The 1153433-nt window shown below is 42.9% G+C and overlaps 13 protein-coding genes across 26 annotated transcripts; 5 read left to right on the top strand and 8 right to left on the bottom strand.

Annotated features, from left to right (window-relative positions):
- Nucleotides 1-66988: 66988 nt before the first annotated feature.
- dtd1 (D-aminoacyl-tRNA deacylase 1) lies at nucleotides 66989-199335 on the bottom strand. 2 transcript variants are annotated; one of them, XM_052012473.1, is made up of 6 exons: nucleotides 199171-199335; nucleotides 187113-187203; nucleotides 184547-184782; nucleotides 174730-174827; nucleotides 89623-89797; nucleotides 66989-71300 (listed from the first exon to the last, which is right to left on the bottom strand). In XM_052012473.1, exons 1-5 carry the CDS (start codon nucleotides 199211-199213, stop codon nucleotides 89642-89644), a joined length of 624 nt encoding a protein of 207 aa, XP_051868433.1. In that variant the 5' UTR covers nucleotides 199214-199335; the 3' UTR covers nucleotides 66989-71300; nucleotides 89623-89641. The 2 variants fall into 2 exon arrangements, with proteins under 2 accessions (XP_051868433.1, XP_051868434.1); XM_052012474.1 differs by lacking the exons at nucleotides 66989-71300; nucleotides 89623-89797 and adding an exon at nucleotides 157291-157884.
- Nucleotides 199336-214959: 15624 nt separating this feature from the next.
- LOC127568431 (small integral membrane protein 26-like) lies at nucleotides 214960-219326 on the bottom strand. The gene is made up of 2 exons (XM_052012150.1): nucleotides 219091-219326; nucleotides 214960-216350 (listed from the first exon to the last, which is right to left on the bottom strand). The coding sequence occupies exons 1-2, from the start codon at nucleotides 219239-219241 to the stop codon at nucleotides 216175-216177; spliced, it is 327 nt and encodes a 108-aa protein (XP_051868110.1). The 5' UTR covers nucleotides 219242-219326; the 3' UTR covers nucleotides 214960-216174.
- A 6272-nt stretch (nucleotides 219327-225598) lies between these two features.
- taf5l (TAF5-like RNA polymerase II, p300/CBP-associated factor (PCAF)-associated factor) lies at nucleotides 225599-239592 on the bottom strand. Its single transcript, XM_052011033.1, is given in 11 exon segments — nucleotides 225599-225884; nucleotides 225886-225942; nucleotides 225944-226108; nucleotides 226111-226251; nucleotides 226253-226300; nucleotides 226302-226490; nucleotides 230462-231147; nucleotides 231150-231185; nucleotides 236083-236187; nucleotides 238693-238837; nucleotides 239347-239592. Coding segments are annotated over 10 exon segments (1752 nt in total). The 5' UTR covers nucleotides 238835-238837; nucleotides 239347-239592; the 3' UTR covers nucleotides 225599-225701.
- Nucleotides 239593-239621: 29 nt separating this feature from the next.
- urb2 (URB2 ribosome biogenesis homolog) lies at nucleotides 239622-263007 on the top strand. Of its 2 annotated transcripts, XR_007955955.1 has the most exons (11): nucleotides 239622-239710; nucleotides 242084-242218; nucleotides 243752-243928; nucleotides 245381-248732; nucleotides 250689-250849; nucleotides 250940-251050; nucleotides 251843-252085; nucleotides 253202-253298; nucleotides 254392-254531; nucleotides 255257-255822; nucleotides 259256-263007. XR_007955955.1 is itself a non-coding variant. In XM_052011031.1 (10 exons), the coding sequence occupies exons 2-10, from the start codon at nucleotides 242093-242095 to the stop codon at nucleotides 255452-255454; spliced, it is 4605 nt and encodes a 1534-aa protein (XP_051866991.1). In that variant the 5' UTR covers nucleotides 239622-239710; nucleotides 242084-242092; the 3' UTR covers nucleotides 255455-257695. The 2 variants fall into 2 exon arrangements, 1 of the variants encoding a protein (XP_051866991.1); XM_052011031.1 differs by lacking the exon at nucleotides 259256-263007 and having other exon boundaries at nucleotides 255257-257695.
- Nucleotides 257833-299810, bottom strand: memo1 (mediator of cell motility 1). Its single transcript, XM_052011034.1, has 9 exons — nucleotides 299537-299810; nucleotides 290202-290283; nucleotides 286795-286863; nucleotides 273032-273144; nucleotides 267978-268089; nucleotides 264809-264951; nucleotides 263031-263107; nucleotides 259069-259173; nucleotides 257833-258413 (listed from the first exon to the last, which is right to left on the bottom strand). Exons 1-9 carry the CDS (start codon nucleotides 299595-299597, stop codon nucleotides 258282-258284), a joined length of 894 nt encoding a protein of 297 aa, XP_051866994.1. The 5' UTR covers nucleotides 299598-299810; the 3' UTR covers nucleotides 257833-258281.
- Nucleotides 299811-303746: 3936 nt separating this feature from the next.
- On the top strand, nucleotides 303747-328177 carry bud23 (BUD23 rRNA methyltransferase and ribosome maturation factor). Of its 2 annotated transcripts, XM_052013207.1 has the most exons (13): nucleotides 303747-303826; nucleotides 305134-305171; nucleotides 306438-306533; nucleotides 307328-307410; nucleotides 312031-312127; nucleotides 313126-313222; nucleotides 313615-313665; nucleotides 315703-315788; nucleotides 316351-316396; nucleotides 319188-319246; nucleotides 323957-324046; nucleotides 324869-324927; nucleotides 327001-328177. In XM_052013207.1, exons 1-12 carry the CDS (start codon nucleotides 303779-303781, stop codon nucleotides 324921-324923), a joined length of 846 nt encoding a protein of 281 aa, XP_051869167.1. In that variant the 5' UTR covers nucleotides 303747-303778; the 3' UTR covers nucleotides 324924-324927; nucleotides 327001-328177. The 2 variants fall into 2 exon arrangements, with proteins under 2 accessions (XP_051869167.1, XP_051869166.1); XM_052013206.1 differs by having other exon boundaries at nucleotides 324869-328177.
- On the bottom strand, nucleotides 327377-343319 carry LOC127568941 (ribonuclease T2-like). Of its 4 annotated transcripts, XM_052013210.1 has the most exons (11): nucleotides 343159-343319; nucleotides 340647-340709; nucleotides 338592-338708; nucleotides 336505-336565; nucleotides 334700-334761; nucleotides 333754-333811; nucleotides 332811-332875; nucleotides 330230-330343; nucleotides 329416-329461; nucleotides 329247-329321; nucleotides 327377-328788 (listed from the first exon to the last, which is right to left on the bottom strand). In XM_052013210.1, exons 3-11 carry the CDS (start codon nucleotides 338690-338692, stop codon nucleotides 328597-328599), a joined length of 774 nt encoding a protein of 257 aa, XP_051869170.1. In that variant the 5' UTR covers nucleotides 338693-338708; nucleotides 340647-340709; nucleotides 343159-343319; the 3' UTR covers nucleotides 327377-328596. The 4 variants fall into 4 exon arrangements, with proteins under 4 accessions (XP_051869170.1, XP_051869171.1, XP_051869168.1 ...); XM_052013211.1 differs by lacking the exon at nucleotides 340647-340709 and having other exon boundaries at nucleotides 343090-343319; XM_052013208.1 differs by lacking the exon at nucleotides 340647-340709 and having other exon boundaries at nucleotides 343159-343316.
- Nucleotides 343320-348987: 5668 nt separating this feature from the next.
- On the top strand, nucleotides 348988-360021 carry LOC127568942 (cytochrome c oxidase subunit 7A2, mitochondrial-like). Its single transcript, XM_052013213.1, has 4 exons — nucleotides 348988-349131; nucleotides 352940-353029; nucleotides 358842-358926; nucleotides 359801-360021. Exons 1-4 carry the CDS (start codon nucleotides 349102-349104, stop codon nucleotides 359854-359856), a joined length of 261 nt encoding a protein of 86 aa, XP_051869173.1. The 5' UTR covers nucleotides 348988-349101; the 3' UTR covers nucleotides 359857-360021.
- Nucleotides 360022-429733: 69712 nt separating this feature from the next.
- syne1b (spectrin repeat containing, nuclear envelope 1b) lies at nucleotides 429734-822629 on the top strand. The gene is given in 149 exon segments (XM_052012795.1): nucleotides 429734-430305; nucleotides 445301-445362; nucleotides 459095-459190; nucleotides 461631-461714; nucleotides 471950-471970; nucleotides 473930-474022; nucleotides 474130-474308; nucleotides 477300-477496; nucleotides 483868-483977; nucleotides 486002-486109; nucleotides 487851-487988; nucleotides 488132-488296; nucleotides 490533-490645; nucleotides 493274-493442; nucleotides 495376-495472; nucleotides 495588-495790; nucleotides 497640-497804; nucleotides 499966-500118; nucleotides 501067-501210; nucleotides 502842-503015; nucleotides 503103-503261; nucleotides 507388-507552; nucleotides 509887-510021; nucleotides 511667-511825; nucleotides 513489-513706; nucleotides 516285-516393; nucleotides 517373-517537; nucleotides 523404-523571; nucleotides 525677-525853; nucleotides 526456-526596; nucleotides 526942-527102; nucleotides 528911-529061; nucleotides 529190-529417; nucleotides 529819-529917; nucleotides 531073-531260; nucleotides 533495-533618; nucleotides 535773-535939; nucleotides 537113-537266; nucleotides 540125-540750; nucleotides 544068-544247; nucleotides 546481-546631; nucleotides 548650-548808; nucleotides 549281-549463; nucleotides 550805-550906; nucleotides 552228-552431; nucleotides 552517-552724; nucleotides 555002-555114; nucleotides 558848-559053; nucleotides 559809-559964; nucleotides 560933-561224; nucleotides 562963-563135; nucleotides 566307-566616; nucleotides 568120-568284; nucleotides 575136-575492; nucleotides 578629-578765; nucleotides 583600-583771; nucleotides 588283-588465; nucleotides 590549-590692; nucleotides 591078-591233; nucleotides 597616-597780; nucleotides 600405-600577; nucleotides 601372-601525; nucleotides 603985-604128; nucleotides 605935-606099; nucleotides 608219-608536; nucleotides 612113-612268; nucleotides 614265-614435; nucleotides 615142-615468; nucleotides 617485-617637; nucleotides 619528-619695; nucleotides 621517-621693; nucleotides 626519-626665; nucleotides 628148-628273; nucleotides 629191-629367; nucleotides 631482-631747; nucleotides 632596-634756; nucleotides 638405-638742; nucleotides 639653-639797; nucleotides 640199-640417; nucleotides 642906-643168; nucleotides 645918-646083; nucleotides 647694-647849; nucleotides 651774-651926; nucleotides 652911-653093; nucleotides 658457-658594; nucleotides 667526-667711; nucleotides 670175-670297; nucleotides 671778-671960; nucleotides 673611-673754; nucleotides 676289-676471; nucleotides 676872-677012; nucleotides 681137-681310; nucleotides 683516-683677; nucleotides 683841-683940; nucleotides 683943-684034; nucleotides 685779-685952; nucleotides 687769-687783; nucleotides 687920-687955; nucleotides 687957-687998; nucleotides 688001-688099; nucleotides 690209-690343; nucleotides 692127-692251; nucleotides 694233-694383; nucleotides 695149-695289; nucleotides 695383-695538; nucleotides 696724-696933; nucleotides 700909-701010; nucleotides 702055-702174; nucleotides 703080-703280; nucleotides 704380-704553; nucleotides 704686-704817; nucleotides 707300-707496; nucleotides 709812-709944; nucleotides 712568-712750; nucleotides 713562-713711; nucleotides 715057-715233; nucleotides 717730-717885; nucleotides 719997-720152; nucleotides 720938-721108; nucleotides 723623-723756; nucleotides 726151-726355; nucleotides 727778-727960; nucleotides 730166-730312; nucleotides 733070-733224; nucleotides 733418-733565; nucleotides 734676-734770; nucleotides 736959-737196; nucleotides 737982-738176; nucleotides 740562-740687; nucleotides 740893-741048; nucleotides 747886-748044; nucleotides 749165-749331; nucleotides 766401-766563; nucleotides 769214-769401; nucleotides 772045-772195; nucleotides 774111-774293; nucleotides 776352-776489; nucleotides 777562-777753; nucleotides 785243-785576; nucleotides 790607-790672; nucleotides 791104-791249; nucleotides 793686-793812; nucleotides 797062-797273; nucleotides 801216-801416; nucleotides 802521-802649; nucleotides 804813-805025; nucleotides 806741-806833; nucleotides 808797-808855; nucleotides 819139-822629. Coding segments are annotated over 149 exon segments (26475 nt in total). The 5' UTR covers nucleotides 429734-430226; the 3' UTR covers nucleotides 819383-822629.
- Nucleotides 822630-829648: 7019 nt separating this feature from the next.
- Nucleotides 829649-960241, bottom strand: esr1 (estrogen receptor 1). 4 transcript variants are annotated; one of them, XM_052013154.1, is made up of 9 exons: nucleotides 959774-960241; nucleotides 951087-951283; nucleotides 901008-901124; nucleotides 881324-881650; nucleotides 851048-851186; nucleotides 839153-839286; nucleotides 838317-838346; nucleotides 834995-835178; nucleotides 829649-830070 (listed from the first exon to the last, which is right to left on the bottom strand). In XM_052013154.1, the coding sequence occupies exons 1-9, from the start codon at nucleotides 960223-960225 to the stop codon at nucleotides 829851-829853; spliced, it is 1800 nt and encodes a 599-aa protein (XP_051869114.1). In that variant the 5' UTR covers nucleotides 960226-960241; the 3' UTR covers nucleotides 829649-829850. The 4 variants fall into 4 exon arrangements, with proteins under 4 accessions (XP_051869114.1, XP_051869111.1, XP_051869113.1 ...); XM_052013151.1 differs by lacking the exon at nucleotides 838317-838346 and having other exon boundaries at nucleotides 951081-951283; XM_052013153.1 differs by lacking the exon at nucleotides 838317-838346.
- Nucleotides 960242-987349: 27108 nt separating this feature from the next.
- ccdc170 (coiled-coil domain containing 170) lies at nucleotides 987350-1052624 on the bottom strand. Its single transcript, XM_052012280.1, has 13 exons — nucleotides 1052428-1052624; nucleotides 1048369-1048445; nucleotides 1042300-1042327; nucleotides 1039375-1039503; nucleotides 1037899-1038155; nucleotides 1034000-1034138; nucleotides 1024456-1024641; nucleotides 1013644-1013961; nucleotides 1001715-1001915; nucleotides 999991-1000164; nucleotides 996926-997168; nucleotides 995634-995870; nucleotides 987350-990740 (listed from the first exon to the last, which is right to left on the bottom strand). Exons 1-13 carry the CDS (start codon nucleotides 1052551-1052553, stop codon nucleotides 990459-990461), a joined length of 2397 nt encoding a protein of 798 aa, XP_051868240.1. The 5' UTR covers nucleotides 1052554-1052624; the 3' UTR covers nucleotides 987350-990458.
- Nucleotides 1052625-1056820: 4196 nt separating this feature from the next.
- armt1 (acidic residue methyltransferase 1) lies at nucleotides 1056821-1075672 on the bottom strand. Of its 3 annotated transcripts, XM_052012398.1 has the most exons (6): nucleotides 1075529-1075645; nucleotides 1069494-1069605; nucleotides 1068768-1068873; nucleotides 1062287-1062528; nucleotides 1060936-1061101; nucleotides 1056821-1058335 (listed from the first exon to the last, which is right to left on the bottom strand). In XM_052012398.1, exons 4-6 carry the CDS (start codon nucleotides 1062490-1062492, stop codon nucleotides 1057559-1057561), a joined length of 1149 nt encoding a protein of 382 aa, XP_051868358.1. In that variant the 5' UTR covers nucleotides 1062493-1062528; nucleotides 1068768-1068873; nucleotides 1069494-1069605; nucleotides 1075529-1075645; the 3' UTR covers nucleotides 1056821-1057558. The 3 variants fall into 3 exon arrangements, with proteins under 3 accessions (XP_051868358.1, XP_051868356.1, XP_051868359.1); XM_052012396.1 differs by lacking the exon at nucleotides 1069494-1069605 and having other exon boundaries at nucleotides 1075497-1075672; XM_052012399.1 differs by lacking the exon at nucleotides 1069494-1069605 and having other exon boundaries at nucleotides 1075529-1075640.
- Nucleotides 1075673-1075684: 12 nt separating this feature from the next.
- Nucleotides 1075685-1143144, top strand: rmnd1 (required for meiotic nuclear division 1 homolog). 3 transcript variants are annotated; one of them, XM_052012400.1, is made up of 12 exons: nucleotides 1075685-1075781; nucleotides 1082121-1082549; nucleotides 1097514-1097622; nucleotides 1107133-1107208; nucleotides 1109608-1109647; nucleotides 1110546-1110646; nucleotides 1124494-1124600; nucleotides 1125385-1125449; nucleotides 1125644-1125720; nucleotides 1128562-1128682; nucleotides 1137465-1137581; nucleotides 1141231-1143144. In XM_052012400.1, exons 2-12 carry the CDS (start codon nucleotides 1082139-1082141, stop codon nucleotides 1141261-1141263), a joined length of 1257 nt encoding a protein of 418 aa, XP_051868360.1. In that variant the 5' UTR covers nucleotides 1075685-1075781; nucleotides 1082121-1082138; the 3' UTR covers nucleotides 1141264-1143144. The 3 variants fall into 3 exon arrangements, with proteins under 3 accessions (XP_051868360.1, XP_051868362.1, XP_051868361.1); XM_052012401.1 differs by lacking the exon at nucleotides 1075685-1075781 and adding an exon at nucleotides 1088624-1088701 and having other exon boundaries at nucleotides 1082425-1082549; XM_052012402.1 differs by lacking the exon at nucleotides 1082121-1082549 and having other exon boundaries at nucleotides 1075695-1075781.
- The last annotated feature ends 10289 nt before the right edge of the window (nucleotides 1143145-1153433 follow it).

Raw genomic sequence — 1153433 nt, 5'->3', positions numbered from 1 at the left:
AGTGGGAAATACATGTGGTAGAGCAATCCACTGGGAATCAGGCAGTGTGTCTGGAACATGGCCCCAGTGAAACATGAGATGTCCGGAAATGAGGCACCTCCATAAAGCCATGGAGCTGCCATTCCCATCCAGTCAGCTGCTGACCTACTCTGACACAGCACTCCTGCTTCTAAATGAAAGAATAAAGACGTAACAGAGCATTGAGTAGGTGGTCTCCAGCAGCTACTTTAAGGGCTATTATTTAGACTGTTTAGAATTGCTGCTTAGGACATTGGTGGGCAAGCTCTGCTCCTCAATAACAAAATTGGAACAGGGTTGTAAAACAGGCCTTTGAACCCTGATTCACATATAATTAAAGGAACTTCCCACTCATTTAAAGACTGCAACCTAGCACCGAAATTTGCCAGGTACCAAGAGAACAAGTGGTGATCTTCAGTGAGAAGTTAGTGAAGCAAAGTGACTACCACCTTGGAAATCAATTGTTGTTAGAGTTAATACAATGTGCATCAATTTCTCTACCTTTAGGCTGGCATGTGTACACTTCTGTTGGAGGTAAAGAATATTGAAGGATAGAGTCTTTGAGCTCAAGCATAAATGAATTTCTACCCAGCAAATGGTCACATCGGTCATAGTAGGGATCATTGCCAGTTGCTATTACCAAATAATTTCCCTTGCACTAATTTCCTTTCAGCTGTGTAAGCCCTAAAATCTATCATTTGCTTCCTAAATTACTCCATATTTTTCCACCTCTCACCCTTTCTCTAAGGATTGCTTTAAACCAATCTCTTTGACCACACTTAAAATATTGTTCTTTAGCTTGGTATCAGATTTTCTTCTAACGAAATACTCAGGATGTTTTGCCATGTTATATTATAATGCAATGTTTAATGAGAACTGAGTTGGTTGAGCAGAGGATGGGCTTTGTCCTCAGTTTGCAAACTATCGCACCGCAGCATTTGCACCAGTGAAGCACTGCTCACACTTGTGGCTGACCTAGGACTTGACATGTGTACCAACCCCAGAGAGAATGTGTGGAGGGAAACTGGCTCTGTCAGTTGCTGCAAGGCCAATTGGATAACAGGGACTTCACAATGTAAAGATAACACAAGGAAGGGGTTGCGGGGAGAGTGGTTGGAGAGGCTAGAACAAGACTCACCTAGTAAACGGGTGAAAATATTTGACAGCCACAAATCCTGGCTGTCAAAGCTTTGAAGGTTGACAAGAAGTGATGGGAATGCTCAGCAGGTCAAGCTGCATCCATGCAGAGAAGAATCAGAATCAAAACCAGCATCATATTTATTATCACTGACTTATATGATGTGAAATTTGTTGTTTTGCAGTAGCAGTACAGCACAGAAATATTAAATTACTTTAAATTACAAAATAAATAAATAGTGCAAAAAAAAGTTGGTTTCTACCCAGCAAATGGCCACATCGTTCTATCGCAAGGTAGTGTTCATGGGTTCATGGACTGTTCATAAATCTGATGGCGGAGGGGAAGAAGCTGTTCCTGAATCACTGAGTGTGGGTCTTCAGGCTCCTGTACCTCTTCCCCGATGGTAGTAACGCGAAGAAAGCATGTCACCGATGGTGAGGGTCCTTAATGATGGGTGCCACATTGTTGAGGCACCACCTCTTGAAGATGTCCTCGACGGTGGGGCAGTTTGTACCCGTGATGGAGCTGGCTGAGTCTACAACCCTCTGCAGCCTCTTGCGATCCTGCACATTGGAGCCTCCATAGCATGCTGTGATGCAACCAGTCAGAATGCTGTCCACCATACATCCATAGAAATTTGTGAGAGTCTTCTGTGACATACCAAATCTCCTCAAACTCCTAACAAAATAGAGCTGCTGGCATGTCCTCTTTGTGATTGCATCAACGTGTTGGGCCCAGGATACATCCTCTGAGATGTTGACGCCCAGGAACTTAAAGCTGCTCACCCTTTCCACAGCTGACCCCTCAATGAGGGCTGGTGTGTGTTCTCCCAATTTCCACTTCCTGAAGTCAACAATCAATTCCTTGGTCTTGCTGACGTTGAGGCTGAGGTTGTTGTTGCAACACCACTCAAACAAACAACATTGAAGTGAAGCAACCAAAGTTAATGCTTCAGTAGATGGAGGGAAAATGGGGATGAAGTGGAGATGTAGAATATTGTCATATTCAACCTTCCTTTGAAAATAAGATGAGTTACATTTAGAACATACTGGTATTGTAAGTATAAGAACTATTGCAGAGGCTTCATATGCTGACCAAGTGTGTCAAGGATCCAGAAGATTTTCTATCAACATGTTCAAGTTGCTGAGAGTGCAGAACAAAACCACCAAAGGTATTCCAACAGAAATTGAAGTGTCTGACATGACCATTTTAAAGAGTGAAATGTATCCTAAAAGATACTGCTGGATTTCCGATAAATTCTACTTTCTAGCACTGTACTGTATCCCGACACCACATAACTTTCCTTCTTTGAATATAATTTGTGAACTGTACAAAGACAACAACACATTACAGCTGTGCCAGAGTAAAATGAGCATTAGAGTGTTGAGTCATGCCATATTTAAATACAAAGTCAGCCAATTAATGAATCATCATGAAGCTTGAGTGACCCTGGAACGTTTCCTTCTTCAGAGTTTTTTTCAACACCCATGCATTCCTCTTTGTTCTTTATTGGATGATAATAATGAATCAATAGACCTCTGCTGCTGTTACATTGCATAAAATTCCCAAATAAATGCAAAACAAACTGTGGTCTTCAATCATTAATGTTGCCAGTATTTTTTGCATAGTTAAGATCCATTTCAGCTCTTCACTGGTGCATCATTGCAAGGTTGCTTGAGTTTAACTTTGAATCACTACCTTATTATTTAAGTGCAATAGATGTATCATTTTATCATATCCATCACCCTAGTGGAGCAGTTGCAGACTTCTAACACACTTGAGTTTACCACAGCCTAACTTCAAGAAAAGTGGAAAAACAGCAACTGAGGCAGAAAGAAAGTCAAGATTCATATCCTAACAAGCCACTGGAAGAGACAAAGAGAAGTAGTTCAAGCAACATGAGAAAGTAAGAACACTGAGATCATTGAGCAAATATGACCCAAGGAAATGGGATGTTGATGTGGGAGCTTACGCCTGAAAATTGGAGGGAAAATCAGAGGTCACCACATTGACCAAATGATTGCAGCAAGAGACACACCAGATCATGTTGAAGGAATACATGATAAGAACATAAGAAATAGGAGCAGGAGTAGACCATCTGGCCCATCGAGCCTGCTCCACCATTCAATAAGATCATGGATGATGAATTTATTCCAGGGGTGGATAGAGAATGACTGAAGGGGAAGCACAAGTCAACAGCGAGTTGCCTCAGGATGTTGTTACATTTATCAGGAAAAGAAGTTACTATCACATCAGAGACCCAAAAACAATTGAGAAGGTCTAAATGTCTGAGGAAGCTACTTAACTGACTAAACACATTTACTGTTAACATGTGAGATTTTGTTTTCAAAGGGAGAAGACAATGGTATATTTGTTTTAGTAAATATTCAAAAGCATTCCATGTGCATGTGATGTAATTACATCATCATATGTGTGGCATAAGCACACATGTTAGCTGATGTTAGTATGCAATAAAATACAGAGCCTTATTCTGAAGATCCTGGTGTCTCCTAGAGATTATTATAGGATGTCCTAATTAGTACCGTAAGACAGGCTAGCACATCACATTCAAGATGATATAACTTTAAATGAGCAAAAGATAAAGCTATGGTGCAAGTTATTTAAGAAGTTCAGTTGTGGTGGGAGGGAGCTGGGAATGACTAGAGGGAGTGGATTCTCTGTATAACATCCACAGACCAAAGTAATGGTCAAGGGGAACTAGAAACTGACTAGGTTTTAACTTCTTTAAACAATTAACTATATTCCCAAAAAAAATAACCAGCAGGGCAGAAATGCTTTGAAAAAAAGAAATGGTTTGCACGGCAGGAAGGTTGTATGTTAATTGTTTTGTCAGGAAACTCTTGTAAAATAGATTTGGGGAAAAATTCTCCCAGTCTGGAGCAGAGGCTAGTTGTGCTGAGAACTATGGGAACCTATCCTCATGTTGTAAACTATACACACCTGCGAAAATCAGAGATCATTAAGTCATTCCATGAAGCGTTGGCCTGTTTATTTTCTTTATTCTGATCTGTATTATATACCGAGTGCTTTGTTTTCTGAATAGTGGTTATTCAATGTTTTGGATAAAATTTCATGCAACAAACAAGATGCTGAAGGAACTCAGCGGGTCAAGCAGCATCCATGGAAATTGGCAGTTGACTTTTTGGGTTGAAACCCTTCATTTGGTCCGAAAGATAGAGGGGAGATAGCCAGTATAATGAAAGGAAGGGGTGGAGCAAGAGCTGGCAAGCAATAGGTGGATCCAGGTGGGGAAGGGTGATAGACAGATGGAGAAGGGAAGAGTGGAAATAGCCACAGAGACTGGGAGGTGATAGGAAGAGGGGACAAAGGGCTGCAGTGTGAAGTCTGATAGGAAAAGAAAGTGGAGTATGGAATCAAGTAAGGGAGGTGAGGTGGGCAGATGGGAACAGTGGGAGAAGGGAACCAAGAGGAAGTAGTGCGAAGGTGATGGGCAGTTGGAGTGGGTAAGGAAGGGGAAAGAAACAGGGTGATGTGGTGGGTGCAGGAGGAACTGGGTAGATCAGGAGGAGAGAGAAAAGGGACAGAGGGAGAGCAGTTGACCTGAAAGTGGAGAATTCAAAGTTCACACCATTGCATTGCAGACTACCCAGATAGAAAATGAAGTGCTGTTCCTCTAGTTTGCACTTAGCCTCAGCCTGGTAGTGGAGGAGGCCAAGGACAGACATATCAATGTGGGAATGGGAAGGGGAATTAAAATGGCTCACAACCGGGAGCTCCAGAAGGCCTTGGCAGATGAAGGATAGTGCTCGGCAAAGCGGTCGCCTAGTCTTCATGTTTTTTTCCAGGTGTTTGGTTTTATGCTTAATGAATATCACAGCTCAAATAAGCTACTGAAGCAAATTGGGTCTATTGTACAAGTTGCTGTCAGACTATCCTTGAGGCAGACAAAAGCAGCAAGGCACCAGCACCAAGGTGTTCCCCAGAAGCTGAAAATAATTTTGTTAAATCAGAAAGTAGCCCAAGACAGAAAGTTAAGTGACAACTCAGTGGAGAAACCAACAACTAAGCCACACAGCCTTTAACTAGTGCTTCTCCAGGGTCCTTGGGGCTATGATTTTTAGAGAGTTTATTGGCCAGTGAGTCATGATCTGTGACAAGCCAATTTCATAAAACTTTCCTAACAATACGAGCGGGGCCCATCTTATAAAATAAGGATTTTAAATGCACCCAGCACAGGTCCTGGATGCCTGTTGCAACATGGTAGGTGCCACACTCTTGGCACAGAACAAGCAATCACACAATGCAGAAGAAAGTGTTCCATTTTACACATAACTGGGCTTCTCAATCACTACACCTGGGTTTTTGGAAAGAAGCTTGAATGAAAACAATTATTAGTTCAGACTCTGTAGGCATATTCTTCCCTCAATTAATACCCATATGCTTGGATTCCTTTTTAAAAACTATTATTTGATCTCCACATTAAAGAATAGGTGTCAAAGTGAATGCAATGATCATATTCAGCACAAGAAAGAACATTGGCATCTTTTATTTTCACTTAGCCAGAGGATAGAACAGAAACAATGTGGTGCTAAACTTTAGTGTTTAGTAAAGTGAGAGGAGATCAAATCAAAACTCACAAAATTCTTAAAGGGCTTGGCAGGCGAGATGCAGGGATGATGCTTTCCCTGACTGAAGAGTCTAGGACTAGTGGGTATAGAGTGAGAATAAGAGGGAGGCCATTTAGGAGTGGGATGAGAAGAAATTTCTTCACTCAGAGGGGGTGAACCTTTGGATTTCTCAACCCTCGATGGCTGTAGAGGCTCAATCATAGATTTCATTTAGGACAGAAGTCAGATGGAGATTACTTCAGATAAGTGCGAGGTGTCCAATTGTGGGAAGACAGATCAGGATAGGACTTTCACAGTGAACGTTAGGGCCCTGGGGACTGTTGTAGAACAGAGGGACCAAGGAGTACGAGTACATTGTTCCCTGAAAGTGGCGTCACGTGTAGACAGGGTGGTGAAGAAGGCTTTTGGCACACTAGCCTTCATCATTCAGGTCATTGAGTATGGAAATTAGGATGTTATGTTGCAATTGTACAAGATGTTGGAGAGGTCACATTTGGAATGTTGTGTTCCGTTTTAGTCACACTGTCTCAGGAAAAATGTCATTAAGCTAGAAAGAGTGCAGAGGAGATTTACAAGCATGTTGCCATGTCTCAAGGGACTGAGTGATGGAGAGAGGTTGAGCAGGCTGGGACTTTATTCACTGGAGCATAAGAGAATGAGGGGTGATCTTACAGAGGTGTATAAAATCATTGAAATAAGGTGGGTGAGCTTATAGTGCAGTTAGAAATTGGCAGGTATGACGCTGTGGGCTTCACAGAGTCGTGGCTGAAAGAAGATCACATCCTATCGAAAAGACAGGCAGGTGGATAGAGGGGGTGGGGTGGCTCTGTTGGTGTAAAAGTGAAATCAAATTTGAGAAAGAAGTGACATAGGATCAGAAGATGTAGAATCCTTGTAGGTAAAGTTAAGAAACTGCAAGGGTAAAAAGACCGTGATGGAAGTTATATACAGGCCTCCAAATAGTAGCCAGGATGTGGGGTATAAATTACAACAGGAGATAGAAAAGGCATGTAAAAAGGGCAATGTTATGGTAGTCAAAGGAGATTTCAATATGCAGGTAGATTGGGAAAATCAGGTTGGTACTGGATTCCAAGAGAAGGAATTTGTAGAATGCCTATGAGCAGCTTGTGGTCGAGCCCACGAGGGAAAAAGCAGTTCTGGATTTGGTGTTGTGCAATGAACCAGATTTGATTAGGGAGCTTAAGGTAAGGGAACCTTCAGGAGGCAGTGATCATAATATGATGGTATTCACTCTACAGTTTTAGAGGGAGAAGCTAAATACAGATGTCTCGGCATTACAGGTGAGTAAAGGTAACTAAAGAGGCATGAGAGAGGAGCTGGCCAAAGTTGATTGGAAGGAAACCCTAGCAGGGATGATGGTAGAGCAGCAATGGAAGGAGTTTCCAGGAGTAATTCGGAAGACGCAGGATCGGCTCATCTCAAAGAAGAAGCAGCATTCTAGAGGGAAGATGAGGCAACCGTGGCTGACAAGGGAAGTCAAAGACAGCATAGCAGAAAAAGAGAGGGCATACAATATTGCAAATATTAGTGAAAAGCTAGGGGATTGGGAAGATCTTAAAAACCAACAGAAGGCAACAAAAAAAGCAATAAGGGGAGAAAAGATGAAATATGAAGGTAAGCTAGTCAATAATAGAAAAGAGGATACCAAAAGTTTTTTCAGATATATAAAGAGTAAAAGGGAGGCAAGAGTGGACATTGGACTGCTAGAAAATGACACTGGAGAGGTAGTAATGGGGAACAAAGAAATGGCAGATGAACAGAAAAAGTATTTTGCGTCAGCCTTCACTGTGGAAGACACCGGCAACGTGTCAGAAATTTGAGAGAGTCAGGGGACAGAAGCGAGTACAGTCGCTATTACTAAGGAGAAGGTGCTTGGGAAGCTGAAAGGTCTGAAGGTAGATAAGTCACCTGGACTGGATGGACTACAGCCCAGGATTCTGAAAGAGATAGCTGAAGAGATTGTGGAGGCATTAGTAGTGATCTTTCAAGAATCACTAGAGTCAGGAATGGTTCCAGAGGACTGGAAAATTTCAAATGTCACTCCACTCTTTAAGAAGGGAGGGAAGCAAAAGACAGGAAATCATAGGCCAGTTAGCCTGACTTCAGTGGTTGGTAAGATGTTAGAGTCCATTATTAAGGATGAGTTTCAGGGTACTTGGAAACACATGATAAAATAGGCCAAAGTCAGCATGGTTTCCTTAAGGGGCGATTTTGCCTGACAAATCTGTTGGAATTCTTTGAGGAAGTAACAAGCAGGACAGACAAGGGAGAGTCAGTTGTTTACTTGGATTTTCAGAAGGCCTTTGAAATGGTGCCACACATGAGGCTGCTAAACAAGATAGGAGCCCATGTATTATAGGAAAGGTACAGGCATGGACAGAAGATTGGCTGACTGGCAGAAGGCAAAGAGTGGGAATAAAGCGGGCCTTTTCTGGTTGGCTGCCGGTGACTAGTGGTGTTCTGCAGGGGTCAGTGTTGGGTCCGCTACTTTTCACGTTGTATGTTAATAATCTGGATGGAGGAATCGATGGCTTTGTGGCCAAATTTGTAGATGATACAAAGATAGGTGGAGGGGCAGGTAGTGTTGAGGAAGCAGGGAGTCTGCAGAAGGACTTAGACAGGTTGGGAGAATGGGCAAAGAAGTGGCAGATGGAATATAGTGTAGGGAAGTGTACAGTCATGCACTTTGGTAGAAGGAATAAAGGCGTAGACTATTTTCTAAACAGGGAGCGAATTCAGAAATTGGTGACTTGGGACTCCTAGTGCAGGACTCCCTAAAGGTTAACTTGTAGGTTGAGTCAGTAGTAAGGAAGACAAAAGCAATGTTGGCATTCATTTCAAGAGGACTAGAATATAACAGCAAGTATGTAATGATGAGGCTTTATCAGGCATTGGTCAGACCACATCTGAAGTATTGTGAGCAGCTTTGGACCCCATGTCTAAGGAAGGATGTGCTGACATTGGAGTTGGTCCAGAGGAGGATCCCAGGAAAGAAACGGTTAACGTATAAGGAGCGTACTCGCTGGAAGGATGAGGGGGGAATCTCATTGAAACCTACCAAATATTGAAAGGCCTGGATAGGGTGGATGTGAAGAGGATGTTTCCAGTAGTGGAAGAGTCCAGGACCAGAGGGCACAGCCTCAGAATAGAAGGGCGTCCCTTTAGAACGGAGATGGGGAGGAATTTCTTTAGCCAGAGGGTAGTGAATCTGTGGAAGTCATTGCCACAGATGGCTGTGGGGGCCAAGCCATTGGGTATATTTAAAGCGGAGGTTGATAGGTTCTTGATTAGTAAGGGCATCAAAGATTACAGGGAGAAGACAGGAGAATGGGGTTGAGAGGGAAAAATAAATCAGCCATGATCGAATGGCAGAGCAGACTCAATGGGCTGAATGGCATAATTCTGCTCCTTTGTCTTATGGTCTTACGAGGGGCATTGATAGAGTGAATGCACACATTCTTCTTCCAAGGATTGGGGAATCAAGAACTAGAGGACATAGGTTGAGGGTGAGAGGGGAGAATTTTTTTCCCCAGAGGGTGGTCGGTATATGGAATGAGCTGTCAGAGGAAGTGGTTGAGGCAGGTACATTAACAACATTTAAAAGGCACTTGGACAAGTACATGGATAGGAAAGATTTAGAGGTACATGGGCCAAACATGGCCAAATGGGATGAGCTAAGATGGGAATCTTGGTTGGCACGGACCATTTGGGCCAAAGGTCCTGTTTCCATGCTGTATGACTCTATAACTATATGAGTCTATGACAGACAGTGATAGATTTCTGGGCATTATGGAAACCGAGAGATGTGGGAGTAGTACTCGAAAATGGCACCAAGGTAGAGCATCAGCCATAATCTTCATCAATGGCAGAGCAGGCTCAAAGGATTCTATAGGTACTCCTGCTTCTAATTCTTATACTCATGTGATATATCGATGCAGCTGTCAGTGTGAGATAAGCGCATATAGTGCTCGTCATTAGTCTTGAATAAAGAATTAACACATGGTCTGAAGCTAGGGATGCCTCCTTGTACAGCTCTATAATACTGAGTCCCAATACACTGCAAATGCTGCTAGGATACTCAAAATAAATAATGTATATTGGATCCAAGAAAAGAAGTATTGTTTAAGAAAGTTTAAGATGCTGTGTTGCATTGTTGATTAGAGAATTGCTAGGAAGAAGGGGAAATGGAAGAACAAGACATCCCACCTCCACCCTCCACCTTCAGTGTGCAATAGCTGGCGGGAGGCCTGGTCTGATATTGATTCCAGAAGCAAGGTAGCCCTTAGAGAGAAATAAATCTGGAAAGCGTTTCAATAATATAAAAAGCTTTGATAGAACAAAAACTAAATGAAACTTATTGGCTAAACAGAAGAAAGGAACATTTCCCTGGGGGATCCTGAAAGGTGTTCAGTGTGAAAAGAGCTGAAGTAGATGTTTCAAATATTCAGAACTGGACAGAAGGACAAGGCTTGCCCTCTTGGCCCCCTCAGGGCTATCCCACATTTTAATCAGATCGTGGCTGATCTGAATCTGGACTCTTTTTGTCTGTCTTTGATTTATGTCTCTTCCCTTTCAAATTATGTCCTTTTGTCCATGTACATTTGCCTGGCCTGTCTCAAGTACTCCAACCTGCAGTTGTATGCATACCTTAAGCTCTACATTGCACTGGTCCTGAACAGGAAAATGTTTATTTATTAACTCTTTCAAAAGAATAATCTTAGCAACTTCGGGACTAAGTATCTCCTTCTTCTCAGGCAGTTCCTTGTGATCGAGGATGACTTACTTCCATTCCAGTTTGGTGGGTTCTGAAGTGTCTAATGAGACCAATGTGGAAACTACAAATTGTTCCACAGCCAGGGCAGGAGGCGGCTGGAAGGATGGGCAGATGTGTCGTATGTGAGGTGTTCCTTTCCCTCCACTGCTTATGCAGAGCCTCTTCTGTACTCCCAATTCATGGTCTCAAAGTTCTCAATACCATCCTGAATGCTCCTTCTCCATTTTGAGTAGTCATGGGCCAGACATCCCCAGGGGTTAGAGGGGATGTTGCACTTTTTCAAGGAGACTTTGAACACATCTTTGAATCTTTTCCTCTGACTACCCAGTAATCGCTTCCCCTGACAGAGTTTGGAATTGTGTGTCGGCTTTGGGAGTCTGATGTTGGGCATGCAAGTAATATAAACTGCCTATTATAGTCGACCAAGTATAATTAGGGCCTCAGTACTGGAAATATTGGCCTGGGAAAGGACACTGACATTGGTTCCCTTGTCCTTTCAGTGAATTTGTAGGATTTTGTCGTGTCAGGGTTGGTGGTACTATAAGAGACAAGGAGAAAAAAATTCAACCTCCGTCATATGTGCATTGATATCATGGAACCAAAGTATGAAAATGGAGTGTCATGTTCAGCTGCAAATACATTGGTGTGAAACACACTCATCTTCAACCTGAGGCAGGGTTTCGACCCAAAACATTGACAATTCCTTTCCTCCCACAGATGCTGTTTGACCCACTGAATTCTTCCAGCAGATTGTTTCTTGCTCATCTACTGACAGCTTGGAGAGAATCACCAGCAAAGTGCTCCTGACAGGTCAGTGTATTCCCTACTTCTGTGTCTGAGCAGCACAGGGAGGAAATAGAGGTTGCAGTCATTCACTCTGCCTCTGGACTCAGGGGTGGGTCTGGATCATTCTGGTTGAAAGGGCCAGATACATTCCTCAATCTTATGCCAGCTTATTAGTGCAAACCCATTCAGATGCACAGGGGGCCATTTGATCTCCATGGAAAGATAAGTAAAGGCAAGTTCTTTTATTATTTTAAATAACATTAATGCTTTCAGTCAATTTATACCAGACCAAATTTATTATGTTTCTATTTTTAAATGTGTACTGTACTCTGATTGCTTTTAAATGTCATAAAGTCACAGAATCAGACAACACGAAAATAGGCCCTTTGGACAATCGAGTCTGTGTTGACCATCAACCAATCCGTTTACACTCATCATACTTAGAAACCTGTTTTTGATGTTTTTATTCTCCCCACATTCCCATTAATTTCCCCCAGATTCTTCCCCTCACTGACACACTAGGGGGAATTTACAGTGGCCAATTAACCTATCATTTTACATGTCTTTGAGATGTGGGAGGAAACCAAAGCACTCAAAGGAAACCCACACGGTCACAGGGAGAATGTGCAGACTCCACACAGATGGTACCCGAGGTCAGGATTGAACCCGGGTCACTGGCGCTGTGAGGCAGCAGCTCTACTTGCTGCACCACTGTGCCACTTTACTCTTCAGTCTTTGCTCGGGACTACTCTTACTTCACAAGACAGCTGCAGCGTGAGGGCTATGCAGCCTCGAGGGGTAATTGTAACCATGAGAATAGTATGGGGAGCAAACTGGAGGCCTAGGCTGGATCAAGAACAACCCAGCCCATTGGCTGCTTAGCACTCGCAACCCAAGGATGATTTTTGTTTATTCCTAAGAATAGCAAAAGGCAGTACTACTAAATCTATATATAGGGAGAAGACAAAGACATGTGGAATAATAGGTTAATTGATGTTTTAATATCTGGATAGTATTGCATAAATGGATCCAAAATGTTATGGAGCAGAGCCCAGACAAGCCATAACAGGAGGCTGAAGTGTAAGCATTGCATTCATAAAGACATAGCATGAGAACCAACTGGCCAAAGCTAAGAACTAAGGTCTTGGTGTGAGCAGAGCCCTGAGCAGACCCAAGAGCTTTCAGATTCTCACCCATGGAACCCAATTTCTACCCTCAGTAAAAGCATGCAGAAAGCAAAAAAATTATAAGGTTGTCACAAAGAGTTGCTGTCAGAACAAGAAACCAAAAGCATTATTTTGGAAAAAAGATCACTTGTTTAAACCGGCTCACAGCAACTGACAGATCCATCTCTCCCCTCCCCAACTTTGACTCCTTCTTCTTTTAAATTGAGGCAAGTTGTCTCAGACTCCTTACCTATTTCTCAATGGTATAATGAGGTGCTAGGGCTTAAGGTCAATGAAAACCTAGTTTGAGATTCATTGCTTAGTCTGACCGATTGCACTTCTCATCGGAATTGAATCAGATGTTGCAAGATCCCAGGACAGATCCTATAAACCGTCTAAAGTGAGAGTAAAGGGTCATTTCACATTATGGAATTATGGAGGGGATTTCACTACCAGCCAGCAGTTGGTAGGTCTGAGTCAGAAACTTAGTCAAGCCCTTTTCTCAGGATTTGAGCACATCAACTGTTGAGTGGTTCATGATCAAATGTTAGGCACAGTAATGTCAAAAGGACATTTCTGTATTTCTAACAGACGCAGCCAACCAGGAGACTTCTCTTTCAACCAGTTCTCCTTTAACCGATTTGAGGTTAAATGGTTAAACACTAAATAATACATTTCCTGTAAAATCTGTTGTGCGAGTGTAACAAAATCTTGTAAATATTCCTTGTTCAATCAAACTGGTTCTCAAAGCTCAGCGCTACTAAAAGGATCCTCAGATGTCTTCATTTCACTGTGAAAATACAGAAAAGATTTCCTGTGTTGATTATTCTAACAAATTAAAAGGTCAATATCAAAAGAATCTGTTTATGATTTCTCTGGCCATATAGATCAGAGGATTCAGCCATCTGTGCTTCTGAAATCATTAATAGCTGGAAGAAGCCAGGGGTACTGGAAACATAAATGTTGATTTAAATTCCTCAGCATCTGAATCAATATTCCAAAGTATTGAATCTGTAGTACACCTTACCAAATCATTCCCTATATTGGCATTCTGAGATACCAGGGTAAATTAAAATGACAGTTTATTTTACACTAGAGATATGTTAATTGTAGAGGAAGTAAATACACTCCACAATAAACCTGTGATCCAGCAGATGTTAATCTGAATATCATACTTGCTTAGGAACCATGAGGATATTGGCACTGCAAGAGTTATACTTTTAGCTTTGCATTGCACTCTGATCAAAATGCCAAGGCTTTTTGTCCATACATACATGGAATATCACTTGGTAGCACCAAATCATGGTTACTTTTTAAAAGTAATGCGGAGCTGATAGTCAGTTCTTTGCTGAAAGAGAAAAGTAATAGAGAAAGTTTTCAATGTTTGCTTCGTACTCTGCTATAATGCTAAGGCCAGTGTGAAGATAGAAGGGACTACACTGGATAGCACTGGTGTGATAGACAGGCACTGTGTTGCTTATTGATTCGGTAGATAACAGTATGACCTAATACGGCGAACGGCTGGCAGGAGTGGAAGGGAGTTTTTTATTGTGAGCAGAGTTGGTGGTGAATAAAGTCACCCCTGCAACCTCCTACAGGGCAACCACTAGTGGAAGTCATTCCTCCGACTTTGGAAGGTTGAAACAAGCCATGACAGTGAACAGATAAATCCTGATTCGCAGCTGTGGCTCTAGGCGTCACAACAGGGAAATGCAGGGTCAGTCTGACTTGTTTCCCTCTCCCGACCAGATAGTAGTGATGCAAAGCTGGGACCATCAGCAGCAGGTCAGCAGGGGAAAACTCTGTGTCCTTCAGCTCAATGGTGATCCAGTCAACCTAGACTGTTGTGCTTCAAGTCTGTTGTCTTAGCTTTGACTGCCACTAAGGCTCAAAGCTGCTCGAGGTAGCCTTTCAAGTCCGGGCTGTAGCCACTGGGAGAGCCCTGCACTGGAACACAATAAAGAGAAGCAGCAGGAAAACATCTAGCTCTTCAATCCTATTCTGCCTTTCAAGTAGATCAAAGCAGATCCTACACCTTAAATCCACTGTCCATCTTGAGCTTCAGAACCACTGAGTGCCCAGAAATCTATCAAGCTCAGATTTGATTACAGTTATCCACAGCTTTCTCATGTGAAGAGAACCTACAATTAGCATTGTAAATAAATTTCTCCTTGCCTCAGACCTAAATTGTCATCCCATAAACCAGTGACTAGGGTTCTAGCTGGAGGGGAAACAGGGATCAGTACTGGACCTTCAGTTATTTATAATTTATATCACTTAGTTAGATGGAAATACAAAATGTTATGTATGTAGGTTTGCTGCTGACACAAAGGCAGGTGGGAAAGTGAATTGTGAAGAAGGTACAAAGAGACTGCAATGGGCTAGAGACAGATTAAGCAGGTGTGTGAGGTGGCGGCAGATGGAGTGTAATGTGAGAAACCTGAGGTTATTCACCTTGATAGGAAGAAACAGAAGGATAGAATACTTCTAAAAATTTGAAACCAGCACAGAAGGATCTTATATGTTGGTACATGAAGCACATAAAGTAAATGTATAGGGGCCACGTTGTGAGAAAGGTTCTTTTGGTATCTTAAAGATAAAGGTCTGGACACACAGTCTTTGTAATTTAAAAATGGTTTATTAACAAAGACAAACACGGGGACAGAATGAATGGGAACAGATCCACACTCACACACTCTCAAGCAGGAGATTGCAAATGTGGAGGGAAATCACAACAGGGGGTGAGGTGCACACACATACACACACACACACACACACACACACACACACACACACACACACACACACACACACACACACACACACACACAATAACTGGGTACAAATGATCAAGGAATAAACAATACAATGTTTGGACACCGTGATTCTGGACAAACATTGGCTCTTTGGTCTCGGGAGTCCTTAACTAACTGCCCTGAAGTAGTGCACAGCTTACCTCAACATCCTCGGAGACTGAGAGAGAGAAAAACCAAACATGCAGCACTTTTATGCTGCTGGGGGGCTGGGTGGCCCAGCAAGGACAAAGGCGTTTTAAACGGGCCAATAGTAGATGTGCCCAGAAACGAAGGTGCTCGCACAGACCAATCCGAGTGGTCCAGCAAGACAAAGGTGATAACCTAATGGGGTGGAACCAAACCTTGATTGACAGTGGTGTAGCTTCCGACCTAATAGGCAATGCTATCATCAGACCATGGGGGTCAGTAGTGTTGTCACTGTCACCTGACCCCTGGCCTTTCATACTTCAGGCCAGCAAGCAATGAGGTAGGCAATAGTGTAATTAGTTTGTTGGTGCTGAAGTGCAGCATCTGGATGAGAAAGTAGGAAGATGAGCAATGATAGATCCTTGAGGGACACCAGAGGTGACAGTGAAGGCACAGGAACAGAAGCCATTGCTGGTAGTTTTCTAACACAAGTGGAACCAGGTGAGGATAGTCAACACATAGAGGATAGTCAACACACTCTGTTGCTGCACAACGGAGGAGAGGTATTAGAAGAAGTTGGTGTTGTCATCACATTTCCATATTTCCTGACAACATGGACGGAGGCCATTCAATTCACGAGTCTGTGCCAGATCACAGAACAATCCCATTCACCCGCTAACTTTGTCTGCAACCTATTCTCTCCACATTCCCATAGCCCCCCAGTTTCTACCACTCACCCACTTATTAGGGGCAATTTACAGTGGCCAATTAACCTACAAACCCACACAACTTTGGGACGTGGTGGTAAACAGTGGCACCCAGGGGAAGCCCATGCAGTCACAGGAAGAATGTGCAAACACCACGGCACTGCAAGTCAGGATTGAGCCAGGTTGCTCCGTGTATTAATGTGTATGGACTCAATGAGAAGGATGAGGAGGCATAGCTCCCCATGTAGCAATCAAATAGGATGTGTTTTTTGACTTTGCTGAGGATCATTTTGGTGGTGTGGCAGGACCAGAGGTCTGAATGGATGCTTCAAACCTGGCAGGGAGAAAGGTGGGAAATAATGGTTCATTCAAGGATAACAAAAAGGCAACTGATAAGGTGCTGGTTTGCAAGAACAAAGAAACTAAGAATGGTTCTTCTTAATTCCTTTTTTGTGATGTGTGCTTTGTTGACAAGGCCAAACATTATTGTGCACCCCTAATTCCCCTTGTGAAGATAGCTGTGAGCTGCTTCCTCCAGCCACTGGTTTATTAGAGGAGGGGTAGATTTGAAAAGAGGGAGTGCTTCTGGGATGAGAGAACCACTAACAATATCCAGCTAACACGGGGATCAGGATACATTGTAACCCACATACTATTGAATGATTGCTTCATCCAGTGCCCCGTTGGCTGTGTGTGTGAATGACTGTAATATCATTTTTGCCAACTATTTTCATCAGAGGAATTTGGAGGACTCACATCTTTAATTTAACAAAAAATTACCTTTCCCTACAGCAAAGTAATAAATAAGGAAAGACTGATGACTGCACAGGTGAAGGTAAAAGCTTGGGGTTCTATAGTTTGAAAGTTCAAACTTTCCTTGTACAAGTTTCTACTTAAAGCCAAACTTACCGTCTTCTGGATGGCATTCAAGTCAACATCAGTTTTCACTGGTATTCACTGGTTCATTTGTGGAATCAATGAAATTTCACCTCTAGCTGGGGTTTGATGTACAAAGCACTTATGAAGGAGATTTGATTCAATAGCTGTCAAGGAGAATTATTAGTTCCAGATAAACTAAAAATAAATGAGAATACTTATTGCATTAAGGTTTTTCTTTCAATGTCCATCTGTGGATATAGATTTGTTTTCACTTTTTAATGCCTGGATTCTGTTAAAAATAAGATCTGAAGGAGTGTACAACTTTCTTTGTCACATTAATCTTTGAATATTCTTGGCTCAAATCACATTACAAGATAAAACATGATGAACTTCAATCCACGTGACTGTGTCTGTAATCCACGGCCAACTCTGCAAAAATATCACCATATCATGTACATTTTTTAACTAAATCTGTACCAACACACTTTGTAACTGGTACCAGCTGTGAACATTTGAGTCTCCGCAAAGTGAATAGGGTGGGGAATTTAAATCTATCTGGCATTCATATCGGAAATAAAAACAGAAAATGCCATAACCACTCAGCAGGTCAGGCAGCATCTGTAGAATCTGTAGAAAGAGAAACAGTTAAAATTTTAGGTCTGGGACCCTTGATCAGAACTAACCCTCTCTTTCCTAATTCTGACAGAGTCCAGAACCAGAGACATTAACGACTTTTCTTTCTACATTGCTTCTGAATAGAACTCTGCTATGGAGCAGACAGTCTTAGCTTTTTTACACAAAGCTTAAAGCTGTTATGAAGGGAGTCCAAATATCAACTTCCCTTTCGCTCAGATGAATCAATGAGAAAATTTCAACCCTCAAAAATGGGTGTATATTGACAGGATGGTATGTGAAACTGCAAGTAATTGAAATCCCACTTGTCTGGCTTTCTTTGGAAGTGGGGTAGGGTGGCAGCAACCAATCAGCTTCTAGGCTCTGTGCCCCAGAATTCTCCATCCCTTTAAACTCCTCTGTCTGCCCGGCTTTCCACAGTGTCGGGAAACTCATCGGCTAATGGGAAGAAAGGACCGTGGGACCCGGGATGGGAGTTCTGTTTTACTTATCTGTGGGATGGGTTTACCAGAACCACCAACACACTGGGACCCGTTGAATTCAGCTTATTCTTCTGCAGTTCCTAAGCCTCTAGCTCCCTTCCTGCCTTCAAACCAACATCCAGTGCCATATGCCTTGAGCGCACAGGGTGGTACATTGTGCACAGAAGTTAGTGTTATTATCTCACAGTTCCAGTCACCTGGGTTCAATCCTGACCTCCAGTGTGGAGTTTGTATCTTCTCCCTGTGACCAGAAGACTTTCGCCCAGGATCCTCCCACATTCCAAAGATGTGGTGGTAGGTTAATTGTCTCCTCTAAGTTACTTCTAGTGTAGGTAAATGGCAAAAGAATCAAGGGGGTTAGAAGTGGGGCAGAGTGGCAGCAACCAATCAAATCAAACAAAAAAAAATCAAACCAATCAAACCTATCAAATCCTGCTCAAGACTGAGTCTGGGCATCAGTGACCAGCCTGGACAGGGAAACAAGAGACCAGCCGTGGCACGTGAGCCAGTGACCAGCTGAACAGGAGAACCAGGGATCACCTGGACAGGGGAACCAGTGACCAGCTGGACAGGAGAACCAGTGACCAGCCTGGACAGGGAAACCAGTGACCAGGCTGGACAGGACAACCAGTGACCAGCCTGGACCAGAGCACCAGAGACCAGGCTGGACAGGAGAACCAGAATGGACATGGGCAGACCTCTCAATGACACCAAATGAAATAGCAAAGAGCTCTTTAAAGAGCTGACTGGCACAGAGGGCTATTAGATGGTGCAAATGATCATCCCTGCTGTGGCCTCACACCCAGATTGTACTCTTGTATGAAACAGGAGTGCGTACAAGAATTTGAGCCCTGTTCCTATGCTCTCATGAACTGGAGTGGACATATTTGCTAATAGCTGCAGCTGCAGAATGATGACTGAGTTCATTGGGAATGGCCCTTTAATAGTTCGATCCAAGGGAATGACAGAGTAGGTGCGAGGGGCTGAATGGCTCACTTTGGATACTATTGATTCTCACCTTTCTCTTGACATTGCTCTATTTTCTGTTTGTGTGTCTTGTGCTCTTTCTGGCATCACAGGAAGCTAAAGACTTGTGGGTTTCCAAGTCTCTTGGCATTGCGGAATTAGTATCCACGTACATTGGAGTTATTGGACCATAAAGTGTGTGTTCACATGCACATGTTGCACATAAAATACTAATGCATCACTTGCTTTCTGGTTTCTGCATGGTTAAAAACATTTGGTATGCAGAAACCGTGGTAAATAAATAGAGAAATTAATTGCAAGTGAGTTGGAAGCAATTAAACACTGAAGACACTAAAGCTGGGAGAGACAGCATGACACAATGGCCAGAGCTAGCAGTGGTAAGTCAGAAAGAATTACTGCTATTTTCACTGTTGGCAGCACAGATTGTCAGGAAGCATCCACAACAAAACATTTATGGGAAATGTTGGTTGTTCACATGCTTAACAGTGCAACTATTTCTTTATAAAATTGAAGAGCTTTTCAGACCGCTGAATTGGTTGTGAGGGTCCTCAAATTATTATATATTTTCCAAATTAGTTCATTATGGCCAGGTAAACCCTGCAACTGATTTAAACTGGAATCGTCTGTATCTCTGTCCAATAATGACGGCTAATATTTCACATTTTGAACGTCATTTCAGTCGCCTGCTTTTTTGGGCACCACAAGTGCTGATTTGCTTCCAATCCACTGTGCAAAAGGGGCACTAATTTCCAGCCCAATTCATGCTGTTCAGCCTATTGGGATGGGCTGTACAACATGTGAAACTAATGTATGAAATGTGTAACACATATGTTTGATGCATGTTGGCATGTGCAATGCAGTGAAAGAGAGTGGAATAAACATGGGGCATGTGTTTTAGCAGCTCTCCATTCATTTAGTGATTCATTATATCCCTGGCACTGCATGCAGTAATAATAAGAACACACACACACACACACACACACACACACACACACACACACACACAAAATTGGTGGTATGGTGGACATTGAAGAAGGTTATCTGAGATTAAAACGGGATACAGATGAAATGGGGAAGTGGCCAAGGAACGACAGAGGGAATTTAACTCAGACAAGTGCGAGGTCTGGCATTTTAGCAAGTTAAACCAGGGCAGGACTTACACAGAACAGAGAGACCTAGAGGTACAGGTACATAGTTCCCTGAAAATGGTGACATGGGTAGACAGGGTAGTGAAGAAGGTGTTTGGCACGCTTGTCTTCATTGACGAGGACACTGAGTACAGGAGTTGGGATGTCACGTTGCAACTCGTACCAGTCATTGGTGAGACCACACTTGGAGTATTGTGCACAGTTCTGGTCACCCAGCGATAGGAAGGATGCCATTAGGCTCGAAGGTGCAGAAAAGATTCACAAGGATGTTACCGGGAGTAGAGGGTTTGAGTTATGAGGAGAGGCTGGATAGCCTGGGACATTTTCCCCTGGAAAGTAGGAGGCTGAGGGGTGACCTTATAGAGGTTTCTAATATCATGAGGGGCATAGATAAAGTCACAGTCTTTTTCCTGTGGTAGGGGAGTCTAAAACTCAAGGACATAAATTTAAGTTGAGAAGAGGAAGATTTAAAAGGGACCTGAGGGGAAACATTTTCATGCAGAGGATGATGGGTACATGGAATGAGCTGCCAGAGGAAGTGGGAGAGGCAAGTACAATTACAATGTTTAAAAGACATTTGGACAGGTACGTGGATAGAAACAGTTTAGAGCGATATGGCAAATGGGACTAGCTTGGACATACATGTTGGTCAGCATGAACGGGTTGGGCCAAAGGTCTGCTTCTGTGCTGTTTCACTCTATGACTCCATCTCTCACACACGCACATACACATATATACACACACACACGTGACAAATTATTGATGAGAATGGAAACAGACCTCATGAAAAAGGAAAAAGAACAATGATATTCGCGAGAAGATGTCCCTACAAACCAACAGTGTTGGCAACCACAGCTGCAATTGAAAGCACCAACAGTGTTGCTGAGCATAGTGGGAACAGGACAGAATACTGGCCAAAACTCTGCACAAGAAGGGGGTGCAGCATGGCTCAAAAGGCTCCTGGGCAAGGTTGTGCAGATATACTGGGGCCTCTGGAACAATTTCCCATGTGTGTGCACTGGGATAACAAAGCTCCCTTTGGGTCCATCACAAGAGAATTGCAGTTAACTTAATCATTCAGAGGGTGCAGCCGTTAAACTAAATTGCAGCAGAAAAAGTGGGAAACTTCACACAAGTTATACACCTTTAAGCGTGAGCCGTGCTGTTTCCATTGGAGGATAGAGTTAATGTGGTATGCTTGCTTCTCCACAACATAACGTTATTCTACACAGTTTCACAGATGTTCAGTTGGCAGCAAGTCTAAAATCTCAAAGTGTAAGTAGTTCTAAATGTGCCATCTCGCAAATAAATATTACCTCTTTTGGATCTACATTTGCTGCATTTCAACACATTCTAAGGACGTTGATATCACACTAAGAGTGTTCTGTATCAGCTTTGGCAGAACAACATAAGAAGAAGAGGACGACAAATTAGCTGCTCAGGTTCCAGCTGCTTACATTGGATTCCTTGGTGTACATGTTCAGGTGTATCAACCATTCAATTCATGCACAGAACATATGCAAATGCATTTTACAGCAATGAGGATGTGCCTGCACAAAATTACGCGATATCAGAACACAAGAAAGCCTTTGTTCTAAAGTCATTCTGCTTTCCGATGTTGCTGAAACATATTCTGAAATGTGCAGTATGTTAACAAATCCTTAGGCACTATGGAAAGCAAAAGAGGTTTCATTCAGAGAAGTAGTATAAAAGTTACAGGATAATTTAAATTCTGAACCTGCAAAAATTGTGGAAGGCTACAAATCTGCGACTAGGAATCAGAGTCAGGCAAGACAAGACTGTCAGTGAGTTCATTTTCTTGACACTGCAAATTCAATACACTTTCAGACTGTAGGCTATGTGACAAGTTTATTTGGGGTTTAACAGACAGGTGGAAGTGATTGATGTTATTAATCACACAGAATCTTGCATTTAATCTTGCAATATCTGTGGAAATGCCATCCAGGAATGCTGAAGAATTTAATTCACTGCAAGGTACAAATTCAAGGCAGGTGTACAGCCATACAGCAGTAGAAAAGGCTGGGATTACAGAGCAGGATCCAAAGTTTGTGGGGGAGACTGGACAGAACTGCTGTTACAGACATAATGGAAGAAGTCCACCACACATAATCCATCGAAAGGCTTTAACCGTCAGAGAAGAGGGCACATTTTCTCAGTCTGCATGTTTAAAACCAAGCTAGTTAGTCAAGACAAGTCCAATTGTCTGATCTTTTCTCAGAAAGGAAGGTTTCACATACGTTGCTACAGAAAGCAGGTCTACACACAATTGAAGCCAGTGAGAACAATAGAGAACTATATTTATTATGATTTTATGGCAAGTGGAAAATCAGAACTACTTCAAAACAAAGTTATAGTTAAATTGTCAATACATTGACAGGACAGTAGATTACTCTATCATAATACATAGATAAATAAGTTCAGCCAAGTACCACTGATGAAGTGGACAATGAATGTGAAAAATAGTCAGGTGAAGTACTGAAGACTTTAAGCCAGAGAGGATGTTTAATGAGCCACAACAGTCAATGAATTGAACTACTAATGACTGGAGCTGATCACAAGAATTGAACAACAGAGATGGGAAAGATTGGCAGAAAATTGAAAATAGACTGAACACAAGAAAATAGCAGCAGGAGTAGGCCACTCAGCCCCTCAATCCTTACCCATTATTCAATGCAATCATGGCTAATCTACCATAGGCCTCAATTCCTCCTCTGTGCCAGATCCCCATAGCCCTGAATTCCTCAATCTTTCAAAAAATTATCAAGCTTCACCTAAGTACTTGTAATGGTCTAGACTCCACAACTCTCTTGGGGAGAGAATTGCAGAGATACACTACCTTCTACAACAAATGTCTACACACCTTATAATGACCAGCCCCTTATCTTGAAACTATAATCCCCTTGTTCATGATAAACCAACTATTGAAAACATCTCAACATTTTCATCTTTCAATTGGAAAGAGATGTTCAGTATGGATGCTTCAAAATCATGTTTAGACCCACCTCCGAGAATGTATGCAGGAACGTTCAGGGGTACCTATGAATAATACAGTTTATCTGGCCTATATCTGCATCAAGGTGGGCGAATAAACAATATACCGTATGCTTCAACCTGTTCTAAATGCATTGAAGAATTAAGGAAAGGAAAAGTTAGATAAATTAGAAAGGAGTCAAATTCTACTAAAGTTAAGCCAGAGTGACTGCGTAACAATAACACTGGTGCCTAAAGTGGACTAAACTGATTGATTATGTAGGTTACAGTAAACCAGTTGATGATGAACAGTACCCCTTACCTGTTTCACAGGATCTATGTGCAGAGATGGCAGGATCCAACATTTTCACCAACTCAGTCTGTCACACAAATATATTCTGTTGGATGTGGATAAGAAGAGTGAGCAATGTTTGGCAATTAATACACACAAGGTCATGTATTCATATGCATCACTATATGATATGAAATCATCACCACAGATCTTGCAAGTAGTAGTGGACAGAGCACTATAGGACACTACGAGGTATAGATCACCGTGAAGTCAATTAAGATGATGTAAAAATAGCCACAAGTATCAAAGAAGAAAATCTCTGAAAATTAGGAATAGTGTTCAGACTGCTCCACATGTACAGCTCAAAAGAAGCCAATATGCATTCATACAGAAAGAAGTCACTTTTCTTGGACTTAAAGGAGATGCAAATAAATTACAACCAGTCCAAGGAAAGGTGGAAACTATGAACTAGGAAACCTGAAAACATTGCTGAACTTAAATAATTCCTTGACATGGTACAGTACTTTGCTAGATCTTCACCAGATCTTGCAACAGTACTGATGCCATCAAATCCGATAGAAACCTGGAATTTGGGCAAAGTGCAGCAGACAGTATGTGAATTACACAAGTGTGTGGAAATTGAGTCTTTGTTAGTTCACTAAGGCACACAGGAAAAATCTCTTGATGAAGAAAGAAGAAATCTAGCTGGGAAAGAGGCATTGGGGATTGTTTTTGAAATGAAACAAGTTTCATAAGCTCCCATTAGTCAGACCTTTAATCTTGGCTATAGACCTTTGTTGCAATTCTTAGTTCTAAGTAGGCAGTTCTGACAATGACTGCATCATAAATGTAAAGTTGGGCCATTCTCATAATTCAATATGGTTATGTGATCATGTGTAGAAGTTCAAAACAGAATGCTACTGCAGATGCTTTGTCAACATTACTATATGAGAATTCAAATACAAGGAGCGAAAGAATGATCTCTATCTTGAATGTATTAGATGATGACCTTTGGGTTACAACAATGGTAGCCAAGTAGATACAAAAATAACACTCTCAAATGAAAAGATGGACTGAATCAGACAAATATCAAGGTGAAGGACACAAGACTGCTCTGTAACCAACAACGAGCTGTTGATGAATCAAGATTGTGTTAAACCAGGACACAGAGTTGTCATGCCAACTGTATTGAAAAGAGAGATTTTGGAAGAGCTTCACACAGAACTTTCTGGTATTGTAAGCATGAGGGTAGGAGGGGCATAGCCAGTAATTTTGCTAATTGAAAATCAGAAAAACTGCAGATGCTCAAAATCTAAAATGGAAACAGAAAATGCTGGAAATACTCAACAGCTCAGGCCACATCTGTGGGAAGAGAAACAGAGTTAGTGTTTCAGGTTAAAGGCCTATTGTCAGAACTGTGAAGGAGAGAAAAGAAGCTCATTAAGCTGCAGGGAGGGTGGTGGAGGGGTATGTCCTTAATGGGGCAAAACAGGGAAGATGCAGTTGCTTATTGCCCTGGGTTGAATAAAGACCATGAAAAGTAAGTTCAAAACTAAGCCATTGCAGATATTCTTCTGGAGGTGGAAATGAAATGACCAATGAGACCTTTCCAAAGTGTACACATTGATTATAGTGCAAAGAAACTGGTAATGTCTTAGTACTCACTGATCAAAATAGATCGAGGTAAATAATGTTGGCTTCTATGCTATAGTAGAATGGAGATCCACTTGCTCATGTGATGATTTACCAGAAGAGATATTCATTGATAACAGTCCCTAGTTTCATTCATATCTATTTGGACATTTTATAAAATGAGAAAAGGTACTAAGCACATACTTATTTCACCATGACATCTAATGCCAAATGTGCAGTTGAAATATCAGTAAGAATTGGCAAGGCAGCAATGAAGAAACATGCTGGCAAGGGCACTCAAGTCTAATAATGAGATTTCAATTGCTAAACATCCAACTGACCCCATATCCCACCAGAGGTTGCACTCTCATTGAGTTAATAATTCATAGAAAACTCAGAACACGTTGAGCTTAATTCATTCATATGCTGAAGGGAAAATGGAAGAGAAGTGATTGAACCAAAAATGAAATTTTGACTCAAGCATATCGAGAGACGACTCATATTTCCCTCATGATGTGGAAGGCCCATCTAATCTATGCTTGCTCTCAAAGCATTGCCATCAGTCCCATTCCCCTCCTTGTTTCCCTCTCATGTGCCTGTCAATTCTTCCTGATTCTCCTGCCACCAAACTACATTAAAGGCAAGTTACAGCAGCCAATTAACCTACCAGCATATCTTGCAAACTCACTCAAGCAGCAGTGATCAGGATCAACCCTGCATGGCTAGAGCTACTGTTCCTAGGTGCCTTGTTTCAAACAACATAAGAAAGTTTGTGTCTTAACACCACTTAACAAATGTGACATTTAGAAATAGGATGCTGGATTGACAGTGAATGCAGTGTACTTGAATTCTTCTTACGCTGTACTGGGGAATTTAACATATCTCACTCAGATTGTCAACAAGAAATACATCTGCTTATTGCTCCAATGCTGCAGATGAGAGATCAGACTAAACCTGCATCATGGTACAATCAATGTTGTGATAGTTAACCAAGTGACACAGTTTCTTAAGGTAGTGATAACTCCACGAACTAACTTAGGCTCGGAGTATCAGGAAAATATGACTGTTTATTGTAGCAGCCAATTCTTAATTGACCTTGAAGCATAGTGCGTACATTACAAGTTAACCTTGTAACACTGTTTCTTTAGGTAGTCGTGACCCCACCAATCTTTGCACTTAAGATCTACTGCACATAATCCACAAGCCAAGATGCATATATAACAGTGCAAGTACTTGGTACAAGGAGATATCTTGCAAAAATAGGAAATATAATTAGAAGTGTACCTGTAAATCACTAAATTCCTGCAAGAGATATACAAAAAAAAATCAAAGAGTTACAAGATTATGAGAAGTTGGCACAGTGGAGAATGGAAGAAATGACGCTTAGTTTCTAATGAATTGAGTAAAAGGCAAGACCTGCTTCAAGTGAAGCAGATACTACGTAAACGATAGAAGTTATTTAGGGAAGATCAGAGAGATTCAGAAAACCCGTAGAAAGGTTACAACCATAACTAATGTGAATATATGAATCAGTCTCTCTTTTCAAAAGGGAAGAACTGTGTAATGTATATAAACGTCTCATATATATGTGCGACATATGCACAATTATGCACTGTGGTTGGGGTGAGTGGAATATAAAAATATAAAAGTAACAGAGATTGCTGGAGATACTCAGTAGGTTGAGTAATGTCCATGGAGAAAGGAACAGAGTTAATGTTTCAGACTAAGGACCTTTCATCTGAATGGATTTTCCACAGTTCTTGTGAATGGTCATCAGAATGGAAAGTTGATGCTGCATCTCTCTCCACGGATGCTGCCTTACCTGCTTTGTAATTCTAGCATTCTGTCTTTATTTCAGATTTCCATCATCTACAGTTTTCTGCTTTTCAATTACATGGGTTTTAGCAGTTTCCCCCATCTCTTAGTGATCCATTACATTGCTGTACACATTCACTTATTCCTGTTCACTATATTCTATATACACTCGGAACCGACGCAAACATGACAACCAGTGAAAGCTGCAGTATGCAGAACAGGCAGATAGTGAGGTCAGACTCTGTGCAATATTGATCTGCTGCCAACACTGCCATGTTAGGCCTTGAACAATGCACTTAATGCCTTGTATCCAGTTTGTATGTGTAGCCAGTGTTTAACAGCAGGAAGGACGCACTCCAAACCAACAACTGCAGGTGAGTCGGTGATAGGTTCATTCTTAGAATTAGTAATGGGTTAGTCTTTTTTCCTGGACCTTCTAGTTTTGGATTGTCAATGATAAGTTGTTTGTTGGAGGATATGAGCATGTGGTGACTTTCAGACAATGACAAAGGTGCTCTGGTGACAATTCCACTAGTAGAGAAATGTGACAGGGAGGTGACAGAATGTGGAGTGGAGCAACCTACAAGGAGGAGGAGAATGAAGAAGGGAGAAGTGTCCCCAGCAATAAAGCTGATCCACAAAGGAAGAGTAAGGAACACATAAACCCAATCACCCCTATGCACACCTTTAAACCCTGTCTGCTTCATGCCTTCACCTGAGCTGGACATCCTGTGCAGAGTCCTCCCAGTGATGGCCGCCTGGCTGGTGGAAGGCCACTGTCTTGTGGTGAAGATTGCTGATGGCCATGGAGGATGATCTCCAGCAGCTCTGGGTTCTGGGGATCTGAATTTGCACTGCATCATCTTGGCATGGACCGGCTAGCTGCCTGTCAACAGCAAGGACAGTGCAGAGTGGAAGTGGTGGGATCTCGGGTGTTGTTGTCCTGAGGGAGGACAGCAGACGTGCTCCAGAGGGCAACTGTCACTCCACCAGGGTAGAGCCTCAGCAGTGTTGGAGGAGGGACTGCCACAGTACATCCCCTTTCCAGAGCCATGGGCCATATCCCTGAGCTTCTGCTCTAGTACTGACACACTAGTGGCTTCTACTTCTGCTGGAGTGGAAGCTGAGACATCAGACATTACAATGATCGCTGTGTCCAATGGCATTGAGATGGACCTGACTGCCACAATATATCTATGCTGGAAAAAATGGACTCTGTGTAAAGCCCTACCCAAACTTTGGACTCCTCCAACTTTCTTGACATGACACTGTACATCCCCCCTAAGGCTTCCTCACTGATAGCCTCACTCAAGTCTCTGGAGCTCTACTTTCCAGAGTGATGGTCACCTCTAAGCAGATCCTTGGGAATATGCTCCTGCCATTAGCTTTGACCGTTATATCCCTCCACTGCTTCTTTGGTGAGTGTCTGGAGGGTAAAGAACTTTGCTGCTCCTCTCCTGTATGGACAGCAGCACATCACGATGAACTCTGTCATAAATTCCATCACATACTCCACCCGCAGAGCACCTCACTTTAGCAGGTGGCTTCTATCAACCCCATAAGTATCCTGAACCAGTGCAAGACACTTATGAAATTAAATGCTGTGACTGCATGCTAAGACAATGTAGAGCACACTTAGCTGGGAGCCTATGTGGTTTGTGCCAAGTCAGAAAGATGCCTGTGATTTGTGCCTCGTGATTCCAGAGCACTTCTATCACCTGCAGTTCTATGACACCAACTCTCATCCCTCCTACACATGATGGAGAATGTATCAGTTTAATGAAAACCAGGAAATATGGTGGAAGTGGAGGTGTAACTAAATTCGCAGCAAAACTTCAAAATTGTTTACCAGTAATAGCTCGTTCATTGCCTGAGCTTTTAAAAATAACCCTTACTCAGTTATTCATCCTAACCATTTTTGGGGATTGCAGTTTCAGAAGTTCCCTGTTCCCAGAACTCAGAAACCAAGCTCTCAAGTCATAAGTTTTGCCTGAAATGTGACACGGAGCCAGGATCTCCAGATCCATTATTGCCTTTTTAAGGGCCTATTTTCCATTGGCTCTCTGCCCTCTGACCCATAGAGGAAGCATAACAAAATGTGGAAACAGAAGATGCTGTGCTCTTTGGGAACTTCTTTACTGAGGATTTATCCATCACAAATTGGTTTAGCCCCCTTCAGGGTAGGATTAAAGTTGCATAATGTCAGGGTTTTTTTTAATTGTCTTTCTCAATGGCCTACTTCTGCTCCCTTGTCTTGTAAGACACACTAGGTACATACTTCATCCTGTACACTGGTCTTTCAGAATTTATGGATCATATTCTGGATATTTATAGACTATTTCAGAATTTATGGATCACCGGAAACGGTGGTGGAGGCTGATACAATAGGGTCTTTCAAGAGACTGTTAGATAGGTACATGGAGCTGAGTAAAATAGAGGGCTATGGGTAAGCCCAGTAATTTCTAGGGTAGGGACATGTTCGGCACAGCTTTGTGGGCCGAAGGGCCTGAATTGTGCTGTAGTTTTTCTATGTTCTATGTTCTGGTAACTCCCAAATGATGCCTTATCATACAAACACAGGTTTTAGTTTTCTGTAACCCTGTGGTGTTATTTCAGCAAGATCATCTGCTGACTTGGCTTATTTAGGAAACAGAAAGGATAAAGAAAGCTTCTCTCCTGTAGGACTGGGAGGCTGTTATTGGGGAAGAGCACAAGGAACTTCCATTTGAAACTTGTTCTCAGCGCCTTTTACTGGCCTCGAGGCCCATACTAGTAAAGGACAGTACATTCTGCAACATCGGGTTTTGATCTCTAGCTGCCACCCCTCCTCCCTCAATAATCCCTTCACCCTCTATTAAAAAGACAAAGCTCTTTCAACCAATGGGTTTGGTAGCTTGTACTTCGACTACTTCACACTCAGATGATGTGAATATTTATTAAGCAACAGTTGAAGTCCAACCTGTTAAGTACTGTAGCATATTGCATCCTGACTTACCAATGTGCCAAGATATGAAAACCATGCAGAATTAAAATGAAGCGGCAGATTTTGTTAAGTGAAATTTAAGCACTATTTTCCCTGCACATTAGTTGTATATTCTGCTCAATAATACCAGTGCCAGAGCAGGGACTTCCCAGTCAGAATTTCAAATGGGATAGTAATTAGACAGTTTCCCTCCCAATGGCTGAAGTTTGTTACCCTCAGGAACAGCACACTGGACCCAGCCCGCCCCTCACATTCACCTGTCACGTGTTGCCTGCAGCTGCACTTACCTCTGCAGACTAGCTTACCGCGTGGCTCCCAAGATTCTGCCGACATTTCTCCTATGGTGTTCCTGCCAGGCAGACTGGATCTCGACTGCTGGAAGCTACAGCCCCAACCTTGGACAATCTTGATGGCCTTTTGCTCATCTGATGATCAAAGACATTTAGGAACAGTTGAAATGCACATAAATATTTTTGAAAGCAATATTAATAACAATAGATAAAACACTTGAAACTATATTCAACATGAAACTGAATTAAAAGCATAAAAGTTTAATTTTAAAAAAGTACAGCACATAACTTCACTTACTTCTTTGGTGAAGCTTGGTGATCCCATTCAAATGCCATTCGGTGCTTGGTCTGGTGGTGGTGGGGTGGCAGTGGGAGTCAGATCCCTGCTATCTGACAGCCAGATGGGACACAAGAGACCGCAGATGCTGGTAATCCGGAGCAACACACAAAGGAGCTGGAGGAACTCTGCAAGTCAGGCAGCACCTATGGCGAGAAATGGACCAGTCGACATTTTGGGTCAAGACCCTTCCTCAGGTCTGGAAAGGAAGAGGACAGCCAGTATAAAAAGGTGGGGGGAAGGGGCAGAGCAAGTGCTGGAGGTGATCAGTGGATCCAGGTGAGAAGGGGGTGATGGGAGGGAGGAGAATGGGAATGATGTAAGAAGCTGGAAGTTGATAGGTGGAAGTGACAAAGGGTTGAAGAAGATGGAACCTGATAGGAAAGGACAGTGGAGCATGGAATCAAGGAAGGGAGGTGGGGAGGGGAACCAGTGGGTGATGGGCAGTTGGAGACGGTGGGGGAGGGGAAAGAGATAGGGCGTCTCATGCTTTCATGACACACTGCACAGGTACAGATGTCCCAAACACACCAGCATGCACAGTAGCTGGAACTGCTGCCCAACTGTTCAGTACAATCCCATCCATTATCTGAAGTGTTTGCCTGGAATCTCCTCCTATTTCATATTCTCTCACAACATAGGAAGTCACCGTTCAGCCCATCGAGTCTACACCAGAACACAGAGAAATTCCATCACTCCCATTCTCCGGGTTACTTCCCTGTAATCCCTTCTCTCTCACATGCCCATCAACTTCCCTCCCCCCACCCCCACCCCACCAATTTTTCTACCATTTGAAACTATATTCACCATGTAAATGTAGTTAATGTGCTGGAGGAAAAAATGTTTGAATTTCACTTCTCAAGATCTGCCACTTCATATTAATTCTGCATTGACCTCATAGCTTGCCATATTTGTAAACAGGAAGACAACATGTTTCAGTACTTTACAGTTTTAGACTTATACTGCTGCTTCATAAATATTCACATCATCTGAGCCCTACACGTTAGGAGCAACTTACAGCGATCAATTAACCTACCAACCAGCATGTCTTTGGGAAGCAGAACAAAACCGAAGCACCCAGGGGAATCCCACACGGTCACAGGGAAAATGTGCAAACTCCACACAGATAACACAGGAGGTCAGGATTGGACCAGTGTCACCGAGCTGTGAGGCAACAGTACTACCTGCTGCATCACTTTGCTGCCCCAGCAAACCCTTCATTTTGTCTGTACATGAGGTTCTATCTAATCCAGAGCAAACTATAGCAAGCTAGGAATACCTCACTGGCTCAGCTGTCTATCCTCAAAACATTTACTCAACTCTTGTTCAATGTTCCTCATGGATTATTGGACAGTATTGGTGAAGGTATATGTGGGCCACACCATTTTGTTTCCTATTGGAGTATACACAGATATACAAGACAAATGGAACTAAATCAAATAAATAGGAATATAAAGGGAATAATAGTAGAGTTTTGATAAAAGGTAATTGATGCAAAACTTTAATTTTGTTTTTCTCTCCACATATGTTGCCTGACCTGCATTCTCTGTTTTTATTACAAATAAAACCGAGCTGGAGATTGTATGTCTACCATCCCCAGAGACGTGTTATTATTACGTGGGGCTCCCTGCAGCAAAATAAGGTCTACATCTTTCCAATTATTCATCCCTTCTGCTCGTTTACAACCACTAATCAAACATGACATTCATAAAGTTGCTACACTATAAAAATATTATGTTTTCTAAATGAAAGCAGCACATATATTTCTACTAGCAGATGTGTGCTGTGATATGCCAAACCACAGGGCTGCTGTTAATTTGTTACGGAAACTCTTCCTATTTCAGCTGGATAGTGGCTTCAAACTTGAAGAGGTAACAATGGCACAAAGCAGGAAAGAAAACCTGTTGAAGAACACAAGGAATTTAAGTGCACAACCTGGTCTTGATCAAAACCATATTATTGAAATCCTTCTGAACAAGTGGAAAGACTATCCCATGAACTTAGCCTGTTAACACAGCAATAAAAATGGAGAGTTCTGGAAAACACTCAGCAGGTCAGGCAGCATTTGTGGAAAGAGAAACAAGGTTAATATTTCAGGTCAATGATTCATTAAACTTGGACAAATTCTGATAAATGTTCATTGACCGGAAGCATTCTGCTTCTCTTGCCAGAGATGCTGTCTGACCTGCTGAGTGCTTTGAACACTTTCCGTTTATATTTCAGATTTCCAGTGTGTGCAGTTTTTTGTTGCTGGATTAGAATTAATCCAGTCAGACACTGAACTCTATCAATCAACAAGATGCCAATTTTTTTCAGCTATTTTCTATGTTTCTGTATTTCAGCCAGCATTTACTGCTGATCCCTAATTGACTTGGTCCTATTCTAGCCACGCAGACGCCACGACCAAGAAAGCACACTAGCGCCTCTACTTCCTTAGAAGGCTAATGAACTTCGGCATGTCCCTCACCAACTTTTATAGATGCACCATTGAAAGCATCCTATCCGGATGCATCACAGTTTGGTATGGCAACTGCTCTGCCCAAGACAGCAAGAACATAGAACAGTACAGCACAGGAACAGGCCCTTTGGCCCACGATGTTGTGCTGGACTAATTAAACTTGTAATTAAATGCCTAACTAAACTAATCCCTTCTGCCTACACAATGTCCATATCCCTCCATTCTCTGCACATTCATGTGCCTATCTAAGAGCCTCTTGAATGCCTCTATTGTACTTGTCTCCACCACCACCCCCGGCAGCACATTCTAGGCACCCACCACTGTCTGTGTTAAAAACTTGCCCTGCACATCTTCTTTGAACTTAGCCCCTTCTCACCTTAAATGCATGCCCTCTAGTATTAGACATTTTCACCCTAGGAAAAAGATTCAGACTGTCACTCTATCTTTGCCTCTCATAATCTTAGAAATTTCTATCAGGTCTCCCCTCAGACTCCACTCCAGAAAAAATAACTTAAGTTTGTCCAACCTCTCCTCATAGCACGTGCTCTCTAATCCAGGCAGCATCCCGGTAAACCTCTTTTGCACTCTCTCCAAAGCCTCCACATCCTTCCTACAAAGGGGCGACCAGAATTGAATGTCATACTCCAGATGCGGCCTTACTAGAGTTTTATAAAGCTGCAACATAACTTCCTGACTCTTGAAATCAATGCCTCAACTAATAAAGGCAAGCATGCCATACACCTTCTTTACCACCCTATCAACCTGTGCAGCCACTTTCAGGGAGTTATGGACTTGGACCCCAACATCAACATGTTAAGGGTCTTGCCATTAACAGTGTACTGTCCTTTTACATTTGATTTCCTAAAGTGCAACACCTTACATTTAGCCAGATTAAACTCCATCTGCCATTTCTCTGCCCATACTTGCAACTGATCAATATCCTGCTGTATCCTTTGACAATCTTCTACTCTATCCACAACATCACCAATCTTTGTATCGGCTATGAACTTACTAACCCACCCATCTACATTTTCATCCAGGTCATTTATAGATATAACAAACAGCAGAGGTCCTAGTACAGATCCCTGTGAAACACCACTAATCACGGACCTCTAGCCAGAACAAGTCCAATTGACCACTAGCCCACTCTGCTAGAAATTGCAGAGAGTTGTGGACATAGCTCAGTCATCACAAAAACAAGCCTCCCCTCCATGGACTCTCATCTACACTTCTTGCTGCCTCAGAAAAGCAGCCAGCATAATCAAGACCCCTCCCACCCCAAATGTTCTCTCTTCACCCCCCCCCTTCCATTGAGCAGAAGATACAAAAGCATGAAACATGCACCAGCAGGCTCAAGGACAGCTTCTATCCTGCTGTTATAAGACTCTTGAACAGACCTCTTGTACGTTAAAGATGAACTCTTGACATCACAATCTACCTCGTTGTGGCCCTTGCACCTTATTGTCTACCTGCACAGCACAACTGTGACGGTAACATTATATTCTGCATTTTGTCATTGGTTTTACCTTGTACTACCTCAAAGTACTTACGTTTTCAAATGGTTTGTATTGATGGCTTGCAAAACAAAATTTTTCACTGTGTCTCAGTACATGTTACAATAATAAACCAACACCGATAATTGCCCATGAGAAAGAGATAGCTAGTTGCCTTTTTGGTACCTAGATGCCTTGCTGGGCTTTTTCAGAGGAAAGGTCAGAGCCAGCCACTCTGGTAGGTCTGAAGACAGATGAACCAAATTGTCCGGAGATGGCAGATTTCCTCTCATGAAGTGCGAGTGAACCAGCTGGATTGTGACAGAAGGATGGTAGTTTTGTGGTCACAATTACTTTTAGTCACAAATTTATTAAGTTACTTGAAGTTAAGATCCTCATCTGCCAAGGTGGGATTCAAACAGGATCATCAGTCTGTGCCTCTGGATTGCTCACCCTGCAATTCAATCACAATGGTGCCAATAGTTTTCGCCTTTAGCAAATCAACAAGCTCTTAAAGTGTCGGCTGATGGTTTCAATGAATCACAGTTCCTCTGGCTCAGGAAGAAAAAAATTCCACCTGAATTTCCACACCAGACTACTGAACCTCCCGACAAATTTCAGCAGTGTACAAGAAAGTGTGCCTTGGCTAGGAATCTAATCTCAAGGTTCTCACATAAATAATTTGCAAGAGCCTTCTCCAGTGACGAATCTAACACTGTACCAGAAGCCTTTGTCCAAAAGCTCACTGGGTTACCAGTTTCTCTTCAACTGAAGATACATAATACTGTCCCAACAGTTGCAAGAAATTTGATTGCACAAAGTTGTCTATTTCAACACCCCAAGTGCAAAGTCATGACAATTACTTCTGGGTCATTTCTCAGCACTCCTGAAACTTAACTGAGCACTCCAGCAGTAAGCATTGCACTTACATGATTGACACAATTTCCCAACATGATGCACATCAATTGACATAATTCCCCATGCTTTTTTTTGACAGGGAAATCAGATTATCTTATCCCAGGAGTGCCCATTATTGGGCATCCATGGACAACTAGGTTTTATTAATGCTGCAACTGACTGGGACTCTACTAAGGCAAGTCCTGTCACTTACCTCCGATGCTTTGGGTCCTTTCGCCCCAGCATACCAACCCCTCCCCATTTAGCATTCTCACCCCTGGTCTCCTAATCCCCCTATCACCTCTAGCCCCGGCCACCACCCCAGTCACTGACATCCCAACTTCCCCATGGATACAATGATCTCCACCTGGACTCCCCTCTGCCCGACCCCTCCCAACAAGGCACTGAGTCCCAGCTAGCTAATCGACACCCATTGCTGGGCCATGACTGATCTCCATTGCAACACCATTGCTAACCCCACCCAAGCCACTAATCCAACAGCCCCTAACCTACCCCACATCCCTCCCCTCAACTAGTCTTCCATCTGCCAAACCCCCTGCCTTTCTATTGCTTCCAGACTAGTCTTGGAGGCAGATGGCACATTTTCTTTCAAATGCACTACAGCAAATGAAGGAAAACATGCACAGTCTATTTCTAGGTTCTCAGCATTGTAGAGGCTGGCAGCCATGGATTCAAGAGCAGGTGGGCCATCAGAGCTGGAATTATTCTTTACCTTGTGCAGAATTAGGTGGAATTATATCAAATTTACAGCAAAAAAAAAACAGACTATTCAGCCAAAGGAGACACAAGAGACTCCAGATGCTGGAACCTGGAACAACAAACAATCTGATGGAGGAACTCAGCAGGTCAAGCAGCATCTGTGAGAGGAAAGGAATTGACGCCATTTTGGGTCGAAACCCTGCATCAATCTCCCATACTAATGACAGAATAGTAATCTGGCACTATTTAAGCCATCAGTAGTAATTTGAGAGCTGAGAATTACATTACAATCCACCCAAGTATGATATTCAGTACCATTATAAACAAGACATTGCAGCATTGCAGGAACTGATGCAATTTGCATGCTCAGGAAGCTCTTTGTCACTGGAAAAATCTAATGGCTGCAATCCTGAGGTGGACTAATAGATTTTCAAACAGAAAAGACCACACCACAGATAGAAATCTAACAGGAAGTGCTATAAAAACAGAACTTTTAGATATCAGACCCACTTAGTTCCAGGAGTGGCTGGCTGCCAGTAAAGAGCTTCCTAAAGCTCAGTGAGCTGACCACAGGGTCAAATCATTTGAATAATTCACACAGCTGAGGCCTCACACCAAGCAAACAACGTGAAAGCTCAAATTTAATGAGATTCATGGATTTAAAGGCAAGGGGCTGTCTGTAAATATGGTGGCACACTTTTCAAATATTTTGGTTGGGATTATGGCAGAAATTTGGCATGTCCCCTTTGACACTCACCAGTTTTTATCAATGCACCATAGAAAGCATTCTATCTGGATGCATCATGGCTTGGTATGGCTACTGCTCTGCCCGGGACCACAAGAAACTGTAGAGAGTTGTGGACACAGCTCAGCACATCACAGAAACCAGCCTCCCCTCCATGGACTCTGTCTATACTTTTTGTTGCCTCGGTAAAGCAGCCAGCGTAATCAAAGACCCCACCCACACCAGACATTCTCTCTTCTCCCCTCTCCCATCGGGCAGAAAATACAAAAGCCTTAAAGCACGTACAACCAGGCTCAAGGACAGCTTCTATCCCGCTGTTATGAGACTATTGAACTGTTCCCTCGTACGATAAGATGGACTCTTGACCTTACAATCTACCTCGTTATGACCTTGCACCTTATTGTCTACCTGCACTGCACTTTCTCCGTAGCTGTTACACTTTATTCTGCATTCTTTATTTTTTTACCTTATATACTACCTCAATGCACTGTGTAATGAATCGATCCGCATGAATGGTATGCAAGACAAATTTATCCACTGTACCTCAGTCAATTGACAATAATAAACCAATTCTAATTCAAATTCCAATGATGATAGCTGCTAGCCTTTCACAAGCATAGGGTTCTGGGTGGGTGGTAGAAGAGACCATTGAAATGGTGGAATCCCTGAAAGAAAATTCTGGCCCATGTTATATTGTCTGAGTCAGAAGGTTGTGATTTCAGGGTAGAATTGGGGCTAGAAGTATTCTGCCAGCAATCATTATGGTTTAATTCACAACTACAACTATCTGCCAATGACTTGGCTAGTGCCTTCCCTGTTCAATGGATACTCCCTTGCATCTTTGGAGTCATATCGCACAGAAACAGACCCTTTTGACCCACTAAGTCCACACCAACTGTCAAGCACCCATTTACATCAATCCTACACATCCCATTTTATTCTCCCCATATTCCCATTAGATCATCCCAGAATTTATCAATGCCTTACAGTAGGGACAATCTACGTTGGGCCAGTAAACCTGCCAGCCCGCACATCTTTGGGATGTGGGAGGAAACCAGAGCACATGGGGGGGGGGGGGGGTGGAATTCATATGATCATGGGGAGAACATCCAAACCACACAAACAGCATATGCAAGGTCAGAAGTAAACCCAGGTCACTGGAGCTGTGAGGCAGCAAACTCTACTAGCTGTACCACTGTGCTACCTATCACGACTCTTTCATTCTGTGGCTTTGCACTGGTCTGTGTTGCCAGTGACTGACACAGCCAGTGCTGGTTGCTAACTGCAACCATGCAGGAGATCAGCTCAATATCAGCTAGCAATTCATCCTGGTCCCACCAAGGTCAACAGAATTGAATTTCAGAAACAGAATTCAACACATTGATGCCTTTAGATCCATCAACTGGGAGTTAATTTCTAGACAAATATATTTAACATGTTCGAAAAGCAAGGAATGCATAAATTTGAAATAAAAACAGAAAATGTTGGGGATACTCAACAAGTCAGACAGCATCTGTGGAGAAAGAAATAGAGTCAACACTTCAAGTCAATGAACCCTCAACACAACCAAAGTTGGGAAAGCATGCTTTATATCGCAGAGAAGTGGGAAGGGTGGAGAGTACAAAGGAAGTGTCTGAGACAGGAGGGAGAACAAGAGAGAATATGGTGCAAGTGGTGGTGCTGCTGTCGGAGAGAGGATAGTGAAGGCTTATCAGTCAAAGCTGATGCATCTTGAGGATGTGTAAATAGAAGGAGATAAATGAGACAGAGGAGAAAGGAAACAAAAGTAATGCTGGAATTGTGTGATGCAAAACACCACAGTTGGAAATCTGAAATAGATCCTGGTAATTTCTGATAACTACACTTTTTCTCCTATTTACACCTTCTCCAGAACTACCTTGTGTAATTCTCCAATCCCTTTACCACCATTTTTCACCAGGCACTGTCATCCTATTGTCACTGAGTCCCTCCCTCCTTCTAACCCATCAAAGATCTCAGTGCTCTTTCTAGCCCGCCCTTATTTTCCTGTATTTTAAATCCCGTTTCATCCTTGACTTTTCCCTGTTCACCAACCTGAAACATTATTTCCGGCTCCTTCTCCATAGGGGCTGCTTGACCTCCTGAGCATCTCCATCATTTTTTGGTTTGTCTCAGGTTATCCTGCATCTGCAGTATTTTGCTTTTGGCTTCTTCATTGTGGGCCGAAGGGCCTGTACTGTGCTGTAGTGTTCTATGTTCTAAGAAGGATTGGATATACATGAGAAAAGCTCTATGGGAACAAAAGGACCATATCACTGCTGGTCTTTTTTCTGGAAGCCAACTATTTGCTCTGGCAGAACCTGCAGAGTCCAAATTGAACAGTTTGCAGGCCCTGACAGAAATAAAAATGTCATAGGAACAGGACTTGGGACATTTAGTTACTCAAGCCCATTCCCTCACTCACTTACCTGTGACCTGATTCTGTATTCTTACCTTTGCCCCATATCCCTTAATACCTCTGATTAATAAAAGTCTACTAGCATCAGATTTAAAACTAACAAATAACCAAACATCAAATGCTTTTTGAAAGAAAGACTCTCAAACTCTTCCTTGTGAAAGCAACCATGAGGGAGATGTGCCAGCACCTCGACTTTCTTCGAAGTTTATGGAGATTCGGCACATCATCAAAGATTCTGACAAACTTCTACAGCTGTACAGTGGAAAGTAATCTGACTGGTTAAAGCACAGTCTGGTATGGGAACTCTAATGCATAGGAGTGCAAGAGGCTACAGAGGTGGACTCAGCCAGTTCCATCATGGGTACGGCTCTCCCCACCGTTGAGGATATCTACAAGAGATGATGTCTTAGGAAGGCGGCATCCTTCATCAGGGACCCCCACCATCCGGGCCATGCCCTCTTCTCGATGCTACTGGCAGGCAGGAGGTACAGGTGCCTGAAGACCCACACCTCAAGGCTCAACAGTAGCTTCTTCCCCATTGCCATCAGGTTCTTGAACCAACCTGAAAAAACTCAACACTACCTCGGACTATATAATTTTCTCTCTCTCTCTCTTGCACTAATGTTGTTCTGTTTATTTTGCACGTGTAAGTTATGTATAATTTATGTTAATTTAAAGTTTATGTTAATTTAAAGTTTATGTTAACTTATGTTTGTCCTCGTCTTGTAATACACCATGCTGCTGCTGAAAAAAAGCTAATTTTCATGGCATTGATACCCCGAGTATGTATTGCTGTGACAACAATAAACTTGAACTTTCCATGCTGTGTGTCCTCCATAGTTTCATGACTTTATAACCTCACACCTACCTGAGTTAGATGCAGAGGGGGCAGTCTTGGTGATACTGGGTACTCTGAGATGCGGGTGGCGAGGTCGGCATGGCAACTGACAAAGCCCCACCCTCTGACAAAGGCAAAGCTGGGGGTGGAGCCTCATTCCCTGTCAAACCCATGAGGCTGCTTAACAGTTTTCAAATATCACTAAGCATTCAAAGAATTATGTATAATATAGCACTTAGAAATAATTCTAATAATTAAAAACATTCTGAAGTTGATTTAAATAATTTAGTCGAATTTTCCTTTCAGCCCCCCCCCCCCCACAAAATAGCATAGGATTGGAGAGGCAATTCTCTGCCCCAGCAAGACTAAGCCCTGCTATTGGACTTCACCTGCAGCTCAGCCCAAGTGTAGATTCAGACACAGTTCCATTAAAAACTGTTAGCTCGAGCCAGGAATCACCTCAATTTTTCATCAGTCTATAAATCTGAATAAATAGTTTTAGCCATGTGCAGTGATCTACCAGGGTGCTAATCCCACTTATTGAGAAAAGGAGTTGGGAAGTTGTATCGAACTTTGGTTCAACCACTGTTCATAAGCTGCATCCAGTTCGGTGTCATAGAACTAGTTGCTACATTATATGAAGGATATACAGAGAAAATTTGCAAGGATAATACTTAAACATGATGGTATATGAACTAGGAAGGGGTGACAATGGATTTCTTTCCTGTTCAAAAAAAGTTTGAGGGGCAAACTAGTAGAGGTCAATACAATTATGTAAGGTTTTGATAGGAGTGGATACAGCGAGAACATTTCCACTTGCAGAAGGAAAATATCTACAAGCCAATAAGTCACCAAGAAATCCAAAAGGGAATGGAGAAGAAATATCTTTACCTACCACAGTGAAGAGTGAGGAGTGCATATACATTTAAAGGGGAGGCTGGACAAATAAATGAGGGAGAAGAGAATAGAAAGTGATACTGATAGATTCAGGTAAGGAAAGATGAGAGGAACCTCAAATGGAATGCAGGCATGGACTAGGTGGCCTGAGTGGACTGTTTCTGTGCTGCTTATCATAGGTAATCTCTGGATGTTCAAGAGGACAGGGAGAAGACTGAACTCTTCTTATTCCCTGATAGGTGATAGAGAATGATTCAGAGTTTGCTTCTTAAACCGAGCACCGTCCATCCATATGGAACATATGGATTGGACTGGGTATAATGTCTTTGTGGAAGTGGTATATTAGCTTTGAACACAAATTAAGTGTTGGGAGATGAAGGCTGAATTTAACATTGGATTACTAAACCAATTAGCAGTACTTTCACAGCCCCACAAACAGCAATGTTACTTGCCTCTAAACAGAGTAACCTGTGACCACAAAAATCTTCAAGAGGTCTAGGCAATCATGCATCAGTCTCTGCTGCCAAAGATATCATAGAAATCCTGTCCCATGCACAGCTTGGTACTCCCTTTGCTGCGTAGAGAAATGAAAACAATGTAAAATCATTGGAAGTTAAGCTCTGGTGGTGAGTGCTTTAATACAAAGTACTCTTTCAAATGCAATAACATTACTCCCTTAACTATGGGAGCACTTAGTGCTGATAATATTCATAACCAGCATGGAGAAGTTCATGGTACATGGCTCAGGAAGACAAAACTGCTGATATCATTTCACACTTTCCTCTGAACTGCTGCACTGTCACACCTGATAAGAGTTTGAGCACATGTCCAAAGAGGCTGTTAGGATGATATCATACAGACAATGTCACTGTATGTAACTTCGTTGCTGCAAATATCTGGAGGAAAAACATTGGCCAGCAGCAATAACCATAGATGCAGATTTCAAAGTTCCAGTGATAATACCTATTGCAGATGTTACCTGGACATTTATGCACACAGAATGACTGCCAGCAGCCCAGACAGGAGCACAGGGCATGCAAACATCCAGTCAGCTAAAGAGACATACAGGGGCGTACAAGTCAAAGATTAGAACCATAGATTGGCAATTCAGAATGATGTGAGCAGGGTGCTCCCAGACCAACTATGTGCATTTAGTTCACTGGAAAATCAGAAATGGTCTTCAGATTATGAGGTTGAAGGAAACTGGTTATTGAACTTGTTGTTGAAAGGGCACATCCAAAATCCTCAAACCTTGAGAAAAGTGAGAAGTCAGGGGATGGTTAATGTTTGGAAGATATTTTAACAGCTTCATATTATTGTTAGAAGAGATGGGGAGGAAGTTGGCATTCCCTGAAGTAGAGCATCAAATGAAGGTGTGATGAATCGGGAAATTACTGACCATCAGCTCATTTATTGTCTCTACCACCACCCAGTTCACTCAGCACTTAACAGAGATTAACAGTTTGACTCCATTAAACTGACAGAGTAAATATACATTCTACATATACCCAGCAAAGCTGGGGAGAGTGATTTATTCCTTGTGGTGGCCTTGGATGGAAACAGCTTTGGTCATATGGAGGGCATTAGACTTTTTGGATTTTCCAGCAGCAGTGTTTGTGGTTAATGCCAAGCTGTGAGAATTAAGCTCCATGGATACCATAAACATGGAATACATTCAGGTGCAATTCCTTTGTTGACTATTTCAGTGGGAAAAAATGGATTAACACTGAAGTTAAAATGGAGGGTAAGAGTTACATGCAAAGTTGTTCATCTGCTAATTTTTTCAACAATATAAAATTCTGATCTTGCTTTCATACAGTCGCCATTTGATATTTTTGTGGTTGGTGCATGTCAGCCAGTATGGAGACCAGGAGAGGGCGCTTCATTTGTTTCCCTGCACCATTGTGAACCATTGGCCTCCTGCTCAAGCGTCATTGGGTTGTGACATGCCAGAAAATGTAAAAGGGTGCAAATAGCATGACTCTTTATTGGTGCATAAATAGGGGACAGTAAATGCAGAGGGATTCAGGGATACTCCATGTGGTGGAAACCTCCAGAAATGTCTGGTTGATTTATACCATTCTGCTGTTTGCTTCACATAAATAATATCTATTGGTTTTAAGAAATAGCTGAACTTGCACATTAATTGCCCTATTAAACATGCAGAAAGTTAAGCCTAGCCATTAACAGCATGAGGACCTCTTAAAAAGACAACAATAGTTAATGAAATAACAATCAATTCAATTGAATAATTTAAAATATGGAGACTCATTGCTTCAGGTAAGGAATTGTCAACATTTCAGTTTAATAAATTAAGACTTTTTTTCTTGCTTTTCCTTTCCACTTGTTTTTAATCCGATCTTTCCTTCCTGCAAAAACAAATTAGATGATGTTGGAAATATTCAACAGATCAAAGAAGGAGAATTACAGTTATTGTCTCAAGACAATGCTTCTGCTTCTCTCTCGACAGATGCTGCCCGACCTGCAGAGCTTTTAAGTATTCCCTGTTTTAATTTTGGATTTGCATCAGCTGCAGCCTATTTCTTTTCCTCCCCTCTCTTTATTTTCCTTTCCAAGTCTGCTTTGACTTCCGTCTCTTTCCTCTGTTCAATTCACAGCTCATAAATTGATTGGTTCTGTCTTTTGCTGAGATCCCAGATGCCATTGTGGTTATTAAATTAAATCATTGTTTTATTTTTTTTGGGACTGAGGACTACAGGTAAATGTCTCTGTATAAACACTGTGAGATATCCTCCTGCAGTGAGATCCAGCCCTCTATAACTAAGACATCCTTACTTACATCATATTAGCACTTCTGTTCTAGTTCAAAACAAAATATTGTGGAGTGTGGTTGCATATTGTACTTAAAAATATTCTGTCCCAGACTGTTGCACTGCAGAAACCAGTCAATGCTGAATGTGTGGAGTACTACTTTGAGACAACAAGTTATTTAGAACTGAGGTGCTTAGGATCTTCTTCTTGCATAGGGTGATGAATCTCTGGAATTCTCCACCCCAGAGGGTTGTGGAGATGGGATCTTTGGGGGTACTTAAAGAGGAAGTAGATACATTTTCCAGTGATCAGAATATTGAGGGCTAAGGGGAACTGGTGCAGAAGAGGAGATGACGCCTGGGGCAGACCAGCCATAGCGATTGGTGGAGCAGGCTTGAGGGGCCAAGTGACCTACTCCTGTTCCTATATTCTTCTGTTCTTTGCTGACTGGAAATATCCTTTCAGACACTGTTACATTTCTTTGTTTGATTGTGTTATTTCAGCATTAAACAGACATTGAAATATTTCACTATAAAACCTGTTCCAGGAAACAAGGAACCCGACTTTTATTGAGACAGAAAATATAATGGTCAAAAATATATTTTATAGATTTCCATGATGGTTGTTATTCCAGAGAGGTGTGTGTATGACCCCTGTTGTGCTAACCAAGTGAAGAAGTCAGACGGCTGATCTCTGTTCACTTGTAATCAATCCAACATAGAGTTAAATCTTTGTATGTAACAGCATTTTCTGTGATCCATTAGTTTAGACTAGCTTTTGAATGATTATATTTCCTTGTAAATAAAGTTAGGCATGGCTGCCGCATGCCATGTGAAGTGTTTATATTGGTCACCGCAAACATTACAGAGCAGTCATGGCTAGTACTTTACAGGTTTTTTTGTCTCGATAAACTCGCACCCTATGACAGAGTGCCCACTGATGCAAATGCAGCAGCCAATGAGGTCCATGGCATTGCAGAAAGAGTTGGATTCATGTGTGACTTACTGTAAGATTCACAGCCAAGCAAAGTCTATTTTACTCAGCAAACAGAGTCTACATACGCAATGTTCTACACTACAACAGACTACAGAGTCTATTTAAAAAGTTCTGAAAATTTCAGGAAAGAGAGGAAAGGAATGAGAGAAGAAGGTCAAATGAACAAAACTACTGTAGCGCAGGAAAGGGATGAGATTGAAGCACTGGGAAAAGGTAAAACTGGGTTTTAAAAAAAGGATAAACTATAAAAATACTGAACTGAGAGTTGAGAAAATATTTGATCCAGGTGGACTGAAATCAAAAGTTGATCAGTAGCTGAACGAAGGGAAGCCTGAAAGAGTAAATACATTCCAATGCTGCAGATTAAACACATTCCCACAGATAAACACCTTCCCATGGAGACAAAAGGCATTGAATTCAAAACTAGAGCTCCCAGGATGAGCAAAGAATTAGAGATTAAAACAATCAGGAGAAAGCAGACATGACAATTGTTCTTACATCCATGAAGTCAGTGGAACAAAATTTCAGGAAGGTACAAGACTCATACACTACTGTATCGTGCTTTTAGCTTGCATGACTGCAGGTCCATATCTCCAGCAGTGTAAGAAGCAGTTACTGGAGGACACAGATATAAGCTGTTTGCCAAAAAAAGGAAAGCAGGAGAGAATATTTTGTTTCATATCCAGTTATGATTTGGAATGCACTGGCTGAAAGGGTGGTAGAAGCACATTAATTAGGAGCAGCACAGTGGTACAGCTCACACCTCCAGCAACCAAGGTTCAATCCTGACTTTGGGTGGAGGTTGTACATTCTCTCCGTGACCGCGTGGGTTTTCCCTGGATACTTTGTTTTTCTCCCACATCCCAAAGACAGTCAGGTTGGCAGGTTAGTTGACCATTGTAGATTGCCCCTAATGTGTAGGTGGATGGTAGAATCTGAGGCAGTTGATGGGAACGTGGGGAGAATAATTTACAGGGAAAATTAGTGGGGGAATAGGATCACCCTTGTGATCAGCAGAGGCTCGATGGGCTGAAGGGGCTTCCCTCAATGACCTAAGGAAATATGGAAATATGAAAACTTCTCATTCAATGCTATTTCTTTGAGGACAATAACAGTGCAGACTTCTGATTTATTTACCTTGCCTCAGCCACCATCCTCCGAGCTTACTGTCACCAACAGCTCAGATGGTCCAACTGGAAAATAAAATACTGCAGATGCTGAAAACCTGAAATAAAAACAAAAGATGCTGGAAGTACCCAGCAGGTCAGGCAGTGTCTGTGGAGAGAGAAAGAGAGTGAATGTTTCAGGTCATCAGAACTGGAAAAGGAAGGAAACAAGCATTTTAAGTTGCTGAGAAGGAGGAGGGGTGGAGAGAACAAAGGGAGTGTCTATGATAGGGCAGAGACTGAGAGGGACTGAATGGCGCAAGTAGTGGTGGCGCTGGCTGAGAGAGACTGGTGAAGGCTTGTTAGTCACAGCCGAGCTGTCCAGAGGAGGTGTAAACAGGAAAGGAATAAGAAGAGAGAGAGAGAAAAAGTAATGCTGGAACTTTGAGAAACAAAACACTGCTGGAAATCTGAAATAAAAGAGAATGCTTGATATACCCAGCAGGTCAGGCAGCATCAGCGAAGGAAGAAAAACCAAGTCAACACTATACAGGTCGATGACTTTACATCTCAAGGAACAGCACCTCACCTTCTGCCTCTGCACAGTGAGGTAGGTATCCTTAGGTATAAGGTATCTTTTTATGAGTCACATGTACATTGAAACAAAAAATGAAATACATCTTTTGCGTAGAGTGTTCTGGGGGCAGCCCGCAAGTGTCGCCACACTTCCGGCGCCAACATAGCGTGCCCACAACTTCCTAATCAGTACGTCTTTGGAATGTGCCAAAAAACTGGAGCACCTGGAGGAAACCCACGCAGACACGGGGAGAACATACAAACTCCTTACAGACAGCGGCCAGAATTGAACCCAGGTCGCTGGCTCTGTAATAGCATTATGCTAACCACTACACTACCATGTCCGCTAGAGCTGAGCTGCTGAGTGTCGCGAGCTATTTCTGTTTTTTATTTTAGCTGGTCCAATTGACTCATTGTTCGATTTTTTTTGCATAAATCTCTCCATGCCTCCTCCTCTATGTTACCAAAACTGATTGCACGTATTCTGGAGCCTTCATCCTGTGAAATGATGTCTCAATTATTCTGCACAACAAACAGTCTCATAACACCCATCTCCAATGCTTTTATAAGTAATAGACCAGTGTTCAAAAAAATAGGGGAACAAATGCAGTGGTCTTGAAGCTCCATTGCCCAGTGCTGTTCATATCGGTTGTCACTCCAGAAATCCAAATGGATATTTACCAATGAGTCATTTTTGGGCATCTGATGAAATTTTCCTATTGGATGCACCTCAGATGATGCCATTACACTCTTTTTGAAGCATTACCTGGCAAATTCGTCCAAATTATCCCAAGAATTGGGCACTCTCAAGACCACTATACTGTAGTGCTGGACTGGGACCCTACTAATGTAAGGGCCACCCATCACTGACTCTCCATCGGAACCCTGTCCAATGGTATCATAGAGTCATACAACACAGAGACAGGCCCTTCGGCCCAACTGGTCTATGTCGATCAAGATTCCTATCTAAGCTGGTCCCATTTGCCCATGTTTGGCCCTTATCCTTCTGAACCTTTTCTATCCATGTACCATTCCGAAGTACTTTTTAAATATTGTTTAAACCTCTCTCCATAACTCTGACCCTCGAGTCCCAGCAACATCCTCGTGAATCTCCTCTGCACTCTTTCCAGCTTAATTGCATCTTTCCTATAGCAGGGTGACCAAATCTGAACACAATATTCCAAAGGTGACCTCACCAGCATCTTGTACAACTGCAACATAACATCCCAACTACTGTACTCAACGCCCTGACTGATGAAGGCCAGTGTGCCAAAAACCTTCTTCACCACCAAGTCCACCTGTGACACCACTTTCAGGGAACCATGTACTTGTACTCCTAGGTCCCTCTGTTCTACAACACTCCCCAGGGCCCTACTGTTCACTGTGATAGTCCTACCCTCATTTGTCTTCCTAAAATGCAACACTTCGCACTTATCCAAATTAAACTCCATTTGCCATACCTTGGCCCACTTACCCAGCTGATCAAGATCTGTCTGTAAGTCCTGATAACCATCTTCACTGTCAATGACACACCTATTTTAGTGTCATCTGCAAACTTACTAACCATGTCTCGTACATTTTCATCCAAATCTTTGATATAGATGACAAGTAGCAATGCGCTCAGCACCGAGCCTTGGGGAACACCACTAGTCGTGGGCCTCCAGTCCAAAAAACAACCTTCCACCATCACCCTCTGCTTCCTACCACCAATGAAGTATCGGATCCTTCCATTCTCCAATATCATTCCCCAATGCCTTAATAAATCAGATCCTGATCCCCTCTTCATCTGCCCTGGCAACTGACCTCTTGACTTTCCCCCCATCTCCCTGATCAATGCCCTGATCTCCATCCACCTCCCAACAAGACACCAATCTCTGGCCAGCGAAATTTCCAATGCAGCCCCTAGGAAATGGTTGGGCCTCCAAATGGTGGGTTTGTCCTAGGGGGAGAGATTAAGCAGACTGTGTCTACACTCTTGAGATTAGGAGAATCAGAGGTCATCTCATTGAAATGTATGAATTTATTTTTGTGGCTTGACAAGGTAGATAGGCTGTGGATGTCTCCCATTGGTGGGGTATCTAAAACCAAAGGTCACAGCCTTAAAATAAATGGATGGCCATTCATGACTGAGATGAGGAGATATTTCTTTACCCAGTGGGTGGTGTTCTATCCAGGAGACTCAATCATTGAATAGATTCAACGAAGGTATTGATAGATTTTTGGACATGTGGTTAGCACAGGAAAGGGATGCTGAGGTAAAACATTGACCACGAGCTTACTGAATGTTGGGCCAGGTACAAGGTGCTGAATTGCCTACACCTGCTATTATTTCTTATATTATGTTGATCAATGAGCTATCTTCCAGCAAACCACTGAGCTCTCAAAGTCTCTAACCATCCCCAAGCCAAAGTTGGGCCCCAAACGTCCAAACTCCTCAAGCCCTGAGAAAGTCTCTGAATGTGGTCTGCTCTCACCCAACACCCCTGAACTCAGGGGTGTACCAGGGTGGGGGAGGGGGTTGGGAGTAAAACGTGTAATGGTGCTTGCCCAGTGCCCCACAGCCTTGGACATCGAGTGCTACTGAAACTTGCAGATGTGGACTCATGACCTTAAGGAGGGAATGAAGGCCTGTTTGAGAGACAGGTAAGGATCCCATGCTTACCCGGGCTGCTGAGTTGCATCCTCCGTTGTTGATAGGTGTGGAATCTTCTCCAATATACCAGGAGTGTGGTGGTTGGGGAGAGGGGGGAACGGATGGGAAGTGGGAGGAGAGACAACTGGGGACAGAGAGGGGAAAGGGGGGCAAGAAAAGGGGGAGGGGGAGGCCCTCTGCTTCGCTGGTTGTCCACTCCTGGTGCCACAATGTCCAATTGTTCATCTTCATTCTCTGCTTCTATGTCCATCCCACTGCTCTTTATTCCATGATTTGAAGAAGGGATTCCCCCTCCTGAACTGTGACATTGACTCCTCTAACCACAGCAGGAGACTGCATGGATGAGCTGGAGTTTCTCACACTACCTTTGTACTGCTCACATACATCACCCCTCACACACCCTGAAAATGAGTAAATTGCAACCCTATGGCTCCAGAGGAAGCTGGGGCAACGCCTTCCCCCACTCAGCATCTCTGTATGATTTTCAGTCTCTGCCTGTCAATGATCACAGCATTAGAGAGAATGGACCTTACACTCAACATCCACAAGACAAAAGTTCCCTGCCAATCTGTCACTGCTGTATTCCATTGCCCTCCAACAACAACAAAGGCTCTCTGCAAGATCCTGGAACGTGTGGGATCACTTCCCATATCTCAGGAGCCACAGGCAGACATTGATGACGAAGTTCACCATCACCTTCAATGCATCAGCGCAGTCTTTGATTGATCGTTGAAAAGGGTATTTCAAGGTCAAGACTCAGTCTTGGCACCAAACTGTCTGCTTCCAAGATCTGGATTTCCTGCAGCAGGTATCTTAAGGCACTGGAAAAACATCGCCAACGTTATCTCCACAAACTCTTCCAAATTCACTGGGCGATAAGCAAACCAACATCAGTATTCTCTCCCAGGTCATCATCCCCAGCAGTGAGGCACTTATTCCAGTGAGTTGGTTATGTTGGGCAGTCCACATTGATTGTATGCCTGACACCAGATTCCCACAGCAGACATTCTCTTCTGAGCTCTGTCTCGGGAAGAAATTACTTTCATGGGAAGAAAAAAAAATTCAAGGATAAACTCAAAGCCTCCTTGAGCAAGTGCAACATCCCCAGTGACTCCTCCGACAGCCATTCAAAGAGGGAGCATTTGGAATGGTATTAAGAACTTCCAGGCATGCATCAAGAGCACAAGCAGCCCTGTGTAAGTGGTGAAAAGAGAGCACCACCTTTCAAACTACCCACCTCCTGCCCCATCTGTTCCCACATCGGCCTTATCAGCCACCTCAAAACCCAAGTGGAACCAAGTCATCTTCGATCCTGAGGGAAAGCTAAAGAAGATGATGAATTTTGATGGTACAAACTAATGGAAAAAAAGAGGCAAGCAAAGCACAGTTTGCCAATGTGAAGGAAATAAAATGTGTCCTGGTATTAAGCACATAATAAAGCGTATACTGCTGTACAGTGGTATTCCCTTGACATGACCTTCTTTTGACTTTGGCGCTCTCTGTTGCAAACTTTATAATGGTCTGAGGTGACAAAACAAGAAGCCCCACAGCCAAAATCAGACTTGCATATATTCAATGCCATTGTAAGCATGTATTAATCAAATGAAAAATAATTTGAAGGTGACCATTGAACTGAGTTTGAAGATTTGAGTGCTACCAGCAACAAAATGTTCTTCAAAGCTGCCACAACCTAAAATATGACAAGCTAATGATTTGCTTGGAGACAGCAATTAATGCTTTGACGGCAGTAGGTACATTAGCCATCGCACAATGGTAATGGGACTCCATCAAGGGATGCTGTTAGTTATTATGTGGATCTGCCTCTCTGCCTGCCCACTGACTGTCAGGCGCCACTGAAGCAAACCAACGGAATCAATGTGCTTTCTCTGACCGATGCCAAACAGGGCCACTCACAGTCACAGCCAAGTAAGGCAAATGAACAAGGAGGTTCAGATTTATAATGCTGAAAGTCATTCAAAGTTCACTTGCTGAAAGTACATCCAATCACCTTTGACCAATTGAGTTCCCAGGAGGCAAAAAACTTCCCAGAGTTGTGATTTCTTCTCTTTAAGTTATGAGCATTTGCCCTGGAGAAGGGGTAAGCCATGAATAAAGGAATAAAGCTAACTGAGTATCTCTAACATTTGGTCTTCCACATACAACAGAAGAAAATCCTGGGAAGAAACATTACAGTTACAATGATAACTTTGCCTTTGAGAAATAAATGCCATCCTGATCTACATACACAGTTATAGATGGCTGAGAGGTGCTCTCTCATCCAGTCAATCCCTCTAGTTTGCCTTCCACCCCTCTATCCATGTATAATCTGCACACTTATAGATTTTGCCCTCCATCCTGAGATGTGGATCGCTCTGTTCACCATCAGAGCTCACTCTCATCACCACAGCTGAAAAGCCAACTTCTTTTGCATTATCAACCACCTCCTTAAACCTTGCCACCTTATTTCTGATATCCTCACCTTCAACGACAAGCGTAGGGGGATCAGGAATTCCTTGCCATGAGCTCCAGCTGCCCACCAAAGTGAGACTTCCCCCAGGGTCCCCCTGCCTAATCCTAGTCTGCATCTTTCCATATTTTTCTCCATTCTCTCCCTCTCCAAGCTCATTGCATTAAAGACCTAAGGGGAGGATTCTTTGACCAAATTCTTCCTAAATCACTGTTGGGCTTCCTCTCCCTCCCAAAGCCGCTCTGGGTTTATTGTGACTTTAACAGCAGTTTGACAGCTGTTAACCGCACATCACCTCTCCTTCATTGGCCAGTTCAGAACCAATCAAATCTGCAGCAATAGCTTCCCTACCATCACCTTGGGAGTCACATAAACACCAGGGTTCTGCTCTGTCATGTAGAGTCCAACAGCACAACTCGGACATGTTAGAAATATCTGGCTTTCCCCTGGGGAATCCACCACCCCGACCCTGCACCAGTTGGGATGGCGTATGATCAGAGACCCAGTTTTTCAATACAGATTCCTGAGCTGGAACTCAGGAGGAAAAAGGTAAAGTTACTTGTTGGGGACACAAGAGACTACAGATGCTGGATCCTACAGGGGGAGCTCAGTAGGTCGAGCAGCACCTGTGGGAGGAAAGGGATTGTCACATCTCACTCCATCTGCCTCTCAGTGTTTTTCTCTCTCTGTCTGCTTCCATCTATCATCCACCTGCCACTGTCTCCCAACTCCACCCCCTCCTCTCCCCTATCTGGCACAATCTGCCTCTCAGCGTCACGTTTACTCTTCAGGTAAGTCTGTGCGGGTGAGGGCTGCAGTGGCGAATCTGGACAGTTGAGACTTGTTGAAATTATGATGAGTCCTTATTGAGTAATGGGGAGCAATGGATCAACATTCCCATCACACTCCCTGTGATTACCCAGCTTGGAGACTCAAGCCTGGCCACTCCCTGGACTGACCACCTGCTTGCTGCCCAGGGAAACCTGTCGGTAGGTGAAATTCAATGACAATCTCAATCACATGGTTACAACCGGAGCAGTCATGATCTTATTCAGTGGTGGAGAAGGCTCGAGGGGCAAGTAGTCTACTCCTGCTGCTAATTCAGATGTTTGTATGATATAAAAATATAAGAAGCAGAACTATACACAGCAGGAAGGTTGGAGGATTGATCCTCTAGCTAGTCAGGAGGAGAGTTTCTATGATTAACGTAAGGTCCTTTGGGTTAAGGAACATAAAGCTTTCATTTATGTTCACAGACACTGTCAGAACCATTCAGATCTGGATTTGAGGACAGAGATGAGCTCAGTCATGAAGGCCACATGTGATAGTTGAGGTTCTAGAGAACACAACAGCGCTGTCAAAAGTTGATAAGTAGGAAAGAAAGAAAAAAAGCAAGAAAAGCTACTTCTAACTTAGGGACTGTGTGGGAAGATTCCTCCTGTGTGCTATGTATGGTAGAGTGCTTTGGGGGCAGCCCACAAGTGTCGCCACACTTCCGGCGCTAACATAGCATGCCCACAACTTCCTCACTCGTACGTCTTTGGAATGTGGGAGGAAACCGGAGCACCCAGAGGAAACCCACGCAGTCACAGGGAGAGTGTACAAACTCCTTACAGACAGTGGCTGGAAATGAACCAAGGTCGCTGGCACTGTAATAGCGTTATGCTAACCACTACACTACCGTGCCTGCACATCAACACGCTTATACCAACAATGTGTTGATTATTCCATTTTACCTAACACACAGCAGAAACCTACCCTCAAGGAAATTTTTTTAGGGATCAAGTTATATTTAAATGTTGCTTGATAAACAAGTACACTTTTATTATCAAGGATATAATCAAAGAATGGAGCTGCACTTTTCTCATTTAACTTTCCCTCATCACTCTGTTTATAATTGCTGGTGGCCTTGGATACGATTTTAGTGCATCATCCTTCGGCTGAGTGTGGACATTCATGTTGACAAAGCTTCATTTGAGATTACAGGATAGGGATATCTGCTTTTAATCTCCAATTTTAACTCACCGAGTGGCATAAAGAAGGACAGAGGAGCAGCAAGTACAGGTGGTTCCCCGCTGACAGAACCTGTTCAGAAACCTCTCACACGCTAATCACTGTTCACCACTTGTAATGGAAAAATCTGAAAGAGATGCAATATAGGTCTAAGGCTTACATTAGTAGGCAACTTTAGGAGGTTTGAATTAGCTGGCAGAAGCAACACTGGTGAAAATTTAAAGAAATCAGAAGGACAAACTTTACTGAGAATTGGGGAAGATTTAGAACAGGCTGATCCCGAAAATCAAAATCTGCAGATGCTGGAAATCTGAAATAAAAACAGAAAATGCTGGAAAAGTGAAGACCCTTCATCAGACAAGAAATGACAGCTGTTCCTCTTTCCACAGGTGCTGCCTGACCTGCTGAACGTTTCCAGTATTTTCTATTTCCAGCCAGCGCCTCCTTCCCAGGGCACCAATGTTCAAGACGAGAGGCCATGGCTTTAAGGTTATGGGTGGGATGTTCAGGGGAGATGTCAGAGGGAGGTTTTTCACCCAGAGAGTGGTTGGTGCATGGAATGCACTGCCTGGGGTGGTGGTGGAGGCAGATATATTGGACAGGTTCAAGAGTTTGTTGGATAGGCACACGGAGGAATGTGAGATAGAGGGATATGCGGGAGGAAAGGGTTAGATAGTGTGAGGGTGGTTTGATGGACGGCACAACATGGTGGGCCGAAGGTCCTGTTTTGTGCTGTATGGTTCTATGGTTCTATGGTTTATTATAATTGGCTTATCCCACTGGGAGTTGGTGACACTGATATAGGGTACAGATGAAGAATAAGAAATAAAAGGTGGAAGGCAAATCCATGCCCAAATCAAAAGAGAAGTATCTGGAAAGAAAAAGCTGGGAGTGGATGGCTAGTCATGTACAAAGCTAAAACAAAAATGTATCCACAACCAAAAGTCATTTAATACACAGCAAATAGGGCTCAGTACTGGTGGCAGGTAAAGCAAACCACACGTGCTGTAGCATCGAGTGAAAGGGAGAAAGAATGGCCAACTATTGGGAAGAGAATTGGAAAAGCTTTGTTCAGTTTTGTCAAGTGTAGGGAAATTATCAAGAACTGTTTTGGATCACTGAATGATGGTCAAGGGCAAGTCACAAGTTAACATTCTGCATCAGTTTTCACTCCCAAGGACAATACTCAACCATCAGAATTTAATGATGTTGTTAATAATAAAACTGTCAATATTAATAAATTATTGATGAATGTATTGTTTTAGATTGAATTAAGAGCTTGAAAACAAATCAGGCATCTGGGCAGTTGATCTTCACTCACAGGTCTTCAGGGAAATGTACTACTTTGTGAGACACTTGCCTGTATTTTTTAACAGCTCATTGCATTCTAGGATGGATCCCTTAGACTGCAAGGAGGCTAGCAAGTGGCCCAGTGGTGCTGCTGGTAGAGTCGCCGTCTCACAGCTCCAGTGAACCGGGTTCAATCCCGACCTCCGGTGTTGTCCGTGTGGAGTTTGCATGTTCTCCCTGCAACTGTCTGGGTTTCCTCCCACATCCCAAAGAGCTGCGGGTTGGGAGGTTAATTGGCCACTGTAAATTGCCCCCAGTGTGTAGATGAGTGGTAGAATCTGGGGGGAGTTGATGAGAATACCGGCAGAATTTTAAAAATGGGATTAATGTAAATGGGTGGTTGATGGTCTGCTTGGTCTCTGTGGACTTAAATTCTGCTTCTCGCTATGACTCTGTGACTGCAGTGTCATCCCTTTCCCGGGTAAGATAGGGGCATCAAGTTGATATCAATTATTGGCTTGAAGGAATCATGAGAAATGCATAATGTAATTAACTTAAGCAGAGAGGGATACATTAAGGACATTAAAAAAGAGAAGACTTACAAATTTGATTGTACTTTTCAAAGATGCTGTTTGAGGGGAGCCTAGGCTTCACTGTACTCATGAAATGCCGAGAAGCTTTTGACAGGTAACAATACAAGAAGCATCTCTTTAACCTCTGGAAATAATAAACTCCCTTGACTTGAATTTGAAAAGTTCAGAAAGCCATACATGGAAAGTCATTGCAGGTAGATGTGAAAAGCAGCTGCTTGAATTGTGAAATCTCTGTGGCACAATGGTGCAGTGGTTAGAGTTGCTGCCTCATAGCTCCAGGGATCCAGGTACAAACGTGACCTCGGGTGCTGTCTGTATGAATTTTGCATAGGTTATCTGGCTATTGTAAATGATCCCTTTGGGTAGGTTATTGAGATGAAGGAGGATTGAATGGCAAGTGCGAGGGAGACTAAGTTGCTAGCGTACAAGGAAATAAGAAGCTGGGGAATTGCCTCCCTCGGAGCCGGCATGGACTCAATAGGCCAAATTGCCTGTTTTATAATATAAGTAAAGATATAAAAATATGCTGGAGATACTAAGCAGGTCAAGCAGCATCTGTGGAAAGGGAAACAGTTAACAATTCAGGTCTAAAACCTTTCATCAGTGGAACCCATTTACTCTGGTTTTCTCTCTCCACTGATGCTGCCTGACCTGCTGAATGTTTCCAGCATTTTCTTTTGTTTCCGGTGGTGTTGGAACCAGAGCTCTTCATTTTTTAAAAATTTAGGATCTACATATCCGTCCCAAAATCTTGCAGCGGGTACTTGGATGAGTGTGACCATCTGTAGTCACTGCTCAACATATTCAGGAAGATTGTAATGTGTTGGGGATTTGGCTTGTGGCTGGAAAATCTACTCGTGAGCAGGGTGAAAAAGAATAAAACTGGCAGGGAAAGGAAGTGATATGGATATTTGAGAACATTATTCATTATGTTGTTTGGCCTCTTCCAGAGATCTAACTGGTGAGGGTGTGGTGATGGGAGGTGATGATTGAAGACAGTATCTTTATTATGATGCATGACTCATCATTTTAGTGTGGGACAGGCTGAATGGACCAGGGGGTGTGTGTCAATGTGTCACTGATTTTATATTCATATATCAGTAATCACCCAGTGGTTGTGTATAAAATCATGAGGGGCACGTACCACCAGGCTCAAGGACAGCTTCTATCCCACTGTTAAAAGACTATTGAACAGTTCCCTTATACGATAAGATGAACTCTTGACCTCTCAATCTACCTTGTTATGACCTTGTACCTTACTGTCTACCTGCGATGCACTTCACTGTAGCTGTGATACTTTATTCTGCATTCTGTTATTGTTTTACCCTGTACTACCTCAATGCACTGTGTAATGAATTGATCTATACGAACAGTATGCAAGACAAGTTTTTCACTTACCTTGGTACAAGTGACAATAGCATACCAATACCAATAGATAGGGTCAATGCACACAGTCTTTTTCCCAGGGTTGGAAAATCAAGAACTAGAGGGCATAGGTTTAATGTGAGAAGGGAGAGATTTAATAGGAACCTGAGGGGCAACTTTTTCCACCCAGAGTGGTCAATAATATGGAATGAGCTGCCAGAGGACGTGGTTGAGGCAGGTACATTAACGACATTTAAAAGATTGCTGGACAGGTACATGGATAGGAAAGGTTTAGAGGGATATGGGCCAAATATGGGCAAATGGGACTAGCTTAGATGGCAATTTTGGTCGGCATGGACCAGTTGGTCCAGGGGGCCTGTTTCTGTGCTGTATGACTCTATGACTCCACGGTGCACAGCAAGTTGGAGACTCCGTTGCTCTTACCTCTTGGATTGTGTCATCTTGCTGTTCCTCACTCTGTTTCTCTCCTCTTCTAACTCTATCTCACTTTTTTATTCCATTGAGCTTCTCTCCTTCACCTGCAGACTGCTTTTTATACCTTTGTTTGGGTCAGTGGCGGTGGCTCGTGTGTTGAGTGAAGGACCCACTGACGGCCACAGTTTGTATTTGAGGCATCTGCAGGAACTCCCATCCCATTTCCTCTCCTCATCCTTCACACTTTCCCCTTACCCCTCACTTTCATCAAAGCCCCCACTCACTTTCCATCACCCTCTCCTCTTTTCTAATGCCCCTCATTCCTTTAAGCTGCCAACTTAACTCAGCCTCCATCATTCTATTACTGACCATCCATTCCAACTTATTCTCAGCAGCACAGGAATAGAAGTGGATCATTTAGTCCTCGACCCTGTTCTCCCACTTAGCTCATGGCTGACCTGCATCATAATTTGACCTGGTCACCTTCACCAGTAACACCTTGGCCTAGCAAAGGTATATCAAGTTCACTTTTAAAATTTCTAGTTGAGTTTACCTCAACAGCTTTTTGGTGGTGAGGGTCGCAGATTTGTTCTGCCCTTTTGTGTGAAGAAATATTTCTTGCCATCATCCTAAACACTCCAGTTCTCATTTTATGCTTTCATTCCCCACTGTCCTCACCTTCTTTCAAACTCCCTCTCCAGTGGGAATGATTTTGCTCCACTTACCAGTATCAGCTCTGTAATTACCTCGATTAAGAATATCAGCCTACTCTATGCAACCTGTCACTACAATTTAACCCTTTCATCCCAGGCATCATCCCCTTCAAGGGCAGTATCGTGCCCAGAACTGAATGTTGTACTTCAGATTGGGTTTAATTGGAGCACTGTACAACTGTAACATAACTCCCACCCCTCTGCATGTGCTTGAGATAAAGGTCAGCATTTAATGAGCATCTTTAATTATTGGTCTTCTCTGTCCACTACCTGTACAAGGACACTAAATCTCTCTGCAAATTGCCAGTCCCTGGCTTTGCAGCATTTAGAATATGCTCTGATCTATTACTTAAACCCAGAATGGATGACTTTATTCTTTCCTCCATCTGCCAAAATTTTGCCCACTTACTAAATATATAAATGTCCCTCTGCAAATTTCACCGTTCATCTACAGTATTTGCTATGCTGCTTATTTTCACCAAATGCCTTCAGGAAGTCCACATAACTAACCTCCATAGACACTCCCTTATCTACAAGTGCTGGTTCCTTCCTCAAATAGTTCAACTCTATTCATTTATCTCCTTACAATCCACGCTGACTCTGGGATCAGTCAGTTTTGTGTGAATACTCAGTCACTCCCTGGTTATTTCCCCCACTGCTGGCGCTGGACTAAAAGGCCTATAGCTTCCTGTCTTGCCTCTCCTATCCTTCTTAACTGATGAGGTGATAGCAATAGTATTCCAATGCAAGCAGATAATTCTTGAATCAAGAATTGTGCTGGGTCATGAAAAGCGCAGCATCAATTTCCATGCCTGCTTCTAACATCCTCATTATCTTCTCCACTCACTGCTTTCCTCATTATATTGAACCTAGTTAAATCTCATCCCCTGGATTTATCTGTAGTTTTCCTCGTTTCTACAGTAATTTTACCTCATTCTCAACAGCGAAGCCTGGCCGAGTTATTTCCTGATTTCCAACATCACCTTCATTTGTATTTAAACTTCCAGCCGCTCTCTTTCTCAGGACTTTTAAGAATATTATCACAGGTTTGGTTTAAAACCTCAAGTCCATCTCCTGGCCATTGGTTCCAACTTTCAATATCATGAGAAAACTCTTACAGTGACATTAACCGACATAATAATTTTCAAAGGTTCATTCTGAAATATATGTTGTTTACGTATGCCTTAATTTTTGTTCCAACCCACCCTTTATACTTCACAAGTCACTGTGTTTCAGAAGTACTTCATTAGTTGAGACCCCCTTTGGCAGTAAAAAATACATGTTTCTTTATTAATAAAATACAAATAAAAGAAATAATTTAAAAGAGCATTTTGGATGATATGTCCCAGAACAGTGGTCACGTTGAGTAGAATTAATGATCCACATACTTAGAAAGATAGAAAATAAAGACAAAACCAATCATAAGTTCAGATATAGGACATTGACAGAAAGCAAAGCTGACTTGAAGACAGGGAAATAGGCTTGAGCCTTTCGGTGAGAGATATCTAGGCTTGAATATTGGCTTTGGTGCTGTCCATAGCCTGTGATGAACATGTTTTATTGTTTTCCAGAGATGGTGAGAGAGTTGGGCTGGGGGCGTACAAATTGTGACCTTTGGCTCAGCAAATGAGAAGAACTTAACAATTCACACTCTTTAATGCTAATCAATAGCCAAACCTAAAATAGAAAGGTGATCAGCACTTGATCTAGTAAGATTTTTCATAATATGTTTTAATCTTCTGAACATAAATATTCTATATTTCAAAACTTGAAATTGTAGATTTACTATAACAAACAATGAACATGACAGGAAAGACTGTGCTACTGTGTATACTGTCCATATTGAACATTGTATAGATAACATTTTTTGACAAGATTTATTTGTGTGTGGTTGAATGGCTGACCCAATAAGGAGTCCAGTTATGTTATAGTCAGAGATTCTCAGGAAGCTGCATCTCTTTAACTTACAGGAGTGAAAGTATTAGTGGCAGGTTTGTTCTATCTGATGAAATCCCATCAGCTCTGCACAAGAAGCTTGTGTCAAAAGCCTACAATGAGGCTTTTAGTGTCTACACTCTGACATTAACGTATTGCTGCGATACATAGAAACCAAGCATAACCCAAACTAAAAAGAAACAAGTGTTCTGGGAGTTCCTGGGCAGCTGAGACCAGACAAGTCCCGTCACAGAAGGCAATCTGTTTAGAATGAGTTATGTAGGATTTAACTGTTCCTCTGGGTGGGGATTGAATGATCTTCATAGGTGGGAGAAAATACAGAACAGGGTGTGTGTTAACAGATAGGTTTCCAACTCTATACTACTCAGAGCAATCTTGATGGAGAGCTGGTGTGCAGAACTCTAGATCCATTGGGAAGGGGAAAATCACAAGGATTGTCTCCCGTCTTAATCTTTGATGAGTTACATAAAGTTAGAAAAATATTTTCTAGGTTTGGGTACAATACAATGAGGAATAAGCTTCACTGCAACAAATTAAGGCCTGGATTTCACTTGCCCACTGTCCCCAGCTAGTTCCTATGGACACCCCTCGCCTGAATATACATAGCCTGGATGCAAAGGATCTATCCTATTGGCCCAAGTAGAGCCCAACTCCAGCAGTGAGGCTTGAATAATGGCAAGGCTGTAACTTGAGAATCCAACTCCCCAAACTCTCCTGAAAGCCTTTGACAGACAGCAAACTTTCACCCACAGCTTTGCCGGCTGTCAAAACTGTCATTTTTTTTTAAATGGCACTGATATTTGGAATATTTAAAACTATCAAAAAACAGAACTCTTAAAAATTTGTATTATTAAAAAAAATAAAAATTTTAATGCAATTAAAATCATTTTGAAAAACTATTTGAAAAAAAACGAACTTGCCTTCTCTTCACCACAGCCCGGCAGTTCCCATAGGGTATCATGGATCCAAGTATTGACTCCACAGTACAAGTGCTGGTGAATCTCAGCAAGTTGGAACTGTGCTCTTCAAATGCACAAGGAGTCTGATGGTGGCGCTCATTGAAAAATACTGCACTAATTATCAGTGAGCAAGTTCTGGACCTCCACGTTAGTCCAAACCTGCTGGCATTTACCAGCATAATCCAGGACTACATGTTTGATCAGATTCCAAAGCTGCAGAAAGGATGAAAGGAAAATGTACAATGGCACGACAGGGGTTACATTTCAAGAGGGTGTGCAGTTCTTCAGATGGTTTGTGGGGACCCCACGCATTGATGAACACCTCAGTTTAATGCCACATCCAAAGGGTGATTGCAAACTCCAGTGCAAAAAGTTATTTCTTTAAATGTATTTAAATGTTAATGTTAAAAAAATCTGCAACAATAATTTACACCTGCAGGAATGAGAGTCTGCAGTTGAAGTTGTTCAATCCAGAGGTTGAGTGGCACTGTAGGAACTGCAAACTAATGAGAAAGCTATTTACATATTTCAGTGTCAGATTTAAATTGGCTGGTTCAGCTGGAAAATAATGCAGCAACTCTGTGACACTCACTGGAAGACTGAAGATGAGCTGCCTTCTCACAAAACCAATGGTGGAGCAGTGCAAGTTGTACAATGACTCGCAGCCATGCACTGGTTATCTCAACCAGACCATAAGCTGTTGGTTGACTTGTGGAATAATAATGGTGGGTGACACCAGACCTGCCGTTACCTTTATAGCAACTTCTGGGTAATTGTTTTAACATTTAATTATCATCCCCAGATTTAACCCTGAAGCTTTAATGCAACTTTATCTCTCTCACAATGTTGAAGACTTGTCTGACTGTAGCTTTCACTTGCCGACCATGAAGCCTAACCCTACAATAACTTTGTATGGATGCACTACATTCCAAACCGCAAGATGGTCTTCAATGCTATGTAGTAACATCAATGCACAGGCAGCTTGCTCTGAGATCAACCAAACAAAACATACTAAGTTTAGGTAAACACTGAGGGGAAAATTAGTTGCAATTTCCAGAAGGTACTGCATCCAAGGTTACAAAGGCAAGTAAATGCTCATTGTGTAGGAGGTTGAAGATTGACTGGCTAACAGGAAACAGAGAGGAGGCATAAGTAGAGCCACAAAAGACTGCAGATGCTGGAAATCTGAAGCAACACACAAAGGCCTTGGAGGAACTCAGCGGGTCAGGCAGCATCTATGGAGGAAAATGGACAAGTCCAGATGGGATGTCCAGATGAAGGATCTCGACCCAAAATGTCAACTGTCCATTTCCCTCCCTAAATGCTGCCTGACCACTGAGTTCCTCCAGCACATCTGTGCGTTGCTTGCAGGAGACATAAGTAGGTCATTTTCTTCTTGGCAAGTTGAAACGAGTAGCAGGGATCGGTGCTGGGGCCTCAACTTTTTACGGTGCATGTAAATACCTTGGAGGAAGAGACCGAAGCTATAATTGCAAATGTTGAAGGTGACAAAAAAACAGGTGGGAAAATAAGAGGTGGAGGACAAAAGGAGGCCACAAAGGGATGTACGTAGTTAAGTGATTGGGCAAAGATCTGATAAATGGAATATAAAGTAAGAAAATGTGAAATAGTCTATTTTTGACAGGAGTAATTAAAAAAAAATTACCCAAATGGTGAGAGATTGCAGGACCCTCAGAAGCACTGGGATCTCTGTGGCCTCCTTAGATCCTCTATAACTTTCTTTCCTACTTATCTTTGTGTCATCAGCAAATTTAGCAACCACACCTTTGATGCCTTCATCTAAGTCATTTATATACATTGTTAGAAGTTGGGACCCTAGGACCATATTTGAATATTTTTAAGGTAGAGCTGAATGGATACTTATGTTGGTTAAGTTACCAAGGGTAGGCAAAAATGCAAGGATGAGGTTAAAATCAGATCAGCTATGATTTTGTTGAATGGCAGAAGGGGTTCGAAGGGCTGAGTGGCCTACTCCTGCTCTTAATATTCATAAAAGATCCAGTTTTCTGGCTTTTCACAAGTTACTTCACAGTGTTTTATTTCATTGTACTATGAAATTAGCTGTGGGTTCACACTTTACTGCTTATTTCAAATATTTTCATGCAATACACTTAGATGCAAGGGTTTGAGTCAAACAAAAAGTTGACTGCCTGTACTTTTGTTTAACAATTTCTATTCTATAAATAACTGTATTCATAACAGATGCTAATTTTATTGGATGCATTTACACGGATAAAACCTGTTGATCTGCTATCAATTGGCACAGACTGCAATAACTGGCATTAATAACACTCAGGATAAGATGGGATTCTGGTTTCATGCCAATATCCCATTAACCCGATTGAGAAAGGCAGCTAATAGACCTTTACACTTTGCTGTTCTATTTAAACTTCATTTGCTCATTATGTGCTTGCAGTTATTTTAATTCCAGTAAATAATCACCATGATATTTTGTTAAATGTTAAATTCCACAGAAGGGCTTGACATTGTGATCATGACTTTTCAACAACTGCACTTGCAGTGAATGAAGAGAATTCAGAGGCTCATTCAACAGTAAAAAGTGATACCTGACTTTTGATCATGACAAATAAATATTAGTTGAGGCTGCTCCATAATCATTCAACACTTTTAGAGTGACTATTGGCCCCAGTGTATCATCTAATCAGTTGCAATTTGTCAGTACATCAGGAGTTAGGGCAGGACCCACAACAAATAGTATAATTACTCAGCAGCACTGCATTTGAATAGCAGAGTCCACTTCAAGAGTTTCTATGAACTATAGCAATTGGAACTCATGACCAAAGGTACCTTAACAACTCCTGATAAAAGATTTCTCCAGCAAAATGTAGTGAGTGGATTAGTTACATAAGATAAATTATTTATGAAAATCAATCGCGGTTGCCTACTGTGGTGCAGTTCTCAGTGTGATTAATGGGGAAGTTACCCAATTACTTCCATTCTGGTTGGGAAAGGCGGCATCATTGTTTTTTTTTAAGCTTTTCACATTTTCCTGCATAGTGTTTGTTTTTCGTTGCACTGAAATTAGCTGTAGGTTTCAGCTAAATGTAGCTATCACTATTTAAGACTGTGAACATTGGTATACCAGTACGCTGTATCGGCTCTAACTGTTGCCCATGGATGTCATAAGAAGTTGGGCCTTAAACTCCAGGACATGGCCCATACATCTATCAATGTGTAACGTCACCAACACCCCATATAAACAAGCTTTGCACCTCGAAGCACATTCAGATTTTGATATTTTGCAATTCACCATAAACAGCATCAAATGGGTCCAAAAGCATTTGGTAACAAACCGACAATGAAATTATGGACAGATATACCCTGTTACTCTCTGCTCATGAGCTGCTTTCCCAATGACACAGGACCAACAAACATTCAGAATTGTCGAGACTGGTGTGATGCAGGAAGTGCAGCAAATTTTCCACATTGCAAGCTCTTGCAACCAATCACGTGATGTTAATTGAAAAATAACCACGGGCCAAGACACCATGATAACTCCACTGCTCCCCTTCAGAATTATGTTCAACTGGGAGAGTGGACACGACCTTACCTTAAGCATCCATCCAAAAAGTGGCATTTCTGATTGGAGAATATGCAATGGTCACCCTGGGGTCAATACTATCTTCCTTGCTGCATATAGTTGACTTTGTGCTGTATCAGAGTGCCAACTGCGAGAAACTGCAGAGTTGTGGACACAGCTCAGCACATCCACAAACCAGCCTCCCCTCCATGGACTCTGTCTGCACTTCTTGTTACCTCAGTAAAGCAGCCGACATAATCAAAGACCCTACCCACCTGGACTCTCTTCTCCCCCCCTCCCATCCAGCAGAAGATAAAGCCTGAAAGCATGTACCAACAAGCTCGAGGACCGCTTCTATCCTGCTATAAGACTACTGAATGTTCCCCCAGCACAATAAGATGGACCCCTGACCTCACAATCTACTTCATCATGGCCTTACACCTTATTGTCTGCCTGCATTGCACTTTCTCTGTAACTGGAACACTTTACTGCATTCCCTTTTCCCATGTTATTGCTTTTCCCTTGTACTACCTCAATGCACTGATGTAATGAAATGACCTGTATGGATGGCGTGCAAAACAAAGTTTTTCACTCTACCTCGGTACATGTGACAATAATAAACCAATTTACCAATTAATTTACCAATTTACCTAGATTATACATTCCATTCTCCTAACGGGTCTTGAAGTCACACCACTGGAATGAGAGTGCCACCTGGAAAGCCACAACCTTTACTTATTTAAACCTTACTATTAAATCGCTGACAATAGCACCATGGAAGATATATCTGAGTAAATGAGGAACTTCTTCTTTTGTGATATCTCTGGGGGGTAGCACAGTGGCGTAGCTGGTAGAGTTGCCACCTCACAGCTCCAGAGACCTGGGTTCAATCCTGACCTCTGGTGCAGTCTGTGCGGAGTTTTCCCGCTCACCCTGTGACCACCTGTGTTTCTTCCTTTTCTTCCAACATTCCAAAGAAGTGGGGGGTTGGTAGGTTAATTGGTTACAGTAAAACTCACCCCTAGTAAAAGGCGAGTGGGAGAATCTGGGGAGGTAGTTGGTGGGAATGTGGGGAGAATAAAAAATAGGAAAGGCACCTCATCTACAACCATTCACTCACTCCATCAGCGACGCACAGTAATAGCAGTTTGTACCATCTACAGGATGCACTGCAGCAACTCACCAAGACTCCTGAGGCAGTACGTTCAAAATCCACGACCTCTGCCATCTAGAAGGACAAGGGCAGCAAAAGCATGGGAACAGCACTACCTGGAAATCACCCTCCAAGCCACACAGCATCCTGGCACACAAACACATCACTGTTCCTTCACCATCACTGGGACTAAATGCGGGAACTCGCTCCCGAACAGCATTGTGGGTATACCTACACCTCAAGGACTGCAGCAGTTCAAGAAGGCAGCTCACCACCACCTTCTCAAGGGCAATTAAATGCTGGGTCAGCCCACATCCCTTGAATGAAGTAAAATCAGTACATAATTAGTCTAAATGGGTGCTTCATCGGTGGTGCAGACTTGGTAGGCCAAAGGGACTGTTTTCGTAGTATGAAAATTTATGAGTCTTTGTAAACTGAGTATGCATAATAAGCACAGTGGAATAGTGGCTGCTTCTGAATCAGCAGCTAGCGTTCTGGACTGTTGATCCAGAGACACGAATTCCTTCATAGTTACCACAGTATTCTTCTTCACCAAGGTCAGAGATCACTCTTTATTGTTAAATGTATAAAGGTCACAGAGCCTCTGAACTCTCTTCATTTATTGAACGTGTAGTTGAAAAGTTATGATCACAATCTCAACTTTTCTGGAAAGGGATTCACAAACCATTATGATTGATTGAGGTTTGAAATTAAAGAGGAAAATAGAGACTACTTGGCCTCTGGAATAGATACACAGACCGGACTCGAGAATGGATTACAAAAGCAGAAGAATATTTAGTCCCTGGAATAGATTCAAAGCAGAATCAAAAAAAAAATCATCAGTGTGTTGAACAACTTGTCAAGATTTGGAGGAATTGATCTCTGTAAAAGATTACCAAAACAGAATGGTGGAGGACTGGATCTCTTACTATACCAGTTTGGAGCCAACTCTGGTCACCTGTTGTGCCTTGATGCCTACAAGCAACCCAATAGTCTGTTACCATCCTTATCAGTAACCAAGTGCATTCACTGGGCCGGTTCCCAACTTGGGTTGGAAGCAAGCTCCCACAGCTGGACAAAATAAAAAGTATTTAACCTATTGATGCATCTACATGTATTTGCGTACAGACATTGCAATGGTTTCTGCAGACAGTAAATCCTTGTCTTAGATTTGCACCCTGGGTAAGAATGAGAGCAAACTTCAATGGTGTAAATAGAGAAGCTACAGCAATCAGATTATCTTAAAAGTAAATCAAATGTGTACAAAGTTAAACACAACATTTATTATGGATGGATTGTGCAGAAATACAATTTGTATCACACCATGCTTCTTCCAAAACTGCAAATCGCAAACACAGCTAAACAAAGCAAGAAATTAATTTCCAGATGGGTAGAAATGCTATTACCCAGTAACCACAAGAGTAGAGTCGCTATGGTAGAACAGAGTGCCCCTTTCTTGTTTATGAACTCTGCATTTAAAATTGTAAAATTCCATTTTCAAAAAAGCTTCCCCCTCACAGCAGTACATTAGACCTCTGCTGTTTGTTATATAAACTTTACACAAACCTCTGGTCTGGAACACAAGGTAGTTGTTAAAACTCTGCATCAATGTTTCTCTCATAAAAGATTCAATTAAAATGAGCCTGCCCAACTCTCTACAAAGTGAATAAAATCTCAGATGGGAACTCCATGGTATTTAAAACGCCAATTTTTAACAATGGCAGATGAGTCATTTTTAAATACTCCAAACTGTGCACTGTTGGGTTGTGCAGGAATAATATTTGCAGCCCCATATTTTTCCATCAATGGCAACTTCCACTGCTGTCTTCTATTGTGCATGATGAGGCAGTGTCACTTCCCACACCAGGATGTGGTTGGCAGGAGAATTCTGCAAAACTCTCAATGCAACTTTTAGCATTTATTTGATCAGGTACCTTAAAATCAAATCTGCACAGCCTATCGGAGTATGAACTGCAGTATACCCTCACCCAACAGAATTCACCCTGCCTGGCAGGGGATAGAGTGCAAACTAGAAAAAGTTATTAAACCATGTTTCATTGTACACCTTGTAACGTGAGATGAGGTCAGGTACATTACAGAAATGAACATAATGAATCATTTATCAAAGTCAGTAAAAAACAGTACGTAACAGAGTCTGACAACACTGCACAAGAAATGCCTGTTTTTTTTTCTGCTATTTAATCTCGAGGCATGTTGTTCATAAACAGGTTTATGAATTTGGTGAAAAGATCCTAAGGAAAATATTTAAATACTGCACCTTCAGTATTTTATATGCAGAGCAAATAAAAGCAGCATACACCCTAATGTAATATGTTTTGATCACATACTTGGACCCCTCCATCCAGTTCCAATTTACCAAGGTAGCTTTAACACAGTAACATGCTTTAAAGACAGAAGACAGATTTGAATTTAGTGAGAAGTGCACATTTAGTAGTAAATATTATCATCATTTTCAACTCCAAGCAGGTTGGTGTTTGCAATACTAGTGCTTAGTTAAATTTCAATCTCTGCAGGATTACTGGGCTGACAAAACAACTGTTCCAATTGTCTAATGATATCCCTGGGATCTCACAGTAAGAGACAGGTTCCCTGTTACTGCGCACATAGAACTGTATCGTACTGAATGACCCAAATGGACTGGATGATTTTGTTGTATTGAATATGCTCAGTTTTTCAGTTTCCTTGGGTGGATTGGATCACTGAACAGCATCAGGTCCCTGGTTGGACAGGGTAATTGAATTGGATTGGTTTCCATGGATAAATTGGATGACTGAGGTGGATTAGGTCCCTGGGTGGATAGGATCACGAAGTTGGAATGGTTCCTGCGTGGATTGGATTACCAAGCTGGGTTCTTTCCCATTAGATCACTGAGATAGCCTAATAGTTGAATGGATTGGACCACTGAACTGGGTTGGTTCCTGGGTGGACTAGATGATTAAGCTGGAACTGCTCCTGGAGGGATTAGATCATGGAGCTGAATTGGTTCACTGGGTGCACTCGATCACTGAACTGGATTGGTTCACTGAGTGTTTTGGATCACTGAACTGGATTGGTTCACTGGGTGGACTGGATCACTGAACTGGATTGGTTCACTGAGTGTTTTGGATCACTGAACTGGATTGGTTCACAGGGTGGACTGGATCACTGGGCTGGCCTGGCTCCCCTGGGAAGATTGGATCAGTGAGTTGGATCGACTCCCCAAGAGGATCAATGTCTTGGCAATTACTAATCCCCATGTGCACCATGCAACCAAAGCAGATTATGCATCAAATCCATGGAGATATTTAAAGTACATCACCCACAATGAGGATGATCACCGTGGATACACTCCACAGGTGAGATTAGGGACAAATACACAGCCTCTTTCACATCAAACAGAGATTTTCAGAATTCAATCACAGCTATTATATCCTCACAAATATTTACAAAAAAATTATGATGCACCACAAAATAAAAGATAGAGAACAACTTTCAGATGAGGACAACAGCTTTTGTGTTTTACAGAACCCACTCTGGGTGATGAGGTATAACAGTTTCCTTTTGGGAAGCACAGACTGTTCACAGAAGAGAAAATGCATTTCCTGGACCAGTGTACGTCACCATCCCACTTCCCCTATAGAGCATCAGAAGGATCAGTAACATGTCCGTGGGCATTTGGGAAGCTTTGAAACTCTCTATTTGAAACCCCTTACCTCATAACACTTAATGAGAAATTTCACATGGGACTTGTTGAGCTTGTTTTCTGGTCCCAACAGAAGAACTTAGTAGCTGTGCACTGACATTGAAAAGCACAATCAAGTAAAGTCCATGAAATAAGTTGTGTCACTGCGTCTGTAACTTTACCACACAAAGTGGCCTGAATCATCAAGGCATCATTCTTGTGCCACAGTGTTTGACTGGCAGGACCAATTCCCCAGAGCTGGTGACGTAGTAGGATATTGCATATAGGGTATATGGTAATATAGTGGTATATAGTTAGGAATGAATGGCTGTGGGTGTCACAGACAATGATTTTGGAACCTATCAAGTCAAGGTTCTAGGCCTACAATATATGATCCAATTCTTTAACAGGACTATATAGGACATTTAGCACTCCTTACTAGAGATGAACAACAACATTGAAATCCTGCACACCTTCAGCACGGTGTAAGGACAATATCCCACACACCCTCAAGTGTGGGTATAAGGACAATATCCCACACACCCTCTTTGAAGGGTGAGGACACATTTGTACACACTTTCAGAATGTTGTATTATCTCACGTACACTGCCAGATTCATGTGATACATTTCTTGATTGAATGTTCTCATGCTGGGATCAGAAAATCCTTTGCCTTACAAATTTATAAAGTTTAAATACAAATATATCAAAGAAGTCTTCAAATTTGTTAATTGAAGGGGAACAATAATTGAAATTTCTGCAAAAACTTGTTTCATTTCCTTCTGACCAGCCACAGGAGGGTACACCTGGGAGCTTCTCGAGAAGCACTGAAAGGCGTCATATGAATGTTACATTTGCCCACTGTGATTTTTGCTGACTTTCAACTTGTTCTGTAAAGATTTACCGTTTAAAGGACTAATAGTTAAGCAACACAGCTTCCCTTCAAAGTTTTTTCCTTCGGTTTCAATTCTCATTGTCATTTCCTTTTTAAGACATCCTTTCTATTTTTATTCTCATTCTCTTATTAATATCTACCCATACATACTCTTACCTTCCTGTAATGCAACTATACTCAAAGGGGAACTGAAGGGCAACAAACTCTGGATGGATTTCAGCAGGATGGAGGTCTGGGAGGGTGGAATGAGTGGGGTGGAACGAACATTATCAGGAAAAGTTTGAGAAAACTGGGGCATTCTCTGTTATAAAACTCACAGCTTCACTCCAATAATCTGTGAATCCCAACAGGAAATCTGACATCGAATCCATACATGTTCAGCACCACACGGACATCGTATAAGAGCTTTCTATGGAGGGCTCTTACCCAGCACCCTGCCCTGATCCAATGCAGTTGGATTTTCCGTGGATAATGCAGCTGTGCATTCTAGGATTGATTCTCACACCAGACTCATCAGTTGATTGGTCAGTCCTCGATCTGCTTACGCTGGGTATCAGTCTGGTAACTAGCTAGTCACCAAGCTTGTTTAGATGGTTGTCACTAATTGTGCTCCATGGCTTGAAGTACAGGCTCCATAAAAAAGTCACAGCCAACCCAATCTTGTGCTAAACTGCTAAAACTACTGCAGAAACCAACACTCGCAATTCCTTGTGGAAAAAGAACAATTGCAAATATTCTAAAAGGTAATTTTCAAAGATCACAAGAGCGATCGGGGTTAAAGATTCGTGGGACTTGATTCTCAACAACTTTATTTGTAGCTACATTTCAGGTTTCAAGAGCTCAGCCATTCTTTGATTTCATTTTTCTTTCTCTTGTTGTACTGTTGATGCCTTACACAATGAGTGGAGGTCAATGCAGTTTAGATATTCCATGAAATCAGGAAGGATCCATAATCCAGTGCAGTGTTCCCAAAAGAAAGTCTCTTAAAACCTGCCATTACTTTAGAGGAAGAAAAAAAATCATCAATGGCATGTTGTGTATATTTTTAACATCACTCCCACACCTCCCAACCCAACACACCCCTTGCATTAAACCTTTAGTTAAAGGAATGTAGCTTATCTGCATTCACAGAAACTGAACAGTTATGTGTGTTTAATATACCTGTGTGCTGTAGGCATTAACAGAAGTAGTAATAGTGGTGCAGTAGTGAGTGCTGCTGCCACCAAAGCTCCAGCGATCCACGTTCGATCCTGTCCTCCAGTACTGTGCTGAGTTTGCATGTTTTCCCTGGTCCTCCTGTTTCCTTCCAGATCCCAAAGACGGACTGGTTGGCGGGTTAATTTGCCACTGTAAATTAGCCCCCAGTGTAGCTGACTGGTAGGAGAGTTGGGGAGGGTTGATAGGTATGTGAGGAAGAATAAGTTACAGGGAAATAAGTGGGGGGGAATGTGACTGGCGGGATAGCCCTGAAAGAAAGTATACACCCAATGGGTTGAATGGCCTCCTAAATGATAAGGAAATATGATATATATAGTAAGAAAAATAACAATTCTCATAAGTACTGGTAGTGTCTCAACTATCAGAGACAACACATTATAAGGCAAACTTGAGATTTATCAACTGTTGTATTAAGTGTTCAAAACACTTCCCTAGAGTTTTTAAAACCTAGAAATGGACCAGTTATCCCAGCGTAGGCTCAGTCCAGACCTGCTGGAACACAGTGGGATTTAAAGTGCTGAACCCTTCTCTCTTCTACAGTGAAAATCTCATTCCATTTCTGTTTGGTGCAAACTAGATCAACAAGCATGCAGGGGCAGACTGAGACCAGTGGTGTTACAGCCACCAGGGGATTCAAAGGAAATGGGCTGTAAAATGGTGCATTATCTGCTGTTGAATGAACAGCACTGAAGGGCTGTGTGGGTCTGCCTGTTCCTGTCTTTATTTCACCTACTTGCCCCAACCCCCAATGGTGTTGAAGAACCAGCTGTATCACATGTTTGGTTTACAGAGAAATATAGAGATATAGTGAATGTTTCTGTATGTGGTCTCCGAGACTGGACTCAAATTGCAGCCCGGCACAAGCAGAAACATGAGTAAACTGTACCTTACACCGAACTTACAGCATCGAAGCAGGGCATTGGGCCTATCAGATCCATGGCAGTGTTTTGTGCCCTACACAAGTCTCCTCTCACCCACTCCAGCTCACCCATCAACATACTCTTCTATTGCATCATGACCTGGTACAGCAATACCAGCACATAGAAATGCAAGAAGCCACAGAGAGTAGTGGACACAGCCCAGTCCATCACGGCCATAACCCTCCCTACCATTGACAGTATTTACAGGAGGCACTGCCTCAAGAAGGTGGCATCTATCTTCAAGGATCCCCACCATCCAGGTCATGCCCTCTTCTCGCTGCTACTGTCAGGCAGGATGTACAGAAACCTGAAGTCCCACACCTCCTGGCCCAGGAACTGCTACTTTCCTACACCCATCAGGTTCTTGAACTGATCTGCACGACCCTAACCCTACCTCAGCAATGGAACACTAGGGACCACCTCTTGCACTGCCATGGACTTGTCTCTGATTGCATTTTTTGCACTGATGTCTTGTTTAGTGCTGTCTTTTTTTTCCCACTGTCTTGAGTAATTTATGTCTAACGTGTGTCATCTTAACCTATGTGCCTGTGATGTTGCTGCAAGTTTTTCATTGTACCTGTACCTCACCGTACTTGTGCACATGGCAATAAACTTAACTTGACTTGACCCGAGTATCATCAAGCTCCCCCTTAAAGCAAATATTCCCTCAGACACTTCTGATGGAGAAGAATTCACCTCAGAGTAATTTCCTGAAATTTCTGTTGGAGACATTGGTGAGCACTTTACATTTATAGCCCCCTGATTATGGTGTTGTGTGGATAATAGGATAGACAACTAGCACATCATTTAAACAGTCCATCCATACTTCATTCATTCATGATAGAAGCTCAGAATGGTCTCTCAGTGGAGAAGGGGAAGTATTTTGTCAAATGGGTTAACAGAGTGTCCCAGTTAAGGAAGCAGAGTGCATCTTTATTTCACACTTGAGTGCGCTATCAACAGGGGTGTGATGAGAAGGAAGCACTACCCAAGAAGAGATCTAGAAACAAGCCTGATGGCCGGTGGTGAACAGGTGGATGGAGAACATCTGCTGAGGGTAACAATGACAGTAAAATGCACAAGGGTGGGATTGATTGTCCACGAAAACTGGACAGATGGGCATGTGTGGAAGATTACTGAGGGATAGATGGACCTAGAAGATGAGTTGGTGTGAGGAATGATATGCTGGAGAACACTTGAGGTCAGATTGAGAGTGGTTGGATAAATACTTCAGGATATAGGTGAACCCACCCCACCTCCCTTTCCCTGCATGATGAGGTGAACAGTCCCCCCTGGGCCTTGAACCCACGAGAAGGGCAGCATTCTCCTGCTGTGGCCTTCAGACATTGCTGGTAGGTTCTTCCTCCCTTCCAACCCCCACAGCCGCCAGCAAGACAGTCAGTAACCAACACCCAACCTGTGATCCTCGGCAGTGCGTGGGTCTCGGTCTTTTCCCAGTCCTGCTCTCAACCTTTGGAGCCCACCAATAGTTACAAACGCAAGATTCCCTCCAAGCACCAGATTTGGAATGGGCTTGAGCATCTTGTGCGCAAACCAGGACACCCAGCAATTACATGCTAATTCAGTGGACATTCTGCTGCAGGGTTTTCCAGGATACTGGGCTTCCCTTGTGGTACTGGATCCCCACACATCGAAATATAGCCCAGATTTCAAGTACAGTTAGTGCCCTGAAGAGAAACATTAATCACCTCCCAGATGGAAAAGAACAGAAGGAAAAATACTTGATGCCATTTCTAGATGAAGCAGGCATAGCTGGAAAATACACCCACACTGCCAAGCAGCTTAGGGCAGTGGAGTCTGAAGCAAAGGCTTCATGCAAACGGTTGGCCGAGCAGGAGTGACGGTGCAGGGATCCAATACCACACGGGAACGGTGACTTTCTTCCCGTGTCCCACACACCCCTCCACCCACTGCCGAGAACTAGCTCTGGCCTCGCTGGGCTCTCCGATTGCCAGTCCGACAGGAATGCTCCGACAGCTGGTTAAGCCACGCTCCCGGACTGCTGCAGCTGTCAAACAGCTGGAATGTCTGTGAAATCTCCGACAGTCACGCATGTTCAAAAACATGAAGATAAAGAAAATTACAATCAAGCTACTAGAAAGGGTGCAGAGGAGATTTACGGGGAAGTCGCCATGTTCCTTTCCCCACTCCTACCGATCCACCCATGGTCTCCCTCCCTTTGTTCACCTCTTCCATCCCTCACCCCTCATTACCAAGACTCATCGCCCTCCCTCCCCCCAACCTGGTTCCATCTACCCATCACCCACGTACTCCACACGAGCATTAGACAGCAGTACCTACAGTATAGCATGAGCATTATGAGGAGAGGCTGTCTTTGGGACAAAGGAGACTGAGGGGAGATATTAACCGAGGTGTACAAAATGACGAGAGGCTGAGGTAGTGCAAGTGGAACGGATCTATTTCCTACAGCAGAGAGAGCAGTGGCTACAGGACATGGAGTTAAACTAATTGGGAGATGGATTGGAGGGCAGTTGAGAAAAATTATTTCATTTGAATGGTGGGTGTCGAGAACCCACTGCCTAATAGGTTGGTGGAGGCAGAGACCCTCATCACATTTAAGAAGTACCTGAAGAGCCACAGAAGAAGCAATGTGTGGTGGGATTAACCTGGTCCACCTTTGGTAGGCTGGACACAATAGGCCGAATGGTCTGCTTCAGTACTGTAAATTTCACTGATTCTTTGAGGTTAACCACACTGTTAGGATACTTATAAAAGTATTTTAAAAATAAAAACACACTTCAATAAAGGAATAATCTTAATGCATTTTAATTTAAATTAGTTCAAACTAATGGAAATTACCTGAAACTCAGCTCCCTGCCTCCCCATTAAACTTTGCTGAACTGGTGTCAGCTCCAACCTGGTATTTCCCCATTAGGCTCCACCAGCGGCCCAGTGTCAGGAGAGCAATTGAAAGTGGAGAGACGAAGGTTAAGGATGGATTTCAGAGCATGAGGCCTCCCCACAGAGTGAACACGGTCGAAGGAAGGAGACGCAAGAGACCAGACCCAAACTGATGGGTTGGAGGAGGCGTGGGTGGAATGTGGACCTGGAGGAGGTGAAATAATCCAACAGGATTTGGACAATAGATCCCACATCCTGGACACCTTTTCATCTTATTGTAAGGTGATCACTATGCACTGCAGCCACAAAGCTCTGGTAACTCGGGTTTGATCCTGACCCCGTGTGCTATGTGGAGTTTGCATGTTCTCTCTGTTCCCCCAGGTGTTCCAGTTTCTTCCCATATCTTAAGATGTTCCAGTGGGGTTAGCTGCCAGTTGTAAATTGTTCCTGGTGAAGGTGAGTAGGAGGAGAATTGGAGGGTGGGGGGGGGGGGGGGGGGGGGGAAGGGGGGAGGTGGAGTTGATCGATATGTGAGAGGGAATAGGTTAGAGAGAAATAAACCCTACAGTTAATTAAAAACGAAAGAACTGTACTTATACAGTGACTCTCACAATGTTCCAAAGTGCTTTACACCCAATGTGGCACTTTGAAAGTGCATTCTCTGTGGTAATGTGGGCTGCAGAGCAACCAGTTTGGCAACATAAACTCAATGGGCTGAATGGGTCCCCTATATTGAAGAGAAGTGCGTTTAGGATTTGCGGCATTTGCTCATGGTTGCGGGCACCCTCAGTGGGAATTTCAGGCCATTAATTTGCTTCCATAAACACAGTCAACATTACAACATAAAAGGATTGCTGGTCTGAAACATCTACTGAGCACTTTTCTGTCCTCCCAAAACGTTATATAAACGGTGAGTCAGATCACTTGAGCAATAGGACAGAAATACTGAGATTATATCACGTAACTGGGCAGATGGCAGATCAAATGCTTACTTTAATTTATTCTACTGAGGGAAACTAAATGACATTTATAGGACTGATGCACACTGGTTTTACTAAACAAACCCTCTGCAGGCGTGGAAAAGTTCAAAGTCAAATGTGGAAAATCAACCCTCTGGAACGTATTCCTGAGTTGATGGTTGGAAATAAATAAGAGTGGGGGGTGTCTGAGGTATTCATTATTAAAGAGGACAGTCAACTGTTGGCAAAATGCAGCCTCCTCTTCAAACCCAACCCTGACAGAGAACATTGATTAACTTAAGATGAAAAGGGAGAATAGACTAAATGTTGGGTCCTGTCTTTGAGTCATACAGCACGGAAACAGACCCTTCGGCCCAACTGGTCCATGCCGACCAAGACGGCCCATCCAAGCTAGTCCCATTTGCCAGCTTTTGCCCCCTAACCTTCTAAACCTTCCCAATCCATGTTCCTGTCCAACTGTCTTTTAAAAATCTTTTAGAACTGTCTTTTACACCTGGTCACAGCCTTCTACACACTGACAATTAAAATGCCCAACTTCTTAAATATCGTGAGAGTCTCTGCCCCACCATCCCCTCAAGGTTGTGTGGGTTCTAGATCCCAGCCGCCCTCTTGGTGAAAAAGTTCTTCCTCAGATCTCTTCTTACCCTCTTACTCCTCATCAAACCTATGCCCTCTGGTTTTAAGATACCTCTGTTGTGGGGTAAAGTTTCTGACTGTCTGCCCCATCTCTGCATCTCACCATTTTATGGCCCTCCATCAGGTCCCCCCTCCTATCCAAGGGAAACAAACCCACCCTCCTCATAACTGAAGCACTCCATCCCAGGCAACATCCTGGTATATCTCCTCTGCACCCTCTCTAGTGCAATCATATCCTTGGTACAGTATGTAACCAGAACATAACAGTACACTAGTTGTGGCCAAGCCAATGCTTTATCATATTGCCTAAAACCTGCTGGGTTATTTCACCTTCTTCAGGCCCACATTGTATCCAATTTGGCAGTGAGATTCATGGTGCTGGTTGGGAAATGGTGGAAAACTGCTGTCTTCTTGCTGGACATGCGGAACAGCCTTTGTTTCAGTCTCAAGCCCAGTCCTCAGATCTCTTTCAGGTTCATCGATGGCTATATTAGTGCTGACTCTATGCAGAAGTTGGAAATTTCGTCACTTTGGCTGCCAATTCCCACCTGGCTCTCACCTTCCTTTTCTGGATCTCTCCCTCCCCATTTCCATCTTAGGCAATAGGCTAAGCACCAGCATCCAATACAAACCCACAGACTCCCACACTGATTTGATTGTACCTCCTCCTACTCTCCCTTCTGTAAGGACCCCGCTCCATTCTCTCAGTTCCTTTGTCTCTGTCACATTTGCTCCAGTGATGAAATATTCCACACAGTTATCTCTGAAACACCTTCCTTCTTCCTGAACCACCACTGCATCTCTACCATAGTGGACAAAGCCATTGACCACATCTCATCCATTTCCTACACCTCTCCTCTCACCTCTTCTCCTCCTGTGCAGAGCAAGGACAGAATTCCCCTGGTCCTCACCCTCTATCTCACCAGCCTCTTCATTCAATGAATCATCATTCACAGTTTCTGCCAGCTCCAACAAGATTCTACCTCCAGAAACATATTCCCCTCCCTTTTTAGCATTTTGAAGGGATTGTTGCCTTTGTGATTCAGTGGTCCATTCTTCTATGCCCATCAACCACTCTACGTATGTCTTTTGGCATTTTCCCTTGCAACCACAGGTGATGAACCGCACCTGCCCTTTCACCTCTTCCCTTCCCACGATCCAAGGACCCAAACATTCTTTCCAGGTTGAGCAGCCATTCACTTGCACTTCTTCCAATTTAGTGTGCTGCATTTCAGTGCTCATAATGTGTTCTCCCCCTTCACTAGAGAGATGAACCACTCCCACACTGACCTACCTGCCTGTAGTCCTCTACACTGTTACAATGAAGCCCAACGTATTCCATTTGGACACATTGCAGGCTTCCGGCTTCAATACTGAACTCTTCATCTTAAGGTAACTCATTCTTTCCTTCTGTGTGAATCAGAACCGGCCATTTCTGCCAGTCATCCAATCTGTGATTTTGGCTGTTTTTCTATATAGCAGTTCAGTCCAGCCTGTTGGGCATGTCCCACACCCTGCTATTAGCAAACATAACACAGACAGAGAAGCTTAATCTGAATTTAACTGGCATATTAACTCATTTGGTTCCACCCTACCAGAGATATTCCCTTTATTCTACCCATCCCTCCCCCACCTTCTTGGGTACTGAAAACTAACTTTTTCCTCTCTTCCCCTGTTCTGACAAATCTTGTAAAATTAACTCTGTTTCCCTCTGCACAGATGCTGCCTGACCATTTATGCACAAGTCACCCAGGCCCCTCTGAACACCAACATTTTTCAGCCTCTCACTATTTAAATTCTCACGGACATTTTATATTCCAGAAGTGGATGATCTTGCATTTTTTCAGCATTTTCTGTTTTAATTCCAGTATCAGGTTCTAACTATTAAAAAAAATGACAATTTTTAGCTCCTTAATCATGTTGAAAGATAGCCTAGAGACTCATCCTTATGTCTGAAAGAAAGCCATACTTGCAAAATACTGTAAATACATTCTCACAATGAGTAATGTTCATATCTCTCTGATAATAACTTAGCTGTTGGTTTACAGTCCAAATCTTCATCTGATAAATTGTATCTTCAGACCATCTTTCAAGATCAACTAGAAGCTCCTGATTTTATGCTGCTCCCAATAATCATCGAGAGAGATAGCACTGAAACAGACCCTACAGCCCACCAAGTCCGCACCAACCAGCAACCACACAGTTATATCAATCCTACATTAATTACAATTTTCATTCTTGAACATTCTCATCAACTTCTCCCAGATTCTACCACCCATCTGCACATTAGGGGCATTTTACACTGGCCAAGTAACCTACCAACCCGCATGTCTTTAGGATGTGAAAGAAACTCACATGGTCACATGGAGGACGTGCAAACTCCACACAGCCAGCACCCAAGGTTAGGACTGAACCCGGGTCTCTGGAGCTGTGAGGCAGTAGCTCTATTAACTGTGCCACCTTTGCACAAGTTCAATCAGTGGGCCATTTGTGTACAGGTCACCCAGGTCCTTCTGAACACCAACACTTTTCAGTCTTTGTTTAACTTCTCTGCCTATTTACCAGTAGTGGACGATCTCACACCTTATTCCATCTGCCATGTTTTCACCAATTCACTCAGCCTCTCTGTATCTCCTTGAATCTTTTCTGGAACCTCCTCACAACTCACACCGCAGCCCAGCTTTGCATCATCAGCAAAATTGGATACATCACGTCTGGTCCCCTCATCCAAATCATTGCCATCGATTATTGATAGCTGAGGCCCCCAGCTCCAATACCTGTGGCACCTCACCAGTTGCAACGTCCCAACCCTGCTCAGTCTTTTCTGTCAGTATATTACACACAATCCCATGTGCTCTAATTTTGTTTAATAACCTCATGTGGCACCTTGTCAAAGTCAGGTGAAGGTCCAAGAAAATCACACCCTGCTATCTGCAACCTCAAAATATTCCATAATGTTTGTAAAACGGGATTGCCTTTCGGAACCCACGATGAATCTTTCCAATCCTATTTTTCCCCAAAGTACTCTATTACCATTTCCTTCATAATAAATTCAAGCATCTTTCCTAATATCAGGCCAACTGGTCTGTAATTCCCTGTTTTCTGACTGCCACTTTCCTTAAATAGTGGGGTTACACTGGCTGCCTTCCAAATCTATGGAATTTTGGAAGATAATAACAAGTGCATCCACTATCTCCACAACCATCTCTTGGAAAACTTTGGAATGCACATCATCAGGTCCTGGGGATTCATTTCCTTTCAGGCCCATTAATTTTAATAGTTTTTTTATTGCCACTTTTTTTCAGCTCTCCACATTTTCTGGGAGAATTTCTGCGTCTTCTTCTGTGAAGACAGACACGGAATATTTGTTTAATTCCTCTGCCATTTAATTGCCCAATATAATTTCTCCTGTCTCAATCTGTAACTGACGTTTCCTAATCTTTCCCTTATGTGTACCACTAGAGACTTCTACAGTCTATTTTTACTTTTCTTGCCAGAATACTCTCATACACCCCTTTCTCTTTCCTCAATGCTTCAGTCTTCCTCTGCCAAAATCGGAAACTTTCCCAATCCTCAGGCTTACTGCTCCTTTTGATGTCATAAACCTTTTCATTCGACTGTTTACTATTGTTAACTTCTCTTGTTAATCAAGGTAGAACTACGTTTCCTGTTGGACATTTGTGCCTTAAGGGGATATATATTTACTGTAAACTATATGTCAATTCTTTAAATGTAAGCAACTTACTATCATTTACTAACATAATGTCATTTCCCAATCTACCACTGCCAACACACTCCTCGTATCCTCATAGTTTGCTTTGTTTTGATATCAGAACCTAGTTTCAGATTGAACTAAATTATTTTCAATCTTTTTATAAAATTCAGTCATTTTATGATCACTCATCCCCAATGGCCCCTTAAGTACAAGACTGTTAATTAGCCTTTCCTCATTGCAAAAATGCCAGATCTAAAATGAGCCTGTTCTCTCACTGGTTCCTCAGTATTGATGTAGAACGTCCCTCTTTCACAGTCCAGGAATTCATCATTCACACTGTTATTGGTCATTTTATTTGCCCAGTCAATACGTAGATTAAAGCTCCCCGATGATTATTGAATTAACTGTTACATGCTCTTCTAATTTCCTAATTTATACTATTCCACTAGTCAATGAGGACCAATAGATAACTACCACATATGTTTTCTTCCCCTTGCTGTTATTTAGCTCCATCCAAACTGATTCAACCTCTTGATAATCCGAGCCATGATCTTTTCTTTCTAATGACTTTATTCCATTCTTTGTTATCAAGGTTATCCCTCCTCCTTTTCCAGTTCTCCTATCTCTTTTAAAAGGTTCCTGGGATATTTAATTCCAACCTTGGTCACTTTGCAACACCTCTGCAAAGGCTATTAAAATGGTACCCATTGAATTCTATTTGTTCCATTAATTCATCTACCTTATTACCAATGCTGACCCATTCACATAAACAGCCTTCAATTTTGTTCTTTTACCATTCTTTTTACTGCTCTGATTTGAATTGGAGATATATTTTTATGTTTGTACTGCTTCCTGACAGACTGTTTAGCAAAACCCATTTTGTTATACTGCACCATTATCTTATCCTTTGTCTTTAACCTTCAGAATTTTCCTCTCCCCTCCCTCACTCCATTTCCACTCTCCCCGACCACAATGCAGAGATATGGTTCGCTGGGATACTGGTCACAGCCCTATTCAGTGAAGCCCAAAAGAACAGCTCCCTCTTCCCCCACTTCTGGCACCAGGGCCCCATGAACTGAAGCACGTCTCTCCTACACCGTTCTTTGAGCTGTGCATTCACCTCTCTGGCCCTTTTGACCCTATGGCAAAATTCATGTGGCAAAGGTGGCAATCCAGAGATCTTTACTTTTATGGCTCTGCTTTTTATTTTGGACTCTTTATTTGTACTGCTTCTAAAGAACCTCCTTTTTTGTCATAGACAGATGTCATTGGTACCCACATGGACCACAACAACTGAGTCTTTCCCCTGCCCTTTTGGACTCATGTTCCTGGCTGTACCCATCTCCCAAGCTATACTGACTCCTATTACCACTACATTCTTTGTACCATGGCACAGCAGTCAATTTGCTCCTCAGCTTTATGGCCTTTTCTGTTGTCCACACAGGCTGCAAGAATGTTGTTTCCGTAGGACAAGGGTTGAGGCTCCTCCAATGTAACCACCTGGATTCCCCTTACCTGCCTCACTTGTAGTCACAGCCTCCTGACTCACCTGTAGTAACTTATTCTAAGGTAACTTTCCCTCTTCACTAATGCAGAGTCCAAATCTCGGTCTCCAGCTCATCAACTCTAAGCCAAAGGGCACTTGAACTGCAGATGTGTTTTGCTGTAGATCCCAGTGGCCTCCACCAGCTCCCTCATACTACAGCTGCAACCGATCACCTGCTTTGCCTGTCTTAATTTAATTAATGTAACTGATTTAATTAATTCTGATTACCTTTCCCTTGCCTCCTGCTGTGGGCCAGCAGCCTGTAGCTCAGTGGATAACGTCTTTTAATTTCAAAACTGATTACTGCTTGTACTTCAAAAACAAACCTGTTGAAATGTGAAGACTGTTTGGTTCTTGTTTGTATTAATACCTGCTATCCCTTTTCCGTAATTCTTTAAAGACGGCTCATGTCTGACAATTGCCTAATAGGCTGTACGAGGAAATGAGCCATCTCTTTCAGCCTCAGAGCCTCAACTGACCCCCTCTCCCTGCTTCCCATCTGCCAAGTTAAGACCCAAACAGGTTCTGCATTGGTTCCTAGAAAGATGTCACTTCTCCCCCCCGCACCACCCCCAACTCCATACCCAAAACCTGTTTCCCTTGTGCTACATAGCACTAGTGGATTTGTTACAGATTCTATTCTGATTGCGGCTGCCCGTTTCTTACGTACTTTTATCACTGGATTGAACAGCATTGAAAAGTGGAGATGGCAAGGACTATCAGCAATATGGTCTGCAATCCTGCTGAGTGACAATAAGGTGGCTACGCTTTACAGCACCAGCGACCCGGGTTCAATTCCGGCCACTGTCTGTAAGGAGTTTGTACGTTCTCCCCGTGTCTGCGTGGGTTTCCTCCGGGTGCTCCGGTTTCCTCCCACATTCCAAAGACGTACGGGGTTAGGAAGTCGTGGGCATGACATGTTGGTGCCAGAAATGTGGCGGCACTTGCGGGCTGCCCCCAGAACACTCTACGCAAAAAAGATGCATTTCATTGTGTGTTTCGATGCACATTTGACTAATAAAGCTATCTTATCTTCTCTAAGCAGCAGTAAGATTGCATTTGGGGTGATCATAAGGACAGGGCCATATCAAGGCTTCAATCAACAGTAAGCAGGAGACTCCCCATGTTTTGGTTAACAGTACGCTGCCAATGATACTGATCCATGACTTTTCCATTATAAGAAAGTGCCTGAGAAATGCCTGAGTCAGTGTCCTGCTAAATATTACAAGCTTGTAATATGGATCACTGAAAGTTAATATGCAGGTTCAGCAAACAATTCAGAAGGTTTGTTGGCTTTACAAGAAGATTTGAGTACGAGTTGAGAATCTTGTTCCAATTATAGAGAGCCTTAGTAAGACTGCATATGGAGTACTTTGCCCAGTCCTGGTCTTCCTAAGAAAGAATATACTTGTGACAGAGGGAGTGCAGCGAAGGTTCATCAGATTGATTCCTGGGATGGAGTAGTTTGTCATATGGGGAGCCATTAAACAGACTGGGTCTATACTTCACGCAGCTTAAGAAAAAGAGCTGATCTCGGTGTAACTTACAAAATTTTTTCAGGGTTGATGCAGAGTTGACAATTCCCATAGCTGGGTTAACAGAACCAGGGGTCACATCTCAAAATAAAATGTCAGACATTCAGGATAGAGAGGAGAATAATTTTCTTTGCCAAGTATAGTGCAACATAGGAATTCTCTACACTACAGATCTGTGAAAGATCAGTCTCTCAGTGTAAACAAGATAGTGATTGGTTGATCTTTATTAAGGGAATCAGGGATGTGGGGTTAGAGCAGGAAAGTGGCAAGAACTGAAAAGATTTACCATGATCTTACTGAATGGCAGAGTAAGCATGAGGAGCACAATGGCTACTCCAGCTTCTATTTCTTATATCCTTCTGTTATATTAGAGTTGGCATCAAGCTGGTCAATCCTGACATTTAAGACCTCCCCACTATATCCACCAATGAGCATGGGAGCAAGCAGTATGAAAAAGGCAAAAGACCCCTGTATCAATACAGTTTGTTCGCTCGCTTAATCGGGTCCCTGCATCTTCCAAATGATTTCTATTCTTCCACTCATTGTTTTGTTTTGGCACAGAAATTTGCATGCCTGACGGCCTGCCACCTGAAATACTATGGGCACAGATGTCTCTTCTCTCCAGATAATGCCCATTAATGCTCTGTGCCCTCAGTCACAGCAGGTTGGATTGTATTAGATATAAGGACAGAGATGTTATGCCAACCAACCTTCTCCATTCAGAGTAGCATCTGCAGAAATCTGTATGGGTAATTTATCATGATCTGACATTTATTTTATAAACTGTTTTAAAAGGTTTTAAAAAATTGTTATAAAATCCAATTGCCTTAATGTACAAGGGCCAGAGAATGGAAAGGCAGCATGAATATCTACATACTATTAAAGCTGGAGCCATGCTAATTGTGTGAGTTTGGATCTGACGATGCAAACTTTCAGGCAGAATGTCACAACAGGTGTGTGGAAGAATGTTGACTGCACAGTGGTGCAGCTGGTAGAGGTGATCACTTGTTCTGAAACTATGTCCCCTGGGTGTAGATGCCCCACTAGGGGAAACATCCTCCCAAAATCCTACACATTTCAACACCTCACTTTCTTTTCAACTCCAACGTGCATGACCCAACCTGCTCAATCATAAGACACCGCCTTCATCACAGCAATCAATCTATTGAACCTTCTCTGAACCATCTCTATAACAAGTATATCCTCCCTAAAAAAAAGGAAATGAAATCTACACAGTACTCTAGGTGCGGCCTGACCAGTGCCCTATACAGTTGTAGTGCCACTCCAGCTTGATTCAGAATTGCACAACCCATGAAAGAATAAATTAAAAATAAAATGATTGTTATCTGCACAGCATTTACGTTACCTTTCTAGCATTATGCGACATTTCCTATTTACGGTATTGTTCAGCATAATTGATGAATCCATAAGTGGTCTGCATATGGCCTGGAGCGCACCATTACTGGCCCAATCACCAATGAAAAGGCCCACTGATTAAACTTGTGCACAGGTAGTAGAGCAGCTGCCTCACAGCTCCAGAGATCCGGGTTCAATCCTAATATCAGGTGCTGTCTGTGCGGAGTTTGCCTGTTCTCCCTGTGACCGTGTGGGTTTCCACCGAGTGCTCCGGCTTCCTCCCACATCCCAAAGAAGTGCAGGTTGGTAAGTTAACCGGTCAGTGTAAACTGCCCCCAGTGTGTTGGTGACCCAGGGGCATGATGTCTTGTGTCAGGACAGCTGCCACAGGACTGTTGGGTTCTTGAGGAAGAGAGATGGGATGTATGAAGGAACGGAAGATCATTGGGGAATTGCTCCGGGGAAGGGAAATGAGCAAGGCAGCAAAACATGCAAGGCCAGTCCGCAGCAGCTGAAATGCAAAGTTGAGATTTGCAATAAGGAGGCAGGAAATGTGAGCAGTCAGGTAGCCTCCGACGCAGAAAAGGTGCTATGAGACGTCAATGTTGAAAAAGAGTCTCAAAAATATTACTTCCATGCAACTGAAATTTAGTTACGTTCTCTCTTATTCTTCTTGTCCACCTCTCCAGTCTTTTACCCCTAACCACCTCCTCTGTGGACTTCCAAACATCCTTCATTTTAGATAATGCAATATTTGCAGGTGGTTAATTCCTCCTCCAAGCCTGTTGGCGCTGACACCCTGGCAACAGGGCACTCCTTTGGCCAGGTGAATAATACGGTGGGAGTGTGAGTGTGCACACACCTCTCCTCCTCACAACCTCCCCCCCCACCCCCCCGCACCTCCACTTCCCATGGAATACCATCATCTCCAACTGAAGTCACCTGCAGCAAGGGAAGAAATTCACTCCCAGTGGAAGGAGCCAAGACGCTGCTCCATTTGCTGGAATTTTTGGCTTTAATTACACAGTTACTAAACCAACTTTCACAAAGTGCTCACACACAGCAAGGGAGGCAGGATACGTTCTGCAGTGGCAACAGTAATTCCTTAAAATCACTTTATTAAATAATTACATTTAATGAAATATTATAAACACCCCAAAACAATTACCCAGAATAAGAGCTTATCCCTGACACAAAATTAACTTGCTAGATAAGCCTGTCAGACATTTCACACAAATGCACGGGTTCTGAACAAGGTCTCCTAGGACTTGTTTTGTTTTCACACCCACTGCAGGCTTGTTCTCAAAATGAATTAACAGCTTCCATCTCAAGCAAGTAACTAAGCTTCAGCCTGAAGCAATCCACAAAGGCAGGAAATTCCAAGACAAAATAAATGGAGGATGTCATTAAGAAATAACTTTTCTTAATGTATCTTAACGTAATTTTTACAGTCAGACTATTGAGAAAAGATGTAGCTACAATGCCAAAGGAACAAGGAGTAGGAGACTTCTCAACCATATTTCCCCTTTTATCTGTGACCTTAGTCCATACACCAGTCTTTTATGCATATCCCTTCTTCTTACCATTCTGCCCATCGGTCTTTGTCTGCTCTTAGAGCAGATCCATTAGTCCCATTCCCCCTCCCTCACGTGCAAATCAACTCCCTCCAAGTCTCCCACCACTTGCCTGCACCCAGGGCAGTTTAACAGAAGCCAATTAACCCACCAATTGGCATATCTTTGGGATTGTACAGCACCCAGAAGAAACCCACAAGGTCACAAGGGGAATGTGCAAACGTCACCCAGAGAGCCCCTGGGTCAGGATCGAACCCGGGTCACTGGAGCTCTGCAGCGCTTTGAGAACAACCCTACAGTGGGTGTGAAAACAAAACAAGTTTTGGCAGACCTGCATCTTGCAAGGTAATTTAGTGTCAATGCTAACTTCTGCATCATTGTGCCATCCCAAAGTTGGTTAGCAAAACTTAGTTAACCACCTCCGAGTTAAAACCAACAATTGACCTGCCATCAACTGCCATCTGCAGAGGGGATTCCAAACTTCCACCACATTTTCTGTGGTAACCATTTCCTAAACTTTGCCCTCTCGTCCTAATCTCAAAGAGCAGCAGAAATAGTGTTTCGTTATCCACCCCAACAGTCCTCATAATGTTCCAAAATATATTGAACAAAACAGCCTGCAGGGATCTCCAATGAAAGATCCGTCAGCTGCCTGAAACTGCTGAAATGATGATCTTTCTCTGCACTTTCCTCAAATCATTACTCTGCATTGGAGCAACAACTGCATCACCTTTCACAAGAAACCTTTCCTTTCAGTCAAAGTTTTAAAAATTAACATTGTCAACTTTTTGTTAAATAAACAGGAGCACTTTATTGACTATAAGATTATGTCTTGGCATGTTGGTTGCTTTCTTCAACGAGACCAATAAGTGTTACAGCGACGAGGCAAGCAGTGGAGTTAAGATAGCATCAGCCCTGATCTAGAACAGGCTTGAAGGGCTGAATGGCCTCTTCCTGCTTCCCTGATCCAGATTCCACACACACCAGAGTTGTGTGCTCTGGGATTTGGAAAGATGAGAGATAATTAGCTGAATATATCCTGGTCAGCATGATGAAGGTTACAAGGTTTCTTAGCCAGTACTACAGTTTGGTCATAGAAGATAGAGGGGGTAGTGGTAGAGGGTGTTTTTCTGACTGGAGATCTGTACCAGTGGTGTTCCACAAGGATCAGTGCTGAGACTTCTGCTGAATGTAATATACATTAATGATTTGGATAAAAATGTAGGTGGTCTGATCAGTAAGTTTACACATGACATAAAAATTGGTGGAGCTATGGATAGTGAGGAAGATTGTCAAAGGAAATCTGGATGGAGAAACATCAAATAGAGTTTAACCCGGACAAGTGTGAGGTATTGCAGTTTGGGAGATCAAATGCAAGAGAAAAGTATACAGTAAATGGCAGGACCCTTCAGAGCATTGACGTACAGAGGGATCTTGGGGTGGAATTGTCAAACACTAGAGGGCATAGGTTTAAGGTGAGAGAGGGAGTGGTGTGTGCCTGGAACATGTCACTACGGGAGGTGGCAGAAGCAGATATAATAGCAACATTTAACGGGCATTTAGACAGACACAGGAGCAGGCAGGGAATACAGGGATACAGAACGTGTGCATGCAAATGGGATTAGTTTAATTTGGCATCATGGTCAGTGCAGACAATGATGAGCCGAAGGGCCTGTTCCTGTGTTGTACTGTTCGATGTTTTTTGTGCTTTGAAGAAGCCAATGAGCCCGTGGTGGGCACAGTTGGCCAATGAAGCAACTCAAGGTAGGAGAAGTTCTGGATTGAGATGGTGCAGTTTAGCCATGTACCTTGCCTAGGCTCTCATCAGTGTGGCTGCCAGCCCTAAAACAGTGGCTCTGCCATAGCTATTGACTTAGTTATGACAGCAAACTTTTGATGAGTAAATGCTCCTTGTGCAACAATATCTTTTCATTATTTTTTATAAAGGGTGCACAGTCCCTCTATACCATCACTGTACCTGTGGGTGATGAGTGATCAGAACCCTCTACCTGCCGACATCATCAGCCAATTGCATTCCGCCAATTCTACCTACAGTAGGTAATACTCACCACAAAATGCAGCTGCCTCAGGATATTTCACTGAAAACAGCAGACATTCTTGCTGGAAGTGGGTAAAGGCAATAGCATTGTCCTTCCTTAGTCCCCAACAACTCACGGCTTGGGGTTACCCCTGTTCATGTTGCGTTGCTGGGTCCTTTTCAGTCCAGGGGCTCAGCCTGTTTAATGGTGTTGCCGCCACTAGCAACACCCAACCCTGGAATTCCCCCCATTATCAGGGTTTACCAAGATGGTTAATGAGATGAGAATGGAAAGACCAAAGAGGCTGGGGCTCTATCCTTGGCCTCTATCCCAGATTGAACAGGCTGGGGTTCTATCCCTGAGATAGTTGACATGACCTGAATGGGTGCATGTCAAGATATGGAGAAGATACGTTCACAGAGAGGTAGTTCTAAGCCAGGGGCTATAAACACCATTGTCACCTCTAAGTCCAACAGCAAGTTCAGAAGTAACCTCTCTACCCAGAGTGTGCTTGGCCTCTTAGGGAGCTCGGAACCGTACAGGAATAAGGGCAAGCGACATGGATGTGTTTAAAGAATGGAACGGGTTAAGGTGATGAAGTTTGGACCTACCAGAGTAGGAGGAGACTTATGTGGACAAGGTTGGTGGTTGGGACAGTGGAGGGATAAATCCATTTCTGGTTCTCACCTAGCCAGCTGGGCACATGCAGCTGAAGCCATCCATCACATGGTTAAAACAGCTTGAGCTCAATGTAAGTACTTTATGGAGAGTGGTGGACACATACCGGCACAAGCTGGATAACTAAGATTCGTTATTCTTGTTACACCCCACTGTATATGCTGCATATAAAGTTTGGATAGTGACATCTAAAACCAGAATGGAATTAAACCAGGAGCCCATTAAAGGAGGGAATACATACCAGTTTGCAAAGAGAAGAGTTAGGGCTCTCTTTCTGAAGAAACATCCCCATCTGCACCACTGCTAGCACTGGGGTCATCTTTGCTGCGTGAGGCACTTTTCTCCTTGGTGTATTCCGAAGGTACTTTAGTTCTTGTCTTTTCCTTTCTTTGCTGCTGCTTTTCCAGTTTTGTTAACTGAAGGGACATAAGAGAGACGTTTAATTTAATAGACTTTCTGTCAATGACAGATTGTATGCTCTTCGACATATGCAGTAACTGCAGGCAACGTGGATCTTCACAACGATCTCTGCATTGAGCTGTGATTCTCCCTGTGCTTCGACATGAACCATTAGATCATGGGGAGTTCTATTCAGCCTATTCAAAGGGAAAGCCCTGCCAAACATCTCTTGTTACTGCCCTGACTGGATTATCTTCCCCATTCTTTCTCACCATTTTCCACACTACTCCAGGCCAGCAAACTCTGCCACCTACAAGGACACGGTGGTGCAGCTGGTAGAGCCGCTGCCTCCCAGCTCCCGCCAATCGGGTTGAATCCTGACCTCTGGTGCCGTCTGTGTGGAGTTTGCACGTTCTCCCTGTGACTATGTGGGTTTCCTCCAGGTGCTCCGGTTTGCTTCCATATCCCAAAAATATGCGGGTTAATTGGCCAGTGTAAATTGTGTGCTGGTGAGTGGTGGAATCAGAGTGTGGGGGAGAATGAAATGGGTTAAGGTGGGATCACATAAATAGGTGGTTTATGGTCAGCATGGACTCAGTGGGCCGAAGGACCTGTTCTCGTGTTGTACTGAGAATGAATAAAAATCTGTACACAAATTGGAAGGAAATAATGAATGATGAAGACCTTGGGAATAGTGACCACAACTCATTATGTTTTAAGATAGTTATGAGTAAGGATAAAATTGGATCTTGCGGGAAGGTACTAAATTGGGGGAGGGAAAATCACGACAGGGTAAGACAGGAGCTAAGGGACGTTGGTTGGGAGCAGCTGCTGTGGGACAAGTCCATGTCTGACATGTGGGAGTTCTTTAAAGACCAGCTGAGCAGAGCTCAGGATCGGCATGTTCCGGTAAGGAGTAAGGACAAGGATGGTAAGGTAAGGGAACCTTGGATGACCCAAGAGATCCTAAATTTAGTCAGGAAGAAAGAGGAAGCATATGTAAGATTTAGGAAGCTAAAATCAGACTGGGCACTTGTAGAATATAAAGGTAGCAGGAAGGTGCTCAAGCAGGTGAGTAGGAAGGGCAAAGGGCACCATGAAATGCCCTTGGCAAGCAGGATCAAGGGGAATCCCAAGGCATTTTATATCAAGAGGAGGAAAACTTAGTAGAGGGTAGGTCCACTCAAGGATAAAGGAGGGAATTTGTGCTTGGAGTCAGAGCACATGGCTGAGGTACTAAATGAGTAGTTGGTGTTGATATTCACCGAGGAGAAGGACTTGGAGGATAGCAAAGGCAAAGTAGGGCATGCTAACGTGCTGGGATATTTTGAGATTAAGGAGGAGGTAGTGCTGGGTCTTCTGAAAAGCATTAAGGTGGATAAGCCCACAGGGCCTGATGGCAATATATCCTAAAATACTGAAAGAAGCAAGTGAGGAGATTGCTGGGGCTTTGACAAAGATCTTTGTGTCCTCACTAGCAACAGGCGAGGTCCCAGAGGACTGGAGAGTAGCAAATGTTGTGCCTTTGTTCAAGAAGAGAAATAGGGATAATCCAGTTAACTATAGGCCAGTGAGCCTCATGTCAGTGGTAGGGAAGCTATTGGAGAGGATACTGAGGGACAGGATTTATGCTCATTTGGAAAGGCATGTCCTGCTTAGGGACACTTAACATGGCTTGCCCATAGAAGGCAGAGATTAGGGGTGGAAGGCTGTTATTCTGGCTGGAGGTCCATGACTAGTGGCGTTCTGCAAGGATCGGTGCTGGGACATCTGTTGTTTGTGATATATATCAATGATTTGGATGAAAATGTAGATGGTGGATTAGCAGGTTTGCAGATGACACCAAGATTGATGGAGTTGTCGGCAGCGAAAAGAACTACTAAAGAATACAGTGGGATACGGATCAGTTACAGATATGGGCAGAGAAGTGGCAGATGGAGTTTAATCCGGGCACGTGTGAGGTGTTGCACTTTGGGAGGTTAAATGATAGGAGAAAGTATACAGTTAATGGTAGGCCCCTTAATAGCATTGAGGTACAGAGGGATCTTGGGGTCCAGGTCCATAGTTCACTGAAAGTGGCTACACAAGTGGATAAGGTGGTAAAGAAGGCATATGGCATGCTTGCCTTCATTGGTAGGGGTGGTGAGTAAAAGAGTGAGGAAGTCCTGCTGAAGCTATATAAAACTTGGAGTATTGTGTACAGTTCTGTTCGCCCCATTATAGGAAGGATGTGGAGACTATGGAAAGGATGCAGAAGAGGTTTACCAGGATGCTGCCTGGACCAGAGCTATAAGGAAAGTTTGGACAAACTTGCATTTTTCTCCCTAGAGCGATGGAGGCTGAAGGGAGACCTGATGGAGGTTTTTAAAATTATGAGAGGCATAGATAGGGTTGACAGTCAAATCTTTTCCCTGGGGTAGAAACGGACACCAGGGGATGTGCTTTTAAGGTGGGGGGGGTGGAGTTTATAGGCAATGTGAGGGGTAAGTTTTTTTTAAAATGCAGAGAATGGTAGTGTTATGGAACAGATTTGAGGTCTCGAAGGGCAAGAACTCTGAACACAGTCTTAGAGATAAATGATTTATTTACAAAGAAGACGCAGGGAAAAGGCAAAGGGAACAACACACACACACACACACACACACACACACACACACACACAGTTGATAGCGAGCGTGGGAGAATCGCAACAGGGGTAAAATACACACACACACACACACACACACACACACACAGTTGATAGCGAGCGTGGGAGAATCGCAACAGGGGTAAAATACACACACACACACACACACTCACACTCACACACTCAAAACAAACTGGGTACATACAATCAAGGAAAAACAATATGACACCCGCCACCCCTTGACTCAGTGCAGGCATGGCCCTATGCTACCAGGGATACTAACTAATTTCTCCAGCACCGTTCCACGGTTCCTCGGCTTGGAATGAAGCAGATGCTCCTAAACCTATTAAACAGCACACACCTTACCAACAAGGCATCCCTCAAAGAGAAAAGAGACCGAGCCAAGCACAAGAACAGGGGGATATGGATTACACACAGGAGGAGTATAAGTTGTATAAATCGGCATCAAGATTGGCACAACATCGTGGGCCGAATGGCCTTTCCAGTGCTGTACTGTTTGATGTTCTATGCCCCACAAGAATGCCATGCTATCAACCATTTGCGACATAGTAATTATTAATTGCTTTAATCCAGAATGGAGAGTCATAATACCCAAGTTTTCCAAATCCTTCTACTTATTCCTCCATCAGAAGTTGTTCCAATTCCCTTCATAGTGATTGATCAGATTCACTAGTGCACTGGACAGCAATCTAATCCATAACCATTTTCATGATTCTAAATTTAGCCTTGGATAAAATACTCTTCCAAATTTGATCATTAATTGCCATCAATAAGTTTTATTTTTTTCTGATAATAAGCATCCACCTTTGTGTCTGTGGCCAATTTTAACCTATTGCTGATAACTGTTGGCAGAAGAGTTTGTGGAAGAAAAATTACTGCATTGGTATGATGCATCAATGTCACATAGCATCAGCAGCAAATTACCAGGATAACAATTGTTCTGTCAAGCCCTTGTATTTTAGTATCCCCATGTGCAAACCAAGGGGAGCAGCCTTTGCCATACCAGAGCAACTAAAATTGATTCCCGGCAGTTAGACTTGGCCTCACACTTTTCAGCTCAGGATATTCTGACCACAAAGCAGCTGAACGTTGATAATGGAGCACTGAGGGAGACAGGCCACCTCTGCTCCGGAGAGAGCAGGAACATCAACAGAGTACCTCCTTAACCAATCAGATTGACTGATTCAGAAATAAAAGGTGGAAGGACTGAATAGGAGATTGAATTAAAAGAGAGTTAATCTAATGTCAAGTGAGGCAAGGCAAATAAACAGAAGGAAAGAAAAAAATTGTTTAGTAAAGAAAGAGACAGGAGAGGTGAGAAAAAAGACAGGTTTAAAATCTCCTAAAACTAATTGCAACCTTAAAGAACAAGACTCCAAACTTATAATTGTTATTATACTCAACTTATAATAGTTCATAAATATAGTTATAACAGGTGATTAATGGTTAATATCTATAAGGAAGTATATGATGGTTAATTTGACATAACACCAGCACATCAGCAGGACTGGACACGAGGGAATGGAATGCTTTAATTTATTATGAGGTGCCAATTCAATGTAAATATTTCATACTATTGGTGTGAACTAATGTCATTCCAGGCTCTTAAAACCAGGCAGACATCCCTTGCATACTTGAATGGCCAGGACACTTTTGAAGGCAGTTTATTTGTAATTACATTGGTGCAAGAAGAGACAGACCCCTGGGCAATGTTCTCCTCATTGTCTTATGAGAGAAACCAAAGTAGTGGAGCAGTAGACCGAGCCACAGAGGCCAGACCCCCATTCCTGTACTCCTAGATCTAGTTATGTTGGTTCTTTGCTTTTCACTCCTCAGCTTAATAATGAGGAGCTGCTAACAGCAAACTGCACAATAATAAGAGGTGTGCTATTCAATACAGCGACCTCCTGTTGTACATATTGCATGATACTAGTCAACAGACTTAGCAGCTCATCACCCATTTGTGGCTGGGATCCCAGACACGGCTGATCTGGGCAGTAAATTCAAACTGTGAAATGTCTTCTCGAAAAGTTCAACGAACTAAAAAAAATCTAAAAATGAACTTTAAACTGAAGCTGTTTTCTCATCTTTAAAAATCCTTACGATTAACTGAGTTGTTTTTCAGCTGAACCTACTAAACCAACTCCAGCACAAAGCTTTTAAGGACACAATTAGCACAGTTCTTCCTTAGCAACTCATGTGTACCAAGAGTGAAGGATATGATCACCACCAGTCCCAGAAGTATTATGTAAAAAATTATAGCAACATTTTCTGGCCATGTTGCAATAGCTGTAGATTTAACAGTGAGCTATTTCAATAAACATATAGTAATAGCCTAGTCATCAATGGATTACTGATAACATGGGATGGAAACAACAGGTTGGATGACCAACAGAAATCATAGCAAAAAAGGAACCCAAGCCATTACATAAATTGATCTGTTCGCTTGCCTTGGCATCAAGATGAGTCCAGCCCTGGGAACAAAATAATTTCCTCCACCCACCAATGCCACACTTTACCCCAGTGATGAGCACAGATCACCTTGACAAGTTGGCCCTGGGAGGGTCCTGCACTGTGAAGTACTCCACCATCAGTGGGGAGAACGGAGGATACTGTGGGGTCTGCCTCCGACAGCAGGTCTCAGGGTCCAGCAGCCATTCCCATTTCAACGCGTTGGCTCTCAACCTACCAGCTTGAGTGTGGATGTGTTTTAAGGCATTCCCGACAGTCCATTTCCTTCCCTCTCCCTCCTCCATCACCCTGATCCCTATTATGACACCAGCACCAAGATCCCCAAGTCACTCCTGCTGCACCTCATGGGCAGAGGCGGTGTTGCTGTGGCGATGCTCCCATGTGGCTTCTGGGGCTTGGTTGCTATGAGCAACATTGTATGAGGGCAGGCACAAGAGACTGCAGAGGGCAGTTGGTGTCTTGTGTCCGCCGTGCCCTTACTGCTTGGCTGGCCACAAGTCACTGAACATCTCGCAAAGTTCTTCCAGTATGGATATATACAAGATGTTTACATATGAATATACATAAATATATACAATGAGCAGGAGTAGACCACTCAAGCCTGCCCCGCAATAGACCAGGGTCTACCCACAGTCACCCTTTCACCTCCTCGCTTATCAAATACTTATCTACCTTTGCCTTTAAATAGTTCATGTGGGTGGAGCATTCACACAGAGTGCGGAGATCCTGATGGCAGCTGGATCCACTGCCTGTTTTGAGTTTACATCTCTGCAGTTGATATTGTTTCGGGCTCCGGCTCTCCTCCTTGTGGGTCTTGAAAGAGAGGCTTGCTCTGTGATGCAAGCTCGCCTGGATCTGTTTCTTGCTGACGTTCGGCTTATGGTTCGCCTCCCTCCCGGTTGTGTCAATGGAAGAAGATGACGCGCGTGGTGCTTGACGTTGATGGGGTGGCTCGAACAGTCTGCCGAGCGCAGCTGACCTCGGTCTGGGCAGTGTTGCCTGCTGGCACCTCATGGTAAAACTGTTAGCGTGGTGATGCCCTGAAGGAGCGCTGATGCGCCTGGGAAATCATTCCATTCCAATCCTCTCCGAAATCCAGACAGGAAAAGTGGTCTTCGATCACCATTCACGCAGGGACCTCCTGGAGATGTCATGGATCTTTTAAAGCAGCATCCCGTCACTACCGGGGGAGGAGATAAAGAAAGCGACACAAGCGATTGGACGTCTCTCAAAGCCGAATCTAATGTGCTGGGTGCAACTCAGTGTCCAGCCGATGCACAACTTGCTCGTCCGAAGCCAGCTGGTTCAGGGATGAATTATTTCAAAATGGGCACAGGCTTATACAGGATGATAAGCTCAGGGGGGATTGTAGCTGTGACAAAGCAATGAGAGGGCTTGAAATCTCTTTTGATCTGTGGGACTCCTCCCTTGCGCTGGTCACCAGGCCTTGGATATACTCTAGAGAGACACAAGAGATTCCAGAGGCTGAGATCTGGAGCTACAAACAATCTGCTGGTGGAACATCACCAACAGCCTGTCCTGACCCAAACCACGTAGACACCACAGCCAAGAAAGCTCACCAGCACCTCTACTTCCTCAGGAGGCTAAAGAAATTTGGCATGTCCCCCTTGACACTCACCAACTTTTATCAATGCACCATAGAAAGTATCCTACCTGGATGCATCATGGCTTGGTATGGCAATTACTCTGCCCAGGACTGCAAGAAACTGCAGAGTTGTGGACACAGCTCACCATATCATGGAAACCAGCCTCCCCTCCATGGACTCTGTCTATACTTCTCGCTGCCCTGGTAAAGCAGCCAACATAATCAAAGACCCCACCCACCTGGGACATTCTCTCTTCTCTCCTCTCCCATCCAGCAGAAGATACAAAAGCCTGAAAGCACGTACCACCAGGCTCAAGGACAGCTTCTAACCCACTGTTATAAGACTATTGAACACTTCCCTGGTGTGATAAAATGGACTCTTCACCTCACAATCTACCTCGTTATGACCTTGCACCTTATAGTCTACCAGCACTGCACTTTCTTTGTAGCTATGACATTTTACTTTGCATTCTGTATTCTTTTACTTTGTACTGCTTCAATGCACTGTGTAATGAATTGATCTGTATGAACGGTATGCAGGACAAGTTTTTCACTGTACCTCAATAAAAGTGACAATAATAAACCAATTCCATGTATTGAATTTCTTTTTAAGAGCCACAATTGGATCTGCCCTTTGACGAATTGCATTCACAACCATGAGTACTCACTGTCTGAATCAGATTTTTCTGTTGCCTCCAGAGATTTTACTGCCAATCACCTTAAATCTGTGACTTTGGTTCTCGACCCTTCCATCAATGGGAATTTTTTATTTACTTTGACTGGAGTCTTTAAGATTTTAAAGATTCCTGTTTGATCCCTTGGCAATATTCTCTGTTCTGCCATGAACGAGCCCAGCTTCTCAATCTGCCCATAAATCAGTGGACTTCATCCCCAGAACCATTCCAAGAAATCCTTTTCAGCACTCTCTTCATATCTTACCACGGATGATACATCATTCCAGTTGCAAATGAACTAATGTGTAATCAATCCTTCTGTGATTTACAAAAGGGTAACATGCTTGGAAAACGTTAGTCAAGTTTTGTAAATTGAAAGGACTGGGTGAAAAGCACTTTGGGAATTGCAGTTATGATGAAAAATAGATTTGCAAATTGAAGACATGTAACCCAAAGAGTTTTAGTGAAAATTTGTAAATCAAACATTCAACAATTGAGAAACACCTGTAACTTGCTTGCTTTGTACTCCACCAGAGCTCTGTTCCTGCAGCCCATTTAGAATTTTATCCCTTATGCATATCACCCCATTCTTCTGACTGAAGTCTTTCATAAGAACAGAAGATACTGAAGCAGGAGGAGAACATTTGTCCCTTTCTACTTGCTCCACCATTTAATAGGATCATGGCTCATCTTTTACCTCAGCATCACTTTCCTACACCAGCCTCATATTATGATCTGAAAATCTATCAGTCTTTTACTTGATTATTTTCATCTCTGTCCTAAATGGCTATGATCCCTGGTTCTGGACACCCCGATCAAGAGAAACATCATCCTCCATCTAACTTATCAAGACTGTAAGAATTTTGTACGTTACATTGAGATCACCTCTCATTCTTCTAAACTCAAGACAGTACAAGCCCAATCTGCTGAATCTTTCCTCATATCTCAAACCCACCATCTTAGGGATCAGTCTGCTGAACCTTCACAAGGATATCCTTCCTTAGATAGGGAGGACTAGACCTGCACATAATATTCCAGAACAACAAACAGTCTGCTGGAGGAACTCAGCAGGTTGAGCAGCGTCTGTGGGAGGAAAGGAATTGTCAATGCCTCGGGTTGAAACCCTGCATCAGGACTCCTGTATAATTGGAGCAAGATATTTCTATTTTTGTACTCAAATCCTCTTACAAAAAAAGCCATCATATCACTCATCTTCCTAATGGCTTGCTATCCCCGCATGTTAAGTTTCAGTGACTTGGGTACAAGGACATCCAGGTTCTTCTGAACGCCAACACTTTGCAAACTCCCACTACATTAAAAAAATTGTCTGTGTTTCTACTTTTTCTACCAAAGTGATGACCTAACATTTTTCTACTTTATGTTCCATCTGCTGTGTACTTGCCCATTCACTTAACTTGTCTATATCACCATACACCTCTCTGCATCCTTCTTACAGTCCAGCTTCGTATCATCGGCAAGTGATATATTACACTTGCTCACCTAATTCAAATCATTGAGGTAGATTATGAACAACTATAGGTATAAAAAGAGAGGCAGGTAGAGTGGGAGCGACTATCTTGGGAGTGGCCATTTTGAGAGGGAGTGTATATGGTAGGGCAGAGACCATGAGAGACTGAATGATATACTTAGTGGTGTTGTTGGTGAAGGAGAGTAGTGAAGGCCTGTTAATCACAGCTGATCTGTCTGACAGAAGTGTTAATAGAAAGGAATGAATGAGAACAGAGAGAGGAAAAATGCTTGAACTGTGAAAGACAGAAGTGATGTTAGAAGGACGGGCCTGCAGCTGCTGGATTTATCCTAAATCCTTTTTGGAGCAAGGTTGTAATGTCGGTAATCCCCCAATCCCACAGCACCACTCCTGTTCCTCCACAACCCCACGCACAGGACCAACATTTCGACTGGCGTGAGGAGACAAGGGAAGCTGGGCTGGTTTCTGTGGAGCAAAATCAAGGGGAGATTTGAAGGTGTTTGAAAATGATGAGGGGTTTTGGCAGCGTGAATCGAGAGGAACTCTTTCCAGTAGCAGGAGGGTCATTAACTAAAGGACTTGGATTCAAGGTGGTTATCAGAAGAACAAACAAGAAGAAAGGCTTTTTCCACTCAGTAGCTCGCTGTGATCTGAAACACACTGCTGATAGATGGTGGAATCGACTCAGTTGTAACTTGCAAAGGGAAGTGGGGAAATACTTGAAGGAGAAAAATTTGCAGGGTGGTGGAGAATGACTGGGGTATGTTGAGACCATTCAGACAGCCGTCTCAAAGGGCTAGCACTGTCACAAAGGGCAGAATGTATCCTAGCAGACTGACCACACTGAAGGTCATTCAACCCATTATGACTACACTCTTGGAAATTGTGCTGCCCATTCTGATCCCAGGGCTGGGTCTGCAGCCTTGCAAGTCACAGATCTTCGAGTGCACATCCAAGTACTGTTTAAATCTGATGAAACTTTCTGCCTCTACCACCTTCTTAAACAGAGTTCCACACTCCCACCACCCTCTGGGTGAAAAAGATTTCCTCATTTCCCCTCTAATCATTCTACCAATTACTTTAAATGAATACCTTCTGGTTTTTGACTCCTTCGCCAAGGATAACAGACCTTCCTTCTTACTCTATTAGGTATGCATAATTTTATATACCTCAGCTCCCCTCAACCTCCTCTGTTCCAAAGGACACAACCCCAGCCTATCCAACTGTAAAATGAAGATCAAAAATACGGCAGATGCTGGAAATCTGAAGTAAAACAGGAAGAGCTGGAAACAGGTCAGGCTGCATCTGTGGAAAGAGAAACAGAGTTAACATTTCAGGTCAAAAACTCTTCTTTAGAACTTTCTAACAAAGGGTCTTTGACCTGAAACATTAACTCTGTTTCTCTTTCCACAAGTACAACCTGACCTGCTGAGTGTTCCCAGCATTTTTCTGTCTTATCCTAGCCAATACAACCTTTCCTCATTGCTACATTTTTCGAGTCCTCGTGAATCTCCTTTGTACCCTCTCCAGTGCATAATCACTTCTTTCCTAAAATGTTGTGTCCAGAACTATTGGCAGTACGCATGGTGTGGTCTATCTAGTGTTGCATACAGTCCCAGAAACAACCTCCCTGGCCTTATATTCAATGCATGGACTAAGAAAAGGAAAACAGCCCACATACTTTTTTAACCAACTTACTGACCTGACCTATCACCATTAAAGGTCTGTGGACACACAGTCCAAAGTCACTCTGTTCCTCCACACCACTCAATATTCTCCCATTTATTGGGAATGCTCTCCTCCACTGTATTACTCTGTGTTCTATATAAATCAAAGGGTTCTAATTTTTATTATTCTGATAGATGAATACAGCAGGCTGCACAGATGAAAGGACATTTTTGGAGGAATTTTGACTTGCCTTTGCTAAAATAAATCCAGTGCTGAAGTCAGTTACAACAGTTACACACATTGCTTCTCCTGGAAGGCACAGGAGTCCCAGAGCTTGGTTGTAAACACTGATATTAGACGTTTTACCTTGTTAATTGCTATTCTTCCCCAATGAAACAACTGAAATGGAAGATAGGCAGAAATGCTCAAATGCTCCATACAAAGCTAACAACAAGGAAAACTGCCATGTTTATCATTAGATATGAAAAAACAAATGCCAGCCATCATATGATGCCAACTTTACTAAAGCAGCTTGAATATTTTCAAGTGAAGAAAAAGGCTTATGGGAACAGGAAAAGGCCATTCAGCCCTAACCCCAGCCCTCACTACTGTTCAATCAGATCATAGCTGAACACCATGTCAACACCATTTGCTTATCTTTTCTCCTAGGTGTCTCAGCTAATGAAGACCTCAGTCTCAGTAAACACCTGGCATCCACAGGTTTTATGTGAAAAGTGCCTTTTAGAATTATGTCTCCTTGTTTTATTGTATCTTTTACCTATAACAACATAGGAAGGGACATTCAACCCATAGGGTCCATGCCATCTTCAAGGGGAGCAATCCCATCAGCCCTATTCTCATTCTCCTCATTTCCCTGTCCCCTGCAACTTAATCTCTCCCACATGCCCATCAACTCCTCTTTGATTCTTGTTGCCATTAACCTACACTAAGGGGTAATTTACAATGGCCATTTAACCTACCAGCACATATGTGGGAGGAAACAAGAGCACCCAACAGAAATCCATGCAGTTACAGGGGAGCGTGCTAACTCCAGACTGACAGCACTGGAAGTCAGCATTGAACCCAGGTCCCCAAAGCTGTGAGGCAACACTGCTAATTGGGGTGCTTCTATGCTCGCTGTTCTGGATTCCAATACCATACCTTCATCATCATAAACACCTCAATGAGATCACCTCTTAATCTTTTAACCTCATGGGGAATGCAAGCTACATCTATGATTCTTTTTCTCTCTCAGAATTTAACTCCAGTATAATTCTTGTGAATTTGAAGCTTATGCAAATACTTGTGGTCCACAATGAATTGCTTTTACATAAGATCAATGCAATCAGTTCTTTGATGTCAAAATCCATACAACATTTTATTGCCTAAAGTGACAATATCATTAGATTGAAGCAAAGAAAGATGTTGGCCCATTTGCCTACAAATGGGCCAATAAATGCCTATAAATATGCCTACAAATCCTTTCAAGCTTATGCAAATACTTGTGGTCCACAATGAATTGCTTTTACATAAGATCAATGCAATCAGTTCTTTGATGTCAAAATTCACCCAACATTTTATTGCCTAAAGCGACAAGATCATTAGATTGAAGCAAAAAGAGATGTTGGCCCATTCGCGTAATCTATTCAGAAAGAACTTGCAGTTTCCCCATCATATCATGTAAGCATTTCTGAAATGATTCAGGAGGTTTAGCCCCCCTTATCTCTTTGATGAACTCTGTTCCATTTAGAACTTTGTGGAAAAGTTGCTGGTGTCACTCTTCAATCTGTCATATGAATTTGTATCCCTCCAATGTCTCCTCAAGGTACAGTGTCTCAAATTAAAACAATGGATTATGCCCTGTATAGGGGTTCTACCACAGAAGCATCACTTCCTCCTCAGTGGCAATAAACAATAGAAACACAGAACTGAAGCTCCACAAAGCAAGGGAAGAGCTGAATAGTACAGCCCCTCCAAAAACGATTAACAAGGCATAATTCATGCAAATGAGATAAAAGGATTAAACCAGCTGTAAGGATTTAAGGCAAATAAATCCCCAAAGATAGGTGTCATTTGTGTCAGTGTGTTGAAAGGCACAAGCTGAACAGGAAGACAGTGATAATCATTAAGAGGGAGAGAATGGATACAAAAGGGAAGTTAGTAAATTAACTGGAAGTTAAATTAATGGCCGTATGTCACATGGACAACATAAATGAGGCAACCAACTGCTGACCTTTTAAACTTGCTTTCATCTCCTGCAAGATCAACTAAGTAGACGAGGATAATCTATATAACACAGCTAGGTAAAAAGTAACCAACACAGGTTTACATGGGAATGATCCTGTTTGAGCACCTGCCTCATTTCTTTGAGGATCTGACCCAAGTTGAAACCCTGTGATCTTCTGTATTTGAACGTGCAAAACATATGTAATAAAAAGAACCACAAAAAAAAATTAATTAAGCCCAAAGCAGTAGGGATTCAGATTAAGAATTGGGGCTGCAAAAGAAACTCACTGGTGTTTAAGACACTGTGGATATTAATGGAGGGGGATTGCCAGGGCAAGAGAGATACTGAGTGAAGTTCCCCCAATATTAGTGTTGGGGCCACAACTGAATGTTGTGTTATTTTGGCTATTATAGCCTCAGCTATTGCAAACTTTATAATTTGCACTGTGCTAAATATGCCTACAAATCCTTTCAAGCTTATGCAAATACTTGTGGTCCACAATGAATTGCTTTTACATAAGATCAATGCAATCAGTTCTTTGATGTCAAAATTCACCCAACATTTTATTGCCTAAAGCGACAAGATCATTAGATTGAAGCAAAAAGAGATGTTGGCCCATTCGCGTAATATATTCAGAAAGAACTTGCAGTTTCCCCATCATAGCAGGTAAGCATTTCTGAAATGATTCGAGAGGTTTAGCTCCTTTAGCTCTTCAATGAACTCTGTTCCACTCACAACGCTGTGGAAAAGTTCCTGGTATCACTCTTCAATCTGCCATATGAATTTGCATTTTTTTTGTTTCATGAGTTAACTTGTGTTCTTCACTTCTTTCCTGCACCATTACTGTCAGTCACACCTCAATAAGGATTCTGTTGCATTTCAAAGCTGAAACTCTCCCATCCAGAAATTAGAATCCATAGCCACTAACGGAGGCAGAGAGTCTGTGAGCATCCCCACCTTCAATGACAGCAGAAGTCAGCACTTGAGTGCGAAGGACAAGGCTGAAGCACTAACCACCACCTTCAGGAATGCTGAGGATGAAATCCATCCTGGCCTCCTCCCGAGATCCACACCAACCTGGAAACCAGTCTTCAGTGAATGAGATTCACTGCCTCAGACTGGGTACACTTGTCACAGCAAAGGCTCTGGCCAGTGGCAGCAACTCGTTGGCAGTGCTGAAGACTTGTGCTCCAGAAAGAATTGGACCTCTGGCCAACCACTCTCTGGTGTAGCCGTAACATTGGCATCTGCTCAGCTATGTGGTCAAATATACCATACCCATAGGTTTGATCCACTCTACCACAAATCATGAGGGAAAAAATCATCAACAGTGCTACTAGACAGCATTCTCATTCCCTGTTACACATGTTGAGTTCTGTCAGAACCACATGGTTCCAGATCTCATTGGGCCAAACAAGACACGAACTGAATTCAAGAGATGAGAGGGGAATGACTCAACTTGGTATCACAACAGCGTTCAACCTAGAGTGACACTAAGGACCACCAGTAAAACTGGTGTCAAGTGACCAAAAGGTGGCTGCAGTCATACCTGGAACAAAGTTGTCATGCCAAAGATATGGTTGCCATTATATCAGTACCAGGACATGGATGCAGGAGTTCCTCGGATGCTTCATCAAAGACAAGATGTACGCTGGTGATCGTGTACATTCAGGTCCATGTGCGATCCACAGGTAGAGAATTACTCTAGATCTACATGCCACAAGTCTTGCATTACATCCAGTAAACAAGGGACTAACGTTTGTGGCAAACAGGGCCCAGGCAATGAACATCTCCAAACACAGGGAGTTATGCCACCTCTTCTTGACAACTAATTGCACGACCTTGATTAAATCCTCCACCATCAACATCCTGAGGGGCATCATTGATCAGAAACTGAATTGGACCACTACGTGGATGCCATAGTTACCAGAGCAGATTAGGGGGTCGGCTATTCCAAGGTGACAGCTGAGGTTCTGATGGCCCACTGCCTTTTCACCGTTTGCAAGGGACAAGTCAGATGTGTCATGAAATGTTTTCCACTCGGCCGTAATGCAGTTGCAAAAACACTGAGGTTCAACACTATCGAGGACACTGAAGTCTAAAACTTCCACCCCCCACCCCCCACCCCCACCATGAAGATGTGGCAGCTGCAGGAGATACTGTGGTCCCTGTCACCCACAGCAAATTCCTGGGAATACCATCGTTTCCATATGTCCTCCAACTAGACACGTTATTCTTCCTCAGCTGTTACTGGGATAAATTCCTGGACCTCCTTAGCTGATGGCAATAGAAAGGCCCCTTCACTATTGCAGCACCCCAAGGAGATGCAGAGCCCTACTCTTGAGAACAGCCAGGGATGGCAAGGAATGTTGCTACTATAAGTAATTCCCACATCCCAGACGTGCAATTCCACCATGATGATTATTATAAACTTCCACCACAAGGTAATGCACACAATAAACTCACCTACATTTTAACAAAAAAACAATAATCCCTGTTCTCTGAAAATTAAGGGGGAATAGTGTGCCAAATGCCACAGGACATAAGATGTAGCAAGTTGCAAGGCTGGAACACCTGCTGAGAGCTCAAATCCAGCAGGGTTTATCAACACGGCCTGAACATTGTAATGCATCAGGTCCCAGCTGCCTTATTCTATCTGATTATCAGAGCCAAACTCCGTGGTTGGCTGTTTTTCTTTCAATGGCATTTTCCCCTCAACTTTGTTATCTACTGGCAGCAAATGAGAGGTGAAATGGAATGAGCCATCAGCTTCTGCAAATGTGTGGCTCAATTTTGACCTCAAAAGCTTTATTTTGTTGCAACATTCTGTTTAAACTTTATACATCATAAAAGAAAAGTTTAAGTTTCATAGCCATAACCTTTCACTTCCCTCTTAGAAGGTCCCAAAGCACTTTGCAATCAATGAAGTACTTTTGATAATGTTGTACTGCAAGAGGTGTGAGAGTTAATTTGTGCATAGCAAGTTTCTGTGAATAGCAATGTGATAATGACCAAATAATCAATTAGTTCTGATGTGGTCTGGGATCTATATATGAACTAAGGCACTGGGAATAACTCCTCTGCTCTTCCAATTTTTTTTTAATGTTCACTTGAGTGAGCAGGATTGGTTTAGAGTCTTGTTCGAAAGACGGCAATGTCAGTACTGAACTGGAAAGCCGGCGTAGATATTTCTGCTCGAGCCTCTGGAGTAGGACTTGAACCCACAACCTCTTAACTTCGAGCTGAGAGTGCTACACACTGAACCATAATTGGCACTCAATTATGAACAAAAAATACAAGATACAATAGCATACAGTATTGATATGATTTGTAGCAAACACAACGTGGATTCCCTGGTGCCTGATGTTAATGTCCAAAGCCAGAGAGAGAAAAGAGACAGCCACCGTTGAATTTAACCAGTACTCTGCTCTCTCTGTGACTAGCTTAATGATGCCCCACAAAAACGTGAGCTTATTACCAACAGCAAGTAACTGCACAAGGCGAATACAACTGCAGATTTCATTAAAGACACATGGAGGAAATAAACCAGTTGTGGCTCAACTGGTGACCCAGACAGCAAATCAAAGCACTAAGAGTACCCATCCTCCCCTCTCTCCACCTCCTAAATAAGAACTATCAGCTGCCAGCAATGCATGAAAATCATTACTCCACTGCAATTTGTTTGTTTTTAATGTAGACATGCTTCTTGGGCCTGAAAGGTTTCCATGGTAACCAACTGATTCACCTACTGGAGGAGGTCTGATGAGTCTTACACTTGAGAGGAAGGTCATGGCATTGTCCAAAGATAACTTGGCTTCCGTCACACTGTGTCCCGAGGGTGATCGCAATAATGTCTCATGAGCAGTTTCGCTTCACCTTCAACTGCATGAGTGATATCTACTGTAACGTATGATTGTAACTTTCCAGGTACCACAAGAGACGTGGTCCAAAACAATCTCCCATTTGGAGATGAGCAGATAAATTTTCCTGAGAGTTTTGTCTCTTAAAGGAAATCAGAACATTAGAATGTAACAGCATCCTTGTTTCTGTAATACTGATTATTTTTCTAATTTATATTTCAACACGGCGCATGATAGCATTAAGATTTAAAATGTAAAACTGCCCAAGAAATTACCACAATGCTAAACATACTCACCAATCATCCAATTCTTTGCAGATGTGCATATCATCAACAATAAAAAGCAAATGCTGGAAATACTGAGCAAATCCCACAGCATCACAGAGAGAGTTTCTGGTGAAAGGTCATTGACCTGAAATATGAACTCTGTTCCTTGTTCTGCAGATGCTGCCTGACCAGCTGAGTGTTTCCAGCATTTTCTGCTTTTATTTCAGATTTTCAGCATCTGCAGTATTTTGCCTTTGGATCCTGTCATCTTCAGGGCTGATGTCACAAAGCTTAGGCTGGAGCTTCTGAATGAAACACGACTGCGATAAGCACCAAGTCCCTGCACAACGGCTGCAGTAGACTCTCACCTTGTCTGAGCAGCCTCCCATTATATCGAGCTTTCTTTGGATACTTAGGTCTTATATTCTTCATGGAATTTCAACTGCTTAGTCTCTGACCAGCACCTTGTCATTCTATAGTGCCCAGTCACTAGGGATTGTGACTAGAAGGTACAGAAGCCTGAAGTCCCACACTACCGGGTTCAAGAACAGCTACTTCCCTTCAACCATTTGGTTCTTGAACCAACCTGCACAACCCTAACCACTACCTCAGTATAGCAACAATATGACCACTTTGCACTACAATGGACTTTGCTTTTTCTTTCGTTCTAATTTTGTTCTTCCTTGTATAATTTTGTACAACTTATGCTGTTAACTGATTTTTTTCCTGAATGTTGTGTGCCTGATACTATGTGCCTGTGATGCTGCTGCAACTAAGTTTTTCATTGTACTTGCTCATATGACAATGAACTCAACTTTGACAGTAGACTCTCATCTTGTCTGTGCAGCCTCTCCATTATGTTGAGTTTTCTTTAGATATTTAGATCTTACATTCTTCATGGAATTTCAATCGCTCAGTCTCTAACCAGCACCTTGTCATTCAATAGTGCCCAGTCACTGGGACTGTGATCACTGCAGCAATTTATGGATTAATTTGGCCTGCCTGAACTTGAGCTTTTTGATCAGAGTCTGGTCACAATACACAGGCCAATTAATGGAACTTCGAACAGTATTATAACTATCAGTGGATTGACTTGATCTGTCCAACTCCTTCTTCATGGACAACTAATGTAGAGTCCTTTCCCCACAGCACAGATGCCTCCATTGGACTCTATGTAAATTGGACTCTGAATACAACCTCTACAACTGGCTGAGCCAGGGGTTGTGCGGTAGATGCATCTCTCAGGAAATTGCTGAATTCAACCAAAGATGAGGCTGAATTCACCTGAGAATGAACAAAACCATATTAAAGTGGATGTGTGCTGTACTATTGTCAAAGCAGCAAGCAGAGCCCAGTGTAGGGGCGTGGTTGCTTTAAAGGTATTTAACAATGTTTTAAGTGTGCATTTCATGTAATTATTTAGCTTCTCTGCAGTTCCCTTAGTTCATTCTGCCATCAGACTGACTTTCTGGTCACTTTACCACCATCTTCCCCCACCACCCCATCTGTCATCTTATTCTCCTGCCCTCCATCTTTCCTGTTTGATCTATCCTCCCTTCCCTCTTCTCCGCAATTCAGAACTCGTTTCAGTTCTAACATCAAGACCGCAAGAAATCGCAGAGAGTTGTGGACACAGCCCAGTCCATCACGAAAACCAGCCTCCCCTCCGTTGACTCTGTCTACGCTTCCCGTTGCCTCAGGAAAGCAGCCAATATAATCAAGGACCCCTCCCACCCCTGTCATTCCCTCTTCTCCCTCGCATTGGCCAGAAGATACTTGAAAACACGCATCACCGGGTTTAAGGAAGTTTTGCTCTCCACAGGTGCTGCCTGACGTGCTGAGCATTTCCAATGTTCTCTGTTTCATTTCAAATTTCCAACATCAGCGCTGTTTACTGCATCACAGGTGCATCACTGTTTTCTTTTCCTCTCCTTTGATTCAACTTTTCCCCTTATATTTATACTTCCTGCAATATTCTACCACGATAAAATGTGAATCAAAAGCACCTTCTTGAATGTGGGTTTGTCTAGTTGGAATACTTTGTTCTGTTGCAATACAGCACTCCAACAATTGTGGCTCAATCCCGCAGCAATGAAGTCAATGGGCCTTTGGACATGGCAAATAATTGTTGTCTCTTAATTGCAAATTTTTTTTAAACCATTAGTTCAAATCAGTGAAGTCTTCTGATCGGTGGAGAGGGACCAGGAATGGGAACTCCCAATGATTTCAAACAATGCACACACCCATCAAAAAGCAGACCTTTCTCCCCTAGCAACTGCATTGAGATGGAGATCAGCTACCTCCACTCCAGCCTGAAACAGACCCAATCCCTGTGCCTCAGTTTTATGCTCCCAAATATCCACTTAACCATTTAAGGAGGCCACCTGGTCAAAATGAAATACCAGTATTATGATACATGTCGTATGAAGCAAGTAAGAACCTTAAGGAACAATAAGCAGTTCCACAGCATGCCGCAGAAGCTTTCCCTTTTCCTGCCTTTCCTTCCTTAATTAGGGAATAAATTATTTAATTGAAAGCTCAAAGGAGCAAGCTCTTTTAAACACGAGATAATAAGAAAACAGAAGCAGTGAAGTATAATGCATAATTAATTTTGGGAAACATGGAGGAAGTTGAAACACCAATGACCTACTTGAGGCAGACTTGCCATCATCGATGGACTCTTCTTTGAATTAGTGGCTTAAAATAAGTGTAATCAAGAGACAATTATTTCCTTCATGACCAAAGGCATAATAACTTCATTGCAACAGGAGTGAGCTATAATTGTCAGAGTGCTGCGGTTACGTTGACGCAAGAGACCGCAGACGCTGTAAACTGCTGGAGGAGCTCAGCGGCTCAGGCAGCACCTACGGAGGCAGAGTTTTTATAAGAGCTTGCAACAGAATGAGGCATTCCGAGCGGACAAATCCAGATCGAAGAGGATTCTTTTAATTTGCATGTTATCGACATGGAATATCACAGCACTTCCTATTCCTGTACTTTTTTTTAAACCTATTCCTCTGCTCGGACCTCCTCAATCCCCTTTCTCCTGTTCTGTGTCTTTAAGAGTAACATTTCTCTTCCTATTACTCAACCAAACAGACGAGCTTCTGCCCTGTCTCTTACATCATCTTTGCCATTTCTACTTGCTCATCTTCAGATACACAGATTCAAAGATAGATGCACCATAAAGCCTCCTATCCGGATGCATCACAGCTTGGTACGGCAACTGCTCTGCCCAAGACCGCAAGAAATTGCAGAGTTGTGAAGGTTGCCCAGTCCGTCATGTAAACCAACCTTTCCTCCAATGACTCCATCTACAATTCCCACTGCCTCGGGAAAGCAGCCGATATAATCAAGGACTCCTCCCACGGCAGTCATTCTCTCTTCTTCCTTCTCCCATTGGGCAGAAGATACAAAAGCCTGAAAGTACGTACCACCACCCTGAAGGACAGCTTCTGTCCCGCTGTTTTCAGTCTTGAATGGACCTCTCATACGTTAAAGATGATCTCTCAATCTACCTCGTCGTGGCCCTTCCACTTTATTTGTCTACTCTCTCTGTAGTTATACTATATTCTGCATTCTGTTTTCTCTCTGTAGTTATACTATATTCTGAATTCTGTTTCCTTTTTACTACCTCAATGTACTTGCATATGACATGATCTGCCTGGATGGCACATAAAACAAAAGCTTTTCACTGTTTCTAGGTACACATGACAATAATAAATCATTTCCAATACTTCTCTTCTCCATTGGATCTATCCAGCCACGCAGCACTGTTTGCTCTCCAAACAAGGGACGCTGTGCCTCACCTTGAAGCCCCTCATTCCTATATTGGTCACTGATACCCCAGAACAGGCTCAGTGCCCCAAGAATCTGGTCCTTGAAATCTGACAACAAGTCAAAGTTGCATTGCCTTCTTTGGTACTTACGTTATATTTCCAGAAGCCTAGCATAGATTTATAGATATGAATCATATATTTTTCTTCTTCCCCTATGGTGCTGCCCTACCACTAACTTTATAAATCTTAGTTGAGATTCAAACAGAACATTTTTCTCTCCAGATATGAAAATGCAAAGAGCAGATTTAATTACAGAAGTTCTTTTTGGTAATATTGCTTCTGGCCACAATGTAAAAGTCATTAGTACTGTGATTCACACCTAGTCTTGACAGGGGCAGAGATTACGTCAAATACTACTTCCAAATCATAGCTCTCGATTAGAGTAAGCAATGTGGCAGTGAGAATGGGAGGGCTTTACAAGTTGCTGCTCGACTTGAAGTGCAGTCAATTAAATCTGTAGACGTATACATTGAAGAATTGGGTGCATAGAGATAGAGGCATATGTTTCTGTTGTGTCTCACAGCTCTTTACAACCAGTAAGTTACTGCTGAAGTGCAGCAAATATGGCAGATGTTTGCACACTCCAAACTCCCATGGACAGAATTGTGATAATGATGCACATAATGCTGTTTAAATGTATGAATGAGGGATAAATGTTGGTCAGAACTCTGGAGATAACTTCCCTGCTCTTCTTTAAACCAGTGCCATGGGATCTTTTACATCCACTGGAAAAGCCAGTTGAGATTTAGGTTAAAATCTCACCTGGGAAGTAGCAAGTCCAACACTGTACTTCCAATGACAACTTCAGCCTAGATTTCAGGACTCCAGATCCTGGAACAGGACTTCAACCCATAGCTGCTTGGCCTAGAGGCAAGTGTACGAACAAATTTGCCCCAGCTATCACTGACTATTATAAATACATCACATCATGCTGATTAAAGGGATTGTTTTTCCCCAATGTTGCAAACATAACACTTCTAACATATTAGCAGGCCATCCAAGCTTAGTTATAAGCTCTGAGAGTGAGGGATGTGCCAGGCTATCGTGCTACAGGTGGCGGCACTGATGGTCCACAGTGCTACAAAGACTATCAGTTTCGATCTGCCGGACATTTTTTGAGTCCACAAATGGCAGGGGCACACAACACAATGGAGGATACCTTCAGTGTGAAGACAGGACATGCTGAATGGGCAAATAACTGGCAAATGAAATTCAACACAGACAAATGCCAGGCGGTATATTTTGACAGGGAGTTCACTTATTACTAATGGTAAAGCAACAGAGGGATTTTTTGGAGAACAAATAGAGCAATCACTAAAAGTTTTGCTGCAGGTTATAAAGCAGGAATTTGGGTTTATTTCTTGAGGGAAAGAATTGAAAAGTGGGGAAGTTACATTAAATACACCACATAGAATAGTGAGCACAATTCTAGACACCATATTAGACAAACAGGTACAGAGATACTGGAGAGAGTGCAGAGAAGATTTAAAAGGCCAGTACCAAATATTGCAAGGGTGTTCACATCAGGAAAGGGCGTACAAACAAAATTTCATTTTCCTTGAGAAAAGGCTGAGGTGTGACCTGGAGATCAACTATAATGCTTCATTACTTAGAAGAATGGAGAGAGAGAAAATGTTTCACGTTAACATTGCAGTGTGACAACACAAGAAAACAGGAGCACAAGTAGGCCACTCAGCCCCTCCAACCTGCCCCACTTTAGCATAATGCTTACAGCGCCAGCGACCCCGGGTTCAAATCCGGCCACTGTCTGTAAGGAGTTTGTATGTTCTCCCTGTGTCTGCGTGGGTTTCCTCCAGGTGTTCCAGTTTCCTCCTACATTCCAAAGACATACGGGTTAGGAAGTTGTGGGCATGCTACGTTGGCGCTGGAAGTGTGGTGACACTTGCGGGCTGCCCCCAGAACACTCTACACAAAAGCTGCATTTCACTGTGTGTTTCAATGTACATGTGACTAATAAAGAATCTTTTCTTATCTTATCTAATATGATCATGGAAAACCTGCCCCAGACCTCATCTCCTCGTCAGTGCCAGTTCCCCAAAGCTCTCAATTCCCCAATCTTGTTGTAAGCCATGTAATTAAGTAAATAAAATTATTGTTTTCAAAATAAAAGCTATGGCGAAGGGCAACAGTTCAGGGTCTCCTGCTACTGCACACAAATAAAACTGTGCTGCATTCAATAAAGTGTATTATGAAATAAAGGCACAAGAGTAGAACGTTCAGCCCCACTGTACTAGGCTGACTTGAACGTGTCATCCATTCAGTGATCTTCGCTCATATTGACTTACATTTTCATTTTTGCAAAAAAAAATGTACCTATTAAAATCAATGATGGATTCTACACCCACTACAATTCTATAAACCCTAAAGGATTCCCTTTGTCCCTTTTGGTGATGGTTTTAAATTAAGATTTTCTAGTTACCAGGTACTAACCAGCACACACATGGCAAACAAAAAGACCAGTAAAACTGGCAAATGAGTTAAGAAACTAAACAACATACCATTCAAAAGCACTGAGTTCCATAACAAGGGCCATTGCCTCATGGTAACCAAGTAGTCATAAGAATGCTGGGCTCCAACAGGCAGTGGGTGATATCCAAGCTCCCAAAGATATAAGCAGAAGAGGCCATGGGAGGTGAGGCCAGCACCATCAGTGTGAGGGGCCAGGACTGCTGGGGGAGCAGCTGACACCATCAGGGGGAGGGGCCGGGACTGCACCAGGGAAGGGGGAAGTTGTTCAAAGAGTCTGTGTCTCACGGTAGTGTAGCGGTTAGCATAATGCTATTACAGCGCCAGCGACCCGGGTTCAATTTCGGCTGCTGTCTGTAAGGAGTTTGTACATTCTCCCCATGTCTGTGTGGGTTTCCTCCAGGTGCTCCGGTTTCCTCCCACATTCCAAAGACATACGGGTTAGGAAGTTGTGAGCATGCTATGTTGGCGCTGGAAGCATGGCGATACTTGTGGGCTGCCCCCAGAACACTCTACACAAAAGATGCATTTCACTGTGTGTTTCGATGTACATGTGACTAATAAAAGATACCTTAAAACACAAAGAAAATGTTGACCAATTTTTAAAGAAAAATTTGAAGTGACTAAATTGGTTCAAATTTTTTTTTAATTTACTTATTTAATGGAGTCCAAAGATAAAATGCCCAATAAACACTTGTGATCCAGAAGTCTTAAGGCTGATGGATGAAATAATTTTGCCAGCAATTAGCTTACATTCTCTTCAATCTATTTAGAGTTAACTTGAGGCATTCACTTATAAAACCCTTTCGAATGTTTGCCCTTGAGCTTCTGCAAAATTCACGTTGTTTAAGAGGTGCAACAATCACCACTGACCGCTGGGAACTTCTGGTCCACCATCACACAAAAGTGGAGGAAGAGTATCCAGGATGGTATTGAGAACCTTGAGGCCATGCACACAGAAGCTCTGCGCGAGCACCAGAAGGGGTGTTCAACCTTACAAACCATCCACCCACCCACTCCTTCAGCCACCTCCTGCCTCATCTGTGAAAGAGTCCAGAGATCTGGTGGACTCATCAGCCACCTCAGAATCCACTACGCTGGAAAGGAAGTCTTCCCGATGTTGGGAAAGAGATGACAAAATTTCTGCCTTCTTTAAATGGTAAACAGGTGTGATTAACAGATTAGAATCCCAGTTAACTAACTCCTTACTAATGATTTCTGTGGTGAAACTTCAAGATCGCACCATTGACTGAATGAAGTTTCCTGTTGATATGCGTCAACAGCTTCAATCTACACTGGTCAGGATTCTGTGGTACTTTTTGACCTTCTCTGTTGGCTGTGCTGAGATGTTTCAGATGGATTTACTACCAGAGAACTATTCAGCAGACTGAAGTAAGTTACAAAAAGCAAGAAGGAATAACGTCTAACCTAGCTCACACCAGAGGACTGCATACATTAGACATTCACATAACCAAAGTATTATTGGTAAAGCAAGCACAATTTTTTTTTAAAACATGAAACACACCGCAATTACTAATGTTTTCTATGATATGCGTTGTACCAAATTTAAATTTTGGTTCTGGTGATTCATTATTCAGAGAATAATGTTCACAGATAAATGTCTTCTGATCCAAATTCGAGTAGGGGTGTGGTACTTCAGTAGCTGAGTTACTAATTCAGACGCCTGAACCATTGATCTGTAGATCCAAGTTCAACTCACAACACAGCAACAGGGGAATTTAAAGTCAACTAATTAAATAAACTCGGTTTTGGTTTAATGTCTCATCCAACAGATGACAGAGCACTACATCTTCAGCACAGCATTGTAGTGGCAACCTAGGTTTTTGTAGTCTAGTCTCCACAGTGAGGCTTTAGAGGCAAGGCTGCTACCAATTAAGCCATAGTTTTGAATTTGAACCTTGCCAAGGTGACAGCAGTGCCTGAGGGATTCTAACAAATGATGTGCTTGTCAGAATAACTCACCACAAAATGTTCTTCACAGTACAGAAAGTTGGGTCAGTTGAAAAATGTTTTAAAACTGTGAACGTTTTAGAAACCAGCATGAATGTACTAAAGTTCAGAAACATGTGGGTCTTGTACTCCACTTCCAAAGCCAGAAGAAGAATACTAAGTGTACACATTACTATAATGAGTTCAGCATATGTGACCAAGTTTCTACCCCACTGCTGCCAACAGAAGGAAACATCCAGTTTGACTCCAATAATAGTGGCATTAAAATCTGTACCACTGGAGAGAATATTAAATAAAGAAGTGAGATGATCTTGCAGAAAAGATAATATATGTGTGAGAAATTTTAAAAGTCAAAATAACTAACCAAAACAAATTGACAAAATTAGTTTGAAGGACAATTACAAAGAAGGCATTCCTAAGTGTCCTAGAGCAATGCCTCATGGATCAAAGCAGACAAGTCACTACTTTGGATCTTGTCTTGTTCAATAACACAGGGTTAATTAATAATTAGGTGGTATCCACAGGAAAAGTGATCATAATGTTATAGGATTCTATATTTTGAGTTTGAGAGTGATGTACTTTAGCTGGAACACAGAATGTTGAATTATGATTTGAGGGATGAGTAAACTGAGATAGATTGGGAAATTAAAAGATTTACCAGTAGATAAGAAAATGTTTTCTAATTCTGCCTAGTTCTGTTCAAATGAAACTTCAACTCTGTTTCCCACTCCACAGATGTTGCCTGACCTGCTGAGTATCCCCAGCAAGTTCTGCTTTTGTTCCTGGAAAGAACAGTTAAATATTTCTCCTTTCAGTTTTTTTTTCTTATAAACGCATTTCTAACACCGTTCAATGACCCAATCATACTCTTATTTGCATATTTCCAAGTGTTGAGCTACTCACGTTCAATTCTTGCTCTGGATGATACAGTAAACAAAAAGGCAAGAACAACCCAGTATTCAAAGGCAAGCAACTCCTGTTGCAGAATAATTTGTAAACCTGGGAAGTCCCAGTGATGCGCTCTAAAGTGGATTGATGACTGTTTGGAATGACAACTCCCAATATCTAGTTCCTAAAAATATGATCCAAGTGGCATTGCTTTGTTAGTGATGTGATCTAGCTGTCAGAAACCAGTATTACATTCTCTTTTTACAAACTGTCAAAGCCAAACTAATGTCCACTGCAGCATAGATGACAACATTCTACAAAGATTTCTACAATCAAGATTTCTACAAGACATCCTACAACATCCTACAGGATTAGAAGGCATTATAAGGAGAGGGCATTATAAGGGCCTCTATAAGGAGAGGCTGGACAAACTTAGGCTCTTTTCTCTGGAGCGGCGGAGGCTGAGGGGTGATCTGTTGGAAGTGTATAAAATTATGAGGGGCATAGATAGGGTGGACAAGCAATATATTTTTCCCATTATTGAGCGATCCAATGCCAGAGGGCATGCATTTAAGGTGAGAGGGGCTAGGTTCAGAACATATGTGACAGGCAAGTTCTTTTACTTAGAGAGTGGTGGATGCCTGGAATGTGTTGCCTGATAGGGTGGTGGAGGCAAATTCATTGGGGGCTTTTAAGAGGGGCTCGGACAGGCACATGAATGAGAGGAAAATGGAGGGATATGGGCATTCTGTAGGCAGTAGGGATTCACTATGTTGGCACAATATTGTGGGCCGAAGGGCCTGTTCTGTGCTGTACTGTTCCATGTTCTATGTTAAGATTTCAAATAGGTTTGCAAATGGAAACCAATTGAAATAGATTTACTGTACAATCCAACCTGCCATGCTTTTATTCCAAGTGAGTGAGAAGATACACTGCATTCCAGCACCAGACTTCAATTGTCAGGGCTGCTGATTTGTTATTCCAAAGCGGCTTGAGGGAAGTATTAGGGGAAGCGAATGTGGTGATCACAAAAAAATGCATGCTGCATAAAAGACTTTTAGTATGTTAGTGGCAGATCTCACTTTGTAACATTCCCTGAGAATTTATTCTTCTATAACAACAGGGTGTTTGAGAAAGGAAATGAAACAGAGTCTGGTAAGAGCCAACCAGAATGGTCTAATAATAAGGATGCATCACATCTCAATATAAAAGCCAGTCAAAAATATTATAATTTCCTCACACAAGTGTTTGAATCAGCTCCTCTCTAGGCAATCTCCTTTGTTAGAATTATTCCAGAAGTTTCTACAATGATGCTGGATCATTTATTGCTACTCTGAATTGGTGCATTTAACTAGATCAATGATACAATCATTTTGGTCTATTGACATTTTAAAAGAATAACTGGGGTTGGTTAAGAATTTATGAATTAAAATGCACGTCCAGCGCAGATACAACATAGAACAGTACGGACCCTTTGGCCCACAATGTTGTGCCGACCTGCTCCACAATCTCACCCTTCCCTCCTACATAGCCCAGAGCCCTCCATTTTTCTTACATCCCTGTGCCTATCTAAGAGTCTTTTAAATTTCTCTATTGTATCAGCCTCTACCAACACTCTGTGTAAAAAACCTACCTTTGATATCTCTCCTAAACTTTCTTCCACTCACCTTAAACTATGTCCTCTGGTATTAGCCACTGCCACCCTGGGATAAGGATGCTGGCTGTCCACTCTATCTATGCCTCTCATAATCTTATGCACGTCTATCAAGTTGCCTCTCATCCTCTGTGGCTCCAAAGAGAAAAGCCGTAGCTCACTCAACCTTTCCTCATAAGACATGTTCTCTAATCCAGGCAGCATCCTGGTAAATCTCCTCTGCACCCTCACTTAAAGCTTCCGCATCCTTCCTATAATGAGGTGACCAGAACTGAACACAATACTCTATGCGGTCCAACCAGGTTTTTTTAGAGCTGCAACATTACCTCACGGCTCTTGAGCTCAATCCCCCAACTAATGAAGTCCAGCACACCATATGCCTTCTTAACCACCCTATCAACTTGCACAACTTTAAGGGATCTATGGACTTGGACTCCAAGATCCTTCTGTTCCTCTACACTGCTAAGAATCCTGTCACTAACCATGTACTCCGCCTTCAAGTTCGATCTTCCAAAGTGTATCACTTCACACTTTTCCAGATTGAACTCCATCTGCCACTTCTCTGCCCAACTCTGCATCCTGTCTGTATCTTGTTGTAACCTACGACAACCTTCTACACTATCCACAACACCTCCAACCTTCATGTCATCTGCAAATTTACTAACCCACCCCTCCTCTTCCTCATCCAAGTCATTTATAAAAATCACAAAGAGCAGGGGTCCCAGAACAGATCCCTGCAGAATACCACTAGTCACTGAGCTCCAGGCAGAATACCATCCATCTACTACCACCCTCTGCCTTCTGTGGGCAAGCTGATTCTAAATCCACGCAGACAAATCTCCATGGATCCCATGCTTCATGACTTTCTGGATGAGCCTACCATGGGAAACCTTGTCAAACGCCTTACTAAAATCCATATACACATCCACCACTTTATCTTCAATTTGTTTTGTCACCTCTTCAAAAAACTCAATTAGGCTTGTGAAGCACAACTTGCCCCTCACAAAGCCATACTGACTATCCCTAATAAGACTATGCTCCTCCAAATGCTGGTAAATCCTGTCCCTAAGGATCCTCTCCAATAGTTTGCCCAGCACTTACGCAAGACTCACTGGTCTATAATTCCCAGGATTATTCCCTTTACATTTCTTGAACAATGGAAGGATATTTGTCATCCTCTTGTTCCAAGAGTTGTGACCGAGGTATTAGTGGCAAATTGAACAGAGTACAGAAAATGTTATTAGGTTCACCAAACCCTTTTTTTTTAAGTATCTTTGTGTTTCTACTATGTCATAAAAAAGGAGGCCATTGAGCCCACTGAGTCCAAGCTAGCTCTCAGAGCAATTCCGTTTCTCCCCCCACCCCCCCTACTTTCTCTCACATGCCCATCATTCTCCTATTAAGCACCTACACCAGGGGTAATTTACAGTAACCAATTACCTATCAATGTAATTTTGGGATATGGGAGGAAACTGGAGCACCAGGGAGACAGCAAACTGCAGCCAGACTGAACTGGGGATCAGAATCAAACCTATGTTGCTGGAGCATCAGAGTGTCAATTTGGTTCAGTTCATTCTTTGACAGCTGGCTTTGACTCACCACATCCCAAGTGTATAATCAGCTTCAACTGAGATTCCCAATTCAGTATTATCACACGCACACAGGAAGTGCATCCAAACTAGAGGCCAAAGAAAGTGGGAGAGAACACGGTCAGTTGAAAGAGGGCAGCTTGACTAACCAAGGGACCTTCAGCTGTGGAATCACAGCAAATATCAGGTTACAGAATTACTATCAGTGCAGACAGGAGTTTGGAGCATTGTGTTTATCATTCCCAGATAAACCGAGTTTTTTCATAAGTTATTGAATTGTTCTTGGTGTTGAGAGAAATTACTGTGTTCCAGTAGTTTATACCAGCAGTACCACGGCAACTTAAGTAAATTGTTTGGTTACCTATACAATCAAACATTCTGCCCATCCCCAACTCTTCCCACAAATCCCTCCCCCACTCTCCATTCACCCTACATTCTTTCACCTTCTTTCCTCTCTCTCCAACACTTCAAACTGAGGATAATACACAAGGCAGCGGCCGACTTCTTCTGCTCCTTCTTGCATATCTGTACAAATTGCATTTGGCTGGACATTTAAATGTTGCAGTGACAGCTACAACAAAGGTGTGGCAGCGCCTTTACTTGCTTAGGATGTTAAGGAGGTTCAGCTTGTCACCAAGCACTCTAACAAACTTCTGCAGATGTACTGTTGAAAGTATCCTGACTGGTTGCATCATGGTCTGGTACTGCAACTCCAGTGGCTAGGATTGCAAGAAGCCGCAGAGAGTAGTGGACTCAGCCCAATACATCATGGGCACATCCCTCCCCACATAGGTGGTGTCTGTAGGAGGCGCTACCTCAAGAAGGCAACATCCATCATCAACACCATGCCATCTTCTCGCAGCTACCATTGAGCAGGAGGTACAGAAGCCTGAAGTCCCACACCACCAGGTTCAAGAACAGCCACATCCCTTCAACCATTCGGTTCTTGAACCAACTGGTACAACCCTAATCACTACTTTAGTATAGTAACACTGTGACCACTTTGGACTACAATGGACTTTGTTTTAGTTTGTTCTATTTGTGTAATTTCTTGTAAAACGTGTAAAATTTATGTTTATGTTTTTTCTTGTGAATTCTGCTTATTATGATGCTGCTGCAAGTAGGTTTTTCATTGTACCTGTGCATACATGTCCTTGTACATATGACAATAAAACTCGACTTTGAGTCTGAAGTACAGCAAATCCGCAGCACCCATGAATCGCTGGCCACGGTGAGTTTACAACCACCTTAATGTGACTCTCTAACATATGGATTGGAAGTAAGAGTAGGGCAGCTCAATGGTGCAGCTGGTAAAGTTGCTGCCTCTCAACTCCAATGATCCTGGTTCAATTCTGACCTCTGCCACTGTTTGCACGGAGTTTGCAAGTCTGACAGCATGGATTTCCCCCGGTTGTTCCGATTTCCTCCCAAAGACTTGTGGATCAGTAGGTTAGTCAGTCACTTTAAGTTGCCCCAGGTGAGAGGTAGAATCTGGAGGGAGTTGATGGGAAAGTGGGGAGAATAAAATCAGATCAATGCAAACAGTCAATGCAGACAGAGGGCTGAAAGACCCATTTCCATGCTGTTCCTGTCAATGACTTTCTCTCGGGATGAGCTTGAGAAAGCCATTCCTCCTCTAAGGCATTTGTTTTAGTTTAGTGCATGCTAGTAGCGTCAGTAATGCAAGACTGCCAGCAAGGCAGCTCAGATCACACAACACTGTTGGATGGCTTTCTTACCATTATATTTAATCGTAACAATCTACTGGCAGTCACAGAGCAACTAACACGATTGTAATCTTTGGATTGCAGATCAATGATCAAAATGACAGATACAAATAAATCGGCTCTAAGACTGTGGACAAGGAAGGATTGCAATCTCAGTGCATTGGTGACACAAAGATGAGTCAGAAATCGGAACCCATGGGTTTTGTTTTTTACCAGGCACAGTAAACGAGGGCCTACTGCAGTACTCCCTCTCCAGTAGGAAATCTTTTGGTGCAGGTCTTCTGTACAATAACCTCCGGTGGGGGGGGGGGGGGGGGTGGAATCCAGAACAAGGAGGCACAGACCCAAACAGTGGCAAAAGAAGCAGAATTAGAATTGCAGGTCGATACTAAAATAAAAACAGAAAATGCTGGAAATACTACGAAAGGTCATCGACCTGAAAGTTTAACCCTGTTTTTCTTTCCATAGATGCTGCCTGATTTGCTGAGCGTTTTCTGTTTTTATTTCATATTTTCAGCATCTGCATGTTTTTGCTTTCAAGCCTCAAACAATGCCTTTATTATCCTCTAATAAAGAATAAATTAGAAAATAGTGCAAATATTCAGCAGGAAAGGTAGCATTGCTGGAGAGGTGGAAACAGAGTCAACATTTCAGGTCAATGATCTTTTATCAGAACATCAGTTTCCTGCATAACTGTTTAATTTCCAGCCATCTCTCTCACAGAACTTCTGTCTGTCTCTCTTTCTCCTGGGAATCTGTCTGACCTGTTGGATGCTCCCATCATTTTCTGATTTTATTTAGCATATGCCCTTTAATCAAAGCAAGTAAACCTCTTCTGCACCCTCTCCATCCAGATCCCACTTTTAGTGGGGTGACCAGAATTGAATGCCAGATGCAGCCAAACCAGTTTTATAAAGCTATAACACAACTTCCTGAGACTAATAAAGGCAAGCATGACACATGCCTTCTTTACCACCATATCAACCTGTGCAGCCACTTTCAGGGAGCTAAGGATTTGGACCCCAAGATACCTCTGTATATCAACACTGTAATGAAAGAAATTGGAGATTTCCTGGACCATTAACATGAAAATTTGACCCAAACCTGAATACAGCTAATCTCATCCCCATCAGAGACGAGGATGTATAACACCAGACCGACCATGGCCCTAACAACCCCAATCTCAAATATGCTCTTCGCATGGGATAACGGTAAACAAATCACCCCGACGTGGTCAAAGTACTGAGCTGCACCAACATGTGTTGTCCTGACCCGAAGCCGAATGTTTTATTAGAACAGACACTCCGTCGAACCCTACACATACAGTCGGGTCCTTGTGGGTTCTAGTGCAGCTGCCGACTGTTACTATGCTTCGATTTTCTGATGGATTCCTAATACTCACAAAGCACTTGCTTTGAATGAGATACTGGAGTTGCAATGGGAGGCCACTGTGTGCATTTTTATTGATCTGTAATTAATAACACCTCTGGTACTATTTAGTCTCCATACCATGGTGAAAGATGTTTCCAATCCTAGATTATTATACTGGTGTTCTTTGAACTGAAGCTGCTATTGACCTTTCATTGATTTGGAAATAAACATCTTCGAAGCAATTAGCCAGCGGTGCCCTATTCACGTAATCATATCGGCAGGAATTAAACAAAAGATTGAGCTTGAAAGGCTTGCATTTATGTAGCAACCCCCACAACCCAAGAGATTTATGTAGCACCTCCCACAACCTGAGAGATCAAAACGCAAGAGATAGTTGGGAAGCGCAGCCACCAATGTGATGTAGAGTGGGAATAGTCCCATTTGTCTGAGAGGATTATAAACGTCCTCCTGAAGGGCTGACTCCGACCAATCCCCGGAGAGACAATGCTGAATGTGAACTTGACACAGGCCATCCCCGGTTACAAACTCCCGTCTGACATACACCCATAGATACGAGCGAGCTCCCATAATGTTCTTAAATTCAAAAGTCTGACATACGTACATACGTTTGTTCCTGTGAATGGTAGAACTGGTTTCCTCTCTCTCTCTCTACTTTTAATAATTGTTCTTTCTTATCAGTTTCATGTGTCTTTGATGCCATTCATTACAATACTGTGGAGGTGTGGTTACCATGTCGAGTGATTTTTGTGAATTTTCTGACTTCTGGACAAAATCAACTGATGGACGTTGGTAAAAACAGAACCCGTTCATTACCCAGAGATGGTCTGTATTGTTTCTGCTGGAGCCCCTGGAAAGCACGTTGGGATATCTGTAGTTGTAAACCCCAACCCGCTCAATGATGTTGACCCTGGCTGGAAGACGCAGGGGGAGCTCCTGTGATCACTGAAATCACTGAGTAGTTCGGCAGCTCACTAACGCCCATTTCAGACAGTGACCCAAGCCAGCGGTGACTAAATACACACACACAGACCCTCACCTGTTCCTGTGGAGGTGGTTTCTCCAACAGTACAATCTCCTGTAGGCCTGAAGCCTGAGATCATGCAGGCAATCTCAGGTATTCCATTGGGAATTCGCCTGGACTCACTGATCTTAACCCAGGCTAAACATGAGAGGTTACAGTGCAAGCAAAGGCTTGTTTCACCAGTGGACCACGCAGGATGCAGCCATCCGCTGCATAGGTACTGGATTAAGGACCCTCCAGGTCAGTGTCCAACCAGCTCAGACAATCCACCACTTTATGCATTCATGCCCATCAGCACCGCTTCACAAGGGTGGCATCAGCCTCACTTGAAGAGGGCACCAAACCAGGCCATTATTTCTCAATGGGGCTAACCAGCAAACAACTCACTCCCGAGCTTATGAAGGATGAAGTTCACTGACGAAACCAGTGAAGATGGTTTGAACAAGGGAACATCCCCAAGAAGTGCAGAGGCTTATTCACCCTTGACACCACCAGAGACATCTATTTCCTTCCAGCCACTCTATAGGCTTTTCCCTTGACCTCAATCTTGTTGCAGCCCCCGAACCATACTTGCCTGGATATGGTGGGCAGTGCCCTCAACTCACCTCCACCTTTCTTGGGGTTCTGGCGGGGATCCAAATCTGAGTGGGTCGCCACAGTGGGTGACCAGGTTACTGGGGAGGAGGTGTCCTTAAGGTGGTGATCACTCCTTGATGATTGGATGGAGGCTGACAGATGGATTTGCTGAATTAGAACAAACCTTATTCTTTTTGTGATGAATATGACACATCTGGACAATCTCCTTATTGTCAAAACAGTACTGGAATTCCTTGGTCAAGGAGCTAAGCAGCACGGAAAGAGGCCATTCACCCCACCGATTCCATGCCAACCAAGTTACACTAATCCTACAACAATCCCATTTTATTTTCCCCACATTCTCGTCAACTCCCTCCAAATTCCGCCACTCACCTACTACACACTTGGAGCCGATTTACAGTGGCCAATTAAACCACCAACTCTCACAACTTTGGGATGCGGGAGCACACCAGAGCACCAGGAGGAAACCCAACGCGGCCACAGGGAGAACGTGCACACTCCACACAGACAGCACTGGAGGCCGGGATCAAACCCAGGTCTCTGGAGCTGGGAGGCAACAGCACTACCCGCTGCACCGATGTGCTGCCCTTGTGGCAGAAAGTCATCACATATGGATCTTTACAAGCAATATTTTAATCCGTCGGCACTTGCTGAAGTAATGCTTATGTGCCATTCAAGACATGCCTGGCGACGAAATGCCGAGGTCTCAGAATGTATAATTTTCAGATCATTCCTGCAAAGGACAATAACGTAGCAAATCCAGCAAGGCACAGTCCTTCTGCTTGCGTCTCGTATTTTCAGCGTTTACTGTTGCGTACGACCTTCATCTTGGTGGCCACCTCTGTGTGCGGCTGCATCAAGCTGTGTGCGTGGAACCTGGTCATGCAAACACCAAGCATCGCTGTGAGCTGAGGCTGTACAGGTCCTTCCTACGACAGGGTTGCACTCCTGACAACTGCTCATAACCTGAACAGTTCGCAAGTCGGAAATGCGGCCACCCAACAATATATTTGAATAAAAAACACAGCCCAACCAAGCGCAACATGTAGGTAAATCAGGGCCGTTTAACTCAACCGTTCAGATTCCTCTGCAAGATGCAATCATGTTGCCTTGAACTGAGTTCCCACACGGCAGAAGATGCCTGCAGCTCCACAGCAGCCGGCAAATCCATCCTGCTGGCCTCCCAAACACTTGCTCGCTGTCCGTAAGTCAAGCATTCGTAAGCTGGGGAGGACCTGCAGCGGTCTCTAGTGTTGCAGGGAACAACTTCCTGTTCAGTTGGGCCTTGTCTCATCACGTGCCCCTAGTGCAAAGGTTTGTGCAGGAAAAAAACATCTTTGACAAGTTAATCAGGACCCGTGGTGCTTGACTCACATTTTTTCACACCATCTAAAGCCAAGTGCATGTGCAGCTCTTGGAACCTGTTGGCTTTTGGCAAGGGACCTGCCCACATCCTTACTATTGGTGAACGCACGCACCTTCGTCTATAACTTTGCCAGGTGGCGGTGGGTAGGGACCATCCATGCACCAGCTTTCCCCCACCGACTCCCACCCCCACCCCTGCCTGTAACCCAGCAACTGAACAGAGCGGCGAGCACCCTCCTGCCTAAGAAGAGCCGCATTCACTTAATCTCTCAATCGGCTGGGCGATGAATCAGAATCAGATTTATTATCACTGACTTATATGACATGGAACTTGTACTGCAGCAGGAGTGCAGCGCAAAGACATAAAATTACTATAAATTACAAAATAAATAAATAGCGCAAAAAAAAAGGAATAACGAGGTAGTGTTCATGGACCGTTCAGAAATCTGATGGTGGAAGGGAATCTGTTTCTGAATCATTGAGTTTGTGCCTTCAGGCTCCTCTACCTCCTCCCCGATGGCAGTAACGAGAAGAGGGCATGTCCCGGATGTTAAGGGTCATTAGTGATGGATGCCGCTTTCTTGAGACACCGCCTCTTGAAGATGTCCTTGGTGGATTACTCCCCACCATAAATTGGTTCCCGACTCACTGGATTGCCCTGGGGACGTCAGAATCACAGTGCAGGGTCTCATGGGACCTTGCTCGCAGTTTCCTAAATGTGTTTGCTCACTGGTGCAGCATATTGCACAGATGGGGGCAGACGCTGCCAGTGATCCAGAGTCAGAGCTTTTATCCATCGTCCTCAAACAGGCATCAGAAAGATTAAGGAACCAGCTGGCACATTGGCAAATGAAAAATGGGTACCCAACGTGCTTGTCAATCCCCTTGACTTACAGATGGCAAAGGAGAGGAGGGCATCCTGTATCCTTGCCACCTTCTCCAAAGGAGCTGGCCTTAGATCGGGCAGCTACCCATCCCACAGAGAGTGGGGTCAACCTTAGCTGGAAACATTGTGGCTCAGCGACCTTCTGGGCACAGCCAACCTGCTTGCAATGGTGAATCCCAGCGCCCAAGGCCCTCTCATCACAGACACCCGTTGTGGGACTGTGCATTGCTGCCCCAGGCTTCGAAACCCATTCCAGCTGGAACACTTAAACACAGTCCAGTTGCTGAAAATAATCCATGCTACTTGCAGAGGTCTCGTCCCACACTCCCAATCACACCCCCACGTGCCCAGAGCTAAATTTAATTTAATAATCGTCTCAGACTGCCACAGAAATCAGCTTGGCACCAGGTTTTCTGCAGAAGAAAATGCCTTAAGTAGCATGGGTTATCACGGAACAAGACATATAAGATTTCTTTGGGTAGAGTGTTCTGGGGGCAGCCCACAAGTGTCGCCACGCTTCCAGCGCCAACGTAGCATGCCCACAACTTCCTAACCTGTACATCTTTGGAATGTGAGACGAAACCGGAGCACCCGGAGGAAACCCACGCAGACACGGGGAGAACGTACAAACTCCTTACAGACAGTGACCAGAATTGAACCTGGGCCGCTGGCGCTGTAATGGCGTTATGCTAACCGCTACACTACAGCGTCTGCCGGCATTGACTACTACATACGATTATGCAGCAATTCCCCAATAACCTCCAAAAAGGAAAGAATGATCCTCTTAACTGGTGCTTAGAAACCCAAATCCTGCAATAGCAAAGGGGTGAGTCTTTACTGGCCATTTCAGTTTTAGTTCCTTCATACTTGCAATAAAATGTTCTCCTAGCACATTAAGATTTAATAATTAGAAAGCTTTAATCAGGTTCCAAAAGCACTTCAATTAGTACTTAATGCAATTCAGCTAATCACTGCAGATTCTCCAGTCTCCCATTCTCTCTGCGATTTGCTCACAGATCCTAATGCAGTTATTTATTTGAGGGATGCAAATGTTCACAGGCAAAGTGATCAAACTTATCAAAGTTTTACCCAGCTCAGGAATGTTTCAAGAAACCACCATGTGATCATCGGGAATAGGGTCCTGGGGAAAGGGTTTCAGTGTTTAGAGTCAGAGGCTGGTCCTGAAATCACTTGGACTATGGATACTGAGCACCGAGAAACTTTGTGGTATCCAGTCCTGTGAAGAAACAATCACATCTATAAAGAGGTTCTCACAGGACAGGGGGGAGTTTGTGGTTTGCTGGGACTTCACCGTCATCATGGTGGGTGGGAGTGCAGTTGCATAGATCTGGATGAATGGAGTCCAAATGACCTCTGTCCCTTCCAGTCCAAATGTCCACCCCACCTATCTCTCCAGCTAATGGCCTACTACCCAACTCCTTTTGGACCCTCAGTTAATACACCAAGGGGAATGTGTTGAAGGAGTTGGAGAGGTGAAGAGCTACACTCATCGCTGCTACTCTTGGGAGGTCACTGAAGCATTTCCTGAACCATCTTCAGGCCCTGGGTTGGTGTGGCTATGGTCATCAATCTCTCTATGACATTATGCACAAAGGATTTTCCTCCCACTACCTTTCCTACAGGAACATTCACTGAACCTGGGTGCCTGCCACTGGTCCCTGTAAATGCAGTTCCAGCCTCCACTGGGCTAAATGAAAAATTACCATCAAGAATGCAAACCCCACTCCACGTATGTGCTTCAGTTGTTACCCTGTGCTATTTCAGATTACTCCACACTCTCATTGATTTCAATTTGATTGTAGGTCAAAGGCTTAAAAGTCAAAGGTTACTTTTAACTTGTTTTGCTTTACTTTAAAATGTTTCATCAGTTTGCATTTTAATCTTCAGGGATGCTTAAAAACTTTAAAATGAATGGTAGCTTTTACAGAGCCGCCAGTGTGTTTTGAGGACAGAACCTCCTAGGATTCTGCGGGCCAGTGAGATCCGTCCTGCACATCCAGAATACGTAAGTTTGGACACAGGGAAGGCTAAGAGTGGCAGGATCAGACACAGTATATTGCAGGGTGTCCTACATTCCATTTGGGACAGGCATGATCAGAATACATACTGCCAACTATGGAGAATTATCTTTTACAGATCTTATTCAGGTTTACTTGTAATGCTCAACTCCAATAAGTCAGTGGGGATGCAGATGAGATAAATGAGCCTGTGATGCTCTCTGTCTGCTCCTCCTTCTTTCTCGAATATGGAGCGCCCGGTCCTAGTCTAGCAGTACTCCTCAGTGTCCAGTGGCTGCCAGTACTTCACAAATCTCCCCGCATATCTGCCTGCACATTCTGTGATAAATATAAATCAGCTGCCCCAGATATGTAAGCTTGAACATCTTCTAGCTTCACATTGGCTTTTCATCTCAACTGCTTGCTCTGCTTTAGTTATCCTGTGTCTGAAGAGAGCATGCTGCTAATCCCATCCCTCATGAATAATTGGGCGGAAGTAAATATTCATAAAATGGGCCATCTTGTGCTTATCCTTGGATTAAGTCCCTGGTTCGAAACATTTTATTGCAGAAAGCAACCCAGACTAATGACAGTCTTTATTTTAAGAATAGGTTCCTGTATTTAATAGATGCACAGCAGTGAACATTTTTAATTACTTCCACTGGTGCGCAAAACTATTCTAATATAAATTCATCACTATACAGTAAATCCCAGCATTACTTCGAGGGATTGACTGTCGCTGTACTGTGCTCACAAGGTCACTAGCACTGCAGTAATGAATTCTACACTCCAGTGAAAATCCAGCAAATGCCCAATTATCTATCTGCAATTACTGCAAGAATTAAGCTGTCAGTTTCAAACTAAGTCACTGAAATGACACCACTTACATAATGCTAGTTAGCAACACCATGTTGAGGTTTCAAATTAAGATAATCAATTCTGATTTATGAATGGATGATGTGGGGATGCTAGGGGGGTAAATAGTTATTTTCCCCTCCTCAATTGACAAACAGCTTCAGAATATATTTAGCGCATTGTTTGAAATATACAAAATAACTGTTAACATGTAAAGTGCTGTTTAGCAGTAAAATTAGTGTTTTCATTGGTGAGAGTATTCATGTCAACTTGTCATTTTGCATTAAGATCGGGAGAAGCAGAATCTGTTGAGGCAATTGCTGGATAGTTAGGTGTCTGTGTCAATCCCTTGTACTGCTAACAATCTTAGAGCACACTGAACTATATATTTTAGGGGCTCATCGTCAAATTCAAATCCACAACGTGAATGGTTAGGTACAAAATGAAAGCTCCTCTACTTAGCCAACAAATTGCCATTTGTTACAACAATAAGAACTTTCATTTATAAAGTACCAATGTCCTTCACCCCTTTGGGTAGATGACAAAGGGGTAAGTTTTAAGGAAATGTTTTAAAAGAGTGAAGCAAGGTAGCAGGTGGAGATAGTTAGGAAATGAAGTGCAGAGCTCAGGGCTTCAGCAGATAACAAAGCAATTAAATTCATGGTGAAAGAGGCCAGAATGAGAGAGAGAATACTTTGGATGGAAATAGGATTGAAGGAGGTTTTAGAGATAAAACAGTTGTGGCAAAGAAGCAGCAGTGGTGGGGTGGGGGGGGGGGGGGGGTACTGAAAATGATGTGCTCCTTTGTCAGGAGCCAGTGTAGATGAGCAAACACGTGCTACCACCCATCCTGTTTTGTGGCAGCAAGACTTCAAATGACCTCATGGTTACATGGAGTAATCCTACACAGGTCAGCCAGGACAGGGCTGGAATATAGGAAGTACCTTCTCCATAACCGCTGCTGCACCCACACAGTCACCTGGGTGACCTATCTCCCATTTCTCATGCAGCCGCTCTGTAGTCTATCCTGTGAGATGGCCAGTTAAATACTGCTTTGTTTCCACGCTACATGGAACCTTGGTTTAAGCTCTATTTTATGTAGAATTAGCAACAAGCAGACTGTAAAGACTTGAAGTGGCACAGCCGCAAGGGGCTAAATAGCCTGTGTTGAATCATACTATACTTCCATTGAATCTTTGGTCTATTTCACTTCAATAGAACTGCTCATTATTCAGGGGAAAAAATCAACAGGCTTTATCACTGCATCTGTGTGTATCTCGGTCTGGAATCAGAGGCTTGACCTGCTGTAATCATTTAGGAAATTAAACGATGAGCTAATATTTTTGGAGAACGCTGCTTAAAGAGCAAAATCACAATCCCAGTTCCTTTAAATTTTTGCTCTATCATTGCAAGTGCTAGACTTTATATTGGAGGATGTGGAAGGAATGATGTCAGCTTCAGACTTTATCCATCAAGTGAAGTGGGATGAGTAATTCACAACCTCCATCACCGAGGAGGGTTTGCCCGTAAACCTCATCGCCCTCATGAGTTTTCCTCCAAACCATTGTTCACTTTGCAGAATAGGAACGAATAACAAGAAAAAACGATGGAGGGTTATTTGTGATGCAATAATCATTTAATTCCAAAAGATTATCTACTGCTTTAAAAAATACCATTGCCAGGGATTAAAGCTGGAAATATAGCCTTATATTGTAAGAATGACAGAGATAATCTCCATTCCCATTTCTCAGCCTCTTGACCCACTAAGTCATTTTTAAGATACGGTACAGTTTTGGAAGAGCGGTGATTTCCCACGCACACCTTTATCTTTCTGTCAGGCATCTGCAGGAGATAGGACCAGTAAACCCTGATGGCTGTTCACAAGTCCCTCAAAAACATTCATCTGCACTGCTGATGAAGGAATGTAAACAGCTCGTCTGCCTTGCTAAGTGCAGCCAAGAGCAAAGAGATGACATCCATCTTAAAGACAGTTTTATAGAGCCTTTAAAAAAAAGTTGACAGGGTTGTCCCGAGACTCACCAAGAATATTATGGGCTTCCTACAAGTCTGTGGCCATTGTGGTGTTTTTGTTTTGAAAATGTAGTCATTCAAGTGGGCATTACTGGTATGGTCTACAATTCTTATCAGTGCCCCTGCTGGCCCAGAATTTCCTAAACTCTATGATGGTCCGGGAACTCATGTCATAAAGGGGCTTGAAGCCCAGAATGGTCCTGGCTGTTTGAGGATGGAGCCATGAAGGAAGATCAGAAAAAAAAAGTTTGAAGGAATATTCTTACCACAAAAGATGCAGTGCTATAAATGTCATAAGGGTGTATGGGGAGATTTCAAGTTTCCGGCAAATAACTTGTGTCCCTATGCACACTTCTGGTGCACATACAAATAGCTGTAAAGTACATAGATGTGATTCTGAATAAATGGTCCCTTATGACTACTTTAAAACACTTTCTGTGGTTTATTGATATGATCTTCAGTGTTAAAACAACTATTTAACAGATTCCAGTTAAAACTGTTATGGCTTTCTGGCAACCGCTTGTGTCTTCAGTCGCATAATCAGACCTAAATGTCACTGCTATTTATGTAACTCGTCCTAAAAAACATTTTGCTTTGACATTTCTTCTAACCTTTTTGTCTCACCGAAATGATGAACAATTGTGGAGGTGTAATCGGTTCAAGGCTAGTGGAAATATAACACAAAATAGCCTTAAAAGCCTTATAGTAACGTAAAAAGCTCCAAAACATCTCCAAAAATAAAGGACTGCTAATTCACAGCACAAGTCAAGGCTGACTCTGCTTTATGGAAGCAGCATCCTGTTGCAACATTTAATATTGTTCACTTCCATTAGACACCCTAGCTAAATAATAATGATCCACTTTTTTCTGCAGCTTGTTTCAAGCTTTTCAGAGAACTCGAATAGAGGTATGCAAAATTATGAGGGGCATAGATAGGGCAGAGAGCAGGAAACATTTTCCCATTGTTGAATCGTCTAAAGCTAGAGAACATAGATTTAGGGTAAAGGGTAGGAGGTTTGGAGGGTTTCGGTGGAAAATTTGTTTCAACTGTGTCCTTGCAATCTGGGAGAGTGATGCAGAAACTCTCACAACATTCAAGTGGTGTCCAGACAAGTACTCGAATCACCAAAGCCTAGAAAGCTGCAGAGCAAGTGCTGGTAAATGGGATTAATATAGATGGTTAATGGTTGGCATGGATATGGTGGGCCGAAGGGCCTATTTCTGTGCTGTATGACTCTACAACTTGAATTTCTAAGGGGCACATTGATGCAAGTCGCTCTTGATTTCAGGCTATCCCAAAGCACTGCATAGCCGGTGCAATTCTGTCAAAGTGTGGTCAGGAGGAAGCAAAAAATGACAGAAAGATTGCCTGGCCAAATTTGCAATTCTAGCCAACTCACTGTAATATTCTGTTAATATGTGAAACTTTCCACACTTTGAATTAAGGATACCTTTTCCTCTCTGAGTGAGATTAATGGGGGTCACAGGGAGATTGGCATTAACTCCTGTGAAAAGCTGTTTGCCATGCAAAATATACTTTTTCTCAAAACACAGAAGGAAGCCATTCGGCCCATTGAGTCCACACTAGCTAATACCACAAGTCCAAACCTCCCTCCCCCACTTACTTCCCTGTAACCTATACTCTCTCAGATGCCCATTAACTCTCCCCCAATTCTTCTGCCATCCCACCTGCACTTGGGTTAATTTAAAGTCTTCAATTAACCTACTAACCAGCACGCCCTTGGGATGTGGGAGGAAACCGGAATACTCAAGGGAAACCCACATGGTCACAGGGAGAACATGCAAACTCCACAGAGTCAACACCCAAAGTCTGGGTCAAATCCGGATCGCTGGAGCTGTGCCCTAGTAGTACCACCTGCTGCATTGCTATACCGCTCTGTCACAGGTGGAAATGAAAGCAAATCCTTTTATTGGGAAACAGTAGAAATTCCACAAGCCCAACTTCCACCCAAATCTTTCATTCAAATTGTATTTAAAAACTTTTTCCGATCCGTAACAACATTGCTATGTACAAGATGCGATTTGTGCTCCAACTACAGTTTAATAACACATCGAAACGGTGGAATATTTCCTTCTTACTTTGAGGGGTTGGGTTAACGGAAGGAGAAGAAAGAGTGTGCCAAAGCAGGAGTTAGAGATCTAGAGTGGACCAAAGGCCTGGTCAGGGGAACCTGCTAACAGGGAGCACCATGGAGGAGGATGGGAAATGAACTCCAGACATTGGGAACTTGAGCTGCATGTTAGACGTTGATGGGACAGGGAGAAAACAGTGGTAAGTCAATGGCAGAGGAACACAGTTTCACCTCCAGGTTCTTGCTCCATGCAATCCACGAAGAAATCTCGAACACCACGCTGACTTTATGTTTGGAGCTTTCAGGACAAATAGATACAAGGATTTTACAACTTATTGAGTGAAAGCTTGGGCTGTAACTGTCCACATATTTAACTCCATGTGGCAAATTTATCTAGATTTCTCACTTTCTAATTCTGTTACCCCATCGCAGGCCTTTTGAAGATCCCTGATCTTCATCGCTTCACCACAGCAGCCATGCCTTCAGCTACTTAGACCCCAAGCTCCGGACTTCCCTTTGTTAACTTTTCTATCTCTTCACTTCTCCAACCAAGACCTTGTGGCCCTGGTATTTCCCCTCACAGAACTTCGTGACAGATGCTGTTTAATAACATGTACAATGGAGTTCCTTGGGATTGTGCGTGTGATTTTATTTTTCCGTCCTGCCCAAACCTACCACCAGTTCACTCAAAATAAATGGCATTCAGCACCAGCAAAGGTGAGAGTCCCAGCTCATTATCTTGACTTCAGCATTGTCTCCAAGGTAAAGCTCTGTTCCTGGTGCATACTTCCATCCACATGACTAACTATAATTGGTGACTGCATGAAGCATAAACAGCCCTGAAGGAAACCATGCAACTTGCTGTTAAGGGCAGAAAAAAATCACTTCTCGATTTCCACAATTAAAGGAGAATAGGACAGAAACCATTTATAGAAGGGAGAATAAGATCAAATGTTGGCAGTACATCAGCAAAACACTAGCAATGCACTCTGTAATAACTCAATGTAACTGCACTATGTAATGAATTGCTTTGTACGATCTGTATGCAAGACAATTTTTTTCAATGTACCTCGGTACAAGTGATAATAATAAACCAATACCAATGTGAAAATGACTGTGTTCATTGAGGGGGTATTTTGAAGGTAGACAATGAAGTTTGCAGCATTCTGCTTTACCTGTTGGGTCTCCTATCCCCTCCTCCAACTGGTCCCATCTGCCCATCAGATTCAAAGACGAGTTTATTGTCATCTGCACAAGTACATGTCTGCACAGGTGCAATGAAAAACTTACTTGCAACAGCATCACAGGCACATAGCACTAGGGAGACAACGTTCACAAAAAAGTCATAAATTAAACATAAATTATACAAGAAAAACAATTAGACCAAAAAAAAAGTCCATTGTAGTGCAAAGTAGTCATGATGTTGCCAAACTGAGATGGTGATTAGGGTTGTGCAGGTTGGTTCAAGAACCAGAAGGTCGAAGGGAAGTATTGGTATTGGTTTATTATTGTCACTTGTACTGAGGTACAGTGAAAAACTTGTCTTGCATACTGTTCGTACAGATCAATTCATTACACAGTGCATTGAGGTAGTACAGGATGAAAACAATAACAGAATACAGAGTAAAGTGTCACATCTACAAGGAAGTGCATTGCAGGTAGACAATAAGGCGCAAGGTCAAAACAAGGTAGATTGTGAGGTCAAGAGTCCATCTCATCGTATAAGCGAACTGTTGAATAGTCTTATCACAGTGGGATAGAAGCTGTCCTTCAGCCTGGTGGTATATGCTCTCAGGCTCCTGTATCTTCTACCTGATGGGAGAGGGGAGAAGAGAGAATGACCCAGGTGGGTGGGGTCTTTGATTGTTCTTCTCCTTCCCTCCTTTATCTCGTTCCATTTATCACTTCTCTGACTTATCACATTCCAGCATTTGCATCCTCTTGTGTCGCCATTTATCACCTCCCAGCTTCTGTCTCTTCCTCCACCCTCCTCTCTCCACACCTGGCTCCATCTACCCCCTTTCTTCTCTCTCCTTATCTGCCTTTACCTATCACCCACCAGCCACTGTCTCCCAACTCCACTCCTCCTGGCTCCATCTGTCCATCATCTCCCCCCTCACCTGGTTCCACCTATTGCCTGCCAGCCTCTCCCTCATCCCTCCCTCTTGCCTCTAATATATTGGCTATCTCCGCCCCCTCTGCACCCTCAGTTCTGATGTAGCATCTCAACCTGAAATGTCAACCACCCCTTGCCTCCACAGATGCTGTTTGACCTGCTGAATTCCTCCAGCAGTTTGTTTTTAGCTCATCAATCTCCAGGAGCCCCATACAGGAGGCAGCAGACGCACAAGTCAGAGACTGGAAAGTTGTGAAAAGAAAAAAAATATTAAATGCGTCTCCAAAACGCAAAATGGGTGCCAACAACTGCAATGACCAGCAGCAAACATTCCCAGCTAGACTTCAGAGGCAAAATTCAGCAGCTAAATTAAATGGAAAGAAAGGATATTGAAAACATTTTTCAGTCAAGAACATACAAGGGAAGTAACACCCCATTGCGTCCCATCTCCGGGAATCCAGGAGCAGCTAACGTGGCCAATGCATCTGGCTCCTGCAATCCAGGAGCACTGCAGCATCCAACAACCCCCAGCTCCGGAAACTCTGAAGCATTGCAGTGTCTAACAAACCCCAGCTGTGGGAATCTGGAACCAGAACCAGGGCAGTTTCCAACATACTCCAGCTCCAGAACCCCAGGAGCAGCACAGCATCCAACAATCCAAGTTCTTGGAATCCAGGAACAGTGCACCATCCAACTTATCCCAGCTCTGGGTATCTGGAAAAAGAACAACGTCCAGTGCTTCCCAGCTTTGGGAATGTGGGAACAGTGCAGTGTCCAATGGTCCCCAACTTCGGGAATGTGGGAGCAAAAGAGCATCCAATAGCCCCCAGCTCAGGTATTCTGGGAGCAGTACATGGATGGGCCAAGACCTGCTGGAAGTGTACACTACAAAGCTTCTAGTTGGCAGCCTGTCACAATCCATGAGGAAGGGGATCATCACCCTTACCCACAAGCAGAAGGGGGAGAGGGAGGACATCAGGAATTGGCGACCCATTTCACTGCTTAACATGGATTACAAGGTTACATCCAAGGTATGTACCAATTGGACTAAGTTTCTCTTAGGGCTTGTGGTTCACCTGGACCAGACTTATGAGGTACTAGGCAGGAATTTCCCTCAGACTGCTTGGGGATACAATCGTTCACACATAAGACAGGTTTGGGCACGTTTGTGACAGCTCTGACAAAGCAAAGGCCTTTGGCAGAATAACACACCATGATGGAAGTGCTGTCCAAAATGTGGTTTGTGGAAGGAATCCACAAATAGATTTAACCGCTCCACATTGACATTGCCAGTACAGTCCTAGTCAGTGGTTGGGAAACAAAAATCTGGAATTAGGCAAAGGTTGCCCTCTCTCCTGAGTGTCGTATTGAGCTTCTTGCTGAATCCACAAGGAAGGACACGGGTACAAGAAGGATATTAATCGCAGATTGCAGAGGCAGTCAGGTCAAAGCCTCTGGACACATAGACAATGCAGCACCTTTGTGTGTGGCTGCATCAACCTTAAGGTTCAAAGAAGGTTGAGACGCTGGCGTGCCTTCTTCATCTACATGCTGGGCCCGGGACAAGTCATCCAAGATGTTAACGCCCAGGAATTTGAAGCTGTTTACTCTGTCTACCTCTGACCCATCAATGAGAATTGACAATGGGCTTGGTACGGCAACTGCTCTGCCCAGGTCCGCAAGAAACTGCAGAGAGTTGTGGACACAGCCCAGTGCATCACGGACACCAGTCTCCCCTCCTTGGACTCTGTCTTTACCTCTTGCTGCCTTGGTGAAGCAGCCAGAATAATCAAAGACCCCACCCACCCGGGTCATTCTCTCTTCTCTCCTCTTCCATCAGGTAAAAGATACAGGAGCCTGAGGGCATGTACCACCAGACTTAAGGACAGCTTTTACCCCACTGTGATAAGACTATTGAACGGTTCCCTTATACAATGAGATGGACTCTGACCTCACGATCGACCTTACTGTGACCTTGCACCTTATTGCCCTGCACTTTCTCTGTAGCTGTGACACTTTACTCTATACTGTTATTGTTTTTTACTCTGTACTGTTATTGTTTTTACCTGTACTACATCAATGCAATCTGTATTAACTCAATGTAACTGCACTGTGTAATGAATTGACCTGTACGATCGGTATGCAAGACAAGTTTTTCACTGTACCTCAGTACAAGTGACAATAATAAACCAATACATGTGGTATTTTAGGAAAATATTTTAAAGTATATTTTTGAATAAAAAGGGAGGTGCTGCACTGATGGGTATTACACAGCATAGATCGTAACCCAAGCAGACCTCCCCAGTAACATTGATTCATACACATACAGTTCCATCCCAGAACCCAGTCAGATACCAAGTGCTGGAAACATGCAGCAGGTCAAACAGCATCAGCGGAGAGAGAAACTGGGTTAATGTTTCAGGTCAATGACCCTTCCTTTCAAACAGATCCACTGGCCATGAGAAAAGGATTGTCTATTTATGTGCCAACATGAATAACCAGTGACGGGGAAGGGAAATTAGAATTCACAGCATGTTTCACCAGACTCCTCAACGAACTTAATTGGACCCCAAGCTGCTGCTCATGTGTCACTTGAAGCACAGTTTTTATATGGCTGAATTGAAAGGGAAGAAAAATCATCTGAAAGTGCTGAACAGTGGTCCGTAATGGATGGCTGGTCACCTGCTTAGTTACGTCAAGGCACTTGTTGATAATTTCTGAAAACTGGCACAAGCTCAGCTGGCAATAAAATGGCTGTTTCGTTTACACAGCAATGACAAGCTGTGAACAGCACACATAAACTAACTGACAGAAGCTGGCTGCAGCAGACATTAATTGCCATGTTTTATGGCTTCCAGTGCCTACCAGAAGTCAGGATTTCCAGAATCGGCAATGTTTATAATTGACAAACAACAGCATAATCCATCAAGTGGCTCCGCAGGTAAGAATGGTGAATTAACATTCCCTTGCCCCCAATCAGAGATATTCAAGAAAAAATGCTACCAATGTAAACTGGATTAATATAGCTAAATAAGGAGACTGAAATATAGAACAGACCCTACATTAGGTCATTGTGCCCTTATCAATCAGCTTTAGGGAGTTTACAATACTGTAGTCAGACTGGGATATTAGAATAAAGATTGGGTTCCGAAGGTGCTCCTCCAGGGCTTTTCCAGTGAAGCCCATAAAAAACTGCATTTCTCATTCACAAGCCACGGAAATACTGAATCATTAATTGCAGCACTCTGAACATGGCAATACACATAGACAGAGTGGTAAAGAAGACGTATGGCATGCTTGCCTTCATCAGTCAGGGCACTGCGTACAAGAGTCTGGAAGTCATCTTGCAGTCGTGTAAAGCTTTGATTCGCCTGCACTTGGAGTATTGTGCACAGTTCTGGTCGCCCCATTACAGAAAGTATGTGGAGGTTGTGGAGCGGATGCAGAAGACATTCACAAGGGTGCTGCCTGGATTAGAGGGTTTGGCTAAAAGGAGAGGTTGGACAAACTTGGATTATTTTTTTCTGGAGTGTTGGAGGCTGAGGGGAGACCTGATAGAAGTTTATAAAATTATGAATGGCTTAGATAGGGTAGTCAGAATCTTTATCCCAGAGCAGAAATGTCAAATACTAGAGGGCATATCTTTAAAGTAAGAGGGGAAAAGTTTAAAGGAGACGTGTGTGGGGTAAATTTTTTCTTACACAGAGAGTGGGAGGTGCCTAGAACACACTGCCAAGGGCGGTGGTGGAAGCAGATATGATAGTGGTGTTTCAAAGTCTTTTAGTTAGGCACATGAATATGCAGGGAATGGAGAGATCTAGATTGTGTGCAAGCAGAAGGGATTAGTTTAATTTGGCATCATGTTCAGCACAGAAATTGTGGGGCAAAGGACCACAAATACTGTTCTGTATTCTATGAACAAAATGCACCCTATTTCATCTTGTGCAATAGTTCAGTTCTTGGTATCTCTCCCTTTCCGAACCAACACATTTCTGATTATCTACATGCTTTCAAGATAAAAAATTTCATAGGACACAAAGACATACAATCAAAGACAACGGAAGCTGTCTTTATAGACAATACTTGGCATCTGTGATCTTTGGACTAAGGGGGGCAGAGAAGAATTTTTCAGAATATATTCCCTATATTGGTTCTGTTTTTCCTTGCCCTCCCTACAGATTACTGATGGGGATGGGGTTGGGGATGAGCATGGGGATGGAGATTAGTTGAAGAGAGGGGTCATTGGGAGGAAGAGTTTAATCCAATCATTGTATTCTGGGCTAGATGGTCTCTTTCTCCCCATCAATTCCACACATTTGGTAAGCATCAAATTTACTTCCAAATTATCACGGGTGCCAAGTATTGTTTATAAAGAGAACTTCCATTGGATATCTTCAAGTCCTATCAAAGTTTTCATTTGCCTTCTCATCAAGCACAAACCTCAATACTATGTCACATCTCTCTCAAACAACAAGATGCATTGTTTCTGCAATGAAAACAACAATGCTACTCCCACATCCAAAGAGCATTATTGACTCTCCCATTTGATATTCCACATCATTTTAAATCAAATATCCTTCTTGATGAGGAAGAAGATTAAATCCACACAAAGTTACAGAAAAGCTGATGGTAGCGATTGTTCAATGAGAGGTGCCCATTGCAAAAAGCATTCCTTATTGAATGTAAAATATGTTTCCCCATTCATAAAATTAATTGAAATACAAGCTCACTAATTGGCTGGTTTCGTCTTATTTTATTCAAAATTGCTGAATAAGTTTACACTGAAAGTGCTAAGGCCTCTTGTGAATCACGAGGCCAGATTGATGCCAGAATTGGCAAAAAGAACTGAAGGCAACAAAAGGGAGTGGGTGATTGGGATTTGCAATACACTTGCCGAAAGGGCAGTGAAACAGATTCAGCAGTAATCTGCAGCAGGGATGGAAACTTGGAGGAAGGAAAAAAAATACTGGAGCTTGGGGGAGAAAAAAAGAGAGTGGGACAAAGTGAATAGCTCATTAAGAGAGCCAGCTGAGACTCAAGGTGCTGAGTGGTGAGCTTTTGTGTTGTACTGTTCCGTGACTAACACACTATCCCGCAACTTCAGGAACAATATACTGCTGGGAAAGTTCTTGCCACCAACTACCACTGTCCCCATTCTCAGGGTCTGTAAGTAGCATTAGGCAATCCTTGCAACAAATAAAAATGAGTGACTTTGTAAACTTGCTTCCAAGACTGGTAATAAAGTTACTGGGAATTTTATAAATGGCTGCCTCTTGGATGTGGGGATGGGAAAAGCCATTAAAATAGTGTTCAATGACTCCAATGCATATGCAGATATCAGATGCAGACAGCAGGGCACTTGCTTGCTCTGCCTCCACACAAGCTGAGCTATTGTCTTTGAGAGAGGAAAATGTGAAAATATACGATGCAAAAGCACATATAGATTTCTGGTGTCATTATCGTAGATTAGGTTTGGGCACGTGCTGATCTATTGGGGCCAGGAGTAAGTCTCGATGAGATTTTGGTCCAAGTCCAGTACAACTCAAGTACCCACTGATGTGATTGGCTCTAGTCAAGAGGTGCAAGTTCTGGGTTACACCACTTTTTAGAATGCAAGGAAGTTGATGTCCTTTCTGTTGCCCGAGTGCATGGTGGAAACGGGAAAAGAGCATGTGTCCTTGTTTGAGAGTTGTTGGTTCTGATAACTGCAGCTGTGCAAAGTCTCCTGCCCTCAACTGAAATTTGCAGTCACTCTTTCTCTTCTAGCCTCAAGAAAAATGATTGTCTGTGTCATGAAAGATCCCTGATCTCACTGCCATCCATTGAAGTTCCTGTATGAGTCAGGCTTTGTTTTACTTAACTTAATCAGCTCCGGCTCAGCAGGTTATTTAATTGTTATGAGGATGTCCAATACATAATGACATTTAGCATCCACAAAACTCTGCTTATTGAGCTTCAGTGCAGAATTCCCACTCCCAACTCTGCAATCATTACCACTGAAAATGCAGGTCCCCACAGCATCCAAAATGCCAGTCCCATTCCCGATTTCCCCATCACAACTAATTTCACCTAAAAATGGCATGAACATTGAATTCTCCCACTTTAAGTAATCCTCATCCCCTCTTCCCCACAACCCACCCCCAACCATGCTTCTTCTCTTCTTCCCTTTCCTGGCCCCTTTTTTTCTACCTTTTTTCCCTTTCTCTCCTTACCTTTGACCCATCCCCCAGTGGATCGACTCTCCCCTCCTCCCCAGCACCTGTCTATCACTATCCCTTACCTGTACCTACCTATCACCACCTTGTGCCCACTCCACCTCCCCTCTTTTGTCCACCTATCACTGCTCTGCTTTTCCCTCCTATATAGTGGGCTTCCCCTTTTCCTATCTTCAGTCCTGAAGAAGGGTCCTGACCCGAAACGTTGACCGCCTGCTTTTCTCCACGGATGCTGCCTGGCCTGCTGAGTTCCTCCAGCATCATCGTGTTTTTCACCCAGATTCCAGCATCTGCAGTCCTTTGCTTCTCCCAAAAATGAGCTCCAGTTGCCTCATCTCCAGCCACAGCAAAGACCTGACTAGATATCCTGAAGCACTTTACGGCCAAAGAAGTACTTTTGGAAGAGTAATTACACATCCAGAATGAAGCCATGATATCGACACCCAAAGTTACCTACATTTGTGTTTGACCACTGTCCTTTACCTATTCTCTATTTCTCTTCCCTTGTTAATCTCAGTCAAATCATCAAATTTATTTTGGATTTCTCAGGAAGATTTTGGCTTCTTTCCCACCCAATTTTAACCATCATGCCCTGCCTTTGGCAGCTGTGATGTCACACCAATCTGAATGGACAATTGTGTCCATTGGATAAAGAACCACACCTGGGCCAGTACTGGTGGCAGCACTGACACTGCTGCAGCTTGCTACAGGTTAGCAGAGGGGTCGACCTGCTCTGTGGAGGGCAATAGTCAGACTTGCATATAGGGATGTTCCCCGTTATCAACAGCAGCGTCTGTTAATGTAATGTTTTAAACATAGCAACCATACTCCCTCAACACTTCCCAGGAGTATCACCAAACAAAATCTGACACAACCACATTAGGAGATGATAAATATCCAAAAGCAAAATATTACTGATGCTGTAAATCAGAAATAGAACATAAAAACATAAGAAACAGAAACAGAAGCCCATTCATTAATTTTTTTATAATCGTTCCACTCCTTTAAATCTAAATTCTATGATTTTAAGAATTACTAACAATATTCTCAGTAACGGTAATTGTAACACTATATTCTGCACTCTGTATTGCTTTTCACTTTATATTACTTCGATGTACTTATGTTTTGGAATGATCTGTATAGATGGCATACAAAACAAAGTTTTTCAGTGCACCTTGGTACACGTGACAAGAATAAACCAATTACCATTCATCCTCTTGTTTGTTATCCATTATCCAATAAGATCATGGTTAATCTCCCTCAGTTCCACTTTCCTCCACTAACCCAATCTCTCTCAAGTCTCTTAATAAAAACAGAAAATGCTGGAAATACTCAGCAGGTCAGGCAGCATCCATGGAAAGAAAAACAGTTAACGTTTCAGGTTGACACCTTCAGAGTCTGGAGACACTCATGCAGAGGACCAAAAGTTCAAGGGTCAGGAAGTAGGTATGAGGAATCTTAGAGGAGGAGAGGGAGGCAGAGAGGTTTGGAGAGGGGATTTCGGAGGTTGAGGACAGATGCCAGTGACGGAGGGATGTGAATCGGAGGAGTGCAGGAGGTCAGGATGTGGAATTATGACTCCCTTGCAAAATACACACAGGTTCCTGCTGGTGCAGTTGCTTCCCCATTGCCGTTGGTGTGTGTAAGTGAAAGGATGCTGGAGAAACCCAATCTGTTAGGGACTGTTTCAAGGAGCAGCGGTCCCACAGTATGACAGGGCTGGAATTCTATGCCTGATCGCTTCCTGGAAGCCGCTACGCAAGTACTCGCATGGAGGCAGTGACAGCTGCTGACTCAGTTACAGGACTGTTCCTCCACTAGGGGCACTATGCCCTCCACCCCCACTGCAGCAAATAAGAAAGATAAGATTTATTTATTAGTCACATGTACATCGAGACACACAGTGAAATGCGTCTTTTTGCATATACTGAGAATGTGCTAGGGGGCAGCCTGCAAGTGTTGCCACGCTTCTGGCGCCAACATAGCATGCCCACAGCTCCTAACCCATACATCTTTGGAATGTGGGAGGAAACCGAAGCACCCGGAGGAAACCCACGCAGACACGGGGAGAACATACAAACTCCTTACAGACAGTGGCCAGAATTGAACCCGGGTTGCTGGTGCTGTAATAGCGTTACGCCAACCGCTACACTACCGTGAGCCATTAGATTTCTTTACTAGTCACATGTACATCGAAACACATAGTGAAATACATGTTTTGCATAGAGTGTTTTGGGGGCAGCCTTCAAGTGTCGCCACGCTTCCAGCGCCAACATGGCATGCCCACAACTTCCTAACCTGTTGTACCTAATGTTCAGGGATTCCCAGTGCAGAAAACTGGTTACAAAATTCCCACCCACTGCACACACAACAGGCCAACGGCAGTCAATATAAACTTAAAGCTGGACCCATTTCCTTTTGCAAAAATAGATTAGCAGAAGCTATCCCTTGAAAAGTAGACACCTACTATGTGTGTACACTTGACATTTTTACATTACACCTCCACTACTGTCTATACCTCCAGCTCCTGGAAATGATCTTTGTAATGTTTGTTCTGACTGATTAGAAATTGACTAACTACTGGTTAAAATGACTGATGACTTGTTGCACTGTTGAGGTCCATTACCAATGATCTGCCAGTCTTAGAGGGTTGTTATGGAAACACTTGGGAGTCAGGTGTCCCTTATGATGCCTGCTGACCTACTTAGGAATTTCGATCCTTTCGAATCAATACTCATCGATGCAGAGAAAAGAAGTCAGCCTGAAATCCACTGGGTTTGTACAAGGAAAAGAGGGCAAAAAGTAAAAGACCACTGATCCGTGCCGAGTTAATTGATCTCAGCTGGCGGAGTGGTGAGGAAGCTGCACACGTGTACCATGGAGGGCATAGAGGAAGCTATTCAACCAGAGTTCCCCTTCCTGATCACCAGTGAGAGAATGAGATCAAGCAGTCATCATACAGCTTCCTCGCGCACACTGGTCCAAAAATATAACCATATGAGCAAGGTGCTGGGACCATGAATCAGTGTCCTCAGTAGGAGAGGAGGGAGTTGTAGGCATCTAGGGATGCAACCATGGGGAAATAAAATGGAAAGGAGAAAATTTTTAAAAATTGCAGATAAGAAAAACATAAAAGGGTGAGCTGCCTGGCAATTACAGCCTCATCATCCCTTTTTTATAATCTGGACATCACAACTGTGTGCAGAACTCCTTGTGTGGCCCAACCAATTTTAATGCAACTTCTCTGATAATCATTTGTAACCATTTAAATTAACCCCTCGTTAACCTGTGTCACTACATTCAGTCATTTGTGCACCCCAAACCTTTATAGCCCTCCAACTGATCTGGAGACGTTATCAGAACAGAGTGCACTGCCCTCAGTCTCCCTACCAAAATTCACCCTTACCTACAACGAAAGCAATTTGCCGATCATTCCCAACATCTCTTGCACTTCATCAAATCTTCCTCTGTGTCAACTACATTCCCCAATATCATGTTTCCCACAAAATTTGAAATTGTCCATCTGATTTCCAAGTCTAATTATCAATGTAAATGATGAGACTTTATTCATAGGAGAATGAGGGATATTATAGAGGTGTATAAAATCATGAGTGGCATAGATAGGGTGAATGTGCACAGTCTTTTACCAAGGACTGGGGAATCAAGAACGAGAGGAGAGTTTAAGGTGAGAGGGGAGAGATTTAATAGGAATCTAAGGAGCACTTTTTCCACACAGAGGGTGGTGCATATATGGAATGAGCTGCCAGAGGAAGTGGCTGAGTACTTAGCCCCCCTGCTGGTGAACTAGAGCTACAGCAATCCAAGTTAGACATCGTCACAGATACAACGCAGAAACAGGCCCTTCGGCCCACCGAGTCAATGCTGACCATCAACCACCCATTTACACTAATTCTACATTAATCCCATTCTCCCTACATTCTACCAACTCCTCCCAGATTCTACCACTCACATACACACAAGGGACAAGTTCCAGTGGCCAAATAACCTACCAATCTGCACGTCTTTGGGATGTGGGAGGAAACCAGAGCACGCAGTCATGGAGGAGAATGTGCAAACTCCATATGGACAGCACCCAAGGTCAGGACTGAACCTGGTTCTCTGGCACTGTGAGGGGGGCAGCTCTACTAGCGGCACCATTGTGCCGCCCACAAACATACTGCATTGCACACCTCAATATACCATGATGAGTATAAGTAACGTGCCTTGGGAAAAAAAAACACTGAATAATTAACTACAAGTTCCGGAGGAATTCTACTATTTTGTAGGACGCTAGATCAATCCATTGGTGAGGTACATACTTCAATTTACTAGGAATGCCACTGCCCACATTCAGGGATAGCACAATACCCAAACTAAGAAACAAATAATCCTCATTAATGCCATGACCTGACACATATGTTTTGACAAACTCACAAGGGCCAGACTCAGAATGTATATTTCAGGGACTTCCCAAAGGACTGCGGTGATCCATTTTCCAGATACATTGCAGGCAAGCTCACCTGTGGGATTTAGTTTACCAAGTAGGCAAGCCATGGGAGATCCTGGTGCGTGCATCTGCTAGTGTGATATTATGACTCAACAACAAACAATCTGCTGGAGGAACTCAGCGGGTCAGGCAGCATCTCAACCTGAAATGTGGACTTTCCATTTCCTTCCACAGAGGCCGCCTGACCCACTGAATTCCTCCAGCAGATTGTCTGTTGCTCCAGATTCCAGTATCTTGTCTCTCCAGATATTATAACTGCGCATGGCTAAAGATGGGATCTTAAAGACCATCTACATGGAAGAAAGTCTATCAATGCCAACATGCATTAAGCAGCTGGCAATAGACAGGAAAATGTGAACAGGAATCCTGTACACACACATATCATTGCCATTCAAACATGTAATGCATTCACATATGCAAGCTACTCGCTATGCAGCAGTGGTAGGAGGAGGCAGGCTGTTATAACACTTCAGACACAATATGGACCTTGACTGGAGCAGTGAAAGAGGAAGGAAGCCTGTTGAAATGGAAGTTAAAGGGAGAGTCCTCACCTGACCATGAATCTGCCACTGAAGATGCCCAAAACATTTTCTACGATAGACCACAGCAGGTTGCTTTCCAGAGGGATTTCAGCACCGACATGACAGAATTTCTAGCCCCATAACTTACAGCATCTTTAGCATAGCACCAGGACTTGACCAAACTAGAGTGAGCCACATAGGAGATACAGGGGCAGATCAGGCTTGGTTTGAGAGGTTTAGAAGAGCATCAAAAGGAGGGACAGAAAGGTGGAGAGGTCGTGAGGAAATTCTAAAAATATTCTAAAATTCTAAAGCAAAGGAGAATGATTAAAATCAGGGATGTGTGAAAGGGAGACACAAGAAATTCTGCAGATGCTGGAATCTGGAGCAACACACAAAAAATACTGGAGGAACTCAGCAGGTCAGGCAGCATCCATGAAGAGAAATAAACAGTCAACGTTTTGGGCCGAGACCCTTCATCAGGACTGGAAAGGAAGAGGGCAGAAGCCAGAATAAGAAGGTGGGGGGAGGGGGAGGAGCACAAGCTGGCAGGTGATAGGAAAGTCCAGCTGAGAGGGGGAAGGTAGGTGGGTGGGGGAAGGGGGAAAGATGTAATGAGCTGAGAGGTGATAGGTAGAAGAGGCAAAGGGCTGAAGGAGGAGGAATCCGGTAGGAGAGGGCAGTGGACCATGGAATAAAGGATGGAGGAGGGGAAGCGAGGAGGGGATTGGTTGGAAGACAGAAAGAGCATTGCTCCAAACCCTAGCTTCATGACGGCGGTTCAGTGCCCCTGTGAAGATCTACATTTGCTTCAATACCGAAGAGCAGGAAAGACATGGTGATATCAACTTTCTTTAGTCAATGACAGCAGAGTTTCAGATTCCTCACTCCTTCTGCAAGGTTTAGCTCCAAAACAAGGAATATTTTTTATTAAGACAGGATCTCCACCCAGAAGTTGACCTAACAGGAGCACATCAAAGCAGGACTTACAACGACGAACAGAGTGAGGGAGACATGGCGATTGGAACAAACACTGGGGGCCGCAGAGAGGGGCAAACCCAACCATTTTCAGCCCCTGGCCATCAAGCCTATAGTCAGAACAGTTTTGCCAGTTGTAAAGTATCTGGTACAACCAGACCACGCAGCCTATGTCTGGCACAGTCTGGCCACTGACATTGCATCTGCCACAACCTGGGCACAGGGTCTATATCTGGCAAAGTCTGGCTACATGGATTGCGTCTCCTACATTCTGATCATATGTACTGCATGTGGCGATGCTATGACCAGACCATGCTTAGTAGAAGAACACATGACCGGTGTGTGCTAACTATAGTGCACATGACAAGACTATGCTAAGCAGATTAACACATGGCCAGACTGTGCACATAAATTGCATCTTTGACAGGGACAATATCTACCATTCTAACAGCAATTAATGAGGGAGGAAAGGACAATGTACTGGAACAAAGACAACTCCACACTGTGGCCTCTGTGTACCATCAAAAACTGTGCAGAAATTACATAAAATGTGCAGAAGCAATGAATTCTATCCATCCCATGGAATTGAGTAAGGTGGCTGTATTTGTAAGGTGCAATGGATATCTGTGTTACTGCACATTGCACTAGTGTTAACAACAGCATGAGATTCCAAAGTTCTCTCCACTCCCCACTTCCACACACAAAGTATTTACTTACTACGACACAGGAGACCATTCAGCTACTGCATTCATGCTGGCTGCTGGGGAGAAATCCCATCAGTCCCATTACCCCACTTATTTCTCCATAGCTTCGCAAGTTTTTCTCTCTCACAGACCCATCACCACCTTTTTATACTCCAACTATGAGCAGAGCCTTTAACATAGTTGGATGCCTCAAGGCATTAGCAAATAAAATTAGACACACAGCCAATTAGAGGGACATCTGGGTGCTGGTCAGAAGCTTGAATTAAGTGATAGGTTTGCTAGAGCATTTCAAAGGGAGAAAGAGAGCCAGCAAGGCAGAGAGATATGACTGAAGGAATTCATCAGCTGAAGGCATGGCCGTCAATGGTGGAGCATTTAAAATGAAGTAAGGATACCAGGCCCACAATTGCAGAGATTATACAGGGTCACCGAGCAGGGACAGGTGAGGCCATCGAAGGCTTTGAAGAGGAGGGGAGTTTGAAAATCAAAACGTGGCCCAATTGGCCAACATAAGCCAGTGATGATGAGTTGGAAGGCAGCTTATTGAGGAACAAAGGTGAGAGGTTGCCCAGAAGAGCACCAGGATTGTCAAAGTCCAATGGTTGCTAAGTAGGGTTTCAGCAGATAAGCAGGAGGAAGTTGAGTCCAACATCACGGAGTTGGAAGTTGACGGGCAAGCTTTATGAGACCTCTCATAACTAGAAAAGCCCATTGAGTGTCATGATGAGGGAATATCAACCCCATTCTCCATAAATGCGAGAAAGATAACCAAAACACAGAAGAAAAGTCAATGTGGTTCCCAAGACCCACAGACCCCAATAGAAAGGGAGAAATCCCACCATTATATGCACTAAACTACTCTATTTTAACATATACTGTACATGTGGAACTCTGTTTCTTATATTCAGTTCCCCTGCCTTCAGTAAAATCAAATTTCAAACTTCCCTTACCACTACATTGTGGGTCCAGCGTAAACAACGAAGGAACAATTTCTACTCCTAACTGTGTAACATAATACAGGGCTATCCCTGACTGGTTTCAAAGTTCCAAGCACAGTGTAAAATATTTCTCAGGTAAATCAACTTGCTAGGAAGTTTGGAGGAATCATTGATTCACTGCTGACTAAATTACTCTTTAGTTACAAAGAGTGTGGCCTCTTTATGTCAAAGCAGACAAACTTGATTAAATAAGATTAACACCCTCGAGGCGTTCAGTTGAAAACTTACCAACTGTCATTCTGCATTTATGATTCATGTATGGCAATCATTTTAACTACCTTATAACATGCAGCACAACAGCAGCCAATAGCCTAACTGAGCACTAAATTAGGAATACGACAGCTGAGGGAAGAAAGTAGAGGCAGGAAAATTCAAAGCTTCTAAGGGAATTCCATTCAGCGAAGTTTTGTTGAAATATCAGTCTCATGCACAATCCCTCCTACTACTACCTCTAACCCTCATTGATCCAAAACTTTAACTGTTTCTATCTCCACAGATGCTGGCTGACCTGCTGAGTATCTCAAGTATTTACTGTTTTTATTATACATAATATAAGGCTCTCAATCGTCATATTAACAACATTTAAAAGGTACTTGGACAGGTACATGGATAGGAAAGGTTTAGAGGGATAGAGGCCAAATGTGGGCAAATGAGACTAGCTTAGATGGGAATCTTGGTCGGCATGGACCAGTTGGGCCGAAGGGCCCACTTCTGTGCTGTATGACTCTATCTATACATGAAAGACCTGCCAACCATCTATACATTGTTGACAGTGAGGAGGATAGTCTTGGCTAAGAGGATAATAAAGATCAGCTGATAAGTTGGGTGGAGCTTTGCCAGTTGGAACTTAAGCCTGTTAAGTGCAAGGTGATGTGTTTTTACAAGTATAATTAGGGTAGGACGTACACTATGAATGGTAGGGCCCTAAAGAGTACTGAGGAACAGAAGGATCTTGGTGCACGCCTTTGGATCCTTAAGAGTGACAGGACAGGCAGGTAAGCTGGTGTAGAAGGCAGCATAGGGGATGCTGGCCGTCAATAGCTTGGGCCTAGAATACATGAGCATGCAGGTCATGGTACAACTTTATAAAACTTCAGGTTAGGCTACAGCTGGAAAACTGTGTGCACTTCCGTTCGCCACGGTAAAGGAAGGACATGAGAGCATTGTAGTGGAGGTTTACCAGGATGTTGCCGGGAAGGGACCTTTCACTTGTGAGGAGAGATTGGATGGGGTGGGTTTGTTTTCCTTGGAGTGGAGGAGGCCAAGGGGGACCTGATGGGCATATAGAAAATTATGAGGGGCATAGATAGGTGGATGGTGAGAAACCTGTCCCAAGAGCAAAGAAGTCTAAAACCAGAGAGCATAAGTCTAAGGTGAGGACTAAAAGGTTTATAGGGGATCAGAGGAAGTTTTTTTTTTCACCTTTTGGGTGGCTGCAATCTGTAACACACAGCCTGAGAAAATGGTGGAGGAAGATACTCTACGAACATTTGAAAAGTATCTGGACAAACACGAGAATCACCAAGACAAAGAAGGTTACAAACCAAGTGCTAGTAAGATGGGTACTTGATGGTTGGCACGGACCTGGTGGACCGAAGGGTCTGTTCCTGCGCTGTGTGACTCAACGACACTAGATAAATCCACAGGTTGGAGGCTATGTGCATTACACAGATAATATGGGCAGAAGCAGGCCATTCAGCCCTTCACCCTTCAATACAATGACAGCTGCTCACCAAATTCAGTACCTTGTTCCAGCTTCCTCCCCATGTCTTTTGATTCCTCCAGCCCTAAAAAAAATCTAACTCCTTCTTGAATATACTAAATGATTTGACTTCAACTGGTTTCTGTGGTAAGAAATTGCACAGGTTCACTACATTCCGCATCCCTCCTCATTGCTTCCACGGGCAGAATATTCCTATTGCTTCCAACCGCATCCTGTCACAAACCTTCACCACACTGTCATCCAGATGCCATCACAAACTACTGCCAACTTGCAGGCCTGACAGTGAAGTCTGTCACATAATCAGAAGGCTCAGTGTTGCAAATAAATAAATGCCATGGCAATCCAGGAGATCTCATTATTATTACTGGAAACGTTATGACTACAAGTCTGTGTTTAGAGTGAAGTACTCTCCATTAGAGCTTAATCTAGCAGGAAAGATGCGACAGGGTGCTGAGGCTGGTATAGCCGCTGCCTCACAGCTCTGGCAACCCGGGTTCAATCCTGACCCTGGATGCTGTTTGTGTGGAACTTGCACGTTCTCCCTGTGACTGCATGGGTTTCCCCCAGGTGCTCTGGTTTCCTCCCGCATCCCAAAAACATGTGGGCTGGTAAGATAATTGGTCACTGCAAATTGCCCCAAGTGTAGGTGAGTCATAGAATTGAAGGAAAGTTAGTGGGAGACTGGGATTGCTGTGTGAGCTGGCATAGACTCAATGGGCTGAATGTCCTTCCATGTCTTAAGGAAGTATGGATGTTATAGAGGGTCAGGTGAGGTTACTTCACTTTGCAGCTGTCTCCCCCCATGGTGTACAGAGGGTCTGTTCAAGCCCGGCTCAGCCTGAGATTCAGCTGAGCTCAATCTCAGCTCCTTTATAAAGAAGGCAAAGGGGCACTCTCTGGGTCAAAGGGATCTGCAGCTGGCAACTTCTCACATTTTTCATCCTCTCCCAACTAAACTGCACCCAAAAACCACTCCTTGTTACAGCCAGTGATGTGGAAGGTGACCACCGAACACTGGTACAATTTCCCTGTCACCTCCTACCATAGATTTCAGCTCCAAAGTGTTTATTTTAAATCAACTCTGTAAGTTCTCACTTGTTCTTGTCTGATCAACATTCATGACCTGAAGAGTTGTGGCACATTTTGTTCAAGAAAATATCCCTTAGAAACGGAGTGTGATTTGACAGATAAGTGGAGTTACTGTACCAGGAGAGGACTCCAGCTATCACAGGCAAAACCACACAAGATCAAAGAGAATCCAAAGCAAAAGATGCTGCACTCAGGGTTACACCAGCTACCTAGCTTAATGCTCTTTGCATAAGCAGTTCCCTCTCTCAAAGCGAGGATGGAAAACAGGGACTGCTTCTGAAATGTCTCTGTTATCTGTCTATCCTATTTTTTACTAACTTGACAACCATTCTTATTTATAGATGCTACTTTGACAGCAACAAAAACACATTCAGAGGCAGGTAGAATAAATAATATCAGCTGTACTCATCCTGACCTTCCATAGAGATGACTCTGTTACAGCTCATGCCCCATTAGTGTCAAGTATCGGTACTAGGTAAAAACTGGACACTTAAATAACATAGCTGTAAGTGTCTCTCCAGTCTCCAATAGCTTTGGGACATTTCCATTAGACCTTTGGAAGCTCTAAAGATTAATTTACTCTGTTAATCTGTCGGCTAAGAGGCAGGGTGCTGGTTTTGGTAGCTACCTCATTACTGGGTTAGAAAGTTATGAATTCAGAAGTCCCAAGAATTCTCTTTGCCAATATTTATAGCCCAGTCAATAATAATACTAAAAGAAAACAATCTGGTCATTTATTTCACTGTTGTTTCTCGGACTGCAATGCACAAACTGACGGTTGTGTTTCCAAACAATAAAGGGTATTACGCTTCGCAAGTGCCTTTATTCTCTAAATAGGACTTGGTTCTATCTTCCTTAAAATATTTTTCCTATTTTCTTAGAGCATGGAAGGAGGCCAGGTGTTCCATCAAATCTATGCTAGCTCTCAGCTTCATTTCAGTGGCCTCACGCCTCTATTTATTTCCCTGTAACTATTCTCCCTCACATGTCCATCCACTCCTCCCGAATCTCCTCCCACCTTTCTACTCTAATTTACAGCAGCTGATTAAATTACCAGCACATTTTTGGAATATATGCTGTCCCTCCACTGGGAGGGTCAGTCTGGATTATGAACTCAATTGCTGGACTGTGACTCTAGGGTAGAAAGGACTTCCATTCCTTACCAATACAGTGGTATCACAAACATAGCGCTGGCCACGTTCTTAGCGGTACACCATACTGGCCAGTCCCGGCTTACGTTCATCTCTTCTGGGACTTGGCCTGTGGCATTCTAACTCAGAAGTAACCACCATTAATGAAAGGAGTAAACCTTCTTCTGTCGAAATTTCATAAATAAATATGATCCTGCTTTTAAAACTGAAAATAAAAGACATCTGTACAAAATTACCCAACAGAAATCTGAAACCTGCCTTCCAAGCCAGTTCTCATTTCTCTTGGTCTGGTTCATATGACCACTTAGTTTGAACCCCTTTTTGAGAACACCAAGTGGCCGAACTTGGCTTTGAAAGGGAACAACAGGCCATAGCAAAATCTGCTGCCAATTTTACTCCTGACCTGATTTTCTTGACCAATTTGGTTTTAGTCTATTTGACCAAGGCCAACCTCACACCTTAAGTGGGACAAATTGGGCCTTGTTTCATTGTCCAGACAGAAAATAGCAGCAGAAGCATCCAACGTCGGTCCCATGACTTAATGGCATTGTAATAATGTGATTCTGGGCTTGCACATCCACCTAAAAGGGGCATTGTGCTGTCTCAGATAACAGAGTGTCAAAAACCCGTGGATGATGTCAGGTGATCAATCTGAAACATTAACCTTGCTTCGCTCTCCACAGATGCTGCTCGAGCTGCTGAGTGCTTTCAGCATTGCTTTTATACTCGTCGATAGGACTTTTCAAGAAATTTGACAATGCCAGTAGAGCTGCCCTTTCCGTCTTTCATAATGTTGCAGCTTTCCTAGTGGATCCTAGGAAGGCTGAGTGCACGGGGGGTGGAATGCAACTTGACGTCTCTCCTGCTTAGGTGGAGCAGGCAGCTCCTGCCTGCATTTCCCTGCTGATCCTAAGTAACACAAACTACTCCTGTCATTTTCCATTCAGCCTTCCAATCACACTGTAGGAGAATGGATTTAAACATTAGCAGGTGCCCCACTTCTCCAAGGCAGAATGCTCGATGTCCCAACATCCAATATGCAATGATGTTCCAACTGCACCCACTTTCGTCCCATCCCTCACCTGGAAGTAGTATCAGGGCCAATGTGTCTGCAACACCTCTACGGATGGAAGCCATTTCCCCAAAAATAGCACATACACAGCTAGTTTGCTTTCTTTTCTAAGCACTGGGAATATAGAGCTTATCATTTCTTAACATAATTGACAATACATCAAAATAAAGGGTATATTGACACCATGCAGGGAGCCAGTGCATCAGTGGCATTATAGTTTATAATTTGCACAAACTGAGCTTGCATTTACATTCTACAAAAGCAAATATCAAAACAGCACATAGATTTCTGCCCCACACACTCCTCCCACCCTGCAACTAGAAGCAAAGAAATTCCTGACATTTGATTTACTTTTGTACATTCCTGTATCAATGATTTAAATCATCAAAGGTACAACACATATAAATAATTATAAATGCATAGCTGCATGTTCTGAGTTAGCAGGCTCGTGGGTCAAGGACGTTTCCACTGATTTTTTAAGCAAAAAACTCACTCTTACAGCGTAGGATTAAGGCCACATGGATTAGCATTTAGAAGAAACAAATCTTAATATACAACTCAAGTTAGAAGGAAACGCAAGAAATTGGCTCAAATTTCCAGCAGCCGCATAGTTTATTCTGGTTTTGGTTCAAATCAATGTGACATCCATCAACTGAATGAGCTCTTCAAATTGTCCCTCCTGTCAATTAAAGGGGGCGGGGCGAGCTCTTCCTGTCAACAACATTTCAAAATGTTAAACTGCTGCTCTGAATTACAATCATCTATGATTGCTGTGATTCAAGTTTTTTTTTAAAAGTACATGTTTGCAAAAACATTGAGTGTTAATGTTATAATTGGCCTTGGAAGAGCTTACTAAGTTTGTCAAGACTACAATACATAATTAAACATAATAATTACACATAAAATAATAATATATAAAGATGTTTAACCATTAAATGTACTAATTAAATATCTTTAACAGCCTGAGTGGTGACTACACAGCCTGCTGAAACACTTTACAATAGCTTACTGACAGAACTACCTATATTTTGCTTAAATGACTTCACTAATTTCCAGAAGTCCAAACATAGCTAATTTTGCTAGGCTAAGACTGAGCACTAAATGAATAAGATTTGAATGAAAATGACAAGAGTTAGAGGTTTTTTTAAAATTTTAGTGTAGCGGCTGCTACCGCGATGTGAAAACAAGACACTAAGCGAAGGGTTTCAGAGCAAGAACTGGTTTATTTTCCCACCTTGCGCGGGCCTTTTAAGAGAGACTGTTCCCGCCCACTTCAAACGGCAATGACGTATACACTACGTCATCAAACCTTTCCCGCGCACGGGTTCTCCCTGTCGCTCGGGGAAGACGAAGGCCCAACGCCATCTTGGGCCTCACCGTTCCGACAATGCGCAACCCGACTGCCGAGCTGGTTCACTTGCTCGGACGGTGAGTCGCTACATTAGCCTTAAATAAGCAAAACCTAATAAGAAATCTAAATAGATCATAGACCCCACTAACATCTCCATATGATTTGATAAGTTACCAAAATTCAATACATTGTATTGACAGTCAATATGAAAATTTCTTTCTGAATGACTCCTGTCGTTATTTCTCTGTGAGTAGGTGCATTAGTGACCAGTACGTACTTACATCAACTTGAGTTCCTTCAATCTGATGGGCATTACAGTTGAATGCTCGTTCCAGTCATGAGCCCACCATGGTAAACTTCATGGGCGCCATTGACCAAGGTCATGAAGACATGACACCTGGGCCCAAAGATGGTCCAGGGGTTCAGGAAGGTTGGGGGCAGAGAAAGAATGGCAGTTACAGGCCAAGATCTGGGTCTTAGGGTGAGGTCAGCAAGCAAGTGGATAGGGGCCAGGAGCAAAGAGATCTTCCTGAATAAGAGAACAGACTAGAGGTGCCAAATGGCCTTCCACTGCTTCCATTTCTTATGTTCTTAAACTATGGTACGAATAGGCATTTTAAAAAAAAAGGTAAGTTCCAACTAAGAAACTTTGACATCCAAAGACCCAAATTTGTCATTAGTTGCTTCTTGTTATTTCAGCTCTTGTTAACAGATGTCTAAAGAGACCAGAATTATGAAATAATTGCAGGTTTACTTCAATTTTCAGTTCCAAATGTTCAAGACTGTCCAAATTGCAGCAAAGTGTCTACTTTTCTGCATTACAAATATCACAGAAACCCTGATTAAAATGACAGTCCCATTATAATCATAAATAGAGATTGATCAGAAAGAATAGCGATAATAAGCAGACTCCCCCTCATGGAACAAAAAGAAATCCAACTTGATGAAAGCTACAAAGGAAAAAGATGTGAGAGTGGGCCCATTCTGTGGAGCATTCAACAGAAAACTTTCAACTCCCCTGATATTTATCTGCAAAACCTGCTGCAGCATCCCAGTAAAACAAACAAATCTCACCTTTTGATATGTAACACAGCCAGAATATCATCTCATTTTCTGCAACAAGTTCTCTGATAACTAGGAGCATCTACCAGCTGATTTGTAGAAGCTGAGTACACTGGGTTGGGAGCCTTACTTTTTCCAAAGGAGACTCGATAATTATAGTCAGAACCAGCAATGCAAAATGTCCCCAATACTTTTAAGTATTGCAAGTTATTAAGAAGACAAATAATACGTCAGATTTTATTGCAACAGAATTTGAATACTAAAGACATCTTACTCTAGTTATGTGGAGACCTGCTGAGACTGCAATAAACAAAAACATATTGGAAACACTCAGCAAGTCAGCATTTTCTGATTTATTTCAGATTTTCAGCATCTGCAGGATTTTCTTTATATTTTCATTTCCTGATAAGCCTGCAACTACAATATCCTGTACTGATTCTTACCTAACAAAGGATACCCTTCTGAGGACAGGCAAAGCAACAATGGTTTACCAAACTGGGGCAGGTCCAACAACACTGGATTATGGAGACTGGCCCTGTGCCCTCATTAGTTACAAGGAATGGGAGGTAATCTCACTGAAACAGGCAAAGATGTAGCAGGGCTTGGCAGGGTAGATGGAGGATGGCCAGAATCAGGGATCACAGTCTCAAAATAAGTGGTTGACCATTTAGGACTGAGGTGACTTCTTCACCAGACGGTAGTAAATCTTTGCAATTTTCTACAGAACAGCAGTGTGGAGGCTCAGTCACTGAGTATATTCAATCCAGAAAATGATAGGCTTTTGGATATTAAGAGCATCAAGGGATATGAAGTCAGTGCAGGAAAGTAGCGCTGAATAAAAGATCAGCCATGATCTTGCTGTATATTCAGTACAGCAGGCATAAGAGGTTGAATGGCCTACTCCAGCTGACATTATGTTTTTATTTTTGCAGTGCTTTCTTTCTTGGTATTGGGTTATTATTGTCACTCGTACCGAGGTACAGTGAAAAACTTGTCTTACAAACCGATCGTACAGGTCAATTCATTACACAGTGCAGTTACATTGAGTTAGTACAGAGTGCATTGATGTAGTACAGGTAAAAACAATAACAGTACAGAGTAAAGTGTCACAGCTACAGAGAAAGTGCAGTGCAATAAGATGCAAGGTCACAACAAGGTAGATCGTGAAGTCATAGTCCATCCCATTGTTCAATAATCTTATCACAGTGGGGTAGAAGCTGTCCTTAAGTCTGGTGGTACGTGCCCTCAGGCTCCTGTATCTTCTACCGATGGAAGAGGAGAGAAGAGAGAATGTCCTGGGTGGGTGGGGTCGAGAAAATAGTTTCATTTACAAGTGAATATTTGTACCATTTCAAAATCATCTTTAAGTTGCCAGGGGCAGATGTTCCTCAGCAGTTTGCACTATGTAGTATGACAGATAGCAGCGACCACACACTGGACTCTGCTTACTAAATTCACTTCCACTGATGCCTCTAACCATTGCACGTTTAGCACAACTCATCAAACACGAACATCTGTCATGATCCATTGCTGACTTCCCCCAGCAGTCAATGAGAGACCTGCAGGATTCAATGGCCAAGCATTCACGGTGCTGTGGCCTACTCTTTACTGCCATGTTTTCATGGTCAGAGTATCTTCATGCATCCTTTTGTGACAATTTCAGTGCCTTGTTTGTGTGCTGCCACCTGACGCTGACTTGCCTTGGTTGCCTTCGGTGAAAGTGAGCCAGAGTGGAAGTGGTGCTCCCAATTTCACTGCCATAATGTTGGGTCATAAGATCAACATTAGGGCAGGGCAGCTGGTAGAGGTGCTGCCTCACAGCTCCAGTGAGCCAGGTTTATTCCTGACCTTTGCATGCTCTGCTTGCGGCTGGGTGGGTTTCTTCCCTCATCCCAAAGACGTGGGGAGTTGGTAGGTTAAACTGACCACCGTCAATTGCCCGTAGTGTGTAGGTCAATGGTAGGATCTGAGGTGGGGGGTGGGGGGAGTTGATGGGAATGTTGGGAGAATAAAAATGGGTTAGGGTAAGATTAGTGTAAAATTGGGTGCTTGATGGTTGGTATGGACTTGGTGGGTGGAAGGGCCTACTTCGGTGCTGTATCTCTCCATGACTTTGAGCTTAGCCTGAGGGCCGATCCCCGAGTCACTCACAGAGTCTGGAAAAGTTAACTGTCTTTGGCAATTCTGCAGGAGGCTGGACTAGGAGCTCTTTAACAGCAGTAACAGCAGTCCCCAACCTAAAGGGTGTGATTACCAACAGTGATGATGGGTTGGGGGGGGGGGGGGTCTATTCTTGGGCTGGAGCTGCCTAAATAAGTCCCATTTTCACTTCAAGGTTGGTTGGCCCTTTGCGCTGAGCTGCAGGCAAGGTGGGGCAGGACAGTGTGCATCTCATCCTGGTGGTAGGTCATAGGAACTCACAGACAAGTTGAACCTATTCCCATACAAGGCCAATGTTATTGTCTGCACCATTTTGGGTCACGCATCAGTTCTTCCACTCAGCTACCAATTGAGTAATCTAAACACACGAGCCTTCACCAAAGTTACCATGGCATGTCAAGATAAACGGGCTATAATGCTCATAAATCACTGATGTACCTCTCACAGTACTTTACACTCAATGCTGCACCAGTGGGCAACCATGTGGAATGCCACTATGTATGAAAGTGGGCTGCTGATCTTGGACTATTTTTAACAATTACTTTGTTAACATGATATCTATGCCATCAGTGCCCCAAGCTACTTGCCTTGTCCAACTCCTAATAGAAGACACTCTTTAGTCACGAGCTTGGCAAAATACCAGGAGAAAATTTTGGAGCTTAAAGATCATGAGATGCAGCTTATAAAAATAGGGTGTTATTTAATGTTGTTATAGATTACTGCGATCTACAAGATACTGCACAAGAACATGAATGTTTTAAACTAACCCTGACTCTCAATCCAATGGCACCCCCTGTTGATGGCAAAATATGGCATAGGTAAGGAATCTTGTTGGACTGACGAGAAACACAATCAATTAAAAACTATTGAAAGGATTTCAGGTTCAAGAGGGCAACATTGAAATCTTATGATATGATAAAGCAGTTGAATAATGTCAGGAAGCTTTGGGATGGAAGCACTCTTTACTCCACCTCCTCCCTCAACACTCAAGTTATCCCCTTTCAAGCACACATACAACTCCATCCTGAATGTTGCTATTGAAGCTTAGTTGCACCCGCACGTCCATCTTGGCGCAATATAAAGTGGTAAAAAGGCTCCCACATATGGAGCCCGGTGAATGGGAATGTGAAGGAAGTCTGGATGTTTGGATCGAGGAACACTCAGGAGGGGCTGGGCCAAAACTCCATGCAGTGCTCCACATAAGATAGCCTGCAAAACTATTCTCATTCTACCCACTGCCCTCCTCCCCTTTCTCTGCCACCTAGACTAACATGGTTTCTCTTTCTCGGTTCAGATGAAGAGTTTTTGACCTGAAACATTAACAGTCACTCTCTGCTGCCTGGTCTGCTGAGTGTTTCCAACATTTAAGGTTTTTATTGCAATCTTGCTTTGGTATTGTGCAGTTCAGTGACTCTCCAATTGAGGAACAGCACATCAGGTCAGATGTATTGCACACCTGAATGAATTGTGTCACATGCATTATAAAGCAATCCCATGGTACATCCTTGATTCAAAATGGATAGCAAGGTGCCAGTTTGAAAGGGGAACTTGCAGTTACCTTCAGGATGTCCCAAGACACTTCAAAGCCAATGATTCACTCTTGAAATGCAGTCACTGTGATGCAGTTTGCAGACAAAGTGGATAAAATTAACAGGAGGCTATAAGATAGATGGCAGATTGGTCTCCCGTTATTGACTACCACTTGCCCTCCACACCACTGAAGTCAACGATAGTGCATAAAATACCATAAGACATAGAAGCAGAATTAGGCCACTCGGCCCATCGAGTCTGCTCTGCCATTTGATCATGGCCCATTCCTCTGCCTTCTCCCCATAACCTTTGACACCCTTGCTAATCAAGAACCTATCAACCTCTGCTTTAAATATACCCAATGACTTGGCCTCCACAGCCGTCTGTGGCAATGAATTACACAGATTCACCACCCTCTGGCTAAAGCAATTCCTCCTCATCTCTGTTCTAAAGGAACGTCCTTCTATTCTGAGGCTGTGCCCTCTGGTCCTAGACTCTCCTGTTAATGGAAACATCCTCTCCATGTCCACTCTATCCAGGCCTTTCAATGTTTGGTAGGTTTCAATGAGATTCCTCCTCATCCTTCTGAACTCCAGTGAGTACCAGCCAATCAATGCTTTCTTGCAGTGCACTCTGGCCATGGGGAAAGTTTGTCACCAAGTTTAGTTCACATGAGAGTCATGGGTTTCCCCATACATTCTTCTGAATGGGGAAACCTTGTTAAGGAACGACGTACACTCCTGAGGAACATTGCAAAGGCCAGCACCCCCTGCACCAACCTCCATAAGAAAATTCCAAACATCCAAAAGGAAACTTTCTGCTGTTAAAGCAGAAAGCACTTTTTATTTATTGGAGCATAACAGCAGAACTAAGGTGCCTAAGGCCCAACAAAGAGATAAAAACACTGAAGCTTGATGGTGTGCAGGCAGAAGCCTGATCTCAGAATTTTAGAGCACTGGTTTAATGTTTAATACAGTACATTCAGCCCATCACGTTTATGCCATCCCTATGGGAGAACTATCCAAGCTGGAACAATTCCCCTATCTTTTCTCTCAACACTGCAAATTTTCCCCTTTTAAGCATACATACAATTCCCCCCGAATGTTGCTCTTGAACCAGCTTCCTCCACCCTTTCAGACAGTGAATTCCAGGTTGTAATAACCAGCTGTGTAAAAGTAATTACTCTACCCCAAAAAAATTCTGGAAATCTGAAATAAAAACAGAAAATACCGTAAATACTCAGCAGGTCTGGTAATATCTGTGGAAGGAGAAGCAGAGTTAAGATCTCAGGACAGTGATCTTTACCAGAAGTGATGACCTAGTAACTAAGGAAGGTGAGTAACCAGAGGTTTGGACTGACAACCCAGAGACTCGAGTTCAAATCCCACCAAGGTACCTTCGGAACTTTAACTCAGTAATTTTTGTTTTAAGAAGCTACTCTTTGTAATGATGACCATTATCATAAAAATCCATTTGGTTCACTAATGTCCTTGAGAGGAGGAAATTTGCCATCCTTACCCAGTCTGGCCTACATGTGACTCCAGACTTGGAGATGGCTCACAAATTACTCATTTCGGAGGAAATTAGAGATGAGAGGAATTAATATAAAAATTCTTCACGTTCAGCACCATTCAACCCATTGTCAAGTTGGAAAGGTGAATGAATGACTGTTATGAAGAGTTGAAATCCAAAAGAAGATTGCTAAAAAAAATGTATTGGAACTTTTGCAGGGTGGATCTCAGGTGGCAAGCAACAGGGGATCCATTTGTAATGTGCTGAAAGTTCTCTGTGGTTGGCTGATTAAACTCAGGATGTACCCCTGCACACATGCAGGGGCCATTCAGCTTTGACTCAACTGGCCTGCTCCTAAGTCCCCTTGATTCAGGCAAGCAGGGTGTTTCTCTGCAGAAGGGAACAACCCACAGCTTTAACCAGCTGGACTTCCCAATGGGTTGGTGATTGATATAGGAACACAGCTCACCCAAGAGAATATCTAAAAAAAACCGACATATACAGTAATCTACTGAAACTCTACAGCACCATCATTCTATACTTATTGTTGGGCATCTCAGAGAGCAGTCTCAGTGGAAGCAGATACAACACACATCTCTCTTGCTACCATTTATAGCACTGGAAGTTGTTCCTACAGTGTAAAGAGATGGAAGGCGTCTAATAAAGGAAAGTGGGAAATGATTATCTGACAAGCAACAGACTTTCACCTTTAACATCCAGAAACACAGCAGAAATATAACAGCTGCTCATTCCCTTCGGGGAAAGGAATGCTATTGCAGTTTGGTATGACATTGATCGATTGTTCCTTCCTAAATTGCCACGGCACCTTGGCCTAAAGATCGCCGCAATCAATATTGAGGTGGACCGACAGCAGTCAAAGGCCAACAGGCCCTCTGAAGAACAAGCTCACATCTTAAAACCCTCAAGTGCACAGCTAAATTTAGCCAGCTAAATAGGTTGCATGTTAATCATGCTGCAAAGGTAAATGAAAGTTCGCAAAAGAACAAACAGGCACATAGGTGTGTCGCAACAAATTTGAAAGAAAGTTACAAGATAAGGGGCTGGTTATTTAAAATGGAAACTTCCTCTCGCAGAGGGTGATGAATCTCTGGAATTCTCTACCCACAAGGGTTCTGTAGACTAGATCATCAGAAGTATTTAAGGTGGACATAGATAAATATTTGAAAGATCAGGGAATGGAGAAGTGGCACAGAAGAGCTGAGGCCAGGGTAGATCAGCCATGAGCATATGGAAAGGCAGGGCAGGCTTGAGGGGCCAAGTGGCCAACTCATGCTCCTATTTTCTTGTGTTGTTATGTCCTCTCATTCCCTCCTGTGGCCCCTTGTTCTTTTTCTTTCCATCACTGACCCCCCACCACCCCCATCCCCCTCTCCCCAAGTTCCCACTTTCCTCATTCCCTCTTCACCCTCCTCGTTTCCTCATCCTAATTTGCCTTTCCTTCATTCCCAATTTCAGTGTGCATCCCCCTATCACTTGTTGCCCAGGTCAATGTCACCCTCTTTCCAAGTCTCTCTGTGGGTGATCTGCCTGCTAAAATCTTCACTGACTGACGGCAGAGGAGAGGCTTTGCACTATTTTTCCAAAGATTCACCACCCTCTGTAGGATATTGTTCCCACGCACCTCCTTGTTGAATGACAGTCCCCTAACCTTGCAACGTTGTCCTCTTGTTCAAGAATCTCCCACCAGTGGAAACATCTCAACATCTACTCTGTCATGCCCCCTCAGAATCCCATATATTTCAATAATATCATCCCTCTTCTAAACTCAACAGAACATGGATCTAATTTCTTTAGCCACTTATGATAGGACAAACCTCTCATCCCAGGAGTTAGCCTAGTGAATCTCCTTTGGACTGCCTCCGAAGCCAGTATAGAATGTGATAGTTTAAAAAAAAGGAGGAAAATACTATGACAGAGCGCAATCCATATTTTAAGTAATATTGTGATACACGCACACCTTAAGTCACGCCGACAAGCCAGCTTTCAAAATGACTTTGAAATCAAATAGCTGTAGATGCTGGAAACCTGAAATAAAAGTTGAAAATACTGGAAATGCTCAGCAGTTTCAGGCAGCATCTGGGAAAAAGAGAAACAGATAAAGTTTCAGATTGGAGGCCCTTCAACGTTCAAAATGGTGTGCATGGTTTGGAGACACAAGAGACTGCAGATGCTGGAATATGGAGCAAAAAAAAACACAAAGCTGCCGAAGGGAACTCAGCAGGTCAGGCAGCATAAGATAAGATCTTTATTAGTCACGTGTACATCAAAACACACAGTGAAATGCATCTTTTGCGTAGAGTGTTCTGGGGGCAGCCCGCAAGTGTCGCCACGCTTCCGGCGCCAACATAGCATACCCACAGCTTCCTAACCCGTACGTCTTTGGAATGTGGGAGGAAACCGGAGCACCCGGAGGAAACCCACGGAGACACAGGGAAAACGTACATCTGTGGAGGCGAAGGGATAGTTGACGTTTTGAGTCAAGACCCTGCATCAGGACTCTGAGGAAGGACACGTGGCTGTAGTAGCGAGTCTTGGTAAGAACGTTGTCTTTATGGCCCAGTGTGCAACATGGTTAAGACGCTTAAATCCTTTGCAAAAATGTGGGCATCAAGCAGACTGAATAAACAAATGCTCAAAGTAATAGGTCTCAGAGGAGCAACGGGAATCACAGAGGGGGAGCAATGGGAGAGGGTCTCACAGACCTCCACAGATTTCACAGTGGAGGAGCAAAATGGAGACAAAAGAGTCTGCAGGTGCTGGGATCTGGAGCAAAAAAAAACCAATCCGTCCTGCACAGTTAGTTGTGGGCACGATAAGTAATGTTCATTTTATCTACATGAAACTCTTTACCAATAAAGAATTTCTTTTCCCACTTCCTAGGTAATGCAGTCATAGCACACAAGAATAACAATTAACTTTTAATTCTCATTTATTGACAGGGCTGATTTTCATCTCATTGTGAACTGTGGTGATTTTCACTACTTAATCCAATTGGAAATCAACACACCAAAAGCTTGTAATGATCACTCCAGTGTTCGCAATCGACTGACTCAGCGATAGGAAGGATGGGTGCAGTGCCAAACCAACATTTAACAGAAGTCCAGAATGCTGGGGTGCCCACCCTGCATCCAAGTTAAGGACAGTACAGTGGCACAGCTAGTGGAGCTACTGCCTCTCAGCCCCAGCGACCCAGGTTCAATCCTGACCTCCGCCGCAATCTGTGGAGTTTGCATGTTCTCCCTGTGACCATGTGGGTTTCCTCCAAGTGCTCTGGTTTCCTCCCACACCCCTAAAACGTGCGGGTTGGGTAGGTTAACTGGCCCAATGTAAATTGGTCCTAGCATGTCAGTGAGTGATAAAATCTGAGGGGAATTGATAGGAATGTAGAGAGAATAGGTTACAGGGAAAATTAGTGTTTGAAATAGGATTGGCATGGACTTGGGCTGAAATTTCTTCCTTCCATGTCAACTCCATGTGAAATTGTACAAAAGAGGCTGCAGATGCTGGAATCTGGAGCAACAAACAATCTGCTGAAGGAACAGCAGGTCGAGCAGCATCTATGGGAGGAAAGGAATTGTTGACATTTCAGGTTGAAACCCTGCATCAGGATGAGAGTTAATTTTATTTTATTTATTGGGAACTGTGGAGGCTATAAGCACTGAACTCACAGCAGATCTTTATGGCCTAGGGTGCGAAATGGCTTAGAAATTAGATCCTTTGCAAAAAAAAAAATGTGGGCAGCAAGCAGACTGGGTGAACAAGTACTCAAATTAACAGGTCTCAGCCATCCACACTAGACAAGTACATGAGAGAAAAAGGAATAGAAACATGTAATGATGGTGTGAGTTGAAGTTGGGTAAGAGTCTCTTATGGAACACTAGTGCTGGCACAGACCTGTTGGGCCAAATGTCCTTTTACTGTGCTGCAAATTCAGTGTAGTTTTAGGCAGCGTGAAAAGGCTGTTTGTTCTATATCTAGAACCACAGTACAAATCTGCCAAGAGCTTGGTGACTTTTCAGCAGCAAGGATGTACTTAACCCTTTCTTTCCCACTCTCCTTCCTATAATAATTGAGCTACCAGAGCACCTTTGGCATCACTTTATCACAACCTTCAGCCTTCGCCTTCAAACCACCTTGAACCTTCCCCTTCAAACCACCTTGAACCTTCCCCTTGGTTCTGGTACATGTCAATTGACCAGTGGGATGCCAAAACCCACCAGAATTGCTTCAGCCCAACAGTACAGCAGAAATGGCACCGAATGCAGGTACAGTTTGCAAGACTGCTGACAAATGACAGGAAGGAAAATCTGTGTCCAAACTGACCGTTCGAAATCTCTACTGTCAGCCCATTCTCCCCTTCAGAAACAATACGACTGATTATTCCCCTGGAGTAAGTGCTGTGCCTTAATCTTCAATGGTTTAGCTTTAAACCTGCACAGTTTGTGAATACTCCATTAAATCTGGTCTCGCTTGTGAATTAAGCCTATGCACCACAGCCCTTCGAAATCATCCCAATTATCTTTTTTTTAATAAAAATGCAAATCAGGAGCTCTAAGCGGATTGGTGTGCTCTCTCATGTTTCGTTTGAACTTGCAGGCATTCTCTCGTGCCTAGAGAAGGCGGAGAGAAACGCGAGTGCCTGCTTTAACATTCAGCAGCGCGGTGTCTTTCTGATTCCACAAACACAAAGATGGAGAAGTGGGATCCAGCCCAAATTCGCAGGCAAACTAAATGGAGTGGGGTTTGCAGACACTGCTTCTCATGTTTTGGTCCTATTCTGGAAAATAGACCTTCTAGGTACCAAGTCCTTTATTGGCTCTAAGCTCTGCCCCCATAGTCATGAGACCAAAAGCTGCAAAATACAGGCTGCCCCCAGGCTATGAATGCCCAACTTACAGACATCCCTACATCCGAACGAGCTGCCATAATACTATTAAATTCAAAAGACTGACATATATACGTATGTTCATTCCCACAAAATGCAGAACTAATTTCCTCTCTCTCTCTCTCCACTTCTAGTAATTGTTCTTTCTTATCTGTCTCATGTGCTTTTGATGGCATTCATTACAATACAGTGTAAGTGTGGTTAACATATTGAGTGATTTTTGTGTATTTTCCAATTTATGGACCAAATAGTGTAAAAAATGGAACCCGTTCATTACCCAGGGACAGCTTGTACATTCAGGAAATAACCATCCAGACTAATGTTCTGGACTGACTGTGATGGCAAGGATTGGTTGGAGAGGATGGGAGGTAGAGGCGGGGAGATTCCTTATGTATTACCTTGGGTTTACTGCCCAGGAGATCATACTGTTTCAGCTGGGATTGAGAACAGGTATATAGTGGAACCACAATAGTATGGGTAAGGCTAAATGATCTAGATGAATCTTCATTGTCCTTTATCATGAAGTAGAGAAGTCACTTATTTGTTATCCTGTTGGGGAAGCTGATGGTTGGACTTTATAAATGGATGAGTTGGGCCAAAGGGCCTGGCTCTGTGCTGTACAGCTCAACTGCAGCCCTCTCCATGCACTCCGCTAGGATAAGTTCGTAGCTGGCACGCCAACAAGTGCAAGTGGAGATGCATCCAATTACTCTTGGATTGATTCCCTGGAGGAAATCTGCAGTGTCCTGGATGGAGGTGGACAAGGTCAGTTCAAACCTACAACTTAACTGGAACCCCGTCCACCACTGTAAACATTCACTCCCTCCGTCGCTGGTGGATCGTGGCTGCAGTAAGTGTCATCTACAAAATACACTGCAGTTACCTGCCCAGGCTTGCTAAACCGCACCTCGGAAACCTCCAATGAGGACAATGGTATCAGGCACGGGACAACACCACCTCATGCAGGTTCCCTCCAAGTTACTTACCTGACCTGGAAATATACACCAGTCCCTCATCATCACAGATCTAGATCCTGGTATTCCCCTCCCAATAGCAGAAGGACTACAGAGGTTAAAGGGAGGGGCAATAAATGTTGACTCTGCTAGTCATGCCTATTTCCATATTTCCTTCTCACATAGGAGGCCATTTGGCCCACTAAGTTTATGCCAGCTCACACAGCAATCCCATACCCCACTAATTTTCCCTGTGCCTATTTTCCCCACATTTCCCAGATTCTACCACCCAGGTGCACAGTAAGGACAACCTACAGTGGACAATTGACCTACCACTCAGAGGAAACCCACACAGTCACAGGGAGAACGTGCAAGCTCCACACAGAACGTCAGAGGTCAGGACTGAACCCGGGTCATTGGAGCTATGAGGCAGCAACTCTACCTGCTGTGCCACTGTCCCTGCATCCTATTAAAGAATATAAAAAGCCCAAAGTAATTACAAAGTTGTTCCTTAATTCCCATAATCTCCTTAAAAACCTTTTTGGTTGACTAAGTTTTCCAATATCTGAGCTAATATTATTGGTGTTGGTTCAATTCTGCCCGATTGGCTTGGGACATTGTGCAACTGCAAAGGAGCTAGATAAATGAAAGTTGTTGCTGCTAGATGTCAAACAGCGGTATAGTGAACTACCAATATCTTTGGTACGTCATTCATACCATTGTTATTAAGGGTCACAGACTGTGTTTGCAACAATGAACAAGATTGTAGGCACATACCAGTGACGATTTAAAGTATCCACAAATAGAGACAGCAAACAAACACCAGCGTGGTTAAAGCTTTAAGCAAAAGATAAATGAGCTGGCATTTGTTATATCTGTTCAAACCTATATGATGTCTGCTAAAAGTGCAGTGCAATTACTGCTGTATAAAACTTTGGTTAGGCTGCATTTGGAGTACTGTGTGCAGTTCTGGTCGCCCCATTACAGGCAGGATGTGGAGCCTATGGAGAGGGTGCAGAGGAGGTTCACAAGGATGCTGCCTGGATTAGAGAGTACTAGCTATAAGGAGAGGTTGGACAAACTTGGATAATTTTCTCTGGAGTGTCGAAGGCTGAGGGGAGATCTGATAGATGTTTATAAAATTATGAGACATAGAGTAGAGAGTAAGAGTCTTTTTCCCAGGGTAGAAATGTTAAATACTAAAGGCCATGGTTTTAAGGTGAGAGGGGGAAAGTTTAAAGGAGATGTGCGGGGCAAGTTTTGTTTTAAAAACACAGCGAGTAGTAGGTGCCTGGGATGCACTGCCAGAGGTGGTGGTGGAAGCAGACACGATAGTGGTGTTTAAGAGGCATTTAGACAGGCACATGAATATGCAGGGAATGGAGGGATACAGATCAAATGGACGCAGGAAGGTTTAGGTTAATTTGGCATCGTGAACGGCACAGACACCATGGGCCAAATGGTTTGTTCCTGTGCTGCATTGTTCTATGTTCTATTATTAATTTAACACTGGAATATTTGGTTTGATTCTAATTGTTGTCTAGTTACAGTCATAGAATCATACAGCATAGAAACCCTTCAGCCCACCACATCCACATCCACCACCAAGAACACGTCCATACTCACTCCAAGTTTCCTCTTGCACCCCCCATCTACTCCCCCCTGCTAGAATTCTCCTGCCACTCACCTGGAATCGCAGCAACTTAAAATGGACAATACCAACCAGCACATCTGTAGTTAAATGGAGCTAAAAGTTGGAGATACAAGAGACTGCAGATGCTGGAATTTGGAGCAACAAACGATCTGCCGGAGGAACTCAGCAGATCGAACAGGATCTGTGAGAGGAAAGGAAGGGAGGGAGGAAAGGACCAGTCCTGATGCAGGGTCTAGACCCGAAACATCAACAATTTCTTTCCTCCCACAGATGCCGCACGGCCTGCTGTGCTCCTCCAGCAGATTGGAGCTAAAGGTTGAGTCATTATGTAGTCCAAGTGTGTACACTGAGAGGATTCTTCAGTCGGATGCTTTGACCTGCAATACTCAGGTTGAGATAGGCCAGCCTGACAATCCTGGCAAAATGCCAGGATAGTGCATTGGATTTGGAAGCAAATCCAGCTTTAAAATCAGAATGGCGATTAAAACCAGCCTCCCTTCCATGGACTCTGTCTACGCTTCTCACTGCCTCAGAAAAGCAGCCAGCATAATCAAAGACCGCACCCACCCCGGACATTCTCTCTTCTCCCCTCTCCCATCGGGCAGAAGATACAAAAGCTTGAAAACACTCACCACCAGGCTCAAAGACAGCTTCCATCCTGCTGAGATAAGACTCTTGAACGGACCTCTTGTACAATAAAGGTGAACTCTTGACCTCACAATCTACCTCGTCTTGGCCCTTGCACATTATTGTCTACCTGCACTTTCTCTGTAACTGTATTCTGCATTCTGTTATTGCTTTTCCCTTTTACTACCTCGATGTACTTATGTCTTGAAATGATCTGTATGGATGGCAGGAAAAACTAAGTTTTTCACTCTACCTCGGTACGCGTGACAATAATAAACCAATTCCAAAACACTATTATGCAATGAAACTCAGGCACAGTAACATCAGCCTCAGTTCCATGCTATTTAACACTGAACAACTGCAAAATCTTTTATGAAGGAAACAATGTAAAAGTAGATCCTTCTTTCTACTGGTTTGACTGCCTGACCGGCTACAGATAACAAAAAGGATCTTGCTTTCTCATGGTGGCTTTCCAGTTGTTCCAAATGCAGCCAATGAAGTACATTTGTAGTGTGGTCACTGCTTGTAAGCAATTTGCACACAGCAAGATCCCAAAATAGACTGAGCAAATGCACACAGTCTTTTTTCCAGGGAAGAGGAACTAAAAATGAGAGGGAATAGATTTAAGGCGAGAGGTGAAAGATTTAAAAGGGACCTGAGGGGCAACTTCTTCACACAGAGGGTGGTACATATATGGAATGAGCTCCCAGAGCCAGGTACAATATCAACGTTCGAAAGGCATTTGGTTAAGTACATGGATAGGTAGGGTTTAGAGGAATATGGGCCAAATGCAGGTAAATGGAACCAGCTTAGTGGGCACCATGGTCAGCATGAACGAGTTGGGCTGAAAGGCCTGTTTCCGTGCTGTATTACTCCATGACCCTAAGCAGCAACCTAATCATCGCAGAAAGAAAGGGACCTTTGAAATTTTTAATCATCGAGTCCCTCAGAATTGTGCAAAATTCAATTTTCATTAAGTTGTTGCATCCTTAAGTTTTACTCAGATGGGGTTTTCATCAGACACTGGGCTAGATAAACTTGCACTGGGGGCAGGAGGCCAGATTAATCCTTTAGTCATTGCTTTCATTATTTTTTTAATGAGCCAGTTAACTCTTCCATTCTGCAGTCTCATCCAGAGCTCAGAGACCAGGGTTCAGGCTGTAGGATTCATTGCTGTTTGTTCTCTGCACCAGTGCATTTTTTAAATACTCCAGGAGAAACCACAGGAGCTTCAATGCTGCAATGCTGCCCTCTACTGTAACCTGAGTATAAAAACAGCAAAACAGATCCATCCATCAGTTCAAAGTGCTGGAGGAACTCAGCAGGTCAGGCAGCATCTATGGAGAGAAATAAACAGTCTGACCTGACATGCTGCCTGATCTGCTGAGTTACTCCACCATTTTGTGTGTGTTGCTCCAGATTCTAGCATCCGCAGAATCTCTTGCATCTCTGTCCCTCAGTTCACAGCCTTACTTTTGACCCATTCAAGGAAGAGTAAATCATGTAAAGTAGCAGAACTGATGTAGTGATGGTGCAGGGTTGGAAAAGGAAGTACAGGGCTTTACTTCCCCATACTATGGAAGTACAGGCATCTACACAAAAGGAAACAATAAATGAATGCAGTAACTCTAGCACACTTACTAGTATTCATTCTAAATGCTGAGCCTCCTCTTGCTCAAAGCACTTTCCCACTGAGGTGAAAGCAAGGGAAATTCACAAAAGCTAAACAAAATAGCAAGCATGCACAAAAAGACATTTGCTGCAACAAATAAGCAAAAGTTTATGAGAAACCTTTAAAACTTGGAGACATAATACATTGCAACACATGCATTTCATTGAATGATGCAACTGCTGCATGCAGTTCATTAGATTTTGGCAAAGTTGGGTTTGGGGGTTGCATGGTGCCCTGATGCTGTAACTCAACTTTGATCTGCACATCTCTCCACTGCCAGCTTCAACAGTTCATCGCAATGACTCTACCTGAGTACATGATAATCATGGCCTGTTGCCAAGGAGGAGCAGGGAGAGAATGTTTTCCAATCCAGCAGAGGGGATTTCTTCACATTTTCTGAAAGGCATTCAGACATCAGGTCAAACCTGAACTCAAAACACCAATGTGAAACAGACTTCAAAGACATTCCTTAAATCAATCTGGTTTTTGGCTGGTGGAAGAAAGGCAGTGTAAGAGAACAAAGTACAGGAACTGAATTTTTGATCTCTATAAATATTCTGCAAAAAGAAAAATAAAACTGCAGTTTTCAAAGCTCTTGCCAGAAGGTACACGGACTCTCATAGAAACAGAAAGTCAGAAAAGTAATCTGCATTTCCCCAAATGGAAACAGAAAGTGCTTGAAACACTCAGCAGCATCCGTGGAGAGAGGAAAAATTAATGTTTCAGGTCTGTGACCCTTCATCAGAACTGGGACAGAGAGAAAAATAAGTTAATTTTCAGTAAGTGAGGAAGCAATGTATAGAACATGGGGAATATCGCTGATAGGGCAAATCTAAATGGATTAATGGGAACAGTTTCAAGCACATCAAGCTTCTTTGTCTGTACAATATGTTGTAAATGGAGAAGCTAAGGAGGTGTACTAATAGAATCAGAAAGTCTGAACCAACATGATGGCAGACATAAATGGCCACTTCCAAAATAGACAAAACTCCCTAAAGTTGGAGAATTCCACAATTAGTCCCGAAGATTGCAATCTGAATATCCCTGCTGCCGAGAGATCGCAGTCTCAAGGCATCAGCAAATAACATGCCCGGTTGAACAAAGTGAAGCCAGGGGGTGAGGAATGATACACATAACTGAATCCAGGCTGCTCCTGAGTTATAAACACCCACTTATGGACACCCCAACATGTGAACGAGCTGCCAGAGTATTAATTAATTCCAAACGTCTGACTTATGTACATATGTTCATTCCTACAAACAGCAGAACTAGTTTCCTCTCTCTCTTTCCACTTTTAGTAATCATTCTTTCTTATCAGTCACATGGCTTTCAATGCCATTCATTACGATACTGTGGATGTATGGTGACCACATCGAGTTATTTTTGTGGAGTCCCAGGAGACTGCAGATGCTGCAATCTGGGGCAACAGACAAGATGCTGGAGGAACTCTGCAGGTCAGGCAGCAGCTGTGGAGGGAAATGGAGAGTCGACGTTTCAGGTTGAGTCCCTTCATCTGGGCAGATGAAGGGTCTCAACCAGAAATGCTGATTATCCATTTCCCTCCACAGCTGCTGCCTGACCCACTGAGTTCCTTCAGCAGCTTGTTTTTTGCTGAGTGATTTTTGTGTATTTTCCAACATTAAGAATAAAGGACGTCTGTGAAAATGGAACCATTCGTTACTCAGGGACGGCCTGTACGGAGGCAAAGTAGGGAATTGGATTAGTTGAGAACTGAAAGCTCATTGGATTACTTGCCTCCGCCCTTATTTTGCAGCATGGAGTCCAGCTCAGACTGAAAATGTCCCACAAGATGCTGTAACACCTACTCAGAACCACACCTGCAACTCAGGTCGGTTTAGGTACCGGAAGGCAAACCTTGCACATGACAAATGATAGCAAGCACGCTGACGGCAAGGTCACCATCAGTCGCGGCTTCAGTGAGAGTCATTGTAGAAAGGTAATGCCTCCACTGCGAAGGTGCTGCTCCCACGTGGGGGTGTGGATTAGTATTAGGGAGAGGGGGAGGGGTGCAATACAATGCCAAGCCAGGGTGGGGAGCAATAGTGGGGCAAAGACACCAGAGGGTGTATCGGCCCTGTTCATGTGCTTGCAGTTGGCCAAAGCAAGCTGTTGTCTCGTTGGCAGCCAGTTTGTGCTCCAAGAATTAATGGAGAAGAAAAAAAGTCTCTTCCCTCCCCATCATAGACAACAGCCCGCCTCCAGCAACAACTACTGAGCAGAAGCAGAAATTACACTGTTTGACTTTCTGTCACCTATTGCTGCAAATTTATAACATCATTCTCCCCTTTGCTGCGAATACTCGCTATTAAATCTTCATTTCTTCAACACAGGCATCACAAACAGGGGTGAAGCTTAACAGCGAGGACAAAGATAAATCCAGAATGCAGGAAGATATAATAGTCACCAGCCCAAATCATGATTACACAGTTGGGTTTCCTCAGCATAGAGTGGACCCAGTTGATAGGGATTTGGCATTCTGCTGTATTAGAGATTGGCCTGAGAACAACTTCCAGAATCAGCCCAGGTAACTAGCCTCTATTGTCTATGTAAAGTCTCAGCCACAATGAACAATCTCCAGTCGCCAGCCTGCAGTACAAAACTGCCCCGGACAGGGAACTAATTGGAAGTGAACGGTGGAGAGCTGGTCTGATAAATGAGGAACTGTCACACTAATGCCTCAGGGAGTCTGGAGCAGGCACATATTGTTGAGGCCGGTATAATAGGCATTGTTCATTTCCACAATGCTCCATCCATTTACCTTGTCAAAAATTTAAAAAAAACACAAAAATAAATAAGAAACAGAATTGTACAGAATTGTGATTATTAACAATCCTACACTGCAGAACATATTTATATCTCTGTTCTGTTGAGGGCAATTATTTGAGAACACAAACCACTGAGGAGCTGAGGACAATTATATAAACTATTTGGATGGTGTGTAGTAGTTATTCCAAGGAGGTCTGTGTATACTATACTCATTACCAAATAATCAATGATCATGGGCTACACTGCTGATACCAAGGTGAGTTTCTGTACTCCAGTATTATTATAGGCTTGTTAATCAGAACCACTCAGCCACTGAGATAGACACCCCATTCTTCTTACCTGCCTTGGATCAGAAGGACCTGTAGGTGACTCCAACTCAATGGTGACTGGACCGTCATTCTGTATGTGCACTTGCATGTAGGCTCCAAACTTACCATCTAAAACAAAGCAGATCAATTTAAGCTGATTAAACACTTTGCTGTACCTGGCTGTCATTTCCAGTTTCCATTTACTTATCATTCTTTATTCACTTTTAAAGTTGCCACCACCCCCCACAACAACTCCAGGGTCTGATACAAGCAGGGTCATCACATCCGACTCTAGACTTACTTGCTCATAAATGACAGAAAGAGAGGCCATTCAACCCATCAAGTCGGTGCCTGCTCCCAGCAAATCCCATCAGTCCCATTCTCCCCTCTCCTTATTTCTCTGCAGCCCTGCAACTCATTCTCTCACTCTCTCACTAAACTCCCCTTTCATTGTTTTGCCACACACCTCCACTGCAGGGTAATTTACAGTGGCCAATTAACCTACCCCATGTCTTGGGAACAAACTGGAGCACCCAGATCTAATGAAAGGTTACTGATCTGCCATGTTAACTCTGTTTCTCCCTCTGTAGATGCTGCCTGACCTGCTGAGCATCTCTGCTTCATACTTTGAATTTCTGGCACCTATGGTCTATTGTTTCCATAAACAATCTCCAGAGTTTGTTCACTGTCCTTAGTGGGAGCAGGATCTCTACATCACATTGAGGAGATGAGATTAGATGACAATAAAGTTGCTGACGTTCATGCCATTGGATGACTGCAGCCCCAACAAGCTCAACACCATCCAGGACCTGCTTGATTGACATCCCATCAACCACCTTAAACATTTATTCCCCCCATCACAAGCTACAATGTATACCGTCTACAAAATGCATGGCAATCACTCCACTCAGCTCCTCCGACTGCACCTCCCAAACTCACAACCTCTGCCACCATAAAGGACAAAGGCATCAGGTACAAGAGGACTACCACCACCTGCAGGTTCCCCAAGTCGCACATTATTTGAATTGGAAATGGACCATCATTCCGTCATCGTCACTGGATCCAAATCCAGAAACTCCCTCCCCAACAGCATTGTGGAAGCACCTTCACCAGAAGGACTGCAGCGGTTCAAGAAGGCAGCTCACCACTGCCTTTTCAAGGGTGATTGGGATGGACAATAAATGCTGGCCTTGCCCACATCCCAAGAAATGAAAGGTATTCCACGATGTGCCACAGTGCCATTTTGTCTCTCTCTCCACACATCTAACAGCTTGTTCATGACTCTCGAGTTCCTCCTTAAGCTGTTTAGTTTCCTGTTGGTTATATTTTTGCCCTTTCCCTTCTTTACTTTCTGTCTTGCTCTCCAGCCCTCAGCAGGGAGAACTGACACTGGTGTACTGGCTGAGACAAGCTGCCTAGTGTGGAGGCCTTCAAGTTCACAGCAGGCCTTAACTGATCAGAAGAAAATAAGCTGCAGAAGGAAAAGGAACTACTTGCATTACCAAGGTATTAGGATGAAAGGGAATGATTTAACATCATCTATAATTCAATCTTTTAAAGCAATTGCACAGTTATTTTTATATATTATCAGCACCATTACCAAACAGAGATGATTGGGTAATTCTACAATCAATCAAGCCTGTTGGCCAACCATGACTGAGATTGTGTATGTAACAGGTGGGAATCTGCTGGATAATGCCAGCAAGGAGTGCCCTCAATGTCGAACATGGAATACCAGGATTGAGTGACAGATTAAGACGATCACATCTCTCAGTTTGCTCTGCCACTGGAGTCCACAGCTGGGCAGGGCCTGTCCTTGCTGAGATTCCTGGGCCTAGTTAGACCTGGAAAAGGATACAACTCGCCAATGATTTCAACAGGAATTGTAGAACCATGGCAGAGCAGAAGGTTAGCTGCTCTTCTTCCACGATTATTTTGCTTTAGTTTAAAAAAAAACTTTAGTCATGTTTGTTAGCATTTTAATTAATTTTTAATTAAGAAAATAACTGTCAAGTTATTTATTTTAATTTGAATTTTTTTTAAGTATTCATTCAAGGGACGCAGTCTTCTTAGGCTGGTCGCCCTTGAGAAGGTGGTGGTGAGCTGCCTTCTTGAACCGCTGCTGCCCTTGAGGTGAGAGTGTACCTGCAATGCTGTTCCAGGATTTTGAAAGGTGAAGGAATGGACTTCTTCTAGGCCAAAGATGAACTCTTGATCTCTCAATCTACCTTGTCATGGTCCTTGCACTTGCCCACCTGCACTAGCACTTCCTCTGTAACTGTAACACTTTTTTCTGCCTTCTGTTTTTTTTCTTCCTTTTGTAATACCTCAATGTACTTGTGCATGGAATGATCTGTCTGGATGGCTTTTCACTGTATCTCATAGCTGCGACAATAATAAGTATCATCAATTATCAATTACTCTGCCCCCTCTACCAAAATTCACTGCAATGTGCATTCACTCACCACCCCCTGTGCTCACCAACTTACATTGGTTCTCAGTCTAACCCTTCTAAATAGAGTCATAGAGCGGGGAAACAGACCCACCAGCCTACTGAGTCCATGCTGACCATCAAACTCCCATTTACACTAATCTCATTTTATTCTCCCACATTCCCATCAACTGTCCGCAGACCACCACTGACCTACACACTGGGGGCAATGTACAGCCACCGATGAACCTACCAACTCACTTGTTCTTGGCGTGAGAGAGGAAACTGGAGCATCTGGAGGAAACCCGCGAGGATACAAGGAGATGTACCACACAGACAGCACCAGAGGTCAGGATCGAACCCGGGTGACTGGAGCTGTGACACAGCTACTCTGCTCGCTAAGCCACTCTGCTACTTGTGTTCAAGACATGAGGTTTCACTACTCTCCTTTGCTGTGACTCTTTACAGCCCTGCACACCTCCACTTACAACCCCTTGTCCTTGACGTTCTTTGCTCCAACATTAGTGTCCGTGCCTTCAGCTATCCAGACCTCAAGATCTGGGATTCATTTCCTAAACCTCTCTACCCGCCTTCTCCTCCTCATACCTACCACTTAGGCCATGGTTTGTACCACCTATCTTAACATTTCCTTACCATGGCTGAGTCAGATGTTATTTAGGGGACATGGTGGTGGTGCAATAGTTAAAATTACTGGACAGGTAATTCTGAGACCCAAGTTCAAATCCCACCTTGACAGCTGTGGAATTTAAATTAATAATCTGGATTTTTTTAAATAAAAGCTATTCATCTGTAACTATGTCCACAAAACTAATGGATTTTTGTAGAGACCCATCTGCTTCATTCAAGTCCTTATACCACCCCTGAAAAGCAAAAAAAAAAGGTGCAAAGGCTGAAAATTTGAAAAAAAGAACAGAAAATGGTGAAAATATTCAGCTGGTCAGGCAGCATCTGTGGAGAGAGAAGCAGGGTTAGTGTTTCAGGTGGATGACCCTTCATCAGAATCTGCCACCCTTATCCAGTCTGGCCTATGTGACCCCCTGAAATGGCCAACGAGCCTTTCAGTTCAGGGATGGACACAAACATTAGCTTTGCTAGTAATTCTTGGAACTTGAAAAAAGTGAAATAAAAAAAGTTCACAATGCTCCTGAGAAGCAAGGAGGGATTCTATCAAAACACTGTATGTGCTACATAAATGCAAGTTGTTGTTGGTGGAAGTCAACAGAAACTATTACTTTTGAATTGTAGTAACCAACAATGTGCCCTCAATGTCCAAGACAGCATCAGGTATGAGGGACATGGTATACTACAGCCTGCCAATGCATTTGATTAGGAATGTACAACTTCCCTCAACTTTGTTTAATATTGTTAAACTTTTTTTTTGAAATTGCTGATTTGTAATCAAAACATTTAAATGTCACACTGTGATATTGTTTAGATTACATAGGTTTCTGGATAAATTGCTTTTGTCAAAAACATGCTCTTTTGAAAAGAAAATGTGTGCATCAGTGCAGCCACACTTTATGCCAGAGTCTTGCTCATGTGAAGTTTCTATTGTCATGTTCCTCTACAAGGACCTGAAGACTCCAGTCAATGGTTAGGATCGAGCACAAGAGGAGGGGAGAAATAATTTTGAACAATGTACTAATTCAAAATAGAACTAGCACTTTTGATGGGAAAATATTTGACTACAGTCCTGACAACCAGTATTCAAATAATGTTCAATCTCCCAATCAGAATTCAAGAATCCCAGGAGTTTCAATCAATAAATTGAGAGAATTCTGAGTGGAATGAACTTATCTAAATTGCAAAATATGCTGCACCTGCACTGCACCTTGAGATAGGAGTGTTCTGCACATTATAATGAGACTGAGCCCACAATGAATCCTTCAGCATAAAATGCAACAATGCAACCTTTTAAAAGGGAGATTACATTATAACTGAAGACCTAACATAAAGCTAAGATATTTTCTTTAAAATATGGTCTAAGTATATCTCTGTTTTCTACATTCAGTTCAACTAATCTACAAGAAACATTTTTCCACTACAAGCAGAATGCAGCCTGTGCACATCTAAACTGACAGAAGTAGAGCAAATTGAGAAATGTATTGTTACAAAGGTATGCAATAAATTTTCATCTGTGCCGTGGACTTGAGGCACTACACTGTAGACCTATTATTCATTATTCACGAAAGCAGATTCCAGAGAAAATTCCGCTGGGATGAAGTCTATTTTACATGTTGCCCACTTCAAAGGACAATCCCAGGAGCACAGCCTTCTTGACCGCAAGTTAAGTCACAGATGATGAGAGAGAACAAAAGCTATGCAAAAAAGAGAAGCTACCCAGGAACGATGAAGCAGCAATCTCCCAGAAGATCAAATAACATCACAGATCGTCAGCACCAAATTCAAGTTGTTTGCAACATTCATCAGAAACCAAAGAGAGCGCTCCAATGTTGTTGATTCTTTTGTCCATGGGAGTTGTTGAAGTCTGAACTCGAATTAGAAGGACTTTTATTCCCTACCACTGCACCACGTAGGGTTTCAGTGAGGGCACTTCCCTGAGGACAGTCCCAAGAGAAACAGTGTAGGGCTCCCACTGGAAGCAGTCAACAAAATAGAAGGTGCCATCAGTTTGGCGACTTCACTCCCATGTTGCACATCCCAGGACACGAAATCCAACCTCTTGTGGCAGTCTCAAATCGGTCCGGGTGTACCGTCTGGTAGAACTCTTTGGTTAGACCGTGCCTGTCCAGATGAGTACTTTATACAGGTCAGGATAATTTACTCAGTTCGTCCTCCGTACTTCGTCAACATATGGTGTTTCATCCTCACACAGATCACTAGTGCATGTGAAATCTCAACTCAAAAGCTGCAGTCTGAAGGGGCCCTCTTGCTCCCCCGTACGTAGCATTACATCAGGACGAAGGAGATACATGTAGGAAGGCAGCCAAATCCCTGATGAAAGTGTCTCTGCTCCCAGCAATGTTGTGCATCATGTTTTCACTGAGAGCATGTCCACTCTGAGAGAAAAGGATGCGAGTTTCTCTGTGGAGGTGCTGGGATGGATTGTTTAATCAACAATGCACCAACCCGTTTTCCACGCACTCCAACCCATCAGACTGTAGCCACAGGCCGATGATTTATTCCCAGGCTGCTGTCAATGTTCTTCATGGCGCCGGAGCGTGGCGACTTGTTGCAAGCTGCTCTCTGCAGATGTACTCATTACTTCTACTATAATCGTTCTATTCTTTTAAATTTAAATTCAGCAGCAATGAATTTTGTTGGCAAAGGCCAAGTGTCTGTACTCCCACATGGCCAAGACCTGTCATTCACTGAGTTTGGACTGTGTCTGCAAATAAAGGTCTCCTTGGGTATAAAATAAAAATCTGACCTAACCATGGCCAATCCAAACTCAACCCAAACACTAACAATTCTTTCCATGTCTGATCATCCTATAACAATCTCATATACACTATTAACTTGTGTGCGTGTGGAAGCCCAAAAAATGACAACACAGGACACATTCCCCGACCTCGCTCTGTCAGAACATACAGCTGACCCAAACTGAACCTAAAGGGATCTGGGGTCGTACTACATGAAAATCAAACAGTCAGTACATAGGTACGGCAAGTAATTGGGAAGGGTAACGAAATGTTGGTCTTTATTCCAAAGGGGTACGAAATAGGGAACTCTTGATACAATTTTATAGGATGCATAAGACGTTGCTGAGATCGCACTTGGAGTACCGTGAGCATTTCTGGTTGCCACACTACAGGAAGGATGTGATTAAGCTTGGGAGGGTGGTGCAGTAAAGAGTCACAAGGATGTTACCGGGTCTGGAGGAATTGAGTTATAGGGAGAGACTAGATAGGCTGGGACAGTTTTCCCTGGACCAGTGGAGGTTGAGGAGTGACCTTACAGATGTTTATAAGATCATGAGGGGCATAGATGGGGTAGACAGTCACGGTCTTTTTCTCAGGGTAGGGAAGTCTAAAACTAGAGGGCATAGGTTTAAGGTGAGAGGGGAGAGATTTAAAGAGGACCTGAGGGGCAAGTTTTTCCACATGGAGGATGGTGGGTATATGGAATGAACTGCCAGAGGAGGAGGTACAGCGTTTAAAAGGCATTTATACAGGTATAGTACATGGATAGGAAAGGGTTACAGGGATATCAGCCAAGCTCAGGCAAATGGGATTAGTTTAGGTAGAAACTTCAGTCAGCGTGGACATTTTGGCCTGAAGGACCTGCTCCATGCTGTACAACTCTATGAATCAAGAGTGTTGGTGGGACCACACCTTGAAGTGTAATGTGGAGTTTTGCTCTCTAGATTCAGGAAGGACATTGGAGAGAGTGCAGGGAAGGTTCATGAGGTTGATGTCTGGGATGAAGGGAGTGAACAGTGAATGAAGGTTGAGGGCCCGACTGGCCTCTCCTTCTTCTGTTTCTTCGGTTCTCACAAATGTTTTACCAGAATATGCGCACTGCCTGAACCTGACTGTTCTATCAAACACCCAGCCCCTGAAAACAGTCATCAGAAAATATACCCAATCTGACCCAACTCCAAATGTTTAACCCTTGACCTGAACCCAGCTGCTCTATTAGAAAATACACCCAACCAGACCCAAACACAACAGTACTATCAGAATGTTCAATATCCAAGCGACCCAACTATTCTATCAGAATATACACCTGACCCAATCCCACGGAAAGCCAACTGTTCTATCACCCTCTAGACTGTTCTGCTGCTCCCTCACGACACAAAAGGAGGAAACCATGGTTTTGTACTTGTATTCTGGGCAAGCAGAACAGTGGCAGGCAAACAGAAACCCTAATTTTTTTTTGTGGTTGAACCAGGTCTTGTGGCTGGATAAAACTTCTGTCCACCACACAGGTTTCCGTACCTTGCTCTAAAAAGCACAGGAACAGGAGCACCACTAGAGTGAGTGACTAGGCTGGGAGAGATCAATGGTTTTAATGGGGACCAGGGCATTTAAGATGGAAGCAAGAGTATGGTGCAGGAGGCTGTAGCTGTGACATCACGGAGAGCGAAAGGCAAAGGCCAGGCGGCTGGGTCTTTAAACCCGAGGACAGAGGCTTTCCTGGTCAGACACAGCAGGGAAGGGGAAAGACACATGGACAGAGAGTGGTCAGAGACGGTCCTATCTGTGATGGGGTATAGCGAAAGGTGGCAAGGTCAAAGGGTTGACCACTAACAGGGATCAGGAGTTTGCATGCGGGAGAGATTAGAGGAGGATCAGAGGATATTGAGCTCGAGCTCACTGATTTGAGGCGATGGCTGAAATCACTGAGGATTACAAGTAATTTGCTTCAGGGATTGTCAGGGGGAGGAGGGAGCATTGGATACCTCAGTGTGAACACTGGTGTGGTACATGAGTGGGCAGAAGAGAAAAGGAGAGGCAACAAGACAGAACCAAAGTAAACAAGGATTTGGGGTGGCGGGGGGGGGGTGGGGGGGGTGAAGACTGAGGTGTGATTTACTGATGAGCCAAAGCCCCATAGTGACATATTGGGCAGGACAGGTTGTGGAGAGAGCTGATGGTGGTGAGGTTTCACAAAGGTAAAGCAATGTTATTTGATGTTATTATCCCCCCCAGAGTGTTTAGGATGCTGCGGAATCGTCCACCAGCCAGCTCAAGGGCAGCAGAGACCTCGCCCTTCTTCTGGTGAGAGGTAGTTGGAGGGACGCGAGAGCTGACCCACTGACAGAGTCCACAGGGTCAGCCCAGGGAGGGGCAGCTTGGACAGGAAAGTGATTGACCAGGTTACCTCCCAGTAGGGGTGCAGGTCAGCGGGAGGGTAGAGTGGAGCATTTTGGAGTTCTTGCCCATGAGGAAACAACAATGAGCCTCCGTGGAGGGCTACGGGCCTAATGCGGGCAAATAGGATTGGCGTAGATGGGCATCACAGTCGGCATGGATGAGGTGGCCTAAAAGGGCTCATTTCTGCGCTGTACAATTCGATGAGTGCACCAGTGGGCTCTCTGGGTCAAAAGGGGAACAGTCGGCACGTCAGAGAGAACAGAGCCGAGGACAACAATGCGACCATGGATGGGGTATAGAGATCCCAGAAAGTGAGGAGCACGATGAAAAGAGGGGTCAAAAGATATAAAAAGAGCAGAAGTCCCGACAACAACCAAATCACAGACAGAGGAGGCCACGGCCATCCAACTGGGCCACTCTCCCTTGCTCTTTCCTCATGGACGTGTCAACCTTCCCCTTCCCAGTGTCTGCAGGTCCCTTCGGGAGATCCCTATTCAAGTTGCTCCTCCCCCACCTATTGAGGTAACGGTTCCAGGTCCCAACAATACCCGCCCAGCAGCTTCAGCTCCACCCAATACTGGGCCTGAGGTTACCCACTGTAAATGAGGGGTGATCTCATTCAAAGCATACAAGGGGTTATGACAGGGTGGATGCCCAGATGTTTTCACTAGTGGGAGAGTCTCAAACGACAGAACATAGTTACAAGATGGGTGGGGGGGTGGGCGCGGGGAAGCGATCATTTAAAACCGAGCTACATAGAAATTTCTTCTCAAAGAGGACGGTGAATCTCTGGAATTCTCCACTCCTGAGAGTTGTGAAGGCTCTGTCTTCAGAAGTACTTAAAGTGGAGATAGATTTTTTTTTGGAAGATAGGGGAATTGAGGGCTATGGGAAAATGGCGCAGAGAACGAGTTGAGGCGCGGGGTAGATCAATCATTAACGGTGGAACAGGCTTGAGGGGCCAAGTGGGCTACTCCTGCTCCCACGTACTTGTGTGTGTCATTGTGAAGGAATAGCACTGTTTTATTGAACACTCCCTCTCCTCTCCTGGTCCTCCCCAAGTAGATCAGAAAGGGTGGTGATTAAAAAAAAGTGGGGTGCAGCGATTAGAAAGAAACCAAGAAGAGGAAAAGTGAATGTGGGTGAGTAGAGGAGAGGAGGAGGAGAAGAGAGTGGGCCCAGTCTGAGGGGTTCTTGGGCAATCTGCATCCCAGATCCGGGTGCATTCACCATGTGTCCGGGAACGTTGGCCCCTTGCCTGCGAACTTTGCCAGCGAGCCCACCCTAAGATCCTACAGGAGGCATGATATCACAGAAGCATGCTCCAATGGCAGCTGGTGGCCTGAAGTGTTTAAGGGTTGGGTGAGCACCTGCAGTGGGCTGGTCTAAGGAAAGTCGCTGATGACTGATCAAATTAACGGGGACTCCAGGTCAATCCCTGTAGAATTCCTGGCGAGCTGCGTTGCAAAAGCCCTTTCTCGACAGGCAACCCGTCAATGGGAAGAATATCTTGAGGCCTTTGTAGCAGGGCCCATCCTCCACCAGCCACCTTGCAACCCTGCTTCTACCCACACCCCCAGCTACAGGCTGCAGACGTGGCTCAGCAGCTCCCCTACCTTTAACGAGCTCTGGCCTGTAGGCCTTCCTGGCGTGTTGCAAGAAGCCGCTGTAGAAGGTCTCCGACTGCTCGGCTCCCATTGCCAAGTGGAAGTCGGGCTTGTTACCCTTCAGGATGCACTGCAGTGTGAACTGACTGACGAAGAGGATCTCGTACTGCTTGTCCATCACGCTCTTACACCAATGCTTCCCGTTTTCATCTTCAAATAACCTCAAGTTCAGGATCTTGCGAACCCTGTCGCATGGACAAAGTGGGAAACTTAGCAAAATGCTTAGCAGGCTTGCAGCTGACAAATTACTCCAGACTTAGCTGTGGTTTCCCTGCTCTTGGCTCAACTATAAATCTCACTGAACAACATACTATCTTAAAATATCGTATAATTGAGAGCTGCGGGCTGGTTAGTACGGAGCATCGGAACTGAGGCCAGTCCTATTATAGGCAGATACGCACACTGTGTACACACCCTGCCAGGAGGTGTCCTGGAGAGATGTCCTGAGTCGCACAGAGTAATATAGCACAGAAACAGGCCCTTCAGCCCACCAAGTTCATGACAACCATCAAGTACCCATTTCCTCCAATCCCATTCCATTCTCCCCACATTCTCATCGACTGCCTCAGATTCTACCACTCACCTACGCACTAGGGGCAATTTACAGTGGCCAGTTAAACTAGCAACCTGCACACCTTTGGAATGTGGGAGGAAACTGGGGCAACAGGGGTGAACCCACATGGTCACAGGGAGAATGTGCAAACTCCACACTGACAGCACTGGAGGCCAGGATTGAACCCAGGTCTCTGGAACTGTGGGGCAGCATCTCCACCACTCTGCTGCCACTGAGTGAGATGAAAACACTGGCTATACCGCTGGCTCACCCTTGGGCAGTGAAGCTATTTTTAGACACACAAGAGCCGCCATGAGCAACAAAGCTGGGACCTTCCCGCTCTGCATTGGGGTCACCTGTGACTCTCACCCTGAAGTCAGAAGCTCGTAAGTTCAGTCCTGTCCCAGAGGCCTGAGCATGAAAATTGAGGCTGATCTCAAATCTGCAGGACTGGGGGAGTTGTTGTGATGTCAGAGGTGCAGCCTTCTGGGTGAGACATTAAACTGAAGCACTGTCTACCTCAGACAGCACTGACTGCAGGAGAGCAGAGGAGTTCTTCTTGGTTTCCTGGCCTATTGCAAGAAGCCACTGTAGAAGGTCTCCCATTGCCAAGTGGAAGTCGGGTTTGTTGTCCTTCAGGAATGCACTGCAGTGTGAACTGACTGACGAAGAGGAACTCAAACTGGTCATATTCAACTAGGAGCACCAGTTGCTCTTAGCATTACTGAAGATGATGGGAATGGGAGGGAAAACTGCCTCCTGGTTGGAGTTAGACTTTGTGCTAAAGTTAAATGGTTGTGATTCTTGGAGGTCAACCACCCCAACCCCACGAATTCCTCATCTTCAGGGCAATGACCTCAACCCAACCTTCTGTTATGCTTTGCCTGGACATTCTCTCATTCATTGTGCAGAAGTGAGGACATTTGCTCGATTCTGTTTCTAGTTCCTCACATTATGGAGCAGACACATGAACAACACACGAGTGGTACCCCAACCACCACCCAAACATTCACTCGCTCCACCAAAAGTGCACGGTGGTACAGTGTGCACTATCTACAATACGCACTGCCATTAATCGCCTAGACTACCCTGACAGCACCTCCCAAATCCATTACTTTCACCACCAAGAACGACATGGGCAGCAAGCCCAAGAGAACGCCACAACCTGCAGGTTCCCCTCCAGGTTGCACAACGCCCTCTCTTGGAAGTATATCATCAGCCCTTCATCGTCACTGGGTCTAAATCCTGGAATTCCCCACCTACCAGAAGAACCAGAGTAGTTGAAGGTGGTGGCTCGTCACTGGATAATCCCCACATCCCAGGCATATATAAGAAGTCTTTTTTTAAAAAAAACCCTGTCAATATAACATATCCCTCCTTTGACTTTTCAATGAATTTAAACTAAGTGCTTTCAAAGCAGCTTACTTTAACTTCCTGTTTGTCAAAGAACTTTGATTTCTAGTCAAACTGTTCCTTTTTGGTTCAATCATTTATTTATCTGGGATGGCTTAAAGAAGTGCTTAAACAATGAAACTGATTAATCAATAACTGGATTCATCATCTGCACAAATATAGCAATGCTTCATTGTCTCATTTGCACTTTGAATGGACAGAGAATGTTCAATCTTTTTTTAAAAGCAGCTTTAAGGAAAATGAAAAGAACCCCTGGGCTGCACATAAACTAGAATCCGATTAAAAAACATTAGTAACAAAGGAGAGGACAAAAATTTGTTAACCTAGCTGTTGGGATAGTTAATGGAAGCCTCTTGGAAAAATAAGGGGAAAAGACATCTTGCTAAGGAAGACATCGTAAGTAAGTAAATACATTTTCAATCAAAAGCCTTTGAGAGGCATAATATTCTATTACCAATGTTAAATATTAATGGTCAATAATTGTTCTGGTTTGCCACAATGTCTTTTTTTTCTGATGAATGAGGGCACTTGGTTTTTAAAAACACTCACATGTATTCCATGTCCTTCTGGGTGTCCTCTACAGAGATGCCCAATAGTACACACAGTCCTCGTCCTATTGAGCTGATTTGCTCCTCGCCCACTAAAAAACAAAAAGAGAGACATTTGTGAACTGAACTGAAAAAAAAATCTTAAAATCTTGGTTCCAGTTAAACACAGAAACCTTTGAACTGGAATAGACTCTCAAGTCTGTGCTGGCAATCAGTGAGGTCATGGTGGATCAGTGACCTGGACCCATATACCCCAGGAAAACAAAACAGAAGGATCTTTGCAGTAACTCTCTCCCCTCAGATACTACCTGATTTGCTGAGTGTTTGCAGCTTTTTCTGACTTTGTTCCTTATATCTTTTCCCCACATCCCTTATACATCTGGTTAACAAAAGTCCATTAATCTCCGATTTGAAATTAACAATTGACTTAACATCAACCACTGTTTGCCAAAGTGAGTTCCAAACTTCTACCTCTCTTGGCACAGACAAATGCTTCTAACTTCACTCTTGAAAAACCTGGCTCTAATTTTTCAGCCAAGCTCCTTGGTCCTAAACTTCCCAACCAGCAGCAATAGCTTTTCTTTCTCCAGCCTATCCATTCCCCTTAATATCCTGTAAACTCCAATCAGATCACTCATTGTCATCACAGTATGACCCCTGTGCCATAGTGAACATCTTCCCCCAGGTCCATACCTGTCACACAACAAGGCCAGAGAACATGTCATTATTCCTGGCTGTTGTGCACTCATTAATCACACAAAGCCTGGTGGAAATGGCTGGCTCATATCTTCAGATCTTAATGAACTGCAGGATAAACAAGGACAGTTCACAAGGAACATTCTTCTCCCACTGTGTGGTTTTAAGAACATGAAAGTCACTATCCTAAGGAGTGGTTGACGCAAATACTGCAGGGAAATGGGGAAGTTAGATGTATAGAGGAGGAAAGAAAAAGATATGGTGATAGGGTTAGATGCAAGACTGACGAGAAGAAACTGGAGTTAAGTATATTAAAAAAAATGCCTTAGGCTAGCTGCGTCAAGTGACCTGGTTCAGCTGTGTACAGTCTAGCAAACTCAGTATTGAAGAATTAGTGGGTTAAGAGAGGAGACTGACCCAAGGAGAAATTTATATAAACAGTGGGAAAGGGACTGAAGGTAAAACTGAAACAAACAGGGCTTTGTGGGAGGGAAGGGTTAGATAGAGCTTAGAGCAGGATAAAATTTCGGCACAACATTGTGGGCCGAAGGGCCTCTAGTGTTCTATGTTCTAAATTGAGAACTAACCTCAGAAAGAAAGAAAGAAAGTGAGACTAGAGGCACCGAAGTTTCCAACAAGTGGGAATAAATGAGAGTTAAAGAAAGGCTGCACCTCCAGAAAGAAAACTATGATAATACACTGCACATTACATGATACTGCATGCTACTCTTTAACAGAGCATCTTCTGTGTTATTGCAGGCAACGTCACATGGGATACACAAACACCCATAACTATACAGTAAGTGGTGGCTTCACATTGTTCTATCTTCTTCTACATAAATGTGAAAATAGCTACCTGGTATCGGTATCCACAACAGCCCTGAATGCAAGGAGCATTTGCAGATTTTTACAGAAAAATGCCATAAATAATAGAGGGGGTGAAGGACCTGATTGTTAGTTTATGGATACATTTAAAATTCTGCACTCTTTTTATAGTAGGAATTGTCTCCAGAAATAAGAGTACACAACCCTGTGACATGACCCTGCACACTGTTGGGTTCCAGTCACGGATATAAGACGTGTGTGGGAGCAGAAGGTGCTGTGTAATTTGAATTGGTGTCACAGAGTTATAAGCACAGAATCAGGCCCTTCGGCCCAACTCATCCACATCAACCAAGTTGCCCATCTAAGCTAGTCCTATTTGCCCACATCCCTATAAACCTTTCCTATTCATGTACCTGTCCAAGTCCCTTTTAAATGTTGTTAATATACCTGTCTCAAGCACTTCCTCTGGCAGCTCATTCCATACACTGACCACCCTCTGGATGAAAAAGTTGCCCATCAGGTTCCTATTAAATCTCTCCCCTCTCACCTTAAACCCACGTCCCCCAGATTTCGATTCCCCAACCCTGGGATAAAGATTGTGTGCATTCACCCGATCATGATTTTATACACCTCCTATGCTGAAATGAATAAAGTCCCAGCCTGCTCAATCTCTCTCCATAACTCAGTCCCTCAAGTCCCAGCAACATCCTCGTAAATCTATAATGATCCTATTTTGAAAGCTGACAGCGAAGAAGCCCAGACCTTTCGGAGCCCTTTCAAAACACTGAGCAGGGTCCTTGACTACAGTCAGCAAGAAGAATGGAATGAGTTTGAGGTCTTTGTTTATTCATTCATCGGACAGCTGTGTCCCCAGCAAGGAACTCAACATTCACTGACCATCCTTAACTTCCACTGAACCAAGTCACAGTGTTGGTGTTTCCAGAGAACAGTGAAGAATCAGCCAGATTGCTGACATCTGGACTTACACCTGTGCCAGACTGGGTAAGGACGGCAAATATCCCTCCCCAAGGACAGGTTGTTATGACGATTGAGCAGTGTCATGGTTACCGTCACTGACAATACATTTGCATCCCAGATTTATATTTAATTGAATTTAAATTCTGGAGGGATTTGATTTGGTTTCTCCAAATGACTCGTCCTGTAACACAGCCACCGTTCCACTGTACCCATAATATTTTCAGAGCATTTGGTAGCCAAGGTAGGCTTGGATGAAGAGCCACAGCTGGTGGCTGGATTTCACCTATTAAATAGCTCATTTAAATTCAGATCCATCTCTGTAAATATGAATAATTTAACACATTCGTCATTTATTTTTCCTTTCTAAACACCTACCACCCTCCCCCTCCAGTTTTTAGCACACCCCACGCAAGGCAGTTTTTCCAATCTCTGAACAGAGTGGCCAGTAACAGATTCTTTTATAAATTCACTTCTCCTCCACTCAAACAGAACAATTACTGGCTCTCCCAGACTGTCTCCGCAAACTTTTCATCTTGGTCTTAGTGGAAAAGCACCGTTCCCACTCTGGCGTCTCTGTCTTTGGCCTCTTGCACTGTTCCAGCAAAATCCTCCGTAAATTCGAAGAACACCGCCTCACCTTCTGTTTAGCCACATTACAGCCCTCAGGACTCAACAATGAATTTTATAATTTCAGATAACCCGTCTTTCTGGTTTGTATCAGAACTGGCCAGCTCCAATGAAAGGTCATTATCCTGTAACATTAACTCTGTTTTCCTCTCCCCGTGGACGCTGCCTGATCTGGTGAATATTTCCAGCATTTTCTGTTTTATTTCAGATTTCCAACAGCTGCAAGTTTTGTTAAATTTCACATCTCTCATTAACCTCTCTTCCATCTCATTCATCTCCTTCTGTTTACACCTCCTCCAGACAGATCAGTATGATTTACAATGCTTCACCATCTTCTCTCAGCCAGCACCACAACCACCTGTGTCATAGAACACTACAGCAGAGTAAAGACCCTTCGGCCCACAATGTTGTGCCGACATTTTATCCTGCTCTAATATGTATCTAACCCCTCCCATTTCTCTATCATTCATGTGGCTATCTAAGAGTCTCTTAAATGTCCCTAATGTATCTGTCCCCACAACTACTGCCAGCAGTGTGTTCCACACACCCACCATTCTCTCTGTGAAAAAAAACTTACCTCTGACATCCCCCTTATACCTTCCTCTAATCACCTTAAAATTATGCCCCCGTGTTAGCCATTTTCGCCCTGGGAAAAAGTCTCTGACTGTCCACTCAATCTATTTCTCTTATCACCTTGTACACCTCTATCAAGTCACCTCTCATCCTCCTCCTCCTCCTCTCCAAAGAGAAAAGCCCTAACTCACTCAGCCTATCCTCATTAGACATGTTCTCCAATCCAGGCAATGTCCAGTCTTTTCTGGTCTCCTTCTCTTTACAAACATTCCCTTTGATCTCTCCACCCAAAACATTCAATTTCTCGCCTTTCTCAGTTCTGATGAAGAGTCATTGCCCTGAACCATTAACTCTGTTTCTCCCTCTATAGATGCTGCCTGACCTGCTGAGTATTTCCAGCCTTCTTCATATTTCTCCTAAAGCTGCTTGATTTGATTTCCCCCTTTGTTGCCACCATCAATCCTGTTAAAATACTCTCCATGTTGAGATTGTCCCAGGCAGATCACCGCTCCTAATAAAACCCTTCCTATTATTTTAAAGTTGTAGCCATCCTGCTCTCCTCTTAGAACACAAAAAATAAGCAGAACTTGGCCAATCAGCCCCTCCCACCTGCTCCACCATTCAATAAGATCTATCATCTCAGTGCCATTTTCCAACACTAACCCCAGAGTGCTTGATTGCTTTTGTATCAAAGAAATCTATTGATGTTTGCCTTAAATATACTCAACAACTTAGCTCCCATAGCCCCCTTGTGTAAAGGATTCCAAGGATTTGTTCCCCATTGGGTAAAATTTCTCATTTTTATCCTGAATGGCTGGCCCTTTTCATTTTAGACAGCGAGTCCTGTTTCTAAAGACCTCAGCCAGAGGAAAACAATCCCAGCATGTGCCTTGTCAAAGTATGCAAGGACTTAGTCTGTTTCAGTGAGATCACTTCTCATTCTTCTAAACTCTAGGGAGGTTCTGCCAGTTTGATTAACTTAACCCCGACTCAGTAAACAAATGCTAAACTTTTGGTGCACTCTCTCAACCACAAATATATCCTTCTGTAAGAAGGGAGACCAGCCCTGTGCATGATATTCCACGTGTGCTCTCACCAGCACTGCATAATACAAGATACCTTCACTTTTGTACTCAAATCCTCAAGCAATAAAGGCAAACATAATCTTGGCCTTCCAAATCTTGCCCCTCAGGTTCCTATTAAATCTCTCCCCTCTCACATTAAGCCTATGCCCTCTAGTTCTTGTCCCCAAACCCTGGGAAAAAGACTGTGCGCATTGACCCTGTCTATTGGTATTGGTTTATTATTGTCACTTGTACTGAGGTAAAGTGAAAAACTTGTCTTGCATACCATTCATACAGATCAATTCATTACACAGTGCATTGAGGTAGTACAGGGTAAAAACAGTAACAGAATACAAAGTAAAAAAACAGATTATTTATTGAACCTCGACGTTTCAGTGACTCGTGTATGAGGACACCCACACCTTTCAATCTCTCACATTTGAAAAATACTTTGCTTTTCTGCGCCCTCCTTCAAAGTGCACGACCTCACATTTTTCCAAACCATATTCCACCTGCCACATCCTCAACCTCCCACTTAACCTGCCTGTCCTCTTTAAAGCCTCTCTGCATCCTCCTTACAACTCTCATTGCCAGCCGTCTTTGTATCAACAGCAAGCCTAGATAGATTACACTCCTCGTCCAGAGCCCTAGCACAGATTTCAAGCACTGATCCTTGTAGGACCCCATTAGTGACCCCAAAATGACCATTTATACCTGCCTGCTGTGAACCACCCCACCATCCACAACAGTAAATTACCACCTGTCCCATGTGCTCTATTTTTGTTGAATAACTTCTTTTGTGGCACCTATCTACTTCCAAATACCCCACATCCATGTATTCTGCTGATTATTCCAATTCACTGAATCCATGTTGACCCAGCCTAATCCTATTATTATTTTTTACCTGTCCATAAATACGTCCATTATAATGGATGCTAGGATATTCCCACTACAGTCATTATCCATTGATCTCTCAGGCACAGTATTACAGCGCCAGCGACCCAGGTTCAATTCCAGACGCTGCCTGTAAGGAGTTTGTACATTCTCCCCGTGTCTGCGTGGGTTTCCTTCGGGTGCTCCGGTTTCCTCCCACATTCTAAAGACGTACGGGTTAGGAAGTTATGGGCATGCTATGTTGGCGCCGGAAGCGTGGCGACACTTGCGGGCTGCCCCCAGAACATTCTACGCAAAAGATGCATTTCACTGTGTGTTTCGATGTACATGTGACTAATAAAAGGTATCTTATCTTATGTAAGCTCACTATAAAAATCCTCAACATTTTACATCAAAGCAGAAATAGCATTTGCACAACAACTCAATGATACACTTCTGTGAATGGGAGACCTGCTGATGCACGTAGTTCATCCTCGACAATAGCATGACGTTGAGGAGCTGTTAAAAAATATATACCTGCTGCTGGGTTCTTTACAAAAGCAAAGAACCTGTCTCAAACTTTTATAAAAAGATTAGTTGACCTCTAAGAAGTGACCATCAACAATTCTAGGGAACAGATCTTTGAAAAGATGCCAGAGTCTTTGAGGTGCAGAGGAAGTGATAGTGTTCCATTGGGACCATTGTGGGGGCTGACAGGAGGTGGTGAAATTATTCAACTTGGATCAATGTTCCTCTAACTTTTATTCTTGTGACCCAATGGATGACAACCTTTTACCCCTGCAACCCAAAACTGTTCCAAATAAATGCCAGCTTTAAGCAATATAAGATTGGACAGGCTGGGTTTATTCTCAGTGGAACGTTGGAAGCTGAGGGGTGACCGTATGGAGATTTAGAAAATTATGAGGGGCGTAGATAGGGTCAGAGATTTTCTCCCAGATCAGGATAGTCTAGAACTAAAGGGCACAGGATTCAGGTGAGAGGGGAGAGATTTGAAGGAGATCTGAGGGGTAAGTTTTTCACACAGAGGGTGGTGATTATCTGTAATGAGCTGCCAGAGGAGGTGAATAGAACACAATGTTTAAAAGCCATTTGGACAGGTACTTGGATAGGAAAGGTGTAGAGGGATCGGGCTAATGCAGGCAAATGGGATCAGTGTCGAAAGGCATCGGTGGGACTCGGTGGGTCGAAAGAGCCCATTTCTGTGTTTTATGATTCTATGGATACCCAAAATTAAACATCAAGGATTCTGACAAAATACTTTTTAAAACAGCGTAAATATAGTTGAAAAAGAGATGATCAGCTTGTTTTATTGACTCTAGAACTAATCCAGGCCTCATCTCCCTTCCACTCATCGACAGAGTGCAGGTCCATCAACCAGTAAAGGGTTTGACCAAGCAGCCCATTCCCCTCCCCCACAGGCCCAACCCCACTCACCTGCCATCAGACCAGGCTGCAGCAGTGGGAGGCCTCATGAAAGACCGCACCAAGACCTGCACCCTACCCCTTGCTCAATGAGTCTCAGCCCCTGGATACCTGCAGTGTGCACACTGCAGCAAATTTTCTCGGCTTCTCCAATGGCACCTCCCAAACCTTCGACCTCTACTACCCAGCACAGCAGGAGCAGCCGGTACATGCAAAAACTTTACAAATAAACCTCCCATTCAAATCACACACCAGCCTTTATTGGACGTATATCAGCATTCCTTTGTCGTGGCTGGGTCAAATCCCAGAAACTCCCTAGTTAAAGCACTGTGGGGAAGTGCACATGGTCTGCTGCAGGCAAAGGAGGTGGCTCACACCTTAGGGATGGGCATTAAAGGCTGGCCCTGTCCTTTCTTCATGGGATGCTGTCTACTCCAACATCCCATGAAGAAATGAAAAGTAGATGAAAGATAAAGCTATCAGTTAATACAAGTGCAAAGCCAATTCTTGCTTTTGTCATAAAGTTAACACCGTCATAAGACCAATAATGGAGTGGCAGTTATCAGCATATAAATCAATATAGGCATAAATATAGCTTAAGTGCATCGGGACCTTGCTTTTCAACAGTAGTATAGTCATGCTGTGCCCAGAGTGAGAATACCACTAGTAAAGCAACATTTAACATTTATTCAACCTGTCATAGAATCTCCACCTGATTCACCTAAATCACCATAGGAGTAACTCACCCACAGAGTGATTCTTACACCCTTCCCCTTTATTCTTCAAGTACATTGTGCTTTATGACCACAATGTGTTAATAATTACCTCTCACAAAATATCTTCTCATCCCATCATCCACAGCAACCCCCAAAGTAGCCAATGGGCTGATTCCCCCCCCGGAATCTCGCTTAAACTAGTATTTCACCTATTCCTTCATTCCCATCCCCATCAAAGCCACGTGAAACAGGATCAGTGATTGCCTCCTTTAACTTGATTGTTCATTGGAAGTTCAGGTGTTAACTAATCACAAGGATGATAACATTTTATTAACAAATTTAACACTCAGATCTATCTATAAATGAACATTAAATTCCAACAGTTCATCAGAACCAATAGCCTGATCCAAATAATTTCAGGAATGGAACCTTGATCAGGATAAGTCTCCTGTGACTGCAAGGGTGACCATCAGTTTCAATCCCAAGGGTGCATATTTCAAGAGTTTCTTTAGTCGGATGCTCTGCAGGGTTAGGTTACATCTAGATTAGGTGTCAGCTGGGATCAGTTGATTGCACAGTTGCCTCAGAGTCAGAAGATTGTGTCTACATCCAACTCCAAAAGATTTGAGTACAAACTCAACTGAGGCTCCAGTGCAATACTGACGGATTGCCGCTTTGTTGGAGGTACTGTGTGACTGATGCCCTTTCAGGTAGGCATAACTAATGCCATGGCATTACATCAAAAGAAATAAGTTATCCCTTGTATCCCTCAATTTGCACCAAGAAAAAAATCTGGACATTATCATAGAACAGTACAGCACAGAATGGGCCCTTGGGCCCACGATGTTGTGCTGACCTATATAAACCTTATCCACATTCTATCTATCCCCCTCTTGGCTTCACCTCCTATAACCCTCTATTTTCCTTTTATCCATGTGCCTATCTAGGAGACACCTTATGTTATCCCCCCCTTGAACTTTCCTCCACACACCTAAAATGGGTGACCTCTAGTATTGGCCATTACCACCCTGGGGAAAAGATGCTGGCTGTCCACTCTGTCTATGCCTCTCGTAATCTTATATACCTCTATCAAGTCTCCTCTCATCCTCTGTCTCTCCAAGGAGAAAAGCCCTAACTTGCTCAGCCTCTCCTCATAACAGACGTTCTCCAATCCAAGCAGCATTCTTGTAAATCTCCTCTGCACCCTCTCCAAAGCTTCCACATCCTTCCTATAATGTGGCGACCAGAAATGAACACAACATTCCAAATGTGGTCTAACCATGGTCTTATAGAGCTGCAACGTTACCTCTCTGCTCTTGCACTCAATCCCCCAGCTAATGAAGGCCAGCACACCATCCACCTTTTTAACCACCCCATCAACTTGCGTGGCAACTTTGAGGGGTCTAGATACTAGAACCCCAAGATCTCTCTGTTCTTCCACACTGCTAAGAATCCTGTCATTAACCATGTACTCTGCCTTCCAGTTAGATCTTCCAAAGTGTATCACTTCACACTTCTCCGGATTGAACTCCATCTGCCACTTCTCTGCCCAGCTCTGCATCCTGTCAATATCCCGTTACAAGCTATGACAACCTTCTGCACTGTCTCCTACACCACCAACCTTCATGTCACCTGCAAACTTACCAACCCACCCTTCCACTTCTTCATCCAAGTCATTTATAAAATTCACAAAGAGCAGGGACCCAGAATAGAGTCCTGCGGAACACCACTAGTCACCGACCTCCAGGTCGAATACTCCCTTTCAACAACCACCCTCTGCCTTCTGTGGGCAAGCCAATTCTGAATCTACAAAGCCAATTTTCCATGGATCCCATACCTCATGACCTTCTGGATGAACCTACCATGGGGAACCTTGTCAAATGCCTTGCTAAAATCCATATATGCCACATCCACTGCTCTACCTTCATCAATCCGTCTTGTCACTTCCTCGAAAAAATCTATTAGGCTTGTGAGGCACGACCTGCCCTTCACAATGCCACATTGACTATCTCTTATAAGACTATGCATCTCCAAACACTCATAAATCTTGTCCTTAAGTATCCTCTCTAATAGCTTGCCCACCACTGACGCAAGACTAACTGGTCTACAATTCCCAGAATTATCCCTTTGACCTTTCTTGAACAATGGAACAACATTTGTCATCCTCCAGTACCACTCCTGTGGCCAGGGAGGACTCAAAGATCATTGTTAATGCTCCAGCAATCTCTCCCTCGCTTCCCATAGTAACCTGGGGTATATCCTATCTGACCTCAGGGATTTATCTACCCTAATGTTTTTTAGTAGCTCCAACATTGCTTCCTTCTTAACCTCGACATGCTCCAACACATTTGCCTGTTCTACACTAACCTCCCCTTGGTCTAAGTCCCTCTCCTCGGTGAACACTGAAGCAAAGTATTCATTTAGGACTTCCCCTACCTCCTTCGCTTCCAGACACATTTTTCCCTCCATATCCCTAAGCAGTCCTACCCTCACCCTAGTCATCCTCTTGTTCCTCACATACATGTAGAATGCCTTTGGGTTTTCCTTAACCCTACTTGCCAAGGCCATCTCATGCCCCCTTCTTAAGCTCCTTCCTGACTACCTTATAACTCTCAAGAGCCCTGACTAATGTTTACTTCCTAAACCTTAAATAAGCTTCCTTCTTCCTCTTGAAGAAACCCCTACCATCCTTTCCTTGTCTCAGTGGGACAAACCTATCTCAAACCCCATGCAAGTAGTCCCTAAACAATCTCCACATTTCTGCAGTGCAATTACCAGAGGACATCTGTTGCCAATTTACACTCCCAAATTCCTGCCTAATACCACTGTAATTTGCTTTCCCCCCCAATTACTTTCCCATAATGTCTGCTCCTATCCTTGTCTATGGCTATGCTGAAGGTCAGGGAGTTGTGGTCAATATCCCCAAAACGTTCACCCACCGAGAGGTCTGTCATCTGACCAGGTTCGTTGCCTAGTACCAGATCCAGCATGGCCTCTCCTCTAGTCGGCCTGTCTACGTACTGTGCCAGGAATCCTTCCTGTACACACCTAACAAATTCAAAGCTGCTATTTGTGCAAGTTAGAGCCATATGGCACAGAAAAAGGCCTTTGGCCCACAGTCCATGCCAACCATCAACTACCCATCAGTATTAATCCCATTTGCAGCACTTGGTCTGTAGCCTACTGCACTTTGGCTTTTCAAGTTGCTCATCCAGATGCTAAAGTGTTGTGAGAGTACCTGCCCCTCAGGCAGAGAGTTCCAGATTCCAACTACCCTCTGGATGAACAAAAAATTCTTCCTCAGATCCCCACTCAGTTTGCTGAGTGCAACTTAGCTACCACATCCCCTTCATTACAGATGTGACTACACTTCATTGGCTGTTCAGCACTCTGGAATGTCCACAGAGTATAAAAGGGGAACAGATACTAATTTTTTTCTAAAGTTTAAACAATGCAATATCATCCAAGCACCAACACGAGAAGTTTTTAACAACATTGACTGTTGTATATAACCAGTACAATGGTCTAATCTGCCAACAAGTGCTGAGAAATGTAAACACTCCAAGTGTTCTGTGTAAGACAGCCACCTAACCAAGTCAGCCGTGCCAAGGCTTGTGAATTCAAAAGGGTTCACTGCCAATACCTCTGTGGACAATTTTCACTCACATACAGTGCGTCTGTTTCCACTGGGACCTCAATAACAAACCGCATGAAATATTCCCACTATATTCACTTGCACAATAGATTGTCTTGACGTGTAACACGAGGATGAAGTCCTGGGTTAGGCGATGAATGATTCTACAAATCCCTTGCACAGATGTGGGGTGGCTGATCTGGAAATAATGCAAACTCTCCTTCTGTGTGTGTAGGCTGTACCCGGCTGTGCAGGAGATTGCAGACACCCCCAATTTACTCAGCACTATGCCCTGGTTGCAAACGTTTCTCCCGTCTCACGACCAGTCTACGCCTCCTGTTGTTTGATGCTTTCGCGTGCCGGGAATTAATGGGCTTTGGGCTGGAGGCTGCAAATAGCCGGAAGGAAGCAGGGAGCCGAGTCCGACACCAGAACAACATTGCTGGTAATAAGCGAGCAGAGCCCAGCGCTGCCCGTGCGCCGGTACAACCCACCGCCAAGGTTCAGGTGCAAATGTGGCCCTGCATGGAGAATGCCAGTTAACAACGCAACGCGGGGGGGGGGGGGGGGGGGGGAACCCCTTTTTATTCCTCACCTCCCGCACCAACCCGCAAGCAGGCCCGGACTGACCTGTCACACTGGCCTTTGCGACCCTCTGAATAATGGCCTTCATGGTACTGAACCAGCAGCAAAACAGCGGAGTGTGCGCGGTTACCGGGAGCTTCCTGGGTGCAGCCGCAGTGTTGAGCCAGACAGCGACGGTGCTGGCGAGGGGGAGGCGGAGAGGCTGGTGAAACTCAGCGCAATGTTTCCCCTACAGGGCGGAAGCAGCGCTGCACACAGAGCACGTCTTCCCCACACAAAGGAGGGGGCTTTCCCCAACAACTGTATTTGCATTTACCATGCCAGCCCATTCTTTTCGTATATAAACTCTATTCTTAAAACTATAGAGATACATACAATACAATCAGTTCTTTACATTAATAGTGCATTGGTCAATATAATCGCAGTGTCATTATACCAATACCATCACTGTGTCTTTAGACCAATAGCTTAATTGTGTCATCAAACGATCGTGTCATCAAACCAATAGTATTTACAAAGCATAGGTTCCGATCATTGTGCCTTATTCTTTGCTGAGACTTGGAAGATCTGTGGCACATTTATACCACAGGCAAGAGTAACACTATAAAATCTCGTACAGTTTCAGGCAGTCACATTTTATAGGGGCTGGGAGACACGTTTCATATTTCCATATTTTCTCATGATGTAGAAGGAGGCCATTTCGGCCCATCGAGTGCATATTGGCTCATGGAGTAGTCCCATAGAGTAATCTATTCTCCTCCCCATTACTATCAATTCCCTGCCAGATTCTATCACTCACCTACACACTATGGGTCGATTAACCTACCAGCCCATATATTTGGCATTGGTATTGGTTTATTATTATCACTTGTACCGAGGTGCAGTGAAAAACTTGTCTTGCATACCGATCGTACAGATCAATTCATTGCACAGTGCAGTTACATTGAGTTAGTACAGAGCGCATTGAGGTAGTACAGGTAAAAACAATAACAGTGCAGAGAAAAGTGTCACAGCTACAGAGAGAGTGCAGTGCAGGTAGACAATAAGGTGCGAGGTCACAAGGTAGATTGTGAGGTCAAGAGTCCACCTCATCGTATAAGGGAACTGTTCAGTAGTCTTATCACAGTGGGATAGAAGCTGTCTTTAAGCCTGGTGGTACGTGCCCTCAGGCTCGCGTATTTGCTACCTGATGGAAGAGGAGAGAAGAGAGAATGACCCGGGTCTGGAAGGAAACAGGAGCTCTGGGGGTGGGGAACTCACACAGTCACAGGGAGAACTTGCAAACTCCACAAAGACAGGACAAGAGGTCAGGATTGAACTCAGCTTGCTAGGGCTGTGAGATAGTGGCCCTATCAGCTGCACCACCGTGCCACCACGCTTATTCTGTGTTTATTATTAATTTTACCTCCTCCCTTTCCCCTCTTTCTCTACAAGGAGTTGACCTTTGCTTAGGCTGGTTCCACTGGCACCAGGAGATCTCAACGGCACAGATTAAACAGCCAGGAGAGCAAGAGTCAGCACACTGGTCAACCATGAAAGATACCACACCTGAACTCAGAACTGGCCACACCAACACCTGTGGGAGCAAATAGCAGCCAGTAACCTGGCTAGTTTCTGCTTACTTCCAAAGTTCAGGCCCTTTGCTGCACCCGGACTGATGCCCACCTGAGATCAGTGTGGACCAGAAACCTCCTGCAGTCCACACTGGTTTAGTGCTTTGCCACACAGTCCCAGTGTCTCATTAGGCAACTGACATGGGCTAAAGTCATTGAGTAGTCACTGGTGACTGAGGTTTGTACCACTGGTGCTAATCCAGACCTTACGATAATCACCATCATGTCAAACAGCCTATTGAAAATACTTGTATATATGTTGAATTTTAATTGTTCCAGAATTAATAATCATACCTCCAGCTGCCTAACCCTAAGTTCTGAAATTCCCTCCCTAAACATCTCACCACTCTGACTCCCTCTGCAGCTTTAAATGCTCTTTGAAACATAGGCATTTGATTGTCTGTCCCAACATCCCCTTTTGTAGCTCAATGCTATACTTTTCTTTGTTAGTGCACCAGCAATGTGCCTTGAAATGTTTTATTGCATTAATGGTGAGTTGAAGGGAAGCTGTAGCCATGCAGTGGGGGATATCTGCCCTGTGATGGACCCCAAATTGTCTGCATAGCTGCCTGCATAGGTACTACTGTACTACTGCCCAACCCTGTCTTTGCTCTGGGTCTGTAGCTACAGCTTTCACCATAGCCTGTTCATACCTTGAATTAATCTACTTACAATAATGCAGACTCACTTAGTGGACAGTGTGCTCTGCCTGCCTTTTGTTCCCTGGGTAGGTGAGATAATTTATACTATCTCCTTCTATCTGAGGCATGACATAGAACAATGTCCTGATTACCCCAACTTCCCTGGGGCATCTGCCTCTGTAATATGGGCTGTCCACCTTTCCCACTCAAGCTGTTGCTTAGTTGCACCTCCTCCAGTCCCTTCTGTCTGTACATCCCTGGACAACGAAACTGGTAACACGTTTTTGGCGCGGAGTTGACCCAACCAGCCCTCTGCCTGAGGTCACCATATCCCCAAAGCCTTAGATGTTGTGTCAATTGGTAACTGAAATCCATAGCTGGACTAACAAGTCCTGGCTCGTCACTGCATCATCCTGACCTCCTCTTCCCTGACAGGTGCATCACAATCATTCCAATCAAAAGGTCCGAAGACGCAGATAGATATATTCCTACCTCCAGCACCTCAGGTGAGTCTGAAATCTTCCAGCCCAATTCCGAATGTGGTTGTTTCTGTGGAGAAGCTGGAGCAAAGGCAGCCCTCCACTGATCTGCCAAGCACTATTATAGAGGAATGCGCAGTGACTCAGTCTATATCCACAATGGCAGAGGGGTGACAAAAGGGTAAAGATCAAGTGGATATGATATACCTTCCAAGCCCCTGGCTTGAATCAGTGCACTTCCAGGTGATTCAATTTTTATGGCATAACTTTTAAAATACATGAGTTTGTTGACTCCCCATCCCAGTCTGGTAAGCTGCTTGGGAGAAGATTACATTCAGGTAAGACTGGTTCCAAGAGGCTCTAAGGTGAGCTGCTTGAAAGTATTTCTTCTCTTCTTAGGCAGTCCCTTGTGGGCCATGGATGACCTGCTTCCACTCCAGTTCCTGCGGTGACGGATGAGGCCATCTGTAGGACTCACAGATTCTGACACAGATCGGGATGAAAGTGTATGACAAACCTAGTTTTTAGCCACTTTCGTACCTTTCACCACAACCGACCCATACTAGCTTTCATCTGTGGTCACGGGCAGTATGGGTGGGTGGTAGTTTTGGAAGTGGAGTGCTCCTTCTGCCCTTCCCACTGGACTGTCCTGTGCTCCTGACAAAGAGGGTCTCAGTACTTTCCCAGATGTTCCTTCTCCATTTTGATTGGCCATGGGCCAAGGATTCCAAAAGGCAGTGAAGATATTACCTTCCAGAGGGTGCAGAGGAGATATACCAGGATGCTGGCTAGATTGGAGAGCGGGGTCTTATGTGGATAGGTTGAGAGAGCTAGGGCTTTTCTCTTTGGAGAGAAGGAGGATGAGAGGTGACTTGATAGAGGTGTACAAGATGATAAGAGGCATAGATCAAGTGGACAGTCAGAGACTTTTTCCCAGGGCAACAATGGCTAACACAAGGGGACATAGTTTTAAGGTGATTGGAGGAAGATATAAGGAGGATGTCAGGGTGTAAATTTTTTACATAGAGAGTGGTGGGTGTGTGGAACGCACTGCTGGCAGAGGTTGTGGGGGCGGATACACTAGGGACATTTAAGAGACTCTTAGGTAGACACATGAATGATAGAAAAAAGGAAGGGCTTTGTGGAAGGGAAGGGTTAGATAGATCTAGAGCAGGATAAAGTATTGGCCACAACATTGTGGGCCGAAAGGCCTGTACTGTGCTGTAGTGTTCTGTGTTCTAAAGGCGGCTTTGGGAATGTCCTTGAAGTGTTTCCTCTGTGATGCTGCCTGTCCTGGAACTACTTCCAGAAATCTGCCACCAAAGCAGATACTTCAGCCACTTCCACGAATACTTCATTGAATTTCAACTTGATACTCATATCTCGAAAGTGTGCAGCAAAGCCCAACTATCTTCAAGAATTAGGCAAAGGCTCTTGCATTGCAATCATTGGTGCAAGCAGGTGACAGCAGCTTCCAATCAGTATTGATCAATGCACAGTAGTTTGAATGCTTGAAGACAAGTTTAACCCACGGACCAAAGACTGAAATCATTGGTGGGCGAAGGAGCATAGATTGAAGCCTCTAGCTTTGCAGGTAGTTATGGCACAGCTCAAGAGTTGGACCAAAATAAATATGTCTAATTATAGCAAGGTTAAAAATGGTTTAAAAGATTAAAAGGGTTAAAGCAAAATAATTATGCTAAATCAGTTCTGATGCAAGGTTTTTGACCCGAAATGTCAACAATTCCTCCCTCCCCCCACCCCCACAGATGCTGCTTCAGCCCCTGAGATCCTCCCGCAGATTGTTTGTGCTCCATCTGCATTCCAGCATCTGCAGTCTCTTGATAAATATGCTAAACCCTTGTACCAAGCACTGGTTGTTTCTCAGCTGAAATACTGTGTCCAATTCTGACATCACGCTTGAAGAAAGGTGTTCCAGAGATCAGAGACGATTTAGTAGAATCGTGCCAGGAGAAGAAATAAATTACTTCAGAGGCCAAGAGAAAATGTTTGTCCTCTGTAAAATGGAGAAGATTAAGAAGAAAATTGATAGAATCGTGACTGATTTGATAGGGTAAAAGAGAGAAGCACTCTCAAAGTAAAGTTAGATTTATTGTCAAATGCATAAGTACATGTATGCACAGGTGCAATGAACAACTTACTTGCAGCAGCATCACAGGCACGTACATTAGAGACACAACATTCACAAGCAAAACATAAATTAAACCAAATGATTAGAACAAAAGAAGACAAAGTCCATTGTAGTGCAAAGTAGTCAAAGGGCTGCTATACTGAGGTAGTAATTATGATTGTGCAGAGTGGTTCAAGAACCAAACTGGTTGAGGGAAATAGGTGTGGGACTCCAGGCTTCTGTACCTCCTGCCTGATGGTAGCCGCGAGCCCAATGGTAGTAGTTCAAATGGCAGGGTTAGAAAGAATTAAATGCACTGCAGTACTCTGACAGCACATCCCAGACCACAACTCCCGGCACCAAGAGAGGCAAAGACAACGCGTGCATGGTAGCACCACCTATATTGGAAACAGAGCAAAGGAATTAGAGGTGACATGAGGGAAGAACAATAACCAGACAAGTTATGATGTCTGCCAGGAAACATGGTGGAAGCAGATTCAATAATAATTTTTGTACAGAGAATAATAATTTTTTTGTAAAAAAAGAAATTTGTACAGAGATTAAATAGAAACATTTGCAAGGCTTTGAGAAAGAGCAAAGGAGTGGGACTGAATGAGCTAGTACAGTCAACGGCATAATCTTGTGCGCATCATTCTATGAACCATGAACAATACAGCTCAATACAGGCCCTTCGGCCCCACCATGGTGTACCGACCTTCAACCACTCCTAAGACTATCTAACCCCTTCCTCCCACATATCCCTCTATTTTTACCCCTTCCTCCCATATATCCCTCTATTTAAATGCTTATCTAATCCAGGCAGCATCCTGGTAAATCTCCTCTGCACCCTTTCCAACACCTCCACATCCTTCCTATAATGGGCGACCAGAATTGGACACAGTACTCCAAGTGTGGTCTAACCAGAGTTTTGTAAAACTGGATCATTATTTCACGGCTCTTAACTCGATCCCATGACTTATGAAAGCTAACATCCATAAGTTTTCTTAACTACCCTATCCACCTGTGTGGCAACTTTCAGTGATCTGTGGATATGAACCCCCAGATCCCTCTGCTCCTCTACACTGCCCAGAATCCTGCCATTAACCTTGTATTCCGCCTTGGAGTTTGTCCTTCCAAAGTGTACCACCTATGATTTGATAAATTAGAGAAAGAAGAAATTTTCATTGTTTATCATAAAATTAAAAGTATCCAGTGAATGTAGAAGGTGCAGCACCCATGTTATCCAATGGCTGCCTCAAAGACAGATGGGGGAATCTATGTGCGGAAGGTGCTGATTGATGTCCCAGAGGACTATGGCTGTGCGACATTTCTCCACCACCCCTGAAAACAATAGCCAGGCCAGGATTAAAGCTGGAATAACCGGAGGGGCATGGGCTTCTTATAGGATGGAGTGAGCATATTACCAAGGCAGGATGACAAGATATCAGCTGCAATGTAAAGTAAGACAGAGAAAGGGAGGGGGGAGATATTGAGCTTGCAGACAGCACAGTGAAAGTGGATATAACATTGACAATAACATGAAAAATGCTGAGTAGATCAGCATTTGGAGACCCAGGAGAAGTGTCCATGATGTAATAAAAGCACAAAGGAATAGCTGAGAATCTGATGTGAGACTAGAGTAAAAGGAAGTTAAATTTAAGATTTAACTGCAAAGAGTACTTTTAATGGAAATAGAAACCAAAAACTTATCTACACAGAGGAATGCTCTTTGCTAACAGGAATTCAACTAAATTCAATTGAAATTGCAATTATAACCAACAGTGTGGTTTTAGGTGCCCAAGGCTAAAATAAACTTTTTTTTTCTGAAAATGCAGCTCATATAATTGCTTCATGCTGGTAATTTAATGCAAACTCAGTTCTCTTAGATGTTTCCAGTGAGGTAGGGTCTTCTTTGCTACATGACCAGTTTTCTACGGTAATAAGGAAGAAGCCTCCTTCTAGCTTTCATAGTCCAAAACAGATTCAAAATCTGTTTAATAAAATTTAACTTGCCTAGAATTTCCATCCTCATATATTTTCTGTCATCAAAAAATAGCATTTTTGTCTGGAAATTGTACATCTATGGAATAGTTTTTTTATGCTTATGGTGTTCCAAACTTTATTTCAGACATCAAAATTTTCATGTTTTAATTTATTTTCTGAATGTGCCCATTGAGAAGATGATGGTGAGCACTTTCTTCAACTGCTGCAGTCATCGTAGCGTAACGCTTTACAGTGCCAGTGACCTGGGTTCAAATCCAGCCACTATCTGTAAGGAGCTTGTACGTTCTCCCCATGTCTGCGTAGGTTTCTTCCGGGTGCTCAGGTTTCCTCTCACATTCCAAAGACGTACGGGTTAGGAAGTTGTGGGCATGCTATGTTGGCACCAGAAGCATGGCAACACTTGCGGGCTGCCCCCAGAAACACTACGCTAAAAGATATATTTCACTGTGTGACTAATAAAGATATCTTATCATTCTGTTGAAAGTACTCCCACACTGCTGTTGGGTAGGGTGTTCCAGGATTTGAATTCAATGGAGGAACAATCATATATTTCCAAGTCAGAATGGTGTTCCCATGCACCTTCTGCCCTTGTCTTTCTCAGTGTTGGAGGTTGTGATTAGTGCAGTCAGAGCAATTTACAAAGTACTACAGGGCATTTTGTAAATGGTACACACTGCATCCTGGGGTGCAGACGGTGTGGAGGCAGTGAATGTTTAGGGTAGGGATGGGATGCCTTTCAAGCAGGCTGCTTAATCCTGGCTGATGTCAAGCAACTTGAGTGTTGCTTTTAGCCATCCCGCAGCATGAACATACCTAACTCAAGGTGAACCAACATTCACTAGAAATTGATCAAAAGGAACACTGGACTTTCAAAGAAACTTGTAAAACAGACTGTCTAAAGAAGTTCCAAAAAAGCTTCACTTATACAGAGACACAAGAAGGTTAACCCAAGGGCACAATTTACTTATCTGCCTTCACCAGAGATTTCTGTGGTGTGACTGTCCACAGAATTTTCAAGTCATCAGATAAGTGTTCAAGTAAGAACTTCGCAAGTTGCTGTTAGCACAGAATTTTTCCTGTCAAAACAACTTTCTGTGAAACTTAATTAACTAAATCGCACAATGCATGAATATATATGGACTTACTTGTATATGGACTGTACACTCAAATGGGAGAGTCTATTGTGGCTGTGATTTCTGTATTTATTAGAGGGAGTGTTTGGGAGGTTTAGAGCAACATGACAGGATTGATCACCCATACAGATGGGAACAAGCTCCTTCAAGTGATCGTTGGAGTGAGTTGGATTCAGAGTCAGAATTAGTGAGATATACATCTGAGCTGAAGGTTAGTTACAGTTAAGAGTTAAAGTTGTGTAGGATCATTAAGAGTACAGAGGCCATATCCTTGCACAGTATTTGGTAGTGTTATGTACTACTTTACTTTATATAATTCTTTTGTAATTTATTGCAATATTTGATGTTAAATTATCTATAGTATTTAAGCTAAGATTACAAACTACAATAAACTTTTTAAAAAGTTCTGGGTTGTGCTGTTCTGTGACTTTTGACTAGTTTTACCCATGTAGGCAGGTTCATGCCAAACTCAGACAACAGATGTAAGGGAGAACTACAGTTAGAGCTGCCCTTATCCAAGCAAGCGTAGAGTATTTTATCATATTCCTGACTTGCACCTTGTGATGGTGGAAAGGCTTTGCAGTGTCATTTGTCACAAGATACTCAGCCCATAGCTTGCTCTTGTAGTCAACAGTATTTATATGGTTAGTCCAGTTATGTTTCTAGTCAATGGTTAATCGTACAGTGGACAATTAGGCAATGGTAGTGCTATTGAATATAAAGGGTAGCTGGTTAGGCTCCCTCTGGTTGGAAATGGTTATTGTCTGGCTTGTTAGTGGTACAAATATTACTTGCCACTTTATCAGCCCATGTCGAAATGTTGTCTGCTACATGCAAGAGCGGGCTACTTGCTTTTCTGAGAAGTTGCAAATAGAACTGAACATCGTACAATTATCAGCAAATGCCCCCACTCCTGACCTTATAATGGAAGGAAGGCCACTGACGAAGCAGCTGAAGATGTCTCGACTGCGAACACTCCCCTGAGGAACTCCTGCAGCGGTGTCCTGGGACTGGGAAGATTGGCCTCCAGCAACCACGACCATCTTCTTTGTGCAGTGTGACTCCAACTGTTGGTTGCCTTGATTACCATTGACTTCAGTTTACCAGGTCTCCTGGATGCTGCACTTGATCGAGTGCAGGTTGATGTGAAGGGACATCACTCTCACTTGGCGAAACAAAAGTGAACATTGATGAGCAGATTATTGGGAAGTGCTGCCTGATAATACCATCAGTGCTGTCACTCTGCTGATGATTCAGAGATGGATGATTGTACTGCAATTAGCCAAATCATATTGCCCTGTTTTTTTGTTGTGAATAAAACATACTTGGGTAACTTTTCATATTGTCAGTGTTGTGACTATGCTGAAACAGCTTGGGTAGAGGAACGGCTGGTTCTGGAGCACAGTCTTTCAGCACTACAGTGTCAGCGTGTCCCCATAAGGCTAAGAATCAAAGATGGGAAGTTTAGGGAACCTTAGTTAACAAAGGATATTGAAAACTTGATCAGGGAGAAGAAGAAAATTATTAATGAACGAATCCTCTTAAATTTATAGGGAATATAGGAGAAAACTTAACACAGAAATTAGGAGGGCAAAAGGAGGCCATGAAATGACCTTGGTAAGAAAGATTAAGGAGAATCCTAAAACCTTTCATCAGTATATTAGAAGCAAGACAGTAGCTAAGGAAACTGTAGATCCCCTCAGAGACCAAAGGGTGTGTGGAGCCAGAGCAAATGAATACTTGTCGGTATTCACCAGGGAGGATGTGGAGGCTGGAGAACTAAGGGAGGGGTATGTTGGTATTCTCGAACATGTCTGTATAAGGAAGGAGGAAGTGTTAGAACAATTGGCCCATATTAGGGTGGATAAATACCCAGTGCCTGACGGGATCTATAGCAGAATGTGAAGGGAAGCAACGGGAGGAGATTGCTGGGGCTGTCAGGGATTTTTGCATCTTCATTAGGCACAGGTTAGGTACCAGTAGACTGGAGGATAGCTGATGTTGTCCCCTTGTTCAAAAGGGGCAGTAGGGACAAGCCTGGAAACTACAGGCTGGCGAGCTTTACATCAGTGGTAGGGAAGTTGTTGGAAAAGATTCTGAGGGACAGGATTTATATTCACTTGGAAAGGCAAGGACTGATTAGGAGGAGTCAGCATGGTTTTGTGCAGGGGAGATCATGTCTCACAAATCTGATTGAGCTTTATGAGGAGGTAACTAAGAAAATTAATGAAGGTAAAAATTGATGAAGGCAGATTGATCGATGTGGTTTGCAGAGACTTCATTAAGGCTCTTGACAAGGTCCCGCATGGTAGGCTGATCCAGAAGGTTAAGGGATCCATGGTATGTTGGCAAACTGGATCCAAACGGCTTGGTGATTAAGAGGCAGAGTGTAGTGGTGAATGGGTGTTTTTCTGACTAGAAATCTGTAACAACTGGTGTACTGCAGGGATTGGTGCTGGATATAAATAACTTGGATGAGAATTAGGGGATATGATTAGCAAGTTTGCTGATGAATCAAAAATTGGAGGAGTCGTGGATAGCAAAGGAGGTTGTCTAAGAATACATTGGGACATAGATCAACTGGAAAGTTGGGCGGAGCAATGGCAGGTGAAATTTGACAAGTGTGAAGGTGTGTACTTTGGGAAGTCAAGTTCTGGTGGGACATATAGAGTAAATGGCAGGGATCTTAGAAACATCGATGTACAGAGGGACATTGGGGTGCAAGACCATAGCTTCCTGAAAGTGGTGGATAGGGTAGTGAAGAAAGCATTTGGTATGCTTGCCTTCATAACCTGAGGCATACAATATAGGAGTTAGGACGTCACGTTGACAAAACTTTGGTTAGACTGCACTTGGAGTTTGTGTATAATTCTGGTTGCTACACGACAGGAAGGATGTGGTGGCAATAGAGAGAGTGCAGAAGAGGTTCATCGGGTTAGTGCCTGGAATGGAGGGCTTGAGTTATAAGGAGGGCCATAGAGTCAGGGAGTTATACAGCCTTTGGCCCAACTTGTTCATGCTGACCAAAGTGCCTATCCACGCTAGTCCCATTTCCTGCATTTGGTCCCATCCATGAACCTGTCCAAATGTCTTTTAGATGCTATAATTGTACCCACCTCTACCACTTCCTCTGACAGCTCATTCCATTTCCCCACCACCCTCAATGAGAAAAACTTGCCTTTCAGGTCCCCTTTAAGTCTTTCCCTTCTTGCCCTAACCTATGCCCTCTAGTTTTAGGCTCCCCTACCCTGGGAAAAAGATTGTGACCTTCCACCATATCTATGCCCCTCATGATTTTATAAATCTCTATAAGGTCATCCCTCAGCCTCCTTCGCTCCACGGAAAACAGTCCCAACCTATCCAGTCTCCCCTTATATCTCAAGCCCTCCAGTCCCAGCAAACATCCTCGTGAATCTTTTCTGCACCTTCTCTAGCTTAACCACACCCTGGAAATATGGCAAAACCAGAACTGCACACAATACTTCAAGGTGTGATCTCACTAATGTCTTATACAGTTGTAACATGACGTCCTAGCTCTTGTACTCAATACCCTAACCAATGAAGGCAAGTACGACAAATGCCTTCTTCACTACCCTGCCCTCCTGTGCTGCCACTTACAGGGAACTTAAGTACTTGTACCCCTAGCTCTCTCTGCTGTACAACACTCCTCAGGGACCTGCCATTCACTGTGCATGTTCTGCCCTGGTTTAACTAACCAAAGTGCATCACTTCACACTCATCTGAGTTAAAATTCATCTGCTATTCGCTTGCCCACTTTCCCGGTTGATCTATATCTATAACCTTAGATAACCTTCTTCACTGTCCACTGCACCACCGATTTTGATACCACGTACAAACTTAGTAATCATGCCATCTACATTCTCATCCAAATTGTTCATATGTATGACAAGTAACAAGGGACTCAGCAACAACCCCTACATTACAGGCCTCAAATCTGAAAAGACCACTACCACCCTCGGACTCCTTCCACTAAGCCAACTTTGTATCCAATTGGCTAGCTCACCCTGGATCCCAGATGTTCTCACCTTCCAGACCAGACTATCATGCGGAACCTTGTCAGAGGGCCTTGCTAAAGTCCATGTAGACAAAGTCTATCACCTTGCCCTCTTCGATCCTATTGGTCACCTGTTCAAAAAGATCAATCAAATTCATGAGATGCAATTTCCCATGCACAAAACCATGCTGACTATTCCTAATTAGTCCTTGCCTTTGCAAATGCAGATAAATCCTGTCTCTGAGAATCCCCCCCAGTAACTTCTCACCACTGATGTTAGGCTCACTGGCCTGAAATTCACCGGCTTGTCCTTGGAGCCCTTCTCAAATAAAGGCACAGCATTAGCCACCCTATAGTCTTCCGGTACCTCACCCGTGGCTAAGGAAGATACAAACATCTCTACCAGGGTCCTGCAATTTCTTCCTTGCTTCTCATAACGTTCTAGGTTACACTTGGTCAGGCTCTGAACATTTACCCACCTTTATGCACCTCAAGACCGCCAACACCTCCTCATTCATAATTTCAATATGTTTCAGGACATGAGTTTCTCTTCCTTGAACTCCCTGGCTGAGAGATTAGACAGGTTGACTTTATTCTCACTGGAATGTAGGAGGCTGAAAGGTGACCTTACAGAGGTTTATAAAATTATGAGGGGCATAGATACAGTGGTCAGAGTCCTTTTCCCCAAGGTAGGGAAGTCTAGAACTAGAAAGTACAGGTTTAAGGTGAGAGGAGAGAAATTTAAAGGCAATCTGAAGGGCATATTTTTCACCCAGAAGGTGGTTGTTATGATGGATCGAGGTGCAAGAGGCAGATACAATTACAGCATTTAAAAGGCATTTGTACAGGTGCTTAGACAGGAAAGGCCTAGACGGATACGGATCTGAAGTAGAAAGGCATTGCAGTAAACATGGATGAGGTGGGCCAAAGGGGCTGTTTCTGTGCTCTATGTTTCAGTGATTCCATGGTTCTGCAGCTGGATAGTCCGGCCTCACTGCCTGTATCCAGCACTCCCGAGCATTTCTTGGTGTTCTGTGATGGTGGGGATCTCAGCAGGAAGCCTTGATGGCTCATCCACACGGCACTACAGGCTGAAAATGGTTGCCGATGCTTCAGCCTCGCCTTTGGCTCATATTTGCTGGGCCCTGCCACTGTCGAGGATTTACGTGCTCTTGGAGGTCCAATTATCCACCACCATCCATGACTAGATGTGACAAGCCTGCAGAGCTTTGATATGATCCAAGGACCGTGGGACTGATTGCATGCAAACGTGTTGCAGTTTCACCAGGTTGACACCTCATTTTTAGATACACTCAGGTACACTACATACACACTTCTCCACACCTATTTGAAGCAGGTTTGTCCTCTGATGTAATTGTAATGTTAGAGTGAGGGATGTGCTTGATCATGAGGTTACAGATTGTGGTGGAACACTGTTCTGCTGGTGCTGAATCACATTATCTTTTGTTATGACATAGGAGGCTGTTCATCCCATTCCAGCTCTCAGAGCAATTCCATTCCCCCACTTATTTCCTCATAACGTCTTCTCTCCCACATGCCCTTTAGCCGGCCCCCAATGCTCCTATGGCCCATTTATTCCACAGGCATTTTACAGGGGGCCAATTAACCTTTCAACCCACACCACCAGGTTCAAGAACAGCTACTTCCCTTCAATCATTTGATTCTTGAACTAACCTGCACAACCCTAATCACTACCTCAGCATAGCAAAACTATGAACACTTTGCACGACAATAAACTTTTTTTGTTCTAATTGTGTACTTTCCTATATAATTTTGTTTGTTTTTCTACTAGAGGGCAGGTTTGAACCTGGGTCACCAGGGCTGTGAGGTAGCAGCACTGCCTCCCAGGTCACTGTACTGCCCAGAGTTGCCCAGTTTTGAACAGGCAGGGTCTATCACATTTAGCAGAATGATGTCTGTGGTGTAAAGGGACTTTGCCTTTACAAGAAATGTTCAGTGCCCGGGTGTGTCAAACCTGTCTCGGACAGATATATTTGCAACAGATAGATTGGTGAGGTATCGAGAATAAAATGGCTATGAATTTGATTCAACTGAACACCCATTCATTAGAACAGACTGGTGAGAATCATTACACTGTCTGCTTATTGTGATGATTGCGAAGACATGTGATTAAATGTCTGAAATTGTGCACAGAGTGGAAGGTATTTTTTGAAGTAAGAGAAAAATAAAAACGATCTGAGAAACAATTGAGTATAAAGTCTGGTAATTAAATAGGATTATTCAGACCTCACAAAAACTAGCTACTTCTCTTAAGGGAATGTGTTTTCACTGTGATTAAAGGTATAAAATGACTCTTTTAATTAGTAAAATGTTGATGCAACAGGAGACCAAGTGGATCCAGGACTTGGTTAATAACAGGAGGATTAATATGAGATTAGTTACAAAGTTCACCACTGAGATTGGCCACTTGTTCCACCTGGACCATATTTCTGCTCCACAAAAGATTTCTCACTACCGTCTAATCTCTTCAGCAGTTCCTTTTTCCCTCTACTTACCCTCGTCTCCATTATTCAGTTCCACTATCTTACCAGTCATGAGGTACAGAATTTTCTCTTGAATCATTAATTAATGACCACCTTATATACACACTGCCCTAATTTCCATCTGACCCATATCTTCTCCAAGTACACCTGGACTGCTCCTCAGGCTTCTGCTTTCTAAAGAGCTCCAGTCTGCTTCCCCCTTCTTGATGGGTAGGATGTCTCAGTTCTAATATTACCCTTGGGAACTGTTTTGCACCTTTAACAGTAACTAGTAAAGAAGTTTTGAGGAATAGGGATACCAGAACATTGTATTGTGGTTTGGCAGAATTGAATTGAAAGTCCTGAAGACTAGCTTAAGTAGACTGGGGCTGCAGAAGCTTGATAGTTCAGAGTACATCTGGCAGAGCAGTGGTAATAACGATCCATTAGGTCCTACTGTCAGTTTGGTGTGACTTAGTGGGTGTCACCTTTTGAATGAGATGTTAAACCCATGCTTGATTGCTCACCCAAATGCATATAACATACCCCCTTTCGAAGAGCAGGACAATTATCCCTGGCATCCCAGCCAATAGTTATTCCTCACTCAACAAGAACCAGTTATCTGGTCATTATCACAAAGCTGCTTTCTGTGTCCAACCTAGCTGCTGTGTTTTCTCCTATACAACAACACTGCTTCAAAAGTACTTCATTGGCCGTAAGGTCTTGAAAGGAATGTGAAACTTGCTATATAAATTCATGGCATTTTTAAAACACTTACAACTATATTAGGGAAACATGACAAGGGTGCTCATTACATCAACTTTTCTTTTCCCCCAGAGGAGTCCAGTGCAGAAAGTTTAAATTATTTGAAAGCTTGTTATGGATTAAGTACACATAACTGCATTGGCAATTAACAGTTGTGCTGACCCATTGTTGAGACAATAAACATTTCCTGGAGGGTGCATAACAGCAGCAATACAACACAAAACTGCTGACATACCTGTACCAAAACTCCTCTATGAATCAAGATACATCACCACAAAGATAAAAATCCCTGAAGTAACTGACCCCAAGGGTTCTCTCGGCTCCGGCTACCAATTATTTCTGAAAACAAAGTAATCACGGAGATCAAAATCCTCAGCATCAGGAATACAGAAACATTGAGCTGGGTTATCTAAATCTTACACATGTTTCCTAGGTCAATAGGAATTCCTCGGGTCCAGCACCTGTAATATGAGCATTAGTTTTATGGCGCTGATCATTACTATATCCTTAGGATTGGGTAGAACAAGGTAAACTACCCAGGACAGCAGCAAATGTCCACACCTTTATTACTTGTATAAGGTGAAGCACAGGTAGCAGAACTCCAGAACTACAGGCGTGTGCAGAATTAAATCTGGACATTGGAGCATCTTCAATTGACTTCATCTCACAACAGATTATGTGATTGCTTCATAATTTCAAATAAAGTTGTAATTCTGAACTTGCTCTTTAATGACACATCACAAATGAATATTATACACAAGTGTGCATCGTGAATTGATTTCTAATTTTTAAACCATTGTTAGGTTGTTAATTTGAAAAGGTCCCAATTTAATGACATGAGCTCAAATCAACAGGCACTTAACAGTTCTGCTCATCAAATTGTAACTGTATTTATCATTCTTTAAAATTCTAAAATATTATTATAATAGTGACAGGAAAGCTTTAGACAGGTTTTAATTTTTCCTCACCAGTTGACCTTTCTAACAGAAATCATGAATATGCATCGTGGTAATGAATTATCATTCTGTAGAATATGAAAGTAATACTCTGCACCCCAGAAGTAGTAATGGCTAACGTGAAGTACTCCCATCTGGGTTGGTTTCGATCATGCTTTTAAAATGCAATGGGCTTTTTGACAAAGAGGAAGGATCAATCACCTCAGCCACTCCAATTAGCTAATTTCAAAGCAACAGTGGAGAGTCCTGACAGCAGATCACCCATGTCTTGGGAGAAAGGAATAAAAGGAGGAAAATGGACTTGCATTTATAAAATGGTGTTCTGCAGATTGATTGTATATCTACAAAAATATAGTGGATAAACCTTCATGCCAAAATGTTTGGAGCAACATCCCATCAACAATCTGTAAATACCCGTGTCCTCTCAATGGCCCAGTCCAGGAGATGTCAGCACCGACTAGACACAATGGATGTTGTTCATTAAAAACAGGCTATCTCTGTCCAGGATAACAGAGCAACCGTTACAGAGGTCCATCTATTATCTATTATATAGATATCAAGTGGTCAACTGAAGTTTGCACATTGCAAGGCAACTTTACAGATTGATGGCCACAAACAATCCGCTGGAGGAACTCAGCAGGTCGAGCAGCATCTGTGGGAGGGAAAGGAACTGTCAACACTTCGGGCAGAAACCCTGCATCGGGACTACAGATAAAGGGCACGTGTTTTGAAAAGTCCTCAGTGTATCAAGGAAGACCAAAGAATAAGTCTTTCACAATGCTGCTGGAACAAGTCATTTTTCTGAATTTCATTTCTCTGTTGAATTATCAGATGAACTGTCAAAGAAAGACGTTCCATAGTTGTAGATTCTGGTTGAAAAGGGAATAAAACCTTCCTTGACAACAACATTTGTCTCTACAACGTTTTTCTTAGTTTTCTTTTTAGGCTCATCAGTCATTTGGTTTTCCTTCTCCAGAGTGGCTTCTAAAAAAAGAGGAAAGACTCATCAACAATTTAATTTGGTACAGAAGAATAGGGGATGCTTTCAGCCCCAGAATACAACTGTGTTAAGATTGTTCCCAAGTTGTAGAATTTGCATAGATGGATAGTGTGGGGGGTTATATTCAACAGAGGTTAAAAACATACTGGGAAGATTTGGTTTTTTAAAAAAAGTACATTTATATAATGCTCTCAGTGGAGGATGATATCCAAAGGTGTGATGAACATATGAAACATAAGCAGGAATAGGCCATTCGGCGACTCATGCCTGCTCCATGCTTCAATAAGAACATGGCTGACCATTTACCTCAGCACCACTACCTAAGAGTAATCCCATATCCCTTGATTCCCTTAATATCTAAAAAGTCTTTCAATCTGTGAATTCAATATACTCAGCAACTAGGCCTCCATAACCCCCTTGGGTGAATTTCAAAGCTCCACTATCCTCTGAGTGACGAAATGTCTTCTCATCTGTCTCGAATGACCCATCTCCTTATTTTAGTAGGTTTTCACACTGCACAGAAACAGGCCCTTCAGCCCACTGAAAACAGCCATTTACACTAATCCTACTCTAAACCCATTTTATTCTCCCCACATTCCCTTCAATTTACCACCAGATTCTTTAAAAAAAAGACCATAATGCAAGCAATTAACAATGGCCAATGAACATGCCAACCTGCATGTTTTTAGGATGGGAGAGGAAACTGGAGCATCTGGTGGAAACCCACATGGTATCAGAGAGAACATGCCAACTCCAAACAGAGAGCATTGGAGGTCAGATTTGAACCTGTGTCACTGGAGCTGTGAGGCAGTAGCTCTATTAGCTGCGCTACCATGCCACCCAGAGACTACGACGCTTCTTGATCCCACTGCCCGCAACACCCCCCGAGCCCTGGGGAGTGGAATCATTAACTCTGCATCTACCCCATCAAGCCCTTTAAGAATTTTGTACATTTCAGTGAGATCGCCTTCTTTTGTGAAGACAGTGGAGGAATTTGAGTTGGTTTATTATTGCAACATGTACTGAGATACAGTGAAAAACTTTTGCTTGCGTGCCATCCAGACAGATCAGTCCATTCATACGTACATTGAGGAAGTAAAAAGGAAAACAATGCAGAAATCAGAACAGTATAGGCCTGGTCCCTTACTCTCTCCTCATAGTACAATTCCACAACCCAGGAGCCACATAAGATGCCTGCACTGGATAAACAAAAGTAGAGGCCAGACAGCATGAAAACAGGCCATTCAGCCCACCACATCCATGCTGACCAGTGGGAACCCCACTGTATTAATCCCATCTTCCAGCACTTGGCCCATAGACTTCAATGCCTGGGCAATTCAGGTTCTCAGCTAGACACTTCTTAAATGCCGTCAGTGACTCTGCTTCCACTGCTCTCTCCGGTAGTGCATTCCAGAGACTCACCACTCTCCAGCTGATGAAAGCTCCCCTCAGATCCCCTCAGAATCCCTTGCCCCTTACCCCAGTACTCACAAGGTTGAGGAATTTCTAGAGAGGGTGAAGCAGGAGGTCATGAAGGAATTGAAAACAAGAATGAGAATCTTAAAGTAAAGGCTTTGTAACTGGGACACACTGTAATTGGTCCCAGAGGCTGCGAAAGAATCGAGAAAGGCAAGATAAAGCTGGGTACAGTCAGTATAAAAATGGAAGCTGACACTTTTTCAGATTATGGCAGTGAAGAAAACTTTGAGGAATTAGTGATGCACCTTCATTGTACTGGTGAATCTTTTCACATTTACACCAGGGCACATCATTTGTGCAAAACATCAATAGAATAATATTGCTTGTTTATTTCATAACTGTTCTTATGTGAATAATTTTTGGCTTAATAAGGTGACATTGACCCAAGGTTGGGTGCTCTCTATGCAGTTCTGGTCACCATACAATAGGAAGGATGTGATTAAGCTAGAAAAGGTGCAAAAAATATTCACAAGGATGTTGCTGGGACTGGAAGGCTCAAGGTATAAGGAGCAACCGGATAGGCTGGAACTGTTTTCCCTGGAGTGGAGGCTGACTGAGGGGTGATCTTCTGGAGGTATATAAAATCAAGAGGGGCCTAGATAAGGTGGACAGTCACAGACTTTTTTTCCCAGGGAAAAGTCTAAGACTAGAGGGCATAGGTTTAAGGTGAGAAGGGAAAGGTTTAAAGGGGACCTGAAGGGTAAGTTTTTCCACACAGAGGGTGGTGGGTATATGGAATGAGGAACTGGTAGAGGCAAGAACAATTACACCATTTAAAAGAGATATGGACATCTTCAATAGGAAAGGTTAGAGAGATACTGGCCAAATACAGGCAAATGGGACGAGCTGGGGTAAACACTTTGGTCAGCATGGACAAGATGGGCCAAAGGGCCAATTTCTATGCTGTATAACTCTATGACACTCTATTCCACATTTGGCCATGCTTTCCATGTTTCAACTGGGCAAATTTAGAACAGACGGGGATGGGTGATTGGAAAAAATGGGAAAGAGATTTTTCACTACAAGGGTGCAGGGAAGGTGTGGACAAAGGAGCTATTTGGCACCAGCCAGCATACCGCATGGGTTAAAAATTACTTTCGTCTGGCTATATTGCACTTTTGTACCTCTTACCAAGGGAAATGGGGGAGGTACTCGATATCTGATGGGATGATGTGGAAGGGATATTATTCTACAGTGGCAGCATATTACACAGGTGGGTATTTATTCCGCACCAGTTACTTTTACCTGCAGAGATCATGCTATTGCTCCCGATCATTCCCTTCTCCTGCTTTCTCTTCATCTGGAAGAAGGCGTAGGTACCGAGCATGGTCCAGATGCCAATCGCGTAGACCAGCGACACACGCGTGTTCCAGCGCGTTAAATCCTTCAACCTCATCTTCGCAGTTTGCTGGGCCGCTCCCAAAATAAACACCCTCACCCCCTACCCTCCCGGGTATAAACACCCTCACCCCTGCTCCCCTCCGGGTATAAACACCCTCACCCCTGCTCCCCCGGGTATAAACACCCTCACCCCTGCTCCCCTCCGGGTATAAACACCCTCACCCCTGCTCCCCCGGGTATAAACACCCTCACCCCTGCTCCCCTCCGGGTATAAACACCCTCACCCCTGCTCCCCTCCGGGTATAAACACCAACACTCCTCCCACCCGGTCCCCCTGCTTGTGCCACTACCCGCCCGCCCTCCCTCCCTCCACCTCAGGCTCACTCCCCTCCGACGGCCAAAGTCGGCGGGTTGGAGGTCGTCCCCATCTTGCCGCAGCACCAGCCGGCGCTCGGCCCAGAGAGACTCCCGCGACTGCGCCCCCTCCCGCCCCCTCTGCCGGGCCTCCTAGAGGAGAGCTGAGCGCCTGCAGGACAAATGAGTTCACGGAAATACGCACAGAAATGCTGGAAGAACTCAGCTAGCATTTGTGCAAATAGAAATCTCAGAACTGGGTCAAAAAGAAATGGGAAGAAAAAGCCGCTGGCTACAGCAACAGGTGCGGCGAAGAATAAAGAACAGTTGCAGACCTTGACTGCTTGCTGATTATTGACTGAGTTCTTCCAGCATTTCTGCTTTTGTTTCTGATTCCAGACACTGCTGTTTTAATTGTCTTTCGAAAGAAACAGAAAGCAGGTCAACTTCTACTCATCAAACAGGGTAATTTCTCGAGAAACTTACTGAGTGAAGGGTGGTCACGTATCACGTTTGCACGTAAAATCAATCTTAGGCAAGGGAAATTACCCAATCAGGTTCACCCCAGAAGTTGGTTCTCTATCTACAGAAGCTGCTGGATCTACTGAGTATTTCTAGTATTTTCTGTTTTATTTCTTGTTTCCAGTATCTGAATCAGGTTTATTATCATATGACGTGAAATTTGTTGTTTTGCGCAGCACAACAGTGCAAAGACATAAAAAACTCTAAATTACAAAGTAAATAGTGAAAAAAAATCACAATGAGGTAGTGTTCATGGATCGTTCAGAAATCTGATGACAGAGGGGAAGAAGCTGCTCCTGAATCATTGGGTGTGGGTCTTCAGGCTCCTGTACTTCCTCCCTGATGGTAGTAACGAGAAGAGGGCATGTCCCAGATGGTGAGGGTCCTTTATGATGGATGCCACCTTCATGAGGCAACACCTCTTGATATCGTTGGTGGAGAGGATTATGCCCGTGATGGAGCTGACTGAATCTACAACATTCTGCAGCCTCTTGCAATCCTGTGTATTGGAGCCTCCATACCAGGTTGTGATGCAACCGGTCAGGATGCACTCCACTGTACCATTACAGAAATTTGTGAGAGTCTTTGGTGACAAACGAAATCTCCTCCAACTCCTAACGAAATAGAGCCGCTGGTGTGCCTTCTTCATGATTGCATCAACGTGCTGGGCCCAGGACAGATCCTCGGAGATGTTGACACCCAGGAACTTAAAGCTGCTCACCCTTTCCACCACTGACCCCTCTGTGTTCTCCCGGCTTCCCCTTCCTGAGTCCACGATCAGTTCCTTAGTCTTGCTAACGTTGAGTACAAGATTGTTGTTGTGACACCACTCAACCAGCTGATCTATCTCACTCCTGTACGCCCCCTCTTTGCTCTCTGAGATTTTACCAATAACCATGGTAATCTGCAGTTTTTTTGTCTCCTAGCTAGGACTTAAATCATCAGGATATGCAGTCAAAAGGAAATTTACGAGTAGTTCATTTTCCACAATAAAAGTTTGCTACATCTTCAGAATGAACAGCCTCATGATTTTTATAAACTGTTCCCATTTTCCCTCTATAACTGCACCAATGCCACGTAGAAGTACTCACTAGGACCCTGCTTCACACATTCCTTTTAAACCCACCGAGGCTCCTCTTTGGATTTCACCTTGGCAAAAGGACGTAACACAGCTGTTTCTGAATGGTGAAAAGCTGGAAACTGTGGCGAGTCAAAAGACTTAAACATCTATGTTTAAAGATCATTAAAATATTGTGGATAGGTGCAAAAAATATAATTGAAAGTAACTTAAAAGTCTAATGGATACCAGCCTTCACACCTGAAGGTCTTAAGTACAAAGGAACAAAAATAATGCTGCAGCTACATGAAGCCTGAGTGCAACCTTACCTGGAGCTGTGTGATCACCATGCATGGGAAGAATCTTTTCAGCATTGAGGATATCCTGCTTTCATTCCAGTTCTGTGGGTTCTCAGGTGACTGATGAACGGTGTGGGACCTGCAGACTCTCTCACCAAAGGGGCAGGAGGTTGGTAAAGAGTATCTGTTCCAAGAGTCCTGGTGGGTGTGCAAGCAATGTGGTCTGTCTAATGGAGCAGAATGGGTGCAGTTAGGGCCTCAGGGAATGGATGTTGGCCGAGGAGATGAACATAATATTTGTTTGCTCATCTTTCATGCTCTCGTGATTTGGAGGATTTGCAGTGGCAGTGTTACCCAAACGATTAAGGAGTAGTTTATGGGTTCATTAAGAAATGAAAATAGTTGCAGTATGATCATTCAAAACATACAATAGGACCCATAGCAGATGTGGTGATTACCTCATGTTGGTCAATGGGATGACTTAGCTGCCTGCCCCCCACCCTTTATTCATGAACTTAAATACTCTGTTTCAAGGGGTGGTAAGTACTCCCTATCCATTACTATTCTAATTCTCTTACCCAATTAATGAACTAAGCAGAAGCAGAGCAGTGCCCTGAATGATTCCCCCCTGATTAGCCAACATGGTCAGTACTACTACTCCTCACCTCTGGCCTTACTGAAGTGGGCTTGGGATGTCCTATTTGGCCAACTCGTACTCCACAGATTGCTCTCGTGGCAGTGGCATGACTTGATTGTCTTCTGTCTGAAGGTATTGACATAAGGGTTGATCTTTCCCTTATCTGCATCCCAGACACCATGGTTCTCAACACAGGCTTTCTTCCAAACCATGGCCTTTAAGAGAGCTATGCACAGGATGTTACCAAGATTAAGTCCTTAAACCAAGTAATATACATCAAAGTGCTATGGAAGTTGTCAGATTTGAGAAACTTCTGGTGAATGTAAAAGTTGAATCAGGCCATTCTTCAAAATGACCTCCATACTCCTGGCTCAACGCTACATACTTTTAACACCCAGATTGTATTTTGAGAATAGGATACTTCAGTTTCAATCTTATATGAACACCTCTTCTCCTGTCATTGGGTTAACACATTGACCACCACACACGTTCCTCTTCCTACTTCCTCATTCAGATGAGTGAAAGCCCTAACTGTGGCTGGCAGGGAATTTGCTGCTGACACCTCTCCCCTGTTCTGTCAGTGAAACCACTCCTCATGCTTGCTTGTTGACAACATCAACAAGCCTTTCAGTTAAGGAGGAAGAATACCAATTATTTTGGAGGGAGTGGTATGGGAGTCCTTGTGAAATGACCAGGGATGGGAAACTTTCACCATTTTCCCTTCCTAGGCCTGAAAAATGTTTCACCTATTCCATCAGTCAGAGCAACTAGAAACTAAACCTCAACCTTGGGTGGTGCCTTTATCCAGATGCTTACGAGTTTTCTCTCCATATTCATGTATTTGCAAAATTGAGATGAAATAAGAGGACTTCGCCACATAGCCTAATGAGCCTGCTCCCTTATTCAGTAAGATCTTGGCTAGTCTAAACATAGACTTAGGTCCAGCTTTTTACCCATTTCCCATCACCCTCTTTATCCCTATTTCAGCCTTAAATGTATTTAATGACTGCCTCCATAGCTCCTAGTGGTATACAATTCCAAAGATTCATGATTTTCTGAGAAAAGACCCTCCCTATCTTAAATTGTCAATCCCTTATTCTAAAACCATGCCCCCTAATCCTAGATCTCCTCACAATAGGAAACATCCTCTCAGCAAATAACCCCACAGAATTTTTTAAGCTCCATATAACGTCGTGCTTCTAAACTCTGAGTGTTGAGGCTCAATCTTCAAACAACCTCTTTATCCTAGGAATTAATCTAGTGAACCTCCTCTGAAAAGCCTCCAATGCAAGCATATCCCTCCTTCAACTTGGAAACAAAACTGTAGGCAATACTACAGTTGTTGTCTCACCAATACCCTGTAGAATTTTACCCAGACTTTCCTGCTTTTTTATTCCATCCCCTTTGCAATGAAATATCAGCAATCCATTTAACTTTCTAACTAGTTGTGTATTTGCATGCTAACTTTTGTGCTTCAGCCAAATCCCACTGTACCACACTCTATAGTATCTCTGCATTTAAACAATAATGTTTTTCTAATCCTCTTACCAAGGTGGAAAACCTCACATTTTCCCCACATTTGCTCCCTGCCAAATTTTTGCTCATTCACTTGACCCATCTATATTCCTCTGCAAACATTTGTCTTCCCCTCACAACTTGCTTTCCTATCTTTCTATTTTCAGTGAATTTGGTTACCATACATGCCATCTCTTCACCTTCATCACTCAAGTAGATTGTGAATAGTTGTGGTCCTGCCCTGATCCCAGTGCCAATCTGCAAGCAATCCACTCATTCCAGCAACTTTTTTTTTAGTTAGCTAGTCCCCATGCTAATTTATTGTCTCCAATGACACTAGCTCTTATACAGTAACCTTTGTATGGTACCTTTTGGAAATTCAAGCACACCACATCTACTGGTTCTCTTTCATCCACCCCTTCACATCTTCAAACATGATTTTCCTTTCATAAAACCATATTGACTGGTTGATTGTATTGTGATTTTCGATACATCCTGTTACTTCCATAATAGATCGCAGCTTTACCCCCACTGACACATCACGCTAATTGGCCTATGGTTTCTTGCTTTGTCTCTTTTTTCTTTGAATGGGGCATTACAATTCCTGTTTTCCAACCTACTGTGACTTGTCTGGAATTTGAGGAACTTTCAAAGAACACAACTAATTCACACACTACCCCAGTGCCCAACTTTAACTCTGCAGGCAGAGCTTTTTTTTCCCCTTGTAATCACAACTGTCTTAAGTTTTTTTTCCTTTTTTGCCACCAGATTTTCTACAGTTATGCAGATCCTTTTAGTACCTTGCAACTTGAAGGCAGATGCAAAATATTTGTTCAGTGTCTGCTATTCCATTATTCATTTCCCAGTTTCTCCCTCTTAGGACCAACATTTTTCCTTAGTTATTGGTTTTGAGCTCAGTGTTGTTGGAACTGTACTTTCCCAACAGGGTATTCCACCACATTCTTGACATATGCCTTGCAAATGATTGAAAGGCTTTGGGGTAGTAGCAGTTAAGTCATGTACCACAGGATACCTAGTGACCAATATGTCAGTGGCTGATCCAGTTGCGTTTCTGGTCAGTGGTGAACACCATGATATTGATGGTGGGGGATCTCTGATGGTAATGCTATTAAATATCAAGGGGAGGTGATTAGAATGTCTGGTTGGAGATTGTTGTTTTCTGGCACATGCAGCATCAATGTTCCTTGCCACCTATCAGCTCGTACTGAATGTTGTCTAGATCTTGGAACCTTGACCATGAATAAAATTCTTGTCAATTGGTAGTGTATTCTGAAAACAGTGCGATTTAATAAAGCAGAAAACATCTGTCAGTGTGCAAAACAGACTTTAATTTTCAGTTTGACAGTAATGTCTATTAATGTTTTTCTGGAGATGGGAAGGTTTATTTAATCTCCAAAAGGCCAGTGGCTTTATATTGAAGTACTTTTCATGATTTTCAAATAACTGATTTCAAATACAAGAACATTTCACAGATTACAACATTTGTGGATTAATCGCAATCGACCCCTGTCATACAAGTATATTAGCCAGAAAATTCATTGTTAAACATCTGGGCTAGTGTAACAGAAGAACAAAACTGGGATTTAGTCTGGTCTGACCACAAAAATCAGACCAAATAAATTACATTAAGAACATTCTAGTCACCTTTTGGCTGTACACAAGTGGTATAATCCATTCTTCAGCTGAACCTACAGCGCCAACATTGGACACAGTGTCAGATTCACATCCTGAATGTCATGGCAATACAGTAATACAAATCTGCATTTTAACCCAGCCTTGTGTCAACCATGACTTCTGTGCCTAGTGGACCTGCACAGGGCTATAAACGGAGTGATCCAGAAATTTCAGGGCACCCTGTATAAACTTCTTAGGGCAGGTAAGAGGAGGACCACCAACAATGGCCCCACTCTGTTCTCTCCTATCTAAATACTGGGGAAATTGTGCAACAGCTGGTGTATTTGGCTGCAACAAGATGTAATCAATGCAAGCCAGTAGGATTACACACATCACATTACTTGACCAAGGCATGCCAGAAAATGCACTTAATACATGTGGTCCACGTGACTTAATTTTCTAGAACTTTCTAAACACTAGAATTGTTCACTTATGCTTATGATCCTTGTGCAACTCCAGTAACCAACACCAGATTACAGGACATGAACTGAACACTCAAAAGATTACTGGTCTGTCCTGTATATACACCCACCAGCTCATTGGAAGAACCATCCACTGACGAATTAGAGTAAGTGTTACGAATATCCCAGACACGGACAGAATTGTCAACTGACGCAGAAAACAATTAGACTGCTATCTGGACTAAATGCAAGGCTAGTGATGTTGTCAGTATGCCCCTCTCAGCTCTTTGAATAAAGTACCTGATGCGAGGTCCCATAGCTTCAGTCGTTGATCTTCACCTGCTGAAGCCAAGTACTTCCCATTAGGAGAAAAGGCCAAAGCCAGCACAGGGCCACGATGTCCTGTGAAGAGACGAACTGTGTTCCCTTGCTGAGTACTCCACCAGCCGCCACAGTTTTATCTATCGAGCCGGTGGCCACATAATTAGAATTTGGATGAAATTTTACACAGTCCACATCTGCTAAGTGACCTGCATAAATGCGCAGTGGGTATGTTCTGTCAAGTGCCCAAAGTCTTGCAGTCCGATTCATGTGATCCACTCACAAAGTAAAGGCTCAGGGGACTAACGTTCAATGTCCCAGACTGGATAAGCATGCCCTTGATACAAACCAGTGTTTTTTAAAACTGCACAAATCCCAGTATCGAACTGTTGTGTCTCTGAACAAGACAGAAGTCCCAAATTATCTGAGAGAAACTTGGTACCGTACACAGGCCCACAGTGTGCTCTCAGGATCTTCATTTCGCTGCCCACATCATCTACCACCTGCATTAAAGACAGGCAAAAGCACACAATAACAGGATCACATAAAACCAAGTTTATCAAAATTCAATTTCTATGCGTGCATTGAAAACTGAAAGTTCTTTAAAAATTATCCTCTAAAGACTTTTTGCTTCCCGATTAAGCAGAGTTAACAAGTGTTTACATCATCCTACGCTTCTCTCCTGTATACACCTGTTAAGGATGGAGACAGCTTAAGGCCATGCATCTTATCCAAAGCAATCTCTAACAGGTCAAGAGAAAACAATGAGGATATTAAGATGTCTTTCCTTTTGATTGCCCTGAGAATTGTTTGCAGCAAGGCAGAAGTGTGCTTAAAATGCTGTGGGCACATCAGTCTCGTACACCAATCTGTCACAATGCTGCTGTAGCAGGGGACAGACAAGAACTAGGATATGCAGTCAGTGCAGGCTCTCAGAAGGGAACAGTCAGAGGCACAATTCCCAGGGTAATCACGGCAAGTCTCTCAACTGTAGAAGTCATTTCTGCCTGTATAGCCAATGGCAGTCTAAGTGTTCTCTCAGGTGGCTGCAAAAGATCCCGTGGTACTACTTTAAAAGGACAAGGGGGTGGTTATGCCCAGTGTCCTGGCCAATATTTATCCCTCAACATTAGCAAATTATCTGCTCATCATCACTACAGGTTAGAGGTTGCAAATTGTTGCATCATATGCAGCAGCCAATGACTACATTGCAGCTGTAAAGCACTTTGGGATGTCACATGGTCATATATAAACTCACTGTGGAACTGCAACTTTTTTTTGAAAGACAAGACAGGCAAGGTCTCTTCCCAGCTGTTGCTGATCCTAAAGTGGGAATGTGACAATTCTAAATTAAGCCAATCACTCTTGCCCCATTTTAAAAAGTACATCTTAGAAATAAGATTTTAAAGTGACCATCATTCCCTGCTCACTTGTCAAATTCCACAGAGGCAAATTCACTAATCTATGTTTAAGTCACAACCAAATAAGCTTTCAGTAATAGCTTTGCTGAAGTGTGGTCTCTTGCCCTCAGAGAAACAATCATGCAGGAGGCTGATGGTTCCTACTTACATTTCGACACATTTATAAGGGGCACATGTTAAAATGCAACATACTGCATCCAGCTCTTGCATCATGCACCTCAAATAGAAATCTTGGGAATGGGTTGAAGACTCTGGGATTGGCACACACATCACCCTCTCACTCACCCTCTATGCTCTCATCGCACTGGAGCCAGAGTTTTGGGAAAGCTCTCCCAATTTTACCAATACATTTTACCACTAAGCATTCTGCAAGCGTGGGAAAATCGGAGATTAAAAAAAGGTTGCAAATACTTAGCATATTAGGCAGCATCTGTGGAGTGGAGAAGGTAGAGTAAGTCATTCTGGTAATAGTGTTTCAACCAGAAAGGTGCAACACCATCTTGTTCTCTCCAGCATAAATTAGTTCATGTGGGATTTTATTTTGTACACCAGTAAATATGCTCTCATTAGTAGACTGCTTTGATGAAAATGAGGAAAATAAGGGCTGGGGAGAAACCCAGTCTCCTCTTGGCTGATCTAAGAAAGACTGAAGGATTGCAAAGATACACTTTTAGTCATGTTTTCCTGGCACAGCCTTCAGGCTTTCAAAGCCCAAACCCAATTTCATCCACTAACTGCAAGGCTGTTAGGAGGAAAAATTAAAGCTGAAATTGATCCAGTAAGCATCACACAGCAAGTCCAGTATTTGTGAATTATTTACTGCTTCAAGTGATCAGGTTGTGGACTGTAATCTTCACTTAACTGAATGCCTGGAATTTCACACCCATGTTAAAACATTAGGTGTCAGGATTCAGAGACTTATTATGGCACAAGAGGTGGTCATTCAGCCCATCAAGATAATACCTATCCCTAGAAGAGCAATCCCTTCAGTCCCATTCTCCACATCTCTCTGCTCTCTCAAGAGCCTATGCAACCCCCTTTGAAGACAGTTTCTACCATCCCTACAGGCATCACATTGGAAATCTTAAGTACTGACTAAAAAAGGTGTTTCCTCACACCCTCCACCTTGTACCATTTGCCAAAGTTTTAAACCTTTGTTTCTTGGTCCTTGAACCATCTCTGGAACTGGCATTCGCATCATAAATTTAAATATGTTACCCCTACTCAAGACGTGCGATACTATCCATTATTTACCAGTGGCTTATGCTACCAGTCAAATTCCTCATACAGCTCAGACACCAAGTGAACACAAGAGACAGATGTGATATTTGGAACACAATTCACATACTAGGATAGGGGGGGATAATCAACTTTAAATCATGTTTACATAATGTTTTCTTTCAACTTCTGAAAAATCCTGCAAACATTGCTCCTTTTTAAACATTTTTTTGCTTCAAAAAGGTATATGACTTTGTGACATTCTACTTTGCAAATTCTTTGATCTTTATGTGCAACAGTGGCAAAACAACATTCTAAGACCTGGACCATGATTCCAATCCCACTGAAGTTGAGCGAAGGGGAAGGATTTTAGTTCAAATTAAATAAATCTGTAATAAAGCACTATTCATCAGCAATGGTGACCATGAAAGTATAGGTGTTTTTTTTATAAAACCCCATCTGCTTCATTGATACCCTACAGAGCAGGAGATCTGCCATCCTTGCCCATTTTGGCCCATGTGACTCTAGACCAACCAACATGATTGACATATAACTGCCTCATCAATTCAGGGCTAATTAGTGATAGACACACGAATAATTTCATAACCCATAAATAAAAACTTGTTTGAGATGAGTAATTTTGGATTAAATTATAAAGCAACCCAATTATTCCCAAACTCTCTGACAGAATAGACTGTAGGAAACCACCCTTCTATTACCATGACCATGCTTTGTGGTTCCAAATTCACTGGAGTCCTCTGAAAGGCTGAGAGAAACAGGAGCAGCTCATGTGCTATAATCAGTCCCTAACTGTCCCCAAATTGAGAAGGCAGTTGAATCAAGCACATTGGCCAGACCAAGTTAAGGTAGCAAATTCCATTCATAAAGAACATTAGATAACCAGGTGGTTTTCAATAACAATCTATTGGTTTTATAGCTATTGTTACTGAGACTTTAAATAAATTCTAGATTTAATTACAGGAATTTCAATTTGCCAGCTGAAATCCAGGTGGGATTTGAACTCATTTTTCTAGATCAAAGGTCCAGAACTTTGTTTGCTCGTACAGTGACAACCACAACACCAGCATACTCTACCGGTAATTTTTTTTTAGCCCACTAACTTTTTGGTCATTAACTCCTGCTCCTCTGTCTCCTGCCTAACATGTTAAGCTTTGTCTTCCTCTTCATTTTGTCATTGCACTTTTATTTCTCAATTCACAGGACTTCTCTTCAAAATTGTACCCCTGGGTTACAATGTTCAGCTGAAAGGGCAGATAGAAGCTTAATCTATGACAATTATTTGGAGTACATTTCCATTCCAACAGTCCAGCACTCAATGCAAGTCGATGTGTTATTAATCCACACTGATAACACTGTTCTAGATGTGGTAAATATAAATGGTATACTATTGTTCTGGAAGGGCTATTGTAGAGGACATGGTTTCTCTTCATTGCATAACCATTATATGCCTTAATTATCATAGTCACCCTAATTAACCACCAAATTTTAATCAAACAAACAAATTTTAAAAGAACTCAACCATTCAAGCAACATCTGTGGAAAGAGAAATCTTAACATTTTGGCTCAGGGACCTTCCTCAGGACGGTGGGGGGGGGGGGGGGGAGAAGAGAGGGAGGGGGCAGGGAAAAAAAAGAGTAGAGGGGTGTCAGTTTTCAAAGCAAGGCAAGGTGCAAGACAAACTACATGGAGATAGGTTAAGGCAGATCAGATGATAAGCCTGATATAATGTCGTGCCTAATATATAGTTTAGCAACTTGATGCTAACTATTGGATTTAGCCCGCTGTCACACAATCTAGATAAGGAAAATACATACCTCATTATCAAAGATATCACACGCAAGATTGATTCGAGAAACATCCACTTGCTGTGGCCCGAATTTAAGTTTCTTCGATCGCAAGCTCCAGAGTTTAATACAAGAATTGTCAAAGCCAGCACTGAGCAGTTTATTGTCGGGTGAAATTTCCGCAGTGTTGAGCAACTGGTCTGTGTTGTAGAAAGCATAGAAACATATTGTTGTGAGAGAGGGCGGCCCATCCTTTACTCGTTTTATACTGTCTTGTAACATCTCCAATGCTGCTTCATTCTGCAACATGGCAGAGGGCATCTCTGGAGGCTCCAAGCCCAACCCCTCACTTCGAGAAAGGGCTCCAACACTGTATAGCTGATAGCCAGTCTGCTGAGAACACTGCACATCCAAGTGAACACGTGAGGCTAGAACCTTGCACAAAGTACTATTGTTGTCACTCTGGAGGTAGCGGAGAAGATAGTTATAACTTTCTTCAGTAAGGCTAACAACATACTTGTTTTCAATTAGAGTACGCAGCTTGGAGTTTGAATAAATATCCTGGCTGTTTAGAGTACTCCTTAGCTGTTCCATGATGTCCTTTTGATCAGTGTTTTGCAGAAACATTCCATGGAAGCGACTGTAGAAGCTATCTGCTGCACTCTTCAAACCGCTATGTACCATGTCAAGATGGAGGTAGACAAATAAAGGGTAAGCAGTTGTTTTACTTCTCGGCTGTACTTCGATTCTGTATCTGGAATCAGAAATGTGATAGTGAGGGAAGGCATTCAGAGGACTCCCACACCCTTCCCTATAATTCTTACCAGTGCTCACAGGTAGGTCACAAATCTCATGAGCTAAAACTTATCAATCAGTGCACACTGCAAGAACAATGAACGCTAGCTTCGTGAAGGTACACCTGGAACATTTCCAAAATTGTGGAACGCAGCCAAGCTTCAAATTTATTAAAATTTGACATGCCAACCTGGAACAGAAGGGGCAGTTACAAAGCAAAAATTCCAGTTTACTTGCTTTTCAAGTTAGACAACTGAACCAAATTATTTCCTGAGTCATAAGTCAAAAATTTTAAGCTAGAAACACCCATAAAATATTCTTATCTTACAATGATACAGGTGGCCGCCATTTGGCCCATCAAATCCATGCCAGCTCCAAGGTGAGTAATAATTAGTCCCAGCCCCTTTCCTATTTTCTTGTAGCCCTGCAATGTATTGTCTATCTCACACATGCCTATCAACTCTTATTTGATCCGTTTTACCATTAACTGACACTAACTGCTAATCTACAATAGCCAATAAACCAACCAGCACTTCTTTGGGATGTAGGAAGGAAAACTGGAGAAACCAAAGGCTAACCAGGCAGTCATGAAGAGAGCGTGCGAACTCTGCACAGACAGCACCTGAGATTAACATCGAAACCGCGTCCCTGGAGCGTTATTTGTTGTGCTGCCATAACACCCTTTAACATTGAGATGGGGCTAACCTACTCACATGCTGCATGCATCATCATTGTTTATAAGCAAATAATATCATACAACTTTTCTGTATTGTTAGAAAAGGTATGGTATGATATACCTTAAGCTCACATTTATCTTTCTATCTTATCTACATCATGCCTTCCATATAGACACCAGCAAGACCAGCTAAGGATAAAATTAACACCAAAGTGTCTGACATCAAGTTAGCTCAGTTATTTAGAATGTCATGCTGGTATTCATAAGGCACCCACGAGAAAAGCTTCAATTTCAACAGAAAGATTCTGCACTCTCAAATGATATTTCAAACAGCAAAATGTTGATGCCAGAAGAAATTTTTTAAATAAAACCCTCAATTGACTAAATAGGAAGCACATCCCCTGATCTTTCTATCAGTATAGTACCTACAACTCCATCACCAAAACCCATCTGAAATGAAAATCTGAATTATTGGACTTAACTAGAACTTTTGATAGGTCCCAAAATTGGTAATGGTATAGAGTTTCTCAAAATAGGACTCAATCATCTATGTCAATTACAACTGAACAAACACTTGATGATTGGTATTCATTTTCAACAAATCATGTAGGTCATGTTGCATGTAATAAATTTAAAAAATTTTTAAAAAAATTTTATTTACAGCGTGGTAACAGGCTCTTCCAAGTCTGCGCTGCCCATTTTAAACCCAAATTAACCTACCCGTCTTTAGAATGTGGGAGGAAACCGGAGCAAACCCACGCAGACACGGGAGAACGTACAAACTCCCTACAGACAGCGATGGGAATCGAACCCCGATCACTGGCGCTGTAATAGCGTCGCGCTAACTGCTACGCTATCGTGCCGCCCCAACTATGCTTTAAAATTTGCATGGATGTTGCTTTGCTTAATAGACCAAATTGATACACTTGTCAACTCCAGAAAGTGGCTCAGATTCACACTGACCAAATTAACTTGCACTGCATTAGCAGCTCACTCACAAAAACATCCCAAACTGTAGGATCAGTGCTCTTAATGTCAAAATATTCCAACAATTGGGCATGTTCTCACTTTGTAGGTTGGGCCATACAAATTAGGAACCAGCTCATGAATGACTGGTGGAGAAATCTTGTAAGCCAAAGATCAGAGCTGGACTGAAAAGGGTCTCAGATTGTGTGCAAAATAAATTTAAAAATTCCCATTACAAAACTCCTCCGAAAAACTGTCAATATATTAGTGTACAATGTCAATATTAACTGATTATTTTGTAATTACAGCAGAGAAATAGGCCATTTTGCCTATCCAGTCAATGCTGCCATTTATGGTGCACCTGAGCCAACTCATTTTTCCTCATGCAAATCTATCAACGTAACCCTCCATTCCCTTCTCCGTCATAAATTTATCCAGTTTTAAAGACACGTGTACTATTTGCTTCAACCATAACCTGTGGTAATGAGTTCCATATTCTTATTCTTTCAGCAAAGACTTTCTTTTGAATTCACCATTGAATTTCATTGTGTTTTTCTTATAGTGATGGCCTCCAGTTATGCTCCTCTCCACAAGTGAAAACTTTCTCTGTACCCACTATGAAAATCTTTCATCATTTTATAGACATAATTAAGTTCTCCTCAGCAGCCATCTTTACACCACAGGAAATAATGAGACCACATCTGTTCGCCTTGATAAGTACCACTCTGGCAACATCACTGCAAATCGCTTTTGCGTCCTCTGCAGTGCCTCAATATCTTTTTTTATATGGTAGCCAGAACTATACACAAGAGCAAATGCTGTCTAACTAACTAAAGTTCATGTAAAGTGTAACTTTCCTGTTTTTCAATGCTCTTTAGAAGTTGCTTTATTGTATTTTCATGGTCTTGCTAATGTGTATGCAACTTTCAGTGATTGCAGCATCTGCACTCTGCAATCCCTTTGTTCCTCTGTCTGACCTACGGTGCATCTTCCAAGTAATAAGTGAGCTGTGTTCTTACTATGAAAGTATGCTACCCTGCATTACCTGTGTTGATCTTCATTTGCCAGTTAATACTTTTGCCCATTCTGCAAGTTTAAAGTTCACTTGTCATTTGTTGAGGTTTTTCTCAGTACTGAATATCCCGTCCAAATTGGTATCATGTGCAAACTCAATTTCAGCATCTAAGTTATTAATTTAAATTATGAGCAGAGATACCAGCAATCTGAAACACTACCTACTTTCCATTGCAAATGGAACTCTTCAGTCCCACTTTGCTTAGTCCTGAAGTCAACTAGCAAACAATTATATTGCTTGGCCAAAGACTTTGCATTCTTTGACCTGAATCATTAGTGTATTATGGATATCAAAGGCCTTTTGAAAAAACTGGAGAAATTAAAACCACTGCACCAATACCATTTACCCTGTTACTGCCTCAAAGGAAAAGATGGTTCAGCAAGATATTTCCTTTTGAGATCTATGCTGATTAATGTACACATCACTTCTAGATGTTCTCCTTGGCTCTCCCTTAGTAGGGATTCCATCTCCACCCCACCCCACACCAATGTTAAGCTGATCAACCTTAAACTTCAAGAACATGTTTTATCCCCTTCTGAAATACAAGTGTTACATTAAATAGCTGTCACTCCTTAGGCACGATATCTTTCCCTAGCAAATTACTAAATGTACAATAATGCCTCAGCCATGTGTAACATTGATCCTTTAAAAAAACGTTTGCTGCAATCCATTCAGACAGGGATTTCGTCACGAGTTTATTAATTTAATATCATTTTCCCCTCAAATGCAATTATCTCAATATTTCTTTGTAATGTTGCCCTGTTCTCGCTTCATGATGAATTCAAACCAAATAATGACCTTTCCCATCTTCTTATCATGACTTGTGGTATTATCCTGTTTGTCCCTTTATGGCCTTATTCCCATACCAAACTACTTAAAATTTAAAAATGTTTCTATTCTGTGTCCCTTGATAATTTTGGTTCCTCTCTGCCTTCTATTTGTTTTTGAGCTCTCCCAATCTTTGTATTTTCTCTTACCATGCACTCCTCTGCTATGTAGTTAATGTATGCTTCTTTCCTTTTCCTCAATCTTTATCACATCCATAGAGCATCACAAATGTTTTGTTCTGTCATTTTAGTAGAATATATCCTTCCTGCACTCTGTTGAACACTATTTTGAATGTTTCCCTTCTTTAAAAAAAAGTACTGTTGCCCATTTTATCTATACTCAGAAGCTCAAAATCAGTTCTGCCCCAATCTAATTAATTTGCAGCATACTCACGTCATTCTCAATTATCTTACAGGATATTATGGCCATTATTACTTGGATGATCTCTTACCTTTTATCATCTGCGCCAGTTCATTCTCCATTACTAGATCCAAAAGAGAACCCTTTTTTTGGATTATTTTCAAAAATATATAAAACAGTCCTATACACACTGTAGGAACTACATTCCCTTTTCTCCTTTTGTTCAATTTATATCAGGCTTAGTGAAAATCCCCATCATTGTTATTTTATGGTTTTTTAAAAAAAAATCATTTCCCCAAATGTACCTACATATTTCTTCCTCCACCTCTCAGCGCCATTAGGTTGTCTGAAACATTGCACCTGGTAATACGATTGATCTTTTATTTCTGTCAAAATAAATTCCATTTCTGTCTTCGTTATAAATGTGTCCACAATTTCTGTTAATTGGACACAACAGCAGTGAATGCAAACTGCAGTTTAATCCATACACACGATCGCTTGCCCATCAGATCCCCTTTTAACTGTCAACAATCGGGAGAGTAACTCTCACTTCTTTCAATTACTATCTTTTAATTATTTCATTAAAATATTTCCTCATGCCCTCAATGTCTTCCAGATTTGAAACATTTGATACTTTTGCCCAAACCTGTGAATGTGATCCAAATTGGGATTCGATCTTAGCACGTGCAAAAGGACAGCCAAATAAGCCATTCTGGTGTGAAGTCTTCTGTTCCTCACATTGATTAAAGCTTTTCTTCAGATTTTAGACAAAACTTAAACAATTTACAGGCAAAATTTACATCAGATACAATATGACTTTGTCATATGTTCTATAAATTTCAGAGACAATATTAAGCAGCCACACACCACACTCATCGCAGAGTGCTTCCATGATTTTATAATAGCTACATACTTTACTTCTGAATATATTCTTTCCCCTTCCAAACTTACCAAAAAGGAAGATTTTAAGCCTCCCAAACTGTATCTCATATTGATTAGGATCAGCTTGACAGGGAGCCGCAGAAACCACATTGGGAGACCCAGACTCTGCCTGAACTGTTTTAAAATAAAAACAAATAGAATATAATGAACACTAAAAGACTTGGCACAGGAAGTAAAATCACATCATAGTCATTTCAAAATAATTGCACTGACAAGGTCATTTCAAATGACGTGCAGGTGAAATGGAAGTTAGACTGAAACTATTCAATGGATTGTGACAGAAGCCGTTTCATTACATTTGCAGCTAAATACTGCAATTCTTACAAAGCATGCTCTTTTCTGGTAATTGCAAAACATGCTCTTTTCTGCTAATAAACCAGGATCATCTTATAATGTAATGCTATTGATGTATTATTTACAATTAATATCTGTTCCTACTGTGGAACTATCCAATTTACACAACTATATTGACTCAGACCTCATTCCTGAACTGGTTTTAGATTGAAAAAATCTTGCTGGAATGCAAAACACACAAGATGTTGGAAATTCTCAGCAGGTCAGGCTGTACCTGTGGCAAGAGAAACAGAGTCAACATTGGAAACATTTTTGTAGTTTTGACTGTTTCTCTTCCCACAGATGTGGCCTGACCAGCTGAGTATTTCCAGCACTTTGTTTTTGTTTTAGACTTCCAGCATCTGCAGTCTTCTTGATTTTCACTTTGTAGAAGGAAAGTCTCACTCATTGCCTGACGAAATCTGCCTCAAGTACAAGTTGATAGTTCAGACAGCGCCAGATGCTGGCCCACTAGGTAAGCTATTGTCAACATCTCCCCAGTACCAAACAAACCTCTGGCACCATCTTGGACATCGAAAATTGAGAAAGGAATGGCTCCAACTGCCACATGTACAAATTCTATGCATTTTTTTTTAAATGAAGAACTGAATGATAAGATGATAGCTTTTAGACACATGCACATCAAAACAAAAAAAAGGTACATTTTATCATCCTTTCAACTTGCATCATTCCTTTTGTCATTTAATCTCTTCTGTGAGTATCTTTCCTTTTATCCCCCCTCCCATCATAGCCTTTGCCTCCACCAACCTTCTAGAGCATTTAACTTTCCCATTTCTGAAATTTTAATCTCAAATTTTAATTTTTTTTGTCTCTACAGATGATGCACAACATTCAAGCAGTGCCAGCATTTACCTATTTTTATGTCTGAAATCCAGCATCCACATTATTATGGTTTTGTACCAACAATGATTTTTCTTGGCATTCACTTTTATTGCTGTTCAATTGTGTAGGGCTGCACTTACCTAAAATCATATAGATCTCAAGCATAATTTCAGCCATAATAATTCAAGTTATTTTAAACATCTGACATTGTAAGCACTTCAATGTCACGGTCCTAAAAAGGAAGTTTTATGACTTCCTTAGCAGAGGCAGGTGGCATGGATAATTATTCAAAAATCACTTTATCCATGCTATATACTTAGCCACAAATGCTTATGAACCAACACACAAATAGATGCTTTTATATAGCTATTTAGACTTGATTCTGAAGAAGGTAGCTCTGTGTGCCTACAGTTCTACGGCTTGATAAAAGTGCTGAGAGTTGCCGCAATTTACACGACTGGAGTTGTGCGCTGGATTCTTGATAAGTGCTAATGGCCAAAAGGCTTTTAATGGATTTAGTTTTTAAGAGAATTTAAGGACTTGTTTATTTACTTATGGAATTTGATATCAATGTGCAGTTACCTTAGTTTGAATAGAGAGTAGGTGCTGAAAGGTTTAAAGCTTGTATCTTCCTACCTGGATTGCAACCACATTGTGAATATATAATTCCAATGAAACTGAATTAATTTACTTCAATAAGATTTTAAGTGGGAAAACAACTATAGAAATTGTTTGACTACCTGGAACATAATTCACCCATTAAGACTTTACAAAAATTAAAATTATATCAAACAGTTGTCAGATATCAAACATGAAAGGAGAACGAGAGCCAAACCCTGCTGGTTCAGGCCTAGAGAGAAGCAAGGATTATGAAAATGTTTAATTAAGGGAAAATGCAGCAATTTTAACTCATGGCAAGCAGGGTTTTACCTTAAGAGATCTCTATCAAGAGAATGCGGACTTGGTCAATCACCAGTGGTCGTATTTCACTTGCTTGTCAGCGGATTGACCACCCCCTTCCCCCCCACTTGTACATCAGGGGTTCAGCTTGTAGCAATAAAGGGAAGAGAGAAAAGGAAGGGTATCCTAGTGTCAGCTGTTACATTTACAGTTCCTGTAATCTGTACCTCAAATGTATAATGCCACTGAATAAAGAATTCTTATTTTGTGGTTTACTAAAAGTTTATTGTAAAGATTTCTGCATTGCTGGCAGTAATTCAATTACTGGCCAGTTGTAAATGTAGGTGGGCAGGGAAGATGGCACAGGACTTACAGTAGCAACATAAACCAGCAATTTAGCTCATGCTATACAAACTTCTTCCTGTCATTTTGAAGTAATCTCAATCAATGAGCTGTAAGTTTTCTTTACTCCACATACTTGATGCAGATGTCCAGTACCCAAAATAGTCTCAGTTTAGGTAGGCATAATTATCTTTGGTGTACCTGTCAAGTTGGTCGCCATTTCTTCAGCAGTCTGAGAAAACTTGGGTCCTTGCTTCATGGCTCCATCCGAGTCCACAAATTGCCTTCTTCTGAGGTAGTGAGCCACAGCAGCTTGAATCTGTTCTGTGCGTACTCGCTTCATGGTCTAAATATAAAAAAAAGGAATGTGACAAGTCATATCATTTATTTGACAATTATACCTTTTAAGCCCATCCAGCTGATCAGCATCATTTAAAATTAGAAACACAATAGCAACAAACTTGGGGGTGGAGATGGAGTGGGATGGGGAGAGTGGGGAGGTAGGAGAGGGGATGGGGTGAGGGAATGGGGGGGATAGGGTGGAGGTGAAATTGAGTGATGATGGGGAAGAGGTGGGTAAGAGAGGGAGTGCTGGGGTAAGGGAGTGCTGGAGTAAGGGGGGGAGTGCTGGAGTAAGGGGGGGTGCTGGAGTAAGGGGGGGAGTGCTGGGTAAGGGGGGGAGTGCTGGGTAAGGGGGGGGTGCTGAGGTAAGGGGGAGTGCTGAGGTAAGGGGGGGAGTGCTGAGGTAAGGGGGGGAGTGCTGAGGTAAGGGGGGGTGCTGAGGTAAGGGGGGGGCAAGTTTAATCGTTGCTACGCCGCCTCCGCGCACCCCGCAGGCCCGCAGCTTCCGCTCACCCGCCACCGGCTTCGCTCAGCGCCGGGCCCGCGACTTACTGCATGACGGCCGTTCCCTTTACCGCAGTGAAAGTGAAAGCCGGAGAGAGTGGCCGGGCCTCGGACCTGAAGCGAGGGACGGGACGGAACGGGCCGGGCCGGCTGAGAGGGTGCAAGGGGCGGGACCAGGACCGCGGCTGCTCTCCCCGCCGCCGCCGCCGTCGCTTTGGCGCCTCCGCTCGAGCGGCTCGGCCTCACGCCGATTGGCTCCGTGCGCGGGTTGAGAGGTCGCGGGTGATGTCATGTGACGCCGGGAGCTGGCGGAGCCGCACGTGTGCCGGAGGGAGAGACGGACCCCGGAGCAGGCTCGCCCTCCGGGGCAAGGGTAGGCTGCACACCCGGGGCAAGGGTAGGCTGCACACCCGGGGTAAGGGTAGGGGGCACCCCGGGGCAAGGGTAGGCTGCACACCCTGGGCAAGGGTAGGCTGCGCACCCCGGGGCAAGGGTAGGCTGCACATCCGGGGTAAGGGTAGGGGGCACCCCGGGGCAAGGGTAGGCTGCACACCCGGGAAGGGTAGGCGCACACCGGGGTAAGGGTAGGGGCACCCCGGGGCAAGGGTAGGCTGCACACCCGGGTAAGGGTAGGGGGCACCCGGGGCAAGGGTAGGCTGCGCACCCGGGGCAAGGGTAGGCTGCACACCCGGGTAAGGGTAGTGCACCCGGGTAAGGGTAGGGGCACCGGGGCAAGGGTAGGCTGCACACCCGGGGTAAGGGTAGGGGCACCCGGGGCAAGGTAGGCTGCGCACCGGGGCAAGGGTAGCTGCGCACCCGGGGCAAGGGTAGGCTGCACACCCGGGTAAGGGTAGGCTGCATCCCGGAGCAGGCTCACCCCCACAAACCGTGTGGTGGTCCAGGCACTGGCGTTGGTTGGGTGATGTACTGCTTTGACACCGCGCTGAACCATTGGGATTTTATTTCGCTGCATGGTTTGGTTGGGGGGGGGAGTGGGAGTGGGGTGTGGTGGTGGTGGTGGTGGGAGGAGTGGGAGTGGGGTGGCAGTAGTGGTGGTGGCACTCCTGCAAACCCAGATCGGTGGGTTCAACTGCGTAGGCTGTTCCCGGGTTACGAACTTCTGACTTATGGACGACCCTACATACGAAGGGGCTCCCATAATATTATTCAATTCAAAAGTCTGACGTTCGTTTCGACAGACAGCAGAACTACTTTCTTCTCTCTCCCTACTTTTAGTAATTCTTTCTTATCGGTCATATGTGTTTTTGATGCTCTTCATAACAATACTGTGGAGGTATGGTTACCGTATTGAGTGATTTTTGTGTATTTTCCGACTTGCGGACAAAATCGACATATGGACGTATGTAAAAATGGAACCTGTTTGCTACCCAGGCACGTTCTGTGGTGGACATTAGGTTTCTTAACTACATTTCCACTTTCTTCATCAGGCAGTCTCTTGGCAGAGAGGATGACTTGCTGCAGCTCTGCTTTTGGTGGTTCTGAGGAGGCTGATGATGCCAGTGTGGGAAGGGAAGACTTCAGATGGGGCTGGGTGGGTGAGGTATTCTGCTCCTTCTGCCACAGGACTTTTGTGTTTCTCCTTCCCCCCCCCCCCCCCCCCCACCTCCCTTGCAAGGTTAAGCGAGGGGGCACGAAGTTGGTGGCTGGAGTATAATGTGGGAAAATGTGATTAATCACTTTGGTAGGAAGAATGTAAAAGCTAATTATTGTTTAAATGGAGTGAGACTTACAAAATATTGTGATTTGACATCCTAGTGCATGAAATACATGGTGTGGAGGCATAGCAAGTAATTAGGAAGGCTAACAGAATATTGGTCTTTATTGCAAGCAGGACGGATTATAAAAGTAGGGAAAATTTGATAGTGCAGGGTGCTGGTGAGACCATACTTGAAGTACAGTGTGGAAATTTGTTTTCTATATTTAAGAGAGTGTGTGCTTGCAGACGTTGGAGGTATTGCAGAGGAGGTTAAATATGTTAATTTCTGGGAAGAATGGGTTGACATATGAAGGGAGGACAAGCAGGTTGGGCCAAAACTCATTAGAGTTTAGAAGAATGAGACTGACTTTATTGAAGCTTAAGGTTCTGAGGGGGATTGACATGTTGGAAACTAAGAGGTTGTTTCCCCTAACAGGAGTGTCCAGAACTTGGGGATGAAGTTTTGGAATTAGAGGACACCCATTTAAGATGGAGAAATTTATTCTCCCAGAACATTGCAACTCTTCAGACATCTCTACTCCAGGGAGCTGATGAATATATTCAAGGCAGAGACTGAATATTTGTACGACAAGGGAGTCAAGAGGGATGGGCGGAGAGTGGGAAAGTAATGTTGAGGCCAAGGCTGGATCAGCTGTGAACTTATTGAAGGTGCGAATGGCCTACTTCTGCTCCTATCTCTCATGTTCTTATTTGGGACTTGTAGATTATCCAACAGGAGGTGCTTGATGGGGCTGGTGTATGGGTTGTGTGATAGGTGGTGCCTTATTACCTACCCACCTACTCCACCAAAGAATTTTGTTTTCATTGGGCTTGACAGAGCAATGCTCACATTTGAACTATGACATCTCTGACAATGCTGTACTCCCTCAGTACTGCGAAACGCTGCCTTCAGACTCAAAGCCAAGAGTGGTACCGCTGCTGGAATTCGTGTAGTAGTATGGTGAGTCACCAGCAAAGATCTAGGCTGGCTTAAACTGTTAATTCTAATACCAAACATTGTCCACTCAGTTTCAGGTCATGGCTGCAATTTACTCTGGGATTCACCTGAAGCTAAAAAGTGTGAAGACACCATGGGAAGACAAACTGAAATTGGCTCGATTTGCCTGGATTTCACACCAGTGTTTTTTGCCCAACAAGGAACAGGTGCATACTTGGAATTCTTCAGCCCTCCTTTGGGTTTGGTTTTAAAATTCATGTCCCTTTTTCAAGTTCCTCTCTGGCCATGCTCTTCCATATCTCTGTAACCTCCTTCTGCCCTACAGCCTCCCTGGGGTTCTGTGTTCCTCCAACTCTGGCCACTTGCTCATCCCTGATTTCCATAGCCCCACCATTGATAGTCAGACCTTCAGTTCCCCGGAATGAAGGGTTTAGAATTTTGTCCCTGAACCTTAACCCCTCTCTTCTCCTTTTAGAATTGCGTTGACACCCTCTACTTTGGCCAAGCCTTTGGTGACTAGTCCTGAGAACATCACCTCATAATCTGACACTTCTGTCCCAGTTTACTGTCTGTTTCTGCTTGCTTTTAAAAGTATTAGAACTTTATTCTTAAGACTCCTACTCTACAAAAGTAATATTTTCTAAAGGAAAGGGAGAATTTGAAAGGAGTGTGTTATGTCTCTCTGGCTGTAATAGAACTGACTGTCCTTCCACTCAGTGTGTGGGAATGCATGCAGAAAATCTGAATCATAAAACCCAGCAGCATTGAAGGATGCCAGTGTTGGCTCTCTGAAGAAACTATCCAGTTTGCCCATATCTCCTGCCACTTCTCCATGGCCCTGCATTGTCTCCCTTTGTCCATTTTCTTATTATGACAAATGTATTTGCTGCCTGCAAGGCTATGGATTTTATATCATAAATTTTTTGCAGATAAATATAAAAAGAATTCACTTCATTTCCTATCTGCTCTTTGCTCCCCCTGCAACCACTGAGATCTTCTGTCAATAACCTTAAGTCTTTGCAATAGGACATTGAGTTAACATTTTCAGAACTGGAGTAGGTCAAGAGCTGCATGGCAATTTTAATGATTTATGATGAAACCCTGGATATTTATTGTGTATCTGTGTTGAGAGGATGAGCACTATAAGAGACCAAAATCCAATGAGACAATGAAGTGATTCTGGCATTTTGCTGGATGATCTGCAGGGATCAGAATATTTCCTCGGATCAGGAGATTAAACACAGTCAATGATGAGTTAAATTGAGAGGGTGTGATGGCCTTCTCTTGTTCTCCTGTGATGTATTTTAACATTGGGGTGAGCTTTCCAATATAAACCACACATGGATTTCTAAGTGAAAATGTTGCTTCGCCAGTTGTTGGGATTCAGTTCGAAGGGGGTGGGCTTAGTCCCCAACCTTGATTTGAAGTTGGACTGAACCGCATGTTATCATTGCCTGGCTGGACCAGGGTGCCTTTACGGTGTGGCAGGCCTATTCTGTCCCTCCTGCCTGCTGTATAGAAGCAATGACGGGAATTGGGAAGCAGTGCAAAGCCCAGATCTTAAAGGGAATTGAAAGTGCCATAATAAATCTAACAACAAGATATTAAAAGCATTGTGTCCCATGCATATCAAACCAATGCTCTGCTATGTACATCCTGTCGCACTTGAACAGAATTGGGTTGTGTGCAACAATAAGAATTTCTCATTGTGATCTCTCTTTTTCTCTCATAATACGAAGGTTTTACTCGACTGGGTGAGTCATGCATTAACTGGATATTACAGCAAGAAGCTCCAGTTTGGAGGTGAAATTGTGGAAGGACTGTGGTCCTATCTGGATGATGTTCTTCACAGCAAAAAGCTGCAGAAGCTGATGGAGAAAGGGAAGGTCATCACCATTCGCTTCACAATTCCTCAGGTGAAGTGGCCTGGATCCTTGCATCCCAGTGAGGAAACAAATTGCTGTCAGTAATCATGTCTGCCTGGTATGAGTGGATTAATTAGTGACTAGAGAGCTGGAAGGAAGAAAGAACATGCTTTTATGTTGTTCTTTACAAACACAGAATCTTCCAAGGTGTTTTGCAGAAATTGCAAGCGGTTGGAGCATAAGAAATATGGAAGTGGATTTGCTCACTGCCAGGTTCCACCAATGTGATGATGATTAGATAATACATTTTAATGATTTTGGTTGAGTGACCAGTATTGGTTTGGAAGGAATTCCATTCCAGTTCTTTACAATAGCACAGTGGGATCTTTTAAGTCCACCTAGGAGAGGGAGCATGTCTTGTTAAGGTTTCATGTAAAAGACAAGCCCTCTGACTGTGCAGCACTTTCTCTGTACCACGTAAGAAAAGTCAGCAACAAACAATCTGTTGGAAGAACTCAGCAGGTGGAGCAGCATTTGTGGGAGGGAAGGAATTGTCGACGTTTTGGGTCGAGCCTGGATGACGTGCTCAGGTTTCTGGAGATGTGTATGAACTCGCAACATGAGCCAAAGGGACAAATGTCAGTGGCCAAGCCATTATACTTAATTTGCATAACCTTGACTGAAGCAAAGTGGGCAGAACAAGCTCAAGGAGCTGAATGGCAGCCTCCTGTTCCTGTGTTCCAAAATGAGATGTGTGGAACCTGGTTCACAGCCATTCAGGAAAAACGAGGAGGGGTTCTGAAAGACAGGTCTGTCTATCGACGTCGCAGAGATCTTGATTGCACTCGGGCAGGCTCTGCAGGGCATGCGGCTCAATAAACCAATATGTTAGCAATACATTGGACTTAATTTTGTGTGAATTTAGTGTACTCAGACATCCCAGATACAGAAGGTGTTTTATAAATTTGATGGGAGGCTGAACAGTTTGGGCTCAGGTGATTTGATAGAGGTTTAAGATTATGTAATGGATCAACTAGAGTTGAGCCCACACATGGGGAATCCAACGTATGAAGTATTCATCCATAAATCCATTAGGGGATTCAGAAGCATCCTTGGGCACGGAGTGGTTAAAATGGTGAACTTGCTCCGATGTTGGGTATTTATGCATTTATGTGGAAACTGGATAAATAGGAAAAGGATTAAAGATTTTTTTTAGGATAATTGGTCTGTTTTTGTGCAATGCTGTATTTTGAACTGTACTTACAAGCAATAAAGAGCTGAATTTGCATAGCACCTTTAATGTTTAAAAAACTCCCAACATGATTCATAATATCAAACAAAATTTGACACTGGCACATAAGGAGATAAGGGATTTGGTCAAAGTGGTAAGCTTTAAGTAGGGACTTAAAGAAGAAAGAAAGGAGGGGGTACTTTGGGTAGTTCATTAGCAACATTGGAATTTGCGAGATATATAATCAGTATTTCTTAAAATCTTTGTTTTAGATCATAAACGAGAGGATCTTGACATGTTCCAATGAAGAGCCCCTGAATGTTGATGCATCAATTCTTCCCGTGGTGCTGAGCTGCTGTCAAGGAATTCTCGCATTTCCTGCCTTTTCCATCATCTACACCAGCAAGTGTGAGCTGCTGGTTGACCTACTCTGCAAACTCTGCTGGCTGGCCTGCAGGAGGTTGAAATCATCGGAAGCCTTGCACTCTGCACAGCTCTTTGATGTTCTTTTGCTGGTGTTTAATCAGTACCTCGTCCTGCAAAGGCAACAGACCAACCAATCCCGGATGTTTCTGCAGGTCTGCGGCTCTCTCCTCCAGCCCTTTCTCCTCCTGCGCCATCTGCTGTCCTCAAGGTGTTGGATGGGTGAAGATGAGGTGTCAGTGCGGCAACGCCTCAGCAAGGAGATATGCAGTAGAATCCAGACAGTACTTCAGAATGGTCTGTTCCACACTGATTTCTTGAACTCTTACAGAGAGGAGCTCTTGCAGAGTGATGGCTCTCAGGGGAAGAAGACAGGCTTTTCCAAAGGCTTGACAGCGCCTATTGAAACAATATTGCTAAAGTTAGCCGATGCTGCATTCTTTGGCTCTGATCTGCACTCTGCTGTTGTGGCCAGTTCAGTACCAATGCTTTACAAGCTGTCTGTTGAGTCCTACTGCAAGGATGGAAACCAGCTTCTCTGTTTCCACATCTTCACCAAATTCCTCGACTCCCTACGGTTCCCAGAGGCCAAGAGCGCCGAGGACAGAGTGTCCATGGAATGGAATCCGGGGCTACTGGCTCTGGATCAGCTCCTGAATTTGATCTTCACCAACAACATCTACAACATCTCAGTGGACAAGATCCGGTGTGAGGGAGTGCAGTTCACTTGCTACAGCAGAGTGGCGGAAATGCTGCTGACCCACCCCCGCCCAGGCACCGCGGCTTGGTTTAGATGCCTGAGGACCTTGATCCTATTGAACCACTTGATCATGGAGCCAAACCTAGACGAGCTGGTGTCATTGGCGTGGGTTGACGCTGATGTCAGCGACCCGAGGGCGAAGAAAGCCCAAGACTCGTTGCTGAGCACCCTACTGGAGACCTACACCAAACTGCGGCAGTTGCCCAGGGTGTTCAAGGAGGTGCTGGACGTTGTCTCTCGCCCAGCTGCTGATGAGTTGAGGCAGTCCATCCTGTCCAGCAGCCTCTCAAAGAAGCTGCAAGAATGCCTCCTGGAAGTAACAAACAGTCAAGTCTTGGACATTTGGGATCTGATCTTGAAGAACCTGGAATTACTGATTCCCGATTTGGTGGGGAACTCTGACACAGCATTGAAAGTTCTCACAATGAGTTCCTTGCTGCACACTATCCTTTTCAACATGAAGACTCTCGATAGCAAAACGCCAGTGCCGGTAATTCTGTCCACTCAGGCCCTGATGAACAGGACGGTTCAAGCAGCAGTGATGCCGCTCTTACACACAGGCAAGCATGCCGATGGCACGGGCTCTTCGGTGTGGGCCATGCGTGCCATGAGCGCGGGGCTGATCCTCAGCTCCACCTGGGTGGAAGTCGATCACCTGCTGCAGCTGAACTGCAGCAAGTACGTCTCACCCTCCAGCCAGGCCGACGGAGCGGGGGCAGAGGCTTGGAATTTCTGCTGCCTCCTCCCGCAGGTGAGCGCAGCGGAGTGGAAGCTGGTGGCTGAGGTGACGGGACAGGGCGGCGAGTTAAGCCAGCACTTCCTCCAGCTGCTATCGGTGCAGAAGATGAAAAGGATCATGATGCGGCCCGGGGAGCAGACAGAGGCGGAGGGGCTGAGCCTGAGGTCCTCCGCAGCCTTTGTCGTCTCTTCCGGGAAAGCTGCTGTCCAAAGTGCCAGGGCACGAGGATGGGATAGAGAACTCAGCACGCTGAATGGAGAAACCTGCGGTGTGGCGCACTGGCATCTGGTCACCACCAACCTCGCCCTCCTGGTCCCCTGTCTCCCACAGGAAGAGGTCACTTATATCGCTGAGGTGGTGATCACCAACCTCTTGCAGAAGGGCACTCGGGAGGTGGGGCAGGACACAGGAACCTTGCTTTCCATTCCAGCCATGTGTGAGAGTTTGCTTAACAGCACTCTTCTTCCGGAAATCCAGGCTCTGCACCAGGCGATTTTACTTGGTCTGACCCAGAGGGTGAGACAGCTAGTCATCGCCCCTGGAGAGGGTTTGCCCACAGGGTTACTGAAACAGCTGGCAGCAAGTGTCCATGCCACTCGGGGTGAGGGCCACCAAAGCAGCAGCAGCAATTGGGGACTGCTGTTCTCTCATCCAATGCCCTCTCAGGGGACCTCACCCCTTGATTCACCCCAGAGCATATTCTCATCAATAAAAAGCCCTTCTCTTCTCACCTTGTCGGTGGAGCGGTTGGATGCCCTCTTGCAAATTTTGGACGTGCTCTCTGCTCTGAGGCTGGACAGCCTCTCGTGTACCGATCATCTCCAATGCTTTCTCTTGCTGGTGTCCCTGGTCACCAACCTCAAGCCCAGCTCTGAAGAGAGTCAGGCCTCCAAGTACCTGCAAGTTTTAGGTAAATGCTACTTCCTCCTCACTGTCTTGGTGACAGGCACCAAAGGGAAGGCAGTCTTCAGGTTGGCACACGCTGGAGATGTTCTAGAGAAGGTCATCGCTCCTTTGTTTCTCGTGAGCAGTGAGTTGTCCCCCTCCCTGGATTGCCCAGCTTGGCCAGAACTTCTCCACACCCTCCAATGTTTTCTTAGTAACTTTGTCCAGAAGATTGTTGAAAGGAAGCAAAGCATGTGCCTAAACTTGGAGCAATTCATTGCTTTCCTCTCAAACACCTGGGTGAATGCAAAGGTCAACGAGGAATGCAAGCTCGTGGTCGAGCAACTGCTCATGGTTGCCCTGTTGACGTTGAGTTGTGTCATCCAAACCACACTGCAGCAGTCTGAAAAGAACAGACACAAGAGCAGTACCCTGCCGTCTCTTCTGACCCAGCTCTCTGGTCTCTTGGGCCCTGTTCTCCAGTCACATTTCGACAGAAGTGGATTAGATTGGACGTTCATTGTGCCTTGTGCCACTGCCCTCTTGGAGGCAGAGCTGTGTCCAAGAGAGCAGCAAAGTGATGCGGTCAGTGAGGGAAGGAGTCCAGATGAGACGGGCCTGAAGTACAGTAACTTGTACCAGAGCATTTGTTCCCAGGTTCTGCACCAACTCACCACCTCCACTCATGAGCTGGACCCACTTCGTAAACAACTTGAATTTTTGCGAGTGTTTTGTTCATCCTTAGAACTTTGCTCTGATCACAATATCAAGACTGGAATCCCCTCCATCTTCTGTGCTGTAAAAGCCCTGCTGGCAGGTAAAAGACTTGGCCATTCCTTTATCCAAATACATTCAGTTCTCATTATCTGCTGATTCGCTATCATTGTACGCGCGAGGTTGGTCTCAAACACCATAGAGTAATACAGTATGGAAACAAGCCCTTCACCCCAACTTGTCCATGCTGACCAAGATGCCCATCCATGGTAGTCCCATTTGCCAGTATTTGGCCCATAACCTTGTAAACCTTTCCTATCCATGTACCTGTTCAACTGCCTTTTAAAAGTTGTTCTTGTACCTGCCTCAACCACTTCCTCTGGCAGCTCATTCCACATATATACCACCCTTTGTTTAAAAAAAGTTGCAAGTTTCTATTAAATCTTTCCCCTCTCACCTTAAACCATTGTCCTCTAGTTTTTGATTCCCCAACCCTGGGAAAAAGACTGTACGTTCGGCCTATCTATGCCCCTCATAATTTTATACACCTCTATAAGATCACCCCTCAGTCTCCTGCACTCCAAGGAATAAATTACTGGCGTATCCAACCTCTCCCTATAACTCAGTCCCTCAAGTCCTGGGAACATCCTCATAAACCTTTTCTGCGTTCTTTTCAATTTAATTACATTTTCCTGTCGCAGGGTATGCCATCTCAATACCATCCTGTACCACCTCAAATTTTTTTGAACAATTGTATGCACGCACATGTTGAGGAACCCATCATTGTCTTTAAAACAGTGATTGGTTTCCAGGCCACTTGCGCCAAGTGGCTCCCTGCTGCACATGTAAAGAGTGTCTTAGTTTACACAGCTGCACCTTGCACTTTTAAAATACATCCCTGTTTGTATCAGTACCTTCAATGCAAACAGTTTATTGGTTAATATAATTTCCTTTTAGATATTTAAACACTTTAAAATGTTTATTATTGTGTGATTTTTTTAGAACATTATATGGCATGTTTAGAGGGTGAGTGTATTGAATTCAACAGAGGGAGCCTGAATAAGTATTCATGTTTTGTTAACTATGGAAAACCCATGTCCCGTCTCTCACAGCATATACTGTAGATAATTAAGTCAGGGTTGTCCTTATTCGTCCTTTATTTGTCTGATTCCTGCAAGGAGTCTCCTTAAAGTTTCAAAATAAAAGTGATAACATCATCAGATTTTCAGATCGTAGTGATTTCAGTTACATCTGTGAAGCATCACTTTGAGAAAATAATACTTGCATTTACTAGCACCTTTCTCAAGCTCTAGACATCCGAAAGTGCTTCGCAGCATTTAAGTACTTCTGAAGAGTAAGCAGTATTATGATGTAGTGAAGTTGACAGTCAGTTTGTGCACAGCGGGGTCCCGCAACAGTCACATGAGAATGACCAGGTAACTTGGTCTAGTGATGTTGACTGAGAGATAAGTATTAGCCAGGGCATCAGGAAAGACTTCCTGCTGTTCTTGGAATCAAGCCATGTGATCGGTAAAGCTGACCTGCCTCAAACAAATACTCCACCTCTGATGGTGTAGGATTCCTTGGTACTGCACAGAAATGTGCTTGTATCTCTGGAGGTGGGATTTCAACCCATGATATTCTGACTGAGAGAGAGAGTACGTGCTGTCACCGAGCCAAGGCTCGATATCTGAAGCAGAGGTTGCACCATAATCCTGCAGACTACCCTGAATACACTGTGTTTTAGCAGACGTTCAGCATCAGAACGGCTATGGGGCAGATGGAGAGGTTTAGGAGTTCCAGGATTTGGGGCCCAGAAGGGGGGGAAGCCATGAGAGGTGTAATACAATATACCAACTGATGATGATGTCCAATTTAACACTGTCTCTTCTCTACTGTAGAGTTGAATTTCCTGTAATAGAAGAGGCACAGACCTGGTAGACAAATTGAGCTTCCTTTATGCTGTGCAATACCATGGTACCATGAGGTCTGCGCTATGTTGCTAGGTATTTGTAAACCATTCTTCACTTGACAGTAATCGTGTTCTGTGCTCTTCCAGCCCCATGGATAACATCACAGTTCATTCAATCGCTGGATACTCAGCTAATTGGGCTGGTCACCTGCATGTCTGAAAGGTGCACAGACCATCAGTTTTACCTTCTTGTAAAGTCGATCACACAGGGCATTGAGGTTGCCAACCTTTGGAAAGGAAGGCATCTGGTGAGTGGACCTTTGGTCTGGAGCCCAAACAACATGATCGCTATTGATCTGGTTCACATTCTCACTAAAGCTGTTCTTATTTTGATTCAGGATGTTGTGTCCTCACTGATCCTGACCACTATCCTTATGAAGTGTTCGTTAATGGAAAATGCAGAAAAGACAGTGTGGTTTACAGCTCCTCAGATTATCACAGCACTCCTGGTAAGTAGCATAAGAACATAGGAGCAGAAGGCCACCCGTCCCCTTGAGTCTGCCCCGCCATTCAATGTGATCTGCCTAATCTCCTGTGCCAGATTCCCATACACCTCACTTCCCTGACCTTTCAAAAATTCATTGACTTCCCCTTGAAAGCAGCCAACATAACCAAGGACTCCCTCCCACTCCAGTCATTCTCTCTTCTCCCATCTTCCGTTGGGCAGAAGATAACGAAAGCTTGAGAACATGTACCACCAGGCTCAAGAACAGCTTCTGTCCCACTGTTATAAGCCTATTGAATGGATCTCTTGTATGATAAAAATGAACTCTTGATCTCTCAGTCTACCTCATCCTGGCCCTTGCACTTTATTTGTCTACCTGCACTGGACTTTCTTTGTAACACTATATTCTGCATTCTGTGTTTTTTTTTTCCTTTCGTGCTACCTCAGTATGCTTGTGTATGGGATGATCTGTCTGAATGGCACGCAAACAAAAGCTTTTCACTATATCTTGGTACCTGTGACGATAATTTGCCAATTGCCCATTACTCAATGATCCAGCCTGCACAATCCTCTGGTGTAGCGAATTCTAGAGATTCACCACCCTCTGTGGGAAGAAGTTCCTATGCACGTCTCTTTAAATGACCGTTCCTTTATTCAAGTTTCTCCTACAACTGGAAAGATCCCAACATCTACCCTGTCATGGCCCCTCAGGCTGTTGGTCAGCATGCCCCATTGATGAACTAGCCAGTTTCAGGAGCAATCACTGTGGTCATCTTTTAACCTTTTGGCTTTTCAGGTTTTATGCAAGAAAACAGCTCTAGATGAACCTTTGGGCTGCAAGATTACTTTGCTGAGTTTGGAAGCTTTGGCAGTTCTGATCCAACAAGGGGAGGGAATACTCTCCAATCCACATTACGTGACACTTGCATTCGATGCTCTCTTGTGCATTCCACTTGACCAGCTAAAACTGGATGAATATGCAAGTTTTTTTCAAGCTATCCATGAGGTGCTGTTTTCTATTATACAGTCTCAGCCTAAGGTAAGTTCGGCATCGCTGAGCGTTACCCATCTTTTCCTGGAGATACATTTGGAGGCTTTTCTTGGATGCCTTTTCTAAATCAGTTTGTTGAGTGTTGAAACTGGGGGCAATAGGCCAAGACCAATTCTCTTGGACTAGCTGTGATTTCTTGCCCACTTCTGCCTTTTCTTACTGTATCTGATGAGGGAGTTAGTTGGCAGGTTTGCCACCTGATTCGGTCTACCACTGCATTTCTATCAGTGCCCACCTCCCCCCAACCCGATCTCTAGTCCTTGAACCTGTGTTTTCATGGTAGTGAAGGGCTGGCACCTGTTTCTGAAGCACTGATTGGTTGTGGTGGTTGTTACAACCTTAGCTTGGCTGGAGGAAGCCATAATTGGACAATAGGCTGAAGATATCAGATGGCCTCCCTTTATTCTGATTCATGGGACAGCCCAGTGGAAATTTTGACATTTTTGATACCATTTGCAAAGGCTGAGAGTTCACACTTGACAAAACCTGCACGGAAGTTTTGGAATTGTTTGCAAACTGGGCTGTCAATTGGCTATAATTAAAACAGCTAAAGGAGATGCTTCCTCATACCTCCAGCGAACCGGGTTCAATCCTGACCTCCGATGCTGTACGTGTGTAGTTCGCACGTTCTCCCTGTGACTGTGTGTTTCCTCTGGATGCTTCAGTTTCTTCCCACATCCTAAAGATGTGTGGGTTGGTAGGTTAACTGGCCACTGTAAATTACTCCTAGTGTGTAGGTGAGTGGTAAAATCTGGTGGGAGTTGTTGGGAATGTGGAGCGAATAAAAAATAGGATTAGTGTAAATTGGTGCTTGATGGTTGGCATGGACTTGGTAGGCTGAAGGGCCTGTTTCCATGCTCTACGATTCTGACTCTATGAATTGTCAGTGAGCGAAACCACTGACTTATGATCCTGCTAATCTTGGAAATGCTCTCATTTTGGGGATGGGATGAATTCCATACTGAAAGCAATGTGGAATGATTTAAAGTGGGAAACCATTTTGAAAATGTGACTACTTTTGGAAGCCCTGAAAGTCCAGCTTGAACTGCTTGTTGCTCTTGTCAAAGTATATTCCCTGATGCTTTTCTTTACTTTGGCACACAGGTTTTGCTCAATGCAGCACCAACCTTCCTCAAGTGTTTTAACCGTCTTGTCCTTTCCGTTATTCATAAAAGTCGTCAAAAAGGTGCTGGAGAGAAAGGTATGTAGAGAGCAAATCCATCCTGAAGATAGGATTACGTGATGTATTGTGGCCTGACCCACAAACTACTGAACAGTGGCATGTACTTATACTCTGTGTCATGGCCCAGTATAGTTTTCCACGCTTTAAACGTGTGGTTTTAAAATATGGCGTCAACATCAATGATTCGCCATTTCACAGGACCATACTGTCAGCTTTGACACCATGCCTTGCAAGGAGGCACTGAGACAGGTGGCCAAAATCATAGTCAAAATGGGTAACTTCTATAGAGCATCTTAAAGGATGTTGGAGAGGTTTGTGGAAGGAATTCCAGAGATTACAGCCAAGGCAGCTGAAGGGAAGATGCCAACACTGGAGTGATTAAAGATGAGGGATGCAAAGGAGGCCAGAATCAGTGGAGTGAGGAGATTGTGCTTTTGTAGGGCTGTTGAAATACTGGGGATGGTGTGAGAATGTTTTGTGGAATTGTTTCACCTTTGGAAACATTACTGTCAGAAAGATGTTTGAACTCTGAAATTTCCCCTATGCTGTTTTCAGCTGTGAATTTGAACAAGCTGCCTTTGGTATGATTGGAGAATGCACTGTGAAATAGGTTTAAGCTGCCTTGGCCCAATTCATTGACTTAAGGGGCCACACACAAAGCTATTCACAGTGCTGCACTATCAATTACTGTTCTGAGGTTAAGAGAGTCAAATATCTATCTGATAGAGTACCCAGTTTAGAAAAGTTGTTTCTCATCTTCTTTCAGCTGAATATGAGGTCTCCATCAGAAAAAAATTAAATTGTCACAGAAGGGCCAGGGGTGTAGAATGATGGTGCTGCAATGTTATGAGTATTTGGTTGTGCAGTGATGTGTTAAATGTTTTGCATTGCTGAGCTACTAATGATGTGCCAGTAATATTGGATGTGTCCATGAAATGATGTCAATGTGAAGTATCAATGCAGTGGACTGACATTATATGATGATGTGATGCAGTATTTATACAATGTTCCAATATAATACTAAAGTTAGGCAACCATACTCGCATGTAAAACATTATCCTACCTGGAGCTCTGGACTATTTTGTATTGCTGAAGAATTATTTTGTTACAGGTATGATAACGGAAAATGAAGTGATCCTGGACTGTGCACGTCAGGTAGAAAGGATGTACACTCACATTGCTTCAAAACCAGAGGAATTTGCAATGTTTTCTGCTTTCATGGTGGCAGAGTACATCAATGAACTTCAAAAGGTAATTGCAAAATAATGTGACGCCTTCAAATGTAAGAGGTCAGGAGGATTGTAAGATTCAGTCACGGCTCAGTGATAGCACTCTCCAAGTTATGGGTTCCAGTAGCACTCCTAAGATTTAGTCCACTTTTCAGTTTTGACATTATTGCCAATGTGCAAAGAGAAGACTCCCACAAACAAATGGTGATAATATCCATGTAATTTATTTCAGTGACGTTGGTTGATATTGGCTTGGACACTTGGGTTAACTTCTCTGTTATCCGGAATAGAGCCCCAAGATCTTTTAGGTGTACCATGAAGATAAATCCCTGCCTTGATTTAACATCTCTGTAAGATAGTATCTCAGACATTATGGCACCCCCCCCATCATTAGTGTGTTGGTAATTTAAGTCTGGATTCTGAGTTCAAATCTCTGGAATAAGACTTGAACCCATAATCTTTTGACTTGGTTGGGAGTGTCACTAACTGAGCCAAGCTCACCACCACATCTGAAGTAGAGCCAACTGAACTGTTGGGCAAAAACTTAACTTGCTGGTTGGGACATTAGGTCATATTTCCTAACAAGTGAGCATCTTCCATGAAGAAGTACTGAGTGCTTCAGTTACCAATAAAACATCAGTATCTTATGAACAAAGGTCTTCCTATTCCTTTGATATCTTCAAAGTCCACAGTGGAATATTTTGTCATACTCTTAGTGTTTCTACCAGACTCTTTTTTTATTTACAGGTTACCCTTAATGCAGACGTGAAAAAACTCTTGACGGGTGGAGTATACCACCTCCTGGATCTGGTCACGGAAAGTGATCTCCGCTTTCTGAATGCTTTGTTGCAGTTGGGAGTGAGGGAGGTATTTAAGGAGTTGCACAGTGATTATGTGCGTTATCACAAGAGTAAAAGACAAGGTGAAGAGGAGTACACGGCTTAACCTGGATGCAAACCTCATTCCCTGTGCCTCTGGATATTTTCACAACGTTGCCCGCTTTGGATCAAGGGAATCAGATACTGGCGAGCTAAGTGATTATGGGGGCATCATCTACTCGTGCACTTCATAAGTGAGCTGAAATGTTACTGATCTCTGCATTCTCCTCGTGGTAGAGGTGACAGCAAAGTTGCTGGTTTTAACTGCCCCAACTAAAATAATCTTTATTGAGAGACTTCTAGCATCTAGAAAAATAGTTGGGATATAAAATGGATGCAGCTTTCTCGTCAATGGATATAATGAAGCATGGACACAATGTGGAACAAGATGCAACATGACCACTCTAATATTCCGTGATCCACCGACAAGTATAGGTGAAGAAAATTATTTCAAACCATTCTTCTCGTTCCTATAATAATCTTAAACATTTTGTTTGGCTTTTTCTATGGAGATAGCCTTATAACAAAAGTATATCAGGGCTGAATATACCAGGTCTATTTTAGTTTAGCTGTACCATAGGATAACAGTGGTAAGACTTTAATATGATAATAAGACTAATCCTGGAATACCAATACAAATCCCTTAGCAACAACTGAAATGTTTACATACATCTAATTAAACCTGAATATAAAAGGACTGACCAAGAAACAAACAAAGAAAATAGAAAAAGGAGGGCACTTGGTGCCTTCAAGCCTCTCTGCCATTCAATATGATCATGACTGATCATCTATCTCAATACCTCTACTATCTATCCATTTTCCCATTGATACATTTTTTTTGTTTAGAATCTCCTCAAATATACGCAGCAACTTGGGTCTTACAGACTTTATTTTAAAAGAACTTGCTTTACTAATATCCTTCAGGGAGGAAATCTGCCTTCCTTGCCCATTGGCTACATTGCTGTAGGCCTGGAGTTGCTCAATGTGCTTCATGTGGCAGAATAAGCTTCTTGGTTCCAGGTCAATAAATGAAGCCACTACTGGTTTTCATTTCTTGAACACTTCAGGCTCCAGAAGGAAGGCTCTGCTTGGAACTCTAAAATGCAGACATAAAATGCTATGCCTACTCCGCAGGTCAAGTCATGAACCTTGAATGTTAATTGGATTCTTTCACAGAGATGTTGCCTGATTTGCTGAGTGTTTCCAACATTGTTTATTTCAGATTTCTAGCATCAGCAGCACTTTGCTCTGTACTGTACTCTTCCACTAGGAGTAGTAGTTTCTCTGAATCAATATTTTAATCCTCATTCTGAAGGACAAGAGAAAGCTAGCCAGTTGGTCCAAAGGAAATCATGTAAACAGAGTAAAGTTTACTTGTGGGGCATTTAGAGTTAATTCCTATAAATACTGGCTAGTAGTTTGCCATGCCTTTCTACATTTGTATGTTGTTGTCTTTGTAAATAGATCTAAATGAATTTACCTATACACTTTTGTCAAATAAGTGGGAATAATTAGTCCTACCAACATTCACTTCACCATCCAACCGACCTCAAACCCCTTGGATTTGCAAACTTAGCAATTTCAATTTTTTACAATTTCTTTGATTGATTCCCAACTTTTTTTTGGGGAGTTTTGGAATTCCGCAACTTTGGGAAGAAATGCTTCCTTTCAGAACCTCTGAATTGGCCATTTAATTTCAGGGCACGTTCTTGGAGGCAAGTTTCCTCTTCAGTCCCCTGTAAGATCCTCAATTAAACCACCTTAGTTCCTTCTAAAAAGGAATACAAACTTCGTACTCATAATTGAGGCTTTTAGCTACTTCCTGTCACTGCTCCTTTCCACTTTCATTTTTGGACTAATTTTCTCAGTCTTTCTCAACATCATTCTTGCACTCTTATGACCTTTACATCAAGGTTTATCTCTCTTTTCCCTGCCTCATCCCTTCGGCTGACCAGCCTTCTGAACTTCTCCCAACAAGAGTCAGACCTCACAAAAGTAATTTCTTCTTAACTTTGAGGATCAGGATAGCAGCCAAGATGGGCTGGGACTAGAACAAAAGCCAGGGCACCTGACAACACTTGGGGAAGGGGACGGATTTACAGTGACAGTTCAATACTTGAGTTAGTTTGCCAGCATGTTTTGTTTCACAGATAGTGTTTCATTTCCTGCCTGGCTCTCACTGCTTTGCACCAGACAATAACAGTTTTGTTTGCTGAGTTAACCCTACAGAAAAGAAAATTGAGAAACTGCCTAGACAGGCGAGGAGGGGAATGACTAGGCACTTCCTGCTTAGAGAAATGTCTTGGTAAAATTTGAAACTGTTAAAAGTATGTGTCAAAAGTAAGGAAAATAATCAAGAATAAAACTTTAATTGTTTTTAGAAATAGGTAATAAAAACACTACAGTTAGTGACATAATTCAGATTACACATCAGATAGCAGGAAATCTAAATCATAAGACCATTTTATTGTGTGTAGCCCTTTATTAGCAACTAAACAAAAAAAAATCTTATACAATGTTGGCAGCAGCTGTTTGCACTGCAGCTTATACTTGAGTAACTATGGTATGAGATTATAAATGCAACTGACTTGGATATAAATGGTACACTCTCACCCACATCCTGCCAAACTATCTGTAAGCAAGTACACATCTATTGTTTTATACTGCCAGAACTGGCCAATTTAATTGCTAGTTAATGTCATCCTGTACCTCACCAGTCTAAAAGGAAAAAAAACATAAAGCACATGTCAATCAAAACTATGAGGGACTACACCTCGGGGAAGAAGAGTTCAAATGTTCAACATCCGATAGCTCCAAACGATGGAGGTATGTCTTTGAAGGAAGGCTGGGATCAGGAGACGGAGAATGCGGTGGCTTTCCTGAGTAGCAGTGATTCAGTGGACCATCAGAGTACCCGCAGCATAGCTAACAGAACTATCCTCCCAGTTTTTGCATTGACTTGATTGAGCATAGTTCAGGAACGAGAAAGCCATGTTCATCCCACTCTTCCTCAATTCCGTCACTGCCTAAAGGAGAAATAGGAACAGCTCTTAATGTCCCGGCCGTGCCGCCTAATCCATGGGAGTTGAAGGGGAGGGGAAGGGAGTTTACTTACTCTGGTACCTCAGCCCACTGGCTGTTTGTGTATAATTGCTGGAAGTTTTGACAATGATCACCCATCACAGTAAACTCCCAGCAAATAAGGGAATATTTTCTCTTCATACATGGGAACATGATTTTGAATTGTATGGGAAATGTTTCTCAAGTATCCAAGAAACTAACTTTTCAGATTTACGGAAGGTCTGTTTTTGAGACTCTGGAATCTCTGGTTTGCCTCTTGTGTGAGAGAGGACTACTTGTTGAAACATAATGGGGAACTCTAAACAGGGTATGGCTTACACACTCAAACCTTGTAATGATTTTGAATGCTTCACCAAGTAAATGTTAGGAAAGAGAGTGTTGGACTTGTTTTAATCAGATTTTCCCTTCCCAAAACAATTAAATCTGAATGTATCTCCCTCCAGCACATACTACTGGAGAGTATTAGGCACTTGCTACCAAATGTCATATAGCCCTAATTTAAGTAATTATTTACAGTAAAAGAATACATTTTAAGGGTAACCAGCATAACGGAGGGCAAATAGGTTTAAAAAAAAGCAGACTTTAATACTTTTAACTTACATTGAGCAGAACCCCAATTGGGTGGCGACCACAGATAGTGTTGTGGTATTTCTTCAAATAGTTGTTAAATGATACAGCATCTAATTGCTCTATAATATCCATACCCTGAAATAAAACAGATTAAGTGATACTGTTTACTGTAAAGTAATCCATTCAATGGTTCAATGCAAAACTGTCCATGTTACAGGTACTCTACACATCTTGCTGCCTTCGGAAATCATCTTTTCCTGTGTGTGAAAGATAGCTCCTGTCCAAGGTACAATGACTGTTGGTGTTAAGGCTAACAAACAAAATCTGAGTGTAAAAGACACAGAAGTTGGTAAAAGCCAGAAGTGCATAGATCAGCTGCTGTCAGAAGGGGAAGAATAGATTGTCTTTTGTCAGAATGTTAAGCTGTTCCTGCCTCCAGGTTGCATTCTTATTTTATTTTCCAGATTTCTATCCAAACACAAACTTTTCCCCTTTTTTTTAAAAGTAAAAGAATATATATATTGACATACTCAAAACTTTAAAGGCAACAAATGGTTCTGCTAAGAAAATTATATTTATACCGGAGCTTATACTGAGATTATAAATGACTGCACTTATCATGAATACCAGGAGTCTACAGTGGCAGGGAAATTGTGCTCGATGTACAACCTGTCAGAACTCCACAGTGGCACTAGGAAATGGGCCAGAGTAGGTTTCACTTCATCTTCATGTTACCAGTTGGTCAAAGAATGACTCAACTTTTGAATAAAGCAAATTCCTGTTGTTGTATGGAATTTAGTCTGATATCCATGCCTGGTAACTTTAATGATACTTTAATCAGAATTATTATAACTGACTTAGATGATGTGAAACTTGTTGTTTTGCAGCAGCAGTACAGTACAAAGACATAAAATTACTATAAATTACAAAAATAAATAATGCAAAGAAAAAGGAATTGTCATTGACACCTGTGATAACTAAGGGACTGCTGAACTTAAATTACATAATTAAAAAGTACATAACTCAGCCAGCCAGGCCTCCATCCAAGTTCGATGCATCTGAAGCACAGTTGCTTCAAGTCAGCAAGACTTGAGGAAAGGCCAAGGTTCAGTAAGATGAATTTGATAAACATTTTTCTTCAATACTTCCTTCCCTAATCATCTACATTAAGTTATCCTTGTCAATTACCATATTTCCTTTCATTGCTTTTGCACATAAATTAATCAAGCCTCATTTCCTTTTAACCAGTTCTGTTCAACAAATCCTGTTACACATTCTCTCACTTATTGCCTCCCCAGCTATCAAATCTTGCTCAATCTATGCAAGCACGCCAGAACACAATCAACACACATTTCTCCTTTCCAACTGCCGATCATTGCTCCATTCTATTTATAAGTAAGCCTAAAGATAATTAGGCTGTTTTTTTTTGCCTGGAGCATTGGAGGCTGAGGGGTGTTCTTATAGACGTTTATAAAATCACTAGGGACATAGATAGGATGGATGGTCACAGCCTTTTTCCCAGGGTATGGGATTCATAAACTAGAGGGCATAGGTTTAAGGTGAGAGGGGAAAGATTTAAAGGGGACCTGAGGGGCAACTTTTTCTTTCATACAGAGGGTGGTGGGTAGGTGGAATGAGCTGCCAGACAAGACCACAAGATATAAGAGCAGAATTAGGCTATTTGGCCCATCATATCTGCTCCACCATTCAATCATGGCTGATTTTTGTTTTTGTTTTCAATCCCATTCTCCTGTCTTCTTCCCTTAACCAATCTTCTTTTATGTAAATAAAATGGAGGGTTATGGGCTATGTAAGAGGGAAGGGTTAGATTGACCGTGGAGTAGGTGTTTATATAGGTCGGCACAACATCGGGGGCTGAAGGGCCTGTGCTGTACTGTTCTATGTTCAATCAAGAACCCATCAATTTCTGCCTTAAATTCATCTAATGACTTGGCCTCCACAGCCCTCAGTGGCAACAAATTCCACAGATTCACTGCCCTCTGGCAGAAGAAATTCCTCCTCATCTCAGTTCTAAAGGGGCATTTATTCTTTATTCTTAGGCTGTGCCCACCTCTGAGGAAGTGGCAGAGGCAGGTACAATTACAATGATAAAAGACATTTGGACAGGTACATGGATAGAAAAGGTTTAAAGGATACGGGCCAAACACGGACAAATGGGATTAGCTCAGGTAGACAACTCGGTCACCATGGACGAGTTGGGCAGAAGGGCCTGTTTCCATGCTGTATAACTCTGACTCTTCACACACTGCCTGACACCACCAGCATTTTTTGTTTTTTTAAATTGGTAATAAGTTCAAGCTTGTATCAACTCAAAGCTCCAACAACTGTCCATTTCATAGAAAACTTGTCAAGAAATGAGTCCTCAGCTACCTCTGAAATGTCGGCAAAGATTTGACAGGAGCAAGGGTTTAAGATGTGTACCGTGCGTGAAACTGTGGCAGGTCATTTGGAAAAGGCACCGAGTTACTGAAACCACAGACAAGAAAAAAGCTATGAATGCATTTGGCAGAATTTACATCAAAAGCCTGCATTTATAAAGCACATTTAACATAGTAAAACATCCCAAGACACATAAGAGCATTATCAGATGCTATTTGATGCAGAGACATGAAAGGAAACACTGAAACGTGTCCAAAGGATTTAAGGAGCATCTTAAAGAAGGAGCTGGAGAGGTTTGGGAGGCAAATTGCAGAGCTTAGGGTTGAGGCAGCTGAAAAGTGACATCTGACCTGTAAGCAGCTTTCCAATGTAATGTTTGTTTGCAGGTGAGAAACAGTGAATGGTGAGGAGAGATGCCCAGTAATAATATCCAACTAAAGATACAAATAATAGGGGTCCATGAGTGGCCAAACACAAACATTCTTCCTGCTTCAAATGGTTGAGGGCAAAGGAGAAGTATGCTACCCACCTTCCAACTGTAATTAGCTTCATATATTTAGATAAGATAGTTAATCAAAAGGCAAATAGCCTGGGGAAATCACTCCTGGTTCAATAGCAGAACCACCAAGTCTTTACGCTTTCATGGATAAAACATTGATGGCTGATGGGGGTCTTAAATTTTTATGTAGAGGAGATACACCCATACATGGGTGAGTTCAAAAATGGGAGCCATGAATATAAGATGGTCAACAATAATTCCAACTGACAATTCTGGAGAAATTTCTTTACCTTGTGTACGGTTTGAATACTGAGCTTTCTACCACATAGAGCAACTGAGACAAATAGCATAGAAGCTTTTTAAGAGAAACTTGGACACGCACAAGGGGTAGAACAGAAGTTATAGTTAGTTGAAACAGCGAGGTGAATGTGTGATATACACTTGCACTAGCTTGATGGAATACTCTCCACTTGCTGGGATGAGTGCAGCTCTAACAACTTCCAATAATCTCAACACCTTACAGGTCAAAGCCAGCTGTCCACCATCCTACATGTGCATTCCCCCCCAGGAATGGCACAGAGTGGCTGCAGTTTGTACTATTTACAGTTATTCACCCAGACTACTTCCCCAAACACAAAGCCTCTAGTATCAAGGCCCAGGGCAGCATGGGAACAACATCACCACCAATGGCTCTCCCCTGTGGCTGGGTCTAAATCTGAGAACTCCCTCCTCAACAGCACTGTGGGAGTACCTTCACCAGAAGGATTGCAGAAGTTTAAGGCAACAGCTTACCAACACCTCAAGGGCAATCAGAGTTGGGCAATAAATGCTGGCCTCTCCAGCAATGCTCATGTCCTGAAGACGAATGAAAAATAAATGTCGGTTGGACCAAATGACTGTTTCTATGATGCATGTCCTGTGCAGGGATCATGGGCTCAGAAGCAATAGAAGTGCCGTGGGCACATTAGTGTACAGTTTATTGATATTGGTAGCTGATTAAATACAAATGTGAACAAAAGTACATGGGGCGGGGGAGGAAAGGGGGAGGCAGAAATGAGTTTACTTCCTCAAAACAACCCATCATTTCCCATACCATTTTATCCAAGTGCTGAATTGATCTGTAGATCTCCCCTTGACTCTCATCATAATGCGTGTATCGAAAACGTTGCCCTGAAAAATAACAAAGGTCAGAAATCGAAGGCAGAGGTGGTGGGACACGCTTCATCCCAGCTAGAAACATTACATCTCTAACTACACCAGTACCATTGTGTTACCACTGCAGCATTGTAATCCAAGTGGCCTCCAGGTATGCTGTAAATGTCCAGAGTTCTATACATAATGGTATGGGCCTTGTGAAATCTTAGATGGCTAATATTTTACACTTAAGGAATTTGCATTCATTTGTGCTTGTGGTTCTCAGTAAATCCATTAAATGTATATAAAATATACATTATAACTTGCATGAACAAATTTCTTATGTTAATTATTTGGTTTTCAAGATGAGGGATGTTCATATAGAACTCTTTCTCGATCAAGCTTCGACTGACGGCCTCAAGCACTTGCAGGTCAGCCAGATGTTGGGTAAAGCACCCTATGCTCTGGCCCTAACCCAAGGGAATGCCCTCTATTTCAGAAATGTAGCACTGTCCATTCTCCACAAAAAAGCATCCAATGACTTCAGTGTGAGAATGCCAATTAGTGTTAGACTAGGGACAGTGGTGTATTTTGATCTTTGGCCACAAGGAACTTATTTCAGAGTGTACTGGATTTGAACCCAAGTTCCAAAGGTAAAAAGCCAATCCATTCTACCACTTAGCTCACTTGACCCCAAGTTTCTATCTCTATGGCTCACTGGCACTGTAAAGATAAAATACTTTAGCAGCTGGGCAGAAGATATAAGGGAAAGCTTATGTCTCCTAGCAACATACCCTCGTGCTGAAACATCAGTAGCATCCCATTGTACCGTGGCAACAAGCATCAGAAATGGGCAGCCAGACACTTGTAAACTCTGACAAATTTGTTTGTTTGAGTGAAAAATTTTAATCCCTGCTTTTGACAGACAAACAGATTTCTTAAGATATTTGAAGGCGAATGATACAAAAGCGTTAAAATGCTCTAAACATTTATAAACAGCCCAGCCAAATACATAAAACACTTCTTTCATTCTCCATATTTATAAGTGCAATGGAAAAAGCAATTGGAGGAAACAGATTACAGAAGTTAACGGAAGGTGATCAGAATTGAGCCCCATTTCACTCAGTCAATTTCATTCTGCGAACAGATTTTGTTCAAAGCATTGCCTTTTGTGCATTTATCTTTTAATTGACCTGGTCTCTGTCCTTTGAAATAGGAGGACAATATAAATGTGAAGCTAGAAAGTATGCTATAGGTTCATGAATGGTGGGCATGTTGGGATGCACACGTGTGTGCAGTATTAAGGCAGATATGCTGATGTTGGTGCCTGTTCAAATGCAGGTGCCAATGTATCTGGTCTATCTGGATGTGCCTATGTGGGTGTGGGTTGAGAATGTGTCAGTGTCCATGTGTGTGTATCAACATGTGTGCAGATGTGTGGTGTGCTCCTGTATATGTACAATGTACTAGTATTTCAAAATGAGTTTTGTATGTGTGTGGGATGTATAAGTGTACTGTGTATGTGTGCACAAGCATACATGAATGTTAGATGCATCTCTGGGTATATGCACTGCTGCGTGAAATTGTGGGAAAGAAGAAAGGTTGGGTAGAAAATAGCCAGAAATGTTAATGGATAGAGGGCCTTTTATTTTAATGATCGAATTGAACATAGTAGCTGTTCTTCTCCCTGAACGTTTCCAACAGCAGAGTCACAATGTGATTTAAACAGGTACATACCCCAGTGACAGAAATCTGATGAAATCACAAAGAGATTTAGAGGATCTGCAAGGTATTTACTAAAGAGCTCCCCGTACATCTGTTCTTTGGAATCACTCAATGCTCCAACCAAAACAGGGACAATGGTTAACTCATCTTTTTGGCTGGTTAAGAACACAGAAAGAAATGGTCATTTCAAAAAAAAATGTAAATTAAACAACAAATAGAGACAAAACATGATTGTTAGCAGTTTCAAGTTAAACTTTGTGGTTATTACTCTATCTGGATTACTCATTTGGTTCTCAATTATCAGCAGTCATTCAGCAGTAGAGTTCTCCAACTCAGAAGGTTATGCTTTTGAGCCCATTCCAGAGACTCAAGCTCATTGACTGAGCTATCACATCTCTGCAGTACTGATTGATGAAAGGTTAAAATAAAGGCTCCACCTACTTTCTCAGGCAAAGGTAATTGGTCTCCAGAATTTCCTCCCACTGCCCTGGCTAATATTTATCCCTCAGCCAATATCATTGGAGCAGATGACCAGGGCATTAAACTCACTGCTGCTTGGGTGGCTTGCTGTGCACAATCTGGGTACCTCGTTTCCCAACATTACAATAGTGACTGGACTTCAAAAGTAGCTTAGTTGGCAAGTGATTTTAATGCACAGAAAGGGATTTCTGCACAGCTTTCTATTATTTTATATCTAGCAGTTGATTAGTGCTCGGTGAAAAATGCTATTGGTATCAAGGGGCTGCGACCAGCCAATACCCTTCAGACTTGAACTGAGAAAGGGGACCTGGGCAGCTAAGATATATTCAGTAGAACATCTTGACAGATTGAATTGTATGACAGAATTTACTTCTTGTAGAGGGAATGAGCTTCGAAGGACAAAAGATTTTTTTTGTCACACTATTATATTTTTATTATTCTTTTCTAGTCAATAATAATATGTTTGTCCATTTCCTTATCATCAGCTGGATGATAAATGGAGCCACAATTCCAAATTCCAATGCCAGTACTAACCCAATAATGTTTGTATAGAATACTTTGGCACTAAAATACTTCCACAGAATATTCAATGCTTATGAATTTTTAAATGTACATCCATTAAATGGTAATAATTCAGTGGAGGTCTTGCCTGATCTGAAAGTAATGGCATAAAATCTGCTAAATTTTAAACAGGGAAGAGGGTTCTTTACAAATAAATGCCAAGCACTTTTGTACTATTGTTGTGTGTTTCCTGGCCAAATGAATGCAAAATGCTGACACCATTACCTAAAAGAAGCAAATATCCCAAAGTTCACAACTAGAGGCCATTACATGACCCTGCATTATCTCCCTGCTGTTCCAGCACAACTTGTGCTTTATTGTGAATGGTACCAAACCCATTTTGTTCCAATTCAGCAAGCCTCAGCTAGTGATAATTGTGGAACAAGGTCAGCCCATTTGGAGACATTAAGTTCTATTTTAACATGACTTAAACATCGTTTGCAATAGGATTGGTCCAATTAAAACTCTCAAGAAAAGTGCTAACTCCCTGTTTATCATGCACAACAGCTCCAATTTTCAGTTCATTATTTGAAAACGGCCAAACATCCAAAAGAAATTGAATAATGCATCAGATCTGCATTTGTTGACCTACTTTGGCTCCCAACAACACCCCAATTTTAAAATTCACTTCCTGGTCTTCAAAACCCTCCCTAAACTCTTTATGTGACGTCCTCCTGCCCTATAATTCTTGGATATCTGCACACTCTTCCAGATCTGGCCTCCTACTCTTCCTTGATTTTTAGTGCTCCACCATTGGCAATTGCGCCTTCAGCCTCTTGAACACTCAGCTCACAAATTCATTCCCTAAACACCTCTGCTTCTCACTCCTCCAAGTTGCTCTTTAAAACTTACCTTTTTGGCCAAGCATTCACTTACACATCTTAGTATTTTGTTTCAAATTCTGTCCAAATATGCATCTGTTAAGCACCTGCAACACTTTTGTTAAATTGAATTGTGTAGATATGAGTAGTTGTTCTACATTGGGGATTCTTCATCAGTATACTTAAAAAGTGCAAGGTGAGTAATCAATTCTAAAATTAGAAACCTTGCTCACAGCCTGTTAATGCTCACGAGTGCACAGTAAAAGGAAAGGGTGCATAAATGAGCAAAAACAGACACTAAACACAATATACCTTGTATGCCAATCAGCCTCTCAAAAGTTCCCTTGCACTAATATTTTGCTGCCAACATGCATGCCAAAGCAGCCAAAGTTTAGCAATGAAGAGGTTTTCAATAACAACATGTGTTTATATCCCACCGTTACCACAGTAAAATGCCTCAAGGCGCTTCATATGGACTTTGTCAATCAAGTTTGACATCAAGCTACATAGCAAGATAACTAAGACAGGTAACAAAATCTTGGTCATGGAGGTAGGTTTTAAAAAGAAATGTGGGGAGGTGTAAAGACTTACAGAGGGAATTTCAGGGTTCAATGGCTAATGGCAGCCAATGATGAAATTCAGAGATGATTAAGAAACTATACTTGAAGGGACATCAGATGTTGGAGAGCTGGAAGAGACTGGAGACACAAAGAGTGATTTCAAAATAAGGGCGTCATTTCTTAAAAACTGAGCCATTTCTTAACCAGGGAGCTGAAATATGTCAGCAAGCACTGGGTGATAGGTGAACAAGACTTGTTGGGAGACAGCAGAGTTTGGATTGCAGATTTACTTGATCTAGAATGAGAATGATGAATAGGCAGTGTATTGTAATAATTAAGTCTGTAGTAACTAGAGAATGGACGGGAGCACAATCAAATGGCCTGGCAACTTCGGGACAGTGCAGGGGTAAAGACAGATGGCGATACAAAGAGCTGTATGTGTGAGCCAACCCTCAGCCTCAGAAAGCAGTTCAAAAGGAATTTCAGGTCTTCGCCTCCCTCTGTGTTGAAGAAGTGTTTCCTGACATCTTTCCCGAAAACTTAGCTCTAGTTTTAGTTATTCAATCTTGTTCTGAACTCACATACCCACCCCACCCCACATTCACTTTACCTGCCCGGGGAAATAACTTTTCTCAAATTTACCCCACCAATCCCATTGGTCACCTGAAACAGCTCAAATAAATCACGGAAGGCAATGCAAGCCCAATCTACCCAATAAATGCACACTCATTCACGGTGTACAACAGTTGGCAGTCTTACCTTTCCATGGTTTTTGCTGTGTAAGGCAAATGCATCTCAATACTGTGTTCGTCTTCGTCTATTTGAATAGTCATCCGCTCAAACATTCCCGTCTTCCACAGCTCTCCATAAACTGATCATTACAAAAGACAGAAGTCAAGATCACAAGTATCATCAGCCTCAATTTTCATTGACAAGTGACTTTTCCACGTATTTGAGATGATCTGAGCCCCAAATATGTCCCAATTAAATTTAACAACTCTACTGAGCATTCATTAACAGTTTTGAGGATCCAAGTGAATTACCTCCATGTCCCTCTCTCTCTTTGTTACACAATCAGACAAGGAGCTACAACACAAAAGCTATAGGATCACAGCCTAATATTATCCATACAAACACCAGTTTGCTTAGTAGAACTGAAAATAACATTCACCTGCTAAAGACTTAAGTGCATAATTTTTAGAATGATTAAGGCATTCAACAATTTAAACTATGTTCAGGGTTTTACCATGCAAAGAAGACCAAACTCCCTATACTTAGTGATGTCTTAACACACTGTGGCAGCAGCAGTGTGACAGTGCAACTGTACATATGTAGCTCATACCTGGACTCTCCCGAGGAGGAACACAAGCAAGTAAAGGGCAAGTTTTCTAGTAATGGCAGACAGAATCCCCACAGCTTATTCCTACACATTTTCATTATTAAAGCCTTGTGGTTTATTTGGAATGGTTTGCAGACTACCTAACAATGAATGATGTTTGACAACAATCTAACAAAATACTTTTGAGCTACTGAAAGCTCAGTGCTTTGGACTGGGTGTGTCAAAGCTTTCAGTTTTCAGACGTCATTTATCTAATGGAGTCTAGGTCTATGAATAGCATTTAACTTCTGTTTTTTTATTAACCTTCGTAAATCACAAGTTGCAATTAATGGTGTTCAGATTTGGGAATCATTTACAATGAAGCAGCAACATTGAGAACATCCTTTTTCCAAAACTTGATTCACTCAGTAAAGACCAGTGAACAAGAAACATAGAAGCAAATCTGGCTGAGTTACCCAAGCTTTAGTGTCAAACACTGAACGTTTACAGACACATTGTAGTCTAAATGAACAATTCAAACATTGCCATTTTCACAAACAGCAAACATTTAATCCATATTTAGCAAACAATGGGATTTTGAATAGCTGACCCTCATCCCAATGTAGGTTGACTAAACCAGAAAAAACTCATCTCTCCTCCGATACTATTTCATCTTTGGCCTTTTCTAAAGATATTTTCTCATGTTAAAGCATGGGCTTCTCAGGCCCTCGCAATTCAAGTCAGCAAGTGTCCATGACGTATACAACCCTAGGGTCCATTACAATTAAGTGGGTGCCGACGTACTTTGGAGGATAAGAGTGGGAATTCCTGGTTGACTTAGTGTGCAGAAAAAACAGGCACACTAATCACCACAAACCTGAATGGAAATTGGAAAACTCAAACAAAACTCTCAACAGCCCACACTATCAGTATATGGATACGTGCCAAAGTACAGTACATGTATGGGTATGGCAGTGTCAGGTTTGAGGAAATGAAGAAAAACTATGCAGGAAAGGTTTGGATAATTTGGTCTACCTTCATTAGAGCAAAGCTGATAAGAGGCTAACGCATCAGAAGTATTTAGAATTCTGACTTGCATGAGACAGGATAGACAGAAACCTTCCGTGTCATAAGGATGAAGAGCCACAGTCAAAGGACCATTTATACAATTAAATGCAAGAGATTTAGAAGATTTAGAGACTTAGAGAATTAAAACATTGTTTACGTATAATATGTAATCTATTGAGGGCAAATAAGACAAGAAAAGTGGTCCAGTCATGGCATTCAAGAGAAGTATCAGATCAAAAGAAAAATCTTTGCCAAGAAAGAAGACTGAGGGTTGGGAAAATTTCAACATTCAGCAAAGGATGAACAAGAAATTACTAAGGCTAAGGAAGAAAGAATATGCCAGTCACCTAGAGAGAAACCTAACAATGGATTTTAAGAGCTTCTATAGATATATAAAAAGGAAGAGAGTAGCAGAAGCTAAAGTGAACCCTTTGCTGACCAAGGCAACAGTAAACATATTGGGGAATAAGAAAAAGGTAGACAAATGAAACAATAAATACCTTGTGCCTGTCTTCATGGAAGATATGGAAAATCTCTCAACAATACTGGAGGAAGAAGGGTCTGGAGTAAACAAGGAGCTCAAAGAAATAAGCATTAGGCTGGTCAGCCTGACATCAGTGGTGGGGAAGTTACTGGAGGGAATTGTGAGGGACAGGATCTACCAGCATTTGGATAGACAGAGTCTGATTAGGAGGAATCAGCATGGCTTTGTGTGTGGGAGGTCATGTTTGATGAATCTTTTAGAGTTCTTAGAAGAGATAACCAAAAAGGTAGATGAGGGTAGGGCAGTGGATGTTGTCTGTTTGGACTTTAGCAAAGCCCTTGACAAGGTCCCGCATGGCAGGCTGGTCTGGAAGATTAGGTCCCACGGAATCCAGCAAGAGCTAGTTATGTCGATTCAAAATTAGCTCAGATGTAGGAAGCAGAGGGTGGTGGTTGAACGTTGTTTCTAAGAGTGGAGGCCGGTGACTAGTGGTGTGCTGCAGGGGTTGGTGTTGGGACCTTTGTTATTTGTTATTTATATAAATGATTTGGATGCAAATGCACAAGGCTTTATCAGTGAATTTGCGAATGACACGGAATTAGGAGCTATTGTTGATAGTGAAGAAGGTTATTATAGATTACGGGGGATCTTGATCAGTTAGGGAAGTGGGCTGAGGAGTGGCAAATGGATTTCAATACAGATAAGTGTGAGATGATGCATTTTGGAAAGTCAAACCAGAGTAGGACTTATATTATGAATGGTAGGGCACTAGGGCGTGTAATGGAACAGAGGGGCTTAGGACTACAAGTACATAGTTCATTGAAGGTGGCATCACAGGTAGACAGTGTGATGAAAAAGGCGTTTAGCACGCTGGCCTTCATCAGTCAGGGCATTGAATATAAGAGCTAGGACATAATGTTGCAGTTGTATAAGTCATTGGTGAGGCCACACTTGGAATTCTGGTCACGCTGTTATAGGAAAGACATGGTTAAACTGGAAAGAGTGCAGAAAAGATTTACGAGGATGTTGCCAGGACCTGAGGGACTGAGTTGTAGGGAGCGGTTGGCCAGGGTAGGTCTTATTCCTTGGAACGTAGGAGAATGAGGGGCAACCTCATAGAAATGTTTAAAATCATGAGGGGCACAGATAAGGTGGACGGTAACAGTCTTTTCCCCAGAGTGGGGGAAAGTCCAAAACTAGGGGGCATAAATTTAGGGTGAGAGGGGAAAGATTTAAGAGGGACCTGAGGGGCAACCTTTTCACACAGTGGGTGGTGAGTATACTGAATGAGCTGCCAGAGGAAGTGGTTGAGGCAAGTACAACAGTAGCATTTAAGAAGCACTTGGATAGGTACAGGCAGGGGCGGGGCCTGGGGGGGATATTGACCAAATGCAGGACATTGGGACGAACTAGGTGGACAACATGGTCGGCATGGATTCGTTGGGCCAAAGGGCCTGTATCCATGCTGTATTACTCTATGACTCTAAGTAAAGAACTACTGTTGAAGAGATTAATGGTACAGAATGCTGATAAATCCCCAGGACCTGATGACTTGCAGCCTAGGGATTTGAAAGTGGCTACTTTGGAGGTAGGGAATTTGTTGGTTATTATCTTCTGAAATCCCATGGATTATAGAACAGTTTCCACACATTTGAAGGTAACAAATATAACCCCACTATTTAAGAAAGGAGTGAGAAAACAAGAAACTACAAACCACTTCACCTAACATCAGTAATCGGGTAAATACTGGAACCTATTATTAAGAAAATGGTAACAGGACACTCGGAAAATAGTAACGTACTTGGGCAAAGCCAACATGGATTTATGAAAGCGTAACCATGTTTGACATCCGTTGCATTTTGTTTTGAAGTTGCAACTATAAGAATACATAAGGGTATACCAGTTAATTTGGTGTATTTGGACTTTCAGAAGGCCTTGGGTAAGGTGCCGCACAATAGATTATTACACATAACTGGAAGTAATATACTTGCATGTATTGAGGATTGGTTAATCACCAGAAGACAAATGGTAGGAATAAATGGGTCACTTTCTGGTTGGGAGACTGTGGGGATCGGTGCTGGGGCTCTAGCTGCTCATAATCTATATCTAAGCTTGCTGATGATACAAAGCTAGGTGGCAGTGTGGGCTGTGAAGCTTCTTAACGAAGATTTAAAGGGATTCATTATTACCTCTTGGTTTTTATGTTCCTTTCCTTGTGAAGAAAGCTAGAATTCTTTACACTTGTAAACAGCTTATCATACAACATTGACCACTTGGGCCAAATGGGCTGATTGCTTGTTGTAACTTCTCTGCATTTTTATATCATTTGCGATTATTCCCTTCCACTTAGAAAAGAAAATTGATATGATAGAGGGCTTGAAAATTATAAAAGGGGATACAAATGGAAGATATTTTTGTTTGGTGGGAGAACAGAAGCAAGTGCCGGTTACTTAGATAGTAATAAATTGTGTAGAGAATTCGGGAGAAACTTCTTTACAACACAGAGCAGTTGAGGTGAGTAACGTAAAGGAGGAACTAAATAAAGATGTGAGGAGGGAATGAAATGGAAAGTTATGCTGAGGTTAGATGAAGTAGGTCGGAAGAAGCATGAACACCCGCACAGATCTATTGAGCCAAATGACCCTTTTCACAAATTTAAATTCTATGCATCTTGAAGTTTTGCCTTTCACATCCCGTGAGATTGTAGGTTAAAATCACTGCACTAAGCTTAGTGCCATTAAGGGCTTTTATGGAAGACTCTTCTAAGTCCATGTTTATAATAACCACAGCATTTCCCCACCTATTATGTCTTTTACTTCCCTACACATAAATCATGATATAGGCATCAGTTGATCTTGGCATCCATTGCTTCACACACATCAATGAAACCACATATGTTGCTTTGCTTTACATCAGAATTAAGAGGCAAGCATTGACACTTACTCTTTTGATCGATGCGTAGATCATACAAAGGCGTTCTATAAATATCTGCAGTGGATAGTGCACAGCGAGAAAGAGGTGCATGGTGCGATGGTCCCAAGATAAAAACTCTGCGTCTGTGGGCAATTTAAATTGTCAGGTAAATTAAACGATCACCTTCTTTATATTTTAATACAAGTGATTACAAAATATTTAAAGTGGCTCACATAACTAGTCACATAGGTGACAAAACATTTGCCTGCCGTCAAGGTGCAGTTAGAGGATGACACTTGCACAGAGGTGAACCCCACACCCTCAGCCTTACATACTCCAGGGTCACAGGGGAATTATGGCTTAAAAAAGGCTATTTGGCCCATCTTAGTTCATTCACACCGACCCAATGCAGTATATAATTATTTCTGAAATGTTTCTTGTGGGTTTTTTGGCTCTGCTTTGAAGTTTTATTGATCACCCAGTGCAGAATTTCTCAATGTTAATCTTAAAAATTTTGTAAGTTTCTCTATTAATTCTGCTCTTATGATATAATTAAAAGTACCCATTCTGTCTATTATTCCTGAGCTCCCTTTCATCTTGGGTTCATCTATGAATTTGACCACTTTGTGTAGAGCTTGTGAATATTGCTCAAAGGTAATCATACAAGTACATCAACTGGGAACATTAAAGGGACTTGGTTTGTATATTTTAACCTCCTTTTCTACTATATTTTAATAACCTGATTGTGCATTCATTTTGAAACCAACAGAATGCTTGTGGAACCTACAACAGCTTTGACAAATATATATCTTGCCAGATTACCCACGATTGCATTAGCTGAATGCAAGCTGCCTTTTACCTACAGAATGGTGTCATACTTGGGAGAAGGGAGTAACTCACCCTAAAGACCGTGTGTGGCCTGCTACTACATCCTGACAGTTAACACGGTGGTACTGAACTAGAATTACTAACACATATTACAATCATAGATGTCAATGAAAAAGTGTGAACAAAAATAATAGGATGTAATATTTAGGAACAAAAAGTGGTGGTACAACACAGTGAATTCTGCATCTATATTATAAAATTATTTAATCTCAGACCCAGTTCTGAATACAAGTCACTCTTATGCCGAAACAAATTTTAAACTCCTAGAAGATAAACCAGCTCTGATGATTTTATGCACTGATTCAGGGAGGTGCTAGAAGTTAACAAGGCTCTGCCCATTAACGAATTTAATATTATGGCGCACACAATGCAGCCTCTTTAATTCGTGCCGAAGGAATTTGCTTTTGGGCATAAAACAAAATTGCAAAAGGGCCTGGTCAGTGTTGATTAGTCCCAAGAGATTTGATGCATGTCTGTTATGGATACAGGTCTGTCAGTCTAACCAAAGAGATGCAGGAGAGGAAGGAATCTAACATTATTGGCACATCATGCATGACTAAAGAGGAGTTTGCAGGAAGGAGATAGTTTTTAGTTCGTTTAAGCTCCTAATCTCAGAAAACGGATGCACCCACGATAACTGGGGTAGGAAATACTTCAATATGCACGCGTTTAAACAATGCAAGCTCCGCTCGTGGCTTTCCAGTGGCTGCTGCCAGCTATTACTGGAAGTAGATAGATAAAGAGGGTTGTCTTATTGGAAACCTCCTTACAAGACCGTCAATCTGGTTATTGTATGACATTGATCCACACTGCAACATCTTAGCCAAGCACTGCCAACATCAAGCAAGTGAACAAGTGCCATCCTTGTTTCCAGCCTGGAAAAGGAGCTACTGACTGATGAGCAGGCCTTGATGGAGTTTATTTCACGGTATATCTCGCCCATACTGTCAGGCAGCAATAATATTCCATGTAAAACACATTGTTGCAAAGTATCACTTGGAAAGAATGCACAACACAGAATAAGGCAATTTAGCCCAAATATGCCAACCATTTTGTTCCTTGATATCTCCTTATGTGCACTTATGCTATTCGCCGTACAATTTTCTTGTGGTACTGAGTTCACACTCTAACTGTTCTCTGAGTAAATATGTTACTCGTTCATTCTCTGTGAATTTATTAGTGACTATCTTATATTGTCAGTCCACATACTGGATTCTGCACAATAGAAACATCACTACATATATCTCATCAAATCAGAAGCTTCATGGGTTTGTTATAAAGAAAAATGCCTGGGACTTTCCTAATGTCATCCCTCAGTTCTACAGTCATTCTAGTAAACTGTTTCTCATCATTTCCAGCACCTTCACATGCTTTTTTTTTGCAATATCAAGACAAGAACCACACAAGATATTCCAAGAGTATTCTAACCAAGGTTTTACAAATTTAGCCTAACTTTCCTGCTTTTCAGTTCCCCCTCGCCAGAAGGGAACCTAACTGATGAGATTGTTTTGTTTTTAAATTGACTCATAGTAATCACTACTTCTGGTGATTTGTGTACCCATAAATACAGTGGTCTCCATTTCCTCCAGGTTCTTCTGGCCAAAATATGGCATCCTTCATTTACCTTTATTGAAAATGATTAATTACACAGCCACTCTGCAAGTTTCATTATGTCTTTTTATTAAAATCACAGCCTCTCTTTGATGTAAACAATAGTCAAAATACAATATCCCATCTTGTAGGGTGAGAACCCATCAACTCTACAAAGTTGAACAGCTGTTAAATAATTGCCAAGTTTGTTGACAGAATTTAATTGAGAAGCTGCTGACATTGTAGTGTTGCTAGTTGTGCACAACTTTTTAAGATTAGTTATATCATTTTTTAAATACAATTCAAATTATTGAAGTCTGAAGGACACAAGAAGTATCTTCATAATATTACTGTTGGCTCTCCCAGAGCTTTGCTAATTGATCACTAGAGGATTTGTAGTTAAACTGATTGGATTCTATGATGTATAATCCCCATCACTTACAGCATCCTCACTTATCATAAATAGTCCTAAAACTGGGAAAAATAATGCCTTTGGCAATTTCAAAGGTGACATATTTTGAACAGTTAAGCAGCTGGTGGCAATTTGTTAAAGTCTTATTACATGTCATTAACTCCTAACCCATTCCAACCACCAGAGTTGCTGCTGATGTTGGAAACTCTTCTTATCCGTCTACTGAGGTGGCACCTTCTGGCTCCTCAATAATCACCTTCTATAATCAACGTAACAGGTTGACTGTTGGTCTTTAACCTGTTCCATTGAGATGTGACTGAGTTATTGAAGTTTCAAATTCTGAAGCCAAACAATTACTCATTATTTTGTACTCGGGGATAAGTAAACCTTCCTTATCCTGCTGCTCCCTCTGCTAACTCTAGTTATATGATTGTCAATAATTCTGAATGAATACATACAATGATGGTCAGATCTGAAGTACTCGCATTCAAAAATTTGTCTTTAAGCAATTTATTATGGATTATCCCCTAATATTTATCTGTAAATCTGAACGAACATTAAAAAATTCTGACATTGCAAGTTGCAGCTACCACAACCAAATTACACTTGCCACCACATACAGCTAATAAACCATTTATACAAATGAGTCAACTAATATGTCGTCTGGAATATATTTTAGTGCTGGCATATACTTACTGACAATAAACTAGTTATCCAAAAAAATTAGATGGATTAAATTATGAAAAATAATTAAATTTAAACAATTTGCTTTAGAAATTAGCTTTAGAAATGTGGTTAGAAAAATGATTGTGATAAATGAATACAGATGTAGTTATTTTAATAAATTCACAAATCTCCCATGCCTGTTTTAAGCTGGAGAATTCAGCAAGATTAAATGAAGTTGCATAACGGGTATTACCCTGCTGACTTACAGATCTCTATCTGTTTAAATATGGAAACTATTACTAAAGATGTGGTGAGGCATGATATTTGACAGAGCCAATATTGTCTTATGAAAAGGAAATACTGTATGCAGAGCTTTTTTGAGGATGTGACCAGCAACATATAGAAGGGAGAACCAGAAGATTTTCAAAATGGACTTATTAAGTTTCCACACAAAAAGTTTCCACATTTTAAAAAAACACACACATGGCTAAGGGTGATTAACTGATCCACTGTCCATACCAGTTTAAGTACAGAAAACAGTGGGAATAAATGGGTCATTTCATGTTGCTAAGTTGTTGCTAGTAGGTTGCCCACAACATTGGGTCCTCAATTTGTTAAAGTTTATGTTAATGACTCGGATGCAAGTACAACCTATTTAAGTTTGTTGATAATAGAATACATAACTTCAAAGAGGACACAGAGTCTGCAAAGGGAATATAGACAGATTAAGTGAATGAGCGAGAAGCTGGCAGATGTAGTTTATTGCAGAAGGATACGAGCCTGATCACTTTGGTAAGAGGAATAATGTGAAACTCGTAATGTCGGTGTTCAGAGGGGTCTAGGTGCTTAGGTCCGTGAAATTCAAAAAGAGTAAGGGAGACTAACTCAACCATATTTGGCTTTGGTGAGACCACGCCTGCAGTGGTCTGTGTAGTTTGAGGCTCCTCACCCAAGAAGGAATAGCTGTGCTGTATAGATTCACCAGACCATTTCCTGAGCTGGCGGGTAGGGGAGCGGGGTGCCCTTGAGAAGAGATTAAGTAGGATTGGCCACATTGGCCTTTGGTCACTGGAAATTAGAAAAAGAGAGTTAATCTCTGGTTGCTCCAGTTTCGTCCCATAGATCTGCTGGCGGATAAACTGGTGACTATAAATTACCCCTTACTGCAGGTAAGTGGAAGAAAAATCAAAATGGAGTTGATGAGCAAGTGACAGAGAGTGAGTGGCAGGACTACAGGGCAACAAGGAGAGAGAGAGAGGGAGAGAGAGAGAGAGAGAGATGATGGGATAGATAGGATTGTTCAGTACGGTGTTGGCAATATACTCAAATGTGTAGAGTGGCAATAGTGGCACATCAGTTAACACTGTTACCTCACAGCTCCAGAGTTCAAACCTGACCTCAGGTGATATCTGTGTGAAGTTAGCATACTGTCTCTGTGACTGTGTGGGTTTCCCCAAGGTTCTCCAGTTTCCTCCCAAAGATATTGCTGGTAGATTAATTGTCTACTGAAAATTGCCACTTAATGTGAGTAATGGCAAAACAATCAAGGGGAGTTGATGGACATGTGAGAGAATAAGTTGCAGAGAAAAAAGGAAGATAAAGACAGAGTGGGCTGGGTTGATGGGATTTCTAGCAGGGACTCGATGAGCTGAGTGGCCTCCTCCTGTATTAAAACTTTACAAGAGGTGCTGACACAGTAGATGCTGAGACACAGTTTCTTCAGACTAGAGTCTAGAATATGGGGACATGGCTTAGGGACATGAGAATTTTCTTGAAAAAAAAAATCAAATAAAATTGTAGGTGCTGGAAAACAGAAAATGCTGGAAGCCCTCAGGAAGTCAGGCACCATCTGACACTTTTTCAGTTCTGATGATGGGTCTCTGACCTGAACATGAGAAATCTCTTTACTCAGCAGGCTCTACACTGAAATTTTCTGCTCCTAAAGGGAATCGAGGCTCAAAGTTGTTGAATACATTCAAAGCTGCAATTGACTGATTAGCAAATCAAGCAATATAGGGATCAGCTGCAGAAGTGTAGTTGAGATAGAGGATCAGTCATCATCCCACTGAACAGCAGAGTCGACTCAAGGGACTATTCTGACTTCTATTTCTGCTCTTATTTACATTATGTAACATGAAAGGACAAAGGCCATATATTGCCTTCTCCATCACTGCTTGGCAATAGGAAACAGGGGGTGGTGGTAGGGGTTGTTTTTGTGAATGGGTGCCTGTGACTGGCGTTCCACAGGGATCAGTGCTGGAACCCTTGCTGTTTGTAATATACATGAATGACTTGGACGTGAATATAGGAGACAGATGACACGAAGATTAGTGGAGTTATTGACAGTGCAGAGGGTAGTCTTAGGCTACAGGGCGATATCGATATGTGGTGAAATGGACTAAGAAATGGGAAAAATGTATCTGAATAGCAGGCAGCAGTGGCACAGCTGCTGCCTCACAGCAGCAGAGACCCAGGTTCAATTCTCACCTCCGGTGCTGACTGTGTGAAGTTTGCATGTTCTCCCTTGACTGTGTGGGTTTCCTCTGGGTGCTCCTGTTTACCCCCACATCCCAAAGATGGGTGGGTTATTAGGTTAACTGGCCACTGTATATTGGCCCCAGTGTTTCAGTAAGTAATAAAATCAGGTGGGAGTTGGTGGGAAGAAATATTTAAAAAAATGGGATTATTGTAGGATCAGTGTAAATGGGTGGTTGATGGTCAGCAGACTAGATAGGCCAAAAGGCCTGTTTCCATGCTGAATCTCTGTGACTCTATAACCCAGGTTCTGGCTGCTGAACACTGGCATCTCAGTTTTATTACTGAAGATTTTATCCAGTGGTTTAAATGTTAATCTCCACTTGTGTTAAAGTGGCTACTTGTCCCTTCTTACTCAACTGAGAAAGACTTTAAGTCACTGAGAACACAGAGACTGTAACAAATACTCAGGCACACTCAGGACTTTGGGGATTCCTGACTAGCAAATTTCTGGATCATGAGATGTTATTAATATTAATACTCCAAGGCATTTTTAGTTCTTTTTTTAAAAAATGTTGCACATTAGCAGGATAAATGTTCTAATGAACCCTGTAAATTTCAAGGGAGAGCAGGATTTGGGGCCCAGGCAGGTTAGAAGGGAGCTTGGCAAACATCACCTTGTGCACCAGACACTGAACCATTGGGTTTTGCAAATGATCGGATAGGGAATTATCGAAGTTTCACTGTCATGCTGCTGTAAACACATCAATTTCAAATAGCAGCACGGTGCAATTTTACCCTAATTTCAGACCTTCTGTTCAATTCTCTGATCATTTGTGAATTCAAAATTGCAATTAGCTTTTATACCCTGCAAGCAATGAACACATATTCTGACTGGCTGGGGTCGAAGAACATCAAACATTGTTTTCTGCAGAAGTTGAATATTGATGATAATGTCAAGGGAGAGAGGAAATGAAAATAGAGGAAAAACATGGAAAGTAAAATAACCTGTCAGTCTTCCTTCTCAAAATCAGATGACACAAAATGTTTGATGCAACCCTTGGATGAACACACTGTTTAGCTCCCTAACAAGCTGCTCCACAGGTCATCTTGTAAGCACAAAGTATCCATTTATGAGCTAGTGAAAACTGAAGGGACACTTCCATTCTCTCACACTCCAATCAAGTGGCCTTTCATTAATTGACAATGAAGCTTACTCTGCTGGAGTACTCGGCAGTCCCACTCCACCACCTTCAAAAGGAAATGCAGTGGAGTGAGGCTGTAGAGTAGGAGGAGGTTATCACAATGCACCAAAATTAAACAGCAATCAGAACAGTGCATGTTACTGTTCAAGCACTTAACAGGGGATTGCACTTTCAATATTTGCACAGGACAATCTAACAAAGTGAAAAAATACAGTAATATCCTGTGAGTTTTTGAAATTGGAGAGGATGGAATACTACCTTGTAATGTTTTTAAAGCAGAATGATGCCTATCTTCAACTGTTCCAGTGCAATTCCTGAAAACTGCAATCAAACCATAGGAATTTGGCTATTTTTTAAAAAGTCAAATTGCAGCCATTGTTCACATTCTATTATCATACACTACTCAGAGACCCATGATTGTTTTTTTTACTCACAAGTAGCAAGTATGAACAATGCACATTTCTTCACCTCATTTTTATTTACAATGTGGCTTTTAATGGCAAGACCAGCCAGTAGTCAGTCTTCCCCAATTATCCTTAAACAGCTGATAATGAGCCAATTTCATGAACTGTTGCAATGCATATGGAGATGGTACTCACTGCGTTGTTAAAAAATGGTCCAGGCTTCAGAACCAATGACATTGAAAGAACAACAATATATCATCAGGTTTGGGTGGTGTGAGATTTGGAAGGGAACCTGTATTTCCATGTGCCTGCTGCCCAGCCTTCTTGGTGGTTGAGGTAGGTAGGTGCCATTGGGGTAGTCTACCAATATAATAGCAGTGCATTTCATGAACAGTACACACTGCAACCATAATGCTCTGGTGACAGAAGGAATGAATGTTTAAGGTGCTGGATAGGAAGGTGGATGATTTTGAGCCTCTTGAGTGCAGTTGGAGCAGTACTTATCCAGGCAGTGCAGTGTATACAACCATAGTGTGGACATGTGCTTGTCAGTAATTGAAAGGCTTTGGGGTGTCAGATGAGTTACCCATCACAGACTACCCAGCCTCTGACCTGCTCTTGCAACGACAGTATTTATGTGGCTGATCCAGTTGTTTCACATCAATGATGACCCTGTCGCTGACCCCACCTCCCAAGTTGTTGGATAGTGGGGAATTCAGTGGTGGCAAAATTATTGCATATTACCTAATAAACATCTGCTTCTAATTTTGCTCAGCACGCAATGTGGCTTCTTTTAAAAAAAACAATGCTTCCAAAAGTAGACTTTTAATTTAAAACACTTCTAGTTGAATTCCTTTAAAAGGGGAGGCAATTGAGCAATAGACGAAGTCCCTTTCCATTCAGTAATTAAGCAGTGAACCAGTCTGTCATTTTATCACTCAGAATGATAAAGTTATCTGATGATCAGTTGTGTGTTCTAGACAATGAGTTTATCTACCGAGTGTTTAAACCAACCAGGTTACCCTCCTACCTTCCCCCTCTCACCTAGACTCACCTATCACCTGCCTGCATCTACTCCTCCCCCTCCCACAACTTTCTTATTCTGGCTTCTGCCCTCTTCCTTTCCAGTTCTGATGAAGGGTCTCAACCCAAAACATCAACTGTTTATTTCCCTCCTGACCTGCTTAGGGTATTAAGGGTATTATGTGATTTGGAAAGAACCATTTTGTGTGTGTTGGTCCAGATTCCAGTATCTGCAGAATCTCTTGCTGATTTGGATCATTGTGGTTTTACATTAGCATATAGAAAGAACATTCCTCCCTGTGCTGGTCATCCAGTGATATTGGCTGAAGGAACTTGCGTGGAGCTATCTGACTGTGATGGGATTCCATGCAGCTGCAATGGCTATTAAGGCTTACACACAAGTAAAGGGCGAGAGACCAAAATACTGCTGCAATACACAAAAAGTGCTGGAGGAACTCAGTAGGTCAGGCAGCATCCATGGAGGGAAATAAACAGTCACCGTTTCTGGCCGAGACCCCACCTATGGCTTCTGAAGAGCGGTGGTGGTTGGCCAGAAGGGCAAGGGAAGGGGTTGGGAGGAGATCAGCCAGAAGGGCAGAAGGGAAGGGGGTAGAGGTCAGCTGGAAGAAACCGGGGGGGGGGGGGGGGGGGGGGGGGGAGGGAATGGAGAAAGGCAGATGGGAAGGTGATGACCAGGGCAGCTGGGGGGTGGGGGGTGGGGGGTGGTGTTGGAAGGCAGCAAGAAGGGAGGGGTTTGGTGGGTGGGTAAAGGGAGGAAGGAATGGGGAGAGGGGCGAGGAAAAATGGTAAGCAGATGGACAGTAACAGATTTTCAGTTGTGAGCTACTTAACTCTGTAATGACTAACACAGAGGAGCCATATTATATATTACTCACGAATTAACTTAACCTTTTACAATGGAGTGAGCCATTCAGGCATTGGCTGCATTCCATTTTGTCAGCTACTGCAGCTCCATCATTTTAATCTGAATTCACTGGTTCTCTTCAAGTCACATAATATCCTTACTGTCCAAGGAAGTCTTGTCTCCCACTTTAGAAAAATCAAATAATTCTGCATTTAGCCTCAAAGACAGTGCATTAGGCACTGTCATAACATTCTAGCAAGTCAACTTTGTGGATTCATTTTAAATCAGTATGTTCTAATTATAGAATAGTTCCCTTATCCTGAATATTTCACTGATAAGAGGAGTCCATTCTCCCTCTATTCTAATGATTCCCAACATTGTTTTAGACACATCAAATAGATCATCCCTTGTCCCCCTCAGCTTTGAAGAATGTAACCCAGGTCCTCTATAATCACAGCCATGTCTACCTCAGGAGTCACAGCTCAATCCTCTAAGGCCAGTACCTCCTGTCTATTGCAAACACCCAAAATTAAACACAACAATCCAAGTGCTCTATGGAACCTGCTGTAACACTCCTGAATACTCAATTCCATATTCTATATTCTTAAAACAAAGCCAGTTAAACTTAATGCCAGCATCACATTAGCTTTCTGTACTTAAACTATTTTGAAATGATTTAATTACATAGATCCCCAAATCAGTAAAACTACTCCCTTCCTCATATTAGTCATCCTTCCCAATCTGGACAATTTCCATCTGATGCTCTTTTCAAACTCTCACATTTTACTCTGCCACTGCTTAACCCTCAACTTCCTTCCTTCATAATATACCACCAAGTTCTGCAGCAAATGTGCACATTATTATCTATTTGTATTCCACACAAAATGCTGGAGGAACTCAGCAGGTCAGGCAGCATCTGCGGAGGGAAATAGACAGTTGAAAGTTCTGGCTTGTGCCCTCTTCCTTTCCAGTCCTGATGAAGGGTCCTGACCCGCAATGTTGACTGTCTATTTCCCTCTATAGATGCTACCTGACTTGCTGAGTTCCTCCAGCACTTTGTGTGTATTGCTCCAGATTCCAGCATCTGCAGAATCTCTTATGTATCTATTTGTATTTAATATTTTTGAGATGCAAGCATTGGTGCGAAAGCCAATTTTTACTGCCCATTACTTTGAATTTAAATTTTTAAATTTTAAATTTTTTAAATTTAAATTTTTATTTGCAGCCTGGTAACAGGCCCTCCTGGCCCAACGAGTCCGCGCCACCCATTTTAAACCCAAATTAACCTACCCGTACATCTTTGGAATGTGGGAGGAAACCAGAGCACCCGGAGGAAACCCACGCAGACACGGGAGAACGTACGAAGTCCTTACAGACAGCGACAGGAATTGAGCCCCGATCGCTGGCGCTGTAATAGCGTCACGCTAACCGCTACACTACCGTGCCGCCCTTGATTACCGTACTGTGGCAGAGATGCACCTTCCTGAATCAATGTAGTCCTTCTGGTGTAAACACTATCATTATTCTGTTGGGGAGCTAGTTCCAGGATTTAAACCCAAAGATAACAACGGAACTGCAATGTGGCTCCAAGTCAGGGTAGTATGCGACTTGGAGAGGAACCTGCACGTGGTGGTTTCCATGCACTTGCTACCCTTGTCCTTCTGCTCCATTCATTGCCGGGCACCTCCAACCGGCTCTTGTTGCCGCAATATTCACATTGCTGGTTCAGTTCAGTTTCTGCACAGATGACTCTCGAATAATAATGATGAGGACTCAGCAAGAATGATGTCATTGAATGCCAAGGGTAAGTGGTTAGACTCTGCCTTGCTGGAGATTACCACTGCCTGGCAGTTGTATTGTGCAAACATCATTTGTCACTTATCAGCCCATGCTTGAACATTATCTAGGTCTTGCTGTGTGTGTAGATTGCTTCATTTTCTGAAGAGTTGCAAAGGGAATTGAACATTGTGCAAGCAACAAACATCCTCACTTTTGACCTTATGATTGGAGGGGAACCTGCATGCGCTAGTTTCCATGCACTGCTACCCAAGTCCTTTTACTCCATTACAGATTTAAGATACAGAAAAGCTAGGAGAACACTAGCCATCATGTCCTATCAATTTAACTTTCAATGTCTTAACTAATTTATTTGACATTGCACATGGTTGCATCTGATTGTTACACCTTTAACCTTGCCCAATAATCTCTTGGATGGAACTTCAACATATGCCTGCTGAAATGCATATAAAATCCAATATATCCCTCTACCTACCAAATCTGCCATTCCATTGAAAAGTTAGTTAGAAAATAGCCAGTCCTTCATTTAAAATCATTCTCTATTTCTCATTCCAGTACCGTGAGAATTTACTCATCTTCAGCAGTTTCTCATCTTTTATGATTTCAACCCTCCCCTCAAATCATTATGTCTTTTATATTCTGCATCTGTTGCATTTCTATCCTTCCTCAATCTCTCCCGCCACATAAACTCCAACTCATATTCACTGTCATGCTCTTGAAAGCAATCTCAAATGGCCTTGCTTTACCCCTCATCTCAAACACAAATAGGACCATGTCTGATCACCTCCATGTATCGTTCTCCACCCACATACCTCAATGCCATTCCCACTTTCTACTGTGTCCACCACTTGAAAATGCCCTCCCAATTCCCTCGGATCTGTACTTACAAAACAATAATCTTTGGTCTTTGACCTACTGATAGTCACAACCTGCTACAATTATACAGAGCCTTGACTATTGTGTGTGATTTGGTTTCTTCAGACACGAAAGGATATACTTGCCATAGAGAATGTGCAACAGATGTTCACCAGATTGATTCCTGGTAAGGTAAGACTGTTGCACGAGGAGAGATTGGGCCAAAAAGGAAATCTCATTGAAGTGTACAATATTCTGAAAGGGCTTGACAGGATGGGTGCAGGGAGGATGTTCCTTATGACTGGTGGATCAAGAATCAGCAATCAGTCTCAGGATACAGGATAAGACAATTAGGATCAAGATGAGGAGAAATTTCTCACTCATAGGGTGGAATTCACTGAAGGCTGTGGGGTCCAAGTCACTGAATATATTTAAGGAGGAGATAGATTTCTGGATATAAAAGGCTTTTAAAGGTATGGGGAGGATGTGGGAATATGGTATTGAAATAGAGGATCAGCCACATTCATATAGGATAGTGAAGCAGGCTTGAGAGGCTGAAAGGCTTACCGTTACTCCTATCTGTTTTACCAGCCAGCAATTACTCACTCCCTTACCTCCATCTTTAATGCCCTACTCCTCAATACAGGCTGATCCTGGGTTATGAATGCCTGACTTACAGACACTCAAAGATACAAAAGTCTGATATATGTACGTACATATATTCATTCTTACAAATGGCAGAACTAGTTTCCTCTCTCTCTCCACTTTTAGTAATTGGTCTTTCTTTTCAACCTATGTGCTTTTGATTCCATTCACTGCAATACTGTGGAGGTGTGGTGACCATATAAAGTGATTTTTTTCTTACTTGAGTTGATTTTGTCCATAACGTCTGTAAAAATAGAACCCATTCATTACCCAGGGACAGCCTGTAAAACCATTACTCTGTCAATTGGTTGCTTCCTTTACACAGCCTCAACTCCACGAACTCCAGGAGGTGAGAATGAACATATATGTTAGATAACTGAATACTGCAAAATCTGGATTGAAGACAAAACACTATTGAGCCTACTTTCATCTGTGTTTTTTTAAATGTTGTTTCTCAACTGGATCTATCACCCTCAAAAAAAAGCATTTTTTGAAATGGTACAAATTTAACAGATGTCCTCACTCTTCCTAGCAATATAACATTTCGTGTATTTTTTTTAATCTGCCCAGGTCACCAATCTATGCTTCCTGAAGTTCATCACAAGCATCCTTTTTGTTTACTACACTTCTTGAGCCTAGAATCTTTGACTTTATGCCCTCTCTATGCAAGTCCATGGCATTGATCTGTAACAAAAGGAGCAGTTGTTTTAATAATAATTCCTGGGGGAAATACCACTAGATGTTATACACAAATCTGAAAATAACAGTTTACCATAACAATTTCCTATCTGTACGATCACTGCTTCAGTAACTCCTTTGGCTTCAATTTTGCTGATGTCCTGCAACACACAACATTTAGCTGACTTAACCATTCTCATCCCCAGTTCTAGTCGGCTGTCCCTTCAAAGTTTGCATTGCTTAAGACAATGTCTACCAGGAGATTAGCCCCAGCATTGAGATTTACTTACGTGATGGATGGGTCCACTTGTTTATAAGCATGAGCAGCACAAGATCCACAGTATGTGTACCCTGCATGACTGTAAAGACAAAAGCAGAAGAATTTTGCATGAGCCCAGATCTAAACAAAATGTCCACAGGCAGCACAAGTTCTGGTTCCAGAACATGGTAGGATATGGCCTTAAGCCAGCAGTCCAATGAAGGGCATAGTTCCAACTCAATGGAGCAAGATGAAACTAAGCACTTCCCAGCATGGGAGGGAGAAATCAGGAGGAACGTCATTGGGTCTGCACTACTGTACCCATCAGCAGCAGTTTATAGAAGCACATTAAAGAGGCTAAGAAGCAGGTCAACTGCTGACTGTTTAGGGTAGAGAGAGAACTGCTTGGAAAAGGAGTGAAAAAAACCTCAGGCATTGCCATAAAACGCATTTTCACCTAAGCTTGTTTCCCATGACAGGGGAATATCTAGGCAATCAGGTTTCAGGGTCCTTCAGAAAGATATCAATAGAGAATTCCCACCTTTGCATTTTTCAGCAGAAATACACAGAAATGTTCCCTAGGATGACCCATTCAAAGCCTCAGGACAATGTCCATTCCCACACAACAGGCAGATTTCAATTTTTATGGCTGGCTCTCTGTTGTGAACTTATGTCTGTGACCTAGCACTATGCTTTGCCAGTACAGGCATCTTTCACATGTTTTCTTGCTTGCATGGGTCTAATTCACCTTGGCATAGCAATGGATCTCTCAAGAACAAGTAATGTAAAGTAAGCAAGTTTTAAATGTACTTTACATAACAAACAGTTGTTAGGAAATGAATCACACCACATGCAGGATCAATTAAAAGCTTGACACATCTGATCTGGTATCAGTTTAGGACTGAAACATTTAGGCACTATACATGAAACAATGAGAAGGAAATCACTTAGTAATAAAACCACTCTTCCAGAATTTTGGATGATACAAAATCCAATGGGACAGTGAGAAAGCATTTTGAACAGCATGACTGTTGGTAACACTGGTGAAAAACAACTAGATTTAGGTACAGATTATACGAATCTCTAACGAAGCTACTTCTAAAACAGAGTAAAAGTTGTCCATATTAGAGATAATTGAAAAAAGGCACCTGGGTGGGGAATTCTATTTGCACTTTTAATCTGTGTGCAATGTAGGTGCATTTCATGAAGTTTCAGAAGACACATGTAAAAGTTTAAATCAATGTGTGCTCTGCCAAGTGGAGATTTAATAGATAAGGGCTTTGATACTGTCAGATCGACCATTTAACTCTTGGGTGATGAATCGATGTCACATTTAAGACTGTTACTAGAAGAGGAGGAAGGTTAACAATTAAAAAAAATAAAGAGAACAGATGGTGGATTGATTGCTTTGTGATTAAATCAGAGATAACTAGATTATTTACATTTAGTGCAGTGCACAATAGAGGTGAAGGGCAGTCCACAAAACAATGGGAACAGTTTTGAATCAGTCTAGCCAACAATCAGCACAGACATATAATGCTGGATATTCTCCATTGTGCTTTAAATCTTCTTATGGATCTTGGATGTTCTAATTTAAGATTTAACTGCCAATGAGACAACTGTGACTGGTCTTTGCCGCCAATTTCTCTGCAAAATTCACACAAAAGCAAACCAGCAAGGACGTGGCAACATGGGGTTCAAGGGATGGATTGCTGCCAGGCCTTGGGTTTAGGGTCTAAACAGCAACTACAGTTCCAGGAGATTCCTTTCTGCTTACCCTCAAGGTGAAAATGTGTGGTAACTGCTGGTTTTGGTGAAGGTGGACCTATGGTAGAATTAGGAAGTTTCAAGATGCTGATGGAGGAATGATGAGATATATCTAATGTAAACTAGCATATGATCCAGAGGGGACATTGGAGGTGATTGCATGCTCATGCAATGTCCTTTGAGGTGGTGGAAGTTAAACTGACTTCTTCTGGAGGAGGAATGTTTGAAGGGACAATGGAAGTACTCTATCCTCTACCTCCAATAGTGCCACTGGATCTTAAGAATCCAGTTAACGTCAGTCAAAAAATAGACACTCTAACAGTGCACCACTCTCAAAGCAAGATCCTCTGTCTCAGATGTGAACATAATCCAGTAAACAGTTCCAGATAGAACAAAGAACAGTACAGCACAGGACAGGCCCTTTGTCCCATTGTCTGTGCTGACCATATTAATAAATTAAACTAAACCAATTCAAAATCAGTTTGTACTGCCTTTGTTCACGGACACTATCGTGCCCTTCTTGCAGTTTGAGAAAGAGAATGTGAATAATGGAAAACAAGTTGTATTACTGTGAGCAATTTATAAATATTTTAAACTCACCTAAAACATTTTACATTACCCAAGGATAGTTAAAGGTGAAGACTTTTACTTGACTGAAAACTGAGACTAAAACAGATGGTTCAAAATCACATCAAAGAATAAAGTTGCATTTATAAAACAACTTGCAAAGCACTTTACAACCAATGAAATATGTGACAAGGGTAGTCATTATTTTGAGGTCAGATAACAGTCATTCAATTTGCACATAACAAGTTCCCAAAAACAGCAATGAAATGCATCTATTTAGGGCTTTTAGTCTGAGGGATAAATTCAGTCAGAACACTGGATGAACTTGTTCCTTTTTGAATAGAGTCATGTAGTCTTTTATGCCCAGCCAAGAGGAAACCTTGGTTTAATGTCTCCTCTGGAAGATTCTGCACCAGATTGTCAGTGTGGATTACACACTTAACTCTCTGGAGAGACTCTGAACTCCTTTTAACCCCGGAGACAAAAATGCTAATGTTTAACAAAGACATCATCACCGATGAAAGTAAGCTTTGCTTATAAACAAAACATTAATGGGAAGGCTTATAGTTCAAAAATCAAAGCATTAGTAATATAAAGATGAAGATATGGAGTCATGACATGAAGGTAAAGACGAGATGTCAGGTTAACCACGAGGAAGTACTCTTGCCTCAATCAAAAGGTTAACTCCAGAGATTTGAGCTCAAAATATAAGCTGAAACTACTGGTATAGCGTTAAGTGGGTGCTGTGCTGCACTAACAGTGATGCCACCTTCGGAGTGATAGGAGAAATCTGTCTGTACTGTCGAATGCAAGTATTACTAAAGCACTTCTCAAAGAAGAGTTCCTCCTGAACAGCTCCCCTCCTCATCAACACCACACAAAAAAAGTTGGTGTCATCTTGGTACAGCTTTACTTAAACTTCAAACAGAATGGGGTGACACTCTTTGGGACTCCAAAGGGTTGCAATAAGATGCTACGCCAATGAAGTTTTTTTTAAAAAATACAACCAAGGCACTTGAGTCAAACAAACTTGATCAAAATAGATGTGGAAGTTAACTGAAAAAGTAGTCACAGAGCAATATATCGGTTTAACTGAGGACTTACGGTGCAATGATAGCTCTAGCCGGTCTCCCAGTGGGTTGTGCTTGGGCAAGCCAGCTTTCTAATTGTGCGTTGAGTTGAGGTCCTAAAAACAGAGAGAGAAAGGATTTTTAATATTTCCTTTCTTTCCCCCCCAACACAGATTCTGACGTCACATTTCACGTTGAATCTACCATGATTCTTCAGCCCTCCAACTACCCCACATAATTGTTCTGCTCCCTCATCTCTTGTATCTTCCCCATTCTATTTACCCCATCATTAATTCAGAGTGTGGGCTCTATGATTTGGGTTTACCTCTTCAAACCACTTTGCCTCAACCAACCTACTTGACCAGGTTTCTAATCCATTTTCCCTTTAGCTTGTCAGCAACTTTTAAACGATCGAACAACAACTTGCACAAATAAAGTCATTAATGGAGGAGCAATGAAAAAGGGGATATGCAGGAACCACGTCAAACTTTCAAAGAATCGCAAATCTGGAGGTGGTTACAGGTCAAGGTGGGAAGGAAAACAAAGGAGAGAAGAGTTTTAAAATCTAGACATTCCTGTGTTGTAAATTACTGTCGGCCAAGCAGTAATAGCTGGATATAATTTAGTGAAAGTTAGGATACGGGCAGCAGGGTTTTGGATTATGCCCCAGAGAAGGCCCTTGCAATCTAGTATATTAAAGAGAGAGTATGCAAGTATCAGCAGTTTGTGGGTTTTGTTAAATGGTGCTGAAATTCCTAACACTGGACCCCACATCGTCCACTGACAGCCTGACCCGATTTCCCCGTAAACAGCATTGATGCCAAGGAACAAAAAAAGCTCTTATCCTTGCATTTAAGCTGGTACATAGACAAGAGGATCGGAAGGGATTAAGATACTGCATTTCCAAACAGTATACATGCATGTAAAATTTTCCAAAGGGAACAATGCTGCTTAAAAATATCTTGACAAATGTTACAAAACAAAGGGAACTGCACAACATACAAAGTTTTCTACAAAGTTTTAACATCGATTTAAAATGATTACTATATTTAACATATGTTTCACATCATAGTGACGGTTGACAGAAAACTAGTGTAACAACACACAAATTGTAGGTGCTTTCCACAACACTTAAACAGTAAACATTGCTAGCATATCAGGACAGTTAAAAGGATGTGTATTTACCAAATGAAGCTAATGTCGTTAAACATCCCAAACTGCTTCACAGGAAGGTTAACACCAAGCCACCTAAGATATTATTGCAGGTGATCAAAGACTAGATTTAAGGAACTCCTGGAGGATGAAAAGGCAGACAGAAAGAAAGGTAGGGAATTCTAGAATTTAAGACCTTGGCAGAGGTTGGAGATGTAGTAGTAGTTCACAAACTTGGAGAGGAATTTTTCTTTGATCAAATGGGTAATGACAGCTGATTTGAAGGAGGGAGTCGGAAGTGGGTCTCAAGGATAAGGCCTGCAAGGTCACAATGAGAGGAAGGCAAGAGACCAGGAAATGAGGAAGGTTCAGAGCCAGGGCAGGGGAAACCCTTGGAGGAAATTTGGCCTGGTGAGACTTGGGGAAGGTAAGGAAATGCAAGAGACAACTAATCAGACTGTCAATCTTAGTGACAGATATTCATGAAGTCCTCACAACTGTTACTAAAGATGGAAGGAAGAGAGAGAGGTTTAAGAATAAATTATGAAGTGAAGAGGCTGGGGCAATTACCCTTATATCCTGGAACAGTGATCAGGACCAGGTAGCACTTTATATTAGGGTATATTATTCTGATATGAATAAGAGGAGACAGCCCAGAGTTAAAGTGGGGGGTCCCGCAATGGAATATGATTAGATAGACAGGGTAGGGTGGAACACTACTGCTCAAGTTTGGAACACTACTGCACGTGAAGTCTGGTACCCCTCAAGTTTGGAACACTACTGCGCATGGTCTAGCTATACTTGTAGGGCGGATTATCGAAGGATGGACTGTTGCATTGAGGATCCGGGTGATGTGCAGAATCAGTTGTGGAGAAGAAAGTCCAAAAGCAATAGAGAAATGTATATTGGCCCAAACATGAAACACCAGCCAGGCACAGCTGCAGTGGAAGGTGGGTGCGGAAGTTGGGAGGGTGAAAGGCAGAGGATGGAGGGAGGAAAACCACCACAGACTGGTCAGCATTTGTGTCTTATCGCATAGTCCATTGCAGATGCATGATCTTGACATCTGCAGGAATCTGGAAGACAATTTTCAGAAAAGACCTGGTGCACGTGCCGAGTTTACACATATGACAGCAGACATGTCCAATGCTTAAAGGGCAACACCTGAAAAAATGGACTGCCACTCCTCAAAAATGTCACAGGGTACGAGGAGTTTGGTCCCTTCAGCTCATTCCGTCCATCAAAATCTGTAGTTCTTCACCCCTATTCATCTTCTTTGGCTCCAAGGCTTTTCCCTCTACACCAAGCATTGTTCCAGCTATAGATGATGTACTTAATCTTGAACTCATCCAAAAGCAGTTTGCACTCATGTTCCTTAAGTCATGGCTTGTAAGAGGAGGTCATTTTATTCTTCAATTCTTGGAATCTGTGGCTCCACATTCCTTATTAACCTTACCCAAAATCTTCAAATCAAAACAGTTGAAACTTTTAATTGTCACGCCTTAACAACTTCTTCGGAGGGACAAGGTCTTGAATCTGAAACAGTACTCAGTTCAATTAAATACTGGCAAGATATTCCTATGTTTGTCTCTCTTCAAGGTTAAGAGTGAGGCAACTCAACTGCCGGAGGTAAAATGGTTGGGTCACGAGTGGAAACCATTTAGGGAGGTAACTCAATACTCCCACACACTTGTTGTTGAATCACTCCTTAATTAAAAAGCTTGCTTGTGCGAGAAATTAATTCACAAGAGAGAACCTACTGAACATTACCAACTATTGCCGCCAGACTGCTGCTGTATCACACCGCTCAGCTTCCTGTAATTTTGGATTTGTATTGGTCACAGGTCATTTTTACCATGCAACACAACTTTCATTTGACTCCCCAAACAAGTGGTGCATAAACTTGAGTCTTGAACCATTAGCCTTTCAGGGCAGGATTAAGAACATAAGAAAGAGGTGGAGTAGGCCATTTGGCCCCTTCAGCCTGCTCCATCATTCAAAATTATGGTCAAACACCAATTCCTACCCTATCACCATATCGCCTGATTCCTTTAATATCCAGATATCTATCAACCCCTGGATCAAATGCAATTAATGATTGAGCCTCCACAGCCCTCCAGTGTAGAAAATTCTAAAGATTCACTATTACCTTATGAAGAAATTTCTATTCATTTCAGTCCTAAATGGTGTACACTTTATTTTGAAAAACTTAGCTATGTTACCAGAAGTCCCAAGTAAAACCGGTGTCTCAAATTGCCATAGGTACATTTTGATTCAGTATTTATCAGCTGATGCAACAGCACTGAGAAGAACCCTTCCAAAAAAATCCTGGCCCACTGAGGGTGTAGAAATACAAGCACGGATAAAGTCTTGGCGCTAAATGCAGGATGCAAAAGGGCTGCATTTTGGAATCTCATGTTTTAAAATAACAGTGAGGAGCAATGCAATGTAGCAGCTGGTTGGCAGAAGTGAACAACTTTAAAAAGAAAGCCACCTGCCATCTTCCTGTTACAGGATGAGATGATCGGAGGTGGTTTGACAGCTGATCGCAGCAGCAGTATAAAACTACTTGGAAAAATCCACTAGACCATGAGTGAAGAATCACAAGAGCTTGAATCCTCTGTTCTCGCTCCAGCAAGCTCCTACAATTACACCAAAGTGGCAAAGGGAGGAATCACTCAGCAGCACTGCCAAAAAAACATGCAACCTTCTTGCTGCAGAGGACTGCAGGCGTTTTCAGAAGGGTTCAGAAATCATTACAGGAATGAATTAACTCATGATTTTTTTATTCCCCCTGCAATAAGAATCATCTTTTAGTTTGTATCCTGCACATTACTGCCCTGCCAACAGGGTTGAACACACCTTGCTTGCACACATTATTACACGGAGATAATATGTCACACATCTCACAGTGTAACATCTGGCTTTACTTTTCACAGATTACCAAAGTGGCATTCACCACTCTCCCAGAGCCTCACTAGGAACCTACCAAAGGAGGACTAAAAACTTCAGTAAAAATGGAACGAAAAGCTTAAAGTTAACACACCCAATTTTGGTAACAAGTTTCAGAGGTAAAACCACCAACCAACCTGACTTTGAAAATAGAACACAAGCAACAAAATGAATTCTCCAGCAAAGAGTATTTTATCTTTTATTTCCCTTTTGGCAATGGTTCTGCAAAGGTTTAATAATTTATCAAGCAAAAGCAGGCAAATACATTGTGCTTAATTCTTTCAAATCTGAAAAGCAACTGCTATCCAGGCACTAGGTCATCACAATATCAGTTACTCCCCAACCCTCTGAACTCACCACCAAAATGGTTGCAACCCAAACAACACTCATTATACCTGGTCAGAGTGATTTCATCCCCCATCACCCATGCAGAACCCCAAAAATCCAGAGCTACCCACCTCCCAAAGCTTGTTCATTAAGGTGAAGGAGGTTATATCCTGGGAATCAAATGCTCTCTCATTTCATTCCAGCAGCTAGCCATTTATGTCAAGTATTCTCAGATCAGCAAAAGTAAGTTATGATGCAGAATATAGCTCACTTGACTGTATCCCCAACCATCTCCACCTACTCCCCACCACCACCCCACCCCCTCCCCCCTCCCCCCCAAATTACTGGTCTTCTTTGAGAAAGTTTGTGCACAGTTAAGACTAGCTCTGTGTGCCTACCCCAAATACAAACTAAACTACAAAATTCTCCAAGCTTATTCCACACTGGACCTTTACAGGCAAAGACCATTGTATTGGGTTGGATAAGATGCAACTAGTCAGTATGCCAACCCACTGCTCAACAGTATTTTTCTCCCCCTCTCAGAATCATCTGCATCAGGTCTCTTCACTCTTTCTCCAGCACTAGTTTTCCCAAACAGAACCCCATTTCTTAGATTATGGCACCCATATAAAACTCGTTCATACCCAATATTGAAGTAAAGGCACTGCCCATCAATCTTTGAACAGTATGTTCCCGGCTCCTACACTACCATGTCAATGCAGTCTCCCAATTCATTTTTCCCTTGATAATCCTATTACTCTGTTCCCCAGACATATCCTCTCCCAATCTACTCTATACCATATGTCTCTTGTTTAATGGTCCCACGCTAACATTAACTCCATTCAAACCTACAAGCTACCCAAATCTTGCTTTAACTTATTGACCTTCGTTAAACCTTGCCACCAGTTTGAAAGCTACAGACCCAGGTTCTCCTTCAGGGGCTTGAAGATTAAGCCCAATACTATAAGGCCACACCCTCACAGGGGCTGCTCTTTGAATGAAATGCTAAATTGATAATCCATCTGCTCACTCAGATATACAGAAAGATACCATGGCACAACTTCAAAGAACGGAGGGGAAGTTACTTCCAATGTCCCAGCCAACATTTATGGCTCAAGCAAAACTAAATAAACATGAATGTGGTCATTTTCACATTGCTGTTTGTGGTGGCTTGTTATGCAAAAACAGCCTTGTGTTTCCTTCAATACAACAGTGGCTACACCGCAAGAGTAACTGATTGGTTGAACATCCTGAGACTGTGAAAGGGGCTTGAGAAATTCAAGATATTCACATGCTCCACCCAACCACATCTCCACAACAGTGACTCTTGTACACAAGCCTCCTCACAGTCACCTTCATGTCCCCTAGTCTTTCTATCAAACCTCCCCTTTTCTATTACCCACATATACCTTTTCACTCTTGGAACCCACCTATGCACATATCCTGTCATTCCCAGTAAACCATTCCTCTTCAACTCATACAGTTCTACCATCACAACCAGAGCACCCTCTCAGGCAATTGTCACTTCACCTATCTATATACTTACAACCCACCTCCAATCTGCCCTATCAGCCCTACCTTATCCCATAACCCAAGCACCTGTCCACAACTAATAACTCACCCAGAATTGTGCCCCTCCCACTTACCCATTAACTCATCCATATTCCTAATCTGACACTAGTAACTCACCCAAACCCCATCACCTTAAGCTTTTCCTACAGTGTCACCATAAACCACCCATATTTCTATTATGACATCCCAGTAACACATCCATTCACCCCGATTCCCACCCATGCCCCTATCATGTTATCATTTTAACTCACCCATCCTCCTACTGGTCCCCCAATAAATTAACATACCTTTACCTTGTTTGCCTAATAACCCACCTGTATTCCTCCTTTTTTCAATGCAATCACCCAACATACCCCTAGTAACCCATCCATCCCCTACCCTGTCATTCCAACAGCCCACCCATATCCTGACTGTGTCACCCAAGAGTAGTGGGTCAAAGGGGGATATATCAAGCTGCACGAGGGCAAGATTAGGCAAAAGTAACAGAGTTTTGTGAGACACCAGGAAATTAACATGGCAGGAAGCTTAGATGAGTGTTGGAGTGAAATAAGGAAAGCAAAGAGAGGTTTGAAGAGATACTGGCATATCACAGAAAATACAAGGATCTTTTCAAAGCATAGAAATAGCAAGCAAATAACTAAGGAAAGAATAAGCCCTATTTAGCTCCTTAAAAGGTATCTGATGAGCAGAGGCAGAGATGTGGTACAGTTTGGAATGAATTCTTTGCAGTTCTCAAAAGGGGTGATGCCAATGTTGTAATGACGGAGAACAAGTATGAAATATTAGATCGAATAAACCTAATATACGAGCAAGTATTAAACAGTTCAGCACCTGTTAAGTCAGAAGTGCCAGGTGAGGTATATCCCAAGCTATTCAAAGAAGCAAGGGAGGAAATTGCAGAGGCTCTGGCTGTAGTCTTTTAAGCCTCCCTGGCTATAGAAGCAGTGCCAGAGGATTCCTCCAGTTGAGGTGCCTAGAAAGATGGGTTGAAGTCTCAAAATAAGGATCAGCATTTGAAAACTGAGATGAGAAGCAATATCTCCAGCCGGATGGTGAATCTATGGAAATGTTTACCTAACTGTGCCGTAAAGGTTCAGTTGCTGAGTATACTCAAGGCAGAGATCAATAGATTTTTGGATATTAAGGAAATAAGATTAATGCAGGAAAGTGGTGCAGAGATAAAAGATGAGCCATGATTTTATGAAATGGCAGTGCAGGTATGTGGGACCAGATGGCCTCCTCCTGCTTTTATTTCTTATGTTCTTTTGATTAGAGGACTGCTGAAGTTGTAACATTGTTTTAAAAAGGATAAACCAAGTAATTACAGGTCAATTAGTTCAGACAACTTTGATGATGGGCAAATTATTATAATGAATTCTAAGGGACAGTATAAACCTTAATTTAGAAAGACCCAGAATAATCAGGGACAGTAGGCAAGGTTTTGTTAAGAGATCATGCCCGACTAACCAGACTGAATTGTTTTGAGGAGGTAATAAGCAGAGTAGTTGATGCAGTAGATGTGGATTTTGCCAAAGCTTTTGACAAGATCTCACATGACAACATAGTCAAAAAGCAAGCACATGGGATCCAATGGGGAGTGGCAAACTGGATCTGCAGCAGAAAACACAGGGTTGACATGTTTTTATGACTGGAAGCAATGGGTTTCCACAGGGCTCAGTGCTCAACCCCTTGTTTTCTGTCTTATATATTAATTTACACCCAAATATAGCTTGCATGATGAAAAAATTAATTATGTGGTTGATAGCGAGGAGAAAAGCATTAAACTGCAGGAAGATATTTATGGTCTGGTCCATTGCGCAGAAAGTTGGCAAATGTAATTGAATCCACAGAAGTGTGAAGTAATGCACTGGGGAGATGCAACACCACTAGGGAATGTATGATAAATGGGAAAGAATGGAGTCACACAAAGGAACATAGAGATGTTATAGTCTCTATCCACAGATTCTTTAAGGTAGTAGGATCAATAAGTGGTTAAAAAGGCATAGGGCACTTTTCTTTATTAGTTGAAACAGAATACAAGAGCAGAGAGTTATGCAAGAACTGTGCACAAAACTGTTGAGACCACAGCTTTGGTATTGTGCATAGTTTCGATCACCACATTGCATCAAAGACATGATTGTATTGGAGAGGGGGCTGAGGAGATTTACAAGGATATTGCCAAGACTGGAAAATTGAAGCTATAAGGAAAGATCCAATAAGCTGGTGTTCTTTTCTTTAGAACAGAGGAAGCTAAGAGAGACAATGTAGGTGCATGAAATCAGATGGGGCCTGGACAGAGTAAAAAGAAAGGACCTATTTCCCTCAACAGATTTAAAGTAATTGGTAGAAGAATTAAAGTGGAAATGAGGAAAGAATTTAACAAGGGGATCATTACATTTGAAAAGTACTTGGATGTGTACTTGAAGAGCCAAAGATTACAGACATTATGCTGGGAGGTGGGTAGTTAGTTTGGGTAGTTCTTTTTTGACATGATGGCTGAATGGCCTCCTCCCTAGTGGTAAATTTTCTGAGATTCAAAACCCACACCGATTGTCCTGACCAGTCACCCAACAATCAATCTTTCACCCTGGTAAACGACCAACTTCCCAACCCTATTAGCCCAATTACCAATCTACATCCTTAACCCACCCTGTTACCCAATAATAAAGTATGACTCCTATTCTGTCACCCAACTCATCCATATCCCAGCTCCAATTAACACCCATGCTCCCAAACTGTCACTCCATAACTCACCTACCCCAACAACCCACTTACACCATTTACTTGCCACCCTATATCCCACCTACCTCATCATTAAATAACCCATCTAGACCCTTACCCTGTCACCCAGCAACCATGTCCATTCTTTCACCCGTTACCCACCCACATCCATACTTTCTCCCAAATTATCCAACCACATCCCTACCCTGCTAACCAGTAACTGACCCATAGGTCTACCCTGTCACTACATAACCCATTCATCCAATAACTCATCCGTATGCCTATCTCACCACCCAATAACTCATCCACAAGTTTATCTCGCCACCCAACGACTCTTCCATGTGCCTATCTCACCCATCTGCCTATCCCACCACCCAATGACTCATCCGTATGTTTTCCCCACACCCAATAGCTCACCAATCTGCCAAACCTGCCACCCAATAAACCCGCCCGTGGTCCTACCCTGCCACCCAATAACCCGCCCGTGGTCCTACCCTGCCATCCAATAACCCGCCCGTGGTCCTACCCTGCCATCTCAGTAACCACCTATCCCTATTCTGTAACCCAATAGAAGTCCCATCTCCCTACTCTGTCACCCAACCGTGCCCCCGGGCAGGTCTCGCTGCCCGCCCCGGCCGGTCCTACCTGACGCCGTGTACCAGCTCCCGGCGTGACTGGCCTCTCGGCAGACGGCTCGGCTGGACATCTTAGAGCCGGAGCCTCCTATGATGGGATCGCGGCGGGTCTGCGGGGACGGAGGGCCACAGCCTGGACCCAGCGGCACCTGAGGGCTGGTGACACTGACTCAGACAGGCGGCCGGTCACCGGCTCTGCCCGGCCAGCCAGAGCCCGAGAACAAAGCAGCAGCTGAGCCGAGCCGAGCCGAGCGTCCCTCGGGGGTTCCGAGCCCGGCGCAGCGTCCGCGTCACCACGTCTAGGAACGTGCGGCCACATCGACGTCAACGCGCAAATTGGACGCGGAAGGGCGAACGATCTGCAGGCTGGTTTGCTCCAGCATCTTTTGTGTGTGTGTGTGTGTTATATCTATCTATCTATACATATATATATATATATGTGTGTGTGTGTGTGTGTGTTATATCTATCTATCTATACATATATATATATATATGTGTGTGTGTGTGTGTGTGTTATATCTATCTATCTATACATATATATATATATATATATATATGTGTGTGTGTGTGTGTGTGTGTGTTATATCTATCTATCTATACATATATATATATATATATATATATGTGTGTGTGTTATATCTATCTATCTATACATATATATATATATGTGTGTGTGTGTATATATATACAGAGAGAGAGAGAGAGAGAGAGGCTGGATAAGTGATCCATTATTCGGTTGGCAATAACTAGAGGGATATCAGTAGCCCCTCAAGCACAGAAGGTTGATCACAACATGAGTGTCAATGATGCTAGGTAAAAAAATATGCTAGCACTAATGAATACATTGACCAAATGACACTAAAAAGTGTAAAGTGCTTTGCACTGTGTTTATTCTTTTGTATTTAATTTTTATTGTGAATAAAGTTTATTTTTGAAATTAAAAAAAAATTAGTGTAACTATATCCCACAAGTAGTCCATTACCAGGATCAGTGCTGGGATGCAACTATGAATGGCGGATGAAGGGACTAACTGTACTCTAGCCAGATCTCCTGATAACACGAAGATGGTTGGGTTAACATGTTGTTAGAAGGACACAAGAAGCCTGCAATGGGAAGTAGATAGTTGAAGTGAGTGGGTGAGAAGTTGGCAGATGGAGTACAATGTGCGAAAATTAATTATTGTTTGAAGGGAGTGAGACAACAAAATGTTGTGGTACAAAGTGATGGTGTTACGTGAAACAAAGTTAACATGCAGGTATAGCAAGTAATTAGAAAGGCTAATGGAATGTTGGCCTTCATTGAAAGGGATATGGAGTATAAAAGTCGGGAAGTTTTGACACAACTTGGAGTACTGCATAGTTTTGTTCTCGGTATGCTTGCATTGCAGTGAGGTTGATGCCTGTATGAAGGGTTTTAGGTATGAAGAAAGGTTGATCCTATACCCATTGGAATTTAGAAGAATGAGAGGGGATCTTACCGAAAAATATAGTATTCTGAAAGGTGGATGCTAACAGGATGTTTCTCCTTGTGAGGTTATCTGGAACTAGGAGACATAGTTTCAGAATAAGGGATCACTCACTTTAGATGGAGATGAGTAGGATATTCCTTTTTCAGAGGGTGATGAATCTTTGAAATTCTCTAGACGACCGGAGGTGGAGTTATTATAATCAAAGTAAAGATTGACAGACATTGAAGCTATAAGGGAGTCAAAAGATATGAGGTGAGGGTGGGAAAGTGTTGCTGAGCCCAGGATTGGATTGGGCACGATCTTATTGAATGACAAAGTAGGCTTGAGAGGTCAGCAGGCCTGCTCCTGTTCCTGATGTCACTGTTAGACCATGTACAGAATTGTTAGTGTCATGACCAACAATTCCTACCATCTGTCATCCCCACTTTGTCAGAGATTTCCCTTTTTGCTAATGGCATGGACTACAGCCTTCTCCTAATTTCCCAGTTTACAGAAAAAAATGCAGTGAGTGGAGGATAATTTCATACATGTTATGTGCATTAAAGCAACATCATCCCCCCCAATTTCTCTTTTTTTTGGAGCAGACTCGATGGGCCGAATGGCCTACTTCTGCTCCCTTGTCTTGTGATCTTGTGATCAATGAGGATGACATACTCGATTGATAGCAGGATTATCCAATCACCCCCACTCTGGAAAAAACATTGTCTCTCTGTCAGCTTTAATCTGGTCACCCAGAACCCAAGGCAAATATCAGCTATTATTTAACACATTGTACAACTTCTATAACTAGCTTTATATCAGAGATATCATTGGCCTGAAAAGTTAACTCCATCTCCCTGTGTTCACTGGTTGGCATAGGCGCCCAGCATTTGCATTGTTGTTTTGACATTCTTCCTGTGACTTCAGCCCTATTTCTGCAATCCTCAGCTAAATTTCTGAGATGTCCACATTCATCTCACTCCCACCTCTTGATCATCCTTGGATTTAAATGTTCCATCTATTTTCCACCTCTCCTGTAAGATAACTCTTTACACTTACCTCTTTCACCAAACTTTTGGCCATCTGCTACCCACCGTTCCTGTGAATTAGTTTGGAATGTTTCCCCATGCTGACTTAAAGATGAGAATACATTCAGTGAGTTCTACCGATGTTACGATCTGAGGGGCTCACATATATTTAATGTGTTGATTTTGATTAGTGGGGTTTAAAACCCATGAAGCCCCATCACCTCCTGCTGAGAAATTCTCACAGGTAGTTTCTAATCAGCTGCGTTGAACCTTTAGTTCAGTCTGGGGTTCTGAAGCAGAAAGTAACTTCTTAAGTGTCATGCTGGATGTGCAACACGGAAATAGATGGATGCATCTTTCTGATCTCATCACAAACACGGACAATACAGAAATAGAATATAGCTTCCAGCAGCTAGATCAGCTTTAACTGCTTGAACGCTGCAATCTTCAAACAGAACCAGAGGTCAGAATTGAACACAGGTTGCTGGAGCTACGAGACTGCTGCACTACCTGCAGTATGACTGTGCCACCCTCAATCATAAAGTCTATTAAACTTGCTTGTCGAGAACAATGCTCTTAATTCCTTATTAGCCACAACGTAGGCATCGCACTTTAAAAAGAACCTACAAAAGAAGTTAGCAAAATGCCAGCCACCTGGTTATTTTAAACATCATGTCTTGGAAGGTGCAACAGACTTACCATCAATTCCTTCCATTCTGTTGTGCATTTTATCAAAGCGATTCACCTGTCGTGAGCATAATTTTCCCCAAGAGCCACAAATTTTCTAAGCAACCAGTCTTCTATAAAGGAAACCGACTAAAATAACAACCTGGTCTGGAATTTTGGATTGTTACCCTTCAAATATGCCTTGGAGTCACTTATGAATTGAAAATGCAACTTTCACTCTTGCAGAAAAGCTGAGAGAAAAATCAAGGGGGCATAAAAAAATTTTTTTTAAAAAAGCTGCTGTAGGAACTCAACGGGTCAGGCAGCATCTGTGGAGGGAAAAGGAAAATCGACGTTTTGGGTCAAGACCCTTCCTCTGGATGACTCTTCATATGAAAGGTCTCGATCTGAAACATTAATTGTCCATTTCCTTCCACAGATGCTGCCTGACTTGTTGAATTCCTCCAGCAGCTCGCTTTTTGCTTCACGTTCCAGCACCTGCAGTCTCGCGTCTCCAACTTTAAAGAAAGGTTGTATGTTTTCATTTTCTGTTGGAATTTTTTTGTTTGCTAGTCACAGGGATACTGGAGATTCGAGGGACGATAACTTGGTGCTTTGCTAAATTGGAGGTGGCAGGTAATGCAGAAACCTTCCATCAACAAGCCCTACGACTGTTGGAAACATTACCTCAGGAAACTGTGCAAGTTGGCATTACCAAACCACATAGGGAACCGAAAAAAACCTCACGTTATATCTTTAAAGCTACGTCCCTGCGATGCTGCTCCAAGTTTTTCATTGCACCTGTGCGCGCACGTACTTGTGCAACTAACAATCTCGACTTTGACCTTGGAAGCACCTAAAACAGTTGGATTAATGCTTCATCCAGAGTCAAACACGATTCTTCAGAGAAAGAAGAGAATATAACTCGTAAATATCAACTGTTGACGGCAGTGGCGGGAGGAGAAGGGTGAAATGAACCAGTTTGAGTCACTCAGACGTCCCTTGCGCCCTGGTCTCCGTTACCAGGGAGTGGGCGCGTCGCGCATGGTGATGATGCAGGCACGGGGCGCGACATGATGACGTCGCCCAGCGGGGGGCCGGCGTGGTCGCCATGGCGTGTCGGGTCGGGAGGCCGGAGCACCGGGCGCCTCCTGAAGTGGTAACGGCGGGGGCTTCAGGGCACCGGCGGCCAGGAGGTCTAGAGATAGGAGGAGGGGGGCAGTGTGATGGGGGAGGGGAGAGGGGATCACGGAGGGCGTTAGTGCAGAGGGGAGGGTTGGAGGGGGAGGGGATGGTGGAGGTGGAGGGGGGAGGGGATGGTGGAGGGGGAGGGGGAGGGGATGGTGGAGGGCGAAGGGAGGGGTGGAGGGGGTGAATGCGGAAGAGTGAGGATGGTGGAGGGGGAGTGAGAGTGCAGAGGAGAGGGGATCATGGAGGGTGTTTGTGCAGAGGAGTGGGGATGGTGGAGGGAGAGTGCAGGGGAGAGGGGATCGCAGAGCAGGCGCGAGTGCAGGCGAGAGGGGATTCAGGGGGAGGGAATACGGTGAGTGGGGTTGGTGGGTGGTGTCTAGGAGATGAGTGGGATTGGGTGTGTAGCTGTCACTGTGGTACTGATGGGAGGGTAAGCACATCCCTTCAACGTCATCAGTTGAAGGGATGTGCTCACTGTCCACCAGTCTAGTCAAAAGAAAGCTTCCCCACCCCCACCACCACTACCACTACTACCACTTCCAGCATACAATGAGTGTAAGGTCCCTTCTCTTCTTTCCCTTACCCCTCCCCCTTCCCCAGCTCTTGAATGTCTGGAGCGGCCACCTTCCAGTACAGTAACTGCAGCAGCTGTTTTCCCAAATGTCAGGTTGATGGGTTTCTTCCTCCTCCCACCAGCTTCAGTGAGGATTCCGCCCCTCTGTGCTGGCATTTTTGATGCTCATCATCCTGCACCCCCACCAATGGTGTTTTGTATAAATATATGTACAAGTTATGCATAATTTATGTTCTGTGTGTTGTCTGAATCTATGTCTGTGGTGCTGCTGCAAGCAAGTTTTTCATTAAACCTGTACCTCCCGTACTTGTGCATATGATGATCAACTTGACTTAATGTGAGGGATTTGCCATTCCCTCTGCACCACCCTCATCCTCAATACCATCAGTATGGGCCAATAATTCTGAATGCTGGTGCCTCCAAGTGCTGAGCCATCTCACATTTGAAGGATACCTTGGACATATCCACTGTCTTGGTATAAATGAGTGCCACAGTGTGCATCATGTGCAAAACTTGTGTAATGTTCATGCACTTGTATACTTTCCTGCCAGGACCACATGTTGTTTCTCAGAGATGTGTTCTTTTGCAGGTTTGCCTGGGATCTACTGAGTGCCATTTAAACAACAAACTTGCTTGTGCATTATCAAAACTCTGGAGAGATTTAAATAGGAAATGTTTAAAGTTTACTTTCTTTTCTTCAGTTTTACAGTGTGGATGAAGCGAGGAAATATACACAGAAGTAAGTATTGGTGCTACCTTGATGTTTGTGCTCCTTAATTATCTTAGTTAAGCAGTGAGAAACACTATAAGCTTTTGTTCCGTGCATTATGTTTAAATAGGCATTGATATTTCAGATATGTCAGTCGTTGGCCTCCTCCACTGCCAGGAGAATTTCAAGTGCAAACTGGAGGAACAGCATTTCATTTTCTGTCTTAGAACCTTGCAGCCTAACGGCATGAACATTGAATTCTCCCACTTTAAGTAATCCCTACACCAACCCCCGTCCCCAACTCTGCTGCTGCTTTTCTTCCCTTTCTTAGCCTATCTCTCATTTTTTCTAGCTCCCTTTTTTTTCTCTCTCCTTACCTTTGACCCATCCCCCGGTGGATCTGCTCTCCCCTCCTCCCCCGCACCTGCCTATCACCATCTCTTACCCGCATCTACCTATCACCACCTTGTGTCCACTCCGCCTCCCCTCTTTTGTCCACCTATCACTGCTCTACTTTTCCCTCCTATATATTGGGCTTCCCCTTTTCCTATTTTCAGTCCTGAAGAAGGGTCCTGACCCGAAACGTTGACCACCTGCTTTTCTCCACGGATGCTGCCTGGCCTGCTGAGTTCCTCCAGCATCATCGTGTTTTTCATCTGGATTCCAGCGTCTGCAGTTCCTTGCTTTTCTTGATATTTCAGAACCCCATTTATTGAGCTTGTTATAGTTTCTCAGCAAATTCTGAAAAATGATTTGCAGAATTTGCAGACAGAGACCTTCGTTGATCATGTGACCTGATTCCCAGCCTGCACTGAACTAACTGATGGCAGCAAACTGGTACTGACGTCTCCCATGTCCTCTGGTTTGGGAGGGGGAATATCTGGAATCTACTTCCAGCTGGAAGGATGTGTGATATTCTTGTTTGCTCACGTCATTTGTCTTGGAGACCCTCACAGGCCTTGAGTGGAAATCAAGGGCGGTCAGTCCTGCATTTTCAGGAAGTGGGGAGGCAAGGTGGTAATTATATTAAAAAAAAGGGAATATTTGGTTTTATAGAATTGAATAGTGTTATGAAGTTAGAGTTGGTGTCTTGTGGTGGTTATGGTATTGGAGTGCCAATCTGTGTTTACATTCCAGCATGTAGTCTGGTACCAGTCTGTGTTATGAATGTTGTTTTCTTGTTGTAAAATCCTAACTGGATCATTGTTGTTCCTCAGGGATTAAAACCTGCCACCCTCATTACCATATGACATAGTATCCTCACTTTATAAACTTGTGGTTTCTTTCTTCCTGCAGCACTCGTATGATTGAAATCCAGGCGCAGATGTCAGAGAGAGCGGTTGAACTACTGAATTTACCAGAGGATCAACCTTGCTTCCTCTTGGACGTTGGGTATGAAACTTTAGTCGCGTGCAGTCATTGAACGTTAAGTCTGGCTGGTTAGTTCCTCATGCTTTATTCTAGTTGTTATTGCTTCACGCCTTTCCACAGACTGGACTCAGAATCTGTTTCTTCACTGGACATCTGGGATTAGTGGTGTATGAGTTGCTTAATGTAGTTGGCCAATAGTTTCCTCATTTTCTGTGAACTGGTGAGAAAATGGAATTTCATATTTAAGAAGATGATTATTGTGAGTTTTTCTTGATGGGTAGTTAAAATATTTCAATTGGAGTGGGTGGTACAATGTGTCAGATGCTGGCTTTGCCTCTTGTCGGACTGGGTTTGACTTCAGCCTCAGGTGCTTGAATAGACTCAATCCACTTACTATAGGGGGAGCAGTGTGGAGTGGGTGCTGGTGAGAAGGGGGGATCTGGAGCACTGATGATCCCCTTCCACTGATTTGGATGGAGTACCAGCCTCTCAAGGGCTGCTGGTGTGGAATAGCTGGAAAAAGTGGTGAGATGGGGATACCCTGGAGTTTAGACCTGGGTGATCCCCATTATGATTGTATTCCATACCTGATATGGAAGTGTTTGATGCCTGAATTAGAACTTTTGTTCTTAAGCATTGACAGAAGCCCTTTGATGTTGAGCTACAGTTCACACATATGCACATCTGTTAGAGAATCAGATTCGATCAGAAACTCGAGTTCCATGGTTTATCCAAGGCAGGGTCAGAAATGTGGTGCACAGGGGCTTATTATCTCTTGAATGGGGCTGACATGGCCATTTCTGTTTGTTTATCAGGTGTGGATCAGGACTCAGTGGGGATTACCTCTCTGAAGAAGGACATCACTGGGTTGGTGTGGATATCAGTCCAGCCATGCTTGGTAGGTGATAAGACAATATTACACAGTCCCGTTGCAGTTTGGCTTTGTGCCACCCATTGCTGAGCTCTCCCTTTGTCACTCCTCCATTTCTATATGTGCTTTGGTCTCTTGGTGGGAGCACTGAGATGTCAGTTCCACAGCCAGACTTGGAGGACATCTGATAAGAAGATAAGATAAGAAATCTTTATTAATCACATGTACATGGAAAAACAGTGAAATGCATCTTTTGCGTAGAGTGCTCTAGGGGCTGCCCACAAGTGTCGCCACGCTTCTGGTGCCAACATAGCATGCCCACAACTTCCTAACCCATACGTCTTTGGAATGTGGGAGGAAACCGGAGCACCCGGAGGAAACCCACGCAGTCATGGGGAGAACGTACAAACTCCTTACAGACGGCGGTGGGAATTGAACCCGGGTTGCTGGCGCTGTAAAGCGTTACGCTAACCGCTACACTACCGTGCCTGCCCCTGTGTAATGATGGCTAGGATTATGTTCACGCTGTGTGCTGTTGACCATGCATTAGGAGTTCACACTACCACAGTGGTACGGAGGTACCTGATGCAGACGCTTACTCCAACATGCAACCTCTGTGAGAATATTTAAATGTGCATTTGTCCTAAAACCAAACTTTGTAGCCCAGGGGCAGGTCTTTTGGTGCAACAGGTCAATGCCTGTGTTCTTGCTGCACGTGGGTCTCCTCCAACCCTTCTCCATCGAACTCCATCAACATATCCTTCTATTCCTTTCTCCCTTAATACTTATTTAGCTTCCCCTTAATTGCAGTTATTAATTGCCTCAACCATGTGACGGCAGATTCCACATTTTTAGCCACTTCAGAGCATGCATCTTTCCCTCTTGAAGTGGCTTTTCCCATTTTCCTTGATTCTGGAGGTGTGGTGTGTTCTCCAGGGTTTGGAGGCTGCCTAGCTGTATAGGGGAGTCCTATTTTAATGATCACCTGCTGCAAAGTAAGAGAGTCCTAAGAGGCTTTGCCTGGAGATACCCTGCTTCCTTTAGGTTTGGATAAGTTGGTTCCATATGATCTGGTAGGTTTGATGTACTGAAACTGGCCTCATTGTTTAAAGGGAGTTAGATTATGAGTTGTTACAGATGGGGAGTTTTAAGAAAGCGGATAAACCCTCTGAGCACTGACAGGCAGCTCATCTGATTTCCCGAGTTCTGTAATAAAAACAGAAAATGCTGGAAATATTCAGCAGGTTGGGTCACATCTGTGGGAAGAGAAACAGTTGCCATTTCAGGTCAAAGACCCTTCATCAGAACTGGGAAAGAGAGAAAAGATGGTTGTTAAGCCTGCAGGGATGGTGGGGAGAAGGGGATGTCTCTGACCATGGGGGTAACTGGTAAACAAGATTATCTGGCCATTGGATGAATGGGACCAGTTAGAGAGTGAGAACGTAGAACGGAAGAACATAGGAGTTGTGAAATGCAGAGAAGGAAGACATGCTCAGAGGGTCAGGCTGGGCTTGTTCTCCACTCCCAGAGAGAGAAAAGAAACGAAAGCAGCTGAACTAATATCACAGATGGACGATTGATACAGACTGAGAAATCAAGTTTCCTGAATTTTTAGTTTTTAAAAAAATTGGAAAAATCAAAATTCCTGAAAAAAAATAATTCGATATTGAGTTGAGAAGGCTGTAACGTGCCCAGATAGATGTTCCTTGTTTGCATTGGATTCTGCAGTATATTGAATTTTACATTTTCAGGTAACTTGATTTCCTTGTCTGTATCAGTCATTCATTTGTGATATTAGCTCAGCTTGTCTATTTTTTTTCCTTTTTATGTTTCTCTGGAAGTGGAGGATATGCCCATGCTAACCTGCCAGGCATATCTTCCTGCTCTGTATTTTGCAGCTCCTACATTCTTTGTGTGTGTTCTCACTGTCTGAGGGCTCCCATTCACTTTTGTCCAGATGACCTTGTTTATTTCTTATCTTCATGGTCACCCCAGTTTTACTCCATCAGAAACATTACACCACCACCTCCCTGCAGCTTAATGAGCTTCTTTTCTGTCACTCCCAGTTCTGATGAAGGATCTTTTTCCTGAAACATTAACCCTGTTTCTCTTTCCACAGATGTAGTCTGATCTGCCAAATATGAAGGGTCTTGACCCGAAACCTCGACTATCCATTTCCATCCATAGATGATGCCTGACCCGCTGTTCCTGCAGCTCCTTTGTTTGTTGCTCTGAATACTTACAGCTTCTATTTTATATTTCCAGCATCTGCAGTTTTAAAGAAAATTTTCTTTGACATTGAGTTCTGTACTCTGCTTTATCGACTGTTAAAGTTTAGAAATGTCAAGGTTGTGTTTGTGAATCATTTTGTCCATCTGTCCGAGTTCGGAAGGAATATTGGTAGTTGTTTAATTTGCTCAGGACTGATGATGTTCCTGAGCCAGATGAAGGCAATACTACACAAGCACCAGAGAGAGCTTGGTACTAGGATTTGTACCAGAGATAGCAAGATATACAGGTCTCTTCTAAAAGTATAAAAGTTATGAATGAGGGGATAAAATTTGCTCTTATTGGTTGAAGGCCTTTAGAGGGTGACCAACAAAATGAACGCAAAGGTCACAATTCAGACATGTGTTGCAAGTAATGGTATTAATAAAATAATTAAAATAAATTTATTCTATATATTTAATTGGTGAAGAATGTTAATAAGCCTGGGGAACGATAGGAATGTTTGGTGTATTAAAAATTACGAGCAGGTGTAATTCTTCAGATCGGAATGGATGTCAGATCTTCAGTGATTGAGCAGGCATGTGGTGTTAGGTGTTTCTTTACAATATTTTTATTAAATCCATAAAAAAATACAGTACATGCATCAAAAAAAGTAAAAATACATTGTAATAAGTTGTACTTAGGATTACAATACTCTAAATCAATAATCACATATAGTAGTTAGTTAATAAGGAAAGAAAAAATTGAATTATTTTATTACAAAAAAAATCTACCCCCACTACCAAAACCTGAAGCTGTTAGATAGAAGAAACAGCAAGGAAAAACCTTAAAAAAAACATAACAGTGTCAGCCAATATCTGCATTTTAGTCCCCAAATCAGAGACAGGGTCTCCACAGGGTTTGAAAGTCTAGGTTAGATTCAAAAACTGAACAGCGAATCTTCTCTAGATTCAAGTATGACATAACATCCCGTAACCATTGAACATGCGTAGGTGGAGTAGCTTCCTTCCATTTAAGCAATACTGCTCTCCTGGCTATAAGAGAAATAAAAGCCAGAATATGTAAATCAGAAGCCTTCAAAGTTGTATCTTTTTCTCCAACAATCCCAAATAGTGCAGTCAAAGGATTAAGTTCAAAATTTATTTTAAAAAGTACAGAAAAAGTATGAAAGACCTCTGTGCAATAGTTTTTAAGACTCTGACAAGTCCAAAGCAAGTGAATTAAGGAAGCCACTCCGTTATTGCATTTATCACAGTAAGGAGATATATCAGAATAAAAACGGGTTAGTTTATCTTTAGACAAGTGAACTCTATGGACCACTTTAAATTTAAGGAGAGAGTGACGAGCACATGATGAAGATTTATTACTCTTTAATGTTGAAGCCTCCTTACCTCCTATGCTTTCTTTACTTTCTCGCTTTAGTCATTTTTCAGGCTACAAATTGAACTTATACAAGAGTGAATTTTTTCCTCTGAATAATTTGGTACCATTTGATATTAATATTCTTTTTAAAAGTGTAAGAAATCATTTTACCTATTTGGGAGTGTCAATTACTAAAAATTATAAGCATTTATTTAAAGAAAATTTTTTAACCTTATTACACTATGTGAAAAGGGTTTTATCAAGTTGGTCTCCCCTTTCTGTATCATTGATTGGCGGAATTAATGTTATTAAAATGAACATTTTACCTAAATTTATATATTTATTTCAGGCTTTACCTGTTTTTATTCCTAAATCTTTCTTTGACTCCCTTGAGTCAATTATATCTTCTTACATATGGAATAATAAACATCCTAGATTAAATAAAGTTCACCTTCAGAAGGTTAAAAAGAATGGAGGTTTAGCCTTACCTAATTTTAGATTTTATTACTGGGCAGTCAATATACGAAATCTTACGTTTTGGTTATATTACATTAATCGAGAGGCTTGTCCAGTATGGGTCTCTTCGGAAATTAACTCTGTGGTGTTTGATGTTTAAGTGGATGAGAAGTGAGCACAAGTGGGATTTGACTGGATGAGGTGTTAAGGATGTGGATCATGAATAGGTGAGTAGAATTAGGTGGGGAGGAGTGGTAAAGAGTGTAGGAAATGAACAGTTATTGGATTAGACTGGAAAACATACACAGTTTTAAAGGACTGAATGACCTATTTTTGTGCATCAATTTCCCATGCTTACATAACTTGTAAATTGAAGGATTATTATGCAGGGAATTTCCTGTAATGCTTCATTTTTAGGAGGGTTAAGGAACCAGTCTGAAAAATAATTCAAAGCGTCTATGGTGTTATTTTTGTGGTTATCAATCACCTGCTTGAAAATGTCCTGAAGTGATAAGGCACCTGCTCCTCTACTCTTAAATTCTGTCTTGCTGTTTCCACATTACATGACCCTAAATTTGTTTTATTCCCTTTTCCTGATAGATGTTGCATTGGAGAGAGAGGTAGAAGGTGATCTTATTCTAGGAGACATGGGTGCAGGTATGCCATTCCGGCCTGGCACCTTTGATGGCTGCATCAGGTAAAAGGGAAACTGGCGGGTAACGTGCATTGCCTCCATCTGCACACTCCAGTCGTGTAGGAGTCATGTTTGAAGTGAGAGCAGCATGCTTTCTCTTGTCACTACCTGAAGTTTCTGGGAAAGGAATTGATATGACTAATGTGAGTGTTGTGTGCAAGTCCTAAAGTCAATCCTCTTTCAATTAAGTCTCTTTTAGCCCAGTAATATAAACTCACATCCTTATAGAGTTTTTAATGTGGTAAAGTGTTTTAAAGGAACTCCACAGTAGCAATTTTAGATAAAATTTGTTACTCGGCCACCAAGGGATATTAAGATGTGACCAAAAGAATTGTTGAAGATACGACTTTTAAAGAGATAAGAGAGTTATGGAGAAGTCAGGGAGGGAGTTCCAGAGCTTAAGGCTCAGTCAGTGGAAGACATGACTCCCATTGGAACAGCAGTAAAAAATAAGGCTGTGGGTTAAACTGACTGGACTGGTGGAGAGTCTTGGGAAATTTTAGAGATGGGGAGAGATGAAATAATGGAGGGATTTGTAAGCAAGTAATTTTAGAGCCAGCAGAAAAGTTTGGTCAGCAAACATAGGTGACAGGTAAACAGGGCTTGGGATGAGCAGCCGTTTTTTGGTACCTTTGATTTTTCTATTACATAACTACTATTTGTAACCACTTTTTTTTTAGCCACCACCCAGGCATCATGTTTAAACAAAGCTCTTAGCTATCCTGTAAGGTAGCAATTCTAAAATCAAACTAATAGTAATTATGTTCAAACTTTTTTTGTCTAGCTTCTCTGCTCTCACTCTACGTCATGCCAATTATCAGAAAATCTGATTTCTGTCCAAAACATAGCTTGGTGATAGTGTGTATTCGGCTAACACTCATTTAATTGAAAGCTAGACACTCAATCTTAATTACCTGACGGGTTAGACAAGAACTGGCAAACCTAAAAGAGAACTGAAGGTGATAGCAATGAATTTGATGATGTGCTTTTTCTTTCTTTAGTATTTCCGCTCTTCAGTGGTTGTGCAATGCAGATAAGAAGAGTCATAACCCTCCGAAACGGCTCTACAGATTCTTTAGCTCTCTCTATGCCTGTCTGGTAAGCTTTGAGACTGGGCAATTTCGGTATCTGAAGCAGCTGTGTACAGGTGTGGCTAGTCTCGTGTGGGTATTATGTGATATATTTGTACATTACCTTAAAGGTTCTCTTGTGAGCACAACCACTTTGGGTATTTAGGTGATGCAGGAAATGATACAAGGATACTAGAGAAGGAATTGGAATGTGTGCATGGGCTATAGCTTGGAAGGGTGTGATCTCTGACCTTTGATGGAAATGATGCATTTAGGATTTAGTGTGCAGCCCTTTAGAGTATCTGCCTTATTATCTCTCGGAGATGCTGTTACTGTTTACTCTGATGAAACTGAGAATCAATTATGTTATATTTTGTGGCCAGATAATCAGTTTTCTGAATTCATTTGCTTGTTTAACAGGTGCGAGGAGCTAGAGCTGTGTTTCAGTTGTATCCTGAGAACTCCGAGCAGGTTGGTTATTACATCATTAATAACGGCACTTAACACCCAATATATGGTGTATGTATGTCACCCTCCTATAACTATTTTCCCTAGTTATTTGCACAGAGAATCATTTTGATATTTGTGTGATAAATTCAGCATGCCCACTGAAATTGTAATCCATGTACGTTTTGTGACTGATGCTTTAAATGATCATTTGATAAGTTGATGGTGTGTGAACTCATCAGGATTTAATCATTACAGCACATGCTTGGCTTAGTATTTACAAGACATTCTATTAGATTAGACTGGAGCTTACAGTCATTTTGGCTCAATGGTGTTTAGCTGTCTTCTGTTCAGAAGAGGGGTTGCCCCTCTCAAGTTTTATGGATGTTCACACAACTCCTGTACTTTAGCCCAGTGTTCCTTTTCCACCTAAGCCTAAATGGTCAATGCAATTGAGCTTTTAAACTACAGAGGGCATCACTCAAAGGAGCAATAAGCAGAGTACACATTTGTCTTTCAAGTAGTTTTACCTTGTCTGTAAGAATATTGGCAACCGATTCAGTAATAACTGAGGTGTAAAAAATCCCTGTTTCCAGGGATAAAGGGAAGGAACACTGGAGTGAGCTAACTGGGCTGTTCTTTAAAAGAAATGGCACAGGCATGATAGGATGTTTTCCTTCCTTCTATACTGTATAATTTTGGTACATCTGGTTGCCTCATTTTTTTTTATCCCCCTCTCTTTCTGTAAAACAGTATGTTGGGGCTTTGCACCCCAGTACTCAGCTAGAGAAAGAATTGAACCACAACCTAAAGCATAGAATGGCACTTTGCAAATTAAGTGTTCTGTTTTTCTGCCTTCAGGGCATTGGAAAAATATAATGACTTCATGTTGTTTTAAGTCCAGAATGCATGCATTTTCAGCACCTCATCATCACAATTTGATTGTAGTTTGTTTATTTCTGGCTGCGTCCTCTTAGTGTTTGTAGTTGTTGTCTGATATCACAAGCAACAGCTGTCACCAATACACAATAATAATTTGTGTCGAATCTTAATTTTACTTGAGTCTGTCGGAAGTTGAGAGTGCTTTCCTTTTCGAAGGAAAGCATAGAAACAGGCCCTTTGGCCCACTGAGTCCATGTCAACCCTCAACCACCCATTTACACTCCACACAGAGAGCACGTAAGTTCAGGATTGAACCCGGGTCTCTGGCACTGCAAGGCAGTAGCTCTACTAGCTGTGCTGCCCTAGTCCATGCAGTAATTGGTCGAGCCTTATGGACAGATGAGCCCCAAATCTGGTGAGTACTCTTCTGAGTTAGCTGACCTGATTTGGGCCAGCAATTGTACGAGTGGGAGTTGGGAGGAGAAACTATAATCAGATCCCACTTCAAATTGAGGTGCAATTGGATTGCAGAAAATCAAAAAATTAGAATTCTGAAATAAAAACAGAAAATGCTGTAAACACATAGCAGGTCAGGCAGTGTCTGTAGAAAGAGAAACAGTTAACCTTTCAGGTCTGGGACCATTCACCCTGGATCTGAAGGATCAACTACTTCTCTTTCCACAGATGCTGCCTGACCTTTGAATGTTTCCAGTGGTTGAATGCACTCTACAGTGATTTTCCACTGCAGTTGACGTGCTTGAAAAGACTTGCTGCTTAACCTACTGTACAAAACATTTTTTTTAAATTGCAGCCTGTGAACCATTCTTCACAGATTCAGAATACAACATGCATAGAAATACATGGAGCAATTGTACAGAGAGAAGCATTCCTTGCAACAGATCCAATAGTGTTGTGGAATCTTTAAAGTGCACCTGAACCAACAGAACAGACAGGCCAACCCTTGATTCAATATCTCTGCCAAAGAGGGGGCACATTTGACAGTACAGCAATCAATACTGTGCTGGGGTCTCGGTTAACTGCTGATGTCCCACTGTGTCATTTAGGAAAGATACCAGAGGCATATCCCAGGAAAAGAGCTTTGTCTTGCATAGAAGTGAAGGGTTACATGGGGGCATAAATCAAAACAGCTAAAGTTGGCATTTTATTTTAAATCTCTAGCTGGAGTTGATCACAGCCCAGGCAATGAAGGCTGGTTTCACAGGCGGTGTGGTCGTGGATTACCCCAATAGCAACAAAGCAAAAAAGTGAGTATCAGAGTGCTTGTATTTCCCAGCGGGACACTAATATTTAGAGGAACTGCTGCAGTTGATCAGTTTTATTCCTGTTCTGCAGTCATTTGTTTGCTTTGGTACACTGCCATCAGCATATTTTTCAAAGAGTCAAGAAGGAATAAATGAATTTAAGTTTTATGTTTGGTGTGGAGTACTTGATGTTGGACATTTGTAAAAGTAGCATTCTCACTTATTGGGGAGGTAAAAGCTTGTAAAAGGCCAGTTTGCGCCTTTTGTTGTCATCTACTGGAAATTGCTGAGAGTGCTTTCCTTGTCCATTGTCATTAAAAGACTGAGCCACCAGATCTGATTGTTTGAGTTAGCTGGTCTCACTGGGCCAGCAGTTGTGTGAGTGGGAATTGGGGAGAGCCCTTATGCTTATTCTGTGATCAGTGACTGCACTTCAAAAAGCAATTCTTTTTTTCACTTTGCAGCACTTTGGAATGTATTGAGAATGTGATAAAATGATATGCATAAACAAATATTCTTTTTGTAGTGCCTGTGAAAGTTCTAATTATTAACTTTTTTTTCTTAGATTCTTCTTGTGTCTGTTCGCAGGAGTGTCCGGAAAGCTGCCAGTGGTAACTTTTCTATCAGATTTCATTGTGGCTTTGGGGAACTGGTCCATGTTATATTTGTGTTAGTTCTATTTTCAGGAAAGTCCTACATGGTTACACAAAGGTGTTTACCTAAAAATGATGCCCTAAGACTTCACATTGAATGTACAATAATGTCCATGCTATCCGCAGAACTGGAATTTATAAACATGATGACCGGAAAAATCCCTAAATAGTGCTTTGGGTTCTAATGCTGTATATTCAACCTCAGAGTTTGTCAGGCAGCAAAGGAGGTTCTCCTTCACTAGCTTTTCAGATTCTATGGTTAAATTAACACAGGTGGTCTTAGCCTAGCCCTTCCCAGTGGCTGTACTTCCAATTCCCCCTTTTAATGGAACAATATTCAACATTATCTGATTTGCCTGTATCTGTGTACCTTTCAGTAGGAACAGCTGTTATATTGTTTCTAAACCTGGAGGTGCTGAGTCCCATTGTTATCTGTCTTCCTGACCTCTACTATTCCCCACTCCATTAAATGTAAATTAATTGTGCACTAGAAATCAAACCTGGGATTTCAGGGTTACTTACTACAGTGGCATGTGCTCCTTGATTCTCGCTGTGTAACAACCCTAGTTGGGGTAGCATCACGTGACTCTAAAATGAATCTCTGATCTTTTGTTTGGATGTCCAAGCAATTGTTTTATATAAATGCTGGGATGTGTTTCCTGACAAATGTCACGTGCTTGGAGACTGCAAACACCCAGCTGTGAGCCTGTGTGTCCCAGTCAAAGCAGAAATGTACCACATGGAGGCTGTTATGGTCAAATATCGTATGTAATCCACTTTATAATGCATCCGGCATCTGCTGGTTCTATGAGCTGTACAACATGTGCAGTCTGAGCCGGTAATGGGGCAAGACAGTTTGGAGCTTGATGAAATAAACAAGCAGCCAGGGCTGACATTAACCTGCAGTCTACACTGCAGGACTGCTATAAACTGCACTCCTGCTACCAGTCAGGGCTATCGTTTAGTGTACAGGTTAGCTAGCAGGACTGTCACTAACGCATGTACCTGCTGCTGGGCTCTGTGTTGTCTCTGCTTGGTGAGTTGCAGGTGTGAGTGTTGGTGGTGATATTAAGTTTTCTGTGGTTTTCATTTCTCCCCCGTTTGGCGGTTGAGTGGGTGGATCGGAAGGTCATTGAGAGTAGCCTTATTCCATGGCACATTTTAAACTGAATAGCAAAATATTAATTTTTCATCCATGTGAGTTAGTGCCTCATTCTTGTTGATGGCCTGTTCTGTCTTCTCTGGGATTTGAGTTTGAATTTAGCCCAGTCTGAGCATTGACGAGAGCATTCTGTGCTGATTTTAACTGCTGAAAGAACAGACTCAGCAGGGAAGAGGTGCCTGACAGCAGCCTGGCTCCATGTGGTGTGGAGGGTGGGGTGCACACCCGTTAGTAGCTTGGACCTCAGGGATGGGGGAAGCATGTTGATTATCATAACCAAGCACACTTCATAAGCTCCTGAATAATTGACTGCAAGTTGGTGGAAAGTTATCAGTTACACTTGGTTGATGGAAGGGAATGCTGTGCTGAGCTGCCTTAGGTCTAAGCAGTTTATTGAGGCAGTGAATTGGTATCTTGCCTGTTGTTTCTGAGAATTATTCTATTTCCCACCGGTGACGTTACTCAAGGTGCACACAATTTTGTACACACCTCTCCACCAGCACTCTCATCCGCTTGGCTAAACTTGATCTCACACTGAACAACTTCTCTTTTGATGCCTATTACTTCCTACAAATCAAAGGTGGAGCCATCAACACCTACATGGGCCCTGGCTATGCCTGTCTTCTCATTGGCTATGTGGAACAGTCACTGTTCCAAACCTTCTCCGGAATGACTCCCCAAATCTTGCTCCGTTATATTCATGACTGCATAGGTGCTGCTTCCCACACTCAAGTGGAACGTCAATTTTACCATCTTCACCTTCTACCCTATTCTCAAATTCACGTAGACCATTTCTGACACTTTTCCTTTTTCTAGATCTCTCTGTCTCCATCTTGAGAGACAAACTGTCCACCAATATTTACTATACCCCCACCCCTCTCTCCTCTGATCCATCCCATTTTTGTCCTCTTCTGATATTTGCTATAAGTGGGTTTATTTACCATAAACCCACTTGACTCTCACAACTACCCAGACTACACCTCTTCCCACCCTGTCCCTTGTAAGGATGCCGTCCCTTTCCCCCAATTTCTCAGTGTCTGCCACACCTGCCCTTAAGATGAGGCCTTCATGAGATTTTTCAGGAATCATGGCTTCCCTTCTACTGTGGTTGACAGTCCTCTTTCACACCTGCTCTGTTACTCAGACTTCTGCTCTCACCCCACCTCCAGAGTTCCGCTAGTCCTCACCTTTCACCCTATGAGCCTCCACGTCCAGCACATCATCCTTCGTCATTTCCGTCAGCAGCGACAAGATCCCACCACCACCCACATCTTCTCCTCCCCACCCCTTTCCGCCTTCTGCAGGGACTGCTCCCTTTGCGACTACGTGGTTTGCTCATCCCCACCCACCCACCCCTCCCCATTCCCTGGCACTTTTCCCCTGCAATTGTAAGAGATGCAACACATGTCTCTACACCTCCTCCCTCACCATCATCCATGGACCTAAACAGTCCTTCCAGGTGAGGCAAAGATTCACGTGGATCTCCTCCAACCTTGTCTACTGCCTTCTGGTTTCTGCATGCAATGGACGTGGACTCCAATGAGAGTAGTGTTGAATTTGTATTTTGTTCTCTCGTTTCTTGCTTAGGGCCTCGGAGTGCAGCAGGAAGAGGAGACAAAGAGCCAAGTGCAGTTCACAAATGCCAGGTATGATGTTTACACTTGTGGGAGTCCAAAATTAGAGATAATAAGCGCATGATCGTCAGCATCACTAAATCCACTAAGAGGGTCAGCAGCTTTACATTCCTTGGTGTTAACATATTGGATGACCTGTCCTGGGCCCAGCATATAGATGCAATCACAAGGAAGGTGCCACCGTCTTTACTTTCTTAGAAGGTTAAAGAGGTTCGGCATGTCACCGAACACTCTAACAAACTTTTGCAGAATTACTGTTGAAAGTACCTTGACTGGTTAAATTGTGGTCTGGTACGGCAATTTGAATGCCAGGAATGTAAGAGGCTGCAGAGAATAGTGGACTCAGCCCAATACATCACAGTCACATCCCTCCCCACCATCGGTAGTATCTACATGAGGTGCTGCCTCGAAGGCAAAATCTATCATCAAAGATCCCCACCATCTGGGCCATGCCATCTTCTCACAGCTACCATTGGGCAGGAGGTACAGAAGCCTGAAGTCCCACACCACCAGGTGCAAAAACAGCTACTTACCTTCGACCATTCAGCTCTTGAACCAACCTGCACAACCTTAATCACCACCTTAGTATAACAACACTTTGACTGCTTTGCACCACAATGTTCTTTTTTGTAAAAATTGTGTATAATTTACATTTAATTTTTGTTTTTCTTGTGAATGTTGTGTATCTGATGCTATGTGCCTGTGATGCTGCTGCAAGTAAGTTTTCCATTGCACCTGTGCGTACAGGTACTTGTGCAAATGAAATAAACTCGACTCTGACTCAGAAGTTTAGGAGGAATATTTACTCTGAGTGCGTTAATGTGGAGCTTAGGTGATTGAGGTGAGGCAGAGAGATTGAGATGAATAGTTTGATATGTCTGAGAAGGGACTAGATCAGTTCATGATGTAAAAATGTGAAGGGTTGTAAGATGTAGCTTTTTTTTTAAAAGAAGAACAGGAAACAAACTGCTGGAAGAACTCAATGGGTTGAGCAACATCTATGGGGTTGGGGAGGGGAGGAATTATCAATGTTTCGGGTTGCGATCCTGCATCAGGACTGAGAGTGGAGAGGGAAGATAGCCAGTATAAAGAAGAAAAGGGGTTCCAGCATCTGCATTCTCTTCTGTCACCATTAAACAAATATAGTAATCTTTTACATATACAAGCTTAAGTAGAAATGTATATGATATATTAATGGTTTAATCATCACTGTCATAGGGCATTGTTAAAACAACTACACTATATTAACTCAGTGTTAACATTGGATTAGGTTGAGAAGCAAAGCGTGATAGTTGAGTCAAGTCAAGTATATTGTCACGTGCACACATGGTGAAGCACAGGTACTGTGAAAAACTTGCAGCAGCATCGCAGGTGCGTAGGTTCACACAAAACATGAATTGTACAAGACTGAAGAGAAAACAAGACATTAGTGTAAAACCAAAACACGCATGAGACAAGTCCATGGTAGTGCAAGGTGGTCTGCAGTTGCTGAGGTAGGGTTAGGGTTGTGCAGGTTAGTTCAAGAACCTGATGGTTGTAGGAAAGAAGCTGTTCCTAAACTTGGTGGTGTGGGACTTCGGGCATCTGTACCTCCTGCCTGATAGTAGGAAAAATGATGCTAACTGCAAAAGCAACACTGAAGCATGAAAATATTTTAAAATTTGCGGACCATGAAAGAGAATGGCCTGACGCTTGAAACAACAGATAGCCAGCTAAGGAGTATTAATTGACCACAAGGAATGTGCTAATGGAGGGTGGTATCAAAAACAATTAAATTACGAGATGGAGAACAAGGGAGGAATTAAAGGCCTTGTCATTGGAGCAAGGGGTTTGTGGTAAAGTAGGAGTCTGGTTATGTGGAAATTCCAGAATGTGGGTGATTCAGTCTGAAAAAGCAAGAATATAGCTGATAACAAATGAAACAGATGTACTATTGATTGAGGGGATTGTTCGTTACTCATGTAAGATCAAAGGGATAAAAGCATTTAAAATTATTGGAGGGAAAGAGGGGTAGCAACTGCAGGCAACAGGACATAGGAGGAAGAGAGGCTGCACCACAGTCATTCTGAGGGTGGGTGTTCCTCCTGAGTTTGAGGGGCATGTTGTGACCATTGTCTGTAGGAATTGCAGCTTTGTACTGGATGCAACTCAGTTAACGAATCTGTTGTGTTTATAACCATTATACCTGTACCCAAGGTGGTTTGTTGTAGGCACAAACAAATCTCTTCAGTTAAAGTTAATGTTGGAACTAAGAAAAACCATATCTGCAAAGTTCCAGACTTGTGGGTTTCAAATTATTTGCAAGGAGTGGAATGATTCTGAACCAGTCATTCAACTGACTTAAAATAATTGAATTTCTGATGAAAAGCTGTTTCCTTTTGGATACCAAACACAAATCACTGATTTCCCAATCGCAGTAATGAAGGGAAATCACATGGTCCTGTCTGAGTTTCAGTTTAACTAAATATGGTAGTGACATGGTGCTGCATATAGCAGATAATAAGGAGTTCACTTAACTGCTCTGTGGCTGTTTACATGCCCAAGATCTACAGCCGAGAGGTCCTAGTTCAGTCCTTCGTATGTACTGTGTAAACTCGTCACACTAATGATCTGAGTTACTGAGGAAGAAAATGAAGGTTTTTACTTCTCACCATTCAGGGACTCCCAGTTAGACTCTTTGCTCTCTCTCCATCTATCTATCTATGTATTTAATTAATTATTATTGGTTTGCTTCAATATATTTAAAAGCTATATTTTATAAACTATTGCAATAAATTGCAGAATATTTTTGAAGCAGTTAATGCATGGACATAGTAACTACTGCTTACAGGTATCTCACTTTTAAGCAGGAGGGTTGCAGTCTCTCCGTGCCTTTCACTGAGAAACCAACAGTAATTGAGGAATATCGTTGTGACAGCCATAAGCTGCAAGTTGCCACATTTTCCTGCCTCTTACAATTTATGAGTTTGATGCTGCATAAATAAAATAAATGTGAAGCTCCCTCCAAATTCCCTAGCTAGGAGGAAATCATCAACACATAAACTACATGGGATAGCCCCAGCCCTACCATCTCTGGGTAGCAGAAGCAGGGCATTAAGTAGCCTTCATAGTGTTGCTCAATCCTCAGCATGTCATGAAGCTCCTTGCAAACAAACAGGAGCCCAGTTTGCAAGAAGCAACTGTAACACCAGTGCCCTGCTCTCCAGGGACATGTGGACAATAATAATCGGGGTGGGGTGGTGTTCTCCCTCCTGATCACCATTGTTACTCCTTGTAGGAAGCTCTTAATTGAGATAGGAGCAGGTACATCTGTCGGGTGATTCACTGATGCTCCAACGTGAAACCCATCCTTTCAGGCAGCCTATTTTACACCACAGAGAAATCTGAGACAAAATAAAGTGGCCGCCTCAGGCTTGCTGCTTTGTTAAAGGCAGATTTTGTCCCTTGATAGCCCACGTATAATGAAGAGCCATTTGGACAAATTAACATGGAGGATAATCGCATGTCAAACTATTCCAGCACAAATCAATTCATTTAGGGGAGGGAGTGAGCAGTTGGTTGTCCTGGTGATTCCAAACTCGGGATATCCTGGGTTGATCCTTCTGTGTCTTGCTCCAACAGGAAGGGAACATCCTTGGTGCAGGAAAGTGTGTGTGATCAGGAGGGAGGGAATGACCAGATTTCACAATCCTGGCCACAGTCCACTCATTTCTACTGGAAGGTTAATACAAAGCAGGTATAGAATTGGATTGTAGTGTGATCTGCAGCAATGGTTCAACAACCAGCAGATGAGGCTGTTGTCCAGATAGCAAGGGTCATAGTTCATGTGAAGTCAACGTGGTGAGATACTGCACACACTGGGATTTCCCCCAGTATTTAATGCTTTCAATAGTGGATGGGAGGAAAAATCTGGGAAACCAAGGGGGCATTGCAAAGGGTATCCTCTTGGATTAGATCTGAATCTGGATTAGATACTGGTTGTATCCAATGGTGACAAAAACCTTTTCTAAGCTGAACAGGCTTTGTAAGACTGATGACCATCCATCAACTGTTATAATGAAGTTAGCCTTGGAGAGGATTGCACTTATCCACCACACCCTTAAGTTCAAACTGGCTTTCAGCAAGTTTAGTTAATTTAAAAAAAAAATTTTTTTTTATTTACAGTGTGGTAACAAGCCCTTCCGGCCGCCCATTTTAAACCCATATTAATCTACCCGTACGTCTTTGGAATGTGGGAGGAAACCGGAGCACCCGGACGAAACCCATGCAGACACGGGAGAACGTACAAACTCCTTACAGACAGTGACGGGAATCGAACCCCGATTGCTGGCACTGTAATAGCATTGCGCTAACCGCTACGCTACCGTCAGCAGTATGGCTGATGGCTGACAGCTGACAGGACCTATAGAATCAGGGCCAGCTGCTGTTGCTGGAGGGGGAGGGAACAAGGGGAATTGTTTGTCATCTTTGCATTGCCAACATGTGTGACAAACGCTTGTCTTCAGTTGCCATCTCCTTCAGGAATTACAGACCAGTTCACGGTATTCTTGATTGGAGGAATGTGTCAAGGAAGGTAGAATCCTGGTCCTTGGAGAGAAAATAGGCAACGAGGGGGACAGCTTATAAGTGACCATGCTTTTACAATGGCCCCTGAAGGAGTTCACTCAAGCTCCGGTTGGGCAGTTTGGTTCCAATTATTTTGAACAAAGCCTTCTTCCGCAGGTTGAGATTTAAGAACATGAAGGGGAAATCGGTGAAGGGAAGCAGGGACTGGATTCTGGAGAAGAAGGAACGTCGAAGGCGTCAAGGAAGGTGAGGGGATTGTGGGCCGTACCATTCACTGCAAGTAATGAGAACCTTGGTGAAAATTTAGCTCCTGACACTCTCTCCCTGGTCTGTTTGGTGTGCTGAACCAGTAAGTAATTAGGTAGAATCTTTGTTTGGCCTTGCACCCTTGTGCCTGCACTGACTGTACGTTGTTTTGTTCGTTGGTGTAAGCAGGTTGCTCCATGCCAAAGTGGAGTTGCCTCAGTCTTTTTATACAGTTGCTCATTGATTTATGCACCAGATCTGAAGAAATTAAATACCACTTCCTTGGTTTGGATTTCAACATAGAACACCACCAGTGTGTGTGTTTCAGCACTGTTGTGTCCCCTGAGATACATTGCAAAGGCAAATAAAAATCCTTCCCATTCAATCACAAGCATCCAAAGTCCCTTTAGAGAAAGTTTTCTGATCTCATTGGTTACTGTCCAGAGGAGGCAGTGGGATGTGATGGGATATATCTTTTCCACAGAAGAGAATGTAAGTTGCCTCTTTCTGTTGGAGTGGGCAGCGCTCAAGAATCATGGGAGTAGATATGAGCTGCATGTCCTGCTTTCTCTTAAAATCAATTAAAATAAAGCAAAGAATGAGGCCATTCAGCCAGTCATATTTGCATGAATGTTATTTCCATTTGCTACTCCATTCTAATACTTTTCAGGTACAGTTTTGACTTCTACGACAGTATTTTAAGTATTATATTGGAGAGACATTGTGAAATGGTTTTTCACTCATTTGAGGATCCAGTTTAGAGAACGGACATTTCTAAGGTGTGGAGAATTTTAACTGCTGTTTTCCCCCCTCCCTCCCCAGGATGGTTCGAAGTGACACCAAATACACTGGAAGGAAGAGGAAGGCTCGATTTTAGGAAGGTAGTGGCTGAGAGTTTAATTTGGTTACAGCTTCTTGTAACGTGCAGAGCCCTACATGATATTAACTCTGCATGGACCTCCAGTGGTTAATAACCATGCCAACCCAATTACCAGGGAGTGAGTTTTTCATTCTTGAGGATTTTTAAAAGTGACTCACTAGTTTTGCTAATAATGAACAGTTTGAATGAAGCCTGCTCCCTCTTCCTATGCTGCCACCTCAAATGCCTTTTGATGGAGTGGTTCTCAGAATTGTCGAGTATCCCAAGCTGTCCAGTTCTTTATTGAACATCTAAAGGTCGAACACAACGAAGCCTGCATCATGTCATGCAATTGATGAAAGGATCCTGACCTTGCACAAGGAAAAAGTGTCTCTTCTTCCAACTCTTATTTTTAAAGACAGATGTTATTTACCAGTTACTGATCTCTCTGCTACTTCAGTAACTTATGGGAAATAGGCCAACATCATTATTTAAAAACACTTTATATTGATTGCCTGCAGTTGTAAATTGAACATTTTAATCTTGTGATTTATGAAGTCTCTGCTGGTTTAAAATTTGGCTATTTTTTTGTCCTGGCCCAAGAAAAACGCTGTAATTCTTTTCCTTGGGTGCTTTGATCATTTTTTTCAATCCTGATCATGTTCCTGTTGTTAATGAGACAGGGCTTAAAGGGCAGGAATAACAACTCGGCACTGCTGTTTGTAATTCTCGGTTTAGTTAATGAGCTGTGAGGAAGGTTAAAATGTTACGATTATTGAATGAGCCTTAAATGGATTGAATTTGCTAGTTTATCTCTGAACAGTTAGGAAATAAAATAGCTAATGGGCAGGCACATTCCTGAAAAATAGGCAACAATAAAAAGGGGGTTCTGTCTTTTCTAATATTAACTGAAATTGTATTGTGTATAAGATATCAGACAGAAACCTCTTAATGCATTCAGGAAAACATTTTAAGGAGTACATAGCATGCTCCAACAAGAGAGGGGATGGTTCTGGATTTAATTTTAAGGAATGAATCTTGGTTCAGTCCTAAAAAGGGAGTGTGAAAGGGACGGGCAGTAGGGGAAGCATTCTGGTGGTTGTGATCATAAGCTAATTATATCCTTTTTCCGTAACCATCAAAAATTCTCAGTTTATGAAGGGGCAAATTTCCTAAGGTACAGTATGTAGAGAGGAGTGCTGGAGAGGTGCCCTGGGTGTGACATATAATAAATGCATCAGTGGAAGTCGATGCAGACATAATTGTGTGAAATATTATATTAAAATGACGAAGTGAGTTTGACAGCTTTGAAAGTAGCTTGATTGTCAGTCATGCAGAAAACTTAATCCCAGGCTCTCTATAGCCACTAGGATAGAAATAAGGGGTTTGAGCATTATTTTACAATCCTCTTTGATTGTGAGCATGGCCCTGGACTAGTGTTAAAGTTGTATTGTCTTAAATGGGTGTAAAGGACAGAATAAGTAATGATGGGTCAATCCAGCCTTAGTACTGCAAATATTGGAAAGGCGTAAAGCAATCAAGGATATTCAACATGGATTTGAGGGATGGTCGTGTCAGGCTAACTTGATTGAATTTTTTGACAAGGTGATGAGGATTATTGTATTTGATAACAAAAATTGGCATTGTGGTTGATGGTGAGGAAGAAAATTGACTGCAGGAAGACATCAATAGAACGGGGAAGAGGGCAGGAAAATGACAAATGGAATTCAGTCTGGAGAAAATGAAGGGAAATCTTTTGGGAGAGGGCATGGAAGAGCTACATGCTGAGTGTAATTTGTGCCTTTCCAAATGATGATTAAAACTGTTCTTCAGGAATTTTTCCAGTATATAATGACTGACCTGTCATTACTTGGTCTAACCTTTTCCCTTTTTAAGATAATAACCCACAAGATCCTGCCATTACATGGAGCGGATTGGAAAATAATGCTCAAACCCCTCTACTAAAAGCCTAGAAAACATTTTATGGATGACTTAACAATCCAGCTACTTTCTTAGCTTCTTAGTCTCCTTTGCTCTCTAAATCACATTGCCCTTTCCCCAAAATGAGAACCTTTTGCCTTTTTTCTCCCCACAGGTCTAACTAGTTCACACAACTGCCAAATTATTCTCTCTCTGATACCCCTTGGGAGAAGGCACAAAAGACAGGGGAACATGTATGAGGCCAGGCTATTGAAGTGTAGAGAAAGAGGGATATATCAGCGCATGTCCACAGATCTCTAAAGTAGCAAGGAAGATGGTAAAGATGAAAGGATAGTTTACTGCTTGTTAAACTGCAGAACCACACTTCAGGTGAAAATCTTCACTAATCTCACTGTACCTGACTGTCCATTTGTAAATATTGTACATTGGGCTGTTTTCTTGCATTAAAGGCAAGTTCTTGTGCCTGATGGCACGTGCTGGAGTGAGGAATTGTGAAACCATCCATCATTAATGATCGATTCAGAATCATCTAAAATTAAAGTTTGATTGCAACTCTTTAATCATTTACTCGGTTATATTATTGACCATTTTATGAAATGTTATTGAAGACAAAAATGCATCAGAATTATTGAAAGCCAGAAACTGCATTGGTGACATTAGCTGACACAGAATAGTTCCCACAACCTCTTCTGGGCTTTGGGATTGATTTAATCATTCAGCAGAAAACCTTAAACGGTGGGAAACCTCGAGTTCAAATATCAGAGTAAAACCCCACACCATTGCAGTCAGAGAGACTGAGGTAAGTACATGAACAATTAGGAGGAAACACTCCGTGTTCTAATGTGTTGTTTCCTTTCTTCAAAACAAAAAAAAACTTGACCAACAGTTGGAGACCTCTTCTCATAATGGAAGTTCTGCCATCTAGCCAAGTCAAGGGTTTGTACCCTTTACCCACTAATTGTGAGAAAGCCATGTTTCAGACCCAAGAAATTTCACTTAGAGAATTGTGCGTTAGAGCTATCCCTGCAGTACCTATAAGTTGTTCCTCACATCTCCCTCCTATCCTTTGCTCTTCACTTGTAACCCCCGGCCCTGCAAGTATCAGCTAATAAGAAATAGCTACTATTCATTTACCCTGTATACCTCTATCAATATCTAAATTTACTTTTCTTCAAGAACTTTAATTCTCCACTGTCCCTCGTCCCTGGAGCCATTCTAGTAATTCCCTTCTACAATATCTCCAGGAACTTCACTCCCTTCCTAAAACACGGTGAGCAGAATTAGATACAATACTCCCAGTTGTGGCCTTACCAATGTTTCACAAACACTTGGTGGCACCCAAATGATTAAATACATCATGTCCAAAACAAATGACGTGATAAAATAAACTGGAGCCTCTGTAATACACAGTTAAATTGTGACCAGACAATAAAACAGGAGCGGAGGAGAAAAAATATGCAGTATTAAAGCTTTAAGCCACAATCTATTAAAATCTTTAAAAACAAATACCTGAATGTTGGTTGAAGATAAAAGCTGTATTAAATGCTAGAAATTCAAGTTGGAACATTGATTTTTTTTGAAGACACTGACCAACTAGTGTGTGTTAAAATTTGATAGTGTAGTCAAGCTGACAGCTGTGCCAAATGTTAACGTGTTGTAGTATGTTAAAGACACCGTAGTATTTCCTCAGGTAGCCTGAAGCACATTACTGGCACTAAAATTGGCATCTCTCTCTCTCTCTCTCTCTCTCTCAATACAGGTGTTCTATAGGAGGATAACTGACTTGCATATTACGGTCACACACACCAAGCTTTAAATACATATTCTGCTGTCTGTCCTCCTCGGAGACAAGTAGGTTGGGTGCAGTCTCTGTGCAATTAAACAGCTGAAATTGTTTGGTGAAACAGAATTCAATCTGGCCCAGTGTTTGTACTGACGCTCCCTGTGGTTGGGGGAGTGGAGGAAAGAAAACAAAGTTAGACTATTGAATTACAAGCTCATCTCCTCCCCAGAGTTTAAAAAAAAATCACTATTGTCTCTGTAGTGAAGTACTTTTAAATCAGAACTTTGTCATTTCTAATCACAATTTCTTTCAAACAGGGAATTGGAGATCCAAGTCCTTAGATTGTAAATCACTGTTTAACCTTAATTCCCAGATATGGAGAGATTAATGTTTGCTGTATACTGATAATTCCAGCATAATCTCCTTGCAATCCTATGGACAGAAATGACCTATTGCTTCCGGTACAAGAATAATCTCTCAACCCAAACAGGTTTTTATTGTGCATTATATCCAGAGTGAATGTGGACAAGGTATAAATGCAGGCTTGTATTCTAATTTATCCCAAAGCAGGTCTTGTTCAAAACTGTACAGATCACAAGGGTACAGGAATGTATTACCTGAGTAGGAAACAGACACTGAATCTTCGGTGTTACCCCATAGACTGATACAAGGGCATCTTCTATGTTCTCTACCTAAATTTGGGAGTTTTACAGTAACAGTTATGGCTTAGTGAGCAAAGCATAGTAGAAAAACAAGGTGCTTACATTTCAAACAGCAGTGACTTACCATATAATACTTGGATGATGGCAATATATTAGCCTTCTCAAGTACACTAAATTTTCAAAGAGAAAATAATCAGCTGGAAATAAAGTCCTGAATTGAAATTAAAAAATCACATTTAATACAATATAAGACAGTAACCGATCACAGATAATTAGTTGATGGACAGGGCACAGACAAAATTAGGGTGATACTGGTGCAGCAGGTGATGCTGCTGCCTCACAGCTCCAGCGACCCAGGCTGACTCCTGACCTCTGGTGATGTGCGTGTGAAGCTCTGTATGTTCTTCCTGTGTGAGTCTCTGGTTTCCTCCCACATTCCAATGGTTTTACAGTTGATGGGTTAGTTGGTTACCATGAACTACCCTTTCTGTTGGTGTGTGGAGGAGAATCAGGGTGGCGTTGAAGTGCATGAGAGAGGATAGGTTGCAGAGAATGAGTAGGATTTAGATTTATTTGGATTAATGCATTTGCATTGAGAACCAGCATAGACTTGATGGGCTGAATGACCTCTTATGTTATAGAAGATTTATCACATCGATCAGATATTCATAGTGGAAAGCAAGGGGAGTGTTAGTGTGGATAAAGAAATGGGTAAAAGTGGACATGGATGCATTGAGTTGGGATTAAAAAAAAAGCACAGATTAAATACAAAAGAAAATAGCAGTCAGTCTCCTGGTATGCACCTCAATTGATCTGCCTTTAGCTTTGGAATACGAGCATTGAATTAAAAACATTGTTAGACTGCTCCACAGAGGAGCAGAGTTATTCCACTGAGGGCTGCTCTGATGAGGATCTATTACAAGTAGGAGATGGGTTACCTGTTCAGGTCCAGCTGTTTGAACAGTTCCAGCGCTTTACTGAAGTACTTCTTCTGGGAGTCCAAAGACTCCAGCGTTGCTGCACAGGTTCCATGTTTCTGCCACTCATGTTTCCTGAGAAAGTGAGACCCAAAATGTCAGGCTGACTCCACGGACAGAAAACCACCCCTGCCTGTTAATGCCATCTTTACAGGCTGGGTTTTACTTCATAATGATGAGAGGTTTTCTTGCACCTTTCTCAGCTTGCTTAAAGATCTGACCACGTGGCCCCTTTCCTCAAAACTTACCTCTTAGTCTGGATTCCAGTCTCTCCTAATAACTCCCACTTCCATTTTAAGAAGATGAAAAATAGGAGTGGAAAGCCATGCAACCCCTCATGTCTGCTGTCATTCAAATAAGGGCATGGCTGATCTTTTACCTCAGTGCCACTTTCCTGCACCAACCACAAATCACCTGATTCCCTTAATAATGAAGCAAATTTGTGGCAGAAAATCTAATTCTTCCTCCAGAAAGATTTTTTCTTACTACTTTAATTCATCTCTAATCATAATAAATCTGTGCCTTTTTGTTAGTTGGTTAGCCTAATGTGACCTTGTTCACCCATCTCCTCTTAACCTTTAATTGTATTTCTGTAGTGCCTTGGATTTCTGTATTAAGGACACTGTATCAAGGTAATTAGGCATTAATATCAAGTCCCTGGCATTAATTTTCCATTGTACTCTTCAACCATGTGTGGAGGCAGAGAGTTTAATTATTTGAGAGTTTAATTATTCAAGTCGAGCAGCATCTGCAGAGAGAGAAACCGAGTTACCGTTCCACACCAATAACTGTTCATCAGAAATTGAATTCATAGTGTTATGGAATCATACAGCTCGCAAATAATCCATGCCAACCATCAAACACCCATTTATACTGGTTGCATCACTGCCTGGTATGGAGGCTCCAATGTGCAGGATCGAAAGAGACTGCAGAGGGTTGTAGACTCACCAGCTCCACCAAGAGCACAACCCTCCCCACCATCGAGGACATCTTCAAGAGGTGGTACCTCAAGAAGGTGGCATCCATCATTAAGGATTCTCACCATCCAGGACATGCCTTCTCATTTCTACCATTGGGGAGAAGGTACAGGAGCCTGAAGACCCACACTCAGGAACAGCTTCTTCCCCTCTGCCATCAGGTTTCTGAATGATCCGTAAACCCATGAACACTACCTCATTATTCCTCTTTTGCACTATTTATTCTTTGGTAACTTATAGTAATTTTTATGTCTTGCACTGCACTGCTCCGCAAAACAACAAATTTGATGACATATGTCAGTGATAATAAACCTGATTCTGAATTCTACCCCCATTCCCATCAAATTCCCACCCCCACCACCGATTCTACCACTCATCTACACACTAGGGGCAATTTACAGTGGTCAATTAACCTACCAACCTGTCCTGGGAGGCACCTGGGCTGCAATTGTGAGTGGGTGCAGGAACCCTGCCAAGTCCCCCCTCACAAATCTGTGGCACTGAATTAAAATTCCTCCCCTCCCCACCCCCATTACTGCTCTGGCTGAGAAAGCCATCTCAGCATAGATGGCAGATCAAAAGCAGGGTCTTCCTCATCCATACAGTTCAATAACACTCAAGCTGCTGCATTATCCCTTGAAGGCAGCGGAGGTACATCTGCATTATTTCTTTGCATGCCATATACTTATTCAGCTTTGGTTAACTTAGAGGTAATGTACCTCCTGCAACACTAAACCTGCAATCTGATTGGTGGAGTTGGAGATAAGTTCATTTAATGGGCCTTCCCCTCTGAATGCCAATGGAAATGGTTAACTGCTGTGTGTGTGGAGTTTGCACATTCTTCACATTGCCCTGGTCAAGTCACAAAGATGGAGACACAAGAGACTGCAGATGCCAGAATCTGGAGCAACACACAAAATGCTGGAGGAAGTCAGGAAGTATCTGTGGACGGAAATGGGCAGTTGATGTTTTGGGTCGAGACCCTTAGACTCAAGATATCGACTGTCCATTTCCCTCTGTAAATGCTGCGTGACTTGCTGAGTTCCTCCAGCATTTTGTGTGTTACGGTACAAAGATGTGTGGGTTGGTAGGTTAATTGGTCACTGTAAATTGACCCCCAGTGGAGGTGGGTGAGAGATTCTGAGGGAATTTGATGGGAATGTGGAGCGAATAAAGTGGGATTAGTGTAAATATATGTTTGATGGTCGTCACAGATTCGGTGGGCTGAAGTGCTTGTTTCTGTGTTGTATCACTCTGACTCCTTGGCAGATCATGCTGACTGTACTCTAGTTTCAAGTCTGATTCAGTGGGATCCCAGGCAAGTGGATGTTTAGGGCTTAGTATTAATGGTACTGCTGGAAATCCATAATTCACAACTGCCTGAACCATTTACACTTGGTTTGCCTTCTGGCAGGTAGATTGGAATCCAAATGGGTTATTGATCTCAGAATCTAAAAGGTGATACCTCCAAAGTGCACCACTCCTCAGTACTGCATTATGGCACAAGCCCTGGAGCTGTGAACAATGGCTTGCATTGAAAACTAGGTGATTATCGGAAGACCTACCAGAGCTGAGTACTATTAGGATGGATCACATCAGGCCACCAGTGTTCCAAGTCAGATAAAATGTCCTGTAAATAAACAGAAACATCAGGCACTTTGACTGCCAAGGGATGCAGTGGAACAGCCTAAAACAGAGTCCAAACAGGATTTTAATCTTCCAATGCACACCTGAAAGATGTGGTTTGGACCGCCTCCCCCCCCCCACCCAAACTGCACGGAGACAGTCCCAATGAAACTACAATTCACGGGCTCAGGTTTACTTGGGGAAATCCAAGGTTTCATTGTCCTCAGTTTACAGAGATCTAAAGCCAATCACTTCCATGGCAAACAGATTGAGAACAAGCAGTGCCATGAGTGTTTTTAACTTCAGTGAATCTCAACTAATTAGTTTTTATAAAACTCAGTCCTGATCAATGTCACATGCTCAGCGTCAGTGAGTTGGTGTTTCACTTGGATTGTGAAGTCAAGCGTCAGGGACAGAACTGAGTATGAAAAAGTAGCAGAGAAAGACGAACTGCAACAGGAGTTCTTACTGCATCAGACCAGGAGTCTAGGTTCAGGCTACACTTAACCCTACAAATGCAGCATCAATTCAAGTGGAAATCATTCCTCATCAACTCTACTGCCAATTGCAGATCCAACCTTAAAACTATTAATAATAATTTGGGACAATTTCTGTTTAACGTTTTAGTTTTGCAGTTCCCTGCTCCATTCCAAACCCAATAAATGCAGTTAATTAATCAAGCTTGTGTAAATTTCTCTAGGTATTCCATATATTGATACTGTTACAGTGCCTGTTACATCGACTTTAACTAAAAGAGTAAACCCTTCTTTTTATTTTAATGAATACATCATACTGAATCAAAGAAGGAAATGCTTTCTCACGCAAGTTAACAGATGAAGGGACTACGTACTAATCCTACTGTGGATGAAGCTAAATACCCACCTGCACATTTTTGATGTCGAAATGCCAGGAATTATTGCACATCTGGATTCGTTTGGGCCTATTTGGATAAAAACACACACACATTTGTTTTCTGTTATCCACTTTATTTTGAGATTGTTTCAACACAGAAGAAAAAAATAAAGGTGATAAAAAAGCACAAAGGCAACATATAACCGCACAGAGATAGATTAACATTTAAATGAAAGGATTTCCATCAAGGGTTTGTGTTTCTCGTCCCAGCAGTTATTTTTCTCCCCTCCCAAGAGAGCAGGATTGGAGAATAGGGGGGCGGTGGTGAGTGCTCCTGGTTGGTGGAGAGGAATGAAAGTTTGGCAAAAGGAAAGGAGAGAGAACGGGAGGGAGAAGAAGAGGGATTGAGCAATAAAGAATAAGATGAAGAAACTGATATTGCACTTTAGCACATCTCGGAATATCGTCTCAAGAGAACAAAAGGTTCTTTTGGATGTTAAGGAGTTGGGGAGATGGAGTTAGTGCAGGAAGGTGTCACTGGAGTAAAAGATTAGCTGTGGTCTTATTAAACAGAAGAGAAGGACGCTGATGTTCCTACTCTTTATGTTCTTAGCAGCATGTGATCCATGCTGACCTCAGCATCCTTGAATGTTTACAAAGCCGTTGGGGGCCATCTTTCAGCTGAGTCAATAAGCCAAGGTCTCACTACCATATTCAGGGAGGCACAATATCTCCTGGCATTATATTATTAAAGAGCAAGTAAGCTCTGCCAGAATATTGGCCAATATTTACAAGTCATTCATCTCATCTAACACTTGTGTGATCCTACTGTGCATGAACTGACCCTCAAATCAACTGCTATTAGACCCCAAAAATTATTGGCTAGGAATTGCATTGAAACACCACATGAACATTGAATGAGGAATTAGACACATCACACTATTTTGCAAGACCATTAATGGAAGTATCTACTCACCAGAGTCCATGAATGGTCCAGTAGTCAACGGTAAGAGGGACTTTGCAGGTTTCGCTTGCCATCTAGAGCAGAGAAAGACAATGACTTTTCACAAATTTACAGCCAGTTCAAACTTTGCATGATGTGACATCCCATCTCTCGATGGTGATGTTATCATGCCCTATATATCCTTTCACATAATATACACAGGACCTTGCAATTCTAACTGTGCTCAAAACAGGAAATGTGTTAATTTGACCTGGGACAGGGCTCTCATTAATCTGGAGAAAGACCATGCAAAGCAGAAAAAATATCACGTGGTGGCCTCTTTACCTATGCTGGACAGTTTTCAGCCACTTGTAGGTGAATTTCCCAGATCACATCTGAAAGCTGGAGGAACAGTTGGAAGTATTCAAAACAAACTTCTCACTCTGACAACTCATATCTCTGTCAATCACAAAGATTCCTGAGAATGTCCTGTACCATTTCTCTCTCACTTCCCAATTCATTGTTCATTTCTTCCCTTACGGCCCTCATGCGGGCAAGTGGGATTAGTGTAGAGGGGCAAAAAGGTTAGCAATGATGAGGTGAAACGAGCCAAAGAGCTTGTTTCCGCGCAATACAACTCTGTAACTTTATTCTGCAAAGCACTTCATCTGTTTATCACAAAGATCAGGAGATTCTGAAACACCCACCCCAGCCTCCTGAAAAATGCCCCCCCCTCCAAAAACCCAAACAATTGGTTTATTCTTAATGACCTCTCATCATCATACTTTTATTTTAAAATGTACTGAACCGGTTTCCCTTAATAATCTGCCTTCCCTTTCCCTCCTGGCAGAGTTGGCTCCTTGGTTCCAATTGACTCCTGGTACCTTGGTGTAAGTTCATAGAGTCATCGCGCCATACAGCACGGAAACAGGCCCTTCAGCCCACTGAATTTGTGCTGACCATCAAATATCCATATACACTAATCCTACATGAATCTTATTTATTATTATTCTCCCCACATTCCCAACAATCCTTTCCCCCTCCTGCCACTCACCTAGGTAACATTCTGGGTAATTTGACAGTGACCAATTAATCTACCACCTTTGGGATATTGGAGGAAACTGGAACAACTGAAGGAAACCCATGGGGTCACAGGGAGAATCTACAAACTCCACACAGACAGCACCAGAGGTCAGGATTGAACCCGGATCATAGGAGCTGTGAGGTAGCAGCTCTATTAGCTATGCCACTGTGCCATGTCCAGATAATTTTGGTCTGAATGTACTGCTTGTTACCTTCAACCCAGCCACTACCTGAGACAGTACTCATTAGATAACAGACTGAAGCACAAACCCAAGCAGATTCCACCCTCTCCAGCTGCCCCCCCCCCCCAAAACCGTCTTTCTAAACCAGAGGCACCAACACTAACTACAGCACAACCCAAAACTGGATCAAAGGTTCGAATAAGGAAGGCACCTGGGACACGCTGGCCTCTATGCCTCAACCAGCCACATAATATCCAGCGGCTGAACATCAGTGAAATTCATTTTTAATATTTTAATCAAAGAGCATACACTGTCATGAGACTGAGATGAGTCAGTGAGCTCCAATATGAGGAAGCTTAAACAGCAGACAACATCACATCAAAATGTTGCTGACCCACACAAATTGCTCCAGGGAAATATTTAACAATTAAAATAAGTCATCTACAAAGACAGAATAAAATAAAAGCACATTAATGATCACATGTTGAGTTTCAGAAGCCACAGTCTTTTTAAATTTCAATCCAAGTACATGTACAGAGAAGTAAAAAATCCACTTCACACTTGCAGACTCACCAAGCACACAGTCTGAGGCCACTGCTGGGAGAAAACAAAGCTGTGCCATGGGTGATTTGCACTACAAGAGATCAGACACTACAATTAGTGCAACAAACAATATGCAGTAGGAACTCAGCTGGTCGAACAGCATCTGTGGAGAGAAACAGATTGTCAACGTTTTGGGTCGAAACCCTGCATCAGGATTAGTGCTTCATTTCATCACTTAATGTTCCACAATTCAACTTTTTCAGAGATCTGAAGTTCATAAACAGCCTGAATTGCATTAAGTTAGTGACAAGAAATACAGTTCAGGTGATCCCAGGTTCAATCAGGTGATCACAGGTTTGATACTTGGTCTGTATGGAGTTGGTCAACTTTAGCCTGAGGAGGGGAACCAGGGGTGCTCAACTTACCTTCCTGGATGGGGAATGAAGGGAGCAAGGGGGAGAGATTGGTTTCTGTTCCCGACACAACATATCTTCAAGAGTGAATGGACAGGATCAGGTCAAGTGTTGCTGCTTCGACAGCCAATTAGCCGGTTGACACCATCTGGGCCCACAGTTCAAGTACAGCCAGGTTTCAAAGAGTTGCTGGCCCTCCCAGGATCTTACCCAGCATATAGAAGCCCTGCCCTCAGGAAAGGAGAAGTGAAGGGAAAGGACTGGAAATACAAAGAATAACTTTTCAAAAAGAGAGAAGCTGCAAATTACATGGTAACGACAGTGCAAATATAGTTGGTTTGCTCAACCAACACAAGGATATCTCTAATCCTGTATGCCCACCTTGTTCCAACATCTCTACATTACACCCTCACCCCACCTCTCTTTCACCATTCCACCTACACAACCACGCCTTAAATGACTATACAGCCTCTGCTTCACTCACCAACTCTGGTAGCGAACCCTCACAACTATCTGTCTAAAAATTTTTCTCCTGCTCTCCATTCTGAATCTCGTGTTTAATCTCATGTAGGCCTGATCTTGTTTAAAGTGTTTTATCACCAAAGCGGTCTGATTACTACACTGAAATTCTTGTCACTCTTCAGCTGATAAGCCGTTGCAAGCTACGCTATTTGCTAAGCAGCCTTTCAGCAGCTGGGCTGTATTTTAAGACATGGCTACCAGCTTTACATTGCGGGGTAAAAAGGTGAAGGGCACGCTCACACAGCTCAACCATGAACAGCGAAGCAATGCACTGCAGCTCAAACCACAGAGGGTGTTTAACTGCAGCTCTGCACGCACTTTCAAAACACGGGCTGCAAAACCACCAAAACAACTGAGTTGGTGCAAAATCAAAAGTGGCTTTCAAGTAATTCAAAAATTACTATGGAAGAAGAGGCTGTTCTGCCCATCAGATTGTTGCTAGCTCTTTGGAGGAGTGATCCACTCAGCTCTTGTCATCCTGCAAGTTTTTTTTAATTGTCAAAATATGTAGATAATTCTTCTTAAAGAGTTACTACTGAATCTCTCTGCAGGTAACACATTCCAGAGGACTGTCAAAAAACTGTTCTAATTAAGAATTTGCAACACAAAAACAGGCCTCACCATGATCCTCTGATGGTCTCATCTTCTGACCACTAACCAGTGGAAATGTTTTCTCCCTATTTACCATTTCAAATCCCTTCATAATTCTGAACACCTTTTGAATTTAACCAACTTTCACCTCCTTAAGGAGAATATTTTCAGCGTCTCTGGTTCTACATTCTAGGTCGCTTTTTAGTACCTCTCTGCAGCACCTCCCTACCCTTCACCTTTAAACTCTGGTGCCCAGCAGTGGAAAATATGCACCAGCTGGGTTGAAGTGTGTTTTATGAAGGTTTACCATAACCTTCTCATTTCTGATGTACTGTACCTTGAATTATAAAGTCACCAATCAACTTGCCCTGCTGGCACCATGCACTATATAGGTTTCCACCTTCCTGTACTTCCTTTAAAATTGCATTTAGCTCATTCAAATTCTTTCAGGCACCCTGTTCCTTTTCTAAGTAAAGAAAGAAAGTGAGTGAGAGAGAGAGAGAGACCAACACTGGTCATTTCCTGTAAATTCAAGGCATGTGACATCAGTATTTTTGACCAAGTCCCTCGCACTTCCTTTGTGTCACGTACCAGTCAGAAGTTTCAGGGAGAATAAGGGCAACAAGCAGAGGCAGAAACGTCCAGGCTAACATTGGGTCCCTCAGGTTTCTTGAGCCTCTATGAGAAGCCATTTCACGTCAACTAGACCTGCAACAAGATACAGTTGGGAGGTTAATGAAGTTTCAGGTGCTGTCACTCAAACAGCATAGCTTCAGGCACAGAAGTAATTTAACTCTTTCCAATGTGCCTTTGCTCCTTCATGGAATAAGGATCTACTGTTGTCTTCAGTGCAGCAATCGCGTTAGCCTCACTTTCTGGTTCTCAATGAGAAACCCAGAGGCTATGTGCTCAAAACTCACAAGCTCAGGTTATGAACCTGCAATTTATTCTGGAAACATTCTGGAGTTGCAGACTTAATTTGATTCATCAGTACCCTTGAAGTGAGAGAAACTCTGTTTTTTTTCAGTGCAAAATTCCAACCACGCACCAACCATATGTTTGATTCACAATAATGTTAGGGTCTCTATGTATTGCCTAATTCAATATCTGTGGCCCATTCTTGCATTCAAGTCAAAATACGCATTCAGGCAGATGACTCTCTTTACAGAAGTCTAGGCACTCAATGAGAAACCCAGAGGCTATGTGCTCAAAGTTCACAAGCTCAGGTTATGAAAAAATGACAGAGATGGTCTTTTACATGACGTGTTAAAGCTGCTCACTCAAGTGGACGAAAAAAGAAATCTCATGTCACTTTTTTTTCCCAAAGAAGAGCAGAGATGTTACCCTGGAACCCTGGGCAATATTTATTTCCCAACCACTTTCATTATTGTTGTACTGTTTGCGAAAAGTTGCAACACAACAAGAGTGACAACACTTCAGAAGATATCTCATTGGTCATTAAGTGCTTTGACACACCCAGAGAGGGCACAAAAGGGGCACAGATAAATGCGTGATCATCTATCTTCTGTATAACTGGGGAACGGATGATATGAATCCTATAATCATTTCATTAACCAGAGTCTCGACAGTAAGACCTGGCAACCAAACTTGATCCTTGCATCACTCCTTTCTAATTGACCCACATTGCCCATGAGGGTTACAGTCGGTAGAAACCACCTCCAGACAACTTTCCTACTTTTCCAAATTGCATCTCGGGATCTTTCTCCTTGACCCAGAGGGGGAAACTGTGTTTAATATCTCATCTGAAAGATAGCACCAACAACAGCGCAGCTCTCTGTCAGCACTGCCTTGGAATACTCGTCTGGGGTATGCACAGAACAGGATAAGTAGTTGGAGTAGGCCAAATGTGCCCCCCACCCAACTCCGCACACACCCACCCACCCCCAAGCCTACTTCGTCATTCAATAAGATCATGGCTGATCTGATCCTGGCCTCGGCTCCAATTTCCTGTTCCCATGACCTCAATACCCCCATAGATTTAACCTTTATCCATCTCGGCCTTTAATATTCTCAGTGACAACCTCTATAACTCTATTGGGTAGAAAATTCCTCAGAGAAGAAAATCCTCTTCACCTTAGCATTAAGTGGGTGATCTTTCATTCTGAAGCTAGTTCTTAATCCCTCAACCAGGGGAAATATGCACACAGTACTCCATCTTATCAAGGTCTCTCTTAAGCCTTCAATATTTCAGTAAGACCACCTGTCATTCTTCTTAACTCCACTATGTGTAGGCCCAATCTGCTCAACTTTTCTTCTCAAGATGACCGCTTCAACCCAGGTAACAACCAAGTGAACTTTCTCTGACCTGCCTCTAATGCAAGTCCATCCCTCCTTAAATTGGGAAATCAGCAGTATATGCAATAGTCCAGGTTTCGTCTTACCAATGCCCTCTACAACTGTGGCAAGACTTCCCTTCTTTTAAGTTCTATCCTCTTTTCAATAAAAGGAACAGGAATATTTGCTATTTTTATCTCACTGCTTGACAGACACGCAATAAGAAATGGATGTAAAAGTTATTTATCTAGAGATCTGTTTCACACAACATCAAATCGTTTTTCTTACACTGAGCTTTTCTGTTTGAATGAACACAGACGTTGTCAAATGAAGATCACGAGTGCAACTTACATTTTCTTTGGTCTGAAAGCACAACACACCAAGGAAGTCACAAGAGACTGCAGGCACTGGAGTCTGGAGCAACAAACAAAATGCCAGAGGAATTCAGTGAATCCCAAAATGTTGACCATCCATTTCCCTCCACATATTCTGCCTGACCCACTGAGTTCCTCCAGCATTTTGTTTGTTACCCCAATTAAGTATTTTGAAATAACCACTGTTGTTACAAAAGCAAGAATCTCCATCATGTTGTAAATACCCTTCAAACTGTAGAGCTAAGTCCCCACATCGTCCATCTTGTTTGTTGTGGGTAGAATTCCGGACAAAAGATACTAAATATGGTGCTCTTGAAACCACAATCCATTGACACCATCCTCTCCCCCAAAATAATTAGCTTTATTTTTCAATGCTACTTGGACCAATAACCTACCTAACCTGCTACCCTTGACATTCAAAGGCACTATCATCACCAAGTCACAAAGGATCTCTATTTGGCACCCTGAGAATCACCACTGACCTGAAACCCACGTAAATCAAGAGGCTGGGCATTCTGCAGCAAGTGACTCACCTCCTGGCACCCAAAGCCTTTCTACCATCTACAAGGCACAAATCAGGAGTATGATTGAATATTCTATACTTGACTGGACGAGTATAGCCCTATAACACTCAAGAAGCTCCACATCATCCAAGACAAAACGGCCCACTGGACGGCCATGCCATCCATCACCCTAAACATTCATTCCCTCCACTGTCAACACCATTGTTATAGTGCGTGCCATCTACAAAATGCACTGCAGTTACTCATAATGGTTACTTGGACAGCACCTCCCAAAACCATGACCTCTACCTAACCAGGTTCCACACCACCCCAAATCAGAAATACATCATCTTTCCTTCATTGTCATGGGATCTAAATCCTGGAACTCCCCCCCCCAACCTTTTCCATCAGGACTACCAGAGGTTCAAAGTGGCAAATTACTACCACTTCCTCAGGGGCAATTAGGGATGGGCAATAAATGCTGCCTAGACCAGCAGCACCTTCACCCTGCAAATGAAAAAGGTAAAAACCTGGTTCACACTTGCAGACAACGATAAGTCAACTCTGGATTTTTTTTTAAAATGAATTAAGCTGACTAGGAAATCTTAGCCCAAACTCATGTGATGTCAAGTATTGCAGCAAATGGTAACACATCCACTTGGACAGTTTAAACATGACACTGCACCCGACCAAAGAGACTTCCCAAAGAAAAAAAATCACATCTCCTCAAAGAAAGCTGATAGAAATGATTGATTGATTCACATGACCTCCATCTTTAAAACTACTCAAACAAACCAAAAATTCACAATAAGCTTGCCAAACAAAACCAAAACAAAATTACTGGAAACACTCAGCTTGGCAGGCAGCATCTGTGGAAAGAGAAACAGTTAACATTTCAGGTGCAAGACTCTTCAATAGAATTGGAAAAAAATAGAAAAAACATGTCAGATTTAGAAGGTGGGAGGTGGATAGGACAAAGGGAATATCCATGGTAGGGTGAGGCCAGGGTTGTAGTGGGGATAGTTGGAGCTGGAGACATTTGTTAAAGAAAATCGTGGCTGTGGAAGTGAATTTTGGTCAGTTCCTTATTGAAGACAAGGGAAACCACTGAGAGCAACAGAAATCCTGACAGAGAGCAGAAGGCTGGCTTTTCTGGAAGAGAAGTTGCAGTGAATTCAACGGAATTTTTTTAGTGCATTAACATTCACCCTGTTTCACTCTCCACAGATGCTGCCTGATCTGATGAGTCTTCCCAGCATTTTGTTTTTATTACAGGTTTTCAACATCTACAGTTTTCTGCTCTTTCCCCAAGTTCTTCAAACATTAGTTCAGACTCAGCAATTGAAGTGACTTTTTTAAAAATCTTCAAACCATATTTGATTGAGGCTGGAATACCGTGTGATCAGTCTATTTATATCCCTCTCGTTCCCCTGTAAAATTCGAGTCCTTCTGGTGTCACAGCCCCTACACTGAGTCCGAGCCCCTCTCACAGTCTGAGCCGCCAGTTCTTCCGCTTGGGTTCCATGGACAGACCCCGGAGCTCCGACCCCCGGATCGGTTCAATATTCGCTCCCACCCTGCCAAGTGTAAACCTGGGACCGGGCCACCATACTCCGCCAATGGATTCCGCACTCGGCTGCTACCCCCCTCCAGGATCCCGCACTCCGTTCCAGGATCCCCCATTCCAGTGCAGGATTCCCCACTCCGCTCCTGGATCCCACATTCCGCCCCTGCCCCACTCCAAGGTCCCGCACTCCTCTCCAGGATCCTGCATTTCTCTCTTGGATTCCCTCACTCCGCTCCAGGATCACACACTCCGCTCCTGGATTCCGCACTCCGCTCCAGCCCCATTCCAGGACTCCCAACTCCGTTCCAGGATCCCGCACTCCGCTCCTGGATTCCGCACTCCGCTCCTACCTTACTCCGCCTTCCAAAAATTACACTGCACACGAGTGCTGATCCCCGCCGAGTTACTCGCTCACTTACGGGCTTCAATCCCCCGGCGACGCTCCAGCCGGTCACAAGGGATGGTTGTTACCGGCTGATCTGTGCCTCATGTCAGGGCTCAGCCAAAGCCGCCGCCGTGGGAGGAGCTGACTGGGTCACCGCATCGCGGATTAGACGGACTCGGTGGAAGGGGCGGAAACATTCGTGAGACGTTCAGGTAATGTGGGAGGGTGATGACGGCGAGGCTCTCACCCCGGCTCTTCATGGTGACCGGGAGAGGCGGTGACTGAGGGAGGGTCTTAATGCAAGGGGCTGTGCCGCTGGAAGAGTGAAAGGGACGGATATTGTCAGTGGAAGAGACAGTGAATACAGCTCTTCCCCAATTATAAAGGGGCTTAACCTTCATTTACAATGCAAAAGTTTGTTATGAGGCAGATAGCTTTCCATTATTTCCAATGGGGGAAAAAAATCAGACTGGTTATGAGTGTGAAGAAGGTGGTGGAGAAGGAGAACGAAAAGGATCACTGTTTTGTGATCACTGTTCTGCTTTGAAACAGATCCAGTTGCGTTGACTCCTGATCAGTGGTCAGGTTTTGGAGTGAATCTGGTTAGAGAAATAAAAGACTGAGGATGCTGGAATCCAGATGAATAACACGATGATGCCGGAGGAACTCAGCAGGCCAGGCAGCATCCGTGGAGAAAAGCAGGCGGTCAACGTCTCGGGTCAGGACCCTTCTTCAGGGCTGAAGAAAAGGGGAAGCCCAACATATAGGAGGGAGAAGCAGAGCAGTGATAGGTGGACAAAAGAGGGGAGGAAGGGTGGGCACAAGGTGGTGATAGGTAGATGCGGGTAAGAGATGGTGATAGGCAAGTCCGGGGGAGGAAGGGAGAGCAGATCCACTGGGGGATGGGTCAAAGGTAAGAAGGATAAAATGGGGAAGAAACAAGAGAGAGAGGCTAGGAAAGAAGAGGTTAACTGACTCCTAGTCACCGGTTGGTTTTTGAGTTGATTTGGTTTACTGCCTACTGATCACTGGTTGGTTTTTGATTGGATCTGGTTCACTGACTCCTGATCACCAATTGGTTTTCGAGTGGATCAAGTTCACTGACTCCCAATCACCGGGTGGTTTTGGATTACAGCCGGTTCATTGACCTGTGACCTCTCATCAGTTCTGCTCAACCAACTTGTCAGATTGGGAGTTTGCTGCTCTCCTGCCTGGAATTGTTGTCCAAGCAATAATGTTCCTGAATAGTTGGCTCACTGGCTCTCACCATTATACTTGCAGCTATTTCTCTCAAAATGGTGGGGTATTGCCTGGCGGCATTATGACGCAAGTATATTTGGGTCCAGTCATGTCACACTTTTCGATGTACAAAGAAAAACCTGTGTCGGATGAAGAATCTGATTAAATAACACCCTTTGTTGTAGCAAAGATTTGTTTAGTGGATGTTTGCAAATGGGGTGGAGGGGAGGGGGAGGAGACCTTTTTATAAGGGGCCCAAACCAGCAGTGGGAGATTCCTGATTGCTGTTGGTTAGTGAAAGGGACTCAGGTTGTTCCTGATATGTCCTGTAAATGTGTAATGTTGAAGAGGCATTTTTTGGTTAATTGTTTCTGTTCTAAATAAGAGACAACAACCAAGCAAGACCACAGAAGCAGTAACACAGTATTGACTTGATAATCTGTGCTGTTGGCTGAGGGATAAATGTTTGCCAGTACATTAGCAATAACTTCCCTTGCTCTTTTTCAACAGTGCTCAGCAAACAGAGTTTTAAATCTCATCTAAATGACAGCATCTCTATGATGAAGTGCTTTGGGAGGTTGGTTACGACTAGAATTAACTCCTGCCTGAGCAAGGACCTGGACTCGCTGCAATTCACCTACCGCCTCATCAGGTCTTCAGCAGGTGCAATCTTACTGGCTCTCCACTCTGTTTTGGAGCACCTAGACAACCGCAAGACATATGTCAGGCTACTGTTTATCAATTACAGCTTGGTGTTCAACACCATCATTCCCTCGGTTCTAATAACCAAGCTTCAAAACCTGGGCCTCTGTACCTCCATTTGCAACTAGATCCTTGACTGTCTTATAGGGAGACCACGGTCAGTGCAGATCGGCAATAACATCTCCTCCTTGCTGACTATCAACGTGGGCGCACCTCAAGGATGTATGCTTAACCCACTGCTCTACTCTCTCTACACTCGTGACTGTGTGGCTCAAACATCTATAAATTCACTGATGACACCACTTGTTGGTAGAATCTGAGATGGGGAAGAGGAGGCTTACAGGAGTGAGATAGATCAGCTGGTTGAGTGGTGTCGCAACCACAACCTCAATGTCAGCAAGACCAAGGAACTGATTGTTGACTTCAGGAAGGGAAAGTCAGGAGAACACACATCAGGGTCAGCGGTGGAAAGAGAGAGCAGCTTCAAGTTTCTGGGCGTCAGCATCTCAGAGGATCTATTTTGGGCCCAACACATTGATGCAATCACGAAGAAGGCACACCAGCAGCTCTACTTTATTAGGAGTTTGAGGAGATTTGGTTTGTCACCAAAGACTCTTACAAATTTCTATAGACGTACAGTAGAGAGCATTCTGACTGGTTGCATCACAGCCTGGTATGGAGGCTCCAATGCACAGGATTGCAAGAGGCTTCAGAGGGTTGTAGACTCAGTCAGCTTCATCACAGGCACAACCCTTCCCAACATCAAGGACATCTTAAGAGTGCCCTTAACGATGGTGCCTCAAGAAGGCGGCATCCATCATTAAGGACACTCACCATCTGGGACATTTCCTCTTCTTGTTACTACCATCAGGGAGGAGGTACAGGAGCCTGAAGATCCAAACTCAATGATTCAAGAACAGCTTCTTCCCCTCCGTCATCAGATTTCTGAACAGTCCATGAACACTACCTCATTATTCCTTTTTTTTTGCAGTATTTATTTATTTCTGTAATTTATATGTCTTTGCACTCTGCTGCTGCAAAACACAAATTTTCTATCATATGTCATTGGTAATAAATCTGTTTCTGATTGAGGTGCGAGGGGATCTTGATTATGTTGGCAGCTTTCCCAAGGCAAGGGGAAGTGTAGACAGAGTCAATGGAGGGGAAGCTGATTTGGGTGACAGACTGGGCTGTGTTTGCAAGTCTGCAATATCTAATTGTCTTGGGCAGAGCAGTTGCCATACCAAGCTGTGATGCATCCAGATAGGATGCTTTCTATGGTGCATCTGTAAAAATTGGGGAGGGTCATTGGGGACATGCTGAATTTCCTTAGCCTTCTGAGGAAGTAGAGATGCTGGTGTGCTTTCTTGGCCATAGCATCAACATGGCTGGACCAGGACAAATTGTTGGTGATATTTACATTAAGGAACTTGAAGGTCTCAACTATCTCCACCTCAGCACCAGTGATACATACAGGTGCATGTACTTTGCCCCACTTCCTGAAGTCAATGACCAGCTCTTTAGTTTTGCTGACATTGAGGGAGAGGATTGAAGATTGGTTCTCATGTAGAACAGAGGATCAGAAGGAGCAGGTGCTTTCAGGCTGGAAGGATGTAACTAAAGGAGTTGCCCAAGGATCAATTCTTGGCCCTCCGTTATTTAAGATTTGTATTAATGACCTAGAAGAAGGGGCAGAGTGTAAGGTATCCAACTTTGCCAATGACATGAAAGTAGGTGAAAGGGCATGTTGTGATGAGGGTATTTGGAATGTGCAACTGAATAATTGAGTGAATGGGCAAAAACTTGGCAAGCAGAGTTTAATGTGAGGCCTTGCACTTTGAAAAGAGGAATCTAAAGGCAGACTGTTATTTAAATGGATATAGATTGCAGAAGTATAAAGGGATTTTGATGCCCTTGTGCACAAGTTGCAAAAGGTTAGCAGGCAGGTGCAGCAAGTGGTTGGATGAGCCAACGCCGTATTGACCTTTATTGTAGGAGGGTTGGGATTTAGAAATGGGGAAATATTGTTATAATTGCATAGGGTACTGGTGAGGCCACACCTGGAGTACTGTGCACAGTTCTAGTTTGCCTTGTGTAAGAAAGAATATACTGGTATTGGAGGTAGCTTAAAAGAGATTCACCAAGCTAATTCTTAGGACGATCCTCTCATCCCATCACAAGCAGCTCAAGAAATGAGATCAATATTCTTTGGAGTTTAGTAGAATGAGGGGTGATCTTACTTGAAATATACAAGATCCTTAGGGGGCAGGGCATGGTAGATGTCATTATGTTTCCATTAGTGGGAGAATCTCAAATGAGTGGATATAGTCAGAAGATCAGGTGCTCCTTTAAAACTGAGGTGCACAGGAACTTCTCACAGAGTAGCAAATTTCTGGAGTACTCTACAGCAGAGCACTGTGGTGGCAGAGTCATTGGGTTTTTTTTAAGAGGAAGTAGATACATTTTTTGAAAGATAAAGGAATTGAGGGCTATAGGGAACTGACACAGAAGAGAACACGAGGCCTGGGCAGATCAGCAGTGAACATATCGAATGGTAGTGCAGGTTTGAGGGGCCAAGTGGCCTATTCCTGCTGTTTTCCTGTGTTCTTAATGAGTCAATTCTGATAAAAGATCATCAATCTGAAATATTAACTCTCTCTCCCTCTCTCCACAGATACTGCCTGACCTGCTGCATATTTGCAATATTTTCTGTTTTATTTCACATTTCATGCATCTGTGTTACTTTCTTTTTGTATTATTATCTAATCTGCTGCTGCTCTCTTCCAGGACTGCCTACTATGAAGATGTCTGCTCTGCTTTTTGACAGTCCTGCTAAAATGTAATTGATCAGAAACATTTATTTCTCTTTTTGTATTTGCTGACTGACCTGCTGGATATTTCTGCCATTTTCTGATTTATTTTTTAATCATAAGGATAAGTTGTAGTTACATAGTGAGTTTAACGTAGTGAGACATTCCAATGCTTTTCAGAAAAATGTTGCCAAGTAATATTTGACAATGGCAAGTAATCAGTAAAGCAGGCATCCAATAGGTGTTTGGTTTCTCCAGTGTAGAGCAGGCCACAATAGGATCGCTCTTGGAGACAGATGTTCTGTAAACTAGGTGCCCAATCTATGTTTGGCTTCTCCCAGTGTAGATGGGGGCCACATGGTGAGCATTGAGTGCAGTCCACAGACTCTTGAATGGACCTTTCATCTGCTAATAGATGAACTCTTGATCTCCCAATCTACCTCATCGTGGCCCTTGCACTTTGTCTGCTGCACTCCACTTTCTCTGTAACTGCAACATTATATTCCGGTCCAGATGAAGGGTCTCAACCCCATACATTGACCATCTTTTACATTGTATCCTTTCTTGTATAATTTGTGTTGTCAATTTATGTTTTGCTTGTGAATTTTGTATTTGTGAGGTTATGTGCCTGTGATGCTGCTGCAAATTTTTCATTGAACATGTGCATACATGTGACAATAAACTTGACTTTGTCCATCTTCCTCCATAACTGCTGCCTGACCCGCTGAATTCCTCCAGCATCTCGTATGTTGCACTATATTCTGCATTCTGTTTTCTTTTTACTTCCTCGATGTAATTATGTATGGCATGGCCTGGATGGATGGCACGCAAAACAAAAGGTTTTGGCTGTATCTCAGTGCATGTGACAAAAATAAACCAGAAGCTGGTGTTTCACCTGGAAGGACTGTTTGGGGCTTTGGATGGAGGGGAAGGGGAAGAAGAATGGGCCTTGGTCATTGGAGCATCTGCAAGAGGGGTGAAGCCTGAGCGTTGGCTCGCAACCAGCAAGAGCAAGGTTAATGCCATTCTGCCCCTGCAGAACTCCGCCTGCTTCTGCAACTCCACCAATCGGGACTGCGGGCGGGATCACGTCATGCTCCGTCCCCTCGCCTGGAGACAGATCACGTGATCACCCGCCGCACTGGGCGCCTGTCCCACGTGACCCACCCTGCCTCCGCTCGGTGCATTGTGGGCTTTGGTGTGTCCTTGCGGGAAGCCGAGGCGACATGAGCGGCCTGGGGATGCGCGGCCTGCGGGTGAGGAGGGGGAGCCCGGGGGCAGGAGGAGGAGGAGGGGGGATGGCGGGGAAACCTGGAGGAGCAGCAGCAGCAGGGAAGGAAGACCAGGGCCCGGCAAGGAGCCGGGGGGAAAGAGCAGCGGGAAGACCTTGACGAGGAGGAGCGGAGTGTGGATCGTGGGCCGCTGGTGTGGGTGGGGGGAGGGTGGGTTGGGGATGGTTTGGGGGGAGGCTGGGTGGTGGGGGTGGCTTGCGGACTACAGATGCTGTATGTGTTTCACGTGATGCCTGTATCTGGAGACAAGTTGAGGGCTCCCCACCCCCACGAGACTGTACCAGGTGAAAAGGATGTCCAGCCAGCCTTTTGATTAGTTGATGATCTCGCACGTACGTCTTGCCCTTTGGCAGGGCTGTCTCAATAATCTCGCTTTTTTTTGTAAATTTTCTCCCTGTTTTCCTTTAGACAACACCTTCCCGGAAGTTATTGAATTAGCTTTTATGGCATTGTATTGTGGATCGATTCATAATTTACTTGCTGATCTTGCCACTTTTATTTTGCTAGTGACCAAACCTGAATTCTAGCTGCAAACCCTCCTGCCACAGGAAATAGTTTCTTTTCTTCATTCTGTCACAGCACTTGAATATCCTTATCAGATTTCCTCTTCTATGGGAAACAATTATCAATTATCTAGCCTTCTTGAGAAACAAGTGCAGCCCTGGTATGATTTTAATAAATCTCTCAACACCTGGTCCGGGACCTATGATATGATGCCAATAATTGGGCATAGTAGTCTGGATTTTCTGGTTAATAGTAAATTGATGGCGCTTATGATTGCCCTTGACAGAAGCTGACTACAAACTATCATTCCTGTCTGTGGGTTGGCACTCTCTGGACTCCCCTATAACAATTATGTTCCTAAACTGTTTCAGCAGCAGTCTGATTAAAATGTTCTGGCACAATTAAATAGGAAGTATAATGTTTGAATGCATTTTGTTTGCAATAGACTGGGATGTGCACATGTAGATTTAAGGTAGAAGCTAAAATATTTTTGAAAAAATTATATGTAATATGTATAAGAATTTTGAAGTGTATTTTCTGGTCAAGTTAGATCCCATAGAAACAAATCTTATTTTACAGTGTTGGAGAGGCTCGATATGGTGTTTAAAATATCTTTTGAGTCTTGTTGAACAACGTGTAGTGTTTTCAGTGGCTAGAATTGTACACTGGAAGAGCAAGGTATCACTGATATCAGCTTCTGGATTTCTGTGTTTCCATTGTGATGTGCAGGCTCAAGTTTGTCATCAGCATTCAGGCTAATTGTGAACATTGAGTTCTGCCATCATTACAACTGCAAAATCCAGGCCAGTTCTCCAGCTGGGGCCTAGCCAGTGGTTTATTAATGGTCAGCATTACTTCCTTGTTACCTCATGCTTGTTTAACTTTTTAACTTCTAACGCTATGTTCCATTGGTGCCTTGGGACTTGCACCTCATTTTGTGTGCAGTATTTAGTTTCTGTAAAAAAAAAATTGACCGTACCTCTGAGCATTAAATTTTACCTGGTTTGTCTGCTGAGTTCAGAAGTCTTTCCTCTCAAAGTCAGTTGCTGTACTCCTTGCTATTTTGATATTCATCATCTGGAAATATTAATCTGCAAAGTACTAATATACATTCAATACCTACTTGAGATGGAACTAAAACATTATAATAACGTGGACATGGATTATTGGATCCTTTAATGGACAGGAACTGAAACTGGATACTTGATTACAGATAATCTATAATAAAAAGTTTTGGCTATTATCTAGGTGCTCATTAATATTGATACACTCATACCCATAAAATATTTATGTTGTACATGTGCAATCTGCAAATGTCAGCTTGAATTGCTATTACTTTATTTTCCTCCCTTATTCCCAACCGTACCTGATCAGGAAAAATGAATATTTGGAGGTTGACAGCTGTTAGTAGTAGGTGAGCTCCAGAACCTCATCCCTCTCCTTTCTCCTGGCATACTGTGTGACTCACTATCTCTAGCATTTTTTGTTCTTGTTTCAAATTTTGTTTGCAGCATTTTGACTTTCACTTGGTAGTTTGGTCTTACCCTGTTTTCAGATGTGCTGCGAACAAGTGCTTCCAGGGACTTATCCTCACAACTGAACTGAAGGGTCTCAGCAATCATCAGTGGTTCGGCACTGAATGTTAAAGATATGATGTGGGATCAGTCCCCATTTGCCTTTATCTTTAAGATTAATTTTCTGTATTAAACTCCCAGAGGTGCCACACTAGTGCAGCAGTAGTTGCTGCTGCCACTGTCTTGGAGTTCCAGTAACCCAGGTTCAATCCTCCCTCCAGTACTGACTGTGGAGTGTGCATGGGTTTCTCCCAGGTGCTGTGGTTCCCTCCCTCATCCCAAAGATGTGCTGGTAGTTAGTTTAGTTGGCTGCTGTAAATTACTGTGAGAATACGTGGGTGGTATGAGAATTGGGGTGTAGTTGTTGGGCATGTGAGAAGGGATGGATTATGGAAAAATAATGTGGGAATGAGCTTGCTCAGCATAGACTTGATGGCATGAATGGCCTCCAATGTCATGTGAGGAAAATACAGAATACACAATGCAAATTGTCTAGCCTGAGCAGTACTCCATAAGCCACCCTAAATGCACTTTTACCACTGACTCATCTGCACTATACTATATACCATCTACAAAATACACTAGTTACTCACCAAGGCTGTTCCAAAAGTATCTGAATCCTGCATCCTTTGCCATCACAAAAGGAAAGAGCAGCAGGTGCATGGAAATGCACCATCCTGACTTGAAAATTTATCACCGTTGCTGAGTTTAAATATGAGAACACAAGAAAACACCAGAAGTAAGTACCTCAGTCCCTCAAGCCTGCCTCAGCATTAAAGGTAGAACTGAACTCTCCTGTGCCAGTTCCCCATATCCTCAGTTCCTTGATCTTGCAAAAATTTATTTTCCACCTCCAGTGATCTAGCTTCCACAAGTCTCTGAGGAAGAGAATTCCAGAGATTCATCACCTTTTGTGAAAAGAAATTCCAATGTACCTCAGTTTTAAATTGCTCCTTTTTCTTGTAACTATGACCCCATGTTTGAGACTTCCCCTCTAGTGGAGACATCCCAACATCTACTTGTCATGCTCTCTCAGTCTTTCTGCCAATAAGATCACCTCTCATTTTTCTAAACTCCAAAGAACATAGATCCAACTTCTTTAGCCGCTTGTAATAGGGCATTCCTGTCATCCCAGGAATTAGCCTGGTGAATTTCTTTCGGACTGCCTCCAATGCTAGTATGTCCTTGAATAAGGGGACCAAAACTTTACACAGCACTCCAGCTGTGGCCTCACCAACACCTTGTACGACTGTAACAATGTGTCTCTGTCTCAAAACTCTTACTGCTGGCAATAAAGGCCAAAATGCTATTTACCTTCCCAACTCTACTGCACCCATTAGCTAACTTTTTGTGATTCATGCAAAATAACACGTGGATCGCTCTGTATCCGTTTGCAATCACTCCGCATTTAGATGATTGTCCACCTTTGGATTCCTCTTATTGAAGTCCATGACCTTGCACTTTCCCACATTAAACTCCATTTGACAAGTTTTTGCCCACTCACCCAATGCAGTTGCAGGATCCAAATATTGTCATTGCTGCATGCCCTCTTGTCTACTCCTGTATCATTGATGAATCTTCACACCTTGCACTCCACCCCCTCCTCTGAGTCATTAATGTAGATGGTAAATAATTGAGGGCCAAGAAGTGGGGCACTTCATACTTGAATATTTGCATTTGTTGTTTCCCTTCAGGCCTTCCAGCAGCTTTCACAACGAACCTTCAGCACTGCAACCCGCAGAGGGGTGGAGAATAGGGTCCCTGAGAAGCAGAAAATTTTTCAGGTAAGCAGTATGTGTGTGACAAGGTCGGGCTATTCAGGGAATCTGAGCCCAGCTTATAGGTTTCACAGTTATTGTACTGCTATTAATCTACATCATAAGTTTTTCCAGGTTGTGACACATTGTTGAACACGGTTTGGGAGCTGATCATGAGGATTAATGCACCATTAAGCGATTGAACCAGCAGGTGTTCAACATTTTGATTATTCCAACATGTAGTATTCAAACAATAGAATCTGATTTCTGCTGCTCATACCTACATGTATGAATTGCTAAACAAGAAAAGACAAAGTTCCTTTCGCTTTCACCCATCCTGGTAGTCATATGATACAATGGTGAATGAGCTATTGATTAACTAGTAAAGACTGATAACTCCAGATGGGAGGTAAGGTAAATCCCAGTGGAGGAAAGTATTGGGAACCATGGGTCTAAATCCACCTTTCTTGCATGGATGCTGCACTTTACAATGTCATGCCTTAAATTAGTTGTACTTTAAAATGCTGAATTGTCCATTTCTACCAGCAACCACCATGGAGTTCCAGGCATTACTATGACCTGATCTCCTTTGCTGTACCACGCTACAGCTTGGATTTCAGAACGAGGCCAATGGAAAATACCTACAGATTAGTTTGCCTCAAATTACTGTGGCCCACAATTACATAACAAGCACATATTTTACCAGGATGAGATCTGTGTTAAAAGTTTTTGTCACTTTATAGTCAGATCTGTGAATGGAACTGAGAAGACTACATCCAAGATTTGAAGGGATTTGGTGCTTGTATCAATAATAGCAGTTTTAAAACTTAAATGTTTTGTATTTTATTCATAAACAATACTTGATAAACAATTCCCAACCTGAGGGTGTGACATGGAAAATCATTTTGAGATAATTAAAACATTTATTAGGAGAAAGCATTCCTTGTAGCTTATCCACCACAGGAACTAGATACAAACTGTGTTGATTGGAGAAGGACTGGTTTGTGTCCAACTTCCAAAAGGATTAATGCAAACTAGAAATTGTTATGAAGTAAATTTCAAAAAGTAAATTCATTATTGTACTTGGGTATTGCAGCTTTAATAGTTTCAATGTGTTTAACTTGTATATTTGACCTTAAACTTCTTTACAGCTTATCTGCTCTTCCAAAGTGAATTCTTGATTTTTCTTGCCCTTCCTTTTGTGAAGAAATGAATTGGTTTTTGAGCTTCCAACAGGCATATTGTTGGCTAGAAACACGGTCAGTAGTTAAGGTGTGAACTTGTTTTGTGATTGAGCTTGGCTTTTTGGCTGCATGCCCATAAGTAGTATTGTTGGCTAACTAACCAAAGGCATTGAGGTGCACTTCAGAGGTTGTTGAGTTTCCGGGTAAAAGGGTCAAATATTTTGCATTCTTCCAGCTGGCTAAAATCTCTCCACAATTACTACCAGTGAAGATTCATCACTACACACTGGACTGTGTGTTCTTCAAGTATCTTGCACAGTTGTGTTGATCATTTCAATGGGTTACTAAAGCAGAATTTTGTTTCTGCAATTCGGCTCTTTAATGCTGTATAATCCACTCCTAACCCCTTTTGTGCAGATATCCCACCAATTAACCTTTGCTTTCAAATGTGTGGCTCTATTGGGCTTTTTGTGAGAGCTCACTAATCCTAATCCAGAAAGAGCAATTCCTTAAGGCACTGCAGATCCCAGGGACGTGGTAGAATGGGAAAACTTGACTTGTGATTACTTTAAGAGGTACTCCATGCAATATTTTCCTACATAGGGCAAGGTCTCGTTGGGACCATTTGAGTGTTGAAATGTGTCCTTTACTGTCCTTGACTTCGGATGGACACCGATGAAGCAACTGGTTCCAAACAGAGCCACAGCCCATGTGCTGCCACCTTCTGCAGAAGAACAGTGGTCTTCATTTACATAGTGCCTTTAATATAGGGAAGCAGCAAGGCACTAAGTAATAGTGAGCACTATTAGATATAATTGGATCCATGTATCACTGGGGCGGGTGACTAAAAACTTGGTCACGGCGCTGAAGTTTATTGTCTTCGGCTGGGTATTAACTGGTTGTGGGATGGTACAAGATAATGGTACAGTGGCTCACTGGAACATGAAAATCACTATTTCTAAAGTCTGCTTGAGTTTTTGTTCCATTCCATTGAGAACAGTTGGATGATCTGGACAGTGGCCAGGCACTAAGTTGATATTATTCCTGTTCTTCGCTCTATTTGAACTTCAGCTCAACCGTAGCAAAGGTTTGCATACATCCTGGAATATACTGTCCTCCCTGATCCTACTGTACGGAGGATAAAAACAAAGGGTTTCCTGCAAGGTGCACCACACAATCTAGTTTGAGTAAGGAGTTCACTTAGGAATACAGTGGCAAGCAGAGCTGGGAGCTGTATAAATAGTACTTGGAGGAAGTTATGCAAGTTATTGTGGTCAAGGAGGTGGCTGGATATTTCCCAACAAAGGCATGTTATTTCTTGTTTATGAACAGATAGTTAAGGTCTTGTGTAATGCCTCTACTTGGAGTGAGTTTGCATGAGGGAGTTTTAGGCAGTACTGTGAGATGATCATAAGGAATACAAAATCCTTGATATCCTAATCTAAAAAATTTAAGTATTTATTCCCAAGATGTCAGATTGCTGATACGTCCAGCATTTATTCCAGTGCCAGTTTTCCTATTAACCAACTCGCAGGGTTAACTCTGTCCTCTCATCTTTCCTGATTCTGAGGCTCTCCTAATTAGCAAACAGGTTAAGACAAGGAGCGATAATTTTCTTCCAGGATGAGTCCATCGCAATGGGAAACGGCGCAGGGTGTGTCAGATTGTGTATGGCAAAAATGAATGAAGGGGTGACAAGCATTTTGGGAGGTCAAATGCAAGAGGGAAGTACAGGGAGTTCCTGAGTTTCATAAGGGTTCCATTTCTGAGAATTGTCCAAAGCCAATTTTTTTTTCTTATCAGAAACATCCATTTTCTATAACTGTCCATACCAATATTGCTCTGCATACACTTATTACAATTTCATTTCATCAAATGTTTGCCCTAACACTACCCATAATTAAACTAGTAGAATATACACTATTCCCAGTTGTTAATGAACACCATAAAACATTTTATTACTATTACCTTGAAAAATTCTTAACACAAATCCTCCCATAAATTTTTTTAAAAGTTGGATTTTCGTAAGTCAGGTCTTCCGTAACCCATTGAGCTCTGTGTACAGATCGTGGCTGGACCCGAATGACCTTTGATGTACAGAAGGATCTTGGGGTGCAAGTTCATAGCTCCTCGAAAATGGCAACACAAGTGGATAGGGTGGTAAAGAAGGCATATGGCATGCTTGCCTTCATTGGCTGAGGCATTGAGTATAAAAGTCAGGAAGTTGTGTTGTCGGTGTATAAAACTTTGGTTAGACCGGACACGATGGGCCAAAGGTGCTGTACTATTGTATATTCAAAGCAAATTACATTGCTGGCAGTTCCTGGGATACGAGCAAACTTGGCGTTCCTCCATCTCTAGTGAGGCAGTTTGAAAAGCAACATTAAAGGCCAGGGACAAAGTCCATCATGTGCACTGTGACCCCTGATAGTGAGAAGAAGGAGTTCCTCCAGGGAAGAAGTTTGGAGAGTAGTGATTTACTGAATGCTCCATGGTTTTCTAGTTTCTCCATTGTAGTTCACAAGCCTATTCTGCATTAAAAACAGAAAATGCTGGAGACACTCATCTGGTCAGGCGGCATCCATGGAAAAGAAAAACAAAGTTAACGTTTTGTATCTGGAACTTTCATCCTATTTCACACTTTCTGGTTGGTCACAGGGATATTACCCTCCAAGGAAACAATGACATGACTGATCATAATTTGAAGTGGGCAAGGAGATAGTTTGGGGGGAAAATGTGTACACTGTGTGGTTTAAAACTCTTGTTATTGTCGAGGGAGTGTCCAGAAATGTTTTTATGAGAATCAATTTCTGCTAAAAGGCGTACTAAGGGGTTTGTGATTGAGCAGTTGAGTGGGATTAGGCCAGGGGATTAAAGCAAAGTATAAAAGCAGACAGTTTACAAACAAGACACTGCACAGCTTCTGATCCATCCAAATGCAAAATAAATATTATTCCCTTTTAAATGAAACCAAGTGCATTACTGGGGAGAGGACAGGAAGATGAAATTAGACTGGTATAGGGAGTGTGGAGGTGGCTCACCACTGCCACAAGTGCCATAAAAACTGACCTTCCCTGTGATGTCTATCTCCTGAAAAATTAAAGTTGGATTAATCTAGATGGATTGAGGAGGATGAGTGGCCTATTTGTGAGCTAATCATATTTGGGTCGACTTTTAAGAAAAGATGATTGAGGCCAGATAATGGAGAAGAGCAGGAAGCTCACCAGATGCTGCTTAGTGGATTATTCAAATCCAAAATGCAATTGGTTTTATTTAAAAGGGAATAATATTTATTCTGCATTTGGATGTATCAGAAGCTGTGCAGTATCTTGTTTTTAAATTCTGGCTGCTTTTACACTTTGCTTTAAGAACAAGTTAAAAGTTCTCTTTTTCTGATTAAATTGTCTGTTATAATGACAGACTTTCAGAGTATAGTGCAATGGGGTATGTTTGGTTTGCAGAGGTTAGTCTAACTTTCTGCCACCTTAGTTATGGCAGCAACTGCAGGCAAAGCTGAGCTGATGGTTTGAAGCAGTCCATGTTCAGTATTGTCCTGAATAAATGTAAAACAATAGGCAGTGTGTACACCTCTGGAGCAGGAAGCCTCTTGGTCAGACTATAGCTGATCTGTGACTACTCTTCCATTTTTGTATCTTTATTAATCTTACCTATCCAAAATCCGATCTGCCTCACTCTCCAACTCTCCTCCAGCATCAATGTCCCCTTGGGAATTTTCCATTGGGAAAATCTTTGCAAATTTCCCCATCCCTCTCTCTCTGTTCCGGACTCCTTGGGATGAGAGCCAACATTCCATTAACCTTTTGGATTGTGCTTTAATCTAATAGTTTTGGGTTTTTTGTACTGACATCAAAACCCATTGGCTCTTCCACAGCTTCTGGTGCCAACCTCTCTCCCCCACTGTCCCCTTTACAATGTTGCATGCCTTCATTTCTGCACTTGAGCATTTTCAGAGCCCTTGTTGACTGTTTGAGCAAAGGCTGGCCTTGTGTAGCATGTTGATTTTCCTCAGAGTGGTTAGGGATTCTATGTTCCATCTGGTGACTGGATCCAGTAGCTTTCCCTGAACAAATCCTGGATGTCTATCTCTGCAGGATACTACTAATTGAAGGGGGGAATAGAGCTCAAGTTTGTGGTTGGTCTTATGCAACACATCTCAACAACACTTAGTCATGAGGAATATGTATATCTGAGAATGATAATGAGAATATTGTCTCTGTTGTTGATTTAAGAGATTCCTGTGTCCTTTGAGTTTATGACACGGGAGCAAGTGTAATTTGGCAGTCACAGTCCTCCTAAAGTTAAATTTTAACATTAAGTTCACATGCATTGCCTACTTCACCACCCACTTCATGTAAGCTGTCCTGCTGTGCCCCTTCCACTTCTCAGGTTGGACTCCAACCTTGCCTTACTGTACTCAGCAGGTGGGTGATCTATTCTGAAGGTCTCTAGCTTCTTGTTGGCCTTCCAGTGAGTTTAGTTGCCCTGCACCGTGCATTTACTGCCAATAAGTAGGGAATTTCAGTCGTTATCTTAATTCCATTAAAACCAGCAAATAGTAGCACCAGGTTTGGATGGTTGGGTCTTTCTTCATGCAACTTGCACAGGAGCTTTGATTCCTATTTTTATTGTTACAGGCAGACAATGGGATACCAGTTTACTTGAAAGGAGGGGTTGGAGATGCTGTGCTCTACAGGCTAACCATGGCACTCACTGTTGGGGGTAAGGCTTATACACTTATTTATCTCTGGATTCTCAACAGGTAAAGTCATGGGTCTCTCTTTAGTCATGCATCAACCCATAGGCTATAAGGGCAGTCATGAGAACAAGAATGGGAAGTTTGGCTGAACCAGACATTCACACCCTTGTCCAGCATTCAGTGGCTAGGCAGTTTTCTATGTCTGGGTTCAAGGATGAACAGCCAACTTGCCACTGTTCTGGAGAGAGATCACGGGCCCTCCATGACCCAGTAATAGCTAGTAGCTTGGGGATGACATTACATATGTTTGGGGTGGTGGGGAAGAGATGATGAAATGTTTCTAACTGTTGACTGTCTGGTAAAAGCCAGCTGTAAAATTTGCCTTGAGGGAAAGCAAGCAAATGATTCTGCTTGATATGGCCTAGTATCATTTATGATTTCCTACCCTGGGATGTGTAGTCTTCAGGCTCATGTGTCAATTAAGGAAAGGCAGTAGGGTAGTTACTTCTGAAACTGGTGTGTCAAGACATGGAAGTGGGAGATGAGGTAAAGCAGTACATTGGAGCACCATATCTGTTGGGTTGGGTTTGCTTTATCCCTGGATCCTCTTCCCCACTGATGGTGCATTGTCACTGAGTGGGGATTGATGCTTCATAGGAGGAAGGATGGTCATACTATTCTCTGGACTACTCATCTAGAAACTAGGACCCACTTCCAGGAGCAGGACAAGTTGTGACATGGGAGCAATGATCTGGTGGGTACAAGAGAAAGTGGTTGGGGGATTCTTATCTTAAAATCTTGGTGGAAGATTTATATGGTAAATTGACCAGGAATGGTTATCGTATGTCTAATAGTAAATGCTGAAATGTGACTAATTTTTTTATCCATCTATTTCAGGTACAGTTTATGTTCTCTACCAACTGTTCGATGCTGCCCTGCCTCGTAAGAAGTAACATTTGTTCACAACCATGTCTGTAACTCCATTTTATTACACAACCCTGTCTAACTAAATTGTAACTCTTCAGGGATCTGATCTTGTGAATGGCTGTTCATGGCTTATGGGAACAGTAACTTATTTAACAAGGATTATGTAATGAGAAATAAAGTGATTAATCACACACTTGTTGTTTGTCACAATTTCATTTGAACTTCTAAATCTCTCTAAAGCACCCAAGTTACAATGGCATGGATTCAATTTGCTTTCAGGTCTTGAAGCTAGTGCATTAGTGGTTGTAAATCCTGCTGATTGCATTGCAGTTGAAACAGTTCCTATTTATTCAGTTGTGGGATCTGCTGGCATTTAGGGCCTATCCCTAGTTGCCCTTAAACTGATTGGCACGCTGGGCTATTTCAGAGGAAATATGTGAGTTAGTCACTCTGGCCAAACCAGGTAAAGATGAAAGATTTATGAGAGATATTAGTGAACCAGGTGGGGTTTGAAGACAACCTTATAGCTTCTGGCTCATAATTGCTGTTGCTAACTCTAGATTTTGACTTCAAATCCAACAATGACAGCTGGGGAATTTAAATATAGTCTAGTCCTCTAGTTATTGAGTCGCGTAGTATGGAAACGCCCTTCCGCCCACATAGTCTGCACTGACTTTCAGCCACCCATTCACACTAATGCTACATTAATCCCATGTTTCGTTTCTCCCCACATTCTCATCAACTCCCCTGAGATTCTACCACTGACTTTCACACTGGGGGCAATTTACAGTGGCCAATTAACCTATCACTGCACATTTTTAGGATATAAGAGGAAACTAGAGCACCTGGAGGAAAGACATGGCAGTCACAGGGAGAATGTGCAAACTTCCACACAAATATCACCAGAAGTTAACAATGTGAAGTACATCCAGCAACTTCATTTTTTTTCCCCTTGGGAAGAGGAAAAACCAGGAGCGTAGGGTTTGAGCTGGGTTGTAGGAACAGTGAAGCAGCGACTCAACCAGCAGCATCACTGTTCTGTCTCTTGTCTGATAATATGGACACATTACCCTTGAAATATTGACAGAAGCTGATCAAGCAGCAAGGGAGTCAGCAAATATTGTGTTTAATATCACAGTGCAATAATTGCTGATTCTCTTGCTGCTTGTTCAGCATCTGTCCTATTTATACAGTTGAAATGTATACAATGATGCAGAAGTAACAAGCTGACATCTAGATCAATGGTATTAATGATGGCCGAAATACATCATCAGGAAACCTCCATGTAGTGCCCAGGGTGATGTTTCTATCTGAGGACAAAGTGTTGCTCACTAACTTCTCATCCAAAGGAAAGCAACTGTCCCAGTCCAGCACTCAAAGCGATTGTTGGGCTGGATTGTGTACTCAGGTCTCTGAAGGAGTTTAGAACTTGCAACCTTCTGAACCATAAAATTCATAACTTTTTTATTAAAGCAATTATCAGAAATTGAATTAATTGGAAATGTAGATTACAATATTTTAATGTCACAAATCAATCTTGAATGATTAAGCCATTAAGGAATTTCACTTAATAGCATAGTAAAGCCCTTTGGTAGATCTAGTCGATTCATCCTACGCTCCTGGTTTTTCCTTTCATGGGAGCAAATTTGAGGATGCTGGACATGCTTTATATTGCTAACCAATGACATCATTCACTTTAAGTTTTCAAGGTAAACAGTGGGACCAGCTTTGCCCATACCTCTGCTTTATACGTGTGATGTATGCTAACCAGTGTGAGAATTTGCCACTTTCTGAGTAGAGTCAAAATGTACAAATGCTATTGTACTCCACAGAATGGCAGTCAAGCAAAAATGGATATAACCAAGGAAGAAGTTGGTGTGGGTGACTAAACATTTGGTCAAATAGGTAGCAGATTCAAATGAATTTTTGAGGGGGGAGAGGCTTGGGCATTTAGGAACAGAATTCCAGGGCTTTGGACCTGGATTGCTGAAGACCTGGGTGCTAGTGGTGGGATGAAGAAGGAATGTACAGTGGTATGCAAAAGTTTGGGCACCCCTGGTCAAAATTTCTGTTACTGTGAATAGCTAAGCGAGTAAAATATGTCCTGATTTCCAAAAGGCATAAAGTTAAAGATGACACATTTCTTTAATATTTTAAGCAAGATTACTTTTTTATTTCCATCTTTTACAGTTTCAAAATAACAAAAAAGGAAAAGGGCCCGAAGGAAAAGTTTGGGCACCCTGCATGGTCAGTATTTAGTAACACCCCCTTTGGCAAGTATCACAGCTGGTAAATGCTTTCTGTAGCCAGCTAAGAGTCTTTCAATTCTTGTTTGGGGTTTTTTTGCCCCTTCTTCCTTGCAAAAGGCTTCTAGTTCTGTGAGATTTCTCCAAACATATCTTTGCTCATTGTGGCCAAAAAGTTCTATTTTAACTTCATCAGTCCACAGGACTTGTTTCCAAAATGCATCAGACTTGTTTAGATGTTCCTTTGCAAACTTGCGACGCTGAATTTTGTGGTGAGGACACAGGAAAGCTTGGAGAAAAAAGGGTGCAGAATTTCATGAAAAGAGAAAAAAGGGTGCCGAATTTCATGAAAAGAACACCTCTCCAACTGTTAAGCACGGGGGTGGATCGATCATGCTTTGGGCTTGTGTTGCAGCCAGTGGCATGGGGAATATTTCACTGGTAGAGGGAAGAATGAATTCAATTAAATACCAGCAAATTCTGGAAGCAAACATCACACCATCTGTAAAATAGCTGAAGATGAAAAGAGGATGGCTTCTACAACAGGATAACGACCCTGAACACACCTCAAAATCCACAATGGGCTACCTCAAGAGGCACAAGATGAAGGTTTTGCCATAGCCCTCACAGTCCCCTGACCTAAACATCATCGAAAATCTGTGGATAGACCTCAAAAGAGCAGTGCATGCAAGATGGCCCAAGAATCTCACAGAACTAGAAGCCTTTTGCAAGGAAGAATGAGCGAAAATCCCCCAATCAAAAATTGAAAGACTCTTAGCTGGTTACAGAAAGCATTTACAAGCTGCGATACTTGCCAAAGGGGGTGTTACTAAGTACTGAGCAAGCAGGGTGCCCAAACTTTTGCTTCGGGCCCGTTTTCTTTTTTGTTATTTTGAAACTGTAAAAGATGGAAATAAAAAAGTAATCTTGCTTAAAATATTAAAGAAATGTGTCATCTTTATCTTTATGCCTTTTGGAAATCAGGTCATCTTTTACTCACTTAGCTATTCACAGTAACAGAAATTTTGACGAGGGGTGCCCAAACTTTTGCATGCCACTGTATGTTGGAGGAGGATTGGTGGTGATCTTCCAAAATTTTGGAGATTCTGGGAAGATTCCAGAAAATTAGATTAAGACAAATGTAAAACCTCTATTCAAGAAAGGAGTGAGACAAAACAGGAAATGAAAGCCAGTCATCAGGAAAATGCTGGAATCCATTATCAAGGAAGTAATAACAGGATATTTAGAAAATCAATATAATGAGGCAAAGTCAAGATGGTTCTAATGAAAAGGAAATCATGTTTGACAACAACATTCTTTGAGGACATAGGAGTAGGGGGAACCAGTAGGTGCAGTGTAGTTGGATTTCTCGAAGGTATTTAATGAGATGCCACATAAGTTATTGCACAATGCAAGACCTCTTAGCATTTGTATAATGTATTGGGATGGACATAGGATTACAATAGATCTGGGATAAATGGAAAGCTGTAACTTGTGGGCTGCAACAGGGATCAGTTCATGGGCCTGAATTAATGATTTGTATTAATTATTTAGATGAAAGAAGTGAGTGTAGCCACATTTGCTGGTGATACAAAACTAAGTGTGAAAGCAAGTTGTGAGGAGGATAATGTCTACAAAGAGACATAGATAGCTTATGCAAGTAAGCAAGAAAATGGAGTATAATGTGAGTAAATGAGGTTATCCACTTTTGGTAGGAAGACTAGAAAAGCAGAATGTTTAAATGGAGGGAGAAAATAATGCTGATGCACAGAGTGATCAGTGGTCCTCATACATGAAATACATAGTTAAGATTCAGGTACAGCAAGTAATTATGATGCAAATAGTTTGTTAGCTTCCATTGCAAAGAGGATGGAGCATAAAATTAAAGGTCTTATAACAATCGTGGAAAGCATTGGTGAGGCTATGCCTGGAGTATTCTGTATGGATTTGGTCTTCTTATTTAAGAGGGATAAACTTGCAATGAAGGCAGTTCAGAGAAGGTTCACATGGTTAATCCCTGGGATAAAAGGGAGACAAGGTTGAAAAGGTTGGATCTAGATTCATTGGTGTTAATAAGAATGAGAGGTGAACTTTTTAAAATGCAGCATTCTGAGGGGGCTTGATAAGGTAAGTGCAGAGGTTTTTTTTTCCATAGTGGACAAATCTAGAACCAGAGAGCATAGTTTCAGAATAAGGCATTGTCCATTTAACACAGAGATGTGGCGGAATTTCTTCTCTCAGGGAGTCATGCGTCTTTGGAATTCTCTACCTTGGAGGACTGTGGAAACTGAGTTATTGAATATGTCCATTGCTGAGACACACAGATCTTTGGTCCATAGGGATGCCAAGGGCTTTGGGGAATGTTCAGGAAAGTGGAGCTGAGGACAAGAACAGATCGGCTATGATCTAATTGAATGGTAGAGCAGGCTTGAGGGGCCTATTCATGCTCTTATTTCTTTTTTTTAACCAAATTCAAAGTCAAAGTCAAGTTTATTGACATCTGCACAAGTATATGCACTGGTGAAATGAAAAACTTATTTGCAGCAGCATCACAGGCATTTAGCATCAGATACACAATATTCCCAAGAAAAACATAAATTAAACATAAATTGTACACTACTTTTACAAGAAAGAACACAATTAGAACAAAAAAAAGTATCATAATCCACAATCACTCAAACTTGAAGCAGTTTACATATATTCTCACCACTGAAATCTTGTTCTGGGGCCAGGGTCAATTCCTGAGGCAGATTATCGAACTTTATATTGCTCCGGTCATCAGTCCTTAGACTTCCTTAGACTGACCTCTCAGGTATTTGTGAGTATTCTGTAATCTTTGTGCTTTCTAGTTCAAATTCCATCATTTGGAACTTTGATGTCCAGGTACCTGAGAGATCATATTTCTTGTCACCGTTGGTTTGAAGATAAAGGAGCAACAGTGGACCATTCAGCCCTAGGTCCTACTTGACATTCAGTTGGATCATAGCAGATCTGTATTGTCATTTCATCCACATCCCCCACCTCCTCATCTTGTTCTGTAACCGTTAATATCCTTTTCTAATGAATGAACATTAGGTTTGAAATTTTAAATTGGATCTAAGCTTCAGCAGCACAACTGCTACCAATTTGCACTCTTAGTGCATAGTCTTCACAGGGAAAAGGGTGCAAAGTCATAGAGTCATACAGCACAGAAACTGGTCCTTCGGCACACCACATCCCTGCCAACCTTTTTGTCCATCTACATTATACCATTTGCTCGCGTTAGGTTCTTAATCCTTCTATGCCTTGCCAATGTAAGTGCCTTTCTCTTAAATGTTGTAATTGTATCTGACTCCACCACCTCCTCTGGCAGCGAGTTCCAGATATCAACCACTCTCTGTGTAAACCATAGAACAATATAGCACAATACAGGCCCTTCGGCCCACCATGTTGTGCCGACCTTCAAACCACACCTAAGACTATCTAACCCCTTCCTCCCCCATATCCCTCTATCTTAAATTCCTCCATATGCTTATCTAACAAGCTCTTGAACTTGAGCAACGTATCTGCCTCCACCACCACCCCAGGCAGCGCATTCCATGCACCAACCACTCTCTGGGTGAAAAACCTCCCTCTGACATCTCCCTTGAACTTCCCACCCATTACCTTAAAGCCATGTCCTCTTGTATTGAGCATTGGTGCCCTGGGAAAGAGGCGTTGGCTGTCCACTCTATCTATTCCTCTTAATATCTTATATACCTCTATCATGTCTCCCCTCATCCTCCTTCTCTCCAACAAGTAAAGCCCTAGCTCCTTTTGTCTCTCCTCATAATCCATACTCTCTAAACCAGGCAGCATCCTGGTAAATCTCCTCTGCACCCTTTCCAACGCCTCCACATCCTTCCTATAATGAGGCAACCAGAACTGGAGACAGTACTCCAAGTGTGGTCTAACCAGAGTTTTGTAAAGCTGCATCATTACTTTGCGGCTCTTAAACTCGATCCCACGACTTATGAAAGCTAACATCCCATAAGCTTTCTTAACTACCCTACCTGTGAGGCGACTTTCAGTGATCTGTGGATATGAACTCCCAGATCCCTCTGCTCTTCTACACTGCCCAGAATCCTGCCATTTACCTTGTACTCCGCCTTGGAGTTTGTCCTTCCAAAGTGTACTACCTCACACTTCTCTGGATTGAACTCCAACTGCCACTTCTCAGCCCAGCGTTGCATCCTATCAATATCCCTCTGTAAGCTTTGACAGCCCTCCACATTACCACAACACCACTGATCTTTGTGTCATCTGCAAACTTGCTAACCCACCCTTCCAGCCCCTCATCTAAGTCATTAATTAATATCACAAAAAGTAGAGGTCCCAGAACTGATAAAAAAAGCTTTGTATGAATTGGACAATTAGTCATAAGGAGCAGAATGTACAATTCACTGCCTCTACCCCACCACTTAAATATTAAAATAAATAGCTGGAAAACTGAGGTCTCATCTCCAGATATAACATCCCACAAGGAATACAAACAAGAGTATATCATATGCTCTCTTAAGCCTGCTCTGCCATTCAGTATCATCGCTACTTTGACCTTGAACTCAATCCCACTGCCTTGCCCATTCCCCATAATCCTTGATTCCTCTGTAGTCCAAAAATCTGGGTCTCAGCCTTGAATATTTTCAGTGACTCCCATCTAAGTAACGGAAGCCATGCTGAAAGGGCCAACTTGTAATCTTCATCCTCACTTGTAAAAATTACCTCTTAACCTTATCCCTGTCCTAAATGTAAGATTGCATGTCTTTGTCCTCCAGGGCTCTCTTGTGCTAGAACTAATTTCCTAGAACAAAAATCCAACAACTACTTTGTGAAGTGTAATCACTGTTGCAGTGTAGGAACTGCAACAACCAACATGCCTTTGCAAGCTCCCAAAGAGAAATGATTTGTTATGGTGATGCTGATTGAAGAATAAAAATTAGCCCCTTTCTTTGAAATTGTTTCACTCATCTGAACAGGCAGTTGGGGCCTTGGTTTAACAAGTTATCCAAAAGGCAGGTCTCTTACACACTTCCTCAGTGCCGCACAAGTGTGTCAGCATGGACACGGAAAGCAAAATTCATCTTCCTTCCTTGAAAGTAGGTAGATCAACAATTTATTTAATGGTTAGGAGGATGTCGAACAAATTTCGAGAAGTACCCTTAAAACCTTTTAATCTCATCTTTAACTTGGTTGTGGCAACCTGAGTCAGAAGGTTAAAAACGCAAGGTCCTCCACAGAATCTCCTGTAATTGAGCATGGCACTTGAGGGTGTGATAGCTGTTTGTCTTTCCAATCACCTTCTGTCCACTCTTTAGGATGAACAGAAAAGGTTCTACAGCACAACAGAGAAGGGAACACTATGTGGTTGTTACTTCATTGCTTTTGGGGGCATGTTTTTGTGCAAAAATTAGCATATGCATTTTCCACATTACAACAGTGAATACACTGAGTAATTCATGACTATGAAGTTGTTCAAAACATTCCAACCTGTCATTGTTTCATGAGGTATCCGGTAAAAGAAGTAATATTAAAAGACTTGTTGAATTGGCGTTTATATCTTAGCTTGATTGCATGTTGTTGCAAAACAATCTTTAGGGAAGTGGAAATCTCACAAGTGCACGGAGGTTGTGCTCATGAGGTGCAACTACACTAGAATACCTGGAGATGGCAGTGTCTGTACACTCTTCATTTTTGTCAGACTGGCCTTAGACAAACTGGTGTGATGAAATTAAGGACCTTGATCAGTGAGGTACATACTTTTTTGTTGGGATGGTCAGACTGACATTCCAAATCACTCCTGAGGGCCATTCATGTGAATGCGGAAGACTGGAACTTTCTGCAAGGCTCTCACTGCTGTCATGGGCTCCAGAATGCTAAGTTTCCCACCATAATGTTGAAATAAATTACTGCAGCACTGGAGCAGGACTCCAGAACATTAATCTGTAATTTTGGTCACATCTTCGTGCTGGGCTGAAGTCCAACTGTTTTCAGTGGAGCGCCATTTGAACATAGATCTACAGAAAAGCATTGGGCCTGTTCTACCAGTGCCAGCTCCTTGAAAGAGACACCCAATTCATTCCATTGCTGGTAACCCTGTAAAATTTCCTTTACAGATACCTATCTTACATTCTTTTTAAAGCACATAGCAGATCGTGACAATACTACTGAATAAAATAATCTCATCTCTCCCCTGTATTTTTTTGTCAAAGTATCTTAAATCTGAGTCCAAACATGAAAATTGAAAAACACTAGATGCTGGAAATCTTAAGTAAAAAATCAGAAAATGCTGGAAAGACACATTCAACATGTTACATTAACTCTGTTTCTCTTTCCACAGATGCTGCCTGACCTGCTGAGTATTTACAGCTTTTTCTGTTCTCATTTTCAATCCAAGTCCTCCAGTTATGAACTCTCTTTCCAGCAAATATGTTCTCCCTATTTACTCCACCAAAACCCCTAATAAGTTATAATCTATTACTAAACTTCTCTGTTTCAAGGAGAACGATACTAGCTTGTTCAGACTCTTCATATCTTCTCAGGCAGATATCATGGATGACTTGCTTCCACTCCAGTTCTGTGGTCTCAGATGTGGCTATTGAGGGAAACTCTTCATATGGCTGAAACTAATAAACACAATGAAAATTTTAAAAATATTTACAAAATGCGCTGATTTTGAAATTACAGGGTCTGCTATTAGTTTGATATTCTCTTGTAGGTTTAGATTTATAATTTTTTTTGGTGAGGAAAATTGTTGAAAGTACGAGCTGATAACACTTAAGTGAGAGAAAGAGGGAAACAGGTGTGTACCTCACTACCAGTCAGGTTGAAGGATTATGAAATTAACAGTGTCAAGATTAGGAAAGTTATGTAAATTAGAATAGGGAATTCAGCGTCCTGGCAGATGCTGAGAGAAACAAAGAAAGGCAAAGAATGATAAAAGCAAGAAAGTTAGGAGATAGAACAGTAATTTTTTTAGCATTTTCCATTATTTGAATATCCAACAATTGGTTATTGAAAGAATGAGATACCTCAGTTGTAATGAGGCATTATCAGTGCTCTAACTGGGATAGGATAGGTTGAGTGAGCTAGGGCTTTTTCTCTTTGGAGAGAAGGAGGATGAGAGGTGACTTGATAGAGGTGTACAAGATGATAAGAGGCATAGATCGAGTGGACAGTCAGAGACTTTTTCCCAGGGTGACAATGGCTAACACAAGGGGTTATAGTTTTAAGGTGATTGGAGGAAGGTACAAGGGGGATGTCAGGGTAAGTTTTTTACACAGAGAGTGGTGGGTGCGTGGAACACACTGCCAGCAGAGGTTGTGGGGGCAGATACATGAGGGACATTTAAGAGACTCTTAGACACATGAATGATAGAGAAATGGAGGGCTATGTGGGAGGGAAGGGTTAGATAGATCTTAGAGCAGGATAAAATGTTGGCACAACGTTGTAGGCTAAAGGGCCTGTACTATGCTGTGATGTTCTATGTTCTATAAAGGTCGGTTGGCAGCAACCAACAATATTGCCCCATTGAAAGGTTGCATGTGAAAAAAGAGGACTTAACTTTCTGTGTTGAGATTAGTTTTTGTCTTCTGTGCAAAAGCTGCAATTTTGTAACATTCTGGCAGAAAGAAAACTTTTGTTCTTGTCGAAGTAATGGTAGAGCAGTGCAAGTGGAGAACAGTTTTTGGAGACTGGCTTTAATTTCTCATTGGTCTTTTGTCTGTAGTTTGTATACCATTAACACCATTAATGGTTCGGCAAAACTCAGCACACAATATTTGTAAGAGACTAACCTCTATTTTTCCTTCCGGATACCACTCGGCACTTTCTACCTTTGACCTACTTTGCACTCCAGATACTTCCCATCAATAAGGTTTCTGCTGCTTTCCCTGTACTTCCTCCTCTGCTGCACCCCACTGCTGAGTAAATTCCTGATGAGATCAGTCCAACAAAAGCCCTGTTTCTGTGCTGTACGATGCTATGAAAATGCTTTCTTCAAAATTAGAGCCTAATGTTGGGCATAGTGCAGAGTTAAGGTTTAATAATTGTATTGACATATCATTGGACAAGATGCTACATAAAGTAAATATTGAAATAGAGTGACACTGTGCAAAGAAATAAGTAAATGGGATGACAGTTGTCATGAATGATTAACATATAACTTTAGAGAGTACTCTAATAAACATTGGTGGTGGGATCAATCAACCATGGTGTAATAAGCTTTCAACGAAGAGTTTTTGAAATGATCTAGGAATAAATGGAACAAATAACAAACTGCTGGAGGTTCTCAGCAGGTCAGGCAGCATCTGCAGAGGGAAATGAATAGTTGACATTTCTGGTCAAGACCCTTCATGGATCCTAAGTACATAAGAACCAGAAGCAGGAGTAGACCAGACAGGCACTCCGGTCTGCACCACCATTCAATAAAATCAAAGTTGCTCCTCTCTGTTAAATCTACATTCTGAGTTATCCCTATTTCCTTGATTCCCTAAGAGCGCATTAATTCATTTACTTCAGATTTGAATGTATGCCATGACATTCATAACCTGCTGAGGCAGAAAAATCCAAAAATTTACAACCAACAGAGTAAAATAAAATTCTGCTTATCGCGGTTCTAACTGGCCGACACCTTATCCTGTGATTGCCCCCTAGTTCTTGATTCTCTGTCTTGAGGAAAAAGCGTCTGTGTCTTCTCGGTCCCTTTTAGAATTTTACATGTTTCAATTAAATCATCTTATATTCTTGCAATCTCTACATTTGCACCAACCCTACCCAAATTTGGCTTCAACCTGATTCCAAAAATCAATCTAGCAAATCTAAGTTGGAAGTATATATGCTTTCTTTCATTCTGAGACCAAAACTGCACAACTACTCACCCAAATGCTGTGCAATTACTTTAATGTACACCTAACCTCTTGCAATAAAAACCAACAAACCAGTTGCTTCTTTTATCTATATTTTAACTAACTGTGGTTGATGAACCCAGCCAGAATGATCCCAAGATCATGAAGCCACAGATAGATGGACTCAGATGCGCAATGGGGTTGATTTACTTAAATTGGTTGTAGAGTGATCCCCTTTGTCATAAATATATAGCTTGTCTAGCTTCATCAATGAATCCTGCCTACATGAAGCAAGTCATTGTGAACCATAGATGGAGGCTGATTAGTTGTTGACTCTACAGAATACTATTCTGGAGTACAATTGGAAAGCACTTAATAACTCAAGAGGGTAATGGAAATAAGGTACCTGGACCACCACCCCCAGCCCCTACGACCATTACCACTCCAATACCACCGTCCTCGTCCACTCTCAACCATCACCCCAGAAAGGCTGTGGAAGGTAGATCAAGCAACTTGCCAAATTGTCACCATAGGGATGGAGGTATATGGAACAAGGGCAGATAAAAAAAGCAGAGACCCCTATTGAAACAGGATGGTGGATTAGGCTCAGGGTGATGAATGGCTCCATATGACCTATGAATCTCTGGGTAACTTGGGCAGTTCCAGGGGCTCTAGATGCTTTTAATCCTGGACATGCACGGGAAGCTGGATCTGATGGGGGAACAGATCATTCTGCTCGCTGTCCCTGATGATATGCAGCGCCACCTCCTCAGTCCTCTCCTCTCTTCCTCAGCTGTCTCCCCTCCTCCTCAGCCCTCTCCTCTCCCCTCCTCCTCAGCCCTCTCCCCACCTCCCTCTCGCCCCAGGCGGGAGTTGCGTGCGGCGGGTCGGGGCACCCAGGCGCGTTGGCCAGCAGCGGATTGTTACAGTTCGCTCCCCGGCAACTGAGGAGCTTCGGCGGCACCAGCAGAGGGACCTGGGACCTCTCGTCCCCGGCCAGGCCTGTGAATCCAACACATCCTGCTTACTCCTGTGTCCCAGTGTCTCGACTCACTCCATGTGTGTCCAGTGACCCCACTCACTCCCTTTGTGTCCAGAGTCCCCACTCACTCCCCGTGCCTCACTGACCCCAGTCTCTACCTGTGTGTCCAGTGACCCCACTCACTCCCTGCCTGTCCAGTAACAAGCCCACACTAGGCTTTGATGAGGAAGTGCCACCTAATACCATTGTCAGTGACAGCTCCCTTCACTTTGCTGATGATTGAGAGAACACTCATTTTCTGGTAATTGCTTGGATTTTTGGGGATCCGAGCATTGCTGGTAGGCTGCCAACTCTATAAACTGGTTGAGTCCAGTTCAAACCAGTCATAAACAGAGCCCGTTGAAACTGGTCAGGACTGAACTGGTCAGAACTGGCCAGGACTAGTCGGGGGCAGACAGAACCAGCCAGGACCATTCAGAGCCAGTCAGAACTAGTCTGAAGCAGTCCAATCTGGTCAGAATTGGTCCAGTCCAGTCAGGATCGGTCTAAACTGGTTGGGATTGGTTGGGTTGGGCCAGGCCCACTGAGCATTGGTGAGTAAGTGCCTCCTGATGGCATTGTCAGTGATCGCTACCAACACTTTGCTGATGATTGAGAGCACACTGATTGGCTGGTGATTATCTGAGTTGGATTTTTTGGGATCTGGGCATTGCTGGCAGGTTACAAACTGGGTTGGGACCAGTCAGAACTAGTCCAATCCAGTCAGAACTGGTTGGTACCAGTCAAAACCAGTCCTGACTGGTCAGAACCTGTCAGGACTGGTCCAAACTGGTCTGAACCGCTCAGGTCTGATTGAGAACACATTGATTGGCTGGTTCCTGCTTGTTGTAAATGGGACACACTTGGGCAATTTTTTACATTATCAGGTAGGTCCCAGCATTGCCACTGTATTGGAACACACTTCCTGTGTGTCCAGTGATCCCACTTGCTCCCTGTGTCCCAGTGACCCTACTCACTCCCTGTGTGTCCAGTGACCCCACTCACTCACGTGTGGGATCCAGTGATCCCACACACTCCCTGTGTGTCCAGTAACCTCACCATTTTTGCACTTGGTAACCCCCTACACACCCTGTTTATCCCATTCCCTGATTATTAGTGACCCCTAATGCACCCTTTTACCCTACTCCAAGAGACCCCTCTCTGTGTTTTCCAATGAACCCACTGCCTGTGTATCCAGTGATTCCACTTTCTGTGCACCCGGTGATCCACAAGAATCTTGGTTGCCTTACTCCCTGTGTTCCTAATGACCCCATTCTCCGTGTACCCAGCACCACTTATTATTGTTTTCTCAGGCTCTTCTTTGGTAGTGCTGGGGGCCAGCCAAACTTAGAGGTTGATTGTTGTGGCTGGGTGAACCCTGGTTAACAATTCTAGTTGGACACATTACCCTTGCCTTTATCCTCCACACCAAACCTCCCCCCCTCCCCCCCCCACCCCAAGACATACCCAGACCCCTAGTTCCTGCCATTAGTCACTCAACTGATCCATCCCCGGAGCACATGTAAAATGGGAAGTGAACAGATTCTGTCATCTGATTGGAAATTCTCAATTAAGTCAAAAGAGTTTTATTTCCATTCCCATTCTCTTGTATAACTAATAAGCAAAAATACCAAATGAGAATTAAAGCAGTGATACATCAATTACTTTTCTCCCAGGTTTTACATGAAGCAACATCCTGGAGATGAATCTTCAATTGCTGGAGATTCCAGGTCAATCCTAGGCTGGATTTTCAAGTAGTTGAACAGTGGAAAACTGTTCCTGATGATTGCTGAAATGGTGACGAGCTGGATGAAGAGGGTAAGCCGGGTAGGTGGAGATACTTATCAGTTCTGATCTAATTGAAAGGAGGAAGAAGCTCAAGAAGCTGGTAGGTTTCCTCCTATTTCCTTGCCCAGGTCATTACTACTGGGCAAGGAATGAAAGGCGTAGTTAGGAAATTCTTTTTTTGCACTGTGGTTTATTTGGATGCTTCACCACCAAATTCAACATAACGTAAACATTTAAAAAGATAAATTATGAGAGACATAGTTAGGGTAGATAGAGGTTTCTTTCCTTTGGGTGGAAATGTCAAATACGAGAGGGCTTAGCTTTAAGGTGAGAGGGGGAGTTGAAAGGAGAAGCAAAGGGCCGCAGACGCTGGAATCTAGATGAGAAACACGATGATGCCGGAGGAACTCAGCAGGCCAGGCAGCATCCGTGGAGAAAAGCAGGCGGTCAACGTTTCGAGTCAGGACCCTTCTTCAGGACTGAATGGGGCAGTGATACACCTGCTTTTCTCCATGGATGCTGCCTGGCCTGCTGAGTTCCTCCAGCGTCATCGGGAGTTTAAAGGAGTTTTGCATGGCAAGTTTTTTTTACACACAGAGAGTTTTAGGTACCTGGAACACACAGCCAGGGGAAGTGGTAGAAGCAGATATGATAGCAACATTTAAGAGGCATTTGGACAGGCACATGAACAGGCAGGGAATGGAAGGATATGGACCATGAGCAGGCAGATGGGATTAGCTTAAATTGGCATTATGGTTCACATGGACATCATGGGCTGGAGGGCCCTTTCCTGTGCTAAACTCTTCTATGCTCTATGTTCTACAATGTGCAGGCTGGAGATGGCTGGGTCAGTGCAGCTGCTAGCCTCTCATTGAGCTAGCCAGCTCTCTGAGAAAGTCGGTCTCCAGCTATGCTGTTGGAAGCAAAGAATCTCCTGGCTTTTACTTAGGCAGGCAGCCTCTTCAAGCATTACGGGCTCCTCCGAGGTTTTCGGTCGCAACCTAGACCCTGCCTCAGTCTGATGCTTTAGGATGGTGGATAATGGCTTGGGGGTATAGAGTGTAGAAAACCTCCTAAATCGTAAAAATGAATAATGTTCTAAAATTGTTTCAGCCTCACTTAGACAGGTGTGATGAAAGCATCAGTCTGAAACATCCTCTCTCCACAGATGCCAGAACACTTTCTATTTATATTTTAAACCTGAAAGCCATCAGCATCCACTAATTGCTTTTGCAGCAGTGTGATCAGTCCCTAATAACCTAATCATCAGCTGAAGCAGGTGGGGAGAATAAAATATGATTAGTGTAGGATTAATGTAAATGGGTGCTTGATGGTTGGTGCAGACTCAGTGGACTAAAGGGCCTGTTTCTGTGCTTGTTTATCTCCATGACATGAACTACTGTTATGTCCAGAGACAGCTTTTTAAAAAGTCCTTAATTAGACTGGATCTTCACTGTTGTTGGCATCCCTATTCATTAGGATTTCTTTCCCTCAACCTTTCCATCCCTTAAATGTCTTTGCCATATTAAGGACCCTGAGATTTTTTTCCTATCCTATAGATGTTCACATTATGAATACTGTATCTAGCCTGATTTCTACTTACAGAGTTTGCTTTTAATGAGCATAGTATAGGCCCTTTGGTCCACAATGTCTGTGCCAAATCCTTTTCCATCGGGTAGAAGATACAGGAGCCTGAGGGCACGTACCACCGGACTTAAGAACAGCTTCTACCCCACTGTGATAAGACTATTGAACGGTTCCCTTACACGAGATGGACTATGACTTCACGATCTACCTTGTTGTGACCTTGCACCTTATTGCACTGCACTTTCTCTGTAGCTGTGACACTTTACTCTGTACTGTTATTGTTTTTACCTGTACTAAATCAATGCACCCTGTGCTAACTCAATGTAACTGCACTGTGTAATGAATTGACCTGTATGATCGTTATGCAAGACAAGTTTTTCACTGTACCTCAGTACAAGTGACAATAATAAACCAATACCAATACAAACTAGCTCTCTTCTGTCTGTACATGATCCACATCTCTCCAACGCTGCATATTCATATGTCTTTCAGCCTCCTAAATGCCACTATTGTATCTGCTTCCACCACTCCCCCCGGCAGCCCATTCCAGGCACCTATCACTCTCTGTGTAAAAACAACTTGCCCCTCACGTCTCCTTTAAACTTTTCCCCTCTCACCTTAAATGCGTGTCCTCTGGTATTTGACATTTCTACCCTGGGAACTATATTCTGACTGTCTACTGTATCTATGCCTCTCAATCTTGTAAACTTCTATCAGGTCTCCCCTCAGCCTCTGATGCTCCAGAGAAAACAACCCAACTTTGTCCAACCTCTCCTTATAGCTCATACCCTCTAATTTAGGCAGCATCTCAGTGAACCTCTTCTGCACCCTTTCCAAAGCCTTCACATCCTCCCTGTAATAGGGTGACCAGAATTGCACACAATACTCCAAGTGCAGCCTAACCAAAACCGTTTTACAACCTAACCTAATCATTTATCCCCAGTGGTTACTGCTCCCAACTCCCGGTAAAACAGCATCCCAGGATGTCCTAAAGCATTTTAATTACAGTTATAGTCCAGGAGACATGGCAATTCATTTATGCACAGTGCGATCCCACAAATAATAATGCCCTGACGACCATGTAAACTGCTTCTTCCTTAATGATGCTTTTTGAAGGTTACATGTTGAAGGGGATCCCAGGGAGAACTTGCCTGGTGCTATGGGATATTTCACATCACCAGAGTGGGGACATAAGTTCTCAGTTCATCAAAAAGCCACCGGCAAAGCTTCTCTCCCATGTACTCAGCTGATTTGTGTTGAAGTCTCTGGAGCTGACCTTAAACTTACGACTTTCTGACTCGGACGTGAGCATGGACCCACAGAGCCATGGCCGACAACCACAGGCAGTTGAGTTCCAGAAATCAAAATCAAAATCAAAACTTAATTTATATGAACAGCAGTTTGGGAATTCAACCTTTACTCTTAATATCAAAGTACTCAAATCTAAATGAGCCCTAGCAGCAAGTTCATTCTATGTTGTCATTCCAGATCAAAGTTAAAGTCAAAGTCAAGATCAAGTTTATTGTCATATGTGCAAGTATGCACAGGTGCAATGAAAAACTTACTTGCAGCAGTGTCACAGGCACATTAGCATCAGGTACACAATATTCACAAGAAAAACATAAACATAAATTTTATAAAATTAATCAATAATCATAATTAATCCGAGCCAGGTTATGGAGGATCTTGGCGTGGAGGTGTGTGGTAAGAAGGGAATGGGAGATGGAGTTTGAGGGAGGGTGGTCAAAGTAAGATTCTCATTCACGGTATTGCACACTTGAGTATAAATAGGTGCCAATATGATGACTCGATCACATTACTTGCGATGAGTTTATGACTGTGATATGAGATATTCTATTGTCACTTATGGGTCTGATTTAATGGAAAATTAAGTCATCATAAAAATTGTTTTAATATCCGATGAGATTCCAAATGGAGCTTTACTTAAGTTACAGGCTCTGAAGATTTTGAAACATGGTAGCTCCCTTTTTTTGGCACCAGACAGTATTTCAGATGCTTGTTGTCATATCTCGGCTGGTCTGGCTGCCTGTTCTTACTAGGATTTGACTAAGCTGGGAGAGAGGAGTAGGAAGCAACTGGAGTTCAGAAAGTGCTCTTATTTCTTCGTTGGAAAGCTGGAGTAGAAGTTGTTTTCCACTGAGAGGGTGGTGGAAACTGAATTCTGAGCCCAGCCCTGGGTCAGGGGCAATGGGGGGGGCAGATGGAGGAAGGGGGGAGGTGGTATAGGATGTAGAGGATGAAGAGGTTTTGTTTTCAAAGATAGTGCTGAGGGACATATTTCTTTTTCTCTGCTTCCTCAATTTGCAAATCGAGATGTTTATGTGCCACAACAACCACTGTTCATAGAACTAATTGTCCTATACTATTTGCATGGAGCCAATCAGAATCAGAGTCATACAGCATGGAAACAGTCTCTTCAGCCCACCATTTCTGCAGTGACCATCAAACACCCAACTACACCAATCCCAAACAACTCCCCTCCCCAATCCAATTGTGCCACAATAACAACTATCTATGGACCCAACCGTGCCACAATAACAACTATCCAGGGAGCTAATTAGTCATAGAGCCATATAGAAAAAAGGTCTGTCAGCCCACCGCATCCGCGCCAATCATCAAACACCGAACTACACGAATCCCAAGCAACTCCCTCTGGATTCTTCCGCCATCCACTGGCAAAGGGGCAAATTTACAGTAACCAATTAACCCACCAACCAACTGCGCCACACTGACCACATCCATGGACAGTTCAAGTGCAATGTGAGGACACACAGCCGATCCTTTGCCTGGACCACATTCCCATGAGACCTTTGCCTGATGCTTGGTAAAATTGCTGTGCTGGTTGACAGTCTGCTCTGGGAAGCAGAGTGGGGTCACCCAGCTGCCCATGTCCCCTCTTAAACCATCATCTACTCACCCATTACTACCTCTGACTGCTGGTGCAGCAGCACCTGGATTTGAAACTTCCCATCCTTTTCAGCTCCCACCTCATCTTGCCCCTCCCAACCTCTGCACTCTTTTCAAGCCCACAGGTCTCCGAGGTCCTCCAGTCCTTCGCCTGCATATCTTCCTTCTTTATTGTTCCACCACTGGTGGCTGGGCCTTCCACTGTCCTGATCCCAAGCTCTGGAATTCCCTCCCACAACATCTCCACCCCCTCTACCTAACTTGAAAATTTTCTGTAAAACCTACTCTTTCACCAAGATTTTGATTATTTGGTCCAATGTTTCCTTATGTCAACCTTCAGAAGATTAGGTCTGCAAAATGTTTTAGTAGAATACATGTGCTGTGTTAATGCAAATAGGAAAAAATGTAAACAGAACTGCAGATGCCGGAAATCTAAAACACAAACAAAAAATGTTGGATATGCTCGGCTGGTCAAATGAAGGGGGCACAGTTTCAAGATAAGGGGCTGATCATTTAAAACCAAGGCATGTAGAATATCCTTCTCACAGAGGCTGGTGAATCTTGAAATACTCTGATGCTGACCAAGGTGGCTACTTGAGCTAGTCTCATTTGCCTGCATTTGGCCCACATCCCTCTGAAGCTTTCCTATCCATGTACCTGTCCAACTATCTTTTAAACATTGCAATTGTACCTGCCTCTACAGCTTCCTCTGGCAGCTGTTTCCATATACCCACCATCTCAGTGTGAAAAAGTTGCCCTTCAGGTCCCTTTAAATTTGTCCTCTCACCTTAAGCCTACGCCCTCTGGTTTTAGACTCCCTTACCCTGGGAAAAAGACTGTGACCATTTGCCTTATGTTTGCCCCTCATGATTTTATTTACCTCTATAAGGTCACCCCTCAGCCTCCTATGCTCCAGGGAAAGAAAACATCCCAGCCTATCAAGCCTCTCCTTATAATCAAGCCCTCCAATCCCGGTAACATCCTTGTGAATCTCTTCTGCACACTTCCAGCTTAATGACATTCTTCCTATAAGCTGGGCGACCGGACTGCGCACAATATTCGAAGTGGATCAGCTATTATCATATTGAATGGCAGGGCAGCCTTGAAAGCTAGGTGGGCACTTGCACGCTCCCCAACTCTTTCTCCGCTACATTGACGACTGCATTGGAGCTGCTTCCTGCACTCATGCAGAGCTCGTTGATTTCATCAACTTGGCCAACAACTTCCATCCCGCCCTCAAATTCACCTGGTCCAACTCCGACACCTCTCTCCCCTTTCTTGATCTCTCTGTCTCCATCTCTGGAGACAGATTATCTACTGACATCTTTTACAAACCCACTGACTCCCACAGTTACCATGACTACACCTCTTCCCACCCTGTCACTCGAAAGGATGCTATTCCCTTCTCTCAGTTCCTCTGCCTCAGCTGCATCTGTTCTAATGATGAGGCTTTCCATTCCAGGACATCCGAGAAGTCCTCATTTTTCAGCAAACAGGGTTTCCCCTCCACCACCATCAATGCAACCCTCATCCACATTTCCTCCATTTCCTGCACATCTGCCCTCACCCCATCTCCCCCCACTGACATAACAGGGATAGAGTTCCCCCTTGTCCTCATCTTTCACCCCATTAGCCTCCATATCCAACATATCACTCTCCACAACTTCTGCCATCTCCAACGGGATCCCACCACTAGGCACATCCTCCCCTCCCCTCTCCTCTCCGCTTTCCGCAGGGATCGCTCTCCGTGTGACTCCCTTGTCCGCTCATCCATCCCCACTGATTCCCCCTCCTGGTACTTATCCCTGCAACCATACTAAGTGCTACACCTGCCCCTACACCTCCTCCCTCATCACAATTCAGGGCCCTAGACAGTCCTCCCAGGTGAGGCACTGCTTCACATGTGAATCCATCGGGGTTATTTATTGCTCCTGGTGCAGCCTCCTCTACATCGGTGAAACCCGGCACATATTGGGGGATCATTTCGTTGAGCACCTTTGCTCTGTCAGCTGGAACAGCCAGGATCTCCTAGTGGCCAGCCATTTTAATTCCTCTTCCCACTCCCACACTGACATGTCTGTCCACGCCTCCTCTACTGCCAAGTTAAGGCTAAATGCGGATTAGAGGAACGACACCTCATATGTATTCTGTCTTGGTAGTCTCCAACCTCACAGCATCAACATCGATGTTTTCCCTTATCCCTCTGGCCCCTTTACCCTTTCTCTTTCCCCTCCCCCGCCCTCACGACCTGCCCATCACCCACACCTTCCTCCCTCTGGTTCCCTACCGTTCCTTTATTCCATGGTCCACTGTATCAAATTCCATCCTCTTCAGCCCTTGGCCTCTTCCACCTATCACCTCCCAGCGTCTCACATCATTCCCACTTCCCTCCCCCCCTCACCTGGATTCACCCATCACCCGCCAACTCCTGATCATCCTCCCCCCACCCTTTTTTTCTGGCTTCTGCCCCCTTCCTTCCTGCTCCTGATGAAGGGTCTCAGCCCAAAATGTCGACTGTTCATTTTCATCCATAGATGCTGCCTGACCCACTGAGTTCCTCCAGCATTTTGTGTGCGTTGCTCCAGATTTCCAGCATCTGCAGTCTCACTTGTGTCTCCTGCACCTATTTTCTTGTGTTGTTGGTCAGCTAAGAATCATCTAGACAAATACTTGAATCGCCAAAGCATTGTAAGTTAAATGGGGTGAGTGTAGATGGGTATAACGGGCGGCATGGACATGGTGGGTCGAAGGGCGTGTGTCCGGCAGCGCAGTCAGGCAGCGTCTGTGGAGAAAGAAACTGAGTTCGGTGCCCTTTAACTGCAAATTACTGTTATGGTTGAAATGTGCAACGAATCCTGCTTTATGCGTACCCGTTCGCCCTCGGTTAACGCGGGTGGAGTCTTCTGCCAACTACAACCGTGACCAGCTCCACCGGGGTAGCTATGGACCGTTCACCTTGCAGGCTGCTAGCCCGGGCTACCTGTAGCTGCATTTTAACGTTGGCCACCGCCTCGCCTTGTCTTTGCCGATCGATCACAACGGATAATCGGCCGGCCGTGCTTTTAATCGTTTTAAGAAGGCCAAGATTTGCATTAAATCCCGCCGTTTCCTTCCAGGGAGCCCGAGGTCACTCGGAGAGCTACCCTTCTTCAGAAAGGAAGTTGGAAGCGCCGACGCTGGCGAGAGTAGGGCTCTCATTGGGCGTGGGAGTGCAGTGACTCAGCCCTGTTCAGAAGCTGCAGGCTGGCTCCAGTGATGCCGAGAGAGGCACGGCGACCTCCCCTCTAGATCCATTGCAACATTCACTGGCACGTTATTCCCCCCAGCCGAGGCTGCTGAGAGGATGGCGACCTCTCGCCACTATGGGGGATCTCCAAGGGATATTGCCAATGTGATGCAGAAATTGCAAGGTATTTTTGTGCAGTTATACTTATTCCCGCGCCCTCGGGGTGTAATGCCATCCGGTGGCGTGAATGTTTTGAAAGGAGGACTTGTTCACGTTATTGCAGATTGCTCCAGTTTGCAAGTTATATGTTTATGTCGAATTATGCGAGCAAGTTATGCAAATATTGTGGCGGGTTGCTGAATCAGCAGCGGAACAGCAACACCTTTTGAGACACTTGCACTTTGTTGACATTGACTGCAGCCGGTGAAACGCTTTCTACCAAGCACGCACCCCTGACAAGCTACACGCCGGGGGGGGGGGGGGGGGGGGGGGATTGGTGGATGAGGGCCGATACGAGGGGTGCAAAGGTTTTAATGTAGAAAGCTTCAGGTCTGCCGTCCTGATTGTAAACAGCAGTTCGCCACACAGGACGCAGTCTCAATTAAAGTGAGAGCCAGGCTACGGATGGAGAGTCAGCAGGTTGCTCAGCAGTAATCCCTGTATCAAGGATGAGCGCTTGGCTGGGTGGCAGTGTACACGGTGTACAAAGGGAATCCACGCTCCCCCTTTGAAATGTGGTCGCTAGGATGCCAACAAAAAAAAAGCCGGCTGCACTCTGAAATCACTAGCGAGTTTGAAAAGATTTCTTTTAATTGTTTACTCTTGTCTCCAAGGAACCAGTCATTTTCAGTTAATCAAGCAACACAGGCGGACTCAAGTGAAACCGTGCTCCTTAAACTTGACAGTCTTGCTGGTAGAATTGGCAGTTCCTGTCGCAACAATTGAACTGACAGTGTTTAAAAGTTGACTTTCTCCTGGAGAGTAGTTAAAAGTGAACTGTTCCTTGCAACTCGCCCCCCCCCCCCCCCCCCGGACATTGAGGGTGGATGGGATTCCCTGACCCGGTTTTTCCGGAACTGTGATGGCTTCGGGGCAACTGGGAAAGAGTTTGGGCAGCAGCATCAGTTTGGGTTTGATACAGGGAGAGAGTGTGCTGAGATTAGTTTTTATTGAGCCAGCTCCGACCCATCGGATTCTGGGATTTGGGTTGCATTGAGCATGGGCTAGAAGGAGGTTGTGGAACACATCCTCTTGTTTATATTTTAAGAAAAAGTACTTGGGGAAGGTGAGAACACATTTATATGAATACTTTGAAGCATTCCTGTAGGGGTGTTCCTGCCACTGCTCTCTTGCCGGACTGTCTTGTTCATCTTCACTTTTCCTCTTCTCCCCCCCCCCCCCCCCCCGAGGGAGGGACCATTCTGAGGACACTTTATTACAGATGCCTCCATCAGCCAACTTGCAACAGTGATGTATTTTGTATTTCTTTATCTGGTAGGAGGCTATTCAGCCCATTGAGTCTATGCCTGCTCTCAGTGAAATCCCATCATACCCATTCCCCCACTTATTTTCCAGTAACCTACCTACTAAACACATCCCTGATGCTCTAACTATGCACCTACACAGTAGGGACACCTTACAGTAGCCAATTAACCTAACAACCTGCAAGTGTTTGGGATCTGGGGAATCACATGCAGTCACAGAGAGAATATGGAAACTCCTACACAGACAGCACCAATAGTCAAGATCAATGCTGAATCTCTGGAGCTGTGAAACAGCTGTACTACCTGCACTGCCGTAGTGCTGCCCTTGTGTTTGCTGTTATATTATTAGCTTCTTCACACCCGCACCAATCCTGTTTTAACCCAATATATGGCACACACTTGCACCCAACTAACAAATGCATCCAATGCACTGGACACACACTCCCAACATATGTAGGCCTAACACAAGCTCACTTAGCCAATGTAAGCCTTCACCCAATGTAAACTGACCCAGCTTATGTACACACAGTCTGCAACATGCATCCAGCACAAACTCATCCCTGACACTGATGAGACACGTGCATATACAGACAATGCACACATGTGCATGCAACACAAACCAGCATTCAACATAGACAGATGTGATATGTGTGTGTGTATTTGCAATACATGCATATACAGAATGAATGGACATACACATACAAGCAACACACACTCACACCCAATATAGACACTGACCAATGGACACACAATTGACACACGTGCACACAGTCACACAGAATACTCACGTGTACACAATTATGCTGCAGCTAGTATCCCTCTTTTTAACTTAGTGCTAAATGCACTAACCTCAACATTGCCAATGTCCAGACTAGGGACTGCACTGCGCAATGTTAGGGTTTAAAAGTTTTTTGACCAACCACATACCACCTTCAGCATTCTTTTTCCTTCCCTGCTTGGTTTATTAACTGGTCAGTTTCAGTGGCACTGCTCTAAAGGTAGGTGTCCAAACTTTGCCCCTTACCCTGCTGCATGAGCAGTTTAATGAGCTTTATACTGCCACAATACCACAGTATCTACGCTCACCTTCCCCTCTCCATTTATTTCCCTCTATTGCTAAAGGTCAGGACACCTACTAGGGTTGGGTCCCGAAGTTTAACCCCACTCTTCTTCGGGGTATGGCCAGTTAATACTGGCAGGCTATTTGACTACATCAGGCACCACCATTGAGCTCACCATATTTTACATCAGTTAATGTCCTGTTTCATTATGCATCTCTGGCCCACATCTGCGGTTTTGCTATACTCATTTCTCATCAACCTAGGGACTAGGAGAGCCCAGCCAGGAATCTAAACTTTGGGAATGAATCCTCCTTGTTCACATCCACACAAGGAAATGCACATGCCTGCAACCCCCTAGAAAAGTGGAGGAGAGGCACAAAGGCCCATAACTGGATCTATTTGTTTTACCTTTTGTCATTGAAGCTGGGTACAATGTCATTTAATTGCAGAAACAGTTTAGTGAAGCCTGCAGCTGACAGCTGAAGTTAAACCAATATTAATTACTTTATCATTTGTCATTGTGCCAGGTCAGTTGGAAATGTTAATACCTTAAACTTCCTCTTGATGAGATGCAAATTTACACCAGAAGGATGGGGCAATGGCAAGTGGAGTTCCCTAAAGCTTCCTCTCTTGAGAGAAACTCCGTGTTGTGTCTAAATGGCTTTACTCCATTTCTAGTGTTGTGTCTGTGAGAGAACTCAGAGTTACCAAGTTATACCTATTCCCCAATATCTACTATTTTGTTTATTTGGACACAAATCCTATCTCTGCACTGTGTACGATAGCACAGCGGCATTCAGGTGCTGGTGGTGGGGATTTGCAGAAGTGACTTCATTGCTCAATAACGATTTTGTCAGCTGCTTTTCCTTCTTCTTTTGGTGTGAGTTTAATAATCCCTCTGGTTTGAGGACTTCTTCACCCTCAATATGATCCGCCCACAGTCACTTTCAACCCATTCTCTAGCCAATGAAAGCACAAAACATTCTCGCAAGAACTTGTCTCATAATGGCACAAGACCTTTCCAGTTCACATAATGTACAAGGCCTTTGGCTGCCGATCAATGTAATGCTGATGGATAGAGTCAACCTGCACTCAGGAAGAATGCGCATAATCAGTCTGCATTCTGAGCACAAGTCGATTGTGGACAGTTTAGAAAAGGGTAGGGCAACAAAGATATCAATCTTGCAGTGGAGAATTAAAGATAAGTGACGAGAGAGAGGGAAAGATAATGACTGACAGTACCTTTCTTGATCTTGGGATCTCTCAAGGACCTTGGCAGCAGCAGAGTACTTTTGGAATGTAGCCACTGCTGTTTGCAGGCAATGGGACAGCCATTTTGTGCTCAGCCATTTCCCACAGACAGCAATGTGAACCAGTTATCTCTTTTGTTTTAACAATGTTGATTGTCAGGATAAATATTTGACAGAATATCTGCTCCCTGATATTCTTCAGGGTACTAGGATCTTCCATTTGACAGAGCAGACGGGGATTTGACTTAACATTTATTTCAAAAGACGGCATCTTCAACAATGCAGCATTCCTTTTCTACTCCATTGGGGTTTCATAAGAATCTAACATAAGTAGGAATAGTCCATTTGACCCCTCATGCCTGTTCCATGATTTAATAAGATCATGGCTGATCTTTTACTTCAGTCACTTTTTGGCACTAACCCCATCTCCCTTGTTTATGTAAATATCTCTGGAGTCTGCCTCCTTCTCTCAAGCACTTCCTGCCCCTTCCTGGCTCCCCCATACCCACATCGCCACTCCCCTTCTGGGCAGAAAGAGAGAAAAATCACAAAAAAAACTACAGATGCTGGAAATCTAGTGTTTTTTTTAAAAAAACAGAAAACGCTGGAAATACTCAGCAGGTCAGGCTGCACCTATGGGAAGAAAAAACAGAATTAATGTTTCAAGTTGAAGACCCATTGTCAGAAATGGAAAGGAGAGAAAAGAAGCTTGTGAAGCTGCAGGGAAGGTGAGGCAAGGGGATGTCTCTGATGGGGGTAAAACTGGGGTGACCATGGGGATAAGCTGTAAACAAGGTTATCTGGTCAATGAGTGAATGGGGGCAGTTAGGGAGGGAGAACTTTCAAGGCAGAGATTGATAAATTTCTGGATATGAGGGGAATCGAGGGACATGGGGTTAGTGCAGGCAAGTGGGTAAAAGATCAGCCTTTATCCCACTGAATGGCAGAGCAGACATATGAGGTTGAAGAGCCTCCACTTGCATTGGCCAGGATTATAACCTCAATATGCTGATATGGTAGTTGTGCCCACAACTTTAAATGTGTGTGTGTGCTAGATTCTGAGCCACAACTGAAGATATCAATATAACAAGAACTATATATATTATATAAGTGTGTGTGTGTATATATATTATATATATGTGTGTGTGTGATTTTATGTATATATTATATATTACATACATACACATACACACACACACTAAAAATTGCAGTTGACAAGAGGAAGTCAGGAAAAACATCTAATGTTGGTATTATAAATATCAAAAAAGCAGCATTAAGAGGGGCTGAAGAGAAGTTGTTGCAATCTCCCAATCTCGATGGCCAGCAGTCTGGAATTTGAGAGAGATCAGTGATGAGATAATCGAAAATTTGCTGGAAATGTTCAGATTCTTTCAAAATGGGAAGTTTACCAAATGATTTTTGTTTAATGTGCTGCTACATGTGTCTCTATTAAGGCTTCATTTACTGCCCACCCCTAGTTACAATAAGGATGCTGAGATTCATTCACATAGCATTTAACTGGAGTCTTAGATAGGCATCTTGGTCAGCATTGGACAGGTTGGGCCAGAGGGCGTGTTTCTATGCTTTGTGATTCTAAAAGTCACATATAGCCCAGACCAGGCTACCAGACATGTTCACTTTCCTTAGGTCCAGTCTGTCAGTCAGATTTTACAACACTGGCAGTTTCTTTTGGTCATTTGGTCAAATTACTAATTTGTTGAGTCCAGTTTCACAACTTGCCCTGATAAATTTGGCTAGGACCAGAAGTTAATTGAAGAGTGGTGCAAATTATACACCTGTTCCAATAAAATGAGAAAAGAGAATTATCGACCAATTGTCTCTGTAATGTGTTGCAAAAATCACAGGAAACAATAATAAGAGGTCATATGATCAACCATTTAGGTAAAGGCCAATCAGAGAGTCAACAGTGAGAGGTACCTGGTTGGTCATGCTTGACTTACTTGAATAATTAAAGGGGAAATACTGACCATGTTAATTTAAGGCTTGCGGCTAATTGACATGTTTGCATGTCCAGTGAGCATTTGAAAAGCTGCTGCATAGGACATATGCAGAGATCAGAGTATGTGTGTATGTATATCAGTATCGGTGTGGATTGGTAGAGAACTTCAGCATAATAACCAGAGGGTAGAAAATTGTGGATGGTGAGGTGTAGCTTGCAAAGGACCTCTGTTCTCTGTAAGGTCAACTGATCTAACAGTCTCACCCAGGTTACAGATGAGAGGTTTGTGGCCTGTTAGGGAAAAGACACAAAAGACCTGGAAAAGACACAGTGTCCATATTAGCCAGGATGAGAGGATGCAGATGTGAATCCTGTTGAATCCTGTAACAAGTGAGACTTGAAACACAGTCGTTGTGTTTTTCGAAACAATGTAGGTTTAAGAGAGTTATTAATGAGGATTTCAACATTTTGAAAGGCTTTGAAAAGATAAACAGCAAACGGTTGCTTCCACTGGCTGCAGATTTGTTAACAGTGTTATTCCCATTAAAGAATGTTAGTCATAGAGCATGGAAGCAGGCTCTTCCGCCCATCAAGTCTGTACCGACCAGCAAGCACTCATTTACACCAATCCTGCACTCTTCTCATTTTATTCTCCTCAGATTCCCATCATCTGCCCCAGATTCTACCACTCACCTACACACTAAGGCCAATTTACAGTGGCCAATTAACCTGCCAACCCACACATCTTTGAAATGTGAGATGAAATTGGAGCACCCAGAAGAAACCCACATGGTCACAGGGAGAACATGCAAACTCAATACAGACAGCACCTAAAGTCAGGACTGAACCCGGGTTGTTGGAGCTGTGAGGCAGCAGCTTTACCAGCTGCACCACTGTGCCACCAACTGAGCCACAGTTGACAATGTGACACAATTTTTTTCTAAAACGACAGGCAGATTTAAACTGTGTCTTTCGAATATTAGGTGCAACTCAGATTTTAAAAGGCAGTCAATATAAAGTAAAAAGAGGAGTGTACACTATAAGAAAGACTTATAATTAGACAGTAAAGCAGGCCAAGAGTATTAGAGTCCATTCATTAAAATGGACTGAAAGTTGTGCCAGCTTTGCCAAGAGAGTGCAGATATTTGTCCTCTGTCTGTGCCCAGAGCAATAACAATGAGATTGGCCTCATAAGCTTGGGGTTTGTATTGGCTCCAGAAAACAAAGGTTGAGAATTCCAGGCATCGTATATAAAAGCAAGGCACCTTCCACTTAAAACGTGTTGTGGAGAATCTCTCCTTCTAAACATGCAGTGAACAATCTTGGCATTTACCATCTCTGATCCACAGTTACACGCTTCAAAGGGAGCTTGCTGAATTTCTGACAAGACATAGAAATCTTGGAAGCCAAGGTTTGATGAGGATTTTTTTTGTTTTAATTGAATCAAACTCTATCAAAAGCTGCAGCATCTACAGCCATAATCCAATTGCTTCCATATTGAAACATGGCAGAATTTAATAAATATGGATAGAAAATAACAGATTCCAAGTCAATTAATTACTAATAAGTTACTTAATCAGTACCAGTTATGTATTGGCCGCCAATCTAACTCCTCTCTCTGGTTGTACATATTCTTCCTGCCTGAACATTGCCTCGTGCTCCACAAACACCTGGACATGAGCAGCATCTTAAACCCATTTCCAGCTATATTGTTTGAGGGAGGAAATTACCCTGGGCAGATAAATAATCAGAAAGTTGTAGATTTACATTGTGCAAACTCCAACAGAGAAAGTCCAGGTCAATATTTTCAGACTACTGAGGGATTATTTCCACTTCCAGCCTTTTTCCTCTATTTTTCTAAAGGTCCCCTTTGCCTTGTGTGGATGAACCATCCACCAGGCATTCCTGTCAGCTAATGGGAGCACATGTTCACACTCAAACCTTAGAGACTGCTGTCTGCCAACAAAATTAAATGTAGTGCTCCCTGCGGGAAGACATGGTCAAAGCACGAGTGTGTTAGAGAATCAATAGTATTATCTATCTACCTGTATAAGCCCTGCTGACTTCAAGCATGGCTGCTGGCAGGATCAGTGTGTTTGCAATTACTCTGCATTGAAAGTAGACCAACGTAAGTAACTGGCACTTGGATAACCCCTTTCATATCTTCTCTACGTCTCAAGTACATAACAGCCAGTTTTGAAATGTAGCCACTGGGAAGCAAGGTAGAAGAGTTGTGGATTCCAAGGCCCTGTGACCATGTATATTAATGATATCAATGGAAGGGTATGTATTAGATTGGACATCAGGATAGCACCTCTGTTCTTCAAAATAGTGCAATCACATTTTTTTTCTTTTACCTCAGAGGGCTCCAGATTAATCACTCATTTGAATATCTGCTCCTCCAACAGTGCACTGCTCCATCGGCCCTGCACTGGGATTGTCTGCCTGGATCATTTATTCATATTTTTGGGAAAATGAGTATTGCTGGCAAGGACAACGTTAATTTCCCATCGTTAATTGCCCTTGAGAAAGTGCTGGTGAGCTGCCTTCTTGAAATGCTGCAGCCCTTCTGGTGAACGTACTCCCACAGTGCTGCTGGGTAGGGAGTTCCAGGGGACACAAGAAATTCTGCAGCTGCTGGATGTATCTGGAGCAATGCACAAAAAGTGCTGGAGAAACTCAGCAGGTCAGGCAGCATCTATGGAGGGAAATAAAACAGTCAGTGAAACTCAGCCCAAAACGTCGACTGTTTATTTCCCTGCATGGATGCTGCCTGACCTGTTGAGTTCCTCCAGCACTTTTTGTGCATAGCTCCAGGGAGTTCCAGGAGGTAGATCCAGTGTTGATGAAGGACTGGCAATATATTTCCAAGTTAGGGTGGTGTGCGACTTGAATCCACAACCTTCTGATTCAATGCAGGAAGGTGATGGACTGAATCACGATTGGCAGCCATTGGATTCTGTGGCAGGTCCCAGTTCCCTGACTGCCTACTTGCATGTGCCTTCTGTGTCTGGGGCTTGACTACTGCCTGTGTCAGGGTAATTTGTTTGAGGCAAGAAATGCTTCCTGTGCCTTTCTGGCCTGACTCGGATGTTGGGGTGGGGGTGTTGGCGAGGAGGTGGAAGGGGCAGGCAGGTTTGAGGTGCTGATGGCTTATACTTGTCTCACTGTCACACAATGGTGAGAGGCACTCAGGGAAATCTCTGGTGCATGTGAGGGCAGTATTGGGTTAGGTTGGTTTGACAGTGTTGAACCACACCACCTGCATCTTCCTGTCTCTGAGTGCAGGCACTGTCTTTTATATAGAATGAAAATATTTTCTTTACAGTATAATTTGGGAGGTTATGATGGTTTGGCAAATAATATTGAGAGGAGGCATGGTGGAACTAGTAGTGCTGCTGCCTCACAGCTCCAGCAACCTGGGTTCAATCCTGACCTCCAGTGCTGTCTGTGCAGAGTTTGCATGTTCACCCTGTGACTGTGTGGGTTTCCTCTGGGTGCTCCGGTTTCCTCCCACATCCCAAAGACGTGGGTTGGTGGGTAAATTGCCCCTCGTATGTAGATAAGTTGTAGAAGCAGGATAAAATGGGTTAGTGCAGGATTAGTTTTAAAATGTGTGGTGCAGATGATTGGTGCAGAGTCTGTTGTCCGTAGGGTGTATATTTGTGCTGTGACTACATAACTGCAGCTGAACCCACCTAATAGGTTAGAGGTTCTGCCATTGAGCTGCTTTTCATTCTGATACTGCACCCACAATGTAGATACATTCAGGAAACAGCTACTGCAAACGGAAGTGAGAGTTCGCAGCATCTGACTGTGAACAAGGCTTTACTGGTTTCTGTTAGAGGGTCTCATTGACTGTTTCAGAACAGAATAGATGCAGTTGGAGATTCCTGGTCCATGGTACATCAGAACTTCCAGACAGAACATTAAGTGAGTCGGAGTGGAGCTTTGGGAATCCCATACTTATCATTTCAATATGGGCTCACACATTCTGCCCACAAGAATGTGCCGATTTACTTCAGCCCAAGGGAGTTGGGTCCAAGCTACCGGAGGCCAGACTGACTATTAGAAATTTAATTTATTACATTGTCTGGAGCTGAGTAGGAAGATTCCCAGCCCTTAGTAAATTTCTCAGAGCAAAGAAAACTTGCATTTCCAAAGTACCTTTAATGGTGTCAGGACCTTCTAAAGCAATTTGCAGCGACTGAAATACTTTTTGAAGTGTAAGCATCTCGATATAGAAATTGTAATGTCACATACAGAGAAACCTGTTTATGTACAGCAGGATCCCACAAACAACACTGAGTAATTCAGTGATGTTGGTTGGAGAATGAATATTAGCAGTGACACTATGGACAGCTCCCTTGCTCTTTTTCTGATGGCTTCATGGGCATTTCTTTACATCTGGCAGAGCCTCTGCCAATCCTGTTGTTCTGACTGGATGGTCACCCCAGATTTTTGTGCTCAGGTCTGTAGAATGGGACTTCAAATTGTGCATGCAGTTTACAGTCTTACCTCCCTCCCTAAGGTCACACTGCACCAACTTCTTTGCTAGGCCGGAACACTCCAGTCTCTTCAGCCCTCTGTACTTCTCTAGTCAAGCTTCATGGGATTCTCTAAATTGCAATGTCTCCATGTGTCTCTGTGATCAGATCTGAGAGAACTGGAGAAATATACGAAAAGGAGTCAATTTATGGGTCTCTGCTTAAAGGAGGGAGCAGGTGTGGCTTATGACTAATTACATGGTTCTTTAAAAAATATAGCAACCCCCCTGTAGTATACAGCTTATAATCCTTCAATGAACTGTACATCCTGTGGTCTGACCTAAGAAATGATCAGGTTTTGCATCCAACTTGTATTTTGATGATGTGGTTCAATAGTTCTGTTTGTTTTGTTGATCACTGCTCCACAGTGGTTGAACATGATTCCTATGTCATTATTAGGATATGCAAATTGTTACGTTCTTAGTTGTGGGGCTTTGGAGGCAGTCTGGGTTTGGCTAGGTTAAGAACCCCTCTTGGGACCACTTTAATCCTTATGTTTCTGTATTCTGGCATTATATTGATGACAAACCCACAACACCTAGCCTTACTTCTGTTGATATTATTATGATTGAGTGTCATGAGTTGCAGTGTATCAGAATGTATTTTGTAATTGAAGCTAAATGGAGTTTACCACATTAACTGATAAACCAAACACTGGCTATTGTCTGCGCTGTTGGGGCAGAGTAAAACTCGATTGTTGCAATGGCCTTTATTCATTGGACCATGCCTGCACTCACTGGGAAATTGGGAAAAGTTCTTCACACTCCCTGTGCTGATCTGCCTGTGTTTCCTATGCTTAGATGATCCAGTGGAAAGTAGTAATTCTTTGGACCACCCATTCATTTTAACAACAATGACACATGAATTTACAATGACTGTGACCAAAAATTGTAGCAACAAGTAATGCACAAGACTTTTATTGTGCAGGGCAGCAGGAAATGCATTGAATGGAGTTACCAAAAAGCCTTGCGTGCACATAACGGGTGAGTTGGAATTTTGTGTCTTTGAGCCAAAGGCGTAAATGGATAGAGCAGCCAGACTGCAAGGGAGCAAAGGTCACGGTTTCTCTGATCTTTCTGCCATGAGGTTTGGGCTGCAAATGTGGAAGTGGATAAGATAGGTGACGAGTTGCAGCAGGATGTGTGATAAACAAATGTAGAGGAGAAGTGTTAAAGATGCAGCAAAGCAAGACATGAGTTTCTTTCGTGATAATCTTTTAAGAAGTTTTGTTTTCAGCGGCAGGCCACAAGAGTAACCACACAATATATATATTTTATTTCTGGACCGCAAGTCCCTCCCTCTTAGGCTTGGCTCTACAACTGTCTTCAGTCTCGCTGTGTTCAGTCACTACATCCTCCTTAAGGGGCTTGATAAGGTAGACGTTAAGTTGTTTCCACCCGTGGGAGAATCTTGAGTAAGGGGACAGTGTGACAAGAAAAGGAGGCTGTCATTTAAGACTGAGGTGCGTAGGAAGTTGTTATTGGAGAGGGAAATGAATTGCTGGAACTCTCTATCCTGGAGAGTTGTGGAGGCTAAATCATTGGAAGTATTTAAAGAGGAAGCAAATCACCACAGTGACTTGGCAGGGCATTAGAACATTGGCCCTCAAGCCTGTCCTGCCATTCAATATGGTCGTGGCTGATCTGTTCCAGGCCTCTCCTGGGCCAGTTCCACATAGCCTCAATTCTCTGATCTTTCAAAGTTGATTTGCTTCACAAGATATGGATAAAATTGCTTCAGAATATGGATAAAATTTCTTCAGCTGCTCATAACAGGACAGCCCTCTCATCTCAGGAATTAGCCTGTTGAATCTTTTCTGAACTGCCTCAGTGCCAATATATTCTTCCTTAAATTAGCAGACCAAAATTGTGCACAGTACTCCAGGCATGGCCTTGTCAACGCACTGTGCAATTGTAACAATACTTCCCTATTTCTAAACTCCAACCCTCTTGTCATAAAGGCTAATGTGACATTTGCCTTCCTAACCACTGGCTGCTAAATCTTTTGTGATTCTTGTATAAGAACACCTCTGTACTTCACTCATCTGCAATCCTTCTCCATTTAGGTCATTGCCTGCCTTTAAGTTCCTTTTACCAAAGTGCACAACCTCACACTTTCCCACATTTTACTTCATTTGCCAAGTTTTGCCATTCACTCAACTTATCCATAACCAGTTGCGGAGTCCTAATATCCTCATCACAACATGCCCTCCCGCCTATTTTTTTGTGATCAGCGAACTTGGATACCTGGCACTCTGTCCCCTCCTTCAGGTCATTAATATAAATCGTAAAAGTTGGGGGCAAAGAGCTGATCCTTGGGGCACTGTCCTAAATGAGCACTTGGATCACCAAGGCATAGACCAAGTGCTGGTAGATGGGATAAATATAGCTGGGTTGTTAATGGTTATGATAGACATGGTGGGCTGAAAAGGCTTGTTTCTGTGCTGTATGACTTCATGACTCTCTAACTGCACTAGTTAATCCTTCCGGCCCATAAAAGGCCCATTTATTCCAACTCTGTCTTCTTTGTGATGACTAATTTTCACTCCTTCCCCTCACACCACCTTGTATGTGGCACTTCATCAAATGCCTTCTGAAAATCCAAATACACTTCATCTACAGATTCCCCTTGTTACATCCTCCCAAAACTCTAGCAGATTTGTCAAACAGGATTTACCTTTTATAAAATCATGTTGATTTGTTTTGATTAAATTAAGCTTTACTAAATGACTAGCTATTTCTTCCTTGATTACAGACTCCAGCACCTTGCCAACAATAGATGTTAAGCAACAGGCCAATAGTTACCTGCTTTTGCCTTCCTCCCTCCCTCTGGAGGTTTTCCAATCCTCTGGTACCTTCCTGAAATTTTAAGTTCTGAAAAATCTTAACCAATGGCTCCAGTATCTTTGCAGCCACTGTATTTTAAGAAAAGTGCAGGCCATGAACCTGGTAGCTTGTCTACTTTTAGTTCCATTAGTTTTTCTAATGCCTCAAACCTTGTGATAGTGATTGTTGCAAGTTCTTCCATAGTATTTGAAGCTGCCCCATCAGAAATCTTTGGGATGTTTGCAGGGTCCTCCACCATAAGGACTGGTGTAACGTGTTGATTTCACTTATCTGCCATTTCCTAGTTTCCCATTATTAACTTCCTAGTCTCGCTCTATAGGGGTCCCACACTTACCCTAGCTACCCTCTTCCTTTTTATATTTACATAAAAGCCCTTGCTGTTTGATTTGATGTTACTTGCCAGTTTTTTCCCCACAATGCCAGTCCTGATGAAGGGTCTTGGCCTGAAATGTTGACTGTTCATTTCCCTCCATAGATGCTGTCTGACCTGCTGAGTTCCTCCAGCAATTTTTGTGTGTTGCTCCAGATTTCCAGCATCTGCAGAATCTCTTGTGTCTCCATTTTCCCACAATCAGTTTTCTTTCTCATTAACATTTTGGTCACTTGGTACTGGTTCTTGCAAAATCCCCTGATTCTCTCGTCTACCACAAGCCCTTGCCATTTTATATGTTCTACTCTTTGATTTAATATTTTCTTTGACTTCCTTTGTTAACCATGGATGTTTCATCTTTCTCCTGGCACGCCTCTTTCTATTTGGGATAAACTTTTGTTGAGCATTGTGGACTAGCTGTCTAAATATCTGCTACTGCTCATCCACTAACCTATCCCTCCGCCTATTTACCCAGTCCACTCCGGACAACTCCATCTTCCTACTATTGTAATTGCCCTTATTTAAATTGTTATAGACCCCAGGTCTTAGCCCTAAAACAGCATCCGGAATTCTACCATGTTGTGCTCACCGTTCCCTAGGGGATCCTTAACCACGTGTTTTATTAACCCTACCTCATTACACATTAACCCTACCTCATTACACATCACTATTGCTGATTTTGGAGAACCATGCACATTTGGGCACTAGGCTTTCAACTCTAGAGGCTTCATTATATGACCCCGTCAAGCTTCCATCAATGCTTCCCCAGTATGTCCTTCCCTCCCAGAGCACTTGGAAAGTGAGCAGACACTTAATTACCCCACAGCTATTGTATTTCAACGATCTCCTTTCTTATTTTTAATATGTCTGAAAACAAAAGTGTTCAATGAAAATGGGGGGAAAGCATGCAATCTAATTCAAATATGGCTTCTTCCCCTGGTGTTGCTCGTTTCTGGAGATGAGATCCTGAAATCTCCTGGCCAGTTTTGAGGATTGAATCCTTTTGGATGTAGAAGACATGAGATTCAAAGTGTAAGTCGAGTTTATTGTCATATGCACAAGTACATGTACGCAAGGTGCAATGAAAAACTTACTTGCAGCAGCATCACAGGGACATAACATCAGATAAGCAGCATTCATAAGAAAAATATAAATATAAAATATACCCAATTTTTACAAGAAAGAACACAATTAGAACCAAAAAAAAACAAAGTCCATTGTAGTGCAAAGTGGTCAGAATGTTGTTGGACTGAGGTAGTGATTAGGGGTGTGCAGGTTGGTTCAAAAACCAAATGGTTGAAGGAAAGGAGTTGTTCTTAAACCTGGTGGTGTGGGACTTCAGGCTTCTGTACCTCCTGCCCAATGGTAGCTATGAGAAGATGGCATGGCTTGGATGTTGTCAATGGTGCTGTTCCATTCTTTGACCTTCACCTGACCTACATCACCCACAGCAGCACATCCCCTTCCCCAACAGATCCTGATACAGCGTTTCGACCTGAAAATTCAACAATTCTTTCTCCCCCACAGATGCTGCTTGACCCACTGAGTTCCTCCACCAGATTGTTTGTTGCTCCAGATTGCAGCGTCTGTAGTCCCTTTTGTCCCCTTCCCCAAATGTTGAGTTGGCCCTGTCAGCCACAGCTGATATAATTTTGAATGTCTGGAGAATTGGCTGAGGTGAGATCAGGTGCTGCCAGAGTCTCCAACAGCCTCATATTATACAGGACTTCCTGTATTGGAAAGGAAAGTTGTCTGACCTGTATTAACGCAGGAATCCAACTTTTCCATAAAATCAACAGAGGCCATAGGAGAGTGACTGGGGATCATTAAGACAGCCACCACTCCTCTGAAGTTTATTGTGCAGCTCTGAGGTGGGTAGTGACTGGGGAGAGTATTGTGGAAACTCTGGATAAAGAATCAAGGTAAGAACTTGACTCTTTCCTCTACCTGCTGCTTCCTCTGTCTTCTCAGCCCTTGGATCCCATCTGGGACCTGGGTTCATGGGCGCTACCTGATATTGGGCCCCAATCCTCCGGACCACCCATTGCCGGGCTTCGGGCCCACCAGCCACTAGCTCTGGCACCCAGGACCATTCTGGTCCAGTTGGGCTCAGTCGTCTCTTCCAGGTACATGCAGTTCTAGGTCCACTTTCTGCTCTGGGCCTAGACCAACCTTATTAGTGGGCACAGGTCTGTTACCACAACACAGGTACAATACTGGTGGATACAGGTCTGCTATTGTATAACATTGGTGTATACTATTTGTGGTACAGGTCTATTGCTGTGAAATGCTGGTGTAAGGTACAGGACTAAGATTTTGTAACATGTACATTGCTGGTGGGCTCAGGTCTGTCACTACATAACACTGGGGTACAGGTTTGGTTGATACAAGTCTGTCACATATGAACATTGAGGTAAGGTCCTTGTGGGCACAGGGCTGTCACTATATAATGTGTACAGTATCGGTGGGCACAGGACTGTCACTGTATAATGTGTACAGTATTGGTGGGCACAGGACCGTCATGGTATAACAGTGGCATTTTGTAGATTTGAGCAGTTCTCACCTAAAGTTGGCAGTGTGAAAGGCAGTGGTTTTGTGGGTGGATGTGGGGAAAATGTGTTCAGCTTCCTGATGTAGGGTTAGGAGAGTGGGAAATGTTTACTCTCTGAGATCAAAGTATGATCAGGTGGATCTTTGGAAACAACACTCAGCTTTTATAATTTTTCTTTCTGATTGTCATGGAGTGTTTCTTTCAGAGTTTACTTTCGGATGTAAGCAGACTTTGAGGACTGTATTGCTTTAAAGTCCAAATTCAGGAAGGGGTAACTGGCAGGTTCTGTATTATGTTTGCTTTTTTCTACTTTCACTTGCATAACATCATTTCATAATGTCCGTGGATACAGGATACAATTTGGCCCATTGAGTCTGTGCTGCTACTTGGCCCTTTAGTTAAAGAGAGGGTTTTGCTGTGGCCCCACCCAGCAGCTGTCCCTTATTGTTGGGATACAATGTAGGTAACCTTAGGCACTACCCCTCTCTTTGGCCTGTCTCCACATCCGTTATGTGAAGGTGACATTCCTTCCCCTTGAGGCACCAGTCAATTGCAGAGCAGCTCTCAGAAGCAAAAGCAGCTCAGCTATGTCAAATAGGGTCCTGTCTGCAAGGGCATGTTGAGACAAGTTTATTTATCAATACATTTTGCACTCGCCTTAATTACAATCAGTAGGAGACCCAAATAACTTTTTGTAACTGAAGGGTAAAACAAATACAAATGCATTCTTTCGTTTGGCCCTGGCATTTTTCCTTCTTTACAGGAACATGGGAAGGCACTAGGTAGGAATATTTCTGTCTTGTACAAAGCTTGGCAACAGAAGGAAGAATGGACAGAATTGATTTTTATTTTAACCTTGGCTTTAAGGAGGCATTTAAAGGAATCCTCTTCTTGGTCCCCATGATCAGCACGAGGAACGGATGCAATCTGACAAAGGGCCTCAGACCTGATACGTTAACTCTGTTTCTCTAACCAGCTGAGTATTTCCAGTATTTTCTGTTTTTGTTACAGATCAAGAGAGGGTAAGAGGGAGGAGTCCAGGTGGATTGGGAATTCTGGAGATGAGAGAAAGGGTCTGCAGCCTGGGATGATGATTCCTGGTCAAAAAATTGGCAACAGCAGAAGAGCTCGCATCACTTTGGGGTCGGAGTTCATTTAGATGGGGATCTGGGGGGGATGAAGTTGAGGAATGGTCTGTTTCCTTTCCACAGGTACTGCCTGACCTGCTGAGTGTTTCCAGCCTTTTATTTCAGTGCTTCAGGGAGGTGGACTGCTTTCCATTTCGGACATCCACTGTCACCAACAAGTATGCTCATGCTTCCAGACCTACATAGCACTATCAGTGACATACTGGCCCTGGGGGAATCCTCTCACGTGGTTCCTGGCTATGAGGGGGTTGGAGGTCTGGGTGAAATTGTTTGTCCCATGGATTGCCTGCTTGAATTACAGATTGGCTGAATTTGCAGTAAAAGCTTGGAGTGGGCCAAGGGTTTATAATTGTATGGGCAGGGCAGTCGTAACCGTGAACAACCAGTGGCAGTCTGTCTCATGCTGAGGGTTGGCCGGAGGTTGGTTGGAAGTCAATGGCTCTCATTGCTTCTGCCTTTTGAATGCAAAGGCTACTTTCCCCAGTGCTGTAAGGTAGGCATGCCTCCATAGACTTGATTCTGCAAGAAAGGGTGAGTAAAACAAGCTGCCTCTGGAAAAGAATGAAGACCGAAAGGCTGCAAATGCTGGATATCTGGAATAGGTCAGGCAGCATCTATGGAAAGAGAAACAGAGTTGATGTTTCAGGTCAAAAACCCTTCATCAGAACTGAGAGAGAGAGAAAACAAATCGCCATCAAAGGAGCAGAGAAAATGGGGAATAGCTGTATGCAAAACCATAATAGTATCAGTTTAAGATGAGGTAGAGATGAAATCATGGGCAGAAACAAAAGTGCTGAAAATATCACCCAATTCACCTCTGAAGGTAAAGATCATTTTCAGCTGTTCTTCTTTAAACACCACGTTGGCTAGCTCTTCAAAGGCTACCCTGCTCATAGCTCGGACTCTGCTTCCCCTCTGGCCTGCATTGTATGATCAAACTCGGTGTTTCTAGGCAAATGGTAGGAAGTCAGCTGCAGTCCCTTAAGGAGGGAATTATCATACATTAGTGTGGAACAGTCGAAGCCTGAAGGCGGTCGAAATTGACACCTTTTCCCTCTATGTTTATTCCATTCTCAGTTACTAATGATTAGAAACAGACATCCTGCCTTAGCACGAACACCTTGTCTTGTTTTTGGCAGATTTTTTTTTGCTTTAACATCAGGTTCTGAGAGAAACGCAGTCAGTGCAGAAACGAGGGTGAGTTTAGGTTGAATGACTGCAGGGAAGTGCAAAGATATACTTTTACCGGGAGAGTTGTTACTATCTAGAGCATACTGCTTGAAAGAGTGGTGGAAGCACATTCAATTGCAGGGTTCAAAAAGGAATTGGATATTTACCGAGAAATAAGAATGTTGCAGAGCTCTGAGAGAAATGCAAGGGAGTGGGACTAATTGGACAGCTTGGAGGTGGTGCAGGCACAGTGGGCGGAATGGCCTCATTCTGTGCTGTATGACTCCATGACAGCTGGGTTCACAGTTGATTCTATTTTGAACACTGGGAGCTTTCAGCAAAATCTGCGTCACGGGAAGAAAGTAATTTAATGTTATGTGAGTGACAATTGCTAAATAGGAAGGAATGATATACATGTCTAAGGAACACTTTTGTCATTTGGGATCTGTACACTGAAATTCTTGAATCTTAGGATGAAAGTTTTTTGTTTTTTTGCATCAAACTTTAGAGAGAGAGGCAACTCTTTTATAACCCAGTTTTGGTATTGAGCCTCCTGTTGTCAGGAATGACATGACCTGCATACAGAATTCTCTCTCAGGAAAGAACATGCATTTACATAGTACAAGCTTTACAGACCATCCTAGGTTTTCACACAGAGCTTCACAGCCAGTAACCTCCCTGTGTGTTGGCACGGTTCTCAGGTAGGTATCGTGGCAGCCAGTTCCTGCATATCATAATTCCAGGAAAGCAATGTGAAAATAGTAATGATAATCTATTCTCATAGAGTCGAATGAGGGGTAGACATTGGTCAGGGTGCTGTGAGAGTTCTTCCCCATTCCTCTTTGAAGTAGCACCAGGGACAGCTGAGAGAGAACAGAAGTTTAGCTGCAACAGCGCTTCAGAAAGAGGGCACAGTTGGCAGCACAGTGGTGCAGCTAGTAGAGTTACTGCCTCGCAGCCCTAGAGACCCTAGCTCAGTCCTGTCCTCGAGTGCTGTCTGTGTGGAGTTTGCATGCTTTCCCTGTGATCTCGTGGGATGCTCTGATGAGAATGTGGGAAGAATAAAAATGGAATTAATGTGGGATAAGTGTAAGATGGGTGGACTCAGTGGTCTGAAGAACCTGTATCCATGCTGTCTCACTCTGTGACTCTATCTGGAAGCAAGTTCTTCCAGAGGAAGCTAGTCCACATGAAAGGGTCTCGACCCAAAATGTCAACAGTCCATTTCCATCCATAGATGTTGCCTGACCAGCTAAGTTCCTCCAGCCTCTTGTGTGTTGCTCCAGATTCCAGCATCTGCAGTCTCCTGTGTCTTGCTCCAGAAGAAGGGCTAGTGGAGCAGATGTGGGGCCAAATGGCCAACTCCTGCTGCTATTTTCATGTTGAGGGGTTTGAAATATTGTGACCAATGCTCCTGCTACATCTAGCTTTGGTTCTTTAAGCTAAGATAATTGCTCAAGTGTGTTGGATGGGGATTTGGACCTCCAACCTTCTAATCCAGAAGCAAAGTTCGTGACACAGCATTCAGTCTGAACAGGTAACCAGGGAAGCAGGTGGTCCCCCATCTTATAGCTGCCATTGCCGGTTGTCCAACAGAGGCCAAGTGTTAACAAAGCTGTGTAGCAGTGTCCTTTATCAGTTGCTCAAAGGATTACACCAAACGTAAATGAGACCAGAATAGATTCATCATCAGCAAATCGCCTATGATAGTGCTGTGCTATAATAAGCCTGCAGGACTGAGCCTTCTGCTGACTCTGCAATCACTGCATTATTAATTGTGCCTATGAATAATTTCAACATAATTCAGAAAGAGCCTTTACTGCAGCAAAAGAGGGAGAAAGAAGTTGTTGTCCCGCAATATCCCCTCCCAGAAATGTTCTTCCCCCCACAGCCTTCCCACCCCTCCCCCTGGAGAATGGAGGGTTGGAGATCCTGGTAACCTGTCTGTATGGTAAAGGTATATTTGTTGACAGAATCATTTGGCTTGCTGTATTTCTTGACTGTTTCACAGTTCAGGAACAGCACCAGATGCTAAGGTCTGGTGCAGGAACCTTGCCTGCAGAGGCAGTGTCTGTCAGCAAGGCTGTTTCCTCAGATGGAGCTAAAATTGGGCATGATTGACTAAGCGGTTAACGAAGTAGTGTAACGTCAGCTTCCTCCTTACTCCTTACCCCCCCCCCCTCCCCCATTGAGATATGTCATTAATTCTTGGTAATGATGTGGCAGTTATACCAATTGCTGCCTGTGGTCAAGAGACATGCGATGGAGTTTCTAACTCAGGATGTGGGACACAGGTGGCACCTCCTCTCTGGTAAATGAGATCATCAGTGTGCTGTGCGTGCTTCCTCTCCAGGAGCCAGTAAGCAAACACGAGGAGGGGACGGTGTTGGACGGTAGGCGTGGGGCAAACATGTGATGGACAGGCCCAGAGGAGGTGTGAATGTGGAAGCAGTAGTCTGTTACACACTTGGATGGGTTATAAAAGAATTGCATTGTGACTGAGGAGCTGGTTTAGACAGAATGACATTGGAGTTACGTGTAATCTTACAGCACAGAAACGCACCATTTGGCCCCAAAGTCTGTGACAGAATTCATGCTCCCACTTTGCACCATCCTTACTATTGCCTTCGAGACACAAGCAACTGCAGAAGCTGGAGTCTGGAGCAAAAAACAAACTGCTGGAGAACTCAGCAGGTCGAGCAGCATCTGCAGGGGCAAGGGGATGGTTGACATTTGGTAATTGGTTTATTATTGTCACATGTCCCGAGATCACAAGATCACAAGATCACAAGACGAAGGAGCAGAAGTAGGCCATTCGGCCCATCGAGTCTGCTCCATGAGCTAATCTAAAACTATTCCTATCTAGCCCTGATTTCCAGCCTTATCCCCATACCCCTTGATGCCTTGACTAATTAGATACCTATCAACCTACCTACTTAAACGCCACCAATGATTGGGCCTACACGGCTGTATGTGGCAAAGAATTCCATAAATTCACTACCCTCCAGCTAAAGAAATTTCTCCTCATGTCTGTTTTAAACTGGTACCCTCTAATTCTAAGACTGTGCCCTCTAGTCCTGGACTCACCCACCAAGGGAAACAGCTTAGCTACATCTACTCTGTCCAGTCCTTTCAACATCTGAAATGTTTCTACAGTGAAAAGTTTTTGTTTGTGTGCCGTCCAGACGGATTATTCCATACATAAGTACATCTAGGTCATACAAAAGGAAAAGCAATAACAGAATGCAGAATATAGTGTTACAGTTACAGAGAAAGTGCAATGCAGGTAGACAAATAAAGTGCAAGGACCTTGAAGAGGTAGATTGAGAGATCAGAAGTTCATCATTATTGTATAAGAGGTCCATTCAAGAGTCTTATATCAGCTGAATCGAAGCTGTTCTTTAGCCTGGTAGTATGTGTTCGCAAGCTTTTGTATCTTCTGGCCAATGGGAGGGGTGGAGAAGAGAGAATGACTGGGGTGGGGGGATCGTTGATTATGTTGGCTGCTTTTCGGAGGCACTGGGAAGTGTAGACAGAGTCAATGGAGGGAAGGCTGGTTTTCATGATGGACTGGGCTGTGTTCACAACTCTCTGCAATTTCTTGCGGTCCTGGGCAGAGCAGATGCCATACCAAGCTGTGATGCATCTGGATAGGATGCTTTCTATGGTGAATCTGCAAAAATTGGTGGGGAGGTCAATGGGGACATGCTGAAGTTCCTTGGCTTTCTGAGGAAATATAGGTGCTGGTGTGCTTTCTTGGCCAGAGCCACCACGTGTCTGGACCTGGACAAATTGTTGGTGATATTTGCACTGAAGAACTTGAAGGTTTCGACCATATCCATCTCATTTGACCCGAAACGTTGACCATCCCTTTACCGCCATTGATGCTGCTCGAACTGCTGAGTCCTTCCAGCACCTACCATTGTCTTTCCCCCTGAATGATTTATTTAGCTTCCCCAATGTACCTTTATTGTTGTCTTTGCACTGAATGCACGTACACTCTTCAGCTCAACTACTCGTATGGTAGCAAGTATGACATTATCACCACTCGTCTAATAAAATAATTAAGCAAATTAGTTATCAGTGTTGAACGCTAATTTGGAAGCTGAAGCCAAAGCCATTGTTGACTCATTCACCACACATGTGAGAGTGGAGGCCTTACATGAAACTGCCTTGATAGTATCTTAATCTGTCTGTCTGCTGCTCAAGCACCTCTCCCTTCCAGCATCTTGCCTTGTTCTACTCTTCAAGCTTTGAATTCCTTGTTTTTCTCTTTTGCCAGTTCCATCCTCTTGTACATAGAACAGTACAGCACAGGAACAGGCTCTTCAGCCCACAGTGTCTGCGCCACACATGATGCTAAATTAAACTAAATCTCTTCTGCCTGTATGTGATCCCTATCCCTCCATTCCCTGCAGATTCATGTGTCCATCTAACAGCTTCTTAAACCCCACTATCGTATCTGCTGCTTCCACCACCACCCCTGGCAGCCTGTACCAGGCACCCACCACTCTGTGGATAAAAAAACTTGCCCCACAAATGTCCTTTAAACTTTTCCCCTCTCACCTTAAATGCATGTCCTCTAGGACATCTGCATTCTCTTGCGTCTCTATTATTTTCTGTGCTTAAGATACTCAGCAGCTCAATTTCCACAGTTAGCAATTCCGAAAGACTCTTCTCCCTCTGGATTAAGACATTTCTTCTCATCTCAGCCCTGGCTTTATATTTTGAGCTGTAACCCCAGGTTCTAGCCACCTCTGCAAGGGATACACCACCCCTGCCTCTGCCCTGTCAAGCCCCATGGGAATGTTGTACCTTCCAAGGATCACCTTTCATCCTTCAAAATGAGGCTGCTTAATCTCTCCTCACACGACAAACTCGCCATCCTTGGAATCCATCTGGCGTACCAGGAACTATCCAATTCCCACAGCCCTGCTCTCTCCCCACGGCTCTGCAACAGTGGACAGCAGAGTGGTGCGGCAGGTAGAACTGCTGCACGTGCAGCTGCTGCGACCCAGGTTCAATCCCAGCTTCTGGTGCTGTCCATGTGGAGCTTGCACGTTCTCCCCAAAACAAGAGGGCATCGGTTTAAGGCAAGAGGTAGGGATTTTAAAAGGGGATTGGAGGGGCAAGACTTTTTTATTGAAAAGCACAGAGTGGTTGATGTCTTCAACATGCTACCAGAGGAGGTGGTGCAATCAGATGCAATTACTGTGGTTAAAATGCAGTTAGACAGGCACTTCAATAGGCAAGGCAGGGAAGGACGTGGTCTTAATGCTGGCAAATTGGATTAGTGTAGGTGGCAAATAGGTCAGCATGGATGTCGTGGGCCGAAGGGTTCATTTCTGTGCTGTACAACTCTGAGTGGGTTCCTTTTCCCCAGGGTAGGGGAGTCCAAAACTAGAGGACACAGGTTTAAAGTAAGAGGGGTAAGAGCCAAAGGGGGACCTGAGGGGCAGGTTCCTCCACTCAGAGGTGGTGGGTATATGGAACAAGCTGCCAGAGGATTCCCGACTTTAATTGGTCCAACTATATTTTCACCTGCTTTGCCCCTGAGCTCTCTAATTTTCTCTTTTAAACTACCCCTCTTTACCTGTCCTTTAAGATGCTTCAAAGGTCTACTTATTTGGTCAAGCTATTGGTTGCTTCCGAATGTGGCTCTGTGTCAATTTTTTGATTGATAATTACCCTTAAAAGGAAAATAGTGTTTGAATAACCTGATGATTTTTTTTTGAGGGAATAACCAAGAGGGTCGATGAGGGCAGTGCTTTTGATGTAATCTACATGGGTTTTAGTGAGGTTCTTGATAATGTCCCATGTGGCAGGCTGGCCAGAATAGTAAAAAGCCACGGGATTCAAGGAAGGGAGGCAAATGGGATCCAAAATTGGCTCAGTGGCAGGGAACAAGGGTAATGGTTAATGAATGTATTTCTGATTGGAAAGCTGTTGCTACTGGGGTTTTATGGGATTCTGTTCTAAGTTCCTTGCTTTTTGTAATATATATTAATGATTTTAGACTGAACTGCAGGGGCATGATAAAGAAGTTTGCAGGTGATCCAAAATTTAGCCATGCAGCTGACAGTAAAGAGGAAAGCTTTAACCTGAACTCAGTCCCAGAGTCAGTCACAGAGTCATGCAGCACAGAAGCGAGCCCTTCAGCTCACTAAGTCTGCATTGTCCATCATAAGATAAGATAAGATATCTTTATTAGTCACATGTACATCGAAACACACAGTGAAATGCATTTTTTGCATAGAGTGTTCTGGGGGCAGCCCGCAAGTGTTGCCACGATTCCGGCGCCAACATAGCATGCCCACAACTTCCTAACTGTACGTCTTTGGAATATGGGAGGGAACCGGAGCACCCGGAGGAAACCCACACAAACATGAGGAGAATGTACAAACTCCTTACAGACAGCGGCCGGAATTGAACCTGGGTTGCTGGCGCTGTAAAGCGTTACGCTAACCGCTACACTACTGTGCCTGCCCTATTTACACTATACATTAGCACTTATAGCAGCTATTTACACTAATCCCATTTATTTTCCTCACATTCCCAACAACTTCCCCTGGATTCTACCACTCACCCACACACTTGGGGCAATTTACAAAGAGTCATAGAGTTATACAACATGGAAAGGGGCCCGTCAGTCCAATTTGGCCATGCCGACCAAGATGACCCATTTCCCTCTAAACATAGAACGGTACAACACAGGAACAGGCCCTTCAGCCCTCCATGTCCGTGCTGAACACGATGCTGAACTAAACTAAATCTCTCCTGTATGTTCATGATCCATATCCCTTCATATTCATGTGTCTCTCTAACAGCCTCTTAAACACCACTGTCATATCTGCTTCCACTGCTACCCCTGGCAACCCGTTCCATGCACCTACCACTCTCTGTATATAAAAGAAACTTGCCCTGTACATCTCCTTTAAACTTTTCCCCTCTCACCTTAAATGCATGCCCTCCAGTATTTGACATTTCTACCCTAGGAAAAAGATTCTGATTGTCCTCTCTATCTATGCCTCTTATAATTTTATAAACTTCTATCAGGTCTCCCCTCCGCCTCAGATGCTCCAGAGAAAACAATCCAAGTTTGTCCAACCTCTCCTCATACCCTCTAATCCAGGCAGCATCCTGGTAAACCTCTTCCGCACCTTTTGCAAAGCCTTCACATCCTTAGTGTAATGGGATGACCAGAACTGCACACAGTACTCCAAATGTGGCCTAACCAAAGCTTTATATAGCTGCAACATGACGTCCTTACTATTATACTCGGTGCCCCAACCAGCGAAGGCAAGCATGCCATACGCCTTCTTTACCACCCTATCTACTTGCGTGGCCACTTTCAATAAGTTATGGACTTGGACCCCGAGATCCCTCTGTACGTCAATGGGATCTTGAGGATACCTTTTCTATCCATAAACCTGTCCAAATGTATTTTAAACATTGTAACTGTACCTGCCTTTACACCTTCCTTTGGCAGCAAAGTGACCAATTAACCTACCAACCTGCACATCTTTGGGAAGTGGGAGGAAACTGGAGCACCAGGAGAAAATCTATGTGGTCAAGGGGAGAACGTGCAAACTCCATACAGATAGCACCAGAGGTCAGGATTGAACCTGGGTCACTGGGCCTGTGAGGCAACAGCACCACTAGTTACACCAATGTGTAGCCCATGAAGAGGATGGGAAAGAGTTATGGAAGAGCAGAGTAAGCTTTCCATCTTAAAGACAGGAGGTGGTTGAAAAGGCTTAGGGATACTTTATTAGTTTAGGCACAGTTCAGGTGAGAGGGGGCAAGTTCAAAGGAGATGTACAGGGCAAGTTTTTTTTACACAGAGTGGTGGGTGCCTGGAATGCGCTGCCAGGCGTGGTAGTGGAGGCAAATACAATAGAGGCGTTTAAGAGGCTCTTAGGTGGGCACATGAATATGCAGAGAATGGAGGGATATGGACATTGTGTAGTTAGAAGGGATTAGTTTAGGTGTTTAATTAGTTTGGCACAGCATCGTAGGCCGAAGGGCTTGTTCCTGTGTTGTACTGTTCTATGTCCTATGCATAGAATATAAGAAACCAGAGGTTACAGTGAAACTGCATACAACACTAGTTAGACCACAGCATCAGTACTGCCGACAGTTCTGGTCACCACGTTTCCGAGAAAGTGTGATTACACTGGAGAGAATGAGGAGGAAATTTATGAGGACATTGCCAGGACTGGAAAATTTTAGCTGTGAGGGAAGATTGGATAACCTAGTGTTGTTTTCTTTGGAACAGATGAGGCTGGGGTGATATTTAACTGAAGTCTTTACAAGGGGCCTAGGGAGGATCTCTTTCCTTTAGCAGAGTGTGAAAAACCAGAGGGCACAGCTCTAAAGTAATTGATACAGGGCCTAGGAAGGAGATAAGGGAAAAACTTTTTTTTCCCCCAAAGAACAGTAGGGATCTGAAACATTATCTGAAGGGGTGTTAGAGGTAGAAATGCTCAGCACATTTAAAAAGTACTTGGATGTGTACTTGATCTGCAGTGCTGGGACCTAGTGCTGGAAGGTGGGATTAGGCTGGTCACCCTTTCTGATCAGCACAGACAGGATGGGCCAAATGGCTTCTTTCTGTTTAATACATTTTCTGTGATTAATATGGATCATTTCATTATATGGGAGTTATGCTGTAAATTGACATTGTTGTTCTTGTGAGGCTATCAAACAGTATGAAAACAACATGGGCAAATAGAACTGAGGTAGAGTTCAGCCAGAGTGTTTCAGGCTCGAGGGCCTGAACACAGTAATTGGTAATTGATTTATGATTGTCACATGTACTGAGATACAGTGGGACAGTGGGAAGGTTTTGTTTGCATGCTGTCCAGACAGATCATTCCAAACAGAAGTACATCAAGGTAGTACCAAACAGGGAAAAAAAAACAAAATGCAGAATACAGTGTTAAAGTTACAGAGAAAGTGCAGGTAGGTAGACAAATAATATACAAGGGCCATGATGAGGTAGATTGAAAGATCAGGAGTTCATCTTTATTGTATAAAAGGATAGACTGTCCTTGAGCTTGGTGGTATGTGTCTCAAGCTTTTGTATCTTCTGCCCGAAGGAAGGGTGGAGAAGAGAGGTTGCCCGGGGTGGGAGGGCTCCTTGATTATGTTGTCTGCTTTTCTGCGGCAGAGGGAAGTGTCGACAGAGTCACTGGAGGGGAGGCTGGCTTATGTGACGCCTGATTACACTTTCCCACCATACAGGTCTATAAGGCTGCACTCTGCAGTTGAGAAGCTTGCTGAGGCTGGGTGGGTGGTGTAGGGGGGTGGCAGCTTTCAGTCACCTTGTTTTGTGCTGAAGGAGATGATGCTGTTCATTTCCCCCACCTTCGCAACTAAGCGGACGTGAGTGAATGTGCCCTGACGTTAGTAAGCACAATTTCGGGCCTCTGTGATGTGTAGGCGGGAGCGATCACTACTTTTCAGGCGAGATAATTGTAGCATGTTCTGAGTCAGATCACACAGTTATTTTGAGCAGCCTTTCACTGTGTGATGAGAGAACCTATTACTGACCGTGAACCCCTTGATTAACGAGAGGATGTGTATAAAGCACTCGAGCTAAATCTTGGGGAATTTATTTACTCCAAGAGATTCAAACTGAGTTTTATTCTCATGCAGCACAGAAGCAGGCCCAACAGCCCACCAAATCTGCACCAGCCATCAAGCACCCATTTTCATCAATTCTACACCAATCCCATTTTATTCTCCCCACGTTCCCATCTGCTCCTCCCAGATTCTGCCACTCACCCATAAACCAGGGGCAATTTAGAGCAACCAAATTAACCTAACAACCTCACATCTTTGGATGTGGGAGGAAACTAGAGCACTCAGGGGAAACCCACATAGTCAAAGGGAGAACGTGCAAACTCCAAATGGGCAGCAGTGGAGATCAGGATCGAACCTGGATCACTGGAGCTGTGAGGCAGCAGCTCTACCAGCTGTGCCGTGTTACCCCAGTTCCCTACTCTGGATCAACTGAGTGGATTTTCCACAGAGTTCCCTTGATGTGAAGCGAGAAAGAAAGATAAGTAGGTTCCTTCGGTTAGCCATGGCAGAGATCTCTGCTTATAAACCAATGAGTCAACTGGTTGCCCCTTCACTGAAAGGGCAGGGCAGTCAAGTGGACGTAACAGATGACTGCATGACTCCCCTGGTTGGGTTTTCCTCTGCATACTCCTTCAGAGGGATACCTTATCCGTGGGCTTCCACCGGAATTTACCCCAGTGAATGCTAAAAATTCCTGTTACTGTGTCCTCCAAACTTTGGCCTGAAGGGAGTGTGATTCCAAGATGCATGAATGAAGACCGGCACACTGGATCTGAGTATGAAGATCAAGGAAATTGCAGGTGCTGGAAATCTGAAATAAAAATAAAACATGCTGGGAACACTCAGCAGGTCAGGCAAAATCTGGGGAGAGAGATGTGTTAATGTTTCAGGTCGAGGATCCTTTAAAGAAACTCCAGTGCCCTTTCCACCTGCCCTGCTGTGTGTTTCCTGCATTGTTTTTGTTTCAGATTTCCAGCTTCTGCAGTTTTAAAAAAATATTATTTAAATCACAGATGGGCGCTCTGTGAATTATGTTCTGCCAAGTTTCTGACAGCTCTCGGGAGCTTGGATGAGATTCGAGCACATGCAGAGAGCAAGATGTGAAAAGCAAAAACCTGCAGGTGCTGGAAATCTGACACAAAAACAAAATGCTGGGGGAACAAGTCGGGCAGCATCCTGGAGGGTTAACTTCAGGTTGATGCTGAAACTTTAACTCTGATTCTCCCTTCACAGATGCTACCTGACTCCATGAGTATGCCCCACATTTTCTGTGTTTCAATTTCATGGAGCAAGTCTTTTTGATTTATTTCTGTACTTGATGCTTTATATGATTTATTTTCTGTCTATCAGTTTTCCAAACCAAAGAATTCTCTGTCATTTTGAGTTCACCGCTCTCGGTTTTGCTCCTTGGGTCGTGTCCGGTTTAAAGTGGATCAGTGGCAGTGTAACCATAGCGACAGTGGATCTGCAGCCCTATTCCATCTGTCACTGGCTCTGTGTTGACACGTGCCGGGAGCCTCATTTCAAAGGTAGACCTAGCTTTACTTGGTGGCAGAGAGTATTTAGGATGGAATGCAAGGTATACCAATTGTTTGGGATGGGACTGGTGGATAGTTCACACTTTCTTATTTAATCAAAGTGTGCCAAACTCTAAACCTCTCCCAGTGACCGATTAAATCCCCCTTTCTGGTTTAACACTCCCAAGTTTGCTGGCGTTAATCTGTGTCACTGGCACAGCGATGTGTTAGTTTTAAACAACAATTGCCTCGAGCTGTGTACATTGCTATTTCACAAGGAGGCTCTCGGGAGCTCTGCCTTTGTACTCTCCAACCTAATCGTACACAAAGAAGGTTTGGTACTTTAGCCTTTCATTACTGGTTATTTATTTGGAGTCTATAAAAAGATGTGGGTAGTGGGCAAGATTGAAGTATACAGCCGGCACCAGCTCAGGTATGACAGGGCACAAGGGCTTCCTTCTCTGCTGTTAGTTCTACCATAGAACCATAGAACCATACAGCACAAAACAGGCCCTTCGGCCCACTGTATCGTGCCGTCCATCAGACCACCCTCACACTACCTAACCCCTTCCTCCCGCATATCCCTCTATCTCACGTTCCTCCATATGCCTATCCAACAAGCTCTTGAACCTGTTCAATGTATCTGCCTCCACCACCACCCCAGGCAGTGCATTCCATGCACCAACCACTCTCTGGGTGAAAAACCTCCCTCTGACATCTCCCCTGAACCTCCCACCCATAACCTTCAAGCCATGACCTCTCGTCTTGAGCATTGGTGCCCTGGGAAGGAGGCGCTGACTGTCTACTCTATCTATTCCTCTCAATATTTTATATACCTCTATCATGTCTCCTCTCATCCTCCTCCTTTCCAGTGAATAAAGCCCTAGCACCTTAAGCCTCTCCTCATATTCAATACCCTCCAATCCAGGCAGCATCCTGGTAATTCTCCTCTGCACCCTCTCCAATGCCTCCACATCCTTCCTATAATGAGGCGACCAGAACTGAACACAGTACTCTAAATGTGGCCTAACTAGAGTTTTGTAAAGCTGCATCATCACCTCGCGGCTCTTAAACTCAATCCCGCGACTTATGAAAGCCAACATCCCATTGGCCTTCTTAACTGCTCTTTCCACCTGTGAGGCAACTTTCAACGAACTGTGAATATGAACCCCCAGATCCCTCTGCTCCTCCACACTGCCAAGTACCTTGCCGTTTACCCTGTACTCTGCCCTGGAGTTTGTCCTTCCAAAGTGTACCACCTCACACTTCTCCGGATTGAACTCCATCTGCCACTTGTCAGCCCAGCTCTGCATCCTATCAATATCCCTCTGTAAGCTCCGACAGCCCTCCACACTATCCACAACACCGCCTATCTTAGTGTCGTCCGCAAACTTATTAACCCAGCCCTCCACCCCCTCATCTAAGTCATCTATAAATATCACAAAAAGTAGAGGTCCCAGAACCGATCCCTGCGGGACACCACTAGTCACTGCCTTCCAATCCGAGGGCACTCCTTCCACCACAACCCTCTGCTTTCTACATGCAAGCTAATTCCTAATCCACACAGCCAAGCTTCCTTGGATCCCTTGGCCTCTGACCTTCTGAAGAAGCCTACCATGAGGAACCTTATCAAATGCTTTACTAAAATCCATGTAAACCACATCCACCACACTGCCCTCATCAATCTTCCTGGTCACCTCCTCAAAGAACTCGATCAGGCTTGTGAGGCAAGATCTTCCCTTCACAAAGCCATGCTGGCTGTCCCTAATCAGTCCATGATTCTCAAGGTGTTCATAAATCCTATCCCTTAGAATCCTTTCTAACAGCTTACCCACCACAGACGTGAGACTCACCGGTCTATAATTCCCTGGCCTATCCCTATTACCTTTTTTGAACAAGGGGACCACATTCGCAATCCTCCAATCCTCTGGCACCACCCCCGTAGACAACGAGGACTCAAAGATCCTTACCAGCGGTTCAGCAATCTCCTCCCTAGTCTCTCGAAGCAGCCTGGGGAAAATCCCGTCAGGCCCCGGAGATTTATCTGTCTTAATATTATTTAACAACTTCAACACATCCTTTCTCTTGATATCAACAACCTCGAGAACATTACCCCTACCAGCACTCCCTTCCGCATCATCAAGACCCCTCTCCTTGGTGAATACCGAAGAGAAGTACTCATTCAGAACTTCTCCCACTTCCGCCGCCTCCAGGCAAATTCTCCCACCTTTGTCCTTAATCGGACCTACCTTCACCCGAGCCATCCTCCTACCCTTCACGTACTTGAAAAAGGCCTTGGGATTTTCCTTAACCCTACTAGCCAAAGCCTTTTCATGTCCCCTTCTAGCTCTCCTCAGCCCTTTCTTAAGTTCCTTCCTTGCTACCCTGTATTCCTCACGGGCCCTGTCTGAACCTTGCTGCTTATACCTCACGTATGTTACCTTCTTCTCCCTAACAAGTCGTTCCACCTCTCTCGTCACCCACGGTTCCTTCACCCTGCCATTCCTTCTCTGCCTCACCGGGACATATTTATCCCTAACATCCTGCATAAGATCCCTGAATATCGACCACATCCCCATGGTACATTTTCCTTCAAAAAGGACATCCCAATTTACACTCCCAAGTTCTCTCCTTATAGCCTCGTAGTTCGCCCTTCCCCAATTGAAAAACCTCTTGTCCTCTCTGCACCTGTCCCTGTCCATGACAATTTTAACGGTTATGGAGCAATGGTCACTGTCCCCCAAATGCTCACCCACCAATAGATCCTTCACCTGTCCCAGTTCATTTCCTTCTGACAAGCATTTCACTTGCTTCCTGCCACACTTCTGCTGTCGCACTGGGTAGAAACTGCCAAATGAGTTAGTGATCTTATTCACATTCCTTCAGTGTAAGGTGGATTTCTAAATACCTGTCCGGAAAGCTCCTCCCGCGCCCCCCCACTCCCCCATGTGACACGAAGCAAGTAAAATGCTCACGGACAGGGCAGCAGAGAGAGGAGCCTTTTTGCCCTGTCATACCTGACTTGGTGCTCCCTGTCTACTTTCAGTCCCACTCTGCACCCCCAGTTCCCACCCTTACCCACTTCCCTGCCCAATGTCCTTATCTTTTCAAAATAAATGACTAGAAAAGCTCCTTCATGTGTGACACGCAAATTGACCCTACAAATGAGATAAGAATCAGATAATCTGTTTTAGTGATGCTATTTGAGGGATAATTGCTGGCTTGGAGATCAGGAAAACTCGCCTCTTCCTCTTCCAATGTTTAACATTGAACATGGCACCTTTGACAGTGCAGCACTAGGTATTTGTGTTTCTGAAATGGGACTTACACCAACAACCTCCGGACTCATTTGGGAGAACTCAGCCGTGGCTGGCATCATGAACTTGAGATACAGTTTAAAGATTGGCCTGAAGCAGTGCATGAACTCCTGGAGAGGTTTTATTCTGGCGTCGGTAGCACTGGCAAGGCCTCGTTTAGTCCCCATCCATCTCTGACACGAGATGGCATGGGACTTTCTCTTTAAACCTCTGAAGGTAAGGCTGGTATTTGAACCTGGTAACAATTGTTCATAACCGAGTGCCTCGATAGGCCTCTCCAGAAACTGGGTCAGTTACATTGACATGGGGTCTGGAGTCACAGTTAGATCAGGAGGGCAAGGGCATTCGATTTCCTTTCTTAAAGGAACCAGGTGGGTTTTTATGACAATCTAAGTGCCATGGTCAGATTTGAACTCTAGTCTTCTGAGATATTAGTCCAGTAGCCTAACACCAGGCTCCTCTAGATGGCCTCTGCATTGTCGGTTCAGACCTGCATCTGTCTGGCCTTGTGAGGGGAATGAGGCAGACGGGATTGCTCTGCTGGAAGGGCGAATGGAGCCAATGGCTGAATGGCCTTCTGTGTTCCAATAAGTAAGCAAGGCTTGACTTTCCCGGCAGGTATGTGTAGTCTGAGTTCAGACACAGGTGAGGATCCTGAGGAAATGATATATGAAAGATTTCTTTTCCCATGTCCATTTCCCCTTGTCCTATAGCTTTTGACATCATCTTTTCCAATCCTCTCCTGCGAGTGCAGACTTGTACAAGAAAACTCCCTCGCTGTATGCCTGCACCTATAGTGTGGGCTATTCAACTGTGGAGGCATTGCACCAGCCAAACTCCTCTCCTAACTTCTCTGTTCAGCTGACGGAAGCACACTGTCTTCAGTCAACCAAAGCAGGACCACGAACCAAGTGGAGCAAGTATGGGCACATGTGGTCCCCTTCCTCTCTCCCTTGGTCTGATAATTATCTAACAAAAATATGTATGACATGAGGCTAATGTAAGGGAGGTATGTATTTTCCCTCACCAAAGAAAATTCAAATTACTGGGAGTCCCAGCAACTCGCTCATCAACTTGCTGAAATCTCACAAGCCTGCTGCTGTGATTAACCTCAGTGGATGTTGTAGCTTGCAGATCAGTGCACTAGTGTATTATGTTGCGGTCTCCTTGCAAAAAGCACAGAATGCATTGAACAGAAGGTAGATTAACTAACAGGCACATGGAATCAGCTGCAGTCTAGTTTAATGGTAGTTGCATCCAGTTACTGTGGCCACTGTGGAAAATGCAGGTACAAATTTATTGTCAACTTATCCTCAAGTGTGATAAAAGAAAGAAAAGCATGCATTTCAGCATCTTTCACTAACTGCAGACAGCTTCAAGCATTTGCAGTCAATGAATTACCTGCAAAGTGCAGTCTCTGTTTTAATGTAGGAATTGCTGTTTGGCACACAGGATGATTCCACAAACAATAAGATAAAAAGCGGATAATCCGTTTTCATGATGCTGCTTGAGGGATAATTGTTGGCTGGAGACCAGAAGAACTCTGCTGTTCCTCTTCAAATGTTTAGCGCCTGACATGGGACCTTTGCCAGCGCAGCACTGTCCCAGAGCAGTAGCAGTACTGTCAGCTGAGTTCTGGATGCTTGTTTCTGAAATGGGACTTATGCCCACAACTTTATGACTCATTTGGGATAGAGGTATCAAATTCAGGTGGGGTTGACACAGTGAACTTGAGATACAATTGAAAAATGTGTCTTCCTTCCCCCTTCACTCTTCTGAATGAAAGAGAAGCTTGGTGGCCATCGTCAGCTGGAGGTGGTAGGATGGCTGCTGCACTTTCACCTCAGGGTCTGAAGGTTGGGGAATGTTCTGTGGAACACACCATCCAGAGGCTCTTGCTAGAAGTCTGTGTTTCTTCATAACGGCAGGGAAGGCAGCATCTGTTGAGAATATGATGCACCTTGTGGTCACAACTGAAGAGTGATCCTTGTTGTGAGGTATTGGAGGTCCATTGGAAGCAGTGGAGGAGAGACGATTGTGGAGAAAGGAAAGAGATGACCTGCACCACCATAAGGCAGTGGTTGTCAATGGGCAATGATGTTCAGATAGATTGGACTTAGTGATGTGGTTTACCCACCACAACCTCCTTTTTAATGAATGGCACAGTAGTGCAGCTAATAGAACTGCTGTGCCAGAGATCTGGGTTTGATCTTGACCTCTGGTGCTGTCTGAGTGGAGTGTGCATGTTCTCCCTATGAAAGCGTGGGTTTCCTCTGGGAGCTGCAGTTTCCTCCCACATCTCAAGTGCGGGTTGGTGGGTTAATTAGCCACTGTAAATTGTCCCTAGTATGTAAGTGGGTGGTAGAATCTGGGGAGACATGAGGACAATGTGGAAAGAATAAACATTGCAATTTGTTTAAGATTAGTGTAAATGGGTGGTCAATGGTCAGCGTGAGCTCAGTGGGCTGAAGGCCCTGTTTCTGTGGTGTATGTCTCTCTGACTCTCTAACCAAGAGCTAAGAATCCTATTTCACATCTTCATCTGCCGTCACCTACACAACATCTTCACTCCTGGCTCAACTCGTCCAGAGTGGTGGGCAAGGACTCCAAAATGAAGTATGTAACAAAAAAGAACATGTTGCAAAGAATGATAAGGTTGAGCAGAGTCAGCTTGGATTTATATTTCCCTTATACAATGAGATGGACTCTGACCTCACGATCTACCTTGTTGTGACCTTGCACCTTATTGCGCTGCACTTTCTCTGTACGTGTGACACTTTACTCTGTACTGTTATTGTTTTTACCTGTACTACATTAATACACTCTGTACTAACTCAATGTAACTGCACGGTGTAATGAATTGTCTTGCGTACCGGTCGTACAGGTCAAGTTTTTCACTGTACCTCAGAACAAGTGACAATAATAAACCAATACCAATAATAGGAAAATAATGTTTGACTAATCTATTGGAGATCTTTGAGGATGTGACAAGTAAAATTGATAAGAGGAAACCAGCTAATATGATGTATTTTGCTTTTTCATAGGCTTTCATAGATCCAGACAGGAGACTGGTCAACAAGATTAGTGCACTGGAGTTGGGGGTAATACACTGACACAGATTGGACAGAAAGTGAATAGATGAATCCCACTCAGGTTGGCAACCAGTGTCTGGTGGGGTAACACAGGGCCTAGTATTTGAGCCCCAGCTATTCAAAATCTCTGCCAATGATTTGGCTGAGGGGTCCAAATCTAATATTTCCAAGTTTGATGACGTTACAAAACTTGGGGGTGAGAATTCTCCACAATATCTTGCATTTGCCATGTTCTCAACCCCTCAAAAAGTGAAGGTATGAGGACATGGCAGATGCAAGACATTGTGGAAAGTTATGAAGTTATCCACATTGGTACGTAAAACATAAAATAGTAGGATTTTTAAACAGGGAGTGTTTGGGTGACACTGAAGGTCAAAGTTAGTGAAGGCCAGCACTGCAGATGCGACAGGTGATTAGGAAGACAAGTGGTATGTTGGAAAATCAAAAAAAACTCCAGATGCTGGAAATCTAAAATAAATACAGAAAATGCTGGGAACACTTGGCAGGTTCTCATGAAAGTTCTTTGAGATGGCTTCCAAGTCTCTGAAGTATCTAGGAGGGTGGGCTCACTAGTTCTTTATTCCAAAACAAACTTTATTCATCATAAAAAACAAACTATATACAACAATAAAACAGTGCAACAGTGTACGGATCCATCATTAGTGTTACCTTTTTATATAAAAAACACAGCACCGATGCTACTTGTGTGGCTCCCTGGGGGGCTACCCCAATCCCGTACTTAAGGGGCTTTCTCACCTGAGCCCGCCCCTCCCTCTCCAGTGGCAGAAGAACCCTAAACTGTAGTCCTTCCCCACCGAGCCCTTGCGTTGGCTGCACCCAGTTTCAGTGCGTCCCTCAGCACGTACTCCTGCAGCCTGGAATGTGCCAGTCGGCAGCATTCCCCTACGGACATCTCGCAGTGCTGGGAGACCAACAAGTTTCGGGCAGACCAAAGGGTGGCTTTCACTGAGCTGATGACCTTCCAGCAGCAGTTGATGTCCATCTCTGTGTGTGTCCCCGGGAACAGCCCGTAGATCAGAGAATCCTCTGCTACGCAGCTGCTGGGGATGAAACGTGACAAGGACCCCTGCATCTTTCGCCACACCCTCCTCGCAAACGCACAGCCTGCAAAGAGGTGGGCGACCGTCTCGTCCCCAGCGCAGTCCTCCTGGGGGCAGCGCGTGCTGGGGTGATGCCCCAACCATGCAGGACACATCTGACTGGGAGGGCCCCTCTCACCGCCAGCTAAGCGAGGTCTTGGTGCTTGTTGGTGAGTTCTGGCAATGAGGTATTCTGCCAGATGGTCTGGACAGTCTGCTCCGGGAACCACCCCACAGTGTCCATCGAGTCCTTCTCCTGCAGTGTCTGCAGGATGTTCCGTGCTGACCACTTCCTGATGGACTTATGGTCCAAGGGATTGGTCTGGAAGAACTTTTCCATGAAGGACAGGTAGTGCGGCAACGTCCAGCTGACTGGGATGCCGTGTGGCCACGGGGCCAGGCCCATCCTTCGCAACAGCCGGGACAGGTAGAACCTCGGTACATAGTGACACTTGGTGCCCACGTACTTGGGTTCCACGCACAGCCTGATGCAGCCACAGACGAAGGTGGTCATCAGGATGAGGGCGACATTGGGGACACCTTTACCCCCATTGTCCAGGGACTTGTGCATGGTGACCCGTCGGACCCTCTCCATCTTGGATCCCCAGACAAACCGGAAAATGGCATGGGTGATTTCCAAGCCGGAGGAGCGAGGGACAGGCCACACCTGCGGCAAGTACAGCAGCCCTGAGAGCACCTCACACCTGATGACCAGGTTCTTCCCAGTTATCGATAGGGAGCGCCATTCCCACAGTCCCAGTTTCTGCTTCACCTTCCCAATCCGCTCCCACCAATTTTTGTTGCACGCCCCGGTCCCTCCGAACCAGATCCCCAGCACCTTCAGATAGTCAGGCCTGACGGTGAAGGGGATGTTGGATCGGTCGGGCCAGTTGCCGAAGAGCATGGTCTCGCTCTTCGCACGGTTAAGTCTGGCCCCTGATGCCAACTCAAACTGGTCGCAGATGCTGATCAATCTGCCAACTGACCTCGGGTCTAAGCAGAAGATGGCGGCGTCATCCATGTACAGGGAGGTTTTTACCTGGGTGCCCCCACTACCTGGCAACGTCACCCCTCTGATGCTCTTGTCCTTCCTGATGGATTCGGCAAAGGGTTCTATACAGCACACGAACAAGACAGGAGAGAGGGCAGCCCTGCCTGACTCCAGACTTGATGGGGAAGCTGTCTGTTTCTCACCCATTGATTTGGACTGCGCTACTGATGTCTGTGTAGAGCAGTTGGATCCAATTCCTGATTCCCTCCCCAAAGCCCATTTTGGAGAACACGTCCAACATGTACGTGTGTGATATCCTGTCGAAGGCCTTCTCCTGGTCCAAGCTGACCAGGCACATGTCCACCCCTCTGTCCTGCACGTAGGCGATCGTATCTCTGAGCAGCACAAGGCTGTCAAAGATCTTCCTGCCAGGTACAGCACAGGTTTGGTCCGGGTGGATCACCTGTCCCAGAGCAGACTTGACCCTGTTGGCGATGGCCTTGGACACATTCCACATTCAACAGTGAGATGGGTCTCCAATTCCTGATGTCCTCCCTCTTCCCCCTTCTGCTTGTAGATGAGGGTAATGGTACCCTTCCTCATGGACTCTGACATGCTGCCAGCTCGAAGCATAGCGTTGTACACTTCCAGCAGGTTGGGGCCCAGCCAATCCCACAGGGCCGAGTACAACTCCACCGGTAAGCCGTTGCTTCCGGGAGTTTTACTCGACTCAAAGGAACAGATGGAGCCAGTCAGCTCCTCCAGGGTCAGTGGTCGGTCCACACTCTCCCGCTTGCTGTCCTCTAAGACCTTCGTGATAGAGGACAGGAAGTTCTGGGAGGCTGTGCTGTCTGTGGCCTTCGTGCCGTACAGACTGGCATAGAAGGATCTGCAGATCCTTGATATGTCCATCTGCGAGGATGTTACTGAGCCGTCCTCTTCCTTAAGGCTGTGGACCACAGAGCTCCCCCTGTGCACCTTTTGCAAGAAGAAACGTGAGCACGTCTCATCCTGCTCCACCGAGCGGAGCCTGGATCGGAAGATAATCTTGGAGGATTCGGAGGCGTGGAGCTGGGCTTGCGGGCTCTTCATCTCTCGGAGCTCCTCCCTCACATCCACCCCCCTCGATTGCAGTAGGAGGAGTTTTGCCCAGTAGACAATAAGCATAGTGCTCAGTTTGAGGGATTGACTTTCAAACTTTTTTCCTCAGGGGGCCAAAGCTGTGCTGGCACATTGAAGTGATGGTGAATTTCATCACTGATGCTTGCCTTCATGTAGACTTACTAAATTTCCTGCATTCTTTCCACCCACCACTTGTTCTTTTGGTGCTGAGTTTTCTTTTGGACCTCAATCTTTAGTCCTTTACTGCCATCACAGGTCAATGTAGAGAAACTTGTGCTATACTTCCCTATTTTCTTTGCACTAAACCATGTGCAGGCAAATGGGTTTGGCTTAATTGTCATCATGGTCAGCACAGACATCATGGGCTGAAGGGCCTGTTCCTTTGCTGTACTGTTCTATGTTATGGACTACTGATCTGCAGGATTGTAGACTTGATCGTGTCTGTGGCTCTTTTGTGTTGTTCCATGGAAAGGCAAAACACAGATTTGGGGCCATGAACAGGACACCCTCTACTGATGGCAGAAAATTCTCACCTAATGCCAGTGCCTGGTTCAGCAATGCAACAAAGTTGAATGTTTATTCATTAAACAGTACACTTAGACTACACAGGGTGCGTTAAAGAGATTAAAATCTTAATCTGAGTCACAGAGTTCTGCAATGATCCTGTTTTGTTTCCTTCCATGAGTTTGATAACCTTTTTTTAAAAAAAAGTTTATTCATTTTTCAGGATCTGGGTGTAGCTGGCAAGCATTTATTGCCCACCCCTAATTGCCCTTGAACTGAGCAGCCTCTTGGGCAATTTCAGATGGCATTTAAGAGTCAACTGCATTGGTGGGTCTGAAGTCACATATACAGCAGACTGGGTAAAGACAGTAGACTTCCTCTTCTGAAAGATGTGGACCAATCAGAAGGGTTGTAACTGAAGCCCACAAGTCTATAAAGCATCACTTTGGGGTTGGGAAGTTTGCTTTCTGATGCTCTTATTATCTCTGTGTGTTTTTCATGGAGGTTTAATGCTGTTTTCTGGAACCTTTGTTTACATTGTCCGTGCTATGTGGGTGAGCAGTGGCAATGTCAATCTGTTATTCTAACAGTGCACTCCATCATTGTGCCAGTGGAACATTGTTCCTTCAAGTAGCGCGCTGCTCTTAAGATGGTGGCGACTGTTAGGAATGAGGACAGGAAGAGCTGAGTTTCGTTGCTGTGGTGACGAGTTGAAGGATAAAAGCATAATAGAGCTTGGGTGGGAGTTTCCTTGACGAATCACAGTTATTTGTTGAGGGCAGATAGCTTGCAGGAAACTATGGTTACTATGTGAAGACAGCTGAGGTGTCAGAAAGGAAATCAAAGTGATAATTAATTGCCTTTGGAAAGATTAGGGAGAACACAGAAATTCTGTGCAGAGCCACGCGTCTGATTTACCTTAAAATGCTAGAAAATCGCAGGCTCTGAACATTGCATCAGTTAAAATAACCTGGTGGTTTCAGGAAGACTTGGGAGTCAACCTCTCGCCCAGACAGAGTCGCAGATCTCCCAAAGGTGATTATTAACCAGTGGGAGGATAACCTTTCTTTCATTGAACCGGCTGGCTTTGAGCGAGCAAATTGTTTGTGCACTGTCTTGTGTGCATGCCTGTTGTTAAAGGAGGTTTTCCTTTAAGTATTGCTTGTTAAAGGAAATGACATAAGGGATCAGTCTACTTCCCCCCCACTCCCCCCCCCCCCCCCTTCAGCCACACAGATCTGGTGATAAAATCCATCTTTCTGGCACGTTATGCACCTTGCTCTCCACAGAATTTTAATGAAGGTATTAATCTTTAAAGATGTAAATTATCTTGCAGTAATTTTTAACTCCAGAATTTCTGTAAGAATAGGTTGTCTCCATGTTAGACCATGAATGATAAAGACACTTGCACAGTAGCGGACTAGAAATAAAGAACCATTGATTCAGAGACATATGATTGAATCCAACTAAGACTGCTGGTGAAATTCTATTCAAGTAATTAAATAAATCGAGAATAAAAATCAAATAACAGTAATGGTAACTGGTAAACACACCTAATTCACTAATAGCTGTCAGGGAAGGGGATCTCTCTTTCTTTCCTGGTTGTGACTGCTGACTCACCAATATGGTTGGCAAATAATTTGGCATGTCCCCGTTGACTTTAACCGATTTTTACAGATGCACCATAAAGCATCCTGTCTGGATGCATCACAGCTTGGTATGGCAACTGCTCTGTCCAAGACCACAAGAAATCGCAGAGAGTTGTGAACATAGCCCAGTACACCAAACAAACCAGCTTCCCCTCCAGTGACTCCATCTACCCTTTCTGCTGCCTCGGAAAAGCAGCCAACACAATCAAGGACCCCTCCCATCCCTGTCATTCTCTCTTCTCCTCTCTCCTGTCGGGCAGCAGATATAAAAGCATGAAAGCATGTACCACCAGACTCGAGGACTGCTTCTATCCTGCTCTTATCAGACTCCTGAAAGGACCTCTCATATGCTAGAGATGAATTCTTGATCTCCCAATCTACCTTGTCATGGCCCTTGCACTTTGTTTATCTACCTGCACTGTGCTTTCTCTGTAATTGTAACACTATATTCTGTTTTCTTTTTACCATCTCAATGTACTTATATATGGCATGATCTGCCTGGATGACGTGCAAACAAGAGCTTTTCACTGTATCTTGGTCCATGTGACAATAATAAACTAATTCCAGTTCCAAGTCTTATGGCTGCCTGTGCAGTTTAGGAGCAAATGAGGTGGATGATAAAGGCCAGCCCTGCCAGAGGTGCAAACATTTCTTGAAGGAATTGAAACATCTTTCATTGCTTGGTAACATTTGTATTTTTTAATATTTTCTTTAAGCAGTCTGTCCTCCTATATCTTCCAAAGGGCAGAATTGAGCAATATGTTAATTTTGCATCATGTTAGACCTCACACAGAATACTTTAAACAATTCTGGTCTCCATGCTACAATGGATACAGAGGCACCTGGATGGGGCACAAGAAGATTCTGAGACAGTGGCCCAGCTCTTTTGTTGAGCTTTTTACCTTGAATGGGTTCCATGGCATAAACTTCTTCCAGGGACCCACTCCCACTCGATCATTAATGTGGTCTTCCCAGTGCAGGTAGAGAGCCCTGCCCACAGCCAGATATATTACATCCTCAAGCTTACTGACTGGGTTAGCTGGAGGCACAAGTGATTCTGGAAATGCTGGAATCTGGAGCAACACACACAAAATGCTGGAGGAACTCAGCAGGCAGTATCTATGGAGGGAAGTAAACAGTCGACATTTCAGTTCCTTCGGGACCTGATGAAGGGTCTCGACTTGAAACGTCAACTATTTATTTCCCTCCATAGATGCTGCCTGACTTGCTGAGTTCCTCCAGTATTTTGTGTGTGTTGAATGGGATAGCTGTTATAATGCTCATGAAAGTGGGGCCTTGCTACCTGTTGGAATAGTATTGGTAAATGGAATGGAAGGACTTAATGTGGAACTAGATAAGTGCATGAGGCAGAAGGAAATAGGAAGCATTTCTGATAGGGTTAAACAAAGAGAGTGGAAGGATGCTCTTGTGGAGTACCAACAGCAGCAGTGACTAGTTGAGTCAAAAGGTTTGCTTCTTGTGTTATACACTGAATGCATTTCCTAACTGGAAATTAGTTACGAAATGGATTTTAGTTTGGTTAATTCTATAAATATAGACTTTGCTAAGTCTATATTTATAGAATTAACATTTCCAGAGCAAAGTTGCTAGCGCCACGTTGCCCTTCCTTACCCCAAGGAGACTGGAATTCAACGGGGAAGACGTAATGCAAAAGTTACATTGAAGTGGTCAGACCCCATCCAGAGGGAGGCAACAGTCACTTCTGGGCATTGCACTTAAGTGATATTGGTCATGGAGAATCACTGGAATAAGTCTGCAAAGGGATGTAAGTAGGTTAAGAGAGGGAGCAAGAAGTTGGCGGATGAAGTATGATGTTGGAAAATGTGAGGTTATCCACTTTGGAAGGAAGAGTGAAAAAGCAAATTATTATTTAAATGGATTGAGCCTACAAAATGTTGTGGTGCAAAGGGAGTCTGGGAGTCCCTTAGGAAGGCTATTAGAATGTTGGCTGTTATTGCAAGGGATATGAAAGTAGGAAAGGATGTAAATTTATATTGTGCTGGTGAGACTGTAACTGGTGTACTGCATAGTTTTCTTTGGTTTTCAAATTTAAGGAAGAATGTGCTTGCATTGGAGTCAATACAGAGAAGGTTTCCTCTGTGAAGTCCTGGCATGAAGGAATTGATGTTTGAAGAGAGGTTGAGCAGGTGCATGCTGAGAGGGCATTTCCCCTTTTGAGGTTATCCAGAACTAGTGGGCATAGTTTCAGAATAAGAGTTTGCCCGTTGAATACGGAGATGAGCAAATATTTATTAGAAGGTTGTGAATCTCTGGAATTTTCTACACCAGTGAGCTGTAGAGGTGGAGTCATTGAATATATCTAAAGTGGAAACTGACCAGATATTTGAACTACAAGGGAGTCATGGGTATCAGGAAGGAATGGGATAGTAGTGTTGAGGCCAAGATTGAATCAGCCTGGATTATTTTGAATGGCAGAGTTGGCTTGAGGGGCTGAGTGACCTACTCCTGCTTTTGATTTCTTATTATTCTAACACCAGGGCTTACAGATTTAGGTTATTATGATAAATAGATAACAAGTAATACCTGCATTTATGTGGCACTCCTCTCAGGACATCCCAAAGCATTTGGTAGCCCATGAATGCTTTTGAAATATAGATGACACACAGCTAATTTGTGCACAGAAAGTTCCCATAAACCGCAGAAATTACTTCCTCTGCTGTGAGAAAAGGAGGCATAACCTTGCAATTAGTCGAGCCCTGAGAGAGTGAAAACAGGAAGCACTTTCACCTACAAAAAAAAAGAACTTCAGTAAAAGCAGGATTATCTGGCACTTTAACCAACACATTGCGGTCACCAGCACTTCAGAGGGAGTTCACCAGGACAGCGGCGAGGGAGCTGATTTGCACAGCACATGGTGGATAACAGAGCTTTTACAGTATTTGTCCCCCAAAGGCTATTACTTGAATTACTTATGTTCATTAACTACATCGAAGTCAGGTAAATGGAGATGATCAGCATTGATATAATTGAATGGTAGCACAAGCTTGACAGGCTGAAAAGCCTGCTCCTGTCCATAGTGACTTTTTATTCCTTGACCGTTGCTACCTCCTTACTCTCTTAATTCAATCTCCAGTAGTCTGTTGTTCAGTCTGAACTGTCTTGATGAAACTGGATTCAACAGATTACAGAATCCATATTGAAAATGCAATATGACAGCTGTAATTATAAAGAGATAACCTGCTATACTATATGCACATACGGACTGCGTCCCTGGGTAATGAACATTTCTGTTTTTACAGGCGTCCATAAGTCAATTCTGTATGTAGGTCGGGTAAATACACAAAAATCACTCGATTATGGTAACCATACCTCCACAGTATTGTAACAAATGGCATCAAAAGCACATAAGGCTGACAATAAAGAACATTTAGTAAAAGTAGAGAGAGAGAGAGGGGGGGGAACCAGTTCTGTCGCTTGTCAGAATAAATGTATGTATGTATGTCGAACTTTTGAATTTAATAATGTTATGGGAGCTCGTTTGTATATAGGAGTATCCGTAACAGGGGGATGGCCTATATATGTTCCTTGTGCTGTACATATTGTCAGCACATTCAGAGCATTCACAGTCAATGAAATACTTGGTCATTGTTACTGTTTTCAGGCTAACTATGCACAGCATGATCCCATAAACAGTGCACGAGATAAGTATACATTTTTTAAGTGGTATTGAACAAAGGATGAAAGTTGGCCAGGGTAACAACGGGAACTGTTTGTGTGCTTCCTTTGTTCTCCAGTGGGAGAATTGGTCCGGAAAATGTTCTGTACTCCTGTAGTATGGTGGCAAGCCAAAAACAATTCCCATTCAGACATGATTAGCTCGTCTGAATTAGCAACACTCCCCTCGATGTCAACTTTACAAGGGTAGCTTTAGGTAAAGGCCAAGCCAAGGATCTTTGAGTTCTAGATTGCCGTTAGCTTTTAAAAGTGGCGCTGATAGATCTCCCTCTTCAATAGATCTTCTTGCTTAGAAAGTGAAACGGCAGCCACCAGTTTAACATGCTACATGATCGCTTGCTATTTGTTAAAGTTCTGAGCAGAACTTTGCTGAATGATATCAGTGTAATATGAACAAAAGGCTATTGAAAGTGTCTTAATATATTACAGCGAGTAGAAAGGGCTTGTTATTCTGCAACACTATGGAAAAAGTGACACTTAATCTCCTGCCATTTATTCTTAGCTTTTTGTTTCTTTACCCATTTAAATCATAGTTGCACTCAGGGAGTTGTCACAGATAGCTTTATTTTGGGACAAATTATAACATGAAGCAGTCCGTTGACAAATTTAATGGAGCAGAAACGAGGCCGACTGTTCCAGACTCCAAATTTTGTGTTGTTAACGTCTCACTCTTCTGCAATAGTTTTGGATGGAAGAAGAGAGCAGAAAGTGATCACAGAATACATTTGTTTTTAGCACATTAATGAAAATGACTCCCACAGAAATAGTCCCTGGATACATTTCAGTAATAGCTACTGTAATTTGACAGGGAGTACCTGGGAGTAAACCCCTGCTGCACTGAATTTTGGATGAAACATTATATATTAGGCAAGTGTAAAATATCCCATGAACAGGAGCATTCTTCTGAATGCCCTGATCAATATTTATCCCACAACCATCCCTGAAATGGCACCAAAATGCATTATCAAGAGGCTTGCAGAGTTACCTGTGCACAAATTGTTTACGCCACATTTGGCACAGGGACGACTCTTCAGAAGCAGATCATTTGTTGTGGTTGACTTTTGGATGTCAGAGAATAATAACATCAGGAAGATGCAATGCAGAAATAGACCCTTCGGCCCATTGAGTCTGTGCTGACCATCAACCACCCACTTACACATTTACATTAATCCTTTTTTTGTTGCTTCCCCCACACTCTCATCAACTCCTTCCAGATTCTACCACTCACCTACATACCGGGGGAAATTTACAGTGAGACACTAAACTACCAACCCGCACGTCTTTGGAATGTGGGAGGAAACGGGAGCACTTGGGGGAAACCCACGTGGTCACAGGGAGAACGTGCAAACTCCACACTGACACCATCCGAGGTCGGGATTGAACCTGGGTCTATGGCGCTGTGAGGCAGCGGCTCTACTAGCTGTGCTATTGTTCTGCCAATCCTCCCCTGGGTTTGTAAGAGTCATGTAAATGCAGGTTTGAGCGTGAGCACAGGGGATCCCAGGGTAGAGTTGCTGTTGATGGAAGTTCTCTGTCTTCTGCATTTCATGTTCCCCTGTCCTTTATGCCCCTTTAGCAGACTCCTGGCTGCTGCCCGCCAGCTCCCCCAGGACCCCCTTTGCCCTGGGGACTTGACATTCACATCCCTTACCAGCCAAGAATTTTATTCCCACTGCCATTCCTCCTCCGACCCCACCCTCCATCATGAGAATCTTCATCTTGTACATGCCCACTTCCTCCCTCTCCCATCCTCTGTTCTGCACACTGCAGTATCTCGTGTCAGCAATGGGTGTGGAAAGAGCAGTACAACTGGGACAGAGGATTGATGTGTCAGTGGGGCAGCACAGCTTCCAATGGTTCAAATGGCCTTTCTTCACTGTAAATATCATGTACTGCCCTTGAATGTAAACCTTTGAATTTGTTATATGATTCCTTCTCTGGAAGTGGCTTCTCCCACACTGTTTCTTGCCCCCGTTTCTCTGCATGTCACATCAGTGGTTTTACTGAAGGGTTTGTTGGCTCATGCTGAGAAATACTCGCGTTCCTGAGAAAACAGACCTGTCAGAGATAGAGTCCTCAAGCAGCTCCTTAGCAAAGGCTTGCCTTAGTGTGCCTCTTGTACTTTTTCCCCCCCAAGCCATGAACGTAATGAGGTTGTCCATGAGCATAATGGGTTGTGAGTAGTCGTGACGTCCTCTACCTTGCTGTGTAGTAAAAAGGGAGCTGGGCCTAGAGCTGAGGGTAAGGGTAGATGCTTGTTTTCAGCGTAGGGAAGTAAGTTCTTCACAATCTGACTGGAGACCCAGCCTCTAGGCACTTAACTTGCTCCACCCCTAACTCCCCCATCCCCTCACCGTTGTTTTCCCACCACCCTTTCCTCTAAATTGATCTCCCCGTTCCTCCACTAGGCCTGGTCCCCATCCTTCCCTCACCCTCCTCTGTGCCTTTTCCCTAACCTCCCCTGCAGTTAGTTGCTGGTTGACTGTCAGGGTTACACTTGAAGGCGAGGCAACAAACATCTCTGTCCTTTGTACGCTGTGGCCGTTCTGGAATAAAATCCCCTCTTTACCTTCTCCCGCCTCTTCCCTGTCTCGCAGACAACAATTTTCTGTAAATTTCAAATCTGTACATTTGTGAAACATTAGGAATAAATGCTATGCCTTTCACCCTTTTCTGATCTAAAAATGTTAAATAATTGATCGCAAATTTCCTTGCTTGAGGCACCATGATGGGTAAATGGAGTTGAACTATCAATCACCCGTGCAATTGAATGACAGGTCAAACTAAAAGGGATGAATGGCCTCCTCCCATTCCCATTTTAAAACTATTGCATAGACATTGAGTATATTCACAAATACAAAGGGCAAGCAGACTGCAGATTACTCCTTTAATCACCGTTTGTGTCAAGTTACGGTCTTGTGTGTAGTATGAAGGTGGGAGAGTGGCTGATTTGCATTCCAATCAGTGCTAACTGCCTGTAGATTACCAGTACTAATTGATGCTGCCATGGCAGGGGTCTTGGTTTACATTCCTGGCTGGTGAGATTCATTTAAAACTTTGCTTTTGTGTAATGGATGTAGACTGATGGATTTGACTTTCTTTTTTTTCCCAATATTCATGAAATCGATGCAACGTTCTTTTCTTGTGTGGAAATGCTCTGTGCTGATTCCTGAACTAGGGGGCTCACAGTGGAAGCTTGGCAGAGCTACACGAAGGGTGAATTCTGTTGCGAACCTTGTCTGAGATGCTCTGTATGCTCAAACGTAGCCTGTCATTGCAGCAGGAAACCAGTTCGTTGTCAGTCCTCTGCAGTGTGTGCTCCGGCTCTGTGTGTGTGCGTGTTTGTACACCGTATGTTGAGAGTCTGCCTGCCAGAGTGCTTGATTGCTGCTGTGGCTTTTCATTCTGACTGCCATGAATACAAGGGAAGCTTTCCCCTGAAAGGCAGCAATCGTCCCCTGCTAATCTCATCTCTCGTCTTGCTGTCAACGATGTGCTGTGTGAGAAGATGCAGCAAAACCATGTAAAGAGCAGGAGCTCTGCGGTCCTGGCACGGACGTGTAATCCACCAGTGGTTGGCTTCCCGGGACACGCACCTTCCACAGGAGGTAGGAGGGAGGAGGAATCGGATTCTGCCTTTCAGCCTGGCACACTCTGCCCATTCATCAAGCCCAGCAGCACACTTGAGCAGCAGCAGAACCTGAGATCGGCGGGACACGGGGGAAACCGATCCATTCTAAGATGCGTCACGAGTAATGGCTAGCTGCAAGGCAGTCTCTGGGAAGAGGGTGACATCACTGAACTTGGTGACTGGGTTCTTTCAATATCTGCATGGTGAGTTGTCAGTGTGGCAGGCTCTTGACAATTGCAACGAACTGACACTTGTTTGAATGAAGGGTCCTGTCAGGAGCACAGACTGCCTTTCCATATCCGATACTGCACAGCCTCGGTTTGTGCCGTGAGTGCTCCAGCAGGACTGCATGTTTTACTGTTTTAATCCATCTCCTTTTAAAATACACGCACTGAAAGTAGGTGGTTAATTGTGCCTTCTGATGGCCCTCCAAGTCTGGGAGTGAGTGGGGTGATGGTAGGCCACTAAACTGCCGCAGAAGGCTTTGATTTATGTTAAGCGCAGCCCCTGTCAATAGTCCATCTCTGTCAGATAGATGGAACAGTGCAAAGTGGAATAGGAGTCAGTTGCTCAGTGCAGGAGGTATGTCTGAACAGCAGTCTTTTACTTCTGGTAATAGTGGTAGGGACTTCAGACCTGTTCATAATAGAAGCCACACGAACATGCATGAAAGCTTGGAGATGTTTACAGTTATCCATCGTAATGCCAGTGCCGTCTTGGGGGAGGTAAGGCCATGGTTTATCAGGTCATGAAGTTCTGCTGCTGAGTGTTTTGTTGCCACCTCTGTGCTCATTAATGCTACTTAAGTGGTACAGATGCAGTCGAATGCGCTGCCCCACTGTACTATCAAACTAATTCTTGGGTTTCAGATATTTGGTCAGTCCAAAACAAGGTTTCCATATAAATATTGAGCTCATCCTAAATTCTGTGGTCTATGTTACACTGGCTTAACCATCCACCTTCCTCAAGTTCATGGACCTACATTGGCTCCCCGTCAATATTTATCCTTTTAAGATCCCTCTGTGACCTATCTCCGTAAACACCCCAGAGCCTTCACTGCTACCAGATACCCATGTTCTTATTGTTTACCTGCACTGCACCTTCTCTGTAGCTGTGACACTTTATTCTGCATTCTGTATTGTTTTACCTTGTACTACCTCAATGCACTGTGTAATGTATTAATTTGTATGAACAATATGCAAGACAAGTTTTTCACTGTACCTTGGTACATGTGATAATAGTATTCCAATTTCTCTATGTCTTCATTCATACATCACCACAGTTTCCTTCATCCCACTAATGGTGACTGTGCCTTCGGCTGCCATGGCATTAAGCTCTGGACACCCCTCTCTAAACTTTTTTTCTTACAACATAGAAAGAAGCCATTCAGCCGACGGAATCTCAGACTATTCTCATCAGTCACCCATTCTCTCTAACAACTTCTCTCCCACATTCCCTGTATCTATGTCCCCTCCCCAAATGCCCTGCCACCACCTACACTTGGGGTAATTTACAGCCAGTTAACTGCCAGCAAACCTCCGGGATGTGGGTGGAAACAGGAACACTGGAGGAAAGCCACATGATCACAGGGAGAACATGCAAACTCCACATAGACAGCACCAGAGCTCAGGATTGAACCTGATGGAGTTGTGATGCACCATTGTGTATCTCTCTAACCCTCTGCTTTGTATCTCAATTAAAAGAAAACATCTTTGACCAAGCTTTTGATCTCCTGGCCTTCTATGCACCCCAGCTCAAATTTTGTACGGCAATGTTCAAGAACAATAACTAATGTTTCCATGGAATAGTTAATGTTTTATTGCATTAAAGGTGCTGCATAAATACAAATTGTTGCTGATTGCAGAATCGGTAAGAAGTGCATAGAAAGTGGTCACAACCTCTAAGTCATCTGAAGTCAGATAATGGGGGATTTGGAGAACCTTCTCCATTCTGCTCCCAGGAACCTGGTCACTCATCTACAGCCTCTCTTCAGCCTCTGTTTGGAATGGTTCCCAGCTCAGGGCCAGTGATCTGCACCCTTCAGTTTCAGCTCAGTGTTTAGGTCCAGTGTGTTGTTCCCCCATTTTGGCTGTTAAGCCAGTGAGCTACAGCTATCAGTACCTAGCTAGGCCTTGACGTGAGGTGATTTGGCAACCCACAGCCCCATGCCCACTCCCCCAACCCATTTCCCAGCTGGGTCTTTGACCAGGAGTGTGTGCGCCCATAATTTGTTGACGGGGACAGTCACGTCAAGCCAGAATGTGCTTGCTCTTCAGCTGTGCACAGCAGGCAAAGGACAGCTGATGCAAGCTGAGTGGAGGTGGATTGTTGCCCTTCCCCTTGCTGAATTGGATGGCAAACTTCCAGCTGAGATCCTGAGCCCTGATGGAGCATCTCGACCCAAAAGGTCAACTATCCACAGATGCTGCCTGACCCACTGAGTTTCTCCAGCAGTTTGTCTTTTGCACTTTAAAAAGAGGAGAGAATGTTGGAAACACTCAGTAGGTCAGGCAGCATCTGTGGAAAGGGAAGCGGTTATTGTTTCAGGTCTGGGAGTCTTCAGAGCTGAGAAAGAGAGAAACACGTCACCCTAGGTAGCAGAGAATGTGGGGGATGGCATTGGGTAGAACAAAGGACATCCCTGATAGGGTGAAATAATGGGGGCACTAAAGATAAGAGTAAGCTTCTTAGTCATTGTAATACGTTCCTGATGTTGTTTGGTCTGTGTAATGTTGTGTGATCTGCCTATACAGCTTCCAACTCAGATCGATACAGATAGCACTCAAATGTCTTCTGGTTTACAAGACACTGCCAGACCTGGAGCTTTCACTTAGTCTTGCATCCATATGGATTTTAAATAAATGAAGTAGATTTGCTTCTCCCACCACCCCCCAAACAAAGAGCCACAGTTAAAAGTAGGATTGAGAAATAGAGCTCTGTCTTTGCAAAAATTTATTCTCTGGACAGCCCTTGAACACAGCTGTCCCTTGCACTTTGTTGGCCTCACTCTGGTTTTATTTTTGGTTGGGTTGCAATGAGCATCCAATAGGAAGTCCTTGTACCACTCCCAATGTGTTTTGTAATAAATATTCCATTATTTTTTATATATTAGAGATCAGATTTTAGTGGCAGTTTACATTTAAAAGTTTTTTTTAAACCTTCTGTTTTCTTAGCGTTTGGTAGGAATGAGTCATAGGAAACTGACCCTGTCACTGCCCAATTACAAGTGCCTCAATTGTTATTCTGTTATTAATAGTGGATATAGTTTCTGCTCCCTCAATTTAGCCACTTTTTCCCTTCCAATTTAGCCACTTTATTGTGACTTAACACCTTCCCAGCACCTCCTTTGCTAGAGCTTTGGTGATGGGCTGAAAGCTCTCACGGTCTCAGACCTGAAACAAAACTATTTCTCTCTCCGCACATGCTGCCTGACCTGCTGAGTGTTTCCAGCATTTTATGGTTTTATTTTAGATTCCCAGCCCCTGCAGTTCTTTTCTGATTTTCGTAGCTTGTCACGTGCCTTCTGAGTGTCCAGTCACCTTGCTATCTGTTGCTAAGCAGCCACACCACCATAGAGCGCTAGTGAAAAGCTGATGGGAGACCCAAGTGCTGCTGCAATACAAATTAGGTTTGGATGTGAAAAAAGATGACTGCTATGTTATCTCTTTTTTTCTCCACATGCTTACAGAAGTCCCCACTCACTGTGGTAGTAAGATACATTCTTGCATTAATAGCTGCCCTGTTATGGTAATGAATCCTGGGTCTGTTATTTTTTCCTTCTTGTTGTACTGCTGTCTTATTACCAAGGGACTCACTTGCACTTATTTGTTTTTGCTTGCTGTGAGCATCCAGTAAGATTTTTTCCCCTACTGCTCCCAGTTCTTACTCAATAATTTTTATATTTAAAAAAAAATCAGGGATCAGCCTTTAATAGCTACTCAGATTGAATAACATTATTTTTAATCTTCTGTTTCTGTGGCATTTGTTGTAAGGCAAAAGACCTAGGTGCTGAATTAGGCCATTTGGCCCTTTGAGTCTGCTCTGCCATTCGATCACGGCTGATTTATTTTTCCCTCTCAACCCCATTCTCCTGCCTTCTCCCTGCAACCTTTGACACGCTTACTAATCAAGAACCTATTAACCTCTGCCTTAAATATACCCAATGGCTTGGCCTCCACAGCCGTCTGTGGCAATGAATTCCACAGATCCACCACCCGCTGGTAAAAGAAATTCCTCCTCATCTTGGTTCTAAAGGGACATCCTTCTATTCTGAGGTTGTGCTCTCTGGTCCTAGACTCTCCCACTACTGGAAACATCCTCTCCATGTCCACTCTATCCAAGCCTTTCAATATTCGGTAGGTTTCAATGAGATCCCCCCTCATCCTTCTAAACTCCAGCGAGTACAGGCCCAGAACCATCAAGTGCTCCTCATGAGTTAACCCTTGTAAACTTCCTCAGGATCCTCTCCAATGCCAGCACATCCTTCCTTCGATATGGGCCCCAAAACTGCTCACAGTACTCCAAACGTGGAGTGACCAAAGCCTTTAAGCCTCAGCATTACATCCTTGCTTTTATATTCTAGTCCTCTTGAAATGAATGCCAACATTGCATTTGCCTTCCTTACTACTGACTCAACCTGCAAGTTAACCTTTAGAGAATCCTGCACTAGGACTCACAAGTCCCTTTGCACCTCCAATTTCTGAATTGGCTCCCCGTTTAGAAAATAGTCTACACCTTTATTCCTTCTACCAGTGCATGACCGTACACTTCCCTACTCTGTATTCTATCTGCCACTTCTTTGCCCCTTCTCTCAACCTGTCCGTCCTTCTGCAGACTCCCTGCTTCCTCAACACTACCTGCCCCTCCACCTATCTTTGTATTATCTGCAAACTTGACCACAAAGCCCTCAATTCTATCATCCAGGTCATTAACATACAACGTGAAAAGTAGCAGACCAAACACCGACTCCTGAGGAACACCACTAGACACTGGCGGCGAACCAGAAAAGGCCCCCTTTATTCCCACTCTGCCTTCTGCCAGTCAGCCAATCTTCTATCCATGCTAGTACCTTTCCTGTAATACCACAGGCTCCTACCTTGTTTAGCAGCCTCATGTGCGGCACCATTTCAAAGGCTTTCTGAAAATCCAAGTAAACATCCATTGACTCTCCTTTGTCTATCCTGCCTATTACTTCCTCAAAGAATTCTAACAGTTTTGTCAGGCAAGACCTCCCCGTAAGGAAACCATGCTGACCTCAGCTATTTTATCATGAGCTTCCAAGTACCCTGAAACCTCATCCTTAATGGACTCCTAAGATCTTACCAACCACTGAAGTCAGGCTAACTAGTCTATAATTTCCTGTCTTTTGCCTCCCTCCCTTCTGAAAGAGTGGATTGACATCTGTGGTTTTCCAGTCCTTTGGAACCATTCCTGACTCTAGTGATTCTTGAAAGATCACTATTCAGGCCTCCACAATCTCTTCAGCTACCTCTTTCAGAACCCTGGGGTGCAGTCCATTTGATCCAGGTGACTTATCTACCTTCAGACCTTTCAGCTTCCCAAGCACCTTCCCCTTAGTAATGGCGACTACACTCATTTTTGCCCCCTGATTCTCTCAATTTCTGGCATGTTGCTAGTGTCTTCCACAGTGAAGGCTGACGCAAAGTACTGATTCAGTATGTCCGCCATTTATTTGTTCCACATTACTACCTCTCCAGCAGTCCAATGTCCATGCTTGCCTCTCTTACTCTTTATACATCTGAAAGAAACTTTTGGTATCCTCTTTTATATTATTGGCTAGCTTGCCTTCATATTTTATCTTTTCTCCCCTTATTGCTTTTTTAGTTGGCTCCTGTTAGTTTTTAAAAGCTTCCCAATCCTCCAGCTTCCCACTAATTGTTGCAATATTGTATGCCCTCTTTTGCTTTTATACTGTCTTTGACTTCCCTTGTCAGCCATGGTTGCCTCATCCTCCCTTTAGGATGCTACTTCTTTGGGTTGAACTGATCCTGCATCTTCTGAATTACTCCCAGAAACTCCTGTCATTGCTGCTCTATCGTCATCCCTTCCAATCAACTTTGGCCAGCTCCTCTCTCATGCCTCTGTAGATATCTTTACTCAACTGTAATATCAATACATCTGATTTTAGCTTCTCCCTCTCAAACTGCAGGGGGAAATTCTATCATATTATGATCACTGCCTCCTAAAGGTTCCTTTACCTTAAGCTCCCTAATCAAATCTGGTTCATTGCACAACACCAAATCCAGGATTGCCTTTTCCCTAGTGGGCTCGAACACAAGCTGCTCTAAAAAGCCACCTTGTAGGCATTCTGCAAATTCCTTCTCTTTGAATCCAGTACCAACCTGATTTTCCCAGTCTACTTGCATATTGAAATCCCCCATGACCATTGTAACATTGTCTTTTTACATGCCTTTTCAATCTCCTGTTGTAATTTGTACCCCACATCCAGGCTATTATTCGGAGGCATGTATACAACTCCCAACAGGGTACTGGTATTGGTTTATTATTGTCACTTGTACCGGGGTACAGTGAAAAACTTGTCTTTCATACTGATCGTACAGGTCAATTCATTACCCAGTGCAGTTACATTGAGTTAGTACAGAGTGCATTGAGGTAGTACAGATAAAACAATAACAGTACAGAGTGTCAACAGCTACAGGGAAGTGCAGTGCAGGTAGACAATAAGGTGCAAGGTCACAACAAGGTAGATTGTGATGTCATAGTCCATCTCATTGTATAAGGGAACCGTTCAATAGTCTTATCACAGTGGGGTAGAAGCTGTCCTTGAGTCTGGTGGTACGTGCCCTCAGGCTCCTGTATCTTCTGCCTGATGGGAGAGGAGAGAAGAGCGAATGACCCAGGTGGGTGGGGTCTTTGATTATGCTGGCTGCTTCACCAAGGCAGCAAGAGGTAAAGAGTCCAAGCAGGGGAGGCTGGTTTCCGTGACATGCTGGGCTGTGTCCGCAACTCTCTGCAGTTTCTTGCGGTCCTGGTCAGAGAAGTTGCCATACCAAGCTGTGATGCATCCAAACAGGATGCTTTCTATGGTGCATGGGCAATATTTGGTCAGTGTCAAAGGGGACTTTAGCCTCCTGAGGAAGTAGAGACGCTGGTGAGCTTTTTTGGCCATGGCATCTATGTGATTTGACCAGGACAGGCTATTGGTGATGTTCATTCCTAGGAACTTGAAGCCCTCAACCCTCTCGACCTCAGCACCGTTGATGTGGACAGGTGCATGTACTCTTGTAGTTTCTCGACTCTACCCACAAGGATTCTACATCTTCTGATCCTATGTCACTTCTATCTAGGATTTGATTTCATTTTTCAACCAACCCAGAGCCACCCCACCTCCTCTGCCCACCTGCCTGTCTCTTTGATAGGATGTGTGTCCTTGGACATTTAGTTCCCGGCTGTGATCTTCTTGTAACTATGACTCTGTGATGCCCACATCATATCTGCCAATTTCTAAGTGCACTATGAGCTCATTTACCTTATTTTGTATACCACGTGTATTCAAATACAACACCTTCAGTCCTCTATTCACTACCCTTCTCTAATTTGTCTTCATGTTGCCTTAAGTTAAATTCTTATCCCTTTCTAAACTTTGTCTTATTCTTTATTCTGGAGACTTCAGTAACATCTCCTGCGCACTCCTTCCTTTTACTTCATCCATACTCTTCCAATCTGTTAAACCCACCCCTCCCTACTATTTAGTTTAAAGCCCTATCTACAGCCCTAGTTATGCTATTTGCCAGGACCCTGGTCCCAGCATTGTTCAGGTGGAGCCCATCCCATCAGAACAGCCGGGGGTAAGTTGTTTTTTCCACACACAAAGTGGTGGGTACATGGAACGCACTGCCTGCAGAGGTTGTGGGGGCAGATACATTAGGGACATTGAAGAGACTTAGATAGACACATGAATGATAGAAACATAGGGGGTTATGTGGGAGGGAAGTGTTAGATAGATCTTAGAGCAGGATAAAATGTCAGCACAACATTGTGGGCCAAAGGGCCTGCACTATGCTGTAGTGTTCTATGTTCTCCTTCCTCAATACTGGTGCCAATGTCCCACAGACTCAAACCCACTTCTCCCACACCAATCTTTGAGCCACACATTTAACTCTATGATATTATTCACCCTGTGCCAATTTGCACATGGCTCAGGTAGCAGTCCAGAGATTACCACCTTTTTGGTTCTGATTTTGAAATTAGTCCCTAGCTGCTTAAATTCCCTCAGCAGAATCTCTTTCCTCGTTCTCCCTATGTTGTTGGTACCCACATAGACTACAACAACTGGATCTTTCCCCTCCCATTCCAAATACCTCTGCAGGTTAGATGAGATGTCCTGAACCCAGGCACCAAGCAGGCAACACAGCCTTCGGGACTCTTGATCTTTGCAACAGAGAATTGTGTCTATTCCCTTGACTATACCATCCCCAATCACAACTACATTTCTCTTCTCCACCCCCTCTTTGAATGGATCCCTGAACCACAGTGCCACAGTTCAGTCGCTCATCCTTCCCACAGCCCCCACACTCACCTGCACAGGGAGCAAGAATCTCATATCTGTTGGACTAACTCAAGGGCTGAGGCTTCTCCAGCACTACCTCTTGGATCCCCCTACCAGTCTCATTCACAGCCACACCCTCTTGTCCTTGACCACAGACTGAATTTGAAGTAGTTAATCTAATGGGTGTGACTGCCTCCTGAAACACAGCATCTGGGTAACTCTCCCCCTCCCTGACACATCACTGTTTGAAGCTCAGATTCCAGGTCATCAACATTGAGTCCAAGTTCTTTGAGCAACCAACACTTGCTGCAGATGTGGTCATCAGGAGCCACAACAGGGTCCACCAGCTCCCACATCATGCAGCTATAGCACATCACACAGCTATAGCACATCACATGATCCTTATCCCTACTTTATTTAATTAGTCATAATTTGATGTCTTTTTATTTAACTACTATAAAAAAAATCTTACCTGTTCTGACCTGCTACTCACCAAAACCTCAGATTCCCACTGGTCCACTCTCACAATGACCACTGCACTTTACCCTACCATCCTTTTATTGGCTGAGTTGCCACACACTTAGCCAATCACACAATTTAAAAAAACTGTGAGCTCCTCCCCTCCGCTGATCTGGTCCGATTAAGGACAAGGGTGGGAGAATTTGCCTGGAGGCGGCAGAAGTGGGAGAAGTTCTCAATGAGTACTTCTCTTCGGTATTCACCAGGGAGAGGGGTCTTGATGATGCGGAAGGGAGTGCTGGTAGGGGTAATGTTCTTGAGGTTGTTGATATCAAGAGGGAGGATGTGTTGAAGTTGTTAAATAATATTAAGACATATAAATCTCCGGGGCCTGACGGGATTTTCCCCAGGCTGCTTCGAGAGGCTAGGGAGGAGATTGCTGAACCACTGGTAAGGATCTTTGAGTCCTCGTTGTCTACGGGGGTGGTGCCGGAGGATTGGAGGGTTGCGAATGTTGTCCCCTTGTTCAAAAAAGGTAATAGGGATAGGCCAGGGAATTATAGACCGGTGAGTCTCACGTCTGTGGTGGGTAAGCTGTTAGAAAGGATTCTAAGGGATAGGATTTATGAACATCTTGAGAATCATGGACTGATTAGGGACAGCCAGCATGGCTTTGTGAAGGGAAGATCTTGCCTCACAAGCCTGATCGAGTTCTTTGAGGAGGTGACCAGGAAGATTGATGAGGGCAGTGTGGTGGATGTGGTTTACATGGATTTTAGTAAGGCATTTGATAAGGTTCCTCATGGTAGGCTTCTTCAGAAGGTCAGAGGCCAAGGGATCCAAGGAAGCTTGGCTGTGTGGATTAGGAATTGGCTTGCATGTAGAAAGCAGAGGATTGTGGTGGAAGGAGTGCCCTCGGATTGGAAGGCAGTGACTAGTGGTGTCCCGCAGGGATCGGTTCTGGGACCTCTACTTTTTGTGATATTTATAGATGACTTAGATGAGGGGGTGGAGGGCTGGGTTAATAAGTTTGCGGACGACACTAAGATAGGCGGTGTTGTGGATAGTGTGGAGGGCTGTCGGAGCTTACAGAGGGATATTGATAGGATGCAGAGCTGGGCTGACAAGTGGCAGATGGAGTTCAATCCGGAGAAGTGTGAGGTGGTACACTTTGGAAGGACAAACTCCAGGGCAGAGTACTGGGTGAATGGCAAGGTACTTGGCAGTGTGGAGGAGCAGAGGGATCTGGGGGTTCATATTCACAGTTCATTGAAAGTTGCCTCACAGGTGGAAAGAGCAGTTAAGAAGGCCAATGGGATGTTGGCTTTCATAAGTCGCGGGATTGAGTTTAAGAGCCGCGAGGTGATGATGCAGCTTTACAAAACTCTAGTTAGGCCACATTTAGATTACTGTGTTCAGTTCTGGTCGCCTCATTATAGGAAGGATGTGGAGGCGTTGGAGAGGGTGCAGAGGAGATTTACCAGGATGCTGCCTGGATTGGAGAGTATTGAATATGAGGAGAGGCTTAAGGTGCTAGGGCTTTATTCACTGGAAAGGAGGAGGATGAGAGGAGACATGATAGAGGTATATAAAATATTGAGAGGAATAGATAGAGTAGACAGTCAGCGCCTCCTTCCCAGGGCACCAATGCTCAAGACGAGAGGTCATGGCTTTAAGATTATGGGTGGGAGGTTCAGGGGAGATGTCAGGGGGAGGTTTTTCACCCAGAGAGTGGTTGGTGCATGGAATGCACTGCCTGGGGTGGTTGTGGAGGCAGATACATTGAACAGGTTCAAGAGCTTGTTGGATAGGCATATGGAGGAACGTGAGATAGAGGGATATGCGGGAGGAAGGGGTTAGGTAGTGTGAGGGTGGTCTGATGGACGGCACAACATGGTGGGCTGAAGGGCCTGTTTTGTGCTGTATGGTTCTATGGTTCTATGGTTCTATGGCTGCTGCTACTGGAGAAAAAAGGGGTGTATACCCGAAGCTGATCTCGAAAGAATGCATTGAATCTTCCCTCCCGAGGGTATGGGCTGGGGCCATGTCAACTGGTAAAATCCATTTTGAGAATCAAATGTGTATTTGTCTAATTGCAATGGAGGCAGAATGAAGGGAGGTTAGCCAATCACTGGTGGGAATTTAGTTGGTTATTTGAATATTATAATGAGACGGCCTGCTTTTATTTTCATAGCTGTTCTATTTTTAACCACTGGGTTTCTGGGGCCTTGGGGAAATCTGTCAGCTGAAAGCAGGCAGGGAGGACTGAATCCCTGAGCTAAGTACTCTTACAGAACTAATCGTGGGCCAGGAGGACTAGGACTTCTTCCTCCAGGGCCAACACACTGTCCTTCTGTGTTGGTGCAATACCCTGGATTCTCCCAATTGCAACCTGCATTCCCACGATCTAGGATTGTCAATACCCCTGTCTTGGATGAGTTATCTTCTGTTTAAGTAGGAAACTGGCTGCTCCATTGGCATGCTTTTCTTCCCCCTTATAATTTTCCTGAACCAGATTCTTGACTGATGTACACCAAGTCCCTGAGCTGAGTAAGTCAAGAACAGTGACACTCACCAGGATCTTGCAGACAGTGATGTGAGCATAGTTCTCATCGCTGACCCCCAGAAAGATACTGCCCAGCAGGAACTTCTGGGAAATGAAGGGAAGAATGAATCAAGTAAGCTTTAGCCAGGCCTGTCCTGCTTACATGGAGACACAAGAGACTGCAGATGCTGGACTCTGGAGCAACACACAAAATGCTGGAGGAACACAGTGGGTCAGGCAGCATCTTTGGAGGGAAATGGATAAAGTCCAGTCCAGATGAAGGGTCTTGACCCAAACATTAACTGTCCATTTCTCTTCATAGATGCTGCCTGACCCACTGAGTTCCTCCAGCATTTTGTGTGTTGCTCTGGTCCTGCTTACAACCTGCTTCTTACTTTTGAAATACAATGTTGATGACCTTGATTGTACACTTCATCCAGAACCAACCACCATTGGGCATCACCACCTAACAGGGTGACACAGTTGGTACTGCAGGTAGTGCAACTGTCTCACAGCTACAGAGACCTGTGTTCTGACCTCCAGTGCTGTCTGTGTGGAGTTTGCATGTTGTCCCTTTGGCCAGGTGGGTTTCTCCCAGGTGCTCCGTTTTACCCCCCACGTGTGTGGGTTCTTGACTACCACAAATTAACCCTAGCGTGGGTGAGTGATGGGGAGGGGTGTGAGGGTCAGCTAATGGGTATCTGAGAGAGAATAGGTTACAGGGAGAGGAGTAGGGGAATCAGATTGATGGGGTTGCTCTGAGAGTGGCAGAGACTTGATGGACCAAGTTGCATATTTCTGTGTTGTAAGGAAACGTGAAACTCAGTCCCAATCTCAGCACTCCACACTGACCTGAGGTGGAGGCTTGCAATCTGGACTTCTACCTCCCCCTGCTTCCATCCTGCATTCCATCTGGTGATTTGGAGTCTCTATCACAAGCTCTATTCATCTCAACCCATTCTAATTTATCCACCTATTCTGTTGGTCAGTCTGCCTGTGGGTGAGATCCCCACTTGAAGGAGCCTCACAATAAAATTCTACAGGATGTTCAAGAAAGCTGTTTTTCTGGATTTCCTAACGTCAAAACAGCTCCCCTGTTGCAGCCTAGCCTCCGGGCAGAGCTTGCCTCCATATTAAAATCCAGCCTGGTATTTTAGGAGAGAGTATGGATGTTAGCAATGATGCATTCAAATTCTGGTCAATTAGGCTTTCTGTGAAAGTATTATTTTGGAATAATGTAAAGAAGTATGAGATGTGACTTATTTATTTCACAACTATAGGACATCCAAAGGAAGCGCACACCTAATTAACAGGGTGGCATAGTGGTTAGTAGAGCTGCTACCTTGCAGTGCCAGAGACCCACGTCCAATCCTGACCTCAGGTGGTGTTGGTGTGGAGTTTGTACATTCTTCCTGTGCCCACGTGCTCTGGGTAATTTACAGCAGGGAATTAACCTCCCACATTCCAAAAAAGTATGGGCTGGGAGGTTGATTCCCTGCTGTAAATTACCCCTCGTCAGCAGGTGAGCGGCAGAATGTGGGGAGAGTTAATGGGAATGTGGGGAGAATAAAATGAGATAAATGGGTGTTTGATGGTCAGCACAAATTCAGTGGACTGAAGAAGAGCCCGTTTCTGTAATGTATGTCTCTATTCTTTGGAAAAACATGTTGGCCAATTTGTAATCCAAAACAATGGAAAACAAAATGACCAAATCAGAACCATTATGGTTCTTCTTCCACAGCTGCAATGCGATCTTTTACATCCAGCGAGGAGGGTAGACAGGGACTTGGTTTGACATCTCAGCTGAAAGCTGGGACCTCCTGACAGTTCAGCACTTCCTCAGCACTGGCACTGGGGATGCTCTTCTATGTTATGTAGATTAGGTCTAGAGCTCGAGATCTTTTGAATTAGAGGTGGGAGCAAGGGTGCCAAGAGGCAGTTGGCAATCAGAAAAAAATTAATGCTTGTGTTGCTCACGTGTCTGAGGGAAATGGGTGATTGGGATCTTTGCTTCCAGAAACCTCCAGCACTAGTGTTTTATTTCACATCATGTTGGGGTCTTTTGTAGACTCGTTGATTAGTCAACAATTAAGTTTGAGTAACCACAGAGATGTTATAAGGACAGCTATAACTACTTGGACCTTGTTTTTTCCTTGCATTCTTTGGTTTCTTAATTTAACCAGTACTGAAAGAACTAAAATTGCCATATAGAGCATATCAAGTTGTTGTGAGCATGAATTGTTTTACTGTTCTATAGTTATTTTTGACCTTATTTGCAATGGCTGCAAGTTTTTTGAAAATTCCAGTCTTTTGCATTGAGTCTATTTTTCTGTTTTAAGTAGTTTTATTGGTTGCAGTAACAGACAGATTGCTTTCCATCTGTATCTGACTTGGCAGCGGAGATTCCACTCCATTAACTGTTCGTATGCCAACTAGTAAATCTGTAGAGGGGGGAAAGTAGTTAAACTAATAAAACAGGAAGTGCAAGAAAAGCATGGTAGGCTTACCTGCACATGTGGAAAAGGGCACAAAAAGGTTGAAGACTCATTTAACAGGGTCGTCCACCTGAAACACTGACTTTTAGCTCTCTTTATCTCTTCATACAATCTCTGCTGTGATTTCAGTTTTCATGTTTGCTTGTGTAGATTGGTTTCCTGGCTTTAATGTTCTCCACATGAATTCTCAGTGTGAAATCTCTGAAGTACAAATTTATTTTCACCAATCAGAGGCTTAAATTCGCAAACAAAATGTTGCAACTCTTGAGTTGAGTGCATTTTTTTTGGTTTGTTAACTTTGTTTAACTCTGTCCCATTAAACAGGGTGAAGGATGAGGTTTTGCTTTCGTGTGTACATTTAGTGAAAGTGCAAAAGAAAGAAGTAGGATGTAGACAGTGCTTAAGCACCACCCCAAGAAGTCAGATAATGCTCTTCTTTGCACTCTTGGTTACAATTTAATTATTGTCACATTCAATTTGTAGGCAAAGATGGTAGCATAGCAAGATCCCACAAAAAGGAAAATTAGATGAAGGAACAATTAGGATGCTGGAGTTGTTTGAGAGAATAATATAAGCTTCCTTGCTCTTTATATAACGTGATGGGATCTTTCACGAAGGGGAAGTAGGGTCTTGATGTAATTCATCACCTGTGGACTGGCATGCCCTACAAAGCATCCCTCCTCAGGATTCCACCAGGAATGTCAATCTGTAAGCTTCAGTGATGCTTCAGGGTATATTTTCAACTTGGCGCCTTGGCATTCTTTTTGTCAGACGCCCGGTACATAAGTTACATGACATTTATTTTTATTCCCATTGAGTTGTGTAACAGATGGCCAGTCTGACTCCTTGTGAAGTGATGAATGAGGGAGGAGCAGCTCATTACCGGAGATGGTTGGGTTGAAGGATCCACAATTAATGCTGATGGAGTCCCCAAATACATTGGTTGTAGCAGGTCCCGTTTGATCTCAGATTGCAAGTCTTTTACCACCTGCTACAAGCACCTCCTTCCACTTCCAGCTCTTCCTGCTCTCATGCTGACTTTGCAACTGTAAGCCCCCGCTGTTTTAAAACCTTGCAGACGAGCATTGGCAGAAAGGTGTTTCTCTGCTTTGCAAATCTTAGTAATTCCCTCCTGTGTTTCTCACATTTAATCCCTCAATGTTTTGCAGATGAGCAGGAGGCTGTCCAAAAGAGAACGTTCACCAAATGGATCAATTCTCATTTGGCCAAGGTAAGAAACTTTCAATCATCTTAATTATATTCCAAGACCATCTCCAGATGGTGAGGGCATTTCTGTTTCCCTTAATGGCAAAGGACCAGAATGTGTCTCATTTGCCTCAAAGTTCAGGTGATTTGGTCTGATTTGCCCTTGTATTTACTGGTGGTTGATTTGTCCTATTGAATTTCCTGGACTTGGAGCTTTAGAGAGAGCTACTGTGGGCATTGTTCTGTCTTTGGAGGAGAGAAACCAAATCAGAACACCACAACTTGTTGATGTATTGCAGCTACAACTGCTGTTAATATGAAGGGAGATTTAAAATGTCCATGCTCTCCAATGATCTACGGTGCATGTGTGGCCCACAAAGGTCAAATGCCTGATCATTCCTACCTGAGGGATGGTTAAAGCTTTTAATAAAGGAAGTTGCTATGAAACAAAATAATGTCCAGCTTCATAAACCTACAACAGAACCTCCCGTCAGTTTCACTTTGACCTCCTGTATATAACATTTGTTAGAGTTCAGTGTTTGCTTTGTCACTCTGGCACTGCATTGATGCTTTTTCAATGCAATTTATATTGTATTAGTTTAGTGACCTTGCATTAACAGTTCCACATCTCACCTTCCCATGTCTTCTGTCCATCCCCATGTCAGCAATTAGTCACAACACAAAAAAAAGATCTATACAAAATTAGGATTCCATACATTATAAATCAAAGTTCACCAAGTTGCGTGGAAGGATCAGCAAATCACCACTGTGGAATAAGTTTCTATCTGTTCTCCCTAGTGGGCCCTTGCATATATTTGGAGAAGTGAGGAGTTATTCACAATACCCTGGTCAATATTTGTCTATCAGTCAACATTTCTAAGAAGTGAATTATCTGATCAATCAAATTGCTGTTTGTGGGACCAAGATATGTGCAAATTGGCTGCTATGCTTTCTATATTAAAACGGTGACCACATTCCAAAAACATATGATTGGCTGTAAAGTGCCTTGGGGTGTTCTGTAATGTGTGTGAAATGTGCTGTATAAATGCAGGTCATCCTTCCTGAGTTCCTTTCTTCCTTGTGCCTTTGTCCTGGTGTTTGGACATAATGCCACACTTAGGCTTGCAACAAATTGGAGGTCTATCTACTGCCCATGATGGAAATTGCAGATGACTTTGGAGGATGGCTGAAATGGCTGTGCTTGGCCTGCATCTTTTCACCATCAGCAGCATTTGTACTGGCTGGCTGACAGGCACAGCAAGTGCACTGGCAAAGTCCTGAGAGAGCCCAGCAGGTTCTTGCTCCGTGGAGCCATTGTCCTGCCCTTGGACCAGTGCCTCATCAATCCATTTGCTGGAAGATAGAAGACTGGAATGCCCCTGCAAGCCGCTTTGTACAGAGGCATCCACATCATTGATTGCAGCAGTGTAGGCTGGTTTAGCAGCAAGCTGAGCTTGCATGAGAGCAGTCTGAGCTTCCATCACAGCATCCAGCCTTGTGTGGCTTCAGTCCATGTTGCAAGGGAAGCTGAGGCATTGCTCATCAAATGCTGCATTGGTCAACTGTAAATAGTATTGCAAGAGAGACTAGGCTTCAAGCTCTGGGGGGAAAAAGCCTTGTGCAAGGTTGAGGCTGGATTCTTCCATGCTCCCTGATGTTGCAAACAGACTCTCTGGAAGGCTTCTAATGCAACAAGCATTTCACTGTGCATCCTCATTAGCTGCCTTCTGCGCTGAACTCCTCATCAGAATCCTCTGCATCAGAACTTATGTGTGACCTTGTGACGTGGGGAGCTGGCACATATCCTATACCGTTCTCCTGACCCGAGTCATTCACTCCCGGTGAGTCACCCTATCCAGATCCAGTCTCTAAGCTAACCTCTAAATTGAGCACAGTTGGTGTCTGGCTGGCTGAGAGTGTTACATCAGGTGACAGTGTGTTTTCATCTTAAGTTCCTGACTATCTAACAGAAGAAAAGCAGAAGGATAGGGCTGCAGTGAGGAAATAAGGGTGAGGGGGATGGTGGGAAGTAAGAAGTGGCTGCTTACACTACTTGCAGTTTATAAATCTGATGAGCTTTTGACTCACTCTCACAAAACTACACATACTTGTGTGTGACTTTCTTATGAAGCTCAGCCAGGAGACATCATTAAGTAGGCTTGTTAATTTTAATTAGCTGTGTACTTGACATTAATTCCCATTTATGAAAGAGAATTGTACCAAGCATATGTACAAGTGCTTTCTAACTTCACTTCTGAAAGGGCTAGCTGTATTTTTTCCCCAACTACTTGACTCCACTGGAAATAATTTTCTTTAGTTAATTTATCTTTTATGTTTGTGTATCAAATTAAATCATTTTTTAACCTTCGAAATTCCAGGGATCACAAATTAATTTTGAGTAGTCCCACCTTGAAATTAACTCTTGAAATTTGGTTATTGTACTGTTAAATTGCTTTCAAGACCTATATATTTTACCAACGTGTAATGACTAGAATTGCCAGTAACTTGACCAGGCTCTTGGGAATCTGGAAATTAATTAGGGGAAGCAGCAGCTAAAGCAGGAAAGAGGCTATTTTAAAAGATGGATTTTTTTCATTTAAGTAGTACGGAGAGGCATAAATTAACTTCGAGGCCAATGTTGATATGGGATTCATATTCTCTTGCATGTGGTACAGGTTACTATGGAAACAGTTGTCTCTACCAGGTTTGCTGTTACCATGGAGATTACTCCCACAAGACAATGCAGTACAGCACAATTTTAATCCTCAAACGCAAAAGCAAAGAGTAGGCTTGTTGACTCATACCTGGCAATATCATGCTCAATGACCAATTTAGCCCTGACCCTGGGACTGTCCCCAAGAACTTTGGGGGGGGGTGTTATTCCCCACCCTCCGCTCCTTCCTCACTACCAATGGTTTGACGCTTGTTTCAAGGACACCCAGATATTGTGGATTGACCCTCCACTTATGCATCAGTAAGTATAATAGGTCATCACTGGCCACCTTACCTTCCACACCTTCCATCTGGATGCGGTCAAGGAGGTTTTCTCTGCCCCAGAGCTTTCAGCTGCCCAGTCCAAATGTTGCTTGGACAGATGTAGACTCAATATTCATTGTCCCACAAACAGCAATATGATGATCACCTGGTGACATAGTTTATTGAAATAAAAACAGAAAATGCTGGAGATATTCAGCAGGTCAGGCAGCGACTGTGGGGGGAGAGAGAGAGACAGAGACAGTACTAACCTTTTTATTCTGATGACCGTTCATCATAATTTATTTCTCCCTCAACCAACATCAGTAAAAGCCAGAGCACCATGTGGAACTTCCCACCTTTCCTTGGTGTCAGTTGTGGCTCAGTTGGGAGTGCATTCATGTCCAAAATTGCAGGTTCAAGTCCCACTCCAGAAACTGCAGCGCCAAATCCAAGTGACCACTCCACTGCATTAATCAGGGAACGTGACTTTCCAGAGATGCCTTCTTTAAACCACTAAGGTCCCCATTTGCCCTTTCAGGTGGACTAATAATACCCCAGGACTCTTTGTCTGAAGAAGTACAGGACTATTCTCTCTGGTGCTATTCCTAATAGAGTGCAGTGATGATGCCATGGTTCAGTTACTGACCTTGTAACCCAGAGGCTTGGACTAACAATCCAAAGATCTAAATTCAAATCTCTTGTAGCAGCTGTGGAATTAAACAAAAAGTGGGGAAAGAAACAGCTGGTCATAGTAACTATGGCTGCGAACTACATAAAAATCATCATTTTATTCATTCAAGGGATGTGGGCTTCGCAGGTTGAGCCAGCATTTAATTACCCATCCCTGGTTGTGCTTGAGATGGTGGCGGTGAGTTGCCTTCTTGAACTGCTGCAGTCTTTAAAGTGTGGGTATATCGGAAATGTTGTTAGGGAGAGAGTTGCAGGATTTTGACCCTGTGACGGTGAAGGAACAACGATATATTTCTAACTTGGGATGGTGTGCAGCTTGGAGGGCAATTTCCCGGTGGTGGTGTCCCCATGTTTTTGCTGCCCTTGTCCTTCAAGCTGGTAGAGGTTGTGGGTTTGGAAGATGCCATCTAAAGAGTCTTGGATCATTGCTGCAGTGCATCCTGTAGATGGTACATACTGCGGCTACTGTGTGTTGGTGGTGGAGTGAGTGAATGTTTGTAGATGGGGTGCCTATCAAGTGAGCTGCTATGTCCTGTATGGTGTCAAGCTTCTTGAATGTTGTTGAAGCTGCACTCATTCAGGCAACTAGTTCATTGATGTCCCTTAGGGGAGGAAATTGCCCTGACTGGCCCACATGTGACTCCAGACCCACCCCTTGTGGTTTACTGAAATGACTGTGCAAGCCATTAAATGACCAGGTTGTCAACAATACACGTCCCCAAAATGAGTATTTATCTCACAAAAAGCTTAACATTGCTAATTGGGGAAGTTCATATTTCTGCAACAGTGACTACAGTTATTGTTCCTGAGCCGTAGAAAGTTGCTGTATAAATGTAAGACCTACTTTTAGTGGTACAGCTTCTTATAGATGGAGCCTCAGTTTAACATCTTGGGTGAAAGACAGCACTTCTGACTGTGCAGCATCACCTCAGTTACTGTGATTGATGTGATGTGATTTACCAGGCTGAATGACCCACTGCTGCTGGAAATCCTGGATGTTCCCGGTCTGATGGCTTCAAATGCAGCAGGCGTTCCTCTTGGTCCCTGGACTATTGGGCAGCTAATGAAAGTTCTTTAGGAATCAGGAATCCAAATGGATATGCTAAATAATCATCTTGCTTAATAGCATCCACTGGCCTAGATTTTTCACATTTATTCCCCTTGCAATTATTTTCTTTGCACCCTACTCTAACTGAAGTAGAAATCGTTAACAAAAACAAATTACTTTAAACAATGACTCACATTTATGAAGTGTTTTATTTTGGACAGAGTGATTTGTCCTAAGATGACTATTTTGACTCCCTGGGGCACATAGATATTAGAGCAGGTGACTAAAACTTGGTCAAAATGGCAGGTTTAAGGAGTGTTTTAAAGGAGGAGAGAGAAAGACAGAGAGAGAGAGAGAGAGAGAGAGAGTGTGTTAGAAAATTCCAGAGCTACAACTTTAGCAACAACAAAGCTCCCAAAGGAAGAAGGAAAGGCATGAGCTTTGGAGTACTGGAGGATGCTACAAAGGTAACAAGGGGAGGGGCATGGAGAAATTCAAAAATAGGGATGTGTATCTTGAGAATTTGCTACACCAGGATCCAGTGTACCCAAGAAACCACATAGGTCTTGGATAAAGATTAGGTTGAAGACAGCAGAGTTTAAAATTTGTTTTAGAGTCTGTTTTTGAAAGACATCAGTCTGTTACATAAAGCCCATGGTAAACTGGAGAAAACTGCACTTAATCTCATCAACGTTGTTTAGATTTTCACACAGGCACTTTGATTTTTACAGGAATCTGGCACTACATTACCTAGCCAATAGTGGGGATGGAGGTGTTGAGGCAAAACGTATAATGATCCCATAAAGAAGGTTAATCATAGAATCATAGAACAGTACAGCACAATACAGGCCCTTCTGCCCACAATGTTGTGCCGACCTTTAAACCTCGCCTAAGGCTATCTAACCTCTACCTCCCCCATATCCCTCTATTTTAAATTCCTCCATATGCTTATCTAGCAATGTCTTGAATTTGACCAATGTACCTGCCTCCACCACCACCCTAGGCAGCGCATTCCATGCCCCAACCACTCTCTGGGTAAAAAACCTTCCTCTGATATCTCCCTTGAACTTCCCACCCATTACTTTAAAGCCATGCCCTCTTGTACTGAGCATTGATGCCCTGGGAAAGAGGCGTTGGCTGTCTACTCTATCTATGCCTCTTATTTTGTACACCTCTATCATGTCTCCTCTCATCCTCCTCTCCAAAGAGTAAACCCCTAGCTCCCTTAGTCTCTCCTCATAATGCATACTCTCCAAACTAGGCAGTATCCTGGTAAATCTCCTCTGCACTCTTTCCAATGCTTCCACATCCTTCCTATAATGAGGCGACCAGAACTGGACACAGTACTCTAATTGTGGTCTAACCACAGTTTTGTAGAGCTGCATCATTACCTTGCGGCTCCAAAACTCAATCCCACGACTTATGAAAGCTAACATCCCATAAGCTTCCTTAACTACCCTATCCACCTGTGAGGCAACTTTCAGGGATCTGTGGATATGAACCCCCAGATCCCTCTGCTCCTCCACACTACCCAGAATCCTGCCATTAACTTTGTACTTTGCTTTGGAGTTTGTCCTTCCAAAGTGTACCACCTCACACTTCTCCAGATGGAACTCCATCTGCCACTTCTCAGCCCAGCTCTGCATCCTATCAATGCCCCTCTGCAATCTTCGACAATCCTCCACACTATCCACAACACCACCAACCTACCCCCTCATCCAAGTCGTTAATAAAAATCACAAAAAGCAGAGGTCCCAGAACTGATCCCTGTGGGACACCGCTAGTCACAGCCCTCCAATCTGAATGCACCCTCTCCACCACAGCCCTCTGCTTTCTATAGGCAAGCCAATTCTGAACCCACACGGCCAAGCTTCCCTGGATCCCATGCCCTCTGACCTTCTGAAGAAGGCTGCCATGTGGAACCTTGTCAAATGCCTTACTAAAATCCATGTAGACCACATCTACTGCACTACCCTCATCAATATGCCTGGTCACCTCCTCAAAGAACCCAATCAGGCTTGTGAGACATGATCTGCTCTTCAGAAAGCCATGCTGGCTGTCCCTGATCAGATCATGATTCTCTAAATGCCCATAGATTCTATCCCTAAGAATCTTTTCCAACAGCTTGCCCACCACAGATGTAAGGCTCACTGATCTATAATTCCCTGGACTATCCCTACTACCTTTTTTGAATAAGGGGACAACATTTGCCACCCTCCAGTCCTCCGGTACCAGTCCCGTGAACAACAAGGACTCAAAGATCCTAGCCAAAGGTTTAGCAATCTCCTCCCTTGCCTCGTGGAGCAGCCTGGAGAATATTCCGTTAGGCCCTGGGGACTTATCTGTCCTAATATTTTCTAACATCTCCATCACATCCTCTTTCTTGATATCAACATGCTCTAGAACATTAATCTTACCAACACTGTCCTCAGCGTCATCAAGACCCCTCTCCTTGGTGAATTCATTGAGGACCTCACCCACTACCACAGCTTCCAGGTGCATCTTCCCACCTTTATCCTCAATCGGTCCTACCTTTACTCCTGTCATCCTTCTGCTCTTCACATAGTGAAAAATGCCTTGGGATTTTCCTTAACCCTACTCGCCAAGGCCTTTTCATGTCCCCTTCTTGCTCTCCTTAGCCCCTTCTTAAGTTCCTTCCTTGCTACCCCATATTCCTCATGAGCCCTATCTGATCCTTGCTGCCTAAGCCTTATGTATGCTGCCTTCTTCCTCCTAGCTAGATGTTCCACCTCTCTTGTCACCCATGGTTCCTTCATCCTGCCATTCCTTCTCTGCCTCACTGGGACAAGTTTATCCCTAACATCCTGCAAGAGATCCCTGAACAACAACCACATCTCCATAGTACATTTCCCTTCAAAAATGTCATCCCAATTTACACTCGCAAGTTCTAGCCTTATAGCCTCATAATTTGCCCTTCCCTAATTAAATATCTTCCTTTCCTCTTTGGTCCTATCCTTGTCCATGACAATGCTAAAGGTTATGGAGCGGTGGTCACTGTCCCCCAAATGCTCACCCACTGATAGATCTGTCACCTGACCTGGTTCATTACCTAATACTAGATCTAATATGGCATTCCCTCTAGTTGGCCTGACAACATACTGTGACAGAAATCCGTCCTGGACACACTTAACAAACTCTGCCCCATCTAAACCTTTGGTACTAAGCAAATGCCAATCAATATTTGGGAAGTTGAAGTCTCCCATGATAACAACTCTGTTATTCTTGCACCTTTCCAAAATCTGCCTCCCAATCTGCTCCTCAGTATCCTTGCTGCTACCTGGGGGCCTATAGAATGCTCCCGGTAGAGTAACTGCTCCTTTCTTGTTCCTAACTTGACAAACTAACTTCGAAGAAAGGTGCGGTGCTGTAATTTGGCAAGATCTTGCTCTATTCAAGAGACCATGACCAAATTTTCATAAGATTCTGGATAGGGCTTGCATAGAGTTACTCTTTGAAGACCAAGACCACAAAGTGAATCCAAGGAGATGTGTGTGGTAACTATTTGCACAAGGAGTGGTAGGTGCCTGGAACGCACTGCCAGGAGTGGTGGTGGAAACAGATGCGATAGTGGCTTTTTAGAGGCATCTAGTCAGGCACATGAAAATTCAGGGAATGGATGGATATGGATCATGTGCAGTCAGGAGAGATTTAGTTTAATTTGGCATAGACATCATGGATGGAGGGTCTATTCCTGTGCTGTACTGTTCTATGTTCGAACTGCTTTGTTGAAAACCCCCAGTAACCAAAAGACAGAGGGTGGCCAGTAGCCTACTGTAGCCGCCAGGAATTGCATGGGACTCTCTATTTCGTTTTATGAAGATTTGATAAATTTCAGGAGTCTAATTATCTACTTTGAACACTGCAAAATGGGGAGATTGCTGTAGGATCAGTCTGACTCACCCAGCTTTCTTTTCCTGCAGATTGATACTGGAATTGTATTTTGTTTTTGAATTTTGGATGAACTCAGCTGGTTGAGCAGCAACTGTGGGGGGGGAGTGGAATTGTCGACGTTTTGGGTCTTAGGACGAAATGTCGACACCCTCTCCCCCTACAGATGCTGCGTGACCTGCTGAGTTCCTCCAGTAGTTTGTTTTTTGTTCTACATTCTAGCATCTTGTGTCTCTCTTGCTTTTGACTTTACTGTGTAACATCCACAAGGCATGTTCTCAAAGAGCTGATTGATTTGACAGCACAAAGCACTGATTTGTTTCTGCGAATAAAAATTAATCATTTCACATGCATTGATTTCAGCTGCACCTTTGGGCAGAGTAGCAGAATGGGCTGGTGACATAGCAACAACCTGCCTTGGTATTGTTGAAACAGAGGGCAGGGGTTTAGAATTACATTGACGTGGCGCTAGCACCATGGGATGGGATAAGTGGTTTTATCTTTTTATTCTAGGATATTCCAGTTTATCTTGTATGTTGTATCAATTATCTAGTCTGATGTTAACAAAAAGGATTTTGTAATATATAGGAGACCCAGAGAGCTTGGTTGATTCTGACTATTTTACTCGCAACTTGTTTATGTAATGTTAAGCAAAGCATTTTAAATCCTTTACAGTGCAGAAGATTAAATATACATAAATAATTCTGCTGCCAATAAGTAAAATTGAGTTTGCATCTACTGCCAATGATGCTTGTCCCTTGGCCATGTGAAATTATGCTCAGCGGTGGAAAGTACTGGAGTTCAAAAGAATGAAGAGTGTTCTCACTGGAGCATAGGAAATCCTTTGAGAGATTGACTTGGTAGATGCTGAGGGACTGTTTCTTCTAGCTGTAAGACCAAAACAAGGGGGCAAAGGCTCAGGATAAGACCTTAGCCATTTAGAACTGTGAGGAGGAGAAATTTCAATGGGCTGAGATAGGTAGATACAGTTATAGGTAGAGACAAATATAGATCATATATCTATATATATTATTCTAAATGCATATGATAGGGAAATTGGGTTTGAGAAGGAAAGTACACCAATTAAGCCATGATCTTATTGAATGACAGAGCAGGCTAGATTGAGCTTATGGTTCACTCCTGTTCCTGTTTTCATTTTTCTGTTGCTTTTAGTCTCCTCGAGGATTGTGCAGTCTTAGGTGATTGTTAACTTTAGCTCAGTGTTAGCATGCTTGTCTCTGAGTTCTTGGCTTCAAATCTCACTCCAGAAATTTGAGTAGAGTCCAGTGCAACACCAGCTGGGCTTTCTACGCTGCACTTGTACCCCAGGTCTCTCTGTTCTACAACAGGGCCCTGCCAGACACTGTGTAAGTCCTGCCCTGATTTAACTTCCCAAAATGCATTACTTTGCACTTGTCTGAATTAAATTCCATTTGGCATTCCTTTGCCCACTTTCCCAGTTGATATAGATCCTGTTGTAACCTTGGACAACCTTCTTCACTGTCCACCATACCACCAATTTTGGCGTCATCTGTCAACTTACTAATCATGCCATCTACATTCTCATCCAAGTAACTGGAGGCCACATGCAAGTTAATTGGCACTAAACTATTGCTGTGGCCAGCAGATTTGTTTTTACAGAGTTCAATGAATTGTTTTGATCTGGGATTCCTGCACGAAATGGTACTGGAAGCAAACTAAATATAACTTTCAAAAGGAACTGGGATAAATAATTGAAGGGCAGCTATTTACAAAGGGAAGGGAATGGATGAGCCACAATAATTAGCGGCCTCTTTCAAAGTGATGGCCTGAGTACGACTGTAGTGTGAGATTCTGTGATCGTGAATGATGAGGCAAATCCTCACAGTGTGCTAACACGGCAGTGGTTGAAATAATTATACAGCGGCTACCAACAGCAATGCTTATGGTGTGAGTGAAATCCAGTGCAGACCTCGAATTCTCAGGATTGCTGCAGTTGCCATAGCATTACCATGGCAAAACTAGGGGCTAACAATGCTGTTGCCGAACAATCAATAGCACCGAGTTTCCCATCCACTCAAGCAGGGAGGAGATGAGGTGGGCAGAGTGCTATATAAGGTAATCACTGTAAGTTTGAGCTTTCTTACTCAGACCCCACAAGGTCTTCCCGAGCCAATTAGAGGTGAGCTCTTTTGAACCCTGACTCCCATGTGAGGGTGAAGCTGCACTCAGTAATGCTTCTTTGTCTGCCATCTAAATGGAGGTGACCACCAATTTGTGCATGTACATAGACGGTGCTTCACCTCAGCAGCACTGAAACTCTGCAAAGGTTTTTAACTAGTCCAATAAATGTCTTCTCCTCCCCGGACACTGCCTGCCATTTAGAAGGATCGTTGCTGCGTCTAGAGCAATTCAGAAATAAAATCCCAAGACATCAGGCTGCTTTTTTAATGCAGTAAGAACTTCTTTTACATTATCCAGTACCCTTGAAAATCAGGTTGTCAGTGAAAGAGAAATATACCATTAGCTTTGGCTCACTGGCAAGCTGGTGCTCTACAATCCTCTTGTGTGATATTTTTCGCTACTCCAAAGAACAGAGTGCAATTGCCTGCGCTTGAGATCCATCAGTAATGTGTGTTACCTGTACTTTCCTTTTGTACTGGGGATGGAGAAATTGGGATCAGAGCAGTCATTTCTCAGGCACTTTGAGTGCCCTTAAATCTCCGGAATAGCATCTGTTGACATTTAGGTGTACTTGTGGCGTGGATTGCACCAGGCAGCATAATGGCGAAGGCATTAGCACATGCAGAGGGGCGCACTTGTTGGAAATGTGCAGAGCAGGTGAATCATGACATTAAATCAGTGCACAGTGTTGATTTAACAACGGAGCAGCTATTTCGGGGGCTGAGTGTTTGAGCTATTGTTCTTACTCGTGCCCAGCCGAATAGGCATTCAACAGCAGGAAAGGCCCTGCACCCAACCCCTCCCTCCATGAAACATCCACAACTTGCAGGTGCGTTGTTGAGCGATTTCCTCTGGCCGTTGCTATGATTCTGTGCTGTTTTGACTTTTGTTCCAAAGTGCGGAAGTCCACGGCGGGGTGGCACAAATTTTGGTTTAGGGAGAGTCACTTAAAAGTTGCAGTGGAAGACCTGGGCTAGAGTTGCTGATGGAGCTGTTGTTGTCAAGATAACCTGGTATATGGAGACCATTGGTCTTGCAGAGCAGTGTCAAACAATTAAAAGATGCCACTTTGGCTTCCCTTGCACAGTATTCTTTTCAGCTCATGACATACACTGAAGATGGTCTTGAAAGAGAGTCACGGCCTGCCTCACTGTTAGTTAAAGGGCACCACCTCACTTAACCACTGCTGGAAGGACTAAAGCATCCATTCTCCTCCAGTAGGTGTAGCTTCACTGATTTCTCATCCCTCGCCTCGCTCTCCCCATCACCTCCCCAACCCCACCATGTTCAGCTTGACTTCTCTCCCCCCATCACTGCCTGGCTCTCCTTTTTCTTTTCAACACTTCATCTACCTGACTCTCACCCGGTCTGACGGCACACACCCCCTCCTCACTCTCACTATTGTCTTTCCAACCACTGCCTATCATCCGCTCAACCCACCACACCCATTGTCTACACAACCCATCCCCCAACATCTGTCCAAACCTTCTGCAAACATTTACCTAACTGATTCCCTCAACCATCCACTTGACCTCACCTCATCTGCCCTTCCCAGTCCATGCTGATGCTACCCTCTCTGAAACCCCAGCAACTGGAGATCTTTTTAGCTCCCAACCACCACCCCCCCTGCAGTTTGCACTTCAAATCATCTATCCACTGTCCCCAGCTCCCATGTGCTCCACTCTCAGAGGCAGTTCCCTCCACCTTCCCCAATGCAATCCTCTCCCCACTCACTTTGCATCCTTTACAATGGCAGGAGCTCAAGATGGATGCCCCCATTCTAATGCATGCATGTGTATTGGCCGCATTTGGCCAGCATGTCGTAGTTTGGGCACCCTGGTTAAATGGGAACGCTAAGGGTTCTGCACAAACCAGTTGCTTCCAGGCATGAGTACATTAGCCAGTCAGTGGCCTGATCAGTACATAAGCATCTGCTGGTAGAGGGAGGAGGAGGCAAAGGGAAGGGCATATAGCAGGAGACTGTGGAGTAATTCTCCTGCCTGAACCTCAGGAGGACCAGTGTATGCAACATCTGCATTTTAATAAATATGCCCTCACTAAGTCTTGCCATCTGCTGCAGCTGAAATTGCAATCTCAAAGCAGGCCTGTATTTTCAGTGGCGACCAAAGTGATCGTGCCAGTGAGCTTGTTATGATTCAGTCCTGGCTGGGCTTGTGCTTGGTTTACCACAAACTATTTCCTAGAGCAATTCTCTGTCCTCACCAATCTGTCCTGGCAGTCCTTTCTCTGAACGTTCCACTCCTGGTAATCTTCTTAGTGCCCTTGTTATCCTCCCTTTGATCACCCACTACCCAATTATCCTCTATCCAATGTCCCCAGCCCCCATGCCATTCTCTTTCTGAAACGTTCCCCACCTCTCCCCCAGGTGCTCCGGTTTCTTCCCACATCCCAAAGACGTGTGGGTTGTTGGTAGGTTAATTGGACACTGTAAGTTGCCACTAGTGACTGAGTGGTAGAATGAGAATGGGGCTAGAATTCTTGGGAAAGTGGGAAAGAATGAAATGGGATTAGTGTTGAACTAGTGTAAAGTGATCTATGCTTGAGGTTTGGCACAGACTTTGTTGCCTTAAAGGCTTGTTTCTGTGCTGTGTGATTCTAAGGTCATGTTTGATTTACAGGAACTTTGAAGGTGATTTGCCTTTGCTCAGGACACAGGAGAAAGGAGGAACAATTTATCTTGGTTGTTACATGTAAATGTGTGAGAGTGTGCTGTCTGCCACTTGTATGTTCACCTTGACTTGAATGAATTTCTCCTCCAGACCATCCACCAGGTGAATCTCAACATTCAAACATTAGATTGCAATTTCTCAATGAAAATTACATTTGTATACTGTGATCTTTGCTGCAAGGGTATGATTACTTTAAAATATGATCTTGCTATAGAATAGTTGCAGTGTGAATCTCAGATGGATTAAATGGATTAAATGTTTTTATCTCTCTTCTGTTTCAGCGTAACCCTCCAATTATAGTCAATGATCTCTTTGAAGATATCAAGGATGGAGTGATGTTACTAGCTTTGTTGGAGGTTCTATCTGGACAGAAACTGGTGAGTTTATCTTGTTAAATTAGCAAAAGAGCTAGTGATCGCTCCTGAATACAGATTATAAACAATATCACAGCAGTTGATGCAAACTCAGATTATGTTGTTAGAGTAAATCGTGGCATCCCTATGTTCAGATGCAGGGTTTTAGGAATGTAACTGCAGTTGGAGGTCATTTGCTCCATTGTGGCTATGCCTTCAGTTCTTTTTCCCTTTTCAAGTATTTATCCAACTCTCTTTTGAAAGTTACTATTTAATATACTTCCACTACCCTTTCAGGCAATGCATTCCCAATCTCACTGTGCAAAACATTTTCCCTCAGCCCCTTATGATTCTTTTCTCATTTGTTTGAGCTGTGTGTCTGTGGCTTGCTGACCTTTGTGCTAGTAGAAATCCTCAATACCCTTGCATCAGTTTAAACCCTCTTTTAAAATTTCTCCACTTAACCTTTTCTGCTATGAAGGAAACACTCCCAGGTTTCTCTAATCTCTCCACGTACCTGGATTCTTGCAACTCTGGCACAATATCAGTAAATCCTATCTGTACTCTCTCTAAAACCTTGATGTCTTCTCAGAGTGTGATGCTGAAAATTAAATTTAATGCTCCATCTCATGCCTAATCAATAATTTATAAAGCTTTGGGGATGACTTCCTTCCTTTTTGCCTCTTTTTAGAAAGTCAGTAGATCCCATTTGTTTATCTTAGCAGCAAGGTGAAGTTGTTTCATTGTCAAAGTCGACCCGCGCTCTGTAATAAATCAGACAACAGCAGAACCAAAGAACTTAGGATAAATGCTTTATTAGTTTAATGCTAGCAGGAGTGGGGGATACAGAGAAAGAGTAAACAGTGTAACCCGAGCTCTGTTCTTATCCCATTCGAAGATGCCTCGGTTAGTGTGTATCTTTTATACCCACTTTGTGAGAAACCTTCGTGGGAAGTTGCACTCACTACGGTAATTGCTTACAGTAAGTTTTATCAAAACAAGATATGTCTAAAATAACTATGTCCTTCTTACCCACACCTGGCCCTCACTTTCAGCCATAACTATAATCACCCCATGGCTGAGGTAATTCTTTACCATGGGAAGAAGCTGACAATGAGAAGCATACAATTAACCCTTAAATTGCCAGTCATTAACCCTTGCATTCTCAGCTATCTTTTACATTATCACCATCAAAGTGTCCCATGTGGAATCCCCTTTGTCTCTCTGTATCTGTAACCTCTTTAAAATTATATCAAGGTTCCTATTCCTGCAAGCCTTTCAGTAATTGTCACTGAAAGCCCTTGTGAGGACATTAAAATGAAAGACACTCAACCTCTGAGCTCTCATGCAAACAATGGGTGCTCAGTGAGGTGGCTGGTTCATCCTAAGCTGGAACCCAGTCAGGAGCTGGGGAGGAGGGATGGTAGAAAAATGCGAGAAGAGATCCAGTAATGACTTACTGTCCTGGCTGCTGATGGCCCCAGTAATGTCCAAGGGTGAATCCATAATCAAAGGGAGAATAGTTTGTAGATTTGGGGCTACAGATATATCACTGAGTGGACGTCCAACTGGAATGTCACCAATGCAAAGGAAGATGTTGGAGTCACAGCCTCATTGTGTTGTATTGTCCAGTTTCTTTGAAGATCCTTTCTTGGGATCTGGACATTGCTGGCAAGGCCAACGTTTATAGTCTATCGAATGCTGCTTGAAAATATAATGGAGAGCCACTGCCTTGAACCACAGCATTCTACATAGAACATAACAGCACAGTACAGGCCCTTCGGCCCATGATGAAGGAGTTCCCAGATTGCTGTTGGGTAGGGAGTGCAAAGGATTATGGACATTAAGTTATGTCCAAGTTGGGATGTGGTGCAACTGGAAGGGAAGCTTTCTGATGGTGGTTTCCCTGCACCTGCTGCCCTTGTCCTTTTGGTTGATGAATCCCTGAGTTAGGAAGGTACATCAAAGTGACTCACTGTAGTGCATACTGTGCACCTGTGGTTTAGGAGTAAATGTTTAAGGTTGGTCAGCTAGATTGTTTCTTCTGGGTTTCAGCATCATTGGAGCGTTACAAGTGTTACACCCATCCCTGCATGAGGAGAGTCTTCTGTCACACTCCTGGCTTACTCCATCCAGCTAGTGGAGAGGTTTTGGAAGTCACAGTATACTGTCCTTTGCTCTTCTGGCTACGGTGCACATGTGGCAAGCCAGGTTTAGTCTCTGGTAAATTGTACGTCGCTGGTAGAAGGCTCAGTGAAGCCAATGCTATTTGATGACATGATTGGTGAATCTTTCTGCTGCGTAATGGAGGACTGTTATTTGACACTACTTCTGTAATTCGCAGACGTGGAGAAACCTCTGAAATTATTTATTAAGATATTTCAATACACACTTTAAGTGTTTTGATTGAATGGTTTTGGGGAAAGAATTATACGTAGAACTAACTTCTATTCCATTTTGGCAGCCTGTTGAACAAGGCCGTAAGTTGAAACGCATTCACTGGGTGAACAACATTGGAAGAGCTCTGCAGTTTTTGGAGGGCAGGCGGGTAAGTGTGAATATCCCCTCCATGTCTTTTTGGAGTATTATGTTGGTGTGAAGTCTTTGGAATAGTGCCTTAGTTATTATAGGCACTTCCAAGGACGAGGCAAATTCTCAAGCAAGCCAGAGTATTCCTCAGAAAGGGATTGAATGTATTTTTTGTGGAAGCAAATGGATCTGCTGATATGTCAAATGTTGTGAGCTTCTTTAGAAAATCTCTGATAATCTGCAGGTTTGGAGATTCCAATTGATGGCCATATCTCAGGCCTTCTACTTGTGTTAAGATGAGACCTTGCAGGTGTAGGGATTGGAAAGGATAGCTTGCTGGCTTTTCTCACTAACCAGTGGTGTAGAAGTATCTGCTTAATCTTCTAAGAAGCCAAAGGGGTCGGAAGCTCACAGGTTCAATTCCCAGTGTGTGGTGCAGTTGGTGTTGGTGCTACAGTTAGTCTCAATATCTGTGGTGAAGACGGTGAGACCAGGAGGTAGGCTGCCATTTGCTTTTCCCTCAGCCTTGTTGAGGTTAGACCTGGACCAAGGTTGTTGATGCCCCTCAGAACAGTGACGTGGTACTAACTGCCTAAGCCTGCCTGTGAAGAATGATGCCCATTTTAAAGTGGTGTAACACTCTTCCGGTACTTGGACAAGACAAAATGAGCAGCAGCTGGTAGTTTGTGTAAAAGATTCAGAGTACTAAATTCTATACTCAACAGCCGGCAATAGGTGGCAAGTTACTTACAGCCCTTGGTTTCTGGAGCCCATGGACATAGGTGAGGTCTTCAGTCTGGTCTCTTCCTTCCTATTTTCCCATGTGGCCCTTAAACCAGAGCAAATCTTCCATGAGCTTAGCTTTATCCCTCCACAAAGGCTACTCAATCAATGTCCATTAATGGTCTTTAAGAATCCACTTGATTTCATAGTGGTCACTGTGTTGCTGCCACTGAAGACCCCAGGTGACCTTTTAGCTCTATCCAGGTCAGCACCTCACAGTAGTGGCCGTTGTTTACATTACCTCCCTCATACGGGTCATTCACACGGTTCCAGCACATTCTTCCTGCAGACTTTCATTCTCGTGATCATTTGCTCATATCCCTTAGTCTCTGCCAACTTAATGGGCATTAAGGTTTGGTCCGGCTCGTCTTTGGTGTGCAGTGTAAATAATAAACAGACAACCAATTGTACCAGCAGTCACTGTGTAGAAAAGTCACTTCAACAAAGTTATTTTCCAGCATTTCCTCAAGTAATTACAGAACCAAAGATCCTTAAAGAAACACCAGCACATGTATGGTTTCAGTCTTGATCATTTCAAAATCTGTTTCTCCATGGGATTTATGTAAGTGCCTTGATGATTTAAACAAGTAGTTCTCTCTCCTGTGCCACATTAACCACTTCACAATATGCTTTTGTCAAGTAGCACTGCGTGTTCAAGGCCCATTGTTCAATGCAAATACAACATGTGTTTTGAGTCTTTTTGTCTCATTCACAATCAATCACATTTGTGCGCATACTGTGGTATCTCAGGATCATGCCACATGCAACATCTGACCCAAGCCAACCTTTGGAGTTCAGTTGATCTCCAGTTCAGTCTGTGGATCTCGGCTTGTCTCTCTGTTTCAGGCAGTGGGCAGGTTATTGAAGATGTTTCCCTTAAAATGCTCAGAGACAGGGACACAATCTTTTCCAAGAGAAAGTAGTTATTTAACGTCACACCTTTTTTGACTTTAACATCAAAATCAAACTGATATGTCTGGTAAATTATACCCATGTAATTTAATCCCATTCAAGAACAACTTTGGAAAGCTTCCTATTTGGGGAATTACTTCCCTGTTTGTGATTGAGAATATAACATTGAAATTACTATTGCATCTTATTCAGGAGCTCTGGAAAAGCTTTACCAAGATCGGGTTAGTAGCATATTCTTGTTTGGTTAGTTTAAATCCCAGGAATATTCCAGATATACCACAATATATTGTACAGTTGTCTATTTTTCATTTCCAAATCCCAAATCTGAACGTTGTTGGACTGACAGATCTTAACCAAGTTCCAATTTTCCAATTAAAACTTTATTTCTTTTTATGCAGTAAATCCTCATTTTTAATTTCAATCAAGATTTGATTGTTGCTTTAGGCTTAAGATAAATTTCTCCTTGTAATTTGTTTTGGAAAATAACAGACAACGCTGAATGTGTTAAGTGTAAACCTTTTGAATGCAAAGTCTTAAATTCAAGTTTAAAGCTGTATCATTTATTCTCAAAATTTGGCCTATTGCTTTGCCTTTTGCTAGTCCTTAAACATGGAGGGCTGTAATTAATAAGGAGAGATTGGTTAGGCTGAGTTTATTCTCACAAGAGTGTAGGAGGTTGAGTGGTGACCTTATAGAGGTTTATAAAATTGAGTTGCATAGATCGGATAGATAATCACAGTTTATTTTCCCCCCAGGGCAGTGGAATCTACAACTAGAGGGCTCAGGTTTAAGGTGAAAAGGGAGAAATTTAGGGAGATCTGAGGGATAAGTTTTTCACATAGACGGTGGTGGTTATCTGGAATGAGCTGTCAGAGGAAGTGGTAGGGGCGATACAGTTACAACATTTAAGAGGCATTTGGACAGGTACTTGGACAGGAAAGGCCTAGAGTGATACCGATCTAATGCAGGCAAACGGGACTAGCGTAGACAGGCATCACAGTCGGTATGGATGACGTGGAGAGAAAGGGCCTGTTTTCTGTGCTGTACGATTCTGTGATTCTGATTCTATTGGTGCCATCATTTTAAGAAAATCCTGAATCCCCTGTGGTTCTGCTTAGGAGCCCATATGGTTAATTTGTCACAGTAGGAGAGCTTTCATTCTTTGTAACGTCAAAAACTTCACTCAGATTTTTAAGTTAAAAATTAACAGATGTTATTAATTAAAACACAACAGCTTTAAATGAGGAGATAAAGAAGCATGTACTTAAAAGTGGTATGGGGGTACAAATATAGGCTGGTGCTTTCTTTGGGCACCTTTGCAAATAATTGAAAAGAAAAGTTAGTTTCCATCGGGAAATGAAACTAACCCTCATACCAGAGAAGAAAGCAAAAGGAAAGATGTAGGTGGAGCCTCACACAGGTCTCATATTTACACAGAATGTGATTCTTAAAGAAACACGGTCTCTTCAAATAATACAACCTCTTTCCCTTAGGCGCATCCTATTCCCAGGTACATAATTAGACAGAATATAGAATTACTTTTATATAATTTCCTCTCGGCCTTAACAAAAGCATGACAGGTTTTTCACTTCCTCACTCACTTTCACTCTCCTTCTCTTCTCCACTTCCATGTGTAATTCTCTGTGTGTGTCGCTCTCTCTCTATCTCTGGTTCTCTCCCCCACCTCCCTTCTTGTGTAAATCAAAAGGAAATCAAAAGTTGCTAAAACTTGTGCAAGATTTTAAAACGTACAGAGCATTCATACACTTTAAATTGGTTCAGAAATACGGTCACTTACATTTCATGGAAACTTTTACACTTAAAGGCTTTAAAATGAAGGAATGTTCTTAAGTTATTGATAATAGAGTAATACAGCACAGAACAGACCCTTTGGCCCAACTGGTTCATGCTGACCAAGTTGCCCCATTCAAGTTAATGCCATTTGCCAGCATTTGGCCCATAACCTTCTCAACCTATCCTATCCAGGGACTGGTCCAACTGTCTTTTAAAAGTTCATCATGGACACACATGCATTTTCTAACTCGATTGTAAGACCTGTTTCACTACAGTTGAGGACAAGGTGTCTCATGCTGCCAGAATTAAAACACTTTTTCCCGGAGACACCCTTCATTTCAGACCCTCTCTGCTTCCACCAATTGCAAGAGCATATTTCTGAAACTTTATAGATGTCTTTGGCGAGGGCTTGTCCTACTTGCCTCCCCTCCTGGGTCATGGACTTGTGCTGATGTTTGGGCTCTCAGTCATGCCCTGAGACTCAGAGGGAACCTTGTATTGTCTGCTACCATCAGGATTTTTGAGAGCTCTGTGACTAGCTGCATTACCCAGTAGTGGCACTGAGATCTTGGGGAGGAACGTCCCTTGATCATTGTGATGGAAGTTCCCTTTCTTTTAAGCTTATCCTGGAATTCCTAGGATTGTTTACATTCCCTCTATACTTGGGTGGAGTCACTTTTCTTGCCACTGCTACTGATTGTTTTTCCAACCTCTCCATTACTTCTGGAATCCAAGGTTACACAAAGAATGGTCCCTCTCTCATTGGGGTTGCTTGATGGCTTCCATAAGCGCACCTCCTGCATCTTCTATCCCGTGTTCAGGGGTCCCATTTTCAGTCTAGCTCCTTTCCAATACATCTTGCATATGTTGCAATTCTTGAAAAATGCCAAGCGTCTGCAAGGTTACTGCACTCCGCCACATAAAGCTGCAGAAGGTTCAAACTATCACCAAACTCCAAGATCTGGGACTCAACACCTCCCTTTGCAACTGGATCCTTGACTTTTTGACCAACAGACCGCAATCAGTAAGGTTAGGCAGCAACACCTCCGACACGATTATTCTCAGCACTGGTGCCCCACAAGGCTGCGTCCTCAGCCCCCTACTCTACTCCCTATACACTCATGACTGACCAAATTCTGCTCTCACTCCATCTACAAGTTTTCAGATGATACCGCCTTAGTGGGCCATATCTCAAATAATGATGAGTCGGAATACAGGAAGGAGATAGAGAGCTTAGTAACATGGTGTCATGACAACAACCTTTCCCTCAATGTTAGCAAAACAAAAGAGCTGGTCATTGACTTCAGGAAGGGGGGTGGGGGAGGGGGCGATACATATGCACCTATCTACATCAACGGTGCTGAGGTTGACAGGGTTGAGAGCTTCACGTTCCTAGGAGTGAACATCACCAATAGCCTGTCCTGGTCTAACCACATAGATGCCACAGCCAAGAAAGCTTACCAGTGCCTCTACTTCCTCAGGAGGCTAAAGAAATTTGGCATGTCCCCTTTGAAACTCACCAATTTCTATCAGTTCACCATAGAAAGCATCCTATCTGGATACATCATAGCTTGGTCTGGCAACTGCCCTGCCCGCGACTGCAAAAAACTGCAGAGGGTTGCGGACACAGCTCAGCATATCACGGAAACTAGCCTCCCCTCCATGGACTCTGCCTATACTTCTCACTGTCAGCATAATCAAAGACTGCACCCACCCTGGACATTCTCTCTTCTCCCCTCTCCCATCATGCAGAAGATATAAAAGCCTGAAAGCACGTACCGCCAGGCTCAAGGACAGCTTTTGTCACGCTATTATAAGACTATTGAATGGTTCCCTAGTATGATAAGATGGACTCTTGACCTCACAATCTACATCATTATGGCCTTGCACATTATTGTCTACCTGCACTGTAGTTTCTCTTGTAGCTGTGACACTTCATTCTGCATTCTGTATTGTTTTACCTTGTACTACCTCAATGCACTGTGTAATGAATTGATCTGTATGAATGATGTGCAAGACAAGTTTTTCACTGTACCTCAGTACAAGTGATAATAATAAACCAATTCCAATTCCATTTCCTGGTGGGAGACTTACACCTAAAGGTCTTCCATTTCTTCCTGCTGCTTTTTACAGAATGTTTTATCTGTTTAAACACTGATAAAATTGCACATGCTTTCAATTTGATGTGTTTATCTGCTTCAATCTTTGAATCTATGCGTTCCTGAATAAAATTTATCACCTCTTTGAAAAGGGGGACTTGGTGTCCTCTTGTGAGGCATTTTGCCAGTAATACCTGTATCGCCACTATACAAATCTTCATTAATTTATATTCGTTTGCAGATGAAAAGCTCTTATGCAATGTCCTAAATTTTCTTAGCAGACCTCAAACATCAAAACTATTGGTGAGCAGAATCCTACCTTGCATTCTACCTTGCAGGGTTGTCCTTCTCCAGGTGTGGAAATTGATCAAGCAGCCACCCCAAAGTCTGATCTCATTGCACAAGACTGGCTATTCTGTCTTGTAAAGTGGCTTGCTAAATTTAAGACTGCAGAAGTTCTTGGACAAGACAAAGTAAACAACAACTGGGCAGCACAGTGGCACAGCTAGTGGAGCTGCTGCCTCACAATGCCAGAGACCTGGGTTCAATCCTAACCACGGATGCTGTCTGTGTGGAGTTTGCATGTTATCCCTGTGACCACGGGAGTTTCCTCCGGGTGCTCTGAATTCCTCCCATTTCTCAAAGACGTGCAAGCTGGTAGGCTAATTGGCCACAATAAATTTTCCCTCGTGCAGGTGAGTGGTAGAATCGGGGGATGTTGTTGAGAATTAAATTGGAATTATGTAGTATTACTGTAAATGGGTGGTTGATGGTCAGCATGGACTCAGTGGGCTGAATGGCCTGTTTCCATGCTATATCTCTCTATAATCATTAGTTTGTGTAAAAGAGCAAGAGGGACAGTACACAGTTAATGGCAAGACCCTTAACAATGTTGTTGTACAGAGGGATCTTGGGGTCCAAGTCCATAGCTCTCTGAAAGTGATTGATAGGGTGGTAAAGAAGGCGTATGTCATGCTTGCCTTTATTAGTCGAGGTTTTGAGTTCAAGAGTCAGGAAGTTACGTTGCAGCTTTATAAAACTCTGGTTAGGCCACATCTGGAGTATTGCATTCAGTTCTGGTCGCCCCAATATAGGAAGGATGTGGAGGCTTTGGAGAGGATGTAGAAGAGGTTTACCAGGATGCTGCCTGGATTAGAGGGCATGTGCTAGAAGGAGAGGTTGGACAAACTTGGGTTGTTTTCTCTGGAGCGGCTGAGGGGAGACCTGATAGAAGTTTATAAGATTATGAGAGGCATCAATATGAGTAGACAGTCGGCATCTTTTTCCCAGGGTTGAAATGTCTAATGCTAGAGGGCATGCATTTAAGGTGAGATGTGGGGCAAGTTTCTTTTTACAAAGAGAGGTGGATGCCTGGAATGCATTGCTAGGGGTGATAGTGGAGGCAGATACGATAGAAACGTTTAAGAGGCTCTTAGATAGCCACATGAATGTGCAGAGAATGGAGGGATATAGCCAATCTATAGGCAGAAGGGATTAGTTTAGTTAAGCATTTAAATACTAGTTTAATTAGTTCGGCACAACATCATGGGCCGAAGGGCCTTTTCCTGTGTTGTTCTATGTTCTACTGATTTCTATGCATGAAGACAGGTGGTGGTTGATGAGTATCTCACAGCATCACAAGGTAGATTGAGAGACAAGAGTTCATCTTTATTGCACAAGAAGTCTGTTCAAAAGTCTTATAACAGTGGGACAGAAACTGCCTTTGAGCATGGTGCTACGTGTTCTCAAGTTTTTGCATCTTCTGCCAGATGGAAGTGGGGAGAATGGCTGTGGTGGGAGGGTGTCTTTGATTATGTTGGCTGCTTTCCCGAGGCAGTGGGAAGTGTAGACAGGGTCAATGGAGGGAAGGCTTGTTTTCAGTCTTCAAAAGGTCAAGTACTGTATAGCCAACCTTCACCTCTAGGGCCAGTCTTCACCGCAAGAGCCAACCTTTACCTCAAGGGCCTCTGTACTAACTATTTTTTTTAGCTGCAGCTGGATATCCGTTGTTGATGTGATACATTGTCAAGGATTGTTCTCCCACCAAGCTCGGATGGTGTAATAGCAACAACGTGGCAAATGAGGAGGCCATAACGTGGGACCTGTGGATATGCATTTGCTAAATAAATAAAATTCTGACAGCAGTGGGGAGCAGGAACTGATTGAACAAATCAGGGGACAGAGTTGATTGTTGTACGTGATGACATTGATTGCATACTCTGGTTTAAACCTTTGAATCAGGCAAGCTTACACCAGAGGAAGAGGCCATTTGTGCCTTTGATTCTGAACCCACGGTCCTACCCATTTGCCCCGCTTCAAATACTTGTGCTCTTTATGGAGGTCTTTGCCTCAGCCACAACTTATGGCAGGAAAATTTGTACTCATGCGATCCTCTGTGGGGGGGAGAAGTGTTCCTCCTCCGTGCTCTTCACTGTCAATGACATCTTACAGTGTTATTTCCTCTTCACTGACTCCTCAGTCAGAAGAAAATTGCCTGGAAGTTCACCTCCAATTAGTCGCAGTGAACATGGTATTTAGTTACATCAGAGTGTTGTTCTCTACTTCTGAAATTCATTATATTGAAGTCATTATTTTGAATTTGGGAATTTCTAGGCAGTCTTTCCTTGATAATCCTATGAAATCACATGATGAATCTTAAAAACCTTTGCCGAAGCTCCTTTCCAGTCACTGCTGCAATGTCCCAAATCCCAGAGATGAGGCAACCCACATACAAGTATGGGCTCCTGTGCCATTTACAAGGATATTGTCTGGGAGGACAGACAGTTGTTTTCTGCCAATGTTGGCTGGTCTGGCTTGATTAGCTGAAGGTTGGACCTGGTTCTGCTCTGATCTCAGCCTTGGCGGCCCTGCTGACTTCTCCAATGTCACTCTTTGTGAATGAATCCCAAGGTGGCTGTAGCCACAACCTTACCTGTCTGCTTTGGAACAAGACCAGGTAAAAGGTGTGTTTTTTCCCATCCCATCCTGTTGGAATAGTTTATCAGGGTAGTGTGGGAGTGGGTCATAGTTAAATCCCCAATGTATCTGAGATCTCTCCCAAATTCCACTTGGGCTCAGCCACGTTCCCTGTACCAGGTTTATTAGAGTTTGGGTAATGGTAACTTCACTGGTGTGAATTTGGTGCCTTGGTCAGTCTGGCATAGTGTGGCCTTAAAAGCAGCTTCTTTGGTGACATTCTTGGTGCCGACTATACAGGACTGATATAAGCTAGTTGGTCTTAGTCTATTCAGACACTGCATGCAGCTGCTGTAGCACAGCATGAACAAACTCTGGCCCAGGGAATGTGCAAGGCTGACAGGGTAAATGAAAAGTGTCCCAGGAAAGTCATTTTTCCGAACTTGGGGAACAGAGAACATCAAGGAGGCCTTGTTTAGCCAGTCAATGCAATGACTCCTGGGTGACCAAAGCCAAATGAGCAATTTAACCCTGTTTAGTGCTAACTGTGCAGCATCAATACCAGTTGTGCATTGTGTGCTGCTTTTGTGGTTTGGTCCTGTTGTCTCATTGGAACTGAGTGTTGAAAAAACAGAGCATGTGGCTGTTTCAACATTTAGCACCAGTCACCAAGAACACATTTCCCCTCCTTAAAGCTTTATATTGAAGGTTGGAATCTTACAGGGGTGTTAGGTGTAAAGGATAGCCTGCATGTACTTGGCTCGTATTCACTTGTGTTTGGAAGGCTGGAGGGTGAACTGATTTAAACTGGTGTTTAAAACACCAAAAGAATTGGAGAGAAAGAGAGGAAATATTGCCTGGGGGTAGGGATGGGGTATGAAAGGCGGCGAGTTGGAAAGGGACGTAACATAGAGTAAGGAAACATATTTTCACACAGTTGGGTAGTGGAATTCTGGTCCCCAAAAGGCTGAGAATTCTGGGGGATAAATTAGCACTTTCAGGACTGGGATGGAAAGATTTTTGTCAGGTAGCGACATCAAGAAGCAATGGTAATGAAGTAAAGTTCAATTCTAATGTAACTGAACAGTGGACAATGAGAACATGCCCTCTTCTCATTACTACATCGGGGAGGAAGTACAGGAGCCTGAAGACCCACATTCAATGATTCAGAAACAGCTTCTTCCCCTCCCACGTCAGATTTCTGAATGGTCCATGAACCCATGAACACTATTTTGTCATTTCTTCTTTTTGCACTATGTATTTATTTTTCTTAATTTATAGTAATTTTATGTTTTTGCATTGTACTGCTACCACAGAACAAAAAATTTCACATCATATAAGTAAGTGTTAATAAATATGATTCTGAATGAGGGGCTGAATGGTCTCTTTCAGGTTAATGTATTTAGAGCAAACAGGTGAATGTCTGAGTTCAATTCATCCACAGATTGATGCCATAAGAAGCTGTAAAATATTTGTGAGCTGATGTCTCTGACAGGAAGCAATAAACTAAAAGCATGGTGAGCTGGCTGTTCTAAACTGAAAGGGATTGTCTTGTGAATTGACTGAATTGCTGTGGAGCTCACTAATCCCATTACAGCATACATTTAAGACATTAAACTTGTACATAATTAGAACAGAATTGGATGGAACAATTGACGTGTTGTGTTCTTATTGCAAGCAGAGAGTGGAACACTGTGGCTAACTGAATGCAAATTCTCTTTAATTTCTTTCTCATGCTGCTATTAACCAGTCCATGAACAGAGGATCACCGGTCAGTGCTTTCAGCATCACGTGTGCTTCTGTCTCGTCTTAACGTTGTTGCACTTCTTATTATTTTGTTTTCTGCTATTATACACTCTGCATCTGTGGAACAACATTGATAAATTCATTTTGTTCCCTGCTCTTTGCCTGAAGAAGTCAAAAAGTCACTCAGCAAGGAAACAGGCCATTCGGCCAATCGAATCCATGTTGACTATCCAGCTTCTTGTTACACTAATCCTACTCTATTTTCATCATGTTCCAATCAGCTCACCCCAGTTTCTACCACTCACTTACACATTAGGGGCAATTAACCTACTAACCTCATTGTGTTGGGATGTGGGAGAAAACTCATGAGGTCACAGGGAGAACAAGTAAACCCCACACAGATAGTACCAGAGATCAGGATTGAACCTGGGTTGCTGGCACTGTGAGGAAGCAACTCTACCATCTGTGCCACTGTGCTGCCCATATCCTTTTTTTGGTGTTTCCCAAGGATCAGTCTCTTTCATTCCCCATCTGCATGCAGTCCTTCAACTTCCTACAGTACGGTGTCAATTCCTACACACGTTGACGGCAACCAGTTCTCCTGGCCTCTCCACTTTTAAGTTTCAGATTACTTATCAGTCTCCCACGTGAAATGTTTTTACCAGTGCAGTACCTAGAAATTCAATGTGAATTTTCATCACCTCCTCTCCACACTGTTGAATTCCCTCCCTAAACCCTTCTGCCTCACCCCTCTATTCTCTCCATTAAGATCTTCCTTAAATCCCACCTCTGTGACTAATCTTTTGGCCTCTCCTGCTATAATCTCCACTATTGGAACAATGCCAACTTTGGTTGCTTCTCTGCTGACTGTCTTGGGATATTTTTCTATATTAAATTGTGCTGTAGAAATGATGTGGTTGTTATATCACTGAATGCTATTGCAGAGACAGCTTCCTTCAATATCATTTTGGTGTAGGAGCCCTGCCAACAGTTTCCATTAGTGGATCCAAGCCTCCTACTCACTGAAACCTTGCTCATTATTTTAATATATTTGTGACAGACATCATAAAACATTCCACACTGTTCTGGGTTCATCTTGGTATTGGTATTTTTCCATATTTTTATCCCATTAAAAGGGAAGTAGATTCTTGAAGGCTGGAGTTCTGCTGGGAAAAATCGGTTTCAGTATTTAAGAAACACGTTTAATTCAGTGGGTAAATATAAAGGAAGATCATGTGCTTGATTTAAAAAGTTTTGCTATGACTCTATTGACTTCGATTTATATCGAATTTGTCATATTGAATAGCATGTCAGTCTCTGTGCATAGAAGTACACTGAAACGAAATTTCCATAATACATTTCACATAGCCTTTGTCAATCTGTAAAATTTCATTCGACAAAATGTTTTCCAGGACCCCATTCCTTCTGTTAATCAAGGAATGGTTGCACAACACAACTCATGACCTCAGAGCAACCCAAAGTAATTTACAGCCAATGAAATCTTTTTGAAATGTGGTCTTCATTGTCAAATCTTTTTGAAATGTGGTGTTGAAATAACTGCAGCCAAGTTACCCACATCAACATCCCTCAAACAACAATGTGGTAATGGTCAGATAACCTGCCTGGATAATATTAGTTATAGGATAAGTATTAGGCAGAACCCCTCCTAGTTGTCTATGAATAGTTCCAGGGAATTTTTTGCATTTATCCATGGGGCCAGACCACCTATGTCTGGCTATGAAGTTATCTGGGATGCCCTGTGGTTGTGAAAGCTGTTGTAGAATGAGTTCTTTCATTGTTTTCATCCACAAATGCTACGATAGTATCTTCTATCTTCACATGACTGGTATGTGAAGAAAGATTGGGTCAGAGTAAAAGATCAAGAAAGAAGTTGTTGTGAGTTTGTGAAATAAACTGCATTAATAAACATGGGATTTGTGGCACTAGTAACTGATTTTGCTAATAAACCTTACTTTTCTTACAGATTAAACTGGTCAACATCAATTCCACGGATATCGCTGATGGAAGACCATCCATTGTCCTTGGTTTGATTTGGACCATCATTTTATATTTCCAGGTGACCCTCAACATTTAGCCTTGTTATACATTTCATTACAGTTAGATGCCAGTCTTTGCAACCTGTTACAATCCCCCATTTCCACTGGCTTGTTTTCTAATCTGCAGATCGAAGAGCTGACCAGTAATCTGTCGCTGCTCTCGTCGTTGTCCAGCAGTGCCTCATCTGTGGAGAGCGCGGCCAACTCTGAGACTGGGAGCCCCCCATCTAAGAGAAAAGTTGTCACTAACTTCAAGGGAAATGCCAAGAAGGCTCTCCTGAAATGGGTGCACTACACTGCAGGAAAGTGAGTTCCACTTCAGATGTTCTTGTTCAGTAAATGAAAGTCAGTTGCACGTTGAACTAGTTTACACCATTTGGTACTGAAGTTTTGTTGTGTGTGTTTCTCTCTCTCAATATTGTCTCCTGTACTACCTCAGTAATACTCAGGCCATGGTGTCAGGAGTGTAACTTCCTTCCAGATCTCCTTTCCTTTCTTTCTGAAGGAAACATTTTGTCCTCATTAGACATAAGATGATGTGCTCAGTTGCTATATAGAGTTGCACGTTGAACTTGTTTTCACCATTTAGTACTGAAGTTTGCTATATAGAGTAGAAATAAGGTTGGATTCTCAGCACTTCCACCATGAAGAAAATGGTACCATTGCCATCAGCATAGTAATTAACCATTCTAAAGCTTCTGCTATCTTTGCACACCTATCTTTGTTTGCAGCTGTGTCCAAATGAAAAATGGAAGATTTCTGTCCCAACCAGAATTAAGATAGCAGTCACCCTTTCTTTAATCAAACACAAGTTGGAAGTCAGATCTGACCAGGCATCGGGTTATGAACAGTTCACAGGAATGGAACCCTGTGAGGACCTGTATTCAATGACTTGTATGAGCACAGGTTCTTGGAGTGGAGCTTAGGAAAGGTAGGAAATACACCCACATTAAAAGTGTAGTGAAAGGTTAAAACTCTTCTCTGCAATGATTATTGATGCTAGGCTGACTGTTCATTCTAGTCTGAGACTGGCACACTTCAGTTCACAAAAATTATTACTGATGTGGGGCAAAGGAGATTTTATGGTATTAGATCATGGATCTGCCATGATCTCACTGAACAATGCAACAGGCTCGAGGGACTGAGTGGTCTATTCCCCCACTTTGTCTTCATCTGAGATGCTTGGCGGTATGGTTTTTTTTGGACTGCATCAGTGCTGGGAATTCTCCCAAAGGCTTTAGTTCTGGCCAGGTGTCCAAACTCCCCAGTAAACTGTCCACTTGTAAGACAAACAGGACCTTTTCGTTCACAGGGCACAAGGTTTTCCTGATCCTAATCAATGTAAAACGCTCTTCTTACCAATTGCCCTGATTCACTTTCGTGCTGTGACTTTAGCCTTCTGTGTAAATAAACCTCATCATATAGTTTTAACCTATAAATATGAAGCCTGTCAGATTCACCTATTAGACTTTTAATGGAGTCTGCTCTAGATACTAGAATCCAATCTCATCTCTCGAAAGCAGTACAGTGAATAGAGACTGGCCTCTCAAGTGGAGCAACAAACAAGAAGCTGGAGGAATTCAGTGGGCCAGGCAGCATATGTCGAGGGAAATGGACAGTTGACGTTTCAGGTTGACACCCTTCATCTGGACTGAAAGATAGAGAGGAGATAGCCAGTATAAAAAGTTGGGAGGGAAGGGGTGAAGTAAGAGTTGGCATGCGACATGGTGGATCCAGGTGAGGAGGGATAATGGGCAGATGGAGGAGGGAAGAGTGGAAATAGCAACAGAGGTTGGGAGGTGGAGGCAGCAACTGGAGTCTTCCATTGTCCATATGATGAATATAAGAGTGCGGAGGACAGATCACAAGACATCCATACAGTGGCAAATAGTATAAGAAGGGGAAACTTGAACCAGTTCTTCAATATTGATTCTCTCATTCCTGTGCCAATGCAGAAATTAGCTCTAAAGTGAAAATGCTTCGTTAAATGGTTCTTCCTAATTGCTAACATACTGTTATTTGGCGCTGAATGGAACTGGTGAACATGATGCATTAGCAGCTGTGATTGTGAAGAACAGGGACTGCAAAGGTTGATCCTTTAGAGGGGATGGTTCTTTATTTTGGGGATTCAGTTGAAGGCAGGCAGGAGAAGAGTGCAGAGTCAGAATCAGATTTATTATTAGTGACTTTTATGACATGAAATTTGTTGTTTTGAAGCAGCAGTATAGTGCAAAGACATAAAAAGACTATAAATTACAAAAATAAATAAGTAGTGCAAAAAAACAGTGAATAACGGGGTAGTGTTCATGGGTTCATGGACCATTCAGAAATCTGATGGCGGCGGGGAAGAAGCTGTTTCTCAGTCATTGAGTGTGGGTCTTTAGGCTCCTGTACCTTTTCCTTAATATTAGTAACAAGAGGGCATGTCCCAGATGTTGAGGGTCCTTAGTGATGGATGCCATCTTCTTGACGCACTTCCTCTTGAAGATGCCTGTGATGGAGCTGGCTGAGTCTGTAACCCTCTGATGCCTCTTATGATCCTATGCATTGGAACCTCCATACCAGGCTGTGACGCAACCAGTCAGAATGCTCTCCACTGTACATCTATAGAAATTTGTATGTCTTTGGTGACATACCAAATCTCCTCAAACTCCTAACGAAGTAGAGCCGGTGTTTGAGCTGTGTTTAGCCACACAGTCATGAGTGTAGAGAGAGTAGAGCAGTAGGCTAAGCAGAGTCAGGGAATAAGAGGCACATCCTTTAATAGTGCATTTCCTGCTCTGATGACCGACGTGAGGTAGAACCCAAATGTGGTGAGCTCATAGATTGTAAGCGGGCCTTAGATTGAGAGTGGGTCAGATATGAGAGACTGGAATGTGTCATCAGTAATGGAGACACAAGAGATTGCAGGTGCTGGAACTTGAAGCAAAAAAACAAACTACTGGAGGAACTCAACGGGTCAGGCAGCATCTGTGGAGGGAAATGAACAGTCGACATTTCAGGTCGAGACCCTTCATCTGGACTGGATGAAGTCAAGACGAGTCCAGATGAAGGGTCTCGACTTGAAAGGTTGACTGTCCATTTCCCTCTACAGTTGCTGCCTGACCCGCTGAGTTTCTCCAGCAGTTTGTTTTTTTTTTGTCATCAATAGTGCTTGCCTGATGTGCTCTGGAATGCCAGGAAGAGCCAAGGGCAACTCCATGCTCTCTTCTCCTTCAGGCCTAGTTCCCCAATCTCTACAGGCTTCCTCCTTGTTGTTTTATATAACACATTTATAACCTCTGCTCTTTTCTGAAGGCGTTTAGGCATTGAAGTGAAGGATTTTGGCCAGAGCTGGAGGAGTGGGATTGCCTTCCATTCAGTTATTCACGCCATCCGTCCCGACTTGATCGACTTGGAAAAGGTCAGGAGCCAGTCAAACAGGGAAAACTTGGAGAGTGCTTTCACCATCGCTGAAACCCAGCTTGGGATTCCAAGACTCCTGGACCCTGAAGGTACTTGTAATTTTGTAATTTTAACTGTTTTATTCATGGGGGATAGTTCTGTGGGGACTCCCACAATGGGAATCTATCATCATCCTACATGGCTTTCTGTCATTGTCAGAGCTGGGCTCTGTAGAAATTCAAAATCTTTAATATTATTCAAGGAGATGAGTCCTGGTAGAGTGCTGCACTTTAGGAGGGGTTGTCTTTCTGATGAGACATTATATGAGGCCTTGGCTGCCCCTTTGCTGATTGTAGAAGAGCCGCATTGTACTATTTGAAGAAAAGGAGGTATTCTCTTATGTCCTGGCCAACGTACTTTGCTGTCAATAAAATCAAGAAAAAAAATTTTAAAATTAAACCAAGAAAAAAAAAATTCCCAAGTGCTAGTGAAGGGAAACTGGAATGATTTGAGAGACAAGGAGCTTTAGTTGTGTGGATACAATGGTGAAGCTGGGTTTCATTTTTGGAACAGAGAAGGTTTTGTGGAGATAGGATAGACATGCTTAAAATCATGGAGACAGAGCAGATAGAAATTATTCCTTCCGGCAGAGGTCATAGAATGAAGGTGACGAACAAAAGAACCAAAAGTGACATGAGGAAGGTTAAAGTCTGGTTTGCTCTGTCAGGGGTAGTAGTGGAGGCGGATTCAGTTGGTATTCAGAAGGGAACTGGATAAGTATCTGAAAGGAGAGAATGCACAGGACTGTGGGGAGAGGGAAGGGGAGTGCAACTAGCGTCTCACGTGGAGCCAGTATGGACATGACAGGCCAAGTGGCCTCCTTCCCATTGTGCCTATTCTGATTCTATGATAAGAACAGAACAGACCCTTTGTGACAACTGGTGGCCAGAACTAGAATCACCAGGGTATGAATGGAGATTATGCAACAACCTGGGCTCATTTCCTGAGCAAAATACTGCAGATGCTGGAGATCTGAAATAAAAGCTGGAAACACTCAGCAGACTGGGCAACACCTGTGGGTAGAGAACCAGAGTTCGTGTTTCAGGTAAGTGACCTTTCAGTGGGATTGAGAGAAGTTAGATACATGGCAAGTTTTAAGTTGCAGAGTAAGTGGGAAAAACAAAAGAGGTCTTTGATAAACTGGAGACCAGGAGAGACTGAAGGACTCAGGTGTTGGAAGTGCTGGCTGAGAGAGTGCGGGAGCGGTCTGTTTGGAGGAGGCGAATGAAATCTGAAATCCCAGAAGAGGGCAGAGGGGATAAACGACCTGAGAGGTAGAAGTGTGAGATGCAAGAGTAGAAGGGTTGATTAGCTGATCCCGTTGAATTCCATGTTGAATATTGTCATGTGTCAAATTGGAAGATGAAGGCGCTGAACTTCAGGCTCACATTGGGCTTCCTTGGAATGGTGTAGGAGGCCAAAGGTGGAGAGGTTGGATCAGACTGGGACAAGAATGAAAGTAACAGGCAACTGGAAGCATGGGGTCGCCCTTGTGCGCCAAACAGAAATGCTCTGCACTTACTTCATTCAGTCTCTCTTGGTCTCCACCCTCCACCGTATCACGGACCTTCCCCTTTGTTCCCTCGACCCCTTAAGCATTATCCACACTTAAAACTTGTTTTGTTTCTAATTTTTCCCAATTCTAATGAAAGTTCATTGACCTGAAGCATTGACTCTGTTTCTCTCCCCACAGATTCTGTCTGATGTGCTGAGTATTTACAGCATCTTCTGTTTTTAATTTCCTCCTGCCTGAAAGTTTAGTTCAGATTCCTTTCATGTTAACTCCATGATGAACTTCTGCTGAGGGACTGCCAGGCTACTGACAGCTCTGGAAACAGAAGGTCATCAAGACCTGTGTGCAGCAACACTCCTCCTCAGTAATGAGCCTTCATCCCAAGATTGCTATTGAATATTCTAATGATTCCCTGTTCTCTTCACATGGAATTATTACAGGTTATTGTCATACATTTTCATTGTCCCTGATGGAGGCTTTATAATTGTCTATCAGTTTACTCAAGTAGAAGTTCAAGAAATAGAAAACATTACAACTCTGGTATTAATTCTTCATTCAGTCAAGTTTGTATGGTGCAGTTAGTAGAACAGCTGCCTCACAGTTTCAGCAATCTAGGTTTAATCTTGACCTCTGGTGCTGTCTGTCTGGAGTTTGCATGTTCTCCCTGCGACCATGTGGGTTTCTTCTGGGTGCTCCGGTGTCCTCCCAGTTCCCAAATACCTGCAAGTGGGTGGTAAATTGACCGCTGTAAATTGCCCCCAGTGAGCAGGTGAATTGTGGAATTTAGGGTACATTGTTGGGAATGTGGGGGTAACACAATAGGGTTTGTATAAGTGGATGGTCATCTTGGTCTCAGTGGACTGAAGGGTCTTTCTCCATGCTGTATGACTCTTGCATAAAGAGTTTGCGAAATGTCCTTCCTATTGTGTGATGACTGAACTATACATGGCCCTACAATTGTGGCCTATCCAATGGTTTGTAAAGTTCTAACATGACCTTCCTGCTCTTATGTTCTGTCCCTTGGCCAGTAAAGGCAGGTATCCCATTTGCCTTCTTAACCACTTTATCTGCCTGTGCTGCTCCTTTTAGGGATCAGTGGACATGTACTCCAAGGTCCCTCTCTTCCTCTGCACTTCTTAGTATTCACCATGTTTGCCCTCCCCAGTGCGTGACCTCACACTTCCCTGGATTAAATTCCATCTGCTACTTTTGTGCCCACCTGCTATCTTCCTACAGCCTCAACCTTTCTTCTGCACTATTGACCACACTGCCAATATGGAAAATCTCTTAACCATGACCTCTGTATTTAAGTACAAATCAGTAATAAATATCGCAAAAAGCAAGAAGCCTGGTACTGAGCCCCATGTAACACCAGTGCGCAAACCTCCTCGGGTCTCTAAATGTACTCTAAACTATTACCTTTTGCTTTCTCAAACTGGGCTAAGTTTTAAACCAACCTGCCACTTTCTCTTGAATCCCATGTACTTTTAGTTACCTGATCAATCTGCCATGTGGGACTTCGTCAAAAGCTTGTTAATATCCTTGTAGGTTACATTAAATATGTCACCCTTGTCTACCCTCCCAGTTTACCTCCTTTAAAAAAAAGTTCGTTAAGGTTCGTCAGGCCTTGATTTTCCCTTAACAAGTCCATGCTGACTCTCCTTGATTAATCCATGCTTGTCTACATGCTGTCCCTCAGAACATTTATGAAAAAATTTTCCCATTCCTGATGTTAGGCTGATTGTCAGATAGTTCCTTGAACTTTTCTACTCTTTTAAATAGTGGAACCATATTATCCTGCTTCCACTCCTCCATCACCACATCTGTATCCAAAGAAAGTTGTCAAATGATAGAGCCAGAGTTATTTGCTCCTTTGACTCTTTTAAAATGTAGGATACATTTTATCCAGGCCTGGTGATTTATCCATTTTTAAAGGTGCTAGATCCCTTAGTATGTGTTCCCTCTGCTTTATCATTTCCAGTGCTTCATATTGTTCATCCTTGATGTCAACTTCTGTATCAATCACTTCTTCTCTATGAAGGCAGATGCAAAGATTTCATTTAAAACTATGCCTACATTTTCCATCTCCATGCTTAAGCCACTGATTGTCTCTAATAGCACCCAAACTTTCCTTTATGTCATATTTTGTTCGTTGAAAGAAAACCCCTGGCACTTCCCTTGATTTTCACCTGCCAATATCTTTCCACACACCCTTTCTGCCTCGCTCCTTTCCTTTCCAACTTCACACTTGTGCCCTCCCCACTCCTCTAAGCTTTCGGTAATTTTGAGCTCTTGGTATTTGTCACATACATCTCTTTTTAACTTATCCTAATTTGCATGTTCCTCATTGCGCAAGGGGTTCTTGATTTGGGAGTTTCCCCTTTACATTTTACGGGTCCTCCCCAGCTTACGAACGCCCAACTTCTGTACAGCCCATACATGCGAGCAAGCGTTCGGAAGACCAGCGGTATGGATTTGCCGGCTGCAGGCATCTCCATTAATAGCCTCTCTATCATACTCCATTTCTACCTTCATCCTCACTTCATCTTCTTTGTTTTCAATGTTCTTTGCATTAAACCGTACACCATTAAATGCTTCTAATTTCTTTGCTTCCTCTTTCTTGGTCTTTGTTTCTTTTGATTTCAAACTCATTGCTCTTCTTTCCTGACTCATTTATTAAACCCTTACTTTCTGCAGTAAATGAAATAAAAACTGCAGATGCTGGAAATCTGCAATAAGAGCAGAAAATATTGGAATCATTCAGCAGGTCAGGCAGCATCTGTGCAAAGAGAAACTATAGCTCTCTCCACAGATGCTGTCAGACCTGATTAGTGTTTTGAGAAATTTCTGTTTTCATTCTGTACTTTCCACATCCAATTTGGCCTCCTTTTCTTTTGAAACTGCGTCCAACTTCTTAACTCCTTCCAAACTGGCTTGAATCCCTCATCACTGGCACTTGTAAACCTCCCCACAAGGATGTTGGTCACGGTCCTGTTGGAGGTGCAACCAGTCCGGTTTGTACAGGTCCCAGCTCCCTAGTGCCACAGGAATCTAAGTCTTGCTTTGACAGAGTCACCTTCCACCACATTACAGGTGTTCCAGATGGGGGGATTGCCTTCAGACTCAAACAGGGCATTTCTTATCTTGAAATGACACAGAAGGAAGCCATTGGATCCATCGGGGCCATTCCTGCTCCTAGGGGAGCAATTCCACCAATCCCAATCTCTCTCTTCTTGTTCCCCTGCAATTCTTCTTCACACACGTTTACCAACTCTCCTTTGTTTCTTTTTGCAATAAACCTACACTGAGGTGTAGCTAATTAGCCGACCAACTTTACCAAAGCATAGCTCTCCTGCCCAGCCCCTTGGCAGAGGTGTCTAAAACCAGAGGATACACGTTCGGGGTAAAGGGTAAGAGGTTCAGAGGGGGTCTGAGAAAAAGCTTTCTCACCCAGATGCTGGTTGGAAATTGGAAAAAAAACTGCCTGAGTGGGTGGTGGAAGCAGAGCCTCTCACAACATCTAAGAGGTATGTAGACTAACACTTGAATTGCCAAGGCACAGAAGGTTATGGACCAAATGCTGGTAAATGGGATTAATATAGATGGGTACGTGATGGTCAGCATGAACATGGAATTATAGAGTCATATTGCACAGAAACGGGCCCTTCGGCCCAACTCATCCATGCTGACCAAGATGCTCAGCTAAGCTGTTCCTATTTGCCTGCATTTGGGCCATATCTCTGTAAACCTTCCCCATCCATGTACCAGTCCAAGTGTCTTTTAATGGTGGCAAAAGGGTCTGTTTCTGTGCTGTATGACTCTATGACACTATAAGAGATAATAAGAGGCCATGTGCCATCTGCATGCTCTTTGGGTGCTACTGAAGGTTTCAGCCATCTGCTTTCAGTCCCTGTCCTGCCCTAGGATTTGTGTCAAGACCCAGTGGCATAGGATCCTTCTGCTATTCCTCACTAGCAGGTGGTAACTGGGGCATTGACTTGTTGGCCTTGTGCTTACTGATTGGCCCCTGATCTGGAAATGTACCATTTAATAATTCACTCATTGTTGGTTTCAAGGAAGGATAATGGAATATTGCCCCTGTATTGAAAAGGGTGTGGATCTAAAAGTAGGAACTTCTGATGCAGGCTTATAGGGTGGTGGTGAGACAATAATTGGAGTACTGTGTATACTTTTGATCCAAAGAATGATGCATTTACATTGGAGAAGGTTCACTAAGTTGGATTCTTGGGTTGAAGAGGTTGACATATGAAAAGGGGTTGGGCATGTTGGGTCTATCCTCCAATTCTAACCTCTTGCACATTCCTAATTTCCATCACCCCATCATTGGCAGGCTGCCCGACACTCCCTTCCGAAAGCTTACTGCTTCTCCACCTTTCTTCTTCTTTAAAACTCTCCTTTCAATCTGCTTCCTTGACTAGTAGCGGTTAGCGTAACACTTCACAGCGCCAGCGACCCGGGTTCAATTCCGGCCGCTGTCTGTAAGGAGTTTGTACGTTCTCCCTGTGTCTGCGTGGGTTTCCTCCCGGTGCTCCAGTTTCCTCCCACATTCCAAAGACATACAGGTTAGGAAGTTGTGGGCATGCTATGTTGGTGCCGGAAGCGTGGCGACACTTGCGGGCTGCCCCCAGAACACTACGCAAAAGATGTATTTCACTGTGTGTTTCGATGTACATATGACTAATGAAGATCTTATCTTATCTTACATTTTTGGTCACCTGTCCTGATAATTCTTTAAGTAGTTTAATGTCACTTCTTGCCTGAAGCACTCTTGTGAAAAACCTTGGGGTTTTGAAATATGTCACAGGTGCCATTAGGGATATACACACATTGTTCAGTATTCTAAAAGAGCAGCAGAACCCTGTCTTCTAACAGAATGATGCTTTACAGATGTTGATGTTGACAAACCAGATGAGAAGTCCATCATGACCTATGTAGCACAGTTCCTGAAGCAGTATCCAGATCCACGGGAGGCTGAGAGTGAACCTGCAGAGGAAGAGGTGAGTTCTTTTCCATTTCTATTTCATCTTGCTGTAGGACTATAGAGTAATACAGTGCAGTGAAGGCATGTGGCCTGTTTTGTCTGCACCAGCCAAGTCCCACTCTCTTCCTGTTTCCCATGGCCCTGAGATTGTCCATCCTTCAGATATTTATTGATTTCCCCACTGAACCTTTCTGTTGATTCAACTTCGAACAAACTTTCAGCCACTGGATGCTAAATCACACATGGACTTGTTGTTGTATATATATATATATATATATATATTTTATATTTATATATATAAATATGTAAGCAAAAAACTGCCAATGCTTAAAACTGAAATGAAAATGGAAAATGCTGGAAACACTCAGAAAGGGTGGTGAGGAGAATAGTTCATGTTTCAGATATTTCAGATCCTTTTGTCAGAACTTTAAAAACTTGGAAAACAAACATGTTTCAAGTTGCAGAACGGGGAGAGGCAGTGAGAACACAAGGAATGTGAATGATTGGCTGGAGACCAAGAAAAAAGGGTCGCACAGATTGGGTCAACGGAAAGTGGGTAGTGAATGCTTCTTAAAAGCAGCTAATTTGTCTGGATGAGGTGTAAATAGAGAGAGAAGGGAGAAGAGAAACCCCATCCCTTCCCCTTCTCCGGAACTTCGAACGTTATTGTTTTCTGAAATTTCTCAGTTCTAACAAAAGGTCAACGACCTGAAATGTTAAATCTTTTTCACTCTCCATGCTGTCTGACTTGCAAAGCATTCTCGGTTTTTATTACTGCATGAGTAAGCATTTTCTCCTTATTTACTGTATCCAAATAGTTCATGACCTTGAACACATCAATAAAATCTCCTCATCCTTCCTTGTTCTAACAGAACAGCTTCACCTTTTCCAGGGTCTCCACAGACCTGAACTCCCCCATCCTAGATACCATTACAGTTCTGATGAAGGTCTCAACCTTGGCCGCTGTCTGTAAGGAGTTTGTACGTTCTCCCCATGTCTGCGTGGGTTTCCTCTGGGTGCTCCGGTTTCCTTCCACATTCCAAAGACGTATGGGTTAGGAAGTTGTGGGCAATGCCATGTTGCCACCGGAAGCATGGCGACACACGCGGGCTGTACCCCAGAACACTCTACGCAGAAGATGCATTTCACTGTGTGTTTTGATGTACATGTGACTAATAAAGATATCTGATCTCATACTGATCTGATCTGACCCAACATGTCGACTGCCGATTTCCCTCCGCAGATGCTGCCTGACCCGCTGAGTTCCTCCAGCAGTTTGTTTTTTTTGCTCCAGGTTCCAGCATCTGCAGTCTCTTGTGTCTCCACATTAAATCTGATTCTCTTTTCATAGATGCTCATCCCAGTTTTCATTTTCCCTGGCACTGGCACCTGTGACTTCACCAGTCTAGGCCTACATTCTGAAAGTCTTTCCTTAAAGCTCTTCATTTCTCCACCTTTATCTTCTTATTAAGATATTTTCTCAAATGTATCTAGCTTTTGGCCACCTTGTGTATCCCAGTGTCAAATTTTGGTCTTGGGATACTTTGTTAAGTTAACTTGCATTTATAAAATATATTTTTGGCATGGAATATTTTGCAACAAGACAGTGCCATACTACAGTAGATATTTTTCAGCTTTGTGAATTCTTGTATTTCTTATTCAAACTTAAATATTCTTTAATAACTTTGTCAGAAAGTATTGACATTTAAAAAGTCTGATATTCTGAGGATACCGCAAAACATGGGCCCTAATTGTAAATTCTCAGATGAGTGGGACAAGCTGTCTTTTCTCTCCTTGCAAGTTGTTGTGACGCCTGTGATGATTCCGTGGGTAAATGTTTCATGGAATTGCATCCCTGCCATTCACAACATGCTGTGAGATTTCTACTGGCTGAACAGAAAGGTTATGTAAGATTGCAAATTTAGGTTTGAATTACTGTAACCATGGATACGGCTTCCTGTCATTGTTAAGACTCTAATACAGCACCATCTAACTGCCTCTCTTTCACTGTTCCATTATTTCTATTCCATGCTCCATCAGCGGGAGGGCAAACTGATGCTGAGAGACGCGAAAGCTTGGCTGGAACAATTTGAAAGGGAGCTCACAAGGGTTCAAGTGGCGGAAGCAGGGCTGCAGGAACGATATCAGGTGGGTTGGTATAATCCTCCTCTATTGTCCTTTCTGAAGGATGATCTAATTGTCCTCCTGCTGTGGGGCATTAGTCTGGGCTCTATGTTTGTTTACAAAGGTGTCCTTTTGATTTCCAGACTGATTTCTGCTTGTGGTTTACATTTGAACAGGTTTTGTGAAGACTAGTTCTCATTTGTATTAATGCCTGCTATCCACATAATTCCCGAAAGATGTCCTATGTCCAACAATCCCTAACACAGGGGAGGCTGAGAAGGACCTGATAGAACTATATAAAGTTACGTGAGGCATAGATAGGGCAGATATTAAGAAACATTTCCCCACAGCAGAGGTGTCTAAGACAAGAGGGCTTAAGTTTAAGAATTAGTGGTTTAGAGGAGATCTGAGGAAGAATTTTTTTGCACCCAGAGGATGGTTGCAATCTGGAATGCACTGCCTGAGGGGGTGGTGGAGGCAGGTCAGTCAAAGTCTGGTGACCCGTATGTATTCTGTCTTGTGGTTTACATTTGAATGTTTCTCACAGCACTAAGAAATTTTGGGATAAGCACTTGAATTGCCAAGGCAGAGCAGACTGTGGACCAGGTGCTGGTGACTGGGATTGTACAGAGGGGTACTCAATGGTTGCCATGGATACAGTGGGCCGAAGGCCTGTTTCTGTGCTGTATCACTATTATTTAATCAACCTCTTCAAAATGATGAATTGATTTGAAAGGGAGTAGAGGGTGAAAGTATTCCCTCTGTTGGGTAAATATAAAGCTGAAGCGGGCCAGGAATGAAATCACTGGCCTTTTATTACATCAGGAGAGTGGGAATTTGGAACTCAGGCCCCAAAAGGCAGCATGCTCTCCAGAGTTTAGAAGAATGAGAGGTGATTTCATTGAAACGTACAAATTTCTCACAGTGTTTGATGGGATAAATGCAGAGCTGATGGTTTCTCCTGGCTGGGTTGTCTAGAACCAGGGGTCACAGAAGCAAAATAAATAAGGTGTTGGCTATTCAGGACAGGGATGAGAAGAAATTTCTTCACCCAGAAGGTTGTGAATCTTTGGAATTCTCCAATCAAGAGGGCTGCGGCAGCTCAGTCGCTGGGTATGTGCAAGATGGGGATCAATGGGTTTTTAACATTTTAAGGGAATCAAAGGATATGAGGTTAGTACAGGAAAGTGGCACCAAGATAAAAGATCAGCCAAGATTTTATTGAATGGCAGAGCAGGCATGAGGGGCTGAATGGCCAACTCCGGCTTCTTTTTCATATGTTCTTAAAATGCTAGGCATCAATTACTTTCAAGATGACGACCAACAGATTTTGGTTGGGTAAAGATGGAGGTAAATGAAGCAGAGAGACAGTGCTGTCTTGATCTCTTGGAATGGTGGAGCAGGATCTTGGGATCAAGTGGCGTCCTCCTGCTCCGATAGGTCTTGCTGGATTTTTTTTTCACTTCTCTTTGGATGGTACTATCTCCTTGTTGTACAACTGTGAATGAATCTCTTGAGTAGATAGTACTCATGCATGAATCTTGCCACTGAGTGTCTACAGGTTAAGTGGCCATGATATGGGATGAAGCTGGTGGCAGAGTGATGGACATTTTGTTTAACTGGTACACTTTATATAACTGATAATTATAGAACATGCATATTTACAAATACTAAACAGGCTGCCAAAGATTGCAACAGTAGATATCCATTTCCTGGTACAGTATAAATGATTGCTCTAAGTAGATAAATACTTATGTTTCCACAGTTGTTTAAAACATTTCAAGGACAGTATGAAATGAAAAAGAAGCACGTCAAAGCACTAATTCAGCCTGCACAGAGTAATGGGAAGCTATCGCTGGATCAGGTCACAGTGAAACAATTATGGGACAGAGTGACGGTCAGAGTAAGTCATGAGAGAGTGACTCTGCAAAGTTATCAGACCTTTCCTATGTTGTTGCAAAATTGTTTATTGACCCTTGTCAGTGCAATAAGTGTGACCCTTATAACCAACTAATTGCAACAAGGTCTTTGGCTTGCCTTTCTCAGCTTATGGATTGGCATATCATGTTGGACAAATCACTTCCTGGTCCCCTGGGTGCCATCGGAGCCTGGTTGCACAGAGTGGAGGCTATTCTTGGAGAGGAAATTATAATTCAGCAGGCACATGATGAAACAGCCAACATCATCCATAGGAAGCTGGAGCAGCACAAGGTGAGACTGTGACAGGGGTGCACGTTGGGTCACACCTCAGGGTGGTGTGATGTCTTCCTTCTTGGGAGCTCTGGTTGGAGAACCAGCTTGAAAGGGTCACTGCCATTAATTGCAAAATCTCATCCACTGTGAATTTGTTCATGACTTTAATCTCCCCAATCAGAAGTCATCGAGCCATGCAGCATAGAAGCAGGTCCTTCAGCCCAACTTGTCCATTCCGACCATCTAAGCTAGTCCCATTTGCCCACGTTTGGCCTAAATCCCTCTAAGTGTTTCCTATCCATGTACGTGTCACTCTGTCTTTTAAATATTGTTATTGTACATGCCTCAACCACTTCCTCTGGCAGCTTGTTCCATATACACACAACCCTCTGTGTGAAGAGGTTGCTCCTCAGGTTCCTTTTAAATCTTTCCCCTCTCACCTTAAACCTATGCCCTCTAGTTTTTGATTCCCTTTCCCCGGGGTGAAAGGCTGCATTCCCCTTATCAATGCCCTTCATGATTTTATACATCTCTATATGGTCACCCCTCAGTTTCCTACACTCACCTGTTCCCAAGTATCATTATAAACTACATGCAGAGCCTTCCCATCGTATTTCATTGTAATGATAATCATTATATTTTTCTCTCTGAGGAAGATCATGAGGAGTATGGGAGGTTATGTGCATTTTATTATGAATTGAACTTAGCACTGAGTTGGCCCCATCAGGTATATTGATTGCATGCACAAGACTGTTCTGTCATTGTATGATCATAAGACCAGAGTTAAATTATCTTACCTCTGCAGTTCTAATACAACAAAGAATTTACACCATATAATCTGCCCTTGTGGCCAAACAGATCTATTCCAATGTTAACCAAGTAACAGAAGTAACCAGCTTCTGTTGTCTATTGAAATTGCACTAACAAAATATTTCACTCAAGGAACATATAATGGAATAGTTACTTCACTGACACTGTTTGAGTGAGTAATTCAGATTCTGCTGGGCTCTGGTTAGGGTGAAGCTTTCTTTGGTAACTTTAGAGACTTCCATTTCCCTGCAGTGACCCTGCAAACTTTATCGAAAATTAATTATTTTCAAAAAGCGGTCATCTTATCATGTAACAGAATGAGATCCTGGAAGCAGCAGTGAAATGAAGAATCAGTAGATCTGCTTGTGGTTGTGCGATACCAGGAGAATTCTTCAAATAGCGTCCCAGGATCTCTTCCACTTCAGAAGACAGACAGGGCTTTAGCCTAATGCCTCATGCAGAGGGCAACACCTCTGACAGTGTCAGCGTAGGGTATGTATTCAAGCTCTCGAGTGTGAATTGAATCTGTGGCCTCTGACTGAGGGACAGGGTGCTACTACTTGAGTCACAAATACCACCTTCCTCAAGGAAGTTCTACCTTGTGGTGCCAGCTGTGTCCAGGAAGCCGTGTAGGCTGTCTACATGAGTCAAACAGTCTGCAGAGGCATGAATATTGTCATTGATGGTTATCTGTGGTCTGTCTGGTGGAACTTTGTTGAACCTGAATTTTCCACTTTCAGTTGTTGCAGGTTATCCTATAACTTGGTGGGGGGGGGGGGAGAGAGCCAGGACTAATCTAGGCCTGGCCTGCCCCTGCAAAAGGCAATCACACTTGAAGTAGTTTATTCACGCCTTGATTGCAGTGGTGCAAGAGGAGATTTATGAAGAGTTGCTGGGACTGGAAAATTGCAGCTCTGAGGAAAGGTTGGGTAGACTGGGGTTGCTTTCTTTGGAACAATAGAGGGTGAGGAGAGACAATAGGCATGTATAAAAAGTGCCCAGATAAATAGGAAGCACTTGTTTTTCTTAGTAGAGGGGTCAAAAACCAGAGGAGCATGGATTTAAAGTAATTAATAGAAGGAAAAGATGAGGAAAATGAAATAATTCAGGGGATGGTAGAGATTTGGAACTCACTGATGGGGTGGTAAAGGCAGATATCCTCATCACAATTGCAACGCTACTTGGATATGTACTTGAAGAGCCATGACCTACAGGGCTATGGATCTGCTGAAGGAAAGGATTAGATTGTGTAGCCTTTCTCGACCAGCACGGACATGATGGGCCAAACGGCCACTTTCTGTGTCATGAATTTTCTGTGATGCAATATTATTGGTAAGAAATGATGGCTACTTCATCCTTAATATGGACTGCTGAATGAATCTCCTAAGTTAACCTTGACCATTCTCAGCAGTAACAGACAGATGTCTATTTGTTTCCTCACCAGGATGTTATAAAGGCTTTAGAAAGTCACCAGCAAATATTCCACCAAATCTACAGGGCAGGATCTGTGAATGGGATTCCCATCCCGATTGATCAGCTGGAAGATGTGGCAGATCGGTGAGCAACATTTTGGTTTGATTATTTCAGTGAAACTTTTGTCAGCTTAATGACTTAAAATATTAACGGTGGCCTTAGTCTTTCTTGTGTGAATTTCACTGAACCTAGGTGGGCAGTTACCAACGAAAATAATGTGATGCTGTTTATATTTTCCTACTGCATAGAACCAGGCCATTTGTCCCATTGTCTATGGCAACTCTCAGACCAATCCCTTCAATCCCATCACAATTCTCCCTGCCTTTTCTCTCACATGCCTATCAACTCCCCTCTGACTCCTCAACCACCCACCTGCACTAGGTGTAATTTGCAGTAACCAATTAATCTGCCAACCAGCATGTCTGTGGGATGTGGGAGGAAACTGGATCATCTGGGAGAAACATATGCAGTCACAGAAAGAACGTGCAAACTCACAGACAGCACCGGGTGGGGGATTGAACCCGGGTCACTGGAGTTGTGGGGCAGCAACGCTAACTGCTGCAACATTGTGCTGCCCTGTCAGTGACCTGAAATCTGAACCCTGTTTCTCACTCCACATATGCTATCTGATCTGCTAAGTAGTGTGTACAGTTTTGGTTACCCTGTCTTAGGAAAGACATTATTAAACTAGAAGGAGTGCAAAAAAGATTTACCAGGATGTTGCCTGGACTTGGGGACCTGAGTTACAAGGAGAAGTTGTGTGGACTAGGACTTTATTCCCTGGAATGTAGGAGGTTGAGGGGTGACCTGATAGAGGTATATAAGATCAGGATGGTCATAGACAGGGTGAAAGCACAGTTTTTTTCCCAGGGAGGAGGTGCTAAAAACAAGAGGGCATAGATTTAAGATCAGAGGCGAGAGATTTAAAAGACAGCTTCTTCACGCAAAGGGTGGTGCGTATTTGGAATGAGCTGCCAGAAATAGTGGTTGAGGCAAGCACATTAGCAATGTTTAAAAGCCTTCTAGATAAGTACATGGATAGGAGAATTTTGGAGGGCTATGGGCCAAACACAGGCAGATGGATGAGCTCGCTGGGCAACACAGTCCAGTTGGGCCGAAGAATGAACTATGACTCTCTAAGTATCCCCACCATTTTTTGTTTTTATTTCAGATTTCCAGCACTTGCAGTTTTTTTGATTTTTCAATTGATTTTTATTCAGAATAATTTTAGGTCAGCTGAAAAATCCAAGTTCCATGAAGACATGGGACAACATGCATTAACCTCCAGTGCAACATGGGTTTGATCCTGAGCCCACCTGCTGTTTGTGCAGAGTTTACATTTTCTCTTTGTAACCACAAGGGTTTCCTTTGGGTGCTCTGGTTTATTACACTCCCCCCCCCACCCCCCCCACCCCCCCCCGCCAGTGCAGGTTAATGGCCAAAAGAATCAAAGGGGAGTTGATGGGCATGTGGGAGAGAATAAGTTGCAGCGCTGCAGGGAAATAAAGAAAAGTGGAAAGAAGCTGATGGGATTGGTCCACAGGGAGCTGGAGTAAATGCAATGGGCTGAATGGCCTCCTGTGTAACTACAAGAAAATAAGAGCAGTTTTGATGAAGTGGTTGATCTGAAACATTCATTCTGTTTCTCCATGAATGCCTCTTGACCTGCTGAGTACTTCTAGCACTTTCTGTTCGTATTCCAAATGAATACTGATTGAGTACATGGAGATATCTAGCTGATTTCTTCTGAAGAAGAGTATGATCATTGTACAAGGCCTTTCAGATCTTCAGAAAGCCTCCAAATGTTGCATGACTGATGATCACTGAATAGTTCCTATTGCATCATTGACAAGCACTGCAACCAATCTGCTCACAGCAAGATCTCACAAACAACAATGAGATAATAGCTGATGGTCTGTTTCGGTTGAGAGATAAATGTTGACTCAAGAAAATAATGTTGACTTTTATTTGGATTTATCTTTTACAATGTGAATACCAGTGAAGGTCAAGGTGCTTCACTCTGAGATAAATAAACTGTTCGTACTGTTTTCACATAGTATCTTCCTTCCTCCAGCTTTGGGAAGAGTTTCCTTGTGGATGTGATTCTGTGGTAACATCCTTGCCTCTGAGTCAGAAGGTAGTGGGGGGTGGGGTGATATCTCACTCGTGCACATAGTCCAGGCTCACACTCCAGTGCACTACTGATGGAATACTTCTTTCAGATGTAGCATTAAAAACAAAGTTTAATTGCCCCCTTGGGTGGGCTTCAAAGTTATCTTATGTGTCAAAGCAATGTTTAAACCTCGAATAACATCACTACAATCTGGTCATATTACAGTTGGCATGGGACCTGGCAGTGTGCAAATTGGCTGCCACATTTTCAATGTAACAATAGCGACCACACTTTGTTGAATACATCAGTACTCTGGGACTCTTCAAGATCAATAAAAGCACCATTGGCTGGAAATGATGGGTCATGCCAAATGTGCTACAATAGCATCAAAAATGAATGAGTTTAGGAGACAGAGTGAAGCTTGCAATGCAACATGTACACCACCACCAGTCAGGATATTGAGACAATTTTTCATTCAAGTTCTTTCTTATTCTTATTTTTTTTAAGATGTCAGTGCAGCTAAGCATTCATAGTGCCACCACACCATTATCTGAGGTTTGCTTTGGACGTTCACCTGACATGTCTCTTTTGACTTCCAGCTTTAGTTTCATTACATCTGCATCCAAGCTCCACTTAACAAGACTGGATTTTCTAGAGCTAAAGTACCGTCTTCTGGCATTCCTGGTACTTGCTGAAACCAAACTTAAATCATGGATCATCAAATACGGCAGGAGGGAATCAGTTCAACTTCTCCTAAAAAGTTATATTGTAAGGAACATTTCACTGGAATTGTACTGTGGAATATTTTGTTGGCCCATATATACTGTGACATGACTAATGGCTATGCTGAAGTGAAAATCAAAATAAACTGTAGATGCTGTAAATCTAACATAAAAAGCAGAAAATGCTGGAATTGCTCAGCAGGTTCTGATGAAGGTCTTCAACCTGAAACGTTGACTCTTCTTTTCCCACAATGCGGCCAGACCTGCTGAGTGTTTCCAGTGTTTTTTGTTTGTTTTTATTAATGGCTTGATTAGTAAATGTGGATTAAAATCCCATCAGAGGACAATTTTGAAATTAAGCTGACTAAATCGGTATTTTGAGATTGGTGTCTCAACATTAGCCACATAACCTGCAAAATAGTCATTATAAATGCAGCTAGTTCATTAATGACTGGAGAGAGCTACAGGTGATTCCAGTTCTATTCTATGTGGTGGGCTCTTAATATCCACTGGACTGGCCAAGCAGAAAGCAGTGAGGGCTGGTTAATGAATGAACTTTAGCCACTGTCATCCACATCCATTGCATAAAAAGTGAAATGAAACTGTAATTCTGTTCACTTTCATGTAATGGTTATTTCTCTTAGCACCTGGATGCACAAATAAAAAGCCTTCTTTGCTGACCTTGAGTCTATTTACCTGCCACCAGTTCAGTTATATTTTCTTCTTGAGTAGCCCCTCAGGATGGAGGATTAGTTGCTTCCACTGCGGTTCTGATGTGAAAACTGCAGACTCTTCCATGGATGGAGTGGCTGGTGGCTGATGAGGTGGGCAGTGAGGTGTACACTCCTCCTGCCACGTACACAAGGCCTCTGTGTGCTCCAGAAGCATGGACTCGAGCTTCCCAAGAGCCGGTGGGGATGTTGCATTTCTTCAAGGAGACTTCAAGTACATCCTTGAATTTTTTCCCTTGGCTGCCTGGTAATCTCTTCCCATGACAGAGTGCGGAGTGTTTAATGAGCCTGGTGTCGTGCGTGCAGAAAGCCATGGCCTGCCCAACATAGTTGACTGAAAGCAATTAGAGCCTCAATTCCAGGGAGAAAATCAAAACGTTGCAGTGCTGGAAATCTGAAATATGCTTGAAACACTTAGCAGGTCACCTGGACTCCTCTGCGGAGGGACGCTTCAGCTTCATCCTAAAACTTTAACTCTCTTTCTCTCTCTGCATATTCTGCCTGACCTGCTGAGTGTTTCTAGCATTTTCTGTTTCTAACTCAATACTTGTTCTTCCACTGAATTTGGAGGAGGTTGCAGAGACAGTGTTGGCAGCAGTCCAGGTCTCAGAAGTATATCAGACGGCATGGATCACTGCTGCCCAGTGCACCGTGAGTTCCATACCAGGTCGGAGGTCTTGATCTTCAGGTCAGACAGTAATATTGAACCCATGTTATACCCCATCTGTATGACTGTAGACCCCAACCATGTATACCCCAACTGTATGTCAGTTCTGGTCACAACATGATAGAGAGGATGTATCGGTTTGCTGGGAATGGAGAACCAGAGTGATATGTGGGCTTAAAGGGTTAAATTACAGAGACGTAAATTTACCCTGTAATCCCTTGGCTACAGAAGGTTAAGGGTTGATCTAACTGAAGTGTTGAAGATCTTGAGACATTTTAATTTAATAGATAGAAACTATTTCCTTTGACAAGGGGATATAATCTTAGGAAAAGAGTAAGATTGTTCTGTGGTGATGCCAGGGAATGACTCTTTGCAGAAAGGCTAATGGAAATCTGGAACTATCCCTTACAAAACACACAACTGAAGATTCACTTCTTCCTCTTTCTATTCCAGCACTTTTGAGATAATGGCAAATATTCCGTTAGATTTTGTTGAATTACTTTTGTGTCTGTCTGCCAGCTTTTAGTGAGTTATATTCTGAATACCTAACTCTCAGTGATGTCCTTAATCTTTCCCTGCAGTCATTTGTTGAGGGCAACAAGTTTTTCAGCCATTATGAGGTCACCTTCCAGTCTCTGAAGCAGGCGGCTGATGCATACTTGGAAGTGGAGGATTCAGGTAACTGAATCCGATTTCATACGCGTGTCAGTTGAACTCTCTGACAACAGACATACATGCCCACTCCTTCTGACCTCTGCATTTGATTCTACCCTGTTATTTCTGTTGCCTCCAGCTGAAGAGAAAGAGAGCGTCAACAAGTTCTTGACCGATTCAACAGTACAGTGGCGGAATCTGTCTGTGGAGGTGCGCAGTGTCAGGAGCATGCTAGAAGAAGTGATTACCAACTGGAACAAGTACAGCAGTACAGTGGCAGACCTGCAGGCCTGGCTGGAAGATGCAGAGAAGATGCTGAATCAACCAGAACTTGCAAAGAAGGTAAGATTTGACTATACAAGTCAACTCCAGTAGACGCTCTACGACTGTAGAATGCAGAATAATCCAATTTAAGCAACGTAATAATTTGTTCCATGACAAAGTGAGACGGTAGGGATATTTGTGATCAGTATGTGATAATAGTAAACAGGTAGAGGGAGCTGGTATAGGCAATAATGAGAGTAGCATGGTATAGTAGTGATCTGGTCTGAAGGATAAAAGTGAGCTTGTAGAGGGGAAATAGTAAGTGCAATAGTGAGCTGGTATATACAGTATGGAGTAGTATAGGGTATGAATGAGCTGGTCTAAGTAACAAACTGCTGGAGGAAAAATAGTGAACCAGAATGAGCTGGCATTAGTAATTGTGTACCGGTATAGATGGACTGACAAGTTACTGTGCACGGTAGTGTTCTGATATTGGATAATGCACTGCTATAGGAGCAGGTTGGTTACAGTAGATCATTGTTACATTGGCCTTTATGGAATCTTGCTTGCTCATATTAGCTGCTACGGTTCCTACAAGTAACCACACACTTTAAAAGTACTTAATTGACCTTGAAGTGCTGTGAGATATCCCGAGCCAGTGAAAGGAACAATGTATATGTATCTCTTGCTGCTTTGTTATTGGATAATTATGAGCATGTATTATGTGTATGTAAAGCCAAAAATGAGCATGTGGATGGGTGAATAAGAAATGACTCCCCCTTACATGAAACAAGATGTGTTATATATTGGGGTGTGAACAGGAATTTAAATTTGACCACTTTTAGAAGGGTGCATTAAGCATAGATGTACGTACAAAAGCACATATTTGTATTTTGGTCTTTAACGTGTTTGTTGATTAGTGGGGGAGGCCTGTGCCCTTGGAGCTCTCTCCTACCCCTCCCATCTGCCTTGCACATACTCCTGATTGCATGTGACATAGCAATGATTAATGTCATTATGGAAGGTACTGGATGATGTCAGGGAAAAAAGATTATCCCTAATGGTCTCCTACACCATAAATTCCTACCAGTTTGGCAGCTGGAAGAGATTCAGGATCAATAGATGCTGCTGATGTAAATCAAAAATATTTAGAAACCTATATTCATAAATTGGCTTTGTTTGAAACTGTGCAGTGTTTGCCAGGATTTTCCAGCCTGAATCACCAGCTGTCGGTTCAAACCAGCACAAAAGGTTCAGGAGTTCCAATTTCAAGTCATGTTCAGTGCAATCCAAGTTTTTGTGACCTTTTGTGCTTTTAACATCATTGCATTGGTAGCCAGTATAGGCCAAGGACCCGGACCAGATCTCTGGTTTTTGAGATTACGCATTATGTCTCGTAAAGATCTTGTGTCTTATGTACCCACCACTCTGCAGTTTTCTTGCCTTTTATATTTGCGCGAACCACTAGCCTCCTTCCAAACCCACCAGCTGAGGACGTCATCCAAGATATGTCTCTTCCCACTGGAAAGATGGGTCAGATTGTGTCTCTTCTTGAGATGATCCAGCGTTAACTGTCCACCATTCCCATCTCTGTCGGCTCATTCCCTGCATGCACCTTGGAATCATGTCCTGAGTGAAACTGCTTTAAGTGTCACCTGTACACCAGGCAGAGAGATCCTTAAAGCATTTCCTCTGAAAGGCAAAACCATTAACTCTGTAGCAGTCACTTGGTATGGTGTTGGTACATAACACTAGGGCAATTGGCTCATGTACTGGAGCAAGGCATTCTGACTCCATGTGTCATCATTTTGATACTTGAATGGTAAAACGTATGTTCTGTATTTTGCAGTATCAGTTGTAAAATAGCTTACAGCAGCTAATGCTTAACTCTCCCTTTCTTACACTTCTTATGTGTTTGCATTGGAAGGACTTCTTCCGACACCTCCCACACTGGATCCAGCAGCACTCCATCATGAACGACGCAGGGAATTTCCTCATCGAGACGTGCGATGAAATGGTCTCTCGCGATCTCAAGCAGCAGTTGCTCTTACTGAATGGACGTTGGAGGGAGCTCTTCGTCAAAGTGAAACATGTAAGTCTTTTGGGGTCTATTTTATTCTCCTTTTTGGAATTGCTGAGCCGCAATCCAGTACATGGCATATCATGAAAACCAACAATACCGGCGAGAGAACCACTCTGATAGCGTTTGTGTTCAATTGATAGTCAATGAAATGCAAGGCCATCGTTTTCCTTTTGTTACTCAGGATGTGAACAGTTGTGGCCCATCCTATGTAGCCATTGAATTAAATTGGTTTATTATTGTCACATGTACTGAGATACAGTGAAAAGCTTTTGTGTGCATGTAATCCAAACAGATCGCTTCATATATAAATACATCGAGGTAGTAAAAGGGAAACCAGAATGTAGAATATAATGTTACAGTTCCAGAGAAAGTGCAGTGCAGGTAGACAAATAAAGTGCAAGGGCCACAATGAGGTAGATTGGGAGAGTAAGAGTTCACCTTTTAGCGTATGAGAGGTCCATGCAAGGGTCTGATAACAGCAGACCAGAAGTTGTCCTTGAGCTTGGTGATATGTGCTCTCAAGCTTTTGTATCTTCTGCCCAATGGAAAGGGGGGGAAGAGAGAATGACCGGGGTGGGAGGGGTCCTTGATTATGTTGGCTGCTTTCCCGAGGCAGCAGGAAATGTAGACTGAGTTTATGGATGGGAGGCTGGTTTGCATGATGGACTGGGCTGTGTTCACAACTCTCTGCAATTTCTTGCGGTCTTGGGCAGAACAGTTGCCATACTAAGCTGTGATGCATCTGTAAAGATTGGTAAAAGTCATTGGGGACATGCTGAATTACCTTAGCCTTCTGAGGAAGTAGAGGCACTGGTGTGCTTTCTTGGCTGAAGTGTCCACGTGGTTGAACCAGGACAAATTGCTGATTGTGGACCTTTCAGTCATTGTGGGTCTTTTCACAGTTGACTAGCTTGCTGGATCACTTCATCTGACCTTAAAAAGCCAAGCAGGTTGTTGGAATGGGAGTCACATATGCTCAGACTAGTCGGTGTCTGTCTCTCTGCCCTGAAAAGGTTTAGTTGGATTTTTGTCACGATCTGGTAGCTTTCAAGGGAAGAATTGGTGTTCCATTTCCCACCAGAAGAATCCTAGAGACTGATCAGAAGCAGCTGTTAAATCAGAGAGCACCTTCTCAGTTAAAGAGTAATAGAAACCTAGAACACGGTGTCCTAAAAGGCTGGTGGGATGTAAAATGGTGTATTATTGTCACATTTACTAAGATACAGTGAAAAACTTTATTTTGCATGCCATTCATACAGATCATTTCATCACATCAGTGCATTGAGGTAGTACAAGAGAAAACAATAACAGAATGCAGAATACATTGTTAGTTACAGAGAAAGTGCAGTGTGGGCAGACAATAAGGTGCAAGGCCAAAACGAGGTAGATTGTGAGGTCAAGATGTCAACTGATGACTTTAAAACTGACAATGATAGATCCTTAGATTAGGTAATCAATGCATGTGGACCAAAGATAAATAAAAGGAGTTGAGGTACATGATCAAACTGAGATCAAATCTCATCAAGGGAAATTGTGAGGTTGAATCCAAAACTAAATCAATAACTTGTGGTCCGCCAGCAGACAAATACCAATAAAGTTGTCACATTGTTTTAGAAACAAATTTGCAGGCTGGACTGATTTGGTGAACTGTGCAGCTTATACATTTTAATTTTATTCTTGTTTTGTATTCTTTAGAAATTTTAATATCTCCCATCAAGAGCACAATGAAGAATCAACGCCCTGTGGGATAGTGCTAAGCAGGGTAGCAGTGTATATTCCAAGAACAATAACAACCAAGAACTATATCATTGTGCAATAAAATTGTTGACATCTAAATCTGTTTGCTTGAAGCTGCAGGATATGCCCTTGGTTAGGAAGGACACTTTCATGGCAGTGTAAAACCTGACATGAAGCAAAGCTGTGTTTTTAACAATTGCTACTGCCTCTTTCCAATCAGCATTTCTGCCCATTTTCCAAAGAGCAATCCAAGGTCAGGTGCTGCTGTCTGCTCCTCAACTCCTGGGGTGTTCACCCTGCAGTTCAATAATCTCTGAGCATTTGTGAGATGTGCTATAAACTATCCTTGAGCCTCCTGTCTAACTGTTGGAAGGCAGCACTTTATAATGCAGTATTATTCCCAGCCATGCGCTGATGCGTTTCTGTTTTGCAGTATGCAAGGGCAGATGAAGTGGACAGACTCAAAAAGGAGTATCTGGATGGTGTGTCTACTCTGAAGAACTTTGTAGACTCAGCAAATGAGAAACAAGTCTCCCCTGTGGATGTCTCTTTCCTAAATGTTAAGACTTACATTCAAGATATGGAGGTACAGTATTCCATTCGAAGGGAAAGTAAAGATTTTCAACCTGGCACCTGGGTGTAAAACTGGACTTCTATGGAAAGAGATCTCACGTGGTTTCTGTAACAGATGGTTGATCAGTTTTATGCCCTGGTGGTAAGTTAAAAATCTAATGTGGGGTCTTTTCATGTGGTAAATGAAGAATAGATTTTCAGCGCTGTTCAGGTTGGAATGCAGTGAGAACTAGAGGGAGAGAAGCTACTTCATGAATGCAGTCTACAGCGCTTGGTTTGGTTAACAGAGATTTGCAGATGTGGCCTGATGGAATTCATAAAGCACTTCCAAAAAATCTAAGATATGGGTAAAAATTTACTCTCACAGAATTTATGTGGAAAAGAAACGCACACAATTCTTTTTTCTACTCTCATCTTTTGACACATGCAGATGATGTGGTTTCGCTTTAAGGAAAATTGTTATACAGACGGTTTTCTAGGAATGCAAACCTCCTGTAATGCAGGGATTGCCTGTACCAAGATGATTACTGTTTGTTTTTTTTTTGTGTGTCTCCGCGCATGTTTGTCTATGCTGGTATGAACATTGAGTGGAAGTCACAAAATAACCCCCCTGCCACCAGCTGTGTCATTTTTACAAAGAAGGGGGACTTTTTGAAGCAGTGATGAATATCTGAATTCCAGAAGACAGGGTGTCCATTCAGTCTAGTTCTCTATGACAGTATACTGTATGTTTCTATCATTAATACATGGATATGAAGGCACACATCTGTTGTTAACTGGCCCCAATATCAATGCAGCTGTTTATCAAACTAGACAATAAAGTGAACCACATCAGTGCACTGAAGCATAAGGTTAGACCTCTGTAAGGGGGTTGTCTGCTCCATGCCTTTGCCTTATTGACTGTTTTCAAGGAGCTAAATGTTAGCTTTCCTTCACAAACTGCTTCCTTGGTGCTCTGCAGGTAATAAAGCAGAAAGTGCCAATAATGGAAGCACAATACAAAGTGGTTTCTAAGACAGCTCAACAGTTAACAAAGGACACACCCCAAGACGAAGTGACGCAAATGCTTGCCACAATGTCAACCATTAAAGATCAGCTGATAAAGGTAAGAATGCCCTCCAAACTAAGGGGTCAGAACTCTAAGTTTAAGATGTAATTAGAAATGCAATCAGCATATTTCCAGTGTATTAGACTGGAAAAGACCAGTGTTCATCTAACTAGGGACAGCCAAACATCAACTCTGTTTCTCTCTCTACAGATGTTGCCTGACCTGCTGAGTATTTCCAGCATCTTCTGTTTTTATTCAATTCTGACCTGGTGTCTGTCTGTTCAGTTTGCCTCATTTGACCAGTTTCAGGCTGATGGGACACCTGGCCATTGTACCTCTTCAGCCAATATGACCATTCATCTAGTGTGCCCATTCTGGCTAGTGTGGCCATCTGATTAGTGTAGTCCATGCACAGTTCTCTATCTCATTTAGCAGCAATTAATCTCTTAAATCATTCTCATCACTTGAGGAATGTGAGATAGATAAAGGCTGGATGGTAACTGAAGTTCAATGTTGGTGACTGAAAAGCAAAAAAAGAACAGCAGATATTGGAAATCTGAAATAACAGCAGAAAATGCTGGAGATACTCAGTGAATCACGCAGCATCTGTGGAAAGGGAAACAGAGTTAATGTTTCATTTCGATAGCCCTACATCATATTGCTGACATGAAATGTTAACTGTGTTTCTGTCTCCCCTGATACTGCCTGAGCTGCTGAATATTTCTTCCATTTTCTGTTTTTATTTAAAGTTCTTGATTTAATGCTAATTCTTCAGTTAAGCTTTGGTTAATAAAGGGCTGGTGGGGAATTCACCAAAAGCACACAGATGGTGGGGAATTGCAATCTGATGGAGCTTGGGTCTGAAACTCAACTTAAGACTGGAGTAACCTCACCTCCAAATACTACTCTTTCACAGGATTGGTGAATTTGTCCTTTTGCCTAATGAGATCGTACAAGGCAAAATATTTTGGCTCTTTAGTCAGTTTTACTGTCCAGCAGTAGATAATTTTGTTCGAACTTATTTTTAGTCATTTGACCTTTATGATTTAAACATTGTTCTGGATGGTTTTATTTTAATGGAACTGGAGAATGAGTGGAAATCTCTGGAGGTATAAGAAACTTTCTGTATCTGGTCTGCTTCACATCTACAGAATGTCCCAAAACCACTGATACTTTGTAGATGTTTCTGTCAGCTGATCTCTACAGACAGCCAATGAGATTAATGAGCTAATGACCAGGAGACTAGAAGAACTTCTTTGCTCGTCTTTGAAGAATGCCCTGGGATCTTTGGCGTCCACCTGAACTTGCAGTTGGGAGCCCCTTTAGAGTCACATTTCAGAAAGGGCACCTGATTCTGCATCGCTCCCTTGGTACTGCTTCTTCAATGATGCAGCAGGTCCTCAGTCCTGCCCCTCTCACAGTGTAACACTGTCTCAGTCCTGCCCTTGCCACTGCATAACTCTGACTGAATACTGTACTTGAGTATCAGCCTGGATTATGTGCCCTTGTCCCTAAAGAGGAGCTTAAGCTCATAACCATCTAATTTGGAAGCTGAACACAGTTACTGAAATATATACTAACGTACAACCAGTAATGGTAGGGGAGGGTTGTGGAGTGTTAGGTAGTGATTTATATATTTGTCACCTGGCTGATGTCTGTGTTCATTTCTTGTCTGTTCTGCTGTGCAGGTTCGAGAACGCTGTCAGTGCTTACTCTTGGAAGCTCAGCAGTTGCTGAATCCTGTAGAGGAGCTGGAGAAACAGATCACCGCCTTCTACGAGGCGGCAAACAGAGCCAGTCAGATCACCTCAGCTGGTGATGCTGAGGGTCACTCTGCAGACAGCTTCAAGATGCGACACCAGGTTGGTAAAGATTCTGTCTGTCTGTGTGCAACAGATTTAGGTGACAAGTTCTCATAACTAAAATATCTACCCTTTATTCCCTTCTAGGAACTAACAAGCTGCCAAGAGAAGTGCAAAAAAGCTGTGTCTGCAGCAGAGTGGAATTTGCAGACAGTCCAGAAACTGATAAACTCCAGCAAGGTGATGATGCACCTGGATTCTACTCTGCTTCAGAAGAAACTCCTCCAGATTCAAGCTGCATCCCAGGTGAAATTCCATTTCTTCCAACTTGTACATGTTTAATCTTCATTGACTCTGTAGAGGACACAGATAGGAGCACGCAGAGTTCCTGACTCTGTAAGGGATATGGAATTCCTGAAATATTTGAATTATAATATCATGCAGTTGACAGCAAAACAGCTGCTTGTTCATTCTGTCATAACTCTGCTGGCTTATTGCTTGAGCAGCTCCATTCATTGCACAGTCTCCTTCTATCTAGATAGCCTTGGATTCAAACAGGGCCATGGCGAGATAGTGGGTCACTGGAATTAGTAATGGTTTTATATAGAGCTAATTCCAATCACCCATTCTCTGCCCATGGCCCTTATAACTCCAAAACTATAGCTACTTTGCCCAGAGAGCCTGAATTGATCCAAAGCTAATTCCGATGCTCTCCAGTATTCCCCATAGCCCTGATTGAATCTGAAGTTAAAGCCACTGCTGCACACTCTCCTTCTGGCTCTATATCAATCCAAAAACTGATCCCATTGTCCCCAGCTTTTCCCTGTATCCTTCTCTGCTTTAGAAAGTTCTTCAAATTCCTCTTAAAAGATATAAAAATCTTTTTCCTAACCACTCCCTCTAACAAAGCTTCCTGCATGTCCACAGCCTGCACAATGCAGAGAAGGTGTTAAGCTGAGCCCCGATTCAGTCTCTCAGAAGATCCCATGGCACTGCTTCAAAGAAGACTAGACGAATGATCCCCAGTGCCCTGGACAATATTTAACCCTCACTCAACATTGCAGATTATTAGGTCAGTGGAGCCTTCTGTATGCAGTTTGCTGCTGTGTTTCCCACTTCACAATGGTGACCACACTGTAAACTGTAAAGTGCTTTGGGGCACCCTGAAGTATAGGAAAGGTGCTGGACAAACACAAGACTTTTTTTAAACCTCTCTACTTTCAGTGACAAGTTTAAATTGATGAACTCCAATCACTGACTGCGGTCAGAGATAGCAACAATGCCATTCGCAAGAGAATTAAGATAAGATTTCTATATTAGTCACGTGTACATCAAAACACACAGTGGAATGCATCTTTTTGAGTAGAGTGTTCTGGGGGCAGCACACAAGTGTTGCCATGGTTCCAGTGCCAACATAGCATGCCCACAACTTCCTAACCCGTACGTCTTTGGAATGTAGGAGGAAACCTGAGCACCCGGAGGAAACCCACGCAGACAGATGGGGGGGAGAACGTATAAACTCCTTGCAGACAGTGGCGTGAATTGAACCCGGGTCGCTAGCGCTGTAATAGCGTCACACTAACTGCTACAAAATGGATAGGTAGAACAAAAAGTTAAGTGCACCGTGATATATTGTGCACTGTAGCACAAAGACAGGAGCCCATTGCAAGAACACGATGCAACACTGTGAGTCAGTGTCCTCGATGATTTGCGGGCTTGTACCTGATATCATGCTGCAGCCTGTACAGCCTCAGATGAAATTCACGTTCTGACGAAGGGTCTTCGACCTGAAGTGCTAACTTGTTTCTCTTTCTACTGAAGTGGCCTGACCTGCTGAGTATTTCCAGCATTTTCTGCTTTTATTTTAGAAATCCACCCCTATGTTTTGCATCTTTCAGAATATGGATACGATTTTCTAATTAGCATTCCTTTTTGACGTAGAGCTTCCTCCATTTGGGTTGCTGATTGGAATATCGGGCATGAGGTGAGCCAGAGTGGTGTGCCCATATTTAAGTTAATGCTCCCAGTGCAGGAAGCTTTGCGTAGAAGGTGACTAATCTGTAAAGTCTTCCCTTACCTATGTATAAATAAAGGGTGTTCCTCTTTTTTATTGCTGCTTTGAAACCTGCAGCAGAGGCCAATCCAGCCACATAAACTGAATTACACAGGAATGCAACGGCATTTGGACAGGGCCTTCAGCTGGGAGCAAAAGAGCTCGTGGTCTTTGTTGTAGAGTTTCCATAATTGGCTAACAGTGAGGCAGGTTACTGGGGAGCCCAAGCCAGTTTGGGAATAAGTCAAGCAGACTGGAGGCACAAGTGGACACTCAGAAAGGCAATGGAGACACAAGAGACTGCAGATGCTGGGATCTTAGCAGATAACAAACTGTTGGAGGAACTCAGTGAGTCAAGCAGCACCTGTGGAGGCAAAGGGAGAGTCGACATTTCGGGTCGAGACCTTGCATCAGGACTGAGAATGTAAAGGGGAGATGGCCAGTATCCTGCTTATCCCTCCCCCTCACCTCTTTATTACTGGTTATCTCCCCTCTATACTCCCAGTCCTGATGCAAGGTCTCAACCCAAAACGTTGATGCCACAGATGCTGCCCGACCCGCTGAGTTCTTCCAGCAGCTTGTTTTTTTTTCACTCAGAAAGGCAAGGTTTATTTTTAGCTAATGTAACAAAGCAACCCACAAAATAATTGGAGTGAAGAGGGAGGTTTTCAAGGAGGTCTTGAAAGTGGAAACAGAGGTGAGGAATTGGATTGCTCCAGGGAAGTAATTCTGCAACTTTGTGGCCTGGGCAGGTGAAATCATGGACCCCTATAACAGAGCAGTGAAGGTCAGAGATTCTGAAGAATGTGGAGTTGCAGGAATGTAGGAGGCTTGCAGGACTGTGAGAGATTACTGACCTAGGGTGATTACAAGGTCAGGAGTTACTGACCTATAGTGGTTACAGGCTTTGGGTTTACCAAACTAGGGTGTTTACAAGGATGGCAGTTACTAAACTAGGGAACTTACAAGGCTGGGAGTTACCAAGGTTGGTTACATCGTCAGAGGTTACAGGTTGGGGTGATTTTAAAATCTTCATCCTGTGTCGGTGTGGGTTAGTGAGTGCAAAGCTGATGGTGGACTGCTTGGAAGGACTCAAGTTTACAGAGGAAACAAGGCTGGTGACCCACTTAAGGAACAGGACTTTCCTTATTTCTGGTACTTCTGAAAATGTATCATTTGTCCAACATTTGTTCATCTTATTGACATCCCCTTATAAGGTTTCAATTCTTGTTTGATAATCCCCTTTCAAGGTACTTTGGGATGTTTTATCACATTAAAGGTGTTATATAAATGCAAATTGTTTTTGTTACTCTTGCGATTACATTTGTCTTGGTCAGTTTTGCAAACATCTGCTGTGCCTTCCCATTTGAGTGAGGATTCCCCTCAAACAACACATCTCTTCCCCCCACCCCCTTTTCCTCCGTTATCTACAGAGGTGCAGTGAGTTGGAACTAGTCCAGAGACTTGAGCACAGGATGCAGCAATGCAGACTCCAATGCAGCATTGAGAATGAGCTGCACTGTTGGAGACAGGGTCTTTCGGATCAGATCTTAAATTGATTTTCAATCAGGTACCTCAGGTGGAAGTTAAAGATCCTAGGAAGGAAGAAGAATAATTTTCTAGCTAGAGGTAATAGAGTCATAGAGTTATACAGCACAGAATCAGGCCCCCTGGGTGCATCTTGTCCATGCTGACCATCACTGATCCCGTTTACCAGCACTTGGTCTGTAACCTGCTGTGCTTCAGCGATTCAAGCACTCATCTAGATACTTAAATGTTGTGAGAGTCTCTGCCTCCACCACCCTCTCAGGCTGTGCATTCCAAACACCAACTACCCTCTGGGTGAAAGAATTCCTCCTTATATCCTCCCTAAACCTCTTGCTCCTTGTCTTAAACCTAAGCTATCTGGTTATAGATACCTCTGCTATGGGGAAAACTATTACTGTTTATTTATATGTTTATTTATGCCTCATAATTTCGTACACCCCTTTCAGCTCCCTCCTTGGCCTTCTCTGCCCCAAGGACCACTACCTTAAATGGGTATTTGGTCATTTATTTCACTGCTGTTTGCATTTATTCCATGCTTTTCACAATTGGCAAATCCCAAAGTGCTTCACGGTCCATTAAATGTAGTCCGTCCTCTCAAGGGGACAAAGAACTCTGCACAGAACTAAAGGGGTGTTATCTTCCTGGCTTATAATGATGCCTTAATCAATAGTTCACACAGTTCAGCCCTTTATAACACTGCTGATTATAGGATCCTGCATTGCAGAAAGGGACTGCCACTTTAGAACAATGACTGTAAAATCCTTTGGGACACCTTGGGAGACACAGATTGTTTCTTCATAAGCCTTCATCCTGTGTGGTATTCTCTGACAGGACATGGTGGAGCAAGGAACAAAGTGGAGGAAGCACATGGAAACAAACAGCAACCTTCTGAGGAGATTTGAAGACTGCAGGAAGGAGCTGGAACTGGTCCTGCACTCGGCTCAGACGGCCCTGGTAGAAGAGGGGAACCCTGAGCGGCTTCTTGCAAGGCACACGGTGAGGATTGGGAGTTCTGGCGAGACTGGGCTGCACTTGCAGTTCCTGTGCTGTCACTTAGGGAAGTGCAATCCAACGATTGGAGCCCCAAGGCCACAGTTTGCAACTGGAGAACTGTTCCAGAGCAGGGGTCACAACGAAACCTTACTCTCCCATCTCTGCACAGCACTGCCCTGCCTGCTGAGAGTTCCCAACACTTTTGGCTTTCACTTCAGACTCCTAGCACATGCAGTTAGTTTTGTTTTCCAGAACAAAAGTATATACTGCAGCCTTCCAATTTAAACCTCCCCACCCAATACATGTTCTCATACAAAATTGAGAGGAGCATTCACTTGTGTGGTCTGTGATTGTCTGACCAATAGTGTAGTGTACTCTGTACATACTTATTCATAGAACCTCCTAGTGGGTGGGACTCGATTTGGAGAGATTCCACAATTGTAAAATCTGCCCAGTGGATGCACAGATCTGCTCATCGGGTTCTGTTCCCTGTGGAGTGAAGCAGGCTCTGTAATGTGGCTTTGGCCTAATTATTATTGAGGATGTGGCATCAAAGACTTGCGTTGAGGGTTAATTTCTGAATAGCAGCCCAGCCAATGACAGTGCATGCCTACATCTGCATAACTGATCGGGCCCTACTACTGGATTATCAATGTACAAATTGCATCAGAATTAGTCATTAAATTGTTGCATTAAACCATTGATTAGATACTGAGAGTGGTGGTAATATTGCTCTGAACCCCTAAACCAACAGACCAGCCAAGTCTTCTCTTGTTACCTCCTGTTTATACAGGGACTAATTCATGTGCTCACTCTTACTCTCTATATCACTCACTCATGCGCACTCCCATTCACTCTCACCCATGCGCACGCCTCACTTGCTCATTCACTCTCAAATATCGGGCCTGATCATGCTTGATCTAGACTGCTGTTCATGATCAACCCTCTTTCCCTGTCCCCTACCAAATGTTGTTCTTCCACTAAACTTCTGTGGCTCCATGAGCACGGTTGAGCTCTGGCCACAGGGGTAGGACCATCCTATGAAGTGGAGCATCCTGTGATCAATAACCAGGCCTCGGGTATGGATCCCGAATCCCCCGCCCGGATGGTCATTTGACTTGCTGCTGTCAAAGGCCTTTTGTATCATGCATATGAAAACAGTTAATCAGACATTTAAAACAACTGAAATAGATCTAAAGGATTTTAAAAGTTAGAAATTGAGAAGAATTAGGTAGCAGAAATTAATTAGGAACACTAAGATTGACTAAAGGTAAAGAAAATGTTCTAAACACTAACCCTCATTTACTTCCTCAGTGTGAGTCGGCAACACCATTGAAATGAATGGGGCTGTGCTACATTTGGCAATAATCAACATAGTGCTGAGGGTCCAGAGATGAAATGCATCATTCCCCTCAATTTAGCACAGATGCGGTCCACCCATCAGTGCTGAGCTCAGCGATAGAGTGGTACATGCAGCTCATTCCTGACTTCTGTGTTATAGTGTGCAACTGTGACAGTTAGGAGTGTGCTGACTTCCACATTGCACTAATCAGCAGTCCTTCACAGAACCAGCAGCTTGTTTCCCTCTGCTGTTCTTGCTCGCTTTTCTCTCTCTCTCGTTCTCTTTCTCTCTCTCTCTGTCTCTGTCTCTCTCTGTCTCTTTCTCTGTATCTCTCTGTCTCTCTCTCTCCGTCCCTCTCTCCGTCCCTCTCTCCATCCCTCTCTCTGTCTCTCTCTCTGTCTGTCTCTGTCTCTGTCGCTCTCTCTCTCTCATCTCACGCTGTCTTGTTCTCTCTCTAGTGGCTCTTGTTTTCTCTTGCAGCACTTGATTGCTTGCCCTCTCTCTCACACTCTCTCATGCTCCCTCTCATGCTCTCTCTGCGCTCTCACATTCTTGCTCTGTCTCTCTCACTTTATATCTCTCTCTCTCCCTCTCTCTCTCTCTCTCTCATGCTCTTGTTTTCTCTCTCTCCCTCTCTCTCGCTCCCTCTGTCTAGCTCAGTTTTACTCTCTTCTCATTTACACGTCACAATAAAGGGTGGACGAAGCTGAGACTAGCAACCAAACCACTGAAGCCCAAACCACACCCCCCCCACCCCCAACTATGGTCAATTAATGCAACATTGATTGCAAATCGAACCTCTGGACTCTGAACTCACTGAACTGTTGGAAGAGACACTCAGGTGAGGCTATGTTAAAATGTAGGTCCTGTGGTTCAGGACTGAAGTGCATGCTCAAACAATTTAGCAGGCAGCAGTGCACTTGTGCCTTGTAGGTTGAAATGTAGGCTGATGAGATAATGTTACTCTTATTCACAATCCAATTATTTCCTCCTAGGATTTCTTCAACCAATTTGACCAGAGAATACTCAATGCCTTCTTGAAGGCTTGTGATGAGCTGACTGACATCCTTCCCGAACAGGAGCAGCAAAGTCTCCAGGAGACAGTCCGAAGCCTGCACAAACAGTGGAAGGTTAGCACTGGGTGCTGAGCGATAGGGCGCCGATTGTTACTGGGAATATTAGAAACAAGAGTTGGCCATTCATTCCCTCAAACCTGCTCAGCCAGTCGTTTAAGCCATAGTTTTACTCCACATACTCACTTTGCTCCCCAGCCATTAATGACCCATTCCCCGATGCTCATTTGGGTATCCTGCATCAAGTGACTCACGTCCTGGCCTCCTAATGCACTTCCACCATCTACAAGGCCACCATTCAGGAATGTGATGGGATACTTGTGGAATACTGTGTGGCTCCAACAACACCATAAAGCTTAGTCACACCAAGGAGCAAGCAGCCCACTTGACTGACACTCCATTCACCACTCTAGATATTCATTCCTTTCACCATGGCTGTGTGTATACCATCCAGAAAGTGAACTGCACAACCTGCTAAGGGTTCTTCAACAGCACTTAGTAAATTCGTAACCTCTAGTGTCCATAAAGACGAGAGCAGCGGGGATATGGAGCACCACTTCTTGCAATTTCCCTTCCAAGTCTCACACCATTCTGACATTTTTCTTTGTTGTTGTTGATGCAAAATTTGGGGACGCTGCATAATAGCCCAGTGGGAGCACCTTAGGATGCCCAGATCCCCTGAATGAAATGAAACAAAAATATCCTTCCCAACAACAAAGAAAAATCAGCTTTTAAATTTTCAAATGGGCCTCAGCATCACAGCCTTTTGAGAAAAAGATTTCCACTGTCTTTGGTGTGACAAAATACTTCCCAACATCATCCTTTAATAGCCTGGCTCTAATTGTATGCCCCATTGTTCTGAACTTCCCCAGTAGGGGATACTGCTTTTCTCCACTTAGCTTATGAAATACTTCAATCATTTTAAACAGCTCAATTAGTTCAGCCCTCCCGTACTCGAGGGAATATAAGCAGTGGAAGAGCAAAAATGTTCCCATGTGTAAGCAGCTCATTTAGCACACTATTAATCACCTACAGTCAAAACAGTGCAAGGTGTGCAACCTTTAAGACCTGGTATTGTAATGGTGAATCTACATTACGCTCCCTTCCAAGGCCAACGTATCCTTTCTAGAACATCATGCTCCAGATTGGGATTGTCTAAAGTTCAGCCAATTGAACCATTGTTCCCTAACTTTTGCAATCTAACAAAATCAGAAAATGCTGGAAAATCTCAGCAGATCAGGCAGCATCTGTGGGAAGAGAGACAGTCAAATGAACATCTGCAAGCCTGGAATATTGACTGTTCCTCTTTCCACAGATGCTGCCTGACCTGCTGAGTGTTTCCAGCATTCTGTTTTTGCTCCAGATTTCCAGCATCTGCAGCTTTCTTTTATATTCATTTAACTGTGAGATGAAGGCTCACAGAGCATTCCATGACTGTATTTTGTAGCTATGTAGCACATTTTGGATATTAGTGGTGTTGGGAGCAACAACCGAGGAAGTGGACTGAAAAGGATTTTTGGTATTGCTTGAGTTTGGTACTGAACAAGTCCTGAATTTTTTTTTCTCAGCATACATAGATCCAATATGAGTATCAGTCCTAATGTTCCCTGGTATATAGATCCAGAAAGGCTTGGAGGATTAGAATTACCCATTCTATAGATCCAGCTTTATGATTCTAATAGTATTCTTTGGCTGGTTCTAGGACCTTCAGGCTGAAGCTCCCTACCATTTGCTCCAGCTTCAGATTGAAGCAGCAAGAAATAAACTAGTGGAAACTGTGGAAGAGTGCAAGTCCGAACTGACTCGGGAGAACAAGTTGTTAAGCAGCATGAGTAGTGAAGAGCTCATTGCACAACACAGGGTAAGCACAGTGAAAAAAATAAAAGGTCAACATCACTAGCAACTGTTGGTATTTTAACGGGTAGCTGGCAATGGAGAAGCCACCTTCACCCAGTATACATTGAATCGGGAGCTTTTGTAGAAGTTTGAGGGAGAAAGAATTAAATGTATATTTTCAATGAATGGAAATCAGCCCAGCTACAGAGGCTTGCATAGTATTTTCAGAAGAGAAACAGCCACTTAGTCCAAATATTCCCTGTTGATGTTTCTGCTCCAAATATGCCTTAATGTTGCAGCACGGGCTTGGGGTTGAATGTGTTCCTGGAACTGTGACCTCCTGCCTCTAAGCGCACTACCCTGCACCTCAGGATTTACAAAAGAGGAATCAAATTTTGTTTCTGTTAGTTTTTTGAGATTGTAACTGCAGGAATAATCAAAGGGGGAACCAGTGGATATAGTGGACTTGGCTGTCAGAAAGGCATTGATAAGATGTCACACCAAAGGTTATTAAGTAATGTTAGAGGACATGGCAGTGAGGGTAATATATTGGTGTGGATTGTGAATTGGTTCATGCCCAAAGAAAGAAAGGAAAACAGGGAGAAAGAATAAAGGGACAATTATTATATTGGGAGTTTGTGACTTCAGAAATAGGGGCTCCAACTGTTCACAATCTACATCAGTGACTTGGATGAGTAATGTAATAGATGCAAGCTTATTTATTATACAAAGCTGGCCATCACTGATAGGTTGTGAAGAGGTTGCAGAGATGCTTGGGGTGGGTAGAGAGGCGAGGTGAATGGGTAAAGGCAAAATCTGAAAGATGTAGAAAAAAAAGAAGTGGAGGATTTTTAAATTGTGCATGTTTTATATGGTGAGAGAATGGAAGGTGTTGTTGTTCAAAGGGTCCTGGGTGTCCTTGTACATGAATCACTGAAAATTAATGTGTAGGTACCGCAGGCAATCAGGATGGCAAATGGAACGTTGGGCTTTATTGCAGGAGGTTTTGAGTACAAGACATCTTATTCTATTATATAGGGTTGTGGTGAGGTCTGGTCTTCCCACTTAAGGAATGATACACCTGTAATAGAGAGAGTGCAATGAAGGTTCACCAGACTGATTCTTGGACAGGGGATGGGGTTTGTCCAATGAGTAGAAATGAAGTGACTAGACCTATACTCTTGAGAGTTTTGAAGAGTAGATCTCATTGAATCTTGCAAAATTCTAATGGACCATGATGGGGTAGATGTGGGGATGATCTTTTACTTGGCTGGGCTGTCTAGAATCAGGCATCACATTCTCAAAATGTGGTGGTCATTCAGGGTTGAGATGGGAAGAAATTTCTTCACCCAGAGAATGGTGAATCTTTGGAATTCTCAGCCCAAGAGGGCTGTGGAGGTTCAGTGTCTGAGTATCTTCAAGACAGCTTTTTGGATATTGGTGGTGTTTCTTGATGTTGAAGCAGTGCCCATCTAGGTAAGTGAAGGGTAGTTCATCACCCTTCTTGCTTGTGCCCCACGGGTGGCAGAGAAGCTTTGGGCAGTCAGGCAGGAAATTAGTTACTTAGCACGGAGCACCTGGACCATGCTCTGGGTGATCAGCTCGGGTTGAATTCTACTGTGTGTCCGGCTAGAACTGTGAAACCTCACCTGTGGGGCCCGGCTAGATCAACCAATAATTTCTTTCAGGAATTTTTCTCGGACAAAGGCAAGTACGAGTGGTGCAGGAAACGAGGTAAGGTGATCGGAGATCTCTGCCAGAAGCTTCCGGAAACTCGGAAGTATGATACGATCAGGACAAAACATGAAATGGACAAAACGACCCTGAGAGACTTGAAAGGACTGATTGACGCCACCTATCAGAAAATCCTGGATCAACCTGACAAGTGGAAAGAGTTTGAGGCAAGGTAACAACGATGTGCGATGTAATACATATAATTTGCAGCACCCAAAAGTTATTTGAGCCAACTGGTCTAAACTAATATTTCTGCTCCACAAGGAACTCAGCCAACTGACTTTCTTCAACCTGATGTGTATCTCTTTCGAAATGGATAGGTGATAGATGTGTTGCTTTTCTTATCTCATGAGTGGACTTCTTTTTCCACTATGCTTCCTTTAGACCAGACACACATCTTAAGCATAAAGAAACCACTTTCTTTTTCCCTGAAAGTGGAGTCACAGGTAAACAGGGTGGTGGAAAAGGCTTTTGGCATGCTGGCCTTCATAAGTCAGGGCATTGAGTCTAAAAGCTGGGAGGTCATGATGCAGTTGTACAGGATGCTGGTGAGGCCACACTTGGAATATTGTGTTCAGTTTTGGTTGCCCTGCTGTAGGAAAGATGTTATTAAACTGGAAAGAGTGCAGAAAAGATTTACAATGATGTTGCCAGGACTTGCGGGACTGAGTTATGCAGAGAGGTTGGACAGGCTAGGACTTTGTTCCTTGGAGCGTAGGAGACTGAGAGGTGATCTTTTTAGAGGTGTATAAAATCATGAGGGGCATAGATTAGGTGAATGTATTCAGTCTTTTTCCCAGGGTTAGGGAATCAAGAATTAGAGGGCATAGGTTTAAGGTAAGAAGAAAAAAAATTTAATAGGATCTTGTGGTGCAACTTTTTTACACAAAGGGTGATATGTAAATGGGACTAGCTTGGATGGGGCATCTTGTTCGGCCTGTTTCTGTGCTGTATGGCTCTATGACTCTACAAGGTTGGTGTAGGGATTCTGGCCTCAATGTAGAACTAACCCCTGCCCCCCTTTTGCCCCCTGGCATCGTCCTTTCCTCAGCCTCCCTATTCTGATAGCCAGAAGGACTTGAAGAATCTGGAGGAGCAGTTAGTCTCAGCTCGATAGAGAGCTTGTTGTTGTATTTATTATTGCTATGTATAATGTTTACCCTGTGAGCTTCACAGGAACAAGGAATTTCAATGGACCCTGGTGTATATGACAATAAACTAAATTAAAACTAATCTGTTAGTCATTGAACCACTCAAACCTCATCTGAAAGGGTAGATGAGAGATAGGAAAGGGCAGTTTGTGTTGGAGAACTTGGTTGCTCTTGTCTTCCAGAGTGATCATGAAGAGGGTTTGATGACACATTATTTGATGTGGCCGCTGGTAATCTGGAGTCAGGCAGCCAAACAACTCGCAGAGCAACTTGAAAATGTCAAGAGGAATGGCAGAGAAAAGAGTGAGCTGGCAAATGTGGAAGCAAGGCAGCCCTTGGTCAGATTGACTGTTGTAAGGATGAGGATGGAAAGCAGGAGGTTGCCAGGAATCTTAAGGACATAGCAGTGTTGGTTAACTCAGTGATCTGGCAGCTAGAGTTCTGGACCATTGTCTCAGAGACATAAGTTTGAATCTCACCATTGCAGCTGGAATTTAAATTCAAACAATTAAGTAGAAGAAAAACTAATCTCAGTAATGGTGACCATTGAAACTATTGGGGAAAAAAAACATTCAGTTCACTAACGTTCTTTGGGAAGGAAATCTTCTGTCCTTTTGTAGATCTTTCCATTTGTCAAAGTGGCTTCTACAAAGGGCAAACAGCTAACATAGATCAGACATCTGGCCTACATGTGATTCCAGACCCACTCATGTAGTTGACTCTTAATACCTCAGTTCAGGGCGCAAATAGGGATGAACAATAAATTCTGGCATTGCCAGTGACATCCATATCCAATGAACCAATAAATAATATGGATAGGAAATGTTCAGAAGGATACAGAATGGGCAAACACGGGCAAATGGGACTTGCTTAGATGGGCATTTTGGTCAGCATGGATGAGTTGGGCTGAAGGGCCTGTTTCTGTGCTGTATTACTCTGTGATTCTACTCTATGACTAAATCAAAAGAAATTAGGATGTTGTGCTCAGTGGATGTCCTGGCTGGAGAACAGTATTGTATTGTTTCAGTCCTTTCTTCAAGTGTTCATGGTAATCCTACCTGGAGTAAAGGGACAATGGTAGAGGGATTCTCAAAGGCTGTCGTGAATGGTGATAGGAGTTAGGACCTGAGAGAAGGCGAGGCTTTACACAATGGCGTTGGTTGTGGGTGTGTAAGGGAGTTTGGTGGAGGATGAGTTGTGTGACATTAAATGGAAGACTAGTGAATTTGGAAGAGAACATGCAGGAGAAGTTTGGGATTAGATGGAATCGCCATGCATACAGAATTGTTTGGGGCAGAGGTGAAGTGAGGAGATTGGTGAAGCAACTTCAATCCAGCACTGGTGTGGAAAAAGGAGTGATGGAGCGGTTAGGTTGGCTGGAATGACACCACATGAGGAGGCCACTTGGTCCATCATTATCTATGACTGGTGCTCAAATCCCATTCCCTGTCCTTTCCTCTTTTATATTCCTTCTTTTAAAATAGCTACCCAATATTGTTGTAAATCATATTATATCCAGCACCCCCAATAACTTTGTCACTTTATATGTCCTCCTCTCACAAACAAGTTCTTGAGATTTCCTCAACTTTTTCCTCTTAGGTCTTCCCAACTGCTAACCTGGCTTCTGGCAAAGAGCAAGCAGCTAACAGAGATCAAATGTGGAACCACTGATCCCAAGAAATATCAAGATTTGAAATCTGCATTGGAGGTTTGTTGACTGTATAACTATGTTCAATGGAATAAAATACCAAACAAAAGCAGAATCATTGTCAATCTAGGTATAAGAGTACAGCGGGAATGGTCAGAGTTGAGAACACAGACTGGACAATATAGGCTGGGGAAACAGAGACAAAAGAAACTGCTGGTGTGGAGAATTCAATGTTCATGCTGTCAGGTTGCAGACTACCCAGGTGGAATATGGGGTGCTGTTCTTCTAGTCTGTGTTTGGTCTCACCCTGGCAGTAAAGGAGGCCAAGGCCAAGGGAATGGGAAGGGGAAATAAAATGGCTGGCAACCGGGAGCTCCAGGTGGCTGCTGTGGACAGAGCACAGGTGGGAAGGTCTGTCTGGCATAGTGGCATTAGGTGTCTGCTTTGATGATGATTCAAGAATAATCCAATATGCAGCTGTGCTCCAAGGGTGACATGGTTGGGGAATGATGTCACAGTGTTGCAGCCTTCCACTGGGTGATGTTCCCCTAGGGAGTTTAACTTATGAGCTTGAGTCTTGGCTCAATGATAGCCTTCTTGCCTCTGGTTCACTAAACAGTAGGATATGGACATATTTTAGCTTGGTGCTTCCCCTCCCTCCACAGTAACTTAATGTGTAAAAAGGTTTTGAGCTGCTTCACTCTTCACAAAAACGGACAACAAGCCGTGCAAGGTGACATCAGCGCAGGTGACCAAAATTGGCCGAAGGGGTGGGCTGTGAGGAGTGGCAAAGGGGAAAGAAAGGTTGAGGGATGGAATTTTAGTACCTTAAACCTGGGCATCTTGAAGGCACAGCTGCCAATGGTGGAACGAAAGAAATTTGCAAAGGGAAAGTCACCAAAGCTGATGGAACACGGGGGTCGAGGAAGGATGCATGATTGGACAAGGTTGCACAACTAGGGAGGGGTGGGGCCATGGAGGGATTTGAAAGCAAGGGTGAAAACAGGAATGTGTATGGATTTTTCTTGTACACATATAGCAAATTAAGGAAGAGGCCAGCAACGAAGAGCCTAGCCTATCGTGGTTACGATCCAGACTTGATGCACTGATACCTATCTCTTCCGAGAATGAAGCAAAAAGAAGAGAAGGTGAACTGTCCAAGCTGTCGGCTGAATTCAAGGGGCTTCTGAAGCAAATTGCTGAGGTACGAGAAATACCTAAGATTGGTGACGTGATACGGAACTGGTCTAACTGTGTACTGTGCTCTTCAGGCAGAACTAGTGCTAGGAGTAGTTCTGACAGAGGGTTGCAGATGTGAAATGTTAACATTGATTTGTTTCTCTTTCCACGTATGCTGCCCGGCTTGCTGAGTTTTTCCAGCACTACTGTTTTTGATTCAGATTTCCAGCTTCTGCAATTTTAAAAATTTTCTTAGAGCTAGGAGTATTGTGAATTGTTATATTTCTTAATTTATGCACGTGTTCATTAATATCTGCCAGTTTCTGTTGCCTTCCGATTGGAACTGCATCATTTGATTTGATTTCCACCCGACACATACCATTGAGCCACACTTGTGGCCATGTCCCTTGCCAATCCCTCACCGTTCTGATGGACCCTTCCTTTCCTGCTGGTGAGTCCTGCACCAAGCTGCCCTCATTGGCAATTGCAGGAGGTCATGTATCTGGTCCTCGTGCACTAATGACACCAGTATTAAAACCACTCCTCTCCTTCGCTAAACAGTCTGTTTTTCAGCCTCTCCAAAGCCGACACATATTGTCATAGCTCTGCTCCAGCATTAAATGAGACTGCAATGCAATCGACATAATTAATAATAATTAACAATTCAAAATATTGGCAGTCATTCCAGTGCATGACTACATCTAAACAAAATATTAGCTGATTCTTGCCGATTATTCATTTTGCTATTTTTTTAAGCTATTATTTCAACAACAATCGACAACTTCACTCAACAGATTACAGGGGTCTTTGTCGTGAAAAATGGAAGCATCACAGTCGGGAATGGATTTTTTAATTTGAGGTTAGGGCACACTATTAGGTGGCAGCAGGGGAAACTTTACTTTGAATATCCTTTGTGTACAAGACAGGTCTGCTTTACTGTGTGAAGTAGGGGTTCCATTGAAGGATTTAATAATAATTCCACAGAATACTGTGTTGCAATGACTTTTGCACAATGCTTACAACAGTGACTTCAGGAATCATTCTTAAATTGAAGAACGTTACCTTTGGTTTAGTAATTTACGCACAGATGTAGATAAATTGGGTGTGTGACACACATCAACCATCAAAGCAGGAAATCCTGAACAGCTTTATATCGTATAGTACTGACTATTAAAGCTAACGGTTCAGGAATTATTCCTGGGAGAGTTGCAGATCACTCCTTGAAATAAGTACAGACCTAATTAAATATGTGCAGTAATGTATTTAGTTATATTAAGAAGCATATTTAATTATGGTTAAAAATAGGAAAACAAATAGTTTGTTTGACCTACTGTTTAGGTTTGTGTTGGAAGTACCATTAAGTGATGATTGTATTTAGCCTTGAAATGGTTTTGGCGTGTTCTCACTTACAGTACTGTGTATTTTTCAATCTGATCAGGAATCTTTTGGCTCTGCAGGTGGCACAGGTGTGAAAATGCAACAGTTTAGAGATCTAAGCTACAAGGACAGGCTGGAATTAAGCTTACTTTGGCAATAAGCACACTTCGAGGGGACATGGTTGATGTTTTAAAATGGTAAAAGTACTGGATACAATCATTAGACTTCCTTTCCCTTGCTTCCACAGTTCTGCAACCAATAGATTTTTCCTCAGTCGAGACAATTTTTTCCTGGCCAGCATCACAGGATATTTGAAATAGGTAGTATTGGAGAAACAAAACACCTATTAAATCTACAGGTGCAGAGTTGGAATAGATGTTAAGAATTATTTATCTTAGTATAAATTAATCACCCTTTAGAACCAGCATGGAGGTCCTTGAAATGGAATTTCACAGATTGCTTGCAGAAGGAATGATTTGGGGATAATCTGCTGGTTAGTGTGATTATCAGTCATGAAAAACCTCAAGGCTTTCCTTGATTGCCTTAGAGGAACTTCAAAGAGGGACTTCTCAGAGTCGTTCCCCCCGCCCCTCCCCAATAGCTTTAGTGAGGAGGTGAGTAAGGGAGCAGTGGTTGAAGAATCTCAGTAGAAGCTGGGTTACTGGAAGTGGAAATTGCCCACAGTGTAAAGCTCAACAGATTCCAGCACCCAACCACATGGGAAAGCGGGTGAGTGGTTGGACAGTCAGCACTTTGGTGATCCATGAGGAACTCTGTGATCCACCCACCTTCCACCCTGAAACCATGATAATTACCGGTGGCCACCGCATTAGCTGCCTCTGTGGGCCTGAGAAGTAGGGGCAGGAGTAGGTCCATTTGTCCCTTGAACCTGCTCCATCACTCAACAAGATCATGGCTGATATTCTGCTTGAAATACCTTTTTCCTGCCCTATTCGTTGATTCCTCTGATATCCAGAAATCTATTGACTTCAGTTTTAAATGCAACCAGTGAGTGAACCTCCAACAATCACTGGGGTGTAGAGCTCCAAAGATTCACCACCCTCTGAGTGAAGAAATTTCTCTTCATCTCAGTCTTATGTGGCCTGACCCTTACTATAAGAATGTGATCCCTTGTTCTAGACTCCATAGCAGAGGAAGTAGCTGCTGCGCATCTAACATGTTGAGCCCCCCTTATGAATTTTATGTTTCAGTGAGGCTGCCTCTCATTCATCAAAGCTTTAAAGATTAGAGACTGATTCTACATAATTTCTCCTCATATATGATAAACCCACCATTCCAGTGAATCTTCACTGCCCTCCCTCTATAGCAAGTATACTATTTCTTAAGTGAGGAAACCAAAATTGTACACTATACATCAGGTGTGATCTCACCAAAGTCCTTTATAATTGTTGTAAAATATTTCGCTCTTGTACTCAAATACTTTTGAAAGAAATGCCTTCTTAACTGCTGGTTGTACTTGCATGTTAGCTTTCAGTGTCTTGTGTACAAGGGCACCTTGGTCCCTTTTGAAGAACAACATCTCCATCTACCATGTTGTTTTCTACTCACTCAGCTTGTCTGTGTCTTCCTAAAGCTTTGTTGTTTCCTCACCACTACTTACATTCGCATAATTTCATGTTATCAGCAAACTTGGAAATATATGTTTGGTCCCCTTGACCAGACCATCAATTTAGGTTTTGAATAGTTGGGGCCCAAGTACTGATCATTGCCATCGCCCACTGTCACAGCCTGCCTACCATGAATGACCTGTTTATTCCCATTCTTTGTTTTCTATCTACTTTAAATCCACACTGGTATATTACCCCAATTCCATGTGCCATACCTTTGTTCAGCAACCCTTTGTGTGGGGCCTTATCGAAATCCTCTGAAAATCCTGATACACCACATCCACTTGTTATCCCCCATTTACTCTACTCGATATATCCTCAAAGAACTCCATAGATTAGTCAAACATAAGTTCCCTTTCATAAATCCATGTTGACCCTGCTTAATCATGTTATCTTTTTCCACCCTTTATTACAGACTCCAGTTACTGGTTATTATAGACTCTGTTACTGGTGTCAAGCTAGCAGGGTGGTAGTTCCCTATTTTCTTGTTCCCTCCTTTTTTAACTGGTGGGGTTATATTCACTCTTCTTCAAGCTGCAGGAATCATTCCAGAATCAATTTTTTTTTTAATTGATAAGCAGAGCATCAGTAGCCACCTTTTTCAAATCTGGGATCTAAACCATTGGCTCCTTCAGATTTATCACTTTTCAAGCTCATTAACTTCCAGTGTTGCTTTTAACTAATACTTGTTTTGTTTACTTCCTCATTTGCACTGGACCTTTGCTTCTGCAGAATATCTGGAAGATTTTTGTGACTTCTGTGAAGACAGACACTGAGTATTTGTTTAATTCTGCAGCCATTTCCTTATTCCCCATTGTAAATTCAGTCAGGATTAAACAGTTACTCTCACTAGTCTTTTCTTCTTTGCATACTATAAAAACTCTTGTGGTCTGTTTTTACATTTCTTGCTAGTTTATTCTCATACTTTATTTTTCATTTCCCTATGACTTTCTTGGGCATCTTTTGTTGAATTCTAAAATACGTCAGTCCTCAGGCTCACAGCTTTTTCTGGACACACAAGAAACTGCAAATGTTGTGATTTGGAGCAAAAAAACGAGCCACTGGAGGAACTCAGCGGATCAGGGAACGTCTGTAGAGGGAAATGGACTATCGACATTTTGGGTCCAGATGAAGGGTGTTGACCTGAAACGTTGACTGTCCATTTCCCTCTATAGATGCTGCCTGACCCATTGAGTTCCTTCAGCAGCTCATTTTTTGTTACAGCTTTTACTGGTAACTTTATAAGTCTTTTCATCAAATTTAATGCTATCTGTAATTTCCCTTGGTTGGACCACTTTTCCTGTTGTGCCCTTGTGCCACAAAGGAATATTTATTTGCAGCAAATCATGCTTTATTTCCTTGAAAGCCTGCCTCGCCACTGTTACATCCTCTAATGTAGATTCCCAGTCTACCACGACCATTCTGCCACTCATACCTCTATAATTTCCCTCATTTAGATTGTAGACCATGGTTTCATAAGACCTTAAGATATAGGAGCAGAATTATGCCATTTGGCCCATCATGTCTGCTCCACTATTCAATCATGGTTGATTATTATTTTTCTTTTCTCAAGCCCATTCTCCCGCCTTAGCCCATGACCCTCTTACCAATCGAGAACCTATCTATCTCTGCCTTAAATACACGCAACGACTTCACTGCCACAGACCTCCGTGGCAGTGAATTCTACAGATTCACCACCCTCTGGCTGAAGAAATTCTTCCTCATTTCAAGGGATGTCCCTTTATTCTGAGGCTGTCCCCTCAGATCCTGGACTCTCTCACTAATGGAATTATCCTTTCCACATCCACTCTATCCAGGCCTTCCAGTATTCAGTAGGTTTCAAAGAGATTCCCCTCTCCTGAACTGCATCAAATACCGGCCCAGAGCCATCAAATACTCTCCATACATTAAGCCTTTCATTCCCAGGATCATTCTTGTGAATCTCCCTTGGACCCTAACCAGGGCCAGCACATCTTTCAGATTCAATGGCATCACCTTTGAACTTAATGTAAATTTCTGTCATGTAGTCACCAAGTATATTCAAGACAGAGATCGATAGAGTTTTGGATACTAAGGGAATCGGGGGAGAGTGGTGCTGAGGTAAAAGATCACCCATAATTCTGTAGAATGGCAGATCAGGTGCAAAGGATCAAACAGCCTCTCCTGCTTCTATTTATGATTTTCTCATGTTGATAGATCTTTATAAGCTGAAAGTATCACGTGACATTGTTCAAAAAGTGAAATAAGTTTGTTGAGGTATGTTTCTAATAGTTTAGAGGTACAGCCTCGAGTGACCAAATAACCTATTCCACCTTTTTATGACTCAAACTGCTACTTGAGTGAAGAGTTAAGGGAAAAATCTTTCATAATGCATCGAGGCAAACGACTGTTGTTTTAAATGAAACCTTATGACTGACGTGACTCTGTCGACAGATTGCTGTGTCCATTCTCCGCACATGCAAAGCTGGAAGTGGTCCCAGTGCATGCTTGTCAAAGCAGTGTATCGTCCATCTGGATGTCAAGGATTTGCTTTATCGACTGCCAATTTCCCCCAGTATTGGTGCTATATGATTACGTTTCTGACCAACTTTGCGGTGTGTTTGGTACATGCGGCTGAAAGAGGGGACTGAAATTCGGATGTTTGCTGTCCTTCTTTGCATTAAGGCTGTCATGAGTGTGTCTGCTGTGTCAGGCTGTGAATTCCATAAAATAGATCCCTGTTGCAAAGGATGCATCTTGTAAGTGAAGATGTGTGTTTGTAGATACAGTTCTTGTGCGTCTAAAAAAAAGATTCCCTTGTTGCAGCACCTGAGTCCTGTAACACCATTTGGTTTGATTTGTGACTCACACCACACCCATGTTAAATTGCCTGTAATTTCTCCTCAGTCTGATAAAATGCTGTCCGCTGTTGATGACTGTGTCCAGCACAAAGACCATGTGAAGAGCGCTTTGGGGCAACTTACTGACTCCCAGAAGCAGCTGCAGGCTGAAGGGGAGAGGATGCTAAATTCAGAGAGCCTGGAGGAAGCCCAGAGACTCCATCTGCATCATCAGGTACCGATCTCACCCAGAAAAAGGCACGCAACCTATTGGCTCAAGATTTGCAGAGAAGTATAAACACTTTATTTATTAGAGTCATAGAATCATACAGCACAGAAATAGGTCCTTTTGCCCATTGAGTCTATGTCTGCCATCAGGCACCTATCTACACTATCCTCATTTTATTTATTCTCCCCACATTGCCATCAACTCCCCTAGATTCTGTTAATTCCAGGACTTAAGTCTTGGTCACTGAAGACACAGCCACTAATGGTGGAGCAATGAAAATAGGGGATACACAAGAGACAATCACCAGACAGAAAAAAGCCACTGGTCCATCCAGCACAACTTCTCTTGTTCTGGTACCTGCCCCATGCATTGACAATGAAGTTGTTCACCACTTACAGCAGTCAGTCTCAATCCACTTGATCAGCTGTACATCAAGTCACAAAAACATTTGTAAACCCACACCTTGAAGTCTGCAGCTCACCACCACCTTCTCTAGGGCAACTAGGGATGGGCAGTTAAATGCTGGTTCAGCCTGTGAAGCCCACATCCCTTGAATGAATTAAAAAATGTCTTAGCTGAAAGCTGGCAGCTCTGACACTGCCACACTTTTCCAGGACTGGTTCTCTGATGGTGCTACACTCCCACATTGCTGAATAACTTGTCATTACCCCTCCAACACACAATATTAGCCTTCTGACTGTGATTTTTACTTTCTTCACCTCTGGCCATCTGACTGTGTAGCATTCCCTCATTACTGCCCCCCTGATTGGGAAACACTCTCAATATTGGCCCTCTGACAGAGTGGTACCAACACAGTACAGCTAGACTGCATTATTGTGTTGCTCCTTTGATGGTCCAGCTTTCCCTCAGTATTGTTCCTCCAATGGTGCAATGCTGCTTAGCACTACTCCTCTAACACTGCAGACACCTCCCCAGTAATGTAACCCTTTCCTTTATAGGCAAACATTCCTGCTATGCTGCACTGGAGCACTCTCTCAGTGTAGTCCCTCTGTCACTGCAGTATTCCCTCGTGGTGCACAGAGCCCAAAGTGAGGCTTGAACCCACAGTTCATATAGAACAGAACAGGAACAGGCCTCCATTCCCTGCACATTCATGTGTCTATCTAAAAGCCTCTTAAACACCACTATCATCTTTGCTTCCACAACTACCCCTGGCAGCCCATTCTGGGTACCTGCCACTCTCTGTGTGTAAAAAAGAACCTTGCCCCGCACATCTCCTTTAAACTTTCCCCCTCTCACCTTAAATGCATGCATTTGAAGCCTTGTGGCTTGGAAGTCAGAGTGCTGATGATGACAATAGGTGGAATAAACTAGATTAGGACATTCTGTGCAGTTATAAACTTTCGATGGTGAATGAGTCTGAAACCACTTTTCTTTGGGTTTGAGTTTCATTTCAAATGGCTGTAATATGGTTTGAGCCATCCTTATTATCCTGCAACTACCTGTGCTTTCAGCACTCAGTGTACCTGCTGGTTTCCAAAATTCCACTATCACTGTCTTTGTCCCTGCCTCTTTCTTCCATTCTTTTGTTACCTTCGGACTTAATCATTCCAAAGCTTCGACTCGCAGTTCATCCATATCCCATGGGTATATCCCGGCACAGACCAAGTTCTCTTCACCTATCATTCCTGCTTTTGCTGTCATATGCAGATGCCCTGGGGTTTCATCCTTGCTTTCAAATCTCTCCAAGGCCTTGTCTCTCCCTTAACCTAATCCAGCCCTCCAACATTCTGGGATTTCTGTGTTCCTCCGAATCCAAACTCTTGTCTATTTCCCATTTCCTTCAGCCCTTCATTGTGCCTTCGGCTCTCTAGATCCTAAATTCTACAACTTCCTTCCTAAAACTGTCTGCATCTCTTTCCCCCTTTCAGGTGTTCATTGAAAGCAGCTTCCTTGACCACAAATTTTGACACTGGTTCTAATATTTCCTTAAGTAATTCAGATTAATTTTTTTTTAACAATGCTCCGGTGACAGATTTGGAACAAGTTACCATGTCAAGGGCCCTAATTACATTCAAACTGCTGCTCTTATGTTGTAATTGTTTTTTCTGCAATCAAAGTAAAATTGTTTTGACTTCATGAACTCACAGCAACAAGTGAAACAGTGGATGGTGCAGAGACTTGATGTGCAGCAGCTGTTTGTTCGTGGGAAGGAGTTACATGGAGCTGTTGACCTGACTGAATCCAGTCTACAAGAACTGCAAACCCAGGAGGCTGTCTTCAATGCAATGGGGAAAGCAGTGGAGGAACAGCAGAAGGAACTGGAGGTAAAACCCAGCCACAAAGTTCACTCTGACAGGCTGGTATGTAGGTGAGCTTGTTCCCAAGCATCTTTTGTCCAGATCCTTCTGTGGGTCGTGGATTTGAGAGGTCCAAGAAGCCTTTGTGTGTTGCTGGCAAATACTGCAGTCATGGAATAGATGTTCAAGCCATTAGATGTGCTGCTGATCTAAGGGTCTGCCTTGTTCTGGATGGCGTCAAGCTTCCAAACTCAGGCATCCATCCCAAGAAGTAAATGTTTCATCACAGTCTGACATACCCTGCAGGTGCTGAAGAGGCTTTGGGGAGCCAAGGGGTGTAACCAGAGGAATATCCAGCTTCTGCCCTCCTCCAGTAACTGAAATATTTATGCAGTTGGTCCAGCTAAGTGTCTGGATATTGGTGGCAGTCAACGCTCTCCCAGGGACGTCGATGGTGGGCGATTCGGCAATGGCAATGCCATTGAATGTCAATGGGAGGGGGTTATTTTGCCTGAGGTGGTCATTGCAGGGCACTTGCAAAAGAAGGAAAACAGTCAGCGGTGGCAGCATAAGGGCTGGTGGCTGTCACGGTAGATGAAGCTAACTTGTTGGTTTTCCTTGTGGTAAAGGAGATACTCGTTGAGTGGCAGCGCTTTGAGGAGGAGAGGGGGGAAGTAATGGAATTCCTGACTCGTGCTGGAACAAAGGTGGATTGGAATCGTCTCTTCAGCAGCCTGGAAAGCCTTGGCTCAGAGCTGGATCAAATGAAGGTAAGTTTGCAGACTCACAGTCAATCTACAGTAGAGATCTAATGACCCAGTTTAAATAAATTAGCAGATGACCTTGAAACTATAAGCTTCAGTTTGAAAGTGAAATTGGACTTAGTGTATGGAAAATTGAAAACTAGGAAATTTCTTACAGTTTTCCAAGTATGAAATGTCCTGGACCAGTCTCTCAAGAATATATCATGTTGGAATTATAATTATGTTCAACTGTTCGACCTTCTGTCTTGAAGTTATGATGCTCCCAGTATTTTACTGCCTGGAGGTACATATCGTATCTCCCAATGTGCACTGACAGGTCTTGCATTGCTTGTGTGTTTGTGTGTGTGACAGGCAATTTGCAGAGACGGTGAAACCAAGGCTGCTCAAGCTGAGAGCCTGTTACACAAATCTGAAGACATGAAACTTGGTCCAAAGAGTAAGAGCTCCCTGCAGCAACAAACCAGAGAAATGAGAGAGAAAGCTGAAAACGTACAGGAGGCCCTGAGGAACCAGTAAGCCGTCATCCTTTTTAATCTTAATTCTTGCTAAATTAATGCTTATTCAGTATTTCTTTCCTAATCAAGTAGCAACTCTTGCATTCCTACCCTTTGTTCCATAGCCCTTGATTTCCCCTTTCCTTTAATCACCTGTATGTTAACATGACCTCCGCCTCAGTCACTAACTCCAGTAATGCATTCTGTGGCTTCACAACTCCCTGTGTAGTCAGATGTTTCTGCATAAATCTTCTGGCTGTAAAATAAGCAAGCTAGAGTTGTTGGAAGCTGATTTCAATGTTTACATTCTGCAAGATGGTTGGATGAGAATAAGTTACCCTGTTCATGATGTGCCTTAAACTTAGATCAGTAGCTTTTCTACTGGGAACAATGATACCCGCTGTATCTGCCTATTCTCCATAACAATGCACATCTGCCATTTTAGCCCATTGCCCATAATAACAGACCTCTAGAGCTTTTCTTATTCACTCTCATAAAAGCTTGCTGCTTTTAGCCATGCTGATGGCTTCTAACTTATAAAGAAAAGGCTGAAATGGTACTTCAGTTCATTGCTCACCCGATGATCCACCATTTTAACTACTTGTTCAATAGATGGAGATAAACCATTTTAATCTAGTCTCCACTGGGATGGTGATCTGCAATTTTATCCCACTGTCCATTAGGTGGTTGGTAGTCCATGATATTGAGTCCTCTCTTGTTCTCTTTCTCTCACACTCCTTTGCTTTCTCTTTCACACACATGCTCTTTCTTGCTCTCATTTTCGCTGAGAACCTCATTCTTGCTGTTGCTCCCATTGTCTGTCTCTCTCTCACACACACACATACACACACATACACACACACACACACACACACACACACACACACACACACACACACACACACACACACACACACACACACACACACACACACACACACATATATATATATCTTGGATATTCTCATGGGTTTCAGTGTCACTAGTTAGTCCTTTCAACAGACCTGGAATTAAATCAACAACTGCAGCTTGCATTTATTTAGCACCTGTGAAATAGTAACATGTCCTGAACCACTCACTCTCATACACACACACACAGACACGCACACCCACGGACACGCGCGCACACACACACACACAGACATGGGCACACACAAACACGCGCACACACACACACACGGACACACACAGACACGCACACCCACGGACGCGCGCACACACACACACACATGGACACACACACACACACACACGGACACACACAGACGCACACACACACACACACACACACACACACACACACACACACACACACACACACACACACACACACACACACACACACACACACATATTCCAGGAACTGGACACAAGGAAAAGAATGAGATATTAGCACAAGTGATTTAAGGAGGAGAGAGATGGATGGTTAGAGATGAAATTCTGAAATGTGAGGCCCAGGCAACTGAATGCACTGCTACAAATGTATGGAGATGGAGAGAGTAAGTTTCTGAGAGAAGGCTGAAGGAGGTTACAGAGGTAGGGATTGGCGAGGACATGAACCTGAGAAAATTAAAATCAGGGTACTCAGGGACCTGGTTAATGAACACCCTCCAATCTATACCTATATGATAGCTGACCCAGAGGATTTAAATTTGTGCCTTTTGCCAATTTCTTTTGGGATTGTGCTTTTCACAAGTTTCCCCACCTGCACTTCTCCAGTCTTTCAACTGTCGCAAATCCTGTTAAGCTGAGATCTGAGAGGAATCCAGAAGATGGTTTATTTTGGCCTATTTATATTAATTTCACAAGTGTCTTTTTTGCTTCAGTGTGAAGCATCTGGAAGAGATCAAGAGTTTGTGGGAGAATTTTTTGGCTGAGTTTGAATCATTGGGGCACTGGATGACAGAGGAACAGAAAGAGCTGAATGCAGTGGAGGATTTGTCTATCCCATTGGATGAAAAGCTCTCCAAAGTTAAGGTAAGTTGCCCAATTGTACGACATTCCTGTTAAACTTTGAAATCTGTCTTTAACAATGATGAAATCATGGATTCTCCTACAGGAAAAGCTGAAACAAAAAACAACCAATCTATGTTTTTGACTTGTAGCATATTCTTGACACAGTTCTTGGTAAGTCAAAAGAACTTAAAAGTTTGGAAGAAGAGTCCCAGAAGCTGAGCCAGTTCGTCACCTCTGGTGAGATTGCACACGTGAAGGCTCGGTTGACCCAACTAACTAGGCAGTGGGAAGACCTCCATCAACACACCCTGGAAGTGGACAGCAAACTGGGGAACCGAGTCTCACTGCAACAGAAGTATGAGGAAGACTTCAAAAAGGTACCTGTGCAATAAAGGAATTTTAAAGTTACGCGTGCCCAACCAATGTGTGAAAGAGCAGATCAGCGTGGGAGGATGAAGGGTTGTTTCTGCTGTACGATTCTATGACTGAGCAGAACATAAAGTGATGTAATATTGGTGTCTTTAGCTTCCCTTGATGCTACCCCTTCAAATATTGGTTCAGAGCACCAGGGTTAACTGTGAAAAACGGATTGTTGCACACTAAGGCTTCTTTGGATTGTCATGATGACGAACTGATTGAAGGTTCCTCATCTGCAGGTTTCTGAATACTTAGAGAAATACAGAAAGATTCCTGCCTCTAAACAATATCTCATTTTATTCAATCTTTGTTTATTTCCTCATCAGTATTGAATGTTTTCTGCCTTATTATATCTCTATAGGTCCAACAGGCGCTGATTGACATGGAATCTACATTGAAGGGCAAGAGCAATAAGTGCTCCTCAGCATCTGAGGCTAAACAATTGTTGCAGGCACACCTGGTATGCACATACTTTTTGCATGTGGTTCTGTGGTATGGCTCACAGTGAGTCAGGGATTATGTTTTTGCAGCAGAGAGGTGCTGCAATGTGCAAATGAGTGAAGAATGTAGCTTTTCAATGAAAGAATTTGGAAAAAAAATTATAGTGAGCTAAGTGTTTCCTTGATTGATTTCTGAAATAAATGTAAAACAGTAGCTCCCTTATCCTGATAGGTAAATCATAAATCACCTGTATCTCAGCTGTTCATGTGTTGAACTTGTGTCTTTGTTTATGGTGAAAAACAAAAAAATTAAACTTTAATTGGTTTATTATTGTCACATGTACTGAGATACACTGAAAAACTTTGTTTTGCATGCCATCTATATGGATTATCTCAAAATATAAGTACATTGAGATAGTACAAAGGGAAAGGCAATAACATAATGCGGTGTTACAGCTACAGAGAAAGTGCAGTGCAGGTAGACAGTCAAGTGCAAGGGCCATGGCAAGGTAGATTGTGAGATCAACAGTGCATCTTATCACACAAGAGGTCTGTTCAAAAGTCTTATAACAGTGGGATTGAAGCTGTCCTTGAGCCTGGTGGTGCGTGTTTACAAGCTTTTGTGTCTTCTGCCCGAGAGAAGTGGGGAGAAGGGAGAATGTCTGGGGCAGGTGGGGTCTTTGATCATGTTGGTTTAATTATATTTTACTTCATAATGAAGTAATTCTTTCCTTATGAAGTAATTCTAATAATACTGATGCAAGACTTTTTTATTCAGTATCTCTCTCCTCATCTTCCAGACACCTCACCTTCCAGACAGTCCTTCCAGACATTGATGGTCTTTTAACAACCTGCCTTTATACGTGAATAATTCACGCAACTACTGCAATAGGTTGCAATATATATAAAGGACTGCTCTGAGCCATTTTTGCTTTGTTTCCATCTGTATCTGATTTTCTTACTGTACTCTATAGTACATTAAGAGGGTGTGGTGTTAACTTCAACTCTGGTTATTAAATGCAGCATGTGACTGACTTGCTTCTGCAGTGATCCCTGCAGTCAACTCTCCAGTCCTTTCAATGACAGAGATATCTCAGATTTCACGCTTAACCTTTTGCTGATGTTCAGTGCACAAAAAGTTACAGTATTTACTCACACTGGTTTCCTCTCCACAGAAGTTCTGTCAAACTGTTGATCAGATGAAAAATCAAATGGTGTCACTCTCAACCAGTGCCCGCAAAGTCAGCAACCCGGACAAAGCCGCTCAGCAACTGAGTACTCTGCAGGAAAAGTTTGAGGATTTGCAAGGTTGTGCCAAGGAGATGGAGGCACAGCTGGAAAATAGGATGTCTCTCTGGCAGAAGTATGTAGCTTGGTGAAGCTCTCATTGTACCTAGTTGGTAGTTTCATTGACTGCTTAAGAGCACGGCACTCGTGGCTACTACCTCAAGGTGCCACAGTGTCTTAAACAGAACAGACTCCAGAGCAAATCACCTAATCCTGTTACTATTTTCTTATGTTCTTATAATCAAAGTGCATCTCATAAAAATACATGCTCAGTATAAGACAAAGCATTCAATGTACATGATACACACAGGGGCAACTGCATGAATGCACAAACATACAAAATACATTTGGCCCACATCCATGCGCGCGCACACAGATGCTCGTGCGTGCACACACACACAACACGTGTCTGTGTTCACTAAGATGTCATAAGCCTACAACACCCCATTAGCTGGTTGCAGTTTTACTGTTGTACAATCTACCTGTCAACAGCTTGGGCCTTTTGTTTTCCCTGTTTCCCTCCTAAAGATATAGCTAACAAATGATTAATTTAATAAAGGCTTTTGATAAATAGATGGAACAAAACTATTTCCATTGTTATTGTTTGGCTAACTAGCTTATTTAAGCAGAGTCATCCTTGCGTTGCTTTCTTGCTGACCAGCTGAAGGGGTCTTGCATATTTCTGGGAAAGAAGAGAAGCTGAAGTTACTTTATCCAACATGAAGGTGAAAGAGTGAAGTTTTGAGACCTTTGTACTGGATAGCTGGTTCAAGGGCAGTTGACAATTCTGTCCTTGGCTGTCTGACTGGAAACAAAAATCTGAAGTCATGGAAGCAGGCCCTTCGGCCCAACTCATCCATGCCGACTGTGTTGCCCAGTGAGCTAGTCCCATCTGCCCGTGTTTGGCCCATTGCCCTCTAAACCTCTTCTATCCATGTACTTATCTAGATGGCTTTTAAACTTTCCTAATGTGCCCGCCTCAACCACTGTTTCTGGCAGCTCATTCCATTGGCGCCAGAAGCGTGGCGACACTTGTGGGCTTCCCCCAGAACACTCTACACAAAAGATGCATTTCACTGTGTGTTTTGATGTACATGTACATGATGTACATAAAGATATCTTAAAATCCCCTTTGTGTGAAGAAGCTGTCCCTGATGTCCCTTTTAAATCTCTCGCCTCTGATCTTAAACTTATGCCCTTTTGTTTTTACCACCCCCTCCCTGTGTTGAACCTGTAATTAGAATGTGAAATTGATTCACTTGGTAGGACATCTTACGCCACATTCTGCAGGTAGATAATGTTACTTCCCTGTAAGTTTTGGCTCAATCAAAACTTGGCAATTACATAGGTCAGGGAATGGTTAAATTATTTGAAACCAATTCCAATGGATATGGGTTAATATTAACATACTTTATGAACTAATTGCACAGCAGTTAATGCTCAGTGACCCGGGTTCAATCCTAACCTTGGATGCTGTCCGTGTGGACTGTAAAAGCTTTCCCCAGATGCTCTGGTCTCCTTTCCATCCCAAAGGACGTGCTGGCTAGTGTGTTAATTGGCTTCTGTAAAGTACCCGTAGTGTAGGTAGGAGCACCAGGGTGAGTTGATGAGCATGTGAAGGAATAGACTACAGGGAAATAAGTGGGGGATTGCTCTGAGATTTCATGGATCAAGTGGTTGCCCCTATGTCATAAGAATATATGAGAATATAAAAGAAATGCAAAGGATTTTGATAATGGGAGTCTGTTTTCACAGGCAGGAAACCAGTAACTTAGTTAATTAACAAAATAACCAGAGGAAAAATTGGAAGATTTTTTTTCTTCAGCTCTTTGCTACGATTTAGAATGTGCTGTCTGAAGGAGTAATGGGAGCAGATTCAATAGTACCTTTTGAAAGAAAATTGAGTAAACAACTGCAGATGAATATTTTGCAGGGCTATGGGGAAAAGGCAGGGAAGAGGGACTCGCTGGATAGCCCTTTCAGAGATCAGGCAGGGGCTCAGTGGGCTGAATAGCCAGATTCTACAGTGCAGGATTCTTGGGGGAGGTTTGCCTTTGCTAAGTTTGCACTGTGGAAATGTCTGCGCACTGAACTCTGCCTGTGAAATGTGGATCCATTGACTCCAAAGATGCCTTATTCATAACTGCTGCACTTTTGCACATCTGATGTGAGTTACTCAGTTGTGCTATCTGCTGCACGTGTGGGAAGGGGCAGGAGGCATTGTTCTTTATTACTGAATTGTATATAGCTTAAATACTTTGTGTGATATATAAGTACATGGCTCTTTGAAGAACGCTTTTTTGTTACCAGATATGAAAAGGACCTGTCCAGTTTCAGTTCTTGGCTTGAAAAACATGAAGCAATTACGGGATTGTGGTCGCCCTACATCTCTTCTGACCAAGCCAAACTGCAAAATGAAGTGCATACTCTGAAGGTAAAATCCAAGCACTGCTGCAGTGTTTAGAAAGTAGGTGATGTACTGAGGCTTTGTGTTCACTCACTCAAGGAAGAACCAACTTCCCAGTGTCTTGGCTCAGAAATAAGAAAGGAAGACTTGCATCCCTGAGAAGGACATAAATGTCCCAGAGCACTTGACAGTCAATGAAGTATCTTTGAAATATATCCAATGCTGTAATATAGGAAACATTGTTTGATATAATTAAGACAATCAGAATCAATTGTATTTAAGTTGTGATGTAGTCTGCCTTATCATGTTTTGATTTCTGAAAGGAGCAGAATATTAAGGATCACACAGGTATTTAAAAAGGAAAGAAAGGAAATCTTTCAATTATACAGTGCCTTTCACAACATTGGGATATTCAAAGGTCTTTTACAACTGAAGGAGTCCCTTTGAAGTGTAGTCCTCATTCTGGTGAGGAAATATGGTAGCCAATATGAACATGGCAAGGTCCCAAAAGCAGCAATCAGATAATGATGTGATAAACTGTTTCAGTGATATTGATAAATATTGGACAGAATGCTGGGGAGAAGGCCTTCTACTCTTTCTAATCTATGTTACAGTCTTTTGCATCCATCTGACAAGGCAGACAAGGCTATGATCTAAGGCCAGAATTAAATGAGATGACTTCAGGCAAATCTGCACTCTCTTAGAATTGAACAGATTGTCAGCCTGTGTTGTGTGTTCGAGACTCCAGGGTGGAACTTGACTTAAATTATCATCTGCATTACCATATGTTTGGATAAACATGGCTAAGCTAGATATTATAGTCCTCAACACTCTGATGAGTAAACCTCCTGAAAGCAGCAGTACATCAAATTCTTTTTTTCTAAACAGCAGTTTGGATCGTTGACCTGGGTGTTGACTGCTTCTGTCTTCACAGATGCTGCTGAGAGTTTCTGTCATTTTGTTTTCCAAGTTTTGTATGTGTTGGGGTTTAGAAGAGTGAGAAGAGGATTGACAGAAGCGTCTGAGATCCTGAGCGGTCTTAACAGGGCAGATGTGAAGAGGAAGTTTCCTCCTGTAGCAGAATTTCTATCTAGGAATCACTATCTAAAAATAAGTGGTTCTTCCATTTAAGACACATAATGTGGCTTTCTTTTTCCTCAGAAGTTGTGTGTCCTTTGAAATTTTTCATTTAGGTGCCATAGAAGCAGAGCCTTTGAATATTTTTAAGGTAGAGGTAGATAAATGTAATGATAAGCAAGGGGTGAAAAGTTACTGCTGTAGAGGAGAGTGCAGAGCTGAGATTACAATCAGATCAGCCATGGTTTTATTGAATAGTGGAGCATATTTGAGGGGCCGAGTGGCCTACTCCTGCTCCTATTTCATTTAATATGCTTTTCAAGTAGCTGTCCCAGATCCAAATCATCCAAGTTCAAATCATACCTTTTTTCTTTTCTGTCCTTACCTTTTACCCATCCCCCGGTGGATCTGCTCTCCCCTCCTCCCCCGAACCTGCCTATCACTATCTTTTACCTGCATCTACCTATCACCACCTTGTGCCTACCCCACCTCCGTTCTTTTGCCCACCTGTCACTGCCCTGCTTTTCCCTCCTATATATTGGGCTTCCCCTTTTCCTGTCTTCAGTTTTCGAAAAGGGTCCTGACCCGAAACGTTGACCACCCGCTTTTCTCCATGGATGCTGCCTGGCCTGCTGAGTTCCTCCAGCACAATTGTGTTTTTCATCTGGATTCCAGCATCTGCAGTCCTTTGTTTCTCCAAATCAGCTGTGTTGGTGCTCACTGGACCAGACAGTCACTCAGGAGTTGGGCTCATCTGTCCCTCTGACGAACATGAAAGATCTCATGGCACTTAAAGAGCAGTACATTACCCCTGTGTCCTGACCAATAGTTATCTCTCAATCATCAATGCTAAAGAACAGACTATCTGGCTGTTTGTGGGAGTTTGTTATATGCAAGATGGTTGTTGCATTTCTAATCTAAAACAGTGACTAGACTCCAGGAGTACGTCATTAGCTGTAAAGTGCTCTGGGATGTTCTGAAAGGAAAAAGGACTTATAACTGCAAATCTGTCTTCTCCTCTCCATGCCAGCTTAGTTAAGCAGGTGTCAGAGGTGTTCCTGTGGAATTCTGACAGGTGTCCTGTCTATCTCATCATCTCTGCAGGACTTGCAGGCTGAGGTGATATCTCAAGAGTCAGCCCACAGAGGTCTTGTGATGCAGAGCAAAACCTTATACCCAACCACCTCAGAGGAAAGTTTGAAGGCAATGAAAGCAAATCTGCAACAGCTGGATAAGAGGTGGCAGAGTCTCTCCCACAGCATCAAAAAACGGTAGGATTAATTAAAAATCTCTTAACCTTTGTTTTTGAATGTGCATATAATGAAATAGATGTTGAATGAAAAAAATTTGAAAAAAAAGTTTCTAGTGAGCTAAGTGTTTACTGGTTTCTGAAATAAACGTAAAATAGTACTTCCCTAATTCTAACAGATAAATCACAACTTGCTCTATCACAGCTCCTCAAATGTTTTTTTTACAGTAAAGACCAAAAAAAAACATTAAATTTTAAATTTTTTTGCACTTTTCTTTCAGACTGAAGTAACTCTAATTTTATCGAGCAGATTCTTTTGATAGCATTTTCAGGATGCAAGACTTTTATTCAGTATTTTCCTCCTCATGAGAATAATGACTTTACATTCCTTTTTTTTGTTCAGCTGACCCTCAGAGTTTGTATTCAAAGGTAACACAGTCTTCACCTCATTGGTCTGGGTGAGAGTCTGTGCGGGAGTTCTGTTAGCAAACTGGGGGCTGGGGACCACAAATTGTTACCCAAAATAACATGATTTTAAATCTAACCATGGCATTTTGAAGGAAATAAAACATAGCAAAGGGTCTCAGATCTAAAAATTAACTCCTAAATGCCTGACCTGCTGAGAGTTCCCAGCATTTTCTGCTTTTATTTCCGGTATCTGTAGTTTTTTTTTGATTTCCAAATAAAACATGGGCATCATTTAAGGTGATCACAGGTGTCAGATAAGGAAAGAGACCTGATTGGTTACATAATGTCTTCTAAAGGAAGGATATCAATGTCCTTGCCTTGTCTGGTATATAGGCAGGCATGGTAGTGTGGCGGTTAGCGTAATGCTTTACAGCACCAGAGACCGTGGTTTAATTCCCGCCACTGTCTGTAAGGGGTTTGTACATTCTCCCCGTGTCTGCATGGGTTTCCTCTGGGTGCTCCGGTTTCCTCCCACATTCCAAAGATGTACGGGTTAGGAAGTTGTGGGCATGCTATGTTGGCACCGGAAGTGTGGCGACACTTGCGGGCTGCCCCCAGAACATTCTACGCAAAAGGTGCATTTCACTGTGTGTTTCGATGTACATGTGACTAATAAAGATATCTTATGTAGGTTTTTTCAGAAGCTGATGTTATTCAATGAGCAGACCGGGGAGCAGTAATGTTCCTCACCTGAGTAATGACTACGAAATGTTCTTTTGTTCCACAGGATTCGCACCTTTGAGGAGGCAATCGAGAAGCACCAGCAGTTTGACGAGTCTCTACTAAAATTTTCTTACTGGGTTGAACGCTTTCTGAGTGGCCTTCAGTCAACCTCAGAGATCAGTTCCACGGATTTGCAGCCCTCTTTGAATCACTTAAAGGTAAAACATGGCTGGTCCTTCGTTTTCAGCAACAAGGTCTTAGAATATTGTGCGCAGTGACAATTTTGGCAGCTAGATTGATACATTGATTCACATCCTATCAATCCCATTTTCTCTTTATCATTGGAAGCAAGGTTTTTTCCCCCAATGTTATGTCATCAAAACTGCTCATAATGTTGCACCCCTGTATCTGGTATAAAAATTCGAGAGCAATGTAATTTGCAGAATTCAGGCCGTGACAGTTTTTGAGAGACAATAACAACAATTTAACCTGATTCCAGTTCTAGTCTTAACTACACTCTGAGGTATCACCATTTTCTCGAGCTAACATTGGGCATACAGGTATATCATTAAAACACAGCTTTGTCAAAATCTTTACAAAAATATCCAGATTTTCATCTTTATTGAATTTGGTTTCATAATCTGCTGCAATGAGATTTGAACTCATGACATTATAGGTTAGTTGCCTAATACGTACACCATTGGGCTATCCTGACAAGTAGCTGTCATGTTAAAGAGTGAGCCTTAGTTCAGAGGTTAATGCTTCCACTTATGTTTTGTCTCAGGGTCATAGTCAATTCTGACCAGATTCAAGTGTCCTCATTCCACGTTACATCTCTGTCATCCCAGAGGATGTGCCAGTGTGGTTCAATGGTAATGCTAGCACCTGAGTCAGAGAGTCTTGGGCTCCAGCCACCCTCCAGAGGCCTGAGCACATTCTTCTGACACTTTAGTGCAGTACGGAGGGAGTGCAGAACTGATGGAGATGCTGTCTTTTGGATGTCAAGTGAAATCCCTGTCTGTTCTCTTCGATGAATGCTAAGGACCTCATGGCTTGACCTTCAACTAGTATTCAAAAGTAGCTGGCCTGATCAGTACTACATTGCTAATGTTAGAATCTTGCTGTGTGAAAATTGGTTTCAGGATTTCCCAAACTACATTGGTATTGGTTTATTATTGTCAAGTGTAACAAGATACAGTGAAAAGCTTTGTTTTGCGTGCCATCCAGGCAGATCATGCCATACATAAGTACATCAAGGTAGTAAAAAAGAACAGAATGCAGAATATAGTGTTGCAGTTACAGACAAAGTGCAGTGCAGGTAGACAAAATGACAGCAGTGACTGGACCCTCAAAGTGCTTCATTGTCGGTGAGGTTGAGAAGAGCACTATTGTTCTCTCTTTATTGTTTCTCACTTCAATAAATTTGCACATCATTGTGCTGTGGGGGAGATTACATGTTAGCATTTCTGCCATAGGTATTGATTAAATAAGGAGATAATGCTTTCTCTATTCTTCCATCTCCACCTTACATCCAAATATCAGGTCTACATCTAAAGGTAACAAAAATATCGAAAGCCTTGGCACTTGTGGTATGTCTGTCCAGATCCTCTGGAGACTGCATTCAGTTCACATACCAGTTAGTTGCTGAGTAAATGCCAGTAAATGAAATGATCATTCATAGACAGCAGAACCTCCAAATGGTGTGGGTTCTCAGTGTAATGAAGCAGCTCAGCACCTGAACACCACTGTCATTGATGTTAAGCCTGGCAGCAAGTTCATTGTGATCTAGATGTGGTCCTAGTGGCAGGGGAGTTAAAAGTCTTTCAGCTTTCAGAGGAACAAAACTGCTGACTAACGTGCGGTGAGCAAACATTTGGTCCAAATTTTTGTACTTCGCAACTGAGCAAAATGCTGTCTGGTCGTGTGTGTGAAAATTTAAACTAAAATTTAAAATTGCTGCGATTAAGAGCAGATATGTTATATGCAAGAAAGTAGGCCACAAATTATTGAAGATGGCCCCAACTCATGCCCACATTGTTGTAGTTGATTTTAACCCAGTATGAAGGAACTGAGAGCAAAACATTTTTTCATATGTTCTTAAGACAGCAAAGAAACTCATTTGACCCATTGACTTTATGCCAGCTCAGAACAATTTGTTTAATCCCATTCATCCAGTTACTTCCCTACAATCTGTTCTCCCTCATGTGCCCATCAACTTGTTCCTAATTCTCCAACCATCCATCTACACTAGTGCTAACTTACAGTAGCCAGTTACTCCACTAACATTTCTTTTGGATGTGAGACTAAACCAGAGGGAAACCAAGGGAAAACCATGAGGTCACAGAGAAAAATTACAAACTCCACAAGGACAGTGCCTGAGATCAGAATCGAACCTGGGTTGCTGCAGCTGTGTGGCAGTGGTACCAGTTGCTGCAGTATTCCCATTCAGGCCTGGGGTGTTTTAAATGAATGACCTTATTTGAGTACCATTCCAGTATGGAACAGATAACCCCCAAGGCTACAGAGCAAGAGCTGTAAAGCTGGATTAGAATGGACATGACGGGCTGAATGAACTTATCCCAGGCCTTAAGCTTCTGTGACAGAGGTCTAACCTGCATGGGGGTGCTGTCCCAGAAACCTGAGTTTAAGGTCAGGATCAAACCCAGGTTTCATCTTGACCGCTGGTGGTGCTTGTGTGGAGTTTGCAAGTTTTCCCTGTGACCTTGTAGGTTCCCTTGGATGTTCTGGTTTCCTCCCACATCCCAAAGAAGTAAGGGTTGGTAGGTTAACTGCCTACTCTAGATTGTCTGTGTTGTAGCAGCATGGAAAAAGAATTGGAAGGTCAGATAGGATTTGGTTGCCAATGGGTGTGTGAGAGATAATAGGTTAAAGGGAAGTGAGCGTTGCAATGGGATTACATTGGGAGCCAGCATACACTTGATGGACTGATTGGCTTCTTTGACTGCCGTGAGGAAATATAAGACTATTAGTTAACCATTGCCTAATTTCCGTCCCTCTGCATCCCTGTCCTTGAGTTAACCCTTTGTAATCCTTGTCCCATTGCCTTGCTGTGCAGGACCAGTCAGGTGCCGTGGAGCAGCAACGTGCTGAGCAGCAAAGCCTGAGGGACCAGGTGGACCATTTGTGCTCCATGAGTGAGCCACAGGATCAGCGTCTCCACAGCAGGACCGAGGAGTGCTTTCAACTCTTCCAGGAAGCCAATGAGGTCGTCGAGCGAAGGAAAGAGGTCCTCAAACAGCTGGCTGCTTTCCTGGAAACCCACAGAGTTGCAGAGAACGTTCTCCACCGGATTATAAAGACCGTTGAAACAGCCAGTAACTGGGACAGGGGGAAGACAGAGTTGTTGGATAAGGAGTTGGGTGATGTGACTCCAGATATTAAACAATTGGAATTGCAGGCTACAGCCCTTGATGCACTTATCAGCAAAGCCCAATGCCATCTGAAGGCCACGGGATCAGACTCGAGGACCTCCTGTAGGGTGTTGGCAGAAGGACTCGAGGCAGAACTAGAATCTGCTCAGAAACTCCTGGGAACCAAACAAAGTGAGGCCGAAGCACTTAACTCCCTGTGGAGATCATTTAAAGAGCGCAAGGAGCAGTTGCTGAAGAGCATTGAGGACATTGAAGAAAGGGCAGACCACGAGGGTTTAAAAGAGCTGAATGTACCAGCTTTGCAACTCAGGTGAATATGCAGAAGGGGGGATGTGGGCTGTGGACACAAATGGGCACAAACAGTTCTAAAATGAATTTCTAGAATAATATTTTCAGCAGTTTGAAGCAACAACGTTCATACTACTTGCAGTTAATCCCATAAGATGTTGCTGAGAAGAGAGGTTGCCTAATTTCCATCCCTCTGCATCCCTGTCCCATTGAAATAACCCTTTGTAATGCTCATCCTGTTGGGTTGCTTTGCCGTGTAGGACTAGTCAGGAGCTGTGGAGCAGCAACATGCCAAGAATCAGAGCCTGGGGGGCCATACTTCATGCTGCCTTCGGCCGTTTGTTTGGACTGCATGTTAAATATACTCTGACACTCAGAGTTTATCTCACCAGTTCCACAAAAACCCCAAAGAGATTACTGTAGCACTGATTCTGAAATGAGCAATGAGTTCTTCGACTCAACCTGAAATAGGGTAAATTGGAATTCATCAATTGTGCAAAATGGAAATAAGTCTGCAAATCTAAAACATTCAATTCAATAAGCTGATAAATTGATTTTTTAAAAATGTGTATTAGTCATCTTGTCTTACCTTCCTAGAAAGAATGCTTTCAATGTAAGCTTTGTGTGGAAACAATATACAGCCTTTAACAACCACTCTCTAATAACCCCTGCTTTATCATTCAGGCTATGTGAGTGATGTCACATTTTGCCTTTGATGGAGTTCCAGGACATGGTTTGTTCTGGATAAAGAATGCAAGAGTGTACATTTAAACGGCATCCTCCATGAGCTCAGAACCTCCCAAATAGCTTCTGGAACCGTGAGGTTGAGGTACAGTCCTATTCTAAGTAATTGAGCAAACAATCTGTGCCGACACCCCAGTGCATTTGCAAAGGAGTGTTGCATTGTTGAAGGTGCCGCCTTTCAGTTGACGTGTTAAACCAGGACTTCATCTGCCTTGTCAGATGTTTATGGAAGATCCCGAGACACATTTGAAGAAGACAGAGCCTTTGCATGCCTGCCCATATTATTTCTCAACCCAATCAGATTCAACTGATTGTCTTTTTCCATGACATGGTTGTACTGCACTGGTCTACAAAACATTGAGAAGGACAAACTTGTTCCTTGTCTACAGCTCAAAAAGCACAATAAAATCATGTTGTACTTTGCATCTGAAATGGTTCCATTGAAGTCAACTTCCTAGCTGAGACCTCCTCAATTTATCATAGTGGGTGTATTTCGACTTATTCTGGCAGAAAACAGCTTCATCTTTGTGGATTGATAATTGGAGACAGTGTAGGGATATAAGGAATGTGCTTTGTTTGGCAGGATGTGACAGTGTGATTCTTAAGGGTCTCAACTGGGATCCAGGATCTCAGCTCTTTGGGAATATAGTGCTGCACATCCTCTTTGCTGATGACACTATGTTAGGAGGCTGAATAAGTTGTATGTTGGAAGCAGGAAGCACAAAGGTACATGGACTAAGAGAGTGGACAAAACTATGGCAATGGAACTGAAAGTTCCACTGGAATATTGTCTTATTGGGAAGAGGTGGAGGAGCTGTGGAGAATTTCGAAATCCATGTAGTTCAATCCTTATAAAAGCCAATGTACTAAAAGTAATCACAAAATCCATTGCAATGTTGGCCATTACCTGAGTGGTGCTAGAATGCATTTATGCTTTGCTTGTGTAGAGCTTTGGTTAGATTCACCTAGTTATACTACTATCAGTTTAGACACAATTGTTGAGGAAAATATATTGGCCTTAGAGTGCAGTGAAAAATGATATTGGGGCTCAGAAAGTTAATTTACAAAGACACATTCATGGACAAGACTTACACTTGCTTGTATTTGGAAAACTGAATTAGATTTAAAATCGAATCCAAATTTTTTGGTATGATTCAAGGATTCACCATGATTGATATGGAGGAATCATTATGCCAGGTCAGCCATGCATCTGTTGGTAGGATCCTTGCCTCTGAATCAGGAGGCTGTTGGTTCATTGTCCCACACTGGTGACGTGAGCATAAGCATTGAGACCATGCAATCCTGAGGAAGAGTTGTCCTATTGGAGGTGCTGCCTTTCAGAAGAGATTTTAAATGGAGGCCCTTTCTACTCTCAAAGATAGGTACAAGAGACCTGTGCCACTATATCAAAGATCAGGAGTTGTCCTTGGCTTCCAGACTGGTGCTTACTGTTCCATCACCATCACCAAGACCAGGTGATTGTCACATTGTTGTTTGTGGGAGCTTGCTGTGAACAAGCTGGCTGTTGTATTTTCAACATTACAACAGTAACTACGCAACAATAAAGGTGAAGTTGTGAAAGGTGATATGTAATTCAACTATTCCTTTCAAGTGAGGAGTATAACCTTGAAGTTTGGCCATTCAGGAATAGCATAAGGAAACACATTTTGAGGTTGATTGGTACTTTCTCATTTTTCACATTTTCTTAAAATAGGGAAGGAGGCCATTCAGCCCATTGAGTCCCATTCCCCACCCATTTCCCTGTAATCTCTCTCATATGTCCTTCATCTTCCCCCCCCCCCATCCCCCCATTCAATTCTCCTTCCACCCACCCACACCTAAAGGTAATTTACAGTCGACAATCAATCTACCAACCAGCATGTCTTTGGGGTATAGGAGGAAACTGGAGCACCTGGAGCAGGGGGGATGAAATTGATAGAGTCATACAGCACGGAAACAGGCCCTTCGGTCCAACTCGCCCATGCCAATCAAGATGCCCATCTAAGCTTGTCCCTTTTCCCTGCGTTTGGCCTATATCCATGTACCTGTCCAAATGTTTTAGTAAAGGTTGTAATTGTACCCACGTCTGCTGGCAGCTCATTCCATATACCCACCACCCTCTGTATGAAAAACTTTCCCCTTAAATCTCCTTTAATCTTACCCCTTTCTCCTTAAACCTATGCTTCTGGTTTTAGACTCCCGTACCCTGGGGTAAAAAACCATGACCACCTACCCTATCTATACCCCACATGATTTTATAAATCTCTTTAGGGTCACCCCTCAACTTCCTTTGCTCCCGAGAAAACAGTCCCAGCCTATCCAATCTCTCCTTACAACTCAAGCCCATGGGCAGCATCATTGCAAACCTTTTCTGCACTCTCTCTAGCTTAATCCCATAGTTTATTGGATGAAACACAAAGACAGATGACTAGCATTGTGTTTTGTTGACTTAACACATCCAAAGCAAATCTCAACAAACCATATCCAAGCCTGAATTACAGAACCAGAGGAAGATCATCAACTAACACATGTTTGTAGATCCAGGTTTACAGGAGATGCCCAGTACTAACTGGAAACTACCCTGTTCTTCCACAGGTTGAGGCTGTTCAGTCAACTGGAGGAAGATCTCAACTCCCAGCAGCATGAGTTGCACTGGCTGATGGATAAAGCTAAACAGCTTGCTGAGAAGGATAAGTCTCTCGCTGCAGAAGCTGAGAAAGAAATTAACTTGCTGGAAGTGACCTGGAATGATACCAAAAAGCTGATCAATGATATGTGAGTACTGAAAAACTGATCAATGGCTTGAGTACAGTAAAACTAATTAATGGGATGCATACAGTAAAACTAATCATGACCCATCTACTGTAAGCCACTTCTGTAAACCAATGATACATCAATGGTCAAACTAATGAATAACATGAGGACAATTGAACTAATCAATGTGGTGAGGATGGTTAAACTAATCAGTGACGTGATGACGGTAAAACTGATCAGTAACACAAGGACAGTTGAACTAATTAGTGACCCAAGTACTGTAAATCTAATCAATTGCACAAGGACAATTAGATTAGTCAATGACATAAGGATAGTTAAACTAAACAACAGCACAAGGATGGTTAAACTAATCAGTAACCTGTGTACTGTAAATCTAACCAACAATACGTGGACTATTAAACTAATCCATGACAAGAATACTGTAAAACTAATCGATGACGTGAGTAAAACTAAGCAATGCAAATGAACAGTTAAACTACTCAGTGACCCGAGTACAGTAAAACCAATCGATATCAGGACAATTAAACTAATCGGAATGGGTGAACAGTGAACTCATCAATGACTCAAAGATGGTTGTACTGATCAGTCGTGTGAGGATGGCAAAACTAATCAATGACATGAGGATGGTAAAACTGATCAATGGCTCATACTGATCAAAAGAATGAAATGGAAGGCTGGACTCTTGCTTCACTAATTCATGACCAATTTCAGTTGCTTTTATCTTCAGACCAATTGAATTAGCCACTTACGTAAAATTATAGTTGCTTAGTTTGCATTTAAAGCAAATTTAACATTAGTTAATCAAATCAGTGCATATGGTTGAATTGTACGTGAGCTGTTATTTCTGTTTCTTCTGAGCATGTCACAAACTAATATTTCCTTTATCCATTGATGTGATTTGAGCAGCGTTACCAATTCTAACATTTGCTGCCCATCCCTGATAGTCATTGCATAAGCAAGTGGCTTTCTGAGGCTCCTTCAGAGGGTGGTGAAGAGGTATGGTGTGGGGATTGCACTAATAGATTAGACTGGGAGACGACGGCAACTATCCTTCCATAAAGCATACGAACAAATCGGTTGGATTAAAGTTTGGAATGTTTGATTTCTGAGATCTGTATAATGGGCACACCACGCAGTGCCAAACAGTCATCCAACAATATAGGGTCTAACCACCTGCACCAGACAATCAATGACGTTACCATTGCCAAGTCTCTCAACACTGCCTTCCTGTGGTTCACCATAAACTAGAAATATAATTAGCCTTGCCAGATAAATAGTGTGGCTGCAAGTGCAGGTCAAAGGCTACGTATCTTGCAGTGATAACTCAGCCTTGACTCTAGGCTCAGGAGTTTAATGGAATACTACAAGAACTGCAGCAGCTCATGAAAGCTGCTTTCAGGAGTTGTTAGGAATAGGCAATAAATGTTGGCCTTGTCAATGAAGCCCACTTTCTATAAATAAAATAGAAATGTAAAGTTTTATTAATGTAACAGAGATCTCAGTGTGGTTGTTCAGGGTCATTGACAAACATAATGTATGGAAAGCAGTGAGGGAGATTGGACATTTTAGAAACTCCCTTAACAGCACTTAGAGTGGGCAACTGGACATGTGCAACTGAACATGACTTTGCAAAACTAAAAGGGAAATGTTCACAGCTATTTCCAGTAATGCAGAGGAAGAGCATGTCCAACACATTGGGCCTTCCTTGGAACTCCCTGCATTAGACAGTGTGTCTCTGGTAATTTATGAAAACTGCAAGGGCTCTTGGGATTGCCATGTAAACTGGTTGCTGTTGTAGAAGCCCTCACCCTACCCGTCTCCACAGAGCCATGAGCACATCCAAACTCAGGCCTGTACATGCACTCCTGACATAAGACCTTTCAGGTTGTAGGTTCCACTAGGAGTGTTTGCCAATTTGGGGAATCGTCCATGCATGAGTTAGGGCCCTGACTTAAAGACCTCCTGATTAACTCACTGGATTCTCATCAGAGGTTTGACTGTAAGGTAGATTTTCAATGAGGGATTGATGAAACATGTCTCTCAGTCTTCCTCCAGGAAATTGACAAAACATTTAGGCTCCTTTCTCTGAAGCTTCTCTCAGTATTACTGCAGGAGATTGAGAAAAGGTCTCAATGAAGTTCTCTTTCAAAATAAATTGGCTTCTGATTTCCTGTGGCATGTATAAATGAAATGTCTTCAATCTCCACATTTATTTATTGTTTCTTCATAACAGTCAGGATCAAGGCAGTTGCCTGGTTGCCCTCATGAGGGATTATCAGAGCTTCAAGTCTGCTCTTCTCAAAGTGGTTGAAAATTCAGAAGCTGTAGCAGTGATCAAATCAAGTCTGCTGGATCAAGAAGACTTAAGGAGAACGTTGTCCAGGGTAGGTGCCATTTTAACCCCTTCAGTATAATTCCTTGCATGTAGAGGCCCGAAAGAATTGGAACATAATGTTACACAATTACATAACACAAACATTGATTTGGGGATTTTCCCTGATTTTTAATCAATCTCCCATCTTTTGGCATCTTTATAACGGTCAGAATCTATTTGCTCTCACTTTCCTTTTCAACTTCACAAAATTAAACTTGGAATATAACATTTTGGGGAATTATCACTTTAAGATCCTTCCTCATGATTGGAAGTTGTTCAAACCAGCTGATTCATTCAGCTTGGACAATTTCTCGATGATACCTCGTCAACAAAGCCCGTGTTCACTATCTAAGGGTGAGCTCTTGCTTTGACTTACCGTGTTGGATAATGAAATGGACATTTCATTGCATCGCAACACAAACACAAATGATTTGGCAGTCTCATGCATGTAATGTATTGGGAAATGCATCATGATATCATTTGCATGGTTGTCTCTTATTATGAAACTCCAGGTTTGCTACTTCACTGAACTATTATTTATACAGTATTTGGCATCCAATGGGTTAAGTGAGTAGCCAATACGTTGTGTTGTAGCTAAAGGAACACCAGAAGCATTTGCCCATCTGACCCTGTACTCTGTGAGACCTTAATCCCTCTGACTCACCGTCTCTCTTTTTCTCAAAAGCCCCCATTCATTCTCCCAGCACTCCATAATGTTGGGACAAAACATTATTACAAAGGTAAAGTGGGCATTTTCTCATTTTCAGTATTAAAGCCCTAATTTGACATTATTGGCTTTATGGTCATTTGAGTTATAGTGTCATACAGCACAGAAACAGGTCCTTCAACTCACAATGTCCATGCCACCCATTGTTCCTATCTACAGTAATCCCATTTACCAACATTAGGTCCATAGCCTTTGATGACTTTGCGGTCTTCTATTCCTTACTTGATCTGCCAGATTGCCACCCACATAATCAAGATGAACCATATCAATGTATGTTGTTGTTGTCAGCCCTTTATCTGGACCATGCCAACAAAACTGGCTATTACTCAAAAGCTTTCAAGTCATGTGAACTCTGCCCAGTAATGTGGAAACAGTTAATTTTCATCACCATTTTCATTAATGTAAAAATATTCTGTAACACATTACATCTGTGAAGTTACAAAGAAAGATAACAAACATAACTTTTGATGACAGTCCTTTTGAAAATATATTAATGTTTGTCATCTGGAAAAAGAGAGATGTCAAAAAGATAGGGCTCTCAATCAAAAAAAGATGGGTGTATACAGGACAGTTAATTCCTTTCCAAAATTTCCAAAATTCCTCTTAGAATTGCTATACACTCACATTAGCCATTTTCATAATGATCATCCTATAAAGCTCTTCTATTTGTTCTCACTTTACTTTTCAACCACAAAATTAAACTTGGAATATAACATATTGGGGAATTATCAGTTTAAGATCCTTCCTCATGATTGGCAGTTGTTCAAACCAGCTGATTAGTTCACCTTGGACAATTCCTCAATGATGCCTAGTCAACAAAGCCTGTGTTCACTATCTGAGGGTGAATGCTTTAACTTATAGTGTTGGATAATGAAATGGACATTTCATCATGTTGCAACACAAACACAAATGTGACACTATCTGACTTGCAGAACTTTGTAAAACCTTCTTTTACAAGGTTTTGTTTGGGTATCAAATGATGCATTTATATGGGTGACAGATTTCAAAAACTGAACAGCCCTACAGGTCACTTAGAAATAATCCCGAGATGTGTTACAAAATTGGTGTTTGGCTGAATCTGGTGGCATTTCATTTCCTTGGGATCTTTTACTTTCTCCTGGTGTAACTTGGGAGTGAGGTTGAGGCAAGTCCTTGGGTAAACTTCTGTTTTGACTATCACAATGGGTATTCCACTGATCTCTTGACACACAATCCCTGTAGAAGGTCTAGCCAGGTAACTTTAATGGCAGGCTCAAATGTCTTGTAAAACCTTTCTCTGATTCTTTCTGTTTGTTCGACAGCATGAGGTGGCAAAGTCCGAGTTAAACGGGAGCCAGGAGCAATTGGATGGATTCACGTTGAAAGGCAAACAGCTCTTGGCTGAACTGAAGAAAATTCATGGCTGTAACCCAGGCCCACTCAAAGAAGATCTGAACAACATCTTGGACCAGTGGCTAGATGTAAGGATGATCCGTAGTAATGCTATTTGAACTTCTCTTGTTGAATGCGGTGGAAAAGAAGTCTCAGATATAATGTCAGTTCTCCTTTCAGGCTATTGCCTTTGCACAACTGTGTAGCTGATAGAGGACATCTTGACCCCACAGCTTGTTCCTACCAATGTCTCTATTGCAAGTAATTCTGCTGGGGGGGGGGTGATGTAAAAGGAAATAGTACAGTAATTGCACGTGAGATACAAATGAGGGAGACACTTGTTCACTTGTTATGCTTACCTGAAATTCCTTGGACTGCTGGAGAACAAACAAAATTTGTTTCATCTTATGAGTTATAGAATCATTCATCAACTTTCACATACTTAGAAGTTGTTAGCTGATTAGGTCATAGGTGCAACTAATTGATTGAGCTGGAAGATTTTGTCATACTTCGAGTAGCCACGTTTATTAATAGCAAACTATGCACATTCTTCTCTTGAAGGTATCTGAGAGACTGGATGCCAACATTGAAAAACTAAGTGTGAGCCTTGCACTGTGGGAGGATGTGCTGAACATTGGTGATGAGATAGACACTTGGTCCAAAAGTTGTGTCTCTGAACTGAATGAAATGATCGGCAACTTGAATGACAGTCAGAGAATGGAAATGAGATTGCTCGAGTTCCAGGTAGATCACAATAGTGTAATTCAAGTGGAACAATGAAGTTCTGCTTTAAGTTAATGCATGCAATTTTCATTGTTGTCCATTGGCTGTTCACTCAGCTGAGTCAAAGTCGGTGATCAGATTTGCTAGGTGTACAAATTGACATATAAGCAGAGAAGCTAAATTGTCAGTTCCAAGTAACAAACGTGTTTTGGAGTGCGGGGTTATTCAGTCTGCTCAGAGCAAGAAGCCTCACAATAAGTTGGATTATTGCTGTAGGATTCTCTGACAGTGGCTGCAAAGTGCACATTGTGCAGTGTCCTGAAATAGGGATCGTGGTCCTAAGACCTCAGTTTGCAAATGAAAGGGCCATGCTTCTTCCGGCGTTTAGCATGAGCCCTTTTAGAAATGCCAAGGTTTAGAACGCCAGCATAAACGGCTCATGACACCTCAGCCATCCTTTTGAATTAACGTCCAAGTGTAGGAAGTGACGTGGTCAAGCAGACAATCCCGTCCTGGTATCTGCTCAGAACATTGTCCTGTGCACACGGCATCTCGTCTTACCTTGAGCAACCCCACTGCTCCTGAATTTGGATGTGCTGCTAAGCAAGTCTTACAGTATCTTCTGCCCTTCTCTAGTTGGCCAGTCCTGTGTACTGGAGATGTTTTAGAATTTAAAAAAAAATCAGCGAAGAAAGGAGAAATTCAGACCAGATGATTTTTGTGGATCTTTATGTTCCCTTGTTTATTCTATCAGTCATGTCAAATCTGAATATTCTTCTGTTCCTTTCTTCCTTTAAAATTAGCAAGTTTCCCCTTAAGTATATCTACACTATTCAGTTCTTGTGGTAGAGAACCCTGCACAGTCACTATTTTATAGGTAAAATTTCTTCTGACTTCTATATTGGATGTATTAGTAATTATATTTATGGATCCTGATTTGACATCCCTGGCAAATGTAATCTTTGTAATCTTACAATCAGTACTTCCGTTGAGACATCTTACTATCTCATGATTTTGCTTGTCTTTGCAACTTGTCCCACACCATTCTTGGGTTTGCGTTGTCTTTATGCCTTCTGTTGAATCTTGTTCTCTCCCTGTTATCCTTCAATTTGTTTTGATTTGTGTGGAGATGATTTCACTAAAACTTCAGCACAATCCCTTATTTCCCTGCCCCTGTGGTCCTTTTTAAAATAATGTTGTACTTCCAAACACTCAGCTCTTCTGGGCTCAATAATTTAATGCCAATATCCTGTCCTTTAATATTCCTTCAAGAGCATTTCTGCTCAAAGTACATTGAGGCTGCTGGTGACATAAGCCAAGCACTGATTGAGTGACACTCCATTCTCTGTCATTGACTTCTAGTCTGAGGTCCAAAGCAAACAGGAGAAGCTTAAGTGCCTCCACTCTAAAGTCAGTGAACTGACAAAGGTAACCAAATGTCAAGAGGCTCCACCTGTACTTCAGGTAAGCAGAAGTGTTTGATATGTTCCTTATGTCTATTGGTCATTTTTAATAATGAAACATGAAGCTAGGAATTTCAAGGATATACTTCTGGGTGTGGACTAGAAGTTTGTGTTAGAGATGCTGTATCGTGTAGGACTAAACTTTGCTTGAATCGGTGACACTTTGGATAATCCCACTGAATAATCTCTTTAAAGTCCTGGGTCCTGCTCTCCTTAAGGAAAACCACTTTTTCCGAGTTTCATGGGTTGGGACAGAAGCCCTTTATTCATTAGTCACAGTCTCTGATGATAGGGAACATACCTTGAGTCTAGTGGTATAAGAATCAGCAATTAGTATAATGTGGTTAAAGGATTTGTAAGGGTAGCTAGAAACTATTTCTTACAGGGATTGGGGAGGTGGGGCGGATGGAAGTGACGGGTGTGGGGGGAGAGTGTTGCTGTGGGTGCTGGTCGTGCGCTCAGAACAAGAGACTGTACTGAAGTTAGAGCTTGGAATTATGTCACTGTGAAGGGTTGGGGGGCAGGGTCAGGAGTTTAGAACGAGCTATTGAACGGTTCCCTTATACAATGAGGTGGACTATGACCTCACGATTGACCTTGTTGTGACCTTGCACCTTATTGCACTGCACTTTCTCTGTAGCTGTGACACTTTGCTTTGTACTGTTGCTGTTTTTACCTGTACTGCATCAATGCACTTTGTACTAACTCAATGTAACTGCACTGTGTAATGAATTGACCTGTACGATTGGTTTGTAAGACAAGCTTTTCACTGTACCTCGGTACAAGTGACAATAATAAACCAATACCAATAATAAACCAATACCAAAAGAGGCTAGAGCTGAGGATAATGTCAGGGAAACACTGCATTTCCCTAGCACTTCACATAACCTCAGGACTTCCCAAAGCACCTTTGAAGCTGTGTAACGTGGGCAGCATTGCTTAACACAAACGATCTTGGGAATTTGGAACTCTCTGTCCCCAAGAGGATGTGGATCATTGGGAAAAATTGGAGCTCCCAAAATTGAGATCAATTAACCTTTATTGGTTGGTGCTATCAGGAGAGAAAGGGCCAATGTGGACAAATGGAGTTAAGAAACAGATCAGTAGTCATCTAATTAGTTGGTAGAGAAAACTGGAGGGCTTGCTTGCTTCTTTCCTTAATTTCTCCTTTCTCTAGACAGCATTGTATTAAGAGCAGATCGACTTTGGTGAGGGACCCCTTGGTTTCATCACAGATTTGCTAAGTTACAAAATAGCAACAATAGGACTGGAGGTGGTTAATGTTGCTCATATTCCAATTGATCACCGCTCCTTATCTGCAGGCAGTGGAAGCCGATTCCCAGAAGAAGTTGGATCATGCACAGGAAGTGTCCGAGGTGGCGAGAGAGACATTGAAAGATTTTCGAGTCCAGAAAAATCAGATGGAGAGCTACATTAAGGATCTCAGTGACTGGTTACACACGGTGGAGTGCTCACTCTCTGCCTGTGCCAGCAGCCAGGATCTCGACGACCTGAGGAAAGTGAAGGTATAGAGGAGAAGGCGAGGTGGCCAGGCCAGCTGCAGTCACCAGCCCCCTGTTGTCTTATTGATTATTTTGTTTGCCTTTGCAGGAACTGGACTTGGAGCTGGTCAACCAGCAGGGCAGGATTGACTCTGCCCGAGAGAACCTCAATGGCCTCTGTCGGAAGTACCACTCCACGGAGCTGGAGGGGCTGGGCAGCAGGGTCACCAGACTGATCAAACAGTATGAAGCTGTCAACCAACTATCCTCCAAAACACAAGGCAGGCTCCAGGAGGCATTGGAACAGCGCTTCAATGGTGAGGAGAGTTCCACAGCTGAGTGAATTACAGGGCAAAAACAGGGCACTCAGCCCAACTGGTTGGTACTGGTGTATATGCTCCACACGTATCTTCCTCATCACCTTTTATATCTGCACCCTTCTGTTCCTACTATTGCTTCCAACTCCCCGTATTTCATTTCCACTTTAAAAGCATCCATCTTATTTACCTCAACGCCCTCTTCTGGCAGGCTTCACATCCTAATTGCTTTCTTGACAAGAAGTTTTCCTTGAATTCCCTGCTGGATTTCTTCGTGATTATCTCATTTCATGGCCCCAGTGCAAGTATAGTGAATTATGTTGAACCTATCAAATTTCTTACTAATTTTAAATGTTATAACAAAAACTCTATCAGGTCAGATCTTAGACAAAAGAGCTGCTGGCTATTCAGGCTAAGCTGAATGTTGCTGGATTGAACTACACCATCAAATATTTTGTGCAGGTGACATTTACACTGTGAAACTTTGGTCAATCAAGTTCCAATTCCATTACCCTGATTAAAATTAACCAATTAACCAATCAAATTCCATACCCAGGAATCAATCAGGTTCCTAATCTACCTCTGTTGTGCTATTCATTGCTGGCTAGTTTTATTCACGGACATTCTGTTGAAAGTACCTCTCTTGAAGCAAAATTAACATTAAAGTTCCTCATCCACTTCACTCTACAGGCTGTCCCCGGATTACGAATGCTTAACTTACGAACACTCGTACATACAAAGAAGCTCCCATAATACTACTAGATTCAAAAGTTTTACAAACGTTCATTCTTATGAACAGCTGAACTAGTTACATCTCTCTCTGTCTCCACTTGTAGTAATTGTTCTTTCTGATCAGTCTTGCATGTTTTTGATGCCATTCATTACAATAATGTGGAGGTACGGTTACCATATCATGTGATTTTTGTGTATTTTCCAACTTATGGACAAAATTGACTTAAGGAAGTCTGTAAAAACAGACCACTGTAAAAAAACAAAATTGCCCGTAAAACAAAAAATTGCCCAACCCAAAAAAAATTTGCAGTGGGAGTGGGGCGATGTGCTCAGTTTGGGTTCATACAAATCTGTTGGATATTAGATTTAGTTAGTAGTGATATCTATTTATGGGAGAGAGCCTGGCAGTGAGATAAGTTTATGACCTAGAGCTTGAGCTCTCACCTGAAAGAACACCTTCAATATTTTAGGATTACTTGAGCAAGAAGCTGGATAGTCCCGATGCAGGGTTTTGGCCTGAATCGTCGACAATTCCTTTTCCCCCCCATAGATGTTGCTCCACCCACTGAGTTTCTACAGCAGATAGTTTGTTGCTCCTGGCCTTACTAACACCCCGTACAATAGTGTCGAAACTTCCCTATTTCTAAACATCAACACCATTGCAATAACAGCCAATATACCATTTGCCCTCTTAACTACTTGCTGCACCTGCCTGCTTACTCTTTGAGATACTGTTTTTTTTTGTTTGGTGATATTGATTGACACAAAAATACTGACCAATGCGTTGGGGAGAACTCCTCATTCTTTTTCAATAGTGCTAAGGGATCTTTTACGGACGTGCCCAAGGATCGAACCTCTCAATTGAAAGATAACATCTCCGATAGGACAGAACTTCCATGATCTCTAGTGCCAACCCAGATTAGGTCTCGAACTTCTGGCATGGCATTTGAACCCACAATTTTGAAACCTGCTACCCTCTCTCGGTTACAGTTTATTACTCTTTTGAATGCCACTGTTTGATGCTCCTCCCTCTTGGAATTGATGTTTGATGTCACTCCTCTCAGTATCACTGTTTGATATCGATCTGCCTAGTTGTCACCTTTTTATTGTTGATCTTCATTAATGTTACTTCTGTTTCTCTGCAACAGTGGGTGTTCCCTCTGCTGAGTATCTCTGTTTGATGTTAATTCACCTGAATGCCATTACTTATTGTTCATCCGCCTCAATCTTCCTCTGCCTATTTGTACTCTTGCTCTGTCTTTGGTTGCTATTCCACTTCCAGTTTGTTATTCCTTTTTACTGTGACTTTTGGGTACTCCCTCTAAACGTCACCACTGTTCCTCCTCAGTTCCCAGTTCGCTTTTACTGTAAGTGCCTTTAACATTACTCCGGTGAATATTAGTATCAATAGTAATGTGGTTTCCTCCTGCTGAAGCGTTGGTCAATTTTTTTACTCTAATTTGCACTGCTGCATCTAATAGTTTGGTTGAGCAATGGAACTAACAGCAAGAGCTTTTATTAATTTTTAAGTTTTATTTTTGTAAGGCATCTTGCAGGAGTTTCAGCTGTGGTTGTGTGATGCCAGGGCGTCAGTGAAGGACTGCGGTGACCAAGCTGGAGATAGGCACACCATTGAGGCGAAGCTACAGGAACTCAAGGTCTGTGACCCCTCCTCATTGCCCATCAGATGTAGCCTGCAGTATTTATGTAACCAAAGTGCCAATGAAAACTAAAATCATTGCATAACAGTGAAGATTGGAGCTGGTGGATCCTGTGGTTATAAATTAACACAGACTTCCCAAAATGCATATTCAGCTCAAAGTATTGGTGAAAATATTTCCTTGCCAGCGGGATTCTGGATTGAATGCCGCTTCAAGCTTCTGTAAATTCAACACTGAGAGGGGTAAATCATTGCAGCCGTGTGACTGAACGCAGCTTGTTTCTACCACCTGTTCCATTCGACAGCTGTGATCCTGCTAGCTTCCACACAGACTGCAACTTGTTGAGTGACAATCATGTTCTAAAGATTGGAGCAAATATCCACAGATGCTGGAAATCCAAAACAAAAACGGATCCACTGGAAATGCTCAGCAGATCAGGCAATGTTCCTGGAGGGAGAAACAGAGTCAATGTTTCAGATTAACGGAGGACGATGAAGGGTCATTGACCTGAAACATTGACTCTCATTCTCTCTCCAAGGATTCTGCCTAACCTATTGAGTGTTTCCAGCATTTTGTATTTTTGTTTTAGATTTCTAGAGACCTTAGCAACTTATTCTGGACAGGAGCTGTAGGTTCCAAAACTTCTTTTGCTACCCCCCCACTTCAAAAAGGTTTGTCTTTTTCTGGTCATAGCCTCAACACATTTCTCCACTCTAATTATAAACAGGGAATAAAATCCTTTTGTTGTTATAATTGTGCCCATGTTCCTAATGTTCCTACAACCTATGGAGGGGGGTGGGTGGGAGATCATTACTATGTTTGAAAACAAAGGCCACAAGAGAAACTGATAGGGTATTGGGTAAAGGTCAATGTGAGACCGGGTGAGGAGGATAGGGCATGGGGGATAGATAGGGATAATGTATACAAAATAAAATGAGGAACAGGGTATTGGGGACAGGAATGAAGAGAGAAAATGGAGGTGGGGTATGGGAGAAAGGCTACAGGATATGGGGACAGGGTATAGAGGGAGCGTTCTCGGGTATGGGCTTGGGGCAGGGTATGTGGATATGGGTGATAAGTTGTGGGGAATTGGTGTGGGGAGGGATTGAGGGGCAGTATATGGGGGGTGGGTAGGGGTATGGGGTTTGGGCATGATGAAGTGGAATGGGTATGGAGAAGTATATGAGGAATGTATGGGGCAGGTATGCGGGGGCAATGAGTATAGATAATGTGAAGGATATAGAGACAGGGTAACACCTTGAAAAGAATAATCATAGGACTGAGCAGACTCAGCATGGATTCACAAAGGGAAAATCATGTTTGACTAATCTGTTGGAGTTCCTCAAGGATGTGACATGTAGTATAGATAAGGAGGCACCACTGGATGTGGTATATTTGGATTTCTGGAAGGCTTTTGATAAGGTCCTGCACAACAAGCTGATTAACGAGGTTAGAACACATGGAATTGGGTTAATGTACTGACATGGACTGAGACTCAGTTATCGGACAAGAAGCAAAGAGTGGGAATAAACAGATCCCTCTCAGGCTGTGAGTGGTGGGGTACTAGAGGGATGGATGCTTGCACCCCATTTACTTAAGACCTACACCTGTGATTTAGTTGAGGGAGCAAACTGTCATATTTCTAAGTTTGTTGACGATACTAAATTCTGTGTGATTGTGAGTACAGAGGTGGATGCAAAGAGGCTTCAAGAGGAAATAGATGATCCGAGTGAGTGGATGAAAACACGGCTGTGGGATTTAACGTGTAACTAGGTGAGGTATTCCACACTGGTGCACATGTTAAATGGTGAGAAATTGAATGTTCAACTAGTTGCTGAAGGCCAACATGCAGCCGCAGCAAGTGATAGGAGGGCAAGTGGTAGTTAGCCTTTAGTAAGAGAGGATTTGGTTATAGGAATAAGCAAGTCATTTTGTAATTGTGCAGTTCCTTGATCAGACTGCTGGTGTCCTTACCGAAGAAAGGATGTACTTGCCACTGAGGAAGTACAACGATGATTCTCCAGACTGGTTCCAGGGACGGTGGGTTTGCTGTAGAGAGGAGAGATTGAGTAGATCAGGACTGTATTCTGAAGAGTTTGGAAGAATGGCAGGAAATCTGATTGAAATTTACAAATTTCTGCAAGGGCTTGACAGGCTAGATGCAGAAAGATGGTCTTCCTAGACACAGGAGTCTAGGACCAAGTGGCACAGCTTCAGAATAAGGAGTAGGTGATTCAAGTCTGAGATGAAGAGAAATTTGTTCACTCGGGGGCTGGTGAACCTTTGGAATTCTCTGCTTGGATGGCTGTGGAAGCTCAATTGTTGAATTCATTCGAAACAGAGATCAATAGATTTCTGGGCATTAAGGGAATCAAAAATTATGGGGACACTGCTGTTCTCCAGTGACACTGAAGTGGAAGATCAGCCTTGATTTTCTTGAATGCAGGACAAGTTTGAAGGGTGTTATGGTCTTCCCCTGCCTATCCCTGTTCCTATTTGTTGTAGTCTTGTATGGTTGATGTTATGGAGAGGGTATGGGGAAAGGTGTGATGCACAGGGATTTGGGTAAAGGTTGTTTAGGAACGGGTGTGGGGAACATTATAGGGTGAATTATAGGAGCAGGGAAAGAACTGTAATCCTTCAGCACTCATGCAAGTTCACTATTTTCAATGTTGAGTTTGGTGTTAATGTGCAGAGAGTTGTGGACACAGCTCAGCTCAGCACATCGCAGAAACCAGCCTTTCCTCCATGGACTCTGTCTATTCTTCTCGCTGTCTCAGTAAAGCAGCCAGCATAATCAAAGACCCCAGAAACCCCGAACATTCTCCTCTCCTCTCCCATCAGGCAGAAGATACAAAAGCCTGAAAGCGCGTACCACTAGGCTCAAGGACAACTTCTATCCCGCTGTTATAAGATTATTGAATGGTTTCCTAGTATGATCAGATGGACTCTTGACCTCACAACCTACCTTGTTATGACCTTGCACCTCATTGTCTACCAGCATTGCACTTTCTCTGTAGCTGTGACACTTTATTCTGCATTCTGTATTTTTTACCTTGTGCTACCTCAAAATGCACTGTGTAATGAATTGATCTGCATGAATGGTATGCAAGACAGGTTTTTCACTGTACCTCAGTACAAGTGACAATAATAAACCAATTCCAATTATACAGTAAACTCAACATAGATTTTCACTCACTCATTCTCCCTCAATCATTCCCAGTTTTTCTCTCACCTTATTCATTCATCTAACTCACACTTGGTCATTCAATCACATTCGCACGTGACACCTCAGACTCCCACACTCGCTCACTTGTTCTCTCAGTTGCTCACTCACAGATGTGCTGGCATCTTCACTCACTCACGTTTCCTCATTCAGTCATTTGTTCACGGGCTCCCTCTTGCTCGGTGACCTACTGTCTTGTTGTTCATTCACTCACTCAAATGCACAGTTCAATTCTCTCACTCACCCCCTGAGTTTCTGTAAGTATTTTTAATGTACACATCAGGTGCTCCTTAATCTTGTTGCGTTGCAGAACAAGGTTGAAGGGCCATATGACCTACTCTTGCTCCTATTATGTTCTTGTAAGTTGGATGGACCGGGACTAGCTGTTGACAGGTAGTGCCCGTTGGTACATGCAGTCATTCACTCTTTTGTCCTCGATCTGTTTTAAGATCTATCTTTGAACCAGCAATGATCCTGTGATGGGACTTGCATTGTTTTCCACAGGAACTCCTAAGCAGGGTGAGCACGGGACAGAATAAACTGGATGCGGCTGTGGCTGAAGGAGACAAACTGGTGCCGCACTTGCCCAAACCCAGTGCTTCCCAGCTTCAGCAGCAGCTGGCCAATAACCAACAGGAGTGGCAGGGCTTCTTGAGTCAGTGCCAACAGAATAAGAAGGCCTTGGAGGACTATGTTGAAGAGTTGAATAGGTAGGTATAAACATAGCCATGGTTCTGTGGTTAGTACTAAAGCTTCCAAAGATTTTAAAATAAAATGCAAGCTGCTGCTTCTGCCTGGAAGGAGTGCTGCACTGTCAAATATGTCCTCTTTCAAGTGAGATACCTCCCAGGTGAAGCTAATATTGGAAGAAGGCCAAGGAAGTTATCCCAGAACACCGGTCAAGATTTATTCCTGAACTACTACATAAAAAATATATTAGAGTCATAGAGTTATCAAGTACTTATCACTTCAGTTAGTGGGAACTTGCTGTGTGTAAATTGGCTGATGAAGTTCCCTGCATTAAACCAAGGACCACTCTTCATAAATACTTGGTGGGCTGCAAGAGGCCTTGTGATGTTTTAAGGTAGTGAAAGACACTTTATAAATGCAAACTTTTTGAGCACAGTTCAGTTACTGTGAGATTGCTTCATTTCATTAGGTCTCCCTTGTATGTTGAATATATGGGCAATTGATAGGAATGTGGGGAGAATAAAATGGGATTAGTGCAGGATTAGTGTAACTGGGTGTTTGATGGTTGCTGCAGGCTCGGTGTGCTGAAGGGCCTATTTCTGTATTGTTTAACCATGACTTTCTATGACTGTAGGTGGAGCCTTGCTGCTGGGAATGCATTGTGAGGCTCTGTACCAAGACTTCAATTTATTCTCGTGTGTATGCGTATGTGTATACTCTGATCTTCTTTTGCATGACAACCATTCCTCTGACTGAAAATTTGTTTTTATAAAAGCTTCGAGAGCTGTCAGAAGAAGCTGAGTCTATGGCTCCATCAGGCAGAAGAAAGATTGACCACAGAGTTTATCGGCGAGAACAAGAGGAACACCCCAGAGATGCAAGCTGAGCTGGAGAAGATGGAAGATTTCTTTGCTGAAATCCAAGGACAAAGGTAGACAGTGTAAAAATAGAAAATGCAGACCTGAAATGTTAGCTCTGTTTCTCCTCCCACAGTTACAGCCTGACCTGCTGAGTATTTCTGTCATTTTCTGTTTTTTTTATTTTAGATTTCCAGCATCTGCAGTTTTTTTTTATTTTCACCAACACAGGTCAACAGTCTTAAAGATGCAACGGTGTTTGCTCTCCCTAACATTGTCAAACTTTCAGAAGGGATACTCAGGCAGATCCAAGAAGAAGGCATCTATCATAAAGGACCCTCATGACCCAGGACATGCCCTCTTCATGTTATTGCCATCGGGGAGGAGGTACAGGAGCCTGGAGACCAACACTCAGTCTTTCAGGAACAGCTTCTTTCCCTCTGCCATCAGATTTCTGAACGATCCATGAACCCATGAACACTACCTCATTATTCCTCTTTTGCACTATTTATTTATTTTTATCTTATGGTAATTTTTATGTCTTTATTTCTTGCACTCTGCTGATGCCGCAAAACAACAAATTTCACAACATATGTCAGTGATAATAAACCTGATTCTGATTTATATACATGCCATATACAGATCGTACAACTCACCAAAAATGCTTCAGTCTTTAATATCACCTTATAGTTAAGAAGTCCAGTGATCTATTCATCAAACTGTTGGAAGAACCTTTAAGGGAACAACATTAAGTTCACTACCTTCCTCAAAAGTAAAAATGGGATTGTGCCATCCCTTAATATATCAAGTGGGAATGTGAAGACTTATGATGTAATGACTCCACATTCCCCTCAACAAGGTAGAGTCAGCACTTACAAAGCAGATCACAGCAAGGGTCAAGACGACACTGTACTATATTACTGCATTGTATTTTTTGTGATCCAATTTATGATCCCATGAAACTCCTTGGAAAGTCTCTCTGACACTGTACAACAGGAATATGTTGTAGTCTTGATGCATCCTCCTGTGTTTCATGTTCCAGGGATTCCTTCGATAACTTGTGCCAGAAGGCTCAGGCCCTGAGCGAGCTGGGCTACGGAGAAGGAGGTGCAACCCGTTCAGCCTCTCAGCTGCTGTCCCGACACCAGCACCTGGCCAAGACGGTGAAGGAGAAGCTGAGAGCTGGCCAGCTGGGTCTGCAGGAACACCAGGCCTTTGAGGAAACCCTGCAGAACACCTGGTCGTGGCTGAGAGAGGTCCAGAGTAAACTTGCTGCTGTGGACAGCACTGTTGGAAACAAGGCCACACTGGAGAAAAAGCTGCTTCAAGTCCAGGTGTGTTACTGGTGCAGATAGAAGATGCATTTGCACTACCCTTCATAGACAGAGCCAGATGGAGAAATGAGAATACCCTTTAAGTTCATTCACTGCACATCCTCCACCATCCAATTTGTAGCCAAATGGATCATTCAATTCCACTTTATTTCTCAGGCTCGAGCAGGATTTGTTAGTCCATTGCTGTTTGTTGAGAAACGATGGTGATTTGACCCGGGGTCTTGATGGACCACTTCTAGGGGTAAGCATGTTGCTATGGGACTGGAGCCATGTGGGTCTGGCCACAAGGGAACAGCAGGTTTCCTTAAATTGACTTGAATGGCATTGGAAAAGCACCATTTATGCCCAAAGTATTTTAATGACCTTTAATCCCCTGAATTTGCTGGCCAGTTTGCCCATTGATACAGCAGGTTCACAATGCATGCCATTATTAATGGGCAAGTTAGCCAGCAGGTTGAGGGCATTAGAAAGTACGCTGTGAGTGGTGAATCTGATTGATTTACATTGCCCTGTCATTTGCTTTTCATAGAAGGCATCTTGCTGTTTTTTCCCCCATATTTTAAGAGTTTGCTAGATAATGTAAATTAATTGCCCATTAAACACACAGAAACAGGTATGACAACCAAGAGTTGTGATGATACTACAGAGACATTCAACCTATTTGACCCAAAAAAGCAACAACTTAAGTTGTTCATCTCATCTCATTGTTCAATTTCTGTTGAAGATTTGAAGAAATATGTTTTCTGTTTTTTCTTACTTTTAATCTGTTTTTTTTCCACACGTTCCATCTTAATCCAATCTTTCTTCTTTATTTCTTTTTTGCACATGATGTGACCCTAAGTGACCCTTATTCCCTTCTCTATTTCTTTTTCCATATTTCTTTATGACATAAAGGGAGGCTGTTTGGCCCTTTGGGTCCATGCTGGCTCACAGAGCAATGCCAATCCCCCACTAATTTTCCCTGTAACCTATTCTCTCCACATTTCCATGAACTCTGCCCAGACTCCACCACTCACCTGCACACTAGGGGCAATTTATGGTGGTCAATTAACCAACTGACCCACACACCTGTGGGAGGAAACTGGAGCATCAAGATGAAACCCACACAGTTGCAGGGAGACTGTGGAAACTCCACACAGACAGCGCCGGAAGTCAGGATTGAACCTGGGTCTCTGGCACTGTGAGGCATCAGCTTTACTAGCTGTGCCACTGTGCTTTCCTGATCCTCAGAACTCGTTGCCAAGGATGCACTTTTGTGATCTCGCTTGTCTTGTTGTGCCCACTCACACTGCCACCCGCTCACCCCTTCAGCACAAAGGATGAATCAGTGGCAAATACCATGTGATGCTTCACTCCAGTGAGGTCCAGACAGACACAAGCATAAGGACATTTTGATAGGAAATTGGATGGGATTGAGCAAACATCATTTTATGGAAAGTAGCAAGAGCATAATGGTTTGAATGGCCCTTTTTGTGCATGAAATTCCATGAATTCTATTATTGAGCTATTGCACAATGTTCCAAGACAAAGTTCGAGCCATCAGATATTTTATAATATGAAGAAATATCTGGGAAGTAAGTGTTTTAGCTGCAAAAAGTAATGTTTTGGTATTCCACAGCTGGTGGGAGACATGGTAAACATATTACAACCGGTGTTCCTACAGCCCAACAGTTAGAATAAGGGCAGGGTTCAGCCACACCTGAAGCACCTGTTTTCAACACTGCGTTGTCTTGTCCAGGAGATCCTGCTGATGAAGGGGGAAGGAGAGGTGAAGCTGAACATGACCATCGGCAAAGGAGAACAGTCCCTGAAGAGCAGTAACCATGAGGGGCGAAAGGCCATTCATGGCCAGCTTCAGGCACTCAAGGAGACCTGGGCCGAGGTTGTCAGTAACTCCGTCAGCTGTCACAGGTACAAGTCTCAAGTAACCTAGGTCATCTCTGACAGCTTATAGCATCTTTGAAGTGCCTGACAAAAAACAAAGGTAAAATGTATGAACGGTCTGTTAAATTTACTGGTGGAATTTGCAATCTGTGATTTACGGTGTGAGAAGTACTTAGGCAAAGTCCATTCCCCTCACTGGACTCTGTCCTATGTTGAACTGGATCCTTAGTATATTGATGTTCTATCTGACCCTGAGCTCCTGTCCCCATTTGCTCCCCATCACCATAGTCACTGATCTCACCTCTATAACGTCTTCCGTCTGTTTCCCTGCCTCAACTCAACTGCTGTTGAAGCCCTTGTCCAAGCCTTTGCTTCCTTCAGGCTTGACCACTCCGAGGCTGATCTTGCCTCTTGCACTCTATGTAAATTCCAGTTCTCTTAAAAAAATCTCTGCTGTCCTGTTTATGGTCATCCCCATGTTTGCTAACCAGCTTTGGTTTCTGGTCTGGCTCCCAGTTTCAATTTAAAATTCTCCACTTCATATTCAAACTCCTCTGTGGCTTTGACCTCCCTTCCCCCCTCCAAATCTGTAACCTCCAACCCTGGGATATCAGTGCTCCTCCACTTCTGGCATGTGGTACTTTGCCAATTTCCATTGGTGGTGTTGCCTTTGACTGCTGAGGGTGTAAATTCTGGAATTTTATCCCTAAATCTTGCCAAGACACAAGAGACTGCAGATGCTGGAATCTGGAGCAAAAAACAAACTGCTGGAGGAACTCGGCAGGTCAGGCAGCATCTGTAGAGGCAACTGGACTGTCGATGTTTTGGACTATCGAGATGAAGAGACGGAATTCCTACAGAAGTTTGTTTTTTTTTTCTCCTAAATCTTGCCACTTCTGTCTCTCTTCCTACTGTGACCAAACCTTTGGTCAGCTACATCACTCTGTGCAGCTGAGTGTGAAATTCTGTCTGATTCTGCTCCTCTGAAGACCGTGGGACAATGTACAACATTAAAGGAAATTATTAAATGCAAGTGGTTGCTTTTTACTTGAGGTTTGGTGTGGAAGAACAAATTTGCCCAAATGTGATCAATATGGTAAAAGAAGCATTATGTTAAAATGTGTCTGGCGAAACATGCTGTCATATTTAATGAATTCTTGTTGTACTTGTGTACAGTCACACTGGTGGAGACTAAGCAAAGCTGTGCAATCCTGAGACAAAATGATAACACACATGCTCCAGCTGTTTGTTTACTCTAAGGATGGGGGCAGCACTGAATTGTTGCATTTATTGCCATTCTGCTTTCTCTGAGCACAGTTGGAAATTGGATTGAGTTAGATGTTGACCCAGACAAAGTAGAGGGTGGCAGGTTACTCTCCCTGAAGGATATTACTGGATCTTTGTGACGGTCCTGCTGCTTCCACCCCCATAAAAGTGACCACATTAATGAAACTCAGATTGGCAAATTTTGAACTTGGCCTCGGATCTGTGATCAGAAAATCAGAAACGTGAGATTGCCATAGGCATCACAGGATCGTGATGGTTTAATGGTTCATCAGAGGTCCGAATGGGTGATACAATGGGAGGACGGTAATGAGAGTGAAGTTGTCCATTTAGTTGGCACATTATGTGGTTTTTCTCTGGGATAGTGTGTATAATCTCTTTCATAAGCTGTTCACCTTAGTCCTTATGCATCATTGGAGTCCCTGGCATCTTACCCATTGAGTTCTGGACACTGGGCAGCCGGTGGTTCCAGCTCAAGTTACGCTCAAAGTTGCAGCCATTTTCAAAACACATTTCTCTGTTCCACCCTCCCTCCACTGGTGCACCCAGATTTCTGCTTTAACTCCCGTTGTCAAATGCAAAATCTGTCATTAGCCAGAACAAAAGGGCAGCAATCTTAAAACCTAATTTGGGAAAAAAATTCATTAGTACAGCTGCTGCTTCACAACCCCAGTGGCCTGGGTTCAATAATGACCTCCAGCACTGCCTTGTAGAGTTTGCATATTCTCCTGGTAATGTTGTGGGTATCCTCCAGGTACTCTAGCTTCCTTCATCCCAAAGACGTGCATGTTGGTAGGTTAATTGTCCCGAGTGTAGGTGAGTAGAGTCTGGTGGGAGTTGATGAGAACGTGGGGAAAACAAAATGGGTTAGGATTAGGGTAGGATTAGTGTAAATGGGTGGTTGATGGTCGGCAGGAACTTGGTGGGCTGAAGGGCCTGCTTCCATACTGTATCTCTGACAATGACATTATTCCTTGATATATTTCATGTAATTATAGAATCGTGCAGCTCAGAAATGGGTCCTTTCTGCCTACTTCATCCATGTTCATCATGATGCCTATCTATGTTCCTCGCCCTCTAGTTCTAGACTCCCCTGCCTGGGAAATAGACTCTGACTATCTATCCTATCTATGCCCCTCATAATCTTATAAACCTCTATAAGGTCTCCCCTCAGCTTCCAGAGTTTCAGTGACCTCACCTTATAACCACAGCCTTCCATTCCAGGCAACATCCTGGTGAATCTCTCTCTCTCTCTCTCTCTCTCTCTCTCTCTCTCTCTCTCTCTCTCTCTCACACATTAATGTAGCAGCTAGCTTAACACTATTACAGTGCCAGTGACCTGGGTTCAATTCCATCCACTGTCTGTAAGGATTTTGTATGTTCTCCTCCCACATTCCAAAGACATACGGGTTAGGATGTTGGCGCTGGAAGTGTGGCGACACTTGTGGGCTGCTCCCAGCACACTCCACGCAAAAGATGCATTTCACTGTGTGTTTTGAAGTACATGTGACTGATAAAGATAACTTATCTCTTCTCTCTCTCTATTGCTAACACTTCTTTTCTGTAATGCCATGGCCAGAACTGTGCACAATACTCTACAATTGCTAACATGATTAATTGAGCTGAAAATGATTTTTCACGAAAATTAAGCAATTAAGAGCATCATTTCACTGCTAATTCCATGCTACGAAACTGATTTGAGAACTAATTTCTAACAGGAAAAGAAACATTGAAAACCTCTTGAAGCATCTATTAATGTCCTTGTAGGAAGAAGATCCACCTCAGTTACAAGAGGGACCTTGTGGGCTTGGATATGTGGATAGGCAGAAATTTGCAATGGTTATCAATTCTCCCTGTAGTTAGACCCAGCTTCTCTCCTGTAACCAGACACTGTGCTTCTCTTATGCCTTTCAGCCATTTGGAGTGGGTGGTGACTCAGTGGAGCAGCTTCCTGGAAAATAAAAGGCAGCTGCAGGAGTGGATGGAGAGTGCGGAGCAGGAAATGAGCCAAAGCCTGGAGCAGCAGCCAGATCTGAAGGACAAGCTCTTGCAGCTGGAGAGACACCAGAGTGTCCTGGCCGACATAGAGAAGCACTCGGTCATGCTTAGCCGCTTGGTTGAGAAAGCCCAGGAGCTGCTGGAGAAAACTGGCGATACGGCTTTTACAGAAGATGCACTGCTGGAGATTAGGACCCAATTTGCTGATGTTGTTGTGGTCGCCAAGGTAACCTGTCCAATTCCCTTGAGTTAAACACAAATAACTTTGACAGACATGGTGAGCTGGTTGAATGCAAGAGCTGTGGCATAAATTGCTGCAGTTGACGTCATGGCTTGCTCGGTTTCTGGCCGAGTAACCTACTTTCTCGACAGAAAGCAGATTGTGCATCAGACTGCCTGGGAAGAAAACTCTTCCACGAATGTCGACTTGCCATTAAGTAACTGTAAGACATGATCGAGGGAATCACAATCTTTCAACAGGTGGAAGGGATAAAGCATGAACCCAATGAACCAAGTCCTTGCACTTGATTCCAGCTCTGCACCAAGCCTGCCAAAAATTGAGCCAGCGAATTATATTGCGAAGATATGGTTATGGTGAAAAGGTGCTTTGATCACTGTCATTCTGTTTCAGTGAAGTGTTTATAGTGATGTGGCTATTGTGATATGTTACAGGGGTGTAATTAGAGTGATTTGGTTATAATGATGAGACTGTGGTAATATTGTGAAAGTGAAACTGTTGGTGATTATTGCCGTGTTGCAGTCACAATTTGACTTTATAGTAGAACAGTTACTGTGATGCTGCAGCGATGATCCTGTTACAGTGATACGTGATGCGGTTAAGATGTTATGGTGATGCAATTACCCGATTACAATGACATATTATGTCTCGGCACTTAGGATGGTGCTTTGACCCACCGGGTAACTCTCTCATCGTTGATTAGCATTTAATGATTCTGCTGGTGTGGGGTTACGTCAGGATGTCTGTGATGCTCTTCATGGTACTGTTTTTGGTTCATTTACGAAAGGAAGGATGTACTCGCTTTAGGGGGAGTGCACCAAAGGTTAGCGAGACTGGTTCCAGGGATAACAAATTTGCTGTATGAAAGGAGATTGAGTAAACTGGGACTGTGGTCTCCGGGGTTTAGATGACGGGACACCTCATTAATATTCTTAGGCTAGACAGAGGGAGGATGTTTTCCCAAACTCAGGAGTCTAGGACCAGGGGTACATTTTGAAGATAAAAGATGGGTCTTTTAAGATTGTGATGAGGAGAAATTTCTTCATTCAGAGGGTGATGAGCCTTTGGTTTTTTCCAATGTGGAGATAATGGAGGTTTGAGTTCACTCAAAACAGAGATCAATAGATCTCTGGACATTAAAGGAGTAAAGGGATAGCAGTGGAAATAGCATGGAGGTCGAGGATCAGCCACGATCTTAACGGATGTTAGAGCAAGTTTGAAGCGCCAGGTGGCCTTCGCCTGCTCCTGTGGCTAATGGTGAGGTAACTTCTTCGACCCTGAACTGCACCGGGAGAAAGGTGAAGATCAAGTGAGTCTGTTGCTCAGGGAGAAAGGTGAGTCTGTGAACTTGGAGCCCAACAGTGATTGAGAGAGGAGGTGGAGGGGGGAGAGGGGGTGGAAATGATTTGGTGTGTAACCCTTGTCTTCTAGTTGTGATCATTTCAGTCTACAATTGGTGATGTAGACAGCTCATCTGGTTTTTGATTCCAGGGCAAAATAAAGAAGCTGGAGGACGTGGTGCAGGACCATCAGAGCTACCACAGCGCGGTGCAAGAGCTGTCCAACTGGCTGAACTCGGCAAAGGAAGAGCTGCACCGCTGGTCAGATGTATCGGGAGACTCAACAACCCTGCAGCGAAAACTGAAAAAAGTCATGGTGGGAGAACTCTCCTTAACTGGGCCACAGAAACTGCACAGCAGGAACTGGTAAAGAGGAAAGATGGTTTCCTGTACGAGCCAGCCAAGGCACCGCATTCGCACTCTGGGTCCGAATGTCACGGCTTCCACTTCCACAACAGAGATCCGTCACATAATCCAGAGTCCCATTCCAGTGCAGTACTCAGCAAATACTGCAGAGCGGGGTTGGAACATTAAACCAAGGCTCTGTCTGCCTTCTTAAGTAGAGGTGAAAGAACCCCATGGTGTTATTTTGAAGCAGCATCATAAGACCATAAGATATAGGAGCAGAGTTATACCATTCGGCCCATTGAATCTGCTCCGCCATTCAATCATAGCTCTTTTTTTTCAACCCCATTCTCCTGCCTTCTTCCCATAACCCTTATACCCCCTTACCAATCAAGAACCCGCCAATCTCTGCCTTAAATGCACTCAATGACTTGGCCTCCACAGCCCTGTGTGGCAACAAATTTCACAGATTCACCACCCACTGGCAGAAGAAATTCCTCCTTATCTCAGTTCTAAAGGGACGCCCTTTTATTCTGAGGCTGTGCCCTTGGATCCTAGACTCTCCTACTAATGGAAACATTCTCTCCACGTCCACTTCATTCAGGCCTTTCAGTATTCAGTATGTTTCAATGAGATTTCCCCTCATCCTTCTGAACTCCATGGAATACGTACCCAGAGCCATCACCAGGTTACTGGCTCTGGTGTCCTGGCCAATTTTTTATCCCTCAGCTAACATCTGGAAATGGATTATCTTTTTGTTACTGCACTGATGTCAGGGGAATCTGCGTGCACATACTGGCTGGTGCATTTCCTGCAAGCACACTGACTGCACTTCAGAAGCACTCCATTGGCTGTAAAGCACTTCAGGATGTCTTGAGATTGTGAAGCGTTCTGTAGAGAAGCAAATCTTTCTCAGTGTTTCAATCTGACTGTCGACAGCCCATCCCATAATCCAGCCTCTTTACAGCCCACCTGCTGTGCACTTTCAGCCTTTACATTTTTATTCTTGTGTAAGTAAATTATTTTTAAGGAAAATATTTTAGGTTCTTGAGGCATGTTTGAGGCAGTCTGTGTAGAACTAAAAGCACTGGAATGTCAGAGCATGCTCATCATGAGAGAGCAGGTGAGCTAAGGTCAGGGAGAAAGTAATTTAAGTATCTTACCAGCACAGTTGTATTGCCAACATTGCCAGTTTAACCCATTGGTGCTGATTGTGCTGATCACTTTCTACCAGGTACACCTTACTAGCCTGTACTAGCTTGCTTTTACCTCTGCTTAAGATGTTGGTTGACCAGTCTTTGTATAACAAAAAGTAAAAGGGCCATGTACAAACCTTCCAGCATGAGGAAGGGAGCTTAGTTTGTGCTGTGGTCAGTTTTTGAGCAGGGTGTAAGCCATAAACTGCCCTGCTGTCTCATGACAAAATGAAAGGGACTCCAGGGTTAAGATAGCCCCTGAACCTCAGTGAAATCTCACCTGTTGACCGCTCATGCGCCTTGGAGGGGCTCACCCTATGGAAGTCTCCCAAATGAGAAGAGGAGAGGGGAGATCACTGTAGTGTGCCTAACCCTACCCATGAGGCCCTTATTCCTTCCGATATCCCCCCCCATCACCCTCATGCAAAGAACAATAAACAATGTACTTCTTACCTCTTCCCACTTGCTGCAGACTCAATAAACTAAATGCTGGGTCCTTCTCTATAAACTCTGTCTCTGTAATCTCATCCACAATCCTACAGAATCAGAACCCTATGATCCCCTGATTCTGACCTTTAATGATCCACAGTTCTCTTTGACCCACCACTCATAGCCACCTGAGTCAAAACCTCTATTTCCTCTCCCTGCCTGTATACCTCCTTTCTTTTAAGTTACTTCTTTGTTACTTCCCTGCTCTTTGACCTATCCAAGTTTGCATTGTTACTTTGATGGAGCAAGTTGATTAGTCTCACTGCTCTATCTTTTCCCTTGTGTATATCAGTTCCCTTTTGAAAGTTATGATTAACCTTGATCCCACCACCTTTTCATGCAATGTATTCTATTTCATAACAACTCGCAAGGTGATAAGAAAAATTCTGATCATCTGTCTTTTCCAACCAATTATCTTAAATCTACATTTTCTGATTATTGACCTAATATCAGCACAAACAGTTTCTCCCTTTTTCTTGTATCTCATATTTCTCATGACATACCGGAAACCATTTGGCCCATCAAGTGTATGCCAGCTCCCAGAACAATCCTGTCAATCCCTTTCCACCACTCACTTTCCTGTAACCTATTACCTCTCACATGTTCATTAACACTCCACTCCCAATTCTCCTACCACTTAGCTACACCGATTTGCAGTCGTCAACTCACTTACCAAACAGCTCATCTTTGGGATCTGGAGGAAATCGGAGGAAACCCATGCGGTCACAGGGAGAACGCACTGGAGATCAGGACTGGCAGCACTGTGACGTTGCAGCACTACCTACTATGCAACCTTATGCATCATTATCAAATCTCCTTATCACACTGATTACTTCCATTACATCTCCCGTTAGTCTGATGTAGAATTTTGTAGAATTACATTGTTTATAGAAAAAAAAGCAGGCCATTTGCATTAACAATATTGATGGTTCACATAAGGCTCCTTCTGCCCACTCTTTATCCACCCGAGTCAGAAAATCATAATATTCTTTGCTCCCTCATGCACTTATTGAGTTCCTTCTTTGAGTCATTGAATCGTACTGCACAAAAACAGGTCCTGCAGCCCACTGATTCCATGCCTGACCATCAAGCATCCATCTACAGTAATCCCATTTTATTCTCCCCATATTCCCTCCAGATTCTACCACTCATCCACATACTAGTGGCCATTTACAGTGTATAGTGAAGCTGCATGTCTTTGGATTGAAACCAGAGCACCTGGAGGAAATCCACGTGGAAAACCACTCCATGCAGACTCCACCAGAGGTTAGGATTCAGTCCGGGACCCTGGAGCCGCAAGGTTGTGGCTCTACTAGCTATACCACTGTGCTACCTTTAAATAATCTGTTGTTTGTCTGCACTGTTCCATGTTACAGTGGGTTCCATATCTTTAGAACATAGAACAGTACAGCACAGAATGGGCCCTTCAGCTCATGATGTTGTGCCGAACTGTATGTACACCTCCTCCATGATCAATCTAACCCTTCCCTCCTGCACAGCCCATAACCCTCCATTTTTCTTATTTCCATGTGCCTATCTAAGAGCCTTTTTAAATATCCCTATTGTATCAGCCTCTACAACCACCCTCAGCAGTGTGTTCCAGGCACCCACCACTCTCTGTGTAAAGAACTGACCTCTGTCACCTCCCCTGAACATTCCTCCTCTGACCTTAAATGGAGGTCTTCTGGTATTGGCTATTGCCGCCCTGCGGAAAAGGTGCTGGCTGTCCATTCTATCGATGCCCCTCATAATCTTCTACACCCCTATCTGGTCGCCTCTCATCCTGTGTCACTCCAAAGAGAAAAGCCATAGCTTACTCAACCTCTCCTCATAAGACATGTTCTCTAATCTAGGCAGCATCCTGGTAAATCTCCTCTGCGTCCTCTCTAAAGCTTCCACATCCTTCCTATAATGAGGTGACCAGAACTGAACATAATACTCTAAGTGTGGTCTAACCAGAGTGTTCTAGAGCTGCGACATTACCTCGCGCCTCTTGAGCTCAACCCCACAACTAATGAAGGCTGGCACACCATACGCCTTCTTAACCACCCTATCAACTTGCGCGGCAACTTTGAGGGATCTATGGACTTCGACCCCAAGATCCCTCTGTTCTTGCACACTGCTCAGAATCCTGCCATTAACCTTGTGCTCTGCCTTCAAGTTCATTCTTCTAAAGTGTATCACTTCACACTTCTCCCGATTAAACTCCATCTGCCACTTATCCACCCAATTCTGCATCCTGTCTATATCTTGTTGTAAGCTACGACAACCTTCTACACTACCCACAACCCCTCCAACCTTTGTGTCATCTGCAAAACTTACTAACCCATCCCTCCACTTCCTCATCCAAGTCATATATAAAAATCACAAAGAATAGGGATCCCAGAACAGATCCCTGCAGAACACCACTAGTCACCGACCTCCAGACAGAATATTCTCCATCTACTACCACCACCCTCTGCCTTCTGTGGGCAAGCTGATTCTGAATCTATGCAGCCAAGTCTCCATGGATCCCATGCCTCATGACTTTCTGGATGAGCCTACCATGGGGAACTTTGTCAAACCATAGTAGCTGGGGTTTATCCCATCCGGTCCCGGGGACTTAACTATCCTAATGTTTTTCAGAAGCTCCAACACAACCTCTTTCTTAACCTCAACATGCTCCAGCACATTAGCCTGTTCTACATTGACCTCATACTCGTCAAAGTCCCTCTCCCTAGTGAACACTGAAGCAAAATGTTCATTAAGAACCTCCTCCACCTCCAGGCACGTTTCCCCCTTTGTCCCCGAGCGGTCCTACCTTCATTCTAGTCATCCTCCTGTTCCTCACGTACTTGTAGAACACTTTGGGTGTTTTCCTTAATTTGACTCACCGAGGCCTTCTCATGTCCCCTTCTAGCTCTCCTAAGTCCCTTCTTAAGCTCCTTCCTGGCTACCTTATAATTCTTAAGAGCCCTGCCTGATTTTTGCTTCCTAAAGCTTAAGTATGCTTCCTCCTTCCTCTTGACTAAATATTTCACCTCTTGTCAACCATGGTTCCTACCATCCTTTCCCTGTCTCAGCAGGACAAACCTATCCAGAACCCCATGCGAGTGTTCCCTAAGCAGCTTCCACATTTCTTCTTTGCATTTCCCTGAGAACATCTTTTCCCAATTTATGCTCCCAAGATCCTGCCTAATACCTTCGTAATTATCCCTCCCCCAATTAAAAACTTACTCATATCGTCTGCTCCTATCCCTGTTCATGGCAATGCGAAAGGTTAGGGAGTTGTGGTTGCTATCTCCGAAATGCTCGCCCACTGAGAAGTCTCTTACCTGACCAGGTGCGTTGCCTAGTACTTGATCCAGAATGGCCTCTCCTCTAGTTGGCCTGTCCTCCTACTGTGTCAGGAATCCACCTAACAAATTCTGCCCCATCTAAACCTTTTGCACTAAGGAGGTGCCAATCAATATTAGGGAAGTTGAAGTCTCCCATGACAACAACCCTGTTATTTTTGCACCTCTCCAAAATCTGCCTACTTATAGGCTCCTCAGTGTCCTGGTGGCTATTGGGGGGCCTATATAGAATACTCCCAAGAGTGATCGCTCCCTTGCTGTTTCTAACTTCCACCCGCACTGACTCAGTAGATGATCCCTCCACGACGTCCTCCCTTTCTGAAGCTGTGACACTATCCTTGATCAGCAATGCCTCTCGCCCCCTCTTTTACCTCCTTCCCTATCCCTTTTGAAACATCTAAACCCCGGAACATCAAGCAGCCAGTGCTGCCCTTGCAACAGCCAAGTCTCTGTAATGGCCACATCATAATTTACTCTTTTGTTAAAGTGATTTCTCCTGAATTGCCTGCAAAATTTATTCATGACTCTCAGACTTATGGTTTATAAGTTCCCACAAATAGAAATGTTTCCTCTTCACAATCAAAGCCCTTCCACATTCTTAGTAACCTCCACCTGACCACCCCTTGGCCTTCTTTATTCCAGAGGAAGGAGCACCATCCTGTTCAACCTTCTCTGATGAGCATTTCCTCTCAGGCCTGGTGATGCTCTTGTGAACCCTTTTTGCATCCTCTCCAGAGTCTCAATAAACTCCTCGTAATGTGGTGACCAGAACTGTGCATTCTATGGCCAACTGCAATCTATCTGAATTTAGTATAGCTTCTCTTCTTTTCAATTCAATTCCTTTTATCCAAGTACTTGATGAATATTTCTGTGGTGCATGGCACTCCCTTAAGTGATCTGTACCTCCAGAACCCTCCAATTGCACAGCTATTTTGCAGTGTTGTTAACATTTGCTTTCATTTTGTGGAATAAACTATACCAGTAAGTTTGGTGTCATTTGTAGACTTTGACATCTGACTTCTTATTCCTGAATGCAGTATAATTTATAAACAACAGTGATCCCAGCACCAGACCCTGTGAAACTTTACTTAATGTCTTTTGCCAGTCTGACTAGATATCTTTAACCCATTTTCTATTTTTTTAGCTACCTTGGTGGCTGTCTGTTACTTGACCACTGATCACACATGCTCTGTCCATAACCATGAGTATACAATATGATTCCTTACTGATTGTCTTTGGAAATCCAAATTTCTGTGACATCTGTGACATTATCATTTTTTTTGGAAATCTGTGACATTATCATTCCCTATCTTATCAGTTACTGCTTTAAAGTGTTTGTTGAGATTAAAAAATATAATTTTAGTTCAGGATCTTTTATCTCCACCTTTTGTGCAGAGATGCCTTTATCTTTCCCAGCACAAGCATCAAGCTGTTTATTAGTTCACTGCTCTTGATCTTTTTCAATTGTGATTGTAGCGTGAGCTCTCCTAGTCTTCTGCCACAATTCTCTTTTCTAATTGGTAGTTCCCCTGCTATATCTATCAAGTCTGATCTGTCTGGACCAGAGATTTCATCCCCTTTTACTTCATAAAGGCAAATACAAGTTGTTGAAGGAAAACCCATCATATCAGATCTGTGGTAGTCAGCAGATCCAGCAAGTCTTTCCAGGCAGAGTAAGGGTTAATATTTTCTGCAGGACGTTACGTAGCATTTATTCAACTATGAACTTTCAAACAGCTCCATGAGTACTTACATAAACAGTTATGACAGTGCCGGTGACTGTAAATATTTTCCATTGCCAGGAGCTGATCGTTTCCAGACGCAATGGCAGAGAGCGTTTAAACAGAGTGGAGGCTCTGGCTGGAGAAGTGCGGCAGCACACAGCAGCCAGTGGATGTGAGACGATAGACAGGGAGCTGGAGGCACTGCGGACTGACTGGCAGCAGTGGGAGGAGAGCACCCTGCAAGCACAGAGCTGCCTGGAGACCATGCTCAGCCAGACCACCAGCTCCGAGCAGGAGTTTGAGGCACAGGTTGCTCAGCTAGACAGAGACGTGCAGGACTTCAGTGCCAGTCTCGAGGCCTGTTCGCACAGCCTGTCCCAGCTACAAGACAAAACCACAGATGAAGAAGTTGTGGAATGTTGGCAGAAAGCAAAGGTTTGATTGGAGCTCATAACGGTCCTGTGGAATTTGTATGGGGGAAGCGATTAAGGAAAAGCAAAGGCTGTCTTAGCTTCGGTAATACCAGGGGTAAAAGAGTTCTCAGCAGATTATTGTACACCATGCACATTAATATATTTATATGATAGAGAGGTGAAACAACATTCAGCTGGTGGAATTCCATCATTGAAAGCTGAGCCTTCAGGTATTTTCTGGGTATCTCACACTGTTGTTGAGTGATTAGAATCATGACTAATTCAATGGCTGATAATTAAATGCAGCACCACACTGCAAGAGTCTTATCCAGACTAATCTCACATTCTGTCTTATAAATTAATGTATCTCTTTCAAAATGTGAATAGTTTAATAATGTTAACTACTGCTGGTTGTATAAAACCTAATTCCAGTTTGATCAAAAATAGCAAGTTCTATTGCAGAATATATGACTCCCACACACAATGTCATTCCCACAGGCAGGTTTGCTGCCAAACACAAAAGCACTCCCATGTGCAACTTCACTCCCGCGTCAATCCCAAGCATAGCATTGCTCCCACAGGCAGCTTTACTCCCTGACATTGCATCATTCCCACAGGCAGCTTTACTCCCTGACATTGCATCATTCCCACAGGTAGCCTTACTCCCTGACATTGCATCATTCCCACAGGCAGCTTTACTCCCTGACATTGCATCATTCCCACAGGTAGCCTTACTCCCTGACACTGCATCATTCCCACAGGTAGCCTTACTCCCTGACATTGCATCATTCCCACAGGTAGCCTTACTCCCTGACACTGCATCATTCCTAAAGGCAGCGTCACTCCCACAAGCAGTGTGAACCTGATTCGATGCTGCCAATAACAGGCGCGGTGATCACGATGCATGATAAATCTGCACCCATTGCTTCCATTGCAGGAACATGCAGACTTCATGCTGCCTGCTGTTGTACATGATGGTGCCTGTTCACTGCATGTCTCAGCAGGAGGCCAGTGCCTTGAATGGCCAACGCTAGTTTAAGGTCATCTTCACTACTTAAAGACGATCTGCACCAATTAAGCTGTATTTTGGCATCGACAAATCAGTCAGGGATGTGAGTGATGACACTGTACAGGAGAGGATGGATTCCAAGGTTTCCGATGCTGATTTTGCAGGGATTGGAGAGGACCAGATATGTTCTTCTATCCTCTGCCATCAAGAAAGCCCTCTAGGAAAAACTGGTGCACTGGTGGTCAATGCTTGAAGTAAAACTGTAAAACTGAATGTTTGGATACAGCACTATATGATGTTCATTTACCACCCCCCCCCCCCCCCCCCCCACACACACACACACGCCATTTCCAAATGCCTTATCCTAAGAAGTGCACCACAAGCTCACTGCGCCATCTCCCCACTGCCCCACCATCATACAAATACCAGCAACCCTTGTCAGTCAGGGCTCATTCTGAGTTTGTACCTCACCCTGACAGCAACGATCAGCCTTGCTCCCAAACCCAGTGTCACACACAAACCTGGTGTCACTCCCACGTGTGGTGTCGCTTTTGTGGCAATGTAACTCCTATGGCAGAATCATTCCTATAGCAGTGGTGCTCCCATGAGCAGCATCACTACAATAGTAGTGAAACACCTATGGCAGTGACATACCTATAGCAGCATCACTCCTATAGCAGTATCACTCCTATAGCAGTGTCACTTTGCACTGCTGCAGGCTTCACCCTTGGGTCTCATGGCAAGTGCACAGTGCTGGCTGAACACCCTGGTGGTCATAGACTCTGAGAACCCTTCTCCTGCTTCTCTCCCACCCTCAGTTTGCATCGTGAGAACACTGAAGCCCAGTGTATGTAGTGGAAGGAACACAGTACCTCCCAAACTACCCACCTGCCTGCCACATGAAGCAACACCCACTCCATCTGTGGCAGAGTCCGCAGTTCCCAATGTGGCCATATCAGCCACTGTAGAGCCCACAGAACTGGGATGGAAGTAAGTCATCCTGGATCCTGATGGACTCCCCAAGAAGACTCTCTGTTCATTGTCCCAGTTGTGCTGTATTCCACAGGAACCTTTACTAATGCATCTGGTGTGTGCAGAGTCCTTCAGGTCAGCACAGGTTATTAAGAGCTGCTACATTGCACTTGGGAGAGCTCCAGAAAGCAATAAATACCTGTAAAATTGCAGCATGATGCAGTAGGGATCAATAAACAACTAACCTGAAAGTAATTGATAATCATTTTACATGACAAAGGTATGACAAAGGGCAGAGAGAAAGGTGAGGGTCCCTTCTCATTACTGGATGTATGTTCAACTGTCTGCAGTTAAAAGACAACTTTAACTGCAGTTCTGAGCTCAAATAAACTGAGGTGCATCCCATTGCCGTTGTACACTATTTGACATTATGATCTGCCCGTCCTGTATGATTAACACTTGCCTCACCGGGGTGCCTTTTGATGCAATTGGCACTTGTGGTGTCCAAAATATTCATATTGTGGAGTTGACCTTGGTGGCAAGTATCATTCTTACTCATGCTATTACTCCTGCAGACTTTATCACTGCTGGCTGCACAAGTCCACACCTATGCACCATATCACTCGAATACACACAACTACTTTTACACTATCACTTCCATATGCCATAACTCCCCTGCATGTACTATTACTGCTACACATAATTCACTCCTGTACACATTACCATCCATAGACACAATATAACTGTTTCCATAAAGCATGCTACACACAATGTCACTCATGCATACCTAATATTCCTGTATTGAATATTTTCTATACTTTTTATTTTTTTCTATACTCTTTCTCTACTCTATATAGTATTTTCTATATTCTTTATTCTGTACTCAGCATTAATCCTACATGCAGTTTTACTCCAGTACAGGTCATTCCTACATTTAACAACAAACCTATATGCAGAGTATCATTCCCAGATGCAGTATTCCTTCCAAACACAGTGTGCATTACTTTACACACAGTACTTTCTCAACGCAGCATCAATATTACAGACAGGATTGTTTATTGTATGTTGTACTCCATGTGATTATTCACAATATTCTCTGATTGTATTTAATGAACAATGAACATCATTGTGTCCTCTCAATGATTCAGTATATAATTTATCATCGTTCTTCGTGAAGGAAACAGAAGAAGCCCTGAAGGAGGCAGAAAGTGCCAGTGAATCACTGAAAGCTCAACTAAATGACCTCTGCAGATTTTCCAAGGACTTAAGCTCACATTCAGATAAAGTTTCTTCTTTAATCAAAGAGTATAATAGGTAAGTACAACTTTGTACATGTTTCTTTTTTATTCATTTGTGAAATATGGGTGTCAGTGGTAAGGCCAATTTGTATTACAGCAATAAATTTCCATGTCTAATCAATTTGTGACTAAAGGGAAGCAGGAAGTGGTATGGATCCCCATGTCCCTGCTGCCCTTAACCTTGTAGGTGTTGGAGGTGTCATGTTTGGAAAGTGCTGAAGAAGTCTTGGCAAGTTTCTCCAGTGCATTTTGTAGATGATACACACTGCAGCCTATTGTGCTGGTAGAGGCAGGAGTAAATGTTTATAGTGATGGATGCCAGTCAAGTAGGGAGCTTTGTCCTAGACGTTGTCAAGCTGCTTGAGAGCTGTTGGACCTGTTGTCATCCAGACTGCCTTCTGTGACACTGGTGTCCTTAGAAGCCGAGGCGGATTGTCCACAATCTGCTTCTGGCTGAACGTGGTTGTGAATGTCTCAGCCTTTTTTTGAGCACTCAAGCTAGGTTTTGTTAAGGATGGGTTTGTTCTTGAAACTGCCTCCTTCCATCAGCTGCGGCAGGACCCCCAAGCTTTAATCTGATCCAATGGTTGTAATTTAGTTTAGCCCTGTCATTTGCATGTTGTTTCTCTGTTTAAGGTGCATGCAGTCCTGCATTATAGATTTGCTATGTTGGTACCTCATTTTCAGGTACACTTTGTGCTGTTCCCAGCATGCTGTTCTATGCTCCTCACTGACTCGGAGATGGGCCTCTAGCTTAATCGTAACACTATATGGCTAAGGATATGGTAAGAGACTGTGGTGGAATATGGTTCTGCCACTGTTGCTGGCCCACAGCACCTTTTAGATGCCCAATTCTGAGCTGTCAGACCTGTTCTGAATCTGCTCCATATAGCACAATATTAGTGGTACATAACACAATAGAGGGTGTCCTCTGTACGAAGATAGTACTTGCCTTCACAAGGACTGAATGGTGTCACTGTTACCAATAGTGTCATGGACAGACATATCAGCGGCTTGAGGTTGAAGACTTGGTTTATCCCTCATTTCCACTCACTTATTACCTACCCCGAGTATGACAGCTATGTCCTTCAGGAGTAAGCAATGGTGGGGCCACCATCCCACATTTGGTGGTGGACATCGAAGTCCTCCACTCGGGATATTTTGTGCCCTTGCTACTTTCAGTGTGGCTTCAACGTGGAGCTCTGATTAATCAGTGTTTCCTTGCCCAGGTTTGACCTCCTGCCTTGCGACTTCATGGAGTTTGGAGTCAATGGGGAAGACTCCCAAGGCTGCTCATTCCCACCTATTTGCAAACATGCCATCACCTCTGTTGGGACCGTACTTATCCAAGAATCTGTGGAATTGGCTGACCAGTTTGTTTTTGAGAGTACAACTGTGTCAGACTGTCATTTGCCTGGTGCATGTGACATTGCTGTGGGTCCAGAGTCACACAGCGGTTAGATTAGATCAGGCTGGTACATTTCCTCTCTTGATCCAGGTGGGTCTTGAGGACAGTAGTTTTATAGTCAGCATTATTGTTTAAAATTCCAGAATGTTTAATTAACCAAATTTGAAGTCCCCAGCTACTCTAGTGGGATTTAAATTCTTGCCTCCAGATCATTAGCACAGGCCTGTGGGTTACAAATCCAGTAGTTTAACCACTGTGCTACTGTTTCCAGTACTAAAACAGTTTGTGAAGAGGAAGGAAATTGATTTCACATTGGAATACATTCTCAGTCACATGCATTGATCACATAATATAGTATCAGTTAAACAGTTTGCTGTACTCCCAAAATATTGCTCCATTGAAGTCAGTGGAATTTCAGAAGCAGAGTACAATAACATTATGATATTGCCTGTGCTATTGAGAACGAATTTCTGCCCCATTGTGCTTTAAGTCTGTACTCTACCTCCAAGACAGAAGGCAGTAACTTCTAAACCTCCTCCAGGCATTTGTATCCATAATGTAACCTACTATTTTGGTGTGATATAAAGGGAATGTTGCAGTGTAGGAAAAGCAGTACATGGAGGAGACATCAAATCAAAGCTCCACAGGTTTGATCACATCGACATGAACATGCAGGTTTTTTAAACCATGTTCAGGTCCCGCTGGGAACCGGTGGCATGGCTGTTACTTGAATTAACTCCTACATTTCCTGACTTTGCAATCTGTATAGCCTGCTCCAATCCATCCAACAGAATCCAACAGTTCTGCAATTGTGCAAAATTGATGTTAAAGGAAAGAATGGTGGGGTTGCTGTATGCTCAGTGTATCATAGAAGCCTATGGGGATAATAGAACATGGAACATTACAGCACAGTACAAGCCCTTTGGCCCATGATGTTGTGCTGACATTTTATCCTGCTCCAAGACCTATCTAACCCTTCCCTCCCACATAGCTCTCCATTTTTCTATCATTCATGTGCCTATCTAAGAGTCTCTTAAATGTCCCTAATGCATCTGCCTCCACCACCTCTGCCAGCAGTGTGTTCCACGCACCCACCACTCTGTTTAAAAAAAATCTTACCTCTGACATCCCCCCCATACCTTCCTCCAATCACCTTAAAATTATGCTCCCTCGTGTTTGCCATTTTCGTCCTGGGAAAAAGTCTCTGACTGTCCACTCGATCTATTCCTCTCATCATCTTGTACACCTCAATCAAGTCACCTCTCATTCTCCTTCACTCCAAAGAGAAAAGCCAAAGCTCACTCAAACTATCCTCATAGGACATGCTCTCCAATCCAGGTAGCATCCTGGTAAATCTCCTCTGCACCCTCTCTAAAGCTTCCGCATCCTTCCTGTAATAAGGGAACCAGAACTGAACACAATACTCCAAGTGTGGTCTAACCAGAGTTCTATAGAGCTGCAACAGTACCTCGCAACTCTTGAACTCAATTTCCCGACTAATAAAGGCCAACACACCATACGCCTTCTTAACAACCCTATCAACCTGTGCAGCAACCTTGAGGGATCTAGGTATATGGACCCCAAGATCCCTCTGTTCCTCCACACTGCTAAGATTCCTGCCATTAACCTTGTATTCTGCTTTCAAATTCGATCTTCCGAAGTGTATCACTTCACACTTTTCCAGGTTGAACTCCATCTGCCACTTCTCAGCCCAGCTCTGCATCCTATCCTGTTGTTGTAACCTACAGCAACCTTCTACACTACCCACAACACCACTAACCTTCATGTCATCTGCATACTTACTAACCCATCCTTCCACATCCTCGCAAGTTATTTATAAAAATCACAAAGAGCAGAGGTCCCAGAACAGATCCTTGCAGAACACCACTGGTCACTGACCTCCAGGTAGAATACGCTCCATCTACCACCCACCCTCTGTCTTCCATGGGTAAGCCAATTCTGAATTCCCTGGATCCCATGTCTCCTGACCTTCTGAATGAGCCTTCATGAGGCTCCATGAGGAACCTCATCAAGTGCTTTACTAAACTCCATGCACACCACATCCACTGCTCTAACTTCATCAACGTGCTTTGTCACATCCTCAGTCAGACTTGTGAGGCATGACCTGCCCCTCACAAAGCCATGCTATCTGTCCCTAATCAGCCTATGCTTCTCCAAATGCCCATAAATCCTGTCTCTAAGAATCTTCTCCAGTAATCTGCCCACCACTGAAGTAAGACTAACTGGTCTGTAATTCCCAGGGTTATCCCTGCCCCCTTTCTCGAACAAAGGAACAACATTTGCCACCCTCCAATCATCTGGCACTACTCCTGTGGCCAGTGAGGACGCAAAGATCATTGCCAAAGGTGCAGCAATCCGTTCCCTCTCTTCCTGTAATAACCTTGGATATATCCCATCCGGCCCCAGTGACTTATCTATCCTAATGTTTTTCAAAAGTTCCAGCACATCCTTTTTCCTCGCGTCAACATGCCCTCGCATATCAGCCTGTCGTACGCCATCCTCACAAATGTCAAGGTCTCTCTCACTGGTGAATACTGAAGCAACGTATTCATTAAGGATCTCCCCTACCTCTTCCGACTCCAGGCACATGTTTCCTCTTTTATCCCTAATCAGTCCTACCCTAACCCTAGTCATCCTTCTATTCTTCACATATGTGTAGAATGCCTTGGTGTTTTCCTTAATTCTACTCGCCAAGGCCTTCTCATGCCCCCTTCTAGCTCTCCTAAGTCCATTCTTAAGCTCCCTCATGGCTACCTTGTAACTCTCCAGAGCCCTGTCTGATCTATGCTTTCTAAACCTTAGGTAAGCTTCTTTCTTCCTCTTGACAAGATATTCTACATCTCTTGTCAACCATGGTTCCTTCACTCTGTTACGAACCAGCAGCAAAAGAAACACACCAAGTCATGTATAAGTGTTAAAAACTATTTTATTAATAACTACTTATGATAATAAGAAAAATAAAAGTAAAAATGTTAGAATGTTAGAAGTAAAAATGTTAGATCTTAAACGTTAACCCCAAAAATAAAACCTGAAGTGTGTGTGTGGCAAATTCCCAAACTCCAAGTCCAGGAATAGTTCTCAAAATTCAGTTCAGCAAGCCATAAGGTGAAATGTGAGCAAAGGCTTCTTCAACAACCACCGTTGACTGAAGACAAAATGTAGAAAGAAAATAGAGTTTGGAGCACTTTTGATGTCAGGTGATCTTGAAGCAAAGGCCATTACATCAACAGCCTGGGTGTTGGTATCAGGCCCAAGGGAGTCCCGACTACCCCTTGGTGAGTAGCACCGGAGCCTCTGGTGTTGGCCTTGTGGTATGAAAAGAAAATGCACAGAAAGTGATGGGGTATCCACAGATGGAAAAGAGAGGTCCTGATGTTTCTAGTAAATAATCTGTTGTCTTCTTGTTTCCTGTGAACTGAAGCCTTTGCTTGCAGACGGCAAAGTACTGTCAGAGCAAGGAGAAGGCCCTGGAGCAACGATTCCGCACGACCTTCAGGGAGTTTCAGCAGTGGATGATCAACACCAAAATCACCACTTGCTTTGATACGCCGCAGAACATCGATGAAGCAACTGCAATCATCCAGAAACTACAGGTAACAGGACACAGATGTCACAATAACTGTGACTGCCGCTAAGCATGAGAAGTGGTTACTGTGATGACAGGATGAAGGTACATGCAAAATGTTTGCTGTGCTTCATAAGGCTTCTCTTTAAATGTCTGGTTGTCATTTGCAAATTTGGTGCTATTTGCGAATTACCATAATGTGAACTTGACTGGAGGTGCTAAAATTGACATCCACAGGTTTAGTGTGCAGGTGCTGATTTGTGGAGTGGAAAATGTGAACTCCAACACTCCATCCCACTGAAGGTGTGGAATGTGCTGGCTGGCACACAGTAGGATCACTTGGAGTGGTTCAGGGATTAAGGGGGAGGGCAGCTGGGTTCTATGTTGTGGCACTGGAGATCCTGGGTGAAGAGGAGAATGCATCTGCAGGTTGAGAAGCAGACTGTTTTGCCATCCTATCCTCCTATTACTCTGACCTACAGTGGATGTTGCTGCTATACCTAGCCTCATGTCCTCCATGCTTTCCTCTGAAGACCAAGAGGTCCATAGAGTGATTCCAGTGACAGAGCACTCCCTTCCCTTTAGTGACACCGGTGAGATGCCCATTAGGTTGGGTAGCAGAGAACTTCCACTCTTTAGGTGAAGTCCTCAGAGTATTTCTGATTCAGTGTTGGTGAAGTCTCGTCAAAGTGTCTTGGAAAGTCACCAAAATGTTTCCAAAGTTGTCTTCAACCCTCCAGTTGCAAGTGAATAGTGAAAGATGTGATAAAATTAAACATTGTTGGAGGTATGCAGTGGATTAGGCAGCACCTGTGGTGTGAGAAACTCCACAGTTATGTTTCAGATTAATGACATTTACCAGAAGCAAAAGGGAAAGGTGTCTTTAACTTGCTCCCAAAATCCTCAAACAAGGGTTTGTTTATTCCCAGTCACCTGTTTGAGATTAGGCATTAGATCAAGTGCGTAGCTCAGAAATACCATTGCAACCTCATTAGTGAAAATAAATCGGCAATTTAAGTGGCAATTAACAATAATCCTCAGGGCAGTGTTCCTAATGCAGTGTACAGTGCCTTGTACCAAGGGCAGATGAAGCTGGCATTTCAGTTCACAGCCTCTTGTTGGTGCAGCCTGGTTGTTCTTTGGTGCCCTGAAACAGCCAATGAGGTGAAACACATAGAAAAAACAATTCAAGCCCGTTCAAAGAGGATGAGTGGGAAGCTCCAGTGTTCTTTCCTGTCAGCCACTTGGAAATACATTGGGAATAACCTTGTGGCCCTGAGTCTGAAGTTTGAAGCTTGGCCGCTGGAACAATGAAGTTAATTGTATATCAGCAGGGATGACTGTCAGCAGATTGTCACCTTGTTAATGCATGAGCCTTGGTACAGTAGTGAAGCCTCACAGCACCAGTGACCCGGGTTCAATCCTGACCTTGGGTGCTGTCTGTGTGGGGTTTGCACATTTGCCCTGTGACCATGTAGATTTCCTACAGCCATTGCTGTTTTCTCCCACATCCCAAAGACATGCCGGCTGGCAGGTTAATTGGCGCCTAATGTGTAGGTGACTGAGGATCTGGGGAAAGTTGATGAGAATGTAGGATTAGTGTGAATGGGTGGTTGATGGTTAGCACTGATTCATTGGGCCGAAGGGCCTATTTTCATGCTGTATGTCTCCATGACTATAACACAATGGCAACACCCAGGCCAATTGTGGGACCAACATGATGCATGAAAGAGATTTCGGATGACTTGGAGTCACCGTAGATTGTACTTTCAGCTCCTGACAAACACCTCAAAATTACTGACATAAAAATATCAACAATGTTTAACATTGTAGAGAAACTGTCTGGAACATTTTGGGGGAAGCAGTGTTCCTCCCATCTATAGATCGACCCAGGCTCTGGTGCTCTCTACAGATGGCAATTTGTGCTATTGCAGGCCTCAAATTCTCCTCCTGTTCCTCCTACAGACCAAGAGGCCCGGAGAGTGATTCTAGTGACCTAAAACTCCCTTTTAGTGACACCAGTGAGGTGTCCATCAGGTAGAGTAGCAGAGCACTTCCTGTCTTTAGGTGAAGTACTCAGAGTATTTCTGATTCAGTGTTGGTAAAATCTTGCCAAGGTGTTCTGGAAAGACACCAAAGAAGTTCTCTTCAAACCTCCAGTTGTAAGTGAATGGTCTGGTGATATGTTGACAGATAGGTGAACACTGCTGTTCAGGTTGTAAGTGGTGCTTTAAAATTACTGTCCTCCTGTGGCCGTCTATATTATTGAATATCACTCTTTGGACATTGAGAAGGGATTCGGCTACAGTTGGCCCTGAACTTGAAGATATCCACCAAGAAACAGACTCAAGTCAAGAAAAACTTCCCAGCCACACACTGCAACTTCCAGCAACCAGTCCAGATGCCAAGAACCAACACTGTGAAATCTGAACTGCAGCAGCATCCAGACCGACCACTGATTTCCTTGTTTTCATCTGCAATGCAAATATTGGCTACATTGAGCTACATTCACCCGGGACACAGAAAGTTTGCCTATTTAATGAACAAATGAAGCAAAACATACTCGCTGAACTGCGATATGAGCTGCTTTGCAACCTCCTGCCCTGAGGTTGTGTGTCGTAAAGGGATTGAAGCAATCTACGTAGTCATCCACAAAGTTGTCCACTTGTCATTAAACCTCCATGCACAACTTCCAAATGTGCTTTTTCTGCTGGTGTTTCATTTAGGCATATGAAAGAAGATAAAAATGATGTTTAAAATTATCCTGATACTTCAGCGCTGTTTTTATATTTGACTTGAAAGTACTGTAGGACCGAGTTTATGGAGGTCAAACAGACCCAATTTGTCACCTGCAACAACACACAAAGAGCTGGACCATAAGACATAGGAGCAGAATCAGGCCATTCGGCCCATCAAGTCTGCTCCTCCATTCGATCATGGCTGATTTATTTGGAGGAACCCAGTGGATCAGTTAGCATTGATAAAAGGAAATGGTCAGTCGATATTTTGGGTCGAGACCCTTCATCTGGAGGGTCTTAACCCAAAACAGCAACTGTCCATTTCCCTCCACAGATACTGCCTGACCTGTTGAGTTCCTCCAGCTTTTTGTGTGCTGCTCCAGATTCCAGCATCTACAGCCACTTGTGTCTCCAATTTGTCACCTGCTTGCCTAACGGTAGCACAGAGAACTCTTTATAGTTGAGATTTTTCTCTGTGTACTCAAGTTATTATTTTCATGTGGTAAAGTGCTGATCCCATTAGGGGATTATGTGGGAGTGGATTGGTACATGTTAGAATTTGGGAATAAATCTTTATGGAGGTGCTAAATGTGTAGTGGCAAATTTTGATTGGTCTCATGATTCCATGGGGAAAATGGATGGAATGAGCTTGAAACACATGGGATCGGAGGAGGGAAGCCTATGCAAGGAGCACAGGATATCAGTGTGAGAGATAAGCCTTTTATTGGGATATAGGCTTCACTTACAAGGCTGCAATTATTGCCTATCTGTTGTAGTCTTCAGAAGGTGTTGGTAAATCTTCCGCTGGAAGTGTTTGTATTACAACCAAGTGTTTGCTTGACCACTTAAGAACCAACCCAGTGGTATTGGATTGGAATTGCATGACAGTTAGACCAGCTAAGGATGACACCTTCCCTTTGTCTGAAGACCTTAGTGAGGCAGTTGGGTTTCCACTGCACTTGTGGGAATCTCATGTCACATTTCCTGATGCCAACTTGCGTTGTGAACTCTTGAATTAAGTTGTGACTAATACAATGTGATTCAATCTCACTATTTGGGGCGTCTAATGCCACTGTTATACAGCCACAATACATATGCTTTCCATGTTATTGCTGCACTCCTACCTCCCAACCAGCTGTCTAACTAGGAGACGCGAGGCTCTCCTCCACAGTCAAATGGTATATGTTAACCACCAATATATTCAAGGGGCAGGCAGACCAGGACTTAGGAGACTTGTACAGCCAGACAGGAGAGTGTCAGGTCATTGAAACCTGTTTGCTGATATGACAGTGCTGTTTGATTGGCTTGTCTTGGTTGGTACCATTCTTGCCTCTGATTCAGACCCTCACTCCAGAGATCTGATATGTTATCAAGGCTGACACTCCAGCGGAAACTGAGGGATTGTAATGCTGTTGGGAATGGCATCTTGCATTTAAAACATTAAACTGAGCTTCCATCTACCCTGCCAGGTGTGGTAGAGCCTCACAGTTTTAAAGAAGAGCTGGCAAGTTCACCACATGCAGTCCTCAATGTCACTAAAACAGACGCATGATCAATTCTTCCTTGGACTGCTGATTTTGGGGATGTGCTGTGGGTAAATTGCTGTTCCTATCTCTTGTACTTGGGGATGTGAGAAGCTAATGTTAGTGGGTAAAAATTTGGAAAGGGTGACTAACTGGGTAGGAATTTCAATGATCTGGTATGAGCGCACTGTCTGTGAAACACTTTGGAACGCCCTGAAGATGTAAAAACAAGACTTTTTCTTTTTCTACTCTGAAAGCAGTTTTGCTTTTGCCTTCAGAACTTCCTGTCAGAAAGTGAGGCCTGTCAGGGCAAACTAAATACCCTGATTTCCAAAGGTGAACTCCTGACCAGGATCCTCAGCAAGGAGAAGGCAGAGGCAATAAAGGCCAAAGTCACCACCGCCAAAGAAGACTGGAAGAATCTGCTGGCAAGTTTGCACCAAAAGGAGGCGGCTTTACAGGTAGGAAGCAGCCAATGACTCCCTCACGTGCCATCAACTCCCACCACCATCCTCTCAACCCTCCCCCCAACTCCCTCATGTGCCATTAAGATATTTATTTATTTATCAGTCACATGTACATCGAAACACACAGTGAAATGCATCTTTTTGCATCACTGACAATGTGTTGGGAGCAGCCCACAAGTGTTGCCACTCTTCCGGCGCCAACATAGCCTGCCCACAGCTCCTAACCTGTACGTCTTTTTGGAATGTGGGAGGAAACCAGAGCACTGGGAGGAGACCCACGCAGACATACGGGGAGAACGTACAAACTCCTTACAAACAGCGGCAGGAATTGAACCCGTGTCGCTGCCACTGTAATAGCGTTACGCTAACCACTACACTACCGTGCCACCCTCCACCATCAACTCCCACCACCATCCCTTCAACCCCCCCCCAACTCCCTCACATACCACCAACTCCCACCAGCATCCCCACCCCCCACCTGCAGAACGTCTTGCCACCCACCCGACACTAAAGGACAATTTATAGTAGCCAGTCAACCTACCAGTGCATCCTTGGGATGTGAGAAGAAGCCAGAATGTGCAAACCCCACATTGCTGCATGCGAAGATAAATGTAAGTGAATAAAAATTTGAAAGGAATTACTAGCTGGAGAAGACTTTTCGAGATCTGGCTCAGGCATAATAGACAGAGCATCCTTCTCCCAGAGCTCAGTCACATTTTGCACAGTGTTAACTTAATTAACACTTTCGTGAGCATGACACTTCCCCGACCCACGAATTCTACCACCAAGAAGGACAAGGGTGTTGGGTGCATGGCAACGCCTTGCTTTGCAGGCTCCCCTCCAGGTCTCACACCATCCTGACTGGAAAAATATTGCTGGTCCTTGATAGTAACTGTGCCTAAATCCTTCCCCAACAGTATAGTGGGAGCTTCTTCACCAGAAGGACTGCAGTCGTTCAAGAAAGTGGCTCACCGTCACCTTCTCTAGGGCAATTAGACACAGGCAATAAGTGCTGGCTTTGCCAGCAATTCCCAGATCCAAAATAAAATCATTTTGTATTTCCTAACATCATAGAAAGAGGCCATTCAGCCCATTGATTCTAGGCTGGATCTCAGAGCACACCCACCACTTACATTTCCCCACTTATCTTCTTGCAGCCTATTCTCTCTCTCAGGTGCCTATAAGTTCCCCACTGATACTCCTCCCACTGCCTACACTCAGGGTCGTTTACCCAATTTACCCTACCAGCACAACTTTGAGATGTGGGAGGAAACTGGAGCACCTGGAAGAAGAACGTGCAAACACCACATAGGCGGCACCTGAGGTCAGGATTGACACCGGGTCACTGGAGCTGTACAGCAGCAGTTTTACCTGCTGTGCCACCGTTCCTCCCCAGGTTTAAATTCCATAGGTGCCGCAGTGACGCTTGAACTTGTAGCTCCAGTTTGTTGCTCCAGGTCCATGGATTACTGATGCAGGGTTTCGACCCGAAATGTCCACAATTTTCTTCTTCCCACAAGCTGAGTTTTCCAGCCAATTGTTGCTTCAGATTCCAGTATCTGCAGTCTCTTGTGTCTCCCTGGATTACTAATCTGGTTACGCAATCACTGTACTACCAACATATCTTATATTTGCTCTGAAGAAGTAAAACAAATTATTTCTTATTTCCTTACAACATAGCAGGAGGCCAGTTGGCCCAACTAATCTATGTTGGATCTCAGAGCACAGCCTTAAGTCCCAATATTCCACTTCTTACAACCTGTCCTCTCTCACGTGCCCATTAGCTCCCCCAATTCTCCTGCCACCTTCATGAGTTGTCAGTCATTCTACATGTGAACCTTGCCTGGTCCCCTCTCTCCATTTATCTTGTGCTCGTGCACTCTTGCAGACCAGCAGGGCCTATCCTGTTGCTGTTTACATCTTGTCACCTCTGACTTAAAAGGGTTGATTTTCAAATGGCGTGCTGCAAGCTTTAGTTTAATGAGGTCAGTTTTTAAAGGGCTGGTGTCACCTTCGGTTTAAAGATTATTTTTAAAGGGCCGTCTTTGCCAGTAACCATGTTTCTGCCTTTTCCCAGAACTTGCAGTCTCAGATGAAGGATTTCGAGGCTGGAGTTGGACCTGTGCAGGAGTGGCTGGTCGCCACGGAAACGGCTGTGCAAGGGAGCAGCGCCCAGCTGCCTGACCTGTTAGCAAAGAAGAACGAACAGTTCAGATTGCAGGTAGTCTAGCCTCTCGCAAGCCAAGAGACCAGGAACAAACCTCATTTCATCACAAGCTGCATGTGATTCACAGTGTGATTTCTATAAGGGAGGTGGAAGATGGGGGTTCAGTTTATGTGGATTATCACAATCATCTTCATATTTTTCTGCCACTCATGAGTCAGGGTCCCCATTCTGTTATGTAGGAACCTGCCATGCTTTAGTATTGTAAAATGTCTGTTTCTTGTTTTAACAAACAGCAATGCATACTAATTGCTTTTGATGTGCTTCGTTTTCAGTTCCCTGCACGGTAAATATTAGTTGAAAAGTCTGGATGCTTTGCCGCTGCCAAATGTGATACGCTCTGTAACGTGTTTTTTTTTGCACACCTGCCTATGCCTTCCAGTCTGTCCTAGAGGATATAGCCTCCCGCGAACCACAGCTAAACAAGCTGAAAGAGAAAGCTCAGCACCTGTGGGAAGAGCAAGCATCTAACAAAAGCTTTATGCACAGAGTGTCTCAGCTGTCCGCTTGGTATTTAGCCTTGAGTAACTTAGCCAAGGTAAGGACTGGAAGCGAGCGTGTTCTGCTCAAATCTCAAAACCAAGCATAACTCTCAGAGAAAAACTTGCAGCAAACTCTCCGGTTTACCTCTATTGTTCTGTAACTTGGCTCTTTGGGAATCACTATTTTATTTCTTTCTCAAACCTGTGCTCTGAAATTTCCTGGTGTGATTGTCAAGATTGTTTTATTAATTGTCACCATCCCATACTAGTTTAATATGGATGGAGTCTTGTGTCTCATGTAATGAAACTGGCCTTTTTGTTTATTCGTTCAAGGCATGTGGCCAGCATTTAATTGCTCATCCCCAATTGTCCTTAAGAAGGTAGTGATGAGCTGCCTTCTTGAACCGCTGTGGTCCTTGAGTTGTGGGTATTTCCACAATGCTGTTAGGGAGGGAATTCCAGGATCTTGACCCAGCAACAGTGAAGGAACAGGGATATATTTCCAAGTAAGGATGGTGTGTGGCTTGGAGGGCAACTTCCAGATGGTGGTGTTCCCATGCTTTTGCTGCCCTCATCTTAGCTGGTAGAGGTCATCAGTTTAGAAGGTGCTGTCCAAGGAGTCCTGAAGAGTTAGTGAGTGCAAAGTAGATGGTACAGACTGCTGCTATTGTACATGGGTGGTGAAGTGAGTGAATGGTTGTGGATGGGGTGCCTATCAAGTGGGTTGCTATGTCCTATATGCTGTTGAGTTTCTCGAATGTTGTTGAAGCTGCATTCATCCAGGCAAATGGAGAGTACTTCATCACTCTCCCAACTTGAGCCTTGTAGATGGTGGACAGGCTTTGGGGAGTTAGGAGGCGAGTTACTCCCCACAGGATTCCTAGCCTCTGTCCTGCCCCCGTAGCTACCTTGTGTATATGACTACTCCAGTTCAGTTTTGGGTCAATGGTAAGCCCTAGGATATTGATAGTGGGGGATTCAATGCTCTATTGCCCTCTCTGCTAATGACCTTTCTAGTTAGTATCCGGGAAGCACAGTCCCTGAATGGCATAAGCATAGACAGATGATAAAATGCAGGTATGCTGCGGGAGCATTTGCAGTTGCTCATTACCCCTGGAGCTGTTTCATTATCACTTAGTTTTCAGTTTCTATTTGTTGCACTGCCCGTCATGAGATACTTGCATCAGACAATATTTTGTGGCCAAGCAGGAGAGTGTACTAAATCAACTGTAGCCACTCTGTTAACTTTAGTGGAAGACACTAGACAACTAGGTGCAGCCCAGGAAGTGACACAAAGAAAGGAAGGCCTGCATTTCTCTCTTAATTTTCACATTCCCAAGATATTATTTATGTTTTATAGCCATCAAAGTAATTTTTAAAGTGTAGTCACTATTTAACAGTGGCAAAACACGGTAGCCAATTTCTGCAAAGCAAGATTCCACAAACAATAACACGATGATGACCCAGTAATCTATTTCGATACATACAGACATGTGAATCAGGGCAGGAATAGGCCACCCAGCCCCTTAAGTAGCTCTGCCATTTAATAAGACAAGGGCAGAATCTTGCCTTCCTGTATACCTGCAGTAGCCTCATCCCCCCCCCCCCCCCTTACCAATGACCTATCTACCTCAAATATAGTGAAAGACTCTGCTTCCACTCTCCTGTGGGGAAGAGAGTTCCAAAGAATCACAACCCTCTGAGAAAAAGTGTCGCCTCATCTGTCTTAAATGGATGACCCTTTATTTTTAAACTATGATCCCTAGTTCTAGATTTTCCCACAGAAGAAACACCCTCTCCACATCCACCCTTTCAAGACTGCTCAGCCAGCATCTTACACATTTCATCAATATCCCCCTCACTCTAAACCCCAGCAGATACAAACCCAGACTATCCAACCTTTCCCCATAAGAAAACCAGCCCTAATACATAATACCTTTATGTATTATTCTAGTAAGCCTTCTCTGAATTGAGTTCAGTACATGATCATATTGGTTGAGGGATCATCGGGGGGGGGGGGAAGCTGCCTCACCTTCGAGGTAGGGTCACGGTGGAGTTAATTGAATTTAATATTTTATCCAGAATGTGCCATCCGGGCCAGTTTTGCACTGGGAGCATTGATCTAGATTATGTGCTCACCTCCGTGCACTGGGAGTTGAACCACAGCTTTCTGATTAGAAGCAGGAGAGCTACCAAGCAGCTAGCACAGAGGACTAACAGCTTCCTGGACCAGCGGAGCTGTGCGGAATTATTTAGATAACACAGCTGGAGGTGATTATTATTCGATGTCAATCTGTCAGTGTCATTTGTAAAGCACCGTTATACTCTTCTACAGTTACAGGATCTAATCCTACTGCAGCTTGGTTTATGTATGAGTTGACTTAGTGAATGTGACTTTCACCCAGCACAATCTAGAGCAGTTAAGAAGGCCTATGGGATGTTAGCTTTCATAAATCGTGGGATTGAGTTTAAGAGCCGCGAAGTGATGATGCAGCTTTACAAAACTCCAGTTAGACCACACTTAGAGTACTGTGTTCAGCTTTGGTCGCCGCATTATAGGAAGGATGTGGAGACGTTGAAGAGGGTGCAGAGGAGATTTACCAGGATGCTGCCTGGATTAGAGCGTATGGAATATGAGGAGAGGCTTAAGGTGCTAGGGCTTTATTCGCTGGAAAGGAGGAGGATGAGAGGAGACATGATAGAGGTATATAAAATATTGAGAGGAATAGATAGAGTAGACAGCCAGTGCCTCCTTCCCAGGGCACCAATGCTCAAGACGAGAGGGCGTGGCTTTAAGGTTATGGGTGGGAGGTTCAGGGGAAATGTCAGGGGGAGGTTTTTCACCCAGAGAGTGGTTGGTGCATGGAATGCACTACCTGGGGTGGTGGTGGAGGCAGATACATTGAACAGGTTCAAGAGTTTGTTGGATAGGCACATGGAGGAATGTGAGATAGAGGGATATGCGGGAGGAAAGGGTTAGATAGCGTGAGGGTGGTATGATGGATGGCACAACATGGTGGGCCGAAGGGCCTGTTCTGTGCTGTATGGTTCTATGGTATAAAGATCAATGAGTGAAGATTCACTCTGATTTTAAATCAAGTGTGCCAATGTCTGCCTCATGATTCCATTGTCAGTATTGAAACTGCAGCCAAGACCCCTAGTTTGTAAAGTTTATCTCTTGTTACGTGCCACTTGATTTTTAAAAAAATATTCATTCAAGGGATTTGGGCTTCGCAGGCTGAACTAGCATTTAGAACATAGAACATGGAACAGTACAGCACAGGAACAGGCCCTTTGGCCCACGATGTTACGCCAAATTAATTAAACAAATGACCCCTAATCCCTTCTGTCTGCACATGGTCCATAACACTCTGTTCTCTGCATATTCATGGGCTTATTGAAGAGCCTCTTAAATGCCTCTATCATATCTCCCTCCACCACCAAGCCTGGCAGCACATTCCAGGCACCCACCGTTCTCTGTGTAAAAGAAATTGCCCCACACATCTCCTTTGAACTTTCCCCCCTCACCTTAAATGCATTCCCTTGCGTATTAGACATTTCAATCCTAGGAAAAAGATACTCTTACCTTTTATCATAATTTTATAAACTCCTACCAGGTCTCTCCTCAGCTTCCGCCACTCCAGAGAAAACAACCCTAGTTTGTCCAACCTCTCCTTATAGCACAGGACCTCCAGTTTAATTGCCCATCCCTAGTTGCCCTTGAGAAGGTGGTGCTGAGCTGCCTTTTTGAACCGCTGCAGTCCTTGAGATGTGGGTATAGCCGCAATGCTGTCAGAGAGAGAGTTCCAGGATTTTGACCCAGCAACGGTGAAGGAACGACGATATATTTCCAAGTCAGGATGGTGTGTGGCTTGGAGGGCCATGTTTTTGCTGCCCTTGTCCTTCCAGCTGGTAGACGTCATGGGTTTGGAAGGTGCTGTCTAAGAAATCACACGTATGCGTGAATATTTTCATCTTAGTCCTGAATGGCTGACCTCTTATTTTGAGACCATGACCCCTGGTTCTAGACACCCCAGCCAGAGGAAACATCATCCCTGCATTTACTGTGTCATTTGCAGGGCACTCCAGTCAAATAGTATTTGTAATTTGAGGGTGTTCACAGAGTAGAGTTTTGTTAGAAAGTTGACATTTCCATTTTCATATGTCAAAATCAGCAGCATGGCTGATGATGCTGAAGTAACTTCCAGGCAGCAAGAAGACATCAATGGACTCATCAGACTGCCCAAACCCTGTTAAACTTACTATTTGCATCTCGATTATAGAGCAGGCTTGAGGGGCCAAGTGGCCTATTCCTGCTCCTAATATTTTTTATGTCTGTAAAGAAAGTGACAAATGGAATTAAGTCAGAAGAGGTAATGCATTGGGGGAGGACAGACAAGGCAGGGGAATCGAGCATAAATGGTCAGATGCCAAACCACGTAAAAAATAAAACAGAGGGATCAAGGATTGTGGAAGAAATAGGGAAAGTGGTTAAGAAGTGACACTGGATACTTGCCTTCATTGGGCAAAATCTGGAATGTAAGAGCAGAGAGGTCATGATTGAATTGTCTATAACACAGTGAAGCCACAGCTGCATTATGGTGTACAGTCCTGGCTATCGTGCTACAAGATGGATGTGATAGCACTGGAGAGGATGCAGAGCAGATTTACAAGGATGTTGCCAGGGCTGAGAGTTACGGTTAGGACTGTGTAGGTTGGCATTGGCTTAAGAAATTGAAGCAGGAGTTGGCCGTTCAACCTCTCATGCCTGCTTTGCCATTCAATAAGATCATAAATGATCTTTTAACTCAGCACCACTTTCTTGCACTAACCCCATATTGCTTGATTCCCCTTGTATTTAAATATCTATCAGTGTCTGTCTGGAAAATACTCTGCAGTTGAGCCTCCATGGCCCTTCTGCGTAGAAAATTCCAAAAATGTAATACCTCTGGATGAAGAAATTTATTTTCATCTCAGTTCTGAATGGCTGACCTCTTATTTTGAGACCGTGACCCCTAGTTCTAGACACCCCAGCCAGAGGAAACATCATACCTGCATTTACTGTGTCAAGCCCCATAAGAATTAATGAGATCACCTTTCATTCTTCTAAAATAAAGGAAGTTTAGGCCCATTGCTTAATCTTTCCTCACAAGACAATTCCAGCCACCACACTGCCTCCCCCTCCCCTGACTTTCTGTGGATAGTGAGGGACGATTTAATTAAGGTGTACAAGATAATGAGAGGTGTGGATAGGGTGAGCAGCAAGGACCTATTTCCCCAAGCAGAAACATCACAAGCTAGGGGATGAAGATTTAGAGCAGTTGTTAGTAGGATTAAAGGAAGGTTGAGCAAAAGCAATTTCACTTGAAGAATGTAGGGAACTGGGGCCTCAGTGCCTGAAAGTGGGGTGGAGGCAGGATCTCTCCACACATTTAGAGGAATGTCTGGACGAACACTTGATGTGCTGTAACCTACCAGCCCATGCACGGAGAGCAGAAATGTGGGAAGAGCTTAGATGGCTATTTTTTTGGCCCAACCACTAACCTTTTTCTGTGCCATACATTTTGTTGATTCTGTAGTCCATCATGTCTGAAGTCACCAGTCCATATGTCTACCAGGGGCTCGTAGCTGTGCTTTGTACCTGCTTCCCACAAGTGCATCTGCCACCAGTTGGCAGCTAGCTACCCTTACACCAAGTGATACCCCATGCAGGCCATTGCTGTTCTGTGGGGCCAGCATGAACCAGAGCTTAGTCAAGATTCACAATGGTGGTGGACCAGCAGCTGGCTGTAAGGTGGGCGGCTTCCCAGAGTGGGCAAAGGGGACATCATTTTAACATGTTAGTCAAAGAATGGAATCTCCAACAGTGCATGTCTCCCTCGGCACCCCACTGGAGTGTCAGACTAGATTCCATTTTCGAGTCCTGTACAATTTGGGATTATTGGATCCAGTACTGTAGCTTGCAGCCCAATGGGTTTCATTAAACAGAAACTATATCAAGAGATGAGCAACCTTTTAAGTATGTGCCAAGACAAGAGAAAAGTGAGACTGTGCTCTCCAGGGGCGACTTAGTATAGTTTTCAAAATGATAGACTTCGATGAGAGATCTGTGGTTGAATTGTTAACTAGAGCAAACTGGTGGGCAAAAGAATCAGTTTTGTCCCGAAACATGATGAAGGGAAATGTTTTTACACGGTAAGTCATCTGGTACTGAAAGGGATGGTCTGAAGGGGTGGTGGGAGCAGATTCAAGGATAACTTTCAGAAGGAAAAGTGCTGGAAGATAATCTGGCTTCTGGGATACCATTGCTGACAAAGTGTGACAGGGTCAGATAGTTTGCAGAGCTCCAGGCTGGAGTTTATACTTGCTTGTGTATGAACAAAATATAAAATGGAATGATTCTGTGACGATTGCTTCTACCCTTTTATTGGATTTCAGGAGAAGGCCTTAAGGGTTCAGCGGACTGTGACAGAACACCAGCAGTTTTCACAGGGACTGAAAGAGCTCCAGGACTGGGTGGCCGATGCCAGGCACATGCTGGAATCCTACTGCACCCCCACTGCTGATAAAAGTATGCTCGACAGCCGGATGGCAAAGGTTGAGGTGAGTTCCATTGGTAACATTATCATCATAGGTCTGGTTTTCCAAATATGGGCTACCAGTTTGGAATCTTACCTGAAGAGGGAGCAGATAAAGAATGCATTTTGTACAATGTGTTGTCCATGGCACAAGGGAGAACTCACCTGCTACGAAGAATGCTGTGAGATATTTTGCCTCCCCCAGAGTGAGCAAAGGGGCAACATTTTAACATGTTAGTCAAAGGATGGCACCTCCAGCAGTGCACATCTCCCTCAGCACCCCACCGGAGTGTCAGACTAGATCACATGCTCATGTCCTGTACAATTTGGGATTATTGGATCCAGTACTGTAGTTTGCTGCCCAATGGATTTCATTAAACAGAAAGTACATCAGGAGATAGCAACCACTATAAGTACATAGTTCCTCGAAAGTGGCATCGCAGGTGAAGAAGGCTTTTGGCACACTGGCCTTTGTCAGTCAGGACATTGAGTATGGATATTGGGATGTCATGTTGCAGTTTATAAGACTCGTGAGGCTGCATTTGGAGTATTGTGTTCAGTGTGCTAAGGGCTCCGGGTAAACATTCAGGTCAAATGTGAGAAGAATCCTGAATGTCTTGATGCAGGTTAGATGCTAATTTTACTCTCTGGTAAATTATGGACCACGACAAGTAATTTTATATTTGGGAATTTTGTTAACTTCTGGTGACACATGTTGCTCTCACAAAACACTCAAAAATTTAGGTTTTCAGTTTCAAACACTACGGTGACCTGTCAAAGTGGAGTGAAAATGAGGCAAGATTCTGTGACGCAAAAGGAAGCAGCTCCATCAGGGGTTGAACATGTTGCCCTGTGTTCTTTCAAACTAACTGCTGATATCGGCACTTTGAAAATAAACCAAAGAGCTGTCTCAGCATGAGTAGTGTTCTCTGTCTCATGTCATCCAGATTTAGACGTTAAGCACCATTCATTCATTGATACTGGGTCTAAATTCCTGGAAGTTCCTTTCTTCCCACCAAACAGAGTAACTTCACTGCATGTACTGGGGCAGTTCAGGAAGGTAATGTACCACTATAAGTACACGGTTCCTTGACAGTGGCATTGCAGGTGAAGAAGGCTTTTGGCACGCTGGCCTTCATTAGTCAGGACATTGAGTATGGATATTGAGATATCATGTTACAGTTGTACAAGACATTGGTGAGGCTGCATTTGGAATATTGTGTTCAATTTTTATCACCCTGCTATAGGAAAAATGTCATTAAGCTGGAAAGAGTGCAGAGGAGATTTACTGGGATGTTGCCGGGACTCGATGGACTAAGATACTGTATGGAGAGAGGTCGAACAGGTTGGGACTTTACTCCTTGGAGCATAGGAGAATGAAGGGTTATCTTATAGGGGTGTATAAAATCAAGGGGGGGGTTAGTGTACACAGTCTTTTTCCCATGGTTGGGGAATCAAGAACTAGAGGGCATAGGTTTAAGGTGAGGGGAGAGATTTAATAGGAACCCGAGGGGCAACTTTTTCACCCAGACAGTAGTCAATTTATGGAATGAGCTGCCTGAGGAAGTGGTTGAAGCAGGTACATTAACAACATTTAAAAGGTACTCGGACAGGTACATGGATAGGAAAGGTTTAGAGGGAAATGAGCCAAACACAGGCAAATGGGACTAGCTGAGATGGGAATCTTAGTCGCCATGGACTAGTTGAGCTGAAGGCTCATTTCTATGGTGTATGACTCTATGACCTTCCCAAACAACTAGGGCTGGGAAATAATGACCCTATTTCTCTGTTTTGCTTCCTCATGTTTTCCCAGTCACCCAACTCATTCAACTGAGTGATCGGTATCCAAGACACTGCACGGAAACAGGCTCTTCAACCCACTTTGTCCATGCTGACCATCAATTTCCCATCAACGCTAATCCCACTTACCAGCACTTGGTCTGATAGAGTCATAGAGGTGGGGAATCCCAGGATTTTGACCTGGCAGTAATGTAGGAATGGCATTCATTGAACCTTAAACGTGCCAGGGCAAAATGTTACTGCAGACAGAATCATTCATTGCTTGAGGATCTGAAGGAAATATTCTTTGGCATTGATTCCTTAATGGTTAGGAATCCACTACCGGTGCTCAGTGGCTGCAGTCTGTTCAGGAGACACCACATCCATTTGCCAAGGCTTCCTCAACAGCCCGTTCCAAGCTCACAACCTCCACCCTCCAGGGTGAAGCGGGCAGCAGGTGGATAGGAACACCACCACCTCCAGGTTTCCCTCAAGTCTCACATTATCCACATTTACACGTTTGGTGCCATTACCGCTGGGTCATTCTCCTGGAACCCCCTACCTAAGACCTCTCTGACTAATGGACCAAGTGCTGGTAAATGGGATTATTGTAGATGGTTGGCATGGACATGGAGGGCCGAAGGACCTGTTTCTGCACTGCATGATTCTGTGACTCTAATAATGTGACAAGAGTGTCTTCGCCATATGGACCAGCAAGGAAATCCACCATTTCCTTCCAAAGGGCAACTAGGGATAGGAAATAATCATCCACCTTGTCACTGATGACCACCACCTCAATGAATGAACTTCCAGTGGACAGGGTGGAATTTATGAACTCTACCAACTGGAACTGTATCACTCTTCCAACAGGCTCTCCTTGCACTCAGACAGGAAAAGGAGATTCAGCTGAAGATGGTGCTGACCCGTGGGGAGTCCGTTCTGAGGAGCACTTCCCCTGAGGGCACAGCTGCTATCCGCAAACAAATGGAAGATCTGAAAGATTCCTGGGACTCGCTTCTTTCCTTCTCCATTCAGTGCAAAAGGTCAGTTCCTCACAGTGATGGGATTAGGGGAGTGCATTAAACTTGGCCAAAGCCACCGCAGAGACACCATTAAACCAAGTAACCAACACTAATGGTCAGACACGCTCCTAAACTTCACTTAATCATTGGGCAGAATGTCTTGCATTTGCAAAAGAGTTTTGAGGGAGTGACATCCAAACATGCATCAAATGCTGTTGGACATGTGTGGGAACCTGCAGGCTAATGTGTGACGTGTGTACTCTGTGTAGGCTGCGCTAACATGTGACGCATTAGCACAGCACACGCACAGTGGATCCGGGGAACACTATTCATACTTAAGGAACTGCAAGTGCACTTGATGTCAGGGCTTCAATTTGGAGATTGTGGCCTGCAGCCTGAGAGTTCTTGGGGTCATCTCTCCAGAAAGCTGCCCAGATAAGACAGTTTTCAGTTCGTCAGACTCTCTGGATTTCCTCACGGAGAATGATTAACTGAAGAGATTGACTTTGAAGTGCCCTTGCCTTGGGCCTCATGAACCTGTATTCACTTGTGCCTATTCGAAAAGCACTTTGAGCATTACCCCAAATGCTTTCCATAACTATTCAACACCATCACGTGAATCCCATAATTTCTAACTGGAATACTTTGCCATCGCAAGAAATCTGTCAATGTCAGTCAGGCTGTAAGTGAAATATACAAGACATGGTCAGAAAACTTAGCAACTTTGTTTTAATTCAAGACTGGATGGATTTTATGAGTTAACCTTTCAGATATCTTGCATTAATAACATGTTTCTTCTTTAATCCTACACTCAGCCAACTGGAAGCTGCATTATCCCAGTGGACCAGTTACCAGGATGATGTCCGGCAGTTCATGAGCTGGATGGATCGGATGGAGGGAGACCTGAAGGCTTCTGAACGACAATGTACAGAACTTAGGGACAAAGCCACAGGATTGGGCAAAGCCAAGGTAAGTAGAGGCTAGAGACAGGCAAAACTTGCCTCCAGAGCCAGGCAGAGTGAAGTTAGGCTGACAGACCTGCATCACTCTTTGATGCTAATGAGCTAGCAAATATCTGAATGTTAAAATATGATAGATATTAGAGAATGTGTACTTGAAAATGTGAAGTAAAGGATTTGCTTATATATACCATTGAGTCAGGTCCAGCCAAAGTGCTGCCTACCTGGGGAGTTCCTTGTGCAATGCACCCAATGTTGGATGGATAAGCATTCTTTGAAGGTGGCTTGATATATTACCAACCAGCAAGTGAAGCAAAAAGGTCCCTGGGCTTTGTAAGAACGAGGAAGTTATATTAAATTACAAAAACAAGGAAGTTATACTAAATCCATAAAACCCAAGTGCGGCACTAGTTATAGGTATCAGTTTGGAAAGGACGCGAAGGCTTTGGAGGCAGGACAGAAGAAATGTAGTAGAATGTTCTTGGGATGAGGGTTAACATTTACTTGGATAGACTGCAGGAGCTGGAATTATTCTCCTCACTACAGTGAAGCCGAGGATATTTGATGGAGATGTTTACAATCATGAAGGGTTTAGACAGAGGAATATTGACAAACATTGTCCATTGGCTGAAGGGCCTGATGATCATTTGGGCACAGATTTAAGATGACTGGCAAAAGACTCATGAGAAAATTGTTTTTTTACACTGCCTGATAGAGTGGCAGATACAGATTAATTATGAACATCCATAATGGAATTAGCAAAGCACCGGAACAACATATTTCAGGGACATGGAGAGAGAAGGAGAGGTGGGAGGGGGTGTGGTTGGGACCATTTGGATTCTCTGTAAAGTAGGGGAGGTGGGGGGGAGGGTGGTTGGGACCAATTGGATTCTCTGTGAAGGAGCTGGTGCAAACTTAATGGGCCAGATTGCCACCTCCTGTGTAGTACTAATCTATGATTCTAGGACTGCCAATTAAAGCATAACAAATCCCACAGAAGGAAAATGAGCTAAGTTTGTCTGAGAAGATGTTGTGTGAGGGAGGGATGTTGAGCAGGTCATTGGGAGAGAACATTAAAATAAAAGGTAATTGCCATGATTAGGTACCTGCTTCTCAGAGATTAATGTCATGGGACTGTTTATTCCGTGATCGGGCACACTCAGCCTGAGTTTAATTTACTATCAAAAATAGGCCTTCTCTGTCACTGTTTCAGTCACAGAATGAGAAAGGCACTGGTGGGTCTGTGTTAGATTGCTGAGTGAGTCCCTTGCTAATGGTTGGTTCAATGATTAAGCACGTTGAATGGGTGCGAACCAAGTCCATTATGCTCCCAGACAGTGGCTGGATGTGCTGAGAGGACTGAGCAACATTATGCATGGTAAAACTGCACCATATACCCGGAATGAAGAGGAGAATTGAGCTTCTGACTGCTCCACTTCATTAGCCGGTGACACCCACTGGAACCTCAATGTGTGCGTGTCCAATGCGCCAGGGCGGTTCCACAAAATCTCCTGATGTGCTGAGCTTTGGATACCCCGCTGGGGTGCATGGCCCATTTGGGTAAAGTTTTGTGAGGGTTAACAAGAGGGTATTACTCATTCTCTGTGAGAGAAGAAGGAAACAAAACAATGCCGGGGGGTGGGAATGTGGGGGTTGGGGGGGGGGGTGGAGAAGGAATTGTAAGTGTAAAACTGGGTAATTGGTTCTGTGTTTTATTCATTACTCTTGATGGAGTAATGCCATCTTCTGTTGCTTTGAGGTGATGGTGGTGGACCATCTTAATGTGGCCCTTTTAAAACAACCAGGTGGCTTGCTGGGCCACTTCAGAAGTCAGAAATCAAATGTGGAATTGTTGGGAATGGGATGACATACAGGTCAAAAGGTCAGTAAATTTCCTCCAATAAAAATTGGTGAATCAGTTGGAATTTCCCAAGAACCTGGCAGCTTCCTGGTCACTTCATTGGTATCATCATCTTACCTACAGATTGTTCTTTGCATTGAATTTAAATTGTGCTCTTCAGAATGCTGGGTCCATCCTCTAGATCGATAGGACCGTCCTCTAGATCGACAGGACTGTCCTCTACATCACTAGGTCAGTTCTCTGGATTACCAGCCTGGCTATCTGGATTACTGGTGCATTTCACTTGATCACTGGTCAATCCAGAAGGCAACTGGTGAGATCATGAAAGACATTAAGGGAAGAATTTCCTGGTTCTCTCTCTAGAGCAGGTGGACTATCTGGGCCCAGTGAACATCAGGAAATCAGGCAGGATCTTCAACAGGTGGCACTCTGATTCACTTGACTTTCCAATATTTACCTGCTAGATGATTATTCTCAGGACAATCTCCACCCCACTGACATGTTGTACTGAAAAGCCCTGGGATGTTTTAATTTGACATGCCCAAGAATGCACTAATAAGCAGTTTCTCTTTCGTGGACTGAGCCTGGTGTGGTTTCTGCTCTTGCAGTTACTGTATGAAGACACCCTGAGTCACAGCCATCTGCTGGAAACCATCCAGGCTAAAGGGGAAAGCATGGCCCAACATTATGTGACACGTTTGGAACTGCAAGAACTTCAAGAACGCTTCAACAATCTGAGTGACAAGGCAAAGGTACGCTGCACGAAACAAAGTCAGTGCAAAGTATGATTTCAATGGCCGCTCTCACCACATGTCCCAAAGTTGTTTACAGGTAGCAAAGTACAAGAAGGCACTGTTGTAAAGGCGCTTCCATTTGCACAGCAAGATCCCACTAACACCAATTAGACATTGGTAATGCAAAATAAAAGTGTCATTCTTCTGGTTGGCCATTGGCCTGGAACGTTAACCCTGTTTCTGCCTCCGCGAATGCTGCCTGACTTGCTGAGTGTTTCCATCATTCTCTGGTTTTGTATTGGTCATTAGATAAATCTTGGCCAGGATAAAAAGGAGAACTCCTCCACTTTTCATCAGAATTAGGAATTGGGATCCCTCACATCCAACTGAGAGGGTGCCTCTCATTCCAAAGATGGCATCTCCATTAGTGTAACATTCATTTCCTCATTGCAAGACACATCTCTGGTGTGGAACTTAAACCCACAACCTGTAGAATGAGAGAGGAGAATGCTGCTAGGTAGCCACAGCTTTAGTCAACAGATCCTCTTCAGTTGTCTAGTCCTTTTTTGGGAAGGCTGAGGTATGATGCGCAGTATAAAAGGTTGCTAACTGATGCAAGCTCTTTCTGGGAGAGCTGGGTTGAACAAAGTGGATAGAAGCAGAAAGTTGCAGGAAGACTTTGATGGGTTAAATTAGTGGGCAAAAAATTGGGGGGGTGGTCCCAGGATGCAAGATGTTCTGACCTCAGGGCCACAGGATGGGGTCCTGGCCCAGAGAGCTGGGGAGGTTCGGTGGATCTGAAGATTGGGAATATCCGAGGGTATTTGGGGAAATGGGGTCATTGGGGGGGAATGTGCAAAATCATTTGCTTTCAACTTGGGAAGGTTTGCTCAGAGTATTTTCTAATTGGTGTGAGTCTGGGGTCTATGGTTGAGGAAAAAATATAGAGATGTGCAGAGATCATGAAAAGGTGATGTATGAATACAATGGTATCCTGCTTAACACTACCCTGTAGAGTGCGAATTTGTTAAAGTGCTCTTGGTCCTGCAGTCCAAACACTCACAAGCATGTACCCCACCCCCCCACCACACTTTCCAAAAAAAGCCACCACTTTGGGATACATACTGCTTTACCAGGAACCTGGCACAAATCCAGCACACGGCCCAATGCGAGTGTGGACCATTGCTAAGGACTGACCACCTCTGAGCCAGAGGAATCTCTGGGCTTGGGAGAGCTGAGTAGCCAAACAGAGGCAGAGGGTGAGAGCAGCTTCCATCACGCCTAACGTGGTGATGAGAAAGGCTGTAGAATCTGAGTCATCTGTCCACATATGGCACAGGTGCTGGCAGTCCCTAGCAATGTCCGCACTCACCAAACCAACCATGGTGCAGCCCTAAGCCCCACATCTTAGAGACTGCACTCCCCAGCCTACCCAGCACTAGCCCTCACAGGCAGCCTCTCCATACCAAGATGTGGGGTGATACGTTGCTGTAAGAGTTCACATAATTGAGGGCAAGAGTTTGAACCAGATTCCCAGCACAGCAGGGGAGATCAGGAGCTCGTGCCAGCTTCATGGGAGAGTACTCCAGTTGGACCCCATCCGAGAATTGCATTTATTTGAAGGAATCACAACTCCAGGAGGTCTCATTGGTCTTGGAGATGGTTGAGTGCAGACTCAACAGAATGAGTCATTGGTTGAAAGGGTTAAGTGATGGTAAAGGCATATCGTATCTGAAGTCCCGATCTGGTCATTGTCCAATGAGGACCCTGCTGAGGAGTAGTCTTCGTCAGTGAAGCTGTGAAACCATTTGCTTTGGCTTCCAGGAGGGCACCAGGAGAGCGGAGGAATTGGTTCAGCTTCACCAGGAGTACCAGCAGGGCCTGAAGTCATTCGAGGAGTGGCTGGAGCAGGAGAAGGAGAAGCTCTGCTGCTGCTCACACCTGGGCAATGACGTTGTGACACTTGAAAATACGCTTCGGAACCTTGAGGTAAAACATACCTTTGCCATTCAACAGCGCATCTCACAAACACAGGAAAATGTTCTTCACAACCAATTAAGTACTCTTTTTGAAATATCAACTCAATTGTAAAGTAGTGAAAGTGGCAGCCAAATTTTGCACAGCAAGGTCCCACAAATAGGATTGAAGTAAATGACTGTACCCTTTGTTTTTGTGATGTCACTTGAAGTATTGCCCTGGAGACCGGGGAGATCTTCAAAATAATGTCAGATCTTTAATGATCACGGTCTTTTTCCCAGGGTAGGGGAGTCTAAAACTAGAGCACAGGGGTTTAAGGTGAGAAGGGAAAGGTTTAAAAGGGACCTGAGCGGCAACTTTTTCACAGAGTGTGATGAGCTGTCAGAGGAAGGTGCAGAGGCAGGTACAACTACAATGGTTGAAAGACATTTGAACAGGTACATGGACTGGAAAAGCTTAGAGGGATATGGGCCAAATGCAGGCAAATGGGCTAACTCGGGTAGACAACTTGGCCGGAATGGACGAGTTGGACCGAAGGGCCTGTTTCTATGTCGTATAATCTATGACTATGGTCAGCTGAGAGGGCAGGTGGGTCTTGGTTTTGTGCTTCATCTGAGTGATGCTACCCAACTCCCCATTGTTCCTCAGTACTGGATCAATATGTCAGTCCGGATTATTTGGTCAAATTTCTGATGCAGGACTTGGACCACCAATACTCTGAGTTAGACTATTTTCTGATATGCCGGGCATGTCCCATATCTCTGCATTTTGGAACTTCTGCACTGTTTGTGCTTTTGCTAATGGTCTCAATTCACAGATTCAATGAACAAGTGACCACAGTCCCTCTCCCCGACGGCCCCGTTAACCAATGAACAGATGACATCATTTACAACATCTCCGGGGCAACCCTGACCTCACCCTGTCAGTGATATTCCCTTTGTCTGATCTACCCTGCACCCTTCCCCCCACCCCACCCCCGCCCGCCCAATTCTCCCTCCTGTTGATATTAACATGCTTTCTCTCCTTCCTACTTTTGACAAAAGGCCTTTGACTTGAAACATTAATTCAGTTTCTTGTTCCACGGCTGCTGCCTGACCTTCTAGAGTTTCCAGCATTTTATATTTTTAATTATCCTGGCCAGGAGGCTGACTATATCTCACAGCTGACACTGAGCAAGAACATAAAACATAGAACAGTACAGCACAGGAACAGGCCCTTTGGCCCACGATGTCTGGGCCGAACATGATGTCAAATTAAACTAAATCTCTTCTGCCTGCACATGATCCATATCCTTCCATGCCCTGCATATTCATGTGTTTATCTAACAGCCTCTTAAACACCACTATCATATCTGCTTCCACCACTATCCCTGGCAGCCCGTTCCACGCACCTACCACTCTGAGAAAAAAAAACTTGCCTCTGTGGCGACTCACCGTTTAGTCGGGCGAACCGGCTCGGCAGTCGGGTCGCGCGGCGTCGGAGCGACGAGGCCCAAGATGGCGGCGGGCCTCGTCTTTCCCGAGCAACGGAGAACCTGCGCGCGGGAAAGTCTTGATGACGTAGTACTTACGTCATTGCCGGTTGCTTTGGGTGGGAACAGTCTCCCTTAAAGGGCCCTCGCAAGGCGGGGAAAAAAAACCACTTCTTGTTCAACAATCATCCGACTAGCGTCTTGTTTTATTTTGCGGTAGCAACCGCTACACCTCGCACATTTCCCTTAAACTTTTCCCTTCTCACCTGAAATGAATCTCCTCCAGTATTTGACACTTCTACCCTGGGAAAAAAATTCTGACTGTCTACCCTATCTGTGCCTCTCATAATTTTATAAACTTCTATCTGGTCTCCTCTCAGCCTCTGACACTCTGGAGAAAACAACCAAAGTTTGTTCAACCTCTCCTTATAGCTTATACTCTCTAATCCAGGCAGCATTCTGGTAAACCTCTTCTGTACCCTTTCCAAAGCCTCCACATCCTTACTGTAATGGGGAGACTAGAATTGCACACAATACTTCAAGTGTGGCCAAACAAAGTTTTATATGAAGCTTGTCTGATGTGCATAACATCGTTCATTTCATGAAATGCCCAAGGAGCCTCGCTGCCTTGTATTAACGCACTCCAATATTGCTTCACAGGACTTGGAGAGGCGATGCACTGAGGGCCAAGCTCTAATGAGTGCTGTCCTTAGGACACAGGAGAAGGTAACCCTGTCTGGGTCAATGTATATGGAGGATCGCATTCTCGAGGCTGCTCAGCGGGACTGGCACCTGTACCAGCGAAGGCTCGGTGAGGCAAAGGAGAAGGTCAACGCCACCCTGAACATGCTCACCCGCCTGGAGAAGATGTTCCAGCAGGTGGACACGTGGCTCTCCGACCTGGAGAGCAAGGTCGACCTCCGGACAGGCAGAAAGTCTGACCGAGGCACAAAGGAATCACAGTTAGTGCAGCTACAGGTGAGCACTGTGTAAGCAGCAATAGTCCTCTGCTGACTGAAACCTACACCCCATCAATCGTGCATTGTGATCAAATCCTCCTGATTCTTTATCCATTGGCACATTGCAAAGAGAACTTAGCTGCAGTAGATAGCCATTGCAGTCCTTCCAGCCAGCTCTGTCATTGAATTACATGATGTACTTTCACCCCACTTACATGCTTACTACCCTTTACACCCTTAGACATCATATAGATGATGAAATATCATCTGGAATAGGACATAGAACAGTACAGCACAGGAACAAGCCCTTCAGCCCATGATGTTGTGCCAAACTAATTCAGCAAATGAGACCAAATCCCTTTTATCTGCTTATTGTCCCAATCCCTCCATTCTCTGCATATCCATCTGCCTATTTAAGAGCCTTTTAAATGCCTCTATCATATCTGCATCCACCACCACCTCTGGCAGCCCATTCTGGGCACCCACCACTGTCTACTGTCTGTGGAAACAAAAAAAAATGCCCTTTACATCTCCTTTGAACTCCCCCCCCACTCCCTACCTTAAATGCATGTCCTCCAGTATTAGATATTTCGATCCTTGGAAAAAGATATCAGCTGTCTACTCTATCTTTGCCTCTCGTAATTTATAAATTTCTATCAGGTCTCGTCTCAGCTTCCACCGCTCCAGAGAAAACAACCCTGGTTTGTCCAACCTCTCCTTATACCACATGCCCACTAATCCAGGCAGCATCCTGGTAAACCTCTTCTGCACTCTCTCTAAAGCCTCCACATCCTTGGGACGACCAGAATTGAATGGAAAAGATGTGACTCAACCAGAGTTTTAAGAGCCTTTTGTAAAGCCGCCACTTAACTTCCTGACTCTTGAACCCAGCGCCGCGACTAATAAACGCAAGCATGCCATACACCTTCTTTACCACCCTTTTGACTTGTGGGGCCACTCTCAGGGAGCTATGGACCTGGACCCCAAGATCCCTCTGTACATCAATGCTGTTAAGGGTCCTGCCATTAACTGTGTACTATCCCTTTACATTTGATTTCCCTTTCTCCGCCCATATCTACAACTGATCTGTATCCCGCTGTATCCTTTGGTAACCCTCTACACTATCCACAGTGCCACCAATCTTTGTGTCATCAGCAAACTTACTAACATACCCATTCACATTTTCATCCAAGTCATTTATATGTATCACAATGACAATTGGACAGGTATATGGATTGGAAAGGTTTAGAAGGTTATGGGCCAAACGCTGGCAAATAGGACGAACTTAGACCTTAGACGACCAAATGGGACATCTTGGTCAGTATGGACCAGTCGGTCTGAAGGGTATGTTTCCATGCTGTATAACTTTATGAATAAATAGCAGAGGCCCCAGTACGGATTCCTGGGGAACACCACTAGTCATGGACCTCTAACCAGAATAAGACCCATCGACCAATACCCTCTGTCTTCTATGGGCAAGCCAGTTCTGAATCTAAATAGCCAAGTCATCATGGATCCCATGCATCTTAATCTTCTGGATGAGCCTACCATGAGGGACCTTATCAAATGCCTTAGTATAATCCATGTAGACAACATCCACTCTACTTTCATCGATCTCCTTTATCACCTCCTCGATAAACTCAATCAAGGTAGTTAGACATGATCTGCCCCACACAAAGCCATGCTGACTGTCCCTAATTAGGCTATCCTTTTCCAAATGCTCATAAATCCTATCCCTAAGAATCCTCTCCAATAGCTTCCCTACCACTGATGCGAGACTCACCAGCCTATAATTTCCAGGATTAGCTTTTTTTCCCTTGAAAAAAGGAACAACATTAGGTACTCACCAGTCCTCTGGGACCTCACCTGTGACTAGAGAGGACACAAAGATCTTGTTCAAGGCCCCAGCTATTTCATTTCTTGCCTTCTCAATAACCTGGGGTATAGTACATCAGGCCCTGGGGACTTAGTCCGCAATGTTCTTCAAGAGATCCAATACTACCTCTTTCTTTATTGCACACAATTCTAGTCTCCCTACCCATACTTGAAGTAGAGGGAGTACAGCAAAGATTCACCAGACTAATTCTTGGGATGGCAGGTTTAAATAGAGATTAAACAGACTGGGCCTTTACTCTCAAGCTTAGAAGAGTGAGAGATGATCTCATTGAAATGTATAATATTATTAAAGGACTTGACAGAGTAGACATGGAGTTGATGTTTCCCAGGCAAAGGTGTTTCGGATCAAGGTATCAAAAGTCTCAAATTAAGGGGTGGTCCATTCGGGATTGAGATGAGGAGAAACTTCTTCAGCCAGTGGTTAGAAAATCTTTGGAACTCTCAACTCAAAAAGGCTACAGGGGCTCTGTTGCTGAGTATATTCAAGACAGAGGTTGATCGATTTCTGGATATTAAGGAAAACACGGGATATGGGGTTAGGACAAGAAGGTGTTGCTGAGGGAAAAGATCAGCTACAATCTTACTGAATGATGGAGCAGGCATGAGGGGCTGAATGGCCTCCTCCTGCTTCTATTTCATGTTTTCTTATGTAGCTCAAAGAAAAGTATTAATCTTGAATTTTTAATTTTGAAATTTTCAATCGACCCTCAGCAGCACCAGATTTCCCTGATCCTTTACATGAAGAATACTTCCCGGCAGTGCCTGACTCTGGTTTCAGATTTAATCCTTTTGTTTCAAGGAGAACCCTCTTGTTCTCCTTTTCCTCCTGCCCTTCCCAGGGCAAATGATTTCCCTCTGCCTACCCTATCAAAGATTGCCCCTTGGTTTCTATACTCAAAGGAATTCAAACCCAATATACTGTATACCAACTGCCCTCATAATTTTATCATTCTATCTCAGTCCCATTCCAATGGATGTGTTAACTTCACACTTCCACCCTCTCCAGTAATACTTTCCTGAGGTGTGGTGTCCGGAACTGATTTGATGAGCCAGAGCTTTATGGAACCATAACATAACTTCCACCGTTTTGCACTCTTGGCCTGTAATGATAAAGGACATCATACTGTTAGCTTTTTTAATTACCTACAATTATTTGGCACTAACGTTGTTACTTGCTGAACAGTGCCGTGTTATTTTACATACATGCACTCATGGATATACGCACAGATCATGCTTGTGCAGTCCTCGTGCGCTCTCTCTCTCTCTCTCTCTCTCTCTCCCCCCCCCTCCCTTTCCCATTCCCCTAACCCCCTCCACCCTCTCTCTCCACCCCACTCCACCCCCCCCCCCCCCCACTTGCACATTCATCTCCTGGTGATAATTCTTCCCTAAACAGATTTTCTCTGGATCTCTGCTGTTCTAGCAACCATAAATATGAACACATCTTAAATCTATTCCATGTGACTCTTAATATGTTTTCTGCCAACTTTTCAACAAAACTTTAATATCTGAGAGAAAAAGCAAGTTCTGGCTAACTAATCATCTGTATATAAATTGGAAAGTAGTTCTGCACTTGAGAACATAAGAGTCCAGTTTGACCACTGTAATTTTTTTTACCCTTTGTGCAGTTAGTTATATTAGTGGTTCTATCTTAATGACTATAAAGTTTGGATTGTTCATTTTCTCGTCTGTGTAATAGAAATGGAATGAAGAAATCCTAACCCGGAAGGATGAAGTGGAAAGAGTTGGACTGCTTGCTCACCAAGTCCTGGAGGAGAGTCACATCAACAGCAGCGTGGGAAGTCAAGCCACTCAACTGGCTACCAGATACCAGGGCATTCTGCTTCATGTGGTGGTAAGTATCTAACAGGGCAAGAATCCTGCTCAGTGCTAAAATATCAACTGACACTTAGGCATAATAGTAACCTTATAACAATATAGAAGGCCATTTGGCCCATCGGATCCATGCTAGCTCCTGGGGAGCAATCAAATTAGTCTTATTCGCCTTATTTCCCTGTACTCCTGTCACTTATTCTCTCTCACCACACCCATCAACTCCTCTTTATTCATTTTGCCATTACTCTACTCTGAAGCGTAATTCACAGTTGACAATTAACCCACCAGCATGCTATTGAAAAGTAGGAAGAACCTGGAGCACCCAGAGGAAACCCATCCAGTTACAGAGAGCGTGTGTAACCTCCATATAGACAGCACCTGAGGTCAGGATCAAACCCTAGCCCTTGGAGCTGTGAACAGTGGCACTAACTACTGTGCCACCATGCTTTTTTTTCTTTTAGCAAGCTGCTATCACCCGAAGCATTTTTAGAAGAGTTCAGTCTTTTATTATTTATTGCCTTGTTCCAGATGTTTTTGAACATCATTGTACTTTTGAGAAGACAGATTGTCAGTATTATTTATACTGTGGACTAGGTTCATTGAGTGGCTGCAGGGATGTGGGGATTACATCTATGGAGAAAGACAAGAATTTGAGGGGATAGGGCATTTCACACATGCAGAGCAGGGCACATGTCTGCTGACGGAGGTCTTCAACACGACAAAGGGTGTGGAAAAAGTATATCGTTTCCACAGGATGATCAGGTGGTCATTGGAGGCCATTGTAGGCTAGTCAGTAATAAGAATTAGAGGAAAGGGAAGGTATGGGTTCCTTTAAACGAAAAATGGTTAGAAAATGGAATCCTTGCAACAAATTTCATACAGCAGAGCCCATAATTCTTTTAAAATGGAACTGGATAGCAGTTTGAGTGAAAAGAGTATATATTTTGTTAATGAGCAAGAAAGCAGAATTAGACAGAGTGATATGTTAAAGGCCATGAGGAGTGAGTAAGGGAGTTGTATTGTACTGGGTTGAATATTAAAGGAGATGAGGAATAAGCAAGGTAGTGAGATAAGGCTAGTTTGGATGTTAAAGATATGAAGGTTGATTACAAGAGTGGAATTAGACTGGGTGATTCATATGGTGAAAGGTCCCATCATGGGCTAACTGCCCTGTTTCTGTACTGGAGGATTCTTTGATTCAATCTCCTTTGTGAGTTTTGCACAGGAGAGGTGACAGCAGCTTGAGAGATTATTTTGCTGTCGGTTTTCCCTGTCTCCCTATGGGAAAATGCTTAGCCTCTGCTCATTAAAGCTGTCAAACCAAGATTAGAAATTTACCAAATCAGAGGTGTTTTAAATTTGGGAGATCCAAATCTGGAATCACCGAAGTTAAGAGGATTCCAAATCTGTGGGTATCCAAATCTGGGGAAATCAAGTTAATGTTGGGGGGGGGGGGAGGCGGGGGGGTGGGGGGGGGAAGGTGTGGGATGTGGTGGGTGGGGGAGAATGAGAAACAAATTAGGTGAACAAGTGTTAGGGGAATCCAAATCATGAGGACCAAACCTGGGTGGACCAAAGCAGAAGAAAGGATCTAAATCTAGAAGGAGCAAAAGGTTAGGGGGGCAGCTGTGGGCTTCGAAGTTTGGGATATGCAAATCCCTTCAAAACTCATTCACAGAAGTTGGGCGCTTTTACAATGGCATGAAATTGTTTTTACAGCTTCTGGCAGATATGGGCAAATTCACTGAGAGTGTAGAAGCTGCCTCATTGCCTGACAGGTATTCCACAACTTCCAGCTTCTGTCACAGATGATGCAGCAATGTGTCACTAGTTCTGTGGGCTGTGTGGATTTAGAACTCAAATCCCTGGAGTGGGATTTGGACCCAGGTCTTTCTAACTTATTGATGTCAATGGAGCCAAGGTGTAATAATAGAAACTAGCATAAGCATGTTGATTATGCATTATCCCTGCTCAGATGTTATCTCCCACACTGATGGACTTGCTTCTTCTCATAGGACCAAGCCAAGTTACTGAGAGAAGAATTGCGAGCCTTGGAGGAAGCTGATTCGGCACTCAGCACCTACACAGACTGGCTCAGGGCTGCACAGAAGAACTTCAAAAACCTGGCGGTAGCTTTGAGTGTGATAGACAAAGTTGCCATGGAAAGCAAGATCAAAAAGTTTGAGGTAAGATCTTGAGGTCGTACATTACAGGAGCTTTGAGGTGACTGTAAATCCCCATGGAGGTTTGCACACAAAGTGGATGTCTAGCCATCCAAACTGTCAGCCTCACCTTCCTCAGACCCCAGTCGACTTCTGTTGCAGCTCCAATCCCCCAAATCCCAAACATTACACTCCCAAATCTTTAACCCACCTTCTGCTCCATACCTGAAGACTCAATTGGTGTAGGACTTACCCTTCCAAACCTCAGGCCCCGATCGGTGTGATACCCACTCCAGGGCAAAAGCCAGGGAGACTGGGGCCGTGACGTTAGTCCTGGATTGATTCAGGACTAAGAGACATCAGTACAGTTACATTGGTTTGGAGACTGGGGCAGGACAACGGGAAGAAACAAGGTCCCTGTCCCAAAATCAATTTCGCCTTGGCTTATGATGGAAACCTTAGTGGTTTGGCGAAGGCTTGTGAGGTAAGTGGGACTCATGTGGCCCTGTACTACTCTGTGCACTAGAGTCATTATAAATTGCTAGTAATTGGTTAACGTTAAGTAGACCGTTTGACCCAAAGCATAATGATGAGTTAAAAAAGGGTATTTGAAAACTCTCAAAGTGAACTGTGGTACTGTGTAACCCAGAAATATATATGGTCTTTTGCTGCAGGCACTTTTGGTCTCTTGTGTAGACTTTGCTTCTCAGAGACTTTCTTTCATTTCCAGACTCTGCACAATGACATTGACATGGGGAACACTTTGCTTAAAATGATTCTAGAGAAGAGTGAGAAAGCCATTGAGTGCCTGGATGCTCCGGGAGCTCAGTGTCTTCGGGAAGCGATGGACAGCCACATTAGCCAACTAAATGAGCTGACCTGCTCCATCAGGAGAGAACGTGGAAACCTTGAAAAATGTCTGTCTCTCACGAAGGAGTTCTCGGACAAGTACCAGAGCCAAACCAAGTGGTTGGCAGAGTATCAGGCTATCTTACAGATCCCGGTGGAACCAAAAGTGGAACTGTATGAGAAGAAGGCCCAGCTGGCCAAATACAAGGTAAGGGAGTTGAGGAAATTGGGTAAGTAATAAGTCCCAGTTTCCTTTCCCAAAATTCCACTTAGTAAATTGAAAGAAATTAATGTGTAAATCCTTTGGGACTTTCTGACATTGAAGTATTTTTGACAATAAACTAATTTTAAGATAAGATATCTTTATTAGTCACATGTACATCGAAACACACAGTGAAATGCATCTTTTTGCATAGTGTTCTGGGGGCAGCCTGCAAGTGTCACCATGCTTCAGGCGCCACATTGCATGCCCACAACTTCCTAACCCGTATGTCTTTGGAATGTGGGAGGAAACCGGAGCACCCGGAGGAAACCCATGCAGACACAGGAAGAACGTACAAACCCCTTACAGAGAGTGGCCGGATTTGAACCTGGGTCGCTGGTGCTGTAAAGCGTTACGCTAACCGCCACACTACCATGCCTGCCCCGTAAAATGTAATTAATTATGTTAAAACTATACCCTCTGGTGAAGTCCTTTTGCTGGTGGAACACAGAAACAGTTCATTCAGATTCACAATCCATACCATTGCTCAGTTAGATTGTGGATGTTCCGTAAAAGCAACAGGAATAGTTTTCCTGTTCTACTCTATTGAAATCCTTGTAATTCTGAACATCCCAATGAAACTCCTGCTTAACCCCTCGGACTTGAGAAGAACCACAGCCTAGTATCTCCAGCACGTCTGCGTAACTAAGGCTGCTCACCCTTATTATGACACCCTTCCCAATGTGGGATGTCCAGAATTGGATAAGTTTTCCTGTCTGCTCGTGGTGAACTAAAGGACAGACAGTCCATAAGAACATAAGATATAGGAGCAGAAATGGGCCATTCCACCCATTCAATCATGGCAGATTTTTTTTCAAACCCATTCTCCTGCCTTCTCTCCGTAACCCTTAACCCCTTTACCAATCAAGAACCTATCAATTTCTGCCATAAATACACCCAATGACCTGGCCTCCACAGCCCTCCATGACAATGGATTCCACAGATTCACGGAATTTCATGCGGGCATGGGATTGTTTTGAGCTGTGTGTCCTCAGGAGAAGCTGCCCAGCGGTGAACTGATTATGTACAATTATCTGACTGAGGAGACTCTCAGCCTGTCAGTCAGAGCACTGCACCAAGCAGCATAAGCTCATTGCTGCTAGAGGTGCTGTCTAATTCTCCATGCAGCCTTGGTTGCTGTAAATCAAGATTCACAGACTGTCTTTGAGAAATATACTTGCTCTGAGCGCCATCTTGGGATGGGCAATAAACAAGGCCCTTGTAAATGATGTTCGTGTCCCAAGAATTAACTTAGAAATAAAGAAGGAGTTGCTGCTTTGGTAACTGGATTCCTTTGTGAATTGAACAATGTGTTAAGGCAGTGTCAGGGAACCTCCCAGGCAGGAAGTGCTGTCTGCAAATTTCGGCAAGAATGCCCAATCATGTCTTCGTGTGGAGGTCTTTAGACTTCCATGAACAATAGGGTTTGACGGTCTCTTGCCTCCACTAGATCTCAGCTCCTGTGTGATTATACATCATCTTTAATGCCCCCTTCACACCTTCAGACACAGTTTGACTAAGCCTCATAAGCTGATGCGAGGGCAGAAAAGCAAAAGCTTGACTAAAGAGGTAGATCTTAAGGAGCATCTTCAGAAAGGAAAGAACAGTAGACATTCAGGGAAGCAGTTTCAGAACCAGGTCTACTGAAGCCATGGCCACCAGTGGTGGAGTGAGGGAGACTGAGGATGGGCCAAGTTCCAACACCTATCCAAAATGTCTTGAGAAAATTGGATCCCATGCCTCAGTCTGAATCTAATACAGTGGAAATCAGATGAAATGAATAAACCTGATGGTTCTTTCTGGTAATCTACTTCTCTCAAAACACCATTCTCACACATTTTGCTTGATAGTAGTGACAATTGTTCTCTTCCTGTAGTCTAATAATGCTTAATTTCAGAACAAGACCATGGCCATGTTGTGCTCTGAGTTAACCTTTGAGTTAACTTCTTCTCCCTGCTTCAGGCCATCCAACAGACGATTGTTTCTCACGAGCCGGGCATAAAATTGGTGGTCGAGAAAGGTGAGGCAGTCTTTGAGCTGATTCATGACTCCACTGTCAGCGACAATCTGAAGAGACTGCTGTCCGACTACCAGGAGCTGTGCTCCACGGTGATGGTAAGTGAATCAGGGTCGCAATGACGGTCTCAGGGTTGGGATGTGGGCGCCACAGTCAGGGTCAGGATCTGGACTCAAGATGAGAGACCCAGGGTCAGGGTAAGGGGCAGTGGAGTCAAGGTAAAGATTCCATTGCCCCAGGGTCGGGATAAGTGCCTCGCATTGAGTCTGAGAGTTGCAATGAACCCAAGATGAGGCTGAATGTGCCAGACACCTGATCAGAGCGGGGCTCCCAAGCATAACTCTGCACTCCAGGGTCAGGTTGAGGATCCTTAGGGTCGGGGTAAAGACTCCAGGATCTTAGTAACAGCCCCAGGGCAATGATGAGATTCCCAAGGTCAAACTGCCAGGCTAAGGGCTCATTATTGTGAAATCCACCATCCTATAGTCAGTGTAGTGGACACTAGGTATCAGTGTCAGGATGAGGGCCCAGAGGATCACTCAAAGGCTTCAGGGTTTATACACTGCCCAAGGTTATGGTCAGGGCCTGAGGACTGGAGTGATTACTCATGGTCAGGGTAGGAATTCCGAGAACTACCATCGGGCAGGAGGTACAGAAGCCTGAAGTCCCACACCACAAGGTTCAGGAATAAATAGCTACTTCACTTCAACCACTCAGTTCTTGTACCGACCTGCACACCCCTAATCCTACCTCAGCAACACTATGGAACCTCCCCTTCCACTATTAATACAACTATGGACTTGTCTCTGATTGTTTTTTTTTTGGCAACTAATGTCTTGTTTTGCTGTGTCTTTTTTTCCCTTCTTCACTGTCTTGTATAATTTATGTTCTGTGTGTTGTTTGAACCTATGTGCCTGTGATGCTGCTGCAAGTAAGTTTTTCATCGTACCTGTACCTCACCGTACTTATGCACATGACCATAATCTCGACTTGATTTGACTTGACTTGACTTGAGCTAGGTGCCCCCAAGTGCAGAGAAGGCTTCGGTGTCAGGGTGTGAACCCCACGGTCAGAGGATTGGTGATTGCTCTAGGCTTGGGTTGATTAATTTGGAGTCAGGGTAAGGACTCTAGGATCATGGGGTCAGGGTAATGGCCTTGGTTATGTACTCCAGGTGTAGGGCCAGGGTTATAGGGTCAGGGTGAGAATATCATGGCTCGTGAGGGATGGGTGTGATTTATAGGCTGAAAGGTAGGGACTCTGGTATCAAACTGATTAACTCAGGGTCAGGGTGGGGAGCCCATGGCAGGTTGGGTATGTATTCAAAGTTATAATTTAGGATCACAGGCTTAAAGTAAGAACAACTTGGTCAGTGTATGGGGTGCAGGGCTACACTCCCCAGAGCTGTTCCTCAGAGAAGAGGCCTCAGGAGCTGGACCTGCTGGTCAGGATCACTAATCCTCTGACCTTGGTGTTCACACCCTGACGCTGGAGCATGCTCTCCACTATGGGGCACTTAGCTCTCAGAATCCCTATCCTGGCCATGGATATGAGTCAGGATAAGGGGGGGGGGGGGGGGGGGGGGTCAGGGAGAGTGGTTGGCTCCAGCAGTCAGGATGATAAAGATGAGAGCCCCTCAATAAGGATGAAGGCCCTGTGGTCGGTAACAATGGTCCCAGAGCTAGGGGAAAAGCCTTAGGACTCTGTCCTCAACCTCCTTCAGCTTGGTCACTGACGGATCGATAACGGTACAGGAATTGATTTGGATCTCTGCAAGACTCCATTCCCTCATCAGAGTGGTTGACTATTCACGGCGCTCTGAAGTGACCCAGTTCCATATACGGTATAGTTGTACCAACATCTGTTACAGACAAACTTGTCAGCAATGCCCAGATACTAAGTACTGAATTTAAATATTTCTCACCCACTAATGGACTATTAAAAGTGTGGTGGCCAATGTTCTGCTGTTCTATTTTTCTCCACCCAAGGTCTGCATGCAGAATCTGGAAGAGAAGGTGAAGGAACATGAGGATTATAACAGCAACCTGCAGGAGGTGGAAAAGTGGCTGCTACAGATCTCCACCAGGCTGGTGGCCCACGACACCACCCAGAGCACCAACCTGGAGATGGCGACCCAGCACCTGGCGAGACATAAGGTGTGTGGTAATTGGTAACTAGTTTGCTATAGTCATGTTTACCAAGATGCAGTGAAAAGCTTTGTTTGCAGGCCATCCACACAGATCATTCCATACACAAGTATATTAAGGTAGTCAAAAGGAAGTTCAAGTTCAACCTTATTGTCGTGTTCATACATATCCAGGGTATAAGTACCATGAAAATTAGCTTTTTGCAGCAGCAGCACAGTACATTACAAACATAAATTACATAAACTTAAATGAACATAAATTATACATAACTTACACAACAAAATAAACAAAAACAAACATAACGACATTAGCACAAGTTGAGGGAAATATAGTCCGAGGTAGAATTTGGGTTTTTCAGGTCAGTTCAAGAACCTGATGGCAGTGGGGAAGAAGCTGTTGTTGAACCTCAAGGTGTGAGTCTTCAGGGTTCTGTACCTCCTGCCTGATGGCAGCAATGAGGGGAGGGCATGGCCTGGATGGTGGGGTCTTTAATGATGGATGTCACCTTCCTGAAACATCGCCTGTTTGTAGATGTCCTGGATGGTGGGGAGAGCTGTACCCATGATGGAACTGACTGAGTCCACCACTCTCTGTAGAAAAAAATAAGAATTGTGCTGGGTACAGGCTTGAGAGGCCACATGGCATACTTGTGCTTCTCTTCTTTCCTCTGGTTCTTTGTATCTCCATGAGTACAGAAGATCAAGGTGTAGGATTTAATTATGAGGTTTAGGGAGGGTTAAAGGAGTTACAATAGAAAATGGTGAAAGTCTAGAGCTGAGCTGTGTGAGCACTTCTTCATTCAAACAATGCTGGAAAGCTAGAACTGTCTCTCCTCAGAGGTTGTCAAGGTTTTATCAATTGAGAACTGAGAATGCTTGATTATTGTTAGGCAAGGTTATGAGTTTATGGACCCAGGTTACTCCTGGGGGATTCCAACTAGGTCTGGACAACTTGCAGGCTTGGGCTGTTGAGTGGCAAATGTTATTCATGCCAGGCGATAACTATCTCTGACCACCTCCCATTGGCAGTCACAGATGCTACTCACACTCCATCTCTCACCGTCAACATCCAGGTGGTCACTGTCCATCAGAAATCTTACTGACCAGCCGTATAAATAGTGTGTTTACAAGAGGGGGTCAGACTCTACACATTTTGTCATGAGTGACTTGGTTCCTGGGTCATCAAAGCCTTTCCACAATCTCCGAGGCACGGCAGGGGTTGAGTGCAGCGCTGATGACATTCAAGAAGTACAGTGCTGTTGCGGGTAAAGTACTCTGCAGCCCGGGATCGCGTCCATCACCCTGAATATATATTCCCTCCACCACTTCTTCAGTGTGTGCCATCTAAAGCTGCACTGCAGCAACTGGCAAGGTGCCATCGACAGCACTTCCCAACACACGACCTGTATCACTTGGGTGGATGTGGGCAGCAGGCACATGGGAACAAAGAAATCTGTACCTTTCTCTGGGGGGTCACACATCCTTCACAACTGGATCAAAGCCCATGAATTCTCTACCTAACAACATTATTGGACATTTCTGGCCACGTGGACTGGAGAAGTTCAGCAAGCTGGCTCACTGCTACCTTCTTGAAGGTAGTTTGGGGTGGCAATAAATGCTGGCCTTGCCAGTGGCACTTACAGTATATCCAATAAATGAGTAAACATCAGCAGGAAAATGGAGTTAGAACACCCAGCAGTCTAAGTGAATGGTGTAACTGGGTTAGGAGCCAAAATGATCCACGGCTGCTGAGCTTCTAATTGAAGCTCAATTACTTTCACGTATTCTATAATGTATCTGCAAGCTGACTCATTTTGCTCTCTTCCAACAGCCAATCATGGAAGAGATAGCCGGTTTTGAACATGCCTTAGCAAGCCTGAGAAGCAAAGGAGACAGCCTGATTGCTAACTGCACAGAGGAGCTTCAAGGGAAGTTTAAGCACCAGGTCAAAGGTCACCTGCAGGGGATCCGGGACAGCTACTCTGCCATCTGTAGCACAGCTCAGAGGGTAAAAGGAAAATCTGCACCACCCGCATCTGTACTTGTTTGTGTTCATTCCTTTCTTTCTTTTTCAATCTTTTTATTAGTTTCCAAATTAATACAGATTAATACATAACATCGATGTTTGTACATGTAATACAAAGAGATCAGGAGAACAATCATGGCATAGATAATCATAAAGAACAATAAAATATAAAAAAAATCAGTAGGTTCCACGATCTCTTAGTAAATGAATATAATATAAAAGAAAGGAAAGAAAAAGATTTATTGTGCATATAAAAGAAAGGAAAACAAAATCCCCAAATCAATAAGAAAAATTATAAACAATATATCAAACCAAACTGAAAAAAATTTTTTAAAAAAGACAAAAAAAAGACTGGACTGAAATTTCTCAGCAGAAACAGAGCAATATTATGTCATCAACTCCGTTCCTCTAAATTGGAAAGTTATTGAAAAGGGATCTATATCATGTGAAAATATTGAATAAATGGACTCCAAATATCTTCAAATTTAAGCGAAGAATCAACAGTACCACTCCTAATTTTTTCCAAGTTTAAACATGATATAGTTTGAGAGAACCATTGAAAAGTAGTAGGGGGTATTGGATCCTTCCATTTAAGCAAAATGGATCATTTGGCCATTAATGTAACAAAGGCAATCATATGGTTAGCGGAAGTAGATAAATGGCCAGACTCTATCCTTGGTAATCCAAAAATTACAGTGATAGGGTGAGATTGTAAATCAATATTCAATACAGTTGAGATAATGTTAAAAATGTCTTTCCAATATTTTGCCAAAAGAGTACAGGACCAAAACATATGTGTCAGAGAAGCCACATTCGATTTACATCTGTCACATATAGGATTTATATGGTGATAAAAACGGGCTGGCTTATCTTTTGACATATGGGTCCTATGAACTACCTTAAACTGTATCAAAGAGTGTCTGGCACACATTGAAGAATTATTAACTAAATGAAGAATTTTCATCCACATCTCTGTAGGTAAAGATATCTGGAGTTCACTTTCCTATTCATCCTTAATTTTGTCCAGTGATTCTGGAGGTATTTTCATAATTAAATCATAGATTATTGCTATCAAGCCCTTCTGATAAGGATTAAGACCTAAAATTTTTTCCGTAATTTCAGTTTTGTGTCGGAAAAGAGGGTATAGTAGCTTTTAAAAAATTTCTAATCTGCAAATATCGAAAAAAGTGTGATCTAGCCAAATTGTATTTCTTAGACAGTTGTTCAAAAGATGAAAAACAGTTATCAATGAATAAATCACGAAAACATACTATTCCCTTCCTTTTCCATATAGAAAAAGCTGAGTCAACTCTGGATGGTTGAAAGAAAAAATTAGATTGAATGGGACTTCACAAGTTAAATTTATTCAATCCAAAAAATTTACGAAATTGAAACCATATTCGTATTGTATGTTTAACTATTGGGTTAGTCATATGTTTACTTAATTTGGTAAGTGCAAAAGGGAGTGAAGCTCCTAAAATAGAAACCAATGAAAATCCAAGTACTGATTGGTGCTCAAGGTGTACCCATTTGGGACATTGAATTGCATCTAAATCTTGTATCCAAAAAATTAAATATCTGATATTAATTGCCCAATAATATAATCTAAAGTTAGGCAGGGCCATACCACATCCTTTTTTAGTTTTTGTAAATATTTCTTACTTAACCTTGGGTTTTTATTCTGCCAAATATATGAAAGAGTTTTAGAATCAATAGTGTCAAAAAAAGATTTCAGGACGATAGTTGGAATCACTTGAAATAAATATAAAAATTTTGGTAAAATATTCATCTTAACCGCATTAATTTGGCCTACCAATGATAATGACACTGGAGACCATTTAGTAAATAATTGTTTAACATGGTCAATTAAAGGCAATAAATTAACTTTAAATAAGTCCTTATGTTTCTTGGTAATTTTAACACCCAAATACATAAAATAGTCAGTTACTAATCTAAAAGGTAATTGCCTGTAAACTGGGGTTTGCATATTTAATGAAAAAAGTTCACTCTTATTAAGATTTAATCTGTAGCCAGAAAAAACACTAAACTGATCTAGTAGTGATAGTACTGTGCGGATAGATTGCTCCGGATTAGAAATATAAAGTAACAGGTCATCTGCGTAAAGAGATATCTTATGAATCTTCTGTCCGCGAGTAATGCCACATATATTTGAAGAGTCCCAGAGTGCAATAGCCAAGGGTTCCAAAACAGTATGAGACAATAAAGGACTTAAAGGGCAACCTCGTCTAGTACCTTGAAAAAGCCTAAACAAAGGGGATCTTTGATTATTAGTAAGTGTTGAAGCCATAGGTGTATAATAAATCAGTTTAATCGCAGATATAAATTTAGGACTAAAATTAAATTTTTTAAGTGTAATGAATAGATATTCCCATTCAACCCTGTCAAACGCCTTTTCAGCTAGTGAGACAACACATTCTGGAATTTTGGATGAAGGGGTATATATAATATTAATTAATCTCCTAATATTAAAATGTAAATAATGATTCTGAATAAATCCTGTCTCGTCTTCAGAGATAATTTGTGGAAGAACCTTTTCCAATCTAAAGGCCCATAATTTGGAAAATGTTTTTGAATCTACATTTAATAAAGAAATAGGTCTATAAGATACACATCTGTGGGATCTTTATCCTTTTTAAGAATTAAAGAAATAGTTGCTTCATAGAAGAATTGTGGTAGTTTACCCACTGATAGGGCATCTTTAAAAATTTTTGCTAACCAGGGAACAAGAATATCAGAAAAGGATTTTAAAAATTCGGCTGTATATCCGTCAGGGCCGGATGTTTTACCCGAGTTCATTGAAAATATTACTTTCTTTATTTCTTCCTCCGAAATGGGTGCGTCTAATGTAGAACGTTCATTTAAAGATAATTGGGGAATCTTCAAATCTCTTAGAAATTCATGCATTGACGTAGAATCCTCAGGGGATTCTGATTGGTATAAAGAAGAATAAAATTCTTGAAAGGATTTATTAATTTGAACATGATCTATCGTGTAGGTACCATCTGGTTTACGAATTTTATTAATCTGACGTTTAGATAAAGTAGCTTTCAATTGGTTGGCTAATAATTTACCAGATTTGTCACCATGTATATAAAATTGACTTTTGGTTTTAAGTAGTAGATTTTCAACTGAAGATGTTAGTAATAAACTACGTTGTAATTGGAGTTCTGTTCTCTTTTTATAAAGCTCCAGATTAGGATATCAGAATATTTTTTATCAATTTCTTTAATCTTGTCAGCTAATATACGTATTTCATTATTAGTTCGTTTTTTCAATCCAGCGGAATATGAAATTATTTGACCACGGATATATGCTTTAAAAGTATCCCATATTATCCCACTGGAGATTTCTTAAGTAAAATTAGTTAAAAAGAAAAATGAAGTCTGTTCTTTAATAAATTGGACGAAATCTAAGTCTTGTAATAGAGAAGGGTTAAATCGCCATTGTCTGACATCGAAGGATACATCTGTTAACTTAATTGATAATTTCAATGGTGCATGATCAGAAATGGCAATTGCATCGTATTTACAGTCCATAATAAGTGGAGCTAGTCTAGCATCAATAAAAAAATAATCAATCCTCGAGTAATTATGGTAAACATGAGAAAAGAATGGAAATTCTTTATCATATGAGTGTAGAAATCTCCAAACATCTAAAATTCCGGATTCAACCAAGAAGGAGTTAATAAAGGCAGCGGATTTGTTTGGAAGTGCAGGATTTGACACAGATCTATCCATCGATGGGTTTAAACAGCAATTGAAATCTCCACCCATAATCAAAGTGTATTCATTTAAATTAGGAAAAAATGCAAACAGATGTTTGAAAAATTCGGGGTGATCTACCATCTGCCATCTGTAGCATAGCTCAGAGGGTAAAAGGAAAACCTGCACCACCCACATTTGTACTTGTTTGTGTTCATTTCTTTAATGTTGCTTCCTTTAATTGACTGTTCCTGGCCCTAGAGGAATCATTCTTCCCCTGATCCTCCCTTTTGGTGTAGTGTGGTGAGAAGTTTCAAAGCAATTCAAACATGGGATGGAGTGGGGTGGGGAAGGGGAGCAGGGAGACTTCATTACAAGTCTTTGTCCTTTTTCCATGCTGCTTTTAACTTAGAACATAGAACAGTACAGCACAGGAACAGGCCCTTGGGCCCACCATGTCTGCGCCGAACACGATGTCAAATTAAACTAAATCTCTGCTTCCTGCACATGGTCCATATCCTTCCATTCCCTGCAGATTAATGTGTCTATCTAACAGCTTCTTAAATGCCACTATTGTATCTGCGTCCACCACTACCCCTGGCAGCCCATTTCCAGGCACGTACCGCTTTCTGTGTGAAAAAAAAACTTGCCCTGCATATCTCCTTTAAACTTTCCCCATCTCAACTTAAATACACGTCCTCTCGTATTTGACATTTCTACCCTGGGAAAATGATTCTGAGTGTCTAACCCATCTATGTCTCTCATAATTCTATAAACTTTTATCAGGTCTCCCCTCAGTCTCCGACACTCCAAAGAAAACAACCTAAATTTGTCCAATCTCTCCTTATAGCTCATACCCTCTAATCTGGGCAGTATCCTGGTAAACCTCTTCTGCACCCTTTCCAAAGCCTCCACATCCTTCCTGTAATGGGACGACCAGAATTGCACACAATAGGCAAGACAGTTAATAGTAGTCACCTTGGGGAATTGGCTGGCAGATGTTTTCAGTACTTGGGTAACAGGGACCCCTAATCACACCTGCAGGTGGCTAACTCTGTGTCTCTGTTTAATCTGTTCCTTCTCAGCTGTACCAGAGTCTGGAACGCGAGCTTCAGAAGCACGTCAGCCACCAGGACACACTGCAGCAGTGCCAGACTTGGCTTTGCACTGTGCAGCACGAGCTGGAGGCCCAAGCTCACCCACCCATCAGCCCTCAGAAGTCATTCAAGCAGGTAACCAAGCAATTGCCCACGTTAAACATCCTGAGATGGATGAGGGAATCTGCCACACACCTGCTTCACCTTTGAAATGAATATTCAGTGATGCTGTGTCTAGTTTACTGAGTTTCTTTTATGCAAGCCACCTTTTGCTTGAGCATTGTTTGTGCACCATTGGATGGCTTGTGAAAGTGCTGATGCATCTCCAGCTAAAGTTCTGAAACTCTCCTTTTAAACTTATTCTTGAAACCTGTGCAGTCCTGACAAAACATGTATTTATTGCTCAAACCCTACCAATGCTGAATAAGACAAGGTGGTTGGCCACGTTGAACTCTTGTGCTAAAGGTTCTGTTTGATGAGGAGTTCCTGGACTTTGACCTAGCAACAACGAAGGAGCAGTGATATAAACCTCAAAACGTGTGATTTGGAAGGGTTGTGCTCCCAGTAACCTTCTGCCATTCTACTGAGGTGGAGGCCACAGATTCGAAAAGCATTGTTGAAGAGGCCCCAATGTGTTCCTTTGCTTCCTGTAAATGGTACACACTGCAGCCACAGTGTGCCATTAGTAGAGGGAGTAAATATTTAGGGTGGTAGATGGAATGTGAAACAAGCAGGCTATTTTATCCTGGATAGAGAGTTCTTGAGCGTCGGTGGACCTACACTCAACCACACTGCTGTTAATGTGTTAAGACGAATGCTATTCACTCCTGTGATGGTAACTGTATTTCTCTTAAAATGACCTAGTTCTCCAAAAATAATTCTTCTCAGTTCATCTTACAAACTACAGCTTATGAAAGATGCCAGGGTAAGGCAATACGGCTTCATAAATAGATGCAGAGAGTAAAAAAGGAGGATATGGGAGAAATTTATAAATCAGTGGTTAGGCCACAGCTGTCCAATTCTAACCATGAACTTTGGGGAAGGAAATAAAGACCTCAGAGGTTTACTTGGTTGGTGTTAAGGAATTAAGGACTTCAGTTAAAGAGTTTGGGATGGTTTCTATAGAGCAGAGAAGGTTATGGCAAACCCATAACTTTCTGAATCGGAGACAAGACACTGAGTCAAGGTTGATGCTTATGAAGATCTAAATGGAGGAGAAAGGTATGGAGATAACATGAGGTTTAGTGAATGAATTCTGGAGTTTTGGCCTAAACAGCTAAAGACCTGGCCTCCAACGATGATGTGAAAGGAGTGTGGTATGAATGTAAGGCCAAAATTAATTTTAGTTTATTCGAAATTTATCCAAAATTGAACTGGATTGTAGGACTGGAGACCTTACAGATTTGGAGAGTGGCAAGATTATTCCACAAAGTAAGACCTTAATCTTGGGCCAGTTAGAAGTTACCTAATTTGTGTTTCTACTAAATGACTATCATTTAATTTAAGCAGCATATTTCCTCAATGTACAGAAACTGATGCCATTACAGCTTGTGAGTACAATATGCAGGCTGTTTGAGGTGTTACTGTTAATAACACTGGACTTCCACCTTGTTGCAGGTGAAGCACTACCGGACTCTGCAGGAGCAGGCAAGCACGTACATGGAGCTCCTTTGCTCCATGTGTGACCTATCTGACGACACTGTGAAGAAGGCAGCGGCAGACATCCAACACACCAAACAAATGGTAATTTGATATGTCTCACTTCTGCAAAACCCCAACCTATTTGCCCTAGCTATAATGTCCAATTTCTAATTTACTTATAATCCACTACTGTTCGTTCCAAGTGCAATGCCCTTTTTAGGCTGAACAGGCCAATAGCCATCATATTTTACAGTTTTGAAAGCCTGATTCACAGATCCAAGATACAAGGCCACTGTATTTGTTTCTGTTGGCGAACTCAACCTTGGGATGTTTATGTTCATAAAACAGCATGAATGACAATTAAAATTTTACACATTACTTCTGTTAGTCATACTTAAAATTATTTATTGATTAGTTTGTTCTTCAAAGTTTGCATTCCAATGCAACAGAGAATGAAGCAAGCAGCATATCTGGGCATTTATTTGTGGTTGGGTTTGCGGGTCTAATTAAAAAACAGAAAGAAGGGGAGCATCTGGCTTCGTGGGCTGTCTGGTCATTACAAGTACATACACTGAACATCAGACTTGTTCAAGATATCCATTTGTGTAGTGTAAGGGTCCAAAATGTGGAATTGTAAATATAATATAGTCAGTAATAGATGCAAGTAGGAAATGATGAGAATATGGGGCTTGGTACAACGTGGAATGACTAACACCATTGTGCAGATGCATTTAAGGCAAACCTGGATAAGTGCATTCTAGTAAAAAAAATAGGATTTGCTTATAGGCTGAGTTGAATTAGGGTGGTAGGGGGCTTTGTGTAGGGTATAAGCACTATGATAAACCAGTTGATCTGAATGGCCTGATAGTGTGTCAAATTCTACGTGATATTCTAACAGCACCTGCCAAAATTGTCTGAGGTAAATGCAGAGCACACCTGAGACACTGTCAAAATGGAAGAAAGGGAAGGAAACACCAAGGTATGCATGTGTAATGAAGCAAGGCTGTCCTGTATTTCAGATTGAGCAGCACCTGGTCAGGTCACAGGAGCTGGCCCTGGGTTGGGAGGAAATAAAACGACACAAAGTGGAGCTTTCGGCTTATTTTCTGGACACTGAACAGCAGCTCCAAAGCCTGAAGAGGAGACCTGCAGAACTAGAGCTGAAGATTGCCCAGAAGCACTTGGCCCAGGTGCAGGTAAGGAATTAACTGAGACCTATTAGATGCACTAGGTTGTCACTTCATTGGAACAGAGGAGATCATTCAGCTTCACCCAATGAATGGTACACTCATTCAGTTAGATATGACTCAACCCTATTTATCTCCATACCTTTTGATATCCCTAACCAAGCAAAATGTATTGATTCCAGTCTTGAATGTCCATTTGATCTCCAGAATCCACAATCTTTTATGGATAAGAATTTCAGATTTCCACTTGTACTTCGTGGAAACTGCTTCTGAATTTCACTCCTGTCTCCAGCTTTAAGGTTATGCTCCCTTGTAATGATTCCCCACAGGAAGAAGTAGTTTCTTCGCATCTCCTGATCAAATCCTTTCAATTTTTCCAACACCTTCACTGGATCACCACTCAACTTGCAGCGTCCACAAAAACACAACCTCTTCCCAAACCTTCACCTTGAGACACAAGTAATGGGCTAAATCTTCAAACCCAGTGTACCCATGTTTCTCCTACAGAAGCCCTGACCTCTGAAACAGTGACTTCTGCCTTGCTGCTGCCAGGTCACTGAACCTGTGACAGGGTAAACCTGCCACATGCACAGCATTCCCCTTTAACTAGCTATAAATGGAGATTATTTTAAACTAAATTTGATTTAATTTAATTACCTTTTAGTGTGTGTGTCTTGTATAGTTATTAAATAATGTTAAACTGTTTGACAGTTTTATTTCCAAACATATCTCAAGTGATTTTGAGTGTTGGTGACCATCAAAGAAATATGTAAGCATCCAATAAGACTGACGCTCTGACAGCCCATGATCGGTGTGTGGAGGCCAGCCTCAACAGCTATTGCTGCCGAGATGGCCCCTGTGTTGCACTGGGTTTGGCTGACATGCTGGGAGCCAATATCTCCATGATAAAGTGCACTGGGACCGCACCAGAACTGGGCAGGCAACCAGTACTAGCGGGGCAACTTAAGACTGCTCTATTATCCTTCATGAGGAACGATATCTAATACTGAACCTGGTACTTAAGATAGGAGGTGTGCAAGGTTCTATACAACTGGGAATTGTCTTTACTTACTGTTTCCTTTTTAAGCATTTCTAAAAAAATTTGGATTTTCTGAACTCACTTTGTATCCAAGAGACTAATATGTGGACTCTTCGCTGTCTTTGTAGATAGTACCTTTGACCTGTGGCTTACAGTACACTGGTTGTCACCCAGAAAGCATTACCACCATTAAGTTTTCTCAGTCACAAAAAAATGCCACAGTCTTTGCATAATGATTTGATTGACCTCTCCCTCTGCTTGGTTAACACTGATTGACAGAATTTCAACGAAGTGACCTTGTTAATTATTACTATAAAGAAATGGGCAGCAAATAGAAGAACGGAACAGAAGGTGTTTTGCTGATAAGGACACAATTACATTTAGCAGCCAAGCTCAGAGTTTCATCTGCCTCCCCAGCTGGTTCCACCCATCACCTACCAGCATCTATCTGACCCTCCCCCCTTCGTAGTGCTATATACTGGCAAACTTTCCTCTTCCCTCTCAGTCCTGATGCAGGGTCTCGAGCAGAAACATTGGCTTGCAACTTTTGCCTGCACAGATGCTGCTTGTGCTTGACCTGCTGAGTTCTTCCAGCATTCTGTTTTTTGTTCCAGATTCCAGCATCTGCAGTTTATGATAAGATGGACTCTTGACCTCACAATCTACCTTGTTATGACCTTGCACCTTATTGTCTACCAGCACTGCAGTTCCCTGTAGCTGTGACACTTTATTCTGCACTCTGTATTGTTTTACCTTGTACTACCTCAATGCATGGTGTAATGAATTAATCTGTACGAACGGTATGCAAGACAAGTTTTTCACTGTACCTCAGTATAAGTGACAATAATAAACTAATTCCAATTCCAATTCTTTTGTCCTCAAAGTTTTTTTAAACTAATTCACTTCTCAGAATGTGGCTGTTGCTGACAAGGACCATCACTAAGTGCCCTTGAGAATGTGGTCCTGAGCTATCTCTTTGAATGGCTGTAGTCCTTTCAGTGAAGGTTCTCCCACAGAGTAGTTGTGTAAAGGTCCCAGGAGTTCACACTAATGAAAATGATCTGCATTTGTTTGTCTTATTCAGGACCTTGGTCATCAACTCCAGTCGAAGCAGGCAAATATTACAGCACTCACAGAGAAGATCAGTAGCCTGACTGAAGGCCTTGAGTCACCTGAGCACTCTGAGATTGGCCAGTTGAACAACCAATGGTTGGAGCTCTGCCATCAGAGCAATGTCCTCCTCTCCGTGAGAGAGAAGGACCAACAGAGGGCGAGGGATTACCACGACCGAATGAGCATTGTGGAAGTGCTTTTGGATAAGTTCACTAAAGAATGGGATGACTTAGGAAGGTGAGTGTGTGGTTAGTTAGATCTTGTGCATCTTAATGCCGTCTGTTATCTCTTTGCTGTTTGTGGAGTTTTGCTGTGCATTCATCGTCTTCAGCAATTCCCTTCAAAACAGGAGTGACTACACCATACTGATGATATCCTGATTATATGAAGGGTGTTGTATAAATGGAAGTGGTTTTGTCATCTGTTTCCCTATTTAAGGTCCCTCTACACTAAATAATCCGCGTCTCTCTGTTGATCAGTCACTCAATCAACTGTCCATCCACCTGTCTGGCCTCTCTCTGTATCTGTGACTGTATGCGCCTGTGCTGGGTCTGCACAGCTGAAAGAATTCACTAGCTGGGAAGGTTTGTGACATGTTCATATTACTGGGAATGCTGCTGTTCTCAGCCAGTGGCATGGACATGCACTCATGGGGACACGCAATGGAAATCTTCAGACCTGCTCCACACAATGTCCTCCTATCAGTTCGTGCTTAGAAAGATCTAACGTAGCACTGGGATCTTCCCAGTGTGAACTTCAGATCTCTAAATCAATGGGGGTATTTTAAGGGGAAGTAGGTATATGTTTGAAAGCTCAGGGAATTTGAGGGCAATGGGGAACTGGCGCAGAAAAGGAGCTGAGGCCTGGGGCTGATCAGCCATGATCACATTGAACATCGGGGCAGGCTTGAGGGGCCGAGTGGCCTACTCCTGCTTCTATTTTCTTGTGCTCTTATCCCTGCTGCAGAAAAAAAAGACTAAAAATGGTCCTGATAATTAGATGAATGTTAACCATGATCGCTCACCAGACAAGGTGTATTGCATTCTTTATCTTGACGCTTCTTTGTATTGGTTTATTTACAACAGAACTGATGCGGAGAGTACGGCCGAACACCTGGAAGCACTGAAGAAGCTGGCGAGCACCGTGCAGGCTCAGAAATTCGTGCTGGATGACCTGAAGGAGCAGAAGCAAAAGCTGATGGACCGCCTGAACCCGGAAGATAAGGAGCTGATCAAAGAGCAGACGAGTCACTTTGAGAAGCAGTGGGCCCAGCTGGAGGACCTGCTGGAAAGGAAGATCCAGACCTCCGTGACGACCCTGGAGGAGCTGAGCCAGTGCCAGTCCAAGCTCGAGGACCTGCTGGACTGGGCGGAGGGTCAGACCCGCCTCTTTGCCGAAGCCCTGAGGTGCAGCCCACCGGCGGAGCTGGCGCAGACGTTGCTGCTGGACCACGTGGCCGTCTGCAATGAGCTGGAGTCCCAGCAGCAGGCTCACAGGGCGGCCACGGAGGAGGCCGAGAAGATCCTGGCCCGCCTGGGCTTGGACGAGAGGCAGCGGCTGCAGCGGACGCTGGGCGCCCTGCACGGGAAGATGAGCTCCCTGAGCGAGGCAGTCAGCCAGAGGAGGAAGTACCTGGGCAAAGCCCTATCGGACCGCACGCAGTTCCTCATGGCTGTCGGCCCCGCCATCAGCTGGATCCAGCAAAACGAGAAGCTGGCGACGTCTCCGGAGCACGTGGCCCTCCTGCCGCTCGACGTCGGCAAGCAGATACGCACTTGCAAGAGCGCAGGCAGCAGCCTGAGGGAGTATCAGGCTGATGTGACTGCGCTGTGGGCCCAGGGCAGGGAGCTGGCGCGGGAGGCGACGGAGGAGGAGACGGCTGAGATCATGACTCAGCTGCAGGAGCTGCAGAGCATCTACGACTCGGCGCTGCAGAAGAGCGCCCAGCGGCTACAGGAGCTGGAGAAGGTCCTGGCCTCCAGGAAGTACTTCAAGGCGGATCTGGACAAGGTGTGCCACTGGCTGAAGCAGGCTGACATTCTGACCTTCCCGCAGGTCAGCCTGATGAGCAGTGACTCGGAGCTGTGCGCCCAGCTGAGCAAGTACCAGCTGCTCCTGGAGCAGTCGCCCGAGTACGAAAACCTGCTCCTCCTGGTGCAGAGGACTGGCCGGGAGCTGCTGCCCTCGCTGAGCGAGGCCGACCATTCCTTCTTGGACGAGAAGCTGAATGCCTTGCCCAGGCAGTTCAACTCCATCGTGGCCCTGGCCAAAGAAAAGTCGGACAAGATCCAGGAGGCTATTGTGGGCCGGAAGGAGTACGTCTCCCTGATCGACTTAACCAGCAAGGCCCTGAGTGAACTGGAGGACCAGCTGGTTCAGATGGGCAAGGCCAGGCTGAAACTGTCCTCGAAGGAGGTGGCTTCGGTGCAGAGTGATTACAGAACTCTTCTCGGTGAGGTGGTGGGACTTGGCAAGGCGGTGGACGAGCTAAACCAGAGGAAGGAGACCTTCCGGAGTTCCGGCCAGCCGTGGCAGCCCGACGAAATGGCGAGCCTGGCCAGCCTTTACAACCGACTGAAACGGCAGGCGGAGCTGAGGGCGGCCATGCTGGACGACACCGTGGCAGCTTGCCAGGACCATGAGGCTACATCGCTGCAGCTGGAGGCGCAGCTCCGGGCTTTGCAAGAGGACCTGGTGAAGACAAACGAGGAAACCCTTTCCATTGAGGAGAAGCTGAAGAACTACCACGCCTTGGCTGGGTGTGTGCAGGCCGCCGGCTCCCTTCTGAAGAGGCTGATCGAGCAAGTGGAACAGTTTTCCCCTGAGCTGGAGAGCGGAGCTCATGAGGCAAGAAGCCTGCAAATCCAGGCCTGGAGAGAAGACCTCCAGGCGGCCCAAGGGACGATCAGTGGAAGGATAATGGAGTGTGAGGGCAGGCTCATTCAGAGGATTGACTTCCAGACCGAAATCCAGCACACCCTCGACTGGCTGCGGAAGATTAAGGGAGACCTCAGTGCTGCTGCAAACTTGGACGTAAAGCTGCAGGGCATCCAGGAGGAGATACGGAAGTCCCAGATCCTTGAGGAGGAAGTGCGGTCGACTCTTCGCATCATGGCGGCATTGAGCAGCAAAGAGAAAGAGAAGTACTCTGAGTCGAAGGAATTGATGCCCCCACAGGTAGAGAACAACCTGAGTGAACTTTCCCAGCTGGAGGTCGAAGTCCAAGAAACACTGAGTACCAAGAAGGTTAGTCAGTAGCTTAGGAACGTAGGAACTGACAGAATGGAAAAGACTGATAGTAGCATGATGCAATGATAATAAAATTGTTGACTAATCAGACCTATGTCTCTCTCAATAAGGTGACACAAGACCCACACATGAGGTGAGGGAAGCTCTGTGGTAGAGGGTTCCAGGAAGCATTGAACATAGGACATTGCAGCACAGTGCAGGTCCTTCGGCCCACGATGTTGTACCGACATTTTATCCTGCTCTAAGATCTATCTAACCCTTCCATCCCACATAACCCTCCATTTTTCTGTTATTCATGTGGCTATCTAAGAGTCTGTTAAATGGCCCTAATGTATCTGCCCCTGCAACCTCTGCCAGCAGTGAATTCCACGCACCCACCACTCTTTGTGTAAAAAAAACTTACCTCTGACATCCCCCTTATACCTTCTTACAATCACCTTAAAATTATGCCCCCTCATATTAGCCATTGCTGCACTGGGAAAAAGTCTCTGACTGTCCACTGGATCTATGCCTCTTATCATCTTGTACACCTCTGTCAAGTCACCTCTCATCCTCCTCCTTTCCAAAGAGAAAAGCCCTAGCTCACTCAACCTATCCTCATAAGACATGCTCTCCAATCCAAGCAGCATCCTGGTAAATCTCTTCTGCACCCTCTGTAAAGCTTCCGCATCCTTTTTATAATGAGGCGACCAGAACTGAACACAATACTCCAAGTGTGGTCTAACCAGAGTTCTATGGAGCTGCAACATCACCTCGCGGCTCTTGAACGCAATACCCCAACTAATGAAGGCCAACACACTATACGCCTTCTCAGCAACCCTATTGACCTGCATGGCAACCTTAAGGGATCTATAGACGTGGACCCCAAGATCCCTCTGTTCCTCCACACTGCCAAGAGTCCTGCCATTAACCTTGTATTCTGCCTTCAAATTTGATCTTCTGAAGTGTATCACTTAACACTTTTCTAGGTTGAACTCCATCTGCCACTTCTCAGCCCAGCTCTGCATCCTATCGATGTCCTGTTGTAATCTACAGCAACCTTCTACACTATCCACAACACCACCAACCTTCGTGTCGTCAGCAAACTCACTAACCCACCCTTCCACATCCTCATCCGAGTCATTTATAAAAATCACACTGGTGCAAAGTTGCATATTCCTCCCAAGCCTGCTGCACTCACCGATCATGTTTCAAGTCAGCCTTGTTAAGTCTCCTCAAATATTGAAAGGAATCTATTGCACATTTGAATGGATTAACATTAATTGCTCCAAGGCCTCCCTGCGAACCTGTGCCACCAAATTAATTTTTTTTCCACAGGCTGACCAATTGCTGTCTGAAATAATGGGACATATTTATGTATCGTTAATGACACTGCCATTATGTTTTTCCCAATAATGTACTTGATTCAGAATTTATACTGTAAATATAATTAGGACATGTCTTTCTATGTTCACTATACCATCAATTCTCTTACACAGTTAGTTGTTAATGACACTACCCTTATTAATATGCATAGCACCCATCTACTTGAGGAGGTCAAGAGGTATGGCATGAGTTATAAGATCCCAGAGCTTGTTGGTCAATTGTTTGCTTCATGCAAACATCTTGGTCTCCAGCTTCCCCATTATGTGGAGGAATTAAATGTGTTTGCACATCAAAGATTAATTATATGCTATGGAATACTTGGGCTGGATCATAACAGCATAAATAGCCCTTTAACTGTGCAATAAATGTTAATACACTGATAATTAACCTCTCTGAGCCAGACAGGGAACAAAATGCACTGTTCAGTCTCATTCCTGCAAGGAATCAGTTACTGAAGGTTTTACAGAAAACTCTGTTACAACAATTACTGTCTCTTTTTATCCCTTCCTCTCACTCTGAATCCCTTTCTGGATTTGTTTCTGTCCTTGTTTTCATTTTTGTTCACCCTTTGGGAGATGTAGGAAAAGGAGTAGGCCTTTGAGTGGTTTGAGGCCATCTGCATGGCTGATCAGTCACCTAACTTGGTATCCCTGTCTTTTCCCTATTCAATTGCCATTTGTAAATGAGAGAGCCAAAGAACTTCCCTTTTACGCAGAGCTGCTTTCTATCTTCGCCTCCTGAAAGTCTGGCTCCAATAGTTTGATCATGTACTCCAGTCTGATAATTACCAACCACTAGACATAATTTTTCTTTGCTACCCTATTATTACCCTTCAACCTCTTCTAAACTTCACCCCTTGATCTTCTAAACTTCAGAAAATTTGTGTTATTTTTCCTCATATAATTTAACCCTTGAAGATTGGACATCATTTTGTTGAATCGACAGTGGATTCCCTCTGGTGGCACAAAAGCACTTCCTCCAGTATCACAGCACTCCTCTTAGTATTCAGAATGCTGTTACAATTTTTTCAGCCTCTCTGTAGAATTACAGTTCTTTTTTCAGTTCAGGTCTTCCCCAGCTTATGAACGCCCCACTTATGTACATACGATTGAGCATTTGAAAGACCGGCGGGGTGGATTTACTGGCTCCTGTGGGGCTGCAGGCATCTTTGCCATGTGGGAACTTGGCTCACAGCCACAATCTGACGTGAACAGTTCAGGTTACACAGGAACTGAACCTTGTCGTAACCTGGGGAGGACCTGTATTAGAGTATACCTGCACTCCTTGCTATTGGTAATCTCCCTTTCCAATATTAAAGCTCTCTCTTATTACTGACCTCTCCCCAATATTCCTTTTGCATGGTAGTCTCTCCATTCTATGGTGGCTGCTCTGAGGAATTGCTCCTCTCTAGCAAGGATATGATACCAAGGAATCACATGAGGAATGTTTTGACCACATCTCATAAGTGATGGGAGACCTGGCAGTTCTTTCTGCTGGAGGTCCTGGTGGACAAGATCCCCAAACTGATCAGAAGGGATCTTGGGGTATAAGTCCATAGCTCCCTGAAAGTGGGTGACACAAGTAGATAGGGTGGTAAAGAAGGTGTATGGCATGGTTGCCTTCCGTGGTCGGGGCATTGAGTACAAGAGTAAGGAAGTCATGTTGCAGCTGTATAAAACTTTGGTTAGGCAGCACTTGGAGTTTTGTGTGCAGTTCTGGTCGCCCCATTACAGGAAAGATGTGGAGACTGTGGAAAGGGTGCAGAAGAGGTTTACCAGGATGCCGCCTATATTAGATGCTATGAACTATAAGGAGAAGGTGGACAAACTTGGGTTGTTTTCTCTGGAGCTGAGGGGAGACCTTATAAAATTATGAGAGGCATAGATAAGGTAGTCAGTCAGAATCTTTTTCCCAGGGTAGAAATGTCAAGTACTAGAGTACATACATTTAAGGTGAGAGGGGAAAAGTTCAAAGGAAATGTGCACACAAGTTTTTTTTTACAAGAGAATGGTAGCTGCCTGGAATGTGCTGCCAGGGGTGCTGGTGGAAGCAGATCCGATAGTGGTGTTTAAGAGGCTGTTAGATAGGCACATGAATACATGAATATGCAGGGAATGGAGGGATATGGATCACGTGCAGGCAGAAGAGATTTAATTTGACACCATGTTCGGCACAGGCACCGTGGGCCAAAGGGCCTGTTCCTGTGCTCTACTGTTCTATGCACGACAATTTTGCAGAGTGATGATGACAATTTTCCTTCTCTGTCCTCTCTTCCCCCAGATGTCCCTAGACAAGGTACAAAATATGATCCTACAGTACCAACAGGCAGTTCAGTCTGCCAGTGACTGGTTGGAGGATGCCAATGCACTCTTACAGCAGGTAGCTGATGGCTTGGACGTGGAGGCATCAGAGGAGACCTTGAGAAGACATACTGAATTCTTCGCCACTGAGTCCACTTTCGCAAGCCAGCTGGGGGAGTTGGAGAGTCTGGTACCAGACCTCCTGCTGTCAATTAGTGCAGCAGGCAGAGAGCAGGTGGAGCAAAACTTGGCCTCATTGCGGCAAAGGAAAGCAGACACTGAGCGAGAAGCTCAAGGCCAGGAGGTCATTCTGCAAAGGTAAACTCTCACCAGTTTCACCACAGACAGGTCCAAGGTCATTGGGCTGATCAGGTCAGGGTGGTGCAGTGTGGATGTGATGGGGATTGGTGTTTGCCAACCAGGCATATAACTGATGCGGTGATCTACACACTTGGAGTACTGTGCTCAGTTTTGGTTCCCATATTATGGAGGCAATGAATAAGTGAAAAGAAATGATTTACTATATCGTAACTGAAAGGTGGTAACTATCTGGAAGAAAAAAGACTGACCTGACAAAGGTCTTCGAGGTTATGCAAGACTGGGAAGGATGATTTCCATTTAATGGGGAGGTCATCAATAGGGGAAGAAAATTTTAAAAAAGGCATAAATCCTGCAGGAAATTCAGGAGAAACCTCCTTGCCCATAGAATGTGGAACTGATCAGCACATTGAGTGGATGAGGTAGATGGCTTGGACATATTTAAGGAGAAGCTGCATTAGTGCTTGAGAGAGGAAGGTAATCCTGATAAGGTTAGATGAAGTAAGGATGGTCATTTGGAGCATCAACAAACCATGGTCCAGTTGAACTAAATGGTCTTTGCCTGTGCTGTGAATTTATCTCCATTGAAATCAAGGAAATGTTATCCCAGGATATTGGAACAGTTTCTGCAGAAGGGTATCTTGTGCAGTATTAAGCCAAAAGCTTTTTGAATAAGCCCTCCAAATGTTTGCACAATGGCCTTGTATATGGGGATTTTGGATATTGAGTGTTGTACATCCCAATCCCCCATACCTTGGAGCATTCATGATAATGTTTCAAATATCAATTACAATGGGCTGCATGACTGAGAGAGTACTGAATGAGTTTTGGGTTTGGGAAACATTGTTTTCTTTTCACATTTCGTAAAACCCAGAACTGACTGTGTGTGATTCTACACCATTCCTCCTAGATGTGTAGCACAGTGGCATGACTACCAGGAAGCCAGGCAGCAGTTAATTGCACTGATGAATCAGGCAGAAAAGAAGTTGTCAGAATTTTCCACAGCCAAAGCAGCAACTAGCCATGAAAGTGAAGAAAAGCTCACTCAACATAAGGTAGTACAACAACACCTGGCTCAACATTACTCAATGTTACTTAACTCATGGAAATAATTGGCTGACAGTAATCACTAGCCTATCACAAGTAACTCCTTGCAGCTATACTGTCCCTTCCTTTTGCTCCTCTCTTGCTCCCCACTCCCCCTCTCTCTCTCCCCCATCTCTCTCCCCGTCACTCCCTCTCTGTTTCCCCCTCTCTCTCTTCTCCCCTCTCTCTCTTCTCCCCTCTCTCTCTCCTCCCCTCTCTCTCTCCTCCCCTCTCTCTCTCCTCCCCTCTCTCTCTCCTCCCCCTCTCTCTCCTCCCCCTTTCTCTCCTCCCCCACCTCCCCCCCCCCTCCTCCCCCCCCCATTTCTCCAGCACGTTCATATGTTCCAATAATATTTCTCTCCGCTCCCAGTCGTTGCTGTCCGTGGTGAATTCCTTCCATGAGAAGATCACAACCCTGGAGGAGCAAGCTTCGCAACTTGAGAGCTTGGGCAACGATGCCAGCAAGGCCACCATTAGCAGGTCAATGACCACTGTATGGCAACGCTGGACACGGCTACGAAGTGTAGCCCGGGAACAGGAAAAGATGCTGGAAGAAGCTGCACGAGGCTGGAAGAACCTCACTGACAAGGTACGAAGCAGAGAGAGGCAGGACACAGGTGCAAGGCCTATGCTCGATATTGGAAGTAAAAACAAAAAGTGCTGGAAACACTCAGCAGGTCAGGCAGCCTTTGTGGGAGGAGGAACAGAGTTAACGTTTCAAGTCGATGATCTTTCATCGGAACCGCAGGTTGCAGAGAATAAACGGGTTCCAAGCAAGAGCAGAGGCAGGGACAGAGAAAAGGGAATGTTAATGATGGGATGGATGGATGGAATGATCAAGTTACCAGCAAGGTGTGAGACCAAACAGGAGGTGCAGATGCAGCTGTAAATGGCTGGATCAGTCTGGCAGAAGGGAAAGGGAGGCATGCAAGATCAGTCATGGTGGCCTCCATCCTGTCACAGACATTTGCCTTCTTTCCGTCCAAACCCCTTTTCTGCTGGCTCTGTAGCTGCTTAAAAGCTGTTTGCCTCCAGCACCTTCCACTTCTGAAGAGGTCATTGACCTGAAGCATTAACTTTGTACCTTTCTGCACGGATGCTGCCGCACCTGCTGAGAATTCTCTGCTTGTATCCCTCACCATAGGTTTGGCGAAAGGACTCTTCTTTCCAAATAAAGGTTAAGAATATGCTTGACATAAGGCTAGAGCCCTCCAAACCACTTAAAAACGTCAGTCTTATCAAATCACTGACCAATCGCTACGTTTTCCATGGTATGCTCATTTTTACAGTTAAACCTTAAATTCTCAGATAGGAATCCCAGATGTAAAATATAGGAAGTAGATTGTAGACTGCTTCCAATGCATGATTGAAGTAAATGATTTAATATATTAAAAAAATACTGCAAAGTTCTATGCTCAGGTAGAATTCTGAGGCAGGCTGGACAGAAGAGTGAGATCAGCAAGAATTGGAAGTCCTGGTACAAGTGATGTTAACCATAGCTGCAAAAGATAATAACATCCCCTTCAGACCAACTGAACTCACTTCACCCATCTCGACAGGCCCTGTGACAAACCCCCCTTCACTGTGATCCTGAGGTTTCTGCTACTCCACTTGGGTTTCCTTTATGTGTTGATTAATCATTGTCCATTACAGGCCTAGTTTTGCACCTTGACTTGTTAGAACAAGTGTTTCCCTGTCATGTTGTTAAGATCCACTTTAAAATACCGTTTCAGATTTTTCTTTATTTGCTGTCAGTCTACCCCTTCCAATGCTGAAGAGGCTGACTCACCTAGTTTGATGTTATTTGGTTAGTGCCCAGCATCGATTGGTTTGGTTAAACTCAACTCCACTGATACCTCTGCCTCTCTTTCCAACTGACACTTAGCTAATGAACAAGAACTAGGCAAGTGGATAACAAGGGATGCTAATGTCATCACATCTCTCATTTCCCTGTAGGCTGCATGCCTCGAGTTCCTACAAAAAGTTCTTCAATAGCAATCCTGTTTTAGCATTTTCTTAGGATTGTGTCCCTGTACTTTGTGTTTTGCATGAATCAAGACCTAATTCTGAACAAAGATTTGGAAGCCTGGTGATCCCATTCCCCAGCACTACCACCCCTATCTTCTGAGTTACAGATCAAAGACTGGTATCTGGAGCTAAGTCCAGGTCCAGTTTCCAAGTCGAGTTTATTGTCAAAGGTACAAGTACGGTGAGGCACAGGTACAATGGAAAAACTTGCTTGCATCAGCATCACAGGCACGTAGATTCAGACAACAAGCAGAACATAAATTATATATAAGTTGTACATAAACTATACAAGTGAAGAAAAAGACTGTACAAAACAAGACATTAGTGCAAAAACACAATTAGAAACCAGTCCCGGTAGTGCAAGAGGTGATCCATACTGTTTCCTGCTGAGGTAAGATTATGCAGGTCGGTTCAAGAACCTGATGGTTGTAGGAAAGTAGCTGTTCCTGAATCTGGTGGTGTGGGACCTCAGGCTTCTGTGCCTCCTGCCCAACAGTAGCAGCGAGAAGAGGGCATGGCCTGGCTGGCGGGGATCCTTGATGATAGATGCCACCTTCTTGAGGCAGCACCTCATGTAGATGCTTTTGATGTTGGTGGGCTCTGCCCATAATGAACCGGGCTGTGTCCACTATTCTCTGCAGCTTATGTATTGGAATTGCAATACCAGGCCATGATGCAACTAGTCGGGATACTTTCTATAGTGCATCTGTAGAAATTTGGTGACATACCAAATCTCCTTAAGCTTCTAAGAAAGTGGAGGTACTGGTATGCTTTCTCTGTGTTTACATCTATGTGATGGACTCAGGACAGGTTGGCTGAGATGTTAGTGCCCAAGAATTTGTAGCTGCTAACTCCTTCCACTGCTGTAAACAAGCCATGGACTGAATGGTAAAATAGCTTCAGGGTGCTGGCCCTCACTTGGAGTGTGCAGGATGGAAATGGAGTAGGGCTGGGCAAATGGGGGCTATGTTCGCCCAACTATTGCCAAGCAGGGTTTATTTAATGTTACTTACTCTACCCTACTTCATGGGCTTGACTTTGCTCCCCAGATTGAGACGACCACTGTGGTGGTGGACCAGCTGCAGGATCGACTCCCCGACAGCTCAGTTGAGAAGGCAAGGAAGACCGAACTACTTGAGCTCCTTGAGTACCACGATGCTTTTGCACAGGAAGTGGAACGGGAGCAGTCCACTCTAACCGTACTCCGACAACAAGCGCTCAACATGCTGCGAGATGTGGCCATGCCTTCTACTACTGTCGAGGACCTACCTGTAATGCACGAGATCAAAGCCATGCAGGACAGATATGACAAGTAAGTGGGTCACTGGGAGTCTGGTAACTACCTTTTAGAAAAGTAGCATGTGGGTGGAAAAAGGAATGTTTTACCAGCAGGATGGTATTGATCGTTAGTGTAAATTATATCCAAGGTAAGGAAAGGTGCAGCAAGAAAATCGTATTGATGTTGATGGTCATTGTCCAGATAGCTTCACAAGATGAGGAAGACTAGTTGGCCCAAGTAGGTTTATCCACACAGGTAAATTCCTTTGGTGGAGGTTTCACTTGGTTTTGCCTGCACTGATACGTCTGGGAGTCCATTCCATGCATTTTGTGAAGAATTGGTCAGCTTCAATCTGATATTTCCCTGTGAATAGTTTGAGCTGTGACTCCTTGTCTTCCTTTCACAATTTACTAATTGGTAATTGGTTTATTATTGTCACATGTACCGAGATACAGTGGAAAAACTTTGTTTTGCATTTCATCCATACAGATTCCAAAGCATCAGTACATTGAGGTAGTACAGAGAGAAAAGCAATAACACACAGAATGCTGAATATAGTGTTACAGATAATGTTACAGAGAAAATACAATAGAGGTAGACAAATAAGGCACAAGGACCACAACGAGGTAGATTGAGAGATCAAGAGTTCATCTTCATTGTACAAGATGTCCATTAAAGTGTCTTATAACAGCAGGATAGAATCTATCCTTGAGCCTGGTGATGCGTGCTATCAAGATATTTATAATATAATTCGTTTTCTTTTACCATTTTATTTACCTCCATGATCTAAAAGGACTGATGCAACTTGTACTTCAGTGTGCAGCTTACATCTATAGAGTTAATACCACCACCACTGCAGCATTGTGAACCATCCATATGCTACACATCATAAACATGTATCTGCCATCTGGAGTTGTAGTAGATGATGTGTACAAGGATTCACTGCTGTCTGCTCCTCTTACCCAGTTCTTCATGATTTCACGGCTTTCATTTGTTACATTGCTCTAACAATGAACATTTAGCACCAGCTATCCAACAGAGTAGGTCCCACATATATCAGCTGGTTAATCAGTTGGTGCCTCACTGGGCTAGGACCTAATTTGAAGATGGATGGAGATTAAAAATGACAAGCATGCTACAATACATATGTTGACTGATGTGGCATGATACCTGGTAAAGGACATTATAGAGCTATACAAATCAATGCATTAGTTATGTTATTACATAGACCATATATCAGGAGCTAGCTCCGTAATGTACACAATGGCTTGGTTCAATTTCCAGCTCTCTCTTGACTATGGTTCTCACCTTCCATGTCATCTCAAGCTCAATTATATTTCCATGACTTCTGTAGAAATTTATTAAAAATGATCATTCAACCTAAGGCAACTTGGTCAGTATTAGTTCCTAAAAGAGTCTGTCCTGGTTTTTGAACTAATGCTGCCCACTCTATACCCATTTCCCCATTTTTTGCTTTGCATTGTTTCATGTTCTCTTTTGAATAATGTAACAGTTTCTTTCTCCTTGGCTCTTTGTAATGCAGTCTCATTTCATCTGAGCAAGCATTCCTTTGACCTCTCCCTTTGTTCTCCAATTGTTCATCCTCGGTCCGTTCTCTCTTGTTGCTGTTTCTGCAACTGCCGGAAGTATTACTTCATTGGTAATCTTCCTGATCCTTTCATTAGGCACATCCACTTAATTATTTATGAGTGTATGAGGCTAGATGCTGGGCGGTGACTGTTGTGACTGCTGAACTGAGTCTCTCGGAGGCTGAAACTAACTGATATAAAAGGTCTTAATTCATTACAAGCAGACATTCTCTTGGAGACCTTCTCAGTAGAGTCTCCCCAGACTCAAAGTACATGAACTCTTAAGATAACAGCAGATGATTCAATACAATTTCAATAGCTACAATAATGTTGTTTACTTCAATATTTTGGGTGCAGACAAATGGTTCCATTGAGTTACATATTTAGAATGGGAGCACACTAACTGACAAGATGCCTCTGAATATTCAAACACCTTTGCTGGGACAAAGTAATTCAAATAGATGGTCTAAAACTTCTGAGGACAGAGAACCCAGACACCTAAAATTAGTGTCGTGAGGGCTGACTCATTACACAAATATCCCAATTATTGATAGACAGAGCAAATATGCCTATGACCATGTTTGATGTGCTGTGACAAAATAACTAAGCTGGAGTGGAAGCTTCCTTGAACTCAATCACAACGGTGCAAAATAACAGCCGTTGCCTTGTTTGATGTTGGCCAATTAACATAACCCCATTGTTGTACATTTGGCTGATGCATACAAGAATGTCTCATGGTCACATTACTTTGCAAACCATATCTCTTCAGCAGCCAGCCTCCTTCTGTGGGCCAGTAGCTCAGTAGACAGAACTATTTGTTTATAAAGCTGTCCTTTCAATTTCAAACAGATTTCTGCTTACATTGTACATTAGAACTGAAGACTGGTTCTCGTTTGAATTAATGCTTGCTATATTCACATAATTCCATAATGCCTGAATCCCTAACAGTAACCAAAGTGGAGATACTGGCCTCATGTGGCATGGCAATGGTGCTTCAATTAGTGGACAAACTAGCCAGAGATTGAACATTTCACGCTGATATTTACATTCTTGTATTTGAACATGCCAAGTTTTGAACATGAAAACCGACTTTCCTCCTGGATGATTTTGTTCCATTACCCTGCCTTCCTCGTTGAATTACAGAAGATGTGGTTGAGGTGAATATTGATTTAAGTTTCTGTTTTCAATTAAAGCGTCCGGCAAAAGATAAGGAAGAGCAAGAAAATGGTCCAACAGGAACTTAAAGAGCGGGAGGAGGTGGAGAGTGAATTAAACGCCATCAAGCAGTGGCTGCATGAGACAAAAGAGTATCTGCTGAACCCAACCTCTGATGCTGTTACAGAGCTCCAGGAACTGAAGGTATCCACAGAAAGAGAAGGTGTCCATAGAAAGAGATAGGTGCTGGTTATTAGAAGAGGAAGGAACACATTCTTTTATAAAACTTCAGCATACCTGAAGCATTATGCTACCAGTAGAGTCACTGGTTTGTCCAGACCAGCAGTTCCCAGCCCTCATGAATGGAAACCCCTCTTGGTAAAATATGCAGCCCACCCTCTTGAAGCCTGATGATGTTACAGGCTGCTCCCTTTAAGGAGTTGTGGCTGTCCTGTGGATTAAAAAATTTCTTTTAGCATTACTCATTGAGTAATAATATTCCTTGCTCTTCTTCAAGGTAGTGACATGAGATATTTTTCAACAACCTAAAGAGCAGATGAGACCTCAATTTAATCTTTCATCCATCCATGCAGCACCCATTCAGTCTTGAACCAGGCTGTCAGCCTGGATTTTATATTCAAGTACTTGAAATAGGGCTTGAACCCCTAACCTTCTCAGTCAGAGGAGAAAGTACAGCTATCAAGCCCCAAAGTGCCATGGCTAACATTAAGCAGGTGCTGTAGGTTTTATTGGAAAACGTGCTGGGGCAGATCTTTGGATCTCCATTGTGTTATTGGTTTGGGTTTGTTATTTGCATTATGTCCAAATGACAATGAATGCAAGAGTAATAAACAGCAACAGTTTGTGTTAATGTAAGTCTCTTAATTAAATAAACGGCCCAAGAGGCTTCTTAGGAATGTTATCAGATATATTTTGAAGATATTAGGGCACATGATCCAAAGCTTGCTTAAGCAAGTTGGTTTTAGGGAAAGTCATAAAGAAAGAGAGAGAGGTGGAAAGATTGAAAGTTTTAGGAAAGGAAATTCAGGGCATGTGCTACACACAGCTGAGGGCACTGCTGCAAAGGTGCAATGATAGGAACTGGGTACAGGGCAAGAAGCCAAACAATGAAAGAATGCAGAGATAACAGGGGAATGCAAGACAGCAGGAAGTTATCGCGATTAAGAGAGTGGAGAGGGCATGTTGTATAGGACTCCAGAAGTTGCAGTGATAGAGCAGGGAGAGGACATGGGGTATAGGAGTACAGGAATATACAGTGTAAAAGACTTGGTGTGTAGGATTACAGGAAGCTCCAGTGATAGAGCGGGAGAGGGCATGGTGTGTTGGACTGAAGGAACTTGTAGTGACAGAAGACTTGGTATGTGGTACTGCAGAAACCTGCAGTGATAGACGACACAATGTGTTATACAGCAGGAAGGTGCAATAATGTGTTGGACTTTAGGAAGCTGCAGTGCTTGAGGATGTGGTGAGTAGGACTGCAGGAAGTTGTATTGATTGAGAGGGGAGTGGAAAACCGGGCTGAGGATTTCATCATGGAGGCACTATTGGATCTGGATTCTATGGAGCAAACATGTAAATTTACCCTCCTGCTACTGCCTCTTTTACACCGGGGAGATCTTAACTGAACAAAGTGAGTCTTTGTAATCACGTAACGTTGTAATGTTTACCCATCAGCAGAGATCATCAGTAATTTCTGCAACAGGTCATGTCCTCCATTGCCTTTGATGATCCGCTTTTTAATCAAAGAATTTGGGATGACTTTCTCTTGCTGTAACACAATATCTTGTGTTTAGGAACTGCATGGTGAAGTAGCTGCTCGACACCAGACAGTAGAACGGCTGGGAGATAGGCAGCGTGACAAGTACCTGGAGTTGTACACCATCCTGCCCTCTGAGCTCTCTGAACAACTGGCCGAAGTCAGGCTCGCCCTTGGAGCCATTGAGGAACAGGTAAAGTTGGCTTTGAGTAGGATCTTGCCAAAGGACTCATCAACAATGGAAACAGAAATGATGGAAGAACACAGCTACTCAGGCAGCATCTGCAGAAAGAGAAACCAGTCAATGTTTTGGGTCAGGGATCCTTCCGCAGAACTGGGGGAAGAGTGGAGGGATGTCACTTCTCAAAGCAGAGCTTGGGGAGAGGAGTGTGGTGTAAGACAAAAGACAATATGGAAATTGGATTCAAAGCAGGACTGGGGAGGGGGGGGGAGGTGGAATGACTCACAGGCAGCCAATACATCCTGTTAAATACTCTCCCCTGAACCACTCACACACCCTGTCAACGATATGCACCACTCACGAGATGTACTGCAGCAACTCAGCAGGAATTCTTTGAGACCGCGTCCCAAACCTGTCACCTCCACCCTTTACTCAGTAGTGGCATGAGAACTCCACCTTGGACATACATCACCAGTGCTCTTGTTGCTGAGGCCAAATCCTGTGGTACGTGATCTAACAGCATTTTGGGGAGCTCTTTCACCACCTCAATGGACTCTGGTGGTTCAGGGTAAAGGTTCAAGATTCCTTTCTCTGAAACAACTTGGGTGATAAAAGCGGATCTTGCCAGCAATGCTCATCGCCCAGAAATTAATTATAAAGAGTGATTCATTGCTTTCTGTAGAGATCCAAACCCTTGGACATCCTTTATGTTAGTTATAAATATAACATTTAAACACTTATAGTGTTTTATTTTCAGAAGCACTAATGGTTACTGTTCCAGCACTGATAGGAAGCTTTAGGAGGTGAGCCTAGAAGACGGATTTCACCCATTCTTGGTGTGCTGACTGGGTGCTACATTTACCCTGAAAAAGAATTACCAAGTTGGGAATCTTGCTTTAAGGAGGAGCTGTTATACCACCCTTCCACCCCCTGCCCCCCCCCCCCCCATTTAAAAGTTTTAGCAGCTGACTTGCACATTCACAAGGTGGCAAGTAGGTCAGTGCTATTAAAGAGCTCTCTTTGTGACAGCCACGAGTTCAGGGAAAACGGGGAAATCAAAGAGAGGCAGAGAGAGGGGTAAAATGGTGCAGTTTAATGGAGTCTCCCTTGCAATGGAGCAGTCTAATTGGACAACTATTCTAAGAATATACTTTATTGATAAAATGTGCAGTTGATACAATTGGCACACATATTCCTCTACATTCTCTTACAACGCACCAGTGCCACTCAGGCTTCCTCCTTAAACAATGCATCAGCAAAGTGTTTGAGAGGTTGTTACACAGGGACCAGCCCCTCATTGTCCAGGGGAACAGGGCCTTAGCCTGTGATCCTTCCCCACAAAGTTTTTGCGGTAGCTGCACCAAGCTTCAGTGCATCCCTCAGCATGTACCCCTGCACCCTGGAACATGCCAGTCATTCGTGTTCGCCTGTGGACATCTCCTGATACTGGAAGACCAACGAGCTTCGGGCAGACCAAAGTACGTCTTTCAATGAGTTGATGATCTTGCAGCAGCAGTTGATGTTTGTCTCCGTGTACATCCCTAGGAACAGCCTGGAGATAACAGAATCCTCTGTTACACAGCTGCTCAGGGCAAACCTCAACAAGGACCATTGCATCCCTTTCCAGACCTTCTTAGGAACTCTCAATCCATGAGGAGATGGTCGATTGACCCCTCTCTGGAGATCATAGATTGCAGCACAGACACTGTGACCTTTGCCAGTGCTGTTTGTCTGTAAATGGCAGCACGTTAAACTAACATTGGAGACTCAGTGGGGGAAAAAAATGTCTCAGCGAGCACTTTTTATATCAGGAATGAATCCCAACTTGATGCATGGTTTGCCCCTTGTTTGACTGTGCTTTCGCAATGAAAGTCATGGGTCGTGAGCTTTTGATCCAAGTTCTTCCAGTAAATCAGGAACACCCACAGTGCATGTTGATGTTGCCATAACATGAACAAAATATGTTAGGGATTGACACCTACATCAGGACAAATCACAGCAAGAAGTGCCCAGTCAAATTTTCTGATTGGTGGGACTTCAAAACGAGCAGAGAGTGCTTTTTTTTTTGATCAGACACTATACCAGACTTCTGGTTGAACCAGTACTAGTCAGAGGTTTAAACCGGGATGAGCTTGGCCAGGTCATCTGAGAGAATGGACAGAAACTGGCCCCAGTGCATCAGTCAACTTTGGCCAACCCAGATACATGCCCGACCTGCAGCTTCCAAGGAGTGCCAGTGGAAACACGTTGAACAAAAGTAAAATATGAAAAAACAAATTATTTATTTAAAAATACCATGCTTTAGATCAGAATGAAAGGTTCTGGCTAATAATGGATTGAAAGGCGCTTGTCTTTAAAATAAATTACTTGGATGTGGAAATTGCCAACAAGGCTGGCATTTATTGCCCACACCTAACCTCTCTTCAGAACATGGAGATAGGTAGCGTGCATCATCTTGGACTGGAATTCTGATTTTAAAAAGACGTTTGTACATTTTTGTATGTATAAATCTATCCAAAAAAGCATTCTCTGCTCATTTTGAAGTCCCACCAATCAGAAAATTTGACTGGGCACTTCTTGCTGTGACTCGTCCTGATGTAGGCGTCAATCCCAAATGGGCTTTTTTTTTATTTTTCCTGGCAAAATACACAATATCACATCTTCCCACAATTTGCCAGATCTTTTCCCACTCACTAACCTATCAATATCCCCTTGTAAACCCCCCATGTCCTCTTCACCACCTATTTTCTTATCTCTCTTTGCATCATCAGTGTACTTAGTAACCATATCTTTGTTGCCTTCATCCAAGTAATTTATATAAACCGTTAAAGGTTGAGGATCCAGTAACAGGCTCTGTGACATACCACTTGTTCCATCTTGTCAACTAGAAAAAAAACACCCATTTATGCCTACGCTTTGTTTCCTGTTATCCAACAAATCTTCACTCCATGCCAATGTGTTACCTCCTGCACCATGGACTTCTATTTCCACAGTGACCTTTGATGCAACACCTTATCAAATGCCTCTGGAAATTGAAGAACAGAACATCAATTAGTTCCCTTTTATCCACAGCACATGCTGCCACTTCAGAAAAAACTCCAATAAAACAGTCAAGCTTTCACAAAACCATGTGGACTTTGCCTGATTACTTTGATTTTTTTTCTTATCTAAGTGCCCTGCTAAATGTTTTGGCTTTCAAAAAGTAATTGGATGATTATCTGATAGAAAAAGGTGAGCTGGGGAATGGGACTAACTAATTACATTGTTCATGTAAAAAAACTGACATGGACTGGATGGGCCGAAGGGGCTCTTCCAGTGCTACCAATATGGGAGAACAGTCATTTCATGAAACAAGTTTCTTTGATTTGTCGAAGCCAAAAATGAAGCCCCCCCTTTACCCCCCCATCCCTTCCTCCCCCCTGCCAACCAGCCAGATCTTCACAATCAGGGCAGAAGGAACAGCAGCATTTGTAAAATGGAACCTCCACCCATTCCATCTGTCCATCACCCACACTCCTCCCACAGTGTCCCCTCCCCCCCCACTGTTCCCACCTGCCCTCCCCACCTTGATTCCATGCGCCACCTTCCTCTCCTATCAGATTCCATCACCTTCAAGCCCTTTGTCGCCTCCACCTACCAGCCTCTATTGCTATTTCCACACTCCTCTCCTCCACCTGCTTATGACTCCTCCTCACCTGGATCCACCTATCACTTGCCAGCTCTTGTTCCACCCTTCCCACCACCTTTTCATTAGTGGCCATCTACCCTCTATCTTTCAGATCAAGGGTCTTGACCCAAAACGTTGACTGTCCATTTCCCTCCACAGATGCTGCCTAACCCACCGAGTTCCTCCAGTAACATGATTTTTGTAAAATGGAAGGCTGGTTTAGACTTTGTTGACTGTGAGTCGTGATCCTCAATGCTCTCATTGTTTAGGTGAATGTGAAAGAAGGGGAAGCTCAACAAATGAGGGCAGCGACCCTGGACTTTAACTGCAGGATGCAACAGATCTCTGATGGACTGCACGACATTTCCAGAAAACTGAAAGAGAAAGGAGCCGATATCGTACAAGCCAAAATTGAGCAGAAGGTGAGAGGGAAAAGTGCCGTTTTATTGCATTTGACGTTGGAGACATTAAAAGCAACGTTTGGTTTCTTCAGATTACAGCATATTATGGTGGATATATTTTCATCTGCCTGCACAAGGAACCTTGGTAAATGTGCTCTCAGTTACCTTGCTCCCTCATCTCTAACTTCATTATTATCTTGACATCAGAATGGGATATGTGCAAGAAGGAAATAACTTAAATTTATACAGTACCCTGTCACAATTTCAGAAGCATCATCAGCAGAGTGAATTGCTTCAGCTTTAATCATTGTCATTATGTAAGCACGTACTCCAGCCAATTTGTGTTTAGCAAGGTCTCACAGACTGATGAAGCAATATTTTGATTCCTGATTTAGGTGAAGGGAGTACTTTGTTTCACAAATATGGCTCCAGTGCTCACCTGCGTCACCACATCAAGAAATAGGGTTTCGTTTTAGCACCTCAATCAAAAATTGTCATTATGTAAAATTGTTATAATGTAAGAACACTGCAGCTAAGATGTGCTATTTGTGGAGTCTCCCTGTGCAATGTGTTATTGACTGAATATGTTATTTTTAAATGGCTTTATTTAAGTGATAAAGATTGGAATCTTCCCTTATATTTCATGAAGTTTATTCTCCAGACTTCAAACTCCTCAGAGAGTAAGGAGATATAGCATTGTTTAAAATCCCATCCTAAAAGCAACACCACTAACAGTATAGACTGCATTGAAATATCACTCTAGATTATGTGGCAAAGCCTCATTGTTCAGGTTTAGACCCACAATCTTCTGATTCAGAGATGTGAGAATTCCCCCAGTGAACCAACAGCTGACATTAACTCCAAAACTGGTAACACAGGAGAGTTGAGGAATAGGTTCACTGTTCACACTGCAAGTTCCATATTCAGACTTCAGCGGATTTGCAAAGCAGGAAGGTACCATGGGACAGGACATGGCTTACCTAGGGTTTGTTACTTACTTTGCAGAGACTTTGGGACAAGCTCGACAGCTGCAATGTGAAGCTTGTGGAACTGGATGCCACAATCCAGGATTTCATTGAGCAGAACCCTCACCAGAGCAAGCGGCTGACAGATGACATGACAAAGCTGTCCAGCCTCTATCAGCAGGTCTTTCGAGAGACCGAGTATAGAGCCTCCAAACTCAACAAGGTAAGCAGTGCCAACTCTGCACACGATTCAGCATTAGGCTGCTTATCAGCTTTACAGTGTAGTTTCAGATATTTTATCAATCCATTTTCATGTGACCTGCAAAGAGTCTATAAAAGATAACAGTTTTAAGCTGAAATTGAATTAACTGGTCTTGTATTTCCATGGGAACAGAAGGTTAAGGGGTGACTTCATCCAGTTGCTTAATGAGATTAAAAGAATTTATGGGATAGATAGAGAAAACTATTTCTTCTGTTGGGGAAATTGAGGACACTGGGGCGTAACCTTAATGTTATGAAGAGCGGTTTTCTGGATAATGCCATGAAACACCTTCACGGAAATCTGGAGCTCTGTCCTCCTAAAGTTGGGTCAAATGAAAGTTTCAAAACTGAGGTTGATATGGTAAATATATCAAAGGCTATGGAACCAGGGAAGCAATTAGAATAGAGACTGAATTGTCTAATTGAATGGTGGAATAGGTTTGACCAGCTCAAGGGGCCACTCCTATTCCTATGATCCTTTGATCCCAATTCAGATATAACACTGAACTACAAAGTTAGTTGGAGGTACAGTAAAGGTATTTAAAGGTATATTCTTAAGATTAGTTAATAGTAAAACAAAAATGACATAATACATAATAATGAGAGTTCAAACCACATTGTAAACCTGTAACAATGTGATTCTGCAATGGGTTATAGGCAGATTCAGTGACTGGGCAAAAACCTAGCAAATGAAGTTTAACATGGGGAAGTGTGAGGTCATGCACTTCAGTAAGAGGAATCAAAAGGTGAAGTGTTATCTAAGTGGAGAGAGACAGCAAATGACTTCAGAGATCCAGGTGTTCTTGTGCATGAATCACAGATAGTTAGCAGGCTGGTCCAACAGGTAGTTAAGAAGGCAAATGACTTGTTGGCCTTTATTACAAAGGGATTGGAGTTTAAGAATAGGGAGGTTTTGTTACATGTGTACAGGCTGTTGGTGAGGCCATACCTGGAACACCATGCACAGTTTTGGTCCCTTACCTAGAAAGGATGTCATAGAATTGGAGGCAGTACAAAGGAGATTCACCACACTAATTCCTGGGGTAGGAAGGTTGTCCTATCAAGAGGCGATATGGTTTTGGCCTGTATTCCTTGGAGTTTAGAAGAATGGTGACCTTATTCAAACAAGGGGGTTGACAGGGTCGATATTAAGATGTTTTCACTAGTGGGAGAGTCACAAACAAAAGGATATAGCTACAGAATAAGGGGCCGGTCATTTAAAAGTGAGGTACCTGGAAACTTCTTCTCACAGGGTAGTTAATCTTTAGAATTTTCTGCCCCAGAGGCTGGTGGAGGCCAGATCATTAAGATGGACATAGATAAATATTTGAAAGATCGAGGAATTGAGGGTTATGGGGAACTGGGGCAGATTGCGAGGGGGAAGGGAACCGGAGGAGTAGGTCAGAGGAAGAAGGGGATGGGGAAAAGTCAGATCTGACAGGTAGAGAGGCTTTGAGGAAGGAGAAGCAGAGTACAGGCTATAAAAGTAGTAAGGTGGATGGGCTAAAGTGCATTTACTTGAATGCAAGAAGCATCAGGAATAAGGGAGATGAACTGAGAGCTTGGATTAGTACATGGGACTATGATATTATGGCTATTACAGAGACATGGCTGACATCAGGGCAGGAATGGATATTGAATATTCCTGGTTTTCAGTGTTTTAAAAGGGATACTGAGGGGGCAGAAGAGGAGGAGGGGTGGCGATACTGGTCAGGGACACTGTTACAGCTGCAGAAAGGGTAGATAATGTAGAAGGATCCTCCCTAGAGTCAATATGGGTGGAAGTTAGGAACAAGAAAGGAGCAGTTACCCTCCTGGGAGTATTCTACAGGCCCCCTGGTAGAAGTAGGGATACTGAGGAGCAGATTGGGAGGCAGTTTTTGGAAAGATGTGAAAATAACAGGGTTATTATAATGGGAGACTTCAACTTTCCATATGTTGATTGGCACCTACTTAGTGCCAAGGGTTTAGACAGGGTGCAGTTTGTTAGGTGTGTCCAGGACAGATTCCTGACACAATATGTTGACAGGCCGACTAGAGGGAATGCCATATTAGATCTAGTTTTAGGTAATGAACCGGGACAGGTGACAGATCTATCGGTGGGTGAGCATTTGGGGGACAGTGACCATTGCTCCATAACCTTTAGAATTGTCATGGACAGGGATAGGAGCAAAGAGGACGGGAAGATACTTAATTGGGGAAAGGCGAATTATGAGGCTATAAGGCGAGAACTTGGGAGTGTAAATTGGGGTGACATTTTTGAGGGGAAATGTACTATGGAGATGTGGTCGATGTTCAGGGATCTTTTGCAGGATGTTAGGGATAAGTTTGTACCGGTGAGGCAGAGGAGGAATGGTAGGGTGAAGGAACCGTGGGTGACGAGAGAGGTGGAACAACTAGTTAGGAAGAAGAGGGCAGCATACATAAGGTGTAAGCAGTAAGGATCGGACAGGGTTCTTGAGGAATCTAGAGTAGCAAGGAAGGAACTTAAAGGGCTGAGGAGAGCGAGAAGGGTACATGAAAAGGCTTTGGCGAGTAGGATTAAGGAGAATCCCAAGGCTTTTTTCTCGTACATGAAGAGCAGAAGGATGGCTAGAGTAAAGGTAGGTCCTATTAAAGACAAAGGTGGGAGGATGTGCCTGGAAGCTGTGGAAGTGGATGAGGTTCTCAATGAATATTTCTCTTCAGTATTCACCAAGGAGAGGGGTCTTGATGCTGCCGAGGACAGTGTTGGTGAGGGTAATGTTCTTGAGTATGTAGATATTAAGAGAGAGGATGTGTTGGAGCTGTTAGAAAATATTAGGACAGGTAAGTCCCTGGGGCCTGACAGAATATTCCCCAGGCTGCTTCGTGAGGCGAGGGAGGAGATTGCTGAACCGTTGGTTAGGATCTTTGAGTCCTCGTTGTCCATGGGGATGGTACCGGAGGATTGGAGGGTGGCGAATGTTGTCCCCTTATTCAAAAAAGGTAGTAGGGATAGTCCAGGGAATTACAGGCCGGTGAGCCTTATGTCTGTGGTGGGTAAGCTATTAGAAAGGACTCTAAGAGGTAGGATCCATGATCATTTAGAGAATCATGGACTGATTAGGGACAGCCAGCATGGCTTTGTGAAGGGAAGATCTTGCCTCACAAGCCTGATAGGGTTCTTTGAGGAGGTGACCAGGAAGATTGATGAGGGTAGTGCAGTGGATGTGGTCTACATGGATTTTAGTAAGGCATTTGACAAGGTTCCGCATGGTAGGCTTCTTCAGAAGGTCAGTGGGCAAGGGATCCAGGGAGGCTTGGCCGTGTGGATTCAGAATTGGCTTGCCTGTAGAAAGCAGAGGGTTGTGGTGGAGGGAGTGCATTCAGATTGGAGGGCTGTGACTAGTGGTGTCCCACAGGGATCGGTTCTGGGACCTCTACTTTTTGTGATATTTATTAATGACTTAGATGAGGTGGTGAAAGGCTGGGTTAGCAAGTTTGCAGATGACACAAAGATCGGTGGTGTTGTGGATAGTGTGGAGGGCTGTCGAAGCTTGCAGAGGGATATTGATAGGATGCAGAGCTGGGCTGACAATTGGCAGATGGAGTTCGATCCAGAGAAGTGTGAGGTTGTACACTTTGGAAGTACAAACTCCAAAGCGGAGTACAAGGTGAATGGCAGGATTCTGGGCAGTGTGGAGGAACAGAGGGATCTGGGGGTTCATATCCACAGATCACTGAAAGTTGCCTCACGGGTAGATAGGAACGCTTATGGGATGTTAGCTTTCATAAGTCGTGGGATCGAGTTTAAGAGCCCAAGAAGTGATGATGCAGCTTTACAAAACTCTGGTTAGGCCACACTTAGAGTACTGTGTCCAGTTCTGGTCGCCTCATTATAGGAAGGATGTGGAGGCATTGGAAAGGGTGCAGAGGAGATTTACCAGGTTGCTGCCTCGATTAGAGTGTATGGATTATGAGGCGAGACTAAGGGAGCTAGGGCTGTTCTCATTGGAGAGAAGGAGGATGAGGGGAGACATGATAGAGGTATACAAGATATTGAGAGGAATAGATAGAGTGGACAGCCAGTGCCTCTTTCCCAGGGCACTAATGCTCAAAGCAAGAGGACATGGCTTTAAGGTAATGGGTGGTAAGTTCAGGGGAGATGTCAGAGGGAGGTTTTTCACCCAGAGTGGTTGGTGCATGGAATGCACTGCCTGTGGTGGTGGTGGAGGCTGATACATTGGGCAAGTTCAAGAGATTGTTAGATAAGCATATGGAGGAATGCAAGATAAAGGGATATGTGAGAGGAAGGGGTTAGATAGTCTTAGGTGTGGTTTGAAGGGCAACACAACATGGTGGGCCAAAGGGCCTGTATTGTGCTATATTGTTCTATGGTTCAGAGGAATTGAGGCCAGAGTAGATCAGCCATGATCATATTAAATGGTAGGGTGGCTTGAGGGGCCTGGTGGCTTCTTTTTGCTCCCGTTTTCTTGTGCACGCTCAAGCCCCACATAAGTATTCAACCCTATTTAATAAGGTGCAGTATTCAGGAACACTCTTGTCTTTGGATGGTGCTCTAAATCGAGATGCCTCTGCTCTCTTGAATGGATGTAAAAGATCCCATGGGACATTTGAAAGAGACTCTTACCAAATTTCACTCATTAGTCACCTTTAAAGTCCCATTGAAGGGTAAAGGGGAGTAGATTCTGAGCTGCAGTAGGAGAGTTGGGAGTGGTAGACAAAGTTAATGTAACTTCTAATATATTATTAAATTATATTAATCTTAAATGGCTTTTCATGATAGAGTAAAAGATAGATAGGGGATCATTCTAAAGAGTATAGTGAGTACTTTGGTTGCAAAGAGCAGGTTTGAAAGATGCAGTGTTATGTAGAGTCACCAAAAGCAAGAGTAATTGCTTTGATGTCTGGGACTTGGGTGGAGGTAGGGGCAGAGGCTGGTGCTTTGGTAGTTGTTACACCTCCTGTTAATGGATACAATTGCCATTATTCACTGCCTGGCTCTTAAAGGTGAGACCGTGTTGAAACCAGACTACAATAAGGAGTTAGCACCTTCAGCAGAGGAGAGAGGACAGGTAGAAAGTTACCAACAGAAGATGGAGACTGGAAAAAAATTGCCTAAAATGTTCTCCTGTTAACATTTGACAAATTGCTGAGTTGCTTCCAGTCAGGGACAGCTTGATCTCTCCAGTTTCTCCTTGTCAATGCCCATCCTCCAAAAATTGCAACTCACTTAAAAACTTTGTCAGCTGAATCCTGTACTTTATAGAATCCAGCTCATAGTCACCTCTGAGTATTGTTGGGTTTTCCTGAACACTATTCTAATCTTTTCCCCCTCCCCAGGCTGCTTCCCAGTTGGAAGAATTCCATGAAATGCTTGACTTTGTTTTGAAGTGGGTGGAGAAAGCAAAGAACCTTGGCCACAGTGACATCATCTGGGAATCTGCATCTCAGCTCAACGACCAGCTGATGACCCACCAGGTTGGACGCATGCTCTTCCGCGTGGTTTTTTATCCTGATGTAGGGTTTCAGCCCGAAACGTCGACAATTCCTTTCCCTCCACAAATGCTGCTCAACCTGCTGAATTCCTCCAGCAGATTGTTTGTTGCTCCAAATTCCAACATTTGCAGTCTCTTGTATCTTCTGGTTTTTATCACTATGGCTGCAAGGTTGTACACCTGCTGCTAAGCTGGCAGCTACCTCTTGATGTTCCACCAGGCACAGGCCAGGGCAGGCTAGAATAATGCACAGTTATCCTCACCTAACAAAATTGATGTTGCATTTACAAACATAAGAATTAGGAGCAGAAGTAGGGTGCTCAGCCTCCTGAGCCTGCTCCACCATTTACTAAGGTTGTGGCTGATCTGATTAAGATCTCAACTCTGCATTCCAGTCTACCCACAGTAACCTTTCATTATTTTGCTTATCAAAAATCTATTGACCTCTGGCCTAAAAATATTCAGAGAGTCTGCTTCCCAGACCTTTTGAGGAAGAGATTTCCAAAGATACCAACCCTTAGAGAAGAAAAATATTCACTTCATCTGTCTTAAACGGCGATCCTTATTTTACAGTGATCCTTGGTTCTAAATGCTCCTAAGAGAAGAACTATCCTCTCCACATCCATCCTGTCAGGACCCCTCAGTATATTACAATTGGGTCTCCTCTCACTCTTCTAAACTCCAGTGGATACAAGCCAAGTCTGTCTAACCTTTCCTTGTGAGACAACCTGCACAATTCAGGGATAAATCTGGTAAACCTCTTCTGAATTGCTTCCAATACATTGATGTCCTCCTCTGAGATGCCATTGATCACAGAGTCATACAGCATTCCATTTCATACAAATGTGTTCAAATATCCTACAGTTCCATTTAAGAATCAAATACCACTTTCAGCCCACTATGACTGTTTGAAATACTTGTTCACTTAGTCATACTCTTCTACTGTTTCTCCAAAGATTTCCTTTTGAAATATCAACCTAGTTCCCTTTTGAAAAATCATTATTGAATCTGCTTTCACCCACCTTTTATACAGTGAAATCCAGATCTTAACACTTCATTGTGTGGGTGAAAAAAATCCTCTTCCAGGTATCTTACCTTTATCCTTTGATTACCAACCTTCCTGCCAATTGAGGTGGTTTCTCCTGTTAAAATCTGTTCATAATTTGCAATACTTCTCCTTGCCCTGCTTTTGGGAGAGTAAAACATAGAACAGTACAGCACAGGAACAGGTCCTTCAGTCCACAATGTTGTACTGAACTAATTAAATGCCCAGCAAAACTAATCCCTTCTGCCTACACAATGTCCATATCCTTCCATTTCCTGCATATTCATATGCCTATCCAAGAGTCGCTTGAATGCTCCTATCGTATTTGCCTCCACCATCACCCCAGGAAGCACATTCTGGGCACCCACCACTGTTTAAAAAAAACTTGCCCTGCACATCTCCTTTGAACTTATTCCCTCTCACTTTGAACACATGCCCTCTGCTGTTAGATATTTCAACCCTGGGAGAAAGATCCTGGCTGTCTACTCTATCTTTTGCCTCTCAATCTTATAAACCTCTCAGGTCTCCCCTCAGCCTCTCCTTAAAGCACATACCCTCTAATCCAGGCAGCATCCTGGTAAACCTCTTTTGCACCCTCTCCAAAGCCTCCACAAAGCCTCCACATCCTTCCTATAATGGGGCAACCAGAACTAACTGCAATACTCCAGATGTGGCCTAACTAGAGTTCTGTAAAGCTGCAACATGATTTCCTGACTCTTGAACTCAATACCTCAACTAATAAAGGCAAGCATGCCATATGCCTCTTTACCACCCTATCTAACTGTGCAACCAGTTTCATGGAGCTATGAACTTGGACCCAAAGATCCTTCTGCTCATTAACACTTAAGGGTCTTGTCATTAACAGTGTACTGTCTCTTAACATTTGATCTCACAAGGTGCAACACTTCACATTTGGCTGAGTTAAATTCCATCTGCCATTTCTCCACCCATATCTGCAACTGATCTATATCCCAGTGCATCCTTTGCCAGTCTTCCATGCTATCCACAACACCAGCAATCTTCGTATCACATACATCACAAACAGCAGAAGTCCCAGTCTGGATCCCTGGGGAACATCACTTGTCACAGATCTTCAGCCAGAATGAGTCCCATTGACCACTACTCTCTCTTTTCTATGAGCAAGCCAATTCTGAACCCAAATGGCCAAGTCACCATGGATCCCATCCTTCTGAATCTTCTGGATGAGCCTACCATGAGGGACCTTGTCAAACGCCGTACAAAAATCCATGTAGACAACATCCACAACTCTAACTTCATTAATCACCATCATCACCTCCTCAAAAAATTCAATCAAGTTAGTAAAACACAACTTTCCCTACACAAAGCCATGCTGACTTTCCAAATGCTCATAAATTTTATCCCTAAGAATCTTCTCTAATAGCTTCCCTACTACTGATGTGAGACTCACCAGTCTATACTTTCCAGGATTATCCCCATTTCCCTTCTTGAATAATGGAACAACATCTGCTACTTGCCAGTCCTCCAGGACCTCGCCTGTGGTTAGAGAGGACACAAAAATATTGGTCAAGACCCCAGCAATCTCATCTCTTGCCTCTCTCAATAATCTGGGGTATATCCCCTCAAGACAAGGGAGCAGAAGTAGGCCATTCGGTCCATCGAGTCTGCTCCAAAGAAAAGGGGAAAAAGAAATGAGAAATGTGGGGGTGGGGGGGTAGAAGTCTGCTCCATGAGCAAAAAAAACTATTCTAACCCCAATTTCTGGCCCTATCCCCATATCCCTTGATACCTTGACTAATTAAATATCTATCTATCTCCTCCTTAAATGCCTCCAATGATCTGGCCTCCACTGCTGTACGTGGCAAGGAATTCCATAAATTCACTACCCTCTGGCTAAAGAAATTTTTCCTCATCTCTGTTTTAAACCCATACCCTCTAATTCTAAGACTGTGCCCTCTGGTCCTGGACTCACCCACCAAGGGAAACAGCTTGGCCACATCTACTCTGTCCAGTCCTTTCAACATCTTAAATGTTTCTATGAGGTCCCCTCTCCTTCTTCTGTACTCCAGTGAGTACAGTCCAAGAGCCGACAAACACACATCATATGTAAGCCCTTTCATTCCGGGAATCATCCTCATAAATCTCCTCTGAACCCTCTCCAACGTCAGCACATCCTTCCTAAGATATGGGGCCCAAAACTGTACACAGTATTCCAAATGAGGCCTCACTAGTGCCCCATAGATCCTCATCAACACTTCCTTACTTTTATACACTATACCTCTTGAAATAACTGCCAACATGCCAATATTTTTGTGTCCTCTCTAACCACAGGCGAGGTCCTGGAGGACTGTCAAGTAGCAAATGTTGTTCCATTATTCAATAAGGGAAATGGCGATAATCCTGGAAAGTATGCTTTCCTTACCACCGATCCGACCTGGTGGTTAACCTTTAGGGTATCCTGCACGAGTATCCCCAAGTCCCTTTGTACTTCTGTACTTTGAATTTTCTCCCCTTCTAGATAATAATCTGCCTGTTTATGTCTGTTTCCAAAGTGTACAACGGCATATTTCTCAACATTGAATCTCATCTGCCATTTCTTTGCCTATTCTCCTAAACTATCTAGGTCTCTCTGCAACCTTCCTGTCTCCTCAATACTCTCTCTACTCCTCCACCTATCTTGGTGTCATCCGCAGACTTAGCCACAAAACCATTTACTCCATCATCCAAATCGTTAATGTACAGGGTAAAAAGGAGCAGCCCCAACACTGACCCCTGCAGAACACCACTAGTAACCGGTAGCCAACCAGAACAGGATCCTTTTATTCCCACCCTTTGCTTTCTGCCAACCAGCCAATGCTCCACCCATTCTGTTATCCTACCTGTAATTCCATGACCTCTCATTTTACTAATCAGTCTCTTGTGCGGCACCTTGTCGAAGGCATTTTGAAAGTCTAAATACGCAACATCTACCGCCTCTCCCTTATCCACCCTACCTGGGATTTCTTCAAAAAAACTCAATAAGTTGGTCAGGCAGGATCTTCCCTTCACAAAACCATGTTGGCTTGGACCTATCTTGCCTTGCACCTCTAGGTATTCCATAACCTCATCCTTGAATATTGATTCTAATAACTTTCCCACCACCGACATCAGACTAATAGGTCTGTAATTTCCTTTATGCTGCCTCCCACCTTTCTTATACAGCGGAACTACATTTGCAATCCTCCAGTCCTCTGGAACCATGCCGGAGTAAATCGATTCCTGGAAAATTATTACCAATGCCTCCGCTATCTCTAAAGCCACATCGTTCAGAACCCGGGGATGCACCTCATCCGGTCCAGGAGACTTAGTCCATTTAGCTTTCCTAGCACCTTCTCTCTAGTAATCTTAACTGAACTCAGTTCCATTCCTTGAGACCCCTGACTAACCGGCACATTGCTGATGTCCTCCACAGTGAAGACCGATGCAAAATACTCATTTAGTTCCTCTGCCATCTCTATCATCCATTATAATCTCTCCCACACAGTTATCGATTGGTCCTATATCAACCCGTCTCTCTCTTACTCCTTATATATTTAAAAAACTCTTAGTATCCTGTCGAATGTTATCTGCCAACTTCCTTTCATAATTCATCTTTTCTTTCCTAATGACCTTCTTAGTTTCTTTCTGCAGGTTTTTAAAAGTTTTCCAGTCTTCTGTTTTCCCACTAATTTTTGCTTCCTTGTATGCCCTCCCTTTTGCTTTTATTTTAGCCTTCACCTTGCTCGTTATCCACATTTTTCCATTCAAAACCTTTTTTCGTGGAATATATCTATCCTGCATTTTCCTTATTTCTTGTAGAAATTCTATGCATTTCTGCTCTGCCATCCCTCCAGCTAGCTTACTCTTCCAATCAGTTTGGGCCAGCTCCTCTCTCATGCCACTGTAATTTCCTTTGTTCCACTGAAATATCGATACACCAGTTATCAGTTTCTCCTTCTCAAATTTGAAACTGAACTCAGTCGTATTGTGATCACTAGTTCCTAATGGTTCCCTTACCTTTAGTTCCCTAATCACCTCCGGTACATTACACAGCACCCAATCCAAAACAGCCGATCCCCTGGCGAGCTCATCAACAAGTTGCTCCAAAAAGCCATCCTGTAGACATTCCACAAATTCACTGTGCTGAGATCTACTGCCTTGCTGGATTTCCCAGTCCACCTTCGTGTTAAAATCCCCCATAATTATCTTAACGTTGTCACTCTGACATGCTTTTTCTATTTCTAACGGCAACTTATAGTCCACTTCCTGATTTGCTATTTAGGGGGCCTATATATAACTGCTACTATTGTCCTTTTACCCTTGCTATTTCTTAGCTCCACCCATAAGGATTCCACCTCTTGACCCAATGTCCTTCCTTTCTATTGATTTTATATCATTACTAACCATCATGACCACACCACCCCCTCTGCCTACCCACCTATCCTTCCTATACACTGTGTACCCCTGGACATTTAGTTCCCAATCACATCAGGTACTAGGGATTTATCCACCTTAATGCTCTTTAAGAGACCCAATACTACCTCCTTCTTTATCTTCAAATGCCCAAGTAAATTAGCATGCTCTGCACTGATCTCCCTATCCTCCACATTCTTCTCCTTGGTAAATACTGATGCAAAGTACTCATTTAGGACCTCACCCACATCCTCCACTTCCAAGCACGTGTTCCCTCTTTTATCCTTGAGTGGTCCTACCCTTTCCCTAGCTATCCTCTTCCTCTTGATGTATGTATGGAATGCCTTGGGATTCTCTTTAATCCTACTTGCCAAAGACTTTTCATGGCCCTTCTTGGCTTTCCTAATTCATTTCTTGAATTCTTTTCTGGCTTCTTTATAATCCTCAAGGGCTCCGTTTGATATTAGATTCCTAAGCATTTCATACTTTTCCTTTTTCTTCTTGACTAAATTCCCCACCTCTCTTGATATCCAAGGTTCCCTGACCTTGCCATCCTTCTTACTGGAACATACTTGTCCTGTACTCTTTGCAGTTGATCTTTAAACACCCTCCACATGTCAGATGTGGACTTGCCCAACAACAGCCCAATTAACTCTCCCTAGTTCCTGCCTAATGCTCTTGTAATCTGCCCTGCTCCAATTTAGTACTCTCCTGCAAGGTCCATACTTATCCTTATCTTTAGCTTTCTTCAAACTTGAGATGTGGTCACTGTTCCCTAACTGTTCTCCCACTGAAAGGTCGGTCACCTAGCCAGACTCATTACCCAACACCAGGTCCAGCATGGCCCCTCCTCTTGTTGGACTATCTACATACTGATTGAAGAAACCTTCTTGGATGCATCTAACAAATTCTGTCCCATCTAAACCACTTGCACTAAGGAGGTCCCAGTTTACATTAGGGAAGTTGAAGACCCCCACTACAACAACCCTGTTGTTTTTACACCTTTCCCTAATCTGCCTGCATATCTTTTCCTCAATGTCCCAGTGGCTATTGGGAGGTCTGCAGTATAATCCTATCAGAGTGATTGCACCTTTCTTATTTTTCAGTTCTACCCATATAGACTCAAGTGGATGAGCCCTCCATTACCTCCCTTCTGAGTGCAGCTGTGATATTGTCCCTGATTAATAGCACAAATCCATCTCTCACCTCCCCCCCCAAAGTATCCAGTATCCAAAGGGGTATACTTGTTGCTGAGGGGAATGGCCACAGGGGAACACTGCACTGATTGCCCACTCCCTTCCCTTCCCCTGGTGGTCACCCATCTATTTGAAGCTTGTACCCTGGGCCTGACTACCTCGGTAAAAGTCTCATCTAATAGGTTTTCAGCCTCCCAGATGGTCCTGAATACATCCAGCTCCAGTTCCGCGACCTGGTCTGTCAGGAGCTGCAGCTGGGTGCACTTCCTGCAGATGTAGTCATCAGAGAGACTGCAAGGTTCCCTGACATCCCACATCTTACAGGAGGAGTATTCCATCGCCCTAACTGCCATCCTGCCTACACTGAATCAAGGACTAAGGATTTACAAACAACAAAGTAACTGTGCTTTCTCACTGAATCCTTTTTTAAAAGATCTGCTCTCACTCCCAACACCTGGGCCACTTGCTCTGCCTCTTCACACCAAAGCCTCAGCTCCCCACTCTAACAATGGCCACTCTGCTTTGACCCTGGCTTCTTTTTATTGGCTGCTGTTAACTAGCTAATTAGGCAATCAATTATTAATTAACAATTTGCAAATGTGCTTCTTTTATGCTTCTGTTCAGTGAAACACACCAGATCATCCCGAGACCTACCTCTTTTGAACTCTTGCGCATCTCGCTCCAAGTCCCTCCCGCTCCTACTCAGTGGTTCCATTTTCTCATCTCGTATCTCATCTCTAGTAGCACTTTGAGGATAGGTGAAATTTTCAAGGGCATAAACCAATGGTCCAATTGATTTGATATGACTTATACCTGAAAGAATAGTAAGTGGCTTTGCATGATACAGTGCTCTAATAGTGCTATTAGCATCAGCCTAGGTGTGGTGTGGAAATTTGCATCCTTCTTCCACTTGTTAATGCCAAAAGTGGTTTACCTTGTGTCCTGTGGTTTCCCGTAAACCAACTCATCTCCAGCAAGCATGAAAAGAAGCATGACTGGCACACTTCAGCAAATCTTCCCATCTCCACCAAAGTTGGTAACATTATTACACAGACCACCAAGCAACATGCAGCCAGTAAAAGCTAGGTCTCCTTGCCTAAATCAAACATATATGCCCAGGTGCAAACGCAGCTCCATCAATCAAACTCTAGTTCATAACATTATTTTGTCGCCCTATGCAATCCTTGAGCGGCATAGGATTCATCCATGTGGCCCCACTTGAACCACTGACTGAAGCTGAGACCTGGACATAAAACTCTTACCTGATGCGCAACCTGATAGCATAACCTGCGGCACGCTATTACAGTGCCAGCGACCTGGGTTCAATTCGGTCTGCTGCCTGTAAGGAGTTTGTACGTTCCCCCCGTGACTGTGTAGGTTTCCTCCGGGTACTCCGGTTTCCTCCCACATTCCAAAGACATACGGGTTAGGAAGTTGTGGACATGCTATGTTGGTGCCAGAAGCGTGGCAACACTTGCAGGCTGCCCCCAGAATACTCTACGCAAAGATGCGTTTCACTGTGTTTCAATGTACATGTGACTAATAAAGAAATCTTAAGTAGCCATTAGCAAGCAGGAGAATGGGGATGATTAAAGATGATTTATTAGAACAGAGAGAAAAATGGAAATTCTTTTGATAGGCTGAGAAGATGTGGCCATTGGCTGAGGCGGGGGAGACTTAAGAGGTAAACATAATGGGGAAAAGAAGTGGAAGTGCCACCTTCACCTGGAGATAATTCAGGGAGGTCACTCACCATTTATTTCCTCAGACAGAGTTGTTGATGCTTGAGATCCCTGTGCTGGGAACTGTGCAATCATTCCTAGCTCTTCTATGGCATCACCCCCTTGAGACAAGATTGCAAGTGCTCCAGAGGAGGGAACCTCAGGCTTCAGGAAGCAGCTGATCACTGCAGGTGCCAGCTCTGTGGTGAGAGGAGGTTCACACAGTACATGGTTTCTAAAGGATGATCTGGTCATTCATTGCTTATTGCACTGTCAGGATGCAATTCATCTGCAGTAAGAATGGCTGCATTCACATCATTTCTGGAAGTAATTTATCGGCCATAAGGAACTTTGGATATTCTGAGGTCAGGAAAAATGTATATAAATACAAACCTCCCTTTCACTGATGAAACTCATTGTCACTGAACATGCTATTCCCTGCAAGGCAAGGCTGATTGAATTAAAGATTTAACAAACTGGTTTTGGGATGCTCCAAAATGTCTTGAGGACACAGCAGTTCATGTCTTTTGTTCCCCCTCTAGGCTACTCTCCGTGAATCAGAGGAAATCCAGAGCGACCTGCAGGCCATGAGTGAGAAGTTGGACAGTGTCAGCGACGTGTATCAGACGGCAGCCATGTCTCAGCGGGTGAGCGATCTCCGCCAACAGACTGAAGAGCTCCAGCAACTTGCGCGAACCCGGCTGCAAAGCCTGCAAGATGCAGCCAAGGTAAACCAGCCACCTGATTTATTACCAGCACACTTAGTAAAATAAGAATGAATGTGAGCAAGACCAGTTGTTGCTTCATCAAAACTGCCTAGCCCAGTGGTGTGGCAAATTAACACTAAAGGAAGGCTGAGGTTCACACATTCGTGAAAGGACATTGGATTAGGTTCCCTGAAATACTTAGAGATGAAGGGGTGTAATTATTATTCTTGGTTTACAAAGATTTTGAATGGGAGTTAATTGTTTTGTTCTTGATCGCATTTGGCGTTACACAATGATTTTTACTTTCCAGTGCAGGAACATTATACCTCATTGGGAACAGTATGGTAAATTTTAGTCCCTCAAATTTAAGCTGTAGTCCCACATTAAGACTGGTGTCTATAGTTTTCTGATCACAATTCATGGATAGAGCATAGACTGTTAATGTGCAGTAGTTTGAGAAATCCATTGGCGGGTTCATACTTATTTCTTAGGAATCATTATTAGGTCTCTTTCAGTACAGGGATTAAACTCTTTAGTGAAGTGGATTAACTTCTGTAAAATTATGACCATTGTAAATTATAACCTTGTTCATTGTTCAGTTTTGGTTTTGCGGTCCAGAGTAATACCAAACAATTAAAAGAAAACACAGCACAGATACAGCAACCACTTTCTGGATTGAGGTCATGATGTGAGGAAGTTGGAAGGAATGCTGAGAAACATCTTAATCAAATCTCCAATATCCGGTGTTGCTAATCTTTTATTGTTTTTGAGAGGAAAGAGAATTGCACTTGAGTAATACTGATGGTAATAAATACCTGATACTACATTCTTGCTTAGCCATTTAATTGTCACTTTAGTTATTTATATAGTGCCTTTAATATAATAAAACTTCCCAACACATTTCACGGGAGCTTTAGCTAACTAAGTTTGACATTGAGCCACATTGTAAGATATAGAAATGTCTGAAAGGAGGTGAGGGAACCAAAAGGTTGAGGGAGGAAATTCCCAAGTTTATTGTACTAATCAAACAAAGGATAGGAAAAACACTGTATTAACTTCCTGAAGAGGATGATTGAGGCTGAATGACTTGTGTTAACTGTAATAGCTTGTAGGATTAACAAAAGTGAGGCAGACTGTGGAGCTGTGGTGGTGTTGAGGGAGAAGGTACACTGGGGGGATGTGAGCAAAGTAGGATGAAAACATGGTCATTGTTTCATCTAGACTTGCTGATTGAACAAGTGTGTTGGGAAGGGGAAGACCAATCAGCAGCTCTCATTCCATCTTTTGCGTTGGTACCTTGTCCTATTGCTGAGCAGCTGATTGATTCAAATTAGTTGGGGCACATTCTTCACTGCTCTATGGTCTTCCATTGTCCCCTGCTTCTCTTTGAGGTGGTGCCATGGGAATTCCGGGGTTTAACACTGTCATTTGTAGACAGCACAGCCTGGGGAGAGGGGTCAGGTGGGAGTGGTGGAAGATATCGTGGGCAGGCATGGTAGTGTAGTGGTTAGCATAACACTATTACAGCGCCAGCGACCTGGGTTCAATTCCGGTCACTGTCTGTAAGGGGTTTTTGCGTTCTCCCCGTGTCTGCGTGGGTTTCCTCTGGGTGCTCCGGTTTCCTCCCACATTCCAAAGACGTACGGGTTAGGAAGTTGTGGGCATGCTATGTTGGCGCCAGAAGTGTGGCGACACTTGAGGGCTGCCCCCAGAACACTCTATGCAAACATGTATTTCACTGTGTGTTTCGATGTACATATGACTAATAAAGATATCTTAGATCTTAGTGGATGCATTGGACATTAGGATTAGAGAAGTGCAGACATTGTGGAGAATGACTGAACTGGGGAATAGAAACAAATGGATCGGAATGGTGTCTTGGATGGATTTGAAAACAAGGATGAGAGTTTTAAAACTGAAACATGGCTGAATTGAGAGTAGATGCTGGCCAGCCCATGGATATTGAGTGAATAGGACTTGGTGTGAGCTGGAATACAGGCAAAAAAAGCTCAGATCTACAGAGGCGAAGGATGGCAAGAAAACCCAATGAGCACTGGAAATAGCTGACTGTAGAGGGAACAGTGACATGATTGAGAGTTTGAGCAACTGAAGGGCTGAAGCAGGGGTGGAGACAGTTGATGTTATGTGGGTGGAAATGACAGAAATGTCCAGATACACCACCTTGATATTGAGAGGGTGGAGGAGAAGATTATTGCATGACGCAAGATTAGCCCACTCATCTCTTCCAAAATCTCCTGTCAGGGTAGAACAAGAGGTTGCAATCCCAATCAACTCAGACTTTGTCCCATTGTAACAATTTAGGGCCAAATTTTTGAGATGAGATTAATTGCCTTGCTCTCTATTAAACAGTGTTGGGAAGGACTACTGTGAAAACCCATCACTGCAGACTGAGAAGCAATGCCAAGTGACGCAGGTAACTTGTTATTGTGCTGATTTCATTGACCAGCTTTGTGCACCTCACAGGATATGGAGCAGTTTGAGACAGAGGTGAAGAGTCTGCAGGCGATGGTGAAGCAGGCCCAAGTTACTTTGACCTCTCCTGAGCTCGCTCGACTGTGTCTTAAGGAGCAACTCTTCCAAAGACAGGTACCAAATCTAGAAAAGTACTGCACAGAAGTAGGTCATTTGAACTTGTGTCTGTGTTGGCTCCTTGAAACAGCGATCCAGTTGGTCACATGCCCCTGCTCTTACACTACAGTCCTGTAAATTGTCCTTCCTCCAGGATTTATTCAATTCCCCTTGAAGGTTGTTGAATCTACTTCCACTATTATTTCAAGGTAACCATTGCTGCCTAAAAAAAATTCCTCCTTTTATCCATCCCTTTTTTCTGGCCAATTATCTTAAATCTATGTTCCCCGCATGAATACCACTGAAAACAATCTATTGTTTCCAAATCCCCCATAACATTGTGAAATCTTTGGAAACAACCAGCAGGTCAGGCAGCATCTGCAGAAAGAGCACCAAAGCCAAGACTTTAGGTTGGACACCTCAGGGTTATTGAATTGAAGCGTTCGCCCTGCTTCTCCTTCTGCAGATGCTGCATAACCCATGTGTCCTGTTTTTATTTCAGATTTCCAGTATCTGCAGTTCTTTTAAATTTTCATTTGCTGTAAAATCTTTCCCAGGTTCCTCCTGCTCTAAGGAAAAACAATCTTGTAATTCCTCTTCTCACTGTATAACTGAAGTTACTTATCAATGATACCATTCAAAGAGGGCAGGTGAACAGTCTCCCTATTGGGACTTGAACTCAAGAAATTTTGACATGCATCAAAATATTATATCAGCTGAGGCAAGTTGGACTGTTTTCTGTGTATGCCCACCACTCGGCCATCAAGGCTGGTTTGTAGACATGTCGTTTGATAGGGCTTCCAGAGATCTGTAAGGCCAAAGCACCCATTAACAAAGTTAGGTTGAGATATGTGACTCACCCCTTTGGCATTGAACCATGCAGTAACTGCACTTTACCATTTACCCCAAGTGTAAACAAAACAGGTCTCAGTATTCTTAATGATTCAGCCCCATCAGTGTATGTGGTAGAGTAGAAGTCCTAAGATGGAGATTGCCTCAGATCCTGGCGATCGGGACCTATTCATGGCAAGGGGCGCCATCGTGACCTGCCAACCAAAATACCAGTGTGGCCCTGTAGGTCAGGCTTGGGAAAGAGATCAATCCACTTTGCTGTTGATTAATCTTACCCTGCAGGGGTTCTGAGATTCTGCCCAATTCACAAGTTCCGCTGGTTTTATGGGATTTAAAGGGCAGTAATTCTTGGGATTCCTTAGGAACTCTGTCCCTACCCAATCCTGTCCAAAATCACTCTTTCGAATTTGAGTGAAGATATATGGATATAAAGCACCTTTAACACACCTATGAAGGAACTGGGATCCCAATGGAAACTGGCTTCATCCTAAATTTTTGTAAAAATCCTGTCTCCCATTCTACACTCCATTCCCCCCTCCAGGAATTTTGAGGCACTAGTATTGAATTACCTTAAGATCCATGCCCAGCACAACATTCGGGTGCAGTGTATCCTTTCAGACTAACGGTGTGATTTCTGTCTGGCTAGAGGTTGCTGGCTGACATGGAGGGGTTCAAGCAGAAGGTACAGGTCGTACAGAAACATCAGGCTGCCCTGCGAATTCCAGAAGAAATAGTCACCAACCTGCCCATCTGCCAGACCGCACTGAGGCTGCAGGAGGAAGCCAGTCGTCTGCAACACACTGCCATCCAGCAGTGCAATATCCTTCAGGTGGGCTTGAGTTGGGCATGGTCAAAGCCTGCGGTGATGCTATTGTGAATCACTCGGAGTGGGTGGAAGGTTGGGGGCGGCGGAGATGGACGAGTGATGTAACTTGGTGACACAGCTTGTTTCCTGTCACTGGACACACAGTGGCTACACTGCAGCTACTCACCATGGCTTCTTCAGCAGCACCTCACAACCCATAAGGTCCATCATCCAGAGGACAAGGGCAGCTAGCAGGTGAGAACAGGACCACCTCCAGATTCCCCTTTATGCCACTCCAATGTGCGGAATGGATCAGTGTCCTTCCTGGCTGGTGGACTTCCCTATAAATATAAAATAATAAGTCTGTATCCTTCCATTCCCTGTCTGTTCTTGTGCCTGTCTAAATGTCTCTTATAGGTTGCTATTGTATCTCCTTCCACTACTTTCCCTGGAGCGCATTACAAGCACCTACCACTCTGTCTGTGTGTCTGTGTGGTGGGGGGGGACAAGCAGTGCATGCTGGCCTTTTCAGCAACACTCACATCACAAGGATTTTCACTCAAAAAAATGGTCAACTTAACCCTCCAATGCACAGGATTCTTCACTGCCAAAAAATTCTCTCTGCCAGCTTCCTAAGCAAACTGCCATGAGGCAAAGGAAAGATATGAAAAGCTACTCTTGCAGTGAATCTCACTCAGTTTCAGTTGTAAGTGAACATAGAACAGGAACAGGTCCTTCAGCTCACAATGTTTGTGCTAACCATGATGCCAACTTAATCCCATCTGCCTGCACATGTTCTGTATCCCTTCATTCCCTGTCTGTTCATGTGCATGTCTAAATGCCTCTTATACGTTGCTGTTGTATCTGCTTCCACCACTTCCCCATGGCATTGCGTAAATCTCCCTTAAACTTTCCCCCTCACCTTAAATCTATGCCCTCAAGTATTTGACATTTCCACTCTGGGGGAAAAATACACATTTATTGGTATTGGTTTATTATTGTCACTTGTACCAAGATACAGTTAAAAAATTGTCTTGCATACTGTTCATACAGATCAATTCATTACACAGTGCAGATACATTGAGTTAGTACAGAATGCATTGAGGTAGTACAGTTAAAACAATAACAGAGTACAGAGTAAAGTGCCACAGCTACAGGGAAGTGCATTGCAGGTAGACAATACAACAAGGTAGATTGTGAGGTCAAGAGTCCATCTCATCGTATAACTGTTCAATAGTCTTATCACAGTGGGATAGAAGCTGTCCTTGAGCCTGGTGGTATGTACCCTCAGGCTCCTGTATCTTCTGCCTGATGGGAGAGGAGAGAAGAGAGAATGATCAGGTGGTGGGCTCTTTGATTATGCTGGCTGCTTCACCAAGGCGGCAAGAGGTATAAGACAGAGTCCATGGAGGGGAGGCTGGTTTCTATGATGCACTGGGCTGTGTCCACAGCTCTCTGCAGTTTCTTGCGGTCCTGGGCAGAGCAGTTGCTGTACCAAGCCATGATGAATCTAGATAGGATGCTTTCTATGGTGCATCGATAAAAGTTGGTGAGAGATTTGATTTCCACGAGAGTAGAATTGAAATGAGTTTAAGATGGGTCCTTTACATTTGCAACTGGGGAAAGTTTGTCCAATAATAAAGCAATTATTTTGCATTTAACTTTGTGCTGCAGGAGGCAGTGATTCAGTACGAACAGTATGAACAGGAGATGAGGCACCTCCAGCAGCTGATTGAAAGGGCGCACCGCGAGATCCAGGAAAGGCCTGTGTCCACCAGCAACATCCAGCAGCTGCAGGCCCAGATCTCCAGGCATGAGGTAATTACAAGGTTAAACCCTACATGTAAGTCAGCACCAGAGGTCAGTTCAGCAGTTCTTACAAGGCTTGCAGTTGCCAATGGCATCAAATGAAGCCAGGACTGGTGTACACCTGGGGCTGTGGATGTTACAGAGTGCCTCCTGGCCACTGAAGTACTTTCGAAACACAGCCACTTTTTCTAGAAACTTGGCAGCCAACTTATGCATAGCAAGATCTCATGAATATTAATGAGCTAATGTCCAGATGGACTCATAGGAATTACAACACAAGAGGCTGCCATTTGGCCTGTGTTATCAGTGCTGCCTCCATGAAAGGGTTAACTGTGTTTAATCCCACACAGCTGCCTTTGATGGAAATACTCAGCAGGCCAGGCAGCATCTGTGGAAAGAGAAACAGTTAATGCTCCAGGTTGAAGACCCTTCAGCAGTCAAGCATATGCCCAGGGAAAGGTAGAATTCGGGATATGTGTGTCTGATTTTGCATACTGCTCCAGATACTGAGAGATTCACCATTAAATTACATGAAGGGACATGGTGTTATGAAACTTGTACACCTAACAATTGAGAAATAGTCAGGGCAAGTCCATTCCAATTGAAATGAATTTAATTGCTTACTAGTCTTAATTACTACAAAGCAACCTTGCCTGATACTGAAAATGTATTTACATTGTAGAATCTTATTCAGTTTCAAATGTTTGTAGAGGCTTAATTTAAAACAAAATATTTTGGTTCATTCTTCCTTACTCTCCCAATCTTTCCATTTCTTTCACTTTTTGTAGCTTTAATAGTCAATTGGTTTCCTATTTTAATTTCCATGCCTCAATAATGACCCTTCCGTGTGACTGGCTGAAGAGGTAATACTGTTGTTTGCTTTGTTAATCTAAGCCCTACATCCTTGTAGGTATCTTGGACCCCCCTCAAAGACTATAGGTTATTGCTGAAAGAACTCTGTTGTGAACAACGTCCACACCTTTGCTGCTGTTCACATTCTAAAGAATGTGTGAAGTAATTACTCACCAGAAAAGAACAAGACTTGTCCATTCCACAATCGCAATTTAATGCACGGATTTATTTATTGCCAGAGCATCTCTGGTGCTGAAAGTTATAAAGGAAGCATGGAATTGCATTCCCTTAAATTTCATTTATTTTGGGAAAACTAAAAATACGAATTTTATTGTCTTTGTAATCCATCTCTTATTTTCTCTTTCTGTAGCTTATTTGGTGTTTACTTCTCAATTGTAACTTTTATTCCCTACTTCTGTCCTCCAAGCAAAAAGAAACCCTGTTGATGCTGGAAATCTGAAATGAAAACAAAATGCTGGAGATAGTCAGCAGTCAGGCAGCATCTGTACAGAGAGAGGAACGGAGTTCACAGTTCAGGACGATTCGATCTGAGATGTTAACTCGGTTTCTCTCCGCCTTTCCCCTGCTTCTTTAACAATTGTCCATTTCCATTGCTTAACGAGAGAAGACGCAGTTGTTGGGCCTCTGAGTACGGTCCCCTGTAGAGAGCGCTGCACCTACCCTAAATCTAAAGGCACTGTGAAAATCCCAGAGGAAATCTGCGGGCAAAGATGACATCGACTCTGGATCCGGGTGAATGAGTCGGAGAGCGCGTCGGCCGCTGTGTACAAAATGAGTGCCGTCGCAATGTGTAAGAAGTAGTTTGGAATCGCTGCACTGTTGGGTGGTGATGTTGCAGGAGCTGGTTTCTAGACCTGGGCTTTTTGTACCAGCTCGGTGCTGGCGAGCTTCGAATCAATGCAGACCAACAGACCAAAGTGAAGCGGAGCGAGACTCCTTCCTCTGAGAAACTTCAGTCTGCCTCCTTCACTCTGGTCCACTCACTGTCGAGGCTGCATTCCCCACTGCTATGGCGAGACTCCAGCACGAGTGAATCAGACCCACTGCACCCAGCAGCGAGCGGGACTCTATTCCCCGCTCACTTTCGGATGCCGCTGATTCTCAGCAGGGCCGGCGGCAGTTAGCTGCACCCGGGACCACATGCAAAAGCAAAATCTGCAAAGCGAGACGGAGAGGTAACGACAGAGAGGCAGGGCGCCGGCACACTGACGCAGAAGAGAGCGCCCTCGCCGCTGCCTGGATGGTAACATTCCCAGACAGCCTCGGCTCCATGTGACCCGTTGTTTTACAGCTGTGGCCATCTGTCTTCCCTTCTGCACAACGGGCAAAGCACCTGACTGTTTGCCTCTCTGCTGCTAGTGTCGGGACGCCTTTTTTGAAAGGGGGAGGGGGGTGGGAGATGGTTAGAGATTACTCGAATCATTTCCTGTTTGTGCAGTGCAGACTGCCTTTAGAGGTTGTGTGTTGTCAGCTCCTGTGCGGCGCTTCCCCCTCCCCCCCCCAAACAAAATACTGCAGGCGGAGCCCGACGGTAGACTCTTGGCTTCAGGCACAATTCATTGTAAGAGGGAAAGAGAGGAGGAGCTGAAGCGTATTGAGTGTCCGAGCAACAGACGAGGTTCCTAAACTGTCCCTTTGATTTCTCCCCGCTCCACCCTGTCTTCGAGCAGGACTTCGCGCAGAAGATCAAAGGCTACCAGGAGCAGATAGCGGCGCTGAACACCAAGTGCAAGATGTTGACCATGAAGGCAAAGCACACCACCATGTTGCTGACGGTCACCGAGGTGGAGGGGTTGGAGGAGCTGGACGGAGAGCCCCTGCCGGCACACTCAGCCCACCCTTCCGTTGTCATGGTAGGCTTGCTGACTCTCCTCATCAGCGTTCAGCGCATTGGTTGCATGTTCAAACATAGTTATCGCCCACCCTCCCGCTTCAATAAACCGCCGGATCTCACTGCAGGTCACTTGCGAGTTAGCCCTCTTACTTGAGAATGTTCCCCGGTAACGCACTTTGTTGGAGATTTCATAGAGTAACGGAGTCATTTTACTGTGGGGTGGGCGTGAGCTGACGCTACTCTTTCTGTGTTATTGTCTTCGGAGGTTTTTATTTCACGTTGCTGGAGGGAAGTTGTGATGTTTTCAATGGTTTGTGCTTTACTGTGTGTTTATATACATATTATATACTCTCTTCCTGATCTCTCTCTCTCTCTCTCTTTCTCATTGAATCGTCTTGCTTCTGCCCGGTTTGTATCAGATGACAGCCGGGCGCTGTCACACCCTCCTCTCACCTGTCACAGAGGAGTCTGGGGAAGAGGGGACCAACAGCGAGCTTTCCTCTCCGACAGCTTGTCGCTCTCCCTCACCTGTGGCTAATGCTGATGTGTCTGTTAACCAGGTACTATCTTCTCAATCCTTCACACTGATGGCATGCTTGATCACCAGTTAGATATCCCATTAACTCCATGTATCTTAGGAGGGTGAAAATCCTGTTTCTAATGGTGCTTGTTAGTCCTATGGGCCTCAATCTCCAAAAGAGGTGGTTAGTAAACAGATCCAACTGAGCTGATTGTCTTAACTGCAGCAATGACATTTACAAGACATCTCAGTAGGAGACACAAAAGACTGCAGATGCTGGAATCTGAAGCAACAAACAATTTGCTAGAGGAACTCAGCAGGTCAGGCAGCATCTGGAGGGGGCTGGTGTTAGAATTTTTGATGTTTCAGGTTGAAACCCTGCATCAGGACTCTGTAGGAGTACCTCTTAGGGTAGTGTCCTAGGCACAACCATCATCTTCAGCTGCTTCATCAATGACCTTCAGTCGTAACATCAGAAGTAGGGATGTTCGCTGATGGTTGCACAATGTTCAGCACCATTTGTGACTCCTCAGACAAGGAAGCAGTCCACACCCAAATGCAGCAAGACCTGGACAATAGCTAGGCTTGGGCTGATAGGTGGCAAATTACATTTGTGCCACACAAGTGCCAAGCAATGAAGATATCCAACCATAGAAAATCCAGCTCTCATCTCCTGACATTCAATGGCATTACCATCACTGAATCCCCCACTATCAATATCCTGGGGTTTACCATTGACCAGAAACTGAACTCAAGTACATTGTGGTTACAATAGAAAGTGTGAGGCTAGGAATCCTGTGGCAAATGACTTAATTCTCCAAAGCCTGTCCACCATCTGCAAGGCTCAGGTTGGGAGTGTGATGGAACACTCTCCACTTGCCTGGGCGAGTGCAGCTTGAACAACACTCAAGAAGCTTGACACCATACAAGACATAGCAGCCCACTTGGTAGGCACCCCATCCACAATCATTCACTCACTCCACCACTGATCCACAGTCACAGCCGTTTGTACCATCTACAGGATGCACTGTAGTAACTCTTCAGGACTCCTTGGACCTCTACCAACTAAAAGAATAAGGGCAGAAAAACATGGGAACACCACCACCTGGAAGCTGCCCTCCAAGCCGCACACCATCCTGACTTGGAAATATATTGCTGTTCCTTCACCATCACTGGGTCAAAATCCTGGAACTTCCTCTCTAATAGCATTGTGGGTGTACCCACACCTTAAGGACTGTAGCGGTTCAAGAAGGCAGCTCACCACCACCTCCTCAAGGGCAACTAGGGACAGGCAATTAAATGCTGGTATAGCCTGTGAAGCCCACATCCCTTGAATGAACAAAGAAAAATTCTCCAGAAATGCAAGAATAATGGCCATTCATCCAATCGTCCAATTCTCTAACTCATCTAATAAGCCTACTCTCTGGTTTTACCCACCGAAGCATGCACTTCCAGTCTGCCATAAAAGCCCATTGCTAGTTCACCTTTTGGTCTACCTCTCTAATCCTCATCCATCACTCCTGCCCTTACATTTGTTTGTCAAAGCCCATTTCTCTAGTACTCCACTGTCCCCTTTGAAGCCCATCCTGCCAGTGCCTTAACTTGCGCACTGAACCCATCCCTACAGCACACTATCCTCCTACTAACGTTTCCCATTGAAAACTATTTCTCTTGTTTAGTACTTAAACGCTGACTTAACCCCCACCCCCATTCCCTCAAATGAGGGCTCACTCTTAATATGTAGGGCTGGACAGTCAATGTTGCCAAGTGCCTTGCCGTGGTTGACATAATTTCTGAGCTACATCATGAACTTTGCCAGAGATTTCCTCACATTCGCTTTGTTCCAGAAGCAGTGATGGACATAAGACACTGGAGGAGATTACAAAGGTGATGTGGGGTGAGGCATGGAGGGATTTGCAAACAAGGAAGAGGTCTTTATACTCGAGGCACTACCTGTTCAGTAGCTTTATAGTTTAGACGCAGAGGAGACAGGTAAGGCAACAGAGTTGTGGATGAGTTTAATTTTGCAGAGGAAGCAAGATAGGCTGTTCACCTGGAGAGCATTGGAATAGTCAAGTCGAGAGAGTGAGGGCATGGATGAGAAATTTGGAAGCAAATGAGCTGAAGCAAGGAGATTAGTGATGGTACAGAGATGGATATTGGTGAGGGAATGGGTATGGGGTTAAAAGTTCAGATCGAGCCCAAGTATCACAGACGAGGCTGCGAGTCACAATAGAGAACTGTTGGAGATGAAGCAGGCATGTTCTCCAGTCTGGTGTGGAGCGATGCCCATGAGGAATGAAGGTCAGAAAACCAGGGCAGTCTTGTCATCCCGATCACTGGGACTACCACATTTACGTGAATATCTGCTTGGATGTTTCAGATACAAACTTTTAGTCATGTGCCTGGTTCTGATGTGCAGTGACCACAGACAACTGGTGAGAATCACTGGCTGCAGTGTCACTAAATGTGGGGAAGGGGCTGTCCCACAGAGATTAATGTGGCATTTAAAGACCACAGGATGAATTGCCCCTGCCCATCTGCATGTGAGCTCGCCTCACCCTCTCTGTCCAAAAGAGCATAACTACAGAAGTGGCAAACTGTGCCCTACGGAAATTCGTTAACCCTCTCTCCTATTAATTCAGCATGGTGTGTTTACATCAGTTTTTAATTTCCTTATTGTGTAAAGCAACCATGGTTAGGTTAGTTTGAGGAAAGGGCACGTGTAAAGGAAAGACTGTTACAGGTAACCATGAGCCCATGATGTGGCAGGAGCACTCACAGCACCATTCCAGCGATTTCTTCACACTGTTCTCCAAAGGAAAAGTGTGATGATATGCAAACAGTGTCCTTGCCACCCTATCAGAATGCAATTCCTTCTAGTTGCTGAGTATGGGGGGTGGGGGGGGGGGTGGAAATCTATACAATGTGAAACTGTGGATGCATGCATGTATTCTGGATTTGTGATGTTAAGAGCACATCTGTACGAGCCCCTCCAAAGGCCTGCAGATTTAAATTCCTGCACGCACCCCTGAGTTGAAGGTTTGGAAAGGGATGCTCGGTATGTTGTTGCCACATTGATGAGCAAAAATTACCCCACCAATCCCTGAATTGGGGCTCAAGGATCTGTTAGTAACTGCAGCTTTGTGGGAATAAGGATTGCAGTTATGAGGTTGATGTAAGGTGAGGCATGTTGGGCAATGGGAGGTGCTGGGCAGGCCTGCTAGGTGCAGGGAAAGTGGAGCATGGGGAAGATCGAGACTTGGAGTCCTACAGCACGGAAACAGACCCTTCAGCCTGACTTGTCCATGCCGACCAAGATGCCTCTCTAAGCTGATCCCATTTGCCTGCGTTTGGCCAGTATCCCCCTGAACCATTCCTATCCACGTACCTGTTCAAGTGTCTATTAAATGTTATTATTTTACCTGCCTCAACCAATTCCTCTGGCAGCTCGTTCCATATATGCACCACCCTCTGCATAAAGAAGTTGCCCCTCAGGTCCCTTGTAAATCTTTCCCCTCTCACCTTAAACCTATGCCCTCTAGTTCTTGATTCCCCAACCCTGGGAAAAAGACTGAGTGCATTCACTCTATACCTATGCTCCTCATGATTGTATACACCTCTATAAGGTCCTCCTCTGTCTCTACACTCTAATGAATAAAGTCCTAGCCTACCCAGTCTTTCCCTATAACTCAGCCCCTTGAGTCCTGGCAACATTCTCTTAAGTTTTCTCTGCACTCTTTCCAGCTTAATGATGTGTTTCCTCTAACGGGGTAACCAAAACTATACACAATACTCATGGTGCAGCCTCACCAACATCTTATATGACTGCAACATAATGTTGTATTTCCTGTACTTAGTGCCCTGACTGATGAAGACCAGTGTGCCAAACGCCTGCTTCACCACCCTGTCTACCTGTGACGCCGCTTTCAGCAAGCTATGCACTTGGTCTCTCTGTTCTGCAACACTCCCCAGAGCCCTAGTGTTCACTGTGAAAGTTCTACCCTTATGATCTGTGTCAGAAAAGTTATTAGTGATGCTAGCCATCCACGTAGGGGCAGTCTGACTATTCTAACACTGAGGTGTGTGTGGGTATGGTGTATAATCCTTCGCCCCTGACCTCAGTAGTTGTGAGTCTCAATTTGTAAGTATTTATGTTTGTAGGGTAGTGCTTATTACACAACATTGTCTGCAGAAGATTTGCAGACAGCAGCCCCTGATGTCGAGATCCTGAACAGTGCTGCATCTCTGCAGGAACCCACCGAGTCTCCACTGGGAGACCAGGCCTCTTCCAAGCTCGATGACCTTCAACGATCCTGGGAAACGCTGAAGAATGTGGTAAGATGGACTAGATTATCTGCTTCCTTTCTCCATGCTGGTTCTTCTTGCTCATCCCTGGCTAGGAGAGTGGAGGCTGCTGATCGCCACCTATAGCTAAGCTAAATATGTCGTTTCTTGGGATGTCCCCTTGGCTGGCAAGGTGGACATTTATTACCCATCCATAGTTGCTCTGAAAAGCTGTTGGTGCTGTGATGCCTCCTTTAAATGCTGACAGCAGTTTAATGTGACCGGAGGTTTGCTAGATGTGTGAATGGAGCTTGTATATGCCCGACTAATAAAAACAGCAACAAACAAGACGCTGGAAAACTCAAAGGGGTCAGGCTGCATCTGTGGAGGGAAATGGACAGTCGACGTTTTGGGTGGGCCATCTCTCTATGTTTCAGTCCAGATGAATGGTCTCGACCCGAAATGTTGACTGTACATTTCCCTCCACAGATTCTGCCCGACCTGCTGAGTTTCTCCAGCATCTCGTTTGTTCTCTTGTGTCTCCTAGTAGAAACAGCAGGTTTCTTTCCCTATAACCAGCTTCATGGCTTGACTTTTACTCGTACCAAATTGCTTTAGAGTGAATCCAAGTTCTCAGTCTGCAATGACAGGATATGAACGTTCCTTCATTGGACCAGTCATATCATCTCAGCCCAGCCATAACCCAGAATCACAGAAGCTAGAGCACAAAATGAGTGCAGTGCTCTCTAACCTCAGCTGTTGGGCAGAGCTGGCTGTCCTTGTGTCATGAAGGAGCAGTCACTGTGGAGTGCTCTGCGAGTTTGTCCTGCGACACTGGATCCAGTGCCACTTGAACTTTCCCTGTAGGCTCAGTATAAAGAAGCGGGGGCTGGGCAACAGGAGGAATCCAGGCATCAGCCCCATCCGGGAGGTACAACGCAGCGAAAGCCCATGAAGGCTAGCTAAATTTCATTCAATTTTTTAAGAGAATATTACTAACTGGATATCTATGGATGATGAACGGTCATTTTTTAGATTTAAAGAAAAAAATTCCATATATAGAATGCTCTCAATTGCAAGAGATGTTTCAATTTGTGCTTGAGTCAATTATCCAAATGATATTTAATGGGATGGGGGATTAAATATTGGCTTGGGTACCATTGAGAACTCCCTTTGAATACTGTCATAGGGCCCTGTATGTTCATTTGAGAGAACAGACAGGGCCTCAGTTTTTTTCCCATCTGAAGGACGGCATCCACTGTACTGTGGTGCTCCCTCAAGACAGCACTGGGGTATTGGATTGAGACATGTGCTGGGATCTCTTTAGTGGGATGTGAAATCTTAATCTTCTGACGTACGTGAAAATACTACCTACTTGGGTGTGATCCCAAGGAAAGCAAGCCTTTGTCTGAAGAATGATAGTATTGTATTAGGAGGAGAGAGCTGGGTCACCGGTGAGGTTGCTTATTATGCAGCGGATGCACTGGCAGAGAGAGGATATTGTAGGTAGTTCCTCCTACAGCTGTGTTCTTTACTCCCACTACCCTCCCACCCCCAGTTTGGTCTGAACTTGTCCAGCTGGGGGAAATCAGGTGAGGCTCACAGAGAAAAGCAACTCAGAACTTCAAAAAAGTTCATTAAAACCCTGACCAAACTCCATAAGTAAAATAATATAAATACAAGTGCTTATAAATTAATACTACTTGCAAATCCCGAGGACTGAGCTAGACACAGTGGTGTCGTATTATTTATGTGATGGGTTATTACTTTGCCGACATTGTCACATAGCACAGGTCTCAATGAAATGTTTGTCTTTTAAATAAATACCTCAGGATTTCCTTTACAGCTTAAAGTCTGTTTGAAAATTTCAGCTCTGACACTGGGGTTTCATCGTACATTGGGATAGAAATTTCAGTTAACCTTTTGGTCAATTATAGGTTTAGCATGTGTTACACATTCTTGATGCAGGCATCTGACTACAATATATTCATAAAATTATTTTTGAAGTTTAAGCTTATGTGTGGCTAGAAGAAACAAATCTTGTAAGTGTCCCTCTGTGCAACAGTGTTGACGTGGGAGGAACTTCTGGCCTCCAATGCAGAATTCTGCCGATTACATTCCACCCCCCCCCGGGCCAACAGTTCCTGGGGAAGGCGCTTCTGGTCAATCAGGTCATGGAGTAGATGCAGTAAGGTGCATGCCCACACAATACCCGGCAGCATTTGTAGTGTGAAAATAAACCCCTCCCTGTTGCAGATCAGTGAAAAGCAGCGCACCCTCTACGAGGCCCTTGAACGGCAGCAAAAGTATCAGGATTCTGTACAGTCAGTGTCGACCAAGATGGAGCTAATCGAGGGGAAGCTCGGTGAGGCGCTCGATACAGGCAAGAGTCACGACCTCCAGATGGCGGCACACCAGGTATACCCCAGATCAGTTTATCTGCTATCAGTGGACTCTGCTCTCGAGGCTTATCTCTGAATGACGAGCAGGGACTGCTGTGTGCCTCACTGTACAGCTTGGGGGTGAAGCTTGGAGTCTTGGGGATTTTAAGATTCACCTTTAGGATATTTGTGTGTCCCAGGGGCTGATGGAGGAGATTGTGACGCTTCAGGATGAGATCAATGAGCTGCAGATCTGCTTCGCGGAAGAGCTGGTGTCCGACACAGTGGATGCCGACACTGCCGACAGTGGCCATTGCAGTCCACACTGACGGTCCTGGCGGAGCGCATGGCCACCATCAGGATGAAAGCCTTGGGAAAGAAGCAACTTCTGGAGGTTTGCAGACTCTGGATTCTGTCAGTTTTCACCTTATGAGGGGTTCTGCTTTTCAGATAGTGACGAGCTGCTTCTGAGGGAGGCCCAAGGATCGAGGGCCTGAATGGGACCAGGGCTTGGTAAAGGGATTAAACAGAGTGCACCTTCGAATCGTGATGGATTGAGAAGGACAGAGAGATCAGCTGGTGGAAGGTTTAAGAACCGGACTGTAGATCATAACATGCATGTGCAAAAGGATCTGCCTGTAATCTGAACATGGTTGTCTGTGCCAACCATGATGCCAGATTAAATGACTGCAGTGCCCATTGTTCTTTTGGCAACAGTTGGAGCTCTCTGATGGTAAAGATACAATGGTAATGTGGGGACTTGAGAATAAAAGGTCTGAGAATTGACTAAAAAAAATGCTGGTTCTTAATGGTGGAAGTGTGGGAAGAAATGTAACTGATATGACTTAAACGGTCAGTAATGTTTGAATTGGCATACGACAGCAAGGCAGTCTGAGTATAAAGTGGAAAGAGAGAAACTTAGCTGGGCATTTAGGAAGATTGAAGAATTAACCTCTCACTGAGAGGAAAAGAACTTAGAAAGGAGCACAGAGTGTTAGGATCTTGGGAATTCACAGGATGTAGGCATTGTTGATGAGGCATGAAGGTGTTTGCATGGTGCTATTAGGGAAGCTTTGGGGAATTGCTGCAATATATTTTGTAGACGGTGTACACTGTAGCCACAGTGAGCCGATGAACATAAAACAGAATAGTACAGCACGGGACGAGGCTCTTCAGCCCATGATGTCTGTGCCAGCCATGATGCTGAATTAAACTAAACCTATCTGCCTACACATGATCCATATCCCTCCATACCCTGCATATTCATGTCCCTCTCTAAATGCTTCTATTAAATGCCATTATTGTGTCTGCTAGGAATGGAGGGTGTAATTGTTCGATTGCTTAGGGTGGTGGATAGGTGCTATTTAAGCATTATTGATTTGTCTTGGAGACTCTTGACTCTTATGTGTATTATTGGAACTGCACCCGTCCTGATAAGTGGAGAATATTTCTTTACATTCTTGAAATGTCTGTCAGGTAGTGGAAAGACTTTGTGGAGTCAGGCGGCAAGTTACATCACAGATTCTGTCTGGCAGCAACCCCACCCCCACCCCTCTTCAAATAATGAATAAATTTTTAAAATGTTCTGGTGTGTAGACAGGGACAACCTGATTATCTCAAGAGTAACACTGGAAGCTAAAACCAAGGATGTGTTGTGGAGGAAAGAATGAAAAGGGATGGTTGGTTAAAAGAGGTCAAGTGTCTACAGGGATGATGCTGCAAGGCAAAAATGGGCATCAAAGGTTTGGGTAAAGAAACTGAAAGAAATGGGTCATGTGAATGGTTTAAATGCAGGAGAGTCGTGACCAGCAGCTGCTGATGGAAAAAGTGGCCATGGTGGCTGTGATTTAAGGCAGTTGAACTCGATGTTGAGACTTGCAGGTGTAAACAAGAGATAATGTCCTCAAGGGTTCTTCAGCATCAGTGTGCCATGTAGAGAGAATTCAGAGTGGGACGGTGAATTAAAGTGGTAAGTGACTGTAAGCTCTGCGGGGGTGGGGGGGGGGGAGAGGAGGGGGCCTGTAAAATCTGGTGGTGGGGGGAATGTGAAGACTGAATCGAGGGGTTAATAAAAGCAGCCACTCACCAGCAGAATTCATAATAATAAAAAAATAAAAGGATCTCCTCTGCTGCTTTAGGAGAGGTTGAATGACCAGGTGGAAGAACAGCGGCAGATACAAGCCCTCCAAATGTATCGTAGTGAAGCAGATGAGTTGAACAACTGGCTGCTGACGACAAAGGCCACGTTGGACGCTGCACTGAAAGTATCTGGAGAGCAGATGGACATGGAGGAACAGCTTATTGACTGTCAGGTATTGGCTTAAGCTCGGAGAATTCCAAATAATAAAGAATTACTTTCCCATCACATCTTGATCTTTAACTGGGTTGTACTTTGCAATGGCTGTTGCAAAAGGTTGAGGGATTGGATTTATTTAACACTTGATCTCAAAAGAAAAGCGAACGATAAGCAAGGAAATATTTCTGAAGTATTGTCACTGTTGAAATGAGAAATATGGTAGCATCATCAGAGATCTGTCCTGCTTTTCTCTGAGTAGTGACATAAAGTAATTTAAGTTTACCTCTGAGGAAAAGTGTGGTCTTGGTTCAACATCTCATGTAAGACCCCCACCCCCCCCAAACAGTGTACGGCTCTCAGCGTCATAGAATTCACTTAGATTTTGTATCTCCTCATACCCATTGGCTCAGAAGAGGGGCTTGAAGTTGCACCCTTCTAGTTGCAAGGCAATGGTGCTACCTCTGAGACCTGTGTATGCATATACGAGCTTGGGTGACTATTTTTCATAATTGTGCTCGTAATTGATGAGCAATCAGCATGGATTTGTTTTGCTGTTGCTGGAATTGGCCAAGAGGAAGACCTATTCATTATCCATTGCTGTCACAATAAACCTTTCCCAGTTAGGTCAATAGGGACTTGCATGACCTGTTCCTCACAATGTCCTAAATTGCCTTATGACCAATGAAGTACTATATAGAAGTGTAGTCACTTTGTAGTGTAGGGAATACAGCAGGCAATTTGTTCAGATCAAGCTCTCACAAAATGGGTCGTGGTACCAACCAGGTTATCTGTTTTGAGCTAGGCTGAAGGATGAATGTTGGCCAGGGCACCCAGTCAATAGTCCTATGCACCTGTTTTGTGAAGTAGGGATGCCACCATAAACAAAAAAATGTGTAAGGCTGATTCTAAGCTATGTATCACATCAGCTGTGAAGTATAATGATTATGTGGACCTTGGGTGAAGAAGGGGTGGGATGTGATTTTATTAATGACTTAGATGGGGGGTAGAAAGGTGGGTTGGCAAGTTTGCAGACGACACAGAGGTTGGTGGTGTGGAGGATTGTTGAAGATTGCAGAGGGGCATTGATAGGATGCAGAGCTCTACTGAGAAGTGGCAGATGGAGTTCAATCTGGAGAAGTGTGAGGTGGTACACTTTGGAGGAAAAATCCAAGGCAGAATACAAGTTAATGGCAGGATTCTTGGTAGTGTGGAGGAGCAGAGGGATCTGGTGGTCCCATATCCACAGATCCCTGAAAGTTTGCCACACAGGTGGATAGGGTAGTTAAGAAAGCTTATGGGTGTTAGCTTTCATAAATTGTGGGATTTGAGTTTAAGAGCCGCGAGGTAATGATGCAGCTCTATAAAACTCTGGTTAGACCACATTAGAGTTACTGTGTCCAGTCTGGTTGCCTCATTATAGGACGGATGTGGAAGCGTTGGAAAGGGTGCAGAGGAGATTTACCAGGATGCTGCCTAGTTTTAGAGAGTATGCATTATGAGGAGAGACTAAGGGAGCTCGGGCTTTACTCTTTGGAGAGAAGGAAGGATGAGAGGAGACATGATAGAGGTGTACAAAATATAAGAGGAATAGATAGAGTGGACAGCCAGCGCCTCTTTCCCGGGGCACCAATGCTCAATACAAGAGGCACTGGACTTTAATATAATGGGTGAGGAGTTCAAGGGAGATATCAGAAGAAGGTTTTTTTACTCAGAGAGTGGTTGGGGCATGGAATGTAGTGGTGGAGGCAGGTACGTTGGTCAAGTTCAATGAGATACTATATAAGCATATGGAGGAATTTAAAATCGAGGGATAGGTGGGAGGAAGGGGTTAGATAGTCTTAGGCGAGGTTTAACGGGCGGCACAACATGGTGGGCCAAAGGCCTGTATTGTGCTATGCTGTACTGTTCTATGTCTATTGTTGGCTCTGTGTGTGTTGGGAAATGGTTTGAGTTGCCCTTCCTTACAGAACATCCTGATGGGAGATTGAGCGGAAAGTGGCCTCCGTTTCCGAGCTCTCCCGTGAACAGCGAGAATCTGCTCATGGAAGGGAAGCCTCAAACCCAGAGAACAAGCTGAACGTCCTGACTGAGAAACTCCGGAATCTGAAGGGAAGCTTGGTGGAGTTGCAGAAGATGTTGCAGGACAGAAGGATCAGTATCAAAGTAAGATTGTTACTCTCGTAGCCACGCTAACCACATTGTGCACCCTCAGTGCAGTAGCAGTGTTTTATGAGGTTATCGTGTTATTTAAAGTCTCCTCTTCCCTGCATCTGTATCCTGGAAACTGTTAGAACTTCTGTAGCTAAGGGAACACATGAGCGAGCTACCTCTTCCAAGGCCACTTTACCATGCTGCCTGTGCTCATTGGTTGGAGAATGTTAAAATGCCCATGTGGAAGAACCAGGCTCCATCCAGTGGTTGGATGATAAGGTGGGAATCACGTGGTCAAAGCCTGGGTAGTTTTGACAAGTCCCAACATGCTTTAATACCAGACTTCTTTGCTATAACACACATCCCACAACTCCTGACTCAATTCCTCCATTGTAGATAACTGGCATTATTTTAAGGACTGGTTGCATTCAGTGTACTGCTAGTACTCCTGTAACCATGTCTTGCTTTAGTTTGCAGTTCTGCCCAGGGAGTGTGTACAACAGGAAATGTGTGCTAAATAGACAGTTGTTAAAAACAGTGACACAATGAAAGTCTATGAGTTAACAATGTCCAAAACATTACTTGCAGCGTAGTTGGTGATTGCACAGATTTCTGTTCTGAAGTAAGATGGGCTGACTGGCCTGTTCATGATGTAAATTCTATGCAATTCATTGTGCATTTGAACATGAACTAGATGTTCCTTCCTTGCCCCCAGCTCCTGTTTACTCACTATGTAATCTGCCTATCTCATTCATTTTCATCAGCAATATTACCTTCTTTCAGTTTGCAGCTTCTAATGATCTCATAAACTAACAGTGTAAATCAATGAAATGTCACATTGCTAAACTTCTTCATGTTTGAGCCCCTCACTTAGCTTTTGTATGAATGTGCATGGATCAGAGACTGAGGTCAGTGTTATTCCGGTTGAGACCTTGCTGTGTATGATCTACTATTTCAATTAAACATACTTGGAAATTTTATATATTTTTTGGTAGTGTTCATTTTAAAACAAAAGGTTACTTAGCCCTTTGAACCTGGCCTGGTGTCCTGCTCTGATCCTGGCCCTGACTGCTCCCAGTTTCCCCCAAAATTCCCCCAGTCATGTTACTGGGCTTGTAATCCAGAGATCTGCAGTAATAATTCAGAGAAAGTGAATTCAGATCATAACAGTTTAAGAAATTGAATTTGATTTTAAAAATCCAGAAATAAGAGTATAAGGGGCATGGGCAAGAGAGAGGCACGTGGTCTCTTGAGGCTGTTCCACTATTCAATAAAATTTGGCTGGTATTTGCCCTCGACTCTCATTTCCTGCCGTTGCCCCAAACCCTCAGTTTCCCAAACGTCTGGCAGGATGCAATGTGCCCAGTCTGGGCATGTTGCAACCTTCAGGGCTCATTGTCAAATTCTCCAACTTCGGGTAACTCGCTCTTCTGTCTGTAGCAGACCTGGCCATTTCTGCCTATCATCAGGTTTTTTTTGTATAGACCGACCTGCTAGGCATGTCCGACAAAGAAGCTTAATCTGATTATAACTGCAACTTGACCCCCACATTAAGTCATCTGGTCGCATCCTATCAGAGGTATTCCCTTTCTTCTACCCATCGCTCTCCCACTTTCTCTGCTCTTGAAAACAAACTCCTTTCCCAATTTTGATGAAGGGTTCTGGATCTGAAGCATTAAGTGTTTCTCTTTCCACAGATGCTGCCGGATCTGCTGAGCGTTTCTGGCATTTTCTGTTTTTATTTCAGATTTCCAGCATTTGCAGTTTTTTTGAGTTTTCATTTGCTTTCTGTATTTCTTGTACAAGGAGACCTAGATCTTTTCAAAATTGGAACCTAGTATTAAACCTTGAAACCATCAAATTTTTGTTTAAAAATCCAATCAATTCGTCTGTTAGTTAAAGTAATATCTGCTTTGGCCTGTACGTGACTCTAGTTGTGCCCCAGAGATGTTGACTTTCTGAAAAGACTTTGCAAGCCACTTGGGGCAACTATATAAGCAAACAGATGTTAGTCTTTCAAGATGAAAACATTTTAATGCATTTGTACCAAAAAGGAGAGAGTTGGATGGGGATCTGTGGACATAATCCAATTAAGTAACCATGTGTTTTTCTTATATAAAGGATGGTGTGGTTCAGGAGAAGGAGGACATGGAAACAGATCCCACATTCCATGCAAGCCCTAATTTCCAAGAATGGCTGGTCCAGGCCCGGGCCACTCGCTACCAAAACCAGCAGAACAGTCTGCAGAGGCAGAAGGCAAGTAGTTCCTTTGTCAAAAATTGCTGTCAGAAACTTGGATGCTAGCATTGAGAGCATTTTGTTATAATAAAGGGTAAAGATATTGATGGAAAGGCTTAGAGGGATATGGGCCAAACACAGGCATATTGGACTAGCTTAGATGGGCATCTTGGTTGGCATGGACAAGTTGGGCTGAAGGGCCTGATTCAGTGCTGTATTACTCTATGATTCCATGCTCTCATCTTCTGGAAAAGGATTTAAAGAAGGCTTTCAAAAATTTGGATAGCCATTTTTCCAATGAATCTAACAAGGAGATGCAGATGAGAATTGTCACTGGATAAAATGAAAATAAGAAGTATTTTCTCCCAGGGGTTATTAGATAAAGGAATAATTTTCCAATGTTACCGAGACCCTATTGTGATCATGTTGTATGCAATCCCTTGGAAAGGCACTTTGTCATGTGATCTTGAAATGTTCTGAATGGAACAACTGATCTCTGGTTAGACTTGTGTGATGCATTCAATAGAGAAAGGAGATAAGATTTGCATGTAATGCCTTTGTGAACCACAGTAATTGTTACAATATAGGAAGTATGCAGACATATTGCCCACAAGAATGCCCCACGAGCAGCAAATTGATAATGATGAGAGAGTCTGCTTTTAGTGGTCATTTGAGTAGCCAAGATACGGGGGAGAATTGGTGAGCTCCTTCCAGAAATAACAGCTTGAGCTCTTTAGCGAGAACACCCATGAGGGCAGAAGGGGCTTTCCCTTAGCATCCAGTCTTAAAGAAAATGATCCTTGTACAACATTGGCATTATCAGGTTGGATTACATGCTCAAGCTTCTAGTGTAGGGATTGGACTGTCAAACCATTGACTCAAAGTTGGGAGTATTGTCTCCAGAGCCAAGCCTGATATCCAGGAAGAGCTTTAATATGGGCGATCATCTATTATTGGGGTAGAGATGCAATAATAAATTTATAACATTAATGAGTCCCTGAACTGTAGGTATGTAGATTATATTTTGCACCATTTGACAAGGCACAGTAGGGTACTGAGTCTTTTAATAATTTCCCTATTCCTTGGCAGGTTTTTTTTCCTCATTCAGTCACAGGATGTGGACGTCACTGACAACATCATCAGCATTCATTGTCTATCCCTTTATTGCTGACTGTATGAGCTCCAACCGTATCCCTGAACTGAGTAGGTAGTTAAGAATCAACCATGTTATGGGCTTTGAGTCACATAGAGACCAGACTGTGTATGGATAGCAGACTTCCTTCCCCAATGGACTTTAGTGAACCAGGTTGATGTTTACAACAGTCCAGTAGTTCTAAGTTTCCCATTGCTGAGACTAGCCTTGATTTCAAATTTTTTTATTTCCGTATTTTAATTTAAATTCCCCAGCTGCCATGGTAGGATTTGAATTCATGACTCCGTATCAATGATCCAGAACTGTGATTGCTCGTTCTGCTATGATAACCTATCTTGCTTCCCACTCGTGCATCTGCTGTGTTGGATTGCTACAGATGTCAATATAATGTTCAGTTATCGCTGAAAGTAATAGGCCCCAGATAAAACTTACCTTTAAAACCATAATGTAGATGCTGGAAATAAAGAGTGAAAAAGTTGGAAGCACTCAACAGGTTGACCTGCTGGAGGAGATGAGATAAGTGGACCTGTGGTCCAAAGTGGTTATGGACTCCACAGGCAAAATGATAGGTTGTCTGTTCCTTTCATGTGTGCTCTTTGCTCTTGCTTCATTAGAATTGAGGCTGAATGTGTCTGAATTTGTCTGCAGGAGCTGGAACAGCAGCTGGCAGAGCAGAAGAATCTGCTGCGGTTGGTTGCGAGCAGTGGAGAGAAGATCCTGACGCAGCAAAGCAGCCTGGAAGCCTTGAGTGAGGAGCAGAGGTCACAGGCCAGGTAAGCATCTGGGTTTTTGCCTCAAGGATTGAGTCTCTGTCCTTCATCTGAAAGGAGGCTCTTGGTCTGTTTAAACTTGCTCGACTCAACATTGCAAGATGAGGCTGTGTTCCAATAAATCCCCTTTGCTGACTGTTTGAGCTCCAACCTTATGTTGGTTTGTGGCTCTGTTTACACTGAAAACTGGAGGATTAATTTATTTGATTAATTTCACCAATGAAATATAGAAAACATAGCAGACAGTTTTCTACATGTTAAGGTGTCACAAACAGCAGTGCAACTGACCAGATCACCTGGTGTAGTGAGCTTGCTGACTGGATAAACATCTCCGAGAGATCTTGAGTCCACAATAATGGAAAACAAATAATACTGAAGATGCTGGAATCTGAAACAAAATCAGAAACGCTAGAAGAACTCATCCAGTCAGGCAGCATCTGTGGAAAGAGAAATCAATCAACATTTCGAGTAAGAGACCCTTCCTCAGAACTGGCAGGGGGACTGGAGTGTTTACGGTTTTCAAAGCAGAGCTGGAGGTTGAGGTGGAGGGGGAAGGTGTGAGGTGTATGACCAAAAACTGTATGAAGATATGTTAAGTCAGATTGGATGATACGGAGTATGAGTACTAACTGTTAGTGGGGCATTTTAAAGAAACAGGGTGAAAATCCACAGTACTGAGTCAGAGGTGAGCATGCTATGGGGGAAAATGGCCTCGCTTCTGGGGACAATGCTAGGAAGTTCCATGCACAGCATTCCTGAACCTAGGCAGTTGGTTGACAGTTTCACATCAGTAGTCTGGGCACTTAAAAAGACCCCATCTGTTTTATTTGCTGATTCATATTCATTAAGGCTGGGGTTCCTGATGGAGTGGAAGTTTATCTCTGAGCACAAGTGGTGAAGGACCCTGAGGAGTTCTCCCACCCTTCGTCCTTATCTTCATCTATGTGTGCAGCCGTGGTTCCTGGTGAAGTAAGAGGATGTGGAGAAGCCCAAACGAAGTTAATTCTCCAAGCTTAGGGTCTGAGGCCCCTCAGCCTAAGGCCTCCAGATCTTGGTTCCATCATCTACTGTCGGCATTTTCTGACTCATTCTGTTATTATTCACCAATAAAACTCAGTGATAGGGAAAGGGCTCAGAACTGAGAATCCCCAGACACGTGCCAGGGCCATATACAGTAATCTTCAAATACCAGGAACTCCAGGATGACACCTCCTGTGATTCTTGCTCGGGTTACAGGAGAGAAGTCAATTCTGGACCCCGTAGACTGTCGATCTGGTGAGTCGTACAGAGTGGCATTTGTCTCCATCTGCATAGAGTTACTTGATCTGGGCTGGGACTAGCCGTAAGTTGGCTCTATAAAACAAAGAAAGCAGTCAGCATCTGTGGAATGAGAAACAGAGTTAACATTTCGGGTCCAAGACTCTTCGTCAGGACTGAGAAAGAATTTGCTCTCTCTTTCTGTCTATATCAGGATTGGCCTTTTCTGCCAGTCACCCATTTGTGATTTTGGCTCTGTTTTTCTCTCTCCAATAGCAAGGTCCCGCTGCCCTGCTGTTGCCAATATGTAACACAAACAAAGAAGCATAATATGCTTCTATCTGCCACATTATCCCACTTGGTTTCACCCCATCCATATCTGTACCTCCACGCGCCCAACCCACCTCCCCGCCCCCCCACTGGCACCTTTTCTACAACGGAAAACTAACCTTTTATTCCCCTCTTTCTCAATTCTGACTTTCTTGTACCTAACATGTTCACTTGTTTCTCTTTCCACATATGCTGCTTGACCTAGTGGTTCCAGCACTTTCTGTTTTTGTTTCAGATTTCCAGCATCTACAGTTTTTTGATTTTTGACATGTTCCTGATCAAGAAAGGATGGGTCAAGTATAGACCATAATCAGACATTTTTCTGACCAACTATGTTCACTGTCTGTTGCAGAATCAGGAGGTGGCACCACTGACTTTGTTTTTTCCATTTTCTCAGTGAGACTGCTCAGCTTGAATCTTTATCTCAGGAGCTGGGTTTCGAGGGAGAGAAAGTATTCATGTTGCAGCAGCTGAGAATGAAATGGCAGAATCTCCAGAAGGAGATCAGTAGTAAACAGAAGATGTTCAAAAATGCACTGGAGCACCAGGTAATTTCTGGAGTATCCGACCTCATCTCCAGTGACTGTGTGTGAGCTTCCAAATGAATGAAACTGTACTTGTTGGGCACCTTTCACAGTGCCAGTATGTTCCAAACACTTTGCAGCAGTGAAGTCCCGTTGAAGTGTTGCTTCATTGTTGGAAGGTACAGAACACGGCAGCTGATTTAAACAGAACAAGCTCCCACAGACAGCAATGCAATGATAATCAACAAATCTGTCTTAGTGATGCTGGTTGAAGGTTAATTATTGGCCAAGTTAACAGGAATACTCTCTTGCGCTTGGTAATTCTTGATTCTAGATGAGAGGATGATCAGGTCCTTGGATACTTGACTTTTCCAGTATCAATGATACCAGAATTTTCGAGTATTAATGATATCAATTGGCTCAATGATGCACTGAGAGGTTCCACCTAAATTATGGAGCAGGGCTGGAGCCTTCTGATTCAGGAAGGAGTGCTGACAATTGAGACTACTGAGCCCTGCCTCCAATGCTTGGTTTCTGTGATCATCACTGCCTAGTGGGAACTCGGGATTGGCGGGCGTGACGTCATCTTTTACCAGAAGGACATCATTACCAACAATCAAAGACTCCTCTCTGTAGATACTTGGGGTATGGATGTGTCAATGTATTAGTAATGGCTAGTAATTGTACTAACTCATGGAATGCCATATTGTATAACCCTTGCTTGACTGCAGTCTGTGCCTAACGCTCACTTGAGAATGATTATTGCCTTTCTCCCTTCTGTAACATTAGCAGGTCTACGGTTTGGCCAGCGGGGTATCGAGTGGTATGGCTTTATTTAAAGGGGAATCTCAGACATTGGAGAACTCTGTGCAGGCAGTCAAATCGCTGTTGACTGACCTGAGCGAAGCTTTCAGAGATGTTTCCACGCAGGTACAGTGCCGGCTCTCTTTCTCGTTTTTATTGGAAAGGATTTTTGATCAAAGCAACAAGACGGTCACTGTTATTATCCATCTCTGTGTGAAGGGTAAAGATGCCGAGGAACAGAGCCTCTCCCTGGAGCAAAAGTTGTACAATGGAGTGTCTGCTGTCTGCCACTGGCTGGACAGTGTTGAAGATCACATATTTGGTAGTGCGAATTTTCTCCTGGAAAAGCTTGAAGTACACTTGAATCATGAAGAGGTAAGAAATTGTCAATGTCACTTGTATTACTTGTGTTAATATGGAATAGATTTGATCACAGTGTGCCACTAAGGTTCAATGGGAGTATTGTCAAGGTGAGGTAGGACTTGTGTTTTCATCTAGACTGTTGTTTCCCTTTGTGCAGACGTTAGGCAGAGATGGGAAATAAAGGCTGAGGGCAGATAAACAAGACTAGGATCAGACCGCCCAGGCTTTCTAGTGATCAGAGAAAGTTAACAGGTCAGATTTCCTATTGTCCCGAATTTCTGGCTGCCTACCCCTAGGCAGTGTTGTCTGTTCCAGCGTGGTCCCAGTACAGTCTCCCACAGGGAGCACAGCACTTCAGCCAAGCCCAGTGCAGCACAGGGGCTGTCTTAGCGCTGGCAGCCGGCTGCACTCACACAACGGCTACAACAGCTGGTGAGGCCCTGCCCCCTAGACATGGCCACTGAATATTTGTGTATGTCCTTCAGAAAAGGGTGTTGAAATTAATTTTCCTTTATATGTATAACATTAAAAAGCACATCCACAAAATTAAAATCATGAAATAAAAACACCCTTTACCCCTTTCTCTGGGAGCCAATGTCTTCTCTTGATTTTTTTTCTTGTACCATATAACGACTCAGGAGGAGGACATTGCGCTCATTGGATCTATGCTGGCTTCCAGAACAGTAATCCCATTATTCCCATTCCCCCTTCGATCCTTTTTGCCATTAAACTACACCAAAGGGTAATTTGCAGTAGTCATTAACCTTCCTTCATGTGTTTGGGATGTAGGAAGAAACTGGATCACCCGGAGGAAACCCACACAGTCACAGGGAGAACCTGCAGACTCCACACAGAGAACCAGAGGTCAGGACTGAAGCCAGGTTGCTGGAGCTGTGAGGCAGCTGCATTAACTCCTGCTCCATGCTTGGGTCAGATTTAACCCAGAACCAGCTCCTGGGCAGATTTTCCCAGCCTGAGGGTTGGGAAAGCTGTGGAAGTTCAAGCTGCCCCCTTTGGATTCCACATGGAATCCTGCAGAGCGGTACAGGTAGCAGAGTGGAAAATGGGACTGGAGAACTGGACCGTAGCCAGAGCTGGAAACTAAGATGTCTGTGGGGGTAAGGCCCAGTGTTAGCACTGGTGTCAAGCCAGAAGGTAATAGTTTGATGGCAGCTACTTCTCTATTTTGTTGCCTAGGGTCTTGCCAAAGATATCGAGGAGGTGATTGAAGAAGTAAATGGGAAGAAGGATGAATTCTTCCACGTTCTTCCTGAGACTAAAAAGAACCAGGATGTTATTGAGGAAACTGTGAGGTGCCTCCATGAAAGACTCTGTACATTGGGATTAACCCTGAAGCAGCGGTGTGAGAAGCTCAAAGACAGACTGCAGCAGCTGATGGAGTACCAAGTAAGTGGACGTCTGCACTCGGGATTGTTTTGGTATTACTGAACTACGCTGCAGGATTGCGGTGGAGTCAAGTCATGCCATTCCCTGCTTGTGTACATCCCCATTCCTGGGTTTCAAACGGATAATGTAAGGGCATATCTGCACGTCACTTCGACTTCTCAAAAGTCCTGTGTATTTTTACATAGCATTTCAATTTGATTCTATTGTTTACAGCTCAGCAGCAAAACATTAAAAATAGTTGATTTGAAGTGAAGAGTACATTGGCTGGAGCACAGATGGGAATTCTAACAGTTTACATGGGAATTCCCATATTTCCCAATGACATGGAAAGAAACCATTTTAGTGCAGAGTCTTTGCCAGTTCACAGAGCAATCCCGTTCCTCCACAACTGTTTTTTCTCTGTAACCTATTCTCTTCACGTTTCCATCAGCTCCCCTCCTCAGATTCCACCGTTCAGCAACATACCAGGAACAATTTACAGTGGCCAATTAACCTACCAACCTGCCCACCTTTGGGATGTGGGAGGAACTGGAGCACCTGGGGGAGAAACCCTCACAGTCACAGGGAGAACGTGCAAAGTCTACACAGATGGCACCAGAGGTCAGGATTGAACCTGGGTCTCTGGAGCTATGAAGCAGCAGCTCTACTTGTTGTGCCACTGTACAGGACACAGTTATGTAGCTATTATGACAAAGTTGTTAAGTGTGTGGATGAAATTTTTTTTTAACATTTGATAGATTCCTGTTTTTCATTCCACATGGGTACATTTATTGATTTCAATTGGAATCGGTTTATTATTGTCATACATACCGAGGTACAGTGAAAAACTTTGTTTTGCAAGCGAACCATACAGATCATTTCAAGACATTAAGTACATTGAGGTAGTACGAGGTAAAAAACAATAACAAAATGCAGAATATAGTGTTCAGTTACGGAGAAAGAGCAGTTCAGGTAGACAATAAGGTGCTAGGCCAGGACGGGGTAGATTGTGAGGTCAAGAGTCTATCTTTAACGCACAAGAGTCTTATAACAGCAGGATAGAAGCTGTCCTTGAGTCTCGTTGTGCATATTTTCAAGCTTTTGTATCTTCTGCCCGATGGAAGAGGGTTAGAAGAGTGAATGTCTGGTGTGGGAGGGGTCTTTGGTTATGTTGGCTGCTTTTCCAAGGCAGCGAAGTGTAGACAAGAGTCCATGGAGGGGAGGCTGGTTTTCATGATGGACTGAATTGTGTCCACAACTTTCTGCAATTTCTTGCAGTATTGGGCAGAGCAGTTGCCATACCAAGCCATGATACATCCAGATAGGATGCTTTCTGTAGTGTATCTATAACAATTGGTGAGGGTCAACTAAAAATTGCATTTATTTCCTAGATAATTTGTAGATTATAGAAACATACCAGCCAAACCATTTCAACAAGTATTGTATAATGTGTATCAAGCAGCTGCTAGTGCTTCTCTTTGCCTTGGGCTTGATGATCTGACATGCTTGAATTAACTTGTTTGCGTAGGACTGTGAGAAACTGATGGCAAAAGCAACAACAAGGCCAGAGCTTGTGGCTATGTTGGCAATGCAGGAGTAGAAGCTTTATCATCTATTACAGTGATGATTTGTATCTGGGAACTGCATTCGGAGATTGGAAGGTTGTTTGTGTAGAATATCGACCACGTTTATAGCAGGGCACTCAGGTGGATGGGTGTTTGAGTGCTCTAAAGGGGGTGGGGGGACACCCAAGAGCAGCATGTGGTAAAGGGAAGGAAGCAAACTGTGCAGTTTGGAGGCAATGCGAGATGATCCTAGAAAATTCCCATCTGGTGTACCCGCAGCTGTTCTTGAGCCTTTCCTGTGGAAAAGATGTGGCATGAATAAGGGTTCCTGCGAGGGAAGTGTCAGAAGTGGTCCAGGTGAATTTGAGAGTGGGGCGGAAGTTAGCAGAAAAGTTGATAAAGTCAATGAGTTCTGCACGAGTGCAGGAGACAGCACCAATGCAGTCATTGATGTAGTGGAGAAAGAGTCGTGGAGTGGTGTCAGAGAAGGCTTGGAACAAGGACTGTTCTATTTAACCAATTTATTGCCTTCCTTACCTGTCAGATTCCAGAATCTGCAGTCCTTTGTCTCCACTTATCACCTAGCCTCTGTCTCTACATCCCCCCCACCTACCATAGTCCCCCACCTCACCTGGTTCCACCTATCGCTTGCCAGCTTCTACCTCACCCCTTGAGACTGGCTGTCTCCTGTCTACACGCTCAGCGTGATGCAGAGTCTGGACCCGAAGCGCTGATAAACCCTCTGCCTTCACAGACGCTGCTCAACCTGCTGAGTTCCTCCAGTAGTGTTTTTTTTTGTTTCAGATTCTGGCATTTGCAGTCTCTTGTGTCTCTGTGCTGTATGACTCTGTTTTAGATGGTACTGGTTGAGATGTGTATATAGTAGAGACAAAACCGGCCAGAATAACACCATGGGATCTCTTGCCTCCCCCAAGAGACATAGAAGGGGTTCAGGTGAGCAATTGACCCAAAAAAGCAGTGCCTCTGATCATGCGTCAGAGCAGTGCCACGATTAAAGTGCTGCCTGGGATAATCTCTGGAGCTGAGCACAAATCTGATTCAGAAAAGGGAGCACTATCAACTGAGTTGTCACCTACGTGTGTCTATGTGAATGTGAAAGCTTCAAAACCTGGGCCTCTGTACCTCCCTCTGCAACTGGATCTTTGACTTCCTTATCAGGAGACCACAGTCAGTGTGGATCAGCAATAACACCTCCTGCTCGCCAACTATCAACACAGGCGCACCTCAAGGCTGCCTGCTTAGCCCACTGCTCTACTCTTTCTACAATCATGACTGTGGCTAAGCACAGCTCAAATGCCATCTATAAATTCACCGATGACACTACTGTTATTGGTAGAATCTCAGATGGCGATTAGGGGGCGTACAGGAATGAGATAGATCAGCCGGTTGAGTGGTGTCGCAACAACAACCTCACACTCAACGTCAGCAAGACCAAGGAACTGATTGTGGACTTCAGGAAGGGGAAGTCAGGAGAACACCCACCAGTCCTCATTGAGAGGTCAGCAGTGGAAAGGGAGAGCAGCTTCAAGTCCCTGGGCATCAACATCTCAGAGGATCTATCTTGGGCCCAACATATTGATGCAGTCACGAAGAAGGCATGCCAGTGGCTTTACTTCGTTAGGAGTTTGAGGAGATTTGCTATGTCACTAAAGACTCTTACAAATTTCTATAGATGTATGGTGGAGAGCATCCTGACTGGTTGCATCCCAGCCTGGTATGGAGTCTCCAATGCATGGGATCGCAAGAGGCTGCAGAGGTTTATAGACTCAGCCAGCTCCATCACGGACACAACCCTCCCCAGCATCAAGCACATCTTTGAGGCGGTATCTATTGATAGGGATCCTCACCATCCGGGACACGCCCTCTTCATTCCCACCACCAGGGAGGAGGTACAGGAGCCTGAAGACCCAACCTTAACGATTCAGGAACAGCTTCTTCCCCTCTGCCATCAGATTTCTGAACGATCCATGAACCCCTGAACACTACCTCATTATTCCTTTTTTTTTTGCACTAGTTATTTATTTCTGTAAGTTATACATTTTATGTCTTTGCACTGTACTGCTGCATCAAAACAACAAATTTCACGTCATGTGTCAATGATAATAAATCTGATTCTGACCTGAGTTTGCCCCTGGGATGCTGTAGTCCTCACCTGTGCAGCTTGCAATGACTCGACCAAGAGGGTCCCTGGCATTAACTTGTGTTCAGGCTGGTGCTCTGTGGAACGTCTGCAGTGTAAGAGGCTGCTGCAGTGCCTAAAGTTACGAGTGGTTGAGTTTGTTGCTCAGTTCAATAGTTATGCGTCACAGTGCTTGATCTCTGTCATTGCTGTTCACCTTGTAATGTAACTCATGAATTTCTAGGCCTGCTCCTTTTGAAATCTGACTGTCTGTGTTTTGTTTGCTGATAGACTGAGTTGAAGCTGCTGGTCACCTCCATGGCTGACAGTAAATATGTGGTTCTACAGAAGCTCACAGAGGCTATGGAACATCCTGTTACAGAGCAACTGCAGGTAAAGAAAAAGTTTTTACTGCACTTCGCTAAGTTCAGGGGAAGCTTCGTTCATTCCCAGCTCAAGCAGTGAAGTAGAACTACAAGATGGATGTTGTGCGAATGAATGAAACTTATAAAGAATTTAGGTATTTTTGGCTTTGCTACAAAGAAGGAAACCCTTCTGCCCACTGTATTTGTGTTGACGCTGTTCAATCAATCCTTTTCTCTGTTCTTTGATTATTGCCTAGGCTATTGTACCCTTGCATGTTATTACTGAATCTACTTCATTGGTCTTTTGTAGGCAGCTCATTGAAGATCATAACAGGACACGTATTGAATAATGGCAATGTAACATGGTTTATTCAAGTTATCACTGACAAGTATTCCTGGTACAGGTCCTCCCCAGTATATGAACACCCCACTTGTGCACACTGCATATATATGAATGAGCATTTGGGAGCTTGGCAGGATGGATTTTCCAGCTGCCAAGGGGTTGCAGGCATCTTCTGCTGTGTGGGAACTTTTATTTGTGGCTGCATTTCTGACTTGCAACTGTTCAGGTTACGAACAGTTTTTTTAAAAAAAGAACCCTGTCTACTTCCTGTTACTGCCATCAGGGAGGAGGTACAGGAGCCTGAAGACCCATACTCAATGTTTCAGGAACAGCCTCTTCACCTCCGCCATCAGATTTCTGAACGGTGCATGAACCCCTGAACACAACCTCATTCCTCCTCTTTTGCACTATTTTTGTAACTTAAAGTAATTTTTATGTCTTACACTGTACTGCTGCCGTAAAACAACAAATTTCGCAACATATGTCAGTGATAATAAACCTGATTCTAATTCTGTCATAACCTGAGGAGGACCTATGATATCAATTCAAGCCACAAAGGTTCACCCACCCACTACAGATTGGACCAGCTTCCTCTCGTTATTTGGGTGAAAATGAAAAATATGAATGAGCACCCCCACCCATTCTCCCCCGCCCCCGCCCCGCCCACCCCAACCTGAGGTGGTAGTGTAATTGTTAATCTGAATTAAAGTCTGTACCTTTTGTTTGCAGGCTGTTTTGCAAGCAGAAGATGATCTAAGGGAATTTGAGATGCGAATCAACCGCCTAAAAGAACTATTGGAGGAACTGCAGCCAGATCCGACTAAACTGCTGGATCTTTCTAAAGTGCAGGTCTGGAGTCGTGAACTGTAGAGACATAATGCAGAAAATTCCGTGCTGAGTTCAGCCCAGCTGTTGACCTCGCAAAGTGTTGAACTGAATTCAGTGATGATATCTCTATATCACTGAAATTTAAAAAGGATGTGGTTGATTCCAGCCTGTGCTGAATCCATCCAGCCTTCAAAATCCTGTCTAAACTGATTCCACTTAGAAATCAATGTGGGAAGGGTGTGTGTATGTAACAGTATACATGTGTGTTGGCCATCACATATTTGGTCATGCGTACTAGGCTTGTGTGGGGGTTGACCTGTGTATTTGGGTGGTACATGCTGAGCAGTATATGTTAGTTGTAAATGTATGGTGTCTGTATTGGTGGTGTGAGACTGACTAATTAATAGTATTGCTGTAGAATTTGGGTTTAGAGCTAGTAAAGTGAGAATCATTTGAACATTGCTTTCAGAATTAGGGGCTGGATAGTCCTCAGATGCTGCTTCTGCTTGTGAACTCGTAGGTGGAGAGTTGATTTAAGCATCTCTGGCTGTCCAGAACTACAGTGGGAACAGAGGCAGGAGAGGGGTTATCAGGCACCGACATTCACTAAGTAACTGTTGGCTGCCTTGACATTGCAGCCGATCTGTTGGCAGGACAGAAGGGAGCAGAAAAGATTTTTTTTTGAATTAGCAGGGGGCTTAAAGGAAGAGGGAAGACTGAAATTAGGCCCCCTCTCATAACATTGTTTGTTAAGGCTGTGTCCAATTGTAAAAGAACTGATAGAAAGTTAATCTTCTGCAGTAATACAGCAATTTCTGGGTACTGCCATCAGAACTTAGTCTGCCCAAGCTGTCAGATTTAACCATCAAATATTCCCAGTAAGGTCTATCCAAGTCACTTAATAAGGCCCCTTTCCCTTTGTAAAGGACATGTATGAAGAGTTGACAATGATCATTGGCTCCAGGCGTAGTTCTCTAAACCAGAACTTGGCACTAAGGGGTCAGTACGAACAAGCCTTGCAGGATCTGGCCGACTTGACTGACACGGGCCAAGAGAAGATGGCACTGGACCAGAGGCTCCTGGTCACCTCCAGAGAAGATGTCAAGAACCTGCTGGATAAACACAAGGTGAGCCTGGTTTGCTGGGACATTAACGGTTGCCTGTACCATATAGGCAGGAGAATCATTGGCCAAAGGCACAAACAAGCACTCCACACGATTCTCTAAGCTGTAAGATGACCCAGCAGAAAACAGTAAGGATTGTATACCTGACATTGCCATCCCCTGTGCTGAAAATTAGCCTCTTAATCATAGTAGAATATGTTCTCCACTCCCAGACTTGGTCTGTATTACAGCCACACTTTGCCAGTGCACTCATGCTTTAAATTCTAACTGGGTCTGAGTCAGACTGATGAGTGGATTCGTGTTTACTGTTCCATTTCCATGTAATGCAGACACAAGAGACTGCAGATGCTGGAATCTGGAGCAACAATCTGCTGGAGGAACTCAGTAGCATCTCTGATGGGGGGGGGGGGGGGAGGTGGGGGGCAGGGGGAGTAGAGGAATTGTCGACACTTCGGGCCAAGACCCTTATTGGGACTGAGAGCAGAGAGGCGGGATGGCCGGTATAAAGAGAAGAAGGTGAATGGTGAGACAAGAGTCCGAGGTGATTGGTGGACTGCAGAGGGCTGTAGGATGCTGTCCATCTGCCTCGGGTTCCTGTTGTACCACTCCCCCTCTCCTCTTTATACTGGCCACCTTGCTTCTCCACCCAATTTTGGTGCACAGTTTCATCTTGATACAGTCTGAAACGTTGACAATTCCTTTTCTCCCACCGATGCTACTCGACCCACTGTGTTCCTCCAGCAGTTTGTTTGTTGCTCCAGATTCCAGTATCTGCAGTCTCTTGTGTCTGCATTACATGGCAATGGAAGAGTGAACACAAATCCACCCATCAGCCTGATTCAGACCCAGTTGTCTTGGCCCTGCCTTCCAGAGCTTCCTACCCTAAACCTCATCAGCCGTCTTAACCAGCCTTTTCAAGTGATCTGAGCCATATCCCTACGCTGCATGGCACGCAGAGTGGGGCTGTGGCTCAGAGATGCTCAAAGGAGTGCTGAATCACTGCAACTCGTAAAGGTCTCCAGCTGGCGATTTGTAGTCAGTACACTGCACTGATTACAGTTCAGGTAACCCATGACTAATTTGGATCTCCACATCTCCAAAGGAATTTTTCCAGGGGCTCGAGTCTCACAGGATCCTTACAGAAACACTCTATAAAAAAGTAAGCAGCAGCCTCCATCAAAAAGAAACCAGCTCCCAGGAAGAATTGATGCGCAAGTCCTCGGCCTTACTGAAAGATGCCCACAGGAGAGGCGTGGAATTGGAGGGTATTTTGGAGGTAAGATCACTGGCACCTGGGTTAGAATCTGCAGCTTTTTCCTCAAGTTTTGTAATGTAACACCCAAAAGCAATTCTCATTTTTTTTTTCATTTGGAGCAGTGATATTTGAATAAATTTCTCCCCGTTTTAGACCTGGACCAAGCTGACAAAGGATTATGAGGCCTTGTACAAGCAACTCGAAGGCGTGGAGAGCAGTATCCCTGGAGCCGGACTGGTAGAGGAATCGGAAGAGCGGCTCACAGACCGGATCGCACTTTATCAGGTTGGTCACGTTTCAAGTATTGCTGATGGGAACATAGGGAGTGGGGCAAGGCTGCTCTTCAGGCCTACACCACCTTTCAACTCAGTCGTGGCAAATCTGCATCAGCTTTATTGACTTGTCTTTCTGCATTGTCATTCAAGAAATAAATCAAAGCCCATCAATCTTAGCCTTGAAATCTGACAGACCTGCTCCACAGCCTTCTGGAGGCAGAGTACCACATTAATTAGTGTGTGGAAATCTGATCACATTCCTCAATGATCTAGCTCTTAAGATTTCCTTTTGATTTCCTCCCAACAGAGGAAATTCTCTTTATCCAGTTGAATTCTTAATTTGGCATTGTGTTCAGCACAGACATTGTGGGCCAAAGGGCCTGTTCCTGTGCTGTACTGTTCTATGTTCTTATAGCACCTTTACCGTTTAGTCCAATCAACTCTTACTGTCTTAACTTAAAGCCTTAAGGAAGTGTCATACGGCACAGAGCCAGGCCCTTCGGCCCACCATATGCATGTCAAGCATCAAATACTCATCTATAATCCATTTAACAGCACTTGGTCCATCACTTTTCATACCTTGGCAATTCAAGTGCTCATCCAGGTACCTGTCTCCACCACCTTTTTGGGCGGTGAATTCCAGTCTGAAACCAACTACTGGGTGAAAAGTATTTTTCTTCAGATTCCTTCTAACCCTCTTATTCCTCACCCTAAACATATGCCCTCTGGTTTTAGACATCTCCATTATGGGGAACAGTTTTCATTATCCACCCTTTCTGTGCCCCTCAGAATTTTCTTTATCTCTGTCAGGACCCCCTCCAGCCTAAGAAAGCAAACCCAGCCTATACATTCTTTCCTCGTAACTGAGATGTTCCATCCCAGGCAACATCCTGGTAGACCTCCTCTGCACACTCTCTCTAGTAAATACACAACTTACTTACAGTGTTACAACTAGAACTACACAAAATGTTCCAGCTCTAGCCTAACCAAAGTTTTACAAAGTTGTACTGTGACCTCCATGCTCTTGTGTTCTAAGCCCCGGCTAATGAAGGCCAGAATTCCACATGCCTTCTTTACCCATCTTATCCACCTATCTTGCCACCTTTGGGGATCTATGGACTGGTACACCAAGGTCCCTCTATTCCTCAATATTCCCCAGGGCCCTACCATTCACTGTGTGTGTCTTATCCTTATTGAACCTCACGAACATACCCTGGATTTGTTACAAGGAGAAACCAACTCTTTTGTCAAGTAACTACACCACTCAGTATTTACATGTGGGGAAAGTTGATTGGAACGTGGGGTGAATAGGTTACAGTGGAAATTACTGGAAGAATGGGATTGTTCCATGAGCCAGCATAAACTCAAAGAGCTGAAATGGCCCCCTATGTTGTCAGGAAATATGTTTAGACCAGTGCGTTACTATGAGCAAACAACTCTGGATCTGTTGACTATTTTCAGCATTCTCTTTTATTTCCAACTTCTAGCAACTGCTGTGTTCTGCATCTCATTGTTGCACCACGTTTGTGCATTCTCTCTCTCGCCCTCACCCTCTAATACTCTTTTTGACACTGTTGTTAAATTCTTTTGATAGGCAAGGTTGGACCACTACCTCATGACTTTTTTTGCCTATGAAGGGGTATACATTACTTTATAAACTCTTTATTAATTCTTTTAAATGTTAGCTATTGCTTGTTTACTACATTAACTTTTAATGCAGTTTTGCAAAACAAAAATGTAGCCCCTATGTGCCTTCATAGTTTGCTTTATTCAGACTAAACTAAATTGCTTTCACTTTTTATCTAAAATTCTATCATTTTATGATTGCTGTTCACAAACGACCATATAACTCAGACCATCGACTGAGACTTTCTTGTTACAGAACCTCTTTCATTCTCTTTCTTTTTGTCTTTCCCATTTTTGTTTCTCTCTCGCTGTCCTCTCATTTCTCTCCCTCCTTCTAACTGCCTCATTTGTTTAGACAGTGCCAGCAGCAGCTGTGTTACCTGGGCAACTTTGTTCTCCACCCTATTACAGAAAATCCTTCGCATTCTCCATCCCTCCCCATCCTCTGCGACTTTGAACATGTTTACTTTCTCACTTTGGGTCATTGGCCTGAATCATTAATTATGTTTCTTTCTTCGTGGATGGTGACTGCTGAGTATCTCTCTTCATCTCATCTCTGAACCTTTTATTTCAGGTTTCCAGCATCTGCTGTTTTCTTTTTGCTTTTCAATCAATAACCGACTTGTGCTGCCTGAAGTCTGCAGAAACAATCGTCTGAAAAGGCAGCTTCTGTGCTGGATGATTCTTTCAAAAAAAATAGCAGATGAGTTGCAGAGGGCCAGCCAATATTTTTGGTCCCTAAGTTTGATTGCACCAAAATCAGGTTTTCTTGAATGGTATATAGTGCCAGTGTTTAAGAAGAGGAATGACTCCTGTAGTGAACTCAAGGTGAAACAAACGCACGTTATGGTGTCTCTCTGTTCCAGCGGTTGAAAGGCATCCTGACTGAGCATCAGCCGCAGTTGTACCAAGTACTGGAGGATGGGAAGAAGCTCCTGACGTCCATCAACTGTGCAGACCTGGAGGTTCAGATATCCCAGCTGGGTGAACATTGGCTATCCAGTACTGCTAGAGTGAGCAGGGAGCTACATCGGCTCGAATCTGTCCTCAAACACTGGAACAGGTATAAAGGGGATCTTTGCATGCAGCGTTGACCTGAAATGTTGTTCCTTTGTCAAAAATGCAAATTGAGAGAAAGAAAGAAAATCTTGCATAGCTCTAGAACCTTTGCTGACCTTACGTCGGCAAGCTGAACCTCTGTTACTCTCTCCAACAAAGCCATCTGACCTGCTGAGTGTTTTGAGCATCTTTTTGTTTCATGTTTCCACCATCTAATGGCTTTTGTTTTCATTAGGAAGTTCCAAAGCATTTTACAACTTACTAAATACTTTCGAGGTATAGGTGGGATTGTAATGCAGTAAATGCTGCAGGGATTTCTGCGCTGCAAGCTTCCATAGCAACAAGGGGACATCAGGCAGATATCTTGTGTTGTTGATGTTGGTTGAGGGATAAATATTGGCAGGAACAGAGAAGTCCCCTTACCAAGTAGAGCAATGTATACTTGAAGTTGAAGTATTTATGGTGTTGTTCAAAAGATACCTCCAGCATTGCAGTACTCCCTCTGAATTGCACAGATGAATCAGCCTGAGTTATGTACTCTTGTATCTGGAATGGGTCTTGAAGTATAATCTTTTCACCCAGAGACAGGAGAGTGACCTGTTGAGCCAAACTTATATCCACAGGTTCAAACAGATGTGAGGGAAGAGCATCAAGAGTAAACCTGTGTGCATTTTTGTTTAATCACTTGCCCCCAATCCCATGGACTGTTGCTCAGGGAAGACTTGACTGTGTCAACTATGCTGATCCTGTCTTTGACAAAAGAGCTGGCTCACCTTCCAGCAAGGATACTGAATGGTGACTAAGAGCAGGTGGTGGATTGGGATGATGCTTCTGTTTTGTGTTAGATTTGGATGTGAAATTACAGTCCTCAAATTACTGTGGTGTGGTAATGTATCTGGTTTAGTGAGCATAAGAGAAGGATTTAATCCTGAATTTGTAGCCCCAATTTTGGGAGTTCAGATCCTACCTGAGGTAGTTATGAGATTGAATTTAGAAATTTGTGTCCTTGAGGGAACTATCTGCCTCTGATTTGGACTGGACTACTTGAATATTCCAGTCAAGTGCAGGATTGACTATAAAGCCATTGGGTTGTCCATTGGTCTGGTTGGAGAGTCAAACTAATAGTCTCTCAGCATCTACCTCTTCCAACCCTCTAAGAATTTTATTGGGAGAATTGGGGCATTTGAACCTGAGGAGCATAATTTTAAAATGGAGGTGGAGACCAGTGAGTATGGGGTGAGGGGCTATTTGGGTGTTGTGTGAAACAGTGCACTGGTCTTTAGACAAAGCAAGGTTTACTTTTGCATCTCATCCCGTCCTTCCCCACTACCTCCACTGTCCACACCCCTGGGAACATCCAATTTGCACTCCTAGTGGCACATGTGCACATCTGGCAAGACTACCAGATGTAGGTCAGTATTGCTAGTCTCTCCATTCAGGTCTCAGAGTCTTCTAACAGCAAAATGAGCAAAAGCAAATGGTGTTCGATTATAGGAAAAGTATTTGTACTAACCCATGATGAGCCCTCATCTTCATATGATATTCTGGTTGCTTGGAGTTTGAGGGTTTATTATTTTCACATGTACCAAGGTGCAGTGAAAAGCTTGCCTTGCTTACCATTCATACAGATCAATTCGTTGCAACAGTGCATTGACATAGTGCAAGGTAAAACAATAACAGAGTGCAGAATAAAGTGTTAGAGTTACAGAGAAAGTGCAGTGCAGGTAGACAATAAGGTGCCAGGTCATAACGAGGTAGATTGTGAGGTCAAGAGTCCATCTCATCCTTCTAGGGAACTGATCAATAGTCTTATAACAGCAGGATAGAAGCTGTCCTTGAGCCTGGTGGTACGTGCTTTCAGGCTTTGTATCTTCTGCCTGATGAGAGAGGGGAGAAGCTAGAATATTTGGGGTGGGTAGGGTTTTTAATTATGTTGGCTGCTTTACCGAGGCAGCGAGAAATGTAGACGGAGTCCATGGAGGGGAGGCTGATTTCCGTGATGTGCTGAATGGGGGTGATGGGTTAGAGAGTGCAGACTTTGGCCAGTGCAGAAGTAAGCAATGCTACACACACTTTTAGTTATTGCTTATTCTTGCAGAGAGATTTTGTGTGGGAAATGGTAACTCTGTGATTTTAAGCAGAGGCGATAGCTCCTTAAGGATCCAGAGGACAGTGAGTCAAATGCTGTCACTCCTAAACTTTGATTGCTTGTTGCTCTTAAATAACTATTTCGAAGTACTTGTAATCCCTCAGCCTGATGGGCTGCTTTTGCGAATTTCACACGATTTAACTTGTGATCAATTCTTTACTTGCTCCCAGGTACCAGTCTGAATTTGCTGAGTTGAATCAATGGCTCCAGTCTGCAATGGAGCGTCTGGAGTTCTGGAAACTGCAGTCAGTGACCCTCCCACAAGAACTGGATGCTGTCAGGGACCATCTTAGCTCATTTCTGGTGAGTTGTCTCACAAGTTGCTGATACTCTCCAACTTTGTGGTCTAATCGGAGACACTTGGTCCTTCAGGATCCAGGGACCAATGAATCAAATGCTGAACATCTGTGATTGGAGACTGCTATGATGAGGTAGCTGATGATCAATTTCCTCTGGTCAGTAAGGTGGTAATGTGCAGACAGTAATTTAGCGTTAACTGAAACAGAATTAAAGGGGAGACCAGAAAAACATTACTTTAACAATTGTAATGTGGGATTCTCTTCTGCAAGCTCATGTTGAAGCTCACCTGGGAAATTCTTTTGAAAGAAAACCAAACAGTTGCAAGTGGGATCAGACTGTGAAGCTGATGGGGAAAAGTACTAGCAGAGAAATGACGGGCTGGATGGTTTGTTTACTGTGGTCTAATGTTCCAATGTTGGCTCAGTGGCCATTGAGGTGAAGTCTTGTTCAGAGTAAAAGAGTGAGAGTCTCTGTTGAAAACTCTGTATCATCCAGTGACTATAGAGAGAGGCACAAATCTGCACTCGCAGCGGACAATTGATTGTACAGCAGAGACGACTTACTCTGGATGCAGTCTACCTAATAGTGGAAGACACAGAATTTAAGGTGGGAGCCACAGCAGCTTCTCCTGATAAAAGCAGTTGGGTTTCATCGGAAAATGCAGGAAATGAAGGACATCTACAGACAGATTATGTGTATAACATCATTCTAGGCCACTTTTTACAATGTGATCATCAGGTTTTACTGATGGTGGAATTACCCAGTCATTTTTTGCCATGTCTGGGGGCAGATGTAAGGAAAAATCAAATGTCCCAACAAAAAAAATCTAGTAAGCTGCTGCTTCTGGTAATATATGATCTTAGTAATAGATATATAACTTAGAAAGCTGTGTTGGTGTCCCAGAGGGTCTAAGATTATGGGCCCATTTGGTGTGGTTATTTGTCCAGACCTGAACTAGAGAAATGCAGTGAAATATTAGCAGAGCTAATTTTTTTTTATATGATGAAAAACACGATGATGTTGGAGGAACTCAGCAGGCCAGAGAGCATCCATGGAGAAAAGTAGGCAGTCAATGTTTTGGGTCAGGACCCTTCTTCAGGAAAAGGGGAAGCCCTGTATATAGGAGGGAAAAGCAGAGCAGTGATAGGTGGACAAAAGGGAGTATGTGGGGTGGGCACAAGGTGGTGATAGGTAGGTACAGGTAAGGGATAGTGATAGACAGGTGCTGGGGAGGAGGGGCGAGCAGATCCATTGGGGGATGGGTCAAAGGTAAGGAGAGAAAGGGAAAAAAAGGTAGAGAAAAAGACTAGGAAAAGGAAAAAGAGAAGAAGCATGGTGGGGGGGTGGGGTTTGTGGGGAAGGGGTGCGGAGATTACTTAAAGTGGGAGAAGGGGGGAATCTCTAATTTTTTAAATTCTTGATAGTCGTAAAACTGTGTGCAGAGGCCATCGGCAAGCTCTTAAAATTTCTACTGGCCTTGAAGTCATCACCCCATGAAATAAATTACTATTTTAGGGCATCACTGACACTGAGTATTGTCAAATGTAGGGATTGGCATCCCAAACAAGATACAGACCAATTTAACTTTCTGTGATGAGAGTACTGCACTCCTAACCATTGTTCTCCTGAATGCAGTATATCTATGCCTCTCCTGCAATCTCTCTCTAGCAAGGATGCTCTCTATTGGAGAGGAATATGCCTTGTTGCATCTCAGTCAGTCACATGGTCACTGGAAATTGGGGATAACTTAAGGATTGCAGGAAGCTTCATATCTTTGGACAGTTCTTGGATGGTACCCATCTCCTCTCGATGAAGCTAACTGCAGCTGTCTCCAACCAAATACTAACTGGGCCTGGGTCAGCTTAGCTTCTGAAATCAGGCAGGATCAGTCTTTTCCTGAAAGGGATCAATAGGCCTTGAAGCTTCTGCTTTTCTTTAAAGCTATTTTTTGTCTATAAGTGTTTAAATCCACTGGGCCATTTAGTATTTAAACACTCTCCATGTGGAAATTAAATTGATTTAACCAAGCTTCTTTTAAGGCATTATGTGGGCAGAGATTTGCCAGAATGAAATCTAGGATGTGTGAACATTTATTGACGAGAGAGTGCGGTTATTCTCAGTAAAGATGAGAACATTAGGTAGACATTAATAGAAGAGTTCAAAATGGAGGAAGAAAAAGATTTTAATTGATGAAATAAAGGAAATGTTGTTTCTATAGGAGAAGACAGTAATCAGAGTACTTAGATTTAAGATAATTGGCAAAAGAGAAAGATAGGAGGGGAGAAATTAGCTTTGCGCAGAGATTTGTTACATTTCTAGAAGGCGCTGCCCAAAAAGGGCGGTGAAAACAGATTTAATTGTGATTTTCAAAGGGGAGTTGAATACGTATTTGAAAACCTTACTGAGGATAAGAGTGAGAAACTGGAATTAATGGAATAATTCAAAGAATTGGTATTAGCTGAATGGCTTCTGCCTGTGCTGTATCATTCGATGATTTGTATTAGCTTGCAATTAACTGATTTTTTACAATCTTGTGAAGCATCAGGTTCTGGATGTAACTGTTTCTTTAACTAATGGTCTGGAAATTATGTTTGTGCAAGTGTTCTCCTAATTCTCTTGTTTACAGGAATTTTCCAAGGAGGTTGACACCAAGTCTTCCCTCAAGTCCTCAGTGTTGAGCAGAGGAAATCAGCTGTTGAGGCTTAAGAAGGTGGACACAGCGGCCTTGCGATCTGGGCTGGCCCAGACCGACAGTCAGTGGACAGAATTACTCACTCAAATCCCACTGGTTCAGGAAAAATTGCATCAGGTATTGAAGGGATCTATGTTCCACCAGGAATTGGGATTTGGCCGGGATCCAGTGTGGTTGAAGAGTTCGAATGGCATGTGCATGCTAGCAGAAATCTCTGCTTCACAGTGAGGACACTGGCTTCTCCTGCTTCCCCCAGCATTCTTCCTTGGAAATGCTCAAGCATGTTGGAGGGAGAGGGGGCAGGGGAGTTGGTGTTTTTATAGATTAGGGAGAGTGAGCAGAACTCTGGGATCAGTTTGAGTTGACACTAGGCAATGGTGGGACATTTGAATTAGTTTGAGGTTGAAGGGCAGTGGTTTTCAAACTACTAAACAACTAGGGAGGGGATGGGCAGGAGAATCAATTTGGGGTTTGTATAAGGGCATGGAGAGATAGCTGATTGTTCTTGCAATGAGCAGTAACAGATTCAAAGTGGAGCTTTCAGTTATTTCTATTAAAGACAGTATTATACTTACAGATGATTGTGTGCTGTTATTAATTACTAAGGAAAGGTAATGTCCATTCTCTTGCGAAGCTAACTGTGGGGACACTATGAACAGTAACTTAAATAAAATCACACAAGCAGACTGGTTCATTAAAATGCTGTTGCTTCAAGAGGTGGAATTTGACTAAATGTGGATCTTCTGGTTTTGTTTCAGCATGTAGATGTTTAAATAAAATGATTTACTGAACTGCATGCTCCATCTTTTGTGGGATTTAGTGTGTTCTTGGTTGAAGTTTTAACTGAAAACATTAAGCAGGGTACTGCTGATTCAGTGTCAGAGTGCAGGACTGTCATGGACTGTGAAAAAAATCTTTCATTTCCCAGCTTCAGATGGAGAAGTTACCTTCTCGCACAGCCATCAATGAGCTCATGAACTGGATCACCCTGATGGATCAAATCATTGAAGAGGACAACGAGAAGATCAAAAGTGCAGTTGGCTCACAGATGATGGAACAATACCTCAAGAAGTACAAGGTGAGGGAGAATGTGCACTTTTGTGCTCCAGTCTACCAGGTCCTTGGGGTATCATCAAGATCTTTGCAACCAATGCATTGCTTTGCACTTGTTTTGTTGAGAACTGTGGCTCCAACATTTGCACAGCAAGGTGCAAAGGAGTAGCAATGTAAAATTGATCTGATAATCTGTTTGCAACATAAGTTATGACAAGGGAGTTTTCCCCAGGCGGCCTCTAAGTATAGCCATGGGACAGCTTGCCCCGTCCCATGGCTATACCGTCTATCTGAAGAGTGGCCCTGGATTATGGGCTTGGGTCTCTGGAATAGGATTTGAACCCACCGCCTTATGTTGAAGAAGAAATAACTAACCTGTGTTGCAAAATCCAGGATGCTTAAGTATGAGTTGCAAACAAAGGCCGCTCCAGAAATATGGGCAATGTGTTGTTGGAGAAGCTGTAGTAATGTTCATCTCCAATGCAGCAAAGCCACAATACAACATATGCCCAGGTTTTATAGGTAAAATCCTTTATTTGTAACAGTGTGTTGTGGTCATTGATGTAGTTTGACCCATGAGAGCAGTGATGTCAGCAAACTACACAGGGTGGGTTGTAAGTGCCCACTTGATGACAGGCTGTGTGAGCATCAGTACACAGCTCAAAGGGACACATGGGTCAGGTTTACATCAAGTTCCTGACCTTGGGCACATTGTATTGGGCAAGTGCTGAGCAGAGGTCAGGTTGCTGAAGAAGAGCTGTGGAGCTTTCCTTATTAGCAGCCAATGACAGAAAGATAGAAAGCCAAAAATCCCAAAAAAAAACATGTAGATGTTAGAAATCGGAAATAAAAACAGAAAACGCTGGAAACACTTAGCGGGTCAGGCAGCATCTGTGGAAGGAGAAACAGAGTTGACGTTTTTAGGTCTGAGATCCTTTGTCAGAACTGGAAAAGAGAAAAAACCAAGTTCATTTTCTTTTACAAAGGGAGGTGGGTAGAACAGAGGGGGGTGGGTAGAACAAAGGGAATATCACTGATGGGGGTGAAACCAAATGGGTTAATATGGCAGTTAGAAGACAAGCTGGCCTGGTTATCCTAATCGAGAGAGAAAAAACTGAGCCAGAATTGCATTTGGATGGCTAGTTCTGATCCCGACGGGAAAAAAGAGTGGGTTGCCTCAAACTGGAGAATTTGATATTGAGTCTGGCTGAATCAGAAACCTAGGTGGATATATAATTGAGTAATTCATACCTTTGACAATTGGTTCAAAATGTTAATTTGCAACTACTTCAAGGTGTAAGCCTTGTTTTTACCTATAGACCCATTATGTTAATAGATTAACAGCACAATAACTTATTTGCACTCTCCAGGCTTTCAAGATCGATCTGACCTGTAAGCAGCTGACTGTGGACTTTGTGAACCAGTCGGTGTTGCAGATCAGCAGTCACGATGTGGAGAGCAAGCGCAGTGACAAAACAGATTTTGCCGAGCGCCTGGGCGTAATGAACAGGAGGTGGCAACTGCTTCAAGGGCTCATCACCGAGCAGGTAACGTCTGGAATCTCACATTCTCCTGTATTGGTTTTGATCAACTGAGGGAGTCTCCTGGAGGTTTTTTTTTAATCCCAGATGTTTTTATTGATCTTGGGTTTTGGCTCTCCTGGGTAATTACATGACGGTATAGAGATATGGAGTGTGGTGCTCAAGACGTCATGAATATGGGATAGACTGGATGAACTAGCTGGTCTTGCCCATCACTGTGCAATATAGTTTCACCTGACATTAGTAACCTGCAAGGAATATTGCTGGAAGGTCTTGTACAGGTACCCTGAAAAGGGATTTTTAATCATTTGATGGATGTGGGAAGTGATAATACAATATAAAATAGAACACATGCTAATGGTGGCAGCTCTTGATGGTATCGTAAATAAGAGAGAAGAACAAATGATGTAAAGGGAGAATGCTCCATAAATGAGTTAGCCAAGCTGGCAGATGGAATTTGGTGTGAAGTCATCCACTTTGGACCTAAAAGGGGAAGGATCAGGGTTCTTTCTAGAGAGAGAAGCTGGCAACTATGAAGGAACAGAGAGAATTACTGATGAAATTGTGAAATTCCAGAAAGCTAGTGAGCAAGTTTTAAAACTTTTGAAAGTTTTAAACCAGATTTGCAAAGTTTTATCTATCAGAAAAAGATAAAACATGGCTGAGGACGTGTCCAAATTCTGGTCTTTAAAATTGTAAAAGGTGTTGATATAGTTATAGTACCTCCACTAGTGGAGAAGAGCAAAACCAGCATATCAAACAGGGAATTCAGAAGAAACTGCTTCACCCAGAGAAAGGTGAGAATGTGGGAGAGTTCTGTGTAGGGAGAGGTTAAGGTTAAGGGGTTATGGATGAATATAGGAGGGGAAAGGGAATAAAGTGATAGGGTGAGATAAAGGCAAATGGTAAGGAGCTTAAGCAGGAGCATAAACCCTGGTGTGGATTGGTTGGATCAAGTGGTCAGTTTCTGTTCAGTATGTTCTATGAGTGAAGCTGAAGATTGTGGGCCGAAGGGCCTGTACTGTGTTGTACAGTTCTAAGACTAATACAACATTGGTCCTTACCTCAAGAGAGATGAAACAGAAAGGGGTGGACTTTATGCAGTAATTATGCAAAGCTCTAGCTTGGCCCCTTTGTCAGTAGTGCATTCAGTTCCGGGCACCACAGCTCTGGAAGGACTGTGATTAAAGGCGATGGTGGGTGAGTTGGAGAGGAACTGTCCACTTTGATGGAGGCGTAATCTTAAAATCAAAGTTGAGCTGTTGTGAAAAGGGTGATGTCAAAAAGCGCTTTATCTCACAAAAATTGTGCAACGTGGGAACCCTCTCTCCCCATAAAGCTGAGACAAGGTCAGTTGAAAATTTCAAAACTGACCTTGGTAGATTTATGTGAGCAATGGGTATTAAAGGTTGTGGGAATAAAGCAGGGTTCTGCAGTAGGTCACCCGTACGCTGGTTGAATGGTGGAGCAGGCAAAGCACCGAATGACTTTGTACCTGTGTTCCAACATACAGAGCTTTCCTACACCGACACACGGCAGAGTAGAGTCACAGCGACAGACAGTGCTTGCAACCAAGAAGTGGGTCTCTGAGGCCATAAAAGCAGAAAGAGGGGGATTTGTCTTGCACCTTTCTTAGACTTTGTTCCAGTGCTTCACAATCAACAGTCACTTTTGAAATGCAATCACCAGTGCTATAGAACATAAGAATAGCACAGCAAAGGAACAGGCCATTCGGCCCATGATGTCTGTGCCTAACACGATGCCAAATGAAACTAAATCTCTCCTGCCTGCACGTGATCCATATCCCTCCATTCCCTACATATTCTAATAGCTATGTAGGTAAAACAGCAGAAAATTTTCACACAGTAAACTCCCATAAACGTCAGTGCCCTGAGAGAGCAAACAGGGACTTTGCTTAACATCTTCGCCAAACTGCAGTATCTTGGACACCGCCATGCCTAAGAACTACATGGGAGCACCAGCTTAAATGTTGGGCTTCAATCTTTGAAGTGGGACTTCCACCCACGATCTTCTGAAAAGGGAAAGCTTAAAACCCACGCCTGGTCACCATAAAGCTCTTCCACCATTGCTATCAAAGCTCTGCTGTCAAGAAGCCCAAGGGCAGGAGGCATGTGGGAACAGCACAACCTGCAGTTTCCCCACCAAATCCCCACTCTGACTTGGAAATGTGTCACCATTCTTCCTTCTCCACTAAGCTTCAATTCTGGGATACTCTACCCAACAGCAACACGTGAGTGCCTCCACCAGAAGTTCAAGAAAGTGGCTCTTCACTGCTGTTTCCAGGACAAATAGGGATGGGCAATAAATATTGGCCCTGCTCGCCTGCCCAGATCCTGAAAAATGAATTTTAAAGAGTCAATTTGTATTGTATTTTCTAGTGTGTTCAAGAATCAAGAAGGTGATCATTAACTTCTCACCGGGTACAACATGACCGTGCATTGAGCTGGGTTTTAATAATTTGGTTGTAATTTTTTTTCACAGACCAGGTCGTTAGAAGGCTCACTGGAATCGTGGACAGAGTATGAGAATAATGTTCAGTGCTTAAAAACTTGGTTTGAAACTCAGGAAGAGAGAATAAAGAAGTGGCACTCCATCGGTGATCTTGCTTTTGTCCATACTGCTCTGAAAGATTGCCAGGTATGGAATTAAACCCAAACCATCTTACTTTCTCATAGAGTCACACAACCATGGAAATGGGACCTTTGGTCTATCAAGTTCTTGCCAATCCTACACTGATCCCATTTTCTTCTTCCCACATCCCCATCAACTGCCCCTAAATTCTACCACTCACCTATACACTAAGGGCAATTTACAGTGACCAGTTAACCTACCACCCTGCATGTCATTGGGAGGTAACTGAAGCACCCAGAGGAAACTCGCGTTGTCACAGGGAACACATGCAAACTCCATATAGGAAGCACCAAAGGTCAGGATTGAACCTGGGTCACTGGAGCTGCGTAGTGGCAGCAGCCCCATCCATTTCTTTATCCCATGTCCTGTCACTGTAAGGTCACCTGCCCGTCATCACTTTGGTCTCCCTCAGCACAGTTCTGTAACTCGGTTGAAGGCACAGGCCTGGATCCAGCCTACACAAACTGCTGTATATTCTCATCCTCAGCTCCTTATCCACTCCTTTGGATCCAGTGAGAGCTACAATCTCATCTTGTTAGTTTTCAGGAATAGCGAGAGGATCTTCGAGAAAAGGGAAAGTTGAAATCTCTCAACAGAATAAAATTATGAAGGGCTGCAGATAGATGTATGGAAAATGGGAGTGGGGTGGGGAGAGCGGAAGAAATTCACTAAAGCAGGTACAGTATTAGCTGTTGGTTTCACTCACCATTGCATATTCAGTTCCTTTGACTAAATTGGAACAGAACATGTGGAAATGAGCAGTGCCCAGTAGTATCTGAAAATTAAAAAAAGCTACACACCCTGGAACCCTGAAATAAAAACAAAGGTATTCTGTGGTCCAGTCTTTTTCCCCCCTCCATCCCTTTTCTCAGTTCTACTAAAGGGTCCCAGTCCTGAAATGTTAACTGTTTCTCTTTCCACAGATGCTTCCTGACCTACTGAGCTTTTCCATCATTTTTCTATTTTAATTTTATCCCAGTGATGTATAATACTTGGTTCTCCCCCAGCATTTCCCCTTGAGGGTGCTTCTGAAAAGAGGCCTTGTATGTAATTGGAGCAAAAAAAAAACTGCAGATGCTGGAAATCTGAAACAAAAAAAAACAGAAAATGTTGGAAGCACTCAGCTGGTCAAGCAGCAACGATGGGGAGGCAAACTCTTCCAATTTATTGTATAGCATTCAGAGCTCACAATGTTGTCTCCTCCATGTGGGAGAAGCCAAATGCAGATCGGGTGCCTGCTCTGTAGAACAGCTTTCTTCATCCTGCAAGGGGGACCTGAGCCACCAGTCACCCATCGTTTTAATTCTCCCTCCCATTCCCACACTGACCTCTCTGTCTACAGCCTACACTGCTCCAACAATGCCCAATGTTAGGTCAAACAACAGCGCTTCATCTCCCATCTGAATACATTGAAGCTCTCTGGACTTGATACAGAATTTAACGACTTCAGGTAACAATAAAACAAAAGGGTGATTAATGTGGGATTAGTGTAAATGGGTGATTGAATACATGGACTCGGTGGGCTGAAGGGTCTGCTTCCATCCTGTATGTCTCTATGACTGTACCATTTTTTTTCCCTGTCTACACCTGTGGCTGTACCTGTCTGTTTCAATCTGTTTCCTTTTTCTTTTCCTTTTGTCTCCAACTTCCAATTTTTAAAGTAATGTAATATCTTGACAACTTTTTGATCTGCATTCCATCACAGACATTTCCATCTCCAACTCCCTGTAATTTAAACTGCTGTTTTCTTTCTTTTCCACTTTTAAGGATGTGTCCTTGAACTGATCTCTCAACTCTGCTTCTCTCCCTGCTGATGCCACCTTATCTGCCGAATGCGTGTAACCATTCTGATTTTGTTTTGACTATGAATATAAGATAGTCACTGAGAGATCTAATAAAGAATTCAGGCGCAACATCTTTATTCGGGGTGGGTAAAATATGATTTAGACAGTTCCCATAGATATATTTAAGGGAAGCTAGATAATACATGAAGTGAGAAAGAAATGGGCAATTTTGAGAGCAGAGATGAAGTAAATAGAGTGGAAAGGGGCTTGTGCAAACAGAAACTCTGACTATTTTTATGCTGCAAATTTTGTACAATTACTTTTTCTTTTCAGGAACTGGAAAATATGGTCCGAGTGAAAGAAAAGGAAGTGGAGAAGGTTGAACAAAGTGGACTGCTCCTAATCCAGAACAAGAAAGACGAAGTCTCCAGCAGTGTTATGGATACACTTCAAGAACTCAATCATTCCTGGGCTCATCTGGACCACCTGGTAGGAATGTTTGAATGATATTGGAAAGGTGTATTGTATTGGAGTGAAATGACAGTTGACTGAATTTCTATTTGTCATGTGGCCTCAATGATGGGCTATAAGAAACACTGGAGTTATACTGTATGTAATTGGATAATAATTACCATTTGAGGCATGATAGGCTAGTATGTATGGTAATAGAATCAGTACTTAAAGAATTCTTTTCAGCAATTATTTTCAGCAATTTACTGGACTTGAATTATTTTTAAGAATTCTGGTAAATTATAGTCTGGTGCCAGAAAAATGACCATAGAAATGTTGACTTGTACAAGTCTAACTGGTTCACAATGCCCTTGACGGAATGGATACCTGAACCACCCCTGAGGTCTGGTCTATGTGTGATTCTTGGAGCATCCTAATGGACAATAAATGTTCTCTTTTCCACTCTGTCCACAACCAAAAGAGAAAAAATTTAGTAATCTTGGGGTTTCCTTCACCAAAAGCAAGCCAAGGGCTGTTACCATGTTTAAAGAGCCCTTTTGGAACAACACCAAAGGTGCCCACTTTTGGCCCAGCATTCTGTGCTGACTCTGAAAGCGAGCAAATTAATCCCTGTTCTTCTCTGCACGAGAGTTGCACAAAGGAGGAGAGGTTTCCTTCTGTGCCTTATAAAATGGGAAAACACTTATTGTCTCATTAAGGGTATCTCACTCAAGTCTTTATCAGGTCAATAGCCCAGCAAGAGAGTTTCATATGTGTGGTCTTTAATCAGAGGACCTATAATCATTGTTGATGATGTGTTCCAGGTTGGCCAACTTAAAATTATTCTGCAGTCAATGCTGGACCAGTGGATTATCTACAAGGGAGCCTATGAAGAGATTAATGGACAATTGATGGAGGCCAGCTACTCCCTTTCTCGTTTCCGTTTGCTAACTGGCTCTGTGGAAGCCGTACAAATCCAGGTGGACAACCTACAGGTAAGGGCCGGCATGCACTTGTTCAGTCAGCAGAAGTGGAATTTAATTCCCTCGGCTGAGTCAGCAGATTAATCTTACACTCTGGTTCCTGCTGAAGCTCTCAATCAGCTGTGAACAGAGGATGTGCCAGTTGATAAGAAATGATGGTCCTGAGTTACATTGAATTTATCAGTTCATTTGGCACAGTTGGTTCTTCCATGGTCCACAGGATCTATCTTGCCCTTATCCCAGCATCTTTGTTTTCCTTTATCTACCTTGCTGTTAAATGCATCCTCCCCACTAAACCCATCAAAATAGTATTTTGTTTTTGTGAGTCCTGCATTCCCTTAAATACTACAGTAATGTTATGCGCATGCTGTATTCTCAGTTGTAGCCAGAAGTAATCACATTGATCATGTTAAATTGGGAGAAGAGGATGGTTTCTCTGGTCTCCTGGCTGACCTTCCACCTTGTGCTCTGTAAACTTGAGCGTTTGAGACAACTCTCTGCATCCTGTTCTACCTCCACCCCACCCCAAATTATCCCCTTCAAAGTACAGTTCACTCATCGTTCCAACCTCACTTACTTGGCTTCTGATCTGGCAAAGGACAGAAACCAGATTTATAGCTACTTATCACTAACAATTTTGTTTTCTGTTTAGTTGTAAGTAAGCTTCATATTTTTCTATAGTTCTTTCTGTTTCCTTTCTACTGGGCTTTCAAGACGTTTTGAGTTAAGAGATTTCACAGCATTGAAAGGCAAAATAGTTTGTATAAAGCTTTGCCTACATATAAATAAGGAAAATTCAAGTTTAGGTAGTGGCCTTTTGTATTCATTTTTTTAATGAACCTTTTGTCTTCACCCGTATTCCCATCGTCTCCACCTTCTCTTCATAGAGTGATACAGTACAGCCCTTGGGCCCAACAAGTCCACACCAACCATCAACTGCCCTAATCCCACACTAATCCCATTTAATGCTTCCTACATTCCCATAAACGCCACCCAGATTTTACCATTCACCTACACAGCAGGGGCAATTTAAACCTACCATCTAACACATTACTAGGGTGTGGGAGGTAACCAGAGCACCAGGAAAAATCCACACAATCACAGGAAGAATGTGCAAACTCCGCTGAGCACCTGAGTTTAGAATCGAACCGATGTCACTGGAACTGTGAGGCAGTGTTTCTGTTAGCAGCGCCACTCAGCCTTCTCCAGGTGTCTAATTCTTTAACTGACTTGTTTAACTTCTAGTTGCCCTGTGCCAATCTCCACCAGTAGCTTTCTCCTGCAGCGTTCTCTGTCGGAATCTTCTCTTCTTATCAGGGACCTTCATTTTTTTGGTTCCTCTGTTCTGCCAGCAAAGCTCCATTTTTCAGCCCTCACACTTCTGAAGTACCTCTGCTGGGTTGGCTGTGGCTCAGTAGTGGTACTCCTTTTGCTGGAGCAAGGTTGTGGGCTTGAGTTGCACTGCAGATACCATTGAAATACATGGCACTGTCAGGAATCTCCGTTCCATTCAATGTTGGTTGATTTGGCAACTACAAGATGCCTGAAGTAAATAAGAAAAATTTGGGGAATATTCAGCAAAGTCAAAAAAGTCAAGTTTATTGTCATATGCAGAAATACATGTATACACAGGTGCAATGAAGAACTTGCAGCAGCATCACAGGCACATGGCATCATATAAGCAGCATTCACAAGAAAAAAATAAAAAACATAAATTGTATACAAATTTCACAAGGAAGGACACAACTGGAACAAAAAAATTTGAAGTCCGTGGTAGTGCAAAGTGGTCATAGTGTTGCTATACCGAGATAGTGATTAAGTTTGTGCAGGTTGGTTCAAGAACCAAATGGTTGAAGGGAAGTAGCTGTTCTTCAACCTGGTGATGTGAGCCTTCTTACTTCTGTACTTCCTGCCCAATGGTAGCTGCGAGAAGATGACATGTCCTAGATGCTGGGGATCTTTGATGATGGACATTACCACCTTAAGGCAGTGCCTCATGTAGATACTACCGATGGTGGGAGAGATGTACCCGTGATGTATTGGGCTGAGTAAACTACTTTCTGTCAGGCCACATCTGTGGGAAGAGAAACAGAGTTAACGTTTCAGGTTAGAAACACTTTGTCAGAAATGGGAACACAAAAGAAGTTTGTACGCTGCAGAGAGGGGGGTGGGGGAGAGGGATGTCTCTGATAGAGTGAAACCGGGGTGACCATGGTAAACAAGGTATCTGGTCAATAAGTGAATTTTAGAATTGTAGTTAGAAAGTGGGAACATTGACAAAAGACTGCAGGAGCTGTGAAATCCAGAGCAGGAAGACATGCCTGGTAGGTCCAACTGGGTATACTCTTCACTTTCAGAGGGAAAAAAAGGAAGAAAGGGAGATTGATTGAAGTTGAAGCTCACATTTGGTTTTCAGAATTAATTGCAGAAAATGTTAGGAGTGAAGTATATTTATACCGAACAAAATTGAAAAATACCATCCTATTTATGTCTTGTTTAAATGCCATCTGCTTCAACATATGACAGAACTTGCAAGAGGAGTTTGAGAGGTCTGAGGTCAGCCTGGAGAAGTTTGGCTCTGCAACCAAGCTGCTGTTAAAAGAGTGTTGCCCATCCGTTCACAGTTCTTTGACTACCAGGCTGAATGAAGTTAATGTCAGGTAAGAATTCCATGGAGCACTGCTGGCAACATTTAAAGTTTGTACAGATTTACAAATAAAATGGCTGGGAGCCACTGTATGATTCTCAGTCCACCAAAAGAAGCAGTTTTGTACAGTCATAGAGTAATGCAGCAGGGAAGCAAGCCTTTCAGCCCAACTCATCCATGCTGATCAAGATGCCCATCTAAGCTGGTCCTGTTTGCCTGTGTTTGGCCTATATCCCTCTCAACCTTTCTTATCCACGTACCTGTCCAAGTATCTTTCAAATGTTGTTATAGTACCAGCCTCAACCACTTCCTCTGTCAGCTTGTTCCATGTATCCTCTGGCAGCTCATTCCATATTTTCTACAAGATAGAGAGTTTTATTGCAATAAGGGTACATTTGTCCCATGGTGCTGCCTCTCTGAAGTAACTATCCTGCATGTCCACGTTTCATGTTTTCCTTATGACATAGAAGGAGGATGTTTTGTTCCATTGAGTGTATGTCAGTTCACAAAGCAATCCCATTTTCCTGATAATCTTCCCTGTAGCCTATTCTCCTGATAGTCACATCAACTCTTCTATTCACCTACACACTAGGGCAATTTACAGACATCTTTGGGACATGGGAGGAGACTGGAGCATCCGGTGGAAACCAATGAGGTCACATGAAGTACACACAAATTCTACATAGACAGGAGGTCAGGATTGAACCTGGGTTGCTGGAGTTGTCCCAATCCCTTTAAAAGCAACAATAGATTCTGCTTCCACACAACTATTGCATACCTAAGCAACACTCTGTTTGCAAGAGGAAGTTTTCCCAATTTCTCACATCATACTTGTTTTACAAATCCATTTCATAATTTCCACTGGTCAGAGGACATTTCTTTCCACTAATTTACTTGATCAAAAAGCTTGATAACATTTTATCAAATTTTCTCTCTGATCGAGCATGTATAGCGTCCTGTGGGAGTACAGACTTAATTCCTGATCCTTTGTGCAGTACTTAGCAGACCAGAATGTGTCTCCCCTGCTTGCCCCTATTGCTTTCCCTGAATACTGCACCAGAGAACAATGGAGGCTGGTTGTTAAATAATAGTAGGCTATAAATACAGAATTTCCTATCTGAATCAACATTGTGTTGAGATCTTGTTTTGACTGCTGCTTTCGAGTGTGGATTTCATAATTTCCTTTAAATATACAAGGGTATTTCCAGAATATTTTCCTCTCTATTTTAATCACAAATTACACTCCAAAATGTGGTATATTTTGGCCCATGTGCACCTGGTATTGCGCAAGCAACACAGACAAATAAATAAATTGGGTAATTAAAAGGTGTCAGAAATAAAAAGGTGTCAGATGATGGCAAAAATCTAATGGGGAAGGGAACCCGTCACCTCTGTGTGACTCTCCCTGTGACGTTGATGTTTAATGCCCAGAGAGCAACTTGAGGTAAGTAGACTTGCCAGTGTCATCGACCACTGGTGAATCTGTATACATCATCGAACTCAATGCCTTGAGCAATTGTTGTCCGTGGCAATGTTGACCAAGAACAAATAAAATTAAGTTAACTAGTGTGTTTGCACCAGTTTTAGCTACATGTAACTGTTTCCTTACTATTTTTGGGAGGTTCCTATTTTTGGGAGATTCTTAAGTGGTGAACTGAGGATGATTAGAAAGATATTCAAGGATGTAAACGCTCGGGTTTCTTAAGGATCACATGCATTTTCCATTGTCATTCTTTTGGTAAGATGTTTATAAATTGCCACTGGTCATCTAACCCTGTTGGTGACATTGCAGCCTTGAAATCATTTGCCGGCATTGTTCTGGTACAAGCACAACACGCAGCATTTTTGATTTTCTCAGGCTTTGTGCTCGCAACGGCGAAAACACCCGTAGAGTATACAGGAGGACGTTACAGGAGCTGGTGTATGAGTGGGAATTAAGTAGTTGCCAAAAATTCTGCACTTTACAACATCAAAGGCATTATATAAATGCAAGTTGTTGGTGAGGATGAAGGGGTTTGAGATATGTATCCGAATTTGGTGATGATAATTGTCTTGAACTGGTGGGAGGAGTTGAAGGAGAACATGGGGGGGGGGGGGGTTGAATGAAGTAGTTGCTGATTTAATAAGCATCTCATTGAGGGAAGAGGTGCTGCCTCTCAGGGATCTGTTGAGGGAGGTGGGGTGAAGTTTGGGGTTAGAACCAAGATAGGTGGTTTAGGGTGGCGAGAGGAAGCACCCAAATCTGTTTGGAGGAAGAAGAATTGTCTTGAGTAGTTGTCCATGGTACCATCTGAACCAGAGTTGCAGTTCATACCCCAAGCATGATGGCAATGAACTTAACCCAAAGGAGAATGACTGCTATGCCTCTAAATGACCCACTCTCATATCTTTTATTTCAACTGAACAGCTGGAATAATTTGCTTCAAGACATCGTGGAGCAGCTACACACGAGGAAGGTTCTGCTCCAGCTCTGGCAGAAGTACAAGGACTGCTCTGGGCAGTGTTCAGTAACCCTGCAGGAGAAAGAGGAGAAGAGCACTGAACTGATTAAGAAAGCTGCAAATAGAGATGTTGCTGACGAGGAGGTCACAAAATGGATTCAGGACTCTGATGTAAGTACAATGGATCTAATTGAAGGCAGTGACGCCACCAGCCAAACCCACCACCATGAAGTGCAAGTGCAGCTGGTGCATGGAAACAGCACCATCTCCAAGAACCCTTCCAAATCCCACACCCTCCTGACTTGGGTATACTTTGACATTCCATTTTTGTCACTGGGTCAACATTCTGGAACTCCCTACCTTGTGAAGCTGGCATTGCCGCAGTGGTTGAAAGGCAGCTGCTTAGCGCCACCATCTTGAGGGCAGCCAGGGATGGGCAGTAAATGCCAGCTTGCCAGTGAAGCCCACACCTTGCGAATAAGTTGCTTGTCTGTCTGCACGTTGTCGTATTAAAGCCTCACTTGGTGCTCAGATTGGATCAGACTGCAGGCTAAAACACTCTCACCACCTGTTGCATGAGACTGAAGCCCAGGCATGACTAACAGGGAGTGACAGCCTGATCTTGTCAGTGGCCACAAGTTCAAAACGTGCGGACTTTGCTACAGGCTGCCATCCACGAGAAAAGCTTGACCATAAGAGCTCTTACAATGATTGAGCAATATAAATGGCTTAACTGCAGATCTTTCTTGTTTATTATGATACAGAAGGAGGACATTGGCTCTGCAGGTCCATGCCGACTCCTAATACAGCAATTCCATCAGTCCCATTCACCCTCTCTTTACTTCCCTGCACCCCTGCAACTTGTTTCCTTTAACACGCCCACCAACTCCCCCTTGATTCTTTTGCCATATCTAAAAGGGTAACTTGCAGTGGCCAATTAACCTACCATCACATCTTTGGGCTGTGGGAGGAAACTGGAGCAGCCGGTGGAACTGGCTGCAAACTGGACATGGACAAGCACCCGAGGTCAGGATGGAACCCAGGTCCCTGGAGCTGTGAGGCAGCAGTGCTAATTGTAAGCCATGGGTTGTTCTTCCATTTTTGGATTAATGCTTCTCATTTGCAAAGTCCAGACTGGCCTCCACAGTATGTGCTACCTTTTATCAAATATCTCATGACACCTACAGAGCAAGGCATCTCTCCAGTACTCCATCCATCCTTCACTATGGGAAAGGAGAGAATGTTCATAATAATATATATAAACTCAAAATTACAGTGAGGTGTTTCCCTACATAAAAGGTATTGGAAATTAGGCACCTCTTCCCAAAGATAGCTGTTGAGGTCAGTGCAATTGACATTTCCTAAATTGAGAATAAAGGCAGGTAAGTGATACAAATCCTCCATAATCTAATTGAATGTGGCGTAGGGTTGCAGGGCCAAATGGCTTACTTCTGTTCCTTTAGCATTGCCCTCAAGAGCCTGGGCAGCTTTTAGAACACATGTTGGTGGACAGAAGCCTGCCAAGTTCCACTGGATGTGCCAAACTATGCTGAGCAATGTCCTTAAGTGAAACTCTTATAATTCCCTCCACAGGAGCTGCTGGAGGAGTTGGGAATACTGAGAGATTCCCTTCACGTTCTCTCGGAGCTCGGAGAGGAGTTGAGACAGCAGGTGGACCCTTCTGCAGCAGCTGCTATTCAGTCTGAAAGGCTGTCCCTTGCCCAGCGATTGTCTTCTCTGGAGCAGGCACTCAGTAGACAGCGGGCTGTGCTACAGGTACCATTGATAGTTCCATTTCTGTACATGATACGCCTGGGTTTGATTTTAGGGTAGTTTTCTCTACAAGGGACCTGGAGAATAAATTAATCTTAATTTTAATGTTTTACCAAATAGCACAAACAGTTTGAAATTTGACATACTAGGAACTTATGGGCTGATTGTACTACTGCATTTAAGAAGAACAAACTTGCTTTTATGTAGCAGCTTTCATAACTTCATGTCCTACAACATTCCACAGTTAATTAGGTGTTTTTGAATAACACTTGGTGATTTGAAATTGCACACCAAGATCCCACAAACAGCAATTAGCCAAATGATGGATAATCCTGATTCAATGGAGTTCAGAGGATAGAGAAAGTGGTATCATGGATAACTCAGCTGTAAAAGGGGGTGGGAGGATGGAAGAAAGTCAGAAAAGCAATAATGATGCAAAATTGGCTCACTGTCGAGAAGCAAGGGGCAATAATTGATTGGAAAGCCATCTGCAGAGAAGTTCTGCAGTCTCATTTTGTGGTACATACATCAGAATTTTACAGATGTTACAAAAGTGTCCCATGTGATTAATGAAGTGAAAGATGGCTATTGACTTAGACAGGTAGCAAGAAATTCCATCACTCTGACAGTCCCCGGGGCCTGACGGAATATTCCCCAGGCTGCTTCGTGAGGCTAGGGAGGAGATTGCTGAACCTTTGGCTAGGATCTTTGAGTCCTCGTGGTCCACGGGGATGGTACCGGAGGATTGGAGGGAGGCGAATGTTGTCCCCTTATTCAAAAAAGGTAGTAGGGATAGTCCAGGGAATTACAGACCAGTGAGCCTTACATCTGTGGTGGGTAAGCTGCTAGAAAAGATTCTGAGAGGTAGGATCTATGATCATTTAGAGAATCATGGACTGATTAGGGACAGCCAGCATGGATTTGTGAAGGGAAGAACTTGCCTCACTAGCCTGATAGGGTTCTTTGAGGCGGTGACCAAGAAGATTGATGAGGATAGTGCAGTGGATGTGGTCTACATGGATTTTAGTAAGGCGTTTGACAAGGTTCCGCATGGTAGGCTTCTTCAGAAGGTCAGAGGGCAAGGGATCCAGGGAGGCTTGGCCGTGTGGATTCAGAATTGGCCTGCCTGTAGAAAGTAGAGGGTTGTGGTAGAGGGAGTGCATTCGGATTGGAGGGCTGTGACTAGTGGTGTCCCACAAGGATCGGTTCTGGGACCTCTACTTTTTGTGATATTTATTAATGACTTAGATGAGGGGGTGAAAGGCTGGGTTAACAAGTTTGCAGATGACACAAAGATCGGTGGTGGTGTGGTAATGTGGAGGGCTGTCAAAGCTTACAGAGGGATATTGATAGGATGCAGAGCTGGGCTGACAAGTGGCAGATGGAGTTCAATCCGGAGAAGTGTGAGGTCGTACACTTTGGAAGGACAAACTCCAAGGCGGAGTACAAGGTAAATGGCAGGATTCTGGGCAGTGTAGAGGAGCAGAGGGATCTGGGGTTTCATATCCACAGATCACTGAAAGTTGCCACACAGGTGGATAGGGTAGTTAAGAAAGCTTATGGGATGTTAGCTTTCATAAGTCGTGGGATCGAGTTTAAGAGCCGCAAAGTAATGATGCAGCTTTACGAAACTCTGGTTAGGCCACACTTAGAGTACTGTGTCCAGTTCTGGTCGCCTCATTATAGGAAGGATGTGGAGGCATTGGAAAGGGTGCAGAGGAGATTTACCAGGATGCTGCCTGGATTAGAGAGTATGGATTATAAGGAGAGACTAAAGGAGCTAGCGCTTTACTCATTGCAGAGAGGGAGGATGAGGGGAGACATGATAGAGGTATACAAAATATTAAGAGGAATAGATGGAGTGGACGGCCAGCGCCTCTTTCCCAGGGCACCAATGCTCAAAACAAGAGGACATGGCTTTAAGGTAATGGATGGGAAGTTCAAGGGAAACGTCAGAGGGAGGTTTTTCACCCAGAGAGTGGTTGGTGCATGGAATGTGCTGCCTGGGGTGGTGGTGGAGGCTGATACGTTGGTCAAGTTCAAGAGATTGTTAGATAAGCATATGGAGGAATTTAAGATAGAGGGATATGTGGGAGCAAGGGGTTAGATAGTCTTAGGAGTGGTTTGAAGGTCGGCACAACGTGGTGGGCCAAAGGGCCTGTATTGTGCTGTATTGTTTTATGGTTCTATGAACGTTTCACTCTACAGGCTGGCATTCAAGATTATGAAGCATTCAGCAAGAGACTGGAAGCCTTGGAGAAGTGGATTGTGGAAGCTGATGAGGTGCTAAAATTGCAGGATCCCAATCGATCATCTGACCTAACCATAATCCAGGACAGAATGGAGGAGCTAAAAGTAAGTTCCTTGCGCTTGTGTTGTTTATGCATCTGGTATTAAATAGATGTAACTGAGTGCATGTTTCCCCTTCCTGTTGGTTTAGGGTTAGATGTTCTAGATGTTCTTTTGTCATGCCTTCATCTTCCCTTGTAATGTTTCAGAGTTTCAAGGCTTCTGGCATCAAAAGGGAAAGAGTCCTGTACTGCCTCCTTGTTACTGCTCAAAGCTGACCTACTAATAGTGCACAAATCGTCTCCTTTTTGATATGCACCCAATTACCCTCTGCTGGAAGAGGAGGCCTGGCCACTCAGCTGCGCTTTCCACTGCTTGTGTGCAGTGCATCTCAGGCAGATGGTGGCAGGGCAAGAAACTGACCCTCTAAGTCTACAGTGTTGCTTTTTGTTTGGTGCGTTTCTTTCCTCGTGGTTGCTGTATATTGTAAGTAACATCCAGAATACTGAGGCTGTTGAAAGTGATCTTGGGCTGGGAGCCACTAGAAGATAAAATGAGGCAGGATGTCAGACTCATTGCCAGTTGTGAAAGCCCATTTGTCTTCCTGCCCCAGTTTCTTTCCCAATAAATCATCTTTAACTTAAACAAAAATTCTACCATTGTTTGGTTAAGGGTCAGGATCTGGCTGTAGGAGTTCTTTGGAGACACAAGACACTGCAGATGCTGGAATCTTGTTTTATGCTGTCGGGTGCTTAAGAAATTGTGTTAAACCACCGCTGTGTTGGGACTCTGTTCTTTTTGTGCATGGCCAACCCATAGCAGTGTACTATTGGGCTTGAGGCGTTGGCAGATTGGATGGGCCGTCCACGTGAAGGCATGCACAAAGCCCCTCCTCCTAGCCCTGCAGTCAGGTGGGCCAGGGTTTGGAATGGGGTGTGGTTAGTGTTGGGGTGCAGTTATAAGAGGACTGGTGGGGGTAGGTGGGATGAAGGGAGGGTCAGATCTGGAGTCTGTTGGAGGCTGTGGAGATGTCGAGGTTAGATATTTGGGTAGGAGCATTAATGTCAGATGTGATTGGGTGGTGGGGGAGGCAGAATTAGTGATGCAATTAAGTCAGTAGTCCTGACAGTGTGAGGGACTAATCAGTCAGGGGCCCATTGCACGATAGGGTTGGTGTGGGGAGAAAGCACCAAGGCAGGTTCTTAAAGAAGACTTGCCTGACCGGGCGGGGCTGGAGCAGAAATGGGCCTCAGCTCCCTGTTAAGGCCTGTCTGTGTTTGAGCCTCCCCCTCCAAACCCCGTCCTCAGCACATTGGATATGCCAAAGACTTTTGGAAAAAGTGATCAGACAGTGTGAGTTGCACTGTTTTATGCACCTGCCTGCTTGAAACCAATTTTCAGAACTGCAGACCTGCACACAGAGGTTGCGTGATGGTTGGGTTCTGGACTCCATTACCTACTGTGGTGTTTTCATGTGCTGCACAAGAATTTCCAGCCCATTGCCTTTTATTGTACTTCAGGGATAAACATAGAATTATATAAAATGTACTGCACAGAAATTAGCCATTCTCTACCACTGCCCTATCCCAGGTTCGCCTCATTTCAACAACATCCTTCTCTTCCTTTCCATCCAATTACACTTGGAGTCCTCTGGATCCCAAGTTCTTCAACTCGTCCATATGGGTAGTGAGTTACGTAGACCCTTTCTTTGTAGTGCTGTTTTTCATTCTTCAATCAGTGTAAATCTTTTAGTGGACAGTTCTGTTAAGTGCAGTCGAACCAAGATCCTGTTTAAGCTTTCCATTGCTTCTTCCCTTTTGAAATTGTATTACTCTCAAAGTTAAAACTAGTGCATTGTTTGTATTTTTTTTGAATGGTGTAATTACTTTATTGATTTGTGATTCTGTTTTCCTAGATCCCTATACAAGTATTGAGTAATGGAAGTGGAGATCTTTGAGCAGACAGTGCTGTGCTCTGTTTTCATGGGAATGGGTTGTTGTAATGCTGTGTGTGTGACAGCTTGAATTGCCAATAACACTGCGCATTCCTGTCAGTTTTTCAGTCAGTCCACATCGTAAGGAGAAGCAGGGATTTGACAGAGTGGAATGCTTTATGATTCCTAAATGATGAGGTCAGATTTTCATCTGACCCCCTGTGCCTCTTGGTAAGAAGCATTTACCCCAGGCATTGATGTAACAGCAGGATTTCCTGACCACGTTAGAATATGTCACCTCGCATCTCCTAGCAGTCGTCCTTAAATGGAGTTTGATTTGTCTGACGAATTACTGTTGGTTTGCTACATTATGGATGGCACATTTTCAGACCACAGAGCAGTATGATCGCATGTAGACAGGTCAATGCAGGTCTCGTGCAAAAAGTTGAACAAGCTTTTATTGTTGGGTCAGGTGGGAGAAAAGTGCGGGTTTTTCTGTTGTAGCCATGAGCATACTTAGTGCACGAATGTCGAGAAGCTAATGGCTCAATGAGACCCAGCAAGTCTTTTCATGTTTGAATGAATCAAAATTAGACAGATGGGCTCCACAAATGGCAAATTCCAGCCATTCTTCTGCACCAGGAAACTAATATCCCTTCATTTTAACACAGGAGTCCACCAACCAACCCCACTGTGTAAAACCTCCTTCTGTCCTCCATAGAACCCTACTCTTCTGAACTGAGATTCTCTCTTGGGATCATTGCTAGCCTTTGAAATTTGTAATTATCACTTCGGAAACAAAATTTCCTTAAATTCTACTGTTATTTCAGTCTGAGGGTGAGCAGTGGTCATTCTGTGAAGTTGTGATATTTATTTTGTGTATCTCATAGGTCCAGATGCTGAGGTTCAGTAGTACAGTTCCTGATTTGGATCGTCTGAATGAACTGGGGTACAGGTTACCCCTCAATGACAAGGAGATTAAGCGTATGCAGACTTTGAACAGATACTGGTCTTCGATATCTGGACAGACCACAGAGAGGTTCAGGTAAAACTCAGATCCCATGCTCTTTATCCATAACTTCATCAACGGTCAGTTCTTGGGGCATATGCATAAACAAGACAAATGAGTTCATCAATTGACTTATTTCTGTAAGGATGATGGATTCACAGAATAGCATCTGACCTATAGAGAAGTTTATGGTTCCTTTTTTCCTAAACTGATTGAGTTTTTCTTGCAGTAAGTTGCAGGCATTCCTGCTTCAGCACCAGACCTTCCTCGAGAAATGTGAAACCTGGATGGAGTTCCTGGTCCATACAGAGCAGAAGTTGGCGGTGGAAATATCTGGAAACTACCAGAATCTCCTCGAGCAGCAGAGAGCACACGAGGCAAGTGTGGAGGGGCTGGGGATTGGGAAAGCAATGATGACCAACATTTGCAATGAAAACCATCACTTCCTAAGTCCCTCTCCAAATCCTGTATTAACTTGATTTGGGAAGATGTTCCCATCCAATCATTGTTGCTGGGTCAGAATCATGGAATTTCCAAATTAAGGGCACACAATCCAAGAACAAAGTAGTGAATGTACTGAACTAGGGGACAGCTGTGATGAACAGGTGCATTCCTAGGATAGAGCTTCATCACCTGGGCACCTTGTATCAGGAATCAGTGAGCACAGTTTGGACGGCTTTCTGTCACAAAAGGGCAGTGGTTGGCAATGTTCCCATCTTGCTGGGACTTGCTTATTGCTGCTGCTGGTGAGATGGAGGTATATTAGGAGTGTGCAGTTGTAATTTTGACTCTCTGTTGCCCTTGGGATAACGTGTAAATATGTGCACATTCCCATTATAACCCATAAATGATACTTTGTTTTTTATCTTTATTCAGATTGAATGGGGATAGACTTCAAATGACAATGAACAGGCTGGTGGAGTGGGCCGACACATGGCAGAGGAGTGCAAAGTGATGCACTTCCATAGAAAGGAGGAGAAGTGATATAGTACAAAGAGGCCATCTCCAAATTGGTGCATGAACAGAAAGACCTGGGCTGTGTGTGCATGCGTGCATGTATGCATACACAGGAACTGAAGGGATGGCCAAAGAAAATGGTTAAAATCAAGTGGGACCCTGAACTTTGTTTTTAACAAAAAAACAGCGAAGAGTACAAACTCCTAAGTTGAGGAAGTAATAGTTTGAAGCAATTGCAAAGGGAAGGAAAGGGACTAGGTGAGAGGCGAAGATGAAGAGGCCTATAATAACCAGCAGAGATTAATTCTCACAATGCTGAGGCAAACATTTCTAATTGTACAATAATTGTCAAGAAGAGTATAGCTAATTGCCTGAACTTACTGCATCTACCTTAAACATTCCTGTATAGCTACTTAACAACAGTGATCACACTTTGTTGACCTCATGCCCCTTTGAGCATTCCAGCAATGTGATGACTCAATGCAGCTGTTTGTTCTTTCTCACCACTGCTCTCCTCTGTTCTGGTGCAGCTGTTCCAAGCGGAGATGTTCAGTCGTCAGCAGATCCTGCATTCCATCATCAGCGATGGTCAGCATCTTCTGGAGCAGGGCCAGATTGACGACAGGTAACTTCCTTACAGGCCATCGCTCTGTATCCAAGCGTTGTGTTATAGCATCCTCAATTAACACTGCGTTTTGCATTCTGTTATTGCTTTTCCCTTGTACTACCTGAATGTACTGACGTGATGAAATGATCTGTATGGATGGCATGCAAAACAATGTTGTTCTCTGTACTTCAGTTCATGTGACAATAATAAACCAATTACCCATTTTTTTAGAATAACCTTGTCTAAATTAATATCTGATATTAATTCAGATGTGGCAAAGCTGAACCCAGTTCATAAGAAATTTAGACTTTCATACTAATCAGAATAGAAATTAAATGGCTCAATATTTCTAACTTGTAAGACCCATTTATCCAGTTTGGAGGTTCTGAAACTTTTCCTTGCCAGGATCTAAAAGTAATGCTTGCTGCTTCTCAAGTCCCATCTTAAACTCTCGTACCCTGCCCACGCCCTCCATCTCACAGTCCATCCTAAATCTAATACCCTCCCTCCTGCAGAACACTTTCCTCTAACTCCCTACCTTCCTCACTCCCTCTACCCTTTGCTGTTTCCATTCCCCTCTGCAAACACTTGCTCCTCCCATTCCCCTTTGCCTTCCCCATTTTCCTTCCCCCATCTTCTCCCCCTCCCCCCCCCCACCCACATGCCTTTCCTTCTGTCCCTGCTCTATATTCCCCCATTCCCCCATTTGGCCACCCCTTCCCCTCAGCTTGCCCTCCCCTCACTGCCCCCTGGCTCTCCCCTAACTCTCTAGTTTGTGGCTGCTGCCCCTTCTCTACCAGTCTGAGGCTGCTTCAAAAACAAAGGTCACCCCATCAACTCCCCATGCCATCCAAGGGTAATACTCCTCTGCGGACCCCAGCACCCACTCACATGAGCTGCCCTGCCTGTCCAGTGGTATCTGGTGTGGAGCAGGTATACTGTGGGCAGACACAGTCAAGTTGACTGAGTGAGGTGACATTGCCTGCAGGACGAACCTGCCTCCTGTGCAGTGGGATTGAGGAGTCGAACAGCCTCTGCCTGTTCCTACACAGCAGGCTCTTGAGTGCTTGAATATCCTCCCCATTGTTCCTGTGGTAACAGGCTCTCAAGGGGCTGAATGGCATTCCCCCCGTTCCTGCATAACAGTCACTTCAGGGGGTGAATGGCCTCTCCCTATTCCTGTGTAATAGGCTTGAGCCGTTAATTGGCCGCTATCTCTACCAATGGATCGAGCTTACAAGTCGTTTTCAGCCTAAAAGTGAAGGGAACAAATCAGAGTCTGAGGAGAAGCCTAATAGCAAGCAAAATGATGTACAGGAGCAGTTGGTCATGCTGAATCTCAATAAAACATAAATGAGGACACAGCCAGGTTTACTGTGTACACTTCTGGTCACCACACACGGGAAGGGCACGACAACATCAGGGAAGCTGCAGCGGGGACTTAAGAGGGCATTGCCAGATCTGGCAAATTATACTCATGAGGAGAGACCATTTGGACTGGGATCATTTTGTTTGGATCAGTGGTAATTGAAGGGAGATTTACTTGAGGTATCTAAAATTATGCAGTGGGGAGAAGATCTTAATCTTTAACAAGAAGATCAGTAACTTGGGGGGCCGAGATCTCAGTTGAAGATAAGATCTCTTTATCAGTCACATGTACATCGAAACACACAGTGAAATGCATCTTTTGCATAGAGCATTCTGGGGGCAGCCCTCAAGTGTTGCCACACTTCCAACGCCAACATAGCATGCCCACAACTTCCTAACCCATACGTCTTTGGAACGTGGGAGGAAACCGGAGCACGCAGAGGAAACCCATGCAGACACAGGGAGAACGTACAAACTCCTTACAGACAGCGGCCGGAATTGAACCCGGTTTGCTGGCGCTGTACTAGCGTTACGCTAACTGCTACACTACCGTGCCTGGTTTAAGGATAAGAGTAGGCTTGTGGAAATGTTTTCCCTGACTCTGAATGAGGTCTGGAACTCTTTGCTTGAAAGGGTGGTGGCTAAACAGGCCCCTGCCAGACGTAAATGGGCCTAGATGACAGCCTGAAGAGTCATAATCTACAAGGCCAAGAGCAGGGAACTGAGGTCAGTTCTTTATTTGCCTGGCGTGGGTGCAATGGAGTGAGTGGTCAGTCTTTGAGCTGTGAATCGTGATGGTTTCATTGATAATTTAGCTGTTGCTCACTTTCTCTGGCAGGGACGAGTTTAACTCGAAGCTGGCCATGTTGAGTAACCAGTGGCAAGGGGTGATTCGCCGGGCGCAGCAGCAGAGGGGGATCATCGACAGTCAGATCCGGCAGTGGCAGCGGTACCGGGAGATGGCAGAGAAGCTGAGGAAGTGGTTGGTGGACGTGTCCCAGCAGCTGGAGCGGAGGTGGAGCAGCACTGCCCCCATTGCCCTTCAACAGGCCAGGACTCTGCTGGACGAGGTTCAGGTGGGGTGACACTTAACAAAGAGCAATCCTGCTTCACCATCGTACAGGTCTCTTGTTGTTGTGTGGTCAGTAAAGCTTAAGGGATAGGCAATGAGGAAGGGAGATTCCAATATATGCTGTTAGTCAACATTTTGCAGGACTGTAGAGAGACAAGACACTGTGGATGCTGGAATCTGGAGTAACAAACCGTCTGCTGGAGGAACTCAGTGGGTCAAGTAGCATCTGTGGAAGGAAAGGAATTGTCGACCCAGAACGTCGATAATTCCTTTCCTCCCACAGATGCTACTCGACCTGCTTAGTTCCTCCAGCAGATAGTTTGTTCTTGTTCTTACAGTACTGTACCTGCATCCCGTCCCTTTTTACCATACCCGCATCCAATCCAGCATTGTATATTGTCCATTCTCACGTTCCTGCAGCCTGTCCAACAGTGTGTCTGTGCGGTGAATTACATGTCACTGCAGCGACACCATTTCTGGACAACAGCTACACCCTGTCACTGTCTGTTTGGCACGCTCTCTTAGTGTAACAGATTTCTCAGCCTACTCATGAATTCTTCTGCAATCTACAGCCAGACTTTAAGTCAACGTATGATGAGCAGTCTTGGTAGTTAATAAGTATAGACATTGCTGTATTACAGCACATAATGGAATTTCACTTCCTTTAGCCTCTGGCAATCTTAAACATATCCTTATCCGGAGATGACATCAGCGCCTTGTGTCTCAGACTCTGACAGTCCACTCGTACCCGATGTCTGTCAATGCTCTCTCTCTCTCTCCCTCTTGTAGTCGAAAGAGAAGGTACTGCAGCGGCAACAAGGGAGCTACATCCTGACAGTAGAAGCTGGGAAACAGCTCCTGCTCTCAGCAGACAGTGAAGCAGAAGCAGCCTTACAGGCTGAGCTCACCAACATCCAAGAGCAATGGAGGGTAGCCAACATCACTCTGGAAGACCAGAGAAAGCAGCTGAGCATCATGTTAAGGGTAGGTATTGACCACTGAGGCCACACATTGGGACAGGGGCAATGGTACGGTTTTTAATTTATTTCACTGATCCTTCTTTGAACACTGTAGTAGAATATTTTGCATCAATGCAGAGTGAAAGACATTTGTACCTATTGCAGGGGATCAATGTAGGGAGAGTATCACTGTTAATGATGTTAAAGCTGCGTTGTTTATTGGTAATATTTTATGCTGTTAATGTCAATGTGACAGAGCCTTTGCTATGAACCTGGCTCACTTCAGATTTTTACAAAACATTCACTGGAAAGGCCAGCATTTATTGCCCATCCTTAAATGCTTTGAAGTGACTGTGTTGCTGAGTCATTTCATAGGGCATTTAAGAGTCAACCCATTGATAAGTCTGGAGTCACATATAGACCAGAACAGCAAGGACGATGGATATCCTCTCTTGAAGACGTGAGTGAATCTGATGAGTTTTTCCAATGAACCAGTCGTTTTGTGGTCACCATTACTCATTACTAGCGAGTTTTCTTTAATGCCATTTTACTAACTGAATTTAAATTCCATAGTTGCCATATGGAATTTGAACTTGGGTCTCAATTGCTAGTCCAGGTCTCTGGACAGTAACATCCCACAGACAGAGTTTGATAATGACCAATTGATTTGTTTTATATACGACAGGTTGAGGAACAAGTATTGGCTAGGGCACTTGGGAACACATACTGCCTCTTCTTTGAACAGTACAGTGGGACCTTTCACATCAGTGTAGAGAGATAGGATTTTGTTACACTTTCAGATGGTCAGTGTGGAGAGAGCGTCCCAGTTCCTAACCTCGATGTAAAGAGCTAGATTGCTTATTGATGATTTTTAATGGCGCTATGTCAAAGTAACCGAGCCCTACCTGTGACCCTGGTTCATTCCAGATTTTTTTGTTTAAAGAGTCTGCTTGTAGAGCAGTCGTTTCTTCTGTGAGCTGTTACCTGACACAAAGAAGGTGGGATAGTGGCCCATTAATTGATAGCCACATGAGACTACGAGGGCACGAGAAAGCAGGAGTAGTCCACTTGGCCCCTCAAACCTGCCTTTCCATTCACTATGATCACAGCTGATCTACACTGGCCTCAACTCCTCTTCTGTCACAGTTCCCCACAACCCTCAGTTCCTCCATCTTTCAAATGTGTATCTATCTCTGCTCTCTGGAGCAGAGAATTCCAGACATTTTCTACCCTCAGAGAAGACATTTCTGTGCACCTTAGTTTTAAATGTCTGGCTCTTAATTTGTAACCATGCCCCCTGTTCATGACTCTCCCACAACATCTACCCTGTCAAGCCCCCTTGGGATCTTGTATGTTTGAGTAAGGTCACTCCTCATTCTTCTATACTCCAAGGAAAAGTCTGGAATACCACCATAACCTCCTCATCTAACACCAGTCCATTGTAAAACCAACTATCCCAGCAAGTTAAATTTTATATACTAATGATTAGTGCATTTTCTTTCTGCCTATTATATCAATCCACAATTGCTCAATTACATCTCCAGTGTTATATCCATGAGCCCCAAAGCATAATCTCACAGCTGACTTGCTGGTAGTGTAAACGATTTATGTTGTGGTATAGCCTGCAGTTGTCATGTGTGCTGTTCTTTACATGAACTCCCCATCATAGTTACTTTCAGCTGTACACATTTCCTGTCACAATTTTCCCATAGCATTATTATTGGTCTAAAACAGTGGTCTCTACCAGCCAGGGTGGGAAAATGTCCTGGATGGGCTTTAAGTGAGAAAGCAGCAAATGTGTCACTAGCAGTCCTTGCCTGCCATCCTTTTTACCTGGTGTCCGAGTGTCTCGGTGTGGAAAGGTGGAACACCTCACCAGCATATTTAAATCAGCTCTCACATTTGCAATTGTGGGCCAAATTTAACTTCTGTTGTTGCTGTCTGGGTTTCCTGAGATAAGGAGCCCAGCTGATAAAGCAGGTGTGACTCAGCCCAACAGAATCCCTTGTGGGCCAGAAGTAGCAGGAGTGCCCTGCCTCATATCTGCAACCTCAGCCCTTCAAGGAAACGTTGGGCTCTTTTCCTTCACCACCCCGCCCTACCATTGATTGTCTCCTATGTCATTTCCCACCAGCCCTCTGCTCACCACTTTCGGCAGAAACCTTCTTCCTCCCTCAACCAGCAGCAACTCTATCCTGTAGTCATAGTCAAACTCCAGCTTGGGCATGTTGGTATGTCCTCCTTAAATACTGCATTGTTTTGGCTAAGCACAGACAGATTATTGATCAAGTTCTCCCTCTTCAACCCCGCAGAGTGACGTGTGGCTGACATCAGATCTGTCTTTCTCTCCTGTGTGCTCAATTGATGCTTTTAATGGCTTCTAATTGATGTTATTGATACCTTTTTAAAGGACTGGGAGCGATGCGAAAAGGGGATCGGCGAGTCTCTAGACAAGCTGAGGTCTTTCAAGAAAAAGCTTTCACAGCCACTGCCCGACCATCACGATGAGCTGCACTCTGAACAGATCAGATGCATGGTTAAGTTATATTTAATGGTTTACTTAGTCTGAATATTTTATTACCATCTTAAACCTAAGAATATAAATCGAATACAGATCCTGTCCAGATTAACCTGTTGGCTGATTTGATAAGACTTGGTGTGACACACCCGTTGACTGAGTGCAGTGTGCTGATGATTTTGAGGTAGGTTTTAATGCACATGGTTTATTTTTCTCTCTGCAGGAACTGGAGAGCTCCTTCGGAGGGTGGACTGACGACCTCGCCCACCTCTCCTTTCTGCGGGAGACATTGTCTAGCTACATTCGTGCTGACGATATCTCAATCCTGCAGGAGCGGATTGAGCTGCTGCACAGGCAGTGGGATGAGCTGTGCTACCAGGTAAGCACGTTTCTCCCCCACTCTTGGTATGTTGATCCCTTGTTCCTCAGCTGATACGTGTCATTCATTTGTATCTCTATTGGGCTTTCAGATGGTATAATGTGATGTGATAATAGCACAATAATATATTCTTGAACTACTTGAAATTTACCTTCAATTTCCTTTTGATCTGTGAAATAAATTACTATTTTTTATTTGGGAATATTGTGAACGTCATTCTGTCAATGATGATAAAGGGACACTTTTGTACACTGCCAAAGACTGATGATGTTTCCAAATGCCAATGTAGAGAGGAACTTGAATGCTACAAATCCATGATTTTGCCATTTCACAACCTTGGTCTTGTGCACCTATTATAACAATTACTTTGCTGATTACAAATCGCATTTCATTCCATTGAACCTATTTTCAGCTGCCAGTAAGCAGTTCACCGTCCATGCTATCTGTTCCTTGAGGCACACATCTCTAAAAGCTGACCTCGCTCATACCAAAACTTTCAGGGATCCCCAAGGCCCATTATGAAGAATCTGTTCACCACCTCTCACCACCTTCAGATAATCCCAGGAGATTAACTTTGAGTGGAGAAATGGGGCTGTGTCTCATGTGTGCACCTGGCTAAATTCAGTTGCCACTCCAGAGATCTAGGCATTCCAGTGCAGTACTGAAAGGGTGCAGCACTATTAACATTGCAACGTGATGGATGAGAAGTTAAAGCAAAGCCTCACCAACTTTTAGCACTATTTCACAGAGCAAGCAAGTTCACTGAGTGTCCTGGTCAACATTTAGACTTGTTTTAGGTGTTGGTTAAAAATATCTGCATCACTGTATGTGGCACTATACCATGCATTTTTAATTGCCACTTTGTCTACATTACTTCTTGAAGTATAGTCACTGATGTAGCTTAATGGCTGCAAACACTTCGGAAAATCCTACCCTGCTGAAAGACAGTATATATAAATGGTTATATGTTCTCTTTTGCAAATGTTTTAATCCCTCATGCAGCAGTTTTTAATTAATTGTGCTGGGGTCATTGCAGAAAATAATATCTCTTTTCTGTGTTTATTCACGTGTGTTGATTTAACTTTTGTGCTTGTGGAGCTGTGTGAGACCTTCTAAATCAGTCGCTGGCACACAAGCAATTTTCAGCAGCCAACACTGCCAGTAAGAATCCACTGTCTGGGAAAGCGGTGAAAGCAGATTCAGCAATAACTTCCAAACTGGGCTTTGGACATACTGGAAAAGAGAACATTTGCCATTGGGAAAGAGCAGTGTAGTGGATGGTGGGGGCAGTATGGAGGGGGCTGTGGAATGTTGGTGGTACCAGCTGGATAACCCTTTCCATGTGCCAGCGCAGGCTCTTTGACTCAAATTACCTTCCTGTGTGCTGCATGATTTTATAAATGGCTGAGACTCGGATTGAAATCAGTGGTTGAGCATAATTCAGATTTTGATACAAGGGCTCTCTGCTCAAAGGAGTGTGGGTATGGAGTACACAGCCGTTGCTTGACTATGCCAGAGTCGACTTGGTCTTGAGGCCTCTGTGAAGGTTGTTAAGTTTGGGTGGTGCTTTTGTCAGTGTGGTTTCTTCTTTACTTGAACTTCCTAATTTTTATATCAATCCCAGATTTCTCCAGAGCTGCTTTGAGGATGTCATTGTAATGTTTCTGTTGACCTCTGCTGGCCTTGAGCTGGGAATAGAGAACTTTTTCACATCCATCATGTGACTGGCTCTCTCCTCAATCATGTGACTGACCCAGTGTAATTACAGTGTAATAACTATTGGCTCGATATTGGTAGCATTGGCTTTAGTCAGGGCACTGGAATTTGTGCAGTGGTCTTCCCATGTGATTCAATGGCCAAGTTACAAATCAACCAAACTTTGTTTAAATCTTTGATCATGCAAGTGGAAGGATGGGTGCAAAGGAAAAAAAATAGTTTAGAAGGCATTATAGTGTTGTCAAGAGAAAATCCATTTAACCTGGGTTAAGAACCTAAAAGGATATGGCCACACTTCTGGGGGTATTCTTTAAGCCTCCCAATCTGATAGGGAGATAAGGGTGCAAATTTGTAAGGAGCTGAGAGATGTGCAGGAGAAATAGAGCAGTTATATTGGGGGATTTTAACTATCCAAATGCCAATTAGGTTTATGAGTTAAGGAAAAGAAGAGGGAGAAAATACTGCAATGTGTTCAGGAGAACTTTCCTGACCTGTATGTTCTCAGTCCAAGTCAAATGGAGGCACTGCTGGGGAACAAGGTGACCCAAGTGGACTAACTGTTGGTGGAAGAACACTTGGGTAAAGGTGATTGTCGTACATAAAGTTTAGATTAGTAACAGAGAATGGCAAGGAACAACCTAAGAGTAGAACTAGAGTGGAAGAGAGCTAACTTATTTGGGGTGAGAGAGGATTTAGCCAGGGTAAAATGGAACTGAAGATTGTTCCATTAAAGTTTTTCCTATTAATGTGTGATCTTTGGGGAGATGTTTTGGATGCAGGCAGGGTACGGTCAGGGAGAGGTTGGGGAACCAAATCCAAGGCTCCTTCAATAAGAATGGAGGTAAAGAGGATGATGAAACAAAGAAAAGAGAGTGTCTTGTGCGTGTCAATTGAATTCTTCAGAATCCCAGTCGAGAGAGGAAGTGAAGCAAAAGCAAGAATATGAGAAAAGAAAAAGGCAGTTAACATAACAGAGAACCCAGAAATCTTTTAGCAGTATGTAAATAATACATGTGTAGTAAGAGATCAGATGGGACTGATGATGGACAAAGAAGGTGATGCATGCTTAGAGCGATAGAGTGAGGCAAGAATACACGACTTGGTTTCTACTAAAGAAGACAATAGTGACAAACTATCAGTAGCAGTGGAGACAGTAGGGATAATGAATGAGATGAACATTAATAGGTAAGAGAAGGGATGATTGCACTTAAATGTTCCTGTGTGTAGATCTTTGCAGCTGGCAGAAAAAAACAAGAATGTGATTAGCAAAACATGCTGGTTCTTGGGCGTCCTAAGTGGAGGTATTGCACATAAAAGCACAGATGTTGAACCTTTATTACGTTCTGATTAGATCACAACTAGTGTACTGCATTTATTTCTGGTCAACACACTTTTGGAAGGATGTGAAGGTCCCTCAGCGAGTGCAGAGATTTACCAGAATGGTTCCAGCAATGAGGGAGTTTTGCTCCAAGATTTAGTTAGAGAAGCTAGGGTTGTCCTTGGAGCAAAGGAGGTTGAGGGCAGATTTGATAGAGGTGTACAGGATTATGACAGTTTTGGATAAGATTGATGAATTGACATCACGAGGGCTAGAAACACAGATTTAAGATTTCCTTCAAGAGCTGTAAGGAAGAATATTTTTAAGCAGAAAGTTGTAAACGCCTAGAATTTGTTGCTTATACATGTGATGGAAGCAGAAGTGATCTACAATTTGAAATGGAAAACTTATGGCAAATAAACTTGCAGGCTAGGGGAATAGAACAAGGGGAAAGGGAGTCACTGGATTGCTCTCCAGAGAGCCAGCACAGGCTGAATGACCTGTGCTGTAATGGCTCCATTGCCTAGAAATTAAAGTATGTTGTGCCCACTTTTTAATGGGCAGATCATGCAAACCACTTGTTCTGCACATGTTTTAATGGTGGAACTCCTACCCACCAAGCCAGTAGACTGGGCTTTATTCACCCTGGTGTGAGTGCTGTTTCTCTGGTGTCAATTGTGTACATAATGATTTCATCAATGTACTTAATGCTACTTTCTGCCTTACTGACAAACATTGGACAAAGTTACTTACAACCTCTACAAACTTTGTTTTAACTCTCCGCAAAATACAATGAAACGAGGAAATGTACAAGATCCCAACGGGAGGATATGGAGAGGACGTTTTCTCGTATGAGGAATCTGGAACCTGGGGTCACTGTACAAAAAATAAGGGGCCACGCATTTAAAACAGGATTCAGGTGAAATTTTTCCTCCCAGAGGGTCATTGGAACTCTCCTTAAAGGACAGTGGAGGCAGAGTCTTTGAATATTTTGAAAGCAATGATAGAAGGATGTTAGGGGGGAAAATTGCTTGGGATAGGCAGGAATGCCGGGTTGAGTTTACAGGGACTGAGTGATCTCCTTATTTGTATGTGTGTGTTAGGTAAATTTTGGGATAAGTCAATGCTTTGCATGTCAATGTTTTGGCTACAGATTCTGCCATAATCATTTTTTTGGGTTACATCTCTGTCCACAGGCATTGGTGATCAAGATGGCAGCCTTGCTGTATTATGCAATTCTGTGCAAGCTGCTGCAATCAGTATCCCTTTGATCCTGTGGCTTGCAGTGGCTGGGAACCCATAGGGTTACTCTATTGCACAAGGCTGGTTGGGGTCTAATCCCTTTGCAGAGTGCCTCGTTTTCCACCCCCCCATTCTCCCCCCTTCTTGGCAGCCATTATGCAGCTACACTGTGCTGCATGGAGAGTGTACTTAAGGATCTAACACGCATTCCATTAGTCAGTACAGGACTGACATAACAGCTGTCACCTCTGCGCACAGCTGGAGTTGGGAGAAGGACAGGCAACATTTTAGAAAAAGAATTCAGGTGAAAAACGCTCAGTTTATTAAAGGTAAATTTAGCAATTTTTGGGTCTCTCGATTTGGCATTAAAATTAAACGCTGTAAGGTGCAATTTTAGATTCTTTGTGTCCAACAAGACTCGACAAATCTCTGCATAATTAATAATTTAGCAAACAAGCTCTGTTCTATCACCATTGGAATAATTCTCAAGTCAGTTGGTGTCATCTGATACATGGAGCCAGTTTCCTTGTCGTCCTGGTACTAACATAATTTGCAAGTTATTTGGATAATATTATTCAAGAAGTCATTTCCTTTACTTTATCTGTAGCAGGCAAGTTTGCAGAACATCATCTACTGTTGGCCTTTGTAATGGTCTGTAGCAGAGTCCTGTCATCTCTGTTACTTTCTGGGGTAACATTCACATTAAAACAGACCACAACAGGAAGTATGTTTAATCTCGGAACCTGAGGGAGGTCACCTGACAGCAGACATTATGAGCCCTGCTAGCAGGTTTGTCTGGATTGGTTTTTTATTCAGTTTTAGATTAACCAATATAAATTCTGTTGAAAGAATTAAATGTTGTGATGAGGGCAAGTATATTGCTTAACTCTTAAGTGATGAAAGCTTTGCAATAATGTGAGACTTGAGAGTAATGGGTGATGTAGGTGGCTGTTGTAAGTACACTTGATGAGCTGGCATTCAGCTTCCTCTTGGGTTAGATATCAGTCAGTGTGTATAGAAATTTGAACTTCCTGTAAAGCATATTGAATCCATGTACACTGTATCTGATGGTATTTAGTGCCTCAGTTTGACTTCATAAATTTGTACATACATTTAATTTTAATGAGAATTTCTATCAACAATTTAATGTGAATTGAGTATACAGTTCTGGTATTTAAACTGCCTTTATAAAGATGTTGAATTACAATTTAGAAGGATTGCTTCAAATTAACGATATTGTGTGTAACTTTGGTTGTTGAAACATCAAAGTGAATTTTTTTGTTAATGCAAGTTGTGTTGTCAATTTTGATTCTGTTGTCACATTTGTTGAAGCAGGAATCTGCATCCTTGCACTCTCTTCCTATGGTATTCCTTACAGTTCACATATTGTAACAGGAATTCAGATTTCTCTTCATAGAGACCAATGCAATTCGAATTAAATTCTTAGATCTCTCACGCAAAATATAGTTATTTATTTTATTGCAAATTTTCAATGGGTTCTACAGTAAAGTAATTCTTCTGTATTAATTATAAATGAATGTTCGTGTATCAAAGTGTACTTGGTTGTTTTTGTGTTTGGATGGTTAACAGCACCCCAGGGCACTGAAGCAGTCGCTGAGGGCTCCCTTGGGAGGTCTCTGCTGATCGGCTTCCGTAGCTCTAACAGGATATCAAGAAACGATGCAGAGGAGATCTAGTATGGTAGTATCAGGAATGAGGGATTTCAGCAATGCAGAGAGACTGGAGAAGCTGGGGTTGTTTTCCTTCAAATAAACAAGGCTAAATAACATTTACTGGAGGAATTCATAATTATTAATTGTGTTGATTAGGGAAGAAGTGGCTGTCAACAGGAGGAGGTCAGTAACCAGAGGAGACAAGTTTTAGACAATTGCGACACGTTCTGGCGGGGAATAGATAGGAGAACATTATTTTATGCAGAAAATTGTTTGGAGATGGAATGCAATTCCTTGCAATAAAGTTTAGTGGATACAGATTTGTCAAGTTTCAAGAGGCATACATATGTTCTTAAAAAGGAAATACTTGCAAGGCTATGGGCAAAAGGCTGAGGAGTGGATCTAATTGGAAAGCTCCTTCAAATTGCCTGTATAAGCCAAGTAGTTAAAGGTTTATGTTGGTGGATCAGGTGTTGATCAAGCAGACTGGCTAACGCTGGATTGCACTGAGCTTTTTGAGTTTTATTGGTGATGTGTCCACAGAGACAAGTGGAGTGTATTTCATCACGCTTCTGACCTATGCCTTTGTAGGAGGGGAGGTGAGCCTCCACTTCGCTCTTGTAGCCAAGGTGTTTCTGTGATTGGTCCAGTTGGATTTCACAAAATAAAACTTGGCAGGCTGTCAAACAAAAAGGTGCAAGGGAGAAGTTGAGCCTTTAACTTAATAATGCAAGGTTTTGGTGATCATGGATATGGGCAGACTGTGGTGTTATTTCTTTGTTTTATTGTCTCCTATTATCGAACTGTTGCAGTGGTAACTTCATTAATATTGCACTTTCATTCCTTTTTTTGTGTGAATCTGATCTTCCCAATGTTGTAAATCTCCAGGTCTTGTCCCGCAGACAACTGGTAACAGAGAAGCTGAACGAGTGGGCACTGTTCAATGAGAAAAACAAGGAGCTATGTGAGTGGTTGACCCAAATGGAAAGTAAAGTGTCACAGAATGCTGACATCAGCATCGAGGAGATGATTGAGAAACTGCAGAAGGTAAATTCTGAAACTCTGCTGGTAGTGTTTTTAAATCCTGTTTTTCAAAATACACAAGCCAACATGTTTCCATTTGTATGTGCACAGATACAGCAACCTGTGAGTGTTTTAACAGAGAGGCAAAGATTTCACTGGGTGAAATGTGCTCGGAATCCAAATGATTTGCCACCTTAAATTTCATTTCAGTGTAGCATTCCCTGTTGAGCTTTCAAATTATTTGTTTTAATGCAAAGAAGTCATTGTCTTATCAAGTAGAAGACCAAGCTTCATAAAGATTGAAAGATGTCCTGGCTCCAAACAAGACTATTATTAAAAGTAGGAAATGGTTTGGAGAGTCATAGTCATACAGCACCAGTATAGATCCTTCAACCTAGCATGTCCATGCCAACCATCAAGTACCCATCTGTACTATTTTACCAGCACTTGGTTTACCACCTTCTATGTGTTGGCGATTCAGGTGTTTTGGCCAGGTACTTACCTAGGTATTTCTCAATTGTAGTGGGCGAGTAGCTTTCTCCCCACTTTGTAAACAAGATCAACATGCTGGCTGGAGAACTGCCTTTCCTGGGAACTACTTTAACATTGCAACATAGAAGAACCCATTTAGCTCATCAAGCTTTTTCAAAAGCAAGTAGTTCCATTCTTCAGCTATTTCCCCCACAGCCCTCTAAGTATTTTCCCTTGAGACCTTTCTCAATCCCTTTTGTTGTAAAAGCCATGATTGAATCTGGTACAACCATCCTTTCTGGAAGTCCATTCCACATTATGCTGATTTGCTGCTTGAAGAAATGTTTCATTTTGTCACCTCTGGTTTGTTCACCAATAGCTTTAAATCTGTGTCCTTGGCTCCTGGGGCCTTCCACCAACTGGAAAAATTTATCTTTATTTTGCCTGGTGAGTGGTAAGTAAAAGACCAAGGAATGGAAACCAAGACGTGGGCATACATAGAACTTGGATGGATTCTTCACTGGTGTTGTTGAGCTACATGAGGGGATAGAGCCTAATTTTTTTGGCATTTGCATACCATTTCCCTTTCAAATATGTCCAGTTGAACATTGCCTTACTGATTGTCGTCAGTGGAATGCAAATCTGTAATGGGGTTCTCTCTGAATTCCCACAGGATTATCAGGAGGAAATCACAGCAGCAGGAGAGAACAAGGTGCAGCTTCAACAGCTGGGCCAGAGATTGGTCCGAGCAAGTCACGAGAGCAAAGCATCTGAAATAGAATACAAACTGGGCAAGATCGATGACCGGTGGCAACATCTGCTGGACCTCATTGGTGCCAGGTAAGAGACGAACAGCATCTATTAGATTGGGTTGGTGCCATGTAAGTGACCTCAACATCTCTTGAAACTTATCAAACCCAATGCACTATTTGCATGGCGGTGATACTGGATACAGTAAAACTCTGTTAATCCAGTGTGCTCAGAATACTGGTGCCAGGCTAGCAGACTTTCTGAACCATTCAATGTTGTTTCAATTAATACTCCAACACGCTTTCAATTCAATTTTTTTTTAGATGTTTCACAGTAGAATGATGTAGTTTACAGGGAACCTGATAAGTTTTCAAGGAATTGAGGGAGACGGAACTGGGTGAGTGGAAAGGGAAAGGTGGTACCAGGATCCCGGTGAGTGGGAAGGGAGCACAGGCATCAGCACCCAGCAAGCCAGATGCTGAACTATCAAGATTTCCAAACAGCCAGATAATGGATTATCCGTATTATTGTAGTGATTGTCACTTCAATTAAGATTGTGTGTTCCTTGTTGTTTTATTGACATGAGTTGATATGTCCACAAATCTGGTACTTTCTGCTGTGGCTGAGGGAATCCTGAGAAGTTTGTCTTGCTGGGTGCACCTGGTGCATTGGATCTGAGCATCAGAAACAGTCCCCCTGGCACTGGTCTTACTGCAAAATAGACCTATTGCAGACTGGATAACAGAAGGTTAGGCTTCAGTTGTTCAGAGCGAAGGTTTGTTCAGTTCTGGTTACTGCATTCAGAAAGGATGTGAACAGTGTAGTGGAAATCAGAACTCTTTAACTTGGACTGTGGATTCTGGGCATTAGTTTGAATTTTCAAGACTAACGTTGACTTTTGTTGGTAATGTTTAACAGGGGACATAAAGCAAAGAAAGATAACTGGAGTTGTGGAGCTTGGGAAATTGAATGTCTGCCTCCTATTCCAATGTTAGCTAAACTTAATGGGATTGAAGTTACATGTTACATGTTGGGTAAAGAATATTTCCTTCTCTCAGGATAGTAATGAACCAGTGGGGGTTTTGCAACAGTTTAATAGCTTTGTGGTTACTTGATGTTTTTGTTGTTTTTCCTTAAAAAAAATGATACAGAATTCCAATGAAGAAATTTGAATTTGCCCTTCCTGAAATTGTTAACCCAAGCATTTGCATTACTGGTCCAGTAACTGTACTCCAGCTGTACTGTGATGCATTTTATCATATGAATGAATCTGCTATTTCCCTGAATGGGGCAGTGATACACTGATTTTAGAAATCTTGAATATTGCTCATTATAAGTTATTAAAATGATTCCTTTCTTCATAAGCAAAATGGCTACAGCATTAGACTGTCAACAGTTGTCATAGATTTTCATCCTTATAAGTCTGATGGCAGCTGAGCTCTTTGGAGAAAACTTTTGATTTTCTTTTCCAAATCTAATAATGCAGCTGTTAGGTCCCTGAGCAGCTGTTTTGACAGCATTCCTTTTGTGCTGTTACAAAGGATCCAGTGCTATCCTCTCAGAATCCAGACACATTTTCTTCCTCTTAAATTACTTTTCTGATCTCCTTTAGAATCAGCTGTTCAGGACAAACTTATCTGTGGAGGGTTGTTGAATTCTCTGCCGTCCAAATGCTTGCTGCGTGCTGAAGGGGTTTATGTGGAGTGGAGGGAGGAGGTGATTTGCTGGAATTCTCTAATCCAGTAGATCAGTCAAAAGCAACTCGATGAATTTCTGGATATTAAGGAAATTAAGAACGTAGGAATTATGCAGGAAAATAAGAATGAGGCAGAAAATCATTCTTGATAAATGGTGGAGCATGCTCAAAGGACCAGGTGGCAACCTTCTGCTCCTAATTTGCATTTCCTTACCTACTTCACATTTGCTAGCATTAAATGCCATCTACCATACATCGATCCCATCCACCAGCCTATCTATATACTTGTGGAGGTTATTACTATGCCCCTTACAGTGCATTATGCTTCCAAACATCATCAGCAAATTTGGAAATTATGTCAAAGTCAAGTTTATTGTCATAATGCACAAGTACATGTATGCACTGGTGCAGTGAAAAACTTACTTGCAACAGCATCACAGGCACATAGCATCAGATATACAGCATTCACAAGAAAAACATAGCTTAAACATAAATTATACAAGAAAGAACACAATTGGAACAAAAAAATCCATTATATTGCAAATACAATGTAGTATACAATCTATACACCCAAGTTCAAGACATCTATAAATACATTTAAAAAAAGTGTTCCTGGTACTGAGTCCTCGGGAACACCCCTTCCCTCCTGTCTGAAATTGAATGATTCACTATTAGTTTGTTTCCTGTCACCTAGCCAATTTTCTATCTATGCTTTTTATTGCCCCTTTTATTTCACAGGCTTCAATCTTGACAATGTGCCCATTATGCAGCATTTTATCAAACACCTTTTGAAAGTCCACATACACCATATCCACTGCACTTCCTTCTGTTACCTCATCAAAAAACTGTCAAGTTAGTTAAGTACAATTTAACTTTAGCAAATCTATGCTGGGCTTTTCCTCATCAATCCATATTTGTCCAAGAGCACAATTGGATCATTATGACAATTAATCATGGTCACTTTTTTGGAGTTAGTCTACAGGCTACCACATTTGCAACATGCCAAGACAGAATTTTAATCCATGGTCCCTCTGTTGGAAGTTTAGTGGCACAGCATTACCCATCTACCTAGTACATAAGACTCCAATAATCCACTATCTGACTATTCAAAATCCTAATGGATTGGCATCTGACCAATCAAGTGATGTTTGCCGCACTCCCTTTAAACTCAATGGGGCCCCGGTTTTCGTGCTCCTTTTAAACTTGCTGGATATACTGGAAATTTTATTATAATATTGTGTAACATTTTTTTTAAAGATGTGAATTAAAAATATGTTGGGATATTAATTGGAATAACATCCAGTTGTCCAGAAAATCCCAAGTGTGGCAGATTATCAAAGTTTTATTGTATCAGGGAACTGCAGGTGGCATGGTAGTGTAGTGGTTAGCATAATGCTATTACAGCGCCAACGACCTGAGTTCAATTTTGCCGCTGTCTGTAAAGAGCTTGTACGTTCTCCTTGTGTCTATGTGGGTTTCCTCCGGGTGCTCCGGTTTCCTTCCACATTCCAAAGACGTACAGGTTAGGAGCTGTGGGCATGCTGTGTTGGCGCCGGAGGAGTAGCGACACTTACGGGCTGCCCCAAGCACATTCTCAGTAACGCAAAAAGATGAATTTCACTGTGTTTCAATGGACATATGACTATTAAATAAATAATCTTATCTTAGGTCTTGTTTCTGGCGAAACTGTTACTTGGTTCATAGAGTGATGGTTGAAGATGGTTTGATAAAGACCGGAAATGGGTTTGCATGCTGAGTGAAGCATCCTGGCAGCAATAAGTTTGATGGCTCCAATAGATTTTCTGTGGCTTTGTGATGCTTCAAAGATAGCACATAGAACGTAGAACAGTACAGCACGGGAACAGGCCCTTTGGCCTATGATGTTTGCACTGAACACGATGCCAAATTAAACTAAATCCCTTCTGCCTGCATGTGATCCATATCCCTCCATTCCCTGCATATTCATGTGTCTATCTAAAAACTTCTTAAATGTCACTATCGTATCTGTTTCCACAACTGCCCCCGGCAGCCTGTTCCAAGCACCCTCTGCCCCACGCATCTCCTTTAAACTTTTCTCCTCTCACCTTAAATAAATGCAGGTTCTCTAGTATTTGTCATTTCTACCCTGGGGAAAAGATTCTGACTGCCTACCCTATCTATGCCTCTTACAATTTTATAAACTTCTATCAGGTCTCCCCTCAGCTCCAGAGAAAATAGCTAAAGTTTGTCCAACCTCTCCTTATAGCTCATACTCTCTAATCCAGGCAGCATCCTGGTAAACCTGTTCTACACCCTTTCTAAAGCCTCTACATCCTTCCTGTCATGGGGCGACCAGAATTGCACACTTGAGACAACCTTTTTTTTTGAAGTTACACTCGGTAAAATTAACTTGGCAACATCATGGCTAACACAGGAGATTCTGCAGATGCTGGAATCTGGAGCAACGCACACAAAGTGCTGGAGGGGCTCAGCAGGTCAGGCAGCATCTGTGGAGGGAAGTGAACTGTCGACGTTTCGGATCGAGACTGACAAAGGGTCTCGACCTGAAATGTCGACTGTTTATTTCCCTCCATAGATGCTGCCTTCCACGCCGAGTTTCTCCAGCATTTTGTGTGTGTTGTAACATGATGGCTTAGGCTTGGACTGAGAACTCCTCCACCAGCCCTGAAAACAGTGGTGTTGATAGTCCACCCCAGAGTACATTAGGGAGACCATTTCAATTGTCTTGTGCATTTGATTAAGATTGTCAGTTGGGGTTAAATCATGAAGAGTTTGTTCAGGGGCTATCAGCAGTGTGCTAAACCAGGGACAGTCCTTCACAGCTGCTCAGTACTCAACAGAGTCAAATTATATACCGTCCTGCCTTGAAGATAAATTGCCTTTCCTTTATAGTCATGTAGTCTAAACTCTGGAACTCCCTACCCAAGGATGCAGGGAAACTCATCCCACTAGTCTGAGCTGGATATTAATTTGGCTGCAGACTTGGAAGACTGCTGCATAACCCACAGTTCCCATTATTGTGACCGCAACAATTTGACTTGCAAAGCACCATTCATGGAATCACACAGGTTAATGCAGAGAGGAGGCCATTTGGCCCATGGAGTCAGTGCCAGTTCTGCGTATGAGCAATCCAAACAGCCCCCTCTCCTATCTATTTCCATAGCTCTGCAAGTTATTTTTGAAGTACTCTTCCAGTTTCTTTTTGAAAGCCAAGCTTGAATCTGTCTCCACTAACCTAACACCCAGCCCACCCAACTGTCACCAAGCCCTGGCACTGCATTCCAAACCCCCAACTACTTATATATAAATACAGTAAAACAACCTAAACAAAAATTATAACCAAATTTGATGCTGAGCCAGTGGGGAGGTAACCAGAAGTTTGGAGAGAAGTTTATTAAAGTTCATTTACAAGATGCCAACATAACTGGCAGGACCAGCATTAATTGCACATTCCAAAGATGTGCAGGTTGTTTGGTTAGTTGGCCACTGCAAATTGCCCCCAGTGTGTTTGTGAGTGGTAGAATCTAAGGGGAGTTGATAGAATGCAGGGAGAATGGGACTAATGTAGGATTAGGGTAAAAGGAAGGTTGGTGGTCAACACAGACTCGCTGGATTGAAGGGCCTCTTTCCATTCTCCGTCTCTCTGTGACTGTACGATAATGTCAGAGGACTGTGGGGCTATGAAAAGACGCAGAATAAGGTGCAAGGCTTCTGAAACTCAAGTGTTGCCAGACTGGAAACTAGTGATGATGATCAGTGAGCACAAGGTTGATGGGTGGACGTAACTTGATACGGGTTAGGATGTAGTCAACAGACATTTGGATGGTGCAGGTTTTCAGATCATTGAGGTTGACCGTCCAGTCAGGACAATATTGCAATAGTCATGTGCAGGGATAAAGGTTGGGTGAGGGAAGAGAAACAAAGGACTGCAGGTGCTGGAATCTAGATGAAAAACACGATAATGCTGGAGGAACTCAGTAGGCCAGGCGGCATCCGTGGAGAAAAGCAGGCGGTCAATGTTTTGGGTCAGGACCCTTCTTCAGTCCTGCTGAGTTCCTCCAGCATCATTGTGTTTTTCATGTGGGTGAGGGTAGCCAGCAGCAATATTTCTGAGCTGGAAGAACATAGTATAAAGTGATCCACCCATAGACTAGGAGTCTAAGTACTGCAGGGTGGAGGCACAACTCAAGTTGTTTAAGAAATGGTTAAATGGGGGTGATGGTGCTGCTTTAAATCGATGAACTATAATAGGTGCCAGGGCTGCTATTGGCTCTATTATGTGTGAAAATTGCTTGAAATCAGGCATGTGTACAAATGTCCCAGCAGTCTGTAGATTGGCAATGATCTAAAATAAGATCAGTCTCTGAAGCAAAACCCAGGCTGTTCTGTGAAGTTGGGCAAAGCTCTGTGCATGTGTGTTCTGTTAGGAATCTGAGCAATTAGAATTCAAGTCATGCCTTTATTTCCGTTTGAATCTGACCCTTGGACTCGGAGACCTTATAACGGGGTTTCAGCCTCGCTTGTGAGTCAAGCAAGACCTGGAGTAAAGGGCTATTATTTTTAGCAGCTGAATGATTTAGTCGTGCAGACAGGAAATTCTCTATTTTTTTTTGATGTTGTGCTGGTTTTGTACTGAGGCTTTCTTTAGAAAGCATAGAATGTGCCCCGTCAAGTGTCCGATAAGCAGTCCAGCCAAACGTTGCTCAAATCCCGATCGGAACAGATTCTGGTCATTGAGGACCTCTGGCTCAGCTGGAATGTGGGAGGCTGGACAAAAGAGGTTTTGTTTGCAGTGAAATAAAGTGCAGGAATCCAAACAGACTGCACAGATTTGAAGCTGCAGCTGGGCCTCCAGAGATTGTTTCTGCTCTCCGACAGCGTCAAACAGCGCACCAAACCAATCATGTCATCTTAACTCCTTTTATGCCGGAGCTTTCTGAATGATGCTGCAAGTAATCCAACTTTGAATGGGCATCACATTGTCAGATCTTATATAACAGGTTTAGATGCTGCGTGTCAGTTGGAAATGATTTGTGAGTGACTTTGCTATTTTTGATGAGGGCAGCCTGCTGGCTTTTTTGTTTTGCAGTTGTCAGTAAACATTTGTGAGCAAAACTGAACACGGTCTCTGAGGCTTTTTATTAAACTGGTGTATGCTGAATGAAGCAGGGTTACTTTCCTGACAAATTTGTTTTAAGCGGTCGTATCTCCTTTGGTCTCAGATTTCATTCTGTTCCCATCCTCGTGTAGAGGATCCTAGAACTAGGGATCGCAGGTTAAAAACAAAGGATTGCTCACATAAAACTGGTTAGGCGAGAAGGTCGTGAGTCTTTTGGGACTCTGCCCCTCAATAGGTGGTAGAAGCAGGGTCTTTGAATATTTTTAAGACAGATGTAAGTAGATTCTTGATAAGCAAAGGGGTGGGGGGGGGGTGAAAAGTTACTGGAGGTAGACAGGAATGTGGATCGAATCAGTTGTCATTTTATTGAATGGTGGGGCTGAGTGGCCAACTTCCGCTCCTAGTTCATGTATTTTCACATATCTTTGCTCTCTTGCAGTTTTCACCATTCTCCCTGTTTGTTTTGAGGAGCTGTAGATAGTGTTTTTATGCAGAGTTGCTTGACCCTTTCCTATCAGAGTTTTCCTGTTTAATTATTACACATTTTCTTTTCAACATTATTGACTGTCTTCTGGTCTGAACATAGTTTCATTACAGACATTGCACACTTTGTAGAGAAGAAAAATTACATTTATACAGTGTCTTTAACAAGTGTTCCACAGCCATTGAAGTATTTGTGAATTATAGTCAGTGTTGAAGAGATGCCCATTACTCCTTCATTACTCAATGATTGATAAGTAGCATTTGGCATATAACATTTGAATTGGATGCCTGAAAGGTCAAACCAGCAGGTCCTTCCATCATCCGGCTGATGAGGAAGTTCTGAGTTTGGATGCCCAAATACTAAGATAAGATATATTTAATAGTCACAGGTACATCAAAACGTACAGTGAAATACATCTTTTTGCGTAGAGTGTTCTGGGAGCAGCCCGCAAGTGTCGCCATGCTTCTGGTGCCAACATACAACATAGCATGCCCACAACTCCTAACCCGGACATCTTTGGAATGTGGGACGAAACCGGGGCACGCGGAGGAAACCCCCGCAGACACGGGGAGAACGTACAAACGCCTTACAGACAGTGGCCGGATTTGAACCCGGGTCACTGGCGCTGTAAAGCATTACGCTAACCACTATACTGCCGTGCCTGCCCGACTCGCACAAAGTCCCACTCACCAATACTCAGTCCTTGTATGTTGGCTGATGTTTCCTCAATTTAAAACTCTCACCTTTGTGTGTCAATCCCTTCAAGGCCTCACTACCTTTACTTCTGTAGCGCCCTAGCCCCCAGTATGTCTCCCGCTATTTTCACCCAACCGCAGTGGTCATGCCTTCCATCTACTTCGTCTCAAGTTTGGAAAGTCCTTTGTAAATCCCTAGGCTGTCCGATCTTCTTGCCTTCAAAACCCCTCCAAAGACACTTCTCTGACCAGTCCCTCCTGCTTTGATTTGTTGTCATTCTTTCTCCAATGACTCCCCTTTGAGGCGCCACACGTTGGAATGTCTGCCCGTGTTGGAAGTACTATATACGTAAATGCATGCTGTTGGTGAGGTCTGGGACAGCTGCTGGAAGTTCCCAGTTGTCGCAAGAGGTAAGTGATGGCAGAATGAACGTGATGCCTACCTTAGTTGGGTGGCTGATACTCAGCACTTCCAACTGAGGCGGAAATGATGTGTAATGGGATCCTGCTTGGACTGTGTCCCAGTTGTGTGTTGGGGAATGTTGGCAGGGCCTGTTGTTTTCTGGTGGTTGTGCTGCTTGCTGTGGCACTTGCAAAGTGTTGTGGATATCCACTGTCTGACCAGACTACAATCGTGCCTGCATTTGTCGCCTAAAGATCTTTGCTGCCTCCAAGAATAGGTTAGCAGTGGGGCTGTGCATTGACACCAGGCTAATTGTCTGAGGTAGACTTGGTAATCTGATTGCCAGGCTAGGTAATAAATTTACTGGCATGTTGATGAATACAGGAGCTATCACTGAGGGCGCTCCTCCTGAAGGATGTAGAATTGAAGAATGCTACAATGCCAGGAGGCCATTCAGCCTATTGAGTCCATGCTGGCTCTTTCAAAAGACAATCCATTCACTCCCACTGCCTTGCTCATTCCAAATATCCCTGTAGTACTTTTTCCCCTCACAGAAGCATTTATCTAATTCTCTTTCCAACACCACTGTTTAATATGCACCATTACTCTACCTAGCAATGTGGTCCAAATCCTAACCATTCCTGTGTAAAAGAAGTCCACATTATTCTGATTCGTCTGCCATTCACGTTAAATCTATCTCTTCAGTAAGCAGTTTCTCTTCATCTAAACCTTCATGATTTTAAACAAACCGTCAAATCTTGCGTTTACTCTCTTTAATGGAAAATGATGCCAGCTGAACCAGTTTGTCCACATAATTTAATTCCCTCATCCCTGGAGCCATTCTAATAAACCACTGCTGAACTCATGCCAAAGCCTTCAGGTGCTACTTAAACTTTTGTGTCAGTATTAAGCCAATAAACTTATTGTTGCCCTTTGCTTGAATTCCTTAAAGCCTGTCTATTTGACTAAGCTTTCTGTCATCTGTCTTACCATCTCCTGCAAAGTGCTGTGGGACATCAAGCTGTGGTTAACATGGTTTATTTATTGCCAGCCAACATCCGTAGATTGTCCTCGATGGGGAAACAGCAGGAAACATAGCAGGGTCAATGCTAGTAAATTCTAGGAACATACAAGAGCTTGTACTTCCTTTAATGCTGAATAGACTATCAAACAAAGTTTAATGCCAAGTGATGCAAGTGCTCTGAAGACAGATGCCCAAAATTGTGGTCAGAGAGGTAGATTTTAAGGAAAAAATTGACTGAAGAGAGAGAAGTTTGGCGGTGGGGGGGGGGGGGGGGGGTGAATTTCAGAGGTAAGATCCCAGACAGATGGAGGGGTGTGGGGCAATTAAAATCAGGGCAAAAGGGGCCAGAATTGGAGGAGCATAGTGACCTAGGAGGGTCTTGGGTCTGAAGGAAGGTAAAGAGGGAGGGAGAGAAGGGCAAGGCCATGGGAGGTTAGAAAAGAAGGGCTGGAGTCTTTAAAATCGAGGCAATGCTAACCTGGAGCCATACAGTTCAAGTGTGATGGATGAATGACACTTGGTTGGAGTTAAGATAAAGGCAGTAGGCCAGTCCACATGTGCAGGTGGATCTGTGCAAAATTCCCTGACCTCGCTGGGAGTAATTTTGGGATCGGGTGATGATGTAGAACCTGTACTGTTAAGGGTCAGTCTGACTGATATTTCAGGTTTTGTATTGTTGTCAGTGTATCCTAGGTCAGCGGCAAGATCATGGCCCCTCTAATGTTGCAGTTCAAGCTACAGAGAGAGATTTTTGGATATTGGGGTGGGTCCAGCAAACCTCTGGCCCAGCAGGAAAGAAGGCTGTAAAGATTCTGAAGTCAGATGCGGGGCTGAGACTGCATTTGGTTGTTAGGGGAGTGGGAGGGGTTAGATTTTGGCCATTGTCCCAGTTCTTGGCAAAACATGCTGTTAGAAGTTGCACAGTCGGATGAGATTGCCTTGAGAGAGAAAAAAATGTCTGTTTGAAAGAACCCGATTGTGAGGGGCGAACTGTGTAATGTGGGAAAGACTCTGCTTTATAACGAATACTTCTGATGCTGTGTCAGGAGGGAAGTGCTCTCGGGAAAAGAGAGAGAGAGAGACAGAGAGAGAGAGAGACAGCTGCTTGCTTACTGCTTGTGAATTTTCCTTGTTGGCCTCTACATATCCCTGTGTGGAGACGTCATAGCTCAAGAATAGTTCAGTGTGTTTTCCTGCGCTTCTTGCAGTGAGACGCTGGGTACTTTCTGTGTTGGAGCCGGCCTTTCAATTCTCCATGCTGGGGTGGCCGAGGCTGGAAATTTGTGTCTGCCGGACAGAGACTGCAAGTTCCCGGTTGGAAGGATCAATACTTGCTGTCGCTGGCCTGCTGCATGAGGAATGTGAGCCTGGCGACACATGCCAATGAGCGTAAGTTTTTATTTATAAACCTGAGCATTTGTTGCTCTGCTGTGCCAGTTGTCAGGACAGCTGTGACAACACTTGCTGGGATTGAGCGTTAGCCGGGTCGTGGTCTGCTAGTGAGCACGGCCTCGGAGTTCTTCAGCCCCTTGTTGCAGGAGGTACTCGCCTTGCTCCTCAACGCCACAGTTTTCCCTGCTAGAAGCAATGGCTGACTGTTGCGATGCAGACCTCGAGCTCCCAGAGTGTCACTGTGACATTACCAGGCAGGTCTTTGCTGCTTCTCTCTCAGTTGCTCTCTGCTGTTGCATGCTTGGCTGGAGATCCATTGCACCGTTGATTCTGTACCTGGCCACCGTGAGTTGCATTCTCCAGGATGTTGCTGCTCTTTGTTTCTCGGATTTCTGTTTTTGTAAAAGGGCAGGTTTTCTAAAACAGTTTGTTGCACATTTCTGTTCCTTTCTCTGAGAGTAGCACAAAAGGGCAATAAGCTGCTGATAAATCTTCACCATCAAGGTTACAAGCTGATAGCACGCAGAATGCACTCACTCACTCACTTTAAGAAGGAGTCTCTCTGCAAAGATTAGGGAACTAGAATGTGTATTAAATTCCTCTTATGGCTTCTGCTTGCAGAATAGGCAGTGGTGACTGACTTTTCAGGATATCCCACCTAAACAGACAGGCTCTTTATAGTTTAATTCCCATTCAAACAGTTGTATATAATTAACTGAGACAGCCATGTAAAATCCATAAGAACATTAGAAATAGAAGCAGGAGTAGGTCACTTCATCCCTCAAGCCTCAGCAGTTCACGGCCGATCTTTATCCTCACACCACTTTACTGTGCTAACCCGACATTCCCTTAAAGTTTAAGAATCTGTCCAAAATACTGATGTAATGGCGCAATCTTTTCACTTCTCACTTGAATGAGACAGTGTCCCAGATTTTGCCGGAGCAAGGCCGCAGCATTCACCTTCAGTTAGACCTTTCACCGTCCCCTCCAATTTAAAGATGTCTTGGCCCGAGGGCAGCCGGGCATCTGGGACCCCAGTCAAAGACAGGAGAAATAGCCCATCTTCTTATCAATGATATCTGAGGATTGAGAAATAAAAACTGGAAGGGCTAAGAATTAGAGTGGGTGAACTTGGTGCCAATTGAGGTGTGGAAAAAGTTATTGAAAGAGAGATCAGAATTAGAGATTGCAGTGGGGGGTGGGTGGGTGGATAGAAAATGTTAAGTGTTCTAAAATCTCCAATCTGAAAGAATAAGTATTCCAATGTTTAAAGTTCACTTTCTAGCATGGAGTTGATTGATATATCAATCATTAACGCGCTAATAGGGTACCTGCACTGTTAATTACCAGATTAACTTTCTGTGGGGCTTTCAATGGGCAATTAATGTATAAATGCAGTAAATTCATGAAAGTTTCAGGAGGTTAAGGGAAAGCTGTTATTTTGTGAAGCTTACAGAAAGAGTGGCACACATCATCTCAGACTGATGTTTCACGGGGCATCTTTTCCTTGCCTCAAGTTGTTGGACACCTTACATACTGACACATTAATAATGGAATGCATCATTCACACACTTTGTGGGAAAGTTTTGAAGAAATCATTTTTGAGGAACAGACCAGGAATTTTTGCTTGCCATAAAGATGGACTTGGACAGATGCAGAATTGAGCTGAAGTTTGTTTTGACCTGTTCCAGGTTCCTGGTTATCGGCATTGAGCACTTTAATAAATGACAGATGTTTAAAATGAAGTCAGACACTGGGGCGACAAGCAAGCAAGGGCTCTATAAATCTTACTGGAGTTACCAAGGTTTTGGCTAGAGGCTCATCTAGCAGACTAATTGTAATCTAACCTCTCGTCTCGAACTTCTGCCATTCCATCCCCCGTCCTTCTATTCTCTGTTTAATTTGACAGTCTTACGGTTCTGTTGGTCACTATTATTCCACACAATGTCTCATTCATGTTTTCTGCATCAAGCCAGCCCACTCTCTGACGCAGTTTCACTTGTGTTTTTTATTTTATTCTATTACGCTGGCAGATTTGTATATAATAACAAAGATCCTACTAAATCTACAAGGAATTTAGGGAAAGCCACTTTATTCCGAGTGCGGTTAGAATGCAGAAGCTGCAGCCACAAGGAGGAGCAGAAGGGTACAAAGAAGAAAGGTGACCAAAAGCAATGTAGTAAATTGGGATTGAGTCTTGTGTGGAGCTTAAATACCAGCCTGCAGTGCTTGGGCCGAATGGCCTGTCTCTGTGTTAATTTTGTCAATAGCAAACGAGTACGTCAAAACAACTTTAAAAGCCTGTGGCCGGTCTTAATTAATGAACAGCTTCAATTAGCTCACTTTTTACTTTAATCTCGGCATGCATCATTTGAAGTACTTAAGATTTTTGTTGAGAAATCCTGTTTCTGCTGGCAGATTTTGTTGAGAAATCCTGAACCATTTGGTGCTGAGTACTGGTGTGCTGCTTGGTAGCCTGTGTCAGTAGCTGAATTGATCCATGGAAGCTCAGTTTTATTCAAGGTGGTTTTGGCTCTGCTCAATTGAGAATGACCAGCTTAAAAATCAAAAGAAAACTTGCACCTCAGTGGTGACTTTTACATCTTCACAAATGTTACACGCACAGAGTTATTTAGACAAGTGTCTTCTTCATTGTAATGTAGCCAAGATACCACAAACAACATTCTAGGAATGACTGGATGGTCTGTATTAGTGATGGTGATTGAGGAATAAATGTTAGCCAGGCCTCCTTGCTCTTTGAAATAGTGCCTTGTCATCTTTTACATTCATCCAACACTGCCTCACTTCAATGTCTCATTCACAAGGCAATGCCTCCTACATGGAAGTGTCAGCTAGATTTTGTGCTCAAGTCTTTGGAGCAAGACCTAAACCCACAGCCTTCTCACTTCAGAAGCAAGAATAACATGCACTAAGCCACAGCTCGGGGTAAATATAGCTCGAGGACTCTGAAATTGTCATGTGACTTCAAAAAAGATCTGTGGGGGGGGGGGGGAATAAAAAAAAAATTCAATCCTGAACCCAAGCAATAGGGTTCCACTCAAGTGGTTGTATCTGGGACATTTTGCAGTTTGTGTTCACAATACACAGGAAAATACAGAGGGATTCCCTTAACAAGCCAAACTTTCATACAAAAATCACCAGGCTGAGCACTGGAGCCCCCCAGGGCTGCGTGCTCAGTCCACTGCTGTTCACGCTGCTGACACATTGCTGTTCTGCCAACTCAAGCTCCAACCATATCATCAAGTTTGCTGATGATACAACAGTGGTGGGGCCTCATCAGCAGGAACGATGAAACAACTTACAGAGAGGAGGGGCGAGGCTGGTGGTTTGGTGCTCAGTCAACAATCTCTCCTTGAACGTGGACAAAAGAAGAGAGATGACTGTGGATTTTAGAAAGGCCCAGGCTGACCACTTACCCCTGTGCATCAACGGCATCATTGTACGGAGAGTCAGCTGTTATAAGTTCTTGGGAATACATATAGCAGATGACCTGTCCTGGTCAACTAACATCTCTTCCCTCACCAAGAAGGCACAGCAGCGTCTCCTCTTTTTACAGTGGCTGAAAAGAGCAAACCTGCCCTCCCCCACCCTCACCACATTCTACAGGGGTACCATTGAGAGTGTCCTGACTAGCTGCATCTCTGCCTGGTATGGCAACTGTAACATCTCTGACCGTAAGTCTTTGCAGAGAATTGTGAGTACAGCGAGAAGGATCATTGGAGTACCTCTTCCCTCCATCCTGGATATTTACAATACACGATGCACACGTAAGGTTTACAGAATCATAGACGACTCTTCTCATCCCTCCCACGACCTATTTGTCCCACTGCCGTCTGGCAAGCGGTACCGGAGCATCCGGGCCAGAACTACTAGATTGCACAACAGTTTTTCCCCCAGGCTGTCAGGCTCCTGAATACCCTGGTAGACAAATGCCATGTCAAAAGCCCTGGTTTGCACAACAGCGTATAAGAACTTTGGCTGCTGCTGAACATGTTTAGACAATTAGTACAACATACTGAGCTTTGTATTTTTCTTCGTCCAACTCTGTTTTGCACTAATTCTGCACTAAATTTGTATTTTGTTTCTACCGTTTTTTTGCACTATTTGTATTTGCACAATTTTATTTTGTTTTTTGTTTGTGTTTATTGTATGTCTTCTGTCCTACGTATGTCCTCTGTTGTGAGTCTGGGGGAAACGATGTCTTGTTCTGCCATGTGTTTTTATAGCATGGATGAATGACAATAAAGTAACTTGAATCTTGAGCATTCAGAGTAAAACTTTAGCTATGTTGAAGGAGTTTTTCAGTCTGATGGAAGCAGTCCATACAGGTAGAGTAAAATGCGCAAATAGTATAAAGATTTTAATCAAGATACATGTTGCTTTCAGAGCTGGTGATTGCATTGGCAGCAGTAAAGGGATGTAATCTAATTATGAATAAGTTGTGATCACTTTCTTGTGATTTAAAGGCCAGAATTTTGAAGTAGTCAATGCAGAGTAATCTGACTGTCCAGAGCACTAAGACTTGTAGAATCTTGCAGCACAGAATGAGGCTGTTCAGCCCATTGTGCCTGAGCGGTGCTAGCAGACCAATTGGAACCAGTTCCTCACTCTTTCCCCATGGCTCAGCATTCATCTCCCCTTCGGAGTGAGAGGTTTTGAAGTGGAACCAGCTCTGGCTGTTAATGAATCAACACTATTGTTGTTACAGTCCCAACAGATATTTTTGACTAAAATTGGTCAGACCAGATAAGCTCTTGTAGTTTTATGAGTTGCATGACCAGTGAGCTAAAAATTAATTCAATTTTACACTTAGTTTGTCAGGATTAAAATTTGAATATTTTGATTAATTGGGCTGATTGCTTTATTATGGAATGAAATCCAGTTATTTTTGTTATGTGCATGAACCTCTTGATCCTCTCTGCTCCTCCTTCCTTTCCTTCCCTCTGCCCCTCCCTCTCCTTTCCTCCCCTTCCTCTGTCCTTCCCTCCCCTCTGCTCTTCCCTCCCTTCTTTCCCTCCTCAGATGATTTGACCAGCCAACTTGAGTCTGATAGTCTACAAAGCTATGCTAAGGAAGGAGCAATTTGTTGCTACGAAGCTCCTTTGCTTAATTTTCACATCCTTCACAATGATGTTTCCACTTTCCTAGTGTACCTGAGGTGTTTGTGCTAACAAACGGCTTTCATCTGCTCACTGTAAGCAGGACGCCTTTTACTTGGGCCTTGTGTTGTTTGACTTCATTTGCTGTGACTCTTTTGGCTTGACCTTGAACTTTTAAAGACCATGGTTAAAGAGGCTACATTATATGCCAAAATAAAGAACTTCAGCACCTTGCAAGACCAGTTCCAGATGAAGATGTGAATTGTTGATCTATCTGGTGGTGAGACAGGATGGCTTCGGCACTTCCACCAGCTCGTGTTCTCTGTCTCCTTCCTTCCTACGAAGTGAAACTGAACCCTGAGAGTGAGCAGACTATTTGAGCTCAGAGTGTCACAGCTTAGTCTGATCATGCCCTCAGCTGAACTTGTGCTCTGGTTAATGTGACCCAAAGCAGTGTTTTTATGTTAGTGGTGGTTCTCAACAGGAGTATTTGGCGATGTGGTGTTGCCCAGTGGCCAGGCTTCCCAGTGATGCTCTGCAGTGTGATTCAGCGTGTTTGATTAGAATGGTTTCCAGTACAGCATTGCTTAATTCCACCAATTTTCTGTGGAATACTGCTCCCTTTTCTCAGATGTGTTCACTCATGGAAAACACTGTGAGTCAATAGATCACCCAGCTGGAAGGCATTCAGTGTCGAAGCTGCCAGCTGGATTGGTCTCACCTCCTGGCACGTCGGAATGAGGGGGAGGGCGGGATGTCATTCAGTCCCCTCGAGCTGCTCTGTCATTCAATCGGGTTATTGCTACCCTGTGGACCAACAACATTTACTTGTGCTATCGCCCTCTGCACCCTCTTCTACCCAAGTTCCATCACTCTGGTAGAAAGCTCCAGTTAGCCCCCCAGGATCCCGGTCCTTTGGGAGAAAGAATTTCAAATTTCCATTATTGATCACACTTTTGAAAAGCCCAGCTTAAAGTTTGGATCTCTAAAGACTGAGAAATCATTTCTCCGTCTTGCCTGTTGAATCCTTAATTCATTCTAAACACCTGAATCAGATCATCCCTTAAAGCTTATCAACTCCAGGGAACACAAGCTGAGTGCATGCTCATTATTTAACTTATTTAATTCAGGTTCTCCACATCCAAGACCCATTTGTCCTTTCTGAGAGAGGTTGCAGAGTGCAGTTTGATTGGGCTGAACATCTCCTCCCCTGTTTTCTGTTTCAGGGTGAAGAAGCTGAAGGAAACACTGGTGGCCGTGCAGCAGTTGGACAAGAACATGAGTAGCCTGCGATCGTGGCTTGCCCAAATCGAGACCGAGCTGTCAAGACCAATTGTCTACGAGTCCTGTGATTCTCATGAAATACAACAGAAGCTCACAGAGCAACAGGTAAACAGATATCCATCGCTGCCTGCCCAGTGGATGACCTGACTGATGACTGCCTCTAGAGGTGGGGAGGACAGTGGGAGCTGAATTAGGTGGTTGTGGGCTCAGCCCCCACCAGAGACTGGAGCCACAGAAGGTCAGGTGAAGGGGAGCTGACATTTCGGACATGAGTGGTTAAATTGAGGCCCATCTGCTCACTTGCATGCATAGACGTCGGGCTGCTACTTGAGGAAGGGTGTGCAAGTTAATCCTGCCATCCTTGTCAATATTTATCCCTCATCAACACCCCCTAAACCAGGCCATTATCACGTTTCAACTGTGTGACATTGCTGTACACAATTTGAATGCCAAATTTCTGACATGACGAGTGACTTCTCTTTGAAATTAATGGACTGTAGAGTGTTTTGGAACATTCTGAGGTTTTCTTTTCTTCTCTCACTCTTTTCTGAATATTGAAATAGAAGCAAGAGTAGATCATTCTGCCTCTTGTTCCTACTGACTGATCATGACGAATCTTTTACCTCAGTGACACTTTCCTGCACGAACCTATTATCCCTTGATATCCAAAAATTTATCGATCTGTGTCTTGGATATACACAGTCGCTGAGTCCCCTTGGATAAAGAATTCCAAAGATTCACTGCACAGTGCGTGAAAAAACTTCTCTTCATCTCTGTCCTGAATAGCCATCCCCTTATTTAGAGATTGTGACCCCCAGTTCTAGACACCTCAGCAGGGGCACAATCAACTGAACGTCTACCTTGCCAAGCCCCATCACAATTTTCTTTGTTTCAATGAGATCACTTCTCATTCTGCTAAACTTGAAACAGTATAGGCCCAAGTAAAAAGGTAAAATGCTGGAAATCCTCAGCAGATCAGACAGCACCTGTGGGAAGAGAAACAGAGTTATCATTTCAGGCCAAAGATCTTTTACCAGAAGTAGTTAAATACTTGATCAGTTCTAATGAAGAATCTTTGACCTTAAAGATCAACTCTGTTTCTTTTCCCACAGATGCTGCCTGACCTGCTGAGTGTTTTCGGCACTTTGTTTTATTTTGGTTTTCCAGCATCTGTTGTTTTTCAATTTTTCAAGTATAGGCCTAGCCAGTTTACTCTCTCCTCATGGGACAAACCTCCCCCATCCCAGGAATCAACCAGATGGACCTTCACAACACTCTCTCCATCACAAGTATAACCTTCCTTCAATGGGTGGACCAGACCTAACATAGTATTCCAGACGCAATCTGACCAGAGCCCTGGATGAGTGGAGCAAGACTTCTCTATAAATCTTGCAATGAGGGCCAACCCACCTTTTCCCTTTCTTATTGATGCGAGGGGACTTGACTGAAACATGCAAGATCCTGAGGGGTCTTGACAGGATGGAAGTGGAGAGAATCCAGAACTAGAGGTAACTACGGGTTGCCGATTTAAGATGGAGACGAGGTGAAATTTTTTCTGAGTGTTGAGGTTCTTTAGAACTCTTTCCCTCAAAGGGCAGTGGAAGCAGAATTGAATATTTTTAAGGCAGAGGTAGATATTTAGTTGAGAAGTAAGTGGGTGAAAGATTGCCACAGGTAGGCAAAGGGCAGAGTTGAGTTTATAACTGGATCAGCCATGTTGTCACTGAATGGTGGAGTGGGTTTGTGGGGCCAAGTGGCCTACTCCTGTACCCCCTCGTCTGTCATACATCCAAATGTCTCCAATATAATTTCACTTGCTTCCATCTGTAGTGGATGTACATTAACTTTAATCTTTTAATTTTTATATCTCTACAGAAGCTTGAACTTTTTTTTACATTTCTTGCAACCCTCCTCTTGTATTTTACTTTTCCTTTCCACAGCTTTTGCTGAATTTAAAGACTTCCGAAATTTCCCAATTTGGCTTTCATCTATTTTTGGTAACATTATATCTGATACTCTCTTTAACACTGTCTTTAAATGCTCTTGATCCGCAAGCTTGAACCATTGTTCCTAATGGGTTTTTCCCTAAAAAGGGGTTATTATTGGTATTATTGGTAAAAATTGTTGGTATTGGTTTATTATTGTCACTTGTACCGAGGTACAGTGAAAAACTTGTCTTGCCTACCGTTCATACAGATCAATTCATTACACAGTGCGTTGAGGTATTACAGGGTAAAAACCATAACAGAATACAGAGTAAAGTGTCACAGCTACAGGAAAGTACATTGCAGAAAGACAGAAGGTGTGAGGTCAAGAGTCCATCTCTTACTTTTAAACTCTTTAAACTCTATTAAACTCTACACTACTTTTTAAACTATTATTTCTTTAAATGTTAACCATTGCTTGATTACCATTGTAACTTTTAACATAGTTTTGCAAAAAATGATATAGCCCCTATGTGCCTTTTTGTAGCTTGCTTTATTCAGATTTAACACCCTGCATTCAGACTGAAATATCACTTTCACTTCTTATCAAAAATCCTATCATTTCACAAAGGACCACATAACTCAGATCATCAATTAATACTTTCTTGTTACAGAAACTCTTTGTCCTTGCCTTTTTGGTTTTTCTCTCTCTCTTCCCTTTTCTCTCCACTCCAACCCCGCCCCCCCCCCCCCCCAATCTTTCTGCCCACCTTTCTGTTTCCCTTTTCTTTACCTCTGATCATTGCTTTCAACGGTGCCTATACTTGCAGGAGCTGCAGCGTGACATTGAGAAGCACAGCACAGGTGTGGCCTCGGTTCTCAATCTCTGCGAGGTTCTGCTACATGATTGCGATGCCTGTGCCACGGAGACGGAGTGCGACTCGATTCAACAGGCTACACGTAACCTGGACCGCAGGTGGCGGAACATCTGTGCCATGTCCATGGAAAGAAGGCTCAAGTAAGGGTTCAAGTCTATTGTTGTTGTAGGCATATATAGGGTATAAATGCCGTGGAAGTTAGCTCTTGCTTCCTGCCGTTGACTTCAACGAGAGATGCATGACCCACAGAAGAAGAGCTTTAGTGTTCTCGATACAGACGATTGACCCTACCCCAAACATCTGAACCCTTGTACTCTCTGTAATTGAGGTACTCTCTGTAATTGAGGTATTTACTTACTCCTCCACAATATCCTGTCTCAGCCCATCTTCCAACACTGTCCAGGCCATTGTTCCATCCAACACCCCTCTGTAATCTGGATGTTATCCTGATCTCTGCTGCCTCCATGCCAAATCGCACTTACTCAAATCAGAATCAGATTTACTATCACTGACACATAATGTGAAATTTGTTGTTTTGCGTCAGTGGTACCGAGCAGACGACAAAATCTATACATTATAAAAACAAATAGTGCAACGACAAAAAGGAATAATGAGGTAGTGTTCATGTATCGTTCAGAAATCTGATGGTGGAGGGGAAGAAGCTGTTGTTGAATCTTTGAGTGTGGGTCTTCAGGCTCCTGTACCTCCTTGCTGAAGGTAGTAATGAGAAGACCCCCCCCCCCCCCCCCAATGTTTGCTGACCTTTTATTAGCTACTGGTCCAGCAACCTGTCAAATTTAAAATCCTCATCCCAGTTCATAATATCTCAGTAACCCCATCCCTTCAAATCACTACAACCTCCCTCCACCCCAAGGTATTTCACGCCAGATCACGTGCGTTCTTCCTGTCCATCGATCTACCATCGGTGACTATGCCTTCAGTTGTCTCAAAACAGAACTCCGGAATTTCCTCCATAAGAAACTTGCCTTTCTCAGTTAGGACCTCTGCTTTTGAGCTTTTGGTCACATGTCCCACTGTATTACTTTTAGGTAATTTGAATGTGAAGCATCAGATGTTGTACTGCGCTAAAGCCACCACATATGTCTATATCCAAGCCGAGCCTGTGATATGTTTAACAACCTCTGCTTTACCAACATCAGAAGCCCAAGCCAATATATGTGGTGTCCCCACAAAGCTAACATCATCTGCTTTAACCCTGCATCACTCCAGTTGGTTATTCTCTGCTTTGGATTCAACAGTACGTAGAACTGAAGGTTTCTTAAACTGGGGTTCCTTATATTAAATCAGTTACTAATTGTTTACAAGCAAACTGTATTAAGCAAGTACTGCCTCTAGTTCTATACTCTCCCTGATTAAGTGTTATGAGAGATCGAGAGGGAATTACAATGGAGTCTTGACAAATTGAATGTTCCAGTTTTGATCCAATTCCAACAAAAAAAAAGTACAGTTTGGAAAGTTTCTATATTTAAGTTGTATTTTTAACAATGACAAGCCGTGCCTTTGCTTGGTAGTTAGAAGTGTTGGCAGAAAGCCTGGCCAGCGAGATTAGCTTTGGGGCCTAAAGATGTAGGAACTGCATTTGGTTTTGAGGCCATGGTGGATAAATGCTGTGCCCCCAGTGGTGGAACGAGGATGTGAGGACAATGCAAATATTCAGAGACTAGAGGGCTCACACCCTACATGGGACTGCCAGAGTTTTTGGAGTAAATCTTTGATATGCCATGGTAATAATGCTGCAGGTTTGTGACCTCACTTAAATACCCCTGGCCTGGCCCCAGTCTACTGAACTCCCATTGCAAATTGCTGCAAGGTTATGGACTTGGATTTGGACTGACTAACCTGCAATAAATGGTTTCATATTCTACCGTGTCACTCTCAAGCACAGGCGAGCTACCCTTCCACTCACTCCCACGTGGTGATCACCCTGCCGTGCACGCAGAGGTTTGCACACAAGTTGAGGCCAGATAAAACTAGATCAGAGGAATTCCACAGCGGGTTCAGAGAAGGTAGCTTGGGTCCCAACTAAGCAGCCCTTGGGAGGGGTCCATCAGTTGTATCAAATAGCTGTCGGTGTGTCCTGACCACCCCAGCACCTTCCCACATCCTGAGAAAAGCTTTGGTGAACCTAGCCTAATGATGCTGGTTTAATGGCCTTCACTTTCTTTAAATTGCATCGGATCTCTTGAAGTTAGTCCAGTCAACCAACAGGGCTCTGGTGCTTATGCTATGCGTGAGCTTCCTCCTGCCATAATAAAAACAGAAAATCCTGGAAACACTCAGTAGGTCAGGCTGCATCTGTGTGAAGAAAAAGCCATGGAGTTCTGCAGCACAGAAACAGGTCCATGCTGATCAAGGTGCCTTTCTGAGCTAGTCCCATTTGCCTGCATTTGATCCCTCTAAACCTTTCCAAGCCTGTCCGAATGTCTTTTAAGCTTTGTAATTGCACCCGCCTCTACCACTTCCTCTGGCAGCTCGATCCACGTAACCACCACCCTGTGTGTGGGGAAAAACTTGCCCATTAGGTCCCCCTTAAACCTTTCCCTTCTCACCTTAAACCTATGCCCTCATAAGAACTTTGCCGCAAAACATAGCTCTGTTTCTCTTCCCGCAGATGCTGTCTGACATGCTGAGTATTCCCAGCATTGTCTGATTTTATTTCAGGTTTCCAGCATCTGCAGTTTTTTTTTCATTTCCTTTTACCATAGGTCATCTCGTCTAATGAAGCATAACTAAGCATTGTAACTTTTTTCCCCCTCTTTCAGGATTGAGGAGACCTGGAGGTTGTGGCAAAAGTTCCTGGATGATTATTCTCGCTTTGAAGACTGGCTCGAAACTTCCGAGCGTACAGCAGCCATGCCCAATTCCTCAGAGGTTCTCTACACGGTGGCCAAAGAGGAACTCAAGAAATTTGAGGTGCTGTAGCGAGGAGGCTCTATAGCTTCAACAGCCTGGCAGCTTAGAGTATCTCTGCCTTTTGCATCTCCTAACTGTTAGAACTGCTTATGCAGAACTGCATTGTTTGTGTTGCAAACTTTAACTGGGATTAGGCTTGGGAATCTCAGTTTCTTCATGACAGATTTGATTGAAGTTACATTTACGTTGACCCTCGTAACTTCCAGTTGACCTTGAAGATAGCTCCCTACAAAAATCTACTGATTTTGTCAGTTGAATTAGTTCTGGGCGTTCCTGGCACCCAGCGTCAGTGATGTCATCAAACAGTCAGTCAGATTAGAGGATTCTGCATTACAGAAAGTCATTTTTAATTAACTTAGATCATTATATAGAATGTTAAATAAAGACTGGAACTTACTCATTTGTACCTAAAATTTAAACAAATTTTTTTCTGAAAATAGTCCTTTGAAAAATGTATGTAAGGAAAATTGCAATGTATATTTATTCTTTTAGGCCTAGATGATTTACTAAACTGAAAATATGGCTTAATACGCCATTTAAATACTTATTTGGACCTAATACAACAAAGCACAACATATTCAGGGCATTTTCCAGCCGGACCACTTCCTACATCACTTAAATTTCAACTGATTTCCATTGATTCCATTGCAGAAGACTACAAAACAGGGAGCAGTCAGTGTTAGCAGCTGAATCAGTCACAGCATCTCCTCCATTTCTGTGTTAAACTACAGGTGCTCAAAAATCCCAACATTACTGCCCGTGACCAATGTATTCAAATATCTTTCAGCTGCAAGTACTTTATTTTGTCTTTTCCCATAAGAATACAAAATGTCCACATTGTCATTGGCAACTGCGTGTGTAAAGAGGTCACCTTGTAGTTGCAGTCTGCTCCAGTGGAGCTGCTGTAATGTTTCGCCTCTGGGAGGAGTGGACATTTACGGTCTGATAAATATGAGCGATATCACTGTAAAACTCGTGAGCAGTGACAAATGAAGTCTGCACACCCTGGCTCAATTATTCCCTTTTAAGTCCCTTTCATTGGAACCCACATATCGTCTTGACCAACCCAGAGGAGAAATGTAAAATGGGGGTTACTTGGAGCCTAGAAGTGTCCAGATTTGGAGATTGTTTGGGACAGAGGAGGCTACAGAGCCAGGAAGAAGTGAGGCCATGGAGGGATTTGAATGTGAGGACGAGATTATTAAAATAGAGGAGCTGCTGGATTGGGAGTTGACGTAGTTCAGTGAGAATGGTTAGAACAAGCAGCTTAAGCTGATGAGATCAAAGACGCAAGCGTCCTCTGCGAGGTGACTTTGGAACTGGTTCTGATGAAGGGTCATTGACCTGAAGCTCGCTCTGTTCCTCTCATCACGGATGCTGCCTGACCTGTTTCTTTCTCATGCATACTGCCTGACCTGTTGTCATTCTGTATTTACCCTATTGACCAAAGTCAGGATCTAGAATCTCCTATCACTTCTATAGTAATGTTATAATGCAAAGGTGATAGCATTAATACTAGGGAAAGTGAAAGTTCTAACTTTTTAAGTGGCTATATTTTGGTTTAAACAGGTGATCCAAAAGATAACTAGCTCAGTTTCATTTCCCTAAGCGATCTTTTTAAAAACAAAATATGCAGGTAGTTCTGCTATGACATGTGTTCCCGTAACGTGAATTGGATATAACGTGATTGATGGATTAGGGAGCACAATTTGCATTACTCGCGCTGCTTTGCTTATAGCACGATAGGAAAAACCTGTTTAAATCTTTTGCTTTGAAGGCAACTGTAGCCTGTTCTGCTATAATGTGAAGTTTCTTAGGAACATAACTATCTCATAACAGAACTCCCTGTTTTAATAATTCAGTGTTTGTATTAGTTCTGAAGCATAATTGGGATGTTCTGTTTCCTCTTCCTCAGGCATTCCAGCGTCAGGTCCACGAGAGCCTGACCCAGCTTGAGCTGATCAACAAGCAATACCGTCGCTTAGCTCGTGAAAACCGCACAGACTCTGGCAGCAGACTCAAACAAATGGTGCACGAGGGCAACCAACGATGGGACAACCTACAGCGGAGGGTCACAGCCATCCTCAGGCGGTTAAAAGTAAGGCTTCACTACTAGGAAGCCATGGGAGATTCTCTGATGGAGATTCCGCCCATATCTTTATGGTGGCACTTAAAACACTGGTTGGCAATACAACCTGATGCCATCAGTATGATAAAACCTCCCAGGGCCCTTATAGACTCCTACAGCACGGAAATGGGCTCTTTGGTCCAAGCTGTTCATGCCAATCAAGGTGCCCATTTTGTAGGACTGTTTTCTGCTAAGATTTTGGCATTGAGGTCCATGAGATACAAGAAGAGGTGACCAAAAATCTTGGTCAAAGAGGTAGGTTTGAAGAAGCATTTGAAGTGGTATTTGCGATAGATGAGGTTACAGAGCTAGGAAGGAGTGAGGCCATGGAGGAACTGGAATGTAAAGATGAGAACATAAAATGGAGGAGTTGCTGGACTGGGAGTTGATGTAGTTCAGTGGGACTATAGAGAGCAAGTTGGGTAGCTTCGGTTCATCAGATCACCTATGCAAGGGTCCTCCTGTGAAATTGGGAACTAGTTCTGATAAAGGGTAATTGACCTGAAACGTTGATTTTATTTCTCTCTTCATGGATGCTGCCTGACCTGCTGAATGCTTCTGACACTTCCAGTTTTTGTTTTGGATTTCTGGCAACTACAGTTTTTTTTCTCTCTCCCCCCCCCCCCACTCCTAATGCAGACTGTGACTAAGTGGGAGTGTTCTGAAGGTTGAGCCGAGGCATGTTTCCAAAACAAAGCAGGCTTGCTCTGCCATCCTAATAACCCCAGCATTAGACATGCCTCGCATTGATCCAATAAATAATGGAGCACAAAAGCAAAATACTGCAGTTGCTGGAAATCTGAAATAAGCAGAGAAAAATGCTGCAAGTACCTTACGTGTCAGGAAGCAACTGTGGATGGAGAAATAGACTTAATGTTTTGGGCCAATGACTTTTCATAAGAATCCTGTAAAGAATGCAACAAACAAATTTTGGAGAAGAGCGAGGGGTGCAGAAAACAAAAAGGAAAGGTCTATGCTAGGTTAAATAGATTAAAAGACAAGTGGCATGAAAGAGGGTGACAAGAAGCAAAAGAGTGGAGTGTGTTAATATTGACTAATATGAGTAGATAAAATGTCAGTATTTCTACTTGAATTTGATTTCCCAACTTGCTTCCTTTTAAATTTATTTGAGGGCCTATATGCAGTACAAAACTTTGTGGTGCAACTCGTATTGTTCACCTACAGCCAGTAGCAACTGTATAAAACTCCTCAGCACTTTACAGACCTGCCCAATACAGTGGCACAGCAAATGTAAACCAAAAACTGCAGATTCTGGGAATCTGAAATAAAACAGAAAATGTTGGAAACAGTCAGCGGGTCAGGCAGCATCTATGGAAAGGGAAACCGATAGCGTTTCAGGCACTTCTGATGTGTGGCACAGCAGTTAGTGCCACTGTCTCACCGCTGCAGTGATCCAGGTTCAATCGTGACCTCGGGTGCTGACTGTGTGGAGTCTACACGTTCTTCCTACAACTGCATGGGTCTCCCCCGGGTGCACCAGTTTCCTCCCACATCCAAAAGATGCACAGATAGGTTAATTAGCTACTGTAAATTATCCTTGGAGTAGGTTAGTGGCAAAAGAATCAAAGAAGAGTGCTGGGCATGTGAGAGAGAATATGTTGGAGGGAAGTTTGAGAAGGAACGGGTACAGATGGGATTCCACTGCTGGGAGCTCGTGTGAACCCAAGTGGCTGCCTCTTGTGTCTTGGGGAGAAGGGCAGAGGTTGAGGGAGCTGCTCAAGAAACTTGGAGAGAGAGCTTCCAGAATTTTCTAGAGGAGGAAGCTGTGGCAAAAATGTTATACTTTTCCACAGTTGTGTATTTTTGTTTAAGAAAGCAATGTGAAGGGTAGTTGGGGTGAGTAAAACCAACTCACGTTCTCGGCAGAAATGATGAACAGTATCATTGTTTGACCGGTATAAACTGTTCAATGCCTGGTTTGGAAGAAGGGGAAAATGCCATCAGTTGGAAGTGAGCTTCACATGAGGCTGTATGAACTTACAGTGGCTTTCCTCTTTCTTTAAACAGCACTTTATTGGTCAGCGAGAGGAGTTTGAAACTGTGCGGGAGAGTATATTGGTCTGGCTGACTGAGATGGACCTACAGCTGACAAACATTGAACATTTCTCTGAATGTGATGTACAAGCCAAAATCAAGCAGCTGAAAGTAAGTTTTAAAGGACTTTTGAGGTCATGTTTTGGTCTCTGTAGTAGCGAACAGACACCCTGTTTAACATTCCACCCAAATTTCTCTTCCATTGACTTCACCCACTTTATGTCTTAATGTTAAGCTGCTGGATGTGTTTCCCTTTTTATGGAGGACTGTAAGTTGATCTCCTCCATCAAACCAGTTCCAGGTGAGGCTTAAGCTAATTTAATACAAGGTGTAACTGGGAGAGTAAATCGAATGCTAGATCATACAATAGAAAATTGATGGTACCTCAGCCACCTGTTGCATGTTACATCCCTTCCAAATAGTATGGATTTAGTTTGTAGGTGGACTGCACTTAAAATAAGATCAGAACTTGAGAATACTTCCTGCTGTCTGTATTCCTTTTGATTTTTCCCACTCTCATCATCAGAATAGAAATGACCGAGAAGGTAAAATGGGAAGAATAAAATGGAGTCCTTACAGGAAGCAGGCTGGGAGGAGGTATGATCAAGATAGCTATGGGCTTGTAATGGATTTTTGTTGCTAGCCTATTGCACAGAGATGGAGGTGGAAGTCGAGAAATGAAAGGGAAGTATTAGAAAGGGACCATGTGAAAGTGAGAATAGGGTGGAAATTGACAGCAAAGGTAATGAAATTTTTGACTAATTGACTTAACACAGCCGCCCTAGGGCAGATTATAAATAAAGTTGGACATCACTAGTATGTCAGGAAAGAAGTGTTTCATGTCAAGAATGCCCCTATAGGGTCTACAGGTAGGGTTAAGGTAAACATGGATCCAAGTTTTCAAAAAAGAGAAGAAATGGAGGAGATTAGAGTTGAAGGCTCAGTCCCTTGTATTGTAGCACAGCAGATGGAGACAGTCCTGTAGAGAGAAGGTCATTTGTTTGAAAAGGCCGGGCATACTGGAACAGAACAGATCATCCATAAAAAATCAGCTCTGGATTTCAGATTATGGCTCGCTACAGGAAACAATCTGGCATGTAGTAATTGTTCTTCAAAGCTCCCTTGCCTTCACTGTAGCTGCTCCATCTCTGCAGATGGTGACTGACCTGTTTCCATCCCACAGGCCTTCCAGCAGGAAATAGCACTCAACAAGTCCAACATTGACAGCCTCTTCCATCATGGAGAACAGCTCATCGAGAAGAGTGAACCCATGGATGCTGCAGTAATTGAAGAAGAGTTGGAGGAACTTCGGCGCTATTGTCAGGAGGTTTTTGGCCGAGTGGAGCGTTACTACAAGAAGCTGATGCAACTTCTAGTAAGTGCTTGTGGATGTTCCCGGACATGTTGGGAGGTGGGGAAGTGTCGTTACTTTTCCCTGTCATGTCATCAGTTCCCACTAAGTTGATAACTTGGTTTCCTCCAATCACTGGTAATGCTGCTTTGCAGAATTTGTGGCTGGATACTGTTAGCAGTGTTGTGAAGATCCTCTGAATTGCAATGTCAAGTAGTTTGTACAATTTTTTTTTGTTTTTCATTGGTCACATTTGGAAGGCTAATGAAGTAAGCTGTAGGATAGCAGCCATGTAATCAGTGACCCTTGCAGTCTCTGATAGGAAGTATCACTTTAATAGGACTGAATATTTAATATTTCAATTTACTGAATAAGCACTTAAAAGATTCCTTCAGCAAGAGTTGGCTTCTAATTAATTAGTTAAAATGGAGTAGGAACTTTTAAACTAAATGAAAACAAAATTGTGGAAACACTCAGCAGGTCAGGCAGTATCTGTGAAAAGAGAAACTGGGTTAATGTTTCAGGTTGGAGACCTGTCATCAGGACTGGCTATTAAAACTCTTTATCCCAATCGTGATGAAGGATTCCAGCATCTGCAAATTTTTTGATTTTCATTTAGGGACATAAACTTTTCAGCTACTAAGTGGAAAGAAAACAGGTAGAAAGTAACAAATAAGTTAAACCTTGTGTATATCCAGAAGAATATTTAAGTGATTTGCTTGAATTGAAATAATTGGCCAGTTAGATGATGGCATGACAGGGAAATTCTGTCAGGTTCACAATTACTGGAACGTGTGAACCTGTACATTGAGACAGTTGTCATTTTAAAAACCTGTGACTAATGTTCAGGTATTTGGAACTGGGTGTTGTGGATCAGAACTGGGGCTGCAGTGTTACATAAGTGCCAATTATTTGCCCCTTGCTCTTGTAATATGAGGGTCCGTACTGGGAGCTGAGAGTCACTGAATTCCATTCTCATGGAAGACAGCGTTAGACTGTTACCCTGTTCTGAAGCCAGGCAGCTTGTGTCTGAGCTGGGTCTTTCAGGAAATATCCAAGGTAGTGTGGTCACTTTTGAGATTGAACTTTGCGCCCCTGTTCAGCTCATTGGGAGGTCTGATAAATAATCATAATGATTAGCAATTATAATCAGAATCAGATTTATTATCACTGACATATGATGTAAAATGTTTTGTTTTGCAGCAACAGTACAGTGCAAAGACATAAAAATCTATAAATTACAAAAATAGTGCAAAAAGAAAGGAATAATGAAGTAGTATTCATGGGTTCACAGCTTTTTCATAAATCTGATGGCAGAGGGGAAGAAGCTGTTTCTGAATCATTGAGTTTGGGTCTTCAGGCTCCTGTACCTCCTCCCTGATGGTAGTAATGAGAAGAGGGCATGTCCCAGATGGTGAGGGTCCTTAATGACGGATGCCGCCTTCTTAAGGCATTGCCTCTTGAAGATGTCCTCGATGGTAGGGAGAGTTGTGCCTGTGATGGAGTTGGCTGAGTCAATAAATCTCTGTGGCCCCTTGCAGTCCTGTGCTTGGAGGCTCCATACCAGGCAGTGATGCAACCAGTTAAAATGTTCTCTGCTGTACATCTATAGAAATTTGTAGAAGACTTTGGTCACATACCAAATCTCCTCAAGCTCCTAGTGAAGTAGCGCAGCTGGCGTGCCGCCTTCATGATTGCACCAATGTGTTGGGGACGGGATAGATCCTCTTGAGATGTTGACACCTAGGAATTTGAAGCTGCTCACCCTTTCCACCGCTGACCCCTCAATGAGGACTGGTGGGTGTTCTCCTGACTTCCCCTTCCTGAAGTCCACAATCAGTTCCTTGGTCTTGCTGACATTGAGTGCGAGGTTGTTGTTGTGACAGCAACGTAAATCAGATCATAAAAGCAACGGCTCAGTGGAATCTCACAAACAGCTTGGATGCTGTAGTCTGATAACCATGAAAGTTATTTGCTTTGTGATGTTGCACAAAAGAGAGAGACTTGCATTTCTTTTGCACCTTTGCAGCCTCTGCATGTCCCAAGGCCCTTTCATGCATACATTCAAAATTAGGAACAAGAGTAGGCCACTCAGCCCCTCAAGCCTAGTCTGCCATTTCGTAAGATCAAGGTTGATCTGATTGTAACCTCAGCTCCACATTACCGTCTACCTGTGATGGCCTTCCATCTCCTTGTTTATCTGTGTCTCAAAAACCTTCCAAGATGCTACTTCCACGGCCCTTTGAGGATGTGAGGTCCAAAGACCTTCCTGAGATTGCCTCATTCTCTTAATTGAGCAACCTCTTAATTTTAAACAGTGACCTCTAGTTCTTGATTCCCTCACAAGAGGAAGAAACATCCTCACCACAGCTAGCCCATCAAAACCCCTCAGGGTTTTCACCATGGGCTAAGTACATATAGTCACTGTTGAAATGTGGGAAACGTAACCATTAGTTTGCACAGCAAGCTCCCACAAGCAACAATGGATTTTGGCTGGAGACGTGTGAGACGACAGATGCTGGAATCTGGAGCAACACACAAGTCGCTGGAGAAACTCAGCGGGTCAGACAGTATCTGTGGAGGGAAGTGGACAGTCAACGCTTCGGGTGAAGACCCTTTGGCTGCAAAACCAGTGTAACCATTGCTGTGCACAGCAAGATCCCACGAGCAGCAACAGATTTTGGCTGGGCATTTCTTGGATGAGGGATAAATGTTGGCAAGGACCTCAGGGAGAACTCTCTTGCTGTCCACTGAAATAATGGGATTTTTTTTTTTGCATCCACCTGGTAGAGGAGATGATGGAGTCCAGGATCTAACACGTAGCCTGATAGATGGCTGCTCCAACACTGCCTCAGCATGCAGGAGAATGTCGAAGCTGAATTTTGTGCTGGAGTGTCTGGAGTGGAATTTGAATCCACCACTTTCTGACTCGGAAGCAAGTGTGCTACTAATCGAGCGCTGTTGTTATTCTAAAGTACAGTCAGCAATATTTGCCGTCGCACTTGATCAGAGAATATTCCGCAGGATAACTGATCAATTCAGTACAGTGTACTCAACATCCTGCTTTAGATTTTCACCTGTGCCTCTTTTACGGCTTTCTGGGATGTATCATACAGAGCTATGCATGGCAGGAGGGCAGGTTCATGAGTGGAAGGCTCCTAGGCTGAGTATTCCTCTGATTTGTGATCCATAAACAGTGAATGCATAAAGGGAGACCCATCGCCCCCACCCAATCCCTGTCAAAACACCATGTTATTTAGTAACCACTGTGTTGTAGCAGCTGTGGTTAGTTGTAGTCTGGTTAGGAATGTAATGATAAACCACGGGCTTGAATGCTGAAATGTGCATGCATCTCTGTAAACCTTTGCCCCTGAAGCACTAAGGCTTCAGGAGCTGGTTGCTATGCCTAGTCCCTGGATAATCTGTGGCTCGGCAGCAATATTTTACTCTAGTCTAAACACGTGTCATCAGAGAGAATCATCTGCAGATGCTGGGGCTATTTATAGAGCTGTAACTGAGCCTGGGTGTGGAGCAAGTTCAGATAAGGTAAAGTAAAAGTAGGAGTGGGTGCTTAGCTCTTAACAGAATACTATGCATGCCTTGTAATTCTTACACTGGTTTCTGTAAGTCTGCTTCAATTTATCGTGCTTGACAGATTGTACTTTATAGAAAACGTTTGCAATTATAGTTTTGTTTTTCAGCCAGCTGGTGCTGAGGCATTGGTTGGTCAGGGCAGTGGGTACTTGGGACTGCACTTGCTTCACACCATGTTTATTCAATGCAATGAATAGAATTTCAGGATGTTTAAAACAAGAAAATGAAATGCCAATGTGCTAACCTGCAGTGAGATATTGAACTGGCTCAGACTGGTGATTAACCTCTCTCTCAGACTGGTGATTAATTGCTCTCTCTCTCTCGCTCTCTCCCTTTTCAATTTTTCTTCCTCCTTTCGTACATTTTCTTTCTCCCTCTCTCCCTTTTATGTCTCTTTTCTCACACATACAAATGTTCAAGGCTAATCTTCTACCTCAGCTCCATTTTCCTGCCCTATCTCGTATCTATTGGCTTCATTGATATCCAGAATTCTATCCGTCTTTGTTTAGAATAAACAAAGTGATTGACTGAGCTTCCACAGTTCTCCAGGGTAGAGAATTCCAAAGATTTACTACCCTCTGAGTGAAGACATTCCTCATCATTTCAGTCCTCAGTCGCCTGCTCCTTATTTTAGGACTGTGAGCCCTGGTTCTGGATGCCTCAGCCAGGGGACATACCCCTCCCTGTATCCACTCTGTTAAGCCCTAAAAGAATTTTTGTAAGTTTCTATGAGGTTACTTTTCATTCTTCTAAACTCTGGAGGGTACAGGCCTAGTCTTATCAATCTCTCCTCATCCTGCAGACACACCATCCCAGGAACCAGGTTCGTGACTCTTCCAAGGCAAGCACATTATACTCTAAGCGAGTTCCCACCAAGGCCCCATGCAATTGCAGTAAGATGTCTTTACTCTGGTGCTCAAATCCTCTCATTATAAGGCTAACATACCATCTTGCATCCTAACCAACTGGGGAAACTGCATGTTGGTTTTCAGTGACTTGCGTACAAGGACACCTAGGCTCCCTTGAATATCAATGTCGCTCACCATTTAAAAAAATACTCCGCTTTTCTGTTTTGTGCACTAAAATGATGACCTCACATTTTTCCACGTTATGTTCTATCTGCTACATTCCCATCCACTCGCTTAGCTTGTCTGTTTACCTTTGAAGGCCTATTGCTTCCTCATCAGTACTGACCAGTTTCATGTCTTCAGCAAACTTGATAACAAATCGTGAATACCTGGGAGCCCAAGCACTGACCCTGTGGTACCTCACGAGTCACATCCTGACAACCTGAGAAAAATCTGCTTGTTCTTTCTGTCTGTTTATCAATTCTCAATCCATGTCGGTACATGAAAGCCTCCAATTCTCTAACCTTGATGATCAACTTCCTTTGAGATCTTAAGGAAAGCCTTCTGAAACTACTTAAACATATTGCATCTACTGGTCCCCTCCTTATATTCTACTTATCACATCCTCAAAAAAAAACTCCAATAGATTAGAGTCATAGAGTCGTACAGCACAGAAACAGGCCCTTCAACCCACCACACCCATGCCAACCATTTTGCCCATCTACACTAATCCCATTTACCTGTACTAGGCCTATATCCTTCTGTGCCTTGCCTATTTAGGTGCCTGTGTAAATGATTCGTGAACATGGTGATAGAACCACCTCCTCTGGCAGCGAATTCCAGATATCGACTAAGCTCTGTTTTAAAAAAAAAGCTTTCCCCTCAAAACTCCTTCCTCTCGCCTTCATCTTATTCCCACTTGTTTTTGACTAGTTGAACGTGATTTCCTTTTCATAATTCCATGCTAACGCTGCGTAATTCTATTTTTTTTCCTACTTTTTGTCATTGCACCCTTTATTGTAGATGGCTGTGTTCTCCCTACTGCTAACGTTGGTAGCTTCCTGTTTCCTCCCTCTCTGCCCTTAAATCATGGAGTGGTTTGCTGTTCATCAACCAGCAAGAGCCAGTCCTGAATCTATGGAACTTTGAAGGATGATGACAGACTTCACCTGTTCCTCCTATTTACACCTCCTTCCAGCATCCCTTTTGTTATTCACTAGTCTTCACTTCCTTCTTTCAGCCAACGCCACCACTGCTTGTGGTATTCCATCGCTCCCGCTCTCCACTCTATCACAGACGTCCCCTTTTGTTCACTTCACCTCTTCCCCGTTCCTCTGCAACTTCAAGCCTGTGTTTCCATCGTTTCCCAATTCTCACAAAGGGTCACTGACTGGAAACTTTAACTCTGCTCCTTTCTCCTTACATGCTACCTGATCTGCTCAGTTTTTCCAGCAATTCCTGATATGATATCAAACTATAAATTATTTCACAAAAAAAATCTTGCCTTCCAGGAAAATAAGCTGAACTCTTGATATCGATTGGTTTGTATGAATCCTTTATTCTGCTTTTTGAAGGTCAGAATGAAAGTGAAAATGCTTATCTCTCAAACATTCTTGTCATTGGGATTCCACACAATGTGAATGAATGCCAAGGTGCTCTTTGCAACCAATGTCAGAACAATTTAAAATAAAAGAACAAAAAACCGTAAATAATCAGCAGGGTCATCAGAATTGTTTACAGGCAAGATCAAAATAATGGTCTGTGACATAGTAAGCCATGGACCAGGAGCTGGTAAACGGGTTAGTATGGATGGGTTGTTGTTGGTCAGCATGGACGTGGCAGGCTGCAGTGCCTTATTCTGTGCTGTACGAGTCTATGATATTGTCAATTGTCAAATAAACTCTGGCAAAGGGTCTGCACCCAAAACATTGACCCTTCTTTCGCTGTGATAGGGACTGACCTATCCCACGGTATCTCCACATTCTGTTTGAACTCCTAGGGACCCCATCCAGGAAACCATTAGCCCAGAATGCACTGGTGGCTTTTGTGAGACGTTTTGTGCACCGTGCACACCTTATCACTCACCTTGAGCAAGTGTGACTGATTAGTAGGAGCAATAACAGACTAGATCTCCTTTGTTAGAATATTCCTTCGGTTGGGTTAATTGCAACATCAGAACTGCAAGCGTGACATAAACACCCTGTAAATATTTGCCATCAATAAGGTACATTTTTGTGGGTCCTGCTCAAAACTTCATATACTTGGGATCAGCTTGATTCACAACTTGCATGAGTACCACATCAGACAGGCTGTGAATCTGACCTCTATACCTATCTGGCAAAGCTTTGTACCAGATGTTCAAACCCCCCCAAAAGTGACCCATTTTGTACACTCCTGCGGAGGGTGACAACAAGATGCCACTTGTTAGCTTTAGGGTGTAGAAGCATAGGTGCCTTTAAGAGGGAGTTCTGAGTGTATGAGAGAGAAAGGGATAGGATATGGTGAGAGGGGTTCGTGTGGAGCATGTACTAGTTGAGCTAAATAGTAATTGGTTTATTATTGTCACGTGTATCAAGATACAGTGAAAATTTTGTTGCAAGCCATCCAGATGGATCTTTCCAAACACAAGTTTGGATCATTCCAAACAAGAAGAAAACCAATAGCAGAATATAGTATTACGGTTACACAGAAAGTGCAGTGCGCGCAGAGAAATAAATTGCAAAGGCCATGACGAGGTAGATTGAGAGATCAACGGTTCATCTTATTCGTACAAGAGGTCTGTTCAAGAGTCTTGTAACAGCAGGATAGAAGCTGTCCTTGACCCTGGTGGTGCATGTTTTCGAGCTTTTGTATTTTCTGCCCAATGGAAGAGGGGAGAAGAGAGAATGATCTGTTTCTCTGCCCTCTTTCTACTTAGTTCTGTATAAAATGACCTTGGAGATACAGAATTTGTTACTGCAGTGCATGCAGCTGGTGTGGGGTCCTTTCGTTTTCCTTGCACAGGACAGTTTGAGTAGTGGAGGTGGTAACCATTCCCCTTCCTTCTCTCTCCTCGCCCTCTTTCTGTGCAGCTGACAGATGACGAGCACGACGCATCAGATCGAGAGGTGGAGCTGGACGATGCGGGCGAGTTCTCAAGCATTCACTGGTTTGACAGAACTGCAGAGAGTACAACAACCACTCCACTCTCTCTGAGCCAGGGCACAAGTGTGCAGCAGCCCAAGGACACGCGGTCAGGCTGCGATACCCCAGCCAGTGTTGACTCCATCCCCTTGGAGTGGGACCACGATTACGACCTGAGTCGGAACCTGGAGAGCGCTGTGTCACGGGCACTGGAGGGAAGGGAGGAGGACTTGGAAGACCAGGATAGTGATTTCTACCTCAAAGGTGCGGCTGAACTCGCAGGTGAGCTTGTCGAGTGAAAGTGAAAGGGGCGAGGGGGTCTGTGGGGCGGAGAAGGTGGGGGCGAGGGGGTCTGTGGGGCAGAGAAGGTGCGGGCGAGGGGGTCTGTGGGGTGGAGGAGGAGGTGGGGGCGAGGGGGTCTGTGGGGTGGAGGAGGAGGGGGGCGAGGGGGTCTGTGGGGCGGAGGAGGTGGGGGCGAGGGGGTCTGTGGGGCGGAGGAGGAGGTGGGGGCGAGGGGGTCTGTGGGGCGGAGGAGGTGGTGGGGGCGAGGGGGTCTGTGGGGCGGAGGAGGTGGTGGGGGCGAGGGGGTCTGTGGGGCGGAGGGGGGAGGTGGGGGCGAGGGGGTCTGTGGGGCGGAGGGGGAGGTGGGGGCGAGGGGGTCTGTGGGGCGGAGGGGGAGGTGGGGGCGAGGGGGTCTGTGGGGCGGAGGGGGAGGTGGGGGCGAGGGGGTCTGTGGGGCGGAGGGGGAGTGGGGGCGAGGGGGTCTGTGGGGCGGGGGGGAGGTGGGGGCGAGGGGGTCTGTGGGGCGGAGGGGGGGTGGGGGCGAGGGGGTCTGTGGGGCGGAGGGGGAGGTGGGGGCGAGGGGGTCTGTGGGGCGGAGGGGGAGGTGGGGGCGAGGGGGTCTGTGGGGCGGAGGGGGGGTGGGGGGCGGAGGGGAGGTGGGGGCGAGGGGGTCTGTGGGGCGGAGGGGGAGGTGGGGGCGAGGGGGTCTGTGGGGCGGAGGGGGAGGTGGGGGCGAGGGGGTCTGTGGGGCGGAGGGGGAGGTGGGGGCGAGGGGGTCTGTGGGGCGGAGGGGGAGGTGGGGGCGAGGGGGTCTGTGGGGCGGAGGGGGAGGTGGGGGCGAGGGGGTCTGTGGGGCGGAGGGGAGGTGGGGGCGAGGGGGTCTGTGGGGCGGAGGGGGAGGTGGGGGCGAGGGGTCTGTGGGGCGGAGGGGGAGGTGGGGGCGAGGGGGTCTGTGGGGCGGAGGGGGAGGTGGGGGCGAGGGGGTCTGTGGGGCGGAGGGGGAGGTGGGGGCGAGGGGGTCTGTGGGGCGGAGGGGGAGGGGGGGGGAGGGGGTCTGTGGGGCGGAGGGGGAGGTGGGGGCGAGGGGGTCTGTGGGGCGGAGGGGGAGGTGGGGGCGAGGGGTCTGTGGGGCGGAGGGGGAGGTGGGGGCGAGGGGTCTGTGGGGCGGAGGGGGAGGTGGGGGCGAGGGGGTCTGTGGGGCAGAGAAGGTGGGGGCGAGGGGGTCTGTGAGGTGGAGGAGGAGGAGGGAGCAAGGGGAACTGTGGGGTGGAGGAGGAGGAGGAGGAGGAGGGGGCCAGGGGAACTGTGGGGCTGAGGAGGAGGGGCGAGGGGAACTGTGGGGCTGAGGGGGGAGGTGGGAACCATTGGGCGGAGGAGGAGGGGGGGAGCTGTGGGGCGGAGGAGGGGAACTGTGGGGAGTGGGGGGGGCTGAGGGGAGCCGTGGGGCATAGGAGGCGGGGAGCCATGGGGCCGAGGAGGAGGAGGAGGGACAAGGGGAACCTTGGGGTGAGGGAGCCTTTGAGTGGATGGAGGGGTGCACATGGAAGCCTGTGGAGGTAGGTCTGTGAACAAGGAGTAAGGTTGAGGGTCTGGGGAGGTGGATGGGCTAAGGGAGTTCGGGCTGTGAGATTACAGTCAGGCAGTGAAGGTTGCAGCAGGGCGCAGGTGCCCAAGGAGGGCCGCAGATATGCAGCTGGGGTCAGGATGAGTCAGTAGAGTCAGTGTGTAGGAGAAAGTGGTATCTCCCCTGTACAAAAAAGAATGCCGTCAAAATATTTTGCTAATTAAAATTTCAAATGAAAACCTTTCTTTTCATCAATTCACTCCAGCTGTTTTTGTTTTAGCTCAGTGGTTGTCTCTCCACAGCTGCCCCAGTGATCAAGAGGATCAAGAGCTTTGTCTAATGTTCCTCGTGTCACCTTTTTGTCTTTTCTAAAATGATAGCAAGGAAAAGGGATTTTTACTTCATTGGAGCATTCCAAGGCACTTCAAAGTCAACAGATTCTTCCGTGCAATTTGGTCAACTTGCACCTCTGCCGTGTTTTTCCAGATTTCCCCTCTGGAATTGAGCAGATTTGCCATTAATGCCCATCCCTAATCGGACTGAGGCTGATTCAGAGAAGTTGGATCAGCTGCACTGCTGTGGGGCGGGAGTAACTTGTGTTTGGGTGAAGGCAGGTTTCCTTTCCCAAAGGGCATCTGTCACCCAATTGTAATTATTACAATCTACAAATTACCAGATTTGTCACCATTATCTTTGAATACCTGTCTGGGTTACTAATCCCTTGCCAAAATCCCTCCACAGAATCACAGGAAGATTAGTACAGGAGGCGGCCATTCAGCTCATAAAGGCCATGGCAGCTCTCGGCAGGAGCAATCCAGCTTTCCAGCACCTGTCCCGCTCCCTTCTGAAAAGCACAATTGAATCTGTCTCTACTGCTTCCTCTATTCCAGATCCTAGCTTGACTTTCATTCTCACAGATGTTGCTGTTCTATGTCTTCTGTTAAAATAGTGCTGCAAGAAGGCGATTACAGAGAAACAACTTGCCTTTTCAATGCCACTCTCATGTCTTTAGCAGTGTCTCCTAATGCTTTAATGGTTGGTTACTTGTTGTTGACTTGTAGTTGTAATACATGGAACTTGGTAGCCAATTTGTATTCAGCAGTTGAATGGTCCTGCTGTTACTGGGTTCAAGTGACTTTGAGGGGTAAATTTTGGCTGGGTCATCAGGGAGATCTCCCCTGTCCTTTTTCAAATTGTATCATTGGATTTTTTTTCTTATGACACAGACCATTGGTCTTGTGTTCATTGCAAAATAGGAACCGTTCCAGCAGTGCTCCTCTCTGTAGGTACTGCATGCTCACTCCGGATGCTCCATGGATAGCGGGCCTTGATCCTAATCAGGTTCGTAAAATCCCATAATCAATAGGCTGATGGATGTGTTGTATTCAGAAAATAGGAGCCTAGAGTTTATTAAATATTGAAATATTCACCAAGGCAGGAAGAGTGATGGCTGACGACCGTGGATAAAGTGGGAATGCACAGGGTGGTTTTTGCCAACCTCCCTTTCCCAAACCCAAACCGGCAGCTTTATTACTTAGAAGGAAAAGAAAGCTAGATGGGGCCCTGTAAACCTAGGGAAGATGACATGAGGGATGTGTTCATCTGGAACGTGAAAAGAAGCTAGCAGACTGGTAGGAAAAATAATTTAAGAGGCTGTTGAGATTTTTCTTCGAGTTTCAGAATACAAAGGGGTGGAAATTGTGTGACACTTTAATAAATTACATCTGTAGGGCTGCGTAAATCAGTGGTCTCCCAACCTTTTTGAATGGAAGCCTCGTGTTCATACCCTGTTAAGCACCTGATGTCTCACGTACTGGAGTTGTGACTCTCCAGGGAGTTCCCAGAGACTACTAGCAGCCCTGTAAATGGGACAGCTGGCCTGCCGAGTATATATTTATTTATCTTTACTCTTTTGTATACTTTCTAACTTACTTGCCTCAAATATTAAAGCCTCTCCAACCTTCCATGTAATCCTTTGGTGTCCCCAGCCTCACTTACCTTGGGGTGGGTGTGGGGGACGGTTTCTGGGCACTGTAACTGGAGAAGTGGATGTGAGCCATGGGCAGAGCGTAGCACAGATTCTCAGGAATGAGGTGATACAGGATGTCTGAAATAAGAACAGAAAATGCTGGAAAAACGCAGTGGGTCAGGCAGTGCCTGTGGAAAGAGAAACAAGAAGTAACGTTTCAGGCTGAAGACCCTTCATCAGAGTGTGTCCTGAGATCACAGTGAACAGAGTAAATAATGTTCATAGGCCTAGCTTGTATTCTATTGAGTATAGAAGATTATGAAGGTTATTTAAGATGATTAAATGGACTTGATGGAGTAGATAGAGAAACTATTACTATTAGAGTCAAATCGGAGAGGGTGAGGTCTGGAAGCATTTGTTCACCCAGTGGGTTTTGGAAATTTGTATTGTATTCCTCCACGAAAGCTGTTGTGACTGGAGCCAGTTCAGGATCTCAAAGTTGAGACTGATGGTTCTTTGTTAGGCAAGAGCCTACTCCTTGATGAAGGGACAGTGTCAATTAAGTTTTATAGCACACTAGATACCTTTATTAGTCACATGTACATCGAAACACACAGTGAAGTGCATCTTTTGCGTAGTGTGTTCTGGGGGCAGCCTGCAAGTGTCGCCATGCTTCCGGCACTAACATAGCATGCCCACAACTTGCTAACTAGGCAGAACCCTTAGTTGTGGGAATGCAGGACTAGAGAGTGCAACCAACACCATTGATGAATTTCTTCCAGCGTTTGCCTGGTTCAGGATGAGAGTAGGGTTGCCAACTCTGGTTGAACGTTTTCCAAGAGGTTCTATCACGTGACCTCAGCCTTCCCCATCACCACTTCACACTGCGGCCTGGCCAACACTGCCATCTGTATGTTCAGAAGTGCATTCTGAAGTGTATTCTCCTGTTTTCCCTGCCCTCCCCTCCCTTCCCATCCCACCTTCAATGGAAATATAACTGATAAAGAATTTAAAGGGGAAATGGAAAAACTCTTTTGTTAATAACAGAGAAATTTTTCTTGCAAATTGTTCACAGTACTGTTGGTGGGGTGGATCAGTCTTAAGAATAGAAAATCCTGGGAAATGCAGAGAGTTGGCAACTCCAGCTGAACAGTTCTTTCATTCAGATTCTGAGTACTAGGCACCCAAGAATGTTATAGTGTTACATATCAGGAACCCACCTGGGTGTTGGACTTTTTAACAATCCAAATTTAAGGGAAGAATCTTCGGATAAACAGTATCACTGCACCTTGAATGGCCAATTCTCTGACTGGGTAAATATCCTGCACTGAGACTCTCGCATGATTTGTGTTTTATCTTAAGAAGAGTGAAGGTTAGATTTTTTTTTGTCCACCAGCAGATGTTTGTGTGGCGATGGATCCTTCTGACAACCGTAGAAGATGGTGCAAAGAGGAGAAGGGCCATTGCCTGATGCCAACTGTGTTCTTATTTTCACAGATGTAGTGATTCCTGAAAGCCCAGAAGCCTATCTAAAACTGACTGAAAGTACTTTGAGATCCACTGGTAGGCATTCAACGATCCGAGCATGTTCTGGCTCTCCCACATCAAACCCTACCAAACCCAACCCTTGTCATCCATTTTAATACTGACCTAGCATCATTCCTACCTGACCTCCAATTTGTATCCCTCACTTGTTTTGTGGAATGCAAATCCAACCGTAAACTCATTAACTTGCAGCTAACATTTTTGAACCTCCTTGGACTAGTCTAGTGGCCAGTGCATGCTTACCCTTCTGGGGTTCGTGGTCTGCCTTGTACAGGTAGGTTTTGACGGTGAAAGTGTATTTACCTCACCATCTGGTTCTGCACTAGGTAGTGTGCTAAGTTTCAGTGCCCTTAGCCTTGATTGGATTTGCATGGTGTTGTGGTTAGTTAGCAGCTGCTGATTAACGGAGGCCCATTCCTCCCATTCACTGGATGTTCTCCTGTCTCCAGCAGGGGAGCACGGACACTTGGAAACACAGATTCGCCAACTGGATAAAGCCCTGGACACCAGCCGATACCACCTGCAGCAGACGGAGAATGTCATCCGCAGCAAAACGCCCACGGGTCCCGAGCTGGACTCCAGCTACTGGGGCTATGTGAGTCTGGGGTGGGGAACGTCTTGGGCATTGGGAGAATGGTTGGAAACTCAGATGTAGTGAGCCTAGGTCCAACCCTCGGTACATAGGATGACCAAGTGAGCCCTTTGTATGTCTAATTCATTCATTTATGTAGTTCAATGAGGATTTGAAACTGGGGTACGTGTTTCTCTCCTACAGTGCAACAGGAGTGCACCATTCAGCCCCTTGACCTTGTTCTGCCCTTCAGTTAGATCATGCCTGACCTGTCTCCTAGTTCAAATAGTTATTGATGTTGCAACCATCAACATCATTCCTGCTTTGGCAATGTTCATTTGACCTCTAACCTCAGCAGCTCTCTCCAGGAGAGAACACAGATTCCACTAACTTTTATGCGGGGAAAAAATGTTACCTGAAATACATAGCTCTAATCTACTTTTAAGATCAGAGCTTGTTGTTCCAAACTCCCCATCTGAAAGAAGTATTTTACTCCACTAGTCCCATCAAATTGAAACAGCTCTGTTAGGTCACCCATACAGTATGTTTACAAGTGACTACAAGCCAAGCTGATGCAACTTGTTACCTTAACTGAACCATTTTAGCTCCAGCGTCATCCTAGAATCCATCCTTCATGAGTGCAATGCCCAAACTCACTGAAGTATTGTTTAAAGATCCTTGTATTGAATGTCCCTGATACAACTGCTGTTAGGCCAATGTGACTTCAGTGGGGATCTACTGGAAACTCTGCCTTGTTGCGTTGGGGATTCCCATTGGTCTGTTGGGAGCAGAGCCCTTGCCCACCTCTCTGGAGTATGACCAGTGGGACCTGGAATTCAGTGAGGTAACAGAGTGCATCTGCCCCAGGGCACCATGACCTCCTCCTGGAGGTGTTGAGAAGTAACTCTCCAGGTTACTTAAATGCCACTAGTGATGTGGACATCTGCCTTTAGTTTATTGGTATTGGGAACTTTGCTGGACGTACAAACTCCACTGGTATTGTTGCCTGAGGATGCTGGTGAGTTCACCTCAGCACTTAATCCAGCATCACTTCATTTAATCCATTTTTAAGACATTGTGGGCACTGGAAGCATATGCGACCAAACTAGATAAGGCCTGATGGGACCAGAGTCATGTACCAATCAATCCGGAATCATGTAGGGATCAGACTTGGTAAGGACCATGGCTTTTGTTGCCTGAAACTACACCACTGATCTGACTTCTTTCAACAATCCAACAGCCTTGAGGTTGCTTTTGTTGATGTCACATTTTCATTGCCATTTTCTTTCTTAAAACTAGATTTGCAATTTAATTTTTATTTCACCAGAATCCTGGACTTTGAGGAGTGAGTTCCATCCATTTCTTCTAATGGCTTCAGATTGTTTCTGTTCTTATGGCTTGGATGAGTGATCTGCTTGAATGGTGAAATAGGCTCAAGGGTTTGACCAGTCTACTCCTATTCCATTAATAACCCAGGGGTGGAAGGAGTCGACATTTTGAATGTGTCTCTCCACCATGTCCATGCTGACCATTTACTACCCATCCATGCTAATCCCATTTTCCCAAACTTGGCCTGTACCTTTATCTGCCTCCACAGTTCAAGTGTTTGTCCAGATGTTTAAATGTTGTTGGAGTCTCTGCCACCAGCTCCCCCTCGAGCAGTGAGTTACAGATCCCCACCACCCTCTGGATGAAAAAATTCTTCCTCAGACCTCTTCTATACCTTCCTACCCCTTACCTTAAACCTATACCCTCTGGTTTTATACACTTGTGCTATGAGGAAATATTTCTTAGATATCCCCGATCATGCCCCTCATAATTTTGTATACCTCAATTGGGTGTCCACTCAGCTTCCTCCACGCCAAGGACAACAGCCTGTCTGGTCTCGTTCCCAGGCAACATCTGGTGTAGCTTCTCTGTAGTCTCTCCAGTGCAATCACGACATTCCTATAGTGCTCTGTCATTCAGTGAGATCATGCCTGATCCTTGAACTCCTGGTCTGGGCTAGAGAATTTCAAAGGTTCAAAGCCCCCAGCAAAAGAATACATCCTCACTTCAGTCCCTTGAGATAATGCCGTCCTACTTTGCCCACCCTCCTACCGCTCACCTCCCCAACCCCAGTCAGAGAAATCATCCTACCAGCTGTCTTTTTCAGATTCTTTCATACTTCACTAGATGCTTCCAGTCTTTTAAACCACAGAGACTATATACCTAATCTTCCTGGAAATCCTTTCCTTCAAAAACTGGGAACTGTTGTATTCAGTAAAATAGTGCATTGGGTTAAATCTATGCCCTATAAAATTCTGCTCCCTTGCTTTGTCTGCCATGTTCACTGATTCCCCATACAAGTGGGTTCCCCACCACCTGCACCAGTGGGGGTTGCTGTGTTGTGTTGGTTTGTCCTTTGCTACTCGTGTACGTCCCACATGTGCTCAACCTTCCTACTCTTCTGTTCCTCAGATGAAACTTTTGTCGGAATGCCGTGGTAGCATTGAGACGGTGAAAAGGGTAGGACATAAACTCAAAGAGGAGGAAGACAAGCTGTCTGGCTTCATTAACCTGACAAGTACGGAGACGCAGACTTCTGGTGAGTTGTCAAATCAATGTCTGTCCAACCAGGCAGCGTAGATGTAGTTTAAAACCTAGCATTTAGTAAGTTTAATGTATTTGACTGAAGCAGATGAATTTGGAGTTACGCCTCTGGGGATTTTCCTCAATTTGCTTCTGAGTTGACAACAGAGATTGATTGTTTAGACAACAATTGCATTATCCTTGTATCACAGGACAGTAGAAGGCAAGCTGGACCTTGGTCTTTCATTGCCTTGCAGTTCCTAAACCTGTGCCCTGTTGCAGCCAGCGATGCTGAGATGGTCATTAAAGGGCTGAGTAGTAAATATTGGAGGGGGAGGTGGTCCAAGATACTGCTAAAGGGGCTTGGCTGCAGCTGGGAGTGCCCAGTTGCTGCCTCACAGCTAACTGATACAGAGTGATTGGTGTGAATAATCAGTAGCCCCATTATTATCGCATCGAGGGGCCAGGATATTGAAGCCTATCTGGTGGAAAGTTTGCAAACATGTTACCTTTAACCCATGCACTTGAGTTGATCCTGAAGACTGTGGATAGTATCTGGAGGCATTTGTACTTCACTGCCCCTACCTAATGGCAGTTTGCTAGAGGAAGACCTGTGTGTGGCTCTGTGTGAATGTTGTTTACACCTGCTCAGTGTCCTAGCACTTCAACGTTTCTGGACTATCTGGAACACAAGAAAATAGGAGCAGGAGTAGGCCACTCAGCCCTTTGAGCCTGCCTCACCATTCAGTATCATGGCTGAACTGCCCCAGGCCTCTTCTCTTCCCTTTCGTCCTGAATTCCCTGATTGTTCACAAATTTATCTACCTTTTAGATACCACCAGTGATCCAGCCTCCACAACCCTTGGGGGGTGGGGGGGGATGTTGATGGTAGAGAATTTCAGAGATTCGCCTCCCTCTGCAAGAAATTCCTATGCACCTCAGTTTCGAATGACCACACCCCAGATCTTCTAGCTATGTCCCCTTGTACAAGATTCTCCCACTTGTGGAAAGATCTTGACATCTACTCTGTCATGGTCTCTCTGGATCTTCTGTTTTTTAACAAAGTCACCTCCCTTTCACCTTAAAAAGCCAAAGAATACTTCTCAGCCCCTCGTGATAGGACAACAGCCTCAGGAATTAGCCCGGTGAATCTCTTTTGGACCACCTCCAGTGTCAGACTATCCTTCCTTAAATAAGGGGAACACAACGGTGCACAGTACTTCAGGTGTGGCCTCACCAATATTATTACTGTAATATTTGTATTACAATTGTAAACAATACCACAATTGTAACAATACTTCCCTGTTTCTAATCTCCAATCCTCTTGCAATAAAGGCCAATGAGACATTTATCTTCCCAACCATTGGCTGCACTTGCCTGCTAAACCCTTAGTGTTTCATGCACATGAACACCTAGATCCTCTGTACTTCACACATCTTCAGTCTGGATGACAGGCAAATTCTGTCAGATGAGATGGCCTTCATCTGAGGTTGTGTGGCAGAGCTGAATTGAGTAGTGACATCTTTCTCACTTGGAATGAAAAGAGGCCTTAAAGGTGTTTTTCCCACCCCCCCACCCCCCCCCCCCACCCCCCATTTCATTCTTGAGAGAATTGCTGGAGAGTTCACCTCTGGATTGCAAAGGTTAGTGTGCTTATCTTGGGCTCATTTGGACATTTTGTATAGAGACACGAGACTACAAATGTGGAATCTGGAGCAACAAGAAGCTGGAGGAACTCAGCGGGCCAGGCAGCATCTGTGGAGGGAAATGGGCAGTCGAACTTTCGGGTTGAAACCCTTCATCTGGAGACGGTCCAAAAGAGGTTCACCAAGCTAATTCCTGGGATGCAAGGGTTGTCCTGTTGAGAGCGGCTAAGAAGATTGAAATTCTTTGGAGTTAAGAAGATCAGGGGTGATCTTATTTTTTAAAAAATAGCAGATCCAGAGAGACCATGACAGGGGAGATGCCAGCCGAGATGAAGGGTCTCGATGCGAAATGTCAACTGCCCACCTCCCTCCACAGATGCTGCCTGACCTGCTGAGTTCCTCCAGCTTCTTGTTTGTCACTGGACATCTATTTTGTACTGCTGCGAGTGAACAAGAGAAATGCTCCTGGACAATGATGAAAGTATGTCCCTTGTGGAGCAGCTGGGGTTTGAGGGCATGAGGTGGCTGTATCAGTAGCTCAGTGCACAGTTGGGGTTGGAGCCACCCAGTGTGGTGAGTAATGCAGGTCCTTGAGGTAAGGAACACAGGCACCATCCAGTTTAGAACATGCCCATTTTTTAGCAACAATGTGCTGGAGGAGCTCAGCAGGTTGAGCAGCATCTGTGAAGGGAAAGGAATTGTCAATGTTTCGGGTCGAAACCCTGCATCAGGACTCAATTGCCCAGTTTTTAACTCCCTTTCTATTTAGTTTAAGTGGATTTTTCTTTTGGACTGAAGCCCAGGCAAGTTCTAGACCAACTGGTTTGTTCCATTCAATGCCAGTGAGCCCCAGATACCCCATCCATGAGCTACCTGCCTCAGCTGCCCTCTAGCTGGGCAATTAATCAGCAGCATGTGGACAAGTCCCAGGTGTTAAAATACCGCAGGTCTGAAATTTCGGACAGGAAGCAAGTTTCACACTTGCATTCATAACTCCTAGTCAGATCTGTAATCCATCTGATGTGTCTCATTACTCAACCTTGTATTGTTGCCTTGTTGATATTGGCTAACAGAAAGGAACTACAACAGGTTGCTGTAAAATCTCCTTTGTCATTAACCAAATCTCTTGTGTGTAAATAAGATTTGCTGGAAATCTGTTTTTCTTAAGTGAGGCAAAGTGTTTCTGGATTTGCTAATATTCTGATGCAACCCCTAGGTTCAAAACTCAGCCTTAGAAAGAATATTTCACACAAAAGTCAAAGTCGAGTTCCGTATGCACAAGTACATGCATGCACAGGTGCAATGAAAAACCTACTTGCAGCAGCATCACAGGCACATAGCATCGTGTAGGCAGTATTCACAAGAAAAACATAAATCACACACAAATTTTATAAGAGAACACAATTAGAACAAAGCAAAGTCCATTTTAGTCTAAAGTGATCAAAGTGGTCATAGTGTTGCTAAACTGTAGTGATTAGGGTTGTGCTGGTTGGTTCAAGAACCGTAAGGTCGAAGGGAAGTACGTACAATTTGGACTGTTTCTACAGGTGAATGTGTAATCAATCAGAATCGGGCAGCAGTGAGCTAACCTGTTAAGGTCTGTCTTGTTTCCTGTGCAGGTGTGATTGAGCGCTGGGAGCTGATCCAAGCCCAGGCTCTCAACAAGGAGCTGAGAATGAAACAGAACCTCCAGCAGTGGCAGCAGTTCAACTCTGACCTCGTCAGCATCTGGGAGTGGCTGAGTGAGACCGAGGAAGAGCTCGAGCACCTCAGCAAGCTGGACAACAGCACGGACATCCAGACCATCGAACTGCGGATTAAAAAGCTCAAAGTATGGCCCAACTTTATCCTTTGCTGAGCAGTGAATAGATGGCGACTCTTTAGTTTGAAACTAAATAACTTGTATTTTCTCTCCAATGCCAACATTATTACCTGCCCAGAGTTGCTCAGACTCAGCAGGTCTGCAGCTGTAGTGTGTCCCTGCTCTGTGCCTTTCTCAACACTAGACTCAACTATCCTGGTGATCTTCTGACTCTCCTCTGGCTCTCTGCAAACTTGATGCCAAATTTGTGCAGCCTGTATCCTAACCTGGAATTTATCACATTCAATTTATACACCTCTGCCAGTTGGTCTGTGTTGGCTTCCAGTCCAACTACACCTTGATTACTAGTTTCCTCCCTCTTGGTTCACCTCTTCCTCTGCTTTCACCCTCCCCACCTTAGTGCATTTCCAATTACCTTCACCATTATCCTCAACCATGCATTCAGCTGCTTGAGACCTGAACTCTGAAACTCCCTGTCCCCAACCTCACATCTATCTTCCTTCAAGGTACCTGTTAAAACCTGTCTCCTGCACCAAGCTTTTGGCCACCATCTGAGTTGATACCAATTTTAGTCCAATAACATTCCTGTAACTCTGTGTATTGGATTTGTGAGTATGACACATTCACAATCTACTGGGATTCGAGCTGTGGAAATCAGCATATTCCCCATGCATTAGGATTGGGAATATGGAAGCTGGCACACTCCCCCCGCCCCGCTGTATTGGGATTAAATTGTCTAGATTTCAAAAATAAAAAAGATTGTCCATGTTTGGTATAATCTTCCTCAAATGCTCCTCGCAGTATGTTTGTGCCTTTACCTTGGTAGATTGCTAGGTTTGATGTGTAGTTGGCTCAGTACCCATATGACATCAAATTGTGTTTTTAAAAATAAATAAGGTTCATTATAACAATTGGAGTCCATTGACATCATTGTGTAATGATGTAGATTGTCCTCTTGAAGTCCAGCTCAAAATTTATGGGTAGATATCAGTGTGATCAATCATTTCCGTAACAGTTCTTTTTAAACATGCTGTATATGCCAAGTCCTCTTGTGTATAGTTTATAGAGTAAGTTTGGAGGACATGGTATTACACAGAAATCTTCTCTCATAGATCCCTTACATGGTTAAGACCTTTCCTGAGTGTATCGGCACCATGTACTGTCAGACCTTGGAGTGTGCTAATTGGCGACACTTGACCGTGTATAGCTTCTTCTGCTGAAAGTCCCTTTCCCCAGTTGATGGTCTTCTAGCGTTAATTTTATGTCTACTCCAGATGAGTCCCAAGGAACAGCTCATTAAACACAGAATCCTGTGTTAGCAAGCTGTTGGGGATGAACTGGGTCAGATGCTTGTGTTTCTGTCTCCATATCATTCCCCAGTGGAGCATTCCAGCGGGAGGTAGCTGATGGTCTTGTTCCTGCTGCTGTCTCAACAGAAGCTCAGAGTGGCTGATATACTTTCTCATCAATAATGTGTGCAGAGCTTGAATCTTCAGAGTAGTCTGGAGTTACTCCCGGACTTAGATCTGCATCAGTGTTTCTGCACTTGGCTTAAAACAGGCGCAGCTACATTCAGTATTGATGTGTAAAATGACCTGTTTACATAAAATGTTAAATACCTCCAACAGTACAAGTATTTCGTACTTCAGTAAGTTGACCTTGAATATTAATCATGCTTTCTTTTGAAGTTCCACAGCAACATGTATCGTTTGTATTGAAACCACCAACAAATCAAAGTTGGATTGGTGCTCAGTACTTCAGTTGATTTTGTTTTAATTACAGCACAGTTTTCTTTCAACTATTTTCTTCATGATTAATTTTCCCCTCAGCATTTGGATTAGTTCCAATGATTCCAATTGTTGGGGAATGCAATACCAGTGCTGCAGCTCCACCAGTGACAGGGAGGTGTAACTGCAGAGTGGTACACCAGCCATTTCCTTTGCATTCAAACTACAAGCCAGTCCCCATTTTAATCTCAGGAAGACCTTGCATTAATTGGTAAATTGGTTTATTATTGTCACATGTATTAAGATACAGTGGAAACATTTAGTTTTGCATGCATACATACATGCATGCATGCATACAGATCATTTCATCACATCAGTTCATTGAGGTAGTACAAGGGAAAAGCAATAACAGAATGCAGAATAAGGTGTTACATTTATAGAGAAAGTTTAGTGAAGGCAGACAATAAAGTGCTTGGCCATGACGGGGTAGATTGTGAGATCAAGAGTCCAACTTGTCGTACATAGTCTTATAGTAGCATGATAGACGCTGACCTTGAGCTAGGTGGTACGTGCTTTCAGGCTTTTGGATCTTCTGCCTGATTTTTGGTGGGGGGGTAGTGGGGGAGGGTGGGAGTGATGTGGAGGAGGAGGTGGAAAGAGAATGACTGGGGAGGGTGCAGTCTTTGATTATGTTGGTAGCTTTACCGAGGCAGCAAGAAGTGTAAACAGAGTCCATGGAGAGGAGGCTGGTTTCCATGATGTGCTGAGCTGTGTCCACAACTCTGCAGTTTCTTGCGGTCACAAGCAGAGCAGTTGCCGTACCAAGCCGTGATGCATCCGGATAGGATGCTTTCTATAGTGCATCTATAAAAGTTGGTGAGGGTCGATTAGGACGTGTCAAATTTCTTTAGCCTCCTGAGGAAGTAGAGGCGCTGGTGTGCTTTCTTAACCATGGCCTCTATGTGGTTGGACCAGACAGGCGATGTTCACTCCTAGAAACTTGAAGCCGTCAACCCTCTCGACCTCAGCAGTTGATGTAAACAGGAGTATGTGCACAGCTCCCGTTCCTGCAGTCCATGACTAGCTCTTTTGTTTAACTAACGTTGAAGGAAAGGTTGTTGTCATGACACTGTGCCACTAGGCTCTTTCTCTCCTTCCTGTACTCCGACTCTTCATTATTTGATATTCGGCCCACTACGGTGGTGTCATCTGCAAACTTGTAGATGGAGTTAAACCACGCAGTCGTGAGAGCATAGAGAGTAAAGTAGGGGGCTGAGGACGCACCCTATTGGGGCACCAGTGTTGAGGATAATCATGGCAGAGATGTTGCTGCGTATCCCTACTGATCACGGTCTGTTGGTCAGGAAGTCAAGGATCCAGTTGCAAAGGGAGATGTTGAGTCGAAGAGTTTGGAGATGAATTATCTTGAAATTAGGTATTGAAGGTGGAGCTGTAGTCAATGAATAGTAGTCTGATGTAGGTGTCTTTACCGTCCGGTTGCTCCAGATAGGGCAGGGAAATGGTGTCCGCCGTGGACCTATTTCTACAGTAGGTGAATTGCAGTGAGTTGAGGCTGCCATTGATATGTGCCATGACCAGCCTCTCAAAGCACTTCATGATGTCAGAGCCACCGGATAGTAGTCATTAAGGCACATTACCTTAATTTTCTTTGGTACCAGGATGATAGTGGTGGTCGTAAAGCGAGTGGGAACCTCAGATTGAAGTATTTTAGCAGCTTAATGTAGAGAAACAGCCTAGGTAGATGCTGAGCCAAAGGAAAAGCTGGGAAGGTTTGCAAAAGCTTGACAGAGCTGAGCCTCCAGTTGTGTCCTGTATTCGGGTAGCTTCGAGTTGATTGGAGCAGAGGTGTTTCTGCACAGTGGTGGCCAAGGAGCCAGAGAACACAGAGCACTCCACTCCCAGAGTGAATTTGAGACATGATGAGTTTAAAGGGATATTTTCCATTATAAATGTTGACTTGGGGAACTTCAATTGACCAGCAAGTCTATGCAGATGTAAAATTCTTTTAATATATAATAAATAATATAATAAATACATATTATGCAACTTCTTATTGTCTCTCCCAACCACTAGCAGTTTTCACAGGGTGTTGAGCTAATGGAAAGACTTTGAACTATGGGCTGCTCTCTTCCCCCATTCACTCAGTCAGCTGATGAAGATGAGCTGAAAGAGTCGCTTCAACTGCCCTTTGTGTTTGTTTCAGGAGTTACAAAAGGCAGTCGATAATCGGAAGGCTATCATCTTGTCCATAAACCTGTGCAGTGCCGAGTTCACGCAGTCGGACACCAGTGACACGCAGGAGCTCCGGGAACGCTTGAGCCAGATGAACAAGCGGTGGGACCGAGTAGGCAGCCTGCTGGAGGACTGGCGCCGCACTCTGCAGGATGCCCTCATGCAGTGCCACGTAAGTTCTGCTGGTGGGCCACTCCACAGATCTCCAAAACAGTTGTACCTTGTCCATCCTCTCCTGGATGTGAATCCTGGACCAGATTAAGCATGTGTTTATTAGATTACATTGTATAACCCATTGCAGATAATCCAGTGAAGAGGCAGAGGTTTGGATTGCTAACACTGTGCAAGCTCTTGTGGATTTTTTTTTACAAGAGACTGTTTTAAGTGCTTTACACCTTTTGAAATACATCCAGACTGTAGATGTTGTTGTAACATAGGGAAATGTTTGTGCATAGTAGGCTCATTCAAACACCAGGGCATTTCATTGTTGAAAGTTGATGCAAGTCATTTGTGCAGACCTAAAAATGTTATAATATGTAATTAATACATACTTTGCAACTGGTTGTTGGTTCTCCCAACCACAACCAGTCTTGAAGTGTTGTGAGCTGACAGAAGAAATTGGGTTTAAGGGATGTTTCTCCCTACATTCACTCAGTCAGCTGATGAAGGTGGCAGCTCAGACACTTGCCGATCAGATGAACCAATCACTTCAGATAACTTACTCCGTATAATTGACTGAGGAAAGTTATGACCTCCTCACTATTGGTCTAATTTTTCTACGTCTTCCTTGCATCTTCTCCAGTGGCCCTTGGTTTATTATAGTGATTGCACACTATTTCAAAGGCTGATCTAATCAAGCTTGATACAAGTAACTTATCCACATTTCACTTCTGTCAGTGTGCAAATTATTTCCTAATGACTGACTACTTTGCTATTTTCCATGAGCTTATTAACCTGCCCAGATCCTTGGAAGAATTCCTTTGCTCTTTAAGTAGAGCCTTGGGATTTGTAACACCACCTGAAGGGCCAGATGAGAATTTTAGTTGAGCATCTCGCGTGAAAAATGGAACCTCTTTGGCACCACATGAGAAGTATCGGGCTGAAGTGTGGATTTCAATCCCGAAATGGGACTTGGACTCTTGACCTTCTGATTTGTGGCTCAGTGCTGCCGCTGAGCCACAATCGACAAATTGGTGGCAGGTAGTTTCCTGGTGCTTGGAACTGGCAGGTCTACTGTGATGTATCTGACGTCAGCTTTGCACTTCTACACCTGCAGGACTTCCATGAGATGAGCCACGGCCTGCTGCTCTGGCTGGAGAATATAGACAGAAGGCGGAATGAAATTCTCCCCATTGACCCTAATCTGGACCAGGACACCCTACAGGACCATCACAAGATGCTAATGGTGAGACCTACATTGGATCTTATTCTGTCCTTAGTCTAATCTCAATGTTATTGGTGGATCAGTTTAACTCTTCCCACTGAGTGACTTGAGTGCAGATAATTGCACAGGTAGGAGGGAAGGAGTTGAGGGTAGGAGGGACGGGAAACAGCACCTGGATAAAGTCACTGTGCTATGCTTGTACTTGGGATTTCACAAAGATATTCTTCAGGTTCACACTAGATGGCACCATGTCTCAGCGTGAGTTTAACGTGGAATGAGGATCGCAGAAGCAGGACCTTGCTGCATGCAGACCCTGCCTGCCTTGTATAACTATCAGCAGAATGCCCTGTCCCTCATACACTAGGGTTCTCTCCCTGGGTCAATACTGTTCATTTCCCTGTGTACCGAGTTCTTTATTCACACCACCCACTCTGTTGGAAGTGGAAACGCTTGCTCTGCATTTTCCCGGTCAACCTTTTGCAGCCCTCTTATCAGATCGCCTCTCCACCTTTTCTTTACAATAGGAAAGTGAACCAGCCTGAAATGTCATCTTTCTGGCATTTATAACCTCATATTTCTGGTCCTATTTTTGTAAATCTTCCTTGCATATTCGCCTATGGCTGTTGGTTTATTACAGTGGGTGTACATCATTGAAAGGCTGAGGTAATCGAGGTTAGAAAAAAGTTGCTTAACTTGTCCATATTTCACCTCTGTCAGTGTGCAAATAAATCCTAATGACTTGTTTTGTTATTTTTCATGAGCTTATTAACATGTTGCTACTAGTTAGTGATTTGTGTATTTGTATTCCCAAGTAAGGTGTCAACTGCATAATTACTAGATATAATGTTTCACACTCATTTATAGTGGTCCATTGTTCAATGGCAAACCCTTCTCTTCAGTTTTATATTTGTTTCAGTCCGCAAGCTTGGCCTCACTCTCCTTCCCATCCCTTCACTCTCCTTCCCATCCCAGCATCCAGTCATTTGGTGTCAGTTGCAAACTTAATGTTTTTTGATTCCAAAGATAAATTGTGAACAGCGCTCCCAGCATCAATCCTCCTGGGACCCCACTCACTATCTTTTGTCAGCCTGAATGGCTACCCTTCTACTTTTTGGCTAGCAATTAGTTGAATAGAGAGAGATTCATCTTGCATGTTGCTCAGTTTGTCTAAGATGTTCCACACTATTCTCACCAACTCTTGTGTACTCTTAATTCCTTATTACCTTCTCCCATTTCTGAAGTCTTCCTTTTACTCTTGTTATGAGTAGAGGTGGCAGGAGGGAGGTGGTAGGTAAAGGAGAGGGGGTTGTAGGAGAGAGAGTGGTGAGATGGGGAGAGAAGGGGTGGAAGGTGTTGGGGAATACTGAGGGATTGTTTGAAGGGCACAGAGGAGTGTGAAGGCTAGTAGGAAAGGGAAGAGGTTGGATGGGATGGAATTACTGTCTCTCATGATCACTGCCATGTTCAGTAAAATAGCTACTTGTCAAAGTCTCCCAGCAATTTCTTGATGGTACTACTAGCATTGCCCTGCATCAGGGTAACCCATCATCTTCATCATTTTGAGCACTTGCCATCTTTATGTGAAATAATTTCACACTTGGTATGAGTTGTAACTCAGTTCTAGTAAAAGCCAATCTTTAATCTTGGGTTTCCCATTGAAATCCTGATTTCAAGATGACCAATTCTTGAAATGACCTCAGAAGCAGCCTCTGAGGTCAACTCCCAGGTATGTGATTGTGAGTCTTTAGTTAACGTTCCTCCTTCCTCTACCATTTAGACTAACAGAATGACTTGCATTTATGTGGCACCACTCATGACCTCAGATGCCCCAGATTGTGGTCAATGTTGAAGGGAAGTGGGACATTTGATTTGCACAGCAGGGAGATGATGACCAGACAGTCTGGTTTAGTGAGGTTGAGGATGGATATCATCCAGGCACTAAGATCTTTCCTGCCCTGGAATTTTATCTGACCATCCAACAGCGAATATGACCCCGCAAACTTCTGCCACCGCTGGCCATGAAGAAGTAACTAAGGTTTTGTATGTTCTTCATGTGATTTCAGACATTTGTTAATGGTAAAGCAACTGGTATTAAGGACAAACACTTCTGCCATAGTGCAGAGCATCTCGCATGGATGGGGCTTTAATCCTACTTAAAAGCTGTTATCTTGGGCTTTGATTTAGCAAATCAGACGGGAGCTGCTGGAGTCCCAGTTGAAAGTGGCGTCCCTGCAGGACATGTCCAGCCAACTGCTGGTTAACGCAGAGGGCAGGGACTGTCTCGAGGCAAAGGAGAAGGTTCATGTCATTGGCAACCGCCTCAAGCTGCTCCTGAAGGAGGTCACCCAAGACCTAAAGGAACTGGAGAGACTCTTGGACATCTGTGGCAGTCAAGTGGTATGTCATTAGAAAAAGTTCACAAATGTATTAAATCTACAATGCCTAGTTCAATTCCAGTGAAGGCAGCACCATCTCCGTGGAAATGTCCGGCTGACTTTCTCCTGCGTTAAGTACTTTGTGTTACAATAATATTTACTACAAGTTGCTCAGGATGAATTTCTGAAATTTGTCCCCTCTTGTTTATGGACAAGAGCTAATACAATCTTGTTACAAAAATACTGTGACTATGAAGATCAAAAGTTTTAAAGGGGGAGTATTGTTTTAGTCCCCATTCACATTGAAGTTGAGTCTCAGCAATATCTATTCACATTATAATTGTATATGTTGTGTTAACCTCCATTCACACCACTGTGTGGCATGCTTGTGGTCACTATCATTTTGTGTTATGTTGGTCTAGATTTAGTCTTGCCACAGTTGTGCTTTGCCCTAACCAGGGTCTATTGGCCCTATCATTATACCTGTGTGTATCAGTCAATGTTCATTCACTCTATTACTGTGCATGTTGTGTTAGCCACATTAAAATATTGTGTGGTGTTAGTGTTCATTCATGTTAAAATTGTGTGGCATGTCAGATTCCATTCACATCAAGTGTTGGTGTCCATTCACATTAAAATTCTCTGGGATGTTAGTTAGCTCCATTGACATTAAAATTGTGTGCAGCGTTGTTGTTCATTGAGGTTAAAATTGTCTGTGCTATAAACCAGTGTTCTTGCGTGCTATAATTTGACTGTGTTGTTAGGTTTCATGATCTTAGTCTTTGTTCATTCATACTGTTAATTTATGTTGGTTTGTATCCATTTACACTATAATTGTATGTATAATGTTAACAAGTGTTGATTCACACCATAATTGCGTGCACTTTAGGATCCATTGTCGTGCGTCGCATTAGTGTGAGTCGGACTCTGTAACTCCATTGTCAATGCAACTTGTATCCCAATTAGCAACCTCACCACACTACGAAGTCACTCTCATTTCACTTCACCTTGGAGTCGCTGCATGCCATCACGTCATTTACTTGGAGTCATCCACTACAAACTCGGTGGAAACCCAAGGACACGTTGAGAGTGTCACTTGCACCGTGCCTTTGGGTTCCTTCCCACAGCATGGGAACCCCACCCCCCCCCCCCCCCCCCCCAAGGGCCTGAGGATATTGGCTTGGAAACTCGTCCTCTTGATAAAATTTAAAACAACTTTGAGATAAAGTTTCATAAAATCAAAGCCAGATTTTCCCTCCTTGCCAACAAGCTGGAAGGGGAATACACATGTGCTCAAAACCATTGCATTCATGGCAGAAATACCAAGCCAGTTATTTAGAATGTGCTGCTCCAGCAGGGAGTTGCAGTTTCCTGAGGAAATCATAGTAAGCCTTGAGCATAGGGATAGAGAATTAAACAGCTTGGGGAAAAATGTGATGAACTTGCCATGCGGATTAAATTTTAATAAATTGCAACAATTAATTGCAAATGCTAATTGACATTTACAAGATTCAGTAGCTGCATGTTTAGTATTGCATATAAGCCTGGGTTTTCTGCTTCTGTTTTTGCCTGTGACTCGTTCCCTTCAGCCTGGCGAGAACACAAGTACAGAACCCTTGCGTGTGATTCTTAATCCTTCCAGTTGTTTCTCTCCAAGTCCGTGTTGTTGTTCCAAGTCCGTGTTGTTGTTGGTGCTCTTACGGTGAGCTGGTTTAAGGACCTCCTTCTTCCTTTCAGGACCTGGTGTCGTGGTCTTCGGCGGATGATTTGGACACCTCCGGCTCTGTCAGCCCAGTGTCCGGTGCAACCCTTTCCATTCGATCCAGACCGGTAATTCACCTCCACCACTCTATAGCCAACATGGTAGGGCAGGAACAAGCACTAAACCCTCGCATCTGACAGCTGGTGCCATGATACCATACAAAGAGCCCCCCACCTCCCCCGGAACAGGAAGTAAAGCCCAGCACCCCCACCCTCACCCCCCCTTCATGCACCTCCTGCTTATTCCTCCCTCCCTCTCTCCCCTGCATGGAATTGAGAAAAGCTGTAAATTTTACTTTGGTTAAACGTTGTTGTTTTTGACTGTTTGTTCTTTTTAAATTGATTTTTCTTAGTTCTGGGCGGTTTGTTTATAGTTTGTTCTGATAGTTCTGTCTGTTAATCAACCCTAGTCCTTTGAATTGATTTTTCTTCATTCACTAATGGTAGTTTTTGTGAAGGAATACTGGCTCTCCATTACAGTTCAGGTTTGCAACACAGGCAGCAATAGTATGCACACATCACACACAATCCCACAACCTTACGACAGGTATTTAACCATCTTTCCTATATTTTTTTAATTCATTTGAAACCACACACATGATTATGTTGTAAGTAATTAATATTACAATGCATGACTAGCTGTAACATCAAATCAGCAAGGTTAATGAAGTTACCAATGACAAATGGGTCTTGTGCATTAGTGAGTAACCTGTTGCTCAACCATCCATGTTCAGTTCCTGATTGGTTCCACTTATCGATCTCTGTTAGGATGGAAGGACATGTGACTAGCACCCTTGGCTCCCTGTCATGTAAATAACCTTGTGCTTTCATATCACGCCTTTCAACGCCATAAAATATCCTCAGCTCTTCACACGAGTCTCAAACAAATGCATGGGCTCTCTGAGTTATGAATGACCCAACTTGTGGAAATCTGATTTCACACAAATTCTCCCATTCATTTTTAAAGCATTTTTCAAGATAGTAGTAATAATAATAAAATGTTTTCTGGGTATTCATTAATGAATGGATAAAGTATATCTTCCATTAACTTAGTTATGGGCAGTGTTTTGGTGACTGTTGGATGAAATGAGAATTATAGCAAGTGTGTAGAAAGTGAATGTATTTGACTTGGGGAGAAATTGGCTTATGGACATTTCTCAGGAATAGGATCCTTGCGTAACCCGGGGACTGCCTGTATTGGCACTAAGCCATCTGAGGGAGGTATTGGGACAGGTGATCAAAGTTACTTTTAAGCAGCGACTTAAAGGAATAGGAGCTCAAACATTAATCCTGTACTATTGTTCTGCTTCCAGCATGTGGACTGAGGAGGAGATAGTGTGGCTGGGATTCTCACTCCAAGTTACAGGGGTACCACAGGAGTACCTCACATGGTCAGATGCTGTTGCCCTTTGTAGGAGTCAGAAGGGAAAGTTCCTTCCTGAAATTAAAGCCTAATGGAAGGGAGGAGATTCAGAGTTTAAAATTCTGAAGGGATGGGATGAGTTAGTATGAAGCTGACCTTTTACAGCAGTTGAGGATCTGGAATGGGGTTGCGTAAGGTTAAATGGGAGTGCTATGGGACAGAGTGGAACTTGTCAGTCTCACCACCATCCGCGATAGTCCACACTGGAAGCATTGAATAAGTGAAAGGGAGAATAACGGGGAACCGAGACGGCCTGGGACACTGCTGGAGTGGAGGATAAAGAACAGAATGGGTCAGGTGGGCTGAGTGGTCTCAGAACTTCAGTGTGGGTTCAGGAAATGGGAAACCAGATCAGTTCATTGAACTAAACAAGCCCACATTACATCACGCGCACAGTTAAAGTCCTCCCAATATCCAAATGCCCATCAATAAGCACTTAAACAATTCACTAAAGTCAGCAGGAAGAGCCAGTTTCCTTGTTGTCATGAATATTAGTCGCCTCATCTGATTTTTTTGCTGCACTTTTTTGTGTTCTGTCATCAGTAGCTTTGTCTTAATTTGCCTGGACTGAACATTCTCTTTCTTTACCCCTCCGTTCATTCCAAACAGCCACGGGGCAAATGTAGCCTCTCCCAGCCTGGAGCCTCTGTCAGCAGCCCACACATCAGGTACCTTGTTCTCCTGGTTTCTACAGTTTACCTCTAGAGCTCAGAGAGGATGATGGAAACTTCAAGAAAGCATCCTGCATTCTGAACGCTGGGAGGAGGGATTGGCAGTGGCATGTGCAGAATCTGCTTTTAAACAGTATAAAATTCCTTCAGGTTCTGACCTGACGTTGTGCTACTTTAACAGCAGGATCTAATTGTTGCTGTCAGAATCAAGCAGTGGCTCTAAGTGATAGAAACATGTATATCAGTCCTAAGTATTTCCCCTACATTGGCTTAGAGATATACATTTAGCAAATTTCCAAAGTGTTCCCTTGTCCAAAAATGAGTCATCATTTGTTTTGTCCTAGAATATTGGATGGTGTGGTGTCCTGATTCCAAATGTAAAGTATGCTGATAATTCCATTCCATCCAGTCAAGTTGGGAGAACAGCTGTTCACATTGGACATTCTGCTACGGGCCCTTCTGTCTTTAAAAAGCTTCCATCATCATCTTTGATTCTAGACTTTAAATAAATCGAGTTAATGGGTTTTGCAGTAACACAGTATTTTATATACTCTTCAGACACTTCCTTCTGTTGCTGGAATGCTTTCACGGCTGATTAACAGGAAACCACTGCTTTATCTTCGCTTCTGTCCATTCTGTCTGCAGTGCTTTTAATCCTCGCTCGGCCACAAGAGGGCAGAACTGCAGCTTCATCTTGCTTCCAACATCTTGCTCATCTCTGAATGTGTCTCATTGCCCTGTGTGTCCGACCCTTCTGTTTATTCCTCCACGTTACAACCCACTCACAAGCCCTGCCCACCCCCCCCCCCCCCCCAGCCCCAAACTGGCTTCTAACACAAAATACAAAGAAATTTCAAATGCAACAGAGCCCTAACAGTACTTGGAGGTTATCTGCAAAGCATCAATGCAGCCAAGGAGCTCTACAATTGACTAACCTTTGTACCAGTCTATATGCTTCTAATGGCAGCAATCCAACACATTCTTTAACACCAGCAGCACTAGCAGCTGGCTCTAGAAACTTAACAGCGCTTGAAACTTGCTGAGCAACTTGCATTCTGAAGCTAATTCTAGCTATGGCAATACAGTAAGGTCAGTGTGCTACTGCCTAGTTTATTGTTATGTTTCTTGTCTGTGTACAATATTTAATTTGTTACATTGACAAGTACTGATATAAATCAGTTTTTACTGAATAGGGGAATAAATCAGGCACACAGGCCTTGACAGCTTGTGGTCAGTATGCTTGTGTATTTTAAATATTTGATCTTGAACATTATGGGCTATCAGCAATTGTTCTCTGATCAGAGTGCTTTGTGTTTGATCTCACAATGCATGAACCAACCACAACCATGTATAGTCTGCAGTGAGTATTAAGTGAGCATTGTTTCTGATGTTCAGCAGCATGAGTTTCTCTAGAGAAGGAATGGTATGTCCAAACACTGGGGAAGGGAAAGGTACAGTGGTGGGTGGGAGGGGACAAATTCCTCTCTCCATCTTGGGTGGTTAAGATGCCTTTTTTTTGGACCAAATCTCCAGCCAGCAATCACACAATTGGAATGTGGTGTAGTCTGATGTAAACTGCAGCCGGGAATGGGAAGAGCAGAGGATTCTCTGCTGGTGAAACAAGCAACAGGACTGAGGAGGCATCAGACTTTCTGGAACAGGGCTATTTTTCAGATTGAAAGGAAATGACACTCATTTTAAGCCTACTCTGGTGAACTTGGAATTAGACACAGCTAACTTGTGCCTATTTGTGACTGTCTCTGAAGTGAAATTGACTCTTACTCTGTTGAAGAACACAGATCAATCTTCAAAGATGCTTCCAACTTTCTTATTGGACCTTCTAACGTTTGGCTCAATTAAGATTCAAGTCTACTGACCAGCCAATCAAACCATGCTGGCTTTAAGTATCCAATCAATTTGTTGGTTTTGATACCTCAATCAATCAAAATTAGCCCATCAAACCTCTCTGGTGCATAAAGATCAAACCAATCAAACTGTTGGTTTTAAGAAACAAGTCAAACGATGTTATTTTTCTGAAATTTCCTGGCGCTATAAGAGATGGTGATAGATTCCAATGCATTTGAGATTTAAGATGAAGAATCCAATACAATGAAGAGGTCATGTGAAATATGATCTCCACCAACTGTGTATAGTTTGTAACCATAACAGTTTGCATTTGCTTCAGGTTGAAGGGATATCCTTCACAAGTAGGTTGAAGGAAAGAGCAGAGAGGAGAGCAGGGGAGTGCAAATATTTGGTCAGAGAGGACATTTAAAACTGACGGAAGGAGTGCCTGAGAGTGGGATGCATGTATGACCAGCAGCAGGAGGGGAGGCAGCACAAAGCAACATAGTGGCTGGGGGAGCAAACTCTGTGTTCAGGGGTGAGGACAGGAGATGGAAGAGATAAGATGGAGTAAACTGAGCAGTCGGAGGAATTTAAAGACTATGGGCTTCTACTGTCTTTAAGGTTCATCCAGTTAGGTTACCAGATCTTCAGCCACAGTTGTTCTGTCTGTTGCTGAGACAACTCGGAACTACTGCTAAAAATATCAGGAGCAAGAGGGTAGGCAGGGGAAAATGAATCCCCTTAGGGACTAAATGGGTAATGTATGTGTGGAGCCAGGCAATGTGGGTGAAGTTCTAAATGAATATGTCTCGTCTATATTCACCAAGGAGAAGGATGTAGAAGATTGTGAGTTAAGGGAGCAGTACGTTAATAGTCTAGAGCAGGTCAGCACCAAGAAGGGCGAGGTGTTAGATGTCGCGGAACACATAAAGGTTGATAAATCCCCAGGGAGGAATGAGATCTTCCCCAGGATGCTATGGAAAGCAAGGCAGGAGATAGCTGAGGTCCTGGTGGAAATTTTTGCATCTTTGTTAGCCGCAGGTGAGGTACCAGAAGACTGGAGGATAGCTAATGTCCTTCCTTTGTTTAAGAAGGACAGCAGGGATAAGCCAGGTAACTATAGACTGGAGAGCCCTGCATCCATTGTAGGAAATTATTAGGGAAGATTCTAAGGGATAGTATTAATGTATATTTGGAAAGTCAGGGACTGATTAGTGATAGTCAGCATAGCTTGTAGGGGGGATATCCTGACTCTCTAATTTGATTGAATTTTTTTGAAGAGATAACTAAGAAGATTGCTGAAGGCAGGGCAGTAGACATGGTCTATATGGACTTTACTAAGGCATTTGACAAGGTGGCACATGAAGTCCAAAGCGAGCTGGCTAATTGAACCCAGAATTTGCTTGGTGTTAGGAGTCAATGGGTGATGGTGGAAGGTTGCTTTTCTGATTGGAAGTCTGTGACCAGTGGTGTACTGCAGGGATCAGTGCTGGGACCATTGTTGTTTGTCATAAATATTGATGAACATAGGAGGAATTATTATTTAAGTTTGCCTAAGATGGGAAAATTGGTGCTGTGGATAGCAGGAAGGTTGGCCAGGGCTACAGCGAAATAAAGATCAGATGGAAAGATGGGTGGATCATTGGCAGATGGAATTTAATCCAGACATGTGCAAGATGATGCATTTTCGGAAGTCAAATAGGGGTAGGGTGTCCACAGTAAATTGTTAGGCTCTAAGAAATGTTGATGAACAAAGGGATCTTGGGGTTCAAGTCCATAGTTCCCTGAAAGTGGCAACACAGGTGGATAGGGTGGTGAAGTGGCATGTTTGCCCTCATGTCAGGGCACAGAATATAAAATTGGGATGTTATGTTGCAACTTACTAAAAACTGGTTAGATGGCACTTGGAGTATTGTGTACAATTCTGTCCAAAATTAGTTTAGTAATGGGAAGCAGAGGGGTGATAGTAGAGGGTTGTTTCTGTATTGGATGCCTGTGACTTGTGATGTACCATAAGGATCAGTGCTGGAACCTTACTATTTGTTAAATATATTGAAGTTTTGGATGTGAATGTAGGAGGTATGATTAGTACGTTTGTAGATGACACAAAAATTGGTAGTGAGAAGAGTAGTCTTGGACAATATTGATCAGTTGGTAAGATGAGCCGGGCAAGGGCAGATAGAATTTAATCCTGATAAGTGAGAGTTCATGCATTTTGGAAGGACAAATAATGTTAGACAATGAATGGCAGGGTCCAGCATGTATTAGAGTAAAGAGGGACCTTGTACATGTCCAAGGATTCTTAAGGTGGAAGCACAAGTAGAAGAGGTGATGAAGGCATTCAGGATGCTTGCTTTCATTCGCAAAAAACAAACTGCTGGAGGAACTCAGTGCATCGGGCAACATCTCTGGGGAAAGGAATTGTCAACATTTCAGGTCAAGACCCTGGCCTGTATAAAGGGGAGGGGGGAGACAAAACAGTAGTGATAGGTGGACTGAGGAGAGGTGATGGATAACCGGCAGATGGAGCCAGGTTGCTTTCATTAGCCAGGACATGGAATATATAAGGTCGTGGTGTAATTTTCTAAACCTTGGTAAGGCCATAGCTGGAGTATTTTGTGCAACTTTGGTCTCCACACTACAGAATGTGATCACACTGAAGTGGGTGCACAGGTTCATCAGCTGTTACCTGCAATGGAGTGTTTCCATTATGAGAGACTGGATGGATTGGGTTTGTTTCCCTTGAAACTGAGAGGGAACCTGATTGAGGTATACAAAATGATGAGAGGCATAAGAGGGTAGATAGTAGAAAAAATTTCCCCATAGCAGAGATGTCTAAAACCACAAGGACTAGGTTAAAGGTAAAGGATAGAAAGTTAGGAGGTGATTGGGGAAGAATTTTTCACCCCGAGGGTGGTTGGAATCTGGAACGGACTGACGTGGTGGAGGCAGAGTCTCTTGCAACATTGATAAGTATCTAGACGGGCACTTGAATTGCCAAGACACGGAAGGCTATAGGCCAAGGGCTGTAAATGGGATTAGTATTTTGATGTTTGGGCTGGATATGGTGGGCTGAAGGGCCTGTTTTTTTAAAAATATTTTAAAATTTTATTTTACAGCGTGGTAACAGGCCCTTCCGGCCCAACGAGTCCGCGCCGGCCTTTTTCTTTAAACCCATATTAACCTACCCGTACGTCTTTAGAATGTGGGAGGAAACCGGAGCACCCGGAGGAAACCCACGCAGACACGGGAGAACGTACAAACTCCTTACAGACAGCGACGGGAATCAAACCCCGATCGCTGGCGCTGTAATAGCGTCGCGCTAACCGCTACGTTACGCTCTGTGCTATGTGTCTCCAAATCCAGTTTTTAAAAAAAAGGCTTTACGTTACATAACACCTCTAACAGCCTTGGGATCCCCCCGAAGCACTTTTTGAAGAGCAGTAGGAGATGTAGCCAGTCTCTGCCCAGCAAGACCCCACAAACAGCAATTTGATAAATGGCTCTGGATAATCTGTTCAGTGTGGAAAGTTGGAATCTGTGGAGAATTCCTTTCCAGCTCTCTGAATTGGTATGGTGGCTCTTCTCATCGCAAAGATAATGCCACCCTCAGTAGTGCACTGGGGTGTCAGCCTGGATTGTGGCTCAAGTTTTTGGAGTAGGACTTGACCCCATGACCTTATGGCTTAAAGATGAGTGTCAGACCCAATCTGTTTTCATAAGCTTCAGACTTCCAATGGGGAGAAAGTAGCCTGTAGCAAAATATAACCGTGTATCACTGTGATGTGGGGTTGTCTTATGCAGCTGGAGAGAAAAGTCACATTGAACTTGGTACATCTGTTTGTAGTAATTCAGTTAAGTGTCAGGGACAGAGTCGGTGGGTCAGCATATCTGTGAGGAGTGGTTAATACTGCATTTATCCTCATTGTTCAGTCACCTTTTTCATTTGGTTGAAGTTAAACCTTGTGATAAATCTGGGCTTCATTTAAAGATGACACAGTCAAACCTCAATCTATCAGAGATGTTCTCTACCTGCAGGAAAGGTATCTTTTGGTTAACCTGTTTAATTTTAATAAACCAACCTGTTAGTGAGAAATGAGGTACTGCCTGTTCCTGTTGTGTTTATTGCATTTCATTAACTCCCATTATTGGCGTTCTCAGACATCTGAGGTAATGTACAATAGGACTTCAGTAAAGGAACACTGTGATGCTGTTTAATGTCCCATGACTTTGAGTACTATAGTGGACTTTAGGAATGACTGGGAGAGGAGCCACATCTGTAAACTAAATCCTGGAGCACTGACGCAGCCTTAGTCAGCCTCGTTTCTGCCTACTGCCCTTCTAAAGATTACTCATTACAGTAGCAACACAGTGTTAAGCAAACAAACGTTTAACCTTCCTGTGTACGCGTTTGCTGCAGGCTACTGTGTTGTGCAAGCAGCCACAATCTGCGAGATTGTACCTGTGGATGTTACTGAATGCGAGATAATATCATTAGAGGTGCCTACGTTATTGAGTTCCTTTGGATTGTGGAAGTTTCAATACCAGTTATAAAATCGCTTTTAGGGTGTAAAATCAAAATGTACAGGGTGATAATGTATCAGTGCTTGGCTAGGACAGGTTAATAGAGCCATAGTAATGAACTGAGATCTGATTAGTGACAGAAAGGGTTTGGGTGGTGGGTGGCACACACTTGTTCCTGATACAAGCATAGGAGCATTAGGTCACCCTATTCAATTAAGACAAGATCTTTATTAGTCACATGTACATCGAAACACACAGTGAAATACATCTTTTGCGTAGTGATTTTGGGGGGGGGGGGGGAGCCCGCAAGTGTTGCCACGCTTCCGGCGCCAACATAGCACGCCCATAACTTCCTAACCTGTACGTCTTTAGAATGTGGGAGGAAACCAGAGCACCCAGAGGAAACCCACACAGACACGGGGAGAACGTACATACTCCTTACAGACAGTGGCCAGATTTGAACCTGGGTCGCTGGCGCTGTAAAGCATTATGCTAACCACTATGCTACCCCCTTTATCTGTTCTGCTGATGCAGTATGGTATAGCAAAAGGTCAACGCCTTACTGCTACTCCCCTAGGCAGACTCATCCCTCCCCAGTTCCTTCTGCACTGAGTTAATTTGTACCAGCTCCTGGCAAGCCCTCACCCAAAACTTCTGCTTTTGCCTGGTCAGATCCTTCTACTGCTCATCAGTGACTGGCACCGAACTGAACCAGACATTGAAGTGTCCAATTGCATCTGTTCCAAACTGTGAATTGGGTTTGAGGGTAGGGTTTTAAAAGTAAAGGTGCAGCAGGACATGAGGATTCCACCTGCATGGGGATCTACTGTTTCTGGTGTGATGTCCTCTATTTATACAATAGTTTTAGCATCACAAAAGGTAGGCCAGAACACTGGGAAAACACTCTTTAAATATGCCGTGTTCTTCCTGATGTTCTGGCCAATATTTAACATCTTGCGAAGCATATTATCTTCCCATGATCTCCTTGCTGTTTCTTGGGATCTTGAGTTGCTGCTACATTTTCCACCTTACAACGACAGCTCTGAACTGGACTCCATGCAAGTGATCACGTTTTAAAATGTGCCACCTGCATGGGGATCTACTGTTTCTGGTGTGATGTCTGTGTTATCTGAGGTCATGAAAGATTCTTTCTAAATGCAGTTCTGTCTGCCTTAGCTGATAGGGAAATGCTGATTGTTGCAGGGACCTTCTGAAACTCAAAAGTGATAAATGTGAAGCATGTACAGTCGTTGCGAGAGACACTCATCTATGATTATGGAAGATCCATAAGGCCCTGCACCAAAGACAGTACCTTTTACTCTCCCCATCGCCAAGTAGGAATCCCAAGGGGTGCACAAGCCTTGTTCATCCTGTTTTTATCTAGTTTGATGATTGTATATGGCATACTCTTCCCAATATACCAGGCTGGAGCAGAAAGTGACAGTCTGGTAGGAGCAGTCGCTGTTAATGTTTTGCAGGAACCTAATGTCTTTCTCTTTCCCCCAACTGATACTTTGTCTCAAGCAGTAGGGAATTGGCAGGGGCCACATCACTATTTCATCGAATGGCTGAGACAAGCATCCTGTTTAAAATGGTTCATTTTAAAGGAACACTGAGGTAATGTGAACGGAACATGTTTACCCAACTTAAATTATTTAATCAATATCATGTACTGATGCTGTCAAAGATCCCAAGCTACTAATCATGGAATATGCACTGTGTTCTGGACTATGCCCCATAGAAGGCTCAGTCTGCATTAGTACACCGGGTACATGAGCAGGTTCTATCATTTTTTGATATTTATCAATATCCGAAATGTTCCTAAGGCATTTTCTATTGTCTGTAGTGTTCCATAGCCAAAGTAAATACTGTGTAATGAGGTGGAGATCAATGTTACTGCATTGTTTCAGTGGCTAATATATTTATGTTAAGATGGGCTTGTGGTGCTGATCTAGGAGCTCAGAAGCTGTGAATTCATGTTACACCTTTTACAGTTACTTCAATTAATGAATCAGATAATTGGCTCTGGGAAAAATGGCCATAAAAAGCCAACTGGTTCATAAACTAACTGCCCTTCAGGGAAGTGCCATGGGGATAGACTGTCAGTGTGACTTTGCCACTGACTTCCCATGTTCCAAGTACAAATTCAGAAAGGGGAAGAGCCCAAGGGTCCAAATTCCTGTTCACAGCAAGTGTAGGAGTTTTGGGTCTCTGTGCACTATTATATTGTGTGCTTGAAAGCCTGTTGGCTTTCAAAGCCCATAGTTAATGCCATGTGCATGTCTGGGCCTGGGTTTCTGTTGGGAGCTCACTCTATGCAATTGGACATGGCATGAGATGAGAGCAAGCAAGGAAATTCACTCTTGTACATGTGACATGTGAGTTACTTTTGATTTAAATTTGTGCCCACTCTCATGTGGATTGGTTGAGGGGAAGAACTTGGTTTGTTCCACCCTATTGGATTTGGATTAAGGGACTTGAAGGATTTAAGTTGTGTTTCAGCCTAAAGCATTTGGCAGTTTCATAAACAAGGGAAAGGCAGCTCAAATTCCAAACTGTTAAAAGTCACACAGTTGGCTACTGTGGGGCTAGCTTCGCTCTCCGACAGGAAGGTGAAATCTAGTAACTGATTCTAATGTTGTTACAGCGGTAACAGAGCTACATGGTGCCATTAGTTGGCGAACAGGGAGCCTATTCTGAATTAGTCAATACTTGCAGAAGATTGCTCCGGTTTTGCTGCCATCTCTTAGTTACTCCTTATAGCTGTAGATTGTGTTGCACTTAGAATTACATGTGAAATTGTTGGGCTGATAGATGACTGGGAACAACAACTACCCCAGCCTTTGGTCACACAGCAGCCTTTGCTCCTACGGGAGCAAAAATTGAAGGAAGGCAATCCAGGGCTGATAAAAGAAAAATAATCCTCTGGGGAAAATTGAACTTCAACTTCCTCGGACATTGGAAATAAACTTCAGAAGAGCATCTGGACTTAAGTAAGTGTTATCCTTAAAGACAATTGCCTTCTGTAATATACAATCTCAGCCCAGTCAATAACCACTCTAGCTCCCTGTAAAGGGCACCCATTGTGTAAACCACTCTTGATGCAACAGAGGAAGCCCCACTCCAATCAGCAAAGAAGAAATATTATTGGGGCTGGGGGGGAGGATTTCCAGGAACATTACAGGGAGAGCAGTGGGTTTTCCAGCCCCTAGGTTACCAATTGAGGCTGGAGCTGGGAATAATTCTTGAAAGATTCATCATTTCCCCTCCCTGAGCTGCAAACTTCCAACTGACCTTCCAGGTGCAGTGCATCCCCACCATCTATTGTAAAACAAAGAGAATTTTATTTACACCATGTACTACTGTTAGCGCAGGGGTGTTTCTAATCCATCTCCAACATTCTTTTTCACTAATAAAGAGTGTTCAAAGAAAATGGGAAGACACATAACTGTGTTTAATCACCCTTCATCTTTTGGTATCGCATGGATTAATGCTTAGTTCCTGGAGACACTAGGAATATTCCAAGGAGCTGGGAAACTGAGGTTTGACCTTTTTATAAAATTTAGTGGATCTGGCAATGTAGAAATAAGTGCTTTTTAGGAACACAAATCCTGAATGCTGGAACCCCTGCCAGCAGCTTGGAGCGGCAGTGGGTTTAAAGTTTACGTACAGCTCCATACTGAGGTGATCCACACCACCACATGGAATGGCCATTCTGTGCCTCAGGTCAAGGTTGACAGTGGGTGTGGAGGTTGAAAGCTGAATAGATACACCAAAGCCTACAAGGTTCCTTCATTGAAGGTTAGTATTTTCACCGACACAAAATGACAGCTGGAAATGTCTGAAGAGCTTTGTGTTCCAAACTAACTTTTGACCCCACTGCCTTATTTGGTGTATTCTTAATACAGGTCCAGCACAGGAAGCCAAGGAGGTTCTTCCCGTTCTGAGGAGCAGAGAGCCCAGAAGAGTCCTTCCTTCTTCCTACGAGTGCTCAGAGCGGCTTTGCCTCTCCAGCTTCTGTTGCTGCTGTTGATCGCACTGGCGTGCCTGGTGCCAATGAACGAGGAAGACTACAGCTGTACCATGTCCAACAACTTTGCCCGCTCCTTCCACCCCATGCTGAGATACACCAACGGCCCCCCTCCAATATGATTCGTAAGAGGACATGAGAGAACAGTATCGTGCAGATGGGGACCCCCAAGGAGGAGGGGGAGATGCACACGGCTCTGACTCGGGCCATAGGCTGGTCTGTTCATGGCCCTTCTCAACCTCTCGGGGGGAGGAACTGCAGCCAACCTACATCAAGTAGGGCACAAGGAGGACACACCCAGTTACCTGTCCCCAGATTCAGTAAGATGTGTAACATAAGATTTAAATAGCTTTTTCATGTTCTTTTTAAAAGAAAACTCTTTGCTTCAGGAATGGCCATATAAAAAGCTGTTAAAAATTAACCCTTTAAACGACGGTGCAAATTATAATAATCTGGAAGGGACTGAGCAGAGCAGAAGCACAAGTAAAACTACTTCTGACAATTATTGGATGTAAACTAAAATTGAAGAAATTATTTATGTACAGTTTGCTAAAGCTGTTATCCCTTTGTGTTATAACACATGCTGAATGATTTACCTGTGTGCTGCTTGTAATTTCTTTCCAAAGCGTCCACAGACTGAATATTAGATTTTGTTGGGGCATGGATGTGTACATAACATATAGATATAAATCTTGCCATGAACCCCATCTCTTGCTCTGCGCAGCTGGCGTGACTCGCATTTGAAGCAATCCCGGCATGAATCAGGAGCGGATTTAACCTCTTAATTTGAGGGCTTTTAGTGTCCCACCTTTTAAACTACTGTTATTGTCTGATAGTGGCATGTTCAGATAATGGTAAATCTGCAGTGCATTTTTCTATACAAAGGCAGCCTTGCCTATTAAGGAGAAATAATATGAAAGCTGGTTCTTTTGGTGTACAGTGGAAAACTGGGTTGCTAATTAAAGACCTACTTCTTTCACTTGTGCTTTTGTTATCACTACTGCGCTCCTGACCAATCCTGCTGTGTTTCTTTATTACAGAGGGATCTGCCTCGAGCTGTCCCACTTAATATTGCAGCCAGTCCAGGAATGGTACTTCTTCCCTGCCCATACCATTGGCTAATTACTCGTATATCATTCAGGTTTGTTGGCCAGTTTATTTACAATTCCGTGTTTTCATGGCAAACGGGTTGCTACCCAGTTTCTCACTACCTCCTCAACTGAACCACATTAACATTTTGAACATTTAAATCTCAGCCTCTCCATGCAATTCCCTGATACCACTCACTCAATCTCCTTCCCCCTTGCCTGAACTTTTCCAGAGTTGGAGTTGACACTGAGCATTGATTTATAAAAGTTTAAGCATAATACCCTTGTTTTTGTATTCTGTACCTCTTATTTATAGCCCAGAGTTATGCATACTTATTTCTGTTGTTCAGTGACTTGTTCTGTCACCTTCAAAGATTGTGACATCTGGTTGACAATGCAACTATGATACAGCATTGTGCTCTGTCCCCCACCCATCTTTGAGCCACTCCTTGAGCTGAGCCTGTTCCAAAGCTCTAGGAATGCAGTCACTCCATATTACATCACCAAAGCACCTTTCTACAGCACAGTGTAGCCCTGCTCACTTGTAAGACTGAAATCTGGATTCCAAGCAAAACACAGTAAAATAAAAGGTTAAGTCACTGTTTTATTTCACCCATTCAATATGCAAATTAAATCATTCTACATGCACAGGATTTCCTAATTAAATCACAAAAATTACATGCAGCGTCAGCTGGAGTAACATATTAAGAAAGAAAAAGTCTGTTACAAAACACTTTCTTGGTTCTACAAAGTGCAGACCCTTTGGTGATTGAAGGAGAAAGGGCCACCATTAGAGTTACTAGGTAGGACATGGCAATAGGTAGTTAGAGCAGTTCACCAATATAGGTAGCATGAATCATGTGGTGTGAAGCATGAATAGGAAAACCTCACAACAGCTGTATGTCAATCTGTTAACGTGGTCCTCCTGACAATCACCACTTCCTTTTGCAAAAGCTTAATTATGCCCAACTTTCACCCCCTCCCCCTCCCCACATGCTCTGCTCACTTTCACTGGGAATAATTACCTTGCTCTACAGCTAGAAGCACAAAGTGGTGTAGGTGATGGTTTAGGCTCAAGCAATTGCTGCATCTGTCAATCATTCCCACATCCAAACTGGCAACAGTGGTTCCAACTGCAGTAAGTCCAGAGAAGATCTTGGTGAGCAAGGCAGCATTTGTGCAGAATTGTCAGTGATGAGGGGAAAACTAACCTGATCTCTTTGGTGACACATTCACACTGACAAACCACAAGAATGTAATCAAATATTGTGAATGAATTCATTTTCTTACAGAAATGGTTTGTACAGTCTAATTTACAGATTTACTGCAAGCCATCTGCTAGAGGCATGATCCGTCATTTGTGGATCCATAGTACTGTCTAGCAGCACTGAGCTTTGCTTTTACTATGCTGCAAGTTATTTAATTTTTTTTCCTTACACACAAAACTGCAATAAAAAAATACACATTTTTCTTTGGTTAAAACACTTTGGGCATGTACAGTATTCCAAACACATTGTGCCCAATGTAGTGTGTATTGTTGTGCAGGGATTTCAGTGGAGTGAATCACCTCAAACAATTATTACAATAGGCTTCACCCCTAGAATCCCGTTCTCACATTCACCACTTTACCCGTGGAAACGGGTGGAATTGCATCACAAGCAAATAAAAAGGCGATACAAGCTTTAAAAAATAATGAACATTAACATTTTTGAACAAAAGCACTTCATTGACTTCCTAAACAAGGCATTGACCTGACACAACTCTATAAGTAGAATGCAGGAAAATAACGGTCAAAAGGCATTCTGCTTGTAACTATTGTCACAGCCCTACCAAACTTAAAGAACTGTAATTCATGTTAATCATGTAATTCTGTTAATCAGAACTGTTCTGCATTACATAGTTGGAATAGAATCCAGAGTATTCAGCAATTCAATGCAAAATACAGTACACTTTGTAGGTTTTTCTTAAGCTTCAATGTCGACATTTTTCTTCAAGACTTGCAAGATCAGTAGAGTTTGATGGCACTTGGAACCTCTGGAATTTGCTCAATGTGCAAACATATCTTTGTTTCCTTAAGTTCAGAGTGTAATGCCACAGTGTTTTAAAACCAGCCATTTTGGGGAGCTTTTCACATTTTTTAAAAAAGGTTTGACTGAATACACATCAGCTCCATGATCAACCTGGAGCTTTTGGGCAAGTTTCACATAAGTGCAATTTCAATCTGTAATTCACTGTTACTTTAAACAGCAGTAAAGAATAAATTTTTAAATCATTTGCATAATTCAACAAGGGAGATTTTAAGCAGCTGCCATAAAAATTATTAATGTATGCCATTTTCTTGCCTTTTCAAATTATACTTATTTCTACAGTATGATTCAGATTATGCAGTAAAGTTAAAGCGATATATAAATTCCAATCCTTGCGTATTAAACCCAATGTATGTCCTCTTCCAATGATTTCAAAAAGTTCAAAAAAATTGCAAACTATTTTCGTAGACTGATGAAGCAGGTCACTCAGAGAAGCTTGTAAATGCTTTAAAAATTGCTCTATTCACAAAGTATAAGCTGTGATAACCCACAGAAATACATTCATCTTGTCTGTACAGGCGAGCTACAGAGTAATGTGGGTCTCAAACTGATCTATCACTGCCAGGAGACCTTCAGTATGGTATAGCACTGAGTCTCAAGTGATTCATGGGGAACAATACTTTATAACTTGCAGTTTTGAAACTGTAACAAATGTATTTATAATCAGGGATTTTTCTTAGCAAACATACCACATGTCATTGTCATAGGCCTGGTAGTTGGTTAGCAATGGGACATTGAGAAAGAATTCATGGTATTATACATTCACCAATGATCTTCAGGGAAAGTGACTTGTTCCATCACTGGGCTCATTCTTTGTAATTAATAGTGTCCCATTATAACTGAGACCCTTATCTTTGTACTCAAGTTGTTACAATTAACCACATTTTATGACAGTAGGGATGGAGGACAAACTAGAGATGCGAGATGCCCCCAACAATTAAGCTACTTGGATGGAACAATAAGATAGGTCTAAGTGCTTCTCACATGCTCTTTCATTGGTAGTGATGATCTGGGACATTTCCCTCCTATAGGACTTTCGACAGAATGGAAGCTTTTTGAAGATCATCTTCAAGAAGCAGTCATAAAAGAAGCCCTACGTAGTGGTACTGAATGCAAGACAACTGGCTGACGGGCTTTCCAGTGCAGTTATGGATAAAAATCACTGTTCTTGCATTAATTCTGGTGCCTGCCAAACAGACCATATCATGATTGTCAAAAGTAAACAAGTAGACAGCCTAGAGACCACAAGGCTTACAAGTGGATAATATCTTAATTAACTGATCATCAGGACCAACCATTCAACTATCAAAGGAGCCTTGTTCTAACATTTCAGTGTTCAATTACTGAAATGGCCTTAGTAGTTTCCCACCTGCTTCACAACAGCTCAATCCTGTTAGGGAGCCAACAGAAGCTCCACTGTAAATTCAGCTCCCACAAACCGACTCAATTAGGTGTTGGCGAAAACAAATTTTCACAGATTGAAATCTTCAAATTTAGTGATAATCTAAGATTATGGTATTTGTTTTTCACAATGACTTTCCTATTCCCTGTGTAATCCAATTTATAAATAAGTCTGGTTGGCAGTTTAAGTCTAAATTTACAAAAAAAAAGCACCCAAAAGCCATGTCCTCTGGTGAGAAGGAGACAGAGTGACTGGGATAAGAGTTATGTAGATAAATCTGCGATGGGTATGACATATGGGTAAGTTCACAGAGCTATAAGTATGGGATAACTGGTAATTCATGGGTAAGTTTACAGACCTATAAGTACGGGGTAACTGGTGATTCTGCAACTTGTGTTTCATGGTGAAAATGTCATTGTTCATGGTTAAGAAGAATGTTTTATATTCTTTGTGTTTGCTGACTGGAGGAGTGACATTTCTGCATCCTGGTGTGATCTTTCCATTCTTTCTGCTTCTTGCTGCCCAAGTACCCAGCCATGGCCTTATCATTGTTCTCCCACAGGTTAATTGGCCACTGTAAATTGCCCCTAATGGTTGGGGTGGGGTGGGGGGGCAGGGTGGGGAGAATAACATGGGGTTAGTTAAGTGGACACTTGACAGTCAGTATGGACTGACTGGACCAAAAGGCCTCTTTCCCTCTTGGATCACTCAGCAGCTCTCAGCCACTTGTGCCGAGGGCAGTCAGTCTGACTGCAAGTACTACACCCCCTTTAACACTCTGCTCGGGAAATCGGGTCTTAAAATGTAGGGGCTCAGCTACTATCAGAGGAATAGGTGGGTGCTCTTAAATTTATCTAAAGAGAGACCAAAGGCTGCCAACTGGAGAATAGCACAATAAATGCTACATATATACATTTAATATGGACAGGGTGAGCAATGGGTTCGGGTTAAAAGTGATACAGGGCTATGGGGAGTAGGGAGGCAGCTGAATTAATTTAGGAACAATGGGAAATTGTTCAAGGATTAAATTGGGACTGATGTAGAGCTACATGAAATGGACTACGTTGTTTTGGTTCAAATAAAAGCTGTGTGGAGAAAGCAGGCTGGTGCATGTTGGATGTAGTTTAGATATTTGTGGAACTGAGTGAAGCCAGCAGGGCAATCAGATTTACAGAGGGCAATAGAGAAAGCGCAAGACTAGAAAAGGAATGTTGCCTACTAATCTGTAAGATTTTACCATTGCCATGTCATTGACCTCGATAGTCTCACAATAGTGAGTAAACTCAAATTTAATGAGTTTATATTCTCTAATGCTCTCCTTTCCAAATTATCTGCAAATGCACTGAGTACAGACCTGAACTGCCGCCAGATGGTTTTGTTTTGGTGCAAGGGTGGAATAAAATATTACAAACTAAAATGGATCATTAAAATAGCAGCCACAATTCATGATCTCTGGTAACATGATCATGTAACACTCAGCTATTTAACCCAACGTCTTCAATAAAATTTCCATTTTATCATTGTTTAACAATAAGCACAAGCCTAATTAATCAAAAGCCACATTCATGATTGGGTACTGTCAAAGGATTTCCCCTACCTCCTGAAAGTAAAATATTTTTAAAGTAACATTAAAAAGTGACTTTTTGTGATCTCATCAATGCACTTGTCTCATGATTTGCTGCATCAGCTTGCCAGCACCATGGAACTAAAGATACTGCATAGATAACAGACACACAAACTGGCATCCAACTCTGGCTTTAGGTACAGCAGCCATGTGTAAAGGTCCATTTATAAAAGGACAAGAACAAATCATCTCCAGCACTGCATACCTCACCTCACTTCCACTTAACAATCATCTCTCACTATAAATTAACATTTTCCCAGTTAAAGAGCAACTTGTAGATTTCGCCATCAAGCTAATGAGAGGCACAACCTTCTGCTCTCTGAAAGTGATAACACCCATTGCCAGAATCATTCAACACAGAAAGGTGCAATTCAGCCCACAGTGTCTTTGAAAGTGCTCTCCAGTGGTTCCACCATCCTGCCCTTCCCCTACAGTCCAGCAACTTCCTTTTGGAGGATTTGTACGAAAATTGTTGGAAGTTACTTCTAATCTGCTTCCACCACCCTTCCAGGCAAGGCATTCCAGATCACATTTAACACTTCACAATTGTCCTCATTCCTGCCCTGGGTTATTTTGAAAATTACCTTTCTGGTTCCTGACCCTTTTCCCACTTCCTCCTATATCAAACCCTTTATTACTTTGAACTTCTTAAAATAATTCTTTACCCAGGAGAGAAAATTTACCTCATCTTTCTGGTGCAGAGGATCTTGTGAAAGCATTCATTGATGTTTCAACTGTCACCAAGATGCTGAAACTCCTGAGCCAACAGATCTAAAGAGCTCACAGTAAATCTATCAAGAGCAACTGAAGTTCCCAGAATCGTAAGACAACATCTGGAAAAGGTCCTGCCATCAATTCAGGGAAAGGATAACTAAGTCTCGAGCTCTAAGCTCTAGGACTCTGGCAGCCAAGGAGCTACTTTAGCTTCTCAATGATGACTGAAAACTACAGATATGAACCCTTAGCTCAGAATGAGCAGCACACAGCTACAGAATATGCAGAGCATTCTACATGTCTTTAAAACACTTCACACACCCTGGCTCACAAGAGAGGTTTTCACAGATTGAACAGATCCTTGCAAAGTGAATGACTTACTCTAGTTTGCAATCATTATGATCTGATTCTGTGATGCCATGTACTATAAACCTATAACCCATCTAGATCTTATCTGGTTTTGCCCAAGTGTTGGGTCTGCTGGTTTAGACCATGACTGAATAAGAAACAGAGGCAGGAGCAAGCCATACAGTCCCTGGGCCTGCACCACCATTCATCTGGTTGAAATGATCGCTGGTCTCTACTCCACTTTCATACGCCACATCCATAATCCCCGATTCCCCTACAGTCTCTTTCTCCCAACTTTGAATAGAACTGATGTCAGAGAATTCCAAAGATTCACAATCGTCAGTTAAGAAATTCCTCATCTGAGTCTCAAATGGACAGCCCCTTATCCTGAAACTCCGCATCTTAGTCTTCAATTTCCCCACCAGAGGAAAATCCTCTCAACATCTACCCTGTCAAACCCCCTGAAAATCTTTACTTCTAAGCCTGCTCGCCAGTTAATACTGTCATGGCTGATCGACCCCAGGACTCACCTCCTCATCCTTCTACACTACAGAATAAGGGCCCAATTTTTCCTCAGAGAACAATCCCTTCATCCCAGGAATCACCTTGTGATTCTTTGCTGCACCAAGGCTAAGGTAAGTGTATATTTCTTAAATAGGCCAACACGGTGTCTATTGCCCTCAGAGTGGTCTCAAAGGGGCAGCGGAACCAATGTAATAGAGAACTTGTTTGTGAAATACTCTTCCAATCCTTAAAGTAACAGCAACATTACTGGACCTCCAAACTTAATACCCTCCCAACCCACCAATCGCTACTCCAGCCCTGCAGTAATTTGCTGGCATCCAATTAATAAATCTCTGATGTGATAGAACAACAGGTGAACCAACAAGATTGGGAAACATCATCCATATGTTTCCACAAGTGGGAGAATCCTGAACCGGGAGACATACTAAGGTTGGGGGGGGTGGGCATTTAAAACTCAGGTGCACAGGAACAACTTCTCCCAGCGAGTGGTGACTCTCTGGGATCCTCTAGCCCAGAGGGATGTGGAGGCTGGATCATTGGGGGTGTTTAAAGAGGAAGTAGATTTTTGAAAGATTTGGGAATTTGGCAACTGGTACAGAAGAGGAGATGTCCTGGGGTCAATCAGTTATGATCATATTAAATGGGCAGGCTTGAGGGGCCGAGTGGCCTACTCTTGCTCCTATCTTCTTACGTTTTCACATCACATCTAAGCCTGTTATGCCAAAAGTTGAGGCTGCTCTAAAAGAGGAGATACATCCTTTCACTGAGAATGCAGCAGTGATTCAGAATGAACTGTCCTGCTGCAGAAAGAGTGGCTTTCCAATGGATGAGGTATTGCCAATCTCTGGACAACTCAAGACTTCGGTTCAGAGCAAAGTTCCTTCTCCTGTCAGGGTTTAGAATGGGATTTGCCCAATGAGTGACAAAAAGCACTGCCAGAATCAGGCCCTGAAGTCAGCATCAGAGTCTGGATAACACCATGATTTTCAAAAATCTCAGCCCCTGATCATGGTGTGTTCCATATCCAGTAATATCTGTTACTTACTAAAATTTATTTTGGGGTAAAGGCAAGGCTGGCATTTAAAACTCATTGCTTGCTGTCACTGAAAAGGTGCTGGGCTTTGAATTGCTGCAGTCCACGTGGTGAAGATTCTATTCACTCAATAGTTCCAGGATTTTGACCCAACAAGAATACCAAACTTAACTGTACAGATATGCAGAGCACAAATAATTAAAGAAGGAGACACTCCATTAAATCTAGGTCATTTTATAAATATCTTCACTGGGCAGAAAACTATCCATTCTATTTAATAATGAGCACACCAGAAGCCAATTTTTCAATGAAGCAGATATAGATTGTAATATGACCAACATTGATGGACTGGGTTACTAGGAATTTCACAAGCAGATTCCAAAGGGATAATATTATGTGCTCTACTTCTTAAAGTTGGTGCTGAAGATGAGGGAAAGAGATCACAAGTAAAAGTGAACTTTCCTCAATTCTATGCCAGCAACAGTGCCCCACTCCTTCCTCAAAAAAACTGTCCACCAAGTACCAGTATGACATTTCATCTCCAATCCCCACTTTAGCTGCCCTATTACAGCCACGGGAAGTGCATTGAGAGTCATTCCACTTCAAATACTTTCAACTCCATGACAACATGCATCAAGGGACAAAAGGCCTGTTTCCATTCTGTATTCCTCTAAGACTCTATGAAGATCTTGGCAAGATTCAGGCATGGTCTGATCAGTGACAAATAACATTCAGTCCACACAAATACCAGCAGTGAGCATCCCCACCAACATCCTGGGGTAAAGGGATTACCATTCAACAGAAACTTAACACACTACAAGAGCAAATTAAAATCTGGGTATCCTGCAGTGAGTGGCTCACCTCTGATACCCAAAAGCCTTCCCATCATCTGTAAGGTACAAGTACGGAATACAATGGAATACTCTCGACTTGTCCGGACAAATGCACCTCCACTGACACTCACTGAGCTCAACAGCATCCAACATGAAGTAGCTCATCCACCACCCAAAATGTACACACCCTCCACTACCACCGCTCCCTGACTGCAGGTTATACTGTCTAGAAAATGCACTGCAACAACTTGCCATGGTTTATTCGACAGCATGTTCCAAACCCAGCACCTCTGTCATTTAGTAGGAGAAGGGCAGCAGTCACATGGAAAGACCATCAAGTTATCCTAACATTCCTTCATCATTCCTGAAGCAAAAATGGGGAATCCCCTACTCAACAGCACTGTGGGAGGTCCCTTTACCATGTGGACTGCAGTGCTTGAAGGCAGTGACTCACTACCACAAGTAATTACCTGCAATGCCCACATCCCACAATGAGTAAAACAAAATCCCAGACCAGCCAGCAGTGGATTTGACTCCAGGTTTCTGAGGTAAACTGTCAGTGCCCAACTCATCTCATTCCTAAGTACTTGTTAAAAGGCAATGCATCATGAAGCGTTTGCTGTTTGTCTTACAGTTTTGGTGAGCACCGTTTGCACTGAAGTTAGAAGCATTTAGAATTGTGCTAAATTTTTCAGCAATATTAGAAAACTTTTACAGAACTGCAGGAAGTAACTCACTGTTCCTGCATCATTGATAATCCCAGTTCTCAGTCAGTAGGGCATTCTTCTTTGTGGTAAGGAGCTGGATGGCGTGTATTTAGATGAAGCTGAAGCTATGTGATTTTGCTGCAGTGAAATTTGCTTCATTTGCATGTGATCATAGGTAGTTCTTTTTGTTGGGGTTTCTGTTAATACTGTGCAGCAGCGCATCAGTTACCTATCTGGATGTTTCAAAAGTCACATCAGTCTTCTTTAGTGACAACGAAGAAGTGGATGAGGTGGCCCCTCTATTCAATGGACTTGTGCCATTTCCTCCAGGCTGCGCCTTCTCCATTGGCATGTGCAGTCTGTGAGCATCAAGCATCTCCAGCAGCAAGTCATACAGTGGCACCACATTCTTACACTTCATATTGTACAGGTGCTCCATTCCCTTGTTACTGGTGATCAAAGCACATTGTGGGGAAATCAGTTCAGCATTCAGCAACCTACACACTACAGAGAGAGAAATATCCCAGATAAAAACAGAAAGTGCTGGAAATGCTCAGCAGGTCAGGCAGCATCTGTGGAGAGAGAAACAGAGCTAACAGTTCAAGTCAATGACCTTTCATCAGAACTAGGTAAAGTTAAAAATCAAAGATTTAAGCTGCAGAGGAGGTGAAAATGAGATGAATGACATCTCCTTCTATTTACACCTTCTCCAGACAGATCAGCTGTGATCAACAAGCCTTCACTACTCTCTCTCTCTCTCTCTGTCAGCACCACCATCTCTTGTGACATTCAGTCTCTCCTGGTCTCTACCCTATCACAGGCAAAGCCTTTAACCTCTTTGTTCCTCTGCTTTATCTACAGCTTTAAACATCTTTGATTTCTATCTTTCTCTGGTTCTGATGAAAGGTCACCAACCCAAAACGTGAACGCTGATGCTGCCTACTCCATAAGACGTAGGAGCAGAATTAGGCCATTCGGCCCATCGACCCGCTGAGCATCTTCAGCATTTTCTGTTTTTATTTCAGATTTCCAGCATCTACAGGTTTTTTCCTTTTGGTCTTGAATCATTGTTTAACTCATTGTCACTCCTCTTTAAGAACACCCAAAATGCTACATGATTTTGTTATATAGACCAGCCACTTCAATAGAATGGTAGCAGAAAACTGGAAGTTGTAGCTGTATTGGTCAACTACACTGCTGGTCACTGGAAGAAATTCACTTCTATAGATCAGGAACATTCAGGAGGTAAACAGTATCTTTTCACAGGGAGTAAATTACAAAATCAACAGCAAAAGAAAGAAGTTATAAGACCATCAGGTCTACATTTCATCCTGGATTATGCAGAATTCTTTTAAATAAATCATGCTTTTAATTGCAAAACGTTTCTCTGAAATAAAGTTGCCAATAGCAGCAGAGACATTGAGGAGCAGATCGGGAGGCAGATTTTGGAGAAGTGCAAAAATAACAGGTTTGTTTTCATGGGTGATTTCAACTTCCCTAATATTGATTGGCACCTCCTTAGTGTAAAGGGGATAAATAGGACAGAGTTTGTTCGGTATGTACAGGAAGGATTCCTGACACAGTAATGTGGACAGGCCGACTAGAGGAGAGGCCATACTGGTCCTGGTACTAGGCAATCTGATCAGGTTTCAGATCTCTCGGTGGGAGAGCATTTTGGAGATAGTGACCATAACTCCTTGACCTTTACCATAGCCTTGGAGAGGGATAGGAGCAGACGATATGGGAAAGTATTTAACTGGGGCCGGGGGAATTATGATGCTATTTGGCAGGAACTTGGGAGTGTAAATTGGGAACAGATGTTCTTGGGGAAGTGCACGGCGGAAATGTGGAGGTTGTTTAAGGAATACTTGCATGGGGCTCTGGATAGGTTTGTCCCATTAGGGCGGGGTAAGGATGGTAGAGTGAAGGAACCGTGGTTGACACAAGATGTAGAATATCTTGTCAAGGGGAAGAAAGAAATTTACCTGAGGTTTAGTAAGCATGGATCAGACAGGGCTCTGGAGAGTTACAAGGTAGCCAGGAGGGAGCTTAAGAATGGACTTAGGAGAGCTAGAAGGGGACTTGAGAAGTCCTTGGCGAGTAGGATCAAGGAAAACCCCAAGGAGTTCTACACATATGTGAAGAATAAGAGGATGACTAGAGTGAGGGTAGGGCCGATCAGGGATAAAAGAGGAAACGTGTATCCGGAGTCGGAAGAGGTAGGGGAGGTCCTTAATGAATACTTTGCTTCATTATTCACCAGAGAGAGAGACCTGGACCTTTGTGAGGATGGCGTACGACAGACTGATATGCTAGAATATGTCGACGTGAGGAAAGAGGATGTGCTGGAACTATTGAAAAACATTAGGAAAAAAAAGTCAATGGGGCCAGACGGGATATATCCAGGGTTATTATGGGAAGCTAGGGGAGAGATTGCTGCACCTTTGGCGATGATCTTTGCATCCTCACTGGCCATGGGAGTAGTGCCAGATGATTGGAGGGTGGCGAATGTTGTTCCTTTGTTTAAGAAAGGGAGTAGGGATAACCCTAGGAATTACAGACCAGTGAGTCTTACTTCAGTGGTGGGCAAATTACTGGAGAAGATTCTTAGAGACAGGATTTATGGGCATTTAGAGAAGCATAGGGTCAGTTGGCATGGTTTTGTGAGGGGCAGGTCGTGCCTCATGAGCCTGATTGAATTCTTTGAGGATGTAACAAAGCACATTGATGAAGGTAGAGCGGTGGATGTGGTATACCAGGATTTTAGTAAGGCGTTTGATAAGGTTCCTCATGGAAGGCTTATTCAGAAAGTCAGGAGGCATGGGATCCAGGGAAACTTGGCTGTGTGGATTCAGAATTGGCTCGCCCATAGAAGGTGGTGGTAGATAGAGCATCTTCTGCCTGGAGGTCAGTGACCAGTGGTGTTCTGCAGGGATCTGTTCTGAGACCCCTGCTCTTTGCGATTTTTATAAATGACTTGGATGAGGATGTGGAAGGGTGGGTTAGTAAGTTTGCTGATGATACAAAGATTAGTGGTGTTGTGGATAGTGTAGAAGGTTGCCGTAGATTACAACAGGATATTGATAGAATGCAGAGCTGGGCTGAGAAGTGGCAGATGGAGTTCAACCCAGATAGGTGTGAAGTGATACACTTCGGGAGATCAAATTTGAAGGCAGAGTACAAGGTTAATAGGTCGATAGGGTTGTTAAGAAGGCATATGGAGTGTTGGCCTTCATTAGTCAGGATATTGAGCTCAAGAGCTGTGAGGTGATGTTGCAGCTCTATAGAACTCTGGTTAGACCATTCTTAGAGTATTGTGTTCCGTTCTGGTCGCCTCATTATAGGAAGGATGTGGAAGCTTTAGAGAGGGTGCAGAGGAGATTTACCAGGACGCTGCCTGGATTGGAGAGCATGTCTTATGAGGATAGGTTGAGCGAGCTAGGGCTTTTCTCTTTGGAGTGAAGGAGGATGAGAGGTGATTTGATAGAGGTGTACAAGATGATAAGAGGCATAGATCAAGTGGACAGTCAGCGACTTTTTCCCAGGGTGAAAATGGCTAACACAAGGGGGCATAATTTTAAGGTGATTGAGAAAGGTATAAAGGGGATGTCAGAGGTAAGTTTTTTTTACACAGGGAGAGGTGGGTGCGTGGAACACACTGCCGGCAGAGGTTGTGTGGGCAGATACATTAGGGACATTTAAGAGACTCTTAAATAGACACATGAATGATATAAAAATAGGGGGTTATGTGGGAGGGAAGGGTTCGATAGAGCAGGATAAAATGTTGGCACAACATCGTGGGCCGAAGGTCCTGTATTGTGCTGTAGTGTTCTATGTTCTTTTGAGATTCCAGTGACGTTTACTTCATGTTAAACTATAGAAGTGAGTGTAACCAGGTGACAATATCTTAAACTGGTAAACAAAATTCCAGAATTGACAACAAAGCGAAATAAATGCGATGGAAGGCATCTTGAGATAAATTGAGAGTGACCTGTTGACATACTTCTCAAAATGTGATGCCTGGAACTGGACACGATACTCCAGCTAGCCTAACCACTGAATTCTCTTCCTTCAATACACATGTCTGTATTTGTAAAGCCCAGGGCTACATATTTTTAAAAAAATAACCTAATATCTTCATAATTTTAGTACATTTCTAGCTTTCAGTGACTCCAATTTCCAGAACACTTGTCCTTGGACAGGTATAGATTTGGTGGGATTAATCAGGTGGAATTGCTGGGATATTGTGGGCCATTCCACACTAACTCCTCCTCCACCACCCACCTGTCTTTCCAACACACCTTGAGCTAAGTGGCTCTCTATCTCGGGCAGAGCTCATGAGGAACCTTAGGAATAGCTGAGATCACCCTTCTCTACTGGCAATTCCAGCACCATGGATTGAAATTTGTCACCTAATTTTCTATGACCTGAATTTTATGAAAATTACAGAAACTCAAAGCATCTGAATGACGAGGTTTTTTTTTAACTTTGTAAGGACACGAATTGTGGGACTAACACCTCAAACTATAACCAAAAAGTTACATGGAAATGGATCAGCACAGACGGTGGGCCAAAGGACCTGCTCCCATGTTGTATCTCTCTATAACTCTAACTCAGCTGCTCTATAGGAGTGTTCTTGCTTCAGACAAGCTTCCTCCCACCCCCCTTCATCTAACCCTGAATTCCTTATTGCATTTATTAGTGACTATTCTATATTTATGACCCCACTTTTGATCTTTCTTAGAGTCATACAGCACGGTAACAGGCCCTTCAGCCGACCGAGTATATGCCAACCATCAAGCACCCATTGACACTAATCCCATTTCATTCTCCCCAAGTTCCCCTCAACTCTCCCCAGATTCTGCCACTCACTTACACACTAGGGTCAATGTACAGTGGTCATTATCCTACAGGGAAGTAAACTGGAGCAGCCAGAGGAAACCCATGTGTTCACAGGGACAACTTGCACACTCCGCACAAACAGTACTGGAGGCAAGGTTGAACCTGGGTCACTTGAACTGTGAGGAAGCAGCTCTACTCGCTGCACCGCTGCACAGTACTGCACAGAGACAGCACAGCAATAGGGCCTTTGGCTCGACAAGTCTGCACCAACCAACAAACACCCATTTACACTAATCTTGGCGTCTACCCTATCAAATCCATTATTTTTAAAAACGTCTACGAGGTCATGCCTCATCCTTTTGTTTTCAGGGTCCCCAGGAAATGGCCTTGCCAACGGCTGTAAGCTCTCAGTTCCAGTATCGTGCTCTTTGTACCTTTCCCAGTGGCTCTCGATCCTCTCTGTAACACAGACAGCTCATCATTATTAACAGACATGGTGCACTGACAGTTGGCTGGGTGCTGAGTACTCACCTCATGTGCCTGATGTGGGAGAGGAGGAGGAGGAGCTGGGCTAACCGCCGAGACTGCTGCTGCAGTGAGAGCCCAGCCCTGGTGATAAAGTGAACCAAAGCGTCAGTGATTTTGTCCAGGATGATCTGAATCTGCTCACCATTGTTCAGAGCTTCCATGGTACTGGAGAGGAAGGGGAACACACCTGCAGGGAAGCAAAGAAGCCAATTAAGAAATGCACGGTGAGAACACAAAAGAGCTTGAAGGCTAAATTTTTCTGTGGCACTGACATGAACAACAACTTGCATTTATATAGCACCTTTAATGTAGTGCGACAACCCAGGAGCATTCATAGAACATAGCACAGGAACAGGCGCCTTGGCCCATGATGTTGTGCCAAACTAATTAAACTAATGATGCCTAGTTAAACTAATCCCTTCTGCCTGCACATAGTCCATATCACTCTAATCTCTGCACATCCATGTGCCTATCGAAGAGCCTCTTAAACACCTCTATTGTATCTGCCTCCATCACCTCCCCCGGCAGCATATTCCAGGCAATAACCATTCTCTGTGTAAAAATTTGTCCCACACATCTCCTTTGAACTTTCCCCCTCTCACCTTAAGTGCATGCCCTCTAGTATTAGATATTTCGACCCTGGGAGAAAGGTACCGGCTGTCTATCTATGCCTCTCATAATTTTATAAACTTCTATCAGGTCTCCCCTCAGCCACCTCCACTCCAGAGAAAACAACCCTAGTATGTACAACCTCTCCTTAAGCACATGCCCTCTAATCCAGGCAGCATCCTGGTAAACCTCTTCTGCACCCTCTCCATCGCCTCCACATCCTTCCTATGATGGGGCAACCAGAACTGAATGCAATACTCCAGATGCAGCCCAACAAGTTTTATGAAGCTGCAGCATTCATGGACACAATTGGATATTAGGGGAGATGACCAAAACGTTGCCCATAGTGACAGTGATAGAGAAGCAGGTATGTACAGGGAGAGAATTCTACAGCCTCTGGTGTGGGCACCTGCACATGGTGGACAACTTAATCTGTGAATGTTTGAGGTCTGGAAGGCACCAGAGATCTTGGAAGAGTGGTGAAAGGGAGTGGCGAGGACACAAAGTGAGTTGTACACAAGGACAGGAATTTTTAATCAGGGCTTGCATGGGAGTTATGCTGGAGTAAGTCAGTGAGCTCTGGAATAAAAGGTGAATGAAACTCAGTGCAAGTTAGGCTCCAGGCTCAGAATTTTGGATGATCACAAGTTTAGGGTGACAACAATTGTCACTGCAATCTCAGAGGGTCAATTCTAACTATTAACCGAAAAAGGGCATCTTAAGATGGAAACAGCCCTAGTGGCATATTAGCTAGTTGCTAAATAACCAAATGCCACTTAGCCAGGATTAATGTGATCTGGCATCAACTTCAGTTACACACAGAAAACTAATCAAGCCTCCTACAGACTGGAACCATTATCTAATCCATTAATGTGACTAACACCAACACACAGACATTCCAAAACACAAGGCTGTGGAGGTAAGAAGGGGCCAGATTGCCTCCTGGGCAATCACAGTAACTGGAGATGGTGATGGACAAGTAAATGTGACAGTCTTGGAGCACTGCACGTCTCCCAACTCAAAGCCAAGCTGCCTAAAAAGTCTGGTGTATCCAAAGGGTGTGCTGGACTAGATGTTGCAGTGGGACACAAGGGCTGCTTCAGTCAAGGACACCAGCTGCAAACCTCTGGAACGTAAATCTGCCTCTTGGGACCAAGGTTGGGTTGGTGAAGGGCAGGAAGTTGGGTGTGAGGAAGGGATGGGTCATCTGGTAGAACCCAAAATCAAAGGAAGGAATTAAGTAAATTGGGGAAGGTGGGGTGTGGTGAGGAGTTTTGGTGGAGATAAGGATCAATCATTTTTACGTATTATGTCCAAATGATTAAAGTTGAGCAAAGGATCATCTTACAGGGGTCCCAATCCAGTATGACATTATTAAAGTGTGGTTCTTCTGGGAAATCTTAATCTAAATGAAAATTGCATGGAGAATGACATCATTACATGAGCCTGATGTGGAAACTGTGTCAGAGGCACAGAGGTGACTCACACAGGGAGACAGTGAGCTGAATTTCCAGGTAATCAATATCATGTTTCACTCATGGGGTTGGGGGGGGGGCGCGGTGGGGAGGGGGCAAGAAAGTCAATGTTCAATGGAAAAAAATCAGCATCATACACCAAATCATTTGGTAGATGCTGTTTGGACCTTAACTTTTTTTGAAAAGTGGGAAGGAGATAGATGACCAGATTGGCTGGCAATTTTCAAAAATTGCAATGAGGATAGATTAGTTGTATGAAGAAACTTAATTACCTAATCAGATTGGGGGAAATGGTCACAATTATCAGACGGGAGTTGAGAATTTACTTGAATCACCGTGTATTGATTTTGATGAGCAACTATTGGTTTTCTGATTTCCCACATTAAAACTCATTACATCTCCTTCAAGAACAGATTTTCCTTAATTCACACAAAGACTATTGATCCGCGTAGGACTCAATTTGATTAAAAAACCAGATTGTATAAAGACTTCTCCTTCAGCCACAGGTGTCCATGCCTTGGATCTCTATGCCCAGAGTAAGCTGATTAGTCAAAAAAGAACATTCTGTACTTTTCTTTATGTCACTTTCCCAGATTTTGTGCTGATCATTCACTGAAAGATTGGCAGGGATATTCTAACTGGCTGGTTCTGCTTGCCATCTCTTTTCAATTTGTCTTCATTCTGCCTTTTGTCCTACTATTTATGTGCCTTATTACTTCAATTATCACTAAGTTATTCTATATTACATTTTCCTTTGCAGCCTGCACTATTAGACCTTTCAGATCCCCCTTCAAGTAAGCATAAGTGTTCCGTGATAGCAATATAAAGACAACCCAGCAAGCTGTCCTGAACTGACCAATACTTATTCCCTCAGTCAGCGTAGAAATGACCAAATGTGCTCATTGCTGTTTGTGGGAGCTTGCTGTGCACCAGCTGGCTGGCACATTTCCCTACAACTGTGACTACATTCTAGTAGTACTTCGTTGGCTGTGAGTGTTTGGGTATCCTGGGGTGATGAAGTTAATATATTGAGCACAGATCTTTAATACATTGAGCTCAGATCTCCAACTGTAAAAGAATTGCCTACTTCGTAAAAAGGATGAAGGATGTAAAGGCATTAGAAGGGGTCCAGAAAAGATTTATGAGGGACAACAGTTACAAGGATAGATCAGAGAGGCTGGAACGACTTTCTTCTTCTTTGTAGTTCAATCCACTTTACCATTGGAAGTAATCTGCTCGACTGTGGTGTCCAAGCAGAGTGATCTCCAAAACTCCTCCCTCTTGGGTGAATCTATCTGGGATGGTTCCTTGGTCCAAACCCAAGCTCCCATTGGAGAGGCAGGAACAATGACAACAGTCCCTATCAATGAGTCCATGACCTACATCATTGAGATTGCCACCGGCTCTCAATGCAGGCATACCTCCAACCGAGCCAATTGCTGGCCAATACCTTCCCCATCAGGGTTTGGAGGTCAGTATTTGTTCAACACAAATTGCATTCTGCCATGACGAGTCCCTGGTCAGCTCACAAGGGCAAGTTTCCATTTTAAAACCTCTCCCTTCCACGTCTTAGAATCATAGAGTCATACAGCACAGAAACAGGCTCTTCGACCCATCCAGTCCTAGCTGACCATAAAACACCCATTTACACTAATCCCATTTTATTCTTCCCACATTCCTCACCTTCATATGGGCAAAATGTACAGTAGCCAATTAACCTACCAATCTGCATGTTTCTGGGATGTGGGAGGAAAATGGAGCCCTCGGGGGAAATCCACATGGTCATAGGGAGAACGAGCAAACTTCACACAGACAGTGCCGGAGGTCAGGATTGAACTTGTATCGCTGGAGATGTGAGGCCTTGTGCTTCACCCTGAGCCCTCCCCTACTTCACTGACTAATCGTGTCTCAGTCTGATCATCCTGAACACAGTAGGTGGTACATTATAAGTTTCTCACCACATTGATCCACTTTGATACTGTCTATCAACATGTGAACTGTTATGTATATAGAGATGTATGTTATGTGCAGTACCAAACAGAATGTGCGATGATAGCAGAATGAATTTGTGACTCACCAGAATTCAGCAGGATGATGGCCTTCAGGCAGATGTACTCCTCACAGTGGAGTTTTAGCAGTCGGAAACGAGACACTGTAGCTAGGAGCATATCAAATATTTCCACCATCCCTTCCACATATTTCCCTTCATTCCTGATGCAACAAATTGGAAACATGCAAGTTTAGCCAGTTCATTTCAAAGAAAATGGCAGCTGAGGGATTTTGTTAACTGTTTGATAACAAAATGAGATGTCTACATTGGCTTTCATGAAAAGAAACAGCTATGTAAAGAATGCTGGAGGCAGGTAATGAAGGGGCAAAACTGAGGGAGATGAAGTTCAATGTGGACAATGGTGCTATCATTTGCTTCAGACCCATCAAAGTTAAAACAAATTAGTTTCTTGGTAGTGAACGGTTGGGAACTCTGAAGAAGCAAAAAGATTCAGGAGGCCAAATATACAAACTAGAAGGCAAGTATAAAAATTGATCAAAAGGGTTAAATGTTGGTCTTCACGTTAAAGGGATTAGAATACAAAGGTAGGGAGGGAAAGTCGTAGTTCACTGCACAGCGCCTTGGGCACACCCTTCATGCATTGAGTAATGTATTCTATTTTGAGCTCCATATGAGAAACGATAGATTGCTCTCAGAGCAGGTGCAGCATAGAATGACACCAGGATAAAATACGAGAACTGATTACAGAATCATAACATGTATTCTGTTGAGGTTAGAGTATTAAGGAGTAATCTAATTAAGGTGTCCAAGTAGTTAAAAGGATTAGATTAGACAGACACACATTGATTATTAAGTGCATGCTCCCTTCTCCTTGATCATTACCTCAATCAAGGAGAAGGGAGCATGTGCTTAAAATTGAAGCTATGCCATTAGAAGTGAAATCAGGAAATATATTTTCACAAAGGCTAGAAAACATCTGAAACCATTTACATGAAAGGTTATGGATGCTGGAACAAGTGGAACTTTAAAAACTGAAACTATCAGCAACTAAGGTGGGGAAAGGAGCAAAGGTACAGATCCTCCTTGATTGATGGAAAAGGCTAGAGGAGACAAGTGGCCTTCTCCTCCTCCTAATGATCCTAAGTAAACAGTGTTACATCCCTTCAAAATAAAGTTAATTCAGATGACACTGCTTCACCACTGAAAAACACATTGATATTAAGTGTTAGGTTAACTACTTGAATGTTCAACACAAATAAGATAAAGATTAAAGTTTATTATAAAACCAATATCAATTGATAAATATTACTGCAAGGTATAATTAGGGTTAATAACGGTGCAGTTAGATGATACTGCTGCCAGTTCACAACACTTAAAATATTTTCCAAGTCACCACTGCACATTGGCCCTAGCGACCTTGAATAAAGTTAAGCACCTTCACATAAAACTACATGTGCTTCACTCTCATGCTCCCTCTGAGCTACCATTTTCTTGTTTCCAATAGAAACCGGCCCATCCATTTCTCAAAATAATCACCTGACAAATAAGAACTATCGTAGGCCGCTTGAAGTAATAAAGGCAAATTTCAGTGTTGACCCCCAAGCCTTAATGATGAGCAGGAAAATCCATCACTTGATTCCCCAAATGTGCCATCAGCTGACCTGAGGTAGAGAATCTGCAGTAATGCACAAACCCTGGGTTAAGAAAGGGTAATTACCTGGGATTTCTGCACCTAATTGCAGGTGGTTATAACCCATGGTTGAAAAGACCGTCAACTAAGTTCACATCTGATAAATGCAGAAGGCCCATGGTGCTCTCTGCTTTCCTCGCAGAGGAGACAGAACAGGCAGTAGAAAAGTAAACCAACCTCCAGCAATAATTCTAAGCAATTCCTTGTACAGGGATTTTCTTAAGTAATGTTAACTAGATGCTAAATGCTAATATACAGTGTTGAGTCCTGTTCATATGGTCACACTATGATGATGAGCATGCATGCTGGATGATGATGGCAGTTGAAGGGGTGGAATTAAACCTTAGAACAAGGTTTTCTGTCAGGATAACAGAAGAGCTGGTCATTGACTCCAGGAAAGGGGGCTGTGCATGTATTCCTGTTTACATCAATGGTGCTGAGGTCGAGAGGGTTGAATGCTTCAAGTTCTTAGGAGTGAACATCACTAATAGCCTGTCCTGGTCCAACCACGCGGATGTCGTGGTCAAGAAACCACACCAGTGCCTCTAATTCCTCAGGAGGCTAAAGAAATTCAGATATCCCCGTTGACCCTCACCAATTTTTATAGATGCATCATAGAAAGCATCCTATCCGGATGCATCATGGCTTGGTATGGCAACTGCTCTGCCCAAGACCACAAGAGACTGAGAGTTGTGGGCAGAGCTCAGCACATCACGAAAACTAGCCTCCCCTCCGTGGACTCTGTCTACATTTCTCACTGCCTCAATAAAGCAGCCGACATAATCAAGTGCCCCACTCACCCCAGACATTCTCTCTTTTCCCACTTTCCATCTGGCAGAAGATACAAAAGTCTGAAAGCATGACCGGGCTCAAGGACAGCTTCTAACCCATTGTTATAAGACTATTGAATGGTCCCCTTGTACGATAAGATGGAGTCTCGCCCTCACAAACTACTTTGTCATGGTCTTGAACCTTATTGTCTGCCTGCACTGCACTTTCTCTGTAACTATAACACGTTATTCTACACTCTGTTATTGTTTTACCTTGTACAACCTCAATGTACTTAAGTGATGAAATGATCTGTATGGATGGCATGCAAAACCATGTTTTTCACTGTACTTCAGTACATGTGACAATAATAAACCAATTTTAATTTGTTAATGCAAGACATACATATTCCAATTGCGGTGCTTTTTAATTACAGGGACCTTATCTATTCAGAGCAGTACACCCTTGGATGGATCAGGTTCATGCAGCTCTATACACTACCAGCCCAAATTTCTCAACTAGATGGCTAATAGCTCAAATGTTGTTGTCAAGGTAATAGTGACACACAAAATTCTTTAAACACAATTGGTAGTGCAACTTGAGATAAAGAACAATCCCCAGATCAACTCAAGTTTCCAAATGTTCCTGCCTGAACTCACGCCCATTCCACCATTAACTTTGTGAAACTGGCATTATCTTGTCCAGATGAAAACTGAAATGCATTGATTGAGATAAAGTTGCTGCATTTTATGCAGTAGATACAAACTTAACTCACCACAAAAAGCCAAGTCTTGCCCACTATTGTACAAATACCTCATAAGTGACATGATGAGTGCTATTTTTGCCAATTAACCTTAATGGCACTGAAAATTAACTACTGAAAGGATGGATTCCCATTCTTTCAATTTTTAAGTATTGTTCGTGTTCTTGGAAAAACTTGCATTGCAATATTTTCTCCCTTTCTCTTTCTTCTCCCTTACTGAAATTTTTTTTAAAAGAGAGCACTTTTCACAATCTCTGGACCACCCCAAAACATGTTCCAGCCGTTGAAATACCCTTGAAGTATAGTTAGTTACAATGCAGGAAACACAGTGGCCCGTTTGCATGGCAAGATCCCTCAAACAGCAAAGCAGTACTGACCTTTTTATTTAGTGATATTGACTAAATATTGGCCAGGATACTGGGGTAATTCTCCAACTTTTCATTGACAGTGTCAATGGTTACATTACATCCACCTGAAAAGGTAGATGGGGCTTCAGTTTAACGTCACTCCTTCAGGATTGCATTGGAGTGCTGGCCTAGATTCTTGTGCTCAAGTCTCTGGAGAGGGTCTTGAACTCACAACCTTGTGACTCAGCAGCTAGAGAACCAACAATTGAGTTGCAGTGTTCCAACACTAAGTACTCGATATCTCTTTCTGTGGTTGATTTGACACTTTATTCACCCACTCTAATTCACATTTCCTTCTCAGTCCTTATACTGGTTATTTCTCAGGCCTCCAGTCCAACTGGTCAAGGAGATACATGGGTGCATATCCCATTCTTGAGCTCCTGGATGGCTGGAGGTTTGTTTTGCCACAATGTGTCACCTCACACTCCCAGAAATACCCATCCAAGTAATTTAAAGGTACAACACAGACACCAACTTTCACAGCGAGGACTGGCCTCAGTGGGCTATGTACAACCTCACAAAGGGGGTGAATTGAGTGGCATCAATGACTTAATTTTTGTATATGTCAAGAAAACTCAGGAACAGGAATAGACCCCAACTTGAACCGAAGTCAGCGTACATCATCAGGATGATCAGTGAGTTAAAAATCCGTCACAGCTTTCTTAATGTCCCCAACCAGGTGGTGAACTCTGAGTTACAGGGCACCACAGCAAATCAAAGTGCAGCAACCAGGCATCAATGCCTATCCGGTGACCTTGTGGCTTTTGGTTCCACTGAGCAAACAATCACAAGGGGGCAAAATGCTAGGCCTTACTGTCATTCATAACATGTGCCTTCAGGCTCCCATCCTGTCCACCTGCAGTCCTCTGGAGGAGCACTGCTGTGTTCCTCAGTGAACTCTCCAGACTTGTAGTGGTGTTCTCTGTGTTGCACATCACTACTGCGATGAGGGCTCAGCCACTGCCACCAGCTACACAGCAAGTGGGGGAAAGGAGAAAAAGAAAGTGGTAACCTAGGCACCACTTCTCCAGCTTGGCCGTCACAGCAAACTGCTACCAATAAGTAATTAAAAAAAAATTTGAAGACACTAACACTGGGTCTCCCACAGCCCTTCCTCCCACTCCACTGAAATCAGTGAAAGCACTGTCCGTGCTTCTAAGCTGATGCCAGTTGCTCGTGGGGGTTCCCCATTGTGGTGGTGGGGAACATTCACAGCGTTGATCTCCCACACTGGAGTCCTTATGGAGCCCAATGGCAGAGTGCATTTGCGTGAAATACCAGGAACAGCTATCAGTAACCTTGGGGACTCCTCTCTTCCATTGACCATGAATATGTCTGCTTGGCTAAGTTAAAAGCCAACACAAAATGAATATTCCAAACCAAATTTTAAATCCAAACATCACAATTTGAATTAAACTAATCACTGTTTTGCGTTCCCTTTGTCCTCCATGTGCCTTTACCTGTGTGAGTGGCTGCAGCCGGCCTGGTGACTCTCTGCTGGCTTGCAGTGGAGGAGATTGCTGGTGGCCTTGGATGGCGACCTCCAGCAGCTCTGGGTCGAGACGGCCTGGATTAGGACTACAGGAGGGGCCAGAATCTGTGCTGATGGCCTGATAGGCAGCAGCCAGGGTACTGGCAGAGGGAGAGTGGCGAGATCATGACTGCACTTATCCTGAAAGAAAACAGTAGACTCTTGCTCCACTGACTACTACCATCTGCACCCCTCAGCTACACCTCAAGGTGCTCCTTGGCGATTCTGGTAACCTGTTGGAGGACAGATTGGTAAACTGCTGGAACAACCTTCAAACCTCTCTAATGAGACCCCTGATCCCTGCAGACTGGGCTACGAAGGCAGTAACCAGATGTGGGGTAATAACTACTTATGTTGCAAAGGAATCTGAGATACCAGCCATGAAGCATTGCATGATGGTTAGGTGCGTTTGATGTACATGTCAGTGCTTTATCCATAATGTACCCTGTGTATTCCATCCATTTCTGGCTATTAAAAAAATCAAGCTGTGGAGGCTGCCCAGAGTAGAAGAACAAACTAAACACTCTGCTTGGTCCCAGTCACTAATGTCAACATGATGAAGGGAAGACGAGCAAAACACTTGTGAAGCAACTGAGAGGTGACCAGTAGTAAACGATACAATTACAAACTAAACAATTAGAAACTAAATTAGAAACTAAATGGAGGGTACATGTTGGGAAGTGCTACTTCACATACAGAATTTAGGTAAAGAAATCACCATATGATTCAGGAAACCCTTGTACACTATGATAGGGAAGTAGTAAATAGAGCTCTCCAGTTATGTGCGGAGTTAATTCTTCTCAGTTTTATTGCCACTAACTTGTCCACTGGTGATCTCATTGCACTGCTAGGGTGCAGTTTTGCAATTCAGTAACAGGCAGGTACACATTGCATTTGGCTGCCTAGAAATTCACCCTCTGTAGGAAGCACTAACACTAAGCATGCTGTATCCTAGCAATGGCATGTGAATTTCAATAGCATGAACCTTGGTGGCAGAGTACAATACAATGATCTGATTCAATATGGGGAATGAATTTCAAAGTATAAATCTCTATTTTAATTACTTGTCCTTGGGATATTGATGTTGGTGGCAAGTGTGGCACTTGTCCCTAGTCATGCTTGGGTGGCTTGCCTGACCATGTTGGATTGTGACCAAAGTTGTGCATAGGCCAGATATAAAGGACATTGGGCCTTTACATGGTGCACTTTTGACAACCTTGTGGTTAAGCTCACTGACTCCAGCTTTTGATCTACTGATTTTTTAAAAACAAAAACCAAATTCAAATTCCAATACCCTGGTGGGGTTCAAACTCACGTTCTCTGTATTGTCAGTCTAGAGCCTCCGGATTACTGGTTCAGCTACTAGTACATCCTACTGATATTAATCATGACAGAACTTCCTTCATAGTTAATAACGCTGCAAGGGAAAACAATGTCAAATACTTAACGGCCTTCCCCAAATGACAAATTGCATGGGTGCAATCTTTACAAAAGGCAAAGGCCCCCAAAGATATCTGAATGGTTCAAATAAAGTTTCATTAATATGCGCTTCAGTGACATGTTCTAAATAGGCTTGGATTATACAAAATAATGAAATGGAATGTGGAGGCTTAAGTAAGGTTAACTGGGGTCACCCTCAATAACTAGCACATCCAATTTTTGAGAATAAAATGATTATTCTTCTGGCTTCATTGTGTTGGACATCTACATCTCCCAATAATCTAGCCCTTCCCTCCCTGTTAACCATAATAATGCTCCTCAATCAGACCCATACCTCCACCTTCCAGGCCCTGATCGCCATTAAAACCTTTACTTTCAACCTGAGTGCTTCTCTGTCCATCTTCTTCCAAACCCTCTCTAACACTGCCTGCTGTGTGGGACCACACCCCTGTGGCTCCATTTTTATCTGCAATGGCTTCTCTTTCCCCACTCTCACCATTAACTTTTATTGTGCCTTAGGAATCTATATGCAAACCTCTCATACTTCCTCTCAGGAGCATTACCAGAATGCACCATTGCTGAGATGTCTGTGTTTTCCTATTCTGGTCTCTTAAGCAGCTGAGGCTTCAGCTGCCAAGACCCTAAGCTCTGGACTTCCTTCGAGTTCCAGACTGGCCCTCTGGTAGTCCTGAGAAATGCAAGAGAGGACACAGTGCACTAAAGGGTCAGTCTTCAGAATAAGTTATATGGAACACCAAGTGTAATCAGTGTCAAAATAACAAACACTCTATCCTCTCCTTACTTTTATATATTGTTATTCGATCTGATCGGTATGGGTTGTTTATGTTGTTGCTGTGTTGCTACATCACATGAAGTCTCATTTTTCAACAAGACTTCATCTGTGATTCTCATTGAATATCCTGGGGAAAGCTGGATGAACCTAAACTAGCCAACCCTGAGCACGCAAGTAAGGATAATAAACTGCACAAAAATACAAAGGTGAAGACAAGAAAATTGGAGAAAGAAGAAATTTGAGAGACCGATGCCACCAAATGTGTGAAAGTAACTAATTTGTTCTGTCCAAATCTAGAGAGTCAAAGTTAGTTGATATAGCCTAAAGAAAGCACAAAAGCCGAAGATATTCCCGAGCTTGGAAAAGAGAGCATGTCCATTGAGGGAAAAGGCTCCAAAATACCAAATGATCAGCCACTGATAAATGTTAATATTGAATTTGCTGGGGAAAAAACCTCAGGAAAAGAATGAAACCTTCAATAATGCGTGTAGATTGAACCCTGTCCAACTATTTTACATGTTCTTTTTCCATTTTAAAAAAATCATAAAAAGGACAAAAATTTACTTTTAAAGATAGGCATCCATACTATAAAATAACCAAATAAAAATAAAGTATGTTTAGCTATTTACAGAATTTTTATTAAACATATACTTGTCCTCAAAAACACATAAATTATGCACAGAAAAATAACTTGGCTTGAATTTGGGTGGGTGTGCTTTAAATGGCAGGGCCAACTTTTAGTCCCAGTTCATTTACTGCTTTCCTGCATAAATCTCCGTGCCACTCTTTCCTCTTTTAATATGCTTTGTCTTAAACTGAGGTGTGAACTTGGAGTCACAGTGTCACACAGCCCTTCCACCTTCCACCTACCAAGTCATCAAGTACCCATCTCAATAATCCTATTTACCGTCACTTGGTCCATAGTCTCCCATGCCCCGGCAATCAAAATGCTTGTCTGGATTCTTCCTAAACATTGTGACAGTACCTGCTTCCACCACCCACTCGGGTATTTCCCCTTCTGGCCTAAAATCTCCATTTGGACTGTTTCACTCAGGCAAAGGGCCTGCCTCAGTTAAAGTTGTTGTGATGGCACAAAACACTTCCCCACTGAGGGAAGGAGGCAAGAAATGTTCTCAAAATTGCCTCAAGGTTATTTTTCCTCATTTGGGTGTTTGCAGATGTCCAGGGTGGGAGGAAAGGGGGAAGGGAGAGAAGGAACTGGGTGTGGGTTGGACCTAGTGTGATGCGGAAGTTGTGTGGGACAGGTTGAATGTCCCACTGGGATCTTAGTACCAGCCACTGTTATTGGATGGAGTTCTCTGCCAACTCCCTAATGTTTAGGGACCTACCCCACGGGTTGATAATTCTCTTGAACTGATTGTAATCTTCCCACTGGACACCTTGGCTTCTCTTCACCAAATGGCCTTGACAGTCAAGCTTCACAAAGCAGGAGAAACATGAAAGTAGGCACAGAGTCACACAGCACAGAAACGGACCCTTTGGCCCACCATGTCCATGCCAACCATCAAGAACACTGTACTGCTGCTGCAAAACAACAAACTGCACATCATATAAGTCATTGATAATAAATCTGATTCTGATACATTAATCCCATTAACCAGCACTTGGTCCATAGATCTCTATGCCTTGGTGATTCAAGTGTTCACCTAAATACTTTTAAATGGTGTGAGAGTCTCTGCCTCCAGACCCTTCCCCCCTCCTCAGGCAGTGTGGTCCAGATTCCAACCACCCTCTGTAAAAAATGTATTCCTCAGACCCCCTCTAAATCCTCTACCCCTAATCTTAAACCTAGCCTCTCTGGATATAGATGCCTCTATTATGGGGGAAAGTTTCTTATGACTTATCCATATCCCTCACAATTTAGTATACCTCAATCATGTCCTTCTTTAGCTTCCTCCACTCCAAGGAAAGCAAACCCAGCCTCTCCAGTATCTCCTTATAAATGAAACCCAGGCAACATCCTGGTGCACTTCACCTGCACCATCTACAGTACAATTATTTCCTTCCTTTAGTGTGGTACCTGGAATGGTACAAAATAGTCCAGCTGTAGCCTAACCAATGTTTCATACAGTTGCACCATAACCTCACTGCTCTTATATTCTATATCCTGGATAATGAAGGCAAGTATTCTCTTTGCTTTCTTCACCACCCTACCCACTTGTGCTGCTACTGCAGTAGACTAGGGTTCACAGGCTTCCAACCACAAATTCTACCCTCCACCATTACCTTCTGCCTCCTATTACCAAGCCAATTTTGGATTGAATTTGCCCAACTAATCCATGCCAGGGTTAATGTTCCACATAAGCCCCTCACCCCCACTCCCCTCAAGTTACTTCATTTGACCACAACAACATGACCTACTCTTCCTTCTCCTCATGTAACTATCAAGCTGCCCCTTAAATTCACCCCCAATATTTGCCTCAACTAAATTGATAAATTGGTTTATTATTGTCACTTGTATTGAGGTACAGTGAAAAAACTTGTTTTACATGCCATCCATACAGGTCATTTCATCACATCAGTGCCTTGAGGTAGTAAAAGGGAAATGCAACAACAGAATGCAGAATAAAGTGTTGCAGAATAAAGTAAGGTCAACACTCTGGGCAAGGAAGTTCCTCTCACATTCCTCATGGGAATTAATAATGACAGTCTTATATTCATGACCCCTAGTTTTGGCTTTTGGACCCTACTCCTGAAATGGAAACATCTTGTTTATGTCCAACTGATCAAAACCCTTTGTAATTTTAAGGACCTCCAATTGGTCACATCTTAGATTTCCTTTCCCAGAACATGGAGCCCAGCGCTTCCTGGTTGTTATACCCTTCTGTTTCTGCATCTATGTCTTTTTTGCACGTTTTTGAGTGCTTTTCTATTTTCAAAATGGAGAGTAGAACCACTCACTATGGATAGTACTACAGTACACAGCTCGGCTTCCTCACTGAGTCATTGTCAGGAACAGCCCAATCATGTGTAACAAGCAGCAAGTGGTTGGAAGTGTTCACGATTATTGATTTTCTAACTGGCTGCCAGGCCATCTCTTTCTCATTTGAGCAAAATCCCTTCACAATTACATCCCACTGCTACCGTAGACACCAGCCACAACAGCTAAGTGTGACGCTGCTCAGTCCCAAGCAATCCCACTTCTTAATCTCTCCATCCGAACTACTGAGCTATAAAAGCCAACATATCTACAGCATCAACTCTAGATGCTCGAAAGAATCTATGCACAGTGCAGTTGGGTTTTTGTTCATGCTCTTTGGCTGTGTGAGAACTCCTTTCTGGCAGGTGAGAAATGAAATAACTGGCTTCTTGGGTAAAAGGGGACTGGATATAGAAGCAGCTGAGCTATAAGATAGCTTTATTAGTCACATGTACATCAAAACACACAGTGAAATGCATCTTTTTGCGTAGAGTGTTCTGGGGGCAGCCCACAAGTGTCACCACGTTTCTGGCGCCAACATAGCATTCCCACAACTTCCTAACCCATACATCTTTGGAATGTGGGAGGAAACCGGAGCACCCGGACGAAACCCATGCAGACACGGGGAGAACGTACAAACTCCTTACAGACAGCGGCCAGAATTGAACCCGGGTTGCTGGCACTGTAAAGCGTTACGCTAACCACTACACTACTGTGCCTGCCAAGAGAAGCAGTGATGGTGTCTCTTAAGGCTTAGAAATTGGATCCTGACTAAATTGGAATACTCTCCCAGCACAGCAGACCATTCGCGCCACACAGGGAGTCATTGGTCAAAGTCCCCAAGGGTTCTGACAGAGCTCAGGGTGTGTGGGATGGCAGAGGCATTTCAGAATGAGGATGAGTGGTAGCTGGTATCAGCTCACAGTTTCAAAGTTAGCTGGGAGGAGCGCTCATACTCTTCTTCTCTCCACAATAAGTAAAGAAACATTCCCTGGTGGCTGGTTTGGGAGCTGAACACCCACAGAAATTAGACAATGAACTATGCTGCCATGGTCACCAAAAGGGGATATTATACTCGTGAATGGGTCCCAATGCCGGATTCAAGTCCACACTAGATACCTACAGGGGAGTCTCAACCAACTGCTGGACAACGTGAAATGAGCATGTTCAAGAAGGCAACCATAATGAACACTGAGGTGCCTGTTTATGCCTGGAAATCAGGTTCACGAGATCCAGTGCCCACACACACTGTTGAGCTTCTGCAAGTTCTGTGATATATGTTGGGATATGGGGATGAATAGTTGCTGGAATCAGCTCATCCTTTCAAAGTTTAGCTGGGAGGAACGCTCATGTTCTTCCTGGTTTCACACTGATTGAAGCAGAGACATTCCCTGGTGGTCATACTGAGCACCCACAGAAATTAACCACAGGTTGCACTGTGCTGACCAGCTCTTCAGCTTAACCCAATGGGCTTTTGCATCTTGTGCTCCTAGTCAGACAAGATAGAACAAGAGTAATCAGGGAAGAGAGGAGTTTGCTTGAGTGTAACATGCTTCATTAATGCACCCAAGACATGTACAGAGTCCAAAACCACATCTGTGCAAACCAATGAATTAAGCTGGAAGTACCTGTCCAAAATCAAATCTGGAGCAAAAATGAGTTTTCCCGGATGTTCCATGGAGCGCCAGACAAGGCCAATCATCAAAATTTCTAACCAGCAGCATTCCAGTAGTTGCACCTGGTCGTGAAGTGTTAAACTGACAAATCCTGGAGATGGGGGGAAGAGTGGAAAAGACAGTGTTAGGGATGATTATACATTGCATACCACGAAAACAAGACAAGCAATGACAACCAAGGTCACTCATTATAAACAAAGCTAACAAATGCACCCTTTCTCGTGGAGCAAGCAAAGCACAGGCCAATGGAGCAATTTATCAAATATTACCTTTATCAAAAAATATAGTTGGTGAAAAGGGTTAAATTGTGAGGACAGATTGGACAGACCAGGCTTGTGCTCCCTTGATTAAAAGATTCAAGGTGTGCTAACTGAGGTGCTATGGATGATTAACGAATCTGATAGGTTTCACCAATGGGATGTCCAGAACAAAGGGGCAAAACTTTGAAATTTGAAGCTGCCTGTTCAAGGTCTCTTCCAGAAAATATCAATGGATATCTAGAACTCTCCTTCAAAAGACCACCGAATTGAAAGTGATAATGATAATTTTTTATATAAGGCAAGCACAAAAGAAAAGGAAAATAGCAGGAGTAGGCCACTTGGCCCCTCAAGCCTACCCCGGCATTCAATATGATCATGGATGATCTGCCCCAGGCCTCCTATACCAGTTCCCTATAGCGCTTAATTCTCTGATCTTTCAAAAATATATCTACCTCCCCTTTAACCATCTCCAATGATCCAGCCTCCACAATCATCTGGGTAGAGAATTCCAGAGACTCGCCACTCTCTGAAGGTTGTTCCTACACACCTCAGTTTCAAACCCCCCCACCATGTCCCCTTGTTCAAGATTCTCCCACTAGTGTAAACATGTCAAGATCTACTCTGTCATGCCCCCTTAAGGTCTTATATGTTTCAATAAGGTCTTCCCTCATTCTTCTAAACTTCAAAGATTGCAGATCCAATTTCTTTAGCCACGCTTGGTAATATCAACAAGGCAAGGCGAGGTACAACAAACAAGATGTCGGAGGAACCTAGTGGGTCAGGCAGCATCTGTGGAAGGAAATGGAGAGTTGACATTTGGGGTCGAGACCCTTCATCTGGACTGCAATGCAATGAGGTAATGGAACTTAGATGCAGAAATCAAGTTCCAACTGAATGGCAGAACATGCTCTAATGGTCTTCTCCTGTTCTCATATTCCCTTGTAATTCATTAAAATTATTCTTTACGTCTAAAGCAGCACAGGCTAATCTTCAGCTCGAAAGCTCTGGTTTCACAGATCCAATGAAGGCAAAGGATTGCCGTGGCCGCCATGAACCAGCCAATCAGATTACAAAGGGCCTGTTCACTTGCCAATTAACAAGAGAAGGCAGAGCAGCACGACGAGGGACATGCCACCTGACAAACAATAAGAGCATGAGGCAGGGCCATGGGAGATCATATCATGACAATTCCTGTAATACACCCAAACAGAAACCTTAAGTGCATAAGTGTGAATACAATGAACTAGTCTCCACTTTGGAGCTATTCAGAGATATTTATAAACTCTGACCTCATTCAGAAAGGAGATTGGAAGTGTGCCTTTGATCTACTTTATACTCGGGTTAATGGTATCCCCATTAGCAAGCTTTACTAGAGGCAAGTCAGTGAAGCATAAATACAATTTAACCAAAAGATGCCAAAAGCTTAACCATGCTGCATGGTTTCAAGAGAACCTTAAAAGGAAAGTGGAGTCATGCAGGAATTTAGAAACAGAGTTGCAGAACGTGGGGATTAGGTGTCTGAAAGCAAGATCCCCCAGAGGTGGGAAAAAGATGGGGATTTAGCAAGGGATAGTGAAAGGTGAGGGTGCACGGTGGTGAATGCACAAGAAGATGGAATTTGATGGCTATAGGGAATTCAGAGAAAGGAGGGTGTAATGCCATACATAAAGGGGTTTAACATGACCCAATATGTTCACTCTGTTTCTCTCTCTACAGCAGCTGCCTGACTCACTGAGAGTTTCTATCATTTTCTATTTTAACAGTAAGACTCCATTAATCTGGCACATTTAGGACTTTGGTGGTGTCAGACTGGCAGATTTTCTACACTTTTGGATTATATTCCCAATTAATACTCAACACATTTTTAATTCACATTTTTAAGAAGATTTTAAAGTGGTATAATAAATGTTCCAGTGAACCTCGTAAGTTTAAAGAGAGCATAGAAATGGGTTCCCTGTAAGTTTTAAGGGAGCACTGAAATCAAACCCCAATGTGTTAACAGGAGCAGGGGGGCCAGGGTGTGTAATGATTAATTTCTCTGACACTTTATTTTTTAACTTAATACTAATTTCTTTCAGATGCTCATTCTAGATCTTTAATTCACCATTTTTTCAGGGAGGGTTCTGTATTTCCTTTCAAGAAGATGTGCAGAAATTATTTAAGTTCCCTCTCATTTCCCTTTCCCCAAGGTGATTTCTCCTGTCTCAGCTTCTAAGGGACCCACATTAGCTTTAGCTAATCTGTTACTTTCTACGTATCTGTAGAAGTTCTTACAGTCTATTCTCATGTTTCTCACTAGCACACTCTTGTATTCTTCTTTCCCTTTTCTTGTCATTTTCGTAGTCCTCCTTTGCTAAATTCTGAAATTCTCCCATTTTCTTTGCTTCAAGGAAAGCAACCCCATATATTGCATTTTTCACAACATCAGGAGGTGCAAGATACGCAAGCATAATCTGAGGACAGATCTCCCCGCATTCACTCCCTTCTGGCTCAGCCCAAGATCCAAACTTGTGCCACGCAGCTGTGCAGCTTAGTCACAGATTTACAAGCATTATGTCTAAACCTTTTCCTCTACTTATCTCTTACCCAACTTAAAAGTGCAGAAAACATGAACAGGAACAGGCCATTCAGCCCTTTGAACATGTTCTGCCATTCAATGGGATCATGGTTGAACTCTATCTCAACTCCATCCACTTCTTTTTGTCACATATCCCTCATCATTCTGCCCAAATAAAAATCATAAAAGCTCCAACTGAACCCAGCATCCAGTCTTTTTAGGGAGGAAGATTCCGATTTCACTGCCCCTTTAGTCATTGTATCTCACATCAGGGCTGGTCATTACACTCGTGCTAAAACACTGATTAGGCCACGTTGGAGTATTGCATCCGATTTAGATTATTACACTTCATGTAAGATGTGAAGGTTTCAGAGAAGGTACAGAAGAGATTTCTTGAGTGGTTCCTGGGATGAAAGATTCCAACTATAAGGTCAAGGTGAAGAAACTGTGGTTCTTCTTGAAGCAGAGAATGTTGAGAGGTAGTAAGGCAGGTGTGTACATGATCGTGACGGGGTTAGATGGGCTATCAGAAGGAATTTGTTGCTATTCAAGGATCAAAGGGACGGATTCAGAGTGACAGGAAAAAAGCAAAAAAGATGTGAGGAAATTTATGTTTATTCCACAGAGAGTAGCTTTGATGTGGCAACTGTCTGATATGGTTGTGGAAACAGAATCAATCAGGGTTTTCAGAAGGAAATTGGATAGACACTTGACGGAAAATAACTCAAGGATTAAGGGGGAAATGCAGGGATATGGGACCCACTGGATTACTCTACAAGGAGCTGGCAGGAACTTAAGCTGATTTGCCTCCTTCTGCGCCATTAAGGATTCTAGAGCACTTGGCTTTGTTTTTGCTTGGTCCCAACAGGTTGCATTTATCATCACCATTCCTTGGTGTCAGTTATATATTGCCTTTTTCCTAGATGTCTGCAATACATGTAGTGTTGTAAGTTTCATTTTTTGTTGAAATATTAAATCAGGGTCCATTCTAGTTCTCAGATAAATGGAAAAGCTCCCATGCTTTATTTACAGAAAAGCAAGGAAGTTCTGTGACCAACCTCACTAACATTTAATTCCACAGCCAATACATTAATAATTCTGTTATCAAGTGCAGAGAATGCAGGCAGCGCTCTCCACAAGGGCAGGCTGGTGATCAAGGTGCCCTGATGCAGATGATTTGTGACGCTGGTCCACCTGACAGGGATTATGAAGGCTCGGCTGAAAAGAGAGCCAAGCAATTCAACACAAGACCTTCCTTGGAGGAGGTGGGACTGCAAAATGGCCAAAGCTTGTAGGTGTTGGGTAGTGAGAAAACCAAGGGAAGGTCGTGTGATATAGAGCAAGGGGCTGAGGTAAAACTGCCCGGTGGTGAATGGCGATGCAATGTCTCCAGAACTGGGATTGCAATGAGGGTGGATAATATTAACAAAGGATATACCTTCATGGAAATATAGAGAATAATGAGACATTCTTCAAGAGTCATGGATTCCTAGTGCTGACTTCACAGGTGGCTGCGAATAAGAGCTTTGGTTTCAAAGGTAGGTATTACAGCGTGGTGGCACTGAGGTACTAGGGCTGAAGGTATTGATTACAGAAGCACCCGCAAAAGGCACAAGGTGGTTAAGAAAGAGACCTGCAAAGTAACAAGCAGGACTAAAGATTAGACCAGGGTGTAATGTCCTACTCTGAGTCCACGGCAAGTAAAGTTCATCTTGAACATTAAGAGCTTAAAGGCATCACTTGGACAGTGGATTGGCCATCTCAAACCAAGAGAACTATTCATAAACATCAATGGGAGTCTGTAATCAGTGTGAAGAGTATAGGATAGCTAGTTCACAGAACTTTCAGGACAATGACCAGGTCATTGCAAGAATCCACAACCAAGGTGGGAAGCAAGAGGCTCAGCAGCAGGAACTGTGGCAACGTTATATCAATTGGGCCTGGTGCGCTATTGCTGATGGAGCTGATATTGCACAAGTTCGAGGGAAGAGCTCTGTGTCTATAAGACTATTGTTGTTTATGGAATTACTGAACAGCCCAAATCAAACCCAGATTTGGTTGAATGGAGTAAGAGAGGATTGCACCACAAGCAAAGAATGCTCCAAAGCTCTGAAGATCGTCTCATGGATGTTAGAGAAAGTATGGGACTTACTAGTGTCAGCACAATACAGTATAGCCAGAGAGGGGCAAGACAGACAGAAAATAGTCACAAGTGAAAGCCTTCATCCTGAAGGGGAAAGTTACAAGAAAAAGAAACATTCTGGTGTCTACAGGCAACCAGAATGGGAATCAGGTACACACCACCAGACTCTCCATAAGGTACAAACAGAGGAACAAAGATACAGTGCTTTAAGAAGCAACCAAAGTAGATATAGTTGTGATTAAAAGCTAATGACATCCAGTAAGGCAACAAATACAAAGTTATTTATAACTACTTAAGTAGTTGATAAAAGTGTTAAGGTTTATGTGGACTGTTTGGTATTTGAATACATTGTTTTACGTATTCTATAGTTATGATGACTATCATTTTATCGGACAGGATGCAAGACCACTTGTGCATGAGTCCAGTCTGAAAAAGGGATCCCAGTATAGAAATAGATGGGAGGAAGATGCAAACACCTAGAAATTCCAAAGTAGGTGCTTCAGACAAGTGTAGTCAACTCACAGTGAAAACATTCTAACTGTCTACATATTTCTGTGAACAATTAGTTGCTCAGTTTCACATACACAAGTACAGGTCTCCCCAGGTTAGAGCAGGGTTCCATTCCTGACAACTGTTCATAACCCGAACAATTCGCAGTTGGAAATGCAGCCGCAAACCTAGTTCCCACACAGCAGCAGAAAATGCCTACAGGGCTGGGTTGAACCATATGACTAGATAGTCGGGAGAGGCATTCTAAATCTCATTTTGCCATTCTTAATAATAAAGCTGATATTAACAAATTGATCCCAAGTCTATCTCGGTTTTTAAAAGGACACTGCTGCTGGCCCGGACAGTATTCCTCTCGATAGGGTTTGCAAAATGGATATTAACTAGAATGTATTCTTCTTGGGTTCAATGTGGCAAATTCCAGATAGTGTCAAGAACAGTCACTTGCAGCCCTGCAGCAGCCAGCAAATCCACCCTGCCGGCTTCCCAAACGCTCATTCGTATGTTCAGGTTGTACATTAGTTGGGTGTTCATAATCTGGGGAGGACTTGTACTGAACTGATTGCATGATTTTACGTATGTGAAGAGTTAATGGTCTGTATATGTTTATTACTCTTTCCTCAAAAGAGAAGGAGTGTAGTACATCTAAGGGTGTTTACCTTTAGGAACTGAACATAGTATGAGGAATGATTCGTGATAAACTGTTGTACCAGACAGTGCCATTAGTTACAAGCCACTGCCTTGAATAAAAGGATATTCTGTGGTAACTCTACCTCTATTGTTGCCTTAGGAAGAACTTATCTACACTACAGCCTTCAGTTCAACTTCCAACATTTAGGAGCCCTGATGCCTTAGCTGAGGGAGGACTTAGAGACTTCCTTACCCATTTCTAACCTGGATCACGAGAGCCAGCTTGACACTCTCCTTGAACACACCACCAGACTCTCCATAAGGTACAAGTCAGGAGTGCAATAGGATATTCTCCACTTGCCTAGATGAGTGCAACTCCAACAGCTCTCAAGCAGTTTAACACCATCCAGGATAAAGCAGCCCACCCACCACCCTAAACATTCACTCCCTCTGCCACTGATGTGCTGTGCCTGCTGTATGCACAGTCTGCAGAACATCGCAGAAACCAGCTTAGGCTTCCTTGACGGATTCTGCAATGCACAAACTCTCCTGCCTTGAAGGACAAGGGCAGCTGGCATGTAGGAATACTTACAAGGTCTCTTCCAATTCATATTCCATCATAACCCAGAAATTTATTGTTACATCACTGTTGCAATGTCAAAATCCTGGAACTCCTTATTTAACAGCAGTTCAAGGCAGCAGAACCTTCTCGTTTAGAAGCAAGTAATAAATGCTGGCCATAGCAGTGATGCCCATATCCCATAAATGAATAACAAAAATCATTTAATTCTGTAGAATGGCCATCAACCTGAAAAATTAACTCTCGATAAATGCTGCCAGATTTTGTGCTTCTTCCCTTTCCTACTTTCATTTCAAATTGTCTACCTATACTACATCTTATTTTTGTGTTGTTAGTTTTATTTGTTTGAAGAATTTAGGCAATTTTGGTAAGCCAGCAGTTAATGCCCATCTCTACTTGGCCCAAGTCCATTAAGAGTTAACCACACAGTGAGACAGAAGTCACCCATAGGCCAGATCACATAATATTAACAGATCCTCTCCCAAAGAGTGCGAGCAACCCAGTTAGGTCTTTAGGGTTATCTGTCAAAAGGACATTTTCACACATCCTGAATGCAATTTCAGAATCTGAATATGGATATGGACCTGCATTTCCAGCACCATAATTTCTTACGTATTGTCCAGTGGCCCCAAGAATGTATTTTAGAGGTCATTTTGTGAGTGCCAGAGTGCCTCGTGCTTCATGATTGAAAACTGGAAATACTGGCTGGGGAAAATAGGCAAAAATTACTATGATGTGCATTACATTGCCCTTTTACGGCAGCTCATTGTTATGATGTGCTTCATAGATAGGTTATCTAGCCAAACTGGTGTAGGCCACATACTGTGAGAGTGAGCGAGAGAGATAAAACACACACATACACACAGTATATGATAGAGTACAAAAGCGGCCTGGAGCAAAAACCCCAGAAAACCTTCAGCTGCAAGATCCCAACAGTCCTGGTGGACACTCCATTTAAGTGCCTCTGCTGACAGGTACAACTGCAAATAACTACATTACCTGATAAAGCATTACATTTGATCTCCATTGACATGGAAACAGGAATTTTAATCTCACAGCTTGTCTCCAGATATGATCAGTTTTGGCCAGTTTAAAGAAGGAAAAAAAAATGAACTATGTAAAGCAAGGCCAAGTGTTGTTTTAGTTTTATGAATTTTCCCCTTTGAAAAGGTACTAAAGACAAGAATTTCTTTTTTAAAAACAGCAGCTTGTATGTTTGTTATGCCTGGCTGATTAGGCTTTACCAAAATTGTTTAGGTTGAGACTCATTAACCATACACAGTCAAGGGACTGATAAGATCACATTGGCAAGGATCACAAAGCTAAGATTCATCTTACACATTTAGAAATCCTGACTATGCATTGAAACAACAAACTAATAGGATCACATTTTTCTTGCTGTAACAACGCAACCTATCACACACAACAGACTAAAATAAATCTGGGAACATTTTGTTATTCTTCTATAAATCCCCAGGATCTAATGACCTGCAGCCCAAGGTCTTGAAGGTGGTGGCTATGGAGATAGTGGATGTATTGGTTGTCATCCTCCTAAAATGGATTCTAGAATGGTTCCCACTGACTGGAAGGTAGCAAGTGCGATCCCACTATTTAAAGAGGGGGATGGAAAACAGGGAACTGCAGCCTGACATCATACTGGAATCTATTATAATAGAAGTGCTAAAAGACCACCTAGAAAGTAATAACAGCATTAGGCAGAATCAATGTGGATTTATGAAAGTAAAATCACGTATGGCAGATCTGTTAGATCTCCATGAGGTTGTAACTAACAGAAAAAAAGGGGAGAATTAGTGGATGCGGACTTTCAGAAGGTCTTTAATAAAGTACTTTAACAGTGGTTATTAAACACAATTATTGGACATGGGATTGGAGGTAATATATCGAATGCACTGAGGATTGGGTAACAGAGAGTAGGACTAAGTCATTTATGGGCTCAGAGGCTGCGAATAACAGATGCCACAGGGGTCGGTGCTTGGGCCCCAGTGTTCACAAGCTCCACAAGTGATTTAAATGAGAGGGCCAAGGGTAATATATCCAGGTGCACTGATGTGGAAAGGCTTAAGGTGAATATAGACATGTTAATGGGCAAGGCCATCCACCTTGGTTAAAAAAAACAGAAAAGCAGAGCAGGTTTTAAGTAGTGAGATATTGAAAGGTTTCGGTGTTTAGAGGGATACAGGTGTGCTGGTACAACTAATCACTGAAGACTAAGGTACAGGTACAACAAACAATCTGCTGGAGGGACTCAGCAGGTTGAGCAACATCTATGGGGAGAAAGGAATTGTCAAATTTTGGGTCAAAACCCTGCATCAGGTCTCTTTCGCCTCCCCTCCCCCCAACAGATTTTGCTCAACCTGCTGAGTAGCTCTAGAAAATCGTCTGTTGCTCCAGATTCCAGCATCAGCAGTCTCTTGTGTCTCGGAGATAGATACGGCAGGCTATTTGGGAGAAAACAGTATGTTGGTTGTTACTGCATGAAGATTTGAGTATGTGACTAAAATGTGATACTGAAATTATATAGGGCCCTGATCAGACCTCACTTGGAGTACTGTGTACAGGTCTGGTCTCCCTTCCCAAGGAAGGATATATGAGCTCAAGACTATGCAATTTATGTTTTCCTGATCAATTACTGGGATGGGAGATTTGTTAGATGGGCATTAAACAAACTTTGCCTGTATTCTTGAGTTGAGAAGAATGCGAAGTGACATTAATGAAACATTTAAAATCCTTACATGGTAGATAATGGATGCAATGATTCTGCTGGCTGTGGTGTCTAAACAAAGGTCACAGTCTTAAGAGGTTAGCCATTCAGGGCATTGAGGTAAAGACATTTCTTTACTCAGAGATGGTGAATCTTTGAAAGAGTGCTGTGGAAGTTCAGTCTGTGAGTATATTCCAGACCGATTTTTGGATATTAGAGGAAGCAAGGGATATGGGGTTAGCACAGGAAAGTGGCACTGAGGTAAAAGATTAGTTACATTAATATTCACTGTTGGACAGGCATAAGGCGCTGAATAGCCTACTCCTGCTTATATTCTTATATGATGTTCTTATTGATGAGTAAACCAAAGCTCAGTCTTTAATATAGGCATCCATTTTGATCCATAAGGCTTTGGCCATGTTGAGTCTACTCAAGGATCTGAGTACTCAAGTGATTTGCAGGTGATGGGGGCTAGAGTGGAGTTACCAACCAATAGCTATATGGGCAAGAGAAGTACTGCATCTCCCGGTCAAGCAGCTCGACATCAGACTCAGTAAGATGTGGAGCTCATGGTATGCCCGCTGGGCAATCACACAGAATTATTCCTCACAAATCATTCAGGCCATAGTATGACCCACCTACTTGGGAGATGAAGCCATGTGTACCAACAGCCACACCGATTCTCTTGCAGGCAGTCATCACTTCCCTCCCACATCCCCACCCAAGCAAAACTCTGCCCCCAGAATAATACATAAACAGCAATAAGAAGCCTAAAGCATAGCATTTAAGAAATGTTATAAATGGACAAGCCCCCTAAAAATTCTTACAGGTTTTAAAAGCCACCCAAGGTTAGACAAAGTTGAATAAATCCATGGGAAGGCCATTTCATAAATGACCCATCAGCCAATGGAATTCCCTTCTTGTCACCATCAATGGGACCTTCCAGAGCAGTGAAGTGGTTGGGTGGGAGTTTGGGGAGGGGTATCATGTGATGCAGTTTTTCAACTTGTGTACTCAAGACCAATTAAATTTGAAGGTTAAAGGGGAAATTTAAGGGACAAGCTACACAAAAGGGAATAAAAGGGACAAGCTGCACAAGGTTTTCATTGTCTACTTCAGAACACTGGGCATACAGGAATCTCACATGTGGCTACCATCTCAAGGTGCCACAGTGCCTTAACAGAACAAAATCCATGACAAATCACTTACTTCTGCTCCTATTCTCTTATATTATTATAATAAAAATGCATCTCATGAGAATACATGCTCAGTATAAGACAAAGTATTCAGTATATAGTATATACACGGGTCAACTGCAGTGGGTGCACAAACACACAAAGTACACCCAGCCTCACACCCACGATTCCCAAAGGCAAAGTGTCCTCCTCCTTTCTTTGAGTTGGCAACCATGAATTTCTAACACTCCTGATGATAAGTATTCACTCCAAATTAATACATTTCCACTGAAGTAGATACACGCAATCTATATTTATTTGTGCGTTGTCAGGGAACCCTAAACATCTTTACAACCAAAATATTAGATATGACTGTCCCAAAAGTGAAACTATTTCCTCTCTATCTATCCTATTAACTCCTCGTTCACAATTAATCATCTCACTTAGATCTTTCTGAATCCTCTGCATTCAAGGACGTACAATCTGAGATACGTTGATGCTACCTGCCTTCCTAATTTACATTCCTGAAGAAAGTACTTATATTGTTCAGTGCCTTTTACTGCCTCGGGACTTCTCAGATCAATTGTCTTGTTTTCGCTCTGTGAGCAATCATTACACTTAAAAAATTGCAAGCACTCAAAAGCAACCTTCAATGATTTCTTTAAGTCTTGACAATTGCAATGGTCACTAATGGCTACAAGGATGGGTAAAAAAAAGACATTTAGCAATATTTTGAATGTAGGTAGCCATTGCTCAGCTGGATGAGGGTGTAAGCTGGTCTGAGAGAAGGCCATATGCTGAACTCCAGAGGCCCTGTACAGTTGGCCCCTGACATTTGTGAAGAAGAGGAGTTGAAGGTGTTGGAGCTGAGTTTTATGAACTTATCTGCATGTAATGCAAAGCATTTATTTTTCAAGGCTAATAGGGATCGGAAAAGAGCCAACTTGCTGTCTGTATCTTTCAGATTTTTTTTTCGGGCAGAATGACTTTGGTGGAACTTGGCAGGGGAGAAAGATTTCCTAGAATATGATTGGTCAGTAACAGAAGTTTAAAATAACTGATTAGGAGAGAGACAGAGAGAGAAAAACTACAGAAGACTAACCAGCACAAATGGAAGAAGTAGTAAATGGTAGAGCCAAAGGCCAAGATGGAGACAGAGCAGAAAACTTATTCCAGATATATATATTGAAGAAAAGTATTGTCACCAAGTTACTTAAATATACACAACGTATAAAATCATAAAACAGTACTAACTGAAGCATTAAAATATCTGCCTTGTATCGCATCATTGTTGAAAGTTAAATAGGTAGTGACTTGAACAATAGGAATACTAAAGGGAAGCAGCCTGGATGAGACAAAGGGGTTAATGTGGAGTAAAAGTTCACCATGGACTCAAAGGGCCAACTGGCCTGCCTTAATCTGGAATTAATAAGGCAGCTCCAAGTACAGTCACCTTGTGCTGAGAAGAGGCAACAGCAGGAATAAAACAATTGGCCTTCACCCGCCCAGTCTAGAGTGGGGGAAAGAACTGGTCAGAGTTCTGGCTGCCAGCTGCTGACATGTGACCCACAGTTGCAATATTGCGCACATCTGTCAGACAAAGTCAGCACTGTGGTTATCAATAATGTGCACCTCCCAGGTCAGTCAAACAGGAACTGTCACTCATTCCTCCAACCATGGTTGTCACCAATGCCTCTGGAGGGGTAACCATGAAACCACCAGAAAACACATCTGGCTCAGTAATGACCATCAGGCAAGGACATCTGCCATCCTTACCCAGGCTGGCCTAGATACAACTCCACATCCACCAGTGTAGTTGACTCTCAACTACATCCACAGACTGGGAGCAATTAGGGATGGACAATTAAAGTTGGCCTTGCCAGTAAAGTCCACACCCTGTGAACAAATCTGTGAACGGTAGCGTAGCGGTTAGCACGCTGTTATTACAGCGCCAGCGATCAGGGTTCGATTCCTATCGCTGTCTGTAAGGAGTTTGTACGTTCTCACATGTCTGCGTGGGTTTCCTCCAGGTGCTCTGGTTTCCTCCCACGTTCTAAAGACATACGGGTAGGTTAATATGAGTTTAAAGAAAAGGGCAGCGCGGACTCGTTGGGCCGAAAGGGCCTGTTACCACGCTGTAAATAAAATTTTTTTAAAAATTTTAAAAAACTGCATCAGGAGAGTGCCCTGGGTGGTGGGGAATTTAAATTCGGCAACGATGTTATTCTGCAAACCTCATCGGTGGCTCAGCCGGCAAACTTGCTCTCCTGAGTCACATGGTCTTATGTTAATATCTCACTCCAGAGATCCGAGCTGATGCTCCTGAAGGGAATGTCCACCTGTCAAAGATACATTCTTTCTGACATTTCCTACATGCTTTCAGCTGAATGGAAAAGGATCCTGGCACTGTTTTGAAGAATTGAGAGGGCCAACATTTATCCCTCAACCAACATCATTAAAATAGGTCATGTTTTTAATCACCATTTTGCTCTTTGTGAGACCTTGCTATGGCAGAATTTTCTTATACACTGGAGGTGACCATGCTCCAAAATTAATTAAAGCATTTTGGGAACACAGTGAAGGATTTTCCTGAAATGCAAATCCACCTTTTTTATTATTATAAGGGCCTGGATGACATGGCCTTTCTTTGATGGGCATGGACAGGTTAGGCTGAAAGGCATGTTTCCATGCTGTATCACTCTACGACTTTAAGGACCACAGATGGACACTTCTACGTTGTTGGATTGAAAAAAGACAAGGCGTTTTCATGCATGAGGGGATAAATGTGAGAGAAACACAAGGAAATTAAAGAATCCTCTGGAGATTTTGTAAGTAATGACCTTAGTTTTCATCTGCTTTTTAAGTGGAAAGATTGAAGGGCAGAGCAAGGGATCAGGCCATATCAGTGCTATTTATTCAATTTTAACTATTTGACTTTTTCCTGAATCCAATATACAAAAATCAACCTGACCCATCTAAACTAATGCATTTCTAGATCTTGCTTTTGAGGTTACCTAGTTTAAAAAAAACACAATTTATATTCTTAGTTATTGCACGATGTTATCATTCAGTCAGCAACTGCCAAATGACATTTTAGGAGAGGGCTTTATCTATGGAATCCATCTCTAAACAGATCAAACATTGGATGCAAGCACATCCCATTACAGCTGTGTTCCCAGACAGTGCTGACTATCTGAAGTGTTGTAACATGGTCATCAGATAGAACATAATAGTCAGTAAAGAAATATAATTCTGTTTCTATTAGTTTCCATGCCAGACGACCAATGTGAGCTTCTATCTCTCACTGCCATCCACTCTGTTCTGATCTATTTACAGTGTTCGGTTTCATTATCATATTTTACATTGCTGTTATTGAGTTCACCGGTGGCTCAGTCAGCAACATGCTCACCTCTTGAGATAGAAGGTGGCAGGTTCAAGTCCTGGCCCAGGGACTTAAGAACAAAACCTGGGTGACTCTCTGGTGCCATACTGAGGAAGTGTGCCACTATCAGAAGTGTAATTTAACCAAGGCCCATCCTCCCTCACGGACGGATGTAAAAGATCACATGCCATTATGCAAATTAGAAAAGGGAGCTTTTCCCCTGTTCTCCACCAACATCCCCAAAATAGATCATCTGATCATTAGGTGCTTGAAGGAGCTTACTGCATGGAACTTAGCTGCTGTTTTCTATAACACTGATTCCCAAAGTACATACAGAGTACTATGTTCCTAAAGTATTTCATTGACTATGAGAGTTTTGGGATAATCCAAGAATATGAAAGGTGCCTTACAAGTCTGGGAGTTCTTGTGCAACAACTACAGAAACCTTGCAGATGGAACACAGCAGCAATTCACCTGGTCGAGACCAGATGGCTCAGCCTGGTCCCAGATAGACTTTTTCTGCATGTCCAAGGCAGTCTCGGTCAGATCCACCAACATCATGTCAGTACTCTTCTCTGACTACTGCCTCTTTCAGGCTGGCTGTTACCTACAAGAAGACTCAAGGCAGGAAGGGCAACACGGAAGTTGAATGTCAAGCTGCTGACCCCAGAGAACAGAAGAAGGGAGGGATTATAGAGGTTGGACAAGTGTGAAGCCCCTCTTTGACTCCCCAGTGCTTTGGTGGGAAGCTACTGAGGAGGACATCAAATGGCTCATCATCCTCAAAGGTGTTCAGAAAGCAAGGCAAATATCAGAGGGCATTGTGTCAACTCCAGACAAACTTGCAAAATCTTCTTCTTCTGTAGTCAAATGGGATGGATGCAAGGGAGGAGCTCTGAGAGGTGAAGAGCCAGCAAGCCTCGCTCTTTTCCTTGAAATCATCCAAGATCATCTTCCAATCCAGGCTCCACTCCAAGCTGTATGAGACATGCTTGTACTTCTTCCAAAAGATTCACGGGGGAGCTCTGTGATCCACAGCCTTAAGGAAGAGGACGGTGCAGCAACATTCTCGCATATATATTGAGGATCTGCAAATCCTTCTATGCCAGTTTGTATGACAGACAGGGCACAGACAGCAGAGCCTTCTGGAACTTCCTGTCCCCTATCACAGAGCTCCTAGACAGCAGTGAGCAGTAGGGTTGTGACCAGCTACTCACCGTGGTGGAGCTGGCTTCATCCATGCCCTTGAGTCAAATAAAACTCCCAGAAGCAACGGCTTACTGGTTGAGTTGTACTTGGCTCTGTGGGACCGGATGAGCCATCTCAATGGAAAACTGAGGTACTTTCAGTGTTGTCCCAGATGCAGCCCACACTCCACTCCTCTGCCATGGCAGTCACCCAAACTACATTCAATTTCATCTGGGGATCCAAGACAGAGTGATTCTGATGGTCATGAGTATACAAAGTACACAAAACACCAAGTGCCACTTCGCGCCGAGGTTCTACCTGTCCCTTGCGTTGCAAAGGATGGGCCTAGCCTCACTGCCGCGCAATGTGCCATTCAGGTGAACTTGGCTGTACTACTTGTCCTTCATAGAAAGGTTCATTCAGAAAAACACCTTAGACCACAAGTCTATCAAAGAGCGGGCAGCACAGAATGTCCTGCAGGCTTTGCGGGAGAAGGACATGATGGATCCTGTGGGAAGGCTTCCTGAGCAGACTGTCTAAACCATTTGGCAGAATGCTTCATCACCAGAACTCGCCAACAAGCACCAAAATCTTACTTGGCTGGCAGTGAGACGGGCCATCCTATCTGGTTGGAATCTTAGTCCCAACAAACATTGCCCGCAGAACGGCTGCAATGAGTGTGAGAGAGACATCAATGCTGCTGAAAGATCATCAACTTGGTGAAAATGCACTTTGGACTGCCTGAACCTTGTTGGTCTTCCAGTACAACAAGATGTCTGTAAGTAAAGGCTGCTGTCTGGCACATTCCAAGCTGCATGTTAAGGGACGTAATGAAACTTGGTGCAGCAACACAAAGGCTACGTGGGGAAGGACTTCAACCAAAGGACTGCAATCTGAGGTCCCACTTGAAGGATGTATGAGTGGCACTAGTGCTGTGTACATACAATGTATAATTGTATGACACTATGAATGTATAGACTTGTATATGAATGTATAAAATGTATAGAGAACCAGAAGACCACATCTGGGAGTACTGTGTAGAGTATTAATCTCCTTATTTAGGAAGAGAGGTAAATATATTGGAAGCAGTTCAGAGAAGGTTTACCAGACTAACAGGTGAAATGGGTGGAGACACAAGAGACTGCTGATGCTGTAATCTGGAGCAATAAACTTCCTGCTGTAGGAACTCAGCAGACCAGGCAACATCTGTGAAGGCAAAGGAATGGTCAATGTCTTGGATCAAGACCCTGCATCAGGACAAAATGCAGGTCCCGATGCAGAGTCTTGACCCAAAATGTCGACCATCCCTCTGCCGCCACAAATGCTGTCTGACCTGCTATATTCCTCCAGTGGTTTGTTTTTTTTTTGCTGGTGAAATGGGTGGGTTGCCTTCTGAGGAAAAGTTAGGTTTGTGTCTGCCTGTAATTTAAAAGAGTGAGAGACATTAGAAGACTCGTGTTTCCATCATGATATCTTACATGCCTTGACTGAAACATGCAAAATCTTGAGGGATCTTGGCAGGATGGATGTAGAGAGGATGTTTTCTCTTGTGGGAGGACTAGGGGTCACTGTTTAACACCAAGATGTTGCCCATTTGAGACAGATGAGGTAACATTTTTCCTCCTAGAGGTTCACGAGTCTTTGGAGCTCTCTTCCTCAAAGAGCAGTGGGAAGCAGAGCCTTTGAATTTTTTTTAAGGCAGAGGTAGGTAGATTCTTGAAAAGTAAAAGGGGATGAAAGGTTACAGTGGGTAGACGAGAAAGCAGAGTTGTCGAATCATACAGCACAGAAATTGGCCATTTCGGATCACCTCGTCCATGCCTACCGTGATGTCCATCCACGCTAATCCCATTTGCCCATAATCGGGCCATATCCCTCTATGCCTTTACAATCAGATCAGCCACAATGTTTTTGAAAGGCAGAGTGGGATCAAGGGGCCAAGTGGCCTATTCTTGCTCCCAATTTGTGCAATTTTGTCTCCCTGACTAGTCCATTGATATCTTCCTGCAATCTGGAACTTTCTTCCTCACAATGCCAGTTTTGGTATCAGCAAACTTCTTACACATGACCCCAATGTTTAAGTGCAAATTATTGTTACCCGCCTCAAAAAAAGCAAGTTACATGGTGCTCAGCCCTCAGAATGTCAATTCGTACAGCCTTTGGCTCAGGAAAACACATGTTGACCCTTGCCCTTTGTGTTATGCCTGTATTAGATTCTACTGATACTTTGGCTTTTACTTCAGTTGGACTTGGTCAAACACCTTGCTATGATCTAATATAGACCACATCAAATATGCTAACCTTTTCCTCCTTTCCACAAAAGAATTCCATTGTTGGTCAGAAACAGTTTTCCCTTCACAAATTCATCCTGAGAGTCTTGTGCCTTGAATGATGCCTTACTCAGTCAACCTATGATACTCGGGGGTGGGGGGAGTGGGTTATTGAGAGAAGCAAGAATGTGGTGGGGGGTGCGGTTGTAGTCAGGGAAATGAACAAAAATGTCACACCCACAATAAGGAAGGGTACAAGAACACTCACAAATAAGGTGCTGAAACAGCAAGGGGGAGGGGAGGAGGGGAGGCGGGGAGGCGACTGTGAAATCAAGTAAATATATTGAAGAGAGCTATCTGTATGCACCAGGCAGCACCACATGGATCATGTCTGGCTGGTCCCTGTCAAGTACAACAGAGACAAATCTTTTGAAAGCCTGCTTCTGTAAGACTGGCAGCAGCATTTGTGCAAGCATGTTCAATCATGAATTGCTCGCAAGTCTAACACCGTTGCACACATCCAATAGCCTTGGTGTTAAAACATGGCAAACCCCACAACCCATGCAGTAAGCACCCAATCACATTTAGCAGTTAGGTTACAGATTAAGTTCCATCATTGAGCACATACAAACACTGTGCTTGTGAAAGTACTTCTTGGCCTATGATTCTACACATACAGATGACAGAAGGCATTTGAACTTATTCCTTGGGCAGAGACACTTGAGAAAGGGTCAGAGTATGAAGCAGCTTTCACCCAGGTTCAATTCCATTTTCAAAATTGGACAGGAGGCAGAAAAAACTGCTTTCGATAATGTGTTTATTCCTACTTTTAAAGTTAGGGATGCAATTCCAAGAAAGACCTAATGGCATCATAACCTCAGCAGTTACACACCCTGATGTACTATTACATTCGAGGACATGTTATGACAACAATACCTTTTTAATGAACATTTAAAATGAAGTGGAAAAGAAGCTGCATTGTGACCACAAGCTGTGCTCTGTGTTTGGGTGACAGGATTGATTACTGTTCTCAGAAAGGGCTGTCCAATCACCAGTTTTAGTCAAGCCCACCTGTTAACAGGAGATAGATTCTTCCAGGGAAATATGCATGCAGATCTCTGCAAACAAGAGCACTGGAAGGGAAACAGGCTGGGAGTCAGTTCACCACCGCAGCTACAAAAGCATGGAGACTGTGCAAAGGTAGTGCTCTTGCTTTACTCACTTGCAGCAGCAGTGAATACAAGGCTGCGAAGAGAGTGCCTATCCTTCCCAGTCCAATGATCAAGCAAACAAAAAAAAATTTTCTCCACGTACCTAATTTAAAGACAGCTGCCTCTGTAAAGCTGAGAAAACTAACTGCAGATACACGGCAACCGTCCAGAGATACTCTGACCAACCTAATACGTGAACGTGTGCCTGACCCAAAATCCGTGTGCCCAATGCCACCTATGCTGGACCTCTCAGTGCATGTTCTATACCTGAGAAACTAGCATGGCTTGATCCAATTCCATATCCAGGTGGTAAAAAAGGTTTCAGCAAGATACAGTGTACTTTCAGCCATCTGGTATCCAATGGGGAATGGGGGTTATTGGTTGCATGAATATACCGGTTGCATGAAAATGGCTCAAAAATCACTGCATGTCACACACTAGTATTTTATGCATGTACCTTTAAATACATTGCCAAACCATATAACATCCCCTTACCCTTTTAAATAACAATGCTTTACACTGCAATTCTATATTTTAAGGCTAACCATAATGTAAAATGCAGCAAAGATAACTCGAATGACTGTACTCACCTTCACATGAAGTGCCAAATCTTCAGAGGACATTGCTGATAATCAGCCTTCAACTGCACTGCCCTTACGTAGATAAACTAAAAAATGTCTTCTCACATTTATTTTGCACAACACATGAAATAAAATTCACTGTTTGAACTTATTTTCATAAAACCGTTCTTTTGCCAATTGCACGAGCACCAGATAAATGGGAGTTTACTGTAGCACAGACAGCATTTATAGGAAAAGATGCAAGACTGAAATGAACCCACTCCCTCCAACACATTCCTCCTGTCTTAGATTTTATACAAACACACCAGCCTAACATAAATCATCTGTATCATTTTCTATAGTATTTTATGATTTCACAAAAACATTATAATTTTTTTAAATACATGTTTTGACCTTTATTCAACGATTAGCCAAAGATGGGCCAATAAAAAAATTGGATGAAACATGTTGCTGCAAAGTACATCAAGACCAGATGTTCCTTAAAAAAGGGAGCAGTAATCTTACTGATATATAGGTTCATCAGATCCCTTATAATTTTTTTTGCTGGTTCACTGATTGCACTTAATTTTGCCAAAGGCAAAAATTAAATGCAATGTTAGTACGAAAGTAATTCCATCAACCAAAACATACACAAAAGTAAACAGTTGGCTATGACTGCAAGGTCACTCCATAGAACGGGAGAGACAGTAAGTCATCCTCAATCCTGACAGACTGCCAAAGAAGAGGAGACAATAAACTATTCAGTCAAGAGAGCATCAGTGACCATGACAGAATATCCTGAGTGGTTTATATGCCTTGTTTGCACCTTGTTTTGTCCCAAGGGTAGATTATGGTCTCCATAACTGCTACTTCTGCTGATACTAATTTTTCATTACTTAAGTGTTCATTCTTTGTTCTGGCTGTAATAGAGCACCAAGTATTATGGAAGCCTTCTGCATCAGCTTTTAAGTGTGTTGGAGTATTTAAATTGGCTGAATAAGAAAGATTTGCTTTGCAGTGATGGTGATGAAAAGGAAGAGATGACGATGAAATGGATGAGAAAGAGCCAGCAGAAGCACTTTCTGTTCCCTTTGGTGGGATTAACTGAGGTGCTGGAGATGGGGCTGACAGCTCTTTGGCAGGAGCAATAGGGTTTCCAGAGGAGGTGTTATAAACAACACATTGTGGGGTTAGAAAATAACCACATTTTTCACTGCATGCTGCACTGAAATGGTTCCAGTCTACTTTGATCCTAATTCCACCTCACCCGAAGTTAAATGACAACTGATGACATTTCAGGATCACGCACGGGCACATATTCATATACAAATTCACGTATACACAAATGCATCCATAATATACACAAACATACACACATGCATCATTGTATACACACACACACACACACACACACACACACACACACACACACGGATGCAAACACACACAAACACATATACAAACCCATATGGAGGAAAACATATTCAAATCAACACAGGCAAACACGCAAAAGCTGGCCCACATAGACGAAGGCGCCCTTCTGCACACTTCCCCCCCCCCCCCCCCCACTTAGTTCCCAAGCTGGAATTGGCTCTTGTAGATCCACACGTTACACACACTTGCTTCTTTATTTTATTGCACGTTACATTGAAATGGTTAAAAGTACACTGATCCAATTCATCTTCACTGGAAGGTAGTGTCAATTCATGAAATCTCAGGATCTCTCTCCATCTCTGTCTCTCAAACACACACACACACACAAATATAAAAACGCACTACACATATTTTGACAGAGAAACACAGGCGTACAAATAATTACATATATGGAAACATACACAAATAAACTTTTCTCAATGCTCCCTCAGGATTGAAGATGACTTGCTTTAACTCCAAAGTCAAAGTCAAGTTTATTGTCATATGCACAAGTACATGTGTGCACAGGTGCAATGAAAAACCTCCTTGCAGCAGCATCACAGGCACATAGCATCAGGTAAGCAGCAGTCACAAGAAAAGCATAAATTATACACAATGTTTACAAGAAAGAACACGATTAGTGCATTAGTGCAAAGAACACAAAAATTCCATTTTAGTGCAAAGTGATCAAAGTGGTCATAATTGTTGCTGTGATGATTTGGGTTGTGCCGGTTGGTCCAAGAGCCGAATGGTTGAAGGGAAGTAGCTGTTCTTGAACCTGGTGGTGTGGGACTCCAGGCTTTTGTACCTCCTGCCCGACAGTAGCTGAGACAAGATGACATGGCCTGGATGGTGAGGAACCCAGCTTTGTGGGTTCCGAGGTGACTGGTGAAAACAGTGTAGGAACCACAGACTCTTCCACATACGAGCCAGGAGATGTCCAACAGTGTGGGTGAGTGGGTATTTTGTTAGGTGATGCACTCTTCTGTGTGCTTGCGATGTATGGACTTAAAAATTCTTAAGACTGTCCTGAATGCTCCTTCTCCACAGCAGTAGTTATGGGTCACAGATTACTGGGAGTCTGTGGGGATGCTGCATTTCTTCAAAGGGACCTTTCAGCACATCCCTGAATCTTTCCCTCTTTGCGACAGAGTACCTGTTTTGGGAGTCTGGTGTCAGGCATGTAAGCGATGTTGCCTACCCAACAGAGCCACCTGAGTGTAATTAGGGCCTCAATGCTAGGGATATTGGCCTGGGAAAAGACACTTATCCTTCAACTGGACACTGAGGATTTTGCAGAGACAGTGTTGGTAATATCTTTTAAGTGACTCAAGTAGTCAAGGTCTCAGAAGCACGCAGGAGGGAAGGGATTACTGCTGCTTAGTAGAGTATGAGCTTTGTGCCAGGTCTGAGATCTAAATCTTCAAATACATTTTTCCTCAGTCTAAGGCTGTGCAGGCACATTGATGGTAGTGGTGAATTTTATTATTGATGACTGCCTTTGCTGAGAGATGGCTCCTAACATACAGGTAGTGGTCCACATTTTGCAAAGTCTTGCTATGAACCTTTAATGCCCAAGGGCAAGTTGGTAGAGTGCCTTTGTCTTGCGCATGTTAAGAGTAAGGCCTGTCCTCTTGTATACTTCAGTGAACAAGCCAATAATGACGGGGAGCTCAGCCTCTGAGTGCACACAAACTCAGCATCGCCTGCACACTACAGCTAAACTACAGAGGTTCGGGTGATCTTGGGTCTGTAGTATGGTTACCATAGGTCAAACAGTTTCCCATCAGTTCTGAAGATTAGCTCCAGTCCTGTGGGAAGTTTGTTGGAGTTGATATGCAGCATTGCAACAAGTGAAACTGAACAAAGTTTTGGTGTTGCTTGGCACTGGTTTTCACTGGTAGGAGGTGGTTGAGGAGGACTCTAGCAACAACTTTCCCTGTGGCAGACAGCAGGGAGACTCTTCTGAGTGTGACCACTGTCAGACTTGTTTCTTTTCTTGAAGATGGTCACAATTACGACATCTCTAAGTTCCCTTTGTGTGAGCGTGCACACACACACACACACACACACAACACACACACACACACACACATACACACATATACATTAACATACACATGGATAGACACACATACGTACATGTGCACTGGCAAATAGTATAATTGACTGATGTATCAGTCCATTTAGCATCAACAACATTAGCGAGTCTAGAGTCACATACAAGCCAGACTGTGCGAGAACAACAGATTTCCTGCCTGAAGGGTAATGGAGATGCCTTCTTCATCTTGTGCTGAACAAGGCAATACTAGATGAGGAAGGTATCTGCAACTTCCCTGATCTACATGCCTTATTTTCAAAACATTTTGCATCTAATGAATCATAGGAGTGCTGAAATAGAGCAGCCTCTCTTTGATTTGGAAATAAAAGATTATAGAATAAGAAAGAAAGGTATGGTCATAAAAGTGCCTTCCTCATCTCAAACTCCATGCCAGAATCTGAAGCACATACAATATGTCAGGGTAATGTGTCAGTACATCAAGAGCAGGAGGACGTGCCAACTGTAGGTCAAGTATTAAACTGATGCCTGGATGTCTTGCTCCAATGTGAGGAATTGTGCCATGTTAAGATAGGCAGTGATTTCTCTTGATCAATATTTCTCCCTCAACTACCAACATCCCCCAACCTCATCCCATAGATTTTTAAAAAAATTTTATTTACAGCGTGGTAACAGGCCCTTCTGGCCCAACGAGTCCGCACCGCCCATTTTAAACCCACATTAACCTACCCGTACATCTTTGGAATGTGGGAGGAAACCGGAGCACCCGGAGGAAATCCATGCAGACACAGGAGAACGTACAAACTCCTTACAGACAGTGACGGGAATCAAACCCCGATCGCTGGCGCTGTTATAGCGTCGCACTAACCGCTACGCTACCGTGCCGCCCATTCATTCTTCCCATTTGGCCAGTCTCACTAAACACAATTAGCTGGCATGTTTGGCTGTACAAGAAGAGCGATTATGTTTCAAATGTACTTCATTGGATTTGAAGTACTTTGAGATATGATGAGAATGTGGTACGATAATCTGTTGCAAAAATGAAACCACCTTCTTCAAATACCTCTTGGCAGGAGCATTAGAGGAACAATCACTGACAAAAGAAGAAAAAAATCAGGATAAGTACTGAACTCTCATTGATAACAAATAAAGACTGATGATACAACTGAATATATAAAATAATTTTTGATTTTTCACTCTAACTTAAAAAAAATAAAACGACAGCGTAAGGTCGTATGCTAGTCAGATGCCGCCTTACAACTGGCTATGACCTTGGACCAATTGCAACATAGTTTGTTCGGAATGCAGAGAATCCCAAAAGGGAGAGCCCATAACTTGGGTTCAATGATGCAGAGAATCCAGACTCTAATCAGAACCCAAGGATTTTTTTTTCGTAAAGTAGCTAAAATAAGAGCAGGATTATTTATCAGCCACTGTCAACTTTTCCTAAAGCAGCTGGTGTTAATGTCTGATCACAAGCCAATGTTTAAAAGTTGTTTTCAAGACTCCAACATACATCAAAAGGAAAATAAAACAAATTATTTGAACAATTTCCTCTGCTTGCCTGGATGATTTGAGTTGTGTAGGAGTTTCATCATGGAAGATTGTTTGGAAGCCCTTCTCAAGATTCTGTGTTATACATCAAAAGGCAATGAAAAGAATAAACAATTTCCTTTGCTTGCCAAATTGATTTGAGTTGATTGGCTATTGTAAGGGTGTATCAGTGTGTAGAAAGGAGGCATGAGTGGACAGGAACAAGTATTATCAGCATAAAGAATGGGAATAGAGTTTATCAGTTAAAAATGACACTTCTAATGTTGCAGAAAGTTAGGCATTCAGCAGGATGAAGCAAATTGTCTAACAGTGCATTGGCAAAACTTCTATAGTGTTGGATATCAGACTGTTTTACACTGTGCCTAGGGCATAGGAACTTAAGAAATAAAAATGGGAGTAGGTCTCAGGGCCTCTCAAGCCTGCTCCATCATTTGAAAATTTATGGCTGTTCCCTTATTCCAAAACTGTGCCCCTGTTGCAGACTCCACAGTTGGCAGAAGTAGCTTGGTGAACCAGTTTAATGGGATCCTTCTTGGGAAATCAGTTAAGATATACTGCATAGAACTGTTCCTCTGCCTGAGATCCTTCCTGCATTAGGGCATCAGTTAAGTCTATTTTGTATAACACTGCGCCTGAGATCATTCCTGCAGCAAGTAGATAGTCAGAGACCCTTCCCGAGGGTCGAAATGTCAAATACTAGAGGGCAGAGCTTTAAGGCAAGAGAGGGAAAGTTTAAAGGAGATATATGAGGCAAGCAAGTTTTTTTTCAAAACAGAGTGTAAAAGAGTGTAGGAGCCACAAACACACTGCCAGGAGAGGCAGTGGAAGCAGATACAATAGCAATGTTTAGACAAGCACACAAACAGGCAGGGAATGAAGGGATTTAGATTATGTGCAAACAGATGGGATTAGATTAAATTGGCACAGGCATCATGGGCCCAAGAGTTGTACTGTACTGCTCCATGTTCTATGTTCTGTGGAGATCTTCCCTGCACTGAAATATCAATTAGGGATATATTATATAACAGAAAAGGTCCAAAGTTCTTCCTGCATTGGGGTATCAGTTAGCAGTATGCAATCTAAAACTGTGTCCTGCACTCTTCTCGTAATGGGATACCAGTAATGATTAAACTGTAGAACAATGTATCTGGGATATGCCCTGCATTGTATATCACCTTGTCTAGGATATAGGAATTTAGGAAATAAAAGCAGGAGTACATCTGAGGGCCTCTCAAGCCTGCTCCATCATTCAATAAACTTATGGCTGATGCCTTTTTCAAAAACCGTGCCCCTGTTCCAGATTGCGTGTAATAGTGTCCACACAGTGCTTCAAGCAGTCCAGGTTGATGTACACACTCCACCAATATCTGCCCTCTTCAACCACCCTCAATTCCTATTAATATCAATTTTATTGGGGGTCCTTGTTGTGCACAAATCTGGTTGATATGTTTTCAATATTACAACAGGAATTACATTTCAAAAGTGCTTAATTGCTGTAAGTGGCTTTAAGACATCCAGTGGTAGCAAAGGATGCTTCTCAGTTAATTAAACTGATATGTTGCCAGCGAATGGCTTTGGTGAATGTAATATTAGAGCCTTACAAATGATGGTGGTTGCAGTGTCAGTAACCAACGGTGGGGGTGGGGGGGGGGGCGGTGGGAAGCAGCCTGAAGAAGCAAATAAAGATTGAATGTTGATTAAAAATGTTATAATGGCAGAGAGCCAGTGGCATTACAGATGTCTCTGCATCATGTAAATGTTGTGTTGCACGTCATAAATTTCCACAGTTATTGACAACACAGATCAACTGAGCATGGGACGACTACAGCAAACTGCTGGATGACATCAAAGCATTTGCCAAGAATTAGATCACTTCCAGTTGCAATCTCAATTCGCAATGGAGCCAACTGCCAATGTTAGAGAGCAGTGATCCAACAGAACTGAAGGTGCCTCAGCTCTTCAGGCCGAGGGCCAAAATAACGAAATGTAGAAGGGTCTGGCTAAACCAGAAATTCAACAAGTCTCAAGTAAAACTTGGTTTAGTCACTGGAGTGAATGTAATGACTAGTTAAATATAAATTTCATTGTATTTGTTGGAACCAAACCAATTTCAGCTATTGGTAAGACCTTCCAGGCCAAAACACCAACTATATTTAGTTAGCCACCTGGAGTGACAGGAAATGAGGAAAGTCCCAGGTCATGTACAGTGTTGTCAAGAAGGAGTGAATACCTTTTTGCAGTCTCTCTCTCTCTAGCCTCACAGGAGAAGCCACTCTTTCACCACTATTACCACCAACCTTACAGCAACGTTCTAACATACCCAATCTTGCCTGGATGTAAAATTCTACTTACCAACTTACAATTTGAAAATAAGAATATAAATGGTGGAGAGAAGCAAAAAGGAACTGGAGGGTCCAAGAACACTAATTGCTTATAATGGCAATCTAGGTTAATAATGGGTCATAACAAGAAAAAGACAAATAAAGGTCTTAGGCTTATCTCTAAAAGGTCAGAGTTGCAAAATAGAACAATCACGTGTGGCTGAGCCAGATACAGAGTCCTACGTAGAGTTGTGGTCACCATATTACATTGTAAGAGGTACCAGCAAGGGTGCAGAAAAGAATCATATGGATGATACAAGGAAAACAAGGTTATACCTACCAGTAAAGGTGAGCAGGTTGACTCACTTTTCTTTTGAAAAGAGAGGCCTTAGGTATGACTTATTAGAGTGTTCAAAATTATGGGAGTTTTATCTAAAAGGTGTGTTAAAGTGGTATAGCACAACATAGGGGAGAATATATGTTTCATAGTAGGGGGTTGACAGTTGGTACTCCTGCCTCACAGCTCCAGGGATCTGGGTTCAATCCTGATCTCTGGCAGATTGGGGAGAGAACATCATAAACACTGCTGACATTGGAAATCTGAAATAAAAGCAGAAAATGCTGTAAACGTTTAGCAGGTCAGGCAGCATTTTTGGAGATGTGAAGGGAATAGTCCATTTGGAATGGGGAAGGTGACTGGTGTTGTTAGAGCTGGCTGAAGTTGTGAAGGCTGACCCACTGAAAGCAGAGGTGAAAGGTGTGGACCAGTGGAATTCTATCCTTGCTCTGGCCAGGAGAGGGAGTGAAAGCAGAGGTGAAGGAAATAGATGAACTATAGTCAAGGGCTAAGTCGATTACAATGGATGGGAAGGCATGGTTCAGGAAGAAGGAAGGCATCTCAGAGGTACCTGTGTGGGAAGTCTCATCAATGGAGATAAAGGAACTGGGAAGAATGAGTGGAATCCTTGCAGGAGACAGGGCAATAGCGAGTACAGTCAAGGTAGCTGTGAGAGTCTGTGAACTTTCAATGGATTTAGGTTGCTCGCTTGCCCCCTAAGATTGGACAGAGATCCAGATGGACAAGGGAAGCAGCAGAGAGGTACAGTGTAAAAATAAGAACAGGGGTGAAAAGTGGCAGCAAAAATACTGACATTTTCGAGTTCTATACGAGCACAGTCATTGATGTATCCAAAAAAGGGTTGAAGGAGGCAGCTTGAGCAGGACAGAGAAGAGGACTGTTCCATGTATCCCACATGGAACAGGCAGGCCTAGCTTAGGCTCACGCAAGTTCACATACCTACACCTTTGATATGGAGGAAATATGTGCAACTGAAGGAGTTGTTGTTCAATATGAGAAGAAATTCAAACAGGCTCATATGAAGGGGAATTGGTTGGACCATCCTTGGTCCTCAGACCATCCTTGTGTGAGATACAGAACTGAGCCAGGATTTTGGGGACAGAACATAGGACAGAAGAGAGACACAAAACAGCTCAGAACAGCACAGGATTGGGCCCTTTGGTCCAAGATGTCTGTCTTGACTACGGTGCCAATCTAAACTAATCCCATCTGCCTGCAAATGGTCTATATCCCTCCATTCCCTGCCTGTTCACGTGTCTGTCTAAATGCTTCTTTCCGCAGGCACAGATCACAGGGATGTAATGAAACAAGCAGAGGGGAGGGGATCAAATTTCAGGGGGTAAATGAGTCAGGGAAGGCGAGGGGCTGGGGCTGGGGTGAAAAAGTGAGATCAGATGAGGATCGGGGAGAAATAGTTAAGACCATTGGGCTGAAATCAGAGGAAAATGATGTCAGTCTGGTGGGAGAGGATTGGAACAGGGATCAGTGGGAGAATCAGTCACAGAGAGGACCAAGCATGTGGTGTGATAGGTGGCAGGGGAGTGGATGCTGATGGACAGGCAGAAAAGGGGACACTATCTGAAAGTATACATATATTTCAAATTTGAACTTCCCCATAATGGACCAGGTAAGGTCTGGCTCCCTCTAATTGACACAGAAGCAGCCCTCACATGTCCCATTAGGGCCTGCTCCAGTGTGCATGCCTCATGTGAACAGAATAATATGGTGACAAAATGTGTGGTGTGCCAGCTTGATGCGACTGCAAGAGCCTGGTGATGTCCGTGCACATCTGTGCACTTATGGAGAATCTGAATCAGGTTTTGATCGAGAGTAGAAAGTTGTGTCACACTATAATATTTCCATAACAGAGTGTTTTTACTTGCAAAGAGAAAATCAAGAGGTAGTGAAAGTAAGCTGGTCACTCAGCAATCTGACAGAAAATTCAGCAAAAAGTGTTTTTACCCGAAGTATGGCGAACCTGTGGAACTCACTGTCATGGTGATTGGTCAAGGTGAGGAGTACAGACATCGAGAAAGGGTGGCTGCATAAGAAAGTGAAGGAGTGGGGAATAGAGGTGAGATGAAAGAGGAAGGTTGCAGTACTGAACCAGGCGTAGATTAGTTAAGCTGTATGGCCTGTTCTTGAGCTGTAAATTCCACAAAATCCTCTGTAATTGGAATTGAAACACACATGTTCATTTTGCACCCTGTTGTGCAATAGGTAAAGAAAATGACTTGGGACACCTCAAGACTTCATGCCTGAAATGTTCTGAATTGTATTCACTCATGTCTCCAAATCAATGGTATGGGCTACTGGGTGCTGCTGTCTAGTAACATAACCACTATTCCAATAGTCAAAATATAAAACTTGATTTTTTTTTAAAAACTGCTTGCAATCATTTAGAAATTCTAATACAAAAATGACAGAAGTAACTGCACAACCAAGAGTTCAGAACACAGAGGACCACTGTTTTGTTGCTGTAAGTGCTCGACAAAGATTCATATACATAAGTGGTGGAAATGTGGCCATGGATTCAAAGCAACGCAGGGAGAAGGGGGATGGTCACCAAAAACACACACACACATAGCCACACACAGACACAGTGGTGAACCCACCTCAGTGAACATTCCACCACATAAACAGGAGACTCAGGCCATGCAGTCTATGCAGACACATGTTTGCACAGAATCCATCCCATCTAATCCCTCTCCCTGTTTTAATTCTTCGAAATAATTTATGAACTTAATTGGAGCAAAACATTGTGGCTGCGAGTTCTATCCCTGTGTAATTAATCTTTTCTTAAGCTGCCTGTTAAAATTTTGTGATGATGTCAAACATGTGCGCTCTTGACAAAATGAACATGTCCTATCACTCACACTTCTCTTTGCTTTGAATTATTAGGCGCAGCTCTACATGGTTCATAACGGTCCAATGTCACTTTATTCACTGTGTTTCAAACTAAACACATTTATTCTATTTGAGGGATGCTGGCACTCGGTGAAGCCAATAAAAAGACATCTAAGAATCAAAGTCGGATCAGAGATAATCTGAAATTTCTGTCAGACTGAAGCAGGCCTGAGGTTTTGGCAGGGACTGTCCTGTCAAGTTAAGCTAGTGCAAGCTATATCGGCCTCATACAAAAAACACAAATAGTACATGGGGTAACCTTGGAAAAATGTCACATACCTATGAATGAAAATGTATTTGAATTTGTGATTAAATGTGACAAACAGAGCACTTTATCCAACAGTACTAATGAATATCAGTGAACTGTGCCTTTACTCTTATGACTTATATAATGCATTGTCTCAGCCTCTATCAAAGTTCTATGATCCTACCTGGAACCTTCTTTGCCCAAATGATCATATGCACCAGTTCCTTATCAGCCAGGTTCGTTAGCAAAGTCATCATGGACGCCTCGGTAAAGGGCTTGCTGGGGTCGTGCTCAGAGTAAACCATGGGAGGCTCGGCATCCATCAGGGTACTGAGAATCTCGTCTGACGTCATTCCCATCACCGAGTTCTGCCTGGCATTCCTCTGTGCCGGATTCATGCTGCTGGAAGTGGGTCGGGTGGTGACCCCAGTACTTTTGATGACATGATCCTTCTCATCCTTCCTCCGCTTGTGCTTTAGCATCCGGCCGCCCCTACGATCCTTACGGATACCTGGCAATACAAAACAAACGAGAAAGATGATAGCCTACACCTTCTAGGCTACAAGAGGTACACAACAAAGTGCAGCAGCTACAACTGATCTACATGAAAAACTGGCAGTGTTAACTGAGGAACAGTGGACTGCGGAAGATCTATATTAGTTACATTGCATCTAGGCTCCTGTTTGACTATTTTGGCAAAGGTGAACATTTGAACTAACTAGGAGTGCAGAAGGCAAGGGAGACAAGGAAAGCTGTATTTACACAGCACAGTACACAACCTGAGGGCATCACAGAACACCTTACAACCAACAAGTACGTCTGCTGTCTAGTTATTGTTGGAATGAGGGGTTGCAGCTGATATGGACTGCAAGTTCCCACAACCAGCATTATGACAATGACGCCCTAATCTCTTTTAGACATTAACTGAGAAATTAATATTAGCCACAATGCCAGGAGAATTCCCCTTTGAAAGCTGCCGGGGATAATTTGAATCCACTACCAATGGCCAACTGGGCCTTGTTTAACATCTTATCGAAAGGACGAGCCCTCCAACAGTGTCGCACAGCCTCAGCACTGGAGGCTCAGACTTGACTAAGTTAGGAGACACATTTGGGAAGATTAGAGGTGGAGATCCTGGTTCACCACTCCTCCCAATTTTCCAACCATGACATCATAAGCATCCTTCCTATCAAATGTCTCCAGTGCTGCACTAATCACTACTTTAATCCACAGACCAGCCAAGTACAGGTGTCCCATCTTAAACAATGAACAAAATCTGCCAATGTGCTGTTTGGCCACGTCTTTTCCTTCTCCTGCTTGGCCAATAAAAACTTTACAGCTTAAATAAATCACAGTAATTTTTTAAGAAAAGGCCAGAATTAAACAGAAGTTTATTCAGGTCAAAGCTAACAAAGAAATTCGTTAATGCAATACACATAAACAAGTCAAGTAACAATTGTTAAATCTAAATTGTGGTTCAACCATTGTATCCCAATTCAAAACACAATCAGATGAGAAATTCCCACCTTTCTTAACACAGTTTTGGAGTTATTTACAAGTGGAAGGGCGTGGTTGGCAGAAAGAATGGTTTTCACCAAGATTATGCCCATTTTTGTCAGCTGTTGGAATACTGACACCAGAGTATAAGAACAGGAAGAAAATATTCAACCCCTCAATCAGAATGCACCCAATCTACATCCTATTTATTTGCTACTGTCCCATATTTCTTGATATGCACACCCAATTAAAATATTTCTATCTCTCCCATTATAGCTCCAACTGGTCCCCAACATCAGTTCTAGATTTTCATTACTTTGTAATTAAAGTTATTTCTAACTTCCTTCTGGATGGTCTGGTACTATTCTAACTGTATTAATTAGAATTTTTGAATTGTTAGTCAATGTTTTTTAAATGGAAAAATGAAATGCGGGGAACAGACCTCAAGTAAGACTACCAAAAACAGATTATGGAACAATTTGTCTCACAGCCCATTTGCTCAGCAGAAATTCAATTGGATTGTTGGCTGTGGTTAAGCAGTCAATAGGAGTTGGATTAATGTTTACCCAGGTCAATTTATTTAGGGAAAGGATCCGAAGTGTAAGCCTGAGAGCGAGAGCAAGGAGAGGAGGAGAGACAGAGACTTAAGCCTAGAAACCGAAGTGCCTGTAAGGGCATGGTAACAGGCTGGTGTGACAAGTGTGTGTTTGAGGGCCTCCTGCTCCAAAAGCAGGAGACCTCATTCCAAGAGACTCTTTGCATGAAAAAAAATTCTATCAGCTCTCTTCTTCTACCAACCTCCTTAAATCCACATTCACCACATACCGTTCCCACTGCCGACAGATTGAAATGTCCTTTCTGTTCACCCTGTTGAGACCTGCACCAAATGTCCTCTTTTCCTCTCCTTTTCTGAAGAAAACTATCCGATAGTAGTAATCTCTCTTTATAACTAAAATTCTGCAGATCACAAGTCACCTATACACCCTCTCCAGTGCCATCACAACCTTCTATAATTCAAAGAATATGACTGCACAGACTCTGACCTCAGGTGTTGTCTGTGTGGAATCTACATTTCTCCCTGTGACTGAGTGGGTTTCCCCTGTAAATTGCCTCTAGTGTAAATGGGTGATAGGAGAATAAGGGTGGAGTTGCTAGGTATGCAAGAGAGAATGGGGCTAAGTGGGGATAATGGGTCTGATGGGATTGCTCTGAGAGCTGGCATAGACTCAACGAGCTGAATGGCCTCTTTTTCATAGTGAAATACAAAATATAAATATGGCTGTTCTCGCCACAGTCTAACAAGCATTTTGCACAGATCTGGTTTATTAATCTTGCTCATATATTCAATGTTTTAGTCAACAAAGCCACGTAACCCATATACCTCTACTTTCTGTATTTACCTGCCCCAGGAGCTTTAGGGATTGTGGACATGCACTCCAGGAACTCTCCGCTCCTCTACACTGCTCAGCGCCCCACCATTTATTCTGCTGCCCCATGCCTTGTTTGCCTTTCCTTACACTTCTCCAACTCTTCCTATGTTTTTGTCCACCCAACCAAATTTTTCAATGCATCAGGCTAACAGTAGACACCTTGATTTCAAGAGCTATGAATTACATCAAAGTTGCTATTAACTAGGCTAGTCAGAATGAGTGCTTGCCTGGATTTGTGGCTCTGGCTGGCTTTCCCATACATGCAGGGTGTAATCCAATGCATGCATGGCTCTGAAGGCACCTGCAGCTCATTAATCAGAAAGGTTTCCAATCCATTAACTCTCAGGTGATCTGTAGCCACCAGATCTCGCCACAGGTGTGCGCAAGATTCCCAGGCAGCTGTCAACATTCACATGTCCTGCGGCTGTTTACGTGCCACGATCAACCCAGACACACAAGCGGGCTGGCACCGACTTTATACACAACCGGTGACTTTAGTGGGGAACGCAAACAGCAAAGTGCAGGAGCGATTTAACTACGGCCACCTGCAGTCCACTTTGCCAAGCTGGTTCACTTGCAGAGCCAGGTTATGAATCCATCAAATGTCACGCTTGCCTTGACATACAGTAGGGTGTGGGGATGGGTGGAACATCATCATCATTCCAAGTCTGACTAACTGGTCAGGAATTCCAGAAACAAAATACTAACATGATGGCCAGGTTAACATACATCTGATAAATACACTGCAGAAATCTTTGAGTTTTCCACTCACTGAAACCCCCCCCCCTCTCCTCCATTCGTCCCACAGTTAACCTTCATGATGATGTCCACCCTCACTAACCTGTTCATAATCTTAACACCACAGGTCTCCTTTCAGCCTCTTTTCTCCAGAAAAGACCTCCAGCCTATTCTGCCTTTCCCGAAAGTTAACAACTTCTCAATTTAGGTATTGCTCTAATGAATGAATCCAACACACTTTTTCTAATGTCCCTTTGAAGACTTTTCACATTACAAAGACCAGGAATGCTCCCACACAATTCCAGTCTCCACATTTGACTTGCCATATTCAAGAGAGGTCTCCTTTCCCCTCCCACAAAGAAACCCCCTACTTATATGCCAGCAGAGGTGCAGCAGGAATGGAGGAAAGTGGGACAAGATCTAGACATGTCTGGTCCTTGCCTTTGCTGGTAATTTCTGGGATGTGTGGTGACCTAGCACAGTTTCTTTGTTCCGCCCTAAACGGAGTCCTGAAGTTAAAAGAGAGGGCGAGGGGTGAGAAATAAGGAATCTCAATGCAGTGAAGAGGAGATATACCAGCCTCCAGAAGGGGCAAGGGCGTGTCACCAGAGGAAGGATGATGGTATATGATCAGGTGCTCGGATCAGGAATGATTGTAAGTAAATAAAGAAACCACTTGCATCTATGTAGAGCTTTCTAGGGTCTTGGGATGCCTCAAAGGGATTACAGCTATACTTTAATAAAACACAGCAGTCAAAGTCCAACAAACAGTAATTTGAAAAACCACCAAATAATTTGCTTTGGAGATGTTAACTGAGGCAAACCAGGGGAGGGGGGAGTGCCCTTCCTGGAATGGTACCCTGGGGTCCTAAGACGACATCCGAGCCTTAGTTTAACATAGTGAGTCCCACTTATTTTGATACAATAGCCACTACACAATGGGGACTGATTGGGACATACTAGACATCTCCAAGCCCAAGTAGGCAGAGATGTCTGATATCCTGATACTGTGAGCCTGCCAGGTACAAATTGTGCCCACAGTAGAGGGTGTGACTGCTGGGATCACAGCCAGTGCAAATTTAGCCCTAGTAACTTCAACAATTCAGCTATATTGAGCAGGGTTCACGCATATCTGCTCATTTTATCACTGTACTAGAGTGTGGGTGGGCCTTTCAGAGTACACCACCCCTGTTTTAGTTTACTTTCCATTTCAGACTAAAATATCACGTTACTGATCGTTTTTGTTTCCATTTAACGTAATCCACAGTTTTGATCTTCACAGTTCAATTACTCCTAATTAAGAAAGTTGTTCATTGGTCCAAGTCATGAGGCAGAATAATATGCCACTTTATTCTTTGTTAAATTTTTTTGAGTTCTACTCAAATACAACAGGAATGTTCAAGTTTTTCAATCCTTATTGAGACATTCATAATTCACAGGCTACCTTCATAAGTAATTGACTGATACTAAAAGTCGACAACCTGCTAAAATCTGCCCAGGGTCACATAACATGCACTAAATATATACGATTATGATGAAAGGTCATTAATCCGAAATGTTAACCCTATCTCTCTCTCCATGGATGCTATCTGACCTGCTGAGCATTTCCACCATTTTGTGTTTTAATTTCAGGTTTCCAGCACCCAGAGTTATTTGTGACTTTATATATAACTCACATGGACTTTGTTTTTGTCTTTTACACAAGGTTAAGAGCAATCTTCTATTTTATTCATTTGTGGTGCATTTTTGGGTTACATTTATTTGTCAAGCAATTGAAAGCCAAGAGTAACCATGTTATTGGATGAATACATAAGAGCCTAAAGGGGACAAGCACATGTTCTTGCTGAACTCAGCCATAGCTATAGGTTCTTACAGCTTATAACTTCTATGTTTACCAGTGATTGTCCCTTCAACCAGTCCATCGACTTTAAATTTTTTAAATTTTATTTATACAGCACGGTAACAGGACATTCCGGCCCAACGAGCCCATACCGCCCAATTACACCCATGTTAACCTACTAACCCCTACATCTTTGGAATGTGGGAGGAAACCAAAGGAAACCCACGCAGTCACAGGGAGAACGTATGAACTCCTTACAGACAGCGGCGGGAATCGAATCCCAATCGCTGGCGCTGAAATAGTGTTACATTAACTGCTATGCTACTGTGCCACTATCATAATTGCACAGAATTTTCAATACTTCCATCAAGTTTCCCCCTTAATCATCTTTGCTTAAAGGAGAACAATCAGACAAAATAATTTAATATGCTGGACTTGACATTCAAAGCAGCCTGTGGAATAGCCACCAGCCTAGAAATGGCACTAAAAATGTGAGTCAGTTTCAGGGCAAGCAGGAAGTGAAGCTACCAAGACAAGAGTAGTGGCCTGATCTTCCTTACAGCCAAGTCATGAGTATGCTACAAGCACGTCCCCTGAGTACAAGAGGAAGGAAGGCTGCAGAGCATGTGGGTGTAAAAGGCGGGAGGCTTTGCTGTGGATGTTATGGGAGCCACCCACCCTCAGAATGCCATTCAGGACAGCCCAGTTCTATAACTATCACAGGGCGAGGCACGTTGGACACAGTGCAAGTCCCTGAAGAAGTCCAGTATTCTACCTGTGTCCACGTGGGTTTCCTCTGGGTACTCCGGTTTCCTCTCACGTCCCAAAGACATGCAGGTTGGTGAGTTAATTGGCCACTGCGAATTGTGTAGGTGAGTGGTAGAATCTGGGGGAAGTTCATGGGATTGTGGGGAAAATAAAATGGGATTAGCATGGGACAGTCTTAAATGCCAGCTTAACAGTCAGTATGGACCCAGTGAGCCAAAGGGCCTGTTCCTGTGCTGAATGAGCCTATGATTACCAGTGTAGACTACAGAACGGCACAGAAAGGCAGCAGTAGGTTGAGGTCAGCAGAAGGATAGTAGTGGGAGATCAGTGCAGAGAAGTGTGAAGTGATCACTGTGGTGTCGACTAACAGGGAAATATTTAACACAGCACAACCTAGAAAACTGTAGGTGAGCACAGACACAGCATTGTCATTTAATACTCTCACACAAAGATATTGATAGATTAAGCCAATAAACAAAACTGCGGTGAAAAGACTTCAATGTAGTCGAATGTGAGATCATCCAGTCCAGTCCTAAAAAAGATAGTACAGAGTACTGCCTGAATGTTGAAAAGCTAGAAACAGTGGAGCTCTAAATAGACTTACATAGATCAAAAAAAGTGTCCTGGACAGGTACCAAAAATAAAAAGTTAATGGAATGTTAGGGTCAGGGCAACACAGCCACCACATCTGCTGAACACATTGCACAACCTTACCCCACATCCTCTAGAGGCGACAGGAGGTGCCATAAATGGAATGCCCGTTGTAAAGTCAATGGCTAATGGCAGAAAAGAAACTGCAAAAATTGGCTACACATCAATTCCTCCTCTGCCCGCAATATCATCAGAGTTTTACGCGGCAGACAGTGCAAGGATGCAGCTCTTCCTTTCTCCTCCATAATATCCCACTTCCCCACGCACCTTCTAGCCTACTCCCTTCAGCAGGCCAGCAACAGCAGCATGGCCAGGTGACAGCAGAAAACCAGCTGAGATACAGACACTACATGTACAAACAAAGGTTAGCATGGGAAGCCGGGTCTGCCCTTCTCACGGGGCAAGAGGACAGAAGAAAAGGCTACCCCCTAAGCATCTCATTTTGCTTCCCCACCCCCCTCCCCCCACCACCACCAAGCATTTGACGGGTATGATATCTTGGTGAGGCTCCTCCTTTTTTCTAACAGTTTTTCTTCCTCTGCAAAACCACTTCTCATTCACCCAGTCACGCTTTACTCTCAGGAGAATACCTACCACACATCAATATCTACCACACACCCATATTGGGGTCAACTGATTTATGCAAAAGACAAGAGAGTTGTTCAGCACCTGGCACACTGTCACCAGACGCCTTGAGGAACTTTATAAACAACTCTGGAAACCATCAATCCCTTGTGCAAGAGCAACAGTCAGTAACTACCTGGTGGTCTTCTCAAGTATCCCTGGTTATGGCAGAGAGAGGGAGGGAGAGAGGGAGAGAGGGAGGGAGAGAGGGAGAGAGGGAGAGAGGGAGAGAGGGAGAGAGGGAGAGAGGGAGAGAGGGAGAGAGGGAGGGGAGGGAGGGAGGGAGGGAGGGGGAGGGGGGGAGAGGGAGAGGGAGAGGGAGAGGGAGAGGGAGAGGGAGAGGGAGAGGGAGAGGGAGAGGGAGAGGGAGAGGGAGAGGGAGATTCCCTTCTTCCTGTGAATGTATGTTGAGCAGTGCAAGTTTTAGGTTAGGCATCAGCTGGAGCACTGAACTCCAAATTTGCAGTCCCAGTGTTGAAATGGCATTGCCTGCTACCTGATGTCACGATCTGCCTACACTGAACACTTCAACAGGCATTAGGTTTGATCCTGCTAACGCCTGTACCAGTAAGGTAGCTGACACAACTCAGATTAAGTCTGAGATTGATGGAGTTTCATTACCAAAGAGATAAAGGGCCAGTGGGTGAGGGGAGGTACGAGGAAGGGGGGGAACATGGTGGAACAGTGGAATAGGTTTAAGGATCTATATTGTCTACTGCTGTTCTTATTACCTTAGTCTCCAAATTATATATCTTTGAATGTGGCAGAGAAACCATACAAGGTAGTTGTAAAAACAAATGGGTTGCTTGGGTTTGTAAACAGAGGCTTAAATAACTGAATTTGCTGGAAACTTCTCACTCACTGCATGAGTATTGGGCACAATTTTGGGAATCACATCTCAGAAAGGATGAAAAAGCCTTAGGTTCATTGGAATGGAGTATAACCAGGTCCTTACCAGAGACAGGGGATGAGGATGAAAAAGCTAGACTGCTCTACTTGGAACAAACAGGGTTAAAAATTGATCTATCGGAGAAGCAAAAGAATGATATGTGATCTTGTTAGAATGCATTAAATTCAGAGGAGGTTTGTAACAGCAAATGCTGAGAAGAATTTTCCTCTCATTGGAGGGGTTGTATCTAGATCACGGGGGCATTGTGGGATCATCCATTTATGTTAGAGATGAGAAGGAGTTGTTTCTCCACAAGACCAGATGAAGGGTCTCGGCCTGAAACATCGACTGCCTATTTCCCTCTACAGATGCTGCCTGACCACTTCAGATCCTCGAACAGTTTGTTTTTGCTTCTCCACGTGCTGTGAACCTCTAGAACCCCCTACCCCAGAAAGTGATGGAGCAAGGATCAACAAATGTATTCAAGGCTGTGATAGACAAACTTTAGGATGCCAGAGATAATGAGGAACTGTCAGGAAAGTGGAGCGGTAGCCAAGATCAGATCAGCCACTATCTTACTGAGTGGCGGAATAGTCTCAAAGAGCTACTGATCTACTCTTGCTCCTAGTTTTTATATCTCTATGAGCTACCCCAACCTAGCTCCCACTGCTCCCCTCTCAAATACTGATCTTGCAAGTTGTTTGCCATGCCTTTCCCTTAGTACAAAGCATTTATTCCCATTCTGCTCTTCCCTTAGCTACTCCCACATCCTTAGGCACAACTACAGTCCCAATGAATTCCTTCTAAACTCATACACCATGCATCCATCAACTACACAAGTATACACTACACCTACCACAGATAATACAGCCACTCCAGATACACAGCTTGGATTTTCCCACATTCCCACCTCTATCCACAGTTACTCCCACATTCCCACTCCACACCCGCTTTAAGAACCCAGACAGTCCCCCACCCCTCCCGCATCAAGCACTCTTCCACTGACTTCACACTTTCCTCATATATTCCTCCAGTCCCCAGTCCTGCCTCAGGTCCTCCCGTGGTGCCACTCTGTAATCACCAACCTTTCAGTGGGTATTCTTCCATTCACGGGAGTCCTGAAGGATTATTCAATGGCAGATGGTGAAACTGCAAATCTAATCAAGATCACACTATCTCCATTAACAACACAGACTAAAACAAACTAAAATGCAATGATCCAGAGCACACAATTAAACAAATTCAATCTGGATTAGGCCCTTTAACTGTTTCAAAGAACCACACTTGATGGGAGTGCATATCAGAAATGCCTTTTAATGTTATTCTGGTAAATTAAAAGATCTACAGACACATCAATGTAGGAAGTGTGGCATTCCTGAACTGACTTAGAGTGCTGTCACTACCTTTAGTTGAAATAAATGCAAATGAAAGACTAGATGATCTCCATAAGAGGTGTCTCCCCCTGCCACGACATCAGCCTGGAACCTTGGTGGCATCTAACCAGAGGAAGCTAACATTCATTCCATCAAAAGGTATGTGACCTGAGCTTAGACTGCAACTGGACTTCAGCCCCTGTCTGCATACAACTCGTGGGCACAAACCTATTGTATAGAAGCTGTCATGCATAACTGAAATACCCCAAGTAAATCTTTAATAAAAGCCCTATCTTGGCTTTCTTTTGTACTCAATGTTTTTTTTTCTAAAACATTATAACATTTATTTCAAGTGCTATTATTGAAATGGCTCACTTATTACCAGTAGTTTGTCAGTATGAGTACAGCGTGTGCTTTGATGTGAATGATCAAAGTGGTCTAAACCACTTAAGGTGCCTCTGTGGAGAGGATCTTGGAGAAGGAATCGGTAACAAGTGGGTGAAACAATGCAGTAATGTTCCTTTTTTGCTGGACAGGCTAGACTGGCTCTGGCCCAGCCAGTGAACAACTCACAACAGTCCATGCCAATTGGTGTCTGAGCTACACTGGGAACATAGAAGTATCGCTAGCAGAAAGCTGGCATCACACAGAGGCATGCCAGACAAAGGTGGGGCATGCCAGCAAGTTAATTTCCTTATGAATACAAGTCCATCCAAGAACAATTTATCAAGTATCCATAATTTTAATCTAAATAAATTTTAATCTAATCAGTATACTGGTGATACACTGAATTTTGGCATTCCTTCTGTTTTGTGCCTCTTTCCATCTTTAATACACTCCCTTTAATCTAATTCCTTGGCCAAATTTTTGACCACCTGTCCTAACCTCTCTCTTGGCTCAATCAAGCTATATCAGGAAACACTCCTGTGAATTGTCTTGGGATGTTTGTCGCCATTAAAGGGTGCTATATAAATGGAAATTAAATTAGATGATGGCAGTGCTTTTAATGCGGGAGATCCCTAGGTGGGATTAATAGTCATCAGGCTAATGAATGTTGAACCAATGGGAAAACTGCACAAAATATTAATCAAATGGACAAATTATAAAGAGGACAGCTAAAGGCAAAGATAATGAAAATGGAAATTACGATGTGGCACCAAAGAAATCAAAGGCACAGCCATTGAGGTGAAGGGAAGGAATTAGTAAGAGGAAAATGTTTAAGAGGCCAGAGTTTGGGAAAGGGTTTAGGGTTAGGCACAACTGCATAAATAAGCATAGGACACACAAGAAATAGAAGCAGGAATAGGCCATTTGGCCCATCGTGTCTGTACCTCCAGTCAATATCACCTTCAAATTGCAATTGTTGCATGAGAATTTTTAAAACCAAACAATGAAGGATGTTGGAGATTTTTGCACACTAAGCACACAGCCCTCACTCTCAGAGACAGAAGGTTGATTTGCAGTAACGGGGGAGCCCAAAGCCATTTTATCAGTTAAAGAAAGAGGCTGAGATAAAGCAAGGGTTCAGGATTTTAAGGAAAGGCCAGAGCATTGACTGTCACATCATCTCCAATACAGAAGATTACAGATTAAAGAAGGGTAGAACTGAAGAAAAAATAAGGATGGGAAAGGGAAATTAATTTTAAGGCTAAAGTTCAAGTCAATGCAAGCTCAATGTACATGCAAAAACTTTGATTCTGGGGCTGCCCCTTGATTTTGACCAGCTACCTTTATCAAAGGAGTTTGTTAAAATTGAGGTCAAGAAACGTAGAGCGGAGGTCCGATGAAAGAAATGTGCTTCATCTGGACTGGCCAGGGAGGGGAAGCTAACCAAGAAAGAAGACCAATTTTCTAAACATGAAAGCTTCCCATGTCAGCCAATCAGGCAATTTTGCCAGCAGCTACAGAGGAGTTAATGACCCAAAGTATATCTGCGACTCATGGTGGTCTTCAAAGAGAATTCAGTATGCTTTGTTCTTTGTTATAATAGAAAAGCTTCAATGACAAATGGCTGATCCTGAGGCAAATGAAGCCACATCTTCATGAAAAAACAATTAAGCTGATTACGTCAGCAGCCTGTTATAATGAGACCTGACTGTATCATAGGTTAAAATTTAACTGTGGAACACAAGCTACTTTTAAACATTAGTTCTTATCTGCCCAACCCTGTACTGAGAGGAGGAGGAGGAAACTTGAAAGAATAAAAGTTGCTGACTGCTGAATTCTCCAGTTTCCATCAAATATGCAAATACAGTGGGAACCCACATTGTAACTAAGTCCTACCAAATTTGCAGGATTGACTTCAAAAAACAGCAAATTGCGGACAAAATTGTGCAAAAGCAATACGGATTTATTAATCATGGTAATTTGTTGAAGTCAGTCGGCATATTCACGGGGGAAGGAATGGAAACAGTTTTGCTCTCTCTCATACCTGGGCTTGGGTGTTGTGGGCCAACACAAAACCTAATCCAGGCCCAAGGACTGGTCTCAGCAGCTCCCTGACTGCTCCCTACTGGTAGAGCAGGCTAGCTCCCCATAACCTCCACAGGTAGACCATCACACCCACCAATAGGTCACAGATTCCTGACCTGGGCAATGTGCTTTACCTTCCATCGGCCTCACCACTCACACTTCCTCTACTCCCTTTATACCATCTCTCCCCTCTCTCTCCTGACTAAGTGCCTGGAATAAGGACAATGCATGTGTGAGAAAGGGTGAGCAAGAGCAAGGGAGTGAGCACTGATAGCCAAGCCAAAACAATAGCCACAGAGGCCCTAAACTGTGGTCACAATTTAACTAGCACCTTCATTATAACCATTCTTCTACATGAAAGTCTCAACCTGCGTTTGGCTTTACTTTCTCTTCGTTAAAGTACATATTTCAAATCCACTATTCATGGGTTTCATGTTCTGGAAACGTGGGTGACACCAGCATAATGGAATTTATTATACATTCTTGGTAGCTGTGAAATCATTAAGACTCATGCTTGGATCAGTTCATGGTCATTTTCTACTACAGCCCATAAACTGCCAGGTTTACTGAATTCAGTTTTATAATTTACTTTGGTGGCACACAAACTCAAAACTTCCAGAAGAATAAGCTTGCATTTACATTATATTTATGTTTTTTTTAAACTTATTCATGGGATGTGACCTGGCATAATCAGCCAGGTCAGCATTTATCATCCATTACTATTTGGTCTCAAGCCACCTTCTTGAACAGCGTCAGTCCATATGTTGAAATGTAGCAATGCTGAGGGTGGGAGCTGAGTGGTACAGGATTTTGACCCAGTAACAAAAAGGATCAAAGTCAAAGTCAAGCTTATTGTCCTATACACAAGTACACGTATTGGCTGGAGTATTTACGGACATAATCAACCTCTTATTTCTGTGGTCTGAGGTTCCCACCTGCTTCAAAAAAGCATCTATTGTACCGGTGCCCAAGAAGAACGCGGTGACCTGCTTCAATGACGACCATTCGGTAGTGCTTACATCAACTGTAATTAAGTGCTTCGAGAGGTTGGTTATGGCGTGAATAAACTCCTGCCTCAAAGAGGACCTGGATCTGCCTCAATTTGCCTACCGCCACATCAGGTCAACAGCAGATGTGATTTCTCTGGCTCTTCGTTCTGTTCTAGACCATCTGGACAACAGGAAATCATACGTCAGGCTGCAGTTGAACTACAGCTCGGCATTCAACACAATTACCCCATCCAAGCTCATCATCAAGCTTCACGTCTCCACCAAGCTTCAAGACCTGGGCCTCTGTGCTTCCTTCTATAACTGGATACTCGACTTCCTCATCAGCAGACCTCAATCAGTGAGGATTGGTAACAACATCTCCTCCTCGCTGACCATCAACACAGGTGCACCTCAAGGCTGCATGCTTAGACCTCTGCTCTACTCTCTATACACACATGACTGTTTGGATAAGCACAGCTCCAATGCCATATATAAATTCACTGACGACATCGCTGTTGTTGGACGAGTCAAGGATAGTGATGAGTCAGTGTACAGGAATGAGATAGGATACCTGGTTGAGTGGTGCCACAACAACAACCTCTTGCTCAACATCAGTAAAATTAAAGAACTGATTGTTGACTTCAGGAAGGGGAAGGAGGTGCGAACATGGTGCCAGTCCACACTGGGGGACTGGCGGTGGAGAGAGTCAGCAGCTTTACATTCCTGGGCATTAACATATCGGATGACCCGTCCTGGGCTCAGCACACAGATGCAATCACAAGGATGGCGCGCCAGCATCTTTACTTTCTTAGGAGTTTAAAGAGGTTCGGCTTGTCACCAAACACTCCAATTGACTTCTACAGATATATTGTTGAAAGTATCCTGATTGTTTGCATCATGGTCTGATATGGCAATTCGAATGTGCAAGAATGCATGAAGCTACAGAGAGTAGTGGACTCAGCCCAATACATCATGGCACATCATCCCCACCATTGGTAGTATCTACAGGAGGCACTGCCTCAAGAAAGCAACATCTATCAAAGATCCTCACCATCCGGGCCATGCCATCTTCTCGCAGCTACCATCGAGCAGGAAGTACAGAAGCCTGAAGTCCCACTCCATGAGGTTCGAGAACGGTTACTTCCCTTCAATCATTTAGTTCTTGAACCAGCTGCTACAACTCTAATCACTACAGTTACAGTTTAACAACACTCTGACCACTTCGATCACTTTGCACCAAAATGGACTCTTTCGTTTCTTTTTGTTCTATTTATGGTCTTTCTTGTAAAAATTAGGTATAATTTATATTTATGTTTTTCTTGTTAATGCTGCTTATATGATTCTATGTGCCTGTGATGCTGCTGAAAGTAAGTTTTTCACTGCACCTCAATGACAATCAATGACATATATCCAAGTTAGACTGGTGTACAAAGTGGAATAGTAGTTGAAGGTGGTGGATGTTCCCAGTTGACCTGTCCTTCTAGTTGGGTTCATAAGATGCTGTTGAAGAAGCATTGGTGAGATGTTGTAGCGCCTCTTGTCTACAGGACATACATTGTGTGGAATAAATGTTTAAGACAAAGATGGATACAATTCCAATCAAGTATATTGCTTTCCTCTAGCTGTTGTGCTTTTATACATAAATTATTAACATAGATGTAGTCATACAGCATGGAAACAGGCCCTCTGACCTAACTCATCCATGCTAACTGTGTTGCCCAGCGAGCTAGTCCCATCTGTCCGCATTTGGCCCGTAGCCCTCTAAACCTGTCCTATCCATGTCATTATCTAGATGGCTTTTAAATGTTGCTAATGTGCCCGCCCCAACCACTATTTATGGCAGCTCATTCCAAATACGCACCACCCTTTGTGTGAAGAAGCTGCCCCTGATGTCCCTTGTAAATCTCTCGCCTCTGACACTAAACCTATGCCCTCTTGTTTTTAGCACCCCCTCCCTGGGAAAAAAGACTATGTGCTTTCACCCTGTCAATGTCCCTAATGATCTTATATACCTCTATCATGTCACCCCTCAACCTCCTACACTCTAGGGATTAAAGTTGAGGTCTATGCAATCTCTCCTTGTAACTCAGGCACCAAGTCCAGGCAACATCCTGGTAAATCTTTTCTGCACTCTTTCCTGTAACAGGTTGACCAAAACTGTACACAGTACTCCAAATATGGCCTCACCAGCATCTTATATAACTGCAATATAACTTGCCAACTCCTAAACTCAGTGCCCTGACTGATGAAGGCCAACATGCCAAATGCCTTCTTCACCACCCCATCTACAAGGCAGCAACACTAATTGCTGAACTATAATGCAGCCCTTCACTGAAGGGTCAGGCTAAGCCAAGTGCAGAAGTCCTAAAGTGGGACTTGAACTCATAACCTGCTGACAGGGTGCTACCAATTCAGACACACTATCCACTGCCCTATCATAAGGAAGTTTTATAGAATAAAAAATACATATAGGCCCTCAAGCCAGACTTTAAGTTAAAGAGCTAGAAATTAGTGCCTTCATTAATAATTTGCCATCATGGTTACTTAGAGATATAATGCAAAACACCACTCTCTCTCCACTTCATTGTGCCACTCTCTACCCCTCACTCTGTACTCTAGTCCTCTCATTATCTTCCCCTTTAAACTATTTCTACCCCTCTCTTTTTCATCCCTGAGCTACATCAATCCAATTCCAGCCCCTTGCCTTTTCCCTGCATCACTTCTTCTCATGAGATCCACCAGCCCAGTCACCTGACTCAAGAGCCATAACGGCCCTGCTGGTACTGGTAAAACAGCATTGGAAAGGAGGCTGGTATTCCAATGAATGGACAAACTCTCATTTCAGCCTGCTCTTATCTTAACAACAAACAGAGGGGAGGAAGCATGCAAACATACTCAAAAGGTGAAAGGCACGCGATACGTGATTGCATCCACAACATGTAAACGGACTGCATAAAACTTAAGTTTATCCCCAACCATTTTATATCATATTTTACAAGTGCTGTTTTTTCTAAATTATTTAAGATCAGTGAAAATAGTGCTGCAAGGAGAATGAGAGCATGAATTAATCAGTCCTCTGTTGGTCTGAGCTAACACAAAACTCTGCTGCACATACACAAGTGCAGTAGTTTAGTGGATATGTTTCTGGACCAGTGAGGCACAAAATTGGATGAGAGTTCAAATCCCACATGGCAGGTGGGTTGACTCAAGTTCACTTATTAAATAAACCAGAAATAAAGGCTGTGTCCCATAAGTGACCTCCGTTCCCCCCCCAACAAATCATAAAACCTATTGAGTTTAAACAAACAGATCCAACAGCTCATTCCAATACAGTGTGAGAAAATCCTGGGACTGAATATTCCAATCAGCAGTAACTCATGATCTTACTGAATGGTGGAGCCAGGTGGAGGGTCTGAGTGGCCTACTCCTGCTCCTAATTTGGAAGCGTGTACGTCCACTGCGATTTGGCACTGTGTAGAAATTAGGGAGACACTGATTGCATCAATGGGGAGGTTGCTGCCGAGGTCAGTGGCGGGGCTGACCCAATTGCTGACTGCATGCTTCTATCTAATACCCCTTCCTTCTTGTTAAAATAAAAAGGAATCGGTCAAGCAAATAAATAAAAACTGCAAATGCTGGGAATCTGGAAACACACAGGAGGTCAGGCAGCATCTGCCGAAAAAGAAACAATTAACGTTTTGGGTCCGGGACCCTGCATCAGAAGTCTGATGCAAACAGTGAAAGCTCTGAACTTCATTTTTCAATGCTCTATAGCTACAAGCATGGTGCCAGAGGATTAAAAGAACCTTGGTATCATGGGTTAAAAAGGGAACAGAATGATTAATTATAGACCAGTCAGATTATCAGCAGTGGTGGGCACATAACTGAAAAAGTCCTAAGGAAAATACAAGTTACCATTTAGGAAAGCACAGGTTAAGGAAGTCCTGAAGTAAGGTCCTGACCCGAAACATTGACGGCCTGCTTTCCTCCATGGATGCTGCTTCGCCTGCTGAGTTCCTCCAGCACCATAGTGTCTTTCATTAAGGAAGATCATTAAGCATGGTCATTAAGGAACTTGTTAAGCAGTCATGTCTGACTTATGATTGTATTTTTTATGTTAGTGATAAGGGGGGATCAAAAAGCATACCTCATTCAATGTAGTCTACATGGATTCTATCAAGGTGTTTCACAAACTCCCATGTGGCAAGTGATCCAGAAAGTAAAAGCCCATGGGTCCAAAGGAAAGTGGCAAGTAGGATCCCAAAATCTATTTAGTGGGAGAGAACAAAGAGTAATGGCTGAGAGGTGTTTTAGTAACTCATTGGCAATGGGGTTCCATAGGACCAGTAACAGAAACCTTGTTTATTGTGGTATATATTAATGCTTTAGACTTAAAAATAAGGGAGCATAAATTAAGTACAGATGATGACAAAATTTGCAGTTTGCATAACGGTGAAAGAAAATGCTGTAAGCTTTATGTAGATATAAATAGCTAGATCAGGTGGGCAGAAAACTGGAAATGGAATTGAACCCAGAGAAGTGTGAGGTGATGTCATTGGGAAGGACAGGCAAGGCAAGGAAATACCAACAAGTGTAGAGGGATCCTGAACAGATACACAGATACCAAATGTCATGGGGCCAGCATATTATGTAATTAAGATAGCCTTCAGGATATCCTTCAGGATATATTGGTCAAGACATACAATACAAGGGCAGAGGGATCATGCTGGAACTGCCCGAGGCTGAGGGAAGAGTACTGAATCTTAAACATTCCCTCAGGCTTGAGGATGATTTGCTTGCATTCTAGTTCTTTAGGTTTCAATGTGGCTGAAGAATCCTGTGGGGGACCCGCAGACACTGTCGCTTTTGGGGTAGGATGGGCTTCTAAGGACAAGACAAACCTGAGCAAATTTCCACATTGCAAGCTGTTATAGATATACTGGGACAGATTAGCTGGAGGCACACTTCTGTTTGGTGACTATCGCACACAATTGCACAGTAATAGCATGCATGTATTAAAGCTTCACCAAGTTGGCACTCTTTTGCTGTTGCTGCTCCTAGCATACTTTTCAACACCCTCAATGAACCAAAGCTGGTACTTTGACATCAGGATTGGCAGAGTGAGAAATGTGCACTAGTTAAATACATATACAGCTGATGGCCCAGGGCCTAAAGGACTCCCAGTTCTCAGCTGCTAGTCTGATCAGAGTTTACCCATGAGCATGGTTTGAGTACCACACGATGCTGGGTGTCCTCAGCATGAAATTGGTATCTTATCTCCACAAAGACTGATGGTGGGCACTCCAACAGTGAGTTCAGATCCATCTGTGACAGATGGCCCGAGGACAAAGTCAAGTAGCTCCATTTCTCCATGCGGTGACCTTCTCATCATCAACAGCAGCAGCCACCTATGTCCTGCAAAGATGGGCCAATTCAGTCAGTGGTGGTGCTACTGAGCCACCCCTGACACTGGATACTGAAGCCTCCGCCCCAAGTACATGCTGTGCCCTTTCCAAGCAGTATCCAAGAGGGAGGTGTACCAATTCATCAGCTGAGGATGGAGGCACTTGGCAGCAGGGGAAGATTATTTATCCTCATTTGACAACATGCCAAACAAGTTATTAGGGTCTGGAGTCACTGCTGAAGTCCTCCAGGGCCACCTGTACACTCGTGTGCTGTCACCTATGCTAACTCTGCCCTGCTGGTGGTCCAAGGATCATGGTGGAGGAGTCTGTGATGTTGCCCTAAAGGTCTAATTCATTGAGTGTGACCATGTCAGATGGTGGCTTGACTGGTCTGTGGGACAGCGCTCACAAATTTACACACAGATTCCCAAATGATTATGTGCCTGACTTTGCAAAATTAATTGGGCAGTGCCTGCCTGTGCCGTATTCAAATCCAATTCCATGTGGTCTGTGTTTTTTTTCTCGTCTTTTGTCATAGCAATTTTGTGGTTTGCCAGGCTCTTTCTGAGAGCTGTTAAGAATTTGGGTTCTGGTTAATTGTTCTGGGTCTACAGTCACATATAGTCCCAACCAGATCAGGACAGCAGATCTCCATATTGTAAAGGACATTAGTGAACCAGATGGTATTTTATAACAATCCTCTAATTTAACCATTACTGGCACTAGGCACTAGTACATATGTCATAGGAAAGGTGGATAGGAAAGCTTTAAGAGGGATTAGAGGCCAAACATGAGGACATGGGATGAGCTCAGATAGACAACTTGGTCAGCATGGACAATTTGGGCCAAAAGGCCTGTTTCCATGCTGTACGACTCTAATAGTTTCCTCTCCTGCAGTGGTTAGATTTTAACTCATATTTCCTAATCTTTAGTCCAGGCCTCTTAATTACTAGTCCAGTAAATTAACCACTGTTTCTGTGATCCTTGAATGTATGACCACCTGACTTGGAGCCGAAGTGTTATCCTTTGAGCAAAGGCTAATAAAGTCACAAGTAGAGCTTGATCAACTGAACTAATATGATTTGTCCTGGACACCCATTCCTTCCAAAGCATTGAAAACAAAATCAACACATTTCTCCTTTTACAATATTAACATAGGTGAGACAAGAACTAAAAGCCAAATACTACATACCACCTTTCATCATGCCCACTTCATAGCATTTACGTAGCCTGCAGGCTTGGCAGCTCTTCCTCCTATTTTTGTCAATTGTGCACTGGTTAGTGGCAGGGCACATGTAGTCATTGTGTCCTGAAATGAAAGGAGATATCACAAGTAAATCTCAACCACTCTGTAGTTACTTAAAGCAACAACAATAAACTCACAATAAATTTATACGTGCCTTTGATGCAGTAAAACATCTCAAGGAGCATGATCAAACAAAATTTGGCACCCAGGTGACACAAGAGATATTCAGATACCTGATCAAAAGTTTTATCAAAGATGTTGGTTTTAAAGGAAGAGAATCTCAGAAGGAGATTCAATATGATGCAGGCAGGGAATTTCTGACATCTAAAGACAGCTCTTGGTGATGGAGTGATGAAAATCAAGAGAGAAAAGGAATTCATAATGCTGAGATTCTACAGAGCCTGAGGCAAGGGGGTTTAAAAATGAATGAGAACAGGGCTTGGTGAGACCAGGTGCAATGGGGAAATGGGACTGAGCTTTAGGAGAAAATATGCACACAATCATTATTTACAGCTTCTGATTGGGAAAGAGTTGAAGATGCAACATTCCTTCAGTCAATATGCACTTACTGACTCGCTTCCCTGATGTGCACCTAGGTTAGTAGTAGGGTTTCTGAGGTCATTCCTTCACTCACACATGGATGCCCTGTCCTTGACGTTCTCCAGCATTAATATTATTGGACAGAGAGCAGAATGGGGAATGCCTACAATTTGCTAATGTGCCACTCCCACTTGAGCCTCCCACCACTGTGTAAAAAACCAAACCATTTGTCAGAAAAATCAATCAGGCTGGATTTTGCATGCAGAATCCAAGATATTGCAGGCTCCAGCCATGCCTCTTTGGCCCAAATTCCTAGAGGTCAGTGTAAGCAAGCACTTCAAGAGCCCTCAATGGAGCCTCAGTCCCTCTCCCACCATCACCACCCCCAGTCCCCCCGGTAATCACTGGGGAAGCACCATGTCCATGAGCCAATACATTACTGTGCAAAATGCAATGAAACTATTTGCTGCGCAGCAGCCACCTGTTTATTGCAAGCATGCAATGTGGGTTTGGAGATGGCAATCGTAGCCCAGGAAAGAATGGAGATGGGGGCATTCACAGCTTAGCAACCAATGCAGCTTTGGATATGACTTGTGCGCTGGAAGCCTGCTTGCAGGAGCCAACTGCACCAGCCTCCAGAGAGTGGTCCGGATGGCACCTACAATGTGCAAGTTGGCAATTCTGGACCTACAAACCCACTGCAAGGCAAGGATACCTGCAAGTTCCCTTCTCTTCTCCGAATCCGCACAATTTAGATCCAACTGTTCCCACTTCTCCTTCCTCCACCCAGATAGGCCCAGATGTTCTCATTATTTTCACAGTAAGAGCAATGTCCCATCACTGCCCCCTTTCCATCACCTGCTCATCAAACTCTCTGAAATTTGTCTAGTTATCAATAGCTCAGCTGTTATTCTTCACCCAAAAACCTGATTTCTGCCAAGCTTCTATAGTGATTTCGATAGCAAGTAATTCCTTTTTTGAAACTGGTAAATGGTGATTTGAGAAAAGAGTGAAGAATCTGTGCTAAGTTGCATGATATCCTAATTATTTCATGGAACTCCAATATAAAAATTCCATGAGGATTTCCCCCACTCCGACTCCCTATCTCTCCCACAGCCTCCCCAACCCCCGCCCCCCCGGCACCAACCAACTTGAGCCATGCCTACTCGAGGAGATACCAACCTCGATCAAAACCTGCAAAGCCAAGGTGGAGCATGGACTGATCCCACTAATGCTCTGTAAAAGTTGGGGGAAAAAAAAACCGGGGATGGTTTAAGAGATGAAAATCAGTCACCTTGTGTAGTGGTGCTTGTAGCAGTACACTAACACTAATACCCTTACATCTTGGGAGTATTCAGCATAATTCTTGTTTCACCGTTATAAAAATATATCAAGACTTGCAAGGACATGTGTAAAAGAAAGAATAGATTTATAAGCATGACACCAGAATTGAGAGATCGTAATCAGGAACAGGCTGGGACTTTTTCCTCTGGAAAGGAAAAAACCAAAGGGTGACCTGATAGAGGTCATCAAAATGATGAAAGGTATTCAGTAGAGTAAATGCAAAGATGATAGTTCAAAACCAGGAACCATAAAACATGCTAATAACAAACAATGTCCAGGAAATACGTCTTTACTCAGGGGCAGTGAGAATGTGGAACTTGTTACCCTGTGGAGCAGCTGAAGTGGTACATTAGTACATCAGCAAAAGAGGATGTTGACAGGTTAAGAGTGGGAGCATGCTCATTAACCAGTGAGTGGAGGTAAACTCTAAAGAACTCTACAGAACATTGATGCTACTGCTCGTTCATTGCTTATTTTTTATAACCAGGCAAATGGAATCTCTGCTTTTGGGAAGAAGAGTGGATTCTCCCAAAATACCAACTATTGAACCTCTTACTGGAAGAGGCTTCTGAGTCTACTTATAGTCAGATTATTTTATTGAGTTTGGAGAACAAAAACACATCATCACAACTTAAAAAACAGAGCTGCTGAAAGTACAGGCTATTTCTGCCTATTTTCATATTTAAACCGATTCCCCTTCCAATATTATTGCACCCAGCACAGATTTGAAAGATCAGACCAAACTGTACACTGCACAAATCCAAATAAAAAATACATGACATTTGAAGTCAAAAGAGATAATAATTAAGATAGAAGAAAATCTTATTCTCCCGGTAAGAGCAAGCAATCTGTATTGGCAATAAAACTCAAATGTAGCAACAGAACCCTGACAGAAACAAGATATCCCTGTTGTTTCCGCAGCAGACAGCTATAATGTACAGTAATAAAAATGTTCAAAGGATTTGCCTAGAGTTGAGCACCATATCTGCTTTTAATAAAACATCAATGAATCAGTAAGAACTACATCTACCCAGGATATAGAAGTTTATTCGCTTACCCACATACCCCCACCCCCAACACAGCAGCCAATCAGATACTTGTTTTCCGTAAAAGGAAATCTGCTTTCAGGAGTCAGTTTTCTAATGAAACTGAAATAACTGATTAATGAACCACCGACAAAGGTTTCTATATTTATACTAGTATTTCAGTTTTGGTCAAATCATTTGTATTTAATACAAGCTCCTTGGAAAGTTCCCCATTGAAGTCAAAAGCAATCGCAGCATTGGTGAGTCAGTTTCAGGCAATATACGAGGTGTGGTGCTCAAGAATGCAAGCAAAGTAGGGAAGCTCGCTTGCAATTTCAGCCAGATGTCTCCATCAATGGTGAGCAGGAAGTGGTATCAGTAATGCACAACATTAACCTCCAAATCACTGTAGGAACTGTGTTGTGACAGACAACTTATTCAATAATTCAATAGGGAACGCATCATCCCAATTCATTTGGGGGTAATTCCACAGGACCAGGTGAAAATGTGGCTCTGCTCCACATACGGTATTATCCTCCATGAACTTCAATGGCTGGGAGGAAAACCAGTGTTACATCCATTCCTGACACCTTCCTGATGGGTGGATGTTGAAATCGCCCTTAAGGAATGTTCCTGTTCGGGACTGAACCACAGGATCAGTGGCATCATTAAGTGGTACATGTTAGCTGGTCAGTTTTCTGTTGGGTACACCTCAGCTCCCATCAGTCCCTTTCCCCTGCAACTCATTCTCTCACACAAGGCCATCAACTCCCCTCTGGTTCTTTAGTCACTTACCTACACTACAGAGTGATTTACTGTGGCCACAACCCTCCAGTATATCTTTGCATTTTCATATTTTCTTACAACATAGAAGACCATTCAGCCCATGAAGTCTATGGCAGCTCCCACAGCAATCCCATTCCCCATTTATTTCCCTGCAACCTATTCTCTCCCACATGCCCATCAACTCCATCCTGATTCTCCCACCACCTACCTACACAATATTTTGCTTCAAAGGCCATCCACTGGTGCCTTGGCTAACATTCAAATCCATTAGTACTGGGAATTAGAAATTTAGTGCAATCCCCTGGGCTCCACGCCACTACCTGTGAAACCTCAAAGCCAAAATCCAGGGTATCAATCAACCTACCAACCAGTAGGTGGGAGGAAATCATAGCAGCCAGGAGGAAAAACACAGTCACAGGGAATAATGTGCAAACTCCACACAAATGATACCAGAGGTCAGGATTGAACCCAGGTCACTGAGGCATCAGAGCCAACTGCTGTGCCCTGAAGGCTTGACACAGGTAAAGGGCTTTGTGTCAAGTCAGCACTTTGAATAAATCAATGAGAGCTTCTGTCAACCTCCCAGGATGAGAGCAAGAGGTGAGCTCTCCCAACGTTCCAGTGCTCCTTGCACAATGAGCAACCACAGAGATATCAGTCCTAGGTTAAGTGCAGGAACTGTGGGCACTGTGACCAGATTGATTCATAACGAGCAGCCCACAAATCCCCAACAGCTGGACTGACATTTGACAACAATGATGGATTTGGTGCCTTCACCAGGCTTCAGAAAGGTCTACCTCCAAGCTGCAGTTGCTCGTTTCAATGATGTCCAAGCATGTAGGACAGATTGAAGGGCTTTATGGAGACAGGTACCCTGGACTTTGGCTTTGTGAAGCTCAACAGAGAGTGACATGGAGCCTCAGGAACCTGGTTAAATCCAGTCAGCTCGTAAATGTATATCCAATCCCCAGTTTGAATGGATGCAGCTGATGGTCACAGCATCAATAGTTAAAGCAAAAAAAAAGTGTTTTTTGATTTATTCATTTTTTGAAGGAGGTTGCCACAAGTAAGACCACAATTTATTGCTCATCCTTAAATTGCCCTTGAGGAGTTGGTGGTTAGCTGCCGTCTTGAACTGCTACAGTCCTTCTGGCGAGGTTATTTCCACAATCCTGTTGAGTAGGATGTCAAGAATTTAGACCTAGTGGCAATGAAGGAACAAGGGTGCCAATCAACCCTTGATGATATTGAGTTTTGAGTGATGTTGGAGCTGCACTTATCCAGGTGAGCTACCGGGAGGGGATATTTGAGCCATTGGGAAGTGATTTAGTCATCACAGAATACCCAGCTGCTGATTTGCTTGTAATCACAGTATTAATGTGGTCGATCCTGTTGAAATTTTAGTTAATAGTGATGCCAAAGATATTGATGGTGAGAAACTCAGCAATGGCAATGCCATTGAACATGAAAACTATCTGTTTAGACTCTCTTGTTGGAGACAGTCTGGCAAATGATACTTGCCACTTCAAGCCCAAATGTTGTTCAAGACCCACTGTAGGGTTTTGAGATTCCTGATCCAGGCAGATTCTCTAATGTAGTACTGAGACAGCCTTGAACTATCAAAGGCAGCATTTTTAAGAGAGGCCACCAAAAAGAGGTTTTTTTTAGCTGATATAAAAGGACACATAGCATCACTTTGAAGAGCAGGAGGTCCTTCTTGGTGTCCAAGTTATTTATTTTATGCCCAAACATAGATTATCTGGTCATTATCACATTGCTGCTTGTATGATCTTGCTACAGGTAATTTGCTATCATGAATCTTACACAACAGCAGTGACGGAATTTCAAAACTACTTTACTAATCTTAGAGCACTTTGGGATGTCCCAATATCATGACAGGCACTATAGAAATGCAAGTCTTCTAATTTAGGATTGAACAAATGAATTGGGAATTCCAACACTTTCAAAATCTCAAGGTTCTCAAACCAACATCAAAAAGGGGGACTTTTACAATTTAGCACTGTGCCATATCTGCTGAGAAACTATTGTATGACCACAATTGTTCAACTTAGCGCTTCCTGTTTAATTTTACTGAAGTTATTGAAAATCGCCGACTCTGGGGATGCTTTTCCCCCCACCTAGCAGTCTCAGAAGCAAGACTTCAAGATGAAAGAACAAAATCAGAAACTCTGACCTAGGAGATGCAGGTGCAACAGAACTGAACCATCTAGGCTTCAGAGGTCACCTTTCCAGGTTCACCAAGTTGTGGTGAGAGAGAGACATGTTCTTAGGATTGAACTCAGTCTGAGACACTAACATTGACAAATTCTCCCAGTCAGTGTGTGTGTAAACTCAAAAACTCCACCTCAGATAGTTATCCTTCCTATACAGCCTCTCAAAATTTGAAACAAACTTTGTGAATGTGTGTGGTTCTGGCACATGAAATTAAGGAAACATTCAGGGTTATTTTAGGTGCTTCACTAAACATAAAAAGAAACAAGAAGGGCTACCTAAATCCAAAATATGTACATCTGCTGCTATTTTCTGGATGGATTGCGAGAAGGAGTCCTCCAAGGTGGAGAGGAGGGGCATTTCATTCAGCAGTTGTTCACAGCGGCCAATCTCATGCCACTCTGATCACATATAGGTAGTCACATAATTGGCCCACACACACACACACGATTGATGCCAACCTCAAGCACAGGTTTTTCAAGTCCTGTGTAGCAATTGAGTGGATAATTATTCATATTGACTGTACAATTCCAGTAGATATAAATAGACAAACAGTCGCAATTAGAATATTTAAAATTGATTATTTTATCATCTAGTTTATTTTCAATTGGTTATCTTTAGGATTCTTTATAGTCCTGCAGAACTTCATATTTCCATGGGACCAACAGAAGGAACATTTCAAAGGGCAAGTGGTAAATAGATTATCAGCTTCCTACCACTTGTTGAGCATACGCCCAATCAGTCATTCTACCCCGAGTTGATACAAGCCATTCTATCTGACCTCGTTGTACAGTTGCTCCCCATCACACTCCACCCATCCCAAGACTCCAGAGAGTCTCACTTGCCCAAAGCCAGAGGCTTCCCGCAGTTAAGTGGAACAGACAAAACAAAGCATCTTGGTGGCGTCTGGATTGCTGATGGTTGAGGGTGACCTGCCCCACGTAAAGGCTGGGAGATTCCAGCTGCCAGTGCTGTGGTGAAGGAACAGGGAATGGGTGGTCAGATGGTTGCTGGTTCAGTGAATGCCAGGACCTCCACTGGTCCAGCACCTTTCAAGCTGACAGTACAAGTGGCAGCAGGTTTGGTAGGAAGTCCCCTGTTTGGTGAGCTGGCTGCTTTGGCCCATTGCAGAGTTTTCCAGCTTCTTGCCAGGCAGTAACACTGCATGTGTGCTGCTCAGAAAAACTTCAGTGCTTACTGTTGAGCTCCTGCTGTCTGGCATGCTCTCCCTCCATTGAATCCTTCTCCATGCTGGTCCCATCGGTGAGCCCAGAAGGTCAGCATCACCCACAGATTGATGATGCCAATAATAAAGGCACCTCCAGCCTCCAAAAAATGTTTTCAACCTCACAGGCAAGGCAAAAACACCCCAATTCCCTCCATTCAAACAAAAAAATATCAGGGTGAAGCAAGACAAGAGTTTATTTTCATAGAAAATGTGAGATGTGAGATATACTTCAGGTCAATTACCCTTCATCAACCTGAAACATTAACCATGTTCCTCTCTCCACAGATGCTGCCTGACCCTGCTGAGTATTTCCAGCACTTTGATTTTATTTCAGAACTTCTAGCATTGGCAGTTTTTGCTTTTCCAAGAGTTTATTTTAATTGATTGGGGTCTTGGAAGCATGACATGAAATAAGCCAAAACAGCTGACAAATAAAAACATACAACTTTATGATTATAATGAAAAGAAAATCTATCCAACTTACGTTTTAAAATAGAACTAGCCTATTATATCTAATTTTTCCTTGGTTATGTTCTTCAGATGTATCTAATTACAGTATTGTATAATTTTCTTATATTTTCATGGGCTTGGCACTGCCGGGAGTTGTTACAGAACAAGGTGAAATGCAGTGTTTGCGATAATCTTTGGGCATCAGTTTAAAACGAACACAGCAGTGTACTAAAATTTAAAAAAACACTTTTTTAAACCCCCAACCAAGCTAAATTAACTGCGGTGCTGCTTTTCAATCTGATGGCCAGGAACATTTGCCCATAAACATGGACATAAACTATGCCTGCAATTCGCAAGATGCCAATGGTAAGATTAAGGTGTGAAGTAGTGAGATACCATACAACTTGGATGCACCCAGGGGAAAATGGCATATCAGCACATGGCTCTGATCAGATCGGGCAGTAGGACAGGAAAATCAACTTAAATCATATTGCCCATTTGTTTTTACTCCTAGCACAATTTTCCTGGCCATCTATTTGGAAGGCAAATGCTGCAAACTGCCAGGCAGTTTTGTAAATACTTCACAGTATATGCCATGCAACAACTTAATTTTGTTAAATATTGTTGAACAGGATGAACAAAATTTAAAGTCAGAGCCAAGATATAATGGGTAGATTATAAAGTAGGAGTTTTAATATTGCCAAAACATCTCAAACAATGTTTGTTACTCAGTATGGAAACAGAAAAACATCTTGTTTGAATATGGTACCGTTATAGCAGTTCATGTAGTGGAAATTCACCCTTGCAGAATTCACAAATCACCACCAAACATATGAAATACAGAATAAAAATAACTAAATAAACACAAAATGCGACAGAAACAACAAATGTTGTCCATTTTTGTCATAGGTTTGCATTATGGAAAATCGCAATGTGGACAGTTTTCAAGGATTGCAACCCCTCCATAACGTGGGGGTGTACAGTATATTGGTAATAAGTACTGGATGGGAAATGCAATTTAAATTCAAATGAAAGGAGAAATTTTATTACATTCAAGAGGAACTCCTGTCTCTACCTCACCTTAGCACTCTGTACTAACTCAATGTATCTGCACTGTGTAATGAATTGATCTGTACAAACTGTATGCAAGACAAGTTTTTCACTGTACCTCGGTACAATTGACAATAATACACTAATTCCAATACCACTTTTGTGTTACCCCTGCTTCCTCTTCCTTCACATATCAGCCCCACTGCATCCACGCAAACAGAGCCAGTCACAAGAACTATTTATTCTCCCCGTGCTCTCCACATCTCCTTCTAACATTCATAATTCCACACATCTAGATATTGGCACTGTTACATCTGTGATCATGAGCTATCACTGAGACACTGGTGCCAAGCTATGCTTTGGTGACACTACAATGCAGCATATTAATGCAGAGGTGGAAACAGTGCAGAGGGAGGCAGGGCTGTTTGGCAACAGAAACCCCACATCATGAGATTTTAAGGGCCATGCATTATTTGAAGGTAACTGTATGATAAGGCTATTGTGATCACTCAGGAGAGACATCTGCCCACATAGCAGATAGTTTCTTGGAGTCCATGGAGGAAGATCAGAGCATTTGAATGAACAAACAATTAAAGTGAAAGAAAGCTTCAAGAGGGAAGAGAGCACTCTTCCCTTCTAACACACTTGGGATTCCGTCACTGTTGGGAACAAGGAGGGCAGATGGGAACTGACGCCTCCTACCAGCAAAAATAGGAGGAAAGTAGTGAACACCATGAAGGTGTTCATCCAGTTCATTAACACATATAAACAAGGTAAGCTCATATCAGTTTCAGGGGTAATGAAGGTAAATGCTGACAGTTCATAATGACTTGAACTGCAGATTCCCAGGCCATTGATAGAGGCTTATTTTGCTTTGTCAATACCACAGATCAGTTGCAGATATGGTTAGAGAAATGGCAGATGGAGTTTAAACCAGCCAAATGTGAGTTGTTGCACTTTGGGAGATCAATGTAAAGGACAGTACACTGTTAACGGCAAGATCCTTAACAGTGTTGATGTACAGAGGCATCTTAGTCCAAATCCAAAGCTCCCTGAAAGTGGCTGCACAGGTTGATTAGGGGGGAGCGGGGGGTAGGCGGGTAAAGAAGGCATATGGCATGCTTGACCTTTATTAGTCAAGGCATTGAGTTCAAGAGCTGGGAAGTTACGTTGCGGCTTATAAAACTCTAGTTAGGCCGCATGTGGAGTATTGCATTCAGTTCTGGTCGCCCCATTATAGGAAGCACGTTGGAGGCTTTGGAGAGGATGCAGAAGAGGTTTACCAGGAAGCTGCCTGGATTAGAGGGCATGTGCTATAAGGAGAGGTTGGACAAACTAGGGTTGTTTCTCTGGAGCGGTGAGGTCTGAGGGGAGACCTGATAGAGGTTTACAAGATTTTGAGAGGCATCGATATGAGTAGACAGTCGGCATCTTTTTCCCAGGGTTGAAATGTCCAATACTAGAGGGCATGCATTTAAGGTGAGAGGGGGTAAATTCAAAGTAGATGTGTGGGGCAAAAGTTTTTTTTTTAAACGCAGAGAGTGGTGGGTGCCTGGAATGCGCTGCCAGGGGTGGTGTGGTGGAGGCAAATATGATAGAGGTGTTTAAGAGGCTCTTGGATAGGCACATGAATGTGCAGGGAATGGAGGGTTATGGACACTGTTTAGGCAGAAGGGATTTGTTTAGTTAAGCATTTAATTACTAGTTTAATTTGTTTGGCACAACATTGTGGGCTGAAGGGCCTGTTCATGTACTCTCCTACTCCATTGATATGGCACCTCAGTGGCACATACCTTACCTATCAGACCAACTGAATGCACCTCCTCTGATATTCACAGCCTTCATAGTTAAGTATGCCAACGAGCCACCACCCTCTCCAACGGCAAATTTTACAATCAATAACTGCTGCCATTAAAATGGTACATATGCAACAGATTAGGGTCAGGTTGCAGGGTTCCAAGATATTAATCTCCTGCCCTTCCCCACTTCCCCAAATCTCTCCTGTTCATCATGGAGAGTGGATAAGAATGTCAAATATCAGTCAAAGATTTGTATTACTACATTAACAACAGGACGGTCGTACATTTATATTGGACTTGGTTCATGAGTCACACACTGCAATTGACTCATTGGCTATTAGACAAGATCAGTAATGTACTGGTACCATTCCCTCAGAAATCAGATATAATATCCAAAATTGATTACCTCTGGGCCCATTACATCAATGTCAAACAGCAAGAGGTATTCCTTCAGCAAATATTCACAAGCTTAAATCAATGATGAGACATTACACTACATATTACGACTGGTATTGTTCACACAGTTGGTATCATCCATAGTATAATTACCTGGACAACATGGAACTGAAATCCATCAGCATTTGTAGCTTTGCAGTGTTCAGCTTGTTTGATTGCACTGCTAAGGACAGAGCTGATGGACTACACTTTCTCAGGAGGTCACAAAGCCAAACCATGGGTTACAATTTACTTGATCTTGTTCTCACCAGCTACCCATCAACAAGTTCCAATAAAAGCCATCACTTGTGATAGTCCGAGAGATACAGCACCGAAACAGGCCCTTCAGCCCACTGAGCCCATATGGACACAGGGATATTGTGCAAGCTTCATGCTTGTACTTGTGGAGCTCGAGTTCTGTCTTCACACAAGAGGACCACTATTGTATTGTGTGACACCGCTGACAAAGTGCATAGATGAAGTGCGATTGTTAAACATTAGCACAGCAGCAGACTTGTATTCCACTGCACAACCTGCTATCTCATAACATCAAGACAAGGGATCATCCTTGATTCAATGACGATAAAGTACGAGGGGACAACACCAACCAAACAAGAGCAGATTACAAGCATGTAAAATAGCAGAAGCAATAGCAGCTTCTCACAACCCAATGGAGCAGTAAAAACACTTTGCAATCCAATCACATCCAGTTGCACACAGCAGTGAACACTTAAACCAGTGAACAATAGGTGGCACTGCCATAGAAATCCCCATTGTTAACAATTGATGAATCCATAAACCTCATTCAACCATACAAAATTCTTAAAGGGCTTGACAAGGTAAATACAGAGTAGATGTTTCCCCGGCTGGTGGGCCTGGAAACCAGGGTCAGTGTCTCAGAAAAAAGGAGTCAGTCATTCAGGACAGCAATGAAAAGAAATTCCTTCACCCAAAATGTGATGAGTTTTTAAAATTCACTACCCAAGAGGGCCAAGGAGCATAGTTACCTAGTATATTCAAGACAAAGGTGGTTAGATTTTTGGGTGAAGGAAATCAATGGATATAGATTACTGCAGGTAAGTGCCACCAAGCTAAATGATCAGCCATGATTTTATTGAATAGCAGGGTAAGCACAAAGGTCTTAATAACCTACTCCTGCTTATGTTTCTTACATCCTTAATTCAGCATGAGTGCATAAAGTAAGGATGAAGCACATCCAACCATCTTCATCCAGAAGTATCTTCTCAGCCTCTTCAAGGTCTCCATTATAACAGATGCAAACAAGTCAATTTAATTCACTCCACGTGGTTGGAGCAGGTATGAGTCCAGTACCATTTCTGTTGTGGCGCTGGGGACTTGCACCTTACAGCTGGCGAAACAACTCTTGTAAAGTGACAAATATCTATCTGGCTGTCAGAGTGGGAAACTGCCCAAACATGATGGGCCTACATAAAGCAGGACAAATCAAAGCCAGCTACTACACTGTCAAACGTGATGGGGTGTATTGGTGTCCAGCTATAATTGCTCAGCAATAACCTCATCACTAATAACTCCATTGGTGGAGGTTTCCCCAAGACAACAGATGGTTGGAGTTGCCTAGAGGTCAATTTACTCTACCCCAGGATACTGCTGCAAGAGATCTGCTAGGCAGTGTAGCAACCTTAGAAATCTTCAGCTGCTGCATTAATAGCTCTCCCTCTGCTAAGATGTAAGATAAAGATAGATGCAGTACACATGCAGAGGGTAATTTATGAAGGGGGGGGGTGTCAACTTACAATAAGATGTGTGATAGTAATGGAGGAAGAGGCTGGGACATGCATAGAAAGCAAACAATGGGTGAACTTCCAAGCTAAATGGGTGTGAAGAGCAATGGTTGGGAGAATGGGCTTAAAGGGCAAAGAGAGTGCATGGTGTGCAAAATCTGATATGGGTATGTATGCAACAGTGCATACCTTTCCTCACCTGGAGAGATCACTAAAGCACTTCCTACTCCAAATTCAGTATTGTGGTAAAATGCCCCTGCAGCTGGCCTTACATGCCACATCCAGTCATGCCCTCTGTATTCTAGTGCCAGGGAAAACCTGCAACTCCTCTCTGCAAGGGTAAAATCAAACTGTATTCCCTGGATGTCCTGAATCAATTACTAAACCATGTGTGCTTTGTTTTAAACTCCTCCAAGTTTCATTTTGTCCTGACTCTGTAAATGAAAATTAAGTCGTTTGCTGACAACTCCGGGTGAGATTCAGTGATTACATCAAATTACATTAAAGCCTTTTCACCATATCACTCTGTTACCTGGCCCGCCCCCAACCCCTAGCCCTCTCCTGAACATACTGAGCAAATATCGGTGCCAATGCATTGTATACATTAGCAGCCAGAGAGCAATGTCAGACACTAGCTTGACTCAGGCACTAGTGTCATTTCATCAACAATGAATCAGACGTTTGGTATAAATCAGCAAAGAGACCAATTATAACAGGCATTAAAAAGTGGAATGAATCATAGATTGGAATTGCACATCAGAAATCCCTGTCATAAATATTGTACCTGCGTAACCAATACAGAAATCCTATGCATTGGCACCATTAGATCAACAAGTGTATGGGATATCAAAGCACTGTACAGCATAGTAGGAGGTCATCTGGCCCACCATGCCCGTACTAGCTTTTTGGTTGTAGCACGGCTTTCGTCCCAAACCCCACATTTAACGTGTACAAGATGTCCCTTGAATCTTATTCCCTTCACCAGCACGTTCCAGATCGCAACAACCTCACTGTGAAAATACACCAGCACAATTTCCTTCTGATTTCTTTGCCAAAATCTATGACCTCCAGATACTGGCCCAGCTTGCTGGGGAAATGGTTTTTCACTACTCCTTCTGTCGAAGCTCCACACATTTTCCATACCTCCACTAGGATCCTTCTTAACCCTCTCTGCTCCATGGCAAACAATCTCAGTTATTCTAAATCACTCCACAGAACAAAAAGTTCCTCGTTCCTTTTATCACTTATCAGATGGAATAAATCATGATTTATTGATAATAAAACATTACTGTCATACGTTGGTCTTTTACAATTTGTCCAGCTGTCAAATTCTTCTTCCCCTTGGGCAGTCTCATGTTCTATGGGTTCCAAGAGAGGGTCCTCCACAGGTGGGACAGGAGCTGTTGGATGGCTGGCTGGGTAGTTTGGAAAGTGGTGCACTCCTGCTGCCATCTTCCTGACAAAGAAACTCCAGTGACTTTTCTAATGCTTCTTCCCATGGGCCAGGGATTCCCACAAGTTGCTGGGAGTATTACTTTCTTTCTTCCAAGGTTATCTTTGAGAACATCCTTGATTAGTTTTCTCTATCTTCCTGGCAGGCACGGTAGTGTCGCAGTTAGCGTAACGCTATTACAGCACCAGCGACCTGGGTTCAATTCTGGCCGCTGTCTGTAAGGAGTGTTTGCGTTCTCCCAGTGACTGCGTGGGTTTCCTCTGGGTGCTCCGGTTTTCTCCCACATTCCAAGGACGTACGGGTTAAGAAGTTGTGGGCATGCTATGTTCATGCCGGAAGTGTGGCGACACTTGCGGGCTGCTCCCAGAACACTAAACAAAAGATGCATTTCACTGTGTGTTTCAATGTACATGTGACTAATAAAGATGTCTTATCTTATGATGGACCTTGGAGTGGCATTCCGGTCTCCAGCAAATGGGCAATATGGTCCACCCACTGAAGCTGGCCGAGTGTAATTAGAGCCCCGATACTGGGGATTTTGCATGGGAGAGGACACCTTTGATGGTTCACTTCTCCTTCCAATGGATTCGGAAGATTTTGTGGAGACAACATTGGTGGCATTTCTCCAGTTACTGAGGTGACTCAATTGTATATGAGGGTAGAGAATCATTGCTGCCAGGCAGAGCTTTGTGCCAAGTTTTAGGTCTTTATCTTGGAACAATTTCGGCATAGATGTCTGCATTTGATGAGATGTGGCTCCTGAGATATGGAAAGTTATCCATGATTTTCAGGGCGTCATCATAGATCTTAGTGCAGACTCATTCTCTCATATGCTTCAGTAACTGAGCCAAAGTGACACAGAGCTCATTTTCCCACCATGCACATGTGTGCCTGCGTACTTCAGCTCATTAACTGTCAAATTACTGCATCATTGTTCAGACGCAATGTCAAACACTGCAATCAGTACGTAATCATGATTTGGTAAATTTAGAAGTTGGGCAAGGTAACAGACTGGTATCGTTAATCATGCATTGCATGATCATGCATTAACTGAAACCAAAACAACCATGCATTTGTAGTTACACCTTAGCAACCAGAAGCAATTGCACATTTGTATTACTGTATCGATAACTATAATTAATCATGCACTTATAAAATTCTGTGACAATTGAAGAGTATAGAAGTACATCAATGAATCAGGTGTAATAATATAATGTCCATTTCCATCATAAATCAAATAGTTTTACTAAATCAGCAATTCATCTGTCATTGGCATTATGACAATAAGCAGAGAAGAGCCATATTATATACAGGTACCTCAGTGATATCATTACATCAGCAATGGGATGCAATAATTCAGACATCATTGCTTTGTCTAATAGAATTATAGATGCATTGGTACAACACAGACTCAGCCATTCATTGTTACAATTAAATCAGTGATTAGACACCATCTCTGGGCCAGATCTGGCTGGCAGCCAGACAGTTCCATGGAGCACCTCCAAGGGTGTACAAAATTTACTGAGCTGAGATGCCAGATACACGTTGTATCTTGTGTCTCAGCTTTACGCCAGCCATAACCGGCACATCTATCATGGCGCCATTCATTGGAAAAAGCAAACCCAAGAACTGGAAGCAAGAGTTGGCTCTAGGGTGACTTTTTACCTCAGTGCCAATTTCCCATACAATGCCAGCTAATGGAAACATGGTCCCTGCATTTACCCTGTCATGCTGTGCAAGAATTTTTTCTATACTTCCATGAGATCAGTTCTCATTCTTCTAAACTCCACGTAGAGTAAGTATTTGCCTTCTTAGTTGCTCATAGTACCTACATGTTACCTTTAAGCAATTCCTGTACATGGACACCCAACCCCCTCTGAACACCAAAATCTTTCAATCTTTCACCATTTGAAAAAAAAACTTTTCTGTTTTTTCCAAGTGGGTGACCAAGCATTTTTCCAAAATATATTCACCTGCCATGTCCTTGCCCATTCACTTAATCTGTCCACATAACCCTGATCCACTCTGCACCCTTTCAACAGCCTACATAGCCACCATGGTTTGTATATAAGCAATATGATTTGCTCATCTAAATTACGGGTGCACAGTGTGAAGAGTTATGGCTCCCACATCAATCCGTGGTGTCTCACTGGTCCCAGATAACCAACCTGAAAATGACTTGTTTATTCCTTAATCCATAGTATATTGGCCTCTAATGCTGTGCACTCTGATTTCTTTATTAATCTGTCTGACACCTTATTAAATGGCTTCTGAAAGACCAAATACACCACAATCATTCTTTTCCTTACAAGACTTACAACTGCAAAAAAATACCAGGCCTGTCAAACACTACTTCACTTTCATAAATCTGTGCTGACTCTGCCCAATCCTATTTCTATTTCCTAAGTGCCCTGTTACCACATCCTTACTAATAAATTCCAGTATTGACAGTTCTCTGCTTTTTCTCTCCTTCCTTTCTTAAACTGCAAGCTAACACTTGCTATCTTTTATACGTGGGAATCTGTTCTACAATCTATAAAACTCTGGTAGATGACAGCCAGTGCATCCATCATCACCACAGCAGCCACCTTCTTCAAAATTTGGGAGACTAGTCATCAGGTCCTGGGGATTTATTGCTGATACGAATTAAGGGAAAGAGTATGCCGCTCAATTCTGAGCCATGTAATATGATTATAGTTGATCTGAGCATAACCTCGGCTCTGCATTCCAGTGTAGCCACAGTAACATTTCATCACCTTGCTTATCAAGGACCTATTTACTCCACTTAAAAATATTCATAGGCTCTACTTCCACTTCCCCTTCAGGGAGAGTTCCAAGAACTCCTGAACCTCTGGAAATATTTCATGCCATGTGTCTTATATGGGCAGACCCTTATCTTTTAACAGTGACCAGTAGTTCTAGATTTTCCTACAAGAGGAAATATTCTCTCCACATCCACCCTGTCAAGATCTGTCATGTTTCAGTCAAATCCCTTCTCAATCTTTTAAACTCCAACAAATACAAGCCTAGCTTGCCAACCTTGCTTCATCTGACAATCGACCTAGTTCCGATAGAAGGTTAGTAAACCACCTTGGAACTGATTCCGATGCATTAACATCCTTCTTTACACAAGGAAACCAATACTTTTAATCCCATTAATTTCTCCAGTACAAGTTATTTTTTTACTAAAGCTGATTTCTTTGAGAACCACATTTACTCTAGACCTGTTCTTCTCCACTATTTCCAGGATATTTGTGCATCTCCTTCTGTGAAGACAGGTAAAATATATCGTTTTTAAAAAAAATTCTGCCATTTCCTTCTGCCCCAATAAAGAAAAACTCCAAATAATCCACTCATTCTTTGTATGAAAATCCCAATGATTTGGCCTCTGGATCACCAGGTGCTCCCCTGAACACAGGAAGCCCCAGTTCCCACACCCCCTTGAAATTCAATAATGTAATAAATTTTCCAGTGTATTTGTTATGTCACAATTATTTTTTAAAAAATAGATCTAAAGTATAATGGGGTATTATTTGGAATAACATCCAAGAGTCTGGAAAATCTGCCAGTCTGACACCAAAGTTCTGAATGTGCAAGATTAACAGGGTTTTACTGTGTAATTTCTCCTGTCTCAGTCTGTAAGAGACCCTCACTAACCTTTAGCTAATCATTTCCTTTTTACACATCTGTGCAAGCTTTTACTGTCTTTTATAAATGTTCTTAGAACATAGAACAATTACAACACAATTCAGGGCCTTCGGCCCACAAAGCTGTGCCGAACATGTCCCTACCCTAGAAATTACTAGGCTTACCCATAGCCCTCTATTTTACTCAGCTCCATGTACCTATCTAACAGTCTCTTGAAAGACCCTATCGTATCAGCCTCCACCACCATTTCCGGCAGCTCATTCCACACACTCACCACTCTCTGAGTAAAAAACTTACCCCTGACATCTCCTCTATATCTACTCCCCAGCACCTTAAACCTATGTCCTCTTGTGGCCACCAATTCAGCCCTGGGGAAAAGCATCTGACTATCTACCCTATCAATACCTCTCATCATCTTATACGCCTCAATCAGGTCCCCCCTCATCCTCCGTCTCTCCAAGGAGAAAAGGCTGAGCTGAACTACTCTCATATCTACTTTCCATTTCCTTATCCTCCTTTGTTGGAATCTGAAATTTTTCCTATTTTCAGGTTTATTGCTTTTTTTTGGCAACATTATATGTCTTTTCCTTTGATCTAATACTATATTTAATTTCTCTTGATAGCCATGGCTTGACCATTTTTTATAATCAAGATTGCATTAAGATTTATACAACTTCTGAACTCTATATAAATTCTTCAAATGCAAGCCATTCTCATTTATTGTCATTCGTTGTAACGTAGCTTCCCAATCTACCATCAACTAACACCACATGCCTGTGTGGTTTGCTATTAAGATTTAAGTCATAGCTTCAGATCAAACTAATTCACTCAATATAAAATTCTATCATGTTATGATTACTGTTCCCCAAAGGTCCCTTAATTATCAGATCAATTAACCCTTTCCCATGAAACAATGCCAAGTCTAAAATATCCTTTACTCTCATTCATTCTTCCACATACTCATCTAAAGATCCATCTTGCGTACTCTGCGAATTCATCCTCCATGCTATTATTGCGAATTTACCCAGTCTATTTATAGATAAATCTTTTTTTAATTATTGTACTACCCTGTTATGTGCACCTCTAAATTTCCTGATTTATACCATTCCCACCAATGTCTTTTTCCCTTGCTATTTCTTAGGTCCACCCAAAGTGGAAATAAGCAACTTGCTTTTTTTCTTTCAATTAGTATTAACATGCTTGATTAATCTACATCTATTAAGGGGCAGGCACTGTAGAGTAGCAGTTAGTGCAACGCCATTACAGCGACAGCGACCCAGGTTTTATTCCAGCCACTGTCCGTAAGGAGTTGGTACATTCTCCCCATGACTGCATGGGTTTCCTTCGGGTGCTCATTTCCTCCCACATTTCAAAGACGTACGGGTTAGGAAGTTGTGGGCATGGTATGTTGGTGCCAGAAGCGTGGTGACACTTGCGGGCTGCCCCCAGAACACTCTACACAAAAGATGTATTTCACTGTATGTTTCAATGTACGTGTGACTAATAAAGATATCTTATAATTGCAAAATGATCTAAAAATTATTTAGATTATCAACTGTCCCTAAACATTCCTGATCAGAGACAACTGGTAAGGAAGTCTTTGATGGCACAAACCGGAGACCATCAGGATGGTCCGTGTTTGGGGCTTTTGCTTTCTGCTGTTTATTGCCTAGGTGCTGCTTCAAATCCTCTCTGTCTCTCAGTGAAGCCAATGGAACCTAAGGAGCTGCTTGTTTGCAAAAATTTAGCACATTTATGAGGGAGCAACTGCAAGGCAGTTTCGAGCATTATCCATTCAGCTGCAAAGTCAAACAACAAGAAATGCAAAAGGGTAGCACATACAGCCTTGAACCAACTCTGCCATTCAATAGGATCCTTGATCTCAAGTCCATGTTTCTCCCTGATCTTCAAATTCCTTGAGGAATTTTTGGATTCAAAGGGGATCAATGTTAGCGTTTAATGTATTCAATGACAGACTTTTTCCAAGACATTTTCTTCAGTTCAGTTTTAAACAGCTAACCCTTCACCCAGCAACTGTACCCCGGGTTCTATATTCACCAAGCAGGGAAAAGAGTGTCTCATTATCAAGCACACTAATTCCTCTTAGAACATTGCATGTTTCAATGACATTAACCCACAAGCTTCACAGAATTTAGATTTTTCCATTCAGCTTTTCCACTTATAAGAGGTCCACATTCCAACAATTAATCTGATAAACTGTTTCTAAGGTAAGTAAATCCTTACGTATGGAGACCAAACTGCAAACAAGATTCTGAGGTGTGGTCTTATCATTTCCCTTGCAAATAAAATGGGAAAGCAAATGGTATATTGTTCGATCTTTTACTGTCTCCACATTACAGTGTTTTATGCACCTACCCATTCACTTCCTCCTCTACACCAATAAATTTCTCACTCGTTAAAAATGATGCTTCTCACCTCTAAAGTGAATAACCTAATTTTCCAACATTATACTTCATCTGCCAACTTTTTGCCTAAACACCCAACTTGTCTAGATCCCTATCCTCCTTACAAAGTAGCTGCTTTTGTATCACCTACATGAAAGCTAACATGTAGGTGCATCAAACAGTTCGGAGGATTAGTGTATGTTGGTTTTTACTGTGAGGACTTGAGCACAGGAGTAAAGAGGTCTCTCTGCAATCATTTAGGGTCTTGGCAAGATTGCATCTGGAACATTGTGTACAGTTTTGGTCTCCTTCTGTGAAAAGGTATATACTTGCCTTAGGAGAGATTGCAGCAAAGATTCATCAGAGTGGTTCCAGGCATGGTGAGTTTGTCATTTGATAGATTGAATACACCAGGCCTGCATTGTCCAGAGCTCAGAAAAATGAGAGATCTCATTGAAACTTACAAAATTCTTACGGTGCTAAAAGGGTAGATGTGGAAACAATGTTTCCCTGGCTGAACAGTCTAGAACCAGGGGTCACTGTCTCAGATTAAAGGGTAGGTCATTTAGGATTCAGAGTTGGAGAAACTTCTTCACTGAAGGAGGTGGTGAATCTTAGGATTTCTCGACCTCAAAGCTTCACCCCTTGAATTCAGTAAAAACAGAGACAGGGCAGACTGCAGGAAACTATTCCCAAATCAGAGACAGATAAAGCTAGAGGACGTAGACTTAGGTAAGGGTAAGGGTAAGAGATTTACATTTGGAGAGGACATAATGGGGACCTCCTTTACCCAGAGAGTGGCGAGTATCTAGAATACACTGCCTGGGAGAGTAGTGGAAGCAGAGTTGCTGACAGCATTTACCAAATGTCTAGACGACCACTTGAATCGCCTCAGCATCGAAGGCTATTGGCCAAGTGCTGGAAGATGGGATTAATACGCATGGGTGATTACTGGTCAGCGTAGATGTGGTGGACCAATAGCCTGTTTCCTTACTGTATGACTAGGAGATCAATAGATTTCTGAAAATTAAGGGAATCGGGGGATAATGGGGTTAGTGCAAAAAAGATGAGGTGGAAGATAACTGTGATCTCATTGAACATCAGTGTAGGTTTGAAAGGCCAGATGATCTACTCCTGATCCTAATTGTGGGGTCTTTATTATTAATTGCCTCAACTACTTCCTCTGGCAGCTCATTCCATACACTCACCACCCTCTGCGTGAAAAAGTTGTCCCTCAGGTCCCTTTTAAATATTTCCACTCTCACCCTAAATCTACGCTCCCTAGTTTTAGACTCCCCTACCCTGGGGAAAAGACTGTTATCATCCACCTTATCTATGGCTCTCATAATTTTAAAATATTTCTGTAAGGCTGCCCCTCATTCTCCTATGTTCCAAGGAATAAGACCTACCCTGGCCAACTTCTCCCTACAACTCAGGCCCTCTAGTTCTGGCAACATCTTCGTACATCTTTTCTGCACTCTTTCCAGTTTAACCATGTCTTTCCTACAGCAGGGTGACCAAAACTGTACACAGTACTCCAAATGTGGCCTCATCAATGACTTATACAACTGCAACATAATGTCCCAACTCCTATAATCAATGTCTTGACTGATGAAGGCCAGCATGATAAACACCTTTTTCATCACCCTGCCTACCTGTGACGCCACTTTCAATGAATTACGCACTTGTACTCCTAGGTCCCTCTGTTCCATTACACTCCCTAGTGCCCTACCATTCATAGGATAAGTTCTACACTGTTTTGACTTTCCAAAATGCATCATCTCACACTCATCTGCACTGAAATCCATCTGCCAGTCCTCGGCAAACTTGGGTTTAAAAGGTTAGGCAAACTTGGGTTGTTTTCTCTGGAGCAGCAGAGGCTGATGGAAGACCTGATAAAAGTTTATAAGATTATGAGAGGCATAGATAGACAGCTAGTATCTTTTTTTCCAGGGTCAAAATGTCTGGTACTAGGGGGGATGCATTTATGGTGAAATGGGGTAAGTTCAAAAGAGATGTGCGGGGCAAGATTTTTTTCCCCACACAGAGAGTGCTGGGTGCCTGGAATGCACTGCCAGGGGTGGTAGTGGAGGCAAATACGATAGAGGAGTCTAAGGGGGTCTTAGATAGGCACAAGAATGTGCAGAGAATGGAGGGATATGGACATTGTGTAGGCAGAATAGATTAGTTTAGTCAGGCATTTAATTACTAGTTTAATTAGTTCGGCACAACATCATGGGCTGAAGGGCCTGTTCCATGTTCTATGATTTAGTTTTCTTATTACCAACCACAGCCTTAAATAATGGATTTCATAAAACAATCTATAGCCTTTCTCCCTATTGGACCCTTCTCAGTATTGCTATGGTACACCGTCTGAAATTTTCTTTTAAAATCTCAGCCATTTTCTTACTTTCTTAACTCTGCCTCCATGGAGCTCACATTTCCTTTCAATGGAATCCCTTTTTATATACTTAAATGCTATGTTCTTGTGAAAATTCTTTTTATATAATCTTTCCTGTCAGTTTACGCTCACTCTCGTCTCCCCAGCTTTCCCTTTCCTCAGGCTTACAATTTTCCTGGCAATATTATATCTTGATTCTTTTAATCTAACACTATCTTCAACTCTTTAGTTGGCCAATGGTAGATTACTTACCAAGGGGTATTTATTTCTCAGTGGAATTTATCTGTTGAGAATGAAATATCTTAAAATTTTTACCATGTCATGCCTTTTCAAAACAAAATCTAAATTTCCCTATCTAGTATACTCTTAGCTACAAGTCTAAGATTCTAGTTCTGAATGTAAATGTCATGCTCAAATTCAATACAAATCTCTGTGATTTTATGATTATTTTTCTCCAAAGGGTCACTTACAACAATGTTATTAACTAATGTGCTCATTATGCCACCCAAGATTTAGACACAGCCAGTTCGTTGATAGGTTTCACGTGTTGTTCTAGGAAACAATCTCAGATGCATCTGTGAGCTTCTCCTCCTAACTATTTTCAACTTTTAAACTAGACAAATCAAATTGGCAAAAGTCCAGCACAACTACAACATTGTTAAATGTTTCTCCTATTAGTTGATTAGTATTATGTCCCCCCTTTAACAGGGGAGGACCCATAAACTATTTATTATCTCTTACTTTACCCATACTGATGCTCCTTCCTGATCATCCAAGCCAAGATCATTCCTCATCATCACTCTTTATGATTAGGGATTCTACCTCCACATAAATCACCCTTCCCTACCCCCACCAACTCCCCTCTTCTTTTTATCTTTCAATTTACCTGTCCTTATCAAAAGTCAAGTACCCTGGAAAATGTAGTTCTGAGGCACGCAACCTCAGATCAAATGGGTGTCAGATTGAACCATTTATCTCCTTTTTGTCATGAACTCTTCCTGTATTTAGATAAGGCTCCTTTAATATTTACTTTACATAATTATAATGTTTGAATGATTGCTAATTAGGTAATATGTATAGGACATATATCCATATTAGGTCCAATATATAATATATTCAAATTACAAATGGAATAATTATACCACATATTCTAATTTAAAGCAACTGTCACCGTCAACCATTGAAGTCATCACATTAGCAATCAAATGTCACTGCGTCAGTAATCAGATACAACGTCAAACATCTGCAACAGTTACAACAGCAATGAATCAGGAATTAGCATTAAAAAGCCAACTAACATCATCGAATAGGCCAATTAGTCCTGCACTAATCAGACAATCAATTATATAGTTGATTTAATAATAATGTTACATCAAACAATTATTTACAGTACTAATGTGAAGATACCAGTCATTTATCATTGACAAGCTAAAGTCATAAATAATTATTTCAGCCATGGACGAGTATTAAATCAAATGTTGTTTGTGTATTAGTGATGCCAGCAATTAGATACAAGTAATCACACTCTGATATATTACGTCAGAAATCAGACGTAGCTAGCATTTGGTATCAATACATCAACAGTGCAAGGCAATGTGTATTAGCTCATCATTATAAGAAATAAAAAGATTTCAACTACTCACATTGTTATAATCAAAATCAGCATTAGGAATGAGATGCAACATCAAATAATGGTATCATTCCATCAGCAATGACACACTGATACAGATAACATTACTTCTGATTTCTGATGCACTGACAACAACGTCCGACATCCAACTGAATGGAAGGGTAGCAGTGCATGATTTTTTTTTTAATTATTCATTTAGGGTAGCTGGGTATCCCCAGCAAGGCCAGCAGTTATTGCCCATCCCTAATCACCCTTGCAAGAGTGGCAGTGAGGTGCCTTCCTGAACCACTGCAGTTTTTCAGAAGGTATGCCTGTTGGACAGGGAGCTCCAGGATTTAAACCCAGCGATGGTGAAGGAACTGTGATATATTTCAAATTTAGAATGACATGAAACTTGGAGGGGGACCTGCACGTGGTGGTGTTCCCTTGCCCTTTCTACCCTTGTCCTTTTTGGGGATAGTTGTCACCAGTTTTGGAAGTGCTGCAGAAGTAATCCAGGCAAATATGAGCACTTTATAAATGATGCACACTGCAACCACTTTAACAGGAAGCAGGGCAGTAGTCTCTGGTGACCTGACCAAAATGTATCCTTCAACCAGGATCTTTAGGGCAGGTTATTTAGTCATTATTACATGATGATCTGCTGCAAGAGCTTACTGCACTCTCTCTCATGCTTTTGGGTAATTATTTTAACTTGTGAACTCCAGGTATTAACCCACTTTAATAGAGGATTTTCTCTTCATTGGTTCTGTCATAAACACTCATAATTCTCTATTAAGTCACCCCTTAATCTTCTCTGCTCCAAGGAGAATATTTCCAGCTCCTCTCTCTCCTCCATACGAGTGAAGTCTCTCATCCCTCTTCTGACCTCTTCTGTATCCTCTCCAAGGACCCAACACAAGGATGCTCCACAAGTGATGCAGTTGAAATTTCACTCTACTCCAGCTGAGGGGGATACCAGAGATTTGTATTGTTTAGCATGCTCTTTATTTTGCTTTCAGTATCCCATGTACAAAGCCTCACACCCCACACTTTATTACACCTTTCTAACCTGCCTTGCCACTTACACTCCCTCATAGTGCCATTTTGTTATTCTCAAAGTGATCCCTCCACATTTATTGGCATCTTTCTTGTCTCCATCCATTTCACCCGTCTGTCAGTGTCTTCTTGAAGTCTGCTGCTGTCCTGCTCACTCTTTACAGCATTGCTGTTGATGCAAGTCCATAATAGTTCAGGTAGTTTACATTTAGTTGACAATATCACCACTTGGGATCCACAGTGTACACTTCTCTCCCATCAGGAAAACATTTATCTTTGCTCCCTATCTCCTACCTTTCCTCTTGCAATTTCCCAAGTTACCATCGTCCTCTTATTTGCATATGCTTATATTTTCTGAAGTGGTCCCATGACTTCAGCAATCAACTGCCATGAGTCATGCAGTGCTCGATAAATTCTCAGTTGGCTTTAGTCATTACTATAGCATTACTATAGCAGCAGTCAGATGCAAAAAGAAAATAATGATACATTCATTCAGCAACTGGCCATACATGAGTAGTTGTGGATGCAGTCAGGTAGTGGTACTTTTATATTACTAACCAGGTGCATTGCAATCTATGAGTGCCATCATATCAGTAATTAGATGCAATAATTACTGATGTATTGATGGCAATGCAAAACATTGTCATCAATACATCAGTAATCAAACTAAACCAGTGTGTCATTTATCAAAATCAGCAACTAGTCCATTAACTACCAAATGCAATCAATCTTGGATTCAAATCAGTAAATTAGCACCAAGTCGTGCAATGGCAATCAGATTCCACATCAAATACCATCACTACAGCATAATCAGTGTAGTATCAGTGTTTAAGCTCCTGATCTAATGATGCCAGTCAGGATACAGCATTTGCCTGCTTTTTACAGCACAGAAAAAGCCCAGTTAGCCCAGCAGATCCATCCCACTCACCTCATCCAACCCCATCCTTCTATTTCTTACTCGCTCATCATTAACTAACGTGTCTTTAAAATGTATGTGTGTTAGTTTTAAATTCTTTGCATGAAGGATGTTTCCCCTCAATTTCTCATTTGATCCACTAGTGACTTTCTTCTAAACCCTGGTTCTGGATTTGGATCTTCCCTCCAACAAGTTGGAACCCACCAAATCAAAACTATTTATTCCTAAAGGCTCTCAGCAGCATTTCATTTAAACACAAGAGAACAACATTACTTACTGAGAGCAAACATTACAACCTCCTCACAACTTCACTTTCAAATCCCAGAGAATCCTCTCAAACAAAACAATCATCTGACCTAATCATCTGACCCACCCACTGGCCGATGAAACGATGATTGCTCAGTGATGCCTTCTTGCTGTTCTCAGGTAGGACCCATTCGAAATAGCACTCTTTTGAACCTCTTTCAATGCCTTCATATTCTTAGAGAGTTCACATGTTGTCCCCATGGTCTGACCAAGGTCAAGGTAACTTCATAGTCTATTGGGTTCTGTCTCTCTAGAAACGAAATCCTGGTGTGCAGCTCCCTTTATATGCCGTTATTAACCAGTGATAATACTTCTACAGATCTATACACACAATTCCCTCTGATCCTGTACCCCAATTGAGACACATTTTCCAAGAAACACGGGGGCTCCGTTTTCCCAATTGAAATGTGTTGCTTCATACTTCTGTTCGTGGTGGTCTACCAATTGCACACCAATTCTGAAGTCTATTAATTTGATACACGGATATTATTGTCTGTTTAATCTGACGCACTGATGGTGTTTGTCTAGTTAATCTGGCATACTGATATTACATTGATTGTGTTGTAGTGATGGTGTTTGATATGACATGTGATTGCCAGTACATGACTTGTGCTAATTTACTAGTGCAGTTGTCCTCTGTTATATCTATAACAAACCCTTGCCACTTTGGTGTCATCCGAAAATTCCAGAAATGTACTTCTGATTCAGAGTCCAATTATGTACGTGTTGAAACAATGATGGTTGAGTGCTGATCCCTGTGAAAGATCACCTCCCAACTTTGGCTAGTTTGAGTTGCTAATCCTATCCCCAACTTTCTGGATTTCCTGGATTTATTTGATTAAATAACCACAACTTTATTTTATATAATCACACATTGTTATAATTACATCTGTAATTAGTCAAATGTTGGTGTCATCATATTAGAATTAGATACAACAAAATACAGATCAATGAATCAAAAATTGTTATAACCTCATAACCAGATACTTGGTATAACCATAGAGGCAATCAAATATAATGAGTCAGTCCTTTATACTATTATATCATGCAAACAGATGAAAATAAGTAACTTTGCTCCTAAGTTCAGATGTAAAACTACTAGCTAAACTTCGCTGTTGTTAAAACAACATCCAGAGAACCTTGGGTATAATAGTTTTACATCTGTAAGGATTTGCAATCTGCAAGGCATTTGTACCATGACTGGTGTTCTTAGCCCATCAGGTACGAGTCACATACTGCATTGGTATCACTATCAATCAAAATCAATGCCAAACATTGCCATTATTAGGTCAGTAATAAGGTACAATCTACAAATAGTGGTATAACTAAATGAGAAAGCAAATGCAATGTATATAGCAAAGCTTTGTTATCAGTATATAAACCATCAGGTACAATGTCAATCATCTCTATGGTGGTTGTCAAAAGCTGTTTCTGTCAGCAATCAATCAGCCCTGTATTGCTTGGCTGATACCAGCAAGGATGCAAGGTCACACATTAATATATTATGAAACAGTAAAACAATCAGATGTGCCCATCTGCAAATGGTTGTGTATATGGAAGGTTACACTAGGAATCAGGTAGAGTTTCATACACACATCTTGCACATTCCCTGTTTATCTCTTCCCAGACCCCTGTGGCTGGTAAATTGTGCTAACTTTGTGATTGACACTACCGTAAACCTCAATCACAAAGATGTGACTTAGACCGCATTCAGCCAGCTATTTCAGGCAGTTTTTGTTTGAGTTGTTCATGAGTTCTCTTTACAAAGCATCCCCCACCACTACATGCATGCATGCAATCACACACACACAAACAAAACCGTGCTTTACAATAAGGTTTAAGATTGAAGTTGAACTCACCCTCTGGACTGGAATCGGAAGGGTTTGCACTAACTCGTCGGTCTCCGGTCAGCTCCCACATCTCAGATACAGTATTGTTCTACTCAAGACCCCCGCTTGGGTTTGAAGACCCCGACCCTGAAGCAAAACCAAAGCAACAGCCAAAGATTCATCTCTCAGGCCCATGCAGCAACAGAATGACGACGCTACAGCTAGTTTAACACTCCCCCACTCCTTTCCGACTTAAGAATTCGCGCGGGCATTTGTCTGCTTTTGGCGCTGCAAGTCAGCTTGTATTGAAATACCTGTGATTTATTTCTGAATAATAGCATGCTTTGACTTAGAACCAGAACATGTGCAGTACAGATGGGTCCTTTTGGCCTAATGTGCCACTGTTCCACTTGAAAATACAATCCTTTCTTAGTGGTAAATGCTGGGAGAATCAGAATGAGTGACGGAATTATATCAAGGCAGTGAGAGCCCTGGCTTGACTCTCTCACCATCAATAGTTAATTACCACGATCAGATTCCCCATCTCTAGAAATCTCAACCTAAGCACTGTACCACAATTACAGCATCCGTTGCATGTATATACTGTCCCTGGATAATGAATGTGTTCTGTTTTTACATATGTCCTTCAGTCGATTTTGTCCATAAGTCAAAAAATACACAAAAATCACTTGTTATGATAACCATACCCCAAAGGTATAGCAATGAATGGTATTAAAAACACATAAGACGGATAAGAAAGTGCAACTACTAAAAGTGGAGAGAGAAAGAGAAAACTAGTTCTGCCTTTCGTAGGAACGAACGTATGTATGTACATTGGACTTTGGGATTTAATAATTTTATGGGAGCTCGCTCGTATTTACGGGTGTCCTTAAGTCAGACATTTGTAACTCAAGGATAGCATACTGTGGACAAAGCTCATTTTACCAACAAACTCAGTATCAGCAGTGTGACTGTATCATTACAACCACAAGCAATCAGACATTGCTATCATTTTTATAATCAATCAGCCACAACCAGTCGGACATTGCTGGCGTAAGACCAATCAGACGCAGTCAAGTTCCCAGGAGAAAATGCTGCCCCAATGTTACAATCTGTTGCATGAGCTAGAATTTTGTTACTGCTGGCCAATTTGACTCTAAATAACAAATTTATGTATATGGATTGTAATGCCCTTGGATAAATATTTTAAAATATAATGGATCTGAAATATTTTTGGAAGAAATTTGTTTTGATAGAACATTGAACAGTACGGCATACAAACAGGTCCTTTGGCCGACGATGTTGTGCTGAACTAATTAAGCTAATGACACCTAATTCTTTCTGCCTGCATGTGGTCCATTTCCCCACCATTCCCTGCATATTCATGTGCCCATCTAAGAGCCGCTTAAATGTATCTGCCTCCACCACCACCCATGGCAGCGCATTTCCAGGTACCCACCTGTCTGTATAAAAAAAATGCCCCACACATCTCTTTTGAACTTTCCCTCTCACACCTAAAATGCATGCCCTCTAGTATTGGACATTTCAACCATGGCAAAAGGATTCTGGCTGTTTATCTATGCCTCTCATAATTTTATAAACTTCTATCAGGTCTCCCCTCAGCCTCCACCACTCTAGAGAAAACAACCTGAGTTTGTCCAACCTCTCCTTATAGCACATGCCCTCTAATCCAGAAGCTGAGCGGTTAACAGGAGACATGAGTTCAATTTCTCTCACCTCAAAACTAGTTCAGCAACTCTAGTCTATCATCACTAACAGCCCTGCTACCTGTTAAAAGAACTCAACATAATGAATCACTCACTTACCTCACTTCCACAGCTGTCTTTAAACATTCCCCCTCCCCCTCTCTCTCCCCCTTCCCCTCCTCTTCCTCCACAGGTAACATGAACAGAACATGAAATAGAGCCACGCAAAACACAGTTACAGCACCTGATGGGAAGGAGGAATGCTCAGAGCGCTGTGGTCACCTAAGGAAGTCTTCAATGCTCCTGTTGTTTCCCACTGAGACTGGAGAACCCAAGGTCTAGGCTCCTGCCTTTGTCAGGAGCTCACTGGCACATACTTTTAAGTTCATTTTTTATGGATTTCCTAGCTTTATTTTGCACTAATGATTAAAATACAAAGTAAAATTATGCTCTTTACTTCATGATTTGTGAGAATCCCATAGTGGAATTGGCTGATCATCCAGCTTAATGATTTCATTACCACTGGATGCCAGGGATCCTCTCGAGCTAACACCCACCAGCAGCTGATGCTGGACAAGAGGGAGTCCATGCTGCGGAAGTCACTGGGTCACGTGGGAAACTTCCTTCAAGGTCACTGAAGGGCTACTTTGTTTCACCATTCATTGTAAATTCCAGACAGTTACATCAGATGCAATCTGCCAGATATTAATATTAATACTCAGGCAAAATCAATCAGACATTAGTGGATCAGCAATCAAATCCAATCAATTGGACATTGATATTCCATCAAATATCATCAGCCCTCCAAGAACACTATTATATCAGATGTGGTACATCAGATGCTGATATGGGAATTGTACAGATATCGTCAAATATGCCTTGTGCCTTTTTAGAACATAGAACAGTAGAGCACAGTACAGGCCCTTCAGCCACAATGTTGTGCCGACATTTTATCCTGCTCTAAGATCTATCTAACCCTTCCCTCCCACATAACACTCTATTTTTCTATCATTCATGTGTCTATCTAAGAGCCTCTTAAACATCCCTAATGTAGCTGCCCCCACAACTTCTGCTGGCAGTGCATTCCACCCACCCACCACTCTCGATGTAAAAAAAACTTACCTCTGACATCCCCTTTATACCTTCCTCCAATCACCTTAAAATTATGTCCCCTTGTGTTAGCCATTGTCGCCCTGGAAAAAAGTCTCTGACTGTCCACTCGATCCATGACTCTTATCATCTTGTGCACCTCTATCAAGTCACCTTTCATCCTCCTTCTCTACAAAGAGAAAAGCCCTAGCTCGCTCAACCTATCCTCGTAAGACATGCTCTCCAATCCAGGCAACATCCTGGTAAATCTCCTCTACACCCTAAAGGTTCCACATCCTTTCTATAATGAGGCGACCAGAACTGAACACAAAATATGTCACCTCGCGGCTCCTGAGCTCAATACCCCGACTAATGAAGGCCAACACTCCATACACCTTCTTAATAACCCTATCAACCTCCGTGGCAACCTTGAGGGATCTATGGACGTGGACCCCAAGATCCCTCTGTTCCTCCACACTGCTAAGAGTCCTGCCATTAACCTTGTATTCTGCCTTCGAATTCGATCTCCCGAAGTGTATCACTTCACACTTCTCTGGTTTGAACTCCATCTGCCACTTCTCAACCCAGCTCTGCATTCTATTAATATCCTGTTGTAATCTACAGCACCCTTCTACACTATCCACAACACCACCAACCTTTGAATCGTCAGCAAACTTACTAACCCACCCTTCCACGTCCTCATCCAAGTCATTGTGGAGATATTACAGGATATTGCAATCAGGCAATGTTATAAGATTGTGCCATGCATCCGTTGTGTCTAATACTGATTGAGTGCAAGAGAAAGCCGAACTAATTGATAAAATTATTCTGTGCATTTAGTGTTTGTGAGATACCAGTACCCATTATAAATCAGAGGGATCTTCAGAAAAATAAAAAGCATTTATCTTTAACTGCTTACTTCAGTTTCAGCAAGGTTAGAATAAAACTCCCCAAGGAACTCCAGCATCAATACTTTTTAAATGTGAATTTCGTTCCCCTAATGCAGTGATTTTATGTCGATATATCTAACTTCTTTTGGTTAATCTCCCTTTGATGGGTCTGCGCAACATCTGTTTCTCATTCACTGTCCTCAGTAATGAAAACTGTGATCAGCTATGGCTTTCCTCCTGTCTGCCTGGGACATACATAACACAACCTTCTGTATGTCAGTTTACTATCCTGCCCTCACATGGCTGACTATACAGCTACAATATGTCTTAATCTAATGGGTGAATTTTGAGATAAAGCTGTCATTGCTCCAGCAAGAGCTAACATATCCACCTTCTACATTCTTCTTGGATGGTGATTTTAATTAAATTTCTTCAATGTTGTAGCCTTAATAGGCACCAAAATCTTATATAGTAATTCACTCATTCTGGTGAACATAAGGACAATGCTGACCACTGCATCAGGCTTGAAATCCCACAGGCCTGTGTGTGTTTCTCATTAATTGCAGAACAATGCATTCCTCTCACTGGATAAACAAGTTTGGTCCTCACCAAAAGGCACCCCAAAGGTGGAAGCATTTAAATTGACAGCAGTACAGAAAAGTCATAAGATGATGAAGTCTGGCAACTCGAGGGTTCTTTATCTAGGGTAAAAGCGGAAGTTGGAAGTCTGCTTCATAAAACGACATAACCAGGTGCATCAGGCCCCAGTTCTTCTGCTCCAGTCAGAAGTGTCTGTTGCCTTCCAAACCACACGAACCCCCACCACCTCCATCTATACAATTATCCTTGGACATAATGCAGGTTCCTTATCTACATCATCTTCCATCAAGCTTATTGACCACTTTCAAATCTTTGACTAATTTACATCAATGTATAGAAATGGTTTGGCAACCATCACACCAACCTGCCCTAAGTTAATGGGTCAGAACTTGTTGGAGTGCCGGTGATAACCTATCAATGCACCAATGTTGGGCTCTAACATGGAGTCCAGTAGCAGAGTGCAAGCTTGCTGCTCTTTAGGAAGGTGTAATATAAGAAAAGTTAGATTTTTGGAATTAATTTAGATGATTTAATTTTTTTATTTATTTAGAAGTACTTTAAGCAAATTATTCTTTTAGGTCATTTTGTTTAAATTGTTTCATTGATTTGAAGCAGTTTTTGAAAGTTGCTGAACTAGTCCTTGGCAGGTTTGACAGCTCTTAGCCATCTGTTCCCAGTTGCTGTGTGTGGGGGTCATGTTCTGGCCCACCCACACGACAGCATTGTTTCGTGCCGGGCGCTGCTGCCTCATAGGACCTCTCCATTTTGCATTGTTAGAGCTTCAGACAGCAAGCTTACACCAGCAAACCGGGATAAAGTCAAGTCCATACTTGGTTCGCACTTTAGAGGCGAGCACTGGTGGGTTCACTGGCAGTGGGTTCTGATCCAAATTCACTCTGTTTGCATGTTTCCTAACAAAATAGCCTGATCCAAATCTTAGCACTTTGACAAAAATCTGGGAATAGTGCAAACATAAAATTTACAATGTGATTGTTTTATATATTGTTTTAAACTCTGCACCTTACTCAGCACATATCGTTCACACGCTGCAATTGGGATCAGATATATTATTGTCATTGATGTTCTGAAAGATTACCATATTAACATTACCCTTAACCTATCATAACTATTTTGTCCGTTCCTTTATTGAAGTCAGGGTCTCCCTTTCTTACGTGTCAATTTCTCCTCATCACAGTTCTAAATGGCTGACCCCTTACCCTGAGACTACAGCCCCAAGTTCTGGATTCTCCAGCCAGAGGAAGCAACCTCTCAGCATCTACTCCATCCATCTCTCTAAAATCTTGTCAACGGGATCACCACTCATTCTTCCAGACAATTTTACTTAATCTCCTCCTATGAGACTGCCACTTCATTCCACACATCAATCTAGCGAGTCCACATGGCACTGACCCCAAGGCAAGTATATCCTTACACAATTCCTTCTAGTTGCTTGGCATGTTGCTTCTTCATGTCCATCAGAATTTCTCTTTGCACTGCATGATAAATGCCCAGTTACCTCTAAACTAAGAGACAAAGGTGCATCAGAAAAATTGGACTGGGTGGGAATAATCACCAATCACAATTCATTGGAGGATGCTCATCTGTACAAGTTTACTGGTCCTTCCAGAAGGGGCCATTGAGCTTGCTTTTGCCTCCACAGCTTTATTTGCCCCGATCTTAGCATGCAGGTTAAGTCTGTAGGCACTGTGAGTAAACACATTGCCACTGCGGCATACAGTACCCCTCTTTGAAAGGAATTTTTAAGATGTACATACATAACCATTAGAACAGTGCAGCAGGAGCAGGAAGTGCTTGGACACATGGAGTGAACAAATAACAAGGTGGAGTTTATTTGCCCTTGTAATGTGTTACAGCTCAGCTCTGCAGAATATTTGGAACTGTTCCCAAGGAGATGATTGAAGAGCAGGCTTCATGTCTTTTGGAAGGGAGGATGGTAATGTGCAGAGGGAAGACAATTTCCAAGGCACCCCGAAATGTCATCTTTCCACTGCAGCCTGCACCATTGATGCAGAACTGAAAACCACAGTCACCTGTTTAAAAAAAAAGTTCATAAAATTCACTGGCTCTTCAGAACTGCCCTAGAACGGGATAAAGAAATACATTTGATACATATCCATTCAATTTAAGTACTGATAACTGAAAGATTGAAAACGGCCTTGACGTCTTCACATTCAGCCTTGCAATTTGGCAAACAGCAGTTTGTGATTATTCATTCTTGATTTCTCAAATTTAAGAACATGAAAAATAGAAACAGGAATAAGCTCCTTAAGCCTGTTCCACCGTGCAACAAGGTTACAGTTGATCCATCGCCTTGAGTGTTTTCCTGTTTATATATTCTGCTCTTCATCCCCCCATACTCTCTGACTCTTAGTCCAAAATTCTATCAATCTTAGCCTTGACAGTAAAGAATTCCATTTGCAACACTCTACAGATATCAATTTCTCCTCATCACAGTTCTAAATGGCTGACCCCTTACCCTGAGGCCACAGCCCCAAGTTCTGGATTCTCCAGCCGGGGGAAGCAGCCTCTCAGCATCTACTCTGTCCATCTCTCTTGTTCATGTCAATGGGATCACCACTCATTCTTCCAGACAATTCTTACTTAATCTCCTCCTAGAAGACTGCCACTTCATTCCACACATCAATCTAGTGAGTCCACATGGCACTGACCCCAAGGCAAGTACATCCTAAGCTCTTATAAAGACTCACACAATCTCAATAAAGTTTCCTTATTCCTGTACTCCAGCCACCTTGCAACAAAGGTCAAGCTATTACTTCTTTCACCTATGTGTGTGCTCACTATTCTTCATGAACCAGCTGACTAAAACTGCTCTGTACACCAATATTGACTGGTTTCTTGGTGCCGACAATGTGAAAAGAATTGGACACCACATGTTGCCTTCTTGCCCAATTGCTATACCGTTTTTCAGCCTCTGTGCATCTTCTTCACAGCTCACTTGTATCACGGGCAATCAGGGACATATAATACTCAGCCTTTCCATTTAAGTAGTTAACACAAATTTTGAATAGACTTTGAAAGACTTGGGAGGAAGAGACATCGATATTTACAGCCACACCGCCTGCAAATTTGAAAAAGATTTTAAAGAGCAGAGATCATTCTGTAACAATAAATTAAAACCCCGTCCATTTAAAAGTGATCTAAAACGTCTTGTGGTGACATAAAACTTAGGAGTCATGAAGGTGGAAGCCGTTCGTCCAAATGTAACTCTTTGAACAAGTTTTGTAATTTACTCCCACATCCCAACTTTTTCCCCTAAACCCTGATACTTAGCTCTCATATCCAGTCACTTTTTGAAAGTTCTAATGCAATCAACTTCCACCATCCTTCCAGGTAGTGCCTTCCAGACCTTAACAGAGATATATGGCCCCTATTGTTCCACCCATTCTTGCCACAACCAATTTAACAGAAAACGTGCACAAAAATCCTGATTCAAGTCAAGTCATAGATATGAGTTGTTCAGTCGAATGCATAATTCTGCCAAATTACATCAGCCTACATTGATCTAGGTTACTCCTCTTTGATTTCTAATTTTCCAAACATTATCCGTGAAGGCACAAAAATTTTACCAATCTTTACCTTAAGCGACAGTACCACAGGTGCAGTGTATAACTATAAAGAAGTTGCATCCTTAGGAAATGCAAATCTGTTAAAACAAGCAGAAACCATTAGTCAGTTGATAAAATCACTGTTTACTTCAAACACATCCCTGTTGGGGAAGACAGAATTTTAGTTTGTTCATTTAAGAAAAGTTTTTATTGCATTACCTATAAATCATTTAGTTTAAACTCCAATACTTTATTAAAAAGAAATTCATTCCTGTTTGAGGAAAGGTCCAAGGTCCCTTGTATTATTAACTCTTTGGTAGTCCATGCAGTCTAATCACAAGATATCTCAAATTGTTTCCATGGCAATAACATAAGGTACTCCAATGTTTTTCTAGACTTGGGTCCCTATTTGACACAGTGAATCACAGAAGACTGTTTCTTGACATGTTTCATTAACAAACTTAATGCAGCATACCTAAGGAAAAAACCTGATTTCTTTGACAAGGGACAAACCAACAAGACAAAGCAGAACAGCAGTATCTTAAATCTTCCCAGAGTTTGATATCAATCCTTATATTTAATTGGGATTTCTTACAATCAGCTGTATTCAAGTTTTCCAGTACTTAATACAACCCTAATCATATTAACCATACTGATATTTAACTCCTTCTCAAACTTAAATTATTGATTCCCTGTTATAGCTGATGAACTCAGAAGTTTCAATTTTTACATCACTGTCAGAAAATAAAGACTGTGCATGTAATACCAACTTGCATTTATATAGCAGCTTTAATGTAGTTGAACTAAGTGGGTGCATTGGCCATCCGTGGGAAATCTGTATTGATTGTTAGTTTGATCAGACACTCTGCTAATGGACCCTCACCCAGCGTAACAGCACAAAGCAGGTGACAAAGGGTCAGGAGGGCAGCAACCCACTCCTCACCATCTCACAAAAGTCAAGGTCTATCCTGCAGTCTGTAAACTCGGGTTACCCAAAATCAATTCAGATTGCAGAATCGAAGGAGTCAGCACCTCAAAAAATATATACATACAGAGTCATAGAAGAGTACATGGTTACACCATATTATATCATCTTTCTCTTATTCCTTCTCAACCTGAATACCACTGTTAAGAAAGGGTTAGCTTGTGCAGTTGATTAAAGATTGAAACTTTCAGAGCTAACTAAACTTGTAGAATATGGTTAACACTGCAGATACCTAAGTCAAACATTGCTCACACTTTAAGGACACATACATTGAAAACAAATGCTATCTTTTAGTCTTGCATTTTATCTCCACAACAGATTCAGTTTGCTGTTGAGTTTTAACTTCCCTTTTCATCCTCATATACAACTTCTTTGCATCAATGCTGTTGGTAGAAGGTAATAAGCTACGTGAGGAAGGAATACAGAGTAACTAGTCTCACTGAAGTTCAGCATGAATTTTCCTGACATATAAGTGTCAAAGGTAATTCATCCTGAACTTTCTCAGACTCTTCCTCCTCTGCTTCCCAACTGTTTCTGGATCAATGTGTTGTTCTTTTATTTTACACTATATCTCTTGCCCTGAATAGCCTTAGACACAACCACTAAAGTCATTCAGTATATCTTTGTTTGACCCTCCTTCAGGATCTGCAGAACATCAGTATTAAGGAGTTGGGTTAGTCACTGAAAGGATCTCTTGCAACAGGTTACTAGCTCTTTAAGATGCTTTGCCATATTCATATATACACCCAGGTATCTTCTATTTCATGAATATGCTACTTAAAAATGGTCAGTCACCAGGTAGGGGTTCAACTGATATATGGATTAGTTGTTTATAGCTCTGTCATGATTAGCAATAATGTTGGTGTTAGTTATTGGTATATGAGGATGTTGATATTTCATATATTATGACTACTCTTACATGAAGATAGGGTTGTGTCACATCTCACTAATATCTATTTTGTGTGTATGGTTATTTCTCATGTTTTCTTACAACATCAAAGAAGGCCATGTGGCCTATCAAACTTATGCTGGTGTCCAGATAAATCCCATTCTCCCACTTATTTCCCATTTTCTCTTACATGCCCAAAACCCCACCCTGAATCAGTTATCTCCCACCTACTCTAGAGGTAACTCATGGGAGCCAATAACCAGCATGTCTTTGGAGGGGGGGGGATCCCTACACAAACACCAGGGTGAATGTGTGATATCCACACAGACAGACCAGAGATCAGGATTCTACCTGAGTCACTGGACCTGTGAGGCAAGAGCAATAACTGCTGCACCACCGTGTCATGTGTTTGTTGTTCTTATCGTATGGAGGCGTTGCACAATATTTTTTACATCCCTTTTGTCCTCAAGGGGAATGGGAGGCACATACGGCAGGAGGAAAGGTATTTGTAATGGTTCAAGAATTGAAAAAGAGATTAAGAAAAGTGCTTCATCAATACCTTCCTCCATCCATACTTGGTGCTATTACAACCTACTGTCTGTCCAGCAGAGAAAGGTAAAGTGTGCCAGAGGGTGAGACATTACTACCAGCCCCTTCAAAGCAGTCAGAGGCTGCAAAAGAGTAAGGCTAAAGAGAAACCTTTTTTAGACCTAGAAAGATTAACAAAACAGAAGAACAATTACAAGGAAGCAGCAAACATCAGAAATTGAAGGATAAATGAAAACAAGAGGAAAAGTCAGAATTTCTTGTTTTTGGTGTGTTATCTCTTTAAATGCATGCTACTCACTACAGCTTCATGCTGCAGCTGGCTCTGGTCCTTTTGTAATTTGTAGGGTCGATACTAGATGCAGAATTATTTTAAGTATTGACATAGATTTGTGCTGGAAAATGATGGAAATGAGGAAGAGATTCCCATGAACAGTGTATCCACACAAGTGGCTGGGCATTGTGGGATTGCTACTGGCTTATGATTAATTAGCTCTTGTATTAGCTTAGCTAAAAATGATGTCCAACCTTCAACTTCCCAGTAATTTCCATGACATTCCTGCATTTTTGCTCAGTAACGGCCCTTTAAAAATCACAAAAGATTAAGGACAGTATTCAATAGGATAAGCATCTCTGTAACAATGTTATAATTGTTGATGACTACCAATCAATCTCTTTTTTCCTAACAATTATACATGTGGAATCTCATACCTTTATAAATTGTTGTAAGAGATTTTAACATTTTAGGATTTGAAATATTTTTTGTTCAGTGTCTTTTTCCTCTCACTCTTCATTTAGTCCTACTTTCCCTGTATTTCTAGTCCCACATCTGATTTAATATTGATCAATATTCACCCCTCTTTCTCAGACCTTCCTTTGTTATTTCTCAATCCTTTAATCTCACATTTTGACTCATTGTTCACCCAACGTCCTGTTGCCTTCACCAGCTCCCAATTCCACCAACTGTTGGGACAAAGAAAAAGTAACACTGAAACCTTCATGCAGAAGTCCAAAAGGGAAGTTATGCCTCTCTCAAGCAAAACTCAGGGCATGGTGTTTTCTGTAAGCATATGCTTTCTCAATTTTGTCAGTTCTATCTTTACCATTCCATATATACATGAGCCATTTTGAGATATTGAGCCCTTTTGTTTCTGGATCTGAAATGAACTGATGCATTGGACTTCAGTTTACAAATAATTAGGATAGTTCTGGTGTAAATCCGGTGGTATTGCATTGACAGCAGCGTATACTACTTGATTGATTCTCAATTCCATTTGATCCAATAGAATTGAATTTTGAGTGGAGCATTTAATAGGCAGATGATACATTTTGTTTAGGCATATAGTCCAAGATGAATATCTACCCTGTGTCTAACCAAATCACACATACTTCTTTCCTGTGTTTAGCAACCATCAACAATTAGCTATATTATTTATGTGAACAGCCTCTAGTTCACTATATTGGTACTATGAGTATAATGTAAGCTTTATCGGGAATAATTGTCATGTAAATAATGTAACTGGAGTCATAATGCTAAATATTGGAGAATGTGAATATCAAAGAAACCCTTGTTAAATAAAGGTGTGGACTGGAGGACTTGATTTATAAGGAGAGAATGGAAAGGCTGGGACAGTTTTCTCTGGAGTGAAGGAGACTGAGGGGTGGCCTTATAGAGGTTTATAAAATTATGAAGGGCACAGATAGGGTAGATAGTCACAGTCTTTATCCCAGGGTAGTGAAGGTTAAAACTAGATAGCAGAGGTTTAAGGTGAGATGGAAAAGATTTAAAGTGGATCTGAGGGGCAAGTTTTTCAAATGGACGGTGGTGGGTGTATGGAATGAGCTGCCAGAGGAAGTGGTAGAAGCAGGTACAATTACAATGTTTAAAAAGCATTTGGACAGGTACGTGGATAGGAAAGGTTTAGAGGGATACAGGCCAAATGCAAGCAAATGAGATTAGCATAGATAGGCATCCTGGTTGGGATGGACGTTGGGCCAATGGGGCTGTTTTTGCGCTGTATAACTCTATGAATCTATGATATTAATGAATTCCAGTTTATAACTATGCTCCCAAACTCGTAAGAGGTTTAAGGTACTACTTTCTCTCATCCTTTTTGTTCTTATTCTTAAAGAAATTAAAACATTTAATTCAGTCTGGATGTTCTGGATAAGTCTTGGAGTGAACATCCGTCACAAAGATAGTACTATCGCTTTGATCTCGTAACTGCAATATGGTGACTGCCAAAGAGTTTATATAAAAGGGGCATTGAATATCTATTAACTACCAAACAGGGATAGCAGAACAAAAATGAGATTTTAATCCAAAACATTTGCAGTAATATTCTTTTGCACATTAGACAAAACCAGGAAAATTTATATTAAGTTTTTTGAACAAGGTGAATAAGTTAAAATTCTGTCTTCTCCAACAGGATTGTGTTTCACAGAAATAAAAGGGGAGCAATAGTGATGTTATCATCAACAAGTGGTTACTACGTGTTTTGACTGATCCGAATTTCAAAAGGATGCAAGGTCTTAAATTATTTAAGGCAGCAATGACAATAATGATAGGGGGAAACCATTTCACCTGCAAGAATAAATGTTTAAGGGAAAAGATTAAGGAGTGAGATATTTACATATTTACATTAAAGATCCACTCAGACTAAAAAAAGACAGTATTTGCATTTGGTTAATTAAATGATGTCCACAGATTTACATGTATTATGACCTTTTGTGCAAGTTTTCTTTTAGGTAAACTTGTTTGCAGCAAATGTTATAAGTCCACAAGACACAGTTCTCCATAGATAAAAGAAGGAGTTAGGAAGAGTGAAAAATTACAAGGTTACAGCTACAGAATGATCTATTGTTTTAAATCAATTACTACTTTCTCAGATCACTGTTTTTGTTAATTTGCGTACAAGTCTGGAAGCGGTGTTGTAGCGGTTGGCTCCACTATCCACTCCCCCCTACATCCCTCACTCCTCCCCATCTCTGATTTTTCAAATCCAAAATCTAATTAACCCTTTCCTACTTCCTGGCATATTGTAGTTGCTGAATGTAAAGTGATGATCTATTAGCTTTTCTTTAAAGTGTCAAGATGTAACCTGGGTTGATTTCCCAAATCTACCTTCCCTGGTCATCAGAAAATTGACAGGGGCAACTTGTCCCATTCCAGGGCTCACCAGAGGAACCTTAATGGATTTTCTGTTCTTTATTACAGATGACATGATTTTTGGAAAGGACTCAATGATGGGGACTGATGTGAAAAGATGGAGACATGAGCCACCTATCCTATCCCTGTCCACACCATTATCTTCCCTCTGAAGGGAGTGAGCTCCTCTTCATCCTCATCCTTCATGAAATCTTGGAAACAGTTGCAAGGTGTGTACTAGGCAAAGCTGAGGCAGCAAGGGGATATAAATATCTCTTAGCTCTTAGGTCAAAGTTATTCCTGCTCCTTGCTGTACTGATTTACTGGCTACAGAAGTAAATAATGAACAAACTGTTTCTTGGTGGGTACGCTGCGATATTAGTTGAGCCTATGGACTTAAACCACATGCTAAATAAACTTGTGAACTGGAGAGCAAACCCGTTGCACTATTTCATCTTCTGGAAAGACTGTAAAATGGATTTTTGTTGAGCTAATTTAAAAATTTTCTGCCACCATTAACATACGAACAATGGGAGTGGTACAAATGGATACCAAAAAATTGGGCTGGTGTGCAGAAGTACCCCACGGAGAGCCAATGAATCAGCATAAAATTTTGGTGGTTGAATATCTTCAAGATGCCCTCACATGTTGTGGTGGGGAGTGATTGTGTGCAGTTGGAGGGTTTAAGGAAGGCTTTCAGGCAATTGGAATATTGAGAGTAGAAATATGGGGGAATTACTGGATGATTGAAAGTGAGCCTGGCGATGGGCAGGTGGGGGGGGGGGGTGATTGGGAGGCTGTGCAATGTCCATGAGGATGGCAGTTGAGAAGGACAAGGTGGATTGGGAGAGAGTGGTCAGGATGAAGGTTGTGTTTAATTGGAGGAAATTGGGGTTCATCCAATGTGAGATCTTGACAAGCAGTCTAACACTGGAGAGATTGAGGGACGTGGCAGAGAGTTAGAACCAGGCAATGTCACCAGATGCTTGCAGGCTCCCTGGCTGCAGATGATATTGCAAAGAGCAGTAGATGGTTGAGAAGGGGTGAGACACACCATTAGGTGGAGAAACAGACGTTACAGTCTGTGGCAACTAACTATCTGCTGGAGGAGCTCAGCGGGTTGAGCAACATCTCTGGTGAGAAAGGAATTGTCAACATTTTGGGTCGAGACCCTGCATCCAGACACCAGCATCTGCAGACTCTTGCATCTCCATAACGGTCTGTGGGTAGGAAGGGAAACCAATGTAATTGTCTGGCAATAGCTGGACACATTGGGAGTTGCAAACCAAGCATGAAGAGTCACACTGCATTATCGGAAGTGCCATCCCTCAGATAAGACATGAAACTGTGTTCTCATTGGACAGTAAAGATCCCGTATTATTTTCAGGAAGGGCAGGAAGTTACCTGTAGTGTCCTGGCCAATATTCATCCCTCAATCATTATCAATGAAACAGTTCCTCTGGTTGATATCACATTGCTGTTTCCAGGGATTTGCTGTGCACATATTGGCACATTTGGAAACTGCACATTTGTTAACTGCCAAAATCGATCTTTCCCCATTATAACAGTGATTACAGTCGTTAAGTCCTCCGTTGGCTGTGAAGGACTTCAGGGAACCCTGAGGCTGTGGAAGGTGCCTGGAGAAATGCAAGTCTTTCTTTTGGCTGGACAGTGGAAGAATTGTAACTGCAGAAAGGCCAAGATGAATGAGTCTACTCTGGTCACAGCCACAGCGGAGGCCACCTGTGACTTGATTAGGCTGCTTCAGCACTATGCCCCAGTGGTGACCTGAGCTATGCAAGTGGCTCTTGTAGCAGTTCAAGAGGGCGGCAGCTCCCCCCAGCTACTTTCTCAGAGGTATCTAAGGGTAGGTAATAAATGCTAGTCTTGCTCACATTTTTAATCCCCCAAAACCAAGTAGGAACTTCAGGTGCAAATGTAACGTGAGTCTGGAGTCAGAATCTTCCCCAGCAAGAATACCATATGAATATAGCTTTGCTGCAAAAGTGAAGCTGCTTCCAAAACAATAAAAGTAATAGCAAAGTTCTCTTAGATACGTAATCAAACCATTTTGTTTTGAAAGTAATGAATCAATGAAAGGAGTTAAAGGAGGAAACCTTTGAGTACATGAGGTGCTTCGAAGCTTTAAGAGGTTTCCTCCTTCCTGCCAAGCCCAGCTCACGCTGTCAACTATCAACCACCCTGCCCCACACCCCCACATTAGCACCAACTCCTCCCTACAGTAGACCTGCAGGTGTCAGGTTTTGCAAAATAGACAACTGAGCAACAATTAAATTCTTCCTGTGGAATACACACTGACACAGATTTCCATAAATCAGCGAGAATAGTATGAACAAGGGATGAAAACAGTTCCAAATGAAAGGTCTTTGCTGCCTGACCTGTTGCATATTTCCAGATTTTTTAGTATCCGTAGTGTTTTTGCTTTTCAGCGAGGAACAGGGAAACCTAATTATCGATTATGTTTCCTTATGGCATAGGAGCCATTTAGCCCATCAATGCTGTACCAGTGCTCAGAGCAATCTCATTGTCCTACATATTTACGTGGAACCCATTCAGTCTCACATGCCCATCGACTCCACCTCATTGCCTACCACCCACCTACATGCAGGTATTGGAAGGATCTTGAAGTTTCGAAGCATCTCATTGTGGATTGAACTGTTAGCTTTGTTCTTTTACAATGAAATTTATAAAAGGAATGTACAATGTGTCCCCTATCAAAGGTCTAGTTACAGAGCAACACATGGGATAGGCTATTCAATTAGTGCAAGAAATCATAATAATTTTTTTAGGTTTGCTGGAGACATTTCTGTAAATTTTCTGTTTTCAGGCATCGTCATTACTCTTCTTTCTTTAAATGCCAATTGTTTTAAACATTGGACCCTGGTTGAAATTTATTTCTGAGCCAATGCCTCTGAGAACAGATTACCTGCTCATTATCACATTGCTGTTGGGGGTGGGTAGTTGCTTGATGTGCACAATTGGTAACCATCTTTCCTATGCTAAACAGTGTTTTGTTTGCCGTAAAGCACTTTGGGGTCTTGAGCTTGTGAGAGTTCTTTTCTAAATAGAACCCTATCCTTCTTTGGGAAGAGGAAATTGTTGCTATTCTTGGTTAGCATTCCAACTGCCTTCAGTGTCTCAACCAGGACTCAAGGACAGATTGCACACAAGAATATTCTGTAGGTATAAAAGATGCCAGAGGCAACGGAAGGAGCTCAACTGATTTCCCTTTTAACAGCACAAGCTGCCCTTGATTCTGGTAGTTAGTGATACAGCATGCAATTAAGATAGAGAAAGTACACAAGGCATTGTGCCCATGACCACTGGTTAATGAACGGCCTTGTGTTACAAACTCCCTGCTTTCTATTTTCAGTGAAGCCACTGTGTCATGGCTATGGTGAATTCCTGCTCTTGAGCAGTGTCTATGGACCGAGCTACAGGGAAAGTGTCTCAAATCAAAGAGGAGAGGGAGAGAAATCCACTACTCATTCTGTCGTGGCACCAATACAACAGAACCACAAAAAACATTCTCCACGTAGAATTTTGTTGCAAGGTCTCCCTAATCTTTCCACAATGTAAAAGGCAATGAGGTAACATGCAGAGTGATGGTGAGAGGAAATTAAATCATAATACATAAAGGGAAAGTACACAGTTAATGACAGGACCCTTACCAACGTTGATGTACAGAGAGATCTTAGAGTCCAAGTCCAGAGCTCCCTGAAAGTGGCTGCACGTTGATAGGGTGGTAAAGAAAGCATATGACATACTTGCCTTTATTTGTCAAAGCACTGAGTTTAAGAGTCAGGAAGTTATGTTGCAGCTTTATAAAACTCTGGCTAGTCCAGATCTGGAGTATTGCATTCAATTCTGGTCGCCCCATTATAGGGAACACGTGGAGGCTTCGGAGAGGGTGCAGAAGAGGTTTACCAGAATGCTGCCTGGAATAGAAGGCAGGTGCTATAAGGAGAGTTTGGACAAACTAAGTTGTTTTCTCTCGAGCGGGGGAGACTGAAGGGGAGACCTGACAGAAGTTTATAAAATTATGAGAGACATAGGGTAGACAGCTGGTATCTTTTTCCCAGGGACGAAATGTCTAATACCAGTGGGCATGCATTCATAGTGAGAGGGGGAAAGTTCAAAGAAGATTGCAGGGCAAGTTTTTTTACACAGGGAGTGGTGGGTGCCTGGAATGCGATGCCAGGGGTGGTGGTGGAGGGAGATTCAATAGAGGCATTTAAGAGGCTCTTAGATAGGCACATAAATATGCAGAGAATGGAGTGATATGGACCACGTGCAGACAGAAGGGATTAATTTAGTTAGGCATCATTAGCTTAATTAATTTGGCACAACATCATAGGCCAAAGGGCCTGTTCCTGTGCTGTGCTGTTCTATGTTCGATATTCCAGCTTTTGTCATTATCCATAGAGGAATATACACTGAATGGTGTTTATTGTTTAGGTTGCGTTATTTAGGTGATATTACTTCCATTAATGGTTATGGTTACATAAATAAATTGATTTGTCATGTTTTACTATAAGTATTAATTGTGTTTTTTCAATGAACCTTTGTTGTGAGGTTTCATTTTAGCAGTCGTTTTGAAAAAATCAAGGAACATTTCATTTTCAGTAAGAAGTCTTGCATTGGTACATTGCTTTCTTCTGAATGGTATCACATTCTTAATTTGTGTCATGTAGGTAATGTGAGGCTTTGGGGAATCAGGAGATAACACTTACACTGCAGAATACCCTGCCTCTGATCTGCTCTTGCAGTCACATTGTTAATGTGGCTGGTCATTAGTGCACCCAGAAAGGTTTTGCTGCACTCGAATTGATTTCACTTTCCGGCAACAGATCAACAAAGGCACTAATTTATTGGTCGTGAAGCAAGGGCTAATTACAAGTCCTTTCTAGGCTGCCATGTCCATCCCTCCTTTTCCTACTGAGCTCACCCATGATCTAGCCACAGGCATGGGCATTTTGCAAGGGAAATAGCTACAATAGAGTATTTTGAACTGGTCCTCAACGTGCTTTAATAGGGCCACAAACTGTGGGGGTTTGTAAAGGCCTGCATTCAAAAAATAGCTCAGTGGCAGTTCAAGACTAAATCACTCATTAGGTTGGTTAAATTTTACTAAAAGCTGAACACAGTAATTTTAAATGCAGTTAGTTAAACTGACACATCTGACAGACAAATGGGTAAATGCGAGTGGCACCTTTAGTGAAAGAGAAAAGAAAGTACAGAGACAGAAGGAAGAAAGTTTTGGAAGAAGCTGCAGTTGGCGAGTTGTCTGGAGGTTTGGTCAGAAAAGTGGAGTCCGAGAAGGGTTTAGAGATGGGGAGAAGATGAAAGGAATGTGCTTAGTGAAGGAATTCCAGTGAGAAGGCTGAGGCTGCTTAAAACTTTGGCATTTGTGATGGGGCCACAGGAGGAGTGTCCCAACCAGAAAAGGCAGTAGGATCCAGGGCAGGAAGTAATCTGGAGGAGGAGATGGTGGAGGAAGGGGTGGGGTGAGAGAGGCCCTGGAGGGCTCTGAAGACATATGAGGATTTCGGATTCAAGGCAACAAGGACAGGGATATGGTATAGTTAACACAGACGTGGTGGGAGGGAATGATGGTTACTGAGACCTTGCAAGAAGGGAGATTTAAGCAAAGGTCCACAGCTCTACAAATAAAATTGCAACTTTTAAGTAAATGCATTAATTTATATGAACGAAAGTCTATCAGAATCTCCATTCGTTGTAAATCAACAGAAACTCTACGTGCTACAGCAACTGCATTTCTGGGGCCTCCCCTTGTTATATTAACATTGCCTCATTAAGTGAATCCATGATTCATTTTTGCTGGCTTCCCTGGCAGAGGCTCATACGGCACACAAAATGTTCTCTCCCACCTCAAGGTCAGACAAGCTATCTCATCTCTACTAACAACAGTGACTGCTCCGCCACAAATAAATCAATCCATTACTCCTTCAGCACAGTGTGAAGCAAGCTTCAAATGTAACAACGCTGTGAGCAGTCTCACAAATGGTGCATCAGATATTGCTGAGACATTAAAATTGGCAACAAAGTTCCACTTTTCTGGATTGCATTTTAATCTTTGCTCATTTCAAGTACTGGTTGCCCTTTGTACTGGGTCACAATCAACACCTAGTTCCTCAGTTTTGTAGGGAACAGCAGTCTTTGTAGCATAGAGTGCCCTGGGGCCCATCAAAGCAAGCAATATAGCAGATGAAAACCTCTGGAAGTGATGAAGTGGGGAAGTTTACAGGTGTTGGAACTTAACCAGCATAATAAATGCAATATGTGTTTTATCACATTGCCAGCTGGGAAACATATAACCCAATACCTGTTTCAGACACCAAGTTAATTTGCTGCTGAACCCAAGTACATTTCCCTGCGGTTTCTATACTTGACTCCGACTTTAACCACAGTTTCACACTTGCAACCCTTCCACTCTGCCATTGGTGTCCATTCTTTTGGTTAGTGGACCCCAGTACCTGGAATTCTCAGAATCCAAGGCACTATTCAAAAAAGACCACAGGAGTTCTCCCAGTTTTCCAACCAACATCCACCTCAGACAATACCTCTGAATATATATCCTTGCTATGTATAAGTTGGCTGCCAGATTACAATGTGCCATTGTAACAATGACTACATTTTCAGTTTAATAGTCAATAGCCTGTAAAGTGCTTTGGGATGTCCTGAGGTCATGAAAGTTGCTATATAAATGCAAGTTCTCTCTTCCTTTCATTTCTGCCATCCAACCATTAAAGTATTTGTGATAGAAAGGCCACATTCCTACTAACTCCAAACTCAGAAGAACAAAACAAAATAATTACTCACACTTCCTCAGGCTCCATAATGTTACAGAAAAGAACCCATGAACAAAATAAATGAGAACAAAGATAGTTCTTGCCTTTAGCGCTGCTGGGCTGTTTCATGCCTTGGAAGTACATTGCAAGAAAAATCAAAATGTGCGCCAATATTCCTAAAATGTATTGCAGGCCTCTATAGCTCAATACCAATGATCCTCTGGGTGAAGGATTTACTACACAGGGTGCAAGGATCCAAGAGAAAATAGATTACTGGTGGTCTATCATCAGTTTATCCGAAGGATCAGAGGATAGAAATATTCAGGATCACACCTGAAGTGAAAGTGACTTAAATTGAAATATAGGAACAGGAATAGGTCATTCAGCCCCTTGAACCTGTTCTGTTATCCAATTGTACCATGACTAAAATGCCATTCCTTTGAGTCAATGACTTTAAGTGAAGTTTAACTTTCAAATGCAATTTTAATTTAGTAAACAGTACTTTCATTAAATTTAATTCAAGAGCATTTCATTAATGAATTCATTTGTTAGAGGTCCAGAAATTTAAAATTCATTAGTTTCTCTAAAGGGGCAGGTTCACCTTCGCCATCTTAAGGACAAATAGGGGCAGGCAACAAATGCCAGGCTCGTCTCCAATGTACACAACCCAAAAATGAAGAAAGAAATTGGAGTCAGAGCAACACAGAAGATCCTGGAGAGTTGGTTGTGAGTTGTGGCATTGAGGCATTGGAGGATTAGGAGTCAATATATGTTAGCAAGAGCAGCAAGATAAATCAACAGTAGGGAGCATGGATTAAATAATGATTACGGTGATGCTGCCATCTCACCACATTTTCTGCGCTTTGCTTTTGCAGTGTAACTTGCTGCTGAGCATCAGACTTTGGCAAAAAAAAGTGCTTTAAGCTGCATTAACACAGGTTGCTGAACAGACCGGACCTTCAATCTATCCTTCTGCAACAAGTCACATGTTACAATAAATCCACAATACCCATTCGATCTCAGTCACACCTGAGCAGTCAAATTTGAAGAAGTTTTCCAGCAATTCAGAATTGACTTTTTTCAAAAGTCAGGTGCTATGCAGCTTGCTCTGAAGCCTAAAAACCAGGACATTCCCTCTGATGGCTTAATTAACATCAATCATACCACCTAACATATAACAGGGATCATCTTACTAAGCTGGGTTGTCACTAAAACCTCATGCAACATTAAATGAAAGCACTGTGCAGTGATCTGAGCGAGAGTGGGTAATGCTGTTTGTGTTGATCGACATCTATGCTTATGGTTGTTGTCAAGGCAATAGATACATTTTGAAAATTATATGACCGTTCCCAATTTGTCACACAGAAAGCAAACTTCTGGAAACACATGTAAGATTACACGAGCTCACTGCTGCTTAATAGCTCTGCTCGTTACCATGGCAAGCAGTACCAATATATTATCGCCAATCTGTTACCTTGAATGCTTCTCTTGAAAAAAGCTTTGCAGCCTTCACATGACCAGACTCCATAGTGATAGCCTGAGGCGTAATCACTGCACACCGCGCAGTACCGTGTTTCCTTACTGGATTCCAACGTGCCTGCTGACGGGCTGCTCTGCTCGCTGGTGCTGGACAGCTGGTCGTTAACTCGGCATCGATTGTCATTGTTAATTCTGCAGAATCACAACAGAATAACAAGAGCAGGGTGAGAACCAAGCAGGAGAGGACTCCACAAGGCCTTGGGGAAACAATGGTGATCACATGTGGTGTGCTATGTGAATCTCAGGGACTTCATCCTCTTGCCGGAGCAGGAATCACTCACTTTTGTGGATTCTACAGCTCAACTTTGGATGGGCTTTAGCAGTGTATCGGTGGCCAAAAACATTCAACAGAGACACCTATAGAATGGTCAAAAACTAGTTAAAGGACAGGTAAAATTAACATACAGAAATACATGGAAGAAGATGAAGCGAGAGACAGAGCCTATTCACTACATTGTCTTGTTTAGTCCCAGTCTCCACTCTTTCCCCATAATTTTCCCCCTTTTCAAGCATTTATCTGATTTCATTTTGAAGGTTAGCGTTGAATGCTCTTCTGTCATGCTTTCAAGCAGCACATCCCAGAACAATGGTTTAGTGACTGCTTTTTGTTTTGCACTGACTACATGCTTGTCAGCAAGAATAAAACAATTCTTCTTGGACTACTTTTACAATGTGGATGCAGAAGAGTCTGGAAAGACCCAATGCCAGTCACAAAGAGAATCGCTCAAGCTTTGAACCCTGGCAGTGAAAATCCTGTATAATTCTGACCCTACCAACTCTATGTCCACTGCTACCAACCCCTCCCACTGCCTTAGCACTTAACTTGACCATGGAAGCCATGGGTTGCTATAATCATAAAGAGTAAGGTACTGAACAAAAAAAAGTGGTGATAAATCAAAAGCAGACCAGAAAACACGAGCTGGTCAGACAGGATCCCTCATGGGAAGGCAGGTCAGGCCATCTTCAAATGATGCTTGCTTTGAATTGGAGGATATTGTTTTAGGAAGAAGAGAAGGAAAGGAAAAAGAAGGAAAGAATGGGAGGAAAAGAAGCATACACAAGCACTGGCAAAGAACTATAATAATTGCAAGGTGCTTGGCAAGAGGACCAGGTGGTTAAGTGGTAGGACAAAGATGCACAGGGGAAAGAATTGGCATTCTGTCAGAAATGAAAGACAGTTCGAGACAGGGAGAGCACTAGAGCTGAAAGGAGGACAGGGAAGTAGAATCGAAAACATTAAGCTGGGTCACCCCAGGGAAAGAAGGGTGAAGTCCACTACACGGGATGGGATTTCACCCCCCCACCCCACCCCTTCAAACAACAACCCACTCAGCTCCTCAATCCTGAGTCATATTCATTCCTACTACCAGAGAATGAGAGCTACAGTTAGGGTCTGATGTTGCAGAAACCGTAATTTCCACTTAATTTTACATAACCAAATTAGGCTATTGGTTACCTGACTTGTCCCGGTGTTTATGTTCTAAATGAGCATCCTCTCAATGTACTTAATTCCAAGCTATCCAGTGGTCTGAAGATTAGAACACATGGGATCCAGGGTGAGTTAGCAAACTGGATACTAAATTGGCTTGGTGGTAGGAGGCAGAGGATGATAGTGGGAGGGTTGTTTTTCAGATTGGAGGCCTGTTACCAGTGGCGTGTGGGGGATTGGTGCTGGGTCCTCTGTTGTTCGCCATATATATTAATGATTTGGACAAGAATATAGGTGACATGATTAGCAAGTTTGCAGGTGACACCAAAATTAGTGGTATAGTGGACAGTCTAAGGTTACACCAAGATATAGATTAACTGAGATAGTGAGCAAGGGAATGGAAGATGGAATTTAACTCAGACAAGTGCGTAGTGACGCATTTTGGCAAATTAAACCAGGGCAGTACATACACAATGAATGGCAGGGCCCTGGAGAGTGTGGTTGAACAGAGAAACTTTGGGGTATGAGTAGATAGTTCCCTGAAAATGGGAACACAGGCAGAAAGAGTGGTGAGGAAGGTGTGGATGTGCATGCTTGCCAAGGCATTGAATTGGGACATCACATTTTGGTTGTACAAACGTTGGCTAGGCTGCACTTGAGTATTGTATGCAGTTCTGGTCACCACACTATAGGAAGGATGTGGTTAAGCTCGAGAGAGTGCAAAAAGATTTACAAGGATGTTATCTAGATTGGATGTTATCAATGAGTTATCAGGAGAGATTTGATAGGCTAGGTCTGTTTTCCCTGGAATGAAGAAGGCTGGGAGGTGACATAACAGAGGTATTTGAAATTATGAGCGGCATCGATGGGGTAGATAACCAGTGTCTGTTTCCCATGGTAGGGGTGTCTAAATCTGGAGGGGCATAGTTTAAGGTGAGAAGGAGGAGGTTTAAAGGAGATCTAAGGGTTTTTTCACATAAAGAGTAGTTAGTATCTGGAATGAGCTGCTAGAAGAAGTTTTGGAGGCAGGAACAGTAACAACATTTAAGAGGCATCTTGGCAGGTACTTGTATGAGCAAGGCAGAGGGATGTGGAATTAGTGCCGCAAGTGGGATTACTATAGGTAAACATAATGATCAGCATAGGCATGGTGGGCCAGAGGGCCTGTTTCTATGCCGTGCAACTCTATGACTCTAAAATATCCTCTACTCATGTGCCTATCTAGCCTTCCTTTAAATATATTATTCACTTCAACCGTTCCACATGCTAGCAAGTTCAGACTTTCAGCATCTCTGGATGAAGGATTTCTCCTGAATCTTTCATTAGAATTATTAGTGACAGTCATATATTTAAGGCATCCTGTTATGAACTCTTCACATATGGGAGCAACTCCATGTATATCCTAACAAGTTTCTCCATAATTTTACAAAGCTCTATCAGAACAACTGTCATCCTTCTCCTTTCTAGAGCAAGAACACCAGGCCTCCAGGATTTCTATTTAATTCATACTGAATACTTAGACCAGAGAGCTACAACATGTCTGGTAGAAAACTTTGAAAGGACTTCAATATATTGTGACAGTGGGAAGCCCAAGATTTTCTCTTAGGTTAATTTTTGAGTGCCTACATACAGCATGGAAACAGGCCCTTCAGCCCACCAAGTCCACACTGACCATCAACCACCAATTTACATTAATCCTATGGTGAACCCATTTTATTCTCCCCACATTCCCATCAACTCCCCCCAGATTCTATCAGCCACCTTCCCACAAGAGGCAATGTACAATGGTCAATGAACCTGCCAACCTGAATGTCTTTGGCGTGTGGGAGGAAACTGGAGCACCCGGAGGAAACCCACACAGTCACAGGGAGAATGTGCAAACATGGACAGCACCGGATGTCAGGAGTGAACCTAGCTTGCTGGATCTGTGAGGCAGCAGCTCTACCAACTCCACCACTATGCTGCCTTCGCTCATTGTTTTTGTATTCTCAAGCTTGAGTCAACGTGAGCTGTTGCAGGAAAGGTCAAGTTTCTCCTGCCAAATCTCCATTCGTGCTTACACAGCAGACTGAGCCTCACTCCCTGAAAACCAACAGAGCCAGCACAGGCCAACGCCAACATGAAAGCATCTTTACGTTTACACTCAGGCAACAAAAAGGTGGGAAACAGCTCAGATGTCCAGGGGTTGTTCCAATACTGCTTTTATCCCCTTCCACACTTACAGAGAGTGACTTTTGTTGAGGGAAACAATCCCTTGCCTGATGTCTGTTGAACTGTTCCTCACAACATATGTGTGTATGTGAAGAGGTTAAATACTTGGCTGAGGAATACAGTATTCCTTCAGAAAATAATGCATTTGAGCTCATGTGGTTAACAGGAGAGCAGGTGAAGGTTTTGAAAACAAGAAGGGTTCAGTTCAGATAAGTCATTGCTTGAAAGCGAATAATATCAGCAGGCTCTGGAAGTGAAGAAGGTAGTGGAATTAGACAGGGATGTTAAGGAATGTGTAGGGGTTGCATATAGACTGGATAGGATATTATCTGAGAAGTGAGGACGAAAGTGAGATTGGTGTAGAATGTTAAAAGACTATGGAAAGAATACAAATACAATAGTAGAAATAGATTCATAGAGAGGTACAGCACAGAAATAAGCCCTTCGGTCCCCCAAGTCTATGTCAACCATCAACCACCCATTTACACTAATACAACGTTAATTCCATTTATTTTATACTCCCCACATCACCTTCCCCCAGGTTCTACCACTCACCTATACATTATGGGCAATTTTCAATGGGCAATTTACAATGGCCAATTAACCTACCAACTCTCACATTTTTAGCATGTGAGAAGTAATTGGAGCACCCAGAGGAAACCCATGTGGGCACAGGAAACTGTGTAAACTCCAGACCCAAGGTCAGGATTGAACCTGGGTCTCTAACGTTGTGAGGCAGTGGATCTTCTAGCTCCACCACTGTGCTGCCCATGAAGAGTATTAAAGGAAAGGGACAGCATGGGACTTGGACTGGATTAAGATGGAACGTTAAAGGGAAATGTGAGTGAGAGGGAGGATTGGAATACACTGGATAGTGCATTCATGGAGAGTGAGCAAGAGGGTAGGATTAGACCGAATGGAACATTAAAAGCTATGTGGAATGAAAAGGAGAATGAAATTAGATTGTATGTGGTATTGAAAGGCTATAAAGGGAATGAGCGGCAGACTGAAGTCATTCTGCAAGAAGTCTGGGCAGATATGAGGATTGAGGAAAGAAGGACTCAAATTGGATGAGATATTAAGGAGTATGGGGTATAAGCAGGTGAGTGGGATTAGACTGGAAGCCTTATGTGGATAAAAATACCAGCAAATTTGAGTACAGTGGCCAGTTTACTTCCTGTAACCTTCTAAATTCACGGGCAAAATATTTCCTTTCAAACATTTTGCTTTAGCCTACATTGTAATCAGGTGAAAACTGGAGCAGGAGTGGGCTATTTAGCCCTTCAGGTTTTTTGTACTGTTCTTTAAGTCATGGCTGATCAGTTTATGGACTTCAACTTCAGACACTGCCTCTAGTTCCTATCTAATGCTCCTTGGTCACGTAATTCCATTTACACAACACTTCGTCCCAATGTACCTTTAGTTAACGATAATCCATCAGTCCCAGAACTAAATTAACAATTGTCACTTGCTGAAGAAGGTTTCAAATGTGTTTTCTGATTCAATGATCTCAAAACCAAAACACTTGCAGAATCAATTTCTATCTATGCCAATCATGGCACCTCACTGCTACAATTGTTGGATGCTGGACGGTTAATTTATTTTTCGCCTAGGCCTTTTGCCACCTTCCTCTCCTGTCCTGAAGATGTTGATCTATTGTCGATGAGACCCAAGGCCATTTCCCTATACAGGCTCCCATTGCCATTAAGCAGGCTTCAAGCAGTTGGAACAGATGCCACTTGACGTTGCATTTCATGCTTGTGCCTGAACAATAAGTATTTCCTGGCTACTGACCACAAGTCTGGTCTGTTCCCACCCTATTACCACACTAAGTCGCTCCCAGCAGGAGCCACTGGCTAGTGATTGGGAGATAATGATTTGGACAAGACTCCAATCCTGTTTCAACTAGCACAGAGAACTCTTGAGTGTAATCTCTGTACAGGAAGTCTCCAGGTTATGTAAGGGTTCTGTTCTTGATAACTGTCCATAAACCAATTTTTCCGTAAGTCAGAAACGTCTGTTTACTGTAACTACCCATATCGTATTGCTCTGCATACACTTCCTCTAATTCTTTCATTTCATCGAATGTCTATGTTCATCCTGACACTAGCCATTATTAAACTAATGGAACATATACTGTATCCAGTGATGATGAATATCTTGAAACATTTTATTATTGTTATTACTATCTTGAAAAATTCTTTAAAAATTTATGGGAGAAAATGTATAAAGTTGGATTTCTGTAAGTCAGGTCTTCCGTAACCCAGGAAGCCCCAGTACTTCCGTCCTGAAATGGAGCATTGACTGAGCATTGAGAGGAGGAGTTTTGGCGGCTCGCAATGCTGGCCTCCCGCAACCACTACAGAAGGAAGGCCAGCTGTACTTTTGTGGCTCCTCAGGTCTGGCAAGGCCGGCCCCTCTGTGTTGGCCGTGTGCTTCTTCTGGAGGAAGGCACGGTTCAGAATTATGCACTAGTCTGGTATGTGTAGGGAAGGATTCGAGCCGACCGGCCTCGACATAAACTTCAGCAGAAGACGATTTATTGCCAAAGTATATTGGATACAGATTTTACCATTATTACTGTTTCTCTCAACTGTTTCCCTGTTGCATTTCATTCTGCTTTTCTAGTCAATATCTTGGATGTCAGTTCTGTGAACAGCATTCAACAGAACATGGACTTTTTCACCAATTTAATAAAGATAAATCTGGGATCCATGAATAGTTCTGATGAAGTAGAAAGGGAAAAACTATTTCTCCTGGCAGGAGGAATAGTAACCAGAGACACAGATTTAAAATAATTGGCAGTACAACCAGAGGGGAGTTGCAAAGGAGGACATCATCTTGAGGCTTGCCCGGCATTCAGTGGAGGAGGGAGCCCTGATACCAAGCTGCATGAACAATAGGTATTGAAGAGAGAGGACTGAACTGAAAGTAAATGATAATGGTACCACGCCACTTCCAGTGATCGTGCTTTAGGCCTTGTAAAAGTCTGGACAGATTACAGTCAAGCCATTACTCAACCTCAGATGCTGCCTCTAGAGTTTCTACCACAAGCTCCTTGGTCATGGTTTCTGTTGTGCTTGCCTTCTCCTTCCTCAGGCCCACAAGGGGACTCTCACCCCGCCCTCTGAAGTGCAGGTGGCCTAACCAGAACTAAACAGAAGGCAATTGTCACCGCTCCCATCAGCAGCAGGTGATGTCACTGTGCCAAACCCTTCCCGAAATAGCCCAGTCAGAACGAGGCACAGGACGCGCTGCACAGACACGCCACACAGACGCGCTGCCCAGACGCAGGCCATATTTGACCATTGTGCCTGAGACATGGCAATCCCACACCCCTCTTCTTTCCCCACGGCCCAATAATATTCTCCCTTTCAAATACTTATTTCAGTTATTTATCAACATTAATCTGCTTCCACCACCCTTTAGGACAATGACAACTCACTGCAGACAAACTCCTCTAACCTTTCTGACAGAGTCCTGGACCTGAAACATTAACAGTTTCTCTTTTCACAGATGCTGCCTAACCTGCCGAGTGTTTCCAGCGTTTCTGTTTTTATTTCAGATTTACAGGAGCTGCATTTGTTTTCAATTTTCTTCTCCCCTTTGACACTTTTCACAGATTTCTCCCTTTCTACTTTATCAACACCTTTTGTGCTCCTCAGGACTTTTATTAACAGAAAAAAAATAGTGGCATTGTGTTGTTCACAGAATTGGTATCCAAAGTATTGATTGCACAACCTAAATGAAACACAACAGTTACAACAGCAATCCAAGTGAGTGTAGAAGGGAGCTTGCCTCAACATGTTGAGAGAAGTAATCATAATAGAAAAACCTGTACCCAATATACTTAGGCTACAAATCATCTCCTGCTGACATTTATGTAGAGGCGTAGGCTTGAATCCTGCTCATCAGTGCTCTGAATTAGCTGTAGACTTGAATCCTTCCTGCTAACAGACCAGTGTACACTTCTGAAATGCTCTTCTCAACCAACACATAGGGCTTAGAAAACTCTAAACTGTTTAAAACTCCTGAGTGCTGTTATGAAATTTACACTTGAGACGAGACTATCTGATATACCATCAACCAAAGTAGTGCAGTGGATTTCAACTGATTTTACACCAATGTACCTCGGCTTACAGAGAATAACAGGGTTTTTTCCTCCCTTTAACCACCCTCCCCCCCCCCCCCAGCGCTTTACCATAGATTGCACCCTCTTGTAGCTTTGCATGTGGGACTGTGAGGAATTTCATTCTTGCCTAGGTTTAGGTTTGATTTGGGTTAATCTGCTGAACTGACGGCATTCAATTTCGGAGATGAATGGGTGAACTGTTGTTCTCGTTCTGTGCCTATCAATGTGGGGGGCTGCAGAAGGCATGCAATGCTGAGGGAATTATCCCAAGGGTTTATTTTTTGTTTCCCCCTCCCTCGCCTCGTTAGTGCTGAGATAATTCTGGCAAGGAACCTGAAGCCTCCTCCGACAGATTAACCGTACACCCCGTCTTCACTTGGACACGTCACTCAGAAACCCGAATCGAAAGTTAGTTAGAGGTCCTGAGCCATGATCCGGTTTTCGACTGAGGTGCAGTTAAGCTAAGACCCAAATTCCAAAAAAGGCAACTACATTGCAAACAACTTCATCCATCCACACAGTAAAATCCGGGGCACACCCAAGTCTGAACCGAGCGGCAGCCAGACTCCTTCAATGCAGGGGGAGCCTGCGTAGCCCAGACTAAAACTGAAGCAGAGCTAAATGCGGCAAGCTGTGAATGAAGTGACAGACACCTCAAAACCGCATCAGAAACCACAAAGAATAAAGGTTGTCATATCCCAAAGCCGTACATCAGCATCACCCCCGGGCACTCAGCAGACTTTAAGGCACCGACGCAAAGTTCAAAGGGGGGGACCATCGCTTCCCCCACCCCCGGTGTGTGCTGCAGCTGGTGGGCTGCGGGGACAGCAGAGGAAAGCAGGAGGCTTACCTGTAAAAGGTTGACGGGGGTCCCTCGCGCAGGCCGAAACTGCTGCAGCTGCTCTGCTCGTTCTCCACGTAGTACGGGACCTGCTGTCCGTGGGCAACGAAGGAAGAGAGCTGGGGCGCCGTCTGTAAGAAGACCAGTGGGTTCGGTGACATGCTGTTGAGGGAGTGAAGACCTCCAATGTTGCTGGAGGCATGCGAGTCAGTGGAGGCTGCGTAGCCCAGATTGGTCGGGTTGTACAAGGTGGCTGCAGCAGCAAACTCATAACCACCCTCCGGGTAATTCATCGTTCCTGCTCTATTTTTTTCCACATAGATTTCATTCAGAGGTCCATCGCCACTTATAGGTAACTGCAGAGTTTGCCTGCCAAAAGTGTTCAACTCGCTAGTCTGAATCTTCTGAAGCAAAGCAATCGCAGGTGATTTGTGATGGAGCGGGATTGCCATGACCAGCATCCAGAGAAAGAGAAAACAAACAAAGATCGGCCCAGCTCGGGGTGTCACAGGCTGACACCGTCGCCTGTAGGATCGCACTTCATATCAATTGACCAACCTAGAGAGGAAGAAAACCTCACAGTCAGGAGAAGACGAGTACTACAGCGCTCACTACTGATGACAGGGCTTCACAAACACTCCGACTGCTCTGCTGCTGTGCATGAAGAGGAGGAGGATACGAGTGAGACAGTGCAGGCAGAGGAACACATTCAAACTTCAGACCAAGTCCTTCTCATCTGAACTAATAAGCATTACAAAGGTATTGGCAGCTAGCCAAAAAGGGTTGTTATACATTGGTACTAGTTTTATGTTTCACCACAGGCATACACACTTTAAAAGTAATACTGTACTGAATCAATGTTTCACCATAAATTAAAGGCTGTTATATATGCCTGCCTTGTTCAGGCTGCGCTCCGTAACTACAGCACTAGGAAAGAGACCAACGTCCAGTTTTATTCCACCACCTCACCTGAAGGTGCAAAACCTGGAAAGATGTTACAACCCCAGAATGGATCCCGCTCAATTTCCCGCGCTCTCACACACTTACTCTGCTCCTTCAATTTTTTTCCGCCCAGCTGCCTCCCAGGACAATCAGCTCCACACACACTCAGCACCCCCTTCTAAGCTTTGAGTCCCTGGTCTTTGAGCTGGAGGCAATTAGAAGCCAAATCTTCGTGTCACTCTTTTCAGGTTGCACCTGTGCTGAATCGGATGGTGAATTAATAAAGTGTGGAGCAGAGTGTGAAAATTCCCTGTGATTCCTCCCCTTTCTCAGTCCGGCGTACCTGACCCTTTCTCTGCTGTGGTGCACTGTTGCTCTTAATTGTTTGCTTTCATGTGTAACATCTGGGTCAGTTTTAAAGTGGCCAATGTTTCAATGGATGATTTATTAATAATGTAATTGCTTCAATAAATCAGCAACAAAAACTCTCTAAAGAGGATGCATACTGTCTTATTTATACTTTAACCCCCAGCCACATTAAGAGTCAGTGGTGTCTGACTTCACATGCAAGAGAAGCTCATGCCCAATGCAGTGCTCACCAACAAAAGCCCCACTTCCACCAAGTTTCAGTTACAAGAGATCTTTCGATGATATAGCCAACTGCCACATGTTTAAAATGCTTGTTTCCACTAGTGGGAGAGACACAAACAAAGGGACGTAGATACAAAATAAGGGACAGGTCATTTAAAACTGAGGTGCATTGAAATTTCTTCTCTCAGAGGGCAGTGAATTTCTGGGATTCTCTGCCTCTGAAGGTGGTGGAGGCCAGATCATTCGATATACTTAAGGTGGAGATACATAGATAAGTATTTGAAAGATTGAGGAATTGAGGGTTATGGGGAACCGGCACTGAAGAAGAATTAAAGCCAATGTAGATCAGACGTGATCATAATGGTAGGGTAGGCTTGGGGGTCTGAGTGGCCTACTCCTGCTCCGATTTTCTTGTGCTTTTTGTGTTTGAGCAGCACTGTTTCCCATCCATTTCAGCATAAATTGCAAGACAAGGATAAGGTTTGGGCCCACAGGAGACACAAGGTGCCGCAGATGCTGGAATCTGGAGCAACAAACAGTCTGCTGGAGGAACTCAGCAGTTCAAACATGCTCAAGCCGCTGAATTCCTCCAGCAGACTGTTTGTTGCAAAAGGTTAGGTTCAGTCTCCAATATTAAGGGGCCAATCCTTCCTAAACTCTGTCCATCATTCATTAAAGCTAACACTCTTTCTGCGCCCCTCCCCACTAATCTCGCTGCAGCAGAAGTAGTGGACAGTTGCCAAGTGTAGGGGAAATGGAGGGGTTACAAGCCTGCTATTTGGAAACTCAAGTTTCTAAATTTGACTGCCCTAACAGTGCAACTTGTCAATGGGAAACAATTCAACTAGCATGTATATTGTGCTTTTAATGTAATGTTTCAAGGCACATGAAGGGCATGTTCTCCGATAAAATGTGACAGCCATGCACAAGGAAAAAGCTGACCCAAAAATTGGGCAAAGCAGTAGACTTTAGGGAGCATCTTGACAGATGAGAAAGATGAGAGTCAAAATTCCAGCACTTAATGGCCAAGGCAGCTGATGAAAGTAATGACGAAGTAAACGGAAAAGGGGATGCAGAAATCATAGAGTTGCACAGCATAGAAACAGGCCCTTTGGCCCAGCAGGTCAATGCTGACCATCAAGCTTATCCCACTTGCTGCACAAATTCCACATCCGTCTTGCCTTGCTCATTCAAGTCTGCCAAGATAATGTTGGATTGGGGTCTAAATTGCTATTTAAATTGTTATTTTTCTTGAACTTTAACTTTCTTTATGCTTGCTTATATGTTTGTATAATCACCTGTTTATCTATAAATTTTCAGTAGATTTTCAGTAATTTGTAGTATAGTTGGTTCTGTACTTCTGTAGTTTCTTTGTCTGTAAGCCTAAGGTGTCATGGCAGTGCAAATCAAGATTGTCCTTGTTGTTCCTATCCAGAGAAGACACCCCTTTCTATTAAGCTTGAACTAGTTTGCAGTATAAAGAGAGAGCACGAGGACAGGTTCTTTGTTACTTGCTGTACAGGCTGACTCTGTCTGACCTGTATCATGATGAGCATCTAATAAAATGGCTGTAACCATAATATTTGTGCTTCATTCTTGACTTCTGAAGAACCTTCTTGTCAATATCATCTCCAGATCCAACAATGCCTCTTAAATATTGGTACAGTTCCTGCCTGCACCACTAATCGGTGTCTGTTACTCATATTTGGAAATGGAAAGGAGTGATGATCTCAGAGGTCCATAGGATTGGAGGACGTTACACAGAGGAAGAGGGGTGAGGCATTGGTGGAGACTGAGGATTTGAGAATGTTGACATCGAGGTGTTCTTGGATCAGGAGCCAGCATAGGCCAGGTGCACAGGTGGAGGAGTTGTTTCAAATTTGAACTCTGTCCAATGTCGCAGAGGCTGAAATGTGAGTGGGAACAAGACTGATGCAGAACACAGACAGAAAGAATCATTGACATATTGACTGCCATTCTGAGCTATTCTTAATAACCCTCCCCTTTCCAAGGTTAATAAAAAATCAGGAAGAGGTTGTTATTTCAGTTGGCAAGCCGATGAATTAATCATATAATTGTTTTCGCAAAGATGGCCTCCAAATTTTGACACAGCAAGATCCCCAAAACAGCAAAAACTTATTAATATGATTTTATCAATCTTAGTTGAGATATTAGTGTTGGCTAGAACAATTCATCAATTCTCTTTCTAATAAAGCTGTGAATCTGTTTTATCCTCCAAAATGTAGTATCTTCAACAATTCTGCTCCCCCACCAACACTGCACAGAAACCAACAGCCTGGATTACATGCACCGTGTCTCAGGAATAGGACTTGAACCCACATTTCTCTGACTCTGACGAGAGAGTGTTCACCACCGAGCCAAACTAAAGCTTAGACTCACTAAGGAGGAACTATCACAGTTGTCAAGTGAGAATAAAGAATGAGTTATTTTACTCTGGGTCATTTCTGGGATTGTTATGCTCAACGATCTGGAAATTGTGAAGTATCAGCAGAGATGAGGGTGATGGATCCTCTCATACATCTACTTGTTGGCCAGAGCAGGGGCCTGGTGCTCAGGTTGGGGAGCAGAAGGAAAATAACAATCGGTGAGTTCAAAAGTTACTGTCGATTCAAAACTACTTTGAGAGCCAAACACCAGCTGTGGGGTACTTTGATCTTTCTGAAGGGGGATGTAAGACCCAGAAGAAGTAGATTTATTTTGGAGGAGCGGGGCGGACAAGTTGGAGGCAAAGGGATTGATTTCTGGCAGCTTGCTGTTTAAATGTTCCTGCATTTTGGAGGGCGAAGCTGCAACTGGCATTCGGCAACTCCTGCCAATTCTTCCTTTAGTTTTTTTTTCTGTTGCATTGAGCAAATGATGAACCATTCTGGTTATTTTTGGATGTATAAGGCTTTCGATCTCCATGCAATTTAACAAGGCAGACCACAAGACACAGTGAAAGGATAAGTTAAACTGTGTGGTGGGCACACAGGTAAAACAGCAGATGCTATTGATCTGAAACAAATCAGGACAGAAAATGCATGAAACACACGCCAAGTTCACTGCCATGGCACAGAGATTACTGTTGACGTGGAATCCTAGGGTGGCACTATAGAACCTGAACCTGTTGCTTTTCTGTAGAGCACAGAGGCACTGGAGGAGGGGCAAGGAATGATTTACCAGAACAGAACAGCTGTAACTAACAGGAAGAACTGAGCAGGCTGAGTTTTTTTCTCTCTAGGAAAGAGAATTCTGAGTGCCTCATAAATTATGAAGGGATTTAATGAATTAGACATTGTGAAGATGTTCCCACAGAGTCTAAAATTAAGGCAATAAGCATAATATTGTCATTAATAAATTCAGTAAAGAGTTTGGGACAAACTTCTTTCCTCAAAGAGCAGTGAAAATGTAGAATTTGCTACTGTATTCAGTGTTTGAGATAAATAGAAACAATGCTGTTAAAGGAAAGCTAATTAGATAGAAGAGAGAGACTGAACAGCAGAGTGGCACAGGTAGTAGAGCTGCTGCCACGCAGCCCCAGAGACCCGGGTTCAATCCTGACCTCAGTTTACCGTCTGTGTGGAGTTTACATCTTCTCCCTGTGAACATGTGGGTTTCTTCCAGATGCTGTTTTCCTCTCACATTCCAATGGTGAGTGGATTGGTAGGTTAATTGGCCACTGTAAATTTGCTTTAGTGTGTAGGTGAGTGCTAGAATCGGGGGGAGGTGATGAGAATGTGGGGAGAATAAAAAGCAGGATTAATGTAGGGTTAGTGTAAATGGGTGGTTGTTGGTCAGTGTGGATTAAGTGGGCCAAAAGGTCTATTTCTGTGCTGTATCTCTCAATGACTCTACACTTCCAGAATGAGATTGTAGAGAGGTTGGATAAGGTAGGATCATGCACAACTTAAACACCATAAAGATCAGTTAGACTGATTATCTGCTTCTATGCTGTAACATTCTGTGTAAAGTTTTACTTTGCCCTGCTTAAAAAAAATTAAGGAACCTAAATATTCAATCCTATTAATCCCTAATTAACTACAAATAAGATATTATTTCTTGCATTGAATGCAAACCAAAAATAGTAATATTTGTTTTGAAAGATAGCAGATAAAATTTCAAAAAATCTTTCTCTTGGAAGCATCTCAGTTGACAAAACTTGTTACATATATCTTCCAAAATTATTGTTTACAATAGCATTATTACCTGTACTCCATGTCCTTAGAGTGGACTGCTAGCTGGCACTTAGCTGCTGCAAATGGCTGAAATGAACAGAAGTAAAATACTCAAAGTGCTTCTGAGCAGATTATGTCCTACACAGCTGTATATTAATCAGAAACCAAATGAGGTTACAGGAACACTTGTACATCTTGTCAGAACTCAAAATGAAAATCAAAGGAGCCCTATGTGTTCTAATTTCCTATCCTCACCTTTGTCATTAACCTCTATAGATCTGAAATCCATTTAGTCACAGGAGGTAGTCTCTCTTGGTTAAGAGAGAATCAGTACCTTATGTGCACGGTTTTGCAGTCTTCTCTCTTCATAAAAGAACAATATGGTTTTCACAACTATTTCAGGACAGCCAAAGTACTCTGGAGTCAATGAAACATAATTATTGTGGGAATGTAGAAAACTCACCAGGCAATTTGGCACAGGAAGATCCCACACACACACACAAAAAGAACAATGAGGCAGCTATTGGTTTTTGTCCTCAAAGATCAGTGTCACAGCCAAGAAGGTCTGGAAAAAGATGCCAAGCTTCACCCTCAAGTGGCTGAGTAACAGTGGACTCTGTGATCTGGGGGCTGTTCCCAGGAATGCACATTGAGACAAACATCAACTGCTGTGGGAAGATCATCATCTCGGTGAAAGATGTTCTTTGCTCCGCCTGAAACCTGTTGGTCTTCCTGTATAAGGAGATGTTTACAAGTGAATGCTGCTGACTGGCACGTTCCAAGGTGCAGGAGTACCTGCTAAAGGATGCACTGAAACTTGCTGCAGCCACTGCAAAGGCTCTGTGGGGAAGTTCCACAGTCTAGAGCCCTGTCCCTATTGGACACTGAGGGGCTGGGCCCTGTGTAACAGCTTCTCAAGGACTTCACAGGTACATTGTTTAAGGATGAAACATGAGTGACGTTGATAGATTCTGAGAAATGGTGTTGAATCGATGCGAGAAAGATGCGTATCGATTATACTTACTGTGTTTAAAACAAATAAAGTAGACTTTTGAAATTAAAAAAATTGAAAAGAAACAGATCACAAGAGCTGCAACCTGTGTGGGGAGCTGGCCATCTCGTCAATGCCTGCCCCATGCATTCCTTTACCTACCCACAGGGAATAAGTGAGAGAACTGGCAAAAGGCCCTCCACAAAAGAAAACTGCTTCCCTCTTCCTGCCAAGACTCCATATTTCCACAAAGGGAAAGAGGACATTTGGCCCATTGAGTCTTTGCCAGCTCACGAAGCAATCCCATTCCCCCACTAATATTTTCTGCCACCTACTTTCCCCTTATTTTCATCAACGCCCTGCAGATTCTACCATCCACCTACACTGGGGGTAATTAACAGCAGCGAATCAACTTACCAACCCATGCATCAACACAAGGTTTGGAAAGGAGACAGAAGAGAGGGCCTAGCCAGGAACCCAGGAGAGAAGCAAAGAGCCCAGTATGCCTCAGCTCTGGGAGTTGAGGAGCAGTGCAGCACTCAGCACATCACAGCTTCAGGAATGTGGGAGCAATACAGTGCCCAATGCACCCCAGTTCCAAGATACTGGAACAGATGGAGGAGTAAACACTGACTGAGGACCAAGCTGGTCACCCCTGAGCAACAGCACCAGCCTCAGTGCCATGGAACACCACCCCTTACCCCAGGGATAGATCATTACACCTTACCCCAACTCAGCACAAGTGCAACAGTGTACACACACTCTGGGCGTGCTGGAACAGAGTTACAGACTGAAGTGACTTTAGACCATTCATTTAGAATGCAATGGATTCAAAGGTTGCATCTCTCTTCTCCCCTCTCCCATCGGGCAGAAGATACAAAAGCCTGAAAGCATGTACCACCAGGCTCAAGGATAGCTTCTATCCCGCTGTTATAAGACTATTGAACAATTCCTTAGTACGATAAGATGGACCCTTGACCTCACATTTTACCTCCTTTTGACCTTGCACTTTATTGTCTACCTGCACTGCACTTCCTCTGCAGCTGTTACACTTTATTCTTCATTCTGTATTGTTTTACCTTGTACTACCTCAATGTACTGTGTAATGAATTGATCTGTATGCAAGACAAGTTTTTCACTGTACCTCAGTACAAGTGACAATAATAAACTAATTCCAATTCCCATCTATTCTTATGCATAGTGTTAAAAATTAGTATTGAGATCTTGGGGCCTTGGGCTACATTGCCATGTTCAAAGCCAACACTGGTTTTTGTAAAAGTGTGGCTTACTGTGCCTTGGCAACTGTTAGCAGTGGTCACGCTGGTGGTCACGTGTCATCGATATGGAGAGGGGCAACGACTTCCCCTCCTCCAGCCAGGGTACTCAGCAGTGGGGAGGGAGCTTCACCGTCGTTGAAGGTCAGAGATGTGGTCGACCAGTGAAGCAGCCAACATCCCATCTGTTGTTCTGGGCTGTGACTTCAGCTGCACCATTAATCCAGCTGAGCTGGTAGCAAACTGGATGTCATGTCCAGAGTCCTGACTGAAGCAGTGAAGAATGCCAAGCTGTGAGGTGTCTTCCATAGCCATGCAGATGGTGCACCAGGGCAAGTCACCTGGTGGGGACCAGAGGGGTCAGTCTGGTCCTGGACGGGCTTCTTCTTTGTAAAGCAAACTCTCATGGCCAGGTCCACCAATGCCACACTGGTGATCCTCACAATGAAAGGGGGGGGGGGGGGGGAAATGTAGCCACAGCAAGCTGCCTAGCACCAATTGTCAGCCCCCAGAGTCAATGGGAGGGCAGGCAGCAGGGGAACAAACAGGAGGCTGGTCAATGGTAAAGAGGAAGAAAACAAGAAAAGCCCACTGAGAAAAGCAAAATGGCTGCCGACATCTCCAAGACGAGCAGCAAAAAGCCGCAGATGTCCCAGTCAGACCCTCACCACTGCCCCCTGCTGGCTGGCTGTCATCCACAGAGTAGCCAGATGATTGGCAGAGTGTTTGGAAGCTGAGCGATGAGACAATGTCCTCAAGGCCTGCAGGAGATGAAGATGGTGGATCCTGTCGGACAGTTCCACAAGCACATTGTCACAGTCATTTGGCAAAATACCTCATCATCAGAAGTCTCAAACAAGCAACAAGACCTGACTTGGTTGGTGATGAGAAGGGCCCTCCCCATTAGATCCTTCATGCTCAGGTCTCAGTGGTAACACACACTGCTGCTGCTCCAGTCTTCTTGAATGTACGTTTGCCAGGGAGGTCTGCAAAGAGAGGCAGTGGTCTTTGTCAAGGTTCATCCTGAGCAGTTGTGTAACAAGGACAGTGCTCCATGTGCTGTTCCCCGGAACACACACTGAGGGAAACATCAACTGCTGCTGGAAAATCATCAACTCAGTGAAAGACATACTTTGGTCTGCCTGAAATGTTGGTCTTCCAGCAGAAAGGGATGTCAAACCAGGGTAGGAGATTCACAGTGAATGATGGGGCCCTGGGGAGCATTGTAGAACAGAGGGACCGAAGAGTACAAGTACATGGTTCTCTGAAAGTGGCATCAGGATGGTGAAGAAGGCATTTGGCATGCTGGTCTTCATCAGTCAGGGCATTAAGTTGGGATGTTATGATGCAGTTGGACAACACATTGGTGAGGCGACACTTGGAATAGTGTGTTCAGTTTTGGTCACCCTACTAAAGGAAAGACATCATCAGCTGGAAAGCATGCAAAGAAGATTAACAAGAATGTTGCCAGGACACAAGGACCTGAGTTAGGCGGAAAGGTTGGACGGACAGGCTAGGGCTTTATCCCTTGGAGCATAATAGAATGAGGGGTGATCTTATAGAAGTGTATAAAAAATATGAGGGGCATAGATAGGGTGAATGCACGCAGTCTTTTTCCCAGGGAAACGAAATCAAATACTAGAGAGTTTAAGATGAAAGATCTTAAAGTGACCTGCCAGCAACTTCTTCATGCAGAGGGCGGTATGTATGTGGAACAAGCTGCCAGGGGAAGTGGTTGAAGCAGGTACAATAACAACATTTAAGAGGCATTTGGACAGGTACATGGCTAGCAAAGGTTTAGAGGGAGATGGGCCAAACGTAGGCAAATGAGACCAGTTTAGATGGGAATCTTGGTCAGCATGAACAAGTTGGGCTGAAGGGCCTGTTTCTGGGCTGTGACTCCAAGTCCAGAAGTGAATGCTGCTGACCAGCATATTCCAGGGTGCAGGAGTACGTGCCGAGGGATGCACTGAAGCTCGGTACAGCTCTGTGGGGAAGGACCACAGTCTAGGGTCCAGCCACTACTGGACACTGAGGAGCTGGGCCCTGTGTAAAAGCCTCTCAAACCTACTACTGATGGAACATTTGGGAATGAAGAATTGATGCCACATGAACATAATGCAAATATCGTAAGTGAATGTAATAGCATACTGGGTACAGTGAATGAAGACAGCACCACGCCTTGTATTATATAACTATATTTTATGAATAAAATATATTTTTGGAAAAACATATTTCCCTCCTGGTCTGAATGAGTAACATGATACCACCACACAGCATCAGAAGAATACTCTAACTCACCACAGTGACCTAACTGATTTTGCAATGAGTTACAGACTGACAGATGCCTGCCATGTGGCTTGGAAATTTATAAAGTGTGAACAAATATATTGAGTGTCACTGTTAATTTTACTTCTATTGGTACATTACACCCTTCATTTGGATGTTAAATTTCCCACAACACTACTTCAGAGAAGAGCTAGGGATTTCTTTCCAATGTCCTGGAAAATGTTTATCCTTCCAGCCAATGTTTGGTTACAGATTAACTGAAGGTATCACATTGAAGGAGCTGATTATGCACAAAATTTGCTCTGGTGTTTCCCACATTTTAATAGCAGCTGGTGGTTCATTGGGGTGAAGGTGGCCTGAGGTCAAGAAAGGTGCTAAGTGAATACAAGATATTCTTTGTCTTTTTCTTCCAATGCTATTCTTGGGCTTAAGTCACATTCCAGAGGACACCACTGCTGTTTCCTATAATTTTCTAAGACACAGACTCCCGACGTAGCAAGATTGACAGACCTCTGTCAATTGTGTTGTTGGCAAGATGTGAATTCTGGAGATTCACCTATAGTTCCTAAGCTCCTGATTCTGCTTTTCCTCTTCTTTCCACACCAAATTCACACTGTTGGATTAATCCTTGCTGCACGTCCTGCCATACATCACACAATCCTGTGTCATTTTTTTTCTATTACAACTGGGCTTCATTGTAGAATGACCAGACCAGCATGAATGAAGAAAATCTTATCTCTCCATCAACTCTCTCTCTATTACCAAGTTGGACTCCCATAGTGTTAAGGGATTAGATGGAGCACAATTTGTTAAGTGTGTCCAGGAAAGTTTTCTCAAACTATATGTAGGTGGTCCTACTAGAGAGAGGACAACACTTGACCTCCTCTTGGGAAATGAGGCTGGGCAAGTGGCTGAAATGTCAGTGGGGGAGCACTTTGGGGACGAGGGACCATAATACTATTAGATTTAAAATAGTTATGGAAAAAGGTAGGATTGGTCCACAAGTTAAAGTCCTAAATTGGACCAAGACTAATATTGACGGCATTAGACTGGAACTTGCAAAGGTTGATTGGGAGAGCTGCACCTTCTCTCCTTCCAACTGTGATTGACACAGACACACCTCCTGCCTTTCTTACCCTGCCAAAGACCATTTTCTTTGCACTTTCCCAGCCCAGAAACCACATCCTGTCCCCCTCCCCTCCTAGCTTTGAGCATGAGTCAACATCGAGAAAATTAAATGAGGCTCTGATGCTGAAATCTGGCCCTGGCATCCGGGCACTGGGAATGGGTGGTGGGTAGGTCATGTCGGATCCCAATCTCCTTTATCCTTGCCTCCTATTACATATGAGCATACAATTTAGGAGCAGGAGTAGGCCACTCGGCCCCTCAAGCCTGTCCCACCATTTAATAAAATCAGGGCCGATTATAACCTCAAGTTAAGAACAATGTTAGCTTTCATGCTTTGCAAGATTTCAATCTGCAAATGCTTTCATTTCAAAGTATAATCTGAATATATTTACTTAGCTGAGTAACTCCTTGATTTATAGCCCATCCTGCTTTGACAATTTGCTGAAACACTTCACTTCTGGACTGTTGGTGCCTCTTTAAGATAGTTTTCTTTGGCCTGTATTTGATTGACACTGTGAGCTGGACACCTACAAAGTAAATTTGCAGTTCCCAAGAGGTAGAACTGGGTATGTGGAGTTGGATAAAAGCACGTAACTGATGTGTGTAGCTGGATGTTAACTGAGATCCAGTTCTGATGAGTTATGAAAGGCAATGTGGGGGCCGGAACTGTAATGGACTAGCACAGAATTCCAAACACTGTGGATCTAGGCTCAAATCGAGCTTGAACTAATGATATTAACATCTTCCTTCCTGTGTCCAATCTCCTGTGGTTACAGATCCAAGCTAAAATAAACAGACCCTGACTTATAACAACACAGATTCAGTGATTGAGGTGGAATTCTTAAAGAGTCACATCAAAGGTGTGCTCATCAGGACAATTCCCCTCAAAGGGGTAGTCTCAGACATTCCATCAGGATGACAACTATAAGAAAGCAGATGGTGCAGTATGGACACAACTCCTTTCTTGTTTGTTGAAGTAGAATGGAATAGATTAATTTGTAACTTCCAAAAATATATATGCTTGGAAAGGAGAATTTTGTTGGCCATGGGGATAATACAGAAGATGTGACTAATTATATAGCTCTATTAACATGCAGCAGCTTGATACCATCCAGGACAAAGCAGCCCTCCTCCCTTCTAACTATTCACTCCCTTCACCTCTAGCACATAGTGGTGTGGCTACGGGCTACACCTATAAAATTACTCACCCAGACTACTCTGACAGGAGCTCCCAAACTCACAAACTCTATCAGCAAGAAGGACAAGGGCAGCAGGTGAACAGGATGACTACCAAATGCAGGTTCCCGTCCCAGCTTGGAACTATATCATTGGTCCTTGTCTTTGCTGGGTCTTCTAAATCCTGGAACTCCTTGCCCAACAGCACTGCGAGAGAACTTTTACCTGTGAAGGTTCAACAAAGTACCTCACCGGCACCTTCTTAAGAGCATTTAGGAATGGGCAATAAATGCTGGCCTTGCCAGCAACACCCAGATCTAAAGAAGAATTTTTTAAGAAGTGCTGGACAGATACAATTAACTAAATAGTTTTCTTATGTGCTCTATGAATGTTGGTATTTGATGAAAATCTATTAGTGGAACCATATCCTTAGCATAAAGTCTAATTGGACATGAGAGAGAAAGCCACCATTTGTTGCAGATTTTGTTACAGTAGTAGATCCAAGATATAGCCTAATTATGAATCAGTTATGAGTCTATCATTGTCTTCAAAACTCTCTCCGTCCAATTAGCTACTACTTGTCATGTTTGATATTGGAGAGAGAGTTTTGAAGCCAGTGTTTATTGCCCGTCCCTAATTGTCCTTAAGAAAGTGGATGTGAGGTACCTTCTTGAACCTTCACAGGTGAAGGTTCTTCCACAATGCTGTTGGGAAGGGAGTTCCAGGATTTAATGTAATATTCAGTATGGACAACCAAATGGTTTATATGTCACATTCTCATCTTGGGGGTTAAAAAGTCCCAAGGAATTTCACAGCAGTTTAATCAGAAAAATTTCCATTAGGTCAGAGGAAAGCTTGGTCAGAGGTTCAAGGATGACTCGGAGTTGGCAAGTTTTAGAGAGAAGTTTCTAAAACGTAAATTCTGGATAGCTGAGTGAATGGTTACCAGGGCTGAGGGGAGGACACAGGAACACAAAATACAGCAGCAGAAGGAGGCCACCAGGCCCCTCAAACCTGCCCCACCACTCAATATGATCGTGGCTGATCTATGCTGGCCTCTTTTATGCCAGTGTCCCATAACCTTCAATTCCTCAATCTTTCAAATATTTATCCATCTCCAAAAGTATAACCAATGACCTAGCCTCCATCACCTTCAAGGGCAGAGAATTCCAGAGATTCACTACCCTCTGAGAGAAGAAATTTCTATGCACCTCAGTTTTAAATGACTGGCCCTTATTTTGCAGCTATGTCCCCTTGTTCATGGAAACTAGTGGAAACTAGAAAATGAGGGGCATATCAAAGAGGATCTTTTTCCAGGAGTTTCCAATGGAATTTCAGTCTAAGTTTTGCCATAGATCTACACAGGGACACAGCCATGAAAGAATTTGAGCCTCATTTTACAAAGGGAGCTGTTGCCTCTGAGATATTTGTGCATATCCACTTTTGACCTTTTGCACGCCTTTAAATTTAATCATTCTACCATCGGTAGTTCTGCCTTCAGCTGCTGAGGACCTAAGCCTGGAATTCCCTTCATAAAACTCTCTCCTCCTTTAAGACTTGCCCTAACATAGACTTATGGGCTCAGAGTCAAATTTAATTCAACAAAGCTCCTGTGAAGTGACTTGAGACATTTTATTAAATTAAAGATGCAACACAGAAGTTGCTGTTATCAGGCCAGAAAACAATGTAACTCAATGTTGGACAGGGATCTTGGTTAGGGGTGCTCATTCCAGGTTAGGGGATAGGTGACAGAAATTCAGATAAGCTGAAATTTATAGAGGGTGGAAGGACTTTGAGATAAGGTTATGCAAATGTTTAGGCTGAAGGTGTCAAAAATATGGATGAGGGTTTAACCATGTGACACAGTGATGCAGCTACTTGATCTTCTTCCTCATAGTGCCAGCAACCAGGGTTCAATCCGGTGCTGTCTGTGTGGAGTTTGCACGCTCTCCTTCTGACTGTGTGGGTTTGCTCCGGATGCTCTAGTTTTCTCCCACATCCCAAAGACACGTGGGTTGGTAGGTTACTTGGTCACGGTACATTGCCTTGGTGCGTGGGAGATTGGTAGAAGCTGGTGGGGAGTTGATGGGAATGTGGAAACAATAAAATGGGTGTAAGTGTGTGGTTGATGGTCAGCACAGACGTGATAGGCTGAAAGGCATAATTCTGGGCATTATAATTCTATGATTCTATGGATGAGTTGAGGCAAAGTGGGAGGCAGTGATATTTTTGACTCAGAAACAGGCAACTTTTGATAACAAAGTTCAAAGTCAAGCAGGATGATAAAATCACAAGCTGGGTCAGACACAATGGGTTTTGTTTTCATAAGATATTATTTCATATTTCCTTGCAACATAGAAGCAGGCCGTTTATCTCAGCAAGTTGATGCTGGCTCCCAAAGCAATCCCATCCCATCCATTCCTCCACTTATTCTGTCTCTCAGGCCAATCAATTCCCCCAGATCCTCCTACAACCTACCTACAGTAGGGACCATTTATAGAAGCCAATTAACCTACCAGCACGTCCTGTATTATCTCCTCAGAGTTTGTGTAGTAAAAATGCACCTGGTTTCAACGTGATCCATCTAAACTCGTGAAATACAAGTTCAACATACTGTGTCACATCCATCAAAATTTATGGAGAATCTTTCCTAACTGTGCATGTAATTCCAAAGCAGGAATTCTGCAACATTGCATTCAACTCTGAGCACCATACTTCAAGTTAGATCATGGCTTTGTGATAGTCCAGAGATGATTCACCAGAATAGCCCCAGGTGTGAAAAGTTACAGCCATTTAGAAAGACTGGAGCAACCTGGAGCAGAGAACACTGGAGAGATCTTGTAGAGATTCTCAGAATCATGAAGAGTTTTAATAAATGTGAAGAAACTCTGTCCAGTGGCAGATGGATCAGTCATCAAAGGGCATAGATTGACAAGAGGATAAAAGGCGATTGGCAGAAGTAAATTTTTTTTTTAAGTACGTGGTTGTGATTTGCAAATGCACCGCCTGAAAAGGTAGTGGAAACTAATTCAATACTAACATTTAAGAAGAAAAGTAGATGAAGGGTAAAAAGGTTGTAGAGCTCAAAAGAGTGGGGTTAACCAGAGAGCCCCACAAAGGGTATGATGGTGTGATGTGTGTGTTCCTTTCAAGCTGTGTCATAACATTTATGCTATCTGTATTAGGGGAGGCAGCGCTTTCAGCCATACTGTTGCACTACTAATGCACTGTTCAAGAGATGAGTGTCCCTCCACATCACTGGAGTGAGGGGCCCACAGTTAACATGGTCCAATTGTCCAGTGTTTATTTGGGAATGCAACTACAGCAGCCTGGAGCTTACAGGACCACAGTAGCAACCCACTGGTTGCGTGTTCAAATCCAAGTTTAACAAGTAATGAATTTGATCTCAGCAGTTTGCAGATTGTTGCCAGATGAATGGCAATGGAAGCTGACCTTGTGTCATAAAAAGTCAAATGGTTGTTAATGTGCTGGGTAGTTAATTGGCCTGGTTTGTGTCATTGCCTGGTTTACTCTAGGTGTGACTCCAATCCCCATTCCATTTCCAAGTTGTACTCATATCATTGAAAGTATTCAAGTGTAAGGCTGTAAAACCCCACCACCTCCCCAGTCCTGAGCTCAGTGCTAGGGTTGAAATGTAATATCTATAACCCTACACTTGATGTTGAATTGTCAATCTATCCTTTTCCTTCTCGAACTATTGAATCAAATTTGCACTCTTTACAAACAATCCAGTAGAATAGATTATTACCAAGTAATAATCAATTCTATTAAATACTAACTATTAACTAAATAATCCTTGGATTATTTGATATCTGACCACAGAGTTTCATCTGCAAGCCTGCCTATATCACTTTTTCTATACTGAGAGTCAGATTGGCTCGGTCAGTTCCATTCTCAGAACTAAGGTACAAGCTTGTGAGTTCTAAACCCCATCAAGGCCCTCAGCATGGTTTTGAAAACTTTAAAGAAAGAATATAATTGTTGAAGTTATACTGTAGGCATTGTGGGCAGAGCTTCATTGCCATCTTGAGTCTTCTTTGCACAACTAAGAGGCTTGCTAAGCCACTTCAGGGACAGTTATGAGGTCTCCATTTTGCTGTGGAAATGGAGCCACATGTAAAGGACTCCAGGTAAAGATGGCAGAGTTCCTTTCCTGAAAAACATCAGTGAACCAAATGGATTTTTATGAAAGTCTGCCCTCTTCATGGTACCACTTACTAGTCTCTTATGTCTGGATTTTTAAAGTGTTTTTTAAAAATTCCAATCTGCTGTTTAGGGAATTTGGTATTATCAGAGGTATTGCCAATGGGATAAGGCATCAGATTGAGGCTTCCATTCATCTGTTTAGTTGGCCATGAAAGACAGTGCAGCATGATTGCAGGAAGAGCAGTGAAGGTGATCTGGCCAATGTTCATCACTAAGTCTACAGTATCATAACAAATTAATTGCCCATTTGTGATTTCTGTTTGGGGGATACAGCATTTTGAAAATTGGCTACTGCGCTTCACTAAGAAAGTGACTAAAATTCAAAAGTAATTTGTTCGCTGACAAGCACTTTGGAATATCCAAGGGAAGTGAAAAACACTTTATAAAAGATTTCGCTTGACACACATGCTATCAAATTCCTTTTGCGATTTTCACTTTTTCAAACTTGGAACATGTTCCTCTCCAGCCTCATTTTATTTCTCTCTGTGGTAAGAACAAGCCATTAGTCTCTCCAGTAGCTGAGTGATCTACAGCTTGGAAGTCTCTTTATCTTGATCCCTCTCCAATGTCGAAATGTCTTTTGGTAAGTTCACTGACCGGATCTGGTCATTATACACCATGGGTGGTCTCTCTAATGTTTTTTTGAACACCAAGATCCCCACTTGAAATGGTACTTTAAAAGTTTAGTCACAACTTGTTTCTCCTGTCCCAATTTAATTAAAACTGGAAATCACCTATTTTTTGAACCATGTAATCTTATATTTCTTGATGTAGGGTTTTAACTCCCATTGAACTGCCAATCTGTTCATTCTCAGTTGGTCCCTTTGAGTTGAAGCAACACATCACATTAAAATTCTCATTCTTTTTTTCATGCACCTCCATAGTCCTATCACTGAAACATCAACCAGTCCCACAATGCTTCAAGTCGTTCCATTTCTGTCCACCTGCTCACCCAATTTTTATTGCTCTATGATTCACCATTGCACCTTCAGCTCCTTACCTTCTAAGCTCCAGTATTCTCTCCTTAGACCTCTCCACCTTTCTCTCCTCCTTGAGGATGAACCTTAAAACCTACCTCTTTCATCAAGGTTTTAATTAGATGTTCTACCTCCTTATATGTTTGGTATCACATTTTGTTCAATATGTTCCTACAAAGATCATTGGGAAGTATTGCAAGGTTTAAGGTACAACATAACTGTAGGTTGTTATTTATGTTGAATTGAATTCTACTGTTCAGTCTTGCAGCTGATTGGTCTTGCCCTACTGCTTATCTTCCCTGACCTGACAATGTAAGAAGCAGTTTAGCATAAATATTTGGAAATGTATGATTGCCAGATTATCAGATACAACTCATCATATCTGGCCAATCAGCATCCTTGATCTTTATTATCCATTACTACTACTTTCCTTTGGCAATCTGCATGCATTAAAGAGGCAACTGGTTCTTATAAGCTGAAGGGTCAGGGAGGAATTTGCCCACATTTTTGTGTTAATGCTTCTGGGATATGCCTGGATTTATTTTTGCCCACGTTTCTTGACTGTAGGATAGAAAAAATTGGGAGGTAAAAGTTTCTAGTATGATGCTAATTATGTTGCTGGATTAGCTTGAAGGACCAGTTGATCTTTTCTGGTCCATAATATGTTCATTAGATGCGTCCTTAAGTAAGGGAAGGGGGAGAGTATCCAGGCACAGAGCAAGGACATGGCTTTGCCTTATTGCTTCATGGGGTGTAAATGTCTCCAGCAAGGCTGCTATTAATTGCTAACACTTAATTGTCCTTGAGCCTAGTACTGTGTGAAGCCATTTCAGAGGGCACTAAGGAGTCAGAATCAGAATCAGGTTTATTACCACTGACGTGTCATGAAATTTGTTGTTTTGTGGCAGAAGTACAGTGCAAGACATAAAGACATAAAAATTACTATAAGTTACAAAAATAAGTAAATAGTGCAAAAGAGGAATAATGAGGTAGTGTTCGTGGGTTCATGGACCATTCAGAAATCTGATGGCAGAGGGTTATTGTTGAGGTTTGCATAGTTGTGGGTTCAGAGTCACATACAGAGTAGACATGGTAAGGTTAGTAGACTTCCTTCCCTAAAGGACATAACTTTTTTAGGTGGGTCACCGCAACAACCAAATACTTTCATAGTCACCATTGCTCATTTAGACAGATTTGTTTAATCAACCAGAAATAAATTCCCCAGTTATCACATTGGGTTATGACATCACAGCTGTAAGTCAATAGGTCTCTGGATTACCAGGAAACAACATAACCACTCTGTTTCCATACCCAATGCATGAGAACCCAACCATTGTGGTGTTTCCTGGTTGGCCTTGGAAGGGGTTGATCTTCTACCTACCTCCACAAAGTCAATGATACTCGTGGACTGTCCATAGAGGAGAGATATCTGAACTTTCCCTCTACAGAGATCCTGGCTGTTACGGCGGACAGAGCGAAGGTGCTCGACAAAGTGATTCTTTGTCTCACCAATGTAGAGGAGGCCACTGCAGACGTGCGGGAAATGGAGGAGATGCAGGTGAGGGCTGCATTGATAGCAGTGGAGGGGAAACCCCGTCTTCTGAAAAAGGAGAACATCTCAGATGTCCTGGAATGGAAAGCCTCATCATGAGAACAGATGCGGCGAAGACGAAGGAACTATAAGAAGGGAATAGCATCATTGCAAGTGACAGGGTGGGAAGAGGTGTAGTCGAGGTAACTGTGGGAGTCAGTGGGTCTGTAATAGATGTCGGTGGATAATCTATCTCCGGAGATGGAGACAGAGAGATCAAGAAAGGGGAGAGAGATGTCGCACATCTGTCCTCACCCCATACCATCCCCCCCCCACCCCCGCCATACCAGGGACAGGGTTCCCCTTGTCCTCACCTACCACCCCATGAGCCTCCACATCCAACATATGCAACTTCTGCCATCTCCAACAGGATCCCACCACCAGGCACATATTCCCCTCCCCTCCCCTCTCTGCTTTCCCCAGAGATCGCTCCCTCTGAGACTCCCTTGTCCGCTCTCCCTCCCCACCAATCTCCCTCCAGGCACTTAACCCTGCAACCATGCTCAGTGTTACACCTTCCCCTACACCTCCTCCCTCACCACCATTCAGGGCCCTAAACAGTCCTTCTAGGTGAGGCAGTCCTTTACATGTGAATCCACCAGTGTCATCTATTGCATCTGGTGCTCCCTCCTCTACATCGGTGAGACCCGACATAGATTGGGGAATTGCTTTGTCGAGCATCTTCACTTTGTCAGCCAGAATCTCCCAATGGCCAGCCATTTTAGTTACACTGCCCATTCCCACACTGACATGTCTGTCCACAGCCTCCTCTACTGCCACGTTGCGGCTAGAAGCAGATTAGAGGAAAAACACCTCATATTCCATCTTGGTAGTCTCCAACCTGACAGCATCAACATCGATTTCTCTAACTTCCAGTAATCACTCCCCTCTATCCTCCTCCCCTTTGTTTTCCCTTATCCCTCTGGCCCCTTTATCCTTTCTCTTTCCCCTCCCCTACCCTCACAACCTGCCCATCACCCACACCTTCCTCCCTCTAGTTCCCCACCTCCTTCCCTTTGTTCCATGGTCCACTGTCCTCTCCTATCAAATTCCATCTTCTTCAGCCCTTTGCCTCTTCCACCTATCGCCTCCCAGCGTCTCACATCATTCCCACCTCCCCCCCTCACCTGGATTCACCTATCACCTGCCAGCTTGTGCTCCTCCCCCTCTGCCCCCCTTTTATTCTGGTTTCTTCCCTCTTCCCTTCCAGTTCTGATGAAGGGTCTCGGCCTGAAATGTCGACTGTTCATTTCCCTCCATAGATGCTGACTGACCCGCTGAGTTCCTCCAGCATTTTTTGTGTGTCGCTCCAGATTTCCAGCATCTGCAGTCTCTCTTGCATGAAAAGTAACGCCTAACATATAGAAGGTAGAACGAAGAACAAAGGTGATGGAAGCCACCTGGTAGGGGAAGGGACATCCGGTAGGAACCTTTACACCATTCCTTGCTTGGTGCAAGGAATTCAGATCCAAGTTTATGACTGAACCTAGCTTCAAATGTAAGCCTAAGCTTCCACTCACCTGCTGTCGTCTCTCCAGAAGTACAATACGAACTCCATACCCCAAAGGAATGTGGATTTCTGTAATGGTTCCATTGACACTGTGGCAGTGGAGTGGGGAGAAAACCGATGAGGAGTTTCGCGGTTCAAGTCTTGGTCAGTGCTGTCCAATAAAAATCACTGGCACAATGTCAGCCACTTGTACTAATTTTAGTAAAATCATCTCACACAGTCACTCAGTAAAGTTAATGCACTTTAAGTGTGCTTACTTATGCGAAACCAAACCTATCCAGTAATGAAATAAAGCAACCTCAAGAACACTTGTACTCTATGATCTAGGCCTTACAAACACACTAAGTGGTAAGGTTCACATGTGCATCAGTGTGAAAATGCACCCTATACCTATTACTTATTATTAACTCACTAAATCAGAAATATATTTTTAGTAGTCACACATGGCTAGCAATTAGTTAGCAAGTGGTTAAGCTCTCACATGGAATTAATAATTGGTGACGATTACTGTATAATTCTAGTTCTTGACTCTGCTGTAAAATGATACTACAGGCATTGGAGAAGGTAATTGATCTCCTCAACAAGCAGTTGTGCTGTCTTTAACCCTTTTACTCTGCTATGCTTTACTCCGGCCATCATTTAAAATGCTAATTATTTGAGAAATTTGTAGATGAATTCGGTCACATTGATCAAGCCAAAGTTTGAGTCTGATTTGAGTCTAATTAAAGTACCAAAGTAAGTCTAAGTAGTTTATGTTTATGAAATAATACAGGCCATGGGTAAAGTATAATGCCTCATGGTTGAATTTCCAGCAGGTATCTGTCATGACAGGACCTGCGCATTAAGTTCATGTTCAAGATTCCAATTTTATTGGCAAATTTGTCTCTATGAAAGAAATTCATTAGGAAATATACGTTAATCAAAAGTGTTAGTGCAAGTGTGAACAAAAAAATTATTTCAAACTTATTAATTGAATTCCCACTTCTCAAAGGATTAGTGATCTCACAATAAGCTCCATACTTAGAAACTGTTCTTTGAGTTTCCATGCCTTTGAGGTACAGCATGTCAGGAATGTGTGTGAACTACAAAGAAACACAAACCTTTGAACATTTGATTTCTACATCATGGAGAAACCAGTGTTAAAGGCCACATGTAAAGGCGCCTCCTGTCCAAAGTGACCATAAACCATCAGTTCCAACAATAACACTGCACAGTCCAAGAACAATCCTGCTTACAATAGCCATCTGCAGCCAAGATCACAAAAATTTTTGTCCGCCATTATACTTCACAGCAATATTCACCTGTTAGCAGTGATCCCTACCCATCAGGTTCACACTTCAAAAGAACCCGAGTGGGACTTGGCTTGGCACACTAGACGCTTTTACATTCCAGCTGAACAAACAAAATGTACTGGACCCTAACTTCATAAGGTGTTACAGTACGGAACATAACGTACTGTACTGCACTGCCATTTCCTACACAATGCACCAGACCAAGACTGAGAAGATGAGTTCATTGTGCAAAGTCAGTGTTTGCATCCTAGAGCAGGCACCAATCCACAGACAATAATCAACACTGAGATCTCCTCCTAATTTATCTTATCTATTAAACAGGTAAGCTTAGCAGAAATAATGTATTGTTGTACAGAATATTTTATCTCTCAATGTTTTGAAAAATTTAAACAAAAATTCTAATGCTGGAAATCGGAAATAAAACAGAAAATGCTGGAAACACTCAGCAAGTCAGGCAGCATCTGTGGAAAGAGAAACAGAGTTAAAGTTTCAAGCCTGACAAATGGTCTTTGACCAGAAACGTTAACTCTGTTTCTCTTTTCCCAAATGCCTCTTGACCTGCTGAGTGTTTCCAGCACCTTCTGTTTTTAGGACAAAGAATTGATCTAGGGTACCGCATTAATTGTGGTCCTGAGTTTGCTGCAGTTACTGGGATTCATCAGAAGTGAAATTGTTTGTTGTGCTCAATGGTTGGAAGCATTGTGACAACAGTCTCAACTGGTACCCAAAAAGATCCTTCAGCCACCTGTGGTTGTGAGATTGGAGTTGAACTCTTACACAGAATCATGTCCTAGTAATATTCATCTTTTAATGCTAGATCTGCTGTAAAAATGTACTAGGGAAAGTAATCAACCCTCTCTTCAGGGAGGGGATATGCTCTCTTTGTCCCTCTTACTCTGCAGTTCTTTAAACTAGGTAACCTTAAAATGCTGATTACTTTAGAAATTTGTAAATCGCTGTAGGGATGGAACATATGCACAAGTCTTAGGTGTGGCCATTAACTAAATGCCATTTGTTTACTTAAATGACCAAAATCCTGATAAATTTAGATATATGTATTGTTGAGCTACAGGTCATTTTTTAAAAAAAAGTTTCATATCTAGAGAGTGGGTCTCTTATTTCGCATGCACAAGATTTTACACCACAAGTTTTCCTCAATGGCAACTTTCTGCTTAATGAAATCCAAAAAAGCATGTTTGGCAGCTCTCACCTTGAGCGATTTTCTCAGCAGAATTTCAGACACAAGGTGCAAGCTTGCTTCAATATAGAAGTGTGAAATGCAAAGTAGCTTTAAGTCCAGCACTTCATATTTTCCTATACTCAGTTGGGATCTCTTCAGATCTGCTCATTATTTCAACACAGGAAAGTACAAGATAAAATGGTTTGTAGCAATAAAGCTAAGAGCCATGACACACTACATTATTGAACTAGAGCACACTGTATTAAAAAGAAATTGACCCAAAGACTTACCCATTTCATTCCTTCAGGACGTTCCAAAGCATGGTTTAGTGAATGGTATATGACAATAGTGTAAGCATTGCTGCAGTGTAAGAAACACAGCAGCCAATTTGTGTGGAGCAAGTTCCCACAATCAGCACAATTGCCCAATAATGACCAGATAATCTATCTTGGTAACTTTGGCTTAAGGATTGATATTGGGCTGGGCCCTTTGGAGAATTTCCTTGCTATTCAAAAGTAAAGTGTTCCGGAATCTTTTACATCCAAGGAGGGCAGGTGGGAGTGAATTTAATGTCATATTTAAAATATGACCTCTCTGATAATGTCACGTTGTGGTTAGCTATTACAGTGCCAGAGACCCAGGTTCAATTCCGGCCACTGTCTGTAAGGACTTTGTACATTCTCCCTGTGTCTGCGTGGGTTTCCTCCGGGTGCTCCGGTTTCCTCCCACATTCCAAACACGTACGGGTTAGGAAGTTGTGGGCGTGCTATGTTGGCGCCGGAAGCGTGGTGACACTTGCGGGCTGCCCCAGAACACTACTCAAAAGATGTATTTCATTGCGTGTTTCGATGTACATGTGACTAATAAAAATATCTTATCATACATTGTTGGGACTGCTCTGAAATTTTGAACTGATGTGGCTACAGTGTGCCCATAGAATGAAATAGTCCTCAAAAGATTACTTTGTAGATTCAAAGGAGATAAACAATGGTTTATCTACACTTACCATAACATTGCTGCTGTGCATCTATTGAAAGTGCATGCTGTTGTCTTGTTTCATCCAGAAATACTGAACTGGGAACTTTTGTAAGAAATTTATGGGTCTAATGTACAAGGCATAGAAGGCTACAAGCCAAGTGCTGGTTAATTAGATACAGATAGATGGATACTTGATAGTTGGCAATGGACACGATGGGCCGAAGGGCTTGTTTCTGTGCTGTATGATTCTATGACTCTACTTCTGGATATTTGTAATCTTTCTTCTGCTTCGTAACACTTGAGTGTCAAGGCCATATGATGAAGAGTAGCCAAGATATCCAGTGGGAAGTTTACAATCAGTTCAAAAGAATTAACAACCAGTGGGGTAGGTCCCTAAACATCAGGGAGTTGGCAGAGAACTCCATCCAATAACAGCGACTGGCACCAAGACCCCAGTGAGCCATTCAGCCTGTCCCACACAACTTTCACATCACACTAGGCTCAATCTACACTTAATTCCTCCTCCCCAATTCCTCCTCCCCTGCCACCCCCAACAGCTGTAAATCCCTGGAGAAGGAAAAATAACTTTGAGGCAATTGCTTGCCTCATTCTGAGTGGAGAAATAGTTTGTGCCATCACAACAACAAATTTCACTGATGCAGCCCCTTTGCCTGAGTAAAACACTCCAAATGGAGATCTTAGGCCAGAAGTGGGTGTGTGCCTGAGTGGGTGGTGGAAGCAGTTACTCTCACAACTGGACGAACACTTGGATTGTCAAGGCATAGTGGGCTACGGACCAAGTGATGGTAAATGGGATTAGTGGTGGTCGGGATGGACATGGTTAGTTGAAGGGCCTGTTTCTGTGTTCCATGACATTACATCTGCTTTATGTGATTTATTTAATGACGTTCACTTTCCAGCTGTGGTGCATTATGTTCAAAAATATTATGAACAACAAAATAAATCAAAAGGTTAGTCACCAAATTTATTTCACCATAAGACACAATTCAACTGTCCTGTTCACACAGCTACGTAAATGGCACTTCTGCAAGGATATTAAAAAAGACTAAAATTATCTGAATATAAAGTTACTGCACATCAGCTAGTGACTATTTTGTGGAGGGATAATTACAGGGTCAAGTACCTCCTGTAATGGGGTCTCAGCTGAACGATCAGGGTTATGTTGCCCCATCTCTGACATCTCCTCTGACTGTGGTCCCTGACCCTTCAGGGTTATGGGGGCCCCTTCCCTTGTCACTTTTTAATGAGTGAATAAAAAGAATTACTATTTTAAGTAGTCCAAGCAAATTGCATCCAGATTTCAGGAATGGGCTGAATATATAAAGAAGAAATGCATAATTAAATATTCAAGTGCATGAAAATCAATCAAACAGAAAAATCAAAACTTTATGGGATGACTGAAATGACAAATTCTCCTGCAGGCAAACCACATTTAACTACCAGTATCACTTACTTCTGGGACCTATAATAATAGCTTGCAATGACTTTACAAGGCAATGAGTCCAATGAGCTACAGCCCGGGGTTAGAATTCCAACCATTTTCTTGGGATGATCTCCAATCGTCACAAGATTTAGGAATACCTCATCATTTTGCCACTTCTCTCCATCACTTGTCATTCTTAATTTGTGATGCTGCAGCATAAATATTCCGTTACAAGGCTCTGTGTTTTTCTGTATTACGTCATGGAAAATTACAAAAAACAATGATTTTCAGCATGCTGATAGCACAATTCATGAAATTGATTACAGGGCCCCTTTCTTAAGGGAACCAGAGAATAAGTGTTGGCTTTACTGGAGATGTTAACATGCATGGAGAAATTTTTTTTAAATTTAAAACTGGTGATCAAACCACTTGTGGAGCAAGGAAGGGGTGACAGTGTCAGGGTTGGTGCAGAAGGAGTGGAGAGCAGAGCATTCAGAAGGGCTAAGGTTGGAGTGGGTGAAACCACTTCTTTGGTCGGTAACAGTGTAACCATGTCTCTGGCCCTAATATCATCAATCTCCCTGGTTTACTCCTGGGCTCAGTTTCCTTTCCCACACAGACTTCACTAACTAGACCATCATCTTCCACCCTAGACCAACACTGGTCCAACCACTTCCCCAAGTCAAAGTCCTAATCTGCAAGCTGTAGTGTCACTGGTGATGTATATCACTGCTATATCCAACCAGACTTTAGAGGGGGTCATTTGCAAAATTCGTAAGTACTTTGTCACACCCCTACTGTAAACCGAGGAAGGCAAAACTGTGGCTCACCATGTAGCATGGAACTCTTGGATCCATTGCTGAGGGGCCTATAATATTTTACAGAGCATGATGCCCAAGGTAACTGATGTGTCGGATGAGACACCTCCTCCACAATCAATGCCATGGAGGAGGTGAGCCAGAGAGGGGAATCACCAGAGGAGAGTTAGACTGGGGAGAGGATCTTCTGGGAGAGGATCACCAGAGGGTGGTGGGGGTTACCTCATTAGTAGAGGGAGTGGCGTTGGAGAGACGATGGCATGAAGGAGGTTAGGGTGATGTTGCCATGGCAATGCGAGAGACCTCTGTCGACTGAGCTCATGGCTGGAAGGTGGGTTGTGAAGATAAATGGTGGGCAGGGAAGGGGTATCAGACCAATGATGGGGGGAGTGTTGAGCAGATGTTGGTGCGGGTGTTGGGTCAGGGAAGTGAAGGGGGAGCACTGGGACAATTGGTAATGATGGGACGTTAAAGAAGGTACCTGCCTGAAGGAAGGTGGATGTGTCAAAATCTCAGCCAGTGGCTCAAGGAGGATGAACCTCTGGCTGAGACCTTTTTGGACATTCCCATGGGCCTTGTTTGCGCTGCAGAACTCTGAGCAGGGGGCATGAGGCAAGCCTTGTACACCCATTGACATCGCTGCACTCACCCAGTGACTCCAGCCTCTGGCACACTTCACTCACAGGAGTGCTGATGACAATTTTGGCCCAAAATTGTCTACTCTGGCTTGACACTGGCCCTGCTTATATGCACCCCTTCTGCTTATTACATTATCCTATCCTGATGCATCCTATCTGGTATGGTGACTGCTCTGCCCAAGACCACAAGAAATTGCAGAGAGTTGTGAATGCAGCCCAGTCCATCACGCAAACCAGCCTCCCCTCCATTGACTCCATCTACATTTCCTGCATCCATGGGAAAGCAGCCAACATAATCAGAGATTCCTCCCACCACAGTCATTCTCTCTTTCCCCCCCTCCCATCGGGCAGTAGATACAAAAGCTTGAGAGCACGTACCACCAGACTCCAGGACAGATTCTATCCCGCTGTTATCAGACTCTTAAACAGACCTCTTATGCAATAAAAAATGAATTGTTGATTTCCCAATCTACCTCGTTATCGCCCTTGCACTTTATTTGTCTACCTGGAGTGCACTTTCTCTGTAACTATAAAACTAAATTTTGCGTTCCATTTTCATTCAGTACTACCTCAATATACTCATGTATGGAATGATCTGCCTGGATGACATGCAAACAAAAGCTTTTCACTGTATCTCGGTACACGTGACAATAATATACCAATTCCAATTCTTTTGCAGCACTTTATCAAATGCCTTTCCAAAGTCCATATGCATCACATCAATACATTTCCCTCAATGATTTTCTGTTATTCATCGAAAATCTTAGTAGATATAATTTTCCTTCAAAGAATCCATGCAGGCACAAAAGTTGGGTTTCCCTGCTGCAAACATTATAGTGAAGCAGGTCTAAATGTCTGGATTAATTGTTCAATGGGTAATTTTCAGTGGCACTTGAGACACATATGGCTCTGCTTCTCTTCTTCATTCTTTTCCCTTGTTATTTCAATGAGTTTCTCACCAGCATTTGTTCTGGTCACACTATGGCCAGTTAAATGGCACGTGAGGCCAGAGGGCAGAGCTACAGCCAGAAGGAAAGCCCAATGAAGACCACGTCATCCTCTGGGTTGACACTGAAGCCAGGAGGGCAGAGAGCCAACCCGCTGACCAGGGTGGAGAGGTGTAGGGAGGGAATATCAGGGAAAGGGGATGGGAATCAATCCAGTAAATCTCTTCTGCATCCTCTCCAAGTCCTTCACATCTTTCCCAAGTATGGCATCCAGAATGGGAAATAATATTCCATTTGAGGTGTTTATAAAGGTCCATGCAATCTATCCCTTTATTTATAAAGCCCAGGATTTTGTGTACATTTTAATTCACTTTCTCGACCTTCCCTGCCACTTTCAATGATCTATACACATATATTCACAAGTCTCTGCATTCCTGTAACCATATTAAAATTGTGTTCTCTGCTATATATTTCCCTTCCTTGTTTGTCCAACCAAAATGTAACACTTCAAATTGTTCTGCATTTAATTTCACCTGCCACCTACCTGCCCATTCCACCAACCTGCCCCAATCTGTTTGAAGTTTATTACCTTCCCTGTAATTCACCATTCCTCCTCTTCTTATTCCCCTGTAGCCCTGCAACTTAATCTCTCTCAGGTGCCCATCAATGCCCCTTTGCTTCTTTTTACCACTGACCTAACTTTAAGTAGTAATTTACAGTCTCCAATTAACCTACCAGCATGTCTTTGAGATGTGGGAGGAAACCCACGTGATCATGGGGAGAATTCTGTCCCTGACCATGGTTTATAGAACTTTCCCTGTCACTGAAGTTAAACTGCAGTTGCTGGGTTTAACCTGACACCCTGTTTTGAACATGGGTGTAATATTTGCAATTTTCCAGTTTTTGGGCATCTCCCCTGTAACTATAGATATTTGGATGATTATGGCCAGGGCCTCTGCAATTTTCTCCCTTAATTCCCTCAGCTATCTGGACCGGGTGACTTATCCACTTTAAGATCAGGTAACCTTTCTGGTAACTTTTCATCAATTTTAGCCCATCTAGAATCTCAACTACACCTTCCTTTGCTGAGACTCCAGCAGCATCTTTTTTGGTGAAGACCAATGTAAAATACTCATTTAATACTTTTGCCCTTCCCTCTGCCCCCATGAGGAGATTTCCTATTGGGCTCTATTCAGCCTCTCTTCTTACTTTGCTTTTACTGTTCACATGCCTATCGAATATTTTCGGATCCCCTTTTATACTTCTCACCACACTTTTCTCCCTCACGTTCTCTCTTTAACCTCCCCACTTCCTTTTCTTCCCCATTTTTTCCTCTGAATTTCCTACAAACAGCCTGGTTCTCACCTGTGTTATTTACCTAACATTTGTCATACCCCCTTTTTATTGCTCTATTTAGCTCTCTATATTTTTTAGTGATCCAGGCTTTCATTTCCCTGCCCTTCCACTTCACAGAAATGTATCTAGACTGCAGTGGAAACATCTCTGCTTTAAATTACAGTTTTGCCTGGCAAAGAATGATCCAGTTTACCCAGGCCAGATCTGTTCTCATCCCACTGAAACTGGTCCTTCTCCAACTGGCAATTTTTACCTTAGAGAGATCCATAGCCATTCTAAACCTTATGATGGTACGACTGCTGTTTCCTGAGCATATCTTAAATGTTCTGTGATGTTTCCCCCACTGATACCTGCTCTGCTTGGCCTGCCTCCTTCCTCAGGAACACGCCCAGAAATGCCTCCTTCCCCACTAGGCTGGAATCACACTGACTAATGACCAAGAAGGTTCTCCAGGATATGTTTACCTTTGTAACAATGAAATGGCTGCTCCCTCAGCTATAATGGTGTGGATCTTCAGAAATCCTTGGATTCTTCTCACCCAGCTGCCTCTCTGCCTAGAGAACTGTTTCCTTCCACACCTGCCTCCCACCTTCCTCGTTCTCATTTCTGCTCAGCCTCTACAAGGCTGAGCAGAAGGACACAACCCGCAGAAAGACAAGGATGAAACTGAATTTAAATGCCCCCTTTCAGAACCTCATGCTTCAAAGGAAATCTTTTGAAAGGCACTCACTGACTACTGACAGCAAATTTTCACAGAACAAAGTTTCCAAACAAAAAGAGGTAAAACAGTTTGAGTGATCTAGTTGAGGGATAGATATTGGTCAGGAAAACAAACCCACCCTTCTTCAGAGTAATAGTGAACAACCTTGTCGTGTGTGGAGAGCAAACAGTTCAATAATTTAACATCTCATTAGACAGAAGGAAACTCCAACACTTCACACTGGGAGCATCACTAGATGATGTGCTCAAGTCTCTGGAGTGAGGCTTGAACCCACAACCTTCCGAATACCACCAACAGCAGTACCTCAGTTAGTTTCTGATTGGAAGGTCATCACAAAAACAGAGTGATCCAGAAAGGTGGCAATATTTTGAAGTAGTCACCATGGATGTGATTCAGACGCTGCACACTATCATTGCATTGCTGATAATAACTCAGGTCCAGAAAACTTCTCACGATGAGGCACTCTTCAGTCTTCTTGATGGCAATGCTGTCACTGCCTTGGGGCCTGGATGATTCAGACTGGCGGCCAATCTTTGCCTCGCCTCACATCCTGCTACGTAGCCCTGATTTAGCTTATCCATCGAATTCTCAAGGCACAGTGCAGTCATGGCTGAAGAATGGTGAGCTTGGGCCAGCCTCTCAAGCCTTTTTATTATTTCATAGTCAGGAAGTGCAAGAGCTTTAACATTCAGGCCCAGTATCCGTGAGACAACATCTCTGAAATTCACCAGCTGAAACAACAAGTGTGCAATGTTATGTTGATCATCTGGTTAACACACGTGTACCTGAAGGTTTAACTGCAGACAAAGGAGCATCAAATTAATTAGGGCCCAGTGAAAATGTGTCTCACTAATAGCTCCCTTTTACAGCCCATTAAAAGTAGAATCAGTTTCTATTGGAATCAACAGATTAAAAAAAGGATGAGAATGGAATGTCTCAAAGCATACAGAGCCTCAACTCCAGAGGAAGAATTATATAGTGTAGAATTTTTCATTGCTTCTGGACAGTCCAAAGCACCTCACAGTCATTGAAGTACTTTAGATGTGTGATCATTATGGCAATGTATGAAATGCAGCAGCCAACTTGCACAAAGCAAGGCCCCAAAAATGGCGATGAGACAAGAAGCAGATAGTTTATTTAAGTGATGTTGATTGAGGGATAAATAATAACCAGGACATAGGGAAGAACTCACCTACTCTGAATAGCAACATTGGATCTTTTATAACTTGATGAGAGAGCAAGGGTTTAACATCTCATCTGAAAGTAAGCAGCACCTCCTCAGTAGTGCAGTTTGTACGTCAGCCTAGATTTCATAGCTTTTTGAGATTTAGAAAGGCTGGGGCAGTGGGGCTTGTGGACGAGAGTAACAAGCAGCTATTTCTTATATAGAGCAGAGAAGACAAACTTTGGCACAAAAAGTGCTGACCAGACTCATTTCAAGATAGTTCCCTCCCTCCCTCTCTCTCTCTCTCTCTCTCTCTCTAATGCCACCTAATTGGCTGCAGCAGGAGTCAGAGTGTGAAAGCAGTGTCAAAGAGGGGTGTGAAGGTCGCAATGTATTTCCTAATTAATGAACGTGATCAATTTATCATCTTGTCGCAGTTTTGAGAACTGATGGTGACTGAAAAACAAAGAGACCTGAGGTAACACTTGATATACTTCAAGCTTTCGCTTTCGATGCATCTTGCATCTTTTACTTATGGTTGAGTTCTTCACATATGCACTTGAGTTTTCTTAGATATATGGAAAAGAATAATACATTCAGAATAGGTCGTGCCTCTGACTGAATGATCTTCAGGAGAGCTAAACCCCTGCTCAAGACACACATCAGGTGTACACGCCTGCATGCACACACTCACAGACACACAGGCATACATGCACAACCTGACACAAAATGGCTTAGCCACACATACTTAATTATACAGGACCAATACAGAGAAAAACCCATAACTAATAAACATCATACTTGATTAAGGGATTCAGAATTTGTTATAGAATAAAGATTATTTTATAAAATTGCAGGTCTAAAGTGGAGCTTTGTGCTCAGGGATTACAATTCAGGAATTCCAGCAGATGATCCCAGTAGACATTCTCAACGGATGAGGCTTTTTCCTGGTCACCCTGCCCCATATGGTCATTAACACACAATTGTAAATTGCAGTGAATGGTGTCTGAAGTGATTTTCAGGACAGGCATTCGAAAGTGGCGCAAATAACTTGCAATGAAGCTGATTATTTCATCAGTGATAGTTTAAGTGCTTGGGTGAGATTGAACCTTATTGCACTCATTTCGCAGGTTCCCAAAGTCCAAATCTGATGGACAACCTCCCATAACTAGAAGTCGGTTGTCAGTTCAGTTCAAACATGTCGGAGGTGTCCTTAGTGGCCCACAACGATAATGGGGGGTGGGTGGGGGGGGGGGTTTGCAATTCTATACACAGCCTCAAGTTATGAGTACAAAAACAAAAAATGGCATCTTTACTCAGAGCTACATGTTTAAGTGCTGAGTTGTCAACGTCCATTTCGTTGATCAATGATCTATGACACCTCCTAATGTAGGCCCTAGGAATATGCTGAACCAAAAGCCAGTTTGTCCTGATGCAGTGTCATGCTAATTGCCCTCATTCAACCCACTCCCACCTATTACCTGATGGTCCCTATATCCTGACTACCTATTACTTGCTGACCCCCATCCCTGACACTCCTTCCAGTGTCTGTGCCATAGGTCTCCCAATTTCTGCCAAGGCTCAGAAAAATCTCTCACAATTCCCACTGCTTCTATGAGATTATCTTAAACTGCTGATCTCTTTTATAAGGTGCAGATGAATTTGAATAAAGCACACCTGTAAGGTAGCCAGCTTCACAGGAACAAAGGCCAAACATCTTGCAGTAAAACACTCCCTCTTCTGGGCAAGTGAGACAGGAAATCTACTACTGGCTCCAAACAAGAAAGCTTCTGCAACTTTTTTAGTTTGCATTCTTCCAGTAATTTTACATGGTCTCCAATTCTTCCCATCATCAATCTCTGTATCTCCATCTCTGGGGATGGACTCATGACCAATATCCACTGTAAGCCCATTGACCCTTTCAGATAACTTGACAATCCTTCCTCTCATGTCACATTTGCAAGGGCTGAAATCCATTCTCCCAGTCTTCCTGTTGTGTCTATCCTGACCATGTCACCTTCAGCATCAGTGCTCCCAATGTATCTTCCTCTTTCCTCCACCGATGCGCCTCCATTATGCGTGACACTAACCGTGCATCACCCTGATTTCCTGAACTTTAACCCTTACCTATTCCACCCAATCCCCATTCAATGCCACCATGTCTACCACCTCCAGAATGATCCACCAAAAGCATCTTTCCCTTCCCTTTCAGCAATCCAAATGGACTATACCCTTCAATCTCTCCCCAACACTCACACCTTCTCCCAAAGATGTAACACCTGCCCTTTAGCTACCTCCCTTCCCACTATCCAGGGCCCCAGACACTTTTCCCAGGTGCAATGATGATTTACTTGTACTTCTTGTATCTTGTCTTCTTCTTAGGCAGTCCATTGGGATCAAGGTTGACTTACTTCCACTTCAATGTGGGTTCTGAGTTGGCTGGTGTGGCCACTGTAGAACTGGCAGGCACTGCCACAGATGAGGCAAGAGTTGCTTGGCAGGGTGGTTGCTGGCTAGTATAGAGGTAAGGAAGCATGTGCTTCTGCTGTTATCGTTGGGCTGTCGAAGGGACGAACAACCCAAGTTTGTCCAACCTCTCCTTATGGCTCATTCACACCAATCCAGGCAACATCCTGGTGAACCTCTTCTGCACCCTCTCCAAAGCCTCCACATTCTTCCTATATTGTGGCGACCAGAACTGCACATAATACCCCTAATGTGGTTTAACCAAAGGTTTATACAGCTGCAACATGACTTCCCAACTTTAAAACTCAATGTCCTGATTGATGAAGGTGAGCATGTCGCATGCCTTCTTTACCACCCCATCCACGTGTTGCTACTTTCAGGGAGCTCTGGACTAGTACCCCAAGATCTCTTTGTACATCTAGGCTCCTAAAGGTCCTGCCGTTTACTGTGTACTTTCCTCTCCCTCCCAAAACAGAATACCTCGCACTTGTTTGGATTAACTGCCATCTGCCAATTCTCTGCCCAAATTTCCAACTGATATATATTCTGCTGTATCCCCTGACAGCCTTCCTCACTATCCACAACTCCCCTAATTTTTGTGTCATCTGCAAACTTACTAATCAGACCACCTACACATTTCCATCCATATCATTAATATATATCACAATCAACAGAGGTCTCAGCACCAATCCTTATAGAACACCAATGGTCACAGACCTCCAGTCAGAAAAGCACCCTCTACCCCTATCCTCTGCCTTCTATGACCAAGCCAATTTTGGATCCAGTTTACCAACTCACTGTGGATTACGTATGACTTAATCTTCAAGACTAGTGTACCATGAGGGATAAATGCTTTACTAAAGTCCATGTAGACAACATCCACTGCTCTAACCTCATCAATTATTTTCATCACTTCCTTGGAAAACAATAAAATTTGTGAGACAAAACCTCCCCTGCACAAAGCAATGCTGATTATTCCTACTAAGTCCTTGCTTTTCCAAGTGTGAGTAAATCCTGTCCCTAAGAACCTTCTTTATAATTTTCCTACCAATGATATAAGGTTCACCAGCCTATAATATCCTGGTTTGTCCATCTTGCCCCTCTTAAACAAACGAATAACACTAGTTATTCTCCAGTCTTCTGGCACTTTGTCCATGGCTAAATAGGATACAAAGATCTCTGTCAAGGCCCCAGCAACCTCCTCCCTTGCTACTCTCAGTATCCTAGGATCCCATCAGGGCATACAAACTGATCCACCTTAATTTTTTTCTTAACACCCAACACCTCCTCCTTCTTAATATTGACATGCCCTAGAATATCAACATATCTCTCCTTAATCTCACCATTATCCATGTCCTTCTGCTTGGTGAATATCAAAGTACTCTTTAGGAACCTTGCCCACTTCGTCTGGCTCTATGCATAAATCCCCTCTTTTGTCTTTATGTGGACCTGCCCTTTCCCTAGCTACCCTCTTGCTTCTAATATATGTATAAAATGCCTTGAGAATCTCCTTAATCCTACTTGCCAAGGTCATTATATGGTCCTTTTTAACCCTCCTAACTTCTTGTTCAAGTTCTTTCCTGCTTCCTTTATATTCATTCTATAATTTCAACTTCCTAAACTTTAAATATACTTCCTTTTCCTTTTTGACGAAACCTACAATATCTCTTGTCATCCAAGGCTCCCAAACTTTGCTATCCTTATCTTTCATCCTCACAGGAACATGCTGGTCTTGAACCCTAATCAATTAGCCTTTAAAAAACTCCCACATATTGGATGTGGATTTACCTTCCCAATCTACTTTCCCCAGTTCCTGCTTAATACTGTTGTAATTAGTCTTCCCCAATTTGGCAATTTCACCCATGGACCAATCTTATCCTTAACTATCTGCTGAGGTGTACAAGTTGACTCAGTACAGCCAGAGGTGGAAAACATTTCACCCTCTGATCTCATCACTCTTCACCGTGACTAGGACAAAGATGGATATTCTTACCTGTCTCTCTCTTTTGGCCACTTCTTCCAGGGTTTGTTTTAGAGTCTTAAGCTCACTGCTAACAGCCTCCAATATGTTCCGGGCTCGATCTTTCTCCTCCTTTGCCTCAAACTCAGTGAAATCCAGCTCTGACTTCGTGCTGTTTAGCTTTGCTGTGGCCTCCTGCTTTAATTTTTCCAGCTTCTTCACAGATTTATTCAGCTCCTCTATTGTTTTGTTTTGCTCCAGCGTTTTAATCTGCAAGCACATTGGAGGGGAAGACAGTTATTGCTGATTGAAAAAGACCACACTTTACAGAGAGTTAACCACCAGTAAGGATTTCCACTGCATTCATAGGAGATGGGATTATTAAGTTTGATTAGTAAGTTTGCAGATGGCATGAAAATTTGTGGTGTTGTAGATAGTGAGGAGGATTGTCTTAAACTACAGCATGATATTGATCAATTGGAAAGTTGAGCAGAGCAATGGCAGATGGAATTTAATCCCAACAAATGTAAAGTGATGTATTTTGGAAGGTCAAGTAAGGGTACGATATGCACAGTAAATGGTAGAATTCGAGGGAGTGTTAATGAACAGAGAGACCTTGGGGTGCAAGTCCGTAGATCCTTGAAAGTGTCAGTACAGGTGGATAGGGTGGTGAAGGAGGCATATGGGATGCTTGCCTTCGGTTGTGGTATACAACAGAAGAACAGAGGTGTCATGTTACAGCTTTGTGAAATATTGGTTAGGTGCCACAGTTCTGAAGCATGTAAAAGAAACCCCAGATTCAGGAATAATGTTGAGTTTCTCATCCTGCATGCCCGCTTGATTTAAACAACATTGACCAACCAAAGGGCTAGGCCAATGTGGAGCTGCATTTAAAGACACCACAGGATGTATAGAGTGCAGCAATGATTCTTCAATCCATACTTTGGCTGGAAAGACAAAGCAGTGAAGTTTTCAACCCGAGTGGAATTCATAACATTACCTGGCTGGCTATTCAATGTGAAGAGGAGCGCTGATTAGTATAGAATTGGAAGCATCAGAGTAAAGGGCCACTCTTGTTCACATTTTCTTATGATATTGGAGGCCATTTCACCCATCAAATCAATGCTGGCTGTTACAACAATCCCATCCTCCTACTTACTTTAAATGCAGACAGTCCTATTCGCATTGTTGAATTGCTGGGCCCTACTTCCCACACCCTGTCCCACTCCAGTAACATTCAACATTAAAGGCTGTGAGAGAGTAACCCCAGAACCAGATATTGGCACATGTGTCGACAGTAGCAGGGTTAGCATTTTTGGAATTACCTTGAGCTCATGAGTGTCAGACAGCTTTGCTTTCAGATCCATGCAGTAGGAGTGTGCTGAATGCAGCTCCTTCTCAAGGCGTTCCACCTTTTTCTGCAGTTTTCGCACAGTAAGGTTGGCTTCATCCCTTTCCACTGCCAGTGCAGTTTGGGTCTGTTTCTCTGCATCCATCTGGGTAATTTTTCTCCTCAGCAGATCCATGTGCAGGTCTTTGCTCTCTAACTTCTCTTTCTGTGCCTTAAGCTGGAAGAGTGAAAAGAATGAGTCCCTTCACTTCTCATGTTCTTAGACTGAAAACACTTAGTCTTCAGGTGTCAGTGGCTCAATGGTACCATTCTTGCCACAGTCAGGTGGTTGCGGGTTCAAGTCCCACTGCAGAAGACTGAAGCACTTAATCTAGACCGAGACTTTCAGTGCACTATTGAGGGGTGTCTTTCGTAAGAGGCCACAGAGACTGCAAAATCTGGCTGCACAGCACCTACATTTGGGCTCAATGGGGTTGTGTAAAAATTGGATTGCGTTGCACACATGTACATTTGCCACACAAGTCACACCAGACAACATATTGGAGAAGACCTTGCTTGCCAGAAGTGTGCAGGGCAGGCAGGTCAGGAGGTCAATCAAGGACAAGACTAAGTTGGTGCCAGCTCTGCCAAATCAATGATGCAGCTAACACCACCTGGCACAGAGAATCAGGCATTTAGTATCAGGGAAGGACCATACACCCTGCCACCCAAAAGCATCATCAACTATTTGCTAATTAATTTCTACCGAGGTATTTTTCAGTAATTTATTCTCAAGTAGCTCAAGACTTCTTTAGACTGTAGAGGTTGTCAAGTGCACAGAGAATGGTATGCCAGGGACTCGAGGAGCTTGTGTAGACCAAGGCTTTTGCAATAACTAGCTGTGCCTTGACCTGGGTGATTTAGTCAGCAATCACAAGGGATTCTGGTCATTTGAAATGTTCAATACACAGTACATCTTACTGGTTAATGGCAGCAGTTATTATACATTCACTTTGCAGCAGTCTGTTGTGCCAACCATGCTGTGGTCTCCATGATGATTATTTAGACTGACAAAAGCTATCCCTTGAGCACATGACACCTGACTACAACCTATGAATTTGTTGGCAGCATGCTGGCAGTGAAAGCCATGCTGCCACACTGAATGTGACTGAGTAGTACCACTGACATGCTCCAACAAGTATTCCACTGCCTGCGCCCCTCTTTAGTGTTCATCAGTGGGAGCTGAAAATTGGTAATGTCTACTGAATATTGCAGAGTCCAACCAATGATGTGGCAAGCAACTGTGGAGGTGGAGGAAGAGAAAGAGAAAGAGTGAGAGGAGGAGAAAGAGAGGAGGATACATTGTAAGTTCCTTGCTGATTGGTCTGTCAATGACCAATTAATCTGATTATGGCATAAATTAATAAGACCTAATTCTGCTTTAGAGAAACAAGAGACTGGAGATGCTGGAAACCGAAGAAAAAAGTGAACTGCTTTAAGAACTTAGCAGGTGAAGCATCATCTGTGGAGGCAAAAGGGATGATTTTGGGTCGAGACCCTGCATCAAGACTGGTTAAAAGAGTGGATACTTGGAGGATGAGGAAGAATTGCAGATCGCAGTGCATTTGAAAAAGCGTGGGGGAGGGGGAGGAGGGAGCAAGAAAGAGAGGGAGGGAAAGAGGTGGGGGGAGAGAGAGAGAGAAGAGACAGAGGGAAGAGACAGAGAGAGAAAGGGAGAGGGTAGAACATAGGGTACAGAGGGCCAGCCGTAGGGAGAAACCATGAATGGATTGTACACATTGGAATCCAGGCTGGGTCCAAAGTGGAAGGCCTGAAATGGGAGCTGGAAACCACATGGGAGAAGATGGCAGCAGCACATGTGCCGAGGATGGACACATCGCTGTGGTCATGAGTCTTGGTAAGAATGTTATTGAAGAGCAGTAGAAACAACAAAGGGAGAACAGTCAGAGAGGGACTCACAGAAGTCCCATCAGAGAGGAACAGCTTCAAAGTGAGCAGGCCTTGAAGAAAATTCACAGTGGAGAAGTAGTGTGGAAACATGGGACTGCAGAATCTAGAGCAGAAGATAAAAAAAACTACTGGAAGAACTCAGCGGATCAAGCAGCATCTGTGGAGGCAAAAGCGATGTGTTGCTATTTCGGGTCGAGACCCTGCACGAGTCCTGAAACATCAACACATTCTTTTTGCTTTCACAGATGCTGCTTGACCCACTGAGTTCTTTCAGCAGTTTATTTTTGCTCCAATTCTGCTTTAACCCAGCAACCTCATGTTACCTTTCCTATACTGTTGATCATCATGGTGTCACAAATGCAAAAAACAAAAGCAACCACAAAATAACATCCCATCCTAAAGTAACTTTATACACCAAAGGATGACATGTCAAGTTATCACCTTGTGTGCATTTCCTTGGTCCCTGCCTTTCATGTCCCTGTGCCTGTCCAGGTGCTCCCTTAGAGGTGGAAGGCAGAAATTTTAGGCAGAGCAGACTTGCAGATGACCTTGCAGAAGGTCTGGCCTAGGACTATGCCATCTCGACATCAGCACCTATAGCCTGACAGGCTACAGCACAGCACACCAAGAGATGCAGTGGTTAGACCACAACTGCTGCAACCCTGGGGTGGGAGAGCTAGTCTGTGCCTCCATGGAGATACTGTCAGTCCCCACAGCGTGGTCCCTCTGCAATCTTTGGAATCTGGTGGAGCACAGATTGCTGAACTGCTGAGCCACCCTGCGAGCTGCTCTAAATACTGAATACTGTCATCAGACTGCTTCATGCCTGGCTCCACAAATGTGGAGTTGCTCACCACTTGTGCATGGGAAAACATGGATTCCGGGCTCTACCCGAAGCTCTGTGAAGGAAAGTGATTGGGGAATAGATTCCACGAGAGAGCTTGGTTTGGGAAGGATCATGACTGTTGCGATGATTAGCCTGATCTTGATATATCGAACACACCATTCCTCTGACTTCACCAATATACGGAGAAGCCAAATAAGATTAATTTGACAGAGCCAAGAATTGAATCTCTCAGATTAATTTACCTTTCTTCGCAGGCTGTATGTCAGAGTCTTGTTTTCAACAATGGCCTCACTCTCCATTTTAACCAGCTGATCAGCTCGGGCAAGAATTGCATCTAGCTGCATATCGAAGCCAACCTCTGATGTCATCTGATCCAGCTTCATTTTCTCTGCTATTTGCTCCAAAAATTTCAGATACTTGAGAGAAAATGAATGTTTAAACAAATATTATTTGCATACATTATAATGTTCTTGCAAACCAATTTAACTTCCTAATACGTTAAGATAAAATACGTTAAGCTGTCTCTGAATTAATTCATGGTACATGAGTAAAACAAGGACACCCAGTTGGCATCAGAACCATCTTTACCATCCAAATGTTAAATCCTGATTTATCCACAACACAGCCTCTGATCCAGAATCTTTGTCACTTCAATGAGTTCATAGCAATGAAGCCTACATGAGAACAGGGCTTGTTTTTTTTTAATTTTTAAATTTTATTTACAGCATGGTAACAGGCCCTTCCGGCCCAACGAGTCCACGCCACCCATTTTAAACCCAAATTAACCTACCCGTACATCTTTGGAATGTGGGAGGAAACCGGAGCACCCGGAGGAAACCCACGCAGACACGGGAGAACGTACAAACTCCTTACAGACAGCGACAGGAATCGAACCCCGATCACTGGTGCTGTAATAGCGTCGCACTAACCGCTACACTACCGTGCCGCCTTATTTCCAAGCCCTGGCAGCCCAGTGAGCATAGCACGCTTCTTTGTGGAAAGCCATCCAGTTCTTCCTTTGCCCAGCAATCCAAATGTACTTGAGAATAATTCAGCCCGTGGCCATGGAGTTTCTGAATTCATGACATAATTAGCTCATGAGAGCTGTTGCCATTGACAGCACCAGAGCTGTTGAACAATGGTGGAGTATTTGGGCAAATACTGCAGGAGGCCTTAGGTGAAGCATTGCACAAACTGTTTTGCAGTAATCAGTGGACTGGATCTATTCGATATCAAGCTGCTGTGGAGCACTATATAAATTTCTCCAACTTACAATGAATGCCTCCCACCACAGTGGAACAGGAGATGTAATAACACAAAAGATGAAGGGTGTCACAGTGGCACAGCTGATAGAGCTGCTGCCTCACAGCTCCAGTGAACTGTGTTCAGTCATGACATCTTGCGCTGCCTGTGTGGAGTTTTCCCATTCCCCCCTGAATTGTGTGGGTTTCTCCCGGGTGTTCCAGTTTCCTTCCGCATCCCACAGATGTTCGGGTAGGCAGGTTAATTGGCCACTGTAAATTGCCACTAGTGACCCAATGAAACCGGATTGAACCCAGATCTCTGGTGCTGTGAGTCAGTGACTCTACCAGCTATGCTGCTGTGCCACCAATTCCAAAGATGTGCAGGTTGGTAGCTTACTTGGCCATGGTAAACTGCCCCCAGTGTGTAGGGGTGAGTGGTAGAATCTGGAGGGAGTGGATGAGAATGGAGGGAGAATAGCTCACAGGGAAAATAAGTGGGGAAATGGGATTGCTCTACTGAACTGGCACTGACTTGAAGAGCCAAATGGTCTCCTTCCCTGTCATAGGAAATGTGGAACCAGGTTGCAGGAAAAACTTTTAAGAAACAAAATAGCTCCACCTGTTTGTTCACTTCAGACAGGACAAGACCTAAAACTTATCATTTCACGTTATAAAATCAGTTTGGGTGCTGAACCAATGCAGTAAATAATCGTGCCTCGTACTTTCTGCTTGTCCTGGCTCAGAGCATCACGAAGCACGTCCCTATCCAGCAGGCACCCCTCCAGGTACCGAACTTGTTCCTGGAGCTCCGAGAGCCTTTGCTCTGCCCTGGTGGAGCGCTGCACCGCAGCTTGGTGTAGGTCCACTTGCTTCTCCAGCTGCTCCGTTAGCTTGCGGGCATTCTCTTCCAGCTGTGATGCAGCCTGACAAAGACAATAAAAGCACAATTAAAGCCCACCGTCGCTCTTCTATACTTATGAGGCTTCACGTGGCAAGTGAGGTAACCAATAGAACAACGCAATCAACCTTTATATTAGAGCAATTTTATATGCATTTCTTAGTGCTCAGTGAGCTTGTTGTTCCCCTTCACTTTTATTCAGCATTGAATTCCCCCAAATGATGGTGACAGTGCAAAATTCATCTACAGTTTCAATCTTCTTGCTCAAAAATTCAACAGTTTTATTTACTCACAATACTACTGGGTTTCATTATGCTACTTAAAGGTCTAACACTCAAACTACATTCTTTGATCTCACTGGAATTTCTGTCCTCCTATGATCTCAAATATCACTTTTACACAAGTGCCTTAACTGCTTTGGAGATCAAGATCACGATTACTCTTGAAATATCAAAAAATCACTTTTGTAACCACAGGCCTTTCAGTGCAACTTTATATAAACTGAAGATCATCCCAGGCTGCTGCTGCTGATCTCTGCCACATCTCATAGATTGCAGCTCATAGCTAGATTATAAAAGTCACCCAGATGCCATATTTAAGGAGAGGAGACATCATCTGCTTTTCCTTCAGCCCACGGAAGCTAGGAAACCGAGCATAGGCATCTACCTACATCTCCCAACATGCAGGCAATCATAGACTCCACTAAAGTCCTTATGGAGACCTCCTTGGCAATGTACTCCCAGGAGCACCTGGCTCTAATGCTGGGGTATCTTGGTGGATCCTGTGCACAAAGAACATGTCTCTTGCAGGCACTGTTCTTCACCAGCCAGACCAGGTTCCTTTCAACTCCTGGCAATACTATCTCACATTCCACTGCCACACCCACCAATGCAGTATCCATTCTGTCATTTGCAACACTTCCCAGTAGCTGGAAGAGTGCGGTTTGTGGTTTGATCCCTTAAGAGCTGACTACAGAGATTGCAGCTGCTGGGCCACATGCTGAGAACAATGAGAACTTGCAACACATCAACAGGGAATGGTGGGCTGTAACCAACAAGGTCAGTTTCAGTGCAATGATACACAGCAAAACCCAAGCACGCCATCCTAATGCAAAAAGTAGTACAATGTGGAACAACTTCCTCCACTCCCTGATTTACCTCCCCACTTTTCTTAATGCCCTTAACTAGTAAAAATCTATCAGTCTCAGAATTGAACATTTCAATCAAATCCCAGCATCCACAGCAATTTTGTGATTGTGGTGGTGAGGGAGTAACATTGAGGGTAAAGGACGGCTTCAGTTACCACGATGCTTTTGTGTGAGAAAGTATTTCCTGATTTTTCTTCCATATTCCCTGGTGGTCTGGTCAAGTCAGTGTCCCGTGTATAAATGGTTTGTAGAAGATTGCAGCCCCTCTTTAAGTACTTGAAGGGGCTGATGCTCAAGCTTTGGCTGCACTTTAGCTCACTCGTCTGATCTTTGAGAACCTGCTGTGGAGACAGGTGAGCCAATTGTGGGATGTTCTCTTCCTGGGCCTGGCCAAGGTGGCCATTCACAGGTCCAAGCAATGGTCCATCAAGGGTCTGTCTGTCCCAACTACCTGCCCCTCTCGCAAGCTTATATTTGTGCCTGAGTGCCCCTGGATGTTATGTTTAAGCCTTCGGCAAACAATGGACACAGCAGGACTGCATTGTGGACACAGAGGACAACATTTTACCTTTTGCTTTTCTCTGCTGATTTTGCTAAAGTTAATTTGGAATCAAAAACACATAAAAGGGGGCTTGGGATAAAAGACCAAAATAAATTGAATAAGATAAAGAAAGAATAACAAAATGGGTTTGAAAGAAACAGAAATACAAGCAAATTTACACAATTTCTCCTAATTTAACTCTAAGCCCAGCATTATTGGCATGAAGCTGTATTGCATCCCACTACGGCCAGTACATCCTTCCTGAGCTGCTCAGGGTGAACTGAATACTGCAGTTGTCAAATGCTGGAGTCACAGAGCACATCGGTAAAAAGAAAAGCCAGGTTAATGTTTCAGATGTGTGCTCACCATGAGACTGAAGGCTGCTGGATGAACTGATATTTTAGAAATAAAGAACAAAATTGAAAACACTTAATACACTAACTCCCTCTGCTTGGTGTATCTGTGGATTCCCTCCTGGCCTTGCAATGTGTTGTCTCCACTTCTCCAGCAACTTTCAGCCTGCAGTTCTGAGGAATGGTACACATCCACAAAATTAGCTTCCCCGCTTCACTTATGAATGTGTTGTTATTTTCAACGTTACTGCTTTGGTTTAGGGGTTGCAAAATTGCAGTTTTTCCTTTATTTATAAACTTTGCTGTGGAATGTTTTAATGGTTTTTATGAGCACTTAACTTATGCACAGACTGGCTAAAGTGCTGACCTGAGCAGATAACAATCCACATCTGGGACACTCCTACTTGCAAAGTACTGAATAAACAATTTCAGCCCTCTCCAAACATTACATCATTGTCACAAAATAATGTGGAATTTGTTTTCCTTTTAGTGAACCACCCTCAAGGCTTCTGATGCCAGGCAAGCAGTAAAGATTTTTCAGATGATAATCTGAAAAATAACCTCCAGCACAAGCTGAGACAGCAGGAGATACAGCAGCTTTCACTAGCTCATTTGTTTGGTCATTTTTGTGGTAGCCGGTGCTCCTGGATTGATGTTGTATGAGCCCAACTGTGGAAAGGTTTAATGGCTGGAGCCACGGGAGCATGTATCAGGATATCCACTATCTAATCTCAGGGGGAACGGCTTCATGGATTCACTGTATCTGTGGGAAGAAAGAACCCACAGGGTGACTCACAAGTGGAACTGCTAGTCTTGGGTGAAATATAAAACACAAAATGCTGCAAACATTCAGCAGGTCAGGCAGCATCCGTGGAAATAGAAACTGAGTTAACATCAAAGACCCTTCATCGGGTCCCTTCAAAGGCTGATTGAACGCCTGACTCCCACTGTGCACTGTTAATGCACAGTGTCATATGAAGCAAACTGTAATGACATCCCTCCAAAGATTGGCGCCAGACATTAGCCATGCAACACCTACCCCAGACATAATAAAACATGCTGGTGTTTATCAGGGGCTGATATCAGATTGTAGATTCTTGGGCAATTTGAGGAGATCAATCCATTTACAAGCTCCCAGCTTCATTTGTATCTGTTCTCGACCTAAAGGAATTTTATGGCGGGGGAGGGTGAGTATGTAGGAAATTAGAAGAGTCTACGTAGTTTACAGCAAAAGGGATATAGTCACTTAAGGTGTGGCCACATAGACAGTCATAAATCTATTCAAAATCAATAAATACTCTTCAAATATTATGGTGCCTTTCCAAGTCATCTGTGAAGTGATGGGCAAAACAAGGCAATGAACAGAATGGGTTAGCAAGTGGACCTGGCTTTGGCTATTTGAGTAATTGCCCTTTATGGCTTCAGTGCAGCACCAGTTTTGATGGTAAGTTGCAGCTTAAGTTTGTGGCTGATTGTGATATGGTATGAATTCAAAAGATTGATGCAGGTTCCCAAAAGCATCTGTGGAAGTAAAGGGTCTTTTGAAAATCCCTTGGAAAGTCCCACAGATGCTGCTTGACCTGCTGAGTTCCTCCAGCAGTTTGTTTTTTGAATTCAAATGGTTGTCTCACTGTAATGTACATGACAGTTGACAATGTGTTAATAGGTATAGTGGCAGACATCAGTGATGAAATTCACCATCACTTCCAGTGCCCCAGCACAGCTTTTGGCCATGTGGTGAGTACAGTGTTAGAAGATCAAGACCTCAAACTCAGCAGAAAGTTCATGGTCTGTTAGGACCAGTGATCCCTGCCCTCTTGTGTCCTTCTGAGACATGAACTACCTACAGATAGTCATTAAAACCACTGGAGAGGTACCACCAATGGTGTCTCCACGAAATTTTCCAAATCCACCTGTAGGACAAGTGAACTGATGTCAGTGTGTTCTCCCGGGCCAAACCCCCAGCATTGGGAATGTAATGTACAAGCCCTCCCCAGGTTACACAACCCCAACTTGTGGACACCCCACACATACGAATGAGCATTTGGGAGCGCAGTGGAATGGATGGGGATGGATTTACTGGCTGCTGCGGGACTGCAGGCATCTTCTGTCGGGTGGGAATGGGTACTTTCCACGTGCCTTCTCTCCCCACCACACTCCCCTGAGCCACAACAATCAGGGGCTGCGTATAGCCAAGCCAAGAGCGCTGAGCAGACTCGCTCACTCACTGAGTCAGTGAGGTTGGCTGGTGGCCGCTCTTCCCGTGCCTGCTCGCTCTCCCGTCACAGCTGTTTCTGTGATCCTCTCCCACACATTGTTTCTGCTCATTTCCAACTTTCTGCTCATTTCCTACTTACAAACAGTTCAGGTTACGAATAGTTTTCAGGAACTGGGGGACTGCCTGTACACTCGTGTCGAAGGCCATGACATGAACACTCTCAACCTCCCAAAAACAGGCACTTTATTCTGTGCTCTATATTGTGATGAGAGGTTACCAGGTAAACAGAGGGAAAAGTTCTAGGATGTTCTCAAAGCCTCTTTGAAAAAGTGTAATATCCACGCAGACTCTTGGGAATCCCCTGCCCATGATCACTCAAAGTAAAGAATGAACATCCAGGATGGCACTGAACCCAGAGTTCATTCGTCAGGAGCACGTAGAAGCACAGTGTGAATGATAGCCACAGTGCACCACCTCACAACCTACCCACCTGCCCATCCTGTCAGCCACCTTCAGCCCCACCTATGGCAGAGTCGCCTCAGAACCTACACAACTGGAGTGGAAGGATGCCATCCTCAATCCCAATGGACTGCCTGAGAAGAAGAAGTTGGTGTGATCAGCTGCTTTGCCACTTGTATATTTTGGCCATCCAACCAGTATTAGGCATGATGAAGCTGAGAGCCACTTGGCTGTTGATAATGAGTGTCCATATTGTTAGTTCACTGATGCCCAGTGATGATAGACAGTTACAATAAAGAATCAAAGGCAGGTGTTAATACAGTGCCTTTGGCAAACTCAGGACTCTACAGCTGAGGAAGCACTTTTGATGGTTTTGCAACTAGATTAGTCACACAAAAGGCTGGAGGAACTCAGCGGGTCAGGCAGCATCTATGGAAGGAAATGGACAGTAAACATTTCAGGTCAAGCCCCTTCAAAATGAAAGATGTGCATGTCATGCAGTGTTAATTGATTGACAAACAACATTCCTGAAAAAGGAGACTCAAGAGACTGCAGATGCTGGAATCTGGAGCAACACTCAAGATGCTGGAGGAACTCAGCGAGTCAGGCAGCATCCATGGAGGGAAATAGACAGTCAACATTTCAGGTCGAGACCCTTCATCTGGATTGTTTCAGTCCTAGTCCAGATGAAGGGTCTTGACCCGAAATGTCGACTGTCCATTTCTCAACATAGATGCTGCTTGACCCATTGAGTTCTTCCAGCATCTTGTGTGTTGCTCAACATTTAGAAAATGCTGGAAATACTCAGCTGGTAAGGCAGCATCTGTGGAAAGAACAGAGTTAACAGTTCAGGTCAATGACCTTTCGTCAGCATTCTGCAGCATTCCTGAATATTTCCAGCATCTGCAGTTTTGTATTTGAAACATTTTTTCTCTATGTCCATTGGGACTGGTGTGAAGATAAATGGAAAGCAGCATCATGCATTGTTGTGGAGACTTTGACAGAGAATAACTCAAGATTGAGAGAGATAGAGAGAGTGACAAAGAAAGAAATATTACACAGAAATCGATAGCAGAAGGATGAACCCCAGAGCATAGGGGTCAGAAGTGTTAAACCAAAGCCAGGTCAACTGACGTTGTTGAGAAGTGTTTTTAACGGTGGAAAGAGAATTAGAAAGACAGAAACAAAGCCCTTAGAAATGTTCCAAAGCAACTGAAATCAATGGTGGCAACAGTGAAAAGAGGGAAGAGATGTAAAGAGGCCCTGAACTAGAGGATGAACAGGGTGGGGGGGAAGAGGGACCTCTGGGAAAGATTAAAATGGGAGTGGGCAGTCAAAACTATATTTAAAAGCAATGTTAATCCTCAGCTGCAAGTGTAATATATACAGAGCCAACTGTATAACAATACAAACACCATTTTCAAAATTTTGAAGTAAAATTTCTAAGCCCACATTCAAAGCATGTTAAAAATATTCTACAGAGGTCTCCTAACTATAATATCCACTGAAAGCAAAATTATCCCCAGGTGAAGTACAGTTAGCACATTGACTGACTATTGTTCTAACACTTGAAGCAACATGGTGGTGATAGAAACCATAGAAAAACTACAGCACAGAAAACAGGCCATTCGGCCCTTCTAGTCTGTGCCAAAACATTATTCGGCTAGTCCCATTTACCTGCCCCCAGCCCATACCCCTCCAGACCTCTCTCGTCCATGTATCTATCCAATTTACTCTTAAAAGTTAAGAGCGAGCCCGCATTTACCACATCAGATGGCAGCCCATTCCACACTCCCACCACTCTTTGAGTGAAGAAGTTCCCTCTAATGTTCCCCCTAAACCTTTCCCCTTTCACCCTAAAGCCATGTCCTCTCATACTTATCTCTCCTAATCTAGGTGGAAAGAGCCTACTTGCATTAACCCTGTCTATGCCCCTCATCATTTTATAAACCTCTATCATATCTCCCCTCATTCTTCTCCACTCCAAGGAATAAAGTCCTAACATGCTCAATCTTTCCTTGTAACTCAACTCCTGAAGACCCGGCAACATTCTTGTAAATCTCCTCTGCACTCTTTCAATTTTATTGACATCCTTCCTGTAGTTCGGCGACCAGAACTGCACACAATATTCTAAATTTGGTCTCACCGATGACTTATACAACCTCACCAAAACATTCCAACTCCTATACTCAATACTTTGATTTATAAATGCTAGGACGCCAAAAGCCTTTTTTACAACCCTGTTTACCTGTGACTCTACTTTCAAGGAATTATGTATCTGAACTCCCAGATCCCTTCGTTCCTCCGCACTCCTCAGTGCCCTACCATTTACTGATCTAAAGAAACAAACCTGTACTGCATTGGAAGAAAATGCTGCTTGTATCCAGCTGAAAATGAGCAAAAATGTACATAATTCTGGCAATTAAGGAACAATAATCCAAAGGCAAATGTAAGGGAGAACTATATCCAAAATATTTGCTGAGAGTAACTTTTAAAAATTCCAGCAGTGAAATATTATAGTCAGGAAATTATAAATGCAGGAGCTTTGACAACTTCACTTCCCTCAGTTTTTACACTTTTGACTGGTTCATAGACAAAGACAAGTGTTACTTGTAGTTGTACTGCTAGGTCTGTACTTAAAGGACAGGTTTGTAACACATTCTCTAGAACAGGTGAAACCCTAACAGTAAAAGAACACTGCTACCTAGTGGCTGAATCCCTCATTGCTTCCTCATTGGATCAACATTTGACAGACAGATTCAGTCCCCTCAACACTTACATTTACACAGAGACCTTCACAACTTCAACATCCTCCAATGATGTAGGAAATGTGGCAGCCAAATTGTGCACAGTGAGTTCCACAAGCAGCACATAGACGATAACCAGATTTTCTATTTCCAATTTTGATAGTAATGAAATAGTAAGCAAGACACTGGGGAGAATATCCAATGGTGAAGGCATCAGCTTGAACATATCATACAAAAGAGGGTACCTCTGTCAATGCAGCACTCCCTTAGCAGGATACTGAACCCACAATGTCTACTCTGGAGAAACACTGATTCATAACCTACCCTGACTGAATATTGATATAATATGGTGACTGTTGACAGGTACCTTTTCCTATACTGCCTGGTGCCAATCGCAGCTCACTGGCAGATCTTTTGCCTGAATTAAAATGATATGGACTAAATCCCCACTCCTGTGCTTGGGCACAAAATCCAGGCTGACTCTCCAGTGAAATATTGAGAGTGTTGTCCTCCAGAATCATCACCTGTTAAAGTGAACACACACCTTCTCTCTCAGGTGGATGTAAAACATGCCATGCCACAGTTTGAAGAGAAACAGAATAATTCCCCTTAGTACCCTGGCCAGTATTAATCCCTTAATTAACAACAAACAGATTATTTAGTATTCATCACACCCCCATTTGTGAGACACCATCAACACTCTCTCTGCAAAATTCTCCAAATCCACTGATAGGGTTGGCATCATCTCCCAGGCCCCAGTCATATGTCCAATACAAGACTCCTGAAAAATTTTATTCCAGGCTCTGACATGGGAAGATGTTACAGGTGGGCAGAGGAAAGGATTTAAATATGTTTGCAAAGCCTCCTTTAATAAATGCAACATCTCCACCGACTCATGGGAATCCCTGGCCCAATATCGCTCAAAATGGAGAAGGAGCATTAGAGGTGGGACTGAGAATCCTGAGTCTATGCCATGTGGAGCAGAGAAGCCCAGTGTAAAGGGCAGAAGGAGCGCACCATCTCCTAAACTATCTACCCATCTTTGCCTCATGTCACCTCTTGCTCAATCTGCGGAACAGTCTGCAATTCCCATATTGCCTCATCAGCCATTTTAAAACCCACTTCTCTCCTTACTGATGCCTACAGAGTTTGGTACCAAAGCAGGAAGTAGTGTTGGTGACCAAAGGGGAAGGGGCAATGGACAGAGGGGTATGGTGTCGCAGCAGTTGGTGCAGTTCTGCTCACAGCTCCAGGGACCCAGGTTCAATCCTGATTTTGGGCGCTGTACATCTTCTCCCCATGACTGTGTGGGTTTCCACTGGATGTCTCAGTTTCCTCCCACATCCCAAAGGTGTGCTGGTAGGTTAATTGGCCACTGTAAATTACCCCTTAGTCATTTAGGTTAAGTGGCAAAAAGAACCAAAAGGGAGGTGATGGACAGGTATGAGAGAGTACAGGGAAATAAACAGATTGAGAGGATGGGCTTGCTCTTCTGAGTGCTGGCATGGACTTGATAGGCCAAATGGCCCCTTCTATGTCATAATAACCAAGTAATTTCTGCACTGTTTCCACTTTTCCACCTGGCAACATTACTTACTTTAACTTAATGTTATTAAAGGGCACAGTTTCTAATTGAAGCAATGGTTAATGTCTGACAGCTGTCTCCTTTGCCCTCAAGGAGAGCTAATTACACACATTCTGTGAGATTCCTGCAGAACTGAGTTGGAGTGATAGGCATCAAAATTCCTATGTATGATGCTCCACCTTCCTGGGATATCAGGTGGGATAGAAAGGGCCAGGAATCCTTTACAATGAATATTCTTCACGTTCATTTTGTGGGAAATATATTTTAACACCTTGATCTGTCAATCTCCTAAATGCATACGAACAAAACCTGGCCCCACTACTCAACACAGCTAGTGTGCCTGGAGGTGGAAATAGCACTCACACACTGCTCCCGTCAAAGTCACAGCACCAACTGGGGAAGGCCCAAGTAAATTCTTGGAGCTGGAGTTGGAGGAGCTACTTTATGGATGACACTGAGATAGTGACAATACAGCAAAGGGCAATTTTACTCAAGGCATTAGACGATCCCCTTTGGATGGCCGTCAAGTACTGTTGCCAGGGAAATGCAAATCTGGTACATGGATGGGCCTGCCACTGGGCTTCTTCTCCCTACTCATAGGTCCCAGAATCTGCCAAGGGTCTGCCTTGCTGACCTTCCTGGAGACGCTGACCCAGGGGAACACTTAGACAACCTTCATCTGATGCAAGATTTCAAGTAAGGTTGAATTTCGAACAGCATAACTGGCAGTGACAGCAAGACAAAATCCTTTGGTAAAATCCTAAATCTTGGGGTAATTGCAGAATCTGTCACAACCTAGTTAGTTCACATTAAGCTCTCCCTGGGGAGAAAAGATCTGGAGTGGTTTTAAAAGATTACTAAACTGTAAGATTGGCTTTCTTTAATTATCCTACTAGAATGACTTGGTGTAGAGCTAATAGAGTGTAAGAAGAACAAAACCCAAAGCAGCAACATTTGCAGCAACATTTAGCTGCAAAGATGTTCTCCTCTCACTATTGTACCAGTACAGATTGACATTAGTACAAGGCAATTATAGGAGTGATATCAAAATTTATTCATACAGAGGAAGCCACTTTGTCTTTGTGTATCAACACATTATCACACATGATTTCATCACATTTCACGTGTTGAATCTCCACACCTACATTCTGTGCTTTGTATCCTTGGTTTATATGTCACAGAGGTGTGTACATGCTTCCCACTGGAATACAGTAACAGGGTATTTCAACAGCCCCTTGATCCTGTTCAATCAGTGGTAAAGCTTTAGAAGATCATAAATTTGGAATATCTTAAGAAGTACTTGGATGCTGCAATGGGATTTTTCCGTACAATGAATTAAGCTGGGCTGAAGTTCTTTGCTTGTCCATTAATATCTTGTGCTGACAACTCTCGAGCGTCATGCAATCTGTGTTTAAACCAAAGCATTACTGAACACTTGCTTTCAGTGCCCAAGGGTGATCCTGAGCTTCCAGTTACCTGTCACTTTAACTCCCCATCCCATTCCCACTCTAACCTCTCCATCCGTGACCTCCCACACTTATATAACAAAGCTCAACATAAGCCCAAGGAACAGCACTTCAATTTCCCATTTATAAGATAAGATACAAGATATTTATTTATTAGTCACATTGAAAAACACATAGTGAAATGCATCTTTTCGCATTACTGAGAATGTGCTGGGGGCAGCCCACAAGTGTCGCCACTCTTCCAGCGCCAACATAGTCTGCCCACAGCTCCCAACCTGTATGTCTTTGGAATGTGGGAGGAAACTGGAGCACCCAGAGGAAACCCACTTGCCACATTACAGCCCTCAGACTTAATACTGAATTCAACAATTTCAGATAACCAGCATTTCAAGTTTGTATCAGATCTGGGCACAACTGAAAAAAAATCATTGACCTGAAACATTAATTTTGTTTTTCTCTCCACAAATGCTGCCCGATTTGCTGAGTACTTCCAGCATTTTCTGTTTTTATTTCAGATTACCAGAATTTGCAATAGTTTATAACTGACAGTTCCAGTGCTGTTATTTTCTGTGTTTTTCTTTCTCCTTCCCCTGTTTTCATTTGTTTTCTGCTAATTATGCTTCCTTCAGACACATAAGCCTTCCCCACCCTCTCTCAGCCAGCACCACCATCACCTGTACCATTCGGTCTCTCCTGTCTCCACCCATCGCAGACATTCCCATTGTTCTTTCTGCCCTTCTCTGCAACGTAAAAAATATTCCATTTCTTAATTTTCCCCATTCTGATGAAAGGTCATCAACTGAAAACGTTAATTCTCTCCATCCACACATGCCAAGCCTGCAGAGTATTTCTGACATTCTGTTTTCAGATTAGACAAGAATACTAAATTTGAGACACTGATGTACTTGGAACCAAATGAGAAGAGGATAGAGTGGTAAACAAGATGTGATGTGAGTTATGTCAGGACTTTGGATGAGCACACATCCACTGAGGGTGGGAGGCTGACCAGGAGCAACACAGTGAAAGAAACAAACCAGGAGTCTGGTTTTCAGAGCAGATGGATCAAGGTAAGACAGTGATGGATGAGTTTACAGCACTGGGTTACTGCCATCAAACACTCAGCCGTACAACTTCACAGACACAAAGCCAGGCAATTTCTACCTTTAGTCACAACACAGCTTCCTTTCACATTTGTTAACCCTTTAATCATTCTCTGCAATGTACAGAAACTACTTACTTTCCTCTTAACTTCTTCACTATTGCAAATTTCACGGATTCTTTCGCAGATAGCTTCCTCGGTGGGCTGAACCATTATATTTGTTTTGCTGAGCAGAGATGCCAGCTGATGTTTGAATGCCTCTAAATGACCTTTAACTGCTTTGGCATCGGACACACTGGTCAGCAAACTTCCATCCAGATCCTTGCAACGTTGCTCCCACCTTCCTATCTCCAACTTCGAAGATTCACAAGCTCGCTGGGTTGCATCCAGCCTGTCCTGCAGGATCCTGTTTCCTCTTTCAACGTGCTGCCTGTCATTCCTGGTGTTGTCTAATTCCTGAGAGATTAAAAACAAAAACAAATATATTCATGGCTATGAGAAGTGGCTATAGCACACTAGGGTGGCATGATAGTGCTGCTGCCTCACAGTTCCATCAACCCAGATTCAATCCTGACCTCCAGTGCTACTGTGTGAAGGTTACGTATTCCCTGTGTCCACTTGGATTTCTTCCCACAACCCAAAGATGTGTTGATTGGTTGGTTAGTTGGTACTGGTATTGGTTTATTATTGTGACTTGTACTGAGGTATAGTGAAAAACTTGTGTTGCATACCATTGGTACAGATCAATTCATTACACGGTACATCGAGATAGTACAAGGTAAAAACAATAACAGAATACAGAGTAAAGTGTCACAACAACAGGGAAGTGCAGTGCAGGTAGACAATAAGGTGCAAGGTCATAACAAGGTAGACTGTGAGGTCAAGAGTCCATCTCATCATCTTTTTTTTTTGAAATGTCACAACTACATATTTTCTGTGTAGTTGTTTATTGATTCTTTTCTTTTTCAATCTTTTTATTAGTTTCCAAATTAATACAGATTAATATATAACATCGATGTTTGTACATGTAATACAAAGAGATCAGGAGAACAATCATGGCATAGATAATCATAAAGAATAGTAAAATATAAAAAAAACTGTAGATCCCATGATCTCTTAGCAAATGAATATAATATAAAAGAAAGGAAAGAAAAAGATTTATTGAATATGTAAAAGAAAGGAAAAAAAATCCCCAAATCAATATGAAAAATTATAAACAATATATCAAATCAAACTGAAAAAAAAATTTAAAAAAAGGAAAAAAAGGACTGGACTGAAATTTCTCAATAGAAACAGAGCAATATTATGTCATCAACTCCATACCTCTAAATTGGAATGTTATTGAAAAGGGATCTATATCATGTGAAAATATTGAATAAATGGACTCTAAATATCTTCAAATTTAAAGTGAAGGATCAACAGTACCACTACTAACTTTTTCCAAGTTTAAACATGATATAGTTTGAGAGAACCACTGAAAAGTAGTAGGGGAGTATTGGATCCTTCCATTTAAGCAAAATGGGTCATTTGGCCATTAATGTAACAAAGGCAATCATACTGTAAGCGGAAGCAGATAAATGGCCAGACTCTATCCTTGGTAATCTAAAAATTGCAGTGATAGGGTGAGGTTGTAAATCGATATTCAATACAGTTGAGATAATGTTAAAAATGTCTTTCCAATATTTTTCCAGAAGAGGACAGGACCAAAACATATGTGTCAGAGAAACCACATTCGATTTACATCTGTCACATACAGGACTTATATGGTGATAAAAACGGGCTAGCTTATCTTTTGACATATGGGTCTTATGAACTACCTTAAACTGTATCAAAGTGTATCTGGCACACATTGAAGATGTATTAACTAAATGAAGAATTTTCATCCACATCTCCGTAGGTAAAGATGTCTGGAGTTCACTTTCCCATTCATTCTTAATTTTATCCAGTGATTCTGGACATATTTTCATAATTAAATCATAAATTATTGCTATCAAGCCCTTCTGATAAGGATTAAGACCTAAAATTTTTTTCCGTAATTTCAGTTTTATATGGTGTCAGAAAAGAGGGTACAGTAGCTTTTAAAAAATTTCTAATCTGCAAATATCGAAAAAAGTGTGATCTAGACAAATTGTATTTGTTAGACAGTTGTTCAAAAGGTGAAAAACAGTTATCAATGAATAAATCACAAAAACATACCATTCCCTTCCTTTTCCATACAGAAAGAGCTGAGTCAACTCTGGATGGTTGAAAGAAAAAATTAGATTGAATGGGACTTCACAAGTTAAATTTATTCAATCCAAAAAATTTATGAAATTGAAACCATATTCGTATTGTATGTTTAACAATTGGGTTAGTCATATGTTTACTTAATTTGGTAAGTGCAAAAGGGAGTGAAGCTCCTAAAATAGAAACCAATGAAAATCCAAGTACTGATTGATGCTCAAGGTGTACCCATTTGGGACATTGAATTACATCTAAATCTTGTATCCAAAAAATTAAATATCTGATATTAATTGCCCAATAATATAATCTAAAGTTAGGCAGGGCCATACCACATCCTTTTTTAGTTTTTGTAAATATTTCTTACTTAACCTTGGGTTTTTATTCTGCCAAATATATGAAAGAATTTTAGAATCAATAGTGTCAAAAAAAGATTTCAGGACGATAGTTGGAATCACTTGAAATAAATATAAAAATTTTGGTAAAATATTCATCTTAACTGCATTAATTCGGCCTACCAATGATAACAACAGTGGAGACCATTTAGTAAATAATTGTTTAACATGCTCAATTAAAGGCAATAAATTAACTTTAAATAAGTCCTTATGTTTCTTGGTAATTTTAACACCTAAATACATAAAATAGTCAGTTACTAATCTAAAGGTAATTGCCTGTAAATTGGGGTTTGCATATTTAATGGAAGAAGTTCACTCTTATTAAGATTTAATCTATAGCTAGAAAAAACACTAAACTGATCTAGTAGTGATAGTACTGTGCGGATAGATTCCTCCGGATTAGAAATATAAAGTAACAGGTCATCTGCGTAAAGAGATATCTTATGAATCTTCTGTCCACGAGTAATGCCACATATATTTGAAGAGTCCCGGAGTGCAACAGCCGAGGATTCCAAAGCAATATCAAACAATAAAGGACTTAAAAGGCAACCTTGTCTAGTACCTTGAAAAAGCCTAAACAAAGAGGATCTTTGATTATTTGTAAGTATTGAAGACATAGGTGTATAATAAATCAGTTTAATCGCAGATATAAATTTAGGGCTAAAATTAAATATTTTAAGTGTAATGAATAGATATTCCCATTCGACCCTGTCAAACACCTTTTCAGCATCTAGTGAGACAACACATTCTGGAATTTGGGATGAAGGGGTATATATAATATTCATTAATCTCCTAATATTAAAATGTAGATAATGATTCTGAATAAATCCTGTCTGGTCTTCAGAGATAATTTGTGGAAGAACCTTTTCCAATCTAAAGGCCAATAATTTGAAAAATATTTTTGAATCTACATTTAATGAAGAAATAGGTCTATAAGATGCACAATCAGTGGGATCTTTATCCTTTTTAAGAATTAAAGAAATAGTTGCTTCATAGAAGGATTGTGGTAGTTTACCCACTGATAGAGCATCTTTAAAAATTTTTGCTAACCAGGGAACAAGAATATCAGAAAAGGATTTAAAAAATTCGGCTGTATATCCATCAGGACTGGGTGCTTTACCTGAGTTCATTGAAAATATTACTTTCTTTATTTCTTCCTCCGAAATGGGTACGTCTAATGTAGAATGTTCTTTTAAAGATAATTGGGGAATCTTCAAATCTCTTAGAAATTCATGCATTGATGTAGAATCCTCAGGGGATTCTGATTGGTATAAAGAAGAATAAAATTCTTGAAAGGATTTATTAATTTGAACATGATCTATCGTGTAGGTACCATCTGGTTTACAAATTTTATTAATCTGACGTTTAGATAAAGCAGCTTTCAATTGGTTGGCCAATAATTTACCAGATTTGTCACCATGTATATAAAATTGACTTTTGATTTTAAGTAGCAGATTTTCAATTGAAGATGTTAATAATAAACTATGTTGTAATTGGAGTTCTGTTCTCTTTTTATAAAGCTCCAGATTAGGAGTATCAGAATATTTTTTATCGATTTCTTTAATCTTGTCAGCTAATATACGTATTTCATTATTAATTTGTTTTTTCAATCCAGCGGAATATGAAATTATTTGACCACGGATATATGCTTTAAAATTATCCCATATTATCCCACTGGAGATTTCTTCAGTAAAATTAGTTAAAAAGAAAAATGAAATCTGTTCTTTAATAAACTGGACGAAATCTAAGTCTTGTGATAGAGAAGGGTTAAATCGCCATTGTCTGACATCGAAGGATGCATCAGCTAATTTAATTGATAATTTCAATGGTGCATGATCAGAAATGGCAATTGCATCGTATTTACAGTCCATAATAAGTGGAGCTAGTCTAGCATCAATAAAAAAGTAATCAATCCTTGAGTAATTATGGTAGACATGAGAAAAGAATGAAAATTCTTTAACATATGGGTGTAGAAATCTCCAAACATCTAAAATTCTGGTTTCAACTAAGGAGGTGTTAATAAAGGCAGCGGATTTGTTTGGAAGTGCAGGATTTGACACAGATCTATCCATCGAAGGGTTTAAACAGCTGTTGAAATCTCCACCCATAATCAAAGTGTATTCATTTAAATTAGGAAAATATGCAAACAGATGTTTAAAAAGTTCAGGGTGACCTACATTGGGTGCATAAACATTAACTATAGCAACTTTTTTATTATGAAGTAAACCGGTAATTAATAAAAATCTACCATTTGGGTCTGATATTGTCTCATGATGGACAAATGAAATTGAGGAGTCTATAAAAATAGGAACTCCTTTCACCTTTGCTTGTGAATTTGAATGGAACTGTTGACCCCTCCAAGATCTAAAAAAACATTGATTATCTTTCTTCCTGATGTGAGTCTCCTGGGCAAAAATGATCTGAGCATTTAATCTGTGAAAAGCTTTGAAGATCTTCTTGCGCTTGACCGGATTGTTTAAACCGTTAATATTCCATGAGATAAAATGAATAGTCGTATCCATTTCAACAGATTAAAAAACATATGGTATGTAAAGAGTCCCACTAGCAGGAAGAAGTAAAAAAAAAGAGGAAGCGGATAGGACGGCAATTTAGACATATTTGTAGTTCATCAGTCCAGAAGAAAAACTTTAAAACACCCCCACCCCCCTCCCCCAACAGCCCGAAAACTGGCCAATAGGCAGCCAGAAAGCTAACCTCTGATTGAACTAACCCCAGTTCTATTGGTGGCAGAAGTCCAAGTTGAAAAAAATATATAAACCACTTATGGTTAGTCTAAACAGGCTATCGACATAGTCAAAACAAAGTTATCAAACTAACAACAATAGTTGTGAAATTGAAACAGAGCCAAAGGGCATTAACAGTCGACATTTAAAAAATACAGTTTTATAGTTATTTCGAAAAGAAAGCAAACGATGAGTCATTTTGTTAAATTCTTAAGTATTATTAAAACAAAACATTGAAAATATTAAAAGAAAGAAAAAAAGGGATTTAAATCTAGAAATTAATTGCATAATAAAGCAAGTAGGTAGTAAATCAAAGGAAAAATACTGTGTATCTTCCACATTTCTTAGCTTCTAAAGTTAAAAGCTAGTTCATAAGAAATTCTTCGGCCCCTTGGACGGATTTAAACCATTTGCAAGATTTATCAGGTAGTGTAATTCTCAGCCTTGCTGGGAATAATAATGCAGGATGATAATTGCTTTGATAGAGATGAGCCATAATTAGTCTGTAGGTCAGCCTTTCTTTCATAACTTCTGGGGTGTAATCTTCAACTATTCAAAACTTCCATTGTTTAAAATGAATCATTCCACGTCCACGAGCAGTACGAATCAAGAATTCCTTGATGTTGACATAATGAAATCTCAATATTACTGGCTGAGGTTTTTGGTCCGGGGCAGGTTTGGATCTTATTGCTCGATGAGCTTTATCAAGAATAGGCTGAACAAGAATAGGCTGAACAGGAAACATTTCGGAACCAAACACATCTACCAGAAGTTTACAGAAAAAGTTCGTAGGGTTACCAGTCTCGATGTTCTCTGGAAAACTGATGATTCTTAAATTTCTTCTCCTGCTGCGGCCTTCCAGGTTGATGATCCTCTGTTGTTGCTTTTCCAGGTTTTGCTTGGTCATAATTAAGGCTTTTTCAAGTGAGTGGAGTTTGGCATCTCTCTCTTTACCAGCTCAGTCACGTTCAGCAATTAAATGCTTTTGTTTGGCGTTTTCCTAGATAAGTGTATTTTGTCTGTCTTCAAAGTCCTTTAAAATGGACTTCAATTCAGCAAAGCTCCAGTCGAACTTTTTATCCAGATTAGAAATAGCTTCCAAAGTAGGTTGGTCTCCATTCCCTTTGCCATTAGCTGACGCTTTAAATCTGGTGTTCATTTCAACAGTTAAAGATCAAAATTAAACTTGTGCCAGTATTGTAAAAGACTTACTAAACAGTGGTAAATGGAAGATTAAAAAGTGACTGGAACAAAGCCAAGTTGTGACTTAGTCCATTGAGGGCCACCAATAGACTCCTTCCCATCTCATCATCTAAGGGAACTGTTCAATAGTCTTATCACAGTGGGATAGAAGCTGTCCTTGATCCTGGTGGTATGTGCCCTCAGGCTCCTGTATCTTCTGCCTGATGGGAGAGGGGAGAAGAGAGAATGACCCATGTGGGTGGGGTCTTTGATTATGCTGGCTGTTTCACCAAGGCAGCAAGATGTAAAGACAGAGTCCATGGAGGCGAGGCTGGTTTCTGTGACGCACTGGGCTGTGTCCACAACTCTCTGCAGTTTCTTGCGGTCCCGGGCAGAGCAGTTGCCATACCAAGCTGTGATGCATCCAGATAGGATGCTTTCTATGGTGCATCGATAAAAGTTGGTGAGTGTCAAAGGGGACAAACCAAATTTCTTTAGCCTCCCGAGGAAGTAGAGGCGCTGGTGAGCTTTCTTGGCCATGGCATCTACGTGATTTGACCAGGACAGGCTGTTGGTGATGTTCACTCCCAGGAACTTGAAGCTCTCAACCCTCTCAACCTCAGCACCATTGATGTAGACAGGTGCATGTACACCGCCCCCTTTCCTGAAATCAATGACCAGCTTGTTTGTTTTGCTGACATTGAGGGAAAGGTTGTTATCATGACATCATGTCATTAAGCTCTCTATCTCCTTCCTGTACTCCAGCTTGTTGTTATTTGACATGGCCTACTACAGTGGTATCATCTGCAAAAGGCTGCTATGTGTAAAAAAAGCCTTAGTGTAGATGGATGTCAGTAGAATCAGAGTTGATATTGATGTGGGCATAATCCAAAAAAGTGAATGGGTAAAATGGGATGTCTATGCTGACCACCAAGCACCTACTATCCCATCCCATCCTGTTTACCAGACTGTAATATAATAGAAATTTTCAGTAAGGTGGAAAATGAAGTAGTTCAATCTGAATCCTAAATTTAAACAAAGGAAGTTACAAAGGTATAAGGAGCGAGTTGACTATGATAGATTAGGAAGCCTCTTTGAAAGCATGATGGTGAATAGGCGATGGTGAATAGGCAATGGCTCACATTCAGGGAACAAATGCAGGAACTGAACTGAAACACTATACATTGCTTTCTACAGCAAAAACACAAAGGGAGAAGTGACCAGCCCATGGCTGGAGTTACGGATTTACGGATAGCATTAGATCCAGAGAATGCATATAAAGTTGCCCAAAGTAAAGTTCAGAGTCAAGAGCAATTTAGAGTTCAGCAGGAAAGGACCAAGAATGAAATGGTGGTGTAGCAATTAGTGCTGCTGCCTCTCAGCTCCAGGGATCTCCAGTACAGTCCATGAGGAGTTTGTACATTCTTCCTGTAACATCTGGGTTTCCTCATGATGCTCCAGTTTCCTCCCACATCCCAAAGATGTGCTGATAGGTTAGCTGGCTGCCGTAAATTACTCCTCAGTGTAGGTTAATGGCCATAGGGAGTTAATGGGCATGTGTGTGAGAGAGAATAAATTGCAGGGTACTAGGAAATAAGGACGGGGGAATGGGACTGATGACATTGCTTCCCTGGAAGGTGCTGTGTACCCAGTGGGTGGAAGGGGTTCCTTTTGTGTTGTTTAAAGTACAAGATTAACAGAGGAAAAATAGAATATAAGAATAAACTTGCTGAACTCTAAATTGCTCCTAACCCTGCTGATTTTCTTTGAGCAACTTTATATGCCCTCTCTGGATCTAATACGATCCTTTACTCCTTTTGCAAACATGATTTGGTCACTTCTCCTTTTGTGTTTTGTTTCAGAAGCAACATAAGCTGTTGCACTTCCCACAATCGTTATGTTTAACCATGAATGTTAGAAACTTCTACATATATGAGAATAAGAAGGATAAGTGAAGACAAATGTAGGTCCCTTACAGTTAGAATTTATAATAGGGAACAAAGAAATAGCACAGCAATTAAACAAATACTTAGGTTCTGTCTTTTGGGAAGAGGACATAAGTAACTTTGCAGAAATGCTGGGGAACCAAGAGTTTAAAGGAGAAATTAGAGGAAATTAACACTAGTAAAAAAAAAACGGTGCTGGAGAAATTAATGGGATGAAAGCAGATAAATCCCCAGATCCAGATAATCCACATGCCAAAGTACAAAAAGAGGTAACCACGGAAACAGTGGATACGCTCGTTGTCATCTTCCAAATTCTATAGTTTATGGAACAGCTCCTGCAGACTGGAAGGTGGCAAATATAATCCACTATTTAAAAACATAAAGGAGAGAGAAAATAGGGAGCTAGACACCATTTAACTTAATATAAACAGTAGGGAAAATGCTAGTCTCTGTTATAAAGGATGTGATTACAGGACACTTAGAAAATATCAATGGGATTAGACAAATCACATTTGACAAAACTACTGGAGTCTTGTGAGGATGTAACTGATAGAATAGCTAAGGGAAAATGGGAGAATGTGGTGTATTTGGATTTTCAGAAGGCCTTTGATAAGGTCCCACATAAGAGGATGATGAGTTAAATTAGAGTTGGGCTGAAGGGCCCGTTTCCATGCTGTATTACTGTCTGACTCTAAAGCACATGGGACTGGGGTTTAAAATATGCTGGCACGGATGGAAAATTGATTGACAGACAGGAAATACAAAGGAGGAATAAATGGTCTCAACACAAAACGTCGACTGTCTATTTCCCTCCACAGATGCTACCTGACCTGCTAAGTTCCTCCAACAGTTTGTCTTTTTTGCTCCAGGAATAAATGGAACTTCCTCAGGGTGGTAGGTGGTGACGAGTGGGGTACTGCAGTAATCAGTTCTCGGGCTCCAGCTATTTGAAATATATATCAATGATCTGGATAAGGGACTTGAATTTCTAGGTTTGCAGATGACATTGGATGGGGTTGAGAGGAGGACACAAAGCGGCTTCAAGGCGATTTACACAAGTTGATTGAGTGGGCAAATACATGGCAGATGCAATGTAAAATTGATAAATATTATTTTGTATTATAGTGCGAGATTGGGAAATGTTCATGTAAAAAGGGATTGGGGTATATTTGTGTACCAATCACTAAAAGCAAATATGCAGGTGCGGCAAATGGCTAAGAAGGCAAATGGCTTGTGGGCCCTCATTGCTACAATTTCACAGAGCCTTAGAGAAACCAGACATGAATATTTTGTGCAGTTTTGGTCTTCTTACCTCAGAAAGGCTATACCTGTCATCAAGGATGTGCAACAAAGCTTCACCAAACTAATTCCTGAATGGACGGTTTGTCAATTGAGGAGAGACTGGGTTGATTAGGCTCATATTCATTTCAGTTTAGAAGAATGAGAGGGGATTTCATTGAAGCAAGCAAAATTCTGATAGGACTGGATAAGGGGAGGATGTTTACTCTGGCTAGGGATTCTAGAACCTATGATCACAGTCTCAGTGTACAGAGTAAGACATTTTGGATTGAGATGAGGAGAAATATCTTCACTCAGAGGATGGTGAACCTATGGAGTTCACTACCACAGTGGTCAAGTCACCGATTATATTTAAGAAAGAGATCGATAGATCTCTGGACACAAAAGGCATCAAGGTGTTTGGGAGAGGCAGAAATATGGTATTGAGATAGAGGATCAGCAATGATTGTTTTGAATGGTGGAACAGGCTCAAAGGGCTAAATGGCCAACTCCTGCTCCTATTTTTCATATTTGCTGCATTGTTATATAGAAAGCAAATGAAATAATGGAGACACATAGACTACAGATGCTGGAATCCAGAGCAATAAACAAAGTGCTGGAGGAGCTCAGCGGGTCAAGCAGCATCTGTGGAGGGAAATGGACAGTCAACATTTTAGGTCAAGACCCTGCATCTGGACTGAGAATAATGGAATAATGGACTAATGCTGTTTGGTAACTCTCCAGTGTGCTCCACCATGATCAAATCCTTGTGCGTGGATACATATTGAGAGAAAACTTGCAGTGAGGGCTGATCAATGTACTCCAAGGCTGAACAAAGCATGGGACTGAATGAAAAATGACCTGAATTACTGAACACAACTATTTTAGATGAAACCATGTGACTGCAGAAAGCCAGTGTGGGAGGAGGAAGGAGGACTGACTTAATAGTAATGTGGCTTCTCTTCTCAGAAGAGGAATTCCAGCACATCCTTCACAAAACTGTGATGAAGGTTCCAAACCAAATGATGGAAAAAAAGGGAATCTAAAAGCCATTCTTTCCACATCTCCCTTTGATACACAATTAAGATCAGAAAGTTCCTCCCCCATGTGCCACTTTTCATGCTTCACTTACCAACATTTATTATTCAATTTAATGAATTGGAATCAAGATCAGCTTTTGTCTACCTTACGAAGGGTCTCCAATTCCTGCACGTAAGAGGCTACAGTTTTCTGCTCCCTCCCCAACTCGGACACAAGTCTCATGATGGTTTCCCGGCTAGCCTTCGACTCCATGTCATGGGCACTAATAGTCTCCTCAAGGCTCATAATCTGGGAACTTTTCCTGGTGTTTTCCTGGTACAATGCTCCGATCTGAGAAAACAAAAAGCTGATTCTGTAACACCAAAATTTGCTAACACCAATGCTGAAATTTCAGCAAACCATCAACAGTTTTAAGGAATCAAGTTGCTCAGACTGAAGAACTGTGGGAAAAAAAACAGTTTTGGAAAATATGCAGCATGCACATTTTAGTTTTCGCTGGTCAGGGTTTTATAAATCACCTAAAATACAGTTGCAAGCTGAACATGTCATTAACTGCAGTCACATGAGTTTGATGAATTACAGGTCTGGTGGTGGGGGAGTCCACGACATGCAGCTGTGTAGCTCTGTGTGGGATTGTCTCGCTGTGCAACATGTGGTAATGTTATGCATCTGGAGTGAAGCCCCTGCCTCCCTCTATCTGACTAGACAGTCTCCCTGGTCCCCTTATTTACAGCAAGGTGGTGATGGAGGCATGGGAGTGGGATTGCTGTGGGAGAAACCTGGAAATCCAGCCCCGTGGGAGTCCTCCTGAATTTAACAGCAGAACTTTGTTACTGTTTTCTTCACTCTGTTTCCAGGCTTGCTGCCAGACGGAAGAGCCAGCAGAAGATCTCTGCCTGAGTCTGTTTGCAATGGTCACTGGCAAGAGAGAAAGGTTGGGGGTTGGAGTTGGAAGGAAGGGGGATCAGACTGACAATCTGGAAGGAGGCAAGACTGCATGAGATTGGAAAATTGTAGGGAATTGTAGGGAGACGGTTGGGGGTGTGGGTGAAGGTGTTGGTCAGACCAGCTATCACAAGGGAAGACTTTCCTTGGGGTTAACATTCCTTCTTCTATCCCTCTAACTCTTTCAGATCAGCCCTCCAGGGCGAGAAAGAAAGTGACAAAAAAAAACCCACCCGCTTTGCTCTTCTGGCAAGGATTGGTCCACCAAGCAGCCAATTTGAAGACCACCTTCAATGTAAAGCTTCCCCTTTGGTGCAGAAGCTCATGATCTTGTTTTATTCCTTCAGCAGGGCATACTGAGACAAAGCTCTTCTATCATAATGGCAAGCTATTTAATCCAGCCCTTTAACAGTCAGATTGCTCCAAAACTGATCTAGCACATGAATGTAAACAAACTAATGTCAATAGTGTCCCTCCTATCTGGGTCCCATTCAGCAACCATCCTCTTCAAATCCAAAATGGTTTGTGCCTATTTGAATGTCTGCAACCTTTGCAAGATGAATAAGAAATTATATCAATAACATTAATTAAAACAAAATTCTTATGAAACTCCCCAAAATGTTGCGGGGTGTAATAATGTTGAACCACGACACATTGTTTCTGTCCAAATAATTCCTATTACTGCCCTGGGCAGATCAGTGAATTAGGACCTGGGGTATTCCTCCCGCTGTCTCTAGATGTGTTTAAGTGGGGCAACCTGGGTGACAGAGTTCTACACTGTCCATGACATCACTGAACTAATCGTGCACTGAGCTTCTCCTCTTCAACCTATTTTGCAATGAGACCTTTGGAAAACAAAGTTGAAACTTGACAACATAAGAAATAGAAGCAGGAATAGGTCATTGAGTACCTCGCGCTTAAACCACGGCTAATTCTTTATCTCAGCACCACTTTTCTGCACAAATCCCATAATCGCCTGATTCCTTTGACACCAAAATTTTTTGATTGCTGTCTTGAATATACTCAGCAACTGAGCTTCCACTGCCCTCTTGGGTAGGATATTCCAGAAATTCACTACCCTTTTGTGAAGAAACATCTTATCGTCTCTGTCCTGACGGGCAAACCCTTTATATTGAGACTGTGGCCCCTGGTTCTAAACACCCCCAGCCAGGGAAAACATTGTCCTTGCATTTAGTCTATGATCTATTCTGTCAACCACCTTAAAATTATTTCAATGAGATTGCCCCTCATTTTTCAAAACTCTAGAAAGTATAGGCCCAGTCTGCTAAATCTCACTTTGTGGGACAAACCCACCATACCAGGAATCAATCTGGAGAAGCTTTGCTGCTTCCCTCTGTCACATGTATATCCTTAAATAGGGGACCAGACCTGTACACAGAATCCCAGGTTCTCTGAAACGTTAAAGAATTACCACACTCAAGAATGTTTCAGCTGATTGTTTGGCACTTGGTCAAACAATCCCCATGATGCCAACATCATGTGTGTGTTCCATGACATTGGGCTGTCTGATATTTAATCCTGTCACCAGGCAGCTGAGATGCCCCATCTCCATCAGATACCCATCCCTCAGCTCCCAAAATGTCGGGAAATTAAAATCCAGACAATATTTCAGTAGCAACTAATCCATCCATAGAACAATTTGCAAGGAGATAGAGAAAAAAACTTAGTGTCGAATCAGTCAAATACAAATTTGAGAGATTTCATCTATCACTGAGTTAAGGTGAAGGCCTGGACCAATAATCCAGAGACTCGAGTTAAAATCCCATCATGGTAGCTCTCAAATTTAACTTCAGCTATAATCTGGAATTCTGAAAAAAAAAGTAGTCATTTATAATGATGACCACAAGACTGTCATAAAAACCTTTCTGTTTATGAATGTTTTTCAGGAGAGGAACCATCCTTGCCACATCTGCTTATGTGCAACTTCAGACCCACCAATGTGGTTGGCTCTGAAACGGTCTCGGGAGACACTCACTTCATGGGAAATGAGGGATGGCCTTACCAGTGACGTCCAGATCCTGAGAACTGAATAGATTTTTTTTAAATTAGGACATAACATTTTGGCATAAAATATTTTAGATTTAACATGTGGTAAAGTGTAACATTTGTAGGATGCGGTTTCTAAAGCTTTGAGTCCTGGATTTCAGATAACACCATTTTAGACTTATCGGAAGAAATCAGTGTTGTTGACAAGCTTGGCAAACATGATGTCTGTATTAGGCAACTACAAGGACAGTAGAAGGTGAATTAAATGGAACTTGGCCTTCTTTCAACTAACATTTCCTGCGTTCCTATAATCTGGACTGTGTTACCTCATTTGAGCCAGGATTGCAACAATTTAAAGGCTTATAAGTGGGAAACGGGAGGTTTGGCAAGATATGAGAGCAAGACTAGAACACACTGACCCCAGAGAAAGTATCAATTTAGAGACAAAAACCTGGCAAGCAAAATAAACTTTAAAACAAAGGTAGAATGACTTATCCCAGATGGTGATACATCCCCTAATATGGTTTCAGTTCTCTTCACACGTGTTATCCTATGCCTGACCTCTACATTGTTGCCATAGGGTGACTTGTCAAGGCCTAGACCACCAGAGAATGAATAGTGTACCAAGGCCTACATTCAGACTGGTGAAGAATCATCTACTTCTGGGATAGTTAAAAGTTGGTCAATAATTTAAATAAATCAATGTAATTAGCACTAAAAATATGACTAATTGGACAATCTGAATGAAGCAACATTGAATAAAGGGGAATACTTTGGAAAACCAACACTTGTTTTCTCGAATAGTTTACTCATTATCTTGTGTGTTTAACCAATCTTGACCTCTTGGATATAGGATTTTAACTTTTCCAGCATTGCTATCCTTAGCTGCCGAGGTTCCCGACTCTGGAATTGCCTTCTTAAATCTGATCAAATAAGGTACAACACTGCCATGAAACCAATGGACTGGGTGGTGGTGTTGAGTTTCGGTAAACTGACCTCCACTTTACAGAGAATGAGCAACAAGTATTCTGACACCTCTAACTTCATCCTCTTTACACAGTACTGAGTATCAAACCACTACTTACAGGTCTGTCACTGACCTCATCTCCTCTGAAGATCTCTGCACAGCTTCCCCTCTCACCCTGGAACAGCCTGCTTCTACCTATTTCCCAAGATCCATAAACAAGGCTGTCCAGGTGGATCCATCATTTCGGCCAATTCTTATCCAGCAGAACTTCTTTAGGGAGTTAATTCCTTCCAGCTTCATTGCCTTTGCCATGTCTCTACTGACAGTGCTGCCTTCCGTACCAATACTTCCCTGTCAGTCCCAGAACCAAGATTTGGCATGCTCGTCCACCAGGTTCCACATCCAATGGATTGTCATTTGCCAATTAATCCATTCCAAATGGGAAACCAACACCAAATAAATCTTCCATCCATTTTACTTTTGATATTTTGTGACACCCTGATCCACTCTTCAATCCCACCCGTCCTCACCCTCTCCCCTTCCCATGGCATCTTCGCATGCAAGCACATAGATGCAACAACTGTAGTTGTAGCTTCCCACTTTCGAGGGTTGCCAAACACTCCTTCTGGGCTAAGACTACCATTTAATTGTATTTTCACATTTAGTATATTGCTTCCAATGTGATCTCCTTTACTTTGGGGAACGCACAACAGATTGGGTGACTGCTTTGTGGAACAAATTCATTCTGCATGCCAGCAAGGCCCCGGAGAATCCATCAACTCCCACTTTAATAGTCCACCCTACTCCCACTCCGATCTCCCTGTTGTCACTGCTCTCCATCTACGCTGCTCTAATCAGTTTCAAAATCGGCCTTCTGATTAGTCTTCATAGATTCATAGAATCATAGAACAGTACAGCACAACACAGGCCCTTTGGCCCACAATGTTGTGCCGACCTTTAAACCTCGCCTAAGACTATCTAACCCCTTCCTCCCACATATCCCTCTATTCTAAATTCCTCCATATGCTTATCTAGCAATCTCTTGAATTTGACCAATGTACCTGCCTCCACCACCGCCCCAGGCAGCGCATTCCATGCCCCAGCCATTGTCCGGGTAAAAAACCTTCCTCTAAGTGTGGTCTAACTGGAGTTTTGTAGAGCTGCATCATTACCTCGTGGCTCCAAAACTCAATCCCACTATTTATGAATGCTAACGTCCCATAAGCTTTCTTAACTACCCTATCCACCTGTGAGGCAGTTTTCAGGGATCTGTGGATATGGACCCCCAGATCCCTCTGCTCTTCCACACTACCCAGGATCCTGCCATTAACTTTGCACTCTGCCTTGGAGTTTGTCCTTCCAAAGTGTACTACCTCACACTCCTCCGGATTGAACTCCATCTCTCACTTCTCAGCCCAGCTCTCCATCCTATCAATGTCCCTCTGCAATCTTCGACAATCCTCTACACTATCCACAACACCAACAATCTTTGTGTCATCTGCAAACTTGCCAACCCACCTTTCTACCCCCTCATCCAAGTCATTAATAAAAATCACACAGGCCCCAGAACCGATCCTTGTGGGAAACCGCTAGTCACAGCCCTCCAATCTGAATGCACTCGCTCCACCACAACCCTCTGCTTTCTACAGGCAAGCCAATTCTGAATCCACACGGCCAAGCTTCCCTGGATCCCATGCCCTCTGACCTGCTGAAGAAGCCGACCATGTGGAACCTTGTCAAATGCCTTACTAAAATCCATGTAGACCACATCTACTGCACTACCCTCATCAATCTGTCTGGTCACCTCCTCAAAGGACACTATCAGGCTTGTGAGACATGATCTGCCCTTCACAAAGCCATGAGAGCTGTCCCTGATCAGACTATGATTCTCTAAATGCCTATAGATCCTATCTCTAAGAATCCTTTCCAACAGCTTGCCCACCACAGACGTAAAGCTCACTGGTCTATAATTCCCTGGACCATCCCTACTACCTTTTTTGAATAAGGGGACAACATTTGCCACCCTCCAATCCTCCAACATCATTCCCGTGGACAATGAGGACTCAAAGATCCTAGCCAAAGGTTTAGCAATCTCCTCCCTCGCCTCGCAGAGCAGCCTGGGGAATATTCCATCAGGCCCCGGGGACTTATCTGTCCTAATATTTTCTAACAGCTCCAACACATCCTCTCTCTTGATATCAACATGCTCTAGAACATTAATCTTACCAACACTGTCTTCAGCGTCATCAAGGCCCCTCTCCTTGGTGAATACTGAAGAGAAGTATTCATTGAGAACCTCAACCACTTCCACAGCTTCCAGGTGCATCTTCCCACCTTTGTCCCTAATCGGTCCTACCTTTACTCCTGTCATCCTTCTGCTCTTCACATATGTGAAAAATGCCTTGGGGTTTTCCTTAACCCTACTCGCCAAAGCCTTTTCATGTCCCCTTCTTGCTCTCCTCAGCCCCTTCTTAAAGTTCCTTCCTTGCTACCCTATAATCCTCAAGAGCCCTACCTGATCCCTGCTGCCTAAGCCTTATGTATGCTGCCTTCTTCTTCCTAACTAGATGCTCCACCTCTCTTGTCACCCATGGTTCCTTCACCCTGCCATTCTTTCTCTGCCTCACTGGGACAAATTTATCCCTAACATCCTGCAAGAGATCCCTGAACAACAACCACATCTCCATAGTACATTTCCCTTCAAAAATGTCATCCCAATTTACACTCCCAAATTCTAGCCTTATAGCCTCATAATTTGCCCTTCCCCAACTAAATATCTTCCCGTCCTCTTTGGTCCTATCCTTGTCCATGACAATGCTAAAGGTTATGGAGCGGTGGTCACTGTCCCCCAAATGCTCACCCACTGAGAGATCTGTCACCTGACCCGGTTCATTACCTAATACTAGATCTAATATGGCATTCCCTCTAGTCGACCTGTCAACATACTGTGACAGGAATCCGTCCTGGACACACTTAACAAACTCTGCCCCGTCAAAACCTTTGGTACTAAGCAGGTGCCAATCAATATTTGGGAAGTTGAAGTCTCCCATGATAATAACCCTGTTATATTTGCACCTTTCCAAAATCTGCCTCCCAATCTGCTCCTCAGTATCCTTGCTGCTACCAGGGGGCCTACAGAATACTCCCAGTAGAGTAACTGCTCCTTTCTTGTTCCTAACTTCCACCCATACTGACTCGAGAGGATCTTGCTACATTATCCACCCTTTCTACAGCTGTAATAGTATCCCTGACCAGTAACGCCACCCCTCCTCCTCTTCTCCCCCCCATCCTTATCCCTTTTAAAACATTGAAATCCAGGAATATTCAGTATCCATTCCTGCCCTGGTGACAGCCAAGTCTCTGCAGGAGCAACAATATCATAGTTCCATGTACTCATGCAAGCTCTCAGTTCATCACCCTTATTCCTGATGCTTCTTGCATTTAAGTAAATGCACTTTAGCCCATCCATCTTACTACTTTTATACCCTATTCTCTTTCCTCAAAGCCTCTCTATATGTTAGATCTGGCTTTACTCCTTGGACTTCTTCCACTGACCTATCCCTCCAGTTCCCATCCCCCTTGCAAACTAGTCTTCTGGGCATAAGACTGAACCAGGGAAATTTACAGCTCCCTAGGCCATTTGGGCAGTCAGGTTCAGACCAGCTAAAGGAGAACTATCCAAATGTATTCCACTTTCCAGGTCTCAGTCCATAACCTTGAAAGTAGAAGTACTTATCTATGTAATATTTATACATGCAGTGGATTGCTACCTCTATCAGGTAGAGACTCCCACCAACTTCCGGCAGAACAAGGTTTTCACCAATTCCTTTGCAACCCCTTTACCAATTATCTTAAATTTATACCTATTAATTATTAACTTCAGTGTTAAGAGAAAAAGTTCTTCCTGTCTAGGTCCCTCAAAATTATATATTCCTCAATTAAATCTTTCCCTCAGTTTCTTCTGTTCCAAAGGAAAAAAAAACTAACTAATGTTTCTTCATAACTATGGCCATACCATTGGAACTCTCTTCTTCTTCATCTCTAATGTGATCAGGTCCTTACCGGTGATGAGAGTTACAATAGGATTCCAGCTGTGGCCTGCCAGAGTTTTATACAATTCTTGGGAAATATCTTACAAGTCCACATTCTGGGATCTGTTGACATGAATACATAGGCTCTACTTCCCGACAGTTCTCAGAATCCTACTATTTGTTATGCATTCCCTTGACTTGTTTACCTTCACCGAATTTCTCATTTCACATTTTTCTGAGTTTGAATCACATTTGTCACTCTTTTGTCTATCAGACTAATCCATTGACTGCAAACATGACTAATTTCTGCATCATGTCCTCTATGTAAGATTAAGTCAGTGACGCATATCACAAGAAGCAAACGAGCCAGCACTAATCCATGAGCAACCCAAATGGAAACCACCTTCCAGTTACTAAAACATGCATTCACCATTACCCCACACTTCCTACCATTGAAGTAATTTTGGGATTAGCTTGCCACTTCCCTTTGGAGCCCATGGGCTCTCACTTTTCTGATCATTCCACAATGTGGGGTTTGTCAAAAAGCCTTGCTAAAATCCAAATCAAACATCTTGATCAAACCTCCTTGTTATTTCTATAACAAACCCGACAGCTAGTCAGACTTGAAAATTCATCCGTTGAAAATTCATGTCAACTATCCTTGATTCATCTGTGCCTTTCTAAGTGATGATTTATTCTCTCCCTTGCTTTTTTCCTCATTGATTTTCCCATTACAAATGTTAGGATGACTTCCTTTTACTTGGTTGATCCCACAGCTGTAGACAGGGAAAATTGGCAAATGATATTCAGCTATTTCCACCCCTTCTCTTAACAAGAGCTTCATGTGGCGACACTTGCCCCCAGAACACTACGCAAAAAGATGTATTTCACTGTGTGTTTCGATGTACGTGTGACTAATAAAGATATCTCATCTCATCTCATGATGTACAGACTCCTAAATATATTAAACTCCTTAATATTTCTTCTCTCTTTCTCTATTTATCTCAACCAATACTTCATACTCTTTGTCAACGGCAAAGTCTTTGTCAAACTCTTGTTTGTGAATGTAGATGTTAAGTAATCATTAAGGACCATAAATGCATCTTTGACAACAACAGATGATTTCAGCAATTGAACTTAGTTCAATAATTTCAACCCACACCATTTAGGACAGTGGTTACTGGCAATAATTCTTTTCCCATTTAAACCTTCTCAGGAGCACTAAATTTCATTTATTACCACCCACTTATAACCCTAATCCTAATCCTTTTTTACCTTACAGCAGTAGTCTGTTTGTTCTTAACACCCCGTCCCCGCTTTCCCTGCCTCTGCCCTTCTTAAGAACATCATCACATACAGTATCTCCCAACCATCGTCTTGAAGTGCTAACCATTTGCCTTGCCACAGATGTTGAATATTTCCAGGATTTTCTATTTTTAGAATGAGAATCTCTGAGCCTTTAGTGAGTAAATGAAAACATTCCAAATGTTTGATCTCAGCCTTTGGCTGTCCATTATGGCCTGCCATGTGAAGAATAGGAATATCATTAATCTTCTAAAATAAACTTCAATGGCTTGTTAAAGGGTGACAAGTTCAGACTTTTAATTTATTTACTGTTATATCATTGTGTTCCTATTTATTTAACTCACAAGAGAGAATAAGAATTCTGACTTATGAGATAATTTATTAACTATTCATTAGGATATTTCCCCCTTGAATTGAAATATGATCGAGATACCTGTGACACAAGGAAATCCAGATCTGCTCCTCCACAATCCATATTAATGGCACGGGTGAGCTTCACCAAAAATTCATCATACTGTTTCACTCTTCTGATACCTTGTTGCCTGACCTCATCTTGCTCGGTTAATATTTTTCTTGTCAGAAAGTACATAAGAAAAGGTGGAATGTTAGATGTCTTAATGTTTAACAATTAATTCTTTAGCAATTTAAATATAATTATGCTTGCAGACATAATTCTACAAATTAGGTTAAAATTTGATTGAATATGACAAAATGATCATATACCATCTATTTCTAGATCACACACACGCTCAAAACATTCATTATTTCCTCTTTGTAACAACAATCAATAAAGGTGCACAGTATGGTCGCAGTCTTCATCTTCTTCTTTCTCTCTAAGTTCCCCTACTCGTCAGGTTGAGTGCCCCTCTTATATTTCTTTCCCTTGCTTCTTTTTCTGCTCTGTTCTTCTATTTTTCTCTTCTCTTCTAGTGGATGGTACTAGGTAACGTGACAGAGAAGGGCAGGCAGTGGTGAATTTGGGGCTAGTATAGTCCTCCATTGTTCCATTCTTGTCCTCTTACCTCTATGCTTTCTCCTACTCTTCAGTCTTTATGTATTGTATCTTCTATTCATTCACTTATCTACTCTCTCTTCTCTTCCTACCATTCCTTTAATCTTCACTTACATTACTTTCTCTACCTCTTTCCCTTTCAATATTCTGCTCAACCCTGTATTCTGCAAATCCCTTGCTGTGTTGTCTTACGAAGTGCATCCTTGAAAATTTCAAATACAAATAGGGAGCAGCACAGTAGCACAGCTACTAGAGCTCCTGCCCCACAGCTCCAGTGACCCTAGTTCAATCCTGACCTCCGGTGCCATTTGTGTGGAGTTTGCATGTTCTCCCTGTGAATGTGTGGGGTTCACCCGGGTGCTCCAACTCCTTCCCACATGCCAAAGACGGGTGGATTGGGAGGTTCATTGGCCGCTGTAAATTGCGAGTGGTAGAATCTGAGGGAAGCAGATGGGAATATGGGGAGAATAAAATGTGCTTATAATGTAGGATTACTGTAAATGAAAGCTTGATGGTTGGTGCGGCCTTTTTCAGTGCTGTATTGCTCTGTGACCTTATCCCTCTATTGATGCACCCACCTTATTCCCACACCTTCTCCCTCTTGCTCCCATCTTCCTTCTCCCTCCCTTCCATTAGCTTTTGTTCAAGTTTATTGTCATGGGCATACATACCCAGGGTATAAATGCCATGAAAATTAGCTTTTTGCAGCAGCAGCACAGTACATTACATACATACATTACATAGACTTAAATTAACTTAAATGATACATACTTACATTACAAAATAAACAAAAAATAAACATAATGACATTAGTGCAAGTAGAGGGAAGTATAGTCCAAGTAGAATTAGGGTATTTCAGGTCAGTTCAAGAACCCAGTGGCAGTGGGGAAGAAGGTGTTGTTGAACCTTGAGGTGAGGGTCTTCAGGCTTCTGTACCTCCTGCCTGATGGCAACAATGAGAAGAGGGCATGGCCCAGATGGTGGGAGTCCCTGATGCTGGATGTCACCTTCCTGAGATATCGCCTCCTGCAGATGTCCTCGATGGTGGGGAGAGCTGTACACAGGATGGATCTGGCTGAGTCCATCACTCTCTGCAGCTCTTGAGTCATGGAGTCATAGGGCAATACAGCACGGATACAGGCCCTTCGGCCCAAAGAGTCCATGCCGACCACGGTGCCCACCCAGCTAGTCCCAATTTCCTGTGTTTGGCCCATATCCCTCGAAGCCCCACACCTGCATGTACCTATCCAAATGCTTCTTAAATTATACTATTGTACCTGCCTCAACCACTTCCTCTGGCAGCTCATTTCATATACTCACCACCCTCTGCGTAAAAAAAGTTGCCCCTCAGGTCCCTTTTAAATCTTTCTCCTCTCACCCTAAATCTATGCCCATAGTTTTGGACTCCCCAACCTGGGGAAAAGACTGTTACCATCCACCTTATCTGTGCCTCTCATCATTTTAAACATTTCCGTAAGGTCGCCCCTCATTCTCCTACGTTCCAAGGAATAAAGACCTAGCCTAACCAACCCCTCTCTATAACTCAGCCCGTCTAATCCTGCAACATCCTCATAAATCTTTTCTGCACTCTTTCTAGTTTAACCACGTCTTTCCTATAACAGGGTGACCAAAACTGTACACAGTACTCCAAGTGTGGCCTCACCAATGACTTATACAACTGCAATATAATGTCCCAACTCCTGTACTCAATGGCCTGACTGATGAAGGCCAGTGTGCTAAAAGTCTTTTTTCACCACCCTGTCCACCTGTGATGCTGCTTTCAATGAACTATACACTTGTATTCCTAGGTCCCTCTGTTCCATAATACTCCCTATTGCCCTCCCAATCTGGTTTGACTTTCCAAAATGCATCATCTCACACTTATCTGTATTGAAATCCATTTGCCACTCCTCAGCCCACTTCCCTAACTGATCAAGATCCCCGTAATCTATGATAACCTTCTTCACTATCAATGACACCTAATTTTGTGTCATCCGCAAACTTGCCGATCAAGCCTTGTGCATTCACATCCGAATCATTTATATAAATAACGAATAACAAGGGTCCAAACACTGACCCCTGTGGCACACCACTAGTCACTGGCCTCCATTCCAAGAAACAACCTTCAACCACCACCCTCTGCTTCCTACCTCCAAGCCAATTTTGAATCCACCTAACTAGCTCTCCTTAGATTCCATGGGACCTAACCTTCCAGACCAGCCTACCATGTGGGACCTTGTCAAAGGCTTTGCTAAAGTCCAAATACACAACATCCACTGCCCTACCATCATCTACCTTTTTGGTTACCTCTTCAAAAAGCTCTAAAAGGTTTGTCAAGCACGACTTTCCACACACTAAGCCATGCTGACTCCTCCTACTCAGACTCTATATCCAAATGCTGGTAGATTAGCTTGGAAAGATAATGGAAAGCTCTTGCATTCTTGTGCATTGGACTTCCCATACCAGGCTGTGATACATCACAGGATTTCGTCATAATCAACCTGGTTTCTTAATAAAAAAAACTTTTTTTTTAAGAAACCAGATTATCTGTCTCTCTGCTTCACAGGTGAAAGTTATTGGAATATTTTGGGTCATAGAGTTGTACAGCACAGAAATGGGCCCTTTGGCCCACCACATCCACCCTGATCATTTTGCCCATCTGCGCTAGTCTCTTCACATTTACATTGTCTCTTCGTTGGGTAAGCAAACCCAACAAAATTAGAGGCCTTGAATTTTCTTAAACATTATTAAGGTTTTTTTTATTGAACTAACAACAGGGTGAGGAAAACGTGTATAACTCTTTATCTCTCCTATTCTTTCAGTTTAATATGTATTCTTAAGTATTTAGAATGCAAAAGGAAAAAAAAATGCTGCAAAAGCTCAGCAATTCAGGAAGCATCTGTTGAAAAAGAAACAAATTTAACATTTCAGGTCAAAGACCCTGTTGTGTTCCAACCCAAAACTCTGTTTCTCTTTCCACAGACACTGCACGACCTGCTGAGTGTTTCCAGCATTTTCTGTTTCCAGCTTCTGCAATATTTTTGATTTTCACAAAAGATAAAAACTTCTATGTTCTAATAAATTAGTTTTTAAATACTGTAATATAAATTCTCAGTTCCACATTCCCATTAGGCAGAGCTCCACACTGAGGACAGAGGTTCAGTTAATGCCCCTGTTTTTGAACAGTATATAAAGGGTTTAGTTTCACCTGATTTAGAGATATGTGAATCAGAATGTGTTGGATACCTAGGCAAGTATTTCTAAAGAATTACACAGAGAATCACACAGAGTGGTGTTCTTTCTAAATTCAAGATGCTAACCTGAGTTTGTTCTCTAACTCTGTATTCTTCTGTTGTAGATCCCTGTTCTCATTCTGTAAACCCTGCAGAGTTATTTCCATTTGAGTCTTTGATATGAGAAGTGCTCCAGCCTCCTCCTCGGATTCCAGGATCCTTTCCCTCAGGCCACCAATAAGAGATGCCTGCCTTGTGTTGCCTGCCTTGTAGCTTTCAATTTCTGCCTTTAGTTCCTGGATATAGCCCTCTTGGGATGCAAGCTTCATGCAAGAATCTGTAAACTACAGAGAAGATATGTCTATGCACAGATTGACAAGAAATTAATGATTTGTTTTGGTTAAAAATAGCATCTAAAGTAACAATAGCCATTCTATGTCAGTCAAGATGATGGTTAATCCAGTTAGCTCTCTGCATACTCAATTAAAGGTAAAAATGTCATAAAATTAACCCTTTCCTATCTTCCCTATTATGCATGATGTGGGGTGGATCCAGAATTTAGTGAGGTAAGGAGATTAGTTCAGGCAGCAGGCAGAAAAAAGACACAAGACACTGCTGCGGGGTTTCAACCCGAAACATCGACAATTCCTTTCCTCCCACAGAAGCTGCTCGACCCATTGAGTTCCTCCAGCAGATTTTTTGTTCCTGCAGACAGAGAAGGATTGCTCTCTGACAGAATAATGGGTGGCACTTGTGCCGAGACAGGAGAATACGAGAAAATCAAAATGCAAGTACTTCATGGACCACAGCAGAAGATGCTAACTGTAGAGTTGTCACCGGATCTTCGAGAGATGTTCAGATTTCAAACAGGCACAACTAATAACTGTTCCAGAGATGCCAGTACATAATGACCAAAGCTGGCAATACAACATTCCAGGGTACTTAACATTTTAAAAGGACAGACAAAATTATAAAACAGTAAGGCAGATCTGGTAACAAAGGACTGTGTAACAACAGTAGTGAGGATCTTGTCTGCAAAATGAGGATGTAGAATTAGTATGGATGGAGATAAGAGATAACAAGTAACAACAGTGGGAGTGGATTATGGGCCCCTAAAAGCCAGCTATACTATCGGGCAGTGTATTAATCAAAACATGAAGAAGGTGCAACAAATCTAATGAAACACCATGCATGGTTTTAATCTTAATGTAAACTGGGCAAATCAAGTTGGTAAAAGCAAGTTGGAGGAACAGATCACAAAATGTATTTGAGACAGTTTTTTTTTCTAGCAATACATCATAGAACTTAATTTACAAGCTAATTAGTGTGTAATGAGAGAGGATTCGTTCATGATCCAATGAAGGGATTTACAAGGACAGCCTGATCATAGAATCCACAGAGGGGAGGAAAAAGAGAGGAAAACGGAAAGAAACAGCTTAAGCTGAAGTGAGCATTGCTTATGCAATAACAAAATAGGTTAATAGTTGGTATATAATCATTTAACTTTATAACTATATGAACATCAGGAAAAAAATTTTCACTGTCTCTTGGGTTTCTGATTACCTCAGCTTGACTGCTCTTATATTTGACCTGCAAGGCAGCCAGCTCACTGCGAGCTGTTTCAGAAGCCATCCGATGGTGATTCAGTTGTTCACGTGAAACAGGAATTTCCACCAAAGGGTCAAATGTCCCCTAAACAATGAATGAAAACACACCTCATGAACTTCCTTTGCCGCAGCACAGTGACAACAAATGCCCAGTCCTACAGTCACGCTCATACTGTGGTGGATTTAATCCTGTTCCAACTCTAATGTGCTTTACTTCCCAGCCACCTGCTCAACTGTGCTACTGGACTCAATATTCAGCAGGCTCTAGAATAGGTTTGTGCCTCCCCAGCATGCTGCTGGACATTGTTCCTGGTCCAAAGATAGAGCTATTCCTCAACAGCCTCCAACCAGCTAATTTCCAGCCACACTGGGGTTGGTCATGGTCAATGGGAACAGCTCTATTCAGTGCACAGCCATTGTGTTCTACTCAAACATATTCTGCCAGATGCATGAGCTCCTGCCACGACTGGGATAGGCAGGGATCACAGCCACAATTTCCCCTCTTATGCATCAGCAATCATCTTTCCACTTCTCCCAGCCACATACCTGAAGCAGTTCCACCTACTGGCCTGTAGTAACTTCCCAGGCCTCCAGTGGCCTTAGTGCAAGACCTCCGAGTGTGAGGAGACCCTGTTTTGGGATTGCTCTCCTAACAATTTGCCTTGAATGGGGGTGGCTGTGAGTGCTCACTGTGCTGATCATGTCAGAAACTGCAGGAAGTACCACAAGCCCACCACAGCCAAATTGTGAGCACTTCCTGATGAGCTCTGCCTTCCACCTTTAGCGGAGGAGGTTTCCATGAGTTTTCACCTCCCCAAATTCATTCAAGTTCGATGTCACTTATGTCCTGAGGCATCCACTTACTCTAAGGAAGCAAAAGGCAGTGAGAGTTTATACAGATTAATAAAGCTGTTGCTCTTCTTTTATTCATCCACAGGATATGGGCATCACGTTCAAAGCCGATGTTTATTGTTCACCACCACTTATCCTGGAATGGACTGGCTTGTCAGGTCACCGCAGAGGGCAGTTAAGAATTAACCACTTTGCCATGGGTCTAGAGTCACGTAAATGCTAAACTAAGTAAGGACGACAGAATTCCTTTCCTAAAGGTTAGTGAACCGGGTAGACTTTTACAATAATCCAGTGGTTTCATCATCACTACCACTTCTACCTGCTAGTTTAAAATATAATAGAAAATTTTAAGGGTTGGGATATAGTTCCAGTCATATTACAATATGCAGTGCAATAATACTTACATGGATGATATCAGAACTGAGACATTATACCTATTAGAAAAATGAACAGGCTTGTATCCAACCCTTGAAAGAGAGGTGGTCTAAAAGGGTTCTTTATAAATTTTGAGTGTGATTGATTGTGTGGCTGTTGACGGTGGTGGGCTATAAAATACAAAAAACTAGGGGTTGTAAATGTAAAACAGTCTCTAATTTATCCAGAAGGAATTCAGGAGAAACTTCTTTACTCAGAAAATGGTGAGAATATGGAAGCTGCTGCTTCCTGAAGTAGCTGAGGTGAATTGCACAGCCTTTTGCAGGGAAGCCCAAACTGATTGCACAGTGGAGCAGCAGTTAGTGCTGCTGCCTTACAGCTCCAGTGACCCAGGTTCAATCCTGACCTCAGGGGCTGTCTGTGTGCCATATGCACACTCTTCCTGTGGCTGCATGGGTTCCACAGGGTGCTCTGATTTCCTGCCGAATCCCTAAGATGAGTTGGTACTTTAACTGGCTTATATAAACTATCCATAATGCAGGTAAGTGACAAAAGAATCAAAGGGGGGAGTGGATGGGCACGTGCAAGAGATTAAATTGCAGGAAAATAGGAGGAGGAATGGGACTGATGGGATTGCTCAGCTGAGAGCTGGCATGGACCCAATGGGGCCGAGTGGTCTCTTTCTGTGTTGTAACAAATAAGACCATCTGATCCACTTGCACGTGCTTCATGTGAGGTCCTCATCACTTTTATTCTTTGTGGAGCCCAGTGGCAAGTGCCAAATTCCTTCCGTTTCCCAGTAGTTCTCTGGAAAGTCTACCCACTGCAACACTGCCAGTTAGACCTGGTGCTGGCTCAGGGACACCATCCATTTCAATGAAGAGGAATGGCTCCAATAAGTACGAGGTAACTTAGATTTTTTAAAGCGATAATTTAAATGTATTTATTTGTCATTTAGTATTTTTAACTTTTTTTGAGCTTTTAAATTGTTTTAAGATTCTTAATATTTCTTTTATTTAAATTGCATACTTAAGTTTTTAAATATTTTTAATGTTTGTAAATGTCAGAGACATTTAAAGTCTTTACAGCTGGTAAGCCTCAGAGCAGTACTGGCATTTTCGGTGAAAAGGTCCTACACTGCACAGGCTCTCACCGATCACGGCTTTAGGGACCAAATCATCTCAGCAGTTAAACACAAATAGGGGTGCAGCAAGTGCAGATGATTACACCAGCAGGAATGAACCATGCTTTAGGTTAGATGCTTTAAAGCTAGATAAGCATGAGGGAGAAAGGAATGAAATATTGAGCTGACAGTGCTGGATGATGTAGGGTAAGAGCTTCATGGGGAGCACTAACCTTTGGATTGAATGGCTCGTACCTATGCTGTAATTTATTTGTATATCAGCATCCAAAAATACAAGGATGTTAGAACAGTGTAAGTGGGGCTCAAAATCAGCTTTTCAGAAACATATTACATTTGTAATCCTAAAAACTGTTGGTGTTGTAGATGGACAAACGCATGGGGTGTCCATCTTATCTTCCCCTTTGTGTTTCTTCTGATGGAGGTAATATCTTTGCTAAAACTGCAGAGCATTTTTTACACCGTTGCATTAGAAGATCATTTGCTGATACTACCACCAGCCACAAAACACACCTTGTGAGTTTCCAGTCGGCTCCGACTCCTGCAATGAGACAAGAAAAGGTGTGAATGCAGGTTACGTAACTGGCACAGGTCCAAACAATGGGTAGATGTCAAAATCATGGCTTGAAAGTTTGATACTACAAAAAGTCATGTAAAAGAAACAAAATGAATGGCTAGGTCATCAAAAAAGTTAAGAAATCCTGAAGCTGAGATCTAACAAAACCTATGGAGCATGCAATGCATGACTGATGTGGGATCATGGCTAACCAAAGAAGGGAATCCATTGTACAACACCTGGCTCGGAATGTCAAACCCTAAAGGGCCATTTTGAGAGTTCCATCTATATAGCCTTGGAAGGTGTAGAGATTTGGTTCTAGCCTTCTTACTCTTTAAGACTGCAGTTGGTCTGTCCCATAGTCAGAGCTGAATCCCTCATGTTTATGATCTGAACTCAAAACTTGGGCAGCAAACTTAAACTCCTGAACATGAGGACTTGCTTGCAAAGCTGGTCCCTCACTGGCCCTTCAGTGGGCTGCAGGGAGTTGAATCTCCCAACCGTCGGTTTGTGGAGAGGTGGGGGCAGCCTCACCTTCCAGCGATCCTGACTCCCCTGAGAATTTTCAGGGCACCAGGACTGCAGAGTGGTGAGATACTGAGTGAGACGCTGGGATGGAACAGGATCTCAGGCTAACTCTGAGTCCTGGTGGAGGAAAAGTAGAATAAATGTAAAATCTGCCAAGAAAAAAATACCAGGCTCAAACAGCCTCAAGACTCAACTCTGACTTTCAGCCATTCCAGTCCTGTATCTCACATGCCCAGCATTCAGGGTTTTTTCTCTCTCCTCTTCGGATTTCAGATTTCTTTGTCTCCACCTATTTACACTTCTCCATATGTAATGCTACCACCCTCTTTCTGTCAGCACCTCTATTGCTTGTGCCATTCAATGTCCCTGTAACACAGGGTCACACAGGAAGGAAATAGGCCCTGCAGCCCATTGAGACCACACTAACTATTAAGCACCCATTTACACTGGTGTCATTATTTTATTGTCCCCACATTCCCATCAACTCTCCCCAGATTCTATCACTCACTTGCAGACTAAGGGCAATTTATAGTCGCCAACTCATCACCAACCTGCAAGTCTTTAGGATGCGGGTGGCAAACAGAGCACCCGGCGAAACCCACACTGTAACAGGGAGAATGTGCAAACTCCACACAGAAAGCACTGGTGGTCAGAATCAAACCTAGGTCACTGGAGCTGCGAGGCAGCAGCTCCCCTAGCTGTGCCTTTCCACTTATCTTCACAATATCACGAACCCTCCCTTTTTAAATCTGCCTCCTTCCCCACTCTCTGCAATTTAACACTTGTTTCATTTATAACTTTTTCCAGTTCTGATGAAAGATCATCATGAAGAAATATTAACTCTGTTCCTCGATCCACAGGTGCTGCCTGACCTGCTGAGTATTTTCAGCATTTTCCAGTTTTTATTTCAGATTTCCAACATCTGCATTATTTGGTTTCAGATTATATGCACAAAAAAAGAGTTAGAACCATTTAAATAAGGCCACTGCCCTGACTTTCACCATACTTTTCAGCTATTGCAAGAAAAACCTATTGAACCTATACCCTCTTATCCTGGTGTTCTCGAGTATCTGTTCTATGTGAAGTTTAACATTTATAATATGTATGTTATAGAGGTTGTAAACCTCTATAAATTCACAGTGTGACCAGGTAATTTTCACCAATTCTGAAGCTTTTACATTAACTAAATAATTTCTCCCTGTACACAGTGGCCTTATTTGCTTATTGCCTTATGAACTGTCCTGGCCAAGCAGCAAAAGAAAGCTTCATTAAGAAATTGCAATGGTGAATTCATAAATTATTTGTCAAACTCAACCCCAGAAAAGGCTAGCTACACATAAAAATGATCATAAAATTCAGAAACAATTAAATGACAGCATTTGCATGTGATTGATTAAGTGTTGCCTCCTTTGTTCAGTTTTAGAACTAGAACACTTTCCATCTTCCTTGGAGCCCTTTGTTGTGGTATTATTCTGAAGGGATTTAATTATAGAGCAAAATAAAGTTCACACATATTTTGAGCACAATGCAACTGGATGTATCAGAAAGATGATACAGGGCTGGAGCAGAGCATGAGCCAAAAAATAATCTTGGTTCTGGATACTTGCTTATAAGATTGGAAACACATGTTCTCAGACTAACTTTACCTCCTTCATGTCCTTTTACTATGATCCTATTAATGTGAACATGTTAATTGTTGACTGTGAACCAACCTGTGGAATTAAATCATTTGGACTCGACCCCACCAAGAACTGTATTTGGGTGCGCAGCTCTGTGCATTGGATTCATTGGATTCTTTACATCACCCGCACCCCCCCACCCGCCCTCCCCCAACCCATCCCCCACCTCCCCGCTGGGAGATTTATTTGTTGAAATTGAATCCAGGAAGTTGTCAAATAATGAAATTATTCCAGTTATAAAACTGGACTACAGTAACTTTACAAGCTGTGCTGAAGAACAGTGAATAACTTGGGGTGCATCATAGAGCTGAGCTGTCACAGTCATTTGGGGTGTGTGGGTCAGCAGGCTCATTGATTGTTGCCAAGCACTGCACAATGAGGCCACCACTAGATAATTAGATTACATTACTAGATGATGTGGTGAGGCGAGTATTTACTAATGATGCTAGTTTCATTGGTTCATCCATTGTTCTTTTGAGCAAACAATTCCGTCTTTATCCAAAAGGTTTAAGATAATGACTTTCTGTGAACGGGCATTCCTCCCCACTTCCATTAAAAAGTGGTTTAAAACTCTAAACAGATATAACACAGGGTTGGATCCCAGTTATTTTTTAAATTTAAATTCAAATGACAAAGGATTAGTTCCAGGCTGCGACACAGATTAAATGCATTGGCTGTGATGACATGAAGTAGATAACTGACACAAAATGCTGGAGGAACTCAGCAGGTCAGGCAGCATCTATGGAGGGAAATAGACAGTTGACATTTTGAGTCAAGACCCTTCATCAGGACTGTAAAGGAAGAGGGCAGAAGCCAGAACTGTGTAATTTGAATATCATTAGCTTAAGATAATGGCCTCATTCAAACACTGCAGCAACATTCAACCATGCACTTCAGCAGGAACCCCATCATTTTTCATATTACGGGGTGGGGGCGGGGGGGGGGTGGAGAGGGAGGTAGGAAATAGATTGAGCTGTGCTAAAACTGCTTTCAATAGTCATAGATTTTTTGCAGAAGGTGGTGAATCTGAGAAAATCTCTATCCCAGACAGTTATGGATCTAGATCATTGGGGTATTTAAAAATGAGGGAGATAAATTTATTAAAGATTTGTAATTGAGGACTGTGAGGAACTGTAACTGAAGAGGAGACAAGGCCTGGGGCAGATCAGCCATGATCATATTGAATAGTGGGGCGGGCTTGAGGGGGGGCAATGTAGCCTACTCCTGCTTCTGTTTTCTTAAGTTCTTGTAGAGTGTATTTAAAATAAATCATTGTTTTTTTTAATTATTCATTACGTGTATATTGACATCACTTGAAAAGTCAGTGTTGGTTATCTATACCTATTTGCCCTTCAGGGTAATTCAATTACTACAATCCTGTGGTGGAGGCACTACTATATTGTTACTAACCATGGGGTTCTACAATTTTTACCTATCGAGCAAAAAAGAATGGTGAAATATGTTCATTTTCAAATGTTGTGTGGCCTTGCCCCACTGGACCACCAATTAAACCACCTTCCAGAAACAGGCACACTTCAGTTCAGTATTGAGGGAGTGTTGTTTTCAGATTTGTGTTAGCCTATCTAATCGGCCTATTAAGGTTGACGCAGAAGATCCAATGACATATTTTAAATTACAGCAAGGAATTCTGTCATCATCTGAAACTACTTAACTGGTCATTCATTTCATATGCTGTTTGTGGGGCTTGGCTTTGTGCAAATGGTTGCTATTTACATATATAGCAACAGGGACTGCATTTCAAAAGTAACTATAACAACAATTTGTATTTAAATAATGCTCTAATTTGTCATGAAGAGCTTTGAGATACGGCATGACATTCGAGTTCTTTGTAAAATTGAAAAGAGCGCAACCTTCAAAGACTGCAGTTTGACTGTGACATTATGTAAATATGATACCCATATTCCAGTTCTAGTATCATATAAATACTAAAATGTGCAATCTGATGCACAAAAACCATGGAATCAAACAAACCTGGCAACTCTTTTCAATCACTTTAGACTTTCTGCATTATATCAAGGTAAAGCAATTTACAGGTATTAAATACCTTCAACACATAAAGGAATCTCAACACACTTCACAGAGGGAGAACAGACAAAACTTAACATCAAAATGAAGGAGATATCAGAAGAGGCACCAAATGATAATAGTTTATGATTTCAAGATAAAGGTTTATTTTCTATCTAACAAATGCAAAGTCTCCAAACAGAACTGCTAAGAATTCCACACAGATAGACCTCTGTACATCAATATGGAATATATACCATCTCCTTTAAATGTGTAACATTCTTATCCATTTCTGTTCTGTTTCAGCTTGTACTGACAACAGTAAATGCACCCACCCCACCTCAGAATGCTCACACTTCACGCAACCCAGACTCCAAGCCCCACTACGTCAAGTGTCCTGCTGAAATGTAACCAAATAAAACCACACAACCTAACAACGCAGAGCACTTTAATCTTTCAGACATACTGTATGAGGGGTTCCATTACCCAACAAGGACAAGAACAAGAACCTTAATTCAGTGATGAGATGAGGAATCAGTTGTGTGATCCGAATACAAGGTGTCAGTCATGGCTCAGGGGCAGCACACTGGTCCCCTAACTCCAAGGTCTGTGGGTGCAAGCCCCACCCCTGAGACTTCAGGCCATAATCTAGACTGACAGTCAAAATGAGGCTTAAAGTTTCTTCCAAATCACATCTAGTCTGACATTTGGAATGTTACATCGTCCGACTTGATGTGATTTGGAAGAGACTTTAAGCCTCATTTTTGACTTTACCTGCTGTTTCAGATGATTGCTAAAAAAAAATTCCACATCACAATTCGACAAAGAGAATACCAGTTCTCCCCAGGTTCTGGCCAAGATCTCTCCAGCAACCAACATCATTGAGCAGACTGTCTGGTTACATAAAAAAGTATTTGGCAAAGTAAGAAGCTGCAGATGAAATAAAATGCAGGAAACACTCAGCAAATCAGGCAACATCTGAAAGAGAACCAGAGTTAACAGCTCAGGTCAGAGCTGCGAAAGTGAGAAAATTTAGTTTTAAGTTGCAGAGAAGGTGGGAGATGGATGGAGAGGACAAAGGGAATATCTCTGATAAAGTGAGACTGGATTGTTGAGGTGATCCCCCTGTTTAAGGAGCTGTCTAGTTGATACATTAATGAGGGTAGTCAGAGGGAGAGTAAACAAACGAAGGTTCATGTAATAGCTGTCAAATGCAGGTCAGAACTGTTGCTGAAACCTGAAGTGAAAAATGTGAATGCTGGAAATGCCCAACAGATCAGGCAGTGTCTGTGAAGATAGAAAAGTTGAGTTACTGTTATAGATGGATGACCTTACAACAGAGGCGACCATTCCCAATACAAACAGAAAAAAGAGCAAGTAATCTATAATTGTTGAACTCAATAGAGTCCCAAAGGCTACAGTGGGCCTAGATGGAAGATGAGGTGCTGTTCCTCAAGCTTACATTGAGCCTTATAGGAAAAATGCAGTAAGTCACAGACAAATAGGTCAGAATGGGAGTGGGATGGAGATTTAAAATGATAGGGAACCGGAAGCTGAGGGATGCCTCTGCAGACTGAATAGAAGTGCTCCACAAAGAAATAACTCAATCTGCATTTGGTTTCTCCATTAAAAAATTACTTCAAGGCTGTAAAATGTCATGGGATAGCCTGAGATTGTGAAATACACTACACAAACACTGTCTTTTTACTTTTAACGTTATATTATTCTAAAAATACACATATGTGCTCAAGCAAATGAATACTCATCATGTGCTTCTTGGTACTATACTCTTACCTCCCAGTAGTCAGGGTGGCAATTAACTCCTCCTTCTCGACCAGTTGCCGCTTCATTGCATTAATTTGCTCTTGCAGCTGAAACATTAATCTGGTAGTTATTAAGGTGGACAAGTTCATTTTTCACAGCTTAATAAATAACTCCTGTTTCACGATCACTAAAAACATATGTAATTCCAGATTAAGTCAGTTGAGATGCTTACAGTAACTATAATTCTGAAGCTAATTGAATTTGATTTGTGTACAAAAGTAATTGTTCCATTGCCCACTGTGCGGGGAATGGTTGCACTTTACACTAGAGAATGGGCCATTCTTCATCCACCTAAATTAGATATGAATCTCCCTTAATCACACTGGAATTAATATGATTATAATGATATTCTAGGCCAAGGCAGAGGCAGCATGCACAAGTAGTTGAATTTTGTTCACGTACAATTACCTTCTATATTTAATCCCCTTTAAATAGTGTCAAGATACCCCATGCACTGATTAAGTTTATTTTCAGAGAAAATCGTACTATTTATATGATGAAAATTCTCCTACCAAGCTACTTCTGTTAAGTTTTTCTACTTAACAGAAGTAGAGAAAAAAAACACCCTATCTACCCTATCAAATCCTTTAATGATCTCAATGTTGCTCCCTAATCTTCTACTTTCCGGGGAATATAAGCCCCTACACCCTGATCTGATAGATTAACCCTTTCAGTTCTTCCTGAATGCAACAATACAGAAAGAATCTGTGTAACTATAACTGAACTTACAACTCTCTATACTTCAACCTTTTTGATATGAAAGCCAATATTTTATTAGCCTATTTTATTATTTTTTGTACCTTTCCACTAGCTTTTATTCATTTCTACACATGGATCTCCAAGTCCTTCTGTACATCCATAGTTATTAGCTTTTGCCCTTTACAAAATATTTTGATCTAACTTTCTGAAGTCCATGTCCTCACTTGCCCAATTCGGTTCCATCTCCCAGTTTGCCCACCTTATCTATCAATACCTCTTTTTAACTTTCTGCAAAGTTAATCATTATTTCTGTTAGTTATTCATTATTCAAAGTTCTTGCATTATTTACTATGCCAGATAATGTCATCAGCAAGCTTTGATATAGGACTCTCAATTCTTTCATTGACATCATTTTACAACTGTAGTGAAGAGATGAAGTCCCAATAAAGACTCCTGGATGACACCACTAGCCACATTACGCCAACTGGCTTACATGCCCCCTGGTATCTTGAGGCTCCCAGTCTCTTGAAGATCCCGGCCTCATCAGGATCCCGGCCTCATCAATTTTCTATCCAAGTAAATAGGTGGCCCCCAATTCTGCCTGCTCTCAGTTTTATTACCACTATTTTATGTGGAACCTCAATGAGCACATTCTGGAAGTCCATATAAACAATACCTATAGAGCCAATGTAAACTACCAGGTTTATTATCTCCTCAAAACACATAATATGTTCAGTAAACATAACTAATCCCTGACAAATTCATTATCCTCTCCCTGATCAGTTTGTATTTGTCTAAATGCTCATTCACCAATAACAGATCCCGGTAACTTTCTTGCAACAGACTTTTGACTAGTTGACGTATCATTTCCTAGTTCATTTCTTACATATCTCATATCCTTATTAATTATTGCAGTGACATTGAACAAAGCTTGAACTGTTGGCGTTTTGGAAGATTGTAACCAAGGCACTAAGTATTTTCTCATCTATTTGTATTAATATCCTGGAACGGAGAAACGTAATAAATATTGCCAACTATCAATACCTCATTTTACATCACTGCACAAAGTATAAATGTACTTAGAACATAGAACAATTACAGCACAATTCAGGCCCTTCGGCCCACAAAGCTGTGCCGAACATGTCCCTACCCTAGAAATTACTAGGCTCACCCATAGCCCTCTATTTTACTCAGCTCCATATACCAATCTAACAGTCTCTTGAAAGACCCTATCGTATCAGCCTCCACCACCATTTCCGGCAGCCCATTCCATGCACTCACCACTCTCTGAGTAAAAAAATTATCCCTGACATCTCCCCTATATCTACTCCCCAGCACCTTAAACCTATGTCCTCGTGGCCACCAATTCAGCCCTGGGGAAAAGCCTCTGACTATCTACCCTATCAATACCTCTCATCATCTTATACACCTCTATCAGGTTCCCCCCTCATCCTCCGTCTCTCCAAGGAGAAAAGGCCGAGTTCCCTCAAGCTGCTTTCATAAGGCATGCTCCGCGTCCCAGGCAGCATCCTTGTAAATCTCCTCTGCACCCTCTCTATGGCTTCCACATCTTTCCTGTAGTGAGGCGACCAGAACTGAGCACAGTACTTCAAGTGGGGTCTGACCAGGGACCTAAATAGCTGCAACAATACCTCACGGCTCCTAAATTCAATTCCCCGATTGATGAAGGACAATATACCATATGCCTTCTTAACCACAGAGTCAACCGGCGCCGCCACTTTGAGCGTCCTATGGACTCGGACCCCAAGATCCCTCTGATCCTCCACACTGCCAAGAGTCCTACCATTAAGACTATATTCGGCCAACATATTTGACCTACCAAAATGAACCACTTCTCTGTACTTCTGTCTCTGTCTGTCCCCTGTATTTTATAGTTAAACTGGGTTAATTCCCCTTTATCTCACCGAAGCTGCTTCTCCCAATTACCTATATCATTTTCTTTCTCTTTTTAATTATGATATCAAACCTAATTACATCATCATCACTGCTTCCTATTGTTCTCCTATTGTATCTTCCCACAATTCCCCACTCCATGTCCTGGAACTAGATTCAGCACATAATCTTTTCTTGGACTAAATTCTTACAAGCAGTTCTAGACAAAGACTGAGTCTCCTTTGATGCTTACATTATCTATACAGCAGTCTAGCTATGAATAACTAAATTGATCTGCTGTCATGCTTGTTTCAATTTTCCCTAATGTATACGTTTTCCTATCTCAAAGAGTTATACAGCATAGAAACAGGCCCTTCTGCCTACCATCAAGCACTCAGTAACACTAATCCCATTTTATTTTCCCCAGATTCCCATCAATTCCCTGTAGGTTCCACCACTCACCCACACACTCGGGGCAATCGACAATGACCAATTAACCTACCAACCTGCTCATCTTTGGGATGTAAGAGGAGACAGGAGCACCCAGAGAAAATCCACGTGGTCAGGGGGAGAATGTGCAAACCACGCAGAACAGCACCAGAAGATAGGATTGAACCTGGGTCACTGGAGCTCTGAGGCAGCAGCTCTACCAGCTGTATTACTGTGCCACCCAAGTATTTATTATATTTTAGACTGTAAAGTATCCCTTATAGTTTGGAGACATAAGAGACTGCAGATGCTGGAATCTGGAGTAATAAACAAACTGCTGGAGGAACTCAGTGGGTTGGGCAGCACCTGTGCAGGGAAATGGATACTCAACATTTCGGGTCAAGACCCTTCATCTGGACTGAAGGAGTAGAGGGGAGATAGCCAGTATAAAGAGGGCGAGGGGAAGGGATGGAGCAAGAGCTCCAAAAACAACCCATACAACCAATCCTGAGGTCGGGATAAGCTCTCTCAAAAGGATGTTAAGCAGATGGGTTCTTAGGAAAAGCAGACGTCATAATGTTCACTCCTGATGGAACCTGAACTCATGTTCTCTGGGTTAGTCCTGCAGAATATCCACAACACCGCTGCACCCAATAGGTGGTGAGCTGGTCATGTTACTGCTCACTGAAAGGCCTGCATTAAGGACCTGATATTAGGAGTTCAAATTCCATTACAGTGACCTCCTTACCTGTCCCCAGGCCATATGTGACTCCAGACCCACACCATGTGGTTGGCTCTTAACTGCTCTGAGAAATGTAATGGCCACTCAGTTCAGGGGTAATAAATGATGAATTGCATGTAAATAAACTAGAAAGTCCCCAGTTGTTTTTAGTCATGAAGAAATGGTCGGTAACGCTTTCATAAGGTCAAGCCCCTCATTTTCCCTTTCCCTGGCCCGGGCCGCAGTTCTTGGGCCGGAGGGGTTACGGGTGGCTCTGGCTCACTCACCTCGGGCACTCGGCGACCGGCTGCCGATGAGCCCGTCCATGCCAGCGAGCGCAACGCACGGTTACTGTTGACATCGATCAGCTCCGGGACCGGAGAGCCCGAGTCCGCCCCTCTACAGCCGGACATCAGGGACCTGCGTTCCTCCGGCGGGCTGAAGGCACAGACTTAACCTCCTCCCCGGGCGCCGGTCCCGCCCAGCTGCACTGTTACCAGGGTTTCTCGGGGCAACGCTTTGCAACAGGAGCTGGAGGAGGGGCCAAGGCACGATGGAGAGTTCCCATGGAGCTGGGAAGTCACTGGAGAGTGAAGCTAATGGAAAATGTTTGGAAGTACGCTGCAGGATGTGGAATTAGGAAAACTAGCGCGGGAACAGGCCATTCAGCCCTTCGAGCCTGCTCTATCATTCAATATGATTTTGGCTGATCGCTCAAATTCAGTACCCTGTTCCAGCTAGCTCCTCATATCCTTTTAACTCCTAGATAAATATATAACTCCTTCTTGGACATATTTAATGATTTGGTTTCAACTGCTTTCTGTGGTACAGAATTCCACAGGTTCGCCACTCTCTGGGTGAAGAAATTTCATCTCATCTCAGTTTTAAATGTCTTAACCCTTATCCTTAGATTGTGACTCTTGGTCCTGTCCGTCGGGAATATCTTTTGTGTATCCAATCTGTCCAGTTCCGTTAGAATTTTGTAAGCTTCTATGAGATCTCTTCTCATTCTTCTAAGCTCTGGTAAATATAAGACTAATTGACCCAATTTCTCTTCTTACATCAATCCTGCCATGACCCATGAAGATAATCTACCACAGGAGTTCTCACCTGCTGTCCTATTGAATCTGACAGGTATCATTAGGCAGGAACGCTAGGGACCTTTCCCAACACCCAGTCAATATGTATCCTTCTGTCAACCTCAATATAAATAGAATGAATGATCTTGTGGCTAAGAGTTGGCTCTAGAAATATGTGCGCAAATGGCCTGCTACCTTTTTATAAGTGCAAACTCTCCCTTTTCAAGGCAGGTGTCTCAAACTCTATTCTGCCATCACTGAATATGCATTTTGAATGAAGAGGATTAGGAAGGATTATGAATTTACTCAATGGTTTCCATAACTCTACAAGAAGTTTGATCAGACCCTTATGAGGATAGGTTGAGTAGCTCTTTGGAGCGAAGTTGAGAGGTGACCTGATAGGGGTGTACAAGATGATAAGAGGCATAGATCGAGTGGACAGTCAGAGACTTTTTCCCAGGGTGGAAAAGGGTAACATGATGGGGCATAATTTTAAGGTGATTGGAGGAAAGTACGGGGGAATACCAGAGGAAAGTTTTTTTACACAGAGAATGGTGGGTGAGTGGAACGTGCTGCTAGAGCTGCTGGTAGATGCAGATACATTAGGGACATTTAAGAGACTCTTAGGCACATGGATGATAGAAAAATGGAGGGGTATGTGGGAGGGAATGGTTAGATTGATCTTAGAGTAGGTTTAAAGGTCGCCACAACATCGAGGGCCAAAGGGCTTCTGCTGTGCTGTAATGTTCAATGTTTGCCAAAAGACCCAACAGTCTAGAGTAGGTAATCTAACCCAGAGGTTTCGTGCTCATTGGGGGAGTGTGCATATAATTTATTGTCATGCTAAATGAGAGGGTTGCTCTACAGATTAGCAAATCTTTTGTACAAACATTGGTATGAATGTACTTTAGTTTTATACACAACATATAATTGTGAAATATTATATGTATGCATAACCCTTATGACATAAACTTGTAATTAATTGATAGTCATGAAAGCAGGGCAATAACAGCCAATTAATTACAAGGTCCAGATGCAGGGTCTGGACCTGAAACATTGACAGTCTATTTCCCTCGACAGATGCTGCCTGACCCGCTGAGTTCCTCAGCAGTGTGATATTTGTTCTTGGCCAGTCAGTTTAACATCGGTGGTGAAGAAGCTTTTAGAAACAATAATCAAGTAAAGCTTTGATACGCACTTGGAAAGGCGTGAATTGATAAATGGACTTGTTAAACCATTTTTACCATCTGTGAATTATTTGATGGGTTAACAGCCAAGGCTAATGAAGGTGATGTAGTAGATGTCATCTACATGGATTTTCATAAGGCATTCTATACAGTCCCACGCAAAAGCCTGATTAGCAAAATTGAGATCTTGGAATTAAAGAATCATTAGCAGCACGGATAGGAAATTAGCTTAAAGGCAAAAAGCAAAGGGAAGTGGTAAACAGTTATTTCCCAGGCTGGAGATGGTAGACAGTGGTATTCCTCAGGGGTCAATGCTAGGACCATTGCTATTTTGATATATTAATGACCATATAAGATAAAAATATTAATGTGCAGGGTAAAATGTTCAAACCTGTAGATGGGACAAAGTTTATTTATGTGATAAATTGTGAGAAAAATTATACTAGACTACAAGAGGGCAGAGAGAGACTGGTGAATGTCCAGGTTAAATGGCAAATGAAATTTAACACCAAGAAGTGTGAAATGATACACTTTGGCAGAGAGAACAGGAGACAATATAGGCTAAATGGCAGGGTTCTAAGAGGTGTTCAGGAACAAAGGTGTCTGTGTAACCTCATTTCCACATTCCCATCTACCCAGTTACCTTTCAACCCCTTATCAATACATCTACCTCTGCCTTAAGAATGCTCAAAGAATCTGTTTCCACTGCCTAAAGACACACAACCCTCTAAGTGGAAAAAAATTGCCCCATCTCTGTCTTAAAATGGGTGACCACTTATGTTAAGCAGTGGCATGGATACCATGTGATGACTGGTTTCCTTACATGCTGCAAATTTCAATGATTCCAATGATATGGAGTTGGGCGTAATTTTCTAGACCTATCAGTAGCATTTAACCTATCTAAGGGTAATCTTAATTTACCCTAGGTGTTTCCTTTTATTCAAGATTATTTAAAGAAAAGCTACAGGATGAGTTTCAATAGCTCTCTTCTGGTTTCAGTTATTTGAATGATTTCTTTTTAAAAGCAATAAAGTTACTTGTGTGAAATAAAAGCAAATTATACACAAGTTTTGGAGCAATGAATATGTAACTAAAAATGAGGAAGAGGTGAGAAAACTATTACTGAGGACTTATAAAAACAAACGAAACTATTTAATCAGTCAGCAGAAACTACTTATAAGAATGTAATGTCAGCCAAATGAATGAATAAAAAGCTTTTAGAAAAAACATTTTTCTCAGTAACTGAAATTTCTGTATGCCACTAGAATGTTTAAACAATTTTTTTTTAAAAATCTTTGACATACTAATTTATCTTTTATTATATTTTAAGATTTTCAGCTTCCTCAAAAAGGCTGAAAATTTTAGACCATAGATATCATGTGAGTGATTTTCTTCCAAGTTTCAGCAGGATATGTCTTGTTTTAAATTTGAAATTTGTGTCAAGTTATATAAAAATTCTGAATGATTTTATTTTAAAGGGCTGAGTTTTTATATTGTGGTGTTAATGTTGGGCACGGAAGTAAATTTACAGGGCTTTTTAATGACAAAGTAAGTCAGTCAGTTGGGTCTTTTAAATGTTTTGTTTAATTGGTCTAGGAATTGAACAGTGGATTAAACAGTTATGGTATACAACTACACCTCGAAGTTTCAAGAACTCAAGTGAAGAAGGGGTGAAAAAAATTCTTGTGCCATCTTGAAAAACCAATAAAATCATTTTGTGGAGTGAGGAGGGGCAAAGTCCTTAAACAATTAAGATGTTGTTAAGCCATGCATCAATTTTTCAATGGAAAAATGTACACAAACCATACAAGGCAGCCTGTAATTTGTGCAAGTCGTGGGCATGCTTTTAAATTAGTGGATGTCTTCCAATAGGTTTCAAGGGCAAGTACTTTAGAGTCCCACCATCCACTTAAGTACATGGAAGTCTTAAGTAAAATGGAAAATGCTGTAAATACTCAGTAGGTCAGGCAGTATCTGTGGAAAGATTTCAAATTAGTCAGCTATGAATACGCAGGAGTCAGGTGAGCTGCCACTGGAGGTACTACCAGTTGGATGGCGATGGAGCAATTTCTGACAAGTTTAAGGCTTCTCAGTTCAGGCTCACAACTTGATCTGGAAAGTGAGCCCTATCTAAAATATAACACTTTGGATTTTAAGAAAACATTGTGAGAGATGAAGCAAAAGTATAGCTGATTATTTTGTCATTCCACCTGGCCAAGTTCTGAAGATAATCAAAAGTTATGGGTTTGCTGCAAAAGTTAGGAAGAATAAAATTTATCCTGTTTTAAAATAGCTGTGCAAAGTAGTCAGCAAGTGTATTAGATCTGTGAGATCATGAATCCTACAGTATCACTGAGGTCTCATATTACATGCTGATCATACTTTTCTCCTTTATTATAGTTGCAGGTAAGACACAATCACGTTAACTTAATATTAAGAAGCAAGCAAAGGCCCAAATAATTCTCAGACCAGAGTGTGTCAGAGGGCAATTTCAATATATCTGGCAAAAAATAACATGATCAGATAAAGCACTCATGTTACACATCACCCAACTTAAGTTGAAGTTCATGGAAAATAAAATTAAAGTGTGTAGAATATGCAAACAATCTGACTGATTTGGTTTTGCACAGTCTGGATTGGTTTAAGCTACCCCATACAATTCTTCCGTCTTAAAGCTTAGGTGATTCTTGCTAGTTTCCCTATTTATAGAGAAAACAACTGGTATAGATCTTACTCCAATTCTATTTGTAAAATTCATATGTTGCTGCTACACCTGATAAAATAAGTTAATTGAAAGCACCATGTCACATCAACTCCGGTAACCACTTTAATCATGAACGAACGTGTATTTTGTATTTTAAGCAACTGGTAATTGACATTTCAGTGATCCATTTTTAATCCTATTGTATCAACATCTGTGCAACATTTGACATGTACATAAAGATTTATAAATGCATTTCTGCATATTCATTTTTGGTGCATTTTACAAGAAATATTCCCAAGATTATTTCCCATTAAAACATTAAGTTATAGGAAGCTCAAACCAAACATGCTTAAGATCAGTAAGTATATTGTAAACAATAAAACAGCATATTGTTACGAAGGACTCCCACAATCCAGCCAGATGGACTTGGAGATACACCATGTAACACTTATTTCCCAAATGGGTTGCTGAACTGAATAATGGCGTAGTGCCCACTGGTCATCCAGTCAGGATCAGAGCCTGCCAGCTGCTCACCTAGTCCGGGCTTTAAGCCAACCTGAACGTCAGCTTTTAGAGTCCGCAAGCTACACAGCGGTGCTGGCTGAAACCCACGCAGAACAGTTTCGAACGGAGCTGTGTAGCTCCACTTCCTGTCTCCTGTTAGCTTCCGATAATTCAAGTCTCCCTTAAAGAATATCAAGTTTGACTTCTGCAGTTCAGCATACAGATCATTTGCAACCAGGGACATATCACAAAACTCATGGGGGAGGGTCCAGAATGGGTGGTCCTGATAAATCCAAACACCTTTTGTCACATTCTTTTCCCATGCAACAGCGCACCTGGACATCTGTGGGTGGCTGGATGTCTTCATCTGCTTCAATGTCCAGTCAAAATCTTTCTTGGTTGTATCAGAAACAAACCAAGGTATGCTCTTCCCATGAAAGTGGACTTCATCAGTAAGTTGAGAGGTGATGAGAAAATCTGCCAGAACCAAATCAGCCACCAGTTCAAATCCAGAGTTGTCAAGGACAATATCTATTCGGGTGTGAGCTGTTTCTGAGGTTTTCTTTTTCTTATTATTAATGAGGTGGCTCCAAACAAATTCAAAGTCATCTATCAAAATGAAAGGCTTCAAAGATTCAAGAGCAGTCAATGGATTGAATTTCTGAGAGTTGGCCACACCAGCAGAAATAGAAAGGTCACATCTGTTTCCCCACAGTGCAACCTGGATTTAAGAGAAATCACAAACTATGAAGATTATCTTTTCACATCACAGGAAATTATAGTGTTGACACAGTAAACAGAATGATAACCAAAACCTCATTTTTCACATTAAGAAATGTTTACTCCTGAACAAAGATTATGAGAACATACATTCTTTTTGAGATGATCTCTGATTACAAGTATGGTACAACTTAAGAAAAACACTGGCAGGAGAATTTTTCATTAATATTGAATTTTCTAATCAGTTAATAGTTAGGAATAACTCATCTTGAATGGTGCAGGCCTTCTCCTAAACTTATAAACCATTAACTTGTAAATCATAGGGACTTCAAATGTATATTCCACCAGCTCAATCTTTTAAAAAAAAGCAATTGACATGGACTTTGGACACTTGGAAAGAGTATTTGTTGAAACATGTCCCCCTCTCCTAATGATAAAATTCGCAAGTGACACAAAAGCCAAGCATTCCATAGCTCAAAAACTCCAGAAATCCAACTATGTCAGAACTTCTTCTGTTTAATGGACTGTGCTTAAAAGCTTTTAAAGGATGCAAGTGAAAACTTTGAGGTGGGAATTTTCAATGCTCTACCTCAAAAGTTCTCTAGACTGTGTAAGGCACTATATTATTTAACAGAGGTGAGAGGGAGAAACTTAAAAGATTTATAGCTGTGATGCTCAACCTAATGTTGATAAATTACACAAGTCTATAATTAATAACAGATTGACTGAATACTTTGAAAAATTTCAACTGATCAGAGAAAACCAGCATGGACTGTAAAGGGCATGCTTAATGGACTTGATTACATTTTTTTTGAGTTAATTAATGAACAATTATGTTACTTACATTTCCAGAAGACATTGAATAAAATTCCTCCAAAGAGTCTGCTACATAAATTTGTAACTCATGGAATTGATGGTAAATGATAGTCTCCATGAAAAAACTGGCTGAGCAGGAAATAGAGATAATGGGCAGATACCCAAATTGATTGGATGTTACTGGTGATGCACTATAAGAAGTGTGCTGGTTTCACAATTAATCAAGGTTTTAAAAGCAATTGATTCAATTAAAATCCACATATCCAAATTTGCTAATGGCACAAGGATAGATGATATTATAAGCACTGTGGATTTACAAAATATATTAATTGATTAAATAAATGGGTAAAGGAATTTCAGTGTAAGCAACCGTGAGATCATCTACTTTGGATTTATGAAAAAACATTTTCAAAAAGGTGTAAAGCTCAAAATAGTGATGGTCCAAAGAGACTTAGGGGGAGCCAATCACAAAATTGTTGAAGTATGAACAGGTACAGAAAAAGAAACAAAACTACTAAAATAATACTGGCTTTTGTATTTTGAGGGCTGGAATACATGGTGATATAAACTATGTTACAACAGTAAAAGCCTTGGTAGACCACACTTGGTAAACTAAGAGCAGTTCCTGCCTCCACACCTTAGGATGGATATATTGGTTTTAGGCAGAGTGCAGAGTAGGGATAACAGAATTTGGACATGGACACCAAGTACTATTAGTATAAATTCTAAGTATTTCTAGCTTTTCCTGTTTTTGTTCTAGATTACAATACAGGAGCGTGATCTAATTGAAGTTTCCAAGATATTTAGGAGAACTGAAATATGGATAAAGAGAAAGCTCCTGTTATCTGACAATATAAAGTTCAATTCCAGAAACTTGGCTAGGGACCTTAGGAATAGGGGACATTGTTTATAAACTAGAGCCTGACTTTTCAGAATTGCAATTAAGAACATCTTCTACACAAAAGGATGAGAGAAGTTTGGAAATCTCTTATACAAACAGCAATTGTTAAATTTAAATATGATATTAATAAACCTCAGTAAACATATAAAAGGAACATGGGCAAAATTATACTTATGGAACTAGGGCATAGGTCAGCCATCTTATCATTATCAAGGAGAACAGGGTAAATTGCTCACTCTTGTTCCTTTGTTCTTATATTCAGATTTCTTATTTGCTGTTTTGTCCTATTTAAACCTTCTAGGCTGGGGTATCTATCAAAGCAGATAGATGCCAGAAGTGTGCATATTTAATACAGCAGTTTAAACAAAAAAAAGCTGACATTTTGTGTGGAAATTTCCTGTTATCTGACTATATAAAATTCAATCCAGAAATATTAGCAATGTGAATAATGGCCTGAGGGCTGATCTGCATTTGTCAAACTAGCAACAATTCTCTTATAAAATACAAAGTAGATTTTTAAATACAAACAGTATTAGACTTTTGGTGTAATGTGTTTTAATTGCTATTACTGAGAGTTCCACTTGTGAAATCTCCATTGCCCAAGTTATTGGGGCTTGGTGTCAATGTATTTATGTCAACTAAGTAAAATTTAGACTGGGGATGTTTTGTATTAAAATCATCCATTGGAAACAGAATGAAAATAAGGAAATACTCTAATATTTTTCCTTATTTTACTTTTCTCCTGTGGTACTGAACAACAGTCCCAGGGACAGGAGTCAAGGTGAAGTATAATTAACTATAAGATGATATTTTTTCACAGCCATGCAAAACTTTAATGATGTAACAGAAGTATTATTAAGGAAATGAGTATTTTTTTATGTTACCTGCAAGAGCCGCAGTAGCTCAGCTTTGAGTTGGGTTTCATTAAAGCCTTTTACTTTCTCATTTATTTCCTGTAGGTGGGTAGAGATAGCATTAATAGCTTGCTGTGACTCCAGGAAACCTTGGGTCTTTGCTTCATTAAATACATCAAAATCACATATGGGAGGACTGCAATGTAAAATGAGAAAATTAAATTAGTTCACAGACTTCCAAAAGTCTAAAGATTTCTTGGTATTTAACGTCACCAATGTATTGTTCATAGACAAACGTTAAAAAAAAACCTACGTTTACATTCAACTTTAACAAAAATAACATCTAAGGCAGTTCATAAAAAATAAGAAAAAATACTCAGCTCGAGGAGAATATATAGAACAGGTGGTTAAAAGTAAGGAAAAAGATTGTAAGCAGGATATTAAAGTAGGGGTGACAGGTATAGACTTAGAGAATATTTTCAGAACTCATAGTCTAGCAATTGAAAGATGCAGTGTTTAGTGATACAAAGAGGTGTGTGGGGGATGCAAAACGTACAAGAAAAGCAGAATTCTCAGGTGGCTGTAAAACTGAAGAAGATTTCAGGAAAAAAATCCTTAAAAAGGAACATTAACATGTGTGCATTCTGAACTGGAAGATTTGCGCTGGCATTGCTCAAAAAGTACCTCTCACATCCTCATTACGTTCCAAAGATATTTTCAAACAAGGAATTTTAAAGGATTTCATTAAAAATTGCCAATGCTACACAACAGGAAGCATGCACAAGAGGATGGAACGGACACCCCGGGAATATTGGAAAGATTGTAGAATGCACAAATCAACGATAGGTGAAATGTAAGGTTATTATGTACAGGCAGAAGAAAATCACACACACACACAGATTCAAAGTTAAAACATTAAAAAGAAACAAACAAATAAAATTATAAAAGAATATTGCAAATACACCACATACTGTACATCCATGCAGGGATATCAAAAAAGACAAGAGTGCATAAGGTGATTAAGGTGAGAGGAAGGAGTTTTAAAGGGGGATGTGAGGGGTAAGTCTTTTACACAGAGGGTGGTTGATATCTGGAATGAGCTGCCAGAGGAGGAGGTGGAATCATATATAATTATGGCATTTAAGTAGACACTTAAATAGGCAAGGCATAGAAAGATATGGTCCTAACATGGGTAAATGGGGTTTAGTGAAGATGGGCAAAATACGTCAGCATGGACACGGTGGGCCGAAGGGCCTGTTTCTGTGCTGTATGACTCTATGACAAGTTCATTCTACTAATATCTGTATTCTAGGGACAATTTTACCCAAGCAAAATCTATTACCCAATGAGCTTTGGAAGTTTTTTTAATTCCTTCACTCACTTGAGCTGCAGTGCTTCATGGATCCTACGGTACATGTAACACTCCATATACAACCAGGGCGCTTTAAACCAACTGGCATTTTCTTCAGAGCCCAGTCGAGCCTGTTGCTGTTTTAGGTATTTATTCCATTGGGGAACATCTGGTAATCCATCTGTAAGAGGTAGTGCTGGCTTGTCAGTTTGCAGCTCATTTCGTAACTTAGACATGAGACCGATGGCTCTTTTTTCTGCCTCAACACCTTCCTGAAAAAAAATCACAGTATCAGGTGCTTTCAGTTAAAACATTCACAGATTAGCACATTATTCTTTGCATGTGCATGTAGTTTTCTACAGCTAGATCAGCAAGTAATCATTTCTGAAACTGGCCCTGGTAGCTTCTGTGCATGATTTGCCCTTAGCTCAGTTGATGTTTGCCTGGCATCAGTCATACAGCTCACAGTGGCTATTTCCATAATCACTAAACTAAATTGGTGCATTAGTGCAACCTATGACCTTCATTTACTAAGCACAAAAAGGAAGCAGTGGAGATGGAAATGGTTCGGACAGGTATATTAGCAACATTTTATAGACATTTGGACAAGTACATGGATAGGAAAGATTTGAAGGGATATGGACCAAACACGGGCAAATGGGAATCTTGGTCAGCATGGACCAGTTGGGCAAAAGGGCCCATTTCTATGCTGTATGACTCTATGACTCCTCATTTGTCTCAAATGGCTGATCCCTTATCCTGGAACAATGCTCCTTAGTTGTACACACTCCCACTAAGGAAACAGCCTGCAGGCATCCACCCTGTCAAACCCTGTCAGTTTCAATAAAATTACTGCTTAAACCTACAGTGAGCATAGGTTTAAGAGGTAATTTTATTGAAACTGAGTGTAGACCCAGCCTGCTCAATTTCTCTTCAAAAGTTTACATTTCATCCCACGAATCAACGAGGTGAAATTTCTGTGTTACCTCTAATGCAACTATAACCTTCCTTTAGTATGGAGACCAAAACTCTGTGCACAGCTTGAAGTGTTGGTCTCACCAGCTCAAAACATCCTCGTTTTTACTCAATACCCTTTGCAATGACAATCTGTAAACTTTCCTGATTACTTGCTGTATCTTCATACTAGCCACTTTCAAATCAAGCATTCGGACATCCAGATAAATTTCTGCAATCTCACACCATTTAGATAATAATCTTTTCTTTATTTTTCGTATTTAAAAGTACAATTTCCAATGTTCTCACATTACAGTCCATTTGCCGGATCTTTGCACACTCACTTAACCTAACTATATCCCTTTGTTGACTCCTTGTGTTCTTTTTTTAATTTACTTTCCTACCTAGGTTTGGCTCATCAGCAACTTTAGCAACCATAACTTTGATATCTTTATAAGAGATAAGATACCTTTATTAGTCACATGTACATCGAAACACACAGTGATATGCATCTTTTTTGCGTAGAGTGTTCTGGGGGCAGCCCCCCAGTGTTGCCATGCTTCTGGTGCCAACGTAGCATGCCCACAACTTCCTAATCAGTACATCTTTGGAATGTGGGAGGAAACCGGACCACCCGGAGGAAACCCACGCAGACACGGGGAGAACGTACAAACTCCTTACAGACAGTGGCCGGAATTGAACCTGGGTCGCTGACGTTGTAATAGTTTTACGCTAACTGCTACACTACTGTGCCTGCCTTATCCAAGATCAGCCAAGTGAACACACACTCATTATGTTGTGCTAACCAGAAAAAGGCCTGTTGATGCCTACTCTGTTTCCAGTTAGTCAGCTAACTTGATCACCACAGCATGTTACTTCAAAAGATACCAATAATTTCATCAAACGTGAACCACTTTCAGAAAAACACATTGATGTTACCTGATTACCTTCAATTTTTCAAAATGAACATATTTAATAATAGCTTCTAACATTTTCCCCATGAGTGATCTTAAGCTAACTGGCCTGTAGTGAACTGCTTTCTGCCTCCTTCTGGTTTTTCATATAGGCGTTTTGCCATATTTGCTGTTTTCCAATTGAATGCCACATTCCCCAAATCCAAGGAAGTATCAAAAACTTAAACTAATGCATCAACATGGCCACTTCTTTTAAGGTACTAGGTTGAAGCCCTGGAGATGTTGGAGATGAATCCCTGAAATGTATGAGATAGATTTCTATATCAACAGGATAAGAAACAAACATAGTAACAGGCCATTTTAGATCTTGTACCATATAATGAGGAGACGTTAATCAATATTCTTAGAGTCATAGAATACTACAGCACAGATACAGGCCCGTTGGCCCATCTAGTCCATGCCGACCTCTAGTCCCATCTACCTGTACCCGGACCATATCCTTCCAAACCCCTCCCATCCATGTACCTATCCAAATCTCTCTTAAATGTAACAATTGAACCCGCATCTACCACTTCCGCTGGCAGTTCGTTCCACACTCGTGAAGAAGTTCCCCCTCAGATTCCCCTTATATATTTCACCTTTCACCCTAAACTTATGTCCTCTAGTTCTAGTCTCACCCAGCCTTCGGGGAAAAACCCTGTATGCATTCACCTTATCTATACCCTTCATAATTTTGTATACCTCTATAAGATCTCCCCTCATTCTCCTGCGCTCCAGGGAATAAAGTCTTAACTTATTCAACCTTTCCCTATAACTCAATTCCTCAAATCCCAGCAACATCCTTGTAAACCTTCTCTGCTCTTTCAAGCTTATTGATATCTTTCATGTCGTTAGGTGACCAGAACTGCATACTTTAAATTCGGCTCACCAACGTCTTGTACAACTTCAACATAACATTCCAACTCCTGTACTCAGTGCCATAAGCTCTCTTTATGACCCTAACTACCTGTGACGCCACCTGTACCTGTATTCCCAGGTCCCTTTATTTTACCGCACACCTCAGAGCCCTACGTTTCACTGTGCAAGTCTTACCCTGGTTTGTCCTCCCAAAGTGTAACACCTCACACTTGTCTGCATTAAATTCTATCTGCCGTTTTCCAGTCCATTTTCCTAGCTGGTCAAGATCATGCTGGAAGGTTTGATAGCCTTCCTTGCTGTCCACTACGCCCCCAATCTTGGTGTCATCTGCAAATATATTTTAAATTTTTTATATTTTATTTACAGCGTGGTAACAGGCCCTTTTGGCCCAACGAGTCCACGCCGTCCATTTTTTAATCCCAATTAACCTACCCATACGTCTTTGCAATGTGGGAGGAAACCGGAGCACCCGGAGGAAACTCACGCAGCCATGGGAGAACGTACAAACTCCTTACAGACAGCGACAGGAATCGAACCCTGATCACTGGCGCTGTAATAATGTCGCGCTAACCGCTACGCTACCATGCCGCCCAAATCTTTTGTTTGCTGATCCAGTTTGCCACATTATCATCTGAATCATTAATATAGATAATAAACAACAATGGACCCAGCACCAATCCCTGCAGCACACCACTAGTCATAGGCCTCCAGTCAGAGAGGCAACCACCTACTACAACTCTCCAGTTTCTCCTGTTGTTGTAATGGGACTACTAAAACTGCAGAAAAGGGTGTGACAATTGTCAGGCAATGATTAGCAAGTAAAAGACACATATTGTAACAAATACACATTCCATTAAAAAAAAAGCACCAAAGGAAAAGTGCTCCAACCATGAATTACAGGAGAATTCAGGGATACTATTAACTGTAAAGAAAGGGCTTTTAAAGTTGCCAGAAAAAAGCAGCAAACTTAAGGATTGGGACCCTTAGAGTTCAGGAAAAGACTAACAAGAAATCAATAAAGAGGGAAATTGAATATGAGAGCAAACTAGCAAGAACATATGAACCATTGGTAAGACTGCCAAAGGAATTTAAAAAGGTAAAAACTAGTGGGAGAAAATACACTAGGAGAATTTAAATTGGAGAAGGGCATAAAAATTTGAAAAAGTATTTTGTGATTGTCTGTATAGAAGAAGACATAAAATAGCCGTCAGAAATGCTTCAGAACAAAGGTTATAGCAAGAATGAACAACTGAAGGAAATTGGTATTAGTTAAAAAAAAGCACTAGACAAGTTGGTGAGACTGAATGCTAATAAATTCCGATGACCTACATCACAGAGTTTTGAAAGAGATGGCTACAGAGATAATCTTTCAAAATTCAATTCATCTTGGATTTGTGCCTGTGGATTGTAAACATGATTGCACTATTGGAGAGAGGAGGGAGAGAGAAAACAGAGGACTATGGATCTGTTAACCTAACATCAGTAGAAGAAAATGCCAATCTCTACAATGATGTATACAGTAACAAAGCACCTTGAAAAGGATAATAGAATTAAAGAGTCAGCATTGACTTATGAAGGAAAGATCATGCTTGGCTAATCCATTGGAATGTGACCTGAAAAACAGAAAGTGCACGTGGTGTATTTAGATTTCAGAAGGATTTTGATAGGGTTGGAGCACATGACCTTGTGGATAGTAAAATGGCATGAGAGTTGGTTAATGGACAGAAAGCAAAAAGTAGGAATAAATGGATCCTTCTCAGGTTGGCAGCCTGTGACTACTGGGTACCACAGGGGTCAATGCTTAAGCCCCATTATTCACAATCTACATGAATGATTTAGTTGAGGAGACCAAATATAATAATTCCAGGTTTGTTGATGACAACAAACTAAGTGGGATTTTGAGTATACAATAGATGCAATGAGGTTTCAAGGGAATATACACAAAATGAGCGAGTGAGCAACTCGGATGAAAATGGGGAAAAATATAAGGTTATCCACTTTGGTAGAAAAATCAAAAATGCTGAGTATTTGTTCAATGGCGAGATTGGGAATTGAAAGAAGTCTTAGTATGAGAGTAAAGCTGTCTTACTACAAAAATGAAGGGCCTTTGTCAGGCCACACTTGGAGTACTGTGTAAAATTTTGGTATCCTTACCTAAAAAAAATACTTGCTATTGAGGGTGTGCAACTAAAATTCATCAGACTGGGATGGCTGAAGATGTGCAGAAATTTCTTCACTCAGAGGGTGGTAATAATTGGAGTTCTCTACACCGAAGGCTCCATCATTAATTACATTCAAAACTAAGGAAGATTTCTGGACATTAGAGTAATCAATGGAGATGGGGAGATATGAAAGTGGTGTTTAAAATAGAACATAAATCATGATCTGGTTAAATGGTGGTGCAGACTCAAGTGTCTGAAAGGCCTGTTCTCATTCTTATTTCTTATGTTCTTATTCAACTTCACTATGACTATACAACAGCAGCATCATTCCCTCCCTTATGAATTTCAATCCCCTTGAGATCAAGTGAACATTTCACTGACTCTTTAGGTTTTTTGTACCTGTATACTAATTCTTATTGAGTTCTGAACTCATAAATGTACATTTTCAATGTACATAGACTTTCAGAAATGTCTCAGTTTCAAAGTTTTCATTCTTACTGTCAAACCCTTCCATGTCTTGTCCCTTTCAATCTCTGTAATCTCCTCCACACTTATAAACCTTGTATATTTACAGGTTTTGAATTCGGGCCACTTCAGCATCCCCGTATTGCTCCACCCTCGGTGGTTATAACATCAACTGGCAAGGTCCTAAACACCTCTGCCTTTTTTTGTCCTTAAAGAATCTTCTTAAGTCTACTTCACTGGCCAAGTTTTATTTTATCTGTTCTGATATCTCCTTCCATCTTGATTACATCTTGCTTTTTAATGCTCCTATGAAAGCCTGGTTAAATTCTGCTTGAAAATACTCCGGTGAGATACTTGAAATGTTCAGATAAGTTAAAGGATGCTATAGGCTTTTTTTTGGCTTACTTTATGGAGAAAGGAATAGAGCATTATATTAGGATGGAAAAGGCAAATAGAAAGTTTCACATGTCGAGTATAAACACCAACATGCAATGTGCTGTAGCGTTATGTAACCTCTTTATGCAATATTATAAAATATGCTAAATTCTGCAAGCTCATCTCAAAAACATTGCAACCTAAAAGGTTATCATGGGATCAAAGGAGGAAGCCATTCTGCCCTTTGAGTCAGCACCAATTGTCCACTCATTTTTCTGCTAACGATAAAATTTCTCCAAATAAATTTCAAATTACCTTTAGAAAGTTACGTTCAAATCTTCTACCTCCACTTTTCCAAACAACACCTGCCAGAACATAACAAATTGCTGCGAAAAAAACATCCTAATCTCCAGCCTTGATTTAATGCAACTAATTTTAAATCTTTTTCTTCTAGTTACTGATTCACCCTCCACCAGAAACAGCTTGTCCCTTTCTATGAAACAAAAACCTTCATAATTAAGTCTCTCTGTAGACTTCTCTGCAGTCTTCCTCTCCTTCCTCATTCCTCAAGGAGGATAATTGCAGCTTCTCTAATCCATCTACATGACTGTAGTACCTCACCTTTATTACCATTCTGGCAAATTTCTGCTGCACTCTCCCCAAAATTACATCTGAACTAATGAAGTTGCATTTTGAACTCCACATCTGCCATTTTCAACTCACCTGTCCATGTTGTGCAAAAAATGTATCCGTATGCCGATGCACTGTATCAATGGCCTTAGTGAGTATCTGTGGCAACCTATCTTTAATTGTTAAGTATGCAAAAGACCTGAAAAGAAAAGGACTGTATGTTAGCATGATTTTTTTAAGAAGTAATATAGCCCACCCTTTAGTACAAGGATAGGATTTGCAGATAAGGCCTCCTGGAATCTTAACATGCCTGGCAAATCATTCAAATAATTGAAGTGTTACTTTACTGACAAATCAGGTGGCACTTTGGGATGATGGGGTAGCCATATGATGGTAAACTGCAGGCATGGAATCCATTTATACAATGTATCACTACATCACTGCATACAAGTGTACAACAGGGAACACCCAAGGTGCAAACCAGGAATGGCATAAGATCAGAACATGAGATTCTGTCTACTGTACAGGCTGTCCCTGGGTTACAAACACCAGACTTATGGACACCCCTGCATATGAATGAGCTCCCATAATATTATTAAATTCAAAAGTCTGACTTATGTACATAAGTTTGCAGAACTAGTTTCCTCACTCTCTCTACTTTAACAAATTGTTCTTTCATATCAATCTTATGTTCTTTTGATGCCATTCATTACAATACTGTGGAGGTATGGTTACGATATAAAGTGATATTTGTGTATTTTCCAATTTATGGACAAATTCAACTTATGGATGTCTGTAGAAACAGAACCTGTTCATTACCTGGGGATGGCCTGTATACAAAACAGCTAGCAACAATACCGAGATCACAATGAAAATCCAGCACAAAATGGAGTAAACTCCTCTCCCATCGTCACCACTGCCCCGCTGCAAGCTGTATGGGAAATTTATAAAATTAATTTGTGCAGTTTCACAGAAGTAAACCTATTTCAGTAAGAGCAGGCAATGTCATTCAGAGAGACTATGGAATAACTTATATATGGAATGGTACCATAGGGACTGAGTTACAGTTGAATTCTGCTTTGAGAACGTTAGGAGGTAGTGGCCTGAACTGAGAAGAATTCATTCCCCAACACTGGCATCTGCCATCTTGTTGAACAGTTTTTTTCATTAATTGCTCTCCAATTTTATTCCACTTGGCTTTCTAAACCCACTTAGTATACTCAAAGTACACTCAATGTTATATTTATGCATCTTGCTATGCCATTTGACACAGGTTTATTTTTTGGTTCACAAATTGTTTCAAATCATCAATGCTAACACAGATGGTAGATTCAGCAGTATTCCAGGTGGTCAGTTTGAGTATCTTGTTTGTGCGTGGCTATAGTCCACAGATGTTCCACAGAACATCAGGAAGGGGCTGCATTCGGTAAACAGTTCATTCACTGGTAACACAGTTGCCTCTAAATGAGAAGATTATAGTTCAAGTCTCAATCTGGAGAGTTGAGCACACAACCTCCACTGATGCTTCTGAACAATGCTGAAGGGATGCTTGAATATAAGAATCAGGGGCTGGAATAGACCATCTGGCCTTTCAAGTCTGTTACTTCATTCATCAAGATCATGGCTGTTTTCTATCTCAGTTCCACTTTCCAAATCTATCCCCATATCCCTTGATCTGTAGAGTATCCAGAACCCAATTGATCTGTTTTGAATAGACTCAATGACTGTGCCAGGAAGGAAAATTCCAAAGATTAACCACCTCCACATGAAAGAATTTCTCCTTATCTCAGTTCTAAATGCCTACTCCCCTAATTCTGGGACTGTGGTCCCTGGTTCTAAACTCCTCAACCAGAGGAAACATCTCCCTGCATCCAGCCTCTAAAAATGCTAAGAATCATTTCGATAATTTGTATACTTCTAAATTCTAAAGATTGCAGGTCTATTTGTTTCAATCTCTTCTCATATGACAACCCACCATCCCAAGAACCAGTCTGGTAAATCTTTGCTGCACTCCCTTTCTATCAAATATACAGTGTTTTAGGTAAGGAGACCAAAATGTGGAAGTCAGTCTGCGCTGTAATAAAGTAGACAACAGCGGAACCAAGGAGCATACAATAAGTGCTTTATTATTTAACGCTAGCGGGAGTGAGGGATAAAGAGTAAGAGTAAACAGTGTAACCCGAGCTCTGTACTGATCCCCACTCAAAGAGTTACATGTTTGTGTCCCTCCTTTTATACTTAATCTAAAGATGCCTATGTGTGGAGTTGCACATACTTGGGCAGTTGCTTACAGCAAACTTTAGCAAAACAAGATATGCCTTAAGCACTTCTTTGTTTCACCCAAGCACCTGCACATCTTGCAGTCACAACTATCGTTATGCCATGGTTGAAGCAATAACAGCTGTACATTATTAACCCTTACATTTCCAGTTACTTTTACAAAAACTGTAAACAGTACTCCAGGTGGAGTCTTATCACGGCCTCATATAACTGCAAGACATCTTTATTCCTATAGTTAAACGCTCTTGTAATAAAAGCCAAGATATCATTTCCTAATAATTTGCTGCTCCTGCATGTTCGCTTTCAGTGATTTGTGTACAAAGACAGTTAGGTCACCACTCTGTCACCAGAATTATAATTTTTTTTTCAATATGCAAGGCTTGCATTTAAAAATATAGGAAGGTGGGAACAACACCTCATTTTCTGACTGGGCACATTACAACTTGCTGGGGTCAACATTGAATTTAACTGTTTCAAATAACCAATTTCTACAGAATTGGCCAGTTCTGACAAAAGGTCACTTAACCGATTTGTTAATTCTGTTTCTCTCTCCATAGTTCTTGTCTGAAGTGATGAATAGTTCCAGCACTTCTTGTTTTTATTTCATATTATGAAATGCCAGCTACTCTCATTTGGCATCATTCATGCCTCAGACTTAGAAGATTGCCCCAGTGCAGAAATTTCAACATTTCAGAATGGAATTAAGGGAGTACCACATGTTTGGAAGTACCATCTTTGATATCTGATAAAAGACAGCAGTTCAGCAAGGTATAATTACAGGATTCCTCTTAATGGCTTGAAAAGCATTTTTCTCTGAATCAAGAGTAAAAACAAATTAGTTTCCTCTTGCAAGCTATTTACATAACAAATGCTGCACTTTAAGCAGTATTTATTGCATAGATTGATTCCAAGTTCAGAGTGATGCCATAAAGTACCAACTAAAATGTTAAAATCTCAGTATTTCACTTAAAAAGCTAATACCCAATTAATTAACCTGCAAATATTACTCTGCATATTGATAAAATAAACCTGTGCTAGAATTAGTTTAACTTGCTAGATACATATTTCAGCAAATAGTGCTAAACTAATAATGCAACCCAAAGGAAATATTTTGTAAGCAATAACGCAATTTTCATTTTGATTTCTCATGACAAAGTTGCATCTTTCAGACAAGGGTCTATAAAACCTACAGTGGTTGAATATTTTTTATCAACCTAAAACTACTTTTTTGAATAACTTCCAATGGAGAAAAAAATTATTAAAAATTAGGGTTAGACTTCTTTGTATTCATAGTTAATGGAGGAAAAATAGTTTTGGTGCGTAGTTGTTTTTATTCACAAAACTGCATGTAGCAAAGCATTCTAAAATGGCAGAAGATTACTAAAAAGTTGTTTTTACTCTACCCTTTATATCTGTGGTAATAGAGTAACTTATTCAATACATAATAAAACGACAAAGACTACCAATAAAAGAAGTTGCATTTGTAACTTGGTCAGTCTGGAAAATGAGAGAATATAAATTTATAGGAATCATATGATGACATATGGTTGTGTGAACACTGTGGGAACATAATCCCACAAAGTATGATAATGGATGTCATAAATTTTCTTAGTAACTGACAAAAAAGCAACCAGATCCAACACTACCTCCCATAGTGATGGACACTTTCCAAGAATTCCACCTACATATCTTTCTTCAAAAGTAAATATTTTCTCCTTATACTCTTTCTTTCCTCAGATGACTTTAGGAGCTCACTTTAATACAATTGGCACCAAAAGCAGCCCAGCTGAAGTTTTAACAGGGAACAAAATCCTTTAATTTATTCTTAATAATTTAAGAATCATTATTAACATTCTGGAGATGAATATAGCCATCATTTCAAGGCTATCAGAGCTAGAGGGATGAGAACATCCCTGCTCACTTGTAACTTGATATCATTATCACAGGAAACACAATAAACAACAGAATCACTTTTGACATTCTCATGGTATCAGTTCTTATGATAACACTAAAGGGCAATATTAGTGTTGGGATAATAATGGCAGCTCATATATCATCATCACAAAGGAAAAGAAGAAAAATGATGAAGGGAGTGCAATGGACTTGGCTTACATGGACTTCAGTAAGGCTTTTGACAAGGTTCCACATGGTAGGCTATTCCACAAGATTAATTCACAAGGAATCTAAGGCATCTTGCATCCAAAATTGGCCTGGAGATAGGAGGCAGAGGGTTGTGGTGAATGGGTGATTTTCTGACTGGAAGTTTGTGACAAATAGTGTACCACAGTGACGGATGTTGGGACCTTTGTTGTTTGTAATATATATAAGACTTGGATGAGAATATAGGTGATCTAATTAGTAACTTTACATATGACATGAAAATTGATGGCATTGTGGATAGCAAAGAAGGTTACAGTAGGACATAGATCAGTTGGGCAGAGCAGTGGCAGATGGAATTTAATACAGACAAGCATGAGGTAAGGCACTTCAAAAAGTATAGAGTAAATATCAAGGACCTTAGGTGCAAGTCCATAGCTCACTAAAAGTTGTGACACAGGTGCATAGGGTTGTGAAGTAGACATTTGGTATGCTTGCCTTCATAGGCCAAGGAATTGAGAATGAGAGTTGGGACATCATTTGCACTTGTAGAAAACATTGGTTAGACCTCATTTTGAGTACTACATACAGTTCTGGTCATCACACAACAGGAAGGATGTGACAGCGACAGAGAGTGCAGAAAATATTCACCAGGGTGTTGCCTGGAATGAAGGGCTGCAGTCAAAACGAGAGGTTAGATAGACTGTGCTTATTGCCAACTGGAACATAGGAGGCTGAGGGGAGACCTTATAGAGGTTTATAAAATTATGAGGGGCATAGATAGGATAGGTAGTCAGAATCTATTTCCCAGGCAGGGGAGTCTAGAACGAGGGAGCAAAGGTTTAAGGTGAGAGGGGAGAAATTTAAAGGAGATCTAAGATGTAAGTTTTTCACACAGAGGATGGTGGTTATCTGGAACAAGTTGCCAAAGGAAGTGGTAGAGGCAAAAACAATTACAACGTTTAAAAGGCATTTGGACAGGTACTTAGATAGGAAAGGCGTGGAGGAAGATGGGCCTTATGCAGGCAAATGAGATTAGCACAGACAGGCGTCATAGTTCGCTTTGATAAGGTGGGCCAAAACGACCTGATTCTGTGCTATAAAATTCTATGATTCAATCATCACACTTTGGCTTTTATAAAAACAAGCATGTTAGAAGCAATAGGGTATGACCACATGTAAATATGAAGGTGACAGACGTCAAGTGACGACCTCTGTGAGCAGATTTTCTAATGCTACTACAAGCTCAAAGCTCTTCTTCTTCAGCAGCTTCTTGGGATTGGGGATGATAGTGCAAAGTGAATACTAGGAGACAACACTGTAAGGAAATTACTGAATAAAGATGGGCAAGGCTGAGAGAATTTCAAGGTCAATAGAAAGATCTGCAAAGTTTCACTTCTAGGAGCTGGTGCTTTTATTTTTGCCAATTTCAGTTGTAGAAATCATGAGAAGTTTTAAAATAACAGTATGTCAATTATTTAAATACTGGTTAACCATATGTACAAACTCTGGAAAGGTGAATTAATTTGGGAGACCAAATTATCCTCAACAACAACACTAGAAAATGAATGATAAGGCCTCATGAAATATTAATAAGCACACTGATCTCAGTGTACTAGTCCATGCACAGGTAGATAAGATGGTGAAGAGGTTATATGGGATATTCACCTTCATTAACTAAAACCACAGAATACAAGAGCAGCAGGGAGGTTATGGTATCTTTATTAAACATTGGCCATAACTGGAATATCGTGTGCAGTTTCTGCACTACACTACAGGAAGGACATTGGTGCACTGGAGAGGATGCAGAGGACATTCACTTTTGAAGAGCTTAGATAGATAGTGAGAACCTCTTCCGCATAGCAGAATGCCTAAAATCAGATAGCATTACTTAAGAAACACGAGAAAGGCTGCAGATGCTGGAAATCTGGAGCAACACACAAGATGCTGGAGAAAAGGGTTAGGAGGGGATCTGAAGATTTTCTTTTTAACCAAAGGGTGTTTGGAATCTGCAAAGCACTACCTGAGAGGGCAGCGAACACAAAGTTTCTCATAACATTTAAGTACAAGCACTCAATCACCTCGGCATATAAATCTGCGGACCAAGTGGTGGTAAACAGGATTAGTATAAGCAGATCCTTGATGGTCAGCATGGACATGCTGGGTCGTGTCTTTCTGTGCTGTGTGACTATAGAGAGTAAGCTGCTGTATAAAGGTAATTTTCCTTTGAAAGTGTGCGGAAACCTTTTTTATTAAATCTGGGTCGATAACATCGCGCTGGTGGCGAAGAAAAAGGCGCAATTGGTAACGTTTTCAGCGGCTGCAGCACCGCTCGCTGCCAGCTGAAGCAGCGCGCATGCTCAGTGCAGCGCGGCTCGGTCGCTCTGCCCGGGACAAGCGGGGTGCATGCGCGGATACCCCGCCTGCTCTCCCTCAACTACACACCCAGTGTACTTTCCCGAAAGTGAGTCCGGTACCTCCGACCGGACCTCTTCCTCCTCCTCCTCCTCCTCCTCCTCCTCTTTTTCCGCCGAGGCCGTTTCCGTCATCATTCGCCGCATCGCCATCTTCGTCTCTACGAGCCGGGTGGGGTGGGCGGGGCTAAGGGGCGGAAGTGACGTCTCCGATCGCGCGGCGCGCCCTGGCGATCCAGCCCAACGGCCGGTGGGAGTGCGTGTGCTCTGAGGGGGAGGATGATGGTGGGGTCTGAGGAGCGGTCCTGTTGCTAAGGTGCGTGAATCCCGAAAGGTCCCACCGCAAACCGCGCACCTCTGTCCGCGATCGCAGGCTGTAACTCGCACTGAAGCCCCGCGACGGACCCTTCACCTCTGACCCCCCCTTCCCCAGTGCGCGTGCGCAACACGGATGGGCCGCACCTGTCAAACGGTTCCCTGTAGCACGGCGGGAGTGCAATACCGTCCGGTTCTTCGGTGGCACCCTGCACGGTCAGACAGTTCAGTGCAAGGCAGCAAAGCGGTCCATTTGTCAAGCTGCAATGCAATGCTGTAGGAGCGTGGTATTGTTCGGCAATCCAGTGCAGTGGAGCAGGGGTGCTACGTTGTCAGGCTCAGCAGTGCAGCGCTATCCAAGTGCTACACTAACGGTTTCTAACATTATGCAAAACTTGTGACACAGGAGGCGGTCATTCAGCTTATCGTGTCTGTATGATTTGGAAATGCAAATACGAGACTGCAGATGCTGGAACCTGGAGCAACAAACGATCTGCTGCAGGAACTCAGCACATCAAGCAGCATCAGTGGGTGGGGGGAGAGGTGGGGAAGGAATTGCCGACATTTCAGGTCGAAACCCTGCATCAGGTTTCGACCAGAAATGTTGACAATTCCCCCCCCCCCCCACAGGTGCTGCTTGACCCGCTGACTTCCTACAGCAAATTGTTTGTTGATCTGGAAATCAGCTGGTCTCTCTAATCTTACTTTACGATCGTGCTATAAGCCTATAGCCCTGCAGTCAGTTCTTCAGGTACTCATTAAATATGATGAGAGCTTCTGCCTCTGGCACTGTTTCAGAGAATGAGTTGCAGACCCCTACAGCTCTTAGGATTAAAATGTTTTTCCTCATCCTTCTAGCACTTCAATGTTCATGCCCAACACATCAGGCAAAGTCAGCACATTGTCTTCTGTCTGGGTAGGTTGCAGACTTGGGATGTGATATTAACTCTGTCTCCACAGACACTACCTGATGTGCTGGGCATTTCCAGCATTCCTTTTCAGCAACAGCTCTGATGTGTTTAGCAACAGTCTAGGATGCTGCACTATCAGTCTCTTCAGTGCCACACCGAAGAAATGGCTTGCTGTCAGTCTCTTCAGTGCAATAGTGCATCATTTTTGTTAAATTTTCTTCACTGTTAAATTGTGGGAGTGTTGTACTGGTAGCCTGTGCTGAATTGTCAGTCTCTTAAGTTCAAGTCTGTAGAAGTGCTGTACTTTTAGTCTCAGTGCGGTAATGCAGGATTACTGTGCTGTCAAACTCTTCAGTGCAATGTTGAGGTGACACCATATTGTCATACTATTTGATGCAATACCTCAGGAGTGCTGTACCATCAGATTGTTCAATACAATAGAGCAGGAGTGCAATGCAGGCAGACTTGTCAATGTAATATCTCACTGTGCTACAATGTAACACCTTTTCAAGCAATGCTGCAGGAATACTTTATTGTCATTGTTCAGTGGAATAGTGTGGGAATGCCACACTCGGTCTCTTTGGTCACATCAAGGTTTCTATATTATTGTACTCTAACCTCTTAACAATAGAGCCCAACAAACAATTTTTTTCCTCCTTTATATAAACTTTGTTATGTGAACCAATGCACTGAGGTTCTTCTGCACACCATTGTTTACTGTTTTCCCACTGTTCTTCCTATTAGAGTGCCTAATGTCAGATTGTTCCACATTAAATTCCATTTTGCCTCATTCTTGCTTAACCTGCCTGTATCCCCTTGCAGACACCTTTTCCATCTGTACATTGTTCACTTTCCTACCTAGCTCTTCTTGTGGCATTGCCCTTGCATCAGCAGTATCAGATTGCAACATTGCACTGTCTTTTTGTTATTAAAATAAGTCATAAACAATTGAGGCACAGTACCATACTTTATGGCATCCAGCTAGTAGCAGTCTATTAACCTGAGAGTGGCCAGTTTCTGGCTTTCAATCAATTATCTGTGTATGTGAGTATGTTACCTCTCTTCTGCACTCAGCTTCCCCCCCACCAAAACCTCCTTAATTCCCTACTTTATATAACCACCTTTCGTGTGGACCTCATCAAATGGATTTTGAAAATTCTGATATACCACATACACTGGTACCAACATACCTCCCCTGCTGGTAATGTTCTCAAAAAAACTCATTGATATATTAGTCAAACATAATTTGAACTTCACAAAAACACACTGATTCTGTCTAATTACACTATGTCTAAATGCCTCAATCTGAGGTGACCACCCTCTCATCCTGAGACTAATGACTCCTAGTTCTAGACTTTGCAGCTAAGAAAACGGCCTCACAGAATCTACCTGATTAAAGCCTCTTAGGATGTTACATATTCCAATGAGATCATCTTTATTTCTCAATTTCAGATAATTTGGAACCATTTGACTTAATCTCATGGGATTTCCCTTGTAGCAAGGAATGTGTCTTCAACCCCCTCTTAACGGAAGTATATTCTTCCATAGGTAGGATGTCCAGAACTGTGCATGGTACTCCATGTGGTTTTGCCAAACTTCTGTATAATTGCTGGACTTCCTCACACTTGTACAGTATTCTGTTTACAACAAAAAAAACATACACCATTTTCTTCCTGGTTGTTAACTTTCTATTTATGTACACAATATCCAAATACCAACATTTTCTGGTCCTTTGCCCTTTTAAAAACCATCCAGCATTACTACTTTTCCTGTCAAAATGAATTATTTTGCACTCCCTGAATGATACTCCATCAGCCACCACCTTGCCCAGTCACTTAACTGGGTTATGTTATTTTGCAATCTGTTCAGGTCTTCTTCCAGCTTGCTTCCCATCTATTTTCATGTTGTCAACAAATTTGGTCCTTCATCTGTGTTGTTGAATAGTTTGTAAGTAGCTGATTCCCCAAGCGCTGATACTGTAGCGTCCCATATCACATCCTGATATACCAAAAGTGACCATTTTATCCCTTTTTTTCCTGGGGGTGGGGAATCCAATCCTCAGACCATGCCTCAAACCCACAAATCCTAATTTTGTCCTGCAGCATCTTTCACACTTTATTGAATGCTTTTGAAAATCCAAATATATCATATTCTTGCTTCTCTATTGTGAGAACAAAATATTGTTATTGTAGTTTCAAAAAGATATTCAGTATTCAAAAGGGTTGATCTTTACCATATGTATCCTATCAAGAGTCCTAATAGATCTGTCAACCACAGTTTGTATTTAATAAAACCAAATCAAATGTTTTTCCAAGTGTTATTACGTTCTAAGTAGATTATAACATTTTCCTTACCACTGTTGCAGGACCAATTGGCTTCTGATTCCTTATTTTCTGCCTTCCTGCATTCTTGAATAGAGGAATACACTTGCAGCTATTCAAGAATCAAGAGAATCCTGGAACATCAAAGCCAATGTATCCACAATCTGTTTAGTCTCCTCTTTAAAATATGAGAGCTTTAGTCTCATTAAGTCTTCCAGTATTTTTCATACTGTAAAAAAATATTTACCTGTTGAAAGTTATCAACATTTTTTAAAATGTAGGCTGTTGCTTATGTATTGTTATTTAGAATCAGAGTCATACAACATGGAAACAGGCCTTTTGGCCCAACTAGCCCATGCCGACCAAGACTCCCATCTAAACTTGTCCCATTTGACCCATATCCCTCTAAACCTTTCCTATCCATGTACCTGTCCAAGTGCCTTTTAAATGTTGTACATGTTAATTTTCTTCAGCTCTTTTACCTCTGTAAGGTGAACTTTTTAACTTATGACTCTTAGTTTTGGACTTAAACATGTCACTTTTAAACTATTATTTTCACTTTTCCCCAAAGAATGCTTAACTATAGGATTACTAATTAACCCTTGCTCATTACAATTTATGAATTAACTTGTTCAGTAGTTGGTTCCTTGTCATATTTGCTTTGTTTGCTGATTTGAAGAGGAAAGTCGCTCTACAATCGTTGCCTTACTCTTGTTTCTTGGTCCCCTAGTTTTTGGTTTTATATTCTTTCTCACACTGATTATTATCAGGGGCCTGTAAATTAGCCCTGCTAATGTTTTGCAACTTTTATTATTCCTTAGCTCCACCCTTATTGCGTCTGCATCCTGGTTTTCTGGGTTAAGACCTTTCCTCGGTTCTAATTTTATCTCATCCTTTATTATCAAATTTTCTCATATTATTTTACATTTTGACTTTTTTTTATAAAAGTCAAATAACCTGGAATATTTTGTTTCAAATCTTGTTCATTGCTAAAGAAAATCCCATTTATTCCTGATGTGGCCTCAATCACTAATAAAATTGTTGCTGTTCTCTTGTCACAATATTACCAATATCATGATTTTGCTCTGAAACCATGACAGAACATTTCATCAGACAGAAATGTACCCAATTCTGAATGCTCTCTCTGCACATTGAAGGTCCTATCTACTGCCCTAATTACTGATTCCAACATGACTTTGATCCCAGCCCTGTTTATTAGAGTCTATCCTAATGGACCAGCTTTCTCTTTTCTCTTTATCGATGCTTGTGCTCCCATAAATCGTCACCTTTCATTTTTCCTCTTTCTGCTACTTTTCCCTCTTACTAAATTCATTTCAAACACAACATTGGAATTAGTTCGTTTTCATTTTTAACCACTGATAACCTTGTTTTTTAAAAAATACTTTGTGTGACTGCACTTTGTTTTAAACTACAATATTTAAAAGGATCTATTTTCTGAATCCTCTTTCTACATTCTTAAAACATTCCTGAAACATGATCACCTAAAACTTGAGACCGTGACTTTAAATTTCCTGGAATTTTCTTCATTCCCTTCGTTAGTAGGACAGGGTGGTCTAGTCCGTTAGCATTTACATAGCTGCAGCCTTTATCACCAGTAAGTTGATGAGGTAGACTTAAAGTGGACGCCGAGATTGATTTCTTTTGACAGTGAATGGTTTTATGTTCATTCTGGTGTTCCTTCTACTAACCTTGCCAAGAAACGGAGAACATTTATTTCTAATAAATTTCAGCCCTGAAGAGTGAAATTATACCTCCCTGGTGTGCACAAATTGCCATGTTTTGTAATCTTTCATAAAACTTGATATTTTGTTGGGTTTAATTCAGTGGAAGAAAGTTTATCAGTAGAAAAAATAGAGCCGTTACTACAGTATTAAGCTTCTATTAATAGCAAATTAAGTAGTACCAATTTATACTGGTTCAAAAAGAAAATACTGTTGATGCTGGAAATCTGAAATAAAAACAGAAAATGCTGGGAATAATCACTTCTCTAAGAGGAACGGAGCTAACATTTAAGGTCAATAATCTTTCATCAGCATTTTCTATTTTTATTCCAATTTCTAGTGAAACTACTGATGTTCCAGCTACTTTTCATGTCTCCAATTTATCTATCCTATTCCCATCTTTTTTGTTTGACTCTGAATTTCATATGAAGAATGTGTGACTTTTAGTTGCATTGTTACTGCTGTGTATAGAAAAGTTGTAAAGATGATGGGCAATTTGTTTATTATTGTCACATGTTACCGAGATACAGTGAAAAGCTTTGTTTGCGTACTATCCAAATAAATCATTCCATACATAAGTACATTGAGGTAAGTATAAAAGGAAAAACAGTAACAGGATACAGGGGTCTTTGGTTATGTTGGCTGCATTCCCGGAGCAGCATTAAGTGTAGACTGAGTCAGTGGAGGGGAGGCTGGTTTTCACAGCTCCCTGTGATTTTTTTTGTGCTCTTGGGCAGAGCATTTGTCATACCAAGCTGTGATGCATCCGGATAGGATGCTTTCTATGGTGCATCTGTAAAAATTGGTGAGGGTCATTGGGGACGTGCCGAATTTCCTCAGACTCCTAAGGAAGTAGAGGCACTGGTATGCTTTCTTGGAATGAATAGATCTATTGAAGCCATCTTGCAAAGAATCACCACACACTGGTGCCATTTTGGAAACTTTAAGAATTGTTCAATCAGACGTTGTAGAAATGTTTTTATAAAGAATAAGGAAGGCATGAGAAAAAGATGAGAATTCTGGAATTTCATGAAACAACATTTGAAGTTGACATTTCTTCATCATAAGTCAGGTCACATTGAGAATTCAGATTTCATTCAAAACAACAGAACTTTGTAATTAACTTCAGAGTTCTTTTGAGACTCCATTTAAATTTAATGCACTTAGTGATTATTTTGTTCTTAGTAATTCAAGGGAATTTATTGATTTGCATCAATAGCAAAAGTGTCAGTTCAATTGTGATTTGTTTACTAATTTGAAGAAGATTTTGCTTTTGGAGTATGGATGAGTGATTAAAGTGTATGTGAAGGAAGTGGTCTATTGTGAGGAATAGAAATTCTCAAAAGAAATGTTCTTCTGTCTTTAGATTGCTCATCCACCTACAATGGCTTTAAGATTGGTTAACCCTTTGAAACAATCTCAATCCTTCATAAAAAGAACTTGCTATTTGAGCTCCCCTCTTGGATATGTTCAGCAACCCAGGATCAGGCACCTTGGCTACTATCGGAGAGATTCTACGTACAGCCCATTGAAAAGCAGAGGCAGAAGATCACAAGACTATTGTTTAGCGACATGCCACATAATAAGGAAAGAGACAATCTCTACACAAATAGTACATCATCAATCCTTGCATTATGCACAGTTTGCAAGCATAAAGAGACGAGTTTATTCCACCGCAGCAAGCGAGAGTAAAGTGACTCTGAAGCAGAAAGTACTGTCAGCCAAAAGGCCACTTAAGGGGCCTCGGACCAAACAACCATCAAGGACCAATCAGCCAGGAATCGCGGATGTACAGGTAAATAAAATGTTTTGGTTTTCTTGTCTACAGGTTGTGTTTTAGATTTTGTCTGCCACATGATCCATAAAACACAATAGTCTCAGCCATTTGATTTTTAGTCTGATTTTTGGTTATTGGTTTACATTGGAATTCTTCTGGAAATGGGACTGTGTCACCAATTCCAGGTTGAGCCACAAGATGGAGTGTTTCTCTGTACTGTTGAGAAGTTCTACATTGAGAATGGAAGAAGAATGGTACTGCTTTAAAAGTGGCAGTAGTTGTTCAGATGATGTGTTCTCAAAGTTATGTTAATATAGAATTGTAAGAATTTATGGCACAAAAGGAGAAATATTCAGCTCAATGTGTTCATGCAGACAATAGCCCATGTTTTTTCTCTTGTAATTAAAGCGACAAGTGACAGGATTTGGTCCTGACATATGAAAAAATAGAAAAAAATTAAGAGACTGGTGAGAGATGGTGAATATTTAATTTATACAAAGGACTAGGGTGGTACAGGGTAAAATTTTGAATTTTAGAGCAGAAGCACAAATTGGCTCCAGTGTACCCACTTTCTGGTTTAACTGTGATGTTAGCAAGAAAGCTTTTGAGGATTTCCTAACTGGATGCAGGTAGATACATATTTGCACATTTAATGCATTTAGGAGACATAAATGAGGTATTTTCAAATTACTTTCAGCTTGATTTTGTTTTCACTAAAGCATTTCCTGGGGCTCAGGCATCTCACTAAGGAAACCAATGGGAGTTTGAGCAGCAGTTGAAGGTATTTAATTCCTTCTAGGAAAATATATTAAGCTATTGCAGCTGCTGTCTCAGTTTCCCCTCATGTCTTGCAGAGAATGATGTGTGGGTCTGGCATTTTAAACCTTTGATTTCAGACTGACATCCTCTGTGTTGGATGTACTGAGGATGTATTTGAAAGCATCAGAAAAGAAAAAAAAGTATCCACTAAAACAAGGGCTCACTGTGACGTGATCAAATGACAGTTGAGGCACTGGGGTGGCACCTCATAGGGTCTACAGACAGAAGATCAGCTAGCTTGATCTTGCAGTGCTTCTGCAGGCAGAGATTTCATGTCGGGTGGTGGAATGTACTGTATGTTTGTGTCAAGGAAGATCTGGTCCCTACTGGACTTGATGACCACTTGTATTTGTGGCTATAAAAATGAACATTGTTCCCAACTTTTTTTTTCCCGCTCTGCATTCTTCTAGAGTAGTACAGGCAATGCATCCAGAATCTTCCAGTTGACTGCATGTTAATGCATAAAGCCAGCAGCAGATGAGTTGCCATCCAAAGTCAGCATGACTTTGTTCATGACCTACGTGAACCAAGGTCAGAGGCTTGAAGCACCAAAGAGGTGACTTCTCTTTCTCTGGCAGACAGACGTTCCAGTCTTGTCACACCCGTCCCTTTACACTGGCCATCTTCCCTCTCCTCTCATGGTTCTGACGAAGGGTTTCGACCCAAAATGTTGACAATCCCTCTCCCTCCACAGATGCTGCTCGATCCACTGAGTTCCTCCAGCAGATTGTTTGTTGCTCAGACATTGTCACAATTCTCTTTGGTACCAATTCACTAGCAATCAATCTGTTTCCTCCATTCACTTGGCTTTTCTGGAGTGTGTGTTGCTCACTAGGATGCTGATAATCCCTTCACATTCTCCTGTACAGATAGCCCCTGAGTTTCACATCTGTGTCAAGCTGAGTGCAACTTAGAGAGGATTGAGCCTGTCCAGTTTCCCAACATGGACTATCCACAGTTGTCCTTACCATCTGTACCTACTCAGAACCAATTATAAGGTGCAAATCCCAGATGAAAACTTATGTAACTGACCCTAAAAACTTGTGAGTAACTACGCTGGTGAATGTCCATAGGTTCTGTGACATTGTTGCACACTCAGGAGGAACAAGGACACATGTGAAATTGTCCTCATTATGTTTTGTGTCAGGATATGAAGGCCCTGGGAAAACTGAAGTGCATTGAAGAGCTTATCTTGTAAAGGTGAAACATTGTGTATCAAACTCAAAAGATATAATTTAATAAACAAGCGTGAAAGAAGTCTTGGCATAAGGACTTTAATAGTTATAGATTGTGAGTAAAATTTTCTTTGTTAAACTCAACCAATAACAATGAATAAAGTCAAGCTCAAGTTTATTGTCATGGGCATACATGCCCACGATATAAAAACCAGGAAACTTAGCTTTTTGCAGCAGCAGCACAGTACATTACAAATACATCAAACATAAATTACATAAACTTAAATTAGCATAAATTATACATAACATACACAACACGATAAACAAATAAATAACATAACATTAGCTCAAGTTGAGGGAAATATAGTCTGAGGTAGAATTAGGGTTTATCAGGTTGGTTCAAGAACCTGATGGCAGTGGGGAAGAAGCTGTTGTTGAACCTTGAGGTGTGGGTCTTCAGGCTCCTGTACCTCCTGCCTGGTAGTCGCAATGAGAAGAGGGCATGGCCCGGATGGTGGGGGTCCCTGATGATGGATGTTGCCTTCCTGAGACATCACCTCTTGTAGATGTCCTTGGTGGTGGGGAGAGCTGTACCCAGAATGGGACTGGCTGATTCCACCACTCTCTGCAACTTCTTGCATTCCTATGCATTGGAGTTGCCATACCAGGCCATGATGCAACCAGTCAGAATACTTTCCACTGTACATTTGAAGAAGTTTGTCAGTTTTTGATGACGTGCCGTATCTCCTTAAACTTCTAAGAAAGTAGAGATGCTGGTGCACCTTCTTTATGGTTACATCTTTGTGCTGGGCCCAGGACAACAAAATAAATAGTCAACGATATAAGTAGAAAATAGTATTCACCAACACCTATAATTTTATGTACACTGGACAGAACTGTACTCTTTTCCACACTGGATCAGTCATGCATCCTACCATTCATTCTTTGCTTTCCGTTTCCAAAGGAGTGAATTCGTACTGAATCCGAATTAGCGTTACTGAAAAGATGTATTGGCTTGCTTTTCTTCCTGTTTCTTGGATACTGTTTTGAAACTACTTTATTCCTCCCTTTGCTCTAACAAATTCTGATATTCATCATACCCAAATTCATTATAGAATCTCGCCTTTCCTCTTCTGGTCCTGTGTTCACCCTGTAAGATATAGGGGCAGCTCCATTTCTTGCTGGAGCTGAATTCTTTCCCACTTGTGGTATTGATTCTGGTCATTCTAGGTAAATGTTAGGAAGTCCCACCCAATAAACAATTGGATTATTGTCGATGACAATTACTATTAACAAAAACTACTGGTAATATGTACAATGCTGCAAAATAGATTTGGATGTGACTGCCAGATTATCTGTCAATTGAATGTGTGAGTTTGTCACTGAGGTCCTCTTCTCAAATGCTTTGTGTTTTGTCAATTACACCAGCAAAATCTCCTGTGATTGTTTTTTCCCCTCACTGTGTGTTACAAGACTGCTGTATTTTATAATGAATGCAGCATTACATCAAGTAACGCATAATTCTAACCGCATTATACAAACAAACAAAAACATACACCAACTTTCTTTCTGCAGATTCAGAATTGCCATCTGTCTTTCACTCCCTTTTACTTTCACGTTCTCACTGCCTTTCTCTCTCTGAAATAAATAAATATGTACTTAAAAATATTTAACCAACAATAGTGTTCTGTGCTTGTTTTGAAACATTTAGATGAATCAAAGACATGTTGTTATTAGCCTGAGGAAAAAGGCATTTCCATTTGGTCTGGCTATTGTACCAGTGCATGCTGGGAGATTCTCCACACACTACTCATCTCTGATTGATAAGCTGAGAATTGGAGGAGGCAGATATAACTTTCAGAGAATGGTAGTCCTGGCTATCTACTTCAAGCTGCAAGTTTTGGTGGACCTGGGCTTAATAAAGCCATTACAAAATATATGCAACAATACGCAAGATCAGTTTATAGTTAAGTTTAATAATATTCTAAAGAAATCCACCAGTACTTCTGATATCAGAAATATTTCTTTAAATCATTTTCATTTTGGGGTCAGGAAGTTATTTCAGTCAGAGCCTTTGAAGGACAAGAGTTTGTGCCAAATTACTCAATGAAATTGAAGTTTTTTGATTCACTTGAAGAACTTAAAGACATGCTAATTTTCTAAACATTAATGCACTTCTGAATTCATTGAATCATGCAGCACTGAAGGAGATCATTCAACCTATTATCAACTCTTTACAGGAATTATCCACACCACTGCCCTCTCAGCATAGCCCTACACCTTTTTTCTTTTCAAGTATTATTCCAATCCCACTTTGAAAATTTGTAAAGAATCAGTTTACACTAACCAATGAGGGTTCTCCTAATTTCACTTCTGATTTTTTTAACCAATTTATCTTAAATTTTTGTCTATTGGTTATTGATTCTTCGAGCAGTGAAAACAGGATCTGCTTATTTTTTCTCAACCCGTTGTGATTTCAAAAACCTCCCTTAAATCTTATAATTTTCTCTGCTCTTAGGAGGACACACCAACTTCTTATCAATGTCCCCACCCCTCAATCTGACAACAATGCCTCTTACAATTGATAACACATACAAAATTGAACATTAAAGGTCTGAAGTTTTTTGACATATTTGATATTTATAAGTCCCTAACACATGCAGCTTCCTTTTTTCCTAAAGTTTCTCTTTGTGAATAGCTGTTTGGTGAGGATTGACAGTTTATATATTTTTGCTGGATCAGAAGTTGAGGGGATTGTATTTTTAAGCATGCATTTTTGGTGATATTTACATAGTTAATTATATCAAAGTGACTGCTGTGATGCAATACCATCTCGCTGCTCCTTTCCATTAAACAAAATATGCAATAGATTTTCAAACAACAAAATCAAGTAAAAAAACTATATGTTTCCTTTTCAAGTCAGATTCTCTTCCCATCTCCATCAAAGGGTCCCACATGAAATTGAAATATTGGTAGGCAAGGTTCTCAAACGGGCACCAAATTAAAGCCTTCAAATATCGGGGATAGGAAAACTGAGTGAGGCATTTGTGGTATTGGGACCTGTATGTGTGACAAGAGACAGCTATTGCTGGAGAGTTTGTGCCAGCATGTGCTTGGTAGTAACTTTGGGTACAGAAGCTTAAAATTATTTATTCTCATCCATCTGAATTCAAGAAAGAGCTCATAATATAGCTTTGAGGCATAGAAGCTGAGAATATCCCTAGGATAGCTTGATGCACCATTTCTGTCTCTCTTGTTAACTGCAGATTTTTGAAAGATTAATTTTAATTGGCTAAATCATTAATGCATGGGAAAGTTCTACCTTCCTTTTTGGCTCCCAATTACAACTTCCTTCACAGTCTTCTGGACTTGCATGCGCCACCTTGCTACATTTTGCAGTGCAGATTTTCTTAGAATGTTTTAGTCCCACTATGCATGGTGACATTTCATTTTCGACATCAGTTTCTGTTATAATTTCTCTATTGAAGTTGCAAGTGGAGCAACTTGTCCTGGCCATTCTAATAGCTTTGATTTGGATCTGTTACAACTATGCTAAGAAAATCAAAGCTCGTAGAACTAATGGCAAAGGGATGAAACTTACCTTGCTTAGTTTAAATAGCTCCAAGATCCAAACGTAAAAGGCTAACATCAGCTCCCTTCAGCCACCGATAGGTAACTCCACACCAAAGTGTGCTGCTACAGAACTTATTTAAGTATTTGGACCGATTGCCCCATTATTCTCTGACAGAACATCTCTTGAGTCCGGTACAGGAGCATGGCTTGTGTTGACTCATCCAATGTAATTTTTCTTTTCCTTTCTCTGAGGAAAGCCTGTCACTCTCGGCACCCAGCTAAAGTCAAAGCACCTACTTGATTGATTGTAGACAGGAACCTCTATTGAAATTGTGATGCAACACTGGAATGCAAATTACCTAAGTATACAAACAAAGCAAGTTTATCTTGCTTCTCCTTTGTTTTCCTATGTATAGAATTGGGTGAGTAAAAAAAGTATAAAAGGGAAAAAAAATCTGTTGTTTAGTCAACTGTATAATAAATCAGAAATTGAGACCTGTGCCTTACAAATCTTTTTCATGACAGGTATAGGTATCAGTTTGCACAGACTACAATACTGAAACAAATGAGCACTTTTGATTCTACAAATTCAGGAACATCTGGGTAAGAGCCATTGAACTAGTAACAACGGTTTTATAAAGCTATGAGACTCATTTAGATTTTAAGAAAGGGGGAAATTCCCTACCCTGGTGGAAAACAATTGAAACTGATTTATTATGCTTAAATATTAACAGATGCAAATCTTAAAAATATCATTTGAAGTCTTCACATTTGTTAGTGTAATTGATGCTAAGCTATAAAACTTAACAAATTGAGCAACACAGATTACTCATGAACGGTAGTAAACATTTAAATGCTTACAGCGTTTGTAACATTGTATGTGTGTAGGTTCAATTACTTTTAAATATGTCCTTGGGAAAAATAAACCCTTGAATTTCTCCCAGCTTTGATTTTCATGTAGAATTTCCAAGTTAGCTTTATACACATTGTGAGAACTATTACTCAGCGGTTCCTCTCTTGTGTGCACTGAGATCAGGTCAGAGCTGTTTTCTATTATTCCAAGAATTTAGCCTTTGCCTTTGTATAAATACCAAACTTGATACAATTTTGTTTTTTTTAATGTATTCACTGGATGTTTGTGGCAATTGCAGTTTTCCTTTATTGGCTTATAAATTGTTGAAGGCAGGTAAATATTAACCAGGTGCAGCGCAGAAAGTCTTTGCCACTTTGAGGCTAAGCCCTGAGCCTTTTATATTCCACAATGCATGAAGCTCAAGGCATTGTGTGCAGTAGAATTGATCTTGTACGTACAAACGTAGATTCCCTAACTAAGTCAGGATATGGAGGAGGATTCTGGGGTGTTGAGGTAAGGGGAGAGATGATTAGGGGTTTGCTGGGGAGGAGGGAGATGATCAATAGGGGAGAAGATTGGAGGGTGGGATTGCTATGGAGATGATGGAGGGGAGGTTGTTAAGGGGTATGTTGGAGATATTGATTTGGGTGGGGTGCTGCCATGGAGATTAATCTGTGTGCTGCTGACAGCAATATTGTCTGAAAGCACAGCAGCTTCTTCATGAATACTCAACCAGCTGTACCTTGCTACTGTCTTTCTTGACTCCTCTATAGTCTCTAAATTGCTAGGTTGTCTGTCCAACAATTAACACTGGATAAGCAAAACTTTCCTTCAGTCAAATGTTGAGAAGACTGAAACTGTTGTTTTCAAACACCATCTCTAAACTCTTCCCTAGCTTCAAACTCCATCCTTTCCCTGGTGCATGTCACGCTATTTGCATCATTGGTACTTTGTTTGACCCCCAAGATGAGTTTTGGACCGGATATCCTTGACATCACTAAGACTGCCTGCTAGCAAATTGCACAGATTGACTACCCACTCCATGAAGAAATTTCTCGTCATCTCAGTTCAGTATCTCTTGCCCTGTAACCCAAGAGTCTGATCACTCATTCTGGACACCCCAGCCAGGTGAAACGTAGTCTCCACATCCAGTATGTCAGCCTCTGTCAGAACTAAGTACCTTGTCAAAATGTTACATAAACACAGGTTGGTGTGGCTACAATGGATACAAGCTAGGAATAAGCAATTCTGTGTCACGTCCATCAATTTGCTTCTTCCATCTTTCACTCATTTTCCAGTGGTCAAAAGGATTTGCTTGAATCATTTAGTGAGGGTGGTAATAGGATTAGGATTCCTTGAAGAGATGACAACAGATCTCAGAAGTAGAATGAAATAGGGGGACACGTACTGGATGAAATTTAAAACCGAGAAGTGTGAAGTGATACATTTTGGTAGGAAGATAAAGGGAGCTAATATAAACTAAATGCTACAAGTTTTAAGGGTGTGCTAGAATGCTGTGACCTGGTGGTCTATGTAACACACGTCTTTGAAGGTAACACAAGTCTTTGAAGGTAGTACAAAAAGGCTGTTAAAATCGCATTGGAACATGGGAACAGGATACCAAAGTAAAGGCATTATGATCAACCTTTTATAAACACTGGTTAGCCCTTTGTAGTACTGTGTTCAGTTCCAGGTACACACACTAGAGAACGTGGTCGGAACATTAAGAGAGTTTTAGGAAAATTTACTAGAATCGTTCCAGGGATATGGGACTTCAAACATGTGGAAAGAATAGAGAAACTGAGCTGTTCATTCTTACAATGATGCAAATTGATAGGGGTTCTAATTGAAGATTTTAAAATCCTGAAAAATGTTAGAAAGGAGAATGAAGCCCACTGTGAAATTTTCTGGGGTATTCTGAATCCAGTGGCAGTTAGTAACCAAGGAACATGTTCAAGTTCATTTACGAAAGCATGAGGCAAGATGAAGAAATATTTAATTCAGTGAGTTGTAGTGATCTAGAATGCTGAAAGCGGATAGAAATGGATTTAGTGATAACTTTCAATAATTAATTGGTAAGTCCAAATAAATTGACACACCTGAGCAGATTTGAACACGAGTTATTACAGCGTCCCGTAGTTTGCATCTGGGGCTTAAAAGAGTAATTTCCCGGAGTTTCTTATCCCTAAAATAGCTCAACGTAGTTTCTGAGGCTATCTTAGTTTCTGTCCCTTTCTCAGGATAGGCTCAAAAAGACCTTTGTCATATGCTGATATTTGTACGAGTGAGTGAACTACAAGTGGGTATAAAATAGTATCTTGGCATAAAAATAGATCTTAACCACTAAAACCATTTTTTTTTAAAAATCACCATATGGTTTCAATCAATCCCTGGAGCATTGAATCTAAGTCTTTTTCTCTGGTGTGAATGCTTAGGGCCCATTCTTTTAAGATCAGAAGTATAGTTTTTTCTGAATCCGGACAGCTGTTTATGTTCATTCAAGAGCAAAAAACTACCTGAAACTCCTCTGGAAAATTATACTACAAAATGGGATATTTCAAAATATTGATAATTAGGCAGGCTGTGCTCTAAATAAAGCTCAGTTTATTTTGCATGTGGCTACATTATGGGGTAAACATTGGAATGAATCTGTGTGGCAGATCTTTTAATTTCATTTAGTAGTATTATATGGAGTTTTTTTCCTTTAAAAAAATAAAATTTTTTTGAAAGGTCAACCATGGATGCAGACGTTACTCCTAGATTGAATCTGCTTTGATTACTTATAATTGTGTTAATATCCTTTGGAATGCAGTAACTAGTTGTCTCATGGAGAGCAATTGCGTGCCTTGCATAGCATTGTATACCTACATGCTCAAATAGGATCATTCTCATTCGTTAAATGCGTGTCATCTTTCACAAACCATGTTTCCACTTATTTGGTGCCCTTTGTTCTGTCCCAGAATACACCACTAAATGTCATGGCAGACTGCATTCTCATAATATTTTCACGGCTTTCTTCGATGGTATGAATTGCAGATTAACCCAGAGAAAGGGCAAAGTGGAAGTCATGACATGTTCATTTTTTTACTGTATTAGAACCTTGCAGAAATCCATGTTAATTATGTATCTTCCCCTGAAAAATAACTAAAATCATTTCTCCTTTAGTATCAGCTAATCGTGTTTTGTTACTGCCCCACAAATCATTAAATTCTGCACCATTTCCTCTGCTAACTTATTCGCTCTGGCACTTGGAAGTTGTTGCCATGTCAGCAAAAAATTCTTGGTTGCAAAAATGTCAGAACCTGAGGTTTTGTTGCTCAATGTTGCAATGTAGTCAAATTCTGGGGCATGTGAATCGGGAATTTTTGTAACCATGGTATTGTATGGCAAACTCCTGATTAGTATGAGGCATTTGGAAGAGAAACGTCTCCAGTCCTATTGATGAGAATAGAATTCTAGTTGATATTGAAATCTTATTGTTCACAATATGAAGTGTGACCAACAAGTTAAAACATGATATTAATTGGGCACATTCTCCGTAAGTAGCCATTAATCCACAGTGCCAGTCAGTTTGTCTTTGGCAGTGCACGTTGATTAGGTGTATGATATCGAAATAAGTGATATTTATATGGCAAAATTGTAATTGTGGTGCACATTATTTACAGTTAGTTGTATTAATGTTAATGTATCTCACAATAAATGAGTAGGCAGGCTTCAATGTGGTGATATTACTACATCCAGCTCATTCATTCACTCTCCTGAAGTGAACCTTTTATTGGGGTCATGCAGCTAACTCTTTGTTACTCACTCTCCTCTTCTGATCTTTAATCTTCTATATATCTCTCCCGCTATCTCTTACCACCATAGTAAGCTTTCATGACTGACTTGGGTAAGCTTATCAGACACTGATATTTATATAATTTTTTTTAAATGCACTGGGAATTCATTAGTGCTCATGTAGGTTGTGAGTGGTAGTGGTTGCTGAGTCAGGTGGTTATCATCAGTTAGTCAGGGAAGGTCAATGAGCTAGTGGGGATGGGTGGGTGGGTTGTGGGTGCCTGAACTCACTTGGGCCGAGAGTACACAATGACAATTTCTGAAGTGGCACAATTCAACCTGGATAACATGTAATTGTTTCACTGTAAGATACCATTTTTCATAAGAGAACGGTTGAGGAAAAAAGTCTTTGCAATCAAATTTCTAGACACACAAACCTCGGTGACTTATTTGTAATTCTGTTTATCAGATGGATTTACAGCATTCTTCATATTCAAGTAATTTTGCTCTTTGTTTTAATCTAACATATTGATTGTTTGGCTCTATTTCCACTGGTTGCTTAAGATGCAGCTACTATTTTGTTTATTTCTTCCTTCTAAAAAATTCCTCCTTTTATCTCCGTTCCTTGCATTAAATGTATTTTTGTCCTTTTCTCTCACTCCCCACAATGGATTTGCAGCTAATGTTGTAGCTCTCATTTGAACCAGGATGTTTTTGGCGAAGGATTGAACAGTTAATCATTTGCCATGTTCCCTGGCTGTCTGATTCCATCTGTAATGCCCGAGGTAAGCATTGAAATTGCTTGATAAGGATTCCCATTGGCCCTGTGCAGCCATTAGATTTCCTCTGTGGTGCAAAAATTACCACAATCAGAGTCGAACTAAAATTTTTATTTAATCCTATTTGGTATGAAGCATTAAATAAATACTCTACAAAATCCAAATTTTCAGTCAGTTGCAAAGGAATGGGGCTCACCAAAGCCTTGATGAGATCTTCCTATACTGATTAAATGAATTCCATGCCCTGGGCTGCTACTATGGCTCTTTTTTCAATCAGGCACCACCAATGGGGAACCTGTGACATCCAGCACAAGGATATCACTAAGTGGGCTGAGCAGCTTCTCAGATTATTGAGACCTTGCTGCAAAGTGGGAAGTAAAAGGCACCAATTTTGTTTAAATGTTTTAAGGTAGAAAAACAAAAATTGGGACATTTGCATGGGTTAAGGTAGAAAGTGAAATATGTGCATAAACTTTTATTTTTAAAAAATCTGTAATTTTTATCCTGAATAAAGGAAATGGCACTTCATATATACAATTTAGTTTTTTGGGAGCACAGAGATCAGCAAGAATGATGTCTTAAAGATTCAACTACAAGTCCTCCGGTAGCGTAGCGGTTAGCGCGACGCTATTACAGCGCCAGTGATTGGGGTTCAATTCCCGTCGCTGTCTGTAAGGAGTTTGTACGTTCTCCCGTGTCTGCGTGGGTTTCCTCTGGGTGCTCCAGTTTCCTCCCACATTCCAAAGACATACAGGTAGGTTAATTTGGGTTTAAAATGGGCGGCGCAGACTCGTTGGGCCGGAAGGGCCTGTTACCACGCAGTAAATAGAATTTTTTTTTAAAATTTAAAATTTAAAAAAAACAATAACCCAAACAGTTTGTAAGTCAGAAATGCGAACACGAACAGAGTTCCCACACAGCAGAAGATGCCTGCAGCCCTGCAGCAGCCAGGAAATCCATCCCACTGGTCTCCCAAACACTCCTCCATGTCTACAGGCTGTACATAAGTCAGGCATTCGTAAGCTGGGGAGGATGTGTATACTGCACTTTTTAACAGAAAAAGGCCTGGTGTGTGTTTTGCTTTGTACAATGTCAATGTGTGTAGTAACAAAAAATGTTGAAGTTCATTTGGAATAAGTGATATCATGAGCATCGATTACTACAGAACACCCTATTGAGAAGGAAAGCAACAACAACACTGGATTTTCTTGTTTAACTACACGTGTGCAGATGGTAGTGGTTGTCATCAGTTTTACAATATAACAATTTCAAGTGGTTTTGCATTTGTTACATCTGTATATTCTAGGTCCTTGTGTTTCATTTATTTTCGTCTTTCACTGAACCTTGCTTGATACTTCTTGGTCTATGCTGATTATTCAAAGCACATAACTTGCTTTGGAGACAAGAGATTGCAGATGCTGGAATCTGGAGCAAAAAAACAAAGTACTGGAGGAACTCAGCGGGTCGAGCAGCATCTGTGGCGGGAAAAGGAGCTGCTGACATTTCAGGTCAAGACCCTGCATCAGGACTGAGAGTGGAGAGGGATAATAGCCCGTGTAAAGAGGGGAGGAGGAGACGGGGGCCTGCAGGTAATAGGTGGACCGAGGAGGGGTGAAGGATGATGAGCAGATGGAGCCAGGTGGGGAGGGAGAGGGGTGGAGTTGGGCGACAGAGGCAGCTGGGTGATAGGTGGAAGCAGACAAGGGGGAAAGAAAGGGCAGATAGTGAGAAACTTCACTGGTGTGTATCTGAAGTGCAAGTATATTGAATCTCAGGTATCCTCTTTCACTTTCCCCGCCCCACTTACTGAGGTGCCATAGTACTTATAAAGGAAAGACATTGCTGTCTACAGTAATACAGTACAGTAAATATGCTGTATACCACTTTGTCCCAAAGTTCTCCTCTGGCAACAAACCTCTTCCAGTAACTCAAGTCTAGGAATTATATCAGAAACAGTATTTTGTCTTCTCACTGAACTTATTCCTGTAGACTATAGTTTCGTATTTGCCAGATATTTCCCAACATCTTTTCACAGACATCATTTGTTTTAGCTGAAAATCTGTGCCACATATTTACTATACAGAGGAAGGGAGATAAATTCTTGTGATCTCAAAGCCTTACTTCACACATAATAATTGCATATCTTTCCTTTTCAGTCTACGTTCACAGTTCGAAACACATAAATAACTTCTTCATCTGTGCTTTTAGCATTTCAAATACTTGGATCACATTCCCCTCAAAAACCTCAATGTAATCTGATGAAAACAAATCTTGTTTTTTTTTTAGCCTCGCTTCATAAATTAAGGTTTTATAAAACTCTGGATAACTTGGTTCTTCCCCAATTTTTTTTAAGTATAATTTCTTGAAGGTAGAAATGATCAACATCGGAAAACAGAACACACAGATTAACATTTTTTATTGGGACTTCTCCAGCCTGTTTCTAGATATTGGCAGCCAAGCTGTATACTGCTACTTTCCTATTCCTATTTCAGTGTTAAGTCTTTTTATTCTAGATTCGGCTCCTTACAAAATAAGGAAGTTATTGTTGGAAGTCACCTGATGGGATAGATAATGAAACACTGACCTAAAAATTAGATCACAAACGCTCTTTATTTCAAGGCTATTTCTGGGTCATTTTGTGCCATTCTAGAAATTCAAGCAGGAAGTTGCTAGCATGAGTCACGATGTAGCACTCCTTTCAGAGCACTGTGAGCATAAATAAACCACATTACCCAGAAGTGGGCACTCTTGGGATAGCTAAGACTGTAAGACATAGGAGAAGAATTAGGCCATTCAGCCCATCGAGTCTGCTCCACCATTCGATCATGGCTAATTTATTTTTCCCCCTCAAGCCCATTCTCCTGCCTTCTCCCCATAACCTTTGGCATCCTTACTAATCAAGAACCTATCGACCTCCGCTTTAAATATCCCTAATGACTTGGCCTCCTGTGACAATGAATTCCACCACCCTCTGGCTAAAGAAATTACTCCTCATCTCTGTTCTAAAGAGACGTCCTATTCTGATGCTGTGCCCTCTGGTCCTAGACTCTCCCACTACTGGAAGCATCCTCTCCACGGCCACTGTATGTAGGCCTTTCAATATTCGGTAGCTTTCAATGGGATCCCCCCCCCCCCCCATCCTTCTAAACTCCAGCAAGTACAGGCCCAGAGCCATCAAACGCTCCTCAGATGTTAACCCCTTCATTCCCAGGATCATTCTTGTAAACCTCCTCTGGACCCTCTCCAACACCACCACCTTCTCACCTTCTTCCTTGGGTATGGGGCCCAAAAGTGCTCACAATACTCCAAATGTGGTCTGACCAATGCCTTATAAAGCCTAAATCTTCATTGCACAGCGTAAGACTGGAACTGAAAGGTCCTGGGTCTGAAATGTTAACTCATTTTCTCTTTCCACAGATGCTGCCTGACTTGCTAAGTGTCATAGAGTCATACAGCACAGAAACAGGCTCTTCGGCCCAACTGATCCATGCTGACATGATGTCGATCCAAGCTGGTCCCATTTGCCTGTGTTTGGCCCATAACCTTCCAAACCTTAACTATCTATGTACCACTCCAACTGTCTATTAAAGTGTTTCCAGCATTTTCTGGTTTTGTTTTATATTGTATAAAATAATATCCCATATCTTTATATCCTTCATTTCTGTACCCACCCCATAACACCGTAGTAGGGATACGTCCCACCCACAGGTCACTCCCCACAATGGCCCAAGCCTTGACTTTGTCCCTATCCCCACCCTCAGCTGCTGACCTTAAATTCCACAACTGGCCCATCCCTAGCACGTGCAGGACTATAAAATCTTGCCTTCATTTCCTTCTGTTGGTGTTGGAAAAGTAACTTATTTGAAGCAATGGAATGCTTCATGTGCTTTAAAATAGAGCTGCATTTTCTTTACTATAGCAGAGAAAGTTTTATATGAGATAAATACTTTGTTGGACTATGCACACTAATTGTTTCATCTTTGTATCACTGTACCTGATTCGATAGGATCTGATGAAGTGTACGGCCTTCGCAACAGCGGATGAATATCATCTGGAGAATCTTTGCAGTGATCTGATGTCAAGTGGTTATCATGAAATAACAGACTTACCCAGAGGTGAGAGTAACCAACACTATATCAGTGATTTTAATGTTTGTAAAAATGCACACATTATAAATCTCTTGCTAAGTGATTTAATCACATTATAATGATTCTAGCCTTGTAAGGTTTGAAGGAAAAGTTAGTCAAACAATGGGACAAGTCATATTGACTATGACCAGTGAATGGCTGCAAGCCCAGGACTTGTAAAGGAATGGATGCCACCACATTCAGTGGCACTATCCGGTCTCACTGGGATTTCCACAGCATGAATCACCCATTTACTTCAATGGCAATTCTTGGCCTGGAGAACGCAGTAGGTTTTTAAAACCATTCTACTTCTGTTTTATGTTTTATTGATTTTAATTATATGCATCACTTTTAGTACTTTAAATGCCTCAGATAAACAAGCCTCCCAGCTTTGACAGGAGTGAGGTTCTGCCCAACCTTGCCTCTTGTCACAGGCTGTTGAGGTGTTCTGGAGGTGAGGCCTCAGCAGTAAGCCTCCTTAGTCTTGCTTGCCATTGAGACTATCCGATTTGTAGGTGGAGAGGTTCAACAAGATCAACCTTGCACATCCAGTGCAGGTAAGTGTGGGAGAACAGGACCATAGATAATGATTCCGGCAGTAGGCTGAACTCGCTGTGATCCAACACAGTATAGTAGTTCTATCTTGCTGGTGTGGGACAACTCACAATCAGTTGGATATTTTTCCTCTCCATTCAACTCCAAATATGTTTGCACTTGACTTGGTGGATTACTCTCTGATACGGGTTGCCTGTTAGTGAACAGAAGGACAAATTCTCTCTCCTTAACCGATGAGGCTTAAGGATTGGGGAATAAAAGCAGTGATAGAGAAGGAATTAATGTGGATTTTAAGGGGAATTTTAATCTCCAAGAACAGTCATTTGTAGGTGGGTAGGGGGTTAAGGTTTTCAACATTTTCAATGGGAGTCCAACTCATCTTCAGTTTCTCGACTTCTGGGTTTAATGGAAGTCTTTTGGTGCCAATAAAGTACCTACTTGCTGAAGTCAGTGATTTAATTATTGTAGATGGATGAGTACTTACTGATGCAAGTAACATCCTTAGGAGATGTTAATGAGGTCTTTTCACATTGCTTTCAAATTGGCTTGTGTGACACAGGTGTCCTGGGATGGGAAAATGGGTGAGTTTAACATGGTAGTTTAGGTGTTTTTTTTAAACTTGTTAATGTCCCTTCTGAATAAAAACTGATTACAGTTTTTTTTTACAGCAGGTGTCTAAGTTCCCTTTGGCAAATGTTTGGCATGTAGTACTTGCATTTTTTTTGCAGCTTTTTGTCAGCTTGCAAAGTTACAAGATCACGATTGAAGGCACATTGAATGAATTTGTTGGCACATCAGAAAAGGAAAACCATTAACATCCATGGGAGCGGTGATCTGTTGTGATGGGATCGAGATATGCAAGTGAGCAGAAGAGAGGCCGAGGTTGAAGGAAGCACTATTCAAGTTGCAGGGTTTTGGTTTACAATCAGACTAGTGATGGCAGGTATTTACAGCTTCCTGTTGGAAGATCAACACCTAGAAATTCATCTCCAGTCTTAGTTATACAGCACGGAAACAGGCCCTTCAGCCCAACTCGTCCATTCACCCAGTCAGAGGCACTTTTTTTTATATTCATTATAGGGATTTGTGTTTCTCCAACAAGGGCAGTATTTTATTGTCCCATCCCTAATTGCCCTTGAGACTGTGCTGGTGAGCTGCCACCTTGAACTGCTGCAGTCCTTCTGGTGAAGGTGCTCCCATGGATAATGAGTCTCATTTCCTTACTACGTACAAGGAAGCCATTCAACCCGCCAAATCTATGTTGGCTCTTGGAGTAATGCAATTAACGCAGTTATTTTCCTATTCTGTCACACATACCCATTAACATCTCTGCAAGGATTACACAGTCACATTTGGGGTCCTTTACAGTAGCAAATTAACCAAATGACTAGCATGTTTTTGGGATGTGGGAGGAAGCCAGAGCGTCTGGGAGAAACCACGTGGTCACCAAGGGAGAAACCTGCAAATTGCACTGGAGGACAGAATTGAACCTGGTTTGCTGGAGCAGTGAGATGGCTGCGTTACTTACACTGCCACTGTGTCACACCAGGATTTAGATCCAATGATGAAAAGAATTTAAACAGGAGCCTATGGGTACTTGTGTTCCCATGCACCTGATGCCCTTTTCCTTCTAGACTCTAGAGTTTGTGGGTTCAATTGGGTGACTAACTGCTGTGCATTTTTTAATGGTACACATTGCAGGCATTGTGTGCCGATGAACAGAATGAATGTTAAGGGTAGCTGAGTTGGTGCCAATCGGTTAATGCTTTGTTCTGCATGGAGTTTTTGAAAGTTGTTGGTGCTGCACTCATCTAAGCAAGTGGAGAGTGTTCCATCATGCTCCCAATTTGTGTCTTGTAGATGGTGGAAAGGCCTTGGGTGTCAGGAGATGAGGCATTTGCCACAGGATTCCAACCCTCGGACCAGCTCTTTTAGTCACAGTATTTATTTAGCAGGTCCAGTCGAGTTTCTGGTCAGTGATCATCCCCAGAATATTGGTGGTTAGTGACCTGGCACTGGTGATGCCATTGGATGTCTGGGATAAGTGGTTAGATTTTCTCTTGTTGAAGGTAGTCACTGTCTGACACCTCCGTGGCACGAGGTTAACTGTCCATGTCTGAATGTTGTCTAGGACTCGTCGCATGCTCTAGAAGACATTCAGACATGGGCTGCTTCATTTTCTGGAGGAGTTGTGAAAGAAATTGAACATTATGCAGTCAATGTCAACAAAACTAAAGAGCTTGAATGGGAAAGCGAACTCCAGACACCTTTGCCTACAGAGACGTGGAAGAAAATTCTTCATTTAGTTAGTGCATCTTCAATGTGTGCCAGACGCTCTTTGATACAGTTTAAGGTAGTTCACAGGACCCATATGTCAAAAGATAAGCTAGCCCGTTTTTATCACCATATAAATCCTATATGTGACAGATGTAAATCGAATGTGGCTTCTTTGACACATATGATTTGGTCCTGTCCTCTTTTGGAAAAATATTGGAAAGACATTAACATTATTTCAAATGTGCTGAATATTGATTTACAACCTCACTGTAATTTTTGGATTACCAAGGATACAGTCTGGCCATTTATCTGCTTCTGCTAACCTTATGATTGCCTTTGTTACATTAATGGCCAAATGATCCATTTTGCTTAAATGGAAGGATCCAATACCCCCTACTACTTTTCAATGGTTCTCTCAAAGTATATGATGTTTAAACTTGGAAAAAAATTAGGAGTGGTACTGTTGATCCTTCGCTTAAATTTGAAGATATTTGGAGTCCATTTATTCAATATTTTTACATGATATAGATCCCCTTTCAATAACTTCCCAATTTAGAGGAACAGAGTTGACGACATAATATTGCTCTGTTCTACTGAGAAATTTCAGTCCAGTCTTTTTTTTTTCTTTTTTTTGAAATTTTTCTGTTTAGTTTAGTTTGGTTTGATATATTGTTTATAATTTTTCTTATTGATTTGGGGTTTTTTTTCTTTTCTTTTATATATATATATAATAAATCTTTTTCTTTCCTTTCTTTTATATTATATTCATTTACTAAGAGATCGTGGGATCTACAGATTTTTTTAATATATTTTATTGTTCTTTATGATTATCTAGGCCATGATTGTTCTCCTGATCTCTTTGTATTACATGTACAAACATTGATGTTATATATTAATCTGTATTAATTTGAAAACTAATAAAAAGATTGAAAAAGAAAAGAAAACTAAAGAGCTGGTCATTGACTTCAGGAAAGGAGGCGGTGTACGTGCACCTGTCTACATCAATGGTGCTGAGGTCGAGAGGGTTGACAGCTTCAAGTTCCTGGGAGTGAACATCACCAACAGCCTGTCCTGGTCAAATCACGCAGATGCCACAGCCAAGAAAGCTCACCAGCGCCTCTAATTCCTCAGGAGGCTAAAGAAATTTGGTTTGTCCCCTTTGACTCTCACCAACTTTTACCGATGCACCATAGAAAGCATCCTATCTGGATGTATCACGGCTTGGTACGGCAACTGCTCTGCCCAAGACCGCAAGAAGCTGCAGAGAGTTGTGGACACAGCCCAGCACATCACGGACACCAGCCTCCCTTCCTTGGACTCTGTCTTTACCTCTCATTGTCTTGGTGTAGCAGCCAGCGTAATCAAAGACCCCATCCACCCAGGACATTCTCTCTTCTCTCTTCTTCCATCGGGTAGAAGATACAAGAGCCTGAGGGCACGTACCACCAGACTTAAGGACAGCTTCTACCCCACTGTGATAAGACTATTGAACAGTTCCCTTATACAATGAGATGGACTATGACCTCACGATCTACCTTGTTGTGACCTTGCACCTTACTGCACTGCACTTTCTCTGTAGCTGTGACACTTTACTCTGTACTGTTATTGTTTTTTTACCTGTACTACATCAATACACTCTGTACTAACGCAATGTAACTGCACTATGTAATGAATTGACCTGTACGATCGGTGTGTAAGACAAGCTTTTCACTGTACCTCAGTACAAGTGACAATAATAAACCAATACCAATACCAATCATCAGCAAATGTACCCACTTCTAACCTTATGATAGAAGGAAGGTCATTGATGAAGCAGCTGAAGATGTCGGGCATAGGATGTTTAGATGTCCTGGTGCTGGGATGATTGACTTCCAACAACATCAACCATTTTCCTTTGTGCAAGGTATGACTCCAGCTCCTGCAATGTTTTCCCTTTGATACCCATTGACCAGTTTTATTAGGCTGCCTTGATGCCACACTAGTTCAAATGCTACCTTGATGTCAAAGGCAGTCATTCTCACCTTGCATCTGAAATTCAGCTCTTTGGTCCATGTTTGGCCCAAGGCTGTGATGATGTCTGGAGCCAAGTGGTCCAGGCAAAACCCAAACTAGCATCGCTGAGTAGGTTATTAGAGAGTATGTGCCACTTGACAGCAGTGCCTGTGATAGTTACCATCACTCTGCTGAGGACTGAGACAAAACTAATTGCCTGATTAGGTTTGTGAAGGAGACATACCTGGGCAATTTTTCACATCTAATGATAGGTGCTGGAATCTCAGGGCCACTCTTGTGGACTGAGTGCTGGTTCTCCGAAAGGTCCATGGACTGTTAGTCCAGATCTCCATATTACTAGTCTGGTAACTTAACTGTTGCACCACTATTGTACGGGATATGATATATGTTATGGTCTTCGTTGTGTAATCTACCTCCAAAATACAGATGTTTCTGCTGACAAAAACCGGAATGAGCAATAATTATGATTTGCCCTTCTAACTGAATTTCCCCACGTACAAGTCCCATCAACCACACACACAAGGCAACCCCATCAACACTACAGCAATAACAATTTCTGTAGACCATGAGGAATATTCCTTCACCAAAATACAGCTGATGTCCAAGCACTGGCAGAAGTTCATCCAGGTGTGCTGCAGATCGCTGTTCTAATCTCTCCTCTTTATGCATTAATGCAAAATTGCGGTAAGCAGGTTCGAAGGCCAGCTGAGGAATCATGAGATGCTCCTTTAAGCTTTGTTCCTGATATCTGTGCAGAACCCACCAGTCAGTTGCTGGAGCACCAGTGCAGTGTGATCACCACGTGCATCAGCCAGCACGCCATTGGAATGTTTATTATTTGTCAATGAGTATATACCAGAAAACAGTGGTTGTGCTTCTTCTTGCCCAAAAAAAGACAATTGCAAGTTGAGGTGGATGAAGCAGCTCATGATTGACTCACCTTTGGAGGAGATAAGTGTAGAGCATGAAGATGGGCACCATTCACTACATTGCTGCCAAGGGTGCCCGAATATCCCAAAGGTTCACCCAGTGTGAGAAATAAGAAAAAAAATCCTGTGGTCCACTCCTGATATCAGAAACAGACTCCTTCATCCCCTACCTCTTATTGCACTAAACAGTCTTTTAACTCATTATTTGTCTTTACATATCCTGTCCACAGGGTCCCACAGTGCATTGACATGCAATATTGAGGAACAATTGCCACTCTAGCTGCTTAATGAGCAAGATGTGATACTGGTACTAGACAATACATTTTTTTTTAAAAAAAAGGAAACACCATAATATTTTGTTAAACATCATGTGCATTTACTTGAAGAAACAGAATTTCTTCAACTTGTGTTTGCTATTGCTTCTGAGATGTGTTTGTATGACATAGTTTGGCTTTTAGACCTCTTAATGCCCTGCTCCATTTACCCCTGTAAAGGTAAGACTCAGCCATCAGGACAAGAAGCAGTATGTAGGTACTCGGAGAGGTGATGGGTGTTGGGAGGAAAATCAACGAGTGAGATGCAAGAGCATTTTCAACAAAGTTCTCACTTTTACCTCACTGACACCAATATTTCCTCCTAGATAAGTGCTATATCACATCCCTGCTGAAGACCAGCTTTTTGGAGACACAGAAAGCATTGCAAGACTGCAGAGATGGTACCTGTCATCCTCTTTAAAGTAGCAAGTTCTGCAGTGAACTGTGCTTCAACCTCCGTGCAGGTCACATCTTTCTGCATTCACAGCCCTTCTCACGATTCACTCATCCACAAACGATCAGGTTGAACTTCTTTGTCCTGTCCGCTATTGTGTAGGTTAAGCGTGGCATGTTCATGCGTCCCTGACTAAATTGCTGCAGCATCATTGTATTCTCTATTTCAATGATCACCCCAGGGCTTCAGATTTTCTCCCAAGCTGAGCAAAATTTGTCCTCTGGTCTGGACTCTCCACAGGTGTACCTGCCAACAGTGCTTGTGTGAACTTGTGAGGGATGAATCACCAAATGAAAACTCAATGAATTCTCTAACTGGAGTGTGAATGACTGTAGTGTAGGTATCTGTGCTGGTGTATGGCTGTTTGTCATGTGATAATCACCCTCAGAAAGAATAGTCCCCTCTGAAAAATTGTTCTTACAGACAGTTTGCAACTCTTAATGCATGTCCTGGAAGGCAGAAGAAATGCACACTGTTTTGTCATGGCAGTTAATTTTGACAACCATTATATTTATTAATAAATCACTGTGGGGAAGGGGAGGAAGTCCATACAGGTGTGTCAGAGATGTTTATACTAATGTGCATATCTAACTGAGAGCTCCCAGTCTCTTTACCTCTGAGTAGCATAGAAATACAACAATTTATCTCCAGGGTGTGCTGCTTGGCACCTGGACTAACTTTTGTGGTCCTTTCTTCAGTTCTGATCCTCCTCTTTACATTTTGTGTTCTTTTCTGCAAGAGTCCAAATAAACCTTTGAGCGATTGAGTGAAAGTGGATGACTGGGGGAAAAATGCATCATATTGCATAAAATTGGATGAATAGTAATAGGGTATGGAGATATGGGGAGCTGATGAAAGGCAAGGCAGAATGCAGCTGAAGTCCAAGTGCACGTGAAGAGTGATGGGATTGGGCATTGCTGAAAATACTGGCGCTTATTGTCCATCCCTAATTGTTCCTGAACTGAAGAGCCATTAAGAGTCAAGCACACCAGTGTTTCTGATGTCCCTCTTAGGAAAGACTGGGTAAAGATGGCCAAGTTCCTTTGCTGAAGGATGTTGATGAATTAGACAAATGAGAGGAAAGAGGGTGCATAAAGCACAGGATGTAACTGAATCAGCAAGACTCCTTTAGCACTGTATACTGGACCTGGATAAAACTCTTCTGCTGTGCATCACCTTTACATAACAACACAAGAAAATGAGAGCAGGAGTAGGCCACTCAGTCCGCAAGTTTCATGGCTTGATGGGCCGAGTTTGGGTGACTGAGAGTTTAGAAGAATGAGAGGCAATCTCACTGAAACATACAAAATTCTTATGGTGCTTGAGATAGTAAATTTGGATTTGGTGTTTCCCTTGGCTTGGACGTCTACAACCAGGATTCACAGGTCTCAAATAAGGGGTCAGCCACTCAGGACTGAGATGGGAAATTTCTTCACCCAGTGGGTAATGAATCTTTGAAATTCTCTGTCAAAGTGAACTGTAGAGACTCAATTGTTCAATGTATTCAAGATGGGGGGGGGGGGGGGTGGGTAGAAGAAGAAATGGAAAAGGTGAACAAAGGGAGAGAGAACTTAGGTGGACCAGTAGGAGTGGGGAAGGAATACAGGGTGTGCATTATCTGAAACTGGAAAATTCAATGTTCACACCATTGGGCTGCAGGCTACCCAAGTGGAATATGAGGTGTTGTTCTTCTAGTTTGTATTTAGCCTCACTGTGGCAGCGAAGAAGGCTGAGAGCAGATAGACTGGTATGGGAATGAGGAGAGGTGTTGAAGTGACATGCAACCAGAAGTTCAAGATGGCTGTTGTGGATAGAGTGCAGGTGCACTGCAAAACAGTTGCCTAGTCTTTGTCTCACTGATGTAAAGCAAACCGCATCAAGAGCACCAAATGCAATAGACAAATTTGGAGGACGTGCACATGAATCTCTGCTTCACCTGGAAGGGCTGTGTAGGTCCCTGGATGGTGGTGAGAGAGGAGGTGTAGGGACAAGTGTTGTACCCCCTACTGTTGTAGGGGAGGGTGTCGGGGGAAAGAGGAATGGGTGAGTGGACCAGGGAGTCATGGAAAGAGTGGTCCCTGAGGAAAGCAGAAAGGTAGGGAGAGGGGAAGATGTGACTGGTGGTGAGATCCCATTGCAGCTGGCAGAAATGGCAATATGCTGGATGCGGAGGGTAGTGGAGTGAAAGGTTAGGACCAAGGAAATCACTGATCTGTCTGGGAGAGGGTGGGTGAGAGCAGAAGTGCAGGAAATGGAGGAGCTGAGAGTGAGAGCTTCATCTATTGTGGTTGAAGAGAAGCTATGTTTCCTGAAAAAGGACGTTTAAAAAGTCGTGGAACAGAAAGCCTCATCTTGAGAACAGATGAGGTGGGGAGGGAGAGAGAGAAAATGATGGTGTCCTTACAGGAGATAATATGGTAGGAGGTGTAGTCGAGGTAGCTGTGGGAGTCCATCAATTTGTGTTGATATAAAACTCATAATGTATCTTTTTTTCAGAAATTGCTGGGGTTTTTTTTACATACTAAGAACAGTGAGCACCTTTATTTTACTAGTTATGAAAGAAAGTTTATTTAATAAGTATTGCTTTAGATGAGTTGTAATTGATATATGGGAAATGAAGTCCAAAATCTGAATAAAAACCAAACTGCTTGGGATACTCGGCAGTATTTGTAGAGAGTAAAGTGCAAATTGATGAAGATAATGCTGTCAGGATGAGCTCAAATACTCTTTAATCCTGGAAATTAATCACTATTTATATTTTCTGTATGGTTCAACTGCTATTCACTCCTCTGTTTGAAAAAGTTGATCAAATTATTAACAGAAGTACCTACATTTTCTGTTGTTTAGTTCAACTCAACATAAAGAATATTTTCTGTTTAAACTTTTTTTTGTTTAACATTACTATAACATAAAATTCTTTGCAAACTGAATTTCTTTCTCAATGTTTATTCCTTAGATGCCTCAAACGTCCTGGTAATTGGAACTGAAATGCTGGCCAAGCCAAATGATTATGGATTAATTTTCTTTTTCAGGTAACTTTGCATGAAATTTCTGTACTGGTTAGCTTATTTGAAGATGGTATAACAGTTCAGTATACTCTAGTAGTCACGCTACACTTACTGTATTTTACAGTTCCCAGAATAGAACTAGCAGTGCAACTAATCAGCTTTTTGACTAACTTGATAACCATTCAACAGATTCCACTTTTCAAAGGATTTTTTTGTCATCTCCATGATTCTATCATTTGCAACTGTTTAATTAAGTGAAAGTTGTAATAAATGAAAAAGGGGTGGTGTTAGGTAGGTTTTAGTTAAGTATTAAATATTGGTATTGGTTTATTATTGTACGTGTACCGAGATACAATGAAAAGCTTTTGTTTTGTGTGCCAAAAACATTTTAAGTATTTGACTCAATTAATATAAATATTGACAGTGGTTCTCAAATTTAAATGCATTTAAGCATCAAAGACAAAAAAAAATGCAGTTTATAATTTCTGAAGTACAAGACCTGTTCTTGATCTAACAAGAAGTAGAATGCTAAACCCAGGTCATCGATTAGCTTTATAATATTTATAATGCAGTAACAGGGTACTCAGATCCATACGTCCATGCCAGTGTTTATGCTGTAGGTTAATTGCCTCTACCCTCACCTAACCTTATCATCATATCCTGGTATTCCTTTCTCCAATGCATGTTTCTCAAGCTTCCCTGTAAATGCATCTGTGCTGTCACAATTGCTTGTGCTTATTTGCTTCCACATTCAACCACTCTCAATGACTGGAAAAAAAATCTGAATTTCTTATTTGATTTAATAGCTATTATCTTTGATATTTGACCCCTGGTTCTAGTCTTACCCACATGTAGAAACTTCTTTACATTTACCCTATCAAATTATTTCATAAAGACTGTATTACATTGTACTCGATCCGTATTCTATAGAAAAGGGTGTCAGTCTGTTCAGTCTTTCCTGATATGTACAACTTTTCAGTTCTGTCATTTGTTTTCTCTAAGCAAATTTCTAGGGCAGTCATGGCTCTGCATTAGTGAACTGCTCTGAGATTTGGAAAAGCTTGTGTTTCAATTATTTGATAATTAGAATTAACTTCAGTCTGCCAGGGATCTCATTAGGTCATTGTATACGAGAAATGTTGGTTTTTTGTTGATTTTATGACACCAAGGACAGTCTTGGCACAAATTTGTGTTAAAACACTTCTCTTGTGTCAAGCACTAAATAATAAGTTTCAAGTTCAGTAGTTTTATATGATGGATACACAAGCCCCTATTTTAATTTTATCTATCCTGTGGGGACAGGACTCCTTGTGGTCAATTGGATGTACATACTGTCCAGTTTAATGCTTCTTAAAATCAGGTGGGCTACAAAGTAGTGGTCAATCTAAACCAGTCCTCGGCAATAGGTATGGTTAATATCAGGTCATAGAAACTGAAAGAACAGGAATTAGATTGTTTTTCAGTCAATTTGTATCGCACATTTGATTCTAGCAATATTTTGATGCGGGTGGGGGAAAGAGGAGGGAAGTGTGCATCTGCTTTCCCTGACAAGTTAATGAGGAAAGTCTGTATCTGATTCGTGCCAAGGCAAAGCTGACAGGATTCATTGCAGTGTGGGGAGGATCCCACAACAGCAAGCGAGAACAGAACTTTGGCTTTGCAAACCTTCAGATTTTAAGATCTTCGAAAAAGCCAATTCTCAAAGCAAATTTTGTGTGTTTACGACCTTTTTCGGAAAGCATAAAAGACAGAATTGTTATTTGTTGTTATCTAATTATAAACAGCAGCTTTGATCCAAAACAATTAAAATTCCATTGCCTGAACGAAACCACATATACCTTCCTTCAGCAGAAATCCCAATCTATTCCATCATCACAAATTGATTTCTCAAATGTCCTTTTCACAACTATTACCTCCTTCATCTTTTAAAATTTCTAGTTAACCTAAAGCTTCTCTGTCAGTCACAGGTCAGCATCCTTATCACTCTTTGTCCACCAAGCTCCATTGGTTCTCTTTCCTCCACCTCTGTCCCCAAAACTTCAAACCCCTCATCCTCTGTTAGCTTCCGGTATATGCTCACCCTGTCCTATCTGACAGCACTTCTCCAGCCCTGTGTCCCAACTGTAGTTCTTAGTCTTGCTGCTTCTTCTCTTCTCTAAAATACAGAAGCTGTTTCCTTTCCCAAAAAAAAGACAAAAAATTGCTGTTTTATGAAGAACTCTGTGATTGTGTTATACTAAATTTATTAATAATTTGTGTAAAATGAATTACCATTTTGCACATTATAGATTGTTTCAGTCATGGGGTTCCTAAGGCTGTGAAATAATATTTTATCCAATTTATTATCTGGCTGTTAAAAGATAACAGATGGTCCTCTCTGGGACCTTCTGCAACACTAACGATTTTATTTCTTGCACATTCAGGGAGGGCTCTGTTGTCTTTTGGAATGTGGAAGATAAAACAGTAAGTTGAATCATTCTGTATGTATCTAGGGTACAGTTTTAGTTTGCCTGCTCACTATTTGTCTGTGTGTTTACCCTAGCCCCCATTTTTAGATGAGTTGATATAAAACATTTGTCTTCATTTCAGCCTATGAGACCCACTGCCCACCAGTGGCATAAAATCCTGGCAACACATGCAGTTTCAGTCTTTGAGATATGCTGTGTACTGGTGTATCTGACAGCTCTGATTCTACCAGCCAGTGGGGAGTATTTGTCATTTTTTTTAATCACATCATTTTGCAAAACCTGGGAACTTGCTACCCATTGGTATCGTGCAGTTAATTCTTTTAATATACAGACGTAATTGTCATTTGATGTCAGCAGTTTTCAGTATTCTGCATTTAAAATATGTATTATTACAGAAGTGTGTTTAATTATTTAGAAGCTTTTTAATTATGCACATGCTAATTTTACCAGAAGTGATTTCATCATAAATAAAAAAGATTTGAGTAAATAAAGCTAGCTCTGGAAGTTCAATTAAATATTTTTAAAACTGGTTAGAATGATAAAACCATCCCTGAACCTGTGCACCCAGTCATGATATCAAGGTAGAGATGAAGTCATTTATTAATTAGGTGATGAGTTGCAGCTTGTATTCCTGACTTAATTATATAGGCTTAGACTTTCTGATTGCACAACTTGAGTGTGGGCAATAAACCATTGGGTTACTGAAAACATTAAAATTATGCTGATTGGAAAATCCTGGTTTCAGTGATCTTCTACAGATTAAGATCATTAAGAGATAATATTTTGTTATATGGTTGTTGTTTTTGTATGCTGAGTATTTTTATAAAAGCTGCTTATGAAAGTAAACATGCACTATTTTTAACCAGACCTTCATTTGTAATGGCTATCTGTAGGTGAAACACATCATGCAAACCTTGGAGCCACATGAGATCCAGCCATATGAAATTGCTTTGGTTCATTGGGAAAATGAGGAAGTTAACTATCGGATTTCAGAGTAAGGACAGGCTCTTATGTTAATTGTTTAGACTGTTTTCAATGTTCACTTGAAACTTGAAAGCCCAGAAAGGAAATACTTCTATTCTAAAAAATCAACATGCTGTACTTAATGTCCCACATTCCTGGGTCTGCAGCCATTTCACTCAGAGCCTTAGAAAGGGCTGTCTCAGCCAGACAGGAATCTCTTTAAAAAGTGACTAAATCAGAGTGTCATAATGTCAGTAGGATCCTAGTACTTTAAGTAAATGTTGATGTGCTTCAAGAACTGAAGCCCAGCTACCCTAAATTGCTATCTATAACACTCAAGGTACTGATTGTGTACTGGTGCTTGGGAAGGATGGTCCTACTTCAAGTGGCCTGTTCTCCAAGACATGTCCTACAGGACCCAGGTCTTTAACTTGATGTAGAATATTGAAAGAAGGACATGGGTCTGTAGGTTGTGGAAAGGCTTGCCAAGCACAGGTATTTCACACCCCTTTGCATTAGCACAAGCTGATCAAAGAGAGAGGGGAGGAGAAATGAGAAGGGCTTTCAGCAGAAACCCATTAATCAGTTTGTGGGAGTGCAGTGATGACTGTGAGCTTTTTTGCATGCTTGTGTGCAAAGCCATGATGACAACAGTATGGAGCAAAAAACAAACTGCTGGAGGAACTCAGCTGGTCAGGCAGCATCTGTGGAGGGAAGTGGACAGCCAATATTTCAGGTCGAGACCCTTCATCTGGTATTGGTATTGGTTTATTATTGTCACTTGTACCGAGGTGCAGTGAAAAACTTGTCTTGCATACCAATCGTACAGGTCAATTCATTACACAGTGCACTTACATTGGGTTAGTGCGGAGTGCATTGACGTAGTACGGGTAAAAACAATAACAGTACAGAGTAAACTGTCACAGCTACAGGGAAATGCATTGCAGGTAGACAATAAGGTGCAAGGTCACAACAAGGTAGATCGTGAGGTCAGAGTCCATCTCATCGTATAAGGACTCAGATTCCAGCATCTGGAGTCTCTTGTCTCCATGACAACAGTATAGATTTCTACAGCAACACTTGGATGTTGGCTGGATGCTGCTTGTGCTCCCAGGGAGGCTGAGTCTCCATTCATCAGCTGCTGTCTTGTGGTTGCATCCACTGAGTTGTTGGAAAAGATGGGATCTAAGCTATCCACAAAGCTGATGCTGTACTGCTGCATGACATTGAACACAGGCTTTCTGGCAGGCATCCCAGTACACTATGCCAATCTGCCCCATCAGAGTCTTCATTTCAATCTTCTGCAACACACTTGTGTGCAACCATAGCCCCAATGTGAACTCGCACCCGCACTACCTTTTCAACCACCTGGATCAGCCTACCTAAAACTGATTGTTAGAGACTGTAGACAGGTGAGTGATAGGTTGTGGTAAATTAAATAGTAGTTCACGATAGTGGTCCCATTGGTAGAATGTAGTATTTGATCTGTAGCATTTCACTGACATTAACCACTACTGTGTGAGATAATTGAATTTCTAGGATCACTGATTTGAGATCCTCTGAGCTAAATTCCTGAAATTTACCTCCTAGGCTGTTTGCTCCCAATGTTTTTAATCCGTGCATACCTCACCACTAAACTACTCTATGTACAGTGTAAATGTCGGAGCTGGTGGGTAATGTATTTGAAAGCAAGTGATGATGTGTCTTCGTCATCGCACTGTGCTTCCATTGTCTGAACAGGTTGCAGTTCCTGGCTGTCTGAAAGGTAAAAGGCACAGGATTATGTTAGTATGATTCTGCTAAGGGAAAGATATGGAGCGCTTGATGGTGGTGGGTGGTTGGGAAGGCAAGCTGGGGTGAGAGGTTACACTATCTTCAGCCTGGGAAGCAAGCAATGGTGGAAAGAGGAAAAGTGGGATGTGAAGTGAACTAAACATGAGCATAATCAGAACTTCAATGTTTGTAGCCAGTACACGGGCCACGGTTATAAAACTGTCCATTCCAGTAATGGCCAACATCATCACATCATCTCTTCTGGGGGTGGGTGGTTAAGACATGGAGATGTGCTCACCTTTCTCCATTTAGCTCCTGCTGTATCCGGTTATGCACCTCGAATGTCCCTCTCTAGCAACCCATCAAAGAATGCTGTGGAAATTGTTTAAGTGATGTTGCTGAGATTGGATGAACAGTCAGCAACTTCTCCAAGCTGCGAGATGTAGATGTGAAGCTTGTAGCAGTGCTAAGTGTGAGAGGTTGGCATGGAGTGTATGCCGATTAGGTACAAAAACTGATTATTAGAGATTGTAGACAGGTGAGTGATAGATTGTGGTGAATTAAATAGTAGTTCACGATAGTGGTCCCATTGGTAGAATGTAGCATTTGATCTGTAGCATTTCACTGACGTTAACCACTAGTGTGTGAGATAATTGAATTTCTAGGATCACTGATTTGAGATCCTCTGAGCTAAATCCCTGAAATTTACTTCCTACGCCGTCTGTTCCCAACGTCTTTAATCCATGTGACTGGTGGGCCTCCTGTGGAAACAAATCACCTCTCTTCCTTTCCACCATGACCTTCAGTCCAGGATCAGAAAACCTTTGAACCACTCTCCTCCTTGTTGTGTCATTATTCGCTGTTTTGCAGTTATCACAATTCCCAGCATCTTTCAACTGCACCACATCTCCCCATTGACATGATGGGGCCAGTTTTCAGCTTTGCAAGCTAGATTTAAGAAAGAAATTACAATTTTGCCCCTTACTGATACTCCTGCCAGCTAACAGCACGGTTAATGAAACCTGCACCCTGAAGAGCAGGTAGCACAGTGAAAGCACATCGCCTGCATTTCAACCAATGTTAATCTTGCATCATGGTCTCAGTGCTGGGCTCGTGGGCTGCACCAAGAACATGATCAGTGTTTGACTGGTGGAGAAGCAAGTGAAGCAGAAGAGAGAGATGATATGGCCAGGATTAATACAGAGGAATAGAAATAGGCAGAAATAATTCTCAGACTTTCAGTCCAGTAACTTCATTGAAGTGCTAGTAATTTGGACTCATGTCCTTGGATGTTGATATTCTCTGACATCTCTCACTTCTAGCCTACTGAAGCATCAACTTGAGCACCCTTCTGCCATCCAAGAATAAAAATGTTCCTTTGAGCAGCAGCACCGCTGTATCAACAGTGTTAGGATTCTCTTGCCTGTGATGCATTGTGTCAAGTTGTCTATGAGGCACTGTCTGAGAAGAGCTATATTTGTAGGGCCCTTGGGATCTTCAATATCGATTATCTTGTGGCAATGTTATGTTGGCTACCATTGCTTTAGGGTTAGACAGCTGGAGATAACAGAGTGTATTAGGTAGTGGTCAGCCCAAAGTTATTGCTTTCTATCATGGTGTAGTTGATGAGGACATCCTTGTGGTCTTGCGTGGATAATGATATAATCCAGCAGGGGCCAGTGTCTTGATCGGGGGTCATGAGGCCTTGTGTGTGTCTCTGACAAAACAAGATATCGGCCACGACAAGAGCATGTTCCAAACATTTTGTCAGGAGGAGGACTCCACTGCCCCTTTGCCAATTGCACCTTGCCATTGTATTCCGACCCCCACATTGAAGCTGCCCAGGAGAACCAGGTTGTCTCCCTTGGGATGTTGGCCAGGGTTTTTTGAAGTTGGAATAGAAGTCCTCCTGCAGGTTGGGGCAATGGCACTGATGCCCTTAGTGTGTTGGTTCCATGCTAGAGTGAGCCAAAGAGGCTTAAATCATTGACCAGTTCTGCAGGGGGAGTTAGTGAGATGCCAGACTACCTTATTCTTGATGGAAAAGTTCACTTTGTGAAGATGCAATCCTCTTATAATTGGCCCCTCTAGAAGAAGGTGTACCAACTTCTATGTTCTTTAAACTGGCCCTCTCCTGCCCTTCCTGCGGCACTCAGTGCAGTGATGTCAGTGTTAAACCCGAGTCTGAGTTATGAAAACATAGCAGTATCTAGGTCTATGCTGCTAGGGTTGTCCCGGAGTGTGCTGATATTCAACGTCCTGAACTGCATACTTTGGAATGGAAGTTGCCTGGTTTCTTTTAACATGAATTGGCCATTGCACACCAGCCTTCGTATGGGCTGCAAAGAGTGAGATCTTGATCCGGTGGCAACGGAAGTGAAGGCAAATGAAGGCCAGGCTCTGCTGAATGCTCACACATAAGTGGGCACACACATGGGTGGGTTCAGGCACAGGGGCCCTTGCTCACTGCCTTCTTCCTCATTTCTCAACTCCTCACCCATCCACCCACCTGCCCTCCTGAGTCCACTCTGATCTCCAGCCCCCACTTTGGCTGATTTCCCACCTCTATTTCCCACCCCATATTCTTGAACACGCCCCACCCACTCCAGCCCCATCCTGGCCCACTTCCTGGTTTCAGCTGCAAACCTGGCCAGCATTCTTCTCCTACCCTGACTCTTCTCTGTGGCTGGGTGTTCTCCATCCCCTTCACCATTGTGGCAAACAGAGGCTGGCACAGTGATTTAAAGAGAACCTAGGACTCAGAGGCTACAAAGTTTCAGAAGCCGGAAGGGGGATACAAGCCCCATAGCTTTAGAGTCTGGTGGGAGAAGGGGGCTGAGCAGGAGACATGAACTTTGTGGGTTCAAAGGCAGCCACTGGGTTGGATGCCTGAGCACCAGGAGGAGAGAGAAAACACCAGAGAGCCCATTTCTCTAAGTCTTGGCTTCAAGGTTCAAGGGTTTGGCCTGGGCCTTGGTCAGAGTGGTCAGCAAATAGAAAGTAGAGGAAGCAAGGATGAAGGAGAGTGTCAGAGAACTGAAAGGGGAAGGAAGGCCAAAGGGTCTAAGGAAGAAGAGAATCGAGAGGGTGGTTCACCCAGGTGCAAACCCTCTCTGTGACCTTGCCTCCTGGTCCACTGCCTGCACAGCAAGTTTTTGTGATTATGAAGTTGCTGATATCTGCTGCAGTACAAGCTGTGAATCCATTTTCTTCATGATAGAACAAATCTATTGTTTCAATGCTTGTGAAAATTTTGTTGTGTGCATCAAACTTTATTTTCTAAGTACAGAGGCTTGTGAAACTTCTGCAAGGTTGATCAAGAGGGGCACATTTCCTAGAGCCAAACATTGTGAGGATTTTTGATTCCCTGCGCTATGGGACTACAGAACAGGATCTATTAATAGACCATGGCTGATTTTTCAAACCCTGCCAACTGCTGCAAGCATTTACAATTGCAGCTTGGATCCTGAACATTTTGACCATGTCTGAATGATATTTCGTACTGGGCTTAAATTTAGGAATACGATTCTGCAGATATCACTAATGATCTGCAGGCAAATAATTCAAATGCTTACATTTACACCTCTCAGAAGAATTGTAGTACCTTTACTGAATTCACTGGGCAATGTTTTTGCACCACAGGGTGACACAAATTAAGTCAGCGATACAGATGGCATAGCCATCCATGAGCAATCTTTCATTCCCTTGGGTCAAAAATAAACTACTGACTGTTTTTAATAGAGCAGCAGGGTACAATTTCTGCTCAAGAACGAGTTTTGTAGTTTGCTGCTTTTGGTATTTTCATTGTTACCCTCCTAGATTTACATTTCTAGTCTGCTAGCAGTTACAAAATATCTTTGTTTTCCAAAAGCCTCTGGGTGGAGTAGGTGGAGAAACTGCTGGATTTTTAAACTTCTTGACATTGACAGACGAGTTACCCTAATCTGACATGAATAGGGAACCTCCTTGTCTACAGATTGGGTTAAAATTTATTAGTCTCAGTTGCAGTTGTGTTGCAAAGCAAGCACTTCCCTTCCCTATACCCCTTCAGAAACACAATTCATCTTGATGTCAGCCCACTTCATTCTCTCAACAGTGACTCCTTTCCTTCAATCTTTCCACATGGGTTTCATGCAAGGTCTCTGGAGACGAGAGAGTTTGACAGTTTAGATTGAAGCAATATGGTGGTCCGATCAAGGAAGCAGTTCTTTGCACTTGCAGGAAGGATTTTCCAGATTCCATATTGCCCATTTTGATATTAGCCTAACTAAATTATTAACGAGCAATCTTCCTGCTATGTTTACAGTCTAACAAGTTACTCATAGGTGTTCTTTGGAACTGGAATTTTAGGAGAAGAAGAAAATATGCTTCTTGGAATTGCTGATACATCTGCTACAGAAAAAGCAATGGCTCTGTGAAATTGGGAAAAACGCAGGCAAATGTTCTCTTTCCAGCTGATGAAACTTCTGACACACTGCCTGAAATGGTTACTGTGTGATGTACCAAACATAATAAGATGCTTTCAGCATGTAGTTTGTGGTTTCTGGTGTTAAAATTATCTTTATATTCTTCATAATTGGCTCGTGAACAATACTACAACTTAAGCTTTTACGGTTCATGTTTTCATTTACCAACACCTTGAATCCAATGCAAAAAAAAGGCTATTTTCCCACTATTCACAACACTTTTCAGTGCACATTTACTGCTAATTCTAGGTCCAGTAGCTTGGTCACTGCATCAACCCACATGTTTGTACAAATAGAAATAAGTCTCTTAATTATCTGCCAGTCAGATATAGGTATTTCCTGGAGTAATATATAACAAGACTATTTTTAATCTTATCTAGTGTAATGAGACAGGGGTAATTAGTAATTTCATTGCAATTTATCATATAGGAGATGGTTGAATTTGAGCAAAACACTCTGAAATTAGAATGTTAAAATTCATTAAGATCAATCACATTGGAAAAAGGGTGGATTGGCCAAAGTACATTAGGAAATTAGATTTAAATGTTTATTGGTAAATATAAAAATGACAAATATTTCATTATATGCTATACACTGAAATATATGAAATAACATTGAAGCATTGAATAGCATTGAAGAACAGTAACTCCATGGGGAAAGTGATCCACCCATGGATAACCAAAGGTGAAATAGTATTAGAAGCTTCCCAAGTTACAAAACATAGTAAACCCATGGACTAGTAGAGTTTTGCAAACCAGAAAAAGATAACCTGAAAGTTGACAAAGGAAAGATGGAATATAAAAGTAAACTGGCACAAAAGCTACAGAAATTGCAGAGCTTCTACAACTCTGTAAAACTGGAAGAAAGTGGCAAAAGTAAATTTAGATCCCTTAAATGGCAGAAGTTGGAGACATTATAACTGTGCATAAGGAAATGCCCTAGGCATGAAATAAACATTTCATAATTGTCTCCAATGTCAAAGACACAAAAGTAGAAGTATCAGGAATCCAAAGTTCTAATGATAATGAGGAGCTTTAATATTAGTAAAGGAAATGCACTGTAAAAACAAACAAACTTAAAATCCAACAATCCACTGCATCTGATTCAGGGATTCTAAAAGAGGTGGCTGTGGAGGTAATGGATGCCTCAGTAATCTTACAAAATTGTCCATATTCTGGATCTGTTCCAGTCATTTGGAAAGTAGCAAATGTTATAGAACAGTAGGGTACAGGAACAGGCCCTTCGGCCCACAATGTTGTGCCAATCCAATTACATTAGTACGAAATGCCCAACTAAACTAAGTCCAACACAATGTCCATATCCTACCATTTCCCTCACATTCATGTGGCTACCTAAGATCTTCTTGAACATCCTTATTGTATTTGCCTCCACCAGCCCAGGCAGTGCATTCCAGGCATCCACCCCTGTAAATAAATAAATAGATCTATGGATAAGTTTGCCCCATACATCTCCTTTGAACTTACCCCCATCATCTTAAATGTATGCCCTCTGGTATTAGACATTTGAACCCTGGGGAAAGGTACTGGCTGTCTACTCTATCTATGCCTCTCAATCTTGTAAACCTCTATCAGATCTCCCCTCAGCCTCCCCGCTCCAGAGAGAACAACCCAAGTTAGTCCAACCTATCCTCATAGCATATGCCCTCTAATCCAGACAGCATCTTGGTAAATCTCTTCAGCACCCTCTGCAAAGCCTCGACATCCTTCCTGTAATGGGGTGACCAGAACTGAATGCAATACTCCAGATGTGGCCAAACTAAAGTTTTATAAAGCTGCAACATAACTTCCTGACTCTTGAACTCAGTGCCTCGAGTAATGAAGGCAAGCATGCCAGTTGCCGCCTTTACTGTCCTATCAACCAGTGTGGCCATTTTCAGGGTGCTATGAACTTGGATCCCAAGATCCCTCTGCTCATCACTGTTAAGGGTCTTGCTATTAACAGCGTACTGTCTCTTCACATTTGATCTCCCAAGGTGCAACACTTCACATTTGGCCGAGTTGAACTCCATCTGTCATTTCTCCGCCCATGTCTGCAACTGATTTATATCCCACTGTATCTTTTGCCAGTCTTCTACACTATCCACAACACCACCAATCTTCATATGATCTGCAAACTTACTCACCCACCCATGTACATTTTCATCCAGGTCATTTATATACATCACAAATAGCAGAGGTCCCAGTACAGATCCCTGAGAAACACCACTAGTCACAGACCTCCAGCTGGAATGAGTCCCATCAACCACTACCCTCCTTTTATGGGCAAGCCAGTTCGGAATCCAAACGACCAATTCACCCTGGATCCCATGCATCTTAATCTTGTGGGTGAGCCTCGTGAGGGACCTTGTTAAACACATTAATAAAATCCATGTAGACAATATCCACAGCTCTACCTTCATCAATCACCCTTGTCACCTCATCAGAAAACTCAGTCAAGTTAGTAAGGCACAACTTGCCCTGCACAAAGCTATGCTGACTGTCCCTAACCGGGACCTAGTTTTGCAAATGTTCATAAATCCTATCCCTAAGAATCCTCTCCAGTAACTTCCCTAGCACTGACATGAGACTCACCAGTCTATAATTATTCCCGTTTCCCTTAGTGAATAATGAAACAATATTAGCTACTCGCCAGTGCTCAGTGATTTCGCCTGTGGCTAGAGAGGACATGAAGATATTGGTCAAGGCCCCAGCAACCTCATCTCTTGCCTCTCTCAATAACCTGGGGTATATCCCATCTGGCCCTGGGGACATCCACCTTAATGCTCTTTAAGAGACCCAACACTACCTCCTCCTTTATCTCAACATGCCCTAGCATATTAGCGTGCTCCACATTGATCTCTCTGTCCTTCACATCCTTCTCCTTGATAAATATTGATGCAAAGTACTCATTAAGGACCTCACCCACATCCTCTGCTTCCAAGCACATGTTCCCTGCTTTATCCTCAAGTGGCCCTACCTTCTCCCTAGTTATCCTCTTGCTCTTGATGCATGTATAGAATGCCTTGGGATTTTCTTTAATCCTACTTGCCAAGGACTTTTCATGGCCCCTCCTAGCTTTCCTAATTCCCTTCTTGAGTTCTTTTCTGGCATCTTTATAATCCTCAAGGGCTCTGTTTGATATTACATTCCGAAGCTTTACATACTTTTCCTTTTTCTTCTTGACTAAATTCACCACCTCTCAACATCCAAGGTTCTCTTACTTTATCATCCTTGTCCTTCCTTCTTACTGGAACATACCTGTCCTGTACTCTGTGCAGTTGGTCTTTAAACACCCTCCATGTGTCAGATAGGGACTTGCCCAAAAACAGCTGTTCCCAATTAATTCTCCCTAGTTTCTGCCTAATGCTCTCATAATTTGCCCTGCTCCAATGTAATACTCTCCTGCAGGGTCCATACTTATCCTTATCTATAGCTTTCTTCAAACTCCTTGTGATCACTGTTCCCTAACTGTTCTCCCACTGAAAGGTCAGTCACCTGGCCAGTCTCGTTACCCAACACCAGGTCCAGTACAGCCCCTCCTTTCAACGGACTATCTACATATTGATTGAAGAAACCCTCCTGGATGCACTTAACAAATTCTGCCCCACCTAAACGTCTTACAGCAAGGAGGTCCCAGTCTATATTAGGAAAGTTGAAGTCCCCCACAACAACAACCCTATTAGTTTTACACCTTTCTGTAATCTGCCTGTATATCTGTTCCTCAATGTCCTGGTGGCTGTTGGCAGAGTCTGTAGTATAATCCTATCAGCATGATTGCGCCTTTCTTATTCTACCCATAGACTCAGTGGATGAGCCCTCCATTATGTCTCCTCTGTGTGCAGCTGTGATATTAGTAGTTCAGCTTCTCTGTCCCCTCTTTTACCTCCCTCTTTCTCTTTTCTAAAAGATTGAAACCCTGGAACATTAAGCACCCATTCCTGTCCTTCTCTCAACCAAGTCTGTTATGGCCATAACATCATAGTTCCATGTACTGATCCATGCTCTAAGTTCATCACCCTTGCCCAAAATACTCCTAGCATTCAAATACACACACTTCAAACTGTCCATCCCATCATGTCTATTATTTGGCTCCTGCCTGATTTCACTGGCCCTGACATATACCTTGCTCTCAATCCCTCCACTTTCTGACCCAGTGCTCTGGTTCCCATTCCCCTGCCAAATTAGTTTAAACCCTCCTGGCCAGGATATTGGTTCCCCTCCAGTTGAGGTACAACCCATCCTTGTTGTACAGGTCACCCCTGCCCCAGAAGAGGTTCCAATGATCCAAGAACCTGAAACCTTGCCCCCTGTACCAGTTCCTCAGCCACTCATTCATCTGTTCTATTATCCTGTTCCTGCCCTGACTAGCACGTGGCACCAGGAGTAATCCAGAGATCCTTGGCAGTCCTGCTCTTCAGCCTCTTTCCTAACTCCCTTTCCTCACTGCGAGGTACCTCTTTCCCCCTTTCTACCTATGTCATTGGTGCCAACATGCACCACAACCTCTGGCTGCTCACCCTCCCCCTTGAGAATATTCTGCAGCTGCTCTGAGACATCCTCAACCCTAGCACCTAGGTGGCAACACACTATCCTGGTGCCTCTTTCACTGCCACAGAATCTCCTGTCTGTCCCCCTAACTATTAAGTTTCCTATCACTATTGCTCTGCCTGACTTTATCCTTCCCTGCTGAGCCGGCCACAGTGCCACTGACCTGGCTGCTGCTGCTGTGCCCTGATAGGTCATCCCCTCCCCAGCAGTATCCAAAGGGTTATACTTGTTGCTGAGGGGGATGACCACAGGGGAACCCTGTACTGACTGCTTACTCCCCTTACTTCTCCTGGTGGTCACCCATCTATCTGAAGTCTGTACCCTGGGTGTGACCACCTCAGTAAGATCTAGGAGGCTCTCAGCTTCCCAGATGGTCCTGAGTGCATCCAACTCCAGCTCCATTTCCTTGACCTGCAGATGTAGTCATCAGGGAGACTGCGAGGTTCCCTGACATCGCACATCTTACAGGAGGAGCATTCCACTACCCTAACTGCTATGCTGTCTATACTGAATCAAGGACTAAGGATTTACAGACAACAAAATAAGGACTTTACCTGTGTGTTCTTACTGAAACCTTTTTTTAAAAAGAGCTGCTTGCACTCCCCTCACCTAGGTCACCAAAACCTCAGTCCCCCATTCTAACACTGAATCACTCCAACAATGGCCACTCAGCTTAACCCTAGCTTCTTGGCTGCTGCCAATTAGCTAATTAACTAATTATTACTAACAATATGCAAGTGTGCCTCTTTAAGGGTCCTGCTCACTGAAAATGAACACCAAGCGCAGAAACTCGCCTCTTTTGAAAACTCCTGCCTCTCGTTCCAAGTCCCGGCTCCCACTCACTGAAAACTAACTATACTGACATCATAATATGATTAGGCAGTCAACGTGGTTTTAGAAAGGTTTTTGACAAATTTTATGAGAATGTAAGAAACTGATAGCTACAAAAAAAAGTATATGCAATAGGTTTGATTTTCAAAATGCAGTTGCTATGTTATAGAAAATAAAGCTCACACAAGATTGGGGTTAAGAAACTAATATTGATAGAGAATTGGTTAAAGGGTAGAAACTAGTGTAGGAACAAATGGGCCTCTTTTGGAGTTTGGCAAGCTGATTCTTATGGGATGCCACAAGGATCAGTGGAGGGCCTTGGCTATTTACAAACTGTATTAATGACTTGGATATGTTACAGCCTGTCCTTCGATCTGTATTTGCTGACAGTGCAAAGCTGGGTGGAAAAGTGAGAAGGATAAATCTGCAAAGGAATCTAGACAGGTTAAATGAGTCGGCAGGAACATGGCAGACAGACTGTGGTGTGAAAAAGTAGAGATTTGCACGATGGGAGAAATAAAGAATATCTATTAAATGGTGAGAAATTATAAATGTTGGTGTACAGAGGGTTCTGGGTGTGGTAGTATAAAAAGTGCGGGAAGCTTACATGCAAACACAGCAAGCAATGAGAAAGGCAAATACTATTTGGCCTTTGTTGTTAGGGCGTCGGAGTAAGAAAGCTTTGGTGCGACCACATTGCAGAGGTGTGCGCAGTTTTGTTCTCCATACATAAAGTTTATACTTTAATTGGTGCAGTGTGGATTGATTCTTGGCATTGGAGATGGAAAGTTGACATGATGAGAGATTGGTCTACACAGAGTTCAGAAGAATGAGGGGTGATCTCATTGTGACATAGTTTTATGAGAGAGATTAAGAGGGTAGCTGTTGAGTGACAGTTTGCCCTGGCTGGGGAGTGCAAGACTAGGACAATGATCTTGGGACAAGAGGTCAGTTGTTTAACAATGAGATGAGAAATTTCTTTACTCAGTGGATTAGTAATCTTTGGAATTTGCTAATTAGACTGCTGTGGCTACACAATCACAGAGCACATTTGAGGGTGTCAATGGGATTTTGGACACTGAAGGAACAGAATCAGCATATCTTATTGAAAGGCAGAGCAGTATTGGACTGTATCCTACATTACCTATTTCTTTCTTTCCTTATGAAAGATGTACTTACTTTGGTTTGATATTTATGCTGTGGACATAAGAACATATTATTTTGGTCGAAGACTAGTTTCCAAAGCCACTTGGGGAAAAACACACTTACCCGTGGTTCCTTAAAGGTATGTGTGAGATAATTTTTGGATAAATGCTAGCATATATTGCAAATGGTGTTGTTGATATTGAGGATAGTCTTGGGTTACAAGATGATATCGATCAGTTGGTAAGATGGGCAGAGCAATGGCAGATGACACTTAACATTGGTAAGTGTGAGGTGATGCACTTTGGGAGGACTAATAATTGTAGGACATACACAACGAATAATAGGAACCTAAGGAACATTGAGGAACAGAAGGACCATGATGTACAAGCCCAAGGATCCCTGAAGGTGGCAGCACAGGTAGATAAGCTGGTGAAGGCATACAGGATACTTGCCTTCTGGGGCATAGTGTATTAGAGCAAGGATGTTATGGTACAACTTTATAAAACATTGGATGGACCAAAGCTGGAGAATTGTGTATTATTTTGATCCTAATGCCAGAGGAACAAAATTGCACTGGAGAGGGTGCAGGGGAGATTCACTAGGGTGTTGCCCATGATGGAGTGTTTCAGTTATGAGGCGAAACAGGATAGACTGAGTTTATTTTCCTTGGATTATTGGCTGCAGGGGGATCTCATAAGAGGTGTAAAAAATTATGAGGGACATAGAAAGGGTAGTCAGTAGGAAACTTTTCCACATAGCAGAGATGTATAAAACTAGAGGGTGTAGGTTTAGCATAAGGAGAAGAGCTTTAGAGGGGATCTAAGGAAGAACTTTTTCACCCAGAGGGTGGTTGGAATCTGGAATGCACTACCTGAGTTGGTGGCGGAGGCAGGTACTTTCACAAGTACTTGATCCGTAGCCTTCCATGCCTTGGTGGTTCGTGCTGTAAAATGGGATTAGTACAAATGGTTACTTGATGGTTAGCATGGACACATTGGGCAAAAGGGCCTGGTTTTGTGGTGTATGGCACCGATATAGGCAAGAGTTTACAAAATAAGCAACTGTCCAGTATAACCACTATTCACACCATCAATATATTTATTTATTTTGTGCAGCGGGCATTCAAAACTGCATCGAGGAGAGATTTTATTGAATTCCAGCCTTGACTCTGATGAATCTATTTTGGAAAAGTTTGCGTTTTCAAATGCACTTTCCTTGTCGGGTGAGACACACATCTTTTGGTTTGGTGATCCTTAATCGTATACTAAATGTTATTGTAAGTGAGATAAACATATAGTCAGTGCATTTATATTACTTTTTCATACTACATTGCCCACGAACCATTTATTTTGACAATCTTTTTCTGAATAAATATTTAGCACAGTTTCCCTTTGAAGATTATGCCATATTTTAAATGAAAATTATTTTGTTATTTGTCCTTTTTGCTATATGGAGAGAAACTATAGCACATCCGTAAAGTGGCTGGGCCCTTTACACTCACTCCCAGTGACGAAGGAATAATAATATGCCTATCTTTAAGAACAGTTTCTCCATGGGGAGACTGGCGCTCAAGATTATGCAGTGCTTGAAGGGTTCCTCAGAACAGGAGCCATCATATCGTCAATCATATGGTGCAGGATTGGAGTCACGTAGGCTAGTGGGGTTAACCCTTAACAGTTTTCTATCCCATAAAGGCATTAATAAACCAATCATGTTAACAAAAGTTTGGCAGCATTGTGGTGGTTTTCTAGGGCTACCCTAAAATTTACCAGATTTGTTGAATTTCTTGTCTCTTGCTGTTTTGCATCTTTAAACTCTTTCCTGTTTTATAAATAGATGAATGTATATTGCATGATACGGAATAATGTTGATACTGTTATAGAACAGTGTCAATGTCAAATCCAGTTCACCATTGGTAATCCCTGGGAATAAGGTAGATTTATTTGCAAATTGCTGAAATAATTTACAATTTTTAATGTTTGTTATGTCTTCATATTTTTTTGTAGTCAAGCTTGCCATTTGGGAGGTGTCACTAGATAACTTTGTTGAATCCATTCAGTTTATTCCTGAGGTGAGTAATGTAACAGTTCTGTGCTTCAGATTGATAAACAGTACAACATGGATTAACATAAAATTAACATAGATAGTAAATATCGAGCAGTTACCTGGGATAATAATACTTGAAGGTGAAAATGTTTTAAGAACATTTCCAAGGTGTATGATGTCTTGATGTTCTTACATGTTATGTTTTAATCCACTGTTCAGATGCTTAAAGCTGGAAAACAAGTGAAACTTTCACGATCTGAAGTTATGCAGAAAATTGGTCAACTATTTGCCTTGAGGTAAAAATCATAAGAAGATGTTTACTCTATTTTAAGCAATAAATAATTGAAGGTTACAAAAAACATTCTGGAACTAACTGTATGACCAGATGTAGCCACAATTTCATGAATTTCAACATTAAGTAATAGTTTCTCATATGGAACTTTTATCAGATGCCTTTCAGTAATCCATACAAGTGACATCTATTGGCATTGCCCTGTCCAAGAAATTTATCCGGTTCATCAAGCATGACTTATCCTTTATGAATCCACACTAGCGCCGTCTGGTCACTGAAATTTTTCAAGACATTCAGTCACTCTGTCCTTTATCACTCTCATAACCTCCTGACAAAAGACGTTAGGGTAGCTGGTCTATGATTTCCTGCTTACCCTCTTTGGATTTCAACAGGGTGGCATGTAGTTTTCTAGTCTTTGGGAAATGTTCTGGAACTGGCAGAACTTTGGTGGATTATAGTTAGGTGATGAGTGGTGTTCTCTCCTCCATCCTTTAAAACTCCAGGAAGAAAAGAAGCCATTTGGAATGAGGGGTTTGTCTGTAATGCAGTTATTTTATTAATTATTGATGAAGTCGACTTTGCTGAGTCCCCATCCCACCTTAATTTCCTGGGATCATCTAGTGTGCTATCCACTTTGTCTGTATAAGTAATGACACAAGGTGACCAATCAGCATAATCGCCATTTCTTTTATTCATTTGCAATATCAAGGTTGTCATTTTTCAAGGGTTCCATACTTATCTTGACTTCCCTTATTTTCCTAATAAAGTGGTAAATTTTTATGTGATGACTTTGATATCTCTTGCAAATATCTTTCCACACACCCTGTTTTTATTTTTGAAGCTCTTATTCATTGCTTTTTCACCTTTTGTTGTTTTTTTTTGTATCTTTGCAGTTGCCAAGGTCTGTTAAAATATTTCTCTTTTAGTTTTGTGCTTCTATATTTCTTTAGTCTGCAGCTTTGTTTTTGAAAAGGTATGCTTTCACCCCTCGGGTATAAAATGATTCTGTATACCCCACCCTCCAAATTATTTTTTGAACACCTTGCACTTATCTTCTGCCACTGCAAAAGATACAAAGAACAACAAAGGTTTGCTCCATTTATCGCGTGGTCAGTTGCTGTCACATTGTGTTGTGCTCAGTCTTGGTGAAATCTATAATTTCATTAGCAGCTTCACTTTTCTCCCTTTAGGATATTATGTTGAACTCAATCATATTATGGTCACTATTAGATAAATGTTAACACAATGTTAGGCTATTAACTAAATCTGGGTGATTGTTCAGTCTAATGTGACCCCTTGTTAGAGAACAATGTTTATGCACTCTACCACTTCACGTCTGCCACCGGGAGATCTAATGTATAACCCCCATTACATTCTTAATGTTGTTTTAATTTTGTAGCACTATTTGCTTTTTAAATAGAAACTGCTTGGTGCAAACTCAACAGCAGATGCTTAAAGATTTTGCCTTCACCTCATAATTTATTAGAAATGTAAGCAAAGGGTTCCCGACATCCAGCTGGAAATAACTGAAGTAGAGCTGGATTCGTTTTTGATGGCGTTGAAGCTTTGCACCCTTTCACTGAAAAATTAGCTGTTAACCTAATGATCATATTACTGACTTTTGTTAGTAAAATCTCCATGAATACCTAGTATTATCAGATTCCTCATTGCAAATTATTCTAAATGCAAGAATACTGTAGTTACATGACAAGTAAGAAGAATTATGACTGCAAGATGCAGAATAACTTCATTGGTGTGTCTAAAGAGATAGAAAGAAATTGTATATAACATGTTATTATATACAATTTTCATGTCACTTTCAGGAGGTCCCTAAGTGCTTTACAGCCAATTAAATACATTGAAGTGTAGTCACAGTTGTAACATTGGAAATGCATCAGACATATTGAATTCAGCAAGCCCCCATGATAAAAGTGATATGATAATGGCCAGAAAATCTGCTTAAGAAATGAAGATTGAGGGATAAGATTCACCAGGATATCAGGGTGACTCCCCTGCTCTTTGAAATAGTGCCATGGTGGACTCCACCTGGAATCCAATCGGGCAACACAAACTTCTGCAGGCCTCCCTCCTCTCAGGCTGAGAATTCTGCCCACTCATGTAGTGTTGTTAAAACTAATGGAAGTCAGTGGCCAGGAGAAAGATCACTAGAGCCTCTTATTTCATCAATTAATTTGGATTGTTTTTAACTGGGTATTTTGTGTGTTTGTGTCTTATAACTTGTTCATGTTTATCACAAACACTTTCAGTAACATTGACAGCTGTTGAGTCTGGGGATGGGACCTCACTGGTGTGTGACAATATACCACACCGATGTGCTGAGAGTTTGGATCCCAGTGGAAAACTGCTCCCACAACCACTTTGGGGAAAAAAACAATGTAGCCTAAGGGCAGGCTGCTGACTATCATGGAGCAGCAAGATTCTCATTATTCTTCATAATAAGGGATAAATTGATGATGGAAGTCCTTTTGATTTGACCTTGAACCAAACATGCTCAGGCAGCACAGGCTTTGGGGATGATTACAGTCCGGGCTGTTATACCATTTATGGCAACTGCCTGTTATCCATACAGCTAAACCTGAGTACCAAGAGCAGTAGAATTGATTGTGTTATGTTTTTCATATGGAAGGAGACTAGAATATGAAAAGGTGTAATTTGAGAAAAATGAAGAACTTTTTATGAAGGGAAAGCATTATTTATTTCAGATTTTTTCTTTACATATTTTCCTATGGATAACTACTAGATTGCTTTGTAAATATTAATGTAAGAAATCGGTGGCATTCTCAGCTCTGATCTACCTTATTACCATAAGTTTATCCCCTTTCAGACATCGTATCAACTTGAGTTCAGATCTCCTGATGACACCCGACTTTTACTGGGACAGAGAGCACCTAGAACAACTCTATGACAAAACCTGCCAGTTTCTAAACATCAACCGGCGAGTAAAGGTGTGTGTTGACCTGAGAAACGAGAAGCTAATTCCCATCAATCTTCGTAGTTGCGTTGAAAGAATAGAGTTAACTCTTTGCTGCCTATGGGAAGGCAAGTCAGAAGTTGGGCTACAACATCATAGTCTCAATTCTCTGACCCACTACTCCTGCGACCGGAGCTTCTTTCCAGTGTTGTACAGTTGTAGAATCTGCCATGATGGCTATGTTTACTTTATGATAAAAGGAGATGGTGGAATTTCTCCATGTCACTTCTAAGTGTCATGATTCTATTTATCTTCATACATATTTTAGAATGCAGGTGTTACTGACAAAGTTCGGTATACACTGCTCATTCTTAATTGAACCACCTCCTTGAATCACTGCAGACCTCCTGATGAAGATACCTTTGGGTTGGGCACTCCGGTGAGGAAGGAATTGTAATATATTTCCAAGTCAGGATGGTGTGTGACTTGGAGGGGAACCTCTTGCTGGTGGAGTTCCCATGCACCTGCTGATAGAAGGAATTTAAATAATGAAGCAGCTGAAAGTGGTTGGGTCTAGGATACTTCCTCAAGGAGCTCCTGCAGTGATGTTCTGGGGCATCCAGCAACCATAACAATCTTGCATTGTTTGAGATGTGACTCCAACCACTGGTGTGTTTTCCTCTTGATGTTCATTGTCTTCACAGTTGGATCTCGCACTCAAATCAAATAAGATAAGATTGCATCTCTTTATTTGTCACATGTACATCAAAACACACAGTGAAATGCGCCCTTTGCGTAGAATGTTCTGTGGGCAGCCCGCAAGTGTCGCCACACTTCTGGTGCCAACATAGCATGCCCACAACTTCCTAACCCATACACCTTTGGAATGTGGGAGGAAACCAGAGCACCCGGAGGAAACCCGCGCAGACACGGGGAAAATGTACAAAATCCTTACAAACAGTGGCCGGGTCGCTGGCACTACAATAGTATTATGCTCACTGCTACACTACCATGCCTGCCCATGTGGTGTACTGCCTTGTGGTGTCAGCTTACCTCTAGGGTTCAGCTCATTGGACCATGTTTGAGCCAAGGCCATGCTGAGGTCTGGAGCCAACTTAACCTAGCCAAACTTAAACTGAGCATCAGTGAGCAGGTTCTTGGAGAGTATTTGCCACTTGCTGATGCTTGAAAATATACTGATTGATTGGTAATTAGTCTAATTGGATCGATCAATCCTGCTTTTCAAAGGGCATATCTAGACAATTTTCTTAAGTGGTGGAACTTGCGTCTATAGTGCATCAGCCAGGATGTTGTCTGGTCTCATAGCCTTGGCTGAATCCATTGCTGTCTGCCACTACTTGATATGACATGGAGTAAACTGAGTTGGTTAAAGGCTGGCTTCTATGATAATGGTCATCCAGGTGGCATTTCTGGCTGAGTATGGCTGCAGATGTTTCAGCCTTAGGCATTCGTATTAGTCCAGGCCTCTGGATTACTCATCCACTGATTTAACCACTATGCTACCACTCATAGTTAGTAACAATGCACATATGGGGATAAGCCATTGATGGTACTGAAAAAGGAGCAACTATGTTCTGGGTAGAATTGGGAAGCAGAGTCATGCAGTTGATGCTATTCAATAGAAAGAATATGAAAACTTATTGGTTATCACTTATTTGTTCCATATTCAGGCAATGCAATGGAATGTGCTGCTGGTAATTCATGTACTAGCCTGGAAAGACAGTGCTAGCCTTGTAGGCAATAAGTTGCCTTTGCAACAGATGGCATCCTCTAAACTGACATGACATCTGAAGAAGTGTGCTTAAGTCATTGTCAGGTAGGTCGCCAGGGTTTTTAGCTGTAGTCAATGGCATAAAAAGTCCAGGAAGTCTTGTTCTTATACACACTGATCTACGCAACAAGTCCTTCATCTGTTACCACTCCAGCATACCACGTTGACATGGGAACCTATCATTCCAATTCATTGTCTTCTTTCCTGAGCTACAGTGATATTTTGTATTGAAAGAATATCTTTTCAAATCATATCATAGATGAGGAGAAACTGCTTTTCCCAGAGAGTAGTGAATCTGTGGAATTCTCTGCACAAGGAAGCAGTGGAGGCCACCTCACTAAATATATTTAAGACACAGTTAGATAGATTTTTGCATTGTAGGGGAATTAGGGCAATGGGCGAAAGGCAGATAGGTGGATCTGAGTCCACGGACAGATCAGCCATGATCTTATTAAATGGCAGAGCAGGCTCGATGGGCCAGATGGCCTACTCCTGCTCCTATTTCTTATCCTTATTAATGCTCCTTTTGTTAAGCTGAATTCTTATTTTTAAAAAAGCTAAATTTAGTGTTTTCATTTTTTGGTACTTTTTGTTTAGACATTTCCCTCTTTGGTTTCTACATAAAATATTCCTGTCGGTTCTGATGCCAAAAACATCAGAAAAATAACCAAAAACTCATGTCACTCCGTACCTGACGTAACCCTGTTGCAAAATTTAGGTGTGTGAATGCAATGCAAAGTATGGTCCTACTGCAGTCGAACCCATGCTGGAGTCGTTCCCATCTAACTCCACTTATGCTTTACAGTCTCGGCATGGTTTTGCCTTGGTTTCCCAATGTAAGAAATCCTTTCTTTCTTTTTCAATCTTTTTATTAAGTTTCAAATTAATTTCGAATTAATATACATAACATTAGTGATTATACACATGGTGCAAAGAGATCAGGATAACAATAATAACAGTTAATATATACACTCACACAGAGTAAAATATATAATCTGAACCTCCCAATCTCTTACTAAGTGAGCATGATACAAAAGAATTTGAAAAGAAATTTAATTATATGAAAAGAGAACCCCCAAATTAGAAAAAATAATAATGAACAAAAGTAAACCAAAAACTTCAAAAAAAAAGGCTGGACTGATATTTCTTTGGTTAAAAAAAAAACATTATCATGTCGTTAGCTCCGCTCCTCTATATTCAAAGGTTATTGAAAGGGATTCGAAAAAGGTCTGGTTATATCATATGGAAATACTGAATAAATGGACTCCAGACTTCCTCAAATTTAAGGGAAGGATCAACAGTACCACTCCTAATTTTTTCTAAGTTTAAACATGTTATAGTTTGAGAAAACCATTGAAATGTGGTAGGGGGTATAGGGTCCTTCCATTTAAATAAAATGGATCTCTTGGCCATTAATGTAACAAAAGCAATCATACGACAAGCAGAAGCAGATAAGTGGCCAGAATCCATTATTGGTAATCCAAAAATTGCAGTAATAGGATGAGGTTGTAAATCAATATTCAATACAGTTGAAATAATATTAAAAATGTCTTTCCAATATTTTTCCAAAAGAGGGCAAGACCAAAACATATGTGTCAGGGAAGCCACCTCTGAATTACATCTGTCACATGTAGGATTTATATGGTGATAAAAATGGGCTAACTTGTCCTTAGACATATGGGTCCTGTGAACCAATGTAAGACATCCTGGGCCTATTCAGGAAGGTACATTCTCTGCCATCAAGTCAAAGTAACCAAAGAAAAGTGATGAATTTTAACTGCAACAACCACTAAAAGATTTCCTGATACTCTTGCTGGGAATAGAAGAGACACTCCAAGTACATCCCAGATTCTGTTTCACAACCAGATACCAGCAGCATTGCTTCTGGCTCTCCTTTTCTTGATTTAAGATTCTTGTGTGGATCCCTGCCCCATGCAAGCAGTGGCTGAATGCAGAATTAACTATCATTTCCAGAGTCTAGAAATAGATTAAAAAAGAAGAAAATCCTGACACCTCAAAGCCTTTCCACTATTTACAAGGCACAAGTCAGGAGTTTGGTGAAATACTCTCCACTCGCCAGGATGAGTGCAGCTCCAGCAACTCTCAAAGCTCAACACAATCCAGTGTCACAAACCAGCAACAAAAGAAACACGCTGAGCATGATTCAGTGTTAAAAACTATTTTATTAATCACTACTTATTGATAATACGTAAAATAAAAGTAAAAATGTTAGTATGTTAGAATTCAAGAATGTTAAACCTCGAACGTTAACCCCAAAACTAAACTCTTCGTGTGTGTGTGTGTGACAAAGTCCAAAACTCCCAGTTCCGGAATGGTTCTTAAAGTTCAGTTCCGCAAGCCATAAGGTGAAACATGAGCAAGGGCTTCTTCAACAACCACCGTTGTCTGAAGATAAGTGTAGATGTAGAAAAACATAGAGAGAGTACATACGAAATCCAAATGTTCCACGATGGAACCCAAACGACACTTCAGTGTTTACTCGGTAGTGACTTCCTCACCCCGAAAAGCATCCGAACCGTGGTCGTCCACACACAAATACCTGTTTCCTTCTACAGGTCAGCAACAAAGTGAACTCCACCGGATTACTTCCAACTTCCATACATGGATTTCAGTGGCAAACACAGTTATTGTTTCTCATCCATCGATAGAGAAAACAAGCAGGCTGGTGTCTCTCTCCCTTCTCTCTCTCTCTTTCTTCTTCTTCTTCAACGTCATTACGTCCTTTATCTTCTATTGACGTAAGCACGCCCCACACACACATACACACACACTCTCTATCTTAAAGGGACTTTCACTGAGTCCGTAACACCAGGACAAAGCAGCCCACTTGATGGGCACCATGTCAACCATCCTAAACATTCACTCCCTCCACCACTGGTGCAGAGCGGCTGCAGTGGTACCATCTACAAAATGTACTGCAGTTAATCACTTAAGCTACTGAGACAGCAGCTTCTAAATCCACAACCCCTACCGCCAAGGACAGGAAAGCACGTGTATGAAAACACCACCACCTGCAGGTTTCCTTCCAAGTTGCACACTATCCTGATTTAGAAATTTGATCTGAAGCCAAATCTCACACACTTAATGTATACACAATATTCAGTTTTAATTTTAAGAGTTTTTTTTAAAGCCTATGTTTACGCCAGCAATCCCAGTCGTATTGAATACTTATTATGGCCTCCTCTACATTGGTGAGACCAAACGCAGAGTAGGTGACCATTTCGCAGAACACCTGTGCTCTGTCCGTAACCGCGACCTGCATCTTCCCGTTGCCAGTCACTTCAACTCCCCCTCCCACACTATCACTGATATGACAGTCCTCGGCCTCCTCCACTGCCTGGAGAATTCCAAGCACAAACTGGTGGAACAGCACCTCATTTTCCATCTTGGAACCTTGCAGCCTAACAGCATGAATATTGAATTCTCCCACTTTAGGTAATCCCCACCCCCCTTCCCCACAAACCCCCACCATGCTTCTTCTCTTCTTCCCTTTCCTAGCCTCTTTTTTTTGTTCCTCCTCTCTCTTCTTACCTTTGACCCATCCCCTGGTGGATCTGATCTCCCCTCTTCCCCCGCACCTGCCTATTACTATCTCTTACCTGCATCTATCTATCACCACCCTGTGCCCACCCCACCTCCCCTCTTTTGTCCACCTATCACTTCTCTGCTTTTCCCTCCTATATATTGGGCTTCCCCTTATCTTCAGTCCTGAAGAAGGGTCCTGACCTGAAACGTTGAATGCCTGCTCTTCTCCACGGATGCTGCCTTGCCTGCTGAATTCCTCCAGCATCATCGTGTTTTTCATATTGGATACTTAGCCCACCTAATTGTTACCAAATAATTACTGAAAATTAACCTTTGTGTATTAACAGTCATCAGGATGCATTGTGCAAAAAAAATGTGAAAATTATAACAAAGATAAAACACTGCATATGCCACAAATCAGGAATAAAAGCATGAAGTAGCCCTTGTGGAGAGAGAGAACCAGAAGTAACAAAAGTAGTAACCTTTCATTAGAACTGGCAGAAGTTAGAGGTTTACGAGTTTCTACATAAGAGCAGAGACGAGAAAAAGGAGGGAGAGGAATGAATCAGGGGAAAGATCTGTGATGGAGTGCAGGGCAGGAATTGCTAAATGTCTAAAGGTACGATGGCACATGGTAGTGGGTTATAAAGAGATAAAAGAATAAAAACGAAGGAATTAGGATTGTTAAGCAAAGCCAAGATGTTGGCTCAATTAAGTTAGAAACATTTACTTTTGAGTTTTTAATTATCATGCTTTATAGTCACATGCTGAAAAGGAAGGATATATTTATTTCTGGGAAAGGTGGAAACAGAACCCTCCAGAATGCTGAGCCTGTGTCTTCCAGTGTTCTGTACAGTGTTTCATCTGTAATGTTAAATACTATATAGCTCTACTCTGATTTAGAATATAAATTGGAACTTGGTTTGAGCTCAGATTAGGCATTTCAATTACCTCATAATTTTCCAGTGATTGATTTTAATGACAGCATTAGGAAATGGGTATGCTGACCTGTTATCTGTACTTGTTATGTGAATAAATTAATGACACTGAAAGGCACTTAAACCCCCAGGACCTGACGGTCTGTATCCTAGGAGTTTGAAAGAGGTGGGTATGGACATAGTGGATGCACCAGTGTACATCTTCCAAAATTCTATGGACTCTAGAACAGTTCCCACAGATTGGAAGGTAGAAAGTGTAACAGTTATTTAAGAAAGAGGGAAGAGAGAAAACAGAGAACTATAGATAATTTATCCTGACGTCACTACCAGGGTGAATACATGAATATATCATTAAGCAATTAGTAGCAGCTTGGAAAATTACAAAAGGATTGTGCAGAGTCAACATGGATTTATGAACGGAAAATCACATTGACAGATCTGTGGAAGTTCTTTGAGGTTGTAGCTAGTGGAATAGATGAGGGCAAACCAACTGATCATTGTGTATTTAAACAAGGAGTAGTGTAATAAAGCTGGGTTTGCTGATAATACAAAGCTAGATGGCATTGTGGACTGTGAGGATGATGCAGAGAGGCTAACCGAGAGGGTGAGGACATTGCAGATGGAATATAACGTGGAAAAAATGTGAGGTTCACCAGGACGGTAGAAGAAATCGCAAGGTGGAGTATTTTTAATAGTGAGAAATTGAAAGTGTTGGTGTTCAGAGGGACCTGGGTATCCTTGCATGTGGATCTTTGGAAATTTATATGCAAGTATAGCAAGTAATTAGGAAGACAAATGGTATATTGGCCTTTATTTCAAGTGGATTTGAGAGATGTCTTGCTCCATTTATACAGAGCCCTGGTGATACCACTTCTGGGATATTGTGTACTGGTCTGGTCTCCCGATCTGAGAAGGATATACTTGCAATGGAGGAAGTCCTGCAAAGTTTTAGCAGATTGTTCCTGGGATGGTGGAAAGACCGAGGACACTGAGAGGTGATCTCGCTGAAATGTACAAGCTTCTTAAAGGGGCTTGGCAAGGAGTTGGCATTTCTCTTGGCTGGGGTATCTTGAACCAGAGGTCACAGTCTCAAAACAAGAGTTGGCCTTTAGGGACAGAGATGAGGAGAAATTTCCTTACCCAGAGAGTTATGAGTCTTTGGAATTCTCTTCCCAAGAAGGCTGTGTAAGCTCAGTTGCTTACGTTTTTGGATATTGAGGAGATCAAAAGATAGGGGGTTAGTGCAGGAATGTGATGCTGGGGTGAAGGATCTTATTGAATGGAGGAGGAAGCATAATAACCCAAATGACATTCTCCTGCTTCTATTTATTATGTTCTCATGTGCTCCTCTTGAGCCAGGAACTGCCTTTGTAAATGCTATCCTCTTGCATGAGACCATGCTGGCATGAAATTATACACAAAGTGAATTAAAGACTCAGTGGCCTGGGTTTTTACTGAGCCTGGCCTGCTGCTGCTCTAGTCTCCAGACGAAGGGTCTCGACCCGAAACGTTGACTGTCCATTTCCCTCCATAGATGCTGCCTGACTTTCTGAGTTCCTCCAGCACTTTTGGTGTTCCTTCAGATTCCAGCATCTGCAGTCTCTTATGTCTCCATTTTGCTGCTCAGTTTCTCCATTGTCCTGCATTTACCTGCTCCAAATCCGCAAGGCCCAACTTGCTGACTGAAAACATCCTGGACCTAATTGGTAAGGCCAGGAGCAGCACCCAACTTAATTGAGTCATGTGATGGGCAAGACAGTCTCTGCTGACAAAACTCATGAGAAATCCACATTCAGAAGCTTTTATAAACTGTTAACATTGAAATGAACACCTTTTTAAAAATTGTCACCTAAAAACACTTTCAGGTAATTACTTATTTTAAGTAATGTTTTTTATGTAAGATAACATACTCTTACTTCTGTAACAACATTAAAAATTCCATCAGGAAGGATGGGTTGAAGGATTCGATGTCAGGTTGAACCTGGTGCAGGTCTGTAGTCACATTACCCAGTACAAATGCTGGGTAACTCCAGCAGATACATGCTCACTGCTGGAGTCCAATGGTGGAGTGTATTGTTAAATTCACTGTTGAGAATCTTCCAGTAAGTTTGAGACAAGCGAGTTTAAATATATTTCTGCCAAAGTTCTGACCTAACTTGCATTTATGAAGGTGAGTGATGGCAGTCCACAGTGGAACTGCCAGCAAGATTTGGCCGACTGTATATGAAATAGTGCCAGACTAACTTACCATTAGACTTGCCTATATACTGTGCTGAATTGCAACTGTAATTCACTTTGGATAGATGAATACAAATTATTTTGAAATAAAATCAGAAAATGCTGGAAAAATTCAGGAGGTCAGGCAGCATCAGTAGAAAGAGAAATAGTTAATGTTTCAGGTCAAACAACTGCTCTTCGCCCTGAAACATTAAATGTTTGTCTTTCTACAAATGCCTCCTGACCTCCTGAGTTTTTCAAGCATTTTCTGATTTCCAGCATCTGCAGTTCTTTTTGATTTGTAAAGTGTTTGACTCCTGCAGGTGATTAATGAAAAGCTACAGCACTGTACAGAACTAACAGACTTGATGCGAAACCACCTAAGTGAGAAACATGGACTGCGCCTCGAGTGGATGATTGTGATCCTCATTTCTATTGAAGTAGGTCATGCAACAGCTGGGACCAATGCTGTTACTCGATGATTCATGCTATAAAATATTCAGATTTCTGCTCAGCAGCAAAAAGTCCAAAATGATTCATTTATTAGACATCTAGACGCAACTACCAGTAAACTGCTAAATATACAGTTGCTGTTTTTTCTTTCTCCAGGGAGGGTTAGTATTGTGCAATGGAAAACATTGACCTTAGACCCCAGTGTCAGCGGCAAGCAATCCCACTTTGAGGGTGTAGCACAAGCCAAACAGAGTTCTTTTCAGTCTGACCCTACAGCGAACCTTTGGACCAAATTCTAAAACACACCCTCAAATGTAGCAATGTGAATGTTCTGTTTCCCACACCAGCTATCCTCCAGGCCGCTCCAGGAATTTGAATTAGTGCCAAATTCTAAGCAGACCCAGGAATAGTTTAAGATGGGCCAAACACATTTCATATACTCTTTCACAATCAAATTTGTCTTTACTGCAGCTTTCAGCATCAGTAAAGAGGTGTTTTTTCATTCTATCATTCTGGACTTATAAATATCTTTGAATTTTGTTTAAAGAACTCATTACATCTTCAGACTATGTTGTACCTTCAGGTTACAAATCAACCATTTGCTCAAGTTAATACATAGACTGATAATCCTTTTGCTTGTTTATGTATGCATAAGACTGTTGCAAATTGCATATTGTCTTTTTACATGTTGCATTGAATTCCCTCTGCAATGGGATTTGCATCTGAACCATTACTGGGGGGAAAAAAGCAAAATACTAAATACTCCCACACTTATAGTATGCTTCTCCATGGGGGGTGGGGTTAAACAAAATGGTACTATAACCTTAAAGAGGCCCTTATAAATCATAAATAATTTAATTCCTGAAAAGAGGCACAAGTCTGCTCAAATCACAGAGTGGTGATATCTGGATTGCAGATTATGTAAATGAGCAAGTGAAGACAACACACTCTTGATTTTCCAGCCATAAAAATTGATGGCTTAGGCTGTTGTTCACAAACTTAAATTTAATTCATGTGAGCATATTTTTAATGTTATTAGTCATATTAAATTGTAAAACTATCGAGGGACTACATTCCTCTTAGATTGAATCTCAGCATGATGCAGTGGAAGAGTGAACAAATATAAGATAAGATATCTTTATTAGTCACGTACATCGAAATACACAGTGAAATGCATCTTTTGCGTAGAGTGTTCTGGGGGCAGCCCGTAAGTGGCGCCAATATAGCACACTCACAACTTCCTAACCCGTATATCTTTGGAATGTGGGAGGAAACCAGAGCACCTGGAGGAAACCCACACAGACACAGGGAGAAAGTACAAACTCCATACATACAGTGGCCGGAATTGAACCCGGGTCACTGGCATTGTAATAGCATTACACTATCCGAGATTCACAGTCCCAACAGGGAGTTATTTATTCAGCGGTCAGTGAATTGAAGAATACAGGATTTCTCTGATCCTTTCTCCCTTTAAGTATGGCATTTCCACTGGGAATTGATGGTTGAAAATAACTGCAGTAACCTGGTAGGTGTGTTTTAATCACTGTGTTGAATTAAATTGCCACAATCAGCAAAAAATCAAGGACAAGCAGAAATTGAGGCCCTTTCCACTTTATTTTCCAGAACCTTAAGGGGGCATAGCACCTCAGGTTCAATGCACTCCTGGGTTTTTCCTTTATAAATTTAAAAACATCTTGATTAAGTTAAAGTTCAAAATACCAATTTTAATTGTTTCTTAATACCAGTATAAATGTACAGTGGGATATAACAAACCTCTCCTAATTGATGCTCTTGAGTACTGTTTGTCAATACAGTGTAAAAGCTTAGAGGTGTAGTGACAAGTCTATATTAACCTGTACACTGTCAAGCAGGTTATTGAATACAATATTGTTTTCACAACATATTATCCCAGTGAAAGATTAGAGCAGATTCAGTTATTGCTAAGTCAGTGGAAATTATCTTTACTCCTAAGAACTATTCAGAACTAATGAACCAGTTTCTAATATCTCTTAGTGGAATGTGTATAGATTTATTTAGTAAGTGATAGGGTCATTGAAATTAAATACAAACACTGAAGTCATCACTTCAAAAGAATTGAAGCTGTAGAGTCCTTTTGTGACTTCCAATTTGCAACTGGCACTTGAAATTTATGTGCAACAAAAGGGTTAGGTTATTTGTACCGTCAAATCTGCACCCTCAATTTATTCGGCATGGAAGTTCTTTGGGCTAGAAATTCTACAGCACCTGAAAAGTGCTATTGTATGGAGTCCTACTCCAGTTTTGTGTGAGGCTCCCTTGTAATGTATGTGATAAAACCAGGCAAACATAGTTAAAGGAAACAGAGACATTTCCTCCGCTGGTTTGTACTATTGTAGAGCTGGCAGAGAATATAGTGAGGAGAGAGGGAGGAACTGGATTGGGAGGATCAGATATGAAGTCAGTAGAGGGGGATAATTCAATTTTGTCAGTGTTCCCAGGGACTGGGATAACCAGTGTTGAAATCATAGGAAGGATTGAGGTGTTGGGACGTTGGGTAGCGTTGTAATGCAAGGGGTGGAATTGGGTGTCTGGGTATTGGTTTCAGAAAGGATTGGGATGTCATAGTTGCTGGGACAAGCAGTGGAGTGTTGTGGCACCTAATCATTGGACAGCAGGCAACTGAGCTGGGATTCAAGCAGTGTCGGGGGGTAAGGGCACTTACAACAGCCAGGATTGGTGTGGGTGGAAAAGAGAACAAAGGGCAAGTCTTGCAGGTAGGTCCTCGTCAAAGGTTAGACCCATTTAACTAATGTGGGAACAGGTCTCAGTTCTTCAAATCGGGCTCACTTTGATGAGAATGGTGCATGCTGATAGTGAGCATCATGTACTGTAGTAAATTCTTTGCCAGTGTCATCAAAACATGATTATGTGTTATTTCACATTATTGCATGTACGCAGGGACTTCTGTGTGCATTTGCATCATATTCCTATATTTGTTTCTTTCTAAATAAGGAAGTGCCCTTTCTTAAAAGCCTCAACTAATGTTTCTTCTGTGATCAGTTTCAGAATCCCAGTCATTAATAGACACAGGGCACAAGGAAAAGATTTGGATATGAAGCCTTCGTAGAGAAAAGGCTTAAAGCAGTCACTGGTGTCACTACTGAGTTGTGAGGAAAGTCTTACGACATTGACTTCACTTCTAAGTAGCGCCATTCATTAATGATAAGGTGTTCTGTGAGATCCTGAAGACATGAAAGGTGCTTATGTTTAAATGATTCTCAGCTTTTAGGGGATGCCAATAGGGAAAAAAAACACGTGAAGCTATTTAAGATATAGAAACAAAGACTAAGCCATGATAAGAGCAGAATCAAAAACAAAAACAGTGAAATTCAGGAATCCTTAATACAGAAGGTGAGAAGCACGTGGAATTGGCTTCTAGGTGAAGTAGTAGCAGCAAAACTCTGCAATTATTGAAGAAACAAATGGATCCCACAATGGAGGCTCCCAACATGTTTCTAAATGAATGAGTTAGGATGGCCAAAGTGCCCCTCTCATCATTTATCTACCTTGTGTAATGAGTTGCACAAACAACATGATTTTGTAGGATTTTATGATGTTTTGAATTACTCAATACTGCCAATCTTTTTCTTTCCCCAGGTATTATTTGAACTTGCACGTGTTATTTTCTAAAACTGATCGGCAGTAGTTTGGAAGAGAGCGGCGAGAGACCATAACTTCAAGTGGGGCATGAAGAACATCCTCCAGAAGGCTTCTGTACTCATCGCTACATCCTGAGGAACGTCTACATTTTGTGCAGTTCAATCCCCATCAAAACTATACTGTTTATTCTCACAACCACACAGCATTTATAATTGATTTTTAATTTTCAGTTAGTGGTACATTTGATTTTGTTTCATTGTGGAATATCTATATATACAGGCAACCCCCTGCATTACTTTTTTCACACACATTCTGTAATGGAATAAAATTTGCTCTGAAATTTTTGGATGGTGCATTCTAGAAGAGCAAGTTTTCATCACCTGAAAGGCCATAGCACAGGGGTTGCCTGAAATGGGAAAACTGGTGTAATTAATGTTTTTCTTTAAAATCATGCTGGATCAAAGACTGAATAAATTTGAATCTATAGTAGCTTCTTACCTCATATGTTTGGGACTGGTATATTGGAAGAAAGGCATTTTCTGGGTCTGTTACAGATGTGAAAACAGGGTAGCTAATAGACCACACCTTGAGGCAGATGTCCATGTTATTTAAGATTTTGGAATGTTGCTGCACTCAAAGCTGACGTAAGTGCTGTTCACATAATTTAACAAGTATTTGAATATTGTTCGAATCATCAGTAAAATCACTTGGAAGCAAATCCTGAATCAACATGAATTATTTATTTTAACAGAAAATATATCAGAATTGACATTATTTAAATCAAAACACTAATTTATTACACATTTTTCTTCAGCCAATCTGAAATATGACAAACTGTATACATTACAGGATATTTGATGACTTTTTACTTATTTGTTTATAATACTTCCTGTAATAGAATTGCTATCAAACCAAGAACATATGTTGCAGTGCAAACAGCTTTAAGCTTGAATTTGAACTACTGGATAATACTATTTTTTCCCCATGAAAAATAAATGATTGAATTAAGCTGGACCATATTCCGCGCAACTATCCTGAAGACAAACCTGGAAATAAACGAACACACAACATTGCCGTGCTTGTATCTGAAGAGTTGCTCATCAATCTTCGATGAACGTGTCATGCTTGATAGGCGTGATCATGACTATAAGACAAACTGTCAAAAGCTATAAAGAAAGCCCACTACAACTCACATGCAACTGAGAGGCATCATTGATTTTCCTTTGGTTCAGAACTTATTTGGAAGTAAAGTTTTTCTGCATTGGAATTATTAAAAGTACTTGGCACGTTTGCTTGGGATACAAAAAAATTGAGAAACTTGCACTGTGTTCACCTTTTCTTCTATAAAACTTTCTGTGCCATCTCTCCCAATGCTAAATTCCAAAAAGGAGTTCACTATTCCTGGTGAAATTATAATATCAGGGCCAGGGTTAGAGAGGGCTTCTGTAAACTTAAATGTTGTGAAGGTATCAGGTTGATAATTCACATTTAAAGAATCTCCATCATTGTTAATCTTTCTTGTCTTAAAGGTGCGGAAAGCTGTGATGTCATAAAATCAGAAAACGTTGGAGTAGCTCAGCAGAAGAGATTGCATCTGTGAAGAGAAACAGGTTGATGACCTTGCATCAGTTCTAATGAAGTCATCAAGCTGAGACATTAAATCTTGCTTCTCTTTCCACAGATGCTGCCTGATCTGCTGAGTATCTCAAGATTTTCTATTTTTATTTTGGATTTCCAGCATTTTGCAGGGTTTTCCATTCTCTTTTTGATTACTGTATTCTATTGTGATATTGCACAATTAATTCGATGATTTATTTGCTTTGACTGTGGCTGTTCACATTGCATTCCAAAACTATATTTTGTACTCAATAACTGGAAATTTCCCTGCATATTAAATCATTACGACTCTGACATGTTCTCTGACTTGATTCTATGTGGAGTTTGCACGGTCTCCCTGTGATCGTGTGGGTTCCCCCTGGGTGGTTTGTTTCCTCCAAAGATGTGCGGGTTGGTAGGTAAGTTGCCCCTAGCATCTGGGGAAGGTGATGAGAAATGGAATTAGTGTAGGAATGGTGAAAACAGATGCCGGACGGTTGGCACAGACGTGGTGGGCCAAAGGTCTGTTTCCATGCTGTACAACTCTAGGATCAATAAGGATAGAAGACCTTGGAGAGGTTTATAAAATCATGAGTGGTGTAGATAAGGCAGATAGTCACAGTCTTTTTCCCTGGGTAAGGGAAACTAGAGGGCATAGGTTTAAGGCGAGGCGGGAAAGATTTAAAAGGGACCCAAAGGGCAAGTTTTTCACACACAAGTTGGTGGGTATATGGAACGAGCTGCCAGAGGTGGGTACAATTACAAAGTTTAAAAAAACATTTGGACAGGTATGCGGAGAGGAAAGGTTTAGTGGGGTCTGGGCCCTATGCAGACAAATGGGACGAGCTCAGGTAGGCACAATGGACAGCATGAATAAGTCGGGCTGAAGGGCCTGTTTCTGTGCTGTATAACTCTATAGCCATAGAGAAGGATAAGTATGGATCTTGCAGGAGAGTATTACATTGGAGCAGGGCAAATTACAAGAGTATAAGGCAGGAACTAAGGAGAGTTAATTGGGAACAGTTTTTGGGCAAATCCACATCTGACATGTGGAGGGTGTTTAAAGACCAACTGCAGAGAGTACAGGATGGTGTATGTTCCATAAGAAGGAAGGACAAGGATGGCAGAGTAAGGAACATTGAATATCAAGGGAGGTGGTGAATTTAGTCAAAAAGGAAAAGGAAGCATATGTAAGGTTTAGGAAGCTAAAAATCAAATGGAGCCCTTGAGGATTATAAAGAAGCTAAAAAAGTACTCAAGGGGAATTAGGAGAGCCAGGAGAGGCCATGAAAAGTCCTTGGTGAGTAAGATTAAAGAGAATCCCAAGGCATTCTATACATGCATCAAGAGCAAGAGGATAACTAAGGAGAGGGTAGGACCATTCAGGGATAAAGGAGGGAACATACACTTGGAGGCGGAGGATGTGGGCAAGGTCCTAAATGAGTACTTTGCATTGATATTTACCAAGGAGAAGGGATAGATCCCGGATTATTGAGAGAGGCAAGAGATGAGATTGCTGGGGCCTTGACTAAGATCCTCGTGTCCTCACCAGCCACAGGTGAGGTCCCAGAGGACTGGCGTGTGCCTAATGTTGTTCTGTTATTCAAGAAAGGAAATAGGGATAATCCTGGAAATTATTGACCTGTGAGTCTCACATCAGTGGCAGGGAAGCTATTGGAGAGGATTCTTAGGGATAGGATTTATGAGCATTTGGAAAACCATGGCCTAATTAGGGACAGTCAGCATGGCTTTGTGTGGGGCAAGTCATGTCTTATTAATTTGATTGAGTTTTTCGAGGAGGTGATGAAGGTGATTGATGAAAGTAGAGCTGTGGATGTCATCTACATGGATTTTACTAAGGCATTCGACAAGGTCCCTCATGGTAGGCTCATCCACAAGATTACGATGCATGGGATCCATGGTAGCTTGGCTGTTTGGATTCAGAATTGGCTTGCCCAAAGAAGGGTAGTGGTCAATGGGACTTACTCTGGCTGAAGGTCTATGACTAGTGGTGTTCCGCAGGGATCCGTACTGGGATCTCTGCTGTTTGTGATATATATAAATTACCGAAGTGAAAATGTGGATGGATGGGTTTGTAAGTTCGCAGACAATACAAAGATTGGTGATGCTGTGGACAGAATAGAAGATTGCCAAAGGATACAGCAGGATATAGATCAGTTGCAGATATGGGTGGAGAAATAGCAGATGGAGTTTAATCCGGCCAAATGTGAGGTGTTGCACTTTGAGAGATTAAATATAAAGGGACAGTACACTGTTAGTAGCAAGACCTTAACAGTGTTGATTTACAGAGGGATCTTGGGATCCAAGTCCATAGCTCCCTGAAAGTGGCTGCACAGGTTGATAGGGTGGTAAAGAATGTGTATGGCATGCTTGCCTTTATTAGTTGAAGCACTGAGTTCAAGAGTCAGGAAGTTATGTTGCAGCTTTATAAAGCTAGTTAGGGTGCATCTGGAGCACTGCATCCAATTCTGGTCACCCCATTATAGGAAGGATATAAAGGCTTTGGAGAGGGTTCAGAAGAGATTTACCAGGATGCTGCCTGGATTAGAGGGCACGTGCTATGAGAAGAGGTTGACCAAACTTGGGTTGTTTTCTCTGCAGCAGCGGAAATTGAGGGGAGACCTAATAGAAGTTTATAAAGTTATGACAGGCATTGATGGAGTAGACAGTATCTTTTTCCCAGGGCCAAAATGTCTAATACTAGAGGGCATGCATTTAAGGTGACGGGGCAAGTTCAAAGGAGATGTGCAGGGCAAGTTTTTTTTACACAGAGGGTGTTGGGTGCCTGGAATGTGCTGCCTGGGGTGGTGGTGGAGGCAAATAAAATAAACGTATTTAAGAGGCTGTATTGTGGAGGGCCAGGGCTGTCACATGACTGCACTGCCCAGTACCTGGTCGAAAGACACACCACTGTCAATCAAGGCCTGGCTCCACCCCACCGATCAGTGCACACCTGACCATTGGACCCTTTAAGCACCTTTGTACTTGACCTTGGGCCATTGGCCTTCTGTGATCGATTAGTCCTTGCTGGCACCGGGCCATTGGCCTTTTTGAACTACCTGGGCTGGATGGCCTACCAGGCCTGGTGCCACACATGCCTGGTTCGCTCTCTTTGTTTGCTCCAAGGAATCATGAAACAATGCTGGAGAGACTGCTGGTAAGGTGTGCACTTCGATAGGGTTAGGAGCGTTCTAAGTTAGTATTCCCGGTAGCGTGGCATCATGCCTGCACTGAGTCAAGGGGTGGCGGGTAGTGTATTACTTTTCCTTGATTGTTTGTAGCCAGTCATTGTGTGTGCGTGTGTGTGTGTGTGTGTGTGTGTGTGTGTGTGTGTGTGTGTGTGTGTGTCACCCCCATTACCTCTTCCCTGTGTTTGTCTTTGTAAATAAATCATTTAACTCTAAGACTGTGTTCAGAGTCCTTGTCCTTCGAGACCTCGAATCTGTTTCACAACAGAGGATCTTAGATAGGCACATGAATGTGCAGAGAATGGAGGGATAATGACATTGTGTAGGCAGAAGAGATTTGTTTAGTTATGCATTTAATTACTAGTTTAACTAGTTTGGCACAGCATCGTGGGCTGAAGGGCCTGTTCCTGTGCTGTACTGTTCTATGTTCTACGACTCTAAGAGATTTGGGTGAATTGCCAATGCTGTAGTTCATTGTTCCTGAGGCAGAAAAGAAGGCGCTAAAAAAGTGAGATCTGCAGATGGTAACGTACAGTTGAGGGTGTTGGAGACTGTGAAAGCAAGAAAGAGAGAGACGCACACGCAAGGTGGTGGTGTGATTGGTGGAAAAGGAATTTCAACTTGGTTCTGAGTTAAGATGCAAATTTCTATTGATCTTGGGTAGGTATCCATGGTAAGAGATGGGAACTGGAGTAAGGTGGAGTTTCTGTAAGAATCAAACATATAATTATTAATTCCTTTGGGAATGATTTGATATAGATAACTCACAAGAAATCAGCATTGCAGTAAAGCTAAGCATCATTAGCATATTTAAGAAAAGTGACCTAGAGCTGGAACAGATGGATAGAGATCAGGGCAAGAATCCATCAATGCAGTAATCATTGCTGTTCCCTTCTGGAGACAACAGTCCAGAAATTCATTGCTGCTTATAAAATGAGGGTCCTCATATGCTGATGCATAAGAGAATAAGTAGAATAAGAAATAGAAACAGGAGTAGGCCTTTTGGCTCCTTGTTCCTGTTCTGCCACTAAATAAAACAATGGCAGATCTTTTACCTCAGTGCCATTTTCTTGCACCAACCCCACATCCCCTGATTTCCTTATTATTGATAAACTTATTAATATGCCTTGAATATCAGTGATTGAGCCTCTGCAGCTCCCTTAGGTAGAGAAATCCAAAGATTCACTACTCTCTGGATGAAGACATCTTTTCTCATCTCCTTATTCTAATTCTGGACTTTTCTTTGAGGGAAAACATCATTACTGCATCTAACCCATCAAACCCCTGTGTGTTTCATCTCTCATTCTTCTAAATTCTGAGTATAGGCTCAGTTTGCTTAATTTCTCCTCATCAGACCAACCCACCATCTCAGGAATCAATAGGTGACCCTTTGTTGCTTTCTCTCTGTTGCAAGTATATCCTTCCTTAGACAGTACACACTGTTCCAGGTGCTTCCTCAGCAGGCTCTTGTATATTTGCAGTAAAAGAGAGGTTGGACAAACTTGGGTTGTCTTCTCTGAAGCGTTGGAGGATGAGGAGAAACCTGTTAGAAGGTTATAAAATTATGAGAGGCACAGATAGGGTAGACAATCAAGAGTTTTTTTCCAGGGTAGAAACGTCAAATACCAGAGGATATGGACTTAAGGTGAGAGGGGAAGAGTTCAAAGGAGATGTGCAAGGCAAGTTTTTTACACAGTGGTCGCTGCCTGGAATGGGCTGCCAGGGGTAGTGGTAGAAGCAGATACAATAGTGGGGTTTATGAGACTTTTAGATAGGCACATGAATATGCAGGGAATGGAGGGAAATGGATCATCTGCAGGCAGAAGAGATTTAGTTTAATTTGGCATCACGTCCAGCGCAAACATTGTGGGCTAAAGTGCCTGTTCCTCTGCTGTTCTGTGTCTATGTATGTTTACTCTCATCATCTTGAACTACAGCCCAACATGCCATTTATCTTCCATAGTGCTTGCTACACACCTGTGTTAACTTCTGGTGGTGTGTGTACACAGGGCCCTCTTTAACACTGACACCTTTCAAACTCTCACCATCTATTCTTCTACCAAAGTGGATGACCTCACATTTTTCATATTATACCTGTCTATCTGTCTGTGTCTCCCTGAAGTGTCTCAGCATCCTCCTCACTGCCACCCAGCTTTGTATCCTCAGCAACCTTGGATAAAATACACTTGAATCCCATAATCCAAATCATTATGAGCAGTTGGTATCCCTGTGGCACCCCACATTGAAGGCAACCAATCCAAACGTTACCCTTTTACTCCTACCCAATTAACCTATTCCCAAGCCATGGCAGTATATTACCCCCAATCCCATGCACTCTAATTCTGTTTAGTAATCTTGTGTGGCACTTTATCAAAGGCCTTCTGAAAGTCCAACTCCACCCATCCACTGATTTTCCCCTTCTCCACGTTGCTAGTTCCAACCTCAAACTTTTCACAGATTTAACAAGCATAATTTTCACTTCATAAATCCAGGTCCAATTTTTCCCAGATTTTCTTAAGTTTTGTTTTCTGGACTTCTTGTCAATAATTTTGAGTTAATCAACACACTTTCTGGAGAATATCTGGTTCAAGGAGAAATTTAGTCTACACCAGCCAGAATCCAAAGACCACATGGTGGAGTCAGGTCCTTCCAAGTCTGATGGACCCAACACTTGAAGGGAGGCATTACATTGCTGACTCCTTCGCTGCCTCTGTATCCCATTCCTTTAACCTCTTAACATTGACATTCAGAATTTAAGAGATCAACACTTGAAATTTCCTCTGAGATTCTGCCTGTTGCCCAATGGAAACTTTGCAGAAATCCCATTTAAGTAATCTGTCTGGGCTCTTGGCCAAAGCTGCCACAAATAATCAGAAAACTCACCTCGCCCCATGTCCATGTAGTTCTTTGTGCACCTGTTCTTCCACTGACAGAAGTCATTTATGCTCTGGGAGTATCTCCAATTAATGTTTACTCTCATGGTATGAAAATCTGAGCTCCAGTGTACCAGTGGCTCTCTTCTCTGACTTCTAACCTCCGATAGATTAAACAGGGAAAAAACGAACACATGGGCCTTAACTGCTGTCATTGACCTGCTCCTATGTAAGAGACCATGGTTTTGGCTAGAATATGTGAAAATGAAGCAGCTTAAGGGTATTTTCCTCAATAACTCATCCAAGTCTTCCCGCTCACATTCAGCTCAGATAACAGCAGAAGGCAGTCAGGACCAGAAGTGTAAACAGACATACAAGTTAAGCAGCTGTGTACATGTTTGTTTTGCAGCCCAGCAGAGGCATTGCAGCATACAGTCCTTCAAATGCACTACATTGATCAGGGTTGTCTGTTAATTCTAAATTCAGTCATCTGATCATTGCAAAGCGTGAGCCGGAGTTCACTGCTAATACAGGTATCCAGTGCCAGGGCATTGTCTTATAAAAGATGTCACATTGAATGTATATCAATGTTATCCATAGAAATTATGTGAAAAAAATGTGAACACTTGGATGAAAGTTGTTCCTTTTGCAGTTTGTTAGCTTGTGTCAGTAATTAATACACTCCTCACACCAATTATGTAGGGAGGTCTCTAGCCCCAGGTGCTCAGCAGAAGGTTATCCCTGCAGCTGTGAGATTAAAAGGATGAAATAGAGGCTCATCTGTGATTACCCACATCTTCAATCATAAAACTACAAGATCAAGGCTACACCACAGACTGAGATGTAGTTAGAAGCTACTTCATTTAAGCCAAACAAGCATAAACAAAAGTAGCATGTTCAAAGACAAGCTGGATTAATCGATCCAAGTGGTAACTTCTCAAAAAAGCACTTCAATGGTCTGATCCCAACAAGATTTTTCTTGGTTTTTAACATGCATAAAAGTCATGATATCTTTTCTGTAAGTTGGAGAGGGGCGCATTGTTGCATCAACTCAGTGTTGCTGTTATACGAGTACAAGTTCAACAAGGCACGAGTCACCTGTCAGGGTCATAGAGACGTACAGCAGAGAAAAGGGCCCACCGCATCCATGGCGACCTTTTTGCCCATCCACATTAATCCCATTTGCTTGCACAAGGACCATATCCTTCTGTGCCTCACCTATTTAAGTGCCTGTCTAAATGCCTCTTAAAGATAACGATTGTATCTGACCCCACCACCTCCTCTAACAGCCGGTTCCAGATATCAACCACTCTTTAAAACCCCTACCTCTCACCTTAAGTCGCTGCCCTCTTGTTTTCAATACCCCTACAGGGGAAAAGGATCCTTACTATCTACCCTATCTGTATCTCCAGACTGACCCATGTTGCTGAACCATAGAAGGCATCTCTGAGGGACCAAACTTATATCAGTGAGTCACGCGCCATTGAGTGCTTTCCCACAAGAAGATGACAAAACTTTCCAGTTATATTACTGGGATTGGTCCATGAATCTGGAAGGAATATGAAGTTTATTTGTTAGCCTTGTGTGTGTTTTTAATTTGCACAGAGTGAGTTTGTCAGTGAGGGGGCTGCAATTAGCCACACACACAGATGTTATGCAGTCACATTGAGGAATTCTCAGTAAAATACCACTGGAACTGTTCCTTAATGTTTATTGTGAAAGTGGATTGAATTCAAATGGAAGTTTTAAATTAGCATATTATTTTGAAATAGTTTGAGACTATCTTGGAAAAGGAGGGCCTTCCTTGATAGCCTAAAGAATACAAATTTTAATGTAAACTTGAAAATTTTTCTGGGAAAATCTTTCACCCAGAGGAATGCTTCACATAGGGGTGAGGGGTGGCATTATATGGAGAAGCAAATTCAACTTCAAGTCTGTTGCATCCACACTTCATCAGAACCAAACAATTCACCCTTCCCAAGCTTTAGGCTGATTCCTTCTCAGAAAAACATATGGTTTTCCTCTGTGCTTCTCTGAAAAAGTCACAGGGACCACCTCAGGAGCAGCAATACCAACTGAACCGCGCCAATTTTCCTCCCCAAGCTGCCCAATGGAGCTAATCTTGCAAATATCTTTTTCTAAGGGCAAGTCTTCAGCACTACAACTGGATGTTGCCTGGTCCCATATCCTTTGCTCTATCCACTGCTCTCAGTCATTTCTTGGAATCATGTGGTGTGAATCGAGTTGCCTCTGTAATGGTGGGGATCTTAAGAGGAAACCAAGGTGGATCAGCTAATCAGCCTAGCCATCAATGCATCATCCTTTTCCTTCACACTCTCTTGCTGGGCTCCACTGGGTTCTTGAAGCCTCCTCCTCCCCCTATCTGTTTAATTGTCCACTACCATCCATGACAAGATTGAACAGGACTGTAGAGCTTTGATCTCATCCAATGGTTGTGGGATCTCTTAGCTCTGTCCATTGTACGCTGCTTCTGATGTTTAGCACACATGACATCCTTCTGGAAGCTTTGACAGCTTGGCGCCTCTTTTTCAGAACCCCAGGTGCTGTTCCCCCAGAAGGCACTCCTCATTATACCAGTATTTGGTACCTAGTGGAGTGAGGGATGTGCCAGATCTTGAGGTTACAGGCTATGGTGGATACACCAGGCTCAAGGACAGCTTCTATCCCACTGTGATAGGACTATTGAATGGTTCCCTTATACATTGAGATGGACTCTTGACCTCACAATCTACCTTGTTGTGACCTTGCACCTTATTGTCTACCTGCAATGCACTTCCCTGTAGCTGTGGCACTCTACTCTGTACTCTGTAATTGTTTTCTTTTACCTGTACTACCTCAATGCACTCTGTACTAATTCAACGTATCTGCACTGTGTAATGAATTGATCTGTATGAACAGTATGCAAGACAAGTTTTTCACTGTACCTCAGTACAAGTGACAATAATAAACCAATACCAATACAATTCTGCTGCTGCTGATGGCACACTGCACCTCTCTGATACCCATTTTTCCATCACTAGTTTGCCCTGAGTCTGTCCCAATTGGTGCAACAATTGTGTCGCATAATGTGATGGAGGGTGTCTCAGAGTGAAGACAGGATCTGTCTTTGCGGGATCCATGTGGTGGCCACTTTTGGCCTCTGCTCAGCGACCTCATCATCTCATACCCCTCCATTAAATCTCCCCTCAGCTTCCTCGGTTCCAATGAAACTAACCCCAACCTATCCATTCTTTCCTCTTAACTATTATTATCCCCATTCTCTCTATATTCTCCTCCAGTACTACAGCACCCTTCCTGTAATGAGGCCATCAGAACTGTATACAACATTCTAGTACTGTTTAGATACTGGCCTCACCCTAACAAAGGTATTCCCTTTGTCATAAGAACATAGGAGCAAGTGCAGGCCACTCAGCCCCTCCTAGACCCTACCATTCATGGTGTATCCTAGACTCATTAGTGCTCCCAAAATGCATCAGTCTAATGATCTAGTCTCCACACCTCTCCAGAGAGTTCCAGAGATTCACCACCATCTCCAAAAAGAAGTTCCTACGCACCTCCATTTTAAATGCTCATTCCCTAATTTTGTAACTACTTTTCACTTCCCCACTCTCTCTGCAACTTAAAACTGGCTTGTCTTCTCAATTTCTCAGTTCTGACGAGGGGTCTCTAACCTAACACATTAACTCTGTTTCTCCTTCTACAATGTGCTGCCTGACACACCGATTGCTTCCAGCATTTTTGCGTACAGCCCAAACATAGCTTTCCTACTCATGTTCTACAACTCAGCAAGTAAACCAGTTTTCAAACCATCTGCTGATTTCTCAATTGTGGCCCAATATGTTTCTTTCAATAAGATATAAATAAGGTGGTTATATCATTGGAAGGTGAGTGCTCCAATGACTCCCTGACAGAAGCACTTGTGAGTAATCTCCATCACTGGTGCAGACTCATTATGACTGAGTAGTCACAGTAGCCATATTCTCACCTTCAACTATGTTGCATGTATGTCTTTATTGCTTTGCATTATGTGGAGGTACTGTCTTAACACAACTTCTCAAACCAAGAGTTGCAATCCCCCACTATTTTCATCTAATTAACTTTCTTTCCTTCTATTCACACTGTTCTCTGGGAGAGAGAATTAGCAGGTGCCAAAGCAGTGTTACCTGTTTCAGCCACTAGCAAGTACACAGGAGCAGCATGATTGGAGCCCCCAAGAGTTTTTTTTCTCTCATAGTGTGGTGCAACTGTTACCCACCCTGGGTTGTGAGAATTGAAGTGTGCCCCACATCTCTATGAGGCAGCACGTGTTGGTGTTGCTGCACTGCGTGTTTTTTTAAGCAATCGACCACTGATACCATGAGAGCAGTCTGGTTGAGAGTAAAGTGATTATAGTGAAAGTAGTTTGAGCAGAAAGATATTCTGGAAACATTGGAAAATAGCGAAGATGATAAATGAATATTCAGAATCAGATTTGCTTTCACTGATTTAGATGACATGAAAT

The sequence above is a fragment of the Pristis pectinata genome, chromosome 3 (genome assembly GCF_009764475.1).
Source record: "Pristis pectinata isolate sPriPec2 chromosome 3, sPriPec2.1.pri, whole genome shotgun sequence".
In the NCBI taxonomy this organism is placed as follows: domain Eukaryota; kingdom Metazoa; phylum Chordata; class Chondrichthyes; order Rhinopristiformes; family Pristidae; genus Pristis; species Pristis pectinata.
This window is presented reverse-complemented; position numbering and strand designations above follow the sequence as displayed.

What these genes read in the sequence shown, in the direction of transcription:
- LOC127568942 (XM_052013213.1), top strand. Translation starts at nt 349,102, where the DNA reads ATGAGCGGCCTGGGGATGCGCGGCCTGCGG. An exon ending in TGGGGATGCGCGGCCTGCGG is followed by an intron (nt 349,132 to 352,939) that starts GTGAGGAGGGGG and finishes GTTTCCCTTCAG; the next exon opens with GCCTTCCAGCAGCTTTCACA. An exon ending in CATGGCACTCACTGTTGGGG is followed by an intron (nt 358,927 to 359,800) that starts GTAAGGCTTATA and finishes CATCTATTTCAG; the next exon opens with GTACAGTTTATGTTCTCTAC.
- armt1 (XM_052012396.1), bottom strand. Translation starts at nt 1,075,618, where the DNA reads ATGGCGATGCGGCGAATGATGACGGAAACGGCCTCGGCGGAAAAAGAG. An exon ending in TTTTTGCACAACATGGACAG is followed by an intron (nt 1,062,529 to 1,068,767) that starts GTGAGTTGAAAA and finishes ATTTTTTTTCAG; the next exon opens with GAAGGTGTTGAGGCAGAAAA. An exon ending in AGCTACTGCGGCTCTTGCAG is followed by an intron (nt 1,058,336 to 1,060,935) that starts GTAACATAAAAA and finishes TCTTAAATCCAG; the next exon opens with GTTGCACTGTGGGGAAACAG.
- ccdc170 (XM_052012280.1), bottom strand. Translation starts at nt 1,052,553, where the DNA reads ATGTCCGGCTGTAGAGGGGCGGACTCGGGCTCTCCGGTCCCGGAGCTG. An exon ending in ATAAGAGCAGTCAAGCTGAG is followed by an intron (nt 1,038,156 to 1,039,374) that starts GTAATCAGAAAC and finishes TCTTCTCTGTAG; the next exon opens with TTTACAGATTCTTGCATGAA. An exon ending in GAGTTAGAGAACAAACTCAG is followed by an intron (nt 1,034,139 to 1,037,898) that starts GTTAGCATCTTG and finishes CTTTCTGACAAG; the next exon opens with AAAAATATTAACCGAGCAAG.
- dtd1 (XM_052012473.1), bottom strand. Translation starts at nt 199,213, where the DNA reads ATGAAGGCCATTATTCAGAGGGTCGCAAAGGCCAGTGTGACAG. An exon ending in CAGAAGGACATGGAATACAT is followed by an intron (nt 184,783 to 187,112) that starts GTGAGTGTTTTT and finishes TCCATGCGACAG; the next exon opens with GGTTCGCAAGATCCTGAACT. An exon ending in GTCCTTCTGATCCAAGGCAG is followed by an intron (nt 89,798 to 174,729) that starts GTAAGAAGAATG and finishes ATGTCCCTTCAG; the next exon opens with TTAACAAAACTGGAAAAGCA.
- rmnd1 (XM_052012400.1), top strand. Translation starts at nt 1,082,139, where the DNA reads ATGGCTTTAAGATTGGTTAACCCTTTGAAACAATCTCAATCCTTCATA. An exon ending in ACATCAACCGGCGAGTAAAG is followed by an intron (nt 1,128,683 to 1,137,464) that starts GTGTGTGTTGAC and finishes TGACTCCTGCAG; the next exon opens with GTGATTAATGAAAAGCTACA. An exon ending in TGATCCTCATTTCTATTGAA is followed by an intron (nt 1,137,582 to 1,141,230) that starts GTAGGTCATGCA and finishes TTCTTTCCCCAG; the next exon opens with GTATTATTTGAACTTGCACG.
- LOC127568431 (XM_052012150.1), bottom strand. Translation starts at nt 219,241, where the DNA reads ATGAGGTTGAAGGATTTAACGCGCTGGAACACGCGTGTGTCGCTGGTC. An exon ending in CAATAGCATGATCTCTGCAG is followed by an intron (nt 216,351 to 219,090) that starts GTAAAAGTAACT and finishes CTCTTTTTTTAG; the next exon opens with AAGCCACTCTGGAGAAGGAA.
- LOC127568941 (XM_052013211.1), bottom strand. Translation starts at nt 338,692, where the DNA reads ATGGCTTCTCATAGAGGCTCAAGAAACCTGAGGGACCCAATGTTAGCC. An exon ending in TGGACCATTCATGGACTCTG is followed by an intron (nt 333,812 to 334,699) that starts GTGAGTAGATAC and finishes TTATCCAAATAG; the next exon opens with GCCCAAACGAATCCAGATGT. An exon ending in TCGACATCAAAAATGTGCAG is followed by an intron (nt 332,876 to 333,753) that starts GTGGGTATTTAG and finishes GTTTATTTACAG; the next exon opens with GACATTTTATCTGACTTGGA.
- urb2 (XM_052011031.1), top strand. Translation starts at nt 242,093, where the DNA reads ATGGCTGCAATTTACTCTGGGATTCACCTGAAGCTAAAAAGTGTGAAG. An exon ending in TTTTGCCCAACAAGGAACAG is followed by an intron (nt 242,219 to 243,751) that starts GTGCATACTTGG and finishes CATAATACGAAG; the next exon opens with GTTTTACTCGACTGGGTGAG. An exon ending in TTTGGAAAGGAAGGCATCTG is followed by an intron (nt 250,850 to 250,939) that starts GTGAGTGGACCT and finishes ATTTTGATTCAG; the next exon opens with GATGTTGTGTCCTCACTGAT.
- bud23 (XM_052013207.1), top strand. Translation starts at nt 303,779, where the DNA reads ATGGCGTGTCGGGTCGGGAGGCCGGAGCACCGGGCGCCTCCTGAAGTG. An exon ending in GCTCTCTCTATGCCTGTCTG is followed by an intron (nt 313,223 to 313,614) that starts GTAAGCTTTGAG and finishes CTTGTTTAACAG; the next exon opens with GTGCGAGGAGCTAGAGCTGT. An exon ending in CGTCGAAGGCGTCAAGGAAG is followed by an intron (nt 324,047 to 324,868) that starts GTGAGGGGATTG and finishes CTCCCTCCCCAG; the next exon opens with GATGGTTCGAAGTGACACCA.
- memo1 (XM_052011034.1), bottom strand. Translation starts at nt 299,597, where the DNA reads ATGTCCAGCCGAGCCGTCTGCCGAGAGGCCAGTCACGCCGGGAGCTGG. An exon ending in GAGCTGGTACACGGCGTCAG is followed by an intron (nt 290,284 to 299,536) that starts GTAGGACCGGCC and finishes CTCTGTTTTTAG; the next exon opens with GACCTCAACTCAACGCACAA. An exon ending in CAATTGGGGTTCTGCTCAAT is followed by an intron (nt 258,414 to 259,068) that starts GTAAGTTAAAAG and finishes TTTCTCCTTTAG; the next exon opens with GCAGTGACGGAATTGAGGAA.
- esr1 (XM_052013154.1), bottom strand. Translation starts at nt 960,225, where the DNA reads ATGCTGGTCATGGCAATCCCGCTCCATCACAAATCACCTGCGATTGCT. An exon ending in TTGGGCAAAGAAGGTTCCAG is followed by an intron (nt 851,187 to 881,323) that starts GTAGGATCATAG and finishes CCCCATCTCCAG; the next exon opens with GATTTGTCAGTTTAACACTT. An exon ending in CATCATCCTGCTGAATTCTG is followed by an intron (nt 838,347 to 839,152) that starts GTGAGTCACAAA and finishes AAGAGGGAGGAG; the next exon opens with TTTTGGAGATCACTCTGCTT.